Raw genomic sequence first — 931,099 nt, forward strand, 5'->3', positions numbered from 1 at the left:
CTCCTCCGTAAAATGGGGATTACTAGGCATTCAGTTTTCAGTCAGTTCTCCACATTGGTGTGAGAACCCGCTTGCTTTCCATCTGTACTTTTTTTTTTTTTTAACAGCATTTGCGTGGCTCGGTGGAAAGAGCCCGGGCTTTGGAGTCAATCAATCAATCAATCTATCATATTTATTGAGCGCTTACTATGTGCAGAGCACTGGACTAAGCGCTTGGGAAGGACAAATTGGCAATATATAGAGACAGTCCCTACCCAACACTGGGCTCACAGTCTAAGAGGGGGAGACAGAGAACAAAACCAAACATACCAACAAAATAAAATAAATAGGATAGATATGTACAAGTAAAATAAATAAATAGAGTAATAAATATGTACAACCATATATACATATATACAGGTGCTGTGGGGAAGGGAAGGAGGTAAGATGGGGGGGATGGAGAGGGGGGCGAGGGGGAGAGGAAGGATGGGGCTCAGTGTGGGAAGGCCTCCTGGAGGAGGTGAGCTCTCAGCAGGGCCTTGAAGGGAGGAAGAGAGTGAGGTCATGGGTTCGAATCCCGACTCTGCCACATGTCTGCTGCGTGACCTTGGGCAAGTCACTTCACTTCTCTGGGCCTCAGTTACCTCATCTGGAAAATGGGGATGATCCTCACCATCATCAATCGTATTTATTGAGCGCTTACTATGTGCAGAGCACTGGACTAAGCGCTTGGGAAGTACAAATTGGCAACATATAGAGACAGTCCCTACCCAACGGTGGGCTCACAGTCTAAAAGGGGGAGACGGAGAACAAAACCAAACATACTAACAAAATAAAATAAATAGAATAGATATGTACAAATAAATTAAATACGATTGAATGATTTCGATATCTGGATAGAGCTGCCTTTCTTGCAAACTCCTCGGGGACAGGGAACGTGTCTACCAACTTTGTTATAATTCACCCAATTCAATCGTATTTATTAATGATAATAGCATTTATTAAGCTCTTACTATGTACAAAGCGCTGGGGAGGTTACAAGGTGATCAGGCTGTCCCACCGCGGGCTCACAGTCTTGTCTTAAACCCCATTTTGCAGATGAGGTCACTGAGGCACAGAGAAGTTAAGTGCCCAAAGTCACACAGCCGACAATCGGCGGAGGTGGGATTTGAACCCACCACCTCTGACGCCAAAGCCTGGGCTCTTTCCACTGAGCCAGGCTGTTTTGAGCGCTTACTGTGTGCAGAGCACTGCACTAAGCGCTTGGGAAGGACAAATGGATTCTCCCAAGCACTTAGTACACTGCTCTGCACACAGGAGCGCTCAAGCGCTTAGTCCAGTGCTCTGCACACAGTAAGCGCTCAATAAATCCCAATGAATGAATAACCACGCAGCGTGGCTCAGTGGAAAGAGCCCGGGCTTGGGAGCCAGAGGTTATGGATTCTAATCCCGTCTCCGCAGCTTGTCAGCTGTGTGACTTTGGGCAAGTCACTTAACTTCTCTGTGCCTCAGTGACCTCATCTGTCAAATGAGGATTAAGACCGTGAGCCCCACATGGGACAACCCGATCACCTTGTATCCCCCTCAGCGCTTAGAACAGTGCTTCGCACATAGGAAGCGCTTAACAAATGCCATCATTATCATTATTATTATTCATTCATTCAATTGCATTTATTCAGTGTTTATTGTGTGCAGAGCACTGGACTAAGCGCTTGGGAAAGAGTGCAGCAAGGAAGAGTGACACTCCCTACCCCCAACGAGCTCACAGTCTGGAGGTGGGGAGGCAGACATCAATGAAAAATCAACATCATCCTCATCATCCATCGTATTTATTGAGCGCTTACTATGTGCAGAGCACTGTACTAAGCGCTTGGGAAGTACAAATTGGCAACACATAGAGACAGTCCCTACCCAACAGTGGGCTCACATCAATATAAGTAAATAAAATTACAGCTACGCCTTTGATGATGCCGATCTCCCCCTTGCCTCCCTGCCTTAGGACCAACTTAGTGATTTTGAGGTCCCCCATCTTACCTCCTTCCCTTCCCCACAGCACCTGTATATATGTATATATGTTTGTACATATTTATTACTCTATTTATTTATTTATTTATTTTACTTGTACAGATCTATTCTATTTATTTTATTTTGTTAGTATGTTTGCTTTTGTTCTCTGTCTCCCCCTTTTAGACTGTGAGCCCACTGTTGGGTAGGGACTGTCTCTGTATGTTGCCAATTTGTACTTCCCAAGCGCTTAGTACAGTGCTCTGCACATAGTAAGCGCTCAATAAATACGATTGATGATGATGATGATGATGCAAGCGTCCCGTAAAGTAGATGAGAAGCAGTGTGGCCCAGTGGACAGAGCACAGGGCCGAAAATCCGGAGACCAGGGCTCCAAGTTGATCTGGGTCACTCGGCTGCTGTGTGACCTTGGGCAAATCACTTAACTTCTCTATGTTTCTGTTTTCTCATCTGTAAAATATGGATTAAATACTTGTTCTCCCTTCTCACGCGTCCAATCTCTTTCACTTGCATCTACCCCGGTGTTGTAAGGGCTGAATAAATACCACAATAATAATGATTATTACTCTCGCCATTGTACTTTCCTAAGCACAGAGTAGGGCTCAGTAAATACCACCGAGTGATTGATTGATTTCCCCCATTACTGGGGTTTAGAACTGATTGAACCCGAGGGGATGCTAGGTTAGAGTCCCTCCTGGGCATTTCTCCAAGGGCTTGGAGAAATCTGATTTTAAGAGAAAATCCAAAGTGATGCACTGCGAAATTTAGGCTGGCTCAAGAAATGTGTGGGAATGTATGGGACATTCCTGACCTGGGAGAGGCAAACTCCTCCGCACACCTACTTTTTGCCTTGGAGGCTTTTAAGGCAGTAAAGGTGTTTCTTCAGTAGTGTCAAGGCTAGCATAAGACCAATAAAGGCTCATTATGGTGGAGGAGGTGGGATGAGTAAACTGCCTTGGAAGGATTAAGAAAACAAGCAGAAAATAATAATAATAATAGTGGTATTTGTCAAGCGCTTGCTGTGTGCCGAGCACTGTTCTAAGCGCTGGAGTAGACACAAGGTAATCAGGTTGGACGCAGTCCCTGTCCCACATGAGGCTCACTCTCTCAATCCCCATTTTACAGATAACTGAGGCACAGAGAAGTTAAATGACTTGCCCAAGGTCACACAGCAGACAAGGTGGCGGAGCCGGGATTAGAACCCATGACCTCTGACCCCCAAGCCCGGGCTCCTGCCACTAGGCTGAGATGCTCCCTACCTTCTCCCACCTATTGCTCCCACCCATGAGTCCATAACTGAAATTCTCCACAGGCCCCCAGTGCCTCCTCGCTTTTGCAATTAATGGCTTTGCCAAGCCCTTTTATTATAACAACTACTGTGGTGTGTAAATCCTTACTCTTTGTGAATCACTGCACTAAACGTGGGAGTCCTGATAATTTAAACCGGTTAGACCCCAACCCTGTCCTACAGGGGACCCCATTTATTATAATAACTACTGTGCTTTCTGTTAAGTGCTTACTATATGTGAATCACTTCACCAAGCACCGGGAGTCCACAAAATAAGCAGATTAGACCCTGATCCTCTCCGGCATAGGACTCACCATCTAAAAGGGTGGGGGTGCAGGTATTGAGCAACCATTTTACAGATGAGGAAAAGAGAATTTAAGTGACTTGTCCAAGGTCACACAGCTGGCAAGTGGCAGAGCTAGGATTAGAACCCAGATCTTCTGACTCTCAGGTTTATCCATTATCCACTAGGTCTTACTGCTTCCCCAAAGCCACCAGGCATGAGAAGAGAGTCCTCCCACCCCCACCTCTACATCTACCCTCTCACACTGTCCAACCATCTCTCCAGCAATCTCCCTTCTGTTTATGTTGCCAACTTGTACTTCCCAAGCGCTTAGTACAGTGCTCTGCACCCATTAACCACTCAATAAATACGATCGATGATGATGAAATATTCTCTCTCCCTTCGCAGGCTCCTGACTCCATCCTCTTTCACTTTTAAAAATATTCACGCCCGTTCTCTTTCCCTCCTTGACCAGAACCTTCACCCAACCCATTCAATCAATCAATCGTATTTATTGAGCGCTTACTGCGTGCAGAGCGCTGGACTAAGCGCTTGGGAAATACAAGTTGGCAACACATAGAGACGGTCCCTACCCAACAGCGGGCTCACAGTCTAGAAGGCGGAGACGGAGAACAAAACAAAGCATATTTACAAAATAAAATAAATGAAATAGATAAGTACAAGTAAAATAAATAAATAAATTAATAGGGTAATAAATACGTACAAACATATATACAGGTGCTGTGGGGAAGGGAAGGAGGTAAGGCGGCGGGGGGGATGGCGCCTTCCCTCTGCCTTCAAATGTGCTCCGGCCTTCACTATCCTAAAAAAAAAAAATCCCATATCCCCTGAAATGCACTTTCCATCTGCCACCCCATTTTCTTCTCATTCCTGTCCAAACTCCTCAAGAAGGTTGTGTACACCTGCTGCCTTGGTATCTCCTTAGTATTCTGCAATCTGGTTTCTGTAAGCTCCTTGAGGGCAGGGATCGGGTCTAGTGACTCTTGTACTCTTCCAAGTGCTCATTACAGAGCTCCACACACGGTAAACAGTCAGTAAATACCACTGATCGATTGATTAACTGGGAGGTCACTCGAGCTAGCTTCACACATGCAGGTAAATTGGGGAAAAACCCCCAAAGCTGCTAGGAGATGAACCCCTTCTGAGGAAAAGCTAATCTGTTAATTATTATGGTCTTAAACGCTTACTACGTGCCAGGCACTGTTCTAAGCTTTGGGGTGGATGCAGATGAATGAAAATGGACACAGCCCTGGTCCCTTATGGGCCTCACAGTGTAAATACGAAGAAGAACAGATGGGAAAACTGAGGCCCAGAATCGTTAGGTGACCATTCATTCATTCATTCAATCATATTTTTCGAGCACTTTCTGTGTGCTCTGTACCAAGTGCTTGGAAAAATACACCACAGCGATAAAGACAAACAATCCCTGTCCACCACAAGCTCACAGACTATTCTGTTTCAATGTACTCTCCCAAGCGAAGAGAAGCAGCATGGCTCAGTGGAAAGAGCACGGGCTTTGGAGTCAGAGGTCATGGGTTCAAATCCCGGCTCTGTCAGTTGTCAGCTGTGTGACTTTGGGCAAGTCACTTCACTTCTCTGTGCTTCAGTTACCTCATCTGAAAAATGGGGATTAAGACTGCGAGCCCTCCGTGGGACAACCTGATCACCCTATAACCTCCTCAGCGCTTAGAACAGTGCTTTGCACATAGTAAGTGCTTAATAAATGCCATTATTATTATTATTATTTAAGAATATGGTATTAGCTGGAACCTGGAACTCAGCCAGACACAAGGGAGAGCTGGGGAAGTGTGCGTGATGGAGGAGGGTGGCGGGGAGAGAAAAAGGCACTAATTGAAAAGGAGAAACCCCTAGGCCATTTTAACTCGGTGCTGAAGATCCTCGGAACAAGACTCGGGAGAAAATGTTCTCCAAGCCGGGGTCCAGATTGTCCTGCCCCAGAATGGAAGAAAGTGATCACGCGGATTGGCAGCAATTTCACCCTGGCATAGGAAAATCCCGAGGGAAGGATTTGGAAGGGTTGGATGTAAAGCCTGGAATTCAGCAACAGAGGCTGAGGGGCAGGGGCCGTGGAAACTGTGCATCAGGACGCTTACAGGAAAGCCAAAAGAGCCTGTTAGAGAAAAGGGAAAGGTAGTTTTTGGATCGGAGTTTATGTATATTTGTACCTAATTAACTTGTTAAATGTTCCTTCAGTTTTTCTATTAAAAACTGAGCCTCTGAGCCTTGCATCAGGAGATGGGTCTCGAGGGACTCAAAGGTGCCCGGCAGAATCACTTACCTGGAAAGTCGAAGGAGGTAGAGGGAGATAAGAATTCTCCAAGATTCCTTCAAAAAACCTCAAGAGTGAGGGCTGCTGAATAATCCCGTAATTATTCCAGGCTGCTATGTGAGAACCAAGGGGCCCCAGGAGTTGAGAATTGGGGTTTGCTTAGAGGGGGGCCCCATCGCAAATTCACAGCCCCACACCTCTTACTGCCTCTACTGAACTTTTCCAAGCACCTAGTAAAGTGTTATGTGCTCTATAAATATTATCGATGTGTCACCGAACATGTAGTTACGCACACTTGCCAAAACATTTATTAATTCTGAAAATTCAGTCATAAAACCTGGGCGCAAGGGCAGAGGTACATCCTGTGCCCACTTGTTGACAGATAAAGGGATGTTTTCACAAGGTGACTGTTGTGCTTAAGAAAAAAAATTTAGGTGCAGAATTATATTTTTTTTGCTGTTGTTGTTGTTGTTGGCATTACTAGGAATCCCAGATAAATTGCCACTGGATTCTACATTTGGCTACATCAAGTTGCTCAGACTTTGATTACATACCAAAAGGCAGGTGAGTTTCTCTCATGCACATGCAAAGCTCTCGGCACTAATGAGCCCATAATAAGAGCTTTTATTACTCTTTCATCTGTAGCATATTTTAATGATGATGGCATGGTGGGGATAGGTGAATGTTTACAGAATTGCACTAGTGCACACTCCAACAAAAAACAGCCACTGTCCAATCTAATTCATTAGTTTGTTCTGGAGTGGACTGTCTCTGGCATGATTATCTTGAATCTACCTGGGCATCGAGTAAATCTTTAACACATCCCCAAATTAATATTTTTATTACCATTACTATTTTATAGTCTTTCACCTAAAATCCAGAAGAAGGAGTCCGGGGGATTTCATAAAGATATATTTTCTAAAACCTGGTCAAGCCTCCGGACCCCCAGTTGTTTCCCCACCTGTGGCTCTGTCCCCTGGGACTGCTTTCTGATCAGAGATTCCGATCAAACAACTAGCTTTCAAATCTGGCACAGATCAGCGGAAGGAAAAGACAGAAGAAGGCCAAGGGAAGTAGAAATTTTAAGCTGTAGTGACAGCATGCTACACATGAAGAGAGAAGGGTTGAATGCTGACTGTCCAAGGCAGTAGGATGCCAACTAACTGCCAGCTAATTTAGACTAAATATGATGCTAGCCCAAGTGAATGTCCGCCTGCAAATGATATACTTAGGGACTGCTGTACTGATATAGCCAATCCTCTGGACCCCGAGTGCACCAGCTGTTTCACAAGCTAAGCGTGATGGCTGAAATCCAATTTTCTACTCCCAGTCCAGAAACGAGTGGCCGCAATATTATCTACGAGCCAGGCTTGTGGGGAAAAGGAAAACACTAGGCAGTATTCATTCATTCATTCAATCGTATTTATTCAATGGCTAACAGACCTATATTTTATGATTCTGAACTGCTGGTGTTTCCTTTATTTTCTTCATCTCCACAGTGCCCATGATCACGTTCTTGCCATTGCTTTTCCATTTTCCCCACATGAAGTAATGTGGCCTGATAGAAAGAGCCCAAGACGGAGTCTGGACGAAGGAATTCTAATTCAGCATGGCCTAGCAGCAAGAGCACGGGTTTGGGAGTCAGTGGATGTGGGTTAATAATAATAATAATAATAATAATAATAATAATAATAATAATAATAATAATGGCATGTGTTAAGCACTTACTATGTGCAGAGCACTGTTCTAAGCGCTGGGGGGGGAAACAAGGCGATCAAGTTGCCCCATGTGGGGCTCACAATCTTAATCCCCATTTTACAGATGAGGTAACTGAGGCTCAGAGAAGTTAAGTGACTTGCCCAAGGTCACACAGCAGTCATGTGGTGGAGTCGGGATTCGAACCCATGACCTCTGACTCCAAAGCCCGGGCTCTTTCCACTGAGCCACACTGTTTCTCTAGCGTTCTAATTCCAGCTTTGCTATTTATAATAATAATAATAATAATGGCATTTATTAAGCGCTGACTATGTGCAAAGCACTGTTCTAAGCACTTGTCTGCTGTGTGACCTTGGGCAAATCACTTAACTTCTCTATACTTCAGTTACCTCCTTTATAAAATGGGGATTGAGAATATGAACCCCCACGTGGGACAAGAACTGTGTCCAACCTGATTACCTTGTATCTATCCCAGTGCTTAGAACAGTGCTTGACACATAGTAAGCGCTTAACAAGTACCATAATTATTAAAATAATAATTATTACTAATAATCCCAGATCCCCCACTTGTCTGTTGTGACCTGGGGCAAGTCACAACTTTTCTATGCTTCAGTTTCTTCGTATGTAAAATGATTAATCAATCAATCATTTATTGAGCACCTACTGTGTTCAGACCACTGTACTAAGTGCTTGGGAGAGTAGTATGATATAACAGAGTTGATAGACATGTTCCCTGCCTACAAGGAGCTTACAGTCTAGAGGGACTATTAAATTCTCTGCGAGCCCCTTGTGGGGCAGGAATTGAGTATGACCCGATTATTCTGTATCTTTCTACTCTAGTGCTTAACACAGTGCCTGGCTCATTCTAAGAACAAAACAAATACAATAATGATTATTACATTAGCTGGAGCAGGGAAGGAATTAAATATTTTTGTTATGTCTCTTGCAATAGGCCAAATTAATCTAGGAAGGAACACGTGTGGTGATAGAGGATGAAGATAAGGCAAGTTAGTGCATCATTTCGTTTGGGAATTTAGGTTTCATCTTGGCCAGGAGAAAGACAAGCTTGAAGATGGGATACTGTGAATATGTTAATGATAGTAGAATAGAAATGAAAGCAGGGGTCCACAAAGGCCACATTTCATATATAATGCATAGTCATATCTCTTATTTCATTACCACATTAACATTTATTATAAAAGCCTTTAAGGCATTTTGGCCTAAATTTAGAACCACTTAATAGAGCAAATGCTAAACCTAGTGATTTGGGCCTAAAACAGGGACAGAAATAGGTTTGGGCCACCCGAGGAAACCATGGCTGGTCAAAATGTCTATGCAGATGAATTCAAGAAGAGCTCGGCCAAAATCTTTCAGGTTCCCTCTTCAAATCCCCTACAGCTTTCAGGCCATTTGCTGTATATATGTTTGTACATATTTATTACTCTATTCATTTATTTATCTTACTTGTACATATCTATAAATACAATTTATTTAATAAATACGATTGATGATATCTATTCTATTTATTTGATTTTGTTAGTATGTTTGGTTTTGTTCTCTGTCTCCCCCTTCTAGACTGTGAGCCCGCAGTTGGGTAGGGACTGTCCCTATGTGTTGCCGACTTGTGCTTCCCAAGCGCTTAGTACAGTGCTCTGCACACAGTAAGCGCTCAATAAATACAATTGATTGATTGATTGATTGATTGCTGGCCACTTCATAGGAGTCTGGTGGCTGACATCTTGCCACAAACCTTGATGTCCTGGGGAATTACAAGGGGATGAGGGAGAGAGACTGTTCCCTTTTATCTTGAAATTGAAGAGCCCATTTTAGATCTTTGCAAAGAGAGGTGATATTTCAAAGGATGATCAAGTGACTTTTTAGTTTTTTAATTTCTTTTATGGTATTTGTTAAGCTCTTACTATATGTCAAGCACTGCCCTAAGTGCTGGAGTAGAAACAAGTTTATTATCAGGCCGGATACAGAACGTAAGCTCATTTTGGGTAGGGAATGTGTCTGCCAGTTCTGCAGTATTGTACTCTCCCCAGAATGTAGTACAGTGCTCTGCACTTAAAGCATGGACTTGGGAGTCAGAAGGACTTGGGTTCTAATCCCGACTCCGGCATTTGTCTGCTGTGTGACCTTGGGTAAGTCGCTTGACTTCTCTGGGTCCCAGGTAGCTCATCTGTAAAATGGTCATTATGACTGTGAGCCTATGTAGGACATGGACTTTGTCCAACTTGATTAGTTTCTGTCTACCCTAGTGCTTATTACAGTGTTTGACACATAGTGAGCACTTAACAAATACCATTAGTATTATAGTAAGCGCTCAATAAACAGCGTTGCTTGACTGATACAACCCCGACCCACTGTCTCAGTAGGAAGGGGAATGGGAATTGAAATCCCATTTTGCAGGTGAGGAAGAAGAGGCATGGAGAAGCTTAGTGATTTGTTCAAGATCACAAAGCAGGCAAGTGGCAGAGTCAGGATTAGAACCCAGGCCCAGCGGATCCCAGGCCAGCGTTTTATCCACTAGGTCATGCTGCTTCACTTAATGCCATAATTGATTGAAATCAGACGGGAAATAAAACTTGTGAGTTTTCCAGGCTACTTTGGCAAACCCTCACTTCCTTCTTCTATCCTGTAAAATACAATTACCCCAGACGACAGATAATTTAAAGTGTAATTGGAGAGGGGGTGTATATCTGGCTTGGGAATACCTTTTCTAAGACTTCGGTGTCTATCAAGTTTGTTTTCTAAATTTTAAAAATGCTGCTATTCTTAGAATGAGCGAGTAGTCTGGCAGAAGCAGCCTCCCAGCAAAACCAAGGGGCTTATTTTCCTTTGTGCAGTGACAGATTCATGGCATTGCCTAAAGCAAAACAGATGATAGCCACTCGTTTTCCCAAAATATATTTTGGGATGCTGTCTATTTTTATAACTGATTTATAAACATCTTCTATAACCAGCCCAGTCTCTTTTCACATCGCTCTTAAAATTGATCTCTCTACATGAATAGATGACCCAGGTAATCTAGACTGACTTTATGCTATTTAGGCTTAAAACTAAAAATTGCCTGTTCAGAGTTTAATTCCAAAAATATGAACTCCCCCTAGATTCTCGTCCAAGGACGTTCTTTAAAATAAGATTCAGTCTACTTAGACATTCCCTTTAACTGCTTTTAATAATAATAATGATGACACTTATTAAGCACTTACTATGTGCAAAGCACTGTTCTAAGCGCTGGGCAGGTGATCAGGTTGTCCCACCTGGGGCTCACAGTCTTCATCCCCATTTTACATATGAAGTAACTGAGGCACAGAGAAGTGAAGTGACTTGCCCAAAGTCACATAGCTGACAATTGGCGGAGTCAGGATTTGAACCTATGACCTCTGACTCCAAAGCCCGTGCTCTTTCCACTGAACCATGCTGCTTCTCCCAGTCTGGGCTTTTTAGTCGCTTACAAAAATAACACGGTTTCTCCATGTATTTATTACCACAAAGACTAATCCAAATACCAACTGCCCATTTCACACATGCTCAGTCATATTTATTGAGTGCTTACTATCTGCAGAGTACTGTAATAAGCACTTGGAAGAGTACAGCAGAATTAGCAGACCCGTTCTCTGCCCATAATGAACTTACAGTTTAAAGGGGAAGACAGACATTAATATGAATAAATAAGTCATTTTTTAATATATAATTTAAAGATAAAATTGTATTTTGCTTTTTGCCCTCTATTTGAAACAATAGCAGGGTGGCTTGTCTTGTTTGATGGCTGGGCCCAATTCCCCAGCTTTGTGTGATTGCTGAAGGCCCAGAGGCAAAATGGACCCTAATATCATTCATTCCTTCATTCATTTAATCGTGTTTATTGAGTGCATACTGTGTGCAGAGCACTGTGCTAAGAGCTTGGGAGAGTTCCATAGAATAAACAGACACTAATATCTTTTGGCTGCTCCCAGACGCCTATATCCTGGAACTCAAGGGACCCACGTTCCGTTTTCAACTTTTAATTGTAAACTCTTTGAGGGCAGAGATAATGCCTACTGTCTATTGTCCTCTCCGGAATGTTTAGTGCAGTGCTGTGAATACAGGGGGCACTCAAGCAATCAGTGGTAATAATAATAATAATAATAATAATGGCATTTAGTGAGCACCTACTGTGTAAGAGAACTATACTAACCCTTAGAAAAATTCAGTATAACAGAGTTGGTAGACATGATCCCTGCTCACCAGGAGAGTATTTTTGCCTAATGGTTAGAGCCCTGACTTGGGAGTCAGAAGGACCTGGGTTCTAATTCTGCCTCCACCACTTGTCTGCTGTGTGACCTTGGCCAAATCACTAAACTTCTCCGTGCCTCAGTTACCTCATCTGTAAAAGTGAGGATTAAGACTATGAGCCCCATGTAGAACATAGTCTAGGTCCAACCTGACTAGCTTGTATCTACCCAAGCAGTTAGTACAGTGCCTGACACATCTTATGCCTTTAACAAATAGCAAAAAAAGGAGCATATAATGTAGAAGGGGGGACAGATATTAAAATAAATCATAGGTATGCACAAACATGCTGTAGGTCTGAGGGTGGGGTGAATCTGTTCCCAAAGGGAACAGATCCAAGCGAATAGATGACACAGTAGAGAGCCCCCCGAGAATACTGGGGATTGACTCATTCTGGGAGACAGGAAACTGTTAGGAGCACCCTGATTTTTACAAGTAAAAATGGAATAAAATGAATGCATAATGGCCAAATTAATAGAGTATTTCAGAAGCTACATCATTTGTGGAGAAAACGACGCTGCAGAGTGAGAGAATTAGGTTGTGAAACACTATGGAAAGAATGCTCCACATGTTTACCTGGTCTGGAAATCATTTGGCCACTTCACTGCCCTCCCTGAATGTTGTGTGTGGGTACAGACTTATTCCCACTCTCTCCCAGTGGCTTAGAGCACCTTTGGAGTCTGGGGAGGCCACTACTGCCAGCTCCCAATGCCCCTCTAATTATTCCTGAGCCCACTACTATTATTAAGGCATTTGCTAATAAATTAGTATGTGTCAAGCACTGTTCTTAGCATTTGGTTAGCTACACATTAATCAGGTCGGATACAATCCCACATGGGGCTCACAGCCTAAGAGGAAGAACAGACATTAAAATCCTCATTTTACAGATGGGGAGACTGAAGCTCAGAGATGTTAAGCAACTTGCCAAGGTCACACAGCAGCCGACTGGCAGAGGTCCTCTGAATCCAAGGCCCATGCTCAAACGCTCTATGGGCAGGGAACATGTCAACCAACTCTAATGCATTGGATTCTTAGAAGAGCTTAGTACAGTGCTTTGTAAATTGTTGTAGTCAAAAAATACATTGATGGATCCTGCCCAAGTTCCCCAAAGGACACTTTGTAAGGAAACTTTGAGACCGGAGACCTTAGGACAAGATGCCCATCTACATGGTATTTACCACCTTGGGTAAACGTGGGCTCTGGCAAGGCTTCTGAACTGTTTCTCAGAAACCACATTTTCATGCATCAGGTGGCTAGCAATGGACAGAGGAAGTACTATGGAACAATTATGAGATCAGCAAGCAGTTTTGCAAGGAATGGAAAGCATGGCAGCCTTCCCAAAAGCCTTGGATTTATTCCCTCCCTAAGCACTCAGTAAATACAATTTGCTGATTGACTGATTGATCTCCCATACCAAAGGACTGAGTGTAGCAGATGAATATGAAAGGAGGGCATCTGAGAAGCCAATAGATCAGATAGCAGAGTAACAGCGTTGAACCCATCCTCTCCTCTCTCCAGAAGAAGAATTGGACGATTGTGTGGAGGAAGTGGGGAGACGTGATAGGGAAAGAGACCTTCTCTTCCAAAGCAAGGCAAAAATGTCGCACTCCAAGGATTCTACAGTGTTGTTAGGGGTCACACTCAGGGTCAAGGTAGATGGTTTGTGCTACTAATGATTCTTCCCTTACATTCCTCCAATATTTTCCTTAAGGGAGAGTCACACAGTGAGGCAGCAGATCAAACAGGCTATAGCTGCTCAAGCTGCTCAAGAACTATGCCTTTTATTAATGGAGATTAAGAAGGGACCGAGGAAAATGGCTAATAATAACACTAAGGGTATTTGTTAAACACTTTTTATGTGTCAAGCACCATACTAAGCACTGGGAAATATACAAGATCATCAGATCAGACACAATCCCCTTCCTGCAATGAGACTCACAGTTTAGGGGTGGTAGAACAGGAATTTCATGCCCATTTTATAGATTAGGAAACTGGACCACAGAAAAGTTAAGTGACTTACCTGAAGCCACAGAGCAGGTAAGAGATTGGATGGGAGCTTAGAACCCATGCCTCCTGACTTCCAGTCCTGTGCTCTTTCCACTAGGCCATGATGCTTCCCCTTCCAGGGCTCTTGGCTGCACTTCTGAACCCTTTGGAACCTTAGAGAGTCAAATTTAAAAACAGTAATAGAGTTTGATTCTCTCCTGTTAGAGAAGGCGAACAAATGCAGCCTTTCTACACAGGGACCCCTTTGTGAGAGTCAAATTCCAAAGTTATAAGAACAAGCCTGATTCTCCCCTCCTACAGAAGGAGATAACTGCTGCCTTTCTACACAGGGATCTTTTTGGGAGCTGAATTCGGGGAACAGAAGGGACTGAGTAGCCCAGTGGCATAGAGCAAGCTTTCAGGGCAGGCTGGTGGACATAAACTCTCCCAAGTGCTTAGTACAGTGCTCTGCACACAGTAAGTGCTCAATAAATCTGTTTGAATGAGTGAACAAACCGCTCGTGTTTCTACAAGCACAGAGGCTCCTGTCAATACCTCCTGGGTGCTGTACACAGAGCTGGAAGAGGAAAAACAGAATGGATGGCATATTCTGGCTTCAGAGAAAAGGGGAGAGGGCAAAGGAAGATTGCTTTCCCCTTTGCAACTCCTAAGAGGGCACTGCCTTGGGATAGCCTCCTTGGGAACGTCGAGTTCCACGGCAATGAATTGGAAGAGACCTACAAGTGAAGAAGTAACCAGCAACACTTTAAAGAACTCTCTTTTAAGGGGGAAAAACTAGCTCTGCATTTTAATACCGTTGTAAAGCAATTTGATGGACTCATTGGAAAGATTCCATAATAGTGTGAATTGCAGTAAGCAAAAATTTCCTGAGGCCAGCTGATCTGTCAGTGGAAAGCTACATGCTTGTTCATAAGACATGACCTTCTCCCTAAATACAAGACCAGTCAGGCAAAATATCAATCTGGAATTCGAAGGAATTGTTAGTGCAGTAAATGTTAGTATTAGGTACGAGTCTTAATCACTTCTGTGCCCACTCACATAAACTCCATGGAAACATTCATTTGATAAAGAGCAACCACTCCTACAAAGGAATCTTCTCGAGCTTAAAAGCACGCTTTAGAAGAGTAGAATATCTTTTTGATGTAATGTCCTCCGACAAGTAATAAATGTAGAAAAATAAGCTTGTTGTCAAAGATCCCGATTACCTGAAAGTCAGCATTCTAGTTGACTTCCTTTATCTCACTCTGTTTCCAAGCTGCCTAGTTATCTAGATCCCTCAGTTGGTTCATCCAGAACCACAGGAGAAAGGGGGAAGGGATCTGTCTGCTGGCCCATCCTCTACATTCTTATTAATGGTACCAGTAATAATAAAAATGATATTTATTAAGCATTTACTCTGTTCCAGGTAGTGTGCTAAGTACTAGGGTAGGTACAAAATAATCAGATTGGTCACAGTCCCTAACCCACATTGAGTTTACAGAAAAAAAGGGAGGCAGAGGTATTTTATCCCCACTTTATAGATAAGGAAACTAAGGCACAGAGATGTGAAGTGACTTTTCCAAGATCACACAGCAGGCAAGGGGTGGAGCCCGGGACTAGAACCTATGTCTCTGGATTTCCTTTCCTGTGCTCTTTCTAGGAGCCTCCACTTCTGTGGTTCCCTAGATCAAAGAAAGACTTTTCCTATCCTTGAGTCCTGTAGTGAAGAAAGGCCAAGTGAAGCACGGGTTGAAATTGTACCCAAGTTGCTCGGAGGCTAACCAATTAGAAATGAAACAAAAATTACTCCATTCCCCCTGAGCAGAGTCTGGATGGGGGCAAGACACGTGAATCCAAGCTCCACTACTTGTCTGCTCTGTGACCTTGGGCAAGTCACTTCAATTCTCTGTGACATCTGTAAAATGGGGATTGAGACGCTGAGCTGCCTGTGGGACTGGGACTGTGTCCAACTCGATTTACTGGTATCCATTCCAGTACTTAGTACAGAGCTTGGCACATAATAAAAGGAATTATACAACTTGAAGCGTGGGGCTGGAAGCAGAATATGTGCTTAACAAATCCCACCATTTTCCTGATGATGATGATATCGATGATGTTTTTGAAGAATACCCTCTAGCAAAGCCCTACTGAGAGCTCACCTCCTCCAAGAGGCCTTCCCAGACTGGGCCCCCGTTTTCCTTTCCTCCTCCCCTCGCCCTACTTCCTTCCCCTCCCCACAGCACCTGTATATATGTTTGTACAGATTTATTACCCTATTTATTTTACTTGTACATATTTACCATTCTATTTATTTTGTTAATGATGTGCATTTAGCTTTAATTCTATTTGTTCTGATGACTTGACACCTGTCCACGTGTTTTGTTGTCCGTCTCCCCCTTCTAGACCGTGAGCCCGTTGTTGGGTAGGGACCGTCGCTATATGTTGCCGACTTGTACTTCCCAAGTGCTTAGTACAGTGTTCTGCACACAGTAGGCGCCCAATAAATATGAATGAATAATAAGCACTTAACAAATACCATTATTATTTAGAGCCACACTATGGTCTAGTGGAAAGACCACGGGCTTGGCAGTCAGAAATCCTGGGTTCTAATCCCCACTCTGCCACATGTCTGTTGTGTGACCTTGGGCAGGTCACTTAACTTCTCTGTGCTTCAGTTACCTCATCTGTAAAATGGGGATTAGGATTGTGAGCCCCATGAGGGACATTGACTGTGCCCAACTTGATTACCTTGTATCTACCCCAGAGCTTAGAACAGGGGCACATAGTGAGCGTTTAACAAAGTCCATCTTTATTATTCTTCTTCTAAACAGATATGTGTACTCACAAGCCAGCACGTGGTGCAATTCCTCCAGCAAGGTTGAGAAATGGAATCTCAGAAGGCAGAAACCTCAGGCATGATTTCTTTCACCTGAATTTAAAGTCTCTGTCCCACTTGCTGATCGGTCCCCATTCCCACAAGAATTTGGAAAATGGCACTGCTTGCCATTTTGATAGTGAAGCTTCCAGCCAGTGGCGCTTTAGGATTGTTTTCAACATCCTTTGCCCCTCTTTACTCCATTCTGTCTTCAAAGAGCCCCGGACTCAGGACGATTGAGCAGCCAAGGAAACAGATGATTGGAAGTGTCTATCTTAGTCATGTGTTCATTTCGAATTCATGTGGGGAAGGCATTCTTTCAAAGGCTCATACTTGCTGCCATATGACTCAACCCACATCCTAGTGGAATAGTTGTAGCAAAGGAATATTTCAAGGAAGGCTCCAGCTGGGCTGGCAAAAAGTAACTTGCCTCAAAGAAGGGAGTCAGCCAAGGCAGAAGGCAACTGCTCAGCGGAATGAGACTTCATTGTTTTATGTGACATTGATGTGGATTCAATCATCCTGTAACAGATGCCATGCGGCTCATTAGCGTACTGTTCTGTCCTCACTCACTCTCTAGCTCTAACTGGCTCCATCCACTCCTAGTTCACAATGTCTTTTCAGCCTCAATGTGTTTCCCGTCCCAGGAAACATGGAGTACTGACTATGCACCCTAATACTTAGCAGCCAAGTCAGTATGGAGCAAAACAAATAGCTACTTTGGCGGTAGACATTGGGAGCCTCACTCTCATTTCCTTAAGCAAGGCCCAGAAGAGTAGCATCTGTTGCAATTAATACAAATCAGCTTCTAGCCACCTGGTGTGGGGCAGGCAGTGAGGCTTCTTCTGGCTGGAAGGAGACCTCTTGTTACTGTTTGCTGACTGGCTCAAATAATAATAATAATAATAATGGCATTTGTTAAGCACTTACAATGTGCAAAGCACCGTTCTAAGTGCTGGGGAGGATACAAGGTGATCAGGTTGTCTCACGTGGGGCTCACAGTCTTAATCTCCATTTTACAGATGAGGTAACGGAGGCACAGAGAAGTTAAGTGACTTGCCCAAGATCACACAGCTGACAACTGATGGAGCGGGATTCGAACCCATGATCTCTGACTCCCAAGCCCGTGCTTTCTCCATTGAGCCACACTGCTTCTCAAATGTGAATGATGCTTGTAGGCAGGCATCTTGGGAGCTCTGTGCTGCTAGGAGATGGTAAAGCCTGAAATGTTGTGCATCACTGAGGAGATGTGGCTGATGTCAGGGTTCCCAAGGCAGATTTTGAGGAAGCCTTTCATTCATTCATTCAATCGTATTTAATCAATCAATCAATCGTATTTATTGAGCGCTTACTGTGTGCAGAGCACTGTCCTAAGCGCTTGGGAAGTACAAGTTGGCAACATAAAGAGACAGTCCCTACCCAACAATGGGCTCACAGTCTAGAAGGGGGAGACAGACAACAAAACAAAACATGTGGACAGGTGTCAAGTCACCAGAATAAGTAGAAATAAAGCTGGATGCACATCATTAACAAAATAAATAGAATAGTAAATATGTACAAGGAAAATAAATAGAGTGATAAATCTGTGCAAACATATTGTATTGCGATTTGTATTAATCGCAACAGATGCTACTATTCAGGGCCTTGCTTAAGGAATTGAGAGTGAGGCTCCCAATGTCTACCGCAAAAGTAGCTATTTGTTTTGCTCCATAGTGACTTGGCTACTAAGTATTAGGGTGCAAAGTAAAAAAAAACTTGAGTGGAACATCTTTCTGCAGCAATCCCTAGGACTGCCTGGGGGAAGTTCCCATCAGTGGTTAGTTGGGGTCAAAGGTTAGCTTTTCCCTATGCAGACTGGAGCAAACATTGAAGATTTCTCAGATAAAAAAAAATTCCATTTCCTCTGAGCAGTCTTAGCCAGACAGGCACTTGTGCAATTTCAGTGTTCTCTGGCGTCCCTGGAAATAACCATCATTTATTGCTTTGGCTACGAGCAGAGAGGGAATGATTCCTGCCGGTGACCGGCTCCAGAAATGACTTGTGGGAGAACTCAGCTGGTGTGTTCATAAGCGGATTGGGACCAGATTGTAACTTTAAGAATTAGACTGTTTTTTGGATCCAACTCGGATGGTATTCAGAGAGGACCCTTCTTGAACCTCCGTTTAGAAGTAATGTCTGCAGAAGTCTTGACTGGCGAGTCAAGAATAGCATCTCCTGACTGGAAATGATTCACTGAGATAGATGAAACCCCTTCCTCATTATCTAGTTTGTTGTTGTCCTTCCTGATCAATGAGTCAGAAAAATGATCTTCAAACATCTTGGTTCATTTCAGTGTCCATCTATAAATATAATGTTTGGAGGCCATTTCTGCTTTGAGGTTTTTTTTCCTAAAGTAGCAGTGCACTTGGATAGAAGGAGATGGAGGGTAGCATTCAGTGAAGAGACTTTCAATGTTGACTTGGCCCCTGAATGTTTCGGGCAAGCAATTTAACGTCTCCTGGCCTCTCTGGTGAAGGATTTTTGCCCCTCTCTTTCTCGTAAGGATGTTGTGAGGATCAAAGAGATAATAAATCTGAAAATACTTTGAACGCTTCTGAAGAAAGAATCTATAGAGAGTGCTATTCCATACAATGAGCATCATCTTCTCTATATATTGGGTTTTGATACTCATTCATCCAGAGGGCAGGTTCACTGGGAAAAGCACCTCATTTTTATAATGTGGCTTGGGAATTCTTCCTGGTTTGGGGGTTGTTGTTTTTTTTTGTTATTGTTGGGTTTTTTTTGTGTGTGTGTGTTTGTGTGTGTGTTTCCTTGTTTTACCCAGACAAAATTCATCTTGCACAAGATCAGAACTGTTCCGTGCTGTACAAGATCAGAACTGTAAGGAAATCATGAGAGATTAGGCATGAAGTGAGGGACAGGGGAAGAGGCAGGATGTAAAGACTATCTGAGTAAGAAAATGAAGGAGCAGTTTTACTTAACATCTGAAAATTACTATTTGCAAAATTTATTCTTCAGAATGGAGAGGGAAGAGGGAAAAGGAGGCACGCACTGTGAATCCAAATCGACATTCCATACTTAAATGATCCTCCTTGCTAAGGTTTTGCAGTCAAACAAGTTTTTTTAAACAAAAAATGGGTGAATTTTTAAATGGGACTGAGATTGTATGAAAAGTGAAACAGAATCAATTTGGCCAAATAAGAGCTATCTATTTTCCCGGGGTAGAGAAATATTTTTCAGTATTCTGTTTTGTAAGGATAAAAGGATCACTTTGTTTTAATTAAATCTTCATGCTGTGAAATTTAGACTTTTTTTTGTCCTTCCTTGCTGGGTTACAGAAATCAAATTTGAATTAGATTTCAGTGTGAAAAGTCACACTCAAGAAGCCAGATCGTAGAGAGAGAAAGCCCCTATCTGTTATTTTTATGGACAAAGAAATGGTTCTGTGGCTTCTGCCAAGGAGTATTTTTGTTTGAATTTCAGAACACAGGTCAATAGTGTCTAACTGCTTAATATAGTGCTCTATGCAGAGTAAGTGCTCAGTAAATACCACTAATGATAAAGACTAAGGAGAAACATTGGTTTGGCATTTCCTTTCAATTCCAGGGTGGTATTAGCAGGGGAAAGCATTTTAAGAAATCTTGATATGTTAGTAGCAAGCCTCAGTCAGTGAGATTCAACTGTAAATAAAAACCTCGAAGTTTTTTGTGTTGTCTCTGACAATCAAGTTTTCAAGTTGATCCAGTCAGAAGTACACTAAATTTGGGCTAAACCCCCTTATAATTCTTGGAGACTCCCACAGCAATAAAGGCCTATTCTTTAAAAAAAAGTGGTGACACTTCAAATTTGAAAGACTGAAATCCTCCAGTCTTAGTGAAGCTCAGTGCTTGCCCTCAAAAAAGACACTTGACTGAATAAAATATTGATTAAACCAGAAATTAACTTGGGAGAAAGACTCCCAAGAGGGAATAAAAGTCAGTCACCTTTTCACAAGTGCTTTATAGCTTTAAGGAAAGATTGCTTCTGCATCAGGTTAGATCTGCATGTAATTTCTCAAGGAATAGAAGAAAAATGAATTCAAACAAATTTCCAGGATCTACTATTTAAGCACTTCCTCCTATCTTTAGAGTATTTTGTGTCTGACTCCCCATAGGTCAAGGATCATGTCTTTAACCTTCTACCTCTATTGTATTCTCCCAAGATATTAGTACAGAGATCTTTACACAGTAAGTTCTTGATTGATTGATTGATTGATTGATTACATATCTGGTAGCCTCTGTGATCTAGGACCTAGCCTGCTGGCTCCTTCCCAGGGGCAAATTTCTCTAGCTCTATGGCTCCCAACCAGTGCTCCAGAACACTTTTGAGGTTAAAGGAATAATTTAAATTTTCTTTATCCATCTATATTATTTCTTTCTCCCCTGTCTCTCCCTGTTTCTCTTCTTCTCTCTCAATCTGTTAGTCCCTACCTGTATCTCCCTGTCTCTTCCAATCAAGCAATTAATCTTATTTATCTTACGAGCTTATGAGAAGCTTATGAGAAGCAGCGTGGCTCAGTGGAAAAGACCCCAAGCTTTGGAGTCAGAGGTCATGGGTTCAAATCCCGCTTCTCCCAATGTCAGCTGTGTGACTTTGGACAAGTCAATCAATCAGTCCTATTTATTGAGTGCTTACTCTGTGCAGAGCACTGTACTAAGCGCTTGAAAGCAAGGTATTAAGCAAGCTGCAAAGCTACTAAGCAAGTCACTTAACATCTCTGTGCCTCAGTTACTTAATAAATGCTTAATAAATGCCATTATTATTATCATTATCATCTAGTGTTTACTGTATGCACAGTGTTGCACTAAGCACTTGGGAGAGTACAATAGACACATTCCCTTTTTCTAGCACAATTGAGCTTCTTTCTCTCTAAATGTAAGCACTAACGTTGAATGGCATTTTTAAAGTGGATTTTTAAATCATAAAGGTTGAAAGGCTCATTTTGTATTTAGTGACAGAATGCAATGTATTCCTAACAGCTGTGAAACAACATGGAGGTTCCCAGGTGTGGTTACAGGGAAAGCTCTGCCTCCAGTGAGGGGGGAGGTGAGCTGGATTTCTTTTCTCATTCCTGGCTGAAATCCTGGATGTGACAGGGCTGTGTTTAGTTTTGCTGTCTTCCAAGGCTCCAGCTCAGTAGCAGTAACTCCAGGAGGGAGATGGCTCTCCTCCAGGGTCCTTATTTTGAACACAGGGAGATTGTTCCCCAAATAATACCACATATCACCCCCGCCCCACCAAAGTCAGGTTTTCTGAACTGTACTTACATTATTTTTCCCCAAATTCTTTTCAAATCAACTTTTGAAAAATCTTACCCTGAGTTACCCAGTGACTCAATAATTCAAAAGAAATGACTGCGTGAGGTGACATTTTCCAAGATGGCAAAGACACTGAGCTTCACAACCAGAACGTGCTTATTAAATACTAGCACTACTACTGAACCCTTGAGCACAAATTTAATGACAGTCTGAATAACTCTATATATTTTGATTATCCTGTGCCTAGCTTTCATTTATGTTGTGTGTCCTATGCACCTGATAGTAGAGTAATGAAAAATTAGGAACTCTAATTTTGCAAGTTGTTTACCTTTGTTTTTAGTGCAAAATAACCTTGACTCTCCCGACCTCCTAAAGGAGAGTGGGCAGTCACAAGGTAGGGTTGTGATGACTAAAGTATCTTAATGCTGCTGCTTTATGCCAGTTAAGGGTGGAAAGTGTAACGTTGCACTATTCTGCACTCAAGTCCCTTAGCCACTAAAGGACGGATGGGCAAGTTAGGGAATTTAAGCATTGTCCCCTTCTCCCAGGACAGTTAGAGAAGGCAGGAACACTGCCCTTCTAGGCCCAAATTCCAGGGTGCAACTTTGTAATTCTGGCCAAGTCGGCTGGTTCACTGGGCCCAGGCAGCTCTCTCTTTCCCTTTCCAAAATGCCTAACTCAGATATGACAACATTAGGCATTAACATTAGGCATAACATTAACTTTATTCTGATGACTTGACACCTGTCTACATGTTTTGTTTTGTTGTCTGTCTCCCCCTTCTAGACTGTGAGCCCGTTGTTGGGTAGGGACCGTCTCTATATATTGCCAACTTGTACTTCCCAAGTGCTTAGTACAGTGCTCTGCACACTGTAAGTGCTCAATAAATATGATCGAATGAATGAATGAATGAATGAATATGACTTAGGCAGAAACACAGAATGGTTCACGATAAACAAAGCCAGAGCCCGAGATTTATAAACAAAAAGCCCATTTGTGTCTGCTCTCAGAAGGTTTGCTACTTTTGATACTTACCAAACATTTCGAGACTGTGAGCCCACAGTTGGGTAGGGACTGTCTCTATATGCTGCCAACTTGTACTTCCCAAGCACTTAGTCCAGTGCTCTGCACACAGTAAGCGCTCAATAAATACGATTGATTGATTGATTTCGAGATGTAGTATTTTTTTCCAGGATAGTAGAGACCTTTAACTGGGAGGACTAGTGATGTTTACTAATGAAGGATGACATCACACACACACACACACTCATTCATATACACATACACATATCCTTTGGGCTATAATAAGAACCAGTGTAACTAGTGGCTAGTGGCTAGTAGAGTTTCCATTTTACAAAATAAGAAAACTCGGCTACAGAGGAGTTTAGTAGAGTTGTCCAAAGTTACACATCAGGCAAGTAAAATTGGACAAGGAACTAGCCCTGCTATCTGAAAATGGGGAGCTGTTCTTGCTTCTTTTAAAGTGGATATCGACAGCCCTCAAAAATCCTGCACACTCCCCATGATCCTCTCCCCCTGATTCCTTCTCCCCAGTATACACTCATGAGACAGACTGACTGAAAAAAGGACTGCTCAGCACAAAACCAGATGAATGTTCACTCTTCTCTTTCTCTCTCTTTCTCTATATCCTATGCAATTGTACGTGGCACAAAATGGTGTTTCTGGATTTGTACGTGTGTATGAGTGTGTACTTTTCTACTGTTCCCCCCATTAAAAAAAAAAACAACACCCAGGCAGTCCTCCCCTTCCCTGCACATCAGCGTCACTGCCTGCGTGTCTCTCTTTCGTAGTCATGGGCCTGTCCCTGCCTCCCTATCTCATTTCCTACCAGGGTTAGCGTTATGGTTAAGAATATGGTTTGCTATTTAGGTTGGAGCTAGGATTAGAGGTCAGTGATAACTCTGAAGGAATTGTACTGTTGGTAACTGAAAATTAGGCACAAATGTAATTATTTTAGGATTTTTGATTATTTTTGCTGATATGTAAATAATTCAAAAGTTGATTTTTCAAGCGTGCTATTTGTGTGTGGTGCAGTGAATTAGATGACTACTGAGACACTATTGTATACGGCATCTGTATAGATAAGATAATTTGAAGTTTGCATGATTATGAAGATGCTTTTATGCAACAACTCTTGCATGCTCTTCTTTAAAGGGGAAACATCTATGCCTTGATTGCATATCAATATCTCAGATACTCCAGACCATTCCATTCCTGTTCCTTATAAAACTATGGCAAACCAACCTCAGAAAATTGGACTGCCCAGAAGGAACAATCCTAAGGAACAGTGAATAGATTATTGGGATCCCCCAAAACCCATATATAGGTCATTGGGACAGGTATCTGTGGCATCAGTGAAAAGAAAACTTGTTTGGTAATTTCCCAGCCTGGGAATGAACCATTTTGAACGTTAGGAATGCACGAGGAAATGATTGCAATATCTTTCTGGCACAACCCGTTAGGCATACTTGGTACTCTTTTGAAAAATGCCTTTCAATTTAGTGTCTTTTTCTGGAACTGAAAAATCCAGAACTGAATGCACTATTACAGGAACACAGTGGAGTGTTTGAAATACAATTCGTTAGCTTTATTTTACTATTAATCTAACTAAAGGGACCAGAAATGTGTTCTATGAAGCAGTGATTAAGCACAGTAAAAACGAAAACATAACTAGAATAAAAATATCACACTTTGTGAAAACCGCTAGTGTTTCTTTAAAAATGAAGAGGAGCAGGCAAGAAGTTATAATAATTTCCATAGGCAGAAGAGGATTACAACCTATTCACTGTACCTCTGTCTCACCTACCTCACTACCTGGCTCAGTGGAAAGAGCCCGGGCTTTGGAGTCAGAGGTCATCGGTTCAAATCCCGGCTCCACCACTTGTCAGCTGTGTGACTTTGGGCATGTCACTTCACCTCTCTGGGCCTCAGTTCCCTCATCTGTAAAATGGGGATTAAGACTGTGAGCCCCCCGTGGGACAACCTGATCACTTTGTAAACTCCTCAGTGCTTAGAACAGTGCTTTGCACATAGTAAGCGCTTAATAAATGCCATTATTATTATTACCAACCCCTTGCCTGCTTCTTCTGGCCTGAAACACCCTCCCTCTTTGTATCAGAAAGATGATCGCTCTCCCCACCTTCAAAGCCTAAGTCCTCATTTCCTGTTCTCCCACTCCCTTTCTGCATGGCCCTTGAACTTGGATTATCACCCTTCATTCACGCTTCCTTCAGCCTCACAGCACTTATGTACATACACATAATTTTTTATTTATATTAATGTCCGTCTCCCTTTCTAGACTATACGCTCATGGTGGGCAGTGAATGTGTCTACCAACTCTGTTGAATTGTACTCTCCCAACAGCTTATTGCAGTGCTCTTCGCCCCGTAAGTTCTCAATAAATCTGAATGATTGATCGATTGTCTTGAGCTGGGCATGGTGATGTTTTCCCCTTTGAAATGGGGACTGTTTCAGTGGTCCCAATAACCATTTTTGTGTAGTCTGTCTCCCCTCTGGACTGTATGCTCATTATGGGCAGGGAATATATCTGCTAATTCTCTTATATTGTACTCTCCGAATGCTTGGTAAGGTGCTCCACACACAGTAAGAGCTCAATAAACTTGATTTACTGATTGATTGATTGAAACCATTCTCACTCTCATTCTCATTCTCACCTTCAAAAGGGGCCTTAATGATTTCCTAACAGCTCTTTTTCCCCTAGCAGCAGGCCTAGCATTTAGAAACTTGGCTCTTCCAGGAAAACCTGAGGCGATACCATAAAACGGTAGGGTGATATGCCAGCAAGAAGGAACAGAACACTGCCATAACTGAAAACAAAGTGAAAATTTGATCTGCAGTGACATTTTTAGTCTGAAGTCATCCTTGGGGTGAAGAAAGGCTCCAGCACTTCTTGTTCCATTTTTTTGCTAATATCCGAGCAAGACCCTAAGGTCAAAATCTCACCTCTAATCATTTTTCTACTCACCGCTTGCATTTTAACAGACATCCTTTTGCTCTTCACCATGAAAATAGGTTGGCTGACCTTGCCAGCTGTGAGAGCAGCCTTTGTTCACTACTAAAGTTTGGAAGAGTGGAAAATGAATCATCACTTCAAGTATGAAGAGCTGAGCTGGAAGCCAGAATTCCTACACTAGACACCATAAGGATGGAATATCAGTATGAACAGAAGACTAAAAACCAATGTTTTCCTTTTTGGAAGATTTTGTGAATTTAAAGTACTCATGAGCATTGTACTAGAAAAAAATGGTCTTGTAAATGCTGAAAAAATAGCAAAGAAAGGGTTAGGAAGCAGTGTGGTCTAGTAGAAAAAGCATGGGCCAGGAAATCAGAGGACCTGGGAAAATCTCTCAGGTACAAAACAATCACCTTTATACTCTCTCCCCTTCCTTTCTACTGTTCTTTTCCTCCATATTTTCCTTTTCTCTTTAGCTGTCATTCACTCAATCATATTTCTTGAGCATTTACTATGTGCAGAGCACTGTCCTAAGCTCTTGGGAGAGTACAATACAACAATAAACACATTCCCTACCCACACCAAGCTTACAGTCTAGAGCACCATGGGAATGTCTGCAGAGGTAACAAATAACTTCCCAGACTCAGAAGTTTCTACATGGTAGTGATCAAAAAGTGGCAGAAATAAGAAGCAAACTGATGGATTACTAGATGATAATTCCAGTCTGGAGAGAAATATCGTGATCACAACTCTGGCTAGCTGAACTCACCTCCCTCAGAGCCCATGTCCAGCAAAATCCGAGGGGAAAAAGGAAATGGAAATCTTCTCAAGTGGATTGATTTCCTATCTCCTTTTCAAGTGGAAAGCCCTGGGAAGACTTTACATCTGCTTTAATTTGCTTTTAGTGAGTCGACAAATTCATGCGGATCTGACAGGTGAAGGTGCCTGAAGAGATGCATAGTTTGTGTAGCATAATAGTTTTCACCAAAAGCTGTTGATTTTTCTTTAAAAATACTTTTTTCCCTGAAGGGATGAGTTTTATAGTGTGAAAACTTTGACGTTTTTCCTTGCATGTCGAGGTTTATTGGGTTCACTTTTTTTCCTGTGACAGACAAAATAATCCGGCAGAGGGCAGGAAGTAACAAGGTGCCGATTTTGTCAAAGCTGTTGGTTTGTCTCCATGTTTTTGAAACTTCCAGCAGCACAGAGCTAAAGAGAGTTCTGGCTTTACGATGTGTGAATTGCTGCAGCAATTTAAAACTCATCAACTCTCAGCTATCAGTTGACAAACAGAAGAAGGCTAACTCACCTGCTTTTCTCTCAGCTTACAAATTAAAGTTGAAACATAATTAAAATTGCAAGCTATTCCTGGTGAGCAAGGATGGATGCCCGGAGAAAACAAAGAAAACCCGTTTTGGAAGAACATCACTGGCCTCTTGGAGAAAGAAAGGAGAAGCAGTGTGGCCTAGTGGAAAAAGGTCAGGCGGGGCACTCCACGGAATTTGGTTCTAATCCTGGCTCCACCATTTGTGACCTTGGGCAAGATATTTAACATTTCCGTGTCTCAATTTCCTCATAAGTAAAATGAGGACTCATAATCTCTTCTCCCTTCTACTCTGACTGCGAGGTCAATGAGAGATAAGGACAATGCCCAACTGGAATTTCTTGCTTCTCCTATATCAAGGACCCAGTTGGCCTTTTGGAAAGAGCGCAAACATGGGGAGTGGTCAAAGGAGTCTAATCCCAGCTCTGCCACGTACTTGCTGGGTGACCCTGGGCAAGTCATTAAGTTCTCTATGCCTCAGTTGCCTCATCTGCAAATGGGGATTCAATACCAGTTCTCCCTCCTATTCAGACTGTGCAGCCCATAGAGGACGTGACGATCTTGCATTTACCCCAGCGCTTAGTACAGAGCTTGCCACATATTAAGCACTAAACAAATACCTTTATTATCATCATCATTATTATTACTGTTATCCACTGCAGAGTTTAGTCCAGTGCTCGGCATTTAGTAAGTGCTTAACAAGAACCACAGTGATGATTTTTATTGGAGGTTTCTGGCAAGTGTGGCAGAAAGTTCCCCGTGCCCAAACCACTCAAAAAGCAGACAATGATAGTGCACAGTAACTGGGTGACAGGACTCATTTTGAGTTCAGCTTTCTCTTCCCCCTTCCCCTTCCGTCCAGTGAATTAGCTGCTCCAAACTGGTCCCACTCTGTCACGACTGTCCCAGATGAATCAGAGTTGCTCCTATCAAACTGAGTCCGTAACAGGTTAAGTTGGGACTCAAAAGGTCCTGAAGTCTTTTTCATAGAAACGTAAGGTCAGTCACACAGTAATAATAACAATAATAATTACGGTACTTGTTAAGCACTGGCTATGTGCCAGGCACTTTACTAAGCGCTGCAACATGGCTCAATGGAAAGAGCCCGGGCTTGGGAGTCAGAGGTCAGGGGTTCTAATCCCGGCTCCATCACTTAATAATAATAATAATGATATTTGTTAAGTGCTTACTATGTGCAAAGCACTGTTCTAAGCGCTGGGGAGGTTACAAGGTGATCAGGTTGTCCCACAAGGGGCTCACGGTTTTAATCCCCATTTTACAGATAAGGTAACTAAGGCCCAGAGAAGTTAAGTGACTTGCCCAAAGTCACACAGCTGACAGTTGGCGGAGTCGGGATTTGAACCCATGACCTCCGACCCCAAAGCCCGGGCTCTTTCCACTGAGCTACACTGCTTCTCCAGCTACGATCACTTGTCAGCTGTGTGACTTTGGGCAAGTCACTTCACTTCTCTGGGCCTCAGTTACCTCATCTGTAAAATGGGTATTGAGACTGTGAGCTTCACGTGGGACAACCTGATCACCTTGTATCCCCCCAGCGCTTAGAACAGTGCTTTGCACATAGTAAGCATTTAACAAATGCCATTATTATTATTACAAGCAAATCGGGTTGGACACAGTCCCTTGTCTCATGTGGGGCTTACAATCTAAGCCCCATTTGGCAGATGAGATAACTGAGGCACAGAGAAGCTAAGTGACTTGCCTAAGGTCACAGCGCAGACAAATGGAGAAGCCAGAATTAGAACCCATGAGCTTCTGACTCCCAAGCCTATTCACTACGCCATGCTGCATCTCAGCCAAAAGAGCTTTTTAAGTGCTCTTTAAAGCAGTATCTCAGAGAGCCAACCTTGTGTCATAGGAAAAGCAGAGACTGTTGGCATTGTCGTAATATGAACACTTTCCTAGCCTTGCTCCTTCCCTGCTCTCCTCAGCTCTTCTTGGCCCGTGGGGCAGGGTTGTGGGGCTACAGAAGAGAATTTTCTGTCAATTTCTGCATGAAACTGAAGGGGACAGCCTTCCCCATTTAATCAATCAATCAATCAATCGTATTTATTGATCGCTTACTGTGTGCAGAGCACTGTACTAAGCACTTGGGAAGTACAAGTTGGCAACATATAGAGACAGTCCCTACTCAACAGTGGGCTCACAGTCTAAAAGGGGAAGACAGAGAACAAAACCAAACATACTTACAAAATAAAATAAATAGAATAGATATGTACAAGTAAAATAAATAAATAGAGTAATCATCATCATCATCATCAATCGTATTTATTGAGTGCTTACTATGTGCAGAGCACTGTACTAAGCGCTTGGGAAGTACAAATTGGCAACATATAGAGACAGTCCCTACCCGACAGTGGGCTCACAGTCTAAAAGGGGAAGACAGAGAACAAAACCAAACATACTTACAAAATAAAATAAATAGAATAGATATGTACAAGTACAATAAATAAATAAATAAATAGAGTAATAAATATGTACAAACATATATACATATATACAGGTGCTGTGGGGAAGGGAAGGAGGTAAGATGGGGGGATGGAGAGGGGGACGAGAGGGAGAGGAAGGAAGGGGCTCAGTCTGGGAAGGCCTCCTGGAAGAGGTGAGCTCTCAGTAGGGCCTTGAAGGGAGGAAGAGAGCTAGCTTGGCGGATGGGCAGAGGGAGGGCATTCCAGGCCCGGGGGATGACGTGGGCCGGGGGTCGATGGAGGGACAGGCGAGAATGAGGTACGGTGAGTAATAAATATGTACAAACATATATACATATATACAGGTGCTGTGGGGAAGGGAAGGAGGTAAGGAGGTAAGAGGTAAGGAGGTAATCAATTCCCCATTCTCCCATTTCTTCTCCCTTTTCTTCTCCCTTTTCTTCTCCCTGGGATTCGCACCCTTTTCTCACCCCAGCTTCAGCACTGCATCACTTAATGTAGACATCCATAATGGATTTCTTTTTATTAATGTCTGTCTCCCCCTCTAGACTGTAAGCTTCTTGTGGGCAGAGAACGTCTACCAACTTACCCAAACATTTAGTTCAGCGCTCTGTGCACAGTAAGCCTTCAGTAAATGCGATTGATTCATCGATTGTTTCCATACTCTCCCCCTTCCGCTCCCCCTATTCCTTCAAGATGTAAGAGGCGAGGAAGATCATTAGAAATCTTACTTTTTTCTAGTCCTTTTTGGTAATGTAAAAGTCAAAGAGTGTCAAAGCTGTGGTGCTGTTTCACTGCAGCGGTTCCCAAGTCTCCACAGGCAGTCATCCTTTTCTGTCTCCTGCTGTAAATTCAATTATCTATAGAGAGGAAATATGATTTAAACTGTTTCCAAAAGGCTTCAGCGCTAAGACAAGGACCAGTGTAGAGTTAACTGGAAGCACAGCGGCCTTTTCTTCTTTGGCTAATATAAAATACAATCCATCACTAGGTTGAAACATAACTCCCTGAAACAGAAAATTAACATTTAATGGAGCCATCTTTCCGTTTGCTGTCAAATCTCTTTTTTTCTCCTCAAACACTATAAAACGTGGACTCTCAACCTCAAACCTTTTATGAAAAGTCAATGAAATTTGAATGAAACTTGGAAAGCCTTTCTCCTTTCCTCCTACAAAAATATTCTCTCCAGACATCCCAGGAGAGTGGACCCTGAGTAGACTTTAGATTGAGATGTTTTAGTTCTGTTCTTTACTCGGGTCTCTCTCTGGGTGATCTCAGGAAAATTCCTGTATTTTTTCCTGCCTCATTTTCTCTATCTGCAAACTGAGATGAGGGTATTTGCTCTTGATGTCCCTTCATCCCTCTGAGATCCTAGAATGAATGCAACAGATTTTGAGGACGAGCAGTGGAAGTACAACACAGTCTCATCTTAGTTCTTTCCCTTATGAACCGGGAGTTTCTATGTGGCTGGCTGAGGGATAATGAGCTCCTCTCCCATTTCCTAGCTCTTCTAACGACTAGCTGGCCTTACTACCAGTTGTCCTGCAGAATTGAACTATCACTGCGTGCTGAGGTGAGCAGCCATATCTAAGACCACATTTTCTTTCATTAGGAACATGCCCTGTAAGAAGGCTGGAGGCGATTTGGCATATCCTGGTAGACTCATAGTACAGAGTACACTCTGCCATGCTCTTCTCTTCCTCCTTTCTTCCACACATTTTAGGCCACATTCTTTTCTGAGCTTTTTTGGTCAGAAAGTGCTGAGATCTACAGTAGAGGGAAGAGGGGAGCTCAGTGCAAAATATAATAACAATAATACTGATAATAGTGGTATTTCTTAAGCACTGGAGTAGATACAATACAAAAAGATGAGGCAAAAACTGTCCCACATGCAGCTTCCAATCTAAGACGGAGGGAGAATTCATTCATTGTCATATTTATTGAGCTCTTACTGTGTGCAGAGCACTGTACAAAGAGAACAGGTGTTTAATCCCCATTTACAAATGAGCACAGAAAAATTAAACTCCATGTGACTCCCCTATGGGACATGGACTGTGTCCAACCTGTTTAGCTTGTATCTACCTCAGCATTTAGTACAGTGACTGGCAAGTAGTAAGCACTTAACAAATACCATAAAAAAGTAAGGCATCTGCCTCAGGTCTCACAGCAAGCAATTGAGAAAGGATTAGAAGATGGAGATCCAATGATTCCTAGGCCTGTGTTCTTTCCATTGGTCATGCTGCTCCTCTACTGAACACAAGTGTCCCCTTTCACCTTCATTGACTCTCGACGCTGCTGGGAATGGGGAGAATCAATCAATCAGTGGACCATACTGAGCACTTAATGTGTGCAGAGCACTGAACTAAACGTCTAGGAGAATACAACAGGGATGATAGACCCATTCCCTGCTTACAAGGAGCTTATAGTCTAAAGGAGGAGACTGACATTAATATAAATGAGAAATGGATGTGGATTTCTCCACTTGTCTGCAAAGAGCAGGGTTCTGTTGAACTGTTCGGAAGGTAAAATGGCTGCAGAGTCTCCAAACGGAAGCATTTCTGAGTGGGTCCACCCTAAGTGCAACATGAATCATTCTACTTCTGAGCCACTATTCCACAGTACCGACATTTTATTCTGAGTGTGGTGGTGAAGGGAAGGGGATGGGGAGATAGGGTGCGAAGGGAAGTTGCTGACTAAAAGGGAACACACCTCAAACAGCCACCATTTGGGGCCTTTTTCAATCCTAATTGGAAACCCTCAGTTTTTGTACAATGGTATTCACCGTGCTTACTGCGTGGCTCAGTGGAGAAAAGCATGGGCTTTGGAGTCAGAGGTCATGGGTTCAAAACCCGGCTCCACCAACTGTCAGCTGTGTGACTTTGGGCAAGTCACTTAACTTCTCTGTACCTCAGTTCCCTCATCTGTAAAATGGAGATTGAGACTGTGAGCCCCACGTGGGACAACTTGATCACCTTGTAACATCCCCAGCACTTAGAACAGTGCTTTGCACATAGTAAGCACTTAGTAAATGCCATCATTATTATTATTATTATTCTGGTCAGAGACCTGAGATGAGTGAAGCTGGTAGTCAAGTCAAATAGCTGTGGGACCACCATCCCAAATGCCCAGTGATGAGCACCAATGTTTGAAGCTACAAAGTGTTAGCCATTTCAAGGCTGACAAGGAAAGATGCTATCCAGTTTATGAATACTCGCAATGTAAGCATATAGTCTAACTGTCAGAAGCAGAGTCAGTAGATGCTAACCAGAAATATTTGCCAAAATAATTTATCCATAAATGTGAGTCCTTTCCCACAAGTCTGAGTTAGCAAATCATCATGATTTGCTATTTGAAAGACCACATGGAATGTCCTCTCCTCAGGAGAGTAGCGTGATGACTTGAGTAACTCATACAGGATAAAGAAATGAAAGAAAAGACAGTGTTGTGAATATAACACTCTGCAAGCCTGATTTGAAGAACTTAAAACTGGAGGAAGATAGGATCACCCCAAACCTAGAATCTGGATTTTTTTTTTCCAGGGTAATAATTACTGCTCACCCTCAAAATATCATCTAGGGAAATGTATTTCCATATGGAAATGTAATGATATTTATCCTAATGGGATTTAGAAAATGATTGAGCCATCTCATTTCATTCTGTCTATGTTATGAAAGATTGCCAGGTCTGTACGCTGATGAAGTAAGAGGAAAATCGATCACAAAGGTATCTTGTAATGTCTGGATTGTGTCTAACTGCTAGCTGTAAAATGATCTTGGAACTAAGGAAAATAGTACCCAAATTCCTTCATTGGTAACCCTATATCTCAGCCGGCAAAATGATGTTTATGTACTACGGTTACCCTGGCTGTCTGCCATGTTCTTCTTCCATGATCCAGGTCGATTTCAGAAGGCAGGGTCAGCCACTGAAGAGTCCATCTTTGGTTTCGTCCCAGAATGAAATGCAATTGCTGGTACAGGCTGCTACCCCATTGCTCAGATAAAGTGGAAGACAAAACTAAGGGAAGGTAATAAGAATAAGCAAGGTAGTGCAGAGAGAAAAAGACAGGAAAGCTTGAGTAAACCCTAATGTTAAAAAATGTGAGCAAAATAATAGAAGTAGACCTAAGAAGAAACATATTTTGTTGTTAGTAAGAAAAACTATTCAAAGGAAAGGACGATAAATGAACACTAGGAAAATAATGAAAGCATTGAAAAGAAAATTACAGAAGAGAAATTGTAGAAGCACTAGTAATGAGAAAAAATAAGATAGCCAATATTCTTATTGAATTCCCAGACTAAAAGATGAATCCTTTTTAGGAATAATGGCAAAGCACTACAAAGCTGGTGTTACCAGAGTATGAGAAAAATTTTAAAAGATGAATGAAAGCATTTTCAGACCTCTTTTTGCCCTCAAAAGTTCAAAAAGAGATCATAAAACTTGAAACCTCCACAATTCCACCCCTTTGAACCTTACTAACTCTTGTTCTGATGTAGTCTTGTCAATGAAATACTATCATCCAGATAGTTTAACACAAAAATTCCATTTTTTTTAGAAACACTTAGATCGGAACTACCTGGAGAAGCAAAAGTTTTGTGGGTCCAAATTATGGAGATCACTGCTCAGTTCTTCACTTCACTGTGTCTAGTACGTAATAAGCGCTTAACAAATACCGTTATTATTATTTGTTCTGTAACAGAGGCTAAATTTCAAGGGATCAGATAATTCTTGCAAAATGTTACCAGAAGCATCTGCAGAAAGGGCTAAGGATAATTGTACTCAATTCAAGAGAAATGCCACCCAAGCACTGGCATAACCTACCTCAAATTGTTTGGAAATGGGATACATTCGGAACATTCCTGTCCACACATCAGAGATCATCTCCTTCCTCACTCCCCAGATACCAGCTAGGAAAGTCCCTATACTTGATAGAGACATTTAGACTTACTGAGACAGAAGAAAAATTATCTTGCAGTGGCGGGCTTCGAAACTCACGTCGCATCACCTAGAAATAATTGGAGGTGGCTTGGGTAGAGGAAGGAATGGTGGGGAATTATGCTCTTCTCCAGTTTTCACAAATAGCCATGGAGGATTCTGCTTCTGCTGGTAAATTCACTTGCTTTTTAGGGTTTGGAAAGTTGATGTAGGAAGGAGGAGAAAAATGTTGAACCCAGAAGAATGGGTGAGGGGGTAACTCAGTAGAATTATCTGTTCCTCTTTCCTCCCTCTCTACCATTCTCTCATAAAGTGAAGAGTCCGAATTTCAATCTGTCATGTACAATTGTTTAGAAAATGTTCCATTCATAGTTTACATGATTTGGGTTTAATTCTACTGGAATACTAATTGTAGTCTGCTTTAATTGTTGAGGCAGCCACCCCCCTGTTGATTATGTCATTCATATCTCTCTGAAATAGGAGTCAATCATATATACATTTTTTTTTAAACTGAGTTCCCATTATGTGCTGAGTATTGTCCTGGGAACTGAAGAGCGTGGATGCAAACAGTATCATACTACCTAATCAGTATGGACTAAAGTAGTTCATTTTTTTTCCCTAGATCTATTCATTATTTTGACCATCCACTCTCATGCCTGAACTTGATTTCTATTTGAAGTCAACTCTGGCTTCTCTACAAATAGAGTTATTCCTATATTGTGATAAAGTGCGGGAGAGGAAAAAAGCAACATTAGAACACTTTCATTTTAACAGAGAAAGATGTGTTTGCTGAGTCTTACTTTAATCTTAAATATTGAAGATATGGGACAGAAAACGGGAAAGAAAAATGTAAAAATGTATTTTTGCACTGATTATTTGGTCTGGTTTTAAGCTTTTAATCAAGCAGTAAATGACTCCTGGTTTCAACTGTCTCTCATACAGTATGCAACAGGCTTAGCATTCCTTAACTTCATTAAAAAGTCAATTGATCAGTTATTAACAAAGTTGATTAATCCCCCTGCACCGTGTAGTTAACTAGAATTGGTAACTGTTGCTGTGAAAATGACCAAGATTTAAAAAGCAGGGAAAAACAACAACCTATATTGTTATGGGAAGCAGCACGGCATAGTGGATAAAGCACGGGCTGGGTTGTCAGAAGGTCATGAGTTCTAATTCCGAGTCTTTCATTTGTCTGCTGTGTGACCTTGGGGAAGTTCCTTAACTTCTCTGTTCCTCGGTTACCTCATCTGTAAAATGGGGACCTAGACTGTGAGCCCTACGTGGGAAGGACTGTGTCCAACTTGATTAGCTTGTATCCACCTTAGTGCTTAGTACAGTGCCTGGTACATAGTATGTGCTTAAAAACCACCATTATTATTATTATTAGTTAGCGCCAACAGTAATGGAAGTAGCTGCACTGGTCCTTATTTCCCTTCTGCTGCTGGTTTGCACCACTTTCTCCTGAAATCTCCAACCCCTGATAAACCAGCACAACCTCCAAGGCCAAACGGGGGACTTTCATGGGTATAAACAGCCATATTTCAAGTGGTGAGATTAGATGATAAAATATGTGATAGTTCACCTGAAGAAGAGATTATCTGGTCACATTAGAGGAATGTCTTCGTTGGTGAGACTGCAGGCAGTAGAGAGGAGAAGTTGTTGACTCTAAGCTTAGATTGGGGGTCCCATGTGGGACAGGGACTATGTCCACCTGGATTATTGTCTACCCCAGTGGTTAGAACAGTGCTTGACCACAAAGTGCTTAAAAAATATAACTATAATAATAATCATATAATAGTGATCATTTAAAGAATGAACTCACCTGCATGATCATTCTCTCAGCTAGTAGGAGATCACTGTGTTCCCTAGATCTGAAGGAGAGAATTATGCCCCTTCTTTGAAGTGCAATCTGATTTCTTTTATTAATTGGCTTCCAGAAAATAATAATAATGACAATTGATGACCAAAAACGTTTCATGTTTAAGTCAATAAACCTTTGAGAAGATAATGATCAAGTGGAGCAGAAGCAGAGTTCCCCACTGGGTAGAGCACGGGCCAAGGAATCAGAAGAACGTAAATTTTAATCCCGGCTCACCACTTGTCTGCTGTGTGACCTTGGGCTAGTCACTTAACTTCTCGGTGCCGCGGTTATCGTATCTTTAAATGGGGATTAAGACTGCGAGCCCCATTTGGGCCACAGACAGTATTCATTCTGATTAACTTGTAGATATCCCAGCTCTTATTACAGTGCCTGGCAGTAAGTTTAGCTTCCATCATTCGGTGTTTTTGAAGTAAAATGACTGTCCCTCTCCAATCACAATTAATCAGTTGTCACCAATGATAATGAACCAATCAATCGTATTTATTGAGCCCTTGCTGTGTGCAAAGCACTGTACTAAGCTCTTTGAAGAGTACAATTCAACAGAATTAGCAGACACATTCCCTGTCCACAACGAGCTTTCAGGGAATAGGATTCATTTTCTTAAAGTGTATTATTGTTTTGGTTTTACAGGGGTCTAATAAACCATTAGAAGAAATTTACTAAAGGGATTTTTTGTGGTTTGAAAAACAGAGAATCTTATTTATGTCTAACTTTTACCAATTCTTAGTCCGTTGGTAAACCTAACCTCTGTATTGTCTTACCACAATTCTGAATCTAAAGACTATAATCTCAAATGTCCTTCTTAGCTATTGGTTGTTATTATTTGCTAAGAACATGAAATGAAAATTACACTGAATAGAATTAGTCCATAATTAAATTAGCCTTTGGTGCTTTCCATTTTATGCTCTGCCCATAGTTCAGATTGTTCTCACTCCCACTAATCATTTTTAAGCTTCTACATTGCAGACGGTATTCATATCCAGAATGACACAGTGCCTCTGGGTAGATCGGACAGGAATAATATTTTTTCCTAACTGGAGATGCTCCAAGAGGATAATATAAACAACATAAAATGACTGAATTTATAATCTGCTATGGAAATTCCCCGTGATTGTCATTTATGTGCAGGGAGAAAAAAAACCCAGGAACTCAGCCTAAATATCACAGAGGTGCTTGATTTTCCTAGCTTGTGTATGAACATTTTAAATCCTTTAAAGGATTTTTCCTTCTTTTCTCCCCCAACTCCACCTTTTCTCCTGCTAGGGGAGCATAACTTCTAAGGCCCTCATTTAGACAAAGTTCCCTGCTCAACCAAGGAAGTCTTGGCTTGGACTTCCTTGGATGTGGACAAAGGATTTTTCCTTCTTTTCTTCCCCAGCTTTTCTCCTGATATGGGAGCATAGCCTCTCAGGCCCTCATTTAGACAAACTTTCCTACTCAACCAAGGAAGTCTTGGCTTGGACTTCCTGGGACCTTTGGAGTATAAAGATCATTTCCTTGGAGTACACAACATCTTTTCCCTAGAGTTCATCAAAGCCACTGGGACTTTCTGGTTCCATCCTGACGGCCTAAATTTGGGAGTTAGCACTGTTGAGTTGAGCTTTCCCTTGTGTCTATGCAAGGTAGTTTAATGGCCGGCAACACTTAGGTGGCCTCAAATGTCCACTTCCTCATACTGTTAGATTCCTGACTGCACGGTGAGTGAGCCTGGCTCTGGTACAAGTTGCCACTGATGATTATATTAAATTAACAATGAAATAATCTTCCTCACGTTGAGCATTCCAATATGATGCTCTCTCTCCTATTCTCCCCTGGCCCTAATACAAATGCTTCCTCACGCTCTCCATGTAAGATGACTCCCTTCCCCAACATCGTGCAGGGCCACAGAGTCATTACTGGGGTTCGACATAGGATGAGGTGGAAGAGGAGCAGGGAAGTCCAAAGCATGCACTGCTGAGATAATCTCTCTGTGTTCTTGCTATTGCCTTTGATGATGACGATGATAGCATTTGTTAAGCACTTACTACGTGCTGGGTACTTCCGGGGATACTGAATTGACTTTAAATCATCAACTGGCAATTCATGTCTCTCAACCACCACCTGGCTCTTCTAGATACAAAAGGTGGCTCATCTAGACATCCAATATGGCTCTCCAGCATTGGTGCTCTCCATGGGGCTATATCGAAAAGCAGTGTGGCTCAGTGGAAAGAGCCCAGCCTTGGGAGTCAGAGGTCATGGGTTCAAATCCCTGCTCCGCCACTTGTCAGCTGTGTGACTTTGGGCAAGTCACTTAACTTTTCTGTGCCTCAGTTACCTCATCTGTAAATGCGGATTAAGACTGTGAGCCCCACGCGGGACAACCTGATCACCTTATATCCTCCCCAGCACTTAGAACAGTGCTTTGTACATAGTAAGTGCTTAACAAATGCCATCGTTGTTATTATTATTATTGTCCTAGTGAATGCCTCCCCTATTCCAATAATTATATAATAATAATTTTAATAATAATAAAATGGTATTCATTAAGCACTTACTATATGCGAAGCACTATACTAAGCGCTGGGTTAGTTAAAGGATAATCAGGTCCTACATGGGGCTCACAGAATAGGTAGGAAAGAGAATAAGTACTGAATCCCCATTTGGCAGATGAGGAAACTGAGGTACAGAAAAATTAAGAGACTTCCCAAGATCACACAGCAAGTTAGTTTCCGAGTTGGGTTTAGAAGTCAGATCCTCTGACTCACAAGCTCATGCTCTTTCCACTAGGCCCAAATTCTTCCTAGGCCATGCTACTACCTCTGCATCCCTGCTTGTCCACTGCCACCATCTTGCCTGCCTGCTCTTGCCATCGTTGTGCCGCAGTGGGTTCAAACCAGGCAAGGAATTTATAACAGGAACATGACTGCTGGATTAGGGAAAAGTTCACTGACCCCATGTACCAGATCTGAGAGCAACTCTCAGGGATCAAGCCTATTAACTCTATTGTTCTCCCCAAAGCACGGAGTAAGTGCTCAATAAATACAACTGACTGACTGAAAATGTGCTGCAGAGGAGGTTTTGTTTCAGTACATATATTGCTAATATCATGAGTCTTTATTCAACAGGACATCATTTTTGAACAAGGCCTTCACATAAACCACATTATTTGTGCGTGAACCATGTCATCAACCAGCAAAACGTTAGCGCTTTCTATTTGATCCATCATCTAATTTTCAGGTTTTTCTTTTTTCCTATGAACTCTAGGCCTAAGTGCCTTGGTGTACTAAATTTTGCTGGTAATTTAAAAATCGAAATAGCTGAAATGGCAATAAGTCTTGGTTCGGGAACTAGATAGTGAGGATACACAGTAATTGCTTTTCATATCATCTTGTCATTACAATAAAATCAGTCCATGGTGATGCAGTGTTATTGTAGTAACATGATAGAGACAAATGGCAATTCCCAAATTATATCTACTAAAGCTTATGTGGGCCATGTCAATGCAAGTAAATAATACACATGCATTTCTGATGATATGATGCATCCATGTCAAAATGAAATGAACTACACAATGAGCCCCTGCGGAGCTGATGGCTTCAGGACTAAGTGAAACAATGCCAGTGCCTCAGGGACAATCCAGATAAAGTTCACATTTACATAAAGGTGGAAAGACAAATTAAATGTTACCTAACACAATTCAAGTGGAGGCAATTACTATAGTACTTGTTATTTCGTTACTATGTACCAAGCACTGCACTAAGCACTGGAGTATATTGATACAAGATAATCAGACTGGACACAGTTATTTTACATGGGGTTTACAGTCCAAGTAGGAGGGAGTAGGATTTAATCTCCATTTTTACAGATGAGGGAACTGAGGCACAGAGAAGTTAAGTTACTTGCCCAAGGTCACACAGCAGAAAAAAGAGAGAGTCAGGATTAGAACCCAAGTCCTCTGACTCCTAGTCATGTACTTGTCCACTAGGCCATGCTGCTTCCCTGTATGGCTTAATGTAAAGATCAGGGAACTAGGATCATGAGACAGGCTTCCAGTCCCTGCTGTGAGATCTTGGGCAAGTTAAGCACTTAATCGTTCAGTGGTATTTCTGGAGTGCTTATTGCGTGCAGAGCACCGTACTAAATGCTTGGAAATCACTTAACTTCTCATTTTTGCTGCTGTAACTTTGCTGTCTGAGGGGAAGATCATCTGGATGTATGTTTGAATGGTGTGTGGAGTTGTGTGAGAAAAAGAGAATGTGTTTCTCTCTCATCAGTCTCTCTCATCGTGGCCCTGATCATTTCAGAGAATCTATATTTCTCTCATCTGCCTCACTCTACATCTCTGTCTCTCTCCCTTTCCTGCCTTTTTCTTCCCCCAATCCTGAATCACTATCTCTACCCACATTGAGTCTGCAAGAAATGAATACAGTTCCCTTCATCAGTTTTAGGACTAGAATACTTATAAATCGTTTGTTAAATGATGAGCCATTTACAGCTTCATTTAAAGTCAAAGCTCTGTATGAATTTATAACCATAAATTCTGGTCCAACTAGAGCCCTGAATTTGACAGGACTAGCCTATGCCTCTACATACCTCATTCATTCATTCATTCATTCATTCATTCAATCGTATTTATTAAGCACTTACTGTGTGCTTACTTACTGTACTAAGCGCTTGGGAAGTACAAGTTGGCAACATATAGAGACGATCCCTACCCAACAGCAGGCTCACAGTCTAGAAGGGGGAGACAGACAACAAAACAAAACATATTAACAAAAGAAAATAAATAGAATAAATATGTACAAGTAAAATAAATAAATAGAGTAATAAATATGTTCAAACATATAGACATATATACATATATGTGGGGAGGGGAAGGAGGTGGGGATGGGGAGGAGGGGGAGAAGAAGGAGGGGGCTCAGTCTGGGAAGGCCTGGCCTAAAAGTAATGAAAAGACTGTAATATACTTTATAACCTTAAAGAATTCAGTGTATATGGATTCATTCTTGGCTGTATGATATTCTGATAAATCCAATACACTTTAAGGTAAACCTGCAATTGACTGCTCTTTACCCAACCTATTTTGAGTGTTGCCACTAAGCAGAGTGGCTTGGTGAAAAGAGCCCTTCTTTGTTCTCGGGGTAAAGGTGCAGTATACCTGCCCTAAGGTAGAAAATATCTTTGGAAAATCCACTTTCTTAATATTACACAAGCAATTTGAAGACAATTATTCAGTTAAAAACTGGCCCGTGTTCGCATCATGGACTCCAAAATGTTGCCAAGAGTCTCGCTGCCATACTCAAAGCTATCATCACAACAAATAGATCTATTGAAGATTTTTCTTAATTTCACTTGAATTGTAAGAAAACCATTTTTTCTATTTTTACTCTCAATATAAGAGGAAAGTTAATGCTTACTGAATTTAATTTCAATCTACATTTTTGTTCTTCCACCAGTATGACTCTTCATCAAACCAGATCTGACAAAATGTTATGAGAAAGGAATGATCTGACAAAATGTTATGAGAAAGGAATGAATATGCCATTTCTTAGGGAATATGACATTTATTCTAAAAAGACAAAAACAAAAATCTCCACACTCAATTTTCTTACGTATGCTTGAAATCTGCAAACTATAGACAACTATCAATTAAGTTTTAGCCTTTTCACTTTACCATGAAATTCATTTGTATTGCTTTAATTAGACTCAGTTAAAAATAATCAATTTAGATTAATTTGATGACCTCAACTGACATGTTTTCTCTGATAGGATTGTCACCAATTCCATATTCATTCAAGGTACTGTGGGAATTTCTTAGATGCTAAACCATCAAGTGCCTTGCTACTATTTTAACTTCAAAGCCCTGAATAGATGGACACTGGATAAAGTTTATTGTATATTGTGAAATTGCATATTTAAGTATCATGCATGCTATAAGAAGCATTGGGAAGAAACAATGACTAGACACAATGTGTTTGTAATTGTGAGATTGGAAAAATAAATTGTCAGCCTATTTGGAAGAAGACCTTTTTTTACTGCAGGGCATGAGGGGCTAGATGCTCAGTTGTTCTGGAAAATCTATTTGAAAAATGATGTGATGTTGAATGAAACAGTTGTGTCCATGTGTGTGGCATCAATCAATAAACCAATCATTGAGTATTTACTCTATGAAGAGCACAGTACTAAGCTCTAGAGAGTGTACAAGGGAACAAGCAGACATAATCTCTGCCCTTAAGGACATTACAATTTAATGGGAGACACAGAGACTAAAATAAATTACATATAGGAGAAGTAACCAAATATAAAGCAGTGTACCTATGTATTGTGGGGAATGGGGAATTACTAAAAGAGCTTAGGGGGAATGGACTAAAGTGCCTAGGTGACACAGTAAAGAAGGAAAATAGAGTGGGAGATGAGAGCTTAGAAAGGGAAGGCTTCCAGAAGGATGTGTGACATGTACTCTAATTCAAATTCCTTACTGTATGGTTCATTAAGAGCATAACCACTTGGTTATAGTAAAAATGAGTGGACTCCATATAGATCTGATACACATAAACATAAATATGTAATACACTTCCCTCTCCCCAACCATTCCTTTTAAATGAAAATTGGAAGAAAAATAAAGTCTCATTTTTTTTTTCCTCTCAGGAGGTTTAGAAGACAAAGAGGAGGATGTGTTTGCACTTTTCAGTGAGGAGAAATATAAAGACAGCTTCTGATGGCTGTAAGAGACTTTTCTAAGAAAAGAATCAGTAGTGATATGCAGTTTAAAAAATAAGAAAAGTGAACTGTACAATATTCATTAAAATAGTCATCTTTTTATCACTGAAAATGAAAAAAGGAAAAGAAGAGCACTGAGGAAAAGGAGGGGCTAGGAATGAAATAATAAATCCAAGTACTGTGTAGGATGAAACAGCTGCTAGAGCAGAGAGATTAAAAAAATAATGAATTTAATGTTCAAATCCCAGATCGCCTACTAAAGCCTCCCACTTATTGCATGGTGCCAAGCTTAATATGGGTGGAGAGCCATTTTGATTGCTATAAAAATGGGAATAAATAACAGCAATAGTATTTGTAAAACAAATTCACTTACAACAAAATATATCACTTTTTTCAAACATTAATAATATTAACAATTTTTATCATTATTATTATTATTGTACATGTTAAGCATGTACTATGTGACAACCACTGTTCTAAGAGCTGGGGTAGATACAAGTTAATCAGGTCAGACAGTTCCCAGCCTACGTAGGGCTCACAGTCTAAATAGGAGGGAGAACAGGGCTTGAATCTCATTTTATAAATGAGAACTGAGACATAGAGAAGTGAAATGACTTACCCAAGATCACACAGCAGGCAAGGGGAGGATCTCGAATTAAAACCAATTTCTCTCCCTTTCTCCACTTTTCTCAGTCTTCTCTTTTCCGTGAAGAGCACTGTACTCTTGGGAGAGTTCAACAGAGTAAGCAGACATGATCCCTGCCCTCAAGAAGATTGAAATTTAATGGGAGACACAGGTACGAAAATAAATTACAGGTAGGGGAAGCAACCACGTATATAGAGGTGTACGTAAGTGCTGTGGGGAATGGGATGAGTACCATAAGGGCTTAGGGAGTATGAATTTGAGTGCCTAGGTGATACAGTAAGGAGGGAAAATAGGGTTGAGAGATGAGAGCTTAGTTAGGGAAGGCTTCAAGGAGGAGATGTGACGTATACTCTAGGACTTAGTTCTATACTCTTTCCTCTATGTCATGCTGCTTCTGAGCCTTTCCACTGCTCAGGCGAACAGAAAAGGCTTACATATGAATAATAATAATGATACTAATAATAATAATAACTGTGGTATTTGTTACAATTTGTTACACCCTTACTATGTGCCAGGCACGGTACTAAGCATTGGGGTGGATTCCAGCAAATCAGGTTGGACAAGATCCCTGTCCTTCATGGGGCACACAGTCTTCATTCCCATTTTATAGATGAGGTAACTGAAGCCCAGAGAAGCGAAGCGATTTGCCCAAGGCCACACAGAAGACAAGTGGCAAAGCCGGGATTAGAATCCATTCCTGGCCTTCTGACTTCCAGCCCCAAACTCACTATCCACCAGGCCTTGCTGCTAGGTTGTTATATAAGTAACAGACTCATTCACAAGGTCACACTAATGCAGGGTGGCCTGGAGGGAGTAGGAGGAATCCCTTGGCTATTTCCCAACAGTGCCAGAGGTTGCGTAAACCATATGGGCACCGGGATCGGGTGTCCTCAAGAGCGGTGTGACTCAGTAGATTGGAGTGGAGCTACTTGATCACAGGGGTGCCAGTTCAAACCATCTGCTCTATCTTCATGTATCCCTTCTAACGTTCCCAGGCTTTCTCATGGGCCAAGGGAAGGCAGTTGGGTGGGAGGAATTAGAGAAGTGGTCCCTCCCTCTGCCATTTGGAGGGCAGTGTAGAACTCAGGAAAGCACATCCATTCAACCTATTTCAGGGCATCTAATCACTCTAAGGCCTGCAGAGGGGTAGGGACTGCTTCACTGGTGATATTTTTTTGCCTCTCTCTCTTTCCATTCATTCATTCAGTCGTATGTGTGCAGAGCACTATACTAAGCACTTGGGAGAGTATAATGCAACAATAAAAGGACACATTCCCTGCCCACAGAGAGCTTACAGTCTAGAGAGTAGTTTAGCATCCATTTACCCCTTGCTCTGTTGTCTAACACACAGCCATTTTAGTCAATACCAATTTGCTTAGCTTGTGTATTCCCCTCAAAGAGTGGGGAATACCATACATAGGTCATTCATGTAAGATCTTTGAGGGCAGGGATAGTGTGTACCTACTCTATTGTATTCTTTGAAGTACTTATAACAGTACTCTACACACAGTAAGCACTCAATAAATACTACTGAATTATTGAGTGATTGATTATAGATTACATACTGAAACTACTGTTACTCTTCCAGCCTAAAACCTCTTCTAGTTATAAAGAATGGTCTCTACCACTTAGGTAAATCATCATCATCATCAATCATATTTATTGAGTGCTTACTGTGTGCAGAGCACTGTACTAAGCGCTTGGGAAGTACAAGTTGGCAACATATAGAGACAGTCCCTACCCAACAGTGGGCTTGAATGGAAAGGTAAATGGAGGTAAATCGAGGTAAATGGACTTGACATCATCTGGGGTAGATTCTGAACAGGACCAAGGGTATGTAGCTACAAATGTCATATTACTTCTGAATAATAATAATAATGATGGCATTTTTTAAGCACTTACTATGAGCGAAGCACTGTTCTACATGCTGCGGGGGGAGGGGGGATACAAGGTGATCAGGTTGTCTCACGTGGGGCTGACAGTCTTAATCCCCATTATAAATATGAGGGAAGTGAGGCCCAGAGAAGTTAAATGACTTGCCCAAAGTCACACAGCTGACAAGTGGCAGAGCCAGGATTAGAACCCATGACCTCTGGCTGCCAAGCCCATGCTCTTTCCACTGAGCCACGCTGCTTCTCTAATACACAGTACACTTCCTTCAAATATCTGTTTGTCCTCTTCAGTTTCAGGTCACAAGAGAAATTTTCCACAAGATTAAAAAAAATATCAAAAAAATCCAACCCTGCTCCCATGCGGAACTCAAAAGAAAGCATTCAAAGTTCAATTTAGAGCTCATACATAAAAAGCTCATCTCTCCATTCCAATGCTAATTATCTAATCTTCTTTCTTTCTCCAGAAGTTTCCTACAGATTTTTCACCCTGCAAAAACTGGTCTAACACCATCGTGGCTCAGTGGAAAGAGCACGGGCTTTGGAGTCAGAGGTCATGGGTTCGAATCCCGACTCCGCCACATGTCTGCTGTGTGACCTTGGGCAAGTCACTTAACTTCTCCGAGCCTCAGTTACCTCATCTGTAAAATGGGGATTAAGACTGTGAGCCCCACGTGGGACAACCTGATCACTTTGTATCCCCCCAAGCGCTTAGAACAGTGCTTTGCACATAGTAAGCGCTTAACAAATGCCAACATTATTATTATTATTCTAGGAATTTCCAGCAGCTTTTTTATGTTTTCTTTTTATACTACTAATCCCATCAAAAGCAATTTTGGTAGACTGACTTGGAATGTCCAACATGCATTAGTGCAGGTAATTGTAGTGTGCCTAAAAATGTTTGGCTCTAACAGAGATAAGCAGAGACTGTATAAAAGTTTCAGAACACCTCAGATCCCTGCAAGAAACTGACTAAACATCTCATATTCCTAAAGTAATTCAGAAGGTGAATCCCATATTTGGAGGGTAGATTCTTATCCTATAAGCAAGATATGTCTCCATTTTTACAATCACGAGAGGCTTTTGACACTTTGCACTGCTAATTTTCCAGAAAGGACGATAATTCCTTAAAATAACTCTTTAACTAACCTGGGCATGAACTGGCTCTATTTGTGACTTCTAAAATTGGAAGTACTCATTGAGCTAATGGATTTTGATTCTTCTCTATAGTATTTCTTTAATACCATTTTTTTATGGTATTTGTTAAGTGATGCCAGGCACTGTACTTACCGCTGGGGTAAAAACAAGTTAATCAAGTTGGATACCGTCCATTCCCACATGGGGCCCATAGTATTAATTCCCATTCAACAGATGAGGTAACTGAGGCACAGAAAAGCTCAAGGTCACCCAGCAGACACATGGCAGAGCTGGGATTACCAGATTCTTCTGACTCCCAAGTCTGTGCTAGACCCACTAGGCGATGTTGCTTCTCTGCTTCGAGGCAGACAGACATTATTTCTACCATAGTTTCCTGTGTGAAAAGACAAAAGAGGTGTTTTAATTAGTTCTACCAAACCTTCTTTCTGTCCCGTCTCCTTAGCGCTCTCTTTCAAAACCCCCTGATGCCTAGACAATAATGCAATCAGCTTTGAGAAAGGCCTTGATGTGAACTGCCGCATTGCAAGATTTCCTTTAACCGCTTTTTGCACTCACTCCCCACACGGATTCCTACGTCTTTAGTTTGAGCCTCAAAAATCTCTCCGGGTATTGAAAGCAAATGTCTGTTTGCCCTCTATTGTTGATTAAACTCAATAAAATGTTTACTGCCAATATCTTAGTATATAGTTTATATGGAAAAATATGGATCCACTAAATATTTGATCCCCTTTTGGCTCTTGCTTTGGCTCTTGGCTCTATGAATTTCAGATCTTATTTTGAATACACAGTGGGTTTTCAACTTCTTTGATCAACAAAATTAGTCACTGTGAGTAAAAAACTTGCTGTATACCAAGACACACTGTTTCTTGTAATGATAAAATTCCGATGAAACAGAAGCAGCAGGATTCAAACCCAATTCCAGGACCAACAAAAATTTAAGTGGATGTAAGGAGCCCTGAATTTGCATTCTGCATAGGCAATGGGATTTTGTTCTACTGTATTACAGACTTTGCAATCACATTAAAATACTTTTCTAAAGAACATGTAGGAGGCTAAGTAACTTTGCAGAACACTTTCAAAAGCACATTTTATGTATAAATTTGTGTATGAAGTTAGAGAAAAAGAGAAGAGGTGGATTTTGATTATGGTATTCTTTATCCTTTATTAATGCCTCTGTAAAGATAACATGTGGGGAAAAATAACCGAAGATATGCTTGATCCAATACCTCCGTAGCGTTCTAGGCCCATATATTTCCTATTGCATTCCTATTGCTTGTCTTGTGGCTAATTAATCATTTTTGAATTAATGCTATGAGCATATTGAAATAATTTAGTCTCAATTTTTCACTACTGATACTGATTTACTTAATTTTCAAAGTATTTATTACCTTACTTTCCTGAATCATTGATGACCAATAAATGAACCTATAAAATCTTCAAAATATTTTTCCAGTTTCTTAATGGAATACAAATACCTCTCTATGGATTATTTAACTTTTTATTATCTAAGTCTCTCAGAAACTCTCTTTTAGGTTATAGATCGAGCATACATTGATTGGGCTTTATGGAATTCAAAAATTCAAAGCTGTTTGCCTCAATACAGATGATTGTAAGCACTAAAACTAAATACATAACTTAATGTTTTGTGTAAAGCAGATAATGAAAGTGATAGAGATGAAGTTCTTCCTGGCTGAGGCCTCTCATAAAAATTCAAATGTAAATCAATAGATGGATCATTCACGGTTGGACATGCTTTTTCTCAAAAGACCCATATTTTGGTCATTATCATATTTGAAAATGCCTTTAGGCTTCCTGAGTTGCATTATTCTTGACTAAATCCATGGGATTTAAGAATGAGGTGAAAAGCATTCAATAGTACATATGAATGGAGTAGCAGCATGGCCTAGTGGGTAGGGCACAGGCCTGGGAGTGAGAAGGGCCCAGGTTCTAATCCTGACTCTGCCACTTGCTTCCTGTGTGACCTTGGGCAAGTCACCTAACTTCTCTGTGTCTCAGTTACCTCATCTGCAAAATGGGGATTAAGACATTGAGCTCCATGTGGGGACATGAACTGTGGCCAAACTGATTAGCTTGTCTCTACCCCAGCGCTTAGTACACTGCTTGGCACATAGCGCTTAACAAATACCACAAAAAAGTCATCTCTTTGAATAACTGCTTATTTGGAGTGTCTGTGATTTTAGGGCTCTCTTCACCAGTATGTATTTCCTTTGTGTACGGCATGTCTTCCTGATTCCAGCTATAGAACATCAGCAATTTAGTTACTTTTTTCAGCATTGTGCATCACTTGAGAAGGTCAAAGTCTCTATACCATCAGGAGAGAGAAATACCAAAGATATCATGTCACTTCCCTTTCCGAGGCTGCAGTGCATCAGTTTCAGTGGTAGCAAAATAAGCAGGAGATTTTAGAGCCTTCGTTGGTTCTATTAAATTAAAGACTGTTAGAAATCACTGAAACCAAATCACCTGCCATAACTAAGGTGGAGGCAGTGACTGGAATAAATGTCTGATTCTCTCTGCATGAAGATTCAGCAATGAGGGTGAATTCAAGCACAAATGGACCCCAGAGTCATTTTAGGAGTGCCCAGACACCCCACCTCCACCCCCCATTACCTTCCACTGGGTCCTCCATCCCCCTAGTTCTTCTGAAAGTAGCAAACTGGGGAACTCTGTCTATTCTACCCCAAATCCTGACATCCCTGTCACTGCTACCACCTCACACATGAGGTCCAGGTGTCTTCCCAAAAGTAAGAGAGTTACCCGGGACTGGCCTATTCTCTCCTCCCAAGCAAATCGGGCTGGACACAGCCATGGCCCCACAGGGGGCTCAGTTTCAATCTCCATTTTACGGATGAGGTAACTGAAGCCCAGAGAAGTGAGGTGACTTGCCCAAGGTCCCACAGCAGACAAATGGCAGAGCCGGTATTAGAACCCATGACCTTGTGACTCCACAGGTCCATGCTCTATCAACTACACGTGCTGCTTCCCATGTCCCACATAATAATAATAATAATAATGATGATGGCATTTGTTAAGTGCTTACTATGTGCCAAGCATTGTTCTAAACACTGGGTCGGGGGGGAATGCAAGGTAATCAGATTATCCCACTTGGGGCTCAGAGTCTTAATCCTCATTTTACAGTTGAGGTAACTGAGGCCCAGAGAAGGTAAGTGACTTTCCCAAAGTCACACAGCTGACAGGTGGAGGGGGTGGGATTAGAACTCATGATCTCTGCCTCCCAAGCCCGTGCTCTTACCACTGAGCCAAGCTGCTCTCTCCCCAGGGCCCAGAGTTTATCCTCCAGTCCCTACCTCATGCAGACCCCAAGACCAGACTTCTGAGTAACGTTCAAAGTTTGGTCACAGTAAGACATTCAGATTGCCTTTTTGTCTGGCTCTAACACTTTTCCCCTAGGGCCTTCCGCCCTAGGTACTGGATACAAGGAGATTTCAGTTTGTGTTTTGTTCTACTGTCATTATAGGCTTTGAAACATGGCATAGTGGATAGAGCATGGGATTCAGAAATTCATGAATCCTAATCCCAGCTCTGCCACTTATCTGCTGTGCGGCTTTGGGAAAGCCACTTCACTTCTCTGGGCTTCAGTTACCTCATCCGTAAACTAGGTATTAAGACCGTGAGCCCCATGTGGGACCGGGACTGTGTGTCCAATCCAACTTGCTTGATGATGATGATTATGGTATTTGTTAAGCGCTTACTATGTGCCAGGCACTGTACTAAGTGCTGGGGTGGATACAAGCAAAGCGGGTCGGACACAGTCCCTGTCCCATGTGGGGCTCACAGTCTCAATCCCCATTTGACAGATGAAGTAACTGAGGCACAGAGAAATGAAATGTTTTGCCCAAGGTCACACGAGCGGACAAGTGGTGGAGGCGGGATTTGCTTGTGTCCACCCCAGCACTTAGAACAGTGCCTGGCACATAGTAAGCACTTAACAAATACCACAGTTGTTATTATTTAAGCACATTAAAATGTTTTTCAGAAGAACATGTAGGAGGCTAAGTAACTTTGCAGAAAGCTTTCCAAAGTTCATTTGAAACTCCTGGGATTCCAGTTTCACCGGTTCCTTCCTCTGTTCGGCTGGGGCATCTTGGAATTTATAATAGCATTTATTAAGCGCTTACTATGTGCAGAGCACTGTTCTAAGTGCTGGGGAGGATACAGGGTGATCAGGTTGTCCCACATGGGGCTCACAGTCTTAATCCCCATTTTACAGATGGGGTGACTGAGGCCCAGAGAAGTTAAGTGACTTGCCTAAGATCACACAGCAGACATGTGGCGGAGTCAGAATTCGAACCCATGACCTCTGACTCCAAAGCCCGGGCTCTTTCCACTGAGCCACGCTGCTTCATTCTTGGGATGCCAGGGTCTTTCAATGCCCTTTGTCTCCCTCAGGGGCAGAAGCCTCACTCCTCCGGAGCTATCATCGTAGCTAAAGAAGAGAAAAACTAAATGTTGCTCAATCATTAAACTGACAATTCCTTACTTATTCTCCCTAAATGAAATGAACTGTGAAGTATCAATGGTGCTTAAATAGGTCAGTTATACATTTTTCATCATTTTAATTTTTTGAAAACTCCTTTGTTCCTTAGGAAATGATGCAAACAGCGCCTGAAGCCCTTTTTTAATTAGTTTTCTGCGTTCATCTCATTTTGGGCAGATAGATAAAATGAACTTTTCTCTAGTATTTTGCTATCATGGTGATATATTTTGAATTATTGAGGTATGGATTAAAAACCCAAAATATAGAGTCTGTCACCAACCAATCATGTCTTATTTAATTCATAATAGAAAAGTGATGAATGTAGGAATCTAGAATTTCAGGCCAGTGCAAGTTAAGTTTTATAAAGTTTTTTCATTTCTTAGGCTAAGGTGAACTAGTAACTCCGTATAGATTTTGATTTAATTTTCATCACTTTTAACAAGATAAAAAATGTATTAAACAATTTAAAATGGAAAATTCAGCTAATTGAAAATTGTTTGGAGGTCTTTCACATCTCCTGTGATGTGAATAGAATGATTCTAGAATTTTGGCTGCCATCCTAAAAGCATCATTGGTCCTTTTATTTCATATTATTTTTCCTGTCCACAGCATTGCTTTTTCCTGGGCCTGAAATGCTATTCTTCTTCTATTAAAATATAGTATCGACTTCTTTTTTTTATAATAAAGCCAATTTAGAAGAGAGATTTCCACTGTAGTTGGGAACAGCTTTGGCTAGGAGCTCAATTGGTATTTTCAGAAACAAGTTAGGGTGAATGAAAAGTTTAACGATTCAAGGATACTATCTGAGTTTGAGACTTGAAATATCGATTTTAGTAATCCATATCAAAACCTGCCTTGTAAATTAAGAAGATTAAAAAGGTCAGATTTTGTTGTTTTCCTGTGCCGAATCCCTACTATAGCCATTATCATTAACAACTCCTTCAATTAATTTCTTGCATATACAAGGGACATTTGGTTGCCCATTTATGTTGTGTACACTTCAGACTATGTGTCAGTGAAATCTGTACTGTTGCATGCGTGCTTCTATAGAGGACTATATAAATATGTAAGACAGAAAGTTTTGCTCTAAATAATATAGCTCCAATTTTGTAGAGATAGATATTTACTTCCACACTGTAGTAAAACAATTTCCAAAGCCTCTTAGCATCATGGACATGGATAATTGGTATGAAATTCCCTAAGTGGTAATTTTCAGTCTGCAAATCTTTCTATTAAAACTTCAGGACAGAATTATCTAGAACAGGCCTGATGGTGTACTTGGAATAGATAACTAAGGTTACTCAGCTTCTGGCTTTCATTTGTAATATTACTCAGATGCTTGTGATTTGGCCAGTGTTACACATGATCAGTAGACCTTTGGTTGAGACCAATTTTCTTTTCCATGGAAGTGTGGTTCTAACGGATGAATCTCAACCCAAAAGAGCTATTTCTTGGGACCAGAATATGTCAGATTCTCAGCATTTCTTTGTGCGTAGTAGAGGTGTTTATGCTTTTTATCAAACATGCTCGTTTGTTTCCTGTTCACACAAGAATGAAACAGTTGTTTTCTTTGGCTTGGATATTATGGCCAGGTGTTATCTAAATCACTTCTATTGCAAAACATTGTCATGTCAGTTGATCTGGAATGTGATATTGTCACATTGCTCTTTTCTCTTTTATTTGAAAATGAAGACTTTTTATTTAAGAATTAGACTTCAGAGTCAGCGACCAGCTGGACGGTAGCATCCCATCTGCTAAAGATTGTGTGCTACCTCATTCATGAATTATTCCTAGACCCCAAATAAAATAAAATGAAATGCAGGTGCAAATATTATAACCAGGTTCTAGATCTATTAGAGACAAAATATTCTGATTGCATTAAAAGGAATTTCCTTATTAGTGTGACCTGTGATTTAGGAAAAGTATCCATTTCATTATTTCAAAATCCTAAAGTGCAGAAGTATATTTAAGCAGTAATCTATTACCATCACCAAAACTATCCAGCATTACACACAAACTTTAGTGAAGTAGAATGATTTTTAAACATTTAAGGACTCCATTTTGGGGATATACAGTTTGCTGTTATTGAAAGTATCCTTAACTAGTCCACTAGACTGTAAGTTCCCTGAAGGCAAGGATCATGTCTACCATTGAACTCTCTCAAGTGCTTAGTATAGTGCTCTGCACAATAAATGCCATTGATCGATTTAACAGAAGTGGTCAGATGAGTCTCAACTCATCCATATGCAGGCAAAAGTTCAAAACATCACCAAATTGGAGGCTATAGCCTTTAAAAATAGAGGTCATGGTTTTAAACATTTCAAATCGAATTCTTTAAAAATGAGGCGAATAATTTCTCGGATTTTTACACCTTCCAAAATTTTTTTGCCAAGAAAAATATATGAAATCTTCATCTACAGTGACACTAAGAAACCATTCATTTTTCAGAAAAGTTAAGATCTGGGACTGTTCTAGAGAAATTTCCAGCTCTCCTGAGTAAATTCTGTTCATTATTGTTTTTTACTGCGATTACCATGATCTCTCCTTTTAGGTCTAAGAGGACTCCGGTTGTGCCCTCAGCATACCAGACTGCCAGGCTTCTCTATTTCTTTCCAATCGGTTTTCAGAATCACATTTTCCTCCAAAGCAGTTGGATACTCATTTAATACCTTACGTGGTAACATGTACTTTTTCAAGAAGAAAAGAAAATGGTGGCAGGCCACCACCAAGCCCCAACTCTATCCTTAAACAAGATCCCTAGAAATAATTTTGGTATTTGTTAAGTGCTTACTATGTGCAAAGTACTGTTCTAAGCACTGGGGAGGATACAAGGTAATCAGATTGTCCCATGTGGGGCTCACAATCTTAATCCCCTTTTTACAGATGAGGTAACTGAGGCACAGAGAAGTTAAGTGACTCACCCAAAGTCACACAGCTGACATGTGAGGGAGCTGAGATTTGAACCCATGACCTCTGACTCCCAAGCCTGGGCTCTTGCCACTAAGCCATGCTGCTTCTCTAGTAGTGCCACATGAAGAATCTCCAGTCCCTGGAAGCCTCATTCTTACTAATGAAATGGGCAGGATAAAGAGACGTGTATATCTAGTAGGAGACGATTAAAGTAAAAGAGGCAAGAACCAAGGAGGAAGAAAGGGTAGAACCAAGAGGAGAAGGTCATAAAAGATGTGAAGCTCACCATCTTCATTTGGCATCATTTGGTGGAAAGATTGTCACACACATGACAGGCAAACTGATACTATGATATTCACTGAAATCTCCGATCATTCTCACAGTTGACGTCTTCTCACATATATTCAGATTTGAAATTCACCTCAGAGTCAAGATGCAGTACTTGCCCCACTTTCATTTTATAATGTTTGGTTTCCTTTAACATCATAGGCTTTATTTTATAATTCTCAAGCCTAAGACAGGCCAAAAGTGCATGTTCACCTGTATCCTTGGACACAATCACCCAGTGGAGGCTTCCAGGCCCCATTCACCATGGAGCAAAAGTTCAGGAGGCCTCAGCCCTCACAGGACCTCTTTTACAGGTGTGGAAACTGAGGCAAAGAGAAGCTGACTTGTCCAAGGTCACACAGCAAACAAGTTACAGTCTAAAACCCAGGTCTTCTGAATGATAGTCCTGTGATCTATTCATTAAGTCATACTGCTTCTCCAGTTAAGAGGTGAGTTCTCCCAGTGGGAAAGAAATAGTATTTGCAAAGGAATGATTTGAGGAGGTTGGTCCATGGTAGCGGGAAGGCAATCAAACTTGCTTTCCTGGATTGGAAATTCTTGACATGAACTGGGGCAATAGTTGCTAGATCTGGGAAAGTATGCACAGGGGATTGAAAAGTGTAAATGTTCCTCATTTTGGGTGATAAATAAGATGGGTAAAAGAGGAGGTACCCGTGAAATCGCTATGCACCTTGATCCGATAACTCTTCTCTCAGAGCAACAAATGTTAACACAGAAAACTAAAATGCAAGATGTAAAAACAATTGTGTTCTAAAACAACCATAAAGATCAAACAAGAAGTGGCACCGAGTGTTGTAATAAATATGGACAGTGGTAAAAAAAGGCAAAAAGGCAAAGAGCATAGACGTCAGAGATTTGGCTTTTTTAGGAGAAATCCTCAGAATAATAATCCTCATCGTAAAACTATTTTATGAACTGTTCCTGGTAGACTGCCTGCTGGGGAACAGCTGCAATATGTCTTGGAATCTCACAGTATTTTCCTACTAAACTGCTAATAAATTTGAAATTTCACATGCAAATAGGCTGAAGCAAGTTATTCAATAGCACCTGTTGGAACAGACTGGTCAGCTTAAATGGAGCCCTTAAATATTTTCGAGTACAAGTACATACATATTGTCTTGGAGTTCATTTGGGAGTTGCCAATTCAAATTAGATTTCACCTGGTGGGTTAATATGTAGTGGGCCATATACAAAATATAATTCATGTTGTCAAGACAGAACCCAGCACACAAAAATGGGTATCTTTGCCCTGGATTTATGAGCAGAAACAAAGTTCTTCAAATTGGGAATTTTTTATTCCCTAAAATTATTCCCTGAGTAATGATAATAATAATAATAATAGTATTTGCAAGTGCTTGCTTCGGGTAAACACAAGTTACATGCTGGAGAAGTTACAAGACAATCGGATCATTTTTCCATCCATCTTACTTTAATGTGACACTGAAATAATGATAATAATGACTGTGGTATTTAAGACTTACTATGTGCTAAGCATTGAGGTAGATACGATCCATCAGATCCGAACATCATTTTACCAACATAGGTCTCAAAACTGATTAAAGCACAGGGCACTGTGTGAGGTTTCCCTACTTTAGAAGAATGTGGAGAAATGGAGGGATATACAAAAATGGTCATAGAATCGACCGGAGGGTGGGAAAGGGACTATTTACCTTATAAGGAAAGGTTGAAAGAATAATGGCTTTTCAGGATATGAAAGTTTATTAAGCAGAGTATAATGGCCAGATGTTCTCTATCTTCACTGACGACAAAACAAGCAATAGTACCCAAGAGATTCCAAACAGATATAAGGAAGAACTTTTTGAGAAGAGTTATTAACTTCTCCCTTGAGTTATCAAGAGCAGTGGTGCACCTCATCCTCTAGACATGTTTTTGAAATTGGGTAGGTATTAATTAATTTGAGTGGAATGGTCCATAGCCCTGTACTGGTCTGGACCTTGACTGTGAAAGAATGCATTATAATTTATTACTGTATTAGCTTATTATCAGGGATGTCCATGTCCAGGATGGGTACTTGGGATATAGGTAAGAAAGAAGGAAACTTTGGCAAAAAATATTTACTCCATTTAGTATTGGAAGTATTAATTCTTTCATAAATGATAAACGTACAAAATAATAATCTGGTATTGAACCCCATTTCCAATTTTTTCTAGGCCACCAAATGAGGGGAAACTCTGCTCTAGAGGACATCTGGAGAACTCATCTGGGTCTATGATTTTAATTTTTCTACATTCTTGTGCAGTAGATAGCTGGCTGATTTTTCTTTCACAAATTGACAGGTAAGAGATATTGAGTGACTTACCCAGTGTCATATAAGAGTCAATGGCATAACTAGAAGTACAAGCCAGTCTTAACTATCAGGGCTGGGTTCTCTTACTAGACCATAAAGTACTCAGTCAAGAACCCAAACAAAATCAGAGTTTCAATAGCAAAATGGTGAATTCTCAATTCTAAGTCAGTGTGAGAAGTTGCAGTCCAACGAAGAATGCTTTCAGAAAATCATACGTACTTGAAAACTCAGGATTGGAGTGAAAACTGCTCATCTATTGTTAGTCCTTTTTACACTGATTGCATAATAACTTTACTTTTTTTCTTTATGCTTAACTGATTTTACATTATTAAATCACAAGCAATAGAGAACCCCTTCAACTATTTAATAGAATCCTCTTCTATTGTAATCTCCATCAACAGCATTATACATTATCCAAAAACCTCAGTTGCTTTTTTTTTTTCATTTTTTATCCCCAAATACTCAGTATTCACATTTCTTCTGGGAGACTGGCAACAGAAGCTCTTTCTTTTTGCTCATGCCATTTATAGATTGTTCCGCTTTGGAAGAGCTTGGAATTGAACAGATTTTTATATCATGTGTAAAGCACTTATCCTATGTCTTCCTTTTCTACTTTTTCTCAGACTCTAGAAATATGATCATTACAGGTGGAAACCCATTATCTGGAACTCCCAGAGGAAGCAGTTATTTAGATAAACTAAACATTTCATTAAAGGGAAAAGCAACACCGTATATACTTAGATGGCTCTAATGCATTTCTGTGTTTGCAGAAATCATTCTGTAGAGTTTTTCTCCGGCATCCTTTCACTCACTACTACAATTTGTGGTAATCAGAACAGTGCTGAAGACAGGCTCTCTGTCCAGAAGGCACACATCTTTTCACTGGACTGACCTTGTTAAATCTTCCATTTCCCCAGCTTTGTGTTATTAAAACGTAACCTCCAAAGTTAACCTCTAGCTCAAGTTATCATCATATCCATTTTTGACTCTGTATTGAAAAATGAATGATCTGTGGTGTACAATCAACTAGGAAACAAATGATGTGAGAAAGTTGCCTAGTCATACACTTTCTGGAACTGTCTCACTGCACTGATTTAATGAGATAGAATTGGTCATTAACTTTGCTTATTTCCAATTATCATTTTAAACAATTTGGGATTCTTTTACTCTACACATTATTCATGGATCAGCAAAAGTGTGCTTTCACCAGAGCTTTGATGGTAAAAAGAAAAGGTTTTGGGTTCTGCTGAAACTAGCCCAAGGTGCAATTTTTAGCCAATTCTTCCAAGAGTCAGCAAATGAGGGGAAAGGCAGGCCGTGTCAGTCTGAGAGACCAGCAGGGAAAGGAAACTAGAGAAGGAGGGGAAGGAAGAAAAACAGTGTTGCCTAGTGGAAAAATCATGATTCTGGAAATCAAGGGACCTCTTGGATCCATCGCTTTCCTGCAGTGTGAGTTTGGGAAATCACTTAACTTCTTTAGTCCTCAGTTTCCTCATCAATAAAACGGAGATTCAATAGTTTTTCTCTCTCCTACCTAGGCTGTGAGTCTAGTGATGGACAGGAACTGTACCCAGACTGTGCCCAATTATCTTGCATTTACTCCAGAACTTAGGATAGGGCTCGACAGTCCCAAGTAACAAATATATTATTATTATTGCTATTATTATTGGAAAGTAAGAGAGAGAAAGTAGGAAAGAGGGGAAAATTGGGAAGGGAGGAATGGGAAAAAGGAAGGACATAGAAAGGAGAATGGAAGTGAGGGAAGGAAGGAAGGAAGCATATTAGAGAGGGAGGAAGGGAAGGTGGTAAATAAAGAGAGATCGAGAGAAGAGTGGAGGAAAGAAGAGAGGATGATAGGAAGAGTGGAGGAAAGAAGAAACAAGTGGGATCTGCACAGGAGGGTAGGCAATCCACTAGAGGTCAGGAAAGTTGTGATTGTCACAGTGGGAATAGAGAAAAAGTCAGAAAGCAAGAGTAATGGCCAATCAAGGTGGGAAAATCCCCATAGGAGTCCAGGAGGAGTGCCAGGGATTCAGTTGCTCCCTGCTGATCCTGGAACCCCAATGCCAGGGATTTCAGCAGCTACACACCATGAACCCAGTGGTCCCACCAGTTCCATTGTGTGGGATGGGTGGTGGGATACAGCCCTACGATATCCAATTTTCAATCAGAAATTTGGGGTTCAGGAAGGGACAAAAAGAGCCAACTCTCCCAATGGGATTCCTCTGTGTGTGTGGGGGGGGGGGGGGGGGGATAGCACACAGACAAAAACAGGATAGTAGTAAGTTGGACTCTGTATTTGGATGCATTTTAAGATTATTTCTGATGGATGATCAATAATTACACTGCTTTTCTAAATGCATTTGGGAAATCTCATTGCGGTAACAAATATGGAGGCGGTAGAGTACATTTTCAATCAAACATAATTTGTGTTTGCTCAAAGTTTCCTTCTGCATGCTGAAGACAGAGATGGAGCCTAATGCACGCTGCCTTTTTCATTAGAAATTATAGGTCATGCACCAACAAGACTTTGGGGAAAAATAATTCAATTTTATCTGGGAAATGCTATAAGCTGCTGTATCAATTCAAAATTTGGAAGACAATTTCTATCATATAATTTCTTAGGAAGAGCTGTTTGGGCTCCCTAGACTGGTAGAGTTTTAACATCCTCTGAAAACAGTAAACACTGTAAATCCTGGCTGGAGAGCCAGCAAGGAAGGACTTAATGTTGTTCAACTGCAGCTAACTTCCAACTCCCAATGGGTCGTTTTCTACGTCCTTGTCAAATGAAAACAAAATGACTGGGTTTAGGATAATGAAGACTAAAGATATCATTAGAGACCATTATTAACAGCTATGATTGTTATCACTGCTATTATATCTAGGGAACATTCCCTTTGTCTCAGTCCTTCATGTTTCATTTTTCATTATGTAACTGCATGCGTGGGATATAACTTCCAAAACTAGCTTCCCCCAGCCCTCCTCCCCACCTCAGATTTTTATTTTAATGGCCAACTGTGTATGAATTCTGGTACATTCCAGACCAGCACCATTTTCATCATCAGTGGTATTTATTGAGAGCTTACTGTGTGCAGAGCACTGTACTGAGAGCTTAGGAGAACACAGTATACCAGAGTTAATAGACATGTTCCCTGCCCACAACGAGCTTATAGTCTAAAGGATGCACTGGAGGGCAAGGTAGTGTGTGGTATGAATCCGGAGACCTCAAGTGGGAAATGAGCAAACATCTTTTCAAAGAAATGGTCAGGTCTACATTTCTTAAAACAGTAGGATGATTTAATGTTATATTCACTACTGCTTCTATCAGAGAACAAAAATTCAGGAAACCTTTAGCATCTACTGAAACAGCATGTGTGGCATTGACTCAGCTAAGACAATTTCCTTATGAATAGATTCTTCTGGGTGCAGTGTATCAGAGCAATTTCTAGCTTATAAAATTTTCCATAGTTTCACTAGCTCAGATACCATCAGGCTTCCTTTCAACTTGGCTGATACTTTGCTATGGGCTAAAATGGCTTTTTCTATGTAATCAGATAGAGCATTTAGGGCATTCAATCTTGCCTTAACATCTAATAACGTATATCCTAAGATAATATCATATTATGATAAATGATCCATTTAAAAAAAAAATTTATTCATTGGCTTGAACTTTTTTTCAAGACAATTAGAGAACATGATCATTGGAAGAAGCATTGGGGTTTACATGGCTGGGAGAAGGAGAAGAGGAAAGCATTATAGAAGGCACAATTATTGCAAGAAAAGAAAACACAATGCATTCTAGTAGCTCCTCTCTTTAAACTTCATAAATGGGGTTCTGCCATTTTATGACTAATATTTTGTCATGGAATTTCATCTTTATAAGTGTAAATTTTGCAAGATTTCTTAAAGGGCTATGGAGAGGATCTGTGCCCTGCAAATACTGTGGAAAAGCAGAAGTAAATAACACCAACTGAAACCAAAAAAGGTAAGAGAAAGACAACCTGCTTGGCACCAAGTAAGTGACTAACAAGCGCCTTTAATAAAAAGAATATTTAGTGCCTGCAACAATTAATTGATGGTATTTATTGAGCACTTACTGTGCACAGAGCACTGTCCTAAGTGCTTGGGAGAGTACAACGAGTTTACAGTCTACATGGGACGGATATTAATATAAATAAATTACAGTTATGTACAAAAGTGTCATGTGGCTGGTATGTCCTTGGTGGGGCGGGGGAGAAAGCATGAACAGCAAGTGCCCAAATGATACAGATCCAACACTAAAAAAGTTCAATGAGATTTAATTCAATGTTAAGCCTTGTCTATAGTCTAATCTAGGATACTTGGGTTTGCTTCTGAGGGGTACTGAGTTTCAAAAGTTTTCAAATGCCGTGTACCAGATTGTCACCACAACAGGCAGCCTCTGTCAAGCTAGCCAAATTTGTACTTAGACTGAGCTAAAAGACAAGCCAACTATTTTTATGAATGCGTGAATTTGGCTGACATGTATTTTCTAAGAACTGAAAAGTTCCATTTGGCTATTTCAGCCATGGAGTCAGAGGCTGTAATATGTGGGTGTGACACTGATCCAGGCAGTCCTCACATAACAATCATTTGGTACTTGTCATTCCTTTTGGATATCTGACAATTCACTGAGTAAACATGTAATTTATTGTTAACTCCTCCTCGCATTCCACTGGATATTTCCCCAAGAGATAGAAATGTTACTTTTATCTAGTCATTTGTTTGCACGTGATGAATTCAAATGGAAATTTTGGGTTGCTAGGCAAAAGATAGGTGAACTACAAAATTCTCTTTTTTCCTAAAGGAGGGGAAAAAACTACAATTAGGAGCCTTTATTACTCTAGAGGAATTCTCCTTGTAAAATCAATTTGAGTTTTAGACAAAAACATGTTCTCATGTCCTGACATTTGGCGAGAGTGAATAACCATTAAAAAAAAAAATCAGAGGCCAAGGTGACTGAGTCACCAAAAGAGAGATATTCCTGCCTTCAGCAATTAAAAGTCTAATTACAAGGCTATTAAAGGGTTATTTTGATATTTCCCACCCAAAAAAGCAGGAAAAAAGTGTTCTAAGTTGAATCAAAGGCTGCTGGCCTGACCTTAGGTAAATCACTTAACCTCTCTGTGCCTCTATCTTTTCCTGCCTCACAGGGATATTATGGGAATAAAATGAGACAAATGATTCAAAAGTGCTTTGCAAAAAAAAAAGTGCTCTGTAAATTTGACGTGTTATTGTTCAATTGCTGCATACAAAGGAAAGACTGCAGTTATGGGAGTTAGCGATTAGACATGCTTGGGACAAGATGTATTTTTGAAAATGATTTTTTCTGGATAATTTCTACTGCTGTCTAAATCAGCACTGAGTAAACCTAAATTTTTAAGGAAGAATGTCCTCTCTATCAGGATGAAAAAAAAAAAACTGGAATGGCCTATTGAGGTTGTTTGTGGAGTTTCCATACTTGGAAATCTTCAAGGAAACCACACACAACCTGTCTGGAGGTAGGGAGTTGAATTAAATGATCCCTTGAAGCCCCTTCTAGTTCTGTGATTTTTAAGATTCTATAATTCTTAATTAAATCATCAGGCCAATCTTAGCAGAGGATTGCTTCAGTCAGACATGATTAATGTTTCTGGTGTGATGTAGTGCTAGACCCTTCTATCAGTTCATCCACTTTCTGCTGACTTTTCCCATGAAAAATTCAATCAATCGATCAATCAATCATACTTTTTGAGCACTTACTGCATGCAGAGCACTGTTCTCCCACTGTTCTGGGAGACTGCTTGGGAGACTGTAATATAACAGAGCCTGTAGGCACGATAGCTGCTCAAAAGGAGCTCATGTTCTAGAGTGGGGAGCCTGATTAGTTTGTATCTACCCCAGCACTTAGTACAGTGCCCGGCACATAGTGAGCACTTGGCAAATGCCATGAGAATGATTCTTTCGTTCATTCATACAATCGTATTTATTGAGCGCTGACTATATAGAGAGCACTGTATTAAGTGCTTGGGAGAGTACAATATAACAACAAACAGGCATATTCCTGTCACAGTGAGCTCACAGTCTAGAGGGGCAGACAGACATTCATATAAATAAAGAAATAAATTACAGATATATACAGATATATATATAATATACATAATGATAAAAATCATGACTACTAGAAGTCTATCACCAGTGTAAAAAACCCAGCAAGATAAGGACACTTACAGGCTTGTTGTAGACCACCTTTCTCTGTTTTATAAAAGAGCTAATAGGATGTGAATAAGAGCTTAATTGGATTATTTTATAATTTTAGAATGAAGTGATGGAGACTCTTCCCAGTGCCAAAATCGATCTCTAATGTATTAGTGAACTACATGTCTCCCTATTGGCTTGGAAGCTTAATGCATCCTCCTTAGAACTTAATTTATTAACAAGGGTGAATTTAGACCGCGAGGAGAAAAGGCCCAAGTATGTAATAGAGAATAAGATATTGTAACTTGGGTTACCTTGAAAATCACTAATAAACCACCTAGATTTCAGTACTGACTATAGATTTTAGGGCAACTTTCCTCTTTGAACAATAAAAATATTGATCGGAAGAGAAATTATCTGGGGAGTTCATGGGACTGATTGTTCCACAGTCTAAAGAAAAAATGCCTAGAATGGGTCATACAGCAAATATGCATGCTAAAAACTGTTTCTCTGATTTTTCTTTCATGCAGCTGTTCCCGTTGCCAGGCTGTCGTCTTCGTTGCTATGATACTGGCTATGTGTGCCCAAATTTTGTATTTGCTTGAGAACATGTAAGGTATCCATCTACATACATAGGACCATTTCAAATAATAGTTATCATGCATGTTTTAGTACTTTGAAAATAACTAAATGGTTAAATGAATAGATACAATAAAAATGTTCCTGGCATAGAGAAGTTAGTCATTTAAACGGTGATTGATACTGTACACTTATTAGGTAAAACAGCATTAGGCAGCGGGCTTTAGGGTTTGGAATAACTTGGATTTTCTCTTCTCCTTTCCCGAAACAAATTTTGAGACAGTATCAGGAGATTTATCATCTTTCTTGCTGACGGGAATTAATTGCAAAAAAAATTATTACTTTACTTCCTTTGAAAACTAAATTATATCCAGTCAAAATAATAGTTATATTTGAAATTGAGTTCCTCTTAATGTCCCTGAAAAAATTAAATAATTCCTGATAGTCACTAACATTTTTGCAATTTTCTAGGTTTCTTTCTGAAATCAAAATTAAGACATTAGGTTATAAAATACGTTCTAGCTTGTAAAATCCTTGAGGGAAGGGATTGCGTCTATTAAGTCTATTTTACCCCTCCAAGTGCCCAGTACAGTATCCTGCACAGTATGCACTCAATAAATACAATCTATTGATTGACTGAGCTTATACTTTCTGTGAAATTTAGTGTTGCAGTTCTCCAATAATTTTATAAAAAATGTTTCTAAATCATTTTTCATTTTATTATATTAAATCTTAGTTCAACTGTTACTATCTGGTTTGGGGATCCTTTTGTCCTTCTCTCTGTGATTACATTTGTGAATAGGGCATTTAAATTATCCTGGGTCACTTTAATTGTTCAATCAATCAATCAATGGTATTTACTGAGGCCTTAGACTGTGAGCCCACTCTTGGGTAGGGCCGTCTCTATATGTTACCAACTTGTACTTCCCAAGCGCTTAGTACAGTGCTCTGCGCACAGTAAGCGCTCAATAAATACGATTGAATGAATGAATGAATGCAGAGCACTTTCCTAAGTGCGTGGGGAAGTACAGTATGACAAAGTTGGTAGTTGCGATCCTTGCCCACAGGGAGCTCGTTCTATGGGGGAAACAGATATTAAAATAGATTTGGGATAGTGGGAATAGTAGAATATAAAAATAACTTCATAATTACTGTGGACTGGAGTATCAAAGTGCTCAAGGTGTACACAGCCAAGTTTATAGTCCATGCAGAAGTTAAGGAGGATAGGGTAGATAAAGTACTTAGTATGGGAAGTCCTCTTGGAGGAAATGTGATTTTTAGTAGGATTTTTTGGGTCGGGAGTGTGGCAGACTGTCAGCTACAAAAGGGAAGGGAGTTATAATCCCAGGATAGAACATGGGCAGGGGTTAGTAGTGGGATAGATGAGATTGAGGTACAGAGATTATACAGTTGGGAATCTTGTCCCTTGAGGGGCTCACAATCTGTGAGTGTAGGTTGGGGGTGGGGATGGGAGGGTTGGATTTAGCATATTGAGAGCAATTAAACTCTAAAGCATTAAAACAACACAAGGGACAAGGGCAGATATGCAATACCCCATATAAAACCAAAGTCAGATGAGGCTAGTGGAGCAGCATTTGTCCCCGTGATTCAGAGTTCGCAGCAGTGGTTACATAGTTTACTAGCTTTCCTGAGGTTATATGATGTCTCACGCTGAAGCTTCTCTTCTCGTTCCTGCCAGGTGGTGGAAAGTAAGACAGGATGGGGACACCTCAGTAGTGCATTAGAGGAGCTGGTGCTCGCCTTGGTGATGGGGAGGGAAGACAAACTTCAAATCATGCCAAAACATACTCTCCCATTTTGCCAATACAAAATAGAGTACAAAATCTCTCCCTGTTGGATAGATAATGTCTATTGCTTTCCTACTGCATCCATGCTCTGTCTCTCCATTACGAACCAAATGAAATTATTCTTGCATGATTTTCCTCTTTGCGAGGACACATTGGGTCATTTCTAGCATTTGATATTTTTCTAAGCATTTGCCCAGTGATTAAAAAAAATACAACTCAACAGACCATCAGGTACTAGAAATAACCTATTTGTTCTAGTGTTCTAGATACTAGGAAATAACCTATTTGTTTTAGGTGGACAGGTATGTAAATTCCAGCAACATCCGTTTCCCCCTTTTTAGAGATGGACATGTTTATTCTATTCTGATTTTTGGGGTCTTTTCCTCCATGAATTCTCTAAAATAACTACTGGTAATTCTACAAACTGCAATTGATAAGTATCGTGGGATACCCATCATCAGGCCTTGTTGATATGACTGCAATCAGATTTCTCTGTTCTTTTCCTCTTCTAATGTGACTTTCCCACCTCCCATCAAAAGTGGCACTTACTGTAGTCAATTGATTGCAACTGATCTGTCTCATAAGTGCAGACTGAAGGACCACACTGAAACCTTCACCTTTATTTTCCCTTTCTCCTTCTGACCACTGAAGGACATTGCTTTTTTTTTGTTCGATCTTGCAATTGGAGGATCTTTCGGAGAAGCTTGTTATATCTTATAATTGCTGCATCTCTATTCTGATTTAAAATTTTCTAATCCTGTGCCTACACATTCAGGGTGTTTCTTTATTCTCTTCATCAGTCATCTGGCCTAGTTTCCACTTCTTTAGCTTTCTTATTTGCTCATCAAATCTCTGTGTAATCTGGTAGAAGCCAACTTTAACTCTTTTGCCATTCCAACACATTGATCGCATTTGCATCTGAGCCTACAGAGCTATTTATTGTTTAAATAAAACAGTTACCTCAAACTTTCTCTAAGCCTATTGCAAGTCATTTTATTTAAGCTTTCTTTTATTTATTTTCTTCCTTTCCCTTAGAATTTTGAATATGTTCATAATGTGATTCCAGAGTGCTGGGCTTGGAGTCAGGATTCCCAGGTTCTAATCCCAGTTTGATAATCTGCTGCCTTGAGCTTTCCAAGAAGAGGTCAATTGCTTTACGGTAGAAAGTCTGGGCAGAGGCAGTGTGAGGGCAAATAGGGTCTATCCTACTGTCATAGAGTTTCTTTAGTTCAAAGATGACATTGTTGATGGTGAAACAGTATTAATAGATGTGTGTCACACTGAAATCCCTTACATACTTTCCCATTCTCAGACATTGCCCTCTCTGCCCAGTAGGATGACCTCCTGAAGTACTTTCCCATTTCAAGCTCAGTGTAACAACATATCAGCACTGTACAGAACGAAGTTAGGCATAGCCCTCCCGGGGGTGTCCATTTAAGTTTAGCAAATTCATTGAAAAGGACTAAAATAGAAATCGGGAGGAAGGACAGAACCAGATGAGATATTCGTTTTTAATCAGATATCCTTGCCCCTCACTTCTGTCTATATATCACAGGCAAAAAACACTAGTGATTTCATTAACAAAAAAATCCAAACATTTTTCTACTTTGAATGGGATGAGGTATTCATCCCATAGTCTTTTTCATATGAGGAGGGACTGAAAAGGATGAGAAATAAATGATAAAAGGAGGACGAACACTGGTTACTAAAAATGCCCAGTTTATCTGACAGTCCAACAGACACTGCAAGCGGCCAAACTTTTCTCTATATTTTAGACAGGAAAATAAGGAAGAGAGGTATTGAACCTCATAAATAATTGGTCAGTGCTGGAAGTGAGAGGGGCAGGGTGGAGAGGCCTGGGATAAAGTGTCGGCAATTGCATATGTGCATCTCCTAGGAGATAGAATCTGTTACAGAAGCTCTAAGGAGCATCTCCAAACAGAGAAAGAAATACCTAGACTTGCTTATTTGTTGATGAATTTGCAGATTTAACAGCTGCCCTTTGCCAGGTTTTATTTGAGGGGAGACAATGAGCTAAGAACCCACTGAAGGAGGGTTCATTGAGGGTTTTCTCTCTTTGTAGTAATATGCGGTTGAATCGGATAGCCGTGGATCTTCCTGATTCTAATGAAATTCTCATGGGAATTCCACCTAGAAAGTGTGATGATATTTGGTAAGAGGGAATTAGGCGAGGATGAAGGTGGGAGAAAGCCAGGGGAAAACATCAATCCCAAGAATTCAATTGAGAAAGTTTTCCATTACAAGATACCACTTGCACGTACACCCGGACCACAAGGATTTGTAGTTTCAGGAAAATAAACAACCTGAAGACACAGTGGGAGACATTTCGGTACAATCGTGTACTCATTTATTTTTAAACACATAGCAATAAGCACACAGTGTGTCTCCTGCAGGCTGCTATTCCCTCCTGCTCCCAAGTTTCCCTGGATTGTCTATCTACCAGCCTGCAAACAAAATTTAAGATATATGTCCTACTTGTCTTCAAAGAACCCACTTTGCTATAAATAAAAGCCGGTTGTTTTGCCTCAAAGGGTGTGCGTGTGTGTGTTTGTGAGAGAATGAGATTTTATTAATCAGTCAATCATATTTATTGAGTGTTTACCGTGTGATTACAATGTAACAGAGTTGGTAAACATGTTCCCTGCCCATGAGGGACTGTTTCTAATTCCCATCTATGTATTCTCTCCCAGTGCTTAGTACAGTGGTTTGCAAACAGTAAGCACTTAATAAACGCTATTACTACTACTACGAAACACAGCGATCTAAAGGACACATTTCCTGCCCACAACGAGCTGATGGTCTAGAGGAGAGAGGTTATGCAGGGGGGACAGGGGGTGTGAATGGGCGGAGGGAAGTAACGTGGTATAGTGGATGGAGCACGAGCCTGAATAAAGGGCATGAGTTCTAATTCTGCGTTGGGCTGAAACCTATTCATTTGGAGCCACCTGTCCAGTCTGGTCAGTCGGAGAGATGCTGTCCCTAGGACCGCTCCCTCCCTACCACGTGCTTTTCCCACTAATAATAATAATGATAATTTTGGTATTTGCTAAGCGCTTACAATATGCCAGGCACTGTACTAAGCGTTGGGGCAGATGCAAGCAAATCGGGTTGGACACAGTCCCTGTCCTCCCTGTCCTCCCAGTCTCAATCCCCGTTTTCCAAATGAGGTAACTGAGTCCCAGAGAAGTGAAGGGACTGACCCAAGGCAACACGGCAGACAAGTGGCGGACGCAGAATTAGAACTCATGCCCTTTATTCAGGCTCCTGCTCCATCCAATATACCACCTTGCTTCCCTCCGCCCATTCCCACCCCTTGTCCCCCTGCATAACCTCTCTCCTCTAGACCATCAGCTCGTTGTGGGCAGGAAATGTGTCCTTTAGATCGCTGTGTTTCGTAGTAGTAGTAATAGCGTTTATTAAGTGCTTACTGTTTGCAAACCACTGTACTAAGCGCTGGGAAAGGATACGTAGATGGGAATTAGAAACAGTCCCTCGTGGGGCTTACAGGAATCCTGCCTCTGGTGATCAGAAACTCTGCTTTCTTTCCATACTCTGCCTCCCGGAATCCTTTTAAAGGTAAATTAGAGGAGTGGAAGTTGCAATAACTGCAGTAATAACTATGATATTTCCTAGACATTGCCTACATCAATCGTATCGTATTTATTGAGCGCTTACTGTGTGCAGAGCACTGTACTAAGCGCTTGGGAAGTACAAATTGGCAACATATAGAGACAGTCCCTACCCAACAGTGGGCTCACAGTCTAAAAGGGGGAGACAAAACCAAACATACTAACAAAATAAAATAAATAGAATAGATATGCACAAGTAAAATAAATAAATAAATAGAGTAATAAATATGTACAAACATATATACATATATACAGGTGCTGTGGGGAAGGGAAGGAGGTAAGATGGGGGGATGGAGAGGGGGACGAGGGGGAGAGGAAGGAAGGGGCTCAGTCTATTAAGCGCTGGGAGAGAGCACTGTGGTTTAGTGGAAAGAGCACGGGCCTTGGAGTCGGAGGTCATGGGTTCAAATCCCGGCTCCACCAATTGTCAGCTGTGTGACTTTGGGCAAGTCACTTCACTTCTCTGTGCCTCAGTTCCCTCATCTGTCAAATGGGGATTAAGACTGTGAGCCCCACGTGGGACAACCTGATCACCTTGTACGTCCCCAGCGCTTAGAACAGTGCTTTGCACATAGTAAGCGCTTAACAAATACCATTACTATTATTATTATTAGTGGAAAGAGCCCGGGTTTAGGAGTCATAAATCGTGGGTTCTAATTCCGGCTCCAACACTTGTCAGCTGTGTGACTTTGGGAAAGTTACTTAACTTCTCTGTGCCTCAGTTCCCTCATCTGTAAAATGGGGATTAAGACTGTGAGTCCCCCGTAGGACAACCTGATCACCTTGTAAACTCCCCAGCACTTAGAACAATGCTTTGCATTTAGTAAGCGCTTAATAAATACTATTATTATTATTATTATCATTATTTATTTACTGAGCGCTTACTGTGTGTTGGGTAGGAACCGTCTCTATATGTTGCCGACTTGGACTTCCCAAGCACTTAGTACAGTGCTCTGCACACAGTAAGCGCTCAATAAATACGACTGAATAAATGAATGAACGCAGAGCACTGTACTAAGCGCTTGGGAAGTCCAAGTCGGCAACATATGGAGACGGTCCCTACCCAACAACGGGCTCACAGTCTAGAAGGGGGAGACGGACAACCAAAGGGACCGTCTCTATACGTTGCCAACTTGGACTTCCCAAGCGTTTAGTACAGTGCTCTGCACAAAGTAAGTGCTCAATAAATACGATTGAATAAATGAATGAACAGAGAGCACTGGACTAATCAATCAATCAATCAATCATATTTATTGAACGCCAACTGTGTGCAGAGCACTGTACTAAGCGCTTGGGAAGTACAAGTTGGCAACATACAGAGACAGTCCCTACCCAACAGTGGGCTCACAGTCTAAAAGGGGGAGACAGAGAACAAAACCAAACATACTAACAAAATAAAATAAGTAGAATAGATATGTACAAGTAAAATAGCTAAATAAATAGAGTAATAAATATGTACAAACATATATACATATATACAGGTGCTGCGGGGAAGGGAAGGAGGTAAGATGAGGGGGATGGAGAGGGGGGCGAGGGGGAGCGCTTGGGAAGTCCAAGTCGGCAACCTATAGAGACGGTCCCTACCCAACAACGGGCTCACAGTCTAGAAGGGGGAGACGGACAACAAAAGGGACCGTCTCTATAGGTTGCCAACTTGGACTTCCCAAGCGTTTAGTACAGTGCTCTGCACACAGTAAGCGCTCAATAAATACGATTGAATAAATGAATGAACACAGAGCACTGGACTAAGCGCTTGGGAAGTCCAAGTCGGCAACCTATAGAGACGGTCCCTACCCAACAACGGGCTCACAGTCTAGAAGGGGGAAACGGACAACCAAAGGGACTGTCTCTATACGTTGCCAACTTGGACTTCCCAAGCGTTTAGTACAGTGCTCTGCACACAGTAAGCGCTCAATAAATACGATTGAATAAATGAATGAACGGAGAGCACTGGACTAATCAATCAATCAATCAATCGTATTTATTGAGCGCTTACTGTGTGCAGAGCACTGTACTAAGCGCTTGGGAAGTCCAAGTTGGCAACATATAGAGATAGTCCCTACCCAACAGTGGGCTCATAGTCTAAAAGGGGGAGACAGAGAACAAAACCAAACATAGTAACAAAACAAAATAAATAGAATAGATATGTACAAGTAAAATAAATAAATAAATAAATAAATAGAGTACTAAATCTGTACAAACATATATACATATATACAGGTGCTGTGGGGAAGGGAAGGAGGTAAGATGGGGGGAATGGAGAGGGGGACGAGGGGGAGCGCTTGGGAAGTCCAAGTCGGCAACCTATAGAGACGGTCCCTACCCAACAACGGGCTTACAGTCTAGAAGGGGGAAACGGACAACAAAAGGGACCGTCTCTATAGGTTGCCAACTTGGAGTTCCCAAGCGTTTAGTACAGTGCTCTGCAGACAGTAAGCTCTCAATAAATACGACTGAATTAATGAGCAAAGCAAAACATGTCGAATGAAGACTTTTTAGACTGTGACTTTTAGACTTTTAGACAGCAGACTTTTAGACTGTGAGCCCACTGTTGGGTAGGGACTGTCTCTAGATGTTGCCAACTTGTACTTCCCAAGTGCTTAGTCCAGTGCTCAGCACACAGTCAGCGCTCACTAAATACGACTGAAAGAATGAACAAAGCAAAACATGTCGAATGAAGACTTTTTAGATTGGGACTTTTAGACTGTGAGCCCACTGTTGGGTAGGGACTGTCTCTCTATGTTGCCAACTTGTACTTCCCAAGCGCTTAGTCCAGAGCTCTGCACACAGTCAGCGCTCACTAAATACGACTGAAAGAATGAACAAAGCAAAACATGTCGAATGAAGACTTTTTAGACTGGGACTTTTAGACTTTCGGACTGCAGACTTTTAGAGTGTGAGCCCACTGTTGGGTAGGGACTGTCTCTCTATGTTGCCAACTTGTACTTCCCAAGCGCTTAGTCCAGTGCTCTGCACACCGTCAGCGCTCACTAAATACGACCGAATGAATGAACAAAGCAAAACATGTCGAATGAAGACTTTTTAGATTGGGACTTTTAGACTGTGAGCCCACTGTTGGGTAGGGACTGTCTCTAGATGTTGCCAACTTGTACTTCCCAAGCGCTTAGTCCAGAGCTCTGCACACAGTCAGCGCTCACTAAATACGACTGAAAGAATGAACAAAGCAAAACATGTCGAATGAAGACTTTTTAGACTGGGACTTTTAGACTTTCAGACTGCAGGCTTTTAGACTGTGAGCCCACTGTCGGGTAGGGACTGTCCCTCTATGTTGCCAACTTGTACTTCCCAAGCGTTTAGTTCAGTGCTCTGCACACAGTCAGCGCTCACTAAATACGACTGAAAGAATGAACAAAGCAAAACATGTCGAATGAAGACTTTTTAGACTGACTTTTAGACTTTTAGACAGCAGACTTTTAGACTGTGAGCCCACTGTTGGGTAGAGACTGTCTCTCTATGTTGCCAACTTGTACTTCCCAAGCGCTTAGTCCAGTGCTCTGCACACAGTCAGTGCTCACTAAATACGACTGAAAGAATGAGCAAAGCAAAACATGTCGAATGAAGACTTTTTAGACTCTGACTTTTAGACTTTTGATTGATTGATTGATTGATTGATCTTACCTCCTTCCCTTCCCCACAGCACCTGTATATATGTATATATGTTTGTACAGATTTATTACTCTATTTATTTATTTATTTATTTATTTATCTTACTTGTACATATCTATTCTATTTTTATTTTGTTAGTATGTTTGGTTTTGTTCTCTGTCTCCCCCTTTTAGACTGTGAGCCCACCGTTGGGTAGGGACTGTCTCTATATGTTGCCAGCTTGTACGTCCCAAGCGCTTAGTACAGTGCTCTGCACACAGTAAGCGCTCAATAAATACGATTGATTGATTGATTAGACTGTGAGCCCACTGTTGGGTAGGGACTGTCTCTGGATGTTGCCAACTTGTACTTACCAAGCGCTTAGTCCAGTGCTCAGCACACAGTCAGCGCTCACTAAATACGACTGAAAGAATGAACAAAGCAAAACATGTCGAATGAAGACTTTTTAGACTGGGACTTTTAGACTACAGACTTTTAGACTGTGAGCCCACTGTTGGGTAGGGACTGTCTCTAGATGTTGCCAACTTGTACTTCCCAAGAGCTTAGTCCAGAGCTCTGCACACAGTCAGAGCTCACTAAATACGACTGAAAGAATGAACAAAGCAAAACATGTCGAATGAAGACCTTTTAGATTGGGACTTTTAGACTTTCAGACTGCAGACTTTTAGACTGTGAGCCCACTGTTGGGTAGGGACTGTCTCTCTATGTTGCCAACTTGTACTTCCCAAGCGCTTAGTCCAGAGCTCTGCACACAGTCAGCGCTCACTAAATACGACCGAATGAATGAACAAAGCAAAACATGTCGAATGAAGACTTTTTGGACTGGGACTTTTAGACTTTCAGACTGCAGGCTTGTAGACTGTGAGCCCACTGTTGGGTAGGGACTGTCTCTAGATGTTGCCAACTTGTACTTCCCAAGCGCTTAGTCCAGTGCTCTGCACACAGTCAGCGCTCACTAAATACGACTGAAAGAATGAACAAAGCAAAACATGTCGAATGAAGACTTTTTAGACTGGGACTTTTAGACTACAGACTTTTAGACTGTGAGCCCACCGTTGGGTAGGGACTGTCTCTCGATGTTGCCAACTTGTACTTCCCAAGCGCTTAGTCCAGTGCTCTGCACACCGTCAGCGATCAATAAATACGATTGATTGATTGATTGAGTGATTGATGAGTGATTGATTGATTGAAGGAATGAATGCAGTGCAGGCTCCCGAGTGGAACCTTTTTTGTCCTTTTTTCTCCGCCCGCGGAAGCCGGCCGCTCGCCTGCAGGGCCGGGAGCCGGCCGGACGGTGGCGCCACTCTCCCGCCGCCGCCCGCCTCGGACCCGGCCGACAAAGTTGGGAATCCGGGCCCAGGCGCGGCGCGCGCGCGCGCGCGCGCTCGGGCGCACCTCCTTCTCTGTGTGTGTGTGTGTGTGTGTTTGAGTGTGATTGTGTGTCTGTGCATGTGTGTCTGTGTGTGTGTGTGTGTGTGCACCCCGGCTTCTTCCCCCCCGTGGATACACGATGTGCTGAATGGTGCTCTGGAGAGCGGCGGAGGCTGCGAAGGGAGGCGGTGCAAGAGGAGCAGCCAAAAGCAGCAGCCAAAGCAGCAACAGAAGCAACTGCAAAAGCAGCCACGGCAGCAGCAGCAAAAGCAGCAGCAGCAGCAGCAGCAAAAGCTGCAACAGAAGCAGCAGCAGCAGCAGCTGCAAAAGCTGCAACAGCAGCAGCAGCAAAAGCTGCAACAGAAGCAACAGCAGCAGCAGCAAAAGCAGTAACAGCAGCAGCAGCAGCAAAAGCTGCAACAGAAGCAACAGCAGCAGCAGCAGCAGCAGCAGCAAAAGCAGTAACAGCAGCAGCAGCAGCAGCAAAACCTGCAACAGAAGCAGCAGCAGCAGCAGCAAAAGCTGCAACAGAAGCAACAGCAGCAGCAGGAGCTCCGCCGGCCCGTCCTTATTTTCTCTGCAGCCGCTGCGGCTCCTGCCTCCACTTGCCCTCCGGCGCTATGGACCACCGCCTCCCCGGAGGACTCGCCCGCTGAGCTCTACCTCCCTCCCACGAGGAGGAGGAGGAGGAGGAGGAGGAGGAGAAGAGGACGGGAGGGAGGAGGAGGAGGAGGAGGAGGGGCGGGCACCCACCTCGCCCACCACCTCCTTCGTCTTGCTCGACCGTGGCCACCTCTCCTTGCCTGGGAAGCCTCAATGTGTGCAGATGGCCGGGGCCCAGCCAGGAGTTCACGCCTTGCAGCTCAAACCCGTCTGCGTCTCGGACCACCTGAAGAAGGGCACCAAATTCGTCAAATGGGATGATGTAAGTAGGGCTCGGAGGGGGCCCCCTTCACCTCCATGCCCGAGAAGCAGCGTGGCCCCGTGGCAAGAGGTCGGGCTTGGGAGTCAGAAGTCCTGGGTTCCAGTCCCGGCCCCACCACTGATCGGCTGTGTGACTCTGGGCCTGTCCCTTAACTTCCCTGGGCCTCAGTGACCTCATCTGCAAAATGGGGACTAAGATTGTGAGCCCCACGTGGGACAACCTGATCCCCTTTTAGACTGTGAGCCCACTGTTGGGTGGGGACTGTCTCTATATGTTGCCAACTTGTACTTCCCAAGCGCTTAGTACAGTGCTCTGCACACAGTAAGCGCTCAATAAATACGATTGATTGAGATTGATCACCTTGTATCCCCCCCAGCGCTTAGAACGGTGCTTTGCCCATAGTAAATGCTTATCAAATGCTGTTATTATTATTACTATTATTAGGTGGGGGAGGGAGGAATACGTTGGTGGTTAGGCAATGGGGAGAGCGAGTCGATAAGGGTCACCACAAAGTGCACAGGTTGGAAAAGGAAAGGGCATGGGGTTGCGTGGGGCTGTTGCAATATTTGCATCCTAGAAAAAGGCTGAAAGAGCCATGGGGTCGGGCATGCGGGGGCCTGAACTTCAGTGGCCTTGACAGCCTGCTGTTTTACCCAGGAGACAAGATCAGTGTGGACTTCTCAACCAGGTGGCAAAGTGCACCCAATGTGGAGTGTACATTAGGAGTCTCCAGATGAGTGCACAGCTCGCCTCATCCCTCTCAAACTACTTTGAAAATAAAGCATCACTTGATGCCCCGAGTTTTGCAGAAACTGGAAAGCACACTACTTTCAACTGAGCGAAGGGGCCGCAGGTGGTTGCTCCCCAAACATTTAATTGGCATCTTTTCGGGTGGGGCACCCCCAAAAGAGTTGTTATTAAATTGGTCGGGGAGAGAGAGTTGAGGGGAGAAGGGATTAACAGAAGGAGGAATTTGAGGGTGAGCGGCACGACGGATGCCAAGCATAGGGACTGATTTGGGAAAGCCGGAAGGTTTCTCCAGGAGGGTGTGAAAATGCCCCTTGTTGCGAAGTGGACCCCACTGTGTACCTGCACAATTTAGTGGGGGCGACCAAGAAGGCAGGAGAAAGTTCAAGTGAGAAGTGTCACAGCCTCAAAGACTTGTATCACGTTACCAGAGTTGCCCTCTGTGAAGGATGATTAAATTGGTCGAGGAGAGAGAGTTGGGGGGAGAAGGGATTAACAGAAGGAGGAATTTGAGGGTGAGCGGCACGACGGATGCCAAGCGTAGGGACTGATTTGGGAAAGCCGGAAGGTTTCTCCAGGAGGGTGTGAAAATGCCCCTTGTTGCGAAGTGGACCCCACTGTGTACCTGCACAATTTAGTGGGGGCGACCAAGAAGGCAGGAGAAAGTTCAAGTGAGAAGTGTTACAGCCTCAAAGACTTGTATCACGTTACCAGAGTTGCCCTCCGTCAAGGACCAAGTGTTTGGCATTGACCTTTATCTTCGGTTTCGGAGGCTCTTCCGGATTTAGTGGCGACAGAAGGCAGGACTTCTGTGGGGGTTTTTTCTCATTCATGTTACAGCCTTTCATTCAGCATTCTGTCATGAAAAATTCAGTAAGTTCCTTAGGCAGAGTGCAGATTGAGTGGATCCAGAAAAGTTAGGCACCTTTACGAGAGAATGGATATTCTTCCTGCTTGAGAAGATCTTTCCACTCAGTGAATGAAAATATATCCATCAGGACATTTTTCTTTTTTGAAACTATTTTCTTCTATGAAAAACAGTTAACACATGACTAAAGCATTCCGGTTACTGACTCAATTCAATTATATGGGTGTTTTAACTTATCCATTTGAGAAAACAAACAGTAATGCCATTGTTTCCTTGAAAGGTAGCGGTAATTATCAGAGCTTGAAGGAAAACATAGACAGGATTTATATAATACATGTTTTGAAAACTGATTCTACAGTTCCCTTCACGCATCCCATTGACTAAATTGGTTGACTTTGTACCAGGGAAGGGATTTAAATCACAGGCCACGAAGTACTCAGATATTTTAGTTATGACCAAAGTCATCATCATCATCATCAATCGTATTTATTGAGTGCTTACTATGTGCAGAGCACTGTACTAAGCTCTTGGGAAGTACAAATTGGCAACACAGTCTATCAAAATCAATTAATAAAACAAATTGACATTTCCTACATAAACTTTCATACATTCTCATACATTCTTATTGTTCCTTAATAGATTACTAATGTGATAAGAATGACAGAAATGCTGAATTATCTCTAATGAAGAAACAGCAGTGGCCTGGAATCTGAGCAAATTAAGAAATTCTGAAATTATTTCATATTAGTAAGTTTTAAAGAATTCCTGTGGGTTTCTTGATTTTTTTTTTCTGCTGGAACTCATAAAATAGTATTCAGTCTTCCACTTTGGAAGGGCAGGAATTTGTGAATTAGGTGTTTGCTTTTCTCTATTTTAGTGTTATCCAGGTCTAAGAACTAGTGGGCCCCACACAATAGTTCTGTTAGACAAAGAGAAGGACCCTGGCAGGTGATTGGGTTTGGGAGCTGAATTGAGGTGCGGGTATGAAGAGGAGTGGCCCGTTTTGGAACAGACCAGATTTACCAGATGATTCTGGAATTAACCAAGAGTGCCAATCATTTCATCTATTATGTGCATTTGTCTTAACCTATACTACCAAGCCTACCTAAAACTTATGTGTGACTTTTGAGCCTGTATGGGAGGGTTTTTTTTGATTGATAATAATGATAGTATTTGCTAAGTGCTTACTATGTGCCAGACGCTGTACTAAGCGCTGGGGTGGATACAAGCAAATTGGGTTGGTCACAGTCCCTGTCCCACGTGGGGCTCACAGTCTCAATTCCCATTTGATCTTTTGCAGTATTTTGATTTCCTGAATGAAATCATAGAAGCTCTTCTTCAGTAACACATGAAACCACAGGACTTTTTAAAATGTATTTGGGATCTGTTGTGATGTTGTGGACTCTTTGAATAAGAGCTAAATTCCTTTTGAATTGTGGTCAGGAAAAATGTCCAGGATAGACCACTTTGTTAGAACTTCAGTTTCTAAAGGGAAAAGAAAAGCAGGGGGGTGGTTGTCTTCATAAGTCATCTAGTTTATCTCAGTGCTTTCTGGTAAGACTCATTCATCATTCATTCATTCAGTTGTATTTATTGAGCACTTACTGTGTGCAGAACACTGTACTAAGTGCTTGGGAAGTACAAGTTGGCAACATATAGAGATGGTCCCTACCGAGCAATGGGCTCACAGACTAGAAATGATGAGGGGAACTGTCAACTGCAGTGGTAAAGTTAGGTAAAGGAAAGGCCTGGGGAGGGAAGAAAAGGAGTTCAGTTTGGGACATATTGAGCTTACAGTGCTGGCTCCACTCCATGAACGTTTCTGCAACCCCTGTGCCTTCAACATCCACAAAAAAAGCTGTGCAAAGTCTTCATGAGGCTGAGAAGGGGAGAACTGTAGAATACCATCTTTCCAAAAGAGGAGAGACTCCTTGGAAAGTTGAGTGAGTAAAGGACAAGTTGATAATGGGAGATGAAGAGATCATCATCATCATCAATCGTATTTATTGAGCGCTTACTATGTGCAGAGCACTGTACTACGCGCTTGGGAAGTACAAATTGGCAACATATAGAGACAGTCCCTACCCAACAGTGGGCTCACAGTCTAAAAGGTCGGCAAGGAGGCTGATGTAGTAATCAAGGCGAGATAGGATAAAATGGAGAGCCAGTTGTGGAGCAGATAGCATGGCTAGGAAGGAGAACAGTAGTAGTTTTATCTAGGAAGGGTGATGCCACTATCAGCAAAAAGCAGGGCAGAATCTACCCATATAGGCAAACTGGGCATTTGACTAGGCCACTATTTGGCTAGGGCTCACTCTTCCTCGTACTGCATCACAACTTTGGTCAACTTGTGTTCAACTGTTTTCTATATCTCTTCCTTTTGCCTAGGCTGGCTAACTGTCTTGACCTAGCCCTGGTTAATAGTCCACATTTCCATGACGCCTCACCATCCAAAAATGTCTTGGAATCCCTTCGAGGCAGATCCAATACTAAATTTGAGAAACGCTGCCCCAGACTTTCCTAAATTAATGCATGATGATCCTATTTTTGAAAGATCTTATAGGAAGTAGATTACTTGGTCTGCCGGGATTTAATCTGCAAGCCCAAGTGTTCTTATACACATCAGATTTAATTTCTCTTTCTGCAGTTCATGCCCATTCTCTCTTGCCAGTCTTAAAAGGAATGGAGCATAGCTACTGACATTTATAGAGAGTTTTTTGGTATACTTGAAAACTCTTCACCGTTCATTTAACTCTGAAAACAGCAGCAGGTGCTTCAGGTAGTAAATACATCAGCATGCTAAAGGGCTGTCTTTTCATGCTGTGTGGAATGGATGGTTGAAAGCACATTTAATTTTAGCCACACCCATATTCTTGGATAAAATCTTACGATAAAATCTTGCTGTCAGTGTCATCTTTAAGCATGAAACACAGCTAGATCTTTCTCTTGTTTTAATTATTTTCTTGGCGTTTGTTTTCCCTGCCATTTACATTATGCTGACATGTTCAAGGGGTCGGATCCATTCTAAATTTAATGGAAGAAGTACCTCATGGTTCCTAAATAAATTACTTTGTTTATTCATGCTCAACTTTGGTCCACTGTGATGCCTAGTTTCTTTTGCTGTAGTACTCACACACAGCCGGTCAGTTCTCCATCTTGTACTTGTTTCTCTCCATGAATTTACTAGTCCTTACTTCAATTAATCAATAGTATTTACTGAGCTCTCACTGTGTGCAGATCTCTGGATTAAGTGTTTGGAAAAGTACACTGCAGTTGGTAGACAGTCCCTGCCCGCAAGAATCTCACAAGTGCTTCTTTTGGACTTTTTTTGTCTGTTTGTGATAGTTGTGATGGTGGTGAAATCAAATCTTGCCTCTCATATATCATTTGTAAATTTAATTTCCCCAGTTGTATCCCCCCGCCCCATGCAGGCCACCATCAGTGTTCTGTATGTCCAAGACTGAACTCCGTATCTTCCCTCCCAAACCCTGCCCTCTCCCTGACTTTCCCATCACTGTTGACGGCACTACCATCCTTCCCATCTCACAAGCCCGCAACCTTGGTGTCATCCTCGACTCTGCTCTCTCATTCAACCCTCACATCCAATCCGTCACCAGAAACTGCCGGTCTCACCTCCGCAACATCACCAAGATCCACCCTTTCCTCTCCATCCAAACCGCTTCCCTGCTGGTTCAATCTCTCATCCTATCCCGACTGGATAACTGCATCAGCCTTCTCTCTGATCTCCCATCCTCCTGTCTCTCCCCACTTCAGCCTATACTTCACGCTGCTGCCCGGATCATCTCTGTGCAGAAACGCTCTGGTCATGTTACTCCCCTCCTCAGAAATCTCCAGTGGCTACCAGTCAGCCTACTCATCAGACAAAAACTCCTCACTCTTGGCTTCAAGGCTCTCCATCACCTCGCCCCTTCCTACCTCACGTCCCTTCTTTCCTTCTACAGCCCAGCCCGCACCCCCCCACCCCGCCGCTAACCTCCTCACTGTGCCTCGTTCTCGCCTGTCCCGCCGTGGACCCCCAGCCCAAGTCCTCCCCCGGGTCTGGAATGCCCCCAATCCCTCCGCCCATCCGCCAAGCTAGCTCTCTTCCTCCCTTCAAAGCCCTACAGAGAGCTCACCTCCTCCAGGAGGCCTTCCCAGACTGAGCCCCCTCCTTCCTCTCCCCCTCCCCCCCCGCCCTACCTCCTTCCCCTCCCCACAGCACCTGTGTATATGTTTGTACAGATTTATTACTCTATTTATTTTACTTGTACATATTTACTATTCTATTTATTTTCTTTTGTTAATATGTTTTGTTTTGTTGTCTGTCTCCCCCTGCTAGACTGTGAGCCCGCTGTTGGGTAGGGACCGACTCTATGTGTTGCCAACTTGTACTTCCCAAGCGCTTAGTACAGTGCTCTGCACACAGTAAGCGCTCAATAAATACGATTGAACGAATGAATGAAAGAATGAATCCCTTGCTCATAAATAATTGTAGTGATTATTCAGAATTTAGCAAGAATGGTCTTGTCAGTTCATAGTACATGTTCAGCGCAGATACCATCTGTGCCAATTCCCACAACTCTCACTGTAGACCACAGGACCAGCCTTTGTCTGGCAAATGCACTCTCTCCCTGTGACCTGATTAATTTTGTGGGGTCAGTAATCAGCCAATCAGTGATGTTGGAACACCTGTGTGCAGAGCACTGTACTAAGTGCTTGGGAAAGTACAGTGTAGTAGAGCTGGTAGACATATTTGCTGGCCATTGAGCCCTTTCTCTGTGCAGATCATGGATTTTACAGTCTAGCAAATTGGAGAAGCAGCATGGCCTAGTGGATACTGCCCAGGCCCGAGAGTCAGAAGGACTTGGGTTGTAATTCCAGCTCTGCTATATGTCTGCTGTGTGACCTTGGGTAAGTCACTTCACTTCTCTGTGCCTCAGTTACCTCATCTGTAAAATGGGGATTAAGACTGTGAGCCCCATGTTGGACATAGACTGTGTCCAACCAGATTAGCCTGAATCTACTCCAGCACTTAGTACAGTGTCTGACACATAGTAAGTGCTTAACTAATACCATAAAAATGAAAAAAGTCCAGTCTTCTTTTAGCCTGAATCTACTCCAGCACTTAGTACAGTGTCTGACACATAGTAAGTGCTTAACTAATACTGTAAAAATGAAAAAAGTCCAGTCTTCTTTTAACATGAGGCCATTTATACCATTTGAAATGGTCTCAGGCCATGCTTATAACCAAAGATCTATGAGCTGATTTTTCGGAGGTTACTAAGGTGCTGTGAAGGCATTATAATTTTTAGTTATGCGGCTAGGACTGGACTAGAACTGATGACCTTTTACTATTGTAACCGTTGTTTGATATCAGCACACCATATTTCTTAGGTGTTTGATCATTTATTCATTATTGTAGATGTAAAAAAGACAACCCTCCTTTTCTTCTTACCATTCTCCTCAGCTGCCCGGATTGTATTCCAAACAATACAATTCAGGACTCATTCTTGTTTGTTTTCAAGAAAACACATTGATTTAGAGTCAAAGCAGGCCTGTTGGTGTTAAGCCATATGAATTGTAGCATAATCTAAGAACTTTATTGATATTTTGCTTTCTTAATATTTGGCCGTGCTCTAAATCCAAAAGAGATAGATGCTGGAGTAAATCCCCTAAACTAATCTTGTACCTTTCCCATTGTGGCTATCACTTCTGTGCCTCCTTTTAGGCGAAGAATGATCAGTTGCAGCAATTCCCATCCCTGTCTCTGACATGGGACCTTAATGGGCTTGTACCGTACTGTGGGAAAAACTGTCGCTCTCCATCCGTATTGAAAATTGCAATCCAGAATGACTGAGTTCCAGATTGGGTTCCACTGGAGACACAAGGATAGGTGATCTTGATGAGAGAAGACTTTTCAAATTGAACCGTCCTTCTAGACTAAAAGCGTTTTTGTTCCCATCTCTTTTATTTGTCTATAAGGAGTTAAAGCCCACAAATCAGAGGTAAGCCATGGTAAGGAATCTGACCCACAGTTAGTCAATCAGGAGGCGTTTGGAAAACTCCCTTCCGCGGTTCAGAAATTATCATTTGGAACAAACAGTGTTAACAAAGGGTGGAACATTTGGCTATTAAAGCACTCACAACATATGCACTGCTTTATTTCTCTTTCGACACATTTGGCACATAGATCAACATTAAGAACTGCATATTATCCCATTGAACGTTTCAAGAGAAAGTTCTTGTATAGCCATGATTCCATTTAAAGCCAGTCTAAAACTTATCCCCCAGTTAACCCCTATTGCATTGAGACTGCAGCTATAATTAGTGGAAGCTCACACCTCCAGACCTGTGCCCAAATGAAGCACAGAGAACCCGTCTCATGCCATGCTTCTCTGATTCTCGGAGGCCCTCTGGGCTTGGATCTCCCCATCTGTACCCCAGGTCATTTTCCAAAATTCAGGTGGAATGACAGAGGGGTGGGGAAGTAGAGAGTAGATGCCTTTGCCCATCAAGGATAAGTCTTCCTCTTTGTTGGTTCCTTGCAGTAGTTATAAATAAGAATACTACCACTGACTTGCTCTCTTGTTTTCTCAAGTCTTGAAATATTTCATATTGAAATGCAAATAATACCAGTTACCATATTGATAATTGAAAATGGGATTTACGTCTGGTTAACAGCAGGCAACATGATGAAAAAAAAATAAAAATGAAAAAAAAAAAACCCTTGCCCAAATCCTCCCAATCTTAAACTACCTTGTGCTTTTCCTGGTATAAGAATAAACCAACTTTCAGAATGTCCCTTTTTAAAGCTCAGGTCCTAATTGCCAGAATTGTAAAGAATATGTTAAAATAATAATTATGGCATGTAAGTGCTTATTATGTGCCAAGCACTGTATTAAGTGCTGGGATAGAAAGATAATCAAATCCCACATGGAGCTTACAGTTTAGGTAGGTGAGAGAACAGGTATTCATTCATTCATTCATTCAGTCGTATTTATTGAGCGCTTACTGTGTGCAGAGCACTGGACTAAGCTCTTGGGAAGTACAAGTTGGCAACATATAGAGACGGTCCCTACCCAACAGCGGGCTCACAGTCTAGAAGAATGTATTCAATTCCCATTCTGCAGACGAGGGAACTGAGTCACAGAGAAGTTAAGTGACTTGCCCCAAATTACAGAGCAGGTAAGTGGTGGAGCCAGCTTTCTTTCCACTAAGCATCACTGATTCCCACATTATTTTGAATAATGCTTGCTATCCTTTGGTGTACTCTGGGGAAAAAATCAACATCATACTAAATAGTCTTTGAATACTTAGGCTTCCTTAACATTGTATCAACTGAGTCCTTTATTATAATTTAGCAGGAGTAAATATTGAGGAACTCTGATGTGGCTAACGTTGAAACAGGGTTGAGAGTTTAGAGAGATGTAAGGAAAATATAAATAGTATTGGAAGGTGTTAGAGAAGTCTGAGTTAAAAGGGAGCATGCGTGGTGATTATGTGACAGGGTACAAATGGCGGTAAATTCTTTCCTCTATAGCATGTTTCGCCTGCTCCCATCCAAGCTAACGGGTGATTCCCCGGGGGCTTATGTGGGCAGAATTTGACTTGGAGTGAAACCAGCGAGATCTATCTAGGCAGAAAAGACAAGAATAGCCGATCCAGGAAGCCATTTAATTGTTATGAAAATAAATCGGTGACTAATCTTTCTAGGGACTTCTTGGCATAACAAACAAGGTAATTTTGAGACTTTAATGAATTAAAAATAGTAATGATAGTAGTGTTTTGTAGGATCTTACTATGTGCCAAGCACTGTACTAAGCACAAGGGAGCATACAAGATACTCAGGTCAGACACAGCTCCTGTCCCATATAGTGCTCACAGTCTAAGAGGATGGGATAATAATAATAATGATGGCATTTGTTAAGCGCTTACTATGTGCAAAGCACTGTTCTAAGCACTGACAATAATTTAATCTCCATTTTACATATAAGAAAACTGAGGTACAGGAAAGCCTTATGTGATATCTCCAAGCAGGTGATCATTTTACATTATAGATTTTTATTTCTCATTTTTTCTGATGAAAATTGTATTTTTGCATATGAGGACATGAGTCATTCTGATCATCTTTAAAATTATAATACTTTCATTCAGAAGTTTTGGTTGTCAATTAGTTGTGGCCAGGTTGCAACTACTTTTTGGTGACGTTACAACCTAATGATAACAGTTTGCATTCATACTTTGTGGTAACCTGTATATTGGTGCTTAGAAATTAGAATTGCTTAATTATGGGCACTAGTGACTGAGTAAAATGATAAGGAATTTTATTGTGAATAGTTGACTGATGCAAAGTTCTCCCTTAAATTCATTATTCAACTGTATTTAACATGCCAGCTGTAATGGTACCAAATCTGTTTTTAGAATCTTGTAGCTTTTGCAAATAGAAATCACAAAATTCGTGTGCACACAGATTTTTGCCATCTTGGCCTTAGTAACTATTGCCTGGAATCCATTTGCTGTACTTTCTAGGTCTTTTTCATCATCATCAATCGTATTTATTGAGCGCTTACTGTGTGCAGAGCACTGTACTAAGCGCTTGGGGAGTACAACTTGGCGACATATAGAGACAGTCCCTACCCAACAGCGGGCTCACAGTCTAAAAGGGGGAGACAGAGAACAAAACCAAACATCCTGACAAAATAAAATAAATAGAAGAGACATGTACAAGTAAAATATAAATAGAGTAATAAATATGTACAAACATATATCATCATCAGTCGTATTTACTGAGCGCTTACTGTGTGCAGAGCACTGTACTAAGCACTTGGGAAGTCCAAGTTGGCAACATATAGAGACGGTCCCTATTCATTCGTTCATCCAAATAAAATAAATAGAAGAGACGTGTACAAGTAAAATATAAATAAATAGAGTAATGAATATGTAATCAGTTGACAAAGTAAATACCAGCATATGTTGAATATAAATGCCCCAAGAATTTTGATTACAATTATAAATTTTCAGGAAAAGTGATTAAAATGGTGAATAGAAAGAGTTTATTAATGCCATTATGGCTTGGTTTCCTTTAGGGCCGTGTGGCTCTTTAGACTGTGAGCCCTATGTGGGGACAGGGACTGTGTCTGACCTGATTATCTTGGATTTTCCGGAGTGCTTAGTACAGTTTTTGGTGCTTAGCTCCTTGTGGGCAGGGTTTAGGTCTAACAACTGTACTCCATTGTCTCCTCCCAAGCGCTTAATGTAATGCCCTGCACATGGTAAGCGCTCAATGAAAACCACTGATTGACCATTGATGGCTTCTTTTATATGGGTATAGTGGCAATATATGGGCATATGCAAATTTATTCATTCGTTCAATCATATTTATTGAGCGCTTACTGTGTGCCAAGCACTGTACTAAGCTCTTGGGAGAGTACAATATAACAACAAACAGACACTATCCCTGCCTGTACATGTTTGGCTTGTTAATTTGGTATTTTGAAAAGGTTGATTGGGTTACATTTCTTAAATTTCCCAGAATGATTCACCTAATGCGTTTATTCAAAGACAAGGCTGTTCATTTTTTTCTTAACGAAAAGCATCCAGTGTTTATCATACACTTAAAATTTGCGTCTCTTTTTGATTTGAAGTACTCTGACCAGCATGTTTGGCTTATACCTTTTGTTTCTTTATGACTATAGCTGTGGTTAAGATGAGTAGAAATGAATAGAGTTAACAAAGGAACCGGTTTTACCTGAATTAGTGGGACATAATAGTATTATATGGTAGCGCTGAATATTGCATCTCCAGTTTATTGAGGGAACAGTAATCATCTGCAAGGGAGTAACCCCCAAGAACACATTGATCAAGAAACAGCAGTTCTTGGATTGACCATCTCAGAGTCATGAGATGAAGTACAGACTTTGTTCCGACATGAATTGTGACCACAACAGAGCCATGAAATACACAAAGCTCCTGGGCCTGATGCCTCAGAAAATTATAAGCATGGAGGGAGTTACCCTGCTTAAAGGACTCCTTCAACATACGGAACACAGATGAAGTGCCACCTTATCTCAAAGATGCCACCATGCACCTGCAAAAAGAATGGCATTCATTCATTCAATCGTATTTATTGAGCACTTACTGTGTGCAGAGCACTGTGTACTTAGTACTGTGTACTAAGGGCTGTCCTTGGAGTCCTAACAGGATTGACTATAGAATATTGTAGTTGACCAAAAGCAGCATGGTTTAGTGGAAAGAGCAAGGGCTTGGATGTCAGAGGTCATGGGTTCTAATCGCGGCTTCCACTTGTCAGCTGTGTGACTTCGGGCAAGTCACTTAACTTCTCTGTGCCTCAGTTATCTCATCAGTAAAATGAGGATTAAGACTGTGAGCCCCACGTGGGACAATCTGATAATCTTGTATCTACCCCAGTGCTTAGAACAGTGGTTGGCACAGAGTAAGCACATAACAAATACCATTATTAAAAAAATGCTTAAGCTCTTATGGTGGTACAGTGGACATAATAATTATGATATTAAGTGCATACTATGTGTCAGGTGCTGGGATAGATACAAGATAATCAGGTTGGACACAGTCCTGCCCTGCATAAGGCTCACAGTCTGAGTAGGAAGGAGTAGGATGTAATCCCCATTTTACAGATGAGGAAGCTGAAGCACAGAGGAGTTAAGTGGCTTGCCCAAGGTCATGCAGCAGACAAGTGATGGACATGATCATTGGAGGACCTTAGAGAAAAAATAGAGGGAACATCACCAAGATCCACTGTGTGTTTCTATCTCTTATGAAAGGATTTGACCCCATCAGTCAATCTGAATTATGGAAATTCTTTTCCATACTTGGCTACCCCAAAAGTCCATTAAGGTTCCAAGATCACTTCATGATAATTGGCTGTGACCCAGCCAGATCTGTCCTGTCCGATCCATTCCCCATCACCAATGGAATTAAAGCTTGGATACCTATCGGATCCATTCTTAATCAATTTATTCTATGCAGCCGTGTTTCTTCTAGATACAGCAAGAGACCTGAATGCAGATCTTAGCATATGCTTCGGCTCCTCTAGAAAACTTTTCCAGTTCAACAGACTTGAGTTGAGAAGAGACATTCGTACAAGAATTTGCTATATGCTTGATTTAGTCAGGTGTTAAGGGCTGGCGATGAGTCCAAAGAAAACTAGGACAATTTATCAGCCTATACAAAGGAAGCCATTCACATAACAAAAATCCATATTGACAGCACTGACCTAAATGCTGTTAGTGAACTGTCACAGAAATTGGACATTACACTGACCAATGGTGTAATGATTAACAAGGAAACAGAAAATTAAATCCTTTGGGAAATTGCCAGATCAAGTGTGGCAGTAGTAAGCTGCAGACTAAACTAAAGGTCTTACAGAGTTGTAGTGTTGTCCAGTTTTCTCTCTGGTTGCTAGATGTGCATTCTCCTTAGATGTCATATCTAACTCCTTGAGCAGTTCCATCTGCATCTGTAATAGGCTACCCTTGCCATGAAATAGTAAAACAGGATTACAAACATCAAGGGCCTGAGCCCAAGTCAGTCATCTGACACAGTAGCTACGCTCACAATAACGCAGCTGTATTGGGTGTGACTTATGAAGGGAATGAAAAAACAGTAGTATATCCAAGCAGCTGCAATATGATGTGCAGAAATCGGAAAACTGCAAGCAAGGAGGGCAAGGGGAAAAGAAACAGAAATCTAAAGAAACAGAAATTGAAAGCTGCAGTCGATGCCGCATCTAAGTTGAAAATTGAAAGTCAGTTGGCACAGAGTAGACTAGCACAGCACACTGCCATCAAGGAAGGAGGAAGCTATTTAGGAACAGAAGCTTTCTGAGGAACAAGAACTAAGGGGAAGGCAAAAGTGAAAAAAGCCTCAGGTACTGTAAACACGAATAGGGTTAGGACAGTAAAGTCTTCTGACACACACACACACACACACTACTCTTAGCAGCAGCATTTTTGAGTATGAAAGACATGTATAATAGATAACTAGAAACACACAATGAGAACCAGCGTGGCTTAGTAGAAAAAGCCCAGGCCTAGGAGACAGGTGACCTAAGATTTCTTTCCCCACTCCAGCGCTTGTCTGGTCTGTGACCTTGGGCAAGTCACCTAGATTCTCTATGCTTCAGTTTCCTTATCTGTCATAGGAGAATTACACACCTGTTCTCCCTTCATTTTAGATTGTGTGTCCTGTTTAGGAAAGGGACTGTCAGACCTGATTATCTTGTGCTTGGCACATAGTGAGTGCTTAGCAAATACCGTATTATCATTGTTATTTAATGTACTTTTGTATACGTGTAGATAGATATCCTGCAAAGTTAGGAGAGTTTGTGGTTGGATCAGAAGTATATTCTAGATACTTAGTTGCATCATCAAGCAAGGGATGGCATATAAAAGCGCGTTGGAACTCAAGGAAAAGCTTGGGGAATCCTCTTGTGACTAGGGGCCTTATAGAGTTTGATGTAAATGCTGTTAGATATACGTTCTTTAGCTTTTTTCTTTTTTTTTTTTTTTTTTTTTTTTTTTACTACATAGTTACTTCCTCAAAGAATAGAGCTTTAGCTAGGTCTTCCTATTTTGGCAGGTTTTTTGTTTTTCTGAAGTCCCCATCAGTGGTAGAAGGCATGTTCAGAGGATCAGTACAGTGTTCTTGCCATTTGTAAAGATTCCCTTTTCAAGATGAAGCTGGTTTTAACTGCACTCTTCTTTTTCTTTAAAAAAAAATATGGTATTTGTTAAGCTCTTATTGCGTGCCAGGCCCTGGGTAGATACAAGCTAATCAGGCTATCTCACAAGGAGCTCACAGTCTTAATTCCCATTTTATAGATAATAATAATAATTATGGTACTTGTTAAGTGCTTACTACATGCCAAGCACTATTCTAAGCACTGGGAAGTTAGCCAGGTTGGACACAGTCCCTGTGCCACATTGGGCTCACACTTTTAATAATGATAATAATAATAATAATTATTATTATTATAGTATTTGTTAAGCACTTACTGTGTGCCAGGCACTGTACTAAACGCTGGGATGGATATAAGCAAATCGGGTTGGACACAGTCCCTTGTCCCAAATGGAGCTCACTGTCTCAATCCCCATTTTACAGATGAGACAAATGAGGCACAGAGAAGTCAAGTGACTTGTCCAAGGCTACACAGCAGACAAGTGTCAGAGCCTGGATTAGAACCCATGACCTTCTGCATCCCAGGCCTGCTGATTCTTTTCTTCTGTGTCGCAGTGATAGGGGTGGCAGTTCCCATTTTTCACATGAAGTAACTGAGGCACAGAAAAGTTAAGCGACTTGTCCAAGGTCACACAGCAGACATGTGGTGGACCTAGGATTAGAACCCAGGTCCTTCTGACACCCAGGCCCGTGCTCTATCTACTAGGCTGTACTGCTTCTTTTTTTATCTGCTTCTTTTTTTATGTGCCACAATGATAGGGAAGGCAGTAACTTGTTTTTTGGGGGAAAAAGCCTTTCGCAGACTTGGAGATGGAAGATTGTATTAATGATTGTGAGCTGACATTTGGCACATTCCTTAAGCAAAAGTAAACCATTTTTTTTCATCTTTCCAGTCCCATGAGCCCTGATTATTTTTTCCCATATTTCAGCATCACTACTCACCCATGCATTGAAATCTCTTAAGATTATCAGCTTGTCAGATTCTAGAATTGCTAAAATGAGCCTATGCAGAGCCTTATAGAATGCTTTCTTCCTCTGCATTTTTATTTTTCTTTGGAAGGACATAGGCGTTAATCCTGGTAGTGAAATGCCATTGCTGTTGCTTAGGAGGTAGTTGCAGGGTCAACAGTTGGCGACTTTTTCCTCAGGACAGATTTGGGAGGTTAGAAACAAAGCACATTCCGTTTCCTACCTGTGAGCGTTGTAACTATGAAGACGAGAGACCTCTCCGGAAGAATGATATTCAATACCTGCCTTGGAAAGGGCCCTTGTTTCTAATTCTGGCTCCACCACTTGTCTGCTGTGTGACCTTGGGCACGTCACTTTTCTTGGGCACTTCTCTAAACCTCAGTTAACTCATCTGTGTAATGGGGATTAAGACTGTGAGTTCAATGTGGGGCATGGACTGTGTCCAACGTGATTAGCTTGTATCTACCTACCCCAGTGCTTAGAACAGTAGCAGGTACATAGTAAGCACTTAACAAATACCATAAAAAAAAGAAAACTTTGGACGAGCTGAAAATTACCGGGGAGAAAAATGATAGCAGGAACCACAAGCAACAATCATCTGAAACTCCTAAGGGGAGATCTGCAAGCAGGGCACGCAAGATTATACAATTAAAAAAACCTGGAAAAGCAGTTTCAAACAGTTTAATGTAGTAACAGTCCTGAGAGACTACCACAGCATACAGACCAGCCTTGTGGGCTCTGCACACAGTAAGCACTCAAATACAGTTGATTGATTAATTAGGAAAAGGGTTGCCTAAACCGGGAGAAGCCTTCATCAAGACTGTAATGCGACAGAGTTGGCTGGAAAACAGAGGCAGGCTCTGTATGAGCCAAGCTCAGAAAAGAACAATCTTTATATGCACAGAACGCAGCAGAGTATTTCACTGTTTGCAGTGGTCATATCAGCTACACCTTGGATGGTTTTCACTTTCAAGAGCATACCTTCCAAAATGAAAGACCATTTTATATATCAAATGTTTTAAAGTCCAATTCCAAATATCTCTGGGAGGAAAATTAAGGCTGGCATAATCATCTCTGTGAAAGCTGAGGCACAGAGAGGTTAAGTGAGTTGCCCAAGGTCACGAAAGATGACATTGGCAGAGCTGCGAGGAGTTGAAATGCAGTAAATTCCACTCGAGAAATTATTCACTCTGCATCACATGCAATTTCTCATTTTACAAGAAAAACCAAGAAGTGGCAGTTCTTATGTCATGTACCCACACTAGTGAATCCTAATTTTCTCTTAATTTGTCCCTGAGGGACATTGGTCTGATGATCTGATACAATGGCACAGTTAAATATATTTTTGCAAGGATTTGAAAGGATCTGGTGCTTCCTAATATGAATTATCTGGAATTTTTGCCAATATTATTCTTCAGTTTTCTAATATAAAAACAAGTCCCCAGGGCCATAGTACCATGAAATTTTGAGGAGTCACGTCTAACTTGGATGAACTGACCTTTTATCAGATTTTATTGAAATGTGCTTGCAGAATACAAAGTTATTCAAGACGACTGAACGTAATGATTTTATGAGCTTTCTTTCCATAGAAACGGTGCTAAAAATAATCCCAGAGGGTGCAATGGGGAATAGCTTTGTGATTTAAGCTAGTGGAACTCGTAATTTTTGTTTTTTTGATTTTATATATGCTGTATCAGTTGGATGCAGTTAAAAGAATGTGCCAATTAAATATGTAGTTAACAGATGAGTTACGTACCCAGTGGCTGACCAGTTAACAGATTGCAGGCAGCTGGGAAAAGGGGTGACTCACAAATGGTGAAAATAGCCAACTGGCCAAAGAATTAGTAATAGGGGTAATAGACTCTTCCAGAACACAGTATCATGATCTGCACCACTCAGAGAGGAGTGGTAAACTTCGCTTGCCTGGAGCAGTGGTGAAGCCTCTAGTTTTGGACTGCCTTTCCTGCACCTTTTCCTTCTCCTCTCCTCCTCTTACCCTTCAGCTATCCTTCTTGGCATGGTTTATTAAGCTCTTTTTCTGTGCCAAGCATCATGCTCAGCAGCAGGGTAGATACAGAGTAATCAGATTAGACTCAGTCCTTGCTTCACATTGGGCTCACAGTCCCCTCTTCTTTTTCTCCATTTCACTCTCTCCTTCCCTCTCTTTGTCACCATCCTCCACTGGTATTATTTTCCCTTTCTTCCCTTTTCCCTCCTCATTTCTTCTTCTTTCTCTTTTCCACCTGTTCTTCCTCACCACTCTCCTCTTATTTTTCTTTCTTCCGTATTCTTTCTTTTCCTTTTGTCTCTCCTCTTTCCCATTCTTAGTGTACCTCGATCTTGTCTATCTCGCTACTAACCTCTTGCCCATGACCCACTGGCCTAGAACGCCCTCCCTCTTCATATCCAACAGACAGTGACTCTCTCCAACTTCCAAACTTATTGAAGGCACATCCCTTCCAAGAGGCCTTCCTTCACTAAACCCTCTTTTCCCTTTCTTCCACTCCCTCCTGTGTCACCCTGACTTGCTCCCTCTATTCATCCCCTCTGAGTCCCACAGCAGTTATGTATATATCTTTAATTAATGTGTATATGTGTATATATGTATATGTATATATACTGTCTCCCCCTCTAGACTTTAAGCTCATTTGGGCAGGAATGTGTCTGTTATATTGGTATATTGTACTCTCCCAAGTACAGTACTCTGCACATAATAAGCATTCAGTAAATGTTTCATTGATTGATAGTGCTCTCCCTCTTCATCCCCCTCTCTATATATGCCTCCCCAAGAAATCAAGTATGAATCTTGTTATTTAACAACTGGGTGGGCGGCTAGCCAAATCCCTGTTGTCTTCAGGGCGTTGAAAAATGTATTTTGTCATCCAGTTTTCCACTGTGTTTTCTGATACACAAGTCTATTCCTTTTAGGGTTGATTCTCTTTTCTTTTTCGAATATAGGCACTCTTAATTTTTTATGGTATTTGGTAAGCGCACGATATGTGCCAAACACTGTACTAAGTGCTAGAATACATACAAACTATTTTTTATGGTATTTGTTAAGCAGTTATGTGCCAGGCATCATACTAAGAGTGGGGTAAGATACAAGACAGTCAGGTTGGTTAAAGTCTGTGTCCCACATGAGGCTCACAGCTTGAATCCCCATTTTACAGATGAGATAACTGAGGCACAGAGAAGGAAGTGACTTTCCCAAGGTCACCCTGCAGATAACTGGTGGAGCTGGAATTAGAACTCAGGTCCTTTGTCTCCCAGGCCCTTGTTCTTTCCAAGGCAATCTTCTGATCAGTCATTTCCCAGTTCTCCACAAGTTCCCCAAAATGTTAGCCAGTGTCCTTTTGATAACTTCAAATAATGCTTTCATTATTGTCCCTAGTTGTAATAGCTTTTAGAACATTCCCCTATCATTTTAACTCAAATGATAACTAAACAAAAGATCATTGGGAGATATGTTCAAAAATGGCAGTGTGTTGCATTTTTGAATGGTTATTTATGTTGCTGAACCATATGTGGACACTGATGTCTAATCCATCATTTGATGATATTTCTCGAACATTTACTGTGGGCATGGCATTGCTATTTATTGAGCACTTACTGTGTGTGCTGTTCAGTGTAGTAAATACTTGAAAGAGCACAGAACAGCAGAGTTGGTAGACAGGTCCCTGACCACAAGGAATTTACAGTCTAGAGGACACTGTACTAAGCCCTTGGGAATGTAGTTGGTAGACATGGTTTGTGAACATAATAATAATAATAATAATGGCATTTATTAAGCGCTTACTATGTGCTAAGCAACATAATGAGCTTACAGTTTATTATCAATCAATCATATGTATCGAGCACTAACTGTGTACACAAAGTCCAGAGGGCACTGTACTAAGAGCTTGGGAGAGTGTGATGTGACAGAGTTGGTTGACATGTTTCCTGCCCTTCAGGTACTTACAGTCTAAAGGGGGAGACAGGCATTAAAATAAATTATTCATATGTACATAAATGCTGTGGTAATGAGGGTGTGGTTAATATCGAGTGCTTAATGGGTACAGATCCAAATGCATAAGCAACACAGGAGGGAGCAGGGGAAATAGGGCTTAGTTAGGGAAGGTCTCTTGGAGGAGATGTGATTTTAATAAGGTTTTGAAGATGGGGAGAGTGGTGGTCTGTTGTGTATGGAGGGGGAGAAAGTTCATATCAGAAGGATGTTGTAAGCAAGATGTCAACGACAAGATAGATTAGATTGAGGTACAGTGAGTAAATTGGCATTAGAGGAGTGAAGTATGCAGACCGGGTTATAGTAGAAAATCAGCCAGGTGACGTAGAAGGGGGTGAACTGATTGAGTGGTTTAAAACCGATGGTAAGGAGTTTCTGTTTGTTACTGATCTAGATGAGCAACTCCTGGAAATTCTTGAAGAGTGGGAAAACATGGACTGAATTTTTTATTTGTTTTGTTTATTTGGGGGGTGGTTGTTTTTGTCCATAATAATGATTCAGGCAGCAGAGTGAAATCTGAACTGGAGTGGGGAGAGACAGGAGGCAGGGAAGTCAGCACGAAGGCAGATGGAGTAGTCAAGGCGAGATGGGATAGGTGCTTGGATCAGCGCAGTAGCAGATTGGATGGAGAGGAAAGGGTGGGTTTTAAGGATGTGAAAGTATAACTGACAGAATTTGGTGACAGATTGAATAAGGGTTCGAATGAGAAAGATGAGTTGAGGAGAATGCCAAGGTTAAGGGCTACTGAGACAGGGAGTATAGTGGTGTTGCCTACAGTGATGCGAAAGCAGAGGTAAGTTTACACTTCAGGAAGGGGCACCAAAGCGTGACTCTCCTGGTGACCTATTCCCTTTCTTAAATTTTCTAGGGACTAGTAGATAAGTGTTTATTTTTTTATCAACTCTAAAATGAAACTATAAATTTACTCATCAGCTGGGCTCAAGTCTTTCTGCAAGCATTTGTATTGTACTCTCCCAAGTGCTCAGTACAGTGCTCTGCACACAGTAAGTGCTCAGTAAATACCATTGATTGATTTTTTTCTTCTGAAACAATAGTCTTGGTAATGTTTTGCAATCTCAGAAGCTTGAGTGTGTGTGTGTGTGTGTGTGTGTGTGTGTGTGTGTTTCCTGTCCTCATACTTGAGGTCTCAAAGTTATCCTAGTGGTCTGCTGTATGATCTTGGTCAAGTTATTTAACCTCACTGGGCCTCAATTTCCTCTTTTAAAGTGGGATAAGATAGACTGTGAGCCTTGTGAACAGTAGAGACAGTTTGCTCTCATAACCTTTTTTTCCCCCAGCATTTAGCATGTAGTAAGTGCTCAGTAATTGTCATAATTATTTTAGTGAAAATATAAACCCGAAACAAATCTATTTTCTCAGTTTTCCATAAAACTCACTATCATGTCTGCACAGCATATGAAGTGCAGGGTATGGTAAATTTTGGAAGTGTATGTAAAAATCTACAAAGGGAGGAGCAATAAATTTGTATCCCACCAACCTACTCTGATAACTAAATGTACCCAGTTCTGATTTTTTGTTTTTAATTTTTTAATCCTGAAGAGACAGATAGAAGAAGAAGGATGGAGTTGAATGGATAACCTAAAAAGCAGTAGGGCAGGGTAGGGTGATGAAGAAATGAAAAAGAGCTTAACCTAGCTTCCTTAAAAAAAGAAAAGGAGAATTTAGTGAGGTAGGCATTGTAGATGAGGAACTAAGTAGAATAGGATGGACTGAAGGTAGAGGTGAGTGTAAGTTTGAAGACAGCACGATTATGTGTTGCTTAAAGGTTAGAACAAATGCTATTTTAAAAGTGTTGTGTTTCAGTGTACTAATTTTTAACCAGACTGAAATGCTTATTAAAAAAATTATAGCCCAACATCAACAGAGCAACCCAAACCATCCTTGCCTATATATGATCCGTGGCTTTCTATAGGAACATCACTGGCAGGGGCTAGGGAGTGCAAGTGGCACTGAATAAGCCACTAGTTTTAGAATCACTTCTGTCATGCCTGTTCTTGAGCCTGAAATATGTAGACTGAAGCTCATACATCATTCTTGGTGCGAGACTCCATCCTCAACAGGAAAAGCCAGTACAGTTCCACATTTTGAAATCAATGATTAAATTCCATTCATACGGGATATTCCTAGAAAGTGTGGCACTACATAAATCATCTGTACCTCCTGAACCCACCTAATAAAGGCATAAATTCCAAAATTGTTTCTATTTTTTTAAGTTGTTCCCTGTTATTACATCATTTTAATAAATGCCTGAAAGCAGAAGTTAATGTTGGAATCTTCTTGCATGAAAAGATGAAAATGAATAGGTCATTCATTTCTTTTTCGTGCATCTATAGTAATAGGTATGTTAGTATTTTGAAGCAGAATTCAGATCTGATAAAAAATATTTTCTCTTGTGTTGATGACATGCTCTTCTAAAATTGTCCCAGTTGTATTTTAGGTCTTGTTTCTATTATAATGCATGCCCGTCTTGCCTTCAAACTTTCTTTGACATTAAAGGGGACTTATTTGATTTGTTAATTTATGTTATCTCAATTTATATTATGTGCCACTTAAATTGGAATCAGTTAGGTCTGTTTTTTAAAGATATGTAGAAAATGACCTTATTTACTGTTGCCTTGGAAACTGCAGCACTCTAAAGCTTTACTAGATCTGAGACTGGTTAGTAGAAAGAAGCATCCATTTTAAAGGAAAAATAGCCATAACAATGCTATGATACATCTATATGGCTTCAAATTGACAAGGTGACATAAATATATTCTCAATATTTAAAATCATAGAAGGGTTGTGAATAGCAAATGCAAAAGAAAGTAGTTTATTGTAAACAGATTTGGAGGAAAAATAACTTTACATCATAATTGTACATATTGCTACTCTCATATGCAAACTTAAAGGCCAGCATATTAGTATAGACCCATTTATAGTAAGGAAGAGTGAGTTGTTTTGTCATAAGCTTTTGTTCTTTAGTATAGGAATACATATTAGTGTATTATAGTAACAATTTTGAATAAGTGGAACCCTAAAGTTACATTTTGTCAGCTGTTATTTAAAGAGATTCCGTCCAATACCAAGTCTCCAAGGTAGAACACTTAAATTACATGTTTTATGTGCTAAAAATTGTGGGTTTCCTTTTCCATTTCCAGGATTCCACTGTGGTGACCCCAATTATTCTGAAGACTGACCCCCAGGGATTTTTCTTTTACTGGACGGATCAAAATAAGGTAAGAAATGAGGTAATTCTTTCCTAAATATTTGAAGTTTTCCAACTGGGTGTGGCATTTTTAAGATTTTACTAATCTTTGTTGAGAAATCGTTAGTCTCTCCCAAATAAATTCCTGCATACTGAGGTCAATTTCGTGGCTGGAAATCTATCAAACCGTCCAAATACTAGAATGACTATCGGTATCACCTGATTCCCAAATGATCAACTTCAATCTACTTCAAAACAAGTAAGCAACACACACTCACACTTGTCTGCTCCCCCAACCCCCCCACCCTGGTTTGTGACCCTTGAATATTCATGGTAATTATTTATTACTTAAAAGTTCAGCAGTATTTCTTGAGGAGCCAGCATTGCTTCAGTGACTGAGCCACTCTCATGTGTTTTGAGTTGTAGTCCTATTTCTACACTGACTTTGTTCAGATTTTTCTAGTTGCTGCATTTTTCTTGTCTTAGTTTCTTTGCATGGAAAGTAAGAAAGGAGGGGCTCCTTGTAGTTTTCCAAATTAGTAAAAGCTATGATACAGAGATTGCATTCACAATGTTTATGCATTTACTAAGGAATGAATATCTTGCAGCCACAAAACCAAAAACCATAGCTAAGCAGAAACGCAGCTTCTCCACAATGATGACTTTCATTCTCCAAGAGCTGAAAACAGCCAGGGACAATGATCACCTCACCCCCTCCTATCACCTCCCTTCACTCCTTCTACAGCCCAGCCCGCACCCTCCCCTCCTCTGCCGCTAACCTCCTCACTGTGCCTCGTTCTCACCTATCCCGCCATCGACCCCTGGCCCATGACTGGCATGGAATGTTCTTCCTCCTACAATTGCCAAACTAGCACACTTCCCCCCTCCAAAGCCCTACTGAAAGCTCATCTCCTCCAGGAAGCCTTCTCAGACTGAGCCCCCCTTTTCCTCTGCTCCTCCTTCCCTCCCTATCACCCCTACTCCCTCCCTCCTATCTGCCCCTCCTTCCTGCTCCACAGCATTTGTGTATGTATGTACATAGTAATTATTCCATTTATTTTATTAATGATGTGCATATATCTATAATTCTATTTATTTTCACTGATGCTATTGATGCCTGTCCACTTGCTTTGCTTTGTTTTATTGTCTTTCCCTTCTAGGCTGTAAGCCCATTGGGTAGGGATTGTCTCTATTTGTTGCCAAATTGTACTTTCCAAACACTTAATACAGTGCTGTGCATACCGTAGTGCTCAATAAATACGATTGAATGAATGAATAAATGAATCTGATAAAGTCCCTCATGAGAAGGTTCAGTTTAATTTGGACCCATTGGGACTTGGATAGGAAATAAATATAACTGATTAATTGATTGGTAGTCATTGTGATGATTGTCTCATTGAGCACTCACTATAAGTGAACCATATGCAACTATAGAAAAGACTCTTCTAGAGGAAAAACTTATTCTTTGATCATATCATTGTGGACAAACAGCCTGTTGTTACCGGGAAAATATTTTTAAAGCTGCCCACCACTAGTGAGAGGCGACTCTAAGAACCTTAATGTCAACCTAGCTGCTTTTCAGAGAAAGCATTTCACACTTTTTCAGCTTCAGCCCTGTGCTTACCCACCTTCCACCATAGAGGTTTCACCCATCAGGACATTATCAGTCACTCAGTCAATATTATTTCTTGATTTTCCAGGCACCTATTAGACTGAGGTAGGTTTAGAGGAGCAGACAGGGACACTGTCCTCCTGGAGCAGAAGTCTACAATTATCCATAGAGGGAAAAATAAAAATCGCTTTGAAAAAACAGTTGTCTGCACCTTAGTCCAGTAGTTTTCAGATATTCTGGGCTTGCTTTGTGACAGAAAGTGCTCTCCTCTCTCATTAGCTGACTAATGGGGCAGTTCTTGTGGATTCCATTAAGAGTCATGTGGTTGCTGTTGCAGAAATTTTTCAGCTGGATGCTGGCTTTCCCTCATGCAGACCTTGCTTCAGGACTGATGACTCTCCAAGATCTGTAGGTGACAGGGTAGCCAGATCTAACAATTGTTCAACAGTTGGAGTGTAGGCTTTTTTTCCAATATTATTTTTTTTGAAGAGTACAACACAAAAAATGAAACACAAAAAATGAAAAATGAAAAATGAAGCTAAAATGCAGCAATGGCTACACATTTAAGATTTGAGTGCATTTCTCTTTTTTTTTCCAGTTTTGGCTTTCTGACATTTCCTACAGCTTCCTCCCGTTATGTGTAAAACAATGGCCCGAAGCTGTTTTTATTTTTAAAAAGTCTATTTATAGAATTGTTATTGCTAAGTTCATGAAAAATGTATTTATAATGCCCAGAGCGTTGTTAAAGGTTAGGGATTTGTACAGGACACTTAAGTGTCAGTTTGATGTTTCAGCTTGTAAATCAAGCTTTTATAAAAGCATCAAAAGGGATTTTTCCTTATTAATAATTCATGGTAACTCAGTAAACCTTCATATGACTAAATTTTCTTTGCTTTTGGCTTATGGAAGTTAAGATAGTTGGAAAAAAAGATTTTCTGACTTAATGCCCTTGTTGTGGGAACACCAAATTAAGATGCATATCTATCCTAATTTATTTTTGGGAAGGGTAATTAAGGTAGGAAAAGATTACTTCATCCTTTCCAAAATAATCTCGTAATGATTTGAATATTAAAATGAAAGAAATTAGGCAATTGTTTGTTCATGTTTTATTACTCTCTTGCAGTCCAGCTGTACATGGGCATTACCATTATGTACAAGTCAGTAGTATTTATGGAGCGTTTACTGTGTGCAGAGCACTGTACTAAGCAGTTGGGAGAGTACAATATAACAATAAACAGACACATTCCCTTCCCACAATTTAAAGGATTCATCACCTATTTTAACTTTTTTTCCCCAGTCACTGGGTATCCAAAAAAAAACCAAGGGTATAAGAAAAGTGAGAAGACATCTCAGTTCCCAAGTTAGTCTTTTGTCTTTGGCTCCATGCCCTGTCCAGGAACATGAAAGAATAAAGCACTTAATTCTCAAAGAGAGGCTTCTGTGAGTGATATATTACAACATAAGCTAAGCACATGCCAAGAGAAAAATGGTAGAGGTAGGAAACGTCAGGTACTGTTATAATGGACAAGAGCTTTTGAAAGCGCATGGTGCCACAGTAACAATGATGTCAAACATATTGCTCACATGCCTTTTATCTTCAGAGTGCCTTTCAAGCATTAATTGTGTAATGCCTATCATGGGTAGAAAAATGGTAATTTCTAGCTTTACAGCATTGTGTTTTAGCTATCAGAGTAGAGACATTATGACATATGTCAGGGAACAGATGAGATCCCTTATGTGTGTTTTGTCTCTCTCATCATTTTGACCCCTGTTGCCATCATTTTTTTCATTGATTCCTGCCTTTTTTCCTTCAGGTGCCATCTTTCTCACACCTGTGGCATATTCTCACAACACTGGAAACAGCACATCCTGTTTCTTGGTGACTTGACGAAGTGGCCCTGGGTCGTCTTCTGACAAAATCCCTTTCCCAAAGAAGGCTTTTTCTTCACTAATGTGGGATATGACTAAGCCCTCATGATATGGCCCTCTATACTTTTTTGCAGTTACTAGCCAAGGGATTTTATGTGATTAGTGCAGTCTACAGAGACTACCACAAAATGTAGTTTCATACAGCTGGAAAGAACCTCATTTAATTGAGTTCCTTGCCTCCAGGCAAGGTAACAGAAGGTAAAATAGTTTAGGATATATCTTCTTTCAGGGAGATGATGAAGAGAGAGTGGGGATTAGATAGGATATTTTGCATTGATGCTGTCCCACTATGCCATGTGGAAAACATTCAACAGTGCCTCTCTAACAGAAGTCAGCATTAAATTTGGTTTTGTGAGTTCTGGTCATTTGTTAGAAAATGAGGCAGCTGATATCCTCTTCACTTCTCTGGTAAAGGTAGTAATCCTTTTTGAGCATGGCCTGATGCAAAGATATCAAGGGCAGGAGACCTTGATTCTTGCCTGACTGTCACTTGCCTGTAGTAAGACCTTGAGCAAGCCACTTAACCTTTCTGGGGCCTCATCTGTAAAATGGGTACCTTCTTTCTCTCCATTTTAGACTGTAAACCCTGTCTGGGACTGGGATTGAGTCCAATCTGATCTATTTGAGCACTTAGCAAAGTACTTGACACTTAATTAGCCCTTAATGAATACTCATTATTATCAAGAAGGAGGATTCAAGGTGATGCATACCTTATTTAGTACTGTGGTATAATAATAATAATGATGATGGCATTTGTTAAGTGCTTACTATGTGCAAAGCACTGTTCTAAACACTGGGAAGGATACAAGGTGATCAGGTTGTCCCATGGGGGGCTCACAATCTTAATCCCCATTTTACAGATGAGGTAACTGAGGCCCAGAGAAGTTAAGTGACTTTCCCGAAGTCACACAGCTGACAATTGGTGGAGCTGGGATTTGAACCCATGACCTCTGACTCTTCTTTTCACGCTGCTTTTCATAGTGTTTGCGCCACTCAATGTCCATCAGTGAAATACTGAGAGAATGGTTATCTTTTTTTTTTCCTTTATGGTATTTGCAAAGTGCTTACTATGTCCAGGCCCTGTTCTAAGTGCTTGGATAGATACAAGGTAATCAGAAAGGACATAGTTCCTGTCCCACATGGGTCTCACAGTCTCTGTCCATTTTACAGATGAGATAACTGAGGCCCAGAGAAATGAAGTGAATTGCCCAAGGTCACATAGCAGACAAGTGGCAGAGCCAGGATCAGAACTCAAGACCTTCTGACTCCCAAGCCTGTACTCTGTCCACTAGGCCTTGCTTCTTCTCCATTGTCTTAAGGAAAAGATATACAATAGCAGTCATAGGAAAAGTCCGGTCGTCCGTACCTGATGCCAATTTGTCTGTCTAGTTTAATGGCACTTTTCCCTCCTACTCTTCTGGCTATGTTGATATGAATCCGATAGCCAAGGTACTTATCAAAATTTATGCTTCTGGGTATGATTTTGATTTGGTATTTTACTTTTGGGTGAAGCCTAAATAAAAGTGGTATCCTTGTGTAGAGAAGAACAGATTAAGGTACTGTACTGCTTTGCATGGGAATATTGAAGAAGTTATGTACATTGTCTCTCAAACATTAAATCTATTGTGGTTTTTTTGGAGATATGCCATAAGGGCAGCAGACAACAACTCAGGAATCGTTTGCCAACCTTAAGCACATTTGCCAACCACATCAAGCAGAGCAGATCCACAGCAAGGGTCTTTCTGCATTCACGATTTTGGGGGGAGATGAAAGAAGAAAAAAGGTTGAACTTAAAGTGATGAAAACCATCTATTAAAATAGACTATGAAACAAAATAGGTTTTTTTTGTGTTGATATTTTTTCCTGCAACTCACTGTCTTTGCCTCAGGGCCATGAATGGAGCAAAAATAAAATAAGATCACAATAAGTATCATATTTTCTTCTTCTCTAGAGCTGTTTCAATGCACAGTCTAGAAAACGTAGCTGAAATTTCCCGATTCTCCCTAACTCAAGCTCCCTAGTGAATTGACACATAAAAGAAGTTGTCATAATAGGCATGAGATTAGAACAAACATCCTCAACAAAGTGAATTATTACCTGGCTTCTTCTCTACCTATTGTATTACCTCTGATCCCTAAAGATACTGAATGGCTTTATAAGTTGGTGATAGTCAACAACCAAAGGCATAATGTAAGATAACCCTGGCCTGCAGTCAGTGGCTTTAGAGTAATATTTTTTCTTAAAGATTTTACATGCAGGTTAGGGGAAGTTTAACTTGCAGTATGATGCCTGCCTGTAAAGAGTATGTGAGTTTCTGAAATCCAAAATATTTTAAATGTTGACAATCAGTGAAATGCTATAATTAACTTCAAGTTGTTTAGTAGAAAAAAATAGTGTTAGAATGAGCTATGATATAGCATAATTTCAGAAAATTTGGTGAATAATGGGAAGTCCTCTCTAATCCCTTCTTCAGTAAAGCTCATATGTAATTCAACATCACCTGTGATTTTTTTTTTTTGGTTCAGGGCACAGGGAGGTGCTTAGTCAATTGCTGGAGAGCCTGAATCACAGTTATTTTAAGAGGAGATGAGCATTGCTTTTTCCCTCAAATATCTTCCTGAAGCAGCTTGTCCAGGTGGAACGAGCATGGACCTGAGTTCAAATTCAGTCTCTGCCAGTTCATTGCTGGGCGACCATGGGAAAGTGATTTAACTTATCTATGCCTCAGTTTCCTCTTCTCTAAAATGGGGATTAGGTATCTATTATCCCTCCTACTTAGACTGTGTGCCCCACGGACTGTGTCCTGCCTTTTTATCTTGTAGATAAACCCTAGTGCTCAGTACATTGCTGAGTGCATATCAGCCAGTCAGTCAGTTGTATTTATTGAGCGCTTAGTGTGTGCAGAGCCCTGTACTAAGCGCTTGGGAGAGTACAATATAACAGTAAACAGAAACATTCCCTGCCCACAAAGAGCATATTAAGTACATGACAAATCCCATCATTATTATTTTTTATTATTATGACATAAATCTACAATAAATTTAGAAGACATAAACTCAAACATATTTTTTTTCTGTATTAACAAAGCACGGACATGGCTCAGATATTTCCTATTTATGCTTCGGTAGTTTTCCACCAACTAACATATGTCTTGACTAAGGGCTGGGGAGAAACTCTTGAGAATTGTGGAGAGGACTAGGAAGGGCTACAATTTCTATCCCTGCCAGTTTTCTTCTTTTTTAACCAAATCCCCAAAAAGATTTAGATCCACCATTGTAAAGCTGCTCAATATTCATGGAAGGTTGCTCAGTAATCATACCTTGATAGAAATAGAAAAAGCAGTATGGAATATGAGTTATGATTGTGGTAGTTTTCAAGTGCTTATTATGTGCCCAGCAATCTGCTCAGCACTGGGGTAGATACAAGATAATCAGGTCAGATATGGTTACTATCCTACATGGGTCTCACAGTCTGAGGGGGAAATAGGTATTTAGTTTCCAGTTTACAGATCAGGAAACCAAGGCACAGAGAAATTAATGATTTGCCCAAGGTCACACAGCAGACAAGTGACGGAGCTGGGATTAGAGCGCTGCCCTTCTCCTAAACCCATGTTCTTTCTACTAGATTGTTTTGAATTGGTGTTTGAGTTATTTGGAATTCTACCTAAAGTATAGCCATCCCTGTTTTTTGTTCAAACTTGGTATGAGATGGAGTTTCAGATTAAATGAGTAATTTTTTTAGATACATGTTGATTTATTTCAGTAAGTTTAATTGTAATATTTGCGGGCTTTAATTTACAGATTTATTAAAATGATTTTTCACTTCACTACTGCTAGCTTTTATCAGGCTATATAGTGACTTACTAATATTCCTACAGTTTCCTGGGCCTGAACCTTAGGACAGCTTTTCAAAATAAATTAGCTTCTGTTCAAAATTCTCTACTCCTACTCTAATTTCATTTGAAATTTATGCTCCCATTTTAGAAGTTGTTTTGTATTTAGATATTTCAGGTATTTTGGGAGAAGTGAAAAATATACCCTGCAATACTTGATTCCTTTGAGTATTTCTGGGCAGCAGTACATTCGCTTATATTATTTATAATTCTATCATTTCCTGTTGCATGGAAAATTAATTTCAATTTGTTGTGTAAAGAATTCCCAGATACTTGGTATTGACATAATGGAGTGTTCTTTTGTTGGAATCAAAGATAGCAGAGATAGAGTGGGCTACTAGTCTTCTAGTTCCTTTTCCTTGCAAAGCATCTAGGCTGTTCATTACCAAGATCATTGTTTATGTACTTAATCAACAAAACAAACAATCTTGTTTTCTTTTTGGTCAATCAATCTAGATTGGTAGTTGAGCTATTTAAAAGTGACTATCCATATCATTGTTTTCATCTTGGACTTAAGTGTTGTGGTTACTTAAAAGGTAAAAGTGTGTATTTACTCTACTTAACTTCATTTGTTCTGAAATAAAATACCGAACTTTAAGAGAAGGAAGAGAGTGGGCTACTAGTCTTCTAGTTCCTTTTCCTTGCAAAGCATCTAGGCTGTTCATTACCAAGATCATTGTTTATGTACTTAATCAACGAAACAAACAATCTTGTTTTCTTTTTGGTCAATCAATCTAGATTGGTAGTTGAGCTATTTAAAAGTGACTATCCATATCATTGTTTTCATCTTGGACTTAAGTGTTGTGGTTACTTAAAAGGTAAAAGTGTGTATTTACTCTACTTAACTTTGTTCTGAAATAAAATACCGAACTTTAAGAGAAGGAAGAACAATTTGTAATCACTTTTTATAGTAGACATTTTACTAGTAAAGAAGAGATAAGAGGCTTGCAGAGGTTTATCTGCAAGGTATAGATTTATTCATATACCTTTTGTTTTTTACTGTGGTTTGGGTAATCATTTGAAATGGAAAATATGCAGTACAAGTTAGATGGAGAGTCTGTATATGATAACAAAAATTTTCTAATGTGAGCCTAATGTAACTGCCGCATTCTTGTCTTTATTGGATTTATCTTTCAGTTTCTTGATACCAAACATTTCCTTAGATGATAAAACCTCACTTTTAAGATATATTTTGCCTTTATCTCTTGCTAGACCTATGTAAATTCTCCTTAAGTTTGCACGGTGAAATTTGTCTTAATCAAAATGATTATGGAATAATCTTAGTCTAACCTTGTTTGAGGGGCATACGAGTGATTTTTAAGGTTTAAAACCATCACTAAAAACAGAGCAGAATTCAGTATAGGCCGAACCAACAGTTTCAGAGTAGTGTGTGAGTGATGAAATCATCTAGATGAGCTACCACATAGCGGTGAAGGGAGTGGTCAAATCTGAATGAAAAATAATTGAGTTTGTGATCCTGTAATCTCATATGCATCAACCTAATATCTTTGATCTTAAACCTAAGGAAAAATCTTTCTTTACTGCATACTCCCCAGGCACATTGTAGAAAGTAGACTCACTTCTTCTGAAATGCATTTTTTCGCTCTACATTTTGGGTCAAGGACTGTAAGCAGCGTGGCTCAGTGGAAAGACCACGGGCTTGGGAGTCAGAGATCATGGGTTCAAATTTCGGCTCCACCACTTGTCAGCTGTGTGACTTTGGGCAAGTCACTTAACTTCTCTGTGCCTCAGTTACCTCATCTGTAAAATGAGGATTAAGACTGTGAGCCCCACTTGGGGCAACCTGATCACCTTGTATCTTCCCCAGTACTTAGAACAGTGCTTTGCACATAGTAAGCACTTACCAAATGCCATCATTATTATTATTATTATTTGGGAATTAGGAGAGAGTCTTCCAATTAATGCATATAATAATAATAATAATAATAATTATGGCATTTGTTAAGCGCTTTGTGCCAAGAACTGTTCTAAACACTGGAGTAGATATAAGGTAATCAGGTTGGACACAGTCCCTGTTCCACATGGGGCTCACAGTCTTAATCCCCATTTTACTTAATCCCCTCTGAGGCACAGAGAAGTTAAGTGACTTGTCCAAGGTCACACAGCAGACATGTGGCAGAGGCAGGATTAGAACCCACAACCTCTGACTCCCGGGCCCACACTCTTTCCAGTAGGCCACACTGCTTCTCGCCTTTGTGGCTAGAATGATGTGTAATTCGTGAAGTGTTCCACATTTTTCCTTCAAGGCCCTGCTGAGAGCTCACCTCCTCCAGGAGGCCTTCCCAGACTGAGCCCCTTCCTTCCTCTCCCCCTCGTCCCCCTCTCCATCCCCCACATCTTACCTCCTTCCCTTCCCCACAGCACCTGTATATATGTATATATGTTTGTACATATTTTTTACTCTTTATTTATTTATTTATTTTATTTGTACATATCTATTCTATTTATTTTATTTTGTTAGTATGTTTGGTTTTGTTCTCTGTCTCCCCCTTTTAGACTGTGAGCCCACTGTTGGGTAGGGACTGTCTCTATATGTTGCCAATTTTTACTTCCCAAGCGCTTAGTACAGTGCTCTGCACATAGTAAGCGCTCAATAAATACGATTGATGATGATGATGATGATTTCCAAAGAAGCAATTGGTCAACTGCAGGCTGAGGTATCGGTCAGGGTTCATGCACTATAATATGAGCTTTTCCTCAACCTGAGGTTAGGCAAGAATGAAAATCCTACGTTAGAAGAGAACTGAGTAGATGTAATATGTTCAAAAATGAAAGTCAGGCATCCCACATAAAATCAATCTTATTTGTTAGCCCTTACTGTGTGCAAAGCACTGTACTAAGCGCTTGGGAGAGTACAATATAACCGAGTTGGTGCACAAGTTCTCTGCCCACAAGGAGCATACAGTTTAGAGGATTGCTTGATCACTGTAGAACACCTAATGCTGGGAAATACCTATAGATCTGTCAGGGGTATTTATCCAGAGTTTGCCGTCTGCAGAGCACTGTATTAAGTACTTGGGAGAGTACAGTACAGTTGGTAGACACCATCCCTGCCCACAAGGAATTTACAGAGAAGAGTGGGTGATGGGCATTAAAATAAATGGCAGATGGATATGTTCATCAGCACTATGGGGGTGGAAGAACTACAGGGAAGTTTTGACGGTTTATAACTGGCACGGTTGCCTGAAGCATTGAAGAATTAGGACTTCTTCCACAAACCGTTGAGCATTGTAATCTTGGTTTGTTGACTTTCTTACTTATTGCTGTTTATAATGCATTGTTATCTTTGTACTTGTCTCCACTTATAAGCTGACTATGGTACAGGCTGAACTTAAAAGCATTTGTGCCCCTGCCCACTTACTCCCCCGCTTCAAAGCCTTACTGAAGGCACATGCCCTCCTTTCCTCTTCTCCCACTCCCTTCTGCATCGCCCTGACTTGCTCCCTTCATTCGTGTCCCCTTCCAGCCTCACAGTGCTTAGGCACATGCCTGTAATTTATTTATGTAAATGTCTATCTCCCCTTCTAGACCGTAAGCTTGCTGTGGGCAGGGAATGTGTCTGTTTATTATTACATTGTACTTTCCCAAGCACTTGGTACAGTGTTCTGCACACAGTAAGCGCTCAATAAATATGATTGACTGATTCGCTTGTTGCGCTCTGTGCCCCAGTAGAAACATGACTGGCAAGGTTGAGAAGCAGCATGGCTTAGTGGAAAGATCCCGGGCTTGCAAGTCAGAGGTTGTGGGTTCTAATCCCAACTCTGTCACTTGTCAGCTGTGTGACCTTGGGCAAGCCACTTAACTTCTCTGTGCCTCAGTTCCCTCATCTGTAAAATGAGGATTAAGACTGTGAGCCCCACGTGGGACAACCTGATCACCTTGTATCCCCCCCGAGCTTAGAACAGTGCTTGGGACATAGTAAACGCTTAACAAATACCATCATTATTATTATTATTGAGGGGGTGTAATTGGTGCCATTCAAAATACTAGTATTTTATCATAATACCTGACATCCGTAAGTCCCACTGTGGGTGATGGCATCAGAGTGGTCTCCCAGACTCTGGTCTGAGCCTTTCTCCACTCTCCCTGCTCTGATGGTGAGCTTCTCCTCAAACCACACTGCCCCCCCCCACCGGCCCCACACAGACCTGAGAGCTGTTCATCAGGAGTGTGTCTTCTGCGTGTATGTGTGTGTGTGTGTGTCTTTTAGACTGTGAGCCCACTGTTGGGTAGGGACAGTCTCTATATGTTGCCAACTTGTACTTCCCAAGCGCTTAGTACAGTTCTCTGCACACAGTAAGCGCTAAATAAATACGATTGATTGATTAATATTGTGTGTGTGTGTGTGTGTGTGTGTGTGTGTGTGTGTATCTGAGTGTGCACAGTGGCCATCTGTGGGACTGCAGTGTTCCAAGATTTGCACCTGGCAAGGAGCCTCACTGATCCACTGTGCCACATTCCCAACTCGGTAGGCTTGGAAAGCCAACTGGATGTACCCAGCCAGACTACCTCTGCCTTATCATTTGCTAATCCCCCTGCTCTTAGCTTTAACTAATTAGTGCTGATGACTGGTACTCTTAGCTAATGTTAATGATGGGCCAACGGGACTAGGACCTTCTTGTGGCAAGTCCACCCCAATTGGAATGGGGAAAAGAGAGGAGAGGACAGCCAAGGGGGTGATCCCCAATCCCCAATTCTCTTTCTGCAATTCTGGGGGATCTTTCCCCTTCCCTATTTACTGACGCTGAGCCCGGGGTCTCCTGGACTGGTTAGGCCAGGGCAGTGGTTCTCATGTGGCTCTTCCACAGCTAGTGGGCTGTGACTCCTGTGTAGCTCCTGCATGCTGAATGGGAGCCATGATTCCCATGAGTCTCTTGCATGTTGTCCCTGGAAACAGGCCATGCTGCAGAGGAGGGAATTCCGCCATGTGAGGCAGAGCGATTCAGAGGGGCTGGAAAATCATGCTCCATAATGGTCTTGCTTGAGGATGACTTTTGACGGAGGTGCGGTAAAGGTTAAGTCCCGCCGTCGACCCCCGGCCCACGTCATCCCCCGGGCCTGGAATGCCCTCCCTCTGCCCCTCCGCCAAGCTAGCTCTCTTCCTCCCTTCAAGGCCCTGCTGAGAGCTCACCTCCTCCAGGAGGCCTTCCCAGACTGAGCCTCTTCCTTCCTCTCCCCCTCGTCCCCCTCTCCATCCCCCCATCTTACCTCCTTCCCTTCCCCACAGCACCTGTATATATGTATATATGGTTGTACATATTTATTACTCTATTTATTTATTTATTTATTTATTTATTTTACTTGTACATTTCTATCCTATTTATTTTATTTTGTTGGTATGTTTGGTTCTGTTCTCTGTCTCCCCCTTTTAGACTGTGAGCCCACTGTTGGGTAGGGACTGTCTCTATGTGTTGCCAATTTGTACTTCCCAAGCGCTTAGTACAGTGCTCTGCACATAGTAAGTGCTCAATAAATACGATTGATTGATTGATTGGACAGAGCTGCATTCTGGGATGTTTGAGGAGGAGGATGGGTGTTCTTCACCTTAAATCTGGGCCTAAGGCTCCAACCCCAAGAGATCCTGTTTTAATCTGATGCCATGTGTAGACACGAACTTATTGAAATTTCACTTTTGAGGTAGAGATAGACATGTTTCCCATTCCTAGTTTTTGGCCTAAACGAGAAGTTTGTGTAGATATTATTAAACTGGAACACTCTCTAAATCAGCATATAGTACAGCAACCATTTTACATTCCAGGCAGCATTTTTCAAATATTTGAAAAACGAACATTAAGGAGGATTGCAGGGTAAAATGAAAGTATTAGGAGAGGTTAAAGGATACTGGTTTGCCAATAGTGCTACATATTTTTAAATGAAAACCACCAGCCTGTGGTTAACAATGTGTTTTTTTTTTAAAGGAAGTCATTTTGAGTTGAGAACATGGATGTGTTTCAGATCCTGAAAGGAAGATGGGATTGTGGAAATTCAAGAAATCTGCTGTGGTAGAAAATGTTTTTAGGGGAGTTTCTTTAGTTAAAGGTGGAAGTGAATTAAGACTGCTCCTTCCTGGCTTAGAATTATAAAATGCATTGTTCCTGGATTAAAAACTCAAGAAATTTACCAACTCATCAAGTAGGATTTGTTCTGGGAAATTTGAACTCATCCTATTTTAAGACATTCCTTTACTTTTAAAATTATATACGTTAAGCCAAGTTACAAATGAAGTAGAATCGTAATTATTTCCTGGTAAATTTGGCCTTTCCAGGTAAGCAGTTGAGAGCCAAAAAAAAAAAACAAAACCCAAAATCCACTTTGGGACTTGAATTTTCCAAATTTTTGAATTACACAAACCACGTTCATCAGCTAATTGCCAACTCTCCACTTATACAAGGTTTCACCTTCAGAATCTCATTGTAACCTTTAAACTTAGAATGAAAAGGAGTACAGGACAAAGCTATCTAGTTTCAAAGTGTAGGCAAGGGATTCTTACATGTTTATAGAAAATAATTCTGTTTGCAGTCCTGAGCCCAAACTTGGTTGACAAAAATAAAGGAAAAAATAATATCTCATATACTTGAAATTTCAGATCTTAGCGTGAACTACAGACACTTGGTTACATTTTTATGTTCCATTGAAATATAGTCTGGAAATTGTAGGTGTCCCTAGTCCTACTTTTCTTGGCCCCTTAAGTCTAACTGTGGCTTCCTGCTAGCCATTTCAGAGTTATCAGGCAGAGTGAAACTCAGAGAATCATTTTACACAATAGCTTCAGCACATGCTAAGCATCCAAAGCAATAAATTCTAGACATCAACAGAACACTGACTTAGGGAAGCCTTCTTGGAGGAGCTATGATTTTAAGAGAAGCAGCGTGACTCAGTGGAAAGAGCCTGGGCTTTGGAGTCAGAGGTCATGGGTTCAAATCCCAGCTCCGCCAATTGTCAGCTGTTTGACTTTGGGCAAGACACTTCAGTTCTCTGTGCCTCAGTTCCCTCATCTGTAAAAAAATGGGGATGAAGACTGTGAGCCCCTCAGGGAACAACCTGATCACCTTGTCACCTCCCAGGTGCTTAGAACAGTGCTTTACATAGTAAGCGCTTAATAAATGCCACCATTATTTTTTTTTTATTATTAATAATAAGAAGATGGTGAGAGTGGTGGTCTGTTGGATATGAAAGGGGAGAAAGCTCCAGGACAGAGGCAGGATGTGAGGGAGGAGTCGGTGTCGAGATGGACAAGACTGAAGTACAGTGATTGAGGTAAGTGCTTCATACAAGACTCTGCACACAGTAAGCACTCAATAAATACAACCGAATGAAGTAAGTTGGCATTAGAGGAGCGAAGTGAGTGTGCTGGGCTGCACTAACAAGGCAGGGAGATGAGTGATAGTAGTAATACCGGTAGTAGTTTCCTAGAGTTCCCAAGCAAGCTGGAGAAGCAGCGTGGCTCAGTGGAAAGAGCACAGGCTTTGGAGTCAGAGGTCACGGGTTCAAATCCCAGCTCTGCCACTTGTCAGCTGTGTGACTTTGGGCAAGTCACTTAACTTCTCTGGGCTTCAGTTCCCTCATCTGTAAAATGGGGATTAAGACTGTGAGCCCCACGTGGGACAACCTGATCACCTTGTAACCTCCCCAGTGCTTTGAACAGTGCTTTGCACATAGTAAGCACTTAATAAATGCCATTAAAAAAAAGTCCGTATCACCCTTATTCCCCAAACCTGTCATTCTGCCCCAATAGTAGTCTTGTCATGCTGTCGAGTCATTTCTGACCCAAAGAGACTCCACGAACACATCTCTCCCAGAACGCCCCACTCTCCATCTGCAGTCGTTGTGGTAGTGGATGCATAGAGTTTTCTTGGTAAAAATACAGAAGTGGTTTCCTATTGCTGCCTTCCACGCTTGACTCTCCCTCCCATAGCCGAGACTGGAAGAGTACTGGAAACTCTCCAGGTACGACCCTGAGAGGGGACCACTAGCAATACTAGTAGCATTTACTGAGTGCCGATTTGGTGTATGGCACACATTTGGTAAGTACAAAATAATGAAATAGATTAAGATATCCCCTACTCCTTTTCCCTTCTGTATCTCCCTTGTACTTGAATTTATACCTTTTATTCACCCCACTCTCAGCCCCACACCACTTATGTATATATTCAAAATTTATTTTAAAATGTAGACAGTAGGCTCTTTGTGGGCAGGGAACATGTCTTCCAGCTGTGTTACGTTATACTCACTCAAGTGCTTAGTATAGTGCTCTGCACACCAGTAAGTACCCAGAAAAATGGTTTAAAAATCCCCTTGGTATCTCTTTTGAGAAAACAGGCAAGCGAAAATTCTTTAAAGGCTAATGCATTTTTGATAGTGATTTACTGAGACCTGCTGTAAAATAAGTTCAGTTTCTTGCCAGAGACTGTGCTTTTCTTTGAGTCTGGAGCAGAGGAGAGCCTTCTTTTATTTTCTCCTGTATTCTTCTCATCATCCTGACATAGTCATTCATCAACCTCTGCAAAATTGTGCTTCGGTGGCCCATTTCCCCTCAGCCATCAATGTGACCTGCCAGTGTATTCCTGGAAAATCACTACCAGTGCTGGTCTTCTTGGACCTTCTCCATCCAGGCCTTATCCAGTGTACATACAAATAAAGTTAGACTATGACACATCATTTGGCCTGTTTGTGGAGCCTTTAGAAGTAGTCTCTCATTTCTCTTCCAATGCTAGGTGTAGAAGAGCTGACAGCAGCCCCCTTTCCCAAAGAAATGGGTAGACAATATTGGTATAGGAATTTGTGCACAGATACTTAGGAAGCCGATTACTTCCTAGGGTAAAGAAGCAGCGTGGCGAAGTGGAAGGAGCATGGGCCTGATGGTCAGAGATCCTTGGTTGTAATCCTGGCTCTGCCACATGTCTGCTATTTGAATTTGGGGAGTCACGTCATTTCTCTGGGCTTCAGTGACCTCATCTGTAAAATGGGGATTAAATCCTACCCCCTCCAGTTCAGACTGTGGGGCACAGGGGACTGTGTCAACTTGATTAACTTGTATCTAACCCAGCACTTAGAGTAGCACTTGACCCATAGTAAGTGCTTAACAAGTACAATAATAATAATAACAATTATAGTAAACTCAGCAAAGTAGTTTTGGTACTGAGGTAGGTGTTAGATGTTAGTCACAGAGAAGCCAACATTTTAGTGTATTAGCATGGGAAGACTTCAGCTGTAATGTCTGAAAGGATATTTTAAGTATATTTCATCTCTCTCTTTTTTTGGGATAAAGTGCTTTTATTGTAACGCCTAAGTACTCTCTCTGGACCCGCCTGCCCAAATAAATAAATTCTTGATCACTGAGACCAACTAAATGCCTTGGGTGCACATGGAAAGTCAATTTACAGACTCACTAAAACATTGAACATCTATCTTATTTTAAGACAAGATCCCAAGGCTTGAAATAACCATAATTGGGTACTTTAGATGCGGTGAAATAATCTTTGTTTAAAAATAGAGGTAAGAGGGAGGAAGCAATTGAAAGTGAAGCTTTGGAATAAATTACTGATGTCACTCAAAATATAAATGGGGAAATGGAATACAGAAAGAAATAATGGAGTATGAAGAATTATTTGTCTTAAATCGCCTTTTCACAATTTTTAGCTCTGAAAAAAATAACTGTAAAATCTTAGTTTTGGAAATACAATATGCAGAGATGATAAGGGAGAAGAGAAATGCTACCCTATTTGACATTCCCACAGAAGTTTTGTTCTGAGTTGTTCAAGAAAGCCATTCACCTGATTGCTTAAAAATTATGTATTTTGATGAAAACTCGCCTTGCTTTTGTTCAGCCAGGGGCTGTGTGGCAGAAAGAATTTTTTTTCAGGGTGATGTTGTGGAATGGAAAGCAATAAGTCATCAGAGATCTGTAAATATTGACTTTGCTCCAGCCAGGTGTCATTTTTTTTAACAAAAATTATTGACAGAAAATTATTTTTCACCTGAAAAATCGGGGGGAGGGGGGCTCTTTGCACAGTTAGCACCATTGCTTTTGGAGCTTTATGCCATTACATTTATCTTCACATCCTAGAACCTAGATCCTAGATGTCTGCTCATCTGCCTGATGGACAGAATTTATGTTCCATTTCTTTGTTACCTCCATCCTTCTTCTCTTACCCTGCTAGTGCTCTGTGGGATTCAGAATACAGGAGGACTGAATGAAGGGCAAGGGGTGGAGAACAGAGCTTCTGGTCCCCTGGGCATCAACTGCCAACTGGGTAAATTCTGGCAACTCAGTATTACAAGTATGTAATACAAGGAGCACGAGGATGGAATCGCCTGGAAATACACTGACTGGATTCACACAGTCTAATTCCTTTGAGCCCATACTTGCAGAATTGGGGTAAGCGGGGCTAGCAAACAGGGGAAGTATAATTAAGTTACTGGCCATCAGTGTCAAGGCTTTCCATAATAATAATAATAATAATAATAACAATGGCATTTGTTAAGCGCTTACTATGTGCCAAGCACTGTTCTTAGCACTGGGTGGGGATACAAGGTGATCAGGTTGCCCCATGTGGGGCTCCCAGTCTTAATCCTCATTTTACAGATGAGGGAGCTGAGGCTCAGAGAAGTTAAGTGACTTGCCCAAGGTCACACAGCTGACAATTGGCGGAGCCGGGGTTCGAACCCATGACCTCTGGTTCCCAGGCTCGTGCTCTTTCCACTGAGCCATGCTGCTTCTCTGACATCAACTGATGCTTTAATACCTACCTGTCTTCTTCAACTGCTCCACCCCAGTTTATACCCTTATTCTGCTCAAGTGAATATACTTGACTCACCCGTTTCTGAACCATCATTTATAGCAACCATCCTTCATGGGATGACATTCCCAACCACATTACTTTTTCCAGCCTCCCAATCCTACTGACATTTGACCATTCCTGATCAAATCTTCCCTGACCGATTCCCTCCTGCATTACCCAGTGTTTCTGTACACCTGTTTATGTTAATGTATTTATTTCATTTTCCTTGCTTATCTTCTGTCATTATTCTGTAAGTTCCTTTAACGTTGCCTTCTGTTGGTCTTGAAGTACCCCTCATCATCTAGTGCAGTGTGTTGCACGAAGGAGGTAAGTAAAAACACCAATATAAGGTATATGTTAAGGTGCTTGGAAATTCTGTGAACTCTCTGAGAAGCAGCATTGCCTAATGGATAGAGCATGAGCCTAGGTGTCACAAGGACTTGGGTTCTAATCCCGGCTCCACAACTTATATCCTGTGTGACCTTGGGTGAGTCACTTAACTTCTTTGTGCCTCAGTTACCTCATCTCTAAAATGGGAATTAAGACGGTGAGCCCCATGTGGGACACAGACTGTGCCCAACCCAATTAATGTGTGTTTACCCCAGTTAACTTGTGTCTGCAGTGCCTGGCACATAATAAGTGTGTAACAAATATCACAATTATTATTATTATTACTATTGTTATTATTATTTGTCCAGTGCAGGGTTGGTCTCTAAATAACCTAAATGTCTTATTTCAGATCCATCTTTTGGGCTCTGGAAAATCTTGTTTGTTAAAAGAGTACAAGTAGAATGAGGACAATGCAGTCTTTTGAGCAATGAATTCATGTAAAAATCTTCAAATGAATGGTTAATGCGGTTAAGGAAATTATAGCAATCAATCTACAGTTCCCTAAAAGGAAACACAGTTCTTCCTTTCCCCAGATGAAATTGGATTAAATTGTCTTTGATAACACCTTAGAGTGTGTTGCATTAAGGCATTACAGAGATGAGTCAGTGCCTCCATTGTCAAATGAATGTTGTCTTATCCTTGTAAAGCAGCATATGGATAGGTATTTTGTACATTACTGGATAGAATGGGATATTATAAGAAGCTCTAGGCTCCATCTAGTGCTTACTTAGAAATAGATAATTGAATGCAGGCTTAAGTATTGTTAAAAGGTTATCCTTTAAATTGGAATTTAGAGTGATAGCAGAAATTAATTGAATGTGCATTTCACACTTTTGCTTATTTCTGAGTTATTCTATAGTCTTTTAATTTGCCGAGGATAATAATTTGGCTCATTTATTATCGACTTCTTTAAAAATATTTAATAGGTGTGAGCAAACCCATAACAGAGACAAAGGCTGATTGTTTCTACTAGTGATGTCAAATGCAGTAGCACGAACTCTTCCAAGAGCTGAAAAGCATTTTGCTTCACACTTTTGAGGTGGGGGGAGGGGAACCACCTAATTACCAACAAAAATCCCCCTGGGGGGATAAAAAAGTGTACACTTTTGGAAATATTGTGGTAGAAATGAAATATGTTATCTTTTAAGATGCTAATTATCCCCATTTTGCTCTGTGAAAAGCCATTGTGACATGCCTTCAAAGTGGTCTGTCACTTGTCTAGGGCGCTATGGCTGATGTTTTTAATTTAACGCCAGCCTCCCTCCATCTTGCCTCCTACCCTGGATTCTGTGGCTCATCCAAAACCCCACATTTATAGTATTGGCCATTAATTCCAAATCTCACCATCTTCTATCTCCCAATGGCGAGGACACAACTTTCTTGTCACCTAGGAATTTTGAGTACCATAACTCACCCACAGAATATCATAACACTCTATTACTTCCTTTGTATGTAATTTACTTTAGTGTCTGTGCATAGTAAGTGCTCAGTAAATGTCATTGATTGATTGATTGCCTGTTTCTCTCACTAGATTGTAAGCTCCTTGTAAGCTCCTTGGAATCAAATGTACTAATTCTGTTGTATTAGTACAGTGCTCTGCACACAGGAGGCACTTACTAAATATCATTAGTTGATTAATTGATTCCAGCTACAGAGGTGGGTTTTGAGAATACAGTACCCTAGTCTGCTTGGGACAGTCAGTAGTCTGAAAAATAATTGCAAATCCATGTATTTTACCGGTACTAACGTTAGCTTTGGTGGCGGTTTACCTGGAAAGATTTACTGCTAGCATTTCTGTTGTAAATTCATACGGAAAGACTGAAAAGCAGTAAATTGAGGGTTATGAACAGGATTACCCTTCTATTTCTACTACAATATTGTATACTCAGAGCTCCGCATTGGCTGAGCTTCCTGGCAGTTTCTGATAATACTAAAAATAATAATAATGATAATAATGATAATTGTGGTAGTTGAATGCTTGCACTGTGCTATGTGGCAAGCAGTGTAGTAAGTGCTAAAGTAGATAACAAGATAATCAGGTTGACGTAATCCCTGTTCCACATGGGATTCATAGTCTAAGTGGGAGTGAGAACAGGTATTTAATCTTCATTTTACAGATGAGGAAACTGAAGTATAGAGAAGTTAAGTTCTTTGTCCAAAGTCACATGATAGATAAGTGGCAGAGCTGGGATTAGAACCCAGATCCCCCAACTCCCAGGCCCGTTCTCTTCCCATAAATCTCAGGGCTGCTAACTAACTGTTTTGCTTTTAGATTGTAAGCACTCACTGAACACCACTGACTGATTATAGAATTAGCTGATTATAGATTTTTCTATAATGCAGGGCTTCTGTTTCTGAATAATTACAGTTTTTACAGAGATGATGTGCAAAACCATTTCTAAGAAGTCAGAGGAATTGGGTTTTAATCCCACCTCCATCACCTGTCTGCTGGGTAACTTTGGGCAAGTCACTTTAACTTCTCTATGCCTCGGTTACCTCCTCTGTAAAATGAGGATTAAGACTGACAGCCCCATATGGGATAGGGACTGTGTCCAACTTGATTGTCTTGTTAACCAAGTACTTAGAACAGTGCTTGGCACATATTCAGTGCATAACAAATACCACAAAACAACCAAAAAACCAAACTTCGGGTTGTATCCAGGCAGCTGTATACTGTGGAATTAGCATTTCCTATTTCCTTAAAATTGTTCTATCCAAATCGTATAATGAAAACACATTGTGGTGGGGCTGATTGTATTGACTAAAGATTTGTTATTGAGATAGCACATAGGCCTCCTCAGCAACTCAAGCCTTCAGTGGAACAAGAGGAAGTCACTGTGTGGGGCAGGGGAGTCTTGATTTTTACTCAAAGCAAACTGCCCTTTAAATCGTAACTTTTTGCACCAGGGATAAGAGCAGAAACTGTGGCAGCAGCTCCTGAAGCTTTAGCAATCTGCCCCAGATTCATTCCTTACTTGATCAGGGATGCCAAGAGAAAGCCTTCCTCTCACCGCAGACCCGAGGACCTCCAGACCTAGATTGTAAGCACTGCAGTGAGGCCACCTAGACTGGTAACAGAATAAGGATACAGGGCTGGGCATTAATGGAAAAACTGGAAATGCAAACTGTCAGTCAAAAAGGCTTGCTAACATCAGGAATCTTGGAACAGAGACTAGTAATTCATGTCTTAAGAAATATTACACAAGGCAATCTCTGCTTATATTAACTTCGAAGAGAAGGTTAAGTTCAGCCTTTGCAGGTGTGTGTCAAAACCATAATTTTCTAGTGGAAATTTCCTCTCAAAGCCCAAGTATTGCTCTTTGCAGACTGTGCCAGTGGGCCAAGTCAGAAACACTTCCAAGGAACAGCCTTTTTACTGAGTCATGTAGCTGAATCTTAAGATCACTGTCTGCATTTAGTTGCTGTGGAATGGCAAAGGGAATAGCAGTGTTTATGTTTGCATTGGCAACTGCAAAAAAAAAATTACACATTTTACCTGATCACAATGGGGCTATCCATATTTGACTACTGGCAAATTACATTGGGTTCATTAGAAACAGAAACATTGTTGTGTCTGTCTCCCGATTAGTCTGGGAGTCATCCTAGTGGACCGCTCTGCTCTGGTATTGCTGGATGCTCTGTGATGATTTCTTCATTCTACCAGTAATCTGCTTGGTCCCTGGGGGCTGGTGTTCAAATGGGGATGATGAGAGACGGTGAACTTTAAAATCTTATCTATCAGTCAAGGAAATATGATGCATTTCTGAGCCCCCTCCTTCCTCTTCCCCTCCTCCCCCTCTCCATCCCCCCCACCTTACCTCCTTCCCTTCCCCACAGCACCTGTATATATGTATATATGTTTGTACGTATTTATTACTCTATTTATTTTACTTGTACATATTTATTCTATTTATTTTATTCTGTTAATATGTTTTGTTTTGTTCTCTGTCTCCCCCTTCTAGACTGTGAGCCCACTGTTGGGTAGGGACCATCTCTATATGTTGCTGACCTGTACTTCCCAAGCGCTTAGTACAGTGCTCTGCACACAGTAAGCGCTCAATAAATACGATTGAATGAATGAATGAATTTGCAGGATGAGCTCTGAAATGGAGATATGGTATATAATGGAGCTTGGTCTGGGTTTTTTTTTTGTGGTATTCGTTAAACATTTACTATGTGCAGGTACTGTACTAAGTGCTGGGATAGATATGAGCAATTCAGATTGGACATAATTCCTGTCCCACATGGGTTTGAGGATTTAATCCTCAAATCCCGGCACTGCCAATTGTCAGCTGTGTGACTCTGGGCATGTCACTTAACTTCTCTGTGCCTCAGTTACCTCATCTGTAAAATGGGGATTAAGACAGTGAGCCCTCTGTGGGACAACCTGATCACCTTGTAACCTCCCCAGTGCTTAGAACAGTGCTTTGCACATAGTTAGCACTTAATAAATGCCATTATTATTATTATTATTGTTTAACACATGAGGTGACTGAGGCAGAGAGAAGTTAAGTGATCTACCCAGGGTCCCACAGCAGACAAGTGGCAGGGCTGGGATTAATATACATGTCCTTATGATTCTCGGGCCCTTGTTCTATCCACTAGACCATGCTGGGTTTAGCTGTGGATATAATGGAAACACCCAAATGAGGTACTTTTACTGAAGAAAATCACATGGGCGATCAACATAGCATAAATCAGCATGTAACCAACTATTCCCTCCCTAAATCATGTTCACCCAAATATCTAAGTATGGTACGTAAATAAATACACACGCAGACATTCACATTTTGCTAAATAGGGAGTCACCTAGAAGTTCAGGATCAATCAGTCATATTTATTAAGTGCTTACTATGTTCAGAGCACTGTACTAACAGTGCTCTGCATAATCCATTTGAATGTTGCTAGAAGCTCTAAAGTTTTCAAGCATCTAAATGATGGATTGTGTGGGTGTACTAAGGAGCAGTTTTAAAGATTGTTGCTCTATTAAATAATGGTTAAAATGAGATGTAACTTTGGGGCTGTTTTTCAGGTCCCTTTTCAGTTTCATTCAGACCCTGAAAATAAGGTAAAATGGTTAAACATTAATACTTAAACTTTGATCTGATCAAGAAATGGAAGCTGAGGGGTGACCTTCTCATTGTACGTAAAATATTTTGAAGTTGGTTGCTATAATTAATCACTATACAAGTAGGGCTAGTGTGCTTTAATTGATGACCCAGAAATAGGTATTTTCAGAGACACTAGTTCTCTTCAACTAGTAAAACGGGAGTTTCAGAATTTTAAATAGAAAATGATCCATATGCTGTCTGCAGTTCAGGAGCTTTGTTGCAGGATAAACAATCCTCTTCCAACCTGTGTCCACATGAGCCAATGTAAATACAGCTGCCCTGTATGGTAAATACACATTGGTGAACATCAATGACAGTGGTGTATTCTTTGAATAAGAAGGTCAATCACATAGATATATCTATTTCTGTTTGTCCATATATGTATATGCAAAAAGTTACAGTAGTAGTATTCATTTGCATTTGATTTATATCTATATGTATTTATATATGATATATATACACATATAGGTATATCTGAAAAATCAATCAATCAATCGTATTTATTGAGTGCTTACTGTGTGCAGAGCACTGTACTAAGCACTTGGGAAGTACAAGTTGGCAACATATAGAGACAGTCCCTACCCAGCAGTGGGCTCACAGTCTAGAAGACTGTCTGCAAAAGTTATGCGAAACTTTTGCAAAAGTCTTCAAAAGTTATACGAGTAGTGGTAATAGTATTTTTTAAGTGCTTACTGTATGTAGAGCACTGTACTACGTGCTAGGAGAGTCAGTGTCCTTCTTGAGGGCTCATAATCTATAGTCAGGATAGGTGTCTGCTAAGGCTTTTCTTCTGACATATTTACAACTTTTAACTAATGTTCTGGGCAAAACCACTCCTTAGTAAGCAAGTCACAAAAAATCTAAAGATGTTTTAATGCTACAGGTAAGTATTGTATTGTTTTAGAGCACAAACCAACCACTAACTATGATAATAATAATAATAATATTGATATTCTGGTATTAACCATAGCAGCATTGAGAAGATCAAGTTTCTCCATACTGGTGTGTCTGTGAATATCTGTTTTTACGTTGGTGAGATTTTGAATTTGTGCATACATTTTGTTATCTCCTTAAGCGCAGTAGAATATTATCACTAAAGCTGGGTCAACAAACTACCTGTTTTGCAAAGACATATTCCTCCAGATCTTCTTTGCAAAGTGGCCTGTGAACAACTGTAGATGTAGGATTTTCTTTCATAAATGTGTCGATGCATTAAAAATGTGTCTGTCATTTTCACCCAAACATCTGGATGTGAAAGTATATTATTTGGTTGTGGATAATTAATGTAGGTATGACCAGTCTTAGTCCATGTCTAATAATAAGCTCTTGATAATTTTTGCAAAAATGAATCCTGTTTAATGGAGTACTAAAAATAATGAAAAATAAAACCTAAACATTTGTATCAAGAAACAGGGATCAGAAATAACTGCCATATTAGTTGTAAATATTGTAACAGTTAAATGTATGCAGAGAGACTGCAGTATTGGTGCATTACTTTAATGAGATGGGCATTTTGTTCAGAGTGTGTTCATAAATTGTTCTTTGTCAGTCCTGCTTTATCATTAAGGAGATTGGTGTGCATGACAGAAATGGAAACCGTAGTGTTATTGTAGTAATAGCAGTAATAGTATTTATTAAGCACTTATTGTTAATGGAGCATCTTACGTGGTTACGGTAGTGATACGATCAGTGAAATGTGGATATATCCTGAAAGGCTGTGTGTTTTTCAGTAGAAGTACTCTGTGGTTTTTCAGGTTCTGTCTCCATGCTTTGCTAAAGCCAAGCAGAAGCTGGGAGGGAGGTGAGAACTTACTAGAGTAGTGTGGGGGGAGACAGCCAGGACAGACCTATGGCTCTCTCCCAGAGCACTGAGACAGAGCAGTGGCATCACTGGTTTAAAATTAAATTAGGGGTGCCTGGGGGGGAATTGGGTGAGAAAAGGGCCAAGTTAGGAGAAAACTTCACCTAGCAGGGTAGTAGGGGGAGGATGGGTGCTTAGTACAGTGCTCTGCACACAGTAAGCGCTCAATAAATACAATTGAATGAATGGGCCAAGAGGATATTAATTACCCTGCAGTCAATCAGTTGTCTTTATTGAACACTAACTGTGCAGAGTATAGTATGACAAAACAGACAACAACAGACAGCTGCCCACAGCGAGCTTACAGTCTAGAGGAGGAGACAGACATTAACATAAATAAATATATTACAGATATGCACATAAGTGCTGTGGGCATAGAATGGGGAGTGAATGAAGGGAGCAAGTCAGTGTGACACAGAAGGAAGTGGGAGAAGAGGAAAGGAGGGTTGAGTCGGGGAAGGCCTCTTGGAGGAGATAAGCCTTCATTACATAGAGCCTAGTCTGTATGTACTGTTGACCAGGGCTTATAGATCCCTGGCTTCTTCAACAATTACTGGAAGATGAATCTCCGTATTTCCTGAAGTGAGGTAGAATGAAACAGTGGGGTGGGGGTGTGTGTAAACTTCCATTTAAAATAGTTAAGTGGCCATTCCCATGGTCTTGGAAAAATTCAGTGCTATATGACACATTAACATCGTGCCAACATGTCCTGTTGATTACCATCTGGTATGCTTATTAACCATCAGCACCTAGTACACTGTCACATACAAAAGATTTACAATTTTTATAATAGTGATAATTACAATAATGATGGTATTTTTTAAGCATTTACTATATGCTAAGTACTGGGGTAGATAGAAGAAAATCAAGTCGGACCCAATCCCCATCCCATACGGAGCTCGCTGTCTAAGTTAGATGGAGAACAGGTATTCAGTAACCCATTTCACAGATGAAGAAAGTGAGGCACAGGGAGGTGAAGTGACTTGCACAAGATCACTTAGCAGTCAAGTGGCCAAGTGACACTAAAATTGCTGCTTCCCAAATAATACACGTAATAATTATGGTCATGACATTTACTTCAATTGAATTTATTTAGTATGGTACTTCTGAAGGGCCCAAAGCACTTTCACATATAGTAATTCACGTACCCCACAAACATCCTTGTGAAATAGGGAGGGATAAATATCTTTATCTCCACTCCATTGTCCCTATTCTACCCATGGAGAAATTCAAGCTTAGCAAGGTTAAGCGACCTGGCCAGACTGACTGTTAATAATTATTGCAGTCATGCAGGAAAGATAGCTGATCCACTGATGCCTTCTGGAATTCAAAGCAGCTAAAATCATTTGGTTTACATTCTTAACAGATGCTGACCGTATTTGATTAAAGAGTTTTTATGTACAGGAAATACATATTTCCTCTGTTTTATGATTAAGGATGAAGCTCTTTTAATTTAATGCCACTGGATTGTTTTGGGTTTTTTTGAAAGTTACGTCCTGAGGACCTACAAAAGGAAAGTATTTGAGTTGTCTTCCTCCAAAAACTTGTTTTCGACCGTGGCCAGTATAGCTTTCCGTGTAACTTACAGTTAGCGTTGGTTTCCCAGCATTGCAATTAAATGTTTCAGCTGGTTTCGGGGACCATTCTTCAGGATGGCTCAAATTGATTTAGAGCAAAGTCACCTCATCAGTGGCTCTTCTGTTTACAGTGCTCATTTAACGGTATTGTTTTGCCAGGGATAACTAAATGACATGGCTTTGTTAAAACTCATGTTAGGTTTAGCCCACTGTGTTACTCCAAATAGATTTAAAATCCCCTTCAATAAAATGATCTTGGTGGTTTTTGCTCTCTGATGTGCTAAAAATTTAGCATGAACCAAGAATAAAAGGTTTGAAATGAGTCATTTTGTCAAAAAGTGAAAATAATTTGTGAGACAGGGTCCATTTTTTATGGTATTTGTTATAGAAATTTTTAGTGGAAAACTGAAAAAAATCCTGGCTGATTACAAGGGAGGTGCCTCCCCAAAACTGCTTTGATTGCTCAAAATAAATATGCTTTTGTACTTACTACAATAAGGAAAGTAAACCCATATGTCAAAATCCAGCTGATGCAGAAAATTACATCCAGTAAATTTCTCAAATCATAAAGACTATAATCTCATTTGGCACTATATATTTATTCCAGCTAATGGAACAGAATTTGAAAGAATATTAAATTAATGCATAGGTGGTACAAAGAGTCTGCTGAAACACTGATAAGATTCAAAATTTTTGTTTTAGCAATTCGTATCCTTTAAGAGTTAGATGTTGATGAAAGGAAAACATCTCTCCTAAAGCACCAGCAAAATACAGACAAAAATGTATTGTCATTGGAAATGACCATGACAGACATGCCTTTGTGTAGTGCTTGGTTTCAGAACAGGATTTTGTGCCTTGAACCAGTTACCACATGCAAGAAAAACCTGTTGTTTCGACCTTTAATGTCAAGGGCATTCACATTGAGATGTTTCATATCAAAAAGAAAGTTGTAGTGCAGTGGGGAAATCAGAGTTTCGATTTTGCAAGCTATAGGATGCCAACTCTATGCCCTTCTGTACACACAAGAAGTCGTAGGGGTTTTGCTCCATACATATGACTTCGAACAAGTCATTCAACCTCTCTGTCCCTCAATTTTGCCAATTTTGGGGGTTGATTTTTCTTTACTCTTCAGAATATTAAGGGACCATAATCATCATCAGGCATGAGCACCCCACATTTTATAACAATTGCAGGGTCTGCATCTCTACAGTAGTCAGTGTTTGTTTGGGTAAGTGCCCTGATCTGGCCGTAGAGTTCCCTTTGCTCTGTCTGTTGCTCCAACTGCGTCTGAGGCAAGGAGCGACTCTCAAATAGGCCGGTATTACAGCAGGTAGGTGACTTCGGCTTCTTCAGCCTGCCCACTGCTTCTCTCAAGTCTCACACTGGAACTTCTGGGTAAGAATTTAAGAACCAGCCCAGCCTGAGGGCCTTCCCCAAACCTTACACATTCATTCATTTATTCATTGAATCATATTTGTTCAGCACTTACTGTGTGCAGAGCACTGTACTAAGCCTTTGGGAAAGTACCTGTATGGGCTCAAAGAGCATTTCTTAAACCATACGAAAGTTGAAAACCACATATTTCAGTAAAGAGTAGTATGGATTAGTGGAAAGAGAATGGGCCCCATTTTTCAGATGGGGGAAATGAGGCACAGAGAAGTTAAGTGACTTACTTGCCCAAGGTCAAACAGCAGACAAGTGGCAGACTGGGGATTAATAATAATCAATACTATTACTACCAATGATGGTCACTTGTTAAGCACCTTCATTGTAGTAAGAAGTCAGTAATGATCAGATGAAGATGAGAGGCTCGTCAGGGGTAGGGAATATATCATTATATTGTTGTGTTGTACACTGTACATTTAATGTAGTGCTCTGCACATAGTAAGCACTCAGTAAATATGATTGATTGATTGATTGATGAGGTCAGATATAGTTTCCCTTTTCCAAAGCCTACAAAAGGATAAGTGTTGAGCTTTACTTTAAGGGACAGGAAAGCCAAAAAATACCATACATCATTATCACAAGGTATTTTTTAAATTTGTATTTACTGCATAAGCAGCTAACTTTGTTGGGAAGCTGCACTGACTAATGGATAGAATATGGGCTTGGGAGTTAGAATGACCTGGATTCTAATCCCAGCTCCACCACTCTTCTGCTGTGTGACTTGAGCAAGTCACTTAACTGCTCTGTGCCTCAGTTATTTCATCTATAAAGTGGAGGTTGTCTGTGAGCCTCATATTGGACAGGGATTGCGCCGAACTGATTGACTTGAATCTACCCCAGCGGTTAATACAGTGCCTGGCAACATAGTAAAAAAATGATCCTTTAAAAAAAAAAAACCAGCTTTCTAAATTTTATGTGACATTTCCAGACTGGACTCATTTGAAAGAATATATAAAAATTACTAATTAATGAAAATGCTTCCAGTAATGAAAACCATAGACATTTTATAGTAACTACTTTCCATTTGGGTAGTTAATAATGGATGAACTTCTTTGTAACATTTTGAAGTTGAAAGCTTAATCTAGAATTCATACATTTGACTCATTCAGAAAATAAATCTGAATTTTATGCCTGAAAATTAGATCTTTATGGGCATGAGATCAACTCTCCCTTCATGTATGTTTTCAGTCTGCATTTTGTGCAGAACTCTGATGGACAATTAGGGAATGTTATTATGACAACACTCATCTGTCTGGATTCCCTTTCTGCAATTTATTTTATTGTCTGTCTTCCCTGCTACACTGTAAGATCCTTGAAAGCAGGGTTCATGTCTACCATCTCTATCGTATTGTACTCTTCCACAGGCTTAGAACAGTGCTCTGCACACAGTAAGTGCTCAATAAAGACCATTGATTGATTGATGAGATATTGGAGAAAATGATTGTGTGCATTCACTGGGCATTGGCCAGACATTTCTTCTACAAGGTGAGCTTTCTTTAATGTGGCCTTCCTCTTGACTGTAAGCTCATTGTGGGCAGGGCGTGTGTGTACCAACTCTGTTATACTTGTACGCTCCCAAGCGCTTAGTGTAGAGCTCTGCACACAAGAAGCCCTCAGTAACTATGATTGATTGATTTGCATTATTGGAAACCTGACTTTACTGAAATTTTAGAATACATAGTTGTGATGAAGTTTAACTTGAAAGATCTACATTGTCTGCAATGTCAAAAATTTGTTTGCATTAATAGCCCCATGTTTTGTTGTCAGCATCTTTAAATCAGTTTGACAAAATGACTCACAAATATTTGCAAATAAATCTCAGTAACTCAGTTTCTAATTATATTTGTCAGGATTACAAAGCATGTCCCCGTATACTGTCAAATTCATTTTTAAATTCTCATTACTCGCCAGATGAAAAGTCAATACTACAAGGTACATTAGATCCTCCGTTTGCTTTTCATTGACTACAGAGTCTGTATGAAACTGAAAGGATTGCTATATTCGATCAATTGATTTTCATATCTGCTGCAATTTAAGGTTTGGTGTTTGGGTAATTTTAAGTAATTCATGAGGGAGACTACGGAAGAAATCCTATGTTGCGTGCAGTGGATATGCAATAATGGCCCTGAGCTTTATGGGAAGCAGCATGGCTCAGTGGAAAGAGCACATCTTTGGATTCAGAGGTCATGGGTTCAAATCCCAGCTCCACCACTTCTCAGCTGTGTGACTTTGGGCAAGTCACTTAACTTCTCTTTGCCTCAGGTACCTCATCTGTAAAATGGGGATTAAGACTGGGAGCCCCCCGTGGGGCAACCTGATCACCTTGTAACCTTCCCAGCACTTAGAACAGTGCTTTGCACATAGCAAGTGCTTAATAAATGCCATTATTATTATTATTATTATTATTACTCCAGTAGGAGTAACATATTCCTATAGAATCTTTCTGGGAATTCAGCCTAGTGATCAGGTGATTCTGCCCCCTCTCCTCAACCATGTTGTTTCTCTTTTTAAATGGTATTTGTTAAGCGCTTATTATGTGCCAGCCACTGTATTAAGTGCTGGGATAGATCCAACATAATCAGGGTGGACACAGTTCCTGTCCTATATAGGGCTCACAGTCATAATCTCCATTTTATAGATGAAGTAACTGAGGTACAGAGAAGTTAAGCAACTTCCCCGTGGTCACACAGCAAACAAGTGGTAGAGCCTGGGTTAGAGCCCAGGTCCTTCTGACTCTCAGATCCAGGCCGTATCCACTAGGTGCTTCTAGACCTCTCCTATGTGTCTCTTACTCCTCTTCATTCTTTTTAGGTTTTCTTCACCCTTTCCTGCTCTATCATGACTTTTAAAACTGTAGCTCCTCTGTCTCTTTAAATTGAGGCAGGGGAAAACCATATTCCTGAATGCCTGCCAGAAAGATTTCCTTTCTGTTTTATTGTTGCTGCTAAATAAACATTTCAGAACTTCTTTTTTTATTTAGGTATTTTATCCATAGTAAATCAGAGAGCTTTTTAATATATTGTGTCTGTCTCTTTAAAAGAAAAGTCAGTATTCACATGGTTCTTAACAGAACTTATTTTCAACCTAATAAAGGGAGATCGTTGTACTTAACCATGCATGCTTCCCGTAACAAACCTCCAGGAATTTTCTAAGCCAAAATCATTTTCCAAATCCATTGGCTATTTGGGAAAGTTCTTAAGAGGGGTAGTTATTGAAGAAGTAGGATCATTTATGATGCCAGCACAGGCAAAAAAAAAAAAAAGTCCCAGGACTTGTAATAGAGACCTCACCTTTCCCAGCTCCTTTCCTCTCTTGCTTATCTGTATTATTATCTTAGAATGATAACAATTGGAGTATCTGTTAAATGCTTATTATGCGCCAAGCACTGAACTGAGCTTTGGGATAGATAGAAGATAATCGTGTCCCATAGGAGGCTCATAGTCTTAAGAAGGAGGGAGAACAGGTATTGAACCCCCATTTTGCAGATGAGGGACCTGAGACACAGAGGAGTTAAGTGACTTTCCCAAGATCACACAGCAAACCAGTGGCAGACATGGGAACCCAGGTCCTCTGACTCCCAGGACTGTGCTTTCCACTAGGTCTTTGTGCCTATGAAGTGTTCATTCATTCACTTATTCACTCAGTTATATTCATTGAGTGCTTACTATGTGCAAAGCACTGTACTAAGTGCTTGGGAGAGCACCTGGCCATCTGAGTCACCCAAGCCCCATTTGACAGAGTAGCCTCAATCAATCAATCGTATTTTTTGAGCGCTTACTGTGTGCAGAGCACTGTACTAAGCGCTTGGGAAGTACAAGTTGGCAACATATAGAGACAGTCCCTACCCAACAGTGCTCTATGTTGTGCCATCTCTGTGGATTACCCTTATTTTAGAATCCCTACCCCAAGAGTGTATTACTTAGCTCCTGTAGATGCTATTGTCTGTTTGCAGTATGAGTCCCAACACTGTTATTCTACAAAACCTTTGTAGATTTTATCCAGACTAGCAACATGATCTGTGTCTTTCTAGAACTGGACACAATATCAAATTTAGAAAAAGATACTGTATGGGAGATTATAGTGGAAGATCTCAGTAGTAATGGAAATATTTATTAAGTGCTTACTGCATGCGCTACACAGTGGACAATACTCAGTACAATACTGATTAAAGAGTTTGGCAGAAAGAGAGCACGGGCCTGGGAGTGAGAAGGACCTGGGTTCTAATCCCGGCTAAGCCACTTGTCTGCTGTGTGACTTTGGGCAAGTTGCTGAACTTCTCTGTGCCTCAGTTCCTTCATCTGTAAAATTGGGATTAAGGCTGTGAGCCCCACGTGGGACATGGACTCTGTCCAACCTTATTAGCTTGAATCTACCCTAGCACTTATAACAGTACCTGAGACATAGTAAGCATTTAATACATATGATAAAAAACAAACAAATGATTTCATAAAAACATAGCTATATCCTGTTTTTCAAAGATTTCTGGGCATTTTATATGGGAATGGAAACCTATGATGTTCCTGTTACTGATACAGTGTACTCTACCAAGTGCTTAGTTAGTACAGTGCCCTGCATACAGTAAGCACTCAATTAATGTGATTGATTTTAGTTGGTGATTAACTTGGTTTTTAACTCCATGTTCTGCTTTTGGCATCTTTTAATCATGATTAATAGAAATAAGAGCTAGGTTTTAAAAGGATATACTTGATATTCTGGATTCTTAGTCTGCATCTGTACATGCAAATTCTGTCAAAGTGCAAAGTGCAGGGTAGATGTGAGCAATTATCTGGTGAATTTGGGCTGTCTAGGTGGTTAATATGGCCTGATGCAGGTAGCAAACTGAATTTTCCTCACTAATGGAGGGTTAAGTTTGAATTACTAAACACTTGTAATTGCCTCTACTCGCTTCCGCAGTTTTCTTGTGCAGTGCCTTTGTTGCCAGCACAAGAAAGATGAAATTAGATGGGTTGATAATTCACATATTACTGTAGCTAAAATAAAATTAAGGAAAACCTCTTGCTAAATCAAGTATCTTTTTGGCCAAGAGAAATGGGGAATTAGGGCAATTGACCAAATCAGTAAAGCCAAAAAAGTAATCATCCCTTTATTACCCAGGTGTTTTGACTGAATTGTCTGAATGTTTGTCATGGTCCGCTGTGCTGTCGTGGAGGTCAGGCCCAGTGTGCTTGGATGAGATGATTTCTATATTGCATTCATTTCTAAATTGGAATAAATGGGTACTCTAGCCACTGAATTCTTAAATCAAGTGGACTGTGTTGAAATGGAATTGCATTAAAAGAGAAACACTTGTTTTGTAGGCATGATCTTCAAAGGACACTGCCTCAGATCGTATCAATTCTGGATGTTTTTTAATAAAATATGAGCGCAAACCACCTGGAACCACCTTTCTTTCTTCCTTTTTTTCAAGTTTTCTGTTTACACATTGTGCTTAACCTTGGGGTGTGTCAGTAGCCCTAGAGTAAAAGGAACTCTTTCAAGAAAGTATTACCTCTACACTTATTCATTTCAACCTCAAAAAACTTCCCATTATAATGTGAAAGTGAGAATTCATTTTTCCAGATAAATGTTGAATTTACTTCCTGTAGAGTTAGGCAGTAATGTTTGGAAACAACAGCTTCCGATTGAAGCGTTACTGGGAAGAAAGGCAGAATAATCAAACATGTGTTACTTCTTTTAAATTACATCAACTTCGGAAGAAGCATGCCTAGTGGAGTCAGAAGGTCATGGGTTCTAATCCCAGCCCTGCCACTCATCTGCTGTGTGACCTTGGGCAAGTCACTTCACTTCTCTCTGCCTCAGTTACCTCATCTGTAAAAATGGGTATCAAGACTGCCAGCCCCATGTGGCATGGGGACGGTGTCCTACCCCATTTTCTTGTATTCACCCCAATGCTTAGTACAGTGCCTGGCACATAGTAAGCACTTAACAAATACCATAATTATTAATTATTATTATTCAGATGGTTTGTATGAAAAGCAATTCCCAAATTTTTTGTTATATTCCTTATACAAACTTCCCTTAGTATTTGCAGCCAGTGAACATTTGAAACAGATAGTAATACTTACTGTGATATTTGCTAAGTGCTTAATTACAGGCCAAACCCTGTTCAAAGGCCTGGGGTAGATACAATATAAGTAATAGTCCTGACACTATCTCTTTCCCATTTGGGTCTAAATGGGAGGCAAAACAGAGAAATAATGTCTCATAGTTCATTCTGGATTCCTGCATGGTAAAAAAAAAAATTAGACAATTCCAGGAATCTTGACATTCAGGAATTTTGACAGCAAGAATGGCTTTATAGATCATACAGTAAATGCAAATATATATAATTTTCCATTTTAATTTGTGCTTGAGAGACCGTTGCACTTCCTTCTAGATTGTAAACTCAGTGTGGGCAGGGAAGGTGTCTGTTAATTGTTATATTGTACTCTCCCAAGAGATTAGTACAGTGCTGTGATAAGCTCTCAATGAATAAGATTGAATGAAAAAATGAATGAATTCCCCTTTCCCTTTTCCTGTCCCTCTTCCTTCTCCATCCTCCTCCTGCCTCTCCCTCCATATAATTGATCAAACAAGTTTAATAAAACTGAAAAAGATCCTTGAGAACTAGAGCTTAATAAACACCATGTTTTTCTAGATGTGGGTGAAATATCCAATATCTGCCTGTTTTATCTTGCTAGATAGTCCCATATACTTTTAGCTTAAGGGGCAATTACTTTCAGACATTGAAATCAAAAATAAACATTTTCGAATGTACCACAGATATCTGCCCACAGAATTGTATTCAAATCCTAATATTTGTATTCAGTGGATTGTTCCTTTATTATTTACCATTGATTTATTTATCCCCCTGAATGTTATTACTCATATATATTCTAATACACTTCCAAATATTGCATTTCATTCGTAGTGGCAAGAGCACGGGCTTGGGAGGACTTGGGAGTCAGAAGATGTGGGTTCTAATACGGGCTCTGCGACGTGTCTGCTGTGTGATCTTGGTTGGGCAAATCACTTAACCTCTCTGTGCCTCAGCTACTTCATCTGTAAAATGGGGATTAAGACTGTGAGCCCTACATGGGACGACCTGATTACCTTGTGTCTATCCCAGCACTTAAAACAGTGCTTGGCACATAGTAAGCACTTAACACATGCTATATTATTATTAATATTATTATTGTTATTTATGTCTTATTGTTCTCATTAGGTTCTAGAATCCTTCAGAGCAGCGATTGGGTTATATATAAATATATATATATATATATATATATATATATATATATTTTTTTTTTTTTTTAAGTCTCCTCCTTGTTTAGAGCAGTACTGTACTCATGCAGAAAATACCAGTGGAAACTTTTAGAGTGTTGTGTCTGCTAAGTGACCAGCATTTATACAGTGATTTTTATCTATTTTTCAAGTTCAATTTTAAGTTTCTCTTCATCTGCTGTGGTCCATGATAATATCCCCATTTCCCTCAATTTTTCCCAAAGACTCTGTTTTCCAACACTTTAGTCATCTTTTAGGTTCTCTTTGGAAATCTCTCCAAGTTTTATCAATAATATTGAAGCAATTGATAAGATAAGGATTATATTGTAATATGGAATGATTAAAGAAATACTAGTTTTAATAGAGGAAGAAAACATCAGACATTTTCTTTGACATCATGGATTTTGAAGTTTCATTATAATTCTTTTCAAAAACAATAGGCTAACTGAAGCTGTACATAAGCAAAGTTCTCATTGAGCCTGTGTAAATTTCACTTGCACTTAGTTTGCGTAATCATTGTGGGTTTCTTTGGTGCAAAATAAAAATATTATTAAATGCATTCCAGTATCTATCATTTAACATGAAGTTGCTTATTTCTTTGGAGGACAGTCCTCATTGTAGTCATTATTACATGCTTTTAATATTACAAGTCTTTTTTTCAATTACAAACACCTGCAAGTATCTGATATTCAACATGGCTGTTATGAATATTAATTGGTTCTGTCATTTCTTAGTGGTAATCCTTATTCCTAGTGCAGGATTATAAATTTTACCGAAGTGAGTAAAAAAAAAAAAACAAGGGACTGCCCCAACACCCGAAAACTAATCTTGGTGTATTCAATTGCAGCAGTATTACTAATGTCTGTGAGGATTTAGTTGTTTTCTGTGAGGTTTTTTGGCAAATAAAAAGACAAATAACAGTGATTTTATTTGTAGATTCTGAAAAAACCTCTTGGAATAGGCCTATTCCCAGGTAAATATGGATTAATTTAACTCTTGGGAACATCTAAACGAAGACATGTGACTACTTACATTAGGCCAGCGGGTCAGCAACTACGTTTCAGGCATCTTTGAAATATGCAAATTTACATACCACATGGGGCTCATAGTCTAAGTAGAGGAAGAACAGGTATTGACTCCACATTTGGCAATTGAGGAAACTGAGGCACTGAAGTAAAGTGACTTGTTCAAGGTCACACAGAGTGGGCAATTGATGGAACCGGGATTAGAAGCCAGGTTCTCTGGCTCACTACCCCCACGCTTTATCCACTAGGCCATACTGCTTCCCAGTACAGTGCTTGGCACATAGTAAGCACCTAACTAATACTACAATCAGATGATAATTTCTAGGTTGGAGGGAGACTGAGTTTCAAACCCCACCTCTACTCATAGCTTGTACTGAGCTCTCACTCACTGTGGTGTACTGTACTACATGGTGTGCCAGATTCCTGTCAGTAAAATGGGAGTAGTGATTATTTATCCGCTAAATAAATGGGCTACCGATAATAAAATGAGAAATAAATTTGAGATTTTAAAAGGAATTGTCTCATATAAATTCTAGATATGGCAAATGTATCTGGGAGTCAAGGGACCTGGGTTCTAGTTCCTGCTCTTTGATCTTGGGCGAGTCCATTAGGCTCTCAGGGCTTAATTTGCTCACCTATAAAATGAGGATAAAATAGGTTTGAGCCTTTTGTGAGATTGGCCGTGCGCTTAGCACATAGGAAGCACTTCAGTGGCTATTATTATCCAGAAAATGAGAAACAGGTCTACATCGAAAATCGTTTTCCCCTAAATATTTTTTGTCCATTGAAAACATTTTTAAACACCGAAATAAGATTTGGAAAACGTAGAGCTTGTTGTAGAAATGCTACTAACTGTAATGAGAAATCCCTGTAAATAGTGAATTTTAGTTATTTTCATTTATTTGAAAATTATATATTTGAATTTGAGTAGTCTCAAGATGGCACCTGGAGAGTTTCCAGGACTCTACCAGTCTCGGCTGTGGGAGGGAAATCAAGCAGAGGGCTACCCGTTCCATTCCTCGCTTGGGCAGTGGCTAGCGAGTGGAAGGCAATCTGCTACAAGTCAAAAATCAAACTCAAAAATCAAAAATCAATCGCAGAAGCAAGAGAGAGAGTCGCGGCTGTAGACTTCAGTTTACTGCGCGGAAGAAGGCCATGCATGGTAAACCACTTCTGTATTTTTACTAAGAAAACTCTATGGATACAAACCAGAATGATTGCAGATGGAGGTGGGTCGCTGTAGGAGAGATGTGTCCATTGAATTGCTATGGGTCGGAAATGACTCGTCAGCATAAGACAACAAGTCTGTTAACATTAGTGTATATTTTAGATACTATGACAAACGTTTTTGAATTCAGGGCCTGGGGACATAAACTCTGAACTGGAGGGAACCCAGATTTGAAAGGTCAACCGTATTTGGAATTATTGGGTGAAACTTTGTACAAGTTGTTTTTTTAAGAAAGCAGTTAACTGTGGTATTTAAAGCACCTCAGAATGGTTTCTTTTAATCAGGAACTAGCCAGTGCTGTGTTCTGTTTGTAAATCTTTCAGCTGTTTTACGGCTCCCTTTTTGATTATACTTTAGGGGAATGGCTCAAGTCGGTCTGAGCTGCATGAAGCAGATAAGGAGATGTGATGGAATCACAGGCAACCAAGAAGATGGCAATCAGAGTTCTGTGGCAATGGGGTGGTCCTATGGTGTGAATCAGTGATATCCAAAAGGGTCTCGTTTGGAGATCTTATATGCTGTGGAGGTGGCCAATAATGCCACCGTGCTTCAATGCCAACAGCCTAAACCATGCTTCACTGACACTAGTGCTTGGGGGACAGATGGCATTTGATTGGTCTCTTGGAATCAAGTCTACCCTTTGGATACTCAGTTGTTTGTCAACAGTCACATCCCTCAGCAAAAGAAGAGATGTGCTAGACAGAAGTATTAATATTAGTACTAAGTGCTGCACACCAAGTGCTCAGAGGACATGGGTTCTATTCCTGGCAGACGTCGACCTTTAGCTTGAGTTCTGTGGTTCAGTAGATTTGATTCATACTGTTTTCAAATTGCTCATGTGTTACTTAGAGTTGTTAGAATCTTGAAGGGGACTGAAAAAGTGAAAATTATTCATGTGCCTGCTAATCCTGTTGTACTCTACCAAGCATTTAGTACAGTTCTCTGCACATAAGTGCTTAATGAATACCATTTATTGATTGATTGCATAGCTCACTTGTAAAGTCTCAAAGAGTTCTTGAATTTCCACTGTAGTGGAGTAGAAGATTCAGAGCATTCAGACTTTGGGACTACATTTAAGCTCTTCTGTTCTTCAGAAAGAATCCAAACTTTCTCTGTGGTGTATCTGTTTATTGTAAAGGTACTAGATCATACATTTCTCAAAGACCTGTTTTTCAGTATCAGTTAGCTTGGGTTAGGATCAGTAAATAAGACATTCATGGCCTTGGGAATTGATTGACAATATCGGTAATCATTCACAAGATCGTACAGTATACAAAACAGCTTTGGCAAATGCAATGGGTCAGATTTTTCAATATGGTAAAAATGGAAGTGTCCACTTTTGGAGTGAATCCTCCTGTTGCCCCCATACAAAAAATAAGTTCTCACAGTCGGATTCCATGGTAGGACTTGGGTGTGTTTCTAATCCGGACTCTTGTACAATACCTAACATTTCTGTTATTTAGGGGATACTTTCCCTAAGAGAAACCGTTAAAACCGAGTCCACTTCGGAATATTGAGATATCACTGTTCTTTTAATGGCAAGTTGTGAGATCTTTTTGTATAGAGACCTATTCTAACTGCCCAACACATTGGCAAGGAAACAGGCAACTAACCACCGCGTGTAACACAAACTTCACTTGCAAAAACAGATAATAATAATAGCAATGATATTGATGGCATTTGTTAAGCACTTACTATGTGCAAAGCACTGTTCTAAGCGCTGGGGAATACAAGGTGATCAGGTTGTCCCATGTGGGGCTCACAGCCTTAATCCACATTTTACCGATGAGGTAACTGAGGCTCAGAGAAGTGAACTGACTTGCCCAAAGTCACCTCGCAGATGCTTGATGGAGCACCAACTTGGGCTTTATAGTTTGTAAAAAGTAGAAGAAAGCTTGTTGTTGATTCCAGCATGTATCAATTTTTGAAATTCAGCAGTTGAGCATTAAATTTGTTTTACTGTGCACATTTGCTTTTGTTGAATTAGTTCCAGCTCTCTTCATTTCCCAGGGCATAGAAAATTGGTTAAATTCCATGGGAAAGGATTGTGTTCTGGGGACATAAACTGCAGCCAAGTAGTTTTTAGAACTCAAGAAGAGCAGGCTTTTAAAGTTGGAGTGGTAAAATACACTTATGTAGAATTAGCTCCTTCATGTAGATCACTAGCCTATTTACATGAACACCTCAGTAAGGGCAGTTTCTAAGCCCTCTTAAGAATATTTTGGATCAGTGCAAACAAGATACACATCAAATACATGATTGAGAACTGTCCTTTTATGTAATGTATTCGTTTAGGAAAAGGCACCTATATTTGAGGAAAGAAAAATTCCTCAGATAAGGCAAAATTTGATGTGTTTATACTGCTTGAGCTTTTCTATTTGGATTTGGTGTTTTGCAGTTTTGGGTACGCCGTCCAACAAAATAAAATTTAAATGGCACAGGTTTTAAGTGTTTCATGTAAAATAAACATGGATTCTACTTGCAGATTTATTTTGTGTTTATTGTGATGAATTCTCCCTCAAAATAAACAAAAGTAGTTTCTACCATAAATTAACAACAACATCTCATTTAAGAGCAGTTCAATTGAAATGTGGTATAGTTGAGGATGAACCAAAATGTCTTATTTTAAGCAATGACCTTATGAAAATGGAGAATTCAAATCCAGATGTTGTCTTGAAAAGAGAAGAGATAAAATTGAATATTTTAGTAGAATTTTCAAAAACAAAAAAACCCCTACTGGATTTTGTCCTTTTCTTCTTATGGTTCAGTGATTTGCATATCTCACTATGGGTGGGCTGAGGCAGGCTGCATTTCAGAAACACATGGTTAGTATTCAACCAAGAGCTAGTTCCATAAACATGGCTCCACGTGAGCTTTTTAGAACTTTATTTTGCATGTTTGGTTCTGATTTTTGAAGCACGAAAACATGTGTATTATTTTCTTCCTTTTCAAGAATGCTTATTTTCCTTCCTGCAGATAGCAAGCACAAATATATCCATAGCAGTTAGAACTATGTTTGGTTGAACCATCTGACTTACTGTTTGACTGGCTTAGTGGAACTCTGTCTCTGAACCCCAAGAGTTTCAGCTACATGAAATGTTAAATGTTATACAATACCAAATGTCCCAAACACATTGCTTGTTTACTTATGTAAAGATGCTGGCCAAGCTCACCTAACAGGAACAGTGAAAATAATGATTAAAATGTTTACAAAGCATCTTTCAGTTGTGTAATACCAATAAACATTTTTGACTGTTTTAGGGTTTCTTGGAATAGACTGGCCCATGATCTCAGTCATTCTCAGGCTTGTTGGAAACTCCTTCTGCAAAAGTGATAATCATCTTTTACATGCTTTGTGTGTGTGTGTGTGTGTGTGTGCGCGCGCACGCGTGCATTTGGAGAAAACAGCCAGCAACATGTAGAATCTCCTGGCAAAGGATTCTCTCAAATTCTAATGACATATATATAACCTTTTGAGCTTAAAGTTAAAAAATTCCCAAGAGGATTGTAAATTTATTCCAACACCAGTTTCCAGGGCTTTTTGGTAGCCTCAAGCTGTATAAAACAGATTGAAAAGTACCACCCACTCCTTTACGTTCTTGCCATTGCAGGCTACCAGGCGCTCTGGAAATGTTACTTCTTTTAAGAAGGTCTAGTCTGTGATGCTTAAGCAATGTGTTCAGCAACCACCTTAAAGACACAAAATGGTAGTTTCAGGCAGTGGTATGTATTGAGTGCTTAATGTGTGCAGAGCACTTTACTAAGCACTTTAGCTCTCAGAAATTCTACATAATGCTTGACTCGGTTGGGAATACTTACTGCCCAGTAATGCCATTTGTTAATTATAGTATATTTTAAATGTTATGTCAAAGCACTATACTATGCAAAGGGAGAGATTAAGATCTTCAGATCATACACAGTTTCTTGTCCACATGGGAATTACCTGTTCAGTGACTTACCCAAGGTCATATTGCAGGCCCATAGCAGGCTTGGGCCTAGAACCTATATCACCTGATTCCCAGGTCCATGCTAAATCTACATTGGCTGTGCCCATCATGCTTCAGCCAATATCATATAAGTGCTTAGGTACAGAAAAAATGAAACGTCTTGAGGGAAGAAAAATAGATTATTTTTACTACCCCTGTGTAAGTCCACCTAAAGCTGCCAACTCTCCCCAAATTGCCTCACTATAATTAAGTCTTTCAGTGATTAAAAGTGAAGGGTTTTTAGTCTTTGAAAACATATGAAGAAACTGAAAAAATCACTGCTTAAGGACTATTTACTTGAAATTTCTGAAAGAAGAGCGTAGATAATAACAATAATAATAATGATGGTTTTTGTTAAGCGCTTACTATGTGCAAAGCACTGTTCTAAGCACTGGGGAGGTTACAAGGTGAGCAGGTTGTCCCATGGGGGGGGCCTCACAGTTTTAATCCCCATTTTACAGATGAGGTAACTGAGGCACAGAGAAGTGAAGTGACTTGCCCAAAGTCACACAGCTGACAGTTGGCGGAGCTGGGATTTGAACCTATGACCTCTGACTCCAAAGCCCGGGCTCTTTCCACTGAGCCACGGTAGATGGTAGATCTGTCTTCCTCTCTAGGCAGTAAGATGCTTGTGGTCAGGGACTGTGTCTTCCAACTGTTGTATCGTACTCTCCCCAGTGCTTAGTACAGTGCATTCAGTAAGCATTCAGTAAATACCACTGCTGGCCAACCATTGGCAGTCAACAGTCTTCAATTTTCCTGGGCCTTAATAGTTGCAGAAACCATTTTCGCTTTTGCAACACTGAAGCTGCTAGTCTCTAATAGCATGGATCACTATGCAAATCAAGATATCTCATCATGTATCTTATCTGTATAAGTAAATAATTACATAATTGTTCCCTCAATTTTGCGTGTGCAAATATTGCACTTACAACTGTCTATGCAAAAATGGTAGCATGAGCTTTTCATTATTTTAATCTAGCACAGCAGTCAAAATACTAAGGGAGTGCTGTGGTAGGTGATAGGAATATATAGGTAACCAGATTTTAAAGTTAAATTGAAGTATTTTTCTATTTAAGATCTTTGTCTTTTGGAGGATTTTAACTTAATGTCCATAAGAAAAAGAAGGAAGTCTCAAAAAACTCAATATAATCTCATCCATTCCAAAAATGGAATTTAACTTGCGAGATGAGGCAGAGCCATCAACGTTATGTTCCACAAATACTCCTAATGTATAATTAACCAATCAATTAACCATTGAGGGAAGCAGTGTGATGTAGTGGATAGAGCACGGGCCTGGGACTCAGAAGATCATGGGTTCTAATCCTTGCCCCTCCACTTGTCTGCTGTGTGACCTTAGACAAGTCACTTCACTTTTATGGGCCTCAGTTTCCTCATCTGTAAAATGGGGTTTGAGACTGTGAGCCCAACGTGAGACAGGGACTGTGTCCAACCAGATTTGCTTGTATCCACTTCAGTGCTTAGTACAGTGCTCTGCACACAGTAAGCGCTCAATAAATACGATTGAATGAATGGAACATCGTAAACACTTAACAAATACCATTTTTTTTTATTTTTATATTTAATGAGCCCCTACAGTGTGAAGAGCACTGTACTACGTTTAGCTTGGGAAAGTATAATAGCATTAGTAGATGTGATCTCTGTCCTGGAAGTAATATAATGAATTTGAGCCTGGAAATCACTTATTAAAATTGCAACCATGTTCATGCCATAGATAAAGGATATTCGTAAGTATGTATGAAAACAGATCATGGAAATACATGAAAATAAATTGTGCTAGGTTGATGCTAAAAAATTGTATTCACAAGACTCACACATTTGCTTGAATGAATGCATGAATGCATAGAAACACCTTGAAGGGAGGGATTTTGTGCCATAGGGAACCGTGGAGGTGGAGACTATCTCTCAGAAGGGTCTAAGAAGTAGCATGGCATGGTTGACAGGCCTGGGACTCAGAAGATCATGGGTTCTAATTCTGGATCTGCCACTTGTCTGCTGTGTGATCTTGAGCAAGTCACTTCACTTCTCTGGGCCTCAGTTACTTCATCTTTAAAATGGGGATTTGAGACTGTGAGCCCCACATGGGACAGGAACTGTGTCCAATCTGATTTGCTTGTATCCACCCCAGTGCTTAGTACAGTGCCTGGCACATAGTAAGCCCTTAACAAATACTACTGTTATTATTGCTGTTGTTGTTGTTATTAATCAGCCACCCCCGTAGGATGGGAAAAGCGGGGAGGATCAACCCCTAAAAAGACTTACTGGGCGACAGGTGGAATAGACAAGTGAGGCCACTATATTATGTCCGGCGTATATCGACTGAAAATAAAAACTGCCCCCGCTGACATGCATTTCCAAAGGATGTCATTAAATGATTATAAATAGCAGTCTTTAAAGAAACAAACTTTTTACATTGCATTCTGGCGTACAGCTCTTTTAGCTCTTAAAAGTAAGTCTGTTTTCCTCATTAAAGAAATGTTCTGCTCAGAAGAATGCTATGTGTCATGACCATGGTATCATGAACCAAGAACCTAATGTGTAACAATTCAATTCAAATGCCTTAGAGCTGTTGCTTCTGTCTTAGACCTTTTGAATTGAAAAAAATAACCATTTATTGTTTTCATTGTTGCTAATAATGTAATTGTAGAGCAGTCTGAATTTTCTTGCTTTTGCTGATAGGTTTGTTATTGAAAAGCAAAATCAATTGGCAAATGCTCCACTGTTCTGTTTTCATTGTTCACTGTATTTTTCATGTTGATGTATTAAGGCACGTGTTCTATGGATTGAAATCAGGACCGCTTTAACCTCTGAGTAGCAGGGCGACTTTCCCCGTCGTCTCAGCCTCAGGTGGTGATCTGTAACCATTGGAAAGCCCACGGTGGTCATCATGGCGTTGCCCCTTACACTTATCTCCCTGTGAAAGAGCCGTTCTCTGGGAATCAGGAGTCCTGGGTTCCAGTACGCTTCTGCCTGCTTAAGGTTCGCCATTCATGGGGATGATTTCCGATTAAATGATAATAATGGTGCTATTTGTTAAGCACTTACAGTGTGCCAGACACTAAGCGCTGGGGTAGATATAAGATAACCAGGTCCCATATGGGGCTCACAGCCTAAGAGAGAATAGGCATGGAGAAGCAGCGTGGCTCAGTGGAAAGAATGCAGGCATGGGAGTCAGAGGTCATGGGTTCGAATCCCAGCTCAGCAACTTGTCAGCTGTGTGACCTTGGGCAAGTCACTTAACTTCTCTATGCCTCAGTTACCTCATCTGTAAAATGGGGATTAAGACTGTGAGCCCCACGTGGGATAACCTGATCACCTTGTATCCCCCCAGTGCTTAGAACAGTGCTTTGCACATAGTAAGCGCTTAAAAAATACCACCATTATTATTATTATTATTATTATTCAATCACTGTTTTGCAGATGAGGGAACTGAGGCACTGAAGGGTTAAGTGAGTTGCTCAAGGTCTCACAGCAGGCAAGTGGCAGAGTTGGATTAGAACCCAGGTTTTCTTACTCCTAGGCCCATATTTTGGTTTTTTTCGTGGTATTTGTTATGCGCTTACTATGTGTCGGGCACGATACTAAGCACTGGGATAAGTATAAGCTTATCAGGTGTGACACAGTCCATGTCCCATGTGGGACTTGCATTCTTATATCCCTGTTTTATGGATGAAGGAACTGAGGCATAGAGAATCATAATGATGGTAAGGTAACTGACTTGTCCTAGGTCGCATGACAGACAAGTGGCGGAGCTGGGATTAAAACCCAGGACCTCTGAGTCTCAGGTCTGTCCAGTGTGGCTTAGTAGAAAGAGCCTGGGTTTAGGAGTCTTAGTAGAAAGAGCCTGGGTTTAGGAGTCAGCGGTCATGGGTTCTAATCCTAGCTCCGCTATTTGTCAGCTATGTGACTTTGGGCAAGCTACTTACCTTCTCTGTGCCTCAGTGACCTCATCTGTAAAATGGGGATTAAGACTGTGATTCCCCAAGTGGGATAACCTGATTATCTTGTATCTACCTCAGTGCTTAGAACAGTGCTTGGCATATAGTAAGCGCTTAACAAATACCATCAACATCATCATCATCATCTAGAGGCAGAGGCAGGTGCCCCTTCCTCTTTTCTCCCAGTAGAAAGAGGTAGAGGAAAGCAGATAGGGGTATATTACATTCAGAGGCAGGTGTAAATTCAGAAGGAAGAGAGAACAGGCCGGAACAAGGGCCTAATGACCCTTTGAGTTTCTAGTATTTCTCCATTCCACTGAAACTTAATGCAGTTCTGATTAGGGAACAGATGAGACTTTTCATCTGTCTCCATTCCATTACTCCACCCCAATTGTGGTGGGAGCAACTGTTGTCACAACCTTTTACCTAGACAACCGGACTCTGAAAAGATGAGTTTCCAAATGTTATGGCGGTTCTGCCTTCACAACATTGCTAACATCCGCCCTTTTCTCTCCGTCCAAATTACTACTATGCTTATCCAGGCACTTACCAAATCCTGCCTTGACTACTGCATCGGCTTCCTCACTGACCTTCCTGACTCCTGCCTCCCCCCGTTCCAGTTTTTACTTCACTTTTTTTCCAAAAAAACTTTCCATCCACATCTCCCCACTCCTCAAGAGCCTCCAGTGGTTTTCCATCCACCTCCGTATCAAATAGAAACTCCTTTCTATCAACTTTAAAATACTCGATCAGCTCACAGCCTTCTATCTCACTTCACTGATTTTCTAATACAACCCGACACACACTTCAATCTTCAACACCAACCTGCTCAATCACCTCTCACCACCAGCCCCTTGCCCACATCCTTCCTCTTGCCTGGAACTCCCTCCCTCCCCCTTCATATACAAAGGACCACCACTCTCCTTTATCTTCTAAGCCTTATTAAAATCACATCTACTCCAAGAGGGCTTTCTCTACTGACCCATCATACCCTCTACTCCCTCTCCTTTCTGTGTCAACTATGGAATTGGAAATGTACCCTTGAAGTACTTGATATTCATCCCACCCTCAATCCCACAGCACTTATGCACCTATCCAAAATTTATTTTAAAGTCTTTCTCCCCTTCTAGACTGGAAGCTACTTCTAGGGAGGGAATGTGGCTAACAACTCTGTCATATTGGCCTCTTCCAACTGCTAGTACAGTGCTCTGCCCACAGTAAGTGCTCTATAAATATCATTGACTGATAGGGCCAAAATGGCCCAAAATGGTGGTTTTTTGATTTCTCAGCTGTTCTTCCATCCCACCTAAAATCTGTGCTCCCTTTTTCACCCTTGCATTCAAAATGAAACATTGTCGCCTCTATTATTCAAAATGGGGCACTCGAATCATTTAGAACACTAAGCTTATTGTTATTTGTATAAAATGAAGAATAAATCTGATATTTTATGGGTTTGAATTTCCCTGATTAAGAGAAAAGCCTGCTTCTCTCACTGCTTCCCTGAATTCTCAGATATATAATGATAATAACAACAGTAGAATAGTGAGAAAAAGCCCAGGCTATTGGATTGGATTTATTTATTTTACATGTACATATCTATTCTATTTATTTTATTTTGTTAGTATGTTTGGTTTTGTTCTCTGTCTCCCCCTTCTAGACTGTGAGCCCACTGTTGGGTAGGGACCATCTCTATATGTTGACAACTTGTACTTCCCAAGCGCTTAGTACAGTGCTCTGCACACAGTAAGCGCTCCATAAATTTGATTGATTGATTGATAGAGGACAGGCCTGGGAGACACATGGTCCTGGGTTCTAATCCCAACTCCACCAGTAGTCTGCTGTGGGACCTTGGGCAAATCACATAACTTCTCTGTGCCTCAGTTACCTCATCTGTAAAGAGGGAATTAAGACTGTGAGCCTCATGTGTGACATGGACTGTGTCCAACCCAATTAGTTTGTATCTAACCCAGTGCTTAGTACATTGCCTGGCACATAGTAAGCGTGTAATAAATACTATGAAAGAAGTTAACCACTTACTATGTGCCAAGCCCTGGGATTAGGGTGGACACAGTCCCTGTCTCACATGGGACTCACTGCCTAAGTAAAGGGGAGAAGTGATATTTGATCCCCATTTTACAGAAAAGGAATGTGAGGCTCAGAGAGTTAAGTGACTTGCCCAAGGTCACACAGCAGGCAAGTGACAGAGCTGGGATTTGAACCCAGGTCTTCTGTCCTGAGCTCTTTCTATTAGGCCACACTGTTTCTCACTGCTTATGGTACAATCCTTTCCTGAAAACATCTCCCAAATGAATTCCATCACCCTTCCAGAAGACCCTCAGATTCTGAATATTGGCATTTTGCTTTCCGAGAGGCAAGGGCTCTCTCTTTGTCTCTTTTTTTCTCTCTCTCTTTCTCTCTTCATCATGATGGCTTGCTTATTTTAATGGAGACATGCCCTGACTCTTCAGTCCAAAGGCTATATAAATAATCAGAATTGTGACCTGGAGGGTAGTATATCAGATTAGTGTCCATAGGGCTCTCCCTGCCTGAATGCCCTACGCTTCAGTTTAAGATTTACTGTATGCGTTCTAGGTGGTATTAACATAGCTAAGGGCCATATGAGCCAGACTGTCATTACAAAAGAGTAAAATAAAGAGCTAGTAGATGAAAGCCTAATTTTAAACATGATTTCTGTCCTTCAGTCTGTGGGATGCTGTATCCCAGATCTTTGAAAATCAGTTGCTGAGTGTGAGAGTGCAGGTGGAGAAGATGATTTTCAAGTCAGACAATGGCACCACGGAACCATTCTTTAGTAGTTTCTTTCTACCTGATAACTTTATCTTTAATCTCTTTTATTACTGACAATTTAAAAGCTTCAATAAATTATTCATTGCTTTTAGTGTATATTAAACCTCTGCTCAGAAACATATAAATACGATTTTTATGTACCACATGTGACTCATTATTTTTACAAACTGTTGGCTTCAATACCAACAGTTTTAAGCACATTTGAGATTATAATGTAATTTGTAACTTGGGTTGGACCAAATTTCTTTGCCATATAATTTAGCATATTTTCAATCTTTTTTTTTCAATTATGGTCACCGAAACAACAAAAAAAAACTGAAAGTTATAGACTATAAAACCTGGTTTAACTTTATTGTTGAGATGAATTACTTATTTTTTAAATTAAAACTTAAAAAAAAACCCTAACACCCAATTTCTTTATAAAGAGTGAGATAAATTAGAACTAGTTCATGACAGTTTCAGCCCTAAAATTCTACAACACAGTTCTGATATGTTTGAAGTTGATTTGATTATTCCCCAGAGGACATGTTGGAAACAGTGTTTGTTTTTTAATTGTATTTGTGTGCGCTGCTTAAGTACCATTGACTGCCTGATTATTTTACTCTCCCAAGTAATAATAGTAATAATAATGGCATTTAGTAAGCACTTACTATGTGCAAAACACTGTTCTAAGCACTGGGGAGGTTACAAGGTGATCAGGTTGTCCCACAGGGGGCTCACAGTCTTAATCCCCATTTTGCAGATGAGGTAACTGAGGCTCAGAGAAGTTAAGTGACTTGCCCAAAGTCACAAATGACAATTGGCAGAGCCGGGATTTGAATCCATGACCTCTGACCCCAAAGCCCATGCTCTTTCCATTGAGCCACGACGCTTCTCTAAGCACTCCCAAGTGCTTAGTACAGTGCTGTACACATAGTAAGCACTCAATAAATACCATTGATCAATTGAATACTGTATTCTCCCAAATGCTTAGTACAGTGCTCTGCACATAGCAAGTGCTCAATACATACAATAGATACCCCTTTAGAATGGAAGGGGGAATATGTCAGTTCATTGTTCTCTGAAGCAGCATAGCTTAGTGGAAAGAGGATGGGCTTGGGAGTCAGAGGTTATGGGTTCTAATCCCGCTCCTCTGCCCCTTGTCAGTTGTGTGAATTTGGGCAAGTCACTTATCTTCTCTGTGCCTCAGTTTCCTGGACTATAAAATGGGGATTAAGACTGTGAGCCCCACGTGGGACAACCTGATAACCCTGTATCTACCCCAGTGCTTAGAACAGTGCTTGGCACATAGTAAGCGCTTAACAAACACCATCATTATTATTATATTATTATTATGGATTGAAACCTATAGTAAATCCATTGGAAAGTACAATAAAAGGGAAATACAGGACCCCTGGCCTGGGGGAGCTTAATACAGTCTTAAAGTGTATTGTAAATAATTTAGGTTAAATATGACAACAGTGAAAATTATTAGGACTTGGAACATATTACTCAGAAAGTCTAAGGAACGTATTTCTGTAGAGATCTTTAAGAGTAGGGTACATTCTCTTCTTCCTCAGTGATTTAGGTGTGGTCTTGCCTCAGGGTATGAGGTTGAAATCACCCCTGGCATTCTATGGTTTGAGGTTTTATGTGCTTGTGTCTGGTAATTCCAGTTTTGAATTTTTCAAAAGCAGCAGAATTTTCAGTGGCTTGTGGTGGTGCATAAATTACCTCTCACTCACCATCCTTCTGGGATTAGCTATACAAAATCTCTGTTGTAACGAGCCACAGTATTGTGGAGATGGTTATGGACCATAATGTTTTAAGGGTGAAGCTCATTTAATGAAACAGGTGAATTTGGAGATGGGTTGTTGATTTGCAGCTGGGAAGCGCTGGGGTGGGTAAGTACAATCTTCTGATAATCAGGTTGGCAACAGTCCCTGTCTCATATGGGGTTCCAAGCCTAGGTAGGAGGGAGTAGGATTTAATCCTCATTTTACAGATGAGGAAACAGAAGCAAAAAGAAATTAAGTGCCTTACCCAAGGTCACACAACAGGGAAGTGGTAGACCACGATTAAAACTCAGGTCCTCTGGCTCCCAGGTTCATACGTTTTTAACAATGATAATAATAATAATAATAATGATAATAGTATTTGTTAAGGACTTACTGTGTGCCAAGCACTGTTCTAAGCACTGGGGTAGATACAGCTAATCAGGTTGGTTACAGTCCCTGTTCCACCTGGGGCTCACATTTCAGAACATGCCTGTTTTTCATTGTAAGTAATGTGCTTTTTTGCTGTAGAGACATCCTTCTTTGGAACAGCTAGACCTGAAGCATTTTTGTTGCAGATTTGAATCCTCTTTAAATGTAAAAGTAGGTTTCAATCAATCTGTGGTATTTATTGAGCTTGCAGTGTGTGCAGAACACTGAACGAAGTGCCTGGGGAAATAAAATAGATGTGATCCCTGCCCATAAAGAGCATCTATAGGCAAAATAATGCTCTAGAAGTAACTTCTTTATGTTGCAAAAAATCAGAAAGTGGAATAATAAATATTTGTACATCCTTCATCTCAGTTATACAAAATTATTAGCAAGTTTTAGAAAAAACTTTTTTCAGTAGTCTTGTGGAAAAATGGGAGATAGTATTCTATATTAAAAAATGTATTGGACTCTGCATGTACTAAATCCATATAGATGTTCTTTAAAATTAGCATTTCAGCTCTCCCCTTATTCTTATGTCCTTAGCCAAATTTCTGCTTAAGCAAATAAAGGGTCGAGGGGTCTAACTCACCAAACAAGGACAAAGTCTTTTCTGCTCTCCTTGAAAACCTATAGACAATTGGTAAGTTATTTGAAAAAACTAATTTTAGTTCTGTGAAATAATCAAAGGACCCGAATGGCATCAGTGGAGCAGTTTGCTTCGTAATGAATAGCAAATGTAACAACTTCTAAAACTGGAAGAAAAACAGGGCTAAAAATATGTTCATATTGTAGTGATTATAATAAGAGCTCTTGGTTGTGAATGTTATTAATACAGCCCTACTTGGCCTGCAAATTTGTTAGCAAGTCATTGAGTTAGAAAAGGCCATAATTGACTCCTTTCTTCTGAATATGGGTAGATATCAAATCATTTTGCCCAAGTTCAGATAATGAACATGTCCTTACTTAAAAATGAATACTGAGGTAAAAACAAAATATTTACAACTCTAAAATCTATCCAACATAATGATTGCCTTCATTAACTTATCATAGGACACCCCCAATCTACCTCCATTCTTCAGTATTGATATGGATGTGAAAAGATATAGCTAATTACAGTGGTGTGCCTACTTTAGAAGGCCTCAAAATCTATCAATCAATCATTCTAATTTATTGCGCATTTACTATGTGCAGAGAATTGTATTAAGCACTTGGGAGAGTCCAACATAAGGCAAAAAGGTAAAGAAGTCAGGCAATCCAAGATGTCCTTATCATTTCGGTACTGGCCTTCCTAAACTGAAGAGGAACTACAGCTACAGCGTTCAAGGGAGAGCAAATAAGTTGCTCTGTTTCAAAAAGGTTTTCAAAAACATCAAATAAAGAAGTATTAACTCTGGTCTTCTGATTGGCCGCATGCAGGGCATCACGGGATAAAATAGGTAAAGGCAAATAAAGGATATAATCACTATTATTCACCCAAGTACTTAGTACAGTGCTTGCATACAGTAAATGCTCAATAATTACGATTGAATGAATGAATGAATTCAACCTATCTGTGTTGCCATTAATGGGGCAGGAGGAAAATGGGGTGAAGATCTTTGCAAAAACAATCCGATAATTCTCTTCTCAGAAATGTACAAAATCTTCACCAGAATCGTATTAAATTTTAATAAAATGACCTTTTACTTAAGTGGAATCTATTCATTTCAATAATGTTTTTCAAACTCATACGTTAGAAAATATTCTGGTGGTGCAAGCTATATGTAAAGCAAACTGAAGATGGGCTGAATATCAATCCAAGGTATTATTGAGCACCTACTGTGTACAAAGCATTGCGCTAAGTGCTTGGGAAAGTACAGAGTTGGTAGACACGCTCCCTGCTCATGTGCTGGGGAAGCAGTATGACCTATTGCCAATCTCTTCTTACCTATCTGGTTGATAAACATGTTATGCTTATTTGATGATAGTGGCATTCATTGGGTGTTTATTATGTGCCAAGAACTGTGCTAAGAGTCATGGTAGATCCAAGAAAATTAGTTAGGAAACAGTCCCTGTCTTTTATGGGGCTCACAGTCTAAGAGGGAAGGAGAAAGTAGATCTCTTTCTTATTTTATGGATGAGAAAACTGAGGCGCGTGTTTATGCGTATGTAATGAAAAGAGACTCTCCACTGATATTTGCAAAGAAACTGAAGAATTCAAATTCATTCATTTTATCTTTGAACACTAAGCTTAACTTTTAATCTTCTACCTCTTAGAAAATTTGATTCAATTTTACCATTTCTTTTGATTCCTTTATATTCACTAAGTGCTTTAGAAAACAAAACTTCCAAAATGGAAATACATTTTCAAAAGTGGGCAGATATTATTTGTTAACATTTTATATGAATGTAATGATTCTGTTCTTTGCAGCTTAAGATCTGCATGAACTATACTGTTATTACTAAGAATGTGAGTAATAAAGATCTTTGAACTCATTTCTGGGAAGTTTGGCTTTCCCAATAAAATAGTAAAGGAAGTGCTATTTCGGAAATGATTCATTCTGTTTTCCTAGAACACAGTAATATATCTTTTCACAGAAGTGTTTATCTGCTCCTACCTACTGTATTGTTACTAAGTTCATTACAATCGCAATATACTGAATTCATGCTATACTATGGAAAATATGTGGCTATGGAAAATAAACTGTTAAATGATGATTACTTTCATTTTAGAAACTGAGTAAGATTTTATAAAACAATCCTCATTCCAGCCTTTCCTCTCAACCTGGATTAAAATTATAGTAAAATTATTTATTCAGCTTGTCAGAGGGAAGAAATTTGTTCCAAGGTGATAGGACAACGATTACCGTATTGGTAAATTTTCCCTTTTTATGACAACCAGTCATATTTACTGTGTGCAAAGCACTGTACTAAGCACTTGAGAGAGGGTTATAATAGAAGTGTTCCCTACTCACAGGAGCCAATAGAGTCTTTATAAAAAATACTAATACAGACATTGTCCTGCTTCATTTTTTTCACTTGCTAAATGGAGGTGCCCCTCTCAGGGTTGCATCTGGAGAGTTTCCAGTACTCTACCAGTCTCGGCTCTAGGAGGGAGAGTCAAGCAGAGGACTGTCCATTCCATTCCTAGCTTGGGCAGCGGCTAGCGAGTGGAAGGCAATCTACTACAAGTCAAAACTCACCCATGCTGAGCAGCAGCGTTATGGAAGAGAGTAAACGGCAGAGACCCGAGTTTACTGCTTGGAAGGCGGCAATAGTAAAACACTTCTGTATTATTACCAAGAAAACTCTATGGATCCACTACCAGACGATTGCAGATGGAGAGCGGGGCATTCCGGGAGAGATGTGTCCATGGTGTCGATATGGTTACGAAATGACTCGATGGCATAAGACAAGACAAAGTGGAGGTGAACATGTTAAACTCGTCATATGAACATGTTAAACTCGTCATATGCCCCAGGTAGGAACTGGAATATGGATTTAGCTACAGGCAAAATTTTTCTTCATTTCCATTTCATTCATTCATTCATTCAGTCAGTCGTTTTTATTGAGCGCTTACTGTGTGCAGAGCCCTGTAACAAGTGCTTGGGAAGTACAAGTTGGCAAAATTTCAGTAAAAGGGGTAGAGTTTCAAAACAGTGAAATAGCATGGCGTAGTGGTAAAAGTACTAGCCAGAGAGCCCGAAGCCCAGGGTTCTAATTCCGACTCTGCCATTTGTCTGCTGTGTGACCTTGGGCAAGTTACTTAATTTCCCTGTGCCTCAGTTACCTCATATGTAAATTTGGGATTGAATCCTATTTCCTCTGATTTAGGCTGTGAGCCTGATATAGGACAAGCGCTGTGCCCAACCTATTAAACTTGAATCTATCTCAGCGCGTAAAACAGTGTTTGACACATAGTAAATGCTTAACAAATACCATTAAAAAAAGGCATTATTCATCCCTCTCTTTTGATTTTTTTCCACTTTCCTTCCTTCTCCCCCATGCAAACATCTATATGCATAGATGTTTATAGATCTATAGATCTATATGCATAGATCTATATGTAGACTGAATCACACCTCCAAAGACTAACCCAGATTAATAAAAAATACACACACACCCAATTATATTCATACAGCTAACACGTCGATTCAAGTGTTCAGACACTCCCTAGTATCTTATTTAGGCACAGCACATGTTGACATGCTATACTCACACATCTTCACCTTACCCAGAACTCTCCCACAGCCACACCGCCAGATAGAATTGTTTATCTTGTTGCGAGTAACTCTCCTCCTCATCTCCACTTCGCATAAAATAAAACTCCAAGTCAGGATTCAGAGGGAAGAGTAAAGTGGAACTTTGTCCAATAAAATAGGCAAATGGGAAATCATGGAGACGCTAAGTAGGAAGGAAAACTAGTTAACAAAAATGCATGCTTCTAAGGGAGAAGCTTATAGTGCTCTCTAAAAGCAGAAAAGTTCTGGATTCTATTCCAGAACAAAGTTTTCTTCTGCCAACATTCCAGAATGGCAGAAAATTGACCATTCTTAGAGGGCTTGAGAAAGGTTGGTGTAGTAAGGTTGATAAAAGGTACATCATTTTGCTACACTTTTCTGAGAAAGAAGGTATTAAGTTAATGTCAATATCAGAATCCCCAGTTCTTGTTGAGTTCTGCCTGTGTGCAGACTATTTGTAGGTTCTTGCAAAGCGTGCAAAAGAGCTAACACTTTAATGGCGATCATAAATATAAATGGATTTGTTTTCTTCCGTAGTTGAGTGAGAAAATAGGTATGAATAATAGGTCTCAGTGATTGAATAACAAATAAGCAATTGCACGCAATAGTATTTGGTGGGTGATTGCGGAGGTATAACTTGCAGTGCGCTCAATAAATATGATTGAATGAAAGGTTTATTAGGGAAGACGGCTAGGAAGTGACTTTTAGGAGGTCTTTGAAAGAGGTAGGAGGTGTGATTTGGCAAGAATGAGGAAGTTGGGCATTCCACATGATGGATCAGAGGTGGAAGAGTTGAACACGAAGGAGGCTTGGGCAGAATGAAGAGCATTAATTGGGATCTACTGGGAGAAGAGAGCAGACAGTTAAAAGGAGCCATCTAGGAACCTTTCATATTATTCAGTAATTACAAGAATCAACCCAAAGAAGGTACCGTAGGTAACAAAAAGATGTAATTATGACTTTCAAGTATTTTTTTATAACTAAATATCACCGTGTACAAATTTACATGCTACCAAAGTTGACCTGGGTAATGGACATCTATTCTAACAATCCCTTTTGGGTTACTATGCATTTAAGGAACTGTAAAGATCAAGAGCCCCTTTAAATCCCAGCATTATACATTTGTTGGGGTGGGAGCATTTATCCTGACATCTAATGAGTAACGACATCTATTCCAGATAACTTCAGAAGGACTTTAACTCCCATTGCTTCCTGCGGTTGCGTGCAAAAATCTCACAAGATTTCCTGTCATCACAAGCCTCAGCAGAGGTTAGAGGCGAATGTTTGGTTTCTCCACTGCTCAGGACTAGGTTCTTTTCACTCCAGGCAAGCCCTCCCAGGGGATCCACAAAAAAGGTGGCAAACACCCCAGGAAGTTTCAGAAAGAGAAACAACATTGAGGTGTTGAAAAAGGGAAAAACTGAAATTGGCAAGGTCGAAGCCAGTCAGTTCCTGTTAACTGCAATTTCTTTCCAACATTAAAATAATTCCCATCCATCAGAATAAATAAACTACCGTCTCTTGGTTTAAAATGAAATGAAAAGAAAGTCTACTGGGTAATTCAGAGGCCAAGATGATCCCTCCTTGCCCCACTAAATACATCCCAGGTTTTAGCTCCTATTTTAGGTTTGTATTTCACCCTATTCTGCTGCTACATTCCATCATTTCTAAAAAAGAGCTGTGCAGTGCACAGAAACATACTTCCAGTTCCTCCTGAGACAGAACAGTCATCGGGATATAAATAACCAAATCAAAATCTTCTTATTTAGAAACTACTAAGAATAAACTGGTAAACAGAAAGGACATGTCCAGACTGTATTGATTTATGAACCATTGTCTTTTTATTTGTAGTCTGAATCATGAACTTGATTGTTACAAGGTCATTGGAAAAATGAATTGTGTAGTAGTTTTTTTAAAAAAATTAATGGTAATGCTTGAAATGCTTCAGCCAATTTTGTATACAGTATCAGTAAGACTGTAGATGGTAGTTGTACGTTTAGTTTATTTTAAATTTAGTAGGTTTTTTTTCTGGTATTTAAGTGCTATGTGCTAGACACTGTATTAAGCGCTGGGGTAGATACAAACTAATCAGATTAGGCACAGTCCATGCCCCACATGGAGCTCACAGTCTTTATCCCCATTTTACAGATAGGATAATTGAGGCACAGAGAAGTTAAGTGACTTCCCCAAGGTCACACAGCAGACAAGTGGTGGAGCCAGGATTAGAACTCGGGTTCTCTAACACCCATGCCCATGTTCTTTCCCCTAGGCCGAGATGCTTCCCATTTAGGATTTTAATATTACATTTAGAGGCTGCTGTCTTAGTCTTCCAACACTCACACTTGACAAAACATGAAAACAACCCTTGAAGTATCCAAAGTGATTTGAGTATTTTCCACCCAATTAGTCAGTTGGGTGGAAGGAGCACGGCTTAGTGGAAAGAGCCCGGGCTTGGGAGTCAGAGGACATGGGTTCTAATTCTGCTCTGCCACTTGTCTGCTGTGTGACCTTGTGCAAGCCACTTAACCTCTCTGTGCTTCAGTTACCTCATCTGTAAAATGGGGATGAAGACTGTGAGCCTCACGTGGGACAACCTGATTGTATCTACCACAGCGCTTAGCTCAGCACATAGTAAATGCTTAATAAATACCATTAAAAAAATCTCAAGCTTTTTATGTGCCCAGGTCTCAACAGCCCCAAATGGAAGGGAATGTGTCTGGAATGGCTTTTTAGATAGATTTTCACATCTCTGCTCTTGCTTGGTTGTGAAACCTGAGCAATTTCATGCCTTTTCAAAGGGTTCATTGAGACTACCCAAGACCACAACCTCCACTTTCAATTTTAAAAGTCCCTGTGGGCAGGGAACTTGTCTACCAACTTTGTTGTATTGTACTTTCCCAAACTCTTAATGTAGTGCAATGTATACAAGAACCGTTGATTGATGTACTAGACTCTCCTTAATCATCAAATACGAGGGTATGAAAACTGATTTTGTGATCTGCCGGAAATGTGTCTACCAACTCTTTTGTTTTATACTCTCCCAACACTAAAACAGTGCTGTGCACACAGTAAGCGCTCAATAAATACCGTTGATGATAATGCTGCATAACTGAGACCCTGAGGTAGCTTCCACAGTCATTTTGATTGAAAGGCATGTACTCCTATGGGAGCCAGAACCTGAGGCAGAACTTCTCAAGTGAATATTGAACCATACACTCACTGGGGAGCACTTTATCATCCAAAAGTACATCTCTAATTTTCTAAATTCAGGTTTCTACTCCACTTGCAGATTTTTTTAGGAGGCTGTCTTTTTCGTAGGACTTCCTAATGCTACAGTGATCATTATTTTACTGCTTTCAGCTTTTTCTCAGACACTTAAAACCCGGAAAACATTTTCAAATATCATCATCGTCGTCATCATCATCAATCGTATTTATTGAGCGCTTACTATGTGCAGAGCACTGTACTAAGCGCTTGGGAAGTACAAATTGGCAACATATAGAGACAGTTCCTACCCAACAGTGGGCTCACAGTCTAAAAGGGGGAGACAGAGAACTAAACCAAACATACTAACAGAATAAAATAAATAGGATAGATATGTACAAGTAAAATGAATAAATAAATAGAGTAAATAAATAAATAAATAGATAATAAATAAATAAATAAATAAATAGAGTAATAAATATGTACAACCATATATACATATATACAGATATATATATATATATCTTTATATCATCTCTTTTTACTACTTTACTGGTACGTGCCAACTTCTTACCGGAAATTCTCAAGTCTTTACCTCCTTGTAGTTCCTCTGTAAGGACAGAATCAAACTAAAGACTTATACCCCAGGCAATTGTGGCGTTGAGAATTAAATGTTATGCTTATGGCTTAATTCATTTTTATAAAAATATGTTACAAAAATACAATAGATTTAAATTGGAAAAATTCGAAGTAGAAAAAAGCCAAGAAAATGTTCTTGTCAACCTGATGTAATCAATATTTCTTAGGTGCTTACAATTTGAAAAGCACTGCCTATGCACTAGGAAGAGTACATGGAGTTTGAAATTCATTCCGAGTTTCTATCCAATAAGAGGCAGATATCTAAAGGGGGAAGACAGATCCTAGGGGAAAAAAGAGCAAACAGGCTAAAATAAACAAATCAATAATGACAGTACTCCAAGTCACATTTGCTTACTGACTCATCAACACCCCTGTCCGGGTCATCTGGTTTTTTTATGGTATTTGTTAAGTGCTTACTATGTGTCAAACACGATTCTAAGCAATGCGGAAGTTGCAGGTTAATTAGATTGGACACAGTCCCTGCCCTGCATGGGGCTCACAATCTAAGTAGGAGAGAGAACAGGTACTGAATCCCCATTTTATAGATGAGGAAACTGAGGCATAGAGAAGTTAACTTACCCAAGGTTACACAGCAAGCAATTGTCACTTCAAGGCTCCACTTCAAGGCTTCCCACTCCACACTTCATTCACTGCTGTAATGGGTAATTGACTTGTGATAATAATAATAATAATAATAATGGTACTTGTTAAGCACTTGCCATGCGCTGAGCACTCTTCTAAGCACCAGGGTAGATACAAATTAATCAGATGGGATGCAGCCCTGTCCCACATTGGGCTCACAATCTTAAACCCCATTTTACACATGAGGCAACTGAGGCCTTGAGAAGTGAAGTGACTTGCCCAAGGCCATACGGCAGAGATGTGGCGAAGCCAGGATTAGAACCCAGGTCCTTCTGACTCCCAAGCCTGAGCTCTGTCCACTAAGCCAGTTTACCCGCAGTTGTCCATGTTTGAGAGGCAGACAGAGATGCACTGGAAGGGATGGAAAGGGGATTCCTAGTAGAGTTGCACTAGCAAAGTTTATATATTTAATATGTTTCTCTTAAGTCTGGCTGGAGGCCATCCTTGGTATCAGCAATATCCAATGTCCCCTCATACCCTCTTCTTAGATTGGATCACAACAGCTGTTGAATCTGGCCTCTTGATAAGTGAGGGAGTGACTGATGAGTGGAAATTGTCAGGAGGTTGATAAACATCACCAGTTTGCCTACACTTCCTTTTTCCCTGCAGGAGGATGCCTGTTTTTTGATAGTTGGTGCCCTCCTCTATCCACAACTCCCTGCCTTCAGCAGAAGATAACAGTCCCCTTCTTTCTTACTTTAGTAAAATTTTACAGTGGTCTTAAATTGGTGCCATGTCAAAATTCACTAAAATACCAGAACTACTTTGGGTTCATATGGCTGTAGAAAAGTTGTATTCTCCAAACCTGCTCACTATGTCTAAACTATAAGTGAGTTTCAAACCAGTTGGACAAATTTATTCATTCATTCATTCAATCATATTTATTGAGTGTTACTGTGTGCAGAGCACTGTTCCAATGTAACCTGAACCCTAAAGAGTTATTTAATATGTTATTATATTTATATGGTGAGTTTAAAGTTAATAGAAGATAAAAAAATATAAAATGATTTAGGTACATCACATGAAAAGCGCTTAGTACAGTGCTCTGCACACAGTAAGCACTCAATAAATATGATTGATGATGAAAAACAATTCAGGACATTTCTGGCTACCTATAAACTCAGAATTAGTGAATATTAGCTAGTAACATAGCTTCAGTTTAAATGTGATTTGTTTCAAAATGAATAATGGTGATTTTCTCATCAATTTACATTTAGAAGATTACTACTGACGCCCATGTAAAACAAAGGGAAAAAACTGAGACATTGTCTTTAATATCCATTTTAATCAATTATCTTTCATTATTTCTTAGAGGTGTGACGCATACGGTCTGATCATTTCAGGTCTGCTTTAAAACACTTCATACAGGGACTATTTTTACAGAAATAATTTTGATTGTAGCTTAAAGCTTCGTGTCTTTAACATGAGGTGTTTTTTAAGCAATATAGTGTGATCCTGTGCAATGAGCAGGGATAGTGTCAGCCAACTCTAGTGTAGAGTTCTTTCCCAAGCACTTAGTATAGTGCTGTGCACAGAATAAAAGCCTCAATAAATGTCATTGATTGATAGATAATAAGTAGCATCATGTGGATTAGAGTCACTGGACTGCTCAGCGACTGACTTGAGTGTTTTGGGTAAGTAGTGGTTACATTTGAGATGTTACTAGAGGGTCAGACCAGAAAGTTCAATTACAGAGGTAATTAGGATGTACCTGTGGATTGAGGCAGTTACTGCTCAGTTGTAGTGTGCTCTCCCAAGCGCTTAGTACATATAATAAACACTCAGTAAATACCATTGATAGACTGAATGCCCCGTCTTGCCCTGGGGAAGCAGCATGAACCTAGGGGAAAAAGCACAGGATTGGGAGTCAGGAAACCTGGGTTCTAATCTATACTCTTTCATTTGCCTGTTGTATGACCTTGGGCAAGTCCCATAACTCCAGTTCCTCAGCTCCCTCATGGGGATTAAGTGCCTGTGAGAGACGTACAGTATCGTAGGGTATCATAGTATATTGTATATCCCACAGTGCTTGGTAGGTAGGAAGTACTTAAATTCATTCATTTAGCCATATTTGTCAAGAGTTTACCGCGTGCAAAGCATGTACTAAGCACTTGGGAGAGTACAATGTAACAAAATACCACAATTATTGCTCAGAAAGTCTGCTGTAGAGTAAAAGGACACCTATATCACGTAATAGAGCCTGACTCTTCCAACTCTTGTGATGTTGTCTTTCTTCTTCCCTGTTCTGCTCAGGGCAAACACTTCATTGTGCGGGCAAACACTTCATTGTGCTTCATGGAGAGAAATACAATCTATACTGTTAGCCCATTGTGGGCAGGGAATGCACCTATCAAGTCTGTTATACAGTGCTTTCCCAAGTGCCTAGCGCAGTGCTATGTACATAGTAAACACTAGAAAAATACAATTTATTGGTTGATTGATTGCTGAAAATGTTATGGTTTTAGGCCCACCAAGACTAGGCCTATAATCTTAAGAGGGTAGATTCTGTTCTTGAATCAGAGATTCTGTGGTTCTTTCTCTTTAATAACTCAACTACAGCCTGTGTTCAGGCACTTAATGTTATTAAATTACACCTTGAATTTTATGCCAAATAGGTAAAAATGGACGGAAAATATTTGATTTAGGCCAATTATTTAGACCAACTACTATATTATGGTCGGTTGTTTCATCTGATGCATAAAAATTCATCATGACTTAAGTTTCTTCCCTTGCATGAGGCTCGCCAAAAATCCTGGTATCTGTCCAATCTGAAATGTATCTGCTGATAGGGCAAAACTGTCCCACACAAATATGAAAGAAATGATCTGTGACAGTAAACAGCCCACGTGGCAGACAGTAGATCATATTGTTGTATGTAGACTGAAAGGAGTATAAAGCAAAGCTTTCTATCATACTCACTGGTGCTACTGGTCAAACTATCATTATTTTCACTTGCATGATTTATGTTACAGTTAAAGTCCATCTATGTCAGTTAAAGAACTGATTCTGCCCCAGTACAGACATGATTCACATGAAGGCTGTTGATTTGCGTAGAACATTGGTAAAAAGTTGACAGTTTAATATTTTTTAATCCAGTTTTGTAATGGATTTTTGAGCTGAGTTTCCCCTTTTGACTTGACTGTAACTTTCATCTGGTGTTTGGCTCGCTCAGGAACTGGCCCTTTTACTAATTCTTTCATTGGAACTCTTGGCTGGTTGACAGTGAAATTATGGGCTTCCAGCCAATTTTTGACACGATCATCACATTTTAGCATCAGAAGAATGATAGAATAGAGGATTTTGCTGGTTTTCATTTTTGTTCTGATAGTGCCCATCAGAAATGTAATATTAAGTGTATTTTACTGGGAATTTGCTTTTTCTCATCAGCCCTTTTTTCACTTCATTTTCTGTTCATTATCTCTCTGGATACTTACTCAGAGTCCTGCTATGGGCTTTAGGATACCTGGTTCTAATCTGCTTCTATCTGTGGCTGACTGGCATGGACAGTCTGCTTCTACATTTTGCAATAAATCAATAAGTGGTTGTTGTACCCTGGGCATCAGTAGGAGTTGAGAGAGAGCCAATGGTTTGGTTCAAACCACTAGCATTCAAATCAATCACTCTTGGGCATGTTTTCAGGACTGATGCCTTGTGTGCTGGGAACTTGTCTACCAACTCTATATTTTCCCAAGTGCTTAGTACAGTGCTCTGTACACAGTAGGTTGCCAAGTAAATACCTTGAATGATTGATTGAGGTTCCTCTGTTGTTCTTCATGGGCGATTACCTCAATTGGAACTCCGTCAGCTAAGAAATTTTGAATATGGGCAGGAAATATAGATTAGATAGAAGCATTAGAACTAGGACCTGATAATGCTACTTTGATGAAAGCCGGTTATATCCCAGATTAAAAAGAAATTATTTTTATTCAAAGGGAAACTGTTCTGACAAGATAAAATGAGATCCTGACACTGTTGGAATCAAGCAGGAATAGAAACAAGTTCAATCTTCTATTTTAACATTTATGTAGGTGTGCTCCATATCCTGCAAACTGATTATATAACAAGACAAAATAAGTTAGCTGTGATAGAAGATCATCTATGCCTGAGAATTAAAAAGCATAGTTTTATAATTAGTCTCAATTTTTGTAAGAATCACATTCCACCTACACAGGCTGCAGAAAGAAAAATAGGATTTCTAAGGAATAATGGCTAACAGCTTGTTGCATGGTGGCATTAGCTTCATCCTTTGAAACTTTTTTTGTATCTTGTGTGAATCATTCAGGAACTAAGAAGCTGTAGGTTTTTCTTCTTCAAAGGTCTTGAACCTGTAATCTCTTGGGTGCCCATAGAAAACAGTGATTTCCACTGGAGATCTCAAGACATGATTTAATTGAAGAATGAGAGATATTGGGCTAAGCCTTAAAAATCCTAGGCCATGCAGGCAAGAAAATATCTTTATACCTTTTTTCACGTTGTTTTTCCTACCTTATGATGATGATGATGATGACATTTATTAAGTGCTTTCTATGTGCAAAGCACTGTTCTAAGCACTGGGGAGGTTACAAGGTGATCAGGTTGTCCCACAGGGGACTCACAATCTTAATCCCCATTTTACAGATGAGGGAACTGAGGCACAGAGAAGCCAAGTGACTTGCCCAAAGTCACACAGCTGACAATTGGCAGAGTAGGGATTTGAACCCATGACCTCTGACTCCAAAACCCTTGCTCTTTCCACTGAGCCACGCTGCTAGTTCCATATCATTTAATCCAATCCCTAAACCTGTTTTGGGTACTGCAAGCTTTCATTCAAAAACCTGGTATCACCCAGGTGATTTATTATGTTTGTAATGACAAATTGACATTATTATTTATCTGTAGTTTATTTTAAAGCCTCTGAACAGCTTTGGGTAGCAACTAAAATATGATGCATTAACTATTTCCAGCTCCTGATGGTATCTTTCAATCAATCAGTCATCTTTATTGAGAGCTTACTGTGTGCAGAGCACTGTACAAGGCACTTGGGAGAGTGCAAGATAAAAGTTGGTAGATACATTCCCTGCCCACATCAAGCTTACTGTCTAATCAGTCAGCGTACTTATTGAGTACTTAGTTCAGAACACTGTACTAAGCGCTTAGGAGAGTACAGTATAACAGATACATTCCCTACCCACAGGGAGCTTACAGTCTAGAGTGGGGGACACTCTAGATAAATAAATAAAATAAATAAATAAATAAACAAACAAATAAATAAATAAATAAATAAATAAATAATAAATAAATAAATAAATAAATTACAGATATGTACATAAGTGTCATGGGGGTGGGCAGGGGATGAATAAAGGGAGCAAGTCAGGGTGACATAAAAGGGAGTTGAAGAAAAGGAAAAGAGGACTTAGGGAACATCTCTTGGAGGAGATGTGCCTTCAATAAGGTGCTGAAGGTGGGAAGAGTAATTGTTTCATATGAGGAGGGAGGGCATTCCAGGCCGGAGGCAGGACATGGGCGAGAGGTAGGTGGCAAGATAGACAAGATCGATGTACACTGAGAAGGTTAGCATTAGAGGTGCAAAATGTGCAGACTGGGTTGTTTTAGGAGACTAGTGAGATGAGGAAGGAGGGGACAAGGTGATTGAGTGCTTTAAAGCCTATTTGACGAGTTTCTATTTGATATGGAGATGGATGGGTAGCCACTGGAGGTTCTTGAGGAGTGGGGAAATGTAGCCTGAATGTTTTTGTCGAAAAATGATCCAGGCGGCAGAGTGAAGTATGGACTGGAGGGCAGAGGGATTGGAGGCTGCCATGTCAGCAAGGAAGCTGATACAGTAATCAAGGCAGGAGAGGATAAGTGATTGGATTAACATGGTAACAGTTTGGATGGAGAGGAAAGGACGGATTTTAGCGATGTTGTGAAGGTCGAACCGACAAGATTTAGTGATGGATTGAGTAGGTGTGTTGAGCGAGAGAGAGGAGTCAAGGATAACGCCAAGGCTAAGGGGTTGTCAGACAGTAGGATGCTGGTGCTGACTTCAGTGATGGGAAAGTGAAGGGTTTGGATGGGAAAATAAGGAGTTCTGTTTTAGACATGGTAAATTTGTGGAGATGGGAGGACATCCAAGTAGAGATGTCTTGAAGGTAGGAGGAAATGTGAAAATGGTGAGGGGAGGGTGGATGGGGAAATGAAGGCTTAGGAAAGGCCTATTGGAAGAAATGTAATTTTAGGAGGGTTTTGTATGTGGAGAACCTGGTGGTCTTTTGGATACGAAGAAGGAGGGAGTTCCAGCCCAAAGGGAGGATGTGGCCCAATAGATGAGCTTGAGGAGTAGTTCGAGTGTTTCTTCTTCTTATTATTATTATTAGGGTGAGCAGCAGAGCAGATGCATGTGACGTCACTTGCATTAATACTGAGCATTCAGCCAGGACTCGGGACTAAGGGGTTGGAGTAAAGGTGGGAGGGGCAAGGTTGTGGTTGCTGGCAACAAGAGACAGCCAGTGCAGGGCCAGGTTTAGCCACTTCCTGGCCCCGGGCTGAGCAAGGGAACACCCCAGCCAAATTGTGTTCTTCCCGAAACAGCCACTGTGGTGATTTGTGTCTCAACGGAATCAAGTTCTAAGCCATTCTAGTTTATTTTCACCACTAATTCTAGCCTGCTTTTTCTGCAGGAAACTCCATTCATGGAAGGGAATTTTTCACCCCAGAAAGTGAGCCAAATTTCTCAATGAGTTCTAGAGCAAACTCTTCTTCCTGCACAGGAGGGTACTTAGGCAGCATAGCTTCATTGTCATAGAAACAGATCTTGAATAAAGGAGAGGATACTATTCTGCGGTGGTCTGTCCCCTCAAGAGAATTGTCCAGTGAACACCTGGCAGTTACAATGCAGCTTTTTATGGGCTCCATCTTTGTCCCCACTCCCTTAATCTACTATATGGTGCTGTGCCATTATAGTGGCCTACAAGGCAAGAATAAAGATGGGTATTTTCCAAAGGTTTGGGAAGTTTGTCTTATTTGATTTTGTTTCCCAAAGTTTCTACATTTACCTTTTTTGAATTTTTAATACTGAGTTCCTTGCCTCTTTAAGGGTTGTATACATGCTGTATTCTTTATTTTTTCCTGGTTTATATGCATATAGGTTGATGGTTTTCGTAGATTACAAAAAGTATGATTATCAAGTATTCATAACTTAGCATTTGATTAATGTCTTTATTAGACGGTGAAAGTGTGAGAATGGTGTTTGCCTAATTGAAAAAACTTGCAATTGTCTTTAAACCTACAATGCACTCAGCTTTGTCTATTTAATTCCTAAGTAACACAAAATTCATTTAATTGTATTTATTGAGTGATTACTGTGTGCAGAGTACTGTACTAAGTGCTTCGGAGAGTATAATACAACAGAGTTCGTGGACGTGTTCTCTTTCCACAAGGAGCTTACAGCCTAGAGGGGGAGTCTATCAGCTGTATTGTACTCTCTAATGCTTAGTACAATGCTATCCGCATAGTAAAGCATGTTATAAATAACCATTCATTCATTCAGTCGTATTTATTGAGCGCTTACTGTGTGCAGAGCACTGTACTAAGCACTTGGGAAGTACAAGTTGGCAACATATAGAGACGGTCCCTACCCAACAGCGGGCTCACAGTATAGAAGGGGGAGACGGACAACAAAACAAGACATATTAACAAAATAAAATAAATAGAATAAATATGTACTTATTTATTTATAGAGTAATAAATATGTACAACCATATATACATATATACAGGTGCTGTGGGGAGGGGAAGGAGGTAAGGCGGGGGCGTTGGGGAAACCAATGATTGATTGTTTGGGTGTGCCCCTTCAGTGGATGCTGGGTAGGTGACATACTCCAGGAAAAGGAGGAGAAGGTGCTGGTCTATGATCCCTGTACTTACAGAAACTCAGGAGATTCCTTCAGAGTAAATGGAAGTAGAATAAATGGCCCCTGCTCCTCTGCCATCTAACCAGATAAACAACAAATACATCAACATAGTGGTCACCCAAAACCTGAAATGCAAGGCACAAGTATATTGAAATATAGTATATACTCTATTATAATACTAATGGTATTTGTGAAATGCTTAATTTGTGCTAAGTGCTGAATAGGTTCTAGCTGTCTTCAAATCATTGAACTGTTTAGGTAACTTTCAACATAGTGCTCAGTGTTGTTGCAGTAATGGGGCCTAAAAATAATTCTGAAGTTGAATTTTTTAAAGCATTCAGTCAGTCGTGCCTTATTTGATAGTCTTTTTCAGATACATTTCTTCTTTAAAAGCCTGTAGTTCCATAGAATCCTTGCCCCAACTCTGTCTCCCAGTCAAATTTCCATTGTAATCCTGTGATGCTGATGAGTCATTCATCCGACTGTGGAAATCTGAACACTCAAAAGAAACATGAATTTTATTCATTTTGGCCCTTATCAGAATGAAAACTGCTTTTCCCAACAACTGAATGAAATTGAAAGTTATTTCCACAGCAAACGTTTAAGGCAAGTCATATTAACTTTGTCATTTGGCTCACATGATAAACTTCTGAGTAGAGCCAAGTTAAATGGTTATTCCCAAGCTTAGAACAGAAATGAACTGGAACAGAAGATTAAGACTCCAATTTGGAAACAAAGTACATTACTCAAAATTTCATGTATCTACAAGGTGCTCCTTTCTGAACTGTAGTCTCTTAACAGAATGTCTTTTTGCTCCACAGAAATCTAGAAATAACAACCACTTTCCAAGTCTGTTACTTCTCAGTCAAAATGCCATAAGGGTTTAATATTTGAATGAATAAACAAAGTCAATCTTTTTCTCTCAGATTGGAAATCTATATCGTGCATCAGGAGCCCATAGAGGATGGGGTGGTTTCTGATTTGTTTATCTTGAATCTGTCCAGTGCTTAGCTTATAGTAAGTGTTTAAAATTCATTCAATTGTATTTATTGAGCGCTTACTGTGTGCAGAGCACTGTCCTTAGTGCTTGGGAAGTACAAGTCGGCAGAATATAGAGACGGTCCCTACCCAGCAACGGGCTCACAGTGCCATAATAGTCCTTGCTGGCCTGTTGAGCTCATATGGAGAACAGTAGATAGACTGTGAACCCATTGTTGAGTAGGGACCGACTCTATATGTTGCCGACTTGTACTTTCCAAGGGCTTAGAACAGTGCTCTGCGCACAGTAAGCGCTTAATAAATACGAGTGAATGAATTAATATGAGAGTCCATATACAAGCATCAACTGGATTGGTGAGTCCACAATCCCCAGGGTCTTGTTAAGCACCTCAAACCCAGGGAGGGAGGGAGAATCAGTCAATCAATCATATTTATTGAGTGCTGTGTGCCGAGCACTGTACAGAGCACTTGGGAGAGTACGATATAATAGAGTTGCTAGACATGTATGCTGCCCGCAATGACCTTACCTTCTCTAAAAGAATACAGACATTACTATAAAATAAGTAAATAACATATATGTACATAAGTACTGTGGAGCTGAAGGAGGGATGACTTAAGAAAGAACTAAGAGGAGCCTGTGGTGTGTAGTACATGATTCCATGAGGAAAGTGAAGTAATTATCTAACTACTATTATCTATTTAGGATTCTCACATAATAATGAAACAAGCAAACTACAGTCATTACTTCCAGATTTGATAATTAAGCCAATAGATAAAGCCAAAAGAATCAAGGAGGACTCTTTTGCCTTATTTGACAGGACGTATTACTAGAAAAAACAGTGCACTTGTCTCTCCACATATCAGGAATAATTGGAGGAGTCAGAAGAATATTCAGGTGCAACTGGACTCGCTTCTCTATCACCTTCTGAGTAATCATTAATACATTTGGAGACTGTAAACATGATTACAGTGTCTTCAAGACACTGTAATGTCTTCGCTCTCGCCTGTCGCCTGTCCCGCCATTGACCCCCGGCCCACGTCATCCCCCGGGCCTGGAATGCCCTCCCTCTGCCCATCCGCCAAGCTAGCTCTCTTCCTCCCTTCAAGGCCCTGCTGAGAGCTCACCTCCTCCAGGAGGCCTTCCCAGACTGAGCCCCTTCTTTCCTCTCCCCCTCGTCCCCCTCTCCACCCCCCCGTCTTACCTCCTTCCCTTCCCCACAGCACCTGTATATATGTATATATGGTTGTACATATTTATTACTCTATTTATATATTTATTTATTTATTTTACTTGTACATTTCTATCCTACTTATTTTATTTTGTTGGTATGTTTGGTTCTGTTCTCTGTCTCCCCCTTTTAGACTGTGAGCCCACTGTTGGGTAGGGATTGTCTCTATGTGGTGCCAATTTGTACTTCCCAAGCGCTTAGTACAGTGCTCTGCACATAGTAAGCGCTCAATAAATACGATTGATTGATTGATTGATTGATTCAAGAGTTTAAGAGAAAATAAAACAACCATTCTCTCTAAGAGGAAGGAAGGCAACATTCTGTAGTAGCTGGCACTGCTCAATAAATGTTGGACTAAAGAAAATCAGTAGCACTTCCTATCTTGTGGAACTATTTTTGTGGGGGTTTTTTCCCCTCTCTAGGATTTCAGGCAGGGCTTCATTTATTATAGATCTCAGCCCTAGGACCAGTGGACATTATCTTGACTCCTGAGGCCCTGGGACCAGAAGGCATGTTTGGAGAGTTGATCTCCCACCCTCCAGGAACATGCTTTTCCAGCTTCTTTTCATGTCAAATCCCAGCCACCTCCCCCCTCTACCTCGTTCTGTCATCTCCAGAGGAAAAAATAGGAGATCTTAACAAAGAGGCACAGGATATAGTCAATAGTGCTATTTATGGCATTTTGTAAAGTGCTTTCAATGAGCTAAGCACTGGAGTAGATAGATAACGTCATAGTCAGATAGTCTCTGTCCCACACAAGGTTCACAATCCAAAAAGCAAGAGAGAGCAGAGATCTTACTCCTGTTTAACAGATGAGGGATCTGAGGCTCAGAGAGATTAAATATTTTTTCCCATCCCTCAGCAGCTGGGACCTGGGACTAGAACTCAGATCTCTTCTTTTTTCCTTATGGTATTTGTTAAGTGCTTACTATGTGCCAGGCACTATACTAAGCGCTGGGGTAGATACAAGCTAACCAGTCTGGACAGAGTCCATGTCCCATGTGGGGCTCGCAGTAGTAATCTCTGTTTTACAGATGAGGAAACTGAGGCCCAGAGAAGCTGTGACTTGCCCAAGGTCCCACAGCGGATAAGTAGCAGAGATGGGTCTGACTTTCAGACTTGTGCCATCTTTACTAGGCACGCTGTCTCACTAGAGGATCAACAAAGGTGGATTTCAATGATTTAAGGCCAAAGTGCCATAAAATTTGCTGGGGAGATATAGAAAAGTAGCAGTATGGAAAGGAGAAGTGTTTTACCTGTGAGCTCTGAAAAAATGAAGCTCTTGACTGTATCAAAAGCTTATTTGCAGTAAGAATAATAATGACATTTGTTAAGCGCTTACTATGTGCAAAGCAGTGTTCTAAGCGCTGGGGAGGATATAAGGTGATCAGGTTGTCCCACGTGGGACTCACAGCCTTAATCCCCATTTTACAGATGAGGTCACTGAGGCACAGAGAAGTTAAGTGACTTGGCCAGAGTCACACAGCAGCTTCATCCCACGGGTGGGGGTCAAGCATTCTGGAACTTAAGGGCCTAGCAAATATTAGTCTAACAACAGCCCTACTAAAGAGTGGGTGTTCATATGTATTGTACTCTCCCAAATGTTTAGTACTGTGCTGTGCACATAGTAAGAGCTCAGTAAATTTGTCAGCTGTGTCACCTTGGGCAAGTCACTTCTCTGTGCCTCAGTTACTTCATCTGTAAAATGGGGATTAAGACTTTGAGCCCCATGTGGGACAACCTGATCACCTTATAATAATAATAATAATAATAATAATAATAATAATAATGATAGCATTTATTAAGCACTTACTATGTGCAAAGCACTGTTCTAAGTGCTGGAGAGATTACAAGGTGATCAGGTTGTCCCACGGGGGCTCACAGTCTTAATCTTCATGTTACAGATGAGGTAACTGAGGCCCAGAGAAGTTAAGTGACTTGCTCAAAGTCACACAGCTGACAATTGGCGGAGGCGGGATTTAAACCCATGAACTCTGACTCCAAAGCCCGTGCTCTTTCCACTGAGCCACGCCACTTCTCTATCCTTCTTGTATCCTCCCCAGCGCTTAGAACAGTACTTTGCACATAGTAAACACTTACAAATGCCATTGAAACAAATAAATGAATGAATGAATGAATGAATGAATGAATGAATGAATAAATAAATAAATAAATAAATAAATGCGATTAAATGAATAGCAGGTTAGGGTGACTTGGGGATGGCAACATTCTTCTCTCAGGCTACCATAGTCCCTTTCTCCATACCAGAAGGAATTTAGGGCTCAAAATCCCTAACGCAGCTGTGAATTCCAATACCTCTATTACAAATGTCAGTCAGAATGGGACTTCTGAAGTTCCCTGTTGCTTAACGTCAGGAGACCAGAAAAGCCCATTTAATAAAATGATACCAGCAGCAGCTGTCTCATAACTAGCCACCTCTGCAAGGGCTGAGAACATATTGTCTCGGCACAGGAAAGAATGCCAGCTCAATAAGCCAACGAATGAGCATTCTATAAAAAATCAAAAACTATAGAAAAAGCCCACCAAGACCTGTGAGCAACCAGATTCCATGAAAATTCTCTACACCCAGCATTCCATCTATCTAGGTTTTTGTTGAAATATGCTTCATCATATTTCCCAGAGATTTAATGAATACTCTCCGCTGTCAATTGATAGAACACTGCTCAGTTTGTTTTTTGTTGTATAAAAAACAGCACATGATTGGAGATTTGAAACTTGGTTCCCCCTATTTCTTTATTTTGTCTAATTGTCACTTTTCAATCTAAGAGGATGTATTAAGCATCCTAAAAGGAGTCATAAGTTTGCATGTTATTACTTTGGGAAAGACTTGTAGTGACTTGGTTTTTATAAGTATGGAAGCACTTGTCTTTTTTACACTAGTTGATTCCTCACATCTCTCGCCAATATAATGGTTTCTTCTAATGGAATAATAGTAATAAAAAACTATATGAATAGTATGCTAAGCAGCGTACCAAGTTCTACAGTAGAAATAAGATAATTGGGTAGGAATCAATCAATGGAATTAGAGCTTTTACTGTTTGCAGAGCACTGTAGTAAGCACTTGGGAGAGTACAATAAAATATTATTGGTAGACAGAATCCCTGCCCTCGGGGAAGTTTACAATCTGAGTGATTGCTGTCACACGACAGAAAAAAGAATGTCACATTTCAGCAGTTAAACACTAATCAAGGCCAGATGAGCTGAAACTACAGCCAGTGGTGAAATAGTACCTTAAATTTTTGATTAACGTGTTAACTCCCAGGTAGAAATAAGTGGCCAAATTCTGAGGCTCCCAATCCTGGGGTGGTGAACAGACAGGGGGCTCGTCCTTCCTGGTTGATGGCAGCATGGCCTAGTGGAAAGAGCAGAGGCCTGGGGGCCATTGGACCTGGGTTCCAATCCCAGCTCTGCCATCTGCCTCCTGTGTGACCCTGGACAAGTCATTTCTGTGTCCTAATCTCCTCATCTGTAAAATGAGGATTCAATACCTGTCCTCCCTCCTACTTTGATTGTGAACCCCATATGGGACAGGGACTGTGTCTGACCTGATTTATTTGTATCTACCCCAGCGCTTAGAATAGTGCTTGACACATAGTAAGCACTTAACAAGTACCCCAAAGACTATTATTATCTGGATGGGGTAAAGTGGAGTGAGGGGAGCAAAGTAGTTGTCTAGGTATGAGAAAGCTGTTGAGGAGCCTTATTCTCAGGGCGCAAGAGTTTCCATCTGATTTGGGTGGTAGTTGAGTAAGACCGCGATCTTTTAAGGAAGGTAGGGTTGGGACCAATAAAACTTTCCAAAGGATGATTCAGGATGTTGTGGGTAGGAGAGAGAGGAAAAACTGGAGACAGCAAGACCAGAAAGGATAGTTGCTACGTAAGGTGATGAGGGCTTGTCTAAAGGAAGTGGCTGTCAGAGTGAAGAGGAATGGGTAGATCTGTGAATTATCACACTTCCCAAGTGTCCATCTGCTCAGTACCATTTGAAAAATTACCCTTTGGAATGACATTTTTACATGGCTGGGCTGTGATAAAATGCAATTCTTTTCAGAATTCTGAGGCGAACTAATTTTTTGGCCATTTTGGTGTTAAGAGCAGTAAAAAATGAAGTATTTTAACCATTTGAAAAGTGTACATTAGTTTTATTTTCATTCCTAGATCAGTGCTGGGCTATTAATTTTAAGGGTTTGGGATTTCTAGGTAGTGGTGAGCAGTGACGTATTTGCCCACCTTTTAGAATTGTTTACAATTCAGGCAGAAGTGCCAACGTTTCATTTCCATCATAGGGAGAAAGGGGGCACAGTGTTGAGCAGGTAGGACTTTGAGGAGTGGAATGTGAGAGTCTAGGGTAACAGGAGAATGAGGAAATCATGGGTAAGGGATAGGAGAGGTAGAAAAAAGACAAAGAGGGGAAAGGACGAGAATGGAGGAGGACCAGAAAGATAGGAAACAGAAAGAGCATGAGACAAGAATTAGGAGGCCTGAATTCTACTCCTACCTCTGCCACTAGCCTGATGTGTAACTTTAGGAAGGTCATATAAACTCTCTGGGTCTCAGTTTTCTCATATGCAAAATGGGGATAGTAGTTATTGCTTCTCTGTATCTCAAAACTGTAAGTCCCAGGTGGAACAGGGCAGATAGTCAGGTACATATCCCATGCTTAGCATATAATAAATACAATCCATGATATAAACTAATTAAATATATTTAGAGAAAGGGAGAGGATACAGTACTTACTCTCTGGTGATTGCAAGGCTACATAAGGTAAGTACTGTTACTCCTGTCTTTTTCTAGTACCAGCTAAAGTCAGCCAAGTCGCATCAGACCAGGCTTCCTTGTGGAAAGGGAATCTGTCTTTTATGTTGTTATATTGTATTCCCCCCAGTCCTTAGTACAGTGCTCTGCAGACAGTAAGTGCTTAATAAATATGATTGACTGACCTACTGACTAAAACCAAGTAGCAGCTGTGCATAGAGAAGCAGCGTGGCACGGTGGAAAGAGCCCGGGCTTGGGAGTCAGAGGTCATGAGTTCTAATCCCAGCTCTGCCACTTATCAGCTGTGTGACTTTGGGCAAGTCATTTAACTTCTCTATGCCTCAGTTACCTCATCTGTAAAATGGGGATTAAGACTGTGAGCCCCACATGGGGTAACCTGATTACCTTGTATCCACCCCACCACTTAGAACAGTGCCGAATTGTACTTTCCAAGTGCTTAGTACCATGCTCTGCACACAGTAAGCGCTCAATAAATACGATTGAATGAATGAATAGTAAGCGCTTAACAAATTCCATCATCATCATACCAGTCCTACTGAGTTTATACAGCCACCTTAGTGACACCATGTTCCTAAAATCCTTCCCGTCCCGACAGTGGTCTGTGGGTTGGGCTGTGGTCCAGGAAATAGAAGAGACTTCAAGGATACCTGCGAGGATGAGAGAGATCCCATAGATGCCGGACTGGGGAGTGGTGGCCTGCTGATAATGGGATAGAAACCGGCTCCATGTCTATCCTCTTCCGATTTCAACCTGGAAATGGACTAAATTGATCTGCCCATCCTGCTTAAAAAGCTGTAGTGGGGGAAGATAACTGCTTTGCCTCTTCGGTGCCCATCCTAGGGGATCGATGGTTCATTTTTTAAATACACTCAATTGACAGTATCTATTGGGCACTTATGGCATGCAGAGCACTGTAATACTGAGTACAGTAAAGTTAGTAGATAGTTTCTCTGATTTTGCACCTAGATCTTTGTCCTTTAGACATTGGATATTCACCCCACCCTTAACCCTACATCAATTAGCTACATATTTTAAATTATATATTATAAATCATTTATTTGTATCAGTGTGTCTCCCTCTAGACTGTAAGCTCATTGTGGGTAGGGAACATGTCTTCCAATTTTGTTGTATTGTAGTCTCCTAAACTCTTAGTGCAGTGTTCTGCTTAATAAATACCATTGATGATGATGATGATGATCAGTGCCCCAAGAGAGTACACCATCTAGCAGTAGGCAAGAATAAACAGCTTATACATGCAAGGAAACATAAATCACCTCGGTATCCTACTAGGACCCATTATTATTTGTAAGTGAACTAAGGCATTTTTATTTTTCTCTTTCATTCCAGCTTCTTGCCAGCTACCTAGTGGTTGCTGCTGAGCTTGTTGGTAACCTAATTGTATTAAAAGACAAGGGAGTGTAGGAGGAGGAAATGAACCCGTGGAAATTCAGTGACTCAGTTTTGCTGCCTGGATGTGGAGGGCATTTGCTTTAGTAAAACTCAGGGGCTGGTTTTAATGGAAGTCTCCTCTTCTTTTTTGTTGCTAATCAGAAAGATTGCTGTAGACATGGACAGCAACTTGCCAGAGCCTGTGCAGAAACTTCAAATCAAACACTGTCTGCAGGCTGTCAGTTGCCCATAAGAAGCAGCATGGTTTAGTGGATAGAGCACAGTCCTGTGAGTCAGAAGGTCATGGGTTCTAATCCTGACTCCAGACTCCAGCCCTTGTCTGCTGTGTGACCTTGGGCAAGGCACTTCAATTCTCTGTGCCTCACTTACCTCATCTGTAAAATGGGGATTGAGATTGTGAGCCCCATCTGGTACAGGCACTGCGTCCAACCTGCTATGCTTGTATCCACCCCAGTGTGTAGTGTAGTGCCTGGAGCATAGTAAGCACTTAACAAATACCATAATTATTATTATTACTATTATCTTTTATATCAACGTCCAAAGGGAGAGGATTCGATGTTATTTATCTGCAATAAGACTGAAGAAATTAAACTCAATCTGGAGTCCAGCAGCTTGCTGAGGCTTACATTTATTGGAAGTTTTTATTATTATTATTATGGCATTTGTTAAGTATTTACTATGTGCCAGGCCCTGTTCTAATAGCTGGATAGGTACAAAATAATCAGGTTGGAGACACTCTACATCCCATATAGGGCTCACAGTCCTATTTTACAGATGAAGTATTTGAGTCACAGAGAAGTTGTGACTTACCCAAGGTCACATAGCTGACAAGTGGTGGAACTGGAATTAGAACTCGGGTCCTTTTAACTCCCAGGCCCATGCTCTATCCACTAGGCTATAATACTTCTCTAGTTATTAGCCTTCCTCTTATTTGTGCAAATATGTAAGTTTACACTGATAGAAGAGGATGATTAGCCTTGTTAGTAGTATCACCATTAAGTATTGGAAGCTTAGCGAAATAGATGGCCTAAGCCCTCAACAAATAAATGTCAGGGACAAAACACTAAATAATGTAGCCACTTTAATTGTTTATTGAGAAAATTCTGAAAAGGAAACTGAATAAAGTTGGAGAAAAGCAATTTAATGCCTAGTAATAATAATTAAATAAATCAGAGTAGATGCTATCGATCCACCAAATGGTTGTGAAAGCTTTCACAGGATTCTGAGTATGTCACATTATTAATGCAAGAGAGCCCTTAAGGATTTTAAAAAGATGCATTGAGTCCTTTTAGAAATGACAGGACAACATTTTCAAGAGTGTTTATAGCAAATGGTTACCCCAAGTGCTACTATTGTTAGTGCATGATGCTCTTATGGTGTTCTAACCCACTTTTGCATAAATTTTCTAGGAATTCCCAATTGCCTTGCTTAAAATATGCATCATACTCTAATCCTAGAAATAATGCCCTATTGCATCGTGCAGTTTCTCTGGAACTCCTCTTCAGCTGATTTTTGTGTAATAAACTAAGAAAAATTATTTAAGCTGTTGTAGAGTTCCTCCCTTCATGATTATAGCTGTACCAGTGGGAACTTTTCATTCATTCATTCAGTCTATTTATTGAGTGCTTAATTTGTACTAAGAGCTTGGGAAAGTGCAATATAACACTTACTAGAGGTATGCCTGACTTTCATCAAGGTAAACAGTAAGAGTGGGAATTAGTTCAGCATTTATTATTTGATTATTACTGATTTATTGTTTGATCTCTTCTTTTAATTATCAGAAACTTCTCATGAAATGGAAACCGGCTATCCTGTCGCTAAATTCTCTCTAATTCTCTTGACCATGAATTATTTTTAGTGCACATATATATCTCTGCAAAAACCCTATTTATATTTAGAGTTCTTTTATGTAAGCCTGCAGAAAAATGTCAAAGAGAAGGCTTTTTGAAAACTTTTCCTATGTTTTATTTTAAAGATAGTTGAAAACCTTATCCTTGTGGGCAGTGGCTATCAGCAATTCATTTTTTTTTTTGTAAAGATCTGGTAGAGTATTATGGTCACTAGGTGCTCAATAAGTACTTTTAATTTCCTTGATTGACATTAATAAACTCTTAAACCTCTCCATTTTTCAGTTCAGACATTAAGTAGAAACATGTCAGTTTAGTGACATTTAATTGGGTGACCAGAAGAGGGAGTGGAGCGTAATCCAGGAAGCGCCTGAAATATTGAAATATTATGCCATAAATCAGATCAACGGGTAGGGGCTGGGGGCGGTGCTTCGGAGTTCACGATTCTGATAATTTTTTAAGGATCTTTTTTTGGTTTTAAACCCTAGCCAAGTGACAGGAGGTGTGAACCACTGATGGGTTTGTAGCTGTTACAATGAAGTCATTTCTTTGAATTACACAGAAGGAATAACCATCATTGCTCTAAGATTCTAGGCATTCATTCAGTCATATTTATTGAGCACTTACGGTGTGCAGAGCACTGTACTAAGCGCTTGGAAATTACAATTCGGCAACAGAGACAATCCCTACCCAACAACAGGCTCACAGTCTAGAAAGGGGAGACAGACAACAAAGCAAGTAGACATCATCATCAATCGTATTTATTGAGCGCTTACTGTGTGCAGAGCACTGTACTAAGCGCTTGAGAAGTACAAATTGGCAATATATAGAGACGGTCCCTACCCAACAACGGGCTCACAGTCTAGAAGGGGGAGACAGAGAACAAAACCAAACATACTAACAAAAGAAAATAAATAGAATAGATATGTACAAGTAAAATAAATAAATAAATAAATAGAGTAGTACATATGTACAAACATATATACATATATACAGGTGCTGTGGGGAAGGGAAGGAGGTAAGATGGGGGGGATGGAGAGCGGGACGAGGGGAAGAGGAAGGAAGGGGCTCAGTCTGGGAGGGGCTAGACAGGCATCAACAATATCAAAACAAATAGAATTATATTCCCACAACTTTAATTGTATTATTTTACATGTACATATTTACTATTCAACTTATTTTATTTTGTTAATATGTTTTGTTGTCTGTCTCCCCCTTCTAGACTGTGAGCCCGCTGTTGGGTAGGGACCGTCTCTATATGTTGCCAACATGTACTTCCCAAGTTCTTAGTACAGTGCTCTGCACACAGTAAGCACTCAATAAATACGATTGAATGAATGAATTAGCTTATATGTTATTCTTCAGTGTTTTAGTTGAAACATTCAAAAATCCGTATCAAAGAACTTGATAAACTTTCAATGAAATATTGGAACCTTATCAGGTAAATCTTTTGTCTCTCCTGGTAGGCAAGCAAACATAATTTGTATTTATTAGACTGCTCTCATTTCCGCAGGCCAAGAGCTCTGGTTGCTGATAACCTCTGGTTACTGATAACTGCAATCAGAATGAAGTAAATGCAGCTGGGTCCTGAGCTCCTGCTAGTTAACTAACACCTGGGTGGAAAAAAAATAATCCTATTCATCAGGGATAATGAAGGCCAGCTGAATGAAGGCCATTAAAGGAAGTGCAGTGAGGCTGATAGGTGTTGAGCCAGGGTGAGAAGGCAGTGTAGTTGCCATCTACAAAGCTCAGGCTGCTATTTTTGTGCTGTTTGGCTGTGAAATCAGAGCCCTTCTCTGTAAGAAGGTTCTCTCTTTTGTTGTTGACATATTTTCATCACTAGTTCTGAAGGGAACCAGTTCTTCTCATCCAGGTGAGGCTTTTCCTATTTCCTCTCTGTGGCTGCTGTCGGCCCACAGACTTAGATCATCTCTGAAAAGGAAGATCCTGTGAAGTGTGATGCAGGGGCTGTCTCAGGTAAGGAAAGGGAGTATTTCCTAATTTAACTGGGAAGTCTGGATTGGGTTATCTCCCCATTCCCCTTCTTCTAAGGGCTCAGAATTTCAAAGAAAGGGATAAGAAAAGTTAGAGGTGAAGTAGCATGATGGAAAATTAAGTACCTCAAGTAGCAGAAAATGCAAAAATTGGTCATTTTCTCACTCATGACTGCTGCTGATGTTGATGAGTTTGATACTAAGGAGTCGTGGCTCTGTTTTCCAACTCACCGTCATCATCCCTTGCAACACTAACTATCTTTTGGAAAAGAAGTGAGGCCAGTTGATTGTCTTGGACAGGTTTTGGCCTCGTATTGTTGAATTTGTTTCACCTCCTATTGGCAAGAGGAGCAGCATTTTACTTGTACATATCTATTCTATTTATTTTATTTTGTTAATATGTTTGGTTTTGTTCTTTGTCTCCCCCTTCTAGACTGTGAGCCCACTGTTGGGTAGGGACCGTCTCTATATGTTGCCAACTTGTACTTCCCAAGCGCTTAGTACAGTGCTCTGCACACAGTAAGTGCTCAATAAATGTGATTGATTGATTAATGGTTAGAGTATGGACCTGGAAGTCAGAAGGTCATGGGTTCTAATCCTAGTTCCCCCACTTGTCTGCTGTGTGGCCTTGGGCAAGCCATTTAACTTCTCTGTGTCTGTTACCTTATCTGTAAAATGGGAATGAATTGCTTTTATTTGCCCCAGTGTTTAGTACAGGGCCTGGTACATAATAAATGCTTAAGAAATGCCATCATAATTATTATTATTTTTAGGAGGCCTTCTCTGCTTTACACTCTGCCTTTAGCATTGAGTTGTCATGGCAACATTGACCCTTAAGCATACTCCTTGAAGGGCTATTTTTCTAACATTCATTCTGCATGCCTCTTACTATAATTTTCCAGAGCCTTTTTTTTTTTTTGGCAAGAAAGGCCCCAGGCTCAACCTTAATCTCATGGGTTTCTAGTGAGCAAACTGTTAGACAAAGAAGATATTCTCTCACCTGTGATTACAATGCTGGAGAAGAAGATATTCTCTCACCTGTGATTACAGTGCTGGAGACTCCTTAATAGCCCTGTTTGTTTCTGCTAAGTGAGCCCTAAATCATATCCTTTGGGTTTAAGCCCAGAAAAAATAAAAAATTACAGTTCGCTGAATGTGTGGACTGCTTTAGAGTTCCTAGTTGTTTACTGATGACAGTACTTGACGTATAGCATCTAATCAATATTCAGAAAAACACATGATCCAGAAATTCAAAGCTAATGCTACTTTTGCATGTGGCACAATCTCTTCTATTACATCAGGCTCGTAGGAAGAGACTCTTCAGTGAAACCAAATTTTGGCCTTCAGGCTCTAGTCTCAAACTCATTTGGTTTCTATTTCTAGAGACTTTCTGCAGGATGAATTCAGAAATTGAATGAAGTGAAAATTCATAGTGCTCTCCTACTTCCATTTCAGTTTTGTCATATCCAGTCTGCTCCTTAGCCTTCCAGATGAATTGTGATGCCTTTAAAAGGAATGAAAATAATGGCGACTCCTTTCAAAAAAAAAAAGCACTGGAAAATTATAGTAAATGAAGGCATATGCAGAAAGAGTGTTAGAAAAAATACCCCACAGTTAGAATGTCTAAGGGTCAGTGTAGCCAGGAGAACTCAATGCTAAAGGCAAAGTGCAAAGCAGAAAAGGCAAAGGCCTTGTGCCAATAGGAGGTGAAACAATCCAACAATACAAGACTAGAAATCTTTATGGGATTTCTATGAGGGCCTTGACTCTCTTGCAGGTGCTAGTTTTATATTTGCAATTAATTGTGGGCACAAAATAGCATCTGCTAATTGCACTGTGGTTCTGCGAGCCTTTTGCAGCTTGAAAATGGGGGCAAGAGATTGGGTGCCCTATTTAGCAAGGTTAGATGGGGTCATAATTGGCCTACTAGCTAAATATATGGCATATATGTATTTAATTGTATAAATGCTGAGCTTTTGAAGTAAGAGGCCGCCCTTTAAAACTCTTGACACCATTAACAGAAGATAAACACTTTCTTGGATTACCTGCCTAGAGAATTGAACCTTGCTATTTAGGTTCATTGTCCTGGAGTTAAAAACACTCTGAAATTTCCAAGTTTAGAGGCATGTAGATTCCTGGGTCTTTAGTTGCTGGGTATGAGCTACTGAGTATTTGACAGATAGCAGAGCAAATTTAACATCAGAACTTCATTTGTCGTATATTTAACTAGAGCATTCCCAAGACAAAAGGTCTCAAATACTACTTTGAAAAGTCTTAGACAAGTGTAATCCCCCTTTTAAACTGGGAAACTAATAACCACCTCCATAACAGTGGGTGTGTGGGCCTGAAGGTAGAAGCAAAGACTTTCTTCCATCTGCCATGTATTTACAGACAGGACAGTTTCCTTGTCCAAGTATAAACTCCTGTCACTATTTTGGAGCTGAACTACACAGCATGGCTTAGTGGAAAGAGCTTGCGCCTGGGAGTCAGTGGACCTGGGTTCTAATCCTGACTCTGCCACTTGTTTTCCAGATGACCTTAGGCAAGTCACTTAACCTCTCTGTTGCTCAGTTTCCTCATCTGCAAAATAGGGAGTAAAATGCCTGTATTTCCTCCCACTTGCTGTGAGCCCTGTTTGGTAGAGAGGCTGTGACCAACCAGATTATCTTGTATCTACTCCAGTGCTTAGTACAGTGCTAGGCACCTAGTAAGAAGTTACCAAATGCTGCTAAATGCTCAAATGCTATTGATGGATTATCATCGTTTTTAAAAATTAGAAGTCTTCACCTGTTCTCCCATATACGTATTGCAATGTCTTCCTTGTGGGTGGACATGTGGTCACTTGAAAACATTGCAAATGTATGCACTGGGAAATTGAAATCCGATACAATTCAGATAGATCATCCATGTGCCAAAAACTCAACAGCAAGAAAAAAATAAGGGCTAATTCTAATGAGAAAATAATGCTGTAACTTCCCCATCACCTTTTTTATGGTATTATTTAAGCACTTACTGTGTTCCAGGCACCATACTAAATGCTTAGATACAGTCTAATCAAGCTAATCCACACAATCCACATCCCACATGAGGCTCAGTCATAATCCTCATTTTACAGAAGAGGTAACTGAGTCACAGAGAAGTTGTGACTTGCTAAAATCACACAGCAGATAAATGGTAGGGCTGGGATTAGAATTTAGGTCATGCTGCTTCTCCTCTATATAGAGTGTGGGGTGATATGAGCTGACCTTGTGTATTTGAATAACAGCTTTACAAATGAAGAAATTTGAGTTTACAGGTGATTTAATCACCATAAATGTGCTGCAACTTTGAACATTTTTCAGAGCACTGTTAGCATAAGGCTAGGTAAAATAGAAACTCTAAAATGTTCCCCTAGATGTCAAGAAATGAGAGTGTCTTTGCTTTAACACTCTAGCAATAGAATTTAGAACTCTCAGTAAATAATTACTCTCTCTCAAGTCTTAATTTCCAGGAAATTAAATTGCACGAAAACAGAGGTTACAATAAAATGGGGGAATATAGTCTCTCCAGCAGCATGGCTTAGTGGAAAGAGCCTGGACTTGGGAGTCAGAGGTCATGGGTTCTAATTCCGGCTCCGCCACTTGTCAGCTGTGTATCTTTGGGCAAGTCACTTAACTTCTCTGTGCCTGTTACCTCATCTGTAAAATGGGTATCAAGACTGTGAGCCTCAAGTGGGACAACCAAATAACCTTGTATCTATCCCTGTGCTTAGAACAGTGCTTGGCACGTAGTAAACGCTTAACAAATACCAACATTATTATTATCAAAGTCCAGGTTTTCTGCTCAAACATAGACTATTGATCACCTCATCAGTAAATTGATGGTATTACTGTGGGCAGAGCACTGTACTAAGTGCTTGGGAGAGTGCATTACAATAGAATTGGTAGCTATTTTTCTCCTCAGAAAGACAGAGGGTTAACACATCATCATTATTATGGTATTTAAGTGCTTACTATGTGCCAGGCATTGTACTCATGTATTGACAGTTGTGAAGTTTAGTGTGAGCCCGTTGTTGTGTAGGAACCATCTCTATATGTTGCCAACCTTTACTTCCCAGGCGCTTAGTACAGTTCAGTGCTCTGCATACAGTAAGCGCTTAATAAATGATTGAATGAATGAATTTGGGATTGCAGGTGAGCCAATAGCCTGTGAGAGAACCTAATCTGACCAGGTTAAAAAAAAAAAAAAACACCTAGAATTTAAACACATGGTGTCTCCAGGGCTGCTGAGAGTGTGGGAGAGAGCATAGGGGGAGACAGACAGTATATGTTTTTATAATAAGATTTAAAGATATGTACATCATCTTGGCTCTGATGCTAGACTGTTGTTTGACTTGGGCAGGTAACTTCTTGGTCATTTTTCCCCATTTGTGAAATCAATCAATCAATCGTATTTATTGAGCGCTTACTATGTGCAGAGCACTGTACTAAGCGCTTGGGAAGTACAAATTGGCATCACATAGAGACAGTCCCTACCCAACAGTGGGCTCACAGTCTAAAAGGGGGAGACAGAGAACAGAACCAAACATACCAACAAAATAAAATAAGTAGGATAGAAATGTACAAGTAAAATAAATAAATAGAGTAATAAATATGTACAACCATATATACATATATACAGGTGCTGTGGGGAAGGGAAGGAGGTAAGACGGGGGGATGGAGAGGGGGACGAGGGGGAGAGGAAAGAAGGGGCTCAGTCTGGGAAGGCCTCCTGGAGGAGGTGAGCTCTCAGCAGGGCCTTGAAGGGAGGAAGAGAGCTAGCTTGGCGGATGGGCAGAGGGAGGGCATTCCAGGCCCGGGGGATGACGTGGGCCAGGGGTCGACGGCGGGACAGGCGAGAACGAGGTACAGTGAGGAGATTAGTGGTGGAGGAGCGGAGGGTGCGGGCTGGGCAGTAGAAGGAGAGAAGGGAGGTGAGGTAGGAGGGGGCGAGGTGATGGAGAGCCTTGAAGCCCAGGGTGAGGAGTTTCTGCTTGATGCGCAGATTGATCGGTAGCCATTGGAGGTTTTTGAGGAGGGGAGTAATATGTCCAGAGCGTTTCTGGACAAAGATAATCCGGGCAGCAGCATGAAGTATGGATTGAAGTGGAGAGAGACACGAGGATGGGAGATCAGAGAGAAGGCTAGTGCAGTAGTCCAGACGGGATAGGATGAGAGCTTGAATTAGCAGGGTAGCGGTTTGGATGGAGAGGAAAGGGCGGATCTTGGCAATGTTGCGGAGCTGAGACCGGCAGGTTTTGGTGACGGCTTGGATGTGAGGGGTGAACGAGAGAGCGGAGTCGAGGATGACACCAAGGTTGCGGGCTTGTGAGACGGGAAGGATGATAGTGCCGTCAACAGAGATGGGAAAGTCAGGGAGAGGACAAGGTTTGGGAGGGAAGACAAGGAGCTCAGTCTTCGACATGTTGAGCTTTAGGTGGCGGGCGGACATCCAGATGGAGATGTCCTGAAGGCAGGAGGAGATGCGAGCCTGGAGGGAGGGGGAGAGAGCAGGGGCAGACATGTAGATCTGGGTGTCATCAGCGTAGAGATGATAGTTGAAGCCGTGGGAGCGAATGAGGTCACCAAGGGAGTGAGTGTAGATTGAGAACAGAAGGGGACCAAGCACTGAACCTTGGGGAACCCCCACAGTAAGAGGATGGGAGGGGGAGGAGGAGCCTGCAAAAGAGACTGAGAAAGAACGACCGGAGAGATAAGAGGAGAACCAGGAGAGGACGGAGTCTGTGAAGCCAAGGTCAGATAACGTGTGGAGGAGAAGGGGGTGGTCCACAGTGTCAAAGGCAGCTGAGAGGTCGAGGAGGATTAGGACAGAGTATGAGCCATTGGATTTGGCAAGCAGGAGGTCATTGGTGACCTTTGAGAGCGCAGTTTCCGTGGAATGAAGGGGACGGAAGCCAGACTGGAGGGGGTCGAGGAGAGAGTTGTTGTTGAGGAATTCTAGGCAGCGCGTGTAGACAACTCGTTCAAGGAGTTTGGAAAGGAATGGTAGGAGGGATATGGGACGATAACTAGAAGGTGAGGTGGGGTCAAGAGAGGGTTTTTTTAGGATGGGAGAGACATGGGCATGTTTGAAGGCAGAGGGGAAGGAACCAGTGGAGAGTGAGCGGTTGAAGATGGAAGTTAAGGAGGGGAGAAGGGATGGAGCGAGAGATTTCATAAGATGAGAGGGAATGGGGTCAGAAGCACAGGTGGCCGGAGTAGCACTTGAGAGGAGGGAGGAGAGTTCCTCTGAGGATACCGCTGGGAAGGATGGGAGAGTAGCAGAGAGTGTTGAGAGCCGGGGGGTTGGAGAAAGGGGGGAAGAGACTTTGGGGAGGTCGGACCTGATGGATTTAATTTTGTTAATGAAGTAGGAAGCCAGATCATTGGGGGTGAGGGAAGGAGGAGGGGGAGGAACCAGGGGCCTGAGAAGGGAGTTGAATGTACGGAAGAGCTGGCGGGGGTGATGGGCATGGGTGTCAATAAGGGAGGAGAAATAGTTTTGTCTGGCAGAAGAGAGGGCTGAGTTAAGGCAGGAAAGGATAAACTTGAAGTGAACGAGGTTGGCATGGTGTTTAGACTTTCGCCAGCAGCGTTCGGCAGCTCGAGCATAAGAGCGAAGGAGGCGGACAGTGAAATGGGGATTCAATACTTGTTCTCCCTCTTATTGACATTGAGCCTTATGTAGGACCTTATTATCATATACCTATCATAGTGCTTAGTAAGCACTTTACAAATACCACAGTTATTTATAACAAGAGATAATTGAACTCAAATACAAAGTTGATTACAAATTATAGGATAAAAGGTGGCTGTTAGATTCAATCAGTGGTATTGAGCACTAGTGCAAGGAGAGCGCTGTGCTACATGCTTGGGATTTGTGTCCATAAGGAGGCACAAACTAAATTACTGGTACATACGTAGGTAGAGGGTTGCAGCTCTAACCCTAATTCAGAGTTGGTATTAGGCAAAATGATGGTGTTGTCATTGGAGATGGGGAAGCTTAAGAGGGACGGGAGGTTTGGGAGCAAAGATGCATGCAGTTTGACGTGCAGTCTGAGATGATGGTGGGCCAACTAAATAGTCCCAGAAGTGAGAGGAACTATGAGACTATAATCTCATAGTGGGAATGAGATCAGGGCTATAAAGATAGGTTTGGCAGTCCTCTGCTAAAGAGGTAGCTAAATGAAGTGACAATATTAAGCAAAACCAACAGAAAATTAACTCCCCATTATAGGCCAGCCTCGAGGTAAACTTAGACCTGTAGGTAAAATAAAGACCTAATCCTGTATTTTTAAAAAATTTTCTAGGCACTTGGAAACAATCTGTTTGCTAAATGAGAACCATGAAATACTATCCAAAGGTTTATACAGATAAATGAAATCATCATGAAGTCAAGCAGAACCAAGTGCTTTTTTAACAGGGAAGTTTATAGTTCTTGGATAGATTTTATGAGTTCACCTAATTTGCACATACTTATTTCTGTCTCCAGTCATTTAAATGACTTCAGGACATAATGAGGATAAAGCAGAGCTAAGTGATTCAGCCTGTCGAATCTGGCAAACAATTGGTTTAAAATGGGATATTTAATTGACATTTTACTTGGTCTACAAATAGAATTCATGAAAACCCTCCATATTTCACTGGTTTAAAAATAGCACATATTGTAAAGTGGCATGACCGGACATAATTTTTTGTCACATGAGGGCTATTAAATGGACTTTAATCCTGCATTTCTGCTTTTTAATTAGTTATTGAATAACAGCAAAACAGATGTTTCCTTCCTCCCATTAACGTTTGTGTTTTTAAGTACTGTAGGCTGTCTGAATACACCAAGACTACAAAATGGTGAAATGGATAGACTTAGCATATCCATAAAACCCCCTAAAGACTGATAACTCTCACTGTACTATACTAGACTAGTTCTGAATACATGGTGCTTTATGGTTTGCTTTTCCTCTCATCTAATCTACTCGATTGCTAGGGTAAACTCTTGTAACTTTTAATGTGTTCCCTTTGAGCGTCACGAGACATAGCAGCACTCTACTAAGCAAATCTGTGAACTAGAACTTGATTGCCGAGGAGCATAATATGCTTTCTACTAAAGACAACTAGAATCAATTGAAAGGAAAGAGTGTGACAGATTTGGGCGGGGTGGTATCAAAGTGTACACAGCTGAAATAAAATTGAATTGGATTTGGCATAACTCTGGCTTTCCTCGGCCTACACAATGTTGGGCTAGTGATGCGTCAATCAGTGGTATTTTACTGAGCACTTACTGTATGCAGAGCACTGTAGTAAGCACTTGAGAGACGTGGTTACCCATCTACCTCCACATCACACTCCTCACCATTGGCTTTAAAGTACTCAATCACCTTGCCGCCTCTTACCTCACTATTCTTCCGGCCCACACACTTCACTCGTCTAATGCTAACCTTCGTTGTCACTGAACCTTGATCTTGTCTATCTTTCCCCCAATCTCTCACCCCCATCCTGTCTCTGGCCTGGAAATGCTCTCCCTCTCATCAAAGCCATACTGAAGGCATAGCTGTGCAAGCTATGGGCTCCCAAGAGGCCCCCCCCCCTCCCCCTCCCCCCCCCCCCACTAAGCCCTCTATCTTTGTCTTCAGTTCCCTTCTGTTGCCATGACCTGCTCCCTTTATTCATTTCCCCTGTATATATGTATGTGTGTGTATATATATATATATATATACCTGTATATATATATGTATGTATGTTTGTACATATTTATTACTCTATTTTACTTGTACCTATCTATTCTATTTATTTTATTTTGTTAGTATGTTTGGTTTTGTTCTCTGTCTTCCCCTTTTAGACTGTGAGCCCACTGTTGGGTAGGGACTGTCTCTATATGTTGCCAATTTGTATTTCCCAAGCGCTTAGTAGAGTGCTCTGCACATAGTAAGCGCTCAATAAATGCGAATGATGATGATGATGATTTCCCCGCCCCCCCCCGCAGCATTTATGTACATATCCCTATTTATATGAAGATCTGTCTCCCCCTCTAGTCTTTAAGTACACTGTGGCCATTGATTATGTCTGTTATATAGTTATGTTGTACTCTCCCAAATGCTTTGTGCAGAGCAGTGCACACAATAAGGGTCCAGTAAGTACCATTGACTGACAAGAATGCAGTAGTTAGATGCATTGATAGAAGAGTGCATATTGTAGTTTGTAATCACGTAGTGTACATAAGTAGCACCTCAAGGTGACTGCCTAATCGTGATGGATTATATTGGCTCAGCAAGATAATTTCCACCAAACATTCTGGGAAATTGCATTTGAAAGGTCACTTCCAACAATTCCATAGCCTTTTTTCCTCTAATAATAATGCTGCCCAAATTAGACACTGATGTGATCCTTTTTAATTTTTCACCTCAGTTGTGAATGCAGACTTTTTTTTTTAAGTGCTTACTATGTGCCAGGCACCGTACAATACAAAGCACTGGGGTAAATAGAAGATAATCACAAGGGGCTCACAGTCTTAATCTGCACTTTATTGATGAGGTAAGGGAGAAACAGGGAATGGAAGTGAGTTGCCCAAGCTGGTTAGCAGACAAATGGTGGAGCTGGGATTAAAACTCAGGTTTTCTGACTCTCGGGTCTGTGCTCTTTCCAATAGGCTACATTGCTTCTTAGGCCACATAGACTAGTTCAACTCTCCCAGAATAGGTCCTTTGTCTCATTACACTTCAGGAAAGCATGAAGAGATATAAGAATATCTCAGCACTTTGTTGAATTATCTTAATTCGATACAGAAAGCTAACACAATTGCAAAGAGTGGGTCTTGTAAAGAAAGTAACTGATAGGTGTAACACCTCAGTGCCCAATTTGGGGAGGTTTATGTTCAGTGCCATTATGTAGACTGTGAGCCCTTTGTTGGGTAGGGACCATCTCTATATGTTGCCAATTTGTACTTCCCAAGCGCTTAGTACAGTGCTGTGCACACAGTAAGCGCTCAATAAATTTGATTGAATGATAGTACAAATGGAAGTGCATCGCCAAGTGATGAAATAACAATTGTAAGTGCTGAGTTTAAATGTCATAGTTCAGTATTAATGTAAACTGCATAGTGAAAGCAATCTGTTAGTAATCCTGTTGACAGCCGTTTTCTTCAGCCTTTGATTCACTGCTCATCTGGTGTCTGCTGATTGCCCTTAACTCAGCATTGGCATTTCTCTGTTTCCATGGTGCTGATTAGCATACTGAACTGGAACATGTATTTTTGCATGTTTGCCTTGCACATTTTTTTGTGCTAAATGTTCTCTAGAATAGAATTAGCATGTTGGTGAGTTGTGAGATTGCCAGAAATAATCTTTCAGATTGTTGTATTCTTTTAGACTGTGAGCCCAATGTTGGGTAGGGACTGTCTCTATATGTTGCCAATTTGTACTTCCCAAGCGCTTAGTACAGTGCTCTGCACATAGTAAGCGCTCAATAAATACGATTGATGATGATGATGATGAAGTCTGATGGTATGACTGGTTTACTTAGCTCAGTACTGAGTGTCCAGCCAAACGTTATCAGTGAAAGAGTGAATGGGCTCACTTATTATGCCTTTTAACTTTGTAGTTCATTTTGGGAAGGTGGGTTTAAATCCTCTCTTCTGGCACTTCAGTGCTTCACCTATGCACTTGAGTTTTCACCCCATAATAATCACTTGGGTACTCACTCCCCTCTGTTTCCTCACCACCCCCAACACTTTAGAAGTTGTGTACATAGCTTTGAACTTTTGCTTCTCCCTAACTAACTTAGTGTCTGATTCTCATGCTAGATGGAAATTCCTTGAAGGCAGAATCATGCTTATTAACATTATTGTACTCTCCCAAGCGCCTCAGACAGTTAGCTGCACAGGATAAGTGCTTAATAAATATTGATTTATATGAAAGGAGAGGTGTAGAGATGGCATCATTCTTTGGTTTAGCATTTAGTGAATATAAATGCTCTAGCACTTTAGAACTTAAAACACTCCAAACCTGTTATCTAGCAGTGTTTTAATCAGTTATCTGTTTATGGCTAGGAAGTACTTTCTTAAAGAATTTTTTAAAAAAACCTAGCTTCATACTTCATTCAATCATATTTGAGCACTTAGTGTGCATAGCACTGTACTAAGCACCTATGAAGGTACAATTCAGCAACAGAGACAATCCCTGCCCACAATAGGCTCACAGTCTAGAAGGAGGGGGTGGGGAGGAGGCAGGCATCAAAACAAGTAAACAGGCATCAATAGCATCAATATAAATAAATAGAATTATATATATATATATATATATATATATATATACACACACCATTAATATAGAATTATGAATATGTACTGTTTGAGGGGAGCAGGGAAGAGCAAAGGGAATGAGTCAGGGTGATGGGGGGGGCAGAGGAAAAGGGGAGCTTAGTCTGGGAAGGCAATTTTGCTTTGGTACCAAGTAATAATAACCATTCTAATATGAAATGTTTATTATATGCCAAACACTGTCTGATACAGTATTGACAGATTGGACATAGACATTGTCCTACCTGGGGCTGACATGTTGAATTAGCAATTAATTAGATCAGTTGCAATGAAGGTTATAGGTTTATTGTCTTCAGAGATACAGTAGGTATACCACTATACCACAATACCCTCTAAACTGTAAGCTCATCGTGGGCAGGGAACGTCTGTTGTTATACTGTACTCTCCCAAGCACTTAGTACAGTGCTGTGCACTCAGTAAATATAACTGAATGAATATTACTTCCAATATCAGTCTTATTTTCAAATTCCTAATGGGAAGGGATCCACCTTGAAACAACTATTGCTGTTATTTTCATTGTTCTATCCTCCTGGTTTTCTGTAAATTTCTTTTCTCCCCCTCTTCCCCTCTTTCCCTTGGAGATTAGGAATCGGGCACCTGTGATAGCTATACCTTTGATTGTAGGATGTTATCCAGTTTCTCAGGGTGAACTGCATCTTAATCTCTTATTGCCAGGTAGCATCATCCAGAATTTAGATGATTTACTACTTTAGAGTTGTCCAAAGGCTCATGCTGTACATTTTTTTTTATGGTATTTAACCACTTTCTGTGTCAGGCACTGTACCCAGTACTGGAGTAGATACAAGAGAATCAGGCTTAACGTAGTCCATGTCCCACATGGGGCTTGCGGTCTTAATCCCCATTTTACAGATGAGGTAACTGAGGTACAAAGAAGTTATGACTTGCCTGAAGTTACACAGCAGACAAGTTGGGGAGCCAGGAATAGAACCCAGGTCCTTCTGATTCCAGGCCCTAGCCCCATCCTCTAGACCACACTGCTTCTCAAACATGGTTAGTCACAAAGTAGGTGGCAGTGCCTTAATTGTATATCAATCAGTGGTATTTGAGTGCTTGGGGAAGTGCAACAGGACAGAGGTGACAGACATATTTCTTGCCCACATTGAGCTTACAGTCTAGTAGATGTGTATTGTAAAGGCGACTAGGACTTCTTCCATCCTTCTCAAGGGGAGTGTTAACCATTTCTCCTTCCATATCACACAAAATCCTGATATATGTATATCCATATATATTAATTCAATCATATTGAGTGCTTACTGTGTGTACAGCACTGTACTAAGTGCTTGGAAAGTACATTTCAGCAGTAGAGACAATCCCTGCCCTCACTGGCTTTACAGTCTAGAATTCTATATATGTTTATAGGGGTGGGTGTGTGTGTGTGTGTGTGTATAATTGTGGTATTAGGCACTGTACTAAGCACTGGGGTAGATACAAGATCGAGTTGGACTCAGTCTCTGTCCCACATTGGGCTCACAGTCTTAATCCCCATTTTACAGATGAGGAAATGGAGGCACAGAAATGAAGTGACTTACCCAGGGTCACACAGCAGGTACATGGTGGAGTAGGATTAGAACCCTTCTAGACTGTGAGCCCACTGTTGGGTAGGGACTGTCTCTATGTGTTGCCGACTTGTACTTCCCAAGCGCTTAATACAGTGCTCTGCACACAGTAAGTGCTCAATAAATATGATTGAATGAATGAACCCACACCCTCCGACTCCCAGTCCCATGCTCTTTCCACTGAACTGAACTGCTTCTCTCATATCAAAAGTTAAGGAAAATTTGGAGCTGAAAGCGTTCAGAACTGAGACCTCATCACAATCACCAATAATGAGGAAGAAGCTTCTGTGAATTTTACCCCGAACATACCCAACTGATCGATCAACAGTATTTATTGAGCACTCTAATTCATTGTACTCCCAAGGCCCACACTGAATGAGAACAAAAAAATGGCATGATGTAGGTTTCCATGGAGCTTTATATTTACATGTATGTACTACCATCAGGCTGCTTGGGGAAAGTGGGGCTGGGAGGTCCCCAATACGACTGAGAGATAGAAGGAAGATTTGAGCCCATTTTTGGGTAAGGACCATCTTTATATGTTGCCAACTTGTACTTCCCAAGCATTTAGTACAGTGCTGTGCACACAGTAAGCACTCAATAAATACGATTGAATGAATGTACCAAATAGGAGTATATAAATCTATGTGTACCAAAGCAATGCAGTTGAGCATTCTGATGCAAAAGCACATATAATTCAGGCCCCATGAGTAGCTGTAAATAGAAGTTTGAAAATGCACACTCAGTTGGATGTTATCCTAGCTATTCTTAATGGTTTTTTTCCCTTTGAAAGCCTGCTAAATATTGTTTCGTAGGAATGAACACAGTACATTGTTCAAAGATGCACTGCCCGCCTACATATCAGCAGCAAAACAGGAAAAGCATGTTTTGAACATTTTTCTCATTAGTTTCCATACCACTTCAAAAGGCACGTTTTATACACATTCAATCAGTGAAGTCACCAGTCAGTGCCACATGTGGAAAGAATGCAAATTATGACCCTAGTTTAGAGACATGCTACAGGCTTCCTTGCCCTGTGGGAGCCTACAACTTCTGTGTGTATCCCTGAAAACTGAATGCTTCAACCTGAAATGGAATCATTCTTTGGAAAAAGAGTTTTATAGGTGTCACAGCTAAGAGTGGCTGTTCTTTTCCAAACAGCTTCGACTGCAGAGCCAGGAAAACCCAACTGTTTACCCTAGATCATTACTCACTCAAAAGGCTGTGCTAAAAATGGCAGGCATGAGAGAGAAATCTCCACTTTTAGAGGCAGGGGCTGAGAGGGGAATGTATTTCCACCTCTTGGTGTGTAGCATGATGTCTGTGGTGGTAGCAAATGTTTATTCGAAGTAGGAAGTTGCCTGTTTTACTGAAGGAAATGAAGAACATACTGCTGCGTATTTTATGAGGAATCTGAAATTCTTTATAGCTTAGTGCTGAATCTAGAGGCTTACTACTGAAGTTACCGAATTACAGTATGCACTTGTGGCCAGACATATACTGTATCAAGTTAAAGTGACCGGAATTCTGGGAAGAAGGGGATGAGACCAAGAGGAAACTAAAAGGGCAATTCTGCCTTTCTGCTTTCCTCTTCACTCCCTCTTCCTTTCTCACTCTTCCATCTCCTCCGCTTCTTCCTTGTCCATTATTGGCAGCAGCAATAGCTGCTGTGTGACTGCAATAGCCGTTTCTAGGCCATAATCTGGAAGCTTCCAGTGAGAAAGCAGCTCAAATGGCAGTTGCAGTGGTAGAGTTAGAAAATGAAGAAGACATTCCACACTACAGGAGGCAAAACATTGGCTTGCTCCACAGCCTGAGGTGGGCGAGAGGAATTTTCCAGGTTCCTGATCTAAGGGACAAAGAATGAAAGTAGCAGGCATTTGCTTTGGTTGTCTGTGCTTCCCTCACATCTTCCCCATCCCGGGCAGCTTCTGCCCTCCACCAACACCACACCAGCTTGCTGTGGCAGCTGACGGCACTTCTGGTGGTTCTCTTCTACTACTACATTGTAGCTCATGTTCTTCATTCCTCATTCTCACATTTTAATCAAAATTTATTGTGTGCTTACTGTATGCAGAACACTCCTGAGTGCTTGGACAAGCCCAAAATGACCATATAACAGAGTTGGTAGAAATATTCCTTGCCCACAACGAGCTTAGGGTCTAGAGGATGGAGTTTATCTGGAACTTAAAATTTTTTTTTTTTTTTTACTTCAGAGCCTACTATGTGTGAGATATTGTCCTAAGTGGTGAGGTAAATCAAGCTAATCAGATTGGGCACAGTCCATATCCCTCATGGGGCTCACAGTTTTAATAGTCCATTTTACAGCTGAGGGAACTGAGCCACAGAGAAGTTGAATGACTTGCCCAAGATCCTACAGCAGACAAATAAGACAAATGGGATTAGAACCCAGGTCCTTTGGCTCCCAGGCTTTTGCTCTTTCCACTAGGCCATACTGCTTTACAGCTCCCTCTCTTTCCAAGCCTGCTTAGATCATATTTTTCCCCATCCTCAAAACCCTCCTGACATTCTTACCTCCCATTCCCATCCTCTCTCAAACCCAATTAATTTTTCTTCTCAAGTCATGCTCCCAACTCCAACCTCAGACCTTGTGTACCTCCACAACACTTAAGCATTCGCAGTCACACAACCTTTGTGCATATCTATTTACATACTCCACTATTTAAGCAGTTATCCACACTTCCATCTTTCTATTCTCTTCCTCCTCCTCACAATAAGTTATTTTAAGTTTCCCAGGGGTCAGACGTTATTTCAACAAGATTTTATAGCATCTCAGAGATGGAGGCAGAACAATACAGAATGGGGCACTGGTAAGAGAAAAAGTATTTATTATATCTGTAACATTTATTGTGCTTGTAATTTGTTACATTATGTCTCCCCCACTAAACTGTAAGATCACTGTGGGCAGGGAACATGTCTTACAAATCTGTTGTAGTCTTCCAATCACTTAGTACAGTGCTCTGCATACGGTAAGTGCTCAATAGTACAACTGCTTGAGAAATGAGATTTTTGAATGGTCTTTTATAAAAATCAGCTGTGCGGATGAGTTAGGAGGTGATAATATAGTTTACTGGCCAGGTTATTCCTTAGCATCTGGACCAGTCTGGAAAGAAAAGATAGAGTAGATCTGGAAAATGTTGCAGAGGGGAAAAATGACAGGATGTAGTAACAGATGAATGTGAGAATGGTGTCAATTGAATGGATTTTTTTTTTTCCACATGTGCACTATGGACTATGTGGACTCTGCAAGCAAAACGGCTTCTTGATACCAACTTTTGCAGTATTTTATGCTTTTTCCAAAATTTGCCAAATCTTTATTGCTGCCAAATTTGCAGCATAAAGTTACTTCCCTACCTGCAGTTCTACTCTGGGCAATATCATCCTTTAATGAGCCCTGCACACACTTTATTAATATGGACGATTTTAACACTGGTACACAAACTGCAGAGCAAGCTATCAGATTTACAGTGGGGGCACTGGGGACTCTGGAGGGGTTTTAGATTTGACTTCTGAGTAACTTTTGTGAGCCTAATTTGCAATAAATTATGTGAAAATATTGTTGAGCAAATAAAGCTCAAGCTGGCTACTCTTAAACCTCTCTTTTAAAAAAAAAACAAAACTCTTAAAATATGACCCAAAGGCAAATGTGGAAACTCCCTTGCATGTTCTACAAATTTCATTTCAGAAATGTAATCTGAAGATTAAAATATTGATAAAATATTCCTTGGAACATGAAAATGAATCTAAGCTTGATTCAGTTCTTCACTTTGCCTTGTACGCTAAGGGTTTTTTAAACTGAAAAATTCCTGTGAAAATGGTTCTTCCTCCTGACTGGGCCACACTTCTACAACAATTCTGACTTCTGATCCTACTCAAGGCTTTCTTCTCTTACCCCTCTTAACAGATTGGCCTGTTGACCATTTCAGGGGCAGGGTGGGCATATATGCCACTATGCACCAAAATGAGCTGGGGCTTGGTTTCCATTGGTGCCAGGTGGATTTGTTTCCATCTGTGCTTGTCCAAATCTACAGTGGCTCAGGTATGTTGCATAATCAGATTGATACGTGCAACTCATCCTTGACTTTAGCTACTTGTGGCGATTGGCACTGACACCTCAATCTGAGTTACAGTATTTGAGAAGTTTTAATGGTTTTCAATTCTGGTATTTTTTTTTTCTCCGTGGTTATTACAGTAGACCAGGACACAGTCCTCATGGGCCAGGGCCCAGCAAATCCACTGGGAACAAGACCAAAAATTTGGCATTTCTGAGAGCAGTTCTTGGCAAACTCCGTATTTTAGATGGCAGAAGTTAACTCTTGTGTTGGTCAGGCTAGAAAAAGAGTATCAGAGGCCAGATAATGGCTCTGGGGTAGGATGAGGCAGTATCCCTGAATCCATACACATTTTGCAGTTAGGGTTATGGTGGGTATTATTTATTTATTTATTTTACTTGTACATATCTATTCTATTTTATTTTGTTAGTATGTTTGGTTTTGTTCTCTGTGTCCCCCTTTTAGACTGTGAGCCCACTGTTGGGTAGGGACTGTCTCTATATGTTGCCAATTTGCACTTCCCAAGCGCTTAGTACAGTGCTCTGCACATAGTAAGCGCTCAATAAATACGATTGATGATGATGATGGTGGGTAGAGGGAGTCTAGACCTGTACTGAAAGCCACCTCAAAGCAACAGCAGCAGTGCCTTATCCCTAAACTTGCACCTAGAGTTCTCAATTTACCAGGTTACCCTAACTCCCCTGAGAAGCAGCATGGCCTATTGGATAATGCATGTGTCCGGGAGTTAGGAGGACCTGGGTTCTAAGGCTGAATCTGCCACTTGTCTGCTGGGTGACCTTAGCCAAGTCACTTCACTTCTCTATGCCTCAGTTCCCTCATCTGTAAAATGGGAATTAAGACTGTGAACCCCATGTGAGGCATGGACTGTGTTTAACCGGATTAACTTGCATCTTCCCCAGCATGTACTACAGTGCCGGGCTCATAGTAAGCATTTAAAAAATACCATTAGAAAACCTCCAAATTTCCAGGTGGATCTAGTTTTAGAGGGAGCTACTTGATACTTCTCCAGATGAATCTAATGTATGGTGGGATCTGCCTGATAATCTGGAATTAGTATGACCAGAGTAGGGGTTCATTACATATCTGGTGATTTTTTATCTTCCAAAAAAGCATGCTGGAAACTTCATTTTGCGATGCTACGGTTGCTCTTTTTAAGCAAGCCTTCATGAAGAGAAATAAAAGTGTGACTCCTCAGGTTGGATTCTGAGGAGTAAAATTTGGTCCGACCTTGCAGAAATTGTCTCCCTATCATGGTGCGGTGGCTAGAGCACGGATTTCAGAGTCAGAAGATCATGGGTTCTAATCCCGGCTCCACCACTTGTCTGTTGTGTGTCCTTGAGCAAGTCACTACTTCTCTGGGCCTCAGTTACCTCATCTGTAAAATGGGGAATGAAGACTGTGAGCCCCGTGCGGGACAGGGACCATGAACAACCTGATTACCTTGTATCTACCCCAGCGCTTAGAACAGTGCTTGGCACATAGTAAGCACTTAACAAATATTATTATTATCCAGCGCTTAGAACAGTGCTTTGCACATAGTAAGCACTTAGTAAATGCCATTAAAAATAGAATCATTTAGAAAAGGACAGCTTCCAACTAGGATGCAAATGTGGCTGAAAAGACATAACCCTCCTGCAAGATACCCAATCAATTGTAGCAGTAGCTTTAAAATGGCCATCATCACTCTGGTAATAGACTTTAAATTCTACTGCATTGCCTGGAGGGTTTGTGAGAAGCAGAAAGCAAGACCGTTCCTCTTTAACTCTAAGTGGTAGAGAAAATATTTGGCATTGAGCCATAAAGAGATAATCATTGAGGAGTTAAAGAGTAATCTGAAAAGTGGACATCTAGTTGGTGAAAATAGGAGTCAAGCTAGTAAATCAGATACTTCATCCAAGTGCAGGCTTTAACAGGATCATATAGGGTGTCATTCATCTTTCACCAGGAAGAAAAATGCCCAAATCTTCTCCCAAACACTGCTTGGGAGAAGCAGCGTGGCTCAGTGGAAAGAGCCTGGGCTTGGGAGTCAGAGGTCATGGGTTCGAATCCCGGCTCCCCCACATGTCTGCTGTGTGACCTTGGGCAAGTCACTTAACTTCTCTTAGCCTCAGTTACCTCATCTGTAAAATGGGGATTAAGACTGTGAGCCCCACATGGGACAGCGTGATCACCTTGTATCCCCCAGCGCTTAGAACAGTGCTTTGCAGATAGTAAGCACTTAACAAATGCCATTATTATTATTATTATTATGTAACCTGGTGATGCATGTTCAGTGAAGGAAGGAGAGAGAGGCAGAGCAAACAAGTCATTCAATCCATACTTGAAAACTTACTATGTGCAGAGCACTGTACTATGCACTTGGGAGAGTACAGTCTAACAATCTGAAGTTGTGGGAGCACTGACCTGTCTTAAACTGCCTTCACCATGGCTACCCAGCAAAATCTGGAGCACTGCACTGCCAGGCCTGGAGCATCAGAGCCATTGCAGCCAACTTCCTCAACCCTCCTGTGCCTCTTTTTTTTTTTTTTTAAAGCAAAAATAAAAACAAAAAGCCTAATCTGGCATGCATCATGCATCTTTCTTCCTATGTAACCCTCCACCTGTGAATGAGTTGCTCACATTTCTCAGCCAACTGAATAATCAGTCAGTGGTATTTGTTAAATGCTTACTGTGTGTTACGCATTGTACTAAGCACATACAAAAGTACAATGCAACCTGGTTGGCAGATGTGATCCCTGCCCACCAGGAATCCCTGCCAGCAAGCATTAAAATATGTTACAGATAGGGGAAATTTTTCCTTTCGGGCCTCGGATATTTGTTTTTGTTTACTTTTTTTCCCCAGAACTGAACATCTCCTCCTGCAGTTATTTCTTACTAGGCTGCATTTTCATCCCTTGAATCAATTTTTATTTGGACCTCTCTAGTTTGCCACATCCTTCTTAAAAGAAAGGTTTCAAAAATGGGCCGAAAACAGCAAGATGCAGGCCTTTCTTAATACATTAGCCTTCAGCATTGTCCTACTGAGATCCTTGGGTCACTGTACTATACTTGTGCATAAGCAGACTTATCATCTCATATCTACAGCTTTGCATTTAGCCCTTATGCTCTATTACTCTCTGGTGCATTTCTACAGATTGTTTAAGAATTCCTATGCAAAGTGAATATTGATCTTAGCCCTCAGTAATTTGGTGAACTATTCAATAGTGAAATGCTCCGCTATAGAGATTCTGAGGTGCTAGCTTCCACACTAGACAGAACAGCAATACAGTTTTGTAATGAGCATCTGGGAGTGCTGTCTGCCAGATTTATTTATTTTCTTTCCCCAGTTCACACAGTGTTATTTTACAACTGAAAACAGATTATTTCTCTGAGCACATATGATTGCATTTAGGACAGATATTACAGGTCAAAATATTGGAAGGACAATAAATTAGCAATTACAAATTGGGCAAAAGCCTTCTATCCCTGGCTTGTTTGACATTTTGCCTCAGGTTGGTGGCTGAACCAGAGTGATGTGGCTTGACGAGCTCTTTAGAGCCCCTGAGAGAGGTTGTGAGTGAGGAGCTAGATGAGGCTGGCATTTCAGAAGGTTGCAATGATGTCTTTGTCTCTGTGCACAATAAAAGAGGAAGGAAATGTTCCCAAACTTAGAAGTTCTAAGGAAAATGAACGGCTTTGCCAGTGCATTGAAAAGATAATAAGGTAATTAGAACTGTAAAACTTGATAATAGGTCAAAATAAATTGCATCACAGAATCCTAAAAGAAGAAATTCAAAGTCTATCGATAGGAAACTTTCCATTTTCTCCAAATGGAATGTATACCTGCAACTTGGAGAAGCAGCAGGGCCTAGAGGATAGAGCACGGTCCTGGGATTTAGAAGATGTGAGTTTCAATCCTGCTCCACTTGCTTCTGTGATTTTAGGCAAGTCACTTCATTTCTGTGTGCCTCAGTTGCCTCATCTATAATGAGGATTAAGACTGAGAGCCCCATTTGGGAAATGGACTGTTTGCAATTAGTATCTACTCCATGGAGTGCCTGACACATATCCTAGAGGATAGAGCACGGGCCTGGGATTTAGATGATGTGAGTTTCAATCCTGCTCCACTTGTTTCTGTGATTTTAGACAAGTCACTTCACTTCATTTGTCTGTGCCTCAGTTGCCTCAGCTATAATGAGGGACTGGGAGCCCCATGTGTGAAATGGACTTTTTCCAATTAGTACCTACTCCATGGAGTGCCTGGCACATAGTAAGTACTTAATAACGATTAAAAAAGAAAAACTTTCATTCAGTTTAATGGGGGTTGTATGTGTAACTTGGGTGTTTTGCCTACTTTGTGGCAAAAGGATAGCATTTCTAGGCACTGAAAGGTGTAACTGTTATCCTGGTTGGACTCTGAGTGGGCGTATGCAAACTTTCAAGGGAACTGATTGTTTTGGATGGGTTACCAGACATTCCATTAAATGGTAATGCATCTGTAATTTTTTTTTTTCTTATTTGTTTTACTTCTGTGTTTTTAACCAAAGTGATATAGTGCTTTCATGCCTTTTGTAGAGCCAAACCGTATCCCCTTTAGTGGTTTACTGTTAAAAATCTAAGATTTTCAACATGCTGAACAAATTTCTCATCTGTTTTTAAAAAGAATTTTGGTGCTGAAATACACATTTTTTTTCCAGCTGCTTACTCATCTGTGTACACAAAGGAAGACTATTCCCATTGGTTTGCGTGCCAAGGTTCTTGGGTTTTATTCCTGGCTCTTTCATCTATTTGGTTGTGGGCCTCAGCTCTTCTTTAATAGCTAATCCTCTGTAAAATGGGGCTTCTTGTATTAAAGAAAGGACATCATGAAACTTCATGAAAATCTGTAAAGAGCCTTGAGGTATGATAGCTTATCCAAGTACGTCTCATCAAAATAGGTGCACAATTTTAGAAATCTACTTGAGATTTGGCAGGAAGGGAGCTGAAATTTAAGCAAAAAAACTGACTACATTGCCTCAGGTTAAATTTTCCTCAATCTTTGTCCTTCCTTTCTTTGGATCATAATAATAATAATGATAATGGCATGTATTAAGCACTTACTATGTGCAGAGCACTGTTCAAAGCACTGGGGAGGATACAAGGTGATCATGTTGTCCCACGTGGGGCTCACAGTCTTAATCCCCATTTTACAGATGAGGTAACTAAGGCCCAGAGAAGTTAAGTGACTTGCCCAAAGTCACACAGCTTACAAGTGGCAGAGCTGGGATTAGAACCCATGACCTCTGACTTCAAAGCCTGTGCTGTTGCCACTGAACCACTGCTGCTGCTTTATGGGTTTCCATAAAGTAGTGTGAAGGCATATTATAAGACTGAAAGAGCAGATGTGCAGGAAATGTTCCTGGATAGTAATCATTATATGTTGCCGATTTGTACTTCCCAAGCGCTTAGTATAGTGCTCTGCACACAGTAAGCACTCAAAATATGAATGTATCAAAAATAACTGGCTCTCGGTGGAAAAACTATTGCAGCCAAACCAAACATCCATGAGTGAACCAGACTGTACCACACAGTGGCTTCACAAAGACACCACCTACCCACACCCCAGCATGGCCCAGGACAAACCATTATTCCTCCTTCATACTCCATATTGCTGCTCTTTTTAATAATAAGTCTTAACTCTTCTCAGGGAAAAGCCACTTAAATACAAAAAAAATTGCAGTCCTATTGCAGAGCAACAAATATTGAGTGCAGATTTGATCCACAGGAAAGAATACTTAAGTAGTTCCATTTTTTTTCCCCTTTTGCCAACCAAACAGGAGAGTCAGTCATTTCAATATCAAGCCTTAACACAAGACGGACGAATATCTCAACAGTGGGTGGGACCAGAGCTGACTAATAGAATTCTGGAGTTTTATGGCTCAAGCAGGCACCTCAAATTGGGAATTTTACAACTGTTTTGGAAGATAGCAGATGGGTAACTTGCAGTATCAGATGCCTTGCTTAGGTTTGATAAATTCTAGTTGCTAGTACATGAAAGATGATAATTGTGGTCTCAGATAAGCAATTACCATGTATGAGGTGTTGGGGTATAAATATAATCAGGTCAGACATGATCCTTGCCACACATGGGGCGCACAGTCTGAAACAAAACATGTTGCTCATCCCAGCTTAATAGAGGAGGAAATGGAGGCCCAAAGCAGTTAAGTGACTTGCCAAGATCACACAGCAAGCAAGTGGTATAGCTAAGATTAGAACCCAGGACTCCTAACAACTGTGCTTCTTTACAATGATCTAAAAAGAAAAATCAGGGCACTACTGCTAGTGGTGCTAATCAGGCTGCCAAGATAAGATATTTTGGGGAACATGAGTGTAATATCAGTGTTACTGAAAATCCAGGAAGCAGTTATCTGCCAAAGTAGTGAGACTCAAGTCCAGCCCTGCAGATTAGCTTAATGGCACCCTTCAGTTAAGTCTAAAATATAATAGTCAAATTGATTTTAATTTACTGTCTTTTACAGTCTTACAGCCTGTGAAGTTTACAAAACAGGCTAGCTACAACTTTTAAGAACTCTTCCCTATAAGAACACCTAAGTTATCTCTTAACCTTCACTGGTGTCTATGTGTTTGTGTTTTGTGAGGATTGCCTACTTCGGTAAGTTGTCAGAAGTGCAGTTGACTTGTAGCCTTCTCTTTCACTGGCTCCAAGATAACAAATCCAGTTCCGCTCTCACAGTTCTTTGGAAAGTGAAGTAGGATGCCAGTTGTCACTGTGCATTTTTGCTGCAGTAAGTAACTGAGTTTAACCATCCATCGCCTCAGAGCCTGCATCACTGAGATTAATGTAGTAAGGCTGATCCTTGTCTGAGTGTCCAGCTTTGAGCAGCAGAATTGCCATCTGGCACATTCTCTCCATTTTCTTCTGACTGGCCCTAGCACTCTGCGGATTTTGAAAAAGATATACATTATTGTATTGTCCTCCCCCAAGAACTTAGAACAATGCTCAGCACAGAGTAAGAGCTCAATAAATACGATTGACTTCACATAGGTGTGTGTTTGTGTATATTGTCATGTAAGTTCCCAAAGCACCAGCTAAATCTTTGGGTATAGTTTTAACCCGCTGATGGAATCTGTGAGAATGCATGGAAAAGACTGCTGAAGGATGCTAGAGAAGCTGATTCTTATCTTTGATTTTTGGTTTTCTCTAATTCCCATTCTTAAGTGAGCAAAAGAAAAGAAATGATATGTTCAGCAGTGTGATGTGGGGGATCTGAGGCCCTTCATGATAACCTGCATGTCTGTTGGTGATGTGAAAGCACTGTGTGCCCATCTTCTTTGATGGAAGCTACTGAGGTGTTCCACCTCAACTTTTCCACGTGTTGTCTTGTGATGGGTTTTGCACCTACTAAATCCCGGGGCATAGTTTGACCGTAAATGTGAAACATTATTATGCATGCAGGTCACGTGCATTTTTTGACTGGGCTTTAAATTGGTGAATGAAATGTCAAAATAGAATCAAAGGTGCAGTCCAATTTGTATGGGCAGAGTATGTCTTTAGTTGCTTGGGGACATGTTTCATTCAAAAATATTCAAATTTATCCACTGAGTGCTTCCTTTCTGAGTGATATTAATAGAGAACATTTTAGGCTGAATCTAAGTATGGTGATTGAATTGGGGTCTGATTCAGCTCTGTGGCTAGGAGGGAGAGTGATCACAGGGCCACCCTACAAGCCTCAGGGATTTGAGGGTAGGGGATAGCTTGTGGCAGGAGAAATACTTGTGGGTTTCTCTGGCCTAAATAACTCAAAATGAAGTCTAGAATGTAACCCCTTTCTGGGACAGGGATCATGTCCTCCAGTTTCTACTGTTTAGTGCTTCACACAGAGTGAAAACTGAAATACTCTAGATTGATAGTTGATGATCTTATTGGACCTCATGATTTAGAACCCTAAGGACTGTGAAACAAATGAAATGGTCAAAATGATGTTGGAGTCTACAGGAAAAACTGATGAACTTGGCCGGTCAAAAGTCTCAGATCAAGAGCCACCCAAATTAATTGATTAGCATTGTGCAAAACCTCTAGCGGAATATTTGCACTCTCATTCATGCTGGGCTAAAAGTTGAAGTGAGCAAGCAGAGTATAGCATACTTTCAAAAATATGTATGAAATCCTTTTATATCCTAAGTGCCCACAACATAATAATTGTGGTATTTTTAAGCACTTACTATGAGCGAAGCACAAGGGATAAATACAGATAAACTAGGTTTGACTCAGTCCTTGCCCCAAATGGGGCTCACAGTCTGAGGGAGAACAGGTATTTAATCCTCATTTTACAGATAAAGAAGCTGAGGCACAGAGCTGTTAAGTGATTTGCCCCACATCACACAGCAGATGAGTAGCTCATCTGGTTTAGAATCCAGGTCATCTGAATCCCAAATGTGTGCTTGTTTCCATTGGGTCATACTGTGCTCATGCTCTGCTGATGCTCTGAGAGGTTTGGGTATGATTGTGTAAAGCAGAATAGGGAGCATTTGGATACATAGCTTAAATTTAACCATTAGCAATAGTAACAAAATTATGTTCAACTTCAGCTAGGGACCCGGGTTTCAGAGGAATAGACATTAGAAGTTAAATTCTCAATTCTCTGATTGCTTTGTGCTGTGCTCTAAAGATTTTTCTTATTCTACTGCTAAATAAAATTGATGTAAATGCTTCTAGTTCAGAAGACTGAGGCTTAGTTAATGCTTGTGATTCACTTTAATATCCTCAGATTAAAGACATTATAAGTACAGTGCTATAAGATCTATCCAGATGTGACCTCAGTTCTTCTCCCCATCTGGTACATTGTATTTGACACTGTCGTAAAAAGGAAAGGCTTGCATTTGCAGGGATAAATCCTGTTCATTGTCTAAGCAGAAATAAGAATTGAGCTCTGGGCAATTAAGAATCTTGAATAGTACAGTGATAGTGCTATTATTGGCACACTGCCAGCACAGACTAGTGCTACAAAAGTGGCTATGGTTAGATATAGGGGTAAGATTAGTGAAAGATGTGGCTGATTTTGTGGAAGACTAGGGTAGCAGCAGAGTATTAGAAGGTCGATTTGTTACTCTACTGGTTTAGGGGATTTTTCCTAGATAACTGCGCTTTTTGTGTCAGTCTTGAGCAGGTGTCTTTAGCCACACTCTCTCACACAGATCAGCTTCCACTGTTGGCAGTGTCAAAATTGGGAAGCACTCTCCTTTAAATGTATGGTGTAGTCCGGGTTCCACAAAAAACTTCAATGCAGAAATACATCATACACCAACTGCTGTTGAACTCTAGGATCCATACACTCTGCTTGACATTACATCCAGTCACTACAGGCAAGCCTTGTCCCTCCTCACTCCTTCCTCTCTTGACTTGCTCACAGTGTACTCTTGTCAAATCAGTAACTTGCTACCTCTGTTCTCTGCTTTGGCAGTAGCTCAGGATGGAGGTGGTATAAAAATAAGGTATAATAATAATCATTTAAGTGCTTACTATGTGCCAGGCACTGTTTGGCCTACTGGATAGAGCATTGGCCTGGGATGACTCAGTAGGTCCTGGGTTCTAATCCCAGCTCTGCCATTTGTCTACCAGTGACTTTGGGCAGGTTACTTCTTCGGACCTCAGTTACCTCATCTGTAAAATGGGGATGAAGACTGTGGGTCCCTTGTGGGACAGGGAACCACGTCCACCTTATCTTATATCTACCCCAGCGCTTAGAACAGTGCTTGACACATAATAAGCTCTTAACAAACTCCATCATCATTACTAAACGCTGGGGTAGATACAAGATAATTGGGTTGGACACAGTCTGTGTCCCATAGGGGGCTTAGTCTTAATCATCATTTTACAGATGAAGAAACTGAGGCAGAGAGAAGTGAAGTGACAGGCCCAAGGTCACTCAGAAGACAAGTGGCAGAACTGGGTTTAGAACCCGGATCCTTGCTCTTTCCATTAGACCACACTGCTTCTCAGCAGCAGGAATGGAAGGGGCAGAGCTCCTCTTTCCCACACTGATTCTGTGCTGCCTTTGGAGGACAAAAACAAAATCTATTCATCAGCTGAGCTACTCGTCTGCTGGGTGATCTTGTTCAGCTTGCCTCTCCCCTGCTTCTCATTTATTGACTGTAGCCATGCTGCGTGTTCTCTTCTGCTCCAATCCTGAGCCTGTATTCATGGGGTCGAGAGGTTGGCAACTGAGAAGGGGCGCAGACTGAGCCCCCTTTTTCCTCTCCTCCTCCCCATCCCCTCAACCCTACCTCCTTCCCCTCCCCACAGCACTTGTATATATATTTGTACAGATTTATTACTCTATTTTACTTGTACATATTTACTATTCTGTTTTGTTAATGTGTGCATATAGCTTCAATTCTATTTGTTCTGATGATTTTGCCACCTGTCTACATGATTTGTTGTGTTGTCTGTCTCCCCCTTCTAGACTGTGAGCCCATTATTGGGTAGGGACCGTCTCTATATGTCGCTGACTTGTACTTCCCAAGCACTTAGTACAGTGCTGTGCACACAGTAAGTGCTCAATAAATACGATTGAATGAATGAACTTGGTGGGGAATTGTCTCATCTGGGCTGGGCTAAAGTGATGCTTGGCTTTTGGAGTGGCTTCAGTTGACAAGGTAGGGACAAAGATGCTTCCAGGGAGGAGCTGAGAGCCAAACCAATGAAGCGGCAAAAGGCTGGATGGACAAAAACCCATTTGCTGCCATTGGGTGCAAGTAGGTGGGGTAGCACTCTGTTACCTGGTCATCAGCCCCTAACACTTTCCTGCCCACTTGCTTTTTCAAGATAGTAACTCACTATTAAAGATCTCCCAGTTCAATAACCTTGGAGCCAAACCCTGTTATATGATGGTTCTCTTTAGATTCTAGGTAATATGGCTGCAAATAATAGCTTATGGCACACTTAATTAGGCAACTATCCTTAGGCGTGCAATCAATCAACGGTATTTATTGAAGACTTGCTGTGTGCTGAGCACTGTACCAAGTGCCTGTTTACTTGTTTTGATGTCTGTCTCCCCCCTTCTAGACTGTAAGCCTGTTGTGGGCAGGGATTGTCTCTTTATTGATGAACTGTACTTTCCAAGCACTTAGTACTGTGTTCTGCAAACAATAAGCGCTCAATAAATACTATGGAATGAATGCTTAGGACAGTACCAATGTCAGCCTGCCTTCTCCAATTTTTCTTTCTCTCAATCTTCCTTGATAATTTTTTCTTTTCCTTTTTCATAGGTGAGGGGACGTTTTCTTATTTCAGATGGATGTTTGGATGCTTAATTTAGTGGAGGGATCCTCAAACAGTTTAGTCCAGAGATCACTCAGATGGGCAAAAGTTCTTGTGGACCAAAAATAAGAGGAGGGAGGGGTTCTCCTCTGGTCTTGAAGACTTTCACTCATGGGAGTGGGGCTCCTCCCTGCTCCAGGTGATGTCTGGCCTCCCTTTTCAGCTAATTTCACAGAACACTGCTTTCTAAAATAGTGTGTGATCACAGCTCAGTTCTAATGTTCGCTCTAGGAACATGGTAAAGGGTCTAAAGCTGGAAGAAAGCTTCCAGAAGCAAATGGGGGCAGCATAAAGGAAACTCTTTGGGATCAGGATTGTGGCATTGTGATAGAGGGACCCAACTAAGGTCTCTCACAGGCCATATTCTGAGAAATATTGTTGTAACAGTGTGGGGAGAAAATGAAGGAGATGAAGGTGGCAAGAGGAGTAAAAGGTAGTACAATCTGAGGGACAAGTGGCATTGTGTGGATGACTTGCAGTGTTTTTCAAGGCTAACCTGAGGCATTTAAAATCAAGCACTTATTTATTGAGCATTTACTGTGCGCAGAGTACTGAACTAAGGACTTGAGAGAGTACAATACAGCAGGGTTGGTAGACACATTTCCCACCCACAGTAAGCTTGCAGTCTAGATGGTGTGTATGTTGGGAGGGGGGAGTTGACTGGTGTTATAATGCACACAATTATTATTTTGCTTGCATATAGGATATCCTGAATGCAGTATTTTAAAAGGAAAAACCACTTTTTTCTATAAAGCAAACTTTAGCTGCTACCATGCTTTGCCTTTCTTCTTAACTTGAGCAGGAAATAAACTATCTACATTCTGTTCACAGTTTTTTCTCTAATGCATTCTGTCAGGTTCACTTGAAGGCTCGGAAATGGATTTCAGATTGAAACCTGCATTTCTTTCCTTTTTTCCCCTTTTTTTCCTTTTTTCATATGTATCCTTGACAGAGATACTTCACTGTTGGTTTCAGTGGTAAAAACATGTTTTTTTAAGCTGCCTACTACTAGTTGGAGGGTTTATTCTCAGACTTGCCTAACAGACTTCCTGTATTTCTTGCATTTTGATGTGGCATCTCTATGTCTGTGAAAATAGCAGCCATACGCAAGCAGAATGGTTGAATGTTAGGGGATGCTAGTAGTCAAATACCCGAGTCAGTGGTTGAGTGTGCCAATTGAGGTAGACACGTTATTAATAAGTTGTAATTGTGGTATTAACCACTTTGTATGTATCAAGCACTGTACTAATTGCTGGGGTAGATGCAAGGTAATTAGGTCCCACACAGGGTTCACAGTTTAAGCTGGAGAACAGATATTGAATCCTTATTTAGCAGATGAGACCTGATGTCCAGAAAAGTTTGTGACTTACCCAAGGTCACACAGCAAACAAGTGGCAGATGTTATTTTTTTGAGATGGAGGGTGGTTTCAACTGTGCACTTTTCTAGGTGCTGCCTCCTTAAAATCCCTTCCTGAGGAAGGACTAGGATTGAAGGAAGTTTAGCTGGCAAGAGAAAGAAACGAAATCCTGTAAACCTGGGCACATTTGACCTCCAGCCAGTGAATACTCTGCTCCTAATTGATTCATTCATTTATTCATTCATTCAGTCGTATTGAGCACTAACTGTGTACAGAGCACTGTACTAAGCGCTTGGGAAGTACAAGTTGGCAACATATGGAAACGGTCCCTACCCAACAATGGGCTCACAGTCTAGAAGGGGGAGACAGACAACAAAACAAAATATGTGGACAGGTGTCAAGTCATCAGAACAAATAGAATTAAAGCTAGATGCACATCATTAACAAAATAAATAGAATAGTAAATATGTACAAGTAAAATAGAGTAATAAATCTGTACAAACATATAGGTGCTGTGGGGAGGGGAAGGAGGTAGGGTCGGGGGGATGGGGACGAGGAGAGGAAAAAGGAGAGGAAAATTGATGACAACTCACAACTTGTTCCTTTGTGATACGGAGTTTGAGGGACTTTGCGTGGTTTTCACAATGTCCGTGGTTCAGTTCAGATATTTTTAAAAGTTGCTTTAGCTTGGTGATGCAAATAGAAACCCGTTTTCATGTGGTGTCCTATCTGGATGCTTTTTTAACCATCAAATGTCTATCAGTGAGTAAGATTTACAGTGCCTGGCTTAAAAGCTTTACTTAAAAATAGACACTCCTATCTTCAGGAACTTGGATTTTTCTGTGAGAAATTTTTTATCACTGTATGGTTTTCTTAGCTAAAATAAAATTTGTAGGGGAATATTTTAAAAGAAAGCCTAGTCCATACTGAATTTCTGCTTTGTCGTGAGATTATGTTAAGTGAATACAGATTTTAATTTGAAAATCACTCACTGCATCACTGTAGAGCTAAGATACTAGTTCTGCCATGTGGTTTTTTTTTTTATCGGTTTTTGGATTTTTTTTTTCTTCTGTACAATAGCTGGGAGATTGAGTGGAAAGGTTACCAGCTAAACATTTTTTTAAGAGGTGAAAAGATCGTAACAAGAGGAAGTAAGAATGAATGCTTTGAAGGTCCACAATCTAAATAATTATGCTATTAAACTACTGTGTGCCAAGTACAAAGATAAATTGCAGTCAGATCAGACATAGTTTTTCCCACATACAACTTTCAGTCTAATCACCAACCTTTCTCATCAGTTGGTTATGGGAAAAATTTATTCACACTCCAGGGAAAATCATTCTGGAGAACTGTTCATCCCTAAGCCTTATTTAAAGGAAGCATTCAGTTATTTAACACTATTATGCAGTATTACAAATGTGGCATATTTTGAGTGACCGAATGACCACCAAATCTGCAAGCCTATCAAAATATTGTATGTGTAAGCATCCCTGACCATTGGGCGAATCTGACTCATAAGATCAATCGTATTTATTGAACACTTGCTGTGGGCAGAGCACTGTATTTTAGCATTTGAGAGAGCTGTAGACATAGCCTCTACCCTCAAGGAGCTTACATTGTCGAGGGAAAATAAGACAGTAGGAAATGCAGTTGGGTTAGGAACAAATAAGGTAATTTTCAAGTTGTAGAGCTGGCAAGCAAGCATAAGGGCCTGGGAGTCGGAAGGTCATGGGTTCTAATCATGATGCCACCACTTGTCTGCTGGGTGACCTTGGGCAATTCACTTTACTTCTCTGGGCTTGTTACCTCATCTGTAAAACGGGGGTTAAGGCTGTGAACTTCACGTGGGATAACCTGTTTACCTTGTATTTACCCAACACTTAGAGCAGTGCTTGACACATAGTAAGTGCTTAACAAATACCATCTTTTCTGATGCTAACCTTCTTACTGTGCCTCATCCTCACCTGTCCTGCCATCGACCCCTGGCCCACGCCCTACCTCTGGCCTGGAATGCCTTCCCTCTTCAAATCAATCAATCAATCGTATTTATTGAGCGCTTACTGTGTGCAGAGCACTGTACTAAGCGCTTGGGAAGTACAAGTTGGCAACATATAGAGACAGTCCCTACCCAACAGTGGGCTCACAGTCTAAAAGGGTCAAATCCACCAAACAATCACAGTTCCCCCTTCAAAGCCCTACTGAAGGCTCACCTCCTCCAGAAGGCCTTCCCAGACAAAGCCCCCACTTTTCCTCAGGTCTACCCCCCCTCCCCACCCCACAGCACTTGTGTATATATGTACATATCTATAATTCTATTTATATTAATACCTGTCTACTTGTTTTGATGTGTGCATATCTATAATTCTATTTATATTGATGCTACCAATGTCTGTTTTCTTTTATGTCTGTCTACCCCCTTCTAGATTGTAAGCCCATTGTGGGCAAGGATTGTCTCTATTGCTGAATTGTACTTTACAAGTGCTTAGTACAGTGCTCTGCACACAGGAAGTGCTCAATAAATGCAGTTGAATGAGTGAGTAAACTAGGGTGACTTCTTGTCCTCTCATGCCCTATTTACAGCACTCACATGGAAGCCATTTATTACATGCATTTCAAAAGTGAAACGTAATGTTGATCAATACAGAATCTCTTTTCCCTGAGATACGATGATCCAATGCCAAGAATATGTCCTAGGAAAATGTAATTAAAATCTTTTGGAATTCAAATATGGTACTTGACGTTTTTTGAGTGGTATTAAAGGCAGGAAATGTATCTTCCGTACCTTTAAACTGGCAATGACACAGCCGTTTTCAGGATTCACTTGTGCTCAAGTTCCTTTACGGTGCACACTCATCTAGGCCAGCATCAAGAAATCTACATGTTCTTTTTTCCCCTTTTGTGATTCAACTAATTTTTAATTATTCAGGGCCACAGCCTGTTTTTGACAATGTTCTGATTCAAGCATCTATTTGCAGGAGTTGCTCTATCTTGGAAAAACTGTTCTGGGTTGATTTTTATTCTGGTTCTAATCAATTTGCCTCTAACTTGTATTCCCTGGTCAATATCCCATATTGTGATTTGGATGATATATAATAAAACAGTTTTCGTATCACTGCAACTGGTATCTTTTAGAGATCATTTTATTTATAAATATTATATAAACAGTATTTATACCCCCATCTACTTAATGGCTCTGAAAACTGTCTAGTCATTAATTTTTTTGCCCCACATATTACTCCAAAAATAAATGATAAAGTGCCTGATTCCTAAAACCTGTGTCATGATGTTTTATCCCTAGCATCTAAATCACCACAAAAACATCTGGCAAAATCATCCATGATGGCATTAAAGGTCTGACAACATAATCTTTGTGTACTTTAGCAGACTTGTCCTCTGAATGTTACCTTGATGATGAATCAGTCCGTCAGATTTCTTATCTTCTATCTTAAACATACTACTGGCTTTTTTGTTTCTCCTCTGAGACCTTCAGAACTCAGAGATGCAACAACTGTTTCAGCAGTGTCTTGAATCCCTTCTAAACTATTAATTTTTCAACTCTAAAGTCTTTTCCAGACTTTTCTGATTTCTTCAGTCTTAGATTGGCATTTACCAACTCAGTTTGCTTAGGGATATTGCAAGTTTGAGATGCTATGTAAAAATTTATTCTGTTCATGTTTGTCTTGAAACAAGTTTCCTTATCTTGGATCCAGAAGTCTGGTAGTCTGTATAAATTCTACTTGGCGAATAGGGTAAGGAAGGGGTTTTTAAAAAATTACATTTTCTCCATTGAAAATGTATTTCTGATAGAAAAATTTAATTTTTCCTTTTCTCCCCCCAGTGAGGAAAATGTTTTCACCAATAGGTCTGAAAATGAAATATTTCAAAAACCTATCCTCTGGCAGTTTTAACTGTTTCCTTGTGTTTATGGATACTTGAGTGAAATATTGAACTATTGCTCAGCACTATAAAACAAGACACTCTGTCCAAGCTTTTCAGAAAATTATTTTGTGTAATAAATTAGATGGCATGTGCCTAGAGATCAATATTTCTAAACTTGATTACTAGAAGCTAATAGGCATTCAGAGAATGCCTGCTTGAAACTCCCCTAATTTTCTAAAAAAAAGAAAAAAATGCTAAGTGTACAATTATAGTGATCATGGGGTATCAGCCTAAATTTCTGTTAAATTAATTTTCAGAAATTTGCAATGGAAGAGATTTGACTTGCACCAAGTATAGTGACTGAAAATAGCTGTGCATGGTATTCTTCTCTTATAGTCCTGAAGAATTTCTAAGTTTGAGGGTTTATTAACTCAGTTTGTAAGTACTGGAAACCATTTAATATGTTTAAATTACAAAAGATTAAACTACGTGGATTTAGATAAAAATAATTAAATAGTCTTTAGACTCATTTGTATTTTAAATGAGGCCCAATAAATACTACTTCAACTAACTGAAAATGTGAGGAAGTGTTTTGCAAAGGAGAAACTAAGATCTAGTGCATTTAGAATCCTTTCAGTAAGCTATGTGAAGCAAAAAAAAAATATGTTCTGGATCCTGCATAAGAAGCTGTGGAAATAGCACAACCATAAGATCTAGGGAATGGCACATCAGATCTGATGGCATTTCAAGCAGTGGAAAAATACATCGTATAGTTAAGAAAATAGGGGGCAGCTGAAAACTGATAGACTTTCGAGTAATATTATTAGCAGACCATCAAGACAACTTATATGTTTAGACATGAAGTTGCTGTAGATTATAGAGTAGGATAATGTAAGATTCTATATAGCACCTTGACTTCAGGAAAAAAAAAAAACTTAAGTACTTCAGTTGTAATTATTGAGCCCATACTGTGTGCAGAGTACCATAGTAAGCCCTTGGGAGAGTACAATATAATAGCCATCTCTGCTGCAAGTGTTGCAGTTTTTCTGCTTCCTGCTCACCACACACAAGGTTTTATGGCTAGCGTCTAAATGCTTAACTGGTTATGCAGAGACTAAAAATGTTAAGGAATATACCATATTTGGAGATGTCACCAGCTACCAACTCACCTGAACACCCACTGATGTCCTTTGAGATATCTTTATTGCTATAATTGCTTTGGTTGAACTTCAAATACAGTGTTATAGAGTGTGACTAATATAATCGTGAACAATGGACTGAGATTGCTTCTCAAAAATTTAGAATTTTAAATACCTTGGGGATTGTTTCTTGAGCTTGCTCTGGATTTCATGGCTCATCTACCTCAGTACAATTGTAGTTGATGGATTGGAGTATTTGTTGAATAATAATGAGAATATTTAGGCATCCCTAACTTACTAACTTTTTAAAAGCATTTTAAGAAATCACTCATCACACAGCAGGCAAGGTGTGATGAAAGCAACTGCTCTGTGATTGGAAATAATATCCAGTTTTCAAAATGTTGGAAATTCTTCAAATTAGGAAGCTCTTAAAGGTTTTTTCACCATGAAATCTTTGCATGTTAACTCTTGGGGTGGTGGGGGTCAGAGGTCATGGGTTTTAATCCCGGCTGTGCTGGTTGTCAGCTGTGTGACCTCGGACAAGTCACTTAACTTCTCTGGGCCTGTTACCTCATCTGTAAAGCGGGGATTAAGACTGTGAACCCCAAGTGGGACAACCCGATTACCTTGTTGGGTTAGGGTTAAGCACCCCAGTGCTTAGAGCAGTGCTTGGCACGTAGTAAGCACTTAACAGATACCATTATTATTTTGGAGATTTACATAACTCATCTTAAGATATAGTTTTCCCATGAATCAGAGCTCCTATATTTCCTCAAAGTAAGTTATTAACTTATTTAATACCTCATTGTTTTTCAGTTTACAGTAATTCTTTGAGGAGCAAGTAGTCCCCATAAACTGCTTTCAGCAATTATGAAGAGGGAGGAATTAATTTTTTTCTCAGAAATTATTCTTTTAAGTGATCCAAATATAGACATAGTGGTATATACATAAAGAATCTTAAGCAGCTAAGTTAAAAGGTAGGGATCAATTTAATCAAAATCAATTTTATAGAGCATTCCAGATGGCTGGTTATCTTTAAACGCTTTTACTTGGAACACTTAGACTTTAAGAAAGCAATTTAAAAGGGAGTGGACAGTCACGAGAAACTGTTTCTTTTGTTTTTTTCCATTGGATCAAGATATATTTTTTTTTAGCATTTTCCCTCCATTGTTATTTAATGTAGATATTTCATGTGTCCTTTTTCTTCCCTTCTCCCCCCCTCAGGAGACAGAGCTATTGGATCTCAGCCTCGTTAAGGATGCCAGATGTGGGAAACATGCCAAAGCTCCTAAGGTAGGCGCTCCCTCCCCAGGTGTTCGATCGATTGAGCTGGGGTAACATGTAGACTAATGGGTCACAATCCGAAGGCTTTCTGAAGCAATATTTTCAGATGTTTCACTCTTCTATTTTGCTTTGTCTACTTTGCAAAGGCATTCTGATATATTTGTAGGGCACCAAGAGTTCAAGTATTTCATGTTCAAAATTACTGAAGACTAAAAACCTACAGATTAAATAATCACTCTCCCCACTTTCAAAGCCTTATTGAAAGTACATCTCCTTCAAGAGGCCTTCCCTAACTAAGCCCTCATTTCCTTTCCTTCCATTCCCTTTTGTCACCCTTGTGCGTGAATTTGCACTGTTTATTCATCTCTCCCTCAGCCCCACAGTAGCTATGTACTTTGCCGTATATGTATTTATATTAATATCAGTTTCTCCCTCTGGACTGCACACTCACTGTGAACAAGGAACATGTCTACCAACTCTCTTATATTGAACCCTCCCAAGCACTTAGTACAGTGCTCTGCACACATTAAACACTCAAAAATACAGTTGATTAGATCTTCAGACTAAGATGCAGTTTACTTGATCTCTGTTCTCTGTATCTCTAGAATGCCAAATGGGAGGCCTTCAGACTTTATGAAACAGATAATATGCTTTATCCACTCTCTTCTTCTAGGCAAGGCCCAGAAGGTGGGTGTGAGGGCAAGGTAAACCTTAGAACAGTTGATGCCTGAATAGTTGGAACAGATGAGTGAAAGTGGCTTAATATTAAAGGCAGTTCTGGGGTTCAAACCTAGTCTGTTAAACCCTTTATCCATTTTCCCATTTTGAGAACAAAAGGAATGTCACAACAGTTAATGGTGTTTATGCCAAATTTTAAAATCACTCAGATTAGCAGAATTCAAAATATTGCTAATAAGTGACTTGTGCATTATAAGGTAAAGTTCTACACTAGTGTTTTGTGCCTAATTGTCCTAATATTTGCGCTCGATTGTCCCTAATCGAGCAAATTTTGTCTTTAAAGTATAAATCATTAATAATGCTTTGAGGATTTCCTAAGGATTTATATCCTCATCCTATTATTTCTTTATAAAAGCTACATCACTGGCAAAATCTTTGTCGTCTTTGTTCCTCTTTGTCTCTCTTCGTCTAGTTTTTTATAGCAATGAGGCTAGTGATACTTTTCTATTCAGGTTTTGGCCTGCAGCTACTGCCTAGGCTTTCCATGACATCCCAATCATTTGTTTGAAATCACCTGCTGATTTGCACACCAATGTCCATGGTTTTTTTTCCTTCAGGTAAATAAATAAGGGAGCAGGCTAATGCTATAAAATCCAAAAGGGACTTCAGTACCTTAGGGCACTTGCATGTATGTTATATGAGTTCATTAAAAGTCAATGTTCAGCTTGTTCTGTGGTCTTTTTCAAAATAGAACATTCTGATTAAGTATTATATTTTTTGAAACGTTTGTTTTTCTAAGATGTTATGAGAATCATTGATTAGGTAGTTGTGTAATTAGCTTGTTTGGCAGTTTAATCTGAAAAGAATACTAAAATTAAAGTGTTGCCCAAGGATGGCTTGTGTAAATCCATGTGCGTTTTTGCACCTGCATGTGGAAGAGGGATGGGACAAATAATGATAATTGAGGTATTTAGCACTTCTTGTGCTAAGCGCTTGGGTGAGTACAAGTAAATCAGGTTGGACAAAGACCCTGTCCCACACGGGGTTCATAAATTTAGTCCCCTTTTAAGAGATGAGATAACTCAGACAATGAGAAGTGAAGTGACTTACCCAAGGTCACCCAGCAGATAAGTGGCAGAGCCCGGTTTAGAATAATGATAACAATGGCATTTGTTAAGCGCTTACTATGTGTCAAGCACTGTTCTAAGTGCTGGGTGGGGGGGATACAAGGTAATCAGGTTGTCCCACATGGGGCTCACAGTCTTAATCCCCATTTTACAGATGAGGTAACTGAGGTACAGATAAGTTAAGTGACTTAGCCAAAGTCACACAGTTGACAAGTGGCAGAGCTGGGATTAGAACCCGTGATCTCTGACTCCCAAGTTCGTGCTCTTTCTATTGAGCCACGCTGTTTCTAGAACCCAGGTCCTTTTGACTCCCAAGCCTGTGCTCTAGCCACTAGACTATTGTGCCACCAGTTGGGAGTTGTTTCTAGGTTTTGCTTCTGAATTGTCAAAGCTGTCTTTCAGGAAGATGTTTATTGATGTAAATGTTTATGGCATTAGTCAGTCATTAATGCTTGAAATGTAAACTTTGGCTGTCAGGATACATGGATAATGTTGCTGGTTTAGTCTCACTTAAACCCACCTTGAATACTGGAAAAATCATAAGACCTTCTTCTGTCAAGCTTACAAATACCACAAACTTTGAGTTTATGAAAAGTTGATGATGGATCAATCAATGCTATTTATTTAGACCTGACTGTGTACAGAGTATTGTACTGAGCGGTTGAGAGGGTGAAATGCAGCAGAGTTGGTAGGCCTGTTCACTACTCACAAGGAGCTTACAGTCTAGAGGGGAGTAGTGCTTTGCACTCAGTAAATGCTCAAATATGATTGAAGACAGACAAATTAGCTGTGGGGCTTATGGTGAAGTGAATATTGTGCATAAAGGATAAAGTTCCAAGTACCTAGGTGACACAGAAGGAAGAAGGAGTAGGGTGAATGATGGCTTAGTTGGGGAAGGACTCTTGGATGAGAGGTGTAAAATAAGTCTTTGAAGGTGGGGAGAATGGTGGTCTGTCCTATATGAAGGAGACAGTTGAAGACAAGGTGTCATCAGTGAGATAAGATCAAGGAACAGCAAGTAGGTGGGTATTAGAGAGAAGTGTGTGGGCTGGGTTGCAGCAGAAAATCCCTGTTTGAAGGCAGGAGGGGGTGAGTTGATTGAGTGCTTTAAAGACTGTGGTAAGAAGTTTCTGTTTAATATGTAGGTGGATGGGCAACCCCTGGAAGCTCTTGAGGATTGAGGAGATGTGGACTGAATTGTTTTTAGAAAAATAATCCAGGCAGTAGAATTAAAAAGTTGAGTGGGGAGAGGCAGGGAGGTCATTAAGGGGGCTGTTAATGTAGTCAAGAAGGAATGCATCTACCAACTCTGTATTGAAATCTCCTAAGTGCATAGTACAGTGCTCCACACACAAGTACTCAATACATTCCTAATGACTACTGATATCAGGCAATTCCTATGCTAATTCTTGCTTGTCACCTACACATGGCCTTTTGGTCACTACATCAGACTTTCTGTATATATCCTTAGGTATGACAGATGACTTAAAGTAAAACCTTTGCACTCCTTAACATGGTGAAAGACCTATGAACTCCCTCTACCTTAATTTCTCAGTCGAGAAATTGAAGTTAATAGTTTTTCCTACGGAAGAATTTGTAGGATAAAATGAAGTGCACCTTGAGTCTTTAAGTAGCAAGGAACTTCAGAAATCTAAAATAGTATTATTATATGCCACTAGGTTGCTTTACTGTAATTATTAAATTTCAACAGGACTGTTTCCATGGTGCTAAAACTTACGTGACTGCAGTGAGTTTTATTAACAGAAGTATCAAGGGGCTGAAGAAGAAAAGAAATGAATATTTCTTATTCATTAGCATAAGTTTGCATCCAGAATTGTTATGCTGTTTTCAATAGGAAATACCAAGACAGAAAAAGCTTAAAACTTTAAAAACAATCTAAAATACGCCTTGGTGGAGTCATTGGTAGGTATTCAAAGTAATTGATTTCTTCCTTTTCCATGTCAAAAATGAATGCAAATAGGTCTTATTATCCATGAGTGTAAATTCCTTATGGACAGGAATTATGTCCCCTGGTTAGTTTATACTTTCCAAATGCCAAGTGCAGTGCAATGTACCAAGTGCACGCTCGATGAAGACCTGTTGACACCATTGGTGACTATTCTAAGAAATCTGGTATGTGACTTTCCCAAATGGGTCAAATTTTGAAGGCCAACTTTTGTAACCTATCTTGGAAAAAAGGAAGTCTCCCTGTGTTCTTGGCAATACCATTACTCATCCCCCTTTGGAACCTGCACATTCAGCCTGTTCCCAAATCCTCTCAGTTCTTCCACAGCATTTCCAGAACCTCTCTCTTCCTCTCCATCTAAAAGGCCACAGTTATGGCCTTGCGGCATCAACCTCCTTAGTGACGTCTCTGCCTCCACTCTTTCCCCTATTCTACAGTGTATACTTTACTCTGCTGTCTGGGTCACTTTTCTAAAACAGTTTTCCTGGCAAAAGCCTCCAGTGATTGCCCATTCCTCTCTGCCTCAGAAATTTCTGGCCCTCAGACTTTTAATAACCTCTCTTCCTTCTATTTATCCACTCATTGCCACAGATTGTTGCTAACACCCTACTTCTATGATTGGCCACTAAAAAGTGTTTGAATGAGATGGGAATACGTATTTTTAAAGGTTTCAAAATTTAAAATAAGGGTAATTAAGTTGTTTAATGGGAAAGGTAAGAAGATAAAGTTGCCATTTTTTCTTATGACATTTGTGTTCAATAATAATAAATGATAATTATGCTATTTAAGCACTTACTATGTGCCAAGCACTGTTCTAATCACTGGGATAGATACAAAGAAATCAGGTTGTCCCTCGTGGACTCACTGTCTTAATCCAGAGGAGGTAACTGAGGCACAGAGAAGTTAAACAGCTTGCCCAGGGTCACTTAGCAGACAAGTGGCAGAGCTGGGATTAGAACCCAGGGCCTTCTGACTCCCAAGGCTGTGCACTATCAAGTAGGCTGTACAGTCCTGAATGATCCAAAAAAGATTTAGCCACAAAATACTCCTAAAATTTTCAATGATATGGGGCATGTGTAATTCCCACCTGTGTGTTCTTTTCCATCACATAATAGTGCTATCCACATTGTAAAATTGAATAGATATTGTTACTACCACTTCTTATCCTTGCACTCAGATCCCACAGCATACTTTAGTATATGGAATACTAGTAATTCCAAATTAAAAAAAACAACAAAACCCTACTTTCATCTTTAGGAGATTAATGGAGGAAACTAAACCAACGATGTTTCCAATTGCCTTGATTTGGGGAAAAAGTTCAGAATATAATTATTAAACTTTAAAAATCACACAAAGCTTCTTTTATATGCTATGGGCTCTTAAAAAAAAAAAGTGAAGTAACAAGTAAAAGTAACCAGAAAAGAAAATAAAGCAACCAGATAAGACTGTCAAGTTTACTCAGAGTAATTTGTCAGAAACATTGCTTTGAAGTGATTTGAAAGTGACAAGGAGTTCCAAAATTATGCTGCAAAGTGACAATCAACTCTATTTTAGTAAACAGATGCTTTTAACCCAGCATGAGGCATTTAAATGTTAAACGGAATTTCAATTGAAGACCCGGGAGAGTGCTAAAGTGAAGACAATGGGTGATTTTTAAAGATGAGTGAGAAGGCAATAAACGGGTTACTTTGAATCAAAGAATTGGAGGAAGCCTTCCCTGATAAGGCCCTCCTTTGCTCCTCTACCACTTCCTTCTGCAGAGCACTGTTTTGGTCCTTTTATTCTTCTCCTCTCAGCCCCACAGCACTTTGTACATATCTGCAATTTTATTTACATTTATGTGTGTAGCCCCCTCTAGACTGTAAGCTCCTGTGGGCAGGAAATACCTGCTTATTGTTATATTGTGCTCTCCCCAGGGCACTGTGAATATGATTGACTCACAGGAGGCTGTGGTGCTGTCTGCAGACACAGCATCTCTTTGGCATCCATGTAAACTCAGGTCTGGAAGTAGTACCATACGTTTTCTTGGAAGAATTGATAGGGGCAGAGGAGCCCCCTCTCAGTGACTAAACCATGTAATTTGAGGAGGGAGGTGGGGGTGTCTTGTTGCTATTGAGAGATGACAAAACAGATTTGGAAGTTAGCTAAAAGGTTCCTTTTGTGTTGTTAACACTTGATTGCTCAGCAGTAGGCAAATGTGGTCCTAATGAGAAATTAGCCACTAGAAGCAGCGTGGCTTAGTGGAAAGAGGCACAGGCTGGGGGTCAGAGGTTGTGGGTTCTAATCCTGGCTCCGCCACTTATCAGCTGTGTGATTTTGGGCAAGTCACTTCTCTGTGCCTCAGTTACCTCATTTGTCAAATGGGGATTAAGACTGTGAGCCCCATGTGGGACAACCTAGTTACTTTGTATCTACAGCGTGGCTCAGTGGAAACAGCGTGGGCTTGGGAGTCAGGGGTCATGGGTTCAAATCCCGGCTCTGCCACTTGTCAACTGGGTGACTTTGGGCAAGTCACTTAACTTCTCTGAGCCTGTTTCCTCATCTGTAAAATGGGGGTTAAGACTGTAGCCCCACGTGGGGACAACCTGATCACCTTGTATCCCCCCAGCGCTTAGAACAGTGCTTTGCACATAGTAAGTGCTTAATAAATGCCATCATTATTATCATTATTACCTCAGTGCTTAGAACAGTGCTTGGCTCATAGTAAGCACTTAACAAATACCGTAATTATTACATTGGGAATTAAAAGGCAATTTGAGGCCACGTTGTTGATGCAACGAACTTGGGCATCGGAGGGCAGCACTCGCTGGTGGTTTGTCTCCCATATCATGGGATACTGTCCAAAAGTTGTCCGAAAAATCTTGAAGTTTGTGGCCAAGGTAATAGGAAGATTACCCTTCTACCACCCTCTCCACCTTATTAAAAGTGACTTATTTGTCACAACTCTGCTAAGAGACTTTATCTCAGTTCCCCTACTCCCTCACCCTTGTCACCTATGTACTTGGATCTTTAATAATAATGATGGTATTTGTTAAGCACTTACTATGTGTCAAGCACTGTTCTAAGCGCTGGGCACTGTTTTAAGCACTAGAGCCTTTAAGCACTTGATATTCACCCCCTACTCAGACCCACAGAACTCTAGACTGTAAGCTCCTTCTGGGCAGGGAATCTGTCTACCAATTCTGTTGTATTATACTCTCCCAAGCAATTAGTACATCATACTAAGTGCTCAAATACCAAGGATTGTTTTGTGTGTATTTTGAGTACTGGTTTAGGTTTGGTTTGGTTTAAACGTACAGTTTAGAATGTTCAGTTATTTAAATACAGTGATATCCTGCTTAAACTTTGAGCAACATTCTGACTATTCTGTTTGAATGGCTTCTAGAGCAAGCTCTTGTACATTATCAAGACTTAAGTTTTTAGGAAAATAAAACAAAGGACCAGTATAATTTCTACAACTGCACAGCCATTTCTAAGGATTTTAGAAATACGAAAGCCCAGTACTTTTGTTGGTAAACTTATAGCTTAATTCCATATGTTAGCCATTACCCCACATTTTGTGCTTTGTCTCTGCTCCCATACTTCCTAGAATGAAAGATTAAAGCCCAAACTCTTCTTATGTATAGGTACTTAACTCTACATATAGCTAACTACAAATATATGTACAATGAAAATGGTCACTCAACTCCTTTTGTAACACCACCTCCAATTGTGTCGTTGAGTTAGTAAGGATGAATGGAATATGATAAGAAATCCTAACTGGGAAACTGCTTATCTGAGAAGCTTCATTACATGAGCTACAAGGTTGCTTTTTTCCTTTTTTAGCAGGTGGGAGGGTGGGGGACAGGTGAGGATGTTGCCTATTAACTCCACTTCTTAGGTGCCTGTTGGTATTTAAGCGCTTACTATGTGCCAAGCACTTTTCTAAGCACTGGGGGGGGGAATACAAACGAATCAAGATTGTCCCACATGGGGCTCACAGTCTTAATCCCCATTTTACAGGTGAGGAAACTGAGGCACAGAGAAGTTGGTGACTTGCCCAAAGTCACACAGCTGACAAGTGCAGAAACTGGAATTAGAACCCATGACCTCTGACTCCCAAGCCTGTGCTCTTTCCACTGAGCCACACTGCTTCTCTAAGGTCTCAGTTCCTTGAGAAGAAACATAATTGCTCCAAATAACACCAAGGTCATTTGCCTCAGGGTAAAAGGGTAAAGATCAAATGATCAAAAGATGCAGACTTACCCCTTAAAGGGATTCTTTTGGTACGGTTTTGAAGATCACTATAGATAATCTGTTTAGTTTTCTCCTGACTCTTATTTCAACACCTTTCAAGAAAATATAACTACATATACAAAAGAACTAATATCAAGTGCAGTGCTACAGTCAGGTGGGCAATAATATTATGATAAGGAAGGCTTTGTAAATCTAGTATCATTCAAATAAAATAAAGATTATAGCAGTCTTGGTAATCTAGCTTCCCTTTAAAGATGACACTCGGACCCGTGTGTTTACGACTGGCTTAATGAACTTTATTTGGTAAGGTATGTTAAGCATTAATGAGAAAGTGATTAATTCATTGCTACCGTTTTATTGCTTGAGACAAAAAAAAGTGTTTTGGAGAGAGTTAGCTTTCTTTTTCCATCTTTGGCTTCTTATTTGAAAGGAGACAAGGCCTGTTTATTATTCTGTACAGCTTGGGCCAAGTTCTGCCCTCTGATTCTCCTAAACCCCACCAGGCCAAATTTTGGCTTGGCCAGTAGGTGAATAAAGGGTACAAAGCCCAGCCAGGAAACAGACTGTTCAAAACAAAAGCAGAACAGAAACAGGGGGAAAGAAAGTGTCAGGAAAAGGCCCTATTGCTGTTCTCCAAATGTTTCACTCTTCCCACTGCCTTTATGGGAAAAGCATGAACTTCTGAGTACACAAGTTAAGCTCTTCCATGCCTTTGCATTTTTGTCGTTGTTCTTTCTTGGAAAATGCTCAAATTCTGAGCAGCTAAAGTTCTAGGATCGTGAGCAGAGTGGCTAGTGACAAAGAAAAGGGACCCCAAGACACATTTGCTCCATCACATGAGTTGTTTTGGTATATCGTAGCATGATGACAGTGGTGTTTATTAGGGACTCAAATGCGCCTAACACTGCGGTGGGCGCCAAGGTAGATGGAAGGTAATTGGATCAGACACAGACCCTGTCCCACACCAGGCTCGCAGATGGAGTAAGACGGAAAAGGTATCTTAGCCCTGACTTGATAGACAGTGGTACTGAGGTTGTAACTTGCCCAAATTCACACAGCAGTTGTGGCAAAGCCAGGACCCCAACCTGGGACTCTTAACTCCCAGTCTAATGTTCTTCAGATGTGTTTAGTGCAGTGCTGTGCCCACAGTAAGCATTCAGTATATCATTGATTAATGCCATATTGCACATCCTGTTGCCTGAACCTAGAGTGTTTCTCTGGAGTGGCCTAAGGTGTCCCCTAACACATCTCTGCCTGCCAATTACTCTAGAGCCTCTGTTTATGTCTCCCAGGTCCCACTGAATAGAGTCACCATTTCTGGATCATAGGACTCAGTTTCAGGATCCAAAGAGGATGGAGTTTGTGCTAAAAATGTAAATACTGGACAAAAAGGAATCTGATTCTTAATCCAGAAGGGGGAAGGAAAACTGAAAACCAGCTTTTGAGTTTAAGTGAATAGCCATTTTGCTGTGAGGCAGCCCATATAAACAGGATTTTCCCTTTTCTTAGTACTTTATTCCCCTTACCTGAAAAGGGCTGTATGTAGTGCCTGATTATCCCACACGTGTGTGGTCACTGAAAGTACAAGCATAGAGGATGTGACAGTGTCCTATTGTCTACAAACTGAAAATTGGTAACATCTCTAACACCCAGGGATGATTGAGTCAGTGTGGTGTAGTTACTGAAACTCTAATCCCCATGTGTGATGGGTACTTTTTGCAAAATTATCTTGTATCTATTTTAGTGCTTAGTCAATCTTATTGATCGCTTACTGTGTGCCGAGCACTGTACTAAATGTTTGAGAGAGTGCAGTATAACAATGAACAGACATTCCCTACCCATAGCAAGTTTACAGTCGGGGGGGGGGGGGCGGAGACCGACATTAATATAAATAAATTACAGTCATAGTACAGTGCGTGACAAAGTGGTTAACAAATATGTTATTACTGTTATTATTATTTTTATTATTATTATTGGAAAGAGCTTGGGATTTGGAGTAAGGAGGCTTATGTTCTATCCCCACTTGACCTCTGGAATGCTGTCATCTTGGACAAGTCACCCAACTTCCTGGGGCCTCAGTTTCCTTGTAGGTAAAATGGAGAGAATTCCTACCTCTTAAGACCTCGATTGTTGTAAGGAGAAAATGAGAGAGTAGGTGGGAAAGTGATTTGGAAAATAAACATGTTGTATAAAAAGGGTATTTTATAAGATTTTAGACCTCTTATTCTAGTGGCTTAGAAATTAGAAGAAAATTATAACTTTGGACTCAAGCGTATTCAGTATCTATTATATTTCACAATCCTCATGGTCTTGGCCATATTGATATCTTTATACATTGAAACTGCATAATGCAACATGACTTACAGGTTGAATTTCTTAGTGTGGGTGTTGTACCATAATCTAAAGTCAGTATCCTGAATTTAAAGCTGCAGCCCTGTAAAATGGAGTGAAGGATGGTTTCCTTAGAGTGCTTGAGAATAGTCTTGAATGCACTGTTCAAACTTTGGGGCTTTTGGTACGAACCTGAAGCAGGAAGAATGTAGAACATAGCTGGTAGAATAATGATTTACTTTAGATTTGCACCTAAGGAGAAATTAACATGTGTACCCAAAGGTCAAACATTCACACTCCAAAGGCGTAAACAGTTAGTTTCTATTTCCAGTTGTCACTACCAAACCCAGAACTATCTATTAAATCTTACTGTGCTTCAGGTTTTCTGTCTGCATGATCGGAAATTATTGTTACTGCTGCATGGGACCATGAGGTTAACGTAAATGTTTGTAAAACAAACATTTAGTACAGTTGTATTTCACTAAAATGAATAACAGACTTAAAACAATATAAAATTATAGTATTCTGTATAATAATAATAATAATAATAATAATGGTACTTAGGTTCTTACTTTGTGCCAGGCACTATACCAAACGCTGGGGTGGATGCAAGCAAATCAGATTGTACACGGTCCCTGTCCCGAAATTATTATGGGACTTGAGATAAGGGAAACTGAGGTACCCTTGATCAGGAATCTCCCTGCTACTCAGTTGACTTCTGCAAATACTTGTCATATGTAGATCTTGCCGTAGTTATTTTAAGGAATAGTCTGGCTCACTATGGAGATTAACAGCCATGTAGAATAAGTGTGGAATAGCTGAATATGAATTCAGAATTTTCAGAACTCAGTATCAATTCCCATTTTACAGATGAAGTAACTGAGACACTGAGAAGTGAAGCGATTTACCCAAGGTCACACAGCAGACAAGTGGGAAAGCCAGGATTAGAACCCCTGACTTTCTGACTCTCAAGCCTAAGCTGAATCCACTATGCCATGCTGATTACATACTTTACCCAACTGTTTTCTTTAGGGGGTGAAAAGGTTAATGTAATTCTTTTGTTGTTTTCAGTTTTATCACTTATTAGTAGAAGAATTTCAGTGCCCACTTGATGCAAGCACTGTTCTAAGCACTTAGGAAAATTGAAAACAGGAGTGACACATTTCCTGCCCAGATGGAACTCTCACTCTAACAGGGGAGCCAAACATAAAAATATCTACAAGTAAAATGTCAATTTTTTAAATGGTATTAAGCACGTACTATGTGCCATGCAGTGTACTAAGCTCTTTTGAATAATTGGGAAATGTGTTGCCAGCCCTTAGGAATTTCCTTAGGGCTATGGTTCCTCCTCAGTCACTTAAAAGTGCAGAGACTGATCCTCCACTATTCAAGTTAAAACACTGGGAAGCTTTACGCATCCTGGTATGAAGCTCTGTTAGGCTTAATTCACGTCAGGGTAAAAAATGGTCAAGATGTTTGCGGACCACAACAGTAAGGTTTATTTTCAAATAACATCCCCTACCTGAATTCCAACTCTCTTCCAATTTATGGAATTTAACTTTATAGGGGGAAATCAATTTATCTTCTCTTCTGAATGTTTTCTCTTTGCTATAAACTGTTCAGTGCTGTAGTGGCAGACAGTACATGAATACATAAATTTATAAATATTGGTCTCTCTATCACTCTAACAAGTTAACTTCATAGAGACAAGCCATTCATTCTCATACTTGGTCTCTTTAAAATCCACAAACAAAAGAAAAATATTTCTCACCTGTAGTTACTCGAGTGCTTTTATTTCCCAGGGCTGCTAGAGTTCTTCTGTTAGTAAAGAAACCCATTTAAGCACCGTAAATGCCTATTTCTGAGTGTAGAAATATTTCCAATTCATATTTAATACTGTCCACTTCTCCCAGTAATTAATCAACTTTAGAAGTAGTTTGCTAGGTTTTTTCCCTTTTTTTTGGAAAAAAAATTGGTCTGTGAGCACTCAACATCACTTCACAATATGTTGGTGGGTATCAAGCTGATATTACATAAATGTTTTCTGAGAGTCAACCAGTCTTATTTAATGATTGCTTCTCGAATACGAGCTGTGGAGGCTGGGTGAACTATTCAGACCATGAAGTTCAACATAAATCTCTTCCAAGTAGGATTAAAATATGTATTCCCTTCTGTTTGGCAGATAAATGATAAAATCATGAGTATCTTCAGAAATTCCATGCCTGAAAGATAGCAGAAAATACCTGCCAAGGGGCCTTTCTGATTGAGACAGATGGACAGTTAGTCTTGTGTGAGATTGTTTTACTTTTCATGGGTCTCATAACCGCAGTAGCAATATAGAAGCTCTGGAGTTTGGAAGCTAAACTGATGCTGTTACTGACACCTCTCCAGAAGGTGTTTTTTGCTTTGCCATTTTCTAAACTGAATTTTATCTAATTTTAATCAACTGCTTCGTCACACAAGAATATTTTTTCAGAGCAATTGATTTTATGCAAATGATCTTAAATTTCTGAAACACATTTGAAGGATAAGTGAATAATTCATATTGGAGGGTCCTTGGAGTGTTTACGAAGACAAACTGCAGTTTGAGTGAATGAAAATATTATTGTTTTTATGAAACTGAAGGAGATTTAAGGGCATGGGAAAGTAATGCTAGATTTTGTTTTAAAGTGCCATTTTCATGATCTGAATGCAAATAAATTACAACCATGACAATAGATCAATCAATCGTATTGAGCGCTTACTGTGTGCAGAGCACTGTACTAAGCGCTTGGGAAGTACAAGTTGGCAACATATAGAGACAGTCCCTACCCAACAGTGGGCTCACAGTCTAGAAGGGGGAGACAGAGAACAAAACCAGACATATTAACAAAATAAAATAAATAAAATATATATGTACAAGTAAAATAAATAGAGTAATAAATATGTACAAACATATATATATATATATATATACAGGTGCTGTGGGGAAGGGAAGGAGGTAAGACGGGGGGATGGAGAGGGGGACGAGGGGGACTGTAGATCAAACATTACTCTCACTAGAATAAATGTGTTTAGTACTATCCTGTTTAAGGAACTCTGTGTTTTCTTCAACAAGCGAATTATCTGCCTAACAGTTGGAAATGAGCATCTTGGGCAAATTATGTGGCTAAAATATGTGAATTATAGAGAATCAGATGTATTTTTTTTGAAGAATTCAGATGACCAAAAGTACATTTGGTATCATAGGCCAAGGAAAGCCAATAATTTAAATGATTAGCCACATAATTTGTCGGAAAATATCCCTGCTGTTAACCAGGTAAAAACAGAAAGAATTGAGTTTTAACCATGCTGGTACACAGGACAAGACAATGTGCAGTCCTCTGGCTAGCATAATCAGTGGATTGCTTTTCTAGATTCAAGCCATGCTAATGGCAATAAAGCTCACACTCCACTGCTTCTGAACCTGTCTTACTTGAGCATCTCCATTGAGGTGGAATCCTCAAAAATCTCCAGTGGCTGCCTGTCAACCTACACATCAAGCAAAAACTCCTCACTCTCGGCTTCAAGGCCCTCCATCACCTCGCCCCCTCCCACCTCACCTCCCTTTTCTCCTACAGCCCAGCCCACACCCTCCGCTCCTCTGCCACTAACCTCCTCACTGTACCTCGTTCTTGCCTGTCCTGCCATCGACCCCCAGCCCTTAACTTCCCCTTGGCCTGGAATGCCTTCCCTCCACACATCTGCCAAGCTAGCTCTCTTCCTCCCTGCAAAGCCCTACCGAGAGCTCACTTCCTCCAAGAGGCCTTCTCAGACTGAGCCCGGCCTTCCCAGACTGAGCCCCCTTTTTCCTCTCCTCCTTCCCCTCTCCACAGCACCTGTATATATGTTTGTACAGATTTATTACTCTATGTAGTTTACTTGTACATATTTACTATTCTATTTAGTTTGTTAAAGATGTGCATTTAGCTTTAATTCTATTTGTTCTGACAACTTGACACCTGTCCACGTGTTTTGTCTTGTCTGTCTCCCATTTCTAGACTGTGAACCCCGTTGTTGGGTAGGGACCATCTCTATATGTTGCCAACTTGTACTTCCCAAGCGCTAAGTACAATGCTCTGCACAAAGTAAACACTCAATAAATGTGATGGAATGAATGAAGCAGAGGAGATCGAATTATGGCTCTCTTATACCCATCCCCTTTCACACCTTTGGGTGGGCCAGCAGTTCTGGGAGTGATACTTCGCCTCAGTAAGGGTCGTTAAAATGAATAGAGTGGATCATTTGTTTTGCTCTCTTCCCCAAACTATTCTGAGTGCCAATGGTTGCCTGAAGACTGTTTGCAGCCATAATTGTTCATAACCTGTTATTCTAAGTCTTCTATTTTTGTACTTTGATTTTCTTCATTAATGATGTGCACTTACATGGATTCCCATTAGATTCTTTGAGTCATATGAAGAGAAACACACCCTAGGGAAAATACCTCTTTGAAGTTCTTGGAGGGTGCTTAAAAACAAACATTACTCATGGAAAAACTGTTTTAATGGGGCGAGGTGATGTTGCAGAAGACATAAAAGATGAAGAAGAGAGATGGCTGCAGGCTAATAGCATTTCTAATGATACTCTAGAAGGCTCAAGAAGAAAAGCGGCCTTCGTTCCAGAATCTGCCCTTAGCCAGGTATCTCATTCTTCTTGGTGTATCTAGACTCTTGAGGTCACAGAGGGCTGATGAAATGAACAAATGTTCCAGACAATGGAACAGTAATATAATTTGGAGGCAGAGGAAACAAACACTTTCCTCCCCTCACTCAGTGGAGGGGAGGTTGATGTCTTATGTTTCTCTGCCAGACCTCCATTTTCTCTTCAGTTGTCCTCTGTACTATAGCGAAGTAGGTATGACAGAGGAGGAGGTCTGGGAGTGTGTGTGTGTGTGTGTGTGTGTGTGTGTGTGATAGAGAGTGATGATAGAGAGAGATTGCCTCTTCCTGTACCAGCTAGTTAGCAGTTTGGAAGTTTATCATGGAAAGATTTTTGGAAAAAGTTTGCCTTTCAGAATGGGTAAAGCCTTAATTTGAGCACGTGTATTGCATGGTGCTGGGCCCTGAAATTTTAAAAGAGATTTTCTTAGATGACTTTGGGAGAATCTTAAAGAAATCCTGAAAGAGTATATACTGAAATATTGTAGAGCATTTCTAGTATGTAAATGAGAATGTCCAGTGTCAGTGTTGTCCTTTTTTTTTCTTGGTAAGGCAAATTGTACTCTTCATTGTGCTGAACATGAATGGGAGGCACAATATAAATTATTATGGGACTAAATCACTTGAGATAATAGAAAATAGGGTACCCTTGTAAGGACCAATCAGGAATCTCCCCGCTCCTCAGTTGACATCTGCAAATACTTGTCATATGTAGATCCTGCCATAGTTATTTTAAGGAATAGTCTGGCTCAGTATGGAGATTCACAGCCATGTAGAATAAGTGTGGAGTAGCTGAATATGAACTCAGAATTTTCAGAACTCAGTATGCATCATTAATAAGATGCATGTGGTCCTTGGTGAAGAGCATAATAGATGTTTATGTTTAAGAATCAAGTATTAAGAGAACCTCCCATAAAGGATAAAGCAACTTGTAGGCTCTTATCTTCAGTCTCCACTGTGTCAAATTAGAGCAGTAAACGGGGAAGCCACTAAAACAAATTCCTCCTTCACTCTCTGACTTGACATTTTTCAGGCAACAGGATGCTGAAACATTTGGTAGTGAATGAAAATTGTGCTTCTTCCCAGGCTGAAAGGATGACTAGGAACATGGTTTTATTCCTGCCAGTAAGAGGCAGAACATTAGGGGTATAATTTATTCTGCCCAAATTTGGAGCATTGGAAAATAATGAAATCTAATATAGTCATTAATCCTCCCAGTGGACAAGCAATATCATAATCGTGCTTTGTTATAGCTGTCATTTGTGAGGTAGAGTCAAATTTTTTGGGAAGAAAAATGCATTGGTTTTCATAAGATGCAGATCAGTTTCCTGTCTCTTAAAAAGTAAAGGCTCCAAAGTCGAAGGGAGGGTATTGCTGTGAAAATAGAAGTGAGATTATTATTATTATTTTGATTAATGATGTGTTAAGCACTAATTATGTAACAAACACTGTACTAAGCGCTGGGGTATTTAAAGGTAACAATCTAAAGGTGAGGGAGAACAGGTATTTAAGCCTCATTTAGCAGATACAGAAACTGAGGCACAGAAAAGATAAGTAATGCCCAAAGTCACACAACAGGCAAGTGGCCGAGTCAGGATTAAAACCCAGGCCCCCTGACTCCCAGGCATGGGCTTTTTCAATCAGTCAGTTGTATTTATTGAGAACTAATTGTAGGTGGGGCACTATCCTAAGTGCTTGGGAGAGTGACATAGAATTGGTACACATTCTCTGCTCACAAGGAGCTTACAGTCTTGAAGGGAGACATTGATATTAATAAATTACAAATATGTGCATTAGTGCTGTGGGACGGCAAAACTGCTTTTCAAACTCTTCCTGTAGTTAAAAATTTGCCCTGCAAGTCGATAGCACTCCAAATTAGCATCCTTGATATTTAAACAACATTCACTTGCAAATAAGTAAAAAAAAAAAAAAAAAAAGTGGCATGCTTGTGTTTATTAATCCCTGGGATCTTCATTAGCCCTTCACATGCCTACCAGTGATGATGTATCTATACTGAATGAATAGTTATGATATTTAAGTACTTACTATGTTCTAAGCACTGGGGTAGGTACAAGTTAAAGTCGACCTGACTTGCTCCCTTTCTTCATCCCCCCCCTCCCAGCCCTTATGTACATTTCTGTAATTTATTCATATTAATGTCTGCCTCCCCTTCTAGACTGTAAGCTCACTGTGGGCAGGAAATGTGTCGTTCATTCATTCAATGGTATTTATTGAGGGCTTACTGCAGAGCATACAGTATTGTATTATTGTATTGTACTCTCCCAAGCACTTAGTACTGCGCTCTGAACATGGAAAGCACTTATTAAATACAACTGACTAGTGGGGAGAACAGGTATTGAATCCCCATTTTGCCAATGAGGTAACTGAGGCAGAGAAGTTAAGTAATAAAAATAATCATGGCATTTATTAAGCACTTACTATGTGCAAAGCACTGTTCTAAGCACTGGGGAGGTTACAAGGTGATCAGGTTGTCCCATGGGGTGCTCACAGTCTTCATCCCCATTTTACAGATGAGGTAACTGAGGCCCAGAGAAGTGAAGTGACTTGCCTAAAGTCACACAGCTGACAATTGGCAGGGTCAGGATTCGAACCCATGACCTCCGACTCCAAAGCCCGTGCTCTTTCCACCGAGCCACGGTACTTCTGCCCAAGGTCATCCAGCAGGTGTGTGGCTGAGTCAGGATTAGAACACAAGTCCTCTGACTCCCAAGCCTGTGCTCTTCTCATAGTCCGTGCTACATCTCTATTAACTATTGAATGAACAGTATAGAATAATAATAATAATAATAATAATGGCATTTATTAAGCGCTTACTATGTGCAAAGCACTGTTCTAAGCGCTGGGGAGGTTACAAGGTGATCAGGTTGTCCCACGTGGGGCTCACAGTCTTAATCCTCATTTTACAGATGAGGTAACTGAGGTCCAGAGAAATTAAGTGACTTGCCCAAAGTCACACAGCTGACAAGTGGCAGAGCCGGGATTTGAACCGATGACCTCTGACTCCAAAGCCCGTGCCCTTTCCACTGAGCCATAAATTATATACTCATGGCTCAGATGCATATAAATTTATACATAATTATTAGAGGTGGTTGTTGGGTTCATTAGATTTAGGGAAGGCTTGCTCAAAGAGACAGAGCTAGGGTTCATCAGTCAGTGGTATTTGAGCACTTACTATGTGCAGAACACTGTTCTAAGCACTTGGGAGAATACAATACGGACTTAGCAGACACGTTTCCTGCCCACAATGAACTTACAGTCTAGGTCATCAATCAATGGTATTTATTGAGCATTTATTGTGTGCAGAGCACTGTTACTGCCCTCCTCAAAAATCTCCAGTGGCTACCAATCAACCTACACATCAGGCAAAAACTCTTCACCTCGGCCCCTTCTACCTCACCTCCCTTCTTTACTTCTACAGTACTTCTACTTTTACTTCTTTACTTCCGCACCCTCTGCTCCTCCACCGCTAATCTCCTCACTGTACCTCGTTCTCGCCTGTCCCGCCATCGACCCCCGGCCCACGTCATCCCCCGGGCCTGGAATGCCCTCCCTCTGCCCCTCCGCCAAGCTAGCTCTCTTCCTCCCTTCAAGGCCCTGCTGAGAGCTCACCTCCTCCAGGAGGCCTTCCCAGACTGAGCCTCTTCTTTCCTCTCCCCCTCGTCCCCCTCTCAATCCCCCCGTCTTACCTCCTTCCCTTCCCCACAGCACCTGTATATATGTATATATGGTTGTACATATTTTTTACTCTATTTATTTATTTTACTTGTACATTTCTATCCTATTTATTTTATTTTGTTGGTATGTTTGGTTCTGTTCTCTGTCTCCCCCTTTTAGACTGTGAGCCCACTGTTGGGTAGGGACTGTCTCTATGTGTTGCCAATTTGTACTTCCCAAGCGCTTAGTACAGTGCTGTGCACATAGTAAGCGCTCAATAAATACGATTGATTGATTGATTGATTCTACAGCCCAGCCCGCACCCTCTGCCCTCTGCCGCCGCTAACCTCCTCACTTTGCCTCGTTCTCGCCTGCCCCGCCGTCGACCCCCGGCCCTCGTCCTCCCCCTGGCCTGAAATGCTCTCCCTCCGCACATCTGCCAAGCTAACTTTCTTCCTCCCTTCAAAGCCCTACTGAGAGCTCACCTCCTCCAAGAGGCCTTCCCAGATTGAGCCCCCCATTCCTCTCCCCCTCCCCACCCCCCCGCCCTACCATCTTCCCCTCCCTACAGCACCTGTATATGTTTGAACATATTTATTACGCTATTTTACTTGTACATATTTACTATTCTATTTATTTTATTTTGTTAATACGTTTTGTTTTGTCGTCTGTCTCCCCCTTCTAGACTGTGAGGCCGCTGTTGGGTAGGGACCGTCTCTAGATGTTGTCAGCTTGTACTTCCCAAGCGCTTAGTACAGTGCTGTGCACACAGTAAGCGCTGAATAAATAAGATTGAAAGAATGAATGAATGAATGTATCTGATAGAAAAGTAAGAATTTTGATTAAAAATTGAAATGGACTGAATCCAAATATTCCAGAGAGCATGTCTACCAAATCAGTTCTCTTGTACTCTCCCAAGAGCTTAATACAATGCTCTGCACACATTGTATTTAATAAATACGATTGATCCCAGTGGATCAGCTTATTGCTGGAGAGTAAAGAGCTGTTTTCAGTAGGAGACCACTTAGTTACAACTTTAGCATACTAAATTTTAACCTAGAGGCATAACATAATACCTTCTTAAAGTCCTGCCTAATTCAAGGGAATAGCCCACTCAATGTGATTCAAACTTAGAAGTAACACTCCCAACTTCCCATCAGTTTGTTTACTGTATTATCTCGTAAGATGACAAAGTTTGAAAGAAGGGAAAGTAGAGCACATTTTTCAGTATTTGTAAATGAAAAGTTTGCTTAAAATTCCTATTTTAAGCACAGTGTTTTTGCCTTAAATCCAAAAGAACTATAAAATCAGGAATTACCCCTACTGTATTAGATGCTTTTGTCCATGGATGGAACAAGTATATTAGCAACAGAGTTTAGCTATGTTCAGAACAATATTCATGAAACAAGCCCAAGTATTATAAACTCGTATTTATATTTCATAGTCTCACCTTTTCAGTGGGAGACAGCAACTGATAAGACTTGAGTTGAATTGCCATTATCAGCATGAATAAAATTACTTGCTGCCTTTTACAGAGGATTAGGAAAAATGACAACATAATTTTGCTAGAGCACTTTATTTTGTAAGAACTTTTTTTGTATAGCCTCACTGCTTTGTTCCATATTTCTTGTCTCTCCTGAAGCACTTGTCTGCCACTGCTAGTTGGATTTCTTTCCTTTTTTTCTTTGCATCAATTGCTCAATTTCCTTAATATGTGTTTTTCTTAATTAATTTGACTTGTTGAAATGTATGGGGAGAAAGTTTGAAGTCCCATTCAGTTCTTCCTTTCTGAATGGTTTTTACTCTATTTTACTTAGAATACTCTTTGGGAATTAGAAAATGTTCGTTTGACAATTTATGAGACACAAAATAGGTTTTGGATGGAATGAGATTTCAGTGCTGGAAGAAACAGGTGTGAGCACGCACTTGGTAAGACGCATCTTTTACATAGTGAGAGGTTCATCAGCAAAGGGAATTCCGTGGTACAGGAAAACTGAGTACTTAACTCAAAGAGCCACTTTATTTCATCCAGAAAACTTACCGTTGGCACAAATTAAAATTTAGTTCCCAAGTGGAAGCCAATAATGTCAGGTCTCTTTACACCTACTAATACAAGAAAACCAAGGTTATGTGGAGGCCCCAAGTCACTCCTAAACTGTATGGATTTTTTTTTTTTTTTACAGTTCTTTAATCTACTATAGAAGAAGCTTCATTTTAGCATACTGGTTTGACTAATTCCTGGTTAGGTAGTTCTTACTTTCCATTGTATATGCATGTGGAAAGTCTCCTCCTCATCATCAGTGGCATTTGTTCAGCACTTTATAGTGTGCATAGCACTGTACTAAGCATTTGGGAGAGTACCATAGGGTAAGTAGACAAAATCCCTTGCCTCTAGTGGGAGAGGCAGCCCAAACTCTTCATTAACCTGGATTTTTACCTAATTGGCCCTGCCTGTTTACCCAGTGTGGCAGGAGAATAGTTTTACTGTAATTAGGCCTCACCTGTGTGACTGAATGAGCTTTCTAGAATGAGCTCATTGATGGGTAGGGACCCTGTATGCTGCTGATTTGTACTTCCCAAGCACATAATACATTGCTCTGCATACATTGAGTGCTCAATAAATACAATTGAATGCATCAAGCTGTGAACCACAGTACCTTGCCTAGGAGCTACCCCAAAACCACCTTATACAAAACCTAGAAAATATAGATTTCCACTAAAATTTTCAGGAACAGCAAGTATTTTGGGTGTGGAAGTGTTCATCCCAGGATTCTGTAACTGGGGACAAAATTACTTAATTTTGCCCAGTAAACATGTACTTGGTCCAGTGCTGTGATGACTCCCTGGGTTATAAAATGTAAATATGGACATGGAGCTATTTATAACATCATAAATCTAGATTACAAATGAACTGAATATGCCAGGGCCTCTTTCAGCTGTCACAGACTGGTCAGTCATTAATATTTATGGAGCATTGACAGAATAAAGAGCACTTCACTAATGTCCTGGGAGAGAACAAAAAACAAAACAAAACCCATCCCTGCCTCTGGAGAATTTAGAAGTGCGGATTGGTGAGAAGGAATTATTAAGTTGCCTGCTCAGTATGCAGATACAATGATACACTTCAACTTTTTAGTAACAAGTACAATTTGCCTATTTGCATTTCAGGAAGTATTGAAGTCTTTGTTATGGGGGGATATTTTAAGATTCTTTTTTTGTGCATCAAATGCAGGAAAATGTGTTTTGAAATAGATTATATAGATTATTTATAGATTTGTTTTAGACTTTGCTCTTTACCTTTTGAAATACAAATCTGTGTCCATGCCTTAATTGCCTCCAAAATGTACTGTCCTTATGCTGCTCCCAATGGAAAATGGCCATGCCATTAAGCATTCATATTTAGCTAATCATTCATTTTGTTTGTGATGCACACAGTAGGGGAAAGAGAAATTTAGCTTTACCTAGGATTTAGAGAGGCTAGGTGCTTGATAGTTAGAACCCTTCTTCTTTAGGGTGCTAATTAATAGTGAACAGACAATGCTACCAACAGCTAAAACTCATTTTCATTGCTTTGCTTTTCCAAGTGGATGTGTGATTTTTCTTGCAGTCACCCTGTGAAGTGAGAGCCCACTGTTGGGTAGGGACTGTCTCTATATGTTGCCAATTTGTACTTCCCAAGCGCTTAGTACAGTGCTCTGCACATAGTAAGCGCTCGATAAATACGATTGATGATGATGATGATGAATAACAGTCTCCCTTAGTAAGTCTCTTGCAGGATCAAAGTGACAGGGAGCAAGAGTTGGCATTTGAAGTTGCCAACTTTGGTTGATCGATCACTCTTGTTTGCCAGCTAGACATGGATGAGAGATATTTTGTCAATCTTGATTACTTGTGGAGAATTCAAATTGGTGTGTAAAGTATTTTCCGCCTTGAGTTAGATTTAGTATTTAACCCCCATAATTAGAGGAAACAATTTGGCAAGGGAAAGGGCTGGATGACCTCTCAGGTCTTTTCTCTTAACAGGTACTATGATTACTCTTGCAATCCTTTTATCCTGACTGAATTTAACAATTTGTCCCTTAGTAAAAAGATTAAATGAAATCAGAGCAATTAGTTATGGTTTAACAAAGGACTAATTAGAAGCAGCAAATAATGTTATTTATAACATTAGTCTAAGGCTATTCAAGACAGGAAATATATATTGTAGCTTCCTGTCAATTTTTTTACATATATTAGACAAGAAGAGAGTCTATGACTTCAGAAGCGTATGTTTAATTGTAAAGAAAGGTCTGAAGAGAATTTTGTCATGTAGGCTTCATTCCTGCTACCTATCTCATGAAACTGTTTCAAGAATTTGAAGTGAAGAATGTTCATATGTTTATGTAATATGTTCAGAAGTATAATATTCATGGGAAACAGTGTTGCCTAGTAGAAAGAACATGGTCCTGGGAGTCAGAAGACCTGGGTTCTAATTCTGACTCTGCCACCTGTTGCTATGTGACCTCAGGCAAGTCACTTCAATACTACTCTGTGCCTCAGTTCCCTCATCTGTAAAATGAGGATTGAGTCCTCTTCTCCCACTTAAACTGTGAGCCCTATGTGGGACCCTGTGTCCAACCTGATTACCTTGTATCTACCCCAATGCTTAGAGTGGTGTTTGACACATAGTAAGCACTTCACCTATCTTAAAAATATATAATACTGATAAACATAAAGGTGGTTGTCTGTCTCTCCTACTTGACAGAGTTTAACCATCCATCAAGTGTAATCGAAAAGACCTTAGACCTTAGTGACAATAAAGAACCCTTTGCTGTGCTGGTATTCCTACAACTTGCAGTACCTTATGGCATTTTCTAAATCTCTTCTTTCTCAGCCTCACTGAGAGAGCCACACCATCTCTCAATGCTTTGCCCTAGGCTGGTCTATCTGCTGGCATTGAGTCTTAATAATCTACTGCTATGCTAGTTCATCTGAGATGGTGATTTTCTTGATAATGTGAATGAGAATGTGATTGTGACTAAAAAGTCACTTTTTTTCAAGCTCCATTTACTACACCTACATTATCAAAGGATTTGGATACCTATTTGGGTACCTATTTCAGTGTCCTAGCAACTCAAACCAAATTGAAGCTTGAGATGCGTTGAGGTATTTAGGTAGGAAAATGGTCTCAATCTTGCTATTACCGTTAGACTGTATTGTTAGCCTTACTGAGTCTAAGGTATAAGTGCCCTACTAGAGAAAATACTGCAAGTTAATTTTTAGTAGCATGAGAAAAGTCTCGACTCTAATTCTCATGCTTGATATTTTTGAGAACATTTATGAAAAATGATTATATTATTTTCTTGGCCTATTTTTTTTCCTTAGATAAGGTCATTCTCATTTGTTCCTCACATTTTCTTTCACATTATTTAGCCCGTGTCATTTTTTATTTATTTTTGTTGAAAGAAGAGCCAACTTAGACTGTAAGCATGTTATGGGGAGGGAACATATCCACTAATTTTGTTGTACTCTCCCAAGTGCTTAGTACAGTACTCTGAACATAGTAGTGCTCAATACATACCGTTGATTAATTTACACTCACCCATCTAACCTAACAATCAGTTTCATCTAGAAGCTACCCATCAGCTCTTCCTCAATGAATATTTCTGAGAAGGAAACCTTTTTAACAAAGTCATTGAGCAAAATTCTTCCCCTCCTCCCCAAATCATTCTCTTTAATGGATAATCTCTGGATGAAAGAATAAACTGTAATGACATTTCAAGCATTCCAAATTATAGATTGGACTGATTTTTGAATGATGCATTAGTTCTCTGCTTAACACAAAAGTCAATAGTGCATCCATCTAAAGGGCAAACGTATTTCTTTTGAGAATTGTGATATTGAGAAGAGTTGTATCCATGAAAAATAAATGAGGGGATTATGTGGTTGACTGCACCTAGAGCAGTGACTCTTTCTGCTTCAGTACATCTAGGACTGTTATTTTGGCCATATAATATAAATAGCATAGAGAATACAAGGCACCTTGAATTTTATAATGTTATAATTGGTAGTGAATGTTTTATTATTTGTATTTAGACTCATGATTTTGAGTAACTCATGTTGAGTGAGAACAGTCCTGACAACTTTTAAGAATCTGTGTCTTTGAGGCATAACTACTTTCTTTTTTTTTTATAAGAGGGTATCTTTTTAGAATACTTGCTATGTAAGTCTTTTCCCTGTCATCCCAGGTCAACTGTGATGCTGAACCACTGATACCATTTCATCATATTTAAAGAGTGTCTACTGTGTGCAGACCCTGACTAAATGGTTGGGAGCATGTACTAGAGGGCAATCTAGTCTCCCTCCCTAGACTGTAAGCTCCTTGCAGGCAGGAGACCTGTTTACCAACTCTTGTAGTCTCCCAAGTGCTTAATGGAGTGCTCTGCACACAGTAGCTGCTCAATAAAGAGCATTGATTGTATATCTGTCCTTATTTGTCCTCCACTGTACCTGTAAAATGGGCTTCCCATTTTCCCATAACACCCATGTCTTTCCTGTCCACACTCTTTAAATTGGGGCCATAAAGGGGGCAAGTGACTAGTATAAAACTAAAGCTATCTTACATGAAAAACAGCTAAATAACTACATCTATCCTTTACTGAAGGATGATTAAATATATCTCAGTGGGACTGCAATGGGCATATGCAGAATTAAGTAAAAGTCTCTGCCCACCTCCCTAATTTACCTGATCTTATCAGGGTCTCATGATCTTGAAGAACTGAGATTGTTATAAAGTATTGTATCAGGAACTTTGAGGATAAGAAAAATAATTTGGCTTCATAGAAAAGACAGTTTGTTCTAATTAGGAAAAAGTGGACTTTTTTTTAGAAAAAGGATGTTCAGTCTAGCTGAATCCATGAAGTATGGGGAAAAAAAGATTTGAAATGGACAGTGACCCTTTAAAGGGTGGTTGGGAAGAAACAGAAGAAAAAATTTGAGTACAAAAGGAAGGTTCGTTGAAATTATCCAGGTTTGGAGGATTCTGATTTATGATCCAGGTTCTTAATACCATTTTCAGGTTAAATAAATCTGTTAAGCATCATTGCCTTTGCTGGAAAAAAATTAGAAGTGGTATGACCCAAGTGAACAATTGAGTTTGGAAAGTATAGGGTAGAGTGTTAGGAAAATAGTTCCTGTCTTTTATTTGTTTACTTTTAGTCTTCACAAATGAATACATTAACAGTGCTGTGAGACATGTTTTCCCAAGTTTATATTGATAACACTAGAGCCTGCATTTATTTCTTCCCATGGACTTGCCTGCCAGTGAAACATTTGGGGTTGCACAATAGGTTACTTTATTTTTTTGAAAAAAGCCACACAACTTTAGTAGACTCCTTTTGGGGAGGTTTGAGCTAGTAAACTGAAGCAAATTACCAAATTCATTTTTTTGTTATGACAATTCAAAAGTGCTGCCTTGAAATGGAAACTTTGTGCAGTCTGTATTGTTCTTTTTGCTCCTGACAGATATTTTTTCCCAGCTCTTGAAACCCTAAATGAACGTCAGTCTTGAACCTTTTTATGTGTGCGAATTGCTAATGGTTGATAATTATACCTCTTTTCAACCGCTCCACAGATCTGACTTGTTTCCTTGGGAAAAGTGCCTTTTGTATAGATAAATGGCTGATGTGCTTCTAAGCAAATCTGTAGGTGCCTTGTGTTTAGAAGTCATAGAAAAAAGTAAGAACTGGCAGCCTAATTACCAACTTAGGATCCCACAAAAGACAAATACAGTGTCCAGATTTATATAAAAACCCTATTTATACAGCCAAATTTGTTCAGCATTGGGAATTTTTGCCTGGAGGAGAAATGCCTCTTTTTTTCAGAAATCTTATCTTAGCAAATTTAAGGGGAAAAAATCAATTTATTACATGAGCATTTAATGAAGAAAAATGCTGTTCATTCACTCAATCGTATTGAATGCTTACCATGTGCAGAGCACTGTACTAAGCGCTTGGGAAAGTACAGTACAACAATAAAGAGACGATCTCTACCCACAGGGAGCTCACAGTCTGGGAAGGGGGAGACAGACATTAATACTACCTACGCATCAGGCAAAAACTCCTCACCCTTGGCTTCAAGGCTCTCCATCACCTCGCCCCCTCCTACCTCTCCTCCCTTCTCTCCTTCTACAGCTCAGCCCGCACCCTCCGCTCCTCTGCCGCTAATCTCCTCACTGGGCCTCGTTCTCGCTTGTCCCGCCATCAACCCCTGGCCCACGTCATCCCCCTGGCCTGGAATGCCCTCCCTCCGCACGTCCGCCAAGCTAGCTCTCTTCCTCGCTTCAAAGCCCTACTGAGAGCTCACCTCCTCCAAGAGGCCTTCCCAGACTGAGCCCCCTCCTTCCTCTCCCCCTCCTCCCCCTCCCCTCCGCCTTACCTCCTTCCCCTACCCACAGCACCTGTATATATGTATGTAGGTATTTATTACTCTATTTTATTTGTACATATTCTATTTTATTTTGTTAATATGTTTTGTTGTCTGTCTCCCCCTTCTAGACTGTGAGCCTGCTGTTGGGTAGGGACCATCTCTATATGTTGCCAACTTGTACTTCCCAAGTGCTTAGTACAGTGTTCTCCACACAGTAAGCGCTCAATAAATATGATTGAATGAATGAATACTAATAAACAGAAATTTGCATATCTACACAAGTGCTGTGGGGCTGGGAGGTGGGGAAGAACAAAGGGAGTGAGTCAGGATGATGTGGGAGGGAGTAGGAGATGAGATGAATGAAAAGGGGGCTTAGTCTAGGAAGGCCTCTTGGAGGAGATGCACCTTCAGTAAGGCTTTGAAGGGCAGGGGGAGAATTATGTTAGTGTTGAAGGAATGTTTTCAAACTTCTCCATGCATTTCCAGCTCTCCATTTCAGCATGTTCTGCACTTGTGGGTGATTGATACAGGTGTTTTAGTTAAACTGGTCAGGTGCCATGTCCTCAATGCATATTCCAGTCCCAGTAGAGTTCACCGTGACTTTTGGGCAGCCCCAAAGGTAGCCCCAGCCTTTCCAATGAATCTTCCCATTCTTTTGCCCCGGAAAACACACAGAGGGGAAAACAATATGCAGCTTTCAGATTGTTCTGCTCCAGTTTGTTCACTCTGTCAGTTGCCAGTGATGAGAATGGTCTTTAAGAGACTATGTGCCAGTCAGTCAATCATATTTGAGCACTTACTGTGTGCAGAACACTGTATAAAGCGCTTGGGTGAGTACAGTTCAACAATAAACAGACCCATTCCCTGCCCACAACAAATTTACAATCTAGAGGGACAGTGCCACACTGGCAAGATAATCAGGTAAGATACAGTTCCTGTTCCCCATGAGGCTTAGTTTAACTGGGAGGAAGACCAGGTTTTGAATCCCCATTTCACAGGTGAGGAAACTGAGACCCAAAGAAATTGACTGGTCCAAGGTCACACAGCATGGTAGTGGTGGAGACAGGATTAGAACCCAGGACTTCTGATTCCCAGGCCCCTGTTCTTTTCACTAGTCCATGCTGCTCCTCAGATTCCTAAAACCAGACAGGACAACTCAGAGCAAACTTCCACTCCCACCCATAGGTGCAGGGGACAAGTCCAACATCCATTAACCTGATATTTCACAAGACTTAGCCCAAGAAATGTTTTTGAAGGAGCTGAACTGATAGTATTTCTGGCTTTCCACTTTTATCTTAGAAAGTTGAGGTTCAAGGAGCTGGCATTCACCCCCATCAACATTCCCCCATAACACCAGAAACTTTTCAGTGGCAGGACCAGTAGGTAGATCATAGACCTAGAATGGAGAACTAAAACAGCACTTAGGCCAAGCAAATGAACAGCAGGCCTCCCTCCCCTAATAGCAAACAAGTATGCAAATGCTTCGTAGCTTTCTAAAGGGACTTAAGCAGAGTTCCAATGGAACAATCGATACCCTTCCTTTTGAGAGGGGGGAGGCAGTGGATGGGGGAGAGGCCTGATCCCAAAGTGAGGCTCCCTGCCTTCATTGAAAAGAACTGGGGATGGCTATGGTCAGGGGTGGCGTTTAGGCTGTTCAATCTCGCTCAATGAGGTGAGCATTGGAGGTCATTTGGTGCTGTCCCAGCGTAAAGCTGCTAACCTATTGCCTGAGATCCGAACAGGCTAATTTCTGTGTTTTTACTTCTTTGAATATCTTGAGAGGCAAACTCTGCTACTCCAGGGACATTAAATGACCACGTCAGTCCCCTGGGAGAATTCTGTAGTAAGCGCAAACTGCCTATGTATTACCATTTTCTGCTTATGCTCTTGGAGTATTTAAACAATCAAGAGGCAGTTGCCTTAATGTGATTCCTTTCCTGTCACTGTGTGTGTTTTAATTTGGAACCATATTGTGGATTCATGAATGCCATACTATTAGTTGTATCGTTGTACCCTTCTACATTTCCCAGACCCCAAATTATTGTGCACATTAGGCTTTGCTGTGTCCATTTGCTGGGAAATGAAAGAAAATGATTGTTTGGACTTCGAATTTGAACATTACTTGAACTTAATTCATTTTAGTTTTGATAGATCCTGTTGACAGTTTTTAAATGACTTGCTCTTTGTTAGGTCTAAATACTGAATTGTGGTTTGCCAATTCTTCTTGCATTCTCTGTGGATTAAAACACACAGTGCAGCTGAATTAGAAGAGCATCTTGGCTTTGGCTTTTACAGCTACACTCCACTGAAGCCAAATCCTCGGCTGCCTCAACATTGGAAAAATTGATAAATCAAATCAGTGACCTGCAGTTTAGAATTCAAACAGCTTGGCTTCATCCACTGAACCCAGTGGAAGGTCCATAAATATGGCATTAATTGATCATGATGATGAGTAATTCAGATGAGCAGCACTGGGCAAAATATAAGGGTTGTTCATTATTTCAAGTGTATTTTAATGCCCAGAATTCAACAAAATTGGGGTAGACATAAAAAAACTAAATCAAATTATCTCCTAAAGACTACAGTTTAAGCAGTGTTTACTTTGTTGTTTTTTTTTTTGAGGGCTTTAAGTTCCTACTATATGCTATGCACTGTTGTAAGCTTATTCCCTCACCTCCCTTCTCTCCTCCTAAATCCCAGCCCGCACACTCCGCTCCTCTGATGCTAACCTTCTCACTGTGCCTAGATCTTGCCTGTCTCGCCACCAACCTCTGTCCTGGAAGCCCTCCCTCCTCAAATCTGCCAAACATTCACTCTTTTTCCCCCCCGGCCCCCTTCAAAGCCCTACTGATGGTGCACCTCTTCCAAGAGACCTTCCCAGACTAAGCCCCCTTTTCCTCAGATCCCCCTCCCTTCCATGTCACCTCAACTTGCTCCCTTTGCTCTCCCCAGAGCACTATATGTATATATCTATAATTCTATTTATTGATATTGATGCCTGTTTACTTGTTTTGATGTCTCTCTCCCCCCCATAGCCTGTAAGCCTGTTGTGGGCAGGGATTTTTCTCTATTGCTTTATTGTACTTTCCAAGCACTTAGTATAGTGCTCTGTACACAGTAAGCACTCAATAAATACGACTGAATGAATGAAAATAAGATCGGATACAGCCCCTGTCCCACATGGGGCTCACAATCTAAGGGGGAGGGAGAACAGGTATTTTAGCTTCATTGTATAGAGGGAAAAACTGAGGCACAGATAATTTAAGTGACTTGCTCAAGGTCAATCATTGGCAGCAAAGGAAGCAGCATGGCATAGTGGAGAGAGCTCACGGAGGGACCTGGGTTCTATCCTGGCTCTGCCAAATACCTGCTGTGTGACCTTGGGCATCTTCTTTGTGCCTCAGTTCCCTCTTCTGCAAAATAGGGATTCAATACATGTTCTACCTCCTACTTAGACTGTGAGCCCCATGTGGGACCTACTTCCCATGCTATACTACATTGGGGTAGGTGAAATCAGGTAAGAAACAGTCGCAATCCGAAATGGGGCTCACAGTTTAAGTAGGAGGGCTATTAGGTATTAAATCCTTATTTTACAGATGAAGAAACTGAGGCACAGATAACTTAAGTGACTGGCCCAAGGTCACATAGTACGCCAGCAGTGGAGCCAGGATTAGAACCCTGAATATCTGATTCCCAGACCCACACTCCTATTCCTTCCACTAGGCCAGACTCCTCCTCAGTAAAAAATAAAAAACAACAACCTTGGTAGTCATTAAATCATATCTCTGTGTGTGTGTGTGTGTGTGTGTGTGTGTCCTTCCTTGGTTTATTTTGGTAGCTATGGCTATAAAGCCTGAGTCATGTTTTATCTCAAGCTCTAAGATGCCGGGGAAAGTGGTCCACCTATTTGTCTAATTAAACCATATCCTTCCGGTGCACAGGTGACTCCCTCAAAGAGGGGTTTCTTTCCAAAACGAGGCTAAGGACCACAGCCATGGCAAAGGAATGTTCATGGGGTGGGCTTTGTACTTAGTTATAAGGAGGCACATGCCTGGGAGTGAGGAGAGGGTCAAAGTATGTTGGCAGGACTTTCCCTGAGTTGACTGACTAGCTGATTCTGTTCAGAACAAAACTTAGTTCACTTGAAATTAAAAGAAAACCTCCTGAACCCCTCCCCTCCTTCCCTAACCCCCTTCCTTCATACAGAGGAAATGTTTCCAACTTTGTTTTCAAGCAAATCAAATAAGGGATTGATTGGCACACGTTAGACTGTGCAGCTGAAAACTGTTTACTGAAGCTGGTCCTGATTTAGATTTTTGGCTGTGAGATTGTGTCCTGTGAGCACCCCCCGCCCAATTTTCTTGGATCTTTGTCTCTTTGGAAGGAATTTTCTGGGAGCAGAGGGGACTCTCTACCGCTTCTCTGTTCCTACTGCCAACCTCCCTGACAGGAACATTGACACTGTAGCAGCATCAAGGTGGGAGGACAAAGCTTGGAGCTTTGAAGACAAGGAGATATGCTGACATCAAGGAACCCATGGCAGCCTCTGAAGTGGGACTAGTGGTAAAATTGACCTTAATCTGTATGGTGCTTTCAACCCATGTGCCTGTATGATGCCACACCGGGGAGAGAAATGCATTCACCTTCCTTAAGGATCTTCGATGGATTCCAGTGAATGACAACTATACATTTGATTTCCTTGCCTCTAGAGTCAAGTCATCCCCACAGGATTTATCCTCTTACTATTTGCCCATCCACTGTCTTCTGTCCCCACCAAGGAAACCTCCTTAAATTTTCCTTAACTACATTTTCCTGATACTTAGCTATGCCCTTTTAGTGGTTAGAATAGACTATCAAAAGTCCACTAGTCTTTGGATTTTAGAAATATTGAATGTGATTAATTTTTTTTGTTTTTAATATATGTGCTTACTATGTGCCAGACACTGTCCTAAACTCTGGGGTAGATACAAGCTAATCTATTTGAATATAGTCCATGTCCCACGTAGAGCTCACAATCTTAATCTCTGTTTTACAGATGAGGTAATTGAGGCTCAACGAAGTCAAGTGACTTGCCTAAGGTCACACAGCAGACCAGTGGTAGAGCCAAGACTAGAAACGGGTCCTTCTTACTTACAAGTCATGCTGTTTTGATTAGGCCACACTGCTTCTCTTTAATAGCATAGCCACTTAAATTCCCAAGGCGACAATTCAGGAGGAATAATAAATTTCCCAGGTATCCTTAGGAAGGTTATCCTGAAGCTGCTGACAGTTTTCAGAGAAGCATGTGTACTCAGAGAAGCAGTGTGGCTCAGTGGAAAGAGCATGGGCTTTGGAGTCAGAGGTCGTGGGTTCAAATCCCAGCTCTGCCAATTGTCAGCTGTGTGACTTTGGGCAAGTCACTTAACTTCTCTGTGCCTCAGTTCCCTCTTGTGTAAAATGGGGATGAAGACTGTGAGCCCCACGTGGGACAACCTGATCACCCTGTATCCCCCCCCGTGCTTGAACAGTCTTTTGCACATAGTAAGCGCTTAACAAATACCATCATTATTATTATTATTATTAGTCTTCTCTCTCAGTGGCTTGATACAATGCTCTGCACAGAGCTCAGTGAATGCTATTGACCCATGTGATGAACCAGCATTCCAGAAGTGGTGTGGTTGGTTCCTGGGCTACATTTTTTTTGCAGTACAAGCAGGGCTCCTGCAAGTAGCCTTGACTCAGTCACCAAGCTTTCCCACCCAGGCATTGATTTTTGAAATTACAGTAACGTTGCTCTCCCTCAGGTAACTTGGTCTTTGATTTGGGAGGAAAATGCAATTTGTGCCGTGTATCAACTGCTGTCTTTAGTCAGTGTTAATGGTGAAAATTATTCACAAAAAGCACTAGTGTGATTATTTTGCTTCTCACTATACAGGAAAGGAAGTAATTATTGGCTTTTGTTTTTAAATTTAATTTTTTTGCATTGGAAATTTTGTATGTTTTCTTTAATTCATTAGTGATTGTCAAAGAAAAGCCACTGTATCCACTTAGTAATGCTTTTTTTTCAGCTCTATTAAATGCATATGTTATTCTAGGAAAACAGATAAATTTTCACCTGCTGTAAATAATCCCTTATCCAAACTCTGCTTTCTTTCCCACGATTATGAATGTTTACTTATCCTAATCACCCTTCCTTTCTAAAATAAGTTCTCTCCCACCCACATTCGTGCCTCTTTGGAAGGGACCTTTTAATGAGGTAACAATTTTCAAATGTTCAGAGATGTTGGAATAAAATCTGTTCTTAAGTCTAAAGTGTTAGCATTAAGTAGCTATTCCTGATTTTAATTATTGTTATTCATTAGTTTATACTGAATTTCTTATGCATAATTACTACTGCCAGTGTACAATTTTTGTCTCTCATGGGTGAGGAGGGTGAATAAGGTGGCACGTGAACTGCTTTAACTGCTTTCCCAAAATGCCTCATATTGCAGTCTCATTAGGTTTGGCATTAGGAATAATTCATAACCTTTATCTGGAGATAACCAGGGCTGCTGTTAGGTAGGAAGGATTGATTGGAGAGGCTCAGGAAACTTTTTCAGGGAGTCCTTTCTTTAGCCAGGAATAGGCCTCTTCCTACAACCTCACTTACATTCTAGAATCTTCGTGGGCCATGGCCTAACCTAAAGAATAATGTGCTAAGTTTATTTTTGTTAAATGATATGTAAGTGCTTATTATATGCTCAGGCACTGTATTAAGTGCTGGGGTATGTATAAGGTAATTGGATTGGACACAGAGTAGAGGAGGAGGAAAATGACACCAAAAGCAGTGTGTTTGGCAATCGTTGAGAGGGACGGTCAGGGCCAGGATAGTCTGAGAGGTGGAAGACGGGGGAAGAAGGTAACAGAGGCGAGACTCTAGACCAGGGAACGAGGATGAATTCGTTGGACTCCACTTTCCTTGTCTCATTTGAGGAATGAAAGAAAAACCAGAGGTTTGGGCCAGGGAGCCTGGGAGACACAAGGTGTGCTTTTGTTGCAGCCTCAAACATGGCTCGGCCTGGTTAGGTTTGGCAGCCGGCCAGGCTCGGCTCATTTGGGCCTGGCAGTGGCCAATTTGGGGAGGGGTTCTGGAGTCCAGAGTGGGGAGGGGGTGGCCAAACAGCTGAGCCCCTCCTCCATGCTGCTCCCTGGGGAGTGGGCAGGGGTAGATTTTGGGGGAGTCCCCGGAAAGTTTTCAGGGGAGGCTGGAAGGACAGCCCCCTTCCCACCCCACAACCCCGGGACCCTGACCAGAGGAGGAGCTGGCGGGTGGTGGTGGGGTGGTCACACTACCTACTGGCTTTGTTTTGTTGTCTGTCTCCCCACTCTAGACTGTGAGCCTTTGTTGGGTAGGGATTGTCTCTGTTACTAAATTGTTCTTTCTAAGCTCTTAGTACAGTGCTCTGCACACAGTAAGCGCCAATAAATACGATTGAATGAATGACTCGTCTGCATTATTCTCATTCAGACTTCCATGGGCTGGAGCAGTTGGGGCTCTGAAGGGACACTGCTGTTAAGAGTTGTGTGTTCAGGGAGATCCCTCTGGGACTAAGTCCCAGTAGCCCACTGTGCTATTGTCAGTCCGGGCCCAGAAGCGTGTGTCTGCATGGTTCAGACTCAAAAAATGCACCCCCACTTTTGACTGTGGAGGGTTAGGGGATTTATATCATATGCTCCTTTACTGCTATATTTTCTCACTGTGAATAGCTAATCTACAAAAGGTATCATCTTGTTCTAGTTGGAGTTAGTAGTGTCTATGGAAGAAAGAGCCATTGGCTGATTGGTAATTATGTGCTATTGTACTCTGTTTCGTGGGCTTGAGCCTAGATGACATGGACCTTCTGCTGCTGCTTTTACAAGTATTTGGGAAGGTTCTTGGTGACAATTGAGTGGTTTCCAGCTGTTCACTTGCAGGTCAGCAATCGGTGGCTAAGGTAAGTTGTGCCCTTTACTCTGTTGTGTAGTTTAACCCTGCCAGGCCTTAGCACCATTAAGTGAGCCATCTTTTACTCTTGGTTTATTTGAACACTAGTCTAGCTGGCCCTCTCTGTGTTTTGTCCAATCCAGCCAGAAAAGAGCAGAGTAACAAAGCATGCGATGACAGCAACCAACATTGTGACTGAACATCTCCTGAGTCAGAGATATTGTAGGAACACAACTTGCCTTTTGGAGGGGTACATCTGAGGAAAACTCCACTGGTTCCTCTCAGCTGGTCTGCTTTTTGAGCTGCTGCCCAAGGCATAACCAACATGGGCAAGAGAGCCTGGGTAGTTAAGTTGCTGTGTCAAATGCCATCATTATTAAATGCCATAAACAAATAGTCCATTAGATAAGGCCCCTGAGAGCAAGAAATCTCTTGCTTCCATTGTACTTTTCTTAGCACTTAGTACAGGGCTTTGTACTCAATAGACATTCACTAGATATCATTGCTGACAATCCAGGACAAAATGACAAGGCTTGACCTTGTGGTGAAATATCCCAACAGACTCCTTGCTTCATAGCTCATGGAACTGGGAAACCTCCAGACTTATTTTTTCTCTATGTAAAACAGAACTAAGAAGTCACCCTTAAGGCCGATTGTTCAGATTAATGAGGTGAAGCTGGTAAAGTGTTCAGAGTTTCACAAAAGAGAAGGTGCCATATAAATGCTTAATATTATTATTACTAGTCTAATAAGGTGTGTATTCTAATGAAATGTTCAGAATACATTTCAATAGAATCGAGTCTTTGTGATAGAGGTTACCAATGGCATGGCACATGCTTCAATTCAGGGGTGTAAGGGTGTGTATATGGCATTAGTAAACTGGGATATGACTTAAAACAGGGTTTTTTTTTATTTTAAGGGAAGATATATTCCTGGTAGTAAATGGTGGTGGTGGTGGGGAAATAAAGGAGTGCATTGTGCCTTGAACCTAGACTTTTTGTATACAATATATATGGGTATATCTAGATATCTGTATATAGATCATGGGCCTACGAGTCGGAAGGACCTGGCTTCTCATTTGCCACATGTCTGCTCTGTGAGCTTGGGCAAGTCACTCAACTTCTCTGTGCCAGTTACTTCATCTGTAAAATGGGGATTAAGAGTGTGAGCTCCATGTGGGACAGGGGCTGGTATCCAACCTGATTTAACTTGTATCTACCCCAGCACTTAGTGCTTGGAACATAGAAAGCGCTTAACAAGTACAATTATTATTATGTATATAAAGAGAAAGAGATAGAGAAATCTCTTAAGATCCCCTAAATTTACTGGATGCTATATGTTGACCTGGATAGGTGAAAATTTGTTCATTTAGGAAGAAGTTGCCAACTAATATTTGTTATTGACTCCATCCATTTACAAATATAAAGTAAGTTCCTTGGTGCTTTTTTCTTTTTACTTTTTTAAGCAGCAGGAAAGCGCAGTTCATTGCATATCACTCTAGGACTCTGCCCTGACCCAGTTTCCATGGGGCCATTTATTAACAGATGAGAGCATTGCAATAAGCTCTTCACTTCAAGGCTGTAGCCTAAAATGTGCCATAGTGAAACTGCTTTTATTCTGTGACAAGAGCCTCTGACCTGGCCCTCGGGTCCAGCAGTTTGCCCCTGGAGTCTCCAACATGTCCTTGAAGCTTGATTGCTTGGCCATGTAGGGGTGATATTGATACCAATGCTGTTTTCTAGGTGGATCAGGACAGTGAAAGGATAAAGTGTAGGGGAATAGGAGGACTGGCCTACTTCAACTGCCTTGAATCCTCTGGGTCTTTTCTAGTTCCACTTTTGTGATAATACAATTCCTTCTCACTAACTATGCCTTTGCAGCCACAAAACTACTTATAAACCTTATTAGAAGCCAGAAGACAACTATCTGTCCTTACCTCCATCATATTTTTGACAATCAGGTGGACTGGGGAACAGATGAGAAGTAGACGTACTTTTTGTATCGTTCAATAGGTACCTAATCATTTAACAGGATACAGAGTTAAACAGAGAGGGCATTTTCCCTTTGAGAATTTTGTAATCTAGGGAATACTTTTGGTGAATATAGGGATTTGGTCTTGAAAAGACTGACTCAAATTATCTTTGATTTATCATTTGCTCATCACAGAGGACAAGTTAATGATGCCCTGAGGAGGTTTAAACAGGTTGGGTCATAGCTGTGGACAATTGGGAGACTACAAAAGATAGGTTATCTTGATAGACCTGAATCAGTCATAGGATAGCAGTCTTGGAGCAGAACTTTGGGGAATACTGTGACATTAGACACATCCATATCTATAGTCAAGTATGCCACCGGAGGAACATCTTAATAGGAAATATAAGCAATTATTAGAGCAAAATTAAAATGCATGTTTGGCCAAGCTCAATGAAAATAAATATTCATTCTATAGAAGAAAATTAGAAAGAGGTGAGAAGATAGGACAAAGTACATGGCACTTGGTTGAACTGTTACTCCATTTAATGAAGCCATAATTAGCAAACCATTGAGGGAATTAGACTTACCATAAAATTATGCAGCTCCATATTTAACTTTAACCACTCCTGAAAATACAGGGTCGAAGATGATGACATCACCTCATCTGCAGTGTTACTTGGATGACTAACTTTATGAAAAGTGGCAATAACATCTTTGGTCTAACAAAGATAGGTGCTCATCCCAGGTACATTAAGAATATTTAAAAATAATACATTTGAGTTTCTCAGGAAGAGAAATCAAAGCACAAATTTGCATAGGGACAGAATTTCTAGGTTCTGCCTTGCGTTGACTTCTTTTAAATCATAAATCTAGGACAATGGCATTCAGAAAAGCATTATTGAAATAATTTAGTGCATCCTTCCTAGAAAAAGTGATTTAATAGGGATCGGGAGAACAAGGTTGTGGCTGTTGAGAGGAAACTCTATATAACATTGAGAGTCAGAAGGGGTGATTCCTATCATCAAATTTGTCTTTATAGAATTATCTTAAAGCTTTGTGGAGCTTAGATCCATTTGTTTTTATGGGGCTCTTAAGGGATGCCATTCAACAGTCTCTCTCTTGTCCCCAAGGTTATTACACAAGGCTTCATAAGACTTCTCCCGTGCTCACCTCCACCAGGTCTCAATTCAGTTTGAACCTCCCATAGTGACTTGGGGGGAATTGGGCATTTAAGCAGAAAGTATCTAGGCACTAGTAATGGGGAGTGGTTGTTAGTTGGAAGAGGCATATCTTTTGTCCCCACCCCTCCTTACCTTCAGTACTCACTAGACTGTAGCCTCTGTGACATGAAATTAAGGTAAAAAGACTATTGACTCTGCCCTCCCCTTTTGGCAATTGTGCTTGTTTATGATGGCTTACTTGCATATGCTAGACTCAGTTCAGCTGACATCAGAATTTCCTTCCCAACAGCTAAGCATCCAGGTAAATATTAAAGTGACTAATAGCTAGCATTCCTAGCAGGCCTGTGGTAAGTCTATCCTCCTCCAGCCTTGCACTCATTTGCTGCAGTTTGTAGAGCAGAAGGGGAACAGATAGGTGCGGAGGAGGTGATGGATTGGGATATGTGTGGGCTATCCGAGGTGGCACCCGGAATTATTAAGCACGTGTCAGTGAAGCATTGCTTAGAATTATTTTTTTAATCCTTGTCTACTTATAGGATACAAATGAAAGAAATTGTAATTGTCTTGAACTGAGTTAGCACCGAATTTTGTGATGCTTCCAGGAGATGTATGCACCTTTTCAGTTATTAATAATTTCAAGTGGGATGAAAAAGCAAATCATATTTTTGGGTAAAGGGATAACTATATAGTCTATATAACATAGGATATATATTATGGACAATAACAATTATATATTATGTGTGTGTACATGCCCATAAAAATGTGCCCATAATTAGTCTTCTTATGAGGAAGGGGTGTGTATCCTACATTATATTGGCACTATCTTTATTGGCTTATAGATATATGTATATATGTCTGCAAGTAGACTACCATAAATATATTCGTTTTCACAATCACTACCAACATCAATACTTTCTGTGCTCTTTCATTTACATTAAACATAATTTTCAAGTGTCTAATACATTCACTGATGAGTCATTTTGCATTTAATAAACTAGACTTTTTGAAATTAGTTCCAATACTCCAAAGAACACTAAGAAATGGAGAACCCATTCTAAAGTAATAATTTATCAAATACATCATCAGAAAGCAAATAACTAGGCCTGTTGTTTGGTCTGGAGTGGATAGATCACGTTGTGAAGTATACAAAGCCACCAGAAAATGGTTCTTGACAATCTGCCCCTGTTTGTTTTCATTTTGATTGGTGTCATTAGAATGTAGATTGCTAATATTGAAGTGGTCTTGGAACTCTAATGGAAACTGAACATCTATCAAGAACTCTGGTAGCATGGTCTAAATGGAAAATGACATCATGTAATTTGTTTTGTCTGAATTGTTCAGGGTGTGAAAATGTGTGGTTCAGACGAGTCAAGGCATAATGTCACTTTCTTCAGAGAAGATTCTTGTAAAGTGCACTGCATTTATTGAACTCCATATCCATTTCACTTTTCTATGAACCTAATTTTATTACTATGCTATGTTAAAGGTTACTTTCTTGGCAACCTAATTTGGAGACGAGGCAACCTTACAGAGATGTAAAATAGTTAATCTCATTCAGGGAGAATGGTTTGCAATCCCCTCATTTGAATATAAACAAGATTACAGTAGTATAAATAACAGTTAAAGCAGATTTGTCCAAATTTGGAATTAGCAATGTTGAATGAGTTGCACATTGCACTTGCAGGAAAGGGGCATCCACCTATTTATTTCCTTTTCCAATCAAAAGCCAGGCTGTCTGGTGGACCCAGGAAGAGGAAAGGCTGATGCTCAACCAAACAGGAAGGTCACAGAAAGCGTAAATAAATCTTTGGGGTGTTTTGTTTTTGTTTTTTCCCTAAATGTATTCAGGCACAGGAGTGACATAAGAAGTGTGATCCTAAAATATGAGAAGGTGAAACTTTCTTCCTTTCAAAAAGTAAGTAGTCCTAATTGTGGGAGACCTAGAAAGTATGGCAACAGGAAAATTAGCTCTAAGGAAGAACATTTTTTTTTTCCGGGAGTGGGTACATTTAGCTTTGAAATGTGTTACTAATGGAAGTTGTGCAATATCCTTCCCTAGAGATACTTAAGAGCAAAACACAATAACCTAGCTGCAAGAATGACATTAGATATTGGGTAGACAGTTCCTGGGCTAGAACCAGCTTGGGGAACATTTTTATTTTTGTTTTTTTCTTGTTACACTAAGAAACTTAAGTTTTTTTTCTTAGTTACAGTAGTCTTCTTAATCAAAATTATGATTGTCATTTTTCTTTTAAAATTTTGCATTTGACAACCCTTGTTTAGAGGTTACCTGTCCGAAGGCAGAAAGATGGTCCCAGTATTACTCTGATTCTGTGGCTTCCCCCATTCTTAGTAGGTTTCACTAATGACTGAAAGAAACATCTTCGTGATCTTCTTCTATGCATGATTAACTATTCAGGGCACTGAGCAGGAATTGTAAATGAAGTAGAGTATAAAATTGCTGCCCTTGAGCAGCTGGTAATCTAACGGGAGGATAACAAACATTAAAACATCCTCACACTAACTCCTTAGGGTCTTCCTATTAAGCACTATTTTTTGTATATGGTTGTTCTCAACACTCAAAGTTTGTCTTTAGAGTTATTGTAAACTAATTTGATATTCAATGTCTGAATCCACAAGCCACTTTATAGAATTTGGTGAAACGATGAATTGTTCTCAGGTTTCAGTTTCATATGAAAATAACTGCCCTAATCTCGTGGCAACTTGGACACCACATAGAGTTGGGCTGTATTTTCAACCCACAGTGCTTTCATTTTATTACACAAATTTCATGCCCATTCCAGATGAATGCTCCGAAGTATTAAAGAAAAGATCAATAGTAGAGAATGAGTGAAAACTGTTAACTCAAGTTTCAGAAACAGAGGCTATGTATAGTAGGTAGTTTATTTTAATGACACAGGAAATTAATGTGTGTTTTGGGACATGTTCGGAGAAGCCCTGATTTGATATCCAATCCCTTTTGAAGCAGCCCATTTCAGTCAGTGCTATATGGATGATAATGGGAACTTGTCTGTTTATTGCTTTATTGCACTCTCCCAAGTGCTTAATACAGTGCTCTGCACACAGTAAGTGCTCAATAAATACAATTGAATGAAAGAATAACCTGGATTCCTGTGGCTTGGAATTATGATGAGAGACATGTAAACTGCTTGGAGTCCAATAATATTCCAATACACTTTCTTTTTAAATAAATATACTAGCTCCTTGTTAACAGTATAAATGTATTCTGTAAGTGATGCATGTTTTTACTAATTCAAAATAGTACAAAGGGTCATGCCCAATAAATTTGCATATTCATTTAATCTCCTAGAGTTGCAACTAATTCCAATTGTTTTGTTATTTTACCAAAGCTTATCTGCTTCACAATATTGATAAATTAATAACAAATTGTAAAATTGGATTTTGGACAGTGGACTTTCATTTCTTTTGCAGATATTTAGCTCATGTATATCCAGGTGCACACAACTAAGTTCTTGTTTGTTTTATAGTATGGGTAAAGGCAAATTAGTTCAGTCATATAAAAATGGGGAACTTTTTTTTTCCCCTCACTCATCTATGCATGTGAGAGCATGATATAATACTCTATTAGCAGCAATCTCAGAAACTTATGTTCTGACCCTGATGTAAATATACTGAGATGCTTTTCTAGACATAGAAGGCCCAGGGCAACTAACTTGTCAGGGAATCTGTCAGTCCAGGCTAAGGAGCAGATGTTAAAAAGAGGTATTCCTCACTTAAATCTCCTTCTCTGTCCTTCCCTCTCCCCACTTTGCCACAATCTCCCAATCCTCTTGGATCCAGAGAGCACTTGGTCTTAAAACCCTGAGGAAACCTGTCCTCCTGGTGACATGGAGAGGCGTCATGGAGAGAGGGGATGTTGGTTGGGTTTTCAGTGACTATATTCCCCGACCCTTACTGGAGTCCTAACTGCTGGGATAGATACAAGGCTGATATTGAACACAATCCATTTATCGAATAGGGTTCACAATATATCTTATCCCTGTTTTACAGATGAGGACACTGAGGCCCAGAGAGATTAAGTGGCTTGCCCACACAGGAGACTAGTGGTGGAATAGGGGCTTGAATCTGGTCTCCTGTCTTCCAGTCCCATGCTCCTTCCACCAGATCATGCTGAAATAATAAACTCACTAACATTCCATGGGACTGACAGAAAGGCAAAAATATGTTTTAAATGCCCATTGGGCATTGCATTTTTGCTCCGTAGAAAAAAATCAAGTCAGCAGTGTGAATGGGACTGAGTCTCCTTGCAGAATTAATCTTTGCTGAAATATATGGATGTCTTTCCCTTTATATCAATCACTGAGTGCAGAACACTGTAGTGTGGGCAGGGATTGTCTCTCTCTGTTGCTGAGTTGTACTTTCCAAGTGCTTAGTACAGTGCTCTGCACACAGTAAGTGCTCAATAAATACAATTGAATCAATGAACTATACTAAGTGCTAGGGAGGGGACAATATGACAGTTGGTAGACAGGTTTCCAAGAGGACACAGCTAATGATGAGAGCTGTCCCATTGTGCTGATGTGATTGCTGGCTTCACATTGATCTTTTCAATCCATTCCATATTATTTGCCTTTAAAGCTAGTTCTTTGTAGCATTGATGTGTTTGCTGGTTGCGAGGTCTGTTGTGCCTTGCAAAAAGCCTTGTTTGAAGCTGCTCCATAATATCCCAATCTTCCCAAAGCCTCTGGTTAAAAAGTGAAAAGTCCATTTCCCAATTACTGAACCGTTTGGACTAGGCAGGCAGACAGTCTTCCACTAGAATATCTCATTATTTGAGATTATGCTGCACTGTGTCTTTACACATTTTTTTGGCACTCCCTGCTTTTTTATGCCCCCTTTCAGGATGTGGTACAGGGATTTTTTTTATTTTTTATTTTTAATGGTATTTGTTAAGGGCTTACTATGTTCCAGGCACTGTGCTACGTGCTGTGGTAGATACAAACTAATCAGTTTGGATAGAGTCCATGTCTCACTTAGGGCTCACAACAGTCTTAATCCCCATTTTAAGAAGAGATAACTGAAGCACAGAGAAGTTTATATGACTGGCTCAAGGTCACACAACAGATAAGTGGTGGAGTCAGGATTAGGACCCAGGTCCTTCTGATTTCCAGGCTCTTGCTGTATCCATTAGATCAAGCTGCTTCTCTGTTGTTGCTATTGTTCATCCTTCTGTCACATCGAATCCAGCAGGATTGTGGCAATGAGCATTGCTTCAATGCCATTAAACTGTCTGTTTCTTGCCTTTATTGTTAATGATTGTCATCTCGTTCTGCAGGTGTTTCCCATAAAGTAAGTTTAATGCAAGAATTTAGGCTATCAACTGAGTTTGTGCATGAGAGGGTTATGACTGGGAAAATCTGGAGAAAATACTATTCTTTTTTTTTTTTAACTTACTAGTTTAATGCTGAGCCATGTGCACCCTGGCTGCTTAGCATATATTATTGGATTTAAAATAAAGATCTTTCAGCAGCTTTGAGAGTTCTGTTTTTTTCATTTTGCAGCTTAGAGAAATGGAGAACAGGATATTTAAAAAAAAATTAGTCTTTAGCTCAAATCTATTTCCATAAGATATTATATAACCAACAGCAGAGGATATTCAAAAGAGTTAAGGAGTTCAAATTATGTGCTGAAGAGTTTTTGAGGCACAAGACAGGGCACCAAGTAGGAAGGCAACTCTCTCACTATGTTTGCTTTAGTCTCCAATATCCACGTCCTCCCACCTGGCCTATCCCAGATAGTGGTGCCCAGAGGAAAGCAGTCAATCTTATTTATTGAGCATTTACTGCATGCAGAGCACTGATCTAAGCACTTGGGAGAGTACAGTCATCACCACGAACATATCTAGCCAGGTGTTTGTCCTACTGACAAGGGGATATTCATTTGCCATTAACCATCTAGTGCCTGAGTAATGCCCATCCAGAATGGCAAAGGGCTGGAAAAGGTGCACAACTCTATTTTCATTGGTACAGTTATGCAAGTGATTCTTTATGTGGCACAGGCCTAGTTTCACCATCAACACCATCTTCAAATCAAAGGACAACCCTGATACTAACAGAGAGTCTTGCCCAGTTTGTAATTAATGCCTGTTGACTAACTTTGCTTCCAAGCACAATTTTCGACTAAATTCTGATTTCCTCTTTTCTTTTGGAATTGTGATTAGGTTATTCTTCTCAGAAAAGGCAACCTGCCACTCTAAATTCACAAGTCATCAGTTTGGGCAGAATTTTACTTCCATTATCTTAGAAATGAAAGACATGAGTGCCTCATATTAGAGTGCACACAACTGCACACACTTCACCATTGCTACTAATCATATAGTATATTATCAAAATTCCCATCACATAGCTTATACTTGAAATACAGACACACCATGAGGCACATGCAAGTAAGTTGGCAGATCTGCCATTGTTATGACTTATTCAAGTGTTTTTTTTTTAACTGAGTTGACTTTTAAGATGTAGACCTTTTTAACCAGTTATCTTTGGAAACTGTGATTCCAGAGATCTATCTAATGGTTTGCATTTTGGCAGCTGTCAGGATTTTGATGTCAATTTCCATTTCCCTGGATATTAGCAACTCCAGTGCTCCAGTGCTGAGGGTCAGCTTTTTCTTTTTTTTCCTTAAAACATGTACCTGCAATTATCTTTCAGACCCAGAATAATTGCTTGCTCTGAGGCCCTTATCATGAGGACCCTAGCTTGCTAATGAAGAAGGCAAGGGAAATGACCACGTTTGAATAAGTGGTTTTCAGAATGGAAATTTTTAAAACTTACAAATGTCCAAGATGCTACATAAGACTTTTTTTACCCTTCTTTTTAGGGACTAAACCTTCAGTTGAAACTATTGGTGGAAGCATTTGGAAATTTTGGATTGAGTAGTCTATACTAATATGATTTTTTTTTCCTCTAGAATATCTGAAAGCAAATTTGTTTCCATTTTGCTGGCAGCATACAATTTCATTTGAAAGAGAACTATCTAATCATTTCTCCTCAACTGAAAAAAACCTTATTATTAACAGCTTGCCAATTGTGCCTGCCTAGAATACAGTTTTTGTTTTTTATAATTGATCAGGGACCAATCAGGGTTAGAATCACATAGCTGCAAATCATTCCTTTTGTTTATCCCACTGCTGAATTTGTTTGCTGTTCCCCCCACCTTTCAATGTGATCTGAATATGCAATCGGCCTGGTTACCGGTGATTAGTTGTGAATATCTTAATGTTGATGTGTGGTAAATGTCATGGAATTATTTAGATCTCTAATATTAGTATGTGTCTATTTCTGGGACAGAGGTCCAAAGAGAATGATAGTCTTTAAGTGGAAAAAACCTACATTACAAAATAATTAGTTTCTTCACAAGTTCCTAATGCACTCTTTTTTGAATTGAGATTGTAGTTGTATGATTAAAAAAATGCATATAAAATACCAGCAGAAACGTTGAAGTTGTCCAGATCATGTAAAGAATTCCCTCCATGCTGCTATGCTTCCACCATTGTAGCTTTCCAAAGAACAGTGCCTAGAACATAGTAAGCACTTAGCAAATACCATCATTATTATCATTATTATTATTAATCCCCTGCCATCCTGCCTGAGAGTGGGTTCCTAGTGGATCTCCGGTGAGATTGCAAATGGATCCCTGAAAAGTCCAGTCATTTTGGAGCGTAGCTTCAGATGGGGCTGAGGACCAAGCAGACTCGGGACTTGACTTCCATCTCCTCTCTAGGCTAGCTGGACCTCAGCTTCACAACATATGACGTGATATTCTATGATACCATATCATGCCTTGACAACTGTAACAGTGTCCTTGCTGACCCCCCTGCCTCCTGTCCCTCCCCACTTCAGTCCATACTTTGCTCTGCTGCCCAGACCGTTATTCTACAAAACCATTCAGAACATATATTCCCCACTCCTCGAGAACTTCCAGTGGCTGCCCGTCCACCTCCAGGTCAACTAGGAGCTCTTCACCAATGGCTTGAAAGCACTCAATCATCTTGCCCCCTCCTACCTTCTCTGATTTCATACTACAACCTCACCCAAACGTTTCCCTCCTCTTTGCCAACTACTCACTGTACCTTGATCATGTTGATCTCACTGCCAACCCTTAGCCAATGCCCTGTCACTGGCTTGGAACTTCTTCCTTCTTCATATCTGACAGGCGGTCACTCTCCCCACTGTCAAAGCCTTATTAAAAGCACATCTCCAAGAGGTCTTCCCTGACTGAGCCCTCATTTCCTCTTATCCCACTCCTCTCTGCGTCACTCTTGCTCTTGGGATTATACCACCCAACTCCCAGGCCCATAGCACTTATGTACGTATCCATAATGTATTTATTTCTATTAATATAAGCTCCTTGAGGGCAGGGAACGTGTTTACCAACTCTTACATTTCACTGTCCCAAATGCTTAATAAAGTGCTCTGCACACAGCAGAGGGGAGGCCAAGATTTTGGTGACCCTTTAAAAATAGTTACAGAGCCTTCATTGCTTGCAGAGGCAAAAGCCTCAAAGCTTGATTTTCCTTTTGATTCTCATCTGATTAGGCAGCTGCTGCTGGCTGCAGCATATATGAACGTGCTGTCCCTCTCAGAGTGACACGGGAATTTGCATTCTACTCCCATCTTAACCACGGCATAATCACTCTAAGCTGCAAAATAGCTTTCCCGGACAGTATCATTCTCAGTTTTTTTCATAGTAATAGCTTAGGTTATTGATTTGATTTTTTTGTTAATTACATTTTTGCAAGCATCATGTGATCAAACCCAGTATTAAAGGAATGTCGTTGAATATATTTAAATTTCCTAGAATTAATCACATTAGAGAAGCAGCATGGCTCAGTGGAAAGAGCACGGGCTTGGGAGTCAGAGGTCATGGGTTCGAATCCCGACTCCGCCACGTCTGCTGTGTGACCTTGGGCAAGTCACTTCACTTCTCTGAGCCTCAGTTCCCTCACCTGTAAAATGGGGGTGAAGACTGTGAACCCCGCATGGGCCAACCTGATCATCTTGTACCCCCCCAGCGCTTAGAACAGTGCTTTGCACATAGTAAGCGCTTAACAAATGCCATCATTATTATTATTATTATTATTACCCTTTGGCAGTGCTATTCTAGGGATCAAAATATGCATAAACGGTGTCAGATTTTTCTTCTGTTTCTGAAAGGTGTTCATCAGTTTGTCTCAAAGGTGACTGGTAGAATTTTAACAGTTTAGAAAGAAAGAATGTCCTCTTTCTTCCCCCCTATCCCCACAAACCACCTCCCAAATCTTTCATGAGTGTGGATTTCGAAGTGATTTACTGAAAGTTCCTTTTCAAAAATTTAAGGCTTGGTATAGTTGATGCAAAATATGTGAAAGCCAAATTACTTGGGTTAATAAGCAATCATAGTAACTGCTGCTATTATCATATATTACAGGAATCACCTTCCCCCAACACCTCTTTTTCTCCCATGTCATTTCCCTTCAATTTTTCAGATCCCCAGTTTTTCAAATTGTTTTAAACGTCGTAAATTGTCAATGGTTGAACAAAATCAAGCAAATGATATGGGATTAGAGATGAGGTAGTAAGTGCCCAATAGGTAAAATTTGTTGTACCTAGTTTTGATAAGCAGTATGGCTAGGTGGTTAGAGCACAGGGAGTCAGAAGGACCTGGGTTCTAATCCTAGCTCTGCCACGTGTCTTCTGTATGACCTTAGGCAAGTCACCTAACTTCTCTGAGCCTGTTACCTCATCTGTAAAATAAGTAAGAATAAGTAAGAATATGAGCCCCATGTGGGACAGGGGCTGTATCCAACCTGATGAACATGTATGCACCCCAGCACTTAGAACAGTCCTTGGAGCATATAGTAAGTGTTTAAAAAGTGCCATTATTATTATTCTGGAATCATGAGATCTAGCCCTTCCCAAAAGGAACTTACGTTCCAACAGGTTAGACAAACGTTAACATGTTAGCAAAACAGTAATCAGAATGAACAATTTTCTGTGCCTCAGGTGGTTCTTCCCTATAAAGGGAACTAAATACCTTTCCTCCCTTCTACTTAAACTGTGAGCCTCAAGTGGGACAGGTACAGGGACTTTCCAATCTGCCTGTACCTACCCCAGTGCTTACTACAGTGCTTGGCACATTGCAGTTTAGAGGGGGATTTATTGAGCATGTACGAACTTGTTATGGGCAGGGAACATTCCCACTAATTCTGTTGTATTGTACTCTTCTAAGTGCGTAGTACAGTGCATAGTAAGTACTCAATAAATGCTGCTGATAGATTGTAATACCACAATTATTGTCAGCAACCCAGCTCATTGTAGTACTGTCAGGAATAAGCTTGATTTGAGAGTCCCACTTGGCGCATGAACTCTAAAATGGCTTCTTCAAAGAATTGAACAGTCAGTCATATTAGAGTGCTTACTGTATGCTGAGCACTGTACTAAGCACTTGTAAGAGTACAGTATAACAGAGTTTGTAGACATGTTCCCTACCCACAAGGAGCTTAAGGTCATGAGGACTGTAGAAAAAATGCAATTCAAATGAGTTTATTTGAACTGATTTACTTTGTACCCTTCATGAACACTTTAAGGTTTCCTGGCTCTGCCAGGATTTAAATAATTTGGTAGGACTGGTCCCCAGAAAGAATGTCCTACAAACAGGAGATGCTTTCCGAACAAAGGAATAATAATTATGGCATTTAAGTGCTTAGTATGTGCCAAGCACTATTCTAAGTACTGGAGTAGATACAAAGTAATCTGGTTGGACACAGTCCCTGTCACACATGGGGCTCAGAGTAGTCTTCATCTGCCTTTTACAGATGAGGTAACTAAGGCACAAAAAAGTTGTGATGTGCCCAAGGTCACACAGCAGACAAGCGGCAGAACTGGGATTAGAACCCATGTCCTCTGACTGCTAAGTCCTTTTGCTTGCCACTGGACCAGGCTGCTTGCAGTGTCCAGGATTATTTACACTGAGTAGGTGTCCATGGCCACCACAGACCCCAAGAAGGATCAAGGTATCCAAAGCCACCTCAGGACTGGAACCCTGGGCCGATTTATTCAATTGTATATCTTGAGCCCTTACTGTGTGCAGAGAACTGTACTAAGCACTTGGGAGAGAACAATACAACAATGGACAGACACATTCCCCTCCCCTCCATCCCTTTCCAATGGACCATAAAAGGGCTTGCAAAATGCTTCTCCGGGGACTGCTGCACTGTAACCACAGGGTTTCCAGTCCACAGCAGTTGTCCATCCCCAATCATCCCACCAAATGACATTGTTTGCTTTCAGGAATGTACAAAGTTGTTCTCCTTTAAAAAGGGTTACAATTTCCATCCTACCCAGCCTGTAATCAGCCAAGCAAACCTTCTGCTGATGTGCTTAGGCCATTCTCCCCGCTATACCTGAAGGAGATTAGACAATGAGGAGAAACCTTTACCCTTTTTCTATGGGCCATTGTCCCCCTTTACTTGAAGGAGATTGGATTTCGAAAGGAAATTTCTTATACCCTTTTTCTTTTTCCACAAGGAAAACTTTTTCTTACAGAATAGTTTAGATCAAATTAGTGTCTGCTTGAGGGACTACTGAATATGAAAATGATTTAGCCATTAGATTATTAGATCTACTAGGGGGGGAAGGGTGTCTCCTATTTCTATAGGATATTCCCCAAAACCAGATATAGCATGTTACCCTTAGCATGCTTCAGTAAATGTTGTTGAAGATTAAAAAAAGTATTCTTGGCAAAATAAGTACTCTTCAAACACTCCCAATTGGGTAACTTTCAAAAGTTGCCATCATATAACTGCTAACTTATTTTGAACACTTTAAAATAATCTTTCATTAGAAAACTTAACAGTTGCTTCGTGTCAAAAGATCTCTACTGTTGTGAGTGAAGCTTTTTAGGAACAAAAGTATTACATAAAAATGTATCTTGGGAAGAATGCGCCTATCTAATTAAACCTTCTCTTTACTCAACTCCCCAAACTGATCACAGCTTCTTTCCTCAGTGCACCAAGTCTTTAAGTTCTCTTCCGCCTACAACACTTTTTCTATTTTTTCCCTATTTTGTTTGGCCCTGCTGCCCAAATCTTTCCCTTTTTTCCTTTCTTCTATTCACTAGTTCATATTAAACACTGGTCTTGGAACTGAGTTTTACCTAATACATGCCAAAGTGACTCCCAATCTCCAAGCTCATCTTCCATCTTACTTTTTTCACTTACCATTTTTTGGTCTTGATGTCAATTGAACCTAAGGTTTCTCTATAGGCATGTTATAGAGGATAAAACTATTTATATTACGCGTTATGGGTGTGGTTGAGACTAAAACTTCCCCAGGCATCTCAAACAATGGGTTGATTTAAAGTACCCAGATGAACTCTGGTTTCTGCACAGCCTAGCTAAGTAAAAACATTGCTTAGCAATACAGAGGTGTCTCTACCTTTGTCTCTGTGTCTCTCTCTCTGTCTCTTTTCACAACTGCTGCTATCTTTTGGAAAAATGGGAGGCAATTCAAGAGAATATTGTCAGCAAAATCAGAATTTATATGAAGTTGGAAGTGGTCAGCGGTGCAAAAAGCAACTGAGAGGGATCAAGAGGCTTAGGATAGAATTCTTTGGCTCTGAACCAGTCTCTATTTATTGATCTCTTATTGAGTTATGACTTTACAAAGCAATTCCTTCCCACTCAAGCCTGCAATCCTAGATATTTTGTAGGAAGGACAATGAAAAATGAGTGGGTAGAACAAAATATATATTTATAAAGCCAACTAGCTAACCAACCAGCACTGCATTTTCCTTAAAGTAATAAGTAATATGTTTTTTCCGACCAAAATTATTGTTTCCTCATATCAAAGCAAATTTTGGGTATAATAGGTATACCTTAAAAACTTAAAAATATTTTCACATAGACTGTATTAATGTATTATGTGGAGCAGTCAACCAGCTCTTGGAGAGGTATGAATAGTGAAAGGCAAAATCCTTTAAACTGTTTTTTTTGTTGTTGTTGTTGTTAAGTTATAATGCTTAGGAATTAGAAGCAGAACAAGTTAATTGCTATTCAAAGGGCAGGAATTAAATTTGTGTTCGTTCTTGTAGTCCTTTGCTAAATATCCTAAGGCAAGTTCTTTTGAATGTCATTTTCTATTAAATGATTTGTTTTATATTGGAGGTGCCCATCTGCTATTTGTTTCTGAATTTCAAAATTGATATATGGGGTTTTAAGTAAATGCCGCCTGTCCCAGTACTACTTCTGGAGAATAACTCAGGAGACTATACTCATGCCAGAAATTATTAAATATGTTTTTCCGAGACAGGGGCTATCCAATTACACATCTCAGCCATTGAATTTTATAAAATCAGGATTTTTTTTTTCTTTTCAGCGACTGCTCACAAGCCTTAGAAAGCAGTTGATTGAAACAGTTTTAAGGTTCTAATTTCCATGTGACTATAAAACAGATGAGCTGTGGACCCTGGAGTAGTTTCTGATTTCATGGACAGAAATGACAGCCAGATTTTTAATTAAGGGAGTGTCTGTGCAAATAAGAGAATATAAGATATCTTCTTGTATAAGACTCAGGCATGTTTTCATTGACAAAGTAACTGTTGGAAAAAAAATCAAATGACAGTTATGATTCAAGTATTTAAAATGTGGGTGGTCTAAATAAGTATCTACCAAATAAATATGGTTTTCCTGATTTTGAGTATTTTCCTTATTTAGCAAGTATTTTCCATAACTACAGTCATTTCTGCAAAGTTTAGTTCAATCACAAAAGTCAGAATTGAAGTTTGGTGTCATGTCAGGTTTTCTGGGTTTGTCACCCTGTCTCTGTGTGTCTGTGTCTGTCTCTGTCTCTCTCCATTTTCTAGCATATGTATTAAGTGCTTACTGTTTTCAAGGCACTGAACTAAGCACTGGGTAGGTAGAAGCTAATCAGGTTGGACATAATCTCTATACCACATTTCACTGGGCTCACAGTCTTAATCCCCATTTTACAGATGAGGTAGCTGAGGCATAGTGAAATGATTTGCCCAAGGTCATGCAGCAAACAAGTGGCAGAGTCAGGATTAGAACCCAGGTCCTCCTTACTCCACTAGGCCATGCTGCTTCTCTTGGACCATCCTTGATCATCCACTTGAGGTTGTTTCTCACTTTTTCTTTTGGGTCTCCTATCTTTTTTTTTTCCTCTACCAATTCTGCAGACTCCTTAGATTAGAATTTAATAGGGGTAACAAACTACCATGCTATAACTGTGTCTCTCCTCAGAAATAAATTTACTTAGCATCTTTCTGGAAAATAAGTAGAATGAACTAAGAACTTTGAAAGACATTATTATTATTACTTTTTTGGAGTTTACAGTCTTATATCTCAGTGAACAGGCTTTTCATCACATCTTGCCCTGATGAAGTCAGCCAAATTGGAAAATAGAAGATCCAACATCCAATAGTCTATCTTAACTTATATTTGGTTTAAAAATGCATTTCAATCAAAATATTCCAGGGTATTTAAATACATTTATTCTGATCCTGAAATCAAATTCAGTTGATAAAATTGACTAATAGCTACCCAGTGTTCCTGCAATAGTCTCTGTATCATTCTATAACAATGGTCATTCATTCATTCATTCAGTTGTATTTATTGAGCGCTTACTCTGTGTAGAGCACTGTACTAAGCACTTGGAAAGTACAGTTTGGCAACAGATACAATTCCTACCCGAGGGGCTCACAGTCGAGAAGGCCAGTGTTCACTGTTAGTGAATTCTCTGACTGCAGTGCTTATTGTGGAAATAATAGCTTTTACCTTTTGTAGAAAATACAAAATTGGATGTGCATACATTTGCATCCAGTTAAGCGTTAATTGTTCTCCTCCTAGGGGTATTGGTCCATTAAATCTATTTTCCATATCCCAGTTATACTCAAAAGTGTTGTGTTGTTGTAGATAAGGGAATGTGCATGATGATATTAATGAATGATTTGTTGCCTTGGTTATTGAGACATAGTAGATTCAAGCTGTAATCTCCAGCACATGGAGAAAATGTTTTGTACGGCCTAGAACACACTGTCATACACATCATTTGGGAATTTTGATTTGATACATTGGTGAAATATTTTAATGAAACTTGACTCCTCCCTTTCTCCCTCTCCCCCCTCACCTGCAATTATTTTAATGGAACAGCATGGTCTAGTGGATAGAGCAGGGACCTAGTAATCAAAAGGATCTGGCTTCTAATCCTGGCTCCGCCACTTGCCCAAATTAACCTTGGGCAAGTCACTTAAATTCTCTGTTTGTTACCTCAGCTGTAAAATGACGATTATCACTGTGAGCCACATGTGGACTGTGTCCAACCTGATTAACTTGTATCTACTCCGATGCTTAGTACAGTGCCTGGCACATACTAAATGCTTAACAAATACCATTAAAAAAAAAAAGAAAGCATGGGCCTGGAAGCCAGATCCGGTTTCTAATACTGGTTCTGCCACTGTGTGACTTTGGACAAGTCATTTATATTCTCTGGGCTTGTTTTCTCATCTGTAAAATGGAAATTCAATCCCTGTTCTCTGTCCTCTTTAGACTATGACCCCCAGAAGGGACAGGGACTGTCTGACTTATCTACCCCAGTGTTTAAACGCAGTACAGTTTGTGGCACACAAAGTACATAACGAAAACCAGTCATTATTATTGCTTTTATTCTTTATACAGAACCAAAAGCCCACAACCTCACTGAGAAGTGATCTCTTTGAATGCAGCTGGTTTCCTGCATATATTAAATACCTTGACTGTTTCCTTCTGTCTTAAAATGTTAGAACTTGAGACAAATGTCCTCATCCTACTCTCCTCTCTTTTTACTAAGCGATGGGGTAGATTCAAGGGAATTTATTTGGACACAGCTCCCACCACACCTAGGGCTCACAGTCTTAATCTCCATTTAACAGATGAGGTAAATGAGGCACGGAGAAGTTTGAGTGACTTAATGTGGAGCTTGCCATTCTCCCCAAAATGCTGGAGCACAGAGGAAATCCTTCATTTACTAAAGATTTTCCAGTCCACTGTATACCTTCATAAAAGACACTTGGATTTGGGACTGCAAAGGCAGGAACTAAGGTCCTCAGTCTTAGCTAGAAGCTGCCCTGTGTGACCATGAAGACCCCTGTGGCCTTGGGAATGCCCCCTCCTTTTCTGAAGCAGAATTGAGTTAGTCATGCTGGGCTTTCCTCGAGCCTCTCTGTTCTCATTCAGTCTCAGCTGCCATCATTCATGCAGTAAACAGAAAAATTCTTCTCTGAATGTTGCCCTTCTACCCTTGATTCCAAAAACTTAAAGGGAAATAGAGTGTTGGTTGAACTCCCTAGTCTAGAAACTGTATTAAATTCTCTATTTGGGCAATAAAATATGTTTGTTTGGAATGATATTTGAATCACCGGAATGAGCGGTTAAAAAATATTTGAGTCTGGATACTATACAACTCCATTAAAAATATTTCTCATTTTTTTTTTTTTGCTTTAGCAGAATCTTGGTTATTAGCAAATTGACACAAGGTTATTGCTAATCCTGTGGAGGAAATTAAGGCCACTCTATTGACTTTCTACTATTGGAACTGAACATTTTGTTCACTTGTTTTCAGCTTCAAGGATAGGTACTTTTTTTTCTAATCCATATAAAGAACTCGCTCCTCAAATACAAAAGATAAACTTTGGAGTAGAAAACAGTACAGTAATGTTAAAAAGGAAAGCCAGTTCACATTTTCTTTGGCCACGTAGAATTACCTGTGTTTTTGGAAGTGCTCGAGCTGGTGATTTTTGGCCTCAAAAAAAAAAGGCAGGGTCCAACTGCAATGTTATTACTTGACTCTGTAAAGACTAAAAAGTGTCTGGTTCATTGAAGAAATTCTTTACATGTCATCTAAGCAAACCAATTTTCCTCAAAGTATACTGGCAGATGCTGAGATTTCAGCTGATTCTAGAAATAGTTTCTTTCAGTTGAAGAGTTGCTACTGTTCCAAATTACCCTTCAATTCATGGCTGTTGCTTTTGTCATATTCCATTTAACACGGCTGAAAGCTAAAAATGTTTGTGCTTCAAGAACATTTTAATATTGAGTTTTGGTTAGACCTAGGCACAGTATTCTCTTTGCAGTCTTTCTTAAAAGTATTTCATGTCAGATTACCATTTGACATTTTGTTCTATGAGAGTGACATGAAAATGAAAGACAAGTCAATCTCCATTCTCTCTCGTCCACCTTCATTCATATTAGAGCATGTGTAGTTTTATGTAGCAGTGAATGAAAAATTTTGGTAAACAGGAAAAAGACATGGAGTGGAATGACACCAGTGGAGGGGAAAAAAAACAAACTTCATTGGTTGGGGCACATGGCGGAAAGACTGACTTTTTGAGTTATTCTCCTCTTGCTCAGTGTACAGTTTTGAACAGAGGTCAGCAAACTATTTGTGCTGATGAACCAGACATAATGAAATCTTAGAGTAACTTGTGCTCAGTGAGCCAAACTAATAATAATAGTGGCAGCAGTTAAGTACTTATTTCTGCTAAGCACTGGAGTACATACAATATAAAAGAAGTGGACATAGCCCCTTTAGACTGTCTAAACGGGAAGGAGAATAGTCACTTAATCCTTATTTTATAAATGAGGAAACTGAGGCACAGGGTTAAGCTGCTTAAGTTCACCAGCAGGCAAGTGGTGAACCTTGAGAGCTCACCTCCTCCAGGAGGCCTTCCCAGACTGAGCCCCCTCATACGTCTCCCCCTCTCCATCCCCCGGCCTTACCTCCTTCCCCTCCCCACAGCACCTGTGTGTGTATATATATATATATATGTTTGTACGTATTTATTACTCTATTTTATTTGTACATATTTATTCTGTTTATTTTATTTTGTTAATATGTTTTGTTTTGTTGTCTGTCTCCCCCTTCTAGACTGTGAGCCCACTGTTGGGTAGGGACTGTCTCTGTATGTTGCCAACTTGAACTTCCCAAGCGCCTCGTACGGTGCTCTGCACACAGTAAGCGCTCAATGAATATGATTGAATGAATGAATGAACCTGAGATTAGAACCCAGGTCTCTTGACAGCTGGTCCACTTTCTACAGGACCATGTTGCTTGTGCAACTTATGCCTCCCCCACAATCTATGCCACCCCCTGCCCCCAAATCTTTACATGACAGCATTACATCATGTTGTGTTCAGCACAATGTGATGACATCATTGCGTCTGGCTGCTGAGTCGGTTGAATGTTAACAAACCCCCCCCAAATCAATCAGTCATATTTATTGAGTGCTTACTGTATGTAGAGCACTGTACTAAGCACTTGAGAAAGTACAGTATGACACAGTTGGTAGAAGTATTCCCTGCCCACAACGAGCTTACATTCTAGGGCAGAAGGGATGTTTGGGATTTTGTCACTAGAAAATGACTGGATGGCCCGATGAGACAAAAGTTCACACACCTGGTGAGGAGAAGCAGCGTGGCTCAGTGGAAAGAGCCCGGTCTTTGGAGTCAGAGGTCATGGGTTCAGATCCCAGCTCTGCCAGTTGTCAGCTGTGTGACTTTGGGCAAGTCACTTACCTTCTCTGTGCCTCAGTTACCTCAACTGTAAAATGGGGATTAATACTGTGAGCCCCCTGTGGGACAACCTGATCACCTTGTAACCTTCCCAGCGCTTAGAACAGTGCTTTGCACATAGTAAGCGCGTAATAAATGCCATCATTATTATTATTACCTGGTCCTTCATCTTAGGGGGTTCCTCAGATGGGGAAGCCAAGGTCCCAACTCCCACTGCTCTGCCAACGGACTTCTTCCCCCACGTTCACCTAAGGAGTCCGTTCTGATGTCAGCCGAAGGGAGTAGAATTTCTTCCCACCCTGAATGATTCCCATAAGCTAAGCAGCTGCTTAATTGGCCCACGGTTCTGCCCCTCCTCCCACTCCTACCCTCAGCCCCCTGCCTTCCCATCCCACAAAAAGTGTCGAACCTGGAGGGCAGGAGACCAGGCATTGTTCTCCCCACCCCCAGGCTGTTCCTGCCCTTGGAGCCTATACACAGGAGGCTTTCCACCCATGTTAGTACCAGCAGAAGCTGGGCGAGGAGGGGATGGGAAGATTTGGTAAGGCCACTATTTTGTTCTATCTGGCACAGCTACTCCTATTGCTCCCAGTGTGCACTAGGGTGAGTGGTCTCTTCCCTTCCCAGGCCCGGATGACCAGCTTCAGTGGGCATAAAATAATGTGATCAGCACTTAGAACAGTGCTCTGCACATAGTAAGCGCTTAACAAATGCCATTATTATAATTATTATTATTCAGTCCCCTCACTGCTGGCATGGGCAAGCGTGAAGGAGGGATGGGTGGGAGCAACCCTTGTTCACTCTGCCATATATGGTACTCTCCCAAGTGCTTAATGCAAGTGCTTTGCACACAGTAAATGCTCAATAAATATAACTGAATGAATTCCATGGAGAGTGGAGCCACCATCTTCCATCGTTCCAACTCAGAGGGGTGAGGTGGGTGGGTCATCTACTTCCTTCCCTGATTCCTGTAGAGCTTTTTGCAGTGGAGGCAAAGCTGTTGGCATCACCCTCATGGTAACCAAGTCTGTGAGTGGTACCAATGCTTGAGAGCCACGCTTTATTCCCAGACAGGGCATATCAGGCTGGTGAGCCAGAGGTTACTGACCCCTGTTTAAAATATACTGACACACCTATGCTAGGACATCACCAGCCATGCACCTTTACACTTATGTCATCCTCACAGTAGTAATAGTGGTGGTATTGAGTGCTTACTATTTGTCAAGAATTGTACTAAGCATTGTTGTAGATACAAGGTAATCATATCCAGTGCTCAGTACCGTGCTTGGCACATAGTAAGCGCTTTACAAATACCAAATACCATAATTATTATCATATCAAAGATTCTGTCCCACACTTGCAGTCCTAGTATGAGGGAGACAGGTATTGAATCCACATTTTACATATGAGGAAACTGAGGCCCAGAGAAATTGTGACTTGCCCAAGGTCACTTGGCAGTTAATATCAGAACCTAAGTCCCCAACTCCCAGACCCCTGCTCTTTCCACTAGGCTATGAATATTCCCACATCACCCAAGGCAGCTGCTAAGAAGGGAATTTTTCTGATCTGAAGTTTTATCACATGGCTTTTTCCTCAGAGTGCTGATGCTTTCTTTCTCCCCATGTAGAAAGGCTAAATAACTTTCCCTACTGCGAGTCCATTTGCTTGGTTTTTTTCTGTTCCAGCTGGTGAAGCAGGCAGCACTCTTGAGACTCAGCAGCGTGATACATCTGAAACCCACTGTAACCAAGAGGAGAACGTAGACTAGGATATAGGGAAAATATCGGGCTTAGTTTCCTCACCAGAGACATTTTGAACGAATTCTAATCGTGTTTAAAGCAACCATCTGAAAACTTTCTGTAGTTTGTCTACAGAGGGGATAGGAAGATTGTCAGAAGAAGTGTTTGTTTCTAGCTTTCATTGTGACTGCCTCATAGAGAAAACAACTCTAAAAGTTGTGCAATTACAAATCTTTCTTTGCTCAGTTCATTCAGTAGTATTATTGAGCACTTACTGTGTGCAAAGCCCTGTAATAATAATAATAATAATGATGATGGCATTTTTTAAGCGCTTACTATGTGCAAAGCAACATTCTAAGTGCTGGGGAGGATACAAGGTGATCAGGTTGTCCCATGGGGGGCTCACAGTCTTAATCTCCATTTTACAGATGAGGGAACTGAGACACAGAGAAGTTAAGTGACTTGCCCAAAGTCACTTGGCTGACAATTGGTGGAGCTGCGATTTGAACCCATGACCACTGACTCCAAAGCCCTTGCTCTTTCCACTGAGCCACGCTGCTTCTTTGTACTAAGCACTTCTCATTCATTAGCCTGACAATGTTTTCCCTTACTATTCTGACCTGAGTAATAAGAGGAGTAGCTTCATACACTCATACTTTAAGTTTTGCAAGATGTCATGCAGACCTTTTTGCAGTGGCAAGATTATTTAACAAGATTAGTATTCCTCCCAGGGAACTGTAAGGAGGCCTGGAATTCTCCCCATTTAAAAGAGGAAAAAAGAATCAGTTGGCTGTATTCTGAAACCATCTCAGAGGACTGTTCATTATCAAACATCTGTTCTGGGAAACAAGTTAGACTTAAAGCAAATGAATGGGGCAGTGATTTAATTGAAGGAGGGTTAGATTTCATGCAAATGACGTGCTTTCATTATTGAAGAACCTGACACGACAGAGGACTGGGGAGCGATATTAATTGCTCTGTGTTTGAGATTTTCAGGAAATAATTGTCCCACTTTTACTAAGATAATGTAGGAGCACAGCTGAAAAAATAAATCAAGTTTATGCTTTTTGGTGATGAGCCATTTTGTAGAACTAATGTGCAGATGTTTTCACTATTCAGACAGATGTACCTGGAGAAACTTGATCAGAAGTGAACTAGAAAATGAAATGGCCTTGTCCTCCTGTCTCAGTTTGTGAGCTCAACTGGGGACCAACCTGATGATGATGTATCTACCCCAGAGCTTAGAACAGTCTTGACTCATAGTAAGCACTTAAGAAATTATTATTATTAGCCAGACTCTGGCCAAGGACCACTTATTGCAGAGTCCCTTAAGTTTCAATCTTCTATGAGGAGCAGTCCACTAACCAATGGGAGTATTCGAGTTAGGCTAAATATAGTTGTTGGGGAGTTGAAAGGGTTAACATGGAGATGGGAAAGAAAAAGATTGGGTGGAAGAGGGAATGACTGGAATACTGGCACAAGATAAGGGAGTAAGGCTAGGATGGCGAACTGTGAAGCATGTGTGCATGTGTAGGGGAGTAGAGTTAAAATTAAGTAGAAATATAAAACTGGCACATGAGTACTAAGAGGTAGTTGTGAGAACCAGCGCAAGCGCAGTTGAAGTAGCTGAAATTTGCCATAGCTCTACCCATAAGACCGGACTTCGATTGGACCCCGAACCTGATCATAATAAAAGAGATGTGTAGAGGGCATCTGGATAGGTTTGATGGTACAGGGCCAAGAAGGACATAGAGGGAGAGAGAGAGGGCTGAAATTCTGTATCGTTTGCCTGTAACACCTGCCCCTCAGTTGTCTGACTAATAAGTCTGATATTGAATTTAGTTTGCCAGTGCCTCTGTGCCTCCCTTTCCCCATCTATAAAGTGTGGATTAAATCCTACTATCCCTACTTATACTGTTATGCCCATGTGGATCACCAGTGCTTAGAAAAGTGTTCGGCTCATAGCAAATGCTTAATAAATACCATAGTACAAAATAAACAAATGTGTCAATGAAACTTCAGCTCCTAAGACTCCACTTAGGCCAGTCTCAAAATGTTCTTCCTTTATACCATTGTGACACCCCATCTGGAATCTGCTCTAGAAACTGCAAAGCCGCTGTTATTTTTATTGCTAAATTTTGGGTCACACAGCATACCTGTGGCGGAGCTGGGGTTAGAACCCAGCTCCTCTGATTTCCAGGCCCGAGCTCTTTCCACTAGGCTACCCTGCTTCCCTAGTCTGTGAAACCCTTTTCATGAATTTCTTGGGTTTTTCCCTTTTTGGGTAGCAGGGGGCAGGGGATTGGTTTTTCGTATGGTATTTGTTAAGCACTTTCTATTTGTCAAGCACTTTTCAAAGCACTGGGGTAGGTAAAAGTTAATAAGACTGGATACAGTCCCTGTCCCACATGGGGCTTACAGTAAAGTAGGAGGAAAAAGCAAGTATTGAATCCCCTTTTTGCAGTTGCGGAAACAAAGGCACAGAGAAGTTAAGTGACTTGCCCAAGGTCACGCAGCAGGCAAGTGGTGGAGCTGGAATTAGTAGCCAGATTAGAACCTCTGGCTTTCACATCTGTACTTTACCCACTAGGCCACAATACTTTATCCACTACGCTTCTAAATCCAAAGAAAGCTGAATGGCTTGGGTGCTTTTTTCCACCACCCTTAAATAAAAGATCAGTCAATCAGTGGTATTCATTGAGTATTTATGTAGAACACTGCACTAAGCACTTGAGTAGACTTGATCAGGGCCCTCAAAGAGTTTAGTCTTGGAGGGGAAACAGACTTAAAAGAAATTACAGGTAAGGTAATTGATTGAAACGTAACTGCTGTGGAGATGGGGTGAGTACCCCATGTGCTTAGGGAGTGGGACTAAGTGGATGAGTGAGGCAGGAGGGAAAATTGGGTGGGGGATAAGAGCTTAATTAGGGTGGCTTCCTCAAGGAGATGCAGTTTTAGTAGGGCTTTGGAGATGGGGAAAGTCTGACAGATTGCAAAACATAGAGTATAGAGAAATGAATTCCAATGGGAAAGTCATTTTGATGTTTATAGTAAGCATTGTGAATCATAATCCCAAGAGTATAAATAGCAGAATATTCATCAGAATTGAAAATAGAATTGTGCACTTTTTGAGCTTTCCTGATAGAAAAGGCATTAGCTTAAAGAAGATTCTTGCCAACCTTTCACTCACCTTCCCTTTCCAAATGCAAGCCATACGACAGCTCATCTGGTCCCTCTGGCAAGAAGCTAGAAATCCTTGCTGTATCAGGGAGAGGGGTGTTCCTAGGATTGAGTTATCACTCCTACAAGCCATAAAAGAAACTTCCTGCCAGTCTTTCGAAACCTAAAGCCAGTGGAAATAGCTGTTGTTATAACTTAAAACTCGATTTGCCACAGAACTGACTGTCTTAACCACAATCCTTTTGCAATACATCAGTGCCCTTCAGGAAAAATGAAACAAGTTGGGATTAAGGATGCAATTTATTCAAACACCTAGACCCAGAGTAGTCCAAATTGGTCCTTATAGATGGTTATATGTACTGCAGTTTAAGAGGATAGTGATGCACAAATTGTTCTTTTCCTTCCTTGCAAATGATGACACCCCTGAGCTAGAAATCTGGGTTATTAGGACAATATTTTTCATATCGTTTAGTTAATCATTAGAATGTTACTCCTTCAGAATCAAACTAATTTTGAAAAGAGGCACCACACACCAAATCAGCACAGAGGAGAGAGATGTTTTGGCCCAAAAGTTTGGAAACTGGCATCATATGGTATGCCACCTGACAGCATTGTTCCTCTTGCTCTGAGTACTATCCGTTGGCCACATGAAGCTAAAACTTTCAAGAAAAATACCATTAGCAAAGGAAAATAAACTGTGTCATTTTTGAGGAAAAGATTATTGCTCACACTGGCAACCAGTATTATCCATAAAATCTAGGTGGTCTAAGTTCTTGGGACTTTGGAGTTTACTCTGTCTTCAAAATATGGCAATCATGGTTTAAAAAAAGGGATAACATTTTAATTTCTCATCTTCCAGACATTGTGGTAGAATAATTTTAAGTTTTATTCCCCCACCCAGAGCCCCAAGAAGAGCTGCAATGAAATCTCTTAATTCTTCATCTGAAGCAGGCATTTGTCATGAGTGTCTGTGTGGGCCTGTAGTTGTCCTTCCTATTCAATGAGAACATCGCTAATGAAGCAATTCATGTAAGACTGAAAAGCCTAATGCAGGCGCTATAGTCCTGCCCACACACAAAAAAAGCTGTCCCTTATTTTGTGACTATGTTTCATGTTTATGGTACCTGGCACCGTTTTCTTTCTTGCCTCCTTGTCTCTTGTTCCTTACTGAGCTTTAGTTAAAAAAAAAAAAAAAAAGCCACCGCTTTCTTGAGAGTGGTACCCATGCAGGTCCACACTCAACAACTAACTCAGTTTTCAGCTGGGATGCAGAACTGTCTGAGGCTGTTTTACCATGTTCTAAAAAGGCTTCCTTGCTTCCAGTTCCCCAGTTTCAGCTCACCATTCAGCAGTTGATACCATATAATGTCCTTGGGTGACATTGAATGAGGGACCAGAAAAACGTTCTTTAACACTGTTCTGCATGCTATCCAAAATCTGTTAGGGGGGAAAAAAACCCACTTTAAGGCAGAACTAACTGTACTTGTTAGAAGTAGGCTTTAAATATATGATAAGAAACTGCAGCGTCTGTGCCTGCTGAACGTGAGCCTTTCTCCAGTGTAGGAGGAGAAAGCTGTCAGATTTAAACAGCAGCGGAAAGAGAATGCCTCCTTTTCAAGGGAGTTCAGGGACTTCATGGTGGCTTAAATTAAGCATGAAGGACCAAGTGGACAGAGGTTCTTGTCCCACCTTTTTCCCATTTGTGTATTGGTCACTTGTTTATGGTGTTGGGTGAGGTAAGAGAATTATGGTACAAGTCATTTTCTCTTAGAGAATGCAACCCCAATGTTGTAGAAATGATTGTATATTAACAGTCCTATCAGATGAAAAACTGAGACCAAGTGAATAGCCGGTGAAAAGTTGTAAACCAAGGCCTTGGAGAAAGCCTAAACTAAAATTCAAAGACAGAAAATTGATGCTATGCAATCCCTAACTAGATTTCGAGAGGCATTTCTTCTTGTTTTAATAATACTAAAACTTACTTAGTGTTTCTCTAAGTAACTTTATAATAATAGCTAATCACTAATAGCATTTGCTTTTATTAGAGAAGCAGTTTTAGTAAATGAATATCTGTTAGCATGCAGATGCTATTAATGAAAAATGCAATTATGATTTTGGCACTAAATAAACCTGATTACATTGAATAAAATTGTTAAAATGCCCCCTAAGTCATTAGCCTCTTTAAATATTTTTTCCACTTCTCTTATACCCTCTATAAATTTGTGCTACAGTATTTGGGTTTTGGTTTTTTTTTCACTTTCAAATTTCAAGGTTTATACTTTTTTCCTCAGAATTCTATTTTAGAGACTTTTCTACAGAGCACCTTCAAGTTTTTTTCTGGTATTTGTTAAGCACTTCCTATGTGCCAGACACTGTACTAAGCCCTTGGGTAGATACAAGCCAATAAGGTTGGTCATAGCCCGTACCGCTCAGTATTAATCCCCATTTTACAGATGAAGTAACTAAGGCACAGAGAGTTTGTTACTTGTCCAAGGTCAGACAAATGGCAAAGCCAGAATTAGAACCCAGGTCCTTCTGATTCCCAGTCCCTTGCTTTATCCACTACACCACACTACTTCCCATGCTGCTTTTTTCTAGGTGATCGTATTCCAGGGCACTCCGGATGCTGTTCAAGTATGTAGCGTAATTCCTTGCGCAGGAGGAAGGTCTTCAGCCAGTGTTTGTGCTCCTGTTTTTCCAAGAAATCTGATGAAGGGCAATAGCTCCCTCAGGGACATTGCATGAATTTATGAAAAGCCAAAACATCAAAGTGCGGTTATCTGACTTCCAGGCCATTACTCACATGAAGGACACTGCTCTTGGGATTGAATTGAACTCATTGAAGTTTTGGGTGACTAAAAATTGAGTTGTTTAATCTGTGAAAATCAGTTTGGCTTTATGCCATTTTATCAAGGATGGCACCAGCAATTGATGATAAGGAGGACACAATGTCTAGTCAATCACATATCAGTGGCAGAGAATGTACTGGCTCTATCTACAAGAGTCAAGTGGAATGTTGAGCAATAATCTAGTTCATTAGGTTAATGTCAAAAGCCTGTCTTGGTAATTCAGACCCATTGGTTTGTGAGTACAGTCTGGAATTTACTGAATCCCTCTTTTCCCAAAGGAATACTTGTTCCTGCTTTTGGGATCCTATTTTCACCATACAGTTTGACTAGACTATTCCTAGGGGCTGATTTCATAAAAATTGTAGTATTTAAGTGTTTGCTTCATGTTAAGCACTGTACTAAACGCTGGACATGCATCCAGGTATATTAGATTATTAGGCAGAGTAAGGTGCTGTCCATTAAAAACTGAAGCATTCCAATCTCTTACAGTACATATTGGAAATTCTCCAATCTCATGATGAATATCATCATCATTAATGGTGTTTATTTGAGTGCTTACTGTGTGCAGAGTACTGTACTAAGTATTTGGGTGAGTACAAGTTATCCCTTGTGCATTTTAAATAGAACTGGAAGTTGGACAAAGATAGGGTTCTGATACTGTTCTGAATATAAATTTCCATCAGGAGAGGTGTCACTGCTGGTGAGTTGGTAGCCAAGGTTATAGTGTCCACCAGTGGAAGTTTGAACATAAAGGAGTTAAGATAGGTCGTTAATCATAGTAGAATGGAGCAGTTGCTCCAGGATTCTGCATCTTATAGGGGGCCTTATTCAGGGAAGGGGATATTGGACCATACTGATCCTGTGAATCCCTTCATTTCCACTACATTGTTGCACGTGACTCCAAGTTAGTCATTTGGAGCCAGGGAAGGAAACAGCACTGTCTACTCCCTGAAGGATGAACTTGAGATTCTTGGCACCAGAAAGACCAATATAAGGCTTGCTACTATTTTGCTTTGTTTAATTCATATTGAGCTCACTGAGTACGGGTTGTATCCTATTCTTTGCCTGTCACAAACCTAGCCAGTGGCCATTCTAGAAGCCATATTCTCCCGCTGCCAAAGCAACTTGCTTTCCACTCCAGCTGGGGTACAGAAAGAGAAACCCCCATCTCTAAGACTCTTTAGGAATCCAGGGATCGATTGGAGAATTGTTGTCTTTATGTTCCCATCCCTTGCTCTTCTCCTCTCCCCACCCTTTTGGCCTTTAGGAGGGCAGAGTGTATTTACTGAAAAAAAAAAAGTGACCTTAGACTAGGAATTAACTTTCCTGCAATACAGTCTTTATCAGGTTGGATGTAAACAAGTTGTAATGAAAAAGAAACAGGAGGAAATGACGTAAACAAAAATTCACCAAAGCAGCCCACCAGGTTGTAGTAGTATTGGTATTTATTCAGAGTCTACCAAGTACAATGCACTGTACTAAGCACTGGGGAAGTACAACAGACACACAAAATGCATTCCCTGCCTCCATGGAGCTTTCACTCTAATGGGATCAGCAGACATGGAAATATTCAAAAGCAGTGGAATCAAAATAAAATTGAATGTTCAAATAAATATATCTGCAAATGTGTAAGAAGGGGAATAAATTAAGTAGCAGGTTCTAGATAGGTGTGGGAGTCAGACGACCCGGGTTCTAATCCTGCCTCCTCCACTTGTCCACTGTGTAACCTTGGGCAATTCACTTAACTTCTCTGTGCCTCCATTTCCTCATCTGCAAAAAAGAATTTCATTACCCATTCACCATCCTAGTAGTCTGTGAGCACTATGTGAAACCTGATTATCTTGTATCTATCCCAATGCTTAGTACAGTGATGGGCACATAGTGCTTAATTGTTTTTAATGGTATTTTTAGAGTGCTATGTGGCAGGCAATATACTAATTGCATAAGCACTGGGGAAGATGTCCCACATGGGGCTCATAATCTTAATACCCATTTTACAGATGAGGGAATTTAGGCACAAATACTATTACTATTGTTGTTGTTATTATTATTGCTATTTGTGAGGCAAGTGAACAGTTAAAAGACCTGATTTTTAAATCACTTCAAGGCAGTCCCTATATTTGGGAATTACAAAAGAAGGTGCGTTGAAACACCAAACTTTGTTAATTTTATTTGCAGTTTTCACACTATGAAAAATAAATTTCAATTGCTATGTTTTTGTTGTGCCACCTGTGCCAATTTTGGGACCTCCCAGTTGTTTAACACGCATTACTCTCATCCGTATAATCATAATCAATATTTAATGAGCATCCAAATCATGCTGGATGTTGCAGAATATAAAATAACTGTAGTTTCTATGGTGCAGACTATAAAATCATGGTGCCTAAAGAACTCGAATTGGAACGTGCAACTACATTCAGAAAGCCCCATGTTAACCTAATATTATGTAGAGTTTCTGATACATGCAATTTCCTTTTCCCTTTTTGGAGTAAAATAGGAGGGAGAGAGAGAGAGAGCTTTAAAGAGTTTTTACTTAAAATAATGGAATGTATTTTCTCAATTTAAAGGCAGAAAAACATATTTAGGGCTGAGAGCAAACATTAAAAATTCAAATCCCAAAACAAGTTGCAAGTTGTTGAGAGAATCAAGGTTTTATCTTAACTAGCATGAAAAAGGAAATTAAAAAGTTTCCTGTATCACAAATAATGGAGATAGTTCTGAACCAGAAGTTAATCATGTGCAAAAATCTGAATGAAGGATTATTCTTATGTTAGAAATCTATTGCAGTAAGAAATTGAACTGGACCTCTGATTCCAAAAGCATGAGCAAAAGTGCAGTCTATATTATTCCAATCTGCTCTATTCGAAGCCCATATCATAATTCATATTGGAGGGTGCTTGGAGTGTTTACAAAGACAAACTGCTGTTTGAGTGAAGTTTGAAATTGAAGGAGATTTAAGGGCATGGGAAAGTAATGCTAGGTTTTGATTTAAAGTGCCATTTTCATTTTCATGATCTGAATGCAAATAAATTACAACCATGACTATAGATCGAACATTACTCTCACTAGAATAAATGTGCTTAGTACTATCCTGTTTAAGGAACTCTGTGTTTTTCAACAACCGAATTATCTGGCTAACGGTTGAAAATGCGCATCTTGGGCAAATTATGTGGCTAAAATGTGTGAATTATAGAGAATCAGATGTATTTTTTTTGAAGAATTCAGATGACCAAAAGTACATTTGGTAACTTAGGCCAAGGAAAGCCAATAATTGAAATGATTAGCCACATGATTTGTCAGAAAATATCCCTGCTGTTAACCAGGTAAAAGCAGAAAGAATTGAGTTTTAACCATGCTGGTACACAGGACAAGACAATGTGCAGTCTCTGGCCAGCGTAAGCAGTGGGTTGCTTTTCTAGATTCAAGCCATGCTAACGGCAATAAAGCTCACACTCCACTGCTTCTGAACCGAAGTCTTACTTCAGCATCCCCATTGAGGTGGAGTCATTGAGGTGGAATCCTCAAAAATCTCCAGTGGCTGCCTGTCAACCTACGCATCAAGCAAAAACTCCTCACTCTGGGCTTCATGGCCCTCCATCACCTCGCCCCCTCCCACCTCATCTCCCTTCTCTCCTTCTACAGCCCAGCCCGCACCCTCCGCTCCTCTGCCGCTAACCTCCTCACTGTACCTCGTTCTTGCCTGTCCCGCCGTCGACCCCCGGCCCACATCTTCCCCTTGGCCTGGAATGCCCTCCCTCCACACATCTGCCAAGCTAGCTCTCTTCCTCCCTTCAAAGCTCTACTGAGAGCCGAACTGAACCCCCTTTTTCCTCTCCTCCTCCCCATCCCCCCGCCCTACCTCCTTCCCATCTCCACAGCACCTGTATATATGTTCGTACAGATTTATTACTCTATTTTACTTGTACATATTTACTATTCTATTTATTTTGTTAATGATGTGCATTTAGCTTTAATTCTATTTGTTCTGATGACTTGCCACCTGTCCACATGTTTTGTTGTCTGTCTCCCCTTTCTAGACTGTGAGCCCGTTGTTGGGTAGGGACCATCTCTATATGTTGCCAACTTGTACTTCCCAAGCACTTAGTACAGTGCTCTGCCCAAAGTAAGCACTCAATAAATATGATTGTATGAATGAAAATCTGCCTCTATCCACCACTTCAGTTACTAGTTATGGCCACCTCCTGCTCCCCCCAGGCTCCACCTCCAACTTTCTGAACAATTTTGCTATCTTTCTCACATCCCTTATCTTTCTCCATCCCTACATTTGATCCCTGGGGACTTGAATATCCATGTGGATTTTCCTGACAACTCTTCCGCTGTCTATTCGTCTCACTCCTCAGCTCCCCTGGCCTCCTCCTTCACCCCATTCTGTTCAGTTGCCAGCTTGATCATCTCCTTCTAGGGGTCTTCCCCTACTAAGTCCTCATGTCTGCTACTCCCTCTTGCTTCTGCATTGCCCTTGCACTTGGATTTGTACCCTCACTCCCACAGCACTTGTGTAGATAGATCTCTGTAACTTATTTTAATGTCTCCCTCCCATAGACTGCAAGCTCCTTATGGGCAGAGAACATGTCTCCCAACTCTGTTGTATTGTTTCTCCCAAATGCCTAATTAGTACAATATGTGCACAATAAAGTGCTCAATAAGTGCTATTAATTTTTTTATTTGCATCTGTAAAGCACTCATTTAAAAGAAAAGTCGGCATGGCTAGAGTGTAAATATTGGCCATACTTCAACATGAACCATTGTACAGCAGGCAGAACTGGGTAATATAGGTAATTTTGCTTATTCCTTTGCTGTTCTCTTGAAAGCACAAGTTATCCCTGTCATTTAGGGTGCTGTCCACCTGAGAACACCTGTACCTAGGTAGTTTGAGTCCCTTTGTCCTACTTGTTATGGAGCCTATGTCCTACTCGTTTACTTTCCTCTCCCAGATTCCTGCAAAAATGGGCGCTACTTCCGAGGCATAGACCTCGGAGTCAGAGGAAAATTGGGAGGGAGACTGACCAACTGAACCCCATACTATTTGGTAGGAAACTGGATAAATGGTCACCCTTCTGTCACGCATTCTCTCTTTGAAGCTACTAGAACTGAGTACAGCTTGATGCCTTGAAGATGCCAGAATTTGTTCGTTTTCTAGGAGATGCCCAGACTGCTTTGTATGCTGAATCTGTTTCATCATTTGCACTGATTTACAGACACTTCAAATTGATGACAGGGCTAAAATAGAATCTCTAGTTCCTGAGTTTCTAGTCGGGTATCGAAACTATCTTCCAGACCCTTACTGGCTATTATCCTTATGTAATGCGTAATCTTTTTAAGATTTAATGATGCCATTCTGTACCAACATCGTGTGTGAAGTTCCAGTGTATCAGAAGGTTAACACAACATCCTTCATGAACAGATTGATGTTAAAGCCATTTCTGAAGTTAGATTTATATTCTGTTAACGTCATTTCTGAAAAGTCTAAAAATTGTACTTTAGTTCAGTTCAGGAATTCCATTAAAAGTGCTGTTTTTCTGAAGTTAATTTCAGGTATCTCATAAAGAGACTATCAGCTCTCAGCAGTAATGCGATCACTTTTTTGTTGTTTAGTTCTGCTTTGACATTACAGTGCAAAATATAGTTAGGTTTGCCCACAATGGTATATTTTTATGACTTTTCAAGGTTGGCTTTATCCATGTGTTAACCTTGGTTTTTCTTTCCTTTGCTTTTTTAGACAGGCTGAGAGTTGATAAAATATTTATAAATTCAACTGGGTGACAGTTCAAGTGAGGAGAAAATCCAGTTAAATACCAAGTGTCAGATGTGTGTGTTTGTGTGTATGTGTTTAACTATGTACTGGACGTTGGGGTGCTTTTTTAAAAAAAAATTTCCTTTGGAATATTGTAATTCTAATAAACAAGGTTTTGTAGGTACAACTAAATAGTATTGAGTTTGGCTGTGTCATCATAGAGAAGCAGCATGGCTCAGTGGAAAGAGCCCGGGCTTGGGAGTCAGAGTTCATAGGTTCTAATCCCAGCTTCGCCACATGTCTGCTGTGTGACCCTGGGCAAGGCACTTAACTTCTCTGAGCCTCAGGTACCTGATCTGTAAAATGGGGATTAAGACTCTGAGCCCCACATGGGACAACCTGATCACCTTGTATCCCCCCCCAGCGCTTAGAACAGTGCCTCACACATAGTAAGTGCTTAACAAATGCCATCATCATTATTATTATCATGAAATAATCAATTACCAAGCGTGGAATGAGGCCCCCCCTTACAAATATTCCATCTCACATTTTTTTGCCACCATCAGAAGCCCTAATCAAAAGCTATCCCTGCCAAAGGGTATTCCTTTGATGAATTTCAGTCTTCTTAGTCATGATGTCCCCTCCGCAATAGTAGTCAGGGATTATGTTTTTCATTTACTCAATTAGTGGTATTTATTGATGACTTTATGTAGAGCACTGTACTAAGCACATGGGAGAGTACAATAGTGTTAGTAGACAAAATGTGAGAAGCATCATGGCTTAGTGGATAGAGCACGGGCTTGGGAGTCAGAAGGATCTGGATTCTAATCCCTACTCTGCCGCTTGTCTGCCGTGTGACCTTGGGCAAGTCATTTCACTTCACTGGGCCTCAGTTATCTCATCTATAAAATGTGGATTAAGAGTGTGAGCCCCTTGTGGGACAGGGACTGTCCAACCTGATTATCTTGTATCTACTCCAGCGCTTAGAACAGTTCTCTATATGTTGCCAACTTGTACTTCCCAAGCGCTTAGTACAGTGCTCTGCACAGTAAGCGCTCAATAAATACGATTGATTGATTGATTGCTCAGCACATAGTAGGTGCTTAACAATAATATAATAATAATGATGGTATTAAGCACTTACTATGTGCAAAGCACTGTTCTAAGTGCTGGGGAGGTTACAAGATGATCAGGTTGTCCCACACGGGGGGGCTCACAGTCTTTATCCCCATTTGACATATGAGGTAACTGAGGCACAGAGAAGTTGTGACTTGCCCAAAGTCACACAGCTGACAATTGGTGGAGCCGGAATTTGAACCCATGACCTCTGACTCCAAAGCCCATGTTCTTTCCACTGTACCATAACAAGTACCATAATTATTATTAGACGTGGTCCCTGTCCTCAAGGAGCTTGCAGTCTAGCTTACAAATAATATTGTCTGTAGTTCTTTAATTAGGAATCAGTTGATAGCATTTGAGTGCCTGTTGTATTCAAAACACTTGGAAGAGCCCACAGAGTGTTGTAGACCTGTTTTCAGACATCTGAGTTTACTATCTAGCAAAAGATACAGGCACTTTAATAAAGGAAGGAAAAGGTAATAAAGTGTTGAGATGTACATAAGTATTAATTATTATTGTTATTCATTTAGTGCTTACTATGTGCCAAGCCCTGTAGAAGGGTATCAGGTTGGACACAGTTCCTTACCCACATAGGGCTCATAGTCTTAATCCCCATTTTACAGGTAACTGAGGCACAGAGAAGTTAAGTGACTTGCCCAAAGTCACACAGCTGACAAGTGGCGGAGCCAGGATTAGAACCCATGACCTCTGGCTCACAAGCCCGGGCTCTTAACACTGAGTCACTCTCAAGCGATCTTCATCTAGACAGGCAAGAGTATGAACATTGAGATACTAGCTTAAGCCCACGTTTCACAAAAGAAGTTGTTATAGGAATGGTCAACGTATTGAGACCAAAATTAGATTGTTCTCCATTTAAGTAAATTCAGTGCTGTAAATGATAGCTCAAAACTATCTATTTGTCTTATTTTTAACTGTTGTTTGCAGATTACTTTCCATTGACCTATCCAGGCTGGGTCATTACTGAAAATATAATCAATTTCCATCTCAAAATGAACTTTGAGAAGCTTTAGTAATTCCATAATTGTATTAAATTAGCTATTTCTATGGAAGAAGCTGGAAGGTTAAAATGTAGAGAGATAAAAACCTCTCAGTGTTGGACTCCTATTAGAAAAGAAGAGGAGTTTTAGCTGTCTGCCTTAATACTACAAACATTCTACCACACAAAAGAGTGTAATACAATTATCCATATCACCTACTTTTTTTAAATTGTATTTAAGCATCTACTATATATAAGGCACTTTGCTCAGCACTGGGGTAGATACAAGCTAATCAGGTTGGACACAGTAGATATCTTACATGGGGCTCACAGTACTAATCCACATTTTACAGATGAGGAAACTGAGGCATAGAGAAAGTTAAGTGACTTGGCCCAAGGTCCCACAGGAGACAAGTGGTGGAGCTGGAATTAGAACCCAGGTCCTTCTGACTCCCAGCCCCTTGATGTATGCACTAAGCCAAGGTGCTTCTCAATATTATGGGTGATATCTATAATATGTCCCACCATAAAATTTGAGAGTAATTCCATGGACTCTTGGTTTGCAGTACTTAATTTCAGAAAATAGGATATCTAGTCGTTAGAGGTACCCATATTTAGCCGCTACATCGAATTTATGGATCCTTAGATTCATTCATTCAGTCAGTCGTATTTATTGAGCGCTTACTGTGTACAGAGCACTGTACTAAGCAATTGGAAAGTACAATTTGGCAACATATAGAGACGGTCCCTACCCATCAGTGGGCTCACAGTCTAGAAGGGGGAGACAGAGAACAAAACATATTAATAAAATAAATAGAATAAATATGTACAAATGAAATAGAGTAATAAATACATACAAACATATATACATATATACAGGTGCTGTGGGGAGGGGAAGGAGGTAAGGTGGGGGGGATGAGGAGGGGGAGAGGAAGAAGGGGGCTCAGTCTGGGAAGGCCTTCTGGAGGAGGTGAGCTCTCAGTAGGGTTTTGAAGGGAGGAAGAGAGCTAGCTTGACGGGTGTGCAGAGGGAGGGCATTCCGGGCTAGGGGGATGACGTGGGCTGGGGGTCGACGGCGGGACAGGCGAGAACGAGGCACAGTGAGGAGATTAGCAGCAGAGGAGCGGAGGGTGCGGGCTGGGCTGTAGAAGGAGAGAAGGGAAATGAGGTAGGAGGGGGCGAAGTGATGGAGAGCCTTGAAGCCGAGGGTGAGGAGTTTTTGCCTGATGCGTAGGTTGATTGGTAGCCACTGGAGATTTTTGAGGAGGGGAGTAACATGCCCAGAGTGTTTCTGGACAAAGACGATCCGGGCAGCGGTGTGAAGTAAGGATTGAAGTGGGGAGAGACAGGAGGATGGGAGATTGGAGAGGAGGCTGATGCAATAATCCAGATGGGATAGGATGAGAGCTTGAACGAGCAGGGTAGTGGTTTGGATGGAGAGGAAAGGGTGGATCTTGGCAATGTTGCGGAGGTGAGACCGGCAGGTTTTGGTGACGGATTGGATGTGAGGGGTGAACGAGAGAGCGGAGTCGAGGATGACACCAAGGTTGCGGGCTTGTGAGACGGGAAGGATGGTAGTGCCGTCAACACTGATGGGAAAGTCGGGGAGAGGGCAGGGTTTGGGAGGGAAGACAAGGCGTTCAGTCATGGACATGTTGAGTTTGAGAGGGTGGGCAGACATCCAGATGGAGACGTCCTGAAGGCAGGAGGAGATGCGAGCCTGGAGGGAGGGAGAGAGAGCAGAGGCAGAGATGTAGATTTGGGTGTCATCAGCGTAGAGATGATAGTTGAAGCCATGGGAGCGAATGAATTCACCAAAGGAGTGAGTGTAGATCCAGAACAGAGTGTAGATCTCATCAGTCAGTCAGTGGGTTGAGCACTTACTGCATACAGAGCACTGTACTGAGTGTTTGGATATGTTAAGGAAGAAGAGATTAATACAAAATATATAGCAAAGAAATGCAACTCAATTGGCAACAGTTTGGGGATTTTATTCCTGGTAACGGAGGACTCTAATAGTTCTCCATAGACTGCTGTATGTATGCAGTGATATATGGCACATTAAATTACATTTGTGTGGCTAGCTGATATTTATGGACACAAACGATATACTTCGGGAATCTTTGGATTTAACAGGATTAGGTTGTGCCAATTGTTATAAAGAAACTGTATAACTGTTTTTAGAGATTCTGAGATACTACTGATAGATTCTATTTGCATATGTGCAAGATTGGCTGACAAGACTACTATTTGACCTTATCTCTTTTTCATGTCGTGCGTGGAAACATGGTCCCTTATAGTGCCAGAAGTAGCAAACTTGAATGCCTGGCACTATTTTATTTTTCCTTCCTGGTGTAAAGATCTCCTTGAAGATTAGTCATATTTAATTGCAGGATAGCAGGCTCATCTGTCCTTTGGCTGCTGTCTTGCAGAGAGGGATCTCTCTGCTACATTGTATTAAGTTTAGCTTCCCCGTGAACTCAAGTGAACTAGTGAGTCTAAATCTCTCCGTGGTCTAAGCATATAGAGAAGAGCATCAAGTTGTTCAAGCATTAGGGTATCATTTATTATTCATGATTTAGCCTTTAAGTATATATCCTAGTACTCTGATTTCCCTACCTGTAATTTTGGCTATGGAATTTATTGTTAATTGGCCATGTAAATTACATCTACTTTCAGGTATCCTTTTCTGACTACATTTTAATGGTAAAATTGTTGTTCATTTTCTGATACAGAATTAGTTGGTTCTTTCATATAAATTAGTTTAGTCAACTAATTAAAAATGTTGTTTTCAATACCCATTGTTCTACAGTTAGGGCTCCTATCTAGTTTCTGTACATATGAGACCAATAGTGAGAGGTTAAAAGCTTCCCAAATATGGCTTCTGATAGAGCTGCTGTTTTTTTTCAGCAGCTCTGGAGAAGACAGAAGGTGTCTTAAGTTGTAAATGCCATTTCGTGAACTTGAAATAGTTCACATCAATACTGTGTGTGTTTGTGACTGTGGGGCATAAGGCCCATTTTTTTTCTCTGTGTATGGAGCAAAGTAAAAAAAGCAAACATGGAATTGTTGTTCAACAAATCCCTTAGTACCAGAGCTAAAGGGCAACCACTGAAGCTTGAATGATTGTTTCAAGACAAAGAGAAACAATTGGTAAGCATGTGGCATTTCTTATCACAGGAATTTGTACGGGCAGAAAGCATCATAAGGTCTCAGAAGGATTTAGACATACTCATAGGCCAAAATTAATAAGGGAAAAGTTGGGAGTATTAGAAGGTCAGGAAGTGTTTAGAAATGGGTTATTGGAGGGAAAAGCTAGGAGTGTTAGGAAGAGGAAAAAAAGTCCTGGGTCACATTTTTGCTGAGGGTCCTTTGATGCCATTCTGGGAGACAGAATACTGAGTTGGATGGACCATGGTCTCACCCAGAATATTTTTTATGTTAGGTTTATGGGGCCCTAGACTGCTTGATGAAAGTATGTTTCTGATTTCACCCACTCACACGAAGCAGCTGATGGTTTATTTCACTTATCCAAGGATATTGCTTTTGTTGCTATTGTAGTAAGAGGAGAGAAAATGATTCAACTCGTCATATTTGGAACTGGGCTAAACCTTACCTCATTTCCCCAGTGTCCCTGACATGCTAGAGGATTTTTGCCAGCAGCAACCTCAATACGGATAGACTGGTAACACAATTCACTCCATCATTTCAAGTGAATTCAAGTATTTATTAAAGAAAATAAATGAAGTGGCTTTTTAAATATTTTGAGAGAGACATTGTCTATGATCTGTTCTAATTGGGAAAGTGTAGAATCTGAATTTAAGCATAAATTATTCAAGAAGTAGCATTCTCCCCACTTAGCCAGATAGGGAATTCATTACTCTATTTTGTTAATGATGTGCATATAGCTATAATTCTATTTATTCTGACGATTTTGACACCTATCTAAATGTTTTGTTGTTTGTCTCCCCCTTCTAGACTGTGAGCCCATTGTTGGATAGGGACCATCTCTATATGTAGCCGACTTGTACTTCCCAAGCACTTAGTAGTACAGTTCTTCACACAGTAAGTGCTCAATAAATGCAATTGAGTGAAATTCAATTAGTTACTCATTTAGCAATTAATTTAGCACTCACAGGTTCTCTGTCACTTTACGAATTTGCACTCATCACAATGGAAAGGAGGTACAAAACCCAGAGATGAGACAATTGTGGAATTTACAAGATTAAATTATAATTTGATGCGAGTCACTGTCATTCTGCAAGCTTCCATCCAAGTTTCTTCGTGCCTTTATCAACCCACCTTCCATTGAGGGTAGGCTTTTACCACTTCTAAGTGTAACTAATGGCCAAGGGACTAGGTTGAAGAGAACATATTAGACTCAGAAGCATCTGCCTAGCTGCTTTACACTGACCAAGGTTTAAAATTCATAATATGAACCCTTTCATATTGAGCAGACCCCAGAGGAGGAGGGTTGGGGAGAGGGGAGGCTAGTCAGAACCCTTTTTCTCCAACTACAGAAACCCTCGTTTCCAAACAAAATAATGTCCCAAACAAATATTGAATCAATTTACAAGAATACAGAATGATTCAAATGAAGCTTATATGCAGATGGAGACTTAAAAGCACTAAATACAAAGATTTTCTGATTACTCACCATACACTTCTACCATAAAGGTTTTTGTTGGGGCTAAAAGGTTCAATCTCACATCCCAGCCTTTCCATTCCTCGCCCATTTTATCACAGTTATTGTTTAAACAGAAGTAATCTCACTGTATGGAAAACCTCCTCAGGCAATCAGTGTGGAGGGTGGGGTGGAGAGGGAGAGCGTGCAAGTGAGAAAAGAAATTTCTTTAGTAGATTGTTTAGAAAAACTAAGGTCAATCCTAGATCTATCCAGAGAAGTATACCTTTTCCACCTGTGGCAGAGAAGGCAAGATCCTCTCAAAACATCCCAGTGATCGCTGGGAAATTTAAACAAACTGTCTTCTCTGCTGCCTTTCATTCCTTACAAGTTGGTTGTCAGCCTTCAGTCAGTTCTGTTTGGAGGGTTTGACAGACTACTGCTCTTTGGAAGAAAATATCTGTGTCATCCTAACTCTATAAAATGAGAGGAGTGTGTACAAGATGAGATGGGGTATAAAGTTATGTAGTTTATTGCATTAGTTTTATGCCCTGTATTTTAATATAATATTCAGACATTGGAAGAACAAGGCAGACAATCTGATTTTCACTGATCACCAAAAACTGGAGAGGGTAGTAGTCTTGGGAAGGACATGATTAGGACAGGGTTTGGGTGGAAAGATGACTTCTGTTTTGGCCCTGTTTAAAATATAACCAGAACAGTGAAATGACTTCTGCCAGCTATAGACAGAGTTTTATGTGAATACATTTCACAGCTGCTTGTAATTTTCCCTTGAAGGAAGAGGTAGGAGTTTGAATGAAATGAATATTTCATTTTAGGAGCAGCCCTGCCCACAGGACAGCTTGACTGTTCATTTCAGAATTTACCCAGCAGACTCTGAACTCTGCTGTTCAGACATGAGAAGACCATGGCTTTGGGAATCGAGAGACCTGAGTTCTACCTGCTCGAATGATAGCATTAGAGGTGCAGATATCATCATCATCATCATCATCATCATCAATCGTATTTATTGAGCGCTTACTATGTGCAGAGCACTGTACTAAGCGCTTGGGAAGGACAAATTGGCAACATATAGAGACAGTCCCTACCCAGCAGTGGGCTCACAGTCTAAAAGGAGGAGACAGAGAACAAAACCAAACATACTAACAAAATAAATAGAATAGATATGTACAAATAAATAAATAAATAAATAGAGTAAAAAATATGTACAAACATATATACATATATACAGGTGCTGTGGGGAAGGGAAGGAGGTAAGATGGGGGGGATGGAGAGGGGGACGAAGGGGAGAGGAAGGAAGGGGCTCAGTCTGGGAAGGCCTCCTGGAGGAGGTGAGCTCTCAGCAGGGCCTTGAAGGGAGGAAGAGAACTAGCTTGGCGGATGGGCAGAGGGAGGGCATTCCAGGCCCGGGGGATGACGTGGGCCAGGGGTCGATGGCGGGACAGGCGAGAACGAGGTACAGTGAGGAGATTAGCGGTGGAGGAGCGGAGGGTGCGGGCTGGGCAGTAGAAGGAGAGAAGGGAGGTGAGGTAGGAGGGGGCGAGGTGATGGACAGCCTTGAAGCCCAGGGTGAGGAGTTTCTGCCTGATGCGCAGATTGATTGGTAGCCACTGGAGATTTTTGAGGAGGGGAGTAATATGCCCAGAGCGTTTCTGAACAAAGATAATCCGGGCAGCAGCATGAAGTATGGATTGAAGTGGGGAGAGACACGAGGATGGGAGATCAGAGAGAAGGCTGATGCAGTAGTCCAGACGGGATAGGATGAGAGCTTGAATGAGCAGGGTAGCGGTTGGGATGGAGAAGAAAGGGCGGATCTTGGCAATGTTGTGGAGCTGAGACTGGCAGGTTTTGGTGGCGGCTTGGATGTGAGGGGTGAATGAGAGAGCGGAGTCGAGGATGACACCAAGGTTGCGGGCTTGTGAGACGGTAAGGATGGTAGTGCCGTCAACAGAGATGGGAAAGTCAGGGAGAGGACAAGGTTTGGGAGGGAAGACAAGGAGCTCAGTCTTCGACATGTTGAGCTTTAGGTGGCGGGCAGACATCCAGATGGAGATGTCCTGAAGGCAGGAGGAGATGCGAGCCTGGAGGGAGGGGGAGAGAGCAGGGGCAGAGATGTAGATCTGGGTGTCATCAGCGTAGAGATGATAGTTGAAGCCGTGGGAGCGAATGAGGTCACCAAGGGAGTGTGTGTAGATCGAGAACAGAAGGGGACCAAGCACTGAACCTTGGGGAACCCCCACAGTGAGAGAATGGGAGGGGGAGGAGGAGCCTGCAAAAGAGACTGAGAAAGAATGACCGGAGAGGTAATAGGAGAACCAGGAGAGGATGGAGTCTGTGAAGCCAAGGTCAGATAGCGTGTTGAGAAGAAGGGGGTGGTCCACAGTTTCAAAGGCAGCTGAGAGGTCGAGGAGGATTAGGACAGAGTAGGAGCCGTTGGATTTGGCAAGCAGGAGGTCATTGGTGACCTTTGAGAGGGCAGTTTCCGTGGAATGTCTGAGCCCCTAAGTTGTTCTGCATGGTGAACAGGACTTCTGGAAATCTTGCTCGATAGTTGAGCACGACAGGCAAAGAGGAGAGAGCGTAAGTGTGCAAACCATTGGGACTGAAATTGCTTCCTTTGGAAAGGCAGTGGGTTGTCAGCTTTTTATTTTTTGCCTATTTTGCTCTTTGATTCTGTTCACTGAGGCCCTGCAGCATACTCCGACTTCATTTCTCTAACAGTTATGACCCCTTAGAATATGAGAAATGAATTAATTGGCCAATGAAGATTTATATTATGCAGTTTGCAACATAATACCACAGGGGAATACAAATCATTGCAAATCATTCACAAAATAGGAAATGTAGGAAACTATATTCAGAAGCTGTAGTATCTTCAGAACAAATACTAGTAACACTGCAGAGGCCCAGGGCATCTGAGCATTGATTTAGAGGTAAGCCAAAACACACCTCTGACAAAGCATATTGACTCCCAAGAAAACAAATATTTTAACATTTTTAACGGAATAGTTTTCAACTATAACTTCCAATTTCTGAAATGAGAGTTGCTTTCAAGAAAAGGTGAACATTGTGCAAAAACAGTACCTTTTCTCTGCCTTGAGTAACTACATGGTCTATTAAAAAATATGCTTTTCAAGTTCCCGTCTAGTCTGTAAGCTCGTTGTGCCTAGGGAATATGTATACCAACTCTAGGAAGCAGCATGACCTAGTGGATAGAACATGGGCTTGGGAGTCAGAGGGACCTGGGTTCTAATTCTGACTCCACCATGTGTCAGCTGTGTGACCTTGGACAAGTCACCTAATTTCTTTGTGCCTCAGTTTTATCATCTGCAAAATGGAGACTACGGCTGTGAACCCCATGTGGGGCTTGGAAAGTATAATATAACAGACACACTCCCTGCCCAAAATGAGCTTTCACATCTCCTCCAAGAGGCTTTCCTAGACTAATCCCGCTTTTCCCTAACTTTCTTTCATCTGTGCCACCTATACACTTGGATCTGTTCCCTTGAAACACCCTAACCTATTCACCCTACCATCAGCCCCACAGAATTTACAAATCTGTAATTTTAATGTCTTCCTCCCACTCTAAACCATACACTCCTTGTGGACATTGAACATATCTACCAATTCTGCTTTATTGTACTGTTTCAAGCACATAGTACAGTGCTCTGTTACACAGTAAATGCTCAATGCATACCATTTGTTGATTGACCTGGGTTCTAATCCTGGCTCTGCTACTTGCCTGCTGAATGATCCTAGGCAAGTCAGTTGATCAATCATGTTGTTTCTCTGTGCCTCCGCTTCCTCATCTGTAAAATAACCATTTAATACATGTTTTCCCACCTCTTAGACAGTGAGCCCCAAGATAGGACTAGGGACTGTGTACCCTGTGATTATCTTGTGTCTTTCCCAGCCTTTAATACAGTGCTTGGCATATAGAAAGTGTTTAATAAATATCATAATTATTATTATTATTATTATTATTAGCCTTAGTGTGTGTGTTTGGAAGAGTCCCTGAGGAACATGATACTCCACCAATCTGCAGCCTCAGTCTCCAGAATGTTTCCTGAACCTTTCTTGGCAGGAGACCATAGGCCTGAGGACTCTTGGAACAACTGTGTTCTCCCAAAGTTGGAGGGACTCGCTGAGTAATTCCACATTGCAATGGCTCTCCTGGGTGCTTTTCAGGGCTCCATCCTGGTGGTCCTGGGGCTTCTGAAGACCAGGAAGCAGAGTTTATGATGGTCTCTAGGCCCCTCCAAACATGGCTTATTTCATTGCAGTTCCTGCCAGAATAATTTGTTGACCCACAAGTGGTTTTTAAGAGTACCCATAAAACTTTCCCTTGATGACTGCAGAATCATTGAGCAACTTGGACTGGATCCATTTTAGCCTGTTTGATGTTTGCTGCTTACTTTTCTTTTTCTCCTCTCTGATATATACTTCTCCTCTCTTTTCTCCTGTCTGTTTCACCTCAGCTTTTCCTTTCAGGCATTGGGTATTACAGACTCTACATACCACATCTTGTACTCTTCAAAGGAAAATCGACCAAGAATAGCAGTAAATAGCTATTATTCCAGGAACCGATTTTCCAAGCTCTATCCTCCTTTTCCCACTATATGATATTTTGATCCATTAGCTGCTTTTTATTGGTAACTTCACGGTAGGGCAATTTGGGAAAAGGAAATTAAATGGAGCTGATCAAGGTGTTAGTAGCAGTTAAGAGTTTTTAATAGTATTTATTGAACAGTAATCTGTTTCAGGCACTGTATTGACTTGGGGGAGGTAAAATAGGCTAATAAACTCAGTCCTTTAAGGAATATAAAGTCCAAGGGGAGAGACAGACATTAAAATAAATCACAGGTAGTGAAAGCAGCAGATTTTAAAGATAGGTCATAAGGAGTAGGGGAGGGTGGTGAGTATTTCAGTGCTTAATGGTTGAGGACTGAATAGGTCACTGGAAGTGGCAAGTGGTAGAATAGGACCAGGAGATGAGAGTTTAATAATGGGAAGCCATGTGGAAGACTTGTGTTTTTTTGAAGGTCTTCACCCAATCAGTGGTGTTTATTATGTACTTACAGTGTTGGGCTTCAAGGTCTCTAGTTTGCATTTGTTAATCTAAAAATTTGTGGTATAAAACTAGCTCATCTTAGCTTTGGAAACACATTCCTCCAAACCTACTTTTATAACATTTTTAAAATAAAAAAGTTTATTTCAGCATATGTTAAAACAAGTTATCTGTATCCTCATCATTTTAAGCAATGCCAAAATAGCTATCACTAAAAATATTCTTTTGAGTGGTTAAAAAAAGGCAAATTCCGTGAGACTTCTTTTTCTCCTTCCCATCATTTTAGACAGCATATTTTTCGGTATTTTAACTGGAGATAAAATTAGCTTTTGAAAACGTAGAATAGGGTTGTTAATGCTGAAAGATCTCCGTGTGTCAGCATTGCTGGATGATGTCAGCATAGTTCTGGAAAAAGACTTTGGTAGTTTGCTGTTGGAAGGGAAGCTGATGCATCCCAAAAGTTGTGTTGGGGATGCACACTCTCTCGAGCCCTTAAGTGTTACTTATGTTTTCAAATCCAGTGTTCTTTGTTGTTACACCCCTCTGACTGCAAGAAGCTGTCTAGAGCATATATGCAGAATATGGGATATGCCATCTCTATTGTACTTTCTTAAGCACTTAAGTGCTCTGTAAACAGCGTGCAATAAATCCTATTCATTGAGAGTTGCATTTCAAACTTTGTTTACACTTTGGAGTCTGCTGTCTTGAAAGGTGGAAGTGAAATCTGAGTGAAGAACAATTACATATTAGTGAGCCCAGAAAAGTGTTTCTTCCAGGTTTTCTGAAAATATTCATAACAAAAGTGTTTTTCCATCATAATCACCTAAAAGTCTGGACTGACTGACATCATTTGGGGTGGCGGTACATTAACTCAGATCATTGGCTGCAGTGGTGAAGAAAAGCAGCAGATGTTTAATGTACTTGTACCTTATCCTAGTATATCTAAAAGAGGCACACATCAGCATTACCAGAAAAAAAGTTCACGGTTCCCAAATGATTAATTAGGGAGGTAAACATTATAATAATGGCACTGGTTAAGCACTTACTAAATGCTAGGCACTGTACTAAGTCCAGGGGTAGATTCGAGATTGGTTGGACACATGGGGCTCACGGCCTCAATACAGTTAATGCAGCATGACCTAATGAAAAGAATACCACAGTGGGTCAGAAGACCTGGGTTCTAAGCCCTTGCCTCTGTGTGAAGTTGGGTAATGAACTGACTTCTCAGTGTCTGTAAAATGGGGATTAAAAAGCTACCCCCTCCCACCCCAATTTAGACTTGGAGCCCTGTGTGGGACAGAGACTGGGACTAATCTGTTTGTACTGTAGGTATATACCCCAGTGGTTAGCACAGTGCCTGGTTCATAACTCCCTAACATTGTGAAAGGGAAAACGAAGTGTGAAAAATGGGACTTAATAATCAGTGGTATTTGTTGGACAGTTACTGTGTGCAGCCAACTCTTCTAAGCGCTTGGAAAAGTACAATAGAATGGAGTTGGTAAATACTACTTCTAGACACAAGGAGCTTACAATAGGCATGAATAAGTCCCTTTCCTTCTGTAAAACCTATCTCCCGAGGAGCTCAAGTGCTTGACTGTGTAACTTGGATCTGCTGTGTAGGTCAAATATAGTTTTACTGTATCCAATCCAATCATTCCTGAAGAGATCAAACACTTCATATTTAGGATTAACTTTGGTTTATGTGGTGTTGAAAGCATTCTTTTAATTTTGTTTCCCTTCCTTCAATTCCATTGGTTATCTTCTCTTTTTATGTCTAACTCCTAGGCCTTTGGAAGAAACACATTTAGTTCATTCACTCATTCAGTCATATTTATTGAACGCTTACTGTGTGCAGGCACTGTACTAAGAGCTTGGAAAGTCAATTCGGCAACAGTGGGCTCACAGTCTAGAAGGGGGAGATGAGATCACCATGTGAAGTAGGGGAAAGCCGAGGAATTACTAATTGATCAAACTTGATTAAATGTAGAACCCTTTTCTAATCTTGAGGTGAATCTAGAGGTTTTGTTTTTGAGGTGAAAAGATGGAGTATGCAGCATGCTAATAGACATGCACAGAGTAACTCTAAAACTGCTCTTCATCTATCGCGGTGATCATTTATCTTCAAGGGCTGGAAAGCATTACCAGCCATTCTCCCTGAAAACAAATAATCTTGGTTCTTTTTTAGCTTTTAAAAGTTGGAAGCAATGTCTCTGCATTTTTCTTTCTATTGGCAAGAAGTAGGTTTTAGTCAGCAGTAAGTGATTATTTGGTGCATCCTCGGAAATGAGAGCCTTTTCCCTCAATCCAGGCAATTTTCTGATCCTTTGAGCCCAACAAGCAAATAACATCTGTGACATTTTTGATAAGAGCCACAAGCCAAATTCTGCCCTGATCTGCATTCATTTGGAGAGAAACAACTGGCCTGTGTAATCAGCATGATTCATAGCGCTTATTGACTTCCTACTCTGTGCAGTACACTGTACTACACATTTAGTACAGATCTAGAAGTAAATTGCAGTCACTGCCTCCAAAGAGCCTGTAATAAAAATAAAATATAATCAAGAGCTTTATGAAGTCATCATAGAGAGAAAAATGTGGGCTTCTAGACACTGTACGAAGCATGTAGTGCTCTGCACGTAGTAAGCACTCAATAAATAGCATTGATTGACATGCTTATAACAATTTTGTCAAGCACAGTGCTAAGATAAAAGGTAATCAGGTCAGACATAGTCCCTGGTCCTCATCTGAGGGGAAGGAAGAGCAGGTATTCCCCCTGAAAGATGAAGAAAATGATACAGAGAAGCTAAGCAACTTGCCCTAGGTCACCCAGCAGGTATGTAGGGGAGTTGGGATTCTTTCCACTAGGCTGTGTCACTTTTGCTTTTACTGTTGCTCTGGCTACCTCATTCAGGAAAGGCTTTAATTCTGACATGTTAATCAGTGGTATTTGAGTGCTTACTGTGTGAAGAGGACAGTACTAAGCCCATGGGAAGGAACAACAAGATCTCTGCCCATAAGGAGTTTACAGTCTAAAGGGGGAGACAGGCATTAAAAGTGTAAGGGATGTATGTAGGAAGAAGGCAATAGTAAACAACTTCGGTGTTTATTTACCAAGAAAGCTCTATGGATACACATGCCAGAACAAGGCGAAGTAGGATATTCTGGAGCAAGTGGATCCAGAGAGTCACTGTGAATCAGAAATGATTCAACAGCAATTAATAATAATAAATTATGGTATTTGTTAAGCGCTTACTATCTGTGAGCACTGTTCTAAGTGTTGGGTTGGATACAAGCAAATCGGGTTGGACACAGTCCCCGTCCCACGTGGGGCTCACAATCTCAATCCCCATTTTACAGATGAGGCAACGGAGGCACAGAGAAGTTAAGTGACTTGCCCAAGGTCACACAGCAGACAAGTGGCAGAGCAGGGATTAGAACCCATGACCTTCTCACTCACAGGCCCATGCTCTAGCCATTATGCCATGCGGCTTCTCAATTGACCCCGAAGGGTACATCCATAAGTGCTCTGGGGCTGAGGGTGGGGTGAATATCAAGTCCTTAAAGGGTACAGATCTGAGTGTGTAAGCAATATGGGGCGGGGGGGTGGCAGGTAAGGGAAATGAGGTCTTAGTTAAGGAAGGCTTCTTTGAGGAGAAGTGACTTTTCAGAGGGCCTTGTAGTGTCAGAAGTTCCCACTTCCACAGGAAACTCTCCTTGATGCTAGCCTGTTGGATGTTCACAGGAGCAAGTTTAGGTCCTTAGATTTCCAAACTTTCCTATGAACAGAAGTGGAATTTTCCCTCTTCCTTTCCTTGTTTTTCTCCTTCTGGCTGCCAGTAGCGTGCATGAGGACTGCTTTATTAGCAGATTGCAATTAGTACCGAAAAAGTATTTTCAACCTAGTCTAATTGATCAGTAAGACTGTTAATGTAATTGACCTCTGGTCAATTCACAGCTCAGTAAATGACTTCTTAAGTGTAATTGAAAATACGAGCTGTTCATTGGCATGAAGGAACTGTTATTTTACTAATGTGTCAAGTGTTTTAAAGATTTCGGGCTTTGTTTAATTCTCTCCTTCAAGCCGAGGAAAGTGAACATAAGTAATACCACTACCAAGTCAGACCCATGGTCAATCAGTAGTTTTATTGAGTGCTTAGTCTGTGTAGAGTACTGTACTAAGCACTTGGAGAGAGTACAATATAACCAAGTTGGGAGATTTGTTCCCTGCCCACAAAGCACTTACCATCCAACACAGGGTTCTGCTTTTAACCGTAGGATCAGGATGTTTGGGACCATGCCTTCCTTAGCATCCCTCCTAAAGTCTGTAGAAGAGAAGAAGAAGAATTGTGGTATTCATTAAGTGCTTACTATCTGCCAGGCGCTGTACCAAAAGCTGGGGTAGATATAAGCCAATTAGGTTGGACACAATCCATTTTCCACACGGTGCTCACGGTATTAATCCCCATTTTACAGATGATGTAACTGAGGCACAAAGAAGTGAAGTGACTTGACCAAGGTCACCAGCAAACAAGTGGTGAAGCTGGGATTAGAGCCCAAGTCCTCTGACTCCCGGGCTTGTGTTCTTCCCACAAGTCCACACTGCTTCCCTTCTCCGGTTCTTAATTTTTCCCTTGAGATGACTACACTTGGATTTGTACCCTTTAAGCACTTGATATTTACCCCATACTCAACTCCACACTTATTTACATGCCTGTAACGTATTAATGTATGTCTCCCCCTCTAGACTATAAACTCATTAAGGGCAGGGAATGTCTTCCAACTCTCTTGTCTTGTATTCTCATAAGTGCTTAGTATAGTGCTCGGCACGTAATAATAATGGCATTTATTAAGCACTTACCACATAGTAAGTGCCCACTAAATACCATTGCTTGATTGACGACTGAGCCCATTTGGGACCTCTCCCCCATATGTCCTTCAGTCTCTTCAGCAACACGCAAGAGAAAGCAGAATTAAAAAAAAAAATAGTTGTGAGATCATTATGGCTTGAAGCATGATTATATTTGACAAATTTTGTGTGATGTATAACATGACTTAGAGCTACAATGAAAGTTTAGAAATAACGATAATGATTTTGGACATTGTTACGGTGTGTCAAGCATTATTCTAAGCACTGGGGAAGATGCAGAATAATCAGATAAAACACACAATCCCAAACAGGGCTCACAGTTTTAGTAGGAGGGAGAACAGGTATTCAATCCCCATTTTACAGATGAAGTAGCTGAGACCCAAAGAAGTTGACTTGCCTAAGGGCTCACAGCAGGCACATGGTAGAGCCAGGTTTAAAACCTCAGTCCTCAGACTCCAGGGCCCATGCTCTTTCCACTTGCTATGCATATGGATATGGCCCTAAGGTGACTTTGTTTTTGAGATAAAGGTCTGGTTGCATCATTTGATTATGTAATGCCTACAGAAAAACAAAATTAATAGTTATATGCCCATCAGCTTCATTTTTCTGCATATAATTAAGTAAACTCATATATATATATATATGAAATCATTCATTTTTTGTTGGGATTTTGATAACTGAAAGCCAATTAGAGCAGGCCTCCATAATGAAATGTGTATTGTGATTCAAATGAACAATTAAAGCACTTCTTTGGATTTTAAAATGTGTATTTAGAAAAGGACCATCTGAAACATAGCAGCTCACAATGTAAATGTATCTTGATAGAATCACAAGCAAATGACATTTTCACCGAACCTGGAGGCAGTTATTAACATTAGTAACTTTGGGATAAAGTAATTATGGGAATGCATCTAATCTTAGATTGCTTTCTGAAGCAGTATGTTTATGAGGGGTAAGGAGCTCTGTTTTCTTGAAATGTAATTTTAAATAGTGGAAGAAATCCATGTGGCGCATCCTATACCCACTTAGAGTTAGCTGTGACTTGTCAAACAGCCAAGGGGGAGAGTCAGGACTATTGATGATGATGACCTGGAAGAGGTAAAACAACAACAAAGGAAGAGGGCTCATAGTGTGCCCTAAAACTTTGCCATCATTAAAGCTGATGGTAAGGAGTTTCTGTTTGATATGGAGGTGGGTGTGTAGAGTGCTTCACACAAAGTAAGTGCATAACAAACACCATGATGATGATGATGATGATAATATTTACTCCCCCTTTTACAGATGAGGAAGCTGAGTTACCGAAAAATTAAGTGATATGCCCAAAGTCACACAACAGGCAATTAGTAAAGGCAGGGATTAGAACCCAAGTCTATTGTGTTATTCCCACTAGGCCATCACTCCCACTGAAAGGATTATCAGTATTATATATCTCATACAGAATTATAAATGTTGCACCTGGAGTAGATAGTTACACCAATTGCACTATATTCCCTACACAGTCTATCCATAAATAGCTTACTATTACCCACAGTAAACATGAAGTAACAATATCTTGGACTTGCTTACAGAATAGTTTTCAGTTGGACGGTTTAAATAATGGGTTGAAATTGAGTGTTTGTTTCTCAACTGTAAATACTGGGCTAAACTGTCCACTTTTCCCCTAAATGAATGTTTTTATATCATGTAAAACTGATACCCAAGTTTTGATCAAATGAATCACTAGATTAGTAGCATTGTTTTGACAATGGAGTCAAGAAATTGTGATTCCAAAAGAGGTCTCATGTAGATACAAACCACAAAGGGGAGAACACTGTTTGAAGCTTTCCATGGACCAAAAAGAATCTGTAGTAGTTATTTTCTATTTGCAGGCATGACCAACTCATCATTCAAAACTTTGTAGTATTGAAAAGGTGAAAGATAGAATGCAGAGCCATTGACCACAATTTCACCTAATTGTTATGTACAATTCTGACTCGAGATCCTGATTGATAAAATTATGTCTAAGACATGCTTCGTGAAATATTTTAGACAATCGTATTTATTGAGCACCTACTTTGTGCAGACCCCTGTATGAAGGGCTTGGGAGAGTGCACTATAACAATTAACAGACACTTGGCCTGCCCACTACAAGCTTACACTGTGTGATAGTATTTTTTGAGCACTTACTCTGCACAGAGCACTCTACTAAACACTTGGAAGAATACAGTAGCATTTGTAGATTTGATCCTGTCCTCAAATATATAACAATCTAGTAGGGTAAACAGACACTATAATAAATTACAGGTGGGGGGACCATGGAGTTTAAAGGTATGTACATATATATTCTGTGAAGTGGAGGGAGTAGGCAAAGTACTTAATGGTTTAGTACTCGAGAGCATAGATGATGCGGAAGTGTTGAAGGTGGCAGTATTGGGAGAAATAGGGTGGGAATGTGAGAGGTTAGTCATGGAAGACTTCCTGGAGGAGATGTGATTTCAGGATGGCTTTGAGAATGTGGAGAGTAGTGGACCGCCGGATGTGAAGGGAGTTCCAGGCAAGAGGGAGGATGTGCATAGGAAGTCAACATTACCAGCAACATTAAGAATAGCCTTCACAATGAAGAGAAACATTCTGTGTGGCAGCAGATAATTATCATCACACAATGCCATGCTATTTAATTGATCAATGACATCAATTGATCTGTGGCTTTAGCTCTTAATGTACTAAGTGCTGGGGAAAGCACAATACTAAAGAGTAGGTATGGACAGTCCTTCCCACAAAGAGTTTATGGACTAAGGTGGGAGGCAGACATTAACATAAATTACAGATGGATATGTACATATGTAGGGCTGAGGAAGAAGTAAATCACAAAATGACTTTAGGCAGTACTATAGGGGATCTATATATTTGAAAGTGGAAATCCTATCCAAATAGTAGAACTTCTCTGAGCAATTCTCAGCGTTTTGGGACGTTGTTATCCTTGTGACGACATGAGTCCATTAATTTTTACAGTAGTGCAAGATCATTTAATTTCACCTTCTCTTTTTTTTATAGTTATGGAAGCTAGCTAATATCAGTTCTGTCGTGGTCAATCTTATTACCTCTGTCAGTTTGTGTTATTTCTTAAGACATGTATGGGCTGGAGCCTGGGAAGAACAGTATTCCAGGGTTTATTGACCCCTGATTTTCATTGAAAACAATTTGGCCCATTTGCGCAAGTAAGAGCATTCTCAGAAGTGAAAAAGGAATTAAAGTTTCTAATGAGACTAGCTAGAAAGCAGAGCATATGAGAGTAGGTATAATTGTCTAATTTAAGCAAACAAGGTGTAAAGGGAAGCTGTTTGATATAAAACTGTAGTTTTCGTCTAAGCACTAGCCTGGTGACCAGCTGCGGTAGTTGTTAGAGTATGGAGTTCTTAGCACTCACTTTAAACTACATTTGATTTTCAGCATGCCTCAAATTCAGTACTGCTTCAAAACCTGGGCAGATAATATGACATTTGTTGCTCTTGAAGTAGTGGCAATTAAATTGCAGTGACTAATAAACAGAAATGAACATTACACACCACCATTGAGCAGTTTTCTTTACATTCACCCAATCATATTTGTTGAGCACTTACTTACTGTGTGCAGAGCACTGTACTAATAATGTGGGAAAGTAGATTACATATTTACATATATGGATCAGCCTACAGATTAATGAAGACTTCCTGACACTTCAGGTCTATTCTTCTGAATCCTAATTGAGAAATGTATCCAGGTCAGAGCCCTAGAAAAAGGCAAGCAGAGTGAATTTCCACAGAAATGATGTCTTTGATAGTTTCTTTTCTTGTCATTTAACAACTGAAAGTGATATAATTAAAATTGAATCATTTCATTGTTGTTTTGAAGGCTTAATTGAGAAGCATTTCAGAAGACAAGCAGCGTGGCTCAGCCCGAGACCGAGCTTGGAAGTCAGAGGTCATGGGCTCTAATCCTGGCTCTGCCGCTTGTCAGCTGTGTGACTTTGGGCAAGTCACTTAACTTCTCTGGGCCTCAGTGACCTCATCTGTAAAATGGGGATTAAGACTGTGAGCCCCACCCCGTGGGACAACCTGATCACCTTGTAACCTTCCCAGCGCTTAGAACAGTGCTTTGCACATAGTATAACATATATATATATATATATAAATACGATTGATAGTAAGTGCTTAATAAATGCCATTATTATTATTACTATTATTATTATTAAGTAAGATTTACTAAATTTTTCAGTCATGGCACCCAACATGCAAGATTTCCTTTAACAAATGACTGTGTTTTGTATAGTGATTAAAGTTTGTTGGAGCTTGATAGATGCCCATGAGAACTGAATGAATTTCCTTACAAAGTGCTGCCAAAGCACCTGATTCTTCACTTATAACTGCACCTGCCTTCCCAGGATTTAGCTTGTCATACCAAAAAGCAAGATATTGAGAACTAGTCCAGTTGTAACTTTGCCAATTTGGGGTACAGTTTTATGATTCGATACAGCAGCTAGAAAAAGGCAGTTAAGTTCATGAAATTCTAAACATTTTGCCTTTCAGCACCAAGCAAGACATATTATACATATTATAGAATTGTCCTTGGGCAATTCTAGACATATTAATGAGGACTGTTCATTTCATATTTTTTATGTAGCATAGTACCTAATGGGAAGAGTTGAAAGGTTTTGGGGGAATGACGGGAGTAAGAAAAAAAAATCACTCAAAAGCATTCCTTAAAGGATTTAGGTATGGCATAGCAACTAGAAAAATAACCATTTCCTGTGGGGTAATGGGCAAAAAAAAAAAAGAAAATATAGAAAATTTCCAATCCAAACAGTCATTGAAAATAAATACCTGTGTCTAAGAGTTTCACTAAACACTGGTTTAGTAAAGACATTAATATTATACCACTCTGAAGAATGGAATCCAAAGTTCTCCGAGAAATTAAGCCAGTGGGTTTATAGCAGTGTCGTTTGTTACTTTAAGTGCACATTCTGTAATAAAAATGTTTTTCTTCTGCATAAGGCAAACATGGCAAGTGATTTTGGTTTCTAAACAATGCAACACAGCCAGGCTGGATTTCATCTCTTAGGTGTGAATTTAGAAATGCAGTTCAAAGTTGTCATTGGGCAATTCTAGCTAGCGATCTTTTTTATTTAGTTCAATAATTTAGCACCAGTATTAAGTGATTCAGTGGCATTCTCATTTTCAGAAAGATAAAAATGTGTGAACGGAATTTGTATATATATATATATGGATTTTTTTAAATTCTACTAACGTATTTCTTTAAACTTTCAGTTTCTAGTGATTATTTTAGAACAATTAAGATGAGAAGTCTTCTGGAAACCATACATAGTGCATTCAGGTTTATATGTTTTCTAAATATATGTGGTGAATGTAATCTAAATGCTAATTTTTGAAAACATGAACTTTATTTCTGTTGAGGCACATTCTGCTCTGAGATGCATTTATATGAAGAGGAAGAATATTATTAATGATAAACAGTATTAGTGAGATTAAATGGAAAAATCCAAGATTCTTTATTAATTTGACTTTGGGGGAAAAACAAGTTGACAGGAAATACAAAATAGAGGAATGTTTTGCAGTGTAATGTAATTATAATGGCCAATAAATATTTTTAAGATGAATCAAAGGGAGCTTGTAGAGGATCCTCTTGCGGTATAATTTATGATTGTCTGACTGGGATTCATTAAAAAGAACCCAAACTCACATGTTTTTTATGGAATAAGCATTAGCAACCTAGTTTTCAGTAAGCAAGTGAGAGAGATTCTGGTTTCTTTTGTTGTAATTTTAGGTATCAGCCAAATACAGTTTGTAGCTGCTTAAGTGAGAAGGACTTATGAGGTGATCAGGCTATCCTCTGAAACTTCTGACTGGCCTGTCTGAGCTGTTGGATATGTCTGGACATGCAAGTCTGCATTATTGACATTTGTTGTCAGGAGGTGTTGGCACTTCTGTAGAGCACACGTCACCCCGCTGCCAAACGGCCTGGTCCTCCAGAGAGGATCCTCCAATGTTGTAACAAGCTGAGCAGGTGTTAAACAGAAAGGTCCAAACTGAGGCAAGAGGTCTGGGGCCTTGTTGGGCTCTGAGAAAGAACTCTGAACTCTGAAATCAAAATGCAGACTTCTGTCTGGTGTATGCTCTAACACAAATATCAAAGCACGCAGTACTTTCTGGCATGCACTGTGTGTGTGTGTGTGTGTGTGTGTGTGTGTGTGTGTGTGTGGAGGGGGGTGATGATGATGATGACAGCTATTTTAGGTTATTCATGCATGAAGTCAATAACCAAATGGAAGCAGGGGAATTAAATGTTGGCCAGTCCGTATCAAAAACACAATTTGGAAGCAAAAACCTATTACATTTTGCTGCCTACCCTCCCTGGATTAACTGATAATCGCTCAATTTTCCCTCCACTGTTTTTAAAACCCCAAATTTTCATTAGTACCTTACCTGCCTATTTTAGAGAAGCAGCTGTGTCGTATGTATAATGCAATTGTGAAAAAAGACCTTGCAAGTGCATAATGATACGTTATGGTTAACAATTTAATTTTTATAGTTAGTGACACTTGGAACAGAATTATTGGAGATAGAATATATGAAGTGTATAGCTTTAGTTTCCTTTCTGAAAACAGTGTAGTTCCTAATTTTGCATGTAAATTAGCACTTTTAATTGAGAAGGAGTTAGGCTAATGGAGTTGCTGTCTTTCCAGAAGATATGAAATGGTTCTTTGGAAAAGGTTATACCCACAAAACAAGCTTCTGAGATACCAGTTTGTCCTCCAAGATTATTAAGGTCCTTATCTAAATTACACAGCTTTCAGCATTATGAACAAGTTGTGAACCCTACAAATAAGTTAAAGCTTCTTTTATGTATAATTAGCAGCTAAAGTACAGTTCCACGACTTGATTTAAGACATCTCTAGAAGATACTCTGGCATTTGATTAGAAAATTCAAATCTTAATGGTAAATAATTTACATGAATACTTTATATTCATGTGACTTTTTCTTACATAGCAAGAAAGTTGAGGAAGAGAGGGAATCTGCAGAGAGCAGGTGTTATAAGGGTAATTTTTTATAGGACTGTCAGGGAACTTAGGAAAAATAATTGAAACAGTAAATGAGTGTATAGGGAAGGGAAATGACTAGACATACTGAATTTTACATTTTCAATAAATGGTTGACAGGGCTTGAATCCCAAATCCCTTTTTAACTGAGTAAACATACTATGAGACATAATAAGCTCTTAAATACGATAATCATTATCGTTATTATTGGAGGAAATGTGCTATGACAAATAGAGAAGACTAAATCATCAATGGTGTTTGAGTACTTGCTTTGTGCAGAGCACTGTACTAAGTGCTTGGGAGAAAACAAAACAATGGAGTTGGGAGACAAGATTCCTGCCCTCAGGATGGGAAGATGATCCTCAGGGATCAGCATTGGTTTTAACATCCTCATAAATGATTTGGAAGTGGATGGTTGCATTGAAGTGAAATCTCCAAGTTTGCAGATGAGATCTCTAATTTAGTGAATACCACAAAACCTTCTTATAATCTGTGAGGAGAGCTTTTATGCATGAGAAGCAGAAGTAGGTGGTAGTAATGGGAGATTCAGGTAGGTATTGTGTGCGTCTGTTATGTTGTACTCTCCCAAGCCCTTAGTACACTGCTTTGCCCACGGTAAGTACTCAAATACGATTGAATGAATGAATTCACTAGGCATATAGACAACCAGGTTTGAATAATCTGAAAAGATCACATGACTTGACTAACAGGTGCAAAGGTAGCTGACCTCCTGAGACATGGAGGGAGAGACTAAGATGGAACTGCAGAGGAGCTGGGAATTATGGTGTATGTTGGAAGGATGACTAAGGGCCACATGAGTAATAACTGCAGTCCTTTGTTTTGGATTTGTAATATGAGGCATTTTAAAGAACACAAAGTCCAACCAATTGTCTTTACTCAAATGCAGTTGGATGTTGAGTTTTATTGTACATATTTGCTCTGGGTGGACTATTACCAAACAAATGAAGAAAATGTATGCTGTAAACTTGCTGAAAACATTTTGTGTAAGAAGTAGTAAGAAATAATGTAGTATGGACTTATTTTACTATTCTGACCTTTCTGTGGATTACTGAAATTACATATTTATACCCTTCCAGAAGAACAAACTGTTCTCTGGAGGTGAAAGGCCGCAGCATATGAAGAGCAAACAATTCTGCTCCCTAGTTCAATGGAGAGCCAGTAAAGCATTATATGTGTTTAAATCCATATATGCGTTTAAGTCCAAGGGGGATTTTGTGTATAGATTAAGGATTTTTATTTTTACTGGAATTGAGCCAAGAAGGGTGGGGGGGGATGACAAATCCTAGGTTTTTTGTTCTAAGCACTGTTCTAAGCTCTGCGGTAGATACAAGCTAATCAGGTTGGATACGGTCCATGTCCCATATGGGGTTTATAGTCTTAATCCCCATTTTACAGGTGAGATAACTGATGCCTAGAGAAGTGAAGTGACTTGACCAAAGTAACCCAGCAGACAAGTGGTGGAGCTGAGTGTAGAACCCAGGTGCATCTGATGCCTGGGTTCAGTAGGCCACACTACTTCTCATGTTTTCTCTTGAATGCTGACTTGGAGCATTCTGTAAAAACAGTATGCTCTTTGGGTTTGTAAACTCCTTGGTAGTAGGGATTGTGTCTATCAACTCTGATATTGTACTCTCCCAAGTGCTTAGTACAATGATGTTTACACGATAAGTGCTCAGTATATACCATTGATGGATTTGGTGCATGATACAAGTCTCAGTATTTTTCCATGAACAAAATCAGCAATGTTGAGGTCTACTTAAAGAAAAAACCCACTGACACACTTCTTGGTCGTGAAAATGCTATAGAAAGAAAAAAGGAAGCAAATCTACTTTTTGGTAGTGTGCAAATCTGAAGATTTTAAGGGACCAAATTAATAAAGAAAGTAAAAAGTAGAGGTTTGTATGGCAGAGCTGTTTTGTAAGGTGAAATGCCTAGACAGGTTACAAATTATTGCAGTTGGATTGTATTTGAAATACTGGATATCTTTCAATAAAATATGGTCATTCTAGAATTAAAACGTCTGATAATATTTTTACAATTTGGAGATTCTCTTCTGAGGCTGACTGGCAGCAGATATAAATCATTTTTAGTACTATTTCTTTGTGGGCTTATCCAAAAAACAGCCGTTGGGAACAAAAAAAAACCTGATGTGGTATGGTTGTATAGCTACACTGACTGAATTTGGCTTTTTGATTCTTTTGGGGTCCAGATGACACAGGCAAAATCAATTTCTGCAAAAACATATCTGGGAAAATAAAAATCACCTGAAATCTTTGAAACTGGGAAAGGACTATAAGTCCATAAGGTACATTGATTTCCCAGATACTATTATATTTAACATCCTATTTAACCTGTTACTGAGTCTTAAATAGCCCTTTTCTAGTAGGCAGGACCAGTGACTTTACTCTCTACATGTTGGCATAATTTTTGAAATGTACCACATTGGCTTTTATTATCATTAGTAAAATGATAATTATTTTGTTGTTTCGTCCTGAAGTGATTTGGGAATTGGCCCATTGTAGAAGATGAAATCTAGAAAGGGGAATATGCATCTTTTGATTCTAGTGTAAAGTGAAACTTCAAATTTTCACTGTTCTCCTTTCCACATATTCAATGTCACCAAGTTCTGTTGGTTCTACCTTCGCAACATCTCTAAAATCATCTCTCTCTTCTCCATCCAACCTGCTACCTTATTGATCTAAGCACTTATCCTATCTTGCCTTGACTGCTGCATCATCCTCCTTGCTTATCTTCCTGGCTTCTCTCTCTGTCCCCACTCTAGTCCCTACTTCATTCTGCTGCCCAGATCATATTCATTATTCCTCAAGACTCAGTGGTTTTTCATCCACCTTCACATGGAACAGAAATTCTTTACTTCTTTAAAGTACTCAATCACCCTGCCCCTTCCACTTTTTCCTCACTGACTTCCTACTACAACCCAGCACATTCACGTTGCTCCTTTAATGCCAATCTACTCATTTACCTCAATCGCATCTATTTTGCCATCAACCCCTTGCCCACATCCTGCCTGTAGCCTGAAACTCCCTTCCCCTTCATATCTGACAGACATCACTCTCCCCACATTCAAAGCCTCATTAAAATCACATCTCCTCCAAGAGTTCTACCCCAACTAAGCCCTCATTTTCCCACTCCCTATCCCTTCTGTCACCCTTGCACTGGATTTGTACCCGTTGTTTATCCCACCTTCAGTCCCAGAGCATTTTTTATAGATAGCTGTAATTTATTTTAACATCCTTCTCCCCCTGCTAAGGTTGTGAACTTCTTGTGGGCAGGGAATGTGTCTGTTTACTCTGTTACATGGTGATCTTGAAAGTGCTTAGTACAGTGCTCTGCAAGCAATAAGTGCTCAATAAATGCAGTTAATTGATTAAGCTGTTTTTATATGTTACAGGCAGTAAGACTTTTCTAGTCTTAGGTGAATGCCTTGGGATGTAACATGAGCATCTTATAAAATGTAGAAAGCCCGTTAAAAATTAGTGTACTGAGTGCTTTGAAAGCAATTTCACTAATTAGCAACAAAACTTGCTAAGTCTGCTTAGAGTCTGCTAAGAAGCAGCGTGGCTCAGTGGAAAGAGCACGGGCTTGGGAGTCAGAGGTCATGGGCTCTAAATCCGGCTCTGCTACTTGTCAGCTGTGTGACTTTGGGCAAGTCACTTTGCTTCTCTGTGCCTGTTACCTCATCTGTAAAACGGGGATTAAGACTGTGAGTTCCATGTGTGACAACCTGATCACCTTGTCTCCCCCCAGCACTTAGAACAGTACTTCTCACATAGTAAGTGCTTAACAAATACTATTATTATTATTATTAGTAGTAGTAGTAGTAGTAGTAGTAGTATTATTATAAAGAGTAGATTTAACTGGGGTAGATAGAAATGATTTGGAGAGCATATCTTCATGCCATAAAAATGCGAACCAATGCAGTTCTCAGTTGTAACAGGTTTCCAGTTCCCTTTTAATCCCTTTCAGGGAGTAATTCATTTTATTCATTTGGATAGAGGATTTTTTTTTAATTTAATATCAGTAACTTGCTAATTGAGGTTCAACCTGAATGTTGGCCAGTGTATTTGGATCTGAAGCTCCAGGTCTCGAGGCCCATTATTCTCTCTTCTCCCCCACCTCTTTCTCCAGCCCCATTTTTCGCCTTAGCAGAATTCTAATTTCAATTTTACTGTCTCCAACTTAAATTTCAATCTCCTTGAAAGCAGATCTGGTCTCATGCTTCCTTGTTACCTCCTGTGGTGCTGGTACAGCTCTAAACATACAGGGGTTTTTCAAGAAATACCCCCTTCAAAGTCTTACTGAAGGTACATCTCCTCCAAGAGTCATTCCCTGACTGAGCCCCCCTTTCCTCTTCTCCCACTCTCTTTTGCCTCACCCTGACTTGCTCCCTTTGGTCATCCTCCCTCCCAGTCCCACAGCTCTCTTATGTGCATATCTAGTAATTAATTTATGTCGATATGTCTGTCTCCCCATCTAGACTATACACTAGTTATGGGCAGGGAATATGTTTATTGTTGTACTCTCCCAAGCACTTAGTACAGTGCTTCACATACAATAAGCATTCAATAAACATTATTGAATGAAAAGAAATAATTTTGATGAGGGGGATAGATGGTCAGTGGAAGTGCTGCAACTGCTGTGGCTGTTGCCCAGGAACCAAGGTAAATGGGAACTGATCAGGATGAGGGCAGGGATTGAGAAATGCTGCAGTTCAAGTAGACTTAACTGAGGTCATGGTGACTGCACAAGTCTGAGGCAAGTGCTTTAGGTGTGTCTCCGTCTCCCCGTTTTAGACTGTGAGCCCATTGTTGGGTAGGGACTATCTCAATATGATGCCAATTTGTACTTCCCAAGCACTTAGTACAGTGCTCTGCACACAGTAAGCGCTCAATAAATACGATTGATGATGATGATGATGAAGGCAGGCCAGTTTCAATGGCTGCGTATTTTCCCATGAGAAAATCTGTGGGCTTGTTTGCTTGCCTCAAGAAGGCAGTCCTATATAAATTGTGATGGCTTACAAACTAATTATATTACAGACTTAAAGTAGAAAATGTTTAAAGTTTTTAATAGAGTAAAAGGGATTGAAGCCCGAGATGCCTAACAAATTATCTAGAAAAATCAGCCCCCAGAACACCTCTGTCCAATTAACACCTTGGTCAAAAAACTTCAATTAGAATATGTATGTTAGAGAGCTAAAAGGTATTTCTGCATCTACATCCAGGTAAAGGTTGAGCTCTGTGCCCATTCTGATTATTTTAGGGCATTTTCTTGGCACACACCAAGCACTTAATCCATAATCCCTCTTCTTAGAAGGTAATGTGTTAATGCAAATGTGACCAAATTTATCACCCAGCATTCTTCTTGCGCACATTTTCTTTCATGAGTTCACCAAAATCTCACTTCTGTCACTGCCAGTAATGACATATTCATTCCTTAAAAAGAACTGGCCAAGCTTTTAGTGCATTTCCAAGGATTGTATCCCCTGGTTTAGGGGAAAGGGCAAAAGATAAAAAGGAACCCTAAAAATTCCTACAAACTCCAATGGCCCAGTTCCTCTTTCAAATGTTTTCTAGTCTTGTGGCAAGTCACCTCTGCACTACCAAAGTTGTTATTTAGAACCACTTGTAAGTTCGTTGGCTAAGGGAGCAGTTCTCCTTTTAGTGAGTGCACAACTCAGTGCCCACAGGGGAATAGCTGAGATGGTGTCTGAGAAAAGATCTCCCTTCCATTCCTGCCCTGCAATCCCCAGGAGCTATGACCCTACCACTTCCTCCTCCTCAGAGAGAGATTTGAGCTCAATGAATACCTGAAATGATAATATTCAGCCAAATATTTGCCTTCCCCAAGAGTATTTATAGGAAAGGCAGGTTAGTAGTTCTCCAAAAAGGATTGCTCTTTTAAACACAGGTCTAATTAAAAGGTTTGGACTCCTAAATCCAGAATCCATGAGATCCTAGATCCGCGAGAAGCAGCGTGGCTCGGTGGAAAGAGCAAGGGCTTTGGAGTCAGAGATCATGGGTTCAAATCCCGGTTCCACCAATTGTCAGCTGTGTGTCTTTGAGCAAGTCACTTAACTTCTCTGTGCCTCAGTTACCTCATCTGTAAAATGGGAATTAAGACCGTGAGCCCCCTGTGGGACAACCTGATCACCTTGTAACCTCCCCAGCACTTAGAACAGTGCTTTGCACATAGTAAGCACTTAAGTGCCATCATTATTATTATTAAATTAAGAGATTTTCTTTAGGAAATGGACTGTGATAGTTTAATGACACTGCCTGCTAAAAGAAGGAAAATCTGTTGTCGCTGCCAATGGCATATTAATATTCTATGCTTAGGCCTAATGTGTTAGAAAACAGCCCTGCTTTTCACAGTCACATTGGATCAATCAATCAATCAATCAATCGTATTTATTGAGTGCTTGCTGTGTGCAGAGCACTGCACTAAGCGCTTGGGAAGTACAAGTTGGCAACATATAGAGACAGTCCCTACCCAACAGTGGGCTCACAGTCTAGAAGGGGGAGACAGAGGATATGATTCGAGGATCCAATGACTGCCACAGGAAATGAATATTAAATTATACCTTTGTCTTTTTCACATTTCAGTATTCTATTATTTCATTTTCTCCATCACTTTAATGACACTTTACAAAAGCAAAATCAATCAGTCAATCGTATTTATTGAGCGCTTACTGTGTGCAGAGCACTGTACTAAGCGCTTGGGAAGTACAAGTTGGCAACATAATATGGTTTATTATCAAAAATAAGTCTAGGAGACACCCTTTATTATCTTACCCCATGATAATTTGTGGGCTGAAACGATATTAAAAAACAAACATACAAACAAACTAAGGAAATGTATCCAGAAAGACCCTAAATGCTGCAAAGATGCGTGCAGATGTGGCTGAAAAGGTTGATGTGCAGCCAATATTCCCTTCTTTGCTGAATTAATGTTTGCCTCTTGATAACGTAATCTTTACAAAGACTTTGCTCAAGGAGAGCAAGCACTTTCCTAATTTTTGCTCACCAACTGCTGCAGTAGTTATCCCCCCAGTCCTTGCTGTGTCACATTGTTTGAGGCAGTGTTCCCTACTGAGAAGCAGCGTGGCTCAGTGGAAGGAGCGCGGGCTTTGGAGTCAGAGGTCATGGATTCAAATCCCGGCTCCACCAATTGTCAGCTGTGTGACTTTGGGCAAGTCACTTCACTTCTCTGGGCCTCAGTTACCTCATCTGTAAAATGGGGATTAAGATGGTGAGTCCCTCGTGGTACAACCTGGTCACCTTGTAACCTCCCCAGCGCTTAGAACAGTGCTTTGCACATAGTAAGCACTTAATAAATGCCATTATTATTATTATTAGTAGTAGTATTAGTATTACTGAGTTGATTGTGCCTTCTGCTCACCTAACTTGTGTGTGCCTTTTTTCAGTTCACCCAACAGCAACTACTTGGCTGTACTGCTGTCATCTAATCTCCTTAAATACCTGGCTGCTGGGGTTCCAGGGCTTCACTGTTGATGGTTTTGCTAAACCATTTGATGTTGAATATAGCTCAGAGCGAATTGGAGAAACTATACATTTAACTGGGTATGTCTTGGATAATAGGTCCAGTATCAAAGGCATTTGGAATGGAGTGTGAAATTACCACAAATCTCTCTCTCCGCCAAACATCTGTGTATGTTTCCGTAATAAGTTCTGCTCTTAGTGAATATTGAAAGTACTTAACTGATTGGAAAGACCAAATATCAGGCATGTCAAATAACATGGGATCACTATATTCATTTGTCCATTATGGCAAAGTAAACCATAAAATGTTCAAAATAGGTCACTGAGGACCACCTTATTTCTGAGTTAACTTTCCACACAATGAATCCCCTCGTGGGCCTCTCAGCAGAAATGGGTGGTCTGTGTTTTTGTAATCCCTGTGGGGAAATACACAAGATGGGAAATGTGTGCCAGATTGTCTGTTTTGCATGCACTGTTACTTATTTGGGGCATTTAGATGCACAGTTGTAATTTATGGGTCATGACTCTGCATCTGAATTTTGGGCATAGGAAAATAAAACTTTGAATAGTAACTAGTGACAGGGTACACATATTAAGTTTGACAATTTCAGAACTGATTAAGGGGAAAAACCCTTTTATTCCACCAATTTGATGGTTTATAAGTTTTAAAGCAGTGTTTTTTATCAGGTAGTTAGAATAACTCTAAAAATATGTAATGTACATGTCAATGTAACCTTTCTTTTTTTTTTTTTAAAGCACATAGAACCATTCAGCTGGATTTGCCTCTGCATTCCCATCTTCAGCTTTACCTTTTTCTTTTTAAATAATGAATTATCTTTAAAGAAGATTCCTTTCTTCAGATTGGATTGTATTTTTTGGCTGATAATAATTAATTGACCTAATTGTGTGTTTGGGATGTGGTCAGTAGAAATTCCAGACAACACAGGGAAAAAGATAAATATATAAAGTCGATGGCTTGCTCTTTGAATTGGGTAATCTATCTGAGTAAGCATGGGGAAAGTGGAGAGCTTTCTGCCTAAAATAGTTTTTGTCTCCTCATTCAATGACTAGCAGGTTTGTTGGAACTCTGCTGGTGAGGTTGATGATGTTGCTTTGTTCCCTTACAAAGGATAAAGTTGATTTGAAAATGCTATGATGGAGATAGAAATGGGAAAAGGATAAATCAAATGCCCGTGTTTTTTTGGAAAAGCAGTTGGCATTGCAAGAAATTATAGAGTTTTTAAACATGTCTTGGGGTTCAAAGATGATGAGCAAGGAACGTATCCACTAATTTGGTTGCATTGTACTCTCCCAAGTGCTTAGACAGTGCTCTGCACACAGTAACTGTTCGGTAAATACCACTGATTGATTGACACTGCTGACAGTGAGATTTTGATCACTGGTGTGGCTGAAAACACCTGTGTTTCTCTGACCATCCCTGGCACGTTATGTCAATGTAAACATTGGTCCTTGCTGCCCTTCAGTTGGCTTTCCATAGTGTCTGATGCACTTCCCAGCGCTTAGAACAGTGCTTGGCACATAGTAAATGCTTAATAAATGCCATTATTATTATTATTCTCATTTTTCCCTCTTAGAATCATGGCATTTCTGAAGCCTCTGCTCGAAGACAGTCAGCCTACTTTGGATTGCTCTGAGTTGGGCTGCCAGGCCTTCTTCTGCTTCCCAACCATCCCAAGTGAGGCCTTTTAGGAGGATCTGCTTCACTGTGTCTTTTAATTTCTCCTCTGTTGTTGAAGATTATTACCATGGCATCTTTGAAGTCCTGAGGCCTAAGTCCTGATCCCCTTTTGGTTTAGATTTCATTAGAAGACTTACCACATTCAGGTGACTTACCGCACATAATACTGTGGGTTTTACTTTGATAGGAGCTTCCTAAAAAGATGGAGCAATAGTCAAGCCTTTCCCTTTTGATCAGTTCCTTACACTTTGATGAGGGCAGTTACATTTAGAAGAGCATTTAAGGCATTGCTGCTGTCTCTACAGGATTCCCTTCTTGTCTGTGAAGAATGGAGGCAACTTTGACCTATCACTTTCTTGTGGTAGTATGAATGGGAGTTCCTTAGTATTAAGTAAAATTCCTGGCTTTTGGAGCAGACAACTTTGAATCTCTTCTGAATTGGGACACTAGTCACTCATTGCTTTTGTCCGTGCTCTGCTGTAGGAATTTCTTTAATCATGGAGTCTCTTTCCAATCTGGGTCATGTGTATACTGTCATATCCCCAGGAAAATATCTTGAGGAAACTCCTATTCACATGGACAAATGCAATTGTAGTTCCTTCATTCAGTAGCATTGCCATGGAGCTCTTTGAAGGTGTATCCATTTTCAAGAATGACTTTGAGCCCTCTTCATCCTTCGAAGCCACATTTTTGTTAAGTTGATTGCTCTCCTGGTGTGAGTTTGGAGCCTGTAAAAATTAGTCCAGTACTATATAACTCATGTAATTTCAATGATCCAAGTTTCAAGTTTCACTGTTGGACAGTGATGGAATAAATGAAACACCATTGTTTAGATATGGGGTGTTTCCATGTCTCTCTCTTATGTGGGAAGCAGAAAACAAAGTGTTAATGATTATGCACTATCGGCCAACATCACTCAATAAAAGTAGGCTAGTGCTATTTATCTTTCTTACAGAATTGAGACATGAGGCAAAAGTGAAAACAGTGTCAGGCACTGCAAAAGTCAAGCATGGCAGCCAACAAAGGACAGCCATTGTGTGTACTTAATGAATAATTCATTAGGAACTGGGGTATCCTAATTTTTGGACTTTGCCATCACAGAAGCACCTTAAAGTGAATTTCAGTGATCAGACATCAGTGATGTCTTCAAATATTAACTATTTTTCTACCTCTTTATTGAAATCTAGGCCTATTGTCCATCTAAAAATATGTTGTCTTCACTGTCCCATTATTATCATTATTAGTAGTCATACCGTTATTATTAAGATATCTAAGTGCTTACTGTGTGTCAGGCACTGTTCCAAGTGCTGGAGAACATATGAGTTAATTTTGTCAGTCACAGTCCTGGTCCCATAATTCCCACAATTTCAATAAGAGGGAGAACAGGTATTGGATCCCTGTTTTACAGATGAGGAGACAGAGACACAAAGTTAAATACCTTGCCAAAGGTCTCACAGACAAGTGGCTGAACAGGGATTAGAACCCAGTTCCTCTGACACCCAGGCCTGTGCTATATCCACTAGGCAACATTGTTAAACTTGTTTTCACATTCCGGCATCGTTACCTTTCCATAAATTGAAGTCCCCAGTGATTAACTTGTCAAATTTTGGGACTGCTGTCCAAATCCTTGAATAATTTTTCTTCTTACTCTTCTGTATTTTCTTCAGTGAGAGTATATGCATTGGTGATGAGAGCAAGGTTTACTTTTTTATTGGAGCAAGGTGCAGCGAATGTATGTAATTGTTCTTCATATTTGAAGACACCAATGATAGTGAAATTCACCAATGAGTGTGTTTGTGTGGCTGAAAAGGCCATTGTGGAACTCCATAGTTATGTACCCAGTGTGCACACAAAAAGGCTGTTGGGTTATCATAGAATTTGCAGAACCCAATGCTGTTTTCTCCTCTGCCTCCTTTTCTCTCATTCCTTGTGAAGCTTTCCCTCACATAGTCACTCCTTTCTTGATAACAGTGATTAGTAATTTCAGAAGAAAGTCCGGCAAGTGCAAATTCTATATAGTGACATTATATGCTTATACTTTTGTGTATTCTGTAACTCTCATGCAATGATACTTAAAAAATTGAAAAATAAGAAATCCATGTAATCCAAGTGCCCACATTTTTGCCACTGAACTACACAGTGGATGGTTTTGATATCTTTTTTTTTACTTGTGTGCAAAACTTGAGTAGACTATAAACCAAGAACTCAACAATGTGAATTTAAGATGAATTTATCACTGAGAATATACAGCATATGAAAAGCCCTTGAGTGAAGTAATAAGAAAATTTCTCTTCCTTTTCTGACTGTTCTAATATTCACAAAATGACTGTTTCAAATGCATGATCCTTGATAGCGAATGATTTTTTTATGGGGTAATGTTGATATAAAAGATGAAACTATTTGAAACTGTGATTCAATTTGAAGAGATTGCCGTAAGTGCTGGGAACACTATTAACCGCAACACAGTGGTACAATAAATTTAAAAGCCAGTAAAACTATACTTTTAAGAGAAATGTGATCAATGAGTATTTTCTCCCTCAGGTTTAGCAAACTGGATGTACATTTCTTCAGGAGAGGTTTTGGGGAGAAGAATAGTTTGGTTGCAAATACAGTTTGGGGGAAGAAGCCTGGCCTAGTGGAAAGAGCGTGGGCCTGGGGTTCAGAGTAGCTGACTTCTAACCATGACCTGCCACGAGCCTATAATCTGACCTTGAGCAAGTCACTTAACTTCTCTGGACCTCAGTTTCCTCATCTGTAAATTGTGAACTATATACCTGTTCTTCCCCCGACTTAGACTGTGAGCCCATGTGGGGCAGGGACTGTGTCTGATCTGATAGATTTGTCCCTACCTCAGCACTTAGAACAGTGCTTGGCACATAGTAAATGCTTAAGAAATAGCACAATTATAATAATGATTGTCATTATTATTTTATGTTTATTTATGAATACTTAAAATGTTGAGGATTTCAACATACAAATGTTGGATCTGCATGTATGTTAGATGTTAAGTTGCTTTCCTGGTAATTGAAATGTTCAATCAATGGTATTTATTGGGCTCTTTGTGCAGAGCACTGTACTAAGTACTTGGAAGAGTACAATACAACAGTAAACAGACAAATTCCCTGCCCACAATGAGTTTACAGTCTAGAGGGCGAGAGCACTGTATTAAATGCTTGTGAGAGTACAGTAGAAGAGAGTTGGTACAGACATTTCCTACCCACAAGAGCTCACAAAACTAGAGGGACATAATTGGGCCCGGTCCAAGGACAGATTAACCCAGTGACTTGGGGGCTGATGTTCAGTGGTCCCAAGCATGGCCCCGAATGCTCTTCTACAGATGCCATTCAGCAGTCTCGCAATTGCTTGCCTCTTGACCCTAATAACATGAGGCCACATGGCTTGTGATGCTTGAAATAGATCTTCCCAAAATAGCCACTGTGTGTATACACACACACACACACACACACACACACACACACACTCTCTCTCTCTCTCTCTCTCTCTCTCTCTCTCTCTCTCTCTCTCTCACTCAGAGGGAGAAGGACGGAGCTGAAAGTTACCTGCAGGGTCCACCACCTGACACCCCCCTTGCTCCCTCTTTAGGCTTAGTGGCTATTTAAAATTTCCCCCTCTCCTGTAGAGGAGAGAGTGGCTGATGGGTCTGGATGTTTGGGGCCCAGCTCTGGCACTCAGGTGTCACTCTGAGTTGGCCCTGGCTCTTCCACTGCTTCCATCACCTGATCCACCTCCTCCCAGCTGAGCATCGATCCAAGGACAAGGTAGTTAGGTGGCCTGCTGCTAATATGGCTGTCTTTAAATGGAAATATTGTCCTCTAAGTGGAGCAAGGATCTCTCTTGAACAAACAGCTATGCTTACAGGTTTACATGTCCCTGAGCCGGCAGACAAGGTCTACCATGGGATCCCATCTGCCTCCCCACCCAGGGCCCAGCACCGTCTGTCAGGTGGTGGAGGAGAGGCATCTCCTCTGCATCCTCCTCTGCTTGTGCAGAGAAGCAGAGTGGCTCAGCACAGGCTTGGGAGTCAGAGGTCATGGGTTCTAATCTTTACTCTAGCTCTTGTTAGCTGTGTGACTTTGGGCAAGTAACTTTTCTGTGCCTCAGTTCCCTCCTCTGTAAAATGGGGATTAAGACTGTGAGCCCCACATGGGACAACCTTGATTACCTTGTATCCCCCCAGCGCTTAGAACAGTGCTTGGCACATAGTAAGCGCTTAACAAATACCGATGTTATAATTATTATCGTCTCCGGGTCAAGGAGGAAAGCATGGAGAGGGAGGAGTAGAGGCACACCAGGAAGCATCAGCGAGTCATAAAAGGGACAGAGCCTCTCTCTGTTTCTTCCTTAGCATGGTGGTGAGGTCCTCCTGCTGTCCTCCAGACTTTCAGGCAAAAGACCACCTGGCTTCAGCTGCTCTGTTGGGTATAAGCAGAATTCTGAGATCTCCCATAGCTTCCTCCAGCCTCCAATGCATGTCTGCCTGGCGACTCTGGAACTATGCAATGTCATTATTATAGTCCACTGTGTATGATCTCCATATCATGGGTCTCCTGAGACACCTCATAAAATGGCCCAGTTTAGTTCCAACCCAGGCCCAACCCCAGAGGGCTGTGGTCATTTTTACTGGTCCTTCCATAGTTTGTTGTTCAAGCTTTAGAAAAGCTTGAGCTGCAGAGAGCAGTGCAGAGGCTTCTGAAACCACAGCTCTAGCTTTGATAAGCTCTTAGTAAGAAAGAGGTTGTATTAGATTTAAAGTAAAAACCTTGATAGGTTGGCTGTCTGTTGAAGCATTGAATAGTAAATCATTGCTTAAGCTTTAACAAATGCGGAAATCTACTTTCTGCAGGACAGAGATGGGAAAATTTAATCATTAATCCTCATGATTCTGAGGGATTGAAGTTAGTTGAACAATCTATATTTCACAACTCTCATGAAAATAGTCAGAAAATGAAACAACAAAGGAATTCAAATCACTCACAGTGTGTCTTGGCAGCATCATTGCTTGCTGGTTTGTATTCATGTCACATCCAAAAGTTTTCAGCCTAAACCTGACCTTGAAATCCAGATGATAGGTGATACAAATACCGAAAATGAGTGAAATCTCTCGTGGCTCAGTGACTCAAGCATGAGCTTGGGAGTCAGAGGTCATGGGTTCTAATCCCGGCTCTGCCACTTGTCAGCTGTGTGACTTCGGGCAAGTCACTTCTCTGTGCCTCTGTTCCCTCATTTGTAAAATGGTGATTAAGACTGTGAGCCCCATGTGGGACAACCTGATCACCTTGTATCCCTCCCAGCGCTTAGAACAGTGCTCTTCACATAGTAAGTGCTTAACAAATACCATCATTATTATTATTATCCTTATTTCAGGGCCCTACTTCAGTCTTAGGGAAAGCCCTACAAAGTGTAAAATTCAGCATATTCAGTAGAATTATGGAAATGACCTCTCTCTTATCAGTAAAAGAGTACTTAAATAGGGAAGTCAGAGAGAGATCAAGAGAAAAGTCCCAGTGGAGGAGGGACAGGTAAAAAACACAGAAAATTCACTCTTAATAACAAATACGTACATTGTATGTAGTATAATTGTGGCATTTAAGTCCTTACTGCTTGTTCAGATCTTCAGCAAATGTAAGATTATCAGGCACAGTTCCTGCACAAATGGGGCTCACAATCTCTTATCCACATTTACGATGAGGAAACTGAGTCCCTGAGAGTTCAAGTAGTTTGCTTAAAGTTGCACAGTACAACAATGGCAGAGCTGAGGTTCAAACCCTTATTTTCTGACTCCTGTTCCTAAACGTGTTCCACTAGGCTGCACTGCCCTCCCTGAAGGGTCCCTAAATTGAAGAGGGTTGGGATAGGATGATCTGAACTATAACTGGGCTGCCCATGTCATTCAAGCAGATAAGATCCCGTGCCTTTCCATATTCAGACCATTTATGCGTAGAGATACCAAAAAAAAATGTTCTCTTGTCCATAGTGTTAAATCTTCTGGTGACAGGAGAGACCCCTGCTGATTTTAGGGATCTGTCAAATTCTAGTCTGACTCTAATAATCATAGTAAGCACTTACTACGTTTTTTTTTATGCACTGACTATGAGCCAGGTACTGTACTAAGCATTGGGATAGATGCAAGCAAATCAGATTGGACACAGTCCCTGTCCCATATGGGGCACACAGTCTTAATCCTCCTTTAATAGATGAGGCCCAGTGAAGTGACTTGCCCCAGGTCACACAGCAGACTAGTGGCGGAGCCGGAATTAGAACCTAGTTCCTTATCACTACCAGGCCTGTGTTCTAGAAATCGCCGCCCCAGCTCTGTTTGTCAGAGAAAATAGAGCACTCCTGGCTCAACTCCTGAATCTGGTTGGGACACAGGAACTTCACACTACCAGACCTGACCCTCACATTGGCAAGGCCCAAGTAAGAACACAGTTCACCTGCAAGTTCAGGTCAAGAAAAAGAAAATTGTCCAAGCCGATCTCATATTTCCCTTTGTTCCTTCACCATCTTTCAAACCCTCCTGGCAATAGCTATGAAATTCATTTTAAGGACAGCTTAAGAACATCTCATTTACTGTGTTGGGCGGTCATTTTGGGGGGTTTAAAATGCTCAGTGCCACTGGTTGGAACATAGACCAAAAGGTCTCTATAAGACTGCCATACTTAACAGTGGTTTATGAAAGAGGTGAAGGCAGTTAATGATGTTGGGGGCCTGATGAGAGTGTGTGGAAAGCACAAGCAAAATCCATCATCTCTACTAAAAAAAGTAAGTTGAACTTATGTTCTCCTAGGGATTGCATATCCCTTCTCCCCACTTATCTTACTCCTAAATTCCTACAAGTAGGAAAACCCCCATGTTTATCTACTAGAAGCAGCATGGCTCATTGGAAAGAGCATGGGCTTTGGAGTCAGAGGTCATGGGTTCAAATCCAGGCTCTGCCAATTGTCAGCTGTGTGACTTTGGGCAAGTCACTTAACTTCTCTTTGCTTGTTGCCTCATATGTAAAATGGGGATGAAGACTGTGAGCCCCCCTTGGGACAACCTGATCAACTTGTAATCTCCCCAGTGCTTAGAACAGTGCTTTGCACATAGTAAGTTCTTAATAAATTCCATTATTATTATTATTAGTGAATAGAGCCACATGCCTGCTGTGTGACGTTGGACAAGTCACTTCACTTCTCTGGGCCTCAGTTACCTCATCTGTAAAATGGGAATTATGAGTGTGACAGGGATTGTGGGGAAGGGACTGTGTCCAACCTGATTACCTTATATCTACCCCAGCACTTAAAGCAGTGCTTGGCACATAGTAAGCACTCAATAAGTAGCATGATCATTATTATTTGTCAGTTGCTGAACAGTTTTTACCGTGCGAAGGCAACCCTTTTAAGTTTGAGTTGCCCCTCAAACTCCACTGTAGACTGTAAGTTCCCTGTGGATAGGAATTGTGTCTACCACCTCTATTGTATTTTTCCAAGTGCTTAGTACAGTGCTCTGCACACCATAAATGCTCAGTTAATGCCTTTGATTGATTCTTAAGATTACGCTGCTTACCTTGATGGAGCAAGTTGTACCCAACTATCTTTATTCACAATGTGGAAGCATCACTGGAGCCACCTAAAACATTTCATCTTTGAAAGTGAACCATAGCTATAGATGTTTATACATATTTATGTTTGTACATATTTATTGCTCTATTTTACTTGTACGTATTTACTATTCTATTTATTTTATTTTGTTAATATGTTTTGTTCTGTTGTCTGTTTCCCCTTTCTAGACTGTGAGCCCGCTGTTGGGTAGGGACCATCTCTATATGTTGCCAACTTGTACTTCCCAAGCACTTAATACAGTGCTCTGCACACAGTAAGCACTCAATAAATACGAATGAATGAATGTGTATCTGGATAAATGTAGATATATTCATTACAGATAACAAACCATGGAAACTTTTATGGCAAGGACTTCAATTCAAGCATTCATACAAAAAGGAAAACACTCCTTGGAGATTTAAGGGATAACTGTTACAGACTATAGTAGTGAAGGAAGTGAAATACTCTTCACTAATGCAGTCTAGAAAAAAATTTATGAAATGGGCTGTGTAGAGTAGGGAACAAGTGTAGGAGGAGGTGGCATGGAAATAAATGAGTTCACAGAGATGCAAAAGCTAAAGTCTAGAGGACTATGACATTGGTTTGAAATAGATTGGAAGTTAATGGAATTTTTTTGGCTTATAGCGGAGGTAAAGAAACTTAGAGGCCTTTTAAATAGTTCTAGAATGATATGTGAGAACATTAGCTTTGCCTAGACAGACCAGTTGACCAATATCAGAGATTATTACTGATAGAGCATTAAAAACTCCTTATCCAAATAATTTAGGCCAAAATACCAGGAGAAAAGACAGTAGTACTATTGGATTTTAGAAGGAATGGTTGTGGAAACAAAGCTAGTTTTAAGAGTTATCACTAGGGATATCCTTAGCAAGTCTGCAAAAACTTGAAACTGAAAAACAAAGGTGAATCAAAGGAAAAAATTAATTTATTTTTAACCCTCAAATTAAACTAAATATTTTCACCAGCAAAATAGACTTTGCTATCACCAAACTGCTACCTAGTGGTATAGTATCCAGTTATACATGGACATAGAAAGAAAAGTGTACCAAGAAAGCAACTGTGGCTTTGAAATAATGAACTGAAAGAGATAACCTAGAAGCAGAAAGGCAGGCATAAGCTGTCTTGGCAATGTGATAAAATAGTGAACTGTTGCCAGATGAAAGAAGCAGAATGTACAACTGGGAGCTCTCCTCTAGCACAATCAATCAATAGTATTTATCAAGCACTTACTATGTGCTGAGCCCTATCCTAAGCACTTGGGAGAATACAAAACCTTTAAAAAGAAGAGAAAACCAAGATACAGTCTCAAAAATAGTAACAGATCTTAAAAGCGGGAACTGAATCAATGCAATAGAGGACTACTTTTATTTTTTTCACTGGGTAGAAAGGATTGTAGGATGTGCATAATCCTTCTCAGCCATACTTCCACACATAGAAAGATCGTATCATCAATAGTATCATCTTTGAAAATGAAGAATAGAGGTAACAGGGTATGGTGGAATGAATGGAATGGAAATCAGGAGACTCATGTTCTCGTTCCAGCTGACCCTGACCCTCTGTGTGATGTTGGGTAAACCACTTAACCTCTCTGTTCCCCAGTTTCCCCATCTGTAAAATAGGATAGTTTCACCTGGTCTCTCTACGTCTTGGATTGTGCACCTCGTGTGCGTCAGGGACTGTGACCTTATTGGATCTATTGCAGCCCTTATCATGTTTTGCACACAGTAAGGGCCTAACGAATATTATAACTAGTGCTAATACTGGGGAAAGGATATATGTGTGAGCAGGGGTGATTGATCAGTACACTTGTAGCTTTACAGAATGTGTTTTAAAGGGATCAGTTTATGTTATCTAAATGTTATATTGGTATGATGCGGCTCAGTATTAATCTTTTCTGGGTTTTTTGAAGGGGGATAGATACTCTTTTATCGAGATCACTTAAGGTTATAAAATTAAATCATCTTTTCCCTTTTCTTCTATTTTTGAAGTATAATATTTAGGAATATATATCCCTAGAACCCAATTATGTCCTTGGGCATGAACTTGTTGTGGTTCTTGAAGAAACTCTAAGTGCTATATGTACACACTGAGCCCCTTTTTGTACCATCATTTTCCTCAACTTTTCATCGTACTTCAATCAGTGGTATTTACTGAATTCTTGTGGTGTGCAGAGCACTGTGCTAAGCACTTTGAAGTCTCCCTTGCTTCAATTGTTATCCTATTCAGTAAGCTTCTTCCTAAGGAGGTGTTTTAAACTGCTATTGCACACTAAAGGAGCAGATGAATTATAGTTTCTCCATTCAGTCCTAATTTTCAGTATGATTCTCCACAGTCTACTGAATATAGATCCATATTTTTATATTCTGAGCAAAGATAGTTAACTGACATTTTTCTCTAGGAAGAGAATCAGTAAGGGTAAAGGTCAAAGAAATACCCTTATAACATTCCACCACTTCTCCCTATTGAGAAATACAGAGTAAAAGATGAGTGAACTAATACAATCTCTTTTCATTTTAAAAAATGTGATTTAGGATTTCATTTTCCCTGTGGAGTTTGAGAACTGTTTTCATCTCTTAAGTGTCCAGACATTAGTCAGTTATTGCTCAAATGATCAAATGCAGTCTCTCACATTACCAGTGACATGTACACGCATGCTCTCTCTGTCTCTCTCTGTCTCCCTCTCCTTCCTCCCTCCCTTCTCATTTCAATTATCTTTAGTAACTTTGAGCTAGTCATTCTGCAGAGCTCGATATCATTGTGTAATTAGCCTCAACAACAATAAAGTGAATTCTGTCTATCTCTAATCCGTTATTACTCCTAGTTTATCCAACAAATAATCCCATTTCTCCCCCTCTAATCTCATTGATATACTGTAGGCCCAGTTGTGGAGAGTTAGAAGGGACCAGGTCTGCCTCTTCACTCTCTGTGGAATCTCACTGGCTTTTACTCTCCAAACACAGCCTTGTGGTATCTGACATTCAGACATCGGAGAACAAAGATGCTTCATGTTTAAAATCAATTTTACCAGCTGAGAATAATAGCAGTTACTTTAAATGGAAAGAGCTTTCAAACAAAAATGGTATGCTGACTGCCAACAGATCTCTTAGCTGGCAGTCAGGTCATTTCAGTGTCTAGTAGCTCCTTTTTTCCTCGCTGTTGAAGTTGATTTTACAGGAAGCTGAAGAGCAAAAGATTATGTTCAGAGAAAAGACCTTTCTACATTCTCTTAGTGGCCATCCTTCAATTGTATTGCCATGGCCATTTCTTGAAAGGAGGAGGGCAACAGGCAAAAGGGTCCTCATGCTCTCAATAGCCATGTTCTCTTTGCTTCGGAAATGTTGGTGCATTTATGAATAATGGGAGAATTACGTGATTTAGCAGTTGCTGTCAAGGTTAAGCAGCTGCCAAATCATCTAATTTCTCCCATTAGGTTTAAGATTAATGGAAGGGGAAGGGGGAGGATAGGTAGGCCCTACTGTAGAGTGTGTAAAGTCCCACGACAAGAAACAGTCATGGTCTGGTATCTTAATGGATCAGCTACAGTGCCATTTTATACTGCATGCGGTGTCAGAACAGTTCTACTTTGAGGATGCAGTGGTTTGCCCCAGTGTCAAAAGCCAGGAAAGGTGCCCTACTCTGTTCTATATACACACATCATTCTATATGTATGTATGGGTGTGTGTTCGTAGGTTTGCAAATTTACACGTAGAAGTAGCTCTTTATCATGACCGTAAGAATTAATTATTTTAGGAAAGCTGTTGGTTCCAGTATTCTCTCAACTCCTGTTATTTGTTCAATTTTTAATGTTTTTTGTAGTTTTTATATAGTTAGGAGATACAATCTATTCCCTCAAAATTCTTAGTTTGGCAATAAATCTACTTCATAATCCAAAGCAATAGTCCTTACTCTCCAAATAAGTAAGACTGTTATGTGGATTAAAATGAATGGACTGATGGAGTTATTTTTTTTTCCTTTTTTTGATTATAGGATCCGAAATTGCGAGAGTTGCTGGATGTGGGGAACATAGGACGCCTGGAACATCGTATGATAACTGTAGTGTATGGTCCAGATTTGGTTAACATCTCCCATTTGAACTTAGTGGCATTTCAAGAAGAACTAGCAAAGGTATTGTATATTGGAATTTATGGGATGCTGAATTTAGACAAGTATTAATGTGAATTTTGTCTTCAAACCCTTACAGAAACAGCTCAGAATCTTTTATTTTAGGACAAGGGCGTGATGTTTCCCAAAGTCTTACAGTTAAAGAGAGGTTTTCAGACTATCACAGACATTCATTGAGCCCCATCTGTGTGCAGAGTGTTGTACTGGGCATTTGGCAGAACAAAATGATACAGCCCCTGCCTTAAAAGAGTTTACAATCTATTTCTGACAATCACAGTAATAATTTGATTTGCAATTTCTGCAATCCCCTATTTCCCCCCCATATTCCCCTACCCTGACTAAATTTAATTTGCCATAACCAGTGTATCAGGCCACTGTCCCGGGAGCTGTGACCTGTTTGTGTCTTTTGGATGCTGAGTACCTGGCCGGAATTCAGGGCTTGACTTGTGCTCAAGTATTGCTGGCCAAAACACTCTGAATACAACCCTCTGAATCTCGATTGGCCCATTTGGAAGCTACCTTATCACTTCAAGGTGCCTGGCATTTTCACTCCTGAACCGTTTTGGAGATATGCTTTGATCACGTTTCGTGATATAATATCTCTTTTGTGGTTTTGCAAACCATTTTTATAGGAATTTATTAGTTACGGATTGATTTCCCATGCGCCCCAACAGACATTTCATTAGTCATCTATTTTGGGGATTCAGAAAAATATACAAACTTATTCGAAGAGAAAACCCCAAATCCTTCTTTTAAAATGAGTTCACATATTTTCTTCACGATACTGGCCGTCCACTAGTATACAATGAACAAGACTTCAACCAAAACATGCTAGTGTCACTGAAATACATGAGAATGTTATAAAACATTACCCTGTGTCTTGGGTGGTTTTCTGCTCAATGAAACTAGGCCAGTACTTTCTCTCGCCTCATACTTATGGGCCATTATGTTTATAATTTATATTTAATTTCTTGTTTCTTTGCATGTTACTCATTTATGTAGAAGTGCTGCTCGGTAAGGGGTAATGACTATTTCTTTTTGTACTAATTTGCCCCAAGAGACAGGCTTCTGTGGGCTTGTAAGATTTTCCTCCAAGTCTGAATTACTACAGAGCATTTTAGCAGCTCTTTGATGTTCCTTATATAATTAACAAAACAACGGGGCATTTTCTTTCCATTTCTAAATTCGTGTTGCTCAGATTGTCAAATCATAATGCATAGCTTATGTGTATATAAATGCTGTTTTTTATGAGCCATAAGGTGCATTTTTTAAAATTGCTGGGATTCTTATCATATGCTGTGAAACCTCATGTTGTACATATGAATACAATCATCATCATCTACTTGGAGCTAATTTCTGCCACTTCTGCCCACTTCATCATCATCATCATCAATCGTATTTATTGAGCGCTTACTGTGTGCAGAGCACTGTACTAAACACTTGGGAAGTACAAGTTGGCAACATATAGAGACAGTCCCTACCCAACAGTGGGCTCACAGTCTAAAAGGGGGAGACAGAGAACAAAACCAAACATACTAACAAAATAAAATAAATAGAATAGATATGTACAAGTAAAATAAATAAATAAATAGAGTAACAAATATGTACAAACATATATACATATAAACAGGTGCTGTGGGGAAGGGAAGGAGGTAAGATGGGGGGATGGAGAGGGAGACGAGGGGGAGAGGAAGGAAGGGGCTCTGTCTGGGAAGGCCTCCTGGAGTAGGTGAGCTCTCAGTAGGGCCTTGAAGGGAGGAAGAGAGCTAGCTTGGCAGATGGGCAGAGGGAGGGCATTCCAGGCCCAGGGGATGACGTGGGCCGGGGGTCGATGGCGGGACAGGCGAGAACGAGGTACGGTGAGGAGATTAGCGGCAGAGGAGTGGAGGGTGCGGGGTGGGCTGTAGAAGGAGAGAAAGGAGGTGAAGTAGGAGGGGTGAGGTGATGGACAGCCTTGAAGCCCAGGGTGAGGAGTTTCTGCCTGATGCGCAGATTGATTGGTAGCCACTGGAGATTTTTGAGGAGGGGAGTAACATACCCAGAGCGTTTCTGGACAAAGACAATCCGGGCAGCAGCATGAAGTATGGATTGAAGTGGGGAGAGACGCGAGGATGGGAGATCAGAGAGAAGGCTGGTGCAGTAGTCCAGACGGGATAGGATGAGAGCTTGAACGAGCAGGGTAGCTTTTGGGATGGAGAGGAAAGGGCGGATCTTGGCGATGTTGCGGAGGTGAGACGGGCAGGTTTTGGTGACGGATTGGAATTGAGGGGTGAACGAGAGCAGAGTCGAAGATGACACCAAGGTTGCGGGCTTGTGAGACGGGAAGGATGGTAGTGCCGTCAACAGAGATGGGAAAGTCAGGGAGAGGGCAGGGTTTGGGAGAGAAGATAAGGAGTTCAGTCTTGGACATATTGAGTTTTAGATGGTGGGCAGACATCCAGATGGAGATGTCTTGAAGGCAGGAGGAGACATGAGCCTGAAGGGAGGGAGAGAGAGCAGGGGCAGAGATGTCGATTTGGGTGTCGTCAGCATAGAGATGATAGTTGAAGCCGTGGAAGTGAATGAGTTCACCAAGGGAGTGAGTGTAGATCGAGAACAGAAGGGGACCAAGAACTGACCCTTGAGGAACCCCTACAGTAAGGGGATGGGAGGGGGAGGAGGAGCCCGCAAAATTGACCTATAATAGTAGGTTTTAAGTACTTGCTATATGCTAAGCAATGTGCCAAACACTGGGGTAGATACAAGGCAATCTGATTGGACACACTTTCCTATATGGGGCTATCAGATTAATAGGGGGGAGAACACGTATTCCAATACAAAAGCCAAGTGTGAATTTAAAGATATATTCTGGCCTTCCTGATTGGATTTCCCAATTTCCATTCAAGTGCTCCAGAACGGGGAGACAGGGCTGTGCCTTAGAAAAACTCTACGATGTCTGGATCAGGGTTCCTGTTTAGGACTTTGAAGGAACACTAATAACGCTGAGTCTAAAGATGTTACCCCTGTCCGTACCACCCTCATTTTGCAGATCTTTGGTACTGAAGATAAATTTTCCATATACAGACTGAGGTCAGAAGTGGAAATTTTCCACAAATAAATATTTTTTTCCAAAGTAGGTTCCCCTTGATGATTTGCGTGCTGATGAGAAACAGCGTGGCTCAGTGGAAAGAGCATGGGCTTGGGAGTCAGAGGTCGTGGGTTCGAATGCTGGCTTCATCACTTGTCAGCTGTGTGACTTTGGGCAAGTCACTTAACTTCTCTGTGCCTCAGTTATCTCATCTGAGTTATCCCAGACTGAGCCCCCTCCCCCAGACTGAGCCCCCTCTTGCCTCTCCCCCTCCTCCCCCTCCCTCCCACCTTGCCTCCTTCCCCTCCCCACAGCACCTGTATATATGTTTGTACGTATTTATTACTCTATTTATTTTATTTGAACATATTTATTCTATTTATTTTATTTTGTTAATATGTTTTGTTGTCTGTCTCCCCCTTCTAGACTGTGAGCCCGCTGTTGGGTAGGGACCATCTCTATATGTTGCCAACTTGTACTTCCCAAGCACTTAGTACAGTGCTCTGCACACAATAAGTGCTCAATAAATATGATTGAATGCATGAATGAATGAATCTGTAAAATGGGGATTGACTGTGAGCCCCACGTGGGAAAACCTGATTACCCTGTATCTACCCCAGTGCTTAGAACAGTGCTTAGCACATAGTAGTGCTTAACAAGTACCATCATTATCATTATTATTATTATTATTATGCCTATGCTTAAGGGTAATTATACAGTTACATAAGTAATATTCTCTATTTTCTGGACACCTGAAAGCCTTGCTCAGCGCAGCGCTTGCCACATAGTTAGCACTTAACAAATACCTTAACTAACTAATTTTTAATCCACTTCCCTATTTCTGTGACTGTTGTTGGTCTGTTCTAAGCTCCCAGAAGATGTAGAGCTTTTTTGTTTTAATGGCTGACTGTAAAATGTTTATCCCCATTTGCAGCATTCAGATTATTAATCATAATTGCACAACTGTTTTAATTAGGCATCAACTGGACATGTTGATTTGATAAGCGTACAAATGTCCTGAGCACTTGCATTCTGAACGTTTCCCGGCCCCTATCCCTGGCATGAAAATTCAAAACTGTTTGGCTTGGTTATCCTAGAAATGCCTTTACCTCCGCAGGGCTGACCCAATATCAGGTTGAAAGAGTTTTTACCAAATCCACATTTTTCTTAATGACTCTAACAGTATATCAGAAAGCTACAGTTATGTAAGGCCATTACTAAGACAAATATTCAGTCCGACAGTTTTAATAAGATCGAAGAAACCTTGTGATGATAGAGTAGTGCATGCTTATGATTTGTGCCCATTTGACCTCTATATTAGATTGTAAACTCCTTGAGGACAGGGATCATGTTGCCTCAAGGGTGTCTTCTCAAGCTTCTGGTACAGAACTCTGCCCATAGATTTTTCAATGAGTGTTCCTGTGAATGATTGCAGTCCTTGACATATTAATGCTCAGGGACATGCTATGTAGCATCACTACCTTTTCCCAGCTTCCCTGGAGTGATGCATTATTGCGTATTCCTGTACACATTTTTCCAAACCCTCCTTCTGCTGGCTGATATTTTTGGCCAGTGCAATTTCCTGTGGTAATAAATTCCACCTACTTCCCAACTGCTAACTGAAGAAGTGATTTTCCTTTTGTTTGTTTTGAAGCTACCATTTTCAAGTTCCGGTGGGTGAGTCCTCATCCTGTTGTTTTGAGATTTGGCGAATGAGTCCGTGTTCATCCTGTCCCCACCCTTCGTGATTTCAAAAGCATCAATCAAATCCGTCCCCGACCTCCATTTTTCCAGAATGAAGATTCTTAATCTTTTCAATCTGTCAGCCAGCCCCCAGTTTTTTGGGTTGCCTTTCTCAGTACCGCCTCCAACTCTATTAAAACCCTCTTTAGATGCAGGGGCCAGAGCCACGTGCATTATGTAAACATATTTTATACAGTGGCAAAATTATGCCTTTTGTTTTCTGTCAATATTTTGATGATGCCCTGCATTAGGTTGGTCCCTATGACTAGTGCAGTACTCTGGATCCATGATTTTAAAGAAGAGTAAATAATGAGCCCAAAATCTCTTTTCTGAGTGAACACTCTGTTTCCCTCGTCAAATGCTTAGAATTTGGAGGATTTTTCCTTTAGGGCCATTACTTTCCAATTGTTCATAATGAAGGTTGAATTAAAATAATTCATTGAACCTCGTGGATAGCTCCTTTTCATCCTTGAGTACCCTCTAGACTGTAAGATCCTTATGGGCTGGGAAAACGCCTAGTAACTCTGTTGTACTCTCCCAAGCATTTAGTACAGTGCTGTACACACAGTAAACACTCAAATACCACTGATGGATTGATTAATTTTTAATTCCACAATTATTAAAAGGCCCCTCTGATTTCATAATCAAGTTGCATAATAATAATAATAATAATGTTAATGGTATTTGTTAAGTGCTTACTGGGTGCCAGGCACTGTATTATATGCTGCGGTGGATACAAGCAAATAGGGTTGGACACAGTCCATGTACTGCATAGGGTTCACAGTCTTAATCCCCATTTTACAGTTGAGGTAACTGAAGCACAGAGAAGTGAAGTGACTTGCCCAAGGTCACACAGCAGACAAGTGGCGGAGCTGGGATTAGAACCTATGACCTGGCCTGGGCTTTATCCACTACTCCATGCTGCTTCTCAAATAGTAAATCAATGATGAATCATGTATTATTTGCTTTGGCATGGCAAGTGCTTTTCAAACTCCTTTTGGCCTTCCCTATTTCCTGTTTGCACTGATCCTTGTTACTTTTTTTGCAATTCATTTTTTTAGGGAGCAAAATCCTTAGCTAGAAGTGGAACAGGCAAGGAACTTTGGCCATGAGATTGGTCTTTCTCGACTCCTGTCAGTCTTGGAGTCCAGACAACTGGCAGTTAACTATGCCCCGAACTCCCCCTTCCATTGTGCCGCCAGCCTGCTCGGATTCTGGGAATTGCTCTCCAACCTGTTTCCCCCCAAAGGACCGGATGAAGTGGTGTGTGCAGGAAGCTGAAAAGCCCCATCTGTCAGCCTGTGCTGGCCATGTTCCCAGAGCGTGAGGTCTGAGCAAGGAACTAGTGCTACCTGCACCAAAGTGCCAAGGCATTGATCCCTGCAAGCCTTCGACTGATTCATGATATTATTTTGTTCCATTCACGTTTAGGTTAAAAAATATCCCTGCCCCATGCAGACCTGTCTAACTCTGGTGGAAATACTCTAAAGGAGGAGGAAACTGACTACTTTGTGTTAATATTATATTGGTCCCTTTAATCTGAGCCATTCAATTTGGGTCACTGGAGGCTTCAGTACTGCTATTGCATCTCACCAGAAGAATGAGAAGCCCCTTTTCCATGGATTTTTTTCAATTAAAGAAATCACGGCAGTACCGTCCCTACATAGGTGCTGTTGATATGCCACTTTGAGTGATTTGACAGCCTAATCATAATCTAAACAATCTCCTGGGAATCTTCCACCTCTTTTTGCAACACTTATGACCTGAAAATGCAGCCCCTGTGCTGCAAAGAACATTGTTTTCTATACATAATATAGGGTCAGTGCAAGCCAAATTGAAAAGAGGGCAGATGATCAAACATGCATTAGAATAGTGATCACAAATAGATCACCTCTTCTCTTGTTCTGCTGTCCCTTGCCCCCCTCCAGTTCTTTCTGTATCTTGGACCTCAAGAGATTCTCTTCATTGGTCAGGAATGATATGAGATCCTGGAGCTTCACTGACCCTTGTTTGTGTACTAACCTACCACCAATGGGAGGTTGTAGCAGAGACTTTCACCTGAGTTTCATTTTTTGGATACCTCAGAAACCCTGTGATCAGCACAGTGCCTCTCCTGAAAGAATGTGTGAAAATTTTTCAAGACCATAAGCTTCTAGGGCATAGTCACTTGTGCATAGAACAATGCTTTGCACATAGTAAGTGCTTAACAAATACCATCATCATCATTATTGTTATTATTATTATAGCAATTTATGAATGCCTTCTAGCGTGGCTCAGTGGAACAGAGCATGGGCTTTGGAGTCAGAGGTCGTGGTTTCAAATCCCAGCTCCGCCAATTGTCAGCTGTGTGACTTTGGGCAAGTCACTTAACTTCTCTGTGCCTCAGTGACCTCATCTGTAAAATGGGGATGGAGACTGTGAGCCCCCCGTGGGACAACCTGATCACCTTGTAACCTCCCCAGCACTTAGAACAGTGCTTTGTACATAGTAAGTGCTTAATAAATGTCATTATGGTGATGATGATTATTATTATTCTAGTGCTCAGTAGTGTTTGGCACATAGTAATTGCTTAAGAAGTACTATTATTATTATTATTATCATTTCCGTGGATTTTTTGCAAAGATTGCAGCCTGATCAGTTAAACATGCCGTAATAATCATAATTATGGCATGGTTAAGTGTTTACTATGTATTAGCACTGGGGTAGATACAAGGTTATCAGATTGGACACAGTCCCTGTTCCTTATTGGTCCATTATTTGTAAATGATTTTTATCTGTCTGCATCATCAATGCAATTGGATCTGTACCACTTAAGAACTCGATATTCACCCCTTCAGCCTTCCAGCACTCATCCCTAACTCATTTTAATGTCTGTCTCCCCTCCAGAATGTGAGCTCCTTGTGGGCAGGGAGCATGTCAAGCCGTTTAGTACAGTGCTCTACACGTGATAAGAGCTCAATAAATACCATTGATTGATTTTTATTTTTCCTGTACTCTAACCGGCATGGGAGTTAACATACCTTAGGGGTATTCATAATGTCTGTGAATTTCCAGATTGAAAAGAATGATGTGTTTCAAATAAATTATGAATTAAAAGGATTTGGATTGGTCTTGTGGTTGAGAGTAGTGCCAACTGGAGGAGAGAGATAAATGAGTCATCTTAAAGATACTTACAGAAATGAATCTTCACAAAATAAAGGATTGAGCTGAGCAATTATCCAGTGAATTTTCTCAACATGAACAGCAACCTGAATTATTTAATGGAAAAACAAAGGCCTTTTTCTTTCAAGGCCGAGGTTCTGAGATGGCTTCAGAATCATGTGGCAAATTGCCTCGGTACCCCACTCCACTTTGTGTAAACAAAGGTTTTGTCATTTTTCTTTGAAAATGTGACACAGCCTCAGAAAAGGCACATGATGTCATTTCTGGAATCCAGCCCAAGTGGTGGCCCAGGGGATCCCAAAGGCAGTTGCTCGTGAAATACCAAGTTGTTGGCATTTAGCTTCATACAACAGTGATCAACTTGTAACATCCCCTCTCAAACACAGATAATGACCCAGAAGATTAAAGAACAAGTAGTCATTACGAAACATTGTATTGTGCTTCCATTCTGAGAATTGAAACATGATTGTATTGCAGAGGGGGTAAAAGTCCTTGGGTGATTCTCAAAGAAAGGAGAAGCACTCTTTGATTGCAGATAGGGGACTTAAAGAACAGAAGAAAAGACTACAGATTGATTTAGCAGCCCAAGATTCTCTTCAGTGTGAGCCCCACTCACTCCTCCACTTTCTGTGCTTGGTTTCAGCCATCCATGAATAAAAAGTGTGATGTGCATTTTAAAAGGCAGAGACGGAAAGGCCAGAGGTGTAGTGTTCCATGACTGATTAGGCTTTCTATGTGATGAGTCACGAAACACTGAGAGCCTGGCCACAGCACCCAAGAAGAACACATTCTCTCTCCTTTCTAAATTGCATGCTAACCTTTCCTTTGTAGATGCAGGTTTTTATATCTGGGCTCCTCCACCACTAATCTCCTCACCGTACCTCGCTCTCGCCTGTCCCGCCATCGACCCCCGGCCCACGTCATCCCCCGGGCCTGGAATGCCCTCCCTCTGCCCATCCGCCAAGCTAGCTCTCTTCCTCCCTTCAAGGCCCTGCTGAGAGCTCACCTCCTCCAGGAGGCCTTCCCAGACTGAGCCCCTTCTTTCCTCTCCCCCTCGTCCCCCTCTCCATCCCCCCGTCTTACCTCCTTCCCTTCCCCACAGCACCTGTATATATGTATATATGGTTGTACATATTTATTACTCTATTTATTTATTTATTTATTTATTTTACTTGTACATTTCTATCCTACTTATTTTATTTTGTTGGTATGTTTGGTTCTGTTCTCTGTCTCCCCCTTTTAGACTGTGAGCCCACTGTTGGGTAGGGACTGTCTCTATGTGATGCCAATTTGTACTTCCCAAGCGCTTAGTACAGTGCTCTGCACATAGTAAGCGCTCAATAAATATGATTGATTGATTGATTGATTAGATCATAAGATCGTAAGAGTTGACATATTTGGCAGTGTGTTAGTCTCCCCTCTCCCCCTCAACACCCTCTCCTCCCAAATGGGTATTTCATCAAACCACCAAACTATTGGGCACATTTCAGCACAGGTGGTGGTCCTTTATGTGGCAAGGGAGAGGACTACTAAGGCAGAGGTATTTGCAGGTTAAGATTGCAGTGCCTCATTGGAACATCATGTGGGGGAACCTTTGAGTGCCCTTCTGTAGCCTACATTTGGCACAAACCATTGCTGCTGATCCCTCGTTTTCCCCAAGAGTGATTTCGATGAACGTTTGTAAATAGAAAAATAAATGTGTGCTTCACTGATTAACTTTGGCACTGTGTTCTCAGTCCTGAGAGCATTTGCTGATTTTTTTTTAACCTTTATTCATTGAAATGTTTATCAGGCACTCAGCATGTAGTAGTGAATTTACGTTTGAATTGTGAATCACATACCCAGTAAACTCTCCTGCCTAAATACTCTTTCTAAAATGTGAAAAGCATTGTTAAGCAAATGAACAAATTTTTGGATATGTAGAAGGTGCTTCATAAATGATTCAGGAAGATTAAAACCTGACATTTATAAGATAATGAAGATTTGGAAAAGTTTCAGAATGATCCTTGAACTTTTGTGTTCATATCTCTGGATTTAAGACTTTTTGAATCTTCATATGATCAGCCTGTAAAAAAGATGCAGTCGCTTTAACTGCTTTGTGAAACAGAAGAATTCATGAAAAATGGGGCTGCAACGTAAAACTGACCTTGCTTTAGGTGAAATAAGGAAGCATAAAATTAAAGTAGAATCATGATAGACTGTGTTCAGTTCTCCCTTGCTTATGCAGCATGGCTCAGTGGAAAGAGCAAGGGCTTGGGAGTCAGAGGTCATGGGTTCTAATCCTGGCTCCCCCTCATATCTGCTGTGTGACCTTGGGCAAGTCAGTTAACTTCTCTGAGCCTGTTACCTCATCTGTAAAATGGGGATTAAGACTGTGAGCCCCACGTGGGACAATCTGGTCACCTTGTTTCCCCCCCCAGTGCTTAGAACAGTGCTTCGCACATAGTAAGTGCTTAACAAATGCCATTATTATTATTATGACAGAACTAGAGATAAGCACGTGCAGCTTGATCAAGCAGAAATACAGCCTAGAAAATTACTGTTCAGAACTCACATTATACAACCCTGGGTTCTAGGTTAAATAATCCTAACTTTTTCACACCCTAATCCAGTGTCAGTTTGTCTCTTATGGTCTGTGCAGTTTGTCCCAAGAGACAACTGTAATGTTTGTCTACATCTTTTGTTGTTAGACTTGTTTCCGTGTCATAGATGTTTCTAGATTTTGGTTTGAGGTAAAAATGAAAAAAGCAGAGAGAAATTTGGAAGAATTGATAGATATCCTAGAAGTGCATAGGAAGGAGCTTAGTCATGATATTTAAACCTGGGCTAAATACATGTGGAATTATTTTAGAAACAACTAATGGAACCTGTGAAAATTTCCAAGGCATTTTTTTTTAAATGGAGAAAACCTTTGGATTGTTCCACCAAGGTTATGATCATATCCTGAGACACAAATGCTCCAAGATGCTCACAGGCCACTCCATGTTTCCCCAGGCACTTAACCTACCTCTATCATCCCCACATAACCCAGAAAGTCTGTTCAACATGGACATTAGCATAGTTCCTGTCTCTCCCTTGCCGCTCAACTTCATTCCCATTTCTGGAAGTCCTGTGTCTACTTCTAATAATAGTAGATGGTATTTGTTAAGCACTTACTATGTGCCAAGCACTGTTATCAGCTTTGGGGTAAATACAAGGTAATCAGGTTGTCCCTGGTGAGGCTCACAGTGTTAACCCCATTTTATGGATGAGGGAACTGAGGCACAGAGAAGTTAAGACCTGCCTAAGGTCACACAGCTAAGTGGCGGAGCCGGGATTAGAACCCACAACCTTTTAATTAATCAATCAATCAATCAATCATATTTATTGAGCGCTTACTATGTGCAGAGCACTGTACTAAGCGCTTGGGAAGTACAAATTGGCAACACATAGAGACAGTCCCTACCCAACAGTGGGCTCACAGTCTAAAAGGGGGAGACAGAGAACAGAACCAAACATACCAACAAAATAAGATAAATAGGATAGAAATGTACAAGTAAAATAAATAAATAAATAAATAGAGTAATAAATATGTACAACCATATATACATATATACAGGTGCTGTGGGGAAGGGAAGGAGGTAAGATGGGGGGATGGAGAGGGGGAGGAGGGGGAGACGAATTATTTTATTTTATTATCATACCATGAAATATCACTTTATATCTCACTGCATCTACAATGGCTGTTTATTTTTTACAACGATTTTCTTACAGAGAATTAATTTTTGACCATTTGGCAGGGCCAAGACCCTGCCTTAATGAGTAGTCTTAGGAGAGGTTTTGCATCACAGATTGCACAAGGATGCAATCACCCTGAAAAATAACCCCGTCTGCTGTTGCATCCTCCTCTTCCTCCTCAGTAGCATTTGTTGACTCTGCTGTTTGTAGAGAACTGTATTAGGTGCTTGGGAACATACAGTAAGAGTAAAAGACCTCCCTTGCCCTGGAAGAGCTGTTGATTTAGTGAGATGAAAAGCAGATATGCTCAACTATGCAATAAAGGGCACAGATTCAAAACAAAAATAAGAATGACTTCTAGCGTGTTCAGCCCTTCCTTGCTTAAGGAAGAAATATGAAACACAGAAATGCCTGCATAGAAAGGACTTCTGTTGCCATAAATATTTTTAAAAATCCATATATAGCAATATAATGTTGAACTCAAATTGATTCTCCATTGTTCTGAGAGAGTTAGTACCACTTTGAAAATGATTAACTCCCAAGGAAAGATGGCTTTTACTTGAAGATGACATTATTGTGCATGACCTGATTGTCTTGTATTTTCCTTGGCTCTTAGTACAGTGCTTGGCACATGCTAAGTGCTTAACTAATACCACCGTAATTATTGTTATCATTATTATGATCCATCCAATCACTTGTATTGAGCGCTTACTGTGTGCAAAGCACTGTTCTAAGTGCTTGGGAGAATACAACAGCAAACAGACACATTCCTGCCCACAGTGAGCTCACAGTCTAGAGGGAGAGACAGACATTAATATAAATAGATAAATGATGATGATTATTACTACTGGTATAGCATTTGCATAGGTTATTGAAAAGGTCACCATGTGTCATTAAAGCAAAGATCAAAAGCTATGGAGGTCTCTGAAGAGTTAGTTTTATATTCATTGTGAGGGTTATTAGATCAATAACTTGTCATTCTTTGTAATTTTAAGTACACCTTTAATCTCTTTATCCAGTAATACTGTTATCTGGGTCAAATTATTGTGAAATGAACTAACTTTTCCTAGAGTGAGAGGGTGATCCACTCTTGGTGGCTATAGAGAAAAGCCTCTGGAGCCTTAAATGGAGGATGGAAGAACAAACCCATATCCTAGCAAGAGTGTGTATTTAGGGTACTACATTGGACAGGTCAGTTAATGTCTAGTCTAAAAAGATTTAGTCCCTGTCAACCACTCATATCTGACAGTTTCTCAGCACAGCTCCAAGAAACCTGTTGAGAGAGTAGAGTTCATGGCAAAGTGCTTCTTCACTCATAGGGAGATTCTCTGTTTGACAGAGCTGGCTACACCAAAAGCAGCATACGTTCTTTGCTACTGGCCCAAAATCATCCCAAAATCTATCTCACTAGTACTAACCTGTTTTACTTGAATGTTCTGCCTTCACCTCAAACCTAACATGTCCCAAAACAGAACTCCCTATCTTCCCACCCAGCCCCTGTCCTCACCATCTTTTCCACTGAGTGTAAAACTAGTCCCAAACCTTCCTGAGGCCATGAAGCTCACCTGCCACTCCTCCACATTATTCGTTCCCACGACTTTACTTACTCCCCTGTCTGCTCCTCGAATGCACCCCACTGTCTCCCTGATCATCCCTCCCTGAGGATGTCGCTACTAAGAAAAAGAAAACTGTTGAGGAAAAAAATCTAATTAGGATTAGGAATAAAATTATTCTATAGATATTGTTCACCCTGATTATTTTGTTCACAGTATGTGTTGCTGGTTTTCATCAGGATCTTCACTGCTTATGTTGTAACTGCTGCCACACCCTCTGATTCTCCTCCTCCTCCTCTTTCTCCTCCTCCTCTTTTTTCTCCTCCTCCTCTTTTTTTCTCCTCCTCCTCTTTTTTCTCCTCCTCCTCCTCCTCCTCTTTTTCTGCTCCTTTTTTTCTCCTCCTCCTCTTTTTTCTCCTCCTCCTCTTTTTTCTCCTCCTCCTCCTCTTTTTTCCCCTTCTCTTCCTCCTCCTCTTTTTTCTCCTCCTCCTCCTCCTCCATTGCCAGTCACAAGAGTAGAGTTAGTGGCAGAAGCAGGGAGGTCCTGTTGGAACCCTGAAGTGTTGGAGCTGTTATTAAAAAAAAGAAATGGGGGGGTTGTGGGGGAACAAGGAGGTTGGAAATAGGGTTTAGGGTTCAGGGAGGAAGGAAGCACAAAGATTAGGTCCAGGAACCCTATTGGGTGGGTGGAAGCCGGGGTAACATCAGGTTTATTTTACTGGCAAATCTGCAAAAACAGAAACCTGAGCAACAATCACTTAGCAGGGAAGTGATTTCCGCAAGGCTGACATGGAACTGATTCATAATGATGATGCTATTTATTTTCCCAACTTGGATTTAATGTTTGCAGGTCATTTGGGAAATGAGAATTGGTCCCATTAATATCAAGAAGAATATTGTTGGCGACGCATTAGGGGAAATGTCATTTTTACAGGGTGAAGTCATTGTACAGCCTCCATGTGGCAAAGTGAGAGGCTTTTTCCTGGGGGTATGGCTACTGTTACTTAAAAGTCATTGAAGGAGAAATCGGCGTCACAGAGAAAGGATAAGGAGGCAAAATTGATGCCAAGAATGACTGAATGTTTTAGCAATAAAAACATGTTTATGTCTGGAATGTCCACTATGGGAATGTGTGAGGGTCACCACTTGGAAAGACCAGCAGGAGGAAGAATTGGGATCTGAGATGGTTGAGACTGGAATTCTTCGACTTGCCAAAGAATACTTACCAGAGTTATCAATTCTAGCAAAGCATCCATGTTTAGCTCAAGTTGTTAATCATGTAAAAATGCACTTTGGTGGATGGTTGAAGTGCCATTCCTGCCCTGTGCATAATTCCCGTAACATTAAGTGAATGTTGCATGCATCTAAGAAGAATCTGAATTTACAGCAATAAAGGTCTGAAACAAGGCACAGAGTGATAACAAGCTTGTTGCTTTGACACTGGAAAAATAAATGTAGCAGATTAAATAAAATGACCCTCATGATACTATAGTCCAAGCGGGCACAATCCAAATGTAATTTATTCATTTATTTTTGAGACGATATCTCCGGTTTGTTTTGGTTGGGGGTAGAGGGTTTAAGGGGAAGATGTTTAGAAGAGATATTACTGCACTTTCAAGTTCTCTTCTTTCACATTTCCACCACTTCTCCCCACTCTTGGACTGATGCCCTGAATCTAACTTAGAGACAGCCTGCCCGTATCCCTGTATTTCATCATTTTCTGGCCCTGCGTCACTAACTTTTAGCACGCACTTTATATGTATTGCGAAACTTGAGCATATGCCACTGATATAGTTACAGTTGAGATGGCACTTTCACTGTAAATAATTTTAACTTACCACAAGAAATTGCCTCAGAGGCAGGAATTTCACAGATTTATTCATAACCCAGAAAGGATTATATCTGGAGCATTTGAAAAAAATCTAAGACTTTTTTTGAATCTTATTATTTAAAATTCCTCCATTGGAGGAAGATAGTTCTTTTTAGCTGTTAAATGATGATTTTTCTATCTTTTACGTGCATAATTTAAACTAACCTGGATTGTTTAGATTTGAGCCATTAAGTTTGGCACAATGTTCCTCTCAGATGTTAGTAGTTTTACTGTTTAAAAAGAAAATCTTGCCAAGAAGTTATGAAAAAAGAGCCAGACTTCCTCTACCTGTTAATTTTCCTTTGTGGAGAAGCAAATACTATGTAGTTATTAAGAAATGCTGGCGATGCTGTTCAGTAGTTTTTTGCTAGGTTAATTGTGTCAAATTTTTAATTCATGTGATATCGATCCCAATGCACTCTGGGATGTGTGGAGTATAACTGACCTGAATTGTGAACATGGAGTCATGAGAGTTGGCTGATGAAAAACACAACTTCTTTCTCCCTAGGGCAGCAAAAAAGCTGGGCATTGTCAGAAAGGTATATTAAAAATAAACAGTACAGTTTTGCCATTGCATGAAGCCATGGTTTGGTTGTGCCGTGAAGCATTTGGCCTAGTTTTTGACACTGTATCATAAGAAGGACAATGCTACTGAGAGCAGAAAAGGGCAACCAAGATTTGGGGCATGAAGCATTTTGTGGAGGAGAGTAGAATGCGAAAATGAGGACTGAGAAATGACATGGAAGTCTATAAAATCATAAAGGATGTGGCAGAGTACAAAAGAAAGAACTGCTGTTCACCAAATCCAGTAATCCATGGTTGCATTCACTGAATCTTGAGGAGACAGGTTCCAAAGAAACCTGGTGGCACTTTTTCATGCAGGGGATAATCATCACAGGGCATTAATTAGAGCAGGAAATTGTGAGATGGATATCAAAGAAGACCACCAACTCGCTGTTTCTCCAAGTTCCCAGCTGGTACTTTTGGAGGATAATATTGAGCTAGGTGAACCTGGCCCTGATTAGCATTCCTGCTTTCCTCTGTAGTTCATTCTTTTGGCATTGTTAGGGCCATTTACTTATTTTGATCATCATCATTGGGTTTTTTCCCCTATAATTCACTAAAATAAATTTTCAACTGGTGAATTGGAAGAATGAGTCAATGGACTGGATAGGGAAGGCCAGAAATATGTTATTAAAAAAGAATACCTGGAGCCCAGATGAACCAGTTGGTAGTCTGTCTTGAGCATATCACCTGCATTTTCATCAATTCACTGCTTCACCTTCCTCATATCGGTGGGCTTGAATCTTGACCTCGTAAGGTGCAAAGCATTCGGCATTATCTATGGCTGACCCTTTATTATTTCGTAAAATCTTTTCAAACACATTTCCACCAGCAATATTTCAAGGAGAGCCTTCAGAGAATTTAAACACCTGAAAACTGGTTATAGAGACTGTCTCAAACAAAAATGGGGAGCAGGTAAAGGGAAAGATTCTTACCACCCAAGAGGTTACAAAGAGGTATCAATCAGTGGAAAGATGGTCTTTCAAACAAAAGTTTGTCATGGCATATCTTGTTTTTCACTTTCCAATCCCCTCCCTCTCTGCTGCTCTCTTCTTTTTTTTCCTGCCATCCCAACCCAGTCTGCTTTGTTAGCCTCTCTCCCCTTACTAATCAGACAAGGAAAACATTTTTTTTCTAAAAGTGCCCTATGAACAACCGCACGGATATCTTATAGGGGTGGTATAAGGCATGCAGGTTTTGTAGCGTGATGACATTGTTAATCCAGAATAACTGCCTGGAAAGATATTCCACCGTAATATATACGTAAGGTCAGTTTCCTAGGAATGGAGAATGATTACGATAATGTTTCACTCTTTTGGTACGTAGCTTTTGCTGAGAAGGATGATGAAAATTGAACTCATTTCCTGGAATGAAAAATTAAACAAATATCTTCTAATGATTATAGGTTTGAGCTAATACATATTATTTTACATCTAGGAATGGGCAGATGAGGTCTTCAGTTTGGCAACAAATTTGCTGGCACAAAACATGTCAAGGGATGCATTTCTGGAAAAAGCGTAAGCAGTTCTAATATTTATTGCTATGGGTGTTATTTCTTCTGAGCCAATTTCCTCTCCCTTTTGTTCGTCTTATTTTATCTTTTGTTTATATGATTCTGACTTTTCACATGGCTTTTCTCCTTGGGCTATATTCAGAAAACAGATACCTCAGCTGTACCATGGTGGAAAACTTTCAAGAAAAAAAGACCTGGTTCACAAAGCAAACTTTAGGTGTCTTGAATGAACAACAGGCTTGATTTCCATTGTTATTTTCCTACTTCATGAAGTGGACTTCATGAAGTCCAAGTCCTGCCATCTTTGTTCCAAATCCTAGTGCATTGGGTTTCAAACAGTCCTACTTTGGGGTCTGTGTATCGTTTTCATATCTATTCCTTGAACCCAAACAAGAAATACACTGTCTCCATTTCCTTTAAGCCTTGGAGCTCCAGAAATGAAAAGCAGTAAATCCTCTTCTCTCATAAATTCAGTGCATTGATTCTTATCTCTACGACAAACAGGAGGTGATCACAAGAATAATGGAGAGATAAAAATGAGAGGCAAAGAAAGGAGAAATATCAGAATGAATTGCCTGTTAAACTGTAACAGCCTTTTCCACTCAAACCACTTGCTCTAGGGGAATAGTGATATATTTACTGTGAGCTGTGGAGAATTCAGCTTAAATTTGTCTTATTCCCCGTGGACCTTCTGGTGGGCTGGCAGTGTGGTAAATTTAGGGTCTGACGCACTGTGTTGAGGTCTGTGTGGGAGAACATATTGACATGATGGAGAATTGCAGAGAAATTGCTGGTCCACCCTACATTCCTTGACTGTTCTGATTTAAACAGGGATGATATTTCAGATTCCACTTCTATCAACCTAGCTGATAAGCTATGTTGGATTTGTCCTCATCTGTCTCTGTAAGAATGCGAATCAATATTTTGGCATTGTATTCTGCTACCCACATATTGTTTTCACCTCTGGCCAAGGAACTTTTCCTCAAAGTTTGGATCAAGTGTAGTCATTATGAAAAACTTAGCTTTCAAAAAAAAGCTCAGATTTTCAATTACAAGGCTGACAGGACATTTTATAACTCCCATTGCCTAACTTATTTTCCATTCTACAGGCTGTGTTCTGGGCCAAGGCCTACTCTAAAAGTTTTTTCCCTTGCCCACCCTCAAAGAAAAATTGTTCCAATTGATGATAATTTGGAATATCACCAATTTCAAATTGACACCGAAGAATAATAGAATTCAGAAACCAAGAATAATAGAAACCAAGCCAGCATATCTCACCGTGAATGGGATATGAGAAGGATAACCATTACTTGGTTCCTTTATTACTTTTATTGTCACTGTCAGGGACAGAATGCTGGACTGGATTGACCTGAATCTGACTCTCAGTGGCATTTCTCATGCTCTAATGTATGTTGTATTCATAAATCTAGTCAGTTTGTGTTTTTCAATCTGACATCTTAGTTCTTTTTATTTCTCTCCAACAGCTACACCAAACTTAAGCTGCAGGTCACTCCAGAAGGGCGAATTCCTCTCAAAAAGTAAGTTTCACCCACATTTCTAACATTGATTTTAATGGGCTTGAAGATGTTAATTCATGCCCTAGTATTAATAATAACTAATGGGTCAGAGGCATGATAACTAGTTGCCGAATTGTACTTCTCAAGCGTAGTAAAGTGCTCTGCACACAGTAAGTGCTCAATAAATATGATTGAATGAATGAATGAATACTCGAGGCTAATTTACTTGGTTTATCTTGTTTGAAATGAAGCACTAAATCATTACCAGCACTGGTGATTCAAAAGATTTACCACTGTTATTACCACTGCGGAAGCTCCCTTAGGCTGATAGGGAAAGGGGCCTCTTGTACCCTGGACTGAACAGTAATACTACTACTACTACTACTAATAATAATAATAATAATAATGGTATTTAAGTGCTATGTGTCAAGCACTGTTCTAAGCGCTTGGGTAGATACAAACTAATCAGGTTGGACACCGTCCCTGTCCCACCCGGGGCACATACTGTTAATTCCTATTTTACTGATGAAGTAACTGAGGTACAGAAAAGTGAAGTGATTTTTCCCAGGGTCACATAGCAGACAAGTGACAGAGCCAAGACTTGAACCCAGGTACTTCTGACTTCTGGGCCCATTCTCCGTCTACTAGGTTGTGCTGTACTTTAGCTTGTGCTGGGCCCGAACTATTTTTTCCTGGCCAGTGTAGAGTGAATCACTGCTGCTAAGAGGATCCTGTTAGCAGTCACTTCCATAACACATATCAATTTTGGTTTTTCCAGAGATATTCAAGCACCACATGGTGTTTCCGCTGAACGTATTTGGAAATGAAGGAAAGACACAAATCAGAGCAGTGTGGGCCTTGGAGTCAGAGGACCTGGGTTCTAATCCCGGTCTTGCCACTTGCCTGCTGTGTGACCTTGGGCAAATCACTTAACCTCTCTGTGCCTCAGTTACCTCATCTGTAAAATGGGAATTAGTACTGTGAACCCCATGCGGAATAGGGACCCTGCCCAACCTAATTATCTTAAATCTACCCCAGCACTTGGTACAGTGCTTGGCATAGAGTAAGCACTTAATAAATGCCATAATTATTAGCTCCTTTTGGGACAGTTATCAAACACCTGTTATGTAGTCTTGGCTTTTTATGACTACAAACATTGGGGATGAGACTATTCTACAAAAGAAACAATAATGAGTTTGGACACTACATAGTACAGAGAACTCTTGACCAGTCAGTCAGTAGTCTTTGAGTGTTTATTCTGTACAGAACACTGTTTTGAGCACTTAAATTATGATACAACAGAGATGGTAGACACAATTCATGTCCTCAAGGAATTTACAGTCTAGTGGGGGTTGTTTTCCATTTTGTGGATTATTTTGGGTTCCCTGTTTTTCCTGAAGCTGGCATTGTGGCCATTTCCTTCTTCTTTCACACTTACATATGGGATTATCAGGGGAAGTTAATGGATGTAGAATGTAAATTAATCATATTTATTCAGCGCTTACTATGTGTAGATCACTGTGCTAAGGACTTGGGAGAATACAACTCAAAGTGTAACAGACATATTCCCTGCCCACAACAAACTTACTGTCTAGGGGGGGAGCTAGGCATTAAAATAAATAAATGTAATATGGATATACATGTAAGTGCTGTGGGGCTTGGGGGTGGGAATGGTGAAAAAAGTGAGCAAGACAGGTCCTGATGAGCATTTTGGATGATCTGTGGATTCCATTTATTCATGGTTTACTTATTCTCTCCATTAGCCAAGAGTTGACTATTCTTGTGTTGGGTTTTTGTCCTTCATGAATATATCTAAGATGAATGTTAGTTGGCTGTTTATATTAAATGAGAATCTTAATGATTAAAGCTATTATTAAATAATGACCTTATCCCCTGGCCTCTGGTCTACTGGAGAAATGCCTCCCTCTTCTTTGTCAGTGAGTAGTGTTGATTAAATCTTAGGAAAGTTCAGTAGAAGTAAAAGACACAGTCCCTGCCCATAAGAAGCTTATAATCTTCTCTACATTTCAATGCTAAAGCTAAGAGCCAGAGGCTCTTGGTTACTAGTTAGGCCAGGATTACTGGCCTGATTTATGCTTTTTAACTTCCACTTCTGCCTGTACTAATTTTTTTTGGTCCCTCAAATCATCACCATGATCTCTTCCATCATCTTCAAATGCTGTTGATTTTGAGTTCAGGTCCACTTGTACTCTAATAGAAACCAGACAGATTCAATAAATAAATGAACACTTCTATTAAAGAGGTAAACATTCCAAAAAATAACATATTGGCATGCATAAAAACAGAGAAATATGCTTCCAAGTATCTTCCAAAAATTCATGCAGTATTCCAATTTGAATTTGATATGTACCACAGGATTGACAAAAGGAAATCCTTTACCATCCATTTCACTATTTGTTGAAATCCAATACTGTACTGCATCTTTTAGCCGTTTCTCTTTTTTTGTTTGTTTTGTATTTCCCTTTATAGCATCTACCGCTTGTTTTCAGCAGACCGAAAAAGAGTAGAAACTGCATTAGAAGCTTGTAGCCTTCCGTCTTCGAGGGTAAGCATATGGGTTTTCTTAGAGTAGCATATCTCCTCAAACGATTTAGGTTGATAGATGTGACTTGTAACCTGCAAATGATTTTGTTTTATTCTTGTGAAAAGTGAATATAGGAAAGTTATGTTTGCAATTTATGGGGTTACTTGACTGTAGGACTTGACAGAATGTTTTCCGAAAAATGAAAATAGTTGTTTGACTTTCCACCTTCTGCAATTGTGTATTCTTGTCATAAAAGATGTGGGGCGAGTGAAATTGGGACCCAGTTGTATCTGGGACCCATTTCAATGTAGAGTAAGCACTTTTATTTAGTTGTCTGGTTCCCAAATCTGGGAACTGCATGACGCTCACTCTGTCCAGGGCTTTGCTCTGGCAATGAGAAAAGTCTGTAGTATCCACTCTTGGACACCAAAAGGAGCTAGACCAAGTGTAAAATTGTAAGATTCCCCCGCTACTGGATTGAAAACTCAAGGGCAGGGATCAAACCGCTTAGAACAGTGCTTGGCACATAGTAAGTGCTTAACAAATACCATCATTATTAATCGAATCTTCCAACCTGATTATACTCTTCCAAATACTTCATAAGTGCTACGCACCCAGTAAGCCCCCAATAACTACCTTGATGGTGTACTAAGGAGAGGGAAAGTTTAGAGCAGTAGGTATGAATCTCACTCCCGTTACACTGATTAGATCAGTCAATCAATCAGTGATGTTTATTGAGCAGTTACTAGATGCAAAGCACTGTTCTATCTCATCACTGACCCCTGCCCATATCCTACCTCTGGCTTGAAACTTCCCTCCACCACTCTTCCCATATTCAAAACCTTTACTAAAATCACCTCTCCTCCAAAAGGCCTTCCCCAGCTAGGTCCTCATTTCTCCTACTCTCTCTTCCTTCTGCATCCCCTATGACCTTGGATCTGTACCCTTTAAGCACTTGATATTCACCACCTCTCATTCCCATAACACTTACATACCTGTAATTTTTGTAATGTCTGTCTCTCCCTCTAGACTGTCAGTTTATTGTAGGCAGAGAATGTGATTACTAGCTGTTGTTTCGTACTCTCCCAAACTCTTAGTACAGTGCTCTGCACACAGTCATTGTTTTAAGCACTTAAGGGAATATAATGCCATTAATAGACGTGATCCCTGGCCCTCAAGGAGTTTAGAGTCAGGCAGGAGGAGGCCCAGAAGACTCCTAAACTTCTCCAGTCACATGAGCATCCTGAATTTCCATATCTTCAAGGATCCTCTTGCTGCTCTCTCCTTTCCCCTTCCAATAGTCTCCTTAAAACTTTCATCTAGAACCCCTTGAATTTCCTGGAACTATTTTCTGTTCTTCCCTAAATTGCCTCCTTTCCTGGCATTTAACACCTCTTTCCCACCTCCTCACTTTCCAAGTTCTCCTCTCCCCAGCACTTGTACAAGATCAATTCAGTAGGTGATGATGATGATGATGGCATTTATTAAGTGCTTACTATTTGCAAAGCACTGTTCTAAGCGCTGGAGGAATGGCTTTTCCTCAAATCCCCCAGACCAATCACCAGCATGCCATCATGTCCCATTCCAGCTAAAGGTAAAAGAGAAAGGAGGAAACCCACTGATAGAGCCTGGACCTGGGAGTGAGAAAGACCTGGGTTCTAATCCTGACTCCGCAACTTGTCTGCTGTGTGACCTTGGGCAAGTTACTTAACTTATCTGTGCCTCAGTTGCCTCATCTGTGAAATGGGGATGAAGGCTGTGAGTCCCAGGTGGGACAACCCACAACCTGATTACTTTGTATGTACCCCAGCACTTAGAACAGTGCCTGGCACATAGTAAGCGCTTAATGAATACCATGAAAAACCCCTCTTGAATTGACCACTTTTTCTGAGGAGAGCTAAGCCCTTCAGAGAGTACAACACAGTTAAAAGACATGATCCCCGCTTGCAAGGAACTTGCAGTCTAGCAAGGGAGGCAGACACTAAAATGAATTACAAGTCAGGTGAGGCAACAAAGTTTAAAGAGAGGTAAATAAGTGCTATTGGAACAGAGTGGGGAGAAGGAGGAGGAAGGAAGAGCTGAAAAGCAAAGTCCTTGGGTGATGCTGAGTATAGTAGTGGGCGAAGCAACAAAGTTTAAAGAGAGGTAAATAAGTGCTATTGGAACAGAGTGGGGAAAAGGAGGAGGAAGGAAGAGCTGAAAAGCAAAGTCCTTGGGTGATGCTGAGTATAGTAGTGGGGAGAAATAGGATGGGAGAATGAGAAATTAATCAGGGAAAACTGCCAGATGACAAGTGATTTCATAAAGTCTTTTAGGATGGGGGGAAACCCCAGAGTCTGCCGGATGGGAAGTGGAAGGGAGGGAAGGCAGAAGGGAAGACTTGAGCAAGAGAGCAGCAGTAAGGAAAACAAGAATGAGGCAGAAGGAGTAGGCTGACTTGAAAGGAGCAAAGCAGGTGAGTGGGAATTTAGTGGGAGAGAAGAGAGCCCAAATAGAGGGGAGAATGCTGGGGGAAGAATGCCATAAAATCAATGGTCAGGAGTTTCTGCCTGATGCAAAGAGGAGTGATGGTTTCATTTTACTTGGTTGGCAGCTAGCTTTTTTTATACTATATCCTGAACCTGAAATTAAAAAGCAAAGCAAAACATTTTTCAGCCACCAAGAACATCTTAAGGCTATGTCCAAGGGCCCACAGACGCTTTTTGTTAAGTCAGTTTTGTCAGTGGATGGCTGAATATTTGTTGCTGGGTTACATGAAAAGAAGTAATTTGTATTGGAGGGCTGAGCTCAGTGTATCAAATGGAGAGAGAGAGATGCTGTAGAATACACTCATTTCATCTAGAAATAAAAATCCTTTTAAAACCAGTTATGTGGAAATGCATTTGAAATGCAACAGGAGCTGTTAGACAATCCAGTCTTTCCTAAGCCTGCAATTGATATAGCTTTGATTGAAAAAGTATACTGCCTTGCCTTTAGCTTTCATTTACATTTGTTTTGGAGCAATTACCTATTTCTTAGGTCATTTATTAGGTCATTTCTTAGGGGAAGCAGTGTGGCTCAATGGTAAGACCCCGGGCTTTGGAGTCAGAAGTCATGGGTTCGTATCCCGGCTCCAGCAATTGTCAGCTGTGTGACTGGGCGAGTCACTTAACTTCTCTGTGCCTCAGTTACCTCATCTGTAAAATGGGGGTTAAGATTGTGAGCCCCCCATGGGACAACCTGATCAACTTGTATCCTCCCCAGCACTTAGAAGAGTGCTCTGCGCATAGTAAGCGCTTAATAAATGCCATTATTATTATTATTATTATTATTTATACTATTCATTTTGAAACCAGTTTCTCCTAGGGCATAAGGTACTCCCAGAAATACTTCTGGGAGTATGCAAGAACATATCCACTCTCCCACCCCTCTTAAGGGGCTAGATTCATTCATTCAATCATATTTATTGAGTGCATACTGTGTGCTGAGCACTGTACTAAGTGCTCGGAAAGTACAATATGGCAATAAACACAGACAGTCCCCACCCACAACGGGCTTACAGCCTAGAGGAGCAGAGAGACAGTTAGATGCTAGCTTGCTATCTGCTCTTGGTGCTGACCATCTCACTGTACCTCAATCTTGCCTGTCTCACCACCGACCCCTGGCCCACGTCCTACCTCTGGCCTGGAACCCCCTCCCTCCTCAAATCCACCAAATAATCACTCTTTTTCCCCCTCACCCCGCCTTCAAAGCCCTACTGAAGGTGTACCTTCTCCAAGAGGCCTTCCCAGACTAATCCCTCTCTTCCTCAGCTCCCCCTCCTTTCTGCGTCTTCTCGACTCACTCCCTTTGCTCTTCCCCGCCTCTCCCGTCCATAGCACTTGTGCATATATGTATATATAGGTCTATGTATTTATATTGATGCCTGTTTACGTGTTTTGATGCCTCTCTCTCCCCCTGCCTCTAGACTGTAAACCTGTTGTGGGCAGGGATTGTCTCTCTTTATTGCCGCATTGGACTTCCCAAGCACTTAGTACAGTGCTCTGCACTGCTCACAGCCATCCACATCAGTCCTACCCTGACACGGACACTGAGAATCAGCCTCCTGACTTCCTCAGACTCTTTTCATAATGTTGGATGCTGTGAACCTGGGATCTCCATATCTGCTACCCTATACTCCCAAGCACAGGCTTGGGAGTCAGAGGAATGGGTTCAAATCCCGGCTCCGCCACTTGTCAACTGTGTGACTTTGGTCAAGTCACTTAACTTCTCTGTGCCTCAGTTTCCTCATCTGTAAAATGGGGATTAAGACTGTAAGCCCCACGTGGGACAACCTGATCATGTTGTATCCTCCCCAGCGCTTAGAACAGTGCTTTGCACATAGTAAGTGCTTAACAAATGCCATCATTATTACACTCTTCTCATCAACACTCAAAACTACCAATTCCTAGTATTAGTAATAATAATTATGGTATTTCTTAAGCACTTTCTATGTGCCAGGTACTGTACTAAGTGCTGGGGTAAATCAAGTTGGACACGGTCCCTATCCCACGTGGGGCTCAGAGTCTCAATCCCCATTTTAAAGATGAGATAACTGAGGCCGAGAGAAGTGAAGTGATTTGCCCAAGGTCACAGAGCAGAGAAGTGGTAGGGCCAGGAATAGAACCTATTGAGTCCTTTCTGTGTGCAGAATGTCGTATTAAGCACTTGGGAGAATACAATATAACAGGCATATTCCCCACTCATAGGGAGCTTACAGTATAGAGGTAGTAGCCTTGTAATGTAGACTGCCAAAAATAAATCTTGAACAGATTTCTCCTTCAGGTCTTCTAATCCTTTTTGTGGGGCAGACCTTTTGGGAAGTTTGCATCACATATTAGCCACTGGGGTTGATTCTTAGATCTCAAAATGCTTCCCATTGTATCAATTCCACTTCAGTGGAAAATCTGTTAAAGTGAACCAAGTGAAGTGGAAATTGAGTGATACTCTTAATACTCTGGATTTCAAAACAGCAGAGACTTGAAACTCAGTGTTATATAAAAATAAGTGCAAATCCTTAGATGTTTAAAAGCAGTAGCAAAGCTTTCTTAAGCTGACCAACTCAGAGGGAATATTTTCTAAATATCACTCATTCAGAAACTAAGACTGTAATGGTGATAATGTTAAAAGTTGAGGACCTTTACCTTTCTACTGTCAACCCCAAAAGAAACTAAAAACTAAACTGGAAAAAAAGTGAAATTTCAAATGGTGCTATTATTTTGCAGTTGATTTTGACCATGAGTTCAAAAATGTCCATTCTTGACTCGAAAACAAAGGGCACTGAAAATCCTCGCTAAAATAATTCAATTCATTATTCACCATTTACTTTTAATCATTCCATTTTTTCCCTTCCTGGCTCAACTAGAGATGGGTGTACATTTTATAGGCTATTCAAAGTCTGTAGGCTCCTAAAGTAGAAAAGGAAGAGGTATATCTTTTAATTTGCCAACAAGCCTTAATCCAGAATGAGCCATAAATTTTGATTTAAACTCAGTCCTGGATATTTGCTAGCTATCCTGGAAAATTAAAAAGGAAGGAAGAAAAAGCACAAGTTCCAGAATTGAGATTGTCCTAAATTAAATGGTCAGTCTACCTTGAATGGCTCTCCTAGATACCTTTTCATTTAAATGTTTGGATTGCCACATATGGGCTGGAGAATATTCAATACTTGCTCCGTTTTGGCCGACAGTATTCTGAGGTTTGCTGTGCAGGTATCGCAGAATACTGGGGTTCTTTAAAGTTAAAGTAGCACTCTTCTCCTCTCCTTCTCACCAAGGGATCCCAATTTTCAGGAGTGTAGATTAACTGCTTTTTGACAGCCTAGTAAATTATTTTTGGGTTGCTGGCAAAATGGCATATTCACTCCAGTGATTGACCTACACTGGAAAGTTGGCTATTTAAATTGTCTTATTAAAGGATAACAATTTTCAAGGTTCATTGAAGTTCAACTCAATTACAAGCCACACTGAAAATTAAGGAAAGATTCCCTAGAAATGATTAGAACATACAGAGAGCAGAAGTGATACAACCGATAGGGAAGCGGCATAGCCTATTGGGAAGAGCACAAGCTTGGTAGTCCGAGGACTTGGGTCCTAATACTAGCTCTGCCACTGGTGTGCTGTGACCTTGGGCAAGTCACTTAACCTATCTGTGCCTCAGTTACCTCTTCTGTAAATGGGGATTAAGACTCGGAGCCCATGTAGGACAAGGACTGTGTCCAACCTGATTAGTTTGGACCTACTGCAGTACTTAATATATGTAGGGCCTGGCACATAATAAGTGATTAACAAATGCCATAAACAAAATTCAAGAGAACTTTTCCCCTGCAGAATTTATGTTCATATCCATAATGTATTTTAATGGTTGACCCCCCCCCCCCCCCCCCCCCCCCCAGACTATAAGCAGAGGCAGGGAACATGTCTCCCAACTCTGATATATTGTGCTCTTCCAGGGGCTTAGTACAGGGCTCTGAACACAGTAAGCACTCAGTTAATGTGATTGATTTTTAAAAAAATGTTATTTATTGAGTGCTTACTGTGTTATATGGCATTAAACTATAGACCATGGGTGGACACATCCTTACCCATGAGAACTGTAGAGGATGGTCTTCAGAGGTGCAGTCAAACAATCATATTTATCGAGGGAAGCAGCGTGGCTCAGTGCAAAGAGCACGGGCTTTGGAGTCAGAGATCGTGGGTTCAAATCCCAGCTCCTCCAACTGTCAGCTGTTTGACTTTGGGCAAGTCACTTCACTTCTCTGTGCCTCAGTTGCCTCATCTGTAAAATGAGGATTAAGACTGTGAGCCCCCCATGGGACAACCTGATCACCTTGGAACCTCCCCAGCACTTAGAACAGCGCTTTGCACATAGTAAGCATTTAATAAATGCCATTATTATTATTATTATTATTATTATTATTATTATTATTATTATTATTATTATTATCATCATCATCATCATCAAGCACTTACTTTGCAGAGCACTTACTTTGTTTAGAGCACTGTACTAAGTGCCTGGAAGAGTACAGTAAAACACTATAATAGAATTGGTAGGCATATTCCCAGCCCTCTATGATCTTACAGTCTATACAACAGTGCTTGGCACATAGTAAGCGCTTAACAAATACCATCATTATTATAATTATTATACAGGGAGACATATTAATATAAATGAATGGGACAGACATGTACGTAAGTGCTGTGGAGCTGAGGGAGGGTTGAATAAGGGTAGCAAATCCAAGTGCAAGGGTGATGCAGGTGGAGTGGGGGAACAGGAAGGACTTCATATGCTGTTCTCTTACTAGATGGAGATTAGGTTTTGGATCATCTATTCCCGCTCACATCATAAAATCCACAAAAGCCTCCTCTCTCCCTGGATCCTGAGCAAGAGAGAGTTTACTCACAGCACTCATTGTTTCAGGGTAAAAGGCCTTAATACATGGATTATTATAGGGTGACACCTTCTTCCCTGAGTGTTTCAGCCTATTTGTTATTCACCTTTGGTGCTGTGATGAATGTGGGCGGGAAAATTAGGACAGAACTCTTTCCCATATGGACGGTTCATTGACCTGAATTGGCTGGCATCTATACTAATGATTATTTTCCAGTTTGACCTCTTTAACCCTCCCTGATTACAGTGAAAGCAGCTGCAGCAACCAGCAAACCCTCCAACCCCAGGAGGGAAAGTCTTTGTGTGGGTGTGGCATGGGCAGGACTTTTTGTCCTCACATTGGCCTTTTGAGTCACGCTTGCATAAATAGGCAAACTTTGAAAAGAGAGGGATCATCTTCGACTAGGAAAAACGACTACAGTTATTCTCCTCATCCTTTTGGAGTTGAGGTAGAAGAGCTTGTTGACAGTTATTCACCTGCAGTGCAGAGAGCATGGAGATTTTTCCTCTTACCCTGGCAAGTGGTTGTGAGATGTTTTGCAAGTCAGTTTACTAAGTGTGTGCCAATAATTGTAGTGCAGAACCAATTAACCCCTCCTTTGATTGGGTGTTCTCGTCCATGAGAGATTGCCAGTGAAGATGGTGATATATGAGCATAAAGCTGGAAAGTTTAAGAGAAATTTCCTTCATTCTAACAATGGCTTGCATACACACTTCCACTTGTCACGGTAACCAAACTGAACAAGACAATAAATAATAGAAATGGTTTCCTATATCAGTGACTTCATAAGCAGGAGAACCAGGGAGTAGTTCCCTGAAAATGGAAACTTGTTCTAGTGAGACATGCTTGATAATCAGAAAATGTATAGGTGGGGTTCTGATCAGAAATAACTTAATTGAAAATATGTTTTTGTCACTTGTGTGCAATGTACCTTATGTTGTGTGTTCTCTTACCCTTAATTTCACAAAGAATGATGCCCATTTATGAGCTAAAGAGTGAATTCTACACTCTTCCTTGAAACTCTGTTAAAGTGAGATCAACATGGTAGTTAGCTCACTATTTCAGTAATGTACTAAAGCGACCTACTAGTGGCCTGGAAGGATTCATGTGTCTCCTCTGACCTGGTGCTCAGTGGACACCAGTGGTTTGAAGATGGCTAAGGTCCTCTCGCCATCTCGGTAACCCTCCCATGACTGTTGCCCCCTTCTTTTCAGCTCTCCATTGCCACCTGCCTCTGTGGACCGTGGAAGGGTTAAACATGTGTGATACTTAACTAGAACTCCCTCCTGCTCCATATACTCCAGACCACCACGCTCTCCACCTTCAGAGCATTATTGCGGTCATATTTCCTCCAAGAGACGTTCGCCAATTAAGCCCTCTTGTCCCTGGCTCGCTCCCTGTTCTGTGTCATCTTACACATATGGATCTGTGACCCTTGGACAATCCCCACAACAATTATATACAAATATTTAAATTATAAATTATTCATATTAATATCTGACTCCCCCTCTATACTGTAAGCTTGTTATGGGCAGGGATCATGTCTACTAATTAATAATAGTAATAATAATTAAGATATTTGTATTGGAGAAGCAGCGGGGCTTAGTGGAAAGCGCACGGGCTTGCGAGTCAGAGGTCTTGGGTTCTAATCCCGTCTCTGCCAATGTGAGCTGTGTGACTTTGGGCAAGTCACTTAACTACTCTGTGCCTCAGTTACCTCATCTGTAAAATGGGGATTAAGACTGGGAGCCCCACGTGGGACAACCTGATAACTTTGTATTTACCCCAGTGCTTCGAACTATGCTTGGCACATAGTAAGCGCTTAACAAATACCGTCATTATTATTTGTTGAGTGCTTAGTATGGGCCACGCACTCTGCTAAGTCTTGTAGACAGTGAGCCCACTGTTGGGTAGGGACTGTCTCTATATGTTGCCAGCTTGTACTTCCCAAGCGCTTAGTACAGTGCTCTGCACACAGTAAGCGCTCAATAAATACAACTGATGATGCTAAGCTCCAGAGTGGATGCAATCCCTATCCCTCATGGGGCTCACAGTCTCAATCCCCATTTTACATATGGGGTAACTAAGGCCCAGTGAAATGACTTTCCCAAGGTCACACAGCAGACAAGTGACAGAGCGAGCATTAGAACCCATAATCTTCTGACAACTCCCAAGCCCATACTCTGTCCACTGCACCATGTACTGCACTCTCTCAAGGGCTTAATATAGTCCTGTGCACATAATAAGTGCTCAATAAATTCCATTGATGGATTGATTGCTAGAGCTTCCCTAAATGTCTTGCTCCCGGTCTCAATATGGGTCAGCCAGTTTTAGAGGAGAGGAGTGAAGCATTAGCAGAATGGTGTCTTGGGGTGAGCCAAGAGATCTGAGATGTGGCTGTGGCCTTATAAGGAAGTGTGTTTGCCTGACCGTGCCCTTTTCTTTTTCAGAATGATTCGATACCTCAAGAAGACTTCACGCCAGAAGTGTACAGAGTATTCCTAAACAATATTTGCCCTCGGCCAGAAATTGACAACATCTTTTCAGAGTTGTAAGAAAAGACTTTTTATGCCTGCTTTTTGCACAAATCGGGAGTGGGTGGGGTAGGTGTTGTTTTTTTTAAGTTGGATAGACTGAGGACTCAGAACAAAATCACATCAAGCGCCCTTAATAGTACTTAGAGAAGCAGCGTGACTCAGTGGAAAGAGCCCAGGCTTTGGAGTCAGAAGTCATGAGCTCAAATCCCAGCTCTGCCAATTGTCTGTGTCTTTACTTCTCTGTGCCTCAGTTACCTCATCTGTAAAATGGGGATGAAGACTGTTAGCCCCCTGTGGGACAACCTGATCACCTTGTAACCTCCCCAGCACTTAGAATAGTGCTTGGCACATAGTATGCACTTAATAAATGCCATCATTATTATTATTATTATTATTATTATTGTTATTATTACTGCTATTGCTTTTCCAACTGTGACTTAAATATGCTTTCCCCTAAGAAGTATCAAAAAAAAATTTAGTGGCAGAGTTTTAAAGTGATTTAGTAGAGTAAATCTCTAGGTTTTATTATTCTTGTAAATTTTCATTATAGAGTGATTAAAAGGAATCAAGTTATAAGTAATGCATTTGTATATTCCCTGTCAATAACATCCACATAGTACATATCACTGTTCTATAACATGGATTTTGTGACATCCCAAGGGGTTTACAGTTCTCTTAGTGAGGGAAGGCGTGAGGTGTTTTCAGGTTTATGTTGACCTGTGGTGGTCTCTGGGTGGGAATGGGTGTGGGGAATAGGCAGTTTTAAGTCAAGAGGAGGGAGAATAGCCCTCACCCTGAATGGTGCTGGGGAATCTCTGGGAAAGGCTAGGAATCTCCTGTCTTCAGCTGTGGGAAGCAGGAGGGTCAGTAACTGAGTGCGAGAATTAGCCTAGTCATTCTCACAGTGACCAGTTGCATGCATGTTCTCTTTCTCTTTCTCTGTCTCCCCAGTGAAGTTTTGGTGAGCCAACTTTAGAGAAACAAAACTCAATGCATCTCTCAACCTCCAGGGAAGAGCCCATCACCCCCCTTCTCCTCTGTTCAACTGTTTGTCCGAGAGAGAGATTTGTTCCCAGAAGAATGTCTGGTTGCAAATTTTTCATTCAGGGAGGTTTCTTTCTTGAGACCAGAGTACGGAAAGGAAGCTGGCAGAGGCTCCTGTCCCGTTCCCTTCCAAGAAAACGTAGAGCTAATGGCTTCCTGGGTTTGAAAGGAAGATTCTATGGTAGAGCATCATTACCCGAGGCCCACGATATTGAGAACTAATGCTTTAGAGGGACCATTTTCTTGCTGATGGGGATCATCAAAACTTGAAACAACGTATAATAATAATTATCCTTATAATAAGTGGTGTTTTTAAGTACTTACTGTGTGCCAAGCATTGTGCTAAGCACTGAGGTAGATTAAGTAATAATAATTATGGTATTTAAGCTCTTACTATGTGTCACGCACTGTACTGGTGGATACAAGCAGATCAGGTTGGACACAGTACTGCATAGGGCTCACAGTCTTAGTCCCCATTTTACCAATGAGGTAACTGAGGCACAGAGATGTGAAGTCACTTGCCCAAGGTCACACCACAGACAAGTGATTAGAATCCATGACCTTATGACTTCCAGGCTCGTGCCTTGTCTGCTACACCATACTGCTTCTGTAATCTGGTCAAATGCAGACATCTCGTGTGGAGCTCACAGTCTAAGTAGGAGGAAGAAAAGATATTTATCCCCATTTTACAGATGACAAAACTGAGCCGCTGAGAAGTTACTTAGGATCTCACAGCAGGCCAGTCACAGAGCTGGGATTAGAATAGGGAAGCCCCTTCGTCCATCCTCCACTTGGACCGTCCCCTTGCCCCTTCCCTGTAATCCCCATCTACACATTCTCCTGCAAACATCGCTGAGCCCCCCAGCCCCTGTTCCACAGGGAGCCTGCAGGAACGGGGATACGGAGGGCTGGGATGGGAAGGACAGGTTGGAGCTATCTAGCAAATTGCCAAAGTCAAGGGAAAATGTGAACTTCAGTCCTTGTAGACTGTAAACTCCTGTGGGCAGGGATTGCATCTATTACCTCTATTAGATTATTCTCTCCCAAGCCCTTATGGCAGGGCTCTGCACACAAAAATCACTAAAAGTGATTTCCACCTGGCTGATATGGAGCCCTCAATTGTTCACTCTTTCTAATTGAAGAGCGCACAGGCAGGAGAGGAGGGGTATCTAGGGTGTCATTCGGGACTCTTCCCCAAGCAGCTCCTTATTCGGGATACTGGAAACCAGGAAGTGCTCAACTCTCCCACTAAAAGTTCATTCAATTGTTCAATCATATTTATTGAGTGTTTACTGTGTGCAGAGCACGGTACTAAGCGCTTGCCAGGCAGTGGGAAAATGAACAGAAAAGCCAGACACCCTGCATAAGTTCTTTTAGCGATGTAGCTCTAAATACCTGTCGATCAGTGAAAGGAGGAGAAAAAAAATGACAAAATTGATTTTTTCAGATGACATAAGTAGCTATATATTAAGCAGTTGATGCCATAAGTGGATGTCAAAAATGTATGTATACTTTGCAATAGATAAGAGCATATCCTCTGATCAATTAAAGATATTGATTATACTTTAGCATGCTTTCCAGTGCACTTTGCTGCTATTCTTTTCTTTATGGTATTTTTTAAGCACTCGTCAAGCACTGTTCAAAGTGCTGGGTTAGATACAAGTTAATCATGTCGGGCACAATCCTTCTCCTCTATGGGGCTTACAATCTAAGTAGGAGGGAGAACTGTTATTGAATCCCCATTTTACAGTTGAGAAAACTGAGGCACAGAGGAGGTAAGTGACTCGTCTAAGGTCATGCAGCAGTCAAATGGTGGAGCTCTTCCTACTAGGCCATTCTGCTTTCTTATAACCTACATTGTTCCAGGACTTTAAACTGTGTATCTATTCATTTAAAAATATGTTAATTACATTCACTATGGTAGATTCTTTCAGTATATATCCAAATCTATCTTTTTTTTTTTTTTTTTTTAGGGATAAGTCATTTGTACATGTCTCCCTTCACAAAGTTGCCATTTCATTTTCTCTGGAAAGAAAAAAGAATCACTGAAGAACAGCATTTCCTTTATTTTTACTCATTCATTTTCTCAACTTTCTTCTAGTGGTGCAAAGAGTAAACCGTACCTAACTGTGGATCAGATGATGGAGTTTATCAATTTTAAGCAACGGGATCCTCGGCTGAATGAAATCCTTTACCCACCTTTAAAGCAGGAGCAAGTCCAACAGCTGATTGAGAAGTATGAACCCAACAATAATCTAGCAAAAAAAGGTCAGTAGCTTTACATTTTATACCCTATTTCCTTTCTTTTAAAAAGCTATGAACAGATTACACTATGGTGAGCCCAGAATAATTGTCCAGTTGCTGGATGTGATTTCAACCGCATTTCTGATATTTACTTTTGGATTCAAGAAGCATGTTCAACTTCAAATTTTAATTGCTTTTCCTGACTGTTTTCTGGGCTGTGGCATTGAAAACAGTGTTTCTGAAATGCAAATATTAACGTGAATAGTGCTACGAAATGTCATTTATTTGAATTTGGGTTGCTTATAAAATGCAGAATCTATCACCAGTGTGGGATAGTAGAGGAAACATTTTTTTGACAGTTTAATAGCAATTCCACTTCAAGGCCGTGAACTCCTAGTGGGCAGAGAATATGTCTTCCAACTCTGATGTAATACACTCTTCCAAGTGCTTAGTACAGTTCTGTGCACACAGTAAGTACTCAATAAATACCTTTGGTTGACTGTAATAATAGTACAAAGATATTTTACACTTATTTTACAGTTGAACATGAATATAATGACATTCGAGACCTAAAAGCAAACGGTGTTCTAGCTTAGTTGAGAGAATGCGCTCCAGTTTATATCTTGTGGATACCATTCTCTGCACTGTTCTGGGCATTTAACATTATAGGATCAGTGTTCTAAAACAGGTGGTGACATTATAACCAGAGAACACTGGGAATGAGACATTGATGCTTTGTTCTTCAACTCTGTCTTTCCTTTATATTTAGACTCAGCCAAAAGGCAGATTTGGGGCTGATCATTTTTTTGTAGGAAATTAAGGCACAGAACAAGTTTTACACACCTTCCCATTCCCGCTTGTGACCAGGACATTGGAATGTGTGGAGTTGATGTTTTCCAACATTCTGGAGCCCCATACTGCAATTCCCAGGCCACCTCAACGAAACCGGTCCTGAGGGTGTTTTAGGCATGGAAGGGAAGTCAAAACAATTTAAGTGAGTGAGAGTTAACGGGAGTTGTGGCAGAGAACCCTGGCCAATTTGACCCAATTCCAATTTTAGGTCATGCCATAACATAGGTTTGCACTGTGCATTTTGCTTGAATATCATTATTAACATTGGCACTTGGATTTGCTCCCGTTTTTCACCATTCCCTCAGCCTCACAGCACTTATGTACATATCCGTAATTTATTCATTTACCTTAATGTCTGTCTCCCCCTTTAGACTGAAAGCTCATCTGGGCAGGGAAGGTATCTATCAGCTCTGTTATATTGTACTCTCCCAAGTGCTTAGTACAGTGCATTGCCCTGTGTAAACGCTCAGTAAATTCATTCATTCATTCAATCGTATTTATTGAGCGCTTACTGTGTGCACAGCACTGCCCTAAGCGCGTGGGTAGTACAAGTTGGCAACATACAGAAACGGTCCCTCCCCAATAAATGCAATTGATATTGAATTAGAGAACATTCTTTTCACAGTATGAGCTTCCTTGGGCTCTGGGTGCCATGTTATCAGAAGAAACTGCTTGTGCATATGCTGGCATTGGGATGAGGAGTGAGTGCTACAGTGTGCAATTGCCTTAATATAAAGATTTGCAAGAAAGCAGCATTTGTGTTACAGGAGAAGCAGCATGCCCTAATGGAAAGAGCACCCGCCTGGGAATCAGAAGATGTTGGTTTAAATTCCAGCTCCGCCACTTGCCCGCTCAAAGGCCTGGAGAAAATTACTTAGCTTCTCTGTGCCTTGGTTTCCTCATCTGCAAAATGGGAATTCAATACCCATTCACCCTTCTACTTTTACTCAGAACCTTATGTGAGACATTATCTGGTATCTCTACTAGCACTTAGAACAGTGGTTGGTACATTGTAAACACGTAATGAGTACCATAATTGTCATCTTCAGGAGAACAAGGTTTATTTACTTTGAATTACCCAGGAGGGCAGCTTCCTAATCTTGAAGTTCAGCGATTTAGATATGAATGGGCAGATATATGACCCGTTACTTGCTTATTAGACTTTCTGGTTAGTTTGAAGTTAGTAGCATAATTATCTTAGTTGAATTGTACTTAGCATTCACGGAGACATACTATAGATTGTAATACTTTGTTTTTAAGGTAAGATTCTTTAAGCATTGGCCTAGTGGACCACATGGCTATCAGGCGCCCTTAGCTGATGAGTAGCCACTTATATCAGTACAAATCTACTATGCACTTTCAAAGGTATGTTTCACCCTAAAATCAGCCATGAAACCGACCTGAATTAGCACCATGTAAGCTGAATAAAAATCAAAGCCAGGGATTCAACAAAATTCAACAAAAAGTCTTCACTCAAAATATTTCACCTGTGGGGTAGAATAGATGAATGAAGATAATGTTAATGAAGTTGGAGAATTGTGCCAAGCTTCTTGCTAGCATCAGGATGATTTAATTGCCAGAGTAAAAGTGATCTTAGAACAATTTAGGAATGGAATGATATGCAGCATTTCGTATATCTCTCTTAGTTTTTTTTTGTCATTTCTCATTTCCTGTGTCAATGCTACCCATTGTTATTTTTAAAACAAACATGTACAACTAAACATTGCCTGTGGACAGTTCTCTTATTTCCACTTAGCTGACATTTATGGTTGTTTTCTGTGTGGCTTTCCCCTCCAAATATTTTCATTTTTTTTTCAACAGTCCTCGCTTTATTTAGTGGTCATTACAAAAGAAAATATTAGTGGTCAATAATTGCCTGCCTTCTGATACATACTATTAGTCATGTATGCTGAAAGTCAATTCCTAGTTATCTACTTTTCTGAGAAGTCAATGGTATTTATTGAGTGCTTACTGTATACAGAGCACAGTACTAAGCCCTTCGAAGAGTACAATACAAAAAGGTTGGTAGATACATTCCCTGCCCACAAAGAATTTACAATCTAGAGTGAGAGAAAAGCATTAATATAAACTAATAAATTATGAATATGTACATAAGTGCTAAATAATAATAATAATAATAATAATAATTTTGGTATTTGTTAAGCGCTTACTATGTGCAAAGCACTGTTCTAAGCACTGGGGAGGATACAAGGTGATCAGGCTGTCCCATGTGGGACTCACGATCTTAAACACCATTTTACAGATGAGGTAACTGAGGCACAGAGAAGTTAAGTGACTTGCCCAGAGTCACACAGCTGACAAGCGGCAGAGGCGGGATTTGAACCCATGACCTCTGACTCCCAAGCCCGTGCTCTTTCCACTGAGCCACGTGTACAGATCCATGTGAGCAGGCTACCTAGAAGACAGGGAGTAGGGGAAAAGAGGAGAACCATCCTTTTTCAGATGTTTCTTCTGCATTATTAAGGGTTTCTTTGGGCCTGTGATTTAGCCAAGTGCCCCTGGAAAGTGGCTTAAATGAGGTTTTCATTAGGTTTTCGCTTTATGAAGCTAACACTAACAAAATTTGGGGTAAGAAATTAGTGGTGGCCTGGGAGCCAGAGGACCTGAGTTCTAATTTCGACTTCACCAATTGTCTGCTTTTTGACCTTAGATAAATCACTTAACTTCTATGTACCTCAGTTTCCTCAACTGTAAAATGGGGGTTCAATACCTCTTCTCCTTCCTACTTAGACTGTGAGAGCCTCATTTAGTATAGGGACTGTGTCCTTCCTATGTCCTATGTAATACATGTGTATCTTCCCCAGAGCTTAGAAGAGTGCTTGATACATAGTAAGTGCTTAACAAATACCAGGGCTTAAAAAAAAAAAAAGGTTAAGTTGCCTGAGCTCCCTGACTTGAGGGCAGAGATCCTATCTACTAATCTATTGTACTCTCCCCAAAACTTGATATAGGACTGTGTATACAGTAAGTATTTAGTAAATAATTCTGATTGATTGGAAAGGAATATTTGGAGGGAATTGTCCTAGCCAAGTGGACCTTCTAAAAGCTTTAATGCCCATCTTTGTATAGCTTCTGAAAAATATCTCAGACTTTCTTTTCCATAGTTCCCTTCTCTCTGAAAGATAACTCCTCTGAATTTAAAACTTTCTACCTGAAAGAGAAACGGCATTCTCAAGTGAGAATAATCCTTCGACCCAGAGCTGTGAAGAATTTCCCAACCTGCCAATACCTCAATCCCACAACCTCCCCTCCCCTTTTGGATCCTTAATAGAACTATTTTGAATTTTATTGCAAATATTAGGTAGTCTTCTCTCAGTTTCTACTTTGGCTTAAGCACATTCCTTCCCCTCCCACTGAAATACTTTGGCTTGATAGAGTGATTACAGCTCATTTCAATTTGGCAGTAAGTAATGACAATAGATCTCTTTAGAGCAGAAAATGACAAATATGGGAGCTGTAAGTGCCCTTTCTGGCAAAGCCATGTACAAGATAACACTTTGAAAATTAAATATTTGCGAATGTAGGCACAAATCCAATTCAAAATATTTCCTATTGATATATATTTTCATTGCTATTTGACCTTGCAATTATATTTCATTCATTCATTGAATTTATTGAGCGCTTACTTGTGCAGAGCACTGTACTAAGCACTTGGAAAGTACAACTCAATACAAGTACAATATTTGTATGTTATCACTTTATATATATATATATATAATGTAATGGTCTTGGTCACATTTTAAAATAATAATTATGGTGTTTGTTTAGCACTTAATACCTGCCATAACAACTGCTGGGGAAGGCATAAAATAATCCAGTCAGATACAGTCTCTGCACTCCATAGGCTCATTGTCTAAGCAGAAGGGACAACAGGTATCGAATCCTCATTTTAATCAGTTCATCAATCGTATTGAGTATTTATTGTGTGCAGAGCACTTTACTAAGAGCTTGGGAGAATGCAGTTCAACAGAGTTGAGAGACACAATCCCTGTTTACAGATGAGAAAACTGAAGCACAGAGGAGTTAAATGACGTGCCTAAGGTAACCCAGCAGTCAATTGATAGTGCCAGGTTTAGAACCACATCCCCTGAATGCCAGAGCTGTGCCCTTTCCTCTAGATTATGCTGCTCGTGGTTCTCGGAAATATATTAATGCACTTAACATTACTTGCTATGGGAGTAACTTCCCTTTCAAATCAGTCAGTAGATGGTATTTGTTGAACTCCTTCTGAGGGTAGAGCTCTGTACTTATCCCTGGGGAGAATACTTAAGTATCCCTCAAGGAGCTACTTAATATGCTGGGGGAGACAGGCTGGTATCTGTTTATTATTATATTGTACTCCCCCAGGCACTTAGTACAGTACTTTGCACACTCTAAGTGTTCAGTAACTCTCCTGGAAGTAATGCTCAATGGCCTGTGATCTGTAGGGATAATAAGAGTTTCTCCATAAAGTTTTATCTACAGATTTGGAATTTGATCCCAAATTCTGGCTCTGGGGCTGGAGAATTCTAGACTGCCCTCAGTGTGGGCTTTGGAGACCAGCTCCCAACCCAGTTAGTGGTTTCATGGGGAGCTCAATGAGTCACATCAATGAAATCTTACCTTTAGTGTATGATTTTTCTGGTATCTTACAAATGAGTCCTGTTTTGTGGCTGACATCATCACAAAAGCGGTGAATTCATAACTCCTGGAGATGAGTGGAATGAAACCCTATACCGATAATCAGATTAGAAAAAAACACCAGGAAAAACAAAGCAAATTCAAAAAGGATGGACCGAGCCTCAAACAGAATTGGTTAGGCACCTAGATACAAAATTGCCTATTGTTACATTTGAGGTTCCTGACAATTTGTTGCTCAGATGTGTTCCAGTACCTCTGGGAATGCTAAACTCGAGGCATTGATGGTGAGAGGAAAGGAATATAGCTTTCCACATTTATTGTAAAATCGACGACTCTCTGGCCTCTCTTTACCCTTTCCTTTTCATCTTTAGGCAAGTCATATATCAATCAATCATATTTACTGAGCGCTTGCTGTGTGCAGAGCACTAGACTGAGTGCTTGGGAGAGTACAGTATAACAGAGTTGGTAGACACATTCTTTGCCCACAACGAGCTTATAGTCTAGAAGGGGAGACAGACACTCAAATTAAAGTTATGAACATAAGTGCCATGGGGCTGAGGGAGGTGTGAGTAAAGGGAGTAAATCCAAGTACCAGGGCAACACAGAAAGTAGTGGGAGAAGAGAAGATTAGGGCTTAGTCAGAGAAGTCCTCTTGGAGAAGATGTGTTTTTCAATAACCCGCTGCTGGGTAGGGACTGTCTCTATATGTTGCCAACTTGTACTTCCCAAGCGCTTAGTACAGTGCTCTGCACACAGTAAGTGCTCAATGAATATGATTGAATGAATGAATGAATAAGGCTTTGAAGGTGGGGAGAGTAATTGTTGGTTATGAAGAGGGAGGGCATTCCAGGCCATAGGCAGGACATGGGTGAGAAACTGGCAACGAGATAGATGAGATTGACTTACAGCGAGTAGGTTGGCATTAGAGAAACAAAGTGTGTAGATGGGTTGTAGTAAGGGAGCCAACGAGGTAAGGTAAGTGGGGGCAAGGTGATCATTTGCTTTAAAGTCATTGGTAAAGAGCTTCTGTTTGATGCGGAGGTAGATGGGTGAGTACTGAAGGTTCTTCTCTCTGCCTCAGTTTCCTCATTTCTAAAATGGGGGTTCAATTCCTGTTTTCCCTCCTAATTAAACTGTGTGCTTTATGTGGGAATGGACCATATCCAGTCTAATTATCTTTTATCTACCTCAGTGCTTAGTGCAGAGTTGGCACATAGTAAGTACTTATCAAATACCATTATTATTACTATCATTCTTCTTATTATTCTCCCCTCATGTTCACTGAGTACCAACTCCAGCTTCCCAGACAATGAATTGTAGCAGCATTATACCCTTTTGCAAACTTGAGAAAATAGCTGAATGGCGATTCCCAGTACTTTACTGATTAGCCATTCACTTAGTCTTAGTCCCTGGAATGGCTTATGGAAGTGAAATATTTGAACTTGATGTATTTGTTCCAAATTCTTCTTACAGTAAGGTCGTTATTGAAGTATTTGAGAATCACTCAGAGAAAAAAATAACCCTCTTCTCTACATTTAAAATTGTAAAGTGGACCAGTTCTACTGAACTGTGCCCATTCATCTGTAAATTTATTTGGAAACATCCTGCTGTTCTCATTCTCCTCTCTTTCTCTACCTCCAGCTTCCATGAATACACAGACAAAAGAGACACTGTTTCAAAAGGAGAAAAGGACTAAGGATGGATGAGAGGCAAACTGGTCATAGTCCAGACACAACCCCCTCAATGAAACCTAATACTGTTCTGCACAGCCACACGGGAAAAAAAACAAAACAGTACATCCTTCAGCTCTGTAACAACTTTTGTTTGAGTCACTCAGTATAGAAAATACTAAGCACATTTGGATGGATTAATACTTACCAGGAGAAAAGTAGGGATCAAATGCTGTTGGGGACAGCAACATAGATTGCCAAGAATGCGAAAACCAGTAGGATTTTTGTTTTTGTTTGTTTTTTCCCCTTGAGGTGCCTCATTATTTTACTTTAGAGACCTGGGATAAAAGCACATAATGTCTTTCTCCCATTGTCCCGGTCCAGCAGAATCTAGCATTTTCCCCATGGGAAAGTATTAATAAACACTTTTTACTATAAAGTCAGTATTGGAGGAGGCTATAGCGGAGAAATAAGAAAGCTCCTTTCTAGCACAGGGTACCAAAAGGCCTATATGCGTTCAGCACATAGAATAAGCATCCCACAGATAGCCCAATGTTGGTAGCAAATTAATATTTGCATTAGACATCGAATCAAAGGGAGCAAACTCCACTTTTGAGTGCAGAATGAGCCAGTGTAGAGACACCTCTGATGGAGTTACTTAGAGATGAGTACCAGCAGTCTGTCAGCATCTAGACAGAGAAGAAATGGGTAAGAGTTTATTCTCCCAAGAACAGCACCCCGAAGCAAGCTAAAAGGTTAAAAGAGGGCTTGGGAGACCTTTCCTTTGTTGTTTGGATAAATTTAACCATTCCATAGAAATGAATCCCGGCAGCCCAATGGACTGACAGCACAAAGTGGTTGTGGATAGAGGTGAAAGGTGGAGAGTTTTGAGATTTTGTGTGACTGAGACTACTGACAGACTCAGAGTCTGTTAAACCTGCTTCCCTCTTTGCACCCAAGCAGAGAGCTCTCCTCCTCCGTCCTCTTGCTCATTCCAGTCTTTCTTGAACCATTTATCATCAACCATCTTCTTCCCAGTGGTAATTATTACGCACTTCCTGTGTGCAGAGCACAGTACTAACTGCTTCGGAGAGTATAGTACAACACAGATGGAAGAGATGTTCCCTTGTCTGTCAGGAGCTTACAGTTTAAAGCTTCACAGCAGTTCCCTCCACCATCCCTGTGCACTTTCTTGTTGGACTTTTCAAAAACAGAGTTTTGGAACTCCTGATACACGTTTAGTTGAACCCTGGTTCAATCCCTGTTCACTGTACTAGAAGCAGCACGCAAAGAAGCAGCATGGCTTAGTGGAAAGAGCATGGGCTTGGGAGGACACGGATTCTAATCCCGGCTCCGCCACTTGTCTGCTGTGTGACCTTTGGCAAGCCACTTAACTTCTCTGAGCCTCAGATACCTCATCTGTAAAATGGGGATTTGAGCCCCAATTTGGACAACCTGATTACCTTGTACTTAGAACAGTGCTTGGCACATAGTAAATGCTTAACAAATACCATTATTATTATTAATATTCCCCTTAGTACAGTGCCCTGCACCCAGTGTGAGGTCAGTAAATATATTCTATCGATCGATTGGAACACAAGGCAAAGTTTGGCTACTTAGATATATAAATACATTCTTACAAGTTCTAATGGGCATTTTCTCCACGCTGCCGAAACCGTAGTCATAAAAGGTGTCCAGAAACTGAAATCACTTTAGTCTTTTGTTGTGCCAGTAATATTTTGACAGGTAAAGTCATGGGATGGCTAAATTGTTTTTCATCCTGCTGTGGTTAAATCTTTAAAAAGTTTGGGTTTTCATAAATGCAGTCTACTACAATGCCAGAATCTCTCTAACATCCCTATTTGAAAGCTGGTCCTCTCCTGATTGGTAACTGGCTCCAAAATGGGGCTGGCTGCTATGATGTTTGGCTGCTGTATCCCTGGAGTTGCCCATCTCCAGTGCCTATGGTATAGATTTATGTACTGGCTGTCGTGTACTCAAGAATTTGGACAGCCTCTCTTGGGCCTAATCCCTTCACCCTGGAAACAGGCATCTATATGGGACTTTTCTTTTCTTGAAGTTGACATAAATAGTTTTTACATGTTCCAGAAATCAGTGATGTTGTTTGACATTTAATGTAGCACCTAGCGGGATGGCCAACTTTCCATTACATTGGATTTTCTTCACAGTGCTTAAAGCTAAACTCACATCCACTTGAAAATAAGAACCAGTTGTGTTCCATTTGTATATTAAAATTGAGATGGGGGTTAAAGCTGGGAATGGGAAGTCAGGACCCCAACATTCATTTACAAAACCTCCCACCCCTGGATCCTTATATCACTTGATCTTTTGCCATGTCTTGTGCCTTAGCTTTCTTAAATGAAAAAGAACTTTATTGAGAAGCAACATGAGGTTTTGTCCCCAAAGATGCTAGCTTCCAGGAATGAACAATCAAGAGTGTTCTGTTCTGGGCTGCTTAAGGATTTGTGTTTGGACCAAAGATCTACACCCGCATCTGCTACTTGCCACTAGCATATACAACGCTAGCACCTCCCCTTCCTCTCACGCTTCATTTTCCCCATCCAGCCCACTCTTCCCTCTGTTCTCCAATGTCTCCAGAGCAGCTCTGCTTGCTTCTGTCTCGATTTTTTTGTGTGCTGAATCGTGATCTTCCCTTTACTAATGCTTTCTCCACAGACATTTTTATTTTTTGCCTCCTTTTTAAGAATTTTAAGCTCCTGTGGATGTCCTTGCACCCTCCTTTCCTCAACACACCCTTCAACTCCCGTTTCCTTTCCAGTCCCCCCCACCTCCTGCCCCTTCCTCACTTTCTTCAGTTATCCTTTATGTTTGAAAACTTTCCAATTATTCAATCTGCCTAATTTGTAGAAATCAATATATTCTTCCTCATTTAACTTCAATAATTTTTAAGGGTTTGACTTGCTGCATTAAACCAACTTTAAGGAAGTGCTGAGCAATAGTTCCAAGCAATTACTTGATAACTGGAGCCATTTCCTAGGTAACAGAACATACTGCTGTAAGCGAGTACAAAGCAGGTAAAGACCCTGCTGTTGTACTCTGAAGGAACCTTAATAATATGCTGTTTAATTCTATTTAAAGAATGACTTATAGCCCTGGGACCAATCTGCTTTTTCTCTTGCTCACACAGCATGTATAATTGTAATGGGAGGCATTTTGCTGTTAAATGTTAGCCACTGGGCCTTGAGGTTGCAGTGTACTTTAGAAGCAAACAGGCTTTTCTAAAATACACAGACTAAGAATCACTGATAGGGAGTATCAATAAATAGTAAAGAAAATTGATACCCTTGAGGATCTGCTGAACTGTATTTTGGACTTGCATTTGGTTTGAAATGAATTTTAACAGGAAAATTCTCCCCTTGTCAAATAGCCTTCTTTCATGCCCGGTGAAATGAAATGCACTTACTGTTGTGTGGAGACTTATGATCTAGATTATGAATCATCTCAGATACTTGTATCTCCTTTCGGTCCACAAATTTTGACTGTTTCTGTTAGTTCCTTCAGAAGTGACCACAGGAAAGGAGATAAAGTGGAGTGCTCAATCTTTCGATTTGCAAGTAGAGAATAACTCTTGTGAAAGGGTGGTTGTGGAAGAAGCTGAAATGAATGGATAAAAAGGAGTTTTGGGTTATCCATGGATTTGGTTTACCTGTTTCCTGGGGACCTGCATTAGCACGGATAGTTTAGAATTTGCTCCGATTGCCTCATGAGGTGTGTCAGACTATCATTTCGTGTTATTGTTGTAGAATTCAGACTGTGCCTTGAAGCTAATCCTTTGATGTGGTGATGGACTCTCCTTTTGGGAAAGACAGATGATCCTCAGTACTAAAAGCCTGCACTCTCTCATCCCTGCCTGTCACTTTCCTGTTAGGACCCAGAGTGCAACTAGCAAACCGAACGGCAGCACTTGGTAGACTGCAGAGCCTGCTCCCTGGAGTGCAGGGGAAAATCAATCATGACACCTTTAGAGAGAAAATGCAGGGGCAAGTGAGTAGAGATCATGTCAACTTGTTGCATTGTCCTCTCCCAAGCATTTAGTACAGTGCTCTACCCAGAATAAGTGCTCAATAAACACCACTGATTGAGATTTTTTGAATAGCATGAATCCGGCTTAGCACAGAAAAGGTAGAGGTCAATAAGGTGATTTTTTTCATCGTACCTTATGGGATCAGAAATACCTCTGCATTGATTTTTGGGTTTTTTTTTTTGGTGGGGGGTGTTGTTGCTGCAACAGTAGAATACACATCTCTGAATCTACCAACCAGTGCATATAATCAGCTTTCTGGGGCAATTAAAAAAATTATATATTTCCAAAAGTTTTCCTTCTGTAAAGCCGAGTTCTTCATTTTGTTCAATAGAACCTGTTGCTAAACAGTGTTAGAGACATCTTGTCATCATAATTGACTTTGAACAAATACAACTATTTAAACCATTTAACCATTTTTCATGGTAAATACATGAACATTTTAAAAATATTAAAATGCAACATTCCTAGTCACATCGCTCGTTATTGTTCTTCCAAAGTTGAATCATTGCTTTCCAAATTATGAACTACAACAGCAAAATAAATAAACAGTACAAGTGCTATTGGCAAGAAAAACTGGATTTTTTCTTTGATGTGAATGTAAAAGCCCAGAAGGGGGGAATATATTTGTATTTAGCTTGCTTAGTAGGTCGTTTTTCTTTTTCTTTTTCTTTTTGCTTAAGGTCTGTTGAATTCAAGGAATAGTGGAGTACTGGGTTGAAGAATGGCCTAGTCAATAGGTCAGAAGGCAGGAGATCTAAATTGCGTTTAGACTAGTTAAATTCACAATGCGTCATTTTGACTGAAACCATCTATTTTCATTGTTTTGGCAGAATTGTTCTTCACAGTGTTAGTTTTTTTTCTCTTCGAAAAACACCCCAGAACCATTGAATTCTAGGACCGTGTTTGTTTGAATGACTGGGTTGGAGAGAGGGAAAAAGTGGGCGTAGGATTCCTCAGAAACTTTGGCTTAAGAACCTAAAAACAGTGGGCTCAAATAGCTGTTTGTTGATGGCAGGGGCAGGAAAGTTCTTTCCTAAACCTCCTTTCACTTCCATCTTCCTTATGCCACAGTTTGTTGACTTACTGTGGGTTGTTGACATTTATTGAGTCCCTACTGTGTCATTCTTTTAACCTCATCCACTAACAGATTTTATAGAACTGTGTTCCTAAAATTAAACAAAAAAGTCCCTGGTTCTTCACGGTTAGCAACATTTACTTCTTGGAATCAATCAATCAGTGTTATTTATTGAGCACTGTATTAAGCGCTTGGGAGAGTACAGTACAGCAGAGTTGGTAGATGTGTGCCTTGCCCACAAGGAGTTTACAGTCTAGAGGGTGAGACAGACATTAATATAAATGAATTTGAAAATATAAAATATTTGAGAGTCATGTGAAAGTAAGTGCTTTAAGGGTACAGATCCAAGTGCAAGACCAAACTAGAAGCTGCCCTTTTGGATAATTATTTAAAAGAAGGCAGACGTAGAATTTTATACAACTGGTCTTTGTCCACACTATGTTTTGAGCAACAAAATCTGTTTTTTCTCAAGATCTCACCAGATATAGAAGTACTACCAAAAATCTATTTTTCAGAGTAAAGTTGCACTGTTAATTATCAAGTCTCCTCAGAGTACAACTAGTTTTTTATTGTGTGTGTTCTATAAATACTTGTTGATTAGCTGATGAATTGGGGCCATCTGCATTGCACAGTAATTTAACCTTGCTAAAATGGCTTCTGTTAGAATAGTCTAGGTCAGGATGGCTTAGCCTGCATGATGGAGCCGGAGTTTTGTATCCAATAGTTTTATCAACTAATGCTCCTAATATATTCAGTATGGCATTAAATGTGCTTATTTTTCCATATCTTTTTTGCCTCACTTTGTTCTTTAATGAACATTAAATTTGGGATGTGGTAAATACACCTCTGATTAAAAGTTTTCCCCTACGGGCTTACTTATAGGATATCAATGAACCACTTTGTGTTGTATTCTTCTATCACCTCTGGCACTTAAGGGTTTATTTTTAAGTTTGATTAGGAGGCAGGCTTGAAGTGAGGTTAGAATGAGCAGGGCAAAGGGTTGTGGAGTTTTTGGGGAGCAAGGGAAAGGTAGAGAAGGGGAGTGAGGGAAAGCAAAGGGAGAAGACAGTGACCCAAAGGAGAGAGAAAGGATGTGGTGGAGGGAGCAGAGAGAAGAAAAAAATGGGGAGTTAACCCCCAACAGAAGAGCGTAAAGAATTAACCAGATAAGTGGTAGAAGATAGTGGCAGAAAAGAGGGGAGCAAAGAGCCCACTGTGGTCAGGAGCTGGGAACAGGGAAACTATTTCCTCTGTAGAGACAGCTGGGGAAGCAGACCCCATCCATCTCTTCAGACTCCGGGCTGGGTGGGCTTGCCCAAACCCAAAGCTCCCAGGAAGGCCTGTGCATAGCTTCAGAAACAGCTGGAAGTCACCAGAACCCGAGCCAAGAAGTCTCTGGTGCGCAAATTCCCTGGTCCTTCCCCTGCTCCAGTCAGGGACAAATTCTTCCTGAACCCTGTGGGGTCAAGGACTTTCTCCCCCACAGTGACACTCAAGTGTTGGGCCCGAGTTTTGTACACCTTCACTCTGGTCAGGGGTCAAGCTCCCGGCCCAGAGACCAGCAAGGTGTGGAGAACACCTGGCTCAGTCCCGGAGCTGCTGTAGGGGCCTTCTAAAGCCCCTCAGAGAATGAGGAGAGCCCGCCCACCCCCATTCAGCACAAGGCAAGAACCCACCTTCTGCTTCATCCAAAACCTAGTGAAAGCCCATTCGCAATTCAGCAGGGAACAGGAGAAAGCTTAGATTCAACCTGTCAGTAGAACCGAGGGACACCTTGAGAAGTGAAAGGGCCATCTTGACCGCTCCTTTTCTGGTAGGCCTCCATCAAGGGGCAGAGCTGGCTACCTGTGAAGCTGGTTCTGCAAAACCATAAGCTAATTTCCTCTTCCCTAGAGTGCCAATTAACCTCACCACCTAGAGTGGGCATCTCTTTCCTGGCATCCCCGTCCTCCCCCACTACACTTATCCCCCAAAGGAGTCTGGGCTGTCAGAGCATACTGAAAATCAGCTTTAGTTGGAGAGATGCCCATTAGCCATAGTTTTCACAATAATTAGCACAGGCTTAAAATGATTGTTGCAACAAATGCTCCTAGGTAAAAGTGTTTTAAAACATTTCCTGAAGGATGCTGGGGTTTTTTTTGCTTTCTACAGAGACAGTCGTCATCCCCCCCGCCCCCCCCCCCACACACTGTTTTAATACAAAATAGCTTAATCTATTTCTGTTTCGCAACAGTGGTGATTTTTCCTGGAATTCTAAGGCATTTTCTTAACCAGAATATATTCTTTTTCTCTTTCTCAAGACTTCTTCTTCCAAATTATTTCTAGGTTAGTTCCAAGTGACTCAAATAATAAGATTTTCTTAAAAAAAACTCACCATGTGATTGACATCCAGTTGGATGCACACTAATGTTTCATTAATAACACATGCAGAAGAAATTTGTAGGTTTCGTCATTTGACATTTTCTTCAAGTAATTTTTATGCTTAGGTAAACTCACTGCCTTTTATTAAATCCTAGAAAATTGGAGTATCACGATTGGCAAATTGTAAAGGAAATGTGAGTGTTACATTTCCTATAATAATTAGATGCCTGGCATTTGTTCAGTTTATCAACTGATCACCTTTATATGTGTTCATATATACTAACCAATTCTCAGGGTTAATTAGTTTTAAATGAATGTGGTTTTTTTCCAAATTGTCTTCAGTGATCAATTTATGTGTGTTATTATGGAAAAGTCTTTTGTTCCCCCACCCCACCCCACCCCCGGCCGCCAAGGTGAGGCGCTTGAAAAGATATGGAAGAATAGTGTCACCAGTTTTCCTATTTAGAGTGGGACAATCTCATGCACCTTTTAGAGTTCCATTTCACCACTGGTGAAGCCTCAGGGATGCATTAGGATCCTACTTTCTCAGAAGTGATGGAGTGAGACCCATTAGCCACCACAGAAGCACAGTAGCAGAGAGGAAGAAATGTGGAGATAAATGCTTCCAACTTCCTCTCCACCCCCTTTTCAATCAATATATGATATAGAGTGGGAGCCAGAGAACCTGGGTTCTAATCCCGGCTCTGCCCCCTTGCCTGTTATGTGAATTTGGGGAAGTCATTTCTCTGTGCCTCAGTGTCCTCAAATGGAAAATGCGTATTCAGTACCTGTTCTCCCTCCTACTTATTTTTTAAAAAAGAAAATATAGCTGTATTTTGAGGATTCTATTCTTTATGTAATGAGCAACTTTACTGATGAATTTGATCCTTTAAAATATAGTCTGCAGTATCAAAACAAATGTAAGGGTGGAAAAAAAAATCTCAGATTTCTTCCTTTTTCTCTCCTTTTTCATAATTTATCAGAGGCATATAAGATAAATAAGAGATGAAAGAACAGTTAAGTAAATCAAGGATTTCAGCTCTTGCTTTTTGTGAGCCCCTTCCTTCCTCTCCCCCTCGTCCCCCACTCCATCCCCCCATCTTACCTCCTTCCCTTCCCCACAGCACCTGTATATATGTATATATGGTTGTACATATTTATTACTCTATTTATTTATTTATTTATTTTACTTGTACATTTCTATCCTATTTATTTTATTTTGTTGGTATGTTTGGTTCTGTTCTCTGTCTCCCCCTTTTAGACTGTGAGCCCACTGTTGGGTAGGGACTGTCTCTATGTGTTGCCAATTTGTACTTCCCAAGCGCTTAGTACAGTGCTCTGCACATAGTAAGTGCTCAATAAATACGATTGATTGATTGATTGATTGGTTAATTGATTTACTGACTAATTAAAAGCAAGAGTTATAATCCTTGGTAGCAGCAGTTCAATCTCACCATTACTGCCATCATTATTTTCACTACAAGATATGAAATGATAAAATCAAAGGTGAAATATTTCAGAAAGTAAACACCAACTGTGTGTAAGAACCCATAAGATCAGTTCTCCCAAAAATGGAATTACAAAATGAAGGATCATGAATGTTCAGAATAAGACCGTAAAATAAGCAAGAGGAAATGATTTGGGGAAGACTCAGGAGTCATAAAATCACATGTAAAGGTATTTGAGTTAATTTAAAATTAAGCAAGTAGCTGTGGTCTCCAGTTTGTGATTTGGTAAATGTAGGGTGATTCAGTAGGAGAACAGTAAACGATTGGAGAAATCTCTAACTGGTGGTGTCGAGAAAGCACTAGAAATGTTGCCTTGTATTATCTTTTCTACTGATATTTACTGGTGTCCTGTTTGCTGTACTTCCCAAAATACAACATGCTCAAGTAGCAACAGGTTCTCTTTTGAAATGGTTTATCAGGTACTTTCTGGGTGATTTGGCAGCCAGGTGTGAAATACTGACACTCATCTCCCTTCAAAACAGGGGCAAATTGAAAGGGCACTTTTCACTTGCAGAGAAAGATTGCTGTGGTTACAAAATAACTGAGGAGCATGGGCATAGTCACGTAACACAGAATCAAAAAGAAAACCAAAATAGGATGTTAGGATGATGAGCTATTATGTTAGGAAAGAATTGGATATTAGCAAGATTCTCTTTGGTGCATAACCCTTCTCTCCAAATTAATGAGATCATTTTGGGCAGGGAATGTGCCTGTTGTACTCTCCCAAGTGCTTACTACAGTGCATTGTACACAGTAAGCACTCAATAAGTATGATTGATTTAATACCCTGACTATATACAGTCTGGGCAGAATAGGCTGCACGAGAAAACCTTCCCCCAACCATTTCATATTACTTGACAACACTACAAACAAGAAAATAGAAATGAGATTATCGAGACCAAATGTTAAAGTGGAAATGTAGGAGAAAAATATATTTCCCAAATTAGCTTCCAGTACTGACGTATTGTAATGTCGTAAGGTCAGGGAATATCCATCCTTACCTAGGGCCCTTCCCCTTCCAACCCCTCCTTCCTCAGCTGCAGAGTTAATGACTCAGAGTGAACTTTACACACCCAAAGACCTCACTTGACCCTTTGCAGTGTTGCAATAGATTTGGGAAATATGAGCCTCAGTCCTCCTAAGGATGTGTAAGGGAAAAGAAGCAACTCCAGGTAGCAGGCAGTGTTTTGGCTATCCCCAGCGTACCCAAATCCATGGAAAGTCTGTATGCCACTCAGCCACTCAAGACAAGATGAACATCCAGTACGAGTCCATAAAAGTCCGTGACACCATTTGTCCCACAGTGTGGTATTTAAAGAAACAGTGGCTGCACATACTAATTGTCAGAAAAAAACATCTAGAATATTTGCATGTGGAGAAGCTGTTCAACATTAAAATACAGTATGTGATAATTTATTCCCTGCCCAAGTAAGTATACATGTGCCAGGGAAAAGGGGGTCGGGGGATAGAGTGTTGTTTTTGTTTTTATTTTAGTGTAATTACAACTTTGTAATTTATTTTTCTAAATTGCACCTTTCCCATCAGTTGCTTGTCACTTGTTAAAGTAAACTACACAGAATTCTTTGTACCTGGTAGCCACGGCATATTTGCATTGGAAGATAACAGAAAAATAATTACAAGAAGAATTTCAGAGAAATTCTGAAATCTTATCAGGAGTCTATTCTCCTTGCTTTTTGATAAAGGCTTGAGGTTTTGAGAGGTGCAAATGAATGTGGAGGAAAAAGACAAATGGTATCTTAAGGGATGTTGTCTCGAAACAAAAATAAGTGTACAGGTGTACAATATTTCATTATATTTTTTTGTAGTTTAAGCAATGGCAAAGATTATATTTGCTTATGAAGTGTGCCAAGTTTCATTGGCAGTAGGTGAGGAGAGAGCAGAAGAGAAGATGAATTGCAACCTATGTCTGTTATGATACTGAATCATTGAGCTGAAATGTGGCCCATCATTGGGGAAATCAGGATTGTGAGGTGGGGAGAAATGAAGAAAAATTTACAAGCATACCAGAAACTATTTCCATCAATCAATCAATTGTATTTATTGAGCGCTTACTGTGTGCAGAGCACTGTACTAAGCGCTACAAGTTGGCAACATAATATTTCAAAGAGATCATAGGCACCTTTTCCATGAAGATGATATTTATTAAGTGGTTTCTATCAATCAGTTGTATTTACTGAGCTCATACTGTTTGCAGAATAGTACACACAGTTGGGAGAATACAATATACCAGAGTTGGTAGATATGCTTCCTCCCTACAAGGAGCTATGTGATAAGCAATCAAATTGATACAAGATAAAAAAAAATTGGGTACATACCTTGTCTGTCCCAGAGCTCCCAGTCTAAAGGGGAGGGAGAACAGATGTTTTGTCCCCATTATACAAATGAGGAAATAATTATGGTACTTTTTTTTAGCACTGCTCAAAGTGCTAGGGTAGATAAAAATTAATCGGGTAGGACACAATCCCTGTCCCACGTAGGGCTCACACTCTTTCTTAATCCCCATTTTACAGATGAGGTAACTGAGGCCCAGAGAGGCTAAGTGACTTGCCCACAGCAGACATGTGGTGGATCTGGAATTAGAACCAGGCCCTTCTGACTCCAGGCCCATATTCGATCCACTGTCACTCTTCTAAGAAAACTAAGGCATGGTAAAATTAAGTGACTTACCCAAATTGAACGTCAGGCAAAAGTGATAGAGCTGGTATTAGATCTAAGTCTCCTAAACTCCCCAGTCTCATGCTTTTTTCATTAGGCCATGCTGGACTTGGCACTGTGAGGGTGACAGTTTTTTTCGGCAGTTTTTCCGGCGCATCTGACACTTTTTGAATCCTGCCATTTGAGGCTAGAGTCCTCAAGAATGCGAAGTATCTGTTGGGTTAGTGTCTTTGGGAGGAGTGGGAATTAACTGGGGAAGATTTTCCAGTGGCTCAGGCCCTTCAGATGAGGAAATTATTTTCCTGAAGCACCAAGTTTGATTGATATTGCCTTAACATTTACTTCGGTTTGAACTTCTGTTTACTTCGGGTTAGCTTACTTACCCTCCCTTTGTAAGTGCTTAACAAATACCAAAATTAATATTATTACTGTTTTAATGCCTGTATATTGTTTGTTTAAAAATTTTTGGACCATGGGAAAACATGAATTCCCTTCATATTTTTCCCATAGGAAACTGTACTTTGCTTAGCACTCTTCCACTTAAAACTCTCTTTTTCTTGAACCACTTGAGAGTACTAACCCTTATGTAGTAGTTACTGAAGTTCCAGTGACTTCGGACTCCAGAAAGGGAGAAACTATCATCATCAATCATCCATTAATGCTGTTTATTTAGCACTTACTGTTTGCAGAACATTGTACCAAGCACTTGGGAGAGGGCTAGATGTGTTACCTGCCCACAGCTAGCTTCGTTAAAAAGAATGTATTGGCCCTAAACATCTCCAAATTTATTCCACCAACGTTAAAAATATTCATTAAGGGGCAGGGAATGTGTCTGTTATGTTGTTGTGTTGTACTCTTCCAAGCTCTTAGTACAATGCTCTTCGCACAGTAAACGCTCAGTAAATACCCTTAAGATGAATGATAGTTGTTACAATTTTTGTAAACACTTTTTTCATTAAAAAATGCATTTTCTGCATACTGTCTTCGTATTTTGAAGTACTGAGAACAAAGCTTTGGAAATCCACTTTAGCTTAATTCTGCAAACTAAACTATTTTTTCTACCCTTAATGTTACTAATCCAGTGTATAGAAAGATGATAACTTTGCTATTTTCACAAAAGTTTTTGCAACATAATAAAGGGTGCCGAGAGATACGACTTTCAATAAATACAGAGAAAAATCTGATTTTGTATCTCTGCAAACGGTAGCAATAAGAATTTTCAGATACCAGCTGAAACACTCATGTTTTCACAAAATATATGGATTTAGCTATTTAAACTTAACTGATGTAATTTGGTAATTTTGCCTATTCATTAGAGAATTCCAAAGTAACTGAGAGAAGAATGTAAAATAAAGTGGTTGGTTGTGTCATTGCTAACATCTTCCTTGGATTCCTGCACTTTTTTTTTTTTTTTTGCAAATGAATACAATAGGATTTAAGGGTATTATTCGGGGAATACATGTGGATTCCGTCCAACTCTGTTTGTTCCTTCAGGACAGATATCAGTGGATGGATTTATGCGCTATCTGAGTGGAGAAGAAAATGGAGTGGTTCCCCCTGAGAAACTGGATTTGAATGAAGATATGTCTCAGCCACTCTCTCATTATTTCATCAATTCTTCCCACAACACCTACCTCACAGGTACTAAAAAGATTAAGGAATGTTCTGCAAAAATATTCAGAACCCTGATCTATTGGGTGAAATAAGTATGCTGCATGGAGTAGTAAGAATTATAATTATGATACTCATTAAATGCTTACTATCTGCCAAGCACTGCTGTAATCACTGGGGTAGATACAAGTTAATCAGGTTGGATGAAGGTCCTGTCTCACATGGGGCTCCCATTCTTATGTCCATTTTACAGATGAGGTAACTGAGGCAAAGAGAAGTGAAGTCAGTTGCTCAAGGTCACACAGCAGATATGTGGCAGAGTCAGAATTAGAATCCAGGTCTTCTTAACTCCCAGGCCCATATTCTATCTGTCAGTCAATTATTGAGCACTTTCTGTATGCAGAGCACTATACGAAGCCATTGGGTGAGTACAATATGACAGAGTTGGTAGGCACATTCCCTGCCCAAAACAAGCTTACTGATCCTTCAGAAAACTTTGCAGACCTGTTATCTGAGCTAATCATGAGTTAGTGGAAATTAGAATGAAAGATTTCAGTAAAAAGTCAGACAAAAGAAACATCATCCTGCTTTCTTTTGCCTCAACCTGGATACTCTCAAAGCCTAAATGATACCTTCATTAGACTCCACCTCCTCTCCTGCAACCATTGACTTAATCTTAACCAGATGAACCCTAGTGTAATAGCTCCATGGCTAAGGGACATTCAGAAATTCCTTTATATTTGAAGGCCAGAAGCATTGAGGAAGTGAAGGAACTGTTATCTTCCTCAAACCACCCCCATTCTCTAAGGTTCATTCATTCATTCAATCATTAGTATTTAATGAGCACTTACTTTGTGCCGAGTACTGTACTAAGCACTTTAGAAAGTACAACAGAACAATAAATAGTGGCATTCCCTCCCCACAACGAGCTCACAGTCTAGAGTTAGGGAGACAGACATCAACACAAATAAATAAAATTACATAAGTAATACATAAGTGTACATAAGTGTTTTGGGGCTGGGAGGCGGGGAAGAGTGAAGGGAGCAAGTCAGGGACTCCCAGTCCAGGCCCCCAGAGCCTATAATCTGTCCCTGGCTATCTCACTGGAGTAGAAGAGTTATGCTAAATCACTGTAATCCTAATAATCCCAAGAACAGCTAAACATGGGTGCAAAGGGCCACAGGATGGCAGTCATATTATGTAAATTTTTATATTTATTGAAAAGTATTTTACAACTTTAAATTTAGGTCAAAGTCCAACCCTGTCTTTCTCACTTTTCGAGGAGGGTGACCCTTTTTAAGTGATCTGAAAATAACAGTAATAATTACAACATGTATTAAGTGCTTATATGTGTCAAGCACTGTGGTAAGCACTGAGTCTGATTTTTTTTTGTACAGGGCAGAGATCATGTCGAGGGCAAGGACTGTATCTAGCAACTATTTGGAATTCTCCTAGGTATTGAGTACTGTGCTCTGCACAGCATAAATGCTTAAAAAAATACCATTATTTGATTTAATGAATAGACTCAGGCTGTAGGGTTAATGTGGAAATACTGTTAACATCACTAGCCTGTACCACATATTAGGTTTCACGTGAGATCAGTAAGAGTAGATTTACGATTGTTCAGCTGTTGAAATAAATTGTATCTTGAGATTTGTGGATGAGTCTTTGCAAACCTTAGTTTTCTGTGAAGGCATCTTTAAAAGCACTTATGCTTCTCTCCTTATGATGTTTACTTTCTCTCCACCCACCTTAAGTTTCTAATCTTTGCCAAAATCTTTATGGTTCAAACATATGAAACATAAACAGCCCCAAGAGTTTTGTAAGGTCAGACAGAAGGCAACTGACTGTAAGCTCTAGACCATAAGCTAGTTGTGGCTACCAACTCTGTCGTTTTGTACTTTCATAAGTGCTTAGAACAGTGCTCTACACACAGAAAGTTCTCAATAATTACCATAGGTTGATTGATAACTGATATTACCTAGGATACTAGGTAGAATAGTAAGCGGTGGTGCAAGGTTGCAGCCTCAAGAGAAACCTCAGCATCCGGTTTCTAAAGATGTTCTGTCCTTAGGGTTAGTTTTCTTTTCCAGGAAAAGTGCTTAGCCTGTGCTTAGAAACCATGAGCTCACCAAATATATTAATTACTTAACCTGCACTTTAACTGCATACATCATTATAAAGCAGATAATGTAAAAGGCAAAGTATCAATTCATTTGCTAATTGGGTCATAAATGGACCTACAGATTTGCCAATTGAAAAAGGCTCTATTTAAAAGCCTCATGTGGCTCTCTTTGGACTGTTTTTTAAATTCTACCAAACACAGTCGGCTTACCAATGGGACAAGTGGTTGCATTTTCATCCCTTTAAAAAGTTTTTTTAATGATACAAAAGATCCAAAATTTTTCCAGGGTTAATATTTTTGAGGCAAACTTTATTACTCCACTCTACAAATGCAGGTCTTTATGGAGTATGTTTACAGAGCATTTACCATTATTCCAGCAAACAGGTCTCCAGCCTCATTAGGCAAATAACATTAGATCCCGTCAAATTTGCGTTTGATCCCACCCATATTTAATGATACGTTTTCCAGCCTCCTACTCCCTCAAGCCAGGATAACATCAGGTGCTGCCATTACAAGAGCCAGTTACTGAGATCTACTGTATCAACCTGTTGTTTTAGAATGAATGAATGAATGAAATGAAAAAACTTCATTTTTCTATGATTTTGATACTACTTCAGGGCTAGTTGGGCGGGGGGGTGGGACATTGATCCAAGCCTCAAGCTCAAGGGCCTTGTTATCATGTGTACTTTTTTTATTTTTAATATGCCCAGGGGCCTTGAAGTCTGGAAGTGGGCCCAGGCCTCTCTGAGCTTCTTCACTCAGCCAAAATAGAAAAAGCGAGAAGGTTCGATCCAGAGCCAAAATCAATGAAGGGAAAAAATATATTCAGATTGAATTTTTGCCCATATTAGATTCCCGACTAAATCCCTTTTCTTAACTTTTCTTCAGAATCTAATCAGCTTTTCATTCCACTTCCAACACTGTATTCTTATAAAGCGGGTTTCAGGGAAGCCTCGCTTAGTGACTGAACAAATGATAATTACGGTATTTGTTAAGCACTTACTATGTGCCAGCCACCATAGGAAGCACAGGGGCAGATGTAAGCAAATTGGGTTGGACACAGTCCCTGTTCCCCTTGGGAACAGTGGAGATAAATGAGGCACAGAGAAGTAAAGTTATTTGTCCAAGGTGCACAGCAGACAAGAGGCATAAGGACAGTTCTAGCCTTCTTAACTTTATGAATAATTTTGAAATCAATTTTTGGCCAAATATATAAAAGCATAAACATTTATATTGTTACTTTAAAAGAAATTTGGGGGGGAAATTTAAAATTTGATTTCCAGGTTAATACCACCTCCTAGCACTTTAATTATGTGAGCAAGTAGTAATAGAACCTGAAAATGTGGCTTAAACATAATTGGTCTAAGATCTGTTCAGTGTTATTAATTTAACAAATATAGTTTGCCTGAATTCTAAATAAAGTCAGTGTGCAGTAATCTAAACACCCAAGCCAGGCAGTCAGACATCCTAAATAGGCCAACTGGGTGTTAGGAGAAGCTGTATAATATAGCAGTTTTCAGAGCACTTATAGCAGGTCCTCCTAGGACTCCTATGGTTAATGAACTGTCAGTGTTTCCATTAGACACTCATTTGTCAGAAGTTTATAACTTGGCTGTAGAAATCCATTTCATACTGCAACTTGTCACAAGATCCAAATCAAAAGTAATCTAGGTTTTAAGTGTTGAAAGCAAAGTCTGCTGGCTCCTAACCTGTTGATCAAAATAAAGACATGTATGGACTTTAGATGAATCTGAACACTAGGCAAAGCAAGCTCCTTTATATCTGCTGGGCAGCAGCATGGGGGAAGAAGTGAAGGAAGTTCTGTTCTTCAAATCCTTTCCATTCTGTAGCATTCCATGGGGCTTGTCACAAGTCCAACCCTGTTCCAGATGTCCAGGATCTATCACCTTGTTCTGAAAATCTTAACTGGAACAGAACCAATCAGTGGTATATAACAGACCTGCTCTCTGCCCACGATGAGCTTACAGTCTACAGAGAGTTTACAGTCTTTTAGAACCTACACTTCCCAATACCCAGCCCCTTGTATTTCCTGTTCCTGCCCCACCAAGAGCAGGAGAGTAGAGTTGTCCATCAGTGGCACCACATGGACACCACTACTCCATGTAACTTCAAGAAACTTTAGAGAAAGTGCCTGGCACAAACCTTGGTAGGTCATCTCCCATCTTCTCTAAGCTGGTAATAACTATTCTCCCTTATCTCACTGCCCAAACAGGGCAGCCTCTCTGTCTAACCATCTGTTTATTTCCAACCTTTATTGTGCACCTACTTTAGAACAGCGCTTGTAGTAGGGATTTGGAAATCTAGACTTTAAACGTGTCAGGAGCAGGGAGTGTGCCTACCAACTCTGTTTTGCTCAAGCATTTAGTACAGTGCTGTGCATACAGTAAGTCCTCAATAAATACCATTGGTTGACAGAAAATATAAATTGAAGGCAGTTCCTGCCCACAAGTAATTCATAATGTAGGGGGAAAGACAAATACTGAACAGCTAACAATTTAACCTTCAAGAAAACTTACCAGTATAAGCCTATTCCCCTTCTAGACTGTGAGCCCGTTGTTGGGTAGGGACTGTCTCTATGTGTTGCCAAATTGTACTTTCCAAGCACTTAGTACAATGCTGTGCACACAGTAAACGCTGAATAAATATGATTGAATGAATGAATGGTCACAGTCTAAGTAGGGGGGAGAACAGGGGCACAGAGAAGTTGTGACTTTTCCAAGCTCACACAGCAAGCAATTGGCAGAACCAGGATTAGAACCCAGGTCTTCTGTCTCCTAGGCCCGGGTTCTTTCCAGTAGGCCACTCTGCTTCTCTTGCTGGCTGAGGACTCAGACTCTGCATCCAGGAGAAAAACTTGTCTGTGCCTCAGTTTCCTCATCTGTAAATTGTGGGGTGGGCGTTGAATACTTGTTCCCACTCCTACTTAGACTGTGAGAGACTGAGATTGTGTCCAACCTGTTTATCTTATATCCACCCCAGTGGTCAGTAAGTATTTAATACATAAGTGCTTAAGGAGCAGGGAGTCGTTTCTCAAAGTCCTGTGCAAACGAGCCTGAGCCTCCACCTCTGAGGCTGTGTTGAGCAGGGGTTAATATATGACGTACTGTCCCCAGAACAAGTTCAGTAGCAACACTAAGAAGCAGCATGGCTTAGTGGAAAGAGAGCAGCCTTGGGAGTCAGAGATCGCAGGCTATAATCCCAGCTCTGCCACTTGTCAGCTGTGTGACTTTGGGCAAGTCACTTAACTTCTCTGGGCTTCAGTTACCTCATCTGTAAAATGGGGATTAAGACTGTGAGCCCACGTGGGGCAACCTGATCACCTTGTATCTACCCCAGTGCTTAGAACAGCGCTTGGCACATAATAAGCACAATTATTGTAATTATGTAGACTCCAAAGCAAAGCCACTTTTAGGAATTCTTCTGCTACTGGGATGCATTACTGCCTTAGGCAGAGCATGAATCTGAAAGGGCCTGAGTGTAGTATACCTACAACGGAAGGGGAAGGAGACCAAGATTATATATTTTTTGTGTGTGCTTTTCTGGGGACATGTGGGTCGTTATGAGTGTCTATGGTTGTCTCTGACATTGTGCTATAGTGTCTGTTACCTCAGTTAGTGACTTGCTGCCCTGCCATCCTGAATGGCATACTCTTTGTGGTGATTATTCAACGCCTGAGTCCTACAAAATATACAAACACACCAGCACAAAGGCATAGTAGTTAACGTATTCTGTCAAGTCATTTCTGACCCATAGAGACACCACTGACACATCTCTCCCAGAACACCCCACTCTCCATCTGCAATCGTCTTGGTAGTGTATCCATACAGTTTGCTTGGTAAAATTACTCATTCCATGCAGTAAACTTGACTCTCCGCCCTCAACTCTCTACTGTGCTGCTGCTGAGCAACATGGGAGAGTTTTGACTTGTAGCAGATTGCCTTCCACTCACTAGCCATTGACCAAGCATAGAGATTAAAAATTTAGAACTTCCTCACTGATTCTCTGTGTTGGTTCACTAGTGATTTGAACCCATTTATGACTAAACGTAGGCTCCAAAGATGTCCAGTTAACAGTAATTTAGTTTTATAAGTTGAAGCAATATATAAGGAGGCACCCTGTTCTAATACCTAGATATCCCATCCTTGAGATTGGAATCTCCTCGAGGTGAATACTGGGTGCTAAGTATGACTGCAACAGTTATACTTGAAATTGAATAAATGGTTGGAATTTATAGTTGCAAAAATTGTTAATAGGAAGATTTTCCTCTGTTTGACAAAATTCAATCACTGCAAGCATACTGCTGGCAGTCATTGCTAAGGAACCATTTAATTCTACTAAGTATGAAAAGCAAATTATTATTTTATCTTCCAGTGATGTCTAGAAGCCTATTAAAAATGTTTGTCTTTGAAAGGAAAACCTCATTTATACTTTTTATACCACAAAGAGCAGTAGTATATTCAAACCTACAATGTAAATAAAAGCTTCATTTGAAAAATATGTCTTATAATGTATCTAGTATTTGTTCTTTGTCTGTAATTTAATGTAGGGAAATAACACCCTGAAGAAAGAAAACAGCATAATTACGAGAACCATATGCATTGAGTGTGTGGTTTTGTTTTTTATTTTAATGACATTTTCCCTGGTTTTGGTAGAAACACCTGGATGTATATCCAGTACTGATTATTTATATAAAAACCACTATTGCTTTTCCTTTAAACAATTTAACATTACTGATTCAAGGTAAAATTCACCATAGTGGAAACATTTGTAACAAATCCAATCTGTTCTAGCTGAGTGTATGACAAAGACTGTTTACTCTACCCACTCTCTATCAGTTATGCTGTTTTGTATTACTGGAAAAGTAGCCTTAATGCAAATAAGCTTTTTGTGAAGGATTATTTCCCAAAGAAGCAATAGTTTATAAAGGAGATACTTTCCTGGGATCACAAAAATCTTACCCAAAATTTTACTTCAAATTAAAAATTTTCTGCTTAATCAGAAAATGTGTGAGGAAAAGAACAATCTAAATGTTGTTGTGGCTCGACATATTTTTCAATGTTTCATAAAAATAATCCATCAAAATTTTTCATTTGAGCTAAAGTGAAGCCTCAAAATGAATAAACGTTGAAACAAAATATGATACTAAATTTTGAAGGGTCCAGATAATTTATTTCAAGTCCTAAATCAGTCATTAAAGGAACTCACTCATCCATGAACCTTGTTAAGGTCTGCATACCATATTAAATATGAAGCTTTGGGGAGTAATGAGGAGCAGAGAGACTCGTGTCATCACTGTTGGCCCTTGCAGATACCAATCAGGTGCCTGTGATGTCACGAGCTACAGCAGATATGCAGCCTCAAGTAATGATGTCACACACACCATTTTATCAAGTCTGCCAAAGACCACCAAGCCTAGAATTTTCATCTGGGAGGTCGCTGACAACCTCCATCCCACCCCCATCACTTCCTCCAGAACCGTTAGGCTCCTTCCCTGGTCTCTATGAGCCACGGGGCATAACTACTGAACCACAGAAGCGATGTCCAGTGATGTATCCAACACGAGTTAAAGCACCCAAAAACCAGGCTACCTAGAATAAATCCAAATTAGTGGCCACTCTTTTAGGAGACATAGATATCAGTGTAGATAGCAAACCTACTAGGAAAGTTATTTCCCTAAAAAGGCATTGTGTAATTTCAGGATTCTTGGTGCCATTCTGTAATATTGGGTCGGGAGCGAGTTCTAACGGCTCTGTGCTCGCCACTTGACCCTATTACCAGTGTGCCTGGACTCTGGAACTGCTACTCTAAACTCACCCAAGGCTGGCATTGGAGATTGGAGCCAAGACTCGGGGAGAGCTGAAGGGAAGGAAAGTCAACCAAGTATTCATGAAGACCAACTGAGTTTGCGTTGTCTGCCCACCTCCATCACTGCTTATGCTTCTTGGAGGAAGATCAATCTAGTCCAGTAACATTTGTTACTTCCCTTACAGTAATTATCCAGAGAAATTTTGAGTAGGCAACCTAACTCCTCTAAAAGAGATGTAGTGCACAAAGTCCTTTGGGATATGAATTAACTATTGGTCAGTTACTGAGAGATTAGTAGATTGTACAAATAGTATTTCACATGACGCTGTTTGTGTTCTAAATAATTCAGAGGGTTTTAATTTGGCTTTAAGAACTTTGTTGTTTGTAGATTATTTCTGGGAACATTCTGGTTAGTTTTTGTACAGCCATGAAAATAACCAGTGGCCCAGAGCTTAAAAAAAATTTGGAATGGAAATTTTCCCTGCTTGCCTCTCCTGTTGCACTTCTTTTGTTTCCTATGAGATGCTTTGTTTGTGCGGGAATGTTCATGCACTTACTGTAGAGTCCTTGTGTGTCTTTAGCCAAGTGATTTGAGGGACAGTCTAAAGGCTTGCAGATGAATAATTAATAGTGAGAGGGGCCACTGTACATTTTGTGGTTCATGTGGAGTTTGGCCAGAAAATGACTTTTGAAACTATTGAAGAAACTGCTTTAGAGGTTTGCCAGAAGATTCAAATGGGAGCATGTTTTATCGTAGTTCAAGTGGGGCTATTTCAATAACTGAAACAATTGTAGCGTGGCCTAGAGGACAGAGCACAGGCCTGGGATTCAGAAGAATGTGGGTTCTAATCTCAGCTTTGCCACTGTCTGCCATGTGATTTTTGGCAAGACACCACTTGACCCTATTACCAGTATGCCTGGACTTTGGAACTGCTACTCTAAACTCACCCAAGGCTGGCATTGGAGATTGGAGCCAAGACTCAGGGAGAGCAGAAGGGAAGGAAAGTTAACTTCTCTGTCTCTCGGTTATCTCATCTCTAAAATGGGGATTAAGACTGTGAGCTCCATGAGGAACATGGACTGTATTCAGCTTGATTAGCTTGTATCTATCCCATTGCTTAGTAAAGTGCCTGGCACATAGCACATATCATTTTTAAAAAGTATTCTGAAGGGAATATGTGGGACAGAGTTTTAATCTATTTTGAAAGAATGAGCTATATATTGCCAGAAAAATATTACTTAGGGCTAAAAGATAAGCACAACGCAATCATTATTTTAAACTGTAGCACTTTTGAAGAAAGAAAGAAAAATGGCGTAGGAAAGCCTCTGAAGTAGAAAATCTTTCAAACTTTCTTAAAAATCTTATTGAGTGTAGAATGACTTTGATACCCTGGAGAGTTGATTTTCCACCTAGTTGACAGGTCCTTGCTGATGTCTTTTATTCTCTGCATATAGCATTTTCAACCCAGAATGTATTCCCTTCCCTTACATCTATGTTGTTGTGTACTCACAGCTGGCCAACTGGCTGGGAACTCCTCAGTAGAGATGTATCGCCAAGTGCTCTTGTCAGGTTGTCGTTGTGTAGAGCTGGACTGTTGGAAAGGGCGAACGGCAGAAGAGGAGCCAGTTATCACACATGGATTCACCATGACAACGGAAATCTCCTTTAAGGTATAATGAATCAAGTAAATTAATATGTCAGGATACCTTAATATGGTTTAGGCATCTCTGAAGAAAAAAAGGCTAGAAATCATGAAGTGGTTACCGATGAAGCAGTTGGTAGGCATAATTACCTGTCGCATATTTCCCTCTGCAATATGCAAAACTGTTCAACATTCAAAATGTTTGTTCCTTACTGTACCCATTTTACCTTCTTTGTAGTCATTCAATGGTATTTGAGTGCTTACTACATGCAGAGCACTGTCCGAAACGCTTGGGAGAATACAGTAACAGAATTGGTACACACATTCTCTGCCCATAAAGAGCTACAGTCTAGAGGAGGATCTTACCATCTATAGGACTACCCCAAGTTTAAGTAAACAATAAGGTTTCTTAGCAGTCATTTGTTATTCAATTTTGAAATAAATTTGCTGTTCAACCTAGGGAACTTTGCAGCATGGCCTGGGAGTCAGAAGGATCTGGGTTCTAATCGGGCTCCACCACTTATCTGCCGTGCGACCTTAAACAAGTCACTTAACATCTCTGTGCCTCAGTTCCCTCATCTGGGACCGGGACTGTGTCCGACCTGATTATCTTGTATCTACCCCAGCACTTAGAACAGTGCCTCACCCATAGTAAGTGCTTAGCGAGAGCTAGTATTATTACTTAGAAGAGTTTGGGGAAGATTGGCATCATTATGAAATATGACTTGAAAATGTTACTGAATTCCATGAAGTGGAAATATTGGCCATATTTGACTAACCTCATGTGGCATCTCCTGCAGTACAGCCTTTTATTTAAGCTTTATTTTCCCACCTTTTTCCCTTGTTTCATTTCCCATAATCTTTGTAATCATAACCAAAGCTCATCGTGTTTTCATAGCAACTGGCGGAAGGTGAACACAAATGAATCATGGGATTCTGTTCAGTTCAATTGTGTTGACTGAGGACTTACTGTGTGCAGAGCACTTTACTGAGCACCTGGGAGAGTGCAGTATAGAAATATAACAGATTCATTCCCAGCCAACAGTGAGCTTACAATTTAGAGGTTATTCTTTTTATGGTATTTAAGTACTTAACTGTGTGTCAAACGCTGTTCTAAGCACTTGGGTAGGTAAAGATTAATTGGGTTGGACACAGTCCCTGTCCATCATGGGACTCACAGTCTAAGTAGGAGGGAGAACAGGTATTTAATACCTATTTTCCACTTGAAGAAACAGAGGCAAAGAGAAGTTAAGTGACCCAACCAAGGTCACACATCAAGCAATTGGCAGAGCTGTGATTAGAACCCAAGTCCTCTGATTCCTAGGCCTGTTCTCCTTCCACTGGGCCATGCTGCTTCTCATTTAGGAGTAGGTAATGTTATGCAGGAGGACAAAGAACCGAATTAGAAATCAATAGGTTTGCATGATATTCCCAGTTCATATGAATTTGGAGCAAGTTATGCCTCAAGTAATCTCTGGGCGTGAACTGCAGTTAGTGAATATTTATTTGTCAACTAGAAAATTCTGAGAACACCTTGGGGTTTCCTGGAGCAAGTGTGTGCAAGGCAGTAGGCATGTTCTATGCTGCATTTTGGCCTGGGTCACTACCTTCTCAACAAATTGGAGTGATTCTTTTCATGCTGTCAATTATCAGAGTGGTTCTCAAGTCATGTATTCAAAAGTAAAGTCACAGTCTCATTGATTGTCTGCTCTTGGCCTTCAGAAAAACTATTTTCCAGGTTTATATTGCTTGAGAGAAATGCCAATAGGTATGGCAAATTATTCCATCACCACATACAAAACATGTACTCCAAACATTACCTGCTGTTATAAAGCAAGATTGAAATATTGAAAGGAGAGTTTTAGTAGAGATTTTGGTAAATGACAAATGCTTTGTGGATTATTGCATCTAGTTTTGGAAATCATCCATACAATCTCTTTTGACTTTGAGGCAATTCCTAGTATCAGTCAAGAGTCTATGAGCCCATGGGCTAATCAGTAACTATGGCTTATCTAAGAAAAAAGATTAGAAGGCATAACTGGCTGTCAAGTAATGCATGGTTATTTTAATCGTGCAGAATATTTCATTAAAGCTGTTGCTTTAGGCGTGGACTCCTCTGTAAGGTTACACTTCTATATTTAAGTGTGTGGTTCAGTCAAACATTGATAAAAACACTTGGGGAGTGAGAAGACACTGTAGGCAAATAGTATCATTTTAAAGACATTATGTGGTTACAAAGCAAATGCAATTCAATTAAAAGCTTCTAGCAAAACACCTTTTACCTGTGTGCTGATCTAACTGAAATTGTTAGCTAAGTATGGTATATTTTGGGCTCTTGATTTGGCTTGTAAAACAAGAAGACTTTTTCCATTTTAGTTTCTATTTGCTAAAGTTGGTGATTAAACAATATTGATAAGAAGTCACCTTGAAGACCGGAATGAACCTGATTCCTTCCTAACTTCCTTCCAATCTCCTTTCCCCCACGCTGTGGAAAACCACCTTGAACGATGCGATAGAAATCCATACAAATAAGTAATTAATGAATAATGTGACCATGTGTATTGCCTTTGGCGGACCCATCATGCCTTGGCTCCTTTGAGATCAGTCTCAGCAGCAGGTGAGCATATCAGCTGCTGCCTCCCTGGAGTTCCTGCTGCTGTAGTTTGACTTCCACTTTTTCTGTCACTCCAGGCAAGAGCAGTGGGAAGTCTGATGAATCAAGCTGCTTTGCGTACCCGCTGCTCTTTCTAATCTCTTGCCAGTTCTGTTTGGCTCCACCTCAAGTAGGTCCCTGTAGTAGCATAGGTTTTTCTGCCCGTGAGTTTATGTGTGCATCTGTGTGACTCGATAGCTGATGTAGTCCCCCATTCCCCATAACCGTCAGTGGTTACGTGTTCTACTTGACATTAAGCAGAAACTCCTGACTATTGTCTTTAAAGACACTCAATCAGCTCTTTTCCTCCTGCTTATCCACTCTCTTCTCCTACTCCACCCCAGCTCGTACTCTTGGTTTCTCTCAAGCTAAGTCATTCACTATGCCTTGTTCTCAACACTTCTGCCTCCTCCTTCCCCTCCTGCTTAGAATTCCTTCTCCTTTTATATATGCCAAGACACAGCGCTGCCCCATCTTTAAATCCATAATGAAATCCCATCTCCCCAAAACCTTCTCCCATTAAATTTCTCATCTCCCGGATTATTTTCCCCTAATTGCCGTTTCAGCACTTCTGTGCCATTTATACCCTGGTTTATTCACAACTGCTCCTGAGGCAGTTCTCTAGAACTTGTCTTACATTCCCTACTATTGTTCTTTTATGGGTATTTGTTAAGCATTTATTGTTATACCCGGCACTGTTCTAAATGCTGGGGTAGATATGGGCTAATGAATTTGAACACAGTCCACGTCTCACTTGGGACTCAGTCTTAATTCCCACTTTACAGATGAGGTAACTGAGGTACAGAGAAGTGAAATGACTTGCTCAGGGTCACACAGCAGACAAGTGGCAGGATTAGAACCCATGTTCTTTTGACTCTCAGGCCCATGCTCTGTACACCAGGCCGTGCTGCTTCTCTGCTACCTACCATAGATTTTAAAGCATTCAATCATCTTAGTCCCTCCTGCCTCATCTCCCTGATTTCCTACTTCAAGATCTGCCCAAACACTAGCTCCTCTGAAGCTAACTATTCATTGTCTCTTGATCTTGTCTATCTCACTGATGACGCCTCACCCACATCCTGCCTCTGGCCTTGAGCTCCCTCCCTCTTCATATCTGACAGATGTTCATTCTCCGTAAATTCAAACCCTTATTAAAAATGCATCTCCTCCAACAGGGCTACCCTAACTAAAATCTTGCTTCCTCTTTCCACTCCCTTCTGCATCGCCTGTGCACTAAGATTTGCACCCTTTATTCACCCCTCCCTGAGCCCCACAGCAATCAATCAATCTTATTTATTGAGCACTTACTGTGTGCAGAGCACTGTACTAAGCGCTTGGGAAGTACAAGTTGGAACTTGTAACAGCACTTACATACATATCCGTAATTCAATTTGTATTCATGTCTGTCTCCCCATCCAGATTGTAAGCTCTTTTTGGGCAGGGAACATGTCCTCCAACTATTATAATATACCCTCCCGAGAGCTTACTACATTACTCTGTGCACAGTAAATGTTCAGTAAATATGATTGATTGTTTATTTAAGCCTATAGTCATCTTCATGTCCATTTTTCTCTCTTACTTCCCCAGTAATGATTCTGTGTCTGTCTCCCCTGCTAGATTCTAAGCTCCTCAAGACCTTCTACCATTACTGTACCCCATCCCAAGCACTTAGTACAGTGCTCGTCACCTAAACACTCAATAGCTATGGATAAAAATGTAGGTAACAAAACTGTAGAACGTTGACGAGTCAGGAGCACATTACAGGCAAACCCAGAGAATAATAATAAAATGAATAACTCTTTTCTTCCAAATATGTAGGACAGCAAAAAATGCAGAAACACATTGCAAACAATGGACTTTTCATATTAGTGTTCTGATTTTTAGGAAGTGATAGAAGCCATTGCTGAATGTGCATTTAAGACATCACCTTACCCGATTCTTCTCTCTTTTGAAAACCACGTGGATTCGTAAGTAGTTAAATTCTTCTTTAATGGATTCTCTTTGCATTCTTTAATTGTTTAATCTTAATTCTTTGGCCCTGTGGATATTGGAAAAACGTTTTAGGCACTATAACTGCCTTGTTTCAACCATATAATCTACTGAGTTCCATATTTTCATTTCCACATGTAGAATTTGCATGTTTCATTCTAGGCAGTAGAATAATTTTCTGAGAACACATTTAAATTCCATTTTCAATATTGGATTCTCAATATAATTGTGTGCTTTATAAAATTCTGTGAAAACTATAAACTTGTAAATGTTCTCATATTTTTTGCATGCTAAATTTGTTTTTAAAAGACAGCTGAATGCACAGACATGCACAATTTAACCACTCCTAGCACTATTCATATCTTTTTCTCTCCTGTGACTATTTTTAAATGGTTTTACCAAATCAAGAGGTCCTAAGTGGTCTGCTCTTTTAGTGTCACATCACTTTAGGAGAAGTATTGGGAGACATAGTAAGTCTTGGCGGACTTATGTGGTAGAACTGTCACAGTTGGCACTGCCCAAGACTAGGACCAGTTGGGATCAGTAGGGCAGGAGCCAAAAACCAGGACAGTAGGAGGGGGATGGATATGGAAACAGATTGCCAGTAAGCTTTCCGCTTCTGACTGTAATTCTTTCATTTCCCCCTTTAGTTTTCCTCCCATCATACTTTCATAACTGGACTAGGTGTCCCTACCTCTGAGACAGTAAGCCCCATGTGGAACAGGGACTCATTCCAATCTGATTCTCTTATACCTACCTTATCACTTGGCACAAAGTCAGCAGTTAAATACCATTCTTGGTCTTGTTGATTGGTGTTATTTTTGTAGGATCATTCCTTAAGGGATTAAAGTTTAGAGATACAAAACTGCCAAAATACTGGGTGATAAGTGGCCTGGCAATTACAGTAGAGAATAGGCAGAACCTAAAATATCAATATAATATGATTGTAGGTGACAACTTTGAGTGCAGGATCAAAAGGGGAGGCTAGTATCATAGTGGAAGGGATGACTGGAAAGAGGAACATGCTCTGATCATTTCAGTATCTTTGAGGAGGTAGGCTGAATGTAACCTCTTTGTTCCTCTTATTTTGGTGCTGCAGTCATCTCAAAGTTCCTTGAGGTCTGGGATATTAAAAATGTAAGTGTCAAGATTATCCAAACCTTACATGAAGAAAAGTGGATACTCCCAAGACATCAATATTTTCCTATTTATAATCACATAGCCTGGGATCCTCAGCCACCAAATGCTTTACATTTATTTCAGTGGCAATCAGGTCGAGATTCATGTTTCTGGTTTAAAATTGTTTCAGCCTCCATAATAAATGTAAACTTGAGCAGTGCCCAAATAATGGCATTTTAATTGATCTAAAATGCTATTTGACCATTTGAAAGATCAAGTGATAAACTAAGTCACAGCTGAACTCAGTGTGTTTGCGGGGGCGGTGGGGAATTGGGGAACAGGTATTTTCATTTTTGTAGGTTAAAGGCAATAGAGTACAGTTGTACCTCGGAGCGTTGAGATAATCTGATGTCACTGAAGCAACACAGAAAGCTACTCAGGAGCAAGACTCAGCTGTATTAGTCATGCTGAGGCCAGTTCTGTGGCCTTGACTCCCATTGTAAATCAGCTCCACTAGCAATATCATGTAGTCAACACTGTCTTTCAGCCAAAGAGAAAACCCCAGTATAATCATTTCAAAGCTAATCTCCCTGGATCGCTATAGTCCATTCTTTGGACTTTAAGGAAAAGACTACAGCAGAGACAGGCAGTTGATTATTACTCCCTGATACCAAAAATTCTTCAGGTTGGGAAAACAACCTACTAGACACAGAGGAAAAAGTCACTGCCATAGGCCAAGACGTCTCAGTGGATTATGTTCCAGGCCATTCTGTCTGTCAGAGGATGGTGTTCTTAACTAACTGCCCCAGAAACCAGACGTTAAGTGAGCAATCTATCCCAAGGGTGTGATATTCTTCGTAGTCCAACGCTTTGTTTGAGGCATTCGTTGGCTGAGAGTGCCTCTGGCCCATCTGCTACCTAAAGGACCATCAGTTTGATGCTGAGGGAGCATCTCGTTGTACCGTCAAGGACTCCTGTCCACACTAGAAGACTTCAGAGCACATCAAGGAGATATGGCATGTACCGGTCCTGGATTCCCTAATGGCTTGCAGCCTAAAATGCAGTCCATCTCCATGGTAGCTGAGTGTTTTCTCAATACGCAGGTTTTCTTGATCACTAATTGCAATTTAATGCCTTTTAGTCCTGGAGTTGTAACCCACACTTGAAGCAGTTCTATACTCCCGACCTTGACCGTTCAATTTGCCTCTCCTCTCTGAGTCAGTTCCCTGGATGGTGGTTGTTTGTGCCTGTGGTGACTAATCTGGCTGCCAAAGTGCCATTGTAGATATTCTGTTTGCCAGAGGCACCTGCCTCTTGCTCACTTCTTAATTGCTATTTAAATGAATATGGCCAGGCACTCTTTAAATCTAAGGCCAAGGAAAAGCCATCCATTCTTCCTTTATTTCTGCCAGCTGCGCTGGCCTGTTCATTCTGGCAGATAAATAAGCATGACCTGTGCTGGCTTTGGGGCATCCAGGAAGCTTACAAAATGTATCCCTAGTCTAATCTACCACACACTGTTAGTAAAAAATTTGTTCCAAATACAGGGATGAAGCAAAGTATCTTTGTACTCCTACTACTCTCTAAGTAGTGGTCAGGGATGTGACCCATTAGTGGAAGATGGCACTGGGCAAGGAATGATTCTGAATCCTCATTACAGTCTAAACACTATACAGATAGCCAGGAAAGAACATAATAATAATTATTATTATTATAATTGTGGTACTTAAGTGCTGTGTGCCAAACACTTCTCCAAGTGCTGGGACAAATAGAAGTTAGGTTGGACACAGTCCATGTCCCATACGAGGCGCATACTCTTAATCCCCATTTTACAGATGAGGTGAGAAGTTGAGTGACTTGCCCAAGGTCACACAGCAAAATGGCAGAGCCAGGATTAGAACCCAGGTTTTGTTGCTTCCCAGGCCCATGTTTTATCCACTAAGCCACACTGCTTCTCATACCAACATCCCTCCAACTGCAGTTGAATCCCGTTTCCTTGTACCTGTCCTAAGTGGCCTCGTAGAAGGAGCATGGGCCTGGGAGTATGGAGACTTGGGTTCTATTCCTGGCAATGCCACTTGCCTGCTGGGGAACCTTGACCATTAAGCTTCTCTGAGCCTCAGTTTCCTCATCTGTAAAAGGGGGCTAAAATATCTAATTTGGCAGGGCTGTATGGGACAAGGACTGGGCCCAGTCTATCCCAGTCCTTAGTACAAAGCTTGGCGCATGTTAGCACTCAAATACTACTATAATAATTGTTTAATAATAATGATTGTTATCATTAATAAAAATGCAGTGACATCTGTTTGGATTCTTCAGTTTTACAAGATTCAGCTGAAAGGGCTGTGTAAATCCAATAGGGGTGTTGCATGGTTTGCAGTTTTGCAAGTAAAAAATGGAAGTATATTCAGCAGCTGCAAGTTTTAAAAGCCATATTCAAGAGGGCAGCATCATTCCGTGTGGTTCTACCATTTGTGTAAAAGAATTCCTGATTGGGTTGATGGTTTGTCATTCAAGAGTTTGGTGGGTGGGAAATGTATATATGTTTGTACATGTTTATTATTCTATTTTACTTGTACATATTTATTTTATTTTGTTAATATGTTTTGTTTTGTTGTCTGTCTCCCCCTTCTAGACTGTGAGCCCACTGTTGGGTAGGGATCATCTGTATATGTTGCCAACTTATACTTCCCAAGTGCTTAGTACAGTGCTCTGCACACAGTAAGCGCTCAATAAATATGATTGAATGAATGAATGAAAAGAGAGTGCCGAGATCAGTTTAGTTTCCAATCAATCAGTGGTATTTATTGAGCATCTGCTGTATGCAGAGCACAGTACTAAATGCTTGGGAGAGTACAGTAGACTAGGTACTATGATCCCTGCCCACAAGGAGCTTACTGACCAGAAGTGGAGGCAGATATTAAAACAAATTGCAGGTGGATATGAATAAGTAATTTGGGGCTGTGAGTGGAGGGCAGCTTTGGAGAGAAAGGCCTTCCCAGTGAGGGTACCTAATCATATGGGAGTGGAGTGAAATTCAAAGTGCCAAAGGAGATCAGACCAAGTGCATAAGTGATACAAAAGGGAGGGTGAATAGTGTAAGAGAGGGCTTAGTCAATCAATTGTATTTGAGCACTTAGTTTGTGCAGAGCACTGTACTAAGTGCTTGGGAGAGCACAGTATAACAATAAACAGACACATTCCCTGCCCACAAAGTGATTTCGGTGTAGAGATGAGCTTACAGCCTAGTCAGGAAAGGGTCTTGGAGGAGAGATAATTTTAGTAGGATTTTGAAGGTAGGGAGAGTGGCTGTCTATGAATTATGAGGCAGGAAGGCATTAGCAGGTATCCCCAGCAGGATGAACTAAGAAGCAGAGTTAAATGTCATAGAGCAAATCTACCATGACAGCAAGATGGTCTGCTAACTCCTCAGCATTTTATCTGAATTCACTGCAACGTTTTGATGATTTGTGACTTCGATTATAGTCCCTCTCGTTTCTTTGCCTCCCTTATATAATCCTTTTTCTCTCACTTCAACACTTCAGAAGAAATGTGACAGCACATTGAGAATTTTGCAAAGCAACATAGTAAAATGTCAACCAGGACAAGTAAGGAATGGTGTTGAGGTGGGAGTTGTTACAAATACAAGACCCATGTAAAAAAAAAAAAAAATGGGTAAATAGTAAACCTTTAAGATTCTCCCTGTCAATATAGGAAGGTATTTGGCCACAATTTAGGTTTCAGTTGTTGGTGTTTGACCTCAGGGCATGTGATCCTGATCATTGAAAAGGAGTTCAAGGTTTGCTTTTTCCCTGAGGACTAGAGTGCAGGGAAAACTGACCCAGGAAATAAAAGATCCTCACAGTGGAGAGTAGTTCCTTGAGTATTTAGGTGATAACCAATACAAATTGAATTGGATAGAAAAGTGCACTTCTTTTGGAACCGAGTTTGCTGCCTCACGTCTTAAGTGAAAGAGAAGAATGTTTATGGACCCAGCTACCTTCCTACAATATACAAGATCCCTCACCTATATCCTTGCAGACTAGGAAAGGGGATCCTAAAGTAATGATGGGGTGATGTTAAGGATGGAATGGTGTAGGTGCATTTCCAGAAATTTTCTCATCAGCACAAACTGTCAGTGCTCTGTTCCTGCAAGACACCTTCCATAAGTTGAATGAAGCACATGCAGCTATTGCCCAGGAAACACAAGTTCAGTTGAAATAGGGGGTTCTGGAGTGGGCAGAGAGAGCAGTTCCCTTTCTGCAAGTCCAGGACTGTGGTGTTCTAAGCTACCCCTGGATGGTGATAGGATAATTGGATGAATTATTTGAATCCTAATCTCTGCATTTCTCAAGCATTCCAAAGTGGTCTTACACTTTGGAAATTCTCATCCTGAATGAACTTCCTGAAAGTATTCTAGAAGTTTAAAAAAAAAAAAAAATGGCCCCTGCCCTCCAGGATTTTAGAATCAAATCAGAAATTCTCATTTTTAATAGCAGTCGGAATTGTGTCACATACAGCCTGCAGAGTTGTGAAAATGGAGACTTGGCTAAAAGAGTAAAATATCTCAAACTTCTGAAAGATTAAAATATCTAATTAAGACAATTGGAAGCAAACAGAGGTGACCATGGTACAATTTTTCTCTCACATTTGTATTTAACTTGATATCCTTGTAAGTACATGAGATCCTTCTATCCTGTCTGACAGAAACAAGTGTATTATTTTTATGAACGACAAAAATCTTTATTATACAATTCCGTGTGTAATTTGCAATCCATAAGAGATGTCTGAAAATAGCCGAATGCATCTAGATCATTGAAAATGATCCAGGATGAGAGGATGAGGAAATGATCGCTTCATTTAGTTGAAGGATACGAGATTTGGCGAGGCTGCCGGCACATTCAGTCCAGAAGTTGAATAAACCTCATTTGATTCTGTGTTCTCTCTCTCCCTCCCCCAGCCCTAAACAGCAAGCGAAGATGGCAGAATATTGCCGACTAATATTTGGTGATGCGTTGCTCATGGAACCCCTGGAAAAATACCCAGTAAGGCACTTGAGTACTTATCCAACCAAAGTGTATGAAAATGTTTTTCCTGTGTTTCAGGTCTTAGTGCTGTTCCAAGTTTATATTTAATGTCATATAAAATTGATGGGCTTAGTTCTCCTCTACCATCCCCGGGGGGAAGTAGCAACAAGACCTCCTGTTGACAGACAGACAAGAGTTTCCCACTGTGTCCCTCCTAGACTCTTCCCCTCTCACCAGCATGACCCGGGGGTAGTGGCAGTCTGTTCAGCTTCGGAGAGAGGAGCCTTCCCAGTGAGGGTTATCTTATCATGAAGGACCGACTGTGCAGTAGGCTGAATCAGTTTCCCTTTCCTGCAGGTTGCTCCCTGATTACTCCTGCTTCGCCTCTTGTCGTGCCATTTAAATTTCCTCAGTAATGGAGGCATGCTTTTTAGCCTATCTTTATTGAGCTGCCCCTGTCTCCCAGCCCTCCCCCACAATGCACCCTCAGCAGGGACAGAGAGTGGGGCACTGGGATAAGTATCAACAATTTGCCTGAATATCTGATTCCTGTGCTAGATTATAAACTTCTTGAGGCCAGGAATCATGTCTACTTTCTCCACTGTACTCTCCCAAGTGCGTAACAGCTCGTTTACTTGTACATAATACTCCTCTGAGATGAAGTGATCTTTTACTTGACATTTCATTAGCCATTGCCACAAGAAAAACAATATTACAGTCAACTCTTGTTTTAGCAAGAAACAACTTCTCACTTTAAAAAGTGCATTTGTCTGCATGCTTCTTTTTTACACATTTTCAGCATGGTAAACACACATTCCCTGAATTTGTTACAACAAGTACTCTGGCCTGAACCTTCCTCTTGCACAATGTCTCAGAAGCCATTTAGTCAATATCACTGCGGGGGGCCATATATGACCCTTCAGCAGTAACCTTCTGGGCCCAACAGTTGAGATGGGGAAGGAGCCGAGGCAGTAGAATGACAGCAGAGAGTCAATAGGGAGAGCTGGGGAAGGATGAGGCAGGAACCAATCAATTAATGTTACCTCTTGAGTGCTTACTGTGTGCAAAGCACTGTACTAAGCACTTGGGAGAGTGAACTATATTATAAAATAACAAAACTGATAGACATGTTCCCTGCCCACAGTGAGTTAGAGAGATCTGGCTATTCAAGAAGCTGATCTCTGACAACCTCTCCTCCGTTGCACTTTCCCCTTTTTCTCCCCCAGTTCTCTCCACCTGCCCCACCACCCTAAGCCAGTTCAATTGCCAACTTTTCTTTCGTCCCCCGCAGGAAGCGGCAGGAAGGATGTGATTGTCCAAAAGCTCCTGAACCATGTACAGGAGTTTCTAATAAACAGCAGTATGGCCTAGTGGAAAGAACATGGGTCTGAAAATCAGAGGACCAGGGTTCTATTCTCAGCTCTGCCACTTGCCTGCTGGGTGACCTTGGGCGAGTCGCTTAACTTGTCTGTGCCTCTGTTTCCTCATCTCCAAAATGAGGATTCAATACCTGTTCTCCCTCCTACTTAGATTGTGAATACCATGTTGAACCCGATGATCTTGTATCTTCCCCAGTGCTTGACAGATAGTAAGCATTTAACAAATACCACAATTAGAATAATTATAATGATAATAGTAATTCCTGTTATCACTACTATTATTAAAGAATAAAACTTTTGTGGAATTAAGAGTTTTCAAAAACTCTTCGAGGAGGTGACTGCACCAAGCTTGGTGAACCCTAAAAGCAAATAAACCCCTCTCAGCCTCAGTTTATCCAGCTCCTGAGTCCTTTTTTGCTATCATTTTAGTTATGCATCAGAATTATATATTGGATCCTTTCTCCCTCAGATAGAGAGCCCCAACCTTGCATGCCACAAACACCCTTTGATTCTACATCTTAGTTATGGCTCGGTTGAGGATGAATGGCACATGTTTGGTAGTTCTTTCTCCTAACCCACATCCCTCCAACTGCAAATCAATCCCATTTCTTTGTACCTGTCCTTAGAGGAGAAAAGGCATTTTGCTTTAACCGTGAAGTACCTAACGTTTTTGGTTTTCAAGCCATATAATATCGATGGCATTATCGAGAGCTTATTTATTGTGTGTGAGAAACATACTAAGCACTTGGGAGAGTACACTCCAGTAGAATTGTCCTCATTTAAGAAGCTTATTTGGCCCTTTTTGGAGCTCCAAGTCTGCTCCAATGAAACGGGAGGTTGTTGATGGGGGCACTGATGCCAGTGCCAGCTCATCATACCACCTTCTTTTTCATCCTTCCTCTCTCCTCCCTTTTCTTTTTCTCTTCCTGTCTGGGACTTGGGCTGGAGGGTTGAGAGAGTGGGGATTCTTGACAAAACATCTGTGCTGGCAGCAACAGCTGATCCTATGAAGCCATTATTGCTTCAGGATTCAGTGTGAGGTAGTAACAACACATTGCATTGCTGGCAATGTCAATTTTTACCACTGTTTTGCATAAAATATTTGGCAATTCCTGGGTTAGTCCATCAGTCTTCTAATGTGGGTCATCTTGGTTGCTTCTCATATTTATTACCACATTTACTTGTTTCAATGAAGGAAATGGACAGGGCTCATGGACACTAGGTGTTTTCACCTGTGGCTTAGTGAATATGCTTTCTCTCTTTGTAATAGCTTGAGTCTGGAGTTCCTCTTCCAAGCCCCATGGATTTAATGTATAAAATACTGGTGAAAAATAAAAAAAAATCTCACAAGTCTTCCGAAGGAAGTGCAAAAAAGAAGCTTTCTGAGCAAGCATCCAATACGTACAGTGACACATCCAGTGTGTTTGAACCCTCATCTCCTGGAACGGGTAAGTGGTTACTGTAATCATTGTGGCATGATGTCAAGGCTTCTGCAAGGGGGAAAAGCTATCGAATCTCCATTTTATGAATGACGGAACTGAGGCACAGAGAAGTTGAGACTTGTGCAAGGACACACAGCAAGTAAGTGGCAGAGCTGGGATTAGAAACCCAGGTCCTCTGAGTCCCAAGCCCATATTCTTCCCACTAGGCAATACTGCTTCTCATTTAGGAGTTGTTAATGTTGTGCTGGAGGACAAAGAACTGAATTGGGAATCAGTAAGTTTGCATGGTATTCTCGGCTCACTTATATGAACTTGGATGAAGTTATGCCTCAATCTCTGGGAGTTTACTGTGAAAAGTAAAGATTCATTTGATTTCAACTTGAAAATTCTGAGAACACTTGGAGTTCCTTGGAGCTAGTATGTGGAAGTCAGTATCTATTTTCTATGCAGCATCTGGTCCCGAATCATTACCTTCTCATCAAATTGGAGTCAATCTCACCACCAACTTCTCACCCATGTCCTGCCTCTGGCCTGGAGCACCCTCATTTTTCACATCTGACAAACAATTACTCTCCCCATCTTCAAAGCCTTATTGAAGGCACATCTCCCCCGAGAGGCCTTCCCTGACTAAGCTTTCATCCCCTCGTTTTCTACTCCATTCTGCATTGCCCTGACATCCTCCCTTCACTCAGCACCCCCACCCCAACAGAATTTATGTGCGTAACACTAATTTATTTATATTAATGTCTCTCTCCCACCCCTATAGACTAAGTTTGTTGTGGGCAGTGAATGGGTCTGTTATACTGTTTTGTAGTACTCTCCCAATTGCTTAATACAGTGCCCTGAATACAATAAGTGATCAATAAATGTGATTGGTTGATTGACATGGGACTTACAGTCTAAATAGGAGGGAGAAGAGGTATTTAATCCACATTTTACATATGAGGAAACTGAGCCATAGAGAATTTAAACTCTCACCTATTGAGTTTAATGTAGTCTGTGGTTTAGTCTCTCTACACTTAGGTTTCTACTTATACACTTATGTATAGGGTGGAATAATAACACTTAATCTTTCTTACTTCATTGCCCAGCTGCTGATATAAGCAAACACCTTACCTATTTGGGATCTTTTTTTTGGCCATTGTCATATTTTACACATCTGATGCCCATAAATTATTGAAAGGCTTTATAAATGCCACTCAGTGTTTGTGAGTAGACTCAGTCTGTGTACTGAAGTTCTTAGTAGTGTCAATGAAAATATAACATTCAGCTCTTGAATCCTGGATTTAACATTTAAATTAATAAATATTTAATCATAATGCCTAAAGATGTTCAAGAGTTTTTGAAAGACTTATTTTACCCTTAGGACCTAAATTTAAAGTTGAGCATAATAAATGATGCTTCTCCGGCTTCTAATTTGAAATAGTTCCTTAAATAATAATTAGCTTGTGTTTCACTCTGGCAACTTCTTTTCTATCCTCTGTATCAATTTACCACCTCCGGTTCTATTTTTCTTCCTTATGAAAATAACCTATCATTAAATATTAAACTATTTGTTTGGGGCTTCTATAACCTTTTAAATGCATATTTCTGCCTCTTTTCTGCCCAAGGACAGATGTGAGAAAGAGACATTTAATGGATATTTCCCAGTTAAATATTTTGAATTAAATGGCAGTTTAATGCCCTTCAGAGCTCCTTGTAATACTCTGCCTATTGATCCATGGATGTTGGCTAGCTATAAAGAGTATAAATTTTGTGATACCATCCACTTTTCCCACCACGAGGGTCTCTTGGAAATGCTCTTATTAACTTCGATGCATAACAGAAATAATGAATTTCACAGGCAGTGAATGTTATTGCTTAATCTCAAAAAAAGAAACAACCCAGAACCAGCAATCTGTTAGCAATTGAGTGGATTTCATAATACAGCCTAGAGCTGGTTGTGCAATCATGTTCTTTTAGTCAATGGAAATTTGGGGAGTACTAAAATGGAGATGGTTTAATGAATAAAGGACATTTCTCATTTGACATTTAAATTACCAGGCATTCGTATCTTGATTGGAAACTCATGAAACTTGAAAAGCATGAGTGGCCTGGTTCCATGATCCCTTACCAAATTCCCAGTGATAACAATAACAACTATGGTATTTGTTAAGCGCTTACTATGTGCCAGGCACTGCACTCAGCGCTGGGATAGATGCAAGCAAATAATTGGACACAGTCCCTCTCCCATTCTGGGCTCACAGTTATAATCCCCATTTTACAGATGAGGTAACTGAGGCTCAGAGAAGTAAAGTGACTTCCCCAGTTTCACACAGCAGACAAGTGGCCGAGTTAGGATTAGAACTCGAGACCACCAACTCAGTGATCTCGAGTTTGGTCCATAGAATTAATCCCACTGTCAGCGCTCTACTGTCAGTCTGCCTGGAGAAGAATTGAGGGCCAGAGGTTTGTTTCTGGTTCAAACGAGAATTTTTGTGTCTGAAATAGCTTTCTCAAAAACAATTTAGGAGGCACGATACTGGCAAGGAGAATATTTGTGGAAACAAGCTGCACATTTCCTGGTCCAAAGCTTGAATGTTCTTTGCCTAAATATAATTCTAATATGTGTAATTTTTCCTTTGTAAACAAATATACTGTGTTAGTATGTGTAGAGGAGAAATATACTGTATATTTCATAAACAACCCGTAGGGAATAGCCTAAACAAATCATTGTGAGGCAGTTCATTAGTGTAACTGAGAAGTGCTAATGATCCATAGCATGACCATATTCACCAGTGTGAAGGGGTTATGCGCTTTTATTGTGTTCCATCTAGCATATTATTTATTTGACATGAATGGTCAATGGAAACTACAAAAGTTGTTCACACCATTTAGTTTACAGTACCATCTTCTGGACTTTGTCTGTAATGGCACTGGGTCAGTTGTCAGCAAGGCACAACAATCGTAAAATTTTAATCATCATCTCTTTCCCTGTTTGAGATTGCTGATGTGCAGAACAGAAACAAGGAAGAACAGAATTATTAAAATTATAATATTGTAATTAATGCTTTATACTTTCAGTGTTCAGTACAATGCCTGGCACATAGTAAATGAATAACAAACACCATTAAAAAAAAATAACTCAGTTGAAGCACAAATACCCAAACTAAGGACATTTTGAACCGCAGTTTAGTCAACTGAATGAAAATGAAATACGTATATTAAGGTTATGTGTGGCATTGTTCTACTCGTTTACTAGTGACAGAGAAGCAGTGTGGCTCAATGGAAGGAGCCCGGGCTTGGGAGTCAGAGGTCATGGGTTCGAATCCAGGATCTGCCACTTGTCAGTTGTTTGACTTTGGGCAAGTCCCTTCACTTGTCTGTGCCTCAGTTCCCTCATCTGTAAAATGGGGATGAAGGCTGTGAGCCCCACGTGGGACACCTGATCACCTTGTATCCCCCCCGTGCTTAGAACAGTGCTTCGCACATAGTAAGCACTTAACAAATGCCATCATTATTATTATTATTAAACCTTGATGTTACTGCAGCACTTTAGATGTTTGTAAGTCATGTGGCACATTTTGAAATTGGTATAGATAATAAGGTTAGCTTTTACACCCTCATATAGATGTGTTAAAAGCATTCCCTCCCCACTGCATTTGACCTTTGGGCCTACAATGCACAGAATTAAATGTATAAAGGATAGGAAAGGAAGAGAAGAAGCTTGTTCTCTCCTTCACTAGCTTATTGAAATAAGTGTGCTCTGACCTGTGAACAGCCAACTGTCCCTGCAAATGTGAGTGGAGCTGAATGTTTCTGGAAGTGATTCATAAATAAAATTTGGTCATGGTGGTCCCTTCTAGACTGTGAGCTCTTTTTGGGCTGGGAATGTGTCTACCAACTCTATTATTATTGTACTCCCCTGAACATTCAGAACAGTGCTTTGCACACAGGCACCTAATAAATATGATTGGTGGTGTTCAAGCGTGGTCTAGTGGAAAGAGCATAGAATGGGGTAAGTCACTTAACTTCTCTGAGCCCCAATTACCTCATCTGTAAATTGGGGATGAAATACATATTCTTTCTCCCTCCTTACACTGGGAGCCCCATATGGGGATAAGGACTGTGTCCAATTTGATTGTATTGTTTCCACTCTGGCACTGAGCTTGACACATAGTAAGTGTTTAGTAAATACCACACTAATTTTTGTTGTCATTATTAAGAAAACACCAACAAAAGGCAAATCTGTTTCAAAGAATAATTCTAGGAAAACCCAATTCTCTCCTTTGCCCTGAGTAACACTTGCTCCATGGTAGCACAGGAGAAATGGACTCCACCATCTCTTCCACCATTAAGACCCTGACTGGGGCTCAGGGAACATGCCCACTGATGCCTGGGATCTGAAGGACATGTGATGGCTGGCATCTTGTCCCCCAGCCAGTGAGTGATGATAATGTACCTGCAGAGGGATGCTCTCCTCCAGGGATCAGAGTGTCTTCTGCTGGGCCGGCTTATGTTTTTGCCATGAAGGGTAGCAGTAGTAGTAGCAGCAGCACTCATTAAGTGTCCATTTGTTGTGGCACACTTAGGAAATACAGACCAAATAAGTGAGAGTTCACACTCTAAGTGGGCAGCCAGGCATGAACATCTTTACAACTAGAATGGAGAGGGAGGGAATGGGCCAAACCAGTAAAGATATTGAATTCCTTTTAGCTGCTGGTGGGTGGGGAGGGAGAGGGGAATCTAAGTCCAAAATCCACAGTTGCAGTGAATGGTCACCAAAGGTATTGATATTGTATTTATAACTGATACTTAGCCAGTTCTTGTCCTGTACTTCAATCTTCCAGGAGAGGCTGATATTGAAAGTGATGATGATGACGACGATGACGACGACTGTAAAAAATCATCAATGGATGAGGTAAACATCTGTTTCAACTCATGGGAGCAACGGGCTTGCCGGAAATTGTATTTCCGTGTATTCTTTATGCCGGTATTATCAAGTCTTCATGTTCCATCTAGTGGAAAAAGGTGGATAATACATTTCAGAAACCTTCTGTTGAACAAGACATTTGAAAATAAAACTGGAAAATGCAAACAGGATTCTTGTAATAAAATGCATTTCTCCTTGTCTGAAACTTTGAAAAGGTGTTGGCTGAAGCTGGTTGAATACATGATCAGACTTTCCCCTATCAGGCAGGTTCTGATTCTGCATTTAACCTAGTTCCCTTCCAGGAGAAATATTGTCCTGGTGAATTGATAAATGTTCTTCCTGCCGCATGGAATACCTTGTAAAGGGCAGCACTCTTCACTTCATAGAAGAATCTAATGCCGAGTCATTATTTTATCCTTTTTCAGGGTACTGCTGGAAGTGAAGCTATGGCCACTGAAGAAATGTCAAACTTGGTGAACTATATTCAGCCAGTCAAGTTTGAATCCTTTGAGACATCAAAAAGTAAGTTTTCTCTGGAGAGAAATGAAATAAAGGACTGCGTAATGAATAGATCTAAAACCGTATGCAATTGGATTTTTTCCAAACTCCCAAGAGAGTTTTTGGGGTCTGATTTTGCTCCTGCACAGAATGACAATCTGACTTTACTCAAACAGCTAATGCTAGAAAACACAATCAGTGGGTGCAACACATACATTGTATTCCATCATTTTTAGCAACGGCCATTAGAACAATACTTACTCTTTTTAACCGTCCACTTAGCTACAGCCCTACCAAATTCTCATTCATGCAGTCTGAGAATGTCTCTTCCTGCCCTGCTAGGTTTTGATTTTGTCAGGAAAGCTGTGTCCACTTGCATGCATTTTTCCACATTTTGATCGAGCATAAAGTGGCATAAAAGTCCATGGAGGGAAAATCCTGATCTTGGGGATCTCCTTTCCCTTGGCTTTGGGTTGAAATGTGAGGTGACATTGTGATCTTTCTGTTGTTCTGAAGAGTGCATTACCGAATTTAAGTTTTCAAACTGAAAATCTATACAGGGGTCTCTTAGCATGAATGTCAAAGTCCAGACATATGTCTCTCACTAAGAGACTATTCATCTTTTGTTAAATTTGTGCTGATGTACAGCCTGCTCCCTGTTTCTTTGTCTATCTTAAGCCTTAGGAGAAGCAGTAGAGAACAAGATTCACTTTTACAGCAATGTTAGGTTAGCCTGATTGGAGGTCATTCTCCAGATAATTAATTTTAGAATTACATTACAGTCATGAGGCCAGATTGATCATTCTGGTGAAAATGAGGGTAGTAATAGATTTATTTCACGGTTGATTAAACATTCGTGACTTTCAGTTACTGTCAGTTCTGTTTATGACCAGTATAGTCCCTTGCTGCCAGCAATTTTTCCTTTACTGTAGCAGTATTTAAAATGAAATGCCTGAAAAAGAAGGTTTTATCTGCTATGTTAAACTGGAATATAAGAACATAAAAAGTTCCATTACTGGGCCAGACCAGTGGACCATTCAAAACAGTATTTTGTCTCTGACAGGGAAATTGTGGGACGGTTGTCCTCCTTACAATACCATCAAAAACCCCATCATTCTTCCTCCATGCGTCTAGATCCATTTATCCCTATATCCCCAACATTCCCTTTACGAACCCATTATCTACTAATTCAGGCATCTACCCAAATAATATAATGAAAATAATAATAATAGCATTTATTAAGTGCTTACTATGTGCAAAGCACTGTTCTAAGCGCTGGGGAGGTTACAAGGTGATCAGGTTGTCCCACGGGGGGCTCACAGTCTTAATCCCCATTTTACAGAGGAGGTAACTGAGGCACAGAGAAGTTAAGTGACTTGCCCAAAGTCACATAGTTGACAGTTGGTGGAGCCGGGATGTGTCTGCTGATTCTGTTGTACTACGCTCTTCCAAACAATGAGTATAGTGCTCTGCACACAGTAAGTACTCAATAAATATCACGGACTGAGTGTCTGAGTGGGTAGGGAAGGTGCCTACGAACTCTCTTTTTTAATTAATGATGGCATTTGTTAAGCGCTTACTATGTGCGAAGCACTGTTCTAAGCGCTGGGGTTGATACAAGGTGATCAGGTTGTCCCACGTGGGGCTCACGGTCTTCATCCCCATTTTACAGATGAGGTAACTGAGGCACAGAGAAGTGAAGTGACTTGCCCAAAGTCACACAGCTGATAAGTGGCAGAGCCGGGATAAGAACCCACGACCTCTGACTCCAAGTCCGGGCTCTTTCCACTGAGTCATGCTGCTTTGTGCCTTCTCAATCAGTGATATTTATTGAGTGCTTACTGTGTGCAGCACGAGTACAATAATAATAATAATAATAATGGCATTTATTAAGCACTTACTATGTGCAAAGCACTGTTCCAAGCACTAGGGAGGTTACAAGGTGATCAGGTTGTCCCACAGGGGGCTCACAGTCTTCACCCCCATTTTACAGATGAGGTAACTGAGGCCCAGAGAAATGAAGTGACTTGCCCAAAGTCACACAGCTGACAATTGGTGGAGCCGGGATTTGAACCCATGACCTCTGACTCCAAAGCCTGGGCTCTTTCCACTGAGCCATGCTGCTTCTCACATTCCCTGCCCATAAGGAGCCTGCAGTCCCAAGCACAAATCCCCCTTAAGCTTGTTGATATTTACAGCTGGCAAAAATCCTTTAGAAAATAAATTCCATACATTTACCACTTGATGTGTGGAAAATTTTTATTTTTTTTGAATTTGCCACCTGCTTGGAACAGTGAGTGCCCCAAGTCCGGTGGGTGTGACATTTGGTGAACAGTCATTCTGTCTTTGCCTTGTGCACGCCATTCATGCCTTTGCAGAGTTCCATCTTATCCTTCTCAAAATGAAGAGTCCACATCTTCATAATCTGTCCCCAGCCATAAGCTCCCCACACCCTCCCTCGTCCCTCCACTATAATATCTGTAAGGGTCAGTGACTAGAATAGCATGTAACATTCTATGTGTGGACATTCTATTGCTTTATATACCAATTAAATGATGCAGTTTTTGTAACTTTTTGCATCATTGAATTTGTATATAAAACAGTAAACCGTATTAAAAGCACTTCTCCATATTTCCACCAAGAGGCCTTTCCTAAGTCTTTATTTTCTCTTCTCCCATTTGCACTCTTTATTCACCCCTTCCTCAGCCCCACAGCACTTAAGGTATATATTTGTAATTTATTTATTCCCGTTAACATCTGTCTTCCCTCTACATTCTCAGCTAATTGTGGGCAGATAATGTGTCTGTCAACTCTGTTGTGTTGTACTCTCCCAAGCACTTAGTACAGTATTTTGCACACAGTAAGCACTTCATAAATTTGATTGATTGATCGTTACATTAGTTAACCATCTCTGACCCATTTCTAACCCTAGTTTTAGTATTTTGCCACGAGTTTCTCAATTTTCTTTTCGTGTTCTCTCAGCTCTCAGGTGGGTGTCATCTGGTCCAGATTTTTTGTTTATTGATTCTGTCAATACACCCCATATGATCATCAAAATTTAACCCAATTCCATTGATTCAGCTGCTTCAGAACAGAACAAAAAGTGTAAGAATCTGAATATGTCCCTCAGTAAATTCAGTACTAAAGAATTCATTGAGCCCTTTCTGCTTTCTCCTTTTCAACCCTGAGCATATTTTACCTCATGATTATAAAGTGGTTCCACTGATCAGCAATATATTAATGGTATTTGAGTGCTTATTATGTGCAGAAAACTGTATTAAGCCTTTGGGGGAATACAGTACAACAGAGTGGATAGGCATGTTCCCTGTTCACAAGGAACTTACAGTCTAAATGGAGAGACAGACATTAATGTAAATTAATAAATTATGGGTATGTAAGTGCTGTGGGGCTGAGGGAGAGGTGGATAGCAAGTGTAGGCTGGCTTCCTGTTTTTAGTATGTACGGAATATATTTGATTCTTAACTTTATTCTTAGCATCCCTTACAACATGCTATTCAAATTCCATTTTGCTCCCCACCCATCAACATTTCCTGTTTGCATCTGACCTGCCTCTCTGTGGATCTTCCTGTTCCTGACTTCATTGACCTTTTTATTTTTAAAAATAACATTTTCCCTTTATGATCTCCTATCCTGTTACTCATGTTAAAATTAGGATTGTTCACTTGTATTTTTTTTGGAGGGTGGCGTGAATTCAAATGCCCAATTTATATGGACTTCTCAGGTAATGTTTTCAACCACTTCCAGGCCTCTAGTAGGTCACTTAGGATATATTTGAAGGTTTTGGAAGACAGTCCCTTGACCTATAACATCAAGAGATCTATTGGCAGATTTTCCCAGAAAACTTATTCATAAAAGGAAATGGTGAACAAAAGGATGGGCAGGAAGTGGACAGGAAAGGGGTTAAAAAGGAGATGGGAGAGAAAGGAGATTTGTGAATTCCACTCCAGAATCTCCCTGCTCCAGTAGTCTGCAAATAATTTAATGCCATTGTAACTGTTTAACATAAATCTTCCTGTGCACAATTTCAGTTCGTAGTGCTGAGCATAAGTAGTATATCTTCATTTTCATTAGCAAAGGGCCTTGACTTCTGCAAGAACAGTTTGTTATCGTGTAAGATGGACTCCAGATCAACTGTTTCAATCAACTTGTAGCTTGTTTTGTAAGAACCATCTCAGCAATTGACAATTGTGATTTTAATTTCTGGTCTGTGCATTACTGCATAAAAGAGTTTTATTTTCCTAAAGGAAGAGTAATCCCTTCTGTGGCTTCCCCCAACCAACAGAATGAAACACTGTGGCTTAGAGACTAGGTTCCCAATATCAAACTAGATTTTAAAATGGTTTATTTGGCTGAAGTTTGAGGAAATTATAAATTGGCAATGATTTAGACAGGGGTTTGAAATTAGTGGATCAATAAGATGTCACCGAGAGATGAGCCAGTGTATTTAACCTGAAATTATATTGTTTTTCCTATGATATTACAAAATGTCCTGGCTGGATTGTATTTTCAAAGTTTACCAAACTCTGCCAAGAATAATTTCCGGGCCCACTGAGTTTTCTGAAAACTACAAATGTTAACGAAATGAGGATTAAAATCAGTCATATTAACATATTACTTTTTCATTGTACTTTGTGGTCGTGGATCTATTAAGGCATGAGGCACTGTGTCATTCTCACTATGGAAAATGGCATGGAGTTGTGGAAAATTATGCTTGTGAAAATTGGAGATGATGGAAAATTTGACCCAAGGGGTTTATCAACATAAATAATATGATAGGAATTACATCTAAGTGTTGTTCTTCAGATCACGCACCCACAAGTGAAACTTAATCATGGAGTCTGAGTATAATTTAATACAGTGCTGTGTAAACAGTAAACGTTCAATAAATTCCATTGACTAAGTACTTTTCAAAGAACTGTTTGACTTCTTGAAACTAATATATCAATCGACGTTCATTATTTTTGAAGTATACCAACCGATGAACTTCTTGGAATCCAGTGAACCATGATACTCTGCAGCCTTATCACAAATGAAAATAAATGGGTGGTGTGTCTCTGTAGGCCCTCCAGGAAGGTTCTGCCCTGGTGGGGCCCATCATCCTTCATTTCTTATTGATATTGAAATTAGGTGCAGCCAGGTACATTTTCAGAGAGTTTTTATCCTCACAACCTTGAGTGAAGGTGAATTCTCACAGCCAGAGTCCATTTGGGATATAGCCAAGAAGGCAACACCTAATATGGCCTCTTCGATTGCCCGGGTGCTGATTTGAGGAAAACGTCCCCCAATGAATGATCTGAAGGATGTAGGGCTATGATTTTCTTAATGCCCAAGATAACCTCAGGATCTCAAACCCCTTTATATAACTAGTCTGTCCTACAAACTCCCTCTCTCCCCTTTCAATCATTAATCATGTGCTAAATTCACTTTGCTTCATGGTTGGAGATTCAGCTGCCTCCATTTACACCAAGGAAAATCTAAAAGTGTGAAGGAAGAGAATGCATCTGCCCTCTCTCCCTCATTTACTGTTAAACTTTTTTAAAAAAATGATATTTTATAAAGCACTTTGATTCATTTAATCCTATTTATTGAGGGCTTACTCTTTGCCAGGCACTGTACTAAGCACTGGGGTAGATGCCCATTGTGGGCGGGGAATGTGTTTGTTTATTTTTTATTGTACTTTTCCAAGCACTTAGTACAGTGTTCTGCACACGTTAAGCATTCAACATATGCGATTGAATAAATGAATTAATGAATACAAGCAAGTCGGTGGACACAGTCCCTGTCCCACATGTGGCTCAGTCTTAATTCCCAATTTACAGATGAGGAAACTGTGGCACAGAGAAGTTGTGAGTTGTCCAAGGTCACACAGCAGGCAAATGTTGGGGCTGGGATTAGAACCCAGGTCCTTGTGGCTCCCAGGCCTGTGATCTATATGCTAGGCTATGCTGCTTCTCAATGACTTGTTTATACTTCATTGGAAACAATGAATTGAAATTGTTTCCAATGAAGTATATACACACCTCCCTTCATGATTCCTGAATGTTTGTTTTTCACTTGGGAGTCTGTAATATAACCATCAGGTTTATTATCATTACTAATGGGAATGACTTCTTTCCAGTAATGCAGAGTATCTCCCACTCTTGACTGTAAGTTCATTATGGGCAGGGACCGTATCTGCTAATTCTGTTTTTATTGTACTTAGTGTAAGTACAGTATAAGTGCTCTGCACTTAGTAAGCACTCAATAAATACCATTGATTGATATTTGGACATCTTCCTGTTGAAGTTTGTGCTTGAGATGGTAGTGTTTCTGATGGTTTTCTTTTTTTATTATTATTGTTATTATTGTAGAGCGCAACAAGAGTTTTGAAATGTCATCTTTTGTGGAAACCAAAGGACTTGAACAACTTACAAAGTCTCCAGTGGAGTTTGTAGAGTATCCTTGTTTGGGTCTAATTGCAATGAAACTGCCCTTAACCGTGGAAATTGTCTTTGGATCAGGTTTGGTTAAGAATGTAGGTAAATGGGGAATATGTCAAAGTCAGGAGAGTGAACTATCATGATTTCAAATGTCAGTTAACATTGTCATTGTCTGTGGAGAGACATTGCTTCTGAAAACAGGCATTTCTAAAGGAAGCACATGACAGAATATTTGATTTTCAAATGGATTTTGGTTTTAGAAAATGTAAAACCAAACCCAGCCTTGTGGTATAAGGACTGTGTGTTGTAATATTTTCTGGGTAGGTGAAATTAACTATTTTCCTGGTAGGTAAAATTAATTTACTGATGCTAAAGTGTGGTGTTCTTCATCTGTGGAGTTTTGCTGTCCCGGCTTCTGGTCCTGAAATAAACACTGCATGTTCTGCAATGCCCCCATCTGGCTAATTATGTAATAATTGTGAAACATTTACAGGATTTTTGCGTTTTCTCTATTTCTGTCACTTTGGACTTTTTCCATTTCCAATATTTCCTCCTAATTTGTTTTGGTTTTGGTTTTTTTTTTCTCTTCTGTCTCCAGACCTTCCCTTACCTAGCCCATACTTCATTCCCAAACATCATTCTTCACATGTCTCTTAATTTCTCCATAATCTCAAATTGGTACCCATTCATCTCCTAATATTGGCTTTAAGGCACCCCATCAGCTTTCTCCAACCTACTTATCCACCCTCTTCTCTCACTACACCCCAGGTGACATCTTCATTTCTTTAAACTTTTTTTTTAAAGTACCTCTTATCAATTCTTACATCTCTCAGCCCTTGCTCCCATCCATCCCCCTTCAAATCCACGAGATCACAATCTCCCTAATCTGCAAATCATTCTGGAAATCTGTTTTTGGAGACAATACCAATTTTTATTTCCTCCTTCCCAGGTCATAGCCTCTTAATTGCCACCTCAAGACACATTGTTCTAGCTACCTTTTTTTTTAGCAGTTTGGTAACCGTTGATTTATATACTCTTTTATGGAACAATTTATTTGTTCGGCTCTCCATCTTTCCTTTCTCTTGTTCCTCCTATCAGTAATTTAGTCAGTGTTAATCTCTACATTGTAAGATTCTTAAGTGCAGGAATAGTGTCTCTTGCCTCTTTTGTGTTCTCTCAAGTGCTTAGTACAATGCTTAATAGATACTATTAATTTACTGTCCTATGTCACTCTTTTTTTCTCCTCCTCTCCTTTGTTTTCTCCCCATCTTCTGTCCCTTCCTTTCCTCCTCTTCTCTTCCTCACTTCTGTGTCTCTGCTTGTCCCTCTCTTCTCTGTCATGCTCCTTTTCTCTTCCTTGTTGCCTGTTTTTCTACTCTCCTACCCCCGTGCTTTTTTCTGTCTAGGCCTACTCTTTACTTTCTTCCACTTCTCCCCCTCTGCCTTCCTCATCTCTTCCATGACTTCCTTTTCACTTCTCACCCAATTTCTCTCTTTCCATTCCCTCTGACGATTCTCATCCATCCCCTATCCAACTCTGTAGCTGTTTCAAGAAAACCCTGGCTGTACCTCTGACCCTACAGCATTGGAAAAATACTCAGGCCTCCCATTGTTCCCCTGTAGCAGTGGTTTTCAGATGGAATAATGATGGGAATAACAATAATAAAATAATAATAATAAGATGATATTTATTATGCTTTATTTGTGCCACGCACTGGGGTAGATTGAACATAAACAGGGAGATAAAATCCCTCTCCCGCATAGGGCTTACAGTCTAAAAGGGAGAGCAGGGATATTGTCCCCTTTTTACAGATGAGGAAATTGAAATCCAGAGAAGTTGTGACTTATTCAAGGTCTCACAGTAAGCAAGTGGTTAAACTGAGACTAGAATCCATCTCCTGACTTGGGTGGAGAAGCAGCGTGGCTCAGTGGAAAGAGCACGGGCTTTGGAGTCAGTGATCATAGGTTCGAATCCCGGCTCCACCACATGTCTGCTGTGTGACCTTGGGTAAGACACTTAACTTCTCTGAGCCTGTTACCTCATCTGTAAAATGGGGATTAAGACTGTGAGCCTCACATGGGACAACATCATTACCTTGTTTCCCCTCCCTAGTGCTTAGAACAGTGCTTTGCACATAGTAAGTGCTTAACAAATGCTATTATTATTATTATTATTATTATTATGTAATAGGATGACTGAAAATTAGTAGGGAGGATAGAGCTGATTGAGTACTATAAAACTTATGATTAGTAGTTGCTGCTTGCTACAGGGAGGAATGGGCAATTATTGGAGGTATTTGACAAATGCAGGGGACGTGTACAAAATGACTTGTATAAAAATTCATCATGAGGCCAAGGTGGAGACAATGGTGGGGTCTTAGGATTGAGTTAAAGGCCTGGAATAGTTGAAGAGAGCAGTGGACAAAAGAGTGAATAAGGGAGTAGAAGTAATATTGCTACCAATAAATGGTAGCTGCATAGAGCTTCATGCAGAATACTGAGGTAAAAATTACATAGTCCATTTTTGCCAACAATTTATTCCTTAACCATCACTATATAGGTATAACAAGATGCAACTTAGCCGGATTTATCCAAAGGGAACAAGAGTAGATTCTTCAAACTATATGCCTCAAGTCTTCTGGAATGCTGGTTGTCAAATGGTGGCTCTTAACTTTCAAACTGTAGGTAAGTTGTAACCTTTTCTTGATTCTTTTGTCATGTATTTTCATTTCAAATGAGCTGAATCAGCCCTAAATTTCAGAATAAGTGGCATTCAATTTCCTCCTCTTACCCATTTCCATTGTAGGTGATTAGAAGAAATCCCCGTAATTTCATCAATAGAAAAGCAGACTTGACCTCTGGGAACCCTGAATTTTAATTGGACAGTTAATAATATAAAATACATTGAAAAAACAGTCAAAATTCCAAATAAAGGTTAATAGTGTAGTTGCTTTATGCCTGTTATTACATCTCATTCTTTAATCCCCCTGTGTGAAGTGGATATTTTCATTGTGTATGTGTGTGTATGTGTTTGTAACTTTCAGATCTGGCTATGCAAATCAACATGGGGATGTATGAATACAATGGAAAAAGTGGGTATAGACTAAAGCCAGAGTTCATGAGAAGACCAGACAAACATTTTGACCCATTTACTGAAGGTATCGTGGATGGGATAGTAGCCAACACTTTATCTGTTAAGGTAGGAATTATTTTATTATAACAGTAGTTTCCTAGAGACTTTGGATGACACGTGTTTCTGTTCTGCACCGTCAGTGTTCTTGTCAGGAAAATTCAGATTGAGACACTACTCTGGAGTTCCGTTCATCATCTCTTGAGCTCAGTGGGAGTTGCCTACTTAAATCCTAGACTGTGAGCCTGTTGTTGGGTAGGGACCGTCTCTATATATTGCTGACTTGTACTTCCCAAGTGCTTAGAGCAGTGCTCTGCACACAGTAAGCGCTCAATAAATATGATTGAATGAATGAATCCAGGCATTTTCTCAACTAGCTAAATTGGAATTGCACTGGAGGAAGACGCTCAGTTATTCTCAGGACAAAAAGTGGCATGGAGGGATGATTCTGATTTGGCCCCCTTGCCATGAAAAGGCAGCAGCTGGAAAGTTGAGAAGATTCCTTAAGCAGTGCCATCACTTGGTATTATAGGCTATCCTCAATATCAAATAACAAGACAGGATCATGTACAATGGATCCTAGGGGAAAGTCTATCTCCCAGCATTGAAGCTATGGTTGCCACAGCACAACTCCACTGGAAGGGCCATTTGATGAGGATGGATGGCAGCAGGATCCCCAAACAGCTGCCATATGGTGAGCTGAAACTGGGAGACCAAAAGCAAGGACTGTTTTATGGATACAGTAATTCAAAGCTTCAGACAATGAAGCATCACAGCTGAAAACTGGGAATCTGTTTTCACAGAAAGACCAGCATTGAACACTGCAATTAAGAAAGGAATGGCTGTCTTTGAGAGTGAGACAAAGGACAAAATGAAAATAGTGTCAGGCCCTGCCAAGATCAAATCTGACAGTATTACGAAGGGTGGTCTTTGACAGGGCACAGTGCGGCTGATACTAGACTGTAAGCTCTTGATGGGCAGGGAATATGTCTGCTAATTCTGTTGTACTCTCCCAAGCATTTAGTACAGTGTTCTGCACATAGTAAGCCCTCAATAAATACTGTTGATTGATTGATGGGCCCCATATTGGCTTTTTCAGTCCCACCCACTTTTTGGAGGGAATTTCAATGTCAGGGGCATCTTCTTTGAGTAGCCTATGTATATGCATTTCTATATGTCTATATATGGGTATATATAAAATGTGGAAGGAATATATATCAATGTATATAAACCAATTCTCTAGCACTTTTGACTTTTTTTCCACCTTGAACACATTACCTGCAGAATGATCACTTCCATAGTTATTTTATTGTTTTTAGCACTGTATTAAGCACATGGGAAAGCACAGTACAACAGTTGGTACACATGTTCCTTGCCGTGTGCAGCATACAGTTGAAATATAACTAAGTGGATTCCGTCCACATCTTTCACTGAACTGCAGCTAGTTCTGTTCAGCTTTGAATAGGGGGCTAAAAGAAAACCGAATCATTATCATCACTTTCAGTGGTACTTATTGAGTACTTATTATGTGTAGAGCACTGTAATAAGTGCTTGGGAGAGTAGAGCACGAAAGAGTTGGCAGACACGTTCCCTGCTCAGAATGAGCTGGCAGTTGAGCTCTGCTTTGCTGCTCACCTCACTAGCTTCCTCTGCTGAGCAGTTATCTCTGGCTATGAAAATGTGTTCATTTCCCACCTTCCTGGAAGAAATGGCCATGCTGTGTAACCTTGAAGAAATTCCTCAACTTCTCTTTTCCTCAGTCTCTCATCTGTTTAAATTCTAGTTCTCCCTCCCCTTTAAACTGTGAGCCTCATACAGGGCAGGGACTGTGATCTGGTTACATTATACCTTACATAGCTCTCACCACTCATTCATTCATGTTTATTGAGCGCTTGCTGTATGCAGAGCATTGTACTAAGTGCTTGGAAAGTACAATACAGCAATAAAGAGAGACAATCCCTGCCCAAAACGGGCTTACAGTCTTGGCACGAAATGAACACTTAAATGCAATTATTAGAAGTGGATAACCTGATGGAATAGTAATCTGTGTTGATTGTGTCTCCTGGAATGCTTTTTAATCATTTTGCCTATAAACTCAGGAAGGGCTTTGGTTTTATTACTAGGATAAAATTGAAGAATGTGAGTTTTTTAATACTTTTTCAGAAATTGAACTTCCATGATTATTGTTAGAAATATATTTATTTGCTATTCTAATGTCAGTCCTAGTTGCTGTTGAATTTCATTCTTTCAATATTTTCCTATTTTTAACATAACTGTATTAAATGTGATGCCAGAACAAACTGAACAAGCTTTTTATACAACACATTGGATTTCAGTATTTGTGATCACTTGCAACTGAATCAACCAGCACTTTTGGGAGGGCCACTCTCCTCTCTCTCCCTCCCTCCAAAACAATTTTTCTGTTTCCTAGATAATTTCTGGCCAGTTTCTTTCTGATAAGAAAGTCGGGACTTACGTAGAAGTAGATATGTTTGGTTTGCCTGTGGACACCAGGCGCAAAGCGTTTAAGACCAAGACATCTCAAGGAAATGCTGTGAATCCCGTCTGGGAAGAAGAGCCAATTGTTTTCAAGAAGGTGGGTCTTGTTTTTGTTCTTTTAAGTTGATTTAATTAAAATTGCTAGCACGTTTTCAAAAGTGATTTTGATCATTTTATGAAGGGAATCTTTTTTAAACACCCAGCACTAGCTGTTCAATATGGTTCCTAAAAAAACCTGCTGATTTTTTACATTGATCTCTACTAAAAGTGTGCATTTGTTCCTTTGAAAATGGAGTTAATCAAATTGTTGAATAATCTGAGATAATTCACTCTCAATAGACTGATACACATTCCCATCTTGTTATACTCTGCATAGTTTATGTGTTTTCAATTTATTCATTCATTCATATTTATTGAGCGCTTACTGTATGCAGAACACTGTACTAAGCGCTTGGGAAATACAAGTTGGCAACATATAGAGAAGGTCCATACCCAACCATGGGCTCACTGTCTAGAAGGGGGAGGCAGACAACAAAACAAAACATGTAGACAGGTGTCAAAATCGTCAGAACAGATAGAATTGAAGCTATATGCACATCATTAACAAAATAAATAGAATAGTAAATATGTACAAGTAAAATAGAGTAATAAATCTGTACAAATATATACCAGTGCTGTGGGGAGGGGAACGAGGTTGGGTGGGGGGGGGGATGGGGAGGAGGAGAGGAAAAAGGGGACTCAGTCTGGGACAGCCTCCTGGAGGAGGTGAGCTCTCAGTAGGGCTTTGAAGGGAGGAAGAGAGCTAGCTTGGCAGATGTGTGGAGGGAAGTGCATTCCAGGCCAGGGGGAGGACGTGGGCTAGGGGTCGATGCCGGGACAGGTGAGAACGAGGTACAGTGAGGAGGTTAGCGGCAGAGGAGTGGAGGGGGCCAGGCTGGGCTGGAGAAGGAGAGAAGGGAGGTGAGGTAGGAGGGGGCGAGTTGATGAAGAGCCTAGAAGCTGAGAGTGAAGAGTTTTTGCTTGATTCATAGGTTGACAGTCAGCCACTGGAGATTTTTGAGGAAGGGAATAACATGCCTAGAGCATTTCTGCACAAAGATAATCCAGGCAGCAGAGTGAAGTATAGACTGAAGTGGGGAAGAGACAGGAAGATGGGAGATCAGAGAGGAGGCTGATGCAGTAATCAATATGCTCCAGTGAATTGGATTGAGAATTGGGTTGGTTCTTTACAACCTTTTTTAAGGCTAATTCAAAGGCTAAACATCATTGCTTCTAAACATTACTTGATGAGACCCTTTTGACTGGGTTCCGCCTTGAATAACTTCAGAGTGCCACACTTCATAATCAGGTATTTGCCTTTCAAGAGATTTGTGGAAGGTTAAAGATTTCCTCACCCCAGGAAATAAGGACATTCATGCTTGCCTCATAATGCAAGATGTAATGTCATTTTAGAGTTGAAAGGTACATTTTTTGCTGTGCCTTTACTGGTTTGTCATTCTTGGATTGATATACGGACAAATGTAATCTCTTTCAATAAAGACATAATTTAAAGTCTTTCTTTAGGAGGTTTTTAGTGGTCCATTTTGATCATTCCAAGACTGTCTTATAGCTCTTGAATTTTCTTCCCTCCTCTCATAATCCTCCCCAAAGCGAATATATTTGTTCAACACTTCATAACTAAAGAACATCTCAGACCTTCAACCAGTCAATTTCTGTTTCAGGCTTCTCTTATGAAGTAGTTTAACATCATATGCCTAAGCAGCAATGACAGTTCCACACACATACTGAAGCAAGGTCATTTGCTAGCCACCTGACTGACCAAGTGTACAATGAGTCAGTGGGAAGAGGGAAAAAAATCAACCATTGGTATTTATTGAGCTCCAGTTGGGTGCAGAAAATAATAATTGTGGTATTTTTTTAAGCACTCATTTTTTTGCCAGGCACTATACTAAGCACTGGGTGGGATACAAACAAATCGGGTTGGACACAGTCCCTGTCCCACATCGGGCTCACAGCCCCATTTTACAGATAAGGTAACTGACACATAGAGAAGTGAAGTGACTTGTCCAAGGTCAAACTGCAGACAAGTGGTGGAGCTGGATTGGAACCCATGACCTTCTGACTCCCAGGCGCATGCTCTATCCACTAGGCCATGCTTCCAAGCCACCTGGTGATTTGGGGAATATGACAGACCAGGAGCTCTCTTCTTAGTACCAAGTAATTCATCTTCCATAGTAATAGTGCAGAACACTATACTAAGCATTGGGAAAGAATACGCAAATGGGAATTAGATACGATCCCTGTCCTTCGTGGGGCTCTCAGAATGAGCTATCCTTCAAGTTTATATACAGGTTAACCACCAACAGGGTGAAGGATTCATTTAACAGGCCTCCACAGCATTACTATGCCTGTCACTGCTCTCTTCAACTATCAAAAAGCTTATGGGATGCGGCAACAACTCTAAAGGACTTGTCAACAGTTTCTGATTTCATCTCCTATGCCAATCCTAGACTCTGTCTCTTCAAAGCGGTGGAATGATGCTGAAGTCTGTCTGAGCGCTCTCTCCATTGCTTTGAAAGTGTAAGAACTCTAGTTTCATAGAATCTCCCCACCAGCTGTGATGTACTGAGGTTGCTGGGGATATTTGCCAAAACAGCGCACTTTCCTGAAATAAAAAGTCGTGAAAAACGAAGGTGCCCCATTAAGAAGAAATCATTTTAGTGGTTCTTAAGTTGTTGGTCATGTGGGATTGGAGCTGATGTCAGGGCATCGAGCAGTTGCTTTAATTTATTTCAATTGACTGGTTGGCGACCTGTATCAGGATTTGAGCAGAACAGGAACTGATGGAAATGCTCATCGTTATGTGTCCCTGTAGGTGGTTCTTCCTTCTCTGGCATGCTTAAGGATAGCCGTTTATGAAGAAGGAGGTAAATTTATAGGCCACCGGTTATTGCCTGTCCAAGCAATTCGACCAGGTAAGGTTTCGTGATTAAAAGATGTTTATTCAGAAGGTGAAGAATTTCACCAAGGTATTATTTTCAATTATTTGCTAATACTGCAGCAGCATTATTTAATACTTCGTAACTGATTTTGCTGTGCTGCCTGATGTCATTTATGTGATTTGGCCTTTAACTAATTAATAAATTTCAGTCATGTCTTCCCAATATTGCTTTCTAAATGATATTTTCCTGAGAAAAAAATGTGCTTGGAAGCATAGCTGTCCAGATGATTCCGAAGATATATTCAGCCAGGGGGTGAAGATACCCTTTTAACCATATAATGCTATACAACCAAAATTAATGGAAAATAAGGGGTAACTTGCCATGCAGAATAAAGCTGCCTAACACCAAATGCCCATGGTTAGAAATTGTATTATACACTGTCCTGTGTGCCCTTTCAGGATATCACTACATCTGTCTGAGGAATGAAAGAAATCAACCTTTGATGCTCCCAGCTGTCTTTGTATACATAGAAGTTAAAGACTATGTCCCAGATACTTATGCAGGTAAATATTCTTTGGCTATGCTTTTGTAATTTTCAATTTACAGTATAAGTGAAATTCAAAGGAAGTTCTCAGTTTCTAGGTCACCTTACCCCTTCCCCTAATGTACATAGGTACATACACACACACACGCACACACACACACACACACACATGGAAGGAGTCTCCTCTTAAGTCTTTTCCTTTATATAATCAAGAGCCAAATGATGAGCCACATCTTAGAAAGCACCAAGAGGAAGAACATGGGAGGGGTCTTTTTCTGTTAAAATCGGGTATTTCTTTTTGGCTGACCATTTTACGACCAGGGTGGAAGATATTTTTAATGGGGTAGCTCTGTGGTGAGAGCTCATGAAGTGCCCCAAATTAATGGAAATCTAGTCATAGTTTTTTATGGTATTTGTTAAGCACTTATTATGTGTCAAGCACTGTTCTAAGTGCTGGGGTAAATACAAGCTAACCAGGTTGGACTCTCCCTGTCCCTCATGGAGCTCACCATAAAAGTAGGAGGGAGAAAAGGTACTTAGTCCCCATTTTACAGGAAAGGCAACTGAGACATAAGTGACTTGCCTAAAATCACACAGCGGGCAAGTGGCAGAGTGGGATTAGAATCCATGTCTTCTGATTCCCAGGCCCACTCTTTTTCCACGCTACCATGCTACGTTGCTTCTCTAGGCCTTCTTGCATTTTAATTTCTCACATTGGAACATTTTTAGCATTATTGGATTTCACTTACAAATATAACTTTCTGTGATCACAATCAGCTTCTCCACCCTATTGTAATATAGCATTAAGGCATTGGAAGGCAGGATTTCCTATCAGTCTGACCAGTCACACAAAATGTATTAAGGACTGTTCTAAGCACTGGGTTAAGACCCAAGTTAATCAGATTGGACACAGTCCCTGGCCATATGGGGTTCAGAATTGAAGTCGGAGGGATAACAGTTACATAACTTGTAATTGATTGATCCAGGACATCCTCCATTGTGTAAACTCTGGTAAAACATGACTTTATAGTTTTTCTTTAAAAGTAGATAGCTAAGCAAGTACATTTTTGTTGCCAAATTGTAGTAATAATAATAATAATGGTATTGTACTTCCCAAGTGCTTAGTACAGTGCTCTGCACACAGTAAGCGCTCAATAAATATGAATTAATGAATGAATTTTTCATTTGATCCATAAATTACCGTCATCATCACATTCATTACTATTTGGGGATTGAATGAAATATTTTGTATGGAAAATATTTGTCTAAATGTGTTAGGTCTTTCACAATTGGTTGTCTTCTAGAAGAGTTGAAATAGTTTTTTTTTATTATTATCACTTTTATGGTATTTGTTAAGTGTTTACTCTGTGCCAGGCACCATACTAAGCTGGGGTAGATGCAAACTCGTGAGGGTGGACACAGGTTTACAATCTTAATCCCCATTTTAGAGATGAGGGAACTGAGGCTCAGAGAAGTGAAGTGACTTGGCCAAGGTCACAGAGCAGACAAGTGGCAGAGCTGGGTTTAGAACCCAGATCCGTCAGACCGTGAGCCCACTGTTGGGTAGGGACTGTCTCTATATGTTGCCAACTTGTACTTCCCAAGCGCTTAGTACAGTGCTCTGCACACAGTAAGCGCTCAATAAATGCGATTGATAATGATGACTCCCAAGTCCATATTCTATACACAAAGCCGCTGTTGTTCTCAGCGTGGCCTAGTAATGAAGACCTCCCAAAGGAAGTTTTTTTCATCCTAATATTGGTCTGCCTAGCCAATGTTATCCACAGGATGTGGGCAGCTGGGGTAAATGCCTACTGCAATATGCTCCGTAGGGCTCCACCCTCCTGGTAAATGGGAGATCTGGCAATCAGCTTTATGCCGGGTTGTAAAAGAGGGGCAGGAGCAGTTTGGCACTCCCAAACCACTGGCACTGCAGCCAGACAACCCCCTCTCCCTATGGCTCGAGTTGCTGCAAACTCTCTAGAATCCTGCTTACTGGAAACACAGGCAGCCGTGAGGCTGGGAGGGACGGGGGAGATTTAGGGATGTAACTTCCTGCACCCTGGACCGACGGAGCCACTCACCCAGTTAGTTGTCCAGAGCCACTGAGGCCAGTATGTGTGTGTGGCTTCTTACAGGACTGTCTCTAGCTGGCCACATGTCCTGACCTGAGTTCCAAGCTCTTCCGCGTGACACACGACCTTCAACCCCCGATTAAATCGGGACTCGGTGTGTTGAGGTCCTGCTGTGCAGTACCATCTGTTTTTCCCCATATGTTTGAATGGCAGATTGCAAACACTAGCTCTCTCGCCCCAGTGCTAATCCCGTCCCAGGTTGCAAAGCTGCCTGCAGTCCTATCTTGGTCCATAGAGAAAGGAGCCCTTCTAACTGTTCTAAGCACTATAGACCTGTAATAATTATTCTGGTGTATATTAAGGGCTTACTGTGTGTACTCTGCTAGGGTATATGCAAGGTAAGCAGGTCAAAACAGACACAATACACCATGCATAGTACACAGTATAATTATATAGCCAGTTTATTTTTCTGAAATTTCTGTGTTTTGTTTTAGATGTTATTGAGGCATTGTCCAATCCAATCCGATATGTGAATTTGATGGAGCAAAGAGCTAAGCAGCTGGCAGCACTCACACTGGAAGATGAAGACGAAGTAAAGAAAGAGGCAAGAGAACTTCAGTTACTTTAGCTGAACCCTGAATTCAGCTCCAAGTTGTGTGTGCTTAATTTGAACATTTATGTAACTAAAAATCAACTTTCACTTTGAGAAAGGTGTTTAAAAAGTAACATATACTCAAGTTCCTAAATGCAAATATGATGAAAAAGAATTTTTAGACTTCATTTAATTTAGTTCAATTGGTAATTTTCCAATTTCAAGCATATATTTTTAAGAAATGGACTTTTATTATGAAAACAATTGCAATTTTTTCTAGTTTCCGTGAACAGGATGTGAAAACAAAAAGGAGTATCATCAAACTTGAAAATGCGATCTCAAAATTTTGAAGAAATCTCAACTTTGGAGAAAATGGTCTTCCATAGTTTTGTATGGTGCTGGTGAAGCCCCTGTTATGTGCCGAGCACTATATTAAGCCCTGGGGTAGATACTAGATGTTCAGGTTTGAGACAGTCCCTGTCCCACATAGGGCTCACAGCCTAAGTAAGAATAGGATTTAATTCTCATTTTACAGATTGGGTACCTGAAGCACCTGAGGAGTTGGGTGGATGACTTTCTTTTAACCCTTTTTTTCCGTAAAGTAGAAGTTAATTATTAAGGAATCCTCGAGAAGACTCTTCAAGAATCTCTCTAAAAAGGAAAACCTAAGAATAAGGAAACTTAAACATCAGAATATCTCCAGAGATAAGCTAAAATTTTATTAGTATTGGCTCACTACCTGAATCTTTCTGGAGTTGGATCCTTATAATTTAAGAAACAAAGGCACTTTCTAATATGATGGCCTTATTAGCATGAAATATGGAAGTTAAAGGAAACTTAGGAATGCCTCAATTATCCATAGGAAGGCAGAAATCTGTGGAAGTGAAACAACTGTGTTCATTTCTAATGAAGTGTAAAAGGACCCTGCTCAGCAATTTGCATTCACTAGTATTTCTCTAAAGTCCTATATGCAAGCCCAAGTCTGAGATATAATGAAAGGGTTTCCATCATGAAATAGGTTTCCAAATTGTTCATAAATAGGAGTCTGAAGAATTCAAGCATACTTTAAGGGCCTATCAGCTAGATTTCTATTTCAGAGAAGACAGGGAGCCACATTTATGGGGAGCCGCTGAGAAGCAAAAGAAAGCTGATGGGAAAATGTTCCCCGTAATTTGCCAGATTGGTTCTACCATTTTTACATTATTAGGCGAGTGAAGTGAAGTGAGAGTAGCAAGAGCATTGAGAGGGAGAACTATCTGTGGTTGACAGGGACCCTTTAAGATTCTCTCAGACTCTCAAAACCCTTGTCCTCCTACGCAGACACCACAAATCAAGGAGTTATTTTAGGTAAATGAAACACTTGGGATGCAAAATTAAGGAAGTAGAGTTTTAGGTCAATCTATTTTGCCTACCCTTCAACAGTGAAGAGGCAGTAGTTCAGTAATTGTGTTTCCTGTTTGCTGTGATTCTACAATTGCTTTTTTTTTTAAGTTCACAGACATAGCAAATCTATATATCACGTAGATTTTTTTTATGTGAAGGTAATGACTTTTTTTCCTCTTGAAGGTCTGAAAGTTTTGCTGTCCTACTTTTTCTAAAACCAAAGTAAATTACACTTTCTCGGTAAGATTAGATGAGCTTAAGTCATTAGACACTTTTTTGGACAACAGTTTGTCTCTTGTCTTTAATATACTCAAATTGTCACATGTGCTTGAATGAGGGCACTGAGAAGGACCTGCTAGTGTCTCAAAAGAAAATTCTATCTAGGACACGGTACACACCAGAGACCCTATTTTAGCAGCAAGAACGTTTTTAGCATAATCCTTTCAGTTTTATGCCTTTAGAGGTCATTTTTGTCTTACAACAGAAGACCTTTATGGTCTGAACAATATTTTCAGATGTTTGCCTCTCGAATCAAGCTATTCTCCCAAAGTGATTCTCACGTCAAGTAGGGAAAAAGTTGAATTCACCTCGTGTATCTTAGATAATACTATTTAATTTCAAACAGCAGGTGTGACAAAAGACATTCACCTCTTTTGAGTTAAACTCTCTTCCCTTTGTAAGTTCTTAAAGTAGACTGACTTTGAGTGGAACACGGAGGACTCATTAAACTTTTATAGAAGCAGAGAACACAGTTACACTGGCCATATCCTTAGCCTCAACTCACATCTCAGGAGCATTTGGTTTTCATTTGGAGCAGTGGAAAAATCTATCCCTCTGCAACCAGAGAGCAGAGAGAGAGGAAAGCCTAAAGAAATTTTGGATAAAGCTTCCACAACCCTGAGCAAAAAGTCATTTGCATTTGCATTCAGTATTCTGTGTAGTGACTTCAGGGGCCGGGCAATATATTTTAAGCTCGTTGTGGACGGGGAATATGTTGTTATACTTTACTCTCCCAAATGTTTAGTACAGTGCTGTGCACACTGTAAGTGCTCAATAAATGCAATTGATTGACTATTTTAGGGACCATTACCCACCATCCATTTCCACATTAAACAAAAACTCCTCACTATTGGCTTTAAAGCACTTAATCATATTGCCCCCTCCTATCTCACCTGGCTACGCTCCTACTACAACTCAGCCCACACGCTTCATTCCGCTAATGCTAACCTTCTCACTGTATCTCGATCTCACCTATCTCGCTGTGGACGTCTCGCCCACATCCTGCCTCTGGCCTGAAACGCCCTCCCTCCTCATATCAGACTTATAATTGCTCTCCCCCACTTAAAAGCCTATGAGAAGCAGCATGGCTCAGTGGAAAGAGCATGGGCTTTGGAGTCAGAGGTCATGGGTTCAAGTCCCGGCTCTTCCACTTGTCAGCTGTGTGACTTTGGGCAAGTCACTTAACTTCTCTGGGCCTCAGCTACGTCATCTGTAAAATGGGGATGAAGACTGTGAGCCCCCCGTGGGACAACCTGATCACCTTGTAACTTCCTCAGTGCTTAGAACAGTGCTTTGTACATAGTAAGCGCTTAATAAATGCCATTATTATTATTGTTATTAAAGGCACATCTCCTCCAACAAGCCTTCCCTGACTAAGCCGTCCTCTCTTCTCCCACTTCCTTCTGCATCGCTCCTACTTGCTCCTTCATTCATCCTCCCTCCCATCCCCAAAGTATATATATGTATATATATACATATACATATACAGCTGTAATTTGCTTAATGTATATTAATGTATTTTTCTCCGTCTAGACTGTGAGCTCATTGTGAGAAGGGAATGTATCTGTTGTACTCTCCCAAGTGTTTAGTACAGTGCTTTGCCCACAGTAAGTGATTAATAAATGCGATTGAGTGAATGACTGAATGAATCAGTGCACTGATGGTCCAGAAGTTAGAGAGCTTATCCCAAATTATGCAGCACATTGGTAGCATGGCAAAAATTATCATAAACCTCTGGTGCTTCATTAAACGGCATTCTTTCAAAAAAGACTGCAGTTTAATATTTCATTAATGAGAATGAGGATGTCACTTTTTATTGAACAGTGGACTAGAGGAAAGACAATGAGACTGGGAGTCAGGAGTCCTGGTTTAAATCCCAGCTCCACACTGGCATGGTGTGATGTCCTTGGGCAAGTGTCCTTAGAGAAGCAGCGTGGCCTTGTGGATGGAGCATATGCCTGGGAGTCAGAAGGACCTGAGTTCTAATCGCAACTCCTTCAAATGTCTACTGAGTGAACTTGGGCAAGTCACTTAACTTCTCTATGCCTCAGTTACCTCATCTGTAAAATGGGAATTGAGGCTGTGAGCCTCAAGGGGGATATGGACTGTGTCCAACCTGACTAGCTTCCCAGGCGCTTAGTACAGTGCTGTGCACACAGTAAGCGCTCAATAAATACAATTGATGATGATGATCTACCCTAGCACTTGGTACAGTATCTGGTACATAGTAAGTGCTTAACAAATACCATAAAAAAATTAACTTTTCTGTGCCTCAGATTCCTCACCTGTAAAATGGGATTCAGTACCTATTCTCTCTCCCTCTTAGGCTTGTGAGGCTCTCTCCCTTAAGGCTGTGTCCAACTTGATTAACCTACGTCGATCCCAGTGATAATACCAATATTATCATTGTGGTTGGAGTCACAAATAGTACAACTCCCAGAGTCTTCAGTTTAGGATTTCCTCGCTGCTTCCAAGAGAGATCAGAAAAAGAGTAGTTAAAGTGCTGTACACTTTAGCAATTGCTTGGAGAAGCCTGTTTTTGTTGGATTAAGTAAAAAGCTTAGACTGAAAATCCATTTATTGGGCTAAGCATAAAATGGAATTGTGCTCCTTTCATGAAGCCCCACATCTTGGAGCTGGAAAATTTCCCTAGAGCCAGGCTAGGATTTGGTTGTGAAGAACAACAGGCAGAAATCATTTTTGGACAGCTCCCATGAGGACTTTATTTCCTGTTTTATCTTCGGTCTGACCCCTTTCCTTATCATTCATTTATTCACTCATTCATTCATATTTATTGAGCATTTACTGTGTGCATAGCACTGTACTAAGTGCTTAAGGTGTCCATTACAGTCTTTCCCTTTGAGGAATCTCTTTCTTTATGAACTGGGGCTCGTTGGGAGTCAATGTAAGTATGAGTGAAGTGGTCTAAACCATATTTCCCTTTTATTTACTTCTCACTGAGCCCTAATCATCATCAATCGTATTTATTGAGCGCTTACTGTGTGCAGAGCACTGTACTAAGCGCTTGGGAAGTACAAGTTGGCAACATATAGAGACAGTCCCTACCCAACAGTGGGCTCACAGTCTAAAAAATGATGCAATGTATCTTCATCTATAAAAGACAAAAGTGACTACTCACTAGAGATTAACATTGGAAAGTATTTGGCCTAGTAAATTATATATTTTGTGAGTTGTCTAGTGCCTGGAATGAAAATTGATTTCTAATAAGCTTTTTTGTGTTCATGTGTACTTGAAGGTTGCTTTTTTAAATTTCTCATGGCTTATGGTATCTTGTTTTTTAAAATGTTTTATGCCTTTGTCGTCATGAGGATCTCATATGGGTGGAAGCAGAGAAGCTAATAGAAACAAAAAAAAATGTCAATTTCTAGGGCCACAAGGACCAATTGAAATTTGGAAGCATATTAACCAAGTGGGAATTAAATGTCAATTATATGAAAGAGGAAAACGATCCCACTAGAGTTTTGAAGACTATATTTTGAAATATTGAATTCCTTGATGGTTACTGATTGGATGTCTAGATTTTTCAAGGAATGTCTCAAATAAGTTGATGCTTCTGTTTAGATTCTCATTACATCTGGCTCTGCCCCATGCCTGATTTTCTATAATTCACAACCAAACACTTCTCTCATATTCAGAGTGCCTCACCCAACTGAAAGGAAACAAAGGAGCGTCAAACTGGTAGTGCTGTATGCAAGGCCGGAAGGAAGGTCAAGGAGAGAGGCAATGACCCTACATCTGGCATTAGTCAGGCCTTCACCTTGTCCAAGGCCACAGCACTGTGGCCGACTCTGCTCTCAGGCCATTAGCGGAGACAGAAGCCTTATTCAGTCAATCAATCATTCAATGAATGGTGGTTACTGAGCACTTACTATGTGCAGAGGGCTATACTAAGCACTTGGGAGAGTACAATACAACATAATTAGCAGACACATTCCCTGCCCCTAATGAGCTACCAGTCTAGAGGGGGATGATGCAGTCCAAGCTAGAGTGGTCAATGTGGGTAGCAAGCACAGGACTTTCACTGACCGTGGTATGGCGTTTTACAGCAAGAAACTGTGACCCAGATAGAGTGAATTGCAGGGGGAGCCATGGACTCTTTTGACCCTTGTTCAGTACTGCCCCTTTGTCTACTTCAGAGTATTTAGAAAATTCTAAATATTACTATTCTTCTACTGTTAATATGGGGCAGGGAGCAAGTCTGTCAACTCTTTTGTATTCTTCTTCGGGCATTATTACAGTGCTCTGCCCACCATAAGCATTCATCATCTTCACCTTGACCAGCTCTAATGTCCAGGCACCACTGACACCTTGCTGCTAGAGAAGCAGCGTGGCTTAGTGTAAAAAGCATGGGCTTTGGAGTCAGAGGTTGTGGGTTCTAATCCTGACTCCTCCACTTAGCTGTGTGACTTTAGGCAAGTCACTTAACTTCTCTGTGCCTGTTACCTCATCTGTAAAATGGGGATTAAGACTATGAGCCCCACTTGGGGCAACCTGATCATGTTGTATCTACCCCAGTGCTTACAACAGTGTTTGGCACATAGTGCTTAACAAATACCATCATCATCATCACCTTTGATTGACAGATAACATGATTTTGGCCAACTGAAAGAAGGATGTAATGACTCACTTCTCCGAAAATGACTGCTTTTACTCCACATTAGGAGTGGAACATTTTGGATAGGGAATTGAGAAGGTTTTCTTGACAGCATCTGTCACTCTGGATAGAACATGATGTTATGTCAGGAGAAATGGATGTGTGCCGTTCAAGGCATGCAAACTGTAGTGTGAGTTTTCCTTCCAGCAGGGTTTGGCAAGAAAGTAACCCCCACATGAATTGACTCAATTCTGATTTGGGAGGAAAAACTTGTAATCAATTGATAGTATATACTGAGTGCTTACTCCGTGTGGAACACTGTAGTGAGCGTTTTGAAGAGTACATTGGAGTTAGTAAACATGATCTATCGTTCAAGGAGCTTGCAATTTAGTGGTGAAGACAGAGCTGAAATAAATTGCAGGTAGGAAGAAGCAAGAGAGTGCAAAAGTGTGTGTGCAAATATAAAATTGAGCTGGGGGGAATATCCAAGTGCTTGACTGATTTAAAAGCACTAAAGGGCCAGTAGTGGGGAAATAGAATGAGAGTTCAATCAGGGAAGACCTCACCTAGATAAGCACTTAGTACAGTGCCTTGCAAACAGTAAGTGCTCAGTAAATATGATTGAATGCCAAGTTATACTGCCCAAGCACTTAGTACAGTGCTCTGCACAATGTAAGTGCTCAATAAATACGATTGAATGAATGAATGAATAAATATGATTGAATGAATAGATGAAATTTCAGTAGGGCCTTGAAGGTGTGGAGAGCAGTGGTCTGCCAGATTTGAAAGGAGAGGGAGTACCAGAGAGAAGGACAGCTGTGAGAAAGAGTTAATTGGAGAGACAAGAGTGAAGCACAGGGAACAGGCTTGGGAGAAACAAAGCCAGAAAACAGGGGCATAGTGGGAGATGAGTAAGAGTAAGTACTGGAGAAAGAGCTTACTGAGTGCCTTGAAGCTAATGGTCAAAAGATTCTGTTTGATGTGAAAAGAAATGGGCAACCATTGGAGGTTTTTGAGGAGTCGGGAGATGTACATAGATTCATGCTTTAAAAAAAAGATCAATCATATATATTGAGTGCTTTGGGTATAGAGAGCTGTACTAAGCTCTTGGGAGAGTACACTATGAGAGAATTGGTAGATATGTTTCCTGCCCACATGAGCTTACAGTTTAGAAGGAGAGACAGTCATTAATATAAACTAATTCATGAAATTTCAGATATGTACAAAAGGACTCTGGGACTGAGGGAGAGGTGAATAAAGGGTGATGCCGAAGGGAGTGGGAGAAGAGGAAATGAGGGCCATCCATGAAAGAGTGAAGTGTGGACTTGAGAAAGGAGGGACTGGAGGCAGGAGGCCAGCGAGGAGGCTGCTGGAGTAATTGAGTCAGGCAAGATATGACAAATAGCCAATAGCATGGTGTAAAGAAGCAGATTCTGGAGATGTTGTGAAGAACTAACTGGATTTAGTGACAGACTAAATAAGCCTTAAATATTAACCCAGCAGTGAAGCTAAGTATTTTTATATGGCCTTGGGCAAGTGAACTACTTTTTATATTTAGCTTCCTTAACTGTGAAATGAGGAAAACAGTCCTTATTTTCCAATGGTGCTAAAAGTCTTATTTATTTTGTACTGTGATATGTCAATCCTGTAGTGACACCACCTATTGTCAACATGGTATTGGTTTTTTGCCTGCTCACATTTGTCTTTGCTGCCAACCGAACCTTCTACCTCTAGCCCTGTGTTCACACTGTTCCCCGGCCTGAAATTCCCTTCCCACCCCAAATCCATCAGACCTCAGCTCTTCTCATCTTTAAAGCTCCTCAGAAATCTCACCTCCTCCAGGAAGCCTTTCACAGCTTATTCACAACCAATCACAAGCACCATACCTATTCTCAGCACTTATGGAATTTATTTCTATAATCAACACTGATGTAAATATATCTGTTTTCATTTGTACATTTTATATATGTGCATATTTTGAGTCAGCTGTTTCATCCTGATGTGTTTTTACTGCTTCCTGTTTTATATAAGTTTGTTCTCTTGCTTTCACTGTACAAATCATTTCTGTCTGCATCCTCATTAAATTGTAAGCACCTTAAAGGAAGGAAATGTGTGTCTTGCAACTGTTGTACTCTCTCAAATAGTTGTATACAGTGTCTAGGACCCGGTAGATGCTCAGTAAATATCATGTCAAGGCTTGAATATAGTTAATTTGAATATAATCAGATCAGTAACAAAATGTCAATTCTAAAATATATAAACTTTAGGAAAGTTTTGCTTCAGCCAAAATAATCATAGGCAAACACCTTTCCACGCTGCCATGCTCCAAATTAAAATTTTTATCCAGGAAAATGTATTACCTGGCCTTTTACCAAATATTCTCATTGCATATTATTTTAAAAACATTTTATCATTTGTTAGAAAAGTTGAGACTCTAGTATAATTCCCTTCTTACCATTTCTTGCTCAGAAATTAACTTTTTGTTATCAGGTAGATTAAGCCACATGTAGAGCAGGGACAAGGTCTGATCTGTTTAGAATGTGTCTACCTCAGTGTTTAGTACAGTGCTTGGCACATATCCTTAACAAATACCACAATTATTACTGTTAAGCAGATGGGACAGAATCTTTGTCTGTTGTCTCCAGTCTGGAGACTTAAGACAATAATCAGGGAATGATTCTGGCCAGTAGTGTCTTGAGGCAAAATAAGGGTTCCTGGAATGAATTACCAGCCTGGCTGTCAGCGCTAATCAAATTCCAAGGCTAATTGTAAAATTTTCCTTCCCTTTGCCTGGGTTGACCTTTTTGTGCCGCCACTCTATGGAAAGATCTTTAGGAATGATATCTCTTTGGCTTGTAGTCTTTAAAACATAGTTTCAAATCTGAGAAAAGCAAGCCTGAACTGTATTTGACCCAATTCACATGATGGCGTGTTCTCGGGGGAAAAAAAAATTTTCAGACTGATATAGTTGGACTTAAACTACAATATTAAGAAAAATGCTTTCTGAAAAACTCTGTTGCAGGAATCTCATTTTACTTAGACTTCTTGGTAGTGGTGATGTATGTGAAGATATTCTTTTATCATGAGTTTAAATGTCTTAATATGTGAAGTTTGCTTAACAAATATGATTATTGTTATTATTACTTATTGGATCCCATGGGATTGATGTAAATTCTTGATTTAAATATAAACTGAATATAATGGAACGGATATATGTTGGACTGAGAGGGAACTTATTCATGGGAATAATTATTTTGTGGACATGAGCAGTAAAGTACCTTCAATCAATCATTGGAATTGAGCACTTACAGTATGGAGTACCGTACTAAGCCCTTGGGAGAGTCCAGTTCAACCAAGTTGTGAAGACCGAGAGAGGAAACCCATTTCTCTCATTCCTACTAGGCCATCAGTCTCAGACCACAGCCTCAGCTGGGCAGGAGTGAATTAGCTTGTGAGGGAGAAAATATTTTGAAAAGGCTAGAGCAAATGAGATATTACAGATAGCCAAATAGACATTTAGACAGTTTATTCTTGGGGCCAACAAGCTTATCTTCAAAGGAAGATGTTTTATTATTGAAATTCCAGGCTTTAGCTAAATGTGCACAGGGCAAATTTGTCAGCGTTTTTAGAGACATATATTAATATAATTCATTCATTCAATTGAGCATTTACTGTTTGCAGAGCACTGTATATATGTATATATGTTTGTACATATTTATTACTCTATTTATTTATTTATTTTGCGTGTACATATCTATTCTATTTATTTTATTTTGTTAGTATGTTTGGTTTTGTTCTCTGTCTCCCCCTTTTAGACTGTGAGCCCACCGTTGGGTAGGGACTGTCTCTATATGTTGCCAACCTGTACTTCCCAAGCGCTTAGTACAGTGCTCTGCACACAGTAAGCGCTCAGTAAATACAATTGATTGTACTAAGAGCTTGGGAGAGTATAATACAACATTAAACGGGCACAGTTCCTGCTAACAATGAGCTTACAGTCTTGGGGGGTGGAGGGGAGTATTCCCCAGTAGCCACCTTATTAGCCAGCTTACATTTCCTGAAAATTCAGTTCATTTCCCATCTCTTTTTCCAATCTCCTGGTTGTCTCCAGTATCCAGGGCAGGCTCACAGTGTGGCGAAGGAACAGTCCAAAGTCAGCCTCAGTGCCAGCCCTGTGATTCCTGTGGACTCTGGAGACATTTGGGAAGCTGGACCACATGCAATCTTAAGGCAATCCTGCCTTATTGACATCAGTAAACTTCACCTTGCTACATTATATCTAAAAATAGAATATCAAATTTTCCTAATATTAGCTGGTTGACTTGTGATATCAGGTGTGTAGATTCTGTGCAATCAATCAGTGACATTTAATGAATTTACTGTGTGCAGTTCACCTTACTAAGCGCTTTGGAGAGTATAGTACAATTAAAATTGGTACACAGTATCCCTGCCCACAAGGAACTTACAGTCTAAAGGATGCTTTCAGTCTACTGGTAGTTTGTCCAGGGCAGACAGAGCTGGAGTGAGAAAAGGGATGGAGTGTCATTTAATATGCTATTTAATTAATGGTTACACCAAGGCATAACAGGAAATATGTACAGTCACTCAAGAAAAGATACATAGATTCAACCTGTGGACATTGCTTACATTAGGGAGAGAAGAGATAATTCCACTTATTCAGTACTGCATAAGTTTTAAAGAAATAGCATCCCAGTAAGGTGCTGATACTTATATTTCATTATTAATTCTAAGTTCATTTGTGTTTTAAAAGATTTGTCACTGACAAATCTCTGGCCTAAACAAATGATACTGTGTGGTCTCTTAAACTGCACTCGTAGTCTACCCTTTAAACAACAAGGGTCACAGACATAACTCATCAATCAATCATATACTTTTAGTAGAGCATTAAGTGCTCAGGACGGTAAAAACATAAGGAGTTTATAATTTATCAGGGGGAGAGATGCTAAATTACTGAAGAGGGAAGCCCGCAAAAGAACAAAATCTTCAGAAATATTTTGCCTTGAAATTTTCACCCAAATTGGTGGTAAAATGTTAAATGATGCGATGAATACCTTGGTGACACCTATTTTCCAAAAGTTCTTGAAAATGTTTCACTCAGAGTCAAATTGAGCCATGGTACTCAATGAAATGTATATGCTGATTCAGGAAGGCAAGCAGACAGAATCAAAGTGTCAGAGGGGATTAGATGTAATATATGTTAATATATACACATTAAACGTATGTATTTAGGTGGAACCTGGAGAAACTCCATCAGAAGCTAATAATGAGCCGAGACCAATGCCTGCAGAAAATGGAGTCAATCACAGCGCGTCTCTGGCACCAAAACCACCTTCACAGGTTGTCCACAGTCAGCCAACACCAGGTCAGTGATTGAACACTATTTTTGTGTAAAGCACAAAAATTAAACCATGTTTAATAGGCTAAATATCAAAATCACATGTCCAGGTGGATAAACTTAACTCTAGAAAGTCAGAAGTGAAAACATTTTCATCTGGCCTCTGTCTTGACTCACTGTATGGTCATTTTCATTTACCCAAGTACCTTGGGTCCCTTTAAGTAGGAGTCAGAGTACTTGCAGTCCACCTCACAGATCACAAAATCCATATCTCTAGAAATGTTAAATGGTAATATAGAATAAGGCAACAGCACATAACCATCACATTTCAACTCAATTCCTTAACGTACTTATGTCAAAATTGATGTTTTGGGTGCATGAATTTAGGAAAAATGGCTAAAATCAGAACCAAAATATTCATTGTCATGAATCTGTTATGTAAACGAATAGAATGCTCACAGGGGTGCCATTCTTAAAAATCCCATGTTAAGGAAAATACACACTGGAGTAATTTTGGTGACCCATGTCATTCACAAACACAGAACTCTTTCTTCCCCTCTGCCTTTAAACATACTCTCATCGCCCCCCAGCCTATACTCAGATAGCCTTATCCATATCACAATCCAGCTATCAGCCCACCTCCCTGGTACCATTCTTTATTCATTCATTCAGTCATATTTATTGACGCGCCTAGGTGCAAGGTACTGTACTAAGTGCTTGGGAGAGTACAATATAACACCAAACAAAATTTTGTACAAAATCCTCTGGTTCTAATTCCTCTCCTGCAGTTCTCTTCTTGACCCTCTGCAGTCTCGTTTCCAGCCCCTTCACAACACCAAGACCACCCTCTCCAACCAAGTTTATGAATGACTGCCTCATTGCCAAATCTAATGGACTTTATCATATTTCTCTTTGACCTCTCCTGGAAATTCCAACTAATATTCTTATGGATAAACATCAATAACACTCTCAAAATAAAACTTTCTTCGATTCATTCATTAATTCAATCCTATTTATTGAGTGCCTACTGTATGCAAAGGCCTTGGGAGAGTAAAATACAACAAACAGACTCATTCTCTGCCCACAGTGAGCTCACAGTCTAGTTGGGGAGACAGACATTAATATAAATAAGTTAATAAGTTACAGATATATATCTGTATATATCTAATTTATACATACATGTATACATATGTGCTGTGGGGATGGGAGGGAGGATGAATGAGGGGAGCAAGTCAGGGATTGTGGGAGGAGAGGGGAGGAGGGCCTAGTCAGGGAAGACTTCTTGGAGGAGATGTGCCTTCAATAAGGCTTTGAATTGGGGGAGAGCATTTATCTGTCTGATATGAGGAGGGAGGGCTTTCCAGGCCAGATGTGGACAAGAGGACAGCGGATGAGATCGAGGTACAGTGATAAGGTTAGGATTAAAGGAACAAAGTATCATCATCATCATCAATCGTATTTATTGAGCGCTTACTATGTGCAGAGCACTGTACTAAGCGCTTGGGAAGTACAAATTGAAGTATTGAAGTATGTGGGAAGTATGTGGGCTCAGTTGTAGTAGGAGAGTAGTGAAGTGAGGTGGGGGAGCACGGTGATTAAGGGCTTTAAAGCCAGTGGTGAGGAGTTTTCGTTTGATGTGGAGATGAATGAGCAACCACTGGAGTTTCTTGAGGAGTGGGGAAACTTGGTCTGAATGTGTTTGAAGGAAAGTGATCCAGGCAGTGGAATGGAGTATGGACTGAAGTGGAGAGAGACAGGAGGCAGGGAGGTCAGCAAGGAGGTGCCCCCAAAGATTTTGCACCCTTCACACACTGAAATAAATCCTTCCAACTGCAGCAATACAAGCTCATGCTTATAACAACCTTGGAAATGAGTGGTATTTGTGTATTTGTTTTTGATAAGTTGTTTTGAAGTTCTCATTTATATCAGTAGGTGGCAAAAGCAATTCCTAAACGATTTAACTGAAAACTCAAGAATGTTTTATTTAAACTCTATAGAATATTTTTTTCCAGAATATTAAGCATACATTCAGCAAATGTCAATCTTAATATCATGACCATATAAATAAACCATGTTTTCTGTTATGAACTAATTTGTCATAAAATTGATTCAGAATTTATGGAAAGCCATTTATGGTTGCTGACTTAATTTTTTTCACTATTAGGTTCTGTGAAAGCACCTGCAAAATCAGAAGATCTTATTCAGAGTGTCCTAACAGGTAAAAATAAAGCAACAGCCAGTTGTTAAGTTTGTCATAAATATGGGAAACCTTTTTTTATTTCGGTTTGAAAACAATGTTAACATTGGTTCTTACTCTTGCTTGCTATCTTTTAAATATTCTAATTTCATATCTAACACGTAATGCAAGTGGTGAAGGAAAAACTTCCAAGAAGCATTTTAGGGGTGTGAAACAAACACATCATTGGGAGTCTGGAGACGTGGATTCTAATCCTGGTTCTGCCCCTTGCCTGCTGTGTGACTTTAGGCAAAGTCACTTAACTTCTCTGTACCTTAGTTTCCTCATCTGCAAAATGGGATAAAGTACCTATTCTCTCTCTCCCTAAAATGTGAGCCCCATGTGGGGCAAGAACTTTGACCTAAGTAACTTGTATCTACCAAGTTCTTAGCACAGTGGTACATCATGCACACTAAAATACTACAGTTATTATAATTATTATTAGCAGTTTCCCAAAGTTTCCCAATTTTGCAAGCATGGAAGCAGGACTGGCTTAGACACTGAACATTCTATCAGATCAATTCAATGACAGCTTTCCACTTATAGACACTATGCTATCCTGAGTCAGTATTACTATGTGTTAAACATCTGAGTTCTAACTGAATTCTGCACAGAGAAAGTGTGTATTTTTGAGAGATCTTATCCAGTAAAAATATCTATTGTTGACCAAACTTCCAGTATCAAACCTCTAGCTATGCTTAAGGGAGAAAGAGTCAGTGTTTTTGGAACCTTGATTCTTCTTCAGAAATTAAAGACAGTCTATGGCTTTGACTCTTTCTCTCTCCCTCCCGCCCCCCCCCTTCTCGCTCTTTCTCCCTCCCCCCTTTCTTTCTGTAGTCTCACTCTCTCCTCAGCACCCAACCTGCATAGAACTTTGGGATTAGGAAGAGAAGTGGGATGGAGTCAGACTAGGATAAAATTGTAGGGAAGGAAGATAAAGTATTTCCAATTGGAGAGAAAAATGAAATCCAAATTTATAGTAAGAAATTAGCTTTATTCAGCGGGACCTTGCCTCAGTCTACAGTGCTGAATTTGAAATTTGACCCTCTACTTTTAGTGAGTGAAAATTTAGAATGTTTCTCTGAATATGAAGGATCAGATGAACAAAATATATTCATTCATTCAATCATATTTATTGAGCACTTAATGTGTGCAGAGCACTGTACTAAGCACTTGGGAAGTACACGTTGGCAACATATAGAGAAGTTCCCTACCCAACAATGGGCTCACAGGCTAGATATATGACTGTATGTGACTAAATATATGACTAGAAAACATACAAAAAATGTTGTGTTCTCAATGCTTAGTACAGTGAGATTCAATAAATACCTTGATGATGATTGAAGAGATGCAGTAGGCAAGACAGCAAGCTTCTGTCCATCTGGCAAACTCCGTGATCAGAGAGTAAGCTCAAGGGCACTGTCTCACAGAAAAATACTATACTGCTGAGTCTTATGGCTAAGCCAATCTTAATTGTGAGAAAGTTAACTTGGTGCTGATCTCCATTCATTGCAGTGAAAATAAAGCAGTTTCTTTCTGTAATAAAAACATGTCATTGGAAATTTTATGGTATTTGTTAAGCACTTATTGTGTGCCAGGCACTGTACTAAGCATTGGGGTAGATACAAGTTAATCAATTTGGACCCAGTCCATGTCCCACATGGGACTCACTGTCTTAATCCCCATTTTATAGATGAGATATCTGAGGCACAGAGAAATGAAGTGACTTGCTCAAGGTCACACAGCAGAGAAGTGGCAGAGCTAGGATTAGAACCCGGCTCCTTCTGAATCCCGGGCCCATGCTCTACCTACTAGCAAGTTGCTCCTCAAGTTGTTTTTAATAGTATCGGTTTCACCTCTTGTAAACACTACTAGTGATTTGTATTGCTGCAGAGATAGCTTATGGCCTTGGCTAGAAAGAGACAACACATACAATGCTGAGAAGCTGGAAGCATGTTTGCGCAATTTATGTAAATTAATACTGTAGTATTTAAGTGATAAATCCCATAACAATTTCTACCTCAGCCTCATAATTTTTTTTGTTTGTTTCCAAACTACAGTATTGGTTCAATAGTGTAGAATGAGCCTAATTAACTTGTAATCATGAGCCCTGTAAACTGCCTGTGGGTTTTACTACAAAACACTTAGATCACATAATCTGATGTCCTGCAGTTGAACATCCATCTCAGTCATTTTCACATGCATTAGCTGCTCTCTGTTTTTTCCTGCAGAAGTGGAAGCACAAACTATTGAGGAACTGAAACAACAGAAGGCCTTTGTTAAACTTCAGAAGAAACACTACAAAGAAATGAAGGACCTTGTCAAGAGGCACCACAAGAAAACCACTGATCTTATCAAAGAGCATACTACAAAGTATAATGAAATACAGAATGATTACTTGCGGCGCAGAGCAGTCTTGGAAAAAACAGCAAAAAGGGATAGCAAGAAAAAGTAAGTTGAAGGGAGGTTCTTTGACTATTTCTATGAGTTGGAGGTATATGGGGGTAACTTGGGATGCCAGAATTCCTAGGTTGCATCCAGTTTGGGAAGATCACTGCTGCTTACATAGGTTAGTTTGTCCAGGCAGTATGAGATAGGGACAGGGATTGTTGGACCGAGCTAAGATCCCCTTTTATGCCTACCCTTGTAACTGAGCTTAAGTTTATAGCCGCCCCCCAAAAAAATTTTGTTTGATAGCTTTAAGTTTTGAAGCAAGCCCATTTTTTTCCAGGCATGTACAGGGTATCTGTGCAACTATTGAAACAGAAAGTGCTCTTTATATTAAGGAGTGATCATTAACCAAATTGCATCCAATTACACCAACCCGATCTGGGTCTATTTATAATGCCAAGCAAGTTCCTTGAAGAAGAGCTCTTTGAGGCTGTCCCGTCTTCTGGTCTAAAGTAATTAGCCTTTCTTCTGATTCAAAGATGGGCCTGGAATAGAAGATTTTTGTGGACATAAAAGGACACATTCTTCTGTGTGAATTAGACACATAGAAGGACACATTCTTCTAATTCACATAGCTGTCAGAAATAGTTTAAAATTAAGTCCAGATAAATGTACCACTGTGTTCATTTTTCATCCCCTACCACCGAAGTTTTGCATTTCTGAAATTACTTGTGTGACTTTCTCCACTGTCTAATGTATAAATTTATAGTGTCGTCCTCTATAAGAGAACTAGGACTGAATCTTTATAATGAACACCATTATATGGTTGGTTTAGGTCATGTAGATACTGGAGTGGAATCACTGAAGCCCCCAAAATACTTTTTAGGACCTGAGTGGTCTGTTTGCATATCTGCATTAGTCAAATTATTCTCTGCCGTATAGATACCATTGAGGAGCTTTCTTCAGAAAAGTTCATTCCAGCCAAAGTTTATTGTGAAAATGGCATAAAATTTTCCAAATAGTTTTTAATTCCTTAAGGACTTAGCAACCATGGCCCTTCAGGTTAGCCCACAAAGCGTACCTCTTTTATGTGACACTTATTTGGAGGCATTCTAGACTGTGAGCCTGCTGTTGGGTAGGGACCGTCTCTATATGTTGCCATCTTGTACTTCCCAAGCGCTTAGTACAGTGCTCTGCACACAGTAAGCGCTCAATAAATATGATTGAATGAATGAATTAAAATTAGGAAGCATGGGAAATTCCATCCCAATTTTAGAAATAGTTTTTGAATAGTTCAGTCTTGCAAGTGCTCATTATTTCAAGTTGAAGACACTGAATGGTTATCCCATCCTTGCATAAAAAGCATTCTGTGACCTGTTGTGCCCTGTGGCTACAGAATACGAATCACTAGTTTATCAGCAGGTGTCCCATATAGCCTCCAAATGGAAAAATAACTAAATGGACCTAATCTGATCGAAGATAATCCATGATTTGCACACCTCCTGAGTACTTTGTGAGGAAATACTTGTGAAATACTGAAGTTTCTGTGAAAGCATTGGTGGGAGGGGCCACATCATAAATACTTTCAAGATCCTGCTTCTAATGGCCGACTGCAAAACAGCTAGTTTTCCAGCAGCCAAAGAAAGCTCTTGTCTTGAAAATGTATGACCTTCTACTGTACGCAGTTTGTGTCAGGGTTGCAGCATTATCCTGTTCATCTCTGTGATGTGGCCTCAGTGCCAAAGGCTTGTGTGGCTCTGAAATGAAATATGAACTGCCATTCTCTGACAGGTATTCACTGCTGCTATCTTAAAGATTTGGGTTGACCACATTCACAGTCCTAGACACAAAACCTTAATTTGTTTTTTCCTGTCAAAATTCTATATCTGCTATGATGCTTGTAAAGTTTCTTTGAGTTCTCTAAGCATTTTACTACTCTGAATATTCAGGATAGATGATTGTTTATTCTTTCTTATCACAGGTCTGGAGGCCCAGCCTGGGTTAAATGTTCTGTCAAGGTTCTTTCCAGCTTCGTGTTTCTGTAATCCTACATCAGTATTGTTCACATAACTACACACCCCAAAGCCACATGACAACTTAGCCCAATTTCATATATTGCAATGTTAGCCAATTGATTGGGGTCCCACAATGTCCAAGGATGCTGCTAGAGGACGTCAAGAACAAGTATTACGAAGCTATCCTCCCCACAGTACTGATCCATTACTTATTCTAGCATAACTTCTACTTTGACTTCTTGGAGCAGAGTGAAGAGTTTGTCAGTGCCCAATTGCTCCTTTCGCCCGTATTTCATCTAGCTACCTGCCAAAAAGCATGGAAACACAAATTCAATAGGGAGATGGTCATTACCTAACCAGCTGTCCACCAGAGCAGAGAGTGGATTTCTGTGGTCTTGTTGCTTATGGGAAGCAGCATGGCCTAGTAGAAAGAGCTTGTGCCTGGGAGTTAGAAGACCTGGTTCTAATCCTGGCTCCACTGTGTGACCTTGGACAAGTCACTTAACTCCTCTGTGCTTCAGTTACCTCATTTGTAAAACAAGGATTAAGGATTCTCATTTGTAAAATAAGGATTCTTCCTCTCCTTAGAGTGTGAGCCCCATGTGAGACAGGGACTGTGTACAACCTGATTTACTTGGATGTATTCCAGTGCTTAGAACAGTGCTTGGCATATAGTAAGTGCTTAACAAGTACAAGGATTATTATTATTATTAGGAGAGGCCAACTCGCTGTTTTCCCACCTACCCCCTAGATTATGTGATAATAATAGTAATGATGACAGTGGTATTTAAGCACTTACTACTACATACCAAGCACTATGCTAAGTGCTAGGGGAGATAAAAGATTATCAGGTCAGACACAGTCCCTGGCCCACGTGGGGCTCACAATCTAAGGGGAATGGAGAATAGGTATTAAATTCCCCTTTTACAGTTGTGGAAACTAAGTCACAGAGAGGTTCAGTGACCTGCCCAGGGTCACATAGCAGGCCAGTGGCCAAGCCAGGATTTTAGACCCCAGGTCCTCTTGCTCCCAGGCCCATGCTGTCCCCGCCAGGTCATGTTGCTTCTTTTCCCTAAACCATGATGCATGTGAATTCAATGTTGGGCTCACTCTTCCTTCTCTCATGAATTGTACAAACATTTTGAAGGGCCACCCCAAAAAGCGTAACAGTATTATTGATAAATTAGATATTATTTTGAGAATGATTTCGAACTTTAGTCTGATAGCACTATCTACTTGCACAGTTTTCTTCCTCTCAGAATAATTTTGTTGTAATATCTGGACCCTTTGACAAGGTTGTCATTTTGGCCCGTAACACCAAAAGACAATGGTGGAAGCAGGCACTGGAAAAGTTGTCTCATTGGTGTAAATCTTGGCAGTTACAGCACTTTCTGCATTTCTTGCAGATCTGAAACAAGCAGTCCTGATCATGGTTCTTCAACAATTGAACAAGACCTTGCTGCTCTTGATGCAGAAATGACCCAGAAGTTAATAGAATTGAAGGACAAACAGCAGCAGCAACTTCTGAATCTCCGTCAGGAGCAGTATTACAGTGAAAAGTACCAGAAGCGAGAACATATTAAGCTTGTAAGTTTGGGGAATTCTGACATTTGGTCAGTTTGGGGATGGTGGGCTAACACATTAATATGAGGCAGGCATTTTGGACCTGGTAATTTAATAATGTATTAGAAATCTTCTGTTGGATGTTTTCTCTCGTGAAACTGACTGGTAGATAGACCCACTGATGTAGGACTCTTTTTTCCAGTTAAAATACATTTTCCCATTTCATGGGGAGAATGCTTCCCAATTATTTTTCCTATCTCTTGGTAACCAAATAAAAGGATTTGGGGTTAAATTAGAGTAAGAGAGAGATGTTCGGACCTATGGAGGAACTTTTCAACTACCAGGATAATAAAATGCTAAAATATATTACCCTAGGAAATCGTAGAAACAGGGAAGAATCAAATACTCAACTCTAAATACTACAGGATGCCAGGTTCCCTATTAAATGGAAATCAGAAAACCTCAGCTCCCTGCTACATGGGAATATTATAGAGAAAAACTGAGATGTCTGATGCCCCAATATTACTTTGTAATTTTGAACCGTCCCAAGCACTTAGTATAATACTCTGCACACAGTAAGTGCTTAATAAATACGATTGATTAATAGATGCTAAGTTTTGGAAAACAATTAAGATTAGGAAACTTCAAAAATATTTCTGATCTCAACTATCAGACTTTAACCTATCCGTCCAGCTTCTGCCTGAATTTAGAAGAGGAACACACGTAACCACAGAATTTACAAGAACTTTAGGTGAATCAGCTAATATGATAATTGATTTTTCTCAAGTCTAACTTCATAGATCGTATTCCTCAGTCCAGTTTTAGAAGTAATAAAACAATTTTTAGATTAGATGATGGAAAAAGAGATCTGAATAATGTATCTACAGCTTTCATTCCAAAAGGATCATTCAAAGCCCCTAGTTTTTCCTGGATTGAAGTAAAACCAACACCAATCCACAGCCTTCTTTAGCAAAACACCTATAAAGCGGATTGATTCCACTTAATGATCAGCAAGTTCATATTGAATGAAACAAGGATCAACCGTCCAATATAGACTCACTGCACATTTTCCTGCCTTCAACCTGCTCTTTAATTTATGAGAAGTAATTTAGGAACCAACACAGGCACTTCATACTGATTTTGATGATCACAAACACTAAAACTTGAGAAAAATGTAAAAAGAAACATGAATGTAGAAACCAGCCTAAATGTTTGACCTGGGAAATTCACTGATTCCATCCACATTTAAGACACCTAGCATTAGATAGCATCCATTCTACCTTTCCTGCCCAATCTGGATTGTCTGAGTACTAAATCTACCAGCCCCAATAGTAAGTCTCTGAATCAACTGTATAAATTGATATTTACTCAGTGCTTGAGTTATGCTTTCTGAAATGGCAAGAATTATTTATTAAGTAAAAAGAAAAATGGCAAGAAGATGAACAGTCTTCCCAGAAATTTCCTGACCAGAATTTCTCATCTTCTCACTTACCTATGTATCCTCCATGCAGGTGTGCTGACTCCATTTTATTGTGACTGAACTCTATTTTTTCTCCCTATGAATTCAACAGAAAAATTCAGTTTTACTTTCTTGCATGGACTTACAAATATTCCTACAGATACTTCATTTATTTTGGCATGAGCATCTTTTTACATGTCTGAATTTTTTTGAAATGCTTACAAGCTTCTTTGTAGCAGAAAATAAATGTTAAACCCTGGGCAGTCAATAGACAAAAGGTCACGCAAGGCCTTTTTTTTATTATTTAGCAATGTACGAAGGTCTTTTGCTTTTCTAGATCATGTTTATGTAGGTTGGATTATTAGTTGGCAGATGTAACTCATCAAAGGACAGAAAGAGCAGGAAACTTCTTCCAGAAATCCCTCCTTTAGAAGGACTAGATATTCCAGAGTCCTTAGTGAAATAGAACCTTCTGGGAGGTAGTGAAAATACCAGAGAGATCTAAGATACGGCAGATTTTATCAAATCCAAGATAAAGGCATCCTGCTTTCACACTGCCTTATTTCTAGTAATAGTAATTGTATTTATTAAGTGCTTTCTGTGAGCAGAGCACTATAGTAAGAACTGGAAAAGAGTATACAAGAAGGAACTTTATTTTAGGTTCTCTCTCTCTCTTTCTCTCTGTCTCACTTTTCCCTCTGAATTAAATTGTAATTGCCATGTGTCTCACTACTTCATGTTACTTGACAATGTCTGAGGTGACTGAATCCTTCTCTGACCCTCTACCATTATCAAGAGTTGACCCTTTCTCTGAACACCGTAAGTTGTAGTCACTATCCTACAGAGTGCAATTGTGATGCATGAGGCTTTGAGAAAGATAAGAATCTAATACAATTTCTGTGGGTGGGTGAGCTACTTCAGTTGACAGGCCAAATATGGACTAGATTGATCCTGGCGGGCCTATGTTTTGATCTGTTTTCGGATTGTGGATGAAATTAGATATTCCCACTCCCTCACAATGGGCATTCATCCGTATCCCGAGTCATTGTCTGTGTCTGGCCACGACTTCAATTTGCACGTTTGCATCAGTGTTTTCTGGTGGGCAGTGACCCATTTAGCATCCTATAGCATGAGAGAAGTGGGAAACAAGAAGAAGAGATGTTGGGTTAGTGACAAATAATTTATTGGTTTGCCATAAAGTGAGAACTTGATTTGGGTTGACTTGCAATTTATTATCTATAAAATTATCTTCACGGTATTTTCCAACCAGAGACTCTCTTGCTTAGAAAAAGTCTTTGTTCATGATAACAGAAAACTTCAAGTTGACATTTTCTTTTCCCAGCTTATTCAGAAGCTAACAGATGTCGCAGAGGAGTGCCAGAGCAATCAGTTAAAAAAGCTAAAAGAGATTTGTGAAAAGTAAGGCTCAATATGCATTACAGATTACATATTCATACCTAAATATGCTTGACCCAGGAGTCTAATATATTTTTCCTTTACTTCATATTTAACTTTTAGGGAGAAGAAAGAATTAAAGAAAAAGATGGATAAGAAGAGGCAGGAGAAGATAACAGAAGCCAAATCCAAAGACAAAAATCAAATGGAGGAGTGAGTAGGAGGATTCAAGTGGTTTATTTCACATCGTGTGCCAAGTGAATTGGGGTTTTACAAAATATTTAAACCAAAAGTTGAAAGCTGTTTAATTTTGCCCCAGCCCACACAAATGAAAGTCCTAACATTTTGTACACTTAGGGCTTTCTACTTAAATTTTAATTCAACGAGTATTAGAAGGTCAAGCAGAGCTTAACACTGAACTACCAAATATTAGAGTAAATGGCACTTAGTGTTGGAGGGCAAAAGGGTTTTTCAAGGAAGATAAAAGAACCAAAAAAACAGGTTAAATGTCTTTAGACTGCAGTTTATAAGAAACTAGCACAGCTTAGAGAAGTAAGGAGCGCTTATCATTTAAGTTGCTTAAGAGCAGAAAGAGTGTATTACAAGAAGTAAGTTAAAAACTGCCACTTTTGGATCTAGCACTGGAGCGTAGTCATTGGTTGGTTGAGGCAGGGAAATAGCTTGTTGAGAGAAATTGAAGCTTAGTGGATTTCAATTCTCAGCAGAATTTAGTGAAGCTCAGAAGACACGGCAGAAACAACAGTCCCTTCACTTATGAATTCTCATTCTACATCTGCTTACACTAATGCAGTCACGGGTGCCAACTGCAGACGAAGGAGAGGGAAGAGAAGGGTAATCATCCCGAACCTTAAAGTCTGAAAAGTCTGAGATTACTCCCCAAGCTCTGGGGCCATGGATGTCTCCTAGCAGCAGTCCCAGATTTGTGCCAGGATTCTGCTTTGACAACTCTGGACCTGGTCCTCAGGGTCCCGATTCTCCTGAGCTTCTGTTTACATGCCTGAACTGTTGCTCTCTTGCTGATGGAGCCAGGCACCCCTTTTGTTACTAATCAAGTCTTGGCCTGAACAGCAGTCGGCCCAGGCTGTAGTAACCTGCAAGGCTCTTAGCAGCACAACTATGAGATGGACTATATATCCGTTCTAGAAGGGGGAAACATCACTGTGTCACTACCTTGGGTACCATAGCGATCTCCAGTCAAGTCTGGATGTTCCCTCAGACCAAAAAAAAAAAAAAAAATCATCATAACTTTTCAGAGAAGCAGTGACTAGGCACAATAATATTCTTAGAATAAACACTGACAGCTTTAAATATCCTAAACTTTTTAGTTAAATACATAGAAACTGCATCTTAGGGAAGCTGAATACTTTGGCCCAAATTCTGCCTTCAGATATTGATTTTCCAGCTCCCACTTCCTTCTCTGCCTCAGGGCATTTAAACCTGACCTTTACCCATTCAATTCAGAGTTGAATATAATTTAAACTGAATGTTTTAACACTGTTATTATAGGTACAACTGCACAAACTCATATTCTTGCTTTGGGAACAGTTAGGAATATCCTGACCAAGAGGTTAGAATAACTCTAAATTGACAGTATCACAGTCTGCAGCTTGGTATTTGAGCATGCATATAAAACCATGTCATTTGGTGTAATACATTGACTATTGTTCCCAGGGAGAAGACTGAAATGATCCGGTCATATATTCAAGAAGTGGTGCAATATATTAAGAGAGTAAGTCTGTCCATTGGAATTCTGTTGACAAGAATCGTGGATACAAATGTTACGTAAAGATGCTGAGATTGCAGTTCTCGTGGCAAAAATGAGTAGCACCTATAGCTATCCAATATGTAAAGTGGAAGCTCTAGGTAGAAAATTTTACAATCCCAATTAAGACATTTTCACTTTTTCCTCATTTAAATTCAGATCACAAGTTGTACACTGTGTTTTGTCCAGAGGACTAATATTTGCAAAGAAGTTAATTGCCTCAACCCAGCTTGCGAAGCTATCAATATTAAAAATGATAGGTTTTAAATTCATTCATTCAAATCGTATTTATTGAGCAATACTGTGTGCAAAGCAGTGTACCAAGCACTTGGGAGAATACAGTACAACAACAGATACATTCCTTGCCCATAATGAGCCCACAGAGTACATGGCCTAATGGAAAGAGCATGGTCCTGGGAGTCAGAAGACCTGGGTTCTAATCCTGACTCTGCCACTTGTCTGCTGTGTGACCTTGGGCAAGTCACTTAGCTTCCCTGAGCCTGTTACCTCATCTGTAAAATGGGGATCGAAACTGTGAGCCCCACATGGGATAGGGACTGTGTCCAATCTGATTTGCTTGTATGCACCCCAAGCCCTTTGTACAGTGCCTGGCATATAGTAAGCACTTAACAAATACCATCATTATTATTAAAGGGGGGGACAGACATTAATATACATAAATAAATTACACATATATTTAAACATTGAATTACTTTGAAACTTAGAGAATCATGTTCATTTTGAGTTTACCAAATAGCATTTTATACAATGCCCAGCATAATATCAGAAGATATGAGAGCATGACTATATTGTACGAGTATAAAATGCCTGCTAAGTTTTTCTGCTTTTTAAGATTTCAACTTGCTTAATGCGTGTTTTGATGAACGGGAATGTTTTGCTACTTTCTTACAGTTAGAAGATGCACAAAGTAAACGGCAGGAGAAACTCTTAGAGAAACACAAGGAGATCCGTCAGCAAATACTGGACGAGAAACCTAAGGTAAAGTGTTCTGTATAATAACAGAAAAGATTTGGAAAATCTTAAACTTTTATAGTTGATTCTTAAAATGAATGTTATGCACATATTCAGTGTCACTCATCACACAAACTCAAGCTCTCCACTCACTTAAAATGAAAAAGAATCATTTTTTTCCAGCTTGTATAATTAGATTATTATTATTGGATTCGTTAAGTGCTTACTATCTGTTAAGTGCTGGGATAGATACACATTAATCGGGTTGGACGCAGTCCCTATCCCAATCGGGCATAACAGCCTAAAGTAGAAGGGGGAAGGAGAGTTTTATCCCCATTTTGCAGTTGAGGATCTGCTTTCTTCTTCAATAAGGCATTTGATGTAAAACCCATCTCTGACCAGCAGAGCGCGCTCTTCACTGCAGTCTTCCTTCACATTTTGCCTAAAAATTTACGTTAAAAAGGAAAGGAATCTTTATTTTTCAGCAGTGTTGGTGAAGCCATTCCGAATTTTGCCCTCAGATGATCTCATTGATGAATGTATTCATTTGTAGTGCACGATGATGCCAGCTCTAATCTTTAAACATAATGCACTTAATGCCTAACTGACTTCCCTGCTGACTTCCACAAATTAGCTTCCATTGTAAAACATCCTTTCATGATCAATAATAATAATAATAATGTTGGTATTTGTTAAGCACTTACTATGTGCAAAGCACTGTTCTAAGCGCTGGGGAGGATACAAGGTGAACAGGTTGTCCCACATGGGGCTCACAGTCTTAATCCCCATTTTACAGATGAGGTAACTGAGACACAGAGAAGTCAAGTGACTTGCCCAAAGTCATACAGCTGACAAGTGGCGGAGCTGGGATTTGAACCCACAACCTCTGACTCCCAAGCCCGGGCAGACCTCCAAAACTCTTTACACTGAATTTTAGTCATCTTAAGTCATCTTCGTCATTTTAGTCATCTTTCTTAGGACTCAAGATGGTGATTGTAAAGCAGCATGTTTTTCATTCAGTTTAGTGTTCTTGAAGTTTCCAATTGCTCTAATTCCTTGTTCTTGACAGTTTCCAATTGCTTTAATTCTTTGTGAATTACTTGGGCCATTTCTGGTTTTATGCTTCCTATATTGACAGTGTTGTTTATACTGTGCATTTCAGCAAGGCAGGCTAAATCCCCCAATGTTGCTCACAGTCTCAGTGCATTAATTGGATATTGTTTATATCTTGGCTGTTTTACATTGGAAAAATCAAGTGGAATTTTCCACAACTTCAGAAAACCCATTGTTTTCCCTTTAGGCATGGTACATTTTTGTGAAAATAATCAAGATTTAGTCCAAAAAGCCCTCAATTCCCTGGAGAGTTTTTGGGGTTCTTTTTTTACATGTGACCTTACTTCCAGCCTGAATGTTTTCCTATAGTTGATCTTGTTTATTCCAAATAAAGATATTTTCAAAGGTTAAAAGGAATCTATCAAGAACAGACTCGGAATGTGACTTTAGCACTTCTGATGCTGCCTTCCTTCTTACTGAACTATTGAGTCTGACAGCAGAGGGAGAAAAAGCTCATCACATTCATGTTCCAAGCAGATGCAAAGCTGAGAAGAGGCGGATCTTTTCCTAGTGGGATTCCAAACAGGCAGCAGCAACAGAGAGAAGTTTGGATATTGAGCCATTGCTTTTGAAGACATAGTTTTGCCCCAGAAGTGGAGGTAGCTTTCACTCCTTACGAAAGCCCCAGGGGTTTCTGGAAGCTGTAGACATCCAGGCCCTTTGCTTCCTGGGACATGTAGTTTTCTATATAAAATCAATCAGTGATATTTATTGAGCACTAACTATGTGCAGAACACTGTATTAAGTGCTTGGGAGAGTACAATACAACAGAGTTGGTAGATATGTTCCCTTCTTGCCTGCAGTTCCCTCAATAGCTTTAAACCAGACCTGATTGGAGGCTGTGGAAACACACTGCTCCTACCCAAAGACTGGCTTTGACCTGGCCATCTACCAAGGGGGTATTTTCATTTTCTATTTTATAGTCATTAAAGCCCTCGTAGGAAGTTTTGTTCATCAACCAGGATGTTTTCCCTTGGCAGTTGAAAAGGAAATCCGGGAACCCAGCCACAGATCAAACGCAACTATATTTGTTTACAGAGCACATATCTCAAAATTTCATACAATCTCTAAACAAATGTGCAGGTGGGCTTCCCAAGGTTTTGTGTTATTGATATAAAGTTTACTATCCATAGGGTTGTGACCAAATATTTACAATTTATAACTCGTAGACACAGCATTCTTATCTAGTAAGACCTTGACTTCAAATGTTTTGAGTTAAGACAAATGGTATAAGGTTTCTAAATTACAACCTTGTTTCAGCTTTACGATATATTGGTTTTTACTTCACAGTACTAGCCTTCTCCAAGAGGCCTTCCCCGATTAAGTCCTCTTTGCCCCAGCTCACTCTCCCTTCTGTGTCATTTATGCACTTGGATCTGCATAATGACCTTTGGGCATTTGATATTTGCCCCACTCAGTCATATTTACTGAGCGCTTACTGTGTGTAAAGCACTGTACTAAACCACCCCCAACTCCAAAGCACTTGTGTATATATCTTTAAATTAAATAGCATAAAGTACTTATTCATATAAGTATCTTACTCCCCCCCGCTCCCCCACAAGACTCTGTTTGTTATGGGCAGGAAACTTGTCTGTTAAATCTGTGGTATTATATTCTCCCAAGCACTTAGTATAGTGCACTGCATATAAGCAGCACTCAGTAAATACCATTGATTGATTGAGAACCTCATTTATGGTATTTCTGAGTGTCTCTGCAGTATGTGGGAGAGGGTAAGAAGGGTCCAGAGCATAGGAAAATAGGAAAAAAAATTGAAAGCAGTGAAAAGGAGTAAAAATTTATGAGCTTGCAGCTGAAAGAGGCGGGGGGCAGAAAAGAGTATTTTTCTGACCGAGTCACCAGACGGTATCCATGCAACATCTGAAGAGAAAGTCAGTGACCTTGTCATGGAACCTATCTGACTCAATATGAATACATTAATAAAGGTACATTATCATTTATGTAATTGAGTACAGAATTCTAATAACTCTGGTAAAAATATGGTATCCTACCTTCATTCAGATACTGGTCAGCACCATTTTATAACATTGTTCCTGTGAAATAAATTGGTTCTGAAATGATTTGACGTGACTCAGTTTTTAGAAATCAATTGAATCATAAATCCGAGGACATCCTGTAATCTGAAATTTAAACTCTGATTCAAATTTTGGACTAAAATCCAGATCACGTTTTGGTTTGAAAGTCCTGAGTGTTCTATTTTCCAACTTCATTGTGAATTTCCCCTCAACTATCTTTCCTTAGGAGGTTTATCTGGCTGCCCTTTGTAGCTTGAAGACTCTATGCATAACTGACAGCAAGGTGGGACTCAGGGATGAGTTAGCCTTGGTTTCGTGGCCAACATTCAGGATTTGTTAAATGTCTAATCTGGTGGGAGGGGCTATCCTAAATCTGCAGCTTTTCTATTTTTTAGGCAGGGGCTTGTGTGCTAAAATGTAGAGCAAGATCATTAGTTTATTGGACAACTCCAGTTTGGGAAGAATGTCTGGCAATGGTAGGGATAGGATTTGAATACAAAATGATTTGACAAATAATGGTAATGGTCTTGATAAGGAGGATAAAGCAATAAGAGCAAGTGCCCAGTAATGCCTTTGAGGAGGAGGAATAATACAAAAATTGTGGGGGTCACTGTCTAGGAACAGTTGCAGGCCAAAAGATCAGGGGTTCAGAGTGGATTATGATATTTCTAGAAACTGAATATATCTTTCCCTTGACCCACTGGCAACCCTTAAGGAGGGCGTAGTGTTTTTGCTATTTAAATATAATAATAATTGTAGTATTTAAGTGCTTGCTTTGTGCCAGGCACCGTACTAGGCTGTGGGTTGGGTGGGGAGGGGCGGTGATAGAGTTGGGCACAGTCCCTGTTGCATGTAGGACTCAGTCTCAATCCCCATTTTACAGATGGGGTAACCGAGGCACAGAGAAGTGAAATGACTTGCCCAAGGGCATTCAGCAGACAGGTAGTGGAGGCAGGATTAGCACCCATGACCTTTTGACTCCCAGGCCCGGACTCTATCCACTATGCCATACTACTTCACCAGTGTATTTCCTCTAACTCTTGAATATTTTGTATTATTGGGATTAGCCAAATGGGCCTGATTTTATTTTGCCTCAGGCATGGATCTTTTAGCCGAGCTCCTAGCAACTTTATGAGATTCTTTTGTAATTGTTTAAAGTGAATGCAACACTTCTTTGAACATTGATATGCCTTTCATGAAAGAACTAGGTCACCAGTGTACTCTTTGGGGCTTTGAGTCAGTAACTGACTAAATGGTAGGCTGCTGACCAAAAACGTTGCTGCAGCTGCCCAAAGTGGAGACTCTAAATCAATGAAAAATAGGTATTTCATAACGTTTCTTTCAGATTTCCCCTTGTAGATGCTGGTGATATTAGTTAGACTGGTATGTGAGTATCAAAGGAAAAAATTCATGCCTTGGTTTGTTAGATAATGTAAATTTCCCTTATTTATGATGCACCTTTTTCACTTTGGATACAGAGAGCATCACAGAAAGCAGCACGGCTTAGTGTATAAAACACAGATCTGAAAGAGGATCTGGGTTCAGGTCCCAGTTCCACCACTTGCCTGCTATATGACCTTGGGCAAGTCACTTAACTTCTCTGAGCCTCAGTTTCTTCAACTGCAAATAAGTGATTCAATATATGTTCTCCCTCATACATAGACTGTGATCCTGTGTGGGATAGGGACTGTGTCTGACCTGATTAATTTGTATCTACCCCAGTATTTAGAACAGTGCTTGACACATAGTAAGTGTTTAATAAATTCCATTTTCAAAAGTGAATAAATGAGTTTATTCCTATCATTCCTAATGTTTGGTAAATACTGAAAAATGGAAGACCCACTGTCTGATAATGGGTCATTTCCTAATTGTATAATAAATATGTTTCCCCTAAGTTAAGCAAAACATTTTCCTTAAGCTGACCCTATTGAAATAACTAAAATTTATATAAGCCACCAGTTTCATACAGAAGGTGATGGGACAGGGTTCTAATGTTTATGAGAATTTTTCAGAGCCCATCTTCCTATGAATAATATATTGGATGTAGTACACATGTGTTCATAGCTATAGTTTTGATTAAGCATTATAGATTGACTGCATTACATACGCATGTTTTATTGGGGCTGCATATACTAACTTGTTATGATTCAAAAACTAAAGCAGCAAGTGCTTAAACATGCAGTCACCTTCCTTGTTTCAGTGCTTTAGTTGGTTTCCTTGGGAGTTCACATCTGGCTAGACTTGCTAAAGATTGGAGAAAAAGGCCTGTAATTTGCAAGAAGTGATAAAAGCAAGGAAGGAACCACTCACAGATCCCCTTACGGCCCCCACCAGCCAAGGAATTGAGTTTTCTGGCTTACTGAGTCTCTTTGTAAAGAAAACAGACTGATTTTTCTCTTAACATTCAGGAATTTACCCTTCATTCTTTGTAAGGACAATTAATGAGAAATTGTTCTTAGTTTGCCAAAGACATTCCAGTTGATATTGATCACTTTGATAGTGATGGTTCTGCTCATTGCCTTTTTGAGGTGGGTTTTCTTAATGCTCTTTCAATATAACAGTATTTATTCAGGTGCTTACTATGTTCCAGGCACTGTTCTAAGCACTGGGCTAGATACAAGGTAATCAGGTTGGACACCATCCATGCCTCATATGGGGTTCACAGTCTTCATCCCCATTTTACAGCATAGGTAACTGAAGTACAGAGAAGTATAGCAATTTGCTCAGGGTCACATAACAGACAAGTGGCAAAGCCGGGTTTGGAACCCAAGTCCTGTTAACTCCCAGATCCATTCTCTATCCACAAGGCCATGCTACTTCTCTATATGGGTAATGTGGGTATATGGGTATGGATATATAGGTAATTTACTTTCCCTGTAATATTGGTTTTGTCTTTCTAAGTCCATAGTTTTAAATTGTTTAATCAGGAAAAAAAAAAATTGGGGGGAAGTTATGGAACATTTAAAGTTGCACCAAAGTATTGTGTTGCTACATACTCTCTTCTCCCTTATGGGAGTATAGAAAAATCCCGTACATTTTCCCTTCCAGAATCCTTGTGACAGTGACATGTTTTTGAGTATAGAAAGGGAGAGGTATTCCAGTCCATGTAGGCATATCTCTCAATAGTGCAGACTACCTTCATTCCAAGTAAGTCATCATGCTCACAGGTTCCTCTTTGGTCTTGGTCCTTTGGTGTCTGGTTTGGGAATTAGTTCAGAGAGCATGGAACCCACTTGACCAGTCCCCCTGTTGGACTCCATCTCAAGTAATCCTCCAGGCCTCTCTCCACTAAAGTGCAGCGATTTGTGACCTCAAGAGGGATGCAGGGAACAATTCTTCGTTTTACCTTTCTCCTCCAGTCTTTACCTTTTCCTTTTATGTCCCTCTTCTTCATTTTCATACAAGTTGTACTTTGTTGCATAGGAGTCAGGAGAAGCCAGATTGTATGTAGGAGGAGAAGTCAATAACCCTTCCTGCAGTAATCAATGGGAAGGGAACAGCGATGGATCTAGGTTCCCTAGCAATAAAGATCCAGGGCAGGAGATGGTGGAGGTTGGATTGAGCAGGCCACACTTGAACTAAATATAACGGGAGCTGCAGTTTATGTTGGATCAGAATTTAAAAAAATTTGGTAGGGAGTAAAGTAACTCGATGGCCTTATTTTTTAACCCTTGACCTCACCTTTTCCTGTTGTTAGGACCTCTTCCATGTAAAGTGAAATGTGCAGGTGTATATGATGGCAGAATTTCTCTCCGTAATCATTTTGACAGCTTGGTCAAAGTATGAATTTCCGTGCTTACCAATGAAAAATGAGCAGTCCAGAAAGCTCAGACTATACTTAGACTCAAAACTACAAGACTGAATAAAATGTTATTTTCAAAAAGGCAAACCATTGTGGTAATCAGGATCTTTCCTGGGAATTCCTTGAAATTATTAACCTGTGCACATATTCATCATGTAATCAACTGTTGAAATGGTACTAGGAACTTGGGGTGGTTTAGGGAATGTGGAGAAGATGGCGTCCCTGTCTTCCAGTAGATAACCATTTCATTGAACTATTGTTTCATGTTCATTGATAGGGCTACATTAATACAGGATTTAAGGCCTCCTGAGCATTCAGCCCAATGAAGTTGGTTTTATCTTTCCCAAAATTGCTGATGCATATCCAGTTCTTCAGTCACTTGCTGACACATTCTAAATTATCATCCCTTCAGACGTGCTAATATATTTCATCCATCCCCAGATTCAGACTCCCTGACAGACAATTTTCTATAGGCTTAGTGATGCATATCCAGTTTTTTTCCACACTACTTTGTAATCAGTTTTCTATTGAATGTAGCATCTACCCACGTCTTTACACTTTGCTGTTCGGCATTCCTATTTTCACAAAGTTATTGACAGAAGTTTAGATTGTTGCTAAAAAGGCTTCTGATGCTACCGATGGCATTGGTTTTGCTAAAAGTAGTTGTATTTTGCTAAATTTTGAGCCAGTTGTGCTTGAAAGTGGGTCTTAAATCAACCAATATTTCATGGGATCTGGTGGAAGAAAGGAGGAGCTGGGAAATAAGTTTTACAGTGATTTAAGATTAAAAGGTTTGCTTTCTTGCCTTAACTCTTAAAGGCCTATTAATGATCCTGAGTGACATGAAGTCCTCATAAAACTTAAATATATGTACTGTTTCAACTTAAAAAGCATTCTCCAACCCAATTTTAAGCTTTAGGTAGACATAAAAACTTAACTTCAAGATGATGTAGGCACTATTCTCATCAGTGCCTGCTCCACATTCTGCTGCTCCCTGGTGACAAACTAAATTGTCAAAAAGGTGAATTTACACTTTCAGATAACTAGCAATTCTTAATGATACAATATTTGGAGTTACATAATTGTTCCCTCTTAGGATGGAATCTGAGCTGTTTTAAGCATAATGTTGGGATTCAGTCATTTTTTTAAAGTTAGGGATTTTTAGGCAGTTGAGTGACAGATGAACTGTTTTGATTTGATTTCCCTTATTCAAGTAGATTTTTTTCCATATTGGACTTCAACTCAGAGCAAATGGGATTGCTTTGTTTTACTACAAAGACTTGGCAAACTCTGCCAAGGATTCAACTACTTTCTTGAAGAAAAGTTATGGGTTTTTTTAAATGCTTACTATGGGGAAATTACTGAACAAAGTGCTGGGTAGATGCAGATGTATGTTGTCAGATATAATTCCTACTTCACATGGGGCTAACAATCTAAGGGGTGAGAACAGGTATTTAATCCCAGTTTTGCAGATGAAGAACTAGGGCCCATGCTCATTTCCACTGGGCCACATTGTTTTCTTTAGGTGTCTTTCTGTTGGCAGTGGTGAATGAATAAGTGATTTTTATGGAGAAATAATTAAGGGAATTCTTTTTTTCATCTCTCAGCACAGGAATGGGAGAAATAAGTGAGACTAAAATCCCAAACTCCAGAGGAGAGAATCAGATTCTTCCTAGCATCTTTTAGTAAGATGAGAAACCATAGTACAGGATCTGGAGTAAAAAGGCTGGTTGAAGGTTTTGCATCACCAGTGTAGTAGTAGCATGCCCAAGAATCCTCCCAGGGGAATCATTTTGAACAGGGAATGCAACCAAGAAATATATTTCGATGCCAAAAATTGACAGCCTCCCTTTTTTTTCACACAGGGGGAAGGTTCCTCCTCATACTTGTCGGATACTTGCCATGAGGATCCCTCTATTTCCCCCAACTTTACTCCCCCCAACCCTCAAGGCCTCACGTGGTGACCACCATCCTTCCGACCAGGTAGGACTGGATGGGAGGGGTCGCTTTTGACAGAAATGAGGTCTGATCCTATAGAATGGATTTTCTCTATTTTCATATTCCCGCTCTTTCCTTTTCCTCCATCCCTCCTACCCCCCAGTTTTCCCACTGCTGTACCTGTCTCCTTTGCTCTGCTTTTGTTTCTTCCTTCCCCTGACTGCATCAGTTTGGTTATTCCAGTCTTTATATGCACTTCTCCTTTACTCACCTCCTTTTTATTCTGCAACTGTCCTCTATTTTCATTTTTATGCTTAATCCCTGCTGGCTCCCTCTCCATAAAAACAAAAACACACATCTTTTCTCATTATTTTCACCCACCAAAATATTATCAAAGAAGAAAATACCATCCTTTGTGCCTCCCTCCTGCACCTCTCCTTTCTTTGCTCACACCCATCTCCCTTCATTGTCATCCTCTTCCCAATTATTTTGGGTGGTGTTTTTGTTTTTTGTTTTTTGGCTTTACTGATGAGTGATTTGGCCTAAGGACTAATTAACTGGGGTCTTTCTATGTTCAGGCTCCTACTAGTATCTGAATAGAGATGGTGTCCCTCTGAGGTTATTTCTGCAGTTCTAAGATACTAGAGATACATTGTTAAGAAGATATGTTGATTCAGGGAGAGAGGAGATGAGAGCTGTATTATAGTCCAAAGACAAAAAACCTGACCATTCCTAAAGGAAAAAGAAATAAAAAAACAGGCAGCTGTAAATAAGAGTGGAAAATGTGTAGGATACAGAAACCTGCTGAAAATATTCAAGAATGATGTTGTTGAAAATATGAGGGTAATTGAGGATTTCCCAGTTTATCTGAGAATTAAACCATAATGAAAGATTGCAGATGAAGGAAAATGTGATGGTTTGACCTTTATGGTTCAGTAAGACAAGTTTTTCAGTACAGTGATCCCTTCTAATACCCTTTTTTAGCACTTTTTCACCATAACACTATGGACTTTTAATGCCCTTTCTCACTTTGCTCCAATGTTGCAGTCCCTCCATAGTTTACCTTGGTTCAAAGTCCTCACTTAAGCCCTTGAAGAGTAAGTGAAGCCAGTCTGGCTTGGGGGACAGAGGCCCCCATAAAGTTACCGTACTCTGGAATACAGAGATCACCTTTTGCAACAGCTCTTTATTCTCCATTTATCAAGCTAGTGAGTTTGTGTGTTTTTAAATAGGATGTGAAAGAAAACACTGGAAATTATTTGCATATGTATGTATCTAAATACCTAATTCAGAATCTTTTATTATTGTTACATATTTCTGTTAGCGTGGCTCAGTGGAAAGGGCCCAGGCTTGGGAGTCAGAGGTTGTGGGTTCTAATCCCGGCTCTGCCACATGTCTGCTGTATGACCTTGGGCAAGTCACTTAACTTCTCTGAACCTCAGTTACCTCATCTGTAAAGTGGGGATTAAGACTGTGAGCCCCACATGGGACAGCCTGATCACCTCGTATCCCCCCCCCCAGTGCTTAGATCAGTGCTTTGCACATAGTAAGTGCTTAACAAATGCCATCATTATAGTTATTATTTGATTATGTACCTGTTGTGTTTTTAACACCCACCCTTGCCACAAAATGGTCCTCTGCCTTCACAGAGATCCCTGCATTTAAGAGGCCCACTAATCAGTGCAGGCCATCAGGCCCCATTTGGACTCCGACCCAACTTTCCCCTGTCATGATACACAAATCCACAGCCTCAACTCCACCTAATCTCCATCCCTCCGTCAGTTTCTCATTCCCAACCCCAACTCTGTACTTCAATCAGCGCTATTTATTGAGCACTTAACTGTGTGCAGAGCATTCTACTAAGCACTTGGAAGAGTACAAAACAACAGTGTTAGAAGAAACATCTCCTGCCCACAAGAACTGTATTTTCCTGGAACCAATTAAGAGCACTAACCAGGATGCATCAGTTCAGCAAATGATATAGTTACCAAACAATGAAATGCAACTCCAGTCATTGCTCCAGTCTAAACCCGTTGACTTGCAGGCTAGGAAGAAGAAATTTGAGACCACTTTCCATGTGCTATTGGTATTTCTGAGAGGAGAGCAAATGTAGAGCAAAATTGTGACTTGGAATGCCACATTTTCGTTATCCACTTCTTCTAAGGTATCACAATTTGGCCATGTAAGCAAAAACTGTATAATGGAGCGAAAGAGTTATACGATGAGAATAAAGTCAGGACTGGGAATGGATCATAAATAGTCATATTTACTGAGCACTTACTGTGTACAGAGCACTGTACTAAGCACTTGGGAGAGTACAATATAACAGACACAATGAGCTTACAAACTAGAGGGGGAGAGAATAGCAATGATGCTTTGTCTTTGATGGAGAATTGAAGAGTTTGTTCTCATGAAATGCACCGAGTGTAAAATAGGTAAATGTTCAAGTGCTTAGCCTTGCATTCTTCAGCTGCACACAAGCTCTGACATCATTTTAGGTCATTGGTAAGAAGGGCATTTTGGTTCTTTATATTTCCACGGCTGTTTGGATGTTATCGTACATTGAATTTCACTCTGAAAAGTTAATCACAGCAATCAATAGTATTTATTGAGCACCTCCGTGCAAAGCACTATACCGAGTACATGGGGGAATACAACAGAAGTAAAGGACATAATTACCTGCCCTCAAGTAGCTTACAGTCTAACAGAATGGCAGCTCCTTCCATGATCCAATCCTCTTGCTCTGATTTTATGAAAAACTATGCTAAAGACTTTAATATGCTTTGTTCTAGTATATCATGCTTAGTTTTGTGCTAATCTGGTTTATGCCCTGAAAGACTGTCAACCAGTATTATTAGTAAGAATATTTATTTCAAAAGTGTTAAATGTTCCTAGAGTTCAGAAATCAAAGAATATTCAATTCTATTGTTTTTGTCCCTCTTGCCCTTTAAAGTAAAACTCAGGTGAGAGTCCCACACCTTTATTAAAGAAAAATTACATTGGTAATTTCAGGGAATTGATAACTCTTACTTAGAAGCAATTGCTCTAAGTTGAAATAAGACAAAAAGAACTGAGTTAATATGGCAGATTTCTGCCAGTGTTTTTATTTTTCACTCATTTCCATTTTAAGCATATTTGTGTTCTCTATTCATAATTCTACATTAAAAATGAATGAATGAATCAATCAATTGTATTTATTGAGCACTTACTGTGTGCAGAGCACTGTACTAAGCACTTGGGAAGTACAAGTTGGCAACATATAGAGACAGTCCCTACCCAGCAGTGGGCTCACAGTCTAAAAGGGGGAGACAGAACAAAACCAAAAATACTAACAAAATAAAATAAATAGAATAGATATGTACAAGTAAAATAAATAAATAGAATAATAAATAAGTACAAACATATATACATATATACAGGTGCTGTGGGGAAGGGAAGGAGGTAAGATGGGGGGATGGAGAGGGAGACGAGGGGGAGAGGAAGGAAGGGGGTCAGTCTGGGAAGGCCTCCTGGAGGAGGTGAGCTCTCAGTAGGGCCTTGAAGGGAGGAAGAGAGCTAGTTTGGCGGATGGGCAGAGGGAGAGCATTCCAGGCCCGGGGATGACGTGGGCCGGGGGTAGATGGCGGGACAGGCGAGAACGAGGCACGGTGAGGAGATTAGCGGCAGAGGAGCGGAGGGTGCGGGGTGGGCTGTAGAAGGAGAGAAGGGAGGTGAGGTAGGAGGGGGCGAGGTGATGGACAGCCTTGAAGCCCAGGGTGAGGAGTTTCTGCCTGATGCGCAGATTGATTGGTAGCCACTGGAGATTTTTGAGGAGGGGGGTAACGTGCCCACAGCCTTTCTGGACAAAGACAATCCAGGCAGCAGCATGAAGTATGGATTGAAGTGGGGACAGAAACGAGGATGGAAGATCAGAGAGAAGGCTGATGCAGTAGTCCAGACGGGATAGGATGAGAGCTTGAACAAGCAGGGTAGCAGTATGGATGGAGAGGAAAGGGCGGATCTTGGCAGTGTTGCGGAGCTGAGACCAGCAGGTTTTGGTGACGGCCTGGATGTGGGGAGTGAATGAGAGAGCGGAGTCCAGGAAGACACCAAGGTTGCGGGCTTGTGAGATGGGAAGGATGGTAGTGCCGTCAAGAATAAGCCTGAAACAGAATTTTTCAGGTGGTATCTTGCAATAACAGGGCATTGTTACTGTGAGCTTTCCCCGCATGTTGAGAAGGAGAAGGAGCCAGCACCCGTAGCACATAAAACCTATAGCATATAAAGCTGTCATCAGCTCTCCAAGGAGTGATCTTTTATCTTCATACCAGATTGGACACTATCCCAGCTGATTCATAAATGTTTTGAATGATCTGTTTTTGATTTGTGAGTCTTCATCCCCAGCCTGCTTACCCTTGTATCTGAGATGAATAGTTGAAGCAAGGGCAGATAAGTCGTTACATATATACATCTAGATAAATGTGTGTGTGTATATATATGTATGCATAAAATATAATATGTACATATATATATACAACCAGATAAAAGGAGATTAGAAGAGTCAGAATAAATATCTTCTATATTCTGAGTGTGTGCCTATATGCATGCCTGCATGCTTATATGGAGAACTTAGCTAAAGAAATATCATACAGATGAATTGCAGTTCAATTTGTACTTCCATGTTTTCATGCCCTAGTAACAAAGCTCTGTGTAATTTTTCAGGAGTCAGACAAATTAAGATAATTGTAATTGGTATTTCCTACTGAATGCTAGAGACAAAGCAATCTAGGGAGTTAGAAGTCAGGAGATTTAGAGGATATTGTGCACACTGCCCCGACTGCTGTGTGACCTTGGGCTCTTGACTAGCTGAGCCTCCCTTTGGTAATCTGTGAAATGAAGACAGTAGTCCTTCCACAAAGAGAAATAGGGTTGTTGTGCAGCTTCCTGAGTAATTAGGGTTGTGTAAAGTATTTGTTTCTCCTGGAAAATGGCATAAAGATGTACATAATCTTTTAAACATGTCTTTCAATGTCATATTGACTAGAACAGAAGTCACCTGCTAGGAAATGTGTTTGTAACAAAAGCTTCTGGGTACTGAAAGCATTTGAAAGCCCTGATAGAAATCCCCAGAACCTAGCCCTGAAAGCTCATTACAATTTGCAGAGAGAACTCTCTGCTTTTAAGAACAGTTTCCTTGGGGGCTTCTAGCCCTTCAGAAGTATGATGTGCCTCTGGCAAACTGCATAGGTTTCCCTTTGTCCAAGCAGTTCTTTAATCACCTCATTAAGGAGGCCAGTATGCATTCACCCTCACTGCTCCTATTTCAGTTTCTAAGTTTTTATTCGGTAGTGCCATGTGAAGGCATGTATTTGCCATAAGGGGCTGTGGACAACAGGCCCAGGCAAACGAGATGTTGGCGGCGTGGTGCGTCACTGGCTTGGGGGACAGTGGACCAGTCCAGTAGGAATCTCAGCCCGTGGGGAAATGTCTGAATGTCCAGTGCACCTAGACTAGTGCACTGTGGGGAGAGCCAAACTTGGCCATATAGCGGACTGAAGCACAGGCAGCTGATCATTGCCCACTCCAGTCAATAACAGTCGTGACTTTGGAGGAAGAATCACTGGAGGAATGTATAAAACCAATTTTTCTCTGTACTCAGAACACTGCAAACTCCTTAAGGGGAGAGGTCGTGTCCAAGCACTTAATACGGTATTTCCCCCTCTAGACTTTAGACTGTCTATGGGCAGGGAACGTTTCCATTAATTCTGTTATATTGTACTCTACCAAGTTCTTTGTACAGTGCTCTGCACGTAGTAAATGCTCAATATATACCATTGATCGATTGAGAGTGAGTTCCTCATGCCTCTGCCTGGGAAAGAGGAACCCCTGCTAAGATCAGTTGTAGGTTTTTAGTCAGTCAGCTAATCATATTTATTGAGCATTTGCTGTGTGCAGAGCATTGTAATAAGCACTTATGAGACTACAATACAACAATATAACAGACACATTCCCTGCCCAGAACAAGCTGAACATGCTACCCTAAGATAAGTGCCTTAAGAACTCTGATTCTCACCACTGCTCCATAATGCTTATGTACATATTAATCATGTATTCATATAGTCAACTATTCCCCCATCCCTAATGCACTTTTGTCTGTCTCTCCCTAAACACTGTAAGCTCCTTCTGGACAGGGATTACATCAACCAACTCTGTTGTACTTTCCCAATAAATATGATTGATAAGGCTGTTGGGCCTCTGTTTTTCTCTCAGCAGAGGCATGTTTTGACTGAAAGCAGTAGAGCTGTAGGATAGGGAGTTAATAATAATAATGATGGTATTTGTTAAGCGCTTTCTATGTGCCATGCACTGTCCTAAGTGCTGAATAATTCATTCATTCATTCAATCGTATTTATTGAGCACTTAATGTGTGAAGGGCACTGTACTAAGCTCTTGGGAAGTACAAATCGGCAACATATAGAGATAGTCCCTACCCAACAACGGGCTCACTGTCTAGAAATGATAACTGTAGTATTTAAGTGCTTATTATGTGCCAAACACTGAAGTAAATGTTGGGACAGATACAATATAAGTCAGTCGCAGTTCCTGTCCCACATGGGATTCAGGTATTTAAGGAGCAGTGTGGCCTAGTGGAAAGACCGTAGGCCTGGAAGTCAGAGGACCTGGGTTCTAATCCTGGCTCTGCCCCTTTGCTGCTGCATGGCCTTGGACAAGTCACTTATCTGTGACTCATTTTCTTCACTTGTAAAATGGGGATTTAATACCTGTTCTCCCACCTACTTAGACTGTGAACCCAATCACTTAGCACAGAGCTTGGCATATAGTAAACCCTTAACAAATACTATTACTGTTATTATTATTATCAGTAATAATTATCCAAATTTGCAGATGAACAAACTGAGCCACAGAGAATTTAAGTGACTTGGCCAAGGTTTCACAGCAGACAAGTGGCAGAGCTTGGATTAGAACCCAGGTCCTTTGACTCCCAGTCTCGTGCTTGATAAATCCCAGAATTTAGTGTAAATCCAAAGACGGAGATGATCAGAAAGCATTGAATAAAAAGTACCTTTGACCAAGGTTACATTTTGTGTCAAATCCAAAGATGGAGATGATCAGAAAGCATTGAATAAAAAGTACCTTTGACCAAGGTTACATTTTGTGTCATAGGCATCTTGATGATTTTCTGCTGGTTAAGGAGAGAAATAGTATGTGTAAAAAAGATCTAAATCAGTCATTGCCATTTTACCTCTTTGTGTATTCTTGTACTGCAAATTTCTTGAAAGAAATTTCTCAACTATGAGAGGTGATGGATTTTGCGTGTGACATTTTCACTAGCTATCTTGGAGGACTGATTTCTTTGTTATGTGGGGACAGAGGTTAATTAAGTACAGGAAACGTTCCCCATTCTGATATTTCTAAACTCTAGAGGGAATCACTACCCACCTTCTCTGTTAGTTTTATCAGCTCCAAATGTCAGTAATCAATCAATTGTATTTATTGAGCACTTACTGTGTGCAGATCACTGTTCTAAGTCCTTGGGAGAGTATAATATAACAGAGTTGGTAAACACGTTCCCTTCCCCCAGTAGAAAAGGGGGATTGGTGACCCCTGTGTTTCTTACCCATTTAGGTTTCCTGTCCTATGTGTGCTTCTTGTGAGTTGCTTGCTTGCATTGCTAAATGATGCTGTGAATGCAGGGACTAGCGGTTCACCAAAAGATCAGGTCACCCAAACAGAAATAAGTAAATAAACTTAGGCTGAGTGCTTCCCAGCTTTCTCCTACAGCTTTCTCCGTTTTTGCTCCCTGCCTCAGCTGCCATCAGAAAAAAAAGAAATATAAGTATTTCAATGAAAACCTTGGGTTTTCTGTTAGTTGGAAAGAAGAATATTTGCAATTTTGCAAGTGGAATTAACTTTATTCCTGCATCTGCCAACCTATCGGCTTCCTAAATTAAAAGTGCTGGATTCATAATTTAAACAAACAATTTCTTAGTATAATGGCTAAGATAAAAGTGGCAATTACAGGAAGCATACTTAACATACCAATAAATGTGAGACTCAATGATTACTGAAAAAATTGTGAGATAATCAAAATAAGGACAAAGCATTACTTACCCTTACTGTCTGCTAAGCAGATGTTTTGCTTTAAAGCAGATGATTTCCTGGCTCCTCCACTTGTCTGCTGTGTGACCTTTGGCAAGTCACTTTACTACTCTATGCTTCGGTTAACTCCATGTAAAGTGGGGATTTTAATTGTTGAACCCCATTTGGGATGTGGACTACGTCCAACCTGATTAGCTTGTATATACACCAGAGCTTAGTACAGTGCCTAGAACATATAAACACTTAACAAATAGTATAGTTTTTTAATGAGTGAGTTAAATATTAATGAATGAAGCCACTGCTTCATAACTATTTAATCCCTCCCCACAAAAAAAACTATTTCATACAGTAACCGCTTCAGTATAAATGATCTTGCAGCATAAATGCTATAAACATTTGGAATAGGAATCATGCTGGCGATTTAGGAAGAGATTTCTATATCCTCTCATGTCATCATGTTTGGTGTATCATGCATGCTATTATTCTAGATCACTAAATGTAAGTACTTAACAAATCACAATTATTCCAGGCCTCAGTACTAAATGATGGGATTCAAGGAAACCACAAAGGGAATTCTGAAGTACACAAAGAGTGAGTCTTATGGAACCAAAGAAGTCACATATAAGCACTACCCATTATCCAGGCTTTCATTGCATGCCTGGGCTCTAAGGATTAAAGAATATTTAATTGGAATCTTTTATTAGATTCTGTAGTTCAGCTTGCAAATTATCACCCTCAGTGAGTAAGCGTTTATGCCTGGTAGAGTTGAGTTTTTTTAAAAAAAATTAATGAAATTAATTGTAGTACCTATGCCCCTTCTTGGTGTGGGGTTAGGGGAGACAAGCTGATAAAAATAGTGGTGTGGGCTGATGAAAGTTCATTTAAAGTGAATTCCTGGAGTTATGGTGGCCCAAAAACTAAAAATAATAATAATTATTATTTTATTTGTTAAGTGCTTACTATGTGCCAACACTGTATTAAGTGCTGGGGTGGATACAAGCAAACAGGGTGTCCCACATGGGGCTCATTATCTCAACCCCCATTTTTCAGATGAGAAAACTTAGACCCAGAGAAGCGGAACGACTTGCCCAAGATCACACAGCAGACAAGTGGCAGAGCCAGGATTAGTCTATCCACTACGACATGCTGCTTCTCAAAAATGATTTTATAAGTCCCCCATTGTTTCTGCAGTGTGATTTTGTTAGATGCAAGGATAGCTAGCAAGGCACACCTTCAAAATAGGGCTCAAATTATGGAGGCTTGCATTTCAGCTGGGCAGCTATAATAATTACCTATAGTAATTCATTCATTCATTCAATCGTATTTATTGAGCGCTTACTGCACTGTACTAAGCACTTGGGAAGTACAAGTTGGCAACATGTAGAGACGAACCCTACCCAACGGTGGGCTCACAGTCTAGAAGGGGGAGACAGAGAACAAAATAAAATAAGTAGAATAAATATGTACAAGTAAAATAAATAGAGTAATAAATACGTACAAACATATATACATATATACAGGTGTTGTGGGGAAGGGAAGGAGGTAAGGCAAGGGGATGGAGAGGGGGAGGAAGGGGAGAGGAAGGAGGGTGCTCAGTTTGGGAAGGCCTCCTGGAGGAGGTGAGCTCTCAGTAGGGCCTTGAAGGGAGGAAGAGAGCTAGCTTGGCTGATGTGGGGAAGGAGGGCATTCCAGGCCAGGGGGATGACGTGGGCCGGGGGTCGACGGCGGGACAGGCGAGAACGAGGCAAGGTGAGAAGATTAGCGGCAGAGGAGCGGAGGATGCGGGCTGGGCTGGAGAAGGAGAGAAGGGAGGTGAGGTAGGAGGGGGCGAGGTGATGGACAGCCTTGAAGCCGAGGGTGAGGAGTTTCTGCTTGATGCGTAGTAATGACTTATGTACACATCCTTATACTCTACTATTTCCATTATCTGTAATTTATTTTAATTTCTGTTTCCCACTATAGACTACAAGCACCCTGTGGAAAGTGATCATATTTACCAACTTTCCCCAAGTGCTTAAAAGAATGCTCTATACACTATAAACATTCAATAATTACCATTGATTGATTAATTGGTATTTATTAACTGCTTACCCTGGATACAGCACTATGCTTAGGTTTGCAATATATAGACATTGATCAGATTGGAAAAAGTCCCTGACATACGTGTGGCTCACAGACTGAGAGGGAAAAAGAATATTCTATTTTATACACATTGTACAGATGAGGAAGCTGAGGCATGGAGAAGTTCAGTTGCCAAAGGTCACACATGAATACAAACATTGTATGTACTTAATTTTTTTAATGGTCCCCTTTTCTTCAGTTCACTTACTAGTAGTAGCACACGTGTTTGCTAAGCACCCATTTGGAGTGGTGCACTGTACTCAGAGCTTGGAAAGCACAAAATAAAGAACTGCCATATCCACTGCCCATAAATGGAGGAAGGAAACCCTAAAAATATTTAAAACCCTCTAGATTGTAAGCTCCTTATGGATAGGGTTTGTTGGATTTTTTGAAGATAACGCTCTATAGATTTCCATTCAGAGCTGGATTATTTATTTCACATTTCCCTCCTTTCCTTGTTCCACTAACATTAGCCCTGTGTAGTAGAACATAATAAGAAAATCAATCAATCAATGATTTTTATTGAGTAGTTACTGTGCTTTTTTTCCTGAATAGAATGGCTGTTTTGTTCATTTGGATTTCCCCCTAGGGAATCTCCCCCACTTGACTTTGTGTATTATTTATAACATTTTCCCAGAGAAATCATCCTCAACTCTACATACACAGACTTGGTGGAAAGGGTACTCTGACAACTGAAAGAGCCATGCCACCTGGGAAATGGAGAGAAACATTTCCTGGATCCTTAGAATTTTTAACTTATGCAGTATCATTTGGGTGGTATCAAATATTCAGAGATTTCCTACTGTGGACCAAATTGATCATCTTATATTAGTGTGCACTCACCACCAAATTACAGATGGAATTGCTGTGCTACTGGACATCACAGATGAAAACTTGTGATTAGCCATTTGTCAGTCAATTGTATTCATTGAGTACTTACCGTGTGCAAAGCACTGTGATAAGCATGTGGGAGAGTACAATATAACAATAAACAGACACATTCCATGCCCACAATACGCTGGAATCGTAGTTTACTCATTCAATCATTCAGTTGTTTTTACTAAGCGCTTACTGTGTGAAAAGCACTGTAATAAGTGCTTAGTTTAATTCAGGCTTTGGGTTAGAGGTGGAGGCTGAGAGTCAGGGCTATGCCACTTACCTCAAGTTTTCTAGGACCCTGTTATAATAGGGATATTTGTTAAGTGCTTATAATGAACAAAGCACTGTTCCTAAGGGCTACAGTAGAAACTAGATAATCAGGTCAGATGCATCCTGTCCCTCATGGTGTTCGGTGTCGACATGCTCATAATGATTATTTTCCCACCATGTCATTTTCATCTATATTTCAGGGTGCAGAGGGCATGTCACTGTAGAAGATAGAATGACAGCGTAACACCAGCAGGTCACATTGAATGGATGAGAGTCATGATACTTATTGAGGATTGACTGTGTGTCATCAAACACCATACTAAGCACTTGGGAAAGCACAATACAGTAGAGTTAGTAGACACATTCCTTACCCACAAGGAACTTACAGTCTAGAGGGATAGGCAAACATTAAAATTAATTACAGGTAAGGGAAATGTCAGAGGGTGAGAATATGTAAACTCATTGTGTGCAGGAAATGTGTATATTTATCGTATTGTAGTCTCACACACTTAGTACAGTGTTCTAAACACAGTAAGTGCTCAATAAATGTGATTTAATGAATATGTACAAAAGTGTTGTAGGACTGAAGGCAGAGCGCCTATTAAGTGCGTAAAGGATACAGAGCCTAGAGCATAGGCGATATGAAAGCCAGTGATATGAAACCAATGAAGGAAGTGCCGCATTGATTCAGGAGGATGTATGAGATTACCCAGGGCTAAACAAGGCTCCAGTAATACAGGCAGTGGAGATCACCAGAGAAGACTGCAAAAGGGTACCCTTCACAGTTACTGTTCCTTTAAAAACCCTTGATGATTTCATAGATTTATGTAGTGGATAATGGGTGCCAATTACTGGCTTACTGAATAGAGCCGAAAATTAAATTTCTACATTTCTTTAGTTCTGAATATCTTTTTAAAATATCTTCTCTTTGGTAAAATGTTTACAGTTGCTTAGAAACTGATTTAATGTGGATTACCTCATCCATCTTGGCAAACAATAGGATTCTCTGTATTCATTCGAAGTCTATTGACTGACTTCAGAGTTCATTGCACTTCACAAGGTGCTAAGGGTGAGGGGAAACATTAACCAAAGGCCAGGTCCCTGCCCTCAAGAAGTTCACAATCTAGTTAGGGAAAAACAGAGCGAAGTAGAGCGAGCGACCTTAAGGTAACTAATGCATCCATCTGATATTTTTCACTTGAATAACCTTTCTGACTTTGTTTTCAAAAAGTAGTCCCCTTCAGGCAGACTGAATTTGTTCTAAAATAGGACTCCCTGAAGGATGTGATTCATTGTATTTTCTTCACAGCTTCCCTTGAAGCTGTAAGCAACTCTGCAACATATGTCATTATAGAGAAAGAAACTGTTACTTCTAAAAGTGCAGAATAGATTTTTTTTATTTTAAATGGGGTCAGGTTTAAATTTCTAGATACGGTTGGGTCTTTTTTCATCTCCATCTATTTTTGTTCAGTCTCTAATGGTTTGCATCCATTTAGGATGAGTTGGGACCATTAGGGTCCTTCCATTTCATCATGTGTTGGTTAAAGGGTCCTTCAAATCTGATTGATTTTTTTAATAGAACCACCATGGCCCCAAAGCCATTCTGATGTCGAGATTTAGCTGTTTTACGCAGCAATAGAACTACCCAGAGACAAGTGTCCCTTATCCCCATTTTGATTTATACTGTCAGCATGCAGAAGTGAAATGGATTATGTGAAAGCAAGTGATTCAAAGTTTTATTCTACACTATTTAGCATCTGAAGTATCTTTCCAGTATATTGAAATGACTCATCTTAATTCATTGTGGAAGATTGTACATACCTTGTGACATACACCAAGAATTAATTATTTGTTGTTGTTAAATTGTGAAAGTTACATAATCCCAAGGGAATAAACTAACTGTTCATCACTTAACATGATAGGCCTGATTCATAATGTTCCACTGCATTTTCTGTAAGAATTAAAGTACATCACATGAGATAACATTCCCCATAAGATCCCTGCAGAAAGTTTCCTAGCATCAAGACAGTGATTTTTGGCACATGGTATCCAGATGCAGTGCCCATGGGACCAGAACAGGTGTGACTTTGAGTTGTGTTTTACCAGATAATCACAAACCAAGGTTACCTGCAGCAGGAAACAAGGAGTGTGGTGCAGCAAAGCAAGTTGTTAACTCTGAAAGCCTGATGAACCAGGGCAAATTGATGCCTATAGGTTTCTGGTCAAGATACACAGAACAGTTTACAAAACAGCAGCATGGCCTAATGGATAAAGCATGGGCCTGGGAGTTGGAAAGACAGGGTTCTAATCCCTGCTTTGCCACGTGACCTTGGGCAAGTCACTCCTCTCTCTGCGCCTCAGATACCTCATCCTAAAATGGAGGCTAAGACTGGGAGTGCAACATGAGACCTTCCCTAATTACTTCAGTCACCAAAACCACAGAGCTATGACTGATCAGTTTTCCTCATGTAGAATCACTGCTCATACAGAGCATGTACTGAAAGGCTTTATTGGAGAAAAATACCATTTCTTGATAGGGATGTAACTGGTGTTCTTGGGAGGACACATGAATAACAGTAATTGGCAAATGATTTTCCCAAAAGCATCAGGCTACTGAGAAATCAGAGCTGCCATGCAGTTATTATCATTCTGTCTTGATAAAATGTTGGAGATCTCATCTTGGCCTGGTTGGAACAGATGCATGGAGCAAAAAACTAAATGTGCCACTTGTAAACTTACCAGGAAACAAAATTAAATTTTTACTCAAAAGCTTTCTGCTTTTATTCGGTATTAAACAGCAGATTGTTTGTTGGGTCTGTAAGTAGGTCACTTATTGTGTTGAACGATTGGTATTTCGTCCTTTGCCATCTGGCTACATGAATCAATGTCAGCTGGATGCTAATGTAACTCGGTAGAGGTGACTTTGGGAAGAGTTTTGACATGCTGAGCATGGACCACCTAAGGGTTATCTTCTGTTTCAAGGGTAAAATAGTATATAGGATTGTACTTTCTAAGGCTAGGAAACTGGCAAAATTTAGGATGCCTCCTGTCATTAGCAGTTGCATAGCCTATTCTTTAATGATTCAGTCTGGAGTCTGAAACTGTTTTAGACCCCATTCATCTAATTGAGTCCATGGCCAATGGTTCACAGAGAATCAGGAATGGGAGAGAAAATGAAAAATATGATTGAAAGTGCTATATCTGCTGTAAACTCACTGTGGACAGGTAATGTGTCTACCAAATACGATTGTATTATCAATACGTAAATACGATTGATAGGAACAAGAAATACTCTGCGTTTTTTCTGTCAGATGTGTGGGGGAAGCCATTGTTCCCTTGAAGTCTGAAATGAAGATTCCTCAGTGAGTCTTAGTTCAAACAGGTGAACATACCCAAACCCACAAAACTTATCTCTCTGAGCTTCAGGGCTGTCATTTTTTCTTATATGATATTAGTTAAGCACTTCATCATCATCATCAATCGTATTTATTGAGCGCTTACTGTGTGCAGAGCACTGTACTAAGCGCTTGGGAAATACAATTTGGCAACATATAGAGACAGTCCCTACCCGACAGTGGGCTCACAGTCTAAAAGCACTTACTGTTTGCCAGGCCTTATACTAAGTGCTGGGGTAGATACAAGGTAATCAGATTATACACAGTCCATGGCCCAGATGAGGCTCACAGTCTGAATCCCCATTTTGCAAATGAGGTAATTGAAGCACAGAGAAGTGAAGTGACTTGTTCAAGGTCACCCAGCATATATGTAGTTGAGCCAGAATTAGAACCCAGGTCCTTCTTACTCCCAGGCCCATGTTCTATCCACTAGGGCACACTGTTTCTCTCAGTGTTGTACAGACTCACTGTTCTGGTTGCATTCACCTGAAATCTGAGCTTTGAAAATCTTAGTCGAACTCTCCAAAGGTCCTGCCTAGCATTCCACATCCCTGCCATCTGCTTGTGCTGAGCCCTCTACGTGCACTAGTTGTAAGGATTGCCCTTCTCAGAGCAGTGGATGTTTGCTATATGATGCCTTTCAGAGGTTCGGTGATATGCATTTTCATAGCTGTTAAAAAATAGACTGAAGAAACCATCTCTCATCTTGTAAATTCTGTAGGTTTCTGGGGTTTGGTGACCAGACTTCTGATCAGAAGGCAGAGGGCTAGACTGGGATTGAACCAGATGATTGTGCACTTTGCCAGGCTGCTTCTCTGTTTCCTCTTGGCTTGCAGACTCATCTCCTTGTTCCCATACCTGTGCTTTCCTCAATAAAAGCATATTACTTCCTGCAGGTTTATAGATCACATTGCTTAGCTATAAGGCTTCTATAATAGCCAAATAATGGCAGGGTAGATCTTCCTATTTGATGTCTTAGTTCACCCAAAAGCTTCATTTTTAAAGTCCTTTTCCCCACTTTGACAATCTAAGTTGTGAGCACAAGTAGTTAACCAATCCAAGGGATTGTTATCGGGCCAATTTTTATGAATGGATCTTTGTAGACATTCCGGGAATAGCCATTCAGGTGGTTATTTGATAGTTGTGTTGTTGGATTTGGTTTGGTCTCGTCTGTTCATGATGACAGGGTCTACTGTTAAACTCACATTTTTTTTTTCCTTGAGGTGCTTGGGATTTCTTTATTTTCATTTGCTTATAAATATATCCTTGTGCAAATATTAGAAATATCATATTATGAAACAAACAATCTCACTTAGTGATTTCCTGAGGGAGGTTTTGAAATACAGGCCAGATGGCCTAAGATCTGTCATGGTCATTTGGAGAAAGCTTTTTAAGGAGCAGAGGAAGTAGGAAGGGAAGTTAGCATTTATTGAATGACCCTTGAGTGCCTAGCCCTGAATTAGTTGCTGTGGTAAAGGATTAAAGGGGGGGGGGGAGGAAATGAAAGGCATGGGATTCTGCCCTTGAGTTTGCAGTTCCAGTGAGGAAGGTCAGAGAGGTGATACCCTAAAATAAGCTGATCCCTCCCATCCCCACCTGCTTCTGCTGACACTGCACATGGGAGCCATCTTAAATGTCTCTTGCAATTCTCTGCTCTGTGAAGAAGCAGCGTTGTCTAGTAGATGGAGCCCAGGCCTGGAAAACAAAAGGATCTGGGTTCTAATCCCACCTCTGCCAATTGTCTACTATGTGACCTAGGGCAAGTCTCTTCACGGAACTTAATAGTTACCTTATCTGTAAAGTGGGGATGAAGACTGTGAGTCCCATGTGGGACATAGACTATGTCCAAGTTGACTAATTACCCTTATGCTTAATACAGATCCTGGAACATAGTAAGTGCTTAATAAATACCATGGGAAAAAAATGGTTATGGCTGCTGAAGAACGGATGGAAAGAAGACCATGGGTAACAAGCACTTGTTGCTCAGCCCCATCCCTCAGGCCCTGGTCAGCAATTCAGCACTGCTCAGCCATGACTCCAGCTCTCCCACCACAGCCCCCACCCCAAATTCTCCAAGCTTCACACAGCCCCAGGGATGAGGCAATGCATTCTGCCAAAAACCCTGGCATGGCTGATTCTTAAAGAAGAAGAATCGCCTAGTGGATAGATGGTGGTGGTATTTGTTAAGCATTTACTATATGCCAAGCACTCTTCTAAGCCCTCGGGTAGATACAAGGTCATCAGGTTGTCCCACGTGGGGCTCACAGTCTTAATCCCCATTTTACAGATGAGGGAACTGAGGCACAGAGAATCAATCAATCAATGTCATATTTATTGAATGCTTTACTGTGTGCAGAGCACTGTACTAAGCGCTTGGGAAGTACAAGTTGGCAACATATAGAGATGGTCCCTACCCAACAGTGGGCTCACAGTCTAGAAGGGAGAGACAGAGAACAAAACCAAACATATTAACAAAAGAAAATAAATAGAATAGATATGTACAAGTAAAATAAATAGAGTAATAAATATGCCCAAAGTCACACAGCTAACAAGTAGAAGAACTGGGATTAGAACCCATGACCTCTGATTCCAAAGCCCATGCTCTTCCCACTAAGTTACACTGCTTCTCAATAGAGCACATGCCTGGGAGTCAGAAGGTCATAAATTCTAATCCCAGCTTTTGATATTGCTGTGTGACCTTGGGCAAGTCACTTAACTTCTCCTTGCCTCAGTTCCTACGTCTGTAAAATGGGGGTTAAGACTGTGAGCCCTATGTGGGACTGTGTCCAACCCAATTATCTTGTATCTACCCCAGCTATTAGTAAAGTGCTTGGCACATAGTAAGGGCCTAATGTATACCATAATCATTATTATTTTTATTGTTATTGTAAAAGGAGGCAGTGGCCCTCAGCTTAGCCCTAACTGTGATCAGTGTATCGGGGTGTTGGTTGGGAAGCCTGTCCATCCCTGGGGCCCAGCAGATCAGTATGGTGGTGGGATGCCTTTTGTTCCTCCCTTTCCCACCATGCCAGGATCCACTGAAGCCTGTCAGGAGGTGAGGTCCTGGAGATTCTAGGGAAGCGTTCACTCGTCTGGATCATCCAGATTGGATTGATGGGGAACAGGGGCAGGACTTTTGCCTGCAGAAATCTCTGCCGGGTGTCTGTATGTCTCCCTCCCTCATTCATGCACTCTCTTGCCCCATTCCTGTGATCAGGGAAGACCAGAGCAAGATCTCTGCTAAACTGGGTACATGTGAGGGAGCACAGAGGCAGAAGTCTAGCAGAGTCAAAAAGAAGTGAGTGTGGAGAGGAGGGGGTGGGACTGGGGAGGTCCCCGCTGTGGCCTCAACATGGAGAGGCAAAGACATCATTACATCACCCCTAAGCAATGCATGGCCATGCCTCATACCCCTGTGATGTAATAACATCACGTCATGTGGGAATCCCCCCAAATCAAATAGCCTTATATAGTAGGTGCTGAATAAATACCATGGATTGATGGACTGATCAGTCAAATAGTGGTATTCATTGGGTACTTAGTATTTGCAGAACACTATACAGAGCATTTGGGGACGGACACTCTAGAAAAGGTGGCAATCATGATCCCTGACCACAAGGAGTTTATAGTCTAGAGGAGGAGACAGTCATTAAAATAAATTACAGATAGGGGAAATAGTAGAGTGGAAGGATATGTAACAAATCTTGTGAGTCACATTCATTCATTCATTCACTCATATTTATTGAGCAGTTAGTGTGTGCAGAGCACTGTACTAAGTGCTTGGGAAGTACAAGTTGGCAACAAATAGAGACGGTCCCTACCCACCAATGGGCTCACAGTCAGTGCTTAACAATTAACATCATCATCATTATTGTTATTAGCCAAATCAAGGTAGGTCATAGAAATGGACTGAAGAGACCTCTTAAACTGCATTATCATTGATGAGGTTGCACCCACATCTGTTCAAACAAGATGCATCTCATTCCAATAGGCAGATTGAACACACAGCAAAATATGGTACCTTTAAACCATAAGAGCCTGGGCTTGGATGTCTGGGTGAGGAGAGGAGAGTCTTGGGAGACAACATTTGTTCTAATGCTGGCTGCGCAACTTGTCTGCTGTGTGATTTTGGGCAAGCCACTTAACTTCTCTGTGCCTTAGTTACCTCATCTGTTGAATGGGGATTGACACTGGGAGCCCCACATGGGACAACCTGATGACCTTGTATCTACCCCAGCGCTTAGAACAGTACTTGGCACATAGTAAGCACTTAACAAATACCATCATTTATCAGTGTGGCTTAGTGCAAAGAGCACAGGCTTGGGAGTCCGAGGTTGTGGGTTCTAATCTGTCCTCTGCCACTTGTCAGCAGTGTGACTTTGGGCAAGTCACTTAACTTCGCTGTGCTTCAGTTACCTCTTCTGTAAAATGGAGAGTAAGACTGTGAGCCCCAGGTAGAGCAACCCGAATACCCTCTACCCCAGCGCTTAGAACAATGCTTGGCACATAGTAAGCACTTAACAAATACCATCATCATTATTATTATCATGTTCTTTGGCCCAGACATTCACAGGCAGACCGTCTACAAATGCACTGATTGAAATGCAGTCTGCGCCCTTTGTGATTATTTGAAAGGTGAGTTGCAAATCTTGTTGTTGCAACATAAACTCGAGGAAAATTCCTGATAATGTATTGACCTGCAAGATTCCTAGGATGCATTAGCATCCTTGATTTATTTGGCAACATAGATTGTAAGCTTCTCAAGGACCGGGATCATGTTTTGTACTCTCCCAAGAATGTAGGGTGCTCTGCCCAGAGGCAGTGCTCAATAAATACTGATTGGTAGTACTATGTCACCAAACTTTGTGAAGTAGCTCACTCTGCCTGATAAGATAAAGTAGGAAAATGAGAAAAAAGACCAGCACATTCTTCACAGATGTAATGGCACCAGAATGTATTAAATTACACTAAATTTTGTTCTGCCAAGTCTGGAATCTATCAATCAATCAATCATATATGCTTTATGTGCTTGAGAAACTACAGTAGAGTTAGAAGGCAGGATACCTCTCTCAAGCAATCGACAATGTCATGGTGTGGGGACAGGCACAAAATTTATAGATAAAAGAGAAGGGAAATGGAAGTAGATATATAGATGAGAGCTTGCTTAAAGAGTAAGGCATATAAATGGATAGGTACAGAAAAGCTACAGGTGAAAAGTGAGTCATTGATGCCAGTGGCTAAGGTGGCAGGATGGGGAGATGAGTTGGAAAGAAGAAAATTAACCAGGGAAGGCCTCCTGAAGGAGATGTGATTTCAGAAGGCTTTTGAAGGTGGTATAGTGTCATTAGTCAGGTCTGTCAGAGAGTTTCTGAACCTCTGTTGACTCCAGGTAAACTTTTGCCCTGAAGTTGTGTGCTACCATAATGTAAAATGAGAAAGGACTGTCCAACCTTTGGAATTAGGTTGCCTCTCTACTAAAGTCCAGGATGACCTGGACGAACCATTCATTCATTCATTCAATTGTATTTATTGAGAGCTTACTGTGTGCAGAGCACTGTACTAAGGGCTTGGGAAGTACAAGTTGGCAACATATAGAGACGGTCCCTACCCAACCCAACAAGGGGCTCACAGTCTAGAAGGAGGAAACAGACAGCAAAACAAAACGTGGACAGGTGTCAAGTCATCAGAATAAATAGAAGTAGAGCTAGACACACATCATTAACAAAATAAATAGAATAGTAAATATGTACAAGTAAAATAGAGTAATAAATCTGTACAAATATATATACAGTTGCTGTGGGGAGGGGAAGGAGGTTGGGAGGGTGGACGGAGAGGAGGAGAGGAAAAAGGGGGCTCAGTTTGGGAAGGCGTCCTGGAGGAGGTGAGCTCTCAGTAGGGCTTTGAAGGGAGAAAAAGAGCTAGCATGGCAGATGTGCGGAGGGAGGGCATTCCAGGCCAGGGGGAGGTCGTGGGCCGGGGGTTGACGGTGGGACAGGCAAGAACGAGATACAGTGAGGAGGTTAGCGGAGAGGAGTGGAGGGTTAATACTATTCCTTAGGCTACATTAGAAATGAGAGAGCACTTTGGAGATGGCTTTTCCATTATTTAGTTAGGCAGAGCCCAGAGAAACTCAATTTAGACATTCATTCAATTAATATTTATTGAGCATAGTAGCCTTCGTGACACTTTGCTAATCAGCTTATTGATGGAGGGAAAGCACAGTCCCTGATTTCAAACTACTTAGAAGTCAACAGCCAGAGAACCATCAGAACATTACTGGCTTAATCATCTTTAGTGGTCTTAAAGTTTAAATAGAACAATTGTCCAAGGGAACTCAAAGTTCTTTAGGCGGTTTTAACAACTTGTGAAAATCAGTTTTATGAAATCTTCCCATAGAAAGTGTCTTTAAACAAATAAAAGTGTGTTCTAAAAATCTCAAGACCTTTTGAAGTTTAACAGAAGTTTTAAAAAAGCAGAAAGTGACTTTGAAATAGGAGGAAGCAAAACATCTATGGCTTCTTCCATTTTTCTCTCCCACTAGGACTGTGAACTCCATGTGGGTGAGGGATTGACTTGATTGTTGCATATCTACCCCAGTGCTTAGTACAGTGCTTTGCACATAGTATGCCTTTAACAAATACCATCATTGTTGTTATGATAATTATTGGTTGATTCATTCAATCGCATTGAGCGCTTACTGTGTGCAGAGCACTGTACTAAGCACTTGGGAAGTACAAGTTGGAGTCAAGTGTTTGTTTTGTTGTGTGTGCCTCCATCTTAAACCTGGATTTAATTCCATCAAATTCTGAGAAATAGTTGAGTGCTAAATGGAGTGCATATCTTCACTCCACCTCCCCCCAATCAGCAGATATGCTCTCGCTGGAGTTGCTGGGTACCACTCTGAGGCAAGATTAAGAGGAATGGAGGAAAAGACAGAGAGCTGATCCTCTGATAAATACAAATTGTCTAAAGGAAGACACTGGAAGAAAATGTTCTCTCTCTTTGTTGGTGGCTTTCTGAACAAAGCTGAGCTCTTCCCAGCCATTAAGAGCCCCGTGCTGTGGCACATATGCTGAATCCCTTCATGAGCCCCCGGGTGGTAGAATAGTAGCTTGTCAAAGTGATGTGTACTATGGTGATATCATTAGCTGGTGTATAATTCATCATGATGGAGCGATGCAACCTTAACTTTCTTTGAAAAGGAAGAAACAATGGCAAACAGTAATTGCATGCGGAGGAAATTCTACGGTTCCAGCTGTGTCTTAATGACATTAATGGTGTCTGTTCGTGGGCCAGTGTACAATGCTGGGGGGAAGGAAGTGGTAGGAGAAGGGGAGAGACAGTGAGGAGATATTTGAAACTGATTTTGTTTTGTAAGAATTCAGGAAAATAAGCACTCAGGAAATATGATTGAGAAACAATCAGTTATGCTTTAGATTAGCCCGTGAGTCCCCGCATTCACCAGCTGTTATCCAAGGGGGCTCATTATTGTACCCGTCCCTCTTTCCCCCCTCCCCCCATTTCCACCAGCCTGTCTAGACATCCCGGGATTACTCTAGGGCTTCTAAGTAGGAGTAGGGTGAAATGACAGGATTGAGGAGTGGGGAGATTGTGTGCAGGTTGGAATAAGCAAGAACGAGGCACTAGTTCTACCATTCCAGTTAGATTGATTGGCTGAATTATTTCAAAGTGGAAGCTTTTAAAAAAAAAATTTCAGCACCAATTTATCCAGCCAGCCAGGGAATGCTGTAGTGGCATGGGGATAAGCTGCCTTTCCCCACCCTGTGAACAGCAGGGTAATGCCAAATGGCAGCATGCCAGGTGGGTGAGGAGAAAGCCAGCCTGCATATTATATATATATATTATATCAATATATATAATATATTATATTATTATATATATTATTAATATTATTATATTATTATTATAATGGCGTGCAAAGCACTGTTCTAAGCGCTGGGGTGATACAAGGTGATCAGGTTGTCCCACGGGGGGCTCACAGTCAACCCCCATTTTACAGATGAGGGAACTGAGGCCCAGAGAATTTAAGTGACTTGCCCAAGGTCACACAGCTGACAGTTGGCAGAGCTGGGATTTGAACCCACGACCACTAGGACATGGCGCCCCTGCCCAGCCCAGGGACCTTTACTCTTTAGGGTTGCAGGGCTGCTGGAGAAGCTCTCACCTCTGCCGCCATGGTTGTAAATGCCCCACCAAGTCACCCATGGCATTGGCCAGCCATTTGAAGGGCTCATGCTGCTAACTCAGCAGTGGTTCCTTAATGGCGTAGCACTTCCCTCTGCTCTGAATTGATTTTTACTTTGATCCCTGGTTCTTTCACCTGCATGGGTGTGATGACACCACCATTTCCAATTCTCAGTACACGACTCCAAAAGAATCAACTCTGAAGGGTTCGGTTTGTTCCAGGCAGATACAGGCCAAAGAAAGGCTTTTCCACTATACAGTGTTCTTCCAAAAATTCCTGGGTTGTGATGATACAGAAAGTGTTTGAGGTCATCCCCAAAACCAGAAGTTTAGGATTTTTCCCCCCCTTAAAATAAGGAGGCTTTGCTTCTGGGGAATAGCAGCCCATAGAGCAAGAAGTTAAGTATCTGGGGGGATATTCTTATACTTTTCAGACACATGAATAAGCTCTTTGCCCAAATACATTCATTCATTCAATTGTATTTATTGAGTGCTTACTGTGTGCAGAGCACTGTACTAAGTACTTGGAAAGTACAATTCAGCAATGAAGAGAGACAATCCCTGCCCACACCGGGCTTACAGTCTAGAAGATGGGGGACAGAAATCAAAACAAGTAGACAGGCATCAATAAAAATAAATAGAATTATAGATATAGACATATATACATAAGTGCTGTGGGGTGGGGAGGGGGGGTAGAGCAAAGGGAGTGAGCTGAGGTGACAGGAGGGGAGGGGGAGCTAAGGGAAAAGGGGCTTAGTCTGGGAGGGCCTCTTGGAGGAGGTGAGCCTTCAGTAGGGCTTTCGTGGTACATCATTGTTTTTAGTTTCCACCACCCATCTTTTTTTTTGCACTGGGAACTTCTTACAGTATACTGGAACTGGCATAACAACCTGAGACTATTGAGTATTCAGTGCTGCTGTACTATTGCATAGGCGTCCAAGCAGTTGACTGAAAAGGTGCTAGTGCTCATGTTATTGTTCATATTAATTGCAGGTTGTTCATTTAATAACCAAAGAACCCAGAAATCCCCTCCTGCTGTCTCAAGAGTCTTGAGAAGATTAGGGTCTGAACTCTACCTGCTCTGCCTATCTTTGACCACAGCCCCACTTCTATATACCATATGTTTTTAGGAGAATTTAAATGGATGAGTCAATTTTCTCCTTTTAAACTTCGACAGGTGTAATTTGGAACAGTAGACATGCATATCTTGAATTCAGTAGGAGGAAAAAAATGAGAGGACATCAATTCAGTGACTTTGTTGAAAATCTTCATGCTAATAATATGAACATATTCATCTTAAAGTCATCAATTTTAAACAGTTTCTTTGTCCTGAATTCCTTCATCTCTTTTTAAATGTGGATCGATCTGCTTCCATTTTATATGCAAGCAGAGCCCCTTTGGTAATTATAGATAATAAAGAAAACGATCTCCTGCAGCAGTCTGCTCTGATCCAGTTCATCATGCAGAAATAGCCTGGTGTTTCCTCACTAGGTTGTTACCTTAGAATAGTGTGAGCAATGGCGAATTAAAAATCCTTTTGCTCGCAATTTTTGAAACGGCATAATATACGACTGAGTTGCATTAATTATCGACCATTGGAAGTTTTTCAAAAAGGAATTGTGAATTATGACCGCGGTAAAGATACTTGTGTGACTGAAATATACTTTTCTTCTGAAGCTCCAGAAATGGGCTAATTCTTTTCTTTTTTTTTTTTTAAGACAAAGCATCTCAATCTTGGAATTAAAGCATTACCATGATAATGAATGAGATCGAAGGCTTTCTAACTCAGTGTTCATTTTAATCCTTAGGGTTCTTCCTGACTTTCTTTTCCTTACATGGCAACCTAATCCTGTTGCCAACTGTAACTCCAATCCAAATGAACATTCTGTGGTAAATGTGGGCCCCACACATGATTTATAACATCTGTTGATAGACTGATGCTAATTGAAACAAATGACTATGAAGCGGCAGTGCACATATGAGGAAAGTGGATTTAAAAGGCTACAGAATCTAACTTACACAGGCCAGAACTATTACTGCTAATCACTTCTGCACATATGCACATTTTAAGTATTTGATTATGAATCCCTGCACTTCTAAAATCAAAATAAGAGTCAGAAGAATACCGTTCCTATATTTGAGCTGATTTAGACACTTTTTAATGTTACATTAGCCAAGTAATGTTTGCTGAATTGATTTTACTACTTCATAGAGACAGGTGTGCTGAGTAGTTGCTTAAATGGGTTCTTTTTCTTTTTGCAGGGGGTTAGTTTAGAATTTTTTCATCCTTTATGCAAGGGATAAAAACTGAACTAGTGATTATCTGTTATAAAAGTTCTCGGAGTAACCTCCAAAAACCAAGAGCATCTCTGATACTGTAGTAAGAGAAATATTTTGAATGCCGTGAGAAACTGGAGTAAAACAACGTCAATGTTAATTGTGTTGCTAATTGACCAAAATTTAGAATGAATATTTTTTTTCCTTTATTCTGTCTGACTGGAGCTCTATTTACTGAAGCTTTCAGCAGTTTCGTTCAATAAATAAAAAGAAAATGAAGCAGTGTGGTCTAGTAGGTAGAGCATGGGCCTGCAAGTCAGAAAGACCAGAGTTCTAACCCTGGCTCTGACACATGTCTGTTGTGTGACCTTGGGCAAGTTATTTCACTTGTCTGTGCCTCAGTTACCTCTCCTTTAAAATGGGGATTAAGACTGTGAGCCCCATCTAGGATATAGACTGCGTGTCCAACCTGCTTAGCTTGTATAATAATAATAATAAGGATGGCATTGTCTAAGCGCTTACTATGTGCAAAACACTGTCCTAAGCGCTGGGGAGGTTACAGGGTTATCAGGTTGTCCCACAGGGGGCTCACAGTATCTTTCCCCTAGCACTTAGTGCCTGATACATTGTAAAGGCTTAATGAATAGCATTAAATAAAAAAATAAATTGCAATGGTGTCAAGCATTGTGCCACCTTCCTTACACTGATAATCAAGGGATTTTCAGGCTTAGATTTCATTTGTAAAGGTACTAAACAGAGACTAATTGGCAGTGTATTGTCTACCTTCAGAGAATTCATTTTCCATTATTGCATGATATGCAGTACTTCAGAAGAGAATGGGGAAATGCATTAAGTACTTAATATAAACATCTTTTGTTTCAGCCTAGCATATTAGAAAGGGCTTTAAGTACAAGGAAATTTCCTAAGACAAACAGATGTTTTTCATGTGTTTTATAGGGGTATAAGGGATTCATCTCTAAAATGTCTCCAACCTTTGCAGCATACAGTTGGAAACAGATAACAAGCATGGAAATTTCCCTCTCAACTGCATAAAAAAAGAGTGCCGCATTTGCAAAATCTTTCCACCAAGGAGTTTACCCATTACCCATACCTAGTTTTGTATGAGGATACTGAGAGGATTCAGAATATTGCCAGTATTAGAATTGAATTGAAAGTGGGATTGGTTTAACAATAAAGACATAACAAACTGCTGAACAGAAAGAGTATACAGTGTGGAAAGGAATATGTATTTTGTAGTGGATGACAGCCAGGCAGCTGCAATCTGAAAATAAGGATATATATGTAAGCATCAGAGATAAATATCTTGAAATTTGCCAGTCTATTCTGAATTTGTGAATAGCTATTAATATTTGGTCCTCTCCTTTTTAGCTGTAAACTTGCTGGCATCTGCTAGGAAGGTATTTTGAAGACATTCATCTGACAGAGATACTAAGTTTCCAAAGCCTATCTGTTTCAAAGTGGAGCCAGAGTCTCAATGTATTTGTAAGAATTCATTTTTGGAGAGCTGGGGTATGGAGTGTGGGGACTAACCCCGAATTCAGGGCTCAGTCGAATTGCAGGATAGAATAATTATCTAGCTGATGTGCTTCATGCAGAAAACCAGCCAGTAATGTAGGCCAGAAAAATTAATAAATGTTGGGACCTGACCCATCCCCTTGAGCCATCATAGATCTAATCAATTGGTTAATTGCTTCATCCTACACTTCTCTTGGATCATGGAGGCCTGGCATTCTTCTTCCAGTTCCCTTCTGTGGCAGAATGAAACTACCTGAGAACTGCATCTGGAAACCCATGAGCAGCATCTTCTCTGTGAATATGCAGCTTGGGAAATTGTTTTGAGGGAGGGTGACGAGTATTTTAGAAGTACGCATTCCTTCCATAAATAGACTCCAAATGCCCACTCTAATGCACTTAATTCTGCTACCTCCTCTAGTCCTCAATTTCTTCCTTGGAGGTCAGGCAATAGACAAAATCGGGGATTCTGTCTTCTCCATTTGTAATCTCTACAACACGTTATTGTTTGAGTAACTGAAACTACTGTTAGGGGAAGTGGCCAACACTGTGCTTCTGGATATCTGATTCTGTGCTCCTGCTATAGAGAGTCTGGATTCAGGCAAACATGCAGGTATATATTTACCCCTCCTACTCAGAGAAGGTGCCATTGATGGTTAGATTCACCCATGGGTGCTTGTATGACCCACAGGCTCGGTCACATTTTACTGTATACTGTACAGTACCCTCTAGACTGTAGGATCACTATGTTGTACTCTCCCAAGTGCTCAGTGATCACATTAAGCGCTCAATAAATACAATTGACTGTGCACATACAAAGACTGAGCCTTGCTGTGCTGCTGACCTGCTTCTGGGTTGTCATTTTTGTTGCTTGCAGATTCTGGCATTGTTTTCACCTTTGCTTCCATTGCTATCTTCTCCAATTATACCCATGATTAAACAGTCGTTTCAGTTGCTATTCCTTCTGGAAACCTACTACAGCCCTGGGGACCAAGGCATCGGTAGTGCTAGCTAGGGGACCTTGTTTCTTCTCCTGAATTTTTCTGAAGTAGTATGGTCCCTATTTTTATTGTTTTAATCATAGTCTGATGTAAATCAGAGAAACTGCTGTAATTTCATGAAGTCCAATAACTGGCTGCTGGAGGAGGTTGGAAATCTTTATTCCTGGATAGGTTTGTTGTTTTTTTTTAAATCGAATAATCTCTTCTGGGGTATTTGGGCATGAGCATGAAGATCATATGACCTCTTACGATTTGTTCCAGCTCCATTCTGACTCCAAGACTCAGGCACTAAACCCCAAGCATTTCTTATCATTTGCATAACACCAGGAGTAGTCAATCATCGAATCCTACTTATTGATCATTTACCATGTTGAGAGCACTAAACTAAGCACTTGGGAGAGTGAATACAATGCAACAGAATAAGTAAATGTGCTCCTTGCCCACAAGGCTTTTACCATCTAGCTGGGGGAGAAAGACATTAAAAAGTTACAGTTAGGGGAAGCAGTAGATTATAAGAATATGTGTAGAAGTGCTGTGGGGGAGGAGTGAGTATCCAAGTGCACAGGGATGTGGATCCAAGTGCATAGACAATGATGGAAGGGAGGAAGAAGAACGTGAGCTGGAGTTCAGAAGGAGGAGAGAGCTGAGTAAGGGCCTTGAAGACAATGGGCAGAAGTTTATGCATTCTATGGAGAGGAATAGATAACCAATGAGCATTTTTGAGGCATAAAGACATGGGCAGAATGATGTTTTAGAAAAATGACCCAGGCAACAGAACAAAATAGGAACTGGGGGGAAGGAATACCGGGGAAGAGACCGACACAGTAGCCATGCTGGGATGTAACAAACTGCCTGAACCATGGTGGTGGCCATTTGGATTAGAGCAAGCGATATAGATCCAAGAAATACTGTGTAGGAAATGCTGACAGGTTTTAGTAACAAACCTAATATAGAGTTTGAAGGAGAGGGAGGAATCAAGGATAATGCCAACATTACAGGATTCAGAGATGGTGAGGTTGGTGGTGGTGGTGTTATTTTGTACTGGGAAAGTTAGTTGAGGGAGAGGATTTGGGAGGGAAGATGAAGAGTTCAGACTTGTTGAACTTTAAGTGCTGATAAAACATCCATATGGGGAATGTTCTGGAGGCAAGAGTAAATGTGAAATTGCAGAAGCGGTGAGAGGTCAGAGACAGCAAAGTAAATTTGGCAGGCATAATGTGTCTCACATCTGACAAATAATTAAGGGGATAGTTGACATAGTAGCTGAAATGCATTTCATGGAAATGGAAAGAAAAATAAAACATAGATCTTTCAAGCACCTGCTCCATAAACGATAAGTACGGTCCTGAGGACATGGAAGGATTAGGCAGTGAAAGGGGATGATGACCAATCAATAAATGGCATTTTTAGTGAGTGCTTAATATATGCAGAGCACTGTACAAAGCACTAGGGATGATGGACAGGAACACCAGTTTTTGGTGCCTTTGAGGACCCAAATCATTTCTTGTACTTAGCTTAGAACAGAGCAGTTCGTGGGTATGCCTATGCTATTTGTGCTGTGGTTCCTTAGAGTGGTTAAGTAGTATTTATTTGGGGGGGTAGAATTCAGACACTTGGTATGAGTTTATGCAGTATGTAAAGAGAGAGGGCTGTCCTAAGAGAGATATTTGATTAAGGCTTCTGGCTCTTTGAACCTACCCACTGCGGTTTAAGCCATCCCATGCCCTCGAGTTCAAAGCAGCTTCTTTTGGAACTATCAGGGGACTACATTGCAAATAAAGATGACCATAATTATCTGGGGGCTGGGGAGGCACTTTGGGTATGTTTTTCCCCAAATAAAATAACACACTCTGTGAGTTTTGCATTCCTAGGCAGCTTGATACAAGAGTGGGCCACAGATTTCAGATTGAGTGATTCCTAGTACTCCCAGCATCTGGAGAAGCCCCTTTATTTTAAGAATCAGTGTGGCCCAGTGGAAAGAGCTTGGGCCTGAGAGTCAGAAAACCCGAGTCCTAACCGTGGCTCTGCCATGTGTCTGCTGTGTAGCCTTGAGCAAGTCACTTCACTTATCTGTGCCTGTTACCTCATCTGTAAAATGGGGATAAAAACTGTGAGCCCCATGTGGGACATGGACTGCGTTCAGCCTCATTAGCTTGTATTTACCACAGTGCCTGCCACCTAGTAAGTGCTTAACAGGTGCTGTTACGGAAAAAAAAAAAGAGTCACCCTGATGCTGCAGTTCAGGTAAAATAACTCTAACTTTTCTGACAACAGAACTAAAATTTGGAGACGTGCAAACTGCACTTGCATCTCAGAGTAGTACTTTTGGCCTTCTGCCACCCTTCCTTTCTGGCCCTGCCTCTTCCTTCCCTCAGCAGGGTGGAGGTATCCAGTAGTGTTTTGCATCTAGCAGCGATCTTCCCCCAAGAGCAGTGAGCCTCTCTAAAGAAAATGGTACCAAGTTTGACTTCCTTAAAAATTCAGAGTATGGCGTTTCACCTATCTAGATGGGTCGGAATTCGACTTTTTGTCTGTTTCTTGATCTGAACGGCTTTCCATGAATTGTATATTTTCTGATAGCCTTGGCATCCCCAGAGGCAAATATTGAATGGTGATGCCATAGTGTCACAGCTATATTGCGATAAAATCCAATCCAGACAGGAGAGGATGGCGTAGATATTTAAATATGAGGCTGAATTGTAATTTATCATATAAATTATCTGGAATCATTCATTTATAGATGGGGTAAAAGGCATACACATAGCAGGATCCCAGATGCAGTAGCATTTACTGTGAAAAGGCAGCTTGCTAGTGACATACCTCATTGTTTTCTTTTACAGAAAACAGTGATTACAGAGGGACAAGGATTAATTTTACAGGCTGTGAATTCATATGAATGAATATCCTCCTATCTATAGGGACAAATATAACCTTCAGCACCAGGTTTTATGACACTGAGCAGGAGCTTCATAGGTTGCAGCATTTCATCTAGCCCCGGGGCACATCGAGCACTCGAATCGTGTTTGAAAAATCCTAAAAGTAAGTTATTTATTGAGCTTTGAAACTGCTATTGTTTTATGGTAAAAAGAATGCTTTTTACAGGAATTGTTAAAATGGTGTTTTCCCACTAGAGGGAGAGATTCCACGGTAGTCCTTTAGTTACCAGATTGATAATAGGAGGTATTCATTATGGTTAGGCATAAACAAGAAACAGAAGAGGAAGACAATGGGGCAGAAGGAAGAAAGACACATGCATCTGGGCATGAGATAAGCATAAACTTTCCCCAGGAGGGTGAAATGTTTAAAATGCTGCCCTCATTTTCAAATATCAAATATTACAGATTCCTCATTCAGCAATCCATTTGAATTATGCTTTCATTCACTATTATTAGGCTAGTCCTCCCTTCCCCCTTACACCTTGGAACAGGAACTGTGTCCAATCTGATTGCATTGTGTCTACCCTAGTGTTTCCTCACCCTGGGCTTCAAGGCTCTCCATCACCTCGCCCCCTCCTACCTCACCTCCCTTCTCTCCTTCTGCTGCCCAGCCCGCAACCTCCGCTCCTCCACCACTAATCTCCTCACTGTACCTCGTTCTCGCCTGTCCCGCCGTCGACCCCTGGCCCACGTCCTCCCCCGGGCCTGGAATGCCCTCCCTCTGCCCCTCCGCCAAGCTAGCTCTCATCCTCCCTTCAAGGCCCTGCTGAGAGCTCACCTCCTCCAGGAGGCCTTCCCAGACTGAGCCCCTTCCTTCCTCTCCCCCTCGTCCCCCTCTCCATCCCCCCATCTTACCTCCTTCCCTTCCCCACAGCACCTGTATATATGTATATATGGTTGTACATATTTATTACTCTATTTATTTATTTTACTTGTGCATTTCTATCCTATTTATTTTATTTTGTTGGTATGTTTGGTTCTGTTCTCTGTCTCCCCCTTTTAGACTGTGAGCCCACTGTTGGGTAGGGACTGTCTCTATGTGTTGCCAATTTGTACTTCCCAAGCGCTTAGTACAGTGCTCTGCACATAGTAAGCGCTCAATAAATACAATTGATTGATTGATTGATTGATCAATCAATGATTATCGAGTGTTTACTGTGTGCAGATCACTGTATTGTTATTCTTGCTATTATTATTGTTGTTATCTTTCCCTCCCCTTTGATCGTTTTGGCTGTCATCCACTGATTATTCCTTCACTCACCAGAGGGCATTTATAGTGATATAAATGCTTAATTCTAGTAGTGATAAATCAGCTGTGGCATCAGAGAGGTGTACACTTCACCTTTCTCAATTCCTTTCTTACAATGAGAACAAGGGAAAATAGAATGACATAAACCCTCAACAAACAGGAGAATTAAACAAGAAACAAAAAGCAGTGTGGATTCCCCTTCTTGAGGTAATATTCTTCCCAGGGAAAACATCCTGTGTTTGCTGAAACTAAAGCAAGGCTAGTAGGTAAACCAATTATGGCTTCTTTCCTGACACAACTAAGCTTCAGTGACTTTCAGTGACTGGCCATGGAATTAGTTATGAAGACAGATTGCTTTTATATTGTTCTGAGTCCCTTTCAGTTAGAATAGAACTTTGGGCTGAAAGACCTTTTACTGTTTAATCATGACCGAATACAGTGAAAATTCAGAATGAAAGGTTAACTGCATATGAATAAGAGCTTACAGCTGCAGCAATCTGTTTTAACATCCAACGGCGGGCAAGTGATAAACCAGAAATGTGTCTCTTGTGTATTCTGTGTCCCCATTATCTTTTTTCTTCTCTGAAGGGCTGAAGAAACCTTCCCTGTTAGCCAAGACTCCTTAGTGCTTCAGCTTAATTTTCATTGCATAATTTTAAATACAGATCATGTCTACAGTGCAGCAATTAATGGATAGCCTAAAGACTTATTATTTCAAACTAATTGATATGTAGGAAAAGTTTAAATAACAGGGATAGAAAATTTTAAAAATGGTTTCTGTGTGGTGAAATCAGAATCATCCTGTCTCTAATTTTGGAAAGCAGTTATTTAATTATTTCCTTGTAAATGTTGTTTGAATATTTCTGCACCTCATCTTTCCAAGTTTTGAACTGTTGTACCTTGAGGAAGAGAGAAGAAATGTGAGAAGTTGATGCTTTATTTCAGTGGTTAAATTTTTTGTCTACAAAGGAGGGTTTCTGAAAGGCATGAGTATACTTTTCTGTTTGGGATGCTTCCCTAAAATTCTGAGGCCAAGGTGTATTTTGAGTTGCCTTCCTAAGTAAGCTACCAGAATTGTAGAATGATGCAAATGTTTCAGATGTAATCTTTCTCACATACACAAACACACACACACAGCCAAATTCCACTGTTAAAACATAAGTCAGTGGCAAGCCCAAGAAAGCTGAGAGCATGGGTCAGAGAGAGAGAAAAGTCATTTGCAATCATCACTACTTCCTGAGCCTCAGAGTCTGTAAAGTCTACAATATGTCATGATTAACAGTGCTAGCACTGAATGCACTCGAAAGTCTGCCCTTTTCTCTGAGAGCTTCAGGCTGATTGGCAAAATCAAACAGTCAAAATAAAGGTACAGGAAATGTATCAGAAAAAAAGCTTTTGAAGAGTTGGGGAAAGTGCCTTTAAAAAAAAAAAAGTGCCCTGTGGTCCTCAACTGTTTTGAAGAAAAGTATTTCTCTCAAGTCAGAACTCAACTAGTGTGAAATGAAATGTGGTCAAGTTGACCCATACAGCAATAAGATTTTTATTTTGTCTTCCCAACTGGCATAGTTATCAGGCTGTAAACATGTGTAAGTAAAATGTTCCAACACACAAAAATAATTTTTTATGCTATTAAGTGCTTACTATGTGTCAAGCACTGTTCTAAGCCCTGGGGTACATACACGCTAATCAGATTAGATACAGTCCTTGTCCCACTTGAGGCTCACAGTCTAAGTAGGAGGGAGAACAGATGTTGAATTCCCATTCTGCAGTTGAGGAAATTGAGGCACAGAGAAGTAAAATGGCTTGTCCATGGTCACAAAGCAGTCATGTGGTGAAACAGTGATTAGAACCCAACTACTCTGACTCCCAGGACTTTGCCATATCATCTAGGCCATACTCCTTCCCTGAAAAGTCCTAAAGGAGATATTTAGGATGGTCCCTTGGGAACTATCTGGTGTCTTGATTTATTTAGGTGTAATTTTCATTTCCATAAGAAGGAAAATGGGCATTGTCATTTTCTGGTTATAGTTATGCTTCTCCTATGAGGATAACTAGAGCTCTTTAGATATTTAACTGGTCTTCAGTGGCATTACTTAGATGATCTCACACTCAGGACAGCTACATCATTCAGCAATTGAAACAGGATACCCGCCATTATAAGGAAGGCTCAGTTAAACAGCCTTCCTCTTCCTCCTAGATCAAGGATAAGAAATCTTTTTCTGAACATCCCTTGACCATTTATTTCTTATCCTTCTATTTTCCTTTCCTATTTATACACACACGCATACACATACATATTTATAATAATCTCTCCCCCTCTAAATTTTAAGTGCATTGTGAGCAGGGAACATGTCTTCCAACTCTGTTGTATTCTCCTAAATGCTTAGTACAGTGCTCTGCACATAATAAGCTCTCAATAAACACCATTGTTGATGATGATGATGTACCTGTCCATCATAGAGAAATGCAGAGACCAGTGATGGTAGTTCCTGGGATATGGGGTGGTACTTAGTATAGTCTTCCTTTCCTCTTCCTCCCCCCATCATCACAAACTTGGGCCCTGTCCCAATAAGGGCATTTCTGGGACAGAATTGCAGTTCTGATCTGCAATTGCAAGGTCGGGCCTTACTGGTTGTTCCCTCTCTTGGGATGTGCTGGAGGGGATGCACTTCATTTTTTTGAAATTTCTCTTTGTTCCTTTGTAAATACTTTCCACCTTCCTCCCATAAATGTGAAAATAATAAGCGAGAAACAATGTGGAACAAATGACCATCTGTAGGAGCTATTCATCTTTTAATTGATTCCAAAGCTTTTAAGTGTGGACACATTCTAGGAAGAGAGTTATTAATGAATTTCCTTCCTTGTGCTTAGGACAACCTATGACTTGCTTCATTTTTATTTAGCGTAACCCCAATTGTGAAACCAATTTCTTACAAATAACACTGAAAGCAAAATAATGAAATAACAGGCCAGGTTATTTTTTTTTTAATTCAGTCTGAGTTCCTGTAAAGCCATGAAACACCATGTTATCTTATCCCAAAGTGATTAATTTTATGTAAAGCAAATCTTGAATTTTTCAAGCAGGCCTATGGAGATGCTTTTAAAAATAGTATCAAAATGTGAAATGTGTCTGCTAACTCTTTTGTACTTTCCCAAGTGCTTAGCACAGTGTTCTGCACAGAGCTCAGTAAATACTGTTGATTGATTAATATCCCCAATGCAATGTCAAATTGAGCATGAGAACATAAGGAATACTAAGTTAGGCTGCTGGTCAATCCAGATAAATTTTTGATCTCTTAGACTGACAACAAAGTGGTTGCCTACCCTGACATTCATCCCAATGTTTAGGGTTTATTACCTTCTGCATCTACCTTTCCCCTGCCACGCCATTCATTTTCCTTCTAGAAACCCAGTGGGAACCATGCTCCAGGAATTTATCCAAATCCTTCTTTGAACCTACTTATATATTTTTTCGGCATAAGGATATCAATTCTGTATGCTCACAATTCCTGTGTGACAGAAATGCTTGCTTTTTGTTTGTTTGAAACTTTACAGAATATTTCAAAAGAAAGAATTTTCAAGAATCTGTGGACTAGGTTTTAATTCTGGCTCTGCCACTTGCCTACCATTTGACCCACTTGCCTGCTTTGTGGCCTTGGACAAGGTATTTAGTGTATCTGGAAAATCCCTCTCCATTGAACTGTTGCCCTGTGTGGAGCAGGGGCCTGACCTGATTATATTGTATTTACTCTATTGCCTAATACAGTGCTTTGCACAAAGTAAGTACTAAAATTCCACAGTTACTAGTAGAAAGTTACTAGTTAATATTCCTTATTATGTATTTTTTGTGTTGGTTTGGTCCTCTGTTTTAGAAGAGCCTATAGATTCGTCTTTTCATCATATTTAGTTATTTCAAATGCTCAACAGGATTGATCTTGGAGTCTGTTTTCTTAGCCTGTTATCTTGCCCAACAAAAACCTAGGGAGTGGCGTGATAAAATTTTATCCCTCTTTGGTATGCCAAATTATGCAGAGATGAGAGGAATTCCTATCTCTCAGAGGACGATTGTCATATTGTAGTCATAGAGGGGAAAGCACATTTCCTTAGAAGATGGGTCTCTTCTCCTTTTGACATGACTTCAAAACAGTCTGACATCCTTAGTAGATTTCATGTGGATGTGGGGGCAAAGTCATTGCTTTTGTAAAATAATTAGTGGCTCTCTCTATGCTGTCAAATGGACTCTAAGCTTGTTGTGGTCATGGAACGTGTCTAACAATTGTACTCTCCCAAGGGCTTAGCATGATGCTATGCACATGTAAGTGCTCAATAAAAAACCATTGATTGATGGATTTAAAAAGTGCCTGTATTCAAATCCTGTCTTTACCATTTGCTCTGTCTCTAGGATACATTTTGAATTCCTCTCTATCATTCTTTTAGTAAATGTGATACAATGCCTATCAGAAAAAACTAAAAAGATTAGGATTTTTTTGGCTCTGGATTGAAGTTGCTTAAATTATCATCTTTTTGATACCAGTTCCATCCCAATATCTTCCATTTGTAAGTAAAAACATCCAATTGCTTACCATTTGCCCTAAATCTCCCAAATTTTCAGAACATGCAAGTAATTTCTGAAGCAAAGATCAGCAATGAAAATAAGCTGTGACGATCATGACCAGCATGTCAAAGAAGCCAGAAATGCACTGAAGGGAAATTTGGCAGTGTCTAAAATGAGGTTTTTTAAAAAATGCTTCCCTGTATTCCCTTTTGGTTTCCATAGGAGTCAGACTTCATTCAAAAGTACATCAGGGACACTTAATGCCATTTGGGGAGTCATGTGGATATACAACAGATTGGACATTAATTATCTGAAAAATTGGTTCTAGAGGCTGAATTCCAAAGATGACATTCCAGGAAGGCATGAAAAGAGACACAGGAAGTAAATCATGGGAAGAGATCTACTTCATGGGGGTTTATACTGGGGAAGAGTATCTGGGTTTGTTCAATAGAGGAATTTAACCCAAAAGGCAGTCTTGAATTCAGTCTTGAACAGCCACTGCAATGTCTGTTACGTAGCAAGAGTTGAAGATGATGATGGGAGGAGCAGAATTTCTCAGGACTCCCGATTGAGGGTGGCAGCTATTGGAAATCATGACCACAGGAAGTTGTAGAAGCATAAACTAACAACAGATTGAGAAAGTTGAGAATATGTTTGCAGCTGATGAGCTAATAGCTGTTATCCTCATTCTCATGTTGGGGGTCCATTACCCTAGGAGTTACCCATCCACACACACACCTGAAATTGTTTTGGTGTTGAGAATTACTATTTATAAATATGAGCTGGGTTTTATGAGATTTTAGCTGGGATTTTTAAAACACCTCCATTCCCTCCATTAATGTTGGCATTCCAGAAGAGTTGACAGGATTCCCTAGATACCCACCTGGGAGCCTGGAAGACCAGCTGGTTGGCATTAGGGAGCCCAGCTAGCACAAAGACTGGTCATGGGACTCTTGTCACCTCTGCAATAACAGCAAGTTTCCAAGGATGGTGCTGCTTTATAGTGAGCTATAGCCCTTGTTTCACTGGTGGTGCTCTTTGTGTGGCAATGCCCTTCCAACTGGTCACCCTACTGAGGGTTCACAGATTGTTCCGTGAATGTCACTGATACTAATTCTATAAGCCAATCTCTTAAAGAGAATAATGATTGTGGTATTTATTAAATGTTTACTATGTGCCAAGTACTGTTCTAAGCCCTTGGGTCAATACAAGATAATCAGGCCAGTCACAGGCCCTGTTCCATATGGGGCTCACAGTCTGTAGGAGGAAGAACAGCCATTTACTCCCCATTTTTCAGATGAAAAGTTTTTCATTTTTCAGAGGAAACTGAGGCATAGAGAAGATGTTAAGTGACTTGCACAAGTTCACACAGCAACCCAAGTCCTCAGACTCCTAGGCCTATGTTCCCTCCTTCCTCTAAGTTATGAGGATTCTCTTGGGAGCTACCAGTTCTTCCATTATCCTGGGCAAGAACTACCCTGTAGCTGGGCTGGATGCTGCCACTTTCAGAAATTGCATACAGCAGCACTCAGGCCTTTTGCATTTGCTTGATTGTTTTTCTGGAAGGTCACAAATAATCAGCCCAAATTTGCTCAAGGTGGCATTGATTTTTCATCTGTTATACTTACTTTGCCTCTTACCCTCTTTCTTAGGTAGTCCTCTAGAACAGATAAAAATGATAATAACCATTGTGGTATTTGCTAAGCACTTACTATATGCATCTTGGTACTTGCATTGTGGCCCACTTCCTACTCATCTGACCCTTCCGTTGTAATCCCTTGTTACCCAGAGGCAAATGAGGAGCTATATGGGGCAACAAGATAAGTCACGTTAAACACAGGGTGGCAACAAATCCCTCTCAATAAGGGCCTCTCCATCATCATCATTTATTGAACACCCTACAGTGTGCAGGGACTTGTCATCTAGGCACTTAGAACCATACCGTGAAAGTAAAAGACACAGCCGTGAGGAGTTTAGAGATGATAGGAGATGGATCTTATGTTAGGGAAGCAGCATAGCCTAAAATGGATTCAGCTCGGGCTTGGGAGTCGGAAGGACCTCGGTTCTAATCTCCGCTGTGTGACCTTGAGCAAGTCACTTAATTTATATCTGCCTCAGTTACCTCATCTGTAAAATGCGGATTAAGACTGTGAAGCCCCATGTGGGACAGGGACTGTGTCCAAATCTGATTTGATTGTATCAGATTAGTACAGTGCTTAGTACAGTGCCTGACACATAGTAAGCTCTTAACAAATATAATTGTTAGTAGTAGTGCTAGTGAAGTCCATTCAATCAGTGGTATCGACTTGTACTTCCCAAGCGCTTAGTACAGTGCTCTGCACACAGTAAGCTCTCAATAAATACGATTGAATGAATGAATGAATTTATTGTAGACTTACCGTTTGCAAAGCACTGTACTAAGTGCTTAGGAGACTTTGGTAGATATGTTCCCTGCCCACAACGAGCCAGTTGAGTCCAGGCAGATATCTCTGCCTTCCTGGCTCTCTAATAACTGAGTAAAGTGCTTTGGGAGAGCAGTGAATTTCATCTGTTCAAGTAATTACAAGAACAATTTCATTATCTTCCGCCTGCATAGCCTTTGTTCAATCTTTTAATCCAGCGATATGGTAGAAAAACAAAATGATTTCTTTCCCTCTTAATTTCTCTGTGATGGTAAAAAAAAAAAAAAAAGAAGGAGCTGCAGGCAGATTTAAATTAATAAACCCTCTGGTTGCAGGATCAGTAATGCCTTCTCCCTTATAGGAAGCCGAATGGCACTTAAGACTTGCTGTGAAATTTATGTGCTAATTGTGTTTCAAAAGGCAAATGACTAAAAAGCCCCAAGCAATTGACGAAGACACCAGGGTAGAGTTGGATAATAACAGTGAATTCTAAATGAGAAGGTAAACTTGTCATAGGTGTCTAAATATTTGTGTATTTATCTTTATAGTTATAGGGTATTTATAATTGGGCAATATACACCCCTGTGGTTTTGGGATGCTTATAAAAGAAATGATTCATTCAAACTGTATTTTAAAAAATTAATACATCCCCATATTATGACAGTAAGATAACTTGACACAGTTACCTTTGAAAGGCCCTCCTTTGAGGGACTTGATAATTCCCTATGGAAAGCAAGTGTGTTTCCTGAAGCTTGTTGGAATTTATTAGCTATATGTTGGAAAAACCTGGGGTGCTTCTTGTTATTTCTTTAGTTGTTTTATTTTTTAACTGCCTATCATTTCCAATATCAGACACTTACTATGTGCCGAGCACTATACTGAGGAGCAGCATGGCCTGGTGGAAATGGGCTTGGAAGTCAGAGGATCTGGGTTCTAATCCCACTTCTGCCACTTGCCTGCTATGTGACCTTGGGCAAATCACTTAACTTCTCTAGGCCTCAGTTTTCTCATCTGTACCTGTTCTCCCTACAACTTGCAATGTGAGCTCCATTTGGTACTTGATGATCTTGTATGTACCCCAGGACTTAATACAGTGCTTGACACATAGCGTACACTTAGCAAATACCACAATTATTATCATTATCATTGTTCTTTGCACCTCCATTTCTACATCTGAAAAATGGGGATTCAGTACCTGTTCTCCCTCATTTAGACTATGAGCTCCACGTTAGACCTGATTATCTTGTATCTACCCCAGCACGTATTACAGTTTTGGGCACATAGCAAGCACATAACAAAAACCACCATAATAATAATAGTAACTGTGGTATATAATTATTACTATTATTGCTACTTACTAATGTAAGCAATCAGATAGATACAAGATAATCAGGCTACACACAGTCTCAGTCCTAAAAGAGGTTCAAGATGAGGTGTCTTAGATCTTTATTTTGCGGGGACTTAAATAGCCCCTTTTCCCTGGTCAGCATTTTGATAGCAAAAACTTCATATCAGAAAATTTTTTATATTTGTTTGGTGGAATATTTGCATGTAAACATCACTCACCAGGTCCCATTCTGAAATCTATCAGAGTTTGACCTGCTTCCTTTCTGTTTTTCATGCCTTTCACCAGATTGCTTGAACTCAATCTCATTTCCCCATTTCTCTTGCCAGTTTGGTCATGTGGTCCGTGATGTAGTCATGGCCTCTTGGGAATTTGTTCACTTTTTAGCCTGTGGCTCAGGGTTTTACATTTTACCATAAAATCCCATCATAAATAGCAAGTCTGAATCCAACATTCACCTGAGTATTCCTGATACATAAAGGAACTGGTCAGTGTTTATTAAGTATAAACATACAGGAAAGTAGGGTAGGTGAGGTAGAGCTAGGATTTTGTAGCCCTACGATAACATTGTTCTATGGGAAAATTGGTTGTGACTTTGACAGACTTTTCAGGAACATATTATGGTATACATCCAAGGATTTCCTGTAGAACATATGACACCCTAAGGTCACTTACAGTAGAGATGATCGGAAAATATCTTCTGGCCCAAGAATCAGATTGGACACAGTCCCTGTCCTATAGAGGGCTCAGAGTTCAAGTAGCAAGGAGAACAGGTATTGAATCCCCATTTTACAGATGAGGAAACCGAAGCACAGAGAGTTAAGTGACTTGCATAGCTAAGATTAGAATAATAATAATAATAATAATAATGGTATTTGTTAAGCACTTATGTGCCAAACTCTGTTCTAAGCACTGAGAGTAGATATAAGGTAATCAAGTTGGCGGGTGAGGTAACTGAGGCACAGAGAAGTTAAATGATTTGCCCAAGGTCCCACAGCAGGCAAGTGGTGGAGCTGGGATTAGATCCCATGTCCTCTGACTCGCAAACCCATGATCTTGCCACTGGCCCCTGCTGCTAATACGTCTCTAACCATTTGAGTTTTGTATTCATTTTGAATGAGCACTTTAGCCTCTGACATCCCTTCCACTTTTCTGAATCATTAGCAATAGTACCAGCAATTCAAATAGCCACTCTTCTACTCCAAAGCAACCTCCAAATGAGCAGAGAAAGGGTATCTTGGCTCCTACAGCGGGATGGCAGGGGGAAACAATCCCAATAGCAGTGGGAGCTGTAGGACTACAGGCTCCCAACCTGGGAATCTGTCATGCCCCTGGCCCTCATTAAGATCTTTGTGTCTGCCCTGGTGATGACTGTGTCCAATCTGATTAACTTGTATCTACCCCAGTGCTTAGAACAATGCTCGGTGCAAAGAAAGCACCGGTAATTATGGTACTTATGAAGTGCTTACTATGTGCCAAGCACTTTTCTAAGCACTGGGGTAGATACAGGTTAACCAGGTTGGACACCATCCCTGCCCACATTGGGCTCACACTCTAAGTCCCCATTTTTTACAGATAAGGTAACTGAGGTACAGAGCAGTGAAGTGACCTGCCCAAGTTCACACAGCAGACATGTGGTAGAGGCAGGATTCGAATCCATGACCTTCTGACTCCCAGGCCTGTCCTCTGCCCGCAAAGCCATACTGCTTCTCTAGATGACCCTCAAGAAAATTGGGGATGGAAACTTGAAAGTGGCCCAGAAGAGATCAAATCCAGGGAGTTGTGGGCACTATCAGAGTGTACCTGATTAAGTAGTTCGCAGTCTCAATATCTTTAAATGCCAGATATGAGGTATAGAGAAGTGAAATGACTTGCCCAAGGTGACACAGCAGACAAGTGGTGGAGACGGGATTAGAATCCATGATCTTCAGCCTGCCACACCCAGGCTCTATCCACTACACTATATTAGTAAGCCTTGTGCACACTTACTGATGGCTTTCTGTGATAGACGCTGTGGAGCTCTCAGGGAAGCATCGGACTCTAGCAGTGGTTCTGCCCTTTTATTGTTAAACTTGCTCATATAACCCCACCTTTCCAACACCTGGCAAAGTGAGCACCCAGGAGAGTCAGGACAGAGAGGGCAGGGGCATCAAGAGTCTGTTGAATGATTCTTCTCGCAGCATATCTCAATAATTTGAGTGTCTTCCTTGGGCAGTTTTTAGAAATGGATTCCGTGGAAAAGGTATGGTATTACATGTTTGTTTTTTGACTGTGCTACTTCTTAAAACATCCTTTTGATGCTCCACAGCTCCTGTTTGACAAATGAAAAATTGTGTTTTGAAGCAGCAGGGAGTTGTGGTTAGGAGAGGGCCTGTGGAATGGTTTATGATGTGGCAGTCAGTTTTCAAGCTACACCGTTAATCCGAGAGAATTAATCAGCCTTGTTGCTCCAGTATTTCATCCCTGAATTAAAGGTTCTGTAAAAATGTCACCTGAAAACATATGATCACTGTCTTTGCACATCACAGAAATGCATCTCCCCTCACCCTGTATTCTCTCTGAGCCACTGACTGAAATTTCCAGTGCTCACATGGTGCTTTTCCTTGGATCTTGAGGTTTCCTCCTCCTCATTTGAAAGATCTGTGGGAAATTATGGATTATCCCTCAAGTTCCTGATTTATAAAAGCGCACTCCTTAGCAAATCTCTGGCTTCACCAAGTAGAAGGCAGGGTTAGGTCAGTGAATTCGGAAGCATTTGGAAATATTTTCCTTCATTCCCAAAAAACAGAATGATGATACTCCAAAATTTGAAAAGATAGAAATGTTTCTTCCGTGGTCCCTAATCTCTCCAAGATTCATTTCTCGTGGAAAACATTTGTTTTAATATGAAACCACCTAAATATCCTTTCAGTTCATCCATCCATTAATCAATCAATTGTATTTGAGCAACTACTGGGTGCAGAGCACTGTACTACGTGTTTGGGAGAGTACAGTATAATACAGTTGGTAGACATATCCCCTGCCTACAATGGGCTTATGGTCTAGAGGGAGAGACAGACAATATGAATGAGTAAGTGATTTATAGATACATAAGTACTGTAGCGCTGAGGGAAGGGTGGATAAAGGGTGTAAATGCAAGTGTAAGTCAGATCCAGAGCTGTTGTATCAAAGGGACTAAGACCTCCAACATTTTCCACAGGATTCAGACCCATATCTCACTCCCTTCAGTGGGATGAAACAGATGGAATAAAGTATTCCTACAAACAAGCCCTAGTTGACCTTGAGGAGTTAACACTCTGATCCATCCTGTCCTTGCTAATTTAGCAGTAGCGGGACCAATTTAATGCTGGTTGTGAAAATTTGTACATAGTCTGTGTGCGCCTGAGTAGCCCTAATGAGACTGAGTAGTCCTAATGATATCCCCTTCATAAACCAGCTAACTGTACAGGAGGCTCTGACCTGCACTTTTTTGTTATACTTCGGTCCATAAGATCTCAGAAGTGTTAGTTGAGTTAGAAAGAAAGAATGTTTTTTTCTCCATGATATTGCTTCCTCATGGGTCTCCTAATTGACTATTTAAGCCGAAGGTTCTTTGAAAAGTGCCACTAGTGTTGCTAATTGCTCTACTTGGCCAACTTGACCTGACTGCCAGCTTGCCTGGATTCTGGACATATTTGGTGCTCCTTGCCCATAAAGGCAGCATGTGGATAGGTAAGCCAGGAAAAGACCCAAATGAGCCTTTATGTTATTATTATTATTATTATTATTAATACAAATAATAATAATGGTATTTGTTAAGTGCTTCTGGCATAGTGGATAGAGCACAGGCCTCGGAGTCATAAGGTTATGAGTTCTAATCCTGGTCTGCCTTTTGTCTGCTGTGTGACTTTGTCACTTCACTTTTCTATGCCTCAGTTACCTCATCTGTAAAACGAGGATGGAGACTGTGAGCCCCATGTGGGACAGGGACTGTGTCCAACTTGATTTACCTGTATCCACACCTGTGCTTAGTACAGTGTCTGGCTCATTGTATGCTCTTAACAAAATATCATCATCATCATTATTATTATCATCATTATTAAACAATTGTTTTTAAGCGCTAGAGTGGATACAAGCTAATCAGGTTGGACATAGTCCCTGTCCCTCATGGGGCTCACAGTCTTAATCCCCATTATGCAGATGAAGTAACTGAAACCCAGTGAAGTGACTTGCCCAAGGTCACACTGCAGACAAGTGACAGAGCTGGGGTTAGAGCCCAAGTCCTTCTGATTCCCAGGCCCGTGCTCTATCCTCTAGGCCATGCTGATTCCCATTCAGCGAGTATCATAGACTTGAATGGTTGGACTAGTGCATTTTTAAAATCCACAATCAAATTATTACTCCAGCAAGAGCCAATTAGGAGGAGCCTAAAAAGGTTGTGTTGTTTTATACTAAAGCAGATTGCCTAGTGGAAAGAGCACAGGCCTGTTAGTCAGAGGACCCGAGTTCTAATCCCGCCTCCACCACTTGTCTCCTTTGTGACCTTGGGCAAGTCATTTTACTTTGTCGTGCCTCAGTGACCTTATCTGTAAAATGGGGATTAAGATTGTTAGACCTATGTGGGGCGTGGGACTATGTTCAACCCGATTTTCTTGTATCTACCCCACTGCTTTGTACAGTGACTGGCATCATCATCATCAATCGTATTTATTGAGCGCTTACTATGTGCAGAGCACTGTACTAAGCGCTTGGGAAGTACAAATTTGCAACATATAGAGACAGTCCCTACCCAACAGTGGGCTCACAGTCTAAAACTGGCACACAGTAAGCACTTGGTGCAGTAATAATGATGGTATTTTTAAGTGCTTAACTATGTGCCAGGCACTGTACTAAGCACTGGAGAGATGAGTGATTAATCAGGGAAGTCCCCCTGGAGGAGATGATCGCAAACTGGAAAAACCCACTTTTGTCCAAAATTTCCAGACATTTGTAGTCAACCTGTACTTTTAGCTTTATATAAGTAATATGCAAGATGTATCCCCACGATTAATGTTTAATATATTTTTGCTTATGTGTCTAGAAGTTTACCCATTAACTTCCATCAGTAGTGAGAATGGGGTTGGCTGAAAGATTGCATAAAGAAGAAGCTTGAGTAGTTTATCCTAAGGTCTAGGTCTATGAAACAGAAAGGAGCCATGAGTAAGCTTGAGTTTCTCACCCAGCACAGAATGTGGAAATTTAAAAAAAAAAAATTTCCTATGTACTTACAGGTATCCCTCAAAATAGGAGGCTGTGCTTTGAAGACTTGTACATTAGCTGTTAATTTTTCCTACAATAACAAATGTGCTTTTTAAAGGCAGTAATGAGTATCCTGTGAACTCTGGCTGTTCTGTCAGATGGCAGAGATCTTAAGGAGAATCTGGCTCTTTTCTAGTTAATTACAGAAACTGTGTGTGCCATCTGTCGCTGACCCGGAAGACTAGTTGGCTGAGATTTGCCTGTGAATCTCCTTTGTTAGTACTCCCAGTTCTTCCCTAATTACTGTTCACCTCAGACTCTTCTCACATGAAAGTTCATCTACCCAAAATGATCCCCTCTCTCTCTTTCTCTCTCTCTCTCTCAGCAGTGTCTTTGTGCACTATTCCTAAGAACTCTGCACACAGTAAACTCACAATTATTCCTAACAATTCGTTAATCAGTAGTATTTATGGAGGGTTTACTCAGTGAGAGAGTTCAATAGAATTTTGTAGACAAGGCCCCTGCCTTCACAGAGCTTAGTCTGTTGGGGAGAGAGGCACTAAAATAAATTAGAGCTAGGGGGAAACAGTAGAGTATTAAGATCTGTACATAACTGCAAAGTTGAGGAGTGTGATTGGTGGATTGATAAAAATTTCCCTTGAGTGGGATTACTAGCCTGATGTAAGCACAAATATGTATTCTGAGTAGACACTACTTTGGTCTCAAAAAACAACTAGGACCATTTAGTGACTCCGCGAAGGAAAATTCCCTTAGCCAAACTCAGGTTGCCAAGTCATCAAGAGGCTGGAAAAGGGCTGTCGGTGAATTCATTAGGTGAGGTCGTCGTCCTGTTCTAATCGGAGTTTGTAAAATGTAAACTCCAGGAGGGACAGGTTCATTTATAAGCATCAGTGTAATTCAGTGCGTGTATGTGTGAGAGCTAGTGTATAGAGGCATGTATTCATATACCCATTCGTGCAATCCCAAGAATATGTGAGGGACTGAAAAATTTTATAAGCAACAACACTCCATTCCAGTGTGTGCAAATAAAATGAGGAGTCTCCAATAAATACTAAGAGACAAGATGACTGCTTACTCAAATATGCCTGGGCTTTTCTCCAGGTTTCTTGCTTTCTTTGCCCGATCATGTGGGTAAACTGTTTTAAATGAGTAGAATGTCAACCTCATTCTAGGGCATCAGAATTCACTCATAGCCTCCAGGAGCTCTGGTAGCCTAGAATAATCCTACTGCCCCCTCTCCTTTGCCCCTGCTGGCTGGATTTTTCCCATTTGGACTGGTTTTCTCCCTGAAGGCAGTTCACTTGTCCTTGGGATTCTACTTACGCTTTTTTCCCCTTTTTGACAGTTTCCCTCTTTAGGCTGGAAATATACTAGCCACTGTTTTTCTCATTTCCTTGTGTTTCAGTTGCTAAGAGCAACCATGGAACACAAAAGAGGGCTAAGGCTGCAAGGAGGATTCATTGTCCCTCTCCAGTTCTCTCAAAGATAACTGTGAGCACCAGGAAAACTTGCTGGTTCAATTTTCTATGGGGGTCTTGGCCTCCTGCATGTGATTCTCCAACAGAAATCTTCATGTGAACTCCATTTCCCTTGACAACTGGGCTGACAGCACACTGTGCTTTTCATAGAATCACATTATTTCTCTTCTTGGAAGTAAAACTTCATTAGATCAGCCTAAAAATATGCCAAGGGCTAGCAGGGTTGCTCAGAATAATTTTGAAACCAAGATTTCTATGTCTGAGCTGCTTAATGTTTTATTAACTAATTTAATGACCACAGATGCACTCTAACTGGCCTCTACTACACTTGGAATACGAATAAGATTCAAAGGGGATCCTTTGCTTCCCTTGAGCTTTTCTCCAGTTTGTGATATTTGACCCCCACTTATTCCCATTATAAAACATAAGAACCATCTGAACCGAAGACTCTTCTTCCAAGTGTAGTGTGAAAACAGCAGCTGTGGAGGTAAAATGTATCTTATTTTAAATCCAAAGGTACAAAGAGTGAATTTTCAGTAAATATTATTCTTAGTCCAGTATTCTGAGTGGTACTGTCAACCAATCGGCCATTCACTGGTATTTATTCAGAATTTTCCATGGGCAAAGTACTGTAATAGACCCTCGAATGTGGTTAATAGAGTAAATAGACATGATTGACAATGAAGTAAACACCACAGTTAAAGCATTAGAGGCACAGCAAGACCTAGTGAACTAGCATAGGCCTGGGAGCCAAAGGACCTGGGTTCTAAACCTGTCAATGCCATATGTCTGCTGTGTGACCTTTGGCAAGTCACTTAACTTTTCTGGGCCTCAGTTACCTCATCTATAAAATGGGAATTAAATCCTGCTTCCTCCTACTTAGACACTGAGCCCCAGGTGGGATAAGCATCATGGCTCAGTGGAAAGAGCATGGGCTTTGGAGTCAGAGGTCATGGGTTCAAATCCCAGCTCCACCAATTGTCGGCTGTGTGACTTTGGGCAAATCACTTAACTTCTCAGTGCCTCAGTTACCTCATCTGTAAAATGGGGATTAAGACTGTGAGCCCCCCGTGGGACAACCTGATCACCTTGTAACCTCACCAGTGCTTAGAACAGTGCTTTGCACATAGTAAGCGCTTAATAAATACCATCATCATCATCATTATTATTATCATTAGGACTGATTAACTTGTGTCAACCCTAGCACTTGGTACAGCACTTAGCAAACAGTAAGCCCTTCACTAGTATTGTTATTATTATAACTGTTGTTGTTACCATTATTAATAAAGACAAGTACACAAGTGCTGTGGGGAAAGGGATTCGTGCCTAAGTGCTACATGAATAAGGATTCAAGACCATAGGTGACAGAGTGGGAAGGGAAAATAAGATGGGGAGATAAGAAATTAGTCAGAAAGCTTTCTGGAGGAGATATGATTTTAGTGACTTAATAACTGGCACATAGTAGGCACTTAACAAAGACCATAAAAAAAAAAAGCAATGCTCTTCCCGTACATCCATGTTGCCTCATCCATGATTCTGTGACCATAAACCTCTCTCCCATCCAAGTAGGGTGCGGAAGTGTGGAGAAGAAGGAACTGTGGCAACAGTGTGGATGGCTGAATCTTACCCAGAGGCTGCCCCTTATCCTGACCTCTCGCTACCAGCCACCCCAATCCATATTGTCCTTTATATCCTCTCTGTTCCTCCCTGTGGTAGAGCAAAAATAGATTGAATTCACTCCAGCTCCGTGTTTGGTGAAGTCTCATACTGGTGGATATTTTCAACCAATCAGCAAGTTTTTCTTTTTATGTTTTGAGAAAGAATGGGAGTTTTGAAAGGGACAGGAGGGATCTGTGTCTCCTCAGGAATGAAGATGTCGCCAAAAAAATCCAGTTAATTTGATCAGTGGAAGCTGACACCCCCCCCCCCTTTATAATTAAGGTCCCAAAGTTGATTTACTTAATCTGAATTATCCAATGCAGATGCCTCCAATGATTGGTTTGGTCAGAGAAGGGCCAAATCTATCGTTCACTTTGGTTTATGTCTACAGTAAGAACTGAGTTGCTTTCAACTGAATTTTCCAGTTCCCTATGGGAAAAGTTTGATACTTAACAGTAGCACCAGTAGTCTGATCTCTCAGCCTGCCACAGGGTTACTGAATTCATCTCAAATCCCTGCCTGACAGTAAGCCTTCCAGGCACTTCCATCCCCTAATCCTGACCTCTCACAGTTGAAGCTGGAAGCAGCTTCTAGGACCCAGACACTGAGCAGCAGGGACAAGTGCTGGAGAGGACCTTTCAGAAGCCTCGGTCATCAATGGTTGATTAGCCTAGGCATTGGCCCATTCAAGATGCTAAACATCAAAGCAACTTCATGGACTTGCTCCTGATCCCACTAAAACTACTTCATGATCTTGCTGCTGATTCCTTCAGTCTGTTTTGTATCCTAAGGCAGGCAATGCTGATTTGTGTTTAAAATACTACTTCTGTTACTCATTTCCAAGCCTCTTTTTTTGGATAGAATCCCTGTGGTCTGAAGGAACAGGGTGCCCATTCAGACTTTTTATTTTCTCAAACTGTGTCTCTATTTGTCTAATGTAAATATAACTCTGTACTCCCATTTTCCCCTCACATCATTGTCTTCTCAATCCCCCTTTCCTTCTTCCACTTCTTAGCTCTCAGACTAAATCAAGAAACAATTTGGTACTAAAGAGTAAGCTCACATAGATCAGAGGCTCAACTTCGAATGATAAATGTTGCAATGGTGTGACAGTCATTTTCTTTCTGAGTGGAACAAGTGCGTTTTCACATGCCATGCCTGAGGAGAGTTAAACACCAATCCTATTAGCAACCTTTCTTCTGTAAACTGCCAGGCCTAAGCAATTGTTTTCTCCTGACTATTTTTGTAAGTGGCAGTTGAAGGCTAACAGGTTGGAATCATAGAAAATTCCACATATACTTCTGAAACTAAGCTACCTCTGTTGTCTTGCCTCATCAAAGGGAACTCAAAGCAGAATTAATGGGTATGTTTTAAAATCTTTAGCTATGACTATCAGCTCCAATATCCCTTTTCTATTTCCCAGACTTCCAGGAAAGAAAAACCTTTATCTGTACACTTTTCTCCCTCGCTCTTAATCTTCAACACATAATATGGACTGTGTAAATGCGTACTATGTGCCAAGCGCTGCGCAATTGCTGGAGTAGATATAAGATCATCAGATGGATCCTAGTCCCTGTACTACATGGGGTGCAGTGTCCAAAAGATAACAGGAATCTTATCCTGACTTTACAAAATGAGGAAACAAGGCCAAAGGAGGTACACAGGTCACACCAAAGACTAATAGCAGGGCTGGGACAAGAAACAGAGTCAAAAGATTCACATTTTCCTGACTCCCAGTCCCGTGGTCTTTCCACTTGGCCTCACTGCTTAAAATGCCCTGTCACCACAAGCTTCTCTCTAAATCCGGATAGGGACTCATTGCTCCTCTCATTTCACGGTGGCCAAAGTAAATCCCTACAAGAGGGTAAAGCTGCCCCACTGTGCAGTCTGCAGCAGAGTGACTGGAGTCCAATCCTAGAGTCAGTTCCCTGGGGCTTCATGAAGAAAATTTACCAAAAAAACCAAAACCCACACGGAATGCTCTGTTGTCCTCACCCTCCTAGTTAACCAGGGCCCAGGAGCTGTCATTCCCTAGATGGTAGATTGTCAAGAATCTTCTTCACATTTTTTTCTCTCTGGTTTTTTTCCAGGCCCGGTAATTTCTTGCCTGGGTTACTCTTGGGCATTCTTCACTAGCTTCTTGCCTCTCCTTATCTTAATTACTACCTAATCTTACACACTTTCTTTAATACCTATCCCTGTAGTGGATAGAGCATGGGCCTGGGAATCAGAAGGTCAAAGAAGCAGCGTGGCTCAGTGGCAAGAGCCTGGGCTTTGGAGTCAGAGGTCATGGGTTTGAATCCCAGCTTTGCCAAATGTCAGCTGTATGACTTTGGGCAAGTCACTTCACTTCTCTGTGCCTCAGTTACCTCATCTGTCAAATGGGGATTAAGACTGTGAGCCCCACGTGGGACAACCTGATCAACTTTTTACCTCCCCAGCACTTAGAACAGTGCTCTGCTCATAGTAAGTGCTTAATAAATGCCATTATATATAGAGGTCATGGGTTCTGATCCCGACTCCATTACCTGTTTGCAGTGTGACCTTGGGGATGTCACTTCACTTCTCAGTGCCTCAGTGTCCTCATCTGTTAAGTGGGGATTGAGACAGCCCCACATGGGACAGGGACTGTGGCCAATCTGATTTGCTTGTATCCACCCCAGCGCTTAGTACAGTGCCTGGCATATACTAAGTGCCTAACAAATGCCATAATAATAGTAAACACTTTCCTAATCTTACAAGCTACCACCAAAAAGGTCAACTAATACACCCACAATCAGGATGGCCTCACTCCTTCAACTGCCTCCAATGGCTCCCCATTCTGCTTCATGACAAATTCAAAGAAGCTGAAAATTTCTTTCTTAATTCATCCTTAGGATGTTGCTTTCCTCCTTTCCCACCTTCCACCTCAGCCTCCCTCTCTGTTCAGGTCAGTTAAAATAGTTTGCTTTCCCCACTTCTTTCACTGTCTGCAGCCTAGTACTCTGCCTTCACATACGCTGACCTTGACTTTGGGAAGAACCCTTCTCATCCTGTCGTTGGTAGCCTAGTTCAGAGAAAAATAACAATTAAACCTAGACTATTCTGTACTTATCCTTACCGCTTAGTTCATATCTTGGATTTTGAAGGAAGTCCTAATACCAGCACTTGCCAAGCTATATCCAGGATCCCTGCCTTTCCACCTTAAAGTTAGCAATAAAACATTCACTGAAATTCATTTTTCATCCCCTCACCCCAAACTCTTTTCCAAAGTGTTCGCCATCAGGTTAAAGAGCTAGACTCATCTAAAACAGACTTTCTTGTTTATGCTTTCTAGTTACAGGTTGAACTTGATCAAGAATACCAAGATAAATTCAAAAGACTCCCCCTGGAAATTCTGGAGTTTGTTCAGGAAGCGATGAAAGGAAAGATCAGTGAAGATGGAGAGCAGATTTCTGCCCCTCCCTCTCTGGCCACAGACAGTGGAAAACTTAACCATAAGCCTCCACAAAGCGAGGAGGGATTGGAAGAAGACAATCCTGAAAAAGTGTTTGATACGCCCCTCTAACTCTTCCTGCAAGGCCAAAGGCAAGCGTGCTGATCACTCAGTCTTTTTTTTTCTCTCGTTGCGACCAAAACTGCTGGTGAATAGCTTCTGGTCATAGGAAGCATCCATTTTTCCATCTACGCTTTTAAAAGGAGCATTTTTGTAAAGGTACTGTGCAGAGGTTTTCATTCCCAGTCTTCATTTTATTATGCTGAAGCTTCGTGCAGGTGTAACAGAGAAATTAATAAGTATCCCGACTTTTTTGCTTTCCGTTGGCCACTTCCAAATGGGCCACTTGTGGGCCTTGTGCACTGCTCGGGAATGTGTAATGAAGACCCGTGGCTTGTTTGAAGATAACCCTTGCACAGATTTCCGTTTGAAGTGTCAGTGTGATGTGTTCCAAACTAATGCAAATAGTCAGAATTGTACATCACTATTTAACAACCGTTTGTGATTCCTCCTTCTAACTGCACCTCAACCTCTGTGTTGTCATTTTTGTTTGCATTAAATGGTTTGATCCTTTTGCTTAGCAAGCACTGGTGGCTTGCTCTTTTGATAGTAGAATTCATAGGGATTGAAATCTTATTTGCTGCTGAAAACGTCTTTAGTTGGAACCGTGGTTTTTGAAGTCTTTAGCGATTACCCCAAAACTCGTGTGTGATATACATGATATACATGTATATGATATGTATGCATATATGTATTATTCATATGTATCCACACTCATCTTTGGACGTATGTATTTATAAAGACCGATATATAGGAGTGTATATAGCTATTATTACACATATATGTGTGTGTGTTTATAAATTGGCAATGAGCCCACTCTTTCCCATAAGACAACTTTCAGATATAATGAAAAATACAGATTTTAATATCTAAATTATGTTAATGTAAACTTATATTAAAATTCACAAAAAAAATTGGTGGAGCTGCCATTGCAAATTGAAATAGTTTTTAAAGAGAAATGTATTTGGCAGACGTAGAATGTTGACTTTATGTGTCAAGTTCTAGGCTTGTGGCAATTGCTAGATTTACACAGAAAATGTATACAGTATTGGAAGTTTATCGATGTATTCTGACTTTTTTAAGATTGACAGAATGTTTTACTAAGGTTTGAAGCTTAAAAATAATATAAAAATTAATTGCATTTGATATGTACATTAAATAATTTAACTGTCTTGACATTAAGAATAACTGGTGTGTAGTCTATGAGGCATAAAGGAAATATACTGTGTGATTCCCTTAAAATGATAAAAAAGTATCAAAGACATTCTTTAGCAGTATTTCTTAAAAGATAAGTGTCATCTTCAGAATTCACCTATTTGAGAGAACTCTGAAGGTAAAATTTCACGATGATCACATTGTATTTTCATTTAGAAAATAAAATTAATTGTCTTTTATAGCAGCATAGCAAAGCATTTTATTATACAGTGGCATTTAAGTTCCTTCACATTTTTCCTCAGGAGTTTAATATTTTTAATAACTTATTTTATTTAAATTTAAGCAATAACTAAAGATTAAGATTATGCTTCAATCAAAATGAAAGTAATTTCAAACCTTGGAAAACAGCATTTAATTAAAAAAAGATATTTCACAAGACACAAGGGACAAGTCACATACTCATTTAGATGCTACCACATTGGTTAAAATTGTTTCGATATTCATTTTGACTAAAAATCAGCCTTCAGTTAGGAAAACTGAATACTTTGTAATTTATTCTGTTTTGAATTTAGAAGGTATTACCATTAATCATAAAAAAAACAGAACGGTCATAATTGAATGCTGCATTTTTTTTAACAAAATTACAAATGATACAAATTATAGAAAAACTAAGAGTAACCAAATCCATACTCTTGCATTACAATGGGGGATGATTATACTCTAGCCCACAAATGGTCTAGGGCAAGTACAGAATAACCTTTTATTTATACAAAATGAATATTAGTTGGATTTAAGTATATTCTCAGCTGTAGCCATTTTAAATATGTTTGTATTTGACCATTAACTGTACCCACATTTTTTATATCTGTACAGTGATACTTTTTGCAGTTGTATGGTAGCGTGTAATACTCTTCATCTTGCATTGTTCAAACTATTCCAGTGATTGATAGCATTTATTAATATTCATATTACTTGAAATAGACTAAAAAGAAAAAAGAATCTTTATGATGTGCAGTCTTGTGCCTTTATGTATTTGCCTTCTGTGTTGAATGTGTGATATGCTGTACAGTGGACGTTCCTGTCATAGACAATAGAACTCGGTATTAATCTAGAGTGTGCACTTCAGATACCTTTACACTACTGAAAATAGCTTAGTTTGGGCCATATAAACAGAATTTTAAAAGTTCTAAATGCCGGACATTTTGGATTTAACCTTTTCATTATTGCTGTATGTTAATACAGATGTATTAGTTAAGCCATCATTGAATGATTCCGCAAGGGATATTGCTTGCATTTCTTTGAAACTACTGTTGCTCTTGGACATTGTATGAATATTGTCTGTGATAATTGGACTTTGTGATTTTTGCCTTTGAAGAAAAAGATAGGTCAAACTATTTGAGCTTTTTAAATGTACATATTTTGGTTTCTCAATCTCAAATTGTTTCCAATGCATAATTCACATTTTTGTAAGAATTCTATGCAATTTTGTGGCATGATGTTTCTTCCACTTGTACTTTTATGTGCTTTCATCACAGACCCCAAGGACAAAATAAAAATTTCTTAACACAGGACAGCTCTTCTCTTTCATTGTCATTCTAGGAATCAGGCCTTCCATTTGAACCTTTACGAGGCAATAATGGCAGCAGATGGGAAAGGGTCTAGTCTGGTGGTCATCAGTGTCAGTTCTTACAGAGGGAGGGAACGGGCATTGCAAACAAAGGTACTAGCTCAGTGCTTGAATCAAAATGCCAGCAGTTCACACCCCCCCGAAAATGTATTTTGCCTGTGTTTGGGTTTTTTTGATATTTATCACACTGTTTGTAAACAAACATCCCACTAGACTGTAAGCTTCTGGTGGGCAGGAAACGTCTACTAACTCTTATATTGTACTCTCCCAGCTCTGCATTTTGTAAATGTTCAATAAACACCACTGATTGAGTGATTGTGAAACTTGAGTACAGAATGCATGACTCCAATTACCTAAGTCACTGTTAGGGATGTTTGGCCTCAAATAGGTTTCTAAGATGAATTCTTTAGTTCTAGCAAAACCTTTGTTTTTCACGTTTTATCATTTATCAGCCTCCTAAATTGAGATGAGTCTGTGCTTAATGTCCCTGTGATCCAGAAGTCCTGAGTCTTACAACACTATGGGTTCCTGTAAACTGCAGATTGTCAAAATATTGTAACTCAGAACCAGGTTCCTCATAGGTACAGTGGTTGGCTATCCTATTTTCATCAAAATTATCTGGAATTGTGTTCTCCATCAGTTACATATAAGTAATGTTGCTACATTAAGGTAAGCTTGTTGTGGGTAGGGAAGATGTCTACCAACTCTGTTGTGTTATACTCTCCTAAGCACTTAGTACAGTGCTGTGCACACAGTAATGCTCAATAAATATGGTTGATGGATGGATTAATGTTCCACAAAAAGGTAACCAATTTCTATTTCATTAAAAGTAAAATGGACCTCACCATGGCCCCTGTTGAGTTTTCCTGGAGGCCAGGTAATCCCCCTCCCCTATCCCCAGTCTCCCCTTCTCCTACCCCGAACTACCCTATTAACCCTTCCTGTGCCACCCTCCACCCAAGCCCTCAGGTGTGCTGTTGTATAATCAAAACAATGTGCTGTGCAAAGAATGTAAATTTAGAAACACGGTAAATGTTGTTCTTTGTCTTCATTTGAAATATCTCAAGTCAAGGACTGCCTTGTATAGGGTTAAGATCTAGGTTTTCCTTTTCACAGATTCTCAGGCTGGAAGGAGCTATGAGAGGTCCCTAGTCAACCCGACTTCCAGGTAAGTCCTCCCCCTATGCCACCGCAAAATAGTGGCTGCCTTCGTTCTTCTTCAGAACTCTCCAGGAAAGGAAGGATCCCCGTTAGCTCGGTCTTTGTAGACAGAAGTTTTCCCTAGATGTATTCATTCATTCAATCGTATTTATTGAGTGCTTACTATGTGCAGAGCACTGTACTAAGCGCTTGGGAAGTACAAGTTGGCAACATATAGAGACAGTCCCTACCCAATAACGGGCTCACAGAGAGTCCTCCTCCTTCATTCTCTCTTAATCCCCTGGAAAAATGTATTTCTTCCTAGTTAGGAAAAATCCTCCCCATCTTTACTTTGTCTTTCAAATTGCCTTCATTATTTTAGATCCCTTCATAGACCTGCTTCTCAATCAGTCCACAACTTTGAACTCTGCCTGTGTTCTTCGCAGTTCACCTGTGGTGTAGAGCCCCAATTTGAATCCACAGGGAGAAATTATATGGCACCAATTGAATGTTCCCCCTCTCAGGCTGGCACCTGGAGAGTTTCCAGTACTCTTCCAGTCTTGGCTATGGGAGGGAGAGTCAAGCAGAGGCATACCCATTCTATCCCTAGCCTGGGCAGTGGCTAGCGAGGGGAAGGCAACTGCTACAAGTCAAAGCTCACCTGTGCTGGGAAGCAGTGGCATGGGAGAGAGTCAGGGGTGGAAACTCAAGTTTACTGTGCGGAAGGAGGCAATGGTAAACGATTTCCATATTTTTACCAAGAAAATACTATGGATATATTACCACAATGATTGTAGATGGAGGTGGGGTGTTCTGGGAGAGATGTGCCCGTGGAGTTGTTATGGGTTGGAAATGACAAGACAAGAATTGACTGTTCACCAATGAAAGTGTTACCGTGATAATATCTTCAGGGTGACCCCCATTCCAGTGTCCTTAGCCGGCACAACTGTTCACTTTAATCAAATTTAAGCCCTCTTTTGTTCAGAGACATGGATTCAATATATAGTTAGCTCAGCTCTCTCAGCTGCTGGCTTTTGCTCTTTTGGTGGATATTTTCCAATCAGACAAGGCTGGAAATGGAACTGGAGTCCTTTATGGGTGTGAAGTTACAGCTTAGAGAAACTGATAAAAACTCTTTATTATTGGCAGAAAAATTCCCTATGATGCCACGTGCTACGTCCAAGCAGACATAGATGGGGGGGGGGGGTTGAATAATCTCTGTGCTCTGTGCCAAAGCTGGAAGGAGCTGGGTTAAGGGCTGTGTCAACCTGATTAACTCATATCTGCCCCAGCACTAAGAACAAGTGTTTGACACATAGTAGGTGCTTAACAAATACCAGAAGAAGAGTGAGAAACTACCTGAGACTATTTGAATTTAGAGACATCTGATCTAAGCAACCCTCAGAGGAGGAGTGTGGTCATTCATTTAGTCGTATTTATTGAGCATTTATTTTATGCAGAGCGTGAGTCTGGGAGTCAGAAGACACTGGATTCTTATCCTGCCTCCGTTACTTGTCTGCTGTGTGACCTTGGGCAAGCCACTTAACTTCTCTGTGACTCAGTTACCTCGTCTGTAAAATGGGGATTAAAACTAAGCCCCATGTGGGACATGGACTATGGCCAACTTGATTAGCTTGTATCTGCCCCAGTGCTTAGTACAGTGCCTGGCACATAGTAAACACCTAACAAACATCATAAAAAATGCTACAAGGCAATTCGCTGAGAGGTACTCTTCACTTTGGAGCTCTAAGGGTTAAGTAGATAAATAGGTTCTCAATCTCCACTTGTTTCATTGGTTCAGTTTTGTTTCTTGTCAAGTATTATACCTAGGGCCCTATTTGTAAAGGTCAAAGTGAGGATTGGCTAATAAATGATTGTAAAGATTCTGCAAATACCAAGTGCCATTTAATGGCTAAACCTTAATACTGCAATTATCCTTCACTTTCTCTAGGGCTTTTAACTGAGGTCACATGAGTGGCCTTCCAGAAAAATGGGTGGAAGGAGTGAATATGTGGCAATTATTGGCCCTTGAAGTGGAGGCTCAGTCAGGTAAGCAGTGGAAAATGCTGATTTCTAGCCCAAAGCCTGCATTTGAGAGTACATTACTAATGGGCCTTCTTTGTCTGGGGATCCCCTTTTATCAGGACCTCAGAATACTTCACAGAATGCTGGAAAAAATTAACTTCAATTAGTTTAATCATTCAGTGGTATTTATTGAGCACTTACCTGCAGAGTTCTGTACTGAGTTCTGTACTAAGCTCTTTTAAGAAGCAGCATAGCTTAGTGGATAGAGCACTAGGAGTCAGAAGGTCAAGCCTTCTAATCTGGGCTCTGACACTTGTCTGCTGTGTGACCTCAGGCAAGTCATTTCACTTCTCTGTGCCTCAGTTCCCTCATCTGTAAAGTGGGGATTAAGACTGAGCCCTGTGTGCCCACAAGGAACTATAAGTCTGGAGAGGGAGGCAAATATTAAAATAAATTACGGATAGGTGAAATAGGATAGTATAAGGATAATCAATGATCAATCATATTTATTGAGCACTTACTGTGTGCAGAGCACTATGCTAAGCACTTGGGAGAGTACAAGCAGCGTGGAGAAGCAGCGTGGCTCAGTGGAAAGAGTACGGGCTTTGGAGTCAGAGGTCATGGGTTCAAATCCCGGCTCCACCAATTGTCAGCTGTGTGACTTTGGGCAAGTCACTTAACTTCTCTGGGCCTCAGTTACCTCATCTGTAAAATGGGGATTAAGACTGTTAGCCCCCCGTGGGACAACCTGATCACCTTGTAACCTCCCCAGTGCTTAGAACAGTGCTTTGCACATAGTAAGTGCTTAATAAATGCCATTATTATTATTACAATATAACAGAGTTGGTAAGGGGGTCCCTGCCCACACCAAGCTTGTAGTTTTGAGGAGGAGACAGACATTACTGTACATCAATAAATTACAGATATGTACGGAAGTTCTGTGGGGCTAAGGAAGGGGTGTATAAAGGGTGAAAATCCAAGTTCAAGGGGAGTGGGCGAAGAGGAAATGAGGGCCTCGGTGGGGAAGATCTCTTGGGGGACTTGTGCCTATAATAAGTCTTTGAAAGTGGGGCGAGCGATAGTCTGTCAAATATGAAGAGGGAGAGGACATTCCAGGACAGAGGCAGGATGTGGATGAAAGGTTGGTGGCAAGGTAGACATGAGTGCTGTGGGATGAAGGCCTCTTCAAGGAGATCAGTCAGTGGTATTTGTTGAGTGCTTACTATATGCAGAGCACCACACTGTTTGGATTGTGATTTTTCAGACGGTTTTGAAACAGGGAGAGAGGTGGTCTGTCAGATATGAAGGAGGGAGTTAAAGGTCATAAGGAGGAGGCAAGGGTTTGGTGACAAGATGGATGAGATCAAGGTACAACGAATAGGTGAGCATTAGAGGAGCGGAGTGTGTGGGCTGGGTTGTAGTAGAGGATCAATGAAGTAAGGTAGGAGGGGGAGAGCTGATTGAGTGGTAAGGACTTTCTGTTTGAGAAGGAGGTGCATGGCCAACCACTGGAGGCTTTTGAGAAGAGGAGAACATGAACTGAATGGTTTTTAGAAAAATGATCCGGGTATCAGAATGAGGTATGGACTAGATTAGGGAGAGATGGGTGGCAGGGAGGTCAGGGAGGAGGCTGGAGGAGGAGGTGTAATAATAATAATAGTAATGGTATTTATTAAGTGCTTACTTTCTGCCAAGCACTATTCTAAGCGCTGGGATAGATACAGGGTAATCAGGTTGTTCCACCTGGGGCTCACAGTTTTTATCCCCATTTTCCAGATGAGGGAACTGAGGCACAGAGAAGTTAAGTGGCTTGCCCAAGGTCACACAGCAGACAAGTGGCAGAGCGAGGACTAGAACCCATGACCTCCAACTCCCAAGCCTGTGCTCTTTCCATTAAGCCACACTAGAGTATATACATAATCAATGGTATTTATTGAGCATTTTATGTATGCAGAGCACTATAATAAGCACTTAGAAGTGGGGGGCCTATCCAAGTGTTTAGGAGGTTGTGGGGGAGGCTCTGTGGTCAGGAAAGGTGAGCTCTCAAGAAGGTGCCCAAATGGTACATAGCAGCAGCCTCCTAGGACCACCACAAAAACCCCACAGCATACCTTGATGGGAGGTTTAGAATAGCAGTCAATACCATTGATCGATTGAATGTCTCCCAGACCCTCTGTTGCATCACTTCTGTTCAGTCTTGAGTCAGTCCATCTATCAGTCATATTTATTGAGCACATACTATGTTCAGAGCACTGTAGTAAACATTTGGGAGAGTGCGATATAACGAAAAACAGACACACTCCCTGCCCATTCATTCATTCAATCATTTATTGAACGCTTACTGTGTGCAGAGCACTGTACTAAGCGCTTGGGAAGTACAAGTTGGCAACATATACAGATGGTCCCTACCCAACAGCGGGCTCACACAATAAAATTATAGTCTAGAGAGAGCGGTAATCCTGCCGCCCTGATGCTCTGTGTGGGTAGGGAAAGCAGAGGTTGCTCCTGATGTCAGGTCAATCTGCAAACTTTGAAACCATGCAGCTTAGTCAATGGCAGAACACCAGGATTGTTGTCGGGCAATCATGCCCACCTACTTTGCGCAGAGCATTGTACCAAGCACATGGGAGCAGACAATTCAGCAATTGGTGGTGTTTATTGAACACTTACTTTGTGCTGAACACTGTAATGTATTCTTGGGAGTGTAGAGTGTAGCTAAGAGACACAATCTCTGCTCTCAAGGACTTTACAGTCTATGGGCAAGATAAGCACAAAACAATTTACACAATTAGAAAATTGGAAAGAAAAAAGCAGCAGGGTGAATCTGGGAGACATGGTTTCTAATCCTGCCCCACCACTTGTCTGATTTGTGGCCATGGCAAATCACAACTTCTCTGTATCTGTTTCCTAATCTGTAAGATAAGGATCAAATATCCTGTTCTCTCCCATGCTCCTCCACCTTAGACCGTGAGCCTCATGTGGGACAGAGATTGTGTCATCTGACTGTATAATATCTACTCCAGCACTTAGCAGAGTGCTTGGCACATAGTACTGAAAATGGAATGGAAAGACAGAGAGGTGAATAAGTTCTTAAAAAGCAGAGCATGTAAATCCATGTGTATGTAAGTGCTGTAATTATAGCTGAGTGGCTGTGACTTGAGATGGAGCAAATTAATCAGGGAATGCCTTCTGGAGGAGATGGATTTCAACAGGGTCTTCAAAGATGGTGATTTTTAAGGGGGAATGGGTTCCAGATATGAGGGGAGGGTATGAGAAAGCTAAAGAAGGAAAGAACACCGTAGAGAAAGTTATCAGGCACAGTCGTGGCCTTCATGGAGCTTAAATTCCCAAGGCAGTTTGGAAACGGGTAGAACCAGTGCAGCTGCTTTTGGAAAAGGAGCAGAGGAGGGAGGAGTGAAATCACTCCCCACCATAGGTTCTGAGCAGGCATGGCAGTGACCCTTGGGGGACTCCAGACACAAGATCAGGACTCACTATAAATAGCCTGCAGCCTAGCATTCAGTTCTTTCTAAGTAAAGTCTGTTTCCACAACCCAAACCCTTAGAAATAAAAAAAAAACCCTCCAAGACACATTCTGTTTATTGTGACTCAGCACCATGAATTTGGAGTTAGTATTCAAAGGCCAACCTTATACCATACGTACTTTTCCTACAATGTAACGTTCACTGTGGTATTTTAAGTGGTTAGGGAGGTTTTTTTGTTTTTCCCATGACAACCTTGAGCAAGCTTCTAAACTGAGATGGTCAAACTGTGTGGTGCAGGGTGATAAACTGAAATTTCTTGGCCCCATCAGAAGTCCACTGCTAAGTGTCTTCCCCTTTCATTTATGGGCAGTCTTGTCTCACACATTTCAGTCAAAAGGGTGATTTCCAGTGTGATAAAATGTAGACTTAAATCAGGATCTCCTGTTGAGAACAATGTAGGGGTGTGATTATAGTGCTAATGGTTTGAAGAGGGCCACTCTTATGCTTTTGTCCCTGCTAGTCATGTTGTCCCAAAGAAGGCCCAAAGAGCAAGCATCAAGTGTGCAGGCGGGGGTGAGGCACATTGCCAAGTCCATGCAAAGGTTTTAGGTGTAGGATCCATTAAGGCCTATGGGACTACAGCCTAATCATGATCTTCTGCCTCAGCACCACAATCAATAGGCAGTTGCCTTGATAATCGAACAGTATCTAATAGAAGAACCAAACACTCTCTCTGTGGATCCAAAGTTCTTCAGAATGTCATGCATGTGCAAGATGTCTGGGCAAGCTAAATTTAGCATTTAGATTTCCCATTTATCTCTAAGATGTGTAAAACCTCATTTAGCTTGACAGATCCCTGCTGGATACACATCTGCGAAGGCAATTATTCCTTTGAAAGTCAATTGTGATTTACACATCTTAAATTGCTATTGCATGTCTCATGTATTTAGCTAAAAATTGGCTCTCAGGGACCAACCACTGTGGACAGATCCTTTCATTTATGGGCCAATAACTTCCAGAAATTCCTGTCCCCTATAGGCTTCATCTTCCCCACTTTTGGAGACAGGACAACTTGGTTACTCTGACATCCTTTTCATTCATTCATTCAATTGTATTTATTGAGCGCTTATTGTGTGCAGAGCACTGTACTAAGTGCTTGGGAAGTACAAGTTGGCAATATATAGAGACGGTCCCTACCCAACAGTGGGCTCACAGTCTAGAAGGGGGAGACAGACAACAAAACAAAACATATTAACAAAGTAAAATAAATAGAATAGTAAATATGTACAAGTAAAATAGAGTAATAAATCTGTACAAACATATATACAGGTGATGTGAGGAGGGGAAGGAGGTAGGGCAGGGGGATTGGGAAGGGGAGAGGAAGGAGTGGGCTCAGTCTGGGAAGGCCTCCTTTTCATCTCTCTGAAGAAATCTTGTCACTTTAAGGGATGCAATGACTGGCCTGCTCAATCCCAATACTGAGAGAGAAAACAGTCATATTTATTGAGTGCTGATTGTGTACAGAGTAATAATAATAATGGCATTTATTAAGTGCTTACTATGTGCAAAGCACTGTTCTAAGCACTGGGGAGGTTACAAGGTGATCAGGTTGTCCCACGGGGGGGGGCTCACAAAATAAAAGCTCTTGATTGATTAGCTGATTGGGTCCTGCCTGATGATTCCCTGTCACCAGGGAATAGAGTACACTACTAAACATTTGGGAGAATGCAGTATAGCAGAGTTGGTAGACACATTCCCGGCCCACAAGGAAGTTACAGTCTAGAGGGGTATTCTAGGGAGATGAGTCCACACTAAGTCCATCATCAGATTTTAAATGAGACTCTTCCCTGATTAAGCCCTCATCTTCCCACTCTAGTCTTCTTCCCCTCTGAGTCACCTATGCACTTGGATCTGTACCCCCTAAGCACCTACGTGCCCCGCCTCCAGCATATACATATGTATGTATGTATTGTATGTATACACCACTGAGTTGGAGAAGGCTAGGGGAAGGAAAGAATGAATGCCAGAGGGAAAGAATGAAATCCAGAAAATGGAAGGTTAAGGGTGGTGGACAGAAAAGAGGGAAGGGTGGAAAGGAGAAGAGAGGGTAGGTCACCCTGGGAAGGGGACTCTGAGAAAGGATGGAAACAAATAAGGCTGGGGTGTATATCTAATGGGTCCTGCCAGCAATTTGGCTATTCTGACCGATTAATCAGAGAAGGACTAAGTAAGAAGGTCTTTGTGGAAGCGTGGCAGGTAGAGAGGAGCTGGTAATCCTAAGGGGTAAAACATGAATGGCATTTCCATCCATTCTTGTGAGAACGCATAGCTCCATCTATACTTCTGTGTAGGCTCACAATTGCAAGTATGTTTGAGGAAATCATTGTGGAATGAGGGAAGAAAGTTATTGTAGTGTATAAGACCAACTGGGGAAAGGCTAGAAGTGGCATAGTGGGGCAGAGAAGTAAAGACATTTCATGGAGATGGTGCATCTGTCATAGGAGTCTGTATATGTCTGCAAATATCAGAGCAATTTGGCAATGACAGTTGCATTTTGCGTCAGACTAAGTGGTCTACTAATAGGCTTCAAGGACAAGTTACGCTATCATAGAGGGGAAACTTGCCTCTGTCAAAGCTCCTCATTGAGGTGCTTCTGCCTGTCGTTTGGTTGCTGCTGGCTGGTGACTCAACCCAACAATGAGAAGGACATGAAAAGTGATGATGTTAAACTATGGTAACTGCATGATTGAGGAATTACTTCCCCCAAACTGTGCTCTAGGAGCACTAAGCCTTAAGAAGACCCCTCTCTGGTTAAGCAGTTATAGAGATTCATAAATTTTCCCTTCCTTAGGAAAAAATGACCCTGACCAATTCCAAAACATCTTGGAATGGATTGTGGTGTAACTATTCCAATTTCAATCCAAAATACACATCCCTGTGACCCTCCTGATAAAAGGACATTGCCCCCAAAAGAATAAAGAGCATCGTCTTCCAATTTTTGTCAGACTCCATCCTCTTCTCTACTCAGAATTACTAGTGAAGGCCAGAAGGTAGGATGGTTCAGGAACATTTTGGCTGAGATAGAAACTTTAGAATTGGCTTCCTCGAGTACCTTGCCCCAGACCAAAGAAACTTTGTTCTGGACCATGGAAGATATAGACTTCAGGCACTCAGCTCAAAGACTTCACCACAGGGAAGTTTCTAGCAGCTTCTAGCAATACAGTGCCTGGAACCCAGTAAGATATTAATAAATACCATTAAAAGAAAAAGTTAAGACCCCCAGGTTGCATTGAATCAAGATAACTTTAGATTCTAGAAATATGTGTTTGGCATTTCTCAAAATCAATTTCTCTATAAGACAATGTAAAAATCAGGTTCATTGACCACATTGGTGTTACTCTTATGTAATGCTGAAGCTTACAAAATTGCCATCTCTTTGATATGTAGCAAGGTGAATGAATAAGAGGTTCCAGCAGTTTCCTGAAGCAGGGCTGGTTGGCAAGAATCTTTGCAGAGTCCTGTAGGGGCCCGAGGAGAACAGCTATCTCAGTAAACCCTGTCTATACTTACATTTAAACGTTAGAACATGATCAGTGATCAGTACAGTGTCTTGCACATAGTAACCACTCAATAAATACCATTGATGATGGTAATCCAATAATGAGCCAAATTCTCCCCCAACAGCATGGCCTAGTGGATGGAGTATGGGCCTGGGTTCTAATTCCGACTACACCACATATCTGCTGTGTGACCTTGGGCAAGTCATTTAGCTTTCCTATGTCTCAATTACCTCACCTGTATAATGGGAATTGCCTCAGAGAAGTAGTGGGGCTTAGAACTCAAGCCTGGGAGACAGAAGTACCTAGGTTCAAGTTCCAGCTCTACCACTTGCCTTTGTGTGACAGGAGACATGTCACTTCACTTCCCTGTGCCTCGGTCTTCTCATTTGTAAAATGGGGATTAAATCTCTTAGATTGTGAGCCCTAAGTGTGATGAGGCCCAGGTCTAATCTAAATGGATTCAATCTCCCCCAGCACTTACCAAAGTGCCTGGCACAAAGTAACAGTGTAACAAATACCACAATAATAATAATTGTTATTATTATGATGATGATAATTTAACATTGCTGGGATTCCAGTTTGTGTCCCACATTGGAGATGCATTTAGTGGCCTGCAAGGGGACAAGGCTCTTCACTACAAGGAGGAGGCCTGAGCTTTCTATATTTTTTAATGTTATTTGTTAAACACTTACTATGTGCCAGGCACTGTACTAAATTCTGGGGAAGATACAAGATAATCAGTCTGGGCACAGCCCATATCCCACATGGGGCTCACGGTCTCAATCCCCATATTACAGGTGAGGTAATTAAGACATAGGAAAGCTAAGTGACTTGCCCAAGGTCACACAGCAGATATGCAGTGTAGTCAGAATTAGAACCCAGGCCCATACTCCATCCACTAGTTCATGCTGTTGGGAGAGAATTATGCTCATCATTGGATTACCATCATCAATGGTATTTATTGAGTGCTTACTGTGTACAAGACACTGTACTGATCACTTGAGAAAGTACAATACAAAAAGTTGGTAGACACATTACCTGCCCACAGTGAGCTTCAATCTAGAGGATTATGATGCATAATTATGATTATAATTATGATTATGATGCTGAAGTGGTATAAAGAAAAAAAAATTTCCTTTCCTCTTTGGAGGAAAGATGGCATAAAGCAAGCAAAGCGATGAAATAACTTTCCAGTCCTTCGGTGTGAACTATTTATACTGTAGATCTAAAAATGTAGCTCATAAATGGTCAACAGTGGGGAAGAAAAAAACTGTTGTGCTAAGGAAAAGGAAAAGACATATGCTATCTTCATTCAGAAATGTCAGTGCGTTCACATGAAATTCCTGCTGGCCATTTGTCAGATGTTTGCCATTTAAGTCCATTTCGTTCAATGATTGAAAAAAATGGAGGTTCAGATTTCTTATCTTTCCTCCAGATGTGTTGAGACAAACAAGTAAGAAGTTTTCTGTTGGAGTTTCATGCTGTGGAGGAGGTGAATTCTTTTTTTCTCACTTTTGCAAGTTAGTTTTGAAACACATCTCAATAAAAAAGGAATACTTCTGTATTCTCATAATGAAATTTCAAAGATCTAATCAGCATAGAAAGAGAGAAAACCTTGGCAGTTACCTATTCCATTGTAATGAGATATTTTTTCAAGCCAATTAAAGTGAGCATTTAATCCTACACAGTGCTTACAGAAGCTAAAAAAAAAAAAAATGGTCAGCATATGGTATTGCCTGGAGAAGAATACCCAGTTCTCTGAAAAAAATACTGCAGTGTCAAGAAAAATTTTATTGAAAACCAAGCTTCCCTGCCATCAGAAGTCTCTAGAACAGAGACACATACACTTTCACAATACCATTAACAAATGGGGCGGGCCAGCAAGTCTTCAAAGAGAATCTTCAGGACCCAAAATTGGCTGCCAGCAAATTACCTCTGCCCACCTCAGGAGGAATTAAAGGTAGCAGCTGCTCTCTCCCCAAATCCCATCTTGTCCCATGTCCCCACTTAAGCAGTGCCTTATTTGCTTAGCATACACTCTCAGTCTCTGGGATAGGAGCTGAAGACTTAACCTCTCCCAGGAAAAAAAATTATAGGCACAGGCCTGGAAGTCAGAAAGACCTGGATCCTAATTCCAGTTCCACCACTTGCCTGCTGCTTGACCTTGGACAAGTCACATAACTTCTCTGAGCCTCATTTACTGCATCTGTAAAATGGGGATTAAGACTGTGATTCCTACGTGGGACATGGACTGTGTCCAACCTTATCACCTAGCATCTACCCCAGTGCTTAATACAGTGCCTGGCACATCGCGCTTAACAAATACCATTGAAAAAAATGCTGGCTTCAATTCCCTAATTATGAAACAGGACCCAAGCAACGTGGCCTCAGAGTCCAGAACAAAGTGAAGGGCTCTGGTGCAAGAGTGCTACTTTCCCTGTAGGACAATGGGACCTGGAACCACCTCAAATAATATACTGCATTCCTAGAGATAATAATAATGGTGGTATTTGTTAAGTGCTTACTATGTGCAAAGCACTGTTCTAAGTGCTAGGATAGATACAAGAAAATCAGGTTGTCCCACATGGGACTCTGTCTTAATCCCCATTTTACAGATGAGATAACTGAGGCACAGAAAAGTTAAATGATTTACCCAAAGTCACACAGGTGACAAGTGGCATAGCTGAGATTAGAACCCATGACCTCGGCCTCCCAAGTCTCTGCTCTTTCCAATAAGCCACGCTGCTTCTGTTCCAAGAGCTTCACCTTGGAAGCCCCCAAGTGGACACCTGGATTGAACTGGATTGAAAATAATTTATAAATTCAGTCACTGCACTGACTGAGGTGTACTCATCTCAACATAACTCTGGTTGTTTTTGTTTGTTGTGGTTTGGGGTTTTTTTAATGGTATTTGTTAAGCACTTATTATGTGCTGGGCAGATAAAAGATAATCAGGTTAGGCACAGCCCATGGCCCAAATGGGGCTCACAGTCTTAATCCTCACTTTACAGATGAGGTAACTGAGTCACAGAGAAGTGAAATGACTTGCCCCAGGTCACACAGCAGACAAGTGTCCAAGCTGGGATTAGAACCCAGGTCCTTCTGACTCCCAGGCATATCCATTAGGCCATGCTACTTCTCCACAACTCTGCTGGGAAGAAAGGCTGATAGCTGGATCCCCAAATCATTCTTTATCATGAGTTGAAATATGGGCATCTAGAGGACAAAGGAAGCATCTTAAAGATGCAGTTAAGAGCAGCTCAGATTTTATGTCATCCCAGTGAAAAGCTGGAAAATCAGTGCAGCTGGGAAGCTAGCATGGAGCACTGCAGTCAAGAAATAGGAAGCTTCTTTAGAGCAGAAGCTTCAAGAGGATCGTGCAATGAAGGAGCAAAAGCCGAAATAGTGCCGGCATTTTCAGTCAAACACATCAGCTCTTAGAGACAGAGAGAGAGAGAGAGAGTGTGTGTGTGAGTGTGTGTGGTGTATGGCACATGGCTGGGACTATGGCTTACCTAGAATTTTTGTTTAAAAGTACTTGGAGGCAGAAATCTGGTCAATCCAAACATTGTCAATAGAGAATTGACATTGGTCAACAGAACAAACGTGAATGTGCAAAGTCTCTGGTCACTCAACATCCAGGACATTGGAGGTTTCCCATATCCACTACACACACCCAACCTTAGGAGCTTCCATCAAACAACAGTGCCTTTTGCCTTTAAGATGAAAAGAGCATATTAAATTCTGTAAGTTTCTGGGTTTTTGAACACCTTAAGGACTGCCAGCTGCCAAACCCTCCCCAAGAGTGCCACATCTGCTGTTTCTCCTATCCCCAAGATGTTCAGAAAACTCCCAGATAAGTCATCCTGACAAAAAAGTCATGAAAAGAAACATTTCAGACAGAATGAAGATGCATATTTATTTAGTTTCGCCTGTCTGTCACAACACATGCAGGAGGAGTTCTCCAATACTTAATTTGCACCTTCTAGTCAAAGAAAAAAGCTCACTCTGAGTAAGAATAACTTGTCCTAATTAGGTTTGAGGCATCAACTTTTCTGAAGGGTTGCAGTTAGTCAAAGAAAATGTTATCATTTCAGTAAATGCTTACCTGCGGAATGTCTACCCTAGACCGGTAAGTGAAAGCATTTTCATCTGAAAGTGGAAAATGGTATGTATGGAACTAAGATGTTTTAATGCAGTTCTGCTGGGAAGGAATTGACTAGATGTGCCTGAGGAGAAATGCGAATGACAATGCAGCAAATGTGGAGGGAGGAATGTTCAGCGAGTCTGTAGAAGGAGGAAGCAGAACCCAGTAATGATATTTCCCATCCAGTTCCCCCCATCAGGCATAGTTGTATGAACCTTTTTATATCACTGTTCATTTCAAAAATGTTTCCAAACCATGGGGTGAAAGCCATGTCGGTACCTCCCCTTCGCCCTGCTCTGAGCCAAAGCTGGGCCATTTGATGAGCCATGATTGTCAGGTGACAGTGGGGGTAGTCACCTCTCACTCCCTCTCCCTTCTTTGCTATCTTCACTGCTCACTTCACCCCCGGAGAGACAAACCTACAACCTTGGTACCAATTTTGACTCCTAGTTGTCATTTACCACATTCAGATGATCTTTCAATCTCACTAGGGCTTCCCATCTAATATCTCACAGACTCACCTCTTCCTTTCAAGATTTACTACTACTGGCCTGATTCAAGCCCTCACCACCTCTCTGCTGGGTAACTACTGTCCAGCATCCTTACTGATCTCCTCATTTTGAGGATCTCCCCTCTTGAGTCTATCACATATAAACCATATATATCTTTCCAACACATTAGGTAGTCCTTTCCTCCAAAATCCTCCATTTGCTACCCATCTTGGGGAATATTAAAGAAATTCTTAATCAAACTCTTAATCCTTGACTTCAAAGCTATTCATCGTCATCATCCTCATTATCAATGGTATTTATTGACTACTTACTGTGTGCAGAGCACTGTACTAAGCGCTTGGGAGAACAGAGTTGGTAGACATGCCAACACATTGAGCTCAGTTATCTCTCTTTCCAATCGGTGGAATTGAGTGCTGACTGTGTGCAAAACTCTGTACTAAGCACTTAGGAGAGTGCACTACAATAGAGTTGGCACACACAATCTTTGACCCCCAAGCATCTTACAACCTCCCCACAGATTGCATTATTCACTCTTCCTAGGTAGCCTTCTAACTGCTCCTCACTTGCAGTTCTGTTGCCTCTGACCCAGTGTTCATTCACTCATTCAATTGTATTTATTGAGCGCTTACTGTGTGCAGAGCACAGTGTTCACTCCTTTCTTCCTGTCCAGAACTCCTTGTCCACTCAAATCCACCAGACCTCATCCTCCCCAGTTCCAAGACTCTTCAAAAGTTGTCACCTCCTAGTTGTATTTCCCAACTAATTCCCACCATCCTGGGCAGGCCTCCCCATCAGCCCTTTAGCTCTCTTGTGTCAATCCCTTCATCTGTCACCGAGTTAATTATGTAATGTTTACTTTTGTTTCTATTATTCCTCTCTGTGTTCTTACCCTGTTTCCAATGGTAAATATGGAGATGTGTGGTTGCTTCTCTGCTCCATTAGATTCTCTTCAAAACAGCAGGCTGTTTGTGACTCAAGTGACCATCAGTTGTCAATAGAAATATGGGACTGATTACTAGTACACCTACACTATCTTCTGTTAAATCAAGGCCAAAATGAGGAGCAGTTGCCTTTTCTAAGGCTTTATATATTAGCAAATTAAAAGTTAATGAGGCTCCTCTCCCCTTATAATTGGTTTTGCCACAGGAACTGAATGTCTCTAGCCATAGGTAAAGCTCTGATGGATTTCTAATTCTGGTGTTAACTTCAATAGGGTTGGTCCGTTCTTTATCATTTCTTTGCCCAAGTTATTTAGACCAAGCCTACCATTAAAGAAGAAGGAACAGAAATATATTAAATGTCGAGGAGGAAGGAATGGATGGAGAGTTTGGTGGCCTTAATAATAATAACGATGGCATTTGTTAAGCACTTACTATATGCAGAACACTGTTCTAGGCGCTGGGGAGGATACAAGGTGATCAGGTTGTCCCACGTGGGGCTCACAGTCTTCATCCCCATTTTACAGATGAGGTAACTGAGGCACAGAGAAGCTAAGTGACTTGCCCAAGGTCACATAGCCGACAGTTGGCAGAGCCGGGATTTGAACCCATGATCTCTGACTCCCAAGCCTGTGCTCTTTCCATTGAGTCATGCTTCTTCCCTCCCACCTCACCTTTGCTTTGATTCTGTCCACAAAGAAGTATATTCTGTCTTTAAGGCAACAATGTCTTGGATTGAGCCCACAAAAGTTGCAGCTCTAGCCCTCTGCTGAGGTACCCAGCAGCTATTTGCATATGACTCCCTTTCAAATGAAAGTTTTGTCCATCAGAATGATCAGTGCTTTTTGCACAAGGCGACCTGTCTTTATTTTGCTGTCATGAGAATGATCAGTGCTTTTTGCACAAGGCGACCTGTCTTTATTTTGCTGTCATGGTAGCTTCTGCTGCCCCAGATGCACACTGCACTATCATTCAGGGGGTGATTTGTCTGCGTGTTCCCGCAACTCCACCTAGATTCCCTCACCACTCACTCCCGCCACCCCAGTCCATCCACCGCTCCACTCTCACTGTTAAGATGCTATGTATCTGTTGCCTAGGAGCAGTGAAGTCATAAGTTCTCTACTGATTCTCTCCCAGTAGAACAACCAAGTTGCAATCAATAAGCGTGAATTTGATATTTTCAAGTAGAGACGTGTCACCAGCACATATTTCTCGTTAGAGTAATGCTCACTTGCTGTGTGACCTTTCCAGTAATCATATTCAATTAATTGGTTGCACTAGACTGAAGCTCCTCTAGGGTTTTCACCCATATAAGTTACAAATAGATGTGGCAACACTAATCATCAAATGACAACACTCAATTTATACCCAGGGGTCTAACTTGGCTGCCCAATTTCTATAGTTAATAGAGGCAGTATGCTCACCCACACTCTCTAAGTACGTGACTTCTATAAAATATATTCCGAGCCTGAAGCCTTAAGATAAAATGTAAGATTTTTGAAGTTGGTTCTTGGGCTTTTGCATCCTGTGATGGTCTCTGGCAAAGACTGATCTCACATACCTTTTATGAGCCATCACTAGCATAGTACAGATGCCTCTCTGTGAAGGGAAGTGGATGGGATTTACAGCAAGATGTCTTTTGGGGGCTGCCTAGCCATTTGCTGGCCAACTCTTTTGATGGGCAAAAAATGGCCTTCCGATATTCTGCCAAAAAGTTAGGAGGAAGCTCTTTCCCTATCTAATTGTGCTTACTCCATAGAGATATTTTAAGGTATGGGTGAAGGATTGGAGGACCAAAACTTTGAAGCAGAGGTTTAGGGCAGGAACAGGATAATTAGGGACAGACCTTTTAAAAAAATAAAGATCTCTTTTTTTCATGACTAGACTAGTGAATGGGGTTAGAAAGCTTAATTTTGGAACTCCAAGTTTGGTTCTAGATTCATTCATTCATTCAATCGTATTTATTGAGCACTTACTGTGTGCAGAGCACTGTACTAAGCGCTTAAGATTGAGGCAAGAGGACAATTTTCCCTCACACTTAATAGAAACAAAGTAAAAGTGTAGTAATGCTGGATATATCAAGGCCGGTACATGGTATTTTCCAAATCTTGAAACTAAATTGATATTTTTCACTGAAAAGGACAATACAGTCATTTGGTCATGATGCATGTTTTCACTACGTGTTTTAGATAGAATGCAGTGGAAGAATTGGAAAATGCTCTTCGGACAAACCACATCTCTCTGGATAGATCGTGAAGCGGTGTGGGGAGGGCAGTCATGAACATGCACAACAGACCAGTGGTGGGGTGAGTATTGCAGTACTCATTTTCCAAATGTGAGGTTTTAAGATCAATCAGTGAATCAAATAATCATATTTATTGTGTGCTCACTGTGTGCACAACACTGTACTAAGCACTTGGGAGAGATCCCAGCCCCTGCTTTATGGAAGAACTGGCTGTTCATGATTTTGTGTTTGAAGTTATCCTAGGAAGAATGTGCTATGTCAGGAGAGCTGCCGTCTTTAGTTGCACTATTAATCACCAACTGAAACATTTTGGCACCAACGTGACTACATTCTCCTCTGTTAGAACAATGACCTGCTCAGCAATGCATTAAGTTAATGTATTCCAATATTTCAAAATGATGATTTGGCCAAATTAGAATGAATGAGAGAAATAAAAACCAGATATGACCCTCCATTACAGGCCAAATAATATTACACTGCAGCTGCGGGTTGCAGCAAGTGAACATTCACCAAGCTGATGGAACAACAAATTGAACCGTGTTGCCGTTGCTAATGGGTGGAGTGCACCCAATAGATGAGGGAAGGGTGAAGAGTGGGCTGAAAAATTAATTCAGCAACCATGCTTTCACTCTCCAACGAGTCACAGGTGCCTTCCTCTTTAGTTTGTGAAAAGACAAGCAAGGGGAGGGTAAGATCAAGGGAAAAGGAGTTAGGCTATGAGTCATTTTACTATACCCTCTTGAGGATTTAGGTTGTAACTGTAAGGCCAGTATTTGCATTCAGGGATATAACTAAAGTGCGTAGATTTCATCATCAATGGTACATCCTGAGCCCTTACTGTGCAGAGCTCTTGGGAGAGTACAATACAACAGAGTTGGTCAACGTGTTTCCCTGCTCACAGTGAGCTTATAGTCTAGAGGGGGTGACAGACATTAATATAAAATACAGATAAGTACGGATAGGTCATGGGTTCTAATCCTGGTTGCACCACTTGTCTGCTGTGTGGCCTTAGGCAAGTCATTTCACTTCTCTGTGCCTCAGTTCCCTCATCTGTAAAATGGGGGTTAAGACTGTGAGCCTCAGGTGGGACAGGGACTGTATCCAACCTGATTTGCTTGTACCCACCCCAGCATTTAGTACAGTACCAGGCATACAGTAAGTGCTTAACAAATACCACAATTATTATTATTATTATCATCATTATTATTATCATTATCATTATTATTATTGTATGTACATAAATCTGCCATGACTGTAATCTAGGAAATTGAAAACCAATCTGTGTTTTTGTTAGAAAAACATCAACAACATAATTGGGTTATGGAGCAATGTCCCTAAGGAAGAAGGTAAATCAGCTGGAGTGGCTTAGTGGATAGCGCACAAGCCTGGGAGTCAGAAGGACTTGGGTTCTAATCCTGCCTCTGCCACATGTCTGCTATATGACTTCAGCAAGTCACTTAACTTCTCTGGGACTCAGTTACCTCATCTGTAAAATGGGGATTAAGAGTGTGAGCCCCATGTGGGACAGCGACTATGTCCTGCCTGATTGACTTGTATCTACCCCAGCCCTTAAAACAGTTCTTGGCACATAGCAAACACTTAACAAGTACTATTATTATTATTATTATTATTATTATTATTATTATCTGGAACATTGTGAAAGGTCCCTGGGGCATTCATCTGGAGTGTTAGAATGGGGAAGGCTGGTGCTGTTACAGGGAGGGCACCCCAGGTGCTGGGCCAGATTACAATTTTTAAGATTCCAGCATGTTCCAGCCCCAAATCCTACAGATTAAGGGGTTAATTTGTTATGGCTTCTTCACAAATTGTGATTTAAGATGGCAACAGAGAAAATAAAGTCAGTGATGCCAGTCTGGGAAAGATCGTGTTCATCATTTTCAGAACAGGAGCTTAGAAAATAAAAGATAAAGTTGGGGGAAAATATAAAACGTTGTCTACTGATTGTGTAGTATTAGTCATATTTATTGAGTGCTTGCTGTGTGCAGTGCACTGTATTAAGCACGTGGGTGAGTGCAAGCTATTTCTATCACCTGTGCAATTAAATATTGAAATCTTTGAGCAAAAGCCTCCAGAAAAATTGGAGCTTGTTACCATACTAACAGAACAGAAACTGTAGCTACTAAGCTCCTTAGGATCTAATCCTTTAAGCCTTGTTTGCATAGCTTCTTTGGAACTAATGTATGGCTGCAAGATCAGGCTGTCGATCTTTACCATCTATGGGAATTTCCGAAATAAATCAACCAAAGGAGAGATTTTCAGCATGACTGAGCTGTCAATGCTGTGGGCAGTAGGGAAGGAGGTGTATGTGAGGCTGCAGGATAGGGTGTTGGCTCTGTCCTCCCCAGACTGACATGATGGCAGGACGTCCTTGTGCACAGATTGCAAGTTGCCACTTCATCCACCTTACACTTTTCTGGAAAGTGGCAAAGCAGCTGTTTTATGTTTGTTTTTTAAAGCAGCAATTGGAACACAAAAATGGGAAAGAGAACCTTCCCTGATTAATTCACATGCCTCAAACCGTCAGCCACCCTTAACACATATGTATTGTATGCCCACATGTATATATATATATATATATACATAGTGTCAGTCAGCTGTTATCTTGCTTGCTGTTTCCATATATATAGGGAAAGAGCAAGCAAGATAAGAAATACAGCTGACTGAGGGCTTGTACAAAAGTGCAACTCCTCCCTGACTTCTCATTCACCTTCCCATCCCGATTCCATCTTTGTTGTAAACATCCTCCTTAGGGATCAGCTCTCCCATTTTTCCTGCCTTGGCTCCACTCCCTTCACTTCCTCTTCACAAGCCACACTCTGACTTTTGAGGAAATCCCAGATGTTTGTGTAGTTCCAGAGGGCTGAGTAGCAGGGTGAAACTGGGCTTGGAGGTTGTGGAGGAGGGCATGTTGGCTGAATTGACCTCTGACCTCAGGGTCCGAATAAAGCCAAAGGTCATGAACTTTAGTTGAAGCCTTGCATAGTCTGAAAAGCCTTTGACTTCATCAGAAGTCTAGCTTGAATATTACAGTACAAGAGGAATCTCAAACCACCACTAGACCTGTTACTAAATCATGCTTGAAATGTAAACACACAGAGATACTCAAGAAACCTAAAATACTTAGTGCACCATCCCAAACTCCTCAGTAGTTTTCTCACAGACAGTAATTTACACTCAGGAAATCTGGCAATTATCTCCATTCCCTTTCACTTTCTCCCCATCTAGTCTGAGAAGAAGCAAGAGCTGAGGGTTATAACAAATTCAAGCCAAACCCTTGGTGCAGTGAAATTAGACCTATCAGGACCTGAGAGGATTATTATTTTATTGCCACCCAATTGGAATAATAGGCACAGTATTGCTCCCTTAAGTTTAAAACTTTCAATGAGTAGTTAAATAGCAGACACCATAAAACAGTTATTCGAAAGTGAGTTTGATAGAAGTGGAAGTTGATTTTGATTTCCAGGAATAAGGCATATGCCAAGACCTAATGAAGTTATAATAGGCTTCATTCATTCAGTAGTATTTATTGAGTGCTTATTGTGTGCTTACAGTACTAAGTGCTTGAGATAGTACAATATAACAATAAAAGACACATTCCCTGCCCACAACCATATTCATTTGGGTGGAAACCAGGAGGGTATCAGGACTCCATCAGAGTTTGAGTGGCCTCTCTCCCCTTCCACCTGGACTGCTCCCTCCAACCCCTTTCCTCTCACGTGAAGGAGAAGAGACTGAATGGATTGTGGATTAAAGGTCCCCAGCTGCAGCAATACTCTGGGTGTACAAAGTACTGTGGAGCATGTACTGAGCATGCTCCAGCAAGTCATCCTATCTGTGCTTGGAGCTTGCAAGATTGGTGTCATCTTTGACTCCCAGATATTCTTTAACACTCACAACTGTTGTGAAATACACACAATTGGCTACTATCCTGGTTCAGGCTCTCACCAACTCCTCCTTAGATCAATTCATCAGTCTCCTTTCGTCAACCCCTGACCCACATCCTGCCTCTGACTTTTAACTCCCTCCCTCTTTATATCTGACAGACCACCACTCCCCCCACTTTCAAAACCCTCTGAAAAACACTTACCAAGCATTAAGTACAGTGCTCTGCACACAGTGAGCACTCAAAAAATACCACTGATTTATCTCCAAGAGGCCTTCACCTTCATCTCACCACTGACCTCTCATCCACATCCCACCTCAAGCCTGGAATGACCTCCCTCTTCATGTCCAAGAGGCATTTACTCTTCTCCCACTCCCTTCTGCACCACCTTTGCACTTGGATTTGTACTTTTTATTCACCCTACCCTTGGCCCCACTGCAAATATATATCTCCAATTTATATTAATGCCAGTGTCATTAATGCCAGTGTCCCTTTTTACATTGTAAGCTCGTTGTGGGTAAGGAGTATATCTACCAGTTCTATTTTACCCTCTCATATGCTTAGTACAGTGGTCTGCATACAGTAAGCACTCAATAAACGCAATTGATTCTCTATTCGGCTCCCTTCACCAGGTATTCACCCCACCCATGCTCCTCAATTGATCAGTGGTATATATTGAGCACTGTTTCATGTGCAGTGCACTGTGCAACACAGTCCTTGCCCTGAAGTAGTTTAAAATCTAGTGAAGATTGAAACTTTGCACAGCCTTCCTCTCATGTCTTCCACCTGCTAACCCCTTGCTCATTTCCTTCTTGCTTGGAACTCCCTCCCCCATCTAATTAGTGTCAAAAACTGTTAAGCCAAAATGATCCTACATAGATAAATCATTACTGTTATACCATGACAGATAGGAAATCCATTAAGCAGAATTAAATCTTGCAGTTATATGTGCCCTTCCTAGCCAATTATAGTGCATTGATCATAGCTGAAAAATAAATCTGACTCTACACAACTTGTTTAAAAATTAGTTTTACCATCTCCTTTGAAGATTTAGATCTGGTCAATTCTCCAATAGCACTTTTTTTTTTGGTTTTGTTTTGTTTTCCTATTTGGACTGTGCACTAGTGAGCACATAGTGAATGTTCCTCCCAAAGTGCACATCTCTCTGGGTAGAATGTGAACCACAAGTCTTTACAAGTAAATGTAGTGAAAGAATAAATGGTTGTGCATCCATGCATGCTGTCAGTCAAGGTGTGAATATTATGGTATGTTTTCCTTAAATTGAGGTTCTCCGAAAATACAATTATCACATTGTTGGAGACCTGACTATATTTATTATAACTGATTTCCTGTAATAGTTTCAGGAATAGTATCAGGAAAGAAAGAATTCAGGGATTTCTTAAGGCAAATTCTATTAGGAGAGTGCCATTCATATCTGAACTATGTCCCCAGTTCTCTTCTGAGTTAGTTGGCTAGTTTGTCCTAAGAAAGTAATTTGACAAGGGAGGGGCTTAAAGTCAGAAGGTTTGTGCACTTGCCTAAGTCTGTTCTTTAAGGAACTGATTAAATCTTGAAGAATCTCACCACCAACTCCCTTTGTCTAATGTTGGCCTTGTTCAGAGCCGAACTCATGAGCATTTTACAGGAAAGCATTTGCTGTAAAAGAGATGACAGGACCGTTCAGATTTTTGCCCCAACCTCAGAGATTCGGGAAACTTGTCATAATCCATCTCCTCAGGAACAGAGTGCCTCTTTTATTCAACTAAGGATCCAGCAATTTTGAAAGTATTTGAGTTTTTTAAAAACCAGTCTTCAGAAGAAACCTGGCTATCTAATGCCCTTGTGATCCTTCAGGAGCTTAAGTGGTGTCCTGTTTGATCACTGTTGCCAACGGTAACCTTGGCATTCGTTGCCAGGTGGTTCATTACGAGTCAAGTTGTTACCTGGGGAACATTCAACTCCAGCCATTTGAAGGGTCTGTTCAGGGAGAGACAACTGAGAGAGAACTGAGGCTTAAGCGGCCCTGAAAATAAGCACAAGTCTCTGTGGCAACGCCCATAAGGAAACAGGTCAAACCCAATGAGAATCAACTAGTCAGGCAATATGTCAAAAAGAAATTCAGTTCACTCAGCATCTATTTTCAATTTCTTTCACGGAAAATTTTCCCAGGGAGAAAATGCAGTGTGCATTTGCCTCAGGCAGATGCTTTGCTCTCCCAGCCTAATGATGTGACAAGTAACAAAAGCAATGGCATGGTAGGGAGCTGATGGGCATGGATTGATAGGCTCTGTGCAGATTTTGAGACCTGAATGGGATGGGAGTCTAATTTTTTTTTGAAAATCATCTTCTTAGCACACCAAGGGGGAACATGTGATATGTGTGTGCTTGTGAGTCGGGAAGCAGCATGACCTAGTGGATCAAGCACAGGCCAGGGCATCAGGAGGACCTGGCTTCTCGTGTGAACTTGGGCAAGTCAATGAATTCCTCTGTGCCTCAATCACCTTATCTGTAAAATGGAAATTAAGACTGTGAGCGCCTTGTGGGACAGGGACTGTGTCCAACCTGATTAGCTTGTATCTAGCCCAGCACTTAGAACAGTGCCTGGCACATAGTAAGCACTTAACAAGTACCATTAAGAAATAAATAAATAAAATAGTCAGTGTTATCCTAACTCTAAATTAAAGCCATAGCTTAAGAATTAGTATAGAACATATTCACAATGTTTTGTGTGCAGAGCATTGTACTAAGTGCTAGGAAAACCCCTACAGGAGAGAATTAGACACCATCCCTGGCCCTCCAGGGCTCATAATCTAATAATAATAATAACATTTGTAAAGCATTCACTGTGTGCCAAGCACTGTAGTAAGTGCTGGGGTAGATAGAAGATAATCAGGTCAGACACAGTCCCTTGTGTCATATGGGGTTCACAGTCTGAGGAGGAAGAACAGGCATTGAATCCCCATTTTGCTGATGAGTGAAATGAGACACAAAGAAGTTAAATGACCTTTTCAGCTCCACATAGGCAAGTGGCAGAGTGGGGATTAGAACCCAGGTCTTCTAACTCCCAAACCCATGCTCCTCCCTCCTAGGCCTTGCCGCCTCTAGAGTCAGGTGGAGAAGGAGTTTGGTGATCGATACTTAAGAAAAAATGAAAGCAGTAAACACAAGCAAACAATATAAAAAACAAAGCCCAGAGTCCAACAAGCCTGGCAGTAAATGGGACTGGTAGAATTAGGTTTGTCTTAATACAGGCACACTAGAATTTGAGTGAGTCACCCCAGAGGGTTTTTTTGTTAGTTTATTTTTGCTTTTTGGTTTTTTTATGGTATCTGTTACATATAAGCTAATCAGGTTGGACACAGTCCCACATGAAGCTCACAGTCTTAATCCCCATTATATGGATGAGATAATGGAGTTGCAGAGAAGAGAAGTGGCTTGCTGTAAATCATAGAGCAGACAAGTGGCAGAGCTGGGATTAGAATCCAGGTCATCTTCAAAGCTATTCTGAGGTTTGCTCTTCATATTTAGTGACTCTTTCTGCGTCCACCAATTTTCACTTTAGAATTTCAATAAGAACAAAATATCCCAAACACTCAACCTCACTTCATTGTCCCAAGGACATTAGGACTGCCCCAAAGAGACCTGGGAACATGACCTTTCCTCAGCCCTTGAGTTTGCACAGCCAAGTGGCTATCAAAACTTGTGAGTAAATGTGGGTATGAGAAAGCCAGGAATTAGTCAGAACCTCCCAGGAAAGAAAGCCAGGAATCAGGTGCATTGTTCAGCCATGACATCAACACCTCTCCAGAAGAAATTGACTCCTGTCATCTCTAAAAGAGTATGTCCAAAGACATTTTGATAGAAAGGAACCTCTGGCTCCTGGTGATTTTTAGCTACGATCAACTGTTTTTCTGGCTAAATGCCTCTTGAATACACAAGTAGCGGCCCAGTTTTTTGTCTTTCAGTTTAGTGTGTGGGCCCACTATACACTTTATTGTTTCTTTTCCTTTAAAATGGAAGGTTTCCCAAGTTAAAATGCACGATGCACTTGGAAAGAAATTCAGAATACGTGGAATGCCTTTCACCGTCTTTTTAAAATCTACATTGTCAGAGAGAGGTTGCCCTTAGCTGGTAGTGTTCTCACAATGTGAAATATGTACAAATTATCAATGTGAACTAAAAGCGCTTTGTCCCTCTTAAGCAGGTTGTCTGAACTCCCCAGATATCCTGAGAATAGTAGCTAAGGATGAAAGCATTTCCAGGTGTGGCGTCATCCCCAAGGTCACTGGTTCTCTTCCAAGCCAGGAATTCAAGGTGATAGATGAGGCGATTGCACTTTCTACGTTAAAACATTCATGTGAAATTCCAGGGGCTCCGATTGCATTGTGAATGTACGAGTTAAAGGCTGGTTCCCTCCCTTCCTTCTAGTGGAAGCTTGCCAAAGCAGCTGCAACTATCTCGCAGCTGTTTAAATAAGAAAAGATAAGTCCAGAGCTGTCCTCCTGTTGTTTAACCAGAACGTTTTGCTCTGAAAAGGTGCACAGGCACTCTAGGGAGGGATAAAAGCGGGAAGCTTTAAAAAAAGACAAAATAGTAATGGAATTCTTGGCTCAACCTCGTTAACACTACCCCTGAACCATTTGATCCAAGAACAGCAGTCTTGGGTAGACTTTGTCAGAAAGGCAAAAATTCTGGCCAGGAAATAGTTTCACAATTCAAATCAAAGAACACTAAAGTCTGGGACGTCTAGATAAAAACTGAGTGCGGGGAAGAAAATGAGCCCCGAACAAAATCTGAGTTGCATTTTAGTCTCTCATTTCCTTAAATAAATAAGTTCTAAACCCTCTTTGAACCCCTATCTGTCCCTCTAGAAATAATAACTGTGGTATTCTGTATGTGCTTACTATGTGCCAGGCAATGTGCTGAGGTAAATATAGGATAATCGGGTCAGACACAGTCCTTGTCCAACATAGGACTCACAGCCTTAGTCCCCATTTTACAGATGAGGTAACCGAGGCAGAAAAGCAAAGTGACTTGCCCAAGGTCCCACAGCATTCAAGTGGTGGAGCTGGGATTAGTTGTCCCAGGTTCTCTGGCTCCCAGGCATGTACTCTTTCTACTAGGCCATGCTGCTTCTCTAGAAACAAAGAGAAACCAGGTCACAACAGCAAAAAATTATTTCTTTGAGCTAGCCTAAATCCCTCCTACTGTAATACACGGTTCTTTAAATTCATATTTTCACCAGATATTTGAGATAGAATGCTGTCAGGGAGCTGGGAAACATTCTTCCAACCGCATGGGTCTCCTGAAAGAGTGCAGTGTTGGAAGGGATGGTTACGGGCATGTGTTCAGCTATCAGTCACACCTGTGTATTATGAAGCAAATTTCCTTAAAAAGGGGAGGCAGCATGCCTTTCTGGAAAGAAAACAGGCCTGGGAGTTAGGAGGTCTGGGTTTTAAACTCAACACTGCTCCTTACCTGCTTTGAGGCCTTGGGCCAGTCACTTAATTTCTCTGTGTCTCAGTTTTCTCAGCTGTAAAATGGGAATTAAATATCGGTTCTCCCTTCCCTTTATGATTGGTACAATCCTTAGGGATTATGTCTGATCTGATTGCATCGTATCTACCATAGTGGCTGGTATAAGCATGTAATACCACAATTATCATTAATAGAGTTGGTCAAGAACATAACCCCCACCCACATTAGAGGAGAAGGGAGTGTAGAGGCTAATTTTCTCCTGGCCTGTTTCCAGTGGAGATTATAAACATCTGGTGCCACCTGCTTTATCAAAATTCTTCATATTCTTGAAAATAATTTTTAAATCAGCATTCACTTCTCCGAGTGTGGGCTGAGGAAAAAGGGCTAAAGAGCTGCTTCTCCTCACACCTAAATTGGGCTCTCTGGGATGGGAAGGATGACATGGGGACCAGGAGAAGGCAGTGTGAGATAAATTTCTGGAGATCTAGGAGCTGGGAGGAGAAGCTTCTTAAGGGTTGCAGCAGCTGGGGGCAATAATGGGTGTAGTAGAGCAGGAAATGCAAGATCAACAGATCAGTTAGGTCTTTCACTTCAAGGAAATGGCATGCAGAGTCCCATTCCCTTCTCACTGTGATAAATCAGGGGTCAGGTGAGTGTCAGCAACCAAACAGAGGTACAGGTAGGAAAGAGAGAGGATGGAATGGAGGTATATAAGGGCAGCATGATGGGGAAATGGATTAAGGGCGGCAGACCCATAAAGATCTTGTTTCAGAGGAAGGTATGGGCAGATGATAGTACAGTAAAACCAAAAAATAAGTAGTGGGAATTGTTTCCAGGTGGATGAGGAGTATGCTCCAGGAGCAAAATTAATAAATAGGATTGCAGAATTGGGCAGGAAAAACAGGTTGAAATAGAAGATGGGGTGGTTGAAATTTTCTCTGGGGGACAATAGTAGTAATTATAGTACTTGTTAAGTGCTTACTATGTGCCAAGCACTGTTCTAAACTCTGGGGTAGATACAAGTTAAAGTTGGACACATTCCCTGTCCCACATAGATCTCACATTTTTAAACCCCATTTTTCAGATGAGGTAACTGAGGCCCAGAGAAATGAAGTGACTTGCCCAAGGTCACACAGCAGACATGTGGCAGAGGAAGGATTAGAACTCCTGACATTTTGCTTCCCAGGCCTGTGCTCTGTCCACTAGACCATGCTGCTTCTCTAGGTGGCCCTCAAGAAAACTGGGGAAGGAAGCTTGGAAATGGCCCAGAAGAGATCAAATTCAGGGAGCTGTGGGAGCTATCAAAGTGTGCCTGATGAAGTAGTTTGCAGTCTCAGTGTCTTTAAATGCCAGATACGTTGGATGGTGCATTTTTAGCTCATTTTTTAAGATCTTCTTTCATGCTCCATGGGTAAATATTGGGATTGATGCTACAGAATAGAAATAGAAAATGATCTGTATGGAAGTGAATGATAGAGGTTTGGGGGTGATCAATCTGGGTGTTTTTTAAGGCTTATATTTTTATATTTTAATTACAGAAGGTGGTGAGAAAAGTAGTGAAATTTTTAAAAGTGAACTGTAGCTGGACAATTGATGTTAAAGGTCCTGTTCATAGAAGTGGGATGGGAAAGAGTTTGGGTGGCCATAGCAATGAAGTTATCCAGTGGATTAAGAAATGGAGAATGGCCATTTCTGAACTAATTGACCTGTACCAATCCCAGTGCTTTAAGTGTGTGACAAATACCATTCTTTTTTTTTTTAAAAAAAAGAGTCTGGGTAAGGCTCTTCTGGCTAGAAATACTACAATACTGGTAGTTGTGATCCTTTTGAGATGGGTAAACCTCAGCTAACTCAGAGAATCACTAGCATTCAATCATTAGTAAGGGCAATCAATGGTATCATATGTTAACTGGGTAAATACCATGATGAGACCTGCAAATATCTATAATTCTATTTATTTATATTGATGCCATTGATGCCTGTTTACTTATTTTGATGTCTGTCTACCCCTTCTAGATTGTGAGCCCATTGTGATTAGGGATTTTCTCTACTTGTTTCTGAATTGTATTTTCCAAGTTAGTACAGTGCTCTGCACACAGTAAGCACTAAATGTAATTGAAAGAATTAATAAATATATGGAGTGCTTCCTGTGTGCAGAGCTCTGTACTAAGTGCTTGGGAGAGAATAATACAATATAGACATAATCCCTGCCCTCAAGGATTTTACAATCTAACAGCAAGCTTCCAAAAACTAGCTCCCCAGGCCTGGCTTTGTTACCTAGAAGGGTATGGACAGGTGGACTTAATTGGATTAGTGTTGTAGTTAGTGGTTTGCCCCCCAACCAGCTGAAGGTATTGATTTGTGCTAATGAGCCACATCCTCTGTTTTCTGAAGCTGGACTCTGGTGAAATCTTTGGTGGAACCACTCCTCCTGGAGAGGAGTTCCGGCAACTGATTCTGAACCCAGATCACCTGGCAGCTGAGCTCTTGAAACTTTGCCCCTGAAGAAACCCTGAATTCACTGAAGAGACAGGAGATGGGATCATGTCTGATGCCACCAGCACAAAGGATACATCTGCCTCCAGGTTAGTGATTAATTTGCTGCTAGGATCTTAGTTGCTTTAAGGTGACTTTGTGCCCTGAACAAAGGCTTGGAGGGTTACTAGAGTTGTATCTTTTTGCAGGTGTTGTGGGGCACTGAGGTGGTGTTTCAGTGAGCATTAGCAGATTCAATAAACCAGCCTTATTTCATGTTGGTGAGTGGACATGACCAATGTGGACACAAAGCACTAATCAGCGATCCAGTTTGTGGTTGGGGCTTAGTGCCAACTTTGAGGAGGCTCTTTTTATGTCACCTGTAGCTGTTCTTTCCTGCCAAAGAGAGTGGCTGCCCAAATAGAATTACTTAACCCTTTCAATTTATTTTGTGACTCTCTGCTGAACCACCTCCAAGCTCTCTGTGTGGTTTTTAATCGTGAAGTCCAGAACTGAATGAAATATTCCTGGAAGGATCTAATCAATGCTTAGAGTAGCAGTTTGATTTTGCTATGCTACCTTTAACACATCCCAGGGCCAAGTTTCTTAAACTCTCCAGGTAATTTTCCATTTTATAGTTAGCTTATGTCTTCTGACTTTTAAAAATCTTTACTGGCAAATATTCCTTGTATATGTGAAGTTTGTTTATCCTTACCGAAGACAACACATCCTACCCTTCCATCCCCCAGTGTGGTGGCACCTGCGAACTCAGGACCTTGATGAAAATATATTTAAAAATGAACCTTTCTTGCTCTGGCCTTCCAGGAGCCATAATCCATTGTAAATACAGTGCTCTGGTGGAACTGATTCTTCAGCTCCTGATGCACACACCTCCACCATTCCCCTGCCCCAAGTTTTAGTTTCCATTTTGTTAATAATTATTAAATCATTGAATACAAGAGAAAAAAATATTTTGTTAAATATAGGCAACACTGCTGTATCATTCATTTCCCCTTGATTTGGTCATTTAGACATACTTTAAGCAAATATCATTTTCCTTACAAAATTTATACAGCATTTGAATTTTAAAACGTTCAAAATTATTTAAACACAGCTCGTTTAGGCTCTGTCTTTTCAGAAGCAAGTATTTTGGCAGGAAACCAACTTATGCAAATAGTTGTGGGAAAGTGTTTTAACTTGAAAATTGATTTATCCATTGTTTCACTTGTTTCCAGTTAGTTTCTGCTGCCTTTTGAAGGGTGCTTGCCAGAAAAGGACAAAAAAAAAAAAATCCTCCTGATTAGCTGTCTTTGGGTCAGGTTCCTTTTTTTGTTTTTAACACCCTGTCAGTTGCCACCTTACCTTATCTTTTCCACCCCCTCTAACTCTATAGAAAACCATTTAGTAGACCATATTTCTTTTGGGAGAAAACAATTCAGTACAGTTTGAGAATGTTTATCTCATTGACCCAGCATTAGAGTGCATTTATTCTTTGGAAAACATCCTGGAGCAATTCTGAAGTTGCTCATTCATTATGCTGTGAGGGTAACTCAAATTAATTTAGATGGCGTCCCCAGCTGAAGAAAACTAAGGGACCCCTCCTACTTAACATGCATCAGCCAGGGAAATGACGTCGCCTTTTCCCCTCTGAAGAAAATCGCCTGATAGGGCATAACCAGAGCTGGATCTGGGATGATATCTACCTGGAACCCAAAAACATAGGAATCCCCACCATGGTTAATACCCCGGGACCAGAGAGTCCCACTGATGGGACATTGATGAGCATCCCCACCCCCGCCAAGCTAAGCTCATTGTGGGCAGAGAATATATCTGTTATATAGTACTCTCCCAAGGGCTTAGTGTACAGTCTTTTGCACACAGTAAGAGCTCAATAAATTTGATTGATGGAATGCTAACTGGAGCTCTTAGGAGGGAACCTTAGTAATTTGATCCCAAGAAGGGAGACTAGGTATAACCAGATCTTCTATCTCCTCTATTGCTGACAAATCACATTTGTCCACTGACTATTCAGTTTGATCTCCCCTCTGCCCTATCCTCCACCCATTCGCTTGCTTGCAGCCTGCTTGCTTGGAACTCTGGATGCCTGACCACAATTATCTCTCTAGTTGCATCCTTGGCAAACATCGAGTATGCAATGGGGGTGGGGGCAGGGGCTGGAGAAGAAGGATAAGGTGGGGTCATCGCCAGCCTTTCACCAACACTAGACAAAAAGAGGTTGGAGTGATGGCTTATTGTAAGTGTTTGACATTAAGATCTTGGTGCAGACACAAGATCCACCTATAACCTCAAAAAACATCCCGGAAGATGCAACTCAATAATTTTCGCATGTCCATGGAGTGTAGGTTATGGTTCAAATAAGAAGGCAAAGCACTAGTAGGCTAAAGAGAGAATATCATTGTCTTCCTTCCTGAATGACTCTGGAAAGGCACCTCACTGAGCTACAGTGTCCCCTCTGGCAAATTTTGCATTATGACGATGCAGGTGCTATTGTTGGGGAGGTTCTGTGCCCTTTTTATATTCAAAATATTCTCTATAAAGATTTCAGTTATGTTGCTTTTCCAAAGACAAACTCAAACACTTGAAGGATACTTTCCACTTCTGGAAACATTTTGTGTTGCTCCAATCAATTAGTAGTATTGGAGGGCTTATTGTGTGTGCGAAGCCCTGCATTAAAACTTGAGTGCAATAGAAATTATTTTTTAAAAAACGTTTCTGCCCTCAAGGAGCTCACAGTCTTAGAGGGTAGACAGACAACAGTATTAATAGGAGAAAAAGTGAATTAAAAAGTGGAAAAAATCAATGTGTTTAACAGAAGCCCGAGGAAAAAACAATTCTTCTGTAGAATGGAGATCTATTTTCTGTGCCCTTGATGAAAAGAATAGTCTGCTACACAACAAAGAGATTGCTGTTTTAGAGAAGAAGAGAAAGAGGCCCTTGCCTGAAGGGTCATAAAGAGCAAATGTCTGGTCCTAAATACTGCAGGGGCTTTGTATCCTGGGTCTGCAGAATACTGCGTGAAACCTCTGAGTGAAAAGTTTCTTATGTTTTAATTGCATCTGACTTGTCTGCTTTTAATTTAGTTCATTTTACATGGGTCTGTAAAATACCAGTTTATGGTTATCACAAATGTTGATTCATATCAGCTGATTTGATTCCTAATGGGCTTTCTGACCTCTATTAGGTGGGTGTTGCACCCCTTACCCTGTTGAACATCTCATGATAGTGCTGGGGCAGAGGTGGGGGCCAAGCAAGAAAATGTAGAGAAAATAACCTTGGTATTTGTTAAGCACTTAGTATGTGCCGGGCTCTAGATGACTCCATCAGCCTGTTACCTCCTTCCCTTCCCCACAGCACCTGTATATATGTATATATGTTTGTACATATTTATTACTCTATTTATTTTATTTGTACATATCTATTCTATTTATTTTATTTTGTTAGTATGTTTGGTTTTGTTCTCTGTCTCCCCCTTTTAGACTGTGAGCCCACTGTTGGGTAGGGACTGTCTCTATATGTTGCCAATTTGTACTTCCCAAGTGCTTAGTACAGTGCTCTGCACATAGTAAGCGCTCAATAAATACGATTGATGATGATGATGACCGTTGGAAAGCAAATGAAGGGGTGCCCTTGCTGATGGCCAGGTCCTTCTTCCTTCCCACTTCCCCTAAACCTCCACAAAAGATCAGTAGAAGTAGGCAGCCCTATGAGGATCTTCTCAGTTGCTGGGGAAACAGCATCTTTTGACAGTGCCCTTGGTATCTGACCTGCCTGCTTTAGGTTTACACTGATGATTGCAGCCCAGTGTGAGGGGCTTGGAACAGTCTCGTTATATTTGCACGTGTACTAGAGATTTTTGACTACCACCACGTTGGGATTGAAAGGTAGCCCGTTATTGGGTAGGGACCATCTCTGTATGTTGCCTATTTGTACTTCCCAAGCGCTTAGTACAGTGCTCTGCACACAGTAAGCGCTCAATAAATATGGTTGAATGAATGAATGAACTATCAGCAGCACCATTTTCTAATGTGAAAGATATTTGTCCATCATCATGGTAGTAGTAATTGTGGTATTTTTTAAGGGCTTAGTCTGTGCTAAGGGCTGGGTTAGATAATAATAATAATGATGGCATTTATTAAGCACTTACTATGTGCAAAGCACTGTTCTGAGCACTGGAGAGGTTACAAAGTGATCAGCTTGTCCCACGGGGAGATCACAGTCTTATTCCCCATTTTACAGATGAGGTAACTGAGGCCCAGAGAAGTTAAGTGACTTGCCCAAAGACACACAGCTGACAATTGGTGGAGCTGGGATTTGGACCCATGACCTCTGACTCCAAAGCCCGGGCTCTTTCCACTGAGCCATGCCCAGATACAGTCCCTGTCCCACATGGAGCTCCCAGGCCAAATAGGTATTTGATCCCAATTTTACATGAGGAAACTGAGGCACAGAGAAGTTACGCAGTTTACCCAAAGTCTCACAGCAGGCAAATGGTAGACCCAGGAATAGAATCAATCAATAGTATTTGAGCACTTACTGTATGCAGAGCACTGTACTAGGTGCTTGGGAGAGTACAATGTAACAGTTGATGGACATGTTTTCCCTGCCCTCAGTGAGCTTATAGTCTATAGTATGGAGAGCCCAGAGATTGAAACTGGGTTGTCTTCTGAGTTCCAGGCCCACCTAACTTCCAATACCAAGTGGGATTTAGCCGCTGTGACTGTTATTCCCTAAGAGGTATGTAGGAAGTGATTTCTTGGAATCAGCAGTAAAACTAATTCCTGCAGAAGTTTTAGGGTGCCTGTCTCTGGAAGCAAGTCTGTGCTTGATGTTGGAAAAAGATAAAGAAAATGTGTATATGAGAAGGCAGGTGGTAATACAATAGAAGTCAATCAGAAGGAACACTTTAGCTCTTGGACTCTTCAAGATTCAGCAGATTCTCTCTAGAAAATGTGGAATCTGCCAAATTTGTTGAATTTAAACTGCCAATGAAATGTGCCAAAGCTGGCATCCTTCTGTGGCATTAAAGTCCCATAACTCCTCTGTGATTATGGCCTTAATCCTGCCCTTCGAACCACAGAAGGACTCGGCTTTACTTACCCAGCCTGAAAAAATCATTTGCAGGTTTTACACCCACACATACCAGTTCATCCTTTAAAGCACATTTCACTATCAGATAAGTACAAAGCTATCAAAATTATTACTGAGATTTTACAAAAGGAAGATAACAGTGCTATGGGGGCACAAAATCCATTTAATTCATGGCTATGCAGCACAGCTCATGCCCAGGGAATTCAGGAGAGAGAGAACTATTTACTAAACATGCTGGAAAACTGACAGCAGGATAGAGCTGTTCTAAAGACAGGTGTTCTAAACAATGCTCCACGTATTATCAGTCATGGGGGACCATTACTTCACTAAATTGCCTTTGGCAATCAGATGGCCCTTTTTAGGCAGTTAATCCTGTGCCTCCTGCTGTACAATTAGTAGGAATCCCTTCACTCCATCATCTCATGGCTAGTTATCTCACCACTGCAAGAATGAATGAAGGTGTTTTCCCCCATTCATTCATTCAGTCGTATTTGAGTGCTTACTGTGTGCAGAGCACTGTACTAAGAGCTTGGGAAGTACAAGTTGGCAACATATAGAGACGGTCCCTACCCAACAATGGGCTCACAGTCTAGAGCCTCCTGGCCTGCTCGCCCAATCTTCTCCAATCCTCCCTAAAGGCTCAATCTACGTGCTTTTTCTCCTTTAGGAAGGAGAGATGGGAATAGGAATCTTCCAAGTTGTTTTTCTTTACCTCAGAGACTCAAGGGGCCATTGAGAACATAAATCGATTAGGCCCGAGGCTTACAGCACTTAGGAGGAAACTTGTTTTAGCTCACTGGTAGGTCATATTTTCGGTTAGGTTCTGTCCTTCCCAGTGAGAGAGATCTAGAAGCAGAGCTTGTGTAAATGAGCAGTTCTCACTGATTCAGCTGTATGCTGAAGCCCATTTGGTAATTCAAGAAGATAATTAATGACTCTATACCACTTGGACTACAGGTCATGATGTAACCAAACTGAAATAAGGGGAGTCGTTTCCCAGCTGTTTGACGAACAGGTTAAAAGGTAACCTGAGCCAAGAGGCTCTGCCCCTGCCCCCTCCCCCAGCCCCCTGGTTCCTTTGCCAACTCTTTAGATCATAGAGTAGAGGGGTGGCCAGTCATCTGGTGACTTTTCTACTGGACGGTCTGGTTTCCATTGGTTTGTCTCATATTTGGGAACAGACACAGCATCAGGTGCCTTCATGTACAGCATTTCTTTTTATTTTTAGTTCCCAGACCCGCTTTGCCTTGGTCCTGCATTTAAGGTCCACAGCTCAGGTATGGTTCTTGGGTTACTAGGGCTAGAGTAGGCTTCATATTCATGAAACTGGAATGTTTAAAAGGTTTAGTTGCTTAAATCTTCGTCTTTGAGAGCATACTTAGGTGAGCTTCCTGGATACTGGCTCATTAAATAAGCATAGACTAGCCACTAGGTTACAAGGCAAACAGAGCCATGCATTTAGCATCCATTCTAAGCAGCGTGGCCTGGTGGATAAAGCACCGGCCTGGGCATCAGAAGGATCTGGGTTTTAATCCTGGCTCTGTCACTTTTCTGCTCTGTGACTTTAGGTAAGTCGCTTCACTTCTCTGGACCTCAGTTACCTCATCTGAAAAATTAATTCATTCATTCAATCATTTATTGAACACTTACTGTGTGCGGAGCACTGTACTAAGCGCTTGGGAAGTACAAGTTGGCAACATATAGAGACGGTCCCTACCCAACAGCTGGCTCACAGTCTAGAAGGGGGAAACAGACAACAAAACAAAGCATATTAACAAAATTAAATAGAATAGTAAATATGTACAAGTAAAATAAATAGAGTAATCAGTATGTACAAACATATATACAGGTGCTGTGGGGAGGGGAAGGAGGTAAGGCTGTGGGGATGGGAAGGAGGGGGAGAGGAAGGAGGGGGCTCAGTCTGGGAGGGCCTCCTGGAGGAGGTGAGCTCTCAGTAGGGCTTTGAAAGGAGGAAGAGAGCTAGCTTGATGGGTGTGCGGAGGGAGGGCATTCCAGGCCAGGAGGATGATGTGGGCCGGGGGTCGACGGCAGGACAGGCGAGAATGAGGCACAGTGAGGAGGTTAGCGGCAGAGGAGCCGAGGGTGGGGGCTGGGCTGTAGAAGGAAAGAGAGGTGAGGTAGGAGTGGGTGATGTGATGGAGAGCCTTGAAGCCGATTGTGAGGAGTTTTTGCCTTATGTGTAGGTTGATTGGTAGCCACTGGAGATTTTTGAGGAGGGGAGCAACATGCCCAGAGCATTTCTGCACAAAGATGATCCGGGCAGCAGCGTGAAGTATAGATTGAAGTGGGGAGAGACAGGAGGATGGGAGATCAGAAAGGAGGCTGGTGCAGTAATCCAGTCAGGATGAGAGATTGAACCAGCATTGTAGCAATTTGGATGGAGAGGAAAGGGTGGATCTTGGCGATGTTGCAAAGGTGAGACCGGAAGGTTTTGGTAACAGATTGGATGTGAGGGGTGAACGAGAGAGCAGAGTTGAGGATGACACCAAGGTTGTGGGCTTGTGAGATGGGAAGGATATTAGTGCCATCAACAGTGATGGGAAAGTCAGGGAGAGGGCAGGGTTTGGGAGGGAATATAAGGAGTTCAGTCTTGGACATATTGAGTTTTAGATGGTGGGCAGACATCCAGATGGAGATGTCTTGAAGGCAGGAGAAGACACGAGCCTGAAGGGAGGGAGAGAGAGCAGGGGCAGAGATGTAGATTTGGGTGTCATCAGCGTAGAGACGATAGTTGAAGCCGTGGGAGTGAATGAGTTCACCAAGGGAGTGAGTGTAGATAGAGAACAGAAGGGGACCAAGAACTGACACTTGAGGAACCCCTACAGTAAGGGGATGGGAGGGGGAGAAGGAGCCAGCAAAAGAGCCTGAGAATGAACGGCCGGAGAGATAAGAGGAGAACCAGGAGAGGACAGAGTCTGTGAAGCCAAGGTTGGATAGCATGTTGAGGAGAAGGGGGTGGTCAACAGTGTTGAGGGCAGCTGAGAGGTCGAGGAGGATTAAGATAGAGTAGGAGCCGTTGGATTTGGCAAGCAGGAGGTCATTGGTGACCTTTGAGAGGGCAGTTTCTGTGGAATGTAGGGGACAGAAGCCAGATTGGAGGGGGTCGTGGAGAGAGTTGGTGTTGAGGAATTTGAGGCAGCGTGTGTAGACAACTCGTTCAAGGAGTTTGGAAAGGAATATTAGGAGGGAGATGGGGCAATAAATAGAAGGTGAGGTGGGGTCAAGAGAGGGTTTTTTTAGGATGGGAGAGACGTGGGCATGTTTGAAGGCAGAGGGGAAGGAACCAGTGGAGAGTGAGCGGTTGAAGATGGAAGTTAAGGAGGGGAGGAGGGATGGAGCGAGAGATTTCATAAAATGAGAGGGAGTGGGGTCAGAAGCACAGGTGGCCAGAGTAGCACTTGAGAGGCGGGAGGAGATCTCATCTGAGGATACTGCTGGGAAGGATGGGAGAGTAGCGGAGAGGGTTGTGAGCCGGGGGGTTGGGGAAGCAGGAAAAGTGACTTTGGGGAGCTCAGACCTGATGGATTTAATTTTATTAATGAAGTAGGAGGCCAGATCGTTGGGGGTGAGGGAAGGAGGAGGAGGAGGAACAGGGGGCCTGAGAAGGGAGTTAAATGTACAGAAGAGCTGATGGGGATGATGGGCATGGGTGTCAATAAGGGAGGAGAAATAGTTTTGTCTGGCAGAGGAGAGGGCAGAGTTAAGGCAGAAAAGGATAAACTTGAAGTGAACAAGGTTGGCATGGTGTTTAGACTTTTGCCAGCAGCATTCAGCAACTCAATCATAAGAGCGAAGGAGGCGGACAGTGGCAGTGATCCAGGGATGTGGGTTAGCGGTACGAAAGCGGCGAAGGGAAAGGGGAGCGAGGGAATCGAGCTGAGTAGAGAGGGTAGAGTTGAGAGCAGTAATCTGATCATCAAGATTGGGTAGAGAGGAAAGGGAGGCGGGGTGGGGTGTGAGGCGCTCAGAAAGATGGATGGGGTTGAGAGAGCGGAGATCTCTGTGAGGTAGTAATATAGAAAAATGGAGATTAAGATTGTGAGTTCCACGTGGGATGGGGACTGTGTCCGACTTGATTAGCTTGTATCTACCCCAGCACTTAGAAAAGCACTTGACACATAGTAAGCACTTAAATGCCATCATTATTATTATCAAGTGGCTTCAGTGGAGGGAATGAAATTTATCCTCTTCTACCCAGGCCCCTCTGCCCTTCTACCACTCTTCCCTGTTGATAAAATAAGCAACATAGCCTAGTAGAAACAGCACAGCCCTGCAAACCAGAGGTCCTGGGTTCTAATCCCATTTCTACCACTTGCCTCCTGTGTGACTTTGTACAAGTCACTTAAATTCTCTGGCTCAGTTTCCTCATCTGGAAGATGGGGATTAAATCCTTCTGCCTCTGACCTGGACAGTGAGCCCCATGTGGGACAAGGACTGTGTCCAACCTGGTTATCTTGCATTTACCCTAGTGCTTAATACTGTACCCTGCACATAGAAAGAGTTTAACAAGTACCATCTAATAAAATCAAGTCTGGCCATGTCTTTGAGTGGGTCCAATTTGCCTTGGAAAGACATTGATGGCACCAGACAAGGCTCTCTGTAAAAGGCTTGGACTCCCTTGCTTTGTAGCTAGTTTTCATGGGTCTCTTAGGGCTCTGAAAGGCTTAATCCTGCTCTCCATGCTGGACCATCAACCCCAGTTTGCATCTTCCTGAAAGCAGGAATTTCTGTTGAGGTCTCTTAACATTTCTAAGGTGAGGAAAAGAGAGAGGAAAGAAGGGAAAAGGAAAACAATGGGGATTGAAGGGAGTGTGAGAAGGATGTGGCAAGAGAAAAGGAAAGGGAGAGAAGAAAATGGAAAGATGTGAGGGGAGAAAAACTATAGTGGGAGAAGTAAAACTAGTGCAAGGAGAAAAGGGAATAAGGGAGAAGCAAAGAATAGCATGAGAATGAGTTAGCCATAGTTGCATTGCAAAATAAAATAGACTATTTGAAGACCTACCCCTTCAAAACCCTTCTTCTGAAACTTGCCTAGAAAATTTACCTGGCTGTTCTCAAAGGAGATTTTAAAAGCATTTATTAATCCCTTAGACTGGTAATGGGCTTAAGAATGCCTCTCAGAGCCCTGGGAAGCAGCAAGGCCTAGTGGAAAGAGCACAGGACAAAGAGCGAGGAGATCTGGACTGTAATCCTGGCTCCACCACTTGCCTGCTGTGTGTCCATGAGTGAGTCACTTAACCTCTCTGTGCTTCAGTTTCCGTATCTGTAAAATGGGGATAAGGTACCTGTTCTTCCTCCCAACTAATTGTGAGCCCGATTTGGGAAAAGGAATATATCCACTCTGATCATCTTGTAGCTATTCCAGCCTTCAGCACAGTCCTTGGTGCATATTAAAGCTCGTTGTGGGCAAGGAATGTATCTACCAAGTCTATTGTATTTTACTCTCCCAAGCACTTAATATAGTGCTCTAAAAATAGTAAGCACTCAAATACCATTGATGATGATTAAGCACTTTAACAAATACCACAAGCATTATTAGAATAGTACTGATTTTTTCTGTTTACATTTGTTTATTGAACATAGTAACTTTATCCTACCAGTGCATGTCCTTAACTCATCAATCAACTGTATTTATTGAGTGCTTGTGTGCAGAGCACTGTAAGCACTTGGGGGAGTACAACACAACAATATAACATTCATTCTCTGCCCACAATGAGCTTACTGAGTGTGTAAAAATCTCTTCCTCAACTCACAAGTTACAGATAAGAAAGAAGCAGATAGCAAGTGGTAATCGAATATTTCCACTTTACAGACAGGAAAACTGAGGCAAGTGTAAGACAACTAGCAGGAGAGTAGCAAAGCTGAAAATGGAATCTAATTCTCATGATTTTGTTGTGGGCAGGGTATGTGTCTGTTTATTATACTCTCCGAACTGCTTAGTACAGTGCTTTGCGACAGAGTAAGTGCTCAATAAATATGATTGAATGATTTTTGGTCCTTTGCTCTCTTGTATAATGGTGGTATTTGTTAAGCGCTTACTATATGCAAAGCGCTGTTCTAAGCGCTGGGGGGGATACAAGGTGACCAGGTTGTCCCACGTAGGGCTCACAGTCTTAATCCTCATTTTACAGATGAGGTAACTGAGGCACAGAGAAGTCAAGTGGCTTGCTCAAGGTCACACAGCTGACACGTGGTGGAGCTGGGATTCAAACCCATGACCTCTGACTCCGAAGCTTGTGCTCTTTCCATTGAGCCATGCTGCTTCTATAATGGGACCTTATTTCTCATTTAGATGACTAGGGACTCCTTGGGATTCAAGAATTCCAAGGGTTACATTGATGAATAATAAAATGTCTCGATAACTTTGTTCCTGTGGCTTTCTGGCAATTTCCGTCAGACTTCTACACCGGGTTCTTGAAGAAAGTGCTATGCTAACAGTGGTGTGAACACTCAGAGAGTTTTCTCAATTTAAGTGTTGGAAAGTTTGTGAAAGTGACTTTCTGTGGGTCATGAGCTCTTGGTGCACTCAGAACATGTCCCTAATAGTATCTTTTCTCCGTCATTCAGGTTAAAATAAAAATAGTAATAGATAAGGTGAACTAGAAGGACAAACAAGCATAGTTTGGTAAAGTAGAGAAGCAGCTTGGCCTAATGGATAAAGCACGGGCCTGCGAGTCAAAAGGACCTGGGTTCTAGTGCCAGCTCCACCATTTGCCTGCTGTGTGACCTTGAGCAAGTCACTTAACTTTTCTGTGCCTGTTACCTCTTATGTAAAATGGGGATTATGACTGTGAACCCGATATGGGACATGGGCTGTGTCCAACCTGATAACTTTGTATCTAGTCCACTGTTTAGAACAGTGCCTGGAACACTTTTGTAAGTCCTTAACAAATACCATAAAAAACTAAAAATAGAAAGACAAATGAGATTAAAGAGAATAGAATGCATTGCTTTGTGTCAGCTCACAACAGTGACAGTATCTCCAGTCTGTTATGCTGTTACCCTATATCAGTCCTTTGTTTAGGGACTTCATCAGCCTAAACTTTCTCCTACAGAGTTTTTAATTCCAAATTTGTTACTCTTAGATATTGATGTCCAATATATAGGGCTATACGTCTAGCATTTTGCATTTATTTATTTTGTATTTTGATTAAGCATTACAGTTTTCTCAAAATCTTCCACTGGATTTGTCCATTCAGAATGAAAGTTTCACCTTTCAGGCATAGGAAATGTAAACTGTCATGGAACACCTGGGGCATTTAAAGACACAGATGCAGATTGGTGCCAACTGTTTTTCTTCTGAAGAAAAAGCACAATGACCAAAGAAATGCCAACAAACGAGTTACTGTTCCTCTGACAATACAGTATTGCAATAGACTGTTTGTTACTCACATAACATTCAGCTGAAATACATTTTTGGCACTCTTCCAAATTTCATGAAAACTGTGCAATACAATGAAAATGTAAATTTCAGTGGAGATCTTATAAAAAAGCTTTTAGCCTATCTCAATGTCTATTCTTAATTTAGTTAAGGAAATAATTTGAAGAAACAGAATTGGCTGGAGAAGATCTTTATCTCTGAAAAAAAAGTCACTTCCAGAAAGGACCGGCCTTTTAACAGGGATCACATTATCATAATCATCAGCAAAATCGAATGCCCCAATTCCCAATAAAATGTAAAGAAGCAAAACCTCCAAAATGAGAAAAAGAAAAAAACAACACCCTGGCAACTTTAGGGCTAATTCATGCCAAGAGGGGCACATAGACACATTGTTGTAATATTTAACATGTCAATAAGATGATAAAGAAATTGAATTAAATCTTGATCTACCTGGCACGCAGATGGTAGTGCACACAGCTCTGACAGTAAGGAGACTGCAGAGACGCATTGCACCAGCGTGGGCTTCGTGTCCACCAATGGTTTGCTCTTTACCTGGACTGAAATGCATTGCACCTTTAAGGATTCTTACAAAGTCAGCAGGCAAGTGACAACCAACTCTACTTCCTCTTCTAGTGGTGGCGAATTGGGGCTGCCTGAAATCCAGTGCTTTCCACGCGATGTATTTTTTCCCCAATTTTAAAATTAATTCAGTTCCTCTTTAAATATCTTTTTTCTTTAAATCCAGAAAGCTGTGCATTCCCACTTCTCATTTCCCTGTCACTTTGGGACCAAAAAAAAAAAAAAAAAAAGGAATTAATTAATCCCCAGCTGCCATTTTACCCAGAATCTACTGGGGGAATGATTGGGGTGGTAGAAGGATTAGGAGTCCTATTTGGATCGGTATTTTGGATCAGTATCTTGTCATTAGTCCCATTTCCAGCTAAATTGTTTCAAATCAATCTCTGATCATTGGTGTCTTTTATAAACCTTCCTCAGGGATGAAATCACAGCATGTTAATCCTTAATCTCTCTGAACCATTTACATTCCATGCTAACCATCAATAAATTGAATATCTTTCTATCAAAATGTCCATAATACATTTCTCTGCTGCTTAAGGTGATGTGAATCAGGGATTCTATTAGGTACATTTACTAGGATCCCTAAATTTTTCTTAGCACCTTGACTCTGGGGAGGCTCTGTCTGTGTTTTCACTCTGGGAAAACTCCATATGTTTTACATGGCTAAAAAAGAAAAAACTGAAAATGGCTAACGTAACATAACGTTTTAAATAATACACTCTTCCATCATAAGTAAGCTATAAAAATAATCAGAGTAATCTTTTAACCCAAGAAGATCCATTTTCCTATAATGGATCAGTAACTCATCATTGATTTTTGCAATCTCTATGAAATAGAACCAAGTCCCACCTTAATCCAGGGGGATCTAGAATACCTCAGGGAACTCAGTAAATATGTTTACATCATTGAACCACCGAGATGGGTGCCACGCAGGCATTTATTACTGTGTGCTGGTACTCAGCCTTGGATTCTGTCTTGGAGCCCTGAAACTTTAGTTAAGAACTCCAGCACCTCTAAGACACGACTGTACGGCCACACACCCGCATGACTACTAAGCACTGAGGCAGATACAAGATAATCAAATCCCACATGGGGTTCATGGTCTAAGTAGGAGGGAGAAGCAGTGTTGCCTAGTGGTTAAAGCAGAGGCCTGGGAGTCGGAAGGACCTGGGTTCTAATTCTGCTCTACCATTTGTGAAATCTTGGACAAATCACATCTCTTTGCTTCAGATACCTCATCTGTAAAATGGAGATTAAGACTGTGAGCACCATGTGGGACATGGACTGTGTCAAACCTGATTAGCTTGTATCTACTGTCGCACTTAGTACAGTGCCTGGCACGTAGTAAGTGCTTAACAGATATTAAAAATCAGCTATTGAATCCCCATTTTACATATGAGGGAACAGGCCCAGAGAAATTGTGACTTCCCCGGGGTCACATAGCAGACAAGTGGCAGAGCCGAGGTTAGAATCCAGGTCCTCTGGTTTCCTGGTCTGTGATCTTTCCACCGGCCACACTGCCTCTCTAAGTAGATGAGGGCAGTGCCAGTGGGGGAACTGCTGGTTTGCAGTTCACCAGTTCAAAGTAAGGTTTATTTCCAAAGAAATCTGGGACTCGGTTATACGATGCCCCCTAAAACCAAGCAGATATTTGAGTTCCAGAGGCTAATTCAAACCAGAGTTGGGCAGGGAGAGCCTGTACTCAATCAGTCAATCCATTTTTGTTGAGTGCTTATTGCGTGCGGAGCACTGTACTAAGCATGTGGGAGAGTTCAGTATAACAGAGTTGGTAGACATCTCCCCTTCCCACAATAAGCTTATAGTCTAGAGGGGAAGAAAGATATTAATCTAAATATACAAATTATGGACATTTACAGTATACTCAGGAGCTCCTGGACCTGCAGGTTCAGATACAGTAAGAATAGTTGCTGACCTAGGAAAGCGTTCCACCAAAACACTGATGATCAAAGTGTCAGAATTTGGCCCATCCTTACTCAACGTAAATGTGAATTTGGGGACATAGATGTGGCAGATATGTGTAAGCCACTATATTCTAAACAAAGCTATTTTCCACATAAAGGTTTGTGTTAATGTGTCTACCTTTGGGCTCTATTTCAAAGATTCTTGCATGCTGTTCAAAAAGAGGATTAAAGAAAAAAAACCTTAAATCCCAGGGATAAATGCTCCATTATTACAAAAGGCCTCATGATAGTCTCAGAAAAGTCCAATGACCAAATAATAGGTCTCCAAAATAGTTGAGGATTCTTTTACCAGTGTTTTATGAGTTGGGCTTTCAGCCCCCAATAGGACTTTCACTAGTTTATGGCAGCAACATTTTAAAAACTTCATTTTGTATTGATGTAGCTCACTTCCAAGAAGTTGAAGCTTGCTTTAAAAAGTACAACAAACAACTATTCAAGTATCTCTGTCTCATTGTTACTCTGAAGGATGAAATTTAGGGAAATGGGGTCAGGGAGGATGAGTATTGGGCCCCTACAGTGACTTATTTGAGTCTTTACAGTCCACTGGAATTAGTCATTAGATTGTGTTTAAGCCGAAATGGAAGAGGAGGTATTCAGAGAACACCCATTATGATCAGTGTTCTTTCCTAATATATAGCCAGCCTAAAAGAGAAGTGATAGCAAAAACACCTAGAGCTAAAAAATAGTCTATTCTTACCACTAAATTATAGACCTTACAAACGTTGTTAAAACCTACCTGTTCATTCAAACAAAAGAACAACTCACATACAATTCCCAGGACATTCTAGCTCACTCCCAACTGTGAGCATAATTTCTTACTCGGCTTGCCTCTATTTCCTGAGCCTTCTGCTCCTTTGGTCTTCTCTTGCTTGCAGGGAAAAATTATAGTATTGAATATATTTGCTAACATAGTGGATAGTCCTTTGAAGTGAAGCAAGCGCTTGCTGAGGTTAAAGCTGTATATAACATGGTTTTAAGGAAGGAAAAGCAGCTTAAAAATTTTCACTGTAGTATTTTCATCTGAAAATTTGAGGAGGAATAACCGACTTAATAGACCAGTGTTCCACCAAGGTAGGATTGAAAACTGCCTTGTTTTAATCTCATTTTGTTAAATCTTGTGACTTGCCCCTTAGTGATACATAGCATGGAAGAGATAAAAGAATTTCAGCTATAAATCGCATGTAGAATTGCTCTATCTTACCTGTCTCATTTGTGAAATAGGAAATCCATTTGCAGTCAGATTTTTGAGGTAAAAAGAAGTCCAAAGGTCAGGGGCCTTCTGAATAATGTATCTTCAATCTCCTATTTGATTTCAAATGTTTCTTTTTTTGTGTTCTGTAAATCAGTCCTATTAAGGAAAAAAGACCCACAGATGCTACCACAATAATAATTATATATTGCGTTGTAGACATATTTGGATTATGAAGACAACTCCATTTGAACATTGATAGAATTGGAAAGCCTAAAATGGCTTTGCAATTATTCACTGAGCCTCAGAAGTGCTGTATATCCACCCTGGGTGGTTTATGTGCTGGGATGCTAGGTTTGGGCTTTTTTATTTTAAAGTATTATATTTTTCCCCAACCTGACGTGAATTTTAGTTCTGAAGGGAAATCATTCAAAAAGTAGGTTACCATAAATCACTGTTCATGCATACTGGATATATTCGCAGTGCAGTTATGTAACCCAGAATGTTCTTGGTTGAGGTTTTTTTCATTCTTTATAAAGAAAAAGGTGGTGTGTGTGTGTGTGTGATGGGTGTGCACTTTCATGAGTTAAAAAGGTAGCAGAAAGGCAGCTTGGCATGGTGTAGGATCACTATAGCTATTTGTAGATTCTAGGAATTGAGGCTGCCATCCTCTGGCTCCCTGGGGATGTCTGTTGATCGAACAGCATGTGGGGAAATGAAGAATAGAGACTGTGCACACACATGTATTTTTACCTAGGTCTCTAAAGTAGAAGCAGTGTGGCCTAGTAGAAGGAGCATAGACCTGTGATTCAGAGAACCTGGATTCTAATTCCGGCTCAGCCACTTGCCTGCTATATTGACCCTGAGGAAGTTACTTAACTCCTCTGCACCTCATTTACCTCATCTGTAAAATGGGGATTAAGAATGAATGCCTTATGTGGGACAGGGACTGTGCCCACCCTAATTAGCTTGTATCTACCTCAGTGGTTTGTACAATGTCTGGTGCATAGTAAGCACTAGCACATGCCATTTAAAAGACATAAAAAAAGGTTCAAACCTTCAATAATGACCAAGATATGATGACGATTACATAGCTGTAATTTATTTAGCCATATTGTGTGTCACCACATCTAGACTGTAAGCTCATTATGGGCAGGGAATGTTTCTGTTTATTGTTGTCATGTACTCTCCCAAGAACCTAGTACAGTGCTTTGTACACAATAAGAGCTCAATAAATATGATTGAATGAATGTTAGTTTGGACCTCAACAACCTAAAAGATGGAAAGCAAGTCTCAAAGATTTACACAAACACCACCCTATTTTGGCTGTCTCCACATCTTAAGCTTATTTTCCAAGGGAAATAACTAGTCATCAGGGGTCTTACCATAGAATGGGGGGAAGAGGGGCTGGAGAGCAGGAAGGTGAATTGAAATTATGTGGAATCCCTCAGGGGGCTGAAGCTATGCAAGTTTGAATTAGTAACCATAGTTTATCCCTAACAAAAGCATTTAACATTTTTTCACCATCCAATCAATGGCATTTATTTAATTCCTACTGTGTGAAAAGCACAGAACTAGGCATTTGGGCGAGTACAATAATGTAGGTATCCCTGCCTTCATGGAGCTTACAATCTAAAACCGCATTATTTACAAAATATCATTAACCTTCACTTAGATTATGTGTAAGAAAAAGTTCATTAAAAGCACAGCTGTATGAAGTAGTAAGGTTATGTTCATGAACTGGAAGAGGAACACAGTGGGTTCCAAAGGTATGAAGAAGGAAGAACCGAAGGAAAAACATATTTTCCTCCAGCAGTAGTTCCAAATATCAATGGAAACATTTCTCAAGCAGTAAATGTATTTAGGTTGTCCTACTGACTGGCTACTTTAAGTAGAGTAAAACAAAACTGCATTGACAATTTCCTCTTCGGCCCCCTTCCCCCTCCCCCAAATATTGAATGAGTGCAATGCCTGGATTTCCTTTTATTTCAACACACTCTGCCTTTGGAAAATCTTTTCCACCAATATTCATTCTGGCAAATAGACTCACAGATGGTGCACACTTTTTTTTTTCCACCCACCGAAAGGCTAGTTTATTTTTCAGGTTATGTAAATGGATCTGTTGAAAGGTGAAGGGTTGGAATTTGTGGGGCAGATGTTCTTGCAGAAATGTTTTTGGCTGGGTATTTTAAAACCCATTAAATCAATATTTCTATGGAACCGAAAATGCAGTTGAATACATTATTTTGAGCAATCAATTGCACCTGCCATAAAAGCAATTGCTTTCTAATAATATTTCCCTCACTTAGGTATTTTACCTTTTTCTTTAGAAGGGATTTGATGATGTGAAAAGTACTCATCTCTGTTTCAACTTAGCCTGGGGTTTGTGGGAATTTGAGGTGGAATAGGAAGGAAAGGAAAGAGGTAGGCTGATTCTGAGTGGGAATAAAAAGAGAAAATAGTGTCTGACAAAGAACAGAATAACTTCTGAAGTGCTAGAATGAAATGAGAGGGCAAAGAGGTGGTTGTGGAGCACAGCAAGTGAGCATCAGAGGTGAGAGAGGTGAAGGGCAGATAAAGGTAGAGTGGAATGAATGCATTGGATCGATTGGATTTAACACAAAGTGAGATAGGAAGCCTGAGAGGACTCTGTGGTTGGGGAGATAAGATTGAATCTGTGGGCCAGCATTATTTTACAAGAGGTGAGATGAGAGATTGGTGCAACAGTTACCCAGCTGGGAGTTTGGGAGGGAAAAGATGACTAGAGTTCATTTCGCTTGGGGAAAATGAGTAGATCCCACAGATATGAAGGAAGAAGCAGCAGCATTTCATCCTGAGGTGTGATTCTACCCCGATTCCACACTTGAGTCCCACAGGAGAGAGTGGTGTTTCTTCACAGGATATGGATAGATGCAAGTCTGCAGGAGGAAAAGCTTTTGAAAGGGGATAATTGCGGGGGTAATATGCTTTTTTGCCCCCAAATCTTTACAGAGCAAACAGGCTCAAAGCACCAAACCCAATGTCTATGGGGATTCTCCTTTGTAAACAAAGAAAGGGCTTTTGTAGCTCATTTCTCCTCAGAGCCAACCCTGGGAGCCCTGATTGGGAGTTCCTGGAGGGCAGAGAACATGTCTACCAACTCTAGGTACTATACTAATCTCCCAAGCACCCAGCAGAGTGCCCGGCACACAGTAAGCTCTCAATAAATACTACTGAATGACTAGACAGCCTGCTTCCTCCTATGGCTAGTTGTCTCACTATGCTTTTACTGGAAACACCAAGACCTAGTGGAAAGAGGACGGGCCTAGGAGTCAGAGGACCTGTGTTCTAAGCCTGGCTTTCACCACTCACCAGCTGTGTGACCTTGAACAAGTCACCTAACTTATCTGTGCCTCAGTTTCCTCATCTACAAAGTGGGGATTCAATGCCTGTTCCCCCTTTTCCTTGGACTGTGAGCCCCACATAGGATAGGCGCTGTGTCCGCTCTGCATATAGTGCATCTGCTCCAGTGTTTAGAATAGTGCTTGGCACCTGGTAAGCACTTAACAAATACTATTATTATTATTACTACTACTACTAATAATAATAACTGTTGTATTGTGGCCAGTCCTGCAGCTACTGGTTTGGTTGGAGGCTTGAGTTTAGTAGGTATTTTTTTCCCCTTACTTTCATTTGGCTCCTACCCAGTGATTTGGGGAGAAATGAGGCTGAAACGTGGGCAAAAGTGGGGACATTTAGTTAGCGTTTAGTATAGAAGTGTCATCAATTAATAGGATGGGAAGAAAAGTTATCTCAAGTACAAAGTTGATATTAATCCACTTTTCTAAATTGGTCTTAGCAGTGCTTTACTTGAAATTTAATGGCTTGGAAGCTTGACAGCTGGGTATCTTTTGCTATCACAGGAAAGCTAATGAAATGTAAGTCACTTGCCTTTTAGGTAAGCCATTCAAATTATTTTTTTCTTCTTCCTCTCCTACACCTCCATCTCACTCCCATTTCACCCGTTTCTTTTAAAACTTTGTTTCCAAGTCTCCTTGATGTTTTACCACTATCATTCCCACCGTATCAGGTCCCCCAAACCTGCTCTGAGATCCTTTTTCTTAAACTTGTCCAATCCTCCTCCCCTGCTTCCATACCATCGCAGAATTTATATTTAACCTATGCATCTTTAACATCTGCATCTGCAAATCCAAAAACACAGGTCAGAAAGGGATGGCATGGAGCCAGGGGAAGGGGGGACTGCAATCCCAGACCCTTCTAAGCCAGTCTGGTCCCTGTTGGCCTCATATTTCAGGTGATGTGGGCAGCAGGGGCATTACCAAACAAGAAAGAGTGGGACAGTTATAGAAGGACAGGGTTAGTCAGGTGAAGCATAAGTAGTTGGCATGGCTTAGTAGATAGAGCACAGGCCTGGCAGAAGGTCATGGGTTCTAATCCTGGCTCTGCAACTTGTCTGCTTTGTGACCTTGGGTCACAAAGTGACCAAGTCACTTCACTTCTCTGAGCCTGTTACCTCATCTGTAAAATGGGGATTAAGAGTTTGATCCCTACATGAGACAGGGACTGTGTCCAACCCAGTTTGCTTGTATCCACCCCAGTGCTTAGTAAAGAACATGGCACATAGTAAGCATTTAACAAGTACCATAATAATAATTATTATTATTATAGTCATGGGGACACGTGTAAATTCAGGCTCTCAGAGGCCCATCATGTGAGTTGAATGGTTCCAGAAAATTCTAGGAGCAGAAGCAGCATGGCATAGTGGGTAGAGCACAGGCCTGGGAGTCAAAAAGTTATGGGTTCTAGTCCTGGCTCTGCCACTTGTCTGCTGTGTGGCCTTGAGAAAGCCACTTCACTTCTCTGTGCCTCAGTGACCTCATCTATGAGACCCATATGGGAAAGGGACTGCGTCCAACCCGATTTGCTTATGTCCACTCCAGTGCTTAGTGCAGAGAAGCAGCGTAGCTTAGTGGAAAGAGCACGGACTTGGGAGTCAAAGGTTGTGGGTTCTAATCCCGGCTCTGCCACTTGTCAGCTGTGTTACTTTGGACAAGTCACTTAACTTCTCTGGGCCTCAGTTCCCTCATCTGTAAAATGGGGATTAAGACTGAACCCCACATGGGACAACCTGATTACTTTGTATCTACCCCAGTGCTTAGAACAGTGCGTGGCACATAGTAAGTGCAGAATGAATACCAACATTATTATTCTTATTATTCTTATTATTACAGTACCCGGCACATAGTAAATACTTAATACCACAATTATTATTATTAAATGTAAAAGTGGGTGTAGCGAGTGGGATTGGGAGGTGAAAGGGAGACAATGAGAGAATGGGGTGACAAAAGTTGACAAAATATTTTTTAATGTCCGTTAGACTTAAGCTCCCTAAGGGTGAAGATTGTGTCTACCAACTTAATTTTATCATACTTTCCCAAACACTTAGTATGGTACTCTGCACAAAGTGCTCAAGAAATTCCACTGACTGATTGGCTTACCTGAATGACAGGTGGAAGTGACAAGAAGGATTTCTGTTGTTCTGACAAATGAAGCAGTGTGGCCTAGAGGATAAAGCACAGGTCTGGGAGCCAGAGGACCTGGGTTCTAATTACAATTCTGCCACTTATTTGCTGTGTGACCTTGGGTGTGTAACTTAATTTCTCTGTGCCTCAGTTATCTCATTTGTAAAAAGGGGTTTAGGACTGTGAGTCCCATGTGGACATGAATGAATGAATGAATGTGGAGCAGTTGGCTGTGTCTAACCTGATAGCTTATATCTACCCCAGTGCTTAGTACACTTCCTGGCACATAGTAAGGACTTATAAAATCCATGTAAAAAAACAAAAGTGAAGGCTGTCCCCTGCCACTCACCCCTAATCTGTAATTTCATCACTACAAAAGTAGTTACAGTCTGAATGTGAACAGGCGTGTTTCCAGTTTTATTCATTCATTCATTCAATCGCATTTATTGAGCGCTTACTGTGTGCAGAGCACTGTACTAAGTGCTTGGGAAGTACAAGTCGGCAACATATCACTCAGGCATCTAAGACAAGAATGATTTCTAGTTGGTGAGTAATTAAGAATGCTTCCTTTTATTCATTTCATTACCTGTGTACTTTCCAGGAAAAAGAGGACAATTTAAAAAGCATATGCAATGGTTGTTTTTCTGTCTCTTGTATTTATGAAGTGGTTGCCCTGTTGAGATTCGTTGTAAACATATAATCCTATCAAATAGGAAATAATTTTCTTATTGGGATAGAATCACAAATTCATTTTTGTAGAGTTAGGGAGTAAGCCACAAAATTTAATCTAAAGTACCTGCTTTTATTTGGAAAATAACAAACATCTTGTCTCTGCAACTACCATTTAATCATTGCATAGGTTCAGATCACTGAAAAATCTCCAAGGGCTTGTTTAATTGTGGTTTCTGATTGATGATGCTCCCCAATTTACACCGTAGTAAGTCAGGTGTTCACTTTGTTTGTGCTGAGGATAGGCAATGTCCTCTCCCAAATAAGCTAAGATTTCATTGCGTCTTTTCTGGTTATCTAATATAATTTTTTTTAAGAGGAAGAGGATGAAGGTACAAAAGTGGTGTGCTTCCTCTCAATTCAGTGTTCTATTTATTTTATTTTGTTAATATGTTTTGTTTTGCTGTCTGTCTCCCCCTTCTAGACTGTGAACCCGCTGTTGGGTAGGGACCGTCTCTATATGTTGCCAACTTGTACTTCCCAAGCGCCTAGTACAGTGCTCTGCACACAGTAAGCGCTCAATAAATACGATTGAATGAATGAATAAAAACTCTTAACTTCACTGAAGTAGATACTTGGCTATGCGGACCATAGTTTCCATGTCTGAGGCTTCGGGCAGATAGATGTTTGCTCTTGATGTTCAGCAATGATCCTGGTGTTGCAGTTTACCTAAGGATATATTGGGGGATGGGCTGTGTGTGAAAGAGAGAGAGAGAGAGAAAGAAAGAGGGTGAGCAATGTATTCCTCATAGTCTTAATCACACTATTTACACACACAAAGATGGCCCTTTGTTGTGCTGTTGGGATGTTTACAATGCTTAGCTGTGTTTTTGGTTTTTTTGTTACCTTTGTCTCTCTAATGATTAGCTCAGAGGTCTGCTGAGAGGTTCTTTTTTTCTTGATTGCAACGTGCCAGACTGTTCTTTATGCCATAATTGTTTGCCTTTCATTAGGGATGATACCATCTTATTGGAGACTTTGTTTTACTGAATCCTTAAGATGTTTTATCTGCCCTTCTTGCTTATAATTGGTCACCAGTTTCCAGTTCACCATTCAGGAGGAGCTTCTATGATAGTAGACTGACTTTCTTCTGGGATCTAGTTTTGTTTGTTTTAAATGGTCTTTAAGTACTTACGATGTGTTAAACACTGTTCTAAAGCAGTTAGAGACACTTGTGAATCTAGCATTGATGAAAGACAGTGTGGTGCAGTGGAAAGAACATGATCTGAGAGTACAGAGTCTCGGTTCTTATCCCAGCTCTGACTGTGGTCTACTGTGTGACCTTGGACATGTCATTTAACCTATCTCTTTTTCAGTTCTTACATCAGTAGACTGAAGATAAGATGCCTTTTCTCATTTCCTTTTAGATTGTGAGTCTTGTGTGTGACTGGGCCTCTTAATTTTCTACTCTGTTGTACTTTCCCCAGAGCATTTAATAGTATTTTGCACACAGTATGTTCTCAAATACTATTGATAGGCAGCAATAACTAAATCATGATAGTTCAATGAAGTTGTACCTATTAATAAAAGATAACCAAAAAAGAACAAGTAGAAGGAAAATAAGGGATTGGAATAGACCTGAGTTTTAACTGCACGGAAAAATGTGTGGAGATGACAGATATAAAAAGTATGCTCTTTTAAAACAGAGTAACTAGCTCTTACAAGTCTTCAATTTCAACACCAGAGTTCTTGTGTTAGGAGAATGTGACCCTTGATAAAGTTATCCAATTTCTCAAGAAATACTTTGCTGAAGAGTTTGCAACATGAAACCTTGAACTTCTACCTTGAATTTGGACTACAGGTGTCTTCCTCAGACATTTGAGGGTCTGGTTGATATTGAGCCATTGGCCCCATTCAAGCCTGCAGCTGGACTTTCCCGAAAATTGTCAAAAAACCTCATTCCTACCAATTGCCTGAACAGAATTCCTTTGTTCAAGCTCCTATTGTGTGTGCAGGTGTGGCTGAAGGGACCATTGTGAGGCCAACTCTGTGTATGTGTGTGCACACCCATTTCATTTTCAGAATGACATAACCTGTTAAGACTCTCATGTGCCCAATGTAACTTTTTCAGTGAAAAAAATTAGTATAGTGATTATCCTAGTAACTTAAAGGTTCATTTCCCAGTTCAATAGTATTCATGAAAACCTTCTCCCTGCTTTAACCGAGCTAATGGAGATTTAAAAGGGGTACATCACCATGCTACCAAAGCCTAAATAATTCAATCGATGTTATTCCATGAGGAGTGCTTACTATGTGCAGACCAGTGTACTAAGAGCTTGGGAGAGTACAATACAACAGAATTAGCAGACACAGTCCCTGCCCATAATGAGCTGCAGTCCGGAGGTGGAGACAGACATTAATATGAATAAATAATAGTTTAAAGATATGTACCTAAGGGCTGTGGGGGGAGGGAGGTGGTGAATATCAAATGTCCAAAGGTCACAGATCAAAGTGCATATATGATGCGGAAGGGAGAGCAGGCAGGGGAAAAGAATTAATTGGGGAGGAGTTCACTTGCATTTTATAGAAGGCCAATTTTATCAGGATTAAATCACCATCAATGGTATTTATTGAGTGCTCACTGTATGCACAGAGTTGGTAGATGTGTTCCCAGCCTACAATGAGCTTAGATTAAATGAAGTGAGATTCACCAGTTACCTAATATGGTTTTCTATTTTTTTCTTAGGTTTAGCAGGTGTGACTGGAGAAGGGGGCTAACAGCTGGGATTGATAAATGGACCTTTTCTCATGCTTCATGCATATAATAATTATGGTATTAAGTGCTTCAGTGTACCAAGCATTGTTCTAGGCATGGGGAAGATACAAGGTAATGAGATTGGAAATGGTCTTTGTGCTGTATGTGCCTCACATTCTGAGGGAGGAAGAACAGATATTTTATCCCCTTTTTGAATATGAGGAAACTGAGACACAGAGTAGTCAAGTGACTTACCTAAGGTCATAGGACAGGCTTGTGGTGAAGATCTCCTGACTCCCAGCTCCAATATCTTCCTACTAAACCACACTGGCTCTTAACCGCATTTGTGAATGAAAGTCTTGTGCACGTTGATACAGTATATGTTGCCGACTTGTACTTCCCAAGCGCTTAGTACAGTGCTTTGCATACAGTAAGTGCTCAATAAATACGATTGAATGAATGAATACATAGTCACAAATTCAGAAGTAGTTCTGGGTATGCACAGTGAAATCTAACATGGCAGAATCACATGATGCCTTGGGAAGCTTGCTGGAAAACCCTGGTGTTTCCCTGCAAATTGGGAAGTACTGATTTCACTCTTACATCCCTGAAGCCTCAGAGAGTGAAAGCAAGCAACTATGCTATCTCACAAAGCCAATACAGACTGAACTATTTTGGGAGGTCAGTCTCTTTGTTTCCACCCTGAAATTAAAGTGTTAAAAGGCGGTGGTTTTCATTTATAACAATGGGCCCAATGTTAGCCAAAGTGATTCAACTATTCCTCTATGCTATTTGTAGTAAATTGATGTAAAATGCATTTAAGTACAACTTAGGTTTTAGTCATTTCTAAAATAATTTGATGGCTGAGTCTACTAAAATAAGATTTTAAAAAAATTTTAATGGGTGTCTCTTAATGTGTAAAGTTTGCCAAGGAAATGGTTTTAAGTAAGTTCCTTAGACTTTACCAGTTACAGTTTAGCTATACGAGGTGTTTCTGTTTCTTATCCCTGCTTTTCTGTTGATATGTGCTGCTTATTCATAATTAAAACATTTTCAATAAGATTTACTGAAGTCTGAGCAACAACCTTGCTTCCCACTCCATCACTTACCTTTAAAACAATTATTCTCTTGATGGATGCTTCAAGTCACCAAGCCACTAAAAGTCCAGAAATCTGAGTCAATTCCTTCTTGTTTGAACTTCACTGACACCTTAACTGATTTTAAAATTCGGTTCTAGGCAAAAGGAAACTTAGGATCATTCTTTATATGTGTTTTACCTTTGGCTCCTCAGGGCAGTAACTTCTGTCCAATAATGTTTATCAAGGTGATGAATATTTTGATTCACTCAAGCACCTTTTACTTGGCATTTTTAGTGTACTTTTCAATTATGAAATACTTAAAATTTGCTTTCCCTATCATGGTCAGGTAACTAGTGACTGATGTTTATGCACTATAGTTGCAATGATTTTTCTAATGGTATTTTAGCACTTATTACATGCCAGATGCTGTGCTAAGCACTGTGGTAGATACAGGCGAATCAGGTTGGGCACAGTCCATGTCCCACATGGGGCTCACAGTCTTAATTCCCATTTCACATATGAGAGAGCGGAGGCCCGGAGAAGTTAAGCGGTTTGCCCAAGGTGACAGAGCAGACAAGTGGTGGAGCCAATATTAGAACCCAGGTCTTCTGACTCTCAGGGCCACACTCTGTTCACTAGGCCTTGCTGTTTCTCATAGATACACATTAAATCAGGCCAGACACAGTCTCTGTCCCACAGCTGGCTCACACTCTGAGAGGGAGAGCAGGTATTGAATCCCATTTTACAGATGAGAAAACTGAGGCACAGAAGTTAAATGAGTTGCCCAAGGTCACACAACAGGCAGCTGGCAAAGCTGGGATTAGAACCCAGGTCTTTTGACTTGTAGGCCCATGCTCTTTCCACTAGGCCACACTGCTTCCAAAGTCATTCCAAATGTCATATTTGTGCCACGTAAATTTTTTCACATGGTTAGAGGAGGAAAGCAAGCGTTCTACACAACCATGATCCTGGTTTCCAAACATGTTTTGTTATTGGCCCCTTGGAGTCTGTTCCCCTTTCCTCCCTAAGGTTTTAAAACAGGGTGGGAAGATAAAATAGCAGGAGGAATGAGTTGTTATTGTACACACCCTAATTTAAATGAATCAAAGCCCCTTCAGAGAAGAAACTCTTCCCTTTCCTCATCTTTTCTTCTCTCTTTTCTCAATCACTTACCCATTGTGTCTTTATTCATTCATTCATTCATTCAGTCGTATTTATTGAGCACTGACTGTGTGCAGAGCATACAGTATACACTCCATAAGCTATTATAAACTCCAGCCATACCTTTTAAAAGATGGTTGTAGTTGTGTCTTCTTGCCTCAAAATTAGGAGGCTGCTTTCCCTTTTAAAATCCAGGAACATTTTCATCATTGTGTTCTTTAGTCTGGAAAATCAAGATCTGAGCCTTAAGGTCAGTTTGAATATCAAAGAGAGATTTGGAAGCAAGGGGAGGGGTTGACCCCTGTTGAAAGCCATGGTCTGATGGAATCTATTCATGCTTCTGAGTAGGCTGTCTATATATCTGCTCTCTAAAGTTGATTAATACTTGGCAAAATTCAATTAAGCTTTCTTCTAGTCACTCACCAGTCAAAGGGCGTGTACCAGGCAAAGGGCCTGGACTTTCTTCTCAAGGCACTGATTGAACATTTTGGCTAGCAAGTTCCCCTTGTTTTCAAACATTTTGATGAAAGGGATAATAATAATAATAATAATGGTATTTTTTAAGTACTTAATATGTGCCAGGCACTGTACTAAGTGCTGCAGTGGGAACAAGTAAATGGGGTTGGACACAGTCCCTGTCCTACGTAGGGCTTAGATTCTTAATCCACAATTTACAGATGAGGTAACTGAGGTCCAGTGAAGTGAGTTGCTCAAGGTCACACAACAGACAAGTGGCAGAGTCAGGATTAGAACCCATGACCTTCTGACTCCCAGCCCAGTACGCTATCCACTACACCATGATGGATCATTTTCTGCTCTTAAAATCCTGCATGGTGATGATGATGGTGGTGGTGGTGGTATTTATTAAGCAATTATTGTGCACAGAGCACTTGTACTAAGCACTGGGAAAGAATACCCAGATGGGAATTAGATATAGTCCCTGACCCTCAAGGGAGTTCAGTAAACAGGGTGCTATTAGTCTGTGGGAGCTAAGGCATGTAGTTGTGATAGAGCTTGCCGTTACACTCATGTCTGAAAGGAAAGAATAAACTCAATTGTGTATGTTTACTGTTAAATGCCTTGTGCAAAGTTTTCCTGATTAATGGCATGGTGGCTTTAATGGTATGGTGGCTTTAAACTTTTACTGTGTACAGGATTAGTGAGTGTGTATGTGTGTTAAGATATTGTGTTGGAGAATTTTTAAATCATACCCAAGATGATGAATCAATGGTATTTGAGCAGAGCACATATTAAGCACTTGGGAGAGTACTGTGACAATCTAAAAAAAGGGATGATTGACTTTTTCTTATGCTATCATTAAAAATTTAGGAGCTATGACATGAAATCTCATTCTTTGGAAGGGGGTATATCATTTGGCAGATTATTTTATTTCTGCCACTCTTACACATATCGAGTATCAAATTAAAATGTTCCTTGTCCAGGCACAAAATGTGTGTCTTTGGTGTCAATTCCTTAATTTAAACAAATGAAATGGAAGCAATAAAAGACACATTTTTTTCCTGGGTTTTGATATTATACTACCTATTCTCAAATTTTAGCTGCATAAAGTAGGGCTGAGGATTGCAACCACTCATAGGTCATGCATCGTCAAAAAGGATGCAAATGAATTCACATGAACATGGAAGATTGCATAAATGTTAACTGCATAATCAGCCTATGAAAATAGTTGTTTTGATCCTACAGATAATTGGTAAAATGATATATTGTAGAACACTACTAGAATCAATTAATCAGGAATCGTTATGTTGAATGCTTCTTAGTTTGGCTGAACCTTTGTTCTACTTCTGCAGACAGAAACAATGCTACCATTGAGAAAGATGAAACAGATAAACAAGGGAGTTACTAAGCAGAGGGAGGCATCAGAAGCTTTAGGTTTTTTCTTGACTCTGCCTCTGGCAACCTGTATGATCCAGAGAAAATCACTTATACTTTTTCCTTATCTTCCTCTCCCTTTCTTAGTTTCTGTGAGTACTAGATTGTATACTTCTTGAGGGCAAGGATTGTGGATTATGACTCTGCTGTGTTCCCTCCAGTGCTCTGCACAGTCAGCGCTTAATAAATCAACCATAAATCGGTTTCAAGAAGGTGAAGATAATAAAAGACGCCCTCCTACAGCAGATCAATCAATGGGAGAGTACAAAGCAACAAGGATAAGTGGATAATTTAATATGCTGTGAGATCATGTAGATGATAACTGCCACTTTGAGCCAAAGCAAGTCTACATGTACTGCTTCATGTAGCTACAATGTTGTCTCCTCCTTTTTGCTTGTCTTCTTGACAGTGGATCAAGAGCTAATAGAGAATTTGTACTATCAGAACCCCACAGTCCTCCCTCTAAGACCCTCATTTCCAAAACAAGAAGCTCATAACCTAGTGGAAAGAGCACAGGCTTGAGAGGCCGGTGGCCTGCGTTCTAATCCAGATCTACTATTGCCTGCTGTGTCACCTTTGGCAAGTCACTTAACTTCTCTGGGCCTCATCTGTTAAAAGGGGCTCTCTCTTCCCTGTCCACCTAAGACTGTGAGCTCCTTATGAAACAGGGACTTTGTCCAATCTGATTACATTCGATCTACCCCAGTGCTTGGCACATAGTAAGAGAAGCAGTATGGCTTAGTGGAAAGAGCCTGGACTGGGGAGTCAGAGGTTGTGGGTTCTAATCCCGGCTCTGCCACTTGTCAGCTGTATGACTTTAGGCAAGTCACTTCACTTCTCTGTGCCTCAGTTACCTCATTTGTAAAATGGGGATTAAGACTGTGAGCCCCATGTGGGACAACCTGATTACCTTGTATCTCCTCCAGTGCTTAGAACAGTGCTTGGCACATAGTAAGCACTTAACAAATACCATTTATCATTGTTATTATTATTAAATACCATTATTATAACTTTTTCATTGACAAAACTTCCTCTTCTAAACCTTTCTCTCCTACCATCTATTAAAACTTCTCGCCCCTTGAGTTCTTCTCCTGCAAGGCTGGTCTATCTTTGGTGCAATGAGACAAATTTTAAAGCCCCCACTACTTCATATGCACCTGGGTCTTGTCCGTAACAGAGAGAGCAACTTGCAGAAGTCGCTTTATCCTCATCTTCCTGCTCTAATTAGCTCCAAGCTAAGGGGCTGATCTCCCCCCTGTCTCTGAGGCTGTCCTTGGCTCAGAGCAATTAAAGCAACGAGATGAAGTCCAGAAACCCATCCCCGATCTCTAGTCCGACTCCTTCCAGAGCTCCCAATTTGAGCCTGTTCTGAAGTCCCAGCAGTCTTAATCCATCCCTGCCCTTCTGTTCCCATTCCCCAAAATAGGAGAAGGTGGGTGAAGATTTTTAACAAGAGAGAGTTTTTGGAGTTAGAGAATGGCTGGTCAAAGGGAAATTTAGGTTCTAATTTGGAGTACTTCCTCTAGAATCAGTCAGTGGTGTTTGTCTGCAGAGCACTGTACCGAGCGCTTGGAAAAGTATAGTACAATGGAGTTGGTAGATTTGATCCCTTCCCACAAGGAGGTTACATTCTACAGTCCAGAATCAGTGAGTTCCACCTAAAGAAAACAATGGAATCAGTGTAGTGTAGATTTTTCAATGATTTTTCTTAAACTCGTCTGTGGGCAGAGAACGTGTCTACTAACTCGATTGTATTGTACTCTCATAAGTATTTAATACAGTGCTCTGCACACAGTAAGAGTTCAATAAATACTGTCGATTATCCTCACTGAACAGAACAGGCAAAATTTCTGGCCAGGTTGCTAAATGATGCTTCTGATTGAGATTTTGGGGCATCCTATAAAATGAAGTAGGCATTGGAGCAAACTGCTTTCCTACCTGCTCCTCAAGAAAAAAAATACAATACTAGTATACCTAGGCGAGGGTTTTTTCCACACTCTGCTCCCTCCTACCCAGTTTCCCTCGTCATTCTTAACTAGCTCATTTTCCCCCTTTAATATTCAGCCTTTGGAAAAGGATAAACTAGAGTTTCACTTTGTAATACATAAGGTTCAAGGAAACCCAACCGAGTCCTATCAGGTTTTTTTGATGCTTACTACATGTAGAGCATTCAGTCTTATTTATTGAATAATTATTGTGTGCAGAGCACTATACTAAGCAGTTGGGAGAGTTCAAGGTAAGAGTTGGTAATCATATTCCTTGCTCATAATAAACTTACAGTTTTGAGAAGGAGCATACAGTCTAGAGGACTGAACTAAGTGTTTGGGGAGAATACAATACAACAGAGTTGGTAGGTTACCTGCCCACAAGGAGCTTGCCATCTAGTTCTAGTTTGACTAAAAGTGAATTGAGTATATGAATATAAAGACCACTAAGAATTGCCCAGTATTTTTCTTTTTCTGTTACCAAAAATATCCAATAATGGCAAGACCTAAATTGGAATCATAACTTTGAAGTGGAATATTGGTGTGGAAGGAAAAATGGAAATCTTTAGGTGAATTCTTCTTGTAAATGGAAATCCAGTATGTAAAAAGAGCATACCATTTTTAGAATTAGAAACCCTTACTGTGCCTGACTTCTTGCATAGTTCATATAAATACTATTTTCTCACATTAATACTAAAACTACATTAGCTGTACATGTAACCATTTGAGATGTATTCCATTAATTATATTTACTTGCATTCAGTAAATAGAAATGCCTGGTAGATTTTTTTTTTGCTTAAGTTTTTTGAAAAAGAACAGAATAGTCTCTTGAATAGTAAACAAGATTGACACACGGGTAGAAAAACCTTAAAACAACAGCTTGAATTGCCGCACCAAAATATTTTTGAAGTTTAGAGTGAATTGTGACTTTTTTTCTGCTGCAAAAAAAGTGCCTAGCCTCATGTAAAGTTTATGTGACTCACTAGGATGATCATTAATCATTCACCGTGAAGGAATTCATTCAATTGTATTTACTGAACGCTTACTGTGTGCCAAGCACTGTACTAAGCTCTTGGAAAGTACAATTTGGCAACAGATAGAGACAATCCCTACCCATCAATGGGCTTTCTGGGCTATGTTCTCATGGGTGCCTATAAGTTGGTTAACTTTGATATATATATTTTAACTTTGAAGATATAATACCAAGTTTTTCTAATGCCATATTGATAAAAAATATTAACTAATTCAATCAAAACATCCTAAAATGTGTTTTCACCATTGACTCTAATACCATGAATATTTTCAAGAATATATAATTAGGTTCCAAAAACATATTTTAATGGGACTCAAATGTATTTCTCTCACTTCAAAGGAAATTTTGCCATTCTGATTAAATATCATTGCCTGGCTATGTACTTGGCAGAGTAGCATGGTATGTAAACCTGTCAGTACAGATAAATAATTAAAAGCAAAATGCCAGACTAGAAATGAAAGGAAGTCCTGCTGGATAACCAGTTAGTGAGGGCATACCATTTCATTACATTGCTTAGGTTATGCCAACATTATAAAAGTATGATATGCACTATTAAGAAATTGTTTTAGGCATTCGTTTGGTTTAGGAAGTATTTTTTTCCCCAGTAACTATAAAATTTGCTTTTTTTGTGGCTGATCTTTTCAAGGTCTATCCAGAACAGAAGTATTTTTTTCCCCAGTAACTATAAAATTTGCTTTTTTTGTGGCTGATCTTTTCAAGGTCTATCCAGAACAGAGGATATGGAACACAGGGTCAAATAGGGAAACTGGATTTGAAAAAAAAAAAATCTGAAAATGAAACTGAAAAGAAAGTTTATGGTAAGCAGCCAGCCACCCCCCACTTCCAACCCTCCGCACCTCTGTTGCCATTACTAATTTAACAGTGGAAGATTCTGTGCAATCTCATCCATGATTATTTGATTTCCCTCCAAGTCTCCACCCCCAGACTGGTGCACAGAATATAACAAGTAGAAAATGGACTTCTCTACGCTTCTCACAAGAAATAGATAAATTAAGAATGTATATAATAATAATAATGGTATTTGTTAAGCACTTACTATGTGCCAAGCGCTGTTCTAAGCGCTCGGGTAGATAATCGTATTTATTGAGCACTTACTGTGTGCAGAGCACTGTACTAAGCGCTTGGGAAGTACAAGTTGGCAACAGTTGGAGACAGTCCCTACCCAACAGTGGGCTCACAATCTAAAAGGGGGAGACAGAGAACAAAACCAAACATACTAACAAAATAAAATAAATAGAATAGATATGTACAAGTAAAATAAATAAATAGAGTAATAAATATGTACAAACATATATACATATATATACAAGATACAAGGTCATTAGGTTGTCCCATGTGGGGCTCACAATCTTAATCCCCATTTTACAGATGAGGTAATTGAGGAACAAAAAAGTTAAGTAACTTGTCCAAAGTCACACAGCTGACAAATGGTGGAGCTGGTATTAGAACCCACGACCTCTGATTCCCAAGCCCGGGCTCTTTCCACTAAGCCACACTGCTTCCCGAAGAGCTATCAAGCAGAAAGATTTTGGCTTTTCAATATTTTAACTGAATATATAAATTCACAGCCCGTTTTAGGGGCTGGCAAGGTGGATAGCCATAGGGAGATCCAAATTTAAGGAGCTGCCAAATTGTGCAAATATTCATTCACTCACTTCTCAAAGCCCACCTCTAAGCCCACCCCCACCCCCAGCTCAGAGTGAGTAAGTATTAGTTAGCACCTAATTGCTTAGCATTAACAGTGGCCAGCCAGGTTAGGCTGGTACCAAGAACAGAATGCACGTGCCTGCCTGGTAGATCTGTTTAAATCAAATGCAGAACAAGGAGGCACAGGGAACTCCTCTCTAAGGGCCTTGTTGCATACTGGAACTGGGCCTTGATCCAAGCGCTTAGTAAAGTGTTTTTCAAGTAGTAAGCACTCAATAAATACCAATAATTGACTTACTGAATTATATTGATATTGATATTATAATTACATCATTATTACATGGATGTCCAAAAGCATCCCCAGCCTCTGGCTCTTTTTTTCCCCCAAGGACTAGAGTACATTTAGTCTCAGGTCCAAGAGTATATTTGGCACAGGGCCCTCTGTGCTGATTTGAATAATAATAAGAAATAATTATGGTATTTATTAAATGCTTTTACTATGTGCCAGGCACTGTACTAAGTGATGGGGTGGATACAAGCAAATTGGGTTGGACACAGTCCCAGTCCCACGTGAGGTTCACAGTCTCAATCCCCATTTTACAGATGAGGTAACAGAGTCACAGAGAAGTCAAGTGACTTCCCCAAGATCACACAGCATAGAAGTGGCAGAGATGGGATTAGAACCCATGACCTTCTGACTCCCAGGACCATGCCCTATCCACTACACCATGCTGCTTCTGAACCAATGGGAGTATCCAAATCCAGCCTAAACCCTATTCCTAAATCCTCCTTAAAAAAATAAAAGTTGGTGGATAACGCACTGTGGGCAGGGAAAGTGTTTAGCTCCTGGAATCCTTACCAGCTGGGCCAGTCCAGATCTAGAGGTAGAAAGAAGAACTGAACTTAGTGTGGTCAGTTATAATTTATGTGACTTTTTAACTCATAACCAAAAGTGACACAAAAATGTGCATCTTCCATCCATTTTGAGCTAAGCCATGCTAAAACTGGTCAGGGGCAATCAAAGTCCAGGTGTTCATAAATGACAACCACATGAGCAGTGATGTGAAACAGAGAACAGTTGAATTTCTTACTGAAGAAGATGTTCCTACAGGGGATAGTGTTAAGTGTTTAAAGAATGTGTTTGGCATTGGACAAAACATTCAAGAGCAGAGAAACCAATAACAGTGACTAGCCTCAAAGAGGTTGAGCTTGGGGAATTTCCAGACTTGGAGTCAGTTGTGTTCCTTAGCCACTTTATACTCATCTTCCTTCCCTCACCCACATTATTTATTGAATGACTTCACCATTCAGAGTGCTATCCAAGGCACTTGGGTAAAATGGAGAGACAAATGAGTGAGATGAAGCCCCTCCTCTTCAGGGGTCCTTCAATCTAAAGGGTAAAAGGGAAAGACAATCACAGTAACAAGTTAATTTATCTAATTCCAATTCAATTTTCAGCAAATATAACGTGCAAGCGCAACCTGGTGAAGAGCCTCAGGGGCACAACTAATTCCCATCCTCTGTCACCTCCTGGAAACAGGGAGTTTTATTCCAGAATCCATGAAGGAAAATTATTCTCTGCTTTTAGGGCCAGGTTGCTGTAATGATGAGGTGCAATTGAGTCTGGGTAGATACTAGCCCCATTGACTAATCCCAATTCCACCCCTTGCCTGCTGGGTGACCGTAGAAATGTCACTTAACTTCTCTGTGCCTCAATTCCCTCATCTGCAAAATGGGGATTCAATACGTGTTTTCCCTCCTCCTTAAACTGTGAGCCCCAAGTGGCACACACTAAGAGCTTAAGAAATACCGTTATTATTATGATGATGATGATCATCATTGTACAGTACAGTTGGCAGACATGATCCCTGCCCACAAAGAGCTATACAGTCTAGAGGGGGAGACAAATTATAATAATAGACCCATCAAGGGAATTTATTGTGCTTACTGTATGCACAGCACTGTACAAGCACTTGGAAAACTTCAAAAAAATAGAATTAGTAGTTGGGAACCTTGTCCGCCAAAAGCTTACAGACTACAATCATCCTCAATGACTTATGTTGTTCCAGACACAGGTGACTTTTGAGGTAAGAACAGTTCCTGGTACATAGATAGTGTTTAAAAATTACTTTTTTTTTAAAAAAAAAAAGGAAACATAAAAATGGAGAAAGGAAGTGAGTGATGATAAACTCCTGGAGCTCTGAAGGGTGAAAGGGACTTGGTATAAATTCATTTCCAACAGTGCAAAGTAGACCCTGAGAATTTGGTATAATTTAGTGACTAAAACAGGAATTATTTCAATCAGTCACTTTTATTGAGCATTTACTATGTGCAAAGCACTGTACTAAGCACTTGGAGAGTACAGTACAACAGAGTTGATAGACACATTCCCTGCCTACAGTGAGCTGATTGGACTATCTTAGAGACTATAGCTGAATGTTTTAGCTTTTAAAAACACAGGGACCAAAAGGAGAATTAAAAATGACACAAGAAAGCTTTCTCCCTAATTCCCATTGACCTTATAGGTTGGAATTTTAGTTTCCTAAGGGGCTCCACTCCCACCACTCCCCACCACCCCAGTCAAATCCAAATCTTGTTTCTTGAGACTCAGGCTGCCTTTTGACTTTGGGGATGGAGCAGAGATAATGGGGTGTTTGTCATCAGCCAGGAAAAATGAACTGTTTGATAGATTGAGGCTCAAAAGCCTGCTGCCAGGGGAAAGATAGTTTTGGATCTAGTATTTGTAGCATGGCCCTAGGCATTCTAGGCTGCATCATGAAGATGAATGCTGAATAAACAGCAGAATTGTTAAGCCTGGCAAGTTGGTCCAAGACACCAACATATCTTCCCACAGCTTGATTTGTTGACTGCAATTTGGCATTCTTATTGAGGCCTAAAGTAAATCCATGTCTGTCCCGGTTGGGGAAAAACAGGGTGGCTGCCAGCTGCGCTCAAACCAAAAGCCCAAAGTGCTAACCCCTCTGAGCAGCCTCCACTCTGTGTGAAGAGTCTTTTCTAACCATCAGTGAAGCATGGGGTACTCTTCCTCTCATCTCTGCCCCACTCCCTTTCCTCCAAAACATTCCTCTGCCCCACCACCTTCCCCCTTCAGTACTAGAGAAGCAGCGTGACTCAGTGGAAAGAGCCCGGGCTTTGGAGTCGGAGGTCATGGGTTCAAATCCTGGCTCCGCCAGTTGTCAGCTGTGTGACTTTGGGCAAGTCACTTAGCTTCTCTGTGCCTCAGTTCCCTCATCTGTAAAATGGGGATTGACTGTGAGCCCCACGTGGGACAACCTGATCACCTTGTATCCCTTCAGTGCTTAGAACAGTGCTTTGCACATAGTCAGTGCTTAGCAAATACCATCATCACTATTATTATTATTATTATTATTATTAGTATTACCAATGCTTGGCTTGAAGCGAAAGAAGAAACGAGGAGGCATGCCAAATTTACACCCTGTCCTGAACATCCAAATGCCTCCTTAGAACTCTGCCAGCTTGCTGAGTAACTTGTCATGAACAAAACCCACATGGACCTGCATAATCAGGTTATGCATTCTGTCCGGTGTCCAACAGTATGGTTTGCTCTTGTCTGGTACTCCACGTTCTTAACTAAGGAATAGCTGGTAGGGCGCATTTGTGGATACTTGCCACATCCCACTGCCACCTGGTGAATGTAAAAGAAAAGCTGCAAAGGCAACCGCAATGTACTTGATAAGTAAAAATGGTTTCAGATTGGCATGACCTTTCACCTTCTTGTTCAGCAACTCTGGTGCGTGGGTGACCTCTGTAGATATAAAGCAGCGTGGCCTAGTAAGATACAGTGTGGTCTGGTAGAAAGAGCACCGGCCTAGGAGGCAGAGGGCCTGGGTTCTAATCCCAAATCCACCACTTGTCTGCTGTGCGATCTTAAACAAGTTACTTGGCTTCTCTGTGGTTCAGTTTCTTCATCTGTAAAGTTGAGGATTCAATACCTGTTCTCCCTCCCGCTTAGACTGTGAGCGTCATGTGGGACAGAGACTGCATCTTATCCTATTATCTCAAGCTTGACGCATAATACACTCTTAACAAATGCAATTATTATCAAATATATCATTCAGGCTCACAGGCTTCTGAGACTTTATAGTTTTTACTTTGGTTTGGAGGGAAATGACCTGGCTTCGACCCAGTTATGAACTCAGTTTAAGAAATGAGAACAATTCTTAAGGCCGTTGGTAGCTGTGGTGGTTTAGACAGGCTAGATAATGGCAGATCCATTGGCTGATGTCACCAGAGAAGGAGCGTCACTCAGTGGAAAGAGCACGGGCTTGGGAGTCAGAGATCATGGGTTCAAATCCCGGCTCAGCTGCTTGTCAGCTGTGTGACTTTGAGCAAGTCACAACTTCTCTGTGCTTTAAAATGGGGATTAAGACTATGAGCACCACGTGGGATAACCTGATCACCTTGTATCCTCCCCAGTGGTTAGAACAGTGCTCTGCACATAGTAAGCACTTAACAAATGCTATTATTATTATTATTATTATTATTATTACCAGAGTAGGGGAATAGGCAAAAGGCAAAGTGAACTACCAGGTCAGCTGCAGAAGTTCCAGATCTGCCCTGGGTTTGGGGAAAGATTTATTTACATGATCTATCATTCAAAGAACGGCTGGCTCTCTTGATGACATCAAGTGAAACTCTGCCAATACGTAGGGAGCAACTGGAGCAAGATAAAGACTAATATTTTAAGCTGGTTGTGAGGAGAGTCACTCCCTCCTACCCAGGACTCATTCATTCATTCATTGTCGTATTTATTGAGCATTTATTGGATGCAGAGCACTGTACTAAGCGCTTGGGAAGTACAAGTTAGCAACATATAGAGATGGTCCCTACACAACAGTGGGCTCACAGTCTAGAAGGGGAAGACAGACAACAAAACAGAACTTATTAACAAAATAAAATAAATAGAATAGTAAATATGTACAAGTAAAATAGAGTAATAAATCTGTACAAACATATATACAGGTACTGTGGGGAGGGGAAGGAGGTAGGGTGGGGGGGGATGGGGAGGGGGAGGAGGGAGAGAGGAAGGAGGGGCTCAGTCTGGGAAGGCCTCCTGGAGGAGGTGAGCTCTCAGTAGGGCTTTGAAGGGAGGAAGAGAGCTAGCTTGGCGGATGTGCAGAGGGAGGGCATTCCAGGCCAGGGGGAGGATGTGGGCCGGGGGTCGACAGTGGGACAGGCGAGAACGAGGCACAGTGAGGAGGTTAGCGGCAGAAGAGTGGAGGGTGCGGGCTGGGCTGTAGAAGGAGAGAAGGAAGGTTAGGTAGAAGGAGATGAGGTGATGGAGAGCCTTGAAGCTGAGAGTGAGGAGTTTTTGCCTGATGCGTAGGTTGATTGGTAGCCACTGGAGATTTTTGAGGAGGGGAATAACATGCCCAGAGCGTTTCTGCACAAAGATGATCCGGGCAGCAGCATGAAGTATAGATTGAAGTGGAGAGAGACAGGAGGATGGGAGATCAGAGAGGAGGCTGATGCAGTAATCCAGTTGGGATAGGATGAGAGATTGAACCAGCAGGGTAGCAGTTTGGATGGAGAGGAAAGTGTGGATCTTGGCAATGTTGCGGAGGTGAGACCGGCAGGTTTTGGTGATGGATTGGATGTGAGGGGTGAACGAGAGAGCGGAGTCAAGGATGACACCAAGGTTGAGGGCTTGTGAGGACTCATAGGTAGCAAGCTGGTTCATTCTCTGGTCAGCCAAATAAACAATATTACTTAATTGTCAAGAGTGCTTATTGAGCACAAACCTTCTCTACAGAACACTGCACTGTATGCTTGGGAGAATACAAAAGAGGTAAAAGATTGTTGCTGCCCTTAAGGGGTTGATAAAAGAGTCATAAGGGAGGTTAAATGGCTAATTGGAACAGCTAAATTACATTTAGCAGTATTTTAGGGCCCCCTGATTGTGAGAAGCAGCATGGCCTAATGGATAGAGTATAGGGCTGAGGTAGAAGGACCTGGGTTCTAATCCTGACTCCACCGCTTGTCTGCTGTGTGACCTTGGGCAAATCACTTCACTTCTCTATGCCTCAGTTACCTAATCTGTAAAATTGGGGTTAAGACTGAATCCCATGTGGGATATGGACTGTATCCAGCTTGATTATCAGGTATCTATCTCACTGCCTAGTACATTACCTGAAACATAGTACTATGTAAATAGTGTGGGGTTTTTTTGTTTTTTCTTGTTTTTTAGAGTGGAGTGTGCCAGACTAGGAAGTCTGCTTTGATTCCAAGATTTACTTTAATATTCCATTTTCCATGGCTGTTGCTGTTTGTAATTTCTATATTGGTATAGAAATTCAGTTAGCACTCCTTCGTGGGTAGTGCTCTGTGAAAAAAGGTGTTAAATCAAAGGACACCGAATGAAGTATAATTTCCCATAGGTAACAGTAGTGAGTGTTTTAATGCATTCCTACTAACCAAATATTGTCCAAAACAATAAAAAATTCCCAGTAAATATAACAAATTGATCAAATAGCAATGCGAATACGTACCAATAGTGAAAGATTCTCAATTGAGGAACAGCATCAATTGAGTTAGAAGGACCTGGGTTTTAATCCCTGCTCTGCCACTAGTCTGCTGTGTGACCTTGGGCAGGTCTTTAAACTATGCTGTGCCTCAGATACCTCGTCTGTAAAATGGGGACTAACATCTTGGGGTGCTGGAGCCATCCTTTAGGGACTGATGAAAGCAGGGCCAGCTTCAGACAATAAGCAAGGTAAGTAGTCACCTGGATTTTAAGGATGAACGAGTTCAAGGTAGAAGGGAGGATGTGAGCAAGAGGCTCTCTTGCCTCCTTTCTGTTCTGGGGGACTGTGAAATGGGACAGGGATTGTGACATGGAAGTGGCAGCAACCGTGGCAACTCTCTGTGCCTGGCTGGGAGAGCCCCACCTGCAGTGGCCCAGTCTAGGTCCTCCCTGCCACCTCCACAGAGATCGGTTATGGGGAGTAGGGATCATAGCATAGTGCATGATCTCCGGTTCACTCCTCACCCCCACAGTTCACATCGGTTATTGAACAGACTCTGTTTCCCCCATCCCTGCCATAGGGGTCAAGCCCGGAGGAATGTCCCACCTCCCTCTTCCCCGGGCTACTTTGTAATTTAAACTATGCAGGTAGCCGATGAAGAGGTGCTATAAACCTCTCCTTTATGGGATCATCTTGAAGGATTTCGCCCAATCAACGTTTCGTAGCACAAAATGTGCCAATCCATCATGGAACCCACAGGTTTGGGGCGGAGGAGGCAGATGAATTCGATCAGCCTGAATTTGTTTAATCACTTTCACTGCCCCATTACAGCTCTCAACTCACTGTTAACTGATCTGGTGGCTATTCACCCTTCCTTAATAGACACTTGCTGAGCAAAGCCTTAAAGATTTCAGCCATCCTTTGCTGACTTAAACCATAGACCAAAGAGTAAGAATCCTCAAAAAGCATGAGTACTCAGTGGGGTAGGAAAGTGTCTGGAATATGCCTAACCCCCTAACAACGGTTGTGAGGAGGGAAGGAGTGTTATCTAGACCTGGATATAAAGTCCTGATCTGATTTTATTTTGTGACTTATTGTTGTAATACACTCATTATACACCTTAACTTTTGAGAACAGCCATGAAAAGCTTCTATTTTTTTTTCCATGGTTATTGGTTCAGCCGCCCCCCCTCCCCCATCCCCCACCCCAACATCCTGCTGCTATATTAAACATCTCCTTCGGGATCAGTAAATACTCAGCACTCCTTGAAATCCTGTCCAATATCATCACCAAGGGTACCTATTTGATAATTAGAGGCCTAATCCAGTTGTTTGCTCAGAGTTTCTCAGGCATTCAGAAAGACAAAGGGGCAGGATTAGGACTGGTCCTGGTAAATTTCAGGGTTCCTAGGAAAGGCTGAGATGGCGGTCATGGCACTTGGCTTCAAAGATATTTAGCTTTGCCAAAAAAATAACTTAGCCTTTTGTTTCTGACCAGGATATGAAAGATCCTCTTCAATTCCTTTTTGTTTTCTCATCTCAGGCCTCTTGTTCACATCCTCCCTTCTGCCATGAACTCCTTCCTCTTTCATATCCAGCAGACCACTACTCCCCTACATTCAAGGCTCTTCTGAAATTACATCTCTTTCAGGAAGCCTTCCCTGATTTAGCTCTCATCTGCCCACCCTATTTCCCCTGTTTACTGCCACTTGAGCACTTCTGCCTTACCTGAGCCCTTGGATACTTTCCACCCCCACCCTGCCACCATTGCACATCTGTACATATCTGCAACTTATGTAATTTTAATGTTTGTCTCCCTCTATAGACTGTGAGTTCTTTGTGGTCAGGGAATGTGTTGACCAACTCTGTTATATTGTACTCTTCCAAGTGCTTAGTACAGTGCTCTGTCCACAATAAGTGCTCAATAAATAGCACCGATTGATATCCTTGCACTCCACTGCTTTATTTTACCTGTAATTTATTTCAGTGTCTGGGTCCCCCACCAAACTGTAAACTCCTTGAAGGCAGGGATCATGTCTACTAACTATAGTGTATTCTTCCAAGTGCTTAAAACAGTTGGTCTGCAGACAACAAGTCCTCAGTAAATACTTAAGATTGATTAATGTAGCTTGCTAAACCTCTCCCATGCCTCCCAGATATACAAAATCCACTTGCCCCATGCAGACAGAACCTAAATTATATGTAATTCATTATTGACTAAGTCATTTCTTATTGGTGGATTTGCTGGATTTTTGTCACCGAAACTAATAACCATTGCAGGGATTTTATTTTTGGGTTACTAGTTTTTAACAGTCAGTGAAGGTGGGAAAACCCCTTCAGGCTAATTTGAATACATCAGACTCCTGGACAGAAAAGTTGATCAATTCACTATGACTTGGAATTAAAATTAATGAATTTGAAATAAGGACTTGAAGTTTTTAAAATCGCTCACTAAGAGTGGCTTTGGCAGGTCCACGGTGGTGCCCATGCTGACATATTAGCTCAACAAACAGCTGCAGTGGGGAAGGCAGCTCCTTCACCACTGGAGCCTGGAGGGAAAGTTTTCTAAACTATATTTGGTCAATCAAACTGTGATATTTGTGCACTTAATGTATGCAGGACACTGTACTAAGCAGTTGGGAGAATACAGTACAGTAGGCAGACACAATTCCTGCCCACGAGGAGCTTACAATCAATCACAAATATCTTTCATATCTTTCCTTTGCAAAAGAAGAAAATGATTATTCCTGAGGCAGGAAGAACACTCCAGGGAGAGTCAAGTGCTTTTAATGATGCCCTGAATTCATGCCTCAAGGTATCATAAGAGGTGAAGGTGGCCCCTGATGGAAGTTATAAGTCTCAAGAGGGTCTTCCTTTTTACCTGGGATGGTCCCAAATGGGGAAGACTGGATGGATTTTCAGATAGCCGCAGCCTGGTAAATGGGTAATAATAATGGTTGTGGTGATAAGTACTTGCTGGGTGCCAAGCACTGGGATAGAGAGAGGCCAATCAGGTTGGACACAGTCCTGTAAGAGGCTCTAGGTCTAAATAGAGAGGGAAGAAAAGGTATTTATTCTCAGTTTTACAGATGAGGAAATTGAGGCACAGAAAAGTTAAGTGACTGCTTAAGGTCACACAGCAGGCAAGTGGCAGAGCTGGGATTAGAGCCCAGGTACTCTGATTCCCCAGCCTGTGCTTTTTCAGGTTCCAGGGTACAGAACTTTAAGCACCCCAGCTGTACCCCAATTAGCTCCCTTCTGACCATAAGCCAATTGTGGGAAGGGAACATATCTACCAACTGTATTATATTGTACTCTTCCAAGTGCTTAGTACATTGCTCTTCACACAGTAAGCACTCAATAAATACCATTGATTGATGTGGAGCTGTTGGTAGCCTCTCTACCTGAATATACCTACTGTGCCTTGTAATGCTGCTGGCAAGCCACCCTCAGTGTCAAATCTGAGGCTCCAGTTCTGCAAAACGTCACGTTAACCTCAAATGTTTGGGAAAACTATTGTTTCAGAAAGGTGTTGGTAAACAGCAAACTAAAATTCTAGGAAATCTCCAGATGCAATGTTGAGGATGGTGGCCAAAGTATTACTGAAGTTAACCAGTAGGGATACTAATTAGCCAATAATAAGTAAATTTTAGACTGTGAGCCCACTGTTGGGTAGGGACTGTCTCTATATGTTGCCAATTTGTACTTCCCAAGTGCTTAGTACAGTGCTCTGCACATAGTAAGCGCTCAATAAATCCGATTGATGATGATGAAGTAAATGCTTGTGCCCTGGATGGTGACACCAGAAAAAAATGGCAGGTAGCTGGTGGTGTCATTTGGCAGCATCTGGAAAAGATATACAGTTAATAAACTGTTGTCAATGTTTATGCAAATAAAATGGCTGAAAATAAATTGTAAAAGGTAGCAGAGTTCCTAGATGTGAAGAGATGTTTGTTAGAGTTGTTATAAACTAAAAGATGAAAAGACACCACTGACACTAGTAAACAAAAAAATCAGTTTAACACTTCCAGGTGAGTGTATCTAAAAACAGAGGTCTCTATATAAACACACATATTGTAACTGTCATTTGTACTTGAAGGTGACATTGCTGATGGTGATATCCTATCAAATTGGCAATTGTGGTTGTAAAGATTAGTTGCCAGAAAGCTATGTTTGTTGGTGGGGTCAAATATATTGATTTCTAAAATAGTTACATACAACAGAAGCATATCTAACATTCCCCATTGGAACTAAAATGTTTATAAAACATGCAATTCACTTTTCACCCTTTCAAAAGCAAATGTTTTGGGATAATTAAAATGAAGAAAAGCTAGAAAAATTGCTCAGAGTAACAATGGGAAGAGAGATTGTGGAGAGAGTCCTAAAATGCAAAAACTGGAATGACTGGATTTTAGTCTAAGAAATGATATTATGGAAAGAAAGCTTTTAATATTCTTCCCAAATAAATATTCGCAAGGGAGAGGAAATGCATACATTGAAATGTGTGGTGCATAATTTTCTGTATTTCATTTCTATGCTAAATTACCTGATAAACTTCATTTCTATGTAGGAATTAATGGAAACATGAGCTTGTACAATAAAAGATGATCGTTCATGTGGAACTTCTGTAAGATGATATGGTTATTTTGTGGTTTTTTATGGTATTTGTTAAGTGCTTACTATGTGTTAGGCACTACACTAAGTGCTGGGGAATATACGAAATAATGAGATTGGTATAAACTTGTGATGGGCCAGGAACATGTCTTGCTAATTCTGTTGTACTCTCTCAAGCGCTTAATTCACTGCCTTGCACTTAGTAAACACTAAATAAATACTGCTGATTGACACAGTCCATGATCCACATGGGCTCACAGTCTTAATCCCCATTTTACAGATGAGGGGATTGAGGCACAGAGAAATTAAATGACTTGCCCAAGGTCATGCAGCAGACAAGTGTTGGATGCAGGAATTAGAGCCCAGGTTCTCTGACACCCAGGCCTGTGCTCGATCCCCTAGGCAACCCTGATTCTCATTGTAAGGTAGTAAGAATTAGATCATTGTTGTATTCTGAAGTCACGAAAACACCATAATGATAGTAATATATTTTTACATAGTAGTAGGTCTTTGATTTTTTTTTTCTCCCAAAGATCTTATTTCTGGGATTCTATAATGATTTTTATTCACATCACCTCTCCTTGATTTCCACAAGCAACGGTGTCACTCTCGAATCCTTGTCCTCTTCCCTCATCTCCGTAGACAATGATCCCCTCTGCTCCATTCTTCTCAAAATATACTTTTTTATTCTTATTTCTCTCCCTGCTTCCATCCTAATTCCTGCTCTTCTCCCCACCAGTAGCAGCAGGTTAAGTTGCTGAAAAGTTAATCCTTGGTAATCCCCAGACAGATGTATTAATTCTATAGGAGCAAAGTGGTGGTAGGAGGGATTGACTGTGGAGAGAGTTTTAGGATGTGTAACTAGAATTGCTGTGGTTTTAATAATGTAAGACAGGAATTTTTCAGGTGGAGAATTTATTTTTTCTTATCAGCATTTAAGTAAGCTGCAACAAAAGGCATTCCAAAAAATCAAACAGTTCCCCATATCTATGTTTCCTTCCTCTTTTTCTTTTTTTAGATTATATCAATTATTTCTGGGAGAGAAAACGAGAAGGTTGGGGATGAAATTTTAGAAAGCCTCTGGAGAAGAGTTAAAAACAGAGCAAACAAATGATAACACTGAATTATAATCTCCTGTCCCCTTCCTTTATAGGTAAATCATAAAGGGAGAAATTAAGAAGTTAGTAAAAGCAATTCTTTTTTATGGGTATATGTTAAACGCTTACTATGTGCCAGGCACTCTACAAAGGGCTGCGGTAGATACAAGGTAGGCTGGACACAGCCCCTGTCCCACATGAGGTTCACAGTCTTAATTCCCATTTTACTGATGAAGTAACTGAGTCAGAGAGAAGTTGTGACTTGCCCAAATTCACACAACAAAGTGGCAGATCTGTGATTAGAACCCAGAACCTCTGACTTGCAGGCCCATCCTCTTTCCACTAGACCACTTTTGCCTAAGGCATACAATGAAAACCACATTTTCTTGGCTACATCGATCAGTATTTGAAAAATAATTTTTTGCAATAGTTCTATTTTTTAATTAGATTTTTCATAATTATTCTTTTCTGAAGTCCCATGAAAAATGGGTCTTATTACATTGAACCTTTAGGAATGTAATAATAACATTATATGTTATATTTCCTTGGTTTCAAAATGTTTGTATATGAATAGTAATATTATTTGTAAGATAAAATATCTGTGATGTGACATAGCACAGTTCAGCGCATCTCCCTCACCGTTTTTATTTCATAGTAAAATGATAAACTCTGATAAATCTGCCAATTGAGTTATAATGGGATTGTTTCGTGGGACAACAGTATTAATAACCAGCAAATAACATATTATCTTAATTTAAGTGTAATTCAAGCCAACAGACAGGAAAGAGCACCGCTTTGCTTTCTCCTCAAACTTGGCTGATTTTTATACTGATGTAAGTATTCTCTTGGCACGGTTTAGACTGTCAGTTATCCTGTCCAAACCACATTTCTGGAAGCAGATAATTTCATTTGGGAATTGATTGAAAAATCAAATATTGGCAGTATCTGCTTACTTGAGATATATTTTAACCAGACAGTTTCAGCTTTTTTAAGCTCAAATATTTTTTAGAATTTGCCAACATTCAATTAGGCAAATCTCAATACTAAAGGAAAATACAAAGCTGATTGTTTTAGTCACTTTAAAGTCAGGCAAGTTATATTTCCAAGTTATTATCCATAAACATTCATGAAAGGTACTTGCCTAATACACAGAAAAGACCTGAAGGGGTGGGGGGTGGTGTGTGTGTGTGTCCCAATTAGCCCATATTTTCTCAGACAAGTCTTGATTGACAGTAGGTCAATAATAGTAATATTTGTCAGTCATATTTATTGAGTGCTTACTATGTGCCAAGCAATGTACTAAGTGCTGAGGCAGATAAAAGATAGATAGGTCAGATTCAGTCCCTGTCCCACATGGGGCTCACATTTAAGAGGGAGAGAGAACAGATATTTAATTCCCATTTTCCAGATGAGGAAACTGAAGCATCGAGAAAGTTGAAAGTTCTCAGGTAACCATTTTTAACCCTATCATTTGACTCTCTAGAATGTGAACTCCTCATGGGCAGGGAAGGGGTCTACCAACTCATATTGTACTCTTCCAAATGCTTAGTATAGTGCTCTCCACACAGCGCTCCATAAGTACCATTGGTTTATTAGTAGTGTTTAGCAATGGGGCAACCAAGAAGCTTTCCTAGTACCCACTTTATTTACCTTTCATAATCACCTACAATTCTAGTTCTGTCTCTTCATAGTAGGTTAGCTATACTGTTTTCCTCAGGGTTCACTTTTGAGTAGTTTTTGGTTATCTTGTTTCTTGAGTTATAATTTACCTAGAAAATCTGTGTTGCTGTACCTCTTTGATATTATGTAATGAGCCAGAACGTTCTACTTCCTCAATCACTTTTTAATTTTTTTAAAATTCTAGTCACATTGGTAGTTTTGATTCTGTTATGTGTGTGTGTTATGGTATTTGCCAGGCACTGTAGTAAGCATTGGAGTAGATACAAATTTATCAGGTTGGACACAGTCCCTGTTCCACATGGAGCTATAGTTCCCCTCTAGACTCTGAGCTCGTTGAGGACAAGGAATGCATCTGTTTGTTTTATCGTACTCTCCCAAGTGCTTAGTACAGTGCTGTGCACACAGTAAGCGCCCAATAAATATGAATGAATGAATGAACAATCCCCATTTTACAGATGCAGTGACTGATGTACAGAGAAGTTAAGTGATTTCCCCAAAGTCACATAGCAGACAGGTAGCAGAGCTGGGATTAGACCCAAGGCCCTTCTGACTCCCAGGCCGGTGCTTTAGCCGCTAGGCCCCGCTGCTTCTCTGATGTTATAACTAGAATTTAAATTTTGGGTAGTGCAGCAGTATTCATTGTATTTCAATCAATGGTCAATTATTGAGCGCTGACAGTGTGCCCAAAGTCCAGTGCTAAGCACAATTACATGAAAGACATAGTTCCTAACTTCAAGGATTTAACAAGGGAGACCAGCAGGAATAAAATATTCACAAAATACTATGGCTGCTGAAAGCAAAAGTATAGGATGCTAAGTATATAAGGAAGCGCAAATGGTAAGGTGAAGAAACCTAAGTACCAAGGATAGCTGTTTGATGGACACAACCTGGGAAAGGGGAGCTTAATCATGGAAGGCTTCTTAGAGGAGGTGGGCTTTGAGGATGGGAATTATGGTGGGCTGGTGGATTTTAAAGGACTGGGAGTTCCAGGCATCATTATGTTTCCCACGATGCTCCAGGTTTTGGGGCAGACTCAAAGTACTCTGGCTAGCATCCTGAGGCGGTGAACATTTCATAGCAGGATGGAAAGTGGGTAAACTTGTTGCTGTTCATTCACCTCCATCTAACCCATAAAATACACCATTGGGCTACCTAGGTGATTCTCTTGGCAACCACCTCTTGGCATTATAACACAGCACTGGCACTCTGCCATGCAGTGCTGGAGTCATTTTGACCGCAAGTGGATTTGTGTGTGTAAAATGACTGCATGCACCCCTTGATGTGCTGCACCCATGCCTGCCTACTCACTCATTGTGCCCCGCACCCAAGCAGGAACATGACTGGCAGGGCTGAGGTTATGCTCTCATGCTACCCAAATCACTAGCACTAGTATCAACTCCTCCTCCCAGAATCGCAGTCCCAAAATCTTTTTGATTGGACTGAGGCTTGGCTGCAATTTTTGATGGGAGACTCCATCATTTATTTGATGTCTGTAATCCAATAAGCCTAATGCACAAGATAGAGAAAGCGTTGCCTGTTCCTTTGCTGGAGTAAGAGTCTTAAAGAGAATCAATGGATATACAGAAAAATGTGTTGATGTGCTTCAAAAGATTTCACAGCCATTTAAACAAACAGTTTGGTATTAACATGACAGAGAAGTTGGACAGAAGCAAGGGCTTCCTGTCTGAAGAGAGAAGGTGCTATTTTCAAGATTTTCTTTTCTCAGTTTGGTACTAGAATACTAATGGGTTCTGGTAATTCTACTGGAGGAACTATTTGTGTCATTAACTACGAATAGTTTGTTACAACGATAGCTTCCGAAGGCTTGTTTTGAGTAATGATTGCCCTTGTGATTTAACCAAGTTTCAATTTCAGAGAGTTTAATAATTTCCGTGTTGGGCTCCACCTTCTTTAAAGGCCAAGTAAAGTATTTTGTTTTTTCTGATTGGAAATCTCCTAGGACAGTGATGGATTTTCAAATGTAATTTAATTGGCTGATGCCCATTCTATACCTAGAAGCTAGGATGCTGCTGATTTTTACAATGGTCATCTTTCAAACGTGCATCACCTACTTCTGTTGATTCCTACTTTCACAAGGTCTCCATAGTGGTCTAGCCATTTAAGCTATAAGCGATGACATGCACTGTGACTGTGTTCAAGCTTGTAATGTTGTCAGTCAATTGAGCGCTTGAGCGCTTTGTTGAGCGCCTACTGTATGCAGAGTATATCAGTAAATTTGACTGCACAGAACTGTAATAACCATTTTGAGAGAGTACAATATAAGAGTTGGTAGACATGTTCCCTGCCCTCAAAGAGTTTACAATCTAGAGGGAGAGGCAGACTTTAAAATACATTGTGGATATGTACATAAGTGCTGTGGGGTTGAGGATGAATGCACATCAAGTGCTTAAAGGGTACAAATCCAAGTACAACATGGAGAAGGGAGTAGGGGGGAATGAGGGCTGAGTCGGGGAAGGCCTCTTGGAGGAGATGTGATTTTAATACGGCTTTGACTTTAGGGAGAGGGATGGCCTATTGGATACGAAGGGGGAGGGAGTTCCAAGACCAGAGGCAGGGACGTGGGCGAGGGGTCGGTGGTGAGATAGTTGAGATTGAGGGATGACACTGAGTAGGTTGGAGTTAGAGGAGCAAGCCCATTTGCTATCTTCCCAAATTTTCCTATAACTAATCATTTTATTGATTTTTGTAGTGAATTATTTAGAATAATAGTCAGTTATCTGAAGCAAACTGCCCTCTGAGCAGAGTCCAAGATAATGCAAAGACACTTGAATAATCAATCGATGGTATTTGTTCATTCATTCATTCAATCGTATTTATTGAGCGCTGTGTGCAGAGCACTGTACTAAGTGCTTGGGATGTACAAGTAGGCAACATTTCTTGATCCCTGACTGTGTGCAGAGCAATGTCTGTACAAACTTGGGCAACCACCTATCAGAGAGCCCACCCCATTTTGTTGAGTTATTCAAACTTCCAATTATCTGCACTAACCTCAGCCCAATTAGTTTGGATAATTGACTTTTTCCCATATCAGAAATAGCTTATAAGATAGGAGAAAATTCATCTTCTTAAACAGGGACACCTTTAACTCTCACTCGCAATTTCTCCAATGTATGTTAAATGCTTTCACCATACAGCTCTTTTGATTAGTGACCAACTCCCAGTTAAACTGAGATGTGCCCTCCCCTCCCCTGAGCTTTGACTACGCTTTTTGACAATGGCCTACTTCGACTAAATGAAAAAAGAGATTACCCCCTATAGACTTCAAGCTCCTTGTGGGCAGGGAACAGCCACTCTATCCTCTACTCTCCCAAGCGCTTAGTACAGTGTTCTGCACTCAGTAAGTGCTCAATAAATATAATTGATTGATATCAAAGAAAAGAATGGGCAAGTGTTGATGAGGAACAGTGGGCCAATGACTTTAAGTGAATTGGACGTTCACTAGCATTTCAACAGCATTGAGACATTCAAGCTAAAAGAATATTGCTTGAGCAACAGATACTTCTCTCAAGTTGATGTATTTTCTTATTATTCTTTCAAAGACTAAGCAGTGATAGTAAAACAATTATTTCGCTTACAGCTGATTTATTCATATTAAAGAAGGACATAAAACAAAGTCAAAGAATATGTGAAGCACAATGGAGAAGCATCAAGTACTGCATATATCCCATATGTTTCCATGCAGTTCCATATAATATTGTCATAAACATTAGGTCAATAGAAACAGTGCATTTCCTCATTTAGTGTACTCGATTTCATGTCAAGCAATGGAATCTACCCAGTCCGGAGCCTTTCTGGACTATGTTCTCTCTAATCCAGTAATCAGACCATTCTGGTATGACCAGAAGAGCACTAGTTCCCTTGTCTCCCACAATGTCAGAGCTAGCCAGAGTCAACCCCCTGTCCCCAAAACTGTACAGCACAGACACCGCAGTCCCCCAGCCACAGGACCAGAAAGACGTGCTATTCCCATATTTGACCCCACCTCTTTGTGTTCATATAATTGTTAGGGTGTGTGATGTGGAAGGTTCAAGTCAGGTGCCAATAAGGTTGGCAGGCACTACGGTGAATGAATGAATGAAGATATTGCCACTCACACCCCCAGGAAATGAGGCCTGGGATTATTCATTCATTCAATCGTATTTATTGAGCACTTACCATGTGCAAAGGCCAGTACTAAGCGCTTGGGACAGTACAATACAACAAACAGGCACATTCCCTGCCCAGAACGAGCTCACAGTAGCCCATCCTCAGGCCACTATCCCCCACCTTGGTCTCGATCCTGGACAGTACCACTCCGCTGTGAAGGAGGGTGGCAGAATGGGCCCGGTGGCTGCCTGCCTGCCCTTCTGCCAGTTACTAGGGGGCCAACCAGCTGTGAGGACTGGAAACCTGCAGAGATACTGCATGGAGCCCCTGAGACCACCCAGACCCCTCCCCCCACACCAACCGAGTCTCCTTACCCAACCTGACCTGCAAGCGTCCGTGGGTACTGGTGGCAAAGTTGTGGGCCAGGCTGGAGGGGGAGACTTGTTTTGGTGGGTATGAGTGGGTGAGGCTACTAAGTAGTCTACAAGGTCCAGTACCTATAGAGCCTTACTCATGGGGCAGGTGGCAAAATGATGTCAGAAAGGAAGCCAGCCAGGATCTCCCATTTAGAGAGAAAGTGTCCCTCTGCTGCCAAGGCAAACCGGAAAGGCAGATGGAGGTGGAGCCCCTTTGCTGTTATCCTCCCTTCCTGTGACCCATGGGGCTGGTGCACGTACTCAGTGAGTGATGGCCACAGCTGATGTGTGGTGGTGTGTAAAGGAGGCCAGATGGTGGCCAGTATAACCATTTCCTAGCAAGAAGGATGGCAACTACGTTAGTTCAACCGATCTTATTTATTAAGCACTTACTGCATGCAGAACATTGCAACTAAGCAGCTTGAGAGAGTACATTACAATAGAGTTGGTAGACACAGTCCCAGGAATCCAGCATGGAATGACAGGAGGAGGGAAGATTCAGCTGAGTCTGAGTCCCTTTCTCTCTGGGACCTCATCATCATGCTCAGCTGCCATACATTTTGCAGTCTGTTCCTCAGGAGTTCCGAGTGCAGGTGGGCTACACCATACTGGAGACTGCAAGGGCTCCACGGTGGCACCAAGGTGGGTGGCAGTAGCAGGAACTTGTAGCCCAGGACTGCACAGCATGGCAACATGGAGGCAATGTCAAGGAGACTGTGAGCCCGTTGTGGGCAGGGATTGTCTCTATTTGTTGCCAAATTGTACTTCCCAAGCGCTTAGTACAGTGCTCTGCACACAGTAAGCATTCAAATCCAATTGAATGAATGAATGTAGTTAAGTGCTACGTGCCAGACACAGTGCTGAGCCAGGGGGTAGATATAATCAGATGCAATCGGTCAAGTTGTATTTGAATGCTTACTGCGTGCAGAGTACTGCACTAAGCATTTAGAAGAGTACACTGTAACCTAATGGATACATTCCCTGCCCACAACAAGCTTGCCATCTCTTTCCCTCAAAACTGTGCCATCTTCTTCCTCCCTCTCCTCTTTACCCCTTCCCTCCTCATCCTTCCTCAAACTATAAAGTATATAGAGAAGCAGCGTGGCTCAGTGGAAAGAGCCCGGGCTTTGGATTCAGAGGTCATGGGTTCACATCCCAACTCCGCCACTTGTCGGCTGTGTGACTTTGGGCAAGTCACTTTGCTTCTCTGAGCCTGGTTACCTCATCTGTAAAATGGGGATGAAGGCTGTGAGCCCCACGTGGGACAACCTGATCACGTTGTAACCTCCCCAGCGGTTAGAACAGTGCTTTCCACATAGTAAATGCTTAATGAATGTCATTAAAAAAAAGTTGGCACCTGGGGCCAAGTCATTTCAATGCTGTTCAGCCGGACATATCTCGGGGGCCCGGTCACTTTGGCATTTGGAGGCTGGATGGCATTCACCCTTTGTCTCCCCCTTTTAGACTGTGAGCCCACTGTTGGGCAGGGACTGTCTCTATATGTTGCCAATTTGTACTTCCCAAGCGCTTAGTACAGTGCTCTGCACACAGTAAGCGCTCAATAAATACGATTGATGATGATGATGATTCACACCAGGCCACGTCCCGCGGCAGTTAAATGCAGACGGCCGTGCGGCACGCGTTTCCCCGGGGGCTCATTAACGACCGATTTAGCAGGATCGGAGTTGGGGCAACGAAGCGGGAGAGTGAGGTCATGCATTCGATAAGAATACTAATAATAATAATGGCATTTATTAAGTGCTTACTATGTGCCAAGCACTGTTCTAAGCGCTGGGGAGGTTACAAGGTGCTCAGGTTGTCCCCGGGCGGGGGGGGGCTTCAGGTCTTCGGAGAAAAACAGCGTGGCTCAGTGGAAAGAGCCCGGGCTTTGGAGTCAGAGGTCATAGGTTCAAATCCTGGCTCCGCCACTTGTCAGCTGTGTGATTTGGGGCACGTCACTTCACTTCTCTGTGCCTCAGTTACCTCATCTGTAAAATGGGGATTAAGACTGTGAGCCCCTGTGGGCCAACCTGATCACCTTGTAAGCTCCCCAGCACTTAGAACAGTGCTTTGCACATAGTAAGGGCTTGATAAATGCCATCATTATTATTAATGAGAAGCAGCGTGGCTCAGTGGAAAGAGCACGGGCTTTGGAGTCAGAGGTCATGGGTTCGAATCCCGACTCCGCCACATGTCTGCTGTGTTACCTTGGGCAAGTCACTTAACTTCTCTGAGCCTCAGTTACCTCATCTGTAAAATGGGGATTAAGACTGTGAGCCCCACGTGGGACAACCTGATCACTCTGTATCCCCCCCAAGCGCTTAGAACAGTGCTTTGCACATAGTAAGCGCTTAACAAATGCCAACATTATTATTATTATTATTATTATTATTATCCCCACTTTTGTATTGAGCGTGCACGAGGCACTGTACTAAACGCTTGGGAGAGTCCACCCGAGGTGCATTCGTCTCCCACGACGAGTTGCCAGTCTCCGGGCAGTCTCCTTGAAGATCATCATCATCATCAATCGTATTTATTGAGCGCTTAGGGCCACGTGCCAGGCGGCTGGGTGCCCGGGGCGGGGGAGGAGGAGGGGGAGGTGGGCGACATGGTGCAAGCAGGATGCGCTAGGCCCAGGGCAGCGGGCGGCAGCAGGTGCAGGGCGAGCGCCTCCCATTTCATTCATTCATTCATTCGTATTTATTGAGCTCTTACTGTGTGCAGAGCACTGTAGTAAGCGCTTGGGAAGTCCAAGTTGGCAACATACAGAGACAGTCCCTACCCAACAGTGGGCTCACAGTCTAGAAGGGGGAGACAGACAAGAAGACAGAACATATTAACAAAATAAAAGAAATAGGATAAATATGTACAAATAAAATCAATCAATAAATAGAGTAATAAATCATCATCAATCGTATTTACTGAGAGCGCTTACTATGTGCAGAGCACTGTACTAAGTGCTTGGGAAGTACAAGTTGGCAACATATAGAGACAGTCCCTACCCAACAGTGGGCTCACAGTTTAGAAGGGGGAGACAGACAAGAAGACAGAACATATTAACAAAATAAAAGAAATAGGATAAATATGTACAAATAAAATCAATCAATAAATAGAGTAATAAATCATCATCAATCGTATTTCTTGAGCGCTTACTAAGCGCTTGGGAAGTACAAATTGGCAACATATAGAGACAGTCCCTACCCAACTGTGGGCTCACAGTCTAAAAGGGGGAGACAGAGAACAAAACCAAACATACTAACAAAATAAAATAAATAGGATGGATGTCATCATCAATCGTATTTATTGAGCGCTTACTATGTGCAGAGCACTGTACTAAGCGCTTGGGAAGTACAAATTGGCAACATATACAGTCCCTACCCAACAGTGGGCTCACAGTCTAAAAGGGAGAGACAGAGAACAAAACCAAACATCCTAACAAAATAAAATAAATAGGATAGATGTCATCATCAATCGTATTTATTGAGCGCTTACTATGTGCAGAGCACTGTACTAAGCGCTTGGGAAGTACAAATTGGCAACATATAGAGACAGTCCCTACCCAACAGTGGGCTCACAGTCTAAAAGGGGGAGACAGAGCACAAAACCAAACATACTAACAAAATAAAATAAATAGGATAGATGTCATCATCAATCGTATTTATTGAGCGCTTACTATGTGCAGAGCACTGTACTAAGCGCTTGGGAAGTACAAGTTGGCAACATATAGAGACAGTCCCTACCCAACAGTGGGCTCACAGTCTAAAAGGGGGAGACAGAGAACAAAACCAACAAAATAAAATAAGTAGGATAGATATGTACAAGTAAAATAAATAAATAGAGTAATAAATACGTACAAACGTATATACAGGTGGTGTGGGGAGGGGAAGGAGGTAAGGCAGGGGGGGGATGGGGAGGGGAATGCCAACCTGCTGTGGGAGCCGAGCAGGCCCAGTGCCACCGCTGGCTCCAGAGCGGAGTTTCGGTGCGTTTGTTCCGCTCCTCCGGGTCTTGGCGGCGGCCGGGGGGGGGGGGGGGGGGGGGAGGGAGGGAGGGAAGGAAGGAGGGGGCGCGGCGAGCCGCGGAGCCCGGAGTCCCCGGCCTTCCGAACCGGGAGCGACCTGCAGGGAGGAGGAGGGGGGCCCGGCTTTCCCATGGCGAAGCTCCCCGTGGGCCGCGTGTGTGTGTGTGTGTGTGTGTGTGTGTGGTCTTTGAGAGTCCTCCCCGCCCGCCGCTTTTGTCATCATCATCATCATCATCAATCGTATTTATTGAGCGCTTACTGTGTGCAGAGCACTGTGCTAAGCGCTTGGGAAGTCCAGGTTGGCAACATAGAGAGACAGTCCCTACCCAACAGTGGGCTCACAGTCTCAAAGGGGGAGACAGAGAACAAAACCAAACACACTAACAAAATAAAATAAATAGAATAGATAGGTACAAGTAAAATAGAGTAATAAATATGTACAAACATATATACAGGTGCTGTGGGGAAGGGGGACGAGGAAGGGGCTCAGTCTGGGAAGGCCTCCTGGAGGAGGTGAGCTCTCAGTAGGGCCTTGAAGGGTCTTTGAGAGTCCTCCCCGCCCGCCGCTTTTGTCATCATCATCAATCGTATTTATTGAGCGCTTACTGTGTGCAGAGCACTGTGCTAAGCGCTTGGGAAGTCCAAGTTGGCAAAATACAGAGACAGTCCCTACCCAACAGTGGGCTCACAGTCTAGAAGGGGGAGACGGAGAACAAAACCAAACAGACTAACAAAATAAAATAGAATAGATATGTACAAGTAAAATAGAGTAATAAATATGTACAAACATATATACAGGTGCTGTGGGGAAGGGGGATGGAGAGGGGGACGAGGGGAAGAGGAAGGAAGGGGCTCAGTCTGGGAAGGCCTCCTGGAGGAGGTGAGCTCTCAGTAGGGCCTTGAAGGGTCTTTGGGAGTCTTCCCCGCCCGCCGCTTTTGTCATCATCATCATCATCAATCGTATTTATTGAGCGCTTACTGTGTGCAGAGCACTGTGCTAAGCGCTTGGGAAGTCCAGGTTGGCAACATAGAGAGACAGTCCCTACCCAACAGTGGGCTCACAGTCTCAAACGGGGAGACAGAGAACAAAACCAAACATACTAACAAAATAAAATAAATAGAATAGATAGGTACAAGTAAAATAGAGTAATAAATATGTACAAACATATATACAGGTGCTGTGGGGAAGGGGGACGAGGAAGGGGCTCAGTCTGGGAAGGCCTCCTGGAGGAGGTGAGCTCTCAGTAGGGCCTTGAAGGGTCTTTGAGAGTCCTCCCCGCCCGCCGCTTTTGTCATCATCATCAATCGTATTTATTGAGCGCTTACTGTGTGCAGAGCACTGTGCTAAGCGCTTGGGAAGTCCAAGTTGGCAACATATAGAGACAGTCCCTACCCAACAGTGGGCTCACAGTCTAAAAGGGGGAGACAGAGAACAAAACCGAACATACTAACAAAATGAATAGATATGTACAAGTAAAATAGAGTAATAAATATGTACAAACATATATACAGGTGCTGTGGGGAAGGGAAGGAGGTAAGATGGGGGGATGGAGAGGGGGAGGAGGGGGAGAGGAAGGAAGGGGCTCAGTCTGGGAAGGCCTCCTGGAGGAGGTGAGCTCTCAGTAGGGCCTTGAAGGGTCTTTGAGAGTCCTCCCCGCCCGCCGCTTTTGTCATCATCATCATCATCAATCGTATTTATTGAGCGCTTACTGTGTGCAGAGCACTCTGCTAAGCGCTTGGGAAGTCCAAGTTGGCAACATACAGAGACAGTCCCTACCCAACAGTGGGCTCACAGTCTAGAAGGGGGAGACGGAGAACAAAACCATACTAACAAAATAAAATAGAATAGATATGTACAAGTAAAATAGAGTAATAAATATGTACAAACATATATACAGGTGCTGTGGGGAAGGGGGATGGAGAGGGGGACGAGGGGAAGAGGAAGGAAGGGGCTCAGTCTGGGAAGGCCTCCTGGAGGAGGTGAGCTCTCAGTAGGGCCTTGAAGGGTCTTTGGGAGTCTTCCCCGCCCGCCGCTTTTGTCATCATCATCATCATCAATCGTATTTATTGAGCGCTTACTGTGTGCAGAGCACTGTGCTAAGCGCTTGGGAAGTCCAAGTTGGCAACATATAGAGACAGTCCCTACCCAACAGTGGGCTCACAGTCTAAAAGGGGGAGACAGAGAACAAAACCAAACATACTAACAAAATAAAATAAATAGAATAGATAGGTACAAGTAAAATAGAGTAATAAATATGTACAAACATATATACAGGTGCTGTGGGGAAGGGGGACGAGGGGGAGAGGAAGGACGGGGCTCAGTCTGGGAAGGCCTCCTGGAGGAGGTGAGCTCTCAGTAGGGCCTTGAAGGGTCTTTGAGAGTCCTCCCTGCCCGCCGCTTTTGTCATCATCATCATCATCAATCGTATTTATTGAGCGCTTACTGTGTGCAGAGCACTGTGCTAAGCGCTTGGGAAGTCCAAGTTGGCAACATATAGAGACAGTCCCTACCCAACAGTGGGCTCACAGTCTAGAAGGGGGAGACAGAGAACAAAACCAAACATACTAACAAAATAAAATGAATAGAATAGATCAATCAATCAATCGTATTTATTGAGCGCTTACTATGTGCAGAGCACTGTACTAAGCGCTTGTATGATATAGATGTAGAATAGAATATATATGTAGAATAGATATGTACAAGTAAAATAGAGTAATAAATATGTACAAACATATATCCAGGTGCTGTGGGGAAGGGAAGGAGGTAAATTGGGGGCTGGAGAGGGGGAGAGGAAGGAAGGGGCTCAGTCTGGGAAGGCCTCCTGGAGGAGGTGAGCTCTCAGTAGGGCCTTGAAGGGTCTTAGAGAGTCCTCCCCGCCCGCCGCTTTTGTCATCATCATCATCTTCATCATCAGTCGTATTTATTGAGCGCTTACTGTGTGCAGAGCACTGTGCTAAGCGCTTGGGAAGTCCAAGTTGGCAACATATAGAGACAGTCCCTACCCAACAGTGGGCTCACAGTCTAGAAGGGGGAGACAGAGAACAAAACCAAACATACTAACAAAATAAAATAAATAGAATAGATCAATCAATCGTATTTATTGAGCGCTTACTATGTGCGGAGCACTGTACTAAGCGCTTGTATGATATAGATGTAGAATAGAATATATATGTAGAATAGATATGTACAAGTAAAATAAATAGAGTAATAAATATGTACAAACATATATCCAGGTGCTGTGGGGAAGGGAAGGAGGTAAATTGGGGGTTGGAGAGGGGGATCGGAAGGAAGGGGCTCAGTCTGGGAAGGCCTCCTGGAGGAGGTGAGCTCTCAGTAGGGCCTTGAAGGGTCTTTGAGAGTCCTCCCCGCCCGCCGCTTTTGTCATCATCATCATCATCATCTTCATCATCAGTCGTATTTATTGAGCGCTTACTGTGTGCAGAGCACTGTGCTAAGCGCTTGGGAAGTCCAAGTTGGCAACATATAGAGACAGTCCCTACCCAACAGTGGGCTCACAGTCTAGAAGGGGGAGACAGAGAACAAAACCAAACATACTAACAAAATAAAATAAATAGAATAGATCAATCAATCGTATTTATTGAGCGCTTACTATGTGCGGAGCACTGTACTAAGCGCTTGTATGATATAGATGTAGAATAGAATATATATGTAGAATAGATATGTACAAGTAAAATAAATAGAGTAATAAATATGTACAAACATATATCCAGGTGCTGTGGGGAAGGGAAGGAGGTAAATTGGGGGTTGGAGAGGGGGATCGGAAGGAAGGGGCTCAGTCTGGGAAGGCCTCCTGGAGGAGGTGAGCTCTCAGTAGGGCCTTGAAGGGTCTTAGAGAGTCCTCCCCGCCCGCCGCTTTTGTCATCATCATCAATCGTATTTATTGAGCGCTTACTGTGTGCAGAGCACTGTACTAAGCGCTTGGGAAGTCCAAGTTGGCAACATATAGAGACAGTCCCTACCCAACAGTGGGCTCACAGTCTAGAAGGGGGAGACAGAGAACAAAACCAAACATACTAAGGAAATAAATAGAATAGAATAGATATGTACAAGTAAAATAGAGTAATAAATATGTACAAACATATATACAGGTGCTGTGGGGAAGGGGGACGAGGAAGGGGCTCAGTCTGGGAAGGCCTCCTGGAGGAGGTGAGCTCTCAGTAGGGCCTTGAAGGGTCTTTGAGAGTCCTCCCCGCCCACCGCCTTTGTCCATGGGCTAGACGCCCCCGCGGGCCCGGGGTTGGGGGCCCACCCGCACGGTTGTTGTTAATAGCTGATGCATTTATTAGCGGATGACATCCGCTAAGCGCTTACTATGTGCATAGCATTGGGTGGGGGGTGAAGCCGGTCCTCTCGCCGCTTTCTCGGCCTCGGGTCCCCACCTGCAGCCCGGGGGGAGGCGGGCACAGGACAAAGGTTGGGGGGGGGGGGACCCCCTCTCCGGCTCCCCGTTGGCCCCGCCCCGTATCCCCGGGCGGCTCCGCCCCCTCTCCCCGGCCCCGGGCGGGCTGAGTCCCGGGAGTGCCCCCCCACCCCCCCACGCCCGGGCTGGTTAGCCCTTCCTCCTCCTCCTCCTCCGGCTCCCCCTCGTGCCCCTCCGATCGCCCTCCCTAAAACGGGCCGGGGCGCGGGCACCGGGGATCGGCCGGACTGAGCATGCTCCGCAGCCCGGCCCGCCGGGGACTGCCCGCCCGCCGACCCGACGCTTAGAGCGGCCGCCCCGGGCCCCGTAGTGGGCGCCACCCTGCCCCGCGCCCAGCTCGCCCGATCGACGTAAGGACCCGGGGAACCGGGCCGCGGGGGGAGGAGGGAGGGAGCGCCCGGGTTTTAGTGATTCCCTGGAAACCCGGGGGCGGTGGGCGGGATCGCTGGCGAGATGCGGAGCAAAACCGGGAGCTCGCTGGATAAATCTCTCGGACGACGACCGAGCGGTCCGCACGCGGTGAGCGCCCGGTAGATACGATCGGATGAACGAATGGCAACCGAACGGGAGGGACAGGTAGGAGAACGGCTTTCGGTTCATGGATGCCGCCCTCCCCGCCGCAGCCTGGCATTGGTTTCCCGGTAGTTCGGGGGAAACACGGTTTCCTTTGCAACCTATGCAGAGGTCCGGCAGTCGCACTGCACACAGTCTGAAGCCAAGGACCGACCGTCCCCCCTCCTCCTTAGTTACTGCCTACTTTTATTTCCGCAGCCTCCTTTTACCGTCTAATCCTCTGGCCCGGCGTTTATGTTGTTATTTTTCTTCTTATTGTTATTACTGAACGTTGTTGGCCGGCGTTTATGTTGTTGTTTTTCTTCTTATTATCATTACTAAACGTGTTGGCCCAGCTCTGGGCAAGGGGAGGCTGGGGGTCTGGACCCTCTTCCCAGTTTGTGTTGCGAATCCGTGTGCCTTTTTTCATTTAAAATAAAACCTTCAGTGTCTGTTCATAATAAAAAAACAAACTAGCATTAGGAGAACGCACCTTGCTCCTCCGTTAGGAGCAATCAGAGAAGTGGAAATCATTCTGAGAAGTGGGGGGGGGGGGGGCGGCTGAAAAGGAGAAGCCGAATGGGTGATTAGCTGGTGCTTCACCAGAGTAGTTTCAAGTGATGGGGTCAGTGTGGTGGGGTGATAGTTTAATCAATCAATCAATCGTATTTATTGAGCGCTTACTATGTGCAGAGCACTGTACTAAGCGCTTGCACTGTAAGTGTTTCCACGTGCAACTTTGGATCTGTTCAGAGTGGAGGTGAAGGCAAAGAGTCCTGGACACTGCAGTTCAGCTGCCCCGTAGCATTTGTGAACTATGATCTATCCCCAAGACATGTGTTCATTGCACATCCTTCTCATCCATTATTGTAAACTGCGTGCTTACTACTTAATTTTACCCTTAATGATGCACACTGCCACTTTTACTCTGAATTTGTACGTTATGGCATACCGATTAGAAATATGACTACTGAGACACCTGTCAGTCCTGTTTGTCAGTAATGATGGCACCCTCATCCAGGCTGCATTATATCCGAAATAACCTGCGGTTAGATTCCTTTTTTCCAAGTGTCATTAGGGTCAAATAATAACGAAGGATAATTAGGCGAGCTCCGGGGTTATAAAGAGTGGCAGAAGCATTTCAGAAAGTTATACGTTCTCAGAGTTAGGAAGCTCTGCCTACCAAGATTTACGGTAAAAACTTTTCTTTAATACTAGTCTCCTTATCTTAGTCTTCTTCGGTTCAAGTAATTTAGTAAGGAATTTATTGTCAGATAACATAATGGGTTTTTTCACTCACTCTTTGAACTTCACTTTGGTAGCCTACAATTATAGGACCATATGCTTAAGGATTTATTGCCAATTAGGCAGGAAAATAAAGTTTCTATGCAAAAGAAAGAGAACAGGTGGTTGGATAATACACACATATTACATAAGCCCAGACGTGTTTATTTTTTGGATTTTCTGATCAGTTTTTGAAAGTAACACGCATGGTTTGATCAAAGTTACCTTTTCTCTGAACTGTAGTAGTAATTGTCTTCACTAAATGCTTATTCTGTGCAGAGTGCTCTTGTACCAAGCCCCAGAAGAAAATATACAAGTGGTCTCTTTTCCCTCGTGGAGCTCAGGTCAAAATTGTATAATAATAATAATTATCATTATGGTATTTGTAAAGTGCTTACTATGTGCCAAGCACTGTTCTAAGTGCTGGTATTTGTTAAGCCCTTTGTGCCAGGTACTATATTGTATTACTGTTAAATTATTGCTGCTGCAGTATTATTTGTAAGTGTTAATTTTTGTGAAAATGAATGGTCACAATTAAATTGAAATTTAATACCAGGTAACCTAATCTGAATTGTCAAAATATCAGTACGCGTATAGTCAGGTAATAGGAATGCGGTATGATATGGTACTGCCTTTTAGAATGCTAGGCAGAAAAATTTACTGACAGACATTACTTTTGATTCATCCATTAATGATACCACTAAACGCCTCTGCTTTCATCAGAAACTTGACTGCTGAAAATGTGTATCTGCAAGTATCTGTCATAACGGAATTGCACGAGCCTTATTTAATCACTTACTGTGTGAAAACTTACATCTGGTGGAGTAACAATACATTTCAGTTTCAGATTCACACCCACCCACGAGAGCGTAGTTCTAAAATATAGTGTTCCATGTCTTGTGTTTTTATGCCAATAAATGCAGGTGAAGTTATTGGTGTATCTTGGGGCTTCTGTGTTTTGATTTGAGATTAGGAGCAGGCACCCTCATTTATAATGAAGGGTAAGTAAAATAAATAGGGAAGAGAATGAAGTTTGATTAGAAGCAAAAAAAAAACCCATGTTTTTCAGGTAGCCTATTCAAATCAGTGTCTCCTCATTAAAATAAACCGTCAACAAAACTAGCCAATGGCTATAGCCCTGCTACTTCTCCAACATAACTCTTTTTCTTCATTCATTCATTTAATCGTATTTATTGAGCGCTTACTGTGTGCACAGCACTGTACTGAGCGCTTGGAATGTACAATTAGGCAACAGATAAAGACAATCCCTACCCAACAACGGGCTCACAGTCTAGAATAATAATAAAAAATAATGATGGCATTTGTTAAGCGCTTACTATGTGCAAAACACTGTTCTGAGTGCTGGGGGGGATACAAGGTGATCAGGTTGTCCCAAGTGGGGGTCACAGGCTTGATCCCCATTTTACAGGTGAGGCAATTGAGGCCCAGAGAAGTTAAGTGACTTGCCCAAAGTCACACAGCTGACAAGTGGTGGAGCTGGGATTAGAACCCATGACCTCTGACTCCCAAGCCCGTGCTCTTTCCATGGAGCCACACTGTCTATAAATCGTTGCATTCTACCTTTTTTTTTTGGCAGCATATTTCAGGGATATTTGTTAATACTAAACAATTTTGAATTCTGATGTGGGCTGTCAATTCTATATTAGCTATATTTCAGAATCAGATGTATGTGCGTACTGTGTTGCTATTCTTTTAGACCTTGATTTTCCTCTGTCCAGAACACGTAAACTCAGGTGGATCAATCAACTGTTGATTGATTGATAGAGCAAAGGTGTGAACACTTCGTTTTGCCACACCCTTGCCTTAAGCAGTCAGCCAGGGTTCAAATTATGAGAATCAATTTTTTGATCACCATTCATGGTATTGTAAGGTGGCATTTTATCCATTGTGTGGCTTTATTTCCATAGTTGACTCTTGTAACTTCTACTTGACTTTTTTCATGGAAGTCCACCCCTACCCTTATTGCTCAGATGTAGTTAACATTAAACTTTATTTGCTAGAATGAATTTCTTCATAAAAATTCTAAAATCCTGTGCTTGGTTAGTAGCTATTCAGTTGTATAATGGGTGTAAAGAATAGCTTCATCAACATGGTCAGCTTTTGTCTTTTCACCCAATGCCCCTGCTGAAAAACTTTGTTAAAAAATTCAAGTTTTCTAGGCATTTATAACTAAACTATTTATGCTAGTTTATAACTAAAAAAAATTAAATGGAGAAAAAATTTTGCCACTACTACACTTGTAAGGACTCATTTCTAGACTTTGATAAACTGATGAGAGTTTGTGAAACTTGAAAAGTAAAGGATTTATACATCCTACCGATGGACTCCATTTGTCCCTAGAATGATGATGTTTCAACCTTAAAAGACAAAAGGTGTTTCAGGGCTACGTGGAAGTTGATATCTTCCAAAATATTTTCTTTCTAACCCATAATATTTACTTCCAACCTTAGTTAGTGTCTAAAGAAGTACTCATCTACCAAGACAATAATAGAGCTCTTAACTCATGCCGGTTGGGAGAATTGCCTGTATTGTGATGTTGGTAGAAAGCAAATATTGACCCTGGTTGTAAAATGCACTCTTTATAGTTCAGTGCAATCTGCTCTGAATTGTAGTATTATCCTCTAAGTTAAACCTCCAACACTTGAGTTTTAAACAGCCAGTTTGGCTTTGCCTTACATTTCTTTCCTACAGCTTACATTTTTTAAAAGCATTGAATAAAAAAATTCCTATCTATGAGGGACCGTTCGCCTTTAATAAATGACCATATTTAAGCTGCTACTAAGTATTTGCCGAATCCTATCGTGGCCTACTTAGACTACGAGAAGAACGCATTAGCACAGCATAGGAAATCAGAAGGGCTCAGTCCATAGTGGGCAGAATGGGCAACGTGGTGTTGCCCAGTGAGTGGCTGAGAGGGGTGCAGTCTGCAAATGAAGCCTAATGAAGCAAATATTGTAGGAGAAGGATGTTTCTATCATTTACTTAAAATGTCTTGTCATTCGATTGTAAGCAAAAGCCACTAGCCCTGGCATGTCAAGCTTGCCTCCTGTGGGCTGCTCACAGCCCCCTGTGAGGTTCTGGTGGGCCACAGGACAACAAGCTGCAGCAGGAAATGCAAGGAGGAAGGCAGCTGCAACGCCTTGCTGCTGCTGACTCCCATCCTGGCCTGAAGGAATTGTTTCCATTACTGCCGTTCTTTCTGGCTACAGGATTCTGGGAGCTGCCGTGGCCATCGTCTCCCCAAGCTAGGACCTCTGGAGAGCGGTGGCAGCGTCAGCAGTAGCCTGGAGCAGACTGCTCTCCACATCATTTTTTCCTGCCGCTGCCAACCCTGTTCAGGGAATCATCCGAGTACGTGTGTCTCTAGGTCGACATAACTGTGTGCCTGTTGTTTGTATTGTCTGTGTTTCTGTCTGACTGTCGTACTTTTCCTCCCCATCCACAGGAATGAGTTGGACATGCCTGCATTATTAGGCTAAAAACTGGCTAAGCGCTATGCTTTTGAAAGACCTTAATTTGTAAGAAGATAAAAGTAACTACAGTTTAAACTGTTTGAAAAACCGTGACCTGAGTGTCGTAAACCTTGTGACTAAGGTCAGGGTGATTCACAGTCCAATCTTTTCTTTTTTGAACCTAAGGTTCACTTCTTCTCTGCCAACTCTGTCTCCTTCTCTCTCTCTCTCTCTCTCTCTCTCTCTCTCCTTATTTGAATTTCCTTTTCCACATAACGCCTATCTCTTTCAAAAAAAAGTTACTTGAGAATACCTCACACCATGTTATCTTATGATAACTATGTCTTTTCCCCTTGAAGGGACTGGTTCTATTTTCCCTCCACCTCCATTTGATGTCTAACACACTCAGTGTTTGGGTTATTTCAGACTCCTTCACTGCCTTTGGATTCAAATAACTCCTGAGCCAGGCTTTGTTTTATTGATATATATCAATATATATCTATATATATATGTATATATCTTGGACAGCTAAAGTGTAGTTTTGGCTCCCTAACTCAAATGAATATCAACAAGATACATTCTCATTAGAAATGGGCAAAACGTGAATGAGAATATAAGCATTCAAGTCCAAATTTAAAAGACAGTGGTGATAGTCAGTGGAGTGTGTTGGCACTCAGTAGGTGATGTTGATACTGACACTGGTCTTCACCATTGGCTGTTGGCTAAGGGGGCAGGGGCAGGAGGTGGAGGGTGATTATCTGCTCCCTTGTGCTCCCTATTTTGTGTGAAATGTATCATAAAGGAGTTAGGGAATGGGATTGATGATTGCCAGTTAGAGCAAGGGGTCATTTGTGAGCTAGCTCCAATTCATAGGGCTGCTCTGTGGATGAGTTCAGCAGCCAAGGCAGTAATTCCACCTTTGCCTTGAGAGGCAAATCCAGCCTGGGTTTCCACCCCAGATGCCCAACTCACCTGACTTGGGATGTAGTGGCCCCTGGAGGCAGTGGCAATGGCAACTATAATTGTGGGGTTAGGGAGAAGCTATTTGCTGCCATAGGTTTTTCAGCAAATACCTTCCCCCCAACCCCACAGCACCACTATTGTAGTTCCCACTGTCTTCAGGGGCACTTCATCCCAATTCACTGTAGGGTCTGGGACTGGCCATGCTTTTCTCCTTCTATCCTCTCCTCCACTCTCCTTTTCCCTAGGACTAGGATTCACTTCACCTTTTTCAATGTGTTTTTAACATCCCTAGGATACCAATTAGGGCACATCTTTGAGGGTAGGGAGCTTCAGTTTCTTCAGACTGCTGCATCTCTGAACTTCTGATTAAACTAGGAATTCAGTGGCAGGATTGATGCTACAACCAAGGCCTAAACACAGATAAAGCTGATTGGTCCATCCCAGCCCACTTCACTCCACAACTAATGGTCGAACTCTTACAAGTTGGTCTTTTTCACCCATTAAATAGAAAGTGCCTGGAGGACAGGCAACCTATTTGAAGAATTTTGTATGTTTCCCTCTGCCTAGTGTGGTACTAGGTATTTCTAATGGGTTCTCAGTAGTGATATTGATCTGATTATGGCAATCGAACTGTTGGCTAGGTTGGTGAAAGTGGATACATCTTCCTTCATTCTTTCCCCATTCACTCGTACAGCATCTCCAAAACTTGACTTGTTTGTCTTATGGTAGTTGCTGAGTGCTTACTACAGGTCAGAAACTGTTCTAAGGGCTGGGGTAGGTATAAGTCGATTAGGTTGGACACAGTCCTTGTCCCACGAAGGACTCACAGTCTTAAGAAGGAGGGAGAGCAGGTTTTGAATCCTCATTTTGCAGATGAGGCAATGGAGGCAAACAGTACAGGAGTGTAAATGCAGCTTTCAGATTGTTTAAAGTACTTCCAACAAAGAGTTTATACACTATCTTACTCCTGGTAAGAAATTTTGGCATTGAGAAAGTTTTTTCAGAATTGTGAACGTCTACAAGGTACTTATTATTTTAGTCTGTGAAGCTTTTAAGTTTTGGATGGTGAGGAGGAATTTTGTTTCTCAAAAATACCCATAAATTTTTACAAGTGAGAGAAAAAGCTATTGTCAACTTCTAGGACAATGATGTGAAATTTTAGTTAGCAAATTTTATCTTTATACGTTTTTCACTTCAGTGAGTCTCTATTGTATCTACAAAACTCTCAAATTCCCTTTGCAGGCCCTTTAGATTACTTAATGCAAATTCTCCTTAAGCCTGGGAAGAAGCTTTTAGTCAAGATCTTTTTCCTCTGGTTTGATTTTAGTGAAGTGAAAAGTCAAAAAGGAATGGGTGTAGTTTCTTTTCTGATTTAGATATGGGTCTTGAGCTCTGGAATAAAAGGAGAAAAGATCTTCCAGTTGAATAATGAATGATTCTTGTGATTGGAACATGTAGCTTTTCACCTGTATGCCACTGGTTTGAATTTAGGCCAGTGAAATATCTCTCCTGATGGTAGATTGGTAGCCTCCATAAAATTAATCATTTTTGAGCAGTAGTTGGTGGATATAAATTCCTCAAAATATTGATGATCTTTAGTGAGGTCTGGATTACTAGTAAGGGCTGAATGAATTTCCAGGGTAGAATTTCTTTCCCTCTGATGACAGTTCTTCCAGATTCTAGTTAAATCGTAAAGATGGGTTAGTAGTGTTGTGACTCTTGAATTATTTGTTCAAATTTTCTAGGAAGAGTGGATTTGGACCAACAACTAAATGAGTCTAAAAGAGATATAAATGAGAAAAATACTTTTGGTTCCCTAGAAAATTGTCCTATAAAATTGAGTCCTATAAAATTGATGCTGTTACTGAATCCAATTCTGCCTCCTGCCTGGGTGAAATACGGATTATTTTTGTCACTAAATCAGTGGAGTATATTTTGTGCTTACAGTGTAGAGAGCACTGTACTAAGTACTCGAGAGAGTTCAGTACAGAAGAGTTAGTAGACATGATCCCTGAAAGAGCACAGGCCTGTGAGTCAGAGGACCTGGGTTCCAATCCCACTCTGCTGCTTGTCAGCTGTGTGACCTTAAGCAGGTCACTTAACTTCTCTGTGCCTGTTATCTGTGAAATGGGGTTTGAGATTGTGAGCCCCACATGGGACATGGACTGTGTCCAACCTGATTATCTTTATATCTACCCAAGCATTTAAATACTATAAAAATGATAAAACAATCTTACACTCTAAGACTTTAGTCGGAGCCTCAGGGCCTTTAATGATGGCACGATCCCTATGTAGACTTAAGTGGGAGGTGAGATTAACCATGCAAGAATGGTTTTCGGCATCCTCCATGGGCAGTGTTTGGGAGTGCATGGCAGTACTAGGGACTCTAGCCAGTGGGGTGGCTATGGATGGAGCAGGGAGGGATGTATGGTCCTGGCAAATCTGTGGCTAGTAGAGTTGCTGCTGCCCCATTTTTTTTTTTTTCTCCAAGATTTCTCCATTGGACCTCAACTAGGGACTCACAGCTACTGCTTAGGGAGTGATTTTCCATCTGAAGAAGATGCTTCCTGATGGAGCTCACTTGGTCCATTCTGTAGTTCCCATGATGGAGTGGGGTATACTTGGAAGCATTGTGCTCATTATTTCCATCTTCGTTATCTTCATGTTCATCTACTGAACAAGATACTGTGGAAATTCAGAAACTGGGAAAAGAGATTGTTTCGGTTCTCCAACAGTTTTTAATCATAATTATTATCATTCTTAAAGCTCGTCCCTCTAGACCATAAGCCCGTTGTGGTCAGGAAATGTGTCTGCCAACTCTTGTCTTGTCTCCCGAGTGCCTGGTACAGTGCTCTGCACATAGTAAGCGCTCAATAAATAATGGAGAAGCAGCGTGGCTCAGTGGAAAGAGCCCAGGCTTTGGAGTCAGAGGTCATGGGTTCAAATCCCGGCTCCCCCACTTGTCAGCTGTGTGACTTTGGGCAAGTCACTTCACTTTTCTGGGCCTCAGTTCCCTCATCTGTAAAATGGGGATTAAGACTTGAGCCCCACGTGGGACAACCTGATCACCTTGTAACCTCCCCAGCACTTAGAACAGTGCTTTGCACATAGTAAGCGCTTAATAAATGCCATTAAAAGAACCAAACTGACGGTATTTTCAGTAGAGAATTCTCTGACATTGTGAGAAATCCAAAGGTGGTAGCAGAGCTCAAGTTCCATTTTAAACTGGACTGTCATATCAATCAGTGGTATTTGAGTGCTTACTGTGTGCCTAATACTGTACTATGTGCTCGGGTGAGTACAGTATTACAGAGTTAGGAGGCACACATTCCCTGCCTACACCGAGCTCACTATATAAGAGGTAGTTATATAGAAGATGATGCTGATGATGAAAGACTTTATCCGTGAGTGTCTTAGACAGAAAGTTACATGTACATTTTGGCCACTCCGTACTAGAACACACATAAGGCCACTGAGGAATCAGCCCCACAGCATTTATGTACATTAACATATTTACATTAATGTCTGTTTCCCCCTCTAGACTGTAAGCTCGTCATGGGTAGTGAAGGGGTGTACCAACTCTGTTATTGTTCTCTCCCAAGCACTTAGTACAGTGCTGTCCACACAGTAAGCACTCAATAGATAGGATTATACAAACTTCTTGAGAGAGTACACTATACCATGTTTGTAGACATGTTCCCTGCCCACAGTGATCTTACAGTCTAGAGGGGGACTCAGGCATGGGGGAAGAGCATGAGCAAGGGGTTGGCGGCAGGAAAATCGAGTACAGCGAGTTGGTAAGCTTGGAGAGGAAGGGTGTGAGCTAAAGCGTAATGGTTAAAAGACTGGATAAGTAGGAGGGATAAAATGAGGGCCTTAAAGCCGATGGTCGGGTTTCTGCTTGGTGCAGAGATGATTGGGTAACTTTTGGAAGTTTTGGAAGAGTGGGGAGATTTGTGTATTATGAAGTTTTCGGAAAATGGTCTGGGCAGCAGAGTGCAGAATGGACTGAAGCATTGAGAGTGGAGGCAGGAGGTGGTTGCTGCATTGGGTATCCTGTTTGAATAGAAAGGAAGGAGCAGATTCTGGAGATGTGGAGGAAAAACCTGACAGGTTTGGCAACTTATTGCATACAGAATTTGAAAGAGAGGGAGGAGTCGAGGATAGTGCTATCATTGCAGGCTCCACTAGATTTAAGTGGTTGTTGCAGCTGCAGATTTTGCTGTGCGTACTATGTAATTTTTGTCACAACATATAACAAGGTAGCTTATATGAATTATAGAAGTTTAGTGGAGGAGCAGCCTCTCTTGCAAAGTATGCATATTGTGTAAACTATGAAAACTGTCCGAGATACAAAAAGAGCTCAGTGTCTAATAATATGAAAAGGCTCTTTTGGATTGCTATAGGAATAGGAATCCCTTAATTGTCGTCTCTGTTGTGAAGGCTCAGAGATTGATACTTTCAGCAAATGGCCGCCAGGTTCAGAATTAGCAGTGTAATAGGAAACATTATTTTCATTAACTTTGTCACTGCCTTCAACTCATATTCTTGTTTATTCTTGAGTAGAACTACTTTTGCATTTTGTATTTGAATTCAGGGCAAACACAATTAAGCTATCCCTTCATTCAGTGCTGAATGCAGGCTGAGTTGCAGCAACTTGCTCAGCTCCAAATTGACTAGAAATGGTTGACAGGAAGCAATTAGTTAATCAGATAGTGTACTCACCTCAAGTACAGCCTTATATCATGTGGTTCACCATATCTCTGTTTTTCTCTTGTATTCATTCTTTCAATTGTATTTATTGAGCGCTTACTGTGTGCAGAGCACTGTACTAAGCGCTTGGGAAGTACAATTCTTCTCCATAAGTCATACCCTCATACCTAGCACCTCACCCGTTCAGCCCATCTGTGCCAGTTTCACCTTTGGGCACCCACTCACTTGTAGCACTTCAATTTCTTTCGATTTACACACTGTACTGTTAAAGCACTCATTTACAGCTCCGTTTTTCTTTTCTCCCCTTCTCTTTGTAAATTATTTTATGTCTGTCTCTCCCAGGAGACTGAAAGTTCCTTGAGGGCAGTGATTTTTGTCTTTTAAACTGTATTGTACTCTCCCAGGCATTGAATTCAGTGCAGGCAGTGAATATTATTGATTGCTTGCTAAGTGCTCTGAGCTTCCTTCTGAGAAAATTCTGGGGTTACATCATAGTAAGAAACAAAATCTCAGAAAAAATAGGTGAATTAAAAACGTACAATTCTTCCAGCTTCTCAGAAAAGCCCAGGGTGGTACTTATAAATTTATAGAGAATATTTGAAGACTGTTGAAATTGGAGGCCTTTTGGAAAGGTTTCAAGCTGTCCTCATTCTGTCCATCCCTCATTCCCTTTGAAGAATTGCAAGGAACACTGTTTATGTCTTTCCCTGTCTGTCAGAAGTAATGAACAGGGATTTTATTTTGTTTCAGTTTTTTTTTTTTTTTTTTTTTGCAACTGTCTTAGGAGATGAAGAGTATTTAAAGTAAATTGCATATTCAAATGCATTCAGAATATAAATACATGAAGGTTCATTTGAAGAGTTTTACTGCATTTTACCTTAAACTTCCATTTTGCTATTTCCCAAGAGTGGCATTCCTGCCTGTTTATAAATATACCCCCCGCCCCTCTGGGGTCCTGCCGCATCCCCTCTCACCTTCTAAAAATGCTGGCTTCCATCCTTTTTTCCTTTCCCTAACATCTCCAACTTCTTTTTCTCTGGTTTCTTCTGCCTTCAAACATAATCAAGTTTCCCCTGCGCTCTTAAAAAATCAATCAATCATGTTCTTGTTTTGTAATAACAAAGGGTATTAATCACTATGTGCCAAGAACTGTGTTGATACAATAGTATCAGACACAGTTCCTTTCCCACATGGGGCTTACAGTCTAAGAGGGAGAGAGAGCAGCTATTTGTGGAGATTTTAGATGAGGAAACTAAGGCACAGAGAAATAAAGTGACTTGTCCGAGGTCAAACAGCAGGCAAGGGATGGAGCCAGGATTGGGACTCAGGTCCTCTCACTCCCAGGCCTGTGCTGCTTGCACCAGGCCGCACTGATTCCCATCTAGCTAGTCTACTTCATCAGCCTCCTTGGTGAACTCCCTATCTTCAACCTCTTCCCTTCTCCAGCTCATACTTTGCTCTGCTACCCAGACCATTTTCCTACCACATAGTTCCGTGTATTTCTTCCCCACTCAGAAGCCTTCAGAGGCTACCCACTCTTCTACAGACCATCATGCAGAAACTCCTGATCCTTGGCCTTGGTACATTCCATCAGTTTGCTCTCACTTAACCACACTCTCTTCTCTTCTTACTGCATCCTTGCTAACACTTCTCACACACTAACTTTCCTACGGTTCCTCATTTTTTATTCTCCTGTCATCAACCCCCTATTCATGTCCCTCCTGTTGCCTGCAATTCCCTCCCCATCTTCAGAGTTCTTCTAACTCCCCTAGTGTCAGAGGTCATTGGGGATAGCGGAGCCAAACTCTGATCCTGGAACAGTAGCATAAGATGAGGAAGAGTTTTTAGCAAGGAAGGAAGAGGACACATGGACTTGAATGAATTCAGAACATTAAACTGTATGACTGCAGCTTGAGTCAAGAAAAAAACCTTAGTGTCTTGAAAAATTATCAAAAAAAGAGTAAGGACTATATTTTTACATATACATGCATGTACATGCACATATATACACCATCTTACAGAATTTTAAATCATTCCAACATTCCTATATAAAAATGTATATATCAAAAAATGCCTTAGTGTCTTGAAAAATCATGAAGTGTACATCAAAAGAGTAAGGATTATATTTTCATAGATATATGCATATGTAGCATATATATATCATCTGAGATAATTAAATAATTCCTACATATATATATATATGTTTGTGCATATTTATTACTCTATTTTACTTGTACATATTTATTCTATTTTATTTTAATATGTTTTGTTTTGTTGTCCGTCTCCCCCTTCTAGACTGTGAGCCTGCTGTTGGATAGGGACCGTCTCTATATGTTGCCAACTTGTACTTCCCAAGTGCTTAGTACAGTGCTCTGCACACAGTAAGCGCTCAATAAATACGATTGAATGAATGAATGTATCAGTCACCCTTTCTTTCTATACTGAATCTACCAAGCACCAGCCTGTGAATCTTGTTAGCCCCAGGGCAGACTCTTGTTGTGGGGAAACATTCCCCAGTTCTTAATGAAAATGTGTGTTCTAGCAGAAATGACTGGATTTGGTTGGTGGAATTTTCAGACTCCTTGCTTTCCCTTTCAGCTCTTTGCCTGTGCCTTGATTCATTCTGAGGCACAGAGAAGTTAAGTGGCTTGCTTAAACTCAGATAGGCAAGTGGCAGAATCAGGATTATAACCCTGCTCCTCTGACTCCCAGGCATGTGTGTTGTCCGCTAGGCCATGCTGCTTTATTCATGGTTGATTGTAAATTGCCAGTCAATGAAGAATTATTCATTCATTCAAGCTCTTAGTACAGTGCTCTGCACACAGTAAGCGCTCAGTAAATACGATTGAATGAAATTCATTCAGTAGTATTTTTTTGAATGCTTACTGTGTTCAAAGCTTTGTACTAGGTGCTTATATATTGTAATTATAAAATTATCCCATCGAATAAGCAGTTTAAAAAATAACCCCAACGTTACACTTTTTTTTTTTTTTTTTGGAAAATGTAGAAAGGTCAAAATTAGAATGCGCTGTTACAGATACTTGTCTGCCATTCAAAATGTTCATTCTGAACTGTGAAAATTCAACTACAGGTACTCTGCTAACAAATGGTTGTGCTCAATAGAGTTTACCTAGCTGAAGTTTTGCTTTATCTTTGCATAAAAAGTGATTTTTGCCATTTGGTTGCACTGTGTAGAGTGACTAATCAAGTGCTTCAGATACATTTTAGATATTCATTAACTTCATTTTATGCTTTTCATAAGATATTTCATTGATCTTTTAAGAATTCTAGGATTAAAACATTTCCATTTTAAAGAGTTGAAAGTCATTTTTGGCAAGTGAAGTTTTGAATCATTGCCTAATTTTCTTTTTCCATGGGTAATTCATCGAAAATGGACTCTCTGAAATACAAGTTCCTGAATGGTTTTGTTTTTAAACAAAAATAATTACATTGTTTTGGCTGCTTGACTGATGCCATGCATGTAAGTGCAACTGTTAATTCCTACAACAAATCTACACTCAATTTGTAGATTGTGTAAGTACTGACAGTCTTGAATGGCGGGCGGAACATTCCCTAAATCTTCACTGTTTCATTAATCTAGATGCATAATGGAAACATATGTTATAACATAGCCAAATATATACATATCCTAAAGAATCTGAAGTTAATCAGTGGTATTTATTGAATGCTTACTATATGCAGAACACTGTGCTAAGCACTTGGGAAAGTGTAAGCAGAGTTGGTAAGTTCAATCTCTGCCCACAGGGAGTTTACAGTCCTATATATTCTTTTTGGCTATCTTTTGTAGTTGTTTTTTGCAATGCCTAGCATTGATTTCTGATTTTTCAAATTTTCAATTCTTCTCCCTTTCACATTTTTCTTTCATCTTGCAGTTCTTGAGTGCCACTCTATTCCGGGTGGTGTCTCCCAGAGTCCACAGGGTGTTTTTTTTTTCCCCCCCACATTTGAGGTTGTTTTGAAATGTTCTTTCTTCACTTCCCTTACTTGTAATTTATTTTAATGCCAGTCTCCCCTGCTAGATTGTAAACTCCTTGAGGTCAGGGATCACATCTATCAACTCTAATTCATTGTACTCTTTCAAGTGCTTAGTGCAGTGATCTTCACCCAGTAAGTGCTCAGTAAATATTATTGATTACAGTCTTGTGTACTCATCCTGGAGCAGTATTTAGGTATATTGATGTCACCCAGTAAACTTCGCAGGGTCATCTCAAAGTAATAAGGACATGACAATTCAATAGCATTATTGCGATAGAATCCTGAAAGGAGTTTTGTAACCAGGGATTGCCGTTCTTGGAAGCTTTTAAATTTGGAAGCTGTTAGATTCTGTTGATCAGAATCAAGCTGTTTCTGATCCTGCTTTGTCATTTCATGTTAGTTGGGCATCAGGCAATTCTGAATAAACTGCTTGACGAATTGGATGTGACATTTTGGGTTGGCCCGAGTTACTGACACATAGTAGGTGAATGTAGGTGTAATGGGGGTCCTTGAAAATCCACTTATTTAAAAAGTCAAAATTAACTTATGTTAATGAGCTGACTAAAATTTTTTTTATTTTTGTTCAGCCACATTTTGTTCAGGGTCATCATCTTTCTCATTTGGGGCTTCTCTAAAATGAATCAAACATATATACTATGGATGTAAGAGAGTAATATGATTAAATAGCAAATTTCTTATTTCTCTTATTCAGGTACTTTGGAAAATTAGTAAAGGCTAATTTGAAAACATTTCTGCAGTCTGTGGAAGAGCTAATTTAACCAGCCTTTGTCATCTTTGAAGAAGAATTTCCAGAACTGAAGAGTCAACTACCATGCGACAGGTAAATTTGTGACCTTTTGAGAATTAAAATAAGTTATGATGAAGCATTTTTTAATTCTTGAAAGTACAGGCAATAGGTTTTCTTTACATAAGTCCTCAACAGTTTGGCCTGAGTCTTGTATGGCAGGAGTTCACTAATTTTCACTTGGCTATCTGTCCCGTTTGATATTCAGGCGTAAATGTCAATTACTTCTTCATAAAGATTTATTTGCAGGCTGCTGTCATCACACCTGTCATACCTAGACTGTGTTACCTTTTCAAGGAAACAGACCCGCCGGGGGCTTGGCCTCCTTCCAGTTCCCTAAAATTAGAAATTTTGGATAATTAGCAGAAGTAGCCCAGCTAATTTCAGCTAGTGCAAAGAAAGAGGTGATGGCTGCAGTAACCAGAACCCAAACTAAGTAGAGTTTTATAGACCAAAGGCAATGCTACAGTAAGCTATTGCAGCACATTTAATGTTCAGAGAATTATTCTAAGAAGCTTTGAGACTTAATGAATTGTATTTAGAAGCAAATCATGGCAGAACCATGCATAATTGAAGCATGGAATGTGAATAAGGGAAAAAGTTAGCCTAAACTACTAGGTAAAATCGTATTTACAGTTAAAGTGCCACTGTTAGATACTCTTTCTATGCATTGTTAAATCACAGGCTATCCATTTTATATGAGAAACCAACAGCAGTGATAGGAAGAAGTACTTCTTGTCACGAAGATATTTAAAACATTAAATAACATTTTAAATTAATTGATTCCTGGTCTTTTAGACCAGTGATTTCTAACAATTCTGGGAATGATCAAGAAGAGTTTGCAAATCAAACATATTTTTGCCTTTGTATGAATTCAAGGTGGTAGGTTCAGTATTCAAAGGTGAAGCATTTATAGTTTGTAGTGATTTTAAGGAATTCCAGACCACATTGTTGCGCCAGCAGAAAGTGGCAAAGAAAAAGAAAAGTTTACTTTTTGAGTGAGCAGTTAATAGGTTCAAAGAAGGGAAAATTTGGGGTGTTGGGCTGAGGAAGGATTTAAATAGATGGAGTGGATGTAAGGAAATGGTTAACGATATTATAAGGTTCTTCCCTGACCATGTATGTGATTGCAGGTCAAGGAGAGCAGTTGCCCAAACTGTCCCACAATGTCTTCATTGGTGCTGTCTTTAATCATTCAATCAGTGGTATTTAATGAGTGCTTACTCTGGGGCTAGCATAAGTGTTCTGGAGAGCACAATAGAATTAGTGGACAAAAAGCCTGCCCTTGAGGAGGTTAGAGTCTAGTGGAGAAAGCACTAAAATAATTGATAGAATCATCATCATCGATTGTACTTATTTAGTGCTTACCGATCATGAGCCCCGTACTAAGCATTTGGGAGAGTACAATAAAACAAAGTTGGTAGAAATGTTCCCTGCCCATAATGAGTTTACAGTCTAGAAGAACAAAACAGACATTAATATAAATAAATAATATCTCATTGTAGGTACATAAGTGATGTGGAGCAACAGAGTGTATTGATATGTACATACGTGCAACTGGAAAAGGTGGGGCAGGGAGTGGCATGGAAAGGCTGAAGTTACAGCAGGAGAGGAAATCAGGTGGGCAGATGAGATTAATCAGGGAAATCCAGCTGGAGGAGATGGGATTTCAGTTGGCCATTGAAGACAGGGAAAGTACTGACTGGCTGGAGGGAGATCTGGGCAGGAGGAAGAATGTGAGCAAAAGGTCATTAGCAAGAGAGACAAGAACAAGGCACAGAGAATAGATTGGTTGAAAGGATAACATCAATATCAAATAATGAAGTGTGTGAGCCAGAGGGTTTTGGGGCTGATGTGAGGATAAGAAGAGAACCGATTACGTGCCTTGAAGCCAGTGGTCAGAAGTCTCCGCTTGATGCAGGAAAGAACTGGAAACCACTGGAGGGTTTTGTAGAGTGGGAAGATGTGTGAAGAACGTCTTGAACTTAAACATCTTGAACTGTTGTCACCAGTGATGGGAAAATTTGACTGTGAGGATTTGGGAGGGAACATGAGGTGTTCATTTTTGGACATGTTGAGCTCGAGGTGTAGATTGGATGTTTGTGTAACAGTGTCCTGTAGACAGGTGTACTGAGTGCTGGGTGAATGGGCCATTGACCTGACTTCATGTGGCCTTGAGTATGTGCTTAAACTGAACGGTTTTCTATTTGAGCATATAGGCAAGCAAGAGAAATGATTGAAATTGCAGAGAGAGTGAGTCAGGTAAGGGAGAAATGATAGACAAGTAGGCAGTTGAGTATAGGAACAGATTCTCAGAGGAGAGCGTGACACCTTAATTTCTAGAATCAAAAGGAAATAATTAACATCTGTCTTGAATGATTAGGCATTCACTTGCCTGGAGGCAGGGTGATGGTCTGAATTGTCTCAAGACTGTTTCAGTTCTATGAAAGACCCTACTGTCAAGGCCACAGTGGCATCAATCATAAACTATTTTTAACAGTGATGGGGAAGAGTGCTTAGTACGTTACTCTGTACATAGGAAGCACTCAATAAATGCAATTGATTAAAAATTCTTTTCAGGAACGTCTTCCCTGTCCGAATACTCATGGTGGGGAAAGGACTTTTTAGACTGTGAGCCCACTGTTGGGTAGGGACTGTCTCTATGTGATGCCAATTTGTACTTCCCAAGCGCTTAGTACAGTGCTCTGCACATAGTAAGCGCTCAATAAATACGATTGATTGATTGATTGAAAGAGGTGGACGAGTAGAATTTCTTTTTTCCTCTCTTTTTTCTTGCTCCAGTGCAGGAGAAATAAAGGAATTTCTGGGAGCCACTCAGCCGTTGTGGCCTACCTGGCCACCAGCTCACTGTCCTACCTACACTATTTGACAAATTTCAAATAGCCTCAGTATCAAATAGCATAAATGAACTCAGTCGTGAACATGTTAACATCAAATAAAGTTTTAAAATTAACAGTTTTCATGATCTACTGTATTTGGCGCTTGATCAATCATTGAAACACTTTTTTTTTATTCTCAGAAACACTCAGGGAGGCAGAGTGGTCTAGTGAAAAGCATATCGATTTAGTATTAAAAAGCTCTTGTGGATCAATTTCCAAGTCCTTCAGTCTTTACTAATAGATTGCTGTCCCTGTTGATGCTCCAGTCTGTCCATGTGCACTCAAGGGGGTGGAGGTTAACTTTTCATTTTCAGTGTGGAAGCATCCTTGTGGTGGAGTGTTGAGGGGGTGGAATTTAGGAGGGGAAAATGGGGAAGAGGGAGGAGGGGTGGAGATAAAGAAGAGAGAAATGGAAAGCTTAGTAAAGTGCTGGGCAAACAGGAAGCATTCAATAAGCACAGTAAGCACTCAGCCCCATAGTACTTATGTTCATATCCATAATTCATTTAAATGTCAGTCTTCCCCTTCTAGACTGTATGCTCCTTGTGGGCAGGAGTGTTCTGCCAACTCTGTTATGTTGTATTCTCTCAAGCACTTAGTTCAGTGCTCTCTTCACAGTGAGTGCTCAATAAATGTGCTTGATGGAATAAATCCCAATGACTGGAGAGGAAGGGAAAGAAGAGGGAGAGGAAGGGAAGAAAGTACTCCCACACTGTCTCCTCTGCTAGTGCCATTACGGCTGCTATCACTAATAATAACGATAATAACTGTGATATTTAAGTGCTTTCTGTGTGTCAGCCATTGTACTAAGCACTGGGGTAGATACAAGATAAATGGGTTTCACACAGTCACTATCCCACATAGGGCATACAGTCTTGTTTTACAGATGAGGTAACTGAGGCACAGAGAAATTGTGACTGGCCCAAGGTCACACAGCAGGTGAGTGGTGCAGCCAGGACTAGAACCTTCTGACTCCTGGGCCCTTGCTCTAGTCACTAGACCACACTGCTCTGGGGCCAGCCCAGGACTAAGGTGCTGTGGCTCGGGGCGGTAGCCACAGCAGCAGTGCCTGACGTCTTCTGGAACTTCTGGCTAGGGCCCTAGATAAGGAGAGAGAGAGAATGGTTTGTCCTCAGTGGGGGCCTGGCCCGGAAGCAGCTGGGCGCCTCGGGCCCAGCTCCCATGGGAACAGCCCTGCCCTGCCACGGGGATAAGCCGATAGCGGCAGCTGACATTTAGGCTCCATCCTGGCTGCTTTCCCGAAGGGCGGGGTGGCCTAACCTGGGCCATCTGTCCTGAACAAACAGCTTCAGTGTCAACCAAGGAAAGCTGTAGAGTTTCTTGGGCAGGAAGTGGTGGGAAGGGGAAGACGTCATTCGAATGGCTTTTTACTGTTAGAGTTACAGCCTGTGAATAAAACTGTGCATCCAAATCCCTGTTCTGCCTTGAAGGAATTAGATCTTAAATGTTTAGGTGTATAGTCCCCAAAATGGAAAACCCTAGTTGAGCTTCATTAGTTAAAGGTTAAGAAGTTTTTCCACATGTCTCTCCTGATTCCTTAAAATGCTCCAGTGGTTGTCCATTCCTCTTCGCAGAAACTCCTCTCCACTGACTTTGTCAGTCACTTCGCTCTCTTTCCCCTTGCTTATCTTCACTTCTCTCCCACTACAACCCAGCATGTTGGCTTCCTTCCTCAGTCACCCTGCTCACTGTGCCACCCTCTCGTATGTTTGGTCATCAACCCCTTGTTCATGCTCTTTCCTGTTGCTAGTCTCTCCTTGTTCACATCCAGCTGACCACTGCTCTCCTCTTCTTCAGTACCTTTCTAAAATCACATGTCCAAGAGGCCTCCCTTGATTAACTCTTTTCCTCACCCACTGCCCCCATTCCAGGACTTCTGTGTCACTCTGCACTAGGGTTCTTAGCTGTAAGCACTAATTTGGTGCTCCAAGTAGCACTTAAGTACGTATCTTTAAACTCTGTTTTTCCCCTACCTGTGATTTAGTGTCTGTCTCCCCCTGCTAGATGGTAAGCTCCTTGAGGCAGGGATCATACCTCCAAGCTCCACAATACACCCCAAGTACTTAGTGCTGCATGGAGTAAGTACTCCATAAATATAATTGGTAGGGCAATCTATTTTAAATCCCAGTAGCTCTAACATTCTATTTCTGCTTGTTCTGTTGAGTTAGAATTTATGAGGCCATCTTGTTAACAGTTGGTACCTATAGATGTGTAAGTATGTAGCTCAAGTGCCCCTTCAGTTGTAGACTTGGAAACCTGCCCCATAGAACCAGGCTACTTTGGATTTTCCCATAATACTCCCTTTTCCAGGCTTTATGTTCTCACCCATTAAATCAGAAGAATTTCCTTTCCAACATTTGGTATTGTTTCTTAATTTGAAAGAAAACATAGTTAACCACTAAGGCCAAGAAAACTTGAAAAAGTGAAGTGCAAAACAATGAGTAACTCCCTTACTAGTGGCTGTTTGAACAGTTCCTACTAGACAATAGAGTCTTCCCTCTACCTCTAGAGACTCCCTTAACCCTTCATTTCTCAGCTACTTCTGTTTCTGGTTTAAGAAACTGCAAATTAGACTGGGGTTCTGCTGTTCCCTTGAGGTTATCCAACTTAAAAAATAAATCCAGTTTTTCCTTAACATCCTGCAACAGCTTCTCAATATAGCAAGGTCATTTAGCTAACTTCCAGACAGTGTGGCTGATTCTGTTGTGTGTCTTTCCCTGTTCACTGTGAATGTCAGCCGTGGCCTCACAGAGGGTCTTCATGGTGCCTTTCTAGTGACAACCAGATAGATGTTCATAGACGTTAGATGAAAATATACCTCATCACCTCTCTATGGAGCTCTTTTCCAATTCCCAGGCAGCAGTTGCTCCCTGAAACAAGAAGAAAGGCCAGCTTATCTTTTCGTATTTCAATTATCGTTTATTTTTCCTGTGATCATTCCTGCCCTTAAAAGAATTCCTGTCTGCCTTTATTTATTAATTTTTTTCTGTTGAATGAGGTATTGAAAAGTATGAAACGAACTATTTACTTACCTTGGAGCAGTGGAGATTTCCCCAGTTGAGAGGAAGCTGAGTGGCCACAGAGCAAAACCATGAAATGAGTTAATCATATTTACTGAGCACTTTCTGTGTGCCTAGCACTGTACTAAGCACTTGTGAGAGTACAGTATAACAGAGTTGGTAGACGTTTCCTGCCCACAGGAAGTTTAGAGTCTAGAGGGGGAGATGAAATGAAAGTGCAATGCCTGAAATGGCAGTTCTGCTCTCCTCCCTAGTGCCCACGGTCACACCTGGTTTAGGAACGACCCTTTCTCCTGGTGGCATTGGCCATGGGGAGGAATGCACATCTTTTGAAACCTCATAAAGCATAGTATAATACTTTGTCTATACAAGTCACTGGGGTGCTATGAGGAATAATTACTTCATGTTCATAAGGCACTTTGGAACCTTGGAGAAAGTGTTGCATAAACAGAAAAAGCATAAATAATGGAATACCTCTTCAGTGTGTTTTGCAGTGTTTTCCCTTGATTGCAGCCCATTTGTAATTATGCATTGGTAGTGTTTTCGATCTGGCACTCTCAAATCCAAAAACGTCCTGATAATGTCTTAATCCACACATCATTATCCCTGTTGTGCAGAGGGGGAAACTGACACCCACAGAAGTTAAATTGCTTTCCACATAATGGATCAATGGCAAAGTCAGAATTTTCATTATGGGCCCATTCCACTGAGACACTCTTGGTCAGTTCAGTTAAAAATGACTTAGAAATGGGGGTGATTAAGTTTTTCTGTACTTTAATACAATTTTCCCCTTATGTGGCTAGAGAAAGTTATTACTTTAATATACAATTATCTTCAGAAGCTAATTGTTTTGAATAAACTTGAGTAATCACAACCATTTATTTGCATTTAGCAAGATTGTTTTTTGGGATTATGTGGGTGATTAATGAAATTAAAAGAATTATCATTTATTATTGCAAATTTGATCATCAGCATAATCAGTCACTGACTTCTATCCTTGTATCCTAATCCCAGTATGTATTTTTCATCTCATCTCCCACACTTAATTCCCATTTCTCAACCCTCTGTCATAGAACTGAGCACCACTCCCTGGGAACTGTGATATCTGCATTTCCATTTGATTGGTGTAGAATTTGGGGATTTGGTTCTACCCAGCCTGGCAGAGTAATAGGGGCTACTACCAGCTCTGTATTGCCCTAATCAGCAATATAGATGGACTCCCAGGCCACTTAACAAATGGACAGGAGTCTGCAATTGCAAAGTAGGTAGTTCATTGTCATATTTATTGAGCGCTTACTGTGTGCAGAGCACTGTACTAAGTGCTTGGTAAGTACAAGTCGGCAACATATAGAGATGGTCCCTACCCAACAACGGGCTCACAGTCTAGAAGAGGGAGACAGACAGCAAAACAAAACATGTAGACAGGTGTCAAAATCGTCAGAATAAATAGAATTATAGCTATGTGCACATCATTAACAAAATAAATGGAATAGTAAATGCGTACAAGTAAAATAGAGTAATAAATCGGTACAAATATATACAAGTGCTGTGGGGAGGGGAAGGACGTAGGGCAGAGGGGGGGATGGGGAGGAGGAGAGGAAAAAGGGGGCTCAGTCTGGGAAGGCCTCCTGGGGGAGGTGAGCTCTCAGTAGGACTTTGAAGGGAGGAAGATAGCTAGTTTGGTGGATGTGTGAAAGTTCAGTCAATTGATGGTATTTATTAAGCACTTACTGTGTACAGAGCACTATACCAAGCACTTGGGAGAATGCAATAAAATAGAGTTGGTAGACACAAGCCCTGCCCTCAAAGACTTTAAGATCTATGTGTCTTTTCAGGCAAAACAGATTTATGATCAGGGAACGCTAGTAGAACACTACTCTTAACTGACCGTCTCCAAAGCTGGCTAGTATAATTTAGGTCTTTTTTGGACCCCAGCCCCCAAGGATTCTCTCTGGGATTCCCTATAGCTCTCACGTTTCAGTGTTTCCCAGAGTGCGTGGCATAGAGTAAGTGCTTAATAGATACTACCATTATGACTTTTTCCCTTGTATGGGGCTCCAGTACACCCTCTTAATCCATTAAACCAAGATGTCACTTTCTAATCCCCAAAAAGCCATCTTCTCCAAGAGGCATTTCTGGATTTAATCCCCACCCCTTCCCCCACATCCCACCAGCCACCCTCAGCACTCATCTGTATATCTGCTTATTTGTTTACATCATGGCCTTCTTTTGTTTTTATCTTTTGTTTCCATGCTCCTAATCTTGTACCTATTGTATGTTTGCAATTAATTTCTGTTTGTCTTCCCTGGAAACTCTGAGACAGGGGCTTGTCTTTTACTTCTCTTTTATGCTCCCAAGGACCTAGAGGACAGAGTAGTGGGTACTTTACAAATGCAGGTTGTTGCTGATGAGCACAAACTGCTGCCCTCTTCCCCGGTTCCTGGTTCCCCCCCCCCCCCCCCCCCACACACACACACAACATGCACACCCACACATGCATAGGATCACTGTCCTACCTGTTGCAGGCCATCTGGTCACCTTTATTTGAAAACATGATGAAGCCAGATTTCTTATTGTTTGAGAGCTTTATTTTGCAGATAAGGCCAGTATCCTTTCATGAAGAAGAACTCTTCCATTAGCAATCCTATTTAGTTTTGGCTAGCTAAAAATTCAGAAGCTGAAGCACAGGAGACTCAGCAGTCAGTATAGTAGTTTTGTATTTGCTCTTATTTTTTATGTTGCTTTAGTGTTTCATTGTTCCTTCTTTCACAAGTGTCTGTCTCTCCCCTGTTATGTTGTTAGATTTTGAGCACATTGATGGCCAAGGACTATGTCTGATTTCCAACTGGTGATTCCCTATCAGCACTTAGTATGGTATTTTGCATACAGTAAGCATTTAGTAAATACTATTACTAGCACTTGGAAAAGTGTGATAGAGCCAGTCATGATCCCTGCCCTCAAGTAATTATAATATACAGGTGGAGAAACATGGAAATATATTACAGATAGGTGAAAGAAGAAATAAAGATTGTGTGAGAGTTTATTCCTGTGTAGGATATATACTTAAGTACAATATATGTTGGAGAGGTAGTAGGAGAGGATATAAACAGGTGAAATTAGATATTAATCTGGGGACACCTTCTGAAGATGTGCTTTCAGAAGGGCTCTGAAAATGGAGAGAGCTGTGATATGTAAAATTTGGAGGAGGAGGAAGTTCCAGGCCCAGAGAATGATCTACACTCACTCCCTTGGTGAACTCATTCACTCCCACGGCTTCAACTATCATCTCTACACTGATGACACCCAAATCTACATCTCTGCCCCTGCTCTCCCTCCCTCCCTCCAGGCTCATATCTCCTCCTGCCTTCAGGACATCTCCATCTGGATGTATGCCCGCCATCTAAAACTCAACATGTCCAAGATTGAACTCCTTATCTTCCCTCCCAAATCCTGCCCTCTCCCTGACCTTCCCATCACTGTTGATGGCACTACCATCCTTCCCGTCTCACAAGCCCGCAACCTTGGTGTCATCCTCGACTCAGCTCTCTCGCTCACCCTTCACATCCAGTCCGTCACCAAATCCTGCCACTCACCTCCGCAACATTGCCAAGATCCGCCCTTTCCTCTCCATCCAAACCGCTACCTTTCTTGTTCAATCTCTCATCGTATCCCGACTGGATTACTGCATCAGCCTCCTCTCTGATCTCCCATCCTCCTGTCTCTCCCCACTTCAATCCATACTTCACGCTGCTGCCCGGATCATCTTTATGCAGAAATGCTCTGGGCATATTACTCCCCTCCTCAAAAATCTCCAGTGGCTACAAATCAACCTATGCATCAGGCAAAAACTCCTCACCCTTGGCTTCAAGGCTGTCCATCACCTCGCCCCTTCTTATCTCACCTTCCTTCTCTCCTTCTACAGCCCAGGTCGCACCTTCCGCTCCTCTGCCGCTAATCTCCTCACTGTGCCTCGTTTTCGCCTGTCCCGCCGTCGACCCCCAGCCCACGTCCTCCCCCTGGCCTGGATTGCCCTCCCTCCGCACATCCACCAAGCTAGATCTCTTCCTCCCTTCAAAGCCCTACTGAGAGCTCACCTCCTCCAGGAGGTCTTCCCAGACTGAGCCCCCTCCTTCCTCTTCCCCTCCTCCCCATCCCCCCGGCCTTACCTCCTTCCCCTCCCCACAGCACCTGTATATATGTATATACATATTTATTACTTTAATTTTACTTGTACATATTTATTCTATTTATTTTATTTGGTTTATATGTTTTGTTGTCTGTCTCCCCCTTCTAGACTGTGACCCGCTGTTGGGTAGGGACCGTCTCTATATGTTGCAAACTTGTATTTCCCAAGCGCTTAGTACAGTGCTCTGCACACAGTAAGCGCTCAATAAATACGATTGAATGAGTGAATGAATGAATGTAAATTACAGGTCAAAGGTGGAAAGATCAAGGCACAGTGAGTAGGTTTGCTTGAGAGGAATGAAGAGTCCAAGCTGGACTGAAATGGGAGAAGAGAGTAGACAAATAAAAGACAAAATAGAGACCTGATTGGTTATCCTAAAGTCAGTGGTCAGGAGTTTCTGCTTGTTGTGAGAAGAATGACTAATCATCTTATGTTTTTCAGGAGTGAAGAAACTTGGTGCAGAATGATATTTTAGAATAATGATCCAGGCAGCTGTGTCTGGACTGGAGAGGATCCAGATAAACTGGAGGCAGGGAGATCAGTAATGAGACTGATGCTTTGATCATGCCAGAAAGTGACAAGAACCTTGATCAGTGTGGTGGCCATTTTAGTGGCGAGGAAGGGACAGACTTTGGACGTATTGTGAAAGGAAAGCCAACAGGAATTGGAGACAGACTGAATGTGGGATTTGGAGGAGAACCAGTCAAGCATAATTTCAAGGTTGCATGTTTGAGACAGGGAAGGTGGTGGTGGCGTTACTTGTGATGGAAGAGTTAACCTGGAGTCAAGAAACATGCAAACTGTCAGGGGAATTTGAGGCAGATCTTTAGCATGTTGCTGATTATGTTTCTATACCTGTCACCAGGTTTTGGGGTGTTGGTGAGAAAATACTAAGGTTCTCCACATTTAAATAAGACCAGAAATGTATGCATTGTAATGAAAAAGGGGCTTCTGGCTTCTGATTTAAAGAAGAATCCTCTTTGGTGTTCTGGCACCAGAAAAATATTATTTTATTTATATTTTCAGTGGAGACAGTTTCTGCACAATGAGACCTTCTGAATTGTGATCACTCTCATAAAGGTAGGCATGTGTGCTTCATTTATGTCATTTGCATCTTCCTTTTTGATTTTCTTATTTTCAGTAAACTGTGACAGACCATTTCACCTAAAACAAATAGTTTTGAGGTTTTTAGAGTATGCCATTAATATATTTTTAAACAGAAGAATTCAGATTTCTGAATTAAATTTCTGTGTTTGCCAGACCCCTTCTCAAAGAAGGAGATTTGGGAAAGAATTTGAAATGAGGTCAGCAACACTGTAACAGGTAGCAGAAGTTAATCATTATCTGCAGTTTCATTATTGTTTTGGTAACATGTTTTAATTTTTGTGGAGGTCTTTCCTCACATCCCTTTGGGAAGGCCTTGAAATGTTTTTTGTTAGGTTGCATGAAGAAAAAGCTGTCAAATCTCTGGTTATTTCTGTATGATTTGGTGCAGTAATGTTTGGGTAGACAGCTGCTATACTTCCATACAAAAGCTGATATTCCTAAATGTAATAATAGTAATAATTGTATTTAATCAGGTCAGACACAATCCCTGCCCCACCTCGGGCTCTTAGACTATGTAGGAGGAAGAATAGGTATTGCCATTTTACGGATGAGGAAACTGAGGCAGAAAGAAGTCAAGGACTCAGTATGTCCAAGACTGAACTCCTTATCTTCCCTCCCAACCCCTGCCTTCTCCCTGACTTTCCCATCACTGTAGATGGCACTACCATCCTTCCCGTCTCACAAGCCCGCAACCGTGGTGTCATCCTTGACTCTGTTCTCTTGTTCACCCCACACATCCAGTCTGTCACCAAAACCTGCCAGTCTCACCTCCACAACATTGCCAAGATCCACCCTTTCCTCTCCATTCAAACTGCTACCTTGCTGGTTCAATTTCTCCTTCTGTCCCAAGTGGATAACTGCATCAGCCTCTTCTGATCTCCCAACGTCAGTATATACTTCACTCTGCTCCCTGGATTATCTGTGTGCAGAAAGGCTCTGGGCATGTTACTCCCCTCCTCAAAAATCTCCAGTGGCTGCCTGTCAACCTACGAATCAAGCAAATACTCCTCACGGTTTCAAGGCCGTCCATCACCTCACCCCCTCCTACCTCACCTCCCTTCTCTCCTTCTCCAGCCCAGCCCGCAACCTCTGCTCCTCTGCGCTAACCTCCTCACTGTACCTCGTTCTCGCCTGTTCCACCGTCAACCCCCGGCCCACGTCCTTCCCCTGCCCTGGAATGCCCACCCTCCACACATCCGCCAAGCCAGCTCTTTTCCTCCCTTCAAAACCCTACTGAGAGCTCACCTCCTCCAGGAGGCCTTCCCAGACTGAGCCCCCTTTTTCCTCTCCTCCTCCCCATCCCTCCTGCCCTACCTTCTTCCCCTCCCCACAGCACTTGTATATATTTGTACAGATTTATTACTCTATTCATTTTACTTGTACATATTTACTATTCTGTTTTGTTATTGATGTGCATATAGCTTTAATTCTATTTGTTCTGATGATTTTGACACCTGTCTGCATGTTTTGTTTTGTCTCCCCCTTCTAGACTGTGAGCCCGTTGTTGGGTAGGGACTGTCTCTATATGTCACCGACTTGTAATTCCCAAGTGCTTAGTACAGTGCTCTGCACACAGTAAGCGCTCAATAAGATTGAATGAATTAATCAGTGAATGAAGTTACTTGCCTAAGACTACCCAGCAGACAAGTAGCAGAGCTGGTATTAGAACTCATGTCCTCTGACTCCCAGGCAAAGCTCTTTCCACTAAGCCACGCTGCTTCTCTGTTTGGGTTCTTCATGCCATTGAGACTTATGAAACTTTAATTGAAACTTGTGAAAGCAATGTTGTTTGCCTTTTTCAAGTATCATCTCATTGTTGGGTCTTTTGATGTTGTAGTTCATGTTAAATCAGTCCACTCTTTTAATAATAATGGCATTTATTAAGCACTTATTATGTGCAAAGCACTGTTCTAAGCGTTGGGGAGGTGATCAGATTGTCCCATGGGGAAGGGCTCACAGTTTTAATCCCCATTTTACAGATGAGGTAACTGAGGCATAGAGAAGTTAATCGACTTGCCCAAAGTCACACAGCTGACAATTGGCAGAGCTGGGATTAGAACCCATGACTTCTGACTTCAAAGCTCGTGCTCTTTCCACTGAGCCACGTTTTGCATGGTTCTGTACTTCCCTCAATCTTCTGTTTCTTCTGGAATTTGAATCTAAAGAAAAAAAAACCACACGATTTTCTAGATTCCATTTCCACTCACTACCTGCCACCATCTTTGCTGATGGTGATGTCGCTTTCTTCATAAGAGGCTACGCTGCTGCCCCTGTGGCATTTTGCCTCAAGACAATAGTTTGCTTTCCCCCTATGTACCAAAGCCAAAACGTTGCATAGGAAAATAAAGGAATTAAAGGAAAATAACTTGGTGAAGCCACATGGTATTCATTAGAAACAGTATTGATTTCTCAGGACATCCAAATTGTCAACCTCTGTGAAGAGTTAGCTTGGACTTCTGCTGCTTCCTAATGAAATCATCATGAGTCAATGGAAAATAGAGGTTGGGTTCTCTGGTCATTTCTCTCATTTCAGGATGATGATGATGGCATTTGCTAATTAAGCACTTATTCTGTGTCAAGCACAGTTCTAAGCACTGGGGTAGATACAAGCTAATCAGGTTGGACACTGTCCCTGTCCCACATGGAGCTCACAGTCTTCATCCCCATTTTACATGAGGTAATTGAGGCCCAGATCAGTGAAGTGACTCGGCCAAGGTCACACAGCAGACAGGTGGAGGAGCCAGGATTAGAACCCAGGTCCTTCTGACTCCCAAACCTGTGCTAGAGCATGGCAGGACATGGGGCTATGAAAACCTCCAAACTCTAATTGTAGGTTGGTGGACTTGCTGATGTCAGGTTACCTGGGATGGGAAGAGATTGCTAGTTAAAGAAAACTTAGTCTTGACTTAGTGGGCCAGTTCTTGTTCATGCTTCCAAGAGGAGCAGGGTGGTTCAGTGGAAAGAGCATGGGCTTGGGAGTCAGAGGTTGTGAGTTCTAATTCCGCCCTGCCACTTGGCAGCTGTGAGACTTTGGGCAAGTCACTTCACTTCTCTGTGCCTGTTACCTCATCTGTGAAATGGGGATTAAGACTGTGAGCCCCACGTGGGGCAACCTGATAACCTTGTATCCACCCCAGTGCTTAGAACAGTGCCTGGCACATAGTAAGCGCTTAACAAATAGCACCAACATTATTATTATTGTTCTGTGCTTATAGTTAAGTTTTCCCTGTGCAGATTCAGATCAGTAAAAGAATAGCTTGATCCCTATACTGGATCTCATATGTGGGAGGGTTAAAATGACACATTCATCCATTCTAAATGAATTGGACCAAAGCCAAAATGACACATTCATCTATTCTAAATGAATTGCACCAAAGCCAACAGTTTATTTCAAATCTTAGGAATCAGATATGTTACTGATATTTGAATAAGCTCTCATAAAGTGGCGTGTGCATAGCAGTGAGTGGAATTTTCTTATTTTAGAAAGTTTTATTTTGAAAGCAAAGTGTGTAATTATAGGGCTATCTTTGATAGCCGTCTGCAATTCTGGTATTAATTCCCAGAATAAGTAAGTAGTATGGATTTAGAGTAAAGCAACCCTTCATTCTAGATATTCCACTCATTCACAGATTTTTAGAAGAATTTGGTTCTACTATGTGGATTCATTGATGTATTCAATCGAACTATGAATTGTACCAAGAATGAATGCCTGTCTCTCATCTCGTCTGGAAGACTAGGAAGACGTTCATTGTGAAAGTTCCTCAGTCTCCATTTTGTTTCTAAGGCCCTGGATAAAATGTTTTCATCATCTGATCCAACTTAGTTTTTTTGCCATCTGTAGCATTATAATGCCTACGCCTAGATTTAGCCTTGTTACCTTTGACCTTACAGGATAATCATCATCATTTATTGAGCACTCACTATGTGCAGAGCACTGTACTAAGCTCTTGGGAGAGTACAATACAACAGAGTTGGCAGACATATTCCATTTTTTACTGAATTCTTTTACAGTTAAACCCCAGGGGCTCTAGATTTACTTCCACCTCACTGACCCATGGTTCCAGTTTATCCACCCTCAGTGTGAACCTTCGATCTCGCTAGTCAAGGGACCTGGGTTTTAATTTCAACTATGCAACTTGCCTGCTGTGTAACCGTGTGTAGGTCACCTGATTTCTCTGTGTCCTCAGTTTTCTCATCTATAAAACAGGGATGACGTACGTATTTTCCCTTTGTCTTAGACTGTGAGCCCCATTTGGGACAGGGATCTTGTCCAACCTGATAATCTAATATCTACCCCAGCACTTAGTACAGTGCTTGGCACAGAGTGCTCAGAAAGTTCCATAATTATTATTATTGTTCTCTCGGTTCTTAATACAGTGCTTTGCACCTAGTAAGCGCTTAAATACCGTGATTATTAGTATTATTATTAGTGCTTGTTGATTCATGATGATCATTTAAAACCTTATGTATGAAATCTGGATTCCTGGGATGTAAATTTAAGATGAGTGAACAAGTCCAAATCCTTAAGCACTGCAGTACCTTGCTAAAACATGAAATTTGTCAATTTTGTATTCAAATGATTAAAGTTCTAGAGCGTATCCTTTTATTTTCGGTCTGTTTCCATGTGAGGAATATTTTACATTTCCTTCTTCCCCATCTCCCTGCCCCGCCCCACCATTAAGAAACAGCGGCCAAAAAAAGAAAGAAAAATAAACTAAAATTACTGAAACCAGACAAAGAATTTTTTCCATGCCTCCCCTGATGATTACGACTCTTTGCTCCATGTCACTTCCTTTCGGATTGTTTGATTTAATTACAAAACCAGTTACAGCAGAAGCATCCGCCAAATCTTGATTTATTCATCTTAACATTCATTCACAGTGGACACCAGGGATGAGGAAGACATAATGGAGAAAGGAGGAAGTCATCCAAACAAAGAGGCTGAACACAGTCAAGGAAGGAAGAGAAAGGAAGTTCCTGGGGTATTAGGGAGAGGGTTCTGGGAGCCCAACTGATCAAAGGGAAATGGAGATTCAGATTTATAAGATACCCTGATGAGTCAATTTAATGTCTTAAATGATAAAACAAAAAATTGACTTGTTTGGCTCTATTCATATTATCTTAAAAATCCTATATGCAAGCAAAGTGAATCAATTATTCCTGAGGACTAGTTTTCCCTAACATTTTAAATACAAAATGGAAAAAGTTTGAAGTCTTGTATAATAAGTATATTTTTACATTAGTTGTTAACAAAATATCCCGTATGCTTTATATAGAGTATTTTGTTTGAAGAAGGGAAAAAATACCACTCCCAAGTGTAAGGAACTCACCCTAGATTTTGATAATTAAGATAATTAATTTTTTTAATTGAAGAAGGCACTACCAAACAATTTATAGATGCATTCCAGCGCCTATCAAGTTATAAGAGGACAGAAAGAAACCCAATAGAATGTTAGTAGCTCTTTGGCATTAAGCAACTTTTAATAGGAAAGCAGGAAGAATAAGATGAAGTGCATGGCTGTCGTTGGGGAAACCATTCTGGGCACCGCCCTTATGAAGTAAGTGAATTGTCACATAAATTTTATTTCTGTGAATCTGCCAGTGTTGACTTGTATTAGTGATCCGCCATTAACTTGTATGGTTTCCAGAGTTTTCAGTTATATATTACAAAGTCTTTGCTCTTTATTTGCTTTGTTCCATTCTTTTCCTGACCTTTTGTTTTCCCTCTTGAAACTTGGAACCATACCATTATTGCAATTGACTAAACTGAATGAAAGCATTGTTATTCGTAGTTAATATTTCATGCAGGTCTCAAAGAAGATAGTGTAGTTCTCTCTGAAAATGATGGGTGAAGGCGTTTCGTGTACTCATGTTCTGCCCTGTTCTGCAGCATTTTCATTTGTAAAGCACTGGTGGGCTAAGATGGAATATGCATGTGGAATGCTTTTTGAGTGATGTCTTAGCACATGCTTTCCCTCCCACTGCTAGCTCTGGGGGAATTTCAGCATTTAGAAAATATTTGAATGATAAAAGCAAAGCTGAGGAGGATATTACTGATACCAGTTTTTGAATGCGAATTGTTTTGCATTTAAACTCCCTGGCATATTCTTGGTCAGGCCTTCCTATTTGTGGAATAGTCCCACAGTAGTCCCATTTAATGCTCAATAAATATGATTGAATGAATGAATAATGCAAACCTTCTATTTATAGTCTCCTTTTTTAAAAAAAATTATTGAAACCATCCCAACAAAGTTTAAAAGTGTGCCACAGCAGGCATACAGTGAATTCATGGAAAGTTGAAGTGGCGGACTCTTTATTTTCATCTTTTGCCAGGCCAGGGTCCCTTGCTTCATTGGTCTTCTTGGGGTAAGGTCAAATCACAGCATAAGTTTCAATCGACAGCAAAAACTGGTTATCTATTCTGATATAGGGAATGTCTTCTGTTGCCAAATGAGTGACACAATAACTTTTGCATTTGGTAGTGTTTAAACTAAAAATCAGTGAATCAATGGTATTGATTGAAAACATACTTTGTGCAGAGCAGTGTAGTAAGCACCTGGGAGAGTGTAATTCAGTTGGCAGACACGATCACTGCTCTTAAGGAGCTTATAGTGTATGAGGAAGACACATATTAAAATCAATTACAACCATTGTCATTTTCCCCCTTGACCACTGCACCAGCCTCCTCACTGACCTCCCTGCCTCTCCCATCTCCAGTCCATACTTCCCTTTGCTTCCTGGGTTATTTTTCTGAAAAATAGTTACGTCCGTAGTTCCCTATTCCTCAAAAACCTTCAGTGGTTGCCCATCTACCCCTGCATCAAACAAAAACCTTCAGTGGTTGCCCATCTACCCCTGCATCAAACAAACTCTTTACAATCAGTTTTAGGGCCCTTAAACAGTTTTCTCCATCAAAGCTTACTTAATCTCCTACTACAGTCCAGTTAGCATACCTTGCTCTTCTAAGCCCACCCTACTGTCTGTACCTCGATCTTTTCCATCCTGCCCTTAGACCTGAAGTGCTCTCCCCTTCTCCATGACAGTCCATCACTCTACCCACCTTCAAAAACCTACCAAAACCACATCATCTCCAAGAGGCTTTCCCTGACTAAGCGCTCATTTCCCCTACCCATCCTCCCTTCTGCATCACCTATGCATTTGGTTGTGAACCCCTTAAGAACTCTATTTACCCCAGACCCACAGCACTTATGCAGATACACTTATTTGTTTTGTTTTTGTTATAATGGCATTTATTAAGCCCTTACTATGTGCAGAGCACTGTTTTAAGCGCTGGGGAGGTTACAAGGTGATCAGGTTGTTCCACGGGGGGCTCACAGTCTTCACCCCCATTTTCCAGATGAGGGAACTGAGGCCCAGAGCAGTGAAGTGACTTGCCCCAAGTCACCCAGCTGACAAGTGGCGGAGCTGGGATTTGTACTTTTATACAAAAGACATACTTTGCTGTTTCCTCTGTCCTTAACTTATTTTAATATCTGTCTCCCCCTGTACACTCTTAGTCTCTTGTGGGTGGGGATCGCATCCACCAACTCCGTTGTACTTTCACAAGCACTTAATGCAGTGTTCTCACCCAGTAAGGATCAATAAAAACCACTGATTGAACTGAGTAAGGAGATTATGGGGTCCTGAATATGGACCCCATCTATGACCAAGATTTGCACTGCAAGGCTTGCTGAGCCAAATGAACGTATTTTGTTAGTAGAGTCAACAAGTCTGAACAATTCAGGATTTATTGGCTGAAGTTTTCTGGATTGACTTACTAATTGATTGGCTTCACCGTATGAATCAGTGGGTATTTGCTGAGCACTTACTGTGTGCAGAGCATTGTACTAAGCCCTTGGAAGAGTGTAGTACAACACAATATAAATGAATCCATGTAATTTATTCTTCAGTTTACTATGCACAGAGCACTGTACTGAGCGCTTGAGTACAATATAACAGATTAGCAGAAAGGTTCTCTGCCTCTAGTGAGCCTATGGTCTAGAGATGATTCTTCTGTTTGCATTGATTATTGTGTAGATCTTGGCATAAGTACCACTCTCTGGTAACTGCCCCCAAAATACTTAGTCAAAATAATAGCTGAAAATGTAGAATTTTTCGTGCTTTTGGAAAGAGATGTTGTTTGCCTTTTGTGTGCTGTTCATTTGATAATAGGATCTATATTGTTTTAAAATAGCCTCTTTGAACATAAAAATCTCTAAGGGCCAAATTCTGCCCCAAGCATTTTCCGTGGAAACTCAAGAGATTTTTCTCCCATAAAGAAAGCATTATTTTTGAATCAGAATGATATTATGTGCCTTCTCAAAATTTCCCCTGAAGAGGGATTCCTGAAATAGAAATTTCCATTTAATTCATTTTAAACCCCATGATCATCCCACATATAAATACCAAGTGGATGTTGTCCTTCTGTGAACATGGCTAGGTATTAGTGACCTGGACAACTTTGTTTGAACTCTAATCCTTACTTCAAAAGTCTCTTTTGAAGATTCTTTTCTGCTTACCCTCCTTTGACACCTGTTTCATATACCATGGTACTTGTTTATGAGTCGAAAGAAAAGCAGACTGCAATGTTGATTGCTTTGTCATGTGTCCAAACTAGCTGGAATAAGTTCAAGAATCTTATGAGAAAAGCTTTCCTCTGTATATTTCTGGTGGGATTTTGAACTAGGGAGATTCGTGTGGGCTTTAAATAACTAGATCCATTTCATTATCAAACTCTTCATTGTTTGCTTTAACTGGACTGATAACCTTTGCTTCTTCAAGCAGTAGACAGTATGACCTTTTAAATATTTGCATCAGTTTGCAAATTTCTTCTTTTATAAACAGCAGTACTAGCTTTGGAATTCATTTATAGGCAATTGTTTACCTAAGCAAAGCCTTCCTGATTGCTTTGGTTTTAAAGACTGAAATTGGAAAACATAATAAGTACTTTTAGACCTGGGGATTCCTCTTTCAGGATATGCAAATTTCCCTGTGGCACACTGAAATTGCATGTAAAGCTCTGACTGTAATTATAACATTCCTACAAAGGCAGAGCATGCTGAAGAATTGACTCCAAAGAAAAAGCTTCTGCCAACACTTTGAAACAGCTGAAATGATAGTTTTAGGTTCAAAATAAAATGGAGTTTCTCCAAATCACTATCTATGAAACTGTTACCTAGTCTTTGAGGAAGAAGCTAAGTGGGAATGTTATAAATCCCTTTAAAGTCCAAGTTGTGCCTTTTTTTTTTTCCAGGGATGGAGTTTATGAATGCTTTTAAGATTGAAAGGTTTTAATACCTGGGTCAAATTCTATGGTTTCTGCGCTGTTTCCTCCCAGGCTGTTTCCTCAGATACCAACACACAACACTGGCATCTTACCAACAGTACATTTTTTGAGCATGTCCTCTGGCAGTGGGGAAAATGAACTTAGTGTTCTGAATGTGGTATCCTGCTGACAGGGTGTGTATCCTACAGTTTGAGAATATGGATAAGGTATGTTTTTCAGGCAATTTATGGATGAAAAAATTTGAAAATTAGGACTGAAAAGTAACACTGAGGGAACCGAGGCCCAAAGAAGTTGTGACTTGCCCAAAGTCACACAGCTGACAAGTGGCGGAGCCGGGATTAGAACCCATGACCTCTGGCTCCCAAGTCCATGCTCTTTCCACTGAGCCACGCTGCTTCTCAACAACACAAAACAAAACAAGTTGACAGGTGTCAATACCATCAAAATAATAATAATAATAATGGCATTTATTAAGCGCTTACTATGCGCAAAGCACTGTTCTAAGCGCTGGGGAGTTACAAGGTGATCAGGTTGCCCCCCGTGGGGCTCACAGTCTTCATCCCCATTTTACAGATGGAACTGAGGCTCAGAGAAGTGAAGTGACTTGCCCAAGGTCACACAGCTGACAAGCGGTGGACTCGGGATTTGAACGCCTGACCTCTGACTCCAAAGCCCGGGCTCTTGCCAGTGAACCACACTGCTTCTCTATACTGTACTATACCATAAAATAAATAGAATTATAGCTACATGCACATCAGTAATAAAATAAATGGATTAATACATATGTACAAATATACAGCAGTGCTGTGGGGAGGGCAATGGGGAGGGGAGAAGGAGGAGAGGAAAATGGGGGGCTCAGTCTGGCAAGGCCTCCTGGGGGAGGTGAGCTCTTTGTGGAGTGGGGGGACCGCCTCTGCCCCACATCCCACCCCACACCCCACCTCGTGGAAAAGGCGTGTTGCAGTAATAGTGATAGTTTGCACTTAGCCATCCATATGCATTTTTTTGATGGCATTTATTAAGCGCCTACTATGTGCAAAGCACTGTTCTAAGCACTGGAGAGGTTACAAGGTGATCAGGTTGTCCCATGGGGGGCTCACAGTCTCAATCCCCATTTTACAGATGAGGTAACTGAGGCACAGAGAAGTTAAGTGACTTGCCCAAAGTCACACAGCTGACAATTGGTGGAGCCGGGGTTTGAACCCATGACCTCTGACTCCAAAGCCCGTGCTCTTCTCCACTGAGCCACGCATTTCCCCCTCACCCTCCTATGCCCAGTGCATGCATTGATACAGGTGGTACTGAGAATGCGTGGTCGTTCTTGAAACCTTGACAGTAGGCAGACACCCTATTTAAGTCATCACCGAATAATATATCATGTGTGTCCAGACTCTTCTGCTCCCACCACCACAGGTGCTCTTGGCCCAGGGGTTGGAATCTCACTTGTTGGGATTGGGTAACATTTTGTCAAGGATTGACCATCCCTCCAATCTTGGGATCGTGTGCTGTTGGAGAAGAGGTGCTTTCAAACGGACACTGGAAATACTCATTCCTAATTGTAGAAATGCTACTCCAGATCTGATTCTCAAGTGGTTCTGATTCAGAAGACTCTCCAGGTACTAGCTTAGTACAGTGCTCTGCACAAAGTAAGAGCTCAATGAATATGATTGATAGGAGAACTGAGAGACTAGGGGGGATCAGGTGTTCCCCTTGGGCCCTCTAGGGCCCCATGGGGCTTCTAACTGCATCTAAGCTTCTACACCATGTGGGATGTTCTTCATCTGTATCATCTAGATGGTTCTTACATGATATCTGATCAAGGAGAGTTGTCTCCCCCGGTTCTGTTACTAGTTATGTAACCACGATCCTCCTTCAGTATTGGGAATTTCACCATGTGGATGAAATCTTATCACTTCTTCTGATCTGAACGAAAGGGACATAAACATAGCTTTTTGCATATTTTATATCTCGAGGTGTGTATTTTGTGGTTTGTTCTCATTAAATTTATTCTGTAATCTTTAGTGTGAACAGTTTTAAGATCATGGGTTCTAATCCCAGCCCCACCACTTGTCTGCCGTGTGACCTCGGGTAAGTCACTTCACTTCCCTGGGCTTCAGTTCCCTCATCTGTAAAATGGGGATTGAGACTGTGAGCCCCAGGTGGGACAAGGACTGTGTCCAACCTGATTTTCCCGTATCCACCCCAGCACTTAGTACAATGCTTGACACATAGTAAGCACTTAACAAATATCATTATTATTATTACTACTATTATTATTATTAATAAGACTTGAGATACCCAGAAGTCTTTTGTTGGCTCTTTGTGGAACCTAAGCAGTAATCAACCACAGATGAAGATGCTCAAAGAATTCAGTGTACTCTGATGAGTTTCTTGTAAATTAAAACTTCAGAACTAGGCTCGAATCAGAAATTATCAACATATGTATCAACTGTTTTTATTTAAGTTTATTAAATGTAAATCATTATCCTCATCATCAATCATATTTTGTGCTTATTGGGTGCAGAGCACTGTACTAAGCACTTGGGAGAGTACAGTACAATTTAATATAGTTACTCAAAGTATTTGCTCCCTTGAGGGCAGTTTAAATGTTTATTGGCAAATGAACATTTTGTGCCTTATACATAGAATTCAAGCTAAATCACATATGTGAAGCAATATTAATCCAAGAATTTGGTGTTAATGTTTTTAAAGAACTGTTTCCAGAACACATAAGACACTGTTCCTTTTTATAGGCTTGCCTTTGCTGCTGATATTTAACATTAATAAGCATAAATAATGTGAACTTAAGTCAAGTGGTTAAAAGTTTCTCACAGGTGCTAGTTTACCGCCTGCAAAAGGTGAGCATTCAGCAAAAATGACATGTTTAAACACTATTAAAATATTTATTATTGGTGACTCAACAAGGATGCCTTTCAATCAAAATATGTGGTTTATTTTGCAAAAATAAAAATCTTTGCTAATGCCGTGCCACCAAAAATGTTATTTCAAAAATTCAAAAGCTAGAAAGCCATAAATTTCAGTTCTTACTTAGGATGCCTTCAAGATAATTCTGGCCCAGCTACCAGTTATTAATACCAAGGAAGAGTAGTGCAAGTGGAAGAAATGTAAAAAAAAAAATGAGTGTCACTTACAAGAACTGCATTGTAAGTAGAGCAACTTGATTATGGGTTTCTCTGTGCCAGTGTGGGGTGCCTATTGCAGAACAGGCTTTTATACGGGGACACCTGGGAGAAATGTGGGCTCTTTCTGGTCTTCGAGTACAAGTCGTAGTCATCACAGTTACTTTGTTGTCTGTGCTTCTGAGGCTGGTGCTCTGACTTTCTGGGTTCTGCCTTAGTGTTCTTCATCCCGAGTGGAGGTAGCACTCAGTGGAGATCATCATCATCATCATCAAAAGTATTTATTGAGCGCTTACTATGTGCAGAGCACTGTACTAAGCGCTTGGGAAGTACAAATTGGCAACATGTAGAGACAGTCCCTACCCAACAGTGGGCTCACAGTCTAAAAGGGGAAGACAGAGAACAAAACCAAACATACTAACAAAATAAAATAAATAGAATAGATATGTACAAGTAAAATAAATAGAGTAATAAATATGTACAAACATATATACATATATACAGGTGCTGCGGAGAAGGGAAGGGGGTAAGAAGGGGGGATGGAGGGAGGCGAGGGGGAGAGGAAGGAAGGGGCTCAGTCTGGGAAGGCCTCCTGGTGGAGGTGAGCTCTCAATAGGGCCTTGAAGGGAGGAAGAGAGCTAGCTTGGTGGATGGGCAGAGGGAGGGCATTCCAGGCCCGGGGGATGACGTGGGCCGGGGGTCGATGGGATGACAGTGCCCTTTACAGTGATGAGAAAATCAGGGAGAGGACAGTGTTTGGGAGGGAAGATAAGGAGCTCAGTCTCTGACATGTTGAGTTTTAGATGGCGGGCAGACATCCAATCAATCAATCAATCAATCGTATTTATTGAGCGCTTACTATGTGCAGAGCACTGTACTAAGCGCTTGGGAAGTACAAATTGGCATCACATAGAGACAGTCCCTACCCAACAGTGGGCTCACAGTCTAAAAGGGGGAGACAGAGAACAGAACCAAACATACCAACAAAATAAAATAAGTAGGATAGAAATGTACAAGTAAAATAAATAAATAAATAAATAGAGTAATAAATATGTACAACCATATATACATATATACAGGTGCTGTGGGGAAGGGAAGGAGGTAAGACGGGGGGATGGAGAGGGGGACGAGGGGGAGAGGAAAGAAGGGGCTCAGTCTGGGAAGGCCTCCTGGAGGAGGTGAGCTCTCAGCAGGGCCTTGAAGGGAGGAAGAGAGCTAGCTTGGCGGATGGGCAGAGGGAGGGCATTCCAGGCCCGGGGGATGACGTGGGCCGGGGGTCGATGGCGGGACAGGCGAGAGCGAGGTACAGTGAGGAGATTAGTGGTGGAGGAGCGGAGGGGCGGGCTGGGCAGTAGAAGGAGAGAAGGGAGGTGAGGTAGGAGGGGGCGAGGTGATGGAGAGCCTTGAAGCCCAGGGTGAGGAGTTTCTGCCTGATGCGCAGATTGATCGGTAGCCATTGGAGGTTTTTGAGGAGGGGAGTAATATGTCCAGAGCGTTTCTGGACAAAGATAATCCGGGCAGCAGCATGAAGTATGGATTGAAGTGGAGAGAGACACGAGGATGGGAGATCAGAGAGAAGGCTAGTGCAGTAGTCCAGACGGGATAGGATGAGAGCTTGAATGAGCAGGGTAGCAGTTTGGATGGAGAGGAAAGGGCGGATCTTGGCAATGTTGCGGAGCTGAGACCGGCAGGTTTTGGTGACGGCTTGGATGTGAGGGGTGAATGAGAGAGCAGAGTCGAGGATGACACCAAGGTTGCGGGCTTGTGAGACGGGAAGGATGGTAGTGCCGTCAACAGAGATGGGAAAGTCAGGGAGAGGACAAGGTTTGGGAGGGAAGACAAGGAGCTCAGTCTTCGACATGTTGAGCTTTAGGTGGCGGGCGGACATCCAGATGGAGATGTCCTGAAGGCAGGAGGCAGGAGATAGTCGAGAAGCAGCGTTGCACAGTGGAAAGAGCACGGGCTTTGGAGTCAGAGGTCATAGGTTCAAACCCCAGCTCCGCCAATTGTCAGCTGTGTGACTTTGGACAAGTCACTTCACTTCTCTGTGCCTTAGTTACCTCGTCTGTAAAATGGGGAATAAGACTGTGAGCCCCCCGAGGGACAACCTGATCGCCTTGTAACCTCCCCAATGCTTAGAACAGTGCTTTGCACATAGTAAGCGCTTAATAAATGCCATCATTATTATTATTATAGATAGGGGTATGCAGGAGAAAGTGGGGACAAAGGGTTAGCATCAGCAGTTGTGAATCTGAAATGGCACCATGCACTGGAGGTGGGACCAGGGGCTTGCTTTCCTGATATAGTAACCTGACATAGTGTCTTGTGTTCTCTTGGCATCTGAGCTTTGGATTGGCTGCTATCCTAAATGAATCCATTTCTATTCCTGACACAATGGGGTGACATTCACTATTTATGTGTCTGTTTATTGTCATATTGCACTCTCCCAAGCTCTTACTACCGTGCTTTGCACTCTTTCCTACTGGAAGTACCATGTGGACTGTGTCTCATCTGATTGTATTTTATCTATCCCAGGGCTTGGCGCTTAGCAAATATCCCAATTATTATTAATGATTTTCCCACACAATCTGCAGTGGTGCAGGTGCTGATTCCATGCATTTCCCCCCCCCCCCCCCCCCAATAAACTGTGTCTGAGGACTCCTGTGACCCAGAGAAGGAAGGGAGCAGCGGGAGATACTGTGACCTGTGCTGGACTGGTCTATGAATGTAGCAGCAGCACAGAGTCAGTGGACAGAGCTATCCTAGGGACCAAAAAGATGCCACATCCCATCACTGCCCCTTGGAAAACCCTCCGTGTCAGCAAACTTCCGCCAGTGACCCCTCCTACATCAAGCTACCCAGCGTAATTTGGACCTGGCTGACATGGCCTTAAGGTAGGAGCCAGACCAGGCTGTGAGGACACCTCCGATATCTGCAGTTGGAATGGTTGTCCCTCACTGCCCTCCCCCCCTCCCATCCTCCTCCTCCACCCTTCCACTGGCTCCGGGTTCCAGCAGATTTTAGACATTGAGAATCTAAATGTATATCTGATTCGGTCCTTCCCTCTAAGTTATAATTGGCAAGTTCCCATAGGAAAAAATCATTATTGGTACTATAAAAGCACTTCTTATCTGTCACATTTGGGAAATGAAAGTTTTGTAAAGGTCAGAGTAAAGTATGCCCCCAATTATGCTGATGATTTATACATCACAAATGGCTTAATAACTTGAAACACATTGTCGTTTCCTTTACAAAATGAAAAAGAAAAAGATTTTCATTCTTGGGAGAGATTAAAAAAAGTTTTAAAAAGCGTTAATACTGTCTATTCTTTTAGTTATTTGGATGTTTTAAAATTCAAGAAACCTTAAAAGTATATTAGATCATCTCTATTAATTTGCCAAGATTAATATAGTTCTGTATATATGTAAGAAGTTCAGGGTAATTAAAGCTATTCTAGCGTGCATCAACGGTATTTAACCATTTTATGAGTTCTTCTAGGTAGCAAGCTCCTTATGGACAGAGATTATGTCTTCTTTTACACTCTCCCAACCATTTACTATAGATCTCTGCACATAGTATATACTCACCAAACACTATTGATTGCTTTTAGGTGGATACTGTACTGCAATCTAATTCTGCCCCAAATAAATTTTCATTTTACTACTGATCAGGATAATATTAAAAATATTTTTCTTGACCATTAACCCACTGGAAAGACAGATGGGACAACAACTTTAAAGAATGGATTTTTAGGGTGTGGTTTAAGCAGATGGACAAGGAAGTTGACAAACATTTTCACAGGATGTTTTGTTGTGCAGCTTTCATAAGTTTGCCTTTTGACTTCTGGGACAGAGCTCCTGAGGTGATCTTACAAACCATTTTATTTTGCTCACACAGGTTAATGTAACTGGGGTGCTTCCAGCTGAGGGGAGCTTGAAAGAGGGCAGGAGTTGGCAGCTGGCGCATTTCTTGTCAGGGTCTTGGGATGTAAACTCCTTGTAGGCAGGGATTGTGCCTATGGATTCCATTGTATTGTACTCTTCCAAGTGCTTAGTACAGTGCCCTGCACACAATAAATACTCAGATATCAATGATGATTATGGGCTATATTTCCGCTCATCTATCTGCTCTTCTTCCTTATTTTTTTAAATGGCTTTTAAGTGCTAAATTGTTGGAATATGAGGTTACCAGATCAGACACAATCCCCGACCCACATAGGGCTTGCAGTTTATTTTATCCCCATTTTATGGATGAGGAAATTGAGGTCCAGAAATGTTGTGATTTGCTCAAATTCACACAGTAGCAGAGTTGGGACTGGGTCTCCTGAAGTCTGCTCTCGTAAAGTGCTCTGCTTTATCTCTTTTTTTTTTCTTTACCTGCTTTCCTCTACTTGTTCCCTAACTCTTTACCTCTTTCCTTTTTTTCTTCTTTCTAGGTCTAATCTTTTATGGTTGCATTTCTCTTGGACTCACTGCCTCTAGGGTGGCCACTGTTCATTCATTCAATCATATTTATTGAGCACTTACTGTGTGCAGAGCACTGTACTGAGTGCTTGGAAAGTCCAATTCAGCAATTCACTGTTAGTACTAAAGAAATCTGGACATCCCTTTGCTGAGCCTTGACATAGTGCAAACAGTGTAACATAATGGTGTCACCAGAACACCACTAAAAAAAAATATTGAAGTTTGCAGAACCTATATAGTAAGTGCTTAGTGCAGTGCTCTCCATACAGTAAGCACACAGTACATTTGACTGATATAGTTGCTGATCATTTTGCTGGGTGGAACTCAGACCCCTTGCATTGCTCCAGAACTGGTGCCACCTCCTTCCCACAACAATGTAAACACAGTCATTGCTTATGAACTGGGGGACTCAGTCACAGAAGTGGAGACAGACAAGACAGGCTGGACTTTCTGAAAATAAAAATACAGAAAGTTAAGTGACTGTCTCAAGGTCACCCAGTAGTCAGGTGGCAGAGCTGGGAATCTCTCCCTACCAATGGAAAAGGCTAAAAAGGATATCATCATAAACCCAATCTGTCATTGTTCCCTGAATTATGCCATTGAGTCAGGAATCTGTCTAATGTGATCGAGGCCAGCAGTCTTTAAGCCTCTGAACAAAGAAATGCTTGCTTTTCTAATTGTTGATGTTAATAAGTGGACCATAGCTGGGCATGTACAAGCCAGTAAATCTACTTGGGCCCAATACTGAGACATAGAACTGTAAATCATTGCCAGTTTAAATTGTAACTATTATCAGCAGTTATATTCATCTTCCCTTAAACGCCTCATATCTCCATTTAATAGCTGAGCTGTATAACTAGTCTCACACCACAGTGCAAAACTCTCTGAATTTCAGAGTTTTAGAAGTACTATTGGAAATCATCAAACTTGTTAACGTGGCTTCTGAGAAAGCAGATTTCCAGTTTCGGCACTACGTTTGCAGGTATGAGATTTAGAGGTGGTTGAATGGCAATTCCCCCGGCCTCAGCCCCTTCCCCAGCTCCCAGACTAATTAGGAAAAGGAACTGGGAGAATGGGCCTGCCCCCAAAGCCAGACACTTTTGAATTGGGCAGGCATCTTGTACTTGTATGTTGCCAACTTGTAGTTCCCAAGCACTTAGTACAGTGCTCTGCACACAGTAAGCGCTCAAATACGATTGATTGAATGAATGAATCTGCATAAGAAAGCTGGATCTAGGGAACTAGCACACCCATGGAACCAGGGAGAGGATCTGTGATTCCAGAATTGAGGGTCACATGACATGATACGGGAGTAGCCAGCATTTCAGATGGTGTTGGAGGACTCATGCTCTGTGGTTCTAGAGTAGCAGAAGTTTGGTATGTGTGGGTGGTTTTGAGTCCTCAGTTGTCAATATTTACAATAGTCTACTGAATGAAATGTTTGAGTAATTAGTGTTTGACAGTATAGGTAAACATTTGCAAAACAGATTTCCCTCAAAACAGAAGATTTGTGTTAAATTGCTTGAGTTTGCAGATAGATTATGGGAGTATAATATTTACAGACAATACATTAGGTGCTTTACACCCAGGATTGACACGGTCCGTTATCCTGCGGCTCCTGTGTTGTTAAAGCCTCCGTTAGAATGGCTTTTGAAAACCAACCAGTTGCAAATGAACTGAAATTGAATTTTAAATGTGGTGGTGGTGGTTTCCCAAAGCCCATTTTCCTCAGCCATGGCTGTACAGAATTTTGACTTCAAAATGAGAAATAATGAAAATAATTTCTCCTTAAATATACAGAGCTAGAATTCATAAATATTACAACTTTTTCTCTTTTTTTTAAGTTTTTGGTTGACATGTGTTGGGTTTATATGTAGAGAATATGCATTTCCTTTTAAAACCAGCTATAATAGTGTCTGTTGAATTTATGCATGTAACATATGTCTGTTATGCTTTTTCAGTACTTTATTATAATTTATCTTCTTTTAGGGCCCCACTATCCAAATTGTCACAGCACTTTACAGTTATAGATATCCTGAGTTTTGTATGTTTTTTATGGTATTTGTTAAATCCTTTCCCTGTGCCAGGGACTGTACTAAGACCTGGGGTAGATACAAACTAACCAGGTTGAATATAGTCCATGTTCTACATGGGACTCACAGCCTTAATCCCCATTTTTTTAGATGAAGGAACTGAGGCACAGAAAAGTTAAGTGACTTGCCTGAAGTCACATAGCAGGTAAGTGGCTGAGGCAGGATTAGAACCAGATCCTTTTGATTCCCAGGCCTGTTTTCTATCCACAAGGCCACACTGCTTCTCTGAGAACACCCCACCTCTAAAACAATTTTCCTTTAATAAAACCTCAGAATCCTGTAGTGTTACAGCAATTTTTCAGAGGGGTGTGTGTGTGTTTAGTTTTTGGTTGCTATGAAAGGCTAATATTTGGGATATGAAAAATGATTTCCAGGATGTGGGAAACAGTACAAATGAGGTGAGATTATGTGAAACTATTATGCATATCTTATGAGTTTTCATATGGAAGGCATTACCTAGTTAAAATAGAGCTATAATTTATGTCTCTAACTGGTTTAGGGGAAAAAAAGAAGATAAACCAGAGAAGAAAGGTAATGTTGGATTTTCAGTTGCAGTGATTATTTGAAATATTGTACATACTGGAAAGATTCAAGAAGTGTGTTTAAAACTATCCTAAAAGTGCCTGCTTCCTACCTTAATGGTGTGTAGAAGGACAGAAGACACATTGCATGATTTCGTGGAAGAAGCAGTAAGGAAGGTCTTTGAAAAAGGCTGTATTGTACCTGTGCTGTGGGCTGAGCAGTAAAACCAAGAAGGAAATTTGGAACTGGAATGAGAAATTTGGGAAGGATGGGATGTTGGCATTGCATTTTTGGTATGTGGAAAAAGCTGGCGGCAGAAGGTGAAATTAAGAGAGCTATGGTTTTCACAGCATGAAAACATGGGCAAGAATTTTAGCAGAAGAAGTGTCAGTTATGATTTATGTCATGAACCCCTAAAGGCATGAGCAGATTCCCTTGACTGCTGCAAAATCCACAGTAATCTAAAGTGCTTTTGTAATGGTAACATTATTTTATTCCAATATTAATAGCAGTACCTGGAATGTGAATCAGTTCCTTTGAGGACCTGAAGTACTTTGTTGATCACAGTGTACTCATTTGATTAATCACAGTAACCTGAGAGAAATGTAATAGAGGGGATATTAGCAAGACTTTATTTTTCCTAGGAAGGCAATGTTCTGGTCAGTCAGTCAATCAGTAAATACAGTTGTATTTATTGAGCTCTTACAGTGTACAGAGCACTGTACTAAGTGCTTGGAAGAATACATATAACAATATAACAAACACATTCTGGTCTCTCTGTATTGCTCACTAATCAACCAAACTCACCGACAGGTAAATAGTCTTGAGTTTCAGTCCTTCAAATGGATCCCAGCCTCAGTAGAAATAGAAGTTAATAATTACAAATTTCTTTTAATAAGCACTAAATAATATTCTGTCTAACTTACAAATTATTCTTTCTTACTGAAAATTTTCCTGACTTGAAATTCTCCTCTTCCCTCTACTTCTTCCAAGCCAAATTTCTCCCCTTTAATCTTCTTTGTATACTACCTCATTAAAAAGTTAATTCTCCCATCTTCCTAGTCATGCCGGCCCACCAGCCACCTAAATATTCCTGTATAATGTATCCGTTTATCCACTTATTGCTATTATAGCTATCCTGTCCACTCAATAAATACGATTGAATGAAAGAATGAACTCAGATATATTCATCATTTCCCATCTACATTCTCCCCCTTAAATTGTACATTCCTCAATGGCAGGGATTGCAACTTTTACTAATTTGCATCATCCTCAAGTACCAGTTGAACGCTCTGCTCCCATTAGGTGCTTAACAGATACTGCTGCTACTACTTCAAATAGAAGAATATAATGAACAGAAAGCTCAGGTGACTTACCAGTGTCACAAAGCAAGTCAGCCTTATAGCTGTGAACAGAATCTCAAGAGCTCATGTCCCCCAGTCTAATGTTCTGCCCACTAGACAATTATTTTCAGTTAATGCAAAGCAAACTCTAAGTGATCAAGTGACATCCTTCTTTAAAATAAGGGGTGATTCTTGAATGAACTCCTCCCAGGATGAATGTTTGTATTGTGATTCTAGGTGGATGAGTATTACAGATGGGTACCCTGATTATTTAACCCACAAATGTCTTAATTGCTCAGTTTTAACTGCAGAAGGTGTCATAATAACTAATAACATTGAACAGCAACCCTGGAAGACATTCTCCAAATGATTAACTTTTCATATCTACGTGATTAGCTATTTTGGAACTTTAATGACTGGCTCAAATATTTTCATGACACAGGAAGCCCTCAGCAGTTTCTGAGCTCCTGACACTATCAGTAAGCTAGGTAGTCAAGGCTCCTGATGAAAAGTCTTCATTTAGACCAATGAGAACATAGTGATCCCAGTTTTTGTTGTTGTTGTTGTTGGCCTTCTAGGACAGATTTTGAAAGGCAGAGTATCTTAACTCATTCCAGGAAGTTTACTTTACAAAAGGTGTGGTACAGTTGGTGTATTTGCCAATATATTTATATTTGTATGTCAGCACACTATTTTTAATGGCTAAGAAAGTCTTGATGATTATAGTGAATTCTGTGTTTTCTTATAAAGTACAATTACTGGAAGGTGTACAGAATTCAGATCACAGTGCGTAGTTTAGTTAGCGGCCATTTCCTTAAGTGCATTTGCCTTTGTGATTTTTGGAAATGCAGAATTACTGCTGCTAGTGATTCTTTGATTCTTTTGTATGAGTAAAATATATTAAAATATTAATGTAATATATATGAGGCTAAACATTCTTTTTTGTCAATGTTTTCTCAGATCTTAATTCTGAACTAGGGGAGACAAATTAAAAGAATATCCCAGTGGGATCATTTAGTGATGAATTTTGTTCTTTGTTGGCTGAATAATCAGTTATTGTGTGTGAAAACTAATGTACTTACTATAATTGCATCATTGCGGAGGCAGACAACGTTCTATTTGATGCTTAGAAAGTTGGCAAGAAAAGAGGTAGAGAAAAGAAGGTATTAAACAAAACGCATCAACGGCCTTGGAAAAGCAAATGGATCAGTGCAAGCTTCAGCATGTCTTAGAGGACTCAAGAATGGCTAATGATATTCTACTGCATTCAAAGAATTGTTTAGTCGCAGAAGAAAACTATGGTCATTTTTACTCTGGTAGGCTATATATGGATTTTTTTCATTGTAGCATTGTAGAGTACAGAAGGGTATTTTTGAGCTGCTTTTATTACTTTACCACACTTGGACCAGATTCTAAGTCCCACGAGGGCAGGATACACCTCAGTTGTATGTGCTCTCCCAAGTACTTAGTACAGTATACTTGCACACAGTAAGCACCTAATAAATACCACTGGTGAATATTGCCGTGGAACTGGGCAGATAATGGAGGAAGGGAAGCTGAGTAAGAGGAGAGCAGAGAAGTTTCTCTGATCAATACTGTATTTGGTTCTCGTTGGTTTTTCCTGAAGAGCCAGTGGGCACACATGTTGTCGCTAATGATGCCAAGGTCTGGCATTGGATGGGGAAGGCACCACCCTTGTGATGGGGAGGTTGGTCAGGGGGGTGTATTCTCCCCCGGACAACCAAGGCAGTGGGATTTAGAGGGCCTTTTTCCAGGATACATCCTTCTTCCTATCCCACTAATCCTAATACATGTGCAACAATACACTCTACTACCATTTTAGCATCAGAATTTATGTTGTTCTAACATTTTAAACCTGAACTACTTTACCTCATTCGGAGAATACTTAAAAAATCTCAACTGCTAACTGCTGATTCATTGTCCGTACATGGAACTGGATGCTGAGGAAAAGAGTAAAACATTCCTATGAACAATTAAATTTCTAGTTGTTAGGATGGCCTTTTGCTATATATAGGGTTTTTTTCCCCTAGCTTTTGCTGACCATGTTTAGCCTGTAGTTTTGTCTCATTTTTATCTAGCTTGTTGCTGTTGGCTTTCTTTATCAACATTTCATGTTGGTTTTTTCTGTATAAAATTATGACTTTAGTAACAAGTTTTGGAGCCAATTTTTTTTCCTGTATGGGTTGCTATGAAAACATAAGGGTGAAATAAGGCTGAATACTGTGATGTCTTGCTAACCCTAGTAGCATGAAGTGAGGTGTGAATTTCTCATTGATATTTGTGGGATTCTAATTTAGTGCAGAGTTATCACTGTTTACATACCAACATCATTTAACAACAGCTAATTCAGAATCACACAACATAAATTCTAGAAATGTAATTACAAAGGGGAAATCTGTATGTTTGTTTTTTGCTGAAATTTCCAGTGAAATTACCACCCTCACCAAACCAGAAATAGAGTTTGGACCATCTGTGTGTAACAACTAAGTAGATTCGGTGGGAGGAAGAAGCCGGCACATTTTGGAACTGCGGTTTTGAACTTTTTTATGAGTTTAAATATAAATGACTTTAACCTACCCAGTTCCTGTTGAACTCTTTATCTTGATAGACACCTCTTAGGGTTGCTAGAAACTGTGGAGTTGCTATCTAGTTTTCCCCCTTTACAGTTGTTAATCAGTCAATCAATGGCATTCATTGAGCACCTTCTGGGCATCCAAACTGCTACCTTGCTGGTTCAATCTCTCATCCTACCCGAACTGGATTGATTACTGCATCAGCCTCCTTTCTGATCTCCCATCCTCCTGTCTCTCCCCGCTTCAGTCTATACTTCACTCTGCTGCCCAGATTCTTTCTACGGAAATGCTCTGGGCATGTCACTCCCCTCCTCAAAAATCTCCAGTGGTTACCTATCAGTCTTTGCATGAAGCAAAAACTCCTCGTTATTGGCTTCAAAGCTCTCCATCACCTTGCCCCCTCCTACCTCACCTCCGTTCTGTCCTTCTACAGTCCAGCCCTCCCTCCACACATCCACCAAACTAGCTCTCTTCCTCCCTTCAAAGGCCTACTGAGAGCTCACCTCCTTAAGGAAGCCTACCCAGACTGAGCCCCCCATCCTGTCCTCCTCCTGCCCTACTCCCCTTCCCCTCACCACAACATTTGTATATATTTGTACATACTTATTACTCTATTTTATTAATGATGTGTATATATCTATAATTCTATTTATTTTGATGGTATTGACACCTGTCTACTTGTTCTGTTTTGCTATCTCCCCCTCCTAGCCTGTGGGCCCGTTGTTGGGTAGGGATTGTCTCTCTATGTTGCCGAATTATACTTTCCAAGTGCTTAGTACAGTGCCCTGCACGTAGTAAGCACTCAATAAATATGATTGAATGAATGAATGAATGAAAGAGTGCAGACAATGTATTTTTGCAGATGCTTTCTTTTTTTCTCATCTTCCCTGACCTGTATTTAAACTCTCATTGTTTGGTGGCAATGGGTACTGGCCGCTTATGCTGCTCTTTTGCCATATGTGTGAAGTGCAGCATGGCTTCCTGAGTCAAAAGGAAACTTATCTGAATCTAACACATTGGGGGATGGAAGTGTATACTGCACACTGGACTTTGCCTGATGGTTTAATTTTTACTGTGTCCTGGAATTGAATATGTATTAAAATTTGGATAAAGTTTAGCAAATTTCTTTGTAAGGAAACCAGTGAATGCCTAGTCTGTGCAAAGCACCAGGCTAAATGCTTGGAAGGGGAAAATAGAGTTAGTACAGATGATCCCTACTTTCAAGGAGTTTACATTTTAGATGGAGAGACAGACACTAAAATACATTTCAAGTAGCGGGGCACGGTAAAGTTCAAAGATGTGGATATCAGGGCAAGAGATGGAGCTGTGACAACCCCAATTGGGCAACCCATGGGTAGCAGTGTGGCCTAGTGGATACAGCACGGGACTGGGAGTCAGAAGGTCATGGGTTCTAATCCCGGCTCTGCCATTTGTCTGCTGTGTGGCCTTGGACAAGTCACTGTACTTCTCTGGGCCTCAGTTCCCTCATCTGTAAAATGGGGATTGAGACTAGAAGCCCCACATGGGACAGGGACTGTGTCCAACCCAATTATTTTGTATCTACCCCAGTACTTAGAACAGTGCCTGGCATATAGTAAGCGCTTAACAAATACCAAAATTATTATAGTAAGTGGTTGGGTTGATGTGGAAGTGACAGTAAGCTCCTTGAGAGAAGGGACTGTGTCTACTATACTGTATTCTCCCAAGCGCTTAGTGTATCTGGTGTTGTGTACACCATATGTATTTTATACCATTGATGTTTGAAGTGCTGAAGTGGCATAGGGGGAAAATTGGGTAGGGAGATGAGAGAATAATCAGGAAAGACCTCCTGAAGCAGATGTGATTTCAGAAGGGTGTTGAAGATGTGGAGAGCAGTATTCTTACATCTGGTTCTGTCAGATGTGAAGAAAAACTGAACATCTTATCAATTAAATGATAATTGCCACAACCTTGATGAGGGTTAGATGCATCCTAGTGAGGAATTGTTGATTAGAGATATTTAGCAAGAAATTATGGCTAGTCTGAGAAGAGAAACCAGAGAGCGAAATAATAATTGATGATTAATGTTCCTCTTGGAAATGTATTGTCCTCTAGGATTGTGGATGAAACCTGGTGATTCTTATTTTCAAAGATTCTCCTCTGCCACATTAACTATGCCATGGTTAGGACATGAAGCAATATTTATAGCAGCATAAATTTAGTTTTTATTTCCATTTTTTTCAACCTTTCCAATTTTGCTGCCCCTTCCCACTCTAAGGCAAAAAGCAGTATAGCATTGTTTATCTGGTTCTTTAAATGAACTAAATGGACAGTGTAATGCTTTTAGCTTTATGAACGGTACTGGCTACATGAAGAAAAATTGGGAAGACAGGAAATGAAAATGGATTTTGATCCAGTTTTTTTACTCAACTTTATCTTAATCCTGAAATCTTCAAAACAGCCTGAAAAATATTATTCTAATTGTTGTAATCACAGATACTTTCTTTCCTTTGGTGTTGCACTGAAAAACAAAATGATTTCTTTTCTCAGTGCTAAAATATTAAGCTAAGTGGTTGAGGAAAAAGATGTTTCATTTCTGAAGGAGGGCTACTTAAATTTGTACTCATGTGAAAATTTTAGAAGTACAAAAAATTGTTCTATTTCTCACAACTAACCAGTGTTGCATTCACAGTTATTTCTTCTAACACTGGATTGTGTTCTATCCTGGTAAGTGTGTGTTATTGGAAAAATGCTCCCCAATTTTGCCATTAGGTTCTGTCTGAACTGTGTTGAAAAATGAGTGGTGGAAAAACATATTTTTCCAGGCAGATCTGCAGGAGGTGAGGCATAAAACAGTTGTTTATTGTGTCAACCCTGAGCCAGCAGTTGAGACTACAGTGGCCTAGGGCTCCTATGAGTTTCATGACAATGCAGCTCCAAAGATGACACCAAAGTTGCAATTTTTTGTACAGGAAAGATGATTAAAATCATTAGTGGTGGAATTATCAATAGTAATGCAAAAGGTAGGAGGAAGAAAACATATGAATAGAAGGTGAGGGGTTCAGGTTTGGATATATTGGGTTTATGGTGTTGGTATGTTATGGAGATGATGTCTCATTTTATATCTATATTTGAGGTTTTCCAAGAACACAATTAGAGAGGTTTTTGCCAATTTAATATAATTCATATATACAAATATATGGATATATTTGTGGTCATTTATATATTAGTACTGAAAATGTAAGGACATATAAAGACTACAGACGGGGGCAGTAGGGTTTGCAGACTGATTAGAATCAGATTAAGAAAACAAAATGGATAAGGAAAGAATCAACAAGTTAGGACTGATGTGTTCAAATCTCCTTTCACGTTTTAAGGTTACACTCTAGGATCCTGAGGACAGAGCCAGGATTTGGTAGATCACATGAAACAGTCTACCATCAGGCTTAGAGGCATACGATTTCAACTGCAGCTCATTTTTTAAATCTAGTCATGGAATCATAAGTAGATCTAATTTCCTATTGAAGTGAAGCTGAATCCTACAAGACTACAATGAAAAGTACCGTGCTTCTGAAGTGCTAAATGCTGGGGTAGATACAAGTAAATCCAGTTGGTCACAGTCCATGTCCCACATGGGGCTCACAGTCTTAATCCCCATTGTACAGATAAGGGAACTGAGGCACAGAGAAGTTTAAGTGACTTGCCCAAGGTCACACAGCAAAGTGGCACAACTAGGATTATAACTCAGGTCCTTCTGCCTCCCGGAGTCAGGCTTTATCCATTAGTCCACACTGCTTCTCATACATTCTTATACAGAAACAGCAGAAGGGCAACAAGGTGAATCATATTAATGTTCTGTATTTCTTTATCCCCTTTACCTTTCCCCAAGCCTGGCTGATTGATCACTGATTGATTGATTTACTGACTTAGGGGGGAAGTGTTGTTCCTCTGTTGCCTCCTGGATAAATTGGAGGAATAAAGTGGCTTTCTACACATGAATGGAACCCAGGATTGCTTTCTCCTTTTCCACTAATTAATCAAGCCCGTTGTTGGGTAGGGACTGTCTCTATATGTTGCCGACTTCTCCTTCCCAAGCGCTTAGTACAGTGCTCTGCACACAGTAAGCACTCAATAAATACGATTGAATGAATGAATAAATGAAGGTAAGCGCACTGTATTGAATGCATGAGAGGGTACGTCATTATGGCTTTTGACCTCCAACCACCTGGCTGCCAGTGAAGAACAGGATGGCCATTAGTCTGGCTTTATGCTGGACAATCCAGTTTTCACCTGGTCTGTCTTCTTTCCTGTTTGGAATTCGCTCTGAGAACCTATGGTTGATGTTTTTCCTTTTCAGAGTCCAGGAGAGTCCTCCTGGTGTCCCTTTTTACTGGCCTGAAATTTGGAAGTGGTGCCTGGGATTACTGGGATCTGGGAAAGGAGCACATAGCATCTGCAAGAAGAGGGTGGGTCAGGGGTCTCTCCGGGGAACATGGCCTGGTGTATCCCATGTGAAATTATGCATGTATGAAGGTACATGTTTCTGTAGGGCTAGTATCCACAGTGGCTACTCTACTGATAAACCCAACATTTTATTCAACAGATGCATGTCTCACTCATTGTAACTTGATGAGTGGCACAGCTGCTTACTAAAGGAGGCACAGAGAGATTCTCTGCTCCGTAGCCTCAGACATTGTCAACTGAGAAATAGTACACAAATTCTCCCTAACCTGGGTTTTGCAAGAGCACAATTGTAAGTTATAGGAGAGCTGACTAAACCAGTGTATCTCCCTCCACCACACAGACTCAATATCTTTTAAAGGCAGCAAAAAAGTTTTCGTTTGCAGGAAGCCAGAAGGAAACCATGTCCCAGACAGCGCCTGTTGGAAAACTTAGATAAGGACTAGCACTCAGGATTCTCCTCCCACTTCTCCTGGTTTCATCACCTAGCCGCATTTCCTGATTAGCTGTAGGACCAAAGAGAATTCAATTTACCTCTAACGTAATATGGTCTCACTTTGCCACTAGAGCCAAGTGTGGTTCTTTAGCTCTGTGCAGTTGCTCTCTGGTTCCCCATATTCAATCTGCTGCTGAATTGGTGCTCTCCCAAATACCTACTAGGGTACTCTGCACACAGTAAGTCTTCAATAAATACCCTTAATGGATTTTGTAAGAGAGTAGGAAAAAACTGAAAGGACAAGAAGGAAAGGGAGGATGATGGAAAAGGACAGGTTTACTTTTTCTGCTTAGCGCCCCACCTCCCAGTGTTAGTGGTTCCAGAAGTCGGGGGGTGGGGTGGGGCTCCCTGACAAGAAAGCAGCAGGTGGGTTTTTTAATTATTAAAATGAACATAATCTTATAATTATTTTCACTGTATATTTTTGGAGTAATTAGACTTTTCTATCAGGAAGAGATTAAAATTTTAAGCTGATTACATTGAGGTAGCTTTGCACACAGCTTCCTTTAAAGAGGCAGAGCAAATAGTGAAGCAAGTCTGAATTAAAGTAAAATTCCATCCCTGAGGAAGTCTTTCAACTGAATGGAAAGATTTGGGTTTCTTTGTTTTTGAGTACTACCATTCAACAAAGCTGTATATTTGTTATCCAGGATGTATTTTAACTCCCTAATGTTTGCTTTTTTTAGAGAATCAATCATTTTTCTACAAAAATGATCAGTCCATGTTTTCCCCACTCCTCAAGAACCTCCAGTGGTTGCCCATCCACCCCTACATCAAACAGAAACTCCTTACCATTGGCTTTAAAACACTCAATCACCTTGCCCCCTCTTGCTTCACCTCCCAGCCTGCACACTGCACTCTTCTAATGCCAACCTACTCATTGTACCTCCATCGTGTTTCTCTCACTGCTAACCTCTCCCCTATGTCCTGCCTCTGGGCTGGATCGGAAAAATTTTAGGGAGGAAGGAAGTTAGGCTGATCCATCACCCTTCCTATCTGACACACAATTACTCTCCCCCCCTTTAAAACCTTTTTGAAAGCACATCTCCTGCAAGAGGCCTTCCCTGACTAAGCCCTCTTTCCCTTTTCTTCCACTCCCTTCTGCCCTCTAGATCACCCTAATTTGCTCCCTTTATTCACCACCCCTTCTCAGCACCACAACACTTATGTATATATCCATAATTTATTTATATTCATGTCTGGCTCCCCCTCTAGACTGTAAGTTTGTTGTGGGCAGGGAATGTCTGTTAGATTGTTATATTGTACCCTCCCAAGCACTTACTACAGTGTTCTGCACAGAGTAAATATAATCAATAGTATTTGTAGAGTGATAAGTACAGAGCACTTTACTAAGCATTTGGTAAAGTACAGTACAACAGAGTTAGCAGACATGTTCCTTGCCCACAACAAACTTACAGTCTAGAGAATGAAAAAAAAACTTGTTTCTGAATTTTTCACTATTTCTAGTACCTTTTTGTCACCATTATGAAACATTCACTTAATGCTCAAGGTATGCATAAGTATAATAGACATTTGAGACAGTTTCCTTACTAGGCACAGAGTCTCCCAGTAGGGTTTTTTTCAATATGTTAAAATTATAGTTTTAAAAATTATAGTAGAGTTTATTACGATTTTTTTTGCCCCAGAGATAATCTTTGATTACCCACCTACTCCTTCCTGAACTTCTTCTATACATTACATTCTCCTCCCAGTAATATTTTATATTTTGGAATACAAGTCAGTTCAGAATTCTAGGTGTAGACTGGGAAGAGTGAAAGTAGCCACTCCTTAATTTGTAAATATTTACTTATTGAAGATATAGATTTGGTTTAAGAGGTTTTTTATTTCATTTTATAAGTGGAAGATGCTTAGAGGCATATAAACCTGCGGTATTAGTTCAGATGCTTTCCACTTTGCTAAGCAAAGTTTTGGGTGTTAGATTTGATGGTGATATCCTTCTGTTGCTGTGGGGGTCAAGAATTATTAATGTTGGCACTATAGGTATGACTTTTCCTAGGGTCACCATTCGTCTGGTTTTACAGGTTTTTGGCTAATCTTTCACCTGTCTGATCTGGATTCAGTATGGTGAGGTTTTATGGCTGTTATTTTAATTTTAAATAGCCAGCTTTCCTCCCTCCCCCACAGCTCCTGCTAATGAGTTTTGCAGCAATTTCAGTGCAGTGCCTGAATTTACACAGATATGGAAAGAAAACACAAAGGCTCTGGATCATTTGGGAGGACCAGGGCACTCTGGAAAGACGCTCGAGGTCCGGCTGAATCTAGTGGACTTCAGCAAAATGGTGGCCATCCTGTTAGGCTGCATTTCTGTGTAGCATGTGTGGCTCCCAAAGCTTGGTATTTGGGAGTGCTGTTACTGGCTAAATGTGAGCCATTTGCTGCCTTTGTTTTGTCAAATTTAGTGTAAAACAACCCCTGTTGAAGATTCCTGATGGACTTTCACCCAGGGAGGGTGGCCACTGTTCCATTATCTGAGGGTGTGGTGAGCGTGGGAGTGGTAAAGCAGATTTTTTTTTGTTGCCTTAACTAGCCCAATTTTTCCCTTCTCTCTTTCCACTGATATACCCCATAGTTGAGCAGCACAACGTGGTAATGTCACAGACAGTTTTCCTCAATTATGCCCATTCCCAACACTTAGAATGGTGCTTGGCACATAGTAAGCGCTTAACAAGTACCATAGTTATTTCCACATGATCCTTGGGCATTCCTCCAGAGGGGCCCTTCAACCTCCCACTGGCTCCAGAGGCTTTTCATTCCTCCCTCAAGTCAATGCAAAATCTGGTACAGTGTCTGAGCCACTAAAGTCAGTGATCGGGGGCTGGGCTGCGGGGGAGGTTCAGTGCTGAAAATAAAAAGCTGGACATAAGTGGGAACTGTGTCGGACAATTAGACCGTTTGGAATAAAATTGGACACTTGACCGCACTAGTTGATGGGCTTAGTGATTCCATTGTGGTTGTATGCATTTTAGTGGTGAACTGGCGATATCATGTGTGAATTGCTTTGATGCTTAACATTAGAGAGTGATTGTAACATATAATGTTGAGTAATATATGTAATTTGGTGAAAGAGGATGGTCAAGTGGATAGAGCATTTAGAAGAGCACTATTCACTTTGATTTTAAGCAGTCTTACCCTCTCATTGCTTCAATATCCCCCGTCTGTGTAATGACAAGGATCCCAGCCCCATAGGGGTTTTGTGTGGCTTCATTAAATAATACTTATGGAACACTTCAAGCTATGTAGTGAGAACAGTCACTAGACAAATGCAAAGTGTAATGATAGTTATTCATCTCATCTTTACCCTTCCCGGGAACTTTCAAAATTGCCTCTGTTACAAGGATTTCTGTTTTCCAAAGAATAATCTACCTCAAGAATCTTTAGGAATTCAACAGACTTTAGAGGAATGTATGGTGAGAGAGGGAGGGGGATCATATTGCTAGGGGCCTTGTGTGTACCCCAAGGCAACGCTGACACTTAAATCCCTTGAGCTCTTAAAATATGAGCATCTCAAGAAGCAGGGAAGCCAGCTGGGGCTTTTTAACAAATCAGCTTTAAAATGTGTTCCTTCACACAGTTACTCATCTCATCATTCCAGGCTCCCTTCACAAGTGACTAAAACATGTTCTGGGAAACCTGAATGGTGTTTTCAAATATTAATGACTGACAGAAACACAGTTTTTTTCTGATTGGGGGGAAAAACAGATTTTATTTTATCAAAGACTTCTGCTACTGGGGGTGCCATCCCTACAGGACTGTACCCCAGGGATTTTTAAATCCTCCTTGTGCTGCCCTTTGGAAGCCCAGGGAACAGGTGAGCTCCTCCTCTCTTGCCCCCTCAACCATGTTGAGCCATTCTGAGCCAAGTGGCAGTCCACTGTCTTACCTGTTAATCTGCCAAGTTGTTCTCTATAAACACAGCATGGGTGTTTGTTAACGTGCCTGCTTGAGACAGCTGTAACTCCCTAGCTCCTGCTATTAATCATTCAGTTCTGGGGCAGGGCTGGCTTCAGATGGTACAGGAGGCCAGCAACTGCCTTGGGGATAATGAGATAGAGATGGCATGGCTACAGCAGCATTAGAGAGGGGTGGGGGCACAGGTGCCCTGCATGAGTTGGGATTGATGCCTTTATTGACAAAAGCCTGGGAGGAGGATGTAGTGGGGTTGACTGGGGGTCTTCCTGGAGAGATACAGTTGGATCTGGGATTTTTAAGGGGTTCCTTTACCACATGACATTATTATGCTGTGTTGAACATACGTCAGAGTGTCGTATGGAACACAGTGTACACTGAAAAACATTGACCAAATGTCTGAAATTGTTTCCACTTCGTGATCTGTATCTACACACTCCTAGCTCTTTTAAGTCCCTATGAAGGCAGTGGAAAAACCTTTCTGTTACAGGAGACAGATTATTAATGATGGCAGACCTCTGGACGGACAGCGATACAGGAATGAATGGTTCGTTCACTGGTTTGAGAGATTTTGATATTCACTTTTGAGCCCTCTGATTTACTTTAAATTCTTAAATTCTCAGAGTTCTTAAAAGTTACTGTGGCAAGGGTAAGAATGGCATTTTTGATAGTGCCAATGATTGGCACGGCTGAAATTCATAGTTATTATTCATTCTGTTTCTGTGATTATTATTTGACAAGGGGTGTAATTAGGAAAGTACCCTAGGCTGGATGATAGGAAGTCCCAGTTGGCAGTCCTGGCTTGGCCCTTAACATGTTCAGTGACTTGAGTGTGACAGAAGTCAATTTTAGCCTTTGCTTCAGTTTGCTCATCTGTTTAGCACTGCTTTCCCCCTCCCCCGACTCATGTTTAGGGAATGTCCTTTCTCAAGAGGACAGGTACAGTAATGTGTGCGGACTGTAGCTCTCCACCTTACAATCTAGGAGGGGAGAGGGGCCGGTGACTCAAGTTGTTTCAGGGGGAGATGAGCTCTTAGCTGCCCGCAGTGGGAAGCATCTTCACTGGAGCACTAAACCATCTTCTTCAAAAGACTTGCCAGCAGGTCTCCATAGAAATAAAAGGCAAAGGATCAAAAACCTAAACAACTTAGCCTTTCAGAAAGAGAAAAGAAGGTGAACAAACAGAAGCAGTAGCCTTTACTTGAGAGAGTTTGTGTGAGGAATCAGTGTGAATGTTGTTTTCCATGCTTAATATCACTTGGATCTCTTAGGGAATGGCGGTTGCTGAGGTGATAACCTGTAGTCAGGAGGCAGGAGAGATATTTAAGGTGCACAGACAACAAGGCAAAGGAGCCACAAACCAAGATGAAAAGGAGCTCTCTTGGGCTGTGGAGTTGCTTAACTGTTTCTCTCTGGAGGATCAATGTCCTATTAAAGTGGTTTGGATTTATAACTACTAGAAATACCATACAGCCCTTGTGTTCCAATATAGTGTCTCAGGGTCAAAAAAAAGTTCAAATAAAAATTAAATCCTAGAGAACAAGGCAGTACACACAGACAGCCAACAGCATAACCATGTGATGTTCCCTGAGGCTACGGCATGGTGTCAATTTGGGAGGATGTTTAGCTCAATGACAGAGATATTTTCCCAGCTGTGCACAAAGCTCCTGTGTAGAGGGTTTTCTGGGTTGGTTCAAAGGGCAGAAAAGGAAGAGAAACTTTCTAGAAATAAACAGTCTTCATTTTTTTTCCCCCTGAAGTCAACAAAAAGTTCAGGGAATTTTTAAGGTTAAAAAATACATCTCAGCAGCATCTCCACTTGTTATTGTTATAAAGAACATCTTCTGTGGTGATTGAATCAGTAAACTTTGTCCTGTAAAGGAATGTGGCACATACTGAAATAATTACTTCTTGAGGGTTGGTTTTTTTTTTTTGAAATTTGTGTAGAAAATCAGAGGACTCACATCTTCATTGGTATTTATAACAGGTCATGTAGTTTGGGATATCTCCCCAATAACATGAGTCTTTAAGAATGAAGGCCTTACTATGTGCAGATGAGGCGATACATCGTTTAGCTTAAGAAAAAGAAGAACTACTTTTAGATGACAGTCTCCCATCAGGGAATAAAGAAAACTGGTGTGTCCTCTGTTTTTCGTGGTACTTGTTTGCTCCTGACAATTTTCTTCTTTCCGAAACTCAGCTCTATATGAAACTGCTCTACACTAGTCAAAGATTGTACTTTTGTCAGTCAACTCTCAATTTAGTACAGTGCTCTGTACACAGTAAGCACTCAATAAATATGGTTAAATGAATGAATAAGGCTGAATGTCCATTTGGACCATTTAGACCACTACTCTCCCCATCTTCAAAGCCCTACAAAAATCACATCCCTTTCAGGAGGCCTTCCCTAACTAATGGGCTCAGTAAATGCCACTGATTGATCAGTAACATGCATCTTGTTAGGTGTCAGTCCACTGCATGGTAATATAGACTATCTGATACCTGCTGGCAGTGAAGCAGTGTGGCGTAATGGAAAGAGCATGAGCCTGGGAGTTAGAGGACCTGGGGTTCTAATCCTGGCTCTGCAACTTGTCTGCTGTGTGACTTATTCAGTTATTCATTCATGTGTGCAGAGCACTGTACTAAGCACTTAGCACTGTACTAAATCACTTAACTTCTCTGAGCCTCATCAGTAAAATGGAGAGGAAGACTGTACGCCCCATGTGGGACATGGATTGGGTCCCACCTGTTTATCTTCCATCTACCCCAGCACTTAGTACAGTTCCTGGCACATAGTAAGTGCTTATCAAATACCATTTTAAAAAAAACAACAAAGAAAACAAAAGCAGTGGACTTTGCCAGTATGTGGATGGGGGAAGAGCATCTTTGGAGTGTCAGGGGTCAAAGTCATTGAACTTGGAGCCTGGGATGATGTGAGATTAATGGATGCTATGATAAAGTAGTTCTGTTTGTAGTTTGGCAACTATATCTTTTCTTTCATTTGGCTTTGAGTAAAAACAGAAATTCCATAGGGTCAGAGAGGGCATCCCAGAACAAGAGGGCAATGGGACATTATTATGGTTCTTGTTAAGCACTTACTATGTGCCAAGTACAGTAGCAAGCACTGGGGTAGATGTAGGGTAATCCGGTTGGACACAGACCTTGTCCCACATGGGGCTTAGAGTCTGAGTAGGATAGAGTAGTCCAGTTCTCTTTCCACTAGACCATGCTGTGTATCTACATACATGCAAGCTAGTGCTTTCTGTGCCAAGCACCAAGACCTGGTTTTGAAGTGTTTTTTTTTTCTTGCCTTATCGATATCAAGACATAGGGGTTGTGCATTTTGGGGCACACTTACATACCGTCAGTTTACATACTATCAGGCAGTTAAGGTCTATTACCAGCAAATCTTTTCTTACAATGTTTGAAATGCTTCTTACATCACTATCCATTGAACTGCGCTGTGGTGTTTTTCTCCTTCTTTCATTCCAGCTGTCTCTGCCCTTCCTCGTTGTGTGTGTCAGTTCATTGTTTTCCCCTCCACTGTTTATTGGCTTTTCCGGACCCTTGGAATTGCCTTCCGTCTTTCCAGTTCATCATTCTCTTCCTTTCTGCTCCCCAGACTTCATTCTGCCATCATTACAAATGCCATCATTATTATTCTACTCCAACTTCTCAAATTCACGGAACACCCTTTATCGTCTTTCTTGGCAGTGCCGAGTACCCTCTGTCGGCAGTGCGCATTTGCTCTGAGGCTGACTTATAGCCACAAAGTTTCTTTCTATTCTGGTGTCCATCTCCCACTCAGCAGGTCTCAGAGGGTGTAATTGTGTCTTGTATTAATAATAGGTATGGTATTTGTTAAGTGCTAACTAGGTGCTAGGCGCTGTTCTAAGCACTGGGGTAGATACAAGGTAATCAGCTTGGGCACAGTCCCTGCCCCACAAAGGGCTCACAATCTTAACCACCATTTTACAGGTGAGGTAACTGATGCACAGAGAAGTGGAGTGATTTGCCCAAAAGTCACACAGGAGACAAGTAGCAGAGCCAGGATTAAAATCCATGACCTTCTCACTCCCAGGCTCCTGCTCTATCCACTAGGTCACGCTGCTTCTCATTACCTACATAGGTGGAACAAAAAAAGAAGCAGCGGCATGGCATGGATTCTAATTCCAGCTCAGCCACTTCTTTGCTCTGTGATGTTGGGCAAGTCTCTTAAATTTTTGTTCTCAGTTCCTTCATCTATAAAAATGGGGATGAGATACCTGTTCCCCTTCTTTTAAATGTCAGCCCTATATGACTTATGTCTACCCCAGCACTTAGAACAGTGCTTGGCACACAGAAAGTGCTTAAAAATGCCATGATAAACAGAAATTGTGTCCAATCTTCTTGTAGTGTATCCACCCCAGTGCTTAGTACAGTACATGGCACTTAGTAAGCATATAACAAATGCCACAGTTATTATTATTAATATGTCTTAAAGGTTTTTAAAAATGCTGATGCAAATTCTCCCACTGCTTAAAGTAGTAAGTTAGTACTTAGGAAAGAGCATTAATGTAGACCACTATATGTGTATATATACTCAGACCACCATTATATTTGTAATGAATTTACAATGCAGTATACTCAAATCCTGACTCTGCCACTTGTGTGCTTTGTGGCCTTGGACAAAGTCAATTATCTGCTGCCTGTCTACTTGTTTGGTTTTGTTGTCTGTTTCCCCTTCTAGAGTGTGAGCCCATTGTTGGGAAGGGACCGTCTCTATATGTTGCATCACCAAGGGAGTGAGTATAGATGGAGAACAGAAGGGGACCAAGAACTGACCCTTGAAGAACCCCTACAGTAAGGGGTTGGGAGGGGAAGGAGGAGCCTGCAAAGGAGACTGAGAATGAATGGCCTGAGATATGAGGAGAACCAGGAGACGATGGAGTCTGTGAAGCCAAGGTTGGATAGCGTGTTGAGGAGAAGGGGATGGTCCACAGTGTCGAAGGCAGTTAAGAGGTCAAGGAGGATTAGAATAGGGTAGATGTGCATATAGCTATAATTCTATTTATTCTGACGATTTTTGACACCTGTTTACATGTTTTGTTGTCTGTCTTCCCCTTCTAGACTGTGAGCCCGTTGTTGTGTAGGGGCCGTCTCTATATGTAGCCAACTTGTACTTCATAAGCGCTTAGTGCAGTGCTCTGCACACAGTAAGCGCCCAATAAATATGATTGAATGAATGTAGTAGGAGCCATTGGATTTGGCAAGAAGGAGGTCATTGGTGACCTTTGAGAGGGCAGTTTCGGTGGAGTGTAGGTGATGGAAGCCAGATTGGAGGGGGTCTAGGAGAGAGTTTATTCCCCAAAGAGATGCAAGTGAGCTGATTATGAAAGAGAAGCTTTTGCTTTATACTGTGGAAAGAGAATGTTATTTTCTGAAGTGGGCACCCTGACCCTTTGTAGTCTGCATTAAATATTTTGTGTTGTAATATTCATGATTAGTATGGACCTAATTGTGATAGTTTCGTTATGACGGAAACAATGGTTGCTGCTCCATTTTGCTAGACAACTACTTTAACTGGAATGATGGGAAGCATGGGGGTTAGTGTCTTTGTAAGTGTCAGTGATATATTAGATGCTTTTAATTTTTAGACCTATAAAAGGAGTTCATGGACATCAGTGTGAGCAGTACATTAATCTGCAATGAATTTCATTCTCTTAGACATATGCTATATAAATGTTAGCCATTTTATGATAAGCTGATGTCTGATTTGCATCTGCTGTTGTGTTCTGTGGTGTGGATTTCTAATCTAGTTTTCTGAACATTTTTTTTTTATTTTATGTACACTGAAAACTGAAGAACAGACATTCTAATTATTGTTCCTCGGCCAAAGTTTTTGTGTCGAGAGCTCTTGTATTGTGATTAGATTTACTGAGAAACATTACCAAATGGAGCCTGTTTTCTTCTTGGCCTTGCATAGACAATTATATTTCAGGGCATATCTGGTTCTCCCTGGTAGAGAAGAACAGTGAAGCAGGCTACTTGATGTGGGCCATTCTGATTAGCTCTTTAGACCAACAGCAATGTTCAATAATATTTACATTTCTTCTGTTTTCTTTTCTTCCCCCCATTTTTTCCTTGTGATGTTGTTAAATACTTACTATGTGCCAAGCACTGTACTAAGCACTGACGTAGGTTCAAAATAATTAGGTTGGTCACAGTCTCAGTCCCACTTGGGGCTCACAGTCCAAGGAGGAACTCATTATACATGTTCAGAAAAGTGAAGCTCAGGTGAATGGAGGGTTATTAATTAGCGTTAATGTTCTCTGCCTCATCCCTTAGATGTAGGCTGTAAAATGATGGTAGGTCTTGAATTATGATGAAGAGAGTGAGGGAGAATATGATGATCATTCTAGTCGATACTTTTCCCACCCTCCAAAACATTTCCAGAACCATTAATGTCTGGTGCATGCCTGTTGGTTAGACTAGAGGATGGAAGCCAAGTAGTTTTTTTGGTAACATCGATTATTGGTCTCAGTAATGTGCAGGTCAGGGCCCTGAACAGCTGTTAACTGGTTGCAGGTGCCATTTTTTTTTAACTAACAATATTTTGCTCTCTTCCTGTTGACCATTGAGTGTTTATTGAAAGTCTAATGTGTTTTTCACCTTCCTATTAACTGAGTCACCAGAAGTCTGTTCTGGTGTCCTCATACTGAGAAATTACCTGATTCTAGGAGGAAACACATAAGTGTTGAAACTGTGACCCTTTGGGCACTTTATACAATTTTTTTGAGGCAGAGAGGAAAATATTTGGATAGCTGATCCTTCAGGTAACAAAAAATCAGACAGCCCAGTATTACTTCTTGCTTTTCTGCCCCTGCTCTGCCTAACACAATTTGTCTTATTGACTCTAGTGAAAGGAAAGAAGAACAGAATTGCCCCCACATACGTTTTCTGGGTTAATATATGTATCATGCTTTATTAGCTGGTATGGATATTGCACTGTTATAAGTGCAAAATTAAAAGTCAGAGGTAATGAATATGTGAAACATGGCTTGAGATTTTAATGTGTAGATTTTTTTTTCCTAATGAATAGATGTTACATTCCTTTTTTTGTTCCAGACTCACATATGTCTCTACTTGACTATTATTAGATAGTCCCATGTAATAGTAATCAAAGCTAGTCATTTTATTCACAAATGATTGATTTTTATATCCCCATGGAGAGGGGGAAAATCATTTTAACTTCTCTGTTATTTAGGGAAAAACAATTATATTTCATTGTTTCTAGGGGAATAGCCAGTCAACTAGTATTTATTGCGAATCCGCAGAATGTTATAGCACTGTCCTAGGTGCACAGGGGAGTGTTGACATTCATAGAAGCACAAAGATTCAATATAACTTTCTTGTACTTTTGCTGTTTTCTTTCTGTTAAATATTCATTCTGCATCTTGTGTTCTTAAGAGGGCAAGCCAGGACATTTCCTCTTCTTTGCTGGCGTTGGAAGTGCAATTTTTTGAATAAGCTTCATGGACCACTTGTTTTTCTGTTCTGGACCTTTACTATAAACAGCAATCTGTCTTTCTCTCTGAGGGTATATTGGGTTGTTGCCACTTGGCCCCAGAATGATGGAAAGTGTAAGGAGCGGAGGCTTAATAGGTAAGATGTTTGGTTTTTCTACCAAGTTGTCTGGGTGGGAGCAGAGGGAGCATTTCTAATTTGTTTTATTCTCCCAGCTTGAAATTTTCATTTGTTTCTTCATGCCAGTGTGAGTGAGCCTTTTGTTTGCATTTTACAATAGTGCCTTGATGACGTGAGACATACAAAAGGCTTGACTTAGTCTTGCAGAGCTTGGTAAGGAAACTGCTAGGTAAACACAGATGGGGAAATGAAAGGTAGGGTACTGGTATTTACTGTGGATAGCCTGACTGTGTTACTGTTCAGTCATTTATATGTTGTTGTTTAATGATTGGCAGGTGAAGAGGGCCCAGAGGTCTCTGAGCTGCACTCCAGGGGGCTGCTCTCCTCTTCCCCATAGCAGATGTAACACCAACATTGCAGAAAGATCAGCCATGGAAGGGAGGGGAAAGTTTAGAGCCACAAAGGGAAATGGGGCAACCTAAGATAGAAATAGCCCTAGAGTCCAGTGACTCTTGATTAGCCAGGGTTGCTTAACCTGTCTCACCTCCTCCAGGAGGCCTTCCCAGACTGAGCCCCTTCCTTCCTCTCCCCCTCACCCCCCTCTCCATCCCCTCATCTTACCTCCCTCCCTTCCCCACAGCACCTGTATATACGTATATATATTTGTACATTTTTTTTTTACTCTATTTAATTTATTTGTACATATCTATTCTATTTATTTTATTTTGTTAGTATGTTTGGTTTTGTTCTCTGTCTCCCCCTTTTAGACTGTGAGCCCACTGTTGGGTAGGGACTGTCTCTATATGTTGCCAATTTGTACTTCCCAAGCGCTTAGTACAGTGCTCTGCACATAGTAAGCGCTCAATAAATACGATTGATGATGATGATGATGATATTAGGTGCTCAAGTTAAATCAGAAGTGGAGTGCTTTTGTTTTATTTTTTGCATTTGAGTGCCTACTATGTGTGAGGCGCTGTACTAAGCTTTGGGGTAGATACGAATTAATCAGGTCAGCCATGTTCCCTTTCCCACATAGGGCTCACACTCCTAATGAGGCAACTGAGGCACAGAGCAGTTAGACTTGCCCAAAGTCATACAGCAAGACAAGTGGTGGAGTTAGGATTAGAACCCAGGTCCTCTGACTCCCAGGCCTGTGCTTTATTCACTAGGCCACGTTGCTCCTCAAATGTGTTCATTTCTGAGCTCTAAAATGACACAAGAAATGCTGTTGACAAGTGTTATACTAATGTTAAAGCGATTTTCTTTTTTTTAAAGCTATATATTTCTAAAGCTTTTTTAAAAAAAAACCAAAGGAGCTGTTTTGATGCAAAAGTTAATGCACGTTTAAGAGCCATAGAGGGGGCCTCTTGAGCCATATCATTCCTGCAGCTATCTCTGACCACTTAAGAACTTATTTTCACCCTCCTTAGCACTCTTGCAAATATGTCTGCCAGTTTATTTTTGAGAGAGTAGAAAATACTTTTGTATTTGCCTGCCCTGTTGGAGTGTAAGCTCCCTGTGGGAAAGGAATTGTCACTTTGATTCTGTACTATCCGTAGAAGTACAATGCACTATTTTAGGCACCTTAAAATTAAGTATATCTGGGTACTTAAATGTTTCTTTAAACGGAGGCTATGTTTTTTGAAGGATTGTGGGGCTGACTGGATATAGGGTAGGTAAAACACTCCTGATTATCCATGCTGGTCAAGGGCAGATAAAAAATGCTAACTGACATCCCTGGACAGACCAGAATCCCGTTGTGATCATTACTGTATAGTAAACTTGTTCCACTCTTTCCTTCTTCCTTCTTCTCACTCGTTTTTCCTGTCTCTGCTCATCCCTTCCTCTGGCCACCAAACATTTGGTCAAAGCATTAGCAGGCAGCTTCCATCTGTTCCTAGATTCTACTGAAGGCAGGGAAATGGAAAAATGATAAAAGGAATAGACACTGAGGTTCTGATAATATTTTTAAAATGCCTACTTAACCCATTTAAAATATCTTGCCCAACTGTTTAACCCCTAATCAGTTGTCTCTACTTCCACCCCCCTCCTTTATCCTTTACTGGAAGCAAGAAGCAGAGTCATCCTGTGGGCAACAGCCTCCTTCACTGTGGCTCCAAACTCATGATTCCCAGGCATGATTCCGTAGTCTGTCATTTATTTTCATGACTGTCTCCCCCACTAGGTTGTAAACTCCTTGTATTGTACTCTCACAAGTGCTTAGCACAGTTCCCTGCACAGAGAAAGCACTTAAAAGACAAAGAATAATTGGTTGGTAGAGAGGTATCAGAGTGAAACAGCAGGTAGGGGCTGGTCTGTAGTGCAGGAAGCCGCTTTCCATAGAGAACTGCCCTACAGACCGTGAGCACCTCGTGAGCAGGGAATATGTCTACCAACTCTATTGTATCCTCCCAAGCCCTTAATACAGACGTAGTAAGCACTCAGTAAATATTACCAATCGATTGATTTCAGTTCCAGCAAAGGATAAGAAACAACCTGGAGTCACTTAATTTCTCTGGGTCTCAGTTACCTCATCTTCAAAGTGGGAATTAAGACTGTGAGCCTGTTGTGGGACATGGACTGTGTCCAACCTGATTAGCTTGTATCGACCCTGTCGCTTAATACAGTACCTGGAACTTAATGAGCACTTAAATACATTTTAAAAAGGTAGAGGGTTTTCAGTGTAATCGTAGCATGTTGACAGTAAGACTAGTTCATTGGTTAACCAGTTAATATTTTACTTATGTAGTCTGCAAAACCATAATAACTGGGTACTTAACCCTGACTAGTCAAGTGTTGGCAGAGTTTTCATTTCTGGATATCTGTTTATTTACAGGCAGGTCTTAACTGTCGCTACAAACATATGTAAATAGAATAAATAACTAGGCTAAACATTCCGCAAGTACTCTCCCAAGCACTTTGTACAGTGCTGTGCACACAGTGAGTGCTCAGTAAATACCATTGTTGATTGATGATTCCTTACTACCAATAGAAGTCTAAGCCCTGGTCAATTAACAGTTTACAGAACGTGCTATGTGTGCAGTTCTTACTGTGTGCAGCTCCTCATTTTATCACTCCCTGATATGCTTGAAAAAGGATGTACGTCACTGATTTAAATGCTTCACAATTGTTGTTTGGTTTTCAGTGGAAAACTCGATCTCTGCCTTTGTCATTTTGCTGTCTTTCACCGATCTACATTTGATGGTAGAGCCGTGGAACTGTGCCTTAAGCTAATCGTGGTTGTCAGTGTTAGAAATTGCTGGTTGATTTGGACTAGTTCATGCTGAATCTCTCATTCCATACCCTCCCTTCTTGTAGCTCTGAGGTTTACTGAAGAACTGTGATTGCAAGTTGCATGTTTCAAGCTTAGGTCAGTAGTGTCTTTAAGAGCTCTCCAAGTGGGTGAAGGCTTTTCGGTAAGAAAATAATCTTTTAAAGAGCCTTTTGTGATTGTAGTTCAAGATTTTGTAGAAATAATGCTTACGATAGATTTGTTGAATGATTTGGGCACTTAAGTTTCAGGAAGGCTACTTTCGTTTAACTGGTTCTGAAGCCAAACATGGTGCATGTGTACTTATAAAAAAGATTTTATATATCTATCGGTAGTTTTTCCCCCATTGAATTAGTATCAAGTCTTGAGTGATATTGACTACTATTTTATGAAAATGATGTAATCAAAGAAAAAGGTTAAGTCTGAAAAGAGTACATTTGAAGCTAATAAGCATTTTGATTCTACTGGGAAAGAATTAAAAAGTGAAAATATATTAAAAGGCTTTTGAAATTACTTTGCTGGACACCCTAAGGTTGATTTTTATTCAGATTAACATCTTTTATGTCCCTTGTCATTTATATTTTATTTTCCTTATGATTGTCCTTTGGAAGCCCTTGCAGCGAATACCTACAGTAATGTTAAGAAGTCTAGGAATTTTTTTTTCTTTGAGCATTTAAATTTTTACTAATAGCGGATACTCTTTTGATTGTTTATTTTTTTTCATTTTTTACAAGAATGTTTTAAATTTCCCGATTTTTATCTCCATGTATTTATTTGGTTGAAATACTTCTCGGTGATTGCGTGACAGTCAAATATTTAAAAAGATATGCAACATATTTGGCTTAATGCATTTAGTAAATCAATAAAAAATGACAATTTTGTGTTAAATCTGTTCCTAGAAACTCAGTGCATTTTGTAGCAAATCCAAGCATAAATCGTTAATGCAGTATGAAAATCAGTGATTGAATAGCTAAGAACATTTTCCTTTTTTAAAATATAATCCAAGAATTGTTTTTAATATAAGGATAGAGACATAAGAAAAATGCAACATTTGAGTAAACATGATAATGTGAGAGGCTTTCAAAACTGAACAATTTATTATAAAGTGAATTTTTCATTAGAAATATTTTTTTCTTTTTTAAAGCCTTAAATATTTCTCTCTTTTTGTGTTTCTCAAGTTATTAATGAAAAACAACAGAGCTTTGGACATTCCAGTATTTAGGAATTAAAACCAAAGCCTTATTCTAATTACATGAACTATACTTACAAGACATTTAATTATACAAATGCCTACATTGGGATTACGTGAACATATTATTGTACTGCTTTTTTCAGTAGGTACGTTGACCTTTTTTAGTTTTCCTTTGTGGCTTGGATAAAAGAAATGAATTGAACTCAGTTTATTGTCAGCAACTATAGAAGCATCGTAATATTTTATGATGAAGGCATAGTGGTGTGATAAGGGATTGACACGCCAATGAGACTTGAAGATTTTTGAGAGGTTCTGTGTTCAAATAGCTGCGGGATGACTTTTTAACGAAACAGCATCCATTTGCAGGAGGATGAGACTTTCACTGCTATTAGCAGCACTTCTCTTTGTCATTCAGGTTGTGATTTGGAACATTGAAAGCTGACACAACATTGCCAGCCCAACATAGGTGCCATTGTCCAGTGTGTATGAAGACTGGTGGTATTCCCTAATGTATAAGTGTGATTCACAATGCCTGACCCTCAGTCCTTCCCACATCAAATGCTAGGTGAATGTGTCCCCCAATTAGAGGCTGAAGCAGGTGTTTACAGGATGTATCATTGCTGACAGAGCTGTTTCCTCCCTAATAAGCTGGAAGACATTTTGGCCCAGAATAAGCTGTTCCATTTCTGTTGGTACTCACCAGGCGGGATCCCAAAGGCCTTTCTCTGGGCTGTAGCTTTCCAGCAATAAAGGGTTTACATGATTCTGATTGTGCATCTACATTATTTTATTGTATTATCTTTCCAATTTGCTCGCAGGTGTCCCACTTCAGCTCAGTATGTGGATTTTAAATATAGAAAGGTTGTCTGTGGAGAAGCAACTTATTTCCCATTAGCGTAACCTACACTTTTCCACTCATTTTAAGAAGTTTACTAGTTTTGAAAGCATGGCTATGTTGGATTTGCATATTGGCTTTGCACCTTAAATTGCATGCAGACTTTTTTTAGGTGCCAAATGACTTTTTGGGTATCTTTTTATGAATTAGTGTGATTTTTATTCCCTTTGAATTTTTTTTAACATAATAATGCCTTGAACTTGTACTGCAGTTTCATAGCCATTTTACATTGCTTAATAAGCTCATTTACTTAATTCCCTTAATATAGTTCCTGGAGTCTGGTAACCAAAGAGAGGTTCAAAGTAGATGAATAATAATTTGTAAATTACTCTTTGTCGGCACATTTTACAATCATCATCATCATCATCAATCGTATTTATTGAGCGCTTACTGTGTGCAGAGCACTGTACTAAGCACTTGGGAAGTACAAATTGGCAACAATCATTCGATTACATCAGTTGTATATGAGTGCATACAGTGTGGAGGGTACTGCACTAAGCACTTTGGGAGAGAACGATATAACAAAGTTGGTAGACACTTTCCCCTATCACAATGAGCTTTTCAGGCTGTTTTCAGAATTGCTTTAGGTAAGGGGATAAGGCTACCCAGGAAGTGAGTGGACATTATGAGAAGAAGCGTGGCCTAGTGGATAGAACATAGGTATGGGAATTGGGAAGGACCTGGGTTCTAATCCTGCTCCGACACTTGTCTGCTGTGTGACCTCAGGCAAGTAATGTGACTTCTCCGTGCCTGTCACCTCATGTAAACAATGGGGGTTAAGAATGTGAACCCCATGTGGGACAGAGACAGTGTCCAACCTGGAAGGTTTGCATCTATCCCAGTGCTTAGTACAGTGCCTGGCACATGATAAGCGCTTAACAAATACCATTAAAAGAAAAAGCCCAGAGGAGCAGCTATTTGGAAACTGCTGTTCACCCTTGGGTCCTGGCCAATGCTGTGGATGCTGGACTTTCCACTGTAGGTCCTCTATCTCACATTCCCATTCCTAGTGCCCTTGAGGCCAGTACTAGCATTGGTGGACAAAAGGCAAGGAAGGGATAAATAATAATAATAATGGCATTTATTAAGCACTGACTGTGTGCAAAGCACTGTTCTAAGCACTGGGGAGGTTACAAGGTGATCAGGTTGTCCCACAGGGGACTCACAGTCTTATTCCCCATTTTACAGATGAGGTAACTGAGGTACAGAAAAGTTAAGTGATTTGCCCAGAGTCACACAGCTGACAATTGTCAGAGCTGGGGTTTGAACCTATGACCTCTGACTCCAAAGCCCGGCCTCTTTCTACTGAGCCGTGCTGTTTCTCTAACAGATATGCCACCCCAGCTTCACACTCAACCTCACCCAAACTTCCCACTCTAGAGTCAGGTGGGCTACTTATGGCTGTATCTTTCTGATAGATACAGATAGATAAGCAACCATTCACAGGAAAAAATGCACGTGAAAAGCCTGAAACGTGGCGTAGGGCCTTGGGGCCAGACTGAAAATGGAATGGGCTGGGCTGCATCTGATGATGACTAAGAGATAGTAGGGGCCATAGGCCAGGTTGCCATGGCCTCCAGCCGAAAGAGTTGTCACAATCGTGGCTGAATAAATTTTCATGCTAGGACAGCTGTATTTATAAAATCAATCAACCTACATTGAGTACTTACTGTATGCACAGCATTGGAAGCTTGGGAGAGTACAGTATACTAGTATAATAAACAAAGTTTCCTACCCACAAGAAGTTTGCATTGTAGAGGGAGAGGCAGACATTAATGTGAATAAATATTACAGATATGTACATAAGTGCTGTGGCGAGTGGTGAGTAAAGGGAGCAAATCAGGGCAACACAGTTGGGAGTGGGAGGAAAAAGAAATGAGAGCTTAATCAGGGATGGTGTCTTGGAGGAGATGTGCCTTCCTTGAGTCTTTGAAAGAGAGGAGAGTAATTGTCTGTGGGATATGAAGTGGGAGGGCGTTCCAGATCAGATAGGACATGGGTCAGAGGTTGGCAGCAGTTAGACAGGACTGATGTACAGTGAGTAAATTGGCATTAAAAAACATGGAAGGCTTCACAAACTTGTTGAAGTGTAGGGATTGTGTCTATTAACTCTATTGTGCTCTTCCAAGCCTTTAGTACAGAGATCTGCACAAAGTGCTCAGTAAATACCACTGATTGATTAAAATAGAGGGAAATAAGTTCTAAACCATCTTTCAGACTGTGCTGTAGTGCACTAAATTCATTCATTTACTCATATTTATTCAGCACTTACTGTGTGCAGAGCACTGTACGGAGCTCTTGGGAGAGTGCAATACAGCAATAAACAGACACATTCCCTGCCCACAATGAGTATACAGTCTAGAGGACTACAGTGGCGATTAGTATAAAGGGTATTTCTAAGAAAGGAGAATTTTCAGTGTGTGATGGAATTCAATGTCTGTGACAGGTAGTCAGACTTGGAGGTGGCTGGTATCACCTTTGTCATTATCAGTGCTATTTTATTGAACACTTACTGTGTGCAGATCACTGTACTAAGCTTGAGAGAGTGCAGTTCATCAGGGTCGTTTGATCCAACCTCTGCCCTCAACAAGTTAATCTGGAAATGGCTCATTCATTGGATGGTCCACAAGGCAGGAACTGGAATGATTTGTTTTGAACTTCCCCAAGGGCTCATCAAATGATATGGAATAGTAGTGGAAGAAGCATTGAGATCTAAACCTAGGGAGTGGGTTGTCTGGGGCCCTGGGGGGTGAGGGTGGAAGAGGGCGGGAGAAGAGGCAGGAGGATCAGTGAGAGATCTGCTTGTGGGACATCAATTTTTTCCAGCTTCTCCACAACCCCTTTTCGGCCTTGGAATGACCCAAAACCTATGCAGAAGTTATTGAAAGTCAACCACTATCCATGCTATATTATTGTTATGTTTAATATTATGGCATTTGTTAATCTCTTATTATTTGTCAAACACTGTTCTTATATCCTGGGATAGAAAAAAGTTAATTGGATCAAACACAATCCCTGTCTCACAGTCGAGGAGGAAGAGCAGACATCAAATCCCCATTTTACAGATGAGGAAACTGAGTCACAGAGAAGTTAAGTGACTTGGCCAAGGTCACACATCAGGCAACTGAGAGAGCTGGGATTAGAGCCCATTTCCTCAGACTCCTAGACTGAAATGTGCTCTTTACATTTGGCCACTCTGCTCCTTTACATTAACAGAGAAGATATTTAATAGCGAGTTCTACCTCTCATTTTGCACTGGAATACACAGATATTTGCAGTGGCAACTGTTTAAATAGAAAAGCAGAGTGGAGGAATCCTTGGATTGAACTGTGCATATTGGAAAATCTTCTATGACTGCTTATTCAAAACAGTTTAACAAGTCTCCTAGATAATGGAATTAATAGAGGGCTTGTGAAGGATTCCAGTGTAACACTTTAAACCAAACTAAGACTCTGCCCTATTCATATATTTACCTTTGTTGAGCCAAGGTACTTATTTTGTAGGAGCTGTTTCCTTTTTGGTAAAATGACTAAGTTATTTTTACTAACTCTTGCTAAAATTAATTCTTAAGAAATAGCTTGGAGCCACTTTTAAGTCAATAAACATGTTATAAATTTGAGCAGAATCCTCGTGTGCTAAACTCCAGGAAGGATTTTCACATTTAAACATTTTATTTTATGAGAATCAGTGTGTCCTAGTGGATAAGAGCACCGGACTAGGAGTCAGAAGGATCTGGGTTCTAATCCTGACTTTGCTACTTGACTGCTTTTTGACCTTGGGCAAATCACTTAACTTCTCTGTGCCTGTTACCTTACCTGTAAAATGGGGATTAAGACTGTGAGCCCCATGTGGGACAGGGATTGTTTTTCAACCTGACAGCCTTGTAGTTACCCTAGCGCCTGGCACAGAGTAAGCACTTAACAAATGCCATAAAAAACATTTATCCAGTGAAATAAAACTTGGAAGGAAAACTTCACTCAAATGTGTAAGGGGTAATGTAAAATAATGTTTTCTTGCCATTAGGGTTGTTTTCTTTGCCTCCCTCTGTGGCATTATACACATTTACAGGGCAAAGCATTTCATAGGACACTTGTGTGAACACTTGTAGGTAATGATTATTTACTTATTATGAGGATTACCTTTTGATATGCTGTATTTTAGGCAGAGCTTGAATTTCTTTAGGTAGACATCATCAAAATATACAGCTCTTATGCTAGTTTTTCGTAATCTCATTTTTTTTTGTATCCACCTTTTCAGAAAGGTTAAAAAACCAGGGATTTAGCTGAGGAATAAGAGTTGACGTCTTGAAAGAAAGTACAAGGTGGGCAGCACAGAGTGAAATCAAAGCATCTCCTGAAACAGCTCTCCTTCCTTCTCCAATCAGTTAGCCCTGAGAGTAGTTTTTTCATGAAGAAAATCGGTGTTTAAACTTTTTTTTCCCCTTGGTTGTCACTGTAATGTGTTGAGTTGACACTTATAGCACCTTTCAGAGTCTTCAAAAAATACTTTCAGCAAAATACCCCTCCTAGGGAGACTGTATTAGTGATTATCTTGATGGTTGAAAGGGTGTAAAACTCAACACCCTTGTCAGGTATCTCAGCCAGAATGATCATCAGCTGGAAATGCAGAGGTGGTGGAAGATTGCAAAGCAAAGGTGGGAGATTTTTTTTCCCCTGTGGCATTGATTGATGCCAGCCACTGCAGAATCAGAAGAACCTGGCACCACAAGCAGCTCTGCCCTCTCTAACTCCAGTCTCATTCCCTCACAAAGGTAGAGGCAGAAAATGTCACAGACTCCTGGCTATATACACAGACACCAAATGTTGAAAGGAAAATATACTTTTATTTTTCTCCCGTGTCATCCAGTCTAATTTATTTAAAAGCTCCAATAAAAACAAATAAAGGGAGAAGCCTCATCTTTCTTCTCGTAGGTCATGAATAATTGCAGTTGATTTCCATGTACCAGGTGATGGATGTGCTTGATGACTGAGTGACATATAGTAGTACCACCTGCTGAGAATGTAATATGGCTTTTTAATTCTTTTTTTTTTTAAGGAAGCATTGTTGCCTAGTGGAGAGGACACAGGCTTGGAAGTCAGGGGGCATGGTTCTAATCCCAACTCTGCCAGTTGCCTGCTGTGTGTCCTTGGCCAAGCTCTTAACTTCTCTGTACCTCAGCTTGCTCATCCGTAATGGGGATCAAATATGTTCTCCTTCCCCTTTAGACTGTTAGTCTCACTTGGGACAAGAACTGTGTCCCAACTGTATCTAACCCAATGCCTAATACCCTCCTTGGCATATAGAAGTATTAAGTACTGTCATTATTGTCATTATCATTGTTATTCTCCAAAACACCATTCCTCCTTGAAGTCTTTCATGGCAGTCCAGCACAAGAAGTTTCCATATCAAAAATAAGAATACCCCAAAACTTCATGAAATCATATATCTCTGGATGAAAATTCTTTTTCACTTTGTCTATTTTTCTTTCACTGGATAAATCCTAACAATTGGAGATACTGAATAGTAATATAGATATAGGGCTTCTCAGCAGGAAGATAAAAATAGTAGTTGAAGAATGAAAATTAATGAAGTTGGCCAGGTGAAATAAAAAAAGAGAGGGAGACCTAGAGTTTTGTTTTCAGGGACTTGTGCACAAATGTAGAGAAGCAGTAGGTGCCACTTGTGAACTAACAAGAGAGCAGATAGTATGGGATATTGGAAAGTCTAAATTCATTAGACCCTGTATCTTCGTAAATGTAAATAATGGTCATAGTCTAGAAGGAGAATAGTAATTAAGTGTTTAAGCGCTTACTATGTTTCAAGCAGTGGGGTAGATACAAGCTAATAAGGTCGGACACAGTCCATGTCCCACATGGGGACGACAGTCTAGGATAGGAGGGAGAGCTGGTATTGCATTCCCATTTTACAAATGAGTAAACTGAGGTGCAGAGAAGTTAAATGACTTGTCCAAGGTTGCAAAGCAGGCAGTTGGCACAGCTTGGGGTTAGAACCCAGGTCTTTCCACTAGGCTGCTCAATTTGTGTCCCCTTCTTCCTCTCCTCTCCCCTCCCACCTCCAAAAAAGACCCTCTACTGCTGCCACTTGTACACATTGCAAAAAACGTGGTTTAAGCCTGATGAAAGTATTACCAAAGGATTGGTCATACGACCTTTAGTGCTTGGCTACCTTGACTTCAATTAGGAACTGATATAATGTAATCTTTTCCTCTTACAAACCTATTTTTGTCATTCTCTGAGGAACACATTTGTGTGTGGAAGAGTGGCAATGAAAAATAGGCCCAAGTTTCATAATTAGTTTACCTCTGTTGAATCAGAGTAGTAGTTCTCACATTTTTTTCATTCAGTAACTCCCAAAGTTCCACCTCCTCTCAAATAACAATAGGAAGCCCATTTCAGTAGTCAGTAAAGGCTGGAAGGAAAGACTGAGGGAAGTGAGGAAGCTTAGGTGGTAGCATGTAGCTACCGGCACCACCAAACTAGCTGTTCAGAAATCTGCAGCTGACTTGGTAACAGTACAAGCAGGTAGGTAGATTTTTGTAACTCAGCTCTAGCACAACAGCAGTCAGAGGTTCCAGAGTCCAGATTACCCATATCCCCCCATTTTTTTTCAAAAGTTTTGTCTCCATTACAGGGTGCAAGTCTTTATGGGGTCCTAGCTCAGGGCCTAAAATGCAAAAGGGGAGTGAGAGCAGGAGTAAGTCTTCAAAGCAGTTTCTTTCCCTGAACAAGTGACATGACCGGTGAGCACCATAGCTACCTCAGATTGGGTAGAGGAAAGCAGTTGGTTACCCTCTCTGCGTTCTGATCAGCTCCCCTATTTCTTTGGCATTGGGCTAATCCTGGCACCGGAAAGGCTGAAATTGCTCTCTGTCGCTGGTGCAGCACAGGAATGGTCACAGGTTGGTTGCCCTGACAGACAAGCTGAAGAAAATACAGAATAATGCACATTCTGGAGGTTTAGGACAGCTGTTACTTGATAGTAGCTCAAGGCAGACAATAGGTGAATCTGCAGCTATTGACTTGCTAGAGTGCCTCTGACCATCTTGGACTTTTACCCTTTAATTCACCCCTCCCTCAGCCCCTCAGCACTTGTGCATATATCCATAATTTATATTGATGTCTGTCTCTCCTGCTAGACTGGGGCTTCACTGTGGGCAGGGAAAGTATCTGCCAGCTCTGTTTTACTGTACTCTCCCAAGCATCTAATTCAGTGTACTACACCCAGTAAGCACTCAGATACATTTGCCTGAGCAAATGAAAACAGGGGTCTGAGGCAAAGTGGGAGAAGTGAAAGGTTCTAGCCGAATAATATAGAGAGGGCATTCCCTTTACTGAGGAGGCTCCAGGGTATCGCAAAGCCTATTCTTCTTCCTCTAACGCTTCTCACTTCCCCTGCTCTATCTTGAGTTTGAGAGGATCCAATAGAACAGTGTCTCCATGGTCTTTGAAGCAGGGTGAACTGGAAGAGAGCAAGTCACTGTAAGGCCTAGGTCCATAGCCCTCTCTGTTTGCTGAGGTGGGCAGGGGCTGGAAAGCCAGCTGATGGGAACACTCCCAGGTTTTGCTACCTTTGACTCCTTTTGTGTCGATGGCTGAATCTCAGAGAGGGTAGGGAGAAGGAACGGGAGCTGGAATGTGGAGGCAGCATGAACCTATTGCCGAAGAAGACTCTGATGTAGAAAATAGTAAACAGGTCCAGATGTGGATGGTGCCAGTGGAAGACATTGATGTTAAGGAGACAACACAATTAGGAAAATCAAGCTAATTTAACCTCTGCTTTACAGAGGCCAGATAGTCCTCTTTCTTATTAAACACTTAGTAGAAGTATTTATTGATCGGCTGTTGGGTACGAAATACCTAACTAAACACTGGGAAAAAAAAATTAAGTTTGAAAATTAGATATGGTCCCTGGCCCTGACCAGACTCCCAGTCTAAGAATAGGGGTTTGGGGGAAAATGGCCAAAGATACAAAAGAAAGCTAAAACAATGACAACAAGGCCATCGATAAACATGAAGAGAGTAATGAGGTACCACTGTGGCTTGACGAGCGGAGTTTTAAGGTGCTCACAGCCTGGAGTACAACAGTTGTAACAGTCACAGACTCGGCCATCACAGTATTTTAAAAGTTGACAGTGGTCTCAGACCGCTGCTGCTTCTCCCTCCTGTGGTGATGGATCTGGTGGCGAAGGGTCCTTTGCTGCTTTTAGCTGTAACACAATCAGTACAATGCAAAGGAAGCAGTATGACCTAGTGGAAAGAACAGGAGAGCCTGGGAGTCAGAGGACCCAGGTTCTAATCCCGGCTCTGCCACTTGTTAACTGTGTTACTTTGGGCAAGTCATTTCACTTTTCTGTGTCCGTTACCTCGTCTGTAAAATGGGGATTAAGACTGTGAGCCACATGTGAGACATGGATTGTGTCCAACATCATTAGCTTGTGTCTACCCCAGTGCTTAGTACCAGCACCTGGGACATAGTAAGCGCTTAACAACATTTAAAAAAATACACAGCATTTGCTGACTGGCTTTCTTTTTTTGCAACAAAACAAAAAAGGGTTGCCTCGTAATCAATCATCATCATCATCATCATCAATCGTATTTATTGAGCACTTACTATGTGCAGAGCACTGTACTAAGCGCTTGGGAAGTACAAATTGGCAACATATAGAGACAGTCCCTACCCAACAGTGGGCTACAGTCTAAAAGGGGGAAGTTACATGAAGTTAAATGAAGTTACAGGATTTTTCCTTCTGGATTGTGTAATTAGATGCCGAAGGGGCAGGAGCTATCTAGTTGCTTTCCCGAAATATTCAGGGATACCAGCTTTAGTTCCCTGGTTTCTCACAGCTACTCTTATTTTTATCTAACCTTTGCAGAATGGGTGATGAACTTGAAGTACTACTAATAACATTAAATTTTTCCTAGTTTAAATATTACATCCTTAAATTCAGAAGCATAGAGAAGATCATGTTAACCCTTAATTGGGAAAGAGTGCCAGCAAGCCTCCTTCCTGTGCATCAACTTCCTGTGGTTACCAGTGTGCATGTGTTGGTGTGGAGTTGGGGAAAGGATAGGGGTGAGTTAGAAGGGGGTGGGTCCTTATCTGCCTTTTTATTGCTTTTGTTAAGTATCCTTTCAGATGGGTGTGGGGAAGTGTTATGAAGCTCTGTTTATAGGAATTTCATCTAGGAGTTCGTTAAGATTACCTAACAGTTGATTTGTACAGCTTCCTTTTCATCCTCAAGACTGAATTGCAGATCTGTGCCTGACTTTTCTTTAAAAAAATTTTTTGTATCTGACATGCTGGGTTTATTAAATGCTAATCTAAGAATTAGAGTGGAGCTACTTTAGTCCAACATAACAATCAGGACTGGAAACACTAAAGAGGAGACTTATTCATGTTCTGTATTTTTGCCATAGACTATGCTGGATACATATAAGAAATACAATGCAGATACAAACGTGAACACACATTTCAGGGTCCAAAAGAATTTTCAACTTGTGTTTCGATTCTGCCTGACTTAATTTCTCCACTTGGTTTGAAGGATGCCTTCTCAGTTCCGTGGTATGATGAGCATAGAATGTTTGGCTCACCTCAGCAAATATTTCCTTTCAGGATTAAGTAAACTAATCCCTGTACAGTCTCCTCAACTCTGAATCTTATTTTAAAGGTTATTTATTATTTTTTGAGTTGTAAAAATGAATTTTAATAGTTTTCATTACTATTGGTTAATTGTTCCCAACATGGTTCTTCAGTTTGAATTGCTTTCTCAGTTTTGTATGAAACAAAATTTGATAGGAGTATGACTCAGTATACTGAAATTGTATTCTGTTAGGCTGGTTGGCTTCAATGACTTTTATATTTTAAATAGCTTTATCAAGATTATTCCTTCAGGACAATAAAATCATTGGCATTTGTTATGCCAGATGATAGCATTAGCTCTCTTTTAACCAATTGCTTCACTGTTTCTTTTATTTTAATTGTATTTTTCAGAACTCCAGTGAGTCAGGAAGAGGGGATTCTAGGAAGCAGAACCAAGTGTTTAAGCAAGAGTGGGGAAGGCAAATGAATCAGAAAAGGAAGAGCAGAGAGAGGAAGACAGTGAAAGAGACACATAAATACACAAAATTGCATCTGCCACAAACATAAATCACTCGCAAAGATGTGCAGTTTTGAGCTATTGAGGGGTGTCCAGTTCGGAGCCATGTTATTGAAAAACTGACTGCTGCGGTTTAGCTTTCTCAACTGCCACTGTGCCCAGTTCCACTGCTGCTGCTGCTGCATGTGTTTTTTCTTGGGTGTCACCAGTGCTCCCCAAAAGGCTTTTTGTATTCGCTTGGGGCCATGGTGGTGGTGGTGGTGGCAATGAGGAAGACTTCACCACATCAGCTGCAGTGCACTGACTCAAACTGTCTCTCCACTATTGAAATATTCAAAAGAAAGGATTTTTTCAGGCTGTAGGACAGAGGGTGAAATTTCAAAACTGCCTGCCTAGTTACAGGACATCTGGTTATGTTACATATTTAATAAATGGCTATAATTATCGAGACCTATTTGCCCAGTGGAATCACAATTCATCTTCTGGAACTGCCAATGGGAAAGGAACCACTTCTCTTGTTAACCTCAAGCGGAAGCTGTCTGTGCTGCCCTGCCCTGGCGTCTCCCCAATAATCCTCTCTTTAGGCATGGTGGATCAGTACAAAAAGGAGGGAGTTGCAGTGTTTGCACTGACACACTCATTCTTTGGGCTATATGGAGAGAGATGGGGAGGGGGAAAGCAAGGAGGTGAGAAAGAAGTAGGTAAGTTGTCTCAGCGTAAATTCACAGTGATGCCTTTCCTTGAACTTGCAATAACATCTTTTCCCAATGAAAGGATGAGATAATGGAATGAATACACATTGTCAGCTGAAAATAAAATGGGAAAACAGAATTATGGAGTTTGATCTTTTTAATTTTGAAAACGCACACTCATCACTCAGGATTTGTGGTTATGGGTGAAGGGTAGTCCCTCAGAGTCTTACCTTCATGTCTGTTTATCTAATTTCAAAGTAATTGAAGACTCTTGGTTTTGTTTGTGTGCATATTTTTACACCTCCCTTGTGGATGAAAATCTCATTTTTCATCAGATGTTCAGTAGCAGCAGATTGTGTTTGTGTTGTTTATGAACATCATTTTGATTTTTCTTATGTTGACGACAGACTAGTCTACGACAGCTGAACCTTAAGCTTTGAATTTTAATTTAGAAGGACATGTTCAAGTGTCACTCTGTAGAATTAAGTAACTAATATCAGAAAAATTTGGGGAAATAGTTTGGGATCCTTTGCTCCAGTTCTTAGAAACCGATTGTTAAGGGAGACAGTATTGGAGACCTTATGGTTTTAAAAGATGACCAAATAGTGCCAGGACATCTGGCTCTCAGCCCTATCAGTAATGATTCTTTGTGAACCTCCTGGGAGTAGGGGGAGTCCCTAAAGTAGACTTTAGCAAGGTCACCATCTTGCTGCACTTGAATGCTTTCTAAATAGAATGGGTTTTCCCTCCTCTAGTGGGGAATACTTTGCTGCTTACTCTTCCCTTCCCATGCTACACCCATCTGAAAGCAGTTCCTTTCCTTCTAGGGGGTCCATTCTCCCCCGGCATACAACTCAAAAGAAAGTGTTTTGTTCACCCATCTGTATCAGCATTGCAGCCCAAAGCAGGCTGCTAAGGGGTGGTTAGTGTTGTGTCCCATACACTTGTCCTATTCTAGGGAGCAAGGCTGGGAGTGGTGTGAAGTGAGCTGTTGGCAAAAGGCTTTTGGATATGACTCGAACTTTCCAGCATTTTAGTGCCATGTGATGTTTGGAGATACTTTTGACAGGTAGGTAGCCTTAATGGCATGGTGTGCATAGAGACGTTTCTGTTTAATATTTGTGTTCTCGATAGGTCACACTCTAGATCTGCATTGTGTAGTAGAGAAAAATGGCGCATGGCAGACGTGGCAATTGGATTAAACTAAAAGTAGTAGCTCAGAGTAATCATCTTTATCCTGATTTTGCTTTTACTTTAGAATTGGTGTGTACTGATAAAAATGCACAAAGGCAGTATCAGTCCTAGCATTACCAAGAGCTGTCTGTAAAGCAGCATCCAGGTGCTTGGAGAACATATGTAGGTCATATAAGTGAGCATACGTATTCATGCATGTACATACTCATACATACGAGTAAAGGGAGAGTGAGCTTTCCTTCAGTTTGAAGATGATGCTACTGATGTTGAAATGGAATCAATGAATGTAAGCATCACTGAAAATCTTTTAAACATTATAAAAAGTAAGAGCCATGATCCTTGTTCTCTTACAGTTAAATAGCCTACGAGCTTTTTTTGTTCTGTGAAAAAGTTGGTTAAGTGAAAAGGAGAAAGTAATTCATTCATTCCAATCATATTTATTGAGCGCTTACAGAGTACAGAGCACTGTACCAAGAGCTTAAGTAATATGCCTCCGTGAATAATAAAGTGCTCTGAACACAGTAAATGCACAGTAAATACTATTGACTGATTGATTGGCCACTCTGGATAATATGCTGGTTTGAAGTAAAGCCCTACTAAAAATTACATCAATCAGTGGTATTTATTGAGCACTTACCATATGCAGAGCACTGTACTAAGCTGTTGGGAGAGTACAGTGCAACAAAGTTAGCAGACATGTGCCCTGCCCACCAGAGCTTACACTCTAGAGGGGTAAGCAGACATTAATATAAAGAAGTAATTTTTAATATATAATTTAAAGATATGTACACAAGTGCCATGGGATTCAGGATGGAGTAAATATCAAATGCCCAAAGTTCACAGATCCAAGTGCATAGATGATGCAGAGGGGAGAGGGAGCTAGGGAAAAGATGGTTTAATCAGGGAAGGCCTCTTGGAGGAGATGTGAAGCTTCCAAGGTGGGGAGAGTGGTGGTCTGGCGTATATGGAAAGGGAGGGAGTTCTAGACTGGGGTAGGATATGGGAAAGGGGTCAGCGATGAGGTAGATGAGATTGGGATACCGTGAATAAACTGGCGCTAGAGGAGTGTGCCCGTTGTTGGGTAGGGATCTTCTCTATATGTTGTCGACTTGTACTTCCCAAGCGCTTAGTACAGTGCTCCGCATACAGTAAGCGCTCAGTAAATATGAATGAATGAATGAGTGAAGTGTGCCGGCAGAGCTCTAGTAGGAGATATATGAGGCGAGGTAGGATAAGGTGAGCTGATGAGTGCTTTACCTCTTTTCCAGGAAGCCTTTCCTGCCTAGTCTCTCATTCTCCTTCCCTATTGCGTCACCCATACCCTTGAGTCCATATCCACTCACCCTGCCCTCCCACCCCTACAGTTCTTATATGCATGGCTTTAGCCACTTATTTTCCGGACTCTGTTCAATATGTGAAAAACCCTAGATAGTTCCTTCATCTGAAATCTTTGCTGTGGATGGCCTCCCATTGGCAGGCACTCCCCTCCCTCTGGCTGTTCTAGCCCTGACACCTTGATGAGGTGTGGGTTGGACATAAGGAGTCATTGGAGGAAATGCTGAAAAGAAAGATCATCATCATCAATCGTATTTATTGAGCGCTTACTATGTGCAGAGCACTGTACTAAGCGCTTGGGAAGTACAAATTGGCAACATATAGAGACAGTCCCTACCCAACAGTGGGCTCACAGTCTAAAAGAAAGATCAGTTCGAGAGGTATGAGGAAGACAAAAAGACAAAAATATTACAGTTTCCCAAAAGTGATTGTGTCCAACAGCAGCATATGTAGCAGCTCCAGGTTCATGCAATAGATATATGAAATCTGGTCTCCTGCCTTTGAGGAGTTTCTAATCTAATGTGATAGGGACTGAGAGGTGTGAGAGAACTGTTATGTTAATCCAGGGGGACGGTGGTGAGAATTTTGTAAATTCATCCACTAGATGGTTAAATTCTGTGAGGGCAGGAAATGTGTTCATTACTTCTATTATATGCTCCCAAGCACTTATTGCAATGTTATGCACAGAATAACTGTCAAGCCCAGACTGTAAACCCGGTGTGGGCAGGGATTGTGTCTCTATTGCAGAATTGTACTTTCCAAGCACTTAGTACAGTGCTCTGCAAATAGTAAGCACTCAATAAATAAGAATGAATGAATGACCCAACAAAGTCAAAGGTTTTGCTGGTTGAGTGTGTCCTGGAAGAAGTGGATAATAAATAAAAGCAAACCTGGGAAAGAAGGAGGGGAATTTACATGGGGTACTTTTGTACTTGATCAAGCGTTCAGCCCTAACTTTATGAGGCCATTTCTGAAAGGATAATGCGACTGAAAGTCAGACTGGAGGGCATCGAGGAGAAAGTTGGAGGAGAGGACAGGGCCGAAGGCTTGTTACAGTGCCATTTAAGAAGCTGCTTCACTCAGGGAATCATGTTACAAGGCAACTTCCTGAGTCAGCTGAGGATCGCAGATAGAGAACTAAATAGGCTCAGTAGGAGGGCAAAAGGGAGAGCAAATTGAGAATGCAGAGGTTGGTTATATTGAGACAACAGAGTAGGATTCACTACAATATCTTAATAGTAACTGTTGTGGAGGGTTGGAGAGGGAGGAAAAGAATCATAAATGTATTTTGTTCTTAAAAAAAAAAAAAACCAAATAAAAACCCATAGCTACCCATGAGGACCAAGCAGGAATACTTCTTGTCGACTGAATGATGTGTTTTCATGGTAAGTATTAGCCTAAGTGAGGCTTTTTTCAAACAGACTCTCTTCACCCAGTAAGATATGCACACAAATATCAGTAGTTCCTAGTGTGCAACTCAAAGATGCATAGATGGTAAATTGCTGTACTTTTTTTTTTTGTTTTAGGCTTATCGCAAGCAAATCATACTACAAAACCTCATCATTTTGGTAAAAAAAAAAGTTTGTCAGTTGTTTTGTAGTTTTGATAATCCTTAAAAAAGTAGTAAATAGGGCTTTATGTGACATACTTATGTGCATATCCATACTTTATATTAATGCCGTCTCCCCCGCTATTGCACAGAGAACATATTTCCCAGCTGTTGGTTTGTACTCTCTCAAGTGCTTAGTACAGTGTTTTGCCTACTTAGTAAATTCCATTGATCAATTGACTGAAAAGTGTTATGATGAAATAGCATACCTATTCAAATGATAGAGAATTCCAAATTCAGTGCAGTCAGTTCTTTGATATTGTGAGTTTTTCTTTTGTGAAAACCTTAGGGAAAACTTGCATTGTTTTAGGGGAGCAGTATGGTGTAGAGGAAAGAGCATTGGCATGATAGAGGTCCTGGGTTATAATCCCAATTCCACCACTTGCCTATTCTGTGACTTTGGGCAAGTCACTTGACCTTTCTGTGCTTCAGGTACCTCATGTGTAAAATGGGGATTCAGTACGTGTTCTCCCTCCTACTTCAACTCTGACCCCAGTGACGGACAGGGACTGTGTTCAACACGATTATCTTGTATTTACCCCAGTGCTTAATACAGTGCTTGGCACATAGTAAGCATTTAATAAATACCATAATCAATATTATTATAGTTATTATAGGCCTCATTGAGGGCAGGGAATATGTGTACTAACTCTGTTATATTGTACTCTTCCAAGCACTTAATACAGTGCTCTGTAAACAGTAAGCATTCAGTATATATGGTTGATTGAATTATTGTAGTAGGCTTTGACTGATGCCGCATGAACACAACCATTTCTTTCAACAGCACGTTGCATCAAATACAGACAGCTATAGACAGAGGGCACGAAGCCTACAGCAACACATAGGTGTGTCTCCTTAGCAGTAATCAGGAAGAACTAAAATAATGAGATCTAGAGACAAAGCAAGAAGGAAATTGATTATTATTAACCTTGCCGGCCACACCTATGTGCATGAACAAAATCTCACAGACAGCAGCTTCTTTCATAACAAACACAATCATACACACCTTTGAGACAATTCAAATGTAAGAACTGTTGGACCAGATATAACAAATACACCTATGAAAGTCCATTGGTGTTTTTATTTTGTAAAATAAGATTTTATAAAAGTAATTTTCCATCTGACTCCTGTACAAAATTCTAGGTGGTGTGTCTTATTAAAAAATCTTTTTATCAGTGTAATTTATCCTGATGGAGTTTTTGGTGAAATTAAGGAAGCAGTTAATGGAGTAGCAACTTTAGGGCCCAGAAACTATAAACATAATTTATTTGCAACTATTTCCCGCTTTTTCTGCCTGCTCATCTATAAGAACATTTCGTGGGTGTAAGCAATGGGATTGCTTCATATAAACTTACCCTTCAATAAGTGGTGATGTAGCAGGATTCCAAGACCAGATTTAAGGGAATAGCTTTCCTGTGTAGCATAAATCATTTTCAGCTCTACTTTATGTTGGTAAGACTGACATTTTACTGTTACTTTACTCTGAGTTCCTAGCATTAATATAAATGAAATGAAAAATGTATGTTCATTTCAACCATCATGCTTATTTTAAAAATCGTCCAGATTTAGGCCTTTATTGTGGGTGATTTGCACTGGTAGCTGCCTTTTCATTTCAGGTTAAATCCATATCACATGAACCCAATTTGGGGATAATATGCCAAGAGCAGCAGTGTGCAAAAGAGCACCGAACTTAGTTTGTGAGCCTCCTGTTGAGTAGGGACTGTGTCCAAACTGATTATCTTGTTTCAACCCTAGTGTTTAGCACAGTGCTTGGCTCATAGTAAGCACTAACAGCATTATTATTATCATGACCTTAAGTCAGTGGTATTTATTGATCACTTACTGTGTATGCAGGTGGCTGGTGCTTGGGAAAATAAAATAGAGCACCCAGCCTACAATGAACTTATAGACTGGAGATAATCCTCATCGTTATTCTTTGGAAGACAAAAATAGTAATTCATACTGAAGTATCATAAAGTAATCTCTTTCTGAAAACTGGGTGCAAAGATTTGGTAGTATGTAGAGGAAGGAGGAAAGAACTGGAGGATTAGCCAACTAATCCTCCACGCTCAGTCCAGAGACTCCTTTCTGTTTTAGGTAGATGTAGAACCCTGTTAGCCTGACACACGACCACTTCTTTGATTAGCGTCTCTTCTCCCCACCCTAATTCTCTATCCCTTTTGCATCACCTATGCACTTGAACTTGGATCCCTTAAGCACTTTGATAGCGCACCCCGCAGCACTTACATACGTATCTCTGTGCTTCCCCTAACTGTAATTTATTTCAATATCTTTCTCTTCCACTAGCTTGTAAGCTCCTGGTGACAGGGATAGTGACTACCAACTGTATTGAACTCTCATAAGTTTAACAGAGTACTCTGTATAGATTAGTTGTGCCATTGGCTGATTGATTGAGTGATTGAAGGGCATTCAGGTTGCCACATCCTGTACAGATACCAGGCAGTGAGGTGTTGGAGGCTTAAATTTGCTTGAATCCACCCCAGCACTTAGTATAGTGCCTGTCATATAATAAGCGTTTAACAAATACCATCATTACTAGTATTATTAAAGCTAAAGAATAGGGAAACAGCAAACCGAGCAGGCACTTGTAAGCACAGTCAGATGGACAGAGTCAGGAAGGCTAAAGCTTGGGCAGGCTATAGGAGAAGTGGGCTTGGGTAGGAGGCAGAAGCTGGGGCAGAGGGAAGACAAAAGAAGAGAGCAGGTTCACATCTCCTGCTTCTCACAAATCTCTAGTGGTTGCCCATCCACCTCTTCTTGAAACAGAACCATCTGCTTTATCATCCTCCTTACCATACGCTTTAAAGCACTTAATCACCTTGCTCCCTCCTATCTTACCTCTCTGATTTCCTACTACAGCCCAGGCCAAATGCTTTGCTCCTCCAATACTAACATTGTCACTGTACGTCAATCAATCAATCGTATTTATTGAGCGCTTAATGTGTGCAGAGCACTGTACTAAGCGCTTGGGAAGTACAAGTTGATCTCGTCTAACTCCTGCCTTGGGCCTGGAACATCCTCCCCCTTCGTATCGGACAGACCACCACTCTCCCCAGCATGAAGGTCTTATTAAAATCACAACTCCTCCAAGAGGCCTTCCCCAATTAAGCCCTCTATGTCACCCTTTTAAGCACTTGGTATTCACCCCACCTCACCCCCACAACACTGATGTACATATCCGTAATTTATTTTAATGTCTGTCTCCCTCTCTAGACTGAAACTCCTTTTGAGCAGGGAGAGTGTCTACCAACTGCATTGTGTTGTATGCTCTGCCCACTGTAAGCGCTCTGTAAATACTATTGATTGACTGATTAGAATTTACTTCTGTAGTAACCTAAGGAAATCCCAGGTTCCCTGAAAAGAACGTTGTTGTAATCAAAGTCTCCTGAACAGCACATTGCACTCAAAAGAAACTTAAGCAACACCATTACTGGGTCAGAAGAAGGGTCCATTGAGTCTGGTGTTCTGTCTGACGTGACAGTAAGATACTTGTTATCCTGCCTTATGGTTAATAATGGTCAGTTTGAACGGAGCCTTTGTTCAGATGCCTGTTATGTCAGCCCAGGGTTATGTAGTTCAGGAGTCTGTGGTCCCTGAATAGAATTTTGACTTTTCCTTCACAGAATCATAATTCCTAACTATATTTTCCAGAAGAAATTTCCATTTTAGCCCTGATTCAGGGTGGACAAACCTAGGCATCAGGTAGCAGAGTGAATGCCGGCCTTCAGTGGAAGCATGTGTCCAGGTCTGACTTTTGAGCTAGCCCAGAAATAAGTGATTAGTACAGTGCTCTGCACACAGTAAGTACTCAAATATCTTCCATCCTCATCTAGATGTCACTGACACTTATCATGACTGGTCATTAGCTCCTCATCCTAGTCTCTCCACCATTTGCACCCTCCCTCAGCCTCACAGCACATTTTTTTTTTCTTTTTTTGGGTATTTGTTAAGTGCTTACTGTGTATCAGGCACGGTGCTAAGCGCTGGGGTAGACACAAGCCAACCAGGTTGGACACAGTCCCTGTCCCACATGGAGCTCACAGTCTTAATCCCCATTTTATTGAAAAGGTAACTGAGGCACAGAGAAGTTAAATGACTGCCCAACGTGTCACAGCAGACAAGTGACAGAGGTGGAATTAGAACTCAGGTCTTTCGGACTCCCAGATCTATGTTCTGGCCACTAAGCCACACTGTTTATGGACTCAGTACCAATTTACACTTCCCCATCTCCCCAACCCCATTTCAACCTCTCAACAGGTATAATGAGAACTCCCACTAAGTACTGTATAGTGTCATTACAATCACTAGGATTTGACTTCATTTGTAAAGAAGCACTATGCTTGCAAGCAGGCTGGAGTGGATCAAAAACTTGGGGAAAAATAATTCCATAGTGGGATGGGAAAAATGGGAAAATGAGCTGAGTGAATGCTGGGGAATAAACCTGATTCTTTTTAAATTTAATTTTATTTTGTTTTTTAGCCACCAATGATTTTCAGGATCTCTGTTCCTTTCCCTCCCTTGAGGTAGTATTGCTTGGAATGGAGTAATGCTTCAGGTTTAGCTGTAGAGTATCTTAACTTTCCAAATAGGGTAGTCATTTTCTACAGTAAGTGGGTATTTTTATTCAGACATTGCAGGGGGATCAGGGCTAATGACAAAGGTCTTTATCATCCTCATTAGCGTTATTGTTGCTGTAAATATTGAAGAGTCATTAACTCCCTGTCTTGAGGGGGAAAACCAAGGAGGTTGCTCCAACAGTTTCCAGTGGTTTTCTGCAGGGGGGAGGATTACATATTTGTGTGCAGGAATAGATGTGCTGTACCTGATAATTCAGCACAGACAAGGAAGGTCCAGTGGGTGGTAGACTGCAAGAAGAGAATTGACTTCAGTGGTACAGAATAGCAAATGGTATTTATTTTATTTATTGTAATAATTGACAACCTTAAATGTATGCAGTGCTTTTATTCTCCAAATGTTTTTAATAATAATAGCAATAATAATGGCATTTAAGCACTTACTATATACAAAGCACTGTTCTAAGCACTGGGGCAGATACAAGGTGATCATGTTGTCCCACGTGGGGCTCACAGTCTTAATCCCCATTTTACAGATGAGATAACTGAGGCTCAGAGAAGTTTAAGTGACTTGCCCAAGGTCACATAGCAGACACGTGGCAGCACTGGGATTAGATCCCATGAACTTTGACTCCCAAGCCTGTGCTCTTTCCACTAAGCCACACTGCTTCTCACAGAGCCACGCTGTTTTCCTGTTACTTGGTGCTGTACTCAAACATTTCTGTGTCATAGGGAAAGTCAACATTTATATCTCAGTTTTACAGATATGGAAATAGAACTCCAGAGATGTTAAGTAAGTTGCCCAAGGTAACACAGCAAGCCAGTAGTAGAGCTGGGACTAGAACCCAGATCTTCTGACTCCCCAGATGCATTGCTTAACCCTGCTCCTTCTCTAATAGAGTAAAAGTAACTATAGTAATCTGATGTTATCTACTCAGCAATATCCAGGATATCAAAAATAATAAAATATATTATTGTTTTTCCCTTATTTTAATGGTTTTGTAAAAATTGCATAAATGAAAACCTGCCAAAAGTAGCAGCCCACATTGTACCTTGGATAAGAGGATCTTATTTTCATGCGGTGCCATAGAGACATATTTCTGTGCTGTCAAGTATTTTGTTCAATACAAAAAAATCATTTGGGAATTTACCATTTCAAAATGTTGAATAAAACTACCATATTTATTGTCATTGTTTTATTGAGCTAACCTGCTCATTTTTCTGTACCTCAAAGAAAATTCAGATTGAAGCCTGCAGTATTAATTGCTATATTCACCATGGTGATGTGCCATTATTAATATAATAATAATGGCATTTATTAAGCGCTTACTATGTGCAAAGCACTGTTAAACTGTCTTTAATTTATCCAGTCTTGCACATTATAAAAAAAGTTTGTTGTCAAAAAAAGAACAAAGAAAAAAAAACTGCACTAGAACAAAAGCCAGCTCACTCGTTTTATGGGTAGCAAGAAGAAGAAGAAGCAGGACACTTTGCTGCAGGTTAATGTTGAAGCAAAGGACAATACTATTTTCAATTAGAATTGCCTGGGGAAATTAGGTAGACTGAATGTAATTACCTGAGTTGGCATTTGACCAGATTTTCTGGGCTAAGGCCTTGCTGTTACTAAAAGCGCCTTGGGATCTTTAATGACCACAAGCAGTTGAGGCCCTTGACTTTGTCATATATTTTGTGTGCTTGTTCCAATGAACTGCTGGGTTAAGCCGAATTGTTATATAAGGAAAACAAATACAACCCAGGGTAGAAAAGCCACTGGGAAAACTTGAGTGCTCATTTAATGTTAAGTGCACAGGCAAAGCCATTCAATTCATTAGTTTAGGGGCCTCCGTTATGTCACAGAGTACATATTGATGTTAGAATTGGGACAAAGAGAGAAAGAGAGAACCTTGGATACAAATATAGTCTAGCACTCCAGCTCTCCCAGAAAATGGCTGTCGTAATTACCATCAAGAGTGTTTATCGAACATTCACGGAATGTGAATCAAATTGCTGTTCTGAGTACTTGGGAGAGTACATTAGAAGGAAGGCACATGGGTCAGGCCTACCTTCAGAGAATCTACAATCTAATGGAGTGGGGAAGGGAAAGTAGACACAGAGTATTTACTGATAATGACAGGAGGAAGAACAAGAATATAACAGAAGTAGTACAAATGTATCAGGATGAAATAGCTGAATAAGTAATTCAGAATACAGATAAAAATGTACAGCCAAAAGGAAGCTATAACGATCAGAATAAAATACACAAGTGTTAAGGTTCATTCATTCAATCATATTTATTGAGCACTTACTGTGTGCAGAGCACTGTACTAAGCGCCAGCAAAGTATAATTTGGCAACAGATATAGACATCCCTTCCCAATTACAGCCTCACAGTCTAGAAGGGGGAGACAGACAATAAAACAAAACAAGTAGACAGGCATCAATGCCATCAAAATAAATAGAATTATAGATATATTGTGATGGTGTGAATGAATCAGGGAAGATTTACTTGTATATCCTTATTCTCTGCCATTTCCCCTACCTGTAATTTATTTAATATTCAACTCTCTAGTCTGTAAAGTTTGTTGTGCTCAGCGATTGTGCCTATCAACTCTATTGTATTGTACTCTCCCAAGTTCTTACTACAGTGCTCTGTACACAGTAAACACTTAATAAATACTGTTGATTGACTCATTGATTCCAGGGTGGGAGAACAGCTTGAGTGAATAGTTGGGAGGCAGGAGAGTTGAGCGAGGTACAGTTAGAAGCTGATCTTGGCAGAAGTGGTGAGTGAGCTGGAAAGGAGTGAGAGAAGAGAGTTGTTCCCCAAAAGAAATTCATCTTCATGGGCAGTGATCCTGCCATTTTGGTGAATTCCTTCAAGATGATCAGATTCATTCCTACAAGGTAATCATTTCTCCGAGCTGGTCCTACTTGGGTTCAGCCAGGGCTTTGCAGAAGCTGGGGACAGGGGAAGAGGCAGAATCAGGCTTCTGATGACATCATCCCCAGTCGGGCTGGCCAGCCCTCCAAGCCCCCTGCTTTTGACCCTCTCCCAAAGAGCCACGATATATGTGGGCATGGCGATAGTGGTCAGAGTTTGTTGCTTGTGCTTCAAGTTGCATAATGTTTTTGTTGTCTATAGAAGATGGGGATTGGAAGGGAGAGATGTGAAATGTCGATCACACTCCCATGATTAGAAATTCTTGTCTAATCCCAGTTTGATTCCAGAAGACAAAAACAGCAAGCATCATTTCATTAATCTCTCTCCAGTATGAGTGAAAGTGGAGCAAATTTGGACGGAGGAGGCAACATTGCTGCTTAATGTTTTCCAAAGGAAAGTTTTTCTGATTTACAGAAATTCCGGCGTTCCACTGATTTTTACGAGATAGTGTCTTTACGTTGTTTTGCAGGTGAAGAAATCCAAGACACAAAAGATGTTCGGTGACTCAATTAAGATACGAGTCCATGCTTGAATTGAAATAGAGTGTAACTTTCCTGATTCCAAGTCTCATGTTCTAATCACTAAAGATAGATGAACTGACATGTTGTGACTTCCTTGAATGAACTGATTTCATTTTTAAATAGGAGCAAAAAAGACTTGCCACCCACCACTTTCACCCACTTTTAAAGTTATGTAATATTTTGAGAACTGTATTCCAGACATTTAATTTTTTTAACCTTCAATTTATCCAAAATATAAAGCTTATGACATTAAGGTACTTGTAGCTTTTTGAGTCTATTCATGTGCCAAATATTACCAGATTTTCAAGCTCATGAGCAAACCCCCAGAAAGTTCATATTAAGCCCAAACCAATAGGATTTATGGGAAACCAAATAAATTTGGTGAAATGTATGAAGCCTGGATGTTTTAATTGCATTAATCTTTAAAATCAAAGTGAAAGTAGCATGGAAATCAATCAATCAATTGCATTTATTGAGTTCTAACTATATGCAGAATACTATACTAAGCGCTTTGGAGAGTATAATAGAACAGAATTAACAGATATGTTCCCTGCCCATAATGAGCTTACAGTCTGAGGGTGATGCGGGGGGGGGGGGGGGGGGGGGGGGATGGGGAGGGCACACATTAGGAGTAAGGTTACCCCTGAGAAATTTTTGTAGTTCCAGATTGCTTTGTACTTAATTTAGCCAACCCATTTTCAGAATAAAATAATTTTTTAAAAAAGGAAAAACTGAGAAATTACCATGTTTCCAAGTGGTTATCGTTATTTGTTAAGTTCTTACTATGCGACAAGCACCGTTCTAAGCACCAGCTGGTAAATGCAGTCTAATAAAACTGGACAGGCTCCCACAAGGAGCTCACAGACTAAGTAGGAGGGAGATCAGTTGTTGAGTGGATCAGGTGGAAAAGAAGGGGAAAATTTAACTGTAGCATTTTTTAATAGTGTATCCATAGCAAAATATTTTGGTTTTGCAGTCAGATCATCTTGTATCTACTTCAGCCCTTAGCACAGTGCTTGGCACTTAGTAAATGTTTAACAAATATCCCTGTTGTTATTTTCCTCAAACCCATGTTCTTTCCACCAGACCAAAGCACCTCCTGGATTATAATTTCCAGAGGCCCTGGTTCTGCTCCCTTCACACAGTACACACTCAGAATGTACTGATAAATTTAATTTCAGCAGTCTGGATTTAGGTTATTTATAAGGAAAAGTTTCCTGATAACAGTGTCTTATCTACAATAGATGAACTGTATAAGTTTTGGGGGAAAAGTAATAAAAATGGATTTTCAATTCAATAAAATGGGGCTTGGGAGCCCATGTCTTCGTTAAAACTGAGCATGGAGTACTTTGAGAATTTTAGGCTGGTTTATGGGAGCAAGGTGATGTGTCTGTGATATGTCTTTGGACAGCCTCCTGATTAGTCTTGGAGGAGACACAATCTACAATTGATAGCTGGAGGTACTGATGGCTTTCTCTAGTCTCACTATTTTGACCAGAATGATTAGACTCTGGATAGTGTCCTTTGTGGTCATAGCAGAAAAACTGTTATTCAAAAGGCTGAGGAACTTCCTGTCATCCCAAAAGGCATGAAAAGAGGGCAGGCTTGAAGGTGAGACTAGCTGCTTGCTTTGTTAGCCTGACTCTGAGAGGCTTAGTCTTAGAGGCTTAGAGAAGCAGCGTGGCGCAGTGGAAAGAGCCCGGGCTTTGGAGTCAGGGGTCATGAGTTCGAATCCCAGCTCTGCCAATTGTCAGCTGTGTGACTTTGGGCAAGTCACTTAACTTCTCTGGACCTCAGTTCCCTCATCTGTAAAATGGGGATTAAGACTGTGAGCCCCCCCGTGGGACAACCTGATCTCCTTGTAATCTCCCCAGCGCTTAGTACAGTGCTTTGCACATAGTAAGCGCTTAATAAATGCTATTATTATTATTATTAGTCAGGCACTGAGGGTCAGGCTTCTTCAAGACGTTACTGAGAATCAGGAGACCTGGGTTCTTATCCCACTTGTCTGCTGTATGACCTTGCACAGTCACTTAACTTCTCTGTGTCTGTTACCTCATCTTTAAAGCGGGGCGGACTGTGTCCAACTTGATTAGTTTGCATCTACCCCAGTGTTTAGAACAGTTCTGACACACAGTAAGTGCTTTAACAAATGCCATTTAAAAAAAACAACAACAAATAACCTCTGCCAGTTGCCTGAGATGTGACCTTGGGAGAATCCCTTAATTTCCTGTTCTTCAGTTTCCTCAGCTGTAACATGGTAATAAAATACCCATTCTGTATGCCTCCTAGACTTTGAGTCCCATGTAGGGCAGAGATCTGTTTATATGGTACCTACCCCAGTGCGTAGTACAGTGCTTGGCACATAAAACATAATAAATGCTTGCCAAATACCACTATTATCATCATTCTTATTATTGTTAAAGAAAAACACTGACCTTTGAAAAATAAAATTAAGAATGCATGATGACCTTGTGTATATCTGAGTTGTGATATACTAGAAAGGTATGATTAGCGATTTTGTGAAGTCTCCAGAGATTTCTAAGAAAAAATTTAGATGATTTAATTTCTTCACGGAAATATATTCTGCTTGAAGGTAAAAGGATGAACTGGTACTGGTATAGATACTGGTACTGGTATAGATGCAAGCTAATCAGGTTGGACACATACCATGTCCCACATGGGTGTCTCAGTCTAAATTCCCATTTCACAGATGAGGTAGCTGAGGCACAGAGAGGTTAAACTACTTGCCCAAGGTCACAGAGCAGACAAGGGATGAAGCCAGGATTAGAACCCAGGTTTTTCTGACTCCAAGGCCTGTGTTCTATCCATAGTCCCCGCTGCTTTCTAGTTACAGTCCTAGTGGAAAGAAAACACACCTGGGAGTCGGGTGTCCTGGGTTCCAATCCCGGCTCTGCCACATGCCTGCTGTGTGACCTTGAGCAAGTCACTTAACTTCTCAGTGCCTTTATCTGTAAAATGGGGATTAAGACTCTGAGTCCCTTGTGGGACAGGGACTGTGTCCAACCTGATTATCTTGTATCAGCCCCAGTGCGTTGAACAGTGCTAGGCACATAAGTGCTTTACAAGTGCCGTAATTGTTATTATTAGTCTTATTACTATTAGTCTTGTAGCCTTTTCTTTTCGAAATATCTGAGGTTGACCATAAAATCTGGAACTCAGGAAAACAATTCTAGGATCAAGTGTGACCCTCGTGAGAGCCCAGCCCGCACCCTCCGCTCCTCTGCCGCTAATCTCCTCACCGTGCCTCGTTCTCGCCTGTCCCACCGTCGACCCCCGGCCCACGTCATCCCCCTGGCCAGGAATGCTCTCCCTCCGCTCATCTGCCAAGCTAACTCTGCTTCCTCCCTTCAAAGCCCTACTGAGAGCTCACCTCCTCCAGGAGGCCTTCCCAGACTGAGCCGCCTCCTTCCTCTCCCCTTCCTCCCCCTCCCCACCCCCTCCGCCTTACCTCCTTCCCCTCCCCACACCACCTGTATATATGTATATATGTATTTATTACTCTATTTTATTTGTACATATTTATTCTATTTATTTTATTTTGTTAATATGTTTTGTTTTGTTGTCTGTCTCCCCCTTCTATACTGTCAGCCCGCTGTTGGGTAGGGACTGTCTCTGTATGTTGCCAACTTGTACTTCCCAAGCGCTTAGTACAGTGCTCTGCACACAGTAAGCGCTCAATAAATACGATTGAATGAATGAATGAATGTGCATCTACATGCATTCTTTTGTTATGAAAATATTAAAATAATGCAACAAAACAATTCAATCTTTATGTATATGCTGTTTATAAGACACCACAGCATCCAGGGTTTAGCCCTCCAGAAAAGTTGCCAAAACACTGTTTATTTTTATAAGGGGTGGAACAAAACAGTTACATGATGTTTATATTTACTTAGGAAATAGCTCAGATATGTTACTGGTATTCTGTGCAACTTCTGCCTTTTTATCTTAATTTCTTAATTTTTTATTTTAAAAATTAATTTTAAAAATTAATTTCTTAATTTTAATTGTTTAGAGAAATGGAATGAAGGAAGATGGTATTGAACCTTGACATAATATGAAAAATAAATAATTGTGATTTTTATGAATATATTTTTATTTTTCATTTAGAAGAATTTAGCCATATTTTTCCAGTGAAAAAAGTTTAGTGAAACTCTAATGGACACTTCTAATGCCATTGCTAAAGCTATTTTTTAAATATATAAGGGTGTTGCTATGATTGGGAATTTCAGTAAAACCGGTATTGATTTCTTGTTTTTATGGTTGTTTCACAGAAGGAAACCACAGCCCATCAAACTAATTAGACCACTAATTTCTAGTCTGTGGAGAGCTGTCTGGTAAGTACCCTGGTGCTAGAAGCAGCACTATATAATATTTGTATTTCTTGTAGTGCAAAACTGTTGATTACTGATGAATTTGACATCATGACTTGTTCAGCCTTTTCTCTGAGAAACATCATCCTGAATAAATGAATAACTGTTTACTTTAATTTAATTTGATAAATTATTCTTAAGTGGATGCAAATAAAGTAAGGGAACTTTTTTATGATGAAACAATTTCAGGTAGAAAACTTAGGTTTTGCCTAGTCGTTAACGTTAAAAGTGCAATAAGAAAAACGCAGCAAACAATCTTTATGTGATACATCCATAATTGCAGTCTGTGATTTATTGGGAAAGCATTTTTAAAGATCTTTTTTACTCAGAATATCTTTCACATGCTATTCAGGTTTCTGTAATGCTGATTATATAACAAAATGTATTACTGTGACATTCAGTACTATGCCAATGATTAGTTTTGATAATTTAGATCATCATAATGATTTCCAAAGTTTCCTATTTCTAAAATTTGGTTTTTACCAACTACTGGATAATGAAGAGTCCATGTCTGATCAGAATAACAAAGTTAAAAATTCCCAAATCATTTTAATGTAATGTCAGAGCTTTCCCTTTAAATTTCCTCCTCACTGTTTATATATATATATATATATATATATATGTACATATATATATATATATAATATGAAAAATAAATCCCTTTTTGACGATGAAGGTAAAATCATTAGGATTTATGGTTTATCAGAGAAACGGAAATCAGAAAGTATTTGGTTCTGTAGAGCTATCTTTCCTCACAGCACTTTATTTAAAAATAAATAGATGTCAAGTACTAAATTAAACATAAACAGGAAGTCAAACCGTGCAAACATAAGCAAAACAAAAATGGCCCTTTGTTCTTAAGATGATTCGGCAAAAGCATCTGGAAAGCTGGAATAGTGATTCTGGAGAGAGAAGCTCTGAAGTCAAGATCCTGGGATTTTACTGTTTTAGGAAATATTTTTGCTTTATAAATTACAATAATCAAATAATTGAATGATCTTGAAGGCATAGTATATTCATTCATTCATCCATTCAGTTGTATTTATTGAACACTTACTGTGTGCAGGCAGAGCACTGTAATAAGCACTGGGAAGTACAAGCAAGCAAGCAAGGAAGTACAGAGAAGCAGCGTGGCTCAGTGGAAAGAGCCCGGGCTTTGGAGTCAGTGGTCATGGGTTCAAATCCCGGCTCTGCCAATTGTCAAACTGTGTGACTTTGGGCATGTCACTTAACTTCTCTGTGCCTCAGTTACCTCATCTGTAAAATGGGGATTGACTGTGAGCTCCCTGTGGGACAACCCGATCACCTTGTAACCTCCCCAGCGCTTAGAACAGTGCTTTGCACATAGTAAGCGCTTAATAAATGCCATCATTATTATTATTATTACAAATCTGCAACATATAGAGACAGTCTCTACAGTATAGTAATATATACTATAGTGAGCCCACTGTTGGGTAGAGACTGTCTCTATATGTTGCCAACTTGTACTTCCCAAGCGCTTAGTACAGTGCTCTGCACACAGTAAGCGCTCAATAAATACGATTGATGATGATAGTATACTGTAGTATACTTTCCTCTCCATCCAAACCGCTACCCTGCTTGTTCAAGCTCTCATCCTATCCCATCTGGACTACTGCATCAGCCTCCTCTTCGATCTCCCATCCTCTTGTCTCTCCTCACTTCAATCCATGCTTCACGCCACTGCCCGGATTGTCTTTGTCCAGAAATGCTGTGGGCATGTTACTCCCCTCCTCAAAAATCTCCAGTGGCTACCAGTCAACCTACGCATCAGGCAGAAACTCCTCACCCTCGGCTTCAAGGCTCTCCATCACCTTGCCCCCTCCTCCCTCACCTCCCTTCTCTCCTTCTACAGCCCAGCCCACACCCTCCGCTCCTCTGCCGCTGATCTCCTCACCGTGTCTCGTTCTCGCCTAACCCGTCATCGACCCCCGGCCCATGTCATCCCCCTGGCCTGGAATGCCCTCCCTCCCCACATCTGCCAAGCTAACTAGGCCCTACTGAGAGCTCACCTCCTCCAGGAGGCCTTCCCGGACTGAGCCCCCTCCTTCCTCTCCCCCTCCTCCTCCTCTGCATCCCCCCGCCTTACCTCCTTCCCTTCCCCACAGCACCTGTATATATGTATATATGTTTGTTCATATTTATTACTCTATTCATTTATTTATTTTACTTGTACATATCTATTCTATTTATTTTACTTTGTTAATATGTTTTGTTTTGTTCTCTGTCTCCCCCTTCTAGACTGTGAGTCCACTGTTGGGTAGGGACCATCTCTATATGTTGCCAACTTGTACTTACCAAGCACTTAGTTCAGTGCTCTGCACACAGTAAGTGCTCAATAAATATGATGGATTGATTGATAATATAGTACTCTAGTAGTATATATAATAGTATTTACTATAGTATAATATAGGCTCTCAAGTGCTTAGTAAGGTGATCTGCATGCAGTCAGTGCTCAATAAATAGCATTGGTTGTGATCAATGTCACTATGTCTGTATACATACAGACCTCCAACTCCATTCAGCAATTAATCATCAGTTGGTAGAAACATTCCCTGCCCACAAGGAGGGCTAATACAAATTTTGCGAGAAGTAAAAATATTGCATTAGGATTCAGATGGGATCCTGGGGTAAACTGCTTAGTTGCATGAAGCAAACAAATGATTTATCAGGCCCAGAGGTGCCATTTTGTAAGCTAAATAGCTTTTAAAATGCATTAATTATACTCTGGAACCTTGCAAAACTTCATTCACTCCACATAGGGAAGCTGTCTCTACTCATAGAGTGCTTATATTTGCTCTGTCTCACTAAAGAATCAAGACCACAAGGAGTGATAAAGGAAAAGCTTTTGGTAGTCATATCATAAAATATCTATACATATCTATCTATATATATTACATATATATACATATACATATATAAATCAGTCATATTCAAACAATTTATATCTTTTTAAAATGAAAAAATGCAGCTGTTATCCCCCAGAAAAAAGATTCTCTGTTAGGCATGGAATGATTAACTTGACATCAGGTAGATTGTAAATTTATTTTGTCCATCCTTATGAGAAGCCTTGTTTACCTGTAAGAAGTGGATAAGGAGTTTTCCTGTGGCATTACAGTAGTAGGAGATAGGTTGTCTCTCGAAACCTCTTTCCAAGTTGTCCATTTTGAACAATATTGCAAAGGTATCAAGAAATGAGTTGCTGTTGGGTGTTTCTGGTCATCTTTAGTGTAACCTAGTATTTTAGCAATATCATAGGTCAACAGCAGTAGATCCAGGCAATCCAAAAAAAAAAGCCTAGAAACCTTCCCTCATTTCCTCCTTATACTATTGCCCCTTCTCGCCAGTATTTTTTTTAGTAGCATGGTTATTTTATCCTGATTCTCCAGTCTGTTGCTAGAAATTTTCCATAGCAGTTTGCTTGTAAAGACATAACCTTAATCATAAAGTGTGTGTCTTTTGAAAATTATCTTTAAACATCGCAAGGTAGTATTATTTACCAAGTGAACAGAACCACTGAAATGTGAAGTTATGAAGAACTTGGAATAGAAAAAGGTCATGGGCTGTATCCACAAAAGTTCAAGGCAGAAATCCTAAAAATTTAGAGGCATGCTTTATTTTTCTTGTTATAGTGGTATGAGTTTTACACTTCCAGAACAATGGATTTTAGATTTCTTAGGTGTGGAGTTAATGTTTATCTTTGGTTATTCCAAGCTATTAACTAGCTATTAACTCTAAAATGTGTCAAGTGCATGTTTAATCTTATAAAAGCCCATAATCAGAATAAAGGTTTAATGAACTTTCATCACCAAGCTATAGTTGCATGGGGTATCGTTTGGCTCATTCTTAATGTTGATGGCTGTGAAATCCCCAATTCAGAAAATAGATTTACAATTTTGGACAAGGCTTTGTACTGGGTTGCAGTACTAATGAGCCTCTAAGTAGCTATTGCCAATTAAGCTTTTTGATGTTGTATGATCAGTTCAGGAAAAGAAAGTTAAGCTTCTGTCCATTTCTTACCTTCAAGAGTTTAGGTTTTTCTTCTTTTTTTTCCTTAGTGACCCAATTTTTGGGTTCTTTCTACTTCTTACTGTTAAACTGCATGACCTTTCTTATGTGGTCTGTATTTTTTGCATTAATTGTAACTTCTTGATCAACACCTCTGGGATATTTGTTGTTTGTTACTTTGCTTCCTCTCAGCATTTCATTTTTCAGGTGCGGTGTTAACCAGGAACTGTGCTATTAAGAGAATGACTTTAAATCCCACACAAAGATAATGGAATCCCCAAATAAAACAATTGTCCTATGAAACAAATGCTGACATTATCCCTTGCTAACTTCCTGATAGTCCTTACTTGGAAAATTAGATTCCTCCCAGTTTTCATGTCCCTGGCTCCCCTCTTCTTCTCACATCCCCTAGGATTAATACCTTGCTGCTAGGTTTCAGATAACCATTTTCCCTTGATCCTGCTTCCTGTAACCTTATTTTCTCCTCTACTTAGATTTAACTCTTAGCTAAACCATTTAATAGGATAAAATCCTATTCTACTCTGAAATCTGTTCCAGCCTTTCCACAATTTTTCCAAGTTTCCAGCATTTCTTTGAGCATTATTCTTCCTGCCTTCATTAGCTCAGCAGATCTGCAGGAAAGCCCTTTCACTGAAATCATTCAATGTAAGGAGCCTCTTTTAAATTAATTTTATTTAATTTGACAGTATTTTCTCCAGAAAAGAAACAAATTTCAGTAGTAGCAAATCAGTGTATGTCTTTTCTTTATTGAAAAAGCACACACACACACACACACACACACACACACACACACTTTTTAAAAGAAGGATTACAGATTTGAAGAAGTGAATTTTATGAATCCTATTATAAAATGATGTGGTTCAAAGGAAATATATTAATCTTATTATCTTCCTTTTTTTTTTTTTAACCTTGTCTCCATGTGACCTGTACTGTTCTCTTTCTGAGAGGTCACAAAGTCCTGGTACTCTGTGTAGCCACATGTATTTAAATGCTGCCATTGATTTCCTTTCAAGTACAAGGAAATGAGACCATTCCATCCCCATTTTCAAACAATTTCATTCAGTGGGCTGCCATTCATTTCAGAATCCTATTCAATGTTCCCATTTCACTTTAAAAGTCCTTTCACTTCCTCCTGCCTATTCCATTGACCGTATACATCTTATTACCTTCTTTTTCTATACGTTCTCCATGCGTCTCACCACCCCAAAAGTCAGATCCATGTTCTCATTAGCTTCTCCCTCCCAGAATAGCTGCAGTATGTTTCTTTCCATCTGTTTTCAAATTTTTCCTGGAAATCTGTCTCTTTCACCTTGCCTACTCCTCGTTATTTGTTTCTCCTTCTGTTTTTATTTATTATTTCACCATATAACTGTAGCTTAAATGGGGCAAGCATTTTGGAAAGGAACAATTTTGGATATGAACAACCGTATTAAATGATTGTATGTGATGCATTGATTATATATGATCCCCAGAGCTGGTGTTCAAAACAGAATTTGGTCAGCAAGACTGCACCACAGAAACATCAGTGAAGACAGCTTTGGTGGCATTTCAAAGTCACTCCACACTGCATTTTTTGTAAAGCTGCTTGTCAGAACTCAAAGGGGATATCCTTCCATGGCTCTTTGAAGAAGAGCAAATGTATTACATTCCCGTTGCTGTAAAAATTATGGACGATTGTCCTGTTGTTCTCAAACTGAAGCATGTGTTTTGCCTTATGAGTCTTTGTAATTATGTCACTAGCAGAAACCTTTAAATTGAGAGACTTTAAATCCATAGTAGGCTAAGAAGTTAGAATGAAGTTAAAGAAAAGAAGAACACAGGGGCAAAACATGGGCTCTGGATGAAAGGTCCAGGTGACTAGCAGAACAGAAATAATCTCTTTGACAGGATCACATTCATGTCCAGCATGTTTAACCTCTAGTCTATCCCTCTAGTTTATTTTCCTTTTGGAAACTCCTTCAAGCCATAAATCGTTAGCCGTTGTTGTTTAAGTATTTCCAGATGGCCTTGAGGTCCCAACCCAATAGACACAGCAAATCAGCCTCTTAGAAAAATGTTTTACTCCCTAGTTCCTCAGTTGTTTCACGGTGAACAGAGCAAGACTTCAAGGGAGTATGTGAAGTTTCCTATTGTAAAACAGTATAAAGGATAGATGTGCATCTATTCTTCAAAATAAGATGCATGATGATGAGATTTAAATGAAGTATAGAAAAACAGAATTTTAGAGAGAAAACATTTGTTGCATGTTTGAATTGTGTTAGCTACACCCCGTGGAATCCAATTCAGCAATCAAATAATGTGGTTATCTTAAAAAACCTACATGCATGTGCAGGGAGGTAAATGTACTTCAGAATTATTTTCAAGATATCTTTGGAGAATGGTAGGTTTCTGGGAAGAGGGTGGTAGCTATAAAAACACTAAAAAACACATTAAAATTAATTTGAGGTGTGCAATTTAGCTGTGCTAAAATTTTCTACAATTCATTTGGCTCATAAACTATTCTGCAGGTATAACTGAGACAAAAAATCTGTCATATGTTTATTTGGGCTCAATATTGGGTGAGGTCTGGTAAGAGATATTTCTTTCATTTTATGATCAAAGGGTTCATTTCTTCCCAGATGTCATCTATGCCACAAAGAACTGATGACAATGATTTATAATATTAAAGACTGACTTTCTTAAAATGAAAACAGATTTTGTTGGGCTATCCCTGTGACAAATTATGGTTTATTTGGAATAACCAATAATGTATACTTTTCAGTTCTGACACCTTGGGAACCCAGAAAAAATATTTTATTCTATTTTTCAGAGGTTTCTATATAGGACAGTCTTGGTACTACAGGCTTAAAAAATGTAAAGTAATTATTTTTCTTATTATAAAGTGAACATTATATTTGTGCGTGGCTATAGTTGATTTCCCATTGCTTCTCGTATGGAATGGGCATTGGGTTATGTTTTATTAGTAGCAACTCTGGGAAGCAGCATTAGCTTATTGGAAAGAGCACCGGCTTGGGATCCAGGGGACATGGATTCTAATCCTGGTTTCACCACTTGCCTTCTGTGTGATCTTGGCAAGCCACTTATTTCTCTGGGCCTCAGTTACCTCATCTGTAAAACGGGGATTAAACCTGTGAGCCCCACTTGGGACAACCTGATTACCTTGTATCTACCTCAGTTTCTAAAACAGTGCTTGGCACATAGTAAGTGCTTAATAAATACCATTATTATTACTACTATTATTATTATTCCAAGGAAAAACATGATATGAATGTGGCCTAAAATTAGACCTGTTTAACATGAACATACGTAAAAATTTCTATCATGAGTTATTTCATTTCACAGGTTAATCACTTAAAGCACAGGCTTGGTAGTCAGAAGTACCTGGGTTCTAATCCCAGTTCTGCCACATGTTTTTTGTGTGACCTTGGGCATGTCGATTAACTTCTTTGTACCTCAACTCATCTGTAAAATGAGAATTGACAGAGTGACCTGTCTGGGACATGGACTGTGTCCAACCTAATTAGCTTGTATCTCTCCCGGCACTTAGCACAGTGCCTGGCATATAGTAAGCGCTTAATAATTACAATAAAAAGTTTGAAACTTCCATTAAAGAATTATTATCTTAAAGTTAATGCTAATATAGTAGCAAAATCCAATAATCCTTTGATTTGCTTTTTCTTTCCCCCTTTTTAAAGCACCACAGCTTCCATTTGTTATCACTGATAATTTATTATTTATGACAGATTGGGATAATATAGCAGACACAAACATAGTTTCTTGGAAAACAGGAGGCAAGTTTTCCTTGTCATAGATCCCAGATTGTATTCTAGGACTCAGTCACAGTGTTTAATATGGTCAACGTAAGTTGAACTACCCCAATTCTTGAAATTCCAAATCCTTTTGTGGCTGCCAGTCTTTGTACACTGCTCTTTGGAAAGTGAGCACTCAAAAAGTGCCATTGATTGATTGATTCTTACTTTGTTTGAGCTTCCCTTGAGGTAGAACGTTTCTGTTATAAAGTCACCTGAATTAGGCCTAGAGAATTTGGCCATGGTGGCTGTGTTACATAGAGAGGATGAAGGAAACAGGCTGTAAGTGTTTGCACTTCATTTAAAAAGGAAAGTGTCTTCTGCCTGCAGTAATAATTACAGATAACATTTCATTATGAAGCTCCAGCAGCTTTGGTAATACTATAATGGCACCCAATTGAGAGACCACATGAGATTTCATTTTTGGGAGCATGAATTTTTGCTGTTGCCAACATGAATTTCCAAAGAAACCAGGAAATGCAAACCTAGAAGGGACAGCTTCAATGCTAATTAACAAAGGTAGTTTGGTTTTTTTTAGGTGGCCTTAAAAAATATCTGTGGTTTATGACAGAAGAGTAAACTAGGTTTCTGCGATAACCTCATATCCCCCCAGCACTTAGAACAATGCTTTGCATATAGTAAGCGCTTGATAAATGCCATTATTATTATTATTATTATTATTATGAAGGTATCATGAATGGGACAGTTTTGTCTTGTTTCTGCTTAACAGGGCTTTTCTAGCCCTTGTTTGGAATTGATATAAGATGATGGTGCCTCTTACAGATCCACAGTAACAGTTTGAGAAGGTTACTATGGAGACTAATGATGTCAGAAGAGAGCAATTTCTGAAGGCTGTTTGCTCAAAAGCCAGCTTAGAAGTTATATTGTGGACAAGGAAGAATAATTTGTAGAGAAGAAATCATTTTAACATATTTTGTTTTCTTAATAATTTAGAGGTTGATACCATGCTACCTTGAACTTTCTCCAAACACACATATACTGCAATAATACACATAAAGTTATCGTACCTGATAAGTACTTACTAGGTGCCAAGCACTGTGTTAAATGGTGTGGTAGATATGAGTTAATCATGTAGTTAGTCCTTGTCCCACATGGGGCTCATTTGCTAAGTAGGAGGGAGAATCAATCATTCAGTCCATAGTATTTATTGAGCACTTACTATGTGCAGAGCACTGTACTAAGCACATGAGAGAGTACAAAACAGTAGATTAACAGAAACGTTCCCTGTCCATAAGGAGCTTTTAGTCTGGAAAGGAAGACCGACGCTAATATGAATAGTTTATAATATGTAATTTAAATATAGGTAGAAGGACTTAATCCATATTTTACAGATGAGGTTACTGAGGCATAGAGAAGTTAAGTGATTTGCCCAAGGACCCATAGCAGCCTATGGCAGAGCTGGGATTAGCATCCAGGTCCTCCAGCTCCCAGGCCCATGCTCTTTCCACTAGGCCACACTGCTTCTCTATTATACCATCATCAGTGGTTTTTATTGAGTTCTTAAAATTTTAACCCAGGTAGCTGGTTTAAATAGTAGCCAGTGGCATCTCTGTTATTTTTAGTAGTCATATGTTGTGGTTTATTTTGTGGGATTTTTTTTTTATCATGATTTTAAGTTTGACTATTTGCTGACCTTTTAGGCCCAGTTTTTTTTTCCTTTAGTTACGTCGTGTAGGCTAATGTATCATCTCTCATGAACTATCAAGTTTTCATCATATTGTGTTTATTGAATTGCTGGAATTGCTTTGTCTTCTGGGTGGTGCTTAGGCCATACCCAGGGGATGTTTGCATAGTCGTGAACATTGGAATCATTGAGTAACATAAAACTCCTCCCGTTTATAGTGCACTTATGGGTTTTTATGTTCAATATTGGTCTATGACAGAGAGAGAAACTGAAATACTGGATATTTTCAGTGTGATTTGAAAAGACTACTGTTTGAAAGTTTGGAATTACATTGTCCAGGATAATCTGAAACTGCTGTGGAAACATGAAATGTGTTTCAGGCATCATCCTTTCATGTATGCATTATCTTTAACTTCACTGGTGCCAACTTTTCATTTTGAGTGTGGTGGTGAAAATAGGGGTGGGAACTCTTGTGTTGGGGGGTGAGGAGTGGGAGGGGAACAGGCTTGAAAGAGCTAGTATATGAAAAAGACACCTATCTGGGGGTGTCAACCAGAGGAAGGTGGCCCCTAAAACAGTGTTATGACTGGTGGAATATGATCAAAGAAAGTCACCCAGAAGCAATCTAGCAAGGCGCTTACTTATCATATACCCAGTTTTTTCACCCTGGTTGGAAACTCTCAGGCCTTATCAGAACCCTGGGATGAGCAAGCCTGGGAGTTCAACCTTAATTTTGGTCTGGATCTTGACGCTGCATGGCTTCATGGCATGCTGATGGGAGTCAGAAGGTCATGAATCCTAATCCTGATTCCACCACTTGTCTGCCGTTTGTCCTTGGGCAAGTATCTTCCCTTCTCTGTGACTCAGTTACCTCGTTGGTAAAATGGGGATTGAGACTGTGAGCCCCACGTGGGACAGGGACTGTGTCCAAGCCAATTTGCTTGCATTCATTCAGTTGTATTATAATGATGGCATTTATGAAGGGCTTACTTACTATGTGCAAAGCTATGTTCTAAGTGCTGGGTTTATTGAGCGCTTATTGTGCACAGAGCACTGTACTGTGTGCTTGGGAAAGTACAGTACAGCAGTAAACAGTGACATTCCTTGCCCACAGTGAGCTTACAGTCTGGGGTAGGGGAAACAGACATCAATACAAATAAATAAAATTACAGATATGTACATAAGTCATTTGGGGCTAGGAGGGGGGAAGAGCAAAGGGAGCAAGTCAGGGTGATGAAGAAGGGAGTCAGAGATGAGGAAAAATGGGGCTTAATCTGGGAAGGCGTCTTGGAGGAGATGTGCCTTCAATAAGGCTTTGAAGGCAGGGGAGAGTAGTTATCTGCCAGATTTGAGGAGGGAGGGCATTCCAGGCCATAGGCAGGACTTGGGCTAGGGGTTGGCGGCTAGACAAATAGTTTAGGTAATTCTAAAGAGTCAGAAATAACCAATTTGGACTTAGAACTAATAAAAAAGATTGTGTTGTTTTGATTTTTTTTGGTGTTAAGCACTTACTTTGTGTTTATGTACTGTACTAATCTCTGGGTAGATACAAAATGATCAGGTTGGGCACAGTCCCTGTCCCACATGGAGCTCATAGTCTAAGAAGGAAGGAGAAAAGACAATGAATCCCATTTTACAGATGAGGAAACTGAGACCTCGAGAAATGACCTGTCCAAAGTCACACAGCAGACAAGAATCAGAGCCAGAACTAGAATTACAAGGGCCCTCTGACTTCCAAGCCCAGGCTCTTTCTACTAGGCCACAGTGCTTCCCAAAACTTCAAAGATTTTGAAGCTTCAAAGTTTTCCTTTACTTCCAAGGTGATCTCTCCTAACAGGCCCAGTGTGATCTGAACAACTTTGTTGTGCATTGTCAGGATGGCCGCACAATTGGTGCATAGATAGAGTAAGTGTTTTGGAGATGCATTCTTCAGGAACAGAAGAATCTTTACTGCCTAGTCATATTTCCAAAGTGGAAAAAATCAGCCTGAAAAAAATAAAAGCTGATTTAGAAATGTGGTTACAAAATCAGAGTGCTACTTACCATGATAGAGTTTCCAGGCAACACCTCACTGCTCTGTGACTACTGCTTATAGTGTTTCTGATAACCACAAACATCTGTTTCAGTGATTTTCCAGGACATAAAAGGTAAATGAAAGTTGTCACCCATGCCTTCCCACTGTGTCCTTTTTCAAGATTTAGATGGAGGCACTCCAGAATAAACAGGTTAGACTTGGCATTTTGTCTAAAGAGAATGTTTGTTTTAAGGGGTATTTGACTAAATAAAAATTAAATGATGGTAGATATATTTCAGTATGCTCCAGAATTGCACTATTGAAATTCTGTATGTGATATGTGTCAAATGACTTGTAGAGTCAAAGAAACTAAATAGCAGCCCTGCCCCTCTGTTCTTTCCCAGAGAATTTAGACCTGCAGAAAATCTGAGACCTGTATAATAATAATATTTGTGGTTTTAGTTCTTATTATGTGCCAAGCACTGTCTATACTAAGCACTGGGGTAGATGTAAGGTAATCAGGTCACATTTCCTGTCCCACATGGGGCTCACAGTCTAAGCAGAAGGGAGAAAAGATATTGAATCCCCATTGTACAGATGAGGAAACTGAGGTATAGAGAAATTAAGTGACTTGACAAAGTTCACATAGCAGGTGAGGTGTGAAGTCAGGTTTAGATCCCAAGTCCTCTGACTCCCATGGCTATGCTCTTTCCACTAGGCCATGCTGCTTCTAGACCCGAGCTCATTCATTCATTGTCGTACTTATTGAGTGCTTACTGTGTGCAGAGCACTGTACTGCGTGCTTGGGAAGTACAAGTTGGCAACATATAGAGACGGTCCCTACCCAACAGCGGGCTCACAGTCTAGAATGGGGAGATGGACTGCAAAACAAAAGGTATTAACAAAATGAAATAAATAGAATAGTAAATATGTACAAGTAAAATAAATAGAGTAATAAATATGTACAAACATATATACAGGGGAGGGGGGAGGGGAAGGAGGTAGGGTGGGGGAGAAGGAGGAGAGGAAGGAGGGGGCTCAGTCTGGGAAGGCCTCCTGGTGAGCTCTCAGGGCTTTGAAGGGAGGAAGAGAGCTAGTTTGGCGGATGTGCGGAGGGAAGGCATTCCAGGCCAGGGGGAGGATGTGGGCCGGGCGTTGATGGGGGGACAGGCAAGAACGAGGTACAGTAAGGAGGTTAGCGGCAGAGGAGCGGAGGGTGCGGGCTGGGCTGTAGAAGGAAAGAAGGGAGGTGAGGTAGGAGGGGGCGAGGTGATGGAGAGCCTTGAAGTTGAGAGTGAGGAGTTTTTGCCTGATGTGTAGGTTGATTGGTAGCCACTGGAAATTTTTGAGGAGGGGAGTAACATGCCCAGAACGTTTCTGCACAAAGATGATCCAGGTAGCAGCATGGAGTATAGATTGAAGTGGGGAGAGACAGAAGGATAGGAGATCAGAGAGGAGGCTGATGCAGTTATCCAGTCGGGATAGGATGAGAGATTGAGCCAGCAAGGTAGCGGTTTGGATGGAGAGGAAAGGGCAGATCTTGGCGATGATGCAGAGGTGAGACTGGCAGGTTTTGGTGACGGATTGGTTGTGAGGGGTGAAAGAGAGAGTGGAGTCGAGGAGTTCTTATTCTGCCTTTACTTCTTTCTTGCTGTGTGACTTTAGGCAAGTCACACAGTAAGCATTCAGTAAATATGACTGAATGAAAGTCATTTAACTTCTCTTTGTCTCAGTTTCTTCAACTGTAAAATGGAGGTCAATACCCGTTCTCCCTTCTTTTTATTAATGGTATTTGTTAAGTTCTTATTACTGCCAGGCACTGTACTAAGTGCTGGGTTAGTTAAAGATAATCACTTTGGACATAGTACATGTCCCACATAGGGCTCATAGTCTTAATTCCCATTTTAAAATGAGGTAATTGAGGTACAGAGAAGTACAGGACTTGCCCTAGGTCACACCAGACAAATGACAAAGCCAGGATTAGAAGCCAGGTCCTCTGACTCCTAGGCTTGTGCTCTTTCTGCTAGGCCACATCACTGGTCTTCCTCAAGATTGTGAGCCCAATGAGGGACAGGGACTGTTACATCTCCATTGAGTACTACCTATCCTAGTGCTTAGTACCCTGCTTGGCATATAGTAAGCACTCAACAAGTACCATTTTTATTATTACTGTAATTTCATATGATGTCCTCGACTCTGGTAATTGCGGGAAATATTAAATTCAGCACATTTATATGTTATCCTAGAATCACCAGCTCACTCTTTCAAGGTTGATACAAATGCAAATAGAAAGTTTGTACCATAGTTAATAAAATGTGTCTTCCTGTGAACCATAGCATCCTAGACTCTAGGGAAATTTATGTACTTATAGGTGCATTTGCTAATACAATATAATCTCCCCATAGCATTTATTTCTAGAGTAAAATCTCTCCTTTCAGACTTCTTTAAAGTGGAAAACTTCATTGGTACTGACAAACCACTGCAGAATTAAACGGTGATTCAAAGACCACCATGCAACTCCCATTAGGGATGTTCACAGCTGAGCAGGGGAGTCAGCCAGTTTGTGTGAACAGGGCTTCCTGAACTTCACACACTCCATCCTGCCAACGTGCAGTCATGGTGAGTCACAGTGGCAGCAGGGCATCGAGGGTCATGGGAAGAGGTGGCAGGAGCTGGAAATGGTGAGCAAGGTGACGACATTGGTTGAGCTCGGGGATCTGAGTAGTGGTGGCCATGCTGGGAACCGCATACATTCATTCATTCATTCATTCAATTTATTGAGCACTTACTGTGTGCATAGCACTGTACTAAGCACCTGGGAGAGTACACTATAGCAATAAACAGACACATTACTTGTCCCCGGTGAGCAGGGCCCTGGGAGGCAGTGACAAGCCAGCAAACAGGTACCCATGAGCTCACACTGGTGGTGGGGGTTGCCAGATATGGGTTGCCAGGGAGTGACATGAATAATGATAATAATTATGGTGCTTGTTAAGCACTTACTATGTGCCAAACACACTTGTAAGCCCTGGGATAGGTAGAAGCTAATCAGGTTGGACACAGTCCCTGTCCCACATGGGGCTCACACTCTTTATCCCCCTTTCATAGATGATGTAACTGAGGCCCAGAAAAGTGACATAATTTACCTAGGGTCACACAGCAGACACATGACAGAACTAAGATTAAAACCCATGTCCTTCTGACTCATAGGCCCATGATCTATCCATTAAATCATGCTACTTCTTAAGGTTGGATTGAGCTTTAGGTGGGCTAGCCATTTCTGCTTTCTATCAGTGAGGGGTCCCGTGGGGATTGGTGAAATCAGGGCCAGTTTGGAATGCCATGGGTTGTCCCTGATTCCTGTATAATAGGGCAGCTCAAAACTTTTCCATTCGGTTTCTCTCCAAAAGAGATTGGAAATTCAGTGAACGTTTAAAATCTGCATGCTAGCAGATTGATAAAAGACCAGAGTGTCCGAATAATGCCCAGATTTAGTGATGGGCCTGTCATAGTGCAGTGCTCTGCACACAGTCAGTGCTCAGTAAATATGATTGAATGAATTCTGTCCCTTTTAAGGACCGGAAATGTCCCCAAGTGGTCAGGCAAGTTTTAGCAAATTCACACTCTGCTGTGAGACTCCAGGTGCCACTTGGGCAGGCTCCCTGAACTATCTGGAGAGACAAGTGTTTCCTTATGCTTTGGACAAAGTTCCCCCAGAAAGTGAGGGGGATTTTCATCACTTCCCAGTGTCTCCAGCTAAACTTCATCACCCCACACTTTGAAAGCCTCAGTCATCTGGCCCAGCTATAAAGCTTATAGATCTCCTCCCTGCTCCCTGTCTTCTTCTCAAATTAAGATTTGGGAACCCAGTTGATAAGGAAGTCTCAGTTAAGCAGACAGAGAAGCCACAGACTTTGCTTCACCAAGATGTTCAATTGCTTGCCCATTTTGCAGGAATTCATGTGCGAATTGGAAGGATGTTCATACATTTGGTTTCTATCTCCTTCTCCTTAATTCATCGTAGTTATTGAACACTTATTGTGTGCAGAGCACTGTACTAAGCGCTTGGGAGGGTGCAGTATAACAGAGTTAGAAGACATGTTCCCTGCCCACAACGAGCTCACAGTCTAGAGGGGAGCTCACACTGGCAACTTGGTCTGCTCAGAGCAATTGTTGTATTTTATTTAGAGTGAGTCTCCAGTCAGAATTTCTAAGACACAGGCTGCTGGATTGAGTTCAAGAAAAATTTACATTACACTTGCAGCCCTATTAGTGCCTCAGAAATCCTTGGGAAGAACAACTTCACCTTTTTTGCCACAGTTCCCCTCTAGACTGTACGCTCATTATGGATAGGGAACATGTCTGCTAATTGTTTTGTATTATACTCTTCCAGGTGCTTAGTACAGTGCTCTGTACAAAGTAAGCACTTCAATAAATACCTTTGATTGACTGGTCAAAAACAGACATTAATGCTGTAGTCAGACAAACATACTTGCCCTCTTGTCAGTGATGAGTGACGTTGCCAACTTGTACTTCCCAAGTGCTTAGTACAGTGCTCTGCACACAGTAAGTGCTCAGTAAATGTGATTGAATGAATAAATGAGTGAAAAATAAGCCTCATGAAGTCCCTGTTAGTAAGTATTCAATCAGTAATATTTATTGAACACTTACTGTGTGAAGAACATTTTACTAGGATCTTGGGAGAGTATAATACAAAGATTCCTTTGGGCAGGGAATATGTTGCTTTTTTGTTTTGTGCTTCAGTCGCTTAGTACGGTGGATTTCATCAAATGAATGCTCAACCAATCCTAATACAACTCCTTATATGTAATTAGTAAACATGGTAGTTGGAGCTAGAAATGTGACAAGACAATAAGAATTCCAAATTATTTTGAAAAATAACCCGAATCTATTTTGGTGATTATATTCTCATAATATTACCTTTGCCTAATATTGATCCAAACAAACAGGAAATTCCTTTTGCCTTGGAGCTTGCCAGACTTCTGCCAAGTCCTGGGCTAAGGAAGGAGTTTGGGCGTCACTACCATTTTGTTGCCAGCACTTACTGGCCCTCCTGAACCAGGGCATGATGTTGGCCATGGCATTGTCGCCTGGGATGAACTGTACTAACTCCTATATCTTTCAATTTTACCATATGATGAAAGGGACTGGGGGCCATCTCATCTTATTACCCAATCAATCAATCAGTTGTATTTACAGAGCACTTACTGTGTGCAGAGTTCTATACTACGAGCTTAGGAGAGTATAATATAACAGAGTTGGTAGACCCATCCCATGCCCACAAAGTAACTCGCACTTTTTTCCAAGTTTCCCACTGAACAGAAGGAGGTAGCAACCCTCATGAATTTCCTCATAAGATTCTTGGTTCATATTTCTTGAATAGATGAACTATTTTATGTCTAGGTTTGTCCAGCTGCCAACTCATTCAGTTGCTCTGGGGTCAAAACAAAGAACTTTTCATCTGGAAATGAATGGAGTAGGTGCAATACTGTTTAAAGAGGTGATGGTTTGCTAGATGACTGCTTTGGGTTCCTTTCAGCTCTATCAGTGCTTGATTGGAAGTGTTCGCTCAAACTCTGAATGTTATTTACAACATCATCATATCCATCATGAGTCATCTTTCATTCCCTGTCCAAATAAACTTTCCCACATCTCACAGAAACCCCAAGTGGATTTATATTGCATTTCCCATTACAAATTAAATTAAATTGAAAAGCTGAAAAAGAATACCATATGATGCTACAGAGAACATAATGCCATATTCAGAAATATTTTTGAGAAACTTCAGAAGCCAATTTATCTCCAGCGTCAGTAGGGACACTAATTTGCCATGGGAAATTTAATGACAAATAAGTTTTATCCAAGTTGTTGATTTAGATAAGATTATTTGTTTTCATAAACATCCAGCTATCCAGGGAAATGATAGTCACACTTGCTTCTCAACCCTATGTTTTAGAAAAACAACCTGATAATTAAGTTTATAACAGGGACCCACCTTCCGTGATAAGATTATAGACCAAAGGTATTTGGGAAAAGACAAAATTGCAGTACCATTTGGCAGAGGATCTTTTGCTCAGTAAAGAAAACTCTGCATATCCTTGTAAACTTGGCAAGATCAGTTCTTTCAGGTATTGAAAATTACTTCCTAGTAGTGAATAGGGCATTTTGGGAAGAGCGTTTAACTCTGTCAAGATTGCTGAAAGTGTCAGACAACCCTTGGATTTGTGACATAGTTGGTTTGAAAAATGCATCTTAAGTTGAAACATATCACAAGGAATTGTCTTATAGAATTAATGTTACAAACAGGGATTGGTTCCTGTACCTAAGCCCGGTAAGCCTATTTTTACCCAGAAATGTTTACTCAGTTATTTGATGAGCAAATATAGCTGCATTAATGTATTTTTATTGTTGTCATCATCAGTGGTATTTGAGGGTTTACTGTGTGCAAGCACTGTTCTAAGCGCTTGGGAGAATACAGTTCAACTGAATTGGTAGACACATTCCCTGCCCACAGAGAACTTACAACGTAGAAAGTGTGAGAAGTACCACGATAGGTCAGTTTACCTTTACTTCGAAAGAACTAAAAGTGGCTAAATTGACCCTCTCTGGTGACTGCCTAGTAATCAGATAATCCCATCCTTACATCCTCATCTCTTCTTTCCTACTCAGGCTTCCCAGCACCCGCATCTGCACCTCTGGAGGTGATTCCATAAAGAAGACTAGTGTTGTAAGGTCAGATGTGTTGTAAAGCTAAAACCCTGTGAATGCAGAGATATTTTACATGCCCTACAAGCTCGTTGTAGGTAGGGAACGAGTCTACCAACTCTGTTCTAGTGTACTCTTTCCAGCTCTGAGTACAGTGTTCTGCTTACAGTTAGTGCTCAATAGCTACAGTTGATTGAAAATGTCAAGTTGAGGGCATCTTGTTTGTGTGATGGGTAGCAAGCCCTAAATTAGTCCCCTGGGAGTTGGAAGGAATTTGTTCTCCTTCCAAATTGCCTCACTACTAGGAAGTAAATTTGAATTTATGCTCAGAGAGAATTGAGTTTATTTTAACATATTGATCAATAACTTTTAGTTTTGTTTCAAGAAGCATTGCTTTTCCAATTTGTTTATGTAAAGTATGCATTATCCTTTAGTCCTCAGGAGCCTGTCTTTTTTTTTTAACGGTATTTGTTAAGCGCTTAGTGTATGCCAGGCACTGTACTAAGCACTGGAGTAGTAGATAAAGCTAATCAGGACACATTCCATGTCCCATGTGGGGCTTCATCTCTATTTTACAGATGAAGTAACTGAGGCACAGAGAAGTTTAAATGCCTTTTCCAAGGACACGCAGAGGGGAGTAGTGGGGCCAGATTTAGAACCCAGGTCCTTCTGATTCCTAGGCCGTGTTCTATTCACTAGGTCATGCTGCTTTTCTATCTTAGGCTCTATCTATCTTAGTACCACATGCAAAGCATTGTGCTAAATCCTGGGGTAAAAACCAGGTATTCATGTAGGAAAAAGTACCTTCCCACATGGGGCTCACAGTCTGCGAGGGAGGGAAAATAGGTGGTATTATCCCCACTTTGCCAAATAGGAAACATAGTCACAGAGAAGTTAAGTGACTGGGCCAGTGTCACCCAGAAGTCAAGTAAAAAAAAAATTAGAACTAGAGCACAGGTCCTCTGGCTCCCAGTCCTATGCTCTTTCCATTAGGTGATGCTGCTCCTCCAAACACATAATAATAATGATAATGGTGGCACTTAAGCGCTTACTATGTGCCTAGAACTGTCCATTCATTCATTCAATCATATTTATTGAGCACTTACTGTGTGCAGAGCACTGTATTAAGCTCTTGGGAAGTACAAGTCGTTAACGTATAGAGACGGTCCCTACCCAACAGCGGGCTCACAGTCTCGAAGGGGGAGACAGACAACAAAACAAAACATATAGACAGGTGACAAAACATGTAGACATGTTCTAAGCACTGGGGTAGATACAAGGTTATCATGTTGTCCCAAATGAGGCTCACAGTCTCAATCCCCATTTTACAGATGAGATAACAGAGGCACAGAGAAATTAAGTGACTTGCCCAAAGTCACACAGCTAACAAGTGGTAGATTCAGGATTAGAACCCATGACCTCTGACTCCCAAGCACGGGATCTTTCCACTAAGCCTCGCTGCTTCTCCCAACACATATATCGAAAGAATCACCATCCATAGAGAAAATGCACTGACACTGTGATTAGCTACATTAACATAAACATTCTGGTGTGTTTATATAGGTTGATGACTACCACAGTTTAGGTGTTTGATTGTATTTCTCATAACTGAAACTTGGGAAAAGGTGGTATAGTTTGTCATTAAAACAATTCCTGCTACTCAAGACTGAAATCTCTACAAAAGGTAACTTCCAAATAAGGCATTAAAACTGAATCAACTTGGAGTTAATCAGGGCCAGTTGTCAGAGCTCTTGGGTAGGTGGCAAAAGATCTGTTCCTGCCACTAACTTTGGCTATTACCTGTTACTTAGTCCCTGTGAGTTACTTTCCAATGTGTAAAACATGGACTATTATTCATTCATTGAATCATATTTATTGAGCGCTTACAGTTTTCAGAGCACTGTACTAAGCACTTGGAAAGTACAATTCAGCAGTATTATTTGCCTGCCTCCTTATTTCATGAAACAGTTGTGCGAGTAAATGAATCCATATACCTGAAACTCCTTTGCATCTTAGTTATATTGTTTCATTTAACTCTGCTACTTATCTCTTACTGAAGTTAGCAATGCCTGTTAGAGAGGTAAGCTTGCTTAGAGAACTAAAGTACATATTTCTTTACAGAGCCCTTCTGAAGTCACATCTACTCCGGGAGGTCTTCTCTGATTAACCCTATGTCCCCCCGTGCTATTTTCCCCACAGCTGCCATTTCTGCACTTCCCCATCACCTAACCACTTGGGAAGTCACACCATCTTGTTGCGTTTATGTCCACATCTTTACATTGTATTGCTTCCTCCTACCTGAATTGATTTTAATGTCTGTGTCCCCGAATAGATTGTTAGTTCCTTGAGGGCAGGAATCATGTCTATTTACATTATTGTACTCTCTTAAGAACTTAGTACAGCACACTTGTGCACTGTAAACTCTCAATGAATACCATGGACAGGTATTTTTCTTATGAAAAATAAGAAATACAAAATGTGAAAAAGAAAGTGGTTGCAAATTCACATTTTATTTTTAATCAAATGGAGAATCAACGATTTGATAATTTATTGATGTGCTGCATTGTAAAAACTAAGCCATCTAAGTCTTTCTCATTGCACTGAAGACTTAGAATTTGGTTGCTGTAGCTAATACCATATTTGGTAATATTTTTATTTATCAGGTTAACTTGAATCGCTGCCTGATATGGGATAGAGTAAGAGTTCAAAGGATTATGGGCAAATATAATAATTATGTAAAATTCCTGAGAGAAATACATCATTCTTGATCATGAGTTATTTTGGCATGACTTGTCGATCATTGGTGTGGACAAATTGGCTTTTGAAGTTAGAAAAACACAGAAACGGAGTAAAAGGATTTATTTGTTTTGTGGGTAGAAAAGTTCAATACTTTAAAATGCAGTACCTTGGAAAATTTTCTCATAATAGTTTTATAAATAAGAAAATAGAATTTTCTTGTAATAGGAGTATTAATAATATTTATTGATATGAAGAAATAATCAGCAGAACAAAATAATCGAATATTAATGAAGTAATTTGCTGGCATACTGTCAAATCCATAGAGGAGCCCTGCTCTTTTTATCGTCGTTTTCTTCCTATAGTGTTTTGTAGTGCCACACCTAGGAAAACATGCATGGCCTAAATATACTTCGTAGCCAATGGTAAGATTGGACATGACTTTGAGAATCAAGCCTGAATGATTTGTATACTGTTATTGCATCCTGTTTGGACAGTAGATATCTTAGAATTGCAGTCCTGTGTTTCCCCCATATAATAATGATGATAATAGTTGTGGTACCAGTTAAGTACTTACTCTGTGCCAAACACTGTGTTGAGTAGTGGAGTAAATACAAGATAATCAGTTAGAATCCTGTTTCCCTTGGGACTCACTGTCTAAGCTGAAGGGAGAACAGATATTTATTTTACAGATGAAGAAACTGAGGTTTTGATAAATTAAGAGACTTGCCCAAGGTCACAGTGCAGGCATGTAGTGGAGCCAGAATTAGATCCCAGGTCTCCTGATTCCCAGTCATGTGTTATCTTCCCACAAGTCCATTTCACTGTCTTTATGTCTATGACTTCTCACATTATGCTAAATTTTGGCTATTTATAATAATAGTCCTATTAAGTGCTGACTATGCACCAAGCACTGCACTATAATGTAATCAGATAAGATACAGTTCCACATGGGACTCATAGTCTAAGAAGGAAAGAGAACGGGTATTGAATCATTTTCTGGATGAGGAAACTGAGGGCACAAAGAAGTTAAGTAACTTGCCCAAAATTGCACAGCAGGCAAGTGGAAGATCTGGGTTTAGAACCCAGGTCCTTTGACTCCTAGGCTCATGCTCTTTCCACGAGGCCATGTTGATTTCCTCACCTATAAGCTTTTTAGATATTATTTTTCTAAAAGCTGAATTAAACTAAGAAAAATAAAATACAGTTTTTCAGGTTTTTAGGTGGGTTGTTTTTTTCCCCTGGGTGTATTTGCTCTATCCATAAGGCAACACTGCTTCCTTAGCAATGTTGTGAATGGAGAACTGATGAGATTTGGTGACAGATTGAATATGAAGGCTGAAAGAGGGAGATGAGTTAAGGATAGTGCCATGGTTATGGACTTGTGAGATAGCGTAGTGGTGGTGTCTAAAGTTCTGGAGAAGACAGGGAGGTGGCTTTTTATGGTTTTTGATAAGCACTTACTCTGTGCCAGTACTCTGTACTAAACGCTAGGGTAAATTCAGGCTAATCAGGTTAGACACAGTTGGTCCCCCCAGCTTCCCCCTTTTCTTTTCCCTAATGACCGTGCCACATATTTCATTGATAAAATTGAAACCATCAGACATGATCTCCCTAAAATCTCCCCTGGTCCTCCCAAGTCCCTCCCTCCTCCTGCACCCTCTTTGACTCTCCCATCTCTTCTAGCAGTATTTCAGGAAGAAATCCTGGCTCTGCCATGTTTCTGCTGTGACCTTGGGCAAGTCATTTAACTTCTCTGTGCCTCAGTTACCCCATTTACAAAATGGGGATTAAGACTGAGAGTCCCATCTGGGACATAGACTGTGTCATGGACACGGGCCTGAATATCTTTCATCTTACCCAGCACTTAATACAGTGCCTGGCACATAGTAAGCACTTAACAAATACTATTTAAAAAAAGTGTCATGCACCGCAATTCCAGGGGGAAAATTCTCATTTCTAAAAGAAATCTTTTCTGTGACAGATAAGCTGTTTTAAAACTGTTTATGCTTAAAGGCAGTAAGCAATAGTTGCTCACTGCTGCCCATACCAACTACTTTGTCTCTGTGGGCATCTGTTATGGAGATGCCTTAATGTCTGACCCTGTCTGCCTTGGCTAGAAGGCAGATAAATAAAGGTGTGGATAAATAAAATGATGCATTTTAATCCTTTGGTTCCTCATAAAATAGACATGATATAAGTGATGGGTGTTTTGTTTGCCTTTCTTTTTCCTACTATCTAGATACCTAGTCCCTCTTCATGCACACAGGGTCACTGTAGATATGTAATCACTGATTATAAATGTTGCAGTTTAAAGAAGTTTTGTTCTGAAACATTCCATGCTTGTTTGTTGGCATGATGAATTTAAAGGTGATAATTACGTATTTCAAACTCTTGAAAGCATAAGCTTTTCTTTCTCCTGGCTTTGCATCTTTTAAACCAAGCCTCTTCTGATTTCCAGGACTTGAAAGCCTTGTTTAAAATATAGATTAGGTCCTGATTAACTTCAAAATGTGGAGCTGGTAAAGTTTAGAAGAAGTAATCTGGCACACAGAGCATTTTATTCTGATCATTTTATTCTCACTGATTTGGCTTTGGAATTCCCTTTTCTCCTAGTGCAGCCAACCTCAAGTTTATTAGTGTTCCAGGAATGGAAGACTAATCAGCCCTTTCTGACACTGACTTTTTTGATGAGAAAGAAGTGAGATAACTGCTTCCTCAATTTTATGTGTCTTTGCTTTTTTCACCCTTAGAATACAAATGATTGAATTTTTATTCGGGGGATATTGAGAAGATAGATGGAATCTTGTTTATTAGGCTGTTTCAGCTTTATGTATATACAGGGTCTCAATTATTTCTGTAATATAAGTTTACAATTTTTTTTTCCATTAGATAGTACTTCAGCTTTGAGGGTGCATTTGCAGAGCCCCCGAGGCTGTGTGGCCAGTGTTGTTTTTGTTTGTTAATTTATACCCTCTACGAAATGCCAGGATTTGAGCTTCTGTCACCTCAAATAAGTTTTCTGTCTGCTTGTTCAGGCCCAAAAACCCTTCTATGCCCTTCTTCCATAATGTGCCCGGCAGTCAGAGCTCTTACTCGGATACTCGTGGTTCCTGAGGTCTTCGAGTTGTTAGAGGGCAGAAAACCAAACTCTAGGGATACCTGGAATTAGCAGTATGCGTGTATGGGGGGTGGTGGAGAAAGGAGAGGGTGGCAGATGGGTAGGATGGGAACTATGGAGGTAAGCAGCTGCATAGATAACTCCCCTCATGTTCTCTCTGCCACCTGCTTTCACACTGACATTTGCAAGAGTCTCAGACACTAAAAGATCTCAGAATAGTTCTGGGCTTGAACCCTAGAATTCCTGTAAGTGGCCTCAATTTCCTGTGGTCATTCTTCATGTGCTCTGCTTCACTCTTTCATTCTTTCCTCTTTGATGCTATTTCCTTTCTAAGTTTGCTCCAAGCATGCTCCTGCTCCATTTGGGGGTCACTGCCCCACTGTCTTATACTTGTCCTTTTTTTTATACTATCCATGTGACATCCCCTCATATGTATAGTGTGAACTGTTTGAATTTCAGACCTGATCAGATTCTAAAGTTGTTTTGTTTTGGGTGTTTTGGGATATTCGTTAAGGACTTACTATGTGTCCGACACTGTACTAAGCACTAAGCCAGGTACAGACTAACCAGGTTGGATACAGTCCATGTCCCACATGAGGTTCATAGTCTTAATTCCCATTTTACAGATGAGGTAACTGAGGCACAGTGAAGTGACTTACTTGCCCAAGGTCACACAGCAGACAAGTGGCAGAGTCAGGGTTAGAACCCAGGTCCTTCTGACTCCCAGACACTGCTTCATCCTCATTTAAGAAAACTCATTTTCATCTCTCCCTGATTGAGACACTGAGTCACTCAGGGTCTTGAATCAAGTCTGCCTTTCAGGACTTCTTAAGTATTTTAGGAAACGTTTGCTGCTGGATTAATCTTGGTAATTTCATTTGGTAAAAAACATCTAGATATACTAAAGCAACATTTAAAATAAATCAAGTAAATAAAATTAATAGAAGCATCATGTATACTTCCTTTCTTCCCAAACAACTAGTTCCAGGATAGGTCTAATGATTGAACCTAATTAGTTCAAAACTAAAATGGATTTTTCCTTTGGTCAAAACAATTTCAAATTATCAAGAAGATTTCACCCAGTATGTTTAAATTTCACAAACAGTTTAGAAAATATAAGGGAGAGCCATGACACATAATAGACTGTGTCCCTGTCAGTAAAACAAAACAGATGAAATGCTTGCACAAATCATTATTCCCTCATCAGCTGGAATAGACATTTTCCAAGTAATCAGTAAAGCAAAATATATTGTCTGAATTTACCCAGTGTATTTCATCCTTATTGTAGATAAGACTGAGAATGTTCTTCAATTCAGGGAAATATAAAAAAGTACAAAAATAGTAGAGGTAAAATAAATAATGAAATGTTTGCTTTTTCTTAATGGCAATTTCTTTGCTATTAAAGTTAGGTCAATTGAAGTTGTCTGAAGATTGTGGAGACATGTCTAGGGATTTGGTTTAATAACAGCAGCTGTGTTATATGTTTGTTTTCAATTTAACTGATAACTGATAAGACTGCGCCTTTATTAATACAAAGTCGACCAACAGTGTTTCACCTTCACTTTCATTATTACAAAAGTATGTCAGTGTAGTGACAACCCCAAAGATTGTGGGCATATCTTGACAATGCTGCATCCCTTTTTTAAATTACTTGCCTGCATTCCCTTCTTTAGTTATGGTTACACATCTTGGTATAGATGAGATGCCACATATCTCTGTCAGACCTCTCAAAACAAGTTGAGTGCATATTCATTTGAGTTGCCCATAGAGAATAAAATACTGTGGGAATTGCAAAATTGGCGACACCAGAAAAATCATACTTTATTTTGTTATTTCCATGTGTGCAACATGTCATACACTCGCTGCCACGAATTCCTCAACTCCAACTCTCCTAGACCCCCTCCAATATGTCCCCTACACTCCACCAAAACTGCCAATGACTTACTTCTTGCCAAATCCAATGACTCCTACTCTGTCCTAATCCTCCTCGAACTTTCAGCTGCCTTCGACACTGTGGACCATTCACTTCTCCTCAACATGCTATCCAACCCTGGCTTCACAGCCTCCATCCTCTCCTCGTTCTCTTCTTATCTCTCTAGCCAGTCATTCTCAATCTCCTTCGCGGGCTCCTCCTCCCCTTCCCATCCCCTTACTGTAGGGGTTCCTCAAGGGTAAGTTCTTGGTCACCTTCTGTTCTCCATCTATACTCACTCCCTTGGTGAACTCATTCGCTCCCTTGGCTTCAACTATCATCTCTACACTGATGACACCCAAATCTACATCTCCATTCCTGTTCTCTCTCCCTCCCTCCAGGCTCGTATTTCCTCCTGCCTTTAGGACATCTCCATCTGGAAGTGTGCCTGCCATCTAAAAATCAACATGTCCAAGACTGAGCTCCTTTTCTTTCCCCCCAAACCCTGTCCTCTCCCTGACTTTTCCATCACTGAAGACAGTACTTCATCCTTCCCATCTCATAAGCACACAACCTTGGTGTCATCCTTGACTCTTGCTCTCTCATTCACCCCACACATCCAATCCATCACCAAATCCTGCCGGTCTCACCTCCACAACATCGCCAAGATCCGCCCTTTCCTCTCCATCCAAACCGCAACCTTGCTGGTTCAATCTCTCATCCTATCCTGACTGGATAACTGCATCAGCCTCCTCTCTGATCTCCCATCCTCCTGTCTCTCCCCGCTTCAGTCTACACTTCACTCTGCTGCCTGGATTGTCTTTCTGCGGAAGCGCTCTGGGCATGTCTCTCCCTCCTCAAAAATCTCCAGTGGTTGCGTATCAACCTTCGAATCAAGCAAAAACTCTTCACTCTTGGCTTCAAAGCTCTCCATCACCTCGCCCCCTCCTACCTCACCTCCCTTCTTTCCTTCTACAGCCCAGCCCTCAGACTCCTCTCTTCTGCTGCTAACCTCCTCACTGTACCTCGTTCTTGCCTGTCCCCCCATCGACTGCTGGCCCACGTCCTGCCTCTAGCCTGGAATGCCCTCCCTCCACTCATCTGCCAAACTAGCTCTCTTTCTCCCTTCAAAGCCCTACTGAAAGCTCAGCTCCTCCAGGAACCCCTCCCAGACTGAGCCCCCCCACCTTTTCCTCTCTTCCTCCCCTCCCCATCGCCCCCTCCCTCCCTCTGCCCTAACCGTTCCCCTCCCCACAGCACTTGTGTATATTTGTACATATTTATCACTCTATTTCTTTTATTAATGTTGTATGTATAGCTATAATTCTATTTACTCTGATGGTATTAACACCTGTTTACTTCTTTTGTTTTGTTGCCTGTCTCCCCTTTCTAGACTGTGAACCTGTTGTTGGGTAGGGACCGTCTCTATGTGTTACCAATTTGTACTTCCCAAGCACTTAGTACAGTGCTCGGCACACAGTAAGCACTCATTAAAGATGAATGAATGAATGTCATAGCATGAAATGGAGCCGTTGTGGTTCCAGAACATACTTCAAAGTGAGCTGCTAAAATAACCAAAATGCTTTATTCAGCCTGGCAACTGCAGCTCTCTCCCTCATTTAATGTGGTGTGAAGAGGGCTAAAATAATCTAGTACCTTGAAAATGTTTTTTTTAATTGAATTTTAAGTTTTCCAAATTATTTTTGCATCAATCATCTCGTTTTATTGCTATATTATTCCTGTAAGGTAGGCATTGTTCTCTGCATGCCCAGATTAAAAATCTGGAGTACATGCAGTTAACTGATTTGCTGGAGGTTATGCAGCAAGCCATCGGCAGAGTAGGGACCCATGTATCCTGACTCTAAACAAGTGGCAGCACACCACCTCCCGGAAACACAGTCATGCCATTCCCAAGTGATGTGAGCACCGCTCCCTTTCCTCACTTCATTTTGGAAGCCCAGTCCGGATTCCTGCCTGCTAGTGATCCCTCTCTCTCCAAATGCTCAAACTACCAATGCTCCTTTGGAACATTGCAACCTACTTCTTTATTTCCTATCAGCTAAGCAGTGAGGCCGAGGTTTAGGTCTGTGTTGGATTCAAGTCCGAGGTCCCATTTTAGTCCAGCCATCAGAGCAGAGGATGTGGGAGTGAATGGTAGCTTCTGAATTGTAGTGGGTTCAACTTAAGGATTAAGACCAGTTTAGGAGCAGCTGGTTCCTTTTGAGATAACAGAGCAACCAAAAGAACTGTGAAAAATACCCTTTGCAAAGGTGAGTGCAGAAGGATTTTAGGGAGAGAGGGGAAGAAAACTTTCGTTGTTCCTGGCAGTGTTTCGTTGTTGTTTTTTTCCTTTCGGGAGGGGAGAAGAGAGGTGGGATGTTGATGATGGAATGAATAGAATAAGGTGACAAAGTTTGGGCCTGAAATCAGAAAGGATTGTTGTTTTTCCTTTCATCTCCATTGGTTTTTCACAGGCAGCTCTTTTTTGCTTCACTGATTTTCCTTGCTGATTGAGTAATATTTATCTGGTCAGTTTGGTTTCTGGTTTTGGAACTAGTTTGGTTTCTTTCCACTTGACTTTATCACTTGCTTGGCAGTCCTTTGCACCAGTCGTGATCCCTAGCAATTGAGTGGATCCGACACATTTGCGGAATCATCCCTGGCAAGATTGGTTGTGGCGGAAGGGCTCAGGGGTGTCAGATTTAGCTGCTGTTACTAGTTGTAGTTCTCTCTCTAAATACATAAAAGTAAAATGCTATTACAGAAACGCAGTTGCATATACAATAAAATAAAATCCATAGATATATGCATACTGTTTATGTAACCTTTGGTCTGTCTTTCAACCCCATTACATTTTAAGCGTTTGTCAGCAGAGGCTGTCTTCATTTTGATTATACTATCCCAGGCACATAATTGTGCCTGACACAGTTTCTTAAGTAAGATAACTACTGAGTTGCATTGAAAGATTGTAGGCTCCTATTGGAAATGACTCAAAGAGACTGCAATAAAATATCCCTCTAAATTGTAAACTCTTTGGGGGCAGGGATCGTGTCTTCCAACTCGGTTGGATTCTACTGTCCCAAGCAATGAATACAATGCTGTGCACACAGTGAGTGCGTAGTAACTCCCACGGATTGAATGATTCATAGTCTTGATAATGTATAGGACTTTCTTGATATCCTGAGGATGGATATTTCTTACTGTGCCTTGCACTTTAGCTACTGCCTTAAATAGATTAGTTCAGCTACACCGTTAGAAAAAAAGTATTTTTTTGTTTTAATAATAATAATTGTGGTATTTGTTAAGCTCTTACTCTGTGCTAGGCACTGTACTTAAGCACTGGGTGGATAGAAGCAAATTGGGTTGGACACAGTCCCTGTCCCACATGGGGCTCACAGTCTTAATCCCTGCTTTACAGATGAGGTGACTGAGGCAGAGAGAAGTGAAGTGACTTTTCTGAGGTCGCACAGCAGACAATTAGTGGAGCCGGAATTAGAACTAACTACCTGGACTCTGACCACTAGGCCATGCCATTTCTCCATAATGAATCATGATGTGTAGTATAACATTTGCCCAAGAGTTTTGACTCAGGTGAATTTATCACTGTTATTCCAACATTTTTGTCAACAATAAGATTTTGATTTGTGCTGGCACTTTGTCTTTGTTGGTATCCATAGCACTTTTCATTTATTTAGTGCATTCTTATTATATTGTCAGTTCATTTCATAGTTCTATATGTCTATATATTCTGGTTATGTTATTAAATTGACCTCTCTGAAAATCCTCTGAGAATATTAGGCTATTCACATAAAATGATTATTATTATTAATAATGATAATAATGGCATTTGTTAAGCACTTACTATGTGCCAAGCACTGTTCTAAGTGCTGGGGGAGAAACAAGGTGTCACGTTGTCCCGGGTGGGGTTCACAGTCTTAATCCCCATTTTACAGATGAGGTAACTGTGGCACAGAGAAGTTAAGTGACTTGCCCAAAGTCACTTGCCCAAAGCTGACAAACTTCTCAACCTCTAAGACTTAAAATTTAGTACTACCAGTTTACTGGGTGACTTTAGTTAAGTTTCCAGACTTTGCCAACTGGTGTTTTTTTTTTTTTTCTACAACAGATAGAATTATTAACCTGCATCCTAGCATTTTTGTGAGGGTTAGATAATAAAATTATAAGCCACCATGTAAATATACAGAAAAGGGCAATGCGCATGATAAATAAGAGTAATAGCATTTGTACCCTCATGATATGTTTCCAGGAAGTGCTTTTGAGGGTGATGTGGAAGACCATTGTATTTGTCTGGTATAGCAGTGGGGATGTTTCAGCCATCCTATAAACCCTCACAACAGCAGTTTCAGGAAGGAATTTTTCATATTAAGTGCACCAGGGTGCAGCAATTTATCTGTATTGAGGACAGATAAGTGGTAATGCAACTGAGCCGAGTAGGTAATTTGGCCGTATCAATCACTTGGAGGCCAGAATGCCCATCTTGCATGCAGAGAGCTTCATTTGCTCTTCTTGTTTATCATACACATGGGAACATTTACCAAAGAGCATCATCAGTTTCCCAGCGGAGATGAGCATGAATCACACCTTTCCCAGTTTCATTCTGCTTTATTCTATTTATTTTTTTTTATTTTGTTAATATGTTTTGTTTTGTTGTCTGTCTCCCCCTTCTAGACTGTGAGCCCGCTATTGGGTAGGGACCATCTCTATATGTTGCCAACTTGTACTTCCCAAGCGCTTAGTACAGTGCTCTGCACACAGTAAGCGCTCAATAAATACAATTGAATGAATGAATGAAAATTCTGCTGCATTAGAAGAGGTGTGTGGAGCAGCAGATAAGAAGGGATTCAGGCTTGGTTTCTCTCACCGCCAACTCCACGCTCATGGCCTCCCTCTGGCCTTTAACTTCCTCTCCCTTAACATCTGACTGACCACCACTCTCCCCATATTCAAAGCCCTGTTAAAATCTTATCTCCTCCAAGAAGCCTTCCCCATCTCACCTCTCACTTCCCCACCCTATATGTCCCCCCTTCTGCATTCCCTATGTATGTGGAGCTGTATCTCATGCTGCTCCCTTGTCCTCTGCCCCGGATCGTTTCTCTGACTCTTCTTGAGAGTGCCTAACCTAGCTAGATACAGTCTGCAGTACCAACTCCATCTCTCTGAAAGAGGAGCAGGGAGGGAGAATCCCCTCATGCCCCCATCATGGATATGCTTTACCCCATCTAGGAGTCAACATGCTTCTGCATACAAAGGAAGAATAGGGCAAAAATTGTCATCCATCAAAGTTGATGTCTCAAAACAGCTATAAATTAGATGGTCACAGTCAATACATGCCAATTATAAATGAAATCATGATAATAACTTGGACTCTGTGCCCAATGCTAGTAGAAAGTCTTATAAATCCTTTAGAAATGAATGCCTGACACCTTTGGATTTATGACTAAGCCCTCTAGGTGCAAATCTTCAGATTATGGGGAGAAAGCCAGCTCTTCTCAAAAGCAAAAGCCTTTGAGGTAAAATCCCATTAGAAAACTATTGGCAAGTGATCAGAAAATTAATCTCTCAGTGCATTGGACTTTTGAATAATTAAGTAGTGACTGAGCTGTAGGAAGCTGCAATGAAAAAGGTTTGAGAAATAGAAGCTTTATTTCCTATAACTTAAGAATTGTATTTTCTTTAAAAGATATTGGTCATAAAATTTGTTGCTATTAATTTCTTTGAACCTAACTTTGTGGGTGAATTGTACTCATTTTTGGAGACTTTTCTTATGATTTAGAAATAACTGAAACATATAAAAAGTTTCATTTTTCAATATGGGCCTGAATGGTGCTTATCATTGGAGCATGGTTTCACATTCATTTTAATAAAATAGAAAGCTTTATTACTTTCTAGATGTGCCTGTTTTCATCCCATCATTTCAATCAATAGACTGATAAACAATGCTGACAAATTTGGTAAATATTAAAGATGATTGGTAAGAGAACAACTATAAAACTGAAGATATACCAAAGTCAGGTATAGCTTTAGTATCTTTTCTGTTGTTTTAGAAACATTAGTGAGCTGATGAAGGCATAGTTCTACAAAACAAGTTTTGAATGAAAATTTGTAAAAGAAATCTTAAGTGAAATAAAATGTTCAAAGTCACTTTAAAGATCTAGAGAACCATAGTGGCTTCAGTTCCATTACAAACCCAGCGTCACACATGTTAGTACAAAACCTCGGGAAGAGGCTTAAGAAATGCCATCCTGACTCAGATGATGGGCCAGCCAGCCCAGAATCTCACTTATACCAGTGGCACAAAAGGATAATTGAAGAATATCCCTCTGTGACATCCAACTTCATGTTTTGGGATGTTTTTAGTAACATCCATCTCTTTTCTCTCATAACACATCTCTAATAAACCCTGTATCTGTTTAAATCCTCCTTGAGTCATCTAACATCCTTAATTTTTTCCCTTTAGTGTCCCATTATTGACCTCCTCATGTCTGAATGAATGTAAACCCTTCTTGAACTTATTTATATTTCTTCCTGCATGAATTCCTTTGAGCACACTTCCTCGGCACACGGTGGCAATGACAGAATCTCTGTTCTGATCATGGCGGTGGGGAAGCCTCTGTTTCCTGGAGTATGGAATCAGGGTATTTCAAGCTCTAAGCCCCTGCCAGTTCTGTCACTTCGGCAAGCTGCCCAAACTCCAGACCCACATCCCAGTGCCCAAGGTGGTTGTTTCTGGGGCTCAGGTAGCCATGACTTCCCTCTTCTATCTTCACCATTTTCTCTTTTTCCCTTCCCCTGCTGCGTCCCTTGCCTTTGCAGGGAGGAAGATTCATGGACCAGTGTGCCCATATTTTTAGGGCACTTCCTGATGAGGGGTGTAGGGTGTCCCAAATTTGGGACTACCTCCTCTTCCCCCAATCCCCAAATGGGGACATCTGCTCAACTTATCTTTTACCCCAAAGTTGCCCCACTTCTGAAATTCCCCCCACTCTTTGTGTACCATAGAGACTAGGGCCAAGGAAGTTGGAGCCTGAGCGGAAGAAGGATTTCAGGGAAAAAGAGTCCACTGATGAGGGATTTGGAAAGAGAGAGCTCATTGTGTGCAGGGAACGTGGCTGTAAATTCTGCTATACTGTACTCTCCCAAGAACTTAGTGCAGTTCTTGGCACACAGTAAGCACTCAATAAATGTGATTGATTGAAAGAGACTCTGGGGGAAGGAGTGGGTTTGGAGCAAGGTAGGCCTCAGGGGAGAGAACATCTGGAGAGTGGTGACGTGGAGGAGCAGAGGACTCTAAGGGAAAGGGAAAACCTTGGGGGAAGACTGGACATTTGTGCCCTTCTTCTGTAAATGGTAGTGAAAAAGGCAACTCAGTGGAATAAATTAATCTATAATTTAGTGCAGCCAGAAGGATTAAGAAGGAGGGAGAAAGGAGAGGTGGTAGAATCTGATACCTCGGCTGAGTACAATAATATGTCTTTTCCGCACATTAGTGATGGTATTTGTTAAGCACTTACTATGTATCAAGCACTGTTCTAAGCACTGGGGGTAATCCGCTAATCAGCTAAATTAGCTAAACAGGCTAATGAGGTAGGACACAGTCCCTGTCCCATATTGGGCTCACAGTCTTAATCCTCATTTTACAGGCAAGGTAACTGAGGCACAGAGAAGTGAAGTGACTTTCCCAAGGTAACATAGATTACTATCCCTGAACTCTGTGATCATTTATTTATGCGGCTTTCCTCCGCGAATCTCTGCGCTTCCTTGGTGAAGGCCAGTCATTACCCTGGTTGGTCACTGGAGTGTATTTTGAGAGTCTTGATTAGAACACCTGTACCCGAAACTCCAAAAGACTGGCCTTTGCCTATATATTCAGAGATTTGTCCAAATTCTTACAGAAGTTCCCTTTTTCAACTGGTAGATGTTTGTAAAAGAGGGTGTGTCTTTGCTCAGGGTATTTGTTCATAATCAAGCTTGCAGCACTTATTTTGCATCTTGTAAATCTGGTTAATTGTTAATGGAAAACAAAAAAAAAACTTCTGTTATATAAAAGATGGACAGCAGATGGCCTTTGAGAAAATAAATGTTGTCCATTTAAGTGCTCTATTTTTATGTCATTTCCCAGAGGGGTAATTGAAGGGTGTGGGAGGCAATATAAGGTTAAGAGAAGTGCTAACATTTTTATAATTCTAGCCTGGAGAGCAAATACAGTTTTAAACATATGATGGACTGAGAATTGTTTAAAGCAGTAGTGCAGCTTTATCTTAAAGTAATGATAGTAATGATAAAAATTTTGTGGGTGAGATGGTTTTTATTTAGAATACCATTTGATAACATAGCCTGACAGTCTCTTTCGTTTGATTTACAAAGGTCTATATCTTTTTAATTGAACACAGCTATTAGGTGTGTAAGAGACAAAAGAAGGAACATTTCAACTAATTGAGATTGATTTTCAATTTAGGGTGAGAGTTGGCAGAATTTTGTGAACTTGTCAAATTCTTCAAAAATCAAGTGCCGGGTTATTTAATATGTTTAGCTTCTTTTTGCTGAAGGTCGTATTATATTGATTAACTTGTAAGGTTTAAACTATATACACACACAATTCAAGCAGTTCCCAGGGAGCCTGAGGATGGTTTTGCCCACCAATATTTTTGTTGTTGTTTCTTTGTTTTTGTTTTTTTTTATGATATTTGTTAAGCACTTTCTACATGCCACTTGCTGGGGTCGATATAAGCTAATCAGGTTGGACACAGTCCATGTCCCACTTAGGACTCATAGTGTTAATCCCCATTTTACAGATGAGGTAACTGAGGCACAGAGAGCTGGGATTCAAACCCAGGTCTTTATTTGGTGTTCTTTTAGGGACAGTGGGGAGTTTTGGGGGGGCGGGGGGGGGGGGGTTCTGGCTGTTCTCAGAAGCTTGGGAAGAAATTAGCTGGTGGGTTGGAAATAAACAGGAAAAAATAATGTAGTGACTCTGCTCACTTTAAAGCTCTGGCACTTGTGTTGGTTTTTTTCCTCATCCCTACATGAACTAAAATCAAGCCAAGGATTCCAATTAAGGAATATGTCTGAATTCGAAAAAGGAAATTATGAAATAAAATCCATTTTCTCTACAAGCCCAAATGCCCTCATTTTTTGATTAAAATTAGGAGTTTTTATCTATCAAAAAAATATAACCTACCATTCAGAGATAGCTATAGTTTTGTGAAAACAATAGGCCCATTTAAGAGAGCCTGTTATAATAAGGTCTTTGTACTGGACATATTATCCTTAAATCTCTGTGAAGAGTAAAACCTATGTCTGAAAAGAGAGATTTGGTTGTTCATGTAATTAGGTTATTTTGCCATTTGGAGAGGCTTATAAAATGAGGATGTCCTGGACACAGAATAGCACTTTTTTGCAGATTTCTTATGTACCACCCAGTTTAAAGTTATTGTTTGTTTCAAGGCCAAGAGTTTTGGTATCCAGTTCTCCAAAATGAAACAGAGACCCATGCCTTCCTTAGTATCTGGAAGGTACAATATCTTCACATTCTGCACAGAAAACATTTCTAAATGTTACCTTTGAGAGTAATCTATTTAATGTTAGCTTCATCTAGTGAATTAACAATTTGTCCTCTTACTTTTTCACCCATATACTTTCTGTTCCATAAGGTAAGAGAAGGTCTCAATCTTAGTAGTGACCCTGGAGGAGACCCTAGAGGAGAAATCTTCTAATTTAGAAATGGTTGAATATAAGAGTGGTTCTGTTGAATTTTTTTTTCTGTTTTTCCTAGAAAATATCTTAGAATCTTTTCAGAGCCAGCTTCACATTCTGAGCAATGTAGACCTTAACGACTAGGTCACATACGCCGTCTCCTCCCAACCTCCAACCCATATATTTTCCCTTCAAATCCTGGAATGTTATCTTCAAAGATAAAATCTCTTAGCATCTGAAGATGGCACTACTAATAATTTCTGCAAGTATTCATTAAATACTTTCAGGGAGCGCATCATTGAACTTGGCACTAAGGATATGTTTTAAGAACAGATTCTACATTTTTTGAGAACAAATCATGCCAATGAATTATTTTATTCTCTTCTAAGTTTATAGTACAGTGTTGTGCATACAGTAGGCAGTCAATACTGTTGATTGAATAACAACCTGGGTCCTGTCTTTAAGGAGATTAAAATCTTTTAGGAGAGACAGTCAAATGTATATGAAGGGCAAAAAGTAGACAATTTTCAAAGTAATAATAATTGTGGAATTTAAGAACTTACTACGTGCCAGTACTACACTAAGTGATGTGGGAAATACAAGATACAATCCTTGTCCCACTTGGGACTCCCAGCCTGGGCAGTTGGGGAACAGGTATTTAATTCTCACTTTACAGATGAGGAAATTGAGGCACAGAGAAGTTGTGACTTGTCCATGATCACACAGCAGGCAGGTGGCAGAGTCTGGATTTGAACCCAGGTCTTCTGACTTGCAGGCTGGTGTTCTTTCCACTAGGTTCCAAGTCATGCAGTACCAATGGTTTCATAGTGAAATGAGATTGCCTTTGAAAATGGTTTCCTCAAATATGGAGTGGAGATGGAAGGCAGATAACCTTCCCTAACCTGCTCCTCTCTGCGGCAGTGGCTTATACTACCATTCTGGCTTTAGGCCAGAATACAGTTACTTCTTATAGAACTGAGTGGGTGGAATTCAAGGGCAAATGACCAGACCGACTCCAAGGACTGATTGCTACCCAGAATTCTTGTAAAGAAAGCACATGAGACCAGGGCTAAAATCAGGAAGAAGCACTTTAGCAACATGGCTTGGTAACTGTTTGAATAATGTGGGTTTTGAAGCTGAACAGGACACTGTGAAACAACTTTTTGAATTGAGGCAGTTTCTGCCCAGTGACATGGATTTGATTTTTCAAAATAAGGCACCATTAGTTTTTTCCACCCCACAAAACAGATGGTAACTGACTTGTCATTTTCAGCTTGTCTTCTTGTGAACAACAGATTTCCTAAGGCAACTTCAGCCACAACAGGGCAAGCTTCTGAATTTCAAGTCTTGTCCTTGAGGTGATCCAATTGTAGATCCCGCATTTCCTTCAACCAGTCAAATTTGCCATTTGTCCTCTGAAAACAGCTCTGGAATGACAAAGGTGCAAGCAGAATTTGGCCTACACCATCCACCACCTCTTCCTTTCCTAAAAGTATATACACCTAGTTCTACACCACGGGGGTTGCAGTCTTGCGGAACCCCACATTAATGAAAACTTATGTTGTTCTCACTGAGGTTCCTGCTACATATATTTGCACAAACCGCTTCTTCCAACACCACAGCATTCATTCAAAAAGGCTTGCATTTTGGGATGAACATTTCCTAGTTCCTAAAAACACTGTAGTCAAAATGCATGGTGAAAACACACATTATCGTAGAACGGATTATATCTATTTTAGATTTTTTCCCTTTCTGCATACTGTATTGCCTTTAAAAATTATATTGGCCATCCTTAACAGTTTTTTTTAATTCCGCTTTAAAGAGTGTTAACACACCAATAACAAGTGACCAGTCCTCAGTTACTTGTCATGCACATCTGGAACATACACTCATCCTCTGATTCAGGGGTCTGCTAGCAGGACTAGTGGTGGTCTCCAGTGCAGGCATATTTTGGCAGGTGCTCTAGAGATTAGGGGAACTGAACTATTCTGGTTGGTTACCTGTTCTGTAAATCAGGCAGAGGGACAACTATTTCTTATTGGGAAGCATTGGTCAAATTAAAAAAAAAAAGAGATTTTATTGGACAAGGCTAACATGGCAAAATTATAGGAGTGACATTGTTAATTATAATTCAGTATGCTCTGGCATTGCATGTTGAAATTGAGTTAGGCTTCCCAGGCCCTGAAGGGCTATTACGTAATGAGAGAAGGATTCTGGATGTTGCTGGATGTGAAAGAAAAATGCCGTTGAGGAAAGATGATGAGCAAAGATTTTATTCCTCTGAAAGGCTATTATTGGAAGCATTGATGAATATTTTGCAGTATCATTATCTGTTATTTCGCCAAGATCTTATTCAATAGATAATAATTAAATTGTGAATTACAAATGAGAGCCATTATTGAAGAGGCTGATTTTACTTATTTGACACTGAGCCCAAGCAAGGTTGTTTTAGATGCTCTCCTTCCTTTTCTATTATTGCATTGAAAACCGAAAAATGTAGCTGCTTTGTCTGATGGATGAGTACAATTTATGGTTACCTTGTTTGTAAGACAGAAATGAAAAGGGTAAACCCCTCTAGGACATGGAGCTCTACAAGAGACTGAGAAACACCAGCTAAAGGGTCTATAGCCAAGTTTGATATTAACAGGCGTGAGGCTAAGGAAGAATTTTAGAGACATGATGAGGCACAATTTCCTTTTAATTTAGCACCATCTGTCTTTCAAAGAGTTCATGATACTGTAATTTCCGTGGAGGACAGTTGTAAGTATGGTATTTATTGGTATTTTAAGGATGAAGAAACAAGCATATAAGGAGAAAGTAACTTGCCTCATGCTTAGCAACTGAAGACTGCATTTATGAAGTTGACAAAGAAAACACAAAGCTATCCATCTTATGTATTGATTTTACTTCACAGCAGCACCAGAAGATTTGCTACGTGGTCAGTCTAAAATATCTACTCTTACTGAAGGTCATGATCATTACAATTATTTTTTCGATGACTTTTCTTCTCAGCTAGCAAAAAAACCCCAACAAAACAAAACAAAAAAACAGTTGGAGATTAAGTGGCGTAATGGCCTGGGTTTTTCTCTTAACAATGTAGAGAGATTTTCTATAAAAGAAACTCTCATCCTCCATCACAGACCTGCATTTTCTTCAGCCTGACCTGCTCCCTCTGCACTGTATCTACTTTAAAATGGAAAAGAAAACCTAAACGTCCTTTCTGTTATGTTTTTGGTTCTATGCTATATAATCTTAGTAGCTTTTACTCGCAGAGAAATCAGTCTCCAACGTGAATGGTGTGGGTTCAGGTAAACAGAGAAGCAGTGTCGCCTAGTGGAAAGAGCACAGCCCTAAGCATCAGAGGACCTAGGTTTTAAGTCTGGCTCCACCACCCATTTGCTGTATGATCTTGGGCAAGTCACTTCACTTCTCTGTGTCTGTTACCTCTTCTGTAAAATGCTAATTAAGGCTGCGAGCCTTATGTGGGACAGGGACTGTGTTCAACCTGATTACCTGGAATCTACCCCAGTGCTTAATACAGGACCTGGCACGTAGTAAAATGCTTAAAAAATGCCATTATCATTAAGAGAATACCACAGTCTTCACTTCATGTATCCCCCTGAAGCTGTTCTAGCCCAACAGACTTGACCAGGCCTCAGAAGTAGGTTTCAGTATGCAAAATGTGTACTCCATAAAAGTACAAGGTGTCACATAATCTTGCAACTGTTCAGCTGAAAGAAGGAGACAGGAAGGAAATTGTTAGCCAAGGGCAAATAAATACCTGCTGTACGAGACAAGAAATAGTCTAGACACGATTATCACATTAGAAAATCCAAGCCCCATTATAGGTATCTTAAAGACGGGAAGTAATCAGACTTGTTCTAACGGACCATCTGTCCAATTTTTTAAGTGGAAGTTTTAAAGACATTTAGTTTGTATTGGGATTATTTGGTAGATATCTATATACACAAAGAGTTATTGCCCTCCAGCTATTTGGCAGAGAGTGGTGAGCCAAACTCATTGTCAGACTGTTGTATATTTTTAAAGTGAGAAGGCAGATTTTATCTGGTATTATAGATCACTTGATAAGGGCAAAGGGAAATGAAATTGGGAGATGGTAAACCATCCAACCGTCTCTATGATTTGTGAAACCTAGAATCCATCCGGATGCCGCATCGTAACTTCTGGATTGGTTTCATCAGAGGAAAATGACAGTAGATTAGCCCATCTTAAATGGACCAAAGTCTTTTTTTTTAAAGCCTTGATATGACAATACAAATGGTAGAAATCAATGTGTTAATTTTCCATTTTCAAACACCTTGTGAGTGCTTAATATGTATTACTGATGGATTAAAGAGTAGTTTGAATAATGATGAAAACATTGAATTTATATATGTGTGGCCTTCTCTAATGCTTTGTTCATAAACATTTCAAGTTAATGGTAATATGTAGTAACTGGGTTGCATACATCCGACAAGATGTTAAGGAACGATCAATTTGTCTCAGGGATGTGAAGACAGGGAAGGAGATACAATGAATGTGACAGACTATGTGCAAGTGTAGAAGTGCTACTCAGTTGCCATTTCAGACTCTGTTTTGGAGTAAATTAGAAGCAGAATGGGCTAGAAGAAAGACCAGGGGCCTCAGAGTCAGAGGTCCTGGGTTATAATTCTGGCTCCGCCGTATTTCTGCTGTGTAACCTTGGGCAAGTCACTTAACTTCTCTGGGACTATGAGCCCCCTGTGGGCTAGCGACTATGTCCAACCTGATTACCTTGTATCTACCCCAGGATTTAGAACAGTGCTTGGCACATAGTAAGCTCTTAACAAGTTCTATAATTATAAGGAAGTTGTTGATCAGTATGCCAGGCACTGTAGTTAGCTCTGGGGTAGATACAAACTAATCAGGCTGGACACAGTTCAGAGCTCACAGTCATAATCCCCATTTTACAGATGAGGTAACAGAGACTCCAAGAAGTTAAGTGATTTGCCCAAGGTCACCCAGCAAACAAGTGGTGGAGCCAGGATTAGAATCCAGGCCTGTGCTCTTTCCACTGGGCCATAATGCTTCTGATTGCTTCTGTTGGAAAGATTTGGTTCAGATTTGAAAGGAATATTTATGCTTATCTTCATACACCTACATTCACAGTTGCCCCTTCTAAGAAGAAGGTGTGGGTGTGGGTGGGTGAATGTGTGGGGTGTGTGTGGGGGGAGGTGGCCTGGGTGAGACCTGCAGCTCCCAACACATCCAGTATGCTTAAAGATTATTCTTTGTTTTGCTGCTGCTTGCATTGCCGAGCACCATTTATTAGTACAGTGCCAAGTGCTTAGTACAGTCCTCTGCACACAGTAAGTGCTCAATAAATATGATTGAATGAATGAAGAGGCTGATGTCTTCTGTTTTCCATTTGGCTAGGGCAGGATTTATTTCCCTCTACTCCCAATTTGGTCATGGTTTCCCTGAGTCTTTCGATCAATCAGTCTATGGTAATTTTTGAGTGCTTACTTCGTACCCTGTATGAAGTGGTTGGAGAGTACAATACAATATAATAGATAGACATCATACTGTCCCACAAGAAACTTACAAGCTTTACGTTTGATTTGAACGTAATCACGTTTTCTTTTTCTCTCTTTAAATTCTGCTTGGATAATAGCATCACTTGAGTGAGAGTCTGAATGTATCATTAACACATGGAATCACTGTAGTTGTATTGAGAATGTGCCAATTCAGTTCTTCCTTTCCTTGGCAGATGGACACCTCTAGGTATGCAATCCAATGAAAGATCATTTTTCTTGCCATATTACAGTGCAAACATCTATAATTGAGTATCTACTCTTGCCTCAGGTCTCCTTGAGCATTACTACGTTCCCAAGTTTTTCTCCCTCACAACCCATGTGTTTTGAATTCTTTTCCTCCAGGGAAATTATTTTCTTTCTGCCCACATGATTCCAAGTCCTTTTGTATTTGTCATACAACAGTGTGTGACACTTATGCTTCCAAGTGATACTCAGCTATGACACATGGCCTAAAGTTGTTTCACTGAATCTTTGAAATGTTTCTTCTGTACTCTTTACTTCCAGACACCTCATATTAACTCGCCAAATGATAGTTGCTATCATTATGTGTTATGTTTAATGTTATGTTTCCCACTAGTCATGTTGTGTCTCATAGAGCTGACACCTTGATGCTGGTCAAGTGATATTGCATTCCAAAATCCTATTTTTTGTGGTCCTGGGTGACAGAATGTTAAGTACAGCTCATAGGTAGCGCTGATGTAACAGCTCTGTAAGTGGATAAGAACAGCTATAATGAGCCCAAGTTTTACGGAAGTATAGAATGTGAGGTAGTTCAAGTGGTCTAATATGCAGGATTTGGATTGAAGTATAATGATGTGGTGCTTCATTCTGTCTGTTCACCAAAGAATGTGCTTACTTTCTTGAGTTATTGTTACTTATTTTTCTACCTTTGACGGGGGAATTGAGTGACAGCATTCAACTGGAAACACTGATAAAAAATATTTGGTTATGTGTGAGGATTCCTGGGGTCATGTGGGAAAGTACCAAGATGATTCTCAGGCCGTCATTTCAAGGTATCTAACTTGCAGGCTTTCGTTTTTTTTAAGGGATATATGTTAAGTGCTTACTATGTTCCAGGCACTGTACTAAGCCCTGGGGTCAAGATAATCGGGTTGGACACAGTCCATATTCCACATGGGGCTCACAGTCTTAATCCCCATTTTACAGATGGAGAAACTGAGGCACAGAGAAGGTCATACAGCAAAGTGTGGAGCTGGGATTAGAACACAGGTCCTTCTGATGCCCAGGCCTGTGCTCTATCCATCGGCAAAACCACTTTCATTCATTCATTCACTTGTACTTATTGAGCACTTACTGTGTGCAGAACTCTGTACCAAGCGCTTGGAAAGTAGAATTTGGGAACAAATAGAGACAATCCCTACCCAACAGCGGGCTCCAAAGAGGATTTCAGAGGAATCCCTTTTGATGACATCTGAGGAATTGCAAGGGGTTAATTTGCAGATAGTAGCTATTTGATTGCTTGAGTGGTTTTCATCAAATCAGTCAACCACAGGGCTCACAGTCTATGGCTGCTGTAAAGCCTCTTGGAAATACCCATTCAGTATTTAAATGGAGGCTAATCCTTCGATGAGGCAGTATGAAGTGATTTAACTATTTAGACTAAGATTTTTTGAAGATGCTAATCAAAGCCTTTTGCCTGTCAACCATGAATTGACCAGAGGTTCTCATACCATGGTCCCCTGGAAGTCAAACAAGGCAGTAGTCTCTTGGATTGACCCCGAAGATCCTCAACTGTAATAAGTGCCCCATGGAATAAGCCAGAGGCCTCAGAGCGGAATTATAGGGCCATTGACAAAATGGGACACTAAGGAGAAATGAAAAATTGAAGAAATGTCATCCTCTTCTCTGCTACCTCAATATTCGAAGACCCTCTTATAGTGTGCTGCATGCATTTGGCATTCAGTAAATACTAAGGATGTGATGACTAAATGCCTTAATCCAATCCAGACCTCTTAGTGAAAGCTGCCCATGACCCAAGATGGCTAAGGTCTGACATTTGGAGAGGATTGGTGCATTGAGCGGTTTGCCACTCTGTCAGATGTAATGCATATTTCCCACCCCATGAATCGTATTCACTGGGAGTCAATCAGGGCTACATTGTTCTTAGCCATTTTACTTGGCATTGTTCTGAGGAAGCCACTTAAACTGAACTGATTTGATTACATAATCATGTTCTTGATAAAGAGTTTTATAAGAAGCTCATCTCAATTCTGTTTTCTTAGTTACTCTAGACAGATCCTCTGAGCTAGGACTGAATATATTCTTTTGTCAACCCTAGCACAGGAGTTATTACAGTAGACAGTAGAGAACCAGTTTTATCCTACTTTTAATTAGAACAGAGATTCCTAGGCACTTGTGAGTACAATGCAACATTTATACTGTTATCAACAAGATGTTTAAAAGCAGGTAAAAGGAACAGTTGTGAAATAATTGAGAAGCAGCATGGGCTTCCAGAAAGAGCACTCTGCTGGGATTCAGAGGACTTGGGTTCTAATCCCAGCTCTGCCACTTGCCTGTTGTGTAACCTTGGTCAAGTCTCCTAACTCCAAATATGAGAAACTCAGGCTAAGGCTCCTCCTGGTTCCATGGCCAACCTGCCAGAACACTGGAGCAATCGTTGAGGCCGTTCAGGGTAGAAGTAGACTAGGGAGTGAAGCTGGCATGAGAGCCTGGAAAAATCTTAAAATGCTGATTGGGATCTGGGAATGTGCCTACCAACCCTGTTATATTGTACTCTTCCAAGCGCTTAGTACAGTGCTCTGCACACAGTAAGTGCTCAAGTAGTACAGTTGATTGACTGCTCTCTGAAAAATAGGTGGTCCTGCTAAATGTCAGAATTCCCTTGTTGGCCTTGAATAAAGGCATCAAGCTTGAGGTCATACTTTCTTACATGCAAAATGGGTTGTTCTCTCCATCCCAGGCAACAGAACTTGCAGAGGCAGATCAGCAATGGAATTAAAATGATCAGTGATCAGTGTGAATGATGATAAAACTTAGAAAGTAAACGAGAGGGGGATGGGAGAAAGAAAGGATACTGGGAATATTTAAAGGGCTCTTGGGTTGGTATTAGTGCTGGGTAGTTAGGTCCTTAAAGTTTACATTGTGTAAGAACTGATGTTAAATGATGTCTATGTTTTCCATATGTTTTCTGCTATTTTGGTGAATGAACCACATTTTCCTATTAAATACCCAGGAATTAGAGGGACTAGTACTGATATATTTCAGGGCTGTACAGACAAATAGCCATATAAAGTTGGAATTGATTTATAAATGCAGATATCTAGGGCTTAACTTAATTGTGAAAAAGCTTGTAAATATATGGGTTATCTTATTTGTGTGATTACTAGAATACAGCTAGAATGTGGAGAAGAGTAGGAAAATAGACCAGTAATGCTATTCAAAGGCTTTTGATTGTCATGTATAGTAATGTGTTTCTGAACTCAGTTACACAAAATCTGGAAGTTTTTTTATCTTTTTAATGGTACTTGTTAAATACTGTGTGCCACGCACTGTACTAAGCGCTGGGTTAGGTACAAGATAATCAGTTTTGATAATGGAAATAAGTGGAGCTTTATAATGTCAACCATTACTTAATATTATTTTTTTAAATGATATTTAAGCACTTACTGTGTGCCACGCACTGTACTAAATGCTAGGTAGATACTAGCTAATCAGGTTGGACATAGTCCATGTCTCTCATAGAGCTCACAGTCTTAAGCCCCATTTTACAGATGAGGTAACTGAGACACAGAGAAGTTAAGTGACTTGTCCAGAGTCACACGGCAGACAAGGAGAAGCAGTGTGGCTCCGTGGAAAGAGCCTAGGCTTTGGAGTCAGAGGTCATGGGTTCAAATCCTGGATCCACCAAATGTCAGCTCTATGACTTTGGGCAAGTCACTTCACTTCTCTGTGCCTCAGTTACCTCATCTGTAAAATGGGGATTAAGATTGTGAGCCCCATGTGGGACAACCTTGTATTCCCCCAGAGCTTAGAACAGTGCTTGGTACATAGTAAGTGCTTAACAAATACCATCATTATTATTATCATTATCATTATTGTTGTTATTATTATTATTAAGTGGCCGATACAAGATTAGGACCCAGGTCCTTCTGACTCCTAGGCCCAGGCCCTATCTCTCTATCCACTAGACCATGCTATTTCTCAATCATAGATTTTTCAATCCTAGGATGTATGAGTTCAGTTTTAGTTTTGCATTTTAAAACAGACATAGGGAAAACTATATAGAGTCCAAAGAAAAGCAGCAAAAGTGATTCAAGTTTTCGAAACCATGCCTGGGTTTCAGTTGTTCAGCCACAATAAAGGAATGATGAAAGTTCCAGTCAATTGAAATTTTTGAGTTACAGTTAGCATTTCTGAACTAACTGATCTCACACTTTGCACACTGAGATTTAGCATGAAGAAGAACTGAGAATATCAAAACTTTGCTAGGAAAGATCATTTAAAAACCACTTTTTAAGGGCCTGTGTTTATTGAATAGCTGAAGCTTATCTCACAGTACAGTACCATTAACTCCATTAAAAAGGTATTGAAATGGAAGGTTATTTTCCTTTCCTTCTCAGTTATATGATGTAACTGTACAGTGAGCTCTTTAGTTTGTGTTTATCCTCCAGTGTTCCCAGATATGCCCAGGTTATCTTAACATATCCAGATAAGTGTTCCTAAGCCAAGAAGGAAAAATTGGAGCAGTCAGTCAGTGGGAAACTGGGATTTTATCCACTGGCACCTGACAATGTAATCTGTCATCTACAGGTACAGGTATTTGTGTATGGGTGTGCAATAAGAGAAGAAATCCAGTTTGTTCTCATTTTTTGAATTATTGTGTATATTAATAATATATTAGCATTAAGAACATGTCAAACATTAATTCACTTTGTCACTACTTAATTTTTTGCAATGATATTTAATAATGTAATTTCTGTTTTACATTGATATATATGAATATAATTTTTATAATAATATATTAATGTCAGTATATATATATATATATATATATATTGCTTATCAGATTTCACATTTCATATTGATCGTTGTGGTTTGTGTTAAGTGCTTACTCTGTGCCCAGCACAGTACTAAGCACTGCAGGAGACACACAATAATTGGATGACAAAGTCCCTGTCCTGCATGGGACTCACAGTCTAAGTACTATGTGGAAAAATTAATATTAAGTTAGGATGGGCTTATAGGGATTGCTCCATCTCAGGTGGATTTTAATATTTCAAAGTGCAGTTTTGACATTTATGTAGATATAAATATCAGACATATATATCAGAATTACACTGTGACATTAACTGGGCAGGAATAAAAGTACTTTTATCTGAAGTGTGAATTGGAAGTTTTTCATTGTTTTTTGTATAGCACTTTTATTCTCAAAACTCACACATTACCCATCTCATTTTTGCCTTCACAGCAGCTCTGTAAAGTAGGTAGAGAAGTAGATATCTCCATTTTGTGGATGAGGAAACTGAGGTACAGAGATTTAAATAACTTGCATATAGTCACATAGGCTGGTGGCAGAGCTTGAACTCAAACTAGGGTCCTCCACCTTTGAGACCGACACTCTTCTCATAAGCCATACTGCCTCCCTTGAATTTTGTCTGGTGCTTTTTCCTCAAATGCATTGTTTTCAAAAGATACATGATTGCTGCATATTTTCAGATTGAGAGCAAAACTGGAATTTCCAGTGATGTGAGTGTAATTAGATATAAATAGCATATAATATTATCGTGCACGTAAACATTATTACCGATGATAAAAATTATCATCATAGCCAGGATGATAACCATTCCTTTCACTCAGGGAGTTCTCAAATGTTTTAAGGAATTCCATTTGTGGAGTGGAATGTAGCAGCTGTGCAATATTGCATAGCAGTACACAGAGCAGCAGATTATGGCAGGAGTTGAATCACAATATTTAATCAAGTTAAAAAAAATACGGGGTGGATGTTGAGAGGAAAATATTTTTACTAAAAGTAAAAAAGTGTCTTACTTCCTGGAGCTAAGATGCCCCACCCACCCACCTACCTATCCTTGTAAAAGCTACAGTTGACCCCAAATGGCCAGGGCTGATTCTGAGTTACTCTATCATCAGGCAGAATTCCTGATTAGTTTCCTCGAGGTGCTTGTAGCTCCCCAGCCTCCTCCCAGAAATGACCTCAACTATCTCGGGCCCTGAGTGCCCAGGATACCCCAAATAGCTTTACGAGTGAGGAATTTTGCTTCCAGCATGCCTTGCATTCTCTCTCTCTGCTGGGGTGCACTGAGGTACATCTGGACCAGCAGCTGTTGTCCCAGTGGCAGTTGTATTTATTGAATGCTTACATATTTATTGAGTGCTGGGGTGGATACAAGTAAAATGGGTTGGACACAGTCCCTGTTCCACTTGGGGCTCACGGTCTCGATCCCCATTTTACAGATGAGGTAACTGAGGGCCAGAGAAATTAAGCGACTTGCCAAGGTCACACAGCAGACAAGTGGCAGAGCCGGGATGAGAACCCAGGACCTTCTGATTCTCAGGCCCATGCTGTATCCAGTACTCCATGCTGCTTCTCTAGTGTCTGTGGGCAAAGTAGTGGGGGGTTACCAAACTCTTGCCTCTAGTGTATGATTTCCTAAGCACTTTCCAATACATTTATTGCCATATAACTTCTTAATTCTTTTGGAGAGGGAAACAGGTAGTCCTATTTTTGCAGATATGGAAGCTGATGTTGTCAGGAGGGCAACTACTTGTCATTTTTTTATGGTATTTGTTAAGCTATATTAAGCACTGGACTAGATACAAGCAAATCAGTTTGGACACAGTCCATGTCCAACATGGGGCTCACAGTCTTAATCCCCATTTTACATATAAAGTAAAAGTAAAGTACATATAAAGTAAAGAGGCACAGAGAAATTAAATGACTTGCCCAAGGCCACCCAGCCAACAAGTGGCAGAGCCGGGATTAGAACCCAGATCCTCCCAGGCCCATGCTCTATCCACTAGACTACACTGCTTCTCTATATTACATAAGAATTTTTCTCCTTGAGAGTTCTCAGGAGCTTCTACAACATGACAGGTAGAGGTATTCGCTCCTTTGAGAGGAGATTGCATCTGTGGACCTGTGTAGGAACCGTTGCTACTGCTGGGCAGACCAAGTGGGTTACTGGGTGAGTCGGGTTTTGTATGTGACACCTATTTGGCCACTCCCTTTCCTGATCTAGAGCCATAAATTTAGAGTAGACAGGAAAAAGTTAAATAAGATAAGAGGAAAGAAAGGGGAAAGTGATTGTGTAGGTGCTTCTATGTAAGGTGGTAATGGTGCTTTCAATATTGCATTGCAAATGGTGCTTTGTGATCCACTAAATACTTCTGTGAATTGAATTCTCTTTGCTTTGGTGCCATATAAGATATTCTCAATCCTCTGTCAAAGATTAACAGTTCCAACCTTCTACCATATATTTAGTAATAGTGACCATTTCAACTGAACCAATTTAAAATGTACAAACCCAGTTTGCCAGGGTGTGTTAACACACCATTGTTTGATTTTTAAAGTAGAGGAAGTGGTTTAAATCCCCCCCTCCCCAAAACAAGGGAGTACTAGTACCCTCCCAGCCCCTTCCGTAGTTTCAGTGCAGCCTAGGCCACAGTGAAACATCGCCAAGGATTAAGGTGCTCACTTAGCCTAGCTTGTGGCCACATTAGTCTTCAGGGCTTCTCTTCCCAGCCCCAAGCCCAAACTCAGGGACAGCAATGAGCTTGGACCTGGACCAGGACAGTTTTAGAGGAGCTATTGGTAGCCAGGAAGAGTCTTCCCATAGGATGACTACTTCCCCCAAATCCTAAAGCTGGCTTTTGGGGACTCATTGGGATCTCTAAACTGTTCCAGGAAGGTCCTTACTGGAACCCAGTTTGGTGTGGATCTCTCCTCTTCCCCCCTTTCCCTTCCCTTCCTCTCTCTTTCCTTCAGCCCCTTTCCCCCTTGACTGACTCCCAACCCTCGGAGGGATCCCAGAACCTATTGAGTGGCATGGTTTGCTCCATACTTTGAGGGTCAGCCCAGGTTGGGAATTAGTAGATACCACTGTGCTCACCCAAGTCCAGTCCCGTAGCCAGCTGTCCCAAGGACATTCTTAACCCACCATGGTCCAGTGATGAGAATTGGAGGCCTTGTAAGGACTGAGTTATCTGACTGGAAACCTGGACAATTAGCCATATGCCCATAACTTCTGGTATCCCTCTGCTTCCACCAGGATGATACCAGATAATAAAATGATTTATAATTACGATATTTATTATAATAATGGTATTAATAAGTGCTTGCTATGTGTCTAACACTGTTCTAAGCATTGGTGTAAACAGAAGTCATTTGGGTCGAACACAACCCCTGTCCCACATGGGGCTCACAGTCTTAGTAGCAGGGATACCAGGAGGAAGATACGTAGGATGTAGATAAACCATGATTCTCCTTTTAATACCATGTCATGCCCTTGTGGATGCTTAATTTGTGTTTGATGATGATGAATCACAACCCATATAGAGGTGCACATGGTAATAGCTCATATTTTTGCTCTCATTGAAAACTCTTTTTGCTCCTTTTTCATATTCAAGGATTGGTAATGGTGCCATGTTTAGGCATGGACTTTCCTCATTTGGAAGTTGTCTTGAATTGAAGCTCCAGGGGAAAGTAATTAAATTTAATGGACTCCCAGACCATAGGTATAGGCAGAGTTCTTAAGTATAAAATCTGTTTGAGTCATTCAAAAATAAAATATGGCCAACTCATTATGCAAGTTATTAACATCATGAAAGCCCAATTCCTTTCTTATTACCACCTGGAGAGTTGGTTTCCAGGAAATATTGTACCTGACTGAATTAATGAATTTAATATCATTCATTACTTAACTGGAGATAAAATTTTCCCCAAATCACCAATATTTAAAAACCAACCCTAAGTACCAAACTCCAAAAATGAAACTTAATAGTGATCTGTATCTCTACCACTTGAGTCTGAGTTGCAGTATCAGTCTGCATGTCTCTTTCACTATCAGTTCCTCTTGAGTTGATAACACATTCTTTGATTTCAGTTTAAATGGTAAGGTTAAATATAACATGTAGGAAATGGAAGTTTTGCTATTTTCTTGTTCCTAACAATGCCCACACTGTTTAGGCACTGCACCAGCCTCTTCACTGATCATCCCTGTTTAAACTCTTTCCTCAATCTCTAGTTCATACTTTGCACTCAGATCGATTTTCTGGATCATCATTCTGCCCATATCCCTCCACTCTGCATAAACCTCAAATGAATACCCATTCCTGGCTGCATCAAACAAAAATTCCTTACCCTCAATCAGTTTTCTCTTTCTTTCTTGTCCACTCTCTTGTCCCACAACACAACAGCTCATATTCTTTGCCCTTCCAAACTAACCTGTTCCTTGCCTCATTCTCATCGCTGCTGCCACCAACCTCTTACTTATGCCCTCCCACCTATCTAGAGCTCCCTCTCCCTTCACATTTCACAACCCCATGAAATCCTATCTTCTCCAGAAAACCTTCCTTGATTTATTTCTCATTTCTCATGGTCATAGCCAACCCCCCTTTCTCCACCACCCGCCAATGCCTGTTCATGACTTTTGAACCACCTGTGCCCTGAAATACTCACCATTTTCATAGTACTTTTGTACCAACCTGCATTCCCTATTACTTAAACACTGAAGTATATGTCTCCTTTCCTTTCTTCCACTGCACTTTAATTTATTCTTGTATCTCGCTCCCCTCGTAGACTAAAAATGCTTTGTGGGCAGGACTCATGTCCACTAATTCTCCCAAGCATTTAGTACTATGCTCGCCCACAGAAGTGCTCAGATACTATTGATTTATTGATACTTGCTGTCTGTTGCTTTAGCAAAAAAATCTGACAGCCTCTCTCATTCCCTTTCTTTTCTTCTCCTTTTCCTTCAACCTTTTTCCCCTTCCCCATTATTTTTCCCTCTTTTTTCCATTCCCTTGCATCCCATTCCCCTTTAGATCATCTCCTGCTGACCTCCCTGCTTCCTGTCTCTCCCCACTCCAGTCCATACTTCTCTCTGCTGCCCGGAATATTTTTCTACAAAAACGTTCAGTCCGGTACTTCCCTACTCCTCAAGAGCCTCCAGTGGTTGCCCATCTACTTCCTCATTAAACAGAAACGCCTCACCATTGGCTTTCAAGTTCTCAGTCACCTTGCCCCCTCCTACCTTACCTCACTTGTCTCCTCCTACATCCAGCCTGCACATTTTGCTCCCCTAATGCCAACCTACTACCTTGATCTTGTGTATCTCGCTGCTAACTTCGCACCCATGCCCTGCCTCTGGCCTGAAACGCCCTCCTTCTTCATTTCTGACAGACAGTTTACTCTTCCCACCGTCAAAGCCTTATTGAAAGCTCATCTCCAAGAGGCCTTCCCTTCTACAGCGCCCTGATATGCTCCATTTAATTCACCCCCTTCCTAAACCCGACAGCACTTATTCACATACCTGTATCTTATTTATATTAATGTCTGTCTTTCCCTCTAGACTGTAAGCTCATTGTGGTCAGGTAATGTATGTTATATTGTAATATTCTACTCTCCCAAATGCTTAGTACAGTGTTCTGCCCACAGTAAGTGATCAATAAATATGACTGATTGATCTCTTTCTCTCTCTCACCTTTCCCCTAAGTACCTTCTTCGTGGTTTCTCTGGAAAACCCTACCTTTTCTTTAACAAACATGCTAACCTCAATCCTCTTGGCCTAGATTCTTGACTCCTTCAGGGGCTCTTTGAAACCTTATAACAGGTTCAGAATATGGCACGTTAAGCTTTCCTCCCAAATGAAGAGAATAATTGCACAGAAAGGACTCCAGGCATTTTCAACAGCTTGGCTTACTGTGCTGGAGGCTATAGTCAGGACCTAGGGGAATGCATGTCCTCCCTAGTCTGAGGGTTAAAATAATTGAGTTGATTTAGGTTTCACTGCATCATCTGTGCCCAGCATGCATTTTTACCTGCCTTTCTCACTTCAACATGTTGGAAGTTAGAGAAAGTTGGTAAAATAAAATGAGAAAAGAACCTCCGGGAATTGTTAACCATTCAGCTGTCTGACCTTTGGTGTAGCTCCTCTTGCCTCCAGAACGTTTTCATGGAAGGAACATTTTCCCCCGTGGAAACAAACACATTTAAAAATTAGCTATAAAAGATTTTATGAAAGAGACAATTATTTCCATATCATTGTAATAATTATCGATTGCATTCTGAAATTAGAAAATACATTTCGATACCATAGCAGTGCTGAAGAAATTCACCCTATGTGATTATCACCGTTAGTTATTCCACAATACACAATAGGAATTTCCTGTTTCCGAAGCTGTTTGAAATGTTGCTGGTTATAAATTTAGGAAATTATGTTTGTATTTCAGAAATTACATACACAGTACTTTATTGCCATTTTCATCCTTTCCCTTTCATTGAAAATGGTGATTCTCCAAGACTTTCAATGCATCAAAGATATAATGGGTCATGTGAACATATGCCTGATTCCCTCTCTTACTAAACCCCTCCCACTCCTTTTCTTTATTCTCTTGGGTTCTCTCTCTCCATCTGCTACTGTGATGTCCTGATGTCATTGGATAAGATTCGTTGGTTGGCATGTGTAATTGGATGTTATTTTCATTTGAATATCACCAACCATGGCATTTATTCATTCAGTCGTATTTAGTAAGCACTTACTGTGTGCAGAGCACTGTACTAAGCGCTTGGGAAGTATAAGTTGGCAACATATAGAGACGATCCCTACCCAACAGTGGGCTCTTATGTGCACAGCACTGTATTAATCACCTGGGAGAATACAATAAAACAGAGTTGACAGATATGTTCCCTGTCCTCAACGACGTACAGATTAGAGGATATCATTTATCATTACAGAGAGTTTCATACACCTTAAAGAAAGTCCAATAAACACACCCAAACTATCACTGTGCATGAAGGTACCAAATATGCTAATGGGAGTGATCAAGGGAGGTGCTGTCTTCACTGCAGAATACCATCTGGGATTGGGGATTTAGCAGCTGTGGTATTACCGCATCATCGCACACATGTGGAGGACTTCTATGTGAGGAAATCTCAGCAGCTCACTGATACAAGGTCCAGCCACCCATTTTCTGAAAGTGAAGTTTGGCCTCTTTTGAGTAGAGCAGGGGCTTCTAGTCCTGAGGCTCAGCTGGCACTTGGGCTCAGGTAGTTCAGGCTAGGTTATGCCATAACACAAAATGTGGCCTGAAAAACTCGTTATTACAGAGCATATAATTTATATGGGCTTGAGACTGACTTTTTGGTTTCTATACATCTGTTTCTTTCTGTGGTTACAGAATTCCAAAATAAAGGCCAGGATCTTTTAAAAAAGAAGCTTATTGCAGGAATGAGATCCAAAACCATAAACTTTGGATTCCTTGTAATTTTTCCTCTGTGCTCCTCATTTTCAAGGCCAAATCCTGCCTTCAATTTCAGCTCCAAAAAAAGGCAGAGAAAGTAAATGTGAGCACATCACTGAAGACAGAATTTGGTCTTATGTAAATCTATAAATATTTCTCAGGTCTATGGTTTTTCACTCAGGGGTTATTGAGGGTAGAATTCTACCTCTAGATGTAATGAGTTAGCTCAGGGTGCATTTTGCTTCAGAACCCATGGGGCAGCAGTTTGTTTTCTCCTTATATGGTTAGGAATTAGTTTCCAATGTGCATGGTATTTTGCTTGAGCTTGTTCTTTCTGCCCATGTAAAAGATTTGCAAAGGAACTCAACAAGTTTATTTATAAAAACAGTTTTAAAGTTTTTTAAATGTGCATAATCATGACTAAATTCAAGGACTTCTGTTTTTAATACTTAAAAATAACGTCACTTTTAAAGACAATAGGGTATTTGAAATCCTTGAAGTTGCTTCTCTTTAGATGTCTGATTTTCAATTTCTCAACTCCCTTTATTAACACTTAATAATCTGTTTCTTGTTCTTATTTTTAACCACAATCAGCATATCCAATGAGCTCCTTACCCTGGCCTGAATTGAGAGTGGCAGAGTTAAAGCAGTTCTTTAAATTTCTTTAGCCTTTAAAAAAGTTCTATCTGTACAACTATATTGAAAACCTAATCCTTCATCCGAAGACAAGATACAAAACAGAATATATGATTCTGTTCAATTACCAACTGAAATCATAGCTGTGAATCTGGATCCAGATAACAATCCATTTAATAACCAACATTAATGTGTCATATCTTTGTTCAGACCTTTGTTAGCAAACTGTATGTATTCGATTTGTCAGTATAAAGGATCTGGAGGAACTGGTGGGAATCCAGATAACTAAAATGACTAAATGTTAAGAAAATGGGCCCTTTTAAAAAGGCTATAGGAATTTGAGTGGCCAGCCTCAGTTAAGTTGATAGAATTCAAGCAAAAAAGTATTGTTATGAGGAGGATGGTCTCCATTTCTACAGATAAATGAATAAAATGAACAGGCTGAAATCTCATAAGGGTTTAAATAGAACTCTCCTGCTGATGACAGTCCTCCCCATTGCTTGGAGCTCCTCTTCATAGCTGACAAACTCTGTCTCTCCATCTTGAAAGCCTCTCTGAAATCACATCTTGTATAGGAGGACTTCTCTGATTAATGCCCCCAGTGTTTATCCTCCAATTGCCACTTCAGCCATTAAGCACCACATAAGCACCTGTAGCATTTATGTACGTATCTCCTATATTCTATTTCCTCATTTTTATAATTTGTGTCAGTCTCCACCGTGAGATTGGAAGCTTCTTGAGATCAGGGATCATGTTCTCTCATTTCTATAGTACTATATATTGGACTTCACCAAGGCTTATTCCTCAAGAGAGCAAAATTGTGGCTTTTATTGCTATATAACCATAAGCAAAGGTAAAAATGGACCCACCTAATAATAAGCACCATTATCATCCTTATTAAGTGACACTGTGTCAAGCACTGTGCTAAACACTTCTCATTCTACCCTCACATAAGCTTGGCTCTGTCCTGGTGGGGAGGAGCTTTAACGATGTTGGGCAGAAGAGCTAACCTCCACCCAGAATATTCCAAGCAAGTCTTAAAGGTGATGAGGGGTTAGAGGGTTGAACTTTCGCCAGGCCTGTGACCTTACTGTCTGACATTTTTCCAAGTGCTTAAAAAAGGGTTCTTCAACACTGAAGGTGTTCACAGTAAGTGCTGTTGATTGAGTGCATAAAATAAGGAAGAAACTGCATAATACTGGAATGGCTTTGGAGGGAGATCATAAATCTCCTTGTCTGAAGAATTACAAATCTTCTGAAAAAGCATAGACACCTATCTCTTCTGGATGAATTAGACATTCTGGGAAAGAAAAGGGAGAAATGTCAAAGGAATTGTTCTCCCTCCCACTTAGGCTGTGAGCCTCATGTGGGACAAGACTGGGCCGACGTGATTAACTTGCATCTACTGCAGATTTTATAGATTAATACTCAACGCATATTAAGTGCTTAACAAGTATAATAATAATAATGGTACTTAATTAGTAATGACATGTATTAAGCACTTTCTATTTGCAAAGCACTGTTCTAAGTGCTGGGCTGGGGGGTTACAAGGTGATCAGGTTGTCCCATGGAGGGCTCACAGTCTTAATACCCATTTTGCAGATGAGGGAACTGAGGCACAGAGAAGTTAAGTGACTTGCCCAAGTGCTTACTCTGTGCCAACCACTGTTCTAAGCACTGGGGTAGATACAAGGTAGGCAGGTTGAACACAGTCCCTGTCCCACATAGGGCTCATATGCTTAGTCCCCATTTTACAGATGAGGTAACTGAGACCCAGAGAAGTGAAGTGAGCTGCCCAAGGACACACAGCAGACATGTGATGGAGCCGGGATTATAACCCATGACCTTCTGACTCCCACGCCTGTGTTCTATCCACTAAGCCATGCTGTTTTTCAATAATAATCTTATCATTTTATCAGGTCAATAATAATAATTGATCATAAATCCATTGGGTTACTTGAGACCGGTCTGATTTCTGTTGACTGTTTTTTTGACTAGTATAGTTAATCTCCTTCCTAGTTCCTGTCAGTGTCCTGGATGTTTTCAGGTTCACTCCTTGTGCTAATCTCTTCATTCCTTCCTTCCTTTTCCATTTTTAGCCTCCCTAACCCTGTTGTTGGACTCAGGCTTTTCAGTGGTTGGTTGGCTGGAATATAGTCATTACAAACATCGTTATTTGCCAAGTTGTTTAGCTAAGCCTGAACATTATCTTCTGCTGCATGCTTCTACAAAATATCTTGCTAGACCAAAGTGTTTTACCCTGCCAGGACTGTCTCCTGCTATTTGTCCACCCTAGTCTCCCAACTATTTGTTCTAAACCAAAATGTGGAGGGATTTAAAGCCTTCCAGTTTTGATTTGGTATGAACAATTGTTGTGATCCATTGAGGAGTAACTATCAGAATGATGCTATAACGATAATAATTGTTAATCACTTATTATGTGCCAAGCTTCTTGCTAAGTGCTGGGGTACATACAAGATAAGCTTATCATACACAGGTTCTGCTCCACATGCAGCTCATAGTTCAGAAGGAAGGGAGAACAGATATTTAATTTTGATTTTACACTGAGGAAAGAAAGGCACAGAGAAGTTGTGCCTTGCCCAAGGCACACAACAGGCAAGTGGCAGAACCAGGATTAGAATCCAGATCTTCTGACACCTAATTCCATATTTTGTCCACTAGGCCGAACAGCTGCTTTGCTCATCTATAAGTAAAAGAGTCTGGCTTCTTTCTAAAAAATAGAATAGAATAGAAAAAATAGAATAGATGGAGAGGATTTAAGTGCTAGGATCCAGAAAGGAAGCTCTTCCAGTAGTCCAGGCTTGAGTTAGGGTCTGGACTAGGGATATCACAATTAGAATGGAGAGGGTTGAATAGACTGGTATAATACAGACCTAGCTCTGGAATATGTCAGAAATAATCAGGGAAAAAGAAACTGTCCTCAAGAGAAAAGTGGCTGATCTTTCAGCTAAAATTATGTAAGCATGCTACAGTAAAAGCTGTGTTAGCCTCTGGGATGGGGAAATGGAAGACATCAGTTAAAATAATCCTGTCTAAGAACCAGGACCATTCTGAGGGTCATTCCAAGGGGACTTTGCATAAGTCTTGCTGTGGACTTGAATGATTCCTATAACTGGGAACATCGGCAAGGAGAAAACACTGATTGAAAGAGGGTGTTCATTGATTGGTGAAACCTGGCCACATTTCACTTCAGGGGATTGGCTGCAATGCAACCCCAAGAGGTCTTCCAGTACCCCAAGTGCTGCAACTGCAGAAACCGGAGGACTCTTTGCTAATCAGGTGGAATAGACATGATATTTCTGGCCTCCCCAAGGCCTGAATTAGGATTCACCAGGAGGGTGCATATAGCGTGACTGAAAGACTCAAACTCTCCTAGTCATTGCAAACTCTTTCTTCCACCAGGTAGAAGTGTTTCCCAGGCCAATAATTTTCACTGAGGGCAGGGAATGTGACACCAACTCTGTAAGATTGCACTCTCTCAAGTGCTTAACACAATGCTTTGCACACAGTAAGCGCTCAATAAATACAAATGATTGATTGAAGGGTTCTCTTTTATTGCATTGCAGATTTTAGAAATAGCAGTTTCTAGGGCTTCCTAGTTGAACTGCTATATATTCATTCAATCGCATTTATTGAGCGCTTACTGTGTGCAGAGCACTGTACTAAGCACTTGGGAAGTATAAGTTGGCAACATATAGAGACAGTCCCTACCCAATGGTGGGCTCACAGTCTAGAAGGGAGAGACAGACAACAAAACAAATTAACAAAATAAAATAAATAGAATAAATGTGTACAAGTAAAATAGAGTAATAAATATTTACAAACATATACATATATACAGGTGCTGTGGGGAGGGGAAGGAGGTAAGGCAGGGGGGATGAGGGAGGGCGGGAGGGGGAGAGGAAGGAGGGGGCTCAGGCTGGGAAGGCCTCCTGGAGGAGGTGAGCTCTCAGTAGGGTTTTGAGGGAAGAGAGCTAGCTTTGCGGATGTGCGGAGGGAAGACATTCCAGGCCAGGGGGAAGGCGTGGACCGGGGGTCGATGGCGGGACAGGCGAAAACGAGGCACAGTGAGGAGGTTAGTGGCAGAGGAGCAGAGGGTGCGGGCTGGGCTGTAGAAGGAAAGAAGGGAGGTGAGGTAGGAGGGGGCAAGGTGATGGAGAGCCTTGAAGCTGCTCTCTCGTTCACCCCTCACATCCAATCCATCACCAAAACCTGCCGGTCTCACCTCTGCAACATCACCAAGATCCGCCCTTTCCTTTCCATCCAAACTGCTACCCTACTGGTTCAATCTCTCATCCTATCCCGACTGGATTACTGCATCGGCCTCCTCTCTGATCTCCCATCCTCCTGTCTCTCCCCACTTCAATCTATACTTCACGCTGCTGCCCGGATCATCTTTGTGCAGAAACACTCTGGGCATGTTACTCCCCTCCTCAAAAATCTCCAGTGGCTACCAATCAACCTACGATTCAGGCAAAAACTCCTCACTCTCAATAATGGCGACTATTCTAACTGGTGACAATGGTGTTCAAGAATTTAGGTTCAACCAGAATCTCACATGCAGCAACTTAAAGCCATTTCCTTTAATTGTTGGAAGAGATTTATTTTTAATTTGATATTGGATTTGTGAATGTTTCTAATGTGGATTTAGTTTTCACATTTTGGAAAAAAATCTTAAACACACTAACTTGTGTTGTCACTTACTAAAAACCCAGCATAAAGCATATGTACTTTATTACCTTAGAAGTGAGTTTTATGCAAATACTTTTATGGAAAGACTTTGAAATATGATGTCCTTTGCCAATCAATCATATTTATTGTGCACTTTATGCAGAGCTACTTCATGATTGGGAAAGCACAATATAGCTGTTGTATTTATCATCAGTTGTGCTTTTGATGTTTCTGAAAAGGGTTTTGTAGTAAATTATAGAAAAGATATTTTTTAGAATTCAGGGACTGTTATTAAGATCATTATATGTCAGTGTCATACTACCTTTGTACCTGAACTAAATTCACACATACAAAAGGTTTAGGCGGCCTTATGAGAGTTGTTGACCTGTTTTTAGATATGTTTTCTGATATGAAGCAATGATTTATTTTAAGTTGAGGAATAAAATGCAGTGGTATTTTAAAATTAATTATTTTTCTTTGCTCTTGAAAGCAACTTTAGGTAGCTTTATGCTGGTGTCATTTGAGGCAGTGCAGTGAAAAAGGAAAAAAAAGTCAATTAATCCTCTTATGAAACATTTGCTTATTTTGAGGTTGATGTGCAATCAAAGTAAAGTTGAGCTTCAAAAAACTTTGCTGAATTTGCACACCACTTCTGTTCATTCATTCATTGGGCTTTGGGGAAAAAGGAACCTGGCTTAGGGAATAACGTTACTAAAAATGTTTTCCAATCCAACTACTGTAATTATTTATGAGATTTAAAAGAGCAATTATAAATTAGAGAAAACCTATTCACATCAACTCTTCCAGTTCTTATACATATTATTGTAAATCTTGTGTATACTTTTCAATGATTTAAACTGAAATTTTATGATGCTGACACATTTTTTGTCTTATTACATGTTTGGGATTTGGGTGTTTTGATGATAATTTGGGCAAATTGTTATGACAACTTGTGTAGATTATTCATGAAATTCTGCTTCATTGTAGTTTTTTTTCTTTCCAATTTAACCCACAAAGTAGTCATAATAATATTTTACTCTACTTCTCCTGCTGTGGATTCAACCTTCAGTCTCAACTAACACCTGGTAGCCTGGTTCCAGCTGATGAGGGAGGCCATTTTTCTAAATCATTCTGGAAGTAGAAATCTTCTCCCTTATATTTCTACACTCTTGTATCTTAGCCTTTCATGATAGACATCTCTAGAACCTGTTGGCCCTTAAATGGGAAGATAAATTAAGTGAATGCTGTGACAGATTTAAATTCCTTGTGCAGAATTCATCAACACCTTTTATTGAAAAGCTACTTTTAGGCCATTTCAGCTGGCCTTATGCCCTGAGGTGGAAGTTCAGTATGCTGTCCCTCATTTGACATCTGATTTTCATGCCCTGACACAGGCAGGATGCAAGGGGATGATGTCATGTGGTGCATCAGGTGACACCTTCAAATTGTGATATTTCACCAAATGGAGAAATGGCAATTATGTGATTTAGGGAACTCCCCTAAACCTAACCTTACTTCCATCCTGGGCTACAGAGCCACTCGAGCCCCACTTTGGATGACAGAGGAAATGATCACTCATGGCTGAAGCCAACAAGACCTTCCTAGACCACCAGGAAAACAGGGAGGGACCCAGAGGATCCATATGAAACTAAAACTCAAGATGACTGCTACTCCTACATCTGGGCTGGGGGTAGGATGCAGTGATGACTCTGAGCATTCCTGGTGGCCTTCTTGGTAAAAAGACTGGATAGGCCCATCATCTTGAATATCCCAAATGGTGGCCTCCACAGGGGTTAGTGATATTACACTGCCGATGCCACTCTGTGGCAACTACTTACCTCACCTCTGAAGCCAGCCCCGGTACACTGCTACTACATAAAGAGTTGTCCTCTGTTTTGAAGATAATGTTGCTGATGGCGTGATTGTATCCCTGGGCACACCGAAGAAATTCTTTCACACTGTGGCTTCTTGTCATTTCATTCATTCATTCATTCCATCGTATTTATTGAGTGCTTACTGTGTGCAGAGCACTGTACTAAGCGCTTGGAAAGTACAGTTCGGCAACAGGTAAAGACAGTCACTTCCCAACAAAGGGCTCATGGCACTTGAAAGTGAATGTAGAAGTAAAAGACACTGCCCCTACACTGTAATGGAATAGGAAAAGAAAACTATGATTATACAATGAATAGAACAAGAGATCAGTTACAAATAATAAAAAGTAATCAAATAAACATATATGCATATACAGACTGTAAGTTCCTTGTGGGCAGGAAACTAGTCTGCCAACTCTGTTGTACTCTTCCAAGCACTTAGTGTCCTGCACATAGTAAGTGCTCAGTAAATATGATTGTGCTAAGGTGGTGGTTGGGATGATATCTTGATCAAGTTGGGATTTTGTCAGGAAAACAGAGCACTTATGTACATACCCAGCTGCAATTTATTTTAATGTCTGTTTCTTCCTCTAGGCTATAAGCTCCTTGAGAGTAGGTATTGTGAATATTTACTGTGTTGCATTGGACTGTCCCACATGCTCACACAGTAAGTGCTCAATAAGTAGAATTGCTTGATTGATTCTCTCCTATCACTGTACCATTCTTCTCTGTCCATTGCCATCTTTTTCTTGAAGCTTTTGGTTTTGAATTGGTATTTCTGAAAGGATTCAATATTTATGAAACAAAACATACATGAGCCCCTCTCCTTCATTCTTCTCCTTGAACCCACTAAATTGTTGCAATATCCTAAATTTTATATAGCAGAGAGTAGAATATCTATTCCACAAGGTTGCATAATATTTTAAAAACAATAAGGCTATTCAGCACTACCTGGCCTACTTCCATTGAATGTTCTAGGTGTGTACACTAGAAAAGGTGATTAATTATGTACCTCGCCTTTGTCTCTGTGATTTGTCCTTCACCTCCTCTTTAAATAGATTGATTTTCCTCTAGGACAAGCAGTGCCCCTTGCTCATGCCAGTAGGATGAGGTAGTGTCACTGTGGGAAGAGGATCAGCCATACAAGCATAAGGAAATAGCTCTCTCTGTGAGAGGGGCTGAACAGGTGTCCTGATTTGGCAGAACTTTAGAATGTAGAGTTACAAAAAGTTGATAGCACCCTTTCTCCCCCTCCCTGTTAAAATGTGAGATGAGTTGCTTTTCCTTCAGAGTAAGAGCATAGGAAGCAGTGGGGCCTAGTGGAAAGAGCAGAGGCCTGGAAGTAAGAAGGCCTGGGTTTCTAATTCAGGCTCTGCCATATGCCTGCTAGGTGACTTTGAGCAGGTCACTTAATTTCTCTGGGCTTCAGTTCCCTCATCTGCAGAATGGGGATTCAGTACCTGTTCTCCATCCTACTTCCTACTGAGAAGCATCCTCCATCTTACTGAGAAGCAGTGTGGCTCAGTGGAAAGAGCACAGGCTTTGGAGTCAGAGGTCAAGGGTTCAAATTCCAGCTCTCCCAATTGTCAGCTGTGTGACTCTGGGCAAGTCACTTAACTTCTCTGTGCCACAGTTCCCTCAACTGTAAAATGGGGATTAAGACTGTGAGCCCCCTGTGGGACAACCTGATCACTTTGTAACCTCCCCAGCACTTAGAACAGTGCTCTGCATGTAGTAAGCGCTTAATAAATGCCATTATTATTATTACTTAGACTGAGGGACCTGATTACCTCAAATCTACCCCAGCTGTTAGTACAGTGCTTGACACATAGTAAGCACTTACTGCATACTGTTATTATTGTTGTTATATTATTATTATTGTTGCTGTTACAAGAATTCCTCTCAGGTAAGTAGTCATGTGAAGATAAAGGATAGGATGAAGGCGTGAGTTTGGTATTGGGCAGTTTGATATTGAGCAAGTTAATAATTGTTAAGCACTGTTCTAAATCCTGGAGTAGATGTGTTAATCAGGTTGCACTCAGTCCCTGTTCCTCCTGGGGCTCACAGCCTAAAGGGTAGAGAGAACAGGTATTCCCTATTTTACAAAGGAGGAAACAGGTACAGAGACAGTAAGTGACTTGCCCAAGGTCACACAGCAGTCATCTAGCAGAGCTGGGATTAGAACTCGGGCCCTCTGATTCCCTGGCCTGTTCTCTTTCCACTGGTCATGTGAAAGTTGCAGTTAAGTTTGGATAGATCATTTCCCCCATCCCTCCTGGTCAATTCTAGTGGTCGCTTGTGAGGCTTTTCTCAGCATGAGGATTTCCTCTCTCTGCTACTAGCCGAAACAAGGGAGGGTTGGTAGAGACAAGGTGATAAGCTTATCAAGGAGATTTGGGAAAAGGCACAGTTATTCTTGTTGCCAGTCATGTATCCTGAAGTTCCCTGAATTTCAGCATTTCTGTCCCCAAATTAACCAAACTCAGTATGGACTAACACAGTAATCTCCGATAATCAGGTGGAGGCCTGCCTTTTGAGCAATTCACGGTCATTTTACTGAAGAAGGGTACTCTGCAGTATCAGTACTGAATCAGTACTTCATGCAGAGAAACACTTCTGTTCCCTTGTCCAGTCCATAGTAAAAATTTGAAACAATCCTTTTCTACCTTTTAAACCAGGGTGAGTCATCATTGTGCCTTTCAGTTAAAAGTAGATGAGTGTTACCAGCTGTGCTAATGAATGGAGTGCTGCCACCCACCCACAGCTGCAGCTAATTAAAACTCTGTCCAAGCTGTAGCAGGCTTATAAATTGATCCATAATGCAAAGTACTGGGGTCCTCCTTCAATTAGTGGGTATTTCTGTGTATGGAGAGCTCCTCTTGAAAACACACACAGAAATGTTATATTCTGAATTTAAAATGTTTTTGGTCAAAGCTAAAACCATTTATTTTGCTCTGTATCATTGCATTTTTGGTCCCCACTCAGGAAAGAATGAATGTAATTGGGTTATGGGGAAGGCTAGGGGAGGGAGAGTTTATTCAAGTGCCTCTCCCCTCCACTCACCTCTCAAAAAAACCCAAATCAGGGACATTGTATTTTCGCTGGCAATTCAGTTTACAAAAAAATTGCTTTTATTTTCAGATTTTATTGAAAATCATGGCCAAGCCGTATGAATTTAACTGGCAGAAGTCTGTTTCTTCCTTTTTGCAAGAAGGAGCTGTTTTTGACAGATATGAAGAGGTAAGATGAGCTAAACTTGTTTTGATTTGAGATCCTCTAATGACAGTATTATGGAAATGTTCTGTGACACGAGGAAAGAGTTTAGGAGTAATGGCAGCTGTAGAAATTGAGTTTTGGGAACCTAGTATAATTGGAAATAAGTGAATAATGAGACATTAATAATGGATTTTGTTTATTGCCATACTTTTAGCATTCTCCCAACATAAAACTTTCTATTGTGTTCATAGAGCTATGATAGTTCTTCATACCAAGAGTCATTATAACTTTGGATAAGACAGCCTGTCACTATCTGTGAAGTGACTTTCCAGTCTAATAAAGCAAAATCATTATTTAGGACAAAAGAGAAAAGCTATGTTTCTACAGAGGCCCTTTGGGTTATTTTCTGTAAACTGGCAAAAAGTGCCATCTTTTTTGCCAATAGTTCACTGTGCCAGAATTTTGCTAATAATATGTACTAGTTTGCCTAAATAGCAACAGCCTTCATGTGAGGTCTCCTGGAGGTTGAATTGGTTAATATGAGGTTGTAGGGATTTTCTGAAGAGTTCTAATTATATTTCCCTAACGATCTACATGACTGTTGCTCTTCAAGTAATGATATTTTTTAAAACCATGGAATTAGAATGAAAATTATCATTTTTTCATATTAATTGTCTGAAAATCACTGTCAATGACAAACATTAAAGTGCAAGCTAGGCTGTGACCTTCACAGAATTAACTCACTCATCTGTACCCTCCTTTGGAAATAGGTTGGCATAAGTGAGTGAATGCTTCTTCTGTACCTACTTTGGTTTCACACAAATACGTGTTTTAAAAAAGAGGTGTGAGAGTAAGAGAAAATGTAGTCCAAAGTTTCTAAAGTGTATTCCTGTGTTATTTTGAAAAAAGAAAGTTATTTCACCAAGTTGTAAAGGTATATATGTAGAGTCAACACAAGCACAGACATACATCTCTACAGAGATAATACCCTTCAAATTGTGTAGAGTTGTGAAGATGTGTCTTTGTAATAGATATTTTGAAATTTGGGTATTGGAAGCAGCAGCATTTTGTAGTACGTGGCCTGATTGTTTTTTGAAATAAAAAGGCACCACAGTTTCCTGGATCGAATTCACTAATGGAAGTTTAAAGTTCTGAATTGTGTGGTCAGGTCTTGTAGTCACATGCTGTATGACCTTAAATAAAACATTTAATTCCACAGCTTACACTTCCAACTGCCAAGTGGCTTCCTCACTAGGAAGCCATAGGGTTAATGAGATAATAGTTTTAAAACACTTTGACCCTTTTGAAATAAGGGCAGTTTATTAAAAGCAGATAAAATATTACATATGAATTGCTTTTTGCCTTTGTTATATATTGATCAGGTGAGGCCTGAGTTAGAGCCTAGAAGAATACAGTAATTTGTCAGATGTGGAATCCTGCATTTTTATGAAGTATGATAGATTCCTACCAGGTTAATAATTCTATGGAAGGTTTAAGTAATTGGTTGCAGTGTGCTCACTAGGCAATATAACTTTACTGTTGAAATTGCTCATTGCTTGGAAATTGGTCATTTAGAAACCAATAATACTGGCACTGAGCAAAAACTATTGACTTATGAAATATTGCTAATAGAGGCAAGTGCTGCTACAACTTTCTCTGGAGATTCTGCCCCTCTTCTGAGCAACTCCACTCTGGTTCTAATTTTGCAATCAGATAGTCCTTAGATGCTGACCTTCCAAAGCTGCCCAGGGCATAAGTGACTGTCTGATGTTCCTTTGTCTGACTTTAAAGCCAAAACATTCTGTTGCTAACATTAGCATATATACCCCCAAAATGATAACCAGCAATGAGCCTGTAAGCTCACTGTGGGCAGGGAATGTCACTGTTGCATTGTACTTTCCCAAGTGCTTAGTACAGTGCTCTGCATGCAGTAAATGCTCAATAAATATGATTGAATGAATGAAATCAGTCACTCAGTGGTATTTATCGAGCACTTACTGTGGGCAGAACACTGTACTGTGAACTTGGGAGAGGACAGCAGAGTTGGTCAACATGTTCCCTTCCCACAACAAGCCTACATTCTTGAGGGAAGCAGTCTGCAGACGGGAAGCAGCGTGGGTCAGTGGAAAGAGCCCGGGCTTGGGAGTCAGAGGTCATGGGTTCTAATCCCGGCTCTGCCACATGTCTGCTGTGTAACCTTGGGCAAGTCACTCAACTTCTCTGAGCCTCAGTTACCTCATCTGTAAAATGGGGATTAAGACTGTGAGCCCCACGTGGGACAACCTGATCACCTTGTATCCCCCCAGCACTTAGAACAGTGCTTTTAACATAGTAAGTGCTTAACAAATGCCGTCATACTATTATCAGCAAGACTCGAAAAATATAGGGATTTCTGAATGTTGAGCTGTCCATCGGCTCTTTCTTCCCGAACTGGGGCTAACTGTACAGCCAGTGCACCAGCTATCATGAAAGCTAAATAGGCTCCAGGAAAAAACAGAATAAGGAACCAAGTCACAAGCCCTTAGTACAGTGCTCTGCACACGGTAAGCACTCAATAAATATAGTTGAATGAATGAACTCATAGCAGCCCTCTTAGGATAAGGAACCCTAGCTACTTGAATTGGCTTGAACAAGAAATGGATGTTTTCCTCTGAGGTTCTGACTAGTGAGACTGAGAGTGACAAAGAGATACCACCAAGACTGGTTTGACATAAATGTCTCAGAGATTAGAAAATTACCTGCAGCAAAACAGGGAATGTATCAAGACCTCACAGGTCTTCAATAGTGATATAAAAGAGAAGTCTATAAAAATGTATGATGAAATATGCAGCTCAAGCAAAGAAACATGCATGGCCAGGGGTGGGCTGCCAAAGCTGAAGAGATCGCAGACTGCTGCCGCAGTGAGGGTTTGTCGGCCGCATAAGTATCATTACGATTCTACTGAAGGATGTGCATTTAACCACCTTCAGAACGATGAGAAGGGGCATCCTGCACAGGTGGCAAAGACAGTAGAACCCATGTTGGCAGGGATCATGTGTACCAACACTATTGTATTGTTTTTTCACAAGTGCTTAGTAATAATAATAGTGATGGTATTTGTTAAGTGATTACTTTGTGTCAAATATTGTTCTAAGTGCTGGGTAGATACAAGCTAATCAGGGTCGACATGGTCCCTGTCCCACAGTCTTCATCCCCATTTTACAAATGAGGTAACTGAGGCACAGAAAAATTAAGTGACTTGCCCAAGGTAACACAACAGACAAGTAGCAGAGCTGGGATTGGAACTCAAGTCCTTCTGACTCCCAGGCCAGTTTTCTATCCACTAGGCCTTGCTGTTTCCCCTCAAGCAGTGCTCTACACACAGCAAGCACTCAGTAAATACTGTTAATTGATTAGGTTGAAATCCTGTACATCTGTGTTAGATCCAGCCCTGCTCACCCCATTTTATGCTGCCATGCTTGAGGATACATACCTCTGCTTATGAAATCCCCTTTGAGTGTCCCAGCTCCTTCAGGCAGCTTATCCTCCCAGAGTTTCATTTTCCAGGCAGAAGAGATTTGACAGATAAAAAAGTGAAAACAGGTGAGAGAGAAAGCAGGTAAGGTAATGCCACACAAAGTAAAGAAAGAAGAGCAGGTGAGAGCAAAGTGTGAGTTGGACAGCTAATTCCCTCAGCATCATCAAATCCATCCCAAACTAACCAAAATCCAAGCCAGAGCCCTCTTTTTCAGGGAGTTGCATGAGACTAGGTAGACTGACCATTCATTCATCCAGTGGTACTTCCTGAGTTCCCACTGAGCGAATATGACTAATGAACTCCCTAACCATGTGATATGTACGCCAACAATAAATATGCTGGTGCCATCCCCATATATTATTTAGATGAGTGTCCATCTATTGGCCTGATGGTCTATTTGCTTCCTCTCTTGTTCAAAACTTATAGTGAATAATGCAAAGACTTGGAACTCTTACTTCTATTATTCTCTACCACATCCCTATAGTGCGTAGCATACTTCCGTGCACCATGTTTAGTAGTTTAAAGAAAAGTGAAGGATCAATTAATAGTCCATCAAAGTGTGAAATAAAAAACTACTTTTCATATTCTCATTCTCAAGAACTTTAGAACCAGAATAAGATAGATGAACCAAATAGCCATCCTGATTTAGCTGAGAAGAGTCTGCTTAAGGGTCTAAAACGTGCATTTCCGTATCCCTGGAGGCAAAGAAACTTGCTCTCAATGACTCAGCTATGTTTGTAAAATGAGCTCATCAGTATCTGTTTAGTTAGATCCATTTAATGCCAAACAAGCATTTGGAAATTCGTTCATGAGATTTTTAAAGAATTGGTTTATCTTTTGTCAGTAAATCATTTTAAGTCAAGAATAAATGGATTCAAATGCCAAAAAAATTCTAGTTTAGTTGAATAAAGTCTCCATCCCTGACAAGTGATTGCAACCACATTCACTAAAAAGTCTTGGATGACAAAAATGTCTTAATGATTGTCCTCTGAAGCTGCAATGAAGGAAACAGTACACAAGGGATTTCTTAAATTCTCTCTCATTTGTAGTGTTTTTTTGGTAAAGCACACCCTGTGTGCCAGGCACTATACTCAGAGCTGTGGTAGATACAAAATAACTAGTTGGACACAATCATGTCTCACATAAGACTCACAGTCTTAATCTCCATTTTACAGATGAGCTAACAGAGGCCCAGTGAAGTGATTTGCCCAGGGTCACACAGCAAACAAATGGCAGATCCAGAATTAGAGCCTAGGTCCTTCTGACTCCAAGGTTGTGCTCTACCTACTAGACCACACTTCTTTTCAGCAGCTTTCTTCACTATCTCTGACTTCTCAGTCTTCCTGTATGTTACCTTCATGACTGATGAGTAGACAGGACCCCAACACCTTCAGGAAACTTGGGTTACCCTAAGTAACCTCAGTTTTTCAAGTACTTGATTCTATTTCCAAGTTGTGTCAACGTTTCTTCCTATGGATATTAATATGTGCTTACTATCAAATCAATCAACGGTATTTACTGAGCACTTACTAGGTACAGAGCAGTGGCCTAGTGGGAAGAGCATGGGCCTAGGAGCCAGAAGACCTGGGTTCTAATCCTGGCTGCACCACTTGTCTTCTGGGTGACTTTGGGCAAGTCGCTTCACTTCTCTGAGCCTCAGTTACCTCATCTGTAAAAGGGAGATTAAAACTGTGAGCCCTCTGTGGTTCAGGAACTTTGTTCAATTCAATTACCTTGTATCTATCCCACCGCTTAGTGCCTGGTACAGAGAAAGCGCTAAACAAATACCACAGTTATTATTATTAGCAATAAGTGCTTGGGAGGGTACAGTGCAGTAGAGTTCATAGACTTGATCCATGCCCACAAGGGGTTTATAGTCTAGAGGGAGGAACAGACATTAAAATAAATTACAGATATGTGAAATGGGAGAGTATAGGAATATGTACGTATGTGCTGTGGAGCTGGAGTGAATATCAGCAGCTTAAGAGGTACAGCTCCAAGTGTATAGGGGGCTCAGAAAGGGGGGTCCAAATGGGAGAAATGAGTGGGCTTATTCGGGGAAGGCCTCTTGAAGGAGAAGTGATTTTTGGAAGGTTTTGAAGGTGGGGAGAGTGGTGTACCGTTGGATATGAAGGAGAAGGGCATTCTAGGCCAGAGCGAGGATGTGGGCAGGTTATCTATAGTGCTTTTCCTCTCAAAGTGCCCTCACATTAACTCATTTTCGTCCTTTCAACAACCCTGCAATGAAGGTAGGAAAGGCAGGTATTATTATCCTATTATGTATTAGGTATTATGCAGAGCACTGAACTAGATGTGGAAAATTACAAAAAGAAAAGGACACACCCTCGAGACTTGCTTGAATGGACAAAGGAGGAAAGGAAGGAGAGGGTGAGAGCAGGAAAAGAGGAGAAAGAAAATTAAGTTTAGCATGTGTGTCTTGAAGTCAGTGCTGTATCAGAGCTAGAAGAGTTCAGAGAGGATAAGAATATGGAAATGAGACTCAGAGCAGCAGAGAATGAAAGAGAAAGAATGGCCAAGGAAAAAAGCTGGACAACACCAGAGAAGCAGGCAAACAGGCCTCTAAAGAGCAGAGAAGCATGAGTCCTTTGTTCCTTATGAATTCTTTGCAAGTTTTTAGGTAGTCTCTAGTAATGGCAGGTTAGCCTGCTTTTGGCTAACCTCTTGACAAACCTCTTGAGGACAGACTGTGTCTAACTTTACTGCACTCTCCCAAGCGCTTAGCATGGTTCTCTGCACACAGTAAGCGCTCAGTAAATACCAGTGATGGTTTAGAAATGATGTGTAAGTGGCTGGAAACAACTGAAGTCGAGTTCAAGCTGTCCAGAGCCCCTCACGTTGCTGAGTGCTAGACCGGACACTGGGAACCGGGTGAGGCTTTCCCAGACTGAGCCCCCTTTTTCCTCTCCTCCTCCCCATCCCCCCACCCTACCTCCTTCCCCTCCCCACAGCACCTATATATTTGTTTGTACAGATTGATTACTCTATTTTACTTGTACATATTTACTATTCTATTTATTTTGTTAATGATGTGCATCTAACTTTATTTCTATTTATTCTGATGACTTGACACCTGTCCACATGTTTTGTTTTGTTGTCCGTCTCCCCCTTCTAGACTGTGAGCCCGTTGTTGGGTAGGTACCGTCTCTATATGTTGCCGACTTGTCCTTCCCAAGCGCGTAGTACAGTGCTCTGCACACAGTAAGTGCTCAATAAGTACGATTGAATGAAGGAATGAATGGTCCAGGAAAAAAAATTGGCTTTGGGAATTAGGAGACTTGGTTCTAGTCCCAATATGGCAAGGAGAGAATTGCCATTTCTGGTGAAGTGTTTCTTCTAAAACCAGTTTAATCAGTGTGCCATACTGTCATCTCTCTCACGCCCCCCATTCCTCCCTCTGGCTCACACTCTCCCACTCCCTTCAGATCAGGCAGACCATTACTTTCCCAGTCTTCCAAGTCGTACTGAAATCACACTTCCAGGAAGTCTTCCCTGACAAATCTCATCTCCCCATCCTGTCACTCTCTTCCCACACTGTGTCACCTATGCACTTTAGTCTGAATTCCTCAAGCACTTGGGGACTCATCTCACCCCCATAGCACTTACATTCATATGTGTGGTACTTGGTTGCTGCTTCCCCTACTTGTCATGTATTTTAATGTCTTCCTCCCCTCAATATTTTAAGCTCCTCGAGGGCAGGGTTCCTGTCTTCTCACTTTGTTTATTGAGCGTAAAGTAAGTGTTCAACAAATACCATTCATTGAATGATTGGCTGACCAACTAGCTAGGATATTGTGCAAAGTTGACAGGTCCAACAGGAATCCTGAAAAGTGGCTGCTAACATGGGTGGGGAAGACAGCAGTGGTAACCAAGGCAGCCTAGCGGCTTATGACAATATCGATACATTTCTGTGGTCTCTGTAGCTGTAAATGGCTTGTTCTAAATACAAAAAATCCATTGTGTGTGCACGCCACAATGTGCTGCATCCTTGCTCATCTGTGTACTTGTTGGTGCATTCTGTGTCTCTGCACAATCATGCCTGGCAGTGATGAGAAAGTGTGAGTGATCCAGGGTAAGCCATTAACATTGTAATCAATTCTTTCTCACAGTTTCTCAGTCCTAAAGTCTCGGGGCCCAGGCTTGCCTTTTCTTCTTGCCAAGAGACATCATCATTAAGGGTCAGCCAGTCAGTCATATTTATTGAGCGCTTACAGCATGCAAAGCACTATACTGAGCACTTGGGGCTGTACAATATAACAATAAAGGGACATATTCCCTGCCCACAGCAAGCAATGAAATTGAAATCTTCATGCTACCTCCGATCCTTATTTTAATCAATATTTATAACCAAAATAGATATGTGCCATAGATTTCTAGGTACCTTGGAGAAACCAAACAAGAAAAAGTAAAGCATGGGGTATGAGTAAAAGAAATGAACGTTTTTCTTTGAATTTTAAATTGAAAAATATTTTTAATCATTCAGTCATTTTAAAGAATTTTCCTTCCCTAGAAAGTTTAGTTTAAGGTAATTTAATAGACTCGTGCTTATTCTTTAGCTGTTTCACATATACCTGCAAAGACATAAAAGGAAAGTTTTGACCTCACAGGCTTTTTAGTTTTACCATTTTCCACTCTATCAAATCAAGAGTTAATGATGAGCAAAAAATTAAGTAGTACTAACTTTTTAAGAGCAACTCCATTTGTACATTTTGAAGCCCCTACTTTAGTGACAGAATTATTTTTACACATTATAAATTTAAGTGAAACATCTACTCTTGGAAAGCACCAGAGGACATATTTTTGAGATGTAAAATACAGTAACAGAAAGCTAGCCAAGCATAAATCAAGCTCTAGGTCTGTAGGCCCTGCAGAATGGTGGTGGGGTGGGGGGGTGAGGAGAACACTAGACTCTTTTTACAGTTCTCTCTCTCCTGAACAGAGAAAGAAATGAAATTTAAATGTCAGATATATGAAGAGACATTTACTCATTTAGAATATTTGCAGCAAGTAGTTTGGTATATATATTGGCAAACAAGTTTGCTCATTAATTTACTGTAGTGAATATTGCTAGGAGAAGAAATATTTAGGAGCGTGCACACATTATGAAAAATAGAAAATGTAAAGGATGTTCTTTCTGTAATTCAGAAAGATCAGCTGAGCCCAAGGGTAGTTTATCTCCTTTAGACAATCCCTCCTGTGGCCCCCAGCTTTATCTAGAATATGATTATTCTGATTCTGCTTTCAAGAGCCCCAAATCCAAATCTATACTAAGAACACAAAATAGGATTCAACCTTTAGCATAATATAGACCACCAAAATAAAACGCGGAGCTTTCCAGTGTCCAACAGCAATTGAACTTACAAAACATATTTTTTTTATCAGTATCTGTTTTTAATTTCTTGCTTGTTTTTGCCTGAAAACTGCTAAACCGAATTAATACAGAAATACTTCTAGGGTAGTATAACTTTAACCTCTTAAAATTAACCCAAATCCTCTCATTCAACTGGCCTGCTAAAATGAGGATAGCTTCCTTAGTATTTATCTTCAGTATTTGGTCAGATCAACCAATAGGAGACTCCTGGATTTTGCTACACTTATTGGAAGGTTCTTCTGCCTTCACTTATCAAGAGCAATTCAAATACTAAAGAACTGCTCTTAGTAGACATAGTTGGCTTCCTGTCAAGAATATTAATATAGAGCATTGGCAATTCCCTATATGACTTTACAAAATAAGTGACTTACATGTTCCCAAATAACCTTTCTTGGTCAGCAGCAGCAAAGTCGGCTGCCTTGTCGATCGGTGTGCCAGGATACTGTACTGTTAAAACCTTGGCAAATTCCATTGCTACCCATGTTTTGGCCTGTGTTCCATAACAAACATGGGTAGGAATGTTCCAAATACAGGTGCACCCATAATTTATGGCTAGGTGCATAAAGGGCCTTAGTGCCGAATGTTTTGGAGTAAAATCAAAATCAAACTGTCAGTCCAGTCTGTAGAAATATAAGGTTATTGTTCCAAGTGGTCGTCAGTGTGACTTATCACCTAAATGCTCCTCTTTGTCCAACTTTCTGGTTTTTTCTCAAGTCCTGACCCATACCTACTGTAACCTCTCAGAATAGCTCAACCAAGACCAGCCACATGCCCTCCATTTACTAAAAGCACACACATGAATCCCTGTTTTCAAAAAGGTATTTTCAATACTTTCACTGAAAAGGAGTGAGGGATGCTTAATCCAGCATTTAGTACAGTTACCTGTCACATGGTAAGCACTTAAATACTATTATTGTTATTATCATTATTTTTAATCTTCCCAATCACCCAAAAATCAGTTTTCTTTAGGTGCAACAGTTCTGCCATCTAGCCATCTGCAATTGGAAGCCAAGGGGGAAACCAGGAAAGGACACTGATATCAATTTGTCTTAAATTAAAATTTTCTATAGAGTCTGTTGTATTTTCTGAATATCATGTAACACATTATGGGCCCCCATTAAATAATGATGTCTTAGTATCTTCCCCAAGATTTCTGCATTGCTTTTCTTGGATTCCAAGTGGATATGAGTGAGCATGCGTGTGTTTCTGTTTAATGCTTTTATCTAATTTTCAGATTACCAAAATGAAGTAGTATGAATTTAAAATATAAACATAATAATGGTTCTTTTCCACTGTCTTCCTTTTATGTCTTTGGTTTTGCTATTTATTATCTAGAAAGGAACAAGACATTGCATTTGATTATCCTTTATTATGCATCATGGAGCATTTTGTTACTCCCCTCTCTAGCATATGTTGCTGGTATTGTTGTGGCCCACTGAGATTTTTAGGACAAAAACTTATAAAAAAAATAATTAAAACATTTTCCATTTGGATAGAAAAGAATAAAATGTTCCCTGAACTGTCTCAGATTCTCACCTCTCTGTAGAAGACCATGAGCTGGTTGATTAGACAGATAAATGCCAGTTGTCTTGAAATAACATTTTAAACTGCTTCTGCATTCCAGCCATGCATTCATATGCTGCCTCCTTCCTTTAACTAGTCCCGTTTGCTTAATTAATTTAGTTTATACTTTGACTAACAAGAAACTTTTAGTTTAGTTTTAAATTTGAATTGCAAACCTGAAAAGGACATTACAGCAGTTTATGGTCTTTTTTCATGATGTCTTCATGTACATCTTTGGTCCTGACTAAAATGTTGTTTGATTTTGTTAATAAGGAAAAATATTAGTTTGCAAGTCTGTCCTTCTATAGGCAAAAATGTATCTAGTGCTTTTGAGTATGCTGATGTTTTCTTTCCTCAGCAACAATTAAACTATAAGTTTTTATTTGATTAATGTGACTAGCTGGCCTTCTTAAGTTAGTATTTGCAACTGATCCCCTAATCTCTCACATAAGTACATATTTCTCTGACTTTCTTCTGCTACTTATGTGAGAATGTAACTTGAATATCTTGTGAGTAATTTCTTGAAAGTGATGTGGCAAGAATCAGGCAGACTCCTCTATCCTGCAATTAAAAGTAATCAGAATTTAGAAATCAAACCTTGCTTCAGTAGACATACCAAATGATAAATATCTGGGGCTAGAGCATGCGCACGCATGCACACACATACATTCTGGGTTTTTGTGAATATTAGTGCAGGGTTGTATATGGCTCGTGCCTTTATTGATTGAAAAAGGTTCACCTGTAATTTGGGGAACAAAGAGGAGAGATCATGGCTGCTTCTGATAAAAGGAGGGTAGGCCTTAGTGAATCTTAGTAGAGCCTTGAGGAACAGAGGAAATTCTAATAATCTCAACCAGTTTCTCTCTGGAAACTTGGAAAAGATAAAAGAAGCAGCAGTGTGGCTCAGTGGAAAGAGCACGGGCTTTGGAGTCAGGAGTCATGGGTTCGAATCCCAACTCCACTACATGTCTGCTGTGTGACCTTGGGCAAGTCACTTAACTTCTCTGAGCCTCAGTTGCCTCATCTGTAAAGTGGGGATTGACTGTGAGCCCCACGTGGTCCAACCTGATCATCTTGTATCCCCTCCAGCGCTTAGAACAGTGGTTTGCACATAGTAAGCGCTTAACAAATGCCATCATTATTATTATTATTACACCTCTCCACAAAGCATCCCATTTGTACTCTCCTTTCCCATAGCCACAAAATGAGCAAGAGAGCAGATTTGTGATTAAGGGGAGGAAGAAAGAAGGGTGAGATCGGACAATCTAAGCAGCCCAATTCACCAGTGGAGGAGAGGATAATCCATCTCATTGATCAAAACTTCAGACTTTGAGAATCTAGTATGGACTTCCTTATTTGGAAATTGCATCTATGATGTACGTGTACACAAACACTCACACACACCCCTTCCAAGTCCTTATTGATAGGGCCAGAGAGGATTGCATTCCATTGAAGTTTTCACAGCCAGTTTTGAGCCCTGCTCTCTGGACAGCACTCAGTATATTCATAAAATGTATTCAAATTTGCTCAGTTGAGGAAGTAGCTGCTAGCGATCTTAATCTCCTGGAGGGGAACTTGCTGGACTAGTTTCCATAGATAAACAATATTTCAGGTATGTGGACACAATTAGAGGACCGTTTTGTCACAGGACATCTTCTCTTGTACTGGACAATTAAACCGTTACTATGTGGAAGCATTGTGTTCAAACTGTAAAGTCATAATTTTAACAATAATAGTAGTAATAGTAATTATGGTATTTGTTAAACTCCATGTGCCAAGGTAGCTACATTGCAGTCGGTACATTGTCCCTGTCCCATTTTGAGTTTACAATTAAGTGTGAGGGAGAGCAGGTATTGAATCCCCATTTTGCAGATGAGCAAACTGAGACAAAGATAAGTAACTTGCCCATCATCACACACCAGGAAAGGATTAAAACCAGGCCCACACTCTTTCCACTAGGCCTCACTGCTTCCCCAGCCATTAGAAACATGAAAGAATATATGTGGATCTGTTGGATCTTGCTTGAATGTAAGGTCTTGAGTGATACTTTTGTGTTGAACAAATGCAAAATGAGACATTTCTCAAAGATCTAATTCCTCCTGGAAGGGACCATTTCTTCTAGACCTTCAGGGGCAACATGAGTCTTTCTGTCGAAAGGTGCTGCTTAAATTACGTGAAGAAAGGACAGTGGGTTGGGAAGCTCTAGGAATCCCACTTCTGACATGGTATCCCCTGCTCACCTCAGTGGTATCACTGAGCTTTGTTTTCAGTACCTATCTAAAAGGAACACTAGAGCAGTTAGCAGTTTTACTAGAGAAGGGGGAGAGCCCTATTACACTTTGACAAGTGTTTGCCTGTTTTGGAAGATAAACTTTATGGGTTCATCTCTCCTTTTTACTTTTGCATAAGGATCTGTTGTAAAATATCAAGTAAAAAATAAATGACTTCTTATCAAGTTGAGTATAATAGCATGAGCCATTATAATTAGCACTTGAGGTGATTAAATATGCTTCTTCTTTCAACAGGAGTCCTTTGTCTTTGAACCTAACTGCCTCTTCAAAGTGGATGAATTTGGCTTCTTCCTAACTTGGAAAAGTGATGGAAAGGTATTGTGCTTTGGTTTGTCTTCTGGCTAATTTTTATCATTTTGCCTACACATGGTTTTGGGACAACATAAAATATAGTCTGGCTCCTGCAATTGAAATTAAAAAAAATTCCTCATGCAGTACTAATACTGAAAATGCGTGAAGAGGAAAGTTGTTTCTTGTTTATTTCTGGAGGTTGGTGAATAGCTTATTTTATCCACCTTTATAACGTGCAATAGAACTACAGCTCATTGTATTGTCTTCTTAACTTTCAGGAAGGACAAGTATTAGAGTGCTCCCTGATCAACAGTATTCGTTTTGGAGCTGTACCCAAGGTATCCTGGGATTGATTTATACTATTCTTTTAAACATTGTGCATTTAAACATTAAACATTGTGCATTCAACATTGGAAATCACCTTTCTGTAACTTAACACATTTCTCCACTTTTCAGAAGCCTTCAAATCTGTGCATTTCTTTGTGATTCAAGCCAAAATCCCTGACCGTTGACTTCAGGGAACTCCACCAGCTCTCCTTAGTACAGTGCTCTGCACACAGTAAGCGCTCAATAAACACCACTGATTGATTGATCTGATTTTATTACCTTTTTTCAGTAGGTACTCTCCAACTCACAGTCTTCATTCCTTAGTAGCTCATATAACCTTTATCTTGCTCTGGAGTCCTCTCAGCCAGCTCCACACTCCACTGTTGTCCTGGCCTGCTATCTCCTTCTCCCAACTCCAGCCCTCCTCATCTTCAAATCCCTCTGAAAATCCCACCACCTTCAGGAATCTTTTCCTGATCACTTTTAAGTACCCTGTATCACATCAACCCCCAACAGCTCTCCTTAGCACTTGTAGATTTCAACTCTTCTTCAAAACTTGTATGTGTATGTTTATCCAAGCACGTATTCACGTAGTTATTCTATTTCACCTTGAAGTACACACAGTTCTATTTAGTATATCCCTGTCCTTTTTCTTGCTTCCACTATTTATAAATAATTTTTGACTATCTCCCATTTGATTGTCCTTCAGGACAGCAAACTTGTGATTTGCTTCTTTTATACTCTTTCAAGTGTTTAGTATAGTCCTGTGCATTCAATAAATACCATCGATTTATTCGAAATGAATTGTGGAATGTAGTTGAGCTTTTTATTTTCACCAAAATAGCCAGTGTTTTTCAGTGTAAAAACCTGCAGTCTAACTATATTTCAACTTAGGCTTCTAATCATTTTTAATTACTGGCTATCAAAAAAACCTTTTATGTGTCCGAAAGACACATTATTTGTTTTTTCAAAATGTTTTTTCTCTTTAAATTTTTTTCTCACACCACTTAGTAGTAGTAACAATAATAATAACAATAATGGTATTTGTTAAGTGCTTACTATGTGCCAGGCACTGTACTAAGTGCTGGGGTGAATACAAGCAAATTTTATTTGCTGTCCCATGTGGGGCACACCGTCTTGATCTCCATTTTACAGATGGGGTAACTGAGGCACAGAGAAGTGAAGTGACAGCAAACAAGTGGCAGAGCCAGGATTAGAACCCATGACTTTCTGACTACCAGGCTTGTGCTCTATCTAGCCAATACTCCACGCTAATCCAGGGCATATTCTTCATTCATTCATTTAGTCATATTTATTGAGCACTTATTGTGTGCAGAGCACTTTTGTTCGAAAGGAATCAAAGAATACTTGTTCTTTTTAGCAAGTGGTAAATCACATCTAGGATGAAGATGACAAAGAAGTCGAAATTATTTGACTGATTTTTTTACTTAGGCACCTGCCCTCTCCAATAATTTGGCTCACTGTGGAGATTGGCATTCTTTGGCTGTTTCTAAAAAATGTCAATGCACGTTAACTTATTCTAATTCAATGTGAAGTATTTGGTTAAATTGAAGGCAGATGGTGAAGTGATGGTGGGTATTTAAAAGGGCCTTCCTCTTAGTGTATCACAGCTTCCCCAGATAATCCTTAGGCCACTAGGCCGATTTACTAGGTGTACAGGTCACATGCCTGACATATTGCAGAAGTCATTCCCCATTTGAGGGACTGCAAGATCTTCCGGCTTCCCAGACCTCGGATAATATGGTTCCAAACAAAGAAGAAAATCTTCATATAACTTCGCCCTATTATTTCCCGGCTTCCTTGCTGTTCAGCCCAGAGAGTTAAAGTTTGTCATTGCTAGGTTTAAATCAAACCGGTTTGGCTTCAAACCAGCCACTGAGCCCCACAAGCTCGGGTCCTGTGAGACTGACCTGCTGGCTACAGATGGTTCTTTGGATCAGTTTCCCAATTTGTGGTGGTAGTTTATTTTTCTGATTGTTGCTGAATTGAGATGTTCTCTCACTCTAATAGATCGTTTTTTTAGGATAAATAATTGCTAACATCTTACCTTGCAAAGTTTTGGGTAAGGAGGCAAGAATAGTGGCAGTCAAAGCTCACTTTTCCACTTTGTCCTGCCAATGTTTATTAATCTAATCTAAAGGGAGCAGAACTTCTTGTGGTGAATAAATACTTCATTCTCTGTACCTTTGGCTAGGAAAGAGAGTCCTTGGCTTCTCCATTGAGTCACCCAGCCAAGCTGCCAATAATTGATGATTGTGGTAGTGTGATGTTTGTCTAATAAATTCGACTGAGGCCACAAAGGTGGTAATGTTCACCTTTTTATGGTATTTAAGTGCTTACTGTATGCCAGGCACTGTACTAAGTCCTGGGGTAAATGCAAGATAATTAGGTTGTATACAGTCCCTGTCCCACATTGGGGTCATAGGTTAGGTAGGAGGGCAGAGGATTTAATCCTCATTTTACAAATGAGATAACTGAGGCACAGAGGAAGTTAGTGACTTGTCCAAGGTCATACAGCAGACAGGTGGCTGAGTTGGGATTAGAACAAAGCTGCTTTTTCCACTAGGCCATGCTCCTTCCCCCTTTATTTATATGGGCAAATTCCAATCAAAAAATCCATCCTATCCATCCAGCATCCTTAATTTATCTTGCTAAAGGCAATTTTTTCAAATTATTTCCAGTAATTTCTTACATTCTTGTCAATATTTGAATGGGTAAGTTAAGTAAGTTTTCCTTCTAGCAAGATGTCACTGAAATTCTCATGTTGAGGGAGGTAATAATATGTACTTTGGCATGCCTTGTTTCCCTCAACATTGAGATTCAGAATCTAACTTCTCATTTCCTTTGTTCAACAGGATCCCAAAATCTTAGCTGCTCTTGAGGCTTTTGGAAAAGCAGAAAATGATTTGGAAGGGCAAATCGTTTGTGTCTGCAGTGGCACAGATCTGGTGAACATCAGCTTTACTTACATGGTAGCAGAAAATGCAGAAGTAGCTAAGGTATGTCCTTCCTTTGCTGGGTTCTTTTCAGGCAGCAGCTAAGTTTCATGTGTCGATCCCACGCTCAACTGGTACCAGCAATATTTCCATGCTGTGGGAGGTGATGGTGAAAGTGAGAAGCACTCACAATAATTCATTCATCAGTATTTTTCCTATTTGGTTATCAAAAAAAAAATTTACCAGTGCTTACCACCCTGGACCTAATGTTCTTGTATAGAATTAGTAGATCCAGAATTTAAAACAAAAATGTTATGCTTATTGGAGAACTCCCACACCATATTTATTATGTATGATGGCATCTCCCTTCGTGAAACATTGGACCTTGGGACTGAGAACCTGCACAAAGGAATTCATTCAGTCAGATTTATTGAGCACTTACTGTGTGCAGAACCCTGTACTAAGCACTTGGAAAGTACAATTCAGCAACAGATAGAGACAATCCCCATTGATTATCTTGCTAGTGGTTTGCAAGATGCCACTTGTCCATTGTTGTTCCTGCCAGCCATATTTCCCCTGGGGTAGTTGGCAAGACAGTAGGCAGTCAGAAGTGCAGCACATTGAGCCAGTCATCCAAGAATTTTACGTGCCCCATTTATTGCCAGAGTGACCAGGGTGTAGGGCCAGTACTGCCCTATAGCACTACAGACCAACAGGTGGTTGCTAGGGTAATTATAATAATAATGATAGTATTGTTAAGCACTTACTGTGTGCAAAGCCCTCTCAGTAGCCACTGCCGTCTTTGTTCCCCACAGTAGCCAGCCATATTTTGGGATTTCTTTTGCATCTGATCGGTGCATGAGTCACTCTAGGTTGTTCTTTGGTCAAATGTCTTCACTAATGGCACTGCTCTAGTAGGCATTTCCCTACTTACAGCTATTTTATCTACCATTTCCCCCTGAGCCACAATGAGATGTTGCATAGTTAGACTTTTTTGGACGAGTGATGTGGGAGTGCCTGCCGTAGTCTTCCCATTACTGTAGGTCTATCTGCTTCTCTCCAACAAAATGCCAAGGCGTGGAAGTAAATGGTAATACATTATGGCAAACAACCACTTCAGTTTAATTTGGGCAGAGTTCAGAAATTCATGAGACTCAAATTTATTCTTATTATTATTATTATTATCAGTAGTAGTAGTAGTTGAAATAGTACAGTACTTTTAAGCCCTTACTATGTTACCTGTAAAAGGGGAATTGAGGTTGTGAGCACCACGTGGGACAGGGACTGTGTCCAACCTCATTTGCCTGTATCCACCTCAGCACTTAGTACAGTGCCTGGCACATAATAAGCACTTAACAAATACCACTATTATTATTATGATTATCATGATTATTAGTAGTATTATTATGTACCAAGCACTGTTCTAAGCACTGGAATAGATAAAACGTAATCAGGTTGGACACAGTCCCTGTCCCACGTGAGGCCCACGGTCTCAATTCCCATTTTACAAATGAGGGAGCTGAGGCACAGAGAAGTTAAGTGACTTGCCCAAGGTCACACAGCAGACAAGTGACGGAGCTGGGATTAGAACCCAGCTGGGAGTCACCCAGGTCCTCCTGAATCCCAGGCCCATTCTCTATCCACTAGACCACACTGCTTCTCGCATTTAGTGAACTGAATAAGTAGCTGCTTGGTAAATCACAGCTCGTGCCAGAGGGGCAGTCTGTTACACATTTTACCCTGGATTAGCGCTTGAGCAAAGGAGGCAATACACTGCTTGGTCCAAGGCAAGATGGCAGTCTTAGGTGTCCCACTGAATTGATGGTTCTCCTTGCCTTGACCTGCTCTGTGAGTCCCAAGTTTGTTTACCCCTGGGAGATTTCAGACCCTTGTTTTTAAAATAGAGCTTTTACTAATTGCTTTCTATTTCAACATAATACTCGTGAAATTTTCTGAATGGCTTGAGGGAGAGATTCCAAGTAAATGCGTAGTATTTTTTATGTAACTTTAGGTCATTAAAATGCAGTTGTGGTTTTTCGGAGTGTTCATATAAAAGTCTCTTTATTAACCTCTTTTCCTGTCCAGTAGGTCTGCTTAGGTTATTCACACAAATTGGCTTTTATTACCTTAGTACTGCATTCTCTTAGAATAGCTGGAATCAGTTTCCTTCTCTTTCTTGAACTGCCAAACAGTGTTTGAAATACTGAGGCCCTGTTGTATTTCTTTGTTATCTTGATGAGACATGAAGCTAAAGGAATTTACTCTGTGTAGATCATAGGGTGAGGTACTATAAGAAGAGACAGAGTAAAGTTGGGAAAGTGATTCTTTGACAAGACCCAGCAATTTTAGAACAAAAACAATTGAAAGAGAATAATCTCAGATAACACAATTTAATTTTTCATCATTTTTTGAGATCTATATGACCTAGAGAGACTTTGACAAGAATATGGATTTTTATCACTGACATCTTGGCCACCTTTTGGATTAGATCATTATAATCTAATTATTTAAACCTTTCCCACAGTTATAGTTGGGGATTTGTCTCCCATTTCCTCTCTGTAAATACTCTCCGTTGAATTGATGTTATATTGCTGGCAAATGTATCCCAGGTTGCATTTCAGTGGTTGTCAAAAATGCCACTGCATATTCCCCTAAAGGAAAACTGCCTACTAAACAGCTTGTGATTCCCACTTGTATATAAGATCAGTAAATGTCCAAACTTCTTCAATTCAGGAGCCATGTTTTTCTAGCTATTCCCCATGTTTTCACAGTGCATTGAAGGAATCATTAAATTCTGAACATTATTCATTAGAAAGAAAAACTAGTCAAGTTTCTAGTTTTATTTTTCTCCCTCAAAACACAGCCGACTTTGGTTAATTTTGGTCTCCGGTGAATTGAACAAAGTTCAGATGTCTTTCATTAAGTTGCAGCTGGCACTGAATATCAAGCTCAAATCACAGACTCACTGTAATGAGATTGAGCAACAGCTCTCATCTTCTAAAATCTTTTCAAAAGTGCAAGTCTGTTGTTTTATACCAATTTTAAATTTTCCTTGAACAGCAAAAATGAGCTGCCATTATGAGGTTCAGAATGACAATATTTTATTTATTAAACAATTTCCAGACTACTCAATCAATCGTATTTATTGAGCGCTTACTATGTGCAGAGCACATACTCATTACACCTTGTAAGGCAAACTCTATAAATATTTGGACAACGCACATAAGTTGTGGCTTCTAACCAAACTCTCCATGTTCCCTCCTCCCTCCCCCCATCCCCCCAAACCTCATTCTTCATTTCTTCCCCCAAGCAGCCTTGGCTTCAGTAGAAGCCGCTTAATGGATCGGGCGGCTTTTAGCAAATTAGCTTACTTGTGCTGCTTTAAGAGAAGGCACGAAAGCTGCCTCTCTGAGGATCCTGAGAATCTCCAGTCTACCAGACCATCCGTGGAATAACCCAGACTTATCCTGTTTCAGGGCTTTGTGCTAGAACTGGGCACTATGAAAATTCCTCCATCCCATTTCCTTCCCCTCCCCAGTAGGATTGTGCCATCCCCTCGCCCCAGTTGGAGAAGGGAATGGTTGACCTGTAAAAATCCTGATTAAACATCCTTTTGGGAAGGAGAAAAGGAAAGGAGAGGCAAGAATCATTCTCAAAGTCTCTAAATCAAACATGAACTCTTCTGACAAGCTAGGAGTATTACTTTACCAAGGCTAATTATGTTTGCAGATTTGAAGAACAGGTGTGTAAAAATTGCATTTTCGTTCACCTTCAGTCGGCTCCTTTTTAAAAGCAAATAATTAGTTAAGAAGTTGTGGGGAGCTTTGTTGGAGACTGAGCTCTGAGTCAGAGCAGATGATCTGCCCTGCACTTATCAGTTTAATGCCAGAAACTTCTTACAGGAAACTTCCTGGTGAAATAGAGCATACACAAGCTTATTGATTTTCATTACCGACCCCTAAATTAACCTTCCTTATTCTGTGACTGGCTGCTTTTTGTTCTTGCCCTGAAGAGAGATAAAATATTACAGGCTTCTTCGTGTTCTAAATAATAAACTGATCCTTGGGAGAAACCAGTCGGAAAGTAGTCCAGTCTGAGTAGGGAGTTCTGTTTTGCCAAGAATTTGTTCAGTTTTTAATAAAGCTGCTTGATACATTTACTTTCAGATTAGCACAGGTTTGCCTTAACAGTTGTTTTCGTGAATTTAGACTGTCTGAAATTAGGAGCAGAAATCACAATGCCAAATGAGAGCAGGGCCTGGAATACTTTCTAAAGCCATTTTGGCTTTCTAAAGCAGCCTGTCCTGTCTCTGACAAGCATATTCCCAGTCAGCATGAGCATTAGAATGGACATTATTCGATTTATTGAATAATTCTAATGCAATAAATCACATGTGTGCACTCCTGAGTCTCTGAGTTTGTATAAGAGAACTGCAGGTGAAGTATCCAAGAAAGGTACCCCAACCTTCTGTCCCTTTCTTCCATTTCACTAGTTGAAGCCATGAACTACCACAGTCCTTGGGTAATTCTCTTCAGCTTTTTAAAATTCTCAATCCTAAACTGATGGCTAAAAGTATTTTGACGTCTTGTGGTTAATCTCTTCTCTTGTCTCCCATAAACTTTCCGTGTTTCTTAAGTGTACTTTAGGCTCAGAAAGCTTTAACTAAGGTTTACTTTACAGCACAGTGTATGAAGTGACAAGGCCAGAAGTATCTTATGAGAATTGATCTATATGTAGGAGCAGCATAGTATTTGGAATGGATTTATTCCTAGGCCATTGAAGGGGAAACATCATTAACTTCAAATCGCTGCCCAGTTTTTATTACCCTATTTGCTCCGGATATCCATTTGGTTTTCATTTACAGATATGCCCACCGGTTTGTCACAGTGTTTTTTCTCTCTTTAAATTTTAAAATATTTTTTAAAAAATCATTTCAATTAAGCATATTCTATGATTTCAAAGGAATGTCATTAGCCCTATTCTTCCCAGAATAATTCATAAATTTTAAATCCTGATTATCTGTTCACTTAATTCACAACAGCGTGATTATTAAGTATGTGAATTACCCACACCTCAGCCCATCTTTTTACTTTCCATTTTGGTGTGATTAAAGTTTGTATAGTCCCTGCATTGCATTGTCATAGCACACTTCAGAAAAACCATCAGAATCCATGGGCCTGGTGTAGTGTGTTGAAAACACATCAGAATATAAATACAATCAAAACATTTTGATCGTGGTTCATGGTCTCTGCTGTGTTACTTCCAAACATTTATCAAGTAGGTGGAGTTGAAGCAGGAGGAAAACCACAGTCATAGAGTCGTCTTGGGGACATAGCCTACAACAGAGGAATGATATGGTATCCTTCTGATCTCTCTTTTGTTCAATTTTGAATTTCCTTGACCATCTTGGCTCTTGTCATGTAGATGCTGAATAAGGAATAATATGAAATGATGATAAACAAAAAAACCCATTTATTTTCTGAACAGTCTTTGAGGCTTTAAAGGAAAGTGCAATATTTCAAAGCATGGTCTGCTATAAACCCTGTTTTCATTACACAGTTTAGCTTTAATACTATGGAATCAAATCAGTGATATTTATTGAGCACATTCTGTGCTCAGGACATTGTACTAAGTGATGGAAGAATCAGGGAACATTCTTTCCCACAGTACAATTCCACAAGTTGGCCCAGGTTGATTTTGTTTAAGAAAAAATGGTTGTGGGTATATCAATAAGGAGGTGAAGCTGTTTCTTTTCTCCTCCCTGTGCTACAGCCTTTCTGTATTTACAGAACTTTGTGTTTTCAAAGTTTTGCAGGAGTTTGTATGATGTAAAGCAAATTCTGCTGGTGGTGGATGTAATACAGGAATTTGTTTAGAAAAATGTCAGTCATGGTGGTATCACAAACGATCTTCCATACAACCCATTAATTCCCTTTGAATGGTTACTATAACATGATTTTCCAATAGTTCTTCAAGAACAAACCCCATGTTATACTACTCCATACCATCAGCATAGCTCAGTGGAAAGAGCATGGACTTTGGAGTCAGAAGTCATGGGTTAGAAACCCTGCTCCACCAACTGTCAGCTGTGTGACTTTGGGCAAGTCACTTAACTTCACTGTGCCTCAGTTACCTCATCTGTAAAACGGGGATTAAAACTGTGAGCCCCTGTTGGGACAACCTGATCACCTTGTAACCTCCCCAGCGCTTAGAACAGTGCTTTCCACATGGTAAGTGCTTAAAGAAATACCATCATCATTATTATTATTATTGTGCTCATCTCAGTTGGCAAAACACACAAGAAGTCAGCAACAGTAAATGTGTTTCCTCTCAGCTCATGTTTCATGGGTTTATCTTGAGAAAAGGAGACACTGATTTCCTTAAAAAGAACTTAACTCATAATGCACTTCAACTGAGTAAGGACATTTATTGCTCAATCTCCTCTTCTTTTAATCTTTCATTTACATTCTTGGAAAGCTTATTATTGTTGCTACACTGAAACAAAGGTTAGGCAGTTGAAAAATTACTTTTGTTTCCCACACAGGGTTAACCCTGTGTTCCTGATTCTGGTCTGAAATTTTCTGAGTAATTCGTTGTTCCTCATCTCATTTCTCCCCAACCAATTTTGGGATTAGTTCTCCACTTTTTCATTGTCTTTTCTCAAGTTCACATATTAACTGTAGATTTATAGCTCGGACGTGCCTAAGACAGCATGCTAATGCTTTATTATAAATGAACTGCTTCACACCCATACATCTCCAATTTTATATTATTTTAAAACTGAGTGAAGTTATTGCCTCTTGTAGTCTTGTTCTTATGGGAACAGACATTAGAAGTGAATATAGTGCTTGTGTACCGTTTGCTCCGATTGAGCAATGTCAATGGCTGTTTACTTTGTGCTTGCTGCAGTGAAAGATTGTTTGATCCTACTTGGATAAGATTTGCTTCTTTGTTGATTGTACTCCAGGCTCTATCCTCACTGAGCTATTTTAGAGCCGGACAGGTACTTTGGCAAAGAGTCAGATTTCTTATGTTCTTCCCGAAGTGATTTTGAAATAGCTTCTTTGAGAAGCAGCGTGGCTTAGTGGAAAGAGCACAGGCCTGGAACTCAGAAGGATCTGGGTTCTAGTCCCAGATCTGCCCCTTGTCTGCTCTGTGACCTTGGGCAAGACACTTGACTTCTCTGTGCCTCAGCTACCTCATATGTAAAATGGGGATTAAGACTGTAAGCCCCATGTGGGACATTGACTGTCCAACCTGATTACCTTGAATCTCCTCCAGCACTTAGAACGGTGGCTGGTTCATAATAATTTCTTAACAAATATCATCAAAAATAGCTCCTCTTATTCACAAAACCATAGCTTCGCCTTCATTTAGAAGAAAAATGATTTAAAGGACGTAGATGTGCACTGCATTCCCAGTATGTTTTTGCACTCTAAAAATTATGTTGTTCTGCCTTTATGTTCTGAGTCAGGCTTAAGCCTTTATTACAGAATAGATCAAATCTTAGCATTTCCATGATTTGGTTTTTTCTGGATGAGATCATTGATTTAAATCAAACTTGAAATTTGTCATCCAGCTCTTAGGCATCATACATCTAGTCCTCGTGCATCTAGTAATACCTTGTTCTTGGCTCACCCACAATTATAAATCCTGACAATTTAATGCTCCCTGTTAGCCTTTGAGAAGCTAAATAAGGGGGATGACTCCACCTGTTTTAGATGGCACATTCCCATAGAAGATATCATTTTGAGACTAAAGTGTGGATCTGATTTCATGCTAGCTGAGCCATATATTAGGCCACTGTTTTGAGGTTTAGTGGCTTAGGGTTTTACTTCTAGGAAAAATAATTTCTGAAAGGAACATTCAGATTTTGCTAGTCCCAAATAATTTAATGCCAATTCCAAAGTATTCACTCAGCATTTACACTGTACATCCCATCTCTGGGAGAGGATGATCCAGTCTCCTGGGCACAGAAAACAGAAACTCCTTACCATCGGCTTTAAACATTGTCACCTTGCCTCCTCCTACCTCACCTCGCTAATCTCCTATTACAGTAAAGTGAAGAAAGCCTTGTAGGATCACAATATTCCCAGGCAGCAGTTATCGATTGGGAGGACTCGTGATTCATTGAAGACTTCAAAACGAAGGGGAAAATTATGGCAAAACCACCCCCAGTGCTACAAAAGAGGGTTTCTGGAGTTCTCTGTCCCCCCTTGATTGAATTGCAAGTGAAGGTGCCTCTATTTGTTTTATTGAGATGTGGGTTAGGAATTTTTTTTTCCCCAAAAGAGGTTTTTCCCTGTGTGGACTTGCCCAGTGTAAGGGATATTAACAGCACAGTTGTTGGCAAGCTAAACATTCCTATCGGAAACCACTGTCTGAGGAAGGCTCTACAAACTCAGCAGGCCAGGGCTGTGAACTGACTCTGCAAGCTGCCTTCCCGTTTCTGCTCACCTTCTTCCTCTCATTCCCTGTTCTCAGGGCAGGCCATGGGGCTCTCCAGAAGGAAGGAGATGAGTGAGGATGTTGGGGATTTCAGTCTCTGACTAAATATCACAGGGCAAAGCACATCGGGATATACCTGTGTCTGTAGTAGCTAAATGGAGAGGAAGGTTGAGGCAATTATCCAAAAAACTCAGAGAAGAATGCCTGAAAAATATGGGTCAATCCAAATTGGTGATCTGCATTACTTGGGTTGATCAGCTCATTCATCATTCAACCTGGAATACACCTGCAATGTTGGGGATGTTGGGGATTTCAGTCTCTGACTTAATATCACAGGGCAAAGCACATCGGGATATACCTGTGTCTGTAGTAGCTAAATGGAGAGGAAGGTTGAGGCAATTATCCAAAAAACTCAGAGAAGAATGCCTGAAAAATATGGGTCAATCCAAATTGGTGATCTGCATTACTTGGGTTGATCAGCTCATTCATCATTCAACCTGGAATACACCTGCAATTGGCATTAGGTACTTAGAAGAAAATCACAAGCACAGCATTAGTGCAGTTATTATAATGCCGGTATCATATTTGAATCCCAGCTTTGCCGCTGGCTAACTGTGTTATCTTGGCCACATTTCGTAACCTCTGTGGACCTCAGTGTAAAATGGGGATGAAATAGATTGTGAGTCCCATGCAGGATAGGGACTGTGTCTGATTTCAAAACCTTGAATCTATCCCAGCACCGAGCATGTAAGTGCTTAATAAATGTCATAATTGTTATTATATAAACAAATTAATCTGCTATTTTTATGTGACTAGTTTTATAAGAAATATGTAGTTACAATGGTTTCAGGGCAGACTGCAGAAACATTATGAAAATTAGGGTAATTGATTTTCATTGATTCAAAGGGTAATAACTGATCTAATTTCATACTCATATTAGTCAGAAAATACTTAGCTTTTCATCAAATTCAATTGAATGGTGCCACTGTGAAACAAATCATCGTAGTTCTACTGACATCTGCTGGCATTTTACAGTAAGGTTATTTTATTTTGTTTCATCTAACTAAAACTTTCCCTGCAGACTATCCCATTTGAGGCTTAAATTCAGCTTCCATTAAAATATTCCAGGGTGAAGGAATATCGGGGAGAAAATGTAATGATATGGATCTCAGAGAGGCAGTAATAAATCAACTAAACCCCGAAATAAGTATTTTTTGGGATAGTCTATTTCCGGAGCCTGTTTAAAATGTATTTTTAGCGTAATAGAAACTTGGTATTTACATTTGACCAACATTTACTAGCAATTTTTTAAAAATAGCTAATTAGTAGCATCAGGAAGCCCTTGAGGGGGTTGGGGGGGGGGGGGCGGGGGGAAGCAACTTGTTCCCTGCATGGGAATGTGACATTTATTGTGGAAAACAACATACATTTAATTGAGGAAATCATTTCTTTCTCTTGACTACAAAATAATTTGTGCTTTTATATCAATGTTGGGAAAATGCATGGGCCTGCAGTCAATTAGGTAACTAAGGAAACACTTCCTAGTCCCAAAAGAGCTATTTTTTATTTTTAACTTGACATAAGAAGTAAGGTCTCATAATAAAACCAATGTGACTTTTTTAAGCTCTTTTATTCCTGTGAAAATGTACACTGTGGTTCTCATTTTCAGCTCATGCAGTTGGACCTTAGAGTGTGCAGTCACTTGTTTCCTCTTTCTGGAAATCATTGCTTTTGTATTTTCATTTTAGCGTTAGCTTGACATTACTGAACAGGTTGCAGATGGTGTGTGCCTCCATCTTCCATCAAAATGTGGTGATTAGCGACTGGGGCAAACAGGAAAAAATAAAAATCTTTCTGCACATCAATAAGAACATTCCACCCACTCCTCCCAAAGAGATAGATAGACATACACACTTGAGCGCTCGCTCTCTCTCTCTCTCTCTCTCTCTCTCTCTCTCTCTCTCTCTCTCTCTCTCTCTCTCTCTCTCTCTCTCTCTCTCCCCCCCTCTCCCTCCCCCCTCCCCTCCACCCCCCCCCCCACTTCCTTGCTTTTCATTATACATACTGATACCCCCACTAGATTAAATCCCCTTCCTTGGTTCCCCCAGAATAAAAGTAAAATGCAAAGCTTTCCAGTTGCAAGCTTTCTTACAGTTATCTCTAGGAATCGGAATAACAAAGAGCTGGTGAACCTAAGCAAATGTTTCGCTAAGGCTTGAGCTACAATGATCCCAGTGTTTTGTCTCCTGTAAAATGTATAACCATTATAGAGTGTTTCTGGAAGGTTTAAACCCTGATCACAGACACAAATGCATGACTTCAGTTGGAGTCATGAAGCCCGAGTTGGCCTTTCCTCTTAAATAATTTTTTAGGTGATAAACAGTGTACACAGACCAAAATCTCATAAAGGACAATAATTATCTTTCTCCTGTTTTCTTTGCAAATCTGTGAAGTTGGTTTATGAACTTCCACTAAAGATGTTCTTAATAATAATAATTTTGGTATTTGTTAAGCGCTTACTATGTGCAAAGCACTGTTCTAAGCACTGGGGAGGGTACAAGGTGATCGGGTTGTCCCATGTGGGGCTCACAAACTTAATCCCCATTTTACAGATGAGGAAACTGAGGCCCAGAGAAGTGAAGTGACTTGCCCAAAGTCACACAGGTGACAAGTGGCGGAGCTGGAATTTGAACCCATGACCTCTGACTGCAAAGCCTCGGTTCTTTCCACTGAGCCATGGTCTCTAAGTCTCTTAATCACGGTCTCTTAATCAAGAATTATGTAAGCACCATATTTTCGCATACTGAGAGTTGATGGAAGGTTTTCCATTTTAAAGCCCCGTGGAGAAGAGGAACAGCTAGAGTATCTGGCAGATCCTCAATTAGAATGGATCACTTAGCACACTGACTTGCTCAATATGTCACCCATTATATTTTATAGGGTTGTTTAGAAGTCGTCAAGAGTTGCAGCAACTGAAAGAAGGGTTTCTATTTATACAAAGAGAAAATAGGGTAAACCTAATTGATCAATTTGGGGGCAGCTTTCAGTAAGTCCATCAATGGTAGTTATTGTGTGCTTACTTTGTGCAGAACACTATCAGTTGCTTGGAGAGTTCAATACAACAGAGTTGATAGACAAATTCTCTGTCCACAAGGAGCTTACATTCTTGATGGGGAGACAGGCATTAAAGTAAATTAAAGATATGCATGTAAGTGTTGTGGGGCTGAGGATGGGGTGAATAGTGTTTTGAGGGTACAGATCCAAGTGTATAGATCAGTCAGTTGTATTTATTGAACACTTACTGCGTGTAGAGCACTGTACTAAGTGCTTGGGAGAGTACAACATAATATAAGACACGTTCCCTGCCTACAACGAGCTTACCATCTAGGTGACTTGGAAAGTAGGGGAAGTAGGAGAAATGAGAGCTTAGTCAGGGTAGGCCTCTTGGAGAAATGTTATTGTAATAAGATTTTGAAAGTGGGAAGAGTTGTAGTCTGTCAGATATGACGTTTGAAAGAATTCCAGGCCAAAGGGAGGACATAGGCAAGGGGTCAGGGGCAGGATGGGCAAAATCAAGGTGCAATGAGTAGATTGGCATTAGAAGAATGAAGCGTACAAGCTATGTGGTAGTAGGAAATCAGGGAGAGGGCAAGGGGATTGATTGCTTTAAAGCCAGTGGTAAGGAGTTTCTGTTTGACGCAGAAGTGGAGTGGCAGCCACTGGAGGTTCTTGAGTTGTGGGCAGATGTGGACTCTTACTTTTTTTGGAAAAATCATTTGGGCAGCAGAACAAGGTGTAGACTGGTTTGGCAGGAAGAGACAGGAGGCAGGGAGGTCAGCAAGGAGGCTGATGCAGTACTCAAGACAGAATAGAGGAATCGTCGGTCAGCATCGTAGCAGTTTGGATGGAGAGGAAAGGGCAGATTTTAGTGATGTGGAGGTTGAACTGACAGGATTTGGTAACAGATTTAATATGTGGGTTAAATGAGAGTGATTAGTTGAGGATAATGCCAAGGTTACAAGCTTATGAGGTAAGGAGGATAATGTCTACAGTAATGGGAAGGACAAGATTTGGATGAGAGGGTGGAGAACTTTCTCCTGTTGGAACCAGCTGTTACATGATTCTGCAGAAGAAGCAATGTGGTTTAGTAGAAGGCATGCCAGGCTGGAAGCCAGAGTACTTGTCTTGTCTTCTAGTCCAAACTCTGCCCTCAGCCAGCTACATAGTTAAGGGCAGGTCATTCTAGGAACCTCAGTGTCCTCATTGCAAAATGAGGACACTGTCTGTCTACCTACCTCACAAGTGTGTTACGGGCAAAAGTGAGGTAAGTAATATGAGAACATTTGGGGAGCAAAAGTACTATAAAAAACAAGTTATTTTACATTTGTGAAACTGAAAAGAATGAAAAACAGAATCACTTTATTTTTTGAAATATGAATATGAGCAGTGAGTAGGCTGAGTCAGAGCTGGGGTTGGATTGGAAAAACTGGTTAGATTAGGGTTTTTTTTTGGTGAGATGAAGTAACTTTGTCTTATATGAGCAAACTAAAAAGAATGAAAAAATGACCTTAATTTTTCTTGAGCTCCCTTGTTAAGTGTATTCACTTTTTCCTTGCCTTTTAGCAATGGGTGGAAGGTTTACGAGCTATCATACATAATTTTAGAGCTAACAACGTCAGTCCCATGACATGCCTCAAGAAGCAGTAAGTACTTCTTCCATTACTCATTAATTTTATGCCTGTGTATTCCTTCTGAATATACTTTACAGTTTTCTTTCCCTGTCTTGTTGAAAAATAAGATCACAGTGATGATTATTAGACATCATTTAACATACCATGAGTGCCCATGAGTGGTATATACTCTTGATCTTTAACATGCCCAGAAAAATGTTTTAATTTCATTGCAGCTACTACTTAAGGTTAACGCTAATGTTATCCAGCTTTTTCAAGTCAGCCAATCAATCGGTGGTATTTATTGAGTGCTTACTGTGAGCAGACACTGTACTGAGTATTTGGGAGAGTACAATGTAACTGAGTTGGTTGAGACGCTATCCCTGCCCCCAAGGAGGGCCCAAAGGTGATCTCTCCTTTCAGCAATACAGTTTCTAAGGTGTTCAGGTATCAAATATTTCATCCTAGAACCTCTGGATAACATTGCCCTGAGGAGAAGTGATCATTGCATGTGTAATTTGCTGTGGTGGATCTGTTAGTGATTGACAGTAGCCACAGTAATGCCTAAGCTATGTCCCAACCAGGCAGACTAGGAACAGAAGGAGCCCGGGCTTTTACTCACTTCTACGTTGTCATTGTTTTCTTCTCCTCTGCTTGGAACATATTAATGTCCTGCCTTCAAAGTGTCACCATAATCATGTGATCTTTCTAATCATGGAAGAAAAAACAGTCAATCTTTAAGCCAGTGGTATGGAGCATTTGTTGGGTGCAGAACACTCTACTAAATGCATGGGAGGGTACAGCATGGCTTAGTGAAAAGAGCCAGGCTTGGGAGTCAGAGGTCATGGGTTCTAATTCTGACTCTTCTCCTTGTCAGCTGTGTGACTTTGGGCAAGTTACTTAACTTCTCTGTGCTTCAGTTCCCTCATCTGCAAAATAGGAATTTAGACTGTGAACACCAAGTGGGAACCCCACCTGATTAACTACCCCAGTGCTTAAAACAGTGCTTGGCACATAGTAAGTGCTTAACAAATACCATATTTATTATTATTATCCGTGCTGTAATGAAGCTTACAGTTAAGTAGCAGCATCTCAGGGGTTTCCAGAAAGAAACAGTAATAGACGTAATAGTATTTACTTATTTATGTATTTATTTATTGAGTACTTCCTATTTGCAAAGCCAGGGGCTGGAACCCCAGCCAACAGACTGTAAATTACATGGTCCCTTGAAGTTAAATGTCGTTGGAACCAGTTCCTCTAGGGGATTTCCAAGGACAAGACCTCTTCCTTTAGCCAAAGTGACACAGAACCACCTGGCTCTGATTGCTTTGAATGACACATTTACATCAAGAAATCCATAAAGTCTGCCCCCTAAGCATCTTTTGACTTGTAGCCAATCCTTTCTGAACTTTATAAAAATCATTAAAAATATACAGGGCTCTTCCTACAATGAATTTCCTTCAGAGTACAAATACCATCAGAGGAGCAGAAAGGAGGCAGGCTATTCTATTTCCTTACTTCCTGATGGAATTTTACCCCCAAGCCTAAGTAGTTGTGGTAGTATTTATTGAGTGCCTTCCAAGTTCAGCATGGTATAAAGAGTGTTGGGAAGTTGTAACAGAAGCAAAAGATGCATTCCCTGCCTAGTAAGGAGCTTTGATGGAGAGAATTTGCTAGTGTAGAGAGGTAGGAAAAATGGAAGTTTTCTGTATAGAACCACCCTGAGGTTTAATGATATCAGTGGTTGTAAGATGCAGAATTCAGCACTCAGTACCATGCCCAGCACTTAGTTTAGTGCCTGGCACATAATAGGAACTTATTCCTTATTTCTAAGGAATAGGCCTTAGAAATAAAAAGTAAAAAATAAACAAGTAAAAAATTATAACGGCTCTCCTATGATCCCCACCTCTAGTTGGGCCACATTTCTAGGCTCTGGGAAAGACTCACTTTTATGAAGGGACTTTGGGCTTTGGAGAGATGCTCAGGAGCTGCAATCGTCCTGGTTCTTTGTAGGGAGAAGGAGGAGGGGTCCTAGTGAAGCCTATGGCATTCCCGTTTGCCCTCAACTTGGGGGCAAGTAGCACTCATCACATATTCACAGAGTGTTAGATGTAACACAGTGTATTAGATGCCTTCATACTGACAATATAGACTGTTAGCTCGTGGGCACGGAACGTGACTACTAACTCTATTATATTGTACTCTCCCAAGCTCTTAGTATGGTGCTCTGCACACAGCAATGATTCATTGATTGATCTTGTGGTAATTCCTCAATGTTCCATAATTACAGAATATAGCCTACTGAGACTATGGCCACACATATCTGACAAAATTGGAATGTGTAAGAAGCAATTAATAAAGATTCTGGTTTCACTTTGTGGTATTCCCTACCTCCATAAGAGTGGCCAGAGTGAGAACAAGTTATCTAATGGGCTCAAGTGGTGTTCTTTATTTAGTTCAAATATCTAATTTTCCAGTCTTTTTCATAACGTAATTTCATTCTGTAAGTTTCAGAATAAATTAGTTCTTTGATAAATAATTTGGGCTTTCTATATAATGTTTTATAGGAGACAGATAAATGAAATAACTAATTAGAATTAGTTTTCCAAGGCAATAGTAAAATCATTTTTTTCTTTATTTCAGCTGGATGAAATTGGCATTTCTGACAAATACAAATGGTAAAATTCCAGTTAGGAGGTAAGCGCATAATTTAAATGTGGCACCTGAAAATATTGTTTTATTAATAATGATATTTATTTGAATAATTAGAATATAGAAATAAATTTCAGTGTATAGATACATCACTTTTTTTTTTCTTCCCCAGAAGGTTTAAGTCAAGATGGGTAGAGATGAATCGGAATAAAGAAAACCAACACCCGCCCCCAAAAAACTAGCTAATAGAATTTAAATTTCAGAGAACTTAGGTCTGGGTACTGAGCTGTCAACCCCAGAGGCAGTGAATCAACCAAGCCTCCTGCTTATTCCCCTCATTGGGGTGGACCCAGAACTAGGCCTGATTTAGAGACCCTTAGGAAGTTGGAGGGTGGTTCAGTGCAGCACAACATTGTTTTTGTTTGTTTTTTATCATATTTGTTAAGCACTTACTATGTGTTGCTACACTGTTGTAAGCTCTGGGATAGATACAAGTTTATCAGGTTGGACACAGTCCCCATCGCACATGGGGCTCACAGTCTAGGAGGGAGTAGGTTTTAATCCCCATTGTACGGTTGAGGAAACTGAGGCACAGGGAAGTTATTTGACATATCCAGGGTCACACAGCAAGCTGTTGACAGAACAATAGGCAGAGCCAGGATTAGAACCCAGGTCCTCTGACTCTCAGGCCTTTGCTCTTTCCATTAGGCCTCAGTGTTTCACCCTTTTTTACAAAGTGACTGCCATTGTGTTCGCAGTAGTAATAATTCTGACCCTAAACCTCTGCCTTCCACTCCAATACTGTTACTTTCAAAATCCCTTTTTCCCAACTTCCTCCATTTTGTCCCATCCACACCCCGTTGCACTACTGTTGTTTTAAACCTTCTCTGCAACCATACAGGCTTCACTTTACACAGTCACACTCCCACCACTTCTCTCCTAACCTCCAAATTTGCTTTTTTAAATGCCTTCAATTTTTTTTTTGGTTGTTTGATTTTCGTTTTTGTTTATTAATGGTATTTCTTAAGTGCTTACTATATGGCAGGCACTATGTTACGCTCTGGTGTAGATACAAGCTATTCAGGGTAGACACAGTCCATATCCCACGTGGGGTTTATACTCTTAATCCCCATTTTATAGTTGAGGTAACTGAAGTATAGAGAAATTAAGTAACTAGCTCTAGCAGCAAACATGTTACAGAGCTGAGATTAGAACCCAGGTCCTCTGATTCCCAGGCCTGTGCTCTTTCCACTAAGACATGCTGGCTCTTTGGTGGAACTATTCTTTTTTATGTAATGTGATAGTCTTACGTAGAAGAATAACACATATGTTTGAGAACAGGTAATGCATTTAAGAAATGTCTGAGAAAATGTGCTTTCCGTAGTAAAAAGATGATTTTATTGAGAGCTAAGAGAGGATGGGTACTGTTCATAAATGATGTATATAAGTAATTTCTATTCGTTTTATTTAAGATTTGCAGATGTGTAAGTTTTACATCTGGCTTAGGGAATTATAAAAAACACCTTGTGAGCTCTGATGTTAAGTGATGGTTGTTGGCAAGAACCCTTTAAGTTGATCCTTACTTTAAACAGAACATTTTGCTCATTTGAGTAATGGCAAGATAATGGTTTACTGCATTCCAGGATCATGGAGTATTACTATGAATCCAGTGCATTTGTTTCTATAAAATTAGTACCAAGAAACTGCACTTTAACTTTAGAGGGAAAAAATGCAGGGTGGAAAATGGCAATGTAAAGCTTCAGACATCTAGTGAGGTACCTTAGCTTACAAAACCAATTTAAATTCAGGATAGAAAGAAGTAAAAGAGTTTTGAGCAAAAAACTTTTAACTAGCAGCTCTAGTTTCATTTGCAATGCGTTCAACTTTGTATAATTATTTACAGACTCTAAAGCCTTTTGAGATTCATGAGATCTTTATCTAGGCTGTTTTGACAAAATTCTTACTGTCCAGTTGGATGATAAAACTTTGGCATTTTGGCATCCAAAATAGGTTTTCTGGACCTTTGGAATGTTGGCTTGTGACTTTTGATTAATTAGGTATGCCAATATTAACAGGTGTTTGTTACAAAACATGCTATTTGAGAGCAGTTTATTGGAGTTGATGGAGAATCGTCACCAAGCCAGAAATAGCTGATAAATCTTCCAGTGTGGAATCTACCAAGAGCTAGGTGGAAATTTCACTGAATGTCATGAAGGAGATGAAAACTAAACACTTTAAAAATTCAGTTTTCTAATATTATGGACCCCTCAAGTCTTCATTTTAATGGAAAATAGCAGAACTCTCTACTTAACTTTGAGGGCCCAGTGCCAAAATCATTACAGTGCTGACAGCCTCCAGCTTTAAGGCCCAACAAAGGCACTTCTTTCAGCATCTTGAATACGTATTCTTTATTCTGATTTCAACCCTCTCGTACCCAAGTCAATATAGAATCTTAAAATCTAATTGATTGGAAAGCATCTCCAGTTCTTCGGGCCATTAATGCTTCATAATGAACCAGGGATGTTCATTTAATTAAAATGAACATTAACGTGTCATTGGGAGAGAACAGTAGAGGTGAAAGACACAATCCTTGTTCTGTAGGAACTTTAGTTTATTGGGGGAAGCAGACGTAAAACGATTAACAGATAAGAAGAAAAAAAGATTGGAGAAAAATTGCCTACTCTGTGACCTGACCTGGAGCAAGATATTTAACTTCTCTGTGCTTCAGTTTCCTCATCAGCAACATGTGAGTCCAGTACCTCTCCTCCTTCCTATTTAGACTGTGAGCCCCATGTGGAACAGGGACTGTGTCCAACCTGATTAACTTGTATCTACCCTAGCACTTAGAATAGTGCTTGACACACAGTAAGTGCTTAACGAATACCATAATAAATAAATCAAAAAATTAAAAGCGGTTTTATTCTTTTCAGGTAACACATGAAAACATGGCACGTGAAGTTGTACTCTGATATAGTTTGACTCTGTGAAGCCCAGACCTTTACACCTTTTTTTGAGGCCAAATTTAACTGGAGTTTGTAGGAATGGTTTCTGCTAGTTTGATTTCCTGTCACCCTTGCCATTCATCTTTTAATCCTAGGAAAGAGAAGGTCATACCACATTTATTCATTCATTCATTCAATTGTATTTATTGAGCGCTTACTGTATGCGGAGCACTGTACTAAGTGCTTGGAAAGTAAAATGAGGCAAAAGATAGAGACGATCTCTACCCAGCAAGGTTCACAGTGTAGAAGCGGGGAGACAGACAACAAAACAAAACAAGTAGACAGGCATCAGTAGCATCAAAATAAATAAATTGAATTATAGATAAATACCCATCATTAATAAAATTAATAGAATAATAAATATGTACATATATACACAAGTGCTGTGGAGCAGGGAGGGGGGTAGAGCAGAGGGAGGAAGTAGGGGTGATGAGGGGAGGAGGAGCAGAGGAAAAGGGAGGCTTAGTCTGGGAAGGCCTCCTGGAGGAGGTGAGCTTTCAGTAGGGCTTTGAAGGGGGGAAGTGTGCTAGTTTGGTGGATGTGAGGAGGGAGGGCATTCCAGGCCAGAGGTAGGATGTGGGCCAGGGGTTGACGGCAGGGCAGGCGAGAACGAGGCACAGTGACAAGGTTAGTGGCAGAGAAGTGGAGTTTACGGGTTGGGCTGTAGAAGGAGAGAAGGGAGGTGAGGTAGGAAGGGGCAAGGTGACGGAGAGCTTTGTTCACAGTAATTTTGAGCAAGTAATGCAGTCCATACCGATTTTCTGGCTTTCCTTTGCAATCAACCTTTCTCTTTTTATGACTTTTTATGATCAGTTGTCCAATAAGAATGGGAAAACATAACTTTTGATGGGAATTAATGTGAATGTAATTTGTCTAAGTAAAAAATGCAGAGAAATGAAGGTGACTTTCTTTTTATTTCTTTTTTGTCCTTAGTATCACTAGAACATTTGCCTCAGGTAAAACAGAAAAGGTGATCTTTCAAGCTCTTAAGGAGTTAGGTCTTCCCAGCGGAAAGGTAGTTATGAAATTTGAATAACTTCTTACTGTTAATCCTATATTACTGAAACCACTCTGTTCATATGTGCAATTATAATTTATAATTTTCATTTATATTATAAATGATGATAAATGTCTTTAGAAAGCTTAGCATAAGAATTGAACCAACATAATATGCAAATATGTTAACAATTATTTCTTGATACTAAATATTTGAAAATAAACATTTACATTACATAAAACTCTTTATTTTTTTCTACAATAAGAAAAGTCAAGACTGTTGAGCCTTCTGTTTTACACAGTTATTATTTAGTTTGATTCAGAAAAGTCACCGTTAGCTACAAACTATATTTGAGGACACACACTATGTAAAAAAAAAAAGGATATCGTTATTAGTATTGCTTAAAGAAGTTTCAGTCCAATATTGAACCTCACTTTTTAAAAGTACCTTTACCTTTCTTCAGTGTTGTCAAAATATTAGAAGATAAACAAGAGCCCTAACATCACAATTTTCTAAATGCTTGAGAAAGTCAGTTCTCTGGTGCATTTGGGATTATTCTGCAATCAAAAAAGAACACCATCCCTTCTCCCACTCACTGCTCCTTAGAAACTGTAATGTCACCAACTGGTGTGAATCTGTGGAGTCATTTCCACCCCATTTTTACCCTTACCTGATACTGGAACTTGCCTCACTGTACACGGGTGAAGTGACCAATCCCAGAGCTATTTCCCCCATGCTTTGAGGAGGCAGATCTTTTCACCACTCCTACGTTGCATGATCTTGGGCTCATTGATAATTGAACCTCTGCATTTCTTTCCAGAATGATGAAATTGAGCCAGCAGCATTTACTTATGAAAAGTTTTATGAACTGACCCAAAAGATTTGTCCTCGGACTGACATAGAGGATCTCTTTAGGAAAATGTAAGTTCAGTTCAACAGAAAGTGAAATTTATGTTGAATTATCATTTTTTAAATTTTTCTAATATTTTTGCCACAACATTTCAATGAAATCCATATGGAGTAGCCAACCATGCCTGTTACCACATATAGTGCTAGCAGCCAAAGGCAGGTTGGCAGGTTCTCCTACTAATTACCACTGTAAAAGTTAACTGTGCTTTAGTGAAACTTTTACATAAATTAAAGTAAGCACCTGGACTTTTTTTCCCCCTTGCATTGGCTTTACTAACTATCTACAATTTTAACCTGCTCCTTTAGATATTAACACAATATGTGAACTAACTAGATTAAGTACAGACTCTTATTATGTTATTCGAAAGTTCATTCATTCAGATTCTTCTCAAATTGATGACTTACATGTTTTTTTGAATTAACATCTCTTAATGCTGAGGAAGAAGAAAGAGTAGCACTCAGTTATATTGTTAAGTTTTTTCTTCCTACAAAATATCTCTGGCCTTTTTAAGACTGTACAGATACTTCAGTTTTGCAATGAGTTTAGTCAGTATCATCAACATTGTCAACATGTAAATCGTACATACTGTAGCATCTTATACAAAAACTTACTTTTTCTAATAAATTTCTTTTCAGCAATGGAGACAAAACTGATTATTTAACGGTAGACCAATTAGTGAGCTTTCTAAATGAAGTAAGCTTTTTCATACATTAACTACCATAAAGTCTGTCTGCAGTGGCTTGCTTCTTCCAGTCTTCTCCTTGCATGCCTCATGCCATCATATGCTTTGCTTCTGACCTGCTGATCTTTCCATTATGGCATCATCCAGGTGCAAAAATCAGCTGCAACGTTATGTGTACCTGTGCTTTTCTGTGTCGGCTTTGTAGATTGCTTTTCGTTGATTATTTGCTATGTGTAGCGATTGTGCCTGTGAATTTTATAATGTTATATTCAATTTAATTAAATGTATCCTGTTTTGTTGCAAGATATTCTTTTAGACATTTGAGCAAATTTTCTGTTGGCCCTCATAAGGAAAAATAGAATGAACAGTTTGTAGCACTGTATTTTGATTTTGTTGTTAATTTTTTCTTAATGCGTGATTCAGATGCCATTTATAGGGATTGTATGATTAACAATTTGCAGAGTAGACTGAAATACTTCAATAACCAGAATTTAAATATTTTGATAAACAGAAAGTAGAGTCAATTTTTGGAGTGTAATTCTGAAGAGAAATGGATTAAGAATTTCATTTACCTTTTGTCTAATCTAATCAGCACATATTCTTAGGTTGAAATAATTTAAAATAAGCAAATCTCCCAATTTAAGTATTAGCTAAATTGAAATTCTCTTTTATGTAAAGGGTTTTTTTTAAAAAAAAATCATTTCCAGTCAAGGCCATTGGAACCTTTGATAAAAATTCCCTGAATGAAAATCAAATCCATATCCACATGCTAAAATGTGTATGAGAAATTCTAGAGAATTAAAGATATACAGAGTATAATGTTTCAAAGAGAGTGCAATTTTTTGTTTATATCTTTTAGTCATCACCCTAACCAATAGAAGTAAAAAGCCACTGGAAAGGTACTGGTGCATATAATAGGAGCTCAGTAAGTGATAATAAAAAAGGGTAAGATGCATTAACCAGGGGATTAGTACTAAGATACTCTCCCAGATGCTCATCTTTTCCCTTGAGCCTTTTTCATTACTCCCTTCTTAAGCAGTTTTCTTTTAGGCTTTTAATCTTCTCATAAATGCACCCAATATGATCCACAGAAGTCCCTTAAAATGTACCGGATCCTGAGTTTTTAAGATATGAGTCACAAAATTACGATTTTCAACTATCTTTGGTAATGGGAAAAAGAAATTGCATAGATAATTAGAATCTAATGAAAGGTTCTCATTGAAACTGTATATTTGGAACTATTAAATGTAGCTTTTAAAAAGGAGTCCCACTGAGTTTAACTTTCTCTACTTCAACTCACAGTCACCAGAATTGGACAGCAAGTGAGGGCTCTGAAAATCTCCCACCTGGATAATCAGCACCTAAGCAGTTAAGACTTGGATGTAATCAATTCTAAATGAAAACTCTCACTCCAATTTAGGTGGGGGTTTTTGCCAAATCAAAGTATAATTTAGGTTCAGAAAATGTGCTACTACCAATGCAATCTCAATGCCATTCTGAACAGTATGCTTACCAATCATATTTATTGAGTGCTTTTTACAGAGCACTGTACTAAGGGCTTGGAAGAATACAATTTAACAAAGTTGGTAGACCAGTTCCCTGCCCACAACTAGCTTAGTCTATAGTCTGGCATGTTTAATGCACTTTGAATGATAGTTTATCATGTTTGTCAGGTCACGGATTTGGCTTCCCACTAACAAGAAAGTAAGTAAAACGGGACTGATCACTTGTGTACAGATACAACCTCACACATATCTAAAATGAAACTAGTTTTAAGCCAGTGATTAAACACTTCTGTGACCTCAATACTCCATCTCTGTTCAGATAATGAAAAGTCACTGAAGCAGTGAATTGCAAGAGGTTATATTTTAGGCCAGTTACTGTGTCATTCTGTTTACTTCATTATGTACATCCAGTTCTGTTGGACCTACTGATATCCTTGTGGCCCTTCTAAATTCAGCATAGTCAATTCTCTCATATCATGAAGGTTATATTCCTTAAGAACTTCACATTGCAGAAAATTCATGTAATAGCCCTCACACCTTGACCTCATGCTTAAGTAATGCCATTTTTCCTGACATTGCATTGCGCACTGGGAAGAATACTGTAATTCCTCAGTAGCCTTCTAACTAAAAAATACAATGACAGTGCATATTATAGGAGAAATGGCTCTACAGAAAGTACCATTTTTGTGGAGTCATCCCTAAGTTGTTTCCTGCTGTTATCCAAATAAGAATTGTCATTTGGTAGTCTTCTAATATTAGAGAAGAGTGAGTGGAAAAAGACCCTAAACTGTGAGCCCACTGTTGCGTAGGGACCGTCTCTATATGTTGCCAACTTGTACTTCCCAAGCGCTTAGTACAGTGCTCTGCACACAGTAGGTGCTCAATAAATACGATTGATTGATTGATTGACACCAATATTAAACACCCCCTGACCCTCAGTGCGAATGTTATTTGGCTCCTTTTGGGGATAGAAACATTTTTGGCTGTGTACATCCTGAATCCAAAGGATTCCAGCTAGTTTCTGATCTCTTAGTTGGTTCTGTTTTCCCAACTGTTCATCTAGTCCAAGGGTGAAACATAGCAATCCAATATACGGGTTGCCTGATACTCTTGATCACACAAATACATGCACCTCTTCAGCTATTTCATTAGGACTGGAAACAGCTGCTATAGGTGAAATTTGAACAAATATTGTTTACAACCTAGGGAAGTGAGCATAGTCCTCTCACAGTTGGAGGTGTTGAATGAAATTAATAATGATAATAATAATAATTGTGTTTTTTAAGTGTTTCTATGTGCCAGGCACTGTACTAAGCACTGAAGTGGATGCAAGGTAATCGGGTTGGACACAGCCTCTATCAGACATAGGACTCACAGTCTTAATCCCCATTTTACAGATGGGGTAACTGGGGCACAGAGAAGTTATGTGATTTACCCAAGGTCACACAGCAGACAGGTGGTGGAGCTGGAAGTAGACCCAGGTCTTTCTGATCCCCTAGCCCTTGCTCTGTCCATTAGGACCTGTGGCTTCTAGGCAGGGAGGCCAATTAGCTAGTACTTCTTGAAAACAGCAATTAAGATCCTAGTCAAGAAGCCATTATCTACCACTACTATCTTAATGTGCTACTTTAATGGCCATTCTGGTGCAAGGTGCCAAAGACAAGGTGGAATAGCACTGTGTGCATCAGTCAATCAATAAATCTTATTTACTTATCTGACATGATTGATTTTTATAACCTTTTCCCAATATATTTTGAATTTCCACTTTGAACATATGCCTTGCTGACCTTGATAATATCTGCAGAGCTAAAAGAGGTCAAATGTCCAAAGAAATACCTGCACTAAAAAAGCAGGATCTAAGAGAATTTAGTCACTTACTGTTTAATATATGGCTGTGGAGTTCAGTTTAGAATGGCTGCCTTGTCTCTTTCCTGTATCCCTGGGAAGAAAGAAACCCAATAGGTCATTTTAAGAGGCAGGATTCTTTTATGTAGTACTCCAGTGTCTGTTCCTTCCTTATGATCCTGAATAGACAATGATCTTCAGTACCTTAAATCTACCTTTAGCACTTATCCTTATCTTTCTTCTTTGTCTCTCCTGACTATTTCAGTCTTTCATCTTAAAGTCAAGCTTAGATAATAGCATTAGTGATTGAATGCTACTTAATTTCTGCAAGCCTGGGGAAGGTATTTTCTCCTTTTCAGTGGTAAAGACTCTTTCCACTGAGCCACACTTATTTGAAACACGGAAGGGGCACCGTCCCAGAAATTCAGCCATTGCAGCTGAACCTGATTAGACTGACAAACCAGAGTGTTCACAGGGCATTCATTTCTTGGAAACTTGGCTTCCCTCTTTATGTTAATCAGACTAGGAATAGACTACTGAAGGTAATATCAAAGAAATTAAAAAGCAACCCCTGTTCGTGAGCTTACCAGAATAAATAAGTGAAGCATAAAGTAGATGAAATACATAAATTTATAGATCTTAAGAACATATGTCCCATGGTGTCTGGAGAAAAGCAGGGATTATCAGAGAAGGTGATTTTTATTATGTTGCTTTTTAAATGGTATTTTTAAGTGCTTACTGTGTGCCAGGCACTGTACTAAGCACTGGGGCAAATACTAGATAATCAGGTTGTACACAGTCAATGTCCCACATGGGACTCACAGTTTCAATCCCCATTTTACAGCTGAGGTAACTTGAGGCACAGAAAAGTGAAGTGACTTGCCCATGGTCACACAGCAGACAAGTGGTGGAGCTGGAATTAGAACCCAGGTCCTCTGACTTCCGGGCTCATGCTCTTTCCACTATGTCATACGTTCATGTAATAGGTCAGTTTTGAAAGAGGTTAAACCAAAAATGTTCATAGACTTTGGAATATCATATACAAAAATAAAATTCCAAGATTTTTCTAGGATTTACTAGTTGTTGAGTTACCTATACGTGGTTAATATGTTTTGCTAGGTCCAGGAGCTTTAACTGTGATTGATAGACATCTTTTAGTAATCAATATAAAGAAAGAGAAGTGAAATCAGCATTGTAGACACCTACAAAAGATAATCTTATTGTCCTTTTTATATGACTGCTAGCATGAGTCCTTTTCCATTACAATCCCTTTCCCTTGAAGCTGTTTGCAGATGCTGGAGAGAATGAAGTTATACCTTTCTCTAATAAGAGCACAGCTCTCAGTACAGGTTCTTTCAAATGAGTGTTTTTTTAGACAAATAGTATGAAATGTATATTTTCAGTAATATAGGTGCATGCCAGTTTTATATTGCTAAATGATGCTTAGCAAAGTGTATCATGCATTCGATTGCTTTGCATTTCATAATTCATTCCATAGTTTTGCTTTCTCTAGATATAGAATGATCCAGTGATAGTGGATTTTATGCTGTGCTTTAAATGCTGGATACACATTAGCATTAACGAAAATGTACTTCATCATTTGCATGGTACTACTTATTGTAATTTCTTAGAATATGATTAAGCACCCTTTTTGGGGTAATATGAAGAAGGTATATCAAAGGTTCATTTTGATCTGCAGTGATTGACTGAAAAGAAACCAAAATATGTATATTTTAAGAAATTACATGCCTGCAGGCTCTTCTGTTGTCCACATGCACCCTTGTTGCCCATTTCCAAAATTATTGATCAAAGTCTAATGGGAGGGGGAATTCTGATTAATTTTGTGAATAATGCTTAAATTCCTGTTCCAATTATGTGCACATATCTGGGTTGAGAAATGTTTCCATGGTCATATTTATTTATTCAGTTTTTGCTTGCATCTGCTTACATGCCACACTAAGCTGAATTATGCTTTGATTTTTTTTAATGGAGAATCAGGTACACAGTGTGCAGCCCTTTAAACCATGATGAAAAAGTGAAAATTACAGTATACCCATCAAAAAAAAAGTTTTAGGTAATTGGTCTTTTAATCATTTTTTCCCAAGGCAATTAAAACCAGAAAGCTATGTCAATCCGTCTTTCTTTTCTATTAATCCTCTTTTCAGTAAATGTGGCTTGGAGAATCCAACCCTTAAGTTTAGAGGATTGGCACTAAATTTATTACATAGTAAATAATGTCTGTGCTTTAGATGTAAGCTTCAGAGGTAGATTACTTTCAAAGTTGAGTGACCGACCTAGCATTTCTGGTATTAAAGAGAGTCCCAAGTTACCCGTATCTAAATGTGGATCAAATCAAATATTAAATCAAATATTTATAATTGCCATCAAAATTCTAATTAGTTTTGTAGTTAGAGTGATTAGTATGTTCATTGTATAGACAGACTCTAAAACTCAAGGATTTTCAAATGTTGTATAGTGCACAATTGAAGGTGATGGGAGTTTTAAATCAAAGATTGAATATTCATATTAAAAGGGTCTAATTATTCAGTTCTTACATTAACTTATGGGGCCCAGCAAGTGTATCACTATCCACATTATATTTCTCATCATGTGTACCTGAGTAATAGAACAGTCTCAATACATGGATTCTATGTGACCCGTACTCATCATTATAGAGGGACCACATTCTCTACCTCATTAATTATGTGAACGAGGACCCTTATAGAAAACACCCCCCAATGTCAGCTATATTAGATGCTTCTTTAAAAAAAGGTCTGCTTTAAAATTCTAACTTCGACACTTTTAAATTTCAATTATGATGTTCTGTGAATTTCATATTTTAGAAATGGTACATCCTTAATCAAAAATTAAATATGCTTAGAAAATGGAAATATGGCAAATGATGTTATGCTAAATTTAGTTATTTTCTAATCTTAGCATCAACGAGATCCTCGGCTGAATGAAATTTTGTTCCCATTCTATGATACTAAAAGGGCAATGCAGATAATTGAGACTTATGAGCCTGATGAAGAGTTGAAGACAAAAGGTAAAAAAGAGGAAGAAAATGAAGTGGGTTTTTTTTTTAAAAAGCAAACAGTTGAGTAGTGCATTTATGTAAAAACTTACAGGTGCTGGTCAAATTATTTTTAATAAGAGCTTGCTTTTAACAGCTCCAGGCCCAGGTACAATTTCTGGATTTTCAGTTGCATTACACCATGGGTCAGAATTTATGCCAGTGTGCATTGTAGGTGATAATAGGTTCAGTATTTTAGGAAACCTATTTTATCTGTCTCTTAATCATATTTTTTGAGTTCTTTGTATGTACAGAGCACTGTACTAAGCACTTGTACAATACAACAGAATTAGCAGATAAGTTCTCTGTTCATAATGAGCTTTCAATCTATAGGGAGAGACAGACATTAATACTTTAGAAATATCTGCACTGTATTCTGGCCTAGGCTCATAAAAGAGTTTTAAGAAAGCATGCTGAAAATTATATTGCAGGAATGTCTGTACATTTTTAAAAATATAACTGCCAAGGAGAAAAATTCAGGTGATAGAGATTTCACCTCACTTGTGAATCTTCTTTAATAGCTCAAACTGTATCTGTGAATCAAAACATATTATTTTAATTTCTTTCTAAACATTATGCCTGCCGAGTAAGCACATACAATTTCTGCGAATCTAAGTCTCAATCTGCAAGGACTAATTTTACCACTGGTGAATAACCTTCAAACCTTTCTACTTTTGGAGTGTGGCCAATAACTGCTTAGTTCACAAAAAGTAGGAAAGAATTTTGGTGATGTGGGACTGGAAGGTAAAGTTATTGACTAAGATTATATTTTTCAGACTATTATTAGGTGTCATTTTTCTTTGCTTTTCTCAGTTTATTGGGACACATAATTGGGAGATGGCTATATTCAGAAGTACTCACTTGCGAGCAGACTTTGTCCATCTTAGACTTGCGATCAACCAGCCACAAGTCCCCTAACTTCTCTGTGCCTCAGTTACTTCATCTGTAAAATGGGACTAAGACTGTGAGCCCCATGTGGGACAATCTGATAACCTTTTATTCCTCCAGCGCATAGAACAGTGCTTGGCACAGAGTAAGCATTTAAGAAATACCATTATTATTATTATCCTCAAATAAGTTCGTTCAAGCACAATGAATCAGCCATGTTAGTTGGATTCATTCTGTAAATGATTTTTTTCCTGATTTAGATGGGATGGAAAAGGAAAAGTCCACTGTGGGATCCCAAGGACCAAGTTCCAGAAATAAGACCGCCGCCACCCCCCCTCCCCTCGCCACCCAGTCCTTCTCTCCAGCCCAATCAAGAAATCCTTTTTTTTTTAAAGGCTACTTTTAAAGTGTTTATTATGTGCCAGGCACTACACTAAGTGCTGGGGTAGAAGCAACATAGATTGGATATGGTCCCTGCCCCATATGGGGCTCACAGTGTTAAGCAGAAGGGAGTGAGGTTTATACAATTATACAGATGAGATAACTGAGGTACAGATAAGTTATGGGACTTTCCAGTGGTCACACAGCAGACAAGTGACAGGGCCGTGATTAGAACCTTTGTCCTTTGACTTCCAGACCTGTGCTCTTTCCATTAGGCCACACTGCTTCCCTATTCGTTTATTGAGCACTTACTGTGCAGAGCACACCACTAATCACTTGGGAGTGCCCGTAAGGATTTTACAGTGTACACCTCAGTCTTCAGATTAGTGTAGAGAAGCCAGAGAGTTGGTTGGGATCTTCAAAATTTGACCTTTTAATCCTGAAGAAGTTTCTTGTTTTGGTTACATTGATTGCTCTAATTTATTTTTATTGCAAATAGAAGCTTAGGCACCCAACTGATAAATTGTTCCAAAGACAATTGCATTGACCATGATATGAGTGCAGATATCTCAAAGATCTTATAATTGCAGAAGGAAATGTTTCACATCCCTTTGTCTGAAAAAAAATCATAATATCCAAGCATTAGCAACAACAAAACATAATAAGGCCTTGGCACTTTGCACCCACATTCTGGGCTATTGTAAAACACCATTGTTTTCAGATGACTCTCACTCTGGTAACAAACTATCCATCTTGGAATCCTATGTGTAAAAGAATTCTGATCCTATTCTCCACTGTTGCTATTTCCCTGAAGATTAGAGAATATGTATCCAGAGCAGTAGTGCTGCTCTGTGGCCGTCTACTTCAGTAGATAGTCTGGCTACTGTGGAAGGTAGTTATTTCTGGGTTGTTTTTTGTTGTTGTTGTTGTTCTTGGTAGTGTGCTCATTATTTAATATGTCAATTCTCTGCTTATTCCCCAACAATCCTTTTTATTCCTCATAGCTGGAAACTTGCACCCCATCAATCCTGGGTAGTTTCTGACCTCTTCGTATAGGAGGGAAGCCACCCCTCAGTATTGGGGAGGGCATTACAATAGTAACTCCTATTTAAAGGGTAACAATACTAAAGTGTTGAAGATTTCTTTTCATTTTTTCATGAAATCTGAGCAAAGGTCTGTGTGGGGATGACAGAAATTAAGACTACAGATGAATGCTTACTGGTTTCTCCCTTGCACTATTTCCTGGGCTGGCTGGCTGCCTGTAGCTATCCTCGGGTGCACAGCCACAGAACAGTGACTCTGCCCAGAAATGTAGAAGGAATTAGTGTCCTCATCTTCAGCAGAAAACTGAAGAGAAACGTTTAGGGACTCACTTCACAGCTACTCTCCCAAGTGCTCCCGTGCTTTGCCCAGAATATGCACTCAGTAAATAGCATTGATTGAATTCAACAGCTCCTACAGTGTGGGAGGAGAATCAGGCTCAGTGTTTGGAGTAGAAAGAGTGATGTTTGGGGTGGGGAGGGGTGCTAAGTCACTTGCAGGGTAGGTATCGTCTCTCTCTCTGGACATGCTGCAAAAAGTGTAAGGAAATCAATCAATCAATCGTATTTATTGAGCGCTTACTGTGTGCAGAGCACTGTACTAAGAGCTTGGGAAGTACAAGTTGGCAACATATAGAGACAGTCCCTACCCAACAGTGGGCTCACAGTCTAGAAGAAGGAAAGTTGTACTGCTGCTTTCTGAGCTGACTCCTTTTCAGTGAAGTAGAGGACCTGGTTTTCCAGGGCTTTCTCTTGAGCATTGCATTCCACAGAAATGTTAAAGATACTCTTTTTTTATTTTTTTCAGGCCTCATTTCGAGTGATGGGTTTTGCAGATATTTGATGTCAGATGAAAATGCCCCTGTCTTCCTAGACCGCTTGGAGCTTTACCAAGAAATGGACCATCCTTTGGCTCACTACTTCATCAGTTCTTCCCACAATACATATCTCACTGGCAGGCAGTTTGGTGGGAAGTCTTCTGTTGAGATGTACAAACAAGTGCTCTTAGCTGGATGCAGGTTGGAAACACAGAACAATTGTTTTCCACATGAGTATTGCACACCTGAGGTTTAGCCCACCGATATTTTGCTCAAAGATAGCCTATGAAATCATAGTTGCCAATAGTTTGCCTCCTACCTTTCATAAAATGTGATTGGAATTTGGTCCATAGCAATTAATTGGCTTTGGGAATATGGTATAGGAAAATGAGTTGCTTAACAAAGGTATTTTGATTTAATAAAAGGAGTTACAAATTAGAGAACACATTTTAAGAGAGGTTATCATTCACATTGACTAGTTTCTTTGTGGACATTGTAAGCTTGTTATGGAAAGGGAACATGTCTGCTAATTCTGTTGTTCTCTCCCAAGCACTCCTAAGTATAGTGCTGTGAACATAGTAAGCACTCAAGAAATACGATTGAATGAATAATGGATGAGCAGCCATTTTCACACAGGCTTCTGTGGCATTATATACACTGTGTTGTAATTCTCATAGTGATGAGAATTCATCATTGTGAAAATAAAGTTTACACAGATTAAAATAATCTTACAAGATGAAACTAAATATGTAATAAAAATAATTCTTGTACTAGTGCTCACAGTGTGCCAAATATTGTACTAAATGCTGGAGTAGATACAGGATAAGCATATCATTCACAGTCCCTGTCCCACCGGGATCACAGTCTAAGAGGGAGGGAGAACAGGAAACTGAGGCCCAGAGAGGTTAAGGAACTTGCCCAAGACCACACAGCGGGCAAGTGCCAGAGGTGAGAGTAGAACCCAGTTCCTCTGACTTCAAGGCTGTGCTCTTTACACTAGATGACAGTGCCTCCCAATTTTAATATTTTGAAAGAATGTTTTGAACCGAAATAATCTCGTATTTCCCTGTAACATTTCTTGGTGTCAAGAAGAAATCTTATTATAGAATAGTTTTCACAAGTTCAATTTGTTATATTGTTTCAGTAATGCAGATTTACTGTATATTCTTAGGTGTGTTGAACTGGATTGCTGGGATGGGAAAGGTGAAGATCAAGAACCAATAATTACACATGGAAAGGCAATGTGTACAGATATACTGTTTAAGGTGAGTTCCCCGGGAATTCCCTGGTAAATAGAGAAGTAGCCTGGGAGTCAGAGGACCTGGATTCTAAACTGCATTGCCATTTGTCTTCTGTTTGACCTTGGGGAAGTCACTTAATTTCTCTGGGCCTCAGTTACCTCATCTTTAAAATGGGGATTAAGACTGTAAATCCCATGTGGGACATGGACTGTGTCCAACCTGATTATCTTGTGCTCACTCCAGTGCTTAGTACCAGTGCCTGGCACATAGTAAATGCTTAACAAATGCCATTACATAAATAAACAAATTAATCCTTCCAGGGTAAGATCCTTGTCATAGACAGAGGTCAGTACATTTACTGATGCACAAAGCATTTGCACTTAGCACATAATTTGTCTACCTTTTTCTCCACCTAATAAGCTCATGGAGAGGATGGTAATTGTTAATGTGAGTGGGGAAGACCACTACATACATCTCTGATAGGTACCTATTAAATTAGTATCCATTATCAGTGACCAAAGTTGACTACAATTGCTAAGTCTGTGGAAGCCTCACAGGAAAGATGGACTTCTCTCTGTGACTCCATAACCATCAATGTAATCAGACTTGGGTATGTCAGTGATGAGCCCGCTGTTGGGTAGGGACCGTCTCTATATGTTGCCAACTTGTACTTCCCAAGCACTTAGTACAGTGCTCTGCACACAGTAAGTGCTCAATAAATACGATTGAATGAATGAATGAATGAACCCAGGGCATAGTTTCACCATGGTGAAATTGTTTTTAATGATCCAGATACAAAGTGGTAGACCATTTTTTTTTTTTTTACATTTGTTAAGTGCTTAGTATGTATCAGGCACTGTACCAAATGCTGGGGTAGATACAAGCTAATCAGTTTGGACCCAGCCCACGACCGACATGCGGCTCATAGTCTTAATCCCTATTTTACAAAAGAGGTAACTGAGGCCCAGAGGAGTGAAGTGACTGGGCCGAGGTCAAACAGCAGACAATTGGTGGATCTTGGGTTAGAAACCTGGTATTTCTGACTCCCAGACTTGTGCTCTATCCATTAGGCAACACTGCTGTTCATTAATTAGTCTCGTGCAGTTCTAAAATGCTTGAGTAGCCAAACAAAAAGCAGCAATTCTAGCCCATTTTTCTTTGCATTGTCAAAACTTCTACTTGCCGAGTAGATTTGGCTATAGATTTCCATCAGTCAACCCTGTGCCTCGTATAAATCTTTCAGTTGTGATGAAGGATTCTTAACTAGGGAGTAATGCTGTAGGTTGGTACAATGGCATATAGTAGCTATTCATCTTGGTTAAGGCAGAAAGCATGAAGAAAAGGGCTGAGTGGGAACAAGACTGAAGCCACCAATTTGGAATTCTCCTTTGTGTATCAGTGAAGGCACCATCTAAACACAAACCATTTTTGCAATGTTTTGTTACTATTTAATTTCTGTGTTGGGTCCAGAATATCTCTTATCAAGATGGTGACTCAGACTTTGAAACAGTGTCCTTAATGCTTACTATGTAAAATTAATTTTAATATGTAGCCTTTTTACATGCTAACATTGTTACATTTATATTTTTTAATTTGCAGGATGTAATTCAAGCGATCAAAGAGACTGCATTTATAACATCTGAATATCCAGTCATTCTTTCATTTGAAAATCACTGCAGGTAACCCGTGTTTACAATTTAGTAATGTGAAAAATTGAAACATGAATCTATGCTTTAGCACAATCAAGGAAAGAAAGTACAGATACTTTAAGTCTCTACCATCCTCAAGTGTAGTAAAACCTTGAGGCATAGCCAAGAGATGTTTTGTGGGTTTGGGTAGAGTGGTGTGTGATGTTTGAAACACATTCATTCGTTATATAGCATTTTTAGTGAGCTTCTAAGATTTGCTGATCTGTACACACAGCCCTGGTTTTCTGTTTGTTTATGTTGGTTGAGGTTCTGTGGGATTTTAAAATAATTGTGAATACTCATCGACCATATGAGAAGCAGTGTGGCTCAGTGTAAAGAGCACGGACTTGGGAGTCAGAGGTCATGGGTTCTAATCCCGGCTCTGCCACATGTCTGTTGTGTGACCTTGGACAAGTCACTTAACTTCTCTGAGCCTCAGTTACCTCATCTGTAAAATGGGGATTAAGACTGTGAGCCCCACATGGGACAACCTGATCACCTTGTATCCCTGCCAGCGCTTAGAACAGTGCTTTGCACATAGTAAGTGCTTAACAAATGCCATCATTATTATTATTATCAAGAGGTCCACTGTGCAATATGTAGGCAGGATTATTGTGTTCCTTAGGTATACATTTTTATCTGTATAATAATTACAACACATTTTCCTTTACAAATGTCTTTTTTGTTTCCTTCAGCAAATATCAACAGTACAAGATGTCCAAATATTGTGAAGATCTATTTGGGGATCTCCTGTTGAAACAAGCTCTTGAAACACATCCAGTATGTATTTTTGGCAAACCACATTTCTAGCTTAAATGAAGTTCATTTGAAATACACTTCTTGAGTGCTGAATAGGACCAGAGGGCCAGTAATGAAGAAGTTCATATTTCTTTAACTAGTCTAAATAGAAAAGCTTTAATCACTATTCAGAAGGGCTTAGATAAAATGCAGTCTTTGGGCTCAATTTAACATGGTGGTTCAAAACACCTTGACTTCAAAATATTTTAAAGCACTTTTGGGGCTGTTCATCAACAAGGGGCATTGAAGTGCCCATTGTTTAGGAAATGTAAGATGCATTTTAGAACAGGTTGGTTACCCCAATACTGCTCTGCAGGTTCAGGTTAAACCCAGGACAAAACCTAGGGTAGTTATAGAGGCAGGTCCATCCCGAGGAAAGTGGGTTCGGTCCTAGTCAAGATCCCCAGAATCAGTGCCTTATGGGCATATTCTAGGTTTGGGGAGGCAAGTTAAGGAGAGTACCTATTGTGACTCCTACAAATAGTTCAGCTCCTTAGCATCCTCCATCCCCATAAGACCACATGACAATTTAATGTAAATATAAGCCATGGAAAAGAATACTGATACTTCCAGTTCTGAGATAATATCTTGAAAGAAAACAGATCATTTAGAAATGAGCCAGGAATGTCCCGAAAAAGCCAAAGTCTTTAGAGAATGTTTTCAAAAACTGTATCATATTTTAAAAAATTTTTATATGTTGCATTTGAACTTATTATTGATAGGGCCTTTTATATACCTTTCTTGGTTACTTCAATAGAATTGAAGACATTTGTTTTCATATATTTTACAGCACCATTTTAACAGATTTTACCATCATTCTTTAAACTAAAAACCAAGAGAATTAAATTTAGGTTTTCAGCACCAATTTCTTCCCTTGTAGAGTTTCTACAGTATTCTAAAGGATATTATTTGGTTATCAGAAGCCTCTGGGTGTGGGCAGATATTTCTAATGAAGTAACTGAAATTTGGGCTGCTTGAGAGCTGGGGAGAAAGCTAAGCTATAAACTTGTGAAGGAATGGCCAAAGGAGAGCTTGGCTGGGAAACCCATCCAGTGGGCTGAAAAATCACCTTAGGACAACAGGAGGAATTCTGGAGGGGGTCTACATTCAGGCTCTCCCTAATTCGTGGCTTGGGTTTCTTCCTCAGTCCCCAAAACCTGGTCTCTCCTGACCCTGTCACTTATCCTCTTCCAAGCTACTTCAGACCTACTCTCTCCTACTGCTGCTGTTTCTCCTGCTCCTGCCTCAGTTGCCTAATTCCCACTAATTCCCACTACTGTTCACCCATACCCTCATATCTGTCTTTCAACACCCACAGTGCCTCTCTCCATCACTGAAACATCTAAGCTTTGGGAAAATCATGGTTCAGGTGCACATGAATGTCTAATGTTCATTTCCTTTGGGAAAGTCTTAATAGTACTAGAAGTGATGCAGAGAAGGACATCAGAGGGACAGAGCAGCCTCATGCAGGTTTCTAGAGTCTGGAATTATGAAAGCTGATAGGGAACGATTGAAGTTTTTAAAATAATGGAAGTCAGTAATGGCATCTATTATATTCTTAGCTTAGCATTTTTAGGAAGCATATTGCTTTTTTCAGTGGCTGTAAGTGGCTACATTCTGATTTTCGAAGTCTCTTGCATAGCGGTCCCACACCACAGGGCAATTGTTGTTGTCTATGTGGTGTTTTTTGAAAAGCGGTCAACACATTGAGAATGGCAGAGGGCAAAAAGACAAAATGATAATCCCTGTCAGAGGAATTTTAATTTAATAAAAAGAAAAATGAGAGTTAAAATCCCCACCCAGGGTCTGAATCCCAGTGGAGCAATTAACAGAATTTTAACTAAGTCTCACATTGCCACTGCAAATTTCTTTAGACAGATTACTAATTCTTAAACCCGTTTCACTTGTCTTTCCCCAGCCTAGTTCCCAGATGCTCTGAAATTAAAATAAACAAATTTTCTTTGATCTGAGCCTAAGTAAAATGGGAGGAAGGGAAGGAAGTAGGAGATTTCTCTTCAGGGATTTTGAAGTTCTACTTAGATCATTGATTTACTAGACTGGATTGGCTAAACCCACTTACTCCTCTCAGAATGTTCTGAATCCCAAGGAATACTGGGAATAATGTTTCTTAAAAACTGGGAACAAATAGGATTTCCTGTGTCTTTTAAATTACTATTCCACCTCCTGGATAATAATAATGGTAATACTAGTGGTATTTGTTCATCAATTGGTGCTATTAATGAGCAGTACTATATGCAAAACACTGTACTAAGCGCTTGGGAGAGTACAGTACAACAGAATTAGCACATGTGTCAAGCACTGAACTAAGCACTGGGATAACTACAAGATAATCAGATTGGACACAGTCTCTGTCCCACGTGGGGTTCACAGTCTAAGTTCTTCTGTTGCACTCTCCCATTAATAGTTGTTCACTATGCACCACACACTAAGCACCAGGTCAGGGATAATATAAACAGCCTCTAAGGGCCTAAAACTTCACACATCCATATACTATGTCACTAGGAAATTTGCTTTTTTTTCCTCAACACAAGACATGAAGTGGAAAAACAGTTTTCTGTGTTAGATAAATGAATTGTCAAGGAAAATAAAATTGAGAATCCCTTGGGTTAAATACTGAACATTTCTAACTAGATGAGATTATTCTTGAAGTAGCCAGGGGGTAAAAAAAAAATCTGTGCCTGCCTGTACATTCAAAGGGACAAATAGAGCTTTTGCAGCAAAAATCCATCTGCCGTCCAACTGTGTGACATGATCTCATACCCTCCATCTGCTTGGTGTAGCAGGAGGTTGCTCTCCCTAAGGAGTTTTGCTTGGGTGCAAACAATAAATTCCACTGGCCTATATATGTGTGTTTTGGAGGAGACTTTGACAGGATTTTAGGAGCCTGGGATGAAATCTGTTTTGACTTCCATCTGGTAGAAACATATGAATACAGTATCTACTATGAATAACCAGTATGAACTGTATTAGTATATAGTTTGAAGCAGTAGTATTTACATTAGACCATTTATCATTCTACTCTAAATGCATTTTTTTAATGTCCTAGCTTGAACCAGGCAGACCCTTGCCTTCCCCTAATGACCTCAGAAGAAAAATACTCATTAAAAACAAAAGGCTGAAACCTGAAGTAGAAAAAAGTAAGTCAATTATAGTCTCATTAAATCTTTTGCAGATGCATTTTAGACAAGGTATGCCCAATTCACCTTCTGTGTGTCATCAGGGAAATTATTTCTGAACCAGCTTAGATTTATTCAATAATTCTTCATTTACTATATTGACGGTTCCTGTCCCTCACCTCATGAAAACCATAAGAGTTTGTGGTTGTCCTCCCCTTAAATATGCCACTGATGATGTCGTCTTTCCAACTCAGCCAGGGCTGTTTTTGTGATTCTGGCTGCCTGCAGTGGTCTTCACAGTGTGTATAAGATGCAGTCTTGAAACTGGAAATGGCGAAAAGCTAGGTCAGGATTGGTCAGGAGAATCTGTATTATCTCAGACTTACCCTGACTTTCAACCTGTAAGTCCCTTCCTTACACTAGAACTTGGCATTTCTAGAATCTTCCTTTCACCTGACAATTCTTTCTTGGGTTTCTAAATGGGATTTCAGTTTAATTTTAAAACATGAAATTCAATTTTTTTTAATAGAACAGCTTGAAGCTTTGAAAAGTATGATGGAAGCTGGAGAGTCTGCTGCCCCTGTAAATATTTTAGAGGATGACAATGAAGAAGAAATAGAAAGTGGTGAGATTTTAAAACTTATCCTCTACTGCGGGCTTTTAAAATGTGAGGTGTTTTAATTGGCTTTTTTATAAGCGTAATAAGTCTATAAATGAAGTCAGGCCATTTACAGCCTCAGAATACGGCTGTCAGACCAGAGCAGTGCCTGAAATTATGCTCTTATTTTTAAATAAGATGTGACATATTATCATTATTAAAATAATGATCATATTATCTTACCACTAACCTTTAGGCGTCACTGTTGAATTTTCAGTTATATAAATGCAATTTTTTGTTTGAGAGTATATGAAGTCTTTGCATAAGCAGGTAGGGTGTTGAAAATGGCTTAGTAAAGTTCATTCACCTTTGAGGAAATACAATTATTGTATGCATAAAGGTATGCCTCCTTATTCTTCGTGCCATAGAATGGGCTGAAAATTATATGAGTCAAAAAGAAAACTGGTCCACCCATCAATCAGAGCACAGAGCACTATACTAAGCACTTGGGAGAGTACACTATATAGAGTTGGTAAACATGTTCCCTGGCCGCAGCGAGCTTACAGTTTAGTTTACAGTCAAGCTTAAAGTCCGCCTGGTATTCCACATCCAACAATAGCATCAATCACCAGTATTTAATTACCATATACTGGGGGCAGAGCACTTACTAAGCATTTGGGAGAGCACAGTAGGAGACATCTGATCCCCAGTGTTTGTACAACGAGGGTGATTATTCAGCTCTTTGACATCCATAAAGGGGTATACTTGTCAACATCAGTAAAGATTTCTATTGGTAAATATCATGATCTGTTGTCCAACAATTTGCCCAGACCTTTCTTGATCCTTCTAATATCCCTCATTTTTTTTGTTAGTGATCGTCATTGTCCATTAATGTATCCGATTTCCTCTTCAACCTGTTAGTATTTCCAGATTGTGTAAAATGGTACTGCTGGTTTGTGAAAAGCAGGCAATTCCCTAAGCCCCCTGTCGTGTGCTGAACTTTTTGTTTAAGGTAGAAAGTGGGGTATCCATCATCAGCGGGACTTGTGCTTAAGTGATTTTTCCAGTACTGGCGGTACATTATTCTGAGCAATTCGCACTCTTCTCTCCAGCACCATACATTGTTAAGCAGTGTAGCCTCGTGGATAGATCATGGGCCTGAGAGTCAGAAGGACCTGGGTTCTAATCCCTGCTCCTCCACAATGTCTGCTGTGTGACCTTGGGCAAGTCACTAAACTTCTCTGTGTCTCAGTTACCTCATCTGCTGTAAAATGCGGATTAAGATTGTGAGCCCTATGTGGGATAGGGACTGTGTCCAACCTGCTTAGCTTGTATCTACCCCAGCGCTTATTGCAGTGCCTGGAATGTAGTAAGCACTTAACAAATTCAGTAGGAGGGGGAAAAAGGTATTTGGTTGATGTAAGGTTTCAGGTTGTAGCCACAGAACAGAATATCTCAGTGAACCCTCTCAGCAGCAAACACTGTGTTGATTTACAAGCTAGTGGAGAAGACAAGCATAAGTAGAATGACAAAAATACAGTATTTAGGAGTACAAGAGGAGAGAAAAATGACAGATGCAAATACCAAAAATTCATAAGGTGATTCTGGGAAGCTTAAGTGGCCAAGATGGTAGCATAAGGTAGTTGTTGAGATTTCCTCAGGAAGTAAGCACTTTGAAGAATTGGGGAAGACATGACCTTGTGAACTTGAGTGGGGAGGGAGTTTCAGTGATGGAAAAAGTGGGCACATTGGCTGGAGGTGGAAAAGTTTAATTCAAGGGACTTTTCAAAGATTTGATTGAGAGTGTTGGAGAGCACTAACTGGAGTGAAACCCAGGAGGGCAGTTAGGTAAGATAGAGTGGAATGATAGCCTTAAAATCAGTAGTATTTATTGATCACTTGATCTGTGCACAATACTGAATGAACTAGGTGCATGGGAGAGTACAAGAGATTTGGTAGAAGTTACAATCTAATGTGCGAGACATACATGAAAATAAATTACAGATAAAGGAAAGCAATATAGTTTAAAGATATGTATATATGTGCCACCAGTGGCAGTAGGCAAAGTTGAGTACCCATGTGCTTGGGTCACTGGAAGTGCTGAAGGGGAGAAATAAGTTGAGGAGATGTGAGACAAATCAGAAAAGGCCTCCTGGAGAAGTGATTTCAATCAATCAGTTTTTTTATTGAGTGCTTACTGTCTGCAGAGCATTGTACTTAGCTCTTGGGAGAGTTCATTACCACAGAGTTGGTAAGCATGGTCCCTGCCCTTAAGGAACTTGCAGTTTACAGGGGAAGACTGACATTAAAATAAATTATGGATAAGTACATAAGTGCTGTAGAGTTGAGAGTGGGATGAATATCAAGTGCTTAAAGGGTAGTAATAATAATAATAATGTTGGTATTTGTTAAGCGCTTACTATGTTCCAAGCACTGTTCTAAGTGCTGGGGTAGATACAAGGTCATTGGGTTGTCCCACGTGGGGCTCACAGTCTTCGTTCCCATTTTTCAGAAGAGGTAACAGGCACAGAGAAGCTAAGTGACTTGCCCAAGGTCATACAGCCAACAAGTGGCAGAGTCAGGATTAGAACCCATGACCTCTGATTCACAAGCCCGGGCTTTTTCCACTAAATCATGCTGCTTAGCCAATACAGAAGGAAGAGATAATAGAGGAAAATGAGAGTTTAGTTGGGGAAGCCTCTTGGAGGACAAGATGTGATTTTAGTAAGACTTTAAAGGTGGGCTAAGAAGTAATCTGTCATCTATGAAAGGGAAGGAATTCCAGGCGAGAGGGAGGATGTAGTCAAGGGGTTGGTTATAAAATGGAAGAGATCAAGCTACAGTGAGTAGGTTGGTGGTAGAGGAACTAAGTGTGTGGCTGGGTTGAAATAGGAAATCAGTGAGGTAAGATCAGAGTGGGTGAGATGATTGAGTGCCTTAAAGCTGATGGAAAGAAGTTTCAGAAAGATTGTGAAGATGGAAAGACCAGCTGATGGCCATTGTGAAGTGGGAGGCAGTTCCAGGCAGGAAAGAGTCCATGAGGAAGTGGCTGCTGATGAGAGAAATGAGAACATAGTACCATAAGTAGGTTGTCTTGACCAGATCTGATGGTGTGTACTGGGGTGTAGTGGGAAAGGCGTAATTATAAGTAGGGGGAATAGAGAGAAAATTGAATGCAATGATGCCACTGATCAGAAGTTTCCATTACATGCGGAAAACGCTGGTCCACCACTGGAGGTGTTTGAAGAATGGGAAGACCTATGTAAAAAGATGTTCAAACTACTGCTTAGTGCTATCGTTGTTGTGAGAGACATAGTGGAGGGAACAATTGGAGTTTATGAGGAGGGGACTGATATGTTGATGATCAATATTTTATTATTAAAATGATTACAATTATAATAATGATTGTGGTATTAAGCACTTACTGTGTGCCAGGCACTGTACTAAACATTGGGGTAGATGCACGATAATTAGGTCCAACACTGGGTTCACATTCTAAGTAAGAGGTGAACAAGTATCGAGTCCCTATTTTGCAGCTGAGGGAACTGAGGCACAGAAAAGTTAAGTGACTTGTCCAATGTTACATAGCAGGCAAGTTGCAGAGCTGAAATTAGAACCCAGATCCTCTGACTCCTGGGCCCATGCTTTTTCCACTAGGCCATGCTAGCACTCACCTTCATATCAGGTGTCTGTATATTAGATTGAAGAGTGTTCTCCTGAGACAAAAGAGTTGGAGAACTCTGGAGAACTCTGTTATACTCTCCAAAGTGCTTAGTGCAGTGCTGTGCATACAGTAAGTGTTCAGTAAGTGCCATTAATGATGAAGAGAGGAGAGGTTGGAGGCAGGGCCATTAGTAAGAGGAGTTTCTTTGCCCACTTTCAAAATCTGTTTAATGAGCATGCTTATTTCTTAGAGTTTTAAAAATTTTCATCAGTCCCTGTTTATTTTGCTTCATTGGCCTTTTCTTTCTCTTTCTGTGTTTCATAGCTGACCAAGAGGAAGAGGCTCATCCAGAGTACAAATTTGGAAGTGAACTCTCTGCAGATGACTTCAGTCAAAAGGAAGCTGTTGCAAATAGTGTAAAAAAGGTTAGATTATTGATTTTATGTATATACTTCCTTCTGTATTCTCTTCTGAAGTATTTGCTAGCTGTGAAACTCATGAGATAAACCTCCAGAAAGTAAGGCTGTAGATTCCATAAATGTGTGGTTGATTAGAACTTTCTTTTGGGGTTGAGATTTTTTCATCCTAACTTGAGACTGAAGAAACACTGATTGATCCATTTTCCATTTGGTCAGGGAAGTTGTCCTTTGTCCCCACTTTTTTCTACAGGTCATTTAGGAGGCAGCAATCAGTCAATGGTACTTACCAAGCGCTTTCTGTGTGCAGAACACTGAACTAGGAACTTGGGAGAGTACAGTACAATAGAGTTGGTAAACACAGTCGTTGCCTTCAAGAAGTTTACGTTCTAAGGGGAATTGTCAAATAATAAATGAATGCAAAGTCAGCTCTTGAAAATGCAGAGCCTGGAATAAGATTCCAGTTCCTGATTTCTGCTGCACATTCTTCTTATCCGTAGTAGAAAAGAGGAATTGGAACCAGACTGCTGAAACAACCACCAATTCAAAAGGAGGGTCCTTTATGACCTGGGGAAATCTGGCAGACAGAGCCTCCTCCCTGTCTTTCCTACCTTACTTGGTGGGACTAAGGCAGTTGGTCTTCCACAGGATTACGAAGAAGCACATCCCACCTTGTACCATGAGGCTCCTCAAGGTGCCTTGTGAAAGAAGAGGCCCTAAGAAAATGATAGCAGGCTCTCCAGAGCCTGTAAACCTACTACATTTACGTGCCATTTTTAATGTTAACTCCATATCAAGGAGAAATGCTCAGTGCCTTTTTTTAATGGTGTTTAAGTGCATACTATATACCAGGCACTGTACTAAGCACTGGAGTAGAAACAGGCTAATCAGGTTGGACACAATCCCTGTCCCACACGCAGCTCACAGTCTTAATGCCCGTTTTACAGATGAAGGAACTGAGGCACATTCATTCAGTCATATTTATTGAGTGTTTGAGTGCAGAGCGCTGTACTAAGTGTCTGGGAGAGTACAATACAACAGAGGTGGTAGACACGTTCCCTGCCCATAATGAGCTCACAGTCTAGACGGGCAGACAGACATTAATATAAATAAGTAAATTACAGATATGTACATAAGTGCTGTGGGGCTGGGAGGAGAGGATGAATAAAGGGAGCAGTTCAGGGTGACGCAAAACCGAGTGGGAGAAGAGGAAAGGTAAGGCTTTGAAACGGGGGAGAGATTCCTTTGAATCCCTTGGCCTGATCTTTTGTTCCTGTTTAAATTCATTTTTACTTTCACCCCTGCCCACTCTCGTTTGCTGCCTCACAGATTCCAGCCGCTCCTTTAATCGGAGATTCCCTGCCTGCTTGTTGTCTAGCTACCACCTGCGTGACCCTGTCATGATCTAGCCTCGTTTTCATCCTGTACCATGGAAGAGGTTATGCCTTAGAGTATAAGAAAATCATAGCACAGCATATTTTCATACCCCATATTAGCTTTTTATAAGAATTTTTACATTTTAGAGGAATGAAGTCTTTTTTATTTCTCTTTAGGCTGCTGACGACTCTGAACATGAAAACAACAAAAAGGTATCTAAGAGAAAACTGTAGAGTTTTTGCTTTACTCTTTTGCTTCACTAAAATCATTTATTTTGGATATTCGTGTTTATTACCTAAACAGAGTATACTCTGGGCTTTTTATTAAAATATGTATTATCCATTGCTGAAGTGTTTTTTTTAAAAATGTAGACTGCTCCTCATTTCTTTGTCGATTCAAGCTTCCTGTGTCTAGATATAACAGTTATATTATTAATATAACTTAATGTAAGAACCTTCCAAAGAAAGAAGAGAACACAAAATGCTTAAAACTAGATGAAATGGCATTGACTAGACACATTTAGAAACCATGGGAATTCCATTTTATGAGTAATTAATGTAAGGTAATGATTACATTGCAGAGAGGTGTGGAGCTTCAGCAGAATTATTGGGTTTGTTTTGACAGACAAACCTAGGCTACAGGTTTAAGCCATTGAAGTTAAAAATAGAAAAATGATTTATCAGATCATTATATCTATCTCACTTCCATTCAATTAAAATGCACTGCTCTCCAAAGAGAGTCCATTTGACTTTTTATTGGAAGTCAACTTGAAAAAATCAAAACCTTTTGAAGGTATTCATCATGGGCATTACATTAATCATAACTACATGATTTAATTGTTATTGTTTATAGTGATTAAGTTTTTTCCTTAAGATAGGAAAAACATTTTGGTTTGGACTTCCTTGATACACCTAAGATATTCTTGAAGATTGAAGGTGGCAAACTTACTAAGGTCAAGTTTACAAACTGACATATTTAGAACAGAAAGGTACCCGTAGAAATATGCATATGATCTTCTTTCTTAAAATTTAAATGTCAGAAGATTTCCATTCATTTTTTTCCTAGTATTATCCTTATGAAGTAATGCTAATGAAGGGGAGATTTCTGTTTGCAGTAGTTTGTTATACCAACTTGCTTTCAACACTTTAAATGGTAGTCGGTAATTTCTTCACAAAGTGGCATACGATTCAGCTCTTCAACTGTACTTTCAGGGGCTCGTGACTGTGGAAGATGAGCAAGCATGGATGGCTTCCTACAAATATGTTGGAGCTACAACGAATATTCACCCCTACTTATCGACGATGATCAACTATGCTCAGCCTGTAAAGTTTCAAGGTTTTCATGTAGCAGAAGGTAAGCACTCAAGATTAAATACATAGCAGTAGTTTTATGTTTTTTTCCACTGTGGTGTTTTGCTGAAAATTTTTTTAATGTTTATTAAAATTAGTTACTTGACAGCATCAGGATACATTTATTTTGCTGGGGGAACTGCCCATAGCACATGACTGTATTATTAGCTTGTCATTCTAGTAATCAGCCACAAGGAGGCTCTAAATTACTGTAGAATGTTCACAAATGCAGTGTTTTTACTCGAAGGCCACTACCTGTTCCATCTTCTCTCCAAACTCATTTTTAAAGCTGTGTGTTGAAAACAGCGTAATATTTCCTGAAGTTGAATAAACTTCTACAAATTCTTAAGCAATCTTTCAACATATTTTCTGTAGAAGTCAAAGATTTTGATCCTCAAAGCCAAAAGTAAGAAATCCCCTTCTACCAGGGAGAAGGTGTTTATATAAGGTGTCAAAATATGTGCTTCCCAGAATTACGTTTGTTGTGATGGTATTTATTGTCTGGCTTCATTAGTTCAGGAAAGTGTATTTTATAGGAACAAATATCTTTAAACGGATCTCTCTTTCCACAGAACGCAATATTCATTATAACATGTCCTCTTTTAATGAATCAGTTGGACTAGGCTATTTGAAGACACATGCAATCGAGTTTGTGAAGTATCCTTGCATTATAAATGGTGAACTAAATAGCAGTTCTCTTTGTCCCTACCTTGTAGACTTCTGTACAGTGTTACTGATTAATGGCTCCTGGTGGTTGAATTTCACAAGGTTGTTTTGAGCTGAAATTGAAAGTGTGCATGCAGTGCATAAATAATGTGTGCTTGTGCGTCTTTATGGAAATTCATACATAGCTAGCATATTGTTTATGCTACAGTTGTTCTTATCCCATTTTCCTTAACGAGTTACACAGTTATAACAAACGTCAAATGAGTCGGATATACCCCAAGGGAGGTCGAGTGGATTCCAGTAATTACATGCCTCAAATTTTCTGGAACGCTGGCTGCCAGATGGTCTCACTGAACTATCAAACCCCAGGTATGAGATGATGTCCAGTGAACCCAAATTTCAAAGGAAAGAGCTGACCATATCTTCCAAGCAGATGCCAGTGATATGCTTCTGGCATTTTTTGAGGGATTCGAGCATATGGCTAAAATGGGATATGTGTGTGTGGAATCATGAAGGCAGAAGGAAAGGAGCTGTTAAACTACTGTGGAAGAAAATTAGATTGTCCCTTTGCAATAAGATCCTTTTGCAACCTAGTAGATTCTCAGCTGCATATAATTCTGACACAGTGTATCCAACTTTCAAATTATTATACTTGTAAGTCATGCATACTTGTTTCCAGGGAAAGTTTAAATGAGGTGGGCTTAGAAAGCCTGAGGTTCTTTTTGGCAAAGACTGTGCCTAGCTGTGCCTTTTATATTGCATTTAGTAACATCAGAAGAGATCTTGATGACACATCATTCGCACTCACTAAAAACTGGGAAATAAATAATGTGATTAATTTTATCCATGGAATTGTCTAGTGGGTGAATTTAAATGTTTCAAGACCTTATTTCTAGACCTGGTCAAGAGATGGTTCAAAGATGACTGTTTTCACATCCTGAAAAACGTTTATAGTTCCATTAAATGCAAAGAGGTAAAAATGTATCCTCTGCATGCTCCAATACCCCTCTTTCTTCATCCATTTCCTTTGGAGGAAGGAAACATGTTTTCCTTGTCTGGTGTTTTCTCTAAAAAGTTCTGCATATCCCAGATTGAGTCATCACCGTTATCCTCAGCATTAAAAAACACTTACAGAGCAACCACCTTCTTCAGGTACTTGCAGGATACAAAGCAAATTGAACAAAAATGGCCATTGGGCTTTGGGTGTTCTCCAGGTCACCAGACTGAGCTAATGAATTTCTCATGGGTCACTGAAGAAGCTGCAGCTAGTCTCAAAATGGGGCTCACGATTTCTCCATTGTCAGTCGATCAGTCAACAATATTCTGGCTGAGGTTGCGGAGGGGATTTCTTTGTTTTATTTTCTTAGTTACTGTTTTTAAGTATGGGCGTGAAAAGGAGACAGGGCACTTGGGGGAAGCAAGCCAAGGGGGATTTGAAAATGTTAATCTTATGAGACCCCAATTTTGGATCTTTTCATCCACACTCAGAAACTTTCAGGTATTGTTGGGGATAAGACAGACTGAGAATTCATCCAAAAAACCCTGGGGGTCAGAACAGTGGCGTCAGCCTCACGACTAGATACCCATGGGATAAAATGTTTGGCTCCATGGGGCAAAAATTAATTCTGGTGTCAAATTAATGTCTGTAGTGGCTGCTCCATGCACACTAACTATTTCTGAAGGTTGCACTCCAGGGCCCACCCCAGAATTCCTAATGTCCCACTTGATTGACAGATCATTTGGGGTTACCCAGACACCACCATCACCTCTCTGGAGAGTCTGAATCAATCAATTGGTCAATGATTTTAATTAATAATGATGATAATGTTGATATTTGTTAAGCACTTACTATATGCCAAGCACTGTTCTAATTATTGGGGGAGATACAAGATAATCAAGGTTGTCCCACATGGGACTCACAGTCTTGATCCCCATTTTACAGATGAGGGAACTGAGGCACAGAGAAGTTGTTACTTTCCCAAAGCTGACAAGTGGCAGAGTCGGGATTATAACCCATGACCTCTGACTCCCAAGCCCGTGCTCTTTCCACTGAGCCACACTGCTTCTGTAAGCACTACTAGGCGCTTGGTAGAGATCAATGCGGGTAGATTTTGTAGTCAGGTTCCCTGCCCACAAGGAGCTCACAATCTAGAGGGTTAATAGTAAGAAGAGTAGCATTAAGCTCCATGGTTGAGCAGTTTAGCATTCCCTTGTGTGGCCCTACAAGATAGAAAACAACAACAAAGAATTTATGAAATTGCCCATTCCTTCCTCCTCCTGTGTAGAAAACTACCATATTTACTGATAATTTTCAAGATATTCTTTGGTTTACTTGTTTAAAAACTCTCTTAAGCAAGTTTTTCCATAGAGGTACACTGAGAATACACCATTCATGTATAGATAATTCTTACCAGCTTATCTTTATAGAGTTCAAAATTCAGTAAATATTTGACTCACTTTCTCAGTTGTTTGCTTTCTTCCTTCTCTGTTGAAATCACATAATAGTAGCATATAGAACCTGTATCAGGTGACTTATTTTGCTCACCCTACTTCTTTAAGAACAAATGATATTTTAAGGCAGTAGAGGCCTTGTATGAAATCTTCACATTCTTTTAAACTTTTGGTGTATTAAGATTCAAACCTGGGATCATTTTGTAGCATGTGAGAAGATCTCTAAAGTTTCCATTTGACTTGCGAAAGCATCTTTTTTCAGCTGACTACTCTGCCAGATCTATCACATTTCCATTGTTAAAGATGGCATTATCCAGGGAGACATGATTCTAAATTATTTTTGTCTTTTGACAGATTTAGCGATGCAATTGAATCAGGGAAAATTTGAATATAATGGATCTTGCGGGTGAGTAATAGGATTTAAACTGCAGTCATTGTGTAGCAAAACCCATAGTATGGCTTTAATAAAACCATGTCACTTTTAATTATGAATTACACATGAAAATTAAATGCTGGGTTGAAACTTGAAAATAGGAATTTGTGAATAGGTTTACATTTGCAACAGAATGGTGTGATAAAGTTACTCTTGTCTTATGCTGTCAAGTCATCTCCGACCCAGAGCGATGCCACGGATACATAACTCCCAGAAAGTCCCACCTCCATCTCCAATCGTTCTGGTAGTTCCCACATTTTATAAGCATAGTGAAAGAAACTTTGAGTGATAAATGGAAAACATGAAGCAATTCACACAAAAGATTAATACTATTGCTGTATAGCATCTTTTCAAATAAATATTTGAATAACACTGTTAAGGGGTACATTTCTAAAAATAAGTGCTTTATACCTTTTCTCCTCCAAAGAATTAATAATGCTTGCTTGGTAAAAAGAATACAGAGAGTTAGTCATAATGAAATCTATTGTATAATAGTGGGGTCAGAACATCAGACATATGCCTGGAAATTCCCCTTTTGTGCTTTAATTGTTTGAAAGGCAATGCTTAATTTAATGAGCAGAATGAACATCACTGCTGCGAATGATTGTTTAAAACTAAGAAGCTTATTTTAAACTCTGTAATCAAATCGCTTCGATTGCTAACATTGTTGAGATAAGATGTTCCCTAGAACCAAGCACTCCATTTCTCTGGATGACTTAATCACTGTCACCAAATGTTGATCACTGACAGCTGCCCATCCACATTCCCCCACTCCCAACCCTCTCCTTGTTCCTCTCCTGTTCATCTCAGTCCCTGCTGGCTTCCTTACTCCTCCTTCACCTGCTCTGTTGACTTCCTGGTAGATTGTTGATGGGTCCAGTTCCATTTCACACATAACAATAATAATAATAATAATAATAATGGCATTTATTAAGCGCTTACTATGTGCAAAGCACCGTTCTAAGCGCTGGGGAGGTTACAAGGAGATCAGGTTGTCCCACAGGGAGCTTACAGTCTTAATCCCCATTTTACAGATGAGGTAGCTGAGGCCCAGAGAAGTTGTGACTTGCCCAAAGTCACACAGCTGACAACTGGCAGAGCTGGTGTTCGAACCCATGACCCCTGACTCCAAAGCCCGTGTTCTTTCCACTGACCCACGCTGATATGGCCTGCACCTTAATTGATAACTTCCAGTGAAGAGCTGGCCAGGGAATTTCTTCAGATGCTACTGACTATTCAGTGTTAGCACTTAGAAATGCTGTTGTTTTTGTATCAACCAACCTCCACAGTCATTCATTGAAGACTGGAATTCGATCAGTGGTATATATTGAGCACTTACTGAGTGCAGAGCATTATACTAAGTGCTTGGGAGAGAACAATACAAAAGAGTTGGTTGACACAAGGTTTGTAAACTGGGCTTTACCTGCTTTTTGTCAGGCTTGCTACAGCTTTAATAATCACACTTCAGCTCTTGAAGTCCTTTATTTAAAAAATTCAACACTTCCCTGTAACCATTTTTGATCATTTGTAGTCCCTTTAATTACTCTGCATGCACAAAATCAAAGAACTGCATTGTAGGAAAAAAAAACCAGGAGCTTCTGACAGCTGTTGCCTGAGTATAGCTGCTGAGCTAGTAGGACGAATCCCATCCAACATTGTCTCCAGCCTCCAAAGGGAAGAATCCTCTCAGCCCAGCCGGGATCTAGAGGTGGAATTTTCATTTGTTCCCCATCAGTGCACAAATTGGTTTCATTAATACATTGAGGCAGGGTGGGACCCCAGAGGGAAGTATTGAAAGTGGAATTTTTGTATTCCTCTTCTCACAGCTTCAATTTGCAGCACACACCATTTTTCATTTTTGATGTAAGCAACCCATTTTTAGGAACTTATCAGCTGCAAAAATTGTGATGGCAAAAAACTTGTAGAATTTTAGAGTGGAGAAGGTTTTCTTGGTTTTTTGGAAAAAGAGGGTTGTGTCTGAAACATCAAGGTGTTCTGAAGGTAAAAAGGATGAACAAGATGATTTTGAACATTTATAAGAACCTGCTGTCTGTACGTTCTCTATGATACTTTTAAGAAGAAATGTTTCTATGAAAAGTGTTTTCTGTATTTAAACTAAAATATGATTCCAGCTTTTTTCAGAGCTATACTTCCATTTCATTTCAGTGCATTACATTGAATACTGGACAGTCACATAAAAACAAAGACTATATAAAGGTGGATTTGACATGCTGTATATGATGCTAATTCTTATGCTTTTTTACCTAATGGTGACATGTTTAAAAAGTCGAAATGACATTTCAACTCACTGTCGGAAGTTTAAATGAAAAGGAACTCCGCCCATAAAGGAGGCTATTTGTAATGAGAGAATTGTGCCTTTTGTCTCTATTCTGTAGTATTTGACCTTAATAAGTCTATAGTTAAAATTGAAAATTTATTCCTTTTGTACAATATTTTTCCCTTATTGATCTTTTTTTTTCCCGGCACACTTATCCTGAACACACAGAGACTGTCAACCAGCTAGATCTTCTCTTAAACTTTGTCACCATATGTCATTCTAAATGTTTTGGTGACTTGGGATGAGTTTCTAATTTTGAGAAATAGATAGTTGTAATGTGCTGATCAGTGGCTTTGAGTCTGTAATTTTAGGTAATTTGTCACCTTTCCCAAGTCATTTGAAGAGCTGGGGTTTTATTTCCATTTTTAAATTCCCCTCGAATTCACAGCAGGTGAACTGAATGGCAGAATAAAACAAAAGGAATTGGGGAGGAACCCATGTCAGCAGGGAAGGATAAGAGCTAACCCCTGGCCCATGGCCAAAGACCAGAACTGAACCTGGAGGCCCCTCTCCGGCTGCCCCCGACCCTGCCCATTTCCTAAATAGTGAAGATCTGTTCAGATGGACAGTAATGTGGTAACAAAAAGCAAACCCAGGAAAGTGACCAAGTGCGGTTCAGGAGATTCAGTGACCAGTTCTGGCTCCCTTGATTTCAGCTGAATTTTTCAGTCACATCTTGATGATTTCCCCCGCAATGCCTGCAGCCACACAAGAACAGTCCTCACCCTTTCCACATGGCCACTTGTAGTTGAAAAGCACAATCTTGGGATACTTGTGAAGAATCTTTTTTGGCACCACATTACTAGCAAACCCAGAGAAATTGCCTCTCCTCCCAGCAGGAAGATGGTATCTACAAATGAAGGTGACATTCTGAAATTTGATTTCCTAAAGGATGTACAGCAAAGTGAAGGGTTGGCTATTTTCTGGATAATGTGGACAAGAGTACATCACCAATCTGGAACATTTGTACCAGTAGAATACACTTTTTCATGCCAAACAGGTCTACTGGTCATGTGGATAGTAATGCTGTCTTATTTTTCATATCGCCAGGTATCTTCTCAAACCAGATTTCATGCGACGGCCAGACCGAACATTTGACCCTTTCTCTGAAACTCCTGTAGATGGTGTTATTGCAGCAACTTGTTCAGTTCAGGTAAAAACCGGACAAAGGAATATTTAGAGCTGACATGTGATGATATACTTGGGTCACACTAACTTGCCTTGATTACTGGTATTTGCTACATCTTAAAGTGTCTTTGTTTATTTGAACTGATTAGCATGTTATGCAGTCTAATTAGAAATGGTTTACAATGATTCCTTTTAAAGTACAGTGCTGAATTATGAAAGGCCCAATATTCCTTACAACTCTCAGGAGCCTTCAGAATATACAGGTACTTCCAAACATCTCAATTGTTTTAGTGATTATGACGAAAATAATTCAGACTCACAAACACATCCTGACCTAACTTATCTAGGCATTTCAGGAGGACCTTTTTTTTGGCCAGTGTAATGTTAGTAATAGTATTTATTAAAGTGCTTTTTGCAGTCAGAACACTGCACTATACAGTTTGAAATTAGAGTACCTATATAACAACTAAGGTAAATTTTTAGGCCTAAATTTCCAGATGTAGGCACCCTTGATTACTGCATCAGCTTCCTTGCTGACCTCCCTGCTTCCTGCCTCTCCTCAATCCAATCCATACTTAATTCTGTTGCCCGCATCAGTTTTGTACAAAACCATATTTCCCCCTCTTCGAGAACCTCCAGTGATTGCTTATCCACGTCCACATCAAACAGAAACTCCTTACCATAGGCTTTAAAGCATTTAATCACCTTCCCCATTCCTACCTTACCTCCCTGATTTCCTACTACAGCCCAGCCCGCACACATTACTCCTCTAATGACTGTACCTCAGTCCAGTCTAACTCGCCCCTGACCAGTCACCCACATCTGCATCTGGTTTGAAATGCCCTCCCTCTTCATATCCAACAGACGATCACTCTCCCCACCTTCAAAACCTTATTAAAAACACATCTCCTAGAGACCTTCCCTGACTAAGCCCTTTTTTCCTCTTCTCCCACTCCCTTTTGCATCGCTCTTGCACTTAGATTTTTACTCTGTATTCACTCCTCCCTCAGTCCTACAGCACTTACGTACATATCCACATTACTTATTTATATTAATGCCTGTATCCCCCACTAGGCTGCAGGATGATATGGACAGGGAACATATCTACCAACTTTGTTATATTATACTCTCCCAAGCACTTAGTACAGTGCTCTGTGCACAGTAAGCGCTCAATAAATACAATTGAGTGGTTGATTTTTATCTGTATAATTTTCTCAGATGGATCTAAAGCTTTCTGCTTTCAGAAATTTTTCAAGAAAGCTAAATTAACAAGAATAAAGTGTCTTTAAACCAGATTTTGGCTTTGGGATACTGATAATATAGCAGTTCTGTTGCTCTGATTTACTGATTTGCCCAACACTGACCTGCTGTATTTACACTATAGGTGGTTTCGGATAACTTCTGCGAGCCAATTATCAAATAGAGTAAATATATTTGTTTTTATGAAGTTCAGCCATTTGATGTATCTGTAACTGATCTTTAGAAAGCTGTCCTTTATCAGCAGTTAAATGCCAGAGGTTAGAGTTCAGGTATTAGTTGGATTAAGACTGAGAGATTTAATGATTTCATTTAAGGTGATTAGATGAAGCTAATCGAGCAACCATTAGATTATTATAGGACCTGATCTGAATTTTCCACTTTGGCACATCAGGGGATGGCACATTCCTTTTAAAAATTGCCTGATTCTTTCTAAATTTGAGATAAACAGGGATGAAGACTTGCATTTCATTTCATGTTCTGAAGAGACCTACAATTGTAGATGATAAACTATATTGAACCTTACCTCAGGCCACAGTGATAATGGTATTGTGGAGTCAGCTTTTGACCTCTCCAATAGTTTGGAAATTCAGAGGCTGAAAGTTCAAAGTGTGGTTTTGTTCCTAACTACTGTTTGACCTTGGGAAACTCATTTTTTTCCCTGCCTCAGTTTCCCTGGCAGACACTAGTTTGTCATAATACCACTTTTATAGGATATTTTAACTATCAATCAAGGGTATTTATTGAGCGCATACTGTATGTAGAGCACTGTACTGATTGGGAGAGTACAGTATAACAGTTGATAGACATGTTCCCTACTCACAAGGATGGTATTGAGCACTTATTTTTTGTAGAGCTGTGTTTGGGAGTGAGCACAATGCAGCAGATTTGGTAGACATGTTCCCTTCCCACAAGGAGCCTACAGTCTAGCTGGGAATTAATGTATCAAAATTATTTTGTAACCAAAAGTTGAAATTCTGTGAATTTGGTTCTGTATAACAGTTAAACCTCAATTTTATTTAAACAAAAGCTTATGCCAGAAAACTACTCAAATCTAAACAGTGGCATAGTGTCAGTATTGTAATAATAATAATAATAATTGTGGTATTTGTTAAGCCCATACTATGTGTCATGCACTGTACTAAGCAATGGGGTAGCTATAAACAAATGGGGTGGTCACAATCCCTGTCCCACATGGGGCTCACAATATTAATCCCCATTTTACAGATGAGGTAACTGAGGCACAGAGAAGTTAAGTGACTTGCTCAAGGTCACACAGCAGAGAAGTGATGGAGCCTCTGTGACTAGAACCCAGGTCCTTCTGACTCCCAGAGCCATGCTCTGTCCACTAGGCCAAGTTGTTGTTTTCTGTGAATCTGGTATTATCCCTCCCTAAACTTTTTATTGCTCTGGAGTATTAAATTTCCTACTGTTAAATGTCTTGAAAAGTTAAATTGTGTCATATAAATGAGCAATTTACCCCAAAACCTGCAGTTATGCATGTTATTGGGATACAACGAATTCATATTATCAAAAGTTAATTAGCCAGTGCTTTTGAGTGTTGTTTTTATAGGAGTTTAAGAGCTTAGTACAGTGCTCTGCACACAGTAAATGCTCAGTAAGTATAATTGAAAGAATGAATGAATTTATTTTTGATTATCCAAGCTAGCTTTGATTTAGAAACCAGTCTTTCAAATAAGACAGAAAAATAGCCAGATTTTTACGGTATTTATAAATGCAATCTGCACTCTTAAAATCACTTTAAAAAAAAACCCTATACTAAATAATTGGAAGTACAGGATGTGAGGGCTGGGATTCTTTCTGGGATGAAATAAGAATTGTCATTACCGTCTCTCTTTCATTATTACAGGTCATATCAGGTCAATTCCTATCAGACAAAAAAATCGGTACGTATGTAGAAGTGGACATGTATGGGTTGCCCACGGACACTATACGTAAGGAATTCCGAACCCGTATGGTGATGAACAATGGTCTCAACCCCGTTTACAATGAAGAGTCGTTCGTATTCCGAAAGGTAGGATATTCTCAGTGTATTCAGCAGAGTCTGCTAACTTTGGAGCTGTGATTACTACTTCAGAGATGTAAGGTGCTCTGGCTGAGTTGAATCATTCACCAAGTTTTTTTTTTTTCTTTTTCTTCTAATGAATAACTTCTGTAGCTGTGATATGATTTCTTTTTCTGTTTGGCTCTTCCCTCCTTTTGGCTTTCTCCTCCCTCTTGGAGGAGCCCACCTCCTTCGTGGCAATGCCTATGCTCCAGGTATGCAGTCTGCTCAGAATGAGTCCCAGCTGGCGGACATCAACATTCCTTGGAGATTTCTTCTTCCCTGCCCTGGCAGTGGCTGGTATCTTGCACTGTTCCTTCAGCCAAGAGGGCAGGTGAGATGCTACATCCAAAGCTAAGGTCAATGTCATTGCGTGGATCAGTTGGTACGGTGCTGTCGCTCCAGATAGTGTGGCAGCCGCCTCCACCTGTAGACTGTGTGCATCATGTACCTTTTTTTTCCCCCCACTCTCCCTGACACTTGTATACTGGATCCGAAAAGGGATCACAGTCGTCATCGCCGATGTTCAGTTTATTCTCAGTCTTATTTTTCCTTTGATTTGTTTTTTTCTGTCAACTGAAGTTTCATTGAAAACTTGTGCGTTAACAGTGCTGTCTTCAAGAATGTCCGTTTTCTCTTCTACCTGTTCTGTTGTCCCAATGAAAATGACTCCTTGCTTCTTCTTAAGTGACAGGTTCTTCTTGGTGGTCGTGCGTTTTGTATGTATCCTGTATGCTGTATGATGCAGTTAACATCTTTCTCTCATCCAAACAGTGTAGTAACTATGTGGTTTAAGCTAGAATAATTCACATCCTGGACTCAGACTCACCTTAGCAGCTCAGCACCAGTGTTTGGCACATAGTAAGCGCTTAACAAATACCATTATTATTATTATTATCATTAATGGTTGGGTAAATGGATGCAGGGTAGATAGGTTCAATTAAGCCCGGGTTAAAACAAGCTGGGAACCCTCATGAACATAGATTCTCCTCATTTGCTCCTTCATGGTACTGTTTAATGATGCCTCTCCTGCTTATTAGTCAGTTTAGAGCAATGGGCAATTGTTTTTAAGAAGATTCCCAAACTACCCCGCCCCTTTCTCTCACACAAATGTACACATTCTCTCTCTCTCTCTCTCTCTCTCTCTCTCTCTCTCTCTCTCTCTCTCTCTCTCTCTCTCTTTCTCTTTCTCTCACTAGAGTTTACACCAGAAAATGGCATTATTCCCATTTTCAAGTAGGAATTTCCATTTACGCTGGAAAAACCTAAAGTTCAGAACGAACTTAACTCCGTCAGACTTTGAACTATAGGCACAGCTGTCTGTTAGGGAGTCACCTATCACTAATTCTACCTCTGAACCCCGAAAACCCTAACATCACAGTTTGTTGTCCTGACTGGCAGATAGTATTTCAGGCTTTTGTCTGAACCCCTCACCACTGTTGTCCCATTGACCTCACTAACATCCTAAGAGACCAAAGGGTCATCCAAATGTCCAGTCAGGTGGGCAGCAGGAAAGGAGGATAGGGCTGCCAGCCCCTCTGGATATACCTGTCAGTCATGCAGACCTCCAGCCATATAAAATGCAAGTCCCAAGGACCTGTTTGCATTTCACATGTGAATAGGTTTAGTTACGACTCAGTTTAGTTATCAGTCCTCCTTGTGTTGGATTGAAAGCGAGGCTGGAGCCACAACAGGTGTAAAGCAGTAGGCAGTGATGTAGACATAACACCTCCCAGTAGAGATGAGAACTTGGCAGCAGGCTGTGGCTCTTGGTGAAAGAAACTCAGGACTTTAAGCTTGTCCCACTTTCCAACAAGAGTTCTTTTGCCTGGCTTATAGGAGAGCTTTTTCTTCATTTGTTGTTTGCGCTGTGATTTACACTTCATACTTAAAAAATCATTTGTTCTTCTTTGCAGTGACCCTGTGAGGTAGAATAGAGGTGGAAATCGTATTTTACAGGAATTGAGATGCAAAGAGTAGTTTGTCACCTCTTGCTCTATTGAAAGCAGTGGCACGGGAATCCTTCTCCCCAAGTGGTCTGGCTATTCTCAGGTCACTCCGTCACTATTTCTCTCTTTAACCAAGCTATCTAACTTGTCCCAGGTGACATATGGTGAGTCCGTTCCTCTTTTGTCCAGGAGAAGCTTCTCGCTTACAACTAACAAGTCAAATTTGTGGATTTTTGTTTTAGTGTCTCACTCTTTGGTATGGAAATACAGCTTCTGCCGTTTTAACTTGGATATTGTGTCAAGTCAGCTTGTTTGGGATCGGTAAACCTGAATGTCTCAGGGTTCGATGTGTTGCTGTTTATCTCTATTCAGTCCTCTTCCATTTACACCATGTTACAGCATAAAGCTTTACTTTGATGACTTCAGCCATTGTAAAGAAATCCAAGAAATCAAAAACGTTCTTGTTTCATGGGCCCTGCTTACTTGTATTAAAGTTCTTTACTATCCCAAGCAACGTTTTCAAGTCCTTAAAAAACAACCAGAACCAGACTCCTTGTGAAAGAACCTGTATCATCAACCATTCAATTGTGTGGAATTGGACATCCCACACACCAAGGCCCTGTTGATGTCTTAATTATGGAATTGGCATTTGGTAATTTGCTAAAACATACAGGTTAGTAACCATTTCTTTTGGGGTTTTTGTTTCGGTTTGCTTCCAGGTTATTCTCCCTGATCTTGCTGTGCTGAGAATAGCAGTTTATGATGACAACAACAGGCTAATTGGTCAAAGAATTCTCCCTCTTGATGGTCTTCAGGCAGGCTACAGGCACATTTCCCTTCGCAATGAAGGCAACAAACCATTATCATTGCCAACTGTTTTCTGCAATATCGTGCTTAAAACATATGTGCCTGATGGTTTTGGAGGTAAGATGAACATTTCATTATGGGGTTTCTGAAAGCCAGGGTTAAAAAAAAATTCCTGTAAAAGCAATTTTTCTGAAATTTTGATAAACTTGATCCCAAAAGATCTAACAACTTAGTAAATGTTACAAGCACTTTTACTGCTGTGCCATGGTGGACTTGGATGGTTTCCTGGTTTACTGCAATCAAAGGCCTCAATTTTTTTCACACCAGTTGTTCCATTTGCCAGTATGAGCATTAATATTGCTAAAATGCTCATGTCCATAATACTGCAGCCAATCCCTGATGACACTTTAAATTTTGGCTAATAATAATAATTATTATGGTATTTAAGCACTTACTATGTGCCAGGCACTGTACTAAGCACTGGGGTGGGTACAAGCAAATAGATTGGATGCAATCCCTGTCCCACATGGGACTCACAGTCTTAGTTCCCATTTTCCAGATGAGATAACTGAGGCTCAGAGAAATGACTTGCCCAGGGTCACACAGTAGACAAGTGGCAGAGCTGGGATTAGAACCCATGACCACCCAACTCCTAGGCTCATGCTCTATGCACTACTCCATGTTGCTACTCCAGTATGCACGTGACTTTTGATAGCACTCTTAACAAATTCCCCAAGTGGATGTTTCAACAAACAGGTAGTTTTGGTACAGGGAATATTTTAGTTGAAATTACTCTGTTCTCCTGTCTTTCTACACCCAAGACTCCAAAGAGCAGAGAGAACCTAAGTAACTGCATCACAACTTGCACTTGCTAAGGGCTGCTGGAAAGTGTCCTTTCCTGGGAAAGAGCTGGCTAACAATTTAGGAAATCTCCTGTTTCTGATACGTGTACAACTAATAATAACAGTGGTATTTAAAATTGCTTACTGTGTACCAGAGCACTGTGCTGAGTACAGGGGTATATATAAGATTGTCAGTCGGACATAGCCCCTCTCTCATATGGGACTCACAATCTAGACGTAAAAATGCTGCTCTCATTCACTGACATTATTTGCATGGCCTAGTGGAAAGAGAATGTGTCTGGGAGGCAGAAGGACCTGGATTCTACTACCGGCTCTGTCTGTCTGCTGTGTGATCTTGGGCAAGTCACTTCACCTCTCTGGGCCTCAGATACCTCATCAGTAATATCGCTAATAGTAGTAATGATGATGATATTTGTTAAGCTCTTACTATGTGCCAAACACTATTCTGGTAGAGATACAAGGTAATCAGGTTGTCCCATGTGGGGCTCGCAGTCTTAATCCCCATTTTACAGATGAGGGAACTGAGGCACAGAGAAGTTGAGTGACTTTCCCGAGTCACACAGCTGACAAGTGACCAAGCGGGGATTAGAGCCCACAACCTCTGACTCCCAAACCCATGCTCTTTCCACTGAGCCATGCTATGAGCCCCATATGGGACAGGAACTGTGTTCAACCTGATTAGTTTCTATCTACCCTAGTGCTTAGTACTAAACCTAGCACATAGTAAGCGCTTAACAAATACCATATATATCATTACTATTATTATTATCATCTAATTCTATCCTTGTCCAGCCGAAGAAAAAAAATAATTTAGAGCCTGATCCCATGTGGGATGATGAAAGTGGGCAAGAATGAGATTTAGGAGGAAAGATCTCCCACAGTCCGGGAGATGTAGCTGGAAGGGGAACCTCTGCCTTCACTTTTCTGCTGAGGGGAGAGCTAATAGTCTGTCTCCCAGTAATATTCTCTGTTGGGTGGGCAGTGTCCTTTTTGTACTTCCTAATGACCAGGATAATGCATGTTCTTTTGGCATGAGTGTTCAGGGGGAAGCTTCTCCTAGAGAACACTGATCTAATAGACAAGAGTTGCTTTGAAGCTTTAACTTTCAATATAGTAAATACCAATTATGCCCAGGATCCACTGCTGAGTATAATATTCCATATTTATTAAAAAGTGAAGGGTTCTTAAGTCAGCTATGTGATTTCCATAGCCACAGGAATGGAACTTTGGAATCTTAAGGAATAATTCAACTCTTTGGATTGACATGGGGTCCCTGAGGTCTATCAAGATTGATGGTTTAGCACTCAATATGTTTGCAATGTCTACTGTGTTTCATAATGAATATCAGTACATGTTTTTGCTACATTTTGGGTAGAATACGGTTGGAAATGTTTTTCCAACAATCTGCTACCATCTGGGTGAGACATGATGCAAGATTGGAAGTAACAGTTGAGAATTTAGTGACCATGGTGGTGAGTGTCATAAAGTGAGCTTTCTACAAGGTAGTGATTCACCCTGGACCTAATCTCCGCAATATCAGAGAACTGGCTAGTCTAGGGATCGCCTCCTGTGAATTCACCTCCGGTTGTATCACTTTGACAATGTTTTCACCATTCATTAGGCTCTTTCCCATTCCTTTTTTATTTTAATGGTATTTGTTAAGCATTTACTTTATATCAAACACTGTTCAAAGTGCTGGGGTAGATACAAGTTAATTAGGTTGGACACAGTCCCTGCCCCCTATGGGGTCACAATCTCAGTGGGAATCAAATTGGGCTTACTAAGAAAAAATAGAAAGTTAAAAGAGATTAGCCCAATTAAAATTGCTTTGCGGGTGGGGGGCGTGCAGTTTTTTTTTTAATCACCGTACTTGGTGATCTAAAGGTGAAAGATTGTTTTTCTTGATTTTCCAAATAGAATTTATAAATCAGTTGACAAGTTGCAAGCACTGCTGTATTCTGTGCCAATTTGTCCACTGTATTACCATGTCATTTTAGATGCTCTGTAGCCTGCAAAAGACATTTCAGATAGCATATACTCCTATCAGCATTATCGCTATTGAAAAACATAACTAGGTTGGAGGAAATTTGAAATAGCCTACTGTAGGGAACTAGCACAAATTAAATGAGTCGTCAGTATTTTCCCACTCCCACTGACTGTTTTATTTGATGTGTGACCTTTTGTATTTTTTTTATTGTTGAGTTGTAAGTTAAATCAAGAAAGGATTTGAAATGATGCTTTCAAAAATGCATGCAGTGTTAGTATTACAATTTAATGTATTTTTCCAAGCATTCATCATCAACAGAGGGTAACGATGTTTCCATTAATAACTGTCTCCCCTTTCTTCATTCATTCTTTGAATAGAATTTAAGTATATTGGCATCTAAACCTTGACTCATCTACTTGCTTTTCTAATCCATCTTCTCAAGATTTAAGAGCTTATCTAAGAAGCTGAAAGGAATCTGTAGAAGCCATCTCATCTTCCCCCAGCTTCCAAGAGGAAATGTATTAATTTCTGTGCTCAGAGTGGCAGTTGTGTCCTTTATTTAAATATCACCCAAGAGAAAAGTTCACAATCTCTCTTGGTAGCTATTTGCCAGGGTATTTTCCTAATGCCTACCTGATACCTCCTCTGCAAATCAAGTCTGTCATCCCAAATGGAAACAAATAGTTTCCTTCAGAATTCCTGTAAATGTCCAAAATTATTTTTCCTTGGAAATTTGTTGATGGGGTAATGCAGCTGAAAAAGGAAAACATATTTTCCAGAGGTTTCCATCTCTCAAGCAAACAAAACCAACCTATTTCTAAATTAGAAGGGAGAGGTTCTTTCAGGATCAAAGATGCTGCTACTAACAATATGATTTTTATCAATGTGTGGTAGCTGTAGCTGAAAAAAAGAACAACCCCTAACATACTGTGCCACCTAGAAAGTGTCATTTAACTCTGCTGTTGGGTATGCAGCCCTGGTGCTGTTTTTGATTCTGTCTCTTGCCATCATAGCCCTCCTAAAGCTACTATAAATGAACCTCTGCATCCCTACTGCTGGCTGTGTTATCCCACTAGCCCAATAACATGCTTTTTAAGGATGTGCTTCGTTGTATCTTTAAAATGCATTTACATCCTCCTTGATGAACAGACCTCCTCCCACCTCTGCAAACATGTTCCCATACTTTTACTTAAGCTCCAAAAGCTTTTAGACTATCCTTCTGTCAACCAGTCATCTCAGAGCTCACTAATACTCCTCCTCCTCATCATCATCTGCTGTCCTGTCATTTGATAATACATTTGTCACATAAGGGACACTGATGAAACTACTCAAGACGTTAGTTGTGAAGTCTCTGGTAGACCTCATGGCTATGTGGAAGGTTGAACACTGTTACTGTAAATTGTGAGCCCGTCCTGAGGAATTGATGCTAGTCTTACCCTGTGAAGTTGCTGAGTGCTTTTTTTTTTAATGGTTTTTGTAAGTGCCTGCTATGTGTCAAACACTGTGTAAGTACTGGAGTAATTTCAAGTTTATAAGATTGGACATAGTTCCTGTCCCACATGGGGCTCACAGTCTGAATTAGAGGGAAGAAGATTCAATCCTAATTTTACAGGTGAGGTTACTGAGGCCTGTGGGAAGAACTGCCTGCATCCCATGACTCTTCATCCAACCTCCCCCAGGTACCCTCTCCTTATCCCACTCTGACTCTTGTCTGCTCTGTGGCCTTGTAGAAGTCACTTCATTTCTCTGTGCCTCAGTTACCACATCTGTAAAATAGAGATTGAGACTGTGCGCCCCAAATGGGACAGGGACTGTGTCCAACCCTATTAGCTTGTGTCTACCCTAGCGCTTAGTACAGTGCCTGGCACATAGTAAGCGCTCAGCAAATACCACAATTATTCTTTTTATTACTACTTCCAAACTCCCAAGCGGCATGAACAACACTCACTAGAAGGTGGAATAAGAGACCTGCTCCTTCCTGCTGTTTGGCTTCACTGAACCTAGAGTAACCGTATCCTAACCTTGTCTCTGAGTGGATGAATCGCTCACTCTCCATGGCTGGTTGCAGTAGCCACTGCGAAGACTACATGAGGGAAGATGCAGGGGATAAACCTGAGTAAAATCCAGCCCCAAGAAGGTGTGAGAAAAAGTACAGCTTTTTGTAAGTCTGAATTGGTGATCCGTTTTCTCTTCCCCAGTTCATAAATAAACATATTTCAGCACTTGGGAGTGCAGTTAGCTTTCTCTGTTCAAAGCCAAGAACAGAAAAGAGGATTCGGAATACACCAAAGCCATATGTCAATCAATTGATCATTTTATTGACTGCCTACTCAATATCTTTCAGATATTGTGGATGCTCTGTCAGATCCAAAGAAGTTTCTATCTGTAATGGAGAAAAGGGCTGACCAAATGAGAGCAATGGGGATTGAAACTGTAAGTAAAAATGAATTACACAGTAATGCAGAATTTCCTGTTTCAGTCCACTTAGAGTAAACGGAAAGTCACCTAAAAATGGAATAGGAGGGTCCCAGTGTTCCATGTGTGCCAGGTATTATCTGGCCATAATTTCAGGACTTTGGGAAGAAATGAAGAATTGATGTAATGGTCTTCACAGCCCAGAGCCAAATAAAAGGTTATTTCTGGCATTTAGCTTAATTGTTCCAGCAATTATTCAGATAATTGTGGCAAAAAGAGATGTACGTAGATGGCCCAAAGTACCTAGATAATTATGGCAATAGAGGCATTTGCTGAATTACTAACCCAGACCTCTAAATGATGTCGTGGATAATTCCATCAGTTTCAAACAATTCATATGCAGAAAGGTAATGTATCTGTGGATTTGTCGATGGGTTTATTTTTTGAACTCTGTATTTATCAGTAATAATGATAATGATGGCATTTGTTAAGCGCTTACTATGTGCAAAGCACTGTTCTAAGCTCAGAGGGGGATACAAGATGATCAGGTTGCCCCACATGGGGCTCACAGTCTTAATCCCCATTTTACAGATGAGGTAACTGAGGCACAGAAAAGTTAAGTGTCTTGCCCAAGTCACACAGCAGACATGTGGCGGAGCTAGGATTACAGCCCATGACCTCTGACTCAGAGGAATATATTCTTATCTAAAATTCACCAACATGACTAAGAAGTGCATAGTAACTCGGGGGAAATAAGAACTTGATTAGACTTTCAAAAATCCACTGAATCTCTGAAATCCATTTCTCCTTTCATCTTGAGCCTATGTATACCTCCTTTACCCACCCCACTTTGAGTATTAAATCAATTCTATAATCCTCTTGAGTGAATTTGAAGAGGGAATGGAGAAATGGGGAAGAAGGGGAGACGTCTGAATTATGTATCACATCTAGAGAGTAGAGCAAAGCAGAGCAGAGCGAGCAATACCCAAAGGTGCTGACCAGGGGCCTGGCTGTTGGGGTATAAAGTGGTGATTCTCCCACTCAGTTGTATCCCCTCGCTTCCATACTCCAGGAGGAGGAAGGATAACAACCAGTGAGGTGGCATAATTCTCTCTCCTGCTGGCCCTGGAGCTGTGAGAACGCAGACTGCTGCTGGGTGCTAGCTCCTCTCCCTTCTCAACAGGGTAAAAGGTGACAGTGGAGGTGGAGGTGGCAGAATAGGAACAGGGACATATAGCTCAGAAGGTGCAGAATGTCCTCCTGTATAGCCAGGGAAGAAGTCAGTAAAAAAGACTTAGGATCCCTCCTGCCAATACTGACAAAGGTCTTTAAATGCAAAGCAGTAACACTTTTAGTAGAATCTTCATGTTTGTTCCAGAGCGATATAGCCGATGTGCCAAATGACACCTCCAAGAATGATAAAAAAGGAAAGGCCAACAATGCCAAAGCCAACGTGACTCCTCAGAGTAGCTCAGAACTTCGACCGAGTAGCACTTCAGGCTTGGGAACCGGATCGGATCCAAAGAAAGGTAAAGGAAAGCCAATATTTTGTTTTGCTTCTTATTTCTGGTAACTTTCGTCGATCCTTTCCAGAATAGCCCCTGTGAAGCCTTTCAGAAGAATTGGTTTTGATTTATATTTTTTTTCAGTTCCTCTAACAACTTGAAAATAACGTGTTAGCTGGATTTCTCCACTTGCTAACAAAAACTGTTTAATTTCTGGGTGCTTTTAATGACACCGAAATTGATGTGGCTGAATTTTATTGACTTGTTTGTTTGCATATCTGTTACTTTGGAAGCAATTTCACAGTTCTGGAAGAGTTTTCAAATTTAATTTTCTTGTAGAGGTGAGACACCAATCCAGTGTTTGCCAGCCACTGTCTCCTGATAAGGTTAATAGGTCTGGTCTTGCCTGCCTCCACCTTCGTAGTTTCACTTTCTCTTCCTTGTTAGGACAGTTCCAAGTTCCCTGGAGTGGCCTCTTGGGAAAGCACTGGTTGTTGTTGTGTATCAGGTTTCAGCATATTTATAAAATATTTTTCCCCACCTTATAGATATCTTCAAAGGCCTTCTACCTTTCCCATTAGGTAGTCCCTGATTAATCCCCATCACCACTCTAGTCACAACACTCCCCTCAGCCTTCTCAGAACTCATGAATCACCTCCTGTATTTGTGTGCTGTTTAACTACTTTTCCTTGACCTGAGGGATGTTGAATATTTCAGTTACCTGGTGGGATACTGTTGAATAATAGATAGATAGATGGATATGAGCTAATAATAATGATGGTATTTGTTCTTCTAGACTGTGAACCCACGGTTGTGTAGGGACCGTGTCTATAATGTTGCCAACTTGCACTTCCCAAGCGCTTGTACAGTGCTCTGCACACAGTAAGCGCTCAATAAATACGATTGAATGAATGAATGAATGTTAAGTGTTTACTATTTGTCAAACACTGTTCTAAGCACTGGCTTAGATACAAGCTAATCAGGCTGGACACAGTCCCTGTCTCACATGGGGTTCATAGTCTTAATCCCCATTTTTCAGATGAGATCAGTCAGGCAAAGAGAAATGAAGTGATTTGCCCAAGGTCACACAGCAGACAAGCGATGGAGCTGGGAGTAGAACCCAGGTCCTTCTGACTCCCAGGCCTGTGCTTTATCCATTGTCATGCAAATTATTTCAGGTAAATGTTTAATAAAAACCACTGATTGATTCCATTGCTCCATTCTCCCTTACTACTGTCCTGCTCAGTAGTTGTTCTCAGGAAGGGCAGGGCCACGAAGCCCAGGCCTGACTGGAGGGTCATCATGGAGGCCAAAAAGGCAGCAGTACCAACGCCTCTCTGCCTCACTGCTCCTAGTAGGATCCCACATAATAATAATAATAATAATAATGATAATAATAATAACAATAATGATGGTATTTGTTAAGAGCTTACTATGTGCCAGGCACTGTGCTAAGCGCTGGGGTGGATACAAGCAAATCAAATTGGACAGAGTCCCTATCCTATGTGGGGCTCACAGTCTCAATCCCCATTTTACAGATGAGGTAACTGAGGCTCAGAGAAGTGAAGTGACTTGCCCAGGATCACACGGCAGACAAATGGCAGAGCCGGTATTAGAACCCTTGACCATCTGACTCTCAGATCCATGCTCTATCCATTAACCTCGTCCCTGCTCAGGGAAAAGGACCGTGAGAAGTTCCTTCTTAAAGGACAACAGCACCATGGAGAGTGAGGAAACTTTGTAGGAGGGCAGGAAATGCTCCTGCCCTCCCCTCCGCTGCCCCTCTTAGTAGCAAAGGTCTTAGACTCCCTTTCCCCGATAGGCATGAAAGCTCCCTGGGGCAGAGGGCTGGGATAGTTGCTCCCCAGCTGGCTATACATTCCTGCCCCCAACATTGAGTTGAGTGTTAATGGATTTATGCTGACCTTTTGATTGCCAAAGGAAATATTTCCAGATTTACATTAGGATGCAGAGATAAGAAAACTATGTAAATATTCAAGGACAGGAAAACAGAAAAATAACTCTATAGGCATAGCAGTTTAGTGTGTGTATTTTCAATCTTGTGCCTTTAGATCTTGGAAGGCCAGGGATACAGGTGCATTAGCTGAGCCAAACTACCAGGGGTCTCACCCCTCATGCAGAAATTATTTTAGAGTTTTTGGAGGCAGTGATGTCCACACCCAAAACACCAGCCTTGCAATAATTTCCATCTGTAATTCTCTAGAGTATGCCGTAGATGTTTGTTTGATCGTTTAATTTAATTCCTGAAGAGTATTTAGTAAAATTCAATAAAAAGTGTTCGTTAAAAGTGAAAGTCTGTACATTAAAATGGAGTGTTTGAATCATTGAAAACCAGTTGGGAAACACCCATTCACATAGCAGTTATCATAATGAATTGCTGGACTCTAAAAACATTGCCATGTTTGAGAATGAATTGCTAAAATATAGAAGCAAATTTCGTAGGGAATGAAAGGTAAACTTCTCCACTTTTGGTCTTAAAGGGGCAACTAAGGTGAGGAGAGGGCTTTGGAAGTCCGAAATGCTTTCCTCCTCTTAGTGTAAGGAAGTAGCCAAGTGCTTGGAATGCCAAATACAAAATACCCCATAGCTAATATTTATCCAAGTGCTTGCTTTTTAATGGGAAACCAAATATTGTTTGAGGAGTTTATTTTTATTTCATATTAACATGATCAGAATCTAAAACATGCAAATTATTGCGTCACGGTTCGGGACTATTGTCTTGATTTGAAAGTGAATTGTGCTAATGCTTTCTAGGTATAGAACTTATTCCTCAAGTGAAGATAGAAGATTTAAAGCAAATGAAGGTAAATTGGGCTAGTTTTATAAGGCATATGCATGCAACTCTGAATTTATTTTTATTTTAAGACATACGCTGATATGAAGAAATTTTTTTTTAGGCTTACATGAAGCACTTAAAGAAACAACAGAAAGAACTAAATTCTCTAAAGAAGAAGCATTCAAAGGTACAGTGTGTTGTTAACATTTGGCAACTATGATTAAAACCCGATTAGTTAAAACTGCTAATTTTGGAACTGACAAATCACTGTCAAAGAGAACGATTGGACCCCCTAGGAGTTTTGAGAAACTAATTAACAGTGATGTTAAAATAGAATAAATTTAGTGATTCTATTGCACTGCATTGAAAGCAGTCAGCACAACTTTCTCTTTCATTAACAAAAATCTAAAACTGGTATGGAAAGAATACAGATAGTCTTAGAGGTTCAAGAATTAGTTTCTAATTCTCTAAAGAAGCATAAATCTGTGTCCAAATAACCAAGCATTCCTACCAAAACGTATCTTTTTAGAGTTCTGTTTGGATAGAACACAATGGAAGAGTAGGGGAACCAGTAGAAATTATTAAAAATTCATTGTTTACTAGAAAGTAATTTTAGCTGATATGTATCAGGTGTGGCAGACAGATATCAGAAAAGCCAGATTTTTGGAGTATTAAATCCTTACCACTTGCTGACCGGTGTGCTACTCATTGGGGCAGATAACAAATATGGCAGATGAAAGCATAACCATGAATTACCGAAAGTAAGCCAATGAGGCCACAAACCAAGGAATATAATTAAGATAAATGAATATTTCTCGGAGATGGGAGACCTGAGGGTCTCCACGGCTCCAGGTCTACAGCCTTAGTTAATGTCACCTCGGCCTCCCTAGGGCTCTAATGGGAGCTTCCAGTTTTCACAGACTTTGGGAGGAAAGCTTACATTTCTGTGGTGACCCACTCCCAAATCAGAGTCTTAGTTGCCTCATCTTATTGCTGTATGTCTCCCTCCCCACCCCTGAACTCTCTTGGCTTCCCTGCTGTACTTTGTACTGCAAAGTAGAGTGCGACTGAGTACATTAGCTGATTTCAAGTTTTAGCCTTAAAGCTTCACGCAAACCTTGCAAGACTCTTTCATTTTCCACAAGCTTCTTGAGTCCATTTATGCTATTTAGTCATGGTAATAGTAGTCCTAGAGTGTATTGAGCACCCACTGGGTCCTCCGCTTAGCGTTAAGAGCCTGAGAAGGACTAAACAGAGAAGTGACATGTTCCCTGCTTGGTCAAAGTAATTGAATGTACAACTGGATATACATATATAACAATGGTATTTGATTAAGCATTTCCTGTGCGTCAAGCACTGTGATACGTGCTGGGTTAGATAGAAGTTAATCAGGTCAGAAACAGTCCCTGTCCCACATTTTAAGCCCTCAATAGGCATTACCCTTGTACCTGGCATCAAGTGTCCCAGCTTCTGTCAGGAACCACCACAGGTTTCTGGAGGGTTCTGTCTCTGTCTCTTACCCTCATTTGAAAGCCTCTTGTGGCTGCTGTTTCCTCAATTACCAGTTAGCCACCTCGATTCATGGCATCAATAGCCAGGAGGAAGAGAAGCAGGGCCTTAGCCAGCATAGCTGGAGCCTTTCTCAGTTGCTGTGCAGTAGAGAACGAATTTTCTGTAACATGAGTGGGCGCAGACCCAGCTATCTCCCAGATTATGGGAAGGGGTTGGAGAGAAACTCTCCTCCACATGCATCACTGGCCAATCAACATTAGTCCCAGAAAGGTCAAGAAGAGAGCTGGACTGGGGACTTGCACAAGGAAAGGTTCTTCCTGAGCTCCCTGATTTTGTGTCCCAAGTTCTTATATGCCAGGTGTGTTGGAAACCTCTCAAAACCAAGTTCTATAATTACCTTGTTGGGGAAGTAGCATTGGTAATTATTTTTAAAATGATTAAGATGTCCTAGAAGCTCAGGCAACCACATTGGATTTCTTCTGAAGTTACTATGTTGAGTGAGGTTTGTCAGTAAGAATTATAACTTTTGTGAGTAGTTCAGAGTGGGAGACTGGTCCCAGAGAATTCATCACTGTTCATATTAAGGCAGCAAAGGTGAATACTAACTGTGGTATTTGCTAAGAGTTTACTATGTGCAAAATACTCAACTAAGCCCTGAGGTAGATACAAGACTCTCCAAAGTGCTTAGTACAGTGCTCTGCACAGAGGAAGCCCCAATTTATAGCATTCATCGATAGCACTGATAGATCAGACGCAAGCCTTGTCCCAGTCTAAATAGGAGGAAGGACAAGAATTGAATCTCCATTTTACAGATGAGGAAAACGAAGCACAGAGAAGTTAAGTGACTTGCCCAAGCTCATACTGCAGGCAAATGGCAGGGCCAGGTTTAAGAACCAAGTCCTCTGGCTCCCAGGCCTATGAGCTTTCTGGTAGTCCATCTTTCTATTTTAAAAGGATCAATCATGGAGACATGGCCTAGTTCTCTTTATCCTTGGGTTCCTCAGACGCGGCATATTACTTAGAAACATTAGTTCAACTAGCATTAGACCCTTTCTCAAGCCAACAGAATATGGTCATTAGCCATACAGCCCCTTAGCTACAACAGGAACTGTAGGGCTCAAATTCAATTCAAGAGTTGGAAAATTACCAAGGTGAAGACCAAAGTGTCAAGATGGCACATTTTGGTAAGGAGCTCTACTCCAGTACAGAGGAGAGGAAAAAAAAAAAATACACTTCGCACATGGTCTCTTAGGGCCCAAACTAGAGATGATGCAAAAAGGAGTGAAAGTATCTTGAACTAATATCGTGAACTCATGAAAAGTGAGTAGTCTTAATACAGCAGTGCCATGCTCCTCTTGGCTAACTGGATAAGAGTTGAGGGCAAAGCAAAACAGGAAGGTAATTTTTAAATAGAGGAGGTCCATCCAGAAAGGGTCTGGACCTGCTTCCAAGGGAGAGGTCAGAAGGGGAGGAAGAGAGCCAGAAAGATGGGACCTGCAAGCAGTATGGAGGGGAAGGTGTTGCAGGAAGGGACTGTCTCAGCTGCGTCTCCCAAAGGCTCCCCCTTGTCCAGTCAGTGGGGAAAAGAAGAGCAGAGACAGGCACAGGGGTCCAGGTTGTTGCCACAGGTGCCAAAAGCCCTGGCCAGCATCTTAGGCAGAATAACGAAGCCCTTTTTTCAGGAGCTATTGGAACTATTAAATCTTTCAGCTTCAGTGGCTTGGAGTGATGCAAATGTGAATCACTGATCAGACTGGGGAGAGGCCTTGAGAGCTGCCTGATGCACAGCTTACACTCCCACCCTACGCATGTCTCTGCAGCTTTCAGTTTAGGCAAGACTTGGGACGGGGAGAGGAGTGAGATGTTTATTCAGAGCTGCTGTTCCCCCACCCCACGTTAGCAACATTAGCCTCTCTCCTGCCTCGGACCTGGCCCCGGGTGTCTCTTGACCCTACCTACAGCAGCTCTGATCAAGCCCCTGTATCCAGATCGTGTCCCAGCTCTCCCAGTTTCCTACCGCCCACCTGGTTGCCCTCCGGATGATCTTCAGAAACTCTAGTCAGGGAGCATAGGATGTCTCATTCAAAAACAACCAAGGGGAGAGTTCTGAGCTGTTCATTCCTTTAAAAGCACATAGTCCAATTGTGAAGAAAGTCTAATTTTCTCAGGAGCTCGGATGAATATAGGGCACCGTTTCAGCACTCTTTAATTTTTCATCGGTTCCGATTCCCGGTAGCTGTGGGGCTTGAGTAGTTATCAAAATTGCAGGTCAGACAATTTGTGGGGGCTTTTGGAGACCATCTAGACTGCGTCATGATCATCACCATCTAGTATCTTGCATTGTCGGTAACAAAGCTGGTTTGTGCACTCCCTGCCGAAGCTGACGTCCCTGTGATGCTGAAAGGATTTTTTTTTTCTCTTTTGGCCTCCGGAAAGTGGAACATTATGTGTCTTGATTTTAGCAAGGGAGGAGTGCACAAATTGCCTTGCCTTTATCCTTCCAGGTGCTAGAATTAGGACTCATAACAATGCTGCGTCTCAAAATATTGCTACCCCTGCCAGTCTCTGATTTAACAGATGGATAAATACTTTAATGTTTGTGCAACTAAGATGGTAAGAAGATGAATATTCTAGATTGTAATTAATAGCCCTGAAGGCTGGAAAAAAACAGCACGTCAAAGAAAAAGGCAATGAAATTTGAAAGAGAGCATTCAGGTGAATAGTAAAGGAAGTGTAAACCTAATTACTTATAGTCAGGTAGTATCTGTGAGTGAAAGATTCTATCTCAGTAATGTTGAGCATATTCTTAGAAAAGAAGCAGAGGCTTAATTTGTTCATTTTGCAGAGAAACTATAGTAAAATCCAATTTTTCTAGATGATCCTTTTCCCAAATACCTTCTTTAAGTTAGAAAATTGTGTACATTGAGTGTTTACTGTGTGCACAGCTCTGTATTAAGCACTTGGGAGAGTACAGTGTAACAATTATAAAGACCACAGTCTCTATGGTCATCATTTAGGAGTTCTGATTTAAATAAGATGGTCATGTCTTGAGAGGTGCTGCCCTGCCAGACACCAACCCAGCATCCTGCTGTTCTCCAGGAGAGTGAGGAAAGAAACCATCACCTGTCGAGGTGTTGGCAGTGGTGGTGGTGGCACCAGTGATGAGTGTTGCAAAGAAAAAAGCAAGTTCTGTGGTCCACCAACAGCTGCCGCTGCTGCCACTGCCACCATCACTGCCTCACCAGAGCAGTCTCTTTTGGGTCTGGTAAGAAAATTTCCTTCTCAACCTCAAGTGCATCATCTCACTGCAGGGAACTCCCCTCCCTGGCTCTAAAGGGCCAGATTGCACTCAGCCAGGCAGCCTCCTGCCATGTGTCTTCTGTCACAGCAGAGATAACTAAGGGCAGTGACAGAGGAAGAGGTGGAGGAAGAAGTAGAGAGAGAAAATGAGAAAATTTCCTCTTTATACTGCACTTCTGACTTCCCCTCTCCCACTTAGAGCCTCATCTTTTTCCCCTTACTCTCCATTCCTTATTTTCTCCTTTCCCCCATCCTTTACCTCTTCTCTTTCCGCAGTCTTCTTTTTCCTTTCTCTTCCCTCCTCCAACTTCAGCCCCCCTTTAGACCACACCCTCCTTCCTCTTTGAGTACCCCAAATTCTTAGACCACCCTCTTTTCTTTACTGTTCACTTCTGCGGCTACCAGCAGGTCGTGGATTGGAAGAAGTTGTTTTTCTACAGAAAGTGTTCTAAGACATGAACTCTGAGAGATGTGGTCACTCAGAGGTGTGTGCGATTCTAAGCCTCAGGAAAACCTCTTCCTCTCGAGACTTACAGCTCATTTAGAAAGGACTAAGTAAACTTATCTATCAAAGAGCTTACGTGATCTGCTGCCAGGTTCCACAGTGATTGTCATAGGGCCTTTACCTAGAGCACAAACTCTCCAGCATCTAGAGTAAATGGGAAGCAGCATGGCATAGTGGATATAGCACGGGCCTAGGAGTCTGAAGATCATGGGTTCTAATCCTGGCTCCGCCCCATGTCTGCTTGGTGACATTGGGCAAGTCAATTAACTTCTCTGTGCCTTAGTTACCTCATTTGTAAAAAATGGGGATTGAGTGTGGGCCCAATGTGGGAGAGGGACTCATTAACTTATACTACCCCAGTGCTTAGAACAGTGCTTGGTACATAGGAAGCGCTTCACAAGTACCATTATTATGATGATGGTATTTGTGAAGCTCTTTGTGCTAAGCTATGTAATGAGCACTGGAGTAGAAACGGGATAATCAGTGTGGACATGGTCCTTGTTTCACAGAAGTTACATTCTAAGTGGGAGGGATAAATATTTCCTCTCTATATAGGTGCTTCACTTTAAAAAACAGCATCTAAACTAAAAAAGCCTTATTGTGTTTTATTTTTAAAAGTCTTGATAGCATCACTGAGAGCCAGATTAGGGTGGGGTTAGAGGTTGTGTTACTGAGCTTTATATGTTATAAATTATTTATTTTAACATCTGTCAACGCTTTTGGACTGTAAGCTTGTTGTGGGCGGGGAACGTTTCAGCCAACTCTGTTCTATTGTAGTCTCCCAAGCCATTGCCAGGGAATGTGTCTGTTTATTGTTATATTGTACTCTCCCAAGTCCTCGGTACTCATTCATCCTATCCCGACTGGATTACTGCATCAGCCTCCTCTCTGATCTCCCATCCTCCTGTCTGTCCCCACTTCAGTCTGTACTTCACACTGCTGCCCGGATCATCTTTGTGCAGAAACGCCTCTGGGCATGTTACTCCCCTCCTCAAAAAATCTCCAGTGGCTACCAGCCAACCTACACATCAGGAAAAAACTCCTCACTCTCAGCTTCAAGGCTCTCCATCACCTCGCCCCCTCCTACCTCACTTCCCTTCTTTCCTTCTGCAGCCCAGCCCACACCCTCCGCTCCTCTGCTGCTAATCTCATCACTGTGCCTCGTTCTCGCCTGTCCCGCCATCAACCCCTGGCCCATGTCCTCCGCCTGGCCTGGAATGCCTCCCTCCGCACATCTGCCAAGCTACCTCTCTTCCTCCTCCAGGAGGCCTTCCCAGACTGAGCCCCCTCCTTCCTCTCCGCCTCCCCATCCCCCCCGCCCTACCTCCTTCCCCTCCCCACAGCACCCGTATATATGCTTGTACAGATTCATTACTCTATTTTACTTGTACATATTTACTATTCTGTTTGTTTTGTTAATATGTTTTGTTTTGTTGTCTGTCTCCCCCGTCTAAACTGTGAGCCCACTGTTGGGTAGGGACCATCCCTATATATTGCCAACTTGTACTTCCGAAGCGCTTAATATAGTGCTCTGCACACAGTGAGCACTCAATAAATACGATTGAATGAATTCATTCAGTCGTATTTATTGAGTGCTCACTGTGTGCAGGGCACTGTACTAAGTACAATACAACAATAAATAGTGACATTCCGTGCCCAACGAGCTCACAGACTAGGTGGGGAGAGACACACATCAATACAAATAAATAAAATTGCAGCTGTGTACTTAAGTGCTGTGGGGCTAGTTGGTGGGGTGGGTGGGAGAGCAAAGGGAGTGGGAGATGAGGAAATGGGGGGGCTTAGTCTGAGAAGGCCTCTTTGAGTAGATGTGCCTTCATAAGGCTTTGACAGGAGAGAGAGTAATTGTTTGTCGGATTTGAGGAGGCCAGAGGCAGTACATGTGCCAGGAATTGGTGACGAGACAGGCGATATTGGGGCACAGTAAGAAGCTTAGCACTAGAGAAGTGAAATGTGTGGGTTGGGTTGTAGAAGGAGAGAATTGAGGTGAGGTAGGAGGTTGCAAGATGATGGAGTGCTCTAAAGCCAGTGGTGAGGAGTTTTTGTTTGATATGGACAACCAGTGGAGATTTTTGAGGAAGGGGGTGACATGTCCTGAATGTTTTTCTAGAAAGATGATCTGGGCAGCAGAATGAAGTATGAACTGGAATAGGGAGGAACAGGAAGTTGGAAGGTCAGTGAGGAGGCTGATGCAGTAATCTAGGCAGGAGAGGATACATGATTGTATTAAAGCGCTCTGCACACAGTAAGTGCTAAATAAATACAATTGACTGCTTAGTACAGTGCTTTGCACATAGTAAGTGCTCATAAATACCATTGATAAAAGCTAACATTGGTGAGTTTCACCACAGTCTCAAAAATTTTATAGTAGTGGACTGTATGCCTATCCAAATGTCTATATGAACTTTGCATAAGTATGAAAGGCTAGGGTATATAATAAAATTAATAAGAACTCCCTTTCCTTTTTGCTTCCGTTATCTAAAATTAGTTCTTGGCAATCACTATCCTTGGGGGAGGCTGTAATCTCATATTAATTGTGTGTTGGTATTTAGTGTGTTGGCATTTAGTGTGTTGGCACTTTGTGAACCTACTCTAAACTCATGCCCTAAGTTTCTGTTTTGGGAACATGATGGTAGTATTAAGAGAAGCTTCTATAGGACAAGAATATGCCACTTTGAGTAATTGTATGGTACTTTGCAGAAGCACAGTGCACATTATTGTGCTTAATAAATATCTATTGCCCTGATTTCAGATAAATATGTCCTTTATGAGCAACACGAACGAGAAATTTGTTTTAAAACTTGTTTAAAATGGAATGGGATTCAAAATCACAAGAAATTATCTTTCTAAAAACCAAGGCAGGAATTCACAATTTTTAAAAAACCTGAAGACCTAGGGCCTGAAAAAAATAGCCAGACCAAATAAAACTAAGAGCAAGTCAGTATTTTGACACAACCTGTAAATACTAATTGCAGTTCTGATACCGAACTTCTTTCAACTGTGTAGGGTCTTTGCCATTAGACGGCTCATTACTGGGACACTAGAAATAGGGAAGGCTGATGAAGATTTTACAGTCCTGTAAATTCTTGTTGTAGACTGGCATATAGATCTCTAAAAGACTGTCACTAGTTAGTAGAAGTCTAACCAATTGACAGGAACTCATTCGTTTTATTTTTTCAGGAACACAGCACTATGCAGAAATTACATTGCACACAAGTTGACAAGATTGTGGCACAGTATGATAAAGAAAAGTCATCTCATGAGAAAATCTTAGAGAAGGCAATGAAGAAGAAGGGGTAAGCTTAACTCAGTGTGCTTTTTTTAGTTTGCATACAGTTTCTTTTTGTTTAACTAATCATAAATAAAATTCAACTACATTTGTTCTGCAGTAATAAGAATTATTCATTTTAAGCATCGTAGAAGTGGCCTTCAATCAGATCATGAAAAAGTTAGCTTTTCTATAATGTTCCTAGATCTGCTCACTGTAATTGCTCCTTGGGTTTCAGAACTTCGTGGCCATCCTACCCAAAATATCTCCTGTTTCTTGATCCATTTTCTGTGGGCTTTTTTCTCTTCCTCTTAGATGTGAAGCCATAACGTAGTGGAAAGAGTGTGGGCCTAGTAGTATGAGGACCTGGGTTCTAATCCCAGGTCTGCCAACTTGCCTGCTGTATGACCTTGGGCAAATCACTTAACTTCTTTGGGTCTCAATCTCCTCATCTGTAAAATGGGAACAAAATACTTGTTGTCATCTATCACCCTTAGATTGGAAACTCTATATAGGACAGAATTGTGTATGACTTGACTAACTTGTGTCTACCATAGTGCCTAGTACAGTGCTTGGTATCTACTAAGTGTATAGCAGTTAACACAGTTTTTATGTCCTTTAGCCTTTAATGACCTTTTTGTGATGGGTATCAGTTTTCTATTAATTTTGTTTTCTGTCTCAATATTAATATTTTCCAATTCAAAAAACAAGGAACATATCAAGAAGTGGCTACCAGTCTGTTAAAGGGGACTTAGAAAATCAAGCAGTGAATAGTATTTTTTGAGCACACAAAACTGTCTTGGTCCACTCCACTGCCAGATATTCAACCCTGGGAACCACTGTGTTCCAGGGCAGGCACACACTCAGATCCTAAGACTTTGGAAAAGTCATTTATCATTTCATTCAGTCTTATATTAATGAACATTAACTTGGCATAAGTTTTATCAGAACTGTAACAGTGGAAGATACTGGTTAGAGTCTGCTGGATATACAGTGTTTTAATACACACAGTCAATGTTTATTATTAGTAAGGACCCTCACATTTTGTATGAATTAGAAATCTTGATGTGTGTTCCATATACACTTTTTAAAATTAGCTAAAACATCCTAAATTTTAACCAAATGATCTAGATAAAGAAAATATTCCTCTAAAAAAGGCCAACTTGCACCTAAGGATAACTTTCACTCTAGGATCTGCCTCATGTTGTTGAAGTTTCAAAAGGAAATCACTGAACATTCATGACAGTTGAAGTTATTTCATTTTCAGGGAAGTTAGAAGAGAAGGAAAGCTTGACACTTGCCAAGAACATAATATAAAGGGAAGCAATGACTACCCTTATAACCAACTAGTATGCTTTGGGGTGAGGGTTTTATGTAAATGCTGGTTCTGTTTGTTGTGGAGGGGGAGTGCTTAAAAACAATGAAGCTAGATTTAAAATGCAATGAAGAGAAATTTACTTCTTGCCAATTTTCAACTCTAAGCACATTTTGTTGGCTTAATCTGAAAAAGCTTAGATAAAGAAAAATAAAATCAGGATGGAAGTGCTGACAGTGACACCCTCCCCTCCCCATCAATGGAATAATTGCTAGGGCTAAAAGCCCAGTATTTTGAAGTGGGTGGATGCAATAATCATTATACCAATAATATTTTGTAAGGTAAAAATATATTCTTAGAAAAATTATATTATTCAAGCTATAGCATTTCATGTTTTGATGAATGTATTATATTCATTAGAAAGCTTTTAGCCAAAGCCAACTGTATGGGAAGATATCTAACTTCTGGAACACATTTGTGATTTTCCTTTTTAGAGGAAGTAATTGTCTTGAAATGAAAAAAGAAACAGAAATTAAAATTCAGACATTAACATCAGATCACAAGTCTAAGGTAAGGAAACATGCCAAATTTACCACTTGCAGCGCTTTGAGATAGATTTTTGAGGCGAACAAGCTTATTTTTATGAAATAATAGAAATGGTTCAGTTGTTAAGCGCTTACTATATGCAAAGCATTGTTTTAGGTGCTGGGGGCATACAAGGTGATCAGGTTGTCCCACGTGGGGCTCACAGTCTTAATCCCAATTTTTATGAATGAGGGAACTGAGGCCCAGAGAAGTTAAGTGACTTGCCTAAAGTCACACAGCGGACAATTGGCAGAGCTGGGGTTTGAACCCATGACCTCTGACTCCAAAGCCCACTAAGCCATGCTGTTATGTGTATAAAGCACTTTGTTCTAGGCTTGCCTAAGCCTGGTTCTCAAACTCAGAAATCCCTTTTGAAGAAAACATTATGCTGTGGGAGAAAAGGCAAAATCAGATCTGATTCAGTGCCTAGACAGAATTCTATGAAGAAAATGTACATAATTCAGGGCCTGCAACCTCAAGCTGCCATCTCGGTAATACTTTAGACAGCATGGGAGGGCTGGGTATTATTACACATTCTGCCTTAGATGTACTTAGTATGATTCTTTGCACACAGTAAACCCTCAAAAAATACCACTGACAAATTGGTTGGTTGCTCTGAAACTTTCGACCATTCCTGAATTCATTTGAAATATACGAAAAACTAATTAAAAATGTGTTTTGGATAACTACATCAAACTCTGTCACCTCACCTAGATAAATAATTCTTATAAAACTTTAGGGACAAAGAATACAGCCGTTTTGAAATAGCTTCCCAAAAAGACTAGAAAAAGAGTAGGTTTTCATTTAAAGGGAACTCTCAAATCGGCTCTGTGGCTCATTAATTAGTATAATCTTTTTTTTTTATTTTAACAATGAGAAAATGGCATGGTTTGAGTGCCTACTGAGAAAAGCACTATCTTAAGCACCAAGAATAAAATGAGAGAAGCAAGACATATGTACTCTGCCCTCAAGGAACATAGAACTTAAAGTTATTTCAGCTCAGACCATTTGCCTTAGAGGTTTGGAACTGTCACTTGCTACTCATTATCCCTCTGCCAGAATCAGCCAGAGCTCCAGAACAACCTGATTTAAGATCTCAATTCAGAAAACTTGTTTTTTGCAAGTTGAGAGAAAATGCTAAAGATTTTGGCAAGCTTTTGAATCAATATGAGACTGAATTATTGGTAATAGGTTCTTAGGAACCTATTGTCTTAAGACAATTACCAAAATCCTACATCAGAAAATTTGATTGGGAAGAATTAGAATTTTGTTCCCCAGGAGAACAGCAAATATTGCTGGTTATTTTGCCACTACAAATATGGTAGTGGCTTAAGATGCGGAATATCCCAACCAATCAATCATCAGTGGTATTTATTGAGTGCTTACTGTATGCAGAGCACTGTGCTATTCACTTGGAAGAGTACAGTATAACAGAGTTGGTATTCACGTTCATGCCTAACCTTGATTTTCCTGTGAGTGATCTCAAGAAATCTTTATTTCTTTTGTGCCTCATTTAGGAAATAAAAATGTACCTTTCCCCACTCACATAACAAGACTGTTTGGATCCTTTAAAACTTTATGATATGTCATTTTGCTATGCCTTTACACAAAACTAATTCAAATCAATTGGTGTTGCCTCATTTTCACTGTTCTCGATTCTCTCTTCCTCCCTTGGGAGCACACATGAAATTCACCTTCTGGAGGCTCTGCCCCTCTCTCGTGTTCTCTAACGGAGTTGACAGGCAACTAATTGAGTCAGCCACGTCCTGACATAATGAGTTTCCATTATGAGTTTCCAGAGGCTCCATGGTTTGCCTGTGCCATAAATGCAACGCCGGGAAAGGGATGGGGACATGAATGATCCTTCACTCCTCTTTATACCTGTTGGACATGCCAGGACAGGGCAGCTAGTCTTGTAATATTTGCTTGAATCTCTACTAACGTATTTTCAAACATGCACAGTGAGAAGTCCCTATGGAATCATTTCTCTTTTCTGAATCAGGTAAAAGAAATTGTGGCCCAGCACACAAAAGAGTGGTCAGAGATGATCAACACTCACAGTGCTGAAGAGCAGGAAATTCGAGATCTTCATCTCAGCCAGCAGTGTGAACTGCTGAAAAAGCTACTCATCAACGCCCATGAACAACAAACCCAGCAACTGAAACTTTCCCATGACAGGTAAGGAGTGGGAGATTCTGAACCAATCAACCAATCAGTCATATTTATCGAGCACGTACTGTGTGCAGACCACTTTACTAAAGGCTTGGGAGAGTGCACTATGACAGAGTTGATAGACATGTTCTCTGCCCACAACAAGCTCTAAATGGTGAGACGTTATAGCCAGCATCTTTGGATCCTGACATTTTCACTGAAGGATTTCCTACCACCCACATAATCATCCCTTCTCCCCTCTTCCCTTTCAGGCCTTCTGTGGCTTGGAGGGCAACAGGTTCTGGCAAGTATGATGGAAGGGAGGCCAGCACACTGTGCATATACAGATGTTCCTGGGTGCACCTTGGGATCAAAGATCCCTGAGTCCACAGGAATAATCATCCCTCACACTCTGGTCATCCCCCCGACCAACTTGAGGTGAGAGCAGCAGGCACTGTTGACCTTTAGAGAACAGGTCCACACTTCTAGAGCTTGGCTCAGGATGGTTTAGGCTGAATGGAAACCAGGCCCAGGATCTCAGTCCATTCACCACATGTAGGAAAGCAAAATCTGCCTTTGATTGCCACCACAGGTTTGGGACATTCCATTCTCCATCACACAGCTGTATGAGCCAAGTTCACCTTCACCTTTCTTTTCATCTTGAACATCATCCAATAGCTAGGTCTCCCTCTTAGACTTTGAGTCTCTGGTAAAATGGGGACTGTGTACAACTTGATTATTTTATATCTACCCTAGGGCGTAGTACAGTGCTTGGCATAGAGTAAGCGCTTAACAAATATTATTATACTAGTGTAATGATTTTAATTACAATGTTAATGTTGCAGTGTTGTCTCAAATACCCAATTTTCCCTAGTAAGTTTAGAGGACAAGTATAGGGTTCGTTATAGGTTTACAGCCAAGAACTAAGGTAGTTACAGTAACTAGTTTGGTCACTGTCCCTGTCCTACATAGGCAGAGCCAGATTAAATAGGGGTTCCTGGGACTGGGTCCCACAGTCCCAAACACCCCATAATTAGTCTCTAATTAATTAGAGAAGCAGCATGGCTTAGTGGAAAGAGCATGGGCTTGGAAGTCAGATGACGTGGGTTCTAATTCTGGCTCCGCCACTTGTCTGCTATGTGACCTTGGGCAAGTCACTTAACTTCTCTGTGCCACAGTTATCTCATCTGTAAAATGGGGATTAAGACTGTGAGCTCCACGTGGGACAACCCGATTACCTTGTATCTACCCCAGTGCGTAGAACAGTGCTTCGCACATAGTAAGTGCGTAACAATACCATAATTATTATTATTAGTCAATGCTACTTGCTGGGGTTAAGTGAATGTTAATGTTGGGTGAGGTTTGCACATGTCACTCTATCCCAGTCAGCTCCTGCTAGGCTGAGAGTGGGAGATAGGGGTAGTGGAAGGGGGTGAATCAGAGCAAAGCAGGGAAGACAGCTGTAATGTCATCAGACCCAGTGTGATGAAGTGACCTCACTTTGGGCCCTGTGAAGCCCAAAAGGCTAGGACCCTCTATGGAGATTAACAATGCCCTGCAGATGGAGCTCACTATCTTAAAGGTAGGACTGAAACTCAGAGAACAAAATTTTTTATTTTACTCATATCAAACCTCTTCTCCCATCACACCTTTTATCAGAATAGCAAATAGCTTTTATAAAAAAAATCAGGCTTTATTATCCTTGTTGTTTTCCCATGCCCACCCTCTGGAGTAAGTGCCAACGAGTCATGAATGTCTGAAAAACAGCTGCAGCAAAGGGAGGGAAGAGATGGCGAGGCCTGGGAAATTCCCAAACCAGAAAAGCAACCCCTGAATAATCAAGGGTAGATGATATTCCATGCTCACTCAACTCATATTTTTTTCGCACTCCTCGTCCCATTAATGCATCCATACTGGGCAGGTGCCTTCAGGTTGAGGGTATTTTAATTTGTAACTGTCCTGGATTCCAAAAGGCTTAGGGCTCTAATGAAGTCTCAACCATTAGCAGTGTCATTTCCAAGTATGAAAAATGGCTCTGTTGAGATAGTGGTAATAGTCCTTAAAATGAATTCTCTGTCTTTGGCTTTTAATTGTCTTACAGAACAGGAACTTCACAAACATGATCAGCAGTCAGGATTCGGGAAATAGAAGTTTATCAGAATAGTAGTAGAAACAGTTGATACGGCACTCTTCATTCTTCTCTTTTCATTGTTGGACAGTAGGAGTGAAGGAGAGAGTAGGAACAACTGTAGAAAAAGATACTGGCAGCCAACAGAATCCCAATCGCTAATCTCAACCTATGCATGTATCATCTGTAGAAGGGCAATTTCTCAGCCTCTTTTGCAGTTAACAAATCGTGCTTACTTTGGCCTCTCTCAGCCTGATGGACAGGGTCTGTGTCTGACCTGATTATCTTGTGTCTACCCCAGAACTTTAGTACAGTGCTTGGCATAGAGTACGCACTTAACAAACACCACCATTATTAAACAGCGTACAAGTCTCTATTTAAAATCCACAGGCCTCCTATGAAAGTAGACTTTGAAAATCTGTCAGGAAGCTCAGCTGAGGGTATGGGCAGTTTAGTCACTGTAATATTCCTGATTTAAACAGAAAGCATGAAGCACTTCAGAAAGTTAAACAGCTTAACATCAGACTGACATTCTGCAGGCAAAACACAAGAAAAAGCAGAGCAAAGCATTTAAGTAATGAGTCAGAGAGAAGAATTGTTATTGGATAAAGCAGGGGTTTCTTTATTATTTTTTCCTTAGCACATAATCACTCATATTACATCCTTAAGGAACAATTTTAAGAGCTGTGATGCATGTAGTTTTCTATAATCTAGAATCTTCCCTACAATGGACCTATGTATTTTGATAGCCCCCCTAAGGCAAGAGCTAAAACATGAAGCATATTGCATGGTGTCTGCCAAAGATTTAGAGATCACGGTGTTTTCTGTACCACCAACTTTGGGGGAAATCCATCATCTCGAGGGCATCATTTTTTTTTTTTTAACTTGGTCTTACCAGAATACAGATAGAAAGAGTCTCTTCCTCCAGGACCTGAACTGTCAATTTGGCATTTGTCTAAAAGAATAGTTCCATAACTTGCAGCAGGAGAAATACTTTCCTTTTCTGGGACTGAGCACCCAGCCATAAGTGGCTAGGAGCCAAAGGAAGTAATTAAGTGTAGCAGAAGTTGTAACTCCACATTTGGTTGAGAGTTCCACGTTCACTCCCACAACTTTAGTAAAATGACCCCCATGCAAATTACTTTATTATTTAACTGGACTTTACATTTCTACTCACATCACTTAGTCCAGCTGCTGCAACCAGATGTTCAATCCGAGATCAGCTTCTCACAGGCCCTAGGGTACTGAAGAAGCCCATCAAGAGGCCAAGCCCTCCAATCCCCCATCTCCAAGTGGGATCACATCTAAGCCATCAATATGATCTTGAGTAAATTTCCCATAGAGATCCATTCCAGTGCTTCAAGCTTAGTAAACTCTTGCCTATGCCTCATCTACATACCTCATCCTGCCCTTAACTTTGTTCATCATGCCTTTTGGCCCTTGCCACTATGTTCCTGGATACTGACTTTCAAGAAATTTTGACATGAAATGTAACGAGCCAAAACGAATCACTTTGTGATCAGTGGTCCTGACATCCTTGGCCATTATGGTTCAAGTCGACTCTGTTCCTATATATTTTAAAGTACTTCAACTTATGCCAGATCACCCTCATATGTTTTTCACAGTAAAAACCTCGGGTGCTACTTTTACCTGTACCCATTCTTACTAGGGGTACAGATGTAAGAGAGAAATATCCCCAAAGTATTCTATCATTTTCCTCTTTACTTTCAAACTTGAATAGAAAATGAGAGGTTTTTTTGTATAAGAATTGTTCTTGATTTAGTATGCAAAAAGTACTGTTAAGTGAATTGCCTTCTTGTTGCTATGCTACCAAGGGTTTAGCCTGTCATTGTTATTTTAGAAAGCACTTCACAGAACAAGACACTGCAAGTAAATTTCTTATCTCACAATCTTATTTATTAAGGTAGCTTTTTGTTGGTTAGGACATGAAAGATAAAACTTTGAAAGTTGTTAAGCATTTACATGTATATGCATCTTTAAAAGTCAAATATATAATCTATTACTGATACATATTTACATTGCTATGTGATCATATAATTAGGTATTTTGTGTTTTCCCTTTTTAAAAAAATATTTAACGTGTTTTGGTCAATTTTCTGGATCTTGGAAACACATTAATACCCTTTATAATTTTTTCCTCTGGGAGATTACTTCATTTAGTGCTCTTTAGCTTAAACACTCTGCTGTCACAGAGCCATGTAAAAGCAGCCAGTGCCAGACTCCTGGGTCCCTACAGAAAGGGTGTGGGAGGAGGTAAGTGTGGTTGCCAAATTTTAGTTCTGAGAATTCAGAATGCTGGCTGTAGCCCAGCTACATCCTTCCTCAGTTCCCATGGTGTTTGCTCTTAACTTTGAGAAAACTAAATGTTCCCTCCCCTTTCCTGGAGTCAAGAGAAGCACCGTGGCCTAGTGGATAGAGAATGGATCTAGGAGTCAGAAGGACCTGGGTTCTAATTCCAGTTCTGCCACTTTTCTGCAGTATAACCTTGGGCAGATCACTTCACTTCTCTATACCTCAGTTACCTCATATGAAAATGGGGTTTTCATATGAAAGTGCGTCCCATGTGGGCCTGGGACTCTGTCCAACCTGATTTGCTTGTATCCACTCCAGCAGTTAGTACAATTCCTGGCAAAGTAGTAAGTGCTTAACAAATACAACAATTATTCCTCTAGACGGTACGCTCATTGTGGGCATGGAACGTTTCTATTTCTATCACTTGTTATAGTGTACTCTCCCAAGAGCTTAGTACAGTGTTCTGCACACAGTAAGCGCTCAATAAATGTGATTAATGGATTCATTGATTGATCAACAGCCTGCATTTCCAGCATAACTGGAAATTCCTTCCTTGCCAGAACATCTCAAGTCTCATATGTGGGTTGTGTGAAAGTTATGATGACTTATTTTGTATTGTCCACACTCTTACACATACCTGTGGGTCAGCAAAACGCAAAATAAAATGACCAGAAAAGTTTATCTGATGGTTTTGTATCTATCATCTCAGTGCTTAGTCCATTGCTTGGTACATGGTAAGGGCTTAATAAATACCACAATTACTTTCGTTACTATTATTGTTACTACTGGTAGAGTAGGAAACATGTCTACATACATTTAGGACCCTTGTCAGAATGGAATTAAATAGCCATTATTTCAGATATAGGCTCCCTTTGGAATGATTTGGCTCACCATATTTTCGTTGAAAATTTGGACATCAGAACACCATCCCAAATTTGCCCGCTTTCTCATTCCTCTCAGGGAGGCAGAATTGGGGTTCAGGTTTCTCTCCATCTGGGACATTGTTCTTATTGGCCCCCAAATGCTGTGACACCTAAAATGAGCATGTTCTAAAAATGCTTCAACCTGATGGAAAAAGTGTAAGTTCAAAGCATTTAAAGTGAGTAAGATCCGGCAGGCATGAGAGCAAGATACCTACCGGTCCAGGTGCCAGGATAAGGGTATTTTTAAAAAAACTGTCCAGGATAGCTTGCATGAGTCCCAGGACTGCCCTTGCTACCAAGATGGTATAATACTGTAGGAAGAATGCTAGGCAAAATAGGGAGTGGCCATGGAAAACTGAGTCCTAAATTTACATTTAATCTGAGTTCTGTTTGCATATCCTAGGGAAAGCAAGGAAATGCGTGCCAACCAAGCTAAGATTTCCATGGAAAACAGCAAAGCCATCAGCCAGGATAAATCTATCAAGAATAAAGCTGAACGAGAAAGGTAAGTCTAAGACAGCTTCCCATGATATTTACCAGGACAGCCACTGAAGAAAAAGCAATGCTTTGATGTGTGATTTTTTCAGCTTTATATGTTCTGCATTTGGTGTAAGTACCATGAAAGATTACTATTACAGCTCTAGTTTAATTTTTTATGTGCTACAGCTGCTTCAGAATACCTGTAATGAATGGGGGCATCATGTACATCAATTCCTCTTCCTCTGTTCTTCCAATAGGATTTATCAACTTAGTTAATTCTTTGGGAGAGTTTTTCCCATACATGTTTTCCCTCGTCTAACTAGCCTGTTGTTGGGTAGGGATTATCTCTATCTGTTTTTCGAATTGTACTTTCCAAGCGCTTAGTACAGTGCTCTGCACACAGTAAGTGCTCAATAAATATGATTCAGTTTGGCTGTCATGCAGAAGATGCTCAACTGTTAGTAATATTTTGCTTAGTTTATCATATTTTATCCCAATCTCTCTGATGTTTGCTATTCACCACCACAAACAGTGAAAGTAACTTTAAAAAGATAAGATCAGGATCTACTAGAGACCTCTTTGAACTCTGCTGCTAGATAGTAATGATCTCCTCAGAGGGCATAATCTTAATAGTGTAAACATACGGTATGGGTTCTATGAGCCTTAGCCAAAGAACTATGACCATTATCCTCACAAAATGCTTTGCAAGCAGGTCATGCCTGTCATTTTGAATTAAAAATGGGATAAAGCAGAAGTATTCAGTTTATTGATTCTAGTGACAATAAACTGTTTGGGGTGGTACTATTGGGCTGTCAGCCCCAAATTGCGATAGGGAGGAGTAGTTTACCTCTCAATATTTTGGGAGGATTCTTTAGAGGATGCAGTAATCCCCAGAAATGCTTCAGAACAAAGAGGGCTGCATTTGCCACCCTTGCCTGTTTTGGTGGCCATCTTTTTGCCCATGTTCTTTAGTTTAAAAAGAAGGAAACTGCAGATTAAGATTAGAATTCATTCATTCATTCAATCGTATTTATTGAGTGCTTACTGTGTGCAGAGCACTGTACTAAGCACTTGGGAAGTACAAGTTGGCAACATATAGAGACGGTCCCTACCTAACAGTGGGCTCACAGTCTAGAATCTTCTCAGAGTTTTCCCAAGGTGCTTTCTGTTTCTCTGCCTGAGTTAGAAACAATTCAGAAACACATAGATTTTCAGGAATTTCACATCCCAATCAATATTTTCACCCTATCTAGGTCATTGTAGATGGAAAATAACCTCTGTCTTGATCCTTGAAGAATCACAAGTCTAAACTGATTCTCATAATTGCAGTTATGTCTTTGGAGGCCCCATTAACAGTGGTAATGTGTGATTTATATTCTTGACTGTGAGACCGTTGTTGGGTAGGGACCATCTCTGTCTGTTGCTGACTTGTACTTCCCAAGCGCTTAGAACAGTGCTCTGCACACAGTAAGCACTCAATAAATACGAGTGAATGAATTAATACACATATATCTGGGCTTCTCTTAAAATGTAATATTACTTTTAAGTGCCTTTAATCAATTAATGGCATTCATTACACACTTGCTGCTTGCAGAGCACTCCAATAAATGCTTGGGAGAGTATAGTACAAGAGTTGGTAGAGTGATCCCTGCCCACAAGGAGCTTGGATTTTCTTTTAGTGATTATGGAACGCCAAATCTTTGGTATGGTCTCTTTCTCCGTCTTCTGCATCAGGCTTTCTTTAATTATTTTCAAACCATTCACATTCTGAAGAGTGATGAGAAACTGCAAAGTTTCTTCCTGTTTTCCAACACTGTTTATCCTACCCCTTAAGGAAGTATATCCCATACAGGTTGTCAAGGCCCAAATTTCAGAACAATTACTACCTTATTTATAAGAACCATTTAATAAAAAATAATGTTTTCTGTTAACTATTTGACTAGTGAAATTGGATGATTAAATCTCAAAATTAAAAAAAATTAGATATAATTATGTAGTAAATTGACTGCAAAGTCATTGTTTCTGATGCCTCCAGAATTATACTAACCAAAAATGATTTATTCTAAGGTTACCACAATTTACCCTTAAACTTTCATCATAGATGTTTTCATGGAGAATTACTTTCGAAATGTATCACTTAAAAGTCTTCCTTTAGTTCTTGGGCAGTAGGATAAAATATGTCATAGCTTTTCACAAGTGAGGGAATAGTACCATACAATCTGTGTTGTGTTCTAGCATTGACATTCTTCACGGAGTGATTGAGTAGTCTTCAATCTTGAACAATAAAGAATGCCTTCTTTTTAGAATGGAAATTCTAGCCTTGCTTTTGAGATGGAATATCATAGTTTGACTCTTACATAATGATTTAGTTTTTCCCCACTTTACCTCATGGAAGTTTAAAATTTTTCTGTGAGAAATGATTTCAGGGTTTTTTACTATCTTGCCCAAGCTTGGAATTTTCCACAAGTGAACTAGCCTTAACTAAATACAATATTGTTATACTTTCAATTACTGCTTTTGCCTAGTTTGGGTTTATTCATATGAATAGAATACTCTGCAATTATTGATGATGATCATCACCTACTGGCATTTATTGTATTTACAGCACAGTTCTAGGCAGTTGGGAATGTACAACTTCAGTGTAACACACAAATCCTTGTCCTCTATCAATGGGGTCAGAAAATTACAGCCCCAAAATAGTTTGAATTATTTGAATATTCATTTATTATGTTTTCTTCCCATTCACCCAAACTGCTGTGTTGAGGATTAGAGGCACATCACAAACCCCAAAATGAAACGGGTCCCGTTTAATAATTGAAATTAAGGCCAAATCAGCCCTCTTTATGTGGGTTTTCAAATTCCACAATCTCCACAGCTATCCAAAAACAATGAGTTACTGTTCTGTGATTCCATATATGAATGGTATCTAGATCCCAGATATGGTCCAAGTTCCATTTTCTTTCCTGTAATTGCTTATTCAAATCAGTTGCCTACAATTCCATGCCAGCAAGCATATACAAATGTTTACAATGGTTGTTATTTTAGGCGGGTCAGAGAACTAAACAGCAGCAACACCAAGAAGTTTCTGGAAGAGAGAAAGAGGGTAAGTGCAATCATTTTCTTGCAGCTTGAAAAATAATCACAAGTAAGCAGTTCCAATTTTAGTGGTGGAATTCTTTCTTACTCTGTTAACTTTTCATCCTGGGACAGTTTTGCAAGTTATGGCTAGCCATTTGTCAAAAATCTTTGAGGGAACTGTTGCCACTTTTATCATTCAGAGAAAACACCTGTCAGTTTAATAACTGGCATTGCAAAAGTAAGAATTCCATGCATCTTCTGAAATTAGGGAGTTGGGTGGTCGTGTCCACAGCAGCTCAGGGTCCTTGCCTCCAGGGAATGGAGCAATTTCAATGGCATAGTTGGGAGGGTTTCAGGCAGTGTTGAGATTCATTCATTCAATTGTATTTATTGAGTGCTTACTGTGTGCAGAGCACTGTACTAAGCGCTTGGGAAGTACAGGTTGGCAACATATAGAGACGGTCCCTACCCAACAGCGGGCTCACAGTTGAGATGAAACCAAACCATTCAAAATTGTGCAGTCCTAACCTAGAACAGTCTGAATGATTAGCCAGCCTAGCCCAGAGCAGAGCCCTGTTTGAAAAATGACTGGTCACTATCAGAAAGTTAAGCTAGAAGTTGTAATTGTGTATCTGCTATGTGCATTAATTGGTCTAAAATTTTAGTACAGTGAATTTTGGATTATTCACAAATGGAGTATTATTTAAAAATTTCTATTAAGCTTAAGCCTTTTTATGGTATTTGTTAAGCACTTATTTTGCATCAAGCACTGTTCTAAGTGCTAGGGTAAGTACAAGGAAATCAGATTGGACACAAACCCTGTCTCACATGGAGCTCACAGTGTAAGTTGGAGGGAGCCTGCCTCATTTCTGCTAGCAAAAGTTCCAGCAGTAGCTCTTTCCAGACTCCATCTGCCCAAAGTCTCTACTTCCCCTTGCCCAAACAGGCCCTGAAGTCACCTCCCTCCATTTCTCAAATGGAACACAACATATGGCCTCTAGTTTGTTTTTGAGCTCTTCTCCCTTAATTAGTATAAATATTTGATAGTTGACTGTACAGACCCATTAGCAGGACTTCCAAAGTATCACTGCTTCTCAAAAACCTTGTTGATTCAATATTACCATTTTTTAATGGTATTTAAGTGCTTACTATGTGCCAGGCTCTGTACTAATAGCTGTGGTAGGTACAAGACAATCAGGTTGGACACAGTCTATATCTTACATGGTGCTGGCAGTATTAATCTCCATTTTCCAGATGAGGTAACTGAGGCACAGTGTAGTGGTAGAACTGGGATTAAAACCCAGGGTCCTTCTGCTTCCCAGTCCCATGCTCTATCCACCAGCTAGGCCGTGCTACTTCTCAACTAAGACATCAACCAATACCTTAAGCTACACCATCATTTCAGCTGTGTTTAATGTTCTCATTTGCAGCTTGCAATGAAGCAATCCAAAGAAATGGATCAATTGAAGAAAGTTCAGCTTGAACATCTGGAAGTCCTGGAGAAACAGAATGAACAGGTATTTTACTTAAAACTCGTAACTGCTGCCATCAAAAAGCTAAGGATGCAATTTTGAATACTGTTCTTTCTTCAAACTCAGCTATTGATATTAGTGATGGCAAAGAAAGATATTTGAAGAGTGAAGCTCTTATTACCATACCACTTGGGGAAAATTGAGAAAAGTACTTCTATTTGGATTGGCAAGCCAGAAAAGGAAAATCTTAAGAAAGTAACAAGAGGTTGAAATCATAATCTGGGGTGTGGTGGTGATTAGAGTTTCTTTAGATTTCCATAATGTGAAGGCTGTGGGCATTTACTACTTTAATAACCAAAATAATAAACAGGTGACTCACGAGAGTCCTAAATGAGCAAGATTACTCAATGGCAAGTAAACCTTCTCCCAACATAGCTACCATTTTAGATAGGCAAAGGAAATGAGCAAACAAGAATATGTAGCCAAACTGCTTGCTAGGTATCAGCAGATTTCAATCCAAGTTGAACTACTCAGGATTGAGAACATATGAATATCATCACTATTTTCTAGAAGGTCAGAAAAATCATTTTACACACTCAGATTACAACCACAACTCCTCTTCCTGTAGCACAGTCAGTACCTTCAATCCTGTCCAAAATGCCTCAAATTATTTCAGTTGGCAGAAGTGCCAGTTAATAAGGCCACACAGGATAATTGAAACATGAAAGAACTTTGGGTTTTTTAATATACGTAAAAATTGGAGGGTTTTTTTAAAGTATTTTGTTTCTGTTTTCTGTCTTTTGTTTCTCATTGTAAATACACTTTCTAGATTTGGAAAGTGCTCAGTGCCACTGCTAAGCATTTTTGGCCCTGTGGAGGAAAAAAAAATCCCAAAATCTGACTGGTTGTAACATCAGTTCATTTTAGACTGTTTCTGTCATTTCCAGGCAAATGGCCCAGTCAGAAAAGACTCAGTGAAACTTTTATTTTAAATCTCTCAGCTATGATTTGAGATCTGAGTCTCATTTCACCAGTTTTAGCATTTATTTTCAGCACATTTGATACACACCCTAAGTACTTTCTTTAATTTGCCATTTGAAACTTTTTTTCAGTGCTAGAAAATGAGTCAGAATTATCTTAGGTCCTGTCATTCTGTCACTTAAACTGAAAATGAGACATCATTTGTGCCCATAGAGGACAGAACTGATATCAAGTTGAAAAAAGTTCATCCAATCTAAATTGTTTTAAATCATGTTAACAGGTCTTGACTCATTATTAGTTAATGCACAGTCAATAACACCTGGTACTTTTTGTTTCCCAACTACTCTTAGGGGCTAAAAACAAGACCTAGGACTTGTGCAGAGACAGTAGCTGAAAAGCTAACAAATTCTGTTTGCATCATATGCAAAACATAATGGGATACTATCCTATAAAAATGAAATTTTGTTTTAAAAGATTTGGCTAATGGTATAGACACAGTAGAATATTTTTTTCATTATTGTGACGTATCCCCAGGACCTTCAAGAAGGCTATTAATATACAATTTAAATTCAGTAAAACTATGAAAAAATAATTTGAGAAATTACTAGGCACTTCAGGCATATAGCTATGATCTGATCTTGGTGATTTGACACTACTGTATGTTTTCTAAGGCCCATCTGTAGTTTCACTATCTTCAGTTATGCTGGCTTTACTATAGAAATTGAATTAATCATGGTCATGGGTATAACTACACTCAAGCATCCTAGGGAATTTATCCTATTTTAAATGCCCTAAGGGGCATTTTCAATTTTCAATTACAATTTCATTCAGGGGCCAGTTTTAGTGTTTAACCTCTACCACAGTCAGAAATTCAATCCTAACCCCTTCCTGGTGCAGTTTAAAACAATCTTCAGTGCAATAATCCAGTTATTTGTCTGATAACAGTGTGTGCTCCTTAATCATCATTATTATTCCCCAATGCAGCCCTTCCTTTCAATGCTAAAAAGTAGCATGACCTAGTGGAAAGAACACAGGCCTGGGTCAGAGGACCTGGGTTCTAATTCCAGCTCTGCCACTTGCCTACTGTCACCTTGAGGAAGTCACTTAACTTCTCTCTGCTTCATTTTCCTCATCTGTAAAAAGGGGGGTTAAATCCTGATTATGTTGCATGCACCCCAGCACTTAATAAAGACCATTATTATTATATTACAGTGCTGTTTCTGCACCTCGATCTCAAGCCCTCTTTATTCTCCTCTAAACACGCCTGATTCATATAGTTCTTTTAATCCTTCTTCGTTATTAGTTCCTCCAAACCCTACAGACCTGAGGGGTTCTTACGGAGGCGGGGAGAGGGGTCTAAATCACTGGAGCAAGTCAGAATGATGGTCTGCTGTTGCTAATGGGTGCACGTGTGTTTTGCCTTTTGCTTTTCTGTATATTGTTTTTGCATCCATTTCTCGACTTCACTTCAAGATTCATTTATTTTATTTGCTTTGTGTTGTATTACTCAATTTTGACATTACTATTTTTGTACAGCTTTTGAAAACCTGTCATGCAGTGTCTCAAACACAAGGTAGGATTGAACCCTATCATAAGCAAGCTTCTCCTTTCCTTCTAAACTCAAACATTATCGTTGGTGCACTCTTTGTAAATGCAATTTCACAGAAGTACCAGTAAGATCATGACTGTTAATCTTGCTCACGATTAACTCTGAGGGGTTGGAAATGAACAGTGTAATTGTTTATATCATGCTTAGGTTTCTCAGGTAACTAACTGGATTTAAACACATAACGTTACAAATGCTTTAGACTTACTGCTTCTCTGGTGTGTTAGCAAAAGCTACCAATATGCAGGCTTGGAATGACAGATGGCTGTTAAAAACAAAAAACAATGATTAGTGATGGTTTTAGTGTTGACATAAATACAATTGGCTGCTAATAGTGACACTAAAAAGACCCAGTTTTCCTCCATAAATTAGAATAGCAGCACAAAAAAGACCAAGTACAATGTTAAAAATAGATTTCTGAGCTTTCTATTGACTCCAGGAATACAAGGCTTCCACCTCTTTAAAATTCAGTTTGCAGAGATACATTACAAAGAATCTGTTAATCATACTTAGTGTTGCATCTGTTCTGCTACAGCTTCCTAATAGTCATTTTTCATAGAAGAGCTCATGTTAACCCTCTGGTGTAATAGCAGAAAATGACTTGCCCCCAGCTAAATTCCTTTCCAATCATACTCTCAGCCAAAAGAGGAAAATTATAGGAACTATTTTTAACTCTTTAAGAACAGTTTTATTGCTATTTTTCTGAACGTTGTAGTGTTATTAATGTTTTTACCATGGCACATTAATAGTCTTTGTGTATCATATTTTCACATCTGTGTGTTTGTATATACTTTCCCCCTGTGTCATCTGTCACTTTAGCCTATATAAGGAGGGAACCACATAGCCTAAGTACGGAGACCAAGAACAGCATTTTCTTGAATGTTATTACGTATGTTACCTAGAAGCAGGAAAAAAATTAATCAAGAAATTCATGGGACAGTTGTGTCAGGTTGATTGGCTAAGCCAAAGTACAGGAGAGACCACAACATGGTAACTAACCGTTTCCCTGCCCCTCACCATAGCACTTCAAAAGATAAGATACCGTGTACTTTCATTCATAGCAACATTTTCATGTTTTCATTCTTAATTTTTTTCTTTTTAATTTTACAGTTTCACATTTGAAAAAAAGGGCATTGTAGAGGTGGGCTAGGCGATCCACAGTAAAACTGAGTTGGCCCAAAGTGTGTTAACAGCTGAGGAAGTGAGAGAGAGAGAGAGCCCACTGTTAGTTTATGAAAAAGAGGGATATCAGATAAACAAGATACTTTAATGTAATGGGCCATGGATAAATTACAAAGACTCTGGTCCTGCACAATGCACTTCCAGAGGTGCATTTACTCTTTCATGTCCACAACTGCTAAGCAAATAACACCACCAGGGAGTGATTTAGACATTGTGGTAGCTCCAGGAGAGTACTGCAAAGTGTAAACGTGCCCTTCTGGTGTTACAGGCAAAGGAGATGCAGCAGATGGTGAAATTGGAAGCCGAGATGGACCGCAGACCAGCAACAGTGGTGTAAAACTCCATAACACAAACTGAAGCTGAAAAATGTAGTAGTGTCAGCTATCAACAGAAAACTCCAGACCACAGGCTCCGTATATACAATTTAATATTTTGAGTGCTGAATGTCCTTTGCCAAACTACAGCTGTTAACTGAAAGGAGGCACACAGTTTAACCATTGAAAATTCTACTTAAAACATGTTTGTCTTGTAAAATATCACAAATCAGATGAGCTTGGTACAAATAACCCTGCTTTATGATGCACTACTAAGACATGTTTGGGCTGCAGTTAAAAACCAGTGCATGTATTGGAAAATTTTGATCTGAAAATTCATCAGCAAAACTGAGAGTCTGATTGCCTCAATAATTTTACAGGATATTTCTACATCCACATTACCTCATTAGGAAGTGCCATACCTTCATCATGCTGTAAGAAGCTGAATTCCTGTAAAAGTTGTTGAAATGGTTAAATAGAAAAAAACAACACATTTTATTTGTGCCAAAACTCATTAGTGCTCAAAGGTTAAAAGGAACTGTGGTTAGGCACTTTAAGCAAAGTTTACATCAAACACTGCTTGTATAGAATTTGCATTTTTGATCTATCACTGCAGATTCCAAATATTTCAATTCATTATTGTATTTTAAAGATTGTGAAATCGTTATTGGCAAAAGTTTGTAACTGTGAAAAATGTATAAAGTATTTATACACTGAAAAATCATATAAATGTTGACAAAATTAGTAAACAAGATTACTAGAACTTTGCATGTGAAAGAAGCACCAATTATGACTAATCCTTTAGGGGCACAGTCATCTATTATTACCAAGTAAATACTGATTAAATGTATGGCACAGAATATTATTTGATTAACTACCAAGCCTTTTAGGATATGACAAATATATATATGTGTATATGAATTATGTGGGCATTCTTGATACTTCAAGTTCTAGTTTAAAAAAGTACATAACTAATTTAATTTTACACAAAAAATATTTATGCAGATTTTCAGAATTTCATATCAGGAAATAACCTTTTTATGTCTGTTAAATATAAAGTTTGCTACAAGTGTTAATCTGCATGGTCTTAGAGCCTGCTGTAGTTTTACTGCAGACCAGTGCATGAAAAAGCATTCCATTGGGATTTGCCATGCTACCAATACAAAGGGGTCTGCATGGAAAACTGGTAGTTTAGAACAAATCAGATGACTGATTTCAGTATACAAAGCACCAATTGAGTTGTTGTATATGCTTGTACAAACTGATTCTGTGTAATCCTCTAAACAAAACAGATGGAGAGATCATTATGTTACCATCAAACTTCAAATGAAACTTTCAACTTCTCTAATAAAAGCTTAAAACAAATCTGGTCACCAGTGCAATAATTCTGGAAACCAAATTCAGGTAGGCCAAAGCCGACTGTAGCATCATAATAAACGCTCTCCAGAATTTTTTTAAGGGACCCAACTGGTAAATTCTTACATTTCTTTTTTTAAAGGAGCTAGAACAATATCAGATTTTATTCCTAAATTCTACTCGTCATGAGTGATGAAGCTGGCAAAGCACTTTTATGCTAGGCAGTTTGGAATCCTCATCCATCTCTCATGCCTCAGGCAGATTTAGAGAACAAAAGAGGCCAGCAACAATAGTATTGGCTTAGCATCTGAATGCAGAGCCCTACACTAAGCACTTGGGAGAATACAATAAAAAGCCAGACACAAACTATTTGCAAATAGTGGGAGCAAGAACAAAGCTAAAGCTTCTAAGAGCAGGCATATTGACAGATTAAAAAAAAGGAAGTAGTGGAAGTAAATCACTATGTAAGTTTACAAAGCAATCTTTAGGACTTTTGTGCTAAGGGTAGCTGTTGGATGGAAAACAGTGGGGAAAGTTTCCTGGAGGAGATGCACTTTCACGGGAGGGCTTTGAAAGATAGAGCTGTAATAGGGCAGATTGGAAGGAGGAGGATACCAGCAAAGCACAGTAAGAAGGTTAGTTTAGGAGTGAAGAGACTCAACTGAAGGCAGATGAAAACAGCCACTGTGAAAAAAGGAGGGAGCTGCTGAACATCTATAAAGCCTGTGGTAAGGAATGGATCCTACCTGTCTCTGGGAGCTGTCCTTTCCTCCGAAAAAAAAGACTTCCAAAATGATTTGCCACACTGCTTGTGTCTGCCTGGAATGGGAGACTAGTGCTTGTGCCGGGGCGATGCTGAAACAGATCCAGACCACATAGAATTGGTAAACAAATCTACAATAGTTTAGCCATGCTTTACACCCTACACATGCCAATCATAAGCTTGACATTACCATTCCCTACTTGCCAAATGCAAGAAAAATATCCTAATGCACCCAAAACAATAGCAACTCTTGGCAGTTGAGAGGAGTCCAGTGCTACACTGGTCACCGTTTGAACAGCTCCAAATCAGTGAAAGCTTAGAAAAGTATCCCCCAACTCACTATGGCAGGTCAAAGTTCCAGGAGATTGAAGACACCTGGAAGGAAGTCTGTGGTTCAGAAGCAGCTGCATGTAGACAACTGAGCCTTTGAGGTAAAAGCACTGAGACAAATAGTTGACTGTGGACTGCTTTGCAGGGTAGCCCAGTTCTTTGGACTTACAATAACCTTGGAGAAGCAGTATTCCAAAAAATGTACATCGACAACGCAGTACTGAATGTCATTATGAAATTCTGTTCTGTGCCTATACAGCAGGCTTAATGAAGCAGGAAATCAAATCAAGACTGCTGCTATCTCCTTAGAAAGACTATCAGTGAGGGGGGCAAGAATTACAATAAGTTGCAATCAATAGTATTTATTGAGCACTTACTATGTTCAGTGTACTGTACTAAGTGCTTGGAGTGGGTAGATATGTTACAGGTACAGCAGCATGGCTCAGTGGAAAAGAGCGCGGGCTTTGGAGTCAGAGGTCCTGGGTTCGAATCCCGACTCCACCACCTGTCTGCTGTGTGACCTTGGGCAAGCCACTTAACTTCTCTGACCTCATCTGTAAAATGGGGATTAAGACTGTGAGCCCCACGTGGGACAACTTGATCACCTTGTATCCCCCCAGCGCTTAGAACAGTGCTCTGCACATAGTAAGCGCTTAATAAATGCCATCATTATTATTATTATTAGGTACAGTGAGTACGCTGCATTAGAGGAGTGAAATGTGCAGACGGTTATAGCAGGAAAGCAGTGAGGTAAACAGAGGACAAAGTGATTGAGTGCTTTAAAGTTTTGGGTTGTAGCATTGTCATTCATTCAATTGTACTTATTGAGCACTTACTATGTGCAGAGCACTGTCTAAGCGCTTACCTTTCTATACAGCTCCAAGACCTGGCCAATCACAGAAGCAACAAGCATTCCTCTAGGATTACTATGAGTGTCAGCTATAGTGTCAACATTAAATGGCTGGCCACAAAGCACATAAGTGGCAGAGCTGGGATTGGGACCCAGATCCTGTGGCTCCCAGGCCTGTGCTCTCTCCACTTGGCCACACTGCTTCCAAGCCTTCCTTTCAAAACTATGACTTGCCCTAGGTAGACACAGCCTCTATGGGGGATTGTAGGTCGTACAAAATATTACAACAGTTAAAAGACTCAAATTAAAGATTCAGATTAAAACAGTCTACCTTTAGTCTTCCAGGTGACTCTCAAATGATCAGAAGAAAGTAGCCTTGGGATCTGCAAAAGAAAATGAAAATTGCAATGAAACCAACTTTCTTGAATGTCAAGTGGTACACGCCCAAGTTCAGAGTACAGTGCTCGGCACACAGTAAGCATTCAAGAAATATCATTGAGTAAGTTTTCACACTTCACCCACAGTAAGAGCTAATATTATTCAGCATTCATGACAATATACTACACAAAAATTTTCTATGACAGTGAAAAGATCTGAAAACAAAGCTTCAAATTTACAACTTCCACAATTAAATTATCACTCAGAATATGTGAAGAGGGTGGGAAACAAATTGTAAATGAATATATCAAAATGTTCCATTCTCTTTTGCATAAATCCATTCTGAAAACATAAAAACGAATGGCATATTTCAGAGCAGAATGAAAAATAAACACCCAAATGTAGAATGGCTAACCCAATATAAAACAGTTTGGGATCAAATGGTTTCAATGGAAAAAGCTTACATTGGGAATGTGCCATTTACTCTCTCTGAAATGCACATGTACCAAATTGCCTGAAGTGTCATAAAATGGAGGGTGTCATGCCCAAACAAGCTATTACCTTAAATTAATCAATCAATAAACTTTTACTGCACAACACCAAGTTACAAGGCAGTGTACTAGTTCAGAGTACATGGTAGACACTGACTTCAAGAAACTATTAATCAACTCATTTGAAACAGACTACCTAAATATTGCAACACTCCTAACTTCCAAGTTTTAAGTGGGGATGAAATAACTAAAGAGAGGGGGAAAAGGATTTGATGATATGAACAGTCATCCAGAGTAGACTATAAAAGACAAGTTTTCTCTTGGAAAAAACACCATTTGAAAATAAAGGTGCAAAAGGATTGATTTCTGATTTGCTTTAAGTCATTTCCTCTTTTTAGCTTACTATCTGGCCTAATTACTCTGCAATCCACAACCTTTGATGGAGCTATAAAAGCTAGCATGTTCCTAAATGTTACAGGTCATTTAGATTCCATTTCACAGCACTGGAGCAGAAGCTTTCTAAATTAGAACCTAGTGCGCCTCTCCAGTCACTACATTTTACACAAAAAGGTCTGGCAATAACACCGACCCAGAATCCTCAACCTAGAACATTACAACCTTTTCAGTGTCAACTAACATTTACTGAAACAAACTGGGGTCACAGCCCTTGCCTGGCAGGTCCCAGGGGGTGGTGAAAACATGATCCGTACTAGGAAAGTTAAGACTCCTAACGTTCACCAGTATGACTTATGGTCTTGGGTAGATGATGATGCTCCTTGCCTTAGAAAAGCAGTCTGACAAAGGGATTATGTCTCTGACTAATGGCATCCTGGTATTTCAGAAAAAGAAACACCAGTCACTCAACAGAAAGCATGAAGATCTTAGAGTGTACCTAATTGAATAGGTTGGCAAATCTCGGAGAGGACCGAGTTTTTATTCATGTCATCTCTCTTTTGGTGGCCACAGGAAAAGAGTTGGGAAAATGCACTTTGAGCTGTGAAAGAGTGGGGCAGAGGGAAAGAATGCAACTTCTTTACCCAAGATAGTATGCTCTACATAGAAATATGTAAATGAATACTTTTATTTTTCCCCTATCCTACTTTCCTTACACTCTTTTCCCAGTTGTACCTTTATCCTGCCATCTACCTACCCCACTAATTGTAAATAACTAGTGTCCTTGCCCTGGGTAGACACAGCCTCTATGGTGGTTTGTAGGTGCTATACAATCTTACAGCAAACAGCCTCAAATTAAAAATTCTGAAAAACAATCTACCTTTAATCTTCCAGGTGACAGTCAAAAGATCAGATGAAGCTGGCCTTGGGATCTGCAAAAAATGAAAGAAAACTTTGATGAAACCGAATGTCAAACTGTCTTCATTTTCATGCTGTACACACCCAAGTTTAGAGTACAGTGCTCTGCATACAGTAAGGACTCAAGAAATATCATTGTTTTCATACTTCATCCACAGTAAGAGCTAATATTCAGCATTCATGACAATACGCTACACACAAGTAGCACCTCCATCCCACCACCATCCCTTTGTTCACAGGTCTGTAACTCCCTCCCTCCCTACATTCAAATCTCTCCTAAAATCCTACCTCCACCAATAATAATCCTTTCCAGATTGACTTCCCAGCATCCTGAGTCGTATCTCTACATTGTAAACTCATTATGGGCAAAGACCACGTCTGCTAATTCTGTTGCATTGCATTCTCCCAAGTGCTTAGTACAGTCAATCCTTTGCACATGGTAAGTGCTCAGTAAATTCCATTGATTGATATCAGCCTTTCAGCCAACTCTAGCACTCATGAACTTAATTATACTCTCCTCACCACTCTTGTGTATATGCCCACTTTATTTATTTTGAATGTTCTCTCGTTGTGAATATTTTTATATGTGCCTTCCCATTCAGAGTGTAATCTCCTTGTGGACAGGGAACAGCTCATTTCACTATTCTGTACTTACCAAGCATACAGTGAGTGATTGGTAAGTGCTGCTACTACTCTATTGTACTTATGCAAGTGTTTAGTACCCATAATGGGTTTTCACTACATATTTCATCTTGACAGCTGTTATGGAATAAGAGGATTCTTCCAACAAAACAAGCTTGTTTGCAGACAGTGTAACAGTGTTGGAAGAAATGGTTTATGCACGTATGGTTGTCATCAGTGGGTGTAGATGGAGACAAGAAGGTAACCAAGAACTGAGCCCTGACGGACTCCCACAGTTAAGGAGTGGGAGGAGGAGCCCACCAGAGAGATCAAGAAGGAGTGATTGTAGAGAAAGGAGACGGAGGTATCAGTGAAGCCAGTGTTAGTGTTTCTAAGAGAAGGGGATGGTCCACAGTGTTGAAGGCAGCTGAAAGATCAGAAGGAACAGGATGGAATCGAGGCCGCTGGATTTGGAAATGAGGTGGTTATTGGTGACCTTAGAGAAGGCAGTTTCTGTGGAGTGGAGGAAGCAAAAGCCAGACCGCAGGGAATCAAGGAGAGCATTGGAGTAGAGAAAATGGAGGCAGCTGGTGTAAACAACTCGAACTGTTTGGAATGGAATGGAAGGATAGAAATGAGACAAACAACTCCAGAATTCATTCCTTCCGTCCCATCCAACTCCTGTCAAAGCATGAATCCAGTCTCTCCTCTCTCCAGTCTATACTTCCTTCTGCTGCCCAGATCATTTTCTAAAAAAAAAATGCCACTCCTCAAGTACCTCTAAACATTGCTCATCCATCGCCACACCCAGCCGTACACTTTACCCCTCTAATTCCAACCTACTCAGTGTCCTGCTGGAACTCCCTTCCTGTACTATCAGACTAGTACTCTCCCCATCTTCAAAGCCTAGCTCCTCCAGGAAGCCTTCCTTGACTACCCTCTCATCTCTAAATAGGGTGCTTATTTTCCCTCCCTACTGCCTCACCCACAAATTTAGTCCCACTCCTTAAGCACTTCGGTACTCATTCCCCTACAGGGTTTAAGTACAAATCCTTATACTCAGTTGCTTCACAATTTATTCTAATGTCAGTCTCCTCCATTGCCCTGTAAGATCCTTGGGTGGAGGGATTGTGGCCATTAACTGTACTGTACACTCCCTAGCTCTAGTACAAAATAAGCACTCAATAGATACCTTTGATTACATTGGATCTAAGTAGTAGTCAAAGCTGCAAGGCCTAGTGAAAAGAGCAGAGTTCTGGGAGTCAGAGGCCCTGGATTCTAAATCCGGCGCTGCATCTTGCCTGCTCTGTGACCTAGGTCCTATCACTTACCTTCTTGGTGCCTCAGTTTTCTCATCTGTAAAATGGTTATTAAAAACCTATTCTCCCTTCCTCTTAGACTGTTAAGCCCACATAGGACAGGGACTGTGTCCAATCTGATTATCTCGTATCTACCCCAGTGTTTCAGACAGTGCTTGCCAAATAGTAGGTGTTTAAAAATGCCATTATTATTATTATTACTATTAAGTGCTTGGAAAATCAAAACAAAAAAATAACAGTCTCCTGGCCCACCAAGAACCCATTCTGTTTGGGTTGAAAGACATAAGAATGTTTATAAATAAAGTTAGCAAAAGAAGCAATTGGAATTACAGTTATTTATTGTACTTATTTACCGTAAGTTATTTATTTATACATAAATTATTTACATTAATGTCTGTCTCCCTCTCTAAACTGTAAGCTGGTTATAGGCAGGGACTGTGCCTATCAACTCTGCCGTATTGTACTCTCCCAAGCGCTTAGTATGGCGTTCTGCACAAAGTAAGTGCCTAATAAATACCATCAACTGACTGATACAACTGATATTTAGAAGCGCTCAGGATGGATAGAATAAGTACATAAGTGCTGGAGATTGCTAGCAGGTCTGGATGATTTTAGGTGCTGGGAACTATCCAGGGAGGAGACTTGTGGAGGACATGGGATTTTAGGATGGCATGGAATGTGGGGAGCACTGTAGTCTTTCCAATTTGTGGAAAGAGGAAGCCCCACTAAGTCACTATATAAATGAGTAGTTTTGCTACAAGAAAGAACTGGTGCCAGTGGGGCCAGGCTGTGGGCACATCTCAATCAATCATCATCAATGGCATTTATTGAGCACTTACTGTTTGCAGAGCACTGTACTAAGCACTTGGGAGAGTACAATACAAAAGAGTTGGCAGACATATTCTTGGCCCACAATGAGCGTACAGTCTAGAAGACAAGCAGTGGCATTTACTGAACGCACAGCACTGTACTAAGCACCCTTGAGAGTGTAATAGAATAAATAGACAAGATCCCTCCTCTGAAGGAGCTTAGAGTCTTAGCCTTCTTTTCTGGTCCTTCTCCCCATTGACACCTGCATGGTCTTGGGACTGAACAAAACCACAGAAATATAGGCCTGGCTTAGGGAGAGAGAGGCCTAACGACTTTCCTCTGCCACTCCGGGTCTGGTGGACCTGCTGCCCCCAGCAACTTTTAGGGCACAGCCACATGTTCAGAAAGCCCTGTGGGCTCCAGGGACTTCAAGGAGCTGGTCTTATCACTAGTAATTTATGCCTTCAACTTCACCTTTCCTAATGGTAGGCTGAGGCAGGGTGACTACTGGCCTAGGACGGACCTCACGAGCCTCCTATTCCCAGCTCCAAAGGGGAGGGAGCAGCACCAACCCACCCAAACACCCAGTTCAGGTTCGGGCGCTCCACTACGGACTGTTTCTAACTAGTAATGCTGCCGGCCACTGCCAGCCACAAACCGGGATGGGGAAGGGGCCCAGAGAGGTGGCAGCACTGCACACACTTACTATGTGACAGGCACTGTACTAAGCACTGGAGGAGTACTAAACTGTACTACACACCTAAGTGGATGGATGCAGTGCTGAAACCAAAAAAACTCCCACTGGAATGGCCATGACAACACCCACAATCACCATTTTAAGCCATCTGCCCATCACATAACCTCACCCAATTGATCTTATAGTGCTTTCACAATGAGAAAAATTGACTTTAATACAGTAATGCTATTTTACAGGCATATTGTGCTAAATACAAGTTACTCCAGGTATCTGCAATGGTGTTTTTTCTACCAATGTTATTTATTGAGTGCTTTCTCCCTGCAGAGCACTATACTAAGCACTTGGGAAGTCCAGCGCTTAGAACAGTGCTTTGCACATAGTAAGCGCTTAACAAATGCCATTATTATTTATTAATACAATCCCTGTTCTCCCTTGGTAATAATAATAATAATAAATGGGATTTATTGAGCATTTACTATGTGCCAAGCACTGAACTAAGACCAAGTTATATACAGAAGCAGTGTGGCTTAGTGGATAGAGCACAGGCCTGTAAATCAGAAGGTTCTAATCCCAGCCCCATGTCTGCTGGGTGACCTTGGGCAAGCCACTTAACTTCTCTGTGCCTCAGTTACCTCATCTGTAAAATGGGGATGAGTGAGCTCCATGTGGAACAGGGACTATGTCCAACCCGATTAACTTGTATCTATCCCAGTGCTTAGAACAATGCTTGGCACATTGTAAGCGCTTAACAAGTACATTATTATTATTTATTATTATTATAAGAGATAATCAGTTTGGACCCAATCTCTGTCCCACCCCAGGGAGAACAGGTATTTAAATCCCATCTTACTGTTGAGAAAACTAAGGCACAGAGAAGGGAACGTGTCTATCAAAAGTATTTATTGAGGACTTACTGTGTGCCGAGCACTGTACTAAGCGGGGAGGGTCTAATGCAACAGAGTTGGTAGCCACATTGCCTAATGGCAACAAGCTTACAGTACAAAGGACTGTAAATCTACCAACTCTGTTCATTCATTCATTCAGTCGTATTTATTGAGCACCTACTGTGTGCAGAGCACTGTACTAAGCGCTTGGGAAGTACAAGTTGGCAACATATAGAGATGGTCCCTACCCAACTTGCACTCTCCCAAGTGCTTAGCAAAGTGCTCGGCACACAGTGAGCACTCTACACTACTGACTGACAGAAATTACGTGCTGCCCTGGGGCAAGTGCAGGCAAGTAGCAAAGCCAGAATTAGAACTCAGACTTCCTGACGTAGCGCAGTTTTCTTTCATTAAGCCACTCTCTCATTTCTATTAAAATACAGTACAACTCAAAATATGGTATAAACACACACCTCTACCGATATCCTCAATAACAGGTATAAATATTTATACTAAATGTCCACTAACCAAGCTTCTCTGCCTGGCACAACTAAATGTTACTTTTGATAAAACTGTAGACTGTAAACTCGTTGTGGGCAGGGAATGTGTCTACCCACTGTTACAATTTACTCTCCCTAGCGCTTAATCCCTGTGACTGATTGCTAAAAGTACAGTAAATTATTACTGTATTACTGTATCAAGAAGCAGCATGGCTTAGTGGAAAGAGCACGGGCTTGGGAGTCAGAGGTCGTGGGTTCTAATTTCGGATCCACCATTTGTCAGCTGTGGGACTTTGGGCAAGTCACCTAACTTCTCTGTGCCTCGGTTAGCTCATCTATAAAAATGAGGTTTAAGGCTGTGGGCCCCACGTGAGACAACCTGATCAGCTTGTATCTACCCCAGCGCTTAGAACAGTGCTTGGCCCATAGTAAGCGCTTAACAAATACTATTATTATTATTACGGAAATAATGGACTACCGTAAACTCATTGCAAAAAAATTGTAACAAGATTTAAAATCAAGAGCACCCTCTGACGGGACCCTTTTACTTGCTGTTTTACTTTTTTTCAAAACTTTTTAACTTTACTTTTTTTTGCTGTTGTACTTACTTGCTGTTTCAGAGGAAGCCTGTGAAGGGCAGAGATGGCGAGCGGGGGGGGGCTCCTTACCTGCAGGCGCTCAGATTGGGGCGTCCAGCACAGGTGCACTGACTGACGTTTGGGCACCTTGGGGCTTCTGCTCCTCCCGACAGTGGCCACGTTTCCACCGGCCCTGCAAGGAAAAATTCCAGGCGGTGGTCGGTCGGGAAGGGAAATTGATAACAATCCGAGCCCGGGGAGGGAAATGCCGACGAAGCAACCACGAGGAAATGGGGCGGAAGCCAGAAGGAAAATGGCAGTCCATGAGCCTGCCCTATCGGGGCCTTCCTTTGCCCCTTCCAGGCGGGACTTCCAATTCGGCTAATAGCCAAATCCCAAAGTCGGGGGTCCACCTGGGCTTCTTCGTTGAAATTAACGGAGGCCCGGACCTCCCACGGGCCCTTCCACGTGCCCGCTGCCAGTCCCGAGGCCCACGGGGCGCGTTAGGGCTGCTGAACCACAGCTGGGAAGAAACGAGGAATAATAATGATAATAATAATAATAATAATAATAGTAATAATAATAATAATAATCAATCGTATTTATTGAGCGCTTCCTGTGTGCAGAGCACTGTACTAAGCGCTTGGGAAGTACAAGTTGGCAACATATAGAGACGGTCCCTACCCAACAGTGGGCTCACAGGCTAGAAGGGGGAGACTTAATAATGGCATTTACTAAGCGCTATGTGCAAATCAATCAATCAATCAATCGTATTTATTGAGCGCTTACTGTGTGCAGAGCACTGTACTAAGCGCTTGGGAAGTACAAGTTGGCAACATATAGAGACGGTCCCTACCCAACAGTGGGCTCACAGGCTAGAAGGGGGAGACTTAATAATGGCATTTATTAAGCGCTTACTATGTGCAAATCAATCAATCAATCATTTATTGAGCGCTTACTGTGTGCAAAGCACTGTTCTAAGCTCTGGGGAAGTTACAAAGTGATCAGGTTGTCCCACGGGGGGCTCACAGTCTTAATCCCCATTTTACAAATGAGGTGACTGAGGCCCAGAGAAGTGAAGTGACTTGCCCAAGGTCACGCAGCTGACAGTTGGCGGAGGCAGAATTTGAACCCATGACCTCTGACTCCAAAGCCCTTTCTCTTTCCACTGAGCCACGCTGCTTCTCTAAGAATGAGGGAGGGTCGGCAGTCACGGGGAACGAGATGCTTCCCTGACTCGGGCCCCAATGCCCCCCTGGGGAAGGCCAGCCCCGCGGGGGGCAGCCAGCTAGGGGTTCAAATTCCGGCTCCGCCAATTGTCAGCTGTGTGACTTTGGGTAAGTCACTTCTCTGGGACTCAGTTACCTCATCTGTAAAATGGGGATTAAGGCTGTGAGCCCCCCATGGGACAATCTGATCACCTTGTACCTCCCCAGTGCTTAGAACAGTGATTTTCACATAGTAAGCGCTTAATAAATGCTATGATGATGATGATTATTATTATTATCATCATTATTATTATTATTATTCCATCTCGGAGCCGTTGGCTGGCTTCCCTCGGCCGTTTACCTCACGGGAGAAGCGATTCCGAGGCCCACTCGCTCCCCCCGGCCTAACCGGGGGCCGCCGGACCGTTGCAGTCTCTCAGCCCCCAGGGTCTCCCCCCCGGTGGGTGACCCGCGACGGGCCGCCTGCGGGCAGAAAATTGGGGGAGGCACCAGGACCTCAGCATTGAGGCTCAAGGACATTTTCATGTCCCCATGCCAGAAATCATCTACAGCTGTTAATAGTAATAATAATAGTAATTTTGGTATTTGTTAAGCACTTAACTATATGCAAAGCACTGTTCCAAGCGCTCGGGAAGATACAAGTTGATGAGGTTGTCCCATGTGGGGCTCACAATCTTAATCCCCATTTTACAGATGAGGTAACTGAGGCACAGAGAAGCTAAGGGACTTGCCCAAAGTCACACAGTTGACAAGCGGGGGAGAGGATTTGAACCCATGACCTCTGACTCCCAAGTCATGCTCTTTCCACTGAGCCAGGGCTACTTCTCTGCTTACTATGGGCGAAGATGAAAGCTGCCCCCTGCTAAACCTTCTGGTGCTAACCTTCTCACTGTAATACCCTGATCTCGTCTATTTCGCCACTGATCTCTCGCCCACATCCTACCTCTGGCCTGGACCGCCCTCCCTCCTCATATTATACAGATAATTGCTCTCTCCCACTTCTAAGTCTATTGAAGGCACATCTCCTCCAGGAAGCCTTCCCTGACTGAGCCCTCTTCTCCTCTTCTCCCATTCCCTTCTGCACCGTTCATACTTGGCTCCCTCATTCATCCTCTCTCCCATCCCTAGGTATGTACATGAGGGAGAACGAATCAGAGAGACCAGACTTCCCCGGGGAAAATCAAAATAAATAAGCCAGAATGTCTCCTACCCTTAAGAAACATAGTCTTTAAAAATCAATGTTTTTAAAATCCTGTGAGTCACCTGAGTAGACCTTTTCCCCGAAAGCCTGGTGCCGGCAGGGAACCGGGAAAGAACAATCTGGATTTTAGGACACATGTATATATCTATACATGTAAATAGATACAGCGCTTAGAATAGTGCTTGGTACATAGTAAGTGCTTAATAGACACCATCATATATATATATATATATATATATATAATTTACTTTTGTATTTATAGAGAAGCAGCGTGGCTTAGTGGAAAGAGCACGGGCTTGGGAGTCAGAGGTCATGGGTTCTAATCCCAGCTCCGCCACTTGTCAGCTATTTAACTTTGGGCAAGACACTTAACTTCTCTGTGCCTCAGTTCCCTCATCTGTAAAATGGGGATTAAGACTGCGAGCCCCACGTGGGACAACCTGATCACCTTGTATCCTCCCTGCGCTTAGAACAGTGCTTTGTACATAGTAAGCGCTTAACAAATGCCATCATCATTATTATTATTATTTATATAAATGTCGGTCTCCCCCCTCTAGACTGTGAGCTCGTTGTGGCCAGGAAATGTGTCTGAGTTCTAATGTACTCTCCCAAGCGCTTAGTACGGTGCTTTGCACACAGTAAGCACTCAGTAAATACAATTTAAAGAACAGATAAACGCGTGGCTTGCAGCAGTTAGGCTCTATCCCTTCTTTGTCCCCGGCTCCCAACTCCCTTGAAGTCCCCACCTCTTTCCCCAGTCCCTTCTGGGCCTGTGCCCCCCTCCCCGCCTCTCCCCACACCCCCATATTCTTTCCCAGCCCCCGACGGTTCCCGGAGGCTCCGGTTCCAGCCCATCAGGCCTGGAAATGAGACACTACATCACTGTCACCTGGCAGTCGGCGGCGCATCCCGCAGCTTCCCTCGGAAACCGGTCCTTTCGGCCACCGCCAAACCCACGTGAAAGAAGGATGGCGGCTGGTACTTACCCATCTGGGGGCCCCGAAGACGGCTGCGGGACCACAAACCGCTCTCTGCCCGCGGGGTAGCCGACGCTTAGGGTGGGTTGCCAGCTGGCCACCAAGCACCGCTCTGGCTGGGGGTCATGAAGGGCCTGGCGCAGCGGAGGGAGGGAGAGCAAAACAGAGAGTCCATGTTTTCTCCAGGGAAATCGAAATAAATTAGATAGATGATAGATAGATAGATATAGATAGATAGATAGATGATAGACAGATGAGAGATAGACAGATAGATAGATAGATATAGATAGATGATAGATAAATGTCTCCTACCATTAAGAAAAGTAATCTTTAACGATCAATGGTTTTCAAATCCCGTGAGTCACCCGAGTAGCCCTTTTTCCCCGCAAGCCTGGGGCCAGCAGGGAACCGGCAACAAAAACAATCTGGATTTTGGGCCGAGCGAGAGTTTCTGGAAGCTGGGGCAGGGTCGGCCGACAAACCCGGAGTCACTGGGCCGCGAAGAGCTCGGAAATCGATCCGTCTAAACCCATTCGGCATTAAAACACAAAAGACTTGTTTCAACACTGATGGGAGAAAAGAAAGAGGCCTCTAAATTTCTCTCCCTCCCTCGCTTCCCCCTTTCCAATTTAAAGGCCCCAGGAGGAGACGGCACTGGACTCCCGGATATGGAAAGCGGGTGAGCAGGGTTGTCCTTTCAAGTCAAACCCGCCCGAGCCAGCCCGGCCCCGTTTTCCCGGAGCGGGAGAGCCGCCTCGGCTGCGTTTGGAGAGCCCTTTGTTCGTTCTGCCACACCGGGCCTCGGGCTCCTAACCGGGGCGACGGGGCTGCGTGGGACTGAAACGATGGCAACGAAAGAGCTGAACCACAACGACTAAGAGCAGATTCCACAAAGGGACCTTCTCACCTTCAAGCAGGGGCTTTGTAAGGTGCAAGCTGCCATCCCACATCATGCAGTAGGAGCATCATTTAATAGGCGCATTGTAGGTCTCGGGTACTGACTTTGCACGTGGGAATTTTAGCCCTGGGCTTTCCCTTCCCATCTCACCTCCCTCCTAAACGCTTGGCGCCGGCCTCGGACTGAAAACTGAATACAACGAGGGGGATGCGAGGCAGGTGGCAAAGAGGGACAACACAGGGAATGAGAACTGAGGCAAGGGCTAAATCTGGAGTGTTTCTCTGGGAATTTCGTGGCCCGTAAAATTGGAACCAAGCCGCTTCCTCAGCAGCAACAGACCCGAAGCAGGTTGGAATAAAAGAAAACTTCCCACCACAATGAAACCTCCTCCTCGGGCCTCTTCCTTTCCCAACCTGGACAGCTGGCTCCCTCCGGTCCCCGGGGCCCAGAGATCGGGGTGCGGGGGTCTGACGGGGGTCCTGCTGGTCCTTCTCTTGAGACGTTCCACGTCTTCCCAGGGTTTAGATTGGTGATCCGTGTCCTGGGAGTGAAAGAGATGGAAAGAAGCAAAGGAAGGGTAGTTGGGGCCTTGTTGGGTTGAATGTCGGCTTCCTCTCTCTCGCCCTCCATCCTCCCCGCACCGGTCCATCGTCCCCGGGGGGTCTTCCCTCCCCTCTCTGTAGAACCGAAGGGTCCTGGCCCAGCCAGCACTCACCCACCTCCTCCAGCGAGGCCTCTCGGCCTGCAGGTCTCTCTCATCTGAAAACTTGGTCTTCCGGGAGCTTCCATCTCTTCGCAGCAGACAGGCAGGCCGTTGTGGACGCGGGCACAGTCTTGCTTGCCTTGAGGGCTGGGAAATTGCCCGGGCATCGCGCCCTGGGTTGCCCTCCCCCCACCCAGAGGGGAGTGGGGAGGAAAGAGGGCGAGCCCTGCCAGGCCCAGCAGTTTCCCCGGGCCATTCGGGGCAGATTCCTCGCCTCGATGGGCTTAGATGGATGTTCCCCTGATGGCCCGCCCTGTAAACCCGCCGGGGAAGCCATCCGACTGGCGCTTCGACAAGCGGGAGCATCTCTGTCCGGGTGAGTTTAAGCTCAGGCCTGACTGGCTTGGCAGGAAGGGGACAAAGATCCTCTGTCTGCCCCCTGGGCATCACTACCGGGCCTCAGAGCCCGGAGGAAGCCGGTTGGGCTGGGGCAGTAGCATCATCGAGCCCAAATCCCCGAGAGGCGTCTCTGCCCAAAAGGAGCTGAAATCTGCCCTCCGTTTTCCGAGCGCTCTCTCGCCTACACACACGGGGAACGATTGGAATCACCTCCCGCAGCCGGCCAGCGTTTCGGCATCTGCGAGCCAATTGCAACATGCATGCTTGCACAAAGGCAGACGCAGCACACGAGGGTGACAATGCCCCCAAACTTCGATGCAGATTTTGATACCGGTCTGCTAGATGCGGAATTTCGATGCTGAAATATGTCGTTTTTCCACTTGGTTTTGACTCCAGAAATTCCTAAAGGATGAGAAATGAAAACCTTCTCAATGAAGCAATGTCCAGTCTGATCCATTTTATAAATCAGTTCGCATTCATAAATTTTATAAATCTCTCTGGATGAAAACCTTCTCAATGAAGCAATGTCCAGTCTGATCCATTTTATAAATCAGTTCGCATTCATAAATTTTATAAATCTCTCTGGATCAGGGTTTTGTAGTAGTAGTAGTAGTAGAGCTTTCAAATTTCCAGCTGAAATCATCCCTGAAAAATGCCCTGTTAGAGTTAGGGGCTTGGCCTGCTGCTTATCTAGTTTACTGCAGCTTTATTAATGTACAGCTCTATAGACCACTAATACTATCTTCATTAATTATAATAATATACTAGTCTAGCTTGCTTAATTTGGTTCAAAAAAATTTCTCCTTCAGTGATCACCTTTTCTACTCAAGGTATACAGGCAATTAAGACTTACCCCATAGAAGTCTTTACTAGTGAATCTGGGTGGATGAGAGTTAATTAAATCCTCTGTCATTTAAGAGAAAACAATGCAGAGAAAGCCTACAGCTACCTCTTCCCTTTTTCATACAGACGTAGGTCAAAAATCTATTTGCATTATCAACGATCTCTAACCCATGTCCTTTGTTCTAAATAAAGACTGGTAAACTCTATAGTTACAGGAGGTTTTTTGAGGATGCAGGATTTTACTCACTGTAGATAATCTGCATTGTTTGTGCTCTGCCACCTAATAATTTGGCCTGCATCATTCACAGAAGAAAGTTAGTGGCTATTTTATTTATCATCTGGCCATTTTAAACTGGTCAGCACTTCATGGCCAAAGGCTAGGCTACCTCCCTTATAGTCTGTTTAGAAGAAGTTTTTATTCAAGTGTATAATCACATGCTATCTCTCCCCCTGCACCCCCCCCCAGCCCCATATTACTTATGTACATATCCGTTATTTATTTATATTATCGTAATCTGTATGGTCATCACTAGGCTGTAAGCTCATTGTGGGCAAGGAATGTGTCTGGCACTCTGTTGCATTGTACTCTCCCAAGTTTTTAGCACAGTGGTCTGCACATGGTAAGCACTTAAATTTCATCGACAAAATACTGCTGTCTCCCCCTCTTGACTGTAAGCTTTTTGTGGTCATGTCTACCAACTCTCTACCAACTCTGTCGTATGTACTCTCCCTAGTGCTTAGTGCAGAGCTCTGAGCACTGTAAGCACTCCATAAATACCACTGATTGATTACTACTTTGGAGTATCTAAGAAATAGCTTTCTTGCTTCCTATCCGTGAGAAAAAGAGGTTGAGAAGGTTTGCCAGGAGGCTAATTCTAAGTGTGTTACATCTGTCCCAGGCATCACTCACACACAATACACATTAGCATAGCTGTGCCGAAAGAGCCCATAATATCCTTCCCAAATAAAATGTCTTAATAGCATGGAGCATCAATATGACCTCCAAAACCATCAAATCTCTTAGTTTCTCATAATTAGTTTCAGATGTGAATCAGCACTTGTTACACTAGAGCAGAAACTGGAGAGTTACATTAAAACAAAGGCAAGGTGTGACACTACAATCACATTTCTAGATTAATTAAAAATATTAAAATGCCTGCTTATTGACCTTTCTGATTTAATATCTGACAAATGCCAAAAATATTGCAATGTTAGTCCCCCATTACACATTATACAATGGGTTAGTGAATGATGGGCTTATTTATTCTGATAGGAATACACACATCTTTCTTCATGCATTATCAATTTTTTGCAATGTACCAGATTAGGTATACTCCAATTTGGCCCATCCCAAACTTCAAAAAACTAGATGGGATGCAAAAAAAAAGCTTCAGATATTCACCCATCTAGCTCTCTATATTTCTATTTATCTCAAAGAACTGCTACTTATTCATGTGTAGTAGGTGAGCCACTTAAAACTTAACCTGCGGTAATTTTCAAGTTTCATTTTAGTCAACTTTTGGATTTGCCATCTCGACAAAACATAAAATATAAAGTCAATTAACAAATAAGTGAAACGGGGTGAACAGGTGTTCACCTCTCACTATGAAACCTCTCACTATGAAATATTCCCATTTGGGAAGATAATTCTGAGCTATATTAATGTGTCTCATTAGACCGTGCAGTTATGCCATCATCTCCTTTGGTAGCAATGGCTACAGGATCATTATTTTTCATTAGAAGACTTTGCAGATCATTATGTCAGGATCAGGTGGTAGTTGGCTAGCCCAACGCAGGTCAATGTTGCATGGATGACTTGTCATTCTACTGCACCAACCACATTACTTGGGGAAGAAAAAATAAACTGCAAGGGAAATCGTTGAGATACCTTCGAGTTCCTTCATCATTTTGAGGATAGAAACACAGATGAGGGGCCGTGATTATATTTGGAGCCTGATCTCCCCAAAAGAGAAGGGAGTAAACTGTCATTTTCACTCATCTATTCAAAGTACACTTAATATACGGAAACATGGTCTCCTAAGAGGTGCTTGGGTAGCTTGGAATCATTACTGGGTATCGCCAAAGTAAGCCATTCATCCCCTTTCCCAAATAGGATCAATCAATCCCATTATAAATGACCCACTACAATCTCCTTTCACTAGTTTTAAAGTTAAAGCTGCCTCTCTCAAATGTTGCAGACAACTAGAAGAGCTTGAAAGTGATTTACAGGTAATTCAGTTAGGTTAATAAATGAGTGCATCAATGATGGACACTTCTGAATCAAGGCACCAATATATAAAGTAGAAGCTACCTGATAATTCATCTATTGTGGCATCTATTGTTGCCCAGCTTTAAGACAATGTCTATACAACGCTATATGATGTACATACAAAATAATTACAAAATAATTAGTTGCATCATTTGACTGGCAACAATACCTTCAGAGTTGATCACTGGGCAGGACTTCTGTTCTTTTCTCACATATAAAGCAGGAACTGTTTGGCCGACCCGGGGATAAACTATTTTGAGATACCAAGAAAAAATTAATCATTCAAATGAAAGTAATTCGAATGTCAAACAGTAGAGCACTATTTGAATGCTAATACTGAATATTTACATTTCTACTGTTTTCACACACATTTCTCGGCAAAGCATATATGCTGTAAATTCAGGCACATGATTGTGTACAAAGAGAATAATCAGCACAATTTAGAATCATGTGACCTTATTGATGTAAACGACATGCTTCAAAAATTATTCAACTGCTAATGTGACTTCTCAGCAAAAATGCCACACTGCATAGGTGAAATGAAGGTGACTTCTACAAACCTAAACTGGTGGAATCTTTGCTTTCCTTTTTTCCTTCAAATACTACCCCTTCAACAACACTTTTAAGAGCAGCGCTGAGCAAGTTAAGACCTCCAATTGGGAAGAACGCGTTCTGAACGTTTTAAATTGTAATATTTAACCCACCATCCAAAACAAAAGACACTTGTCTCTAGGAAAAAAATGTCGTTTCATTACAGACACATTTGAACCACCCTAGATTAGGGCCAGTTCTCCAACTCTAGGGCAAACGAAGTGTTTTAAAAGTCCTGCTGTAATCATGGAATGCATTGAGATATACACAAACACTTATTCTTTTTGATTTTCTAACACAATTGTCTCCTTGACACCATGTGTCATAGTTCTTCAGATCATCATCAATCGTATTTATTGAGCGCTTACTATGTGCAGATCACTGTACTAAGCGCTTGGGAAGTACAAATTGGCAACATATAGAGACAGTCCCTACCCAACAGTGGGCTCACAGTCTAAAAATGCTGCCCATTGCTTAAGACAAGCTTTTAAAAGTTTCGAAGACCTGTATCAAAAGAAGAGATAAGATGTTCACATAAGGGGATTGCTGATCCTTCAGCCTTTTCAAAAGCATAACCCAGGGGAAAAAAAAGACAAGTGTGACCCTATCACACTACTGAGAAGGTTACGGCTAGGGGAACCCATGACTTTTGAGAGAGGCCTCAACTTTGTGAGAAGACACTTTCAGAGTGGGAAGACAATGACAGCCCTGAATGGTGCAGTGAAAGCTGACAGCTTTTTTTTTTATGGGGGCGTCAAAGTAAGTTTGAACGGATCAGTTCACTCAGAGCACCAGCATAGAAGGAAGGAATCATCTCCAAAACCCAGAGATCGGTTGCCATAGCATTTTCTTTTTTTTTTTCTTCCTTTCTCCCACCAGAATCCTTCCAGGCTACTGTTTCCTTTCCACGGACGCGACATTTCCAGACAGAACTCCCGTGATGTGACGCTGATAACACATAGTAACCTGGAGCCCGGTGGAAAGAAAGGCCGAGTCTGCGGGCGCTATTAAATTCCACAAAACAGATTGACTCTTTCGGATAGGACTGCAGGGTGGGCGACCGGAAGGTGGAAAGGAAAAGGGAATAAAAGCTGTTAGCCTGGCAGCGTTATTTGCTCCCGGGGTGAGAGGAACTGCAACGGCTTCGTATTTAGAGACTGAGGCAAACGCCGGTTTTGAAATTGGTCTCCTGTCGGCGGTGGCTACCGAGGACAGCTCCTCTCCGCAGTGAGTGAGTGGAGATTCCTCATTAGCTCGCGTCTGTGCTGCACCAAAGAGCCAGTCCTCGGAGCTGAGCTCTCTCTTCCCCCCTCCCAATCCCGCCCCTTCCTTTCTCTCGGAATCCTTTAGGGAATTCCCTTTTTGGACAGCGGCGACGGCACGTCTGGATCCAGACACCGGCAGGAGCACGGAGCGCAGGAGGAGACCTGCAATGGGCAATTCGGGACTCCGAGCACTGCTCTTCCTTCTCCGTGAGTAAGGTTCTCTCGCCCCCAACCCGCCCACCCAGCGCTCGGGCTGCACTTTTAAGAGAGAATTAGAGCTGACCATCGAATTCATCAGCCGCCGGTGTTCGGCGTGGTTCACTGTGCTCGCTGGGCTCTCCGGGGGCGTTTCTCTAGGAAGAGAAACGCAGGATTAGATAGGCACACCAACGGCGCCTGAATCCAGCACAGCTTGAAGGCAGGCAGGCAGGCAGTTTCAGCGGAGAGAGCTTAAAGCATGCCTAGATTGGAGCGTCTGAAAAACTTGTCAAAGCACAGCGAATTTTAATTCAGTGAAATGGATGTTAGAGGTCTGAAGGACAAGAACGTGCAAGTTGGGGACGTTTCGGGCCATTCGAGACGAGTGGAGCTTGCCATTTGCTGGTTCGTATACTAATGATGGCATTTTTGAGCGCTTACTACGTGCAAAGCACTGTTCTGAGCGCCGGGGAGGTTACAAGGTGATCAGGTTGTTCCACAGGGGGCTCACAGTCTTCATCCCTATTATGAGGTGACTGAGGCACAGAGAAGTGACTTGCCCAAAGTCACACTGATGACAATCGGCAGAGTCGGGATTTGAACCCATGACCCCTGACTCCAAAGCCCGTGCCCTTTCCACTGAGCCACGCTGCTTCGCATGTATAAAGCCCAGCGGAGTGGTAACATTTCAGACCAGGATCAGAACCGGAGAAACTGACCGATTTCTTCAGCGCTTAGAACAGTGCTTGGCACACAAGTGCTTAACAAATACCATCATTATTATTACTCTACCTCTTTGTGCCTGAATGCAAGTCAGACGATTTGGATTGTTAAGCGCAGAACCGTTCTTATATTTTTGTTTCACAGATACAATTGCTCAAACCATGGCAGAACAAGAAGTTGAAAATCTCTCAGGTCTTTCTACTAATCCCGAAAAAGATATATTTGTGGTGCGGGAAAATGGGACCACGTGTCTTATGGCCGAATTTGCAGCAAAATTTATTGTACCCTATGATGTTTGGGCCAGCAATTTTGTCGATGTAAGGAACCTTTCTAACCCAGCCTGCTCATATGGCTTAGCTCAGACAGCCCCCGCGACTCGAGTGCCTTGGGTTGAGGTTTGCAAGACAGGAAAAGGGAATCCTGAAGGCAACTGTTCCTCCCGTAGCCTGCTTCTGAATGCTGCATGTGCTGTTCACGTTGCTAAGGCAATGCCAGCTGCACACACACCGCGTCTGTTACAACGCCTTGGCCTTTCTCTACCCGCTGTCCCCAACCCTTTTGTCCTTTCCCTCCCTCCCCAGCACTTCCCCACCATCCTCCCTCTCCGCATGGCCCTGGGGCAGAATTAGGCCCCACGATTTCTCAGGGAGGTTTGCACGGCCTGGGACTCTTTCACCCGAGTGGGGATGGCCCCGAAGCCCGCTTGAACTTTCCTGGACGGACAGGCCGCCTACTCACACGGGACCCACTGCTCGGGTGGTGGGTGGGGTGTGTGTGTGTGTGTGTGTGTGTGTGTGTGTGTGTGTGTGTGTGTGTGTGTGTGTGTGTGTGTGTGTGTGTGTGTGTGTGTGTGTGTGTGTGTGTGTGTGTGTGTGTGTGTGTGTGTGTCTGGGGTGCGAACGTGTCTGTGTGCTTGTGCCTTTAGCTGATCACCGAACAGGCCGACATCCCGCTTTCCCGAGGGGCCGAAATGAAGGGCAGGTGTGGCCACAACGAATCCGAGCTACAGATCTTCTGGGTGGACAAAGCTTACGCCCTCAAACTCCTCTTTGTGAAGGTAACTTCTTGGGGGGCGGGGATGGGAGGGGGAAGGACAGGGGGTACCGGGGGGCTTTTCGATAGGACCCATCTGGAATGTGGAGGCCTGATGGAGCCAGTCCTAAGAGCGGTATTGCTATTAATAATAATAACGATAATAATGGCAATAGTAATTGTTATTATTACTACTTCATTTCTGAAGGAAGTTGCGGATGGGCGGAGATAAAGCCAGCCGAGGGAGGGGGGGCGATCCTGGGGCCTGTTTCCTGCAGGTAGCTGGCGAGGCGGCCTCCTGGACTGATCTGTTGCCGAATTGTACTTTCCAAGCGCTTAATACAGTGCTCTGCACACAGTAAGCGCTCAATAAATACGACTGAATGAATGAATGTGGATTTTTTTTCCCCTCCCGCGGTAGGAAGTGCATAACACCTCCACGGGGCAAGAGGCGTCCTGGAGGCTGAGCAAGGTTCAGTTTGTTTACGACACCTCCGAGCGGACCTACTTTAAAGACGCCGTCAATCGTAAGTGAGCTGGCGGGGAACCTGGGCCCGTTTTTTCTTTGGCTTCCCGCAAGGAAGAGGAAGCAGGGGTGGTTCTGTCCCCCACAGTGGAGTTGGGCGTGACTACCCAGTGTGGCTCAGTGGAAAGAGCACGGGCTTGGGAGTCAAAGGTCATGGGTTCTAATCCCGACTCCTCCACTGGTCTGCTGTGTGACCTTGGGCAAGTCATTTAACTTCTCTGAGCCTCAGTTAACTCATCTGGAAAATAGAGATTAACACCGTGAGCCCCACGTGGGACAACCTGATCACCGTGTATCCTCCCCAGCGCTTAGAACAGTGCTTTGCACATAGTAAGTGCTTAACAAATGCCATCATTATTATTACTTCCAGACTATAAACCCGTTGTTGGGTAGGGACCGTCTCTATATGTTGCCGATCTGTACTTCCCAAGCGCTTAGTACAGTGTTCTACACACAGTAAGCGCTAAATAAATACGATTGAATGAATGAATCCCATGGGCATCCCATGGTCTGCTGTGGGCCCTGCGCTCTCTCAGCCGGCCCCGTGCCACCCTTTTCGAGGCGGGTGGGGACGGGAGAGCAATCACCACATTCGCCCCCGGGATAGATCCCGTTTGCCGCCGCCTTCTCCTTCCGCTGCCCAGGGGTGCAGGCAAACCGGGCCCCTCGTGGGGGGCCCGCACCAGGCTCCAGGGCCAGGCTCCTGCCTCCACAAAGACCGTCCGCCCCTACATACCAGCCTACGAGTCTCCCCTTCTCTGCTTCCAACGTTTGCCAACTCCCAGAATGACTTTTCCTTTGTTCCTCTCTGCCCGCTCGGTTCCTCTTAATTTTCCGTTTTTTTCTTTTCCCGCAACGGTACAGCCCGCTCCGTTTCCTTTGAGCTCTGGTCACTAATTCACCTGCATCTGGTTCAGCACCCTCTCTTTTCCATGCGGGATTGTCCTAAATATTTGTTAAGCGCTTACTATGTGCCAAGCACTGTTCTAAGCGCTGGGATAGATACAAGATAATGAGGTTGTCCCACGTGGGGCTCACAGTTTTAACCCCCATTTTATAAATGAGGTAACAGGCACCTAGAAGTTAAGTGTCTTACCCAAGGTCACACAGCGGACATGGGATGGAGCCAAAATTAGAACTCACGTCCTCTGACTCCCAAGTCCGTACTCTTGCCACTGAGCCACTATGCTCATTTCCTGAAAACTTTTTTTTAGCTTACGATTCTTTCAGGATGACTGACGGTCCTTAAACTTCCTAACTGCTTCTAGGAAAATGTTCACTCGGGATGATTTTTTTAAAAATAATTGTACCAAATTGAGCAGTTCATTATTAACTTTCCAACTTCGGTTTTCCTCTGAGATTCACAAAAGAGGCTTGGGAATGAGAGGGAAAGGATACACCAGGAGTGAGATTAAGTTATGCCAAAACACTCTCCCAAGTTCCTCTAAGTCCACCCAGGGTACATCGTCCTGCCTTCAAAAACAGGAGCTGAAAAATACCAGATCTCAGCAGTGGCCCTATCTAAAACCTATTTATAATTTAAATATGAAAAGGTGGCACATAGAGAAGAAATATCAATCTATTGTATTTATTGGGTGCCTATTATGTGCAGAGCATTGTACTAAGCCCTTGGGAGAGTACAAAACAATAGGGTTGGCAAACATATTTCCTACCCACAACAAATTTACAGTCTAGAGGGTACATCTCCTTTAGTCATGATAGTCATGATTCCTTTGGGTACAACACTGTTTTGGATCCATAAGTACCTTGATTTCTTTAGTTACAAGGGAAGAAGAAAAGCCCACTAGGAAAAAAAAAAGAACTAAAGAAAAAATGTGCTGATATAGACAGCAAATCAGCATTTTCGCATTAGGAGAAATAATGTCTCCTAGAAGAGGACAGAGCATGAGCCAAACTACAAATTATTCATCATTTCGATTCTTAGCATCACCCTGTGCTTCTAAATAGGATCAGTTTAGTGAGAAAATTAGGTGTCAAAAGTTCTATCTTTCCTATTGGCCTATAATTTTATCCAACGTTTCCTTTTCCTGCCACAAAAGGGAGAAACACCTCTTTGGTAGCTGAACTTTCTTATTTTCTTGCATTCAGTCCCACTACTCTCTTACTTATCATACCCAATATAAATTAAAGTTACCAGTGTGAGAAGACTAACTATTGCACATTCTGGCAGCTGGAAAACACACAGCAAACTCCCGCCGCCTGTCTGCCTTAGTCACCCCAGCTGGGAGGTCCTACGAGTGTCAAGCTCAGCAGACCATTTCCCTCACCTCCAGCGACCACCAGAAAACCGTGGCTATGCTCCTGTCAGCTGTCCATATCCAGCCCTTTGACATTATCTCGGATTTTGTCTTCAGTGAAGGTAAGGGAGATGGGGAAGTCACTTTCCCAGCTATATATTAATGGGGTGCCAAACCTTCTGGCTCAAAAAAGGAAGCCAAAAGCAAGTGACACTCTCCCAGATGTCCTTCTACAGACCTATAAAAGACAACACGGTTTGCAAGTTGGGATCTATACTAACTTAAATTTGTTTTGTTCTGCTATAACACAAATCTGAAAAAGACTGGCAGCTCTGAAGACAAATAAAGATCCTCCTTGATAATAAATGTCAATATTATGTAAGGCTTCCAAAGGGACTAACTTTAAGGCATGCTTTGTTATCTCAGTGATTATGAAAACTGTCAGAAGCTTTTTCACTTTCCATTTTTCTACAGATTTGCAGATACGTACGTGTATGTGTGCATGTGTTTGTGTGTTATGAGTAACAGTGAAATTTAGTATGTGTAGTTTCCAATACGGTGACTATCTACCATCTGACAGTCCGGGATTAATATGGTTTTTCCTCTTCAGAAATGACTGGGTTCTTTGGTGGTACTCTGTCAGTCAGAGGGACAGAGTAGTGGTGGTTGTGGGGGTCAGGGTCATGGTGTAAAAAATGGAGTGATTGTCCACTTTCTCCTTCCAAGTGGGAAAGCACTGGGCTACTTTTTTTTTTTGACCTGGTCATCAATTGTGGGGTGATCAGGTTGTTAAACATTACTTTGGTCTGGTTAATATGTAGAATTTGTAATTATATAGTGCCGAACTATCCCTGCCTCTGGAGCCAGTGGCTCATCCAGGAAAGGCATATAGATTGTCCCATGGCGCTCTGGTGTCATCCAGGAGCAGATACATTAGAGAGGAGGATTGAGTCTACAATGTATTGGGGTGTTTTTCATGTCTGCCCCAATGTCCACCCACTCTGACTTCTGGTTAAGTTCCTCTTGTCGTTTGTAAGAAATGGCCTCATTTTGGCCACCTGCTATGTGGTGTAGATCTGCCTGCATCCTTGAAAAATGTAGTTAAAAATCCACTTGAAGCAAATTTAAAAGATTTCCTTTTTGAGTTTTTGGAATTCTATTGTTCCATCAAATGCAGGAAAACAAAGCATTGAATTCCAATTGCTTAAGTGCAATTAACCTACTCAATCACAAAATGGCTTATAAGATATATACCCAATCAACTCAACTAGTAGCCCAAATATAACGCCTTCTTTGGTTTAACATCATTCCTGGCTAATCTATATGTCAAAAAAACTGTTTGTAAAACAAATTCACCTGGTGTAAATATCCTTAACTAACTTTTTCCCACTTCAGGCTTCTGTCCTGTCTTAATATTAGTTAATTAGAATGATCTCACCCTCTGATTAATTGTCCTGGACCCTACCTGGACCTAGTAGCATAAGAGTAGGTATTCTGAAGGCACTGTGTAGTATCATAAGAGCAGGTATTCTGAAGGCATTGTGCTGCAGATAACTGAAAAATCCCTGTTCATGGAGGAGTGGCCTAGACGCAGATGTCTCTGAGTGCTGGTGAACCCTGATCGGGTGCCATGCTACTTGTGGTTTGTGTGATACATAAAGTTAATTCTACGGGATTTTCACTGTGGGAAAATGCCTGAGTGGAAGAAATGTGTATTGAAAACTGAAGCCTACAGAAATGTGCCAATACCTCAGGATTGTTTAGAGAATATCCTAGCCCCTTGCCCCTTTCAGAAAATGAGTACATTGGCTCCTTCAAATATCTCAGGTCTCCTCATGGCACCCCTGTTATTTGGTTAAGTGGCAGTTATTACTATTCCCATTCTACAGATAGGGAAACCAAGACCTGTTCTAAGTCACTTAGCAAATCAGCAGATTTGAAATTAGGATTTAGGTTTTCTAGAAAGCTCTGTGTTGCTTTGTTGTTCCAACAGTTATCAAAGTAGCAGAGCCGTTCAATTTCAGAACCCCTGCTCTAATTAACTCCCCACATAAAGACCTGTTTCTAATCTCACCTCCACCACTTGTCTGTTGAGTGACCTTGGGCAAGTCACTTAGGTTCTCTGTGCCTCAGTTACCTCATCTGTAAAATGGGGATTAAGACTATGAGCTCTCTGTGGGACAGAAACTGTGTCCAACCTGATTAACTTGCATCTATCTACCCCAGAACTTGGTACATATCTTAATAAATACCATAAAAAAAGTCACCTAGCTGCCTGGTCTTCTAATACTTTCAAACCTCTTGTGAGGGTGCCATCCCCAAATCTGAATGAAAACCCACAGGGTGGCATCGGAAGGTCCCAAAGCACCTTAAGGCCCAGAGTCTGAGGCAGCAATGCCGCAATCTCACTTCCAAGCACTCAATCCCTTACCCTGTAGTTCAGGAGAGGCTCTTCTTCGAAGGGCAGTCAGTCAGCCAGCGAAAGAAGTGATGAATGATGGAGTGTCCCGTCAAGAGCAACAGATGAAGCCTCGGACTTGCCTTCAAAACCGAGAACCTGCAGGAAGGAATTGATTAGAGTCATTGTGGTTTGCGCTATACTGCTTACACTCTATCCTCCAAGTCACAAGTTCCTGCTGAGGTTGTGGGTGCAACAAGCCAGTAGGCAGGCAGGGTTGCAGCACATTATGAAGTATTTGCAGAGGCTGTTTTATGTACTGGACTACCTATACCAAAGTGCTGGCCACAGATGGCTAACACTGGGCCTTGGCGCTAGAAGCCAGAAGATTTGGTAGCTACTGTGGTCTTTGCCACCTATGTTAGCCAGCTATTTTTCAGGATTCCTGCTGGGCTGGTCCACCTGGCACAGACCCTACGTGAAACTATCCCCACTAATAGCAATAACAATAATAATTGTGGTATTTTTTAAGCGCTTACTATCTTCCAGCACTGTATTAAGCACTGGGATGGATACAAGCAAATTGGGTTGGACATAGTCCCTGTCCCACGTGGGTCTTACAGTCTCAAACCCAATTTTTACAGATGAGGTAAGTGAGGCCCAGAGAAGGAAAGTGACTTGCCCAATGCCATGCAGCAGACAAGTGGCAGAGCTGGGATTAGAACCCAGGTCCTTCTGACTCATGCTCTAACCACTAAGCCATGGTCGTAGCAGCCAGAACCAGAATCTAATCCTCTTATTTCCCTGAGCTGAGACCAAAAGAGGGGTTGAGCGAGGCAAATGCAGTGCTCAAGCCCAGTACATAAGAGAAAGAGCATGGGACTGGGAGTTAAGTGACCTGTGTTCTAATCCTGGTTCTGATACTTGCCGGCTGTGTGACCTTGAGCAAGTCACTTAACTTCTCAATGATTCGGTTTCCTCTTATGTAAAATAGGGTTCCATACCTGATCTTCTTTCTACTTAGATTGCAAGCTCCATATGGGTTAGGCCTTGTATCCGCATGGCACAAGGTAACAGCTTAACAAATACCACTAGTATGATCATTTTTTTTAAAGAGAACTGCCAGAAAGAACTACATGGCAGATAGTGTGTTCCTTCCTCTTTCAGCAAATGAGACAAGAAGGGGAGAAAGGATACCAAAGGGCATCCCAAAGACTTGAACTTAAAGCAGTCTCCCTGCTGATTCCATGAAACAATCTCTCCTTTTTTCTTCATTCATTTACATTTTTAAAATGCCAGCTTCCACTGTTAATTTGCCCCACAGACCAACAACACCTTTAAAACCCTCATCAGCAGATGTGATAACAGCACCAGTCGACTTGTTGAGAGCCTGAACGGAAGAAAAATATGAAGGAATTTGGGCTCAGGGCCTAATGAAAATCACAGGATTGATTTTAAAAGATTTCATATAGTCCACCTCTTCCTATCCTCTTTTGTTTGACTTTCATGGAAATCTTTAATGAGGGAACCAGCGTTAATTGTATTCTACTGGGTGAGTGAGATGAGGGACAATAGGAGGAGGAAAGGATGTCTCCAAGAAGGAGGTGGTAGAATTTGGGAAATGTGGTTAGGACCAATGAACCTTTTGTGAACTAAATATAATTTTTTGCGGCTGAATGAATATTGAAAATTATTGCAAGGCTTAAAATTTATAAGCTAAGTAGCACCAATTGAAATGTCCATTGGAAAAGGGTTCACTTTAAGATGGATCACCTCTGATTTTAAATGATGTACTTTTTGGCTGGGTTTGGGGTACCTGATGGACTCTTAGAATCCAAGACCAGGCTCTAAGCACAGACCTCTTCAGTTGTGCACCAATTAGCAGGAAAAGCAGCCTGGAAAGTGGCAAAGGTGAAAGGTAGGGAAAAATGGGTAAATAACCTGGATTTGGAGAAACAAACAAATAACCAGCATTTTCAAAGCATATAGAAGGTGAGGCAGGTTAAGTGTGTTATCTCACCTCTCTTCTGGGAGTGTGGAAACTTGTTGCCTTTAGAGCCATGGTCATGACCATCATAATAATCTTTCATTCTCCATCAGTTGAAGCTGATCTGGTTTCTGCTGGTGGTGAGAGAATGTCATCAGAGGTGAGCCCATGTTCAACCCTAAGAAACCCACTAGTAATAATAATTATGGAATTTGTTGAGTGCTTATCATGTGCCAAAGACTGTACTAACTGTTGGGCTAGATACAAGATAATCAGGTTGGACACAGTCCCTAAACCACCAGGGGCTCACAGTCTAAGTAGCAGGTAGTAGTTTTTAATCCCTATTTTTCAGATAAGGAAATTGAGGCACAGAAAATGTGACTTGCCCAAAGTCACACAGCAGACAAGTGGCTGAGCTGGGATTAGAACCCAGGTCATGCTGTATCTTAAGCTGCTGATTCCCAAGACGGTGAGGAAGAAAATCTTGGTCCTATTCCGGTTCTAGTACTGATTCAGTTGTTCCCAGCTTCACCAGCATCATAAGCTATGTTCAGGTGATGATTTCTGTCAAGAAAGTAGAAAGGCAGGCTAGTAAATATCCTGACTCTATAAAACGAGTTTTGTCATTGGGGGAATTATGTTGAGAATGGTAACCTACTGATTGCAGGGGATTTTTAAAGAATCAATATTCATAGCTGTGTTTTGCTCTTTGGAGAGAAAGAAAAAAAACCCTTAGTGGATTTGTGGTTTTGGTTTTCTGAATTGTACTGTCTCCTTTCAGTGAGTTTTAGGCAATTGCAACTGCTGATTTCTACAAATGTGGAAGCTTTCTCATTTTCTCATTATAAAAATATTTCAGTTCATTTTTAATGATCAATAGAAAAAAAATTCACAATCTACATGGAAAAAAGGAAGAATCCTCTCTAGCACAGTTAGTTTCTTTAACGGTTGCCACATGCAGCTCGCTTTGAAGCATGCATATATACTGTTAATCCCCCGAAACCTGATGTGATCCATTTATCCAGTAAATTTCCCAAGTCTGCAAGCTAGGTGCTGTAGATTCCCAAGTCACCTCGGCTCCTTATTAAACAAGCTTGAATTCATGCATAATAATAAGATGTCATAGAGGAACTGAGTCACATTAGCATGAGTAGATTTTTCTAAGTAGCGCAATAAATAATTCCCTTTTCTGTAGTGTCCAGATGTCTAGATGTTGGTGCTAATTAGGCTGGTCTTTGAAGTCATCTCAGTTGTCCTATTAATCTTTCCTGGTATCTTTTATTGAAGATGTTAGAATATTTCCAATGACTTAATAAACAAATCAACTGACAGTATTTACTGAACACTTATTCTGTAATGGTATACTGTAGAACACTGTGGCACTCTGTAGTACACTATACTAAGTTCTTGAGAGGGTAACAGTAGAATTTGTAGATATCACACCTGCCTTCAAGGAGCTAACAATTTAGTGAACCTGAAGGCGAAACCAAGGTTTTTGTTGTTGTTGTATAGATTTCTACAATAATTTGTATCCTTGAGTTAGGGGCATCATGTATATCTGGAAAGCTCATTCCCAACACATGTAATATTATCAAATAATGTCTGCCCAACTCCTCCTTCATTACTTCCTGGGAAAGCAGATGGTGTTCCCCATTGGTTTCCAAGAGTGAATGTGTGTCCACAAAGATCTTCCTTTCCACATCTCAGGGAATAATGAAACAACTATGGTGGAGAGAAACCATTTCTATCCCTGTATCCTCCTTACACCCTGTTCCTGAGTCTCTTAAGGGGAAGACCAGAGTGCTTTGAATATAAACATTAAAAGCAGTGAAAAGAAATGCATTCTTTCAAAACACATGGAGCTTCTCCTCCTTTCCTTGTGATTTGAAGAACTTCCCACGCATGCGTAGGAGTGACACCCATCGAGTACTCTGCCCTCCTAAAGTAACAAATGTAATGACAATTAGCGCTATAATCCTACGGAGCAGTGACAGCGCAGAAAATGGGAGAAATCAATCCTTGACAGCCCACTAGTTAAGTTTTCACCACCTAATCCCTGGTTTATTGTTTGGCCAAAAGAATCATCACCACATTCAAAGTGGCTTAGCAGCAGACTAAAACAATTGCACATCACAAATAATCGTAACTATTTTTTAATCCCCTTCCCTCCCCTTAACATTATATCATTAGTTCCTTTTAATCTATAGGGTCATACATGGCTAAACAAGTAAATTAAAGTGATTTTATAAAAGGTGAGAGAACATTGTAGTATTTCAATTCAACAGAATACTGCCTAATTATATTTTGTCTTAATTTAGAATATTCTAAGCTTTATTAAAAAGTGAAAAATTGATTTTTAAGTCTTGACTGACACTTGATAAGACTGCTAACATTGTACTTTTCATGCTTTAGAGATATGCAAAATTCAGGGGTTTCATGAAGACTTTTGTCTCTGGATTTCTACTTTAAGGGCCACCTACGCTGGGCAGATTTTGTGCAAAATTTCCACTTAATATGCCCATCAGTGTGACAGCATCTTCATTTCCAATTATGGTAAATTCAGACCATTGGTCACCATTGCTTCTGGTCTGTGTGTAACAACAAAAGTGACATATTTTGTACAAATTAAAAAAATGCTCACAATACAAGGCACTTTAGGAATTAACTGGCAATGTAGTATACACCCCAAATCTGATCTTTTGGGACATTTAAAGAAGTCATTACTTCCTAATGGCTGCCTAGAAGTTCAGTGAAATGAATCCTCACTGCAGGCCCCCAAATCTTCACATTGTAATGTAATTGGCCTACTTGTTTTCAGCAGTAGCAGCAAGGATTGAGAATTCTTCAAGGCTTGACCTGGATTCTTACTCATGATTCTAATCCTCCATCTGAAAAGACCATAGAAAGGTCAACGAGTTCATCCCCCGCTTTCAGGCAAGACACCTCTTAAACCATTCCAGTAAGACAATGTTCATCTGATTTTTCAAGACCTCCCAGGGAAAACACATTCCCCAACTCTCTTGGAAACCTATTTCAACAACAACACGGTGTGAACTTCTCTCTTTCCTCTCACCTGAATCCCTCATGCTATAATCCCTCTGCTCAGTGACTTGTTTATATGAATCAAATAACTCCACCCAGACATCTCTACTTTTCTCTTCCACCCGTTTCTCCTCCCTTCTACTTCCTTTAGCTGAGACTTGATCTTTCTTTCCAATTTGCTCTAGAGACAGAGCCTGGACACTCTGCTATCCTCCTATGTCTCCAAGGCCATCTAAGTACTGGAGCAAGAGGTGTCATAGCTCATATTTTTTAGAAGCCACCACTCAAAAAGGGCCATCCCATTATAGGAAAAAAATCAATGCTGAGAACCTTGGGGGAAGACTCCCTAGTTAGAGGAAGGAGCAGTTTGGTGGGAGACTTAGAAGTGACATGACAGCCCCCATGTCATTCCTTAGTTTGTATCTTCTTAGGGAGAAGCTCAATTAATAAATCATATTCATTCAGTGCTCACTGTGTGCAAAGCACTGTACTAACTGCTTCGGAGAATACAATATAAACACATCTCTCTCCAGGATACACATTCCTTGAGCATCTCCCATCTCTGAATTACACTCTACAAGAGGGATGTTGATTTCTGGAACCCAAATTTAGTCACTCAGAACAAACTCTTTGGCAATTATCATTTGTTTTTTCCCTAGCAGGTTTTTTTTTTTGGACTAATTACATGATGGTCAGAGGTAAGAATCAAACAGCAAGATGGGAAATCACTTCAATTTGAAGGAGAAATGAGTTTCTTACATGACAGTGTCTAATTGACAGACTGAAAATAACTCAATTGTATAAAAATAACTGAATATGCATTTCAAATTTTTTAAATCTATTTTTTTCCTTTTCTGTGGCTTGATCTGAATGCCTTGAAGTGTGGGGTGTACAAATATTGGCTGTAGAAATATTTCACCATCTTTCTTCTCATTTTTCATTTCAGAACATAAATGTCCAGTGGATGAGCGCGAGCAGTTGGAAGAGACTTTACCCCTGATTCTGGGGCTCATATTGGGACTGGTGATTGTACTGACCATCGCAGTCTACCACATCCATCACAAGATGACGGCCAATCAAGTGCAGATTCCACGAGACAGATCTCAATACAAGCACATGGGATAGGGGGTGGTTGGACAGGTGACATCCACACTAAACCCTTATAAGATGCAGAGAAACAAAATCACCTTTTCCTCCTAAGCTAGGTCACACACAATACAGCACTCATTTTACTAAGTGAAAACGGACACTTCTCATTGTGCATCCATATTTAATCCCAGTGGGGGACATTCTTCTCTCAGGCTTGCTAGGAAGTTGTGAATTCTTTCCCTCCATGGGAACTCATCCAACTTTCCAGCTTTCTTTAGCTTGCTTTGGCTCCCCTAGGCTAGGACAGGGGAGACACAGAATGCAGTGTCAAGAGGAGAGTTTTCCCTAAGGATTCAAAACAAAATGAATACTTAGTTTCAAAAGGAAACCCCTTTTAGGTTGGATTTGGATGCCTTTGTCAATCAATCAATGGTATTTATTGAGCACTTACTGTGTGTATTAAGTGCTTGGGAAAGTATAATACAACTGAGTCGGTAGACATGATCCCTGCCCACAAGGAGCTTTATCCCTCTGGATATTTTTGGATGATGCTGCACAGTGGTTGATGCATCAAATATAGAGCACCATGCTACTGCAAGTTGATCTGAAAGTGATACAAGCTTTTGGCTGGGCATTTTGCATGAATCGTGATTGTATCTGAAATGTTACATTGCTACCTTCAACTGATGATTTCACAGCAAGAGAAACTGTCAATATTACTATGCAGAGAATTTCAGCCATGATAAAATATAATTGGTGAAGTACTGAAACTTGAAATATTAATTCATGTGAATTCATTTTTAAAAACTAAAATACAAGTATAAAACATTTGACTATTTGACATATTTAAAAATGCAGGTGAGGCATTAAAAAATTATGGCTATTATTCAGAAGAGCCAGAGATGATGGAAAGGACAAACTAATATTAACAGGTTTGAGAAGGTGCTTAAGGGAAATGCAGCTCTTATCCAACACCTGAAAATCCATTTTAAGCACCCTAGATGTAAACAACATCAGTTGTGATGGAGGCAAACCTTGGGACAGGTTGAAAAATGTCACAGATCCTTCCAGTGTCTAAACAGTCCTAAATGGTATGAGGCTCTTAGGCAGGAAACAATTATAACTAGTATCTTTCATCGCTCTTCTGCCTGTAGGGAATGAAGCGATTGACTGAGGTTGTGACAACAAGCCCCTTTCTCTTGAGAGATCTCAAACATGTGACCTGGAAGTGCAGCTGGTGGAGAACTGCTTTCCGGGTATGATGCCTTCATTCTGCCAGAATGCCTGCACCTTGGAGTACAGGGCTGGGGATGAAAACCTGAAATGTTCTCCACTATCATGAGGAGGAGATAATAATAATAACAATAATAATAATGATGGTATTTATTAAGCACTTACTACGTGCAAAGCACTGTTCTAAGCATTGGGGAGGATACAACGTAATCAGGTTGTCCTACGGGGGGCTCACAGTCTTAACCCCCATTTTACAAATGAGATAACTGAGGCCCAGAGAAGTGAAGTGACTTGCCCGAAGTCACACAGCTGACAATTGGTGGAGAGGGATTTGAACCCATGACCTCTGACTCCAAAGCCCATGCTTTTTCCACTGAGCCATGCTGCCTGTTCCTCCTTTTTTCCTTCTGGTTTCCCTACCTTTCCAGAACATTTTTCACCTCTAGAGTCTGAGTGAAAAAATGAACAGTTGGAAATAAAAACCTCTTGCTCAAGTATTTGGTGGGTCAATATGGCAACATATGGCAATATGGGCTTTGTGCCATGGAAATCACACTATATTTTACTTGAACACACAGTAACCAATATTAGCTGCTAAGAGGGGAGAAAATAAGTTGTGAAATGAGTTTGGTCCATGCTCTGCACTAATCAATTTCTTAACAGCCTTAGTTAATCTCCAGTAGTTCATCATTTCAGCCAGGCTTGAAGGAATTAATGACATCAATTCCCTCTTTCCCACCCTTCTTCTATCATCAGCTGGTTTTACTATGTTCTTAGTCTTCAAAATATTTTCTTGCAAATCTTCACTGAGTCTTGTTTTGCTATCTTTTACTGGCAAGGAAAACAGAAACATATTTGAAGTTGGAAACAAGTTATAGTAGCCCCTTATTCCTGGATCTTTCCTCTGAACTAAAGTTCCCTACCCTATTAGCTATGTCACACTGTTCAGAACTGCACTCATTCAGCTATCTTTATTAGGATTCATCCACTTATCTTTTCTTAAAGTATATTGTACTTGTCTCATATTGTCAATCCCTCAAATCTTAACGTTTTCTCACAAGTACTATTTCATAACCAGTATCCCAGTCTGCTCTATTTTTGTCTTTGCCCAACCCTCAACTAGCAAATGATTTTAGAGTTGTCTGGCTCAATCTCATTATAGTCATTGGAATTGGTTTCTCCCTCTGATCTCACCAGATCAGGCTGAACTTTCCAATTGAGGGTTTAATTCCCTATTTTTTACCCCTGTTATCACTATTTCTATTTGGTTTTCAAAGACTTCCAGAAACACGGGAAGAACATCTCTACAGCCAGCATTGATCACTTTTTCAGAGGCACTGATTCTGCATTCAATGCTTTCAAGGGCAGTTTTCATGGGCAGGGTGCAAATCCAAGTGCAAGGGTGACACAGAAGGAAAAGGGAATAGGGGAAATGAGGGCTTAGTCAGGGAAGGCCTCTTGGAGGAGCTGTGATTTTAATAAGACTTTGAAGGTGAAGAAAGTGATGGTCTATCAAATATGAAGGGGAAGGAGTGGCGGGACAGAGGCAGGATGTGGGCAGGGGTCGGCAGCAAGATAGATAGATTGAGGTACAGTGAGTAGGTTGACATTACAAGAGTGAAGTGAGTGTGCTGGGTTGTAGTAGGAAATCGGTGAGGTGATTGGGTGCTTTAACGGTAAGGTGTAAGATAAACAGGTTAAAGAGAAGCAACAGAGACAAAATAAGTCTTGTAAGAAAATACACAAAGGTGATTAAAATGTACCTATATGAATTGGCATGTCCATTTATAGGGCTTATTTTCCACATTAAGTTCTGGAATTATGATCACTCAATTTTACTCTTTGCAAGGGGAATAGCTCCAGGGTCTATTTTGCTCTTTCTTTGTTTTCCAGTTTAGGGTGATAACCCCAATTAGAGGCTGAGACTGGATGCTGCAGGGAAACCATTTATACAAGGAGCCTTAATGAAACCTAAAAAATGGCTTAAATAACGTCAATGGACTGATAATGATGCATCTTATGGCAGTTAGCCTTATAGAAGCCTAGAAAAATAGTGTTCCTCGGCTTTGACCCTATTTTCAATGACTTGCCTCTTCCCTGATTTCTTCTACTCTAAGTCCTATTTCTTTCAAACCGTTTACTACATTTCCATTAGGGGTAGAAAAATAGAAGAGATTTTAATAACTTGATAGAATAATTTTTTGACAGTGAGAACTATTAATGGTACAGAGAGAGGTCATTGGACTCTACATTCCTGGGCATTTTTATTTATAAATAGGAGCTCTGTCATTTCCTGGGAGGATTTAAGTGAGATTCTACATGAAGGCAGAGGATTAACTAAGACAACCATTCAACCCATGAGCTGCAGGACTTAGTGAATACGATTACTGATATTGTCTTTCAGCTCCATTCATATTACATTGAACAGAAAGGGAAATGAATGCTGATTTTGTTAAACCTGGTAGAATGGTAAGATTATTATTATGAAGCAGTGTGGCTCAGTGTAAAGAGCCCGGGCTTGGGAATCAGAGGTTGTGGGTTCTAATCCTGGCTCCACCACTTGTCGCTGTGTGACCTCGGGCAAGTCACAACTTCTCTGTGCCTCAGTTACCTCCTCTGTAAAATGGGGATTAGGACTGTGAGCCCCACGTGGGACAACCTGATTACCCTGTATCTCCCCCAGTGCTTAAAACAGTGCTTGGCAAATAGTGAGGACTTAGCAAATACCAAAATAATAATTATTATCATTATATTTGTTGAGCATTTACTATGTGCCAAGCATTGACTAAGTATGGGGGAGATACAAATTAATCAGGGTGGACAAAGTCCTTGTCACGCATGGGGCTCACAGTCTAAATAAGAGGGAGAACATGTATTTTATCCACACTTTATATTTGAGGAAACAAGCACAGAAAAGTTAAGTGACCTGCCCAAAGTCACAGAGTAAGTAATTGGCAGAGCTGGGCTTAGAACCCAGGTTCTGTGGCTTCCAGGCCTGTGTCTTTCTACTAGGCCTTCTGCTTTTCTTTTTTGTTCTTAGGTTCCTAGAACAGGGCTCTGTAGACAGAAGGCATTTAACAAATATTGATGAGGAGGATTGTGGACAGGAAGTTTGCTCTAAGGTTGCTTTCTGGGCATTGGTTCTATGTCACCATTAGCAGGAGCAGCATTAGCTATTGAAATAGGGTTATATATTAATATTAGATAGACGGTTTGGGATATGAGAGATCTTGGGTTATTTTCCTTCCAAAATGCCTTGACCAGTCTGTCTGGAACCACCTACCCTGGGAAACTCACTTGACCTCCTGATCATTAGTTCGTCCATCTGCACGTGAAGATAAGGCTGCCTCTTTTAAGGAGTTTGAAAGTGCCACAGGTGAGGTGCAAAGAAAGGAGACCTCTCTCTCACTCTCTCTCTGGTTTGAAGTTGATGAGGGCATGGAAGATAGAAAGCCCTCTAGAGATGAGCTTGCTCTTCCTCCTGCCCATTCTCCAGTCACTACCAGGATTACTGAGAATGTCCCAGAAGGGCACAGAGAATTTCCCTCTGCCTTTCCATTTTCAATTCTCATGCTTTCATTATATGTGGAAGGAGGCATTTTTTCTCCACAAGACTTCATTTCCTTTGCTATTTTCCTATATTTTGTTGTTGTCCATCCAACCACAAACAAGTGGAAGCATCTGCTTCTATGTTTTTCCTTTCCAAGCTCAGAGACAAGGAAAACAGATAAACTGCAGATGCTCAATTACCCCTTTAATTCTCATTTTTCTTCTTTACTGTGTTTCTAAACACAAATGCCTTTAGCCATAAAAGAAACCTGTGACTGACTGCAGTATCTGACACATTGGAGAACTCCTGAGAGTCAAATTCTTGAATTTAGGGGGTAAATGCTTTTTAAAAAAAATTCTAATCATGTTTCTATGCAGGTGTTTCCCTCAAGTGGCTGTGGGTAGAAACTGCCTGAGGTGACTTTTTTTTTTCCATACTGCAAATACTGAAACCTTCCAGTCAACAAGCATCCTCAGCTGCATCCCCTTTACCTTCCGTCACTGTCTTCACTTTTCTTCCTCTGTCAAGCACGTACAACCTCAAGAGGGTGTGAGGAAAAGAACTAGTGCAATCAGGAGCACAAAGGAGAAAACGATGATGGAGGAGCCAGATGAAGATGCCATAAGGATGCAGGAACAGGCTGTAAATATCAGGGTTTAAATATGTGCATTTAACATGTACTCACATTTGCCCACACAATGTATCTACTTCCTAATTAGGGAACCATAGGATGGTGGTCCATTGAACACTGCCAAGGGTCATATCCAACCTTCTGATCAGTTAATGTTTGCTGTCTCCCTATCTTCTTGACTTTACTGACAATCCAACTTTTCCCTTTTCTCCTCTTAACATTGCAGGCAATGCTAAGGGAATTTAAATCCATCAGTAGTATTTACTGGGCATCTACTCTATACAGAGCTTTTACCACGTGCTTGGAGGAGTACAACAGAGTTAATGACATGATCCCTCCCCCAGTTTTAAATCTAGCAGGGAGACAGACACTAAAATTACAAGTAGGAGGAAGCAATAAAGCGTAAAGATATGTAACAAAGATAAAGATATGTAAAAAGTGTCATGTCATGTGTGTGCTGTGTGTATATGTGTGTGTGCGGAGGGGGGGGGGGGTTGAGTAGCCAAAAATTTGGTGATGCAGAAGGGATGAGGAAGAAGCTGTGGGAAGAATAAGTTGTGGACATGAGTGATGACCCATGAAAGGACACCTGGAGGAGATGTGATTTTAGAAGGCTTTGAAGATGGGGAGAGTAGTGGTCTGCTGAGTAGCAAACCATCCCATATCCAAATATCAAACACATATCAAAGTAAGAGAGAAAAGGTCAATTTGGGGAAAGATGGATGAATGTGATGAATGTATGATCAGTTTGGATGGCAACACGGCAGATCATCTAGTCTTCCTTATGCTTCCCTCTAGGGTTGATCCCAAGCCTAGACAGTGGACTGCCTCTCCTGTGCTTTGAGGATGGAAGTTTCCCAATCTCCTTTGCTTACTTATTCCATTCTTTGAAATGATAATAATAATGATGATAATAGTATTTACTGTGTGCTATGCACTGGACTGGATATAATATAAGCAGATCAGACACATCTCCAATCCCCCAAGGTGTTTACAGTCCAAGCAGGAGTGAGAACGGGTATCAAATCCCCATTTTACAGGTGAGGAAACTGAGGCACAGAGAAGCTGCACACAACATGCAAATGGTAGAGTCAAAATTAGAAGTCAAATCTCCTGACTTTCTGGCCTTTGCCCTTTGTTTACAGTTCAGGAACATGTTCCTTTCTTTTTATCTAAATCCCTCCCACTGTGATTTAGGAGCATAGATTTAGTGGAGATCGAGAATGGTTTTCATTCTCCCATTCCTCCTTTATGCTGTGCCACTCAATCAACCCTACTGCAAGAATCAGTCCTCCCTGGGCTGGCTTCCTCAGCAATCTCTGCTGAAGTAACAACTGAAAACAATGTAAGAAGCTTCAAATTCAAAACATCTTTGGTAATCTGACTACAGTGAACAGGGTTCCCCCATAGCATCACAGAGTCAGTCTTTTTACCTCCACAGGCCAAACTGAAGATGTATAGACTGTAAACCCATCCCTCTAGACTGTAAATCCACTGTAGGCAGGTACTGTCTCTCTTTAGTGCTGCATTGTACTTTCCAAGTGCTTAGTACAGTGCTCTGCACACAGTAAGTGCTCACTAAATACAACTGAATGAATGAAGGGGCTAATGGGAGCTCAACTTCAAAGAGAACCAAACTTACCAAGTCTAAGATACAGATTTGAATATGTGTGTGAAAGTTCTAACCAATTCTTAATTCATTCAAATTATAGTAATTGCATGTGGTTAAGATGAGATATAAGATTATATTCCAAATTCCTGGGCAGGTTTTTGTGAGCAAAGTATTCATTCAATTTTCATACACAGACTCCAATTGATAGAAATGACACCGATAATACAATGTATATTTCAGAACTTCAAATACACCAAGCTTTTCAGACCTAGATCAGAATGGGGTTTTCAAAATGCAAATTAAACAGCTGCTGTAGGAGAACACACAATACATGAAAAAAATCTAGATTTTTATGTGGTGGATAGATTGGGTTTAAGTATTTTTTATTTGTATTCTAAGAAGTTTCTCACTGACATGCTAAAAAATATGGCCTGGACCATACTTACCAGTTTCATGGCTGGCTTGAGGAACTCATTTTAAGGAGAGTAATCAATAGCTCACTGTCGAACAGGGTGAGGAATTGTGCTTTAGTCTGGAGAAGAGAAAGTTGAAGGGTGATTAAATAATTACCTTTGAGTGGATGAAAAAGTTTTAAAGGGAGGATGCTAACCAGTTAGTCTCCTTGCTCACTGAAGACCAGAGGAAGAAGAGTGTAAATTCCTGATGGACATGAGGAATCATTTCTTGGACCCAAGGAGGGTCGAGGAGTTTTCTTCTTTAGATATCTTTAAGGGAAGAACAGACAACTACTGATGCTGGATTGTTGAGTTGTTCCCTGACCAGGAGGCTGGTAGCTGGACCACAGAAGCAAGCAGAGAGGATGAGCGAATGGCTAGGGAAATTTGGCTGAGACAGCCCTGGTTCCATATTAAGCCACCTGGCTGTCACATCTGCTGTCAAAGGGCAACTGCACAAAGCCCTCATTGAGGCAGAATCTGGGAGAGGGTATGGAGGGAGGTGGAGGCATGGTATAGTGTAAGATTGAGAGCAGGGCCAGGGTGGGGCCAGGCTGCACATGGAATTCCTGAACCATCTCTGGCCTCTGGGCTCCACAGATCTCTCTATTTGTCCCCACAGCTTCCACAGCATTTCCCAGGAGAAGAAGGGGCCCAAAGAAGGGATGACTGTGGGTTAGATGAGTGAAACGCTCAGTGTGGTGTCAAGAACACAGTGCTCTACAGAGTAAGTGCTCAATAAATATTATTGATTGATTAGAAGAGAGTCTCCTTTTCCTCTTTGCAGCAGAACCCAAGATAGCTGCCCTGTTAACTCATCTCCCCCACTGTCAATAGTGAGGGGAGTGAGGATCAAGTTTTCCTGTTCTTGCAAGATAGGGATTAAACATTTCTTTCCAGGGACACAACGGGAGATCTGACCCAAAAGAAATATAATTCTGGCAAGAAAAATAGTTAACTGCAAAACATTTCTCTCTCAATTGGTAAGAATGTCCTTCTTCCAGGAAATCTGGAACACTACCAAAGCAAGGAAACGAGAAATTATCCATTTTTTCCCCATATCCTGCAATGCTCTGACAAGAACTGAAGAGAGGACAATTATGTTTTCCCTTGAACTATGCAAACTCACTCAAGGGCAGCATATGACACAGGTATTACAGGACTAGAAACTGGGCTTCGAGCCATCTATCAATATCTTTGGGGTATGGAGATAAAAAGACAACCTGCCCAGTAGAGATGATGGAAACAAGCTAAGATTTTAGGGTGAACCACTAATACCTTTAGTTGTACCCAGAAAGGGACAGAACCCAGAAAATCCATGACACTACAGAGGGAGAAGGAAGCCCCAGATTTTACTTTCTGAACTACTGATAGGTCTGCTGGCAGTTCCTGGGACCCTCAACCATATAAACCATAGTTCAATGAGACATACACATAGCTGGTGAGTTTCTTAGGATAGATCTAGAATAAAAGGGCTGTGAATTCCAGCTAAAACGGAACAACGCAGAAAGATAATCAGACTGGGATACCTATAACAGTATAAACAAATACCCCTGGATGATAAAATAATACCTTGAATTTGAATGGCGGTGTGTTCTTTTCCAAAAAACTTGCCCAGCCATTCATGTTGGAATCAAAGGCCCTGATTTTGCCTGCCCTCCTGGATTATTGGGATTCTTGACTTTCTCAGATGAACTTCCATCAGTTTGTCCAGGCCATTAACTTGGATAGGCAAAGGACGCATAATCTCGGATCTGATGAAGAAGAGATGAAATGTGTGGGTGTCCTACACATGCTAATGTTTTACCACTTTTGTAGTCAGTATGGTGCTTGCTCACATTGCTTCCCAGCCTGTAACTCCCTTCTCACCCAGTTCATTCAGACCTTTGCCCTCCCCACCTTCAGTTCCCTCCTTCGCATCTCCTCTCGCAAGTCTTCTCAAATTAATTCCCCAAACTCCAAGGCATATCAATCTAAAAGCCAATTTATATCCATCGATACCCATCCTTAGCACTTCTAAATAGATACATTTTCAATTGTACATTCAATTGTTCATTCTCATCCATTATTTGACTCTCCCAGTAGAATCTAAGTTCCTGGTGGGCAAGAAAGGAATCTTGCACTTTCTCAAAGGCTTTGTGCATTGAACTCAATGGGTGCCAGGGAATGTGTCTACCAACTCTTTTAATAATAATAACAATTATTATATTATAATTATGGTATTTGTTAAGCACTTACTATGTGCCAGGCATTGTATTAAGCACAGGGGTGGATGCAAGCAAATTGTGTTCTATGCAGTCCCTGTCCCATGTGGGGGCTTACAGTCTCAATCCACATTTTACGGATGAGGTAACTGAGGCACAGAGAACTGACTAGTCCAAGGTCACAGAGCAGACATGGGGCAGAGCATGTATTCTCCCAAGTACAGTGCTCTGCACATAGTAAGCACTCAATAACCTCTACATCAAAGAGAAACTACTTACCATTGGCTTTAAAGCACTAAATCAGCTCACCCCATCCTACCTCACCTCAGTGATCTCCTATTACAGCCCAGCCCACACACTCTGCTCCTCCAGCGCCAGCTCACTCACTATGCCCCGATCTCATCTGTCTCACCACTGACCCCTTTCCCAAGTCCTCTCCTTAACCTGCAATCCCTACCCTTCAATATATGCTAGACCACCACTCTCTCCACTTTCAATGCATTATTAAGGTTACATCTCTTCCAAAGAGGCCTTTGCCAATTAAGCCCTTTTGTTTCTGGCTTGCTCTCCCTTCTGTGTCATCTATGCACTTCGATCTGTGACCTTTGGACATTTAATATTCCACCCCCAAGCCCATAGAACTTTAAATTATGTATTATAAATTACTTATTCATTCATATTAATGCCTGTATCCCTGACTGGACTCTAAGCTTATGGGAAAGCAATGTTCCACTAATTCTGCTATATTGTACTCTCCCAAGTGCTTAGTACATTGTTCTGCACAAAGTAAGCACTCAGTAAATACCATTGATTGAATAAATACAAATGATAGGCACAGTGAAGCAAGTGCTTAAATAACACAATTACTATCATTAATATTATCATTATTGATAATAATGGTGAGCATAGCAACTCTGTAAATCACCACGATGTTTTGGCTGCTGGGAGCGTTCTTCATTCTAACCAAACCTAACTCTGCTAATTTTCCCCACAGGATTTAAGAACATATCCTTATACTCTACTATTTTCCCTGCTTGTAGTTTAGTCTAATGTCTCTCTCCCTGTAGACTGTGCATTC

The 931,099-nt window shown here is 40.7% G+C and overlaps 4 protein-coding genes, 1 non-coding gene and 1 pseudogene across 18 annotated transcripts; 4 read left to right on the forward strand and 2 right to left on the reverse strand.

Moving 5' to 3' along the window:
- The first annotated feature begins 74,833 nt into the window (after window positions 1-74,833).
- Window positions 74,834-519,758, forward strand: PLCB1 (phospholipase C beta 1). Of its 2 annotated transcripts, XM_038750968.1 has the most exons (33): window positions 74,834-75,249; window positions 97,715-97,792; window positions 213,625-213,693; window positions 328,610-328,747; window positions 345,858-345,937; window positions 347,418-347,471; window positions 349,941-350,016; window positions 359,854-359,954; window positions 363,086-363,252; window positions 383,572-383,718; window positions 393,153-393,310; window positions 397,820-397,902; window positions 404,004-404,088; window positions 406,720-406,897; window positions 411,721-411,791; window positions 412,229-412,325; window positions 418,673-418,757; window positions 421,302-421,426; window positions 421,786-421,940; window positions 424,303-424,467; window positions 427,246-427,345; window positions 427,771-427,875; window positions 430,426-430,535; window positions 442,051-442,183; window positions 444,321-444,374; window positions 446,624-446,843; window positions 450,205-450,385; window positions 453,163-453,239; window positions 453,339-453,428; window positions 454,908-454,965; window positions 455,911-455,997; window positions 464,784-464,901; window positions 516,816-516,898. In XM_038750968.1, the coding sequence occupies exons 1-32, from the start codon at window positions 75,151-75,153 to the stop codon at window positions 464,880-464,882; spliced, it is 3,525 nt and encodes a 1,174-aa protein (XP_038606896.1). In that variant the 5' UTR covers window positions 74,834-75,150; the 3' UTR covers window positions 464,883-464,901; window positions 516,816-516,898. The 2 variants fall into 2 exon arrangements, with proteins under 2 accessions (XP_038606896.1, XP_038606895.1); XM_038750967.1 differs by lacking the exon at window positions 464,784-464,901 and having other exon boundaries at window positions 516,816-519,758.
- On the forward strand, window positions 151,889-152,026 carry LOC119932775. Its single transcript, XR_005452509.1, has one exon. It is a non-coding gene; the product is annotated as a small nucleolar RNA SNORA7 (small nucleolar RNA).
- On the reverse strand, window positions 190,153-190,273 carry LOC119932745 (annotated as a pseudogene).
- Window positions 519,759-521,678: 1,920 nt separating the features above from the next.
- Window positions 521,679-887,179, forward strand: PLCB4 (phospholipase C beta 4). Of its 7 annotated transcripts, XM_038751360.1 has the most exons (45): window positions 521,679-521,691; window positions 522,908-523,005; window positions 537,813-537,929; window positions 549,645-549,835; window positions 626,327-626,455; window positions 637,573-637,626; window positions 710,243-710,305; window positions 728,547-728,609; window positions 774,441-774,539; window positions 787,510-787,590; window positions 787,845-787,904; window positions 790,770-790,913; window positions 803,922-804,001; window positions 806,612-806,665; window positions 810,556-810,637; window positions 811,440-811,540; window positions 812,165-812,222; window positions 818,499-818,607; window positions 821,752-821,962; window positions 822,933-823,026; window positions 824,602-824,681; window positions 825,386-825,470; window positions 828,556-828,646; window positions 829,155-829,250; window positions 833,212-833,312; window positions 834,857-834,892; window positions 835,892-836,033; window positions 836,602-836,686; window positions 836,940-837,064; window positions 839,501-839,552; window positions 842,968-843,070; window positions 846,173-846,337; window positions 849,036-849,240; window positions 854,318-854,406; window positions 855,767-855,917; window positions 858,669-858,718; window positions 858,812-858,877; window positions 867,206-867,321; window positions 869,103-869,178; window positions 871,196-871,371; window positions 877,111-877,212; window positions 880,233-880,290; window positions 881,696-881,782; window positions 884,255-884,291; window positions 885,775-885,863. In XM_038751360.1, exons 9-45 carry the CDS (start codon window positions 774,456-774,458, stop codon window positions 885,861-885,863), a joined length of 3,621 nt encoding a protein of 1,206 aa, XP_038607288.1. In that variant the 5' UTR covers window positions 521,679-521,691; window positions 522,908-523,005; window positions 537,813-537,929; window positions 549,645-549,835; window positions 626,327-626,455; window positions 637,573-637,626; window positions 710,243-710,305; window positions 728,547-728,609; window positions 774,441-774,455. The 7 variants fall into 7 exon arrangements, with proteins under 7 accessions (XP_038607288.1, XP_038607292.1, XP_038607291.1 ...); XM_038751364.1 differs by lacking the exon at window positions 728,547-728,609 and having other exon boundaries at window positions 885,775-887,179; XM_038751363.1 differs by lacking the exon at window positions 637,573-637,626.
- On the reverse strand, window positions 879,704-902,503 carry LOC119932275. 7 transcript variants are annotated; one of them, XM_038751370.1, is made up of 8 exons: window positions 901,733-902,503; window positions 901,427-901,554; window positions 900,428-900,638; window positions 900,125-900,249; window positions 896,799-896,901; window positions 891,262-891,322; window positions 889,451-889,502; window positions 888,048-888,314 (listed from the first exon to the last, which is right to left on the reverse strand). In XM_038751370.1, exons 3-7 carry the CDS (start codon window positions 900,428-900,430, stop codon window positions 889,480-889,482), a joined length of 315 nt encoding a protein of 104 aa, XP_038607298.1. In that variant the 5' UTR covers window positions 900,431-900,638; window positions 901,427-901,554; window positions 901,733-902,503; the 3' UTR covers window positions 888,048-888,314; window positions 889,451-889,479. The 7 variants fall into 7 exon arrangements, 5 of the variants coding, with proteins under 5 accessions (XP_038607298.1, XP_038607297.1, XP_038607296.1 ...); XM_038751369.1 differs by having other exon boundaries at window positions 888,048-888,343; XR_005452293.1 differs by lacking the exons at window positions 888,048-888,314; window positions 896,799-896,901; window positions 900,125-900,249; ... (1 more) ...; window positions 901,427-901,554; window positions 901,733-902,503 and adding exons at window positions 879,704-880,272; window positions 881,648-881,761; window positions 884,533-884,589; window positions 886,243-886,270 and having other exon boundaries at window positions 891,262-891,325.
- Window positions 902,504-906,460: 3,957 nt separating this feature from the next.
- LAMP5 (lysosomal associated membrane protein family member 5) lies at window positions 906,461-921,113 on the forward strand. The gene is made up of 9 exons (XM_038750851.1): window positions 906,461-906,577; window positions 906,698-906,811; window positions 906,973-907,049; window positions 907,169-907,290; window positions 908,149-908,321; window positions 908,930-909,061; window positions 909,458-909,563; window positions 911,754-911,942; window positions 920,194-921,113. Exons 1-9 carry the CDS (start codon window positions 906,461-906,463, stop codon window positions 920,370-920,372), a joined length of 1,209 nt encoding a protein of 402 aa, XP_038606779.1. The 3' UTR covers window positions 920,373-921,113.
- Window positions 921,114-931,099: the final 9,986 nt, after the last annotated feature.

Source organism: Tachyglossus aculeatus, chromosome 9 (assembly GCF_015852505.1).
Source record: "Tachyglossus aculeatus isolate mTacAcu1 chromosome 9, mTacAcu1.pri, whole genome shotgun sequence".
Classification (NCBI taxonomy): Eukaryota; Metazoa; Chordata; class Mammalia; order Monotremata; family Tachyglossidae; genus Tachyglossus; species Tachyglossus aculeatus.

Excerpts from the sequence above, each read along its gene's own strand:
- PLCB1 (XM_038750967.1), top strand. The coding sequence starts at position 75,151 with ATGGCCGGGGCCCAGCCAGGAGTTCACGCCTTGCAGCTCAAACCCGTC. Across the intron at positions 442,184-444,320 it reads CCACAGTCAGCCAACACCAG|GTTCTGTGAAAGCACCTGCA; the intron begins GTCAGTGATTGA and ends TTTCACTATTAG. Across the intron at positions 454,966-455,910 it reads TGGTGCAATATATTAAGAGA|TTAGAAGATGCACAAAGTAA; the intron begins GTAAGTCTGTCC and ends ACTTTCTTACAG.
- PLCB4 (XM_038751364.1), top strand. The coding sequence starts at position 774,456 with ATGGCCAAGCCGTATGAATTTAACTGGCAGAAGTCTGTTTCTTCCTTT. Across the intron at positions 787,905-790,769 it reads GTTTTGGAGCTGTACCCAAG|GATCCCAAAATCTTAGCTGC; the intron begins GTATCCTGGGAT and ends TTTGTTCAACAG. Across the intron at positions 811,541-812,164 it reads GAGGATCTCTTTAGGAAAAT|CAATGGAGACAAAACTGATT; the intron begins GTAAGTTCAGTT and ends ATTTCTTTTCAG.
- LOC119932275 (XM_038751366.1), bottom strand. The coding sequence starts at position 902,163 with ATGCCCAGGGGGCAGACAGAGGATCTTTGTCCCCTTCCTGCCAAGCCA. Across the intron at positions 901,555-901,732 it reads GAGAGGCCTCGCTGGAGGAG|GACACGGATCACCAATCTAA; the intron begins GTGGGTGAGTGC and ends TTTCACTCCCAG.
- LAMP5 (XM_038750851.1), top strand. The coding sequence starts at position 906,461 with ATGACTTTTGAGAGAGGCCTCAACTTTGTGAGAAGACACTTTCAGAGT. Across the intron at positions 908,322-908,929 it reads GGGCCAGCAATTTTGTCGAT|CTGATCACCGAACAGGCCGA; the intron begins GTAAGGAACCTT and ends TTGTGCCTTTAG. Across the intron at positions 909,062-909,457 it reads TCAAACTCCTCTTTGTGAAG|GAAGTGCATAACACCTCCAC; the intron begins GTAACTTCTTGG and ends CTCCCGCGGTAG.